The sequence below is a fragment of the Macaca thibetana genome, chromosome 4 (assembly GCF_024542745.1).
Source record: "Macaca thibetana thibetana isolate TM-01 chromosome 4, ASM2454274v1, whole genome shotgun sequence".
NCBI classification, from domain to species: domain Eukaryota; kingdom Metazoa; phylum Chordata; class Mammalia; order Primates; family Cercopithecidae; genus Macaca; species Macaca thibetana.
This window is the reverse complement of record NC_065581.1, coordinates 58991556-60144988: the sequence shown is the minus strand read 5'-3', so window position 1 is coordinate 60144988 and position 1153433 is coordinate 58991556. Positions and strand designations below refer to the sequence as shown.

The window sequence follows — 1153433 nt, the reverse complement described above, 5'->3', positions numbered from 1 at the left end:
CCATTCAAGTGTAGCCTGGATCTCTTTGAACCCTTAGACTCTGAGGTTTGCTCTCAGCAAGCCCCATCTTTACTCATGTATAGAGACCTTCCAGGATTTAACCCAAGTATTTAAACTCTCCTGGAAAGATGTTATGTTATTCTTAAATCAAGCCTTAACAGCTGTTGAGAAACAGGCAGGCCTACATGTAACAGAGAAATTCAGAGATGGACAGCATGTCTCCTATAGCCAGTAAAAAGAAAAAGCCAGTGAAAAGGGGAAAGAAGGTTAGAAAAAGGTAGGATCCTTATTCCCAGTAGAAAGAGAGGCAGTGACCCTTGAAAATCCTAATTGAAACCCTGGCAATCCCACAGATTAGTGGAAAAGAAAACACTTTCTGATGTGTATATTAGAGGGCTTACAGAGGCCCAGAGCCAAACCTCTTAACTATCCTAAGCCATCCATGATAAATCAAAAGCTAGATAAAAATCCATCAGCCTTTTAAGAAAGGCTAGACAGGCTTTGGTAAAACACACCTATCTCCTAATTCAATTGAGGAACAGTGAATCTTGAAAGACAAGTTTACTCAGGTGGCCTCTGATATCAGAAAGAAACTGCAGAAACAGGCTATAGGACCAAATGGCACCTTAGAAAATCTCCTAAGAATAGCCATCTTGGTCTTTTATAATAGAGATAAGGAGGAGTTCCAGGAAAAGGAGAAGAAATACAAGAAAAAGCAAAGAGAAGAGGGATACCTTGGAATGGAATGAAGTTCTGGGACTCCATAAGCCGACTGTTCAAGCCAGCCCAATACACTGGTCAGTAACAAACTGCTACAGGCCTTCATCCTGTTTTATGTCCTTGAGCATGACCTGTAACCCCATGACAGTACTTTGTTTCAGCCTCTGCCATTTTACAATGGCAGCCTGGGTTCAATCCTGGCTTGGGGAATGAATACTTTCAAGTTAATAGCTGTGTAACTTTTACACAGCTAATTCTCTTCCCCCTTCATGAACAACTTCTAACTTCTTTCTTAAATCTTCCTTTCTCTAAGTTGCCTTTAAATATTCTAGATTTTGTGAAAGCTGCTTACCACTCTTTTGAAAATAGCTTGTACACTCACAGTTGAGTCATAACCTAATCGAATCTTGTTGGTTTCAACTATGAGGTAACTGTTGGTAAATTGGTTACTGCTGGAAAAGTTCAAAATCCAGAACTGTTAACTGCTTGGTGTGGATAAAAGCAGGTAACAAGTATTTAAAACAATTTTATTAAAGAGTTCTCAGCTTAATTTAAAGTGGATATCCAAGTTATAGGTATATTTAAAGGGAACGTTTTTCTCTTCTTGGATCTTGTTTTTCTGGAAAAGGTTTTTTCTTGATTGACTGAATTATTTTTCCCCATTTTGTTTTGTTACACTTAATGCATGCATGAGAGGCCCTAAGATAATTTCTGATGGCCTGGGGCTCCTTGGGAAAGGCAGAAAAGGTGACAAAAATTCCATTTTGGGAGAAACATCTATTTTCCTCATGGAGTCCCAGGAATTAGAGGTGGATAGTTCCCTCTCAAAATCTGTTTGTTTTTTTTTTTTTTGTCTTCAAGCTATACCTGTTTATTAGGTCCTAGATACGTATGCATGCTCTCCTAGTGTTGCTCTTAAAGGGCCCCACCACAAGGCCAATAATCCAATTAGATAATTGACAAATGAAAAATCTTGTAACTACTGGATCTTCTTCTGCTTGTCTGTGTAGTTATATATGTGTTGTGTGTGATGTCTATAAAAAACTGTAATTGATTGGCTTAGAGAAAAATGAGAGCTTAAATCAAATATTTTTAAAGAAAAAATAAAAGTTACAGAGGGGCATGCCCAAGATGGCCGAATAGGATCAGCTCCAGCCTCCAGTGCTCAGCATGAGTGACACAGAAGATGGATGATTTCTGCATTTTCAACTGAGGTACCCGGTTCATCTCACTGGGGCATGTCAGACAGTTCGCGCTGGTCCACAGGTGCAACCTGACCAGTGAGAGCTGAAGCAGGGTGAGGCATCACCTCACCTGCGAAGTGCAAGGGGGAAGGGAATTCCTTTTCCTAGCCAAAGGAAATTGAGACACACAACACCTGGAAAATCCAGTAACTCCCACCCTAATACTGTGCTTTACCAAGGGTCTTAGCAAATGGCACACCGGGAGATTATATCCTACACCTGGCCAAGAGGGTCCCATGCCCACGGAGCCTCCCTTATTGCTAGCACAGCAGTCTGAGATCTAACTGCAAGGTGGCAACGAGGCTGGGGGAGGAGCACCCACCATTGCTGAGGCTTAAGTAGGTAAACAAAGCTGCTGGGAAGCTCAAATTGGGTGGAGCCCACCACAGCTCAAGGAGGCCTGACCCTCCAATTATATCAATCTTTTTTCTTGGATAAGGGGACAGCCAGGGTGGTCACTACTGAATGTTCAGCACCAGTATTGACCAAAAACTTAATGTCCTTGCCCCCAATTGTAATCCTGACCATGGGCTCCTTGGGGGCACTTGAGTCTGGTTACCTTCAGTCCAATAGCCCTTCAGCCAGATTGAACAAAGCTCCCTCATCTTTATCTGAGGTCTTTTGTTCTGAACCACCTTGCTTTTCATCCTATTTCCTTACAATAGGCACACTGGTTACATTGCAAGCGTGGGCAATTAGACTGGGTATTCATCCCAGAATACCCCTTTCCCTCTCCTTTCAGGGGAATTCCCTTAATGGCCGTGGCCAGTAAGTTGGTGTTTCACCTAGCCTGGTGTTCGCCTTCCTTATGACTTTCTCTGTGGCTTGTTGAATCTCTATTCACAAACACTTGATTGGCTATTTCCAGTAACTGTGAAGTATTCCTACCCACAAACCCAGCCTGTTTCTGCAATTTTCTCCTGATATCTTCTGCACTTTGACTAAGGCCATGTTAATCATGTGTTGATTTTCAGGGCTATCTCTATCAAAGGAGCGTACGTATGGTAAGCCTCACACAGTCTTTCATAGAATTGCACTGGACTCTCTTCTTTTCCCTGGATGACCTCAGAGACCTTATTTCCATTTGTAGCCTTTCGAGACCCTTTCTTTAGACCTTCTATTAATGCCTCACAGTACCATCTTAGCCTCCCCATGTCTAGTCCCTTGTTCGGGTCCCATTGGGGGTCTGTTCCTGGCAGTTGAATTCTTACATATTCTTGGGGTTTTGGTAATTGGCTGGGACGTGCTACTCTAGCCACTTAGTTGCCACCTGGAGCACCCGTTGCCTTTCATCTGTATTAAAGAGGTATATGAGCAGCTGGTGGCAGTCAGACTAAGTAGGATTATGAGTCTGTATAATAGTTTGGGGCAAGTCAATTAAAACTTCAGGCTTTTCAGTGTAAGATGGAGTATTATTTTTCCAATTGAGGTCAGCAGATGTGAAAGGTTGATACACAAAGGCACGCCTTTCCACCATGTGTCTATCCTCATCTACCCCAGTATATTGCTGCTCTCTCAAGGGCATTTGGATTCCAGTCTTGGGCCGTAAGTGAGCTGCCAAGGGAGGAGTTTCTCTGAGGTTTCACTTCCTCTCTTTTCTACTCTGGGCGGTCTAGAGATGTGGTTATCTGGTGGAGGTGGAGGTGCTGTGGGCTCAGGAGTGGCAAGCCCTTCCTCCCAACAAGGAGAGGGTATTGCTGGTACCAGTTCCTGCCATGATTCTTCTAGTGTTGGGTCAGACAGGACTTTTGGTGCCAACTTCCCTCAGCGGGTGGAGCGAGAACCTTCCTTAACTAACTGTCCCTTTGCTACTAGTACTGCTGCTGCCTGTCCTCCTAACCACTGTGGGGGGTCCAAAACTAGCTGTAACCAAGAATCTATATATGGGAACTGATCTGGGTACCCTGGCTTACAGGTTACTCTGTACCATACCTTCAAGACAAGGGACCTGTCCAGGCTTCCTTCTGATGGCCAACCCACCTCTAATGCTGGCAGTCTATCTCACACAAAGTTCTAAGTTTTCTTGATGTCATGGAGACTCCATAGTCCCCCTTAAATCCCTTTTTGAAATTTTTCAACATAGTTCCTAGTGGGGTGGGCTTACTTTGTGCCTGACTCAGGTTTCCTCAAGACAAAACACCACGCTCACATCACATGCACACCACAAAACAAAGAATGTGTAAAAAGGGCACACACACACTTTTACAGTTTACATGAAACCAGGATCAAAACCAAAATCAGAATATCGAGAAGTCTAAGCCAGGTCAAAACAAAAACCAAAATATCAAGCAATCCAAGTCAAGTCAAAAACAAAAACCAAAGTGCCGGTACAGGCACACCATGGGTGATCAGGCCACACTTCCATTCAAATGGAGTAGGCAAGTTCCCAAGACCCGTCCTGTCAAGCAATTTAAACTAAGTCAAAACCAAAACCAAAGTGCTGATAAAGGCATGACATGGGTGATCAGGCCACGCTTCCACTCAAATGGAGTGGGCAAGTTCCTAAGACCAGTCCTGTCAAGCAATTCTAACCAAGTCAAAACCAAAACCAAAACCAAAACCAAAACCAAAACCAAAGTGCCGATTAGGCCTTGCTTCCACTGAAACGGAGTGGGCAAATTTCAAAGACTAGTCTTACCAAGTTATAGATGTCCAGACTCCAAGTGCCTATTCCTTCCCAGTGTTCGCCACTGTGTTGATCCTCCATGGGGGTCTGCCATACACTGCTCTGGTGAGGCATCCCACCAGGGTAAATGCCTACCTGGGAGCACTCTTAGGATTCGTGTAGCTTGTGCTTGTCGGAGTTCCCTGCAAGGATGTTCCACAGGGCAGGCTTAAGCCGCCTAAGGAGCTGCATCAACCATCCACCAATCACCTCACTTCCCAGTCAGGGAACCAAGAAAGGTAGCAGGACCAGACCTAGACAAAACTCCTCAGATATGGAGTTAAAGAAAGAAGGGGTTTATTCGGCCTGGGGCATCAGCAAGACTCCTGTTTCAAGAGCCGAGTTCCCCAAGTGAGCAATTCCTGTCCCTTTCAAGGGCTCACAACTCTAAGGGGGTGCATGTGAGAGGGTCGTGATTGATTGAGCAAGCAAGGGGTACATGGCTGGGGGCTGCATGCACTGGTAATTAGATCAGAACAAAACAGGATAAGGATTTTCACAGTGCATTTCTATACAATGTCTGTAATCTGTAGATAACATAACCAATTAGGCCAGGGGTCGATCTTTAACTACCAGGCCCAGGGTGTGGTGCTGGGCTGTCTGCCTGTGGATTTCATTTCTGTCTTTTAGTTTTTACTTCTTCTTTCTTTGGAGCCGAAATTGGGCATAAAACAATATGAGATGTGATCTCCTCCCTTACAACCATTATTCATAGAACCAGAATGCACCAATCCCTCACTCAAATACTATTACATAAAGTTAACAATACTTAAATGCTGATATGAAGTCAATAAATCTTATGTCACATGATAAAGGAAAAAGAAACAAAATGAAGATATTTTCTTAGTACAAGTGTATAAATGCACAAACATGTTTTTAACAAAAGAATGAGAAAATATGTGTGACAATTACAGTCCTTGTTTCTGTAGCTGGTCACGTGGTCATAGCTGGTATTGATAATTACCTTCTTCACTACCCATTCTGTATTCCCTTTTCCTTCAGCAAGCACCTCAGCAGGTCATGCTTTCTTTTTTCCTGGTGGAGTGACCTAGACCTTCATTCCTGAAGGGTCTGGACATTTGTAGCTCTGCCTGGATTGCGCTGTTGTAGTTTCCCACTGACCTTAAACACAGGACTTGGTAATACTAACAGATGCCCTCAAGGATCTTCTGTATTCCATGCATACTCTTTCTTACCTCTCTTATGCAGTAGTAGACTGATTTCAGTTTCAAAATTGTCTCTACTGGCTCCTGGTTTTTGTATGCTACAGAGGGCCCCTGAAGTATCCAGAAGAGAGGTAAACAATCATCTAACATATTTAGATACATGGGATTCCCAAATTGATGTTTAATCTTTTTCAGGCTATATTTTAGTAAATAATATTAATATATGTCCCCAAAATAATATGGGATGTCTGTAAATAGGGTGCCCATTACCTGGAGTTTTCTTTGCGGGGGAAAATGAAACCATGGACATTAACCAAAGCCAAGCCCCATTAATTCAAGTCTTAGCAGGCATAATATAGTCACTAGTTATCTGGGTGTGTCAGCAGCCTTGGGATTTTTTAGCTTTCCTTACCCCACCCTTGTTTCATTTTAGTGCATGTCTTCTAATAACCCAAATTGTTTCTTCTCACTTAGAAGCTATAAAACTCTAGATGGTACTATAAATGGAGCTCAAGATGTAAATGGCTTTCTTCCAAGGACCCGTAGATAAACCCTAAGAGAAACCCTAGATTCTGTTCCCCTACACAACGCCCCTCTCTAGCAGGAAGTGGTTAGAAGAATCATTGCCCCATTACCCCTAACAGCAGTTAGGGTGTCCACCCCTGATGAGTGAAATGAGAGAGGAAAAAGGAAGAAACTCGTCAGTATGGCAGTTAGGGTGGGTCCTCAATTGATTTCTTTCAAACAAAAATGGAGCCTGCAGGCACAGAGAAGGGAACTTGCACAGGGGGGCTTGCCTAAAACATGCCCACAGCCACTCAGATAAGAAAGGCTACACAGGTGACTTGCCCAGCCATACTCACAAGGAAAAATCCCATCTTCTGAGACATGCGCAATAAGGGGAACAAAGCAATATGGAGTAACTCAAGCTAAGTGCCTGCATGCATGTTAGGATGGGGTTCAACTCTAAAAAAGGCATTCAACTCTAAAAAGTGCAACCCATTCTCCCTCTGGAGAGCTTTCGCCTTTCACTTATTAAATTTTTGCTCCAACCTCACCCTTTGTGTCCTTGTTTCTTAATTTTCTTGGATATGAGACAAATAATTTCAGGTGATACCTCACACAATGAGAGACTGCCACATTGTGTTGCATTGGTGAGGCTGTAACAATATCAGATATTTAAATCTATAACAACAAAATGTTAGATATTTAAATCCATAACAACAAAAACATCTTTCCCTCTAATAAAGCAGACATCTCACTACTCCCTCTGGATCTAGCTATATACATCTATCATTATATTATTGTGACGTTTCCTGTGTTCAAATTGTCAAAGAGAATTTGATATGTTCTCAGATTCAGCGATGATAGTGTAACTGCCTGATGGGTTCTTCCTACCCACTGCACAAACAAAATGAATTCATGGAGACTATAGCATTGTAGTAAAGCAAGATTATAATTGATGTGAGGTCAGCCACCTCATGCCAAAGAAGGAGTTATTACTCAAATCAATCTCCTCGAAGGCTCAGAAGTTAAGAGTTTTTCAAAGATAGTTTGTTGGGGGGATGCTAATTGGATAGGTCAGAGATGAAATCATAGGAATCAAAGGTGTCCTCTTGAGCTGAGTCAGTTCCTGCGTGGGGCCACAGGACTGGTTGGCTGGTCTGGGTAAGACCATCAGGTTGTCAGGAATGCCAAAGCCTGAGAAATCATCTCAAAAGGCCAATCTTAGGTTCTACAAAATTGATGTTATCTGCGGGAATAATTGGAGAATTTGGAAACTTGTGTATTAGCCCATTTTCATGCTGCTGATAAATATACACAGAAGACTGGGCAATTTACAAAAGAAAGAGATTTTTTTTTTATTAAATTTATTTATTATTATTATACTTTAAGTTGTAGGGTACATGTGCATAACGTGCAGGTTTGTTACATATGTATACTTGTGCCATGTTGGTGTGCTGCACCCATCACCTCGTCATTTACATCAGGTATAAATCCCAATGCAATCCCTCCCCCCTCCCCCCTCCCCACGATAGGCCCCGGTGTGTGATGTTCCCCTTCCTGAGTCCAAGTGATCTCATTGTTCAGTTCCCACCTATGAGTGAGAACATGCGGTGTTTGGTTTTCTGTTCTTGTGATAGTTTGCTAAGAATGATGGTTTCCAGCTGCATCCATGTCCCTACAAAGGACACAAACTCATCCTTTTTGATGGCTGCATAGTATTCCATGGTGTAGATGTGCCACATTTTCTTAATCCAATCTGTCACTGATGGACATTTGGGTTGATTCCAAGTCTTTGCTATTGTGAATAGTGCCGCAATAAACATATGTGTGCATGTGTCTTTATAGCAGCATAATTTATAATCCTTTGGGTATATACCCAGTAATGCAACCTACAGAATGGGAGAAAATTTTTGCAATCTACTCATCTGACAAAGGGCTAATATCCAGAACCTACAAAGAACTCAAACAAATTTACAAGAAAAAAACAAACAACCCCATCAAAAAGTGGGCAAAGGATATGAACAGACATTTCTCAAAAGAAGACATTCATACAGCCAACAGACACATGAAAAAATGCTCATCATCACTGGCCATCAGAGAAATGCAAATCAAAGCCACAATGAGATACCATCTCACACCAGTTAGAATGGCAATCATTCAAAAGTCAGGAAACAACAGGTACTGGAGAGGATGTGGAGAAATAGGAACACTTTTACACTGTTGGTGGGATTGTAAACTAGTTCAACCATTATGGAAAACAGTATGGCGATTCCTCAAGGATCTAGAACTAGATGTACCAAAAGAAAGAGATTAATTGGACTTACAATTCCACATGGCTGGGGAAGCCACACAATCATGGTGGAAGGCAAAGAAGAGAAAGTCACATCTTACATGGATGACTGCAGACATAATGAGAGACAGCGTGTGCAGGGGAGCTCCTCTTTTTAAAGATATCAGATCTCATGAGATTATTCACAATCATGAGAACCGCATGGGAAAGACTTGCCCCCATGATTCAATTACTTCCCACTAGGTCCCTCTCACAACATGTGGGAATTCAAGTTGAAATTTGGGTGGGGGCACAGCCAAACCATATTATTCCACCCTTAAACCCTCAGAAATCTCATGTCCTCACATTTCAAACCAATCATGTCTTTCTGACAGTCTCCCCAAGTCTTAGCTTATTTCAGCATTAACTCCAAAGCCCACAGTCCAAAGTCTCATCACAGACAAGGCAAGTCTCTTCTGCCTATGAGCCTGTAAAATCAAAAGTAGATTAATTATTTCCAAGATACAGTGGGGGTACAAGCATTGGGAAAAGACAGCAAATCCAAATTGAAGAAATTGGCCAAAACAAAGGGGCTACAGGCCCCATGCAGTACAAAATTCAGTGGGGGCAGTCAAATCTTAAAGCTCCAAAATGATCTCTTTGCCTTCATGTCTCACATCTGGGCCATGCTGATGCAAAAACTGGGTTCCCATGGACTTGGGAAGCTCTTGCTCTTTGGCTCTACAGGGTACAGCCTCCCTCCTGGCTGCTTTCATGGGCTGGCATTGAGTCTCTGCAGCTTTTCCAGGTGCACAGTGCAAGCTGTAGGTGGATCTATCATTCTGGGGTCTGGAGGATTGTGGTCCTCTTCTCACAGTTCCATGAGGCAGTGCCCCCGTAGAGACTCTGTGTGGGAGCTTCAACCCCACATTTCCCTTCTGCACTGCCCTAGCAGAGGTTCTCCATGAGAGCCCTGCCCCTGAAGCAAACTTTTGCCTGGGCATCCAGGTGTTTCCATACATCCTCTGAAATCTAGGCAGAGGTTCCCAAACTGTAGTTCTTTACTTCTGTGCACCTGCAGTTTCAACATCACATGGAAGATGCCAAGGCTTGGTACTTCCACCTGCTGAAACAGCAACTCAAGCTGCACCTTGGCCTCTTTTAGTCACAACTGGAGTGACTGGGACACAGGGCATGACGTTCCTAGACTACACATAGCAGAAGGACCCTGGGCTGGGCCCACAAAACCATTTTTTCCTCCTACACCTTTGGGCCTGTGATGGGAGGGATTGCCATGAAGACCTCTGACATGCCCTGGAGACATGTTTCCCATTTTCCTGGGAATTAACTTTTGACTCCTCACTACTTATTTCTACAACTGACTTGAATTTCTCCTCAAAAAAGTGGAATTTTCTTTTCTATTGCCTTGTCAGGCTACAAATTTTTCAATTTTTATTATCTGCTTCCTTTATAAAACTGTATGCCTTTAATAGCACCCAAGTCACATCTTCAATGCTTTGCTGTTTGGAGATTCCCTTTGCCAGATACCCTAAATCATCTCTCTCAAGTTCAAAGTTTCACAAATCTCTAGGCAGGGGCAAAATGCCAGCAGTCTCTTTGCTAAAACATAACAAGATTCATCTTTGCTCCAGTTCCCAACAAGTTTCACATTTCCATTTGAGACCGCCTCTGTCTGGACTCTATTGTCCATACCACTATTAGCCCTTTGGGCAAAACCATTCAACAAGTCTCTAGGAAGTTCCAAACTTTCCCACACTTCCCTGTCTTCTTCTGAGCCCTTCAAACTGTTCCAACGTCTGCCTGTTACCCACGTCCAAAGTTGTTTCCACATTTTCAAGTATCTTTTCAGCAACATTCCACTCCTAGTACCAATTAACTGTATTAGTCCATTTTCACACTGTTGATAAAGACATACTGGAGACTGGCCAATTTACAAAAGAAAGAGGTTTATTAGACTTACAGTTCCACATGGCTGGGAAAGCCTCATGATCATGGAGGAAGGCAAGGAAGAGCAAGTCCCATCTTACATGGATGGAAGCAGTCAAAAAGAGAAAGAGTTTGTGCAGGGGAACTCATCTTTTTAAAACCATCAGATCTTATGAGACTTACTCACTATCATGAGAACAGCATGGGAAAGACTTGCCCCCATGATTTAATTATCTCCCACTGGGCTCCTCCCTCAACACATGGGAATTCAAGATGAGAGTTGAATGAGAATACAGCTAAACCATATCATTTTGTGACCTCAGGACTAATAGCTAGTAATTATTTAGAATTCAGGCCCCTCTTATCCTTCTAACTTGGTGGCCTCTCCTTAGTTTTCATAAGGGAAATTTAGTTTTGAAAAAGAGCTATTATAATTTAAATCACAAACTAAATTTCACCCAAAGTTAGCTTGGCCCCTGCCCAGGAATGAACAAAAACAGCCAGCCTTGAGGCTAGAAGTGAGATGGAGTCAGTCATGTCAGATTTCTCTTACTGCCATAATTTTGCAAAGGCATTTTAGGAAGAAAGGCAACATTTTCCACGTTGATTTTATTTTTAGGGGCTCTGACATCTATATCCACAGGTATACTTACTCAACTATGTTTTGCATATGTAAAATAAAATATATTTTGTGCTCGGGTTATAGGAGTGATTTATTAGACATTAGTTAAATAAATAATAAGTTCTTTAAAATGTTACGCAAAATGAATTTGAATACTTGAATGCATAGAACATGTCCAAATTGCACTAGATGCTTTTTGAAGATCTCCAGAGGTACTTTTACTCTCTTTGCACACAATGGCAATTTAAATAATAGAATGGCTTGACTATTGGTTGTGTGAAAAGAAGTGAGAGAGGAGAAAGGAAGAAACTGATCAGGCAGGCAGTTAGGGTGGGTCCCAGGTTGAATTATCTCAAACAAAAGAACAGCCTGCAGTCACAGATAAAGGAACATGCACAGGGGAGCTTGCCTAAGACATGCCCACAGCCAACAATATAAGGAAGTCTACACAGGTCACTTGCCCAGATATGCCCCCTCAATGGAAAATTCCATCCCCTGACATATATGCAGTAAGGAAAACAAAGCAATATGGAGTAACTCAAGCTAAAACCCCACAGGCAGATTAGGAAGACTGGGTGGAGCTATCAGAAATTTGTGGCTTATGCAAATGAGATGTCTAGCCCTCATCAGTTGTTTATAAAAGCCTTTGCATTCAACTGTAAAAATGGCAACCTTTACCAGGCCACTTCTCCACAGCAGAGAGCTTTCTTCTTTTGCTTATTAAACTTTCACTCCCACTTCACCCTTTGTGTCCACACTCTAATTCACTTGGTCTTGAGACAAAGAACTCCAGGTGATACCTCACAACAAGAGACTGCTACACTGTAGTGCATTGGCTAGACTGTAGCAGAAGTAATTAACAATAGAAATAATGACCTCCATTTTACACTACTGGACATTGAGCATTAAAGCCAGATAAATCACCTGAAAGCCTGAATTATAATGAACGAAATGTTATTCGTCCAAATCTTAGATTATGTAATACTTTTCAGGCCCCCAAGTCATTGCAATAAGGCAAAAGCTTCAAATTACATCACTGAATGTTTACTTTCCTCAATTAGTTATATCGAGCCTTAGTCAGGAGGCGTCGTTAGTAAATTTATAAGAATGTTCTCCAAGTAATTTTTCAGTGATGAGGTCTAAAACATAAAGAAGATACAAAGAATCAATCTGAAAAATAAATCTGTTAGAGTTTGAACTACATGGTAGATTTCAAATAGTGAAAATTTAATATCCATGGAACTGTCTTTATGGAGAAATATTATGATACACACATAGCATAGTCACCTTGAACACTGTGTAATGATGAAAAATGCTAAATTGTATCCAACAGAATGTCTTAGAGGGGTAAATGTGAAGGTTATCCAAAGGAGAATAAAATCTAAAAATTAAAATAATAACCAATAGTTGAATAATACATTACATTTTCAAAATACTTTAAGGAATAATGTTTCATTTACTCCTAAAAATACTCTGTCCAATGGAATTATTTTTATCATGTATCATATGATATTTATCTTACTTGAAGACAGAGGACTAAAAAGAGCTGTAATTCAGATTTGATCAGCAGTATTCAAATTCCAAATTCTGGATTCCTCATATCATGAGAAGAATTTTTAAGAAAATCCTTTAGCCAGAATGGAGGTGAATCACTTAATTATGCAAGTGGACATAGTGAAAATGTATCCTGATCACTTGGGTAATTTCCCTTGGTGGTAGTGGTGGTGGTGAAATGTTCTGATCCATTCAGTGTATATCCTAGGGTAGACAATGTGGCCCTTTATTGTCATTCAATCACAAATTCCTTTTCTCTTCTGTGATATGTGGAGAAAAGGTGAAAAAATTTTCCAAAGTTTTTTGTAATGAAGTAAAATTCAAGTAATTTCTAAACCAAAAATCTTTTTTTTTTTTTTTTTTTTTTTTTTTTTTGAGACGGAGTCTCGCTTTGTCGCCCAGGCTGGAGTGCAGTGGCCAGATCTCAGCTCACTGCAAGCTCCGCCTCCCGGGTTTACGCCATTCTCCTGCCTCAGCCTCCCGAGTAGCTGGGACTACAGGCGCCCACCACCTCGACCGGCTAGTTTTTTGTATTTTTAGTAGAGACGGGGTTTCACCATATTAGCCAGGATGGTCTCGATCTCCTGACCTCGTGATCCGCCCGTCTCGGCCTCCCAAAGTGCTGGGATTACAGGCTTGAGCCACCGCGCCCGGCCCAAAAATCTTTAAAGCAAGTGATTTTGTGGATGTTAAACTCTTTCAGTATAGACAGCTGGATAATTCGAGCACACAGAAAGAAAACATTCTGAGAGAAGGAATACTTACTGCCTGGGAACACCAGGGGAGTTTCTTTGTTGGTATCCTAACCAAAAATAGAAATACATGTAATGTAATGACTGTTCCTTGGCAGTTTTAGGTGATGCCTGGCTTTTGAATAATGTAAGGTAAACCACAAGGTGTATATAAAACTTCCATTAAATTTAATTTATTAAAGACTGTTTATATCCAAAATGTTAAAGGATAAATAGAGATAAATACGATCAGGTATCTGAACTCCAAACATTTATAATTTATTTAGTGATGATACACACAGAGATTTTTTAAAATATTACAATAAATAGTATATAATAGATGATAATAAAGTGAAAGACAAGGAGAAAAAAAGAAAATTCTTCACTGGGAAGATGATACAGCAGACATCATATAGAATTATGATAAGGAATGGACAATAAGTCAAAACGGTGGAAGGGGTAACTAAGAAAAGACATGCTTTGAGAGAGGTTTGAGTTTGGGGATGGCTTGATGAGGCCAGCATAAAAGGATCTTGCCAAGAAGACTGAGAACTAGAGATCTAAAGACACAGTGGTAACTTAGAAGCCCTGGGAGGCCAGAGAAAAAAAGAGTCTCAAATGAATTCAGGTCTTTAAAGTATTCATTGTCTCTGGCACATAAAGATAATTGTTTCATTTCCAGTTCAGTTTCCAAGCAGTAGAAACCGGTGGAAGAAGAAAGTAATGTCAATGAAGTAAAGAATGAATGGAAGAAAAAAAAGAGAAGATATGGGGTGGGTGGAGTAACACTTCTTCATAAAGAGCTGTGGGATGAAGATGCTTAGTTGAGTAGCAAAGCGTCTCAAAGAGCAAACTTAAAGGGCGGAGGAAAAAGAGCCAGTAGAGACAGTTGTAAGAGGAGAAGACAAACTAAATGAGTCATTGCCTTGGATGAGACTGAATCTCTCTGACCCAGAGAAAATGAGGTAACTTGCCCTGAGTAGAAGGAGGGACTCTTTATCTTCTAAGACTGGAAGAAAAATAAAATATATGGGTAAGGTTATGTACGGATGTATGGTTGTGTAGTATGGATAAGTAAAAGTGAACAGAAATTGAGAATATTCATTTTTACTTGCTCCAGTTTTCTACTTGAAGTAGAGTTACTAGAAGATTGTGAGGCAGAATAAGATTTGAAAAGTGGAATAGTCAGTGAAGGGAATAAAAGATGAATCTAAGGACAAATGAATGTATCACTAAGTAGATTTGAGGCTCCATCTCTGTTTGAAAATCATTATTTTTTGGTGTCATCAATCTACATGGTTGCACTTCTTAATTTTAAAAACAGATTTAGAAGAACTTAGGAAGCTGCATCTGTATGAGGAAAAGGACTGTAGATTTGAGTCACAATTCCAATTTTGCTAGGCATTTTCAGCAAAATGACAGGAGTACAAGATGGTTGAAAGTGTTTGTGAGTACAATTTCAGAAGAGTAGGCTAAGCCCAGAAAAGTGAGATCAGAATCATTTAACATATTGAGTTAAAGTGGAGGGATAGAAGAATTGGAGTTATGAAATTGAAAAGAAATTACAAACGAAGTGATGTCTAAGTGGTCAGAGGACTGGAGGTTGTGGTTCGATAATGGGATTAAATTGAGACATCTGATTTTTAACAACTTAAAGTGATAAAAAAAAAAAGATAGGTGGAGTGCATGTGTGTGCACACCCATGTGCATACTTCCTTTTTATCAGAGCTTCTTTTCTTCAGTTCTGAACCTCATTTTTTATGTCATAATTCTAATTGTTGTCAAAATTAATGTTGTATTATTTAATGTCACTTATAGCTTAGAGCTTTCCTCTTTAAAAAAAGACAAAAAATAAGATAATCATATTGCAGCATCAGTGCCCCCACCTCTGAACTGATTTTGGAAGGCCTGCTTGGCAAACAGCCAAGTTTTTTTTGTTTTTGTTTTTGTTTTTTTTTTTATAGCTGATTTAGCTCAAGTAATGAGAGTAGCATCTCATCGACAATGTAGGTATATGAAGACAAAATGATTTTAGCAGGTAAATTTTAGACAATTGAACATTCTTAGCAGGATCTTTGTGAGTGTGGACCCACAGATTTCTAACTTCTGGAGGCTGTTTGCTAGTCACCACTGCATTACTTTGAATTGATTGATTATTGCATAAGCTATTGTACATGCTTTAAACCATAGATTCTTCTAATTGCTAGATTTAACTGTACAATTTGAGGGGTTTTGCACAAACAAAATGTGCATTTGGGTACGATAAAAGAGTGATACCTACAGGCTCTGAAACTGGTAAGAGAAAACTTTATTTATTGTTGCATAACATTATTTCATTCTGGATCAAATATTGACATAAATTTGTGTTAAAGGGTGTTGAAAGCTCCCCTTGGCCATCCTTCAATTTTTTATTGATCTGCTTACTTTTGTCTTTCTTGCATTTTAAGATATCCTTAGTTTCCCAGATTGAGTGTTTAGTTAAGGATAGAGCATTACTGAGGAGATATTATATAAAGTAGAACTTCCTTTGTTATTTTTTCATGGTAACCAAAAATATATTTACCAGAAACTCTCAAAACTAAACAGTGAGCATACCTTGTTTGTGGTAAACATACATTCTTTTTCAGATCCATATGTAAAGATATTATGGAAAAGATATATATTTATATATAGATTTCCTTCAAAATGCTCAGCACTGTTCAAGGTGTTTTGGGAACATAGACAAAAATGAAACTTAACTCATGACCTCAAGTTCCTACAATCTAATTGGGGCAGATTAGTATCATGCAGTAAATAATAAGGGCGAGGGAAACAAGGTGAAATATGAAGTGCTGAGCCATATGCTCCTGATAGTCATTTTTTAGCAAATATTTATGGAACACTTCAAGTTTCAAATGCTCTGCTAGGTGTTAGGCATATAATAGCCATAAAACTGATGAAAACACTTGCTCTCATATGTCTTATAGTGTAGCGGAGCAGATAAAGATCAAAACAAATAAGTAATACATTAAACAGCAAAAAAAAAAAAATGCTTAATAGAAGCAATAAGGAGGAAAAGGGTATACGAAATTCTGACAAGGAATTTGATAATTTGATAATTGATAATAAGAAACTTGATAGAATGTCCAGTGAAAGACTCACAGAGTAGAAATCTGAAGGAAGTGAAAATGCTGAATTGGTCATGCAGATAACTGGGAGAACACATTCTAGGGAGAGGGAAAGTAAAATACAAAGGTCCCATGGCAGGAGAATATTCCAGCATGAAGGGGGCACAATAGTGGGAGTAGAGTCAATGAAGAGAGAATGGTGGATAATGAAGTCAGAAAGAAAATGGAGACTCAGACCGTGTAGGGATCTGCAGCTCATTGTAAGAACTTTGGCTATAACTCACCATGAGAGTTTAAGATGAGAAAGGACAGAAATCACAAAGTAGGTGGGAAGAAAGGATACATTCAGGATTTGAGATTTGCACTGGGTTTTGACAGGTGGACAGACTTTGAAATGATGCCTTATTCCTGATAAATATCTCAATAAGAGCAAAGACACAATAGGAAGTACCTTACAGTCTTTGAGGATAAAGTGTCTAGTGTGCCTTGAATAGAGGAAATATTCTTGGACTGGCTAATTATGGTGGAAGTAAATTTTGCATAGCTATTAAAGGCATAAATAGTAGCTTATATGTGATAAAATAGAAAAATAGGGAATTTTAGAAGCTTTTGACTCTCAGAGCTTGAATAAACTAAAGACAGACCAGAGGAAGACTATAGATAGGAAAACAGAGGGGAAAAAATCATTCTATAACGTTTTCAAAAATCAAACTCCTATTCCTAGCATTTAGTGGACTTTGACTTTTTTCCCACAGTTTGTTAACTGGGGTAATTTTGCATACACTCACAGAATCATTGATAATGATAATGTAAGAAATGTAGTTTGAGATGGTAAAGAAGAATAGGAAGTGAAGTTTAAGAAAAATTAGGTAGAAGTAGAAAAATAAAAAATATCTGAGTATGCAAGACAAGCCAGAATTTTGTTAATAATTTTTATTAATTTGTTATTGAGAAAGTTTCATGTGTTCACATTTATTGCTGTGTAGTAAACTACTCTTCAGGTTACCTCCCACTGGTTCTTCAGCTGTCAACATTTTAAAACAGACAACGTTTTGAAGCCTGGTTTTCCAATGGTAACATAAAAAAGGACTTTAATGTTTGCCTCCTACTGCCTCTCTGACATGGAAAGATTTTCACACAAGTTGATACGTTAGGTAAAAATAAAAATTGCTTTTATGAGCCATTGCGCTGGGAAATGCAGTAAATTTCTAAATGGCAACGGTGTTTATGACTGTGGGGGATTTGCTTACTAGAGGGTATACTTTAAGGTGTGTTGGGATCTGTGAAATTCCATTTTCTATGGGAGCTTTAGCAACTACAGGAGATGAGAAAACATTTTTTTAACCTTAACCATTTTACAAAAATTTCTCCATTAATTAGATTGTCACTGTCAGTGTAAGGTTAAACTAACTGAAATCCAAATCAGCCTAAATATGTGAGCTGAAACGATTCGTGTTTCTGGGTCAAAAATCAAAAGCAGAGAGTTTTGTAAAAAAAAAAAAAAAAAAAAAAAAGAAAGAAAGAAAAAAAAAAAAAGAGCCACAGCCGGGCGCTGATGGCTCACGCCTGAAATCCCAGCACTTTGGGAGGCCGAGGCGGGTGGATCACGGGGTCAGGAGATCGAGACCATCCTGGCTAACACGGTGAAACCCCGTCTCTATTAAAATGCAAAAAATTAGCCGGACATGGCACGGGGGCACCTGTAGTTCCAGCTACTCGGGAGTCTGAGGCAGGAGAATGGCGTGAACCCGGGAGGCAGAGCTTGCAGTGAGCCGAGATCATGCCACTGCACTCCAGCCTGGGCAGCAGAGCAAGACTCCATCTCAAAAAATAAAAATTAAAAATTAAAAAAAAGAGCCACACAATTTTCAATGTTTCTCAAAGTTTTAGTAATTTATGCATGTGAACAGGGGTTTGTTGTTGTATGTCTTAAAGGAGACAATCCTGCCATGGAAACACACATACAGTGGCTTAATTATCTCACACAAGAATTAGTAATGGGAAGGGAGCAGGAAGCAGTGTTGTAAGACCAGAGTCCTCAAACTATGGCCCATGGGCCATATCTGCCTTCCTCCCCAGCCTTTTTTTTTTTTTTTTTTTTTTTTTTGTAAATCACGTTGTATTGAAACATAGCCACACACACAGCCACACTCATTTATGCATTGCCTATGAGTGTTTTCACCATACAGTGGCAAACTTGAATAGTTGCCATAGAGATTGCCTGGCTTACAAAGCTACATGTGTTACTACGCAGTCTTTTAAAGAAAAAACTCTGTAAATCCCTATTGTAAGAGAAACACCATCTGTGAGAACCACACTGCTGTTAGGTAACATAGACATTCTCTTAATGTAGGGCAAAGAAAACTAGGGAAGGAGAAGCGAGTGGCAGAGATAACCCAGTAAAAGAATTCACAGGGATTATGAAACAGCTTTTGAGTGCTACCACCTAGTACAGCTTTGAATAACCACATCATCCATGTTTTATTTATTTTTTTAAATAAAATAAGAGTTTGTTTTCCAAGTTCTATAATGGTAATTCTTTTAGGTTGCTTTAGGATGAGATATTTATTTTCATTCATCAAACTAACACAAATACAACTAGTATGAAATATAATGAACAATTGTTAACATTTACGTTTCTTTACCAAGGCAGTAAGAAATAGGCTCTTGTCATTTTCTCATTCTCGAGTACTTTTTATCATAATAACAATGGTATTGTTCTGAAGCTATAAGAAAGAAAATTGCTATTTGCTGAGATCACAATGTAAAGGTAAAATAGATGAGAATTCAGATCTATTACATGCCACATGTACTACTATTTATTTAAAGACTGAAATTTTTTGTATTTATTGAGTGGAACATTCCATTTTTTCTCTCTTAAAGAACAGATTTATATCTCTTCTCTCTCATCCATGAAAACTTAACAGACAATGCACTTTATGAACACATGAAAAAAACCTTGAATTCTGCAATAGAACAATGGAAACTAATTTCAATTACTTACTGTGACAGCTATTTTTGTTGCTGCTTACACAGCTGTTGCAGTCTTTGTTTACAAAACTGAATTGATAAATAAAAAAGTCAATTTTCACTTGTTATAAGACAATTATTCTTGAATTCTGAAGGAACTGTGCTTCTTTCTACTTTTTGAATAGGCTTTAATTCTAATTTAATAATAGTCTAAAATGATGGGGATGTCTGGAGCAGCATTTTTCAAACTTTTTGGTCTCCGAATACTTTCATATACTCAAAACCCAAGAGTTCAATGAAATTTTCTTTATGTGTATCTATTGATATTTATAATATTAGAAGTAAAAAAAGAACTTTAAAAATATTTACTAATTCATATTTATTTCTAAATATGGCATATATACATAACAAAATTTAATGTCTTAACCATTTTTAAGTGTGTAATTCAGTATATCCACATTTCATGTCATTTTTTAAATGACAATAATAAATACTACACAAGATGACTAATAACATTATGACTAGAATAAACCATAATAAACACTATACATAGTGATATACATTAATGCCAGTAACTGTTTGTTTATTTTTAAAATAAAAATAGAAAGATTCCTTTGCCCCCTAAATTCTGTAAAGGTAAAACTGGCATTGTTTTACATTTTGTACACCTTTTTAATTTCTGGCTTAATGTAAGACAATTGGAATCTCATATCTAGTTATGCACTCGTTATGTCACAAATACGTTGTTTTGATTGAAGTATATAAATAAGTTCCAGGTTTACATAGATATATAGTTGATAGAAAGAAGAGTGTTGTAGTAGCCTTTCCAGATAATTGTGGATTTGTCATGTAGCCTACACTGTGCACTTAAAACAAGTATGAACATAAAGAGGTAAGTAACATCTTAGTGTACTTGAAAATAATTTTGACTTCACAGGACCCACCCCCGCACCGTGAGTCCTTGGAATACATTAAGAACCACTGGTCTTGGGTACAGTATGGTTCAAACTATGATATGACAATTCCTAGTGGCCAAGGATACAATCCAAATATTGGAGTTACCAGAAAAAAAATACTTTTAAAAATATTTTTAAAACATTTTTAATTTTGATAAAAAGATTATAACATACATGTTACCATCTTAACCATTTTTAAGTGCAGAGTTTAGATGTATTAACTATATTTAAGATGTTGTGTGACAAATCTTTCAAGCTTTTTTATCTTGCAAACTGAAACTCTATACCCATTGAACAACAACTCCCATTTCCCCTTCTCTTACTCCTGGCAACCACCATTCTACTTCCCATGAGTTTGACCACATTTGATAACTCATATAAGTGTAATCATAAAGTATTTGTCTTTTGGTCACTGGCTTATTTCACTTAACATAATGTCCTCCAGGTTCATCCATGCTGTTGCATGTGTCAGAATTTCCTTTTCTTTTTAACACTAAATAATGTTCCATAATGCATATGCATGCATTTTGCCTAGCTACTCATCCCTCAATAAACATTTGGGTTGCTTCTACCTCTTGGCTATTGTGAATAATGCTGCAATGGACATTGGTGGGCAAATATATCTTCATGATTCTGCTTTCAATTATTTGGATATATACCCAGAAATGGGATTGCTGGATCATATGTAATTCCATTTTTTTTATTTTTTGAGGAAACTCCGTACTATTTTCTACAGTAGTTGTACTACTTTACATTTCCACCTAGAATATGCAAGAGTTCAAATTTCTCCACATCTTCCCAATAGCTGTTTTTTTTTTTTTTTTTTTTTTTTTTTTTTTTTGAGATGGAGTCTTGCTCGGTCACTCAGGCTGGGGTGCAGTAATGCAATCTCAGCTCACTGCAACTTCCACCTCCTGGGTTCAAGTGATTCTCTTGCCTCAGCCCCCCCGAGTAGCTGGGATTACAGGCATCCATCACCACACCCAGCTAACTTTTGTATTTTTAGTAGAGACGGGGTTTCATCATGTTGGTCAGGCTGGTTACGAATGCCTGACCTCAAGTGATCTGCCTGCCTCATCCTCCCAAAGTGCTGGGATTACAGGAACGAGCCATCACACCCGGTCAGATATTGAGTATTACTGATATCTTCCAGTGAACATTGGATGACTTTCAATTTCTGTCATCTTTATTTTGTTTAAGCAACGTTTATAGTTTGAAGTGTATGAGTCTTTTGCCTCCTTGGTCAAGTTTATTCCTAAGTATTTTATTCCTAAGTATTTTATTCTTTTTGATGCTACTGTAAATAAATTATTTTCTTAATTTCCTTTTCATATTGCTTATTGTTAGTGTAGAGACACATAAATTACTTTTGTATGCTGATTTTATATCCTGCAATTTAGCTGAATTTTTTTTTACTCATAACAGTTGTGTGCCTGTCTGTGTGTGTGTGTGTGTGTGTGTAATTCTTGGGGTTTTCTACATATAAAAATCATGTCATTTGTAAACAAAGATAACCTTACTTTTTCTTTTCCAATTTGGATGTCTTTGCTTTTTCTTACCTAATTTCATTGCCTAGGACTTCTAGTACTATGTTGAACAGAAGTTGTGAGAGTGGGTATATGCTCCTAAATCTTGATCTCAGCGGAAAAGCTTTCCATTTTTTATTATTGGATATGATGTTGTCTGTGATCTTTTGATAGATAGTTTTTATTACGTTTAGGCGCATTCTTTTTTTTTTTTTTTTTTTTTTTTTTTTTTTGAGACGGAGTCTCGCTCTGTCGCCCAGGCTGGAGTGCAGTGGCCGGATCTCAGCTCACTGCAAGCTCCGCCTCCCGGGTTCACGCCATTCTCCTGCCTCCGCCTCCCGAGTAGCTGGGACTACAGGCGTCCGCCACCTCGGCCGGCTAGTTTTTTGTATTTTTTAGTAGAGACGGGGTTTCACCGTGTTAGCCAGGATGGTCTCGATCTCCTGACCTCGTGATCCGCCCGTCTCAGCCTCCCAAAGTGCTGGGATTACAGGCTTGAGCCACCGCGCCCGGCCGGCATTCTTTTTATACCTAGTTTATTGAGTGTCTTCGTTAAGAAAAGGTGATGCGGCCGGGCGCAGTGGCTCAAGCCTGTAATCCCAGCACTTTGGGAGGCCGAGACGGGCGGATCACGAGGTCAGGAGATCGAGACCATCCTGGCTAACACGGTGAAACCCCGTCTCTACTAAAAATACAAGAAAATTAGCTGGGCGAGGTGGCGGGCGCCTGTAGTCCCAGCTACTCGGGAGGCTGAGGCAGGAGAATGGCGTGAACCCGGGGAGGCGGAGCTTGCAGTGAGCCGAGATCGCGCCACTGCACTCCAGCCTGGGGCACAGAGCAAGACTCCGTCTCAAAAAAAAAAAAAAAAAGAAAAAAAAAAAAAAAAAGAAAAGGTGATGCATTTTGTCAAATGCTTTTTCATCAGTTGAGATAATCATGCAAATTTTGTATGTCATGCTATTGATACAGTGTATTACATTGACAGATTTTTGTACTTTCAACTATTCTTTCATTCCAGGAATGAATTCCACTTGGTCAAGTTAGAATATCCTTTTAATGCACTGTAAAAACTAGTTGAGGAATTTTGCATAAACGTTTATCGGGGATATTGATTTGCAATTTTCTGATGGTGTCGTTTTTAGGCTTTGATATCAATGTAATGATTGCTTCATAAACATGTTTGGAAATGTTTCAACTTTTTCAATTTTTTGGAAGAGATTGAGGAAGATTAATGTTAATACTTTTTAAAATGTTGGGTAGATTTTTCCACTGAAGCCATCTGGTCCTGGGATTTTCTTTATTGGGATGTGTTTCATTATTGATTCAATCTCTTTATTAGTTACAGGTCTGTTAATTTTTTTATTTCTTCATAATTTAGTTAATAAGTTGAATATTTAAAAATGTATCTATTGTTCTAGGTGTTCCAGTTTGCACATAAATGTTCACAGTAATCTCATGTACCTTTTGATTTCTGTAGCGTTAGTTATATTATCTTCTCTTTCATTCATAACTTTATTTATTTTTCTTCCCTCTTATTTTCTTATTTGATCTAGCTAAGGGTTTCTCGATTTTCAAAATATTTTCCAAAAAACAACTCTCAGTTTTGTTTAGCATTTCCATTATTTTTCTATTATTATTTCATTTTAATTTCCACTATTATCTATATTATATCCTTTCTTCTGCTAACTTTTAGTTCCTTCTTTTTTTCTGTTCCTTGAGGTGTAATGTTAGGTCGTTTGAGATCTTTCTTCTTTTTAAATGTAAATGCTTACCACTACAAGCTTCACTCTTAGTCCTGCTTTCTCTGCATCCTGTAAGTTTTGGTATGTTGTGTTTTCATTTTCATTTTTCTCAAAATATTTTTAAGTTTGTATTTTTCATTCTTCTTTGTGCCATTTATCATTTAAGAGTATGTTGTTTAATTTCTATATGTTTGCATATTTTTCAGTTTTTCTCTGTTACTGATTTCTAGTTTTACTCCCTTGTGGTCAGAACATATTTTTTGTGATTTCAATTTTCTTGAATTTGTTAAGACTTATTTTGTGGCCTAAAGTGATTTATCCTGGAGGCTGTTTCATGTGCACTTGAAAAGAATGCATATACTGCTTTTGATGTGTGGAGTGTTCTGTATATTTCTTTTAAGTTCAGCTAGTCTATAGTGTTCAAGTCCTCTGTTTCCTTATTGATATTTTGTCTGGTTGTTCTATTCCTTATGGAAAGTGAGGTTTTGAAGTCTCTTACTGTTGTTTTGTTGCAGTTTATTTCTTCCTTCCGTTTTGTCAAGGTTTGCTTTGCATATTTGGTAGCGGCATATATACCAATACACCTATGGTGTTAGGTGTATATATATTTATAATTGTTATATTTTCTGGTTTGTTAACCCTTTTGTAATTTTTAAGTGTCCTTTGTCTCTTATTACAGTTTTTGATTTGATGATATTTTTTCTGTTATAATTATGGCTACCTTTCCTCTCTTTTGGTTATCATTTGCATGGCATATCTTTCTTCATCTTTTTACTTTTGGCAAATAAATGTCCTAGTATCTAAAGTGAGTCTTTGATAGACTTCATAATAGTTGAATCTTATTTCTTGTTTGTTTTGGGTTTTTCAGCTATTCAGCCAACCTATGCTTTTCAATTGGATATTTAATTTATTTACATTTAAAGTAACAACAGATGGACAATAATTACTACTGTCATTTTAATCTTTTAATAATTAATATTTGATATCTAAGATTATGTAAATTAATCAAGGGTGAAAATTTTATAATAAAGCAAAAAATTCAAAAAAAGCTTCAAAATGACTCATTTCTTCATCCTACCTTTCCACCTGGCTGGTGGACTAATATAAATTTGCATATATCATAGTTATTGGGCTGATTCAAGTAAGAAATATTAATATTAATTATTAAAACATTTAAAAGAAGAGTTAAAATTACTTGTCATTCTGTTTTAACCCTTGACAAAAGTGGCAGGACAAATTTAAGATGCAAATAAGTCTCCCATTCTTCAACTATCCCCAGTTAAGTCCACCAAATATTCATGTTTTCACCTACTCTGTGTAATATCTGCAGAGTCAGCCTGATGGCCACCTTCCTAAAATTGTTGGGTTGGCTTTTGTTGTTTGATTTTTCCCTTTCCTGCCCAGACACTACATTATTAATCTCCACCAATCCCCTTTATCTTATTACTTCTTCATTCGTCTATGTGAAATATCACAGGGCCACCATCAGTATCAAATACCAGTATCAAAACCATCAGTATCATAATAGCTACATTGCAAAATGATAGCACAAGACATCCTTCAGTGATTGAAATGATATCAAATCAATGAAAACTTTGTTTAACTAAAATGTCCAGCATTCTGGTGAATATCTTGCAAGCTCAAACTCTTCTAGCTTATTGTTAAATATTACCTAACTCTTTATGCCTCAGTAATTTTGTCAGGCAGCATAATGAATCATGGACTATTGCACATCTATGCACTACTAATGGGTGTGCCTATTTTTGGAAATTCTTCACTTTAAAAAGACAAAAGAGTAATTTCTATGGCAATTTTGACTTCATGCTTATTGATTGTAATACATAGCTGGATACATGCTGTGGTAATTGGTAAATCTCTGAACTGCCTCATGATAACATAAAAGAAACCTGTCTTTTTAAAGATATGACACCTCTAAATGTATGTATGTTTGCTTTAATGATGAAATAATCCACATATTCTGTTCAGGTAGTCTTTACCCTTTTGATGATCTCCTTCTGAGTAAAGATTAAGTGCTTTCATAAACTATCTGAGTCATAAATATTTAGACTGATACTGTGAGGAGGTTACTTTCAAGAAGTTATTCTATCTGAAAGAGGACATCACCAGCATCTGTGTTCTTTTGAGCTATAAAATATAGTTATTTCCACTCCTTAGTTTGCAAAGTTTATATATATATATGTGTGTATATATATCTAAGAGACTCATGGATCACTGCTACAAAGGAAAATAAAAAGAACATTTAAAATTACCGTATTTTCTTGAATACTGGCTAAAATGCCAATATATACAAACACTATGTAAAATATAGATACTGGCATATATAACTGAAAACATAATCGTTAAAGTAAGAAAAAGCATTTGTTTTTATTATACATCTTAAATATTAACTACTCACACTTATTTGCTTCACAATGCCTTTTTGATGAATGTTATATTTTAAAATCGTAATTAAAATGCTATTAAAATATTTGTCATTAGTGTGTAAATTGAAATGTAATGTTTTACACTCTGAATATAAAAGATTGTAACTTAACCTAATTAACCATACAAAGAGATATTTTTGTTGATCTAGTATAGCATTACTCAAAAATGATAAAAATCTTTCAACTAAATTCTGAAGATCATGCTTGGGATAGTTTGTCTTAATAAAAAAGTCTATGTGGTACATGTGAAACTCACTTTGACATTCCTTGGGTGGCATTTAAAAATATAGTCATTCTGCAAAATGGAGAAAATAAGCATGAATTTCCATGTTCAGAGAGTGTGACGGCATAGTCTATCAATATGTAAGCTGTGTGGCACTTGAAATGCATCCATTTATATGATCAATAATAGAATTACATTTATGTGTTTGAAAAAATAAGAAATAGATTGGAATGACTTACTATTTATGGCTGTTTATTACTTTAAATATGTTTACTAACATGAGTTATACATGTCACACATATGTAATGTTCAGTGAGAAAAGCAAGTATGCAAGATTAATATGTAGAATGATCACATTTTCATTAAAAGATCTTTGTTAGGATTGGAATGGCTATATTTCAGTCACAGAGCTGAAATCTTGGAGTACTCATACACATAAAGTTTGATATAGGTAACTGAGTCCTTCATCTTAGAGTTACACTCATTGGTGCCCATGGTGTCCAAGGTCATAGTGGTTGAGAAGGGAGAAGCAAAAAACCTGCACCAAAATGCACTACGTGTTCTTTTTTTTTTTTTTTTTTGAGACGGAGTCTCGCTCTGTCGCCCAGGCTGGAGTGCAGTGGCCGGATCTCAGCTCACTGCAAGCTCCGCCTCCCGGGTTCACGCCATTCTCCTGCCTCCGCCTACCGAGTAGCTGGGACTACAGGCGTCCGCCACCTCGGCCGGCTAGTTTTTTTTGTATTTTGTAGTAGAGACGGGGTTTCACCGTGTTAGCCAGGATGGTCTCGATCTTCTGACCTCGTGATCCGCCCGTCTCGGCCTCCCAAAGTGCTGGGATTGCAGGCTTGAGCCACCGCGCCCGGCCACACTACGTGTTCTTTGTGACGCAGTCTTTCATCCAGAAGCGGATGCATACTCCACACACTCATGCAAGTGGACCTAGGAGCATGCAAGAGAGGGTACATGGAGCACCGGGTAAGCACTAACTTTCTCTGTCATATACACATTTTTTTAAAAATCATAAAATATTTTTTATCTAATACATTAAGGAGACACATCAAAATATTAACATCAGCTTTCTGTTTGTTTGGTTAATTTTAACTTTCTTCTTTGTATTTTTCTGTCCTTCCCTGAATATTCCATAATATGTATTAGTTTCATAAAATAATTTATTAAGTATTCAAACTGTAAAGTACTAAAGTCATGCAAATTACTTTAGCTTTTTATTTGTGTTAGAAACTGTTAATTTACTTATTTTTAAAAATCCCTTTGGGCCTCAGTTAAAAACAATTGTATTCTTTTAGCACATATTTTGTGACTGGGTAAAAGATTGTAGATATTTTAAGTTTGCTCAGCTTACATACAGTTAAATGCATTTTGTCAACTTTGTAGCATAATATTTTTAAGTTTATGTTAAAATCCTATAAACAAACCATTAAAGCAGGAATCAAAAGATAATAAACTATGTAGCAGGGCAGGAGATATAATGAGATAAAGTGAGAGAATGAGACTCAGAAAAAATTTTAAGGGGAAATCACTGACACAAAATGTCAAAATATGTATCTCTGATATAAGCAGCTGTTAAAAACCATGGGATATGAATATTTCTAATCCATTTTCGTTTTCAAATAAATTACTGTAACATTTATCTATCAAATTATATCAATCTATTTAGATCTCTCTCTCAAGAAGTCTGCCGGGGCTTGAGTTACAAACTCGGAGAACTCTTCAGTCAATAAAGGTCAGTTCCACCGCCAAACATCAGGTGAAGAGGTAACTGGAGGGTCAGTTTCACTGCCATTGCTTCTGCCAAAGTTTCATTGGGGCACTGATGAAAAGTCTCCCTGCAAGGTCAGTTTTCACAGATTTTAGTGTATTTCACACATTTCAGCTCCTAAAGTTACAGCTTTTTAATCAAGACTGACCTGCTTAGCTGTTGTTTCCAATGCCCACACACTAGGACAAGATAGATCTGGAAAAGACACACATTTTCATCTTTCTCTCTATCTACTCCCCTTTGCTGCATAACTTGACAACTTATCCCATCAAGAAATGAGTTTATTTTTCTACCCCTTGAATCTTCCCTGGTCTTGTCTCTTGCTTGATTAATAGAATATGGTACATGTAATACTGGTACCAGCTTCAAACATTGGCCTCAGAAAGCCTTTCATTCTTCTTTTCAGTCTCTTAGAACTCTGAGATTGCCATTTAAGCACACCCTACTAGCCACCAGAATGAACAGAGACATGTCATCCTCATCACCATACCTCATAGTAAGTGAGGACCTTAAGATGAGCCAGTTTCCAGCCAATCCATCAGAGAAACATGAGCAGGCCCAAGCCATGATCAGTCAAGCCTGGCCCAGATCAGCAGAATCACCCAGCTAAGCCATAGATTTATGAGCAATAACAAATGATTGTTACTTTAAGCCATTAGGCTTTTGGATGAGTTGTTATGCAGAAAGTCAATCAACTCCCAAAACCCACAAACCTTTAGAAGGCTTCTATGGAGTACAGAAAACCAGTCTAGACTAACACTGCCTTTCTTCCTGGTGGGCTTTCTTTAGCTGCCCTTGGTTCTCTTTCCTGCCGATGGACAATTATTTATCAAATAACTTTTGTTAATACTGAACTAAAAAAATGAAGAATTAAAGTCTAGAACTTATTGCTTCCAACAAGCTCTTTTCTTCCTGTGCAAATTTACTGACATCCTTAATAGTGACCAGCATTGCATGCCAACAAGTACCAATAAATACAGCATTTAAAATTTTTTTAAAGCTACCATAACTTTCCCCAAGGGAAACAAAATTCACAAAAGTTCTATGCAATCAAATATGCTACAAAATACCTTTCTGCATTTACTTTGACATGTAAGATACAGGCATATTCTTTAGCAAATTGCTAAGCCAAAGTTGGTCTACCGTAAGTGAGAGAGAATGGATGCTGGTAGATTGCAGGGAGTACAACAGGTTTATTCCTGGGTTTCGTATGTCTTAGCTTAACTCGGCCAAGTTGCTTAACCTCACTGAGCCCTATGAAGCTTATCTATAAAATGATAGAGAAAATATGATCTGCTTCATCAGTGGCCCAGGTAGGTAAATAATTCCTAGCATCAGGGCACTGTACTGTGCCTGTAACCTCTCTGCCTGCAGTCTATTCCCACTAGATTAGAACCCACAAAGATTGTGTATTTCTCATGTCACCTACAGTGTCATGGAGGGCCTAGGTCCTCTCTATTCCTCTTTCTACACTCCTGTGCTTTATTGTTTTGTGTAGAGAACTGAATAAAATGCCTGTCCACCATGCACCTATGGCATGTCCCATATAGAATAATTAAATAAATACTTGTTATGATCATGATGATAAAGAAGACAGTAAAGATAGATACTCGTAGGAATTTGGGAATCACTTAAGGAAAACCTCTGATAACAAAGGACAAAAGGACTTAAATGAGATATACGATGCAAAAGTCTTAAAACTTTGAGGCTAAATAAAATGTGTGCCGCCCATCAGTGATTTGCTGTGATTTTCCAGAGAGAAAGTACCCGTCTCTGCAGAAAGCCTGGTAATTTTGAGGCTTCATAGATAAAGGTGGTGTAGTGGTTAAGAACATCAGACAGAGTAGCCTGCCCATCTTTTTATTCTGACATTATCACTTTCTAGCAATAAGGCACAGTTGAGGAACTGCTTGTTGTAGTGCTTAAGAGTGAAGCCTCTGGGGCTAGTTGTTCTGTCACTTAGCAGGTATGTTATTTCAAGGAAGTTATAATTTTCTGGGCCATTTCTGTAAAATGGAAGTACTAATAGTACCTATCTCACAGTGTTGTGGTGAGAATGAACTGAATTAATACCTGTGAAATATTCAATCCGTACATGTAAAGTCTGAGCCTCATTTTGCATTTGTGAAATGAGGAGACTAGTTAACACACTCTAAATTTGCAGATATGAGTAGTATGTTTGCATGATATGAATAGCATTTTCTATATGATTTAGGGAGTATGCATCTTACCATCATGATCGACATTACAATCATGGTTATTATCTTTAAAGACTAGATCTCTCCCTTTTATTGCCATTAAAAAAATGAACTGAATTTTTATTTAAATTAAATTATTTTCTTTTTTGAGTTCAAAAAATATTTCAAGTTAATGCTAAGAAACATTTTTATAAGTATATAACCCCAATACTTTTGAGTACCTAACATGTATCAGGCATGTCAAGAGCTTCATTATTACAATGTCATTCAGGAGTAGTGTTGCTGCAAAGTAATGTAGTCCCTGCTGCAATCTGTTATTTTTTTACATAACAAAACTTCAGCTGAAGTTTTTAAACCTAGTAAAAGATAGATCCAGAACTCAAATTCATGGCTGACTGACTCTTTCATCGTTATCTGACTATATTTTATAGTTATGCACCTATGAGGTAGTATCTACATGAAGTAAAAACAGGCAAAATGTAAGATATATAATAAAGGATTTAATAATTTGACTTGATAATTTTTGAGCATATAAAAACAATAATTAAAATTATTACACTGAAGTTTATTTTTACTAAGAAAATATAGGCTTTTAGAAATATAAATAGAAAACTGTTTATAGAAACAATAGTTACCCACAGAAAGAAAGAATAATGCTATCTTAATATTTACAAAATCAAAGAAAAAATGTTGGGCTACAATACCATAAGAACCAAAGACTTTAGGAAAGAGTTTTTAAATATTTCAAGAAAAGGAAACCATGGTCTTATGGCAGAGGTAAGAAGGACTATGACCAAGCAAATTCCACACACACACACACAAACCCACCATAAACCAAATCTGACTGTTTATTTTTATTTTTTAATTTTTATTTATCTTTTTGAGATGGAGTCTTGCTCTGTCACCCAGGTTGGAGTGCAGTAGCATGATATCGGCTCACTGCAACCCCCACCTCCCAGGTTCAAGAGATTCTCCTGACTCAGTCTCCCAAAGCTGAGATTATATACGTGTGTCACCATGCCTGGCTAATTTTGTATTTTTAGTAGAGATTGGGTTTCTCCATGTTGGCCAGGCTGGTCTCGAACTCCTGACCTCAGGTCATCTGCCTGCCTTGATCTCCCAAAGTGCTGGGATTATAGGCGTGAGCCATTGTGCCCATCCCTGACTGTTTAATTCTGGATAATTTCAGTGAAAAAGAAAAATAGGAAATGGAATATATCCAAAGAAATAACGAACAATTAGCTCCATGAAGTGTACTGCCAAAAAAAAAAAAAAAAAAAAAAAAGCAACAGAATATAAATTTAAAGTGAAGTGGGTATTGAATAACAAAGACAATGCTTACCAAGAAGTGGCATGAAAATATACTGAAAATTTCAGGCAAGCAGTGGCTCACACCTGTAATCCCAGCATTTTAGGAGGACTAGATGGGCAGATTTCTTGAGCCCAGAAGTTCAAGACAAGCCAGGCAACATGGCAAAACCCTGTCTCTACCAAAAATTAAAGCAAAAACAAAAACAAAACAAAACAAAACAAAACAACAACAACAAACTAGCTCAGTATAGTGGTGCATACCTGTAGTCCCAGCTACTCAGGATGCTAAGGTGGGATGATCAGGCCACTGTACTCCAGCTTGGGTGACAGTGTGAGACCTGTCAAAAAAAAAAAAAAGGAAATTTCAGTGACATGAAAATCTTAAATTGTTATAGGATTTTGTTTTTAGAAGCCAGAGATAACTTCTAAAGGATTTTTTACTTGTTGTTTTTCACTTTAAGAATGTTCAAGCTAGAAAGGGAAGAAAATGAAAGCCTTTCATGAGTTTACTCTGTGGAGTCTGACAAGTCCTTTCAAATATTTAAACTGGAAAATCATTGCCCAGACCTTTACAAACATAAAATATCATTCTTATGACTCATCCTTAGTATGGATCATAAATGTTCTTGTATATGCTAAGGAAAGACAGAGATGAGACTTTTTATGTGACATGTTTGCAACTTAATTGTGTGATGTCAAAGGATTTATTTAACCTCTTTGTCCCTTAGTTTTTTCACCTGTTAAATGAGGATAAAAATAGTTCTTAGCTCATACTATCATTGTGAGATTTAAATGAGTTAATATATTTAGCACATAAAGACTAAATGGTGGCATGTTTTGCTTTCTATTTTTATTGCTCTACTTGGTGTGCTGATAAATTATTAATAACTGGGTGTGTAGAGGAAGGCTTGAATTGTAGTGTTTGCGAATGTCTGTGGTGTAAATATTCCCAGCATGGCTGATGTCATTTATTGTGAAGTAACTGAATGAGAGTTCAGAGGACATGCACAAAAGCACGCAACCATATAATATTTCCATCATATAATACAAATACCAGTAACCTCAAGAGCATAGATGACGGTATAATAATTAGGATGTGATGGATTTCGAGTATTTATTACTTAGTTTTTAGAAGGGAAGAAAGGAATGAAGAGATTACTTGTGTAATGAATTACAAACATATGTATTCGATCTTTGCAAAGCATGCCTGGAATCTTAGATTCTAGAAAAGGAGAACTATACCACTGACATTATATGCTACATCTGACATACATTTGACTCTCCATAGAGAGGAGTTAATGAATAAAAAGTAATTGTTCATATACAGGCTATATCTATAATACAGTATTAGATATCTTCATATAGGCAAAATTTGCTTTGCTATACTTTGTAATTTTCCTACAATAAAAAATATAGCAATGTTATTATTAAGAATTAACAAGAGTGAAAAGTGAGGTTACATAATATTCAACTCAAAGTAGTTTATACAAAAACATAATTAGTTAGCTAATATTATCAGGAGGTTAAGGCATGATAGTGACTTTAGTTATGGTTGGATTCAGAGGTTAATACAATTTGTTACAATTCTGGTCTTCCCTTCAATTGCCTATGACTGTGAGTTCGTTTTATTCTATCCTAATCTCAACAGTTTTCCATCATTTTTTTTCTTAATAGGATAATCACATTCTCCCGGTAGTGTGACTTAAATGTGTCTTTTATATTTAATTTAGTGTATAAGTCTTGCAGAGGATACTGTTTGACCCAGTGCAGATAATATTCCAATTCATGAACAAATCACAGCAGCCTTGGAAACAGCAGATTCAAATTGACCAGTACAGATCACATTTTCTTTAGTGAAGGAAGAGTGGTGTGCTGAAATTGCCAGTTCCACAAAAGAGAATAAATGATTTCTTAAGGAAATGTACCTTGGGCAGTAAATAACATAGGTCTACTGTAATTGTGAAGTGAAGGTGAAAGGTAAATTGGTAGCTAGAGGGGAATATAAAGCTGAAGGAAAGCACATAAAATAAAATGTTGTGTATGAGATTTGTGAATGACCCAAAGCTAAGATGAACTATAAATATAGTCAATGAAAAGATTGGATTCAAAATGATCTCAATAGGCAGAAACAAGAAGAATAAAACAAGATGTGATTTCACAGGAGCAAATACAAATTCTTACACTTTGGTTCAAACAGTTGGCTTTATATAAATAAAAAAGTAGAAAACAATTTATAGCTGTGCTACTGAAATAAGAAAACCTTGAAGTTTTACTTAACTTCAAGTTCAATAGGAGCTGACAGCATGACACTGTTGCTAAAAAAGGTAATCCAATCTTTGGCTGTTGTATGGTTCAGAACAAAGGAGATTATAGTCTCTGCGTGCTCTTTGTTGATCATATTAAATCCAGATCATTGCTTCCAGTTTGGGGTTCCATATTTTAAGAGTGACACTAATAAACTCAAGGGAATCCTGAATCAGATGAAGAGGGTAGAATAATATGTCTCCAAAATGACAGAATAAACAGGGTATAATTTTTATCATAAAAGGGATGGTATCAGGGATATTTAATAGCCTCCTTCAACTATTTTCAGATGTGCCTATGGAAAAGGAAGAATGTTAATTCTGGTGTCCAGAAGAACAGGAATATGTTAATTGATACAAGTCAAAATAAAAGGAATCTGGAGGAAGACTTTCTTTCTAATGTAGGTCTGTCAGAGACTGACATTAAATCATTGTTAATTATTTCATTGGTAATTATTAGCAGAGGACACAATCTCAAACATAGGGATTTTGTGATTACTCTGTATTCACAAATCACTCTTTTAAAATTATATTTATTTTTATTTTTAATTTTTTTCTAAATGTTAAGTTCCAGAGTACATGTGCAAGATGTGCAGGTTTGTCACCTAGGTAAACGTGTGCCATGAAGGTTTTCTGCACCTATCAACCCATCACCTTGGTATTAAGCCCAACATGCATTAGCTATTAATCCTGATGTTCTCCTTCCCCCCACTCCCTGCCCATACACCACAGTGTGTTGTTCCCCTACCTGTGTCTATATGTTCACATTGTTCAGCTCCTCACTTATAAGTGAGAACATACAGTGTTTGGTTTTCTGGTCCTGCGTTAGTTTGCTGAGGATAATGGCTTCCATCTCCATCCATGAGGAGGATGACATCTTTAACTGTGAAATTACTGCATTTCAAAATTGTGTGTGTCTTTGTTAAAGATGTTAATTTAAATAATAAATTAGTATGGTTGGGTAAGAGAGGAAAAATATTAATAAATGTATGAATGAGTATAAAGTACTAAACAATGGTCCCTATTGAAACCCTGTTTAAAATAGTTAAGATATTTATTGTGAATAGTGCTGCAATAAACATACATGTGCATGTGTCTTTATAGCAGCATGATTTATAATCCTTTGGGTACATATCCAGTAATGGGATGGCTGGGTCAAATGGTATTTCTAGTTCTAGATCCTTGAGGAATCGCCACATAAATGATGAGTTAACGGGTGCAGCATACCAACATGGCACATGTATACATATGTAACAAACCTGCACGTTGTGAACATGTACCCTAGAACTTAAAGTATAATAAAAAATTTAAAAAAAGTTAAGATATTTAAAATAAATTTTTCAAATATGTTCTAAATTTTATTTTCCTTCTGCAATTTTACTGCATGCTGCCTTTATATCTACTTTTTCAATTTGATTTTTAACAATTTTATTGAGGTATAATTGACATATAATAAACCACACATAAAGTGTGTAATTTGATATTTTGACTTATATATCTGTGAAACCATCATTACAATCAATAAAGTGAATATATCAATAACCCCTATAAGTTTTCGTATGTTTTTCTCGATTTCCTCCTTTCCAAAACTTTTCTATTTCCACTATCTGCATCCCTAGGCAAATGCTGATCTGTTTTCTACTAACATTGATTTATTTGCGTGTTTTAGAATTTTATATGAATGTAATATTGCAACATGTTTTCTTTTATCTGGCTCCTTTTATCCAGTGTAATTACATTGTGGTTTCTCCATGTTAATATGTGTATCAGTAATTCAATCATTTTATATCTGAATACTGTGTAGATATCTCATAATTTGTTCATCCATTCACCTACTGATGAACATTTGGGTTATTTGCAGTTAGAGGCTGTTACAAGTTTTGGTATAGACATGTGCTTTCATGTTTTCTGTGTAAATATCTAAGAGAATATTAGCTGAACTCTATGATAGATGAATGTTTAACGCTTTAAGAAATTGCCAACATTTTCTCCAATGGGTTGTACCATTTTATATTTCCACCAGAAGTGTGGAAGTGTTCTCATATCTTCACATTCTGATCAGTCTATTCAATCTTAATTCTAGTGGATATGTAATGGTATCACACTGTGGTTTTAATTGTATTGCCCCAGTTTTTAATGATGTTAAACATTTTTCCATGGGCTTATTGTCCAATCATTTGCCTTTTTTGAAGTAGCCATCTAAATCTTTGACTATTTTTAAAAATTAGTTTGATTTTCTATCATTTTACATTGTTGAAATAAGTCCTCTTTCAGATTTACTATTTGCAAATATCTTTTCCCCATCTCTTGCTTGTGTTTGCCTTCTCTTAATACTGTTTTTCAAAAAGCAGAGTTTTTCATTTAAATAACATCAATTTATCAATTCCTTTTTAGGAATTATAATGTTTTATAGATTGTGCTAAGAACTATTTATCTAACTAAATATTCATAAATATTTTATCTTATTTCAAAAACTTTATAGTTTTAGATTTTACATTTAGGACTGTGATCCATATTAGGTAATTTTTTCATGTGGTACACAGTATGGGTTCAAAATTCATGTATTTTTATGTAGGAATAAGTAGTGGTTCTAACGCTGTTTATTGCAAGGACTATTCCTTCTCTACTTTAATGACTTTACACCACTGTCATTATATGTAGTTTTTTTTCCTTTTTCATTTTTAAAGACAGGGTCTCACTCTGTTTCCCAGGCTGGAGTGCAGTGGCATGATTATAGCTCATATAAAAGGCTTTATAGTAAGTTTTCAAACCATGTGTTGTTAGTTTTCCAATATTGTTTCTCTTGTTCAAAGTAGTTTTGATTATTCTAAGTCCTTTGCATTTTCATATGAATTATAGAATCATTTTGTCAATTTTTATTAAATATCCTACTGGAATTTTGGGTGAGATTGTAGTTGAATGAAACCAATTTGGGAAAAATTGTCATCTTAACAATACTGAAGCTTTTGACCTAGAAGACTTTATAACTCTCCATGTTTTACATCATTTTTTTTTCAGGAATGTTTTGGAGTTTTAAATGTAAGGGTCTTGCACATATTTTATCATATTTATCATTAATTATTTTATATTTTTTGTGCCATAAATAGTACTTTTTTTTCATTTCAATTCTATGTTTTGTTAGGATAATGATATGTAGGATAAAGAATAGGATAAAGAAATATAACTCATGTCTGTATATTGATTTTATACCCTGTACTCTTTCTGGTAGATTTCATCAAATCTCCTGTGTATATGGACATATTGTCTAAGAACAAAGTCAAGACAGTAACCCATGGAAATATCATGACTTTAATGCATAACACCTCTCGTCTCTACTCAGTATAGAGAAACTCTTTATTGCTTCAAAACAATATTAAAATATTTTTCTCTGTGAAATTATGTAATTATAAAAATATAAAAATAAGAATTAAATACAAGTAAAAGAAAATTAAAAATATATGTATTTAGCCCAATTCTTTTTATAGTATTGTGGCTTTTGTTTTGATGCTGTTTAATAATTTGATGTCAACTTTTTCTAGATAAGACTTAGTCTATTTGTCCTTTCTAAAGGTAGAGAACTAAGAGAAAATAGAAAATAAGCCTGCCTACAAAATTAAAAAATGAAGATTTAAAAACTAAATGGATAGAAAAGTATTGCTATAATGTAGAATGCATATATATTAATTATATAGAAAAACTAGTTATATATATAGTTATATATATGTGATTATATATATATATATAATTTTGCTTATTTACAAAATCATCTGCAACAAAATGTTCCCCCTTTGCAGAAGAGGAACCAAGTTTAGGAAGGTTAAGTAATTTGCAAAAGGTCACATTCTGTCTTAAGTAGCCTGTTCACAAATCCAATGCTATTTGTCATTTGACTTATTGCAAAGTAAATATCCTCACATAAAAATATTGAGAGACTGAACCAAATAATCCTTCAACTCATGTCACTTTGCAGATTCTACCAAGAGAATAACAAAAGTTTAGTTTAAAATTATGTGTATGTGACATTAGTTAAATAAGTAAAACTAAAATAGACTGTCCATCTGTCTCTGGTAGCTACTCACTTCCTAGAATTTGTAACACCAAAGTATTTTATCTGCCTCAGGTCCTACTTGAGTAAAAATATTTTCTTTAAATATGACTATTATAGCTTAAAGAAAATTATAGCATTCATTTCTAATTCTAAAATACGGTGCTAGTATGTTCTTTCATTAAACCAGAAAATATACCTTCCTCTCTCACTAGCCTGACTCATATTTCTTTTATTAATTCAATATGGGGTTCATAGAACAATGCATTTTATGACTATTAATTCACAACCTGTCTTCACAGTTTTCAAGTGGAACTCCTCTAACTGTGAAAAGAGTTTCATATTAAAATCTATAGGATATGACCCATGGTTTTGTGCCTCAAGAATTCATCAGTGAAATTATAACTCTATAATTCAGGTTAACTGTTTCTAACTCCCATGCTTGATAGCATATATTTAAAATATGTTTACAAAGCATGGAGATATAAATATTTCTAAATTCATTTTTGTTTTAACATTATAGACTGTTTCCTTTGATGTGATTTTTTATCCCAATTTGATAAATTAAATGTGAGTCACTTATGAACAAACAAAATACCACTAAAAATGGAAGCAAATTGGAAAATGAAAATGATGGAAAATGCAAGTGCAATTTCCTTGGATATTTTTATCACGAACCTTAGAAGGAATTACTTATGAATATTACTTGAGGACCCAGTATGGCTTATGGCATACCCCTCAAATCGTGCCGCCATCTGATGAAGGGCACCCCAAAATCTTTGTAGTAAATTTTAAAAAATAATCTCTATTTTTTAATGTTAAAAATTTAATAACAAATTTAAAATGTTTCTTCAATCAGTATGAATACATTCTGAATACTTTCTGAAAGCTTTCATTTAACATCTTTATTGAATCAACCACTGTATATTAAGTAAAAGTTAGATGCCCAACACAATCCTAAGCAACAATCTATACAGACAGGGCTCATTCTTCCATGCAGATATATTGTGAGGCTCTGGCTAACATAGGAAGGTAAGGCAGAGAGAGACTCTTGGGGGAGGTGAAATCAGTACCGAAAATTGAATGTGGAGAGTCTGAATAAAAGAATTCCAGGTGGAAGGAACAACGAGTGCAAGGATACTGAGACAGAAACCTTCTTAGCATATTTAAGGAACAGGAAGAAAGTCAGTGTGACTGGAAGGTGAAGAGAATGGGGAGAGGCTTGGAAGATAATATTAAATTGATATCCAGACAAAGTATATAGATGTGAACCAAGGGAAAGAGTCTGGATTTGATTCTAAATATAAGGAAGTTTTTAAACAAGGGAGTGATTTGATTCAACTTATTTTTAGAGACTATTCTGTTTATTCTTTGAAGAATAGATTGTAGGTGGCAAGTGTGGAGATGTATAAGTATAAAGTGGGAAGTTTAGCATTTCACAATGAGATGAAACAGGAGATTGACAGTAGAGAGATGAAGAGAAACATATATATTTAAGATATATTTTGGAAATCAAGTCAATAGTATTTATAGATTAGTTAGATTTAGGAAAGACAGAAGAGATTAATTAAAGACCCCTCTCAGATGTTTTACCACATCTTCCATTTAGTTTTATTTACTATACAAGGAAGCCAGAACAGGGTATACCTATAGGTTTGGGATATTAAATAGGATGCATAAAATGCTCTATATTCAACATGTTAAATCTGAGGTGATTAATTTTCAGCTAAATGAAATGTGTAGTAAGAATTGATAAAAATAGTCAAACTCTGCAAAATACTTGAAGAGATTTATTCCGAGCCAGATGTAAGGACCATGACCCATGACACGGCCTCAGGAGGTCCTGAGAACATATACCCAAGGTGGTTGGTTTACAGTATTATTTTATACATTCTAGGGGGACAAAAGTTACAAGCAGACATCAATCAATACATGTAAGAGGTGTACTTTGGTTCAGTCCTGGAAGGTGAGACAACTTGAAGCAGGGGCTTCCATTTAATAGACAAATCCGAAGCTTTTCTGATTGGCAATTGATTAAAAGACTTAAGTTGTTATCTAAAGACAAGGGATCAATAGAAGGGAGTGTCTGGGTTAAGATAAGGGGTTCCTTATGCAGATAAAGCCTCTGGGTAGTAGACTTCAGAGCCCTTATCAGACCTAATGATGTGCAAGTCATTTAGTTAACTCTCTCCTAGATCAGAGAAAAGGGAAGGGGATTCTTTACAGAATGCAGGGTTTCCCCACAAGTGACAGCTTTTCAGGGCCATTTCAAAATATGTTAAATAAACATATTTCGGGGTAAAATAAAGATAAGTCATTTTCCTTCAGGGTCTGCTATCTCTTATGTGATACTATACTAGAGTCAGATTGGAATTTGGTGTCTTATTGCTACAAGTATCTGATTTGTCAGTCTCGAGGTCTCTGTTTTAACATTAATGTTGGTCAGTTGTGCCTGAATTCCAAAGGGGGAGGATATAATGAGTGTGCCCCACCCCTCCCTTCCCATCATGGCCTGAACTAACTTTTCAGGTTTACTTTGGAATACCCTTGCTCAAGAAGGGGGTTTGTCAGTCAGTTGAGGGGGCTCAGAATTTTATTTTTGTTTTCCATAGAAAACTGAATATTTAAGTCTCAGCCTCAAGGGAAACATAAATATGGAGGTAGATAATTATGAATCAGTTAAATATAAATAATATTTAAAGCTATGTTCACAGAGAAATGATATAGATGATAAAGAAATTAAAGTGAAACTATGGGTTAACCTAACATTTAAAGGTCAGTCATAGCAGAAGGATTTCAGAAAGGGAATTGCTGCAGAAGTGCCTGTGGCATTTAAGAACAATCAGAGACATGTTGTGTTGTGGAATCTAAGACTGGAAGGTGTTTTGGGGAAAAGCAGTGGTAATCCGTGTTGATGAGAGATTGAATGATATGAAAACAAAGTAGTGACTGTTGACTTTGGCAAGATGAAGGCTGCTCCTGGGATTGAAAGCACGTTTTTACAATAGATTTGATAGATAAGGACATAGGGCTATGATGTTACTATAAGAAAACGTAATGTTCATGGGCAGAGTGGCAAGGCTAGGTTTGCTAGAGGCAAATTTCTTCTAATGCATATACATGTGCTTAGAGACAGGCAAAATGCATATTCTATTCTACATGGAAAGCTTACTTCTTTGGCTTTTTGTTTTTTCATTTTAATCCAGTGATATTTCTGAGTCAATAATTAATTTGGCAGCCTAATTTTTAAGGGAAAAAAATGATTCCTAGTAGCATTTGCCTCCTGAGTGCTATCTTAGGAAAAGTTGCAAGTGTTTCTTTTCAGCTCTATCATCTTGCACAAAGACTACTCTTGCAGTATTTATCTTCTACTTCTGTTAACAAAAACAGAAAAGAAACAAAAGACAGAGCTGTAATAGGAATTTTAAATTTTTATCATCAATAACACTGATATAATCTTTGATGGTATTAGAGTAGGTAGTCAGACAGATATGAGCAAAGTAGGAAAGGGCCCTAAGAAATGGCAGGTACTCATTAGGTGATGGTCAGGTGATCATAAAACTGTCTCTCTGAAATGATAAGTGGCTATGATTGATGGCAAGAGGGAAAGAAGTTCTCCAACAGATAGAAAATATCAGGAGCCAGCAAACCACAATTCCCTGATAAGGTCTCAAGCATGTGCAGTAGGGGGCAAAATAATGGAGTTTGACTGGTATGTGACCTTTGTCTGGGAGTGCTTGATCAGTAAGGGAAAATCTCCCCCAAAGTGAGCATATGCACAACCTCAGTAAACACATTGTGTCTAGGGCCTTTCCCAAGTGCTGGCAGGCCACTGTGCATGCAGCAATTGAGCAACAGCCTGCCCAAAGGGAGGGGAAAAGAAAACCCCGGAACCAAGCCAATGTAAAAAAATCCCATGTACCCTAGAACTTAAAGTATAATAATAATAATAAATAAATTTAAAAAAAAAAAGTTACCAATGAGAAAAAAAAAAAAAAAATCCCAAGCCAAGGGCTTAGCAGGGCACTCGATTTCTCAAGTCACCCTCTTGGCTATCTTCCAAGTGTACTTTGTTTCTTTCAATAAACGTTTGCCTCTGCCTTAAAACTTGCCTGGTGTTGCGGGAAGTCAGGGACCCCAAATGGAGGGACTGGCTGGAGCCGCAGCAGAGGAACATAAATTGTGAAGATTTCATGAACATTTATCAGTTCCCAAATAAAACTTTTATAATTTCCTATGCCTCTCTTTACCTTAATCTCTTAATCCTATTATCTTCATAAACTGAGGATGTATGTCACCTCAGGACCACTGTGATAATTGTGTTAACTGTACGAATTGATTGTAAAATGTGTGTTTGAACAATATGAAATCAGTGCACCTTGTTACTTACTCTTCATCTTTTATCTCTACCACACCCTGAAATTTAGTTTTGAAGAGGTTTCTCTACCTTTACAGGGCCTCCATTTATAGTCCACTAAAAGAACCTCTCACCTCAATACTGGGGATAGCTCCTTTTTGGGAAAAGGGACAATCTTTCCTCTGCCTAGTAAGAGCCCTTATTCCAAATTCCGTCTTTCTCCAGAGGTTTCTCCTTTATTTCAAGAAGGCAGACAAGCACTGTCCCCTAGGCACTAGAGGCTGTTTTCTTCTGTGAAAAAACAAAGGCTTCCCACAAGCATCTCTCATGCTTCCTTCCCTTCCCATCTATTACAGAGGGATTGCCATGCCTGTTTAAACGTATCTTTTGCATATTGCCTATGGAAGATGATATTTTCCTACCTTCTTCTAAATCCCTTCTTAACATGCCCAAAGATCACCTAGTCTCCATACAGGAAAAAGAAATCTGGCCTCTTTATGGCTATTGTCCAGCAACAGGGCCCTCATTTACCTAAAGAACATGGAAAATGGAAATAAGACAATGGGAAGCCATGTCGTTGCTAGGATGCTCTGGAAGCAGGTCACTACAAAATCCTGGAGACAGGGATATAGGCTGGCCCAAGGCCACAGGCACATGAGACCAAATTACTCACAGAAGAGAGATAAAGACTGGTCCCAGGCTAAAAGCACAAAACTGATTACCAACAGAACAGAGATAAAAGCTGGTTTCCCAAATGGGACAGAACCAGGAATGGGCGTACCTGGTAAACACCAGTTCATTCCATAACTCCGAGAATTAATGGACGGGGGCACCTTGCTCACTCTGGGTTGCCATAGGCACAAGATTAAGGGAGCAAGACAGGGATGCCATCTTCTTTCCCTCTCTCCTCTTTAATCTCTTTGCAGAAGAGTAACCACACTTCCATAAAACAACATGAGACCAAGGTTAGGGGTACCAGGCAAGCACTGATTCATTCTGGGATCCTTAGGATGAGTGATTCTTTTCACTCCAATCTGCCATAAGTGCAGGAACCCCTATAATACATGGGAAAGGCACTGCTCACTCCAGTCTGCCATAAGCACAAGCAAAAGTAGGTAAACAAGGAGGGACACCTTATCCCTTCTCTGTTCTCTCTTTGCACATACTTAATCATGTCCCCGTACCAGACAACATGTTCCTCAAATAAATGCATCCTCAAGAACTGGGAAATGTTTAACCCCTAAACCTCCAAATATGACCTATCCTCAAGGAACACTGCAAGATAAATCCACCCAGTTTTGCCAAGAATACCCAAAAGCATGAAGTGCTCAAAAATTTTGACTCTCGCCTACTAATTACATTTAATGTCTTCAGATTGCCAGTCTCAGCTCTACAGTAAAATGGGTTCTGTTGGACTGATATGGTTTTGATCTGTGTGCTCACCCAAACTTCGTCACAAATTATAATCCCCATGTATTAGGGGAGGGGTCTGGTGGGAGGTGATTAAATCATGGGGACAGACTTCCCTTTTGCTGTTCTTGTGATAGTGAGTGAGTTCTCATGAGATCTTGTTGTTTGAAAGTATATGACACTTCCCCCTTTACTCTCTTTCTACTGCTCCACATGGTAAGACATGCTTGGTTCCCCTTTGCCTTCTACCATGATTGTAAGTTTCCTGAGGCCTCCCAGTCATGATTCTGTTAAGCCTGTGAAACTGAGTCAATGAAACCTCTTTTCTTCATAAATTACCTAGTCTCAGGTAGTTCTTTATAGCAGTATGAGAATGAACTAATATAGAAAATTGGTACCAGGAGAGCAGGGAATGGCTATAAACATGCCTGAAAATGTGGAAGGGACTTTGGAACTGGGTATTGGGCAGAGGTTGAAACAATTTGGAGGGCTGGGAAAAAGACGGGAAAATGTGGGAAAGTTTGGAATTTCCTAGTGATTTGTTGAATGTTGTGATCAAAATGCTGACAGTTATATGCAAAATGAAGTCCAAACTGAGGTGGTCTCAGATGGAGATGAGGAACTTATTAGGAACTAGAACAAAGGTCACATTTGCTATGCTTTACCAAAGACACTGGTGGCATTGTGCCCCTGCTCTAGGGATCTGTGGAACTTTGAACTTGGGAGAGATTATTTAGGGTATCTGTCAGAAGAAACTTCTAAACAGGAAAGCATTCACGATGTAGCCTGGCTGCTCCTAACGGAGTATAGTCATATGTGTTCATAAAGAGATGGTCTGAAATTGGACCTTATGTTTAAAGAGGAAGCAGAACATAAAAGTTTCAAAAATTTGCAGCCTGACCATGTGGTAGAAAAGAAAAATCCATTTTCTGGGTATGAATTCAAGTCTCCTGCAGAAATATGCATAAAGAGAAGCTGAATATTTATACCAAAGACAGTGTGAAAAATGTCTCCAGGGCATTTCAGAGACCTTCGTGGCAGCCCTTCCCATCACAGGCCTGGATGCCTAGGAGGAAAATATGGATTCATGGGCCAGGCCCAGAGACCAGTTGCTCTGTGCAGGCTTGGGACACGGAACCCAGTGCCCAGCTGCTCCAGCTCCAGGTACGGTTGGAAGATGCCAAGGAGGAGTTCAGGCCATGGCTTCAGAATCTATTAAAATCAGAGGGTATAGTGGGAAGGAATTGCTTCAATTTGTAGATGGACATCACCAACTTCCTGAAAACTTTTTCTAAAATGGATTATGAAAATGACTAATTTAAGGGCAGTATCTTTGATTTTAAATGCTGCAGAGTGGAAGAGCACATTTGGGTTGATGCAGGACCCACAGCTCACTATTGAATAACTGCAGATGGCTATCTATGATCCAGAGACAGAGGAAGTTATTCCCAAGGGAACAACCAGGCTTGAGGACTGGATAAAAGCTACTTTAAAGTCTGTTTACCATGAGAAAGGTGACTGCCCAACTCCCCCTATAAATGCCAGGTGGAGCACCCCAGATGAAGCAGCTAAAATGCTTCATATACAAGCCATGTAGGACTGGCATTATGATGACAGGGATATCCACTCACCAAATATGCCTGTTACCTAGGTTATGGTAAATGCTGTGGCTAAGTGTACCTCTTCTACATGGGCACCCCACATAACCTTACTCTTGCAGAGTGGAACAATAGTTTGAGCAGCCTCATCAAATTTGCCAGGTTCTCAGCTTCCCCCATGGGTCTTGCAGATGTTAATTAAAACATTAGGTTAATTAACAAGAGAAGGGGAAAGGCATAAGGAAGAGTCAAAGGACTCATCCCAGGAAAGTGGAAATTTTTAAGAGGTCATTAAGAAATGAGACAAAGGAAACATTGATAGAGGGTGAAACCAGCAAGGAAAACAAAGGGAAGACTCACTGGACTAATCCCAGCATGATGGAAATCTTTAGATGATTATTAAGAAATTGAATGAATAAAATGGAAATTGATGGCATTAAAACAAAGGTCTTAATAAAACTTTATCAAAGATTCGGTGAACCAAAAGGAGCCCCTCCTAGTCCCCCAACATTAAAGGACCCCAAACTAGGTTGCTGTATTTCCCCCAGTTTGGAGAAATTTTAAAATTCGGAAGATAGAGAATTATAATGAGAAATCAGATCCAAGATTGCCAGGGGTAATAGTCCAACAGATTAATCATGACAAAGACTGACGAAAGGGTCGGGATCCTTTGGTCCAACCTCTGGCTGGGGACCGAAAGCCTTTTGCACAAGGAAGGATAAAATGGTCTAGGGGTGAAGAAGAGGCATCCTTGGACCTAGAACATAAAAATGCAAGAGCTGATAGGATTATGAAAGTTGGCATATTTGAACACAGTTCATGTGAAGTGATTGCATCTCTTTTACTTGATTGTATCATGGGTATGAACATTGTATCTAACTGGGAAATGTTTTCCCTACCTAGTGCCATAAAATAGAATGCATGTCAATTTGCCCTTCAAGCAATATTAACTAGACATGCTAAATGGCAACCAGTAAGGTTGCCCAAGTCTGCACAGTGCAGAGTAGAAGCTAGGTTACTGATAGGGACAAATTCTCCATTTAATAGTCCTTTATGAAGCATTTTTAAAATTATGGCAAAGGCTTATGAGCACCTCCCAACAACAACTACTGATACTTTGCACTAGACAATTTCAACATGAGAGGCTTTTACTGTTTTACTGTGAAATGTTAGCTGAAGCTATCCTTGTGACACTTGAACTCCTCATACTGTCTTGAGTGATGTCAGAGAAACATTCTAATGGGAATGGCAGTTCCAGAAGAGGTTTATAATAAAATTGAAATAGTTTATAAAGAATCATGCTACCTGGGGAATGCAAGGAGGAGACACCCTCAAGCAGGGACTATCTTTCCTACTATAATGGCCTCTGGAACTGTGTAAGAAACTGCTGGATTCAACAGAGCTTGATAAACAGCTCTCAACTGAGTGACAAAAAGCAACTTGGCTCATGGATGGCAATTCCCAGGTAAATGGACACTATCCTGTTTGGAAGGCTGTTGTTTTGACCAAAGAAGGTAAAAACAGATCTGCCCAGTGGGTTGAATTGCCTGCTGTTTTCCTAACAGTAATGGAAGATTTGAACAATTGTAGAAGCCTCTGTGTTTGGGTTTTTACTGACTTATGTGTAGTTACTAATGACCTGGCTATACATTCAGGTGAGAGGACAATGGAAACTTGGATGATTAAAGGGATGCCTGTAAGGACCATGGACCTATGGAAAATTGAAGGGTGCATTAAAGTAGAATAAGTCAATGCCCATTCCAGAATCCCAATACCCATTCTGAATCCATTCTAGATCCAGAAGGTTACTGGAATTGACCCCATATGCTCTCTTGATGTGGTCTCCTGGGCCCATAAAATCATGAATTCAGGGAAGCTACAGCGGTACAGAGATAGACTGAACCTAAACATGTTCCTTTTATACCATCTCAGGCACATAATGCTAATGAGACTTCTATTTGTCAGAAAAGGGACAGAGACTGCCTGTGGCTGTATGGCAGATTCTTTGGTGGGAAGGCCCTGAACACAGCTGGAAAGCAAGATTGATGCTGGTAGCCCTGGGGGCTACAAATAGATCTTGACAGGAATAGCCACTAACTCTGGAGTGGGCGTTGCTTCCCTGGTGGAAGATGAAAATGCCCAGTGTGTCATAAAACAAAAATAAAAACAAACAAACAAAAAATCAGAAGATATTGCATGGGTTTGGATTGCCTGTGTCATTTCTTCAGACTAAGAAAGATGCTGTATGGCCACAACAGTGGGCAGAGAGATATCCTTCTCACCATAACAGTTTTATAGAAAAGTGGAACTGGCAATTAAAACATGGTTGTTTGAAACAGAGGGAGAGGGTGACAAAGGCGTGAAAGGCTAGCTTACACGCCTTTGCAAGTGTATGTTCATTCAACATGAGTAGGACTAAGGGAGTGTCTCCACTAGGTTTTTCTATTTTTCTGGTTTATCTGGGGAAGAGGGCACGGGGAGTATGGTGGTATGACTATGCAATTTTTGCCAAGGAAAGAGTACACTGATTTAAATACTATAATTTTTTCTTTTTTCCCCAGATCACCTCAAAGAGATTTTTTTTTTTCTCTCTCTCTCCTTTTTGATGCAATGGTCCTAGGACAAGTACTGGAGGCAGGGATGATTTCTAAGCATGAAACTGTAACTATGTTTTCATTTATTTATTTTTGAATTGAGGTTTTGCTCTGTCACCCAGGCTGAAGTGCAATGTCACAATTGTGGCTCACTGTAGCCTTGACCTACCAGGCTCAATTCATCCTTCCACCTCAGCCTCTTGAGTAGCTGGAACTATAGCACACACCACCTCGGCCAGCTATTTTTGTACTTTTCATAGAGACAGGGTTTTGCCACATTGCCCAGACAGATCTCTCACTCCTGCACTCAAGCAATCTGCCCACCTCTGCCTCCCAATGTGCTGAGATTACAGGTGTAAACAGTTAATATTTTATAATTAAAAACCTGTACCTCCAAAACAGCCTGCTGTGCTTACTTTCCTCATAGATGCTATTAGTAACGAAAATTTAAATCATTATAAAAGATGTCTTAGAATATTTTACCCATTTTCAACGTGAATGACTATTATTCTATAGCTTCCTGGAAAAAAATAAGAAATAATAAATCATTTAAGCATTACTAACATGTATAGTCAATATAGTAAATAAAATTATGTACTGATAAAAAAAAGTGGATTAAAATAATTAGCAAAAATATACCATCACGAGTTAATGTACAGAATTAAAAATGAGTGTCCCAAATTTCACTCAATTCAAAATGTAAAAAAAAGTCCCAGAAAATTGCTAGCAGAGTAATCTTCTTAAACAAAATTGGAGCTTTTAAAAATACACATTTTCTAAGAGATTTCAGTAGCAAAGCAGTTATTTTTAGCAAAGCAGTTATGAAGTGATGTTTACTTATATTAAATACATGTATTTAATATGTATCTTCCATTCAAGCTTGAATTAAGAGGAGGAAAAACTAAAAATGTTTGTAAGTTAATTTTTGTCATATTTTGAAAAGATTATCTAGTAAATTATTTGCTTCTTGTCTTCTTATTCAGGACCTTACTGAATATCATATGTTTACATACAACCTAGGTTCTTAGATTCTTGGAAATGTTGGGGGGCACATATTTTTGCTGAAAATGGCACTGCCAGTAGTTCTTATCTCTTTTATCTAGAAATCAGCACATAGTAAGTTAGTGATATTATTAGCTATTATTAACCATTTACAAGTATATTTTCCTGAGGCCACTTTCTTGAGACACTTTCAAAATCATGTTCATTTACAGAAGCTTTTGTTTGAAGTTGACAGTAATTTTTTTCAACCTTTAGTTATCTATATTTTCGGTGCCTCAAGCTACTGGTTCCCATGTTAAATATGCAAAGTGTTACCAACTGAAGAGACCTAATTTTGAGGACCCCAGATCAGAATGCCAACCTGGTAATTATTCTTGACTCCAAAAAAAAAAAAAATGTTCTAGTACAGTAGATGAGATTGGCCTCCTAACTTGAGTCAGAAATGTCAAAAAAACTATTCAGGCAGAGGCTTTCTAGAAAGTCATGATTTTATCTTAGAGAAAACATTTTCCTTATTATTTTTGGAAAACAATGCATCAGTGTATTTATTTTCATTGATACAAGTTAGAACACCATTATTAGCAGAATTATTCCTTTTTAAATGTGAATCTCTCCCTGAAGAAATTGTTATTTCCAAGTTCAGCTTCAATCAGAAATAATGTTTGCAGACCACTTAACCAGAGCCTGTCATGCTATGCCATACAATTCTTCCTGAAATGCCTCCTTTTATGTAATCACAACAATGAAAACAGATCTTGTAAAAGTACTTGTCTTTGGGCCAGGAATATTTGCAATTATAATTCATGCCCACAGTGGGCCTGAGATTTATGAGATTCATTGGGAAAGGGGTTGCACTTCAGAATATTGCAATACTCTCTGCACTAAAAAATTAATGATACAAAAAACTGTCTGAAAGACAAAAAGTATTGGAAACACTCCATCGCTCAATAATCACTCTGGTATTTAGTATTTCAAGTTGGGAAAGATTGTTTCCAATGCATCATTCTGCTCAAATGAAAGAGTGCTTTTGAGAAAAGAAGAGCTTGAGTTATTTCTTAACAAGAAATTGAAAAAGATCTTAATATTGTCTAAGCAGATGAAGCACCAACGGCCAGTTTTTCCTTAAAATAATATGCTGTGAGACATGTGAAAAGCAGCAGCTCCTATAACCAAGATATTCAAAAAGCTAATTATTTAATATAAGTGTAGCTCTTTTAAGAGACTTGGAAAGTACAATTGAAATTAGTTCCTGACATTTTCTTAAATTATAAGATTCCCTAGTAACATTAAAAATAATATTGCATAGATTTTGAAAAATGGTACCATACTATTAAATGTCTCATTTGTTTCATACACAGTTCTTAGAAATAGAAACTGATTTACTACTGAGTGTTTCTGAGTTAAGGAACTAAAGATTGAGAAAATTAAATGAATCTCAAAAGCTTAAGAAATTGCAAAATATTTTTTTCCAGTATCAGAGAGAAATAAATATTTTCTATGGCCAAGAGGTCTAAAAGATAAGACAGAAAGTAAGCATCTACCATACACACTGAGATCCAACTAATTACAAGATATCTATTCACCATGAAAAATAAAATGTGGACAGCGTATTTTCCATCAGGACCAATAAACAGGACTATAAATGACTCTCATAAAATGAGTTAAAAATGGTCCATGTATAAGAGTTTTATATTTGTGTAATTAATAAAAAAGCATTCAACTTCAATAATTTGAAAAAGGTATGATTTTATTAGAAGTTTTAGCCTAAACATTATTTCATTTCACTTCATTTATTCTGCAAATGTCTCATTCATTACCTACTATAGCCTAGCTACTCTCTCAGGAACTAGAGATTCAGATGAAAAAGACAAACAAGGTCCTTCCTGGAGTACGCATTTAGTTGGGAATGCTAAAAAGAGACAGTACCCAAGTAGACACATATATCATTTTATGGAATTGTAAATTCAGTGATATAAAATAAAGCCAATTCGACTCTGATTTGGGTAACAAATGACGAAGAGTGAGAAGCGTTTTACACAGGTAGATCAACACAGACCTCGTTAAAAGGTGATGTTAGAGCTGAGTTCTGAAGGCTGAATAGGAATCAAATATGTAAGGCTATGGAAAAAGAGTGTTTCTGGTTTAATATCAAGTGTAAAGGTCCTGGGATAAAAAACAGTTCAAGTTCCAATTTAATACTTTGGCTGCAAACTTTGGCTACTGTTCATGTTCATATTGAAGAAAAAGCATAAAGATAATGTTATAGATGTGTAAATTTACAGATTTTCTCATCTACTGGACTCCTGGGCCATTTATTTCTCTATTCTTATTTCAGTACAGTTCCACTAAATAAACTACAAGCAATATGATTCAGATTTGTTTAAGTTTGCAAATATTTTATTTCAATGACAAAAATTAAATGATATTATTATCTTCAGAGATCACGAAGACAGAAGATTTAATAACAAAATGTGGTGTATACGTACAATGAAATATTATTCAACCTTAAAAATAACGGAAATTCTGACAAAAGTCACAACATGGAAGACATTAAGCTAAGTGCAATAAGCTAGTAACTAAAGGAAAAATACTGTATTATTCTACTTACATGAGATCACTATAATAGTCAAATTCAGAGAGTTGGAAAATAGAATGGTAATTGTCTGGAGCTGAGGAAAAGTTAGAGTGGGGAGTTATTGCTTAACAGGTAGACTTTCAGTTTTTGAAGATGAAAATGTTCTGGAGATTGATGGTGATTATTATTTAACGAGAATGTGAATACACTTAATGCCACTGAATAGTACACTTGAAAAATCATGAAAATAGTAAATTTCATTATATGTATATATTTTACCAGAATTTAAGAAAAGAATGTATTTAATTATTGTGGTGATGTGTGTTCCCTAAATTACATTATAGAAAGACTGTACTTAATACAAAATTTCCAGTAAAGAGATTTAAAATGTACTTTTTGTTGCTTTGATCATATTCGTTATTTCAAAATCTCTAGGACTGTATCTTATTAAAGCAAAAACCTTTCTTTCTGAAATATGTTAACAAGAGCTAAAAAAATGTCAACAGGCAAATTTATAAATGATAAATGATGAACAGTAGCAGAATAAATTATTTTTAGGTTATGTTCTGGTTAGACATTATTTAGTGTGTGTATATATTTACATATATACTGTCTTATAGAAACAGCCAAAAATAGAAACTACTGTGAACATATACCTCAAATAAATATAATTTATTGGTTGTAACATTGTGTATTTCATCACAATTTAAGATGGATGCAAAATTCTCACAATTGTAGTAAACCCTTATCCTACTGTTTATGAAAAAAATGGTTTCCTCCTGGAGTTAAGCAATTAATAAAAAAGACTATTCGTCATTCATGATACCATTTTATATTTAAAAAAACATTTGTTTCTACTAATTCCATGGTGAATTCTCAAACACTGTGTTATGTAAATAATTAATTAATATAAACCACATACAGTGAGAAGGAAGTAAACTGCCTTATTCCATCTTAATGAGCTACAGGAGCCTAAAGATAAAAGGTTCCTTTACTGCAGGACATCTGTAATGAGCAGTGAAAAATCATGGTGGGATTGCCACATTATGAATTTAGGCCTACCAGGGAGGACAGCCTCAAAGACAGTTATCATTACATCAAATCTGCAAAGATCATGAAATATCTACTGGCATGATGGAAGGCATTCCTGGGCAGAGGAACCCACCAGACACCTAGAAGCCATTGCATTAAGAAGTAACATCTCTCATCATTTCTGCTACACAAAGATTATTATAGTAGAAAGTAAGGGAAATTATCAATAACGATATAATAGAAAGGAAGTGGCTCAACTCTGTAATTGAATGCTAAAACTTAGATTTTAGCTTATTATTTATTTTATTTGCATAACCAAACCCTACCTGTCGTAGTCCATGTTGTGTTGTTCTAAAGAAACACATGGAATAGGTGATTTATAAATTAAAAAGCTTTGTTTGGCTTATAATTCTGATTACTGGAAAGTCTGAGATTGGGCATCTGCATCTGGTGAATACTTCGGGCTGTTTCCCCTCATGGCAGGAGGAGAAGGAGAGTAGAGTGTGCAGAAGCCACATAGTGAGAAAGGAAGCAAATTGGGGTGGGGAGGTGCCAGGCTCTTTTTTTAGAACATTTATTTTAGAATCAGGGGTATATATGCAAGTTTAATACAAAGGTATATTGTATGATGCTGAAGTTCTGAGTACAATTAAATTCATTGCCCAGGTCAGTCACTGTGGAAAGCAGTTTGAAGATTTCTCCAAGAACTAAGAGTTGAACCACTATTCAACCCAGCTATCCCGGGCTCTTTTTAACAACCAGCTCTCTCAGGAACTAATAAAGCAAGAAATCACTCACCCCCAGGGAGGGCATTAATCTATTCATGAGGAATCCACTCCCATGACCCAAGCCCCTTCCAATAGGCCCCACCACCAATGTTGGGGATGCAATTTCAACATGAGATTTGGAGAGAATAAACATCCAACCACAACACTCTTTTTTGGTCTAGATCCACACAGATAGATGACCATGCTGGAAAAATAAACCTATGTGGATTCTAAGGACTGATATCAAATTACAACCAAATTCTTCAAGCTAAGCACTGCTTAGCAATCCTTTCTTATCCTCCTAGACAATTGTCTCTTAGTTTTATAAATTCCACATTTCTTCATCTTTCCTTAAAATTCTGTCTCCATTTCCACTCTCCCGAGTTTGGAATGATGTCCTTATTTTCTATTTCACTAAGAAAGTGACCAACATAAGCAATGCTAACTGTATGAATCCATCTGCATCTGTGTTTTGATCGTCTCCCTTGCCTCCTGACCACACACCTGCTGAAGGTTAGCACTGCTTCTCTTGCACTGGATGCTCAATGATTTCCTCAAGGAATTCTTTCCTCCCTCTTATGTCATCAGTTTCTTACCTCACCAAGAATCTACCTATGAAAATGCAAATTAATTATTATTTTAATAGTTTAATGATTCCCTTCCTTGAATTCATCTTCTTCTCACTCTATTTGCACTACATGTCAACTGTTCTTTATAGCAGAAATTCCTCAAAAGCATAGACTACACTCATTAAAAAGAAGAAATCCTTACCTCTCATTTTCTCTTCAGACAATTTTAATTATGCTTTTGTTCCCATGTAATACATTTCTTCCAATGGCTCTCTTGCAAACTTCAGTGATAAGTTCCTTCTTTTTTTTTTTTTTTTTTTTTTTTTTTTTTTTGAGACAGAGTCTTGCTCTATCGCCCAGGCTGGAGTGCAGTGGCGCGAGCTCAGCTCACTGCAAGCTCCGCCTCCCGGGTTCAGGCCATTCTCCTGCCTCAGCCTCCCAAGGAGCTGGGACTACAGGCGCCTGACACCATGCCCGGCTAATCTTTTGTATTTTTAGTGGAGACGCGGTTTCACCATGTTAACCAGGATGGTCTCGATCTCCTGACCTTGTGATCCGCCCTCCTCGGCTTCCCAAAGTGCTGGGATTACAGGCCTGAGCCACCACGCCCGGCCAGATAAGTTGATTCTTATAAAAATCATCAGGAGCATGGCACAACTATTTCTTCTGTTTTACATTTAAATTCTAAATTATTACTTGATTTATTTTTACAATAAATAAATTTGAGAATGAATAGAAAGAAAGTTAAAGATTCTCAATTTCATCTCCTGAAATAATAAATGTTAAAAACCTATTGTCTTTTCTAAAAAAATTAGAAAGACATATCAATGCTTAACAGATACATAAAATGCTCTACATCACTAATTTTTGGGGAGATGCAAATTTAAACCACCACGAGATATCACTTTACACCTGTTAGAATGGCTATTACCAAGAAGACAGAAAACAAGTGTTGGCAAGGATGTCAAGAAATGTAGATCTTTGTATACTGTTGGTGGGAATGTAAATTATTACAACTATTATGGTAAATAGTATGGAGATTCCTCAAAAAAACCAAAAATAGAATTACCATGTGATCCAGCAATTCCACTTCTGGGTCTTTACTCAAAAGAGTTAAAATCAGTATGTCAAGGAGATATCAGCACCCCCATAGTCATTGCAGAACTACTCACAATAACCAAGTAATGACATCAAACCAAGTGTCTATTCAAGGGTAAATGGATAAAGAAAATGTAGTATGTATGCATAATGAAATACTATTCAGGCTTGAAAAGGAAGATATTCTGTGATTTGTATCAAGATGGGTGGAATTGGAAAATATTATGCTAAGTGAAATCAGCCAAACACAGAAAGACAAATACCGCATGATTCTTACTTACATGTAAAATCTAAAACAACCGAAATTCTAGAAGCAGACAGTAGAATGGTGGTTACCAGAGGCTGGGAGTGGGAGAAATGGACACATAATAGTCAAAAATATCAAGTCAAAATAACCTTAGTTAGATAGGAGGAACACATCTGATGTTTATAAATCAATAGCACAATATGCTGATCACAGATAATAATTACTGTACATTCCAATATCATTCAAAGTAAATTTGTAATGTTCTCATCACAAGTAATGTTAAGTATCTGAGATGATATGTTAATTAAACTAATTTAATTATTCCACATTGTATTAAAAAATAATAATACCACTCTGTATCCCATAAATATATACAACTATAATTTGTCAATATATAATTTAAAAATTCTCCAAAAATAATCTGTTGGTTTACTTTCCTAGTGTTTTCCCATTATAAAATTGTGTACAATAACATATATACATATAAACACTTTGGTTTGGTATTAAAATGACAATTGAACCACACTAACCTGTTTTTCTATGATTTTTATGTGTCTTCTGATTCATGAAGATTTAACTCAGTCATTTGGTGTGTTGCATAGCATTTCATAATTAGGGCACTCTGAATTTCATTCAGTTGTGCCTCTACTGCTAGTTGTTCCTAACTTTTTCTACTGTTAAGAACACTGACATAATTAACATCCTTGTTTACATATATCTGTGCCTGGGTTCCCAGAAATCAGAGCCTAAAACACATGGTTAAATGCAAGGGTTTTACTAAGACTTATTGCTCAAAGAGCATGAGTGAGACAAGGGAGTGAAATAGGAAGAATTGAGAGCCAATACAAAGATAGATTATTTAGTTGGCCACTGCTAGGGTATCTATTTGCTCAATGACTTGTGGCCATTTGAAGAACTGTATAATCCTCTGTCCTAGAAAAAACAAAGGAGAAAACATTTAACCGTTAGCCCTTTTTCCTTATTAATCATAGGTTTACTCCACAGGGCATTAAGTCCCCTAAGCTTTTAGGTTGCACATGCTTGAGTTCTTAACTCGTTCCCAATGTGTCCTCCCCTCTTATGTCAACTATTAATTTCTGGGGGAGCAAGCAAGAATAGTGGAAAAACAAGACTTAAGTGAGACCATGGTCAGGTCAGGTTGTAACTGTGAACCTGGTGAGAATTTGCATGAAACTGATTTCCACAGAAGTGGAAAAAATAATTAGTTATGCCAATAAAATCTTTAATGTGCATAAAGATGTTAATAATCTACTCTTTGCACCACTCAGAATTTCTCATCTAATTCCAGTCTCTTTCAGGGAGGTAGCTAACTGCAGTCTCTGCAAAGACTTAATATATTATGGTTATTGAAATAAGCTACAATTATCAGTTATTCTCAGGGGCACAAATGGTTCTCAAATATTTCACTTCTCCACTTATTCTAGATTTCCTTCATCCTCAGTCAGCACTTCAACTACTTTGGGCCCTTAGTCACCATGCCCTTGTTAGGCTGTGTTAACTGCCCAGTCACCATTATTACTGGGTACAAGAGTGTCCAGTAAATTCTGTGAGTCTCATGCATACTCTTTCCCAAATCCAATGTATAAAAGCAATGCTAGTTTGTCATAATGATCTTAGTAGATTTCCCCCTCTCCACCACGTAGAAATTTTAAAATGTTGGTTCATATCATGAGTAACCCATAATTACTACATGGAAACTACAGTTTCAAGTTTAGTGGAAGATTTTTCTCTTTACCCTCATAGGAGTCTAATGACCCTGAGAATCAGGACCCCTAACCTGGAAGACCCTAAGTTTAAGGGTAAGATGAGAGCACTAGTACAGAAAGCTCTATGAAAGTAACCAGTTGTTTGTTTCTGGACCTGTGCATTCTATTAGAAACACAACACTATATACTAGTTGTTTACTCAGTGCATCTACTGCATCATAATTGGGCATTTCAATGTTCTTTTAGGATTTAGTTAGATGCTTCTGTGCAATAAGGTACATGGTAAGACAGTGAATCACGTTTTCTTCTGTCCTCATTTTCATTATACAATCCCTCGAAAACATCTCAAAGCATAAATTTGATCTGAAGTTCTGAAGAGGCTTACATTTAGCATTAACACCAAAAAAGATTCTGCAACTCCATAAATACCTGTATGCACATACACATATGCATGCACACACTCACACATTGCTTCCCAGGGAATTTCATTTTTTCTACTTTCCCCTACCTATTATTTGTAGTTATTTATTTATTATTTTTTTCTCATATCCCAGTCTCAGTCCTTCCCTTCTCCACCTAAGCAAAGACTCTAATAGTTTAATAAGTATCTTCTGACTTGTATGTGTTCTCACAAAATATGTGCTGTGTCTTGAGCATAAAATTGAACTTACATAAAAAAAAATAAAAGAAAATGACCAGTTGATCTGAGACAGTATTGTAGGGAATATCATGCTCATGAATCAGGCATCCTGTAAATTGAATAGACCGAGCATTGTAATTAGGGAAGTCACACGCATATTTGTAATAACTATATATCCCAGCAAGGAGTGAATTAGTACCTTCCCCAAGATAGAAATTATATACATATACATATATAACCCCTCCCCACCAACTAAGTGATCTCCTTAAGAAATAGTGTCAAACTGAGGGCTAGATGTCTCTTTCCCCAATAGGTAATCATTTAGGATTTTCAGTAAATAAATCAGCCTTAATGAGAAGCCCATACTGTCTGGATCACAAAGAACATCCCTCTCCACCATTATGGCAACTTTGTTCATGAGCCCCTTGTGAAAACAGTGAGGTGAGTAAGGAAAGAGACTGGTTGAATTTCACAGGGCAAGTCATACTTTCTAACTAGTTGCAGAGGTTTCTCTGTAGTAGACACCCTCTGGAGGGATATACAAAGCTCTACTGGCCTTTTGCCTCTCCACTTGTATTCGTCCATTTTCATGCTGCTGATAAAGACAAACCTGAGACTGGGAAGAAAAAGAGGTTTAATTGAACATACAGTTCCACATGACTGGGGAGGCCTCAGAATCATGGTGGAAGGTGAAAGGCACTTCTTACATGGTGGTGACAAGAGAAAAATGAGAAAGATGCAAAAGTGGAAACCCCTGATAAAACCATCAGTTATTGTGAGACTCATTCACTACCACAAGAATAGTATGGGAGAAACCACCCCCATGTCAAGTTATCTCCTAACGGGACCCTCCCACAGTATGTGGGAATTATGGGAGTACAATTCAAGATGAGATTTAGGTGGGGAAACAGAACCAAACCATATTGTTCCACCCCTGGTCCCTCCAAATCACATTTCCTCACGTTTCAGAACCAATCATGCCTTCCCAACAGTCCCCCAAAGTCTTAACTCATTTAACATTAATCCAAATGTCCGCAATCCAAGGTCTCATCTGAGACAAGTCAAGTCCCTTCCACCTATGAGTCTGTAAAATTAAAAGCAAACTAGATACTTCCTAGATCCAATGGGGATACCAGTATTGGGTAAATACAACCATTCTAAATGGGAGAAATTGGCCAAAACAAAGGGGTTACAGGACCCATGCAAGTCCAAAATCCAGTGGGGCAATCAAATTTTAAAGCTCTAAAATGATCTGCTTTGACTCCATGTCTCACATTCAGGTCATGCTGAGGCAAGAGGTAGATTCCCATAGTATTGGGCAGCTCTGCCCCTGGGTGTAACACCATTCCTGACTGCTTTATTGGGCTGATATTGAGTGTCTGCAGCTTTTCCCAGTGCATGGTGCAAGCTGTCAGTGGATCTACTATTCTGGGGTCTGGAAGACGGTGGCCCTCTTCGCACAGCTCCACCAGGTGGTGCCCCAATACGGACTCCATGTATGGACTCCAACCCCACATTTCCCTTCTGCACTGGCCTAGCAGAGGTTCTCGATGAGGGTGTTGCCCCTGCAGCAAACTTTTGCCTGGACATCTAGGCGTTTCCATACATCTTCTGAAACCTGGGTGGAGGTTCCTAAACCTCTGAAGAAAAATTACATGATCATATCAATAGAGGCAGAAAAAGCATTTGACAAAATCCACCACCCATTCATGATAACAAACTCTCACTAAAATAGAAACAGAGAGAAACTTCCTCAAACTTGATTAAGAATATCTATAAAAACCTACTGCTAACATCATACTTAATGATGAGAAACTCAAACCTTTCCACTAGTATCAGGAACAAGGCAAGGATTCCCCCTCATACCCCTGCTTTTCGACATTGTTCTCAGCTAATGTAATGAGAGAGAAAAAAAAAGGAAATTTAAAGTATCTTCAGATTGTGAAGATATTCTTGAGTTCAACTATATCCTTCCTAATTTTCTGCCTACTGGATGTGCTCATTTCTGATAAAGGATTGTTGAAATCTCCACCTATAATGCTGTATTTATCTATTTCTCTTTGCACTTCCACCAGTTTTTGCCTCGCATATTTTAATGCCCTATTTTTGGTCACATATATTATCATAATTTTTATGTCTTCTTGGGGAATTGACCCATAACATTATGTCATGGCCATCTTAATCCCTGATAACTTTTCTTGCTTTAAATTTGACTTTGTTTAAAATTAATATATCTATTCCTAGTTTCCTTTGATTAGGATTAGCATAATATATTTCTTTATTTTTTAATCTTTATAATTAACTTTTAATTTCTTTACATGTGGAACCAATAACAGAATGGTTTTCTTATTTTTAAGGCTGAATAATATACCATTGCCTGCATATACCACATTTTCTTTATGTATCTGTCAATATACTTTTCAGTTATCTCTATATCTTAGACACTATGAATAATTCTGCAATTGACCTGAGAATGCAGTTTTCTCTTTTAGATTCTTATTTCTATACTTTTGGAAATATACTCAGAAGTGGAATTGCTGGATTATATGATAGAGTTTTTGTTGTTGTTATTGTTTTGGGGGAGATGGAGTCTCGCTCTGTCGCCAGGCTGGAGTGCAGTGGCGCGATCTCAGCTCACTGCAACCTCTACCTCCCTGTTCAAGCGATTCTCCTCCCTCAGCCTCATGAGTACCTGGGACTACAGGCACATACCACTATGCCCAGTTAATTTTTGTATTTTTAGCAGGGACAGGGTTTCACCATATTGGCCAGGACTGTCTCCATCTTTTGACCTTGTGATCTGCCTGCCTCAGCCTCCCAAAGTGCTGGGATTACAGGTGTGAGCCATGCGCCCAGCAAATAGTTCTACTTTTTAATTTTTTCGAAGAGCTTCCATACTGTTTTCCATAACTGCTGTGTCATTTTACCTTTCCAAAACAGTGTACAATAGTATACAGTTCCAAATTTCTCCGTATCCTCACACTTAGTATCTTTTCTTTTTTTGATAATAGACAACCTAACAAGTATTAGGTGATATTTCATTGCAGTTTTGGTTTGCATTTTCCTGATAGTTATTGTTGTTGAGCAGCGTTTCAATACTTGTTGGTCATCTGTATGTTTTTTGAGAAATGTCTCTTTAAGTTCTTTGCCTATTTTGCCTGTTTTTAAATTGGGTTATTTGTTTCCTTGGTATTGAGTTATAGGAGTTCCTTATATATTTTGGAAACTAATTGCTTATCAAATATATGGTTTACAAATATTTTCTCCCATTCCCAAGGTTGCCTTTTCATTCTATTATTTCTTTTGCTGTGCAACAGCTTTTTTATGTGATATATTTCCACAACATCACATAAATATTTTTGCTTTTGTTGCTTATGATTTTGGGGTCATATCCAATAAATTAATGCCAAGATGCTTTACTCTTATGCTTTCTTCTAGGAGTTGTGTAGTTTCAAGACTTATATTTAAGCCTTTAACCACTTTGCCTTTGTGTATGTGTGTTTGATGGAAGATAGGGTATTTAATTTCTACTTTTTTGTGTGTGGATAACCAGTTTTTCTGATACCATTTAATTTTTAAAAACCATTTTTTCCCATTGCATGCTTTTGGCATCTGTGTGGAACACAAGCTTATTATACATGTTTGGGCTTATTTCTGAGCTCTCTATTCTGCTCCATTGGTCTGCATGTTTGTCTCAATGCCAGTACCATACTGTTATGGTTACTGTAGCTTTGTAATATATTCTCAAACCAGAATGTGTGATGCCACAGTTTTATTCTACTTTTTCAAAATCGTTTTGGCTCTTCTGGGTCTTTTGTGCTTCCATGTGATTTTTTTTTTTCTATTTCTGTAAAACTAAAGGCCATTGGGATTTTGATGGGGATAGCACTTAATCTGTAGATCACTTTGGGTGGTATAGACATTTTAACTATATTAAACAGAATGAATGATAAAAGTTGGGAACATTTAATACCTTTCAGTAATGAAAATGCTCAATAAACTAGGTATAGAAAAAATGTACCTCAATATAATAAAGGCAATATGTGATTATACCACAGCTAACATCATATTCAACAGTGAAAATGTGAAAGGAACAATACAAGAACAACACAGGAATAACCACTCTCATCACTTTTACTCCAGATAGTACTACGCTTCCTAGCCAAAGCAATTAGGCAACAAAAAGAAATCAAAGGAAACCAAACAGAAAGAAAGAAGTAATATCATTTCTGTATACAAGTGACATGATTTCATATGTAGAAAACTCTAAAGACTCCACAGAAGAACTGTTAGAACACAATGAATTCAGTAAAGTTGCAGGATACAAAAATCCAAAAAGAAAATTAAGAAAACAATCCCATTTACAATAATGTAAAAAAGAATACAATATTTAGGAATAAACCTAACCAAGGAAGTGAACTACTTATTACAGATACTGAGAAGAACACATTTACAGTCACAACAGTCACCCTACAAGCAAAAGAAGTTGTGCTGGTCTGCTCCAGTGTAGAAGTCCCATACAGCGCAGTAGCTGTAATTGGAGCTACTGCTTGGTTAATGTTTTGGTAGTACACTGTCATATACTATGACATGTTGATTTTTACAGAGGGCTTAGATAGGGATACTATGAATTCTACCCACCCTGAATACTTTACAATTTTGTTGGGGTTTTGGCAATAGTTTCAGTAAAACAAAGTGTGATTAGACAATTTTGTATTCAACCGAACAACTTATCAAGTACACAGTTAATGATAAACAGTACTGAATATGGAAGAAAAAAACATGTTATTCCCATGAGCTATTTCTGTAGAATATAATACAGCTGTACTGTGAAATACAGTAGCTACTAGCTATATGTAGCCAAATTTTAATTTTAATTAATAAAAATTAAATTAAATTAAAAATTCAGCCCCTCATTAGACTAGCCAGATTTCAAGTACTCAATAGATAACATCCACTAGAGCCTACCGTATTTGACACCACCACATTTCCATTGTTGGAGGAAGCTATACAGAACAGCACTGCATTGAAAGATCAGCTTTATTAAACTAACGTGATTAGGAAACCTCCACACTGGAACTGTTGATGAACATCGAATATATTTAATAGGTGGAAAACATTCATATTTGGAAATAAAATTCATATTTGAAAATAAAGTTAGACAAATAAAGGTATAAATATTTCTATGTAAACAGCATATACTTTGATGAGTAAATAATACAACTATTGATTTTCAGTAAGTAGAAAAGAAAGAAGTCTGATAGAAAACAGAATAATCCAAGAGATTTTCTTCTGGGTAACAGGTGGCAGATAAAATGTCACTTAAATTCGATAAATTAAATAGCAAAATATTAAGTATATTAAATGATAAACATTAAGTAATATAATGTCATTAAATAAAATTGGGTGGTACAGGAAAAAGAACAGAGGTAGACAAAGCGGTAACAAATAAAATTCCTTTTACCAGAGTAAGAAATAAGTAGACAGTGTCTAAAAACAAGAGACAAAATAAATTATATGCAAATAGTATTAATGTAACCTCTAGAATAAAAATGTGAACTGTATTAAATATTAGAACTAAACCATCATACAAAAACAAAGACATATTATTTAAAGATTTAGACAAAGTGAAATTAATATTTGTATGTATACTGGTTGTATCAATAATGTAAATGAGAATGGCTCACCTATTAAAATTATTTCTACATTGGCTCACAAATGTTGTGCTATAGACATATACCTATGAAAGTTCATTCTTAACTGGAAAAGGCGAGCAAGATGGCCGAATAGGAGCAGCTCCAGCCTCCAGCTCCCAGCGCGAGCAACACAGAAGATGGGTGATTTCTGCATTTTCAACTGAGGCACTGGGTTCATCTCACTGGGGAGTGCCAGCCAATCTGTGCTGGTCAGCTGGAGCAGCCCAATCAGTGAGACCTGAAGCAGGCGAGGCATCGCCTCACCTGGGAAGTGCAAGGGAAAGGGAATCCCTTTAGAAACTGAGACACACAACACCTGGAAAATCGGTAACTCCCACCCCAATACTGCACTTTACCAAGGGTCTTAGCAAATGGCACACCAGGACATTATATCCCACACCTGGCCGGGAGGGTCCCACACCCATGGAGCATCCCTCATTGCTAGCACAGCAGTCAGAGATCTAACTGCAAGCAGCGAGGCTGAGAGAGGGGCGCCCGCCATTGCTGAGACTTAAGTAGGTAAACAAAGCCTCTGGGAAGCTGGAACTGTGTGGAGCCCACCACAGCTCAAGGAGGCCTGCCTATCTCTGTAGACTCCACCTCTGGGGACAGGGCATAGCAAAAAAAAAGCAGCAGAAACCTCTGCAGATGTTAATGACCCTGTCTGACAGCTTTGAAGAGAGCAGTGGATCTCCCAGCATGGAGGTTGAGATCTGAGAATGGACAAACTGTCTGCTCAAGTGGGTCCCTGACCCCTGAGTAGCCTAACTGGGGGACATGCCCCACTAGATGCAGTCCGACACCTCACACCTCACATGGCAGGGTACACCCCTGAGACAAAGCTTCCAGAGCAAGAATCAGACAGCAGCACTCACTGTTCAGCAATATTCTGTCTTCTGCAGCCTCCACTACTGATACCCAGGCAAACAGGGTCTGGAGTGAACCTCAAGCAATCTCCAACAGACCTACAGCTGAGGGTCCTGACTGTAGGAAGGAAAACGAGCAAACAGAAAGGATACCCACACCAAAACCCCATCAGTACATCACCAGCATCAAAGACCAAAGACAGATAAAACCACAAAGATGGGGAAAAAGCAGGGCAGAAAAGCTGGAAATTCAAAAAAATTCAAAAAATCAGAGCGTATCTCCCCCTCCAAAGGAACACAGCTCATCGCCAGCAACAAATCAAAGCTGGACAGAGAATGACTTTGACGAGATGAGAGAAGAAGGCTTCAGTCGATCAAACTTCTCAGAGGTAAAGGAGGAACTACGTACCTAGCGCAAAGAAACTAAAAATCTTGAAAAAAGAATGGAAGAATGGATAACTAGAATAATCAATGCAGAGAGGCCATAAACAAACTGACAGAGATAAAAACCATGACATGAGAAATACGTGACAAATGCACAAGCTTCTGTAACTGACTCAATCAACTGGAAGAAAGAGTATCAATGATTGAAGAATAAATGACTGAAATAAAGCGAGAAGAGAAGTCTAGAGAAAAAGAAGGAAAAAGAAATGAACAAAACCTCCAAGAAATATGGGATTATGTGAAAAGACCAAATCTACGTCTGATTGGTGTGCCTGAAAGTGAGGGGGAAAATGGAACCAAGTTGGAAAACACTCTGCAGGATATCATCCAGGAGAACTTCCCCAACCTAGTAAGGCAGGCCAACATTCAAATTCAGGAAATACAAAGAATGCCACAATGATACTCCTCGAGAAGAGCAACTCCAAGACACGTAATTGTCAGATTCACCAAAGTTGAAATGAAGAAAAAAATGTTAAGGCAGCCAGACAGAAAGCTCGGGTTACCCACAAAGGGAAGCCCATCACACTAACAGTACATCTCTCAGCAGAAACTCTCCAAGCCAGAAGAGAGTGGGGGCCAATATTCAACATTCTTAAAGAAAAGAATTTTCAACCCAGAATTGCATATCCAGCCAAACTAAGTTTTATCAGTGAAGTAGAAATAAAATCCTTTACAGACAAGCAAATGCTTAGAGATTTTGTCACCACCAGGCCTGCCCTACAAGAGATCCTGAAGGAAACACTAAACATGGAAAGGAACAACCAGTACCAGCCATTGCAAAAACATGCCAAAATGTAAAGTCCATCGATGCTAGGAAGAAACTGCATCAACTAACGAGCAAAATAACCAGCTAATATCACAATGACAGGATCAAGTTCACACATAACAATATTAACCTTAAATATAAATAGACTAAATGGTCCAATTAAAAGACACAGACTGGCAAATTGGATAAAGAGTCAAGACCTATCAGTTTGCTGTATTCAGGAGACCCATCTCACATGCAGAGACACACATAGGCTCAAAATAAAGGAATGGAGGAAGATCTACCAAGCAAATGGAAAAAAAAAAAAAAGCAGGGGTTGCAATCCTAGTCTCTGATGAAACAGACTTTAAACCATCAAAGATCAAAAGAGACAAAGAAGGCCATTACATAATGCTAAAGGGATCAATTCAACAGGAAGAGCTAACTATCTTAAATATATACGTGCCCAATACAGGAGCACCCAGATTCACAAAGCAAGTCCTTAGAGACTTACAAAGAGACTTAGACTGCCATACAATAATAATGGGAGACTTCAACACTCCACTGTCAACATTAGACAGATCAACGAGACAGAAAGTAAACAAGGTAATCCAGGAATTGAACTCAGCTCTGCACCAAGCAGACCTAATAGACATCTACAGAACTCTCCACCCCAAATCAAAAGAATATACATTCTTCTCAGCATCACATCGCACTTACTCGAAAATTGACCACATAATTGGAAGTAAAGCACTCCTCAGCAAATGTAAAAGAACAGAAATTAAAACAAACTATCTCTCAGACCACAGTGCAGTTACACTAGAACTCAGGACTAAGAAAATCAATCAAAACCACTCAACTACATGGAAACTGAACAACCTGCTCCTGCGTGACTACTGAGTACACAACGAAATGAAGGCAGAAATAAAGATGTTCTTTGAAACCAATGAGAACACAGATACAACATACCAGAATCTCTGGGACACATTTAAAGCAGTGTGTAGAGGGAAATTTATAACACTAAATATTCATAAGAAAAAACTGGAAAGATCAAAAATCGACACCCTAACATCACAATTAAAAGAACTAGAGAAGCAAGCGCAAACACATTCAAAAGCTAGCAGAAGGCAAAAAAAAAAAAAAAAACTAAGATCAGAGCAAAACTAAAGGAGATAGAGACACAAAAAACCCTCCAAAAAATCAATGAATCCAGGAGCTGGTTTTTTGAAAAGATCAACACAATTGATAGACTGCTAGCAAGACTAATAAAGTAGAAAAGAGAGAAGAATCAAATAGATGCAATAAAAAATGATAAAGGGGATATCACCACCGACCCCACAGAAATACAAACTACCATCAGAGAATACTATAAACACCTCTACGCAAATAACCTAGAAAATCTAGAAGAAATGGATAATTTCCTGGACACTTACACTCTCCCAAGACTAAACCAGGAAGAAGTTGAAGCCCTGAATAGACCAATAGCAGTCTCTGAAATTGAGGCAATAATTAATAGTCTACCAACCAAAAAAAGTCCAGAACCAGATGGATTCACAGCCAAATTCTACCAGAGGTGCAAGGAGGAGCTGGTATCATTCCTTCTGAAACTATTCCAATCAATAGAAAAAGAGGGAATCCTCCCTAACTCATTTTATGAGGCCAACATCATCCCGATACCAAAGCCTGGCAGAACACACACACACAAAAGAGAATTTTAGACCAATATCCCTGATGAACATTGATGCAAAAATCCTCAATAAAATACTGGCAAACCGAATCCAGCAGTACATCAAAAAGCTTATCCACCACGATCAAGTGGGTTTCATCCCTGGGATGCAAGGCTGGTTCAACATATGCAAATCAATAAACGTAATCCAGCATATAAAGAGAACCAAAGACAAAACCACATGATTATCTCAGTAGATGCAGAAAAGGCCTTTGACAAAATTCAACAGCCCTTTATGCTAAAAACTCTCAATAAATTCGGTATTGATGGAACATATCTCAAAATAATAAGAATTATTTATGACAAACCCACAGCCAATATCATACTGAATGGGCAAAAACTGGAAGCATTCCCTTTGAAAACTGGCACAAGACAGGGATGCCCTCTCTCACCACTCCTATTCAACATAGTGTTGGAAGTTCTGGCTAGGGCAATCAGGCAAGAGAAAGAAATCAAGGGTATTCAGTTAGGAAAAGAAGAAGTCAAATTGTCCCTCTTTGCAGATGACATGATTGTATATTTAGAAAACCCCATCATCTAAGCCCCAAATCTCCTTAAGCTGATAAGGAACTTCGGCAAAGTCTCAGGATACAAAATCAATGTGCAAAAATCACAAGTATTCATATACACCTGTAACAAACAAACAGAGAGCCAAATCATGAATGAACTCCCTTTCACAATTGCTTCAAAGAGAATAAAATACCTAGGAATCCAACTTACAAGGGATGTAAAGGACCTCTTCAAGGAGAACTACAAACCACTGCTCAGTGAAATAAAAGAGGACACAAACAAATGGAAGAACATACCATGCTCATGGGTAGGAAGAATCAATATTGTGAAAATGGCCATACTGCCCAAGGTAATCTACAGATTCAATGCCATCCCCATTAAGCTACCAATGACTTTCTTCACAGAATTGGAAAAAACTGCTTTAAAGTTCATATGGAACCAAAAAAGACCCCGCATTGCCAAGACAATCCTAAGTCAAAAGAACAAAGCTGGAGGCATCACATTACCTGACTTCAAACTGTACTACAAGGCTACAGTAACCAAAACAGCATGGTACTGGTACCAAAACAGGGATATAGACCAATGGAGCAGAACACAGTCCTCAGAAATAATACCACACATCTACAGCCATCTGATCTTTGACAAACCTGACAAAAACAAGAAATAGGGAAAGGATTCCCTATTTAATAAATGGTGCTGGGAAAATTGGCTAGCCATAATTAGAAAGCTGAAACTGGATCCTTTCCTTACTCCTTATATGAAAATTAATTCAAGATGGATTAGAGACTTAAATGTTAGACCTAAAACCATGAAAACCCTAGAAGAAAACCTAGGTAATACCATTCAGGACATAGGCATGGGCAAGGACTTCATGTCTAAAACACCAAAAGCAATGGCAACAAAAGCCATAATTGACAAATGGGATCTAATTAAACTAAAGAGCTTCTGCACAGCAAAAGAAACTACCATCAGAGTGAACAGGCAACCTACAGAATGGTAGAAAATTTTTGCAATCTACTCATCTGACAAAGGGCTAAAATCCAGAGCCTACAAAGAACTCAAACAAATTTACAAGAAAAAAACAAACAACCCCATCAAAAAGTGGGCAAAGGATATGAATAGACATTTCTCAAAAGAAGACATGCATACAGCCAACAGGCAGATGAAAAGATGCTCATAATCACTGGCCATCAGAGAAATGCAAATCAAAACCACAGTGAGATACCATCTCACACCAGTTAGAATGGAAATCATTAAAAAGTCAGGAAACAACAGGTGCTGGAGAGGATGTGGAGAAATAGGAACACTTTTACACTGTTGGTGGAATTGTAAACTGGTTCCACCATTGTGGAAAACAGTATGGCGATTCTTCAAGGATCTAGAACTAGAAATACCATATACCCAGCCATCCCATTACTGGGTATATACCCAAAGGATTATAAATCATGCTGCTATAAAGACACATGCACATGTATGTTTATTGAGGCACTATTCACAATAGCAAAGACTTGGAATCAACCCAAATGTCCATCAGTGACAGACTGGATTGAAGAAAATGTGGCACATATACACCATGGAATACTATGCAGCCATAAAAAAGGATGGGTTCGTGTCCTTTGTAGGGACATGGATGCAGCTAGAAACCATCATTCTCAGCAAACTATCACAAGAACAGAAAACCAAACACTGCATGTTCTCACTCACAGTGGGGAATTGAGCAATGAGATCACTTGGACTCTGGAAGGGGAACATCACACACCAGGGCCTATTATGGGGAGGGGGAGGGGGAAGGGATGGCATTGGGAGTTATACCTGATGTAAATGATGAGTTGATGGGTGCTGACGTGTTGATGGGTGCAGCACATCAACATGGCACAAGTATACATATGTAACAAACCTGTACGTTGTGCACATGTACCCTAGAACTAAAGTATAATGAAACAAAAAAAAAAAAAAAGAAAGAAAGTTCATTCTTAAACATTAAAATAAACAGGTGAGCAAAAGCCTACAGGCTACTGTAAACAAAATGAAAGTGGAGTTTTCTGTTATCAGAAATGTTAGATTTTGGTGAGAAAATATTGAATGAAATAAACATACTTTTATTCATTACAATTCACAATGGTTATAATAGTTTGTGTATGTATTTGCACCAAATAACATGAAACCTTTAAAGACTAAATGATCTCAATAGATGATATCAAGGTTAATTGATATGTTCAGAATATAAAAACAAAGGAAAACTTATAAATGCTTTTATGAAATGAGTATAATAGTTGATAACACAATTTTTAAAATATTGGAAACAAATTATTATTGTATTTATTACATTATAAATGTTTTTCTTATCATAGCATTTTCAATATACTGGTAATGGTAACTGAAATTTTGTATTGAAAAGGATTCTGAGGGTGCATCTGAACAGAGTGAATGCCTTTATTAAATAATATTCTCTATCATGAGGAAAGACATAAGGAATCATTGATCAGATAATTATAATTCCTTACTTAAGAAAAAATAATTCTCTGGAAGTATAGGAAATTTGAATTTTATTTTACACTTACATATGTGCATATGTACATATAAATCTATACACAAAAATACATATATACATATATGTATGTGTATACACAAACATATACACATATATACAGGTGAGTGTGTGTGTGTGTGTGTGTGTGTGTGTGTGTGTGTGTGGAGAGAAAGAGAGAAACAAATTTTACTGAACTCTAGTTCTGAATTAGGAAGTTATATGAATCAGCAAGTTATATGAAGCATATGTAACAAAACTACCACTTTGGTATTCAACCTGGATTTATATCCAGACTCATACAAAGATGAGCTCCTGTCCTCACAAAGATAACAATCTCAACTCGCACTTTCTTACATTTACATTTTTCTGTATTTGAAAAGAATCACATTCCACTTTCATAGAGAAAAGGAAAGACATTTGCAATTTAAACAACTTCAGGAAAACATGTTTGTTATTGATTACACATAGAAAAAAATATAGTGTAGGTCAAACTGTTCAATAAATAAAAGTGACTGTTCAATAACTAAAAGTACAAATATACATACATAATTTGTCATTGAGTGTTACTGAATTCCTAGAAGATTTTTATAATGCATTTTTAGCTGATGCATAGAATAGCTGTTAAAATTTTAATCTTGGCATGGAACTATCCCTCAATGTGTACAAATGCCTTTAGTAAGATTGAATAAATTGGGTATAGTAATAATATAATTTTTCCAGATATTTGAAAGTCTCATATCACATATATTGCCTGTGGAGTAACATTTTCCATTGCAATTTTCAAGGCTTTTAATATACATAGGATTTTATCTGACACTTAATTTCATTATTTTAAAATTTCTGTTCAATCCTACAATATGACATCGATCAGTATATATGCTGTTACAACGACCAAAGCATAAAGAAGTGATTCAGAAAATGTATCTCTATTGTTGCTTGAAATTTAAAATAAAAATGATTGTAAAAAAGTATGTATAGAATCAACAGAGAAACACTGAATCTGACAAAGTTGTCCTTTCAACAACAGGAACTCATATTCCTTTTGTATTTTATTATAGGTCATTAAAAATATGTATACTTAGTCCTGAAAAATAAGCCATGTGAGCACTTGGTATTATTTTCCCCCTCTTTCTATGACTACATGTGACATTTATTCAAAATTGTTTTAATGTGACCATTCCTCACTCTATTCAATTCATTGGACCTAGATTCCTTGGTTTATCTTTCCCTATACAACTATCGTTTAATCTTCTTTTATTGTTATCCAATTGACAACCACAATCTTACCTTCCATGTTGGGTTTTTTTTCTGTATAGTTAAGTGATTTAATAGGCCATGCTGAACTGCTTCTCCTTCATTATGTTTTCATTACAGAAACATTTCCTGATTGTCAATTTTACTAAGGAATGTGGGAAAGACATTAAAAAGACAAAACAGCCCTACGGTGATGAGAATTATATATCAGTGAAACACTAGAGACCAATTAAAAGGCAACAAGTCAGTACGCCTGTGATTATGTGGTATAATCAATATGCATGAGTACCAGGAGAGTAAAATATTAGGGAAAATAAGTCTGGAATGTAATTAGGTCTAATTACATTCCCTGATAATAAGCCTGATTGTCCAGTGGTAATTTTACATTTATTATTTGAGGAAATAAGGATATAGTTTACCCATTCTTCATTCCACGCTGTAAGGAAATCCCTGCAAAGGATTATTTTATTTGATGGAGAGTGTTCTCAGTATTAGTTCTCTCCCTGTGGCTAGGAATTGACAGAATTTTGACTTCTGAGTAAATATCTTGTATGCCCATGTTATACATTTTTTTTTAAAGGTTAAAATAGAGATCATGTAAACAGGAGATCATTCTGGGCATTGTAGATGAAAAAACATAGCCTATTTATATCCTGCTACTTTAACTTTGAACTAGAACAACACAGATTAAAATATATTTTTCTTATTAAATACAGATGGTGAGAGAGGAACAAAAACTTATCATTTAGGGAAAGTATAGTAACAATTTAAAAATCATCATTACCTTTAGTACCTTTTCATTTTTATCAAATATATCATATATTTAAGATATAATGAAGAACAAAAGACCTTCAGGTAAAAGTGAAGTTTCTAGCCTTGCCATTTTCTTCAAAAACAATAGTCTATATGAATCTGACATTCCAGACTGGGCCAATATAAATATGTAGTGACATTCTACGCATGAAAACATCCACAAATCACAAGTTTATATTACATGTATTATATGTGCACAAACTTGCTTGATTAATGAGAAAGCATATTTAAGATTTTTTCCTTTTTATTTTTCCAAACATTTCTTAAAAAAAAGTACATAATTTTATAATTTTATTAACAATGTCTGAGAGACTGCCTTTGTTCATTCATATTGAATTTAAGTATATTTTAAGATTTTGTTTAAGTGAATAATACTTCATTGTTATTTTATTTTGCATTGTTTAATAATAATAAGAGTCACCATTCTTTCAAGTTCTTTTTCCATTTATATTTTGTTTTATTTTGCTGTTTTGTACATTGAGTTGTTAATCCTTACCTTATTGGTGTATGTGTTTTTGTATATCAATAAATTTAGCTAATTAGTTTTCACATTTTTCTCAGGTTCTCATTTGCCTTTGATTTTTGGTAATTATTTTATTTAGGACCTTTTAATTTTAAACTATCAAATTTGAATGATAGTAACTCTTTTTTAGAAATACCTTGCTTTCCCTTAAGTATTATAAACATGTTCTCTGCTAATGTACTTTGTATTATGTTACTACAAGAATAACAAAAGTGTATTTCACAAACAAATAAGTGTTTACATTTACACTTTAAGTGTTAAAAATAGCTACAAAATTCTAGGCTTGTTGGTATACTAAAGCTACAGAAGGCCAGACCAAATTTACATAAATGACAGAAATCTATTGCCAATTACTGATTTGTATGAATTAGAGAACAAGCCAGCAAAGATGATTGAAAATGAAGACTATATCATAAAGTGTACTGTGTTCATTTATCTTGACAAATGTAGTTTGGTAACAATTTTTTGACAATGCTTCAGGTAGACCAGTAAATTTCTTTTAACACATTTTGTGAAAATAGGTTAGTGTGAATGATAATTAGGTCTCAGTCCAGTTCTCAGCTAATGATCTGCTGCTGAGAAATGGAGGAAGACTGCTAGATATGCAATGAGAATTATGAAGTTTGCAGGCTGTGGAAATGATACTTAACAGGTTTCACTTAATGGGAGAACTATTTTATCTTTTTTGGAGTAGGATGCAATTTCATGACTCTAATTTTAAAAGCCTGTGGTGAAATGAGTGTCACTGTAACTGAATATTAAATATTAATGAATGAAAAAACTTAGTTGCAATAACGAAATATATCTATGACTGCAGAGAAAAAGTAACTCAGTATACAAAATATTTGTATTCACAAGGGCTATTTTATAATATTTTATGTTCAATACCTATTTTTAGTTTTCCTATGAAGGAAAATTTTGTCTTTTTGCTTCCATCTATCTGATACAGACATTCTTGCATAAGCTTTGATATGCTAAGAGGAGTTCATAAAATTAAAAAAAAAAAAAACAAAACCTAATTTTGATTCGTGTTAGACTTTCAGGAAAAGCATTTTACAAGGTCCCCCATGATAAGCATTACTACATGATTAAACACATGATTTTGAAAAAAGGTAGTTCATTCATAAACAGCGTTTGATGTAGACAAAATTAGGATGGAAACTATCAACAGATTAATGATACATTGTACCAGCAAATCATGTGTTTGGCGAGTTGTGGATTTCATTTTTCTTCTGCCTCTCATTACACACATACATAAAATATCTCAGTTTATTTCCTAATGGAAAACACGGGTTATCTAGGAATAAAATTTTTTTTCAAATTTCCTTTCCTTCTGTACTCTGGGTCTCTTCTTTTTGAGTCAGTGGTACATAGGGTCTTCTATTAAACTTTCCTCTTTCCTTTTCTTTCTCCTCTCCTCTCATGGTCTCTCCTCTCTTTTTTCTTTCTTTACAATGTTATGATTTTCTCCACTATTCTATTTCATTTTTTTTGGAAAAAAAAAAAAAAAAACACACAGAATGCTTGTTTATAGTCCATTTTTATGCTGCCGATAAAGACATAGCCAAGACATTTTATAAAGCAAAAGAGGTTTAACTGACTCACAGTTCCACGTAGTTGGGAGGCCTCACAATCATGGTGGAAGGCAAAAGCCACATCTTACATGGCAGCAGACAAGAGAGAATGAAAGCCAAGCAAAAGGGATTTCCCCTTATAAAATCATCAGATCTCAAGAGACTTATCACTACAATGAGAACAGTAAGGGGGAAACCACCTCCATGATTCAATTATTTCCCACCACATCCCTCCCACAACACGTGGGAATTATCAGAGCTATATTTCAAGATGAGATTTGGGTAGGGACAGAGCCAAACCATATCAGTGTGAAACGTAGCAGGATTCAAAAATTTAAAGATGTATGCATCAAAGATAGATTAATTAAATACATTATCTCTGCCCATAATTCGTAAGTGTTTGCTGCCCAGAGGAACAACCTTACATTTAGGTTTGTAAGGACAGTACTAATTTGTTCCTGTTTTCCAAATGTAACTATAACAGGACTTCCTTTGATTCTCAAAAGTGTTGCAGTAGGAGGATAAATGGTATGTCCACCCTGGATATAGAAAATATTGTGGTCATGGTCTTGCTTTAACAGATATAATTACAACTAGTGCTTTTACTTCTCATCTTTTCATCACTTCAACCTCAATAAATTTTATCCACAACTCAGTTCAAACAAGAGAATTCAGAGATATCAAAATTTCACCAGGAGATGGAAAATTCCCAATTCATTAAGAATTAATTCAAGATTTGTCTTTAAAACAATCCTTGAATGTAAAAATATTTTGTCATGTGAAATAATGAAATTTAGTCAGGTTTAATTCAGAAAAAGGTCAATAAATGAAATAATTTAAAAAGTTTATTCCACTATTCAAGTTTTAGAAGTTGTTTTCTAATTTTCTTTAATATATTCATTGCCTGTGGAATCATAACATTTTTTGTTTGTGTTAAGTTTTGTTTTGATTTATTTTATTAATTAGAAGGAAAATAGATAGCAGAAAACCAGAAGGGGTGATTGAACCCATTTTCAGTAGTTTTGTTGTCTAATAAATAAATATAAAAAGTGAACAAATAATTACAAGGTTTTAAAAAAAAAGATTTTATCTTCTAAACAAATATCAATTCATTTTATTTGACCAATATTATATTTGATTTGAAAAAATATTTTCAACATAATTATGATTAGTTATGCAGAGAGCCACTTCAAATGTGTATATATACCTCAAATAATTTACAATGAATAGGACACAAATTGATATTATGTAGTACCAAGGGAGTAAGGCTCATTTTCAAAAGTATGTCTGCTTGCTAATTATCCACAAACATTGAAGATGAAGTTTACCTCATTGCTGTGGAATTAATCATACTGCTCCTTATTGTATGTGAAATGTTATTTCCACACACCTTTCTATTGTACCCAAAATGGAGTATAATTCACCTTCTCCATAGAAATAACATTATATTCACTATAGTATTTTGATTTCCTGAATTTATGCTTCATTACTTTTTATTTGTCTGATTCCATTGGATACATATGGTCATCTATAATTTTCCAAGTGAGATGCATAAGGACAATAAAATCTAATATGGGTTTCTTATTTTTAGAGAGGCAAGAAATACATCAATCACTAGCCCAAAAATATTGTAATGTTATAAGAAATACATCCAGATCACTATCAACTTATACAATTGATTAGAGAGAAAAACATAAAAGCTTTACTTGCTTTTATGTTGCAGGAAGCAAAAATGGGTTATAGAAACCAATATATTTTCTCAGACCGAGGAGGCATTCATATTCTAGAAAAAAACGCCTAAGAAAGAACGAATATGAGAAGGATAGCTGCTGACCCCAAATTTATTCATACATCAAACATGACATATAAACTTGCCTTCTTTTTTTTTTATTGGGAACATTCAAAGGGAAAAATAGTTTCACTATATCTGTTACGATCCTCTAACATTATGCACATTTTATAACATTAATGTAATTATGTCCATAATTTTATATAAAAATGAGATATTATATTTCTTAACTTCATTAAATAAAACATTTTTATCAGATACATTATACATATTGAGAGTATTTTTTCCTTTAATTAATTAATTCATTCAAACCAGCTACCACACAAGCGCAATTAGGTTCTGGTGAGAACTGATAAGTGAGTTACGGTTACTGTCCTCCAGCAACTCAAAATTTGTTCATTGCTTAACAAACTATTTGTCACTCTAAGTCTTTCAGTTTGAAAGTAAAATCGAATTATACTTATTTCAAAGATATTATTAGGAAAATCAGCTTCAAAACTTAGTGAAGTTATTTAATTTTAGAAACAGTAAGTATCATTTAAAATATAGATGACCTTCACTTTGCACGATTCAATATATGTGTTTCAGTTAACACCATTTAGTTAAATAATACCAGTTCCCCAGTAATACAATTTAAATTTCAGTTACTACCATATGTTACCTGTGAGTAATTACATAAAGTATGAACTTTCCTTCTGGCTCTTTGTTATACAAACCATTATATTAAAAAAAATGCATTATAATCAGTGACCAATCACATACGGTCATGTGTTGCATGCCGTTTTGGTCAAAGAAGGTAACATATGCAACAATGGTCTCATAAGATTATAACAGAGTTGAAAAATTTTCATCACTTGGTGACATGGTAGCCCTTACAATGCCATAGTGCAATGCATTACTCACATGTTTGTGGTGATGCTGATGTAAACAAACCTACCGTGTTGCTAGGCGTATAAAAGTACAGCACATACAATTAGATACAGTACACAATACATTATAATAAATGACTGTTAGTGGCTTATGCATTTACTACACAATATTTTTATCATCATTTTATTTTGTGTACTCCTTCACTTAAAAAAAAAAAAATGTTAACTGTAAATTAGCAGCCTCTGGCAGGTCCTTCAGAAGGTATTCCAGAAGAAGACACTGTTGTCCTGGGAGATAACTCCGCATGTGTTATTGCCTTTGAAAACCTTCCAATGAGACAAGATGTCAAGTTGAATGACAGTGATATTGATGCTCCTGACCCTGCGCAGGCCTCGGTTAATGTGTGAGTTTCTGTCTTAGGTTTTAACAAAAAAATTTAATTTTTTTTTTCAAATTTTAAAACAGAAAAAAGCTTATAGAGTAAGGATAGAAAGAGATAATATTTTTGTACAGCTGCACAATATGTTTGTGTTGTAAGCTGTGTTATAACAAAAGAGTTAAAAAGTTGAAAAAAATTAAGGTTCATAAACAAAAAATGTTACAGTAAGCTAAGGTTAACTTATTAGTAAAAAAATAAATGTTTTTTTTCATTCAGTGTAGCCTAAGAGTATAGTGTTTATAAAGTCTACAGTAGTATACAGTAATGTCCTAGGACTTTGCATTCACTCAGCACTCACGCACCAACTCACCGAGAGCAGCTTCCAGTCCTCCAAGCGCCATTCACAGTAAGCTCTCTATACAGATATAACATATACCATTTTTAAGTCTTTTATACAGTATTTTTACTGTATCTTTTTATGTTTAAATGTCTAGATGCATAAATACTTAGCATTGTGTTACAACTGCCTACAGTATTCAGTACAGCAACATGCTGTACAGGCTTCTAGCCTAGGAGCAATAGACTATAGCATATAGCCAGATGTGTGACAGCCTATACCATCTAAGTGTTTGTAAGTATCCTCTATGATGATTGTACAAAAACAAAATCACCTAATGACACATTTATCAGGAAGTATCCCCATCATTAAGTGATAGATGCCTATTATTTCCTTCAAAAACTTTTGGTGATATACTGTACATCTGTTATTCAGCTCACACACAGGCAGCAAAGTGTATAGTTGTGTTTCTTTATCTCTCAGATGTAGAAAGAGACTAAGCAAAATAATTTAATTTTCAAGTACTACTACCATTGGAAAATGTTCCAGGTCACCTTGGTTCTCTTTGTAGCGTGAATGAAAATGTGAACATTTAATTTTTACACCAAATGCAACTTCATCAATCCAATCAATGGGTCCGGAATTTATTTCAACTTTGCCCATTACTACAAATTGACTTTTGGAAAGGCTATTAATGCTATGATGGAAGATCATGCAGTTTTTTTTTTTTTTTTGACTGAATTTTGGAGAAAATATGACATAAAGCATAAAGCAATGGAAAACATTCAAGTATTGGCAGAAGTAATTAGCAGGAAGATGCATGCAGTATGGCCTAATTTTACTGTACCATGCAAATAACTTTAAAGGATATGAGTCAAATGTAAATGGGGTTATAGCAGAAGCAGCTAACTGTTGGAATGTTAACACTGCAGCTATTTGAGGGAGACTAGATAGACATCCAGAAGAACTTAGTGAAGGCCAACTGATCAACATAAGTGAGGAAAAATATGATTGTGATGAAAAAGATCAAGATGTCCCATGATTGACATAGGCACTTCTGGAGGTTTCTCAAAGGTATTTCATGACATTGAAGAAACAAAGGATAAAGTAATGGAAGTGGATCCAGATTAGAAAAGAGTATGATAATTCACAAAGTATAGAACGGATGCTCATTCCATATTGTAAATTATGCAACAAGAAGGAGCTAAAGACTATTCACTGTGTGTGCAAACTACTATTGACATTTATTTTTATAAGACATAAAACACTTTAAATGTTCTCATTATTTTAAATTATGGCATAAATATTACAACTTCACTATTTTTCATTTCTGTTTTTTTCATTTCATTTATAATTGGCATATTTTAATATTTTGGCAAAAATGTTAAAGGTAATGGAACAATCATAAATTTCTCGTTGGCTATTAAGATCACTTTTAAGATCATTCAGTTTACACAGTCATTTTTATTATGATACAATACTGTGCAAAAAGAGGACTTCCTAAATTTACACTGCTTGAAAGAAAAAAGAAAATAGTTATGAATCAATGAAACATTTTAATTTATATTTTCTCTTAAAAATCTTTTTTTCTTTCATTATTTTTTCAAGATTCACTTTTCTACAGAGAATAGGCTATACATACAATGCTAGTCACATAAAAATATGCATTTTTAAAACATTCTAACCAATGAAAAACTACAGTTTTTGAGAAACTAAAAGCCAGTGACCTGCCATGTTATCTGAGATCCCAGAAAAATAAGAGTAATGAGCATATATTAACAGCTATCTTTCTAATATTTTATTACAGAGACATCTGGCAGAAAGTTTTCACATGTTAGAAAGGTAAGTCACATCAAATAATATGGAAACCTGGACTAAATACAATGAAAATGGGCCAAAAATAAAGGTATCTATGAATACAATTTTTGTTTAAAATATTTAGCATATATTTTATGGAAGTTAACATGCACATAAAGATGGCTTTTATTTTTTAGATGTACAATTTCATTAAATTTGTTTATGCACTGAATTTACACACCTCAATTTATGTTTGTGTCTTTATGGGTGTATGTATATGTATGTATCCTTATGTGAAAATTATACTACACTCCTTCATCCAAACTATAAACATTTCATTTCTAAGCTTCTCAGACCAAGTATATCTAGGTTTGACCATGATTACACTTTATTCCTAGAATTGCACAACTGAAAGATGAAATGGAAATGAATTTGAGGGAGAATATTTGATAATCATAAGGGTGATATAATTTTCTAAACAATGCAAATTCCATTGCTCTCATTTCTTGTAATTACAGGTATCATATAAATATTTAGGCATTTCTGACATTATTCCAACATTTAAACATTTCTTAGACCATTACAGCAGCTATACGTAAAAGAAAGTATAGCTCTGAGGTAAGAAAACTGCTTTCAGTAAAGTTTCATCACAACTAAAGAATAATTAAGCATATGGAAATGTTCATTCATGTATTCATTACATTAGGTGCCTAATAATCTGTGCCCTCAATTATTATTTTCCATATTGTTTTTCACACAATTTTTCCATTTATTCCTCTTGACTTTTTTGCATTCCATCCTACTTTTTTCTTTTTTCCTTTGTCTTTGTCCTCCTTTCACTCTTTCAATTTCTCTTTGGTTCCACTTGTGAGTGTATTATTAAAGTAATCATTTTAGGTGCCTTGAATATGCAAGTTTGGATTGTGTTCAGTAAATAGTATAAATTCTAAAAAGTAATACAGAGATACTGAAGAGGCAGTAATTTTACAGCAGTTTGTAGCTTCTGATATGATAATCATCTCACACACACACAGTATCCCCTCTTATCCACAGAGAATACATTCCAAGACCCCCAGTTCATGCCTTAAACCGCAGATAGTACCAAACCCAACATACACTTTTTTTTTCCTATATATACATACCTATGATAATGTTTAGTTTATAAATTAGGCACAGTAAGAGATGAGCAATAATAACTAATAATAAAGTAGAGCAATTATAACAACAAACTGTAATAAAAGTTATGTAAAAGTGGTCTCTCACAAAAACACCTTATTGTACTGTATTGTATGTATTATTAAACCTCATGTGACTGCAGGTGACTGAAACCATTTGAAGTAAAACCAAAGATGAGGGGTCACTATTGTAATATAAAATGTTCATATAAGTGAGCTACTCAGAGAAGACCAAAGAGACCTGAAATCCAAAGTGACGAGAAGTCAGTGTAACAAAAGAGCATTTATTTCAGAAATGGTAATAGGCTTGTATCTTCCTCCCCTTTTTGTTCTTACTTTTTTTTTTTTTTTTTTTTTTTTTTTTTTTTTTTTGAGATGGAGTCTTGCTCTTTAGCCCAGGCTAGAGTGCAGTGGTGCTATCTCGGCTTACTGCAAGCTCTACCTCCCAGATTCATGCCATTCTGCCTCAGCCTCCCAAGTAGTTGGGACTACAGGCGCCTGCCACCAAACCCAGCTAATTTTTTGTGTTTTTAGTAGAGACCAGGTTTCACCGTGTTAGTCAGGATAGTCTTGATCTCCTGACCTCGTGATCTGCCAGCCTCGGCCTCCCAAAGTGCTGGGATTACATATTCTTACTTTTGATCCCTTTGGTCTTCCTCTTCCCATATGCACACAAACATGTTATAAGCATTTGATTGCATTGTTTTCTGATTATTGGTTCTCAAAATTGTTTACAGGATCTAGAATCTTAGGGGGTCAAAGGTTAAATTCTATAATGGCTTTGGCACTTAAAAGTTGGGCCTCCTAGGCTAAGTGTGGTTGTTGTGGGAAGTCAGGGACCCCGAACAGAGGGACCGACTGAAGCCGTGGCAGAAGAACATAAATTGTGAAGATTTCATGGACATTTATCACTTCCTCAATCAATACACTTGTGATTTCCTATGCCTACCTTTACTTTAATCTCTTAATCCTGTCATCTTTATAAACTGAGGATGAATGTTGCCTCAGGACCCTGTGATGATTGCGTTAACTGCACAAATTGTAGAGCATGTGTATTTGAACAATATGAAATCTGGGCACCTTAAGAACAGGATAACAGCGATTTTTAGGGAACAAGGGAGATAACTTCAAAGTCTGACTGTTTGTGGGTGCAGAACAGAGCCATATTTCTCTTATTATCGAAAACTGGTAAGATAAATATCCCTGAATTCTTTCCCCAGTAAGGAACATTAATAAATAACAGCCCTGGGAAAAGAAAGCATTCCCAGGGTGGGACCTCTAAAATGGCCACCCTGGGAGTATCTGACTTTATGCAAATGTAAATAGGGATGAAACACACCCTAGTCTCCTGCAGCGCCCCCAGGCTTGCTAGCATTAGGAAATTCCAGCCTGGCAAATTCCAGTCAGACTGGTTCTCTACACTTGAACCTTGTTTATCAATGACAATGCATGCACAGCTGGGCATGGAAGTCCATTAGTGATTCTAGTTTCACCCTGACCTTGTGATCTCACCCTTATCTCCTACCTTGAGATCTTTTGTCACCCTTGAAGCATGTGATCTCTCTGACCCACACCCTATTCGTACACTCCTTCCTTTTGAAAATTGCTAATAAAAACTTGCTGGTTTTAAGGCTCAGGGGCATCATGGAACCTGCCAACATGTGAAGCTTCCCCCGGACACCCAGTTTTAAAATTTCTCTCTTTTGTACTCTTTCCCTTTATTTCTCAGACCAGCCGATGCTTAAGGAAATAGAAAAGAATCCACATTGAATATCAGGTTTGGGGTTTCTCCTGATATATGGTGGCACATACCTGTAATCTCAGAACTTTGGGAGGCCAGGGCAGGTGGATCGCTTGAGGTCAGGAGTTTGAGACCAGCCTGGCCAACATGGTGAAGCCCTGTCTCTACTAAAAATACAAAGATTAGCTGGATATGGTGGTGCATGCTTGTAGTCCCTGGTACTCAGGAGGCTGAGGCAGGAGAATTACCTGAACCCTGGAGGCAGATGTTGCAGTGAGCTGAGATGGTGCCACTTCACTCCAGCCTGGGCGACAGAGCAAGAGTCCATCTAAAAAAAAAAAAAGGAAAAAAGTCAGACCTCCTAAAGCCTGGTATTGAAAAAGTGAACATGGCTTTTAGTGCTCACAGAGGCTTGTTAATTTATTATTCTGTCAAGTGCTTACACCCATGTTTAGCTATAGAGCTCTGTGTAGACATTTTCAGAATATGAAGTTTTGTCTGACATATTTATATGTTTCAGTTTTATTTTTACACAAATGCTCTAATCCCTTGGAATTTAAAAAAAGAGTCACAAAATTCAGGTTAACTAAAAAAAAAAAAAAAAAAAAAAAAAAGTTCTTTGACTGAGAAACACCTAAAAATAGAAAAATAGGATTGAATGGCCATTACAGGCTGCATTCAAGATGTATTTCCCAGTTACTGGGAAAACAAAAAGAAACATATGCAGCCAAGTTACACCAGAGACTCATTGCAAAGAAATGCCACAGCTGATAGACATGCCAGTGAGTAGGTTGTTACCAAAGGAAGGGCTGAACCTGATATTTAAATGCAAGTTGACAGAGATCTTCAGGAATGCCTAACTGATCATGATCAAGTGGAATCCTGGCTTTAATTATGAGGGAGGAAAAAACAATAGTGTATTTAAACTCTCTGAATATAATTCTAATGAGTGAAGCATAGAAAATACAATCATTAAATATAATTTCATCAGCCTTTACTACATACAGACAGGTTAAAAATCTCAGTGACAATTCTGAGTACTGTATAATGAAATACATAAGGAATATGTGTGTTTCCCCCAGAGAAATTATAATGTGGAACGCTTTTGTTGCCTATTTAGATCTGCTTATGGTTCCATTACACAGGTGGTAATTTTGTGGTATTTAGCCCTCAACTCTAGATACAGAAATCCCAAAAGAGTGAAGTTTAGATAGAATGGGTTTACATTCATTCATTCAAAAAATAGACATTGAGTTCTTACTCATTGTAAGTAGTTCTTACTCATCGTAACTTCATTGAAGTAGCAAAAAAGCAATGTACCATGCATCCTATGCAGAGAAAAAGAGGATATGAAAAGAAATGAAGCAGTATCAGACTTTTGATTAACCTCTTGGATATCGGCATTTTAACCATGCCAGATTCACTCAGGCTTTGTAGCATCACCTACTAGGACAAGAGAGTCATAATATCTGAGCCTGGAAACAGTATACCAGGTAAATAACACTCTTAACCTCTACCTGTCGCCTGGATTCTTCCTGTTGGCTTTTAGACATACTCAAATCTTTACCATTGAAAACAAATACACCTTGTTACAGTCACTTTTCCCCTCATTCTCCTCCAGCTACTTCGTTAGCTTTCTATTCTCCTTAGCTCAAATTGTAGGAAGTTTTCTAACGTGCTGTCTCCATGTTTTTCAACGCACTCTCATTATGATATTATCTATATACTGGTAAGAATGTATAAATCTGGTTACTACAACAGAGATCCAAAATTAACAAAGGTTTAAACAAATGTGAAATATTTTGCTTATAAAAATCGAAACTGGTGGCTGGGAGCAGTGGCCCACGCCTGTAATCCCAGCACTTTGGGAGGCCAAGGTGGGCAGATCACCAGAGGTTGGGAGTTGGAGACAAGCCTGACCGACATGGAGAAACCCTGTCTCTACTAAAAAATAAAAAACATTAGCTGGGCTTGGTGGAGGGCGCCTGTAATCCCAGCTACCCTGGAGGCTGAGGCAGGAGAATCGCTTGAACCCTAGAGGCAGAGATTGCGGCGAGCGGAGGTTGCACCATTGCACTCCAGCCTGGACAACAAGAGCGAAACTCCGTCTCAGAAGAAGGGGAAGGGGAAGGGGAAGGGGAAGGGGAAGGGGGAGGAGGAAACTGGTGTGACATCATCCTTCTGATAGTATTTCAAAACCCATGTTTATTCTATCTTATTCTGATATTTATAAAGTTTTGCCTTTATCTGCATGGTCAAAGGTAGCATACAATTATGTTCACATCCCAGTCACTGGGCAAGGGAAAAGGAAAAAGGAAAAGCATTATCAGGAAGTTCTGTTACGTTATCTATAAATTAACGATATAATCACAAGCAATTACAATGATGGTTGGGAAATGTTTGCTTAATTTTGTAGGTGCACAGAGAAAAATAGGAAGTTTCATTATTCTGCTAGAGAAAATAACATGTGGAAGACATGTAGCAGAATCTGCCAAATACTCCAGTTTTATATTTCCATCATTCCTACAAAATAACTCTTACTGGGGTATGTGATTATGTCCATAAATCCAAATCAAATTTGGATTCTTCATCCTCCCCTTGTAGAATCTCTCAACAAAAATTGGCAGTTTATTTCCTTCTTAAAATATTTTTAGTTCGGCCAGGCGCGGTGGCTCAAGCCTGTAATCCCAGCACTTTGGGAGGCTGAGACGGGCGGATCACGAGGTCAGGAGATCGAGACCATCCTGGCTAACACGGTGAAACCCCGTCTCTACTAAAAAATACAAAAAACTAGCCGGGCGAGGTGGCGGGCGCCTGTAGTCCCAGCTACTCGGGAAGCTGAGGCAGGAGAATGGCGTAAACCCGGGAGGCGGAGCTTGCAGTGAGCTGAGATCCGGCCACTGCACTCCAGCCTGGGAGACAGAGCGAGACTCCGTCTCAAAAAATAAAAATAAAAAATAAAAAAATATATATATATATTTTAGTTCAACTTCTATGAGCTAAGTCTCCATATTTCCTCTGATTTATCTGTCATATACTTTGCAGATTCATTTTCTTCTGTCTATGAAGCGTTAGAGTTCATTATGATAATGCTAGACCATTTTTTTTTTATCACTATATTCTACCTTCATAAAACCTCACTTATATCTCTGGTTTCAAACAAAACCTATAATCAAAGTCTTATACATTTCTCCTCTTTACTCCACTGATTTATGCCACCAAAACCTAGGCATCTTCCAGTGCTCTTCATCCCCGTTAATGACAACAATATGCTCCCAGGCTGAATAATTTCAGTGCCTAACATGGTTTCTAGTTCACAGTAGGCACTTAACACATATTTTTAAAATAATAAATAAATTATTTAATGGATTAATTAAACGATGACTAATCTATCAAGGAGACTCCTTCCTTTAATACTAAGCTAGCTACACTTCGTACTTATTAAAGTGATAAAACTATAGCTGGAGAGATGAAATTATTTCACAGGATTATATAGCTGAGAGAAGTGAAAAGACTCAAAACAAAACTGGTCTGCAAACCTGTGGTCTTTCCACAATATTGTATTGTCTATTCCTGGATGTAATCTGAAAGAAAACAGTGGCAGGAGGATAAGAGAGGTGGAGAAGAGTGTAGAAATTCATTTTGTAAGGTAAATCTAAAAGAAAAAAAAAAAAAACATAGAATTTTGAATTCGAGTCATTGGGAGAAGATTGGTGCGGTAAAACAAAAGGGGAGATAATTAATTTAGGTTTTGACAGAATGAGTTTAAGACGCTGAAAATCTATAGGTTGGTGCAAAAGGTATGGCAAAACTTTTGCACCAACCTAAACAGATGAGGATTTCAAAAGGTTATTTGGAATAATGATTGTAGAGATCCATTTTAAAAGTGACAGTTGGAACCACAATATATGGTAAAAATGCCAAGAAAGGAAATATTGAGAGAGAAAAAGAGAACCTTTCTGGGATTTCTTTCTGATACTTCTAGTCTCTTTGCACGGGCTCAGTAAAAGTCACATTGCCCAGTTTTTCCTAAAGTATATGAAAACTTGTATCACTTTTATGAAAACCTCCTTGTATCACTTCTGACCTCAAAGGCCCTGCGAAGAGGAAATCTTCTCTGTGCTGTCACACTATTCTCCCTTATATGGTCAACTGTGATTGTGATTATAGATATATTAATTTCATATAATTTTTCTGAGTTTTTGAAATGGAAGTTTAGTCTAATAAAGCTGGATTATTGAAATGCATGTTGCCCTTACTTTAATATGTATACTGGTCATTCTCACACTTTTTTCTACTTTGATCCATATTCAGATGCAGAAATCATTCTCTGGTGTCATAAGATTTTAACATTCCCTCTGCTGCAGATACAAGTGATTGTTATAAATAGAGGGTAGAACAAATGATGAAGTCTGCATTCATTCATGAGCATTGCCACTGAAAGATTAAGAGGACAGTGTGATCATGTGTTCATAACAAGATCCTCTAAAATTGATTTTTTAAAAATTGAGACAGTGTCTTGCTCTGTTGCTCAGGCTGCACTGCAGTGGTGCAATCATAGCTAGCTGCAGCCTTGAACTCCTGGGCTTAAGGGATTCTCCCACCTCAGCCAACAGAGTAGCTGGGACTATAGATTCACACCACCTGGACCGGATAATTTTTTAGATTCACTTTCATTTTTTGTAGAGATAGGGATCTCACTTTGTTGCCCAGGCTGGTCTCGAACTCCTAAGCTCAAGTAATCCTCCTGCGTTCACCTCCCAAAGTGCTGGGACTATAGGCATGAGCCACTGTGCTTGGCCTAAAATTGAAAATTTCTGATGGTTAGGATATTCATTTTCGTTTCTTCTACACTTAGTCCATTATCTGGCACATTGAGGGGACTCAACATTTTTGGTTTTCTGAAATGAACATTTAGTCAAACACTTTATATCTCACTAAGAAACAGATATAATTCAAAGTCCAATTTCTACTAAAATATGAAAATACATTATCTTTTGCCTTAACTGAACCATGATTTGGAATGCAAAAGGTTTTCACAAAAACTTTAAAGGTCATGGAACAAAATGTTTATGTTATTGGCATTTACAGTGAAATCCTGGTACCAGTATTTTCTTTGGAAAACATAATTGAATAACCAAAAAAAAAAAAAAAAAAAAAAAAAATACCAAACACAGTCAAACTGCCTCAAACTATTGCAAAACTAGGGGGAGTCTCTTGCTGTTCAGCAAAGTGCCACACAATTTATCACGATTATTGTAGTGATTGTGTCTGCCTTTAGGGAAAATCCAAAGCAGGACTGGGTATTATACTACCTCAGTGTGATCTCTGCAGGCAAATATATCACCATGTGGCAGAGTGCCATGCCGAAACAAACTGCCCTGCGCAAGTCTGAAAAATGATAACTTTTAATCCCTGTAAGATGTATGGCAGTATAACACTTTAACTGTTTTCCATTCCCTGGTTTTTAAAGCAATTATACTGTAGGCTGCAGGGCACATTGCTAGTTGCATTTTTCTGTCCTCAAAACTTTTCTTTCCCTGTTAAGTATTTTTCCAACATAAACATTTCCTAAATTGCTATGGAAACTTAGTATTAAGTACAGAAGTTGTAAAAGGAAGTAGAATTTTCAGGTTTTTAAACAAAGAAAGAAATAATCTGGGATTCATTTGTGATGAAAGAACCCTCTCATATGCGCTTATAATCTCTCCTAATGAGACTTACTTGAATGTAACTTCAGTGAATCTTGATTAACTTGAACTGTGAAATTGCTCAGTAGATCACTGACATTATGAAGGATATGTATTAATTGCTTTGTAATTCTCAAATTCCTTAATAACATTATAGTAAATACTTCTTTTTCCCACAAGGTAAATCATACTTGAAAGGTATTTGTGGGTTCCCATTAAATCTTTAATGATTCTAAGCAGAGAGTCACTTAAAAGCATATTTAAATACACTCTACTTGAGTTCTGTTTTTATAGAGTTCTCCTTCTTTGTGTTTATTTTCATAAAATTAGCAAAAAATTATGAATTTCTAGAGTTTTTGTACCACTGAGTACAGAAAAGCAAACCTTCATTGCAGGGTAGAAAGTACAAGTTGTCACTGCCTAGTCTAATTCATGAAAGATTTAAAAAATTATTGCTCCTTCTCTCCAGCCCCTCTCCATGCCTCAAATTTGTGACTCAGCAGAAGTGAAAGTTAATTACATGCCATGAAACGTCAAGTCTATTGTAATAAGTTGGCATGAAAAAATTCCCGCTCCAGAGGAAAATTTGAATTAAATGAGGTCATCAGTTTGAAACTGGGAAAGTAGGTAAATATATTAACCTTTGATCTGTATGGGTAGGTCCATTTGACTACCTATTCATTTCCCTTCAATGTCCTTCACAATTTGTACAGATTTATAGCTCTTCATAAGAACTCTTGTTATTATTCATTCATTTACTCATTAACTCAACAAATTATTGAGCACCCCCAAATGTTGGATACTGGGTGAACAAAAGAGTGAGGTAATAAGGTATTAAATTCAGGAATTTTTTGAAAATGCATAGGAAAAATTGTGATGTGTTCTTTGAATGAAAACCTGTAGTAATAGGAGACAAAATAATAATAGAGTGATGCTATAGATTGTATGATTTTGACAAGCTTCTGATGTAAGCCTAAAAATGTCCCTGTTAATAGCTTAGAAGCAGTTATTTTCATTGAATACAATCATGTTTTCTCTAGGTGCTGAATGAGGACATTGCACTTTCAAAGACTGCACAACTTGTTACTATATTGCTGTGCCAGCTGTTTCCCTTTTTAGAGGAAAGAGTATCCACATCAGGGCAAAAGAGGGATTCCTGAAGGAAAAAAGTATATAGACTACCATCAGAGTGAACTTTATTATCTCACAGAATAATGCATTTTTTCCCAGTCTTGAGTTTGCAGAATCATTGCCTCTGTACTCAGATAGAATGACCTTTGCCCCAACCCAGACAAAATTTTTTTAATACTTCTAAAAACCAGAGTAAAGACTATTTTTCCAAATGAATACTCCTTAAATTTTTGGTATTTCCAATAATGTCAATTGCTACTCTGCTCAACAAAATAAAACATTAACTATATTGTGTATACTCAAACCATATATTTCACCTCTTCCCAGCCACCCTCAACACCTGCCTAAAATCCAAGATGACCATTGTTAGTACAATGCCCATAAGATTCAGAAGTAAAAACTATTTTGAATGCCATCTGCCCAGTTCAGTGATTTTTCACACTATGTAGGATTTAGTCAGGCAGGACTGTGGGCTAAATCTTCCTTTTTCAAAAAGGATTCATACCTGATTAATATCTGGCTGGTGATCTGTATAAGCTTTCATTGGAAATATATGTGCTGGGATCCATAAAAAAATATAAAATTATTAACTTACTTTACTATATTATTATTTGTTTAAACAAATGAAAGAACTGAAACTAAGATTAAGATATTTTTCCAAATTCAAAAAAGAAGTACTTTGTTACCTATAGCATCAGTGGTTGCTCTTTCTACTCACTCATTAATTTTTCACTTGGCCCAAGATGAGTTGTTACTGGTAGTCAGTGCATTCAAAATGTGATACAGACAAAAATGTTACAAGCGTGGAAATATAAAAGTTATGTTAAAAGTCAGATTTTTCTTTCCTTAGAGGCTAACATTTTTAACCTTGTGCCGACTTTCAGGATTATCCCAGAATAAAAATGCTTCCATTAAGGCACAATCTCACTGGATATGTAAGAAAAAAATTACAAAAATTCAGCATGGAGTCAAATATACCTCTATTACAAGCCGCAAATCAGAACCCAGGCAAGCAAAAAAGACAGCTAAATGCAGGCATCAAGTTGTTTCACTGTGCTTTTATTCTTTCCAGCGACTCAAACTAATTAAGAGGGTTTAGCACCTGTCAGAGACTTAAAAAAATAAATAAAAAAAAATTAAAAAATAAAAAAAAGTAAAAGGGCTAGTTAGAATATTGGAGTCTAGAAATCTTAAGAGAATGCCCCAAACTGACACCAGAAATACTGCTGGGCAATTCAAGAGAAGACAGCTTATTGAGCAAAATCACTAAAATTGCCAAGCTTGAGACAGTTTAGTAAAGGTAAAAAATTTACCCTTGATAACCTCTAGCAGCTATTTGTTCTGTTACAATCAAGAAATGATAATAGGTGAAGTCATGGTCACTGCTGTTTAGACCTCAGAGCACAGGAGATTGAATCTGTTTCTAGTCAGAGGTTTGTCATGCGATGGGCGTAGTCACCTACAAGGAAATGAAATAGATTTTTGACAGCCTTTCAGAATTTTTACATTCAATTGAACACAGTTATTTAAAACCAGTTTGAATGAACACATACTTTTCAATGAAGCTTTTATTTCTAAATTAGTTTCCATACATTTTCAATTTTATTTCTAAAATGTTTTTAATACTTTTAAAACTGTATTTCTAAAATATTTTTAATATATGTTTATTTCTATTTGCTCATATGTTATAAAAGTTGATTTCTGCTATCTTGAAAGCAAAATAAATCTTAAAAAAATTTTTTTTGGCCTGGCATGGTGGCTCACACCTGTAATCCCAGCACTTTGGGAGGCTGAGGTGGGCAGATCACGAGATCAGGAGTTCAAGGCCAGCCTGGCCAATATGGTGAAACCCAGTCTCTACTAAAAATACAAAAATTAGCTACGCATGAATTCAGGATGCGGAGCTTGCAGTGAGCTGAGATCGTACCACCATACTTCAGCCTAGGTGACAGGGAGAGACTCCATCTCAAAAAACAATAAACCAAAAAAACCCAACAATAAATAAAAATATTAAATTCTTGCTATATCTCATGCTTTTGGGATACAATCCTATTGCTTTCCTTGTTACCATTCTTAAGCCACACAAATGTCAATATCTGAGATGCCAAGTCTTCCTCAACATAATCTTATTACAGCATACCTTCCCTCTTTCACATGTATATTTAAAATCTGTTGGTTTTTTCTCAGTGTTATTCTTTAACCATTATGTAGTTTCTGCCATCTTTCTATGTCTTAAAATTGTCCTTGTTTCTTCTGTTCCATGGCTCTAGAATGTTCTTCTTATCTGTCTGGTCTATTTCACTAGTTCCTTATCATCTTCCAGGTTCTCATATATAGGATTTTAAAATGATCAATTCTGCTCACTGACGGAATTTGAAAATCTCAGACAAATTCCCATATCCACCATCTTCTTGAGTCTCAGTTTCTTCCCCAAGTGAAATATGTATGATAATCCTAGCCAGCTTTACTCACAAAATTGTTGGAATAAAATGGGATAAAAATACGCAAAATTAAATCACAAATTTTAGTAATTTATGAAGATGTGTTGAACTATTCCTAACCCGTTAGAATTGCTTCAGTAAAGGTGTGCCTGTGATGCAAACTGGCTGATCAGATAACTCTGTGAATACTCTATTCCTACTTGTCAGAGACGATGGATTCTTTCTCTTATGGTGGACAGGCTGGAGAATATGGCCTAATTATGTCTATGACACAGAGGAAGACTGAGGGACAGAGAGGGAAGGAATCTAGTGATATTTATTGAGCTCTTGAATCCAGCCATATACTTGGATGCTTCAGTAATATAAAACAATTATTTTTTAAAAACCTATTTAATCCTTATTTTAGGTTACCAAATAACTGATTTATTTTTATTCTTGTTCAATCCACAGTGGGTATGTTACTTCACTATCAGGATAAGAATAATAATTTATTTGCATAAAATTTTTTATTACTCATTTAAAAGTGCTAGATTACTATAAAGATACACACAATCATAAAATTTTCTTTAATTAAATTGAACCTGAGAGGTCAAATATCCCAAGTTCCTATCATCTTCTTTGCTTACACTTATATATCTATTCTGAATGCCATCTCTCTTCTAATACTTTTATGTTCTTTTGAAATATCACTAAACTCACCATGTACACATCAAATATCATTTCATTAAAAAAAATCATATCTTGCTTGTAAAACCAGATACCCTCTCTTTCTTCTAGTAATCCATCTGTACCCCTTTTATGTCCATCCTTTCTTTTGGTTATAGATGCCTTTCAAATCTAATCTCTCTTATTAAAGAATAGTTTCTTTGAAGGGAGGGATTTTTTACTTACTTTTGTAGCTTTTGAAATGCCTAAACAATGACTTGAAGATTGCTGATACTCTGTCATTCATTATTAGTTTGGTTGATTTAAATCATTTTCTTAGGAAAATGGAAATATTTTTTATCGTTTACATGCTTTAAATTCTCTATCCACATGGAAACAGTGAGGATAGTCAGAGGATCAGTATATCAAGTAGAAGGAAAGTATCAGAGCCCTTTCTGGCTTCCAACATTTTATTGAATTGAGTATTCAAAGAATTAAGATAATATATTGAAATAAAAACTCCCCACTCTTCCAAAATAATGTGTTCACTTTTAACATAATTATATAACTGTAATATGCCTTCTGAATAGCCTTTAATTATTCCCAAATTTGGTATTAACATTAGGATTACATTAGTACCCCAGACCCATTTCTATATATTTATGGCATCTCTGAAATGACCAAGTGGATATAGGAATTCTCCTTAAAGTTAACACACTAAATTATCTTTTTACTAATTTATTCATAGCTTGACATAGTTTAATATAAAAACTTTAGTTAAGCCAGGCTAGAGGCATTCTTCAGCTTCCCATCTAATGCATGGAGGCTTCTAGAGAGCTTCTTCTCTACCCAAAATAACTTCATGCTACAGCAGAGTAAAGAATAGAATGATGCTTTCAGCCCCTTTCTCACAAAATGTATTTTTTACTTTTTGTTGCTCACAAGATTACAATACAGAAACGTCATTTCTTTGTTTTTTCCTATACATTTTTCACAACTTTTGTCATTTGTTCTATTACTCATGTATTATAGTCATTAAAATGACTAACTTTAAACTCACAAACTTGGCATTAAATGGAGATTCGTACCCACTAATTATCTGATCTACTACCTACTTGTTTAGTCACGTCAAGCTTGATTTCTTACCATAAAATAGGTTAATCTGAGGATTCCAAGCAAAAAGAATATACTTATGACACCTTTAATTTGTGCTGCAAATAACAAGATTTTAAAAATCTGGCAAGGAGTTTGCAATGAATCTATGTATAAATACTTAATTTTTAAATTTTGAGTAAATATTGAAAATGTAAACAACCATATTGAAAAATGCTGCTTTGTCCTTTACAATAGAGCAAGAAGGATCCTATTTAGAAAACATTTCTGTGGCTGGGGTTTTATGTGCTGTTCAATTTTAATCAGAGTAAATACAATTATATTTCCTGATTAGGGTATATGCTGCCTGAAGACAACAGTCATGACTGTCCTAGTCATGGACATTTCTCCAATATCCAGCGTAAGTTCTTGACACATTGTGAGAACACAGTTTGTTGAATTAATTAAACTGTAATCCAGTGAGACAGAAAGTTCAAAGCTTCTGTACTCCAACACTTGCCTAAGGGAAATAAATGGTAAGGACACTTATGAAAGCGTGAAAAAAAAATACTTTTACGTGGGTATTTTCCAAATGCCCTGAAAACAACCAGATGTATTTCCTATCACTCATCACTAAACTCTAATTTTTATATAAAATATGGATACTCAGAATAAAGACTACTTTGCGCAGCCTCCTCTAATGTAGTGTGTAGCACTCTGAATAAGTTCTTGACAATGTGCTATTTGTTACTGTAAGTGGCAAATAAAATATTCAGGAAGTGTCTCTAAGTGAAGACAATGGACCTTTTCCTATTCTCTCCTGTTCCATGCTGGTTATTTTGTTAGTATATTCACTGAAGTAGATAAATCATTTGGGACCATGAAATGACTTTGGGAGTGGAAGTCATGCATGTCAGTGCAAGATAGAAAGAGCCAGTATTTCTGGGTTCTTCAGAGAGCAAAGCTACCACACTGGTCGGGGCAGTTCACATGTGTAGACTTTAATTTAAGGAGTTGTCTTAGTCCCATTTGTGCTGCTGTAACAAAATATCTGAAATTGGGTAATTTACAACAAGCAGAAATGTATTTGCTCATAGCTCTGGAGTCCAGAAAGTCAAATATCAGTGTGCCAGCATCTGGTGAAGGCCTTCTTGCTACCTCAACATATGGGAAAAGGCAAGGGTGGAGGTGGGGGAAAGCATATAAGAGGGCCAGATTTCTTCTTTCATAATGGTACTTATCCCATTCATAAGGGTGGAGCTGTCATAGCCTGATCGCTTCTTAAATGTTCCACCTCTTAATACTGTTGCAATGACAATTACATTTCAACATGAATTGTCAAGGGTACGAACATTCAAACCGTAACAGGGGATACTGATTTCAACGCCAAACTTAACCATGAAGGTACTTTTGGTTTTAATGCTGGGACAGTCAATTTAATCTGCGGTCAGATCTTAGTTAAACTTACATTTATGCAACATAAAATAATTTGTGGATAATCAGCTATTTCTATACTTACAAAAGAATATATTGGAAATCAACTTGTGAGAGGCAGATAGAGTTCCAGCAATTCATTTACTAGCTGGGGGTCTATAGAAAAGTTATTTTATCCCCTCTTGGGCTCAGATGACTCAATTTCAAAATGAGAGGATTGGATTGACTAAATATAGAAAATGTAGGTTTGTCTAAACCTTCATGATGTAGGAGAAACATAAAGAAAGAGCCAGGGAGCCAGTGTATCTCTGAAGATCAAATAGTAAGCTGGCGTGGGGAGGTACTAGCTTTACATGAACCTGGAATAAAGAACAATGAAGCACTCTTTTTCTTCTAATTTACTTGCACCTCTTTTTTTTTTTTTTTTTTTTTTTTTTTTGCAGATATATCATTTTGGCTTACAACTGTGAACACTGAAATACCAGGGTCCAGAGATAGAAAATGCTGCCACTTTAAGTGTAATTTTACTTGCGCCCCTGAAAGAAACCATGATTCTACCTCAATATTCTATTTTGATGCGTCTCAGTTCGAGAAACATGGTACACAACTTAAATAGCCAGAGTTAAAAGAGGTGTGAATTTAGTTAGGGTCTGGTCAAGAGACTTGAAAATACCCATTTATTCTAACAACAGAGAATAGTTTCTTAATATATTGAACTTCTCTAATACAAAGTACTTCTCAGACTTGAAAAAATTGAAAGAGAAAAAGGAAATAAAGTATCACAAAAACAACAGTGGAGAAAGCAGCTGCAAACCCTAGGACCAAGGAGAAAAAAGGGAAGACGCTGGAATTATTACAATTTAAGAACTTGAAGGATGATTCCTGTGGGGGCTGGACTCAGGTTTTTGAGGAAGAAACGCTGGCCAGCTGGTGTCAGAGGTCCCAAAAGAGTATACAACAAGGCTGAATCTGTAAGTGCCAAAAAAACCGCAAACAGGAATCAACTACTAACGCTTAGTGAAGAAGTAATGCTCAAGTAATACTGAGAGGAACAGGAAGCAAAGAGATAGCAAATAATATGGTCCCTTCTTTCTTCCTCAGTATTCCAGTTTCATCTAGTACCGCCTTTAGGTAGAATCTAATAGAAAAGCCAAAATATGATTTGTAGACTACTAACAGCCATATTACAAACCTGAGTGTAGAAGTGGGAAGGGAGATTTAAAGCTAAGAGACAATGGCTTAGCAATTGGCAAAGAGGAGGTGTGAAATTATAGAGGAGGATGTAACACAGGAGGAAGATTCATATTTTATGAAGGTGTGAGACTTAATTTAGAGCAGGTTTTCCAAGAAACAAGAAAAATATTCTTGCCTCTTTTTAATCAAAAAGAATATGTGAGTTATTTCAAAATGCTTCATTCCCTCCCCCAGAGGGAAATAATGAAGAATATTAAATGTTATTGAGTGAAAGTTGGTATTTTAGTTCAGAAGAAAACTTTATACAAAGTGGTGAGTTAATACATTTTCCTTTTAAAAGGCACTACTGATTAAAAGGAGAGAGTCATAAATCAGTTATTTAAGCTAATTATTGTCAACTGCTTCATGCAGAAGTCTATTCAGAGGATCTTGCATATTTAACATTGCAGGGGAGATGCCCTTTTTCTTAATTGTATATTAACTGGCCTAACTAGATAAATCCTCCCAATTCCAAAATTCTAATTTCTCCATAAGGGAGTATGAGATATGGTATAAGCAAAATTGAGGTTGGAGGTCATTGCAAGTACTCTCTATTTTAGCTCTTTCTAATTCTCTACCACCCATCCATAATATTTAAGATATTGAGCACTCAATTCCAGAATCTTCAGAAAGAAAATGGAAACATGTATTTAGTAAAATTGCAAAGAAAAAAACAGCACCATTTACCACCTCCTATTATCCTATTTCAGTTTTCCTGAGGAGAGTATTTTCAGGGAATTTTCCCTCAGGGATGCATTTTGTTGATAATTTCTGCTTTTTTCACTTTTATTTTAAGCTCAGGAATACACGTGCAGATTTGTTATATAGGTAACCTTGTCTCATGGGAGTTTGTTGTAGAGATTATTTCATCACTCAGGTACTAAGGCTAGTACCCATTGGTTATTTTTCCTGATCCTCTCACTCCTCCCACCCTCCACCCTCCAAAAGGCCTCAGTGTGTTGTTCCCCTCTATGTATCCATGGGTTCTCATCATTTAGCTCCCACTTATAATAAGTGAGAACATGCAGTGTTTGGTTTTCTGTTCCTGTGTTAGTTTGCTAAGGATAATGGCCTCCAGCTCCATTCATGTTCCTGCAAAGGACATGGTCTCATTCTTTTTATTGCTCCATGGTATATATGTACCATATTTTCTTTATCTAGTCTATCATTGATGGGCATTTAGGTTGATTCTTTGTTTTTGCTATTGTGAATAGTGCAGTGAACATATATGTATGTGTGTCTTTATAGCAGAATGATTTATATGCCTTAAAATTTATAAATTACCCAATAATTTATATGCCTTTGGGTATATTCCCAGTAATGAGATTACTGCGTCAAATGGTGTTTCTGTTTGTAGGTCTTTGAGGAATCACCACACTGTCTTTTGCAATGGTTGAACTAGTTTATACTGCCACCAACTGAGTGTAAGCATTTTCTTTTTCTCTGCAACCTCGCCAGGATCTGTCATTTTTTGACTTTTTAATATTAGCCATTCTGACTGATGTGAGATGGTATTTCATTGTGGTTTTGATTTGCATTTCTTTAAAGATCAGTGATGTGAAGGTTTGTTTTGTTTTTGTTTTTTTTCATATACTTCTTGGCCACATGTATGTCTTTTGAAAAGTGTTCATGTTTTATACCCACTTTTTAATAGGGTTGTTTGTTTGTTTAACAATTTGTAAATTTGTTTAAGTTTCTTATAGATGCTGGATATTAGAGCTTTGTTGGATGCATAGTTTGAAAACCATTTTTTCCCATTCTGTAGGTTGTTTGTTCACTCTGTTGATAGTTTATTTTGCTTTGCAAAAGATCCTACTTGTCAATTTTTGCTTTTGTCGCACTTGCTTTTGGCGTTTTCATCATGAAATCTTTGCCCGTTCGTATGTCCAGAATGGTATTGTTTTTCAGGGTTTTTTATAGCTTTGGGTTTTACGTATAACTCTTTATTCCATCTTGAGTTAACTTTTCCAGGTTTTTTTCAGGTTTTTTTTTTTTTTTTTTTAATAGCTTTGGGTTTTATATGTAACTCTTTATTCCATCTTGAGTTAACTTTTGTATATGGTGTAAGGAAGGGGTCCAGTTTCAATCTTCTGCATTTGGCTAGCCAGTTATTGAATAGGATGTCCTTTTCCCACTGCTTGTTTTTGTCAGGTTTATCAAAGACCAGATAGCTGTAGATGTGTGGCTTTATTTCTGGGTTCTCTATTCTGGTCCATTAGTCTATGTGTTTGTGTTTGTATGGGTACCACTGTACAAGTTGTACAAGTTGTTTGGGTTATTGTAGCTCTATAGTATAGTTTGAAATTGGGTAGCATTATGCCCCCTGCTTTGTTCTTTTTGCTTAGGATTGCCTTGGCTATTCATTCGGGTTCTTGGTTCGATACGAATTTTAAAATCATTTTTTTCTAGTTCTCTGAAGAATCTCAATGGTAGTTTAAAAGGAATAGCACTGAAACCTGTAAATTGCTTTGGGCAGTATGGCCATTTTTACAATATTGATTTATGGCTTGATTCTACTCAATTCTTTCAAAAGTTGTTTTTATCCAGAAAAAAAAACACACAGATGGGAGAGATAGGGTTTTAGGGTATCATCCAAATAAGAATGATGTGCCATCAGAGCTGACTCTCCCTGAGACTAGTATAGATAGTTATACAATTGTTATAGTTATTCAGTTATAGTTATATTTGTTAAACAGTCATAATTAGTTTAGATTATATTCCATTGTCTTCAGTGCGTCACCATTGACAGGAGCCTGTCACAATAGGCACAGGAGTTTATCTGTGGGATTAACGTATCTATGATTATATTTTACTATGCTGGATAGGTCAGTACCTTTAGAAGTCATATTTGGGAACATGGATATTTACATGTATGTAAGTTGTTTATATTGTGGACTAGTTTTATATGCAGTTCGTCATTACTTTTGTTTCAGTTTGCTTTTATCTGGGTTATAACATAATTTAGCATGATGAGAGCTCATCTTAACCCTGCATGTAAATTATCGGGTTCCTGTGTAGTCTTACTGAATCTTTCTTGGTCCTATTCTAGCTTGCCTTTCATCAGTTTCTGTTACTTTCCTTAGGCTAATCAATCATCTAACAGGGTAATAGCTACCATTCTTGTGCTCCGTTAGTGTAGACATGAGTTTCATTCGGGATCCTTTTCCCTCAGTCTAAAGAATGTAACATTTCCGTAAGTGCAGCTTTGCCTAAAATTAGGTCTTGGCTTTTGCTTGTTTGAAATTGTCTTTATTTCACTTTTTACATTTTTTTCAACTTTTTAAATTTTAATAAATATGTGAATATTTAAGGTATACAACATAGTGTTATGGTATACATATATATGTGTATCTCATGTATATGTGTTTTATATATATAGTAAAATGGTTACTATAGTGAAACAAATAACTATCTCTATTATCTCATATTCACTATTATTTTTGATTTTTTTGTTTTGTTATAAAACTCTAGGTTAGCCGCTTTAAATTTTTAAAGAATTATAAAAGTACTCTTCTAGTTTCTTATGGCTTACCTTTTTTCTGATGCAAAGTCAATGATAATTTTTATTTTGAGGTTCATTCTATGCAATGTGTTTCCTTCCTCCTATTGTTATTTTTATATTATCTGTTTGTCAATGGTCCCAGAAGTTTGATTGTAATGAGCCTTGGTATAGTATTCTTTGTGCATTATAGCTTGGAGTTCTTTGGGTTTTTTGATGATTGGTATACAATTTGGAACATTTTCAGTCAGTATTTCTTTAAATATTTTGTCTTCCCTTCTCCCACCTCCTTTTTCCTTTCCAGGACTTCAGTCACATGCATGTTATACTGCTAATCTTTTCCCACAGATCATGGGGGTCTGTTTATATTATTCATTTTCTCAGCAGTTTTTCCTCTGTTGTTCCATTTGGATAGTTTTATTGCTGTCTTCAAGTTCACCAAGGCTTTCATCCAGAGAGTTGCATCTGCTATTAAGTCCATCTAGTATTTTTTTAAATATAGATATTACATTTTGGGGGTTTTACATTTCTAATCAGTTTTTTTTTTTAACATCTTTCATTCATCTCCCCATTATGTGTGTTTTTTTATTTGTTTCTCATGCACATTTATAATGACGTTTAAAGTCCTTGCTGGCTACTTACATCACTTCTCAGTTCTGTGTCTGTTTCCGTCTATTCATATTTCTCATACATTTTGGTCACATTTTACTTCTTCTCATGTCTAGGTCTTTTATTATTGGAGGTTGAAGTGAATATTATGATATTGAGGGTCTAGATTTTTTTGTTTTCCTTATAGATAGCTGAATTTTGTTTTGGCAGGTATTTAATTTAATTTACTTGCAGCTTACTAAAATTTCCACACTCTTACATTACCCCTTGCTGTGCCAGAGTCGAAAGTGCCTCAAGGCACAGAGTTGGGGGGATCATAGGGATCCTTTGCTTACTTCTCATCTCTCAAGAATCATGTTTCTAAAATATCTGTTATCTTATATTTGCAAAAAGTTGTTTTAAATTTTTTTTTCCATTTTATAGTGTTTATAGCAGAAAGTCTAATCTGGTATGAATTACTGTCACAGACAGAGTAGAGAAAATCATTTTAAAAATAACATTAATTTTTCCCAGGATATGAGTGACACAAGAAAATACAAAGTATTAAATAACTGGAACCTCAATGTCTCAGAGAATTTGAATGAGAATTAAGACTACCTAGCGATTGTCTCTTTTATTATTCAATAGTTGAAACTACTTTTATTGATTGTAGGGCATTTCATAAAAATTCTTTCTAAATTTATATTGAAGAATGTCATGGGGCCATCCTCAGACATGGTGCTAACAATTTTGTTTTTAGTTGCAGAAAAAAAGATGAATAATGACCGGGCTGAACCCAGTATGAAAAAGAAGAAATAAAGAATCCCCATATTGAAGCCATTGAAATTACACTTGACATTTAGATGACACTCAGACATTTAGAAAAGAACAAGCTGAGATGGCTCTGAAAGTTTAACTGGAAAATGAGGATACAAATAAAGCTGCCTAACTGGTGCATGGGATAAAGGGGAGAAGGATCTCTGGGTGGGCTTTCACCATAATAAGCAGAACTTGTGTAATTGTGTCAAGAGGGCTTATGTAAGCATTTATTAGTAATAGAAGGAAGCTGGGAAAAGCAAGTATATTTAGTTTACAGCAAACTAGAAAGAAAGTACTACTATATTCAGATGATATGGAATAAGGATATCCTAGAGGAATAAAATATCATTACCTGTAGTTAATGTCCTGCGGTCTCTGCCCTACAATACACACACTAAGGGAAGATACAGTTTTAGAGGCCCAGCAATACATTATGTGCTAAATGTTTGCATTAACTTACACATCTATACACCAAAAAATCACATGCTGATATGATTTAGCTTTATGTGCAGTTTTTAGTTATTTGAATACAGAAAAACAAAATATTCTAGCTTCTTAGCACAGGGAGGCCTCAGTGAATTAGTTTGCTGGGGATGGAAATGGAAGGCAAGAAAAAGAGAGAAGAGAGCGAGCGAGCTGATAGTAATGCATCTATTTATAGCAGAATTAGGTCCTAATCATGCCAAACCATTAGCATCACTGAGTGTGCCATACAAACTATTGGCCTCCTAATGCATGCTGAGAGCTCCCTCATGTATTTATCATATATAATATTTTTGAAAAATTTATTTACGTTGACATATCTTGGTTTAACTCATGCTTTTATTTTTATTTATTTAGTTACTTATTTTGCTGTTGTCCCAAGTTTATTGAAAATGTTACAGCATTACAGAAAAATTCAGCCAGCTCCACGAGGCATTTTGAAATTCATCCTAACGTAGACTGAGTGACCTGCAGGTTGGACAGACTGCTTAACTCCAAAAGCTTCAGCATTTCCTTAGTGTCAGGATCCACTTCAGTGATCTCCTTATCCAGGGCTGAGACCTCAGGATGATAGTTACCTCTCCTTTCTCTCTCCTTCTCCTGAAGCTTGTTGGAGATACATCTCACCGGGCCCCTCTGAATCGGCCTCATTAGATGTGTGACATAAACTGCTTTCTTGCTGCAGAGATCCTTGCTGGGGATAATGGCAATCTCCTCACGCACGCGCTAGTTCCTGTGGAAGTTGCTGCCCATACGATGACCCAGGTCGCCTTCTTCACGGTTTGGCTGCGATCGCGGCCTATGTTGGCAGGTCCTTCATCTAACTCATGCTTTTTGTTAATGATTTCAAGGAATATTTAATAAAAAAGCCATAATTAATGCTTGAGCAAACTAAATATTTCTCACAGCTGCAGTGCTCCTATAAAGGAAGTGGCTCAATTTCATTGTTTTCATGGGTTTATCAGAGGTTCGATGTTTAAATCAAACCAGGTTCACATTTTTAAAACTATTATTGGTGTCAGTTATGGATGAACCTACTAGATTTGGATACGAGTTCTACACAACCTGAAAAACACGAATGTTAACATTGATGATTGGTTATACTATGAAAGGTTAATTTGATTGCTCATATTTTGCCTCACATTTAAGGATTAAAAGGAAGTTATTCCTAAACTGACTTGCTTTAAAATATCTTGTCATGCTAGCACTGAGAAAGTCCAATTAAGAGCAGAGTACTCCAGATAAGAAATCTCAAATTTATTCCAACACAGTTCTAGTTGTGTGAGGAATATTAGATTCTTGAGGTAAGTTTAGATTAACCATTATTAGTTCATTTAATTATTTTCTATCTAAAGGTATGTTATCCAAAATCCTTCTAGCCACGATCAGCAAAGCTTTATATTAGAATATGTATGAATATGGCAAGACCTCTCTCCTGCTTTTTTGTACCTCTTGTAAAAGACACAGGGGCCCTTCTTGCAGGTCTTGCTATATGTTCCTGTGCTTCCTTTTTCTCTGTGCTTTTAAAAATCATATTCTCATGGCCTGCCACACACTTAGCCTCTCTTCTGTTTAAATCGTAATGTTTATTTTCTAATCTGACTCAAAAACTCTTTTTTCTTTAATCTTTGGTCACACTCTTGTCCTGCAATTACAAGAAAAAAATTGAACATATGTTATATGAAATATGTATACTTATATATTATTATATATATACTTATTGTATATAGAATATATATTCATATATATCCAATATGTTGGGTATATATAACTTTAGACAGAAAATAATTAAATAAGCTAATAATAGCTAATCTAAGCTTACCTCAAGAACCTAAGAATCCTCAGATATCTAGAATTTATTAGAATAAATTTGAGATTTCGTATCTGGTTAAAAAGAAAAGATAAGATTTCCTATCTTTCTACTCTGCTCTTAATAGAACTTTATCACTGCTAACATGACAAGATATTTTAAAACAAGTCAGTTTAGGTGTAGCTTCCTTTTAATCCTTAAATATGAGCAATAAAATTAACGTTTCAGAGCATACACAACCATTGTTAGTTAGCATTTGTGTTTTTCAGGTTGTGTGGAACTCATGCCCAAATATAGTCAATTAAACCATAACTGACACCAATAACAGTTTAAAAAATGTGAACCTGGTTTGATTTAAACATTGAACCTCTAATAAAGTCCATGAAAACAATGAAATTAAGCCACTTCCTTTATAGGAGCACTGCAGCTGTGAGACATTTATGTATACACGCACATATAGTGCAAATATGTAATGTATCATAATATAACATTATTTTATGTAATAATATAATATATTCTTTATATTATATAAATAGATTTATATAATTATGTATATTTTATATATTTTATAAATGTAATTATATACTTGTCAATTATATAATTATATATACTTATAATTATATTTCTATATATTCTTACTTATATAATTATACAAGTATATATACTTATAAGAATAATAATATATATTTGTATATGTATATATAATTATATAATTAATAAATATATGATTATATAAATATATAATTATATATAATTATAAGTATATATACTTATAAGAATTGTATATTATTCTTATAATACTTGTAGGAATATATTTACTTAAAAGTCTTATATGTATATATATTCTCATATACATTATTATAATAATTCTTACAAGTATATATATTCTTATAATATTCTTACATAATATAAGAATATATATGAGAATTATTACATTATATAAGAATATACTTTTTCTCATAAGTATATATTATTGTATTATATAGTATATAAATATTTTATTGTATTATATATTATATAATAATATATATTATTGTATTATACATTTTATATAATTGTATATGCTTATGTGTGTATAATATATAAAAAAGCATATATTTAAGAATAACATTCTTATGAGTATATAATTTATATTACTTATAAGTATATAATGTATAGTCTTAATATAATATATATACTATATAAAATTATTTATAATTATTACAAGTATATTGTGAGTATATAAGTATATAAATATATAAGTATATGTAATTATATGATATATAGTATATAATAATATATAAGTATATACAAGATATTATAAAATATATACTTTTAAGAATAGAAAATATATAATTATAAGAATATAAATATATGCATAAAAGTATGTACATTATATATTAAATACTTATAATAATGTATATTATATAGTATAAGGAACAGATACTTATGAGAATATGTTATATTATATATACTATACATATATGTATAGTATACATATACATGAAATATATAATTTTATATACTTATAAGTATATAGCATATATTATATTATATACTTATAAGATATATATTATATAATTATGAGAACATATAATATACATATTATATATAATTATGTACAATATATTATATAATACATAACATAATATATAATATATATTCTCATAAATATATAATATATAAGTATATAATATAATGTATACTTATAAGTATGTAAAAGTTATATATTATTATTATATATAATATATTCTTGTAAGTATATTATATATCTTCTAAGTATATGATATATATTATATACTTATAAGTGTATATAATTATATGATATAGTATATATATACTTACATATTATACTTACATATATACTTACATATTATACTTATATATTATACTTATAAGTATATATAATGAGTTCCACACAACCTGCAAAACACAAATGCTAACATTGATTATTTGCTATACTATGAAAGGTTAATTTGATTGCTCATATTTTGCCTCATATTTAAGGATTAAAATATATATATTATATGTATTTATATATAATTCTAAAATTAGCAGGGTGTAGTGGCCCACCAGCTTTAACTCATACTTTTTGTTAATGATTTCATGGAATATTTAATAGAAAATTCAAAATTAATTCTTGAACAAACTAAATATTTCTCACAGCTGCAGTGCTTTTATAAAGGGAGTGGCTCAATTTCATTGTTTTCATGAGTTTATCAGAGGTGCAACATTTAAATCAAACAAGGTTCACATTTTTAAAACTATTATTGGTGTCAGTTATGATTGAGCCTACTAGATTTGGATATGAGTTCCACACAACCTGAAAAACACAAATGTTAATTCATAATACTATGAAAGGCTAATTTGATTGCTCATATTTTGCCTCATATTTAATGATTAAAAGGAAGTTATTCCTAAACTGATGTGCTTTAAAGTATCTTGTCATGAGTTATATATAATATACATCATATATTATATATAAATAAAATGTATAATATATAATATAACATTGTTTACATTATAATGATATATCTTTATAATGATATAATATAATTATAATGATATAATATATTATTTATATTATACATAATATATTCATAAACTAATTTATATGTTATATAATACATAACTCTAATATAATTATATATATTTAAAGCATGAGTTGTTATATATATTATATATAATTTTGCTAATATAAAATATATATAATATATAAATACATAAAAATATTAAAAACGTCATTAACATAAGATATGTGTTTTATATATAAAATATATATCATATTATATTATATATCTTTATATATTATATATTATAATCATATAGTTTACTTTCTTATAAGTTTATACTTATAAGAATATATATTATATATTATATATTATGATATTTATGATAAATGATATATATATGTATCTTTTATTTTTTGAGGCAGAGTCTCGCTCTGTTGCCCTGTTGAGAGTGCAGAGGCATAGTCTCAGCTCACTGAAACCTCCGCCTGCAAGGTCCAAGCAATTATCCTGCCTCAGCATCCTGAGTAGCTGGGATTACAGGCACATGCTACCATGCCCAGCTAATTTTTGTATTTTCGGTAGAGACAGGGTTTTGTCATGTTGTCCAGGCTGGTCTTGAACTCATGACCCCAAGTCATCCACCTCTCTTGGCCTCCCAAAATGCTGGGGTTACAGACATGAGTCACTATGCCCGACCTATATCTTTTTAAATTATATATATTATAATATATATTACATAATATATAATTATATTATTACATATGTTATGTGATATATAATATACGTATTGTATGTATTGATAAAGAAGTTCAGGAAAAATTTATATTTTAAAACATAAGAAAACTTTAATGGGGAGGCCAAGGTGGGAGAATTACTTGAGCCCAGGATTTTGAGACCAGCCTGGGAAACCTCATTTCTACCATCAAACAAGTTTTAAAATATTAGCCAGAAGTGGTGACACACAATTGTTCACCTAGCTACTTGGAAAGCTGAGGTAGAAAGATTGCTTGGGGTGGGGAGGCCAAGGCTGCAATGAGCAGTGATTGCACCACTGCACTCCAGCCTGGGTGACAGAGCAAGGCCCCATCTAAAAAAAAAGGCGGGGGGTAGGGGGAGAAGAAAGAAAGGTAAACAAAGAAAAAAACCTACGAATATTTTTGTGAGCCCTTTTTTGGACACACATTTTTATTTATTTTGAGTGAATGGAATTTATTCAAGTACATTGGAATTCCAAGCAAGTGGAACTCTTATGAAATAATTTTAAAGAAAAGCCAAAGGGTTATTGAAAATGCGAAAATGACTCCCTTATTCTTCTCTCAGCCATGTAAAATAACTTTAGTGGTTCTACATCCTTGCCAGCATTTTGTGCTCTCAGTCTTTTGGATTTTACCCATTCTAGAGGGTCTTTGAGTCTCGAGATCTCCCTCTCTTTCTTTTCTCTTGTTGCGACCATTGTCTAAGTAACTTATTTCTGTACATTCTACCTCTAAACATTTAAAAACATTCTAGAATGTTTCTCTGACAGTCCATAATTATTCCAAGTATGTCTTTGCTAAATTAAGTTTCTTGAAGGCAATGTCATTATTTCTTTAGTACTGTCATTCTTTAACCTCTGGCAACTGGCACAATTCCAAGCATGATCAGAGTCTGCTAAATATACATTAACGTTTTAAATTATAGAATATTAGAAACAGAAGCGACATTATCTTGGCAAATGCCTTGTTTTATAGCTACTGTACAGTATTCAGATTATAGTTGATATACAATGCCATGCCAAAATTACACAATGGCAGAATTCAAACAAGAAGTTGGATCTTTTGTTGTTGTTGTTTTCAGATGGAGTTTCACTCTGCCACCCAGGCTGGAGTGCAGTGGCACGATCTCAGCTCACTGCAACCTCCACCTCCCGGGTTCAAGCAATTCTCCTGCCTCAGTCTCGTGAGTAGCTGGGATTACAGGCATGGGCCACCACACTACAGCTAATTTTTGTATTTTTAGTAGAGACAGGGTTTCTCCATGTTGGCCAGGCTGGTCTCGAACCCCTGACTTCAAGCAATCCACCCTCCTCAGCCTCCCAAAGTGCTGAGATTACAGGCCTGAGCCACTGCACCCAGTCTGAAAATAGATCTTCTAACCCTTGATCTAGAACATTGTGCATCTTGTCAGGGCGCTTCTCTTCATAAATTGACAGTTTAAGTCTGATGTCTTTAAGAGTTCCAAAGGTGAGAGCATGCAGATCAGAGATCCCCTAAATAAGAATATATCCTCAGGAATGTTCATCCCCATGGCATCACCTAACCTGGGTGTGTGTTCTTAACCTGGGTGCTTATGACAACTTTCCATCCTGGGAAACAATCTCAAAACTTGTTATTTTTTCTGGTGATCACCCTCAGAGTTTTATTTAGAGTGTCATAATGAAAATAAGGGATTACTGTCTGTTTGTCAAAAGCTATAATAGTTCAGTTTGCATTTGAAAGTTTTTGGCTATATGTTTTATTATATATTTTATTGGAATATGCCCTGAGAAAAAAAGGAAAATACAATTCAATGATTGGAAAGTGTAGCAACCACTAGATAAGCTTGTAGTGTGAGGTATGTCTTGTAAAATAAAGTTCTTAACTGGCTTTACAAATTTCACGAGTACCAAAAATATGGATAGATCTGAAATGTGCCAACTCTATGTAAATGTCAGAGTTTTAAATTACTGTATCAGCATATATCGCTATTTTTTTCTAACACGTTTTTTAAACTGCTATTCATATCTTCTCACATATGATAAACAGTACATAGATTATTGGCAAAAGAAAATTTCAAATGTCTACATTTAAAAATCAGGATTAGGACATTTCCTTATAATCATAAGAATTCTCCTTTTTTTAATGTAATTATTATAAGGAATTTAGAGCATGCCAGAAATTATGACAATGATTATCACAAGCCCGAAATATGGGTAAAAATTATTTACTGCAGTACTTTTCTCCCTGAAAATCTATTAACTATTGCTTAGATTTATCTGTCCCATAAATCTTGGAGAGGATGCTTTTGTAAATATATTTTTCATAATAAGTGTATAAAGACATGTCTTGAAATTTGGCAGTGTATCCTATAGCATCTAAGCTCAGACACATAACTCACTTTTTCTGAAACGAGGAACTATGATCTGGCTATTCTCAAACGCTTAAAGCAATTTTATTGTTTTGCATTTTGATGACTCTGATGCAGTCAACACAGAATCTTTCTTTATTGTCACTGATCTGATTCTTACCAGTGCTGATCCTCTCCAAACACGAAGGTTTTACAGATCATTGTGTTGATCATGTATTTTTACATTTATAGTCCTCTAAACTTCATTGAAGTTCTTTCTGGTAGATTTTGGAACACAGACATATACTATAACATCACACTATGCTGAAATCTCATGACTAATGAATTTAAAATACCCTGTAAAAAAGTACATAGGTAGATACTACCTGGTTTCCATTTAATCACTTGCTAAAATATCAGGCTCCTTGTCTGGGACTTGCAATATTATCCTGCAGTCATAAAGATGAGGTGTGTTATGTAGTTGGGGACAAAAGAACAAATGCTATAATATCCTTTATGTACAGTTCTGGAATAATAGCATACCGTCAAGGTGAATTTTTTTTACTGATGTCGAAGATAAGAAATTTGGGAAAGCAAAATAAATACTGAATAAGAAACTGTAAATTCATTTCATTGCCAGTGGCCTGACAGTTAAGGTTACGACAAGACGTTTGTGTGGCTATAGCATTGTAATTACATACCTTAGATCCTCTTTTGGTTCCTACTTTGTTTTTCACAATATCTGATAGCAAGAAATAACACTACAGGATTTAATATCCAGTTAGTATTTATATCATGGTATCTTAGAGGAGTCATAGGTAATCTTGCCCTTTTAACCACTAGGCTGCAATACCTCTGTGTATTAATGAACACGATAGGTACTGTTAATAGGAATTTATGATTTTAAATTCTACAAACTATTATTATATTTGCCTATAACATATTAAAATTATTACATGGTGAGATTTTCAGGGAGCAGCAATCAGTCTAAAGTATAGTTGTTTTGCCTTTTGTATTCAGTTTCAAGGGATGTGGGAGGAATGGGTTAGTTTATTTCTGGTGTTCTGCAGCTACTCATGTGAATTGTCTTAATCTGTAAGCAGGAAATCGTTACACTAGTAACCAGTAAGAATTATTTTTAGAACAGCTTCCTGGGTTCTAGCAATGGAAGTGGTGGGCCAACAAGGTGAGTGGGTTCTTGGGACCCTAGGTGGTGGATGTGGCATGGTGATGGCAGTAGTGGTGGTAGAACAACCTTCTGGATCTCAGGCAGTTTCTGCCGGTGTTGGTGTTGATTGCAACGGTCTGAGAAGGCCTGTCCCCAGGCCCAGATGTGATGCATGTGGGTGGGTACACGCTGTAATTGTAGCTGCAGGTTGGGTGGGCCCAATCTCAGGCCCCCCCGGAGGAGTGCTCAGGTTCCAATAGTGCCGGATCGGGCTGAGAGCTCTCCCAACCCATGGACAGCATGTTTGTACACTGGGGATTACAGAGCTGGGTCATGCAGGCATGTCCTTAGGTCCACTAGTGGGTGCTGGCCATGGTAGGCGGAAGTTGGTTATCCCTGGACCTCCATTGGACTGTTCAGGGAAAAAGGAGGTAAGTTTTGGCTCTAGTGATGGGAGGGCAGGGTTACTTTCAGTGGCTTTAGCTCTAGGCAGGTGGCTGGGAGCATGTGCTTTGGTCCCAGGTGGTAGTTTCAGGTATGGTAGCTACGCTGTCTCAAGGATGCTTGTAATGCATGGCAGCCCACTGCTGGGAATGGCAGGATCAAAGCCAGTGGCTCATATTCTGGGCTTGACCACAGCAACCAGCAGTGGTGGTTACTGCAGGTGGGGAATGTCAATAGGGCTCTAGAGATGTGGAGGTATATGGGCTGTAGGGCCCCTGGGCAAGATGCAGTCTAGTGGGGGCTAGGCTCTCAATGTGGCACCTTGCTGTAGCTGCTTAGGACTTGGTGTATGTATGGGACCCATCATGATCTTCTTCTTTGGGGCAAGGCCTTCATGTGGGCTCCAGGTAGCTCTCTCTGTTAATGTCAGGGCCCAAAAGGGTCAAGGGTTTCTCCTGTGGTAAAACCGCAGGAGTCTGCAATAGGATTGTGGACAACTGGGGATGTCTCACTTCCTTTTCCCCACACTGGGGAGCATCTCCAGTTTCCCAGCAAATTCAGGCCAAGCAGGCTGCCTCACTTCCCTCTTCTTTGCATTAGGTGTTTCCTGTCACTCCTCTGTTGAATTCCAGTGTTATATCTATCTAATCTATTTGAAGTATGATTATCTCCTCACTATTTTGTTTCTCCTTTTTAAATAAAAGGAGCACCAGATGCCTCTAGTTTGTCATTTTGAAGCCCCTCCTCAATCAGTTGACTTTAAATAAAGATTGCCCTTAATGAATTGGGTGGGTCTATTCCAACCAGTTGAAAGCACTCTGAGGAAGAAATTTAGCTTGTAGACTGCAGCACCAAGGAATGAAATCAAGGATTGTATAGGAGATATATGTTTCTATCAACTTGTAAAAGAGGATGCCTGAGGTCCACAATAACTTTAGTTTCAGATGTCTTTATGTAGTGGTGGGGTCTTCTTTGACCCTCTGGTCTCCTGATTTCCCCCATTTTTTCCTGTTACTCTTTCTCAGTCCAGACTCCACTGCATGTCCTCTGCTCTATTTTCCCTTAGATTGTGGGTCTGACAAGAATGAATATTGATCAGTTTTCTCTTCTCTCTTCTCTTCTGTGCATAGTCTTCTTTATAGGCAACTTATATGTAATTGTGGTTGTAATTCTAACCATATGGTAATGATTTCCAAGTTTGGCTCATCAATCCAAATCTTTTTATTTTCTGAGACGTGGATCCACATACATAACTGTCTATCTGACATCTTGACTTTAATATCTTCAAGTTGCTTGAGAACTAACAGGCTAAAAACCCAAATCCCAACCTCTTCTTCCAGTGCTGCCCCAGGCACAGCTGCAGTTCCTTCATTGCCCAGTAACCTTGAGAAATCAGAAAAAAATGCATATGTGCCATTAAAGAAAAGTGTTGAGGAAATACATTTAGTCAGTAGAGTTAACCATAATGATATTTAGAACTTCTTCCTCAGCAAATCTGAATTTTAAGATGAAAACTTAAGCAAATCTTGTTTTCACTCCAAAAACAAGCTTCTTGATAGATAAACATTCCAATACTTTTATTTTTGAGTCCTTATATATGCTCTCAAAAACACAACTAATTTTTTCTTATGTATCATTATTCACAATACAGGAGTTAATGGGAGATATAAATAATGAACCTTTTCAAACATTATTTTACCTAATTCTTAAAACAAGTTTTGAAAGAGGTAACATTAGTACTTTGTAGATAAAGCAATGCAGGCATAGGAAAATACAGTATTTCCTCCATGGTCACACAACTAGGCTGCAGTAGAGCTAGGATTTAAATATAAACGTATCTGACTGAAGTCCCTGTGCTTTCAACTTCATGAATTCAATAATTGACATTCACTTTGCTAACCTATGATATAAGGCTAGATATTCAGAAATAGCTAATAGCAGTTAAAAATTGAGTCAGGCACTCACTTTATATATTCCTAGATATTGTAACATTATATATCTTCTCATGTAACAAAAAATGGCATTGAGATATTGATTTATTTTTATCAAAAATATTGCATTCTTATGTAACAGATCTCTCAGGCTGTCTTTTTAACTCAGAGTAATGTGCATGTCCACATGTTCACACATGTGTGTGTTTCTCATGTCACAATTTCTTTATGTTTGACTATTTTTATGTTACTCTGTGTTATTAGATTCTATAACCAATTTCTACTTTTACTAATTTTATTTTAAATAAGAAAGATTCCAAATTAGCTCACGTAAAACTGTTATTAACTTCCTATTAATTTGTTCTTCCAGATCATGACTCAATAAAATATCCTGTAGAGAAGAAATGAGAATATTTTCATATTTTTTTCTTACACACAATTGAAACATTCAGTAAGGTTTTCTAATATAAAACAACCTTTTTCTCTCATAGATTTCAAATTACAAACACCTCCCTTCTCATTATAATATAAAAACTGTCATCTTGTTCATTATAGTGCCACTTACAAGGAGCAAGGTTCAAATTCTTTGATTCTGAAAACATAGTTTTTTTCCCCCCAATTTATATGGTTTGGCTGTTTCCATATTTTTTCCCATCTTGTGTTTAGAATTAGATCATTACCAAACTCCTTATAGATTCTACTTTTAGTCACCAATTGTCCCTGTCCTCTTTTTTCAGTCCTGGAAAGGTTTATGCAGCAGCCTGTTGCAGAGCTGTGAATCAGGCAAAGTAACACAAAACTTATTGCCTAGTGCCTGCTGTTAGTTCCATGTTTTTGTTTTGTTTTGTTTTGTTTTGTATCTATGTTACATATGTGATTTTTTTTTTTTTAACAGTGTCTTGCTCTGTCGTCCAGGCTGGAGTGCGGTGGTGCTATCTCGGCTCACTGCAAGCTCCGCCTCCTGGGTTCACGCCATTCTGCCTCAGCCCCCCTAGTAGCTGGGACTACAGGCGCCTGCCACCATGCCTGGGTAATTTTTTTTTTTTTTTTTTTTTTTTTTTTTTTTTTTTTGAGACGGAGTCTCGCTCTGTCGCCCAGGCTGGAGTGCAGTGGCTGGATCTCAGCTCACTGCAAGCTCCGCCTCCCGGGTTCCCGCCATCTCCTGCCTCAGCCTCCCGAGTAGCTGGGACTACAGGCGCCCGCCACTGCGACCGGCTAGTTTTTTGTGTTTTTAGTAGAGACAGGGTTTCGCCGTGTTAGCCAGGATGGTCTCAATCTCCTGACCTTGTGATCCGCCCGTCTCGGCCTCCCAAAGTGCTGGGATTACAGGCTTGAGCCACCGCGCCCGGCCTTTTTTTTTTTTTTTTTTTTTTTTAAATATAGAAGGAGTTTCACCGAGTTAGCCAGGATGGTCTCGATCTCCTGACCTCATGATCCGCCCGCCTTGGCCTCCCAAAGTGCTGGGATTACAGGCGTGAGCTACTGGATCCAGCCTATATGTGATTCTTCAAAGCGATTTTTAGTAAGAAAACACAAGTAAATGGGCCAGTATAGATCAGAAAAATTAAGCAGATTCCAGGTATATGTATAAAAAGATGAAAACATCCTCTCTGGTCAAAATGTTTATGTCTATGCAATAAAGTTTCTACTAGCTTTTCATGTTACAATGGCTAAAAGATACTTTTTTGGGGGGGTAACTGCTAAAATTTCAACAAGAAATAAAATGTAGTAGAATTATACTCATTGTGAAGATTGGGTTTAGATTATGGCCATTAAACTAGGACATGGAAAAAATGTTTTTATATTGCTTTCACTTAGATAATAATACAAGAATGGCCACTATCAGGAAGAGTACACACAATTTTTTAAACTAAAATTAAGTTATATGTACTTAAACCTTATTTGCACTTCCCTTACTCTGTGTTAAAAGTAAGTATAATGTGTCATTCTGAGAATATTTCACATATTGAATACCTTCTGGTCTCCTGACTTAACTTCAGAAAGAATTGATTTAAATTGTTCCATTTTGATATCTCTTTGGCATGGATAATTTGGAATGTTTTACCTTTTTAATAATTGAATGTATTTTAATTCAATTAGCCATGTGAGACTCTGGATCAACCATGTAGACTACACTCTGATGGCACATGCTAAAGTCCATTCAATTCTTGAAGCTCTCTGGGTCTTGTCTTTGGACTGTGCTTTACAGCCTAAATAACAGTAACATTGCCTGCCTTCCTTCAGGAAAGAGGTGTTTTAACGGCTGTGAAATGCTGCCTTGTTTTTAAATGCATAATTATAGGTTTTGCATTCGCCTGAAGATTTTAATAATTTAAAAGATGCTTTTCTAGTAATCAAAATGAAGTAATTTTTCCTGATAATTACTTCAGTCACTTTTAAAGAGTTAGTGATGAATATATTCATGCTGTGAAATATAAAAAGGTAATTAAATAGAATTTAGCGGTGAATATACTTTTCTCTCTCCCAGATATTGAAATCACTATTTATATTTAGCACTTGGGAGAAATTGATATTTTCTTAATGGAAAACAATAAATGGCATATGTTTCATTTCAGAAAAAAATAAAATGTATTAGGTTTCTTATTTTCATCATTTATGATTATAAAGTAGGAACAAACTGAACAGGTGTGGAGCGTCTATGACAGAATTATTTGAGGCCAGACTTGCACCTCATGATGGGAGAGAGACAGGGAATGAATGCCCTTCAAAAACTGCTTTCAGAGAAGCTTCATAGGCTGAACACCATATATAAAGAGGCAGAACTATCTCAGTGTTGATTCCAGACTTGTTCAAGAGAAGACGATTAAATATTATGAAGGAGGGGAGTACTAAATATTATAAAAGAGGGGAGTACTAGAGAATCCCTGCAATAGTTAATGCACAGAAATTCATCAAGTAGAACTAGATATTACTGCTAGCCTTCAACCTTGAGTTAGGGCATAGGGCTAGGTTGCATTCCTTGAAAGAAGACTGGAAAAATCAGGGCTTAGAAAAGGCTACTTAAACTGCAGATTGATATTTATATATATCTAGGTAAGAACTGGGTGAAAATAAAGGAGAGGAAGTAAGAAGGTGCCTAATACTTTGGTTCTTTAAACTCATCTATTAAGAAGGTGTTTATTTGGAGGTTGGACTTGGTAGAGGAAGGCTTAGGGAATTGGTAGTGGTGATGTGTAAATGTGAATATAATAAAATAAACCCTAAAGTGTCTTCCTTGGGCAATTAGGTACGTGGTCTTACTGGTAATAAGTTTATACAAGTATCAATCCAGAGTTTAATGGTCATGACTAAACAACCATCAAACATTTAAATCTGGATTATTTAATTCTGAGTTTTCTTGGAAAACAGAGCAGGCTGGGGCATCAACGGATGTTGTTATAGGTAAGCAATGTGGAGGAAAATAATATATGGGGATCAAGGTGAAACATGAAAGACTTCTCTACATTCCTATAACACTATCTAACGGTACCCAGGTCTGTTCTGTATCTCAAGTAAATTTACAATTAAATTGCCTCATATGATTTTTTTTTTTCATATGGTGAAGTCTCTCAAATTTTTCCTTTTTCTGGTAATAATTCCACCTTGCCTGCACAGCTACTTAGCTCTATACAACAGAATGTTAATGAATGCTATTTGTTTCTTTAGTGTAGAAGTTTCTAGAAATCCAGTATTTTAACTCTGACATCAGAGAATTGGCATTAGTTAGTAAAAATTGAGTAATCAAGAAAAATCACAATTTTGGAAAAAATATAAATAGACTTTTATTTCAGAGAAGACAGTGGCACTATCTTATGAGTCATGGAATTTGGAAGTGAGTGTGTTTTGTAAGACAGTCTTATGCTCTCATAGGTGAGGAAATTTAGGTTTTGATTTTTCCATATTCTCATCTAGCCAATACTGATTTAAAAATATTTGTGTGGCGCCAATTATGTGTAAGGCGCTGTACCAGAAATTAATGATGTACAGTGATAATTTTAAAAGTCATGCATTTTATTTAAGTTAATAATATTGTACCAATATTAACTTCCTGTTTTTGACAATGTATTGTGGTTATCTAAGCTTTAAGAATTGAAGGAAGCTGCATGAAAGGTACAGGGAAACTGTAGTTATGTTAACAGCTGCTTGTGAGTCAAACTATGAAAAAGTAATATGAACAAGCAAACAAAAACAGACATGGCGGCTATTCTCACAAATGTTACAATGTGCAAACTTGGACAGGACTTAAGCAAGCAATCACCAATTATATGAAAAACCTTAACTGTAACAAGTCCCGTGAAGCAAAACACTGAAACACAAGAGTTTTATGGAGACTTACACTAGTTAGAAAATCAGGAAAGCCTTCCTTGTAGAAGTCAAAATGCTGATTGAGAATTAACCAAGATGGAGGAGGAAGAGCATTGCAGATAGGTGGAGCAGCAGATGTCAATATATTGTAGTGTGAAAGGGGCATAAAGAGTTCACATTTATCCAGAGTATAAAGCAAAATGGGAAAGAATGTCAGATTGACTGGGGCACTAGATAATGTAGGACTTGTAGGATACGATGGAGTTTTAACTTTGTCCCAGTAGCAATGTAAGGCCTCTGAAAGCATCTAAGATGATCTTCATATTATATGGCAATTAGTTAACCTTGGGAAATACATGTATCCTCTTTACTAGGGAACTGAACAGGTTTGCATGACACACCAATCCTGTCAGTTCATGTGCATAAGGATGCACAGTGTATAACTCACAATCTCAATGCTAACCTTTATTTTTAAACATTTTCATCCAAATATAGCAAATACATAGAAAAGTATACAAATCACGAAATAATAGTTCGAATAGTTACATGCCTATGCAGCATCACAAGTGAAGAAGTAGAACATGAATCATACCCCAGGAGCCCCTCTCAGGCCCCTTCCTGATCACTTCACCTTCCCATCTCCCAACATAGGGCCACTAGCTTCACTTCTGTCGTGAAGCCTAGCATTTGCCTCTTTGAATTTGAATTTTTGTCCTCTTGCTTCTTTTTCTTTCTTTCTTTTTTTGTTTTTGTTTTTGTTTTTGAGACCCAGTCTTGCTCTGCCACCCAGGACGGAGTGCAGTGGCGCGATCTCGGCTCACTGCAAGCTCTGCCTCCCGGGTTCACGCCATTCTCCTACCTCAGCCTCCCTAGTAGCTGGGACTACAGGCGCCTGCCACCACGCCCTGCTAATTTTTTTGTATTTTCATTAGAGACAGGGTTTCACTGTGTTAGCCAGGATGGTCTTGATCTCCTGACTTCATGATCTGCCTGCCTCGGCCTCCCAAAGTGCTGGAATTATAGGCCTGAGGCACTGCGCCCAGCCACTTCTTTTGAATTCTTATGTATTCTTTTGCATACACCTTATTTCAATCAATATTATGTTTGTGATTTATCCATGTTATTGCACATTAGCAGCTATTTATTCATTATCTTTATTGTTTTCTCACTGTGTGGATATTTACTGATTTATCAGTTTTACTCTTGATGGACATTCGTGTTGTTTCTATACACTTTTAAGCATGGAATGTGAGCATTTACACCACAGTTTTCGTGTAGCAGGTTCATGTGTGCAATTTTTTTTTTTAAAAAAAAACAATTTAAGCCATAAACGTAAGTAAATTGAATTATTAACCACAGTATTGAACAGATTCATAATATTTTAAGACACTGGAGAAGAATAGAAAATTAAGGCATTTCTTATAAATGAAAGAATTGAAATATGAAAGGAAACAAAATTTATAATTTTGGAATTGAGGCACTTAATTAACAATGTTTAAATCAAATGTTCAATTTTATATTTTGGTGATTCATATATAATTATGATAGAGATCTCTTAATTATATTTCTTGCAGAAAATGGATAAATAAAAACTTTAATCACAGTATATATGGTTAACAAATAATGTTAGGTTTCAAAAATTCTGAAATTTTTTCAATTTTTTTCTAAAAACTGTGAGGTTTGCCTATTTGATCTATTTACTGCCCCTCTAGTTTGTGATCCATACAGTAGAAAAACAATATTTTAGTTTGAGCCTTTGAGAAACAGTTGTCAATAAAAGATTAGACATGCAAGAGATTTATTGGGGAAGATACCTGTGAAGGAAAAAGGAGAAGGAGCCAGAGAAGGTAAGGAGAGCCTTCAGACCAAGCTACACATCTGACCTCTGAGAATAAAAAGGAGCAAGAAGGAGAATTGACTAGGAAGGGCTGTGCAATGCAAGACACCTTTGGCCAGGATAATGGGGAGTCCCTGAGCCTAGGTTGTTCAAGGCATTCTAAGTTTGCAAGAGTGGGTCTGCTTTAGTATCCCTGTGAAAGCAGCTACTCGAAATGTAGTATAAATGGTGACCCCGCAGGTAAGAAATGGCAGCAACTAGGACTGCCAGTCAATTATACTTCCACAGCAGGAGATCTAAATGAAGCATTTTAATGTCTGCCACAGTCCAGTTCTAGAGCTCCACACATCTACTTCCACGAATAGTTCTTCAAGAAGAGCTCCTCCATATTTTAAGTGGGCTTTTCTTCCTGAGGAGAGACCTAGAAGAGAAAAGTTGATTGAATGATCACTCTCAAAACTGGGGTTGACCACAGAGAACATGTGGTACTCATCCTCTCCCTCCTTCACTATGCATGCTAAATTTCTCTCAAACCCTGCTATTACTTTAGCAGGTCTTGAAGAGTTACCTGGTGATGTGACCAAAACTGTCATATCTGCAAAATCTGAGACCTTAGCAATAATAAACTTTGAAGGCTAGGGTTTCTGCTTTTATTGATCACAGTTACACTTTGGCAAGCGTAGACCAGAAGGTTTGCCCTCCAGTGGACCACCTGGGATCCACACACACTCTTCCCTAGCTTCATTGTGCAACAGCAGCCCTAGCTCCTCTGCTGAGCAGAGTCAATCACGCCTTCCAAGACAGTGATTTCTTTTCTCACCTACTATTTCCTAGACATCAGAAAATCCACATTTCTTTGGGGCATCAATAAATTGTAGTTCAATTAAACATTCATGAGTAGAGTTCTGAAACCATCAGGACCTCCAAATATACAGAACCCAGAGTTAGGAGGATAGGATGCAGTATTGCCTTTCAGTTCTCTCTTGGCTAAGGGGATGAAGTTCGTTTCAGAAGTTTCCACTTGACTTTCGCTACCATGATAAATCTTAAGCTGTTGGAAAGGAACCAAAGTGGAGGTTATTCTAACTGCCATGTATGGCAATCACAATTATAAATGACAACCAGTAAGTCCACAAATGTGATTTGGATTTGGGAATTGGCTCAAGTCTGGGAAATGAAAGAGAGAAAATGATCATGACACTTCATTGGGGAGACATTCTTGGGCTTGCTGCCTCTCCATTGTTACCTTCTTCTGCATACAAATATTAAACAACAATCTTTTATGTTGCTTGTCTACCCCACCCCTAGGCAGGCCATGCTCTCTTAACCATCTGCACAACTCTATGCAGTTTGAACCCCTTGGTTGTCTTCTTGATCTGGCCAGTTCTTATTGTAGCTCTTCTAGCCCTCTTATATCCAGTAATTAGGTTGATTGTCTTCTATTACTGTGCATGGAGAGAGGGGAATGGGGATCCTTGGATATTAATGAGCTCATCTCTGTGATCATCTATCCTACCATCATCCTGGCTTGCAGAGGAATCTTACCACTGAACTACTTTATGATACTCAGGCTATTCTTACTAACCCATTTCTGATGGCTTTGATCAAAAGCATGCACTATGGGTCTTCCTGTGTTGTATCATCATCTATTGAGTCTTCTTAATTCTCACATGTCCTACTTCTCTTGGCTCCTTTATTTCTTCATCTGCTATCTCACAGAGCAACCCAGGTTTTTCCATATCAGCAATGGATCTCAGTTTCTTCGGGTTTACAAGGGTCACCTATCAGCCAATTTGTCCCATCCCCTAGGCTACTTTCCAGGGCATTAATTCCTATATCCTCGGAAAAGTGTTCCCAAGAAAATGAATTCTCATTTATACAGTTTTATGTTCCCAGGGCCCTTCATCAAGCATCTTCAAGTACTCTCCTGGTTTCTGTCAGTATATGCTAGGTAGTTCTTAGAGCTCTTTTTGTATATATTATCTTTCCTTCCTTATTAAGAAAACAGTTCCCCACCAAGGTTGTGTTGGAATTTTACAATAGTTATAAGTGTTTCAAGTTGGGAAAGGAGTAGGGGCCAATCCTAAATAAAAATACCTATTACTTTATAGGGAAGGGGCCTCTTCCCTATAGTCATCCAGCATGGAGAAAATGCAAGCTCTTAGCAGGGAGGGGTGAGCCAATCATTCACGTTCATAGGATCAGGGAGATCTGTAGCATTAACATGCTCAGAGTCTTCCATCTCAATGTCCCTAGCCCATGATTTACAATTTCGAGTTTTCTTAATCAGAACCCTAACCATAGCACCAGACACCTGCCTTGGATAAGGTTTTAATTGTCATTGGAGTTCTGGGACTAATTACCAGAACCTCAGTTCTGCTATGTCGCATTAGCTATTCCACCACAGGAGATAAAAAACGTTTTTGTAAGCTACTAAAGTTACAAGTAAGAGATTTATTGGGGGAGTGACTATGAAGGGAAAAAAGGATGGAGCAAGAGAAAATGAGAAGTGCCTTTAGATGGTAGTGCCTGCATGACTCCCTATAAGCAGATGAGGAAGGAAGAAAGATGGGGTAGAGAAAAATGTCAAACCGCAGTACAGTATGAAGAAAGTTTTGCTTAGACCAATAGGGAGGACTTCAAACTGTGTTCATCAGTTAGAAAGTACCACATCTTGCAGAACAGGTCTGTATTAGTAACTCTGCTGTGCTAATTTGTGGGGTGCAGCTATCTAGAAATGTGGTGTTTACATGGGATACATCCAGAAGGGAAGCAGCTGAAGTCATCAGTCTTACACTTTTTTCCATCAGGAGATGCAGTCACACATTTCCAAGGCCATGACAATGCATTTCCCAGGCCCCCTTTCTAAACGGCTTGCTGTGAAGTCCATGGAAAGCACTGGTAGGATTTTGATAGGAGACAATGGGGAAGCCAGGGAATTACTCTCCCTCTCTTTTTCTTTTGGCTGACTACCTAACAGCATTGCAGCTTTTTGTGGGTTAATATCCCATGAGAGCCTCTGACTGTGGTTCCAGTAATTTCTGGGCAGCCCTTGCTGTGGTTCCAGGCTGCATTAGGAGGTATGGCTTCTATGCTCTCAATACACTTTCTCCCACTGATCCTTTTGCCCTAGAGATGATTGCAGTTCCTGCTGTGTTAATCTCTGGATTCAATCATTGCACCCTCTTTTGCTTCTCAGTTTTTCCATCATCTGAATAATAAATTTCTTTTATCTGATTTATTATGTTTTGAAGAGTTAAGTGGTTTTTATTTGCCTGCCTGGACCCTAACTGATAGGATTACTATAAAATAAAAACCTAGTCACTTTTATAAAATAATCTGTTTTTTCTTAATATTTAGTTTTTAGAAAATATTATACAAATTGTATAATTTTCTTATAACATTTTCTAAATTAACATCAAAATTATTATCAACTTTAGGAACATGCTTTTCTCTGTAGCTTATAGTTCTAATTAGCATGTTTTAAAAATCATAGCAAAAATGAGTTAAGATGGAATGAGAAATTACATTCTATAAAAAATGTTTAATTGTTAAAGATATACAATATTTATACTTGGAGGCATATAATTTTAATTCTATACTGCTCATCCTGACATTTAAAAGTTTTATTAATTGGTAGAAAAGTAAATCAATACACATGCATTGCAAAATAGTAATGTATATTAATTTGGATATTTTTCTTCCCTACTTATTGAGTTTTCAAGCCAATAGGTAAGGTTAATAAAATACTCAATGATGCATTTAAAATTGTTAATGCCTTTTTTAATGGACTGTCCAAATACAGATTTATCTACCACATAGATTCATGTTCACCATTTAGACTGAACTGGAATGAATACATTTATCTGTATCTTGGTCTCCACTGATACGTTTGACTAGACAAGTAACCTTTCTCAGTGTTTCTGATCAGTCTGCATTTTGAGCATTATCAGTTACCAAGACTTGCAAACTCTAAAATCATCTATGATGAAGAGTTATTCTTTCAATGAAAGAAAAAAAAGGCAGGGAGAAGGAAGTAAAGTTCAGTGGAAAAAGGTATTTTATTTGCAGATATATTTTGTCAACATACTTATTCAATACCAAAAAAAATTTTATACGTTGCGGATTTTTGCTGATTACCATAATTCTGAAATCTTGGCTCCTGTACATTGGCATCCACCTTAGGGACTACTCCACTAGTCATTTTTGGCCAGGCCTGAACCTATGCCATGGCCTAGTGTTTCAAGTTTTCCAGTGGATTACACAGAGTACTGTATATGTCCCACTGGCAATATAATGGGGGGGGGGGTTATTCATTTATGCCTTAAATGAATTTTCTATTATAATAATCCAATTCAAAATTGGTTTATACAATCAATGAACTGACTGGTTGTCAACTGATACTGGAATAAGATAGTAAGCATGAGGCATCCCAAGACAAAAGAAGAGGTCTTCAGAGATTTCAGAGAAAAATTTCTTCCTATAAAGTTGTATTAACCAAGTCTTCTTGATTTATGATGAGTTCCAAAACCCTTGAATTTTTCTCAAATCAGAAAAGCTTAAAGAGAATACCAACTTCTTTTTATTGGGGTAAGTAATATGAAATGGTTTATTTAAACCATTTTTGACCAAAAAATAGCAAATTCATAAAGTTCAACATAATAATGAGGGAAATGCTGAAGCAAAATCACCTAAGAGCAGCTATTGAGCATAGGAAACTTCACATATGTGTGAAGTTATCTAATGCCATTTATAAAATAAAGAATTAGCAAATATCTATAATTTGCCTTAATTCACAAGGACTCTAAAAAAAATGCCAAAAACATAGATTTCCCAAGGAATCAACCTTTTCTCTTTACTGGCCTGGTGATCTTGCAAGATTTCAAGGTAAGTGTGCTATTGGAAGAATTTAAAAAAAAAAAAAAAAAACAATGTAAGTGCAGAATCCTTTCATTCTGAACACTCTGCTCACAGAAACATACACAGAAAGAAATCTGAGTGTATGTCTCAGGTTTTTCACAAATTATTCTTGTACATTTTAACAAATTACTATCAGAATTGTCATTTTGTTTATTTAGAAAGCAATAGTATCGGGCTAGCCATTTCTAAGGCTCTTTTGATTCTAAAAAAAAAAAAAAAAAAAATCATCATGTAATTCCGTTCTGCTGTGGAGTGGCTTACCTGGCAAACCACAAGCTGTGTCTGCCTCTTGAACCATTCTACTGAACTCAATTCTCAACTTAATTAGTGTACAATAGTGCTTCATTTTTCAAATCAGATTCCCACAATTATAAGATTTGTTAATCTGACTCTGTATTACTGTATCATTCATGTGAGGTTTCTTTTATAATGATTTAAACACATTAAAAACTAGCAAAATATTTTTATCAAATATTGCAGGATTACAATTTTATGTGTAAGCTGGCTGTTCTTGGTTTGTTTTTCTATCCTTTTTCTTTTCACAATTCTCTGAAGAACATGTTTCTACCTACAGCCTACATAAAAGTCATTAGTGTGCCCATACATTTGTATAAAAACCCAGAGCATTTGACATTGTTCACAATTGTTACTGCCTTGGTCAGAAACAGAGCCCATGAGCACTGTACTGCTGCAGTTGCTGCTCTTTCTCTCCTGCCGCAGCTGTGAAGAGAACTCCATTGCTTGAAATTGTCCCAGATGCTCAGATTTGCCCATTACTGCTGGAAGAACTACAGAAGCAAGAAAAAAATATTCTTTCCTTCATATCTTTTATACTCATATCAGGACTTTCCATTAGCAGAGACCAGCTAAAAGTCAATTGTCAAAGGACTTTGGTATATATAGTTTACTTGCTTCCAGCCCCCTGTCTTTCAGCGAAAAGCAAAGAAGGATGAAGATGAATCTGAGAGCCAACAAACAAGTACCTGATGGTTGACCTGAATGGCTCTTGAGAATCTACTTTTACCAAGGTATCCATATAAATCTTTCACACACAATGTACAAAACTACTTCATATTTTCACCTAATAAGGCAACTATTCTTTGTATGAATTAAGTTTCTCCCAGAAAATAGGGAAAAATAAGGACCCGTGAATTTCCATATGCATATTCGTATAATGTTAATTTCTCTTTTAGTTCAATATTCAACTATCAGCCGCTGTTGACAGACTTTAATTGAACATCTAGTAGTTTGTAATCAATGAAGTACAGACTAATTACAATGTTAACTATTACCAACATTTCTAACAGAAAAGAATAGATGAAAGGAAAAATTAAAATTAGAAATAAAATGGTTAATGAAAATACTCAAATGTATACATATAATGTACATTAAAATTACAAATACATAAATGAGAAAATATGTGTAGCTACTACTATCCTTTTTCTACAAATGTCTAACTAGCTATATTTGAAATTAATAACTATACATATATATGTAGATAAGTGGGGGAACAGAGCAAAAGATAGACAGAGAGAGAATGTGTGTGTGAGAGAGAGAGAAACAAAAATGGAGATAGATGCAAAGATGAAGACCAGAAAGCATAAATACTTAAATAATAAGAGACATTTACTAATAAGTGGCTTAAAAGGCACTGAATCTGTTTTCACTCCACAAATTAGTTTGAGAATCTGTAAGAATATGCACCAAAACCAGAAAAATACACATGGGCAGATACCTGCAGTATTTCTCACATGGTTCAGAAGGTTCACTTAGAATGAAGGTCCATCAACTCACTCTATATTTCCTACCATGATCATCTATTATTTTTCTACAAGACAAAACGAAGTAAGAGTCTCTAAGAAAAAAAGGAAAAGCAGTCTATCTGGTAACTGGGAAATTTTCAAAAACACATGTTTTTAAAATGAGTAATCAGTTGTGTTCAACAATTTCAAAGGACATGGGATTGTGTTCATGAATGTTATACAATCTTTGTAATATTATAAATTTTACTTCTTAAATAATATAAAAATAACATTACATTATTTATCCATAATATTTTATAGCTATAAACTAAAATATCTTCCACAAAGATGTTATGTTTTCAATTAATTTTCCAGCTAAATCATTCGGGAAAGTCTTTTGCATTACAAACTAGCAAATACATAGAGACTCTGGTGTAGAAAAAATAAAAAAAAACTTCTTGTGTATAATAAAATTTTAGATATTAACATCTGATATATGTATATAGTTTTTATTTTCTTTAAAAATGCAGATTGAGCATTTTTGCCAGTTTTTGTGTTCAACACTTGTACCTTTTTCAGATTATGTGGATAAGTTGAGAGCTATGTATCTTCCTAGTATTTCTTCAAGTATGCTCCCTAAATTATCAGATATTACATTTTTTCAAACTCACAAATATTGTATATAATTCAATGATTGATAATTTTATTGATGTTACTTAAGAATAATCTATGATACCAAATTAAGAGGAAAGTAGCTGCATCAAAGCAAGTACCCAGAGAAAAAAATAATTTCATGTTACTTATTTAATTTAATATGCAGTTTTAATAAATTAATTGCATTGGTTGTTCCTCAATATGGTTTATAAGTTATTTCAGGAATTAAGAAGGAAGATGAAGTGAAGAATAATCACACTAAAATTTAGTCTGTGCAATTTATAATAACTTTAACTTGAATCAAGCACCTAAAATTCAAATTAAAAATATTTAATTCAGGCCGGGTGTGGTGGCTCACACCTGTAATCCAGCACTTTCGGAGGCCAAGGTGGGGAGATTACTTCAGGTCAGGAGTTCAAGACCAACCTGATCAACATGACGAAACCCCATCTCTACTAAAAATACAAAAATTAGCGGGGTATGGTGGCAGGTGCCTGTAATCCCAGCTACTCGGGAGACTGAGACATGAGAATAGCTTGAACCTGGGAGGCAGAGGTTGCAGTGAGCTAAGATCAAGCCATTGCGCTCCAGCATGGGTGACAGAGCGAGACTCCATCTCAAAAAAAAGAAAAAGAAAAAAATATTTAATTCATATAATGAAATTAATTTCTTATGACCCAGTTCGGTAATTTTGACATTATTTATTTCCAACCCTTTTTCCACTCTGTGTCCTGCCTCGTGTTTTGTAGCCTGTTATTTGCTTTTCAGGTATCTGCTTTTAACACAGAACTAATGCTTTTTTCTCTTAGTGGTCAGGATAGGAGTTGTTTGTGTTGGTAATAACCTTAGTATTCTTCTGGATATTATTCATGCACAATACATAATTCATGAGGCAATGCTTTACTAAAAACAAACAAAGCAACAGTATTTCAGGAATATCTACATTTCCATTTCCTTTCCTATTTTTATCCCTGTAAATTCTAGAAGGTTACTGCCTGTAAGTTGAGAACCATTGTTTTTATCTCATATTTTGGCACTGATTATGGAACCAAAAGTGTTATCTTCCCCAGTGGGTGCCTAAAATATTTACCGAGTGGGGGCCTAACAAATACTCACTAATGTAAAAATTTGAGAAATATCCAGTCAGATGGTAACTTTAGTTGGATCTCTTTATTCAGGAAAGATTTTATAATTTATCTGCAAACATATCTGATACTTCCTCTCCTTTCTCTGGATTATTAAGTGTTAGACTGAATCCCGAAATCCATCAAATAGATTTGATTGTACACCACTGTTAATATCTTATATAAATTTCTTATTGGTATGTCAACCTTTTGTCTCCAACACAATTATAGGCAGAAATGTTGGCTGTGTTCCTCAGTAACCTACCGTAACACCTAAAACAAATTCTTATTAAAGGAAACATAAGGGGATGAATTGAATATAAGTAAGGCAAAGACATAAGAAATTGCAGATATTTATTCAACCCACATTTGTTGAGCACATACTTGCTGTCAGACACTATGGTTTTGATGTTAGGGATACAAAGGAGAATTTTTAAAAAGACATTGATTTCATGGAGCACGCTTTTGATGTAGACAGGAAATCACACCAAAAATTAAAATTCAAGGCACTTCACACTGCAATAGAAGAATGCATAAGATGTGATGGAAACTAGGGGGAGATTATGTGAAGGGTAGTGTTAGTAAGAACTTGACAGAAGTTATGAGGCTAGAATCTGAACGTTAGTTTTATAGGTTTTATATAATTACCTTAATTTTGTAAAAACAATCCGTAGTTCACTGATAATAATCCTCATTTATGTACACTATTTTACCAATGTTAATAATTTATTCATTTTAAGGCTGTATTCATACTAAATAGAATGACACAGTTGAGGATAATTACAGTCCTTTTAAGCAAGAGTTTTCTCCTGGAGAGAATGACTAATAACATAGCTAGAGTCAGAGTGCATTCTTATTTCAATAACATATTTATTTATCAATTTGTTTTTAATCCTAACACAAAGCAGCACAATTTGTAGGCTCATATGTTTGGTTGTAGATATGATTCATTCAGCTGATACCAATGAGATCAATTCCAGCGCAGCTTCATCGTCTACTTTCATTTACTCCAAATGCTACCCTTAAAAGGTAATCCGGTGTTGCCCAGTTTAACAATTAGGTGTTGCGTATTCTCATAAGTCAGAAAAAATGTGCCATTTTATTTCAATATTGGCTTGACATACAATTTGTTTTTATAAAACATCAAAAAGAAAGTTTATTATCCTTTCAATAAAGATACATAATGTCCTTAATATTTGGAAATAAGTTTTAAAATACTTCTGAGCATACATTTTATGGCCTTGTTTTGGCTGTTGCTTTAGATAGAGTAGAATAGGTTCTATTACTGTTTTGCTTGGGAGTTGTGGAAGTTTGAGTTCAAAATTTGCTTTTGAATATTTTCGTAAGCGTAGGAGCTGTACTCAATCCCACATCCCCGGCCTCACCAATGTATGACAACAAAATCAAATTGTATTTCCCTTACATAAACAAGCTATCAGAGAGAAAGACTTACAGTAGCCTAATTAAAGAAAATTTTCCCAGGTGTGTTTTCCAGCTATGCCCGGAAAGAATTTCCTCAGTCCTTCCATTCTCCAGTATTTGCATCCTTACTATGGGGTTTCCGTTTCTACAGCTGCCTGGCCCAGAGAGTTGGCTTCTTGTGTGATAATTGCTGGTGACCACAATACAGTCTCGGGCAGAGGACAGTGCCTTTCTTCCACACAAAGTGTGACTCCAGGATGCTCACTCGTAGGTGCTCAGGAACACCTTGTAGTGGTTGAATTGAAGAGGCAACCATCCGCCGTTGCAGCCTCCTCTAATTGCCTATCTGAACTGGAAAACCCTGGAAAACTGAATACTTTTCAGTCTATCTGATAGCCAGCATGGATGCAAATTAGTCTGCCGATTAAATACATTCCCAAGAGACGGAAGAAATAGGTTGCTTCTGCTGTTGCTGCTGGCGAACTGGCCGGCGTGTGTGTGTGTGGGATGTTCCCAGGGCCATGCTCCAGTCACTAGCTCTAGGGTTGTTAAGAGGTAAGTACACTGGTGACAGTTCCTTGGTCCTTGGATCACTGCTGCAGTGGTATGTACCTAAGCCTGACTGTGTAAGGAGCAGTCTCCCAACGCCTCCTCCATTCCCATTGTGACAGAGGTAGATGTTCTTCTGGCAGGCCAGTTAAACAATGTATTTTGAGGTCTTCATTCCTGAATGTTCAGTCTACAGTCCTCACAACAACTTCCTTTTTTAAATCCTTTTCTCCTCACATAGCTATAGTGACCTAGAGTGATTGCTGTTTCCTGCAACTGAACTACGATAGATATTCATTTTGAGTATTACTCATGGCTGCACAAACCTAGCTTGCTTCATACACTTTTTCTATATCATTTCACTACATTTGCAGCTGTTGCTATCACTCATGAATACTACACCTATTTTAGTAATCTTATTCTCAAACTGCTTTCACATGGTTTAAAAAAAAAATACTTAAATATCATTCCTGAAATAGTTCCGGAACACATACTGTCTTATAATCAGAGACCTGTTAGTATGAAATTATAGAAAAAGAAGGAAGTCCTCTACTTCACTGCTCCAGAAACCTCATTCAATTATTATTCTAGAAGTGACCCCATGCCGATAGTTGACAGTGACATTAGTTCTTTTCAGTTGATATCTTCCTAGTCAAGTTTGTTGTGTCTCCAAAATAGTCGTAATATAAACTGACATGTCCATCATTCCTAAATAAAAATTATCCCTTTTATGTTGTCCTTGTTTTCTTTATAATACTAGTAATTATTATATCAGAGCAAGCTGTAATTATATCATTATACCTGTCCGCAAAATACTAAGTCCGAAAAATTTTAGTTTTTACCAATACAACAAAAGTGGACATTTCTTATATATACATTTATTCTTCTGTGGTTTCCATGTTTTTATTTTATTTATTTTATTATTTTTATTCATTGTGTGGCCAACTTCTTTTTTAACTTTTGTCTTAAGTTTAGGGGTGTAAATCCAGCTTCGTTACTTAGGTAATATTGTGTCATGCGGGTTTGTTGTACAGATTATCTCATTACCCGGGTACTAAGCCTAGTACCCATTAGTTATTTTTCCTGATCTTCTCCCTTCTCCCACCCTCCACTCTCCAAAAAGTCCCACTGTGTTTTTCCCTCTATGTATATCCGTATGTTCTCATTACGTAGCTCCCACTTATTAGTGCGAACATGCTGTGTTTGGTTTTCTGTTCCAGTGTTAGTTTGCTAGAGATAATGGCCTCCAGCTGCATCCATGTCCCTGCAAAGGACATGATCTCATTTTTTATGGCTGCATAGTATTCCATGGTGCATATGTACTACATTTTCTTTATCCAGTCTATCACTGATGGGCATTTACATTGATTCCATGTCTTTGCTATTGTGAATAGTGCTGCAATGAACAACATGTATGCATGTCTTTATAGTAGAATGATTTATATTCCTTTGGGTATATACCCAGTAATGGGATTGCTGGGCTGAATGGTATGTCTGTGTTTTCCATGCTTTAAAAATCTATCTATTTTCTTAAAGACCTAGACTTACTAGCTAATGTTAAATTCAATTTTTTGTCCTGTGAATATTTTCACTTTAGTCTTTTAATGAATTCATTTCAGATAAAATTATGTGCTTCTTTGTACATTGAATGTAACTATGATTCACTTACATGTTGATATGGTTTGGCTGTGTCCCCACCCAAATTTCATCTTGACTTGTAGCTCCCACAATTTCCAAGTGTTGTGGGAGGAACCCAGTGGGAGGTAATTGAATCACTGGAGCAGGTCTTTCTGGTGCTGTTCTCGTGATAGTAAATAAGTCTTATGAGATTTGATGGTTTTATAATGAGGAGTTCCCCTGCACAACATCTCTCTTTTTGCCTGCTGCCATCCACGTAAGATGTATGTTGCTCCTCCTTGACTTCCACCATGATTGTGATGCCTCCTCAGCCATGTAGAACTATAAGTCCATTAAACCTCTTTTTCTTCCCAGTCTCGAGTATGTCTTTATCAGCAGCATGAAAGCAGACTAATACACATATATATATCCACTTCCAGATTTTGATTCCAAAAACCCACAGATTATTTAGTTTGCCTGACTGGTGTTATACCTTGGCCACTCGAGTGTTTAATTTTTTAATTTTATAGTGAAATTTTTTTAGATTTTATTTTTAGTTATGGATATATTCATTTATCAGATCATGATGACTTAGTTAGAATATACCTTACTTTAGTCTCTTCAGGCTTCTGTAACAAAATACCTTAGATTGGGTGGTTTAGAAACAACAGATATTTATTTCTCACAGTTTTGGAGGCTGAGAAGTCCAAGATGAAGAACCAGCAGATTCAGGATCTGATGAGAGCCCCGTTTCCTGGTTTATAGATGACTGTCTTTTTACTGTTTCCTCACATGGTGGAAGGGGCAAGCTAGCTCCCTGGGGCCTCTTTCACAGCGGCAGTAATCTCAATCATGAGGGCTCTGCCTTCATGACCTAATCACCTCCCAAAGTCCTCACTTTCTAATACTGTCAGCTTGGGGATGAGAATTTCAACATATAAATTTTGGAGGGACACAGACATTCAGACCCATAGCATACCTAGCATATCCAGTTTTTATTGTGGCTATAAATTCTTTGCTACTCCTTTACTGAGAGATAGAGTCTAATTTCTTTTTCTTTGAAACTATGCTTGTCTTATAACTTGCTTGTCTAATAAGATACATAAAAAGTGATGTCTTGGGAATTTGAGGCTTCATCATATCAAGCTTTGCAAATTTTACTCAGACTTTTTGGAACACCTGCTTTTGGGTACTTCATGCATCCAGCAGCCATGAAGAAGTGCCTGAGACTACCATGATGTGAGAAGTAGCTCTGTGGACCTTCCCTGGAGGATCAGATACCACATAAAGAGAGAAAAAGAAAAAGAGACAGGCAGACAGACATGGACCAAGGAGTTCTGAGGCTCAGAAATGCAAATGAAGCAGCCATTCTGGAAGAGGATCCAGCAGCAACCTGTTGCCCCAGAAGATTTCTTCAAGGATCAAAGATAAACTGTGTCAATCTCTTCACAAACCTCTGACCCTTGAAATTGTAAGCAAAATAAAATCATTTTAAATGATCAAGAGTTCAGGGACATTTTAGATACAGGGAAAAACCTATAAAAGGAAATGACACGTGCTCCATCATGTCAGTGAAATGATTTGGTATAGATATATAATACACTGTGCACAGAGGGGTGGTGGAAGTTGAGTTTAAAGGAACAGGAAAATTAGCGACAATGAAGGTCCTTGTTGGCCATGTATAGTATCCTGTATGTAGCAGAGAACTTTTAAAAGACTTTAAAAATAGTCACACCAATGTAACTAATAGTCCTCTAAGTATTTGAACAGTTCCAAACACAGTGCAAGTATAATTCTTGCTCGATTAAAAAATCCAAAAGGTCTGAGGCGGGTCTAAATTAACTGGAGTTGAAAAGATGGAAGTGTGACAGTGCTCTACTGTATACCATCAGTGACAGCCCTGGAGTGAAGAACACTCTGCTGTCTTCACCAATTATGTCCAAGTCACCCTGGGAGTCCAAACCCCACAGACAGAAGGAAAAGAGCACGGCAGACAGCAAGAAAAGTGTCCGTATATCGCTTCAACCCACATTGCCCTGGTTAGAAATCAGTCTTAGGACCACACCTCACTGTAACAGAGTCTGGAAAATGGAATCTAGCCATGCGTCCAGAAATAAAAGGACACAATTCTCCTGAACAACCTGCAGTATCTGTCACAAGGGTAAAATTAATAGATTTTGACAACAAATTAGATGTGGAGAAGTGTGACAGGGAAGGTGTTCAGGATGACAAGCAGATTTCTCATGTGGTCAATTTAGTGGGTACTCATCACTTAATTAGAATAAGAAATACAGAAAGGAAATATCATCTACAGGTTTTATAATGATTGGATAATGTTAACAGCAACAGGTTCCCATCACTTCTCCATTTTTATTTCAGATGAGGAACCCAAGGCTGTGAGAGATTATGTAAATTCCTTAAGGTCCCACACCTATTAAGTGACAGGTGAGGGATCCAAGATACGTCTAGTTAATTTCAGCATTCACAGCTTTAACTACAGGTACAACATTCCTACTTAGATCAAGAAACAGATGTAGTCATATAAGGGAAACTCTAAAAATGAATTTTCATGCCATGAGAGCACACAGAATGTTTGACAGTAGGCCTGTTTCTGAGCTTGCTAAGGGAGGGCAATACAAAGACCAAAGATACTAAGGTGAGTGAATTGGTCCTGGGTCCTAGACCACAGCTCCCCTGTGTGCACAAGTGAAGAAAAGGCTGATGAAACAGATGGGAACCACTTGCCTTTCAAAGCTGAGAAAGGAGTCAGAGGACCAATCTAGATTCGGGAAATCTCACACTATAATTTCTAAACCAAGGAGACCATGTGAGGTGGTAGGCTAACATTCTCCATGAATGTAGCTCTCAAATCCCAAATTCAGAGTGGAGGTTATATGTACTGCTTGATGATCTGTTGGGTAGCACTAAAAATAAAATTAAAAAACTCAACAACTTCTATCCAGGTCATTCATATCCTATCAAACAGTTTCACTGAGCACTAAAGCATGCTCATAAAATTTATATTTTATTGCTTCCTCATATATCAGGTTAACTACCAACTAGTACCATGTTTGCCCTGAAGGCTTCCACTATCTTTCCAAATAGAGTACAGCAGAGACTACTATCTGTTCATGAAGCCTGTGTCTTCTTCCTCCTGAGCCCCTCCTGAGCCCACAGCTACACTAAATTTCCCAGACTCTTTGCAGTTGAGCTTGACAATGTGACCAAGTGCTAGTCAATGTCATATGAGAAGACATGATGTGACATTTACAGGCCTAGCCTATAAATGTCTCCCCAGTGTGTAATATCTCCCTTCATGCTCTTTCTCCACCTACTCTGTACATAAATGATTTCAAAATCCTAAAGGATGTTAGAGCCCCAACATAAAAAGAACAGCATATACATGTTGACAGCAGCATGAACAAGAAAAACACACTCTTGCACAGTTAAGCTAATGAAATATTGGGGATTGCTTGTTAAAACAGCTACTGTTACTGTAATGCATGAAGGCAGATGATATTTTTAATAAGGTTGAACATGTCATATTATAAGATGTGTGAATTTTTGCCATGTATCGTATTTCCATTTTGAGACATTGTTCCTTTCCTTATGTTCTATGTTCTAGCCCAGCAGAATTCTGCAGAAGTTATTTAAGTGGAAGGCAGGAGAAGGCAAGCCTATGACGAAAAGAAAGGGTATGAGAGGTAAGAAGGGAAATAGAAACAGTGGCACAAAAGCTAAGGAGGAGTGGAATTTAAAGAAGCTCAGCTTGACCACAGAGTCAAATGCCACAATATAATCAACTAGTAAGAAGAAAAAAAACTTGAATTTACCAGTTGAGGTCACAAATGCAATACATGTCAGAAAATATTTATTTAGTACTTAGAATATGCCAGGCAGTGTACTAGCCAGAGAGATAACAAGCAACAAGGGAGATGAGATTCTGCTTTCACGGAGTTTGCATTCTAGAAGAGTGGCTCCTAATGAGAGCTTATTTGAGACAGATTCAATTTGATTGTGGGGTTATCCAGTATGAAAGAAGTAAACACAGCAGGGTAAAGGAATAGATAAACTGCGCTAACCAGTATCAAGCCAGATAGCCGCAGCACACTGAAGAAAGGGAAGGGTGCTATGAAATGAGTTCAGAGATAAGAAACAGAGGCAAGATCATATAGGGCTCTATAAGAATTTGGGGTATTCATAAGTGTGATAATACATCACTAGCAGGCTTAAAATACTATTTTTCATTTAAATATTTGCCTTTCACCTTTGAGAAATATTGGCTAATTCTTTTTTAATAGTGTCTTGATTTGGGCCTATTTGATGTTTCCTCCTGCTTGAATTCAGGCTACTTTTGTCAAGAATACTAGAATGTGGTATGATGCTCTGAAGAGGGAGAGGCCACATATCAGGAGGCACATGAGGTCAGTATGTCTTATTGCTGATGATATGACGTTTGATTACTTGTTTATTGTAGTGTATCTGTCAGGGTCCAACCAGGAAACAGAAAATACATTAAAAATCTGATCAGGGAAAGTTTATTATAAAGAATATTAAGTATAACTGTGGTTTGAAGTAATTGGAGATTGCTAGTAAGAGATAAAGAGAATGCTAAAGGATACAGGAATAGTAGATGTATAAAAAAAGTCATGCACTACACTGAGGGTTGATACAGAGCCCTCAGAGGAGGAACAAGTCTGGAAGAGAGCCTTCTACAGGGCTGAGATCCAGATTTCTTTGGAGAGGTGGAGTCATAGCTTCCTACATGTTGAGGAAGTTCACTGAGGTCTGCACTGTTGGGACTAGAAATACACCTTTTGGGGTTTCAAGTGGAGCTGTCCATTAGGAGATGCCACATGGTGGAACCTGCTGCAAAGCCACATGAGAGTATTTTGAGGGACTCTGTACATGGGGGATGCCAGGCAATGACACTTGTTGAGCAATCACTTGAGGGGGTACGGATGCTGCTGACATCTTCATGCTGCAGGAGTATGCACTTCAGCAGATGCTATGCACCTTGCAAGAACTCACCAAAGGAAGCACACCAGAACCAGAACTAAGAAGAAAACTTAACATTGTGCCAACCGGCCAAGGAGAGATATTTTACAGGATCCAGCCTGTGATATCAGAGAAATCGATAAAGGGTAGATTGGATCTGATATTATAAGGTTTCTTCATTATAGTCACTATCTTTCTCCTTGTTGTTAATAAATATCTTGAGGAAAGATATGAGATTACACAAATATGCACCTACACATTTTAGCTTCTATTAATCATTTTTGCCTGAATAATTTATTACTGTGCTATTTTCCAAATGTTAATTTAATATTTCTGTAATCTTCTCTACATTTATTAATTGAAATTTTCTATAAGAGTTGTCAGTCTTCCTGTTTAACTATTTACTCATTTATTTACCTGAGTAGGTACTCATGAATAATTATTTAATTTCATGGGTTATAATATATTACTATTATTATTGATTTTGAAGCTTAATTTTTTCCCAGGTTTAGCTACTGGAAGCTCTTTCAAGGGAGCTCCTTGTTCCTTTTGGCATGTTTCCATGATCTTTTCCATTCTCTAGCATTACAAAATATCCTGAAGTTTTCCTGTATTTTCCCCACCTCAATGCTGGAATAAACCCTATCTCCAAGAAACTTTAGTTTACTTTTAGTGATAAATCTTATTTAAAACTCAAGATCTAGATGCTAAGTATGTTCATTGCTACTGGAGTGACATTGCCCTCTGAGTACTCAAAACTAGAAAATACTGGTGTACAAACGTATCTGTATCTACTTCTAAATATACCTCTGTGTACGTATATATGTGTGTTTATATAGATATAAATCACACATTTTTATGTATATGTGTGTATATATGCATATGTACATTTGTTATTATGTATGTCTTGCTCACATAAGTGACATTTTCTTCTTATTTCTCTCCTGTTCACATTTCCTACATTTTTTTTTACCTTACTCCCAGCCACCCAATCTCTACTCTAATGAGTAACCAATCTCATTAGTTTCTAGTTTATTCTTCTAGCATTCTTTTGCACAGATACCTATGTTTTGTCTTCTGTCTCCTTCTTTCTTACATGAAAGACAACAGTACAGATCGTCTTTACAATCTGCTGTATTCACTTATAGAAATACGGCTATATCAGCATACACATTTCCTACACAGAGGTTAGGGTGTTTTCTTCTAATATTTGTATTGTTTTCTTTTTAACATTTAGATCCTGATTCATTTGAAGTTTATTGTTGTGTACAGTATGAAGTACAAATGTAATTTTATAGTTTTCCTAATGGCTACCAGGTTGTCACAGCACCATTTATTCAAATCTATTTTTAAGTTATTTTTTAAGTTATTCTTGCCTGTTTAGTTGCACCATATGATTGGTGATTTGAGATGCTACCTTTATTGTGTACTCATTTTCCATGTGTATTTGTTTCTAATTCAGGGCCTTCTATTCTATTCCACTGTTCTTTTGGCATATGCCAGTGCAACACTGTTATAATTAAGAGCTTAAAAATATATCTGAAGTTTTAGTAGGCTATTACCCTATGTAGTTTTTCTTTTTATTAGTGTTTTCCTGGCTCTTCTTGCATGTTTAGTTGTACCATATGAACATTAGTATTAAATTGCCTAACTTCATGTAAAAGCTTGCTGGTATTTTTGTTAGAATTACACTGACTTTATAAATTACCTTTGGGAGAATTGGCATGATTATGATGTTGAGTTATCCTATTCAAGAGCAGATGACATCAAATTTTTAAAGTCTACTTTCATAGTTTTTCAGAAGTGTTTCAAAGTTTTCTCGTATGTATTTTGCATATTTCTTTTATTTATATATTTATTTATTTTTTATTTTTTTATTTTTTTGAGAAGGAGTTTTGCTCTTGTTGCCCAGGCTAGAGTACAATGGTGTGATCTCAGCTCACTGCAACCTCTGTCCCCTTGGTTCAAGCAATTCTCCTGCCTCAATATCCCAAGTAACTGGGATTACAGGTGCCTGCCACCACTCTCGGCTAATTTTCATGTTTTTACTAGAGAGGGGGTTTTGCTGTGTTGGCCAGGCTGGGCTTGAACTCCTGGATCTCAGGTAATCTACCTGCCTCGGCCTCCCAAAGTGCAGAGATTACAGGTGTGAGCCACCACACCTGGCCTAATTTTTTTTTTTTAAGTATTTAATCTTTGTTGCTATTGCAATGGAGTTTTTTCTAATAGTATGTCCTCTAGCTGGTTTTTGTCTATGTAGGTGAAAGCTATTGATTTTTGTTGTTAATTTTGTTCCTTACTGAATTGTTTTATTGTTTTATATTGTCATGTTTTTTAGTGTTGAATGATCAGTTTTATCATATTTTTTGGGGGTTTCCAAAGTTCACTATCATATCATCTGCAAACAGAGATTTTTGTTTTTCTCTTTTATGAAATGTTTTGCCTCTAGCTGATTTATCTTGTTTGGTTTACTTTTCTTTGGTCTGGGGGCTAATATATATGGTAGAATGTTGAATAGTAGTGGAGATAGTGGACCTCCTTGCTTTGCTCTTCATCTTAGCAAACTACTTCTAATGTTTTTATTCCATAACATAATTGCCTTAGAGCTAAAATATTCTTTATTTTCTTGAGGTTTCTGTTATTCATAAAGAAGTATTAAATTTGTCAGAGTCTTTTTAGTATCTACAGAAATATTTATATGATTTTATAATTTAATATATTATCATAGTTCATTATTTCCTAATATTTAACAAAATTTACATCACTAGAATAAATTCTATCTGATCATGTGTATTATTTTATTTTCTTAATGTTGTGTTGTATTCAGCCTTTTAATATTTTAGCTAGTATTTAGTATTAATGTTCACAAATATGTTTCTATATTTATCAGATTTTATCAATGTTAACTCAATGGAGAAAAAAAAGTCTGATTTATTAACAATTGTCTTAGCTAGCATTACAATACTTTATAAATACTTACATTTATAAAGTATTAGCTCTATCTGGTCTTTGTAGGTTTGGTAGAATTTTACTTTGGAAATATCTGGGTATTTTCCTGGTAAAAGAGGTTGAAGTTACTTAATTACTTTCTCTATCTCATCTAAGAAAATCAGTCTGTTTATGCTTTCCAATGGGATTAATTTTGAAAATCTGTATTTCCACAGGAAATTATCTGCTTCAATTATATTTTCAAATGTATTTGCATGGAGTGAATGTGAGTAGTCTCTTATGATTTTTAAAATTTCTTCTGTCTCAATGGTTCTTTCTTTCTTCTTCATTCTTAGTTCATACTTCACTTTTCTTAATGTCCCTTACTTAATTATCATTTGAGTTTAGTCTTTCATATGCATTTTGAAATTTCATTTTTTCTGATATATATATTATTTCAAACAATTTTATTCTTTTAAGTTATTATTATTATTATTTTTAGAGACAAGGTCTCACTATGTTGCCTAGGCTGATATCAAACTCATGAGTTCAAGTGATCCTCTAGCTTCAGCTTCCCTAAGTGCTGGGATTACAGGCATAAACTATCATGCGTGGCCAATTATTTTTTATTTTTCATTTTTACTTGCCAATTATGTTTCTAGTTTTAACATTTTGTATTCAATATAGTCCTGTTGATCAATACTTTTAGAAATACATCTATTCAATTTGGAGTATTGCCTTACATTTTCTTTTGCTTTTCAGTTGTTATATCAGGAAAACTTGAAGGAGTTAAGGTTTTTGGGGTTTTCTTGCTCGATTTTGGAGGAATAACTCTCAATAAGATTTGATGATCAACTGACCATCAGAACGAAGGGAAGGAGGAAGAAAAGAGTATACTTCTGGCTTTAGCAAATCGATGGTTGGGCTGGTTTTTATTGTAATGAGGAAGACTGAAGGAGAAGTACATTTTAGGATGAAGATTCAGTTATGGTTACGTCAACTTTGAGATATTTAGTATGTATCCATTTGGAGATGTAAGTTTGACTGTTGGTTTTCTTATTCTGAAATTCTGGGACAGGATTAATCATGGAGTTTTCTGTTTCTTTCTTTTTTGTTTTGTGGGGACAAAGTTTCGTTCTTGTTGCCCAGGCTGGAGTGCAATGGCATGATCTCAGCTCACAGCAATCTCCGCCTCCTGGGTTCAAGTGATTCTCCTGCCTCAGCCTCCTGAGTAGATGGGATTATAGGCGCCCGCCACAACACCTGGCAAATTTTTGTATTTTTAGTAGAGACGGGGTTTCACCGTGTTAGTTAGGCTGGTCTCGACTCCCGACCTCAGGTGATCTACCCACCTTGGCCTCCCAAACTGTTGTGACTACAGGCGTGAGCCACTGCACCCAGCCTAAACATGGAGTTACCTTGTTATATGGTTTTATCATTGATCTTTGGGCTCTTGTAAAGTTTACTAAAACTTAAAATATTCAGGAGAAATGTTCACATTTGAGTGTCTTTCCCTAGGTCAGTACTTCATCTTTCTCTTATGAGTCATGTTCCTTTATTTTATCACCTTCTTACAGCAGTAGGTTTTTCAGGAGCCATCATGCCTCTTCTTTACATCTTATTTATGTTTAACTTAAGCAGTTTTGTCCCAACTAAGATGAGTTCAGCTGGAATTACATATACCTATGTACTGCTTTCTGGGACTGTTTTAACTATCCTGTGCCATCTATACTTCAATCTAGCAGGGAATGCAGCCAGTCATTATGAGGAAGTACATGAATTCTGATGACTCCCTAAGTTTCCAAAAGACCCTAGAGGCTCTATTTCTGTCAGAGTCAGGTACCATTTTTCATTTCCATCACTTAACAAGACTCTCTCTGACAGCTGTGTGTACTTTCACCCCCATCTTGTGTGGTGGTACAAAAATGTACAAAGGTTCCACCATCTTGTAACCTTCCATTTTTAAAAATTCTCATCGCTGAGTCAAAAAGGGGAAAAAATGATGCCCTTAAGCCTAATTATGTACACATTTGATAACGAAGTCAGAACTGTGACAATTTTGTTTACTCAGATTACTGCTTCTGAGGTTGGGCTACAGATATGTTAGAAATAGTTCTTTTCTTTGCTGTCACATTTTGAGGTTTATGGTATTAAGTTAAACTTCCTGTGTTTTAATACTAGTGAATTTTTGTCTTAGAATATTAAATTTACTTGTTGTTATACATTGAAGTAGAAAGATGGTTTCATCTGGCATCACTCTACTGTCTGGATATCGAAGTCCTAAATTAATAGTTTACATGATGAATAGTTTACTAGAAGTCAGCTGCAAGGGTCTAAAGGACTCAATAATAAAAATATAGAGGCAATAGGTTAGGCCACTTTTCTCTTTCTGAAAAATAATTATGAAAGTATAAAGAAGACATAAATGTTGAAGAAAGAAACATAGCAAGTTCAAATACTTTTTGTTTTAACATTGGAAAGACATGTGCATGCTGCAGATTTGAAGATAAAAGAGAAGGTGATTTTTAACATAACTGTAAAAGTCACTTATATCATGGTCATTGATTTTTTAGCCTTTCACAATGAGCATAACTTATTTTTAAAGTCTTTCGTGAGAATCAATGCACCAATATCTACAAAGCCACTATAAAACTAGAAAGTTGTGGGTTTTTTTTTAATTTTATTTTTTTCCTGTGAATTTGTCTTATTTCCATGCATTCTTAACTATTTGGCTGTTCCTGGGAGGTTTGCAGTCTTTACTTTAGAAGTAAAGACTGATTATAATAAATAAAGCAGGTTCTGAAGGACTTATGGCTGTTCCAAAAAACCTTCAGTGGGCAGACGTTATTTGTTGCTTGAAGAATTTTATGTAGGAAAAAAAAAATGAGCCCAAACAATGAAAACAAAAAACACTTTCTAATGCAGAGATGGCAAATGTATAGCAGGATGTGCTCATTCTGCTCTCTCTGCCTGTGATACTCCTCATCAGGAGTATCTTCAGGATCCTCCTCATCAGGATCGCAGCTCTTTCTTATGCTGAATAGAGCTGTGATCCCAGAATTCATCTTGATTCAGACATCTATTATCTTTTCCCACTAACAATTGAGTTGAATCAATAATTAAAATGGAAGTGAAATTTCCAGTCTTGCTTGAGATGAGTGGTTCTCAGTCTAGTCTGTGTGCTGGAGGCACCTGACAATCACCTAAAAACCATCTCTGCCTGTGCCCCATCACAGAGATTCTGATTTCCTTGTTCTTAGATGTGGCCTGAGTATCACTACATTTCAGAACTCCCTGTGTGATTTTAAAATGCAGCCTGAAAAATCCTGATGGGTACTTCTTTGGAAAACACAGGATGATTGTTCAGTCTGGGCTGACCTTCATTAGGGAACTGTTATTCCTGCTGCTACTGCCACAGCAGCTGCTTCTGTAATGCAAATACTTTACTCTTCTCAGGAGCCCTGTTTCCTGCCAGCAACTGTGAGGCTGCTGGAACTGACGTGAGGAAGCCAGGATGACATGAGGGCCATCCTGGTTGTGGGCCACTTAAAGAAAACCTTCTTCCTGCCTGGCCTTTGTTTGTAAAGTTAGATTTTTACATTAATTGGTCTTTCTTGGTGTCTTTTTACATACAGTCAATTCAGGAAGCTTGCAAAAAAACAAAAAAAAAAAAAAAAAAAAAAAAAAACAGTTAAAGTAGGGATACAACCTAGTCTGTTCCCTTCATTTTCAAAAAAATACATTGAAGGTCAGAGTAATCAATAAATAGTCATAGGTAACAAATCTGATAGTGGTAGAGCTCAATTGAGAATTCAGGTCTCCTTTTTCTAACTCCCATGATGGTGGTGGTTTCCTGGGTGAAATATTTCTTAAAGCCTTGGCCTTCATCGTTTACCTGCAATTGTTAAAAACAAAAACATAGGCCACTATTATTATAGTCTGATGCAATCCTCAGAAAAATAGTAACAAACACCACTTACTAACTAATCAGGAATATCCTAAAAAGCACATTTATCCATCAGCAGGGCCCCTCCTCCAACCCCAAATCCTTAACAATTTGCCATACTAATGAGAAGCAATGTTTTACCAAAGCCTTCCTTTCTCATTTTTAATGACTTACTGAGATGTTTTCTTTAGAACTTTGACAAACTACACTGAACTTGTGAGCTCACTGATACACAGTCCTCATTTTCAGAATACATTGTCTCATGCTACTAAATAATTCACCCTGGAATGTAATGATACTCTAGCTAATAATTGGCTAGATAAATTTAGCAAAAACTAGGGATGTAATAGATCTGAAATAAAATAAAAGACAACATAAAATAAAAATAAACCCAAACCTAGGGAACCAATGGGAATAGCACAATTTAAATTTGGATTTTACTAGTATTCAGATTAGAATTCTCTTTTTATGAAAACCCAAAAAATTGAAAGAAATACTGAAAGGACACAAAGATAGATGTGTACCCGCCCCCCACCCGCTACACCCTTGTTCTGCTCTCTAATCTTTGCACATACCAGAGATTTCGTAAGTTCTGTGAGTACCTGGTTTTCTGCACGTACCAGAGATTTTGTTTTGCACATACCAGAGATTTTGTAAGTTCTGAGGCAAGGTCACAAGACGTGTTTAAGTAAGATAAACTCTTGCTGCCATAAACCTGCTCTCCCGCCTCAAAGTTTGAACCAAAATATCAGAAATGGCAGGAACCAATCATAGTTAGCCAAATCGCCTTGTTCAAACACTAGCCAATCATATATCTGATTTGTATAATAACTCTATGCCCACTTTTCTTAGACTATATAACATTGTTCGGAGCTGAGTGGGGGAGCTCTCCTGCCCGTCTCGTTTCACGAGCGAGGGAGAGTTCCAGGTTCGAACCTGTAATAAAGATCCTTGCTGCTTAGCTTTGACTCTGGACTCTGGTGGTCTTCTTCGGGGAATAAACGGTCTGGGCATAACAATACCATAGAATAATGAATTAATTTTTACAAACTATGTCAGAAAAAATACTACTCTAGTAAGACTTACTTTATGACATAACTTACTACTATACAGAATCATATCGCCAAGGTCAAATTATATTCAGACATTAATATTGACATTAAAAACATTTGGCAAAAAACAACGCATGAGGCATTAACAAATGTTAATCTACTCCAAGGTTATCACATTAAAATTGTTGTTGTAAATAAGTATGCTGTAAATAAGTATGTTTTCTGCACAAGTCTAAAATTGTTGTTTAAATCAGTTAACAACAATTTTATAGCAGAAATATTAACACTAAAATGAAAATCTTTATTATTCTTCAGGTGCCTTGAACCTAGATTTAGGCGTATACATTCAGTATTGCGAATAGGCAGACTGAATAAGAAAATATGCATAGAGTGCTTAATTCAGAGACCAGCAAATAACATGTAATTGTGACAATAGTATACATGATGTCAAAGCACCTTCCTTGGATATTTATTTTAATGAAAATCTGTAGACAAATTGGTAAAGAAGTAAAACAGGTGATTAAAATTGGAAATAAAATAATTATTTTAAAAAACTTTTATGTATAGGAGGTAGTATGGTCTACTCAATGGAAAAGCTCAGTTCTCTCATTAGCTAGCTATGTAACCTTAAGCAAAGCTTATCATCTGGGAAGTATGTGTGCTTTATCAAAGATGTAACCTTCAAGTAAACCAGTCTAATGTGGTATAGATTGTCAAGACAAATAGCCTTCCTGCCTCCAAATATCATAAATTCAGTCATCTAAGCATCTGGTATTTCAAAATGATGTGCCCTATTCTTTGAGTTAAACTTGGTTTTGGCCTTGGTAGCCTTTCTTGGAAACAAAAAGGTCTCTACATAAACAATAAATTCAACGGGTACATAGAAAGCTAGTACTGACATCTGGATGGAAGAGTTCTTGAAAGAGACAGAATGAATGTATTATGCCTGCAAAGAAGTAAACAATGTCTAAAAAGGGACAGATTTTATGTTTAAAATAAGATGGACAAGAAGAAGACATCTAAAAGGTTTTAATCCAATTTTCTGAGGACACCTTTATTTGTCAGAGATCAGTTTTGCTTGGGGTGAAGAAAGTTTTCTTCATTTTTTAAAAAAATTTTGGTATGTTCTAGAATTAAGCAGAAGTCAGATCGTATTCTGAATATGTTATTTGAATATGAGATATGCAAATATATTAATTTAATTAAAATGTACTGACTTTAAAATTAAAACAGCTATATTTCATCTAAAGGAAAGGCATTGTAAAAAGGAAATAAAGCATATAAATACATGTGGGCAGATTAAAAATAGTAAAAGTAGAGATAAAGGATTTCAGGAGATCTTTTGCTGTAACACTGCCAGGTTTTTTGAAACACTTCTCCTTACCTTAAATGAACATGTTTCTATGCTTTGCCAATCTGTAAAAGTAGTAACATTGCCACAAATAAAAGTAATACAGTGACCTCTAAAAAGAAGCTGAAACTTGTGATGACCAAGTCGATCAAACAAAAAACTTCACCAACAGAAGAATGTGAGGTAGAGATGTAGAATGTAGCATTTGTCCCACTTTTGAAATGTTGAGAAGTACAGTAAATGATATACTACTCCCAAAATAGGAGGTCATTATCCTTAGCAAACTAATGCAAGAACAGAAAACCAAATACCATGTGTTCTCACTTATAAGTGGGAGCTGAATGATGAGAACACATAGACACAGGGTGGGGAACAACACACACTGGGGCCAGTCACAGGGCAGCGGGGTAGAAAGAGGAAGAGGATCAGGAAGAATAGGCAATGGGTCCTGGGCTTAATACCTGGGTGACGGGATGATCTCTGCATCAAACCACCATGGCACATGTTTACCTATATAACAAGCTTGAACATCCTGCACATGTATCCCTGAATTTAAAATTAAGAATCAGTAAGTTTACATCGAAATAAATTCCTTCTATATATGCTCACTGTGAGGTCTACATAAGTAACTATATATAAATCACATCGTTTTGGAATTACCACATAGGAAGTGGCAAATATAATTTTATGTTTCCTAGTTGAAAAAACAATCAGCTCTGCCATTATTTAGCTGTATAATGTTAAGCAGGGGTTCTCATTTGAGGAAATGTGTGCTTTAAACATGACATAAAAACTCAAAATGATGTAGCCTCTCTCCATGACCTCTCACTCCAACAACCTAGTCAAATGCTAATCTTTGATATTCAGCCCCATAATTAGAAAATTCTTCTCTAGCCTAGGGGTCAGTTTCAGTTATTTTGAAATAAAGCTAAAATAGTGGGTGTTCGAGTATCAAGGATATAAGGATATTTTGTATCTACATCTGGAGCCTGCCTAAGGCCAACTTGACCTGTCAAGAATGCCTGTTCTCTTCTCTCTCTCCTTGAACATTCCAGGTGCTGCAATAGTTTGCTCTGCTCCTTTGCCGCTTTTCAAATCTATTCATCACCTCTGACAATGGGGTGCAATAAGAATACATTGTGTCCTTATTTGATTCTGTGTATGTCCCCACAATTGCAAATTTCTGCATGAAGAGGCACTCAAGCCACCATTCTAAATTACAGGTTGGCACTTGCATAAATTGAATTTGTAAGCAGAAGCCATTTGCTTGTAGGTTTCTTTGCTTTTAGATTTTATGTAATTACAAACACATATTCATGGTTACTTTATTGCCACTACCAGAAGGGCACAGCATGATGGTGCAGCTAACTACAGAAAGTATAAAGTGAATCTCGATAATCAGTGGGTCCCAAGGTATGAGAACCTTCTCGTCTGGTCTTTTAAGTCATCAGATGCCAATGGATGTTTAGTGTCAGCAAAGTCAATGCACCTGTTCATGCTACATCTGCCTCTGTGAGGAGACGGCTGAAGGGCATTCTTATTTAGGCAAAATGGTCTAGGCTCTTATTAAAGTTCAGGCACCTGAGCGTGCTACCTCAGTACTCAATTACCTTAAAGCTTTCTAATTTCATCCATACTCCCATCATCGAAATAAAATTGTTTACACATTGGCCACGGAGTTTTACTAATAAGGAGTCTGCTGACCATCTGAAAGGAGCAACAGTACTTGCCTGCTACTTCAAGCCCAGGAAAAGCCGAGATGAGAAAGGATATCACCCAGGATTTTACTCTAGCTACAGAAAAGCCCCATTAAACCCTGGCCTGTGTATGGTTTAAATAGCCATAACAAACCATAACAAGCCATATTCTGATCATGTTCTAGAAAGGAGTCAGCTGGAGTCTTCAATGCTGGGACAAGGAATAGAAGTAAAGTAGGGCAGCTTCCGTACATCAGAAAAGCTTCTGGAAGCTGACAGCAGCTAGGGACTGGGCGTGTTAGGTGAGTTGGGAGTAGGTGATGGAGCATGGAAAATATAAAATATTCAATGCAGGTAAGACCAATTTTACTTTATTCTCTAGATTTATGTTTTATTTTATCTAATAGCTATTTACTTCTGAAAGAAAAAAACACACTAGAAACAATCACAAATTCTACTGTTAGAAGATTAAAACAATGTTCATGTGTATGCAGTAGACTTGTGTAGCTACCAAATGCCCTTGTAGAATAATACTTGATGACAAAACATATCCATGATATATTCTTTCATCAAAAATGCAGGTTAAGAGTCAATATAATACTTTTGTACATATAACATAATTGTGTAAAAATCTTAAAATAATATGTGGGAAATAGCACAGATACTTTTAATTGTGAGATTATATGTTATTTTGTTCTTATTTGGACTCAAAGAACTTTTGGTTTAAATAAATAAACTCTCTTTTATGGCTGTTTTTGCTTTAACCGGTATATCAATTTTCCTCCAGGAACTCACAATATTGTAGGGGAATCTGACAAATAAACATTATATATATATATATGTTATATATAATATATATATTATAATAATAGGGCAAGGGCAATAACAGAATCAAGAAAATGTGCTCTTCCAGAGAAGAGAATAACTGGATAGGGGGGTCAGAAATAGATTCACCTAGGAAGTGACATTCAAATTGAAATAAATACAGATGTGCTTTGAAAAAGTCAATATATTTATATTAACAAAGTATTTAATATACTCCATTCTGAAGAAAGATCCTTCTGGTGGTCCTCTTCTGAATAAGACACAAATAATTAATAAGTAATTAAAATAACCAATCTTATTCAAGTTTAGTGCTGTAATTCATTAGTCAATTTACAGCGTCCACGTTAATATTATATTTAAATGTGAAGATGAATTGTCAGGCAATAATAACATGCTATCTGAAACGAAAAATGTAATATTACTTCAGCAAATTAAAATGGTGATATGTGTCAGGTTTATTCTAGAATACATTAATATAGGTGTAAGGTGACAGAACAAATAGGTCGATAGAAATTTTATTTAATAAAATCAGGATTAAAAAGACCTGAAAACTTCAAATGGCATTCAAAAGGAGCTGTTTAAAGATTGTTTCTTCCTAGTCCTATTATTTATTTATTTTGTATATATATAAATAAATATACGTGTGTATATATATGACATACTGATACTGAAATTACTATTTAAAAGTAACACATACTTATAATGAAAATATCAAAAAAATGAGCATAAGATAAATTTTTAAAACCCTGTGATATTTGCTGTCTGCTCCTTGGAGATAACCACTATTGATAGTTTTTTTTTTTTTTTCATAATTCTCAGGAATTTTCTATGGATATGCATGCACAAACACAGAGGTGTGTGCACACACACAGACACACACACACACCGAAACACAGGCACACATGCACAAATTCATCTAACAAAAAAGAATTATATAATACATACTGTTATGCAACAGTTGTTGACAGTTAACAATTGCTTAACAGGAAAGAATTACAGAACACATTCTATAACCATCCCAATTAGATTGACCTGTCATTTTTTTTTAAGAGCAGCCTTATATGAATGTGCCATGACACACTTCACCTAGTTTTCATGTGGCTTGTGCCTTGCTCCTGTAGTCATACTTCAAATGTCACTTCCTCAAAGTTTGTTCTTGACCACGCTAATATAAGCCACCCAGTTCCGTCAGCACTCTTCTTAGTTTTGCTTTCTTTTATAGTATGGGCTACAATCTGAATTTGTATATGAATATGTATATAAATATGTATATTTGTTACTCATTCACATGTATGACCCCACTAGAGTGTAAGCTTTTATCTTGTTCATGGTGGGTTACCAAACTTAGAACTAAGCCTGGCACATAGTGATCAATAATTACTTAGTAAGCAAACAATCAAATGTAATTAGTCACTTTTTGGTAAATACTTTTTCTAGTTACCCCAGGATTACAAGTAATATGGAATTAAAATTCCTTTAAAATATCTATATTTCAAATATGTATGTAAAAATCCCCAGGACTCAATTGACTGGATTAAAGATTATGTACATTTGAAAATGTTGATAACATTGCCTTCTGACGTTCACAGCTATATATACTATCAAGAGAAGATAAGAGGGGTTATTCTTTGGTACCCTGGTTAAAATATATGGTCATCAAATGACTTAATTTTTGCCTGTCTGATAACTAAAAAATGATAGCTCATTGATTTTTATATCTTCATTGCATTTATTATGAAGCTACACATCTTTTCATATTTTTATTCAGTTTTTGTGACCTGCATATTTGTATACTTTGACTATTTCTCTTTTGAGTTATTATTCTTTTTCTTAGTAATTTGAAAGAGCTATTTGTCCATTAAAGAAATTCTCCCTTAGTTAGCCATGTGAATTAATTAATTTTTCTAGATTTTCTTTTGCATTTGAAAATTTCTTATAATTCCACACAGGTGATTAAAATTTATGTATGCAAAATTATCAATGCCTTCTATGTTATTATACATTTTCTCTTTTTTGTCTTAAATTATTTCATGAGAGTCAAACTAGGTCCTGAAATTATCATATAGGAATGATACATGTGAATTATGAACAAGTCTGTAATCATATCCAGAAATAATAAACATCAGAGTGAAAATGTACAAATTAAAATGAAATAAAATGGGAGTTATAAGACCTTGGAAGAATTATTTCTGCTTATATTTAAAATAACCCCTTTGTTTTTTGAGAGGGGCTTAGAATTAAGGAAATAAAATTTGATAGTATTTAAAATTTAGTTCATATTTTACAAATGAAATTATCTATAATGTTGTTTTTAAAAGTATTACTGTTTCTTTAAAAAAAATTATAAGAAAAAGAACTTTAAAACCTGGATTTTTTTTTTTTTTTTGGAGAATTCATGTGCCTTAGAGATGGTACAGTTATGCACTCAGAACAATTTTAAACAAGTAGCTTATTTATATCCCAAGTTAATCCACAAAGGATTTAGAATGGCTTATAAAAACACAACCAACAATATAGTAAAACATAAATAAAATATCAGGACCAGGGAAAATATAAATCAGAAGAAGTGGAACAGACCAAGGGGAAAAGAGAACACAGATAAGCGAACATAAGGTCCAAAGAGGATGCTATAATTGAGACATAAATTTGTGTCTGATATCCCTAGAAGTCAAAGAAACAGAGAAATGTTAGTTAATGCAGTTCTCATTATCTATGAGGAGTAAACGGTCCAGGTCTTTAGAGAAGCAAAGGTATTCCTAGACTATGTTTTTAAACCTATTTCTTACATAAGTAAGCAATACCTGATTTTTGACTTGCAACTTAAAAATGTAAATGGGAAAAAAGTCATTTGTCACACATGAAGTTGTCTCCCATATTAGTTTAAAAGTTTATTGTTTCCTTTATAGCCATGACATGGCATATTACCTCTCACATTGCCTATTCATCTATCCTTTCTTGTTTTTGTTTATCTCTCCCAGAGGGCTAGGTACTGCCCGGCCTCACAGAGCTCATAGGCTAGTAAGGGACACAGAGACCCCAAGGATAATTCAGGCCTGAGAAGTACTTACGGGGAGGTTGGAGTTCAAAGAGAACTGTTAGATTTTGCTTGCTAAATGGGACTGATTGTAACCGAACTTCAAAGAATTAGTAAAAATCATACCAGGAGAAAAAATGGGCAAAGGTCATTTTTATGCTGTAAGATTATAAAATGAAGGTAACATTATTGCACATCGAAAGCATCCACATTCAAATGGTTTGGTTTTGATCCAATAGGTAGAATTAGTATATTCTATACGTTTTCTCATATGCAATAGGCTCGCAATATTTCCAGAAGATGATCTTGGATAAATTGAATTAATAACGCTAAATAGAAAATTGCAGCATATAAAGTTCTATTTTCATAAAAGTGTCTCTATTTTGATTGCTTTTCCACTGTGAGATTTACAAACTGATGGTGAAGAGCTGGATGATCCAGATCTAGAAGACTCCTAAAGAAACCCTCCACCAACTATTGGCCATATCGCCAATTTCATTGTCTTCATTACAATTATGAACTGAAGTTCTCTTGAGTTGTTGATTGTCTCCTACATAATCACACTTAACCAAAGCAGAAATTTACAACAGTTCTCAACCTAGTTCAATAAATATATGTTGACCAAATAGACGAATTCACAGGTCCAGGACATAAACTTAAGAAGACAATTTTAAAAAGAGAAAGGAGACAATGTCAGAACTCAGCATAGGAACGGGAGATGCCATGTCCCCTGTCAGGTACTTATCCCTAATATGTTATTATTATGGCTGCCATCTATAACTGCAGTGTAAGAGATTTAAAAGGTGTGCATTCTTTTGCTACCTATTTAGATTCTCTGATTTTGCCTATGACTTATGTCTTAAAAGCCAGAGCAGTGAATTCTATTTCTGTGCTGGAGGAAACAATCAATGCTGGAACACTCTTTTCTCTGGCCCCTACAATTTCTGGGAGCAGATAACAAGAAAATGAAGATAAGCATGTCTTAGTTTGTTGAGAACAGCCATGTATAAGAGGTAGCATGTTAATCTGGTGTTTGCCAGTAGGGGGAAAAAGAAAAGAAAAACAAAAACCAAACTTTGCACCTAGAAGTAAGTTAAAAGTTGAAGCAATGGTCTCAATCAACTGTTTAATAATGTAAGGAAGCTTCTATGAAGTCATGATTCATAAGTATTCAAGCAGAAATGAGACATCTGGTATGTGGACAAGGACTTTTCTCCAGTCCGAGAGTCCGGGCTGCACCTGAGCTATAGTGTGTTCACAGGTTAGGGATAAGTGACAAAAAGCAGATTAGCTTATTAATCTATTTGCAAATTAGTTGTGGCTTAGGGCCAACTGGGCCTGGTTAATACATAGCAGCTCAGTGCACAAATTAATTAAAAACCATACGTTATTCACAAATTCATTCTTTGTATGTATTGCTTACTAGTATGAAAGATATACAAGTGTCATGATTAAAAACTCACCAACTTAGTACATGCTGGTATCTTTGGCTTCAGAAACCATAGGTGAGGATCTTGCAGCATCTTGCTAGTGATAGTTTTAATGCTTAACATCTCATAAGTCATTCTATATAGGGAACAGCTCCCGGAGTCCTGGTAATTTTGAACATGTCCACATAGATTGTGTGGGAAAGGCTTGACAGCATTGTAACCCAGTCTTTGCAGATTGCCTTATAATTTCTCTTGAGCACAGAAAAACAAGCCACCTGATGAGGAGTTGTCACAAGACCATGCTACTTCTATCTTGGGGAAACCACCACGAGGCTGTTTCTAGTGCATCTTACTAGTTTCAGTTGAGCAACAGACTTTCTACCTTACCCTCCTTTAGGGTACAACTGCAGGCTTTAAAATACTTGACTGTAGGTTACCATTGACTCTCCAGTGTTAGAGCTACTCAGCACCCATGCTGCCTGTCATACAACCTCTGTAATTTGGTGGGTTCATGTGGGACTAAGATGAAGGGAGTTGACAGCACATTGCTCTTGTTGTTGCTGTGTGTGAAAGTAATAAACTGTCTGAATTCATTTGGTCTTATTTTCTCCTACTGGCTGGATTGATGGAAGTGTGGGAAGGCAATTTAGCAGCTGTAGTCCTTGAGCCCCTGGTAGCCACCATGAGCAGCCTCATGACTACTTCATTCCTTGATATTTTACACTCAGCACCTAGAATTACGTGGTTCCAGCCCCTTTCCCTTATGCCTGCTTGGACTTGATAACCAGGCTCTGAACTGTATACTTTTTGAATGTTGTGAAAATTAAACTGGATAACTGGATGCTCCAATATGCAATATACACCCCTGATGTACCCCCTTCCCACCTGGATATTACAAGATGGCCCTCTGACTTTGTGCTACACCTTAGAGAAAAGGTAGGAAAGCTTGTTGCAAAAAAAAAAAAAAATCTTTCTTTGATATTAGAGTTACTGCCTGGAATAGTGGTACATATATGCATGGAGATAATTTATATTATTTTCCATCAGTCTCTTCTTGAATTTAATAAATTTGCCTGCTATTGGGCTTTGTGTACATATAAATCATTGATAATTTAGTTTCTCTTACTTTGTTATCATAATGAAATGCACTATAATTTCAAAGATCTGCCTCTTCAAACAGCATAGTGGCTTCTTATATATCTGTATAATTATTACAACATGGGAGATTTACAAATTTACCACAGAGCTTAAATTATATAAAAGTATATCATATTTGTAAATACTAGAGCTTTAAAATTCTGTATTTTGATAATGTTCAAAGACTAACAATCTTCCTTAATAAATGTTTCGTTGTTCTTTTTAATTCACTGAGTGTGAAAAAAGTATATAAGGTGGCCATTTTGCAATCACTACATTTGTAGTTCACAGCAAAAGAAAGAAAAGGGCAGCAAATGATGCCAGACCGGCTGTCCTGGCAGCACCTTGACAAGTGTGAAAAAGGAATATAACAGGCACCTAAGATTGTTTATAGCTAAACCAAAATCACCATAGCAACCATTCTTCAAGAATATTATCAGGTGTTTTGTTAGAAAATATCTATGTCTCTTTATGATTAAAATAGTTATATGTGAATATGTAAATACAATAGAGATCATAATTATATCATTATGCAAAATGGTTAAATAAATTACATTCATAAGCTATGATATTTAATCATTATATAGTATGTATATAAAATATGTAATTATGTAACAATATCTATTTTATACATGATAAAGCAGTATGTACTAAATACAGTATGATTCAAATATATATTTATCTATAGATGTGAGTGCATATGTATACAGTAAAGGCTATAGAAAACTTTCTAGCTATTGCTAGCTCTTAATTGTACTATCTTGGGAAGAGAATACTAAGAAGTGAGTGATTTTTTTCCATTTTTGTTTGGTTTTCTTTTCCAACTTTCTGCCAACACACATATATTATGCATATTGGTCACAATTTTTTAAAAATATATATAGAGATAATTATTTTCTCTTCTCTCGTTCCTTTCCTCTTCTTCCTTCTTTTCCTTTTTCTTCTTCTTCTTCTTTTTTTTTTTTTTTTTGGTATAGCATTTTATGAATTTTAACACATTCATAGAATCTGGTAACCACCTTCATCAAAAGAATACAGACCAACTCCAACATCCCCTCAAATGCCCTCATTTGTAACCCTTGTAGTCACATCCACGTCCTCCCTCTAATTTCTGGTAGCTGCAAATCTGTTCTCCGTCTCTGTAGTTTTGCCATAGGTATTCTGGAAACGTATTTTTATCTTAAATGTTTTCCAATTGTTTTATATTAGATGTTTTCTTATTTTTTTAATCTTAAACATTCTTTTATTGTTTCAAATTAAGAAATGAGGTTTCTGAATAATTGTCTACCAAATGATTGTTTGCTAAGAAGTGATTCCTAGATTCAGAATTATTTATTCAATGATCATGCCCTTTAATTATTTCCTACATATTTCAAATTGCTTTTCAGGGATATTGCACCAACTTTGCCACTACAGTTAGTATATAAGGTTGTTCATCTAAGAAAATACTTTGCTATCATGGATTGAAAATATGATAGGTGAAAAATGACATTTGACTTACTTGACGTTTTTCATTACCAAGTTGTTGGATATTTTCTAAACACATTGTTAGTCATACGCATTTGTTTTTCTGTGAACATCCATAACCGTTGCTCATATTTTTGGGGATAGTAGTGATACTTTAAATTATTACTTTGCAGAAATTTTTAGAAAGTAAGCATATCAACTCTTTGCCTGTTTTATTTGTGGAAAAATGCTTACCAGTTTATTTCTCTTTCTATTTTTAGAGTTTTGTTTTTAATATATTGAACCATTATATTTATGTTTAAGGGAAATATCCCCTACCTCAAAGTTAGTTGAATTCCATAATTTCTATGGGAGAGTAAAAGATAGGTTGTTGAATTTCTTTCCCTTTGCTTTAGCTTTTATCTGCTTGGTTGTTTGTAGATCTGTATTTGACAGTAGGTTGAAGTGTCTGCTTATTCCTCTCTAATTCATTCTCTACGTTATTTTAATTTCTAGAACTGACAAGGAATACCATTCAGCAGCCTCTAATAGCCACGGTTAATTGCTTCACTTTCTCACCTCTATCTTTTCCTTGAAAAAACTATTTTGTTTGTTTTGTTTTTTTGTTTGTTTTGTTTTATAAACAGGCAGTGTGTTCTGGCCTAAATTATGGATAATGACTGGCTTAAGACATTCATGACATACAGCAGCAGCATAGCTGAGTGACCCAGTCAAGGTTGCCAGATCAAGTGTATGTCCAGTTAAAACTGAATCTAAGGTAAATAATGAACAATTTCAATGTCCCAAATATTGTACTGGACATACAGTACAAAATTATTCATAGTTTACCTAAAATTCAAATTTGATTGATATCCTTACATTTTTATTTGCAAAACCTGATGCGATCCTAGCCCTAGTTCTGGGCCAATGATATCTGGTAGAAAGTCTGTTGCAAGGATTTCCAGGAAGGCTTGTGCTTTCCTAAGAAAAAGATCAGATAGAAATAGTCCTACCTTTTGCCCATTCCTATTGAATGTAGATGAATTGCATGAAGGTTCAACAGCCATCTCATGATGAATGTTACCACCACAAGCATTAGAATCCAAACTACAAAATGAGTGGGTAGATTGCAAGCTACCTGAAGTCAGGTCTCTGACATCAGTGGCACTACAGCCTAATGCTTGAATTTTTTCTTTTACAAAGCAAAAAAAACTCCTATTAAGTCAAACTACTGAAAGTTGGGTTTTCTTATATTTTAAACTTCATGCAGTCCTAATAGCTACATTATGCTTGGAGACTCTTTCTATACCAAGGCTACTTTACTTGTAATGATAATAAATACATTCTTCATACATTCTTTCTTTCTTTCAGCAATTACATTTTAAGCACTGACTTTATGCTCAGGAAGCACTGATTTGCTTACTATACAACTCAACTACCTATCTGCCAATTATTTTCCAAGATGGGGCAAAGTTTAGAAAGTTGTTGGAGTTACTAACATACTTTAAGTTCTTCAAAAATATTATGATATATAGCAGAGAGATGAATGCAGTATTTTCTGGGCTTGGGTCAAGGATCAGAGAATAGGTAATTCATAATGCATCTTGCTATCTTCATTCAGAGAGTTAGGATAGTTTGTTGACATAAAATAATGCATTTGTGGTCTTTGGTAATTTCTCATCCAGTATCTTTGCTATTAAAAGCAATGAAAATTCTTCCTAGGTTCTGAGGATAGGCCATCAGTCATGATTTTTGGTATTGTGATTTTTTTATTACTCACCATTTTTCATGTCATCTCTCAATTTTCATAGCAACTCACAATAAACTGTCTCAGGAACTACTAAGTAATACTATTTAAAACCTGAAATTCTTATTATTGGAACACTTGATGCAGTTGTCTTCTAGTCATTAATTGTTTGCTAATAAATTATGCCTCTGTGTTTTAGTGAATGGAAACTCCTTCTAGAAATTGGAACATTTTTCTAGTGTTGCAGGCTTTGTACCCTATTGTGTATTGAGGGAAGAAGAGTAGAAATTTATAAATCTAGCATAACCAGTTAACTTTCATTCTAACCAGTAATTTTCTTTAAAAAAGTTATACTTTGGTTAATAGCTTAAAACACTGTAATTAAATTTTAGATTTTTCTTAAAAGTATATGGTGTCTTAGTCCTTTCAGCTGCTGTAACAAAATACCACAGATTGGGTAGTTTATAAACAATGGAAATTTACTTTTCACCCTTCTAGAGACTAGGAAATCCAAAATCAATGCACCAGCAGATTTGGTGCCTGCTGAAGAATGGTCTCCTGGTTCATGAATAATGCCTTCTCTGTGTGTCCTCATATGGTAGAAGGGGTGAGGGATCACTTAGCCCTCTTTTATAAAAGCACTAATATCATTCATAAGAACTCAACCACCATTACTTAATAACTTCCCAAATGTCCCTTCTCTTAACATTATCACCTTGGGGGTGAGGATGTCAACATATAAATTTTAGAAGGAGCATCAATATTTAGACAATAGCAATTAGAGTGCCAACCACTCTAAAGATGGTCAATAAAATCTCCAGTAACTGAAAATATTAGTGGCATAGCACTAATATTTCTGATGTTTCTATCATGTTGGTTACCCGAAGAATTGGTTTCTGAAGAAACCAAATAATTGAGTCATGTTCTTGGCAATGGCAAAACTGCTTTAGGCTTTCAATGGCTACTCATTACAAAGTACACTTTTTGAAATGAGGTGACTCAGACTTTATTTGTTATAGTACTATGTATGGCATAAAAGCATAACCTAGGTTTAATAGGCTGATTAATAGCCCACCAAGATATCCAGGTCTGAATTCCTGAGACCTATGAATATTACCTTATACAGCAACAGAGATTTGGCAGATATAGTTAAAACAAAGATCTTAAGATAGGGATATTAGTTTGGAATATCCAGGTGGACGTGATGTAATCACAGAGCCCCTTGTAAGAGAAAAGCATGGAATCAAAGGGACAGAAGGTGATTTGAAGGAAAAAAGCAGAAGGAGATTTGAGACACTACACTGCTGGCTTTGAAGAGGAAGGAAGGTGCCATAGTCCAAGGAATGCAAGGAATCCAGCTCTGAAAGCTGAAAAAGGCATAAAGGCTTATTCTTCTCTATGGCCTCCACATGGAGGGAGTGTGACCATGCTGACACCAGAGTCTTGTTTTGGTAAAACCCATTTCAGGCTTCCATACTTCCAGAACTGTTAGACAGTAAAATTGTGTTGCTTTAAGCCATTAAGTTTGTAGTAATTTGTTATAGCAGCAATAGGAAACTATTATATTAGGTGAAAATTATTTCTATTATATTAGAATGTTTCAGGAAAAAAAAATGAGTCCTGAGGGACAGAAAGTCTGTGTAACAAAAATGAATTACTAGGGTGAATATAGAAAACATGTACCAATGGGAATTAGGTCTAGATGTTAATTTAACAAACACTGTAGAACTTGAAGAAATAAAAAGGAATGGTGGTGAGAAAAATATGACATTATGCATAAAACTGTCTGGTATAATGCTAGTCACATAAAGGCTTTTTAATCATCTTCTTTTTCCCCAATAAACATCCCATCACCATTTTTTAGTACCACCTCTTCATCTCTCAGTGTGCTTACGTATCCACTACAATGTAGGTATTCAGGAAATGTTAGTCTCTTTGACTCTAGTTATAGATTCTGAATTTATTCTCCTGTTTTAAGTAGCATCTCTTAGTCTGAATTTGAAACAAATTGCTTAGGTAACCTTGGATATGCTTTACACAAATCAATTGACACCCTGCTTATCATTGGTATTAATAGTTTGCACTAGCAGTTATTTCCAAGAGTAGTAGCATCATGGAAATTGGTGGTGTCAGTTTGTCAGAGATTTTCAGGTTGTTTGCTTTTTCATGGATTTAAGTTCAGTATAAAGTGGGGAATGGTACCGCCTGTAGTCTTTGCAACAATATATTCTAAAAGTTATGTTATGTGTTTTCCAAAATATTGTTATAAATAACTCTCAAATTATAACTTTCTATCAGATAATTCAAGATCAAATGGGTGACGACAAAGTTTTACAGTAAAAGTATACCATGCCAACATCAGAGAAATGAAAGTGTCTTAAATACAAACACATTTAGCATTGACCATTCTGTGATTTTTCTGTAGTTCTCTGGGTATTGTATTTTATAATGTAATTCTAGGATGGTTTTATGATATTAAAATTTTTAATTTTTTCTGTAGAAGAATAATTTGGTTATTTCTTTTTAAATATATTTACCCTTGCTTTTTATGAATATGTGAAAAAGAATGGCATTCTTTCATTGTTTTTGTCATTTATTTTTGTTAAAACTCTAATTTTTTTTGTTTTTGGTCATAAATAAGATTGAATATCTTTATGTCCCTGAAGAAAATGGAAACATTAGATATTTTTCAGTTGTTTCTATTACTAACAACTCATATCTCTGAAGAAAGCAATATTCATTTTGTTATGATAGTCTTATGAAGCTACTTCAAGTGACAGATTGTGAAAGCAAAATGGTATCAAAAATGTGGTTGGATGGGAGGTTTCAGATTATTAGGAATGTTTCTAACAGGGAGATAATTTGCTGATGGGATGAGAATGTCCACTGAGTCCACACAATTGTAAATTGATAAAACAATGGAACTATCTTGAATTTTTATTGCTTTATCTTAGATTGTATTTCACATGTTTATTTAACTTTGAAAAGAATATTGAAGAGAAGATCACAGTATTGCAACACAGAATTTTTAAGATAAACAAATATTAATTCTTTCTAGCATCTCAGACTTGAAGAAGAGAAACTCTTACCAATGAGACATATCTTTCATTCCTTTCTGCAAATCTTTCTCAACTCTATTAGTTTCTCAAGCACTCCACAAAAATAGGCAAATTATTCTGTCTAATTCAGAGGACAAACAAATTACAATAGACGGGAGTTGTCTCCATTTTCCAGTTCCCTAATGTATTTCGCAGGAGTTACTATCATCTGCTCAGTACTCCTTTCAGCCCATTCCTTACTAACTAACCCCTCCTACCCCGAACACATGGTCAGGCCACCACTACTGCTTTCAGACTCTGGCCATCCTCTAGACACGATGCTTATGTGAGGTGCAGAGTTTGGCCAGTAGGTCAGTCTTTCCTAGGGATTTCCACAGTGGAAGAGATATCTATTTTTTGTTGTTGCAAAAACGTTTGCGATTATTTTTGTCTCTGACCATTATCCCTGCTTCATAGAGAAACTAAAGCTAGAGCATGGAATGAAACTACAGGAAGGAACAAACAGAAGAGAACAGGAAAATCCTAATTGCATTCGAGTCCCTGGTTTAAGTTCCTCTTAACTGAATGTCTTAGGCCATATTTGAATAATTATGATGAACAATTTCCATATCTGCTTTAAAGTGATGAACATGATAGACAGGAAAACAGAGATCAGAGCAGGATTCATGAATGAATCCATTTTTTTTTTCACGGATTTCATTGGAAAAAGAGTGAATGTGTTTTGCTTTGAATGCATGACAAATATTAACCAGGATCATGTTTGTAATATATATTGGAAAATATAGACGTGTGTGTATGTGTGTGTGTTGTTTCCCTGGGGTAAATGTAGGGTATCAATTGTTGATATCTATGGGATACACTTCTCTTTTTCCTTTGGGAGCTTACCCTTCAGTCTAAGCTCAGGGGAAGTTTTTGGAGACAACTTGCATCAATCATATTTCCTCACACTCTTGGGTGCTGTGACTAGCCTAGTGTTGTGATCTGAGCAAAGCCAGAATACTTGCCTAGGGGTTGGGAGCTAACAGGAATAAGGACACTTTTTCTTTTGAAAAACTATAATGTATAAATGCAGAGATTCTGGGGACCATTTTCCCCACCATATGAAGAAACCAAAATACAAGATAGAAAAAGTCCTGATAATTGTGCAAGGCTCTTCTTGCTAACCTTGAGGCCAGCTTTTTCACTTGCCTGTGCTTTGAATCCAAGAGATGATGATACATTCTCCATTAAGCCTTATCTCATTGAAATTGAATTTGTATCATTGTTATTCAAGATTTCTGAAAAATAAAACTACCAACACATGTGTCTTTCTATCTCTATCCACTCATTTTTACATTGTTTTAAGTATATTCAGATTAATTGCTTCACATTTCTAACATCTGAGACTTGGAGCATATCACTCCTTTCATCTACATTTCACTGTTTAAAAATACCTTCCATTTGCATTATGGAAAGTGTCAAAACATCTTAAGACACAATTTTAGTATCAAAATAGTAAGTTTAAAATGAAGTTTTATTTCTGATTCTTCTAGTTCCAAACTAATTTCTCCATGTTCTCATAGCTGCCCATTTCTTTCAAACTAGGACATGCAGACTGTATACTTCATTCCTCATCTTAATTTCTCATACCACCCCCAGAAACCGTATCTTTTTCACTTTTATTCAATTCCCTCTCAAAATTACTTCTCAACATTTTTTTTTTAATTTTAAGGTATGAGAAAACTGATTCTCAGATACAGTGTTGTTAGTAACAGTGGTGTTCTTAGATTAAAAGTGATCTAGTGGGATGAGAGATGATGGAGAGAGGTTGGCCAACAGGTAGAAAGTTACAAATGGATAAGAGGAATAAATCTGGGTATTCCCTTGCACAGCAGGATGACTGGTTAACAGTAAGGACTTGTATATTACAGCATAGGTAGAAAAGAGGTTTTTGAATGTTCTCACCTCAAGAAAATGATAAATGCATGAGGTGATGGATAGACTAACTACCCTGATTTGAACTTTATATAATGTATGTGTATACTGAAACATCACATTGTATGCCATAGCACATACAATTTTATCAATGTTAAAATTTTTTAATGTAAAAAAAATCCAGCATATATGCATAGGCTGTTAAGATTTATGAGTAGAAATTTATATATTAACCAAAAAATGGAGGTGATTTTATGGGCCTTTTTTATTATTATACTTTAAGTTTTGGGATACACGTGCAGAATGTGCATGTTTGTTACATAGGTATACATGTGCCATGGTGGTTTGCTGCACCCATCAACCCGTCATCTATATTAGGTATTTCTCCTAATGCTATCCCTCCCATTTCCCTCCACACCACAACAGGCCCCAGTGTGTGATGTTCCCCTCCCTGTGCCCATATTTTCTCATTGTTCAACTTCCACTTATGAGGGGGAATAGGTGGTGTTTGGTTTTCTGTTACTGTGTTAGTTTTCTGAGAATGATGGTATCCAGTTTCATCCATGTCCCTGCAAAGGACATGAACTCATTATTTTTTATGGCTGCATAGTATTTCATGGTGTATATGTGCCACATTTTCTTTATCCAGTCCATCACTGATGAACATTTGGGTTGGTTCCAAGTCTTTGCTATTGTGAATAGTGCTGCAATGAACATACGTGTGCATGTGTCTTTATAGCAGAATGATTTATAATCCTTTGGGTATATACTCAGTAATGGGATTCCCCGGTCAAATGGTATTTATAGTTCTAGGTTCTTGAGGAATCACCACACTATCTTCCACAATGGTTGAACTAATTTACACTTTCACCAACAGTGTAAAATCAGTTCCTATTTCTTGACATCCTCTCCAGCATCTGTTTCCTGACTTTTTAATGATTGCCATTCTAACTGGCATGAGATGGTATCTCTTTGTGGTTTTGATGTGCATTTTTCTAATGATCATTGAGGATGAGCTTTCTTTCATATGTTTGTTGGCCACATAAGTGTCTTCTTTTGAGAAGTGTCTGTTCATATCCTTCACTCACTTTTTGATGAAGGTTTTTTCCTTTTTTTTTTTTTTTTTGGTAAATTTATTTAAGTTCCTTGTAGATTCTGGATTAGCCCTTTGTCAGATGGATAGATTGCAAAAATCTCCCATTCTGTAGGCTGTCTGTTCACTCTGATGATAGTTTCTTTTGCTGTGAAGAAGCGCTTTAATTTAATTAGATCTCATGTATCAATTTTGGCTTTTGTTGCCATTGCTTTTTGTGTTTTAGTCATGAAGTCTTTGTCCATGCCTATAGCCTAAATGGTATTGCCTTGGTTTTCTTCTAGGGTTTTTATGGTTTTAGATCTTACATTTAAATATTTAATCCATCTTGAAATAATTTTTCAAGATGTAAGGTGTAAGGAAGGGGTCCAGTTTCAGTTTTCTGCATATGGCTAGCCAGTTTTCCCAATACTATTTATGAAATAGGGAATCCTTTCTCCATTTCTTGTTTTATCAGGTTTGTCAAAAATCAGATGGTTGTAGATGTGTGGTACTATTTATGAGACCTCTCTTCTGTTCCATTGGTCTATATATCTGTTTTGGTACCAGTACCATGCTGTTTTGGTTTTTGTAGCCCTGTAGTATAGTTTGAAGTCAGGTAGCATGATGCCTCCAGCTTTGTTATTTTTGCTTAGGATTGTCTTGGCTATGTGGGCTCTTTCCTGGTTCCATATGAAATGTAATGTAGTTTTTTTCTAATGCTTTGAAGCAAGTCAATAGTAGTTGATGGGAATGGCATGAATGTATAAATTAGTTTGGGTAGTATGGCCATTTTCACGATATTGATTCTTTCTATTCATGGGCATGAAATGTTTTCCATTTGTTTGTGTCATCTCTTATTTCTTTGAGCAGTGGTTTGTAGTTCTCCTTGAAGAGGTCCTTCACATCCCTTGTGAATTGTATTCTTAGGTATATTATTCTCTTTGTAGCAATTGTGAATGGGAGTTTTCTCATGATTTGGCTCTCTGTTTGTCTATTATTGATGTATAGGAATGCTTGTGATTTTTGCACATTGATTTTGTATCCTGAGATTTTGCTGAAGTTACTCATCAGTTTAAGGAGTTTTGGGGCTGAGATGATAGGGTTTTCTAAATATACAATTATGTCATCTGCAAACAGAGATAATTTGACTCTCTTTCTTTCTATTTGAATACCCTTTATTTCTTTCTCTTGCCTGATGTCCCTGGACAGAACTCCCAATACTATGTTGAATAGGAGTGGTGAGAAAGGACATCCTTGTCTTGTGCCAGTTTTCAGAGAAAATACTTCCAGCTTTGCCCATTCAGTATGATATTGGCTGTGGATTTGTCACAAATAGCTCTTATTATTTTGTGATATGGTCCTTCAATACCTAGTTTATTGAGTGTTTTTAGCATGAAAGTGTGTTGAACTTTATTGAAGGCCTTTTCTACATCTATTGAGCTAATCATGTGGTGTTTGTCATTGGTTCTTTTCATGTGATGGATTATGTTTATTTATTTGCATATGTTGAACCAGCCTTGTATCCCAGGGATGAAGCTGACTTGATCATGGTGGATAAGCTTTTTAATGTGCTGCTGAATTTGGTTTGCCAGTATTTTACTGAGGATTTTCGCATCAATGTTCATTGGGGATATTGGCCTGAAATTTTCTTCTTTTGTTGTGTCTCTGGCAGGTTTTGGTATCAGGATGATGCTGGCCTCATAAAATGAATTAGGGAGAAATCCCTCTTTTTCTATTGTGTGGAATAGTTTCAGAAGAAATAGTACCATCTCCTTTTTGTATGTCTGGTAAAATTTGGCTGTGAATCCATCTGGTCCTGGGTTTTATTTTTGGTTGGTAGGCTATTAATTACTGCCTCAATTTCAGAACTTGTCATTGGTCTACTCAGGGATTCGACTTCTTCCTGGTTTAGTCTTGGGAAGGCGTATGTGTCCAGGAATTTATCAATTTCTTCTAGATTTTCTAGTTTATTTGTGTAGAGATGTTTATTGTATTCTCTGATTTCTGCGGGATCAGTGGTGATCTCCCTTTATCATTTTTAATTGTGTATTTGATTCTTCTCTATTTTCTTCTTTATTAGTCTGGCTAGTGGTCTATCTATTTTGTTAATCTTTTCAAAGAAACCAGCTCCTGGATTCATTGATTTTTTTGAAGGGTTTTTCGTGTTTCTCTCTCCTTCAGTTCTGCTCTGATCTTAGAATTTGTTTGCTCTTGCTTCTCTAGTTATTTTAATTGCAATGTTAGGGTGTCCATTTTAGATATTTCTTGCTTTGTCCTGTAGGCATTTACTGCTATAAATTTCCCTCCAAACACTGCGTTAGCTGTGTCCCAGAGATTCTGGTATGTTGTGTCTTTGTTCTCATCAGTTTCAAAGAACTTATTTATTTGCCTTAATTTCATTATTTACCCAGTAGTCATTCAGGAGAAGGTTGTTCAGATTCCATGGAGTTGTAAGGTTTTGAGTGAGTTTCTTAATCCTGAGTTTTCATTTATTGGCACTTTGGTCTGAGAGACTGTTATGATTTCCCTTCTTTTGCATTTGCTGATGAGTGTCTTACTTTAAATTATGTGGTTGATTTTAAGGCAAGTGCTATGTGGTGCTGAGAAGAATGTATATTATATTGATTTGTGGTGGAGAGTTCTGTAGAAGTCTATTAGGTCTGCTTGGTCCAGAGCTGAGTTCAAGTCCGGAATATCCTTGTTAATTTTCTGTCTTGTTGATCTATTATTGACAGTAGGGTGTTAACGCCTCCTACTATTATTATGTGGGAGTCTGAGTCTCTTTGTAGGTCTCTAAGAAGTTGCTTTATGAATCTGGGTGTTCCTGTATTGGGTGCATATATATTTAGAATAGTTAGCTCTTCTTGTTGCATTGATCCCTTTACTATTATGTAATGCCATTGTTTGTCTTTTTTGATCTTTGTTGGTTTAAAGTCTATTTTATCAGAGACTAGGATTGCTACCCCTGCTTTTTTTTGCTTTCCATTTGCTTGGTAAATCTTCCTCCATCCCTTTATTTTGAGCCAATGTGTGTCTTTGCACATGAGATGTGCCTCCTGATTGCAGCACACTGATGGGTCTTGACTCTTTATCGAATTTGCCAGTCTGTCTCTTTTAATTGGAGCACTTAGCCCATTTACATTTAAGGTTAATATTGTTATGTGTGAATATGATCATGTCATTATGATGCTAACTGGTTATTTTACCCATTAGTTGATGCAGTTTCTTCATAGTGTTGATGGCCTTTACATTTTGGGTTGTTTTAGCAGTGGCTGGAACCAGTTTTTCCTTCCCATATTTAGTGCTGCTTTCAGGAGCTTTTGTAAGGCAGGCCTGGTGTGACAAAAATCCCTCAGCATTTGCTTGTCTGTAAAGGATTTTATTTCTCCTTCACTTATGAAGCTTAGTTTGGCTGGAATTCTGAGTTGAAAATTCTTTTATTTAAGAATGTTGAATATTGACCCCTCACTCTCTTCTGGCTTGTAGGGTTTCTGCAGAGAGATCTGCTGTTAGTCTGATGGGCTTCCCTTTGGGAGTAACCCCCACCTTTCTCTCTGGCTGCCCTTAACATTTTTTCTTTCATTTCAACCTCAGTGAGTCTGACGATTATGTGTCTTGAGGTTGCTCTTCTTGACGAGTATCTTTGTGGTGTTCTCTGTATTTCCTGAATTTGAATGTTGGCCTGTATTTCTAGGTTGGGGAAGTTCTCCTGGATAATACACTCAAGAGTGTTTTCTAACTTGGTTCCATTCTCTCCATCACTTTCAGGTACACCAATCAAACATAGGTTTGGTCTTTTCACATAGTCCCATATTTCTTGGAGGCTGTGTTCATTCGTTTTCATTCTTTCTTCTCTAATCTTTTCTTCATGCTTTATTTCATTAAGTTGATCTTCAATCTCTGATGTCCTTTCTTCAGCTTGATTGATTTGGCTATTGATACTTGTGTATGCTTCACAAAGTTCTCGTGCTGTGTTTTTCAGCTCCATCTGGTCATTTATGTTCTTCTCTAAACTGGTTATTCCAGTTAGCAATTCCTCTAACCTTTTATCAAGGTTCTTAGCTTCCTTTCATTGGATTAGAACATACTCCTTTAGCTCAGAGGAGTTTGTTATTACCCACCTTCTGAAGCCTACTTCTGTCAATTCGTCAAACTCATTCTCTGTCCAGTTTTGTTCCCTTGGTGGCAAGGCATTGTGATCCTTTGGAGGAGAAGCAGCATTCTGGTTTTGGAATTTTCAGCCTTTATGCCCTGGTTTTTGCTTATCTTCATGGATTTATCTACCTTTAGTCTTTGCTGTGACCTTCAGATGGAGTTTTTGCATGGTCGTCCTTTTTGCTGATGTTAATGCTATTGCTTTCAGTTTGTTAGTTTTCCTTCTAACAGCCAGGCCCCTCTTCTGCAAGTCTGCTGGCATTTGCTGGTGGTCCACTCCAGAACCTGTTTGCCTGGGTATCACCAGCGGAGGCTGCAGAACAGCAAAGATTGCTGCCTGCTCCTTCTTCTGAGAGCTTCATTCCAGAGGGCCACCTGCCAGATGCCAGCCAGAATTCTCCTGTATGAGGTGTCTGTCAACCCCTACTGGGAGGTGTCTCCCCTTCAGGAGGCACTGGGGTCAGGGACCCACTTGAGGAGGCAGTGTGTCTCTTAGCAGACCTGGAGCGCTATGATGGGAGATCTGCTGCTTTCTTCAGAGATGACAGGCAGGATCATTTAAGTCTGCTGAAGCTGTGCCCACAGCCGCCCTTTCCCACAGGTGCTCTGTCCCAGAGAGATGGGAGTTTTATCTATAAGCTCCTGACTGGGGCTGCTGCCTTTCTTTCAGATATGCCCTGCTCATAGAGGAGGAATCTAGAGAGGCAGTCTGGCTACAGTAGCTTTGCAGAGCTGCTGGTGGCCTCTACCTAGTCAAAAGTTCCTGGTGGCTTTGTTTACACTGTGAGCAGAAAACTGCCTACTAAAGCCTCAGTAATGGCAGATGTCCCTCCCCCCACCAAGCTGGAGTGTCCCAGGTCGACTTCAGACTGCTGTGTTGCCAGCAAGAGTTTCAAGCCAGCAGATCTTAGTTTGCTGGGCTCTGTGAGGGTGGGATCCAGTAAGCAAGATTGTTTGGCTCCCTGGCTTCAGCCCCCTTTCCAGGGGAGTGAATGGTTCTATCTTGCTGGCATTCCAGGTTCCACTGGGGTTATGAAAAAAAACTCCTGCTGCTAGCTCAGTGTCTGATCAAATGACTGCCCAGTTTTGTGCTTGAAACACAGGGCCCTTGGTGTAGGCACCCAAGGGAATCTCCTGGTCTGTGAGGTTGTGAATACCATGGGAAAAGCGTAGTATCTGGATAGCACCATCCCTCATGGCAAAGTCCCTAGGGGCTTCCCTTGCCTAGGGGAGGGAGTTTCCTGACCCCTTGTACTTCCCGTGTGAGGCGATGTCCCACCCTGCTTCTGCATGAACTCTGTGCGCTGCACGCACTGTCTAACCAGTTCCAATGAGATAAACAGGATACCTCAGTTGGAAATGCAGAAATCACCTGCCTTCTGCATTGGTCTCCCTGGGAGCTGCAGACCGGAGCTGTTCCTATTCGGCCATATTGCCCAGGAATCAATTTTATGGGCTTTTAGACTCTCCTGACATCCTTGGATTACTTAAGTCACTTATTGTATAAAATATACAAATATGTTGTGATTCATCAGATATCTCATAACAGAATAGTCTTTAGATAAAGTCAATGATATCTGAAATATTTGTAGATGTTGTAAAAACCACAACTGAATTAGTATATATGGCAATGGGTTTTTTGGATTTTGTTTGTTTTTTTTGTTTGTTTACTTTTTGAGTCAGGGTCTCACTCTGTCACACAGGCTGCAGTGCAGTAGCACGATCTCAACTCACTATAGCCTCAACTTCCTAGGCTCAGGTGATCCTCACACCTCAGCCTGTCCAGTAGCTGAGACCACAGATGCATACCACCATATCCAGCTGATTTTTGTATTTTTTGTAGACACAGGGTTTTGCCATGTTGCTCATGCTGGTCTCAAATTCCTAAGCTCATGCAATCCACCTTCCTTAGCCTCCCAAAGTGCTGGGATTCTAGGTGTAAGCCACCAATCCTGACGTATGGCAATGGTTTTATATACTTGTCGTTGTCCTTCTAAAATACAATCATGATTGTGATAACCCTCAACCTTAAACCCTTAAATGGATTTCTGGCTTTAAGATGTAATAAAGATACCTATTTCTTCTTTTCCTGTCTGACTCTAATGAATGACAGGAGGAATAGGAATGATAAATAGAAATCTATCTTAATGGTAAGAAAAAGACATATACACATATAGATATACTTCATTTCATAATAAAAAATAAAGCAAGGATGAGATGAATGCCTGCTGCTGATGATTTCAGGCAGAAATCTTGGGATAGTGACTTCTCAAAGGCATAGGACCACCCTGAGGGGCAAAATCAAAGATCCCATACTTGGAAAACAGATTTATTTCACTGATGACAACTGATGCTATAATTTTCCTCATTTATTTCATAGAAAACATTGTAAAAGAAGCAGAAGCGACATGAAATTTTCCATCTTTGCAACTGTGTGGCAGAGTGGAAGAAAATCTACAGATAAGAGGTAGTTTTCACCTAAGTAAATGTGGATGTTGGGGAAAAGATGTGTTGTTTACATCTTGAAAAGCACGCAAGTGGTGTATCTGCGTATAAATGTAAGAAGGTACCCTCACAAAGAAACAAGAATTATGTAATCAACAACATAATGTTGAACAATGGAGACTACAAAAGTGGAAGAAAATAGATGTATAATAAACTCAGTAACCCTTGCAGAGGGAAATGAATAAGCAATGGTAGAGAAATAAATTCATTTGACTAAATAAATCATAGTTATAAACCACCATAATGACTTTAAAAGAGTATAAGGTTTTAAAATTATCACAAGTAAACATAAACAATAAAGGAAGCACAGACCTTATTGAGAAATAAATAAAACATGAATGCTAAGAAAAGAATAACATAAATTAAGATGGAAAAACTAAGATCAAGCATTCACTTCATCTCCATAAATGCGATTTACTTGTCTGGTTTTTTTTAAGACAGGGTCTTGCTCTCTCACCCAGGCTGGAGTGCAGTGGCGTCATCATGGCTCGCTATAAGCTCAACATCCTACGCTTAAGTAATCTTCTGGCATCAGCCTCCTGGGTTGCTGGGACTATAGGTGCATGTCACCAAGCCCAACTATTTTTGTGAATAAAATTTTTGTAGAGAAAAGGTTTTGCTATGTTGCCCAGGCTGGTCTTGAACTCCTGGGTTCAAGTTATCCTCCCGCCTTGGCCTCCCAAAATGCTGGAATTACAGGCATGAGTCACTGTGTCTGGCTTATTTATGTACTGAAAGAAAAACACATGCTCACATGGGATAATCAAGCAAGACCCTACTATTCGTTACGGACTGGAAACATAAAGTCAGAAAGGTTGAAAGTAAAAGGGTAGAAAAAGACACAGAAGGAAACTGAATATTAAGTTTTTCTAGGGGGTCAGTTATTCATACAAAGTAATACATAATTTTGGTTAAACACAAAATAAGGACTTTATGTAAAGTAAATATTTGATCCACATTGAAAATGTTATAGTCATGATCTACATACAAAAAATTACATTAAAATTATAAAGGAAATGTTATCAGTATGGGCTGCTCTAAGCCTAGAATTGGGAAAATAAAAGTACTAAGACCTAAATTACCTTATTGCCTATTTTGATCTAATTGATACAGCTCAATTGAGCACAAAATTTGCACTTTCCCAACACCCATAAAACAGTCACAGTATTTGACAAAAAGTGTTCAGCTAATTCAACAATAAAAATAGTGAGAATATTATGTTTTGTTTATAATGAAATGAAACAACAAATCAATCAGAAAATTAATAATAGAAGCAGAAATGAATAATTCATGTGCTTATATTACTTCTCACCTTCTCTCTCTATGTACTTTGGAACATGTGTTTTAATATCTAATACTTTTCAGGGTAAATTGTTAAATGAACAAACAAAGTGTAGTGTAGTGTTACATATTGCAATGTTTATAATATGCTACAATAATATATTTTAAAAGGGGGCATAATTATATAAATATTCTTTTATATGCATAGCTCTTTCTAAGAGTATGAATCATATTTGTGATTTTTGGATGGTGAACTAGGAAAAATGGCAAAATAATATCTCGGGACTTATTTTTTTTCTTCAATTGTTTTTACAACATGCCTGTAAAATCGATTACAAATTTAACAAGTTTTAAACAGGTTTGTAAAAGCTGTTTTATGGTATATAGGAACTCTGTAAGAGGGAACATACATAGAAGGCACTCATCAAATTATTGACGTTTGTTACCTCTGTCTAGTGAGAGTATACATAACATTTATTTCTCATTTATATTTTACGGTATTATTTTACTTATTAACCAAAAGTAAATATCATCTTTGCAGTGGGAAAAACCAACTATGATCCTTTTTTTTCATTTTGGAAAAAAATAATAAAACTATACTGAGATGGTTTCCCATAGTCTCTGGAAAAAGTTTATGACCACTTTAATGTAGCTTTCAAAGCTCTTTACCATGCTATCCCAGGTTGTATCCCCAGCACTAGTTCCTGCCTTGACAGCTTCATACACTCTGTACTAAGGCAAAGATTTGTGGCTCCAAAAATTTTTATAGTTCATGGATAAATCCATGTCATTTTTCATATTGTTCCTTCTGCATAGAATACATGTACTTTCCCTGACTATCAAAAATCTCCTCCTTTGTAAAAGTTCATTTAAATATTACCTTAGTGGTATTTACAGGTAAAATTCATCACTCACTCTTCTGATTTCCTTTATAATACTAGAATTAAATTCACATATTTTGTATGATACTGTGATGTGTGTGTGTGTGTGTGTGTGTGTGTTTGTGTAGAAAAGAGAGATAGATAGAGAATGCAGGACAGAAAAAAAATGATAAAATTAGTAAATGATGATTCTATTGATCCCTGGTCTCTAATATAATAAAAGAATTTGGAGATAGACACTCTAAATTAAACGTACCCAATTTATGAAGAATTTTATTTGCTCATGTAGTTTATGACATAGGTAATAATCTGACCTCCTAAAAGCTTATCATTGAGTGTGTGACTATGATTATTACTAGATTAAAATTTTCCTGTCATAAGCAAGTGTGGAAATCTAGAGATTGTAACCAGACCTCCTATTTGCTAATACAGAGGAATTCAGTCTAAAAGTCCAACAGATTTTTTTTCAAATGTCACAATTAATTCTGAAAATTTTGATAATAAATGGCCTAAGAACTGGTTGATAATGAGTTATCTCATTAATTTCTTCATTTTCATACCAATATGATAAGCATTAAAAGAGATGGCTTAAATTGCAGGCTGCTTTAGACAAATTTAGAAGAATAAAAGCTTTGCCCAGTGAGATAATTTATTTTTGGTCTTTCATTTAATGCCAAATAATATTTCATATGATTTCTACAGTATTTTAAATTTAAAAAACGATATTGCTTCTTTATTAGCCCATAAAAACTTTTTATTGGAATTCCCATCAGATTTCAGTATAGTTTCATCAAAATGAATAGTCATATTTCTAAAATAAATACGTTTGTTTTTTTTAATAGAAAATTTAGCATGTTTAAGTTACTCTGGATTTCTGAATTAATCATTTTAGGGTAGGATCCAGCATGTTTTTGACCTTGGGCAAAGTACCAAACTCTTGACCCTCAATTACTCGTTATTGAAATAATAATACTTACCTCATACAGTTCATGTTGATGTTCTGAAGCTAAATACTGCAATAAATGACTCCTGTGTTGCACTTTTATTTTATTACTTTTGTGAAGTGAAAGAGTTTAAAGTCTAATTATTTATAATTTAAATGTAGAGATAAAATGTTTTGCAAAATATTTACAAAGTATTCAGTGTCTCAAATTGCAATACCTGCACAAAATAAATTGAAAGCAACTTCTATTAATAACAATTCACTTCACTCTTGACAATGGTATATCAATTATCAAAAGCTTGTATGAAAGTAATCCTCTTATAGATAGCAATTAAAAACTCTGGAAACATCTGAATAAAACAACCGCTGATACAACCAGAATACACTTGAAACAGAACTGAAGGATGAATGATTCTTGAAAGGGGGATTATCATTGGGTAATATTTGAGTTTTTGTGGCATTTCTCTCCATACAATATGGAGTAGGCTGAGCTCAAACAGAAAGTCCAAGTTCAGCTATATTGAGAAGTTAGACCAGAGTTCAGGGCTTCCAGAGGAATTACAACTTCAGGGGGAAATTAAGGAAAGGCAACAACAGAGAGAATAGCTCCCAAATCTGCATATAAACTTTGCCTACATCCTTGGTTCTCTCATGAACTGTGCACATACAAAGGATTATCAAAGTGTCTTGCAGATAGCAATGAATAGAAAGTTGAAATAACTGAACAGAGATTTTTAACTGCTTTCTCACTGCAGTAGAGGCAGAGTTTAAAGTCCAGCCAAGTTAACTACTTGATACTACGAAACTCATCTTTCAGCTGGGTTCAGTGGCTCACGCCTGTAATCCCAGGACTTTGGGAGATCAGGGTGGGTGGATCACGAGGTCAGGAGTTCGAGACTAGCCTGACCAACGTGGTGAAACCCCGTCTCTACTAAAAATAAAAAAATTAACTGGCCGTGGTGGTGTGCGCCTGTAATTCCAGCTACTCAGGAGGCTGAGGCAGGAGAATTGCTTGAACCCGGGAAGTGGAGGTTGAAGTGAGCCAAGATGTGCCGCAGCACTCTAGCCTGTGCAACAGATTGAGACTCCATCTCAAAAACAAACAAACAAAAAACTCATCTTTCTTCAAAATAAGCTAAACAGACCTCAGAGTCAATAGTGCCATATTCACAGTGCCTAGTATACCCTCCTCACAAGAAAGTAAAACACAAACACATTAAATACATAAATAGAAGTGAAATGTGATCCTTAGATAAGAGAATAAGTGGTCAATGATAATCAAACCTGACACTACCCAAATGTTGAAATTAGGAAATGAGACTTCAAAGCAAATAATATAAAAATGTTTGAACTTAAAGGTAAATATTATTATAAAGAATGAAAAGATTGGGATATGTCAGCAGAGAAATGTAAAGCATTTTTTAAAAAAGTAAAACTAAAGAGTAAAGTATGTTAAATGAAAAGACAACTCCATCTCCTTAAAAGCAGATTGGCAATGGCAACACAAACTGGTAAGTGATCTTTGAGATAGGGCAATAGAAATTAACCTACTTGAATAATAGAGAAAAAAAAGTTTTTAAAAGTGAACAGAGCCTCAGTGACCTATGATGCAACATCAAGCCATCAAAAGTATGTGCAATTTTAGTCCCAAAATATGAGAGAGGAAGAGAGAGTATTATTTAGGATTTTCTTATTGTAATCTTACAATTTTTCCAAAAGTTTGAATTGACATACAAATAAAAAGCATCAAAAAGCAGAAACAAACAAACAAACAAACAAAAACCATGATGTTATTATTTCTTCTTTTAAACTAAAACATAGTTTAATAATCTGATTCACCTCTATAAAAGTCAACACCTTTGGGCTATTTAGTAAGACACGTTAGAGCAAATTAAATTAGAGTATTTACAGTAATGGTTAAAAATTCAATTAAGGAAAAGTTTAACATGTATATAATGCATGATGGAGGAGCTAATTATTCACATTCATAATAATCTTCACAAGAGACTAATCTTTCCATGACTTTTATTTCCAAAGACACAGTAATACTGAAGACAAAGACAGACTTAATTAAGTTTTAAAAATAGATTCTGAAAAATTAACTGCATTTCCTAATTAATCTGTAATGCAGAAAAACCTTCCATTGAGTGATATTAAATAAATACATTTTCAGTGTGTCAATGGCCTAAAGCCTTTATTTGTCCGGATTTAGACAAACCTGCTCCTGAGAGGCTAGCTAATTTTAAAGAGAGTTGAGAGTCTGAATTTGGGTCACGTTGCTCAAGGATATTATAGAACTGCGTCCTTTGCTTTTCTTGAGTTTTATTCTTTATGCACACACAGAGTCATGCCCTCTTAACATACACATAAACACACAACTGCAGGGTGATTGAACGGAAAGGTTAAGTTGTTCTGATACAGAAAAGTGATTTTCTTGAAGTTAGTGTATTTATTTTCTCTGAGAACCTATGAAATAAAATCAAGACATTTAAAGAGTTAAAAATAATACTGTCTTCTAAGTAGCCATGTTTTCAAAAAGATACTTTCCTATCAATATATAAAGTATATTTAAAGCTATAAGTAATTCATAAATTTAAGATAATGGCATGAAATCTACAGTAGTAATATTGCATAGCATTAATGTTAATAGGTTCATTAGCTTAAATTTATTTATATGTATGATTATATATTAGCCAAAGTAACAGGCTAAACAAGAGTACATGGGAACAAAGCAAAAAATAATTTATAACCTAAAAAATGGTGTTTATTTTTTAACTTTTAATGTGTTTTGGATTACACAAATTGTAACTAAGTACATATTTGTTGAAAATGCCAAACTGTATAGAAAATATAAAACCAAGTCAGCCTTCACTGTAGCCCTGCATCTACTTTACTTTCTTTTTCATATATAAACATTGTTAACATGTTTGTTTTTATTATAGACTTTCAATTATGAATACATGTATATGTTTATTTATATTGTTTTATATTAACATATTTACCTGTACTTAAAAATTACTATAGTTGTAAAGTTTTGTTCTTAATAATACATTTGTGTCATACATATTCTAATATTTAGGACATTTCTTGTCTGTATACCTGTCTTTAAAATTATTGCTCAGTATTCCCTTGTATAGATACCATATTTATGTTATTCCTTATTGAGGGAAATTTGATTTATACACAATTTTTACTATTACAGACTTGGATGTAATTAATCTGATTGTTCATATATCTTTGAGTACAGGTTAATTATGGGATCAAAGGTTTTGATGGATATTGAAAATTGACTTCAAACAATAATTGATTCATAATTTATGGAATATGAGGTATTGCTTGTGACAGACTTTACAACACTAAATATTATAGAACTGTTCACTGTCCCAAAAGATCAAAACAATAATGTTGTATGGAATTAACTGCCATTTTCCTATGATTATTTTTGTCCATTTTTTCTTTCCTGAACTTTTTGTTTTTATTTTTAGACTATTTTTATGCCACGATGTTAACTCTGTTCTTATCTATTTTTAAGAATTGTCTTTAGTTTCAGTTGAGTCTTCAGTTAGATTAATTTTTAAAATCAATAGTGGAACTCATGACATGTAATGTTAACACTGAATAAAAAAATAAAAATTCAATATTTATTTGCTACCCACCATTAATAATAATGATGAGTTCTGGAAAATTTTGACCAGGAGTTTACTTTTATATCCTTGAGTTTAGTCACTTCTGTAGGAATATGATAGGCACCACACTAGTGGTGGTAGTGTTTATTACTCAAATTTAAAAGAGTCCTGGTTTTTTAAAGACACACCTGTCTTAGAGTCTTATAGTAGCAAAGGGAAAATATTTAGGAATTGACTCATCTTTTTTTTTTTTTTAATGAATGAAGTAACTGGATTCTGACAGATGGATTATCTTCCTCTTTATTTTATTTTAGAAAATTTCCACCTGCTTTATAAAAGTTCTATCTATTGACAGGCAAACTATGTTAAATGCAAGTTAATAATTAAAATTCTTAAGACATTCTTCGCTTACATAAAGGTGATTGTTCTATACAAAAGCTTCTGCTTTTTGGAGTACAACATGCAGATATTTGCTCCAAAAAGTAATGCATATTTAGGACTTAATGGTATAACTGAATTACGAGACTGGTGCTCAGAGTCACAAGTCCTAAATCATAGTCAATGCTTCTTTCATAATTCAGTAACTCGCTGATGTTCAGATATAACACTTGAACAAAAATAATTCTTAAGAGACATTATTGGATTATTAATTTACCTTTAACAGTGAAATGTCCAGAAGGTGATTATGATTAAGCAAAAACCGTTAGCTTATTTAAATTTAGAGTTAATAACTGGGAATAGACTACTGCAACTGGCTTTAGAGTAGCCAATAAATGACTAATTTTAGTCGTATTGTATTTAGGTAATGATGCCTTCTACTCCTGATTACCAAAACAGACAACAGAAGCAAAGTTTTCACTCCTTGCATTTCACCGTCATAATGGATTTCCTCATTTGTATTCTGTTCTCTGTCAATTTTGTGATACCCCTTAGAAGTTTTACAAGAGTCTTTCCTACCTTTGTAAGTTGGAGGATAGCAGTATTCACTAGGACAGACCCAGATGAAATGGTAATCTGGACCATTAAAAACACTTCTTTCTTGGAAAATAATAATAATACAATGTTGAAAACTCTGATGTGCCATGAAGGAGGAGCAAAGGTCTCTGTCTTATGGATTCAGACGTGCTTGTTGAAAATAAATTACTTGGGATAGAATAATGTCCAATCTGCATAAAGAATGCCTTGAAGTCATGGCTCATTGCTAATTCTTCTTCCGTATCACTTTTAAATTGTGGTTCTGGTGACCCCATTACCTTTTTGACAACTGACATTTATCCTTTGCAGTCCTCTGCTACAAAATCTAGTTGCTTATCCTTATCCCATCAGTAGTAAATTAGACTGAATGTGGGGGAAATGATGCTGTACTTTAGGGGCCTTGGAAGTAAGAAGTCCACTTTATAATGTATGGTGAAAATATGTGAAATGAAATAGGCTTTCTCAATACACAGCTTAAGAACCTCCACTCTTTGAAATCTCCACCAGGAACTCACCTTCCTGGAAACTGCCTATCTAGAACAGAGCAGTGCAACCTCTTAACACTCTTTTTAAGATAGGCAGTTGCTGACAATTTTCCCTGTACAATGGGCAGGATTCTCTAGGGGAAAATGAGCAGTCTACAATCATGCAGCTGGACTGAGCCAGGCAGAATTTCTCACCTTCCTCAGTAAAATACCATTTGCAGTGATTTTAAACATTCTATGTATAGGATAAAATTACATCAGAGATGACTGAGTGTGACTTGCTATGAACTTTTGAGCAACATGGCTAAAAAAGAAATAAAAGGACACATTTTAGCCTGTTTCAGTCCTGACTGTTTGCTTTAATGCTGAGGCTGAACAAAATGCTTTTAAGGAGATTGTGGTTTGTGCCTTAGGAGGACAGCAAGGATGAAAATGAAAACAGAAAAAGTGAACAAATTCCAAAGAACAGGAATTACTATTGTCATCTCCTAAATGCCACTTGATTTCAGAGATCCTATTTACCATAGTTTGACAACATAGAAGAGTATATCTTATTAAAATATTACCAGTTTAAGCAGAAATCTTGAGAATCGACAAGGGATCATATTTAAACGCACTGCCTAGAGTACAGTGCATTTTACATACTAGTTGATGCCCTCTCTTGGCAATAACAGTCAATCCTAGATTGCTTTAGGAAGAACTATAAAAATGTAAATTACTGAGACCTGATTTGATCTTACTGCCTTAGCTAACTTCTAACACTTAAAATATATGGCTGCTGGAGCTAATTAATACTGGTTAATTTGCATATTCGAGAGTCTTCCCATAGTGCTCCTTCACTCTCTTAACTAATATAAGATGACTCTTTCAAAGCTCATGAGGCCATTTAGTGAATTGGATTGAAATGTGCGCCTTCATTTAAGAATGTTTGAATTTTTTCTTTTTTCCATATCTCAGTTTGAATTCTATCTTGTATTCCTTACTAGTTTTCCTCCCTAGTAAACAGAAGACAGGGACTGTTTTGTATCAAATTACACAATTTAAATAAAAAGTAATGTCTTAAATTAGCTCAATGAAAAGTTTTAGAAGTGATTGTCTACTCATAAAATGATTAAACCCTGCATTTAAATACAGAAGAAAGTAAGCCTAGACTATATTTTTGCCAATAGGTCATAAAATTATCTAGCAGAATAGATTCATAACACAGCAGAAAAAGGATTAAAATAGTTACATCATTGGAATATAAAAATCTTTATTTGATATCAATATTAATGTTTCTTAACTTACTCTCTAATTTTGAGGATTTTTTTAATAAATAAGAATTAATGATTGGTAGTAACAAAAGAATGTTTGTTACAAATTATGAAATGATATCAGCTGTATATATAATTATATATTACTTACAATAATTAAAGCATATTTAGGTATATAAGCCATCTATACAAAAAATAAAGTCAAAACATGTGATAACTGATATCAAATGCAAGATCTGGTAACTCAAATCTAGTACTCTAATATTTATTTAACTTTTTTTCATAAAGTCCGTCAACATTTAGATTCTTATTCCTTTCTTTGGAAAACTACTTCAGAATTTCTTATCTTCCAAGGTTAACATTAACTTTTACCACCTGACACTACACCCCTCCTAACAACACTTCTGAAATACATGAGAGGAATTTGAGGGCAATGTTATTATTGAGGTATGTGCATGGTCACACCTGGTGACTAATTTGCCAGAAAGAATACAGTATCTATAAAAGCTCTTAGCTATACAAAACCAATAAATGATAACAGATATGTGGCTGAATTCACTTTAACACAGTTAGTAGTCAAACCTCATTTTATAGTTCTAATTAATACCTGAACCATCCAAGCACACAAACTCCAGACAAATCTAGAGCTAAGAAGAGAAGGAGAAAAACTGAGACAATTGGTCCTCATTTGGAGGCTTTAAATGTCGTTGCAAGCAGATTTAAAATACGTTATTTAATGCCAATGGATCGCCAAAGTGTAATTAATTTGTATGTTTACCATCCTCTTTCTTGAAGGACAAAATAGCTCCTTGGACGCTGTCCTTCAGCAAGTTATTTTCCTCACCCTTTATTATACTAGATTCTCTCTTGAAACACTTTTTTTCTGTATAAAACTAAACACCTGGCTTTCATGAGTTTAAAATCTTTCAGTTTTTGTTTTCAAGTGAATGTCCTAGCATGTTTTGTGGAGAGGATATACAGTTTCAGTAGAAGTAATTTAAGAACGAGGTGCTTTTAACACTAATACAGTTAAATCATCATTTACGTTCTCCTCTCAGAATTGTCTACTCCCGATTCAAAGACATGGCTGGCAAATTCAAATAATTGGACATTGTGGTTTCTTTCAAAGTAAAAACCTGGTATAATTATTGGAGTGCATGAACCTATCATTGTTTTTATAAGCTCTTACTGCCTTTTGGGAGCATTTTCACTATTAGAAATGTGAAACTTGCTCCTCAAACCTTACCACCACCTCTTGTACCTGGATCAACATGAATCAACCCTGAAGGGAACACTTAGGATGGTAGAAATGCCAATTAATGAGAGAACCCAGCAACTTTGAAAGTCTGACTTTCAGGAAACGCCAGAAAAAGAATTTGGGGATGAGTACTTGACAGCACTTCTCCATACTAAGCATTTGACGTCAATTACAGTTAGAAATAAGAATAGTGCATCTTTTGAAAGCTAGATATCATGATTGGGTGTTGCATAACTTTATATAAATTAGTCTATTTGCAAATAAGAAATGTGTAATGATGACTATTGATAAAACACTAATGGCTCATATATTCATTTGTAATTCTTAAAACAAGTTATATGTTAGTTTATTTGAACTTTAAAACATTCCAGTAAATTAATTGTGAACAAACTGAAGCCCAGTACATTTAAGTAATGTGTTCAATTCACACACTTAGAAAGTACAGAACCAATGTAATGGTCTCTTAATTAAAGTAAGTCCTCACTTAACATCACCCATGGGTTCTTGGAAACTGCAGCTTTAAGTGAAACAACATATAACAAACCATTTTTTTTTCTCATCTATGTTATAATGAAATGATGTTGAAAGAAATGGCATTATTTGGGCACCTACTGTAAGTCATTTCGCTTAAATTCATATGTTTCCAAGAATATCCAGTAGACATTTTATTCCACTGAAAAGCAAATAATTCCACTGCTGGAAAATTTAATTCTTAGAAAATTTCTCCTTTTATTGAGTGAAAATGCGTAAATAAGTAAGTCTTTTTTATTAAAGTATAAAGAACCTAACATTAAATCTGAATTCAATTAATGATTTTCTTTGCTGGTTTGAGATGCAGTGGTGTTAGTACTTCAGTTTATGATGTTTCAACTAAAATTAGGGATTCTCTGCAATGAAATACACACTATTTAAAATGTGCAGTGAAATATACAATAATTATTAAACTGAATGCTAAGAATAGAAAAAAAAATTGGTGTTTCCCCTAAAATATTGTCTTCTTTAAACAAACTTTGAAGATAATTAGAATAACACTAAAAATTGTGAGTATGAAATTAACAAATGCCGATCTGTGCTGTGGTTAAGTTAGATATCTAAGATAAAGGTGTCAAAGTAGTCAGTTTCCTGTCAAAAAATAAGAGTGTTTTTACCTACTCCCAAACAGAAAGCCAAAATACTCCAGTCTGGTGTCATTTGTAAGAATATCCAGTAGATTACAAACCACAGGATGGCTGTCCCCTAGGCTAATGTAAATCTCTCTACGTATCTTTTATCCTGTCTTTTTTAGAAACTCTGTTCTATTGATTATCATTTCACTCTCCTGTATCTACGACTGTTACTCATTCCTTCCTGTCAAAGTAAAATCTGTACCAATGAAGTTAAATAAGTAAGGAAAACTTTATTGCAGCGTATAGCAATGGACAAGAGGGACTAGAACACAGTATTAACTCCACTGAAATGAAGCCTTAAGAGTTCCTAGCAGCTTGAGTGGGGGGATCATAGGCCATCTGTGTTTGCTAACTGGCCTTCAAAAAGAAGTCAATTTTCTGATGTCTTCAAACAGGAGGTAGTTTTACAACTTGAAGCAAGGCCCATCAAAGTTAGGTTTCTATCTTCCCAAGGAGACTGGGAGATAGAGACTCTATTTTCCTTAATGATCACATTTCAAAGGAATTGTTCCCATGTTCTTGAGAAAGACAATCTGGGGTCATAAAGCTAACAAGAGGATTTTAAAAATATTCACATCGCAAAGGGGCAGAGAAAGAATTTGCAAATACAATGTTTCTAAAGTAAATGCTGTAAGAAAAGGGAAGGGAGAGACTTCTGTGGTTAGGATATTTGGGTTCTCTAACTGCCAGGATGAGAGCAAGCAAGGTCAGGGGTGTAAAGGCAAGGAAGCAAGTAAGCAAATAAATAAATAAAATAAAAGTTTGTTTAAGGCTTAGCCAAGTTAAAGGAAATGTTATCGCCGTCTTGGTCATATCAGTATTTAAACATATACAAGTATTTCCTTTCTTATAACAACAAACAAAACAAATCACAAATCCTCCTTTAACTTCTTGCCCTCCTTTTTATTTTACTCAGTGGTGTTGGGAGAAAATGGTAGAGATGAGTGGTCTTCTCTGACCGAGAATAATATTTTGTCATCGAATTGCCTATGCATGGTTATAATAAAAACAGACAGACTTGGTCAACTGTATTATTGTTTTAAAATTCTCTATGATAATCCAGTCTTACTGCCTCTGTATTCAGCCGAAAAGACTCCTTTTCAGCTGCCACCCTTTTATGCCACTTAACCTTTTCCAACCTAACTTCTTGAAAGTATTTTCTGTCATCAATATGGTTCCCTTAAAATAATATTTTCAAGCTTTATCCGTGTTTTAGCATGTATTAGAACATTAGTCCTTTTTCTTGCCAAATAATATTTCTTTGTATATGATCATTTATCCACTCATGAAATGATGGTCATTTGGACTATTTCCACATTTTGTTTATGGATGATGCTGCCATAAATATTCATGTACACATCTTTGTATATACATATGTTTTTATTTCTCTTGGATAAAGACCTAGGAGTAGAGCTACTGGATGATATGATAAAGTTGTTTTTAAAATTTGAGGAACTATCAAACTGTTCTCCAAAGTGGCTGCCCAGTTTTACATTACCATTAACAACGAATGAGATTTGCAGTTCCTTTGCAACCTCACCAAGATGTTTTATTGCCTATCTTTTTACTTTAGTCGTCTGAATGTGTATGAAGTGGTATTTCATCATGGTTTTGATTTGAATTACTCAAATGACTTAAGAGATTGAGCATCCTTTTATGTGATTACTATTTGTATATATTGTTGGAGAAATGTCTATTCAAATTCTTTGTTCATTTTAATGGGATTATGTGTATTTTTATTACTGAGATGTGACAGTGTTTTTGTAACGTATTCTAGATATAATCTTTTATCAGATACATGAGTTGCAAATGTTTTCTCCCATTTTAGGGGTTATTTCTTTATTTTCCTGATTTATCATTTACTGCACAAAAGTATTTTAATTTTTATGAAATCTAATGTAACTATTTTTGTCATTTGTGCTTTTAATGTTATATCTAAGATACCATTGCCTACTGTTGGTCGGTAATATTTACTCTCAGGTTTTATTCTAAGACTTTTACATTTCTAGCACTTATATTTTGGTCTATGATTCATTTTGAGTTACTTTGTGTATGATGTGAGGTATGGATTCCACTTCATTTATTGCATGTAGATATCTAGTTTCTAAGTACCATTTGTCCTTTGTTCCCCGCCTGACCCCATTAAATTGTCTTGACATCCTTTTCAAAAGTCAATTGGCCACAAAGATCTGGGTTCTCAATTTAATTCCATTGATCTATATAGGTCTAACCATATGCTAGTCCCACACTCTATTGATTAAATTTTAAAGTGAGGAAGTGTTAGTACTCCAACTTTGTTGTTTGTCTTTTTGTAATCAAAGTTGTTTTGTATATTCTGGAACCCTTGAATTTCCACATACGTTTTAGAAACTGCTTGTCAATTTCTGAAGAAATAATGGAACTAACATGTTCATAGAAATTGTATTAAATTTGTAAATTAGTTTGGGGAATATTGCCATCTTCACAATTTTTTGACCCAGGAGCTTGAAATATCTTTCTATATTTTTAAATCTTCTTTATTTCAACAATGATGCTTATAACTTTCAGTGGGAAAGTTTTACATTTATTTTGTTAAATTTGTTGATAAGTATTTAATTCTTTTTATAATATTGTTACAAAATTTTTTAAATTTATTTTCATAATGTTGATTTCTAGTGCATATAAGTACAATTGATTTTGTATATCGGTCTTTTATCCTGCCAAATTGACTGACTCATTTATTAGGACTAACAGTTTTTTAATGAATACCTTAGAATTTTCTATATACAAGATCATGTCACCTGCATATAAAAATTGTTTTAGTTCTTTCTTTACAATCTGGAGTTTTTTTGGAGGGTGGGGGACGAGGCCAAATAGCCCTGGCTAGAACCTCCGGTAAAATGTTGCGTGGTATGGTGAGAGCAGACAACCTTGCCGTTAAGAATGACGTTAACTGATTTTTCATAAATGTCGTTGTTCAGATTGTGTGTGATTTTATCAAGAAAGGGGTAATTGATTTTGGCAAATCTGTTTTCTGCATCCATTAAGATGATCATGTGAATTTTTTCCTTTATTCTTTAATATGGCATATTATACCAATTGATGTTTCAGATGCAAAACCAACTCTGCATTCCTGGGACAAATCCCACTTGGTTATGGCATTTAATCTTTTAAGATGTTCCTAAATTTAGTTTGCTAATATTTGGTTGAGGATTTTTTCATCTAAATTCCTAAGAAGTATCTGTTTACAGTTTTTATTTCTTGTGACATCTTTCTGATTTTGGTATCAACAGATTCTCTTCGATGTGGCTTTTCTAGGAAATTCTTTCCTTTTCCTTTATTTTTAAGATAAAGTTTTGCTATATATATGATTTTTTGTGGATTATTTTTACTTCCTATACTTTGAAAAAGTCATCCCACTGCATTCTAGTCTCCATTGTTTCTAATATAAAGTCAGATGTTCAACTTATTGTAGTACCCTTGTATGTGGTGAGTCATTTTTTTCTCCTGCTGTTTTCAAAATTTTTCTCTGTTTTTGGCTAACAGCATTTTCATTTTAATATGCCTTTTTAATGTGGATTTTTTATGTTTATCCTACTTGGAGCTTATTGAGCCTCTTAGATGTGTAGATTAATGCTTTTTATCAAATTCAGGAAGATTTCAGGAACTAATTTTTAAATTTTTTTTTTTTGGCTCCTTTCTCCTTTTTTCTAGTAATCCCATTTTACATATGTTGGTACACTTAATTGTTTCACATATTTCCATGAATCTCTGTTTTCTTTATTTAATTTCCCTTTTTGTCTGTTCTACAGATTGTATAATCTCTATTGAACTATCTTCTACTTTACAGATTCTTCCTTCGGCCAGTTCAATTGTACTTTCAGTCAATCTAGTTAATTTTTATTTTTGTTTTCTTATTTATCAACTCCATAAGTTTTTGAGATGGAGTCTCATTTTCTGTCGGCCAGACTGGGATGCAGTGGTGTGATCTCGGCTCACCGCAACCTCCACCTCCCAGGTTCAAGCAATTCTCCCACCTCAGCTTCCTTGGTGGCTGGGATTACAGGCACCTGCCATAATGCTGGACTAATTTTTGTATTTTTGTAGAGACAGGGTTTCACCATGTTGACCAGGCTGGTCTTGAACTCCTGACCTCAGGTGATCTGCCTGCTTTAGCCTCCCAAATTGCTGAGATTACAGGCGTGAGCTACGGTGCATGGCCCATAATTTTCATTTTATTGTTTTTATACTTTCTTTATTTGATTTTTTTTCTTCTATTTGATGAGACACTATCCTCAAACCTCACTTTAATTGTATAGTTCTGTTTAGTTAGTTCCTTGAATATAGCCACAAGGATTGTTTTTAAGTCTTTATCTACTATATTCGACACCTGGGTTACTTCAAACAAAATTTCTATTATCAAATTTTTTCCCCTGCATATGTGTCACACTTTCCTGTTTCCTTATGATTCTTATTATTTAAAACCGGTAGTTTTAGATAATACAGCATAGCAACTCTGAATATTAATTTGCCCAAGCCTCTGAGGTAGTATTATTGTTTGCTTGGTCATGTTTTTATTTTGTAAGTGATTTGAATAAACTGTGAAGCTGATTTCCTTTGTGTATAGCATCTGATATTCCTGCTTAGAACATTTTTGTTATTGTTTCTCTCAGTTAGCCTGGATATGTTGGGGTCTCCTCTGCATCAGAATGAGTGAATTCTTTGTTAAAGGTTGTGTTTAAGCTCTCTTAGCCAGTTAGGTGTTTACCCTTTACCTTTGGATGTGTAAGTGGCTTGAAAGTGGCTTTCACAGTTCAGTAAGTTTACATTTTTTCCCACACATTCTGCCAGGTACTACTAATTTAAATTTTTCCTCTCTCATCTCTCCTAAAAAGGCACAGCCTTGGACACCCACACAATCTTCCAGACTGCTAGAGATGAGTGCAACTTTGTTTTTAAGGCTTGTGTCCTGGGAGTTGTTCCTGGTTCAGGGTAGCTTCTCGCTTCTCAATCAGCCAATGTTTGGTTAGGGGTTGTGCTCCAACACCTTCTTTGTATCAATGAGGTTTCTGCCTTTTACTGATGCATCTGCATGTGGCTTGGAGAATGTAATTGAGTCTATTCAGAATGTTCCAGATTAGGTGCAAATTAGTGCTTGTGCAAAGGCTTCCCAATCCCCAGAGTTGATTATGATTTCAGGAGAGTTCTTTTTGACTGTTTACCTGTTTCATTTATTTATTTTTGTCAAAGTTTTTATTGCTCTGCCATTTTCCTTATTTCTATAAGTATCATAGTATTATGAGTGCCCTCTTTATTATTTTCTACCAAAATCTCCGTCGTTTGCAACAATACTCTTAGATGTTGAATTCTTCACCCTCTATTTTAAATAACATGAGTCCCCTCAGACGTGCTGAAGAACTCTTAGGCCTTATGGCTTGCTTTTTCCTCTGACAGAACTTCTGCATCATTACGTAGAATCTGGGAGCAGAGAAAATGGCCCACTTTTTTTTAGAGTGACACTCCTGCTCCACAAGTGGGTGCTGGAGGGGGTAGCAGCTTCTAAACTTCTTGATTTGCCCCTTCTAATGGGGAGACTTTTTCCCTACAAACAATCCGAGGCAGGGTAATCAGGCGTAGTGTCAGCCTGCTGCATTACCAATGGAGTGGTTTTACTGCTCAAACTCCGGAGACTTTCAGTTCTTACCAAGATTTAGTCAATTTTCTTGAGGGAATGATTCTCAATAAGCTGTATATCTTTAGAACAATGTCCAGACATTTAAATGGTTTTTTTTTATTGTTTGTTTCATAATTTTCTCCAGTTAGGTGACTGTTTTGGCAGAAAGCATATCTACTTTATTCCCCACTCCTCTATTTCAGAAGCCTGTCCCTGCTCATTCACTCCTGAGTGTATCTAGGCTCTTCAAACCAGGAAGATAGCTCAGTGTCCATCAGAGTTCTGGCAGGGAATAGATGGCACATTCTGATGTTAACTGAGACTACTTTAATAAAAGTATGGGGAAGTTTAAGAAACAACCAGTTTTAGTGAAGCATCCAGGGTATGGGAATATTAGTAAGCATTATTACAGGAATTAAAGGGGCAACAGAAGAAATTGTTTTAATTGAGTTTGTAGGGAGGTAAAAGCCATGAGAATGGTACCCCACAATGGGCTGTATCTGTGGATCCTACTCTTATTAATTCGTTTCCTGCTTTGTTGTGAGTTTTTAACCACTCAACCTCTACTGGTTTCTTCTTATCAGCCAAAATAATTCAGGTGCAGGGAAGAAGTGGAGTGTAGCAAGGAAACTACAAACTCTTTCTCCTCCTTCCACATTTGAATCTTTTGTTGGTTCTTTCTGTTGTACAATGGACCCAGAAATGGGACAGAATGGATTTGGAGCAAGCAAATAGAGACAAATCAGCCTTACTTACAAACATGATTACTCAAACATTCTTGATATTGAAGATTATCACAGCCTATGGCTTTATGTTAACTACAACATCTGACTCCTTTAGATATTTTCAAAACTGTGCATCCAGGTTGAGATTGCCAATTAGCTTTACATATGATCATTTAAATTTTTTACCATTTGGACTCTGTAGTACTTATTCCTCCAGTTTTAATTTCTGTCCCTCAGCATCCCCACCAGTCTGCTAAACAGTCCCTAAAAGGCCTTACTTCCTGTACATTGGCATGGCCTTTGCTCAGTATCAATTTTAATTATAATATCTAAGGATGAGCTAGCTACAAAATGTGCCTGAAGGCAGAAGATGAACTAAAGTGTGACTTGAGTTTATGTTGAAGAAAGCCTTACCATCAAGGTAATAATTTAATTTTGGTAAAGTTAATAAAAAAATCTTCCTTTTTTAAAACATAGTAAGCTAAAAGAACTCAATGTTTTAAATTATTTTTTATCTGATAGAATAAAATCACATATGTATAAATATATGATTTATATATACAACATATTTAATTACATATATATTTATATATTATATATAATAATATATCTAATATATATAATTATATATTTATATTTATATATAATAATTTTATATATAATATATTATATATTATATAACATGTTATATATTACATATAACATATATTATACATGATATATAATATATAAAATATATTTATTTATAATATATTTATAATATATTCATATGATTATGTAATATATTTCTATATATATTTTATATATATATATAATTATATATATATTCATATAATTATATACTATATTTATATATATAATTATATATATATATATATATTTATATATATATATATATATATATATATGTTACATATATATATATATTTATAATGTTATATATAATATGTTTAATATATTATATATTATATATATTTGATATTTTATACAAAACATATAATAATATATAATATATTATATGTTGTAGTTTATATGATATATATCATATAGCATATTATATGTTATATATTATATATCATATAATATATATTATATGTATATATTATATATAATGTATATAAAACTTGGAGAAGAACACTTACTTTTTTTTTGATAGAAGGAGGCACTTCACTCAGTTTATTGGGTACTTGAAAATAATTTGAGTGTAATTGAAAGGAGTATGATTTAAGGTACTATTAGATACATTTTAATACTGAATGGGTATATTAAATGAAATCACACTCACTCAATTTTAGCAACAGCAGTGTGTTAAACACTGTGAAGTCTCTAGTATATATCAAGAATATATAGTTTGGACCACTGATACTTTTTATCAATTAAATCAAAGATTAGCTTATATTGCCTTCGGCATCCTCGATTATTTTCCCATGAAAAACAAATAAAAAATTACTGAAAGTCTATGTATTATTCATGTAAAACATTAGTTTGAAAACTTAGTCCTACTGGCATTAATTTAAAATTTAACATTATATTGAAAAACTTATCTAATATCCTACTATGGAATTGACAATTTTTTTTCCTTTCCTAAAGGCCTACTTGATTATGATCTGTGCCCCTTTCAAGAGAAGGGCATCAAATGTATTTACAGGAATTGGAATCCATCCTCAGAATAATGGGGGACACATTCAACAATTATGATTGCAAGAGATCACCCACTCTGGGCTTTTTGAAATTTTTAAATAATCGATCAAGTATTTTAGACAGTGTGTGATTGGAAAATGTCTGGGAAGGTCAGTGAAACATGACCAATTACAGTGCAATTCTCGTAGGTTTGTGATTCTACAATTCATCTTACAAAACCCATGTCTACAAGCAACAGAAGACCAAGTGCATACTTATGACTAGATTTTCAAGGGAGTTGCAACTTCTTATTGGGATTATAATTTAGTTTAGGGGGTTAAGCAAAATGCTACTTATGGATTTTTTTCTTAAGATTTAGTATCTCTAATTTTAACTTTCCAATTTAGCTTTCTGTAATTTTTGCCTCCTGTCAGTGTTATATATGTTTCTGAAACAGAAGGTTAAAGGAGAACATTTCATGCTCTGTCAAGAGAATTTCCTAAAGAGTGTCTCGAAAACAGGAGAATTAAAAGTGACATTGAATGTAATTTTATTTGATACACACAATGAAAATGAGATATAACTTTATCTAGTCAATGATACCTAGCCATAAGAATATTTTGATTCTTTGTGTTAGGAAACTATTTTCTTCTGTAAGTATTGTAACATAGTTTTCCCAACAAGAAGCAAATCTCCATTTATCTGAATAGATCTTGGCAGTAAATTGTCCAAAATATACTAAACCCTGATTTCCAAGTTGGCATCCTTGCTGGGGAAAGAGAAGGGATAAGCACTGCTCTGAATGACATATGAGAGTTAAAGTGCTTGGTCCTTATCTGATGGAAAGAAGTGGGAAACATGAAGAAAGATTTTAACCCCAGAAAACTCTGATCATAGATAACAAACCATAAATTAGGACCTCTATTTAGAAGCCTATTTACCATGAAACTGATAAATTTCATGGTTTATAGCCCCTAATTTTCAAAAATTCTTTCTTGGTAGATATCCTATTAATGTGTTCAAACAAGTCGTGTGTATTTGTTAACACTGCAAAAGTAACTCATTGGTTAAAATAGTGCCAATCTACAGTTTTCATGGGTGGTATTGGCTTAGGTATAGGCAATTTTGTGATCCAACAATAGGGATGCTGAGTTTAGATACATTCAGTTACAGTTTAACCGTTACAGTTTTGCAATTTGTGCTCACTTCTATCTTTAATTAAATTGATGCTGGCTGTCTTGGTCTAAGAATGGTTACAATGTTCCATAACCTCAATATTCTGACACAGGGACTCCTGCCCAGCAGGTGAAAGAAATATGAACAAATCCTACCTGTTCAAACACAAGTAAGTAGGTAGTGAAGGAAAAATAGGGTTTGAAATGCTTACAACTCCAAGCTGATCTTCAGAAGGTCTAAATATAAAAGCTCATATATGGAAGTAAATTATAACAATTCTAAATATTTACCTGATATTACCAAAAATGAGCTATAAAGCTAAAAGTAACTTTCTCAACTACCAATAAGAAACAAATTTGATTATGCTAAAGAAAAAATATTTTTTATTCTTTCAATTTATTGCTATGAAAGAGCTATCAAAGGCTGCAGCTGCAAAATATTAAAAAATTAAAATATTTTGGGAATAGATGCGGCAGTTAAATAAAAATGTGTTGTTTTTTATATTTTATGATAATTTTGATATTTGTCAGGTTTTTAAAATTTGGAATTTCAAAAATTTGAAATATTTTCTCCTTCTAAATAAATATTCAATGTTGTGCCTAGTCTATGTTCTTTTGCTTACGTAGGATGTTGGAAATGGTATGAGCTTCATGTTTCACAAAACCCAGATCTGCTGCTTCCTTACTGTCTTCCATGAAATTTTTTGCTCTAACCTTTCTGTGACCAAATCCTACCACCCTATTGCCAACACTCCTAGAAGATCTGGGATTAGTATGAAGTTAATCTTAAATCAAAAAAAAAAAAAAAAAATCCATCAACACTGCTGCAATTTATTAACAGGAAAATGTTCAGATTACAAATTGTTTTTTTTCTGGCACCAGGGATGTATGATTAACTGAGGTAGACATTTGGTGTTATTCTTATCTTCACTATCAAACCTTACCCCATCCAAAATACTAGTTCTTTCCATTGTACATGCCTAGAATTGAGCTTAAGTTATACAGATATGTTAAGAAATGTTTTTATTAACCCCTTACACCTTCCCTTAATTACCAAAACTATTTTAAAAGTCATTTCACAGTGGATTGTCAATGTTTCCTTTCTTAAATGTATTAGTCTGCTATCACACTTCTAATAAAGATATACATGAGACAGGGTAATTTATAAGGAAAATGAGGTTTAATGGATTCACAGTTTCACATTGCTGGAGAGGCCTCACAATCATGTCATAAGGTGAACAGAGAGGAGCAAAGTCATGTCTTACATGGTGGCAGGCAAGACAGTTTGTGTATGAGAACTACCTTTTATAAAACCATCAGATCTCATGAGACTTATTCACTATCATCATAAGAACAACATGAGAAAGACCCTCCCCCATGATTCAATTACCTCCCTCTGGGTCCTTCCTGGGACATGTGGGAATTATGGGAGTTACAATTCAAGATGAGATTTGGGTGAGGACACAGCCAAACCGTATCATCAAGCAAAAGCAATTTAAGACTACATGTTTGCATTTACTTAAAATTAAATTTTCAGAAAAATGAGGATGTTTTGAAATCCTTCTTGGGAAAATTCAGATTTTCCCTTTTTCAGTGTGCCCTACTTCCTTCCAGTAAAAAATAATGAAGTCAGTGTTCAAAGAAATTACTTGTGTGCTTCTCGTATTATATATGGCTTTCTGTCTTAGATTTTAGTTACAAATCAAACTGACTAAATTTGTCAATAAGTGTGTAAACTAATTGAGGATGGAGAAGATGTCTTTATTCTTTGCAAATAATAAGAATTCAGAAGTATTTATTAAGATATGAGGACAAATTCATTGTCACTCTTTATTGTGTGGTCCTATCCAGAGTCATATAGTAATTAATTTTTGACTGCCTACTGCTGATTACATATTTACACTTGATTAGAGAAAATATTGATTTGTTTTATTGAATTATATATCTTTTATAACTTGAATCTTTATTCTAGTTTGGAATCTGTCTTTTATTTTTAAGGATTTGACATTTTTATTTTTTAGTTATTCGGTGATTTAAACATTATATTTGGAATTGAATAAAGGGCAGAAAATGTATTTGAGTAGTTTTTGTTAAGCATTTTATCAATTAATTTAAACATCTGTAACTGAACAGTTAGCACTGCCTAAACAACAAAGTCCAAATCCTTTTCCTGATTATCAAATTTATTTCCTTCCTTCCTTCCTTCCTTCCTTCCTTCCTTCCTTCCTTCCTTCCTTCCTCCCTCCCTCCCTCCCTCCCTCTCTCCCTCCCTCCCTCCCTTCCTTCCTTCTTCCCTCCCTCCCTCCCTCCCTTTCCCTCCTTCCTTCTTCCTTCTATGGCTGAGTAGTTACCAGAGGCTGGGAAGAATAATAATGGAATGAAGGAGAAGCTGGGATGCTTAAACAAGTACAAAAAAAGTTAAAGCATAAACAACATCTAGTATTTTATAGCACAATAGAGTGACCACAGTCAATAATAATTTAATTTTACATTTAAAAATAACTAAAAGAGTATAATTGGGTTGTTTGTAACACAAAGAATAAATGCTTGAAGTGATGAATACCCATTTACCCTGATGTAGTTATTACACATTGTATGTCTATACCAAAATATCCCATATACTCCATCAATATATGCATCTACTGTCTTTCCTTCAAGCTCAGGTTTCTCTTCCTCCTTTAATACTTCCAAAAACATTTCAGCTCACTTTAATCTTTTTTCCCTTTCTGAACCTCTGAAACTTTTTAACCACTCATTACAAATTAATCTTTAAAATTCCTTATGGCTTCACATTTCTCTATGTCTGAAAGAGTACACTCAAATATTTTGCACTGTAATTACCATTTCCCCTATTTTAGCTTTCCTATATCATCTCTATTCTATGACATCATCTAGATTTCTAGAACCCGTTTATTTTTCCCTAGTTATCCGCCTTATTCACTTTATGCCCTTATTGACCATATCACTTTCACAACACATTTTCATGCCTCACCTTACTGCAAGTACCTTGCTGCACTGATCTGATAAAAACTCCTTTGACTAACCCAATAATTGCTTTATATATACATAATATCTAAAAAGTTGATGTATTCTAGGGCAAAAATTATGTAGCCATGTAGATCAGTGCCATTGCAAATCTAGCCTTCAGCCTCATGTGAAACTTCAGTGTGTATAGAAAATCCTTTTGTGTCTTACCTAGCTAACTATATCATTTTTTTATCTTCAACAATCTCTCCAGACTTTGCTTTTTTCTTAAGCCCCTTTCACAACACCCACCACAGTCATTTTCAATAGACTTTCTGCCTTTTTTCTCTGACTCTAAATGAATGGGATAAATTGAATTTATTACATGAACTCCTTCAAATTCAAAATCCTAATAACAAAGTAAACAGGTTTGCTATGATATCCCTTCATTTCATTTAGTCCATGTGAAAAAGATACTCCATTTTCTCTTCAATTCAACCAATTCATGTCCAGATAATGGCTTCTTTAAAATCACCGTAATCCTTCTCCTCTACTAGATCTTCTCCTCTACTTCTTCATTATTTTTAACATTCTACATGCTTTTTTTATACCTAAAGTCTGACCAGTCCTCTCTCCACTCACCAACAAATTTGTTCTCTATATTTCCATTCAGAGTGATATTTCTAATCTTGTCAGTATTTGCAGTTTCCATTCAACCAAGTGCAGATGAAAAATATTTTTTAAAAAACAATAAAAATACAAGAAAAAATACAAATAAAAACAATACAATATAACAACTATTTACATAATGTTCACATTGCATTAGTGTTATTAAGTAATTTAGAGATTATTTAAAGTATATGGAGCATGCAAATATTGTTCCATTTTATATAAGGTACTCGAGTATCTTGGCTTTTGGTATTCCCAAAAGGTCCTGGAATCAATTCCCCCACTAACACCAAGAGATAGCTGTATAGATAGATTTGATACATTATTCTTTCCTCAACATTCTCAATGTCTTCTCTTTAACTTTGTTTACAACTCAAATGTCTTAGCCACACTAATCAGGCCTATCATGAGTCTAGCTCATCATTCAGCTGCCCTCAAGTCACATACCTCACATTTCTTTTATACCACATATTATCTTTTATTTTTTATCTCAGTATATGTTGCTTCTTCTTCCTGGAATGCCTTTTCCCAATCTTTCCTGTGAAAGTTCCCAAATGTAACTTAAAGTTTTCCTGTTCTATAATATTTAACCAGACAGTTCATTTTCCAATGCTCTTATCCACCAGTTTGGGTTTCACACTCTGTGTTCCGTGGCATTGTGCTTGCCTTCTGTCTTTTGCAGTTATCTCTGCAGTGGAGGTGCAGATAGCTTCGTTTACCCAAGATCACATTAACTTTAACACAAAGGGCTTTTCACCCAAAATCAGCTTGTTGCAAGCCATCAAATGACCCCATTTATTTTCTTCTGGTTTTGCTTTAACATCTCATATTTTAAAATGCTAAAGTCATATATTCTGTCTTTAACACTGTGGGCAAAATGAATAGCACTGTTTAGCACATATTATAATGTCACATTTACTTTGCATGATTTGTATATTTTATTAAGCAGTAGGCATTATTGAACAAAGTATTTAGTACTATTCTGGGCATAAAGAAGTGGATTGAAGTGTCTATGATTTATTGGTATGCAGTGGGCAGGGCAATGAGAGCCTCCCTAAAGGAAGGTTTGAAGATTATGTTTAGATATATGGATATAAACACAGAAAAATCTTCATCAGTAATATTCTATGTCAGAGCCCAGTAGATAGTACAACTTTATTCATTTATATGTTTTATTTCTTCAATATATATTTATTGAGTATCCAATAGGTTCTAGGCACTGTGTTAGTTCATGGTTATATGCTGGTTAAATACTATAGTTATATCTAGCTGTTTGATGCAGTCTTTAATCTTACCATTTCAGTTTCAAATAGAAAGTGACAACAATATCATATATCAAATAAGGAGAAAATAAATGCTTCTGATCTAATATAATTAACTATTTGCAGGTATAAAGTAGGCAAAGATAAATTCATGTCCAGCCTTGAATGATGCTAGAAGAAAAATTTCCATTAGATGTCTGCATAAGCTTTCATTTAGTCTCTATATGGATAATTAGTAGATTAGAGTCTTTATTAGGCAATGCATATCCACCTTATAGCCGAGGAACACTTTTCAGTTACTAGTAGTCTACTGGGTCAGAAAAAGTATAGCCATTTTCTGTTTGGAAGTGAAGGAAGAAAATAACCATTTTCAAATATTTGTCATGATTCTGTCAGTGTGCTAGCCATTCTTATATGCTATTCCATTTGATGTAATAGACCTACTATTTATATTCTTACTCTCATTCCATGAACAATGGTTCAAATATTCAGAAAAAAATGTGTTCCCAAGGGCAAATATTTAATACATGTCAGAGTTATTAATAAGATTTTAATTCAGCATAATACTCTTCCTATTACCCAGTTGCTTATGATCAAAAACACTGGTTTGAATGGGCCTTTATCTGACCAAAGACACAGAAAAGTCAAATAATTTTTTGCTAGAGATGTGACTGTAGGTTAGTAAACCAATGAAACCAGGAATAAGCACAAGAAAGCTTATTTGCTTTCAAGGAAATCATATTCTATAGTTAGCAAAAAATAAATTAAATGTGAGGAACAGTCAGGATGAATATTTAAGGCCCCAGTAGACAGTACAACCGAAAAAGCATTACACTTTGAACAGAAATAATAATATCACTTAATGGAGATGTCAATGGAAAAAAATCAATAGATGAAGAAACTTGTCCATCTGATAGATTTTCATGACAAATTGCCAGGGAGGATTATTTCAGGAAAATAATACCACTAGATGAATTAGTGTCAAGATTTAGCCCCTCATACTTTTAGAACTATTTTGTAGGAATTTAAGCTCTCAAACCTGTCTATGAGATCTTATTTTCTGCCTCAGAGCAGAGGCAAACTGGCACAAGATCACCTTACATCATTTTCTACCTCCTAAAACATTTCATGAGAATCTTAGGCTGAACATAACCCAGACGCGACACAGATATTTTCCTTTTGAAACTATGGGTTTGGCTTTATTTGTTTCCCTTATGAGAACTAAAAAGAAGTTAAGGCCAAAATTATTTTAAGATGTTTTTACATGCAAATGTAAAGTATTTGTAACTAACTTGTATTTCAACTTTGTATTAAAAACATCTTAAAATAATTCCAGTCTTAACTTATTTTTAGTTCCCATAAGGGAAAGAGATCAATCATGACTGTATACAGTTAGAAACCCTCTGTAGTCCTTCATTGATTTATTCATTCAATAATATTTGAGTGTGTATTTTGTGCCAGGCTATGAGCATGTACTAGGAACATAGAGGTATACAAAACAGACATGGTCCCTGCCTTCATGGAGTAGCAATGTAAGGGAAAAACACTTCATAGTATTTAAAAAATGCTTTAGGGATATGAGCCATCTTGGTATACAGTCTAGATAATCCTTCCAAAATATCTGATGGCACAAACATTTTAATAAAAGATTAATTAACTTCCTGTTGGTTATTCTAAGGGAAAACTGACATTAAAGGAAATGTGACAGCTTTTTTTTTTTTTTTTTTTTTTTTTTTGCATCTCTTCTGGTGTTGTTATTGTAAATAACTTATTGTAAATACAGAACCATTTGTTTATTCTCTGTAATGAGCATCTCTCAGTTTTGCTTTCCTGGTATCCATCCCTGCTATGGTTTGGTAACAACACTGGATTTTCTGTGAGGAATTACTATTCTTTTATTGTACACAGTTTGCGTGTCTATCAGTTCAGGTGCCCTGTGTTCTTTTTGCCAAGAAGCAGGCAAGGGACTCAGTCCAGAACAATTTGAGCATTTTTTTTTTTTCTGGGCATTTTGAGTCAAAGAGCATATAAATACAGATAAGGAAAAAGTTGATTTGTCCCCTGACAGGACCCTGAAGAGTTAGGCCAATAATTCTGCAGCCTATATTCTCTTTGTAGCTCTCTTCTTTGAATTTTCTTCAGTTAAACCCTGCCCTAAGGGTTAGGGTACAATGGTGAACAAAAGAGATGTGATCTTTGCTTTGACAACGCTTAAAACACAGTGGGGAGGATAGACATTTATCAAATAATCAAAGAAATAAATTAGTTGCAAATTGAGATTAAATAAAGGCCAGAAAAAAATTAAGACTGAGTATAAATGAGGTGTTCCTTTTAGTTAGTATCATGGAGGGTGTAAGCCCCTCCTCATCTCTCTTACTTGGAAGGAATTCTAAGATTCATTGAGAATTATAGTTTAATTTGATTTATATAGGTAGATACACATGAACTTACACAGAAAACCCCAAGAAACCAAAAAGAGCCAGCAGCCTCCATTGATGTTTGTTTGTTCTATCTGAGGAATACGTGTAGAAACAAAAGTGTTTTTTTTTTTTAATTTTAATTCAGTAGAATACTAACATCATCAAAACTAAAGTGATATGAATCAAAAAGGTGAAGCAATTATAATACCGTTAAGCTTGTATGGAATAAATATAAGGCACTCAACACTTTACATTATATACTTATAGGTAGCTAAGAGATAATTGAATATTACAGGAAGGTAAACCATCTGTCTTAATGATTGTGGTAGATATTGCCTCACAGTTGAAACTTTTCTATGCAAGTGTTATGTTTCTTTTGGAAGAAAGACAGTCATGTTGTACTTCTCTTTATAAATGATTTTCCATGACTCAAAAGCAAAATCAAAACAAACAAACAAAAAAGTCATTATCAAAAATAAATTTGTCAGAAGACTGAAAATATACATTTAAGTAAACAAAGGTGAAAATCAAGGTTGAATAGTTATTTATTTACAGGTTAACTCTTCTCCCCATATAACATTCATGCAACTGAAAACAGCAAATGTTATAACTATACTTAATCCTGTAAATTTTTAAATTTCCTATTTGGCTAAAAATATTTATAGGTGAACCCATTATCTAATTTATGGATGTAAAATATTTCTTATTAATCATAAAATGTAATACTGATAAAATATTATAAATATTAGCAATAATCTTATTCCTCAACAGTAACCCAAATCCAAGGAAGAAATGGAGGTAATGACTGGCAATATAAAAACAAGAGTTAGAATTTCACATGATTCTTGGCCTTGCATCCTGGTGTAGTGACCCAGCTCATAGGTGTTAACTGCTGTTGTCATGGTTCATCCGCTAAACTGCATTGTCGCTGTTTCCCAGAAGATGGGCATTGTCAGGAATGGGGACCTGCCCTGACCCTAGCTTAGAAATAAATTCAATTCCAAAGAATGACCACACCCTCTTCAGTAGAAGGTAAACAGAATCTAGTGTTTTTGAGTAGGAAGACCTGGTTCTCGATTACTGAGAAGAATCAACCTTTAAAGTATATAATTAATTTAGTTGTCAGTAGAGAATCCAAGGGACCACCATAAAGAGCTCCTTTTCCTGCCTAAAGTCTGGGTGATGCCTTAAAGCGTATTGCGTAACTAGAATTAGTGAATAAACTAGACATGGTTTTTACAGTGGGAGTCAGTTCTGTTTATAAGGAATCCATGAATTAAGAGATTATTTTAAACTATTTGTGGTATGGATCATGCAAGACCTTGAAAGTTACACTTTTTTTCCCCCAGAATATGATTTAGACAAAGGTACACTTCTCCCAGAATACCCACAAGGTGTTGTCTCTGATGTGAAAGAGGAGAAGGGCATTAAGTACAAATTTGAAGTATATGAAAAGAATGATTAATATAAAAGTGTTTTCTGATTTATTTCAAGTTGTTCTCCCTTTCTCTAAAATCTTATATATCGTTACATTAGAAAAGAAAGATTTTGTTGACTTTAGATCTATGAATAATTATTTCTAAGCAACATGTTTTTATTCCCCATTAATCTTAGACTATATCAAACACCATTTATAAAACATTCTTGCTATAACTGTCTAAGTGCTTCTCTAAGGCCAGACTGTCTCCAGCACCTGCTGCGAAGAGATGTCATTTCACACTCATCACATGTGACATGTTCACCAGTCATTGACATTGTCAGGTTTTTAAATGTTGGCAGTATTTATTAAAGGTGAAGATGCACATAGCCTTAAAAAAAAAGTTAGATTACATAAGCTTGTTTTCTGACTCCAGCTATATATACTTGCACCTATTTGTCGTCATTACTTTTTCACCCCCTTTTGGAAAATATGTTTTAAAATTTTGAAGAAAAATCTTATTCATTAATTATAAAAATTTTCCAGGTTATCCATCAAAAGACACTTATGAATTCTACACGAAGTTTGCCAGTTACTGAAACATGGTACACCTCAGATGACTTCCTGATTTTAATTTGATATTTAAATATGTACAAATAACTATCTTTTTTTGACTTAGATTTGCAACTCATTTTATCTTAATATTATAGACATATTTTTCTGGTTTTTTTTTTTTTGGTTTTTAATAATCAATATAGTTGAAATTGATAGATATGGGATTTTAGCCCCCAATCTTTTCTACATATTCAAATTTGATCAAGCCCATTTTAAACTCCAAACATACTTCGGGCATATATAAGTGGCTAAAACAATTTATAAAAAATATTATTTAACTTTTCCTTTTTTTTTTTTTTTTTTTTTTTGACACGGAGTCTCGCTCTGTTGCCCAGGCTGGAGTGCAGTGGCCGGATCTCAGCTCACTGCAAGCTCCGCCTCCCGGGTTTACACCATTCTCCTGTCTCAGTCTCCCGAGTAGCTGGACTACAGGCGCCCGCCACCTCGCCTGGCTTGTTTTTTGTGGTTTTTTTAGTAGAGACGGGGTTAACTTTTCTTATTAAAACTTATTGGCCGGGCATGGTGGCTCATGCCTGTAATCCCAGCACTTTGGGAGGCCGAGGCGTGCGGATCACAAGGTCAGGAAATCGAGAATATCCTGGCTAACACGGTGAAACCCCGTCTCTACTGAAATACAAAAAAAAAATTACCCGGCATGGTGGCGCGCGCTTGTAGTCCTAGCTACTCTGGAGGCTGAGGGAGGCGAATCGCTTGAACACGGGAGGTGGAGATTGTGGTGAGCCGAGAACGCGCCACTGCACTCCAGCCTGGAGACAGAGCAAGACTCCGTCTCAAAAAACAAAAAAAAACTTATCACAGTGCATTACACAATGATTTGAAACAATTATAGTACTCACTGTTGTAACCTGTCTTTACATTTCATTAAATACTTTGATAAAACAGTTTTAGAAGAAGAAGAGCCTTTTGTTTTTAAGGATATATCACAATTTATTTATCCAATTCTATTTAATGGAGCATTTTGTTTGTTTTCCATCTTTCCTTACTATGAGATTTGCGAGAAACATTTTAATTTTTTTTTTTTTTTTTTTTTTGCATCTAAGAGTTTGGTTATTTTTAAATAATCAGTAATTGGAATTAATACTGTTGGATTTGTGCTTGTATAATTTGGGATTTTAGAACAAGTTTTATTGTTTACTTTCATTTTTTGCTATATGTCTTTACTTTCAAGCGGAATTGCTTTCATAAAATGTGTAACCATATTTTCATCAATTATTTAAATAATGATTGCATTACCTGTCCTTTCAGACCGCAAATTTTCCTTCTGGAGTTTTGTGGTGATTTTTTAACGTTTTTTTTAATTGAATGAAGTGGATGCTATTCATTCTAAGCCCTCTGGCATTACAAGGTAGTTGGGGAGAAGTCAGTTTGGCTGTTTTTCCTCCTAACCTCTCCATTATCTTCTCTTGTTTAACAAAGCAGAACTGAAACCTAAGAACAAGCAACAGTTTTCTTTAATGAAAAAAAAAATGTTTGCTCTTTGGGCTTACACAGTATATAATTTTTAACTTATAGTTAAATAATTTTAATATAATTTACTTGAGAATTTATCTTTTCTGAATTTTGTAGTATGTGGAGGACTCTTTTAGATGTATAGAATTTTCTCTTTAGCAGAGAAAATTAGTTTTCTACCAAACATACTTATTATTTTTATTCTATTTGTTTACACATTGTCCTCAAGAATATGTACTAAAACTCTATTGGGGCCAGGCACGGTGGTTTACGCCTGTAATCCCAGCACTTTGGGATTACGCCTGTAATGCCACTGAGGCGGGTGAATCATGAGGTCAGGAGTTGGAGACCAGACTAGCCAATATTGTGAAACTTCGTCTGTACTAAAATTACAAAAAATTATCTAGGCGTAGTGGCAGGCACTGTAATCCCAGCTACTCGAGAGGCTAGGGCAGGAGAATCGCTTGAACCTGGGAGGCAGAGGTTTCAGTAAGCCAAGATCGCGCTACTGCACTCCAGTCCTGGCCACAGAGTGAGACTCCGTCTCAAACAAAACAAAACAAAACAAACAAACAAAAAACAACCAAGATAACTCTATTATATATTTTTTCTTGTCTTCATGACTATCACCTTTAACTGTTTTCATCTATTTGATATTTCTCTAAATTCCTTGACCATATTTATTCCCATACAAATTATTTGGCTTTCTAAAGTCATTTCTACCTTTATTAGTATGCAAAAAGTATTTTTTTTTTTTTTGCATTGTGTCATTACAATTTGTGGTTCCTTGTAATATTTCTAACTTTATTTACCTTTTTAAAAATCTCATCTCAGTAAAAAATTATCACCCTATCTTTTAATGTGTTCTACACAAAATTAATGCTTATTCCCAATGACCTTTATTTTCTGTTGCCCATGACATGAATGATGAAATGTCTATTTATTCTGCTTATTCCCTCAAACACCATACCCCCAACTATGATATTAGAGTTTTCTTGAATTCAGACCCTCCTTGTGCACGAATTTAGGATCTGTTTACACCTTAAGCAATCTTGATAACTAAGGTAAACTGACATCAAAAGTCCAGGAACTCAGCATTTTGGTATAAGTAAGGGCTAAAACCAGCAGTTTTCCTACTTTTCTTTCTAACATTAGCTAAATTGTTGCTCCCAAATATACTTGGTTTTTCTATGCTCTCCAGTAGCATATTTGTGATCTAGAAGAGAAAGGTAGCTAAGAGGTACAATTTAAAAAAAAATCCCATCAAAAAGTGGGCTAAGGATATGAACAGACAATTCTCAAAAAAAGACATTTATGCAGCCAACACACATATGAAAAAAGCTCATCATCAGTGGGCAGAGAAATGCAAATCAAAACCACAGTGAGATACCATCTCACACCAGTTAGAAAGGTGGATCATGAAAAAGTCAGAAAACAACCAATGCTGGAGAGGACGTGGAGAAATAGGAATGCTTTTACACTGCTGGTGGGAGTGTAAATTAGTTCAACCATTGGGGAAAACAGTGTGGTGATTCCTTAAGGATCTAGAACCAGAAATACCATTTGACCCAGCAATCTCATTACTGGGTATATACCCAAAGGATTATAAATCATTCTGCTATAAAGACACATGCATACATGTGTTCATTGCAGCACTGTTTATAATAGCAAAGACTTGAAACCAACCCAAATGTCCATCAATGGTAGACTGGATAAAGAAAATGTGTCACATGTATACCATGGAATACTATACAGCCATAAAAAGTGAGTTCATGTCCTTTGCAGGGACATGGATGAAGCTGGAACCCATCCTCAGCAAACTAAAACAGGAACAAAAAACCAAACACCTCATGTTCTCACTCATAATTCAGAGCTGAACAATGAGAACACATGGACACAGGGAGGGGAACATCACACACCGGGGCCTTTTTGGGGGTGGGGAAAAAGGGGAGGGAGAGCATTAGGACAAATACCTAATGCATGCAGAGCTTAAAACCTAGATGATGGGTTGATAGGTGCAGCAAACCACCATGACACATGTATACCAATGTAACAAACCTGCACGTTCAGCACATGTATCCCAGAACTTAAAATAAAATAAAAAAATAAAATTCCTCTCCAAAAAAAAAGAGGTACAACATAACAAGAATATTCAATAATATTCAGGTAATACCTTTTAGACATGAGATACTGAGCTAGAGACTGGGAATTAAAGCCCTGAGCACACCAGACACTACACTACACTACACCTTCATGGAGGTCACAGTTTAGTGGGAGAAAGTAGATTTTAAACAAATCAAATATACATATACATATATATATATATACACACACATACTATATATGTATTTAACTACAATTCTGATAAATGATATAAAGGAAAAGTATATAATAATTTCTATTTATACAGGAAAAAGAATTGGCCGGTGTGGGAGATCAGAAAGCTTTGCTGAACGATTGCCTTTTAATGAATGTGTAGGAGTAACCAGGTGAAGGCAATTGAAAACAGGGATTCAGAAAGAGGAAAAATGTACATATGAAGGAACTGAAGTAGGCTTTTTGCAGGGTTAGTGAGGTCAGATTGCCCAGAGCATAATGAAAAGAACAGAGACTGGCAAGAAATGAGGCTTGAAAGGTATTCAGGGAACAGATCATGCAGGGACAAGATAGAGGGTACTTGAAAGGACTGGGTAGTCATGCAAAAAAGTTAGGACCTAATCTTGAGGGTGGAATTTGGGGATATATTCAGGCTTTGGTGAATCAACAAATTTTATTCAAAAGCACAAGACAGATATACCTTTGCATTCTAAAATGGTGACACTGTTAATCATACTGTTCTTTGAAGATTTTTTTCACATACATTAATTGGTATTTCTTTACAATTTTTCCAAAAAAAGTCAGTAAGTCTTAACCGTTGTAATTTTAGAGGTAAAGAAAATGTAGCAAAGTAAGTTGAAGTGACTATCCTAAATTTTCATAAAAGTTAGCTGACGTTACATGATTCCTAAATTATTTTTTTTCTTTTTAGATTGCATTTAGGGCTATTATGCAAAAAAGCTCATAAGATCTTTAAAGTGCTTATAGATTCTCCCTTGTTTTTTATTCTATTTGAGACCCAATTTTCTTATTCCTCAAAATTATTCCCTTTATCAGTTCAGAAAAGTGGTTTATTCATCCTGTTTCTGTTTTTCTTATAAAGTAGAGATAATAGCCTTCAAGAGTGATATCAAAACTAACTAGGTGATATTTATTAAAAGTGCTGATGTTGCAAACATTACATAAGAACTAAGCATTAGGCTTATCTCATATGGGGTTATGGGAGAAATAACTAATCAATTTATTTCAACATGCTTAGAAATTCAAAGCACAATGCAAATACTAATCAAGCATACCATGCACAAAGGCGAATTCATTAGTAGAGAATACAGAGGATGGAAAACTTTTGAGTATGGTAACAGATATCCAAAGGTGTTTTATATTTCATGTGCCTCATGAAAACGAATATGAAAAAGGCATGGACTGTTGCATTCTCGTGCTTTGAGTACCCAGCATTATATGGATGAATGATAGCAATTAAGTCGCCTTCAAAATTATTTTGCAAGTGACAGAGTCTCTCCTTGACCAAACTGTAGATGGGCTTCTCTGAGCCCTCTTTTCAACTTGGCGTAGGCCTTGTTCCCAAGCCCATCCCAGTTGTAACAAGAATCCTGCTCACTGTACTCTTCACAACAGCAAAGATATGGAATGAACCTAAATGCCCATCAATGGTAAACTGGATAAAGAAAATGTGGAACATAGACACCATGGAATACTACACAGCCATAAAAAAGAATGAAATTATGTCCTACACAGCAACAAGGATAGAACTGGAGGCCATTATACTGAGCAGACTAACACAGGAACAGAAAAACTAATACCACATGTTCTCACTTTTACGTGGGAGCTAAACATTAAATACATATGAACACAAATAAGGGAACCAAAGATCCAGGGCCTACTTGAGGGTGGAGGTTGGGAGCAGGGTGTGAATCAAAAACTTTTTGTCAGGTACTATACTCACTACCTGGCTGACAAAACAGTCTGTACACCATACCCCCACAACATGCAATTTACCTATATAACAAACCTGCACATGTACCCCTGAACCTAAAATAAAATTAAGAAAACAAAAACTAAAAAAATACCAACCAAACAAAAACAAAGGCAGATTGTCAGAATGGATAAAAAAGCAAGGCCCATCTAAATGCTGTCTACAAGAAGTATATTTCAAATAAAAAGACACACATTGGTTAAAGGATAGAACAAGATATATCAACACTTGACAAAAGAAGGCTTATGGGGTGTGGCTATTTAATACTGCGGTAGATTTCATTGTAAAAATATTACCAGCAATAAGCAAGGTCATTTCATAATGATAAAAGTTTTAATTAATCAAGAAGATATGACAGTTCTATACATTTATGTACATAATAACATAAAAGTTTCCAAATACATGATACAAAGAAAATGGACAAAACTGCAAAAGAAACAGGTAGATTAATAAGTATAGTCTGAGATTTCTGTATCTCTTTACTCAATTGATAGAACAAGGAGACAGAAAATCAGCAAGAATAGAGGAGACTTGAATACATTCTCCTCAAGTACCCATGGAACACTTACCAAAATAGACCTTACTCTAGATCATGCAATATATCTTAATAAAAGGATTAAGTCAAAAGAATTTAAGTCATATGAAACATATTCCCTGACTAAAAAGCAATCAAATTAGAAATCAATAACAAAATTATATCTGGAAAAACTAAACCATTTGGAAACCAAGTAACACAGATCCAAATAACTCTGGGTCAGAGGTAATTAAAACAGAAATTAGAAAGTGTTTTTAACTAAGTGAAAATGAAAATACAACATATCATTAATTGTGGAATGCAGCTACAACAGTAAATAAAATTTTTCAACACTGATACCTATAATAGAAGAGTCTCAAATCAATGACGTTGACTTCTACGTTAAGAAACTAGAAAAAAAGAAGAGAAAATTAAACCCAAAGGAAGCATTGGAAAGGAAATGATAAATACATGTTATGGTCTGAGTGTTTGTGTTTCTCCAAAATTTACATGATAAAGTGAGATCACAGAGGTGATATTATTAGGAGATGGGGCTTTGTGGACATGATTAGGTCATGGGGGCCAAGCCCTCATAAGTCGATCAATGTTCTTAGACAGGTGACCCAAGAGATCCCCTTAACCTCTTCTGCCATGTAAGGTCACTGGGAAAAATAATGCATCTAAGAACCATGAAGTGGTCCCTCACCAGACATCAAATCTGATAGCACCTCGATCTTGGACTTTGCAGTTTCCAGAACTGTGAGAAATCAATTTCTTTTGTTTATAAGTTACTCAGTGTATGGCATTTTGTTATAGCAGGATGAAGAGACTAAGATGTCAAAGCTGAAACCAATAAAACAGAAAAACTATAGGAAATATCAATACCACCAAAGAATTTGAGGAGTTCAATGAAAGTAATAAACTTTTATCTAGTCAGACTGCTCAGGAAAATGAGAAGATATAAATTAATAACTTTGGAAATGAATAATGTGATATTATAGATTCTATAGATACTTTTAAAAAACAAAGCAATATTACAAAATTTATGTGACTAAATATGGCTAAATTGCCAAAATTGAAAAATTCCTTGAAAAATGAAAATTACCAAATCTCAATCAAGAAAGGGTAATCTGTATTGCCCTATATCTATTAAAGAAAATTTAGCCATAGTTGAAAATCTTCCTACAAAGAAAACTCCAGACCCAGATAGCTATACTGCTAAGTTCTACTAAATATTTTAGGAAGAAATAATGTAATTCTACATAAACTCTACCCCAGAAATAAAAATTAGTACATATCAACCCATTCAATAATGTTAGCATTACCCTCAACCAATACCAGACAATGATTTCTTTGTAAAAAATAAGAAAACTTCCTCATGAGCATGGATGTACAAATTCAACCAATTTTTGAAGTAAGCAAGATATCCTCCAATAGGTGAATGAGTAAAATGTGGCGCAGCCATGTAATAGCATATTACTCAGTGATAAAAATAAGTGAACTATCAAGCTATGAAAAGACATGGAGGAACTTAACTGCATATTGTGAAGTAAAACAATTCAATCTGAAAAGCCTTCTTACTGCGTTATTCCAACTATGCAACATTATGGAAAAAGCGAAATTATGAATATGGTAAAAAGATCAGTGGTTACCAAAGGATTGGCAAGAGAAGAAAATGATACATTGGCAGAGCGGAGGGTTTTTAGGGAAGTGAAAATACTTTATATGTTACTATAATGATAAACACATGTCATTATCCCTTTGTGTAAAACCATACAATGTACAACAACAAGAGTCAACCCTAATGTAAACTATGGACTTTGGGTGATTATGTGTCAATGTAGGATCACCATCATAGCAACCGTACCACTGTGGTGAGCGATATTCATCATGAGGGAGGCTGTGCATGTGTGGAGGCAGGGGGTATACAGAAAATCTCTATCTTTCTCTCAATTTTGCTGTGAACATAAAACTGCTCTAAACAAGTAGTCTTTCTAAAAAAAAAAAAAAAAATAGAGAGAGAGAATCCAGCTAACTAGTATACAGCCTCTATAAAGAACAGTATGGAGCTTTATCAATAAACTAAAAATATAATTACCATATAATGCAGCAAATCTGCTTGGTATATACTCAAAATAAAGAAAATCATGTATCAAAATGATATCTATATTCTCATGTTTATCATAGCACTATTCACAATAATGAAGATATGGAATAAACCTAAGGATCAACCTAAGGGAATCAACCATCAATGGATAATTTTTTTTTAATGTGGTATACACAGTGTGTATGTGTGTGTGTGTGTGTGTGTATACCACATTAAAAAAAGCTATTCACTGATGAACATTTAGGTTGATTCCATATCTTCATATATATAATTATATATAGAGAGTACTCCATCTATATATAATGGAGTACTATTCAGACATGAAAATAGTGAGATCCTTCATTTGCAACATGGATGGTACTGAAGGACAATGTTAAGTGAAATAAACCAGGCACAGAAAGACAAAAGACAAATACCATATGCTATCACTAATAGGTGGGAACTAAAAAAAAAAAAAAGAAAGAAAAGAGAACTCAGTCTTTGTTTACTGTGGCAGTATTCACAGTAGCAAAGACTGAGTTCTCTTTTCTTTCTTTCTTTCTTTCTTTCTTTCTTTCTTTCTTTCTTTCTTTCTTTCTTTCTTTCTTCCTTTTTTTTTTTTTACTTCCCACCTATTAGTGATAGCATATGGTACTTGTCTTTTGTCTTTCTGTGCCTGGTTTATTTCACTTAACATTGTCCTTCAGTCCCATCCATATTGAAAATGAAGGATCTCATTATTTTCATGTCTGAATAGTACTCCATTATATATAGATGGAGTACTATATATATATAATTATATATATAATAAAACCCAAATGTCCATCAGTGACAGACTGGATTAAGAAAATGTGGCACATATATACCATGGAATACTATGTAGCCATAAAAAAGGATGATCTCGTGTCCTTTGTAGGGACATGGATGCAGCTGGAAACCATCATTCTCAGCAAACTATCACAAGAACAGAAAACCAAATATCACATGTTCTCACTCATAGGTGGGAATTGAACAATGAGATCACTTGGACACAGGAAGGGGAACATCACACACCGGGTCCTATTGTGGGGAGGGGGTAGGGAGGAGCAATAGCATTAGGAGATATACGTAATGTAAATGATGAGTTAATGGGTGCAGCATACCAACATGGCTCATGTATACATATGTAACAAACCTGCACGTTGTGCACATGTACCCTAGAACTTAAAGTATAAAAAAAAAAAAAAAAAAAAAAAGAAGAAAAGAGAACTCAGGGGATAGAGAGTAGAATGATGGTTACTGGGAAGGGAGTTTGTTAATCGGAACAAAAATACAGTCAGATAGAAGGAATAAGATTCATTGTTTGTTAGCACAATAAGATGACTATAGTTAATTAATTTATTCTATATTTCAACATAACTAAAAGGGTAGAATTGGAATGTTCATAACACAAATAAATGATAAATGCTTGAGGTGATGGATTCCTGGCTTACCTATTTTGATCATTACACACTGTATGCTTGCATCAAAATATTACATGTATCCCATAAATATGTACAACTATGATGTAGCCATAAAAATTAAAACCAAATAATCTTGCTAAGTCAGTTTAGCAAGAATCCCTCACCCTTCATATCTGATCATCTGGCTTGCCTTCAGCAAGAATCCCATTAAGTCAGTTTAGCAAGAATCCTCCTTTGAGTAATTTTCCAGCTACTGATGCCTTCACTTTGCTCGTTGTCTACAAATCCCCAGCTGTTGTTCCTGTATTCAGAGTTGAGTCTGCTCTTTTTACCCTATTGCAAAAAATCATGACATCTATTGCTACTAATTCTGAATAAAGTCTGCTTCATTTTTTAACTAGTGTCAGAATAATATTTCTTTATTAGTGATGATAATTAATTTATGCAATCTTTTTTCCTTTTTTACTGCTACTTTCCCACTCTCTCTCGAAAAGAAGAATCTAATAATCTAAATCATGAGATTTGAAATTATTAAATTTTTGCATTTGTTTTAAATAACATAGTTCTTATCTACTATGAAAAAGGAATTTAATATGAGGTAAATATCTTGTAGAGATGACTTTGAAATATGTTATTATGATTTGTGTGTGTGTATTTCATCTAAATTCAACGATTCACAGCAGAAAAAGCATGTACCACCGAGGCAAGCCAATTCCATATATTTAAGAGTGGAAAGCAAACTGAGCATTATTCATTTATTTTTAAAACATATTTTGACTAGTTTTACATTTCTGTGATCATATGTAGACAGGGCTTACATAAATATTGTCAATAATAATTAATATTATTACCAAGCTTGATAAAGACACATTCATTTCAACCTTTTATCCCCTTAACTATTTATTTTTCACAGTATGCATTTTTCTCTTAATTTCAAAAGCTGCCTCAGAAACTGTTTAGCTATGGAATCATTTCAACGTGTATCCCATCAGAACTGTGTTTGCATATGTCAGATGAAGAGTCTTTGATTCAATGGTTTAAATGCTTGAGCATTGGAAATACTGTTTTAATATTTGACTTGTGCATGTATGCCCACCTGAGTGTGTGTGTGTGTGTGTGAGTGTAGACACTACTAACGAAAAATATTATTATGGTTACAAAAACCTTTTTTAACCTTTTATTTTATATTTAAATCTATGCTTAGAAAATAAGATTGTTTACAATAAAATACTGTCTTTTATTTTTTCTGATATTCTATAGAGCTCTTTTTTTAACCTAAATAAATATTTTTAAAAATCTGTATGTTATTTGTGAGGTAAAGTACAACTTTAATGCATACATGTCTGCTAAAGAAAACAGATAAGCGTATCTAAACATCCTTTTATTTGCCCAATTGTCAGCTTTCATTTTATCACCAAATGTATTTCATTACCAAATGGCAAGAATGACATTTTAACTCTCAGCCGATGAATTATTTAAAACATTTTTCAACAATTATTATCTTTCAGAAAGTTACAGTCAATGGTAAAATGAAAGAAAACATTAGCAAGTTAACCAAAAGCATCTGCTGCATAGACAAACATATAATTTAATAGATATATATAAATTTTTATCAGAATATAAATTTTTCACTGGATTTTTATTCCCATGTTTCTATATCTATTTTTTCTATTTAATACATATTATGTTTAATATATTTTCTCCTTCATCTATTTCTTGAGCAATTTATACTACCCATCCCTAAACCACTACTTCTTCCTCATTCTTCAATGATCAAACATCTTGTAAAATGAAATATTTGGTAAATAATTTGACATATTCTATAGATGGTGTTCCTTCAATTGACTTTTTCTCTTCTAAGTTTGAGGACTCTGCCTCAGCCAAACAAAATCACAGGCACAAAATTAATTGAACTTCAGAAATACAAAGCTATTCATCTGCCTTCGTTTATAATTCAACAAAATACTGCCCTCAAAATACCTTTCAGACTGGTCTAACGTCTTTAACTTCAATGAACTCCTCAACCTTTATAATTCCTCATCTCCTTGATCACTTTTCACTTCCATATTTCTCAAGCATTATTTCCCAAAATGTGCAGCATTTAAAAAGAATTAACAGGATAAATACACTAATTTTAAATTTAACTATATACAGTGTAAGAATAATATATTTAAGTGAAATATCAGTATTTAGGTATAGACTGTCTTTTCAAGAACATCTTGTGTCATGTACTATGATTTATTTTACTACGAGGTGTCTTTGCACTTAAACAGAATGGCCACTAGAGTGCTGCAAGTATCCATTCAAGTCAGTCTCTATTCTGCACAGACATTCTATTAATGATGAAAACAATAAGGCTGATATATCTTTAGAACTTATGGGCCACAATCAGTAAAGAAACACCAAGATTCATTTAAACTATGCATAGTTTTATCTGTTGTACATTTATGCTGATAACCCCTAACTGGGTTAGATGTAGAAAGTACGTAGATATAATTGAAATAAAGTCCATCTCTCAGTTAATAAAAATTAGTTTTCCTTTTATCATCTTGCTATCAGCACTTTTACAACTTACTTCATTTTAATAATATATATAGATAAGTATCCATATGGGCATTGTTTACAAATAATTTCTTAAGTTTTATTTACAAAGGATATAGGTCATGCTGGAGATGAACTTTGATTAAATTTCTAAGATATGTTGTTTAGCTTACATATCTATTCACTGTATCAATGAAAATATTTTTGAAAAAGGTGCTCCTTTTTAATGTTTTACTGGTTTTAATTTTAAAGTTCCACCTAACACCCGTAATGCATATTTTTTGTACTTAGAAATGAATTTTTTTTGAAGATCAGGCAATATTTTATTTATCTTTATAGTTGCAGTGTATACTATGTATTTTAACAAATAAAATGTGAATATTCATCGTTTAAGAATAGATGGACGAATGCAATGTATTTACTAGCAAGCATCAAGAAAAGCACTTGTCGAAGCATGCATATACTTTATTTTCTGTATTGTTTACTGCTACTTACCTTTAGTAATAGTTTACATGAAATATCTTATTTCTTCTGTTAGGATTAGAAGTATAGGGCAGTGATGTTTTCATTTTAAATATAAATTGAGAAACAGTTTGTTCCATATATTATTGATAAATACTACATTGGAATTCAGATCTCCTTAAAACAGAACTATTTAAATGGTTTTTTTTTTTTTTTTTTTATGATACTGCTTTGAATTTGCCAGAATCTCCATGTCTGATCAGTTTATAGCTCAGGAAAATGTGCTATATTTTAATTGCAAACATGTCACTACACACTAACGAAGTATAAACAGTTAACTTCAAGTTAATTCACGTAAGCATTTCTCAAATATGGCCAAGAACTAGTATTTTCACCAAAGTCAAATGAGTAAACAAGAGATCAGAGCCATTAAGTTCCTACTTCTGTTGATTTGTCTCCAGGATTAATGGATGCACTTATATTTATATAACTGCACGTGCATGATTGCCCGTTGTTGCCAGATAGAGCCAGGTGGTGAGACAGGTATATTCATCTCTTAGGTAAAACTCTACAGCTTCCCAATGCATGCAAGTATTCAGTTGGTTTTGCGTGACCCTGGAGGCAAAATTGTAACTCCAGGCTCACTTCCCACAAAAATCCTTCATAAATGCTATCACTTAAATCATTTTCTGCCCTGCCTCTGCATGCATCATGCCCTCTTTTTCTGAAATACTTATTTCCCAAGTCATCTCAAATTTCAGTTAATTTGTAATGCCTTCTATGAATCCCAAGTTGGAAATAATTGCTTTCTTATTTAGAATCACAAAGGATTTTGTTTACAGATCTCATTTTAATATTATCATATGTATTTCTCTCTGTCTTACAATTAGTCTATTTTTACAAATGTATTTCTCTCTGAAAACTGACTAATTGAATCACTTATTCATTCATTTGATGAATACCTGCAAGTGTACATCAATGGTTACCTAAGGTAAGTGTTCATTGAGCACCTACAGTGAGCTCAGAAGTGTTGTGGGCCCTTAGAATAAAATAGTGAACAAGACAAAAATTCCTGCCTTCACAGAGTTTTCCAGAATATAGATAAATCAGGTTATAAATAAGTACAAACATGAATATGTACTATAATTGCAGGAAATACATACTATAGAAAAATTAAAGCTGGCTAAGAAAATCAAGAGTGATTACAAGTTTCCTCTCTGTGGAGAAAGAAAAGGTGAGATCTGACTGCCTAAAGGAAGCAAGACATTCACTGTCTAAGGAAGGAGTGATTGAAAGAGAGGAAGCAGCAAGTGCAAAGAATAGAGATAGAGTCAATTTGGCAAGGTGAAGAACATAGAGATTAGCAAGGGGGAAGTTAAAGAAGGAAAGTTCAGAGAGTGGAAAAATTATATCTTATCATCATGCTTTATCTTCCCTTGGTTTCTTATATTTCATACCACATTTAGTACACAAGATTTTACACAGAGTATGTACTCAATAGTAATACAATGTTGTGATTTTGAGGTAAGCAAAATCTGGGTTCGAATTGAAGTTTATCTTTTTATTTGTTTAATGATCTTCACTTATTTGTTTAATGACAAGTTTGTTGACTTAATAGAACTGGTAAACTCCTTAAAAAATTTAAAGTCTTTCTGCATTGAAAATCAGTTCTAACAGAGCCATGTTTTGCTCCAAAGAACAAAGTTCTTGAACTAGGCTCATCTACCTGAACTTTAGCATTCCCCATTTAAATTGTTCTGTATTAAGTTCTGAGGTTGACTTTTTCCCCTTTCTTTCTAGATAAGACAACTGAAAAAATCTCATTCAAATGATGTAAACCACCAGCTGATGAACATCAAATTATACCAATCAGTTTATGCCTATGATAAAAAGCATCTTGAGATAAGAAATAGTTATAGTGATTCTCTTCTAGTTTCAATGTGTAGGTAAAAATCAGGGTCAGTAGTGAAAATGTTTTTTCCCCAAAATCTAGAAGACTATACAAATGCTATCAGTTCTGCCAGAATTATCTATTGTTCTCTTTGAGATAGAATAATCTTTGGATAGTATTTATGTCCTGCACTTACATGACTTCCAGCCAGTCTTCTTACATATGTGGGTAGAAAATATTGATCATTTTAAATGTGAACTGAAGCAGTGTCTTCATTTACTTCTTTGATGAGAGCTCCAGAGCTAGCAGCATACTTAATATGCTTGAGAGGCTCAGGATCGCTTTACTAGAGAATAATAAAATAAATAGAATAATTTTACTTTTTAATATATTTACTTTCAGTATATGCCCTGAAAAAGTAATATTGACTAATTAATTATGAGTTTAGGAATAAATTTTTTATCCATCTTATTTCTCCTAGCGTCCTCCTTTGTGTTTCCACTCTTCCTTTGTGCCTTCATACCCTGGAAAACATAACCTGTTCTTTTAATATCTCTGTGAATTGGCATATTTCGCTTTCTTTGGTATCCTAGTCTCCCTTTACCAGTTCTCATCTTTAAAAACTCCTGTTTTGCACTCACCTACAGCCACTCCCCACCGTGTTGCACCCCACCACAACACTGCTGCTCAAGTGAGCACACCCTTGTATACCCTGGTCGAGTGGCCATTGCTGATGTACATGTGTACAGATGCCAGAGGCCCTGCTCTCCAGCCTGCACTTTCACTGCTGTGGGAGCAAATGTGTGCATGCAGTCCAGCAGCCCTTCAGCCTACCAGTTCCCAACCACCGTGCCAACACTGCTGCCAGTACGTAAATGCCAGCACATAAATGCCAGCAGCCCTGTCCCGGCCCCATGGTGCCACCATGCCACTGCAAACATGCACATGGAGGCTGGCAGCCCCACGCCCACCAGCTCCCTATCCCAGTCAACCAGTATGTACCCCGTCATGCTGTTGCTGCTGCTGGGATGTGCAAAAAAGCAGAGATCTCAGTGCCATTGCCCAAACATAGTACGTTGGTTGGCATCACACATTACAGCATTGTGGCCAGTGGTCTAGGACCACCATGGCCTTTCCAGCACAACAGGTTTCTAACCTAAAGAGACCAGAGAACAAAGCTACTGGCCCAATATCAGCCCAAAAAGTTATGGCATGCAGCCCAGGAGTGTTAACTGAGCCTTGGACCCCTAAAATCTTCTGTAAACAAAGTCAACTGACTGAACCCACATTATACTACAATCAAACCCTCAATGGCATCAAAGAAGATAAAATCAAAGAAAAAAAAACCTATCCAAAGAACAGCAACTTCAAAGATTAAAGAAACATCAATCCACACAGTTGAGAAAGAACCAGAACAAAAAAAACCTCTGGCAACTCAAAACATCAGAGTATATTCTTACCTCCAAATGCCCACACGACTTCCCCAGTAATGGTTCTTAGCCAGGTTGAAATGTCTGAAATGACAGACATAGAATTAAGAATATGGATAGAAACAAAGATCATTAAGATTCTGGAGAAAGATGAAACCTCCTAATACAAAAATTCTGAGGAATACAATAAAATGACACAGAAAATAAAAGATGAAATGATCATTATAAGAAAGAACCAAACTGATCTGATACAGCTGCAAAACTCACTTCAAGAATTTCACAATGCAATTGCAAGTATTAAAACAGAATTGTCCAGGCCGAGAAAAGAATTTGGAGCTCAAAAAGCAGTTCTCTGAAATAACTCAGACAACAATTAAGAAAAAAATTAAAGAAGAATGAGAAATACGGAATTATGTTAAAAGATAAAATATATGACTCATTGGAATCCCTGAAGAGAATGAGAGAAAGCAAGCAACTTGAAAAATATATTTGAGAATATCACCCATGCAAATATTCCTATCCTCATTAAAGAGGCTGACATTCAAATTCAGGAAATGCAGAGAACCCCCAGAAGATAGTACATAAGAAGACTATACCCAAGAACATAGTTATCAGATTCTCCAAGATCAAAATGAAAGAAAAAATGTTAAAGGCAGCTAGAGAGAAGAGGCATGACACATACAAAGGGACCCCCATTAGGCTAAAAGAAGACCACTCAGCAGAAATGCTACAAGTCAGAAGAGATTAGGGGCCTATATTCAGCATTCTTAAATAAAACAAATTCCAACATTTCATGTCCAACCAAACTAAGCTTCATAAGCTAAGGAGAAATAAGATCCATTTCAGGCAAGTAAATGCTAAGGGAATTCATTACCACTGGACTTGCTTTTCAACAGGTCCTGAAGGGAATGTTGTATATGAAAATAGAAGAACATTACCAGCCACTACAAAAACACTAATGTACATAGACCACTGACACTATTAAGCAACCATACAAATATGTGCATACAATAAACAGCAAACAACATGATGAGAGGATGATCAAATCCACACATATTAATATTAGCTTTCAATGTAAACAAGTTAATTGCTCCAATTAAAAGACACAGAGTAGCAAGTTGGATAAAGAAGCAAGACCCAAATGTGTAGAGTCTTTAAGATAGACATCTCAAATGCAATAATGCCATAGGCTCAAAGTAAAAGGTTGGAAAAAAATCTACCAGTAAAATGGAAAACAGAAGAAAGAAGGGGATAATAATCCTCTTTCAGACAAAACAGACTTTAAACCAAGAAAGGTTAAAAAAGATAAAGAATGGCATTGCATAATGCTAAGCAGTTCAATTCATCAAGAAGACCTAACTATCCTAAATACATGCTCCCAACACAGGAGCACCCAAATTCATAAAGCAAGTCCTTAGAGACCTACAAAGAAACTTTTATTACCATACAAAAATAAAGGGAGGCTTCAATACCCCACTGAAAGTATCAGACAGATCATCGAGGCAGAAAACTAAGATATTCAGGACCTGAACTCAGGACTGGATCAAATATGCCTGATAGATATATACAGAATTGCCTACTCAAAAATGAAAGTTTATACAGTCCTTTCATCACCACATGGCACATACTCTAAATTGACCACACAATTGGCCATTAAAAAAAAACCACAACAACAACAAAGAAAAATTCATTAAATGCAAAAAGAAAAAAGAAATAATAGCAAACACACTCTCAGACCACAATACAATAAAAATATAAGTCAATGCTAAGATTGTTCAAACAACAGAATTACATGAAAATTAAACAACCTGCTCCTGAATGACTTTTGGGTGCACAATGAAATTAAGGCAGAAATCAAGAAGTTATTTGAAACTAATAAAAATGAAGATTCAATATATAAGAATCTCTGTGACACAGCTAAAGCAGTGTTGAGATGGAAGTTTATGGCACTAAATGCCCACATCAAAAAGCTGCAAAGATCTCAAAATAACAACCTAACATCACACCCTACAGGAACTAGAGAAGAAAGTACAAACTAATCCCAGAGCTAGCAGAAGACAATAAATAACCAAAATTAGAGCTAAATGAAAGGATGTGGAGACAGAAAAACCCATACAAAACTTGAGTTCATGAGTTACTTTCTTGAAAAAAATAAATAAGACAGATATACCACTAGCTAGAATAATAAATAAAAAAGATCAAAATAAACACAATACAAAATGACAGAGGACATTAACACTGATGTCACAGAGATACAAAAATCATCAGAGGCTACTACAGACACCTCTATTTACTTATGCTAGAACACCTAGAAGAGATTGATAAATACCTGGAAACACACAGCCTCCCAAAATTGAACCAGGAACAGACTGAATCACTGAACAGACCATTAATGACTTCCAAAATTAAGTCAGTTATAAAAGGCTTACCAACCAGAAAATGCCCAGGACCAGATGAATTCACTGCTGAATTCTGCCAGATGTATAAAGAAGAACCGATATCATTTCCACAGAAACTATTCCAAAAACTTGAGGAGGAGAAACTCCTCCCTACCTTATTCCATGAAGCCAACACCATCCTGATACCAAAACCTGGTGCTCACACAACAACAACAACCTTCAGGCCAATATCTTTGATGAATGTAGATGTAAAAATTCTCAACAAAATACTAGCACATTGATTTCAGCAGTACATCAAAAAGCTAATTCATCATGATTAAGTAGGCTTTATCCCTGGGATACAAGGTTGGTTCAACATATGGAAATAAATAAATGTGATTCAACACATAAACATAATTAAAGTCAAAAAGCACATGATTATCTCAATAGATGGAATAAAGGCTTTTGATAAAGTTCAACATACCTTTGTGTTAAAAACCCTCAACAAACTGGGTATTAAAGGAACATACCTCAAAACGATAAAAGCTATCTATAAAGAATACACAGCCAACATCATACAGAATGGGCAAAACCTGGAGCATTCCCCCTGAAAACTGGCACATGACAAAGATTCTCTCTCCACCATTTCTATTCAACATAGTACTGGAAGTCCTGGCCAGAGCAATCAGGCAAGAGAAGGAAATAAAGGGCATCCAAATAGGAAAAGAGGAAGCCAAACTATCCCTGTTTCAAATGATATTATTCTGTACCTAAAAAACTCCATGCTTTCTGTCCAAAAGCATCTAAAATTGATAAACAACTTCAGCAAAGTTTTAGGATAGAAGATCAATGTACAAAAATCAGCAGCATTTATATACTCAACATCATTTTTGCTGAGTGCAAATCAAGAACACAACACAATTCACAATAACCACAAAAATAATACAATACCTAGGAATACAGCTAAACAGGTAGGTTAATGATCTCTACAAGAATTACAAAACACTGCTCAAAGAAATCGGAGATGAAATATAGGAGGGAAAATAGCAGACAGGAGGGAGAACTAACTTGCAGCTTCCATTCAAACAGGGACAGTAGTGTATGAAGACTCACACTGTGAACTTTTGCTTGAAGAACTACTACAGGAATATACCAGGAAAGTCTACAGAATCCACAGACACTTTGAAGGAGGTGTATTACACCCACAGGCTCCATGTGAGAGCCAGGAACTGTGAGTCTGCTTGCTTTCTCAGCTGGGAGGCTTGTACCCTTCGGCAAGTCCTCAGCTCTGTTCACCAGCTGCCAGGAAATAAACTTGGTGCTGTTGGAAGGGCACAGTTGGAGTTAGACCAACCTTTCAGGCTGTGGGCTGCATGGGAGCTGGGTGAGGCCTGTGGCTGCCAGCTTTCCCCTGCTTTCCTGGTGATCTGTGTGATGTAGCACAGACAGCCATATTCCCCCTGGGAACATAACTCCATTGGCCTAAAAATCACACACCCATCCATCACAGCAGCCACAGAATGCCTCACCCAAGGAGAATCTGAGCTCAGACACGTCTAACTCTGCTTCCACTTGATGATCTTTCTCTACCTGCCCTGGTAAAAGAAGATGAAGGACATATATCTTGGGTGCCCTATGGCCCTGCCTACTGCCTGAAAGCACCACCTTCTGACTGGAGGCACTCTTGAAAGCACCACCTTTTGGATGAAGGCCAAACAACAATAAAAAAAAACCCCAGCACACTTAAAAATACAACCAAGTACCCTCACAGAGTCCACTTGACTCCTCTGCTACCTCTACCAGAGCAGATACAGGTATCTACAGCTGAGAAACCTGAAGATTAATCACATTACAGGACTCTTTTCAGACACTCCCCAGTACCAGCCCAGAGCCTGGTAGCTCCACTGGGTGGCTAGACCCAGAAGAGGAATATCAATAACTGCAGTTTGGCTCTCAGGAAACCCCACCCTTAGGGGACAGGGGAGACCACCACATCAGGGGAGCACCCTATGGGACAATAGAATCTCAACAGCAGCGCTTTAGCCCAAGGTCTTCCCTCTGACATAGTCTACATAAATGAGAAGGAACCAGAAAAACAATTCTGATAATATGACAAAACAAGCTTCTTTAACACCCCCAACTATCACACTAGCTCTCCAGCAATGGATCCAAACCAAGATGAAATGTCTGAATTACCAGAAAAAGAATTCAGAAGTTTGATTATTAAGCCAATCAAGGATGCACCAGAGAAAGGTGAAGTCCAACTTAAAGAAATTAAGAAAAAAAAAAAAAAATAATGCAGGATATGAAATGAAAATTCTTTGGTGAAATAAATAGCATAAATAAAAAAACAACCACAACTTCTGGAAATGAAGGACACACTTAGAAAATTGCAAAATGCACTGGAAAGTCTTGGCAATAGAATCAAACAAGCAGAAGAAAGAACTTCAGAACTTGAAGACACAACTTTCAAATTAACCCCATCTGACAAAGAAAAAGAAAAAATAATTTTTTAAAAAAGAACAAAGCCTCTAAGAAGTTTGGGATTATATTAAATGACCAAACCTAAGAATGATTGATGTTCCTGAGGAAAAAGAGCAATCTTAAAGTGTGGAAAACATATTTGAGGGAATAATCAAGGAAAACTTCCCTGGCCTTGTTAGAGATCCAGATATCCAAATATAAGAAGCTCAAAGAACAACTGGGAAATTCCTCACCTAGGCACATAGCCATCAGGTTATCTAAAGACAAGACAAAGGAAATAATCTTAAGAGCTGTGAGGCAAAAACATTAGGTAAACTATAAAGGAAAACTTATTAGTTTAACAGCAGATTGCTCAGCAGAAATCCCACGATCTAGAAAGAATTGGGGTCCTATTTTTAGCTTCTTTAAACAAAACAACTATCAGTCAAGAATTGTGTCCAGGGAAACTAAGCTTCATAATGAAGGAAATATAAAGTTTTTTCCAGACAAACAAATGCTTAGAGAATTCGCCACTACCAAGCCAGCACTACAAGAACTGCTAAAAAGAGCTCTAAATCTTAAAACAAATTCTCAAAATACACCAAAATAGGCTCTCCTTAACGCATAAATTCCCAGGACCTATAAAACAACACAATGAAAAAAAAATGGTATTCAGGAAATAAATAGCATGATGAATAGAATAGTACCTCACATCTCAATACCAACATTTAATGTAAATGGCCTAAATGCTCCACTTAAAAGATACAGAAAGGCAAATGGAATTTACTAACCAAGCATCTTCTGTCTTCCCGAGACTTACCTTACATAAGGACTCAAATAAACTTACCGTAAAGTGGTGGAAAAAGATAATCCATGCAAATAGACACCAAAAGTGAGCATTGTAGCTGTTCTTATATCAGACAAATCAAACTTTAAAGCAACAATAGTTAAAAAGACAAAGAGAAACATTATATAATGATAAAAGGACTAGTCCAACAAGAAAATATTACAATAGTAAATATATTGATACCAAACACTAAAGCTCCCAAATTTATAAAACAATTTCTACAGACCTAAGAAATGAGATAGACAGCAATACAATAGTAGGGGACTTTAACATTCCACTAACAGCACTAGACAGCTCATCAAGACAGAACGTCAGCAAGGAAACATTGGACTTAATCTATATCCTAGAACAAATGGACTTAATGGGTATTTACAAAACATTCTACCCAAAAAGGGAAGAATATACATTCTATTCATCAGCATATGGAACATTCTCCAAGACAGACCATAGGATAGGCCACAAAACAGGTCTCAACAAATTTAAGGAAATCAAAATTATAGCAAACGCTTTCTCAGACCACAGTGGAATACAACTGGAAATCAACTCCAAGGTGAACACTCCAAACCATGCAAATACATGGAAATTAAATAACAGGTTCCTGAATGATCATTGGGTCAACAATAAAATCAAGATGGAAATTTAAAAAAATCTTTGAACTGAACAATAAAACTGCCACAACCTATCAAAATCTCTGGGATACAGAAAAGGTCATGCTAAAAGGAAAGTTCATAGCATTAAATGCCTACATCAGAAAGTCTGAAAGAGTACAAATAGAAAATCTGAAGGCACAACTGAGGAAGCTAGAGAAACAAGAACAAACCAAACCCAGCAGAAGGAAAGAACCAAAATCAGAGCAGAATTAAATGAATTTGAAACAAACAAACAAACAAACAAAAGTACAGAAGAAAAATGAAACAAAAATACGGTTCTTTGAAAAGATAAATAAAATTGATGGACCATTAGCAAGATTAATCAAAAGAGGAGGGAAGATCCAAATAAGCTCAATTAGAAATAAAACAGCAGGGCTGGGCACGGTGGCTCATGCCTGTAAACCCAGCACTTTGGGAGACCGAGGCTGGCGGATCACGAGGTCAGGAGATTGAGACCATCCTGGCTAACACGGTGAAACCCCGTCTCTACTAAAAATACAAAAAATTAGCCGGGCGTGGTGGCATGTGCCTGTAGTCCCAGCTACTCGGGAGGCTGAGGCAGGAGAATGACGGGAACCCAGGAGACGGAGCTTGCAGTGAGCCCAGATTGCGCCACTGCACTCCAGCCTGGGCAACAGAGTGAGACTCCATCTCAAAACAACAACAACAACAACAAAAACAAATCAAACAGGAGATATCACAACTGATATCATAGAAATACATAAGGTTTTTCAAGGCTACTATGAACACTTTACACACATAAAGTAGAAAACCTAGAGATATGGACAAATCTCTGGGAATATACAAGTCACCTAAATTAAACCAGGAAGAAGCAGAAACTTGGAAAAGACTAATAGCAAGCAGTGAGATTGTAATGGTAATTTAAAAGTCACACACACACAAAAAAAGTCCAGAACGATTTGGATTCACAGTTGAATTCTATCAGATGTTCAAATAAGAATTGTTTCCAATTCTATTTACACTATTCCAAAAGATAGAGAAAGAGGAAATCCTCCTTAAATCATTCTATGAAGCCAGTATCACCATAATACCAAAACCAGGAAAAGACATAACCAAAAAAAAAAAAAAAAAAGAAAGAAAACTACAGAGCAATATCCCTGATGAACATAGATACAAAAATTGTTAACAAAATACTAGCTAACTGAATACAACAGCATGTCAGACAGATAATCCCCCATGATCAAATGGGTCTAATACCAGGGATGCAGAGATGGTTTAACATCTGCAAATCAGTATGCATTATATATCAGGTAAACAGAACTAAAAACAAAAATCACATGATCATCTCAATAAATGCAGAAAAAAATTGACAAAATGTGCATCTTTTTATGATTCAAATCCTCAGCCAAATTGGCATACAAGGGACATACCTCAATGTAATAAAAGCCATCTATGACAAACCCACAGCCAACATAATACTAAGTGTGGGAGAAGTTGAAAGCATTTCCCCTGAGAACTGGAACAAGACAGTGATGTCCACTTTTATTTCTTCTATTTGACATAGTACTGGTAGTCCTAGCCAAAGCAATCAGATAAGAAAAAGAAATAAATGTCATCCAAGTCAGTAAAGAGGAAGTTAAACTGTCACTGTTTGCTGAGGACATGATTGTATACCTAGAACACCCTAATGACTCATCCAAAAGGCTTCTAACTGGTATATGAATTCAGCAAAGTTTCAGGATACAAAATTAATGTACACAAATCAGTAGCTATGCTGTACACCAACAGTGACTAAGCTGAGAATCAAGAACTCAACTGCTTTTATGATAGCTGCAAAAATAAAATAATAAATGAATAGATAAATCAAACAAACTTAGGAATATACTTAGTTGAGGAGGTGAAAGCCCTCTACAAAAAAAACTGCAAAACATTGCAAATGAAATCATAGGTGACACAAACAAACAGAAACACATCCCCTGGTCATGAATGGGTAGAGTCGATATTGTGAAAATGATTATACTGCCAAAACAATCTACAGATTCAATACAATTCCCATCAAAATACCACCATTATTCTTTACAGAACTGGAAAAAAGCAATCGTAAAATTCATATGGAACCAAAAAAGAGCCCACATAGCCAAAGCAAGACTAAACAAAAAGAACAAATCTGGAGGCATTACATTATCCAACTTCAAACTATACTATAAAGCCGTAGTCACCCAAACAGTATGGTACTGGTATAAATACAGGCATATAGACCAATGGAACAGAATAGAGAACCAGAAATAAAGCCAAATACTTACAGCCAACTGATCTTTCATAAAGCAAACAAAAGTATAAACTGAAGAAAGGACACCCTATTCAACAACTGGTGCTAGTATAATTGGCAAGCCACATGTAGAAGAATGAAACTGGATCCACATCTCTCACTTTATACAAAAATCAACTCAAGATGGATCAAAGACTTAAATCTAAGATGTGAAACCATAAAAATTCTAGAAGATAACATTCCAGACTTTGACTTAGGCAAAGACTTCATGAACAAGAACCTGAATTGAATGCAATGAAACAAAGATAAATAGATATGACTTAATTAAACTAAAAAGTTTCATCACAGCAAAAGAAATGATCAGCAGAGTAAACAGACAACCCACAGAGTGGAAGAAAATCTTCACAATCTGTACATCTGACAAAAGACTAATTCCAGAATCTATAGGGAAATCAAACAAATCAGCAAGAATAAACAAAAAATCACATCAAAAAGTGGACTAAGGACATAAATTAACAATTCTCAAAAAAGATATACAAATGGCCAACAAACATATGAAACACATGAAAAAAATGCTCAATATCACTAATGATCAGGGAAATGCAAATCAAAACTACATTATGATACTACCTATGTGGTGAAAAGGAAACACTTTTACACTGTTGGTGGAAATGTAAGCCAGTACAACTACTATGGAAAATGGTGTGGAGATTCCTTAAATAACTAAAAGTAGATATACCACTTGATACAGCAATCTATCTCCTGGGTATCTACCAAGAGGAAAATAAGTCATTATATGAAAAAGATACTTGCACTTGCATGTTTATAGCAGCTCAATTCACAATTGTAAAAATTTGGAACTAGCTCAAATACCTATCAATCCATGAGTAAAGAAAATTGTATATATATAATTGTATATAAAATTCTATATATAATTGTATATATAATTATATAATATAGTATTTGTATAAATACAATTTACATATATTACATATAATTATTACACATATTATTTACATATAATACATTATATGTAATTATATGTAATAATTATATATGTATGTAATACACACACACACACACACACACACACCCCATGGAATACTACTCAGCCATGAAAAAAGAAAGAAATAGTGGCATTTGCAGCAATCTGGATGGAATTGGAGACCATTATTCTAAGTGAAGTAACTCAGGAATGGAAAACCAAACATCATATGTTTTCACTCTCATAAGTGGGAGCTAAGCTGTGAGGACACAAAGGCATAAAAATGCCACAGTGAACTTTGGTGACTTTGGGGAAAGCTTGAGAGGGGGCTGAGGGATAAAAGACGACACACTGGGTACCATGTATACTACTCAGGTGATGCGTGCACCATAATCTCAGAAATCACCACTAAAGAACTGATTCATGTAACCAAATACTACCTGTTCCCCCCAAGCCTACTGAAATAAAAAAAAAAAGGAAAAAAAGTCAGAGATGACACAAAAATGGAAATATATGCTATGAATTGGAAAATTCAATATTGTTAAAAGGGCCATAGTGCCAAAAGCAACTTACAGATTCAATGCTATTCCTATTAAACTGTCACGGAAATTCTTCACAGAATCAGAAAAAAAGCAAAAAACAAACAAACAAACAAAAAACTATCTTAAAATTCACATGGAACAGCAAAAAAAAAAAAAAAAAAAAAGAAAAGAAAAAAAGAAAAAAATAGAGCCTGAAAAGCCAAGGCAATCCTAAGCAAAGAAAACAAAGCTGGAGGCATCATCTTACATGACTTCAAATGCCACTACAAAGCTACAATAATGAGAACAGCATGGTGCTGGAACAAAAATAGACACATAGAACAATGCAACAAAATAGGAGAGCCTTGAAATAATGCTGCACACCTACAACCATCTTATCTTTGACAAAGTCAACAAATGCAAGCAATGAGGAAATAATTCCCTGTTCAATAAATGGTACTGTGATAACTGGCTATCTGTGTGCAGAAGACCCCTTCTTTACACCATCCACAAAATTCAACTCAAGATGGAGTAAAGACCTAAAGTTCAAACCTAAAACTATAAAATCCCTGAAAAATAACCTAGGAGAAATCATTTTGGACATAGGATGGATCAACGATTTCATGATAAAGATGCCAAAAGCAATTGCAACAAAACCAAACATTATCAAATAAGACCTAATTAAACTGAAGACCTTCTGAACATCAAAAGAAACTATCCAGAGCGTACAGAGAACCCACAGAATGGGAGAGTATATTTGCAACCCATGCATCTGACAAAGGTCTAAGATCCGGAATCTATAAAACAAAAACCAATTAATAATCAAAAAACAACCCCATAAAAAAATGAGCAAAGGACATGGACAGACACTTCTCAAAAGAAGACATACATGCAGCCAAAAAGCATAGGAAAAAATGCTCAACATCCCTAATCATTAGAGAAATGCAAATCGAAACCAAAAGGAGATACCATCTCATATCAGTCAGAATGGCTATTATTAAAATGTCAAAAACAATGAATGCTGGTGAGGCTGCAGAGAAAAGGAAACACACAGTGTTTGTGGCCAATTCAGTATAATGATGGCTGTGGGTTTGTCATAGATGGTTCTTATTGTTTTGAAGTATGTTCCTTTTATGTCTGGTCTGTTGAGGATTTTTATCCTGAAAGGATGTTTGATTTTATTGGAAGCTTTCTTAATGTCTATTGAGATGTTCATATGCTTTTGATCCTGTTTATGTGATAAATCAAAAGTAGTGATCGGTGCATTTTGAAGCGCCTTGCATCCAAGGAATAAAGAAAGCCTTTCTGATCATGCTGTATTAACTTTTTAATGTGCTGCTGGATTTGATTTGCTAGTATTTTTGTGAGAATTTTTGTGTCTATGTTCATGACGAATATTGGTCTGAAACTTTCTTTTCTCATTGTGTCTCTGCCAGATTTTGGTATTAGGCTGATGCTGGCTTCATAGAATGAGATAGGGAGCAGATTCTCATCCCTGATTTTTTTTGGAATAGTTCTTTTTTTTTTTTTTTTTTTTTTTTGAGACGGAGTCTCACTCTGTCGCCCAGGCTGGAGTACAGTGGCCGGATCTCAGCTCACTGCAAGCTCCGCCTCCCGGGTTCCCGCCATTCTCCTGCTCAGCCTCCCGAGTAGCTGGGACTACAGGCGCCCGCCACCTCGCCCGGCTAGTTTTTTGTATTTTTTAGTAGAGACGGGGTTTCACCGTGTTAGCCAGGATGGTCTCGATCTCCTGACCTCGTGATCCACCCGTCTCGGCCTCCCAAAGTGCTGGGATTACAGGCTTGAGCCACTGCGCCCGGCCTCGGAATAGTTCTTTAGGATTGGTACCAGTTCTTCTTTTTACATCTGGTAGAATTCAGCTGTGAATCCATCTAGTCCAGGACTTTTTTTGGTTGGTAGATTGCTTATTAGTGATTCAATTTCAGAAGTTTGATATTGGTCTATTCAGTGTTTCAGTATCTTCCTGATTCAATCTTGGGAAACTGCTTCCAGGAATGTATCGATTTCCTCTTGATTTTCCAATTTGTGTGTACAGAGTTGTACATAGTAGTCTCTAAGGGTCTTTTGTATTTCTGTGGGATTGGTTGTAATATCATATTTGTCATTTCTTATTGTGCTTACTTGGATATTTGCTTTCTTTTTCTTTGTTAATCGAGCTAGAGTCTATCAGTCTCATTTATTTCTTCAGAAAACCAGCTCTTGGTTTCATTGATTTTTTTGTATGAAATTTTTCATCTCAATTTCATTAAGTTCTCAAATTTTAGTTATTTATTTTCTTTGGCTAACTTTAAGGTTGATTTTATTTTCTAGTCTCTTTAGATGCAAAATTTGATTATTAATTTGAGATCTTTCTAACTTCTTAATGAAGTTTTTTAGTACTACAAACTTTCTTCCAAACAATCCTTTGGCAGCATCTTGGAGATTTTGGTATGTTGTGTTCTTCTTTTCATTAATTTTAAATAATTTCTTGATTTGTGCCTTTTGATCCAGGAGTTATTCAGAATTAAGTTGTTTAATTTTCATGTATTTGTATACTTTTGAGACATCTTCTTGTTACTGATTTCTATTTTTATTGTATTGCATTCCAAGAATATGCTTGGTACGATTTCAAATTTTTTGAATTTATTGAGGCTTGCTTGATGACTGAGCATGGGGCCAGTTATAGAATATGTTCCATGTATATATTCTGTGGTTGTTAGGTGGAGTGTTCTGTAGGTGTCTATTAGGCCCAATTGGTCAAGTGTCAAACTTAAGTCCTCAATTTCTTTGTTCATTTTCTGCCTCGATGATTTAACACTGTTAGAGAGTTGTTGAAATCTCTCACTGTTATTGTGCGGTTGTCAGAGTCATTTCATAGCAAGAACTTGTTTTATGGATCTAGGTGCTCCATTCTTGGGTGCATCTATATTTAGGATCATTAAATCTTTTTTTGCATTGTACCTTTTATTATTGTATAAAGCTCTTTATTATCCTTTTTAATTCTTATTGATGTAAAGCCTGTTTTATTTGATACAAGAAGAGTGACTCCTGCTCTTCTTTGTTTTCCATTTGCATGGTAGATCTTATGCCACTCTTTTACTTTAAGTCATGTGGGTGTAGTAACATGTAAGATAGGTCCCTTGAAGAAGAGAGATGATTGGGTCTTGTACTTTAACCATGCTGCCATTCTGTATCTTCTAAGTGGGGTGTTTAGTCTGTTTACATTCTAGCTTAGTATTGCTATGTGTGATTTTGATCCTGCCATCATGTTGCTAGTTGGTTGTTATGTAGACTTGATTGTGTAGTTGCTTTATAGTGGCTGTGGACTATGTGTTTAAGTGCGCTTTGTGGTAGTACGTATTATTCTTTCAAATATGTGTTTAGCACTCCCTTAAAAAGACTTCCTGTAAGCCTTGTCTAGTTGAAATGTATTCCATTCAGCATTTGCTTGTCAGAGAAGGATTTTATTTATCCTTCACATATGAAGCTGAGTTTGGCTGGATATAATATTCTTAGTTTGAATTTCTTTTATTTAAGAATGCTAAAAATATGCCCCCAATCTCTTCTGGCTTTTAAGGTTTCTGCAGAGATATGCTGCTACCCAGATGGAGTTCCCTCTGTGGTAACTTGCCTTTTCTCTCTAGCTGCCTTTAAGACTTTTTAATTTTTTTTATTTCATTTTATTTTATTTTTGCGCTGGCCTTGATGAATAACTATGTGCCTTGGGGATGATCATCTTATATAGCATCTGCCTGGGATTCTCTGTGCTTCTTGAATTGGCATATTGACCTCTCTAGTGAGATTAGGAAAATTTTTATAGACTGTAGCCTCAAATTTATTTACTAGGTTGCCTATTTTCTCCCCTTCTTTCTCAGGAATGCCAATGAGTCATATATTTGCTCTCTTTACATGATCCCACATTTCTCAGAGGTTTTGTTAATTTTTCTTTCTTTCTTTTTTTTTTTTCTGAGATGGAGTCTTGCTCTGTCACCCAGGCTGGATTACAGTGGCTCACTGCAACCTCTGCCTCCCGGGTTCAAGCAATTCTCTTGCCTCAGCCTCCCAAGTAGCTGGGATTACAGGCACCCGCCACTGCACCCAGCTAATTTTTGTATTTTTAGTAGAGATGGGGTTTCCCCATGTTGGCCAGGCTGGTCTTGAACTCCTGACCTCATGTTCTGCCTGTCTCAGCCTCCCAAAGTGCTAGAATTACAGGCGTGAGCCACCATACCTGGCCTTGTTCATTTTTCTTAATTCTTTTTTTCTTTATTTTTATCTGACTTGGTTAATTTGGATAACTGGTTTTTGAGATCTGAGATTCTTTCCTTAGCTTAGTCTATTCTGTAGTTAATAATTCTGTTGTATTATGAAGTTCTTGTAGTGAATTTTTCAGCTCAAGAAGTTCAATTTGACATCACAAATACATGAGAAGATCACTTCATGCTTACGGATTGGAAAAATCAATATTGTTAAAGTGGCCATACTGCCCAAAGCAATTTATAAATTCAATACTATTCCTGCCGAACTATAATGTCATTCTACACAGAGGTATTCTAAAATTTACGTGGAACCAAAAACGAGCTCAACTAGCTACAGCAATCATAAGCCAAAATAACAAAGCTGCAGGCATTACACTACCCAACCTCAAACTATGCTGTGAAGCCACAGTAACCAAAACAGATTGGTGCTGGTACAAAACAGACATATAGACCAATGAAACAGAATAATAAACTCAGAAATAAAGCTGCACACCTAAAATCATCTGACTTTCAACAAGGCTGACAAAAATAAGCAATGAGGAAAGGACTCTCTATTCAGTAAATGGTGCTGGGATAAATGGCTAGCCATAAGTAAATGACTGAGGCTGGATCTCTAACTTTTACCGTATACAAAACTTAACTAAAAAATGGATTAAACATTTAAATGTAAGACCTCAAACTATAAAAGTCCTAGAAAACAACCTAGGAAATACTCTCCTCATCAGTCTTACCAAATAACTTTTGGCTGAGTCCCCAAAAGCAACTGCAACAAAAACAAAAATAGACAAATAGGACATAACTAAACTAAAGAGCCTCTGAACAGCAAATGAAACTATCAACAGATTAAATAGACAACCTATAGAATGGGAGAAGATATTCACAAAATATGCATCTGACAAAGATCTAGAATTTAGAATTTATAGGAAGTTTAAACAAATCAACAAGATAACAAAAAACCCCATTAAGAAAAAGAACATGAACAGGCACTTGACATAGAAGAAGATATACAAGTGGCCAAAAAAACACATGAAAAAAATGCTCCATATCATTAGCCATCTGAGAAATGCAAATCAAAACTTCATTGAAATATCATCTCACATCAGTTAATGGCCATTATTAAAACAGTCAAAAAACAATAGGTCCTGGTGAGTCTGCAGAGAAAAAGGAACACTTATGCACTGTTGATGGGAATGTAAATTAATCCAGCCACTGTGGAAAGCAGTTGGAGATTTCTTAAACAACTTACAACAGACCTACCATTTGACCCAGCAATCCCATTACTGGGTATATATCCAAAAGACAACAAATCATTCTACCAAAGGATACATGCACTCGTATGTTCATCACTGCAGTATTCACAACAGCAAAGACATAGAATCAACCTAGACGTCCTTGGATGCTGGATTGGAAAAGGAAAATGTAGTATACCACGGAATACTATGCAGCCATAAAAATATATAAAATCATGTCCTTCACAACAATATTGATGGAGCTAGAGGCCACAATCCTATGCAAATTAATGACAGAAAAGAAAACAAAACACCACATGTTCTCACAAGGGGAAGCTATACAGTGAGCACACAAAAACCTAAATATGGGAACAATAGACACTGTGGACTACTAGACGGTGGTGGGGGTAGGGTAAAAAAAACTTCCTATCAAGTACTATGATCACTACCTGTGTGACGGGATCCATACTATACACCTCAGCATCACATAATATCATGTAGCAAATCTGTACATGTATCCCCTGTATATAAAGCAAACGTTGAAATTATCTAAACATTTAAGAAAAATGAATAAAGTTCAGTATCAGAAGGTAAATGTCTTTTAAAGCTATATTTATTTCATGTTACTCTGATTAAAAGGTAGTATTATCAAAGAGATGTCTGAGATATTATGAAACCAATCAAAATTTATTTCTTAAATTAATTTCAAGCGCGACACACTGAACAAGCACACTCTCCTTCCCAATAAATAAGCAAACACACACACCATGTACAGAATGTTTGTGCCCCCTGAAAACTTACGCTGAAATCGTAATTCCCAATGTGATGGTATTTGGAGACAAAGCCTTTGGGAAGTAATTAGGGCTTGAGGTGGAGACCTCATGCTGGGATTAGTGCCCTTATAAAAAGAGACATGAGAGTGTTTTCATACTCTCTCTCTAACATGTGATGATACACAAGAAGGTATCCCTGTACAAACCAGGAAGAAGGCCCTCTACAGAAACCAAATCAGCCAGTGCCTTGGACTTACCAGCCTTTGGAACTGTAGGAAATAATTGTTTGTTCTCTAAGTCACCAAGTCTATGGCCTTTTTAATAGCAGCCCAAATTAACTAAGACAATATGAAAATAAAAACTAACCAATGAAAACAAAGCAAAACAAACAAAAGTAGTCTCTATAGGAAGAAAACCGAACAAGGCGGAAGAAGAGGAGATAATTGATAACAGCTTGGCAGACTGATAAGACACTGCTTCTCATATTCTCTCAAAAATGTTCTAGGAATGTGAACCTAACAGACAGGCAGCTGACACGGAAATATAAACGACAGCATCTGAGACAAAAAGAAGTGTTCACCCGAGCCCATTCCAAATTGCTAACACACAGAATCATGAGTTAAATAAACGGGTGTTACTTTAAACAAATAGGTTTCTGGAGCAGTTTGTTCCATAGCAAAGGAACAACTGTGACACAAACCCAGATCACTCTCTTTCTGTCTGTCCTAATTCCCAAGCAGAACAAGAGAGGCAATATGAATACAGGAACATTTAGCTTATTTACATTGACTTCAGCTAAATTACAGAGCAATAAAATATATCTGCCTTAACCAATAAGCCCTAAAGATTTCCTGGTCATTTCAGCTGTTTATTTAGATTCCACTTGTATTTCTTCATCACTTCATTTATATTTTACTGCATAATATTTTTTCAAAATTCACCTTAGTTCTGCCTCCATTTCATTTCCTCCTTCATTCTCAACCTAATACTTTTCTCTATTACTGTATTAATCTCATGAGGAGCAGAGTCTAATCACCTAGACAGCTTTCAGAGGTAGCTGTATACTTTAGTGTTAATTTAAATATCATGTCAGATTTTGTTAACTTTACTTACTTTACTGTTTAATGCCCTAAGACTGGAAGCATTTTTTTAGTCTCTAATTTTTTATCTTCCTAGATTTTTCCCCCAACTGTTCCCTGAATTTACTGAAAAAAAATCACATTATTTTCAAAGAATTAGCATACAAAATATTAATTAGCATAAAAATATTAACAATTAATATGAGTATTATTAAATGTACATTACCAAATAATTATACTCTTCTAAATATTTACCAGTTGCCCCAACACCATTTTTCAAAATTTATCTTTCATTAACTGATAAAATACTAACTTTATCATATAGCAAATTCAAAAATTGACTCAAATTTGTTTTTGTACTTTCACATTCAATTCCATTGACTTGCCTAGTCCTTTCAATTAGAAATGTCTTTAATTATACTATCTTTTAATCTCTTTCAACATCTTCTAGAGCCTATTTGTTTCAGTTCATTATTATTCTTTTGTAGCATCTATACGATCCTTTTCATAAGGTATTTTTGTTTATATAAATTTATATTATTGATCAAGTTTCATAATAATCTTAGTGCTTCAATTAAAATTATTTTGAATTTTAAAAAACTATTTAAGGGTACTAAATCATATGATTATCTTCATGAATATCAGAAAAAGCATCTGACAAAATTCAGTTCTCCTTTACGTTAAAGCATGTACTGAAGAGGAATTTATAGATCTTCCTTTAATATAATAAAATTTTCATAACTTAGTGCAGTTTCCAGCATGTTACTTGGGGAAGTAACAGAGACTTTTCTGATAAAGTCAAGAAAAAGTAAGACATAGATTTTGTAATAATATTTAACATTTAGTTGAAGATGTTAGCCAGTGCGATTAAACAAGAAGAAACAAATATAGGTTACAGATTAAAAATTATAGATTAAAAATATTTAAGACAGATAAATTCATATCAACCATCATAATAATAGGCCATTGTGTGTAGTCACCACTCAATCCTCTCCCTAGTGCATCATCAATTGATTTCTTGAAGTTTCTGCATATATTGGTTACATAAAGATGGAAGGCAGAAGTTTAGATGAGGGTAAGCTAACACAATCTGACAAGTTCACAGATCAGTGGGGCTTAAAAGATAGTAATAAGTAAATATCTGTACAAATCTGTGGATGGAATAGATCCTATGACTCAAGATTCCACCTTTTTCACAGATGGTGATGACTAATAATTTGAATTCTGAGGGTGTCATCATAATGAAACCTGAAAATAGAGACCCTTGAAGTGTTTACTTGGCATAACCTACATATCATTAATCTTGTCTCTTAGAGATCTTTTAAACTAGGTCTCAATCTCAATTCCATAATCCAAGAGAATATAAAGTTCTACTCACACTTTTTATGGTTTTACATCATGTTTTCAATTTTACTTTCTCAAGTTCTCTCTCTGCTTCTGAATCTACATGGGATTCTCTTGATTTTACCATCATTCTGCTTGAGAAGTTAGCCCCTTTTCTGGGTTTCACAAATATATGCTCTCACTAAATTTACTCTTATTAAATTTTCCAAAGATTGTGAAATCATGAAAATTAAATCATCTTCTACCATATTACTGACTTCATACTCCACCTCTTACACCTTACCCCACCTCCATATTTTTGCCTTCTAATTTTTTCTATTGTGAAATATTTTTTTTTCTACATTCAGTCCCTGGGGACTTACATGCTATCCAAGGGGACTTGCAAATAATTATTAATAACAAACCTAATATCCTCCCTAAAAGATATCATGGTTGATAGCATTTACTTTGTCTTCTTTCTTTTGAATATAAAATGAAGATCACATAACTTTGGTTTTTGGTACATTCCCAACAGCCATTGGGAACGTGACTTCAGAACTTTTGCTTGTCTAAATCCTTCTGATTATAAAAGGGTTAGGTATCTGATTACTCTACCTTGCTATATATTAAAGAACAATTACTGGTCAGTTTCACCAAAAGTTACATCAGAATTATTTAGGACAAAATCTGCTGGCAATGTAATTAATGAAAAAGCAGACTTTGGTCTTGGCATGCATGACCAAATATCTAAATTCATATAGTCAGTAGGATTGAAGACAGCATTTAATTCATTTCTCATCATTCATATGAGGAAAACAAAGAAGAAAAAAATACTTCCCTGTTGCCAGAGTTGCTGACAACACCAGAGCTAGAATGCAAGTCTTTGAATTTGTTGTCCAAAATGCTTTCTACTCTGTAGCGTCTAATCCCAAAAGGCATATTTTTCTCTGTGAAAATGCCAGAGTTTAAAAAAAAAGCAGAATATCTTCTAACTGAGGTACAAAGAGATAAACTTTCCTTGAAGTATGAATTGAATAGCTGTTGAGAAGTATGACAAGCTCCCATTTTGATTGAGATTATAATTCCTATTCTCTTCAGATGAGATAGATAATTATTCCAGCAAGTCCTATGGATAGTGAAACTTGACAAATGGTAGAAGGGAAGATTTGAAAGATGTAATTGAAACTGCAGGTATTTTTTAGAAACGAAGTGCAAAGATTTTGTGTGTGTGTGACAGAGCAGAATGATTTATTGATTCCAAGTTACAATGTATTTGTGAGGATTTATGCAAGATAATAAATGAAAATTATGGTAAAAACAACAGGTATTTTAACTATATTGTTAATTAATACACATCAAAATATAATCAACAAGTTGAAAATCATGCTATTTTAAAACAGATATAGCAATTAGAAAGACACGATCTTATTTTACATTTTTTAAAATGGAAACACAGGTAATTCCCAGTCAACAAATGCAGACAAAACCCGTAAGTCAGATCTTCTTAAATTGCAATGCACATCAATATTACCTGGGAACGTTTTTAAAGAGCATGTACCTGGCTCCCACTCTAGGCCTCTTGCCTCCAAATACCTATGGAGTGAAGTTCAAGAATTCCTGTTTTGAAAATGTTCCCCAGGTGATCCTAATGCCCTACTCTTGTTAGAATTTGGTCCCTAAATACAATACTATTGATATGCTATGTTGAGCTACTGAATGGGAAAGAGATTTCAGGCACGAATCACTCATTATCAGTCACTTGACAACTACCGATGCCTGTACACTGATATCTCCAGGTGGTGAGTGATATAGGGCATGATTACTCACAAGGACAGAGGATTTTTCTGTTGAATGAATTTTTATCTTTACCTCTATTTTGAATTTTAAAGAATCTGGTTATTCCTTTGTGTTCACTCATGGTAAATTGACCACTTCAAAGAAGTTTAAATAGACTTTATTGATTAGAGACACTTAGAGAAATACTACAGAGTGAGAATGTGAAGCGAATTGACCAAAACTCTAATATTAAATATGATTTAGATAATAAAATAAAGCTTATACAAATAGTTAAAAAACAACTAATGATAATTTTATAGTGTTTTCTTTACTGTCATTACCTATCAAAATGCTGATTATTATATTTAACGTCGTAGAATGAGTAAGTAAATTATTGTACAATTAAATCTTGTGTTCATTTGGATCTTTCTAATCTAAAGGAAAAATCTATGAAGACTGAGACTTTTTAACTTTTTCATATGTAAAATTACAAATATAGAAGTAAAACTAATAGTGCTTGTCTTTATTTTCCTTACATAGCTTCAACAATCTGTCACTTTTGTATTATCTAGTTTTATACGCACCTCATCCTTCCACGAGATTGTTATGTTTCTTTGTTACTTTTTAAGCTAAATTTCAGAGGCATTTTGCAAGTTTTGAGAGCGTGAGGATAGGTTCTAAAACCTCTCTCAGGCTCAAAAATTTTCCAGAAGAAATGACAGAACTTACTGAACAATTATATTCAAAGTTATGGTTTATTACAACAAAAGGATAGACTAAAATCAGCCAAGGAAAGAGTTTGGAAAGATTCCAAATGCAAAACTTCCATTGTTCTCGGAGAGACATTACAGTCTGGCTTTGATGCGCGACGTTAGAAAAAGTATTGCCAACCTAGGGAACTCAGCCAAGCTACAAAGTCTGAAGATTTTATTGGCCCTTCATGATGGAGGCATGACTGACTAATTTTCCACATGGTTGAACTCAGTCTCTAGACTTCATTTCCATCCTTGGTGGTCTGGCTGATAAGGTGTGACCCAAAGTGTCCACAGTGTGTCACCTCATTAGCTTAAACTATCAGGTGTGGTGAAAGGGGCTCACCACGGATATCAAAACATTTCTATAACTTTAAAAATTCCAAGAGTTTAGAGGTGACCTCCTAGGAGTTAGGGACAAAAATCAGATCTCTCTTTAAGAAAGGACAAATTCTGCATGCATGTATTATGATGTACAAATCTTAGCTATTCAATTTTGTAACTCATATATCTATCACAATAAACAAAATTTTCATCTTTCTAGGAAATTTTCTTGATTTCTTTTCTACTCAGATCAATCCCCATTTTGGCTACCAGTATTTTCATTTGTTTGTTTAAGTTCTGGGATACATGTGCAGAACGTGCAGGTTTGTTGCATAGGTATACATGTGCCATGGTGGTATGCTGCACCCATCAACCCATCATTTACATTAGGTATTTCTCGTAATGCTATTCCTCCCCTAGCCTCCTACTCCCCAACAGGCCCAATGTGTTATGTTCCCCACCCTGTGTCCATGCGTTCTCATTGTTCAACTCACACTTACGAGTAAGAACATGCAGTGTTTGGTTTTCTGTTCCTGTGTTAGTTTACTGAGAATGATGGTTTCCAGCTTCATCCATGTCCATGCAAAGGATGTGGACTCATTTTTTTAATGGCTGCATAGTATTCCATGGTGTATATGTGTCACATTTTCTTTATCTACTCTATCACTGATGGACATTTGGGTTGGTTCCAAGTCTTTGCTATTGTGAACAGTGATGCAATAAACATAAATGTGCATGTGTCTTTATAGTAGAATGATTTATAAATATTTGGGTATATACCCAGTAATGGGATTGCTGGGTCAAATGGTATCTCTGGTTCTAGATCCTTGAGGAATCACCACACTATTTTCCATAATGGTTGAACTAATTTACACTCCCACCAACAGTGCAAAGGTGTTCCTATTTCTCCACATCCTCTCCAGCATCTGTTGTTTTCTGCCTTTTTTTTTTTTTTTTTTTTTTTTTTTGAGACGGAGTCTCGCTCTGTCTCCCGAGCTGGAGTTGCAGTGGCCGGATCTCAGCTCACTAATGACCGCCATTCTAATCGGTGTGAGATGGTATCTCATTGTGGTTTTGATTTGCATTTCTCTAATAACCAGTGATGATGAGATTTTCTTCATATGTTTCTTGGCCACATAAATGTCTTCTTTTGAGAAATGTCTGTTCATATCTTTTGCCTACTTTTTGATTTCTTTTTTTTTTTTTTTTTTTTGTAAATTTGTTTAAGTTCCTTGTAGATTCTGGATATTATCCCTTTGTCAGATGGATACATTGCAAAAATTTTCTCCTATTCCATAGATTGCCGGTTCACTCTGCTGATAGTTTCTTTTGCTGTGTGAAGCTCTTTAGTTTAATCAGATTCCATGTGTCAATTTTGGCTTTTGTTGCCATTGCTTTGGGTGTTTTGGTCATGAAGTCTTTGCCCATGCCTATGTCCTGAATGGTATTGCCTAGGTTTTCTTCTAGGTTTTTTATGGTTTTTGGTCTTATGCTTAAGTCTTTAATCCATGTTGAGTTAATTTTTATATAAGGTGTAAGGAAGGGGTCCAGTTTCAGTTTTCTGCATGTGGCTAGCCAGTTTTGCTGACACCGTTTATTAAATAGGGAATCCTTTTCCCATTGCTTGTTTTTGTCAGGTTTGTCAAAGATCATGTGGTTGTAGATGTGTGGCATTATTTCTGAGGCCTCCATTCTGTTCCATTGGCCTATATATCTGTTTTGGTACCAACACCATGCTGTTTTGGTTACTGTAGCATTATACTATAGTTTGAAGTCAGGTAGCATGATGCCTCCAGCTCTGTTCTTTTTGCTTAGGATTGTCGTGGCTATGCGAGCTCTTTTTTGGTTCCATATGAAATTTAAAGTAGTTTTATTCTAATTCTATGAGGAAAGTCAATGGTAGCTTGATGGGAATAGCACTGAATCTATAAATTACTTTGGGCAGTATGGCCATTTTCACAAAATTGATTCTTTCTCTCCATGAGCATGGAATATTTTTCCATTTGTTTGTGTCCTCTCTTATTTCCTTGAGCAGTGATTTGTAGTTTTCCTTGAAGAGGTCCTTCACATCCCTTGTAAGTTGTATTCCTAGGTATTTTATTCCCTTTGTCGCAATTGTGAATGGGAGTTCACTCATGATTTGGCTCTCCATTTGTCTATTATTGACATATAGGAATGCTTGTGATTTTTGCACATTGATTTTGTGTACTGATATCCTTTATTGTTTATTTCTTTCATATTATATTGGCTTTATTGAACTTCATATTAATGCAGTCTGGGTAACATATTTTTGGTAATGGCATCCTGAAAAAGTTGAGAAATTTCCTTCCATATACGAAATGTATAAAAGTGGACAACAATGTCACAAACAACCATTTCAAGGCATGAAGCAGAATACAATGACAAAAACCTGAGAGGAGCATATTCTTACAAATTGGTTCACTATCGGGTAATAATGGTTGTATGTCTCCAGTCATCTTTTTTTCTATTCAGCTCTAATTCAGGATGCAAAAACTCAGCTTTATCAGAGGCATGTGGTGTCTACTATCTATAAGTGGTGGATTCAAAACAGGCAGAAACACACACACACACACACAAAATTAATTAATAAATAAATGCCAGGTTAATAGGCATAAACATTGCTTTCAGTTTAGACATATGGCAGATTAGGCATAAATTTAGCAGAGAGATCCTGGAATTGAGGGAGAGGTAGAAGCACTGACATAACAAACTCTCCACCAAAATCTTGGCTTGCTATTACACTACATGTACAAGGAAGAGACCTGAAAGCACTAGACAGAAAATTCAAATTCAAATTAGACTTTCGAACTTGCCACACCTTCAATGCTGCATTATGCAACCCACATACAACTCAGGTGGCAGAAAGTTTACAGGTCCCAAATATGTGATCATAGACTCTTAGCCCCAACTCAAATTATTGGCTGACTAGTAAACTAAACTATACAGAGGACGGCCCTAAATGGGGATACATACACGCCCACACACATACACATGCACACATACACACACATAGACAAGTACACACACATGATTGTATACTGTAAAGGAGATAGTTATGCAGTTTAAGTCCATGCAAGTAAGTAAATCAAAATCCCTTGGGAGAATAACACAAAATTTAGAAATATTGAAATGTCTTATCTATGATGAACAGTTTTCAAACAAAAATTAGTAGGAATATAATTAATTAAAAAGTGTGAACAAAATCCAGGAAAACTAAAAGGCATTATGTATAAACTGACTCTGACTGGTTTTTGACATTGGTTTTAGCTAAAAAAAAATTTTTAAACCTTAAGGCAGCTATGATAAATGTGCTCAAAGAATTAAATAATGATATGCTAAAAATAAGAGAGAAATGAAAGCTGTAGTAACAACGAATTGGAAATTATAGACCTGAAAAGTATAACAACTTACATGAAAAATTTACTAGCTGGCATGTGTATAAAACAAGCAGTTGCAGACATGATCCTACAGGTAGAGAGACATGGATGGATGGATGGGACATAGGTTCTGTTCTAATAAGTGAATTTACCATTTCTCTGCTTGCAGCGACATTTTCTGTGAGAAGATCTTGGTATTATTCCTTATTCTGACTTTCCTTATAATCTTCTGTAATGTATTTAACATATTGGTGCCTGTTTCCTTATGTCTTCAAAACTAAAACAATAATAGTATGAAAATATGTTGCAATTTGTTTGGTAAGAATCATGAGTTACTTTATACAAAATTAGCATATGATGCATATTAGTTATAAGTACTATGATGAACACATAATCGTGATGAGAGGTTTTATGAATAAGCTAGTAGAAATTTCTAGCTCTCTAGGAAATTTTTATTGAGAAAACTTTGTAATGGCACATCCTAGTTCATCAGACAAAAAATGATTGCCATTTATAACTATCTCACAGTATCTCTAATGTACAAAATTGCAAGTTCTAAAATAATTCGATTTTTCTATTCTAAGATTCCAGATTTAACTGAAGGTATAATAAATTTTAGACATGGAAAAAAATCAGCAATAGCACATCATCTGGTCAAAATCATCTTCCTGAATTTTCTGACCTCCTTATCCCACTCAACTCTTCCCCATTCATAAACATTGAGGCACATACACAAGTATATGCAAACAATGTTGCCTTTTACTGTAAAGAGCTTATAAAGATGTCAATATTAATGCAACACTTTTAATTTCATTCATTGTTACATATGTTAAAACCACTTTATTTGAATAATACGGAATATTTTTTCATAAAATGAGATTTAAGGAAGAAGTATAGATTTTATAAACTAAGCTTAAAGACTATGAATATGTGTTTCTTTCTTTCTTATAATGATAATCCAATACAATGACAAGAAGGTATACTTTTTTTTTTTTTTTTTGAGACAGAGTCTCGCTCTGTCGCCCAGGCTGGAGTGCAGTGGCCGCAATCTTGGCTCACTGCAAGCTCCGCCTCCCGGGTTCACGCCATTCTCCTGCCTCAGCCTCCCGAGTAGCTGGAACTATAGGCGCCCGCCACCAGGCCTGGCTAATTTTTTTGTATTTTTAGTAGAGACGGGGTTTCACCGTGTTAGCCAGGATGGTCTCGATCTCCTGACCTCGTGATCTGCCCGCCTCGGCCTCCCAAAGTGCTGGGATTATTATAGGCGTGAGCCACCGCGCCCGGCCAAGAAGGTATACTTTTTAAAGGTGTACTAATAATGAGTAAATGAAAAACGTAATATTGTTGGATGATAGTTCTATAAAATTTTGGAAGAATCTGATGAAAGAGTGTTGACTGATGAACTAGAAGAAAATAAATCTTACTTAGAAGAATATGCAAAAGTTGAAATATCTGAGGAAGGAACTATCTGTGCAGAGGCTGCTAATTTCCCTTAGTATCTCTCTGCTTTTCTTCTTTTTTGAAAATTAAAGCACTCCAACATCTAGTCTCTCATTTTTAATAAGAAATATGGCTCAGCTAGGAATTACATATTTTAGCTTTCCTGTGGCTAAATACAACCATGTGCCTAAGTTCAGATCAATAAAATGTAAGCAGAATTTCATGTAAAATGTCTCAACAGCAATCTTAAAGTGGAAGTTCACTGTTTTCTATCCTGTTTCTGCTTTACTTCGTCAGGAAAATGGCGATAGCCAAAGGAGTTGCCTTGGCCTCCAAGACAGAATTTTTATGCCAAGTATAGCAAAATCAATCCACCAGCTTGGGTCTATGAATGTCATGGAGTGGAGTCACCTATCAGCCATGAACTGTACACAAAGTTCTTATCTTCTATGCCAGAAATAAATTAGTTTCTGTTTATCTAAAGAATTGTATTTTGTGATGTCTTTGTTAAAGCAGCTTAGACTTTATCTTAACTAATATCATATTTTTCCTGACAAAAATCACAGACAGGCTCCAAACCATAAGAAGGAGATTACAGTTAAGAATGAGAGTAAGAGATTGGGCTTAAAGTGAAGTGTTAGTTTGAAATTTGTAAATAGAACACCCCCACCCACAACTTCATTCCAATATCACTCTTCCCAGCACTCCGTTCTGCAGTCTACTATCTTGAAAGGAAAAGAAAGTGCTATTCTCTTTGGAAATAGAATGGATTCTTTGGAAGAAATAGGACAGTTAAGTTTAGGTTTGTTTACTCAGGGCAGGAATTAGGGTGAGTTGAGTGGAAGTGAGTACAGTCAAGTGAGCCAAGTAGAGAATTAGATCGTATCTTTACATACATTACTGATATTTTTCCACTATGGAGTTTTGCATTAATTTCAATTTTTTAAAACAAATTTCCTTTCCAATTATCTTGATTACTGAGATTTTTGTCACCATCCTCAATTCTGTGCCAGAGGTAAGTGTTTCATTTACATCATTGTAGTCCTGCCAAGGTTTTACCAACTCAGTCTTCACTATTGACCATTTAGATCTCTTAACAATCTTAAGGATATCTTATTGAAAGCTTACCCTAAGCAAATTTTAATAGCTGACAAGTTCAGTACAAATGCACAAAGGTACTAATTTTGTCATTCTTTTATATTTAAAAAAATTCTCAATTTCATACAAATTATAGAAATATTTTTAAAGCCAATTACTACTAAAAAGTTTATCTAAGCCAGGCACAGTGGCTCACGCCTGTAATCTTAGCACTTTGGGAGGCTGAAGTGGGCAGATTACCTGAGCTCAGTTTGAGACCAGCCTGGTTAAAATGGTGAAACCTTGTCTCTACTAAAAATACAAAAAAAAAAAAAAAAAAAAAAAAAAATAGCAGGGCATGGTGGCATACGTCTGTAATCCCAGCTCCTCACTGGGCTGAGGCAGAAGAAGAATCACTTGAAGCCGGGAGGCGGAGGCTCCAGTGAGCCGAGATTGTGCTACTGCACTTCAGCCTGGGCAACAGAACAAGACTGTCTCCAGAAAAAAAAAAAAAAAAGTTTATCTAAATAACTTGAGTAACAATAGTTCCTATTCACTTTTAGATAAAATCTATAGATGTCATTATGTAATAATTATTGAGAATTTACTTGTCATACACCACTCCTCTTTACTTCCCAATACACCTGATATGTTTATATTTTTGTTTAAATAGTCAGTATTTATTTTGTTTTGACTATATAGATCTTTCATTGTTGAGCCCAATAGTATAACAAAATTTTTAATTTTTTTCCCTTTCAACTTTTTTGTTTTGTTTATCATTTGCATGCTTCTCTCTGTCTCTACTAAACAGTAAATGGGAGGCATGTTTTCTGAGTCCTTGAGCCTGAGAAATATCTTAATTATACAGAATAATATTTGAATAATGATCTGACAAGCTATAGGTTTCTAGACTGAAAATTATTTTCTTTTATATTTTTGAAGGCATGTATATCCCAACTTTTCAACTGTAGTATCTGTTGACTATTTGGGTACTATTCTTATTCCCACTTCTTTTCATATTACTACAACTTTTTTCCTATTGGAAGTGTTTAGATTTTCCTTTACTACTGGTGTTGTACATGTCATAATGATGTGACTTTGATGTGAGTTATTTTCCCTTATTTCATAGTTATTTCATAGGCACTTTCAGTTGCGAGAAATGTTCTTGTGATTTTATTTTCTAATATTTTCCTCTGACTACTTTCTTATTTGTCTTTTTAAAAACATTTTAATATTGAACTTCTTTTTTATTGGTTACTAACTTTGCTTCTTTTCATTTCTACTACTAAAATATTTCTCTTGGGATACTTTTGGAGAGGCATTCTGGAATTTGTCTTCAAAGTCTTTAATTGAATATTTAATTTGAAATATCTCAAGAACAACGTTCAAAAGTGCATCCTTACTCTCTTATTTTATAGTATGTTTTTATTATAGTATGAGATTTTAGAGTATGTTTTTAAAATTTCTTTTTTTAAACTTTTATTTTAGGTTTGGTAGTACCTGTTTAGATTTGTTATACAGGTAAACTCCTGTCACAGGTGTTTTCTGTACAGATTATTTCATCACTCAGGTACTAAGCCAAGTACCCGAGTTACTTTTTTCTGATTCTCTCCCTCCTCCCACTGTCTACGCTTTGATAGGCCCCCAGTGTCTTTGTTCCCCTCTATTTTGTCATGTGTTCTCATCATTTAGCTCCCACTTATAAGTGAGAATATGTTGTATTTGGTTTTTGGTTCCTGAATTAGTTTGCTAAGGATAATGGCCTCTAGGTCCATCCATGTTCCTGCAAAGGACACAATCTTATTTTTTTATGACTGCGTAGTATTCTACCATGTATAGTACCACATTTTTTAAAATCAAGTTTACCAAGGAAGGGTATTTAGGTTGATTCCATGTCTTTGTTATTTTGAGTAGTGCTGCAATGAACATATGTATGCATGTGTCCTTGTAGTAGAACAATTTGTATTCTTTTGGGTATATGCCCAGTAATGGGATTTTTTGGTCAAATGGTATTTCTGTTTTTGATTATTTGAGGAATTGCCACACTGCTTTTCATAGTGGCTGAACTAATTTACACTCCCACCAACAATGTATAAATGTTTCCTTTTCTCTGCAACCTCACCAGCACCTATTATTTTTTGATATTTTAATAATAGCCATTTTAAGTTCCTTATAAATGTAGAATATTAGACTTTTGACAGATGTATAGTTTGAAAATATTTTCTCCCATTTTGTAGGCTGTCTGATAACTTTGTTGGTAGCTTTTTTTTTTTTGATGTGCAGAAGTTCTGAAGTTTAATTAGATCCTGTCTCTCAATTATTGCTTTTGTTTCATTTGCTTTTGGAGTCTTTGTCATGAAATTTTTGCCCAGTCCTATGTCCAGAGTAGTATTGCCTAGGTTGTCTTCCAGGGTTTTTATAGTTTTGAGTTTTACATATAAATCTTCAATCGATTTTGAGCTTTTTTTTTAATATGGTCTAAGGAAGGTGTCCAGTTTCAATCTTCTTCATTTTGCTATCTGTTTATCTGAGCACCATTTATTGAATGGGGAGTCTTCTCCCATTGTTTGTTTTTGTTAGCTTTGTCGAAAATCAGATGTTTGTAAGTTTGCAACCTTATTTCTTGGCTCTATATTCTGTTCCATTGGTCTGTGTGTCTGTCTTTGTACCAGTACCATGCAGTTTTTGTTATTGTAGCCCTGTGGTATAGTTTGTAGACAGCTAGCATGATGCCTCCAGCTTTGTTCCTATTTCTTAGAATTGCTTTGGATATTTGGGCTCTTTTTTGGTTCCATGTAAATTTTTAAATAGCTTTTTTTTTTTTTTTTTTAGTTCTGTAATGAAAGTCACTGGACATTTGATAGAAATAACACTGAATCTGTAAATTGCTTTGGGCAGTATGACCATTTTAGTAACAATGCCTATCGATGAGCATGAGATCTTTTTCCATTTGCTTGCTGCATCCCTAATTTCTTTGAGCAGTGTTTTTTAATTCTCATTGTAGAGATCTTCCACCTCCCTTGTTATCTATATTCCTAGGTATTTTATTCTTTTGTGACTATTATGAATGAAATTATGTTTCTTATTTGATTCTTAGCTTGGTTGTTCTTAGGATGTATAGGAAAGTTAGTGATTTTTGTATGTTGATTTTGTATCCTGAAACTTTGCTGAAGTTGTTTATCAGCTGAAGCAGCTTTTGAGCCAAGACTATGAGATTTTCTAGATATAGAATCATATTGGCTGCAAACAGGGATAGTTTCTTTTCTTTATTCTTGTTTGGATGCCCTTTATTTCTTTCTCATGACTGATTGCTTTGTCTGGGACTTCCAATATTATAGTGAATAGGAGTGGTGAGAAAGGTCATCCTTCTCTTGTACCAGTTTTCAAGCCGAATGCTTCCAGGTTTTGCCCATTCAGTATGATGGCTGTGGGTCTGTCATAGATGTCTCTTATTACTTTGAGGTGTGTTCCTTCTGTACCTAGTTTGTTAAGAGTTTTTAACATAAAGTGATGTCGAATTGTATCAAAAGTCTTTTCTGAATCTATTGAGATGATCATGTGGTTTTTGTCTTTAGTTCTGTTTATGTGATGAATCACATTTATTGACTTGTATATGTTAAACCAAGCTTGCATCCCAGGAATAAAGTCTACTTGGTTATGGCGGATTAATTTTTTGATGTGTTACTGGATCTGGTTTGCTAGTATTTTATGGAGTATTTTTTCTATCAATGTTCATCAAGGTTATTGGCCTGAACATTTCTTTTTTTTTTTTTTTGTTGGGTCTCTGCCAGATTTTGGTATCAGGATGATGCTGGCCTCATAGAATGAGGTTGTGAGGAGACAATCCTCCCCAATTTTTTGGAATAATTTCATTAGGAATGGTACCAGCTCTTCTTAGTACAACTGATAAAATATGGCTGTGAATCTATCTGGTCCTGGGCTTTTTTTTTTTTTTTTTTTTTTTTTTTTTTTTTTTTTGGTTGGTAGGCTGTTTGTTACTGATTCAATTTTGGAACTCATTTTTCATCTGTTCAGGAATTCAATTTCTTCCTGGTTCAATCTTGGGAGAGGGTATCTATCCAGGAATTTATCCATTTCTTCTAGATTTTCTAGTTCGTGTGCATAGAGGTGTTTACAGTAGTCTCTTATGGCTATCTGTATTTCTGTGGAGTCAGTAGTAATATCCCCTTTGTCATTTCTAATTGTGTCTATTTGTGTCTTCTCTATTCTTTTTTATTAGTCTAGTTAATGGTCTATTATTTTATTTCAAAAAATTAGCTCCTGGATTTATTGATCTTTTGAATGATTTTTTAGTGTCTCAACCTCCTTTACCTCAACTCTGATTTTGTTATTTCTTGTTCTTCTAGCTTTGAGGTTGGTTTGCTCTTGTTTCCTGGTTCCTCTACATGTGATGTTAAGTTATTAATCTGACATCTTTCCAGATTTTTGTTATAGGCATTTGGTGCTATAAACTTCCTGCTTAACACTGCTTTATCTGTGTCCCAAAAATTCTGGTATGTTGTGTCTTTGTTCCCATTAGTTTCAAGGAATTTCTTGATTTTTGTCTTAATTTCATTGTTTACCCAAAAGTCATTTAGGAGTAGGTTGTTTAATTTTCACGTAATGTGGTTACAAAAAATCTTAGCATTCGCTTATATTTTAATTCTGCTGTGGTTTGAGAGAGTAGTTGGTATGATTTTATTTTATTTTATTTTGTGCATTTTCTGAGGATTGTTTTATGTCCAATTCTGTGATCAATTTTAGAGTACATGCTATGTGGCAATGAGAAGAATGTAGTAAAATATTTTCTGCAGGTATACAAATTTGCGCGGACAATGCTATTGCACACATAATACACTGCAGTATAGTGTAAGCATAACTTTTATATGACTGGCAAACCAAGACATTTTTTACATGTTTTGTTGTTATATTCACTTTTATTGTGACAGTCTGGAACTGAACCCCCAATATCTCTGAGATATGCTTGTGTCTATATTTATATTTATATTTATATATACATCTATATCTAGCTATCTCTATATAACCTTTTGGTCCTACTTCTGTGGAAAGCCCTAATACACCCCCAGAGTTCCTCACTTTTCTCTTACTGTTAATGCTAAAGATACTAGATATTTCATTCTTTTTTAGATCTGGGCCTGTCACAGAATTATGGAAGTAAAGCTGAATAACTAGTGTTACTTAATACATATATTTGATACAATCTGTAAACAAAACCATTTCAAAATTTTTATTATTCAATGAAGATCAAATATAACAAACAATTTGTCCACTCACATAGATAATTAATTGCAGAATCTAGATCACAATCTAGGACTTTCAATACCCATTCTATTTCCTATTATCATACTAATGGAAAAGTGCAATTCACTTTTTACTACTAAGGTGATATTTAATAGGGTGCAGTTTTTGACAGAAAGATGGGAGAGAATTTTTTTTATCCAAACAAATGTCATAAGATATATAAAGAAGAAAACCGTATACAATTAAGTACAGTCGGGGTTCAGAGTGGAGAGATAAATTGTTCATCCATAACACAAATTTAAACCATCGAGTCAGGGCACTGAGATGTTAAAACATATACACCTTGCATATTGATGAAGAAGTTTTTGGACTAATTTTTAGGTTTTCTTCATGATTGCAAACACTCATAAAGCAAGTTAATGAAAGAACGTAAAGATTTCAGACAGGTAGGAAATTCATCTTAAGTGAGATGGAACCAAACATAAAACTTAACTTGAGACCAAAGTTTGTCATGAGCATCAAAGAATAACCCTTCCTGCGATAAGAGTTATAAACTTAAATTACTACCCAATCTGGTCCCCAGTAAACATGTTCTAATTTCTGGAAATGCCACCGTTGCATTTGTGAATCTTAAAAACAGGTGTAATCATGAAGGGAGTAAATACTCCTACACATTTGGAGCACCAGTAACAGAGGCAATCAGAAAGGCAGGAGAAAAAAGTACAGCAGGCTGGGCGCAGTGGCTTATGCCTGTAATCTCAGCAATTTGGGAGCCCAAGGCGGGTGGATCACCTGAAGTCAGGAGTTCAAGACCAGCCTGGCCAACATGGTGAAACCCCGTCTCTACTAAAAACACAAAAATTAGCCAGGCTTGCGGTGGGCTCTTGTAATCCCAGCTACTTGGGAAGCTGAGGCAGGAGAATTGCTTGAACCTGGGAGGCAAAGGTTGCAGTGAGCCAAGATCGTGCCATTGCACTCCAGCCTGGGCAACAGAGCAAGACTCCGTCTCAACAAAAAAAAAAAAAAAAAAAAAAAAGTAGAGCAGAGCTGCCTTGTAGGCAGGAGAAATAATATTGTAAGTCACTGGTGTGACTTCTTTCTTTTTTCTTTTTTTTTTTTTGAGTCGAGGTCTCACTCTGTCACCTAAGCTAGAGTTCAGTGGCATTATGTTGGCTCACTGCAACCTCCACTTCCCAGGTTCAAGCCATTCATATGCCTCAGCCTCCCAAGTAGCTGGGACTACAGGCATGCACCACTATACCCAGCGAATCTTTGTATTTTTAGTAGAGATGGGGTTTTGCCCCATGTTGGCCAGGCTGGTCTCGAACTCCTGGCCTCAAGTGACCCAACTACCTGGGCCCCCCCAAAGTGCTGGGACTACAGGCATGAGCCACCACGCCCACCCTGTATGTTACAAATTCTATTGTTAGTCATGACATTGAGCATTTACTGTTCCTTTTTATAAATTTCGTTTATGAATTTTGCTTAAATCTTTAGTTGGTTTTTGGCAGTTATAAAAACATGAGTAATTGTAAACTTTATGTTTTAGCAGAGAGAAAATAAGCTCAAATCTCACCATATCACCAAATCTACATGACTTGTTAAATGAGAAAATGAAAATAGTGTGCATAAATTACTGCAATTTTTTTTCTCCTTTCAGGGTCATATTTTCACTGCCCAATATGAAGAATATTCAGTTAAAAATGGCCTTAGGAAAAAAGTCCATATGATTGTCCTAATTCTATTTTCAGGGTATGCATTATAAACCTTCCAAAATATATATTGCTATGATTATCATGCGTTTTGTTCCACATAAATATTAAAAGCTGAACTTTTTTAAAACTTTTATTTTAAGTTCAAGGGTACAAGAGCAAGTTTGTTACAAAGGTAAACTTGTGTCATGGGATTCATTGTACAGATTATTTCTCCCCCCTCCTCCCCTCCATCTTCTGAAAGTCCCTAGTGTGTGTTGTTCCCTTCTGTGTGTTCATGTGTTCTCATCTTTTAGCTCTCACTATGTGAGAACATGCAGTATTTGGTTTTGTGTTCCTGCATTAGTTTGCTAAGGATAATGGCCTCCAGCTCCATCCATGTCCCTACAAAGAACATGAACTCATTCTTTTCTTATGGCTGCATAGTATTCAATAGAGTACATGCTGAACTTTTTGAATTTTAAGGTATTTTATAAAATATTTTACAAAGAATAAACACGATTAAAAGTGAGACAGCATTTAAACAATTTTCATTTCTTTGGACTGTCCATTTTTCCATTTTGAGGGAAATCTAAATTTTTATTTTTTTATTACGGTATTATTCTGTGTTGAGTAATTATTCCAAATGCTTTTTAATTTGTTCATATAACATACGCTTATATGTAGTAGCAAATCAAAATTACGTATTCTGACATGTTCTTATTAAAACTGTGATCTGAAAACATTAGAAGAAAAAAGAAAGAAACAGAACTCTGATTTCCAAAAATTCTTGTTGAAGCAGCTATATTATGGTTATGTCCAAAGTAATCCATTGATCTTTTCTAAAACATCCATTCTCCTTGTGAACAAAGAGAAGAAAATAGGCATTTGCTCCTACTGGCAAGGCTCTTCTTACTAGCAGTCACTTAAAGAAAGTGATGTTATTTTATATATCAGAACTTCTGTAATGAACCTCCACAATGGTTCAATCATTAATTGAGTTTTCCTAGAACAGGACTTTTTAATTCACATGAAACAAGCAACTATTCACTACGCAGCTTTTATAAATAAAGATTTTTTTTCTCAAAATAATTGATATCTGCTACATTTTAACTTTAGAATAATTTCTTTTTATTGAGTTGTATGCTTTCCTTTTATTTTCAGTTGTCATGTAATAATTGTACATATTCGTAGGATACAGAGCAATATTTTAGTACATGTATTCCATGTGTAACGATCAAATCAGAATAATTAGTATATTCATCACCTCATACATTTATCATTACTTCGTGTTGTAAACATTCAAAATCTTCCCTTCTAGTTTTTCAAAATATAAAATAAAGTGTAGTTAATCATATTCTACCCTACAGTGATGCAGAACACCAGGGCTTTGGAATGATTTCTAGTCAGTGTTTGAAATATTTTTTTTCTGAAGGTCTATGGGTTTCAGAAACACTTCTTATATGTAGATTATCCCATGTCTCCTTTTAATAAGCCAGTGGATATTACAGTTGTACATTTCAAATAAGTAGCAAATTTGCTTAAATACAAACTATATTTATTTGAAACTCCATTGGAAATGAATTAATTGGATGTTATAATTTTACTGTTCCTTTGCATTTTAAGTTGACTTTGTCTTATGATGATATCATTTCAAATTCTTTTGACAGGCAAAGAAACACATGATTAAACAAACATTCTTTGCTATCATGAGTTTTCAAGACTCACTTAGTTTGGAAAAGTAGAGAATTGAATGATGCATTTTTCCTTCATTTAATTTCCTTTATGTTATTTTTATTAAATATAAAGCTGCATGATCCAAACATCATGACATGTGCATGCACAAAAGACTGAGTGAGAGAGAAAGAAAGAACATCAGACAGAATGACAAAGAAAGAAAGGGAAGGAAGGAAGGAAGAAAAGAAGGAAGGCAGGGAGGGAGGGAGGGGAAAGAAAAAGATACTCAGGAAAAGATGCAAAAACAATGAAATAGAAAGACCAAAAAGCATGCACACAAAGACACAGAAACAAGAAAATAAGAAAAATAAGAAGATTCACTAATTTTTAATTTTTTCTCAGAATGTACATCTACACAAAGAGATATTCTCTCCCTCCCCTGGGCACAAGGTCTTGGTAAGTTGCAGTTGCAGCACGCACTAATGCATGATATTTCAGAGTATGGGCCCTAGAGTCAGACAGAACCAAATAGTAATTTAAATTCTGCCATTTATTAACCATATGACCTTGGATAAATTACTCAATCATTCAAAATTTCAGTTTCATCAGATGTAATACAGGAAAAAATAATGTTACCACCTCCTTTGTGATAAATATATAGCTTTAAAAATGCTTAACAGGGTATCTAGTACACAACCACACTTTTCTATATTCTAACGCTTTAAAGAGGCCAATTGATTGGTCACAATCTTTGTCACTGTTCAAATAACAAAAAAGAATGAGGAAAGAGATTAAGAAAGGAATAAACATGTCTGAAATCCACTTGTTCCTCATGTGTAATGTTGGATTGCAAAGCCTAGACTTGTAATTTATTAATGGCATAAAATAAAGGTCATTAAGTAAGCTCTACCACAAAATATCAGAACAAAAACACTCAACAGATCTTTAAAATGACATTGCCTATATATTTTGTGTCTCTCAGTTGAGGTTATATCCTGGAATTAATTTGAAGAAGAGTTTTTGAGAATAAAAGTCAACACCTGGGATTTTGGGATGGTTTTATGAACAAAAGTTTAAAATTTTTGCTTTTTTTCAACTTTCTAAATCAATAAATAAAAATGACTAAGTGTAAGTTAAAAAGATAATTTAGTATGTATGGATTTTAAATATTTTTATCTCAGGACTGAGTAGCTGACAACTCACAGGCAGAACACTGCTTCGCTCATTTTACTTCATGACCTATATTTTAGCCTACTTTTAAAGTTTGAGTTTTTCCTCATATTACATTTTTTGAGACCTGGGGTGAAATTCCTAACACACATACAATTTTTTTTCTTTTCCTCAACTTTATCCCACCCCATGTCTGGACTCTACACACCAATATTGTCTTCCACAATAGATATTTAGGAAAATAATTTTCAAAAAGAACATAGAATAATTACTTAGCTTATGGATGTCCTTGTGGAAATGTTTTATAATGCATTTTCCTTTCACTAACACACAGTCTGAAAAAAATATTCTCCTCTCTTCTCACTATACATTTCTCTGATGTTAGCAGTTTTTACTTTTTGTTGCAATAATTGATTTTCTCGTCTATTTTTCTCCACTAGTTTATAAATGTATTGAAAGAAGCTATTGTTACTTATTCATCACTGAATAGTCAGAACATAGCATTCTATGCGGTTTTGTACTAAGAATTCAATCCATATTTGAAACAGTGAAAAAATGAAGGGGTGACTAAATGACATGACTATAAAAGGACAAAATAATGGAAAGCCACATTGCTTACAGGAAGTATTTAGAAAGACAATTTTTAAGCACTACTTGTGTCTATAATTTTTGCAAGGACAAAAATAGATAAATTTATGGTGTATTCTTACTTCTTAAGGTTTTTTTCTTGCCTTCACAAAATCTCTTAGAACATGCCATATATTATGGCTTAGTATAATGAAAGGGTTCCAATAATTGGATTGGTTAGAAAAATGGAGAATAAGTAGATTCCCCCATCAATAGTTCTTGTTAAGATAAATGCATTGCAATATTTTTTGTCGTGCCAGTCTTTTCAAGCTTCTTTCTCACTATCATACACAGTAGAGAACCTATTCAGTCAATGCCATGTTTTTAAGGTTCAAGTCAATGGAGAAGCATAAGGAAATCAATTTGTAAATTTATAATTCATGATTCAGGCGGGAATACTGTTCTTGTTTACAGCTATTTCTTTATGATGCTAACTAATTGGAACTATCAGAAGCCATGTAACAATTATTTTTGGTATGTATGTCAATCCCAGTAAAATAGAAGTTACACAGTAAGGTTTCACTATTTGGTTGTGTAAACACAGCATAATGTTATTTAAAAAGCTAAGGTTAATTATGCATTATTTTAAATCAAATGCTAAGAGTAGCTAGAGTTTAGCTCATGACACAGCTATGAATATTGTTTAATATTAATGCACTAAATCATCAGGTAGGTCACCTAAAGCTTTAATTGCTTGGGTGCTTTTAGGGAAATACCCTAAAAATAACATTTGTGAGATGTTAAAAATATTAATAACGTTTGAACTCATCATATGTTAACATTTTCTTATTTTTTTTGGCATTGAGAAATTGTAGAAAAGCAGAAACCACTGTTAGCCTTATTAAAGAGTTGATATTAATGTTTGAGGGAATAATCAGCTCTGTAGTTAGCTTATTCTTTTCAAAATTGTTGTAATAAATGATAATGCTCTACATAGGTATATATTTAGTTTAGCATTTTTGTATACCTTCAAGAATGTTTTACAAGTCCAAATCAATGATCACATTTTTTCTTAGTTCATACTATCACTATATTGAAAGAATGGCTGAAGTAGGATTTCCAGAAAAATACAAGACACTCGTTTCAATTTGATTTTTAGATACACAATTAGTAATTTTTGTAGTATATATGTAATACTTCAGACAGTCTTAGCCTAAAAAGTATTGGTTGTTTATCTGAATTTCAAATTTAAATATTTTCTTGTATTTTTAGTGGGTAAACCTGGGAAGCTAACTGTAAGAGTACTCCTAGAATAGATTACAATAATTAAATATTTTAACCCCCTCTAAGTGCTCTACTCTTTTGAAACTATGAGCATTAAGCACAGCAATTCTGTTACTATTGCCTGAGATCCACTCTATGATATGCAGTCTAATGGCCTTCAGAATATTTGGAAATGATTAAGTCCTATTAGGCAAAAAGAGAAAAGAAAGAAGAAAACTGATAGTTGGTGTTAGATTTATGCAAAGATAGTGCAGTTTGTTTTTGTTTGTGGCAACATTTTATGAAACATGGTGAAAAAAGGCTAAAATGATAAAGCTAGAATACCATTTAAAGAAGAATTAGTAGAATACAGTTAGTGAAGCCCAAATGAGGTCTGGCTTTTGTCCTTTACTGCTGGGAAGTAATCTCTGAACCATGAGAATGTCATGCCTAATAGCACTATCTTTGTTTGTTCAAGGACCTTGGGGCAGCTAGATAGTAATACTGTGATTTGGGTGAGACCGTTGAGCCACACCAACAGTATAATGTAGCATCTGGACATTGGGTAACCTTAACTTCCTGAGAGGCTAGAGACTGAGGTCAGCCACTCAGGGAGTCAACCAGGCCTCTGTGATAGAACCCCAGTAAAAGCTGGACACCAAGAGCTTCACTGGTTCAAAATATTCCATGTGTATTGTTACAAATAATCTCCAAATGGCGTTACCACTGTCTATCATTCAACGGGAAAGGACATTTAGAAGTTTGGAACTCTCCTGAACTCTGCCCTATGCATTTCATCTTTTGTATGATTTTTATCTGTACCCTGCTTTCCCTGTTATAAATTGTAACCATGAGTATAATGGTTCTCAGTAAATTCTGTGAATCCTAGCAAATTATCAGAACTGAGGGAAGCTTTGAGAGTTCTCTAAACCTGCAATTGAGGATGGTTTTGTATAGTCTGTTCCTTCAAACTTTGTAGTTGGTTAACTCTCACCCACCTCAATCCTGTTTTACTCTAATGGAATGAAAATTAGATTAGTTAAGAAAAAAAAAAACAAAAACAAAAAACTTTTCGTAAACAAATAAATACAAAAAGGGAATGGACTAATTTTATAATTGTTATTTGCTGCTCATAATAAACCAGCTCAAAAATCTGTGGTTTGAAACAATGTGTTATTATCTCTCAGAGTTTGGTTGGTTTATTGGACTCAAATAGAAATCCCTTTCTCCATAAGGCTAGCTTGAGTTTATTCACAGCATAGTAAGCTCAAGTGATGGAGATATTTTACACAGGGCTGACATTCCCCTGGAATAAACATTCTAAGACCACATGGTAAGTTGCAAAGATTCTTAAGACATAGCCTTAAGTGTCATCCAGTATCAATTGCTCTGCATTCTATTAGTAAAAAGCTAGTCATACTGCCAGTACCAGTTCAATGAAAATTGTCTACAAAAGGGTATAAATACTAGAAGGTGTAATTTACTGGATGACCATTTTAGAGACCAGAACGCAATATTCAATGTGATATCAGGAAAATAATTACCCACCACAAATTAACAAAACACCAAGATTTTTTTTTAAAATACACTTAATTATATTTTTAATAAACAAAAACTGAGAAAGTATGTGACTAGCTGATTTCCAATAAAATAAATTTTAAATGAGTTATATGGTCAGAAAGAAAATAATCCCAGATAGAAGCATTGTGATACAAGTAATAAGATGAGCACAAAGATTGTACATTTGTTGCCAAATCAAATAAGTATTAACTGAGTAAAACAATGATAATAATATCTTATAGGCCTATGAGATTTAAACAACAAAAAAAGAGATATAAATACTGGAAAATATTACTTGGAAATTTTGAATGGCGTATTTGGAATTAAATATTATATAGTGATTATATTTTCTAGTGAAAATATATTTATTAACTTTAGAGTGTGGTAAGTTATGTGCATTTATCTAGCACATAAAAAATGTTAAAAGTCAGAATATTATTTCTAAGCACTGAGAAAGAGAAATAGAATGTGAAAGCCTATTGAATTGATTTCAAACTTGTCTGGAAAAGGAAGAACATAAGTCCAAAAGAAAGCATAAGACAGGAAAATACAGACAATATTTTCAGCCCCAAGCAAAGATTTTCAGCAAAAAATTCCAAGAGATTCATATTAAAAGAATTCAAAATTAAAATTTAGCAGGCAAATACAAACAAAAAATAAGTTGTAGAACTTAACTATGGTTCCTAATATGACTTACTTTAAACAAAAGTTATTACGAGAGATAAAGCGATCACCAAAAAGATTTTTTTAATTTTAATTTAGCAGAAAATTATAACAAATTAATCATGTATGATTCATTAGAATAGCATCAAATTATATAACACATAAATCATAAACTAATATAATTGTGCTAAGAAATAGATATGTAGTATGACATTTTTACATGTTTTATAAGTGGTAGATTAAGTGTACGAAAATAGTTAAATTTAAAGGAATTATCTAACACTACAAGCTTGATCTAATGGACTACATGTAAAATTCTACTCAAAAAGTTAATAATACAAACCATTTTCAAGAACATACAAAACATTAAGAAAAGTAATTTTTAAAGTATAAGCTATGTTTTTTGAAATAAGTATAAAATAATCTTTAAAGCCAGAAAAAGAAAGTATAAACATATAACTTTGAGAATTAATAGTACTATAATCTCAATTTGTATGACATTTAAACAATTTGTATGTCTTATTGTCTCCGTGTCAAGAGTGAAAAAGTATGACATAAACCATATTCTGAAGAAAATCTTACTAAGAATCAAACAATTAGAAATTTGTAAAAATTTAGATAAATCAACAGCCATTAAAGACATTGAAAAAGTTTTTAGGGAATCACCTACTAAAATAGCTCTGGAACGGACATTTTCAAAAAATTAAGGTAAACTTTCTGGAAGTAGAAAATTCACATCATGATGTTTGTTGTCAAAGACAAAGTGAGAGGATGTTCTGTAATTTTGTGCTAAAATCAACAAGCTCCATGCAGCTCAGCACAGACAGACAGACTACATTTGTCTGGGAGAAATTAAAAGAATAGAGCAAGAATCTCCACCTGGTCATTCAGAGAATTCTTCCAGATTTTATCTGAGACCATGAAGGTCGTATCCCTACAAGTCAGGAAGAGCCACAGTGTTATGAGGCATGGGGTGTGCCCTAATGTAGACACAGCTGCAGAGACCAAAAACAGATTACAACACTCAAGTACTTTCGAATAGTTGGAAAGCTTTTCTGAGGAGGAAGGGTACAAACAAGCTGAAACTGCAAAGACTACAATAAATACGTAACTCTTCAATGCCAAGACACTGACAAACATCCACAGGCATTCAGACCATCCAGGAAAACATGACTTCGACCAAACAAACTAAATAAGGCATGAGAGGCCAATGCTGGAGAGACAGATATATGTGACCGTTTTTTTGTTTGTTTGTTTGTTTGTTTTTTGTTTTTTTTTTTTTAGAAAATGAATTCAAAATAGCTGTTTTGAGGAAACTCAACAAAATCCAGGATAACACAGAGAAGGAATTCGGAATTTTTATCAGATAAATTTTACAGAGATTGATATAATTTAAAAGAATCAAGCAGAAATTCTGGAGGTGAAAATACAACTGACATACTAAAGAATGCATCAGAATCTCTTATCAGCAGAATTGATCAAGCATAAGAAATAATTAGTAATCTTGAAAACAGGCTATTTGAAAATACACAAAAGGCTGTGATTATACATAATCAAAAGATTATGTATAAAAGAAAAAAGAATTTAAAAATTGTAACATGCCTACAAGATCTAGAAAATAGCCTCAAAAGGGCAAATTTAGGAGTTTTTGGCCTTAAAGGAAAGGTAGAGAGAGAGAGATGGAGGTAGAAACTTTATTCAAAGGGATAATTCATAGAGAACTTCTCAAACCTAGAAAAAGTATCAGTATTCAAGTAAAAGAAGGTTATAAAATACTAAGCAGATTTAACACAAAGAAGAGTATCTCAAGACATTTAATAATCAAACTTCCAAAGGTCAAGGATAAAAAAAGGATCCTAAAAGCACTAAGAGAAAAAACAAACCATATGCAATGGAGCTTCATTATATCTGGTGTCAGACTTCTCAGTGGACACTTTAAAGCCCAGGAGAGATTGGCATGACACATTTAAATAGCTGGAGGAAAAAGAAAAACACGTATCTTAGAATAGTATATCCAGTGAAAAATCCTTCAAATATGAAGGAGAAATAAAGACCTTTCCAGACAAATAAAAGCTGAGGGATTCCATCAACACCAGATCTGTTTTACAAGAAATGTTAAAGAGAGTTATTGAATCTGAAAGAAAAGGATATTAATGAGCAGTAAGAAAGCAACTGAAGGTGCAAAACTTACTGGCAATAGTAAGTACACAGAAAAAGAGAATATTATAATACTGTGATTGTAGTGTATAAACTACTCATATCTTAAGCAGAAAGATTAAAAGATGAATTGAACAAAAATAATAACTACAACTTTTCAAGATATAGAGTACAATGAGATATAAAGAGAAACAATAAAAAGTCATAAAGTGGAGGACAAAGTTAAAGTGTAGAAATTGTATTAGTGTTGTCATTCATTGTTTTTTTATGCAATCAGTGTTAAGTTGACATCAGTTTAAAATAATGGGTTATAAGATACTATATGCAAGCCTCATGGTAACAAGAAGGAAGAGAAGACCAAAAAGCAACCATGAAACAAATAACAAAATGGCACCAGTAAGTCCTTACTTATCAATAATAACATGAATGCAAATCGACTAAGCTCTCCAATCAAAAAGACATAGAGTGGTTAGACAATTTTTCTGAAGACCCAATGATTTGTTAGCTACAAGAAACACACTTTACTTCAAAAGGCATTCATAAACTGAAAATAAAGGGATGGAAAAAGATATTTCAACAAATAGAAAACAAAGAAGAGCAGGAGTAGCTATGCTCATATCAGACAAAATAGATTTCAAGCTAAAGAAAAAACTTCAAAAAGAGACAAAGGTTTTTATATAATGATAAAAGGGTCAATACAGCAAGAGGATATAACAATTGTAAACGTGTATGTACCCAACACTGGAGCACTCAGCTGTATAAAGCAAATATTATTAGTGCTAAAGAAAGCTATAGACCCCAATACACTAATAGCTGGAGAACTCAACACCCCCAATTTTGGCATTGGACAGACCTTTCAGATGTAAAATCAACAAAGAAACTTCAGACTTACTCTGCGCTATAAACCAAATGGACCTAATAGATATTTACAGAACATTTTATCCAGTATCTACCCACATTTTGTCCTGAGTTTATGGATCACTATCAAATATAGATCACACTTTAGGCCACGAAATAAGTCTTAAACATTCAAAAAATTTAGATTATATCAAGAATCTTCTCTGACTACAATGGAATAAACTAGAAATCAATAAAAGAGAAATTTTGAACACTATGAAAACACATAGAAATTAAATCATATGCTTCTGAATGACCAGTGGGTCAATGAATAAATGGAGAAGAAAAATAAAATTTTTTTTGAAACAAATGATAATGGAAACACAACATACCAATACCCATGGGACACAGCAAAAGCGGTACAGAAAGAAATGTTTATAGCTATAAGCACCTACATCAAAAAAGTAGAAAAACTTCAAATAAACAACCTAGCAATGCATCTTATGTAACTAGAAAAACAAGAGCAAACCAGAACAAAAGTTGATAGTAGAAAATAAATAATAAATATCAGAACAGAAATAAAGTTGAAATGAAAAAAACATAAAAATAAACAAAATGAAAAGTTAGTTTTTTGAAAAGATAAATAAAATTGACAAATCTTTTGCCAGACTAAATAAGAAAAAAAAAAAAAGAGAGAGCGAGAGAGAAGACATAAACAAATAAAATCAGAGATGGAAAAGAAGACATTAAAACCAATACCCGGCCGGGTGCGGTGGCTCACACCTGTAATCCCAGCACTTAGGGAGGCTGAAGCGGGCAGATCACGAGGTCAGGAAATCGAGACCATCCTGGCTAACACGGTGAAACCCCGTCTCTACTAAAAATACAAAAAATTAGCCGGGTGTGGTGGCGGGCGCCTGTAGTCCCAGCTACTCAGGAGGCTGAGGCAGGAGAATGACGTGAACCTGGGAGGCGGAGCTTGCAGTCAGCCGAGATTGCACCATTGCACTCCGGCCTGGGCGACAGTGCCAGACTCTGTCAAACAAACAAACAAACAAACAAAAACAGAAATTCAAGGTATCATTAAAGGCTACTGTGAGCAACTACATGTCAATAAATTGGAAAATCTAGAAAAAAATGGATAAATTCCTAGACACATACAACCTACTAAGATTGAACCACAAAGAAATCCAAAACCTGATCAGACCAATAATAAGTAGTGAGATGGAAGCCCACAATAACAATCTGCCAGCAAAGGAAAGCCCATGACCCTAAGCCTTCACTGCTGAATTCTACCAAACATATAAAGAATAACTATACCAGTCATATTCAAACTATTCCAAAAAAATAGACAAACAGGGAATACTTCCAAACTCATTCTAGGAAACCAGTGAATGAGTCCAGCATTACCCTGATACCAAAACCAGACAAAGCCACTCAAATAAAGAAAACTACATGCCAATATCCCTGATGAAAATTGATGCAAAAATCCTCAATAAAATACTAGAAAACCAAATTCAACAACACATTAAAAAAAAATGCATCATGACCAAGTGGGATTTATTCCAGGGATGCAAGGTTGGTTCAACATATACAAGTCATTGTGATACATCATTGCAACAGAATGAAGGACAAAAAAATTGTATGATCATTTCAATTTCACTGAAAAAAACACTTGACAACATTCAACATTTATTTATGATCAAAAACTGTGTATAGAAGGTACATACCTCAATGCAATAAAAGCCATATATGACGGACCCACAGATAGTATCATACTGAACGTGGAAAATCTAAAAGCCTTTTTTCTAAGACCTGGAACAGAACAAGGATACCCACTTTCACTACTGTTATTTAACATAGTACTGGAAGTCCTAGCTAGAGCAGTAAGACAAGAGAAAGAAATAAAGGGCTTCCAAACTGGAAAGGAAGAAGTCAAATTATCCTTGTTTGCATATGATTTGAGCTTATATTTGGAAAAACCTAAAGACTAGCAAAAAATTATTAGAATTATTAAACAAATTCAGTAAGGTTGGAGGATACAAAATCAACGTACAAAAATAGTAGCATTTCTATGTGCCAAAAACAAACAATTTGAATAAGAAATAATAAGATAATCACATTTACAATAGCTACAAATAAAGTAAAATACCTAGGAATTAATTTAACCAAGAATCAAAAGATCTCTATGATGAAAATTATAAGACCTTGGTGTAAGAAACTGAAGAGGCCCCCAAAAGCTGAAAAACTATTCCATGTTCATGAATTGAAATTATGAGTATTGTTAAAATGCTCATACTACCTAAAGCAATCTGCAGATTCTATGCAATCCCTATCAAAATACTAGTAACATTATTGACAGATATAGAAAAAAAATCCTAGAATTTATATGGAACCACAAAAGACTCAGAATAGTCAAAGCTATCCTGAGCAAAAGGAACAAAACTGGAGGAATCACATTACTTGATTTCAAATTATACCACAGAGCTATAGTAACCAAAATGCCATAGTACCAGCATAAAAATGGACACGTAGACCAATAAAGCAGAATGATGAGCCTGGAATCAAATTCATACATCTACAGTGAAATAATTTTTGACAAAGTTGCCAAGAACATACACCAGAGAAAAAACAGTCTCTTCAGTAAACGGTGCTGGGAAAAAATGGAGATCCATATGCAGAAGAAAGAAACTGGACCCTTATCTCTTACCATGTTCAAAAATCAAATCAAAATGGATTAAAGACTTAAATCTAAGACCCAAAACTATGAAACTGCTCAAAGAAAACATTGGGAAAATTATCCAGGACATTGGACTGGGCAAGAATTTCTTGAACACAGTACCCCACAAGCACAAGGAACCAAAGCAAAAATGAACAAATGGGATCACATCAAGTTAAAAACTTCTGTACAGCAAAGGATACAATCAACAAAGTGAAGAGACAATCCACAGAACGGGGAAAAAAATTGCAAACTACCCAACTGGCAAAGGATTAATAATCAAAATATATAAGAAGCTCAAACAGTTGTATAGAAAAAAAAATCTCATAATCCAATTAAAAATGAGCAAAATATCTGAATAGACATTTCTTGAAAGAAGACATACAAATGGAAAACAGGTATATGTAAACGTGCTCAACATCATGATGAGAGAAATACAAATCAAAACTACAATGAAATATCAGGTCACCCCAGTTTAAATGGCTTTTCTTCAATAGACAGGAAATAATGAATGCTGGCAAAAATATGGAGAAAGGGGAACACCTGTACACTGTTGGTAGGAATGAAAATTTAAACAACCACACTGGAGAAGACAACAGTTTGGAGGTTCCTCAAAAATGAAATATTGAGCTACCATATGATCCAGCAATCCCACTGCTAGCTATATACTCAGAAGAAAGAAAATCAGTATATCAAAGACATATCTGCCCTCCCATGTTTATTGCAGCACTATTCACAATAGACAAGATTTGGAAGCAAACCAACTGTCCATCAAAAGATAAAGAAAGAAAGTATAGTACATATACACAATGGAGTACTATTCAGCCATAAAAGAGTGAGATCCTGTCATCTGCAAAAGCATAGATGGAACTAGAGCTCATTATGTTAAGTGAAATAAGTCAGGCACAGAAAGACAAATTTCATACATTCTCATCTATTTGTGGGTGCTAAAAATTAAAAAAAAAAATTGAACTCATGAAGATAGTAGCAGAATGGTTACCAGAGGTTGGGAAGGGTAGCAGGGTGTGGCTAGGGGGGATGGTTAGTTGGTGCAAAAATATAATTAGAATAAATCAGATCTAGTATTTAATAGCACAACAGTGTGACTACAGTCAACAACAATTTATTATACCTTTAAAAATAACTGAAAGAATATAATTAGATTGTTTGTAACTCAAAGAAAGGATAAATGCTTGAGGTGATGGGTACCTAATTGGCTCTATTGTGACTTTTATGCATTTATGCCTGTTTCAATAGATCTCATGTACCCCCATAAATATACACACTTAATATGTACCCTCAAAAAATTAAAAATTAAAAAAGTCTTGTGGGCAGAAATGTAAAAAAAAATGAATTTATTTTTAAAGTTCTAGGTTTATACACAAAGACACATTGATAATTTCGTGTTTGTAAAATGTTTCAAAATTTATAACTGCAATATTAAAATTCCAAACCAGATTTAGGAATCTTACTGATGAAAAAATTATGTTTCATTTTTTCTAGGAACTGCTATTGCTGAGTTTTCTGTAAGTGCTCCTTTTCTGTGTTTGACATGTCCTTTAACAATATCTTTGCCTGAGCCCATAAAGTTTTTGTTGTTTTGGTTATTCAAAATGTCTTATTTCAGTAATTAAAACTTGGTCTTGTTTATTTAAATTCTTCAATTTTACATTTCATTCAAAACATTCATTGTCTCTATCCCAGAGATGTTAGGCTAAGAACTTCAGCTGTGGGGGTTGGAGAAGGCAGTGGTCTCTCCTTTCACAGGCTCTTTCCAACACTCTTACTCTTATCTTGGTGCAGCAGGTAGAGAGGGCAAAAACATATCTTTATGCACTTAGCCTTGTGGGCTAGGACAATGTGAGTGGCCCCAAGCCCAACATATAAATGATGGTGAGGATGCTCTAGTGTTGCTAGTTTTCATTGTTTCTTTGCCTTGCACTGTTTAGAGTTTTGTTTCTTCTTCTGTATTTTGTGTGTCCTAATGCCATCTCACTCTTGGTGATGCATTTTCTGGTTTAAGAACTGGCTTCTTTCCCTGTGTGATCTCCTGGCATAGACGAACCATTTGAAGTGCAACTTCTTTTCTTCCTCATGCCAAACCTTGCCTCTAGCTATCTACCTTACAGCCTTGTGCAGTTGGGATATTCTCCCAGTAGACAGCCCATTTGGAGGAATTGGCAAGAATGCTTAAGCCCCTGGAACCATCCAAAGTGTCTGTGAGACCCATGAGGAGCGACTTACCATTGTTACGTTAATTAGAGAGAATCTAGGCTTTAATTTCCACTCTACCTCCTCTTCTTTGCCTCTTTTGTGTCCTCACAGTGGAAAAGACTGAGCTGTTTTAGTGTTTCAGCAATTTCCTGATAAAAGGACATCATTTATAAAAGCTTAGCAAATGCATGTTTCAGGCACTTTCTATAGGAGAAAATGAAAGGAAAAGAGATGAGATGATTACTGCTATAAAAACCACATTTTTTTAAAGACCACACTTTTTCATTTCTGGTGTAGCGTGTGTGTGTGTGTATCTTGATAGTAAAGTTTATCCAAAAAAAGCTTAATCTTCCTTTTTATACCAGAGAGCATAAGAATCTTATATGAAGAAACAGGTATTCTTCTAATTCTAGAGCATTTAGCAACTTCTTTGTATCTCCACTTAAATCACTGCATTATTTGAGTTAGCCCTCAATCAGTACCTCACAATTACTTTTATAAGAGTAGCTTTGTGTTGGAGATTTACAAAAATAGGAATAAATTATCCATGAGACATTTGATCTTCTTCAATCATCTATAAGCACAAAGGTATACAAAACTGTATCTTAGAGGATTTAATATTATCAGGGATGATATGGGGACATTCTGTCTGAAGAGATGGATAGCTAAGGTTCCTTTTGGGCTATTTTCAGATGCATAGTTGACATTTCAGCATAAATGAAATATTCAAAGTAGCATGAAAGGTGAAAATTAAGATTGGTAATAACTCTGGCATCAGTTATGTTAATATCATTTTCTGGAGTTATTGTCCGATACAAAATTCTCTTGAGAAAGACAAAGAATGAGCCATATAATTAAACAAAATATAAGCATCTTACAATTGCTTCCTGTGAAAATTCTTTAAATGATTACTCTCCATGTGAATGTTTTAGTAGCTGTAACTATCTAATTAGAAAGACTGAGGCATAGTAAATTAAAAAGTGCACTACATCTATTGCAACTCTTGAATAAATCACACCAGTGGTTAAGCAAAGGAAAAGTCTTCAGAAGTGTAAATCAAAGTGAAGAAAAATATACTCTTTTTTGGTTTTCTAGTACTTTCTGAGCTCCTCAGATTGACAGATTGTCATCACCATACCTATGTCTCTAAGAAACATGGCTGCTTTTCTCATCGTCAAAGAGCAGAAAAGTGGTTTTCTGGTAATAACAGTTGCATTTCTGCCATCCCTTCACACTAAATTTGACACAAGTGGAACACAACATCCTACAATTTTCCAAAAAGTGGCCCCAATGATATGACACCATCTGAAATTTCTGTCGGCTCTATTCCCAGAGCTAATGGCTTACTGCTGAGAGAGGCAAAGCTGGAGATGAAATTCTCTCCTGAAGACTGCATGGGATCTTTGTCAGTATTGGGATTCTGTTAGTTTTCAGCAATGCTCTGATTATCACTATATACAAAAAAAAAAAAAAAAGCAAAAGCAAACAGAGACATTTTAGTACTAAAGAAGGTTTATTTATCTTAGAAAACTATAATCATCAAATAATATATGCTAATTATCACTTGCATCCCTACATTTGTAGCTAAAACTCCATTGTAATGAGATTATTTGTAAATTGAATTCTATTCTAACAGACCTTACCTTTCTCAAATATAAAACCAATTACAGAGCACACTGTCTCACATCATTCCATCTCCCAAATAACCTTGTAAGGTAAATGATTTTACTACTCTACAAGAAAGGAATTGAGACTTGCAAATAATATTCACATTTTTTCAAACCACATAGGTAATACATTTTAGAAATGGAACTTGAAGCTGAGTCCACTTCAAGATCAATGCCTTTCCTAATATATATCATAGTTGTGTCCACCATGTGAAAGTGCAATTGGTGAGATGGTGGGAGGACCTGCCTTTAAAGGTTTCAAGCAAACTCAGATATGGGGCTTGGATTTTGGAAAACATATAATATATTAGTTTGTGAATAAATGTTTTTGAGAACATTGAAAATCATGTGTTGATTTCATTATGGAAGAACTCATCTGAACTACTTACCATCAAAAACAAAGACATACAAGTTGATGCTTGAAGCGCTTTAATTATTCATTGTAAAGAGCAGGAACTGAGACTGAAACATGCTCCAAAGTCAGATTGCGGGTGTGTGGTTGCCTCTCTTAGGACAACACTGTTTCTGTTCTATCATTGGTACTTACAGCCTAGAGTATGCAATTGTTATGTCTCAGAAAAAAAAGTAAGAGGGAATACTTGCTGCTTGCAGCATCTTACAGTTTTTTTTTTTTTTTTCAGTGAGTAATTCAAAGTTTATATAGAATACCAAAAACCAACCACTTAGAAGTGATAAACAATCTAACCTGGCAAATCAAAAAGGGACATTAGCATTTGATTTACTATCTCAGTGGCTCTCTCACCACTCTATTGATTAGTGAGGTGACAAAAACAGGAATCAAGAAACTAAGACAGAGGAAGAGAATTCTGTTTTAGCATGCTGTTACCTCATAGCAGAAGAAACAAGAGAGTGGCTTTGGTGTTTGAATGGGCATTAGCTATCTCCCATGTGACCAAGGAGGAAATAAAACTTTGTGACCTTGAGAGTCACAACCACTTCTTAATTTTGTCTCTTTTATAATGTGGAACCAGATTAGAAGAAAGTTTTTTTGTTTGTTTGTTTGTTTGTTTGTTTTGAGTTAATAAAACACAAGCAATAGTGTCAGAGAGGAAATTGTCAGCTACTTAGCCATTTCCTTTTGTTGTTGCATTTTTCAAGAGTATCTTCCAACTATGGTATAAAACCTTACTTTCACAATAAAATGACATAGTTCTTTTGAAAATAATTTGAGTACTATAATCAGTACTAAATGAAAAAAAAAATCCTATGATAATGATGTCCTGGGAGGTGGTCAATATTCTGACACTAAACAAATGCTCCCATCTACTTGGCTTTGCTTTGCTGGAGCCAACCAGAAGCTCAGCAGGAAGAAACAAGAGCAAATGCCAGAAGGAAGTATGTTTTGAGCAAATAACAACTAGGAAATGATGACAGTAGGAAACCAGGACTAGTATGTGTAGCAATTAGAGATGAGAAAGCTCAATTTGAGCTACATTATCTGGTCATCCATGAGGCATATTATGAGTTACTTTCTGAGTCCAACCTGTAAATAATCATACGAGTTAGTTATTTCCATCATTGGGCTCCACCTCTGTGTGCAGGTGTAGCTCTAGGTAAACACAGGGAAGAGTGTAAAACTTATGACATACTTAATAATGGTGATGGTTTTTGGATTATTAAATGCATGTTTCAATAAGTTAGTGGCTATTTGGATATGGTCTCTGCACCTTTGAAATTGCAAATGGACAGCCATTGCCATACTTGAACTTCAGGTCATTTTTAAAAGTCAGTGCTTCTTATGAACATTAAATCAAAGTGAACATAAATAAGCAGTAACACCCTATCTTATTAATAATAGAATTAAGAACCATATTATAAACTATGATTATAGCATACACTAAATAAATCCTTTTTGTTTGTGAAGGACTGCCTGACTAGTGTCATTTATCTGATAATGGGATATATTTTACTGATGCAATGTTTTAGTTAGATAATTATAGGTTTAGTCCTTCTTATTAAAATTTGTGAGAAAATAGTCCTAGTAAAGTATCCCAAACACCCTCGTAGGCAAGTGAACAAAGCAACTATCAAATAAATGTTTTTAATTAGCCTGATAACAGGATGGACCCATTGTTTGATATGTGTTCTAGAAACACTGAATTAATTGCATTGTCCAAAAATGCTCCTGTCAATTAACTTGAAGAGGGAAATGATAATAATGTATTTCATTGTAGACATTTACTAAAGAATAACATTTTCATATCTATTTAGACTGTGGAAGTTCTTGTGACAAAATAGGGAGCCTCATTTTCATCTGTGCAATATAGGAAAAAAGAGGATACATTCTCTTTTTTCTACCAGGTGAAGTTATAAACCTCCCAGGTGACTTTGTAGATTACAGTAAGATATTATTGTATTTACTTTATGTTTTATAATATTTCTGACTCATGATGTAGCCAACTGTTTCAACAGAACCATATTTGAAGTCAGAAGACCTCATATATAAAGTGCAGATAATAATACACACGATCAGTATAGTAAAGATTAAATACAATAATGCACATTAAAATCTTTTAAAATTATAAGTATTACTTAAAATTGTAGAAGTAAAACTTTCTATTGACCTCAATATTTCTAAGGTAATTAGTCTCTGAATTTAATTCTACCTCTTTTTTGTCTGGTTATAGCTGACATTAATTGAAGTATAATTTACATGTAATAAATCAAACAGATTTTAAGAATACAATATCATGAGTTTTGAAAATGTACACCATTTAACCATTTTGAAAATAAATATACAGGAAATTATCATCATATAATAAAGTTCCCTTTCAACAATTTTTAGACAATCTCCACCTACTTCTCCCTCTCGGAGACTAACAAAGTTCTTATTTATATTATTACAGTTTTCCTATTCTTGAACTTTATAAAAGTGCAATTATACAGTATTAGTTGTATATATACCTGAAATAATTACTTTTTGATACTTCACAAAGTTACAACCAACTAGCTGACTTCCTGGATTATGGTAGCATATTATTTCATCTATTTTCCTTTTCTTTTTTTTTAAGGAAAAATAAATAGTAAAAATCCCTTTATCCTTGGGAGAGAGAAAAGACATAGTCCTAAACCTAGGCCATACAATTTTTTTTTTAATTTTACAGCTGGAGGATGAACAGAGTTATTTCTAAAGCCCCCACCACCAAGACACGGAGATAGAGGGCCAATTTAAGACTAAAGCTAGATACAGTAGAGCACCCAACCTACTTTCCACAACCAGGCTGGCAAACACCAAGAAATCAGCAGCATCTGTCTGCTGCTAGGGAAGAGCAAAAGCCTTGAGAGAAGTAATGAGGTACTTAGGGTGGAATAGAAAGATGGAGCAAAATTACCTGGCAATCAAGTTCTCACTTTACAAGGTAAAGGTAGGCAAATTTGAAGCTGGAAGTACACTGAGGGTGCCTATAGCAACACAAAAATCCAAACCCATCTCAACATGTGACTAGATTGACTCTCCTCCTCACATTTAGTGCCAAGTAGAAAAAGAGATATATGCCTGTTTCCAGGTCAAAAATAATTTACCACTGTTAGTATTGTCATACACACAATATGTGAAATATAATGAAAAATTGAAGACATACAAAATGCAAACATAAAGAAGCCATTGTAAAAAATACAAAGCAATGAATAAAATAAGATTCAGAGATCATCTATATGTTGGAACCATTAGACAAAAATGTTTAAATCACTTAGATTAATGCGGTAAAGACTCTGGTAGACCAGGTATAGAACATGGAAAAGCAGACGGATAATGCCAGGGGAGAGATGAGAGCTAAAAGAAAGACTCCATTTGAAATGGTAGAAAAATAATGGCAACACAAATGAAGAATATCCTGAATAGGTTCATCAGTAGATGTGACACAAACTTGGATAGAGCAGGTGAACTTGAAAGATTGTCCATAGAAATTATTCAACCTGAAGCACAAAAGGAGAGAGACAAAATGTAAACCAAAGATGTAAGATTGTATCACGTGGCCTATTTTATGTCTCTATTTGGAATGGCTAGCTGAAAAAGAGCAGAAAAGAAACATTTGAAGTGATAATGGTCAATAACTGAAGTGATAATGGCCAAGAATTATACAAAAATTAGACACCAAGTACAGATATAACCTCAGATAATTTCAAACAGGAGTACAAACACACACACACACACACACACACACACACACACACACAAACCCCTACCTAGATACATTATATTCAAATAGCTAAAATCAAAGGTAACGACAAAGTTTTGAAGGCACAGTGGGGCAGGGCAGGGCAGGAAGGCAGGAGACATATTACGTGTAAGGAAATGAGGATAAAAAAAATATACAGCAAACATTCTATCAGAAACTACACAGGCAAAAAGACAGTAAACTGGCATCTTTTAAAATGGAGAAAGAAAAACAAATATCAACCTAGAATAATATACTCAGGGACAGTGTCTTTAAAAAAATCAAGGAGAAAAGACATTTCAAAATATAAGAAATTGAAGGACTTTATTGCCAACACACTTGCATTACAAGAAATGTTAAAGGAAGTTCTGCAGGCAGAATAAATATGATGAGACAGAAATTTGAATCTACAAAAATGAACATCTATGGAGATGGTCCAGAATAGATACAGAAACCTCTAAGAGCTCAATAAAATAAAAGCCGAATTTTAAAACTAGACAAATATTTGAACAGGCACTCAGATAGATGCATGGAGAGCAAATAAGTACAATGAAAAGATGCTCAAGATTATTTAGCCACTAAGGTAATTCAAATTAGTGAAAGCCACAATGCAATGTCACTACACAATCATTAAAATGACTAAAAATAAAAAGACAAGATATCAAGTTTTGGTGAGGAAGTATGTAGTGGAACTCTCACATACAGATGATAGGAATGTTTTTCACTTTAAATGCAGTTGGGACATTTCTTTTAAAGTTAAAAATCACACATTTCACATGATCCCAAATTTTAATAACATGGATAAATATATGCTTATATAAATATATATGTATGAATATTTATAACACTTTTATTCATAAAAGTCCCAAACTGGGAGCAACCAAATTTCTACCAACAAACATTAAACAAGTACTGGTTACAGGAAAGAAAAATATAATCTATAGTGAAATTAAGCAGACCAGCAGCTGTCTAGTGCTGGGGGTTGGGGCAGCTACCTTTTGTGACCACAAAATAACTTTGTATGGTGATAGAAATGTTCTATATCTTGACTGTGATACTACTTACATTGATGTATAAATTGTCAAAACACATAAAAATATATACTTCATATAAGTACATTGCATTATAATGAAATTATGTTTTATAAAATTGATTTTAAGAAAAGAATGCCAATTTGTGAAAAAAATCAATTTAAGGGATAATATATTCCTCATAAAGAAAATTCTAGAAACCTGGAAGTTTCCTGGAAATCTCAGATGAAATAGAACAATTATATTATTAGATTCATTTTACAGACTTTGAAAGTTGTAAATTTCTATAAACTTTAATTTTTTTAAGGTCCCATAGCAGGTGGGCAGAAATTATTAATCCAAACTATAGAATTCAGTGGGAAGAATTTTAAGGAGCAAATTGAAGGTGTGAAAGACTAGAACACTTTTAAAAATAATTTTCTAATATTTATCTTGGGATACCTAGCTCAATTAAAGTATTGCTGTTTTTAGTCTTATGAATCACCTTCATTTAAGAAAACATTTCAACAGCAATTCAACTTTGAAATAAATAGAGGTATTTAATTAATCAAAACATTGACATATTCTAATACTTGTATGTTGTGAGCAAACTAGCTTATGGAACAAATTCAACCTATTATCTGTTTTATAAATAAAGTTTTCTTGAAGCAGCAGCCACACCCATTTAGTTATATATATTTATCAGTGACAGATTGGATTAAGAAAATGTGGCACATATACACCATGGAATACTATGCAGCCATCAAAAAGGATGAGTTCGTGTCCTTTGTAGGGACATGGATGCAGCTGGAAACCATTATTCTTAGCAAACTATCACAAGAACAGAAAACCAAACACCGCATGTTCTCACTCATAGGTGGGAACTGAACAATGAGATCACTCGGACTCAGAAGGGGAACATCACACACCGGGGCCTATCATGGGGAGGGGGGAGGGGGGAGGGGGGAGGGATTGCATTGGGAGTTATACCTGATGTAAGTGACGAGTTGATGGGTGCAGCACACCAACAAGGCACAAGTATACATATGTAACAAACCTGCACGTTATGCACATGTACCCTACAACTTAAAGTATAATAATAATAAATAAATTAAAAAAAAATATTTAAAACAGAGATTATGTGGTTTATGAAGGCTAAGATATTTAGTATCTAGCCCATTACTAGGAAGTTTGTTGAATCCTACTGTAGAGAAATATTTCTTGTATGAATTCTTTGACACAGAACATATTTCATGATATTTATGACATTTGCAATGATGATTTGAGACAGTATTGTATGGTGGTTGACAATGTAACTTTTAAAACCAGATAGCCTAGATTTCTTCCTGGTTCTGCCCATACTAGCTGTGGGAACTTGAGCAGACTATTTAGCCTCTGTGTCTTTCAGGTCTCCTGCTTTTAAATTCTAAATATAATAGCATCTACTTCATACAGATGTGAGAATTTACCAACTCAATACATATCAACTACTTAGAGCAGTGACTGGCACATAATGTCCAACAACTGTTAGTTAGCATCACCACCATCATCATGACCATCATCATCACCACCATCATCATTGTTGGTAAGACATATCACACAACAGGTCAAATAAAATTTCAAAATTAAAGGTATGTTAAAGTGTATTATAATGATGATTATAGAGAGAAGAACAACGTGAAATTAAGGTATTTTAAATTTTGAAAAGTTATCAATTTAACATTTACATTTTTTATTATAGTTAATTATGTGCATGCCCTTTATTTTCTATTTGAGTTTATATTCTTTGATTCCTAGAAGGTTCTGGTTTTTAACTCCCAAAGTTTTGAGCAGTTCTACACATGATCTTAAGAAAAAAAATGCCAATTTGTAAAAAAATTCAATTTAAGGGCCAATGTTGTCCTGAAAGGAAATTCTAGAAACCTGGCAGTTGCATGGAACATATGTAGTGGTTATTCAATATTTATTGACTGATCAGCAAATTAATGAATAATGTGTCACCATTTATAGCACAGGACATTGGAAATGATGCATCATTCATATTAAACAGAAAGTTAATTGAAATAACTAGCTGTTTTTGATTAAGCACTTTTCTCAGTTATTTAAATCCTTTGAAAGCATTGAAGTTGGCTGTGATATAAAGGGATTACTTCTATTGAGGATGTGAATTAAGATATATTCATTTGTGTTTAATTAGATGAGGATCTTTTACTACTGGAAATTTCAGAGTTCAATTACAACCCTATTAGAACGTGAATGCTGAATTCCTTTGTTACAAGGCCATTAAACGATGATCATCTCATTGCGTGGGTAAGTTGAAAGGTATATTTTATCAGTAGTTTCTTATCTTGTTACTTATTTGACAAGACAAATAGAGTAAATGTAATAAATTTCAAAAAAAAAAAACCACTTTAAAACATTTAGTTAAAAAGTTTCCTAAATGACTAGAAAGATTCATTTTGTTCTTTTTCTAGTGATGTGATATGGATGTTTTTCCAATTTTCATTTCAGTAATTTCTGCTCAAAATTCATGTAAAAGATGTTTCCACAAAATATTCTGCATTAGTAGAGATAGTAACTAGTTGATTCACATACTGAGTCATCAAAGGCTGATCATGACATGAAATTAATCTTCCACAGTGGAGATTCATCCTGGAATTGTTACCCACGTGAGAGCATAATGTGCGTTTCTCAATATTCCTGTTTGGATAGTTAGAGCATATTCATATTGATTTGTAACAGTCAATACCATGGTAACATATGAGTGCTCACTCTTTTGTATAAAACAATTACACTTTGAAATAAACCTTTGAGAAACCTGGAAGGCATTGAGGTGAATGTGTCTTTGAGTATAATGTTCTGTGTTAATGAAAAAAGTGGCCAATGCTTATAATCTGAAAAATATTCTGTGTACTAAAATTAGAGGCATCTTCAACATTCTGGTATTTGCTTACTGGTTAAAAAAGGTAACATATAATTCTTAAGCAGACACTGAGAGTGCATAAAACTGCTATAAAAATCAAAAGGGAGTACGTTGTGACAAATGAGAATTCTATTTATTTATTTATTTATTTATTGGAGACAGAGTCTCACTTTGTCACACAGACTGGAGTGCAGTAGCACAATCTCAGCTCACTGAAACCTCCACCTCCTGGGTTCAAGCGATTCTCCTGCTTCAGTCTCCCTAGTTGCTGGGATTACAGGCACACACCACCTCACCCAGCTAATATTTGAATTTTTAGTAGAAACAGGGTTTAGCTATGTTGGCCAGGCTGGTCTGGAACTCCTGACCTCAGGCGATCCACCCCCCTTGACCTCCCAAAATGCGGGTATTACAGGCATGAGCCACCATGCCTGGCCAAGAATTCTTTATTTGAAAGTACAAAGCAATACGGGTATACGAAAGAGAAACTTGAGTTCTCTTTGAAGAATTTAAAACTATAAAAATGTCATCAATACACACGAATGAAGGATAAGAAAATTACAAATTAATTTTTTAAGAGTATCTGCTAGAGCCTATTAGTCATGGACATTGAGATACATTGTACTTTCATATTTTACAAGAGACTATGAAAAATATTTCTGTAAAATGCTCTTAATAAGAAAATGTTATCTGTAAACTAGTCATGTTCTGTTAATTAGAATAAAGGATTGAAGGAATAATCATTACTATAATTGCTGGTAGAATAAGCTAAAACTATCTTATTATCTTCCCAAACTTTCAGCTTCCTGCTAATTTAGGATAATAAATATCCTCATTTGTATAGTGTTTTGTATGTGTATAAGTGCATGCATTTTGTGTGTGTGTGTGTGTGTGTGTGTGTGAATTTGTATGTATGCATTACTTTGAGGAGTGTAAAGCTCTGTGAGCTGTACAGTATAATTTTATGTTATCACTATATTGATTATGAAATGTTCACTCTACTTTGGATATCTCAGGTCCACTGTCACCTATGCTTATGGAGATTAGAATTGCTCTGCTTCCAATATTTCCAATTCTAAAATTCTTCTCTGATAACAGTCTCCATGTCTCCAATTCTTAACTTTTTGCCTATCTCGTTTTTTGACCAGCTATAAGCAGCCCTTACTCTTCTTGCTGTTCCCATCTCTGATATTCTTCTTGATCTTCCCAGTTTCTCCTGTTCCTAGAAGCTGGATTCCCCCCAACATCCCTATATCCCCCTTGTATCTTGAGCTCCCAATACTCTAGAGATCACTGCAACATAGTCTTCTCTGATTTGAGAAGACCTGCTATTTTCTTAGCAATCTTAAACTGATATCTATTTTTCTTCCTATTGCTTTGTTCACAGTGTCTTTAGAATCTTCTTAATAATTATTATAATAGTAGATAATAGTTCAAAAGTTCCTACAATGTACCAGATTATCTAAGAATTTTATTAACTCATTTAATATCACAGAAACATACAGGTGTTTAGGCAGGAAGATTTTCAGAAAATGATTAACTTAGAAATGCAGGAGGAGTGGCCGGGCGCGGTGGCTCACGCCTGTAAACCCAGCACTTTGGGAGACCGAGGCTGGCGGATCACGAGGTCAGGAGATCGAGACCATCCTGGCTAACACGGTGAAACCCTGTCTCTACTAAAAATACAAAAAATTTGCTGGGTGTGGTGGTGGGCACCTGTAGTCCCAGCTACTCAGGAAGCTGAGGCAGGAGAAAAGCGTGAACCCGGGAGGTAGAGCTTGCAGTAAACCTAGATGACGCCACTGCACTCCAACCTGGGCGACAGAGCCAGACTCTGTCTCAGGAAAAAAAAAAAAAAAAAAAAAAAAAAAAAAAAGGAACAAAGAAATGCAGGAGGAGAAAGTATTTATGGCCAACTTTCTAATCCACTTATACAATTAAATTTATATTTATATAGTCAACTATCATCTCTCATAAACCCAATTTGATAGCATTCTTAGAACATCTCATTTTTGAGCACCTTCTAAGGTTAAAGCTTTGACCAGGCTCATTGTGACAGTCTTTTTTTATTTTGTTTTGCTAATATTGCTTTCATTTATTTCTTTTCAGGTATTTTTACTACTTAAGCTTTTCTCATTTTCTTACTATTCCCTTTCTTTTTTACTCTAATTATGGGTATTCTTTTAAAGTTTATGTTGAGACCCACAGGATTGAAGCAGACGTCCCTTGTAAATGTGTCCACTGTTCTCAGTTTTTTCATTTCAAGATAAATGAATCCAGTGTAAGGACCATTGTAAAGAAAGGAAAGGAAATTCATGACGTCATTATTGCATCTACACCGGCAGGCATGCAAACCTTGCTCTTTTGTTGAAATATCTTTTTATCTCATATTGAAAATGCAGCTTTTATGTGGGTGCAGGATTGCTATAAGCAAAGGCATGCCTATAGACTATATTATGATTCGAGAAAAAGTGAAATCATTATATGATAACTTAAAGCACAAGGAAAGTGAAGGATCTGAAGCTGAATAATTTAAAGCCAGCAAAGGATGGTTTGATAAGTTTAGAAAGAGATTTGCCTTAAAAAAAAAAAAAAAAAAGTCAACTTAAAAAGAAAAGCAGCTTCTGCCAGCCAAGAGGCAGCAAATAAGTTTCCAAATGCCAGTAAGAAAATCATCCAGGAAAAAGGATATCTGTCTGGATAGGTTTGTAATGTAGATAAAAATATCCTATTCTGAAAAAAAATGACACAATGGACATTTATTAGTAATGGGGAGATGCAAAAATAAGGTTTTAAGGCAGGGAAGAATAGGCCAACTATTCTGTTTTGCACAATGCAGTCAGGTTTATAGTGAGGACTGTCCTTACCTTTGAAACTGCTAACTGTCAAGCATTGAAGGAAAAAGATAAACACCAGCTGTCAGTCTTGTGATTGTACAACAAGATGGCCTGAGCAATGAGAACACTTTTTCTGGATGATTTAATTGACACTTTGTCTTTGTCCCCAAAGTCAGGAAGTACCTTATCAGTAAGGGACTGTCTTAAAGTTTTTTTTTGTTTTTTTGTTTTTGATATTGGGCAATGCCCCTGGCCAACCAGACCCTATGAGTTCAACAACAAAGGCATCAAAATGGTTTACTTGTCCCCAAACATGTCTTTAATTCAGCTTCTAGATCAGAAGGTCATAATAAACTTTAAAGCTCATTACACATGGTACTCTATGAAAAGGATTGTCAAAGTTATGGAAGAGAATCCTGATGGAACATTGTAAAAATCTGGATGGATTTTACAACTGAAGATGCCATCGTTATTGTAGAAAAAGCCATGGAAGCCATCAAGCCCCAAACAATAAATGCCTGCTGGGGAAAATGCTGTCCAGATGTTGTCCATAACTTAACAGGATTTATGACACAGCCAATCAAGAAAATATAAGAGATTGTGGATATGGCAAAAAAAAAAAAAAAAAAAAAAACAGGTGGAGGATGAAGCATTTCAAGATATGGATCTTAGAGGAATTCAAAAGCTAATAGACACCACACCAGAGAAATTAACAGAAGATTATTTGATAAAGATGAGTGCTTCTGATCCAGTGCCAGATGATGAGATAAAGACATAGCAGAAGCATTGCCAGAAAACAAATTGACATTAGGCAATCTGGCAGAAACGTTCTGATTATGCAAGACTGTTTTTGACTTGTTTAATGATATGATCTCTTCTATGATATGGGCACTGAAACTAAAGCAAATGGTGGAAGAGGGATTGGTACTATGTAGAAGCATTTTTAGAAAAATGAAAAAGCAAAAAGTCAGACAGAAAGTACGATTGTATTTCCATAAACTTACTCTGAATGCATCTGTCTCTCCTGCCTCTCCTTCTACTTCCTCCACCTCTTTGGCCTCTGCCACCCCCGAGACGAGACCAAATTTTCCTCCTTCTCAGCCTACTCAACATGAAAATGACAAGGATGAAGATTTTTATGATGATCTGCTCCCACTTAATGAATACTGAATATTTATCTTTCTTCTAATTTTTGAAATAACATTTTCTTTTTTCTAGCTTACTTTATTGTAAGAATATCATATGTAAGACATACATCATACAAAGTATGTGTTAATCAAGAGTTTATGTTATTGGTAAGGCTTCTGGTTAGCAATATTTTATTAGTTAAGTTTTATGGGGGTAAAAATTATACATGGATTTTTTCATGTGCTGGCGGGTGGCACCTCAACCCCCATGTTGTTCAAGAGTCAAGTATATAGATAATTATACATATGCATATGTATGTGTGTATGTGTGTATAATTATACACACACATATATATGTAAAAAGAATTTTAAAAATCTAGTGTTGCAAATTTTACAAAAATATATCACCATGTGAATACATTCCTAGGGACCCTACCATGGCTTCAGAAGGAATCCATGCAAGTGAGAGGACAAGAAGCTTAAGCTTCATTAATTTCTTAGCATACGTTGGTATCGTTAGTCCCTTACTCTTTTCTCTCCACACTCTTTCATAGCAGTTTTAGCTATTATTTTTGTGTATTTCATCTGATTCTGAACTATAGATCTACATAAATATTGGTATGCTGGATACACCAACCCGAGTGTACCCTTGAGACTTCAGATATAATGTGAATAAACTAAGCACATTTTCTTTCTTAGGTTCCTTTTTCCAATTGCTTAGTGTTTTGCACCTCACTCCTTACATGCAATAGCTTTTACGACATTCTTTGGATGACTCATCTCATATACAATCTTATCCTTTCTAATCTAAAACAACTTCTTAATACCTCATCTGAATTTTTAGATATTCCTAAGCATAGGCTATATATTATAATATGGGATATAGGCTACATTCTAATTGAGGTCACCAGATGCAATCTTTAGTCTACCAATACAGAAAGCACACTGACTATGGGTTAATGTTTCTTCCCTATGACTCTAATAGTATTCATTTATTTATATATCTTTAAGTCTTTCCTACTATCTAAACTCGCATATTAATCTCCAAATTATTCTTTCTCTCTCTCTGCAAAGATGTACTGGTAGAAAAACAAAGAAAATATTTGTGAAGTCATACAAGGAAAGGGTAAAACCAGAAAATGTAAGTGTTTTGCCCCAAATTCATTGCTTATAAGTCAGTTTTAGGAATGACTCATGCATTCTGGCTCCAGAAAATACCTGTCACTCCTGTGCCATTCTGATTTATTTAAGTACCATTGAAAGACAGCTGTTTAGAAGTTGTATATGAAGAAATTATATAGAATGTAGGATATTTGAGACAAAGGGAAATACATGTGAAAGAGAAAATCAACAATTTCAACATGCAGTATCTAGCTATGTCATTTATTTCTACTGATTTATATTTGCTGGGTTTTCTGAATCTGAGAACTAGTACTTTTTGTGAATTCTGTTTAGGAGTTTAATATATGTTTGATAAAATTGTAGAGGCTGAATGGACTGGTGCCTGATTCCCATCCAGGGACTGCTTTTTAAGAATAAGACTACTTGGTTAACAACTTGAGTAAAGTAGTAAGGAGCTTTATTATTACAATGGAATTGACCTGACTATTGGAAATTGCCAGGTAAAAAATACCTGAAAGTTTTCCATGGGTCAGAGGGGAGTGATTCATCAGAGAAAGATAACCTGAAGCCAGTTTAAATCTTCTCAGAAGATTGTCTGAGGGGGAATGGGAAACTAAGAAGGAGTGGAGTGAAATTGTTAAAAAGGAGGATTCAAGGAAAACACATGTTCCATGTTTCATTAGGCACAGTCAGATATCACCAGTGGGGAGTCCCCAGAGAACCTTTGAAAGTGTTCAAGAAAGATAAAAAGACATATTTAAAACTATACACTAAACCCAGAGAACACAAATCCATTTTAACAATTTATTAATCTGTGTAAGAACTTTCCTCCCCACTTAACTCCCTCTTTTTGATTAGACCTGGTTTGAAACCACACTTAACAGGCTTAGAGAGAAAAAAAGAAATAGGATTACATTCCTATTTCCCACATCAAGCAGCCATTCATCCAGGGAGTAAGAGAAGAGGAGCATATTTTGGTTAAATCAAATTCAGTTTTTATTATCATTGAGATGGCACATTTGCTTTGAGACTGTGTTAAATCTTACACAACCATAGGTTTTTCTATTGCTTTACATTGATTAGAAGAGTCATAGTATGCAAGTAAAGAGATACTGAGAAGTAAAATAAAGTTTCTTTTATAAATAATTTTCATGAGTTCTTATTCAACGTAACAGTTACATATAATCAATTGATTGTCAATTTAATATATTTGCCCAGGATATTAAAATAGGTTTATCCATTTAATTGTGTAATCAACATATCCGAGACATTCACATCCTGTGAAAAAATAAACTGTTACATTCATCTGAAAAAGGTCTTATTGTTTAGTATGATTCGACAAAATGTTGGCATATGTCTGCTTCTGGACCAACACCATGAACCAAAAAAAAAAAAAAAAAAAAAAAAAAAAATCGCAAATAGGGATTGGAATTCTGTATCTGGTGAGGAGGATGAGATTATCCTGATTGATTAAGACTAATTCGTATCAGCCCTAAAAGTGAAAACAGAGTCAGCTTTGAAGGAATCAGATGGGCTGGTTTTGAAAGAGATAAATATATACGTCAAAGCAGCATTATACTTTCACGAGGTCTGGTGAAGCGAATGCTATGACTTGTCAAAAGGATTCTCTTTACTCATTTTACCTCCATTTTGGATCCATTAAAATTCTACCCCATTGTCCCCCAGTATGTATCTCAAATCTAAGTACTTCTTATGCTAACCACCACTGATCTATTATCCATCATCAGTCCTTGCCTTTCCTAAACTACAGTTCCTTATCTTTTATCTCAAGTAGCTATCCTCGATTTTCTTTGTTAAATTTGTGAGAGTGTGTGTGTGTGTGTGTGTTGCTATATTGGATCCATTCTTTACGAGAAACGTGTGTTGTTAAACACTATGGAGAGGCCGGGCACGGTGGCTCACGCCTGTAATCCCAGCACTGTGGGCGGATCACGAGATCAGGAGATCCAGACCATCTTGGCTAACACGGTGAAATCCCGTCTCTACTGAAAAATACAAAATATCAGCCGGGCTTGGTGGCGGTCGCCCTAGTCCCACCCACTCGGGCTGACGCAGGAGAATGGCGTGAACCCAGGAGGCGGAGCTTGCAGTGAGCCGAGATCACGCTGCTTTACTCCAGCCTGGGCGACAGAGTGAGACTCGTCTCAAAAAACAAGTAAACAAACAAACAAAAACACTAAGGAGAGTTGTTATATAAATTATTCCTCTTTCTGATCATATTTACCATATTTTTCACCTTAATTTTATAGGTTTCTTATTCTCTATCTCTTGAGTTTGGGTCATATCCGTACATTAATGCCAGGGTAGTTCATTCCTTATTTATCTTTCTCTTCCTTTATTATTTTTGACTCTAGACAACCACTTGCTGAATAATAGTTTAAGGATTGTGTGAACGACATGTGGGGACAACCACAGCTTTAAATTATGACTGTTGTTTGGAATCCTAAATTTCTTATGTCTATTACCCTCCAAGACATGACCTCCCTCAGCTGTTTACATTCAGATGTGATATGGTTTGACTGCTTACTCACCCAAAATCTCATCTTAAATTGTAATAGCCATAATCCCCATGCGGCAAGGGAGAGACCAGGTGGAGGTAATTGAATCATGGTAGTGATTCCCCTATGCCGTTCTCGTAATAGTGACTTCTCACGAGATCTGATGGTTTTATGAGGGGTAATATTTTCCCTTCACTGGGCATTTCTCCTTTCTACCACCATGAGAAGAAGGTGTCTTGGTTCCCCCTCACATTCTGACATGATTGTAAATTTCCTGAGGCCTCCCAGACAAACTGAACTGTGAGTCAATTAAAACTCGTTCCTTTATAAATAGCCCAGTCTCAGGCAGTTCTTTATAGCAGTATGAAAACGGAGTAATACAAGCTGGTTGATATGACTTATAATATAGTCCCTTAATTCATGAAGTCTTTAAGTTATAAAAACTGTTTTTCTTCCTTCCTTTGTTGCAATTTATTTGGGATCTCTTCTTAGTTAAATGTCTGCCTTAAATTGCAAAAACTGATAATTATTATAATCTTTCAGTTCTAATTTCTCCTACATTTATAATGTGCCAAACTGAGGCAACACGCATATTTTTTTCTATGACCACCTGTGTCAATATATTTGACAATCATTAAACATACCATTTAGGAACTTAATTCTTACTTTTAGGGGTAACTTAACACTTTCCCACCTCCCCATGTCTAAGGACATACAGGTGAACTGTTGTCTCTGCGTTTTGATTCACATTTTTGAGTACTTGACAGCTTTTCAGTATAATGTATGAATTGTGGTTATAATCTTTTATTTTTTTCTGCTTCATTAAAGAAGCAGAAAACTCCTGCATTGAAGAAGGCGTTCTTCTATTTTTTGTTCATTTTGTTGTATTTTATAAGATTTGACAAAAGTAAAGAAAATTAAAAACGATCTCACATTGTCAGAATTAAACCTCCATTTATAGCTATTTATTAGTACTATTTATTTAGAATGATTTTTACAATTATGTTTTTCTTAGACTAATCTGATTATAAATGCAGCACAATATTTAGACTTTTACATGTATTTATCAGCTGGAAAACAATTATAAACCTAATTGCTTTCAATCTCAATTCATAAAAAAGGCTCAACCTCAGTGTGATTTTCTGTCTTTACTGATAACTCAGCAAAGTGTCTCAAATAAAATACTATCTAGGAAGTTGTACTTAAAATTTGGCTTTAAAATTCCATTTTTCCTTTCCTTAAAGGTCTTTCCTTGAAGATGTATTTACTTGGCTAAAATATGACTTGAGATTTACAGCTAATTCATGCAGGAAAATGTGTAGTCCAGCTTTATAAATATTCAAGACAGTAAAAATGGGAAGAAATATAGAGAATACCTCATTGGTTCTTTTTACATTATACTATAGATTAAACAACTTACAGTAGACATGAAAAAGAAGAAAGTATTTTCCTTTGTAGAAATTCAAAAATAATACTATTGTTTCAATTTCTACATATTTATATGTTCCTCATTGTCTCACGATTTACATTGAGGAAATGAAAATTTCCATTTTTGACAAACAGAACTTATTCAAATATTTTGGATTTCTATGTTCCAGTGTATGACAAAGCTGTCAGTTATAGGATTTTTGTACATCACCAATTTCGAAATTTGGATTGCCAAATAACATGCTTTGGCATTTAATTTAGTATATGTTAAATCCTTTTTATAGTAACCTTTATTATTTTTGACATAAGTATAAATTTTTTTTCAAATGGCATCCAAGGGGGCTAAATTACTGAACTGTCAAAATTATTTCCTTACAAAGTAGTCCTGATACATGTGTTCTAAAAGTAAAGGCTCCAGGGTTTAATGATGGTTCTCTTTTTGCTGACATCTATTAGCTGCATTCCTTTCTGTACTTTCTGTAGGTGAGGAAGCATGCTTGTTTTGTGTTTACATGCTTGATCCTGCTTACAGCTCAGCTACCTCCCTTTATAAGAATCATCCTATCTCAGATTACTAACATGCCAACTTGTTCGTCCTGTTGCTATGGTTTCTCAGTCATTGGCTATGCCCTGTTGCTCAAAATTATGCTTAGGCATGTCCTCATAGAATTTCATGTTTCTACCGTGATTTTGGTTGTTCTCAGTTTTGCATAAAGCAGTTATTCAACAACCCTTTGCAATTCATTTTTAGATTGAGTTTATTTGACTTCAGTGTAACTGAATGTGTCCCAACGATTTGGTTGGCACAGGATTTATGGGGGCTTGTCTTGTTAATGGTGGACTCTAAACTTATAATATCTCTACTGCCCAATTAAGTTGAACAAATGGCATCATCCCTGAATCTGTTTCAATGTTATCATAAATCTGCAATGTATTATTTACTTAAGATGAGTTTCAATAGTGACACAGCTGTTGGTTTCATATAATGGCTTACTTTTGTTCATTGTGACATGGTGTAAGTACTGACATTTAGAGTGGCATCTGCAAAAATCTAGGCCTCACAGTCAAATTATAAATTGCATACTACCACCATTCTGTGAGCTATTAGCACTGTTAAGAGCATTTTGCTCTGTTAGTGTCATATTTTGTTAGCTAGTCTTCCTGGGAACATGCTGCCTTTCTTTATTTTGTTCTCTATTTCCTGGAATGCATGCTGTTTAATGATATTTAGCCAAAATAGTAAAATTCAAAAATCAAGTTTTCTTTTTCCATCTCCAATAAAGATCTTATGTTCTTATGCTATGATGCAGTCTCTCACCTTAGTGGACTTTAGACTCATTATCATTATAGACACCATTGCATAATAATTACTAAACATTTGTTAAAGTAATATACTTTGAAATAAAAGTACTGAATCAAAAGGAAAGAGGTGAATCTTATTTTGATTTTTGAATCAAATAATTTGTTTTTTATTAGTTATTTGTTTTCTACCCAAAGTTAATTTTTACATAATACTCTTGTCAATAGAAGACAATAAAAGGAAAAACAAAATGAGAACATAGATTAAGTTAATTCAGGACAAAAAATGACAAGATTAATCTGTATGAGACAATTAAATATTATGATGTTATATATTCACATACTTTACACATCTACTTCCATGTTTTCATGTTAAAGACAAAAATATGATCTGCTAAGAATTTTCTCTTTCTCTCAGATACTTCTAATTTATATTCAGCCATTCCCTGGAGTATCCTACATTTAAATTTACAAGGCTAAGTTTAGATCAGGAGAAACAAAATTACAGTCTCTATTTTCTTTAATTTAGCCATGACTAGAAAGTGTAACTTCATTACTGGTTAGTTTAAAAAATCTTAGAAGAATGGTAGACATTTAACATAGGTAATTTGATTGTGCAACCCATGTGCTAGCTAGTTCATTCTGTTGAAAAACAGTTAAGAAATAAGTTAGCAAATTTTTAGCTATTACCTTAAAATTTAAGTTAAATCTAAATGTGTATGTATCTTGGCAACATAAATCTGAAGTTCTATCTAGATCCTTTTGTTAGAGCAAAGAGCTTTCTTAAAATATTGAAAAAGGTTGTTACTATAAGAAAAATTTATTATATTTGTTATGTAAAACCATGTTAACTCAAAGTTTAAACCATCTTTCTATATGGAGTTAATTTTATACCACAAACTTGGTAACACATTGGCTCAATTTAACTCTAACAAAACCAATCCATATAAAAGAACAATATGGAATTTATTTCAAGTGGGTATGGCTAATGTTCTGTTTCCCCTCCTAGAATATAATTACTAGTAAAATAAAAAGATAAGTAAAATAAAGACGGGTTTGAATACAATACAGTTATTCGATTTGTCTTCACATGACATTTAAGAATGTTCATCTGGACAAAGGCACTAACTCTGAGAGTTAGTCTCAAAATCTCAACATTGAGGATGTTAACATTGACAACTTACCAATAATGGTGATTTTATGATGTACAGCATTTTGTATTATTCTATGTGCATTTTCCTGCCTTTGCTATTTTGAGTCTACATGGTGAATAAAACAAAATTTGGAGTCAGAAGTACTGAGTTGTAGTCTTATTATACCACTTGTGTCCTCTGTAGCCTCAAAAATATCACTTCGATTTTCTGATTTTCTGTTTTCTTTTCTGTAAAATGAGGAGGCATTGTATGAGAATCAAATGGGGAAAAGTTTTGACTTTTTTTATTTACCCAGGCTGAAATACAGTAGCAGGATCATAGCCCAAACTTCTGTGCTCAAGCAATCTTTTCACTTCAGCCTCCCAAGTAGCTGGGATTACAGACACGTGCCACTATGCTTAACCAACAAAAATAAATAAACTTCAGAGTATTAATACAAATGTTAATTGTTAATTTAAAGGTTGAGCCTCAACTGACAGGTTTCTGAGGATGGCATGTATTAAATAGTCTAAAGTTGAAACTGTTTTCTATGAGAACATAAGACAATATTTATTTTATGCTGGATATTAAACATATTAGTCACTTCAAAAAAGCATGAAATCAAGTTTAATGAATATAACCATTTTAAGAGAAAAATACACTTTTCGTCTTCAGAAATGTTTCTCTCTCCATTTACAAATCATTTTCTGCTTTTACTTTCAGGTTGCCAACTCCATACTTTTTGAGTTTTTATTATTTTAGCTTAAACACATTTCATCAAAATAATCCATATTCATTACAAAGATATAAAATATAAATAAATGTAAAGAAGCTGAAAAAAATAGCCTATGATATTAAGAACAAACTAGATAATCTGGCAGATTTAGGCTTAAATTTCAATGCCGCTACTTTCTTACTCTGAACTTTGGAAAACATTATGAAATTATTCTGTGCTTCTAATTACATAACATGGGAAATAATATTAATTTTCCAAGATATTATGTGTGAGTGACATGAAATAATGCATGTAAACTACATTCTATAAAACATGTCACCTAAATGCTTAATAAATGACAGCTTTTGTCATTATAATACTACCATTTCCCTTGGAACTATTGTTCATATTCTTATTTCCTTCTTTAACATTTTAAAATTACTTTTAAATGTTAACTATAATAAAATCAAAACATTTAACCCCTTAAAAAATTTTAAATTATCTGTCTAAACCTTCTCATATCATATGGCTGCTTTCTTTTCTGGTTTACAATTTATATACCTGGAGCTTAAATAACAATTCCTAAACATTTTTACCTTTTGGATAAGCTTTTGTGTCTTAATCTCATATTTAAAATGTAAAAGTCTGAATTAGATATACTATGTTTAAAGAGGTCAGACTCCTGAATATTGAAATGAGACTAAGCTCTCTCTTTGTCTGAATAATATTCTACTAATAGAACGTTTCTAACTTCCCCTTTCACCATTGCAAACATAATAGTGTGGCTTCCAGTTAAGCTTGAGTTCCACTGAAGCATTCTGTCTGCCACGCCTAAAAGAGCTGCTAAACGATCTTCCCTCACCAAATATCTGTATTTTTTAATTGCATACATTAATATAACGTTTTATATTTATTCTTACCAAAATTTATCTGCTTTTTTCCGCTCATTATTCTCTCCTGTTTTCACATAGTTTTAGTCTAATTCTGTCACACAATATTTTAGCAATTCTTACTGCTTTATAACATTGATCTGCTTGCTTTATACATTTTCAGAAATGTTGTTGTTTTAAAATTAAAAACCAGTCAAAATATAATCCTGTGACATACTTCACTAGAGCAGTTTCTCTACAATGACATGTCATTAATCAATACTCTTTTTTTTGAGAAGATTGTACAAGTAGCCATGTATCTAAAAGACTATATAAACTAGTGTTTATTTTTTACACCTTATATGTAAAATTATTTATATTATGCTGTATGTAGACAAATAAAAATACACCGTTTATGCAGCAGTCACTTTCTGGGTCTAAAGATCTAATCAGGATTTAGCAAGTCAATTTAATTTTACGTATGTTTTAACCAGGATGATCATTACTGCCATTACTTTTGCATATCTTTGCAAATTTATTTAATAATCCTTGTGGAATTTTTATGTTGATACCAAACATGTTGGTTTGATATGATAGATTCTAGAATCCTTTTTTATATTAAAAGTCAATTTCCCTTATTTCCATCTGATTAATTTAATTTTGTTGTCCCAAATATCATAATATTGCTTTTATTCTATAAAATAATATATGTAGACCACCTACCATGTGCTAAACCCAACAACAGTGCAATGTTGAACTATATAGACAAGTTCACTTTTCTCCTAAAATTTATATAAGAGGGAGTTACACACAAAATTAATGTATCACCTAATACATACATAAAAGAAACCTAGAAGGGAGTATAATTAGGAAGGAAAAGAACAGATTGCTATGGTAGAGAATAATAGAGGCAGTTTAAATAGATAAATGGCAATGATTATCTAAGGGAGTGATATTTTAGATTAAAAGGGGCCACCTAAGGGAAGAACCAGAAAAAGAACATTTCAGGTGTAGAGAACAATGCAAAGACCCTAGGCAAAAATATTTTATCTTTTCTGGAGTGGGACAAAAAGCCAGGTGACTACATTATTGTAAAAAAGAGAAGAGTGGCATGAGATGAAGTTGACGATATAGTTGGGGTGAAATCACCAAAATACCTGAAGACTTCTGGTAAGTCTTTGTAAATTGAGGCTCCATGAATATACTCTAAATGAGTAGCGACATGATCATCATAGAATTTTAAAATGATATTTCTGACAGCTTGGTAGAGATAGGATTGTTAGAATGCCCAAGGACAAAAGAAGAATGGAAACTCTGGCAAAACAGGAGTTTGACCCTTGTACAACCCCTAAGAAAGGGGGTCAATCCAGAGGGCTGAGCAGCGACAGTCTGCAAGCCCCACTTCGATGGCCCCTTGCAGGATAAGACCGAGTAGCTTAGAATGATATTTCTGACAGCTTGGTAGAGATAGGATTGTTAGCATGCCCAAGAACAAAAGAAAAATGGAAGAATTGTAATATTCCAAAATTTTAATTTGCCCAAGGGAAAACATACATCAATTATAAAATGGCCAAATCCTTAAAAATAACTCATAAGTATACGGAATGATTAATTTGTCAAATATATCAGTTTACTAGAAAATGTTATTTATTCATATAGTTTAGAGATATTTTGATTGAAATGAATGATTTTAATTTTAAAAATTTCTGAGATGTTTTAGTCAAACAATTTAAGCTTTTGTCTATTTTTATATACAGTTTATTTTTATTTATTATGATCCATTTTACTCTAGCAAGCCAAAATTTAGTGTATGCCTGGTTGTTTTACTATTCCTGATTTGAGAATAAGAATATCTTCTGCATTTTTAATGACAGTTATGGGGCATATATTCAATATTGGGACTTTAAAGTGAAATAATAAATTTCTATTTTTCAATAAGCTTTCAGTCATATAATCATTTGTGAGCTCAGTTAGCTTAATATTTGAGGATTTCTTGAAGTCTGAAGTGTGAACCCCTCTTAGACATTTGAGTAAACTAGTACAACAAAATTCAGTACAAACAACTGGAGTAAGTAAAATTTAGCAGTCTCAAAACTATTGTGAATCAACTCATCTCACAATTTAAAAATCCTCTAGAAACCATGTTTGTAAAACAATATACTAGAAACTATATAAATATTTAATATAAAAATGTTTGAGCCTGTAATCCCAGCACTTTGGGAGGCCGAGGTGGGTGGATCACGAGGCCTGGAGTTTACCAGCCTGAACAATATGGTGAAACCCCGTCTCTACTAAAAATACAAAAATTAGCCAGGTGTGGTGGCGGGTGCCTGTAAACCCAGCTACTCAGGAGGCTGAGGCAGGGAACTGCTTGAACCCAGGAGGCAGAGGTTGCAGTGAGCTGAGATCACACCACTGCACTCCAGCCTGGGCGACAGAGTGAGACTCCATCTCAAAAAAATAAAAATAAATAAAATGTTTGAGTAAATTTGCATTTTTGGTAATTGGTTTCTGATTATTTGGCTTTTAAATAATTAATTTTAAGCAAATTTGTTTATTTAGAAAAATAAAGTTGTGGGAAATTAATCATTTGGAAATTTAGTAAACTGGCCAGTGAGTGAATTGATTACTTAACAAATTTATTTTGGTAATAGTTATTCGGTTTTCTTAAAGAAATACTTCAATTGAATTTTAACATGTTGGCTACAAGCAGATTGATTTTTATGAATTGAAATCAATATATTGGCCTGCTTTGGACTTGCCCTCTAATAATAGAAATGGAAATAGAGGGAACTGAGTGGATATGATATTTTGGCAAGACAGTATGGTTTGAGGTTGCTTTGGCTTTGAAGGATGGGAGGTAAAAAGAGTTCAATGATTACTCCTGCAGTTTTGGGTTTGAAGTCATGGTGAACACTGGCATCATCCACTGACATAGCGAAACGTGGTGAAAATGGGTTTGCTGATGGGGGAAGAATCAGTTTCTAATTAATATTTGAATATACTTGAGATGCTAATAAAATGTGAAGATGCCAAATATTATAGACAGTAGAATATACCTGCCTAACAGGAGAGGAATAGTGCGGAGGTAAAAATCAAGTAGTCGTCAGAATATGGATGGAACTTAAAACCAAGGATAGGAGGTAAAGAAAGAAGTACCAGGATTCATTCCTGAAGTTCTCCAACATTTAGATTGTGTGTAGAAATGTTAACAACACATCGAAGAAAGGAATCTAAAAGGAACAGCTGATCAGATACACCACTACTAAAACAAATGACAAAAGAAAGTTACAAGCAGGGTAGAATTGTCACGTATATCCAATAAAAGAGCTTCATTCAGGCTATCTCACTTGGCCCCCCACCTCCCTTTTATTTATTTTTAAGATTTTCACTTCACTTTATTACTCATAATTTCTGTACTTTGTCTTATACATACACACACACACAATGTGAGTGTGTGTGTATGTTATATGATTATGTCAGTATTCTCCTTTATGTTCAACCTTTAACTTTTTAATAACAGACACTCTGTCATTTACCTTTACATGCCCAGCAGAATACATAAAAATACAAAGTTCTCTGAAATATTTATTGAATTGCATCAGATTATTTCTATAAGTACTTTGTCTCAGACACCATCATGACACAAATATCACTATTTATAAAACATGTAGATATATCTTGTATATTCAAGCCAAAAACGAGAGTATATTTCAATCCTTACCAGACATTTTAATCTAACTTAAAACTGTGTATTGCTTTTTTGATTGAACATGTATTTTTTTTCCCTAAAGTTTCCTTTTTGAATTTTTATGAAAATCTTTCAAAGCCGTATAGTAAAATCACACATGCTCGTCTCAGAGCAGAAAATTTGCAGAAAGCCATGTGTGCCTGCTACACCAGCTACTAATCTGAAACTGCAGCCTGTACCTTTAATGCTAAATTGATTTTACTCATCTTTGCATATGTCATCAAGATCGGTATACATTTTGAACCATTACTTGAAATTTTTTTATTAATTTTGGAAGTTGCAGTCTGTGAAAATGATTGGTTTTCTGAAAAGCTCTTTTGCTCATTTGCACTTAGACAAAGGCCATGTGTAAGCTCCTTGACAAAACTATAAACTTGGCATTAGGCCATTATGTGAGCAAAATTTCTAGAGATTTGTTTACTTCTGGGATTGAAATATTTACTGACACAATGTAAATGGGAATGAGTTTCATTCGATGAACTAACACTATTAAAACTAGAAAAATGCAGCCCAATGTTTATAAGAAAAATTAAAACAGGCTGGGTATGAGTCTTCAAAATCAGTAAGCATAATCCAAATAATTTGTGGTTTAACTGGCTTTAAACATGAATCTACATGAAATAAATTGTCTAGCATTTCAACCTCATTTTTCAGGATTCTATCATCATCAAACCACAGAATATCATCATAAAGAGGAATCTTAGTGGTCACTAATCCAAACTTCTGCAGCATGCAAGAATATCCTCTAAGATCTCCAACTAGTAATTATTCAGATTCTGTAGAGACAGCCAATAATGAGAATTGCATTCTGTCCACAACAACCTATTTTAAAAGGTATATTTAAAGGCACCAGAGCTAATAATATATTTATCTCTGTTGGTAGATTTTGAGCTCTTTTGGAACAAAACTTTATTTGTATTTCAACTACAATGTTTAGCACAGTTTCTGGCACATCGAAAACATTTGTAAATTTTTGTTTTGTTTTGTGTTGCTTTGCTTTGTTATAATAATACCATAAATAGTTAAAGTGGAAACATTTATATTTCTCTACACAGTTCTTGTATAATGGTTGCAAATTCCCATAAGGCTTATTTTTCACTTCTGCTATGGAGTGATCATGTTTTGCTTTGTAGTATGAATATGAAGCAGATTGACTTCTCAGACAACAGAGATGTATAGCTTCACTTTTCTGTAACACAACTCACTATCAGTTTAGGGGACTCTCACTCAGCATTAGGAGGAAAATTAATTTGGGCTAAGTTTTAATTGTCCTCTCCTTTTGGTTGCAACATAAACGCTACAGGGCTTTTGGGGGCCTCAAGACTTTGAGGTGGAGTAATCTGCCTCTTTCTGTCAAATTCTGTCACTTTTACTTTTCCGGACACCCTTTGATGAATTTTGTTTTTTTACTTAATCTTTGGCTTTAACTCAATTCAATCCATTGCTATTTCAGCTTTCCTTTAATGTATTATCTCTTGAATACTTTTGGACCTCCTTTTAGAAACTCAGAGAACATTCTAAAATTGCATCATATTGAGCCAAGGAGATCCCATGAGCTAATTCTTATTTTTCTAGGTACACCTGCCAATATTTTTGTTCTGGAGACCTGCCAGGCTACCCAGACTCTATAGGGAAAGTAGGTACAGATTCCACCATTGTCTAATTTCTAAACCTAAGTGAGGATTCTCTTTATCTTCACTCAGTCCTTGACAGAGACCTGACAGAGTAATAACCCTGTGCTCAGTGACAGGTGATTATTTAACTCTCCTCACTTGCTTTCATTTTTCCTGCCCCCGGAGCCTGTTAGCTAGTCTCAGGAGTGGAAAATCTTCTTTTGATACATCATCTTTTTTCCATACCACCTGACCCTGCTTATGAGCACTTTATATGATTCCTTGGAGTTCTAGGCTTTTGAAATTCAGAAGTAGAAGAAATAACTTTTTCTATTTTGTATTCTGTTGCATCATTTCTTCCTGGAGCTGATGATGCATAATTCCTTATCTGATTCAAAGAAGCAAGGCCATAGGAATATGACAATACTGGGGATAGGAACAAAGGAAACTTGAATTCATATTTCAACTAACATATTTTTCTACCAAATCATATGTTTCTCCAATAAGATATCAAAGCTTTTATCCTAGATAATCTAGTTCAGTACCTTGAAGTTCCCCATAAATAATGGTGTGATTGCAAGATAGGATAATTTGCTTTCAATTATACTCAAAGTTAAGGTACCAAAAAACCTTCTTTTTATTTGGCTTTGTCATGTATTATATAACTAATAACAGCAGTATATCAATCTAATATTAATATTGGTCTGTGCTACCTAATTACACACTAGGAGGAGTGAGAAAGCAATGCTAAGGGCGTATAATTGAGAATTTAAAAATTCACATTTGAAATTATTTGACTATAAAGAGCACTATTTCACCCACACTTTTTAAATATTTAAAATATTGATGCTTATTACTCACCTTTTCTATAAATTTTGTAAAACAAAAGATTCATTCCATGTGAGCAAAATAGAAAAGATCTTTCAGTTTATGTATTTAAAGTATGAATCAGTTATAATAACTCCCATTAGCACTAATGGAAATTTGCATGTAATAAATCCTTTTGGTGTCTGGAGAATATACCAGAGATCTTTTAAACTGTCTGGTGCTTTTACCCCTGGGTTTTTCAGAAATGATGAGCCATCAGATAACATATAATGTTCCTGGAAAGGAATAGGAGTAGCTCCAGTTTTCTGTCTTTGCATATAATAGCCACTTAACCACTTTATTTTTTTTCTAGAAGTGCATGCATATGTGTCTTAATATTCTCTCACAACTACATTTCAGTGGAGCTCAAGGAAAAAAAAATACCAGATCAGATGAGGGGAACTACAATTATTAGTTACGAGACTCATTAAAAATTTCTATAAATATAACTATAATTGGTCATAAAAGTAGCTATAGAAAGTTGTTTATAACTTTAGGTAATGTCTGTTTAGCATTAATATTACCATTTTGCTTGTTTCCTTTAAAAAAGGGAAAAAATCTATCAAGATAAAAATCATCTTTTAATGTATCAATTTTTCATTTTATGGGAAAATAAAGTAGAATCTAGTTTTTATTGACAAGTGAGGCCTGAGTCTATACACACTAATTGCTCTGTCTGATTTGTCAGATTAGTAACCTAAAAATGGACTCATAAGGAATAATTTGATATAGCAGGAAGTGTTTTGTGTCTGACAATTTCTGCCTCCTTTGCTTAAGGCCCACTATTTTTTTTACAATTTTGTTTATTGTGATAAATATAAAATTTACATTTTAACCCTTTTTAAGTGTACAATTCAATGGCATTAAGTACATTAATATTGCTGTGAAAGCATCACCACCATCCATCTCAAGAACTCTTTTCATCTTGTGAAACTAAAACCCTATAACCATTAAACAACTCCCCATTCCTTCCTTCCCTCAGACCTGGGTAGTCCTTGTTTTAATTTCTATCTCTATGAATTTGACTACTCTAGATACCTTACGTAAATGGAATCATACAGTACTTGTGGGATTTTTTTTTTGTGACTGGCTTATTTCACTTAGCATTGTGTCCTCAAGGTCCAACCATATTGTAGCATGTGTCAAAATTTCCATCTCTTTTAAGGTTGAATAATATTCCATTGCACAGTATGTATATAGTACATTCTTCTTATCTATTTATCCATTGATGAACATTTGGGTATCTTCTACCTTTTAGCTAGTCTGAATAATGCTGGTATAAATGCTGAAATACAAATGTCTCTTCAAGAGTCTATTTTTAATTCTTTTGAGTGTGTATCCATAAATGGAATTTCTGGATAATATAGTAATTCTGTTTTCAATATTTTATGAAACTGAAATACGGTTTTCCACAGTGGCTGTACCATTTTATATTATCAGTTGTGCACAAGGGTTCCAATATATTGACACTCCTTGCCAATATTTGTTATTTTTCGACTAGATATTAGTTATCCTAATGGGTAGGAAGTGATATCTCACTGTCCTTATTTGCATTTCCTTAGTGATTAGTAATGTTGAGCATCATTTAATGAGGACCTACTAGATGTTTGCAATCCTTTTCTTCTTCCACAGTATTGATACTTCTAGGGAGGTCCACCTGGCATACATGTTGACTTTAGTTCTGTGTTTAATTTCTTTTTTCATTCATAGGTTCTATGTCCTCTTATTACTTCCTCATTTTTTAATTGCTTATAGTGAGCACTCTCTTATTTCAGAGTTTGCTATAATTCATATTTAATTATTTCAGCTTTTCTGATGTTTAGAGGTTTTATTCTATGATACATTAAGATGGTAATATTATTAATGGAATAACATTAAGGTATCTATTTTTACTGATAGGGTTTCTTTCCAAAAGACTATCCACAGCACATTCATTCATAAGCTTAATGAATCTAAATCTGAACATCTTATCTTCCTAGTAAGTCTGATGCTCCTACAATCTCCTTCCATGTAGCATTTGAATTCCTTCAATAGAGACTTACTGAGTGACATGGCTATAAAATATCAAATATAAGTGAGGGCTCTAAAATTAGAGTCATTTATTTATAATCCTTGTTTCACAGCTTAATAGAATGAGGGCTGTGGGAAAATCATTAACTTCTTCAAGCTGGTTTACTCACATAAACGGGGATAGCAATAGAACTCATCTAGCCCTTACTCTAAATAGATGTGGGACACTGAGTAAGTACCGGCTAGCTGTCAGATATATTTTTTTCAGATATTTAAAGACAGTCCTCATATCAGTTATTCTGTTGCTGTCCACATAAAAATGCAGACACATTTCAAATTTTCTGATATTTCAGAATATGTATTTCCTCCCACAGAGAGGATTTCCAGTGCTGCAAAAGTACGAAGAAAATATACTGGTTTACATATTTCGAGATTTGTATCAGAATATATAACACTAAATTTTTATCAAGGTAATTTTACATATGAGAGACTAATGAGTAAAAGAGAATGGAAGTAAAAATATCAGTTAAGGCTCTGAAAAAATATTTTAAGTGAGAATTAAACAAGCCCTAAATGAAACAGGTGACAATGGAGAAGTAGAGATTTATCTGAAAATTAGGACTAAATCCAATAGAGTTCATAGGTGATTATACTTGAGAAACAGGGCAAGCACAATTTATTCCGAGTATTTGTCTTTGTATCTGAGTGTTCCTCTAATTTGGTGGTGCTCTTAACAAAATACAAAAGAAGGGAGCATTGACAGGTTTGGGAGGGAAAGAAATGCACTAATGTTCTCTAATTGAATTTGAAGTGCTGAAATAATTCCTAGAAAGAAGTGTACAAGGAAATGTATGGGCCAGAAAATAAATTGATAGGCATGAGAATTGAGGCCATGAATGCGCAAGAAAAATAGAAGGAATAAAGGCAAGAGAAGCCAAAGATAAGCTAACCAGACATACATCAATAGATAAACAGCCTTAAGCCAAACTTATGCCCAAATTATAATAGTATAAAAAAAGTTACTGGGATTTTTTTTTAATATGTCTTAAGGAACATAAGATGTGTCGTTATATGTGCAAAATATACACACAAACATAATATATTCCTTTTATATATTGGGCTCTTTTTTGTCAAAATAGCTAATTATAATTAAGGTATAGGAAGTAAGCATAGCAAATTCTCTGAGTGAGAGTATACTGTGGCATAAGTCAGAGAACTTGAGAAAGCGGAAACTGAGACAAGAACACGGGGAGGGGGGAGGGGGGAGGGATTGCATTGGGAGTTATACCTGATGTAAATGACGAGTTGATGGGTGCAGCACACCAACATGGCACAAGTATACATATGTAACAAACCTGCACGTTGTGCACATGTACCCTACAACTTAAAGTATAATAATAAATAAATAAATAAATAAAAATAAAAAATTAAAAATAAAAAGAAAAACCATTTGAATTCAGTTACATGCACAACATCAGCATTACAGAAGATCAAGGAGGGAACGGTGTGAGTAATAATGTCTGAGTTTATATACCTTCTAAAAGTTTGAGATGAAAAGAAAAGAGACAAAACAGTGAAAACTACCTTCAAGTCAAGCAAAGATGTTTTTAGCTGAGATCAAGACTTATACAATTTTATAGCCAAACAGGAGCCAGAAGAAGAGAGAAAAGAAGACAGTGAGGGAATGAGAACATCTGAGAGCCAGAAGAGGGCAAGAGAATAGTCCTTGATAAGTCAGAGGAACCAGAAAGGTGGTATTACTATGAATGTGAGGAAAATAGGGATAAGCGAAGGCCAGAATGCCAAACTGAAAACATGTTCTTCTATTCCACAGGGGACAAACTAGGCATTTGGAGTCTTCAATAACTAATGTAATAATTAGCTGAGTGATATTTAAGCTGGTTCTAGTACAAATTTAAATAAATGTTCTATTAAAATCCAAAATATGTCAATAATACTTAGCAGTTATCTATACATTTCAGGAAAAAATAACACAGAAGTTAAGAAAAAAAAATTGTAATATTGTAAATAGGGATTTAGGCAAAATTAAGGGCAAACTTTAAACATATGGATATCGTAGTTACATGGAAGAAAGTTTTGATTAGCCTAAACCTATGCGTGTATAATTCTTAGTCAAAGTTCAGATTTTTAAAATATAAAATGAAAAAGATTAAAGGCATTGAGTTTACCTGTTCATATATCTTACCTGTTCATATATATCTACCATATATTTGTAGGCTGATTGATAATAGATTTTTTTATAAAAAAAATTTTATCAGTAAATATATTTAGGTACCCATACCTGTCTGAACATTTCTTTAAAAAAATTCAACTTTTATTTTAGATGCAGAGGTACATGTGCAGGTTTGTTACATGGGTATATTACACTCAGGTAGTGAGCATAAGTAGTGAGCATAGTACCCAATAGGTAGTTTTTCAATGCACACCCCCTCTCTCCCTCTTGTAGTGGTCCACATTGTCTATTGTTCTCATGTTTGTGTCCATGTGTCCTCAATGTTTAGTTCCCACTTATCAGTTAGAGCATGTGCTATTTGATTTTCTGTTCCTGCATTAATTCACTTAGCATTATAACCTCCAGCTCCATCCGTGTTGCTACAAAGGACGTGATTGCCTGCTTTTTATGGCTGCATAGTATTCCATGATATATATGTACTACATTGTCTTTAATCCACCATTGGCTGGGCTCCTAGGTTGATTACATATCTTTGCTGTTGTGAATAGTGCAGTGACGAACATAGGAGTGCATGTATCTTCTCTGGGTGATGACCTATTCTTCTTTGGGTATATACCCACTAATGGGATTGCTGGGTCAAATAGTAACTCTGTTTTAAGTTCTTCGAGAAATCTCCAAACTGCTTCCACAGTGGCTGAAACCATATTCCCACTAACAGTGTATAAGCATTCTTTTTCTCCACAGCTTCACCAGCATCTGCTGTCTTTTGACTTTTTAACAATAGCCATTCTGGACTGGTATGAGATGGTATTCCATTGTGGTGTTGACTTGCTTCTCTCTGATGATTAGTGATACTGAACATTTTTTCATATTTTTTTGGCCACTTGTATGTCTTCTTTTGAGAAGTGTCTGTTCAGGACATTTCTGTATTCTTTGTGACACTACTAGACTTTATTTCTTACTAGTGTGTGGGTGTGTGAAAAAGAGAGAGAGAAAGAGACAGAGAGAGAGACCCACACACAGAGACACACACACACACACACACACACACACACACACACAGAGAGAGAGAGAGGGAGAGAAATAAAATTCCATCATTAATATGTCCCAAAAAGGTCTTACGGAAAAATGTATCAGAAATGTATCAGCATTCCTCTTTTCCAAACAAAACCTAAATATTAATGGTGGCTTTCGGCTAATCACGGCAGAACAATTCTAAATAAAGGTTTCTCTCTTTCTTTTCAATCTTTTGATAAATAATTTAAATTTCCCTATACTTTGTGTTAGGTAAACTTTATTTTAGTGAGGCTTTGAATTGAAAGCTGATTTTATTGCTCTATTTTCTGAATATTTTATAGTAATTTTCAGAATCCAACTGAACAAACATATTTTAGCAGTAATTCCTTGAGCTGTAATAACTTAAATAATTTCATTCATGCTTAAAAAGGAGGAAAAAAATGTAAAAGGTAAGTGAAACAAGATAAAGGGCCACATGTTTTAAGAATTATTTTTCCTAAATTCCTACTGGCATTTAATTAGATAAAGAAGAAAACCCAATTATGAAGAACTTGATAGCATTATTCTCTACATATGATAATGCTTATCATAAATTTAAGCAATTTTCTGAAAGAAAACTATTGTAGTTTTCCATTTTCTTTAAATCAACATAAAATATACTGTATATATTTATATTGCACACCATAAATATATACTACTTTCACTAATTTTAAAAAATTTTAAAAATTTTTTAAAACTTTAGAAAATTATCTTTGAAGACCATTTGACCCTGGTTATAGTTTATAAATCTTTTAAAATACTATAAAAGGCCAGGTGTGGTGACTCATGTATATAATCCCAGCACTTTGAGAGGCCAAGGCAGGAGGATTGCTTGATCCCAGGAGTTCTAGACCAGCCTGGTCAATATAGCAAGACCTTGTCTCTACAAAAAAAAATAAAGTTATCCAGGCATTGTGGTGTGCACCTGTAGTCCCAGCTTCCCAGGAGGCTGAGGCAGGAGGATCACTTGAGCCCAGGTGGTTGAGGTTGCAGTGAGACATGGTCACATCACTGCATTCCAGCCTGGGTAGAAGAACAAGACCCTGTCTCCAATAATAATAATAATAATAATCATCATCATCATCATCAAAGTGCATTAATATATTCATTATACAAACATTTCATCTTTTTATAATTTTGTTTGAAAATAAAATGTACTATATGTATCACTGAGTATATCAAATCCTTGAATATAAAATAACTATTTTGAATCTTTTATAACTTTCATGATGTTTGAGTTTTAAAATGTAATAGGATATACATCCTCTGTATCAGTCTTGAGGCTACAGATTTCATGAGGACAGAGCAGATACGATTGTAGACCAACAAGAGTCAGACTTAACTTTTAGAATTCCCAAGAGCCTTTTGATTGAGAAAATTTACTTCTCAAAATAATGTAACATTTTTCTTTTATGCAAGATAAACTTAGATTGTAATGATGGTTTTCAGTTAACGATGCCAAAGCAATTGAGCCTTGTTTATTAGAGCAATATTTCAACTTAGGAAAGATCCATTCCATTTTTTTTTTCTAAGAAATGCTGAAGATACATCGCTCTGCTTAAAAACCTCCATGGATTCTCTAGGAAATTATGCAAGTTCAGATTTTCATTGGCAAGGGATTTCCCGCTTTTCATTTTAAATGTAATGAATTATGACCATGTATATGGTGTTAATAATACAACACTTTGTGTTCCCTACTGAAGAGACATTTCACTGTTGGGCTTTTTCATATTTGACTTTGATCTTTATCTTAAAGATCTCCTTGTAGGTGAAGCTTAATGATTTAGTGTCACAATCTTGACAAAAATCAAGAGGAAAACAAAATTTAAAAAGAAGTTAAAAGGGTGAAAATAAATAAAAGGTAGAATGATATACTTTCCTTAAATAATAAGCTCTCAGGAGTTCTTGGTTGAAAAAAAATATGCTGGGAGTAGTAACAGAATTGTAGATGATATTTCTCCTGCTATAAACTTCACAGGAAGCAGAAACAGCCTACTTTAGAATTGGGCCACAGATGCCAATGCGTAGATGTGGGAAGTGTAGATAATGAGGACTAGAAAGAGGGTAATGCAACATTTCAGGAGTGCTGAACTGTTCAAATTCTTTCTGACAGCTTCTATTCAACAATATCCAAACTGAAATCCCACTTGCTCTTATCTACAATGGACAAGTATGAGATATTGGCAGTAAGGAGACAGATAAAAGAAATCGTCCAAACCATGAGGAGGTGAGGTCTAGATAGCTGCTCCAAGTTTTTTTGTTTTGTTTTGTTTTGTTTTGTTTTGGAATTCCAGGTAATAATCTTTCAACCCAAACAGCAAAGAGAAAAATTAACTCAGCTTCTAACGTGGAGCCTAAACTAAAGACTTGTATTTTTCCATCCTGCAAAGATTGTTTTTGAAATAATGAATAAAATAGGAAGAAAAAAACAGAAAAGATAGAAAAAGGCAATAGTATATATACACAGAAAAGAATTTTTGCAATCAGTTGTTCAGTAGTGCGATGTCTGTATTTCTTACAACAGAAAAAATGAAGAAAATATTCATTTTCTAATATATTTTAAATATCATTGTTGCTATTCTCATGGATAGTTTCGATTTCTAAATATACAGCAGCTGTAGCAAATTATTTCTCCATGATACTTTAAGTTTTTTGAGTTTGCAATCTAAGCTTTGTATTTAAATTTATACTGAGAATCCACATTCTTTCAATAATGTACATGAGTTAATATACTCATACTTTCTAGGAATCTATTCTTAATACCTAAAAATATGAAGAGATTAAAATTGAATTTATAGCATCTTTAGTCCTATCATATACTGAAAAGAGAATATAAAACTAGGACATGAGGAAATTCCTTAAAATTATATTCTATCAACAAATAATTTTTAAGCACTGATTTTATGCATGGCAGTTTATCAGGTGCTATGTAATATTTAAAAATGAAGCTCCTATTCTTAAAGAATATAGCCACTGACCTATTTCTGAATTCTATATTTTCTTACTTTGTTATAATAATTTACAATAATTATCTAATTGATTTTCCTTCATCCAGCTCTTTTCCCTTTAAAGCCACCTAAGTTCTTGTTTTGAATCTATTTCAGTTGTTGTTTACTATTTTTTTTCAGTATTAATGTCTTCCATTGAGGACTCCTGCAAATTTGTTTTTCAGGGATAAAAATAACATGTCAGTGAATGAAGGTCTTCCCGTCTAGGTTGAGTGTTACATAAATTCAGAGATCACATTGTAATTACATTTTCCTTAATCAATAGACACGTACCGGTTGAGTTGAAAGGTAGTACAAATCAAATTGCTTTCAACAACAAATAAATGGAAAATATTTTCAAAAGAATTTTTGTAAAGAAGGAAACCTGCAATTTGCTATTCAAGTTAGTACGAAAAATGCAAATTCTTTGAGTAGGAAGTCACTTTGTAAGTTTCACATTTTGTTGGACACAATTTATATTTAAAATTATTTAAGCATTGAAAGTTGTAAGAACAAGAATAATTTCTTATACAATTAAGGATTGTCAATGAAAATGTTTATTTTACAAATAATCAAGGGATTATTTAATTCTAAATACATTTATTTAAATATTACTGCTTTCGGCTAATGAATGAGAAATTAGTAGAGAGTAAAGATAGAAGAACAAGTATAAACCAGAACTTAAGAAATACCAGAATGAAAGTGACCCATGGTTTATTTAATTAACTATTACCAACCCACTGATGGCAGGGACATTTGCCTAAAGGGCAATGTTCTCCATGATAATAATCTTTAAGTATATCTATATTGTTTTATCCACTTCTTGTAAGTCCTCCATTTATGTATTTTTCAAATGCTTCTTGAACCTATTAATAGTTTTAATGTGTATCACAGCTTTAAGATACTGATTTGAGCCAATTAAATCCAAATAATATTTACCAAGTGCTTATGATAAACCAGCCTCTATTCTGACAAAGAGATACAAAGGCAAAACAGCATCTTCTGTTTTAAGAAAGTTGGCTAACATAAACATTGTTATTAAAGAGTGATAAAACTGGTAATATTACAGGAAAAGTATTATAGGATCCCTTTAGGAGGAACATTTAACTAGTACTAGTGGGGGTACAGGTTTTCAAGCTTGTCAGAAAACTCGAGGTGAAGCTAGGCAGTTAGAAGTGGGGAAGATAAAGAAAGAAATGAAAATTCCAAGCAGGGGAAAAAAATATAATTAAAACCAGAGAGAAGCATGAATCAGTGGTGCCAAAAACTAAAGACAGCTCAAAGTTGCTGAGAGATAAACCTCTCAAAACGACATTAAGGGAATGACCACTATTTGGAATGTCTTCGAATTTGGTGAATAAAACTGTTGTATGGGGTTGTGTTTTCTTTTTATTTAGATGTCTTAAAAAAACTGACCTTTTAGAGCAGTCATTATAAGAATAATAATAATGACTACCCTTTGTTAAAGGGTAGTTAGTTGTGCTGAGTGCTTTGCATGTCATATAACTTTATCCTCACAGAATGGTTTGAAGAAGGTTATATTGCCAGCTACATTTTACAGAATGAGGAAATAAGCAAGTAAACTTACCCATTTAAGTTCTAATTTTTTCCAAGTATAAGAATTCAAATAATTTTAGATGCCTTCTCCAAGCACTTTAGGTTTCTCTGTATCATTTTGAGGTAATAATTAGTCTTACTAATTGCTATTTCAAGCAAAGAACTTTTTAAGTGATGTTTTTTGGTGCTAAGAAATTACTTGTTATTTTCTCTGTTCTCCAGAATAATGTAGAATTTTCTATGAAAAATAGCAATCCTATTTGTCACTGATTTTATTTGAGAAATAATTATTTTTGCTCCCCAAAGCTCTTTAACTCCTTACCTCATTTTTAATCACTTTCTAAATTACCATCATTTATTCAGTCATTCAGGATTAAATCATGGTTATTATATTTTAATATCTGTTCTCTTTACCTTCTTTGAACTGACAAGTTTCTCTGCAAAAATGGATGTACTGTCCCTGCCTTTTGAAGCAGATGATGTATCTACTATTACGACAACATCACTACTGTGACCTCTTAGTCTTGATTAAACTAATTTCCTATTTTGAAACCTCCCAGTATCATATTTCTCTCTAGAGCTCAGACAAAAATTAGTATTTCTTTGTGTTGTCATTAATTTGTTTTTCTGCATTTAGAATATGTTTATTACATTTCTGACATTTAAAAAAGGAACTATGTCAACAACTTAAAACAACTTCCATTTGGCATATTATAATTAAATCCCATTCAGCCCCACCCAAAATTCCTTTCTTCCTTTTCTTGATATTTCCTTCCGTGAATCAAAGTATTTATTTTATTCTAGGCCTTTATTTTATAGATTTATACTATTTTATAAGATATGTTGTTTCTGAAACTTGAAAGTAATTCATTTCTTTTTATATGAAGATATTTATGATTTTTTAAATATTTGACACTAATAATAACATCATGCTGTAAAAATGAAATCCTAGTTGAGCTTAGAAACATTCAACTCTCCATCTATTCCTAACCCAAATCCTCAATGTATTATATTATTAACCCACAATACCTAACTCTTTTGACCACCTGTTCTCAAATGTTGGTGTGAAAAATAATTACTTCAATAACTTATTAAAATGAAGATTATCTGGCTCCAACATAGGATGGCAGGATAAGATACAAGAATTCTTATCTGTAACAAACTTCGTTATAGAATTATAATATAAAGCGCTCCTCAGGTAGTCTTAAGAATCACTGCATAGGACTGCTATAGAACACTCACTGTTACAGGGCTGTCCTTTTGGTTGGGAAGTCCCTAGATACAGATTCCCAGGAAGCTCACATAATTAATTTATTTAAAAATGATTTTATTGAAGCAAAATTTATATACTATAAAATTCACTTGTAAGAATATAATTCAAGACTTTTAGTACATTTATTGGATCATGTAATCATTATCACAATCAAATTTTAGGATATGCCCATTATTCCAAAAAATTTCCTTATGCCTTTTTGCTGCCTTCACTTTACTTTCTGTCATTACACGTTTGCCTTTTCTGGAGATTCCATGTAAATGAAATCATGCCCTATGGTCTTTTTTGTATGGCTTTTTCACTTAGCATAGTGACTTGAGATAAATCCATGTTTTTGTAGAATCAGTGGTTCATTCCCTTTCATTGATGTATAGTATTCCATTGTTGAATTTAGCATATTTTTAAAACATCTCACTAGCTGACAGACATTTGGATTGTTTCCAGTTTTTGTCTGTTATGAATAATACTGCAGATTTGTGTATGAGTCTTTTTGTTTATATTTTATTGGGTAACTTTATATAATTGATTCTTAAAACCATATGTCCAATATTGAAATATTTTATTTCCGTAATTAAAATGGCATTATAAAAATAATTTTTATTTCTCAAAAAGTTTATTTACATATATTGCTTGTGTTACATTAAAGAGACTATTTATAGACCATGTGCCAGAGGTCACCAGTTGTCTAACCCAAACTTTATGCTCCCTTTCTCTTTAAGAAACATAATTTTGACTTTTACTTGATAATGTTGTCATCTGAATGAAAATACTTCCTAAGTTCCTTTGCAGCTAAGTGTGGCCATGTGATTAAGTCTCAGCCAGAGTTGTAACTAAATATGATGTTTAGAATTTCTAGGAGGGCTGCTTAGAGCAAGTTTACCAAGCTTTGGGTCAGTGAAGATATGTATTTCCCCTCTCTGTTAGGAGTGAATAAAGTTAAAAATAGATCTTCATATCAAAAAAATGCTAGACAGAGTTATTTGAAATGACCAAAACATGGTAGAGTTTCTCTCAGATGTATGCTGATGACAACTACAAAAACAATTTTTTAAAGAATGATCTTGTACGTCATGTTTTGGGAACAAGTAACAAGATGAATGGCTTTGTTTTATTTTAAAGCAAAGGTATATGTCTTGGCATCATTTGTCCATGAATACAACAATGAAAAAGTTCATATAAATATTTTTGTTATACAGGTGGTAATATTTTTTGTTATATAGAAAGTAAGTATAGAGAAAGGAACAATATTTGTTCCTTGCCACAACACCTTGATGCTTCTTTCAGGTTTAAATGATGATACAATGTCTGGGATTCTAGCATCCACCTTAGATCATAAAGTAAATTAGAGGATAGAAGCCATTCCTTGGAAAGAACAAAAAATAGAAGCTGGGTTCCTGCGAAAATAGAGGAATAATCCACAAGAACACTCTTACTTCTGACGCCAACTGTAAATCTCAGGATTACCCAAGACCACTCTTAGGTTTGATAATTTGCTAGAACTCTCAGACCTCACTAAAGCTGTTTTACTTATGGTTATGGTAATACTACAGTTAAAGGATTAAAGTCAAGGGAAGAGGCACATAAGGGAAAGCTTGAGTAAGTTCCAAACACAGAGGGTCTAGCTTCCAACTTACAGTTGTCATCTCCCCTTAGAGATGTGGACAACGTTAATTTCCCAGCAACAAAGTGTAACAATATGCGCAGATTATGCCTCACCAGGGAAGCTCAGCAGAGCCTTGGTGTCTAGTCTATCATGTGAATCTTGGTGATCACCCATGTTTCTGACCTCTGTCTCCAACTCTTCTGGAAGTCGACTGTTATGTGACCCAAAGCTGGCATCCTGAATCATCTTGTTACTATCTGGTCCAGCTTAAGATCCTCAACCTACATCACAGTGTTGGTGCTGCACAAAGCTCTCACTGTAAACCACGCTGTTATATATAGCTGGCCCAAACCCCCCCAGGGAAACAGACTTTCATCAGGCAGGATATTCTAAGGATTTAGGGATTTCTGCCTAGGAACCAAGAAAAAAGAATAGACCTCTCTTTGAGTAAGGTTAAACTATTTACTACACAATCTCTGATGACATCAGGAAGCAACAATAACATACCTGGACTGTCTATCTCCAGGCTTTCTGAATAAATATGAGTGGTTTTTGTTTGTTTGTTTGTTTGTTTTAAAACAGTCTCGCCCTGTTGGCCAGGCTGGAGTACAGTGGCACGATCTGGGCTCACTGCAGTCTCCGTCTCCAAGGCTCAAGCAATTCTCCTACCTCAGCCTCTCGAGTAGCTGGAATTACAGGCTTGTGCTACCACGCCTGGCTAATTTTTGTATTTTTAGTAGACATGGGATTTCACCATGTTGGCGAGGCTGGTCTCGAATTCCTGACCTCAGGTAATCCTCCTGCCTCGGCCTCCCAAATTGCTGGGATTACAGGTGTGAGCCAATGCACCTAGCCAAATATGAGTGATTTTAACGTTATTTACATTTTTGGGAAGCAGATTTTTTTTTTTTTTTTTTTGGCTATGCACAACCAAACACTGTCCTACGATTTTCCCTAAACAACCAACATGGGACTGTTTAACACAGGTAACACAGAGAATAGAATATACTCTTTATAACTTCTTCCTAACAGTGCATTAAATATTTAAGAGTAAAGCATGATTCATATTAAAAAGCTATGCTTTATAAGAAGACATGAAGCTGTTATGATTGCATAAAATTATGTAATTAAAGAACAGCCATCCAAATGTAAGAATGTTATGTAAAAAATTTAAATATAAAAAAGGATAAAAATAACATTCTAGAGATAGAGAAAATATAGTCATATACACCAATAAATAAATGGTATTAATACGTAGGTGGTAATTTTGAAAAAAATTTCTATGTGAAACAAAACCATCCTTTAGCCAAGAAACAGCATTAATAGTGTAAGGGAGAGGAAAGGACTATCACTGTATTTTCAAAATTACCAACCACAATGAAAGGTGCTACAAAACCTTCCTCCTATCTTTTGGATGATCAAAGAATTCAATTTTCAATATCCCAGTGGTCTATAATTCCAAACTCAAAGTGTGCAAGCTGTTCTATAACCAATTTCTGGCACAAAAGATAGTATACAGCTTGATGGAATTTTCATGCATCAGGAACTTTGCAATAGTGTTTTAGCTAAATAATGGCTTATATTTATCAGTTATTAGAAATCTGTAAGTAGGCTGTCCAAAGTTGATGAAATTGCTTAGGTAAGCAAAAATTTTGGATTATTCAAGCTTCCTGTTCTGCTTTTTAAAATATATGCACTTTATCCCAGTGGTTAAAAGATGACTGATCTACTTCCAGGATAGACAAGATAAAAAGAACAAAGAGCAAAGAGCAAACGAGCTAAGACTTTCATCTGTATTCGAGAAACTACGTGTTCTTAGAAGCCACTTCTTAGGAGACATCTGCTCCATCTTATTTTATGTAGCAAGGTCTCACATCTACCACTAGACATATAAGTATTTTCATTAAACACATTACCCTAAATGAAACCAGGAAAGATACTGATTATAAAACAAGACACTGATTATGAAACAAGATACTGATTAGGAAACAAAGATACTGATTAGGAAACAAGTAATAATATGAGTCAAATAAGAAATGAACTGAACTTAATAAACAAAAATTTGTTTTTTCTCTTACAGTCTTATCAAAAAAGGAGAAGAAAAGGTTTCATAATTTTTTAGTTCCCTTGTATAACATAATGTTTTGCCAATGCATGTTGAAATATCAATTATACGAATATATACTACTTTATTAAATTTTATGATTTTCTTAGTTTATCCCAAATAGCTTTCTTTTGATATCAAGATATATTGCTTTCTAATATTTTGTAACCAATATTTAGCACAAACATGACAAAATGTCAGAGGTCTGTTTATAGATAATTTTGTATTGTTATGAATAATATAACAGAATTTACATAATCATCCATAAAATTCCAACTTAGAACTTACTTTCCAGAGTGAATTGGAAGAAAATGAGAGAGAAAAGTCATAATATATATCATGTAGTATTCTCTTTGATTTTAAGGTCTTTAGAATTTTTTCCTAAAGTTAAAAAACTATGACTTAGCTAATGTCAAATTTGGCTTTTATATGAAGGTTTTTCTCTCTGTGTGCATAATATAACTTTCATGATTATTAACTTACTAGCAGTTTTTATTAAATGAAAATATTTTAACCATGGAAAAATTTCAAAACATTTGTACAATCAGTGCTTGTCAAATTTATCAAATATTGCTATGACTTAATAAATCATGAAGATAAGTAAACATTTTAGCTTTTTAAAGCAAATTTTTATGTTGGAATAATTTTAGATTTAAAGAAAAGTTGCAAAGATAGTAAAAATAGTTGCCATATACATTGTATCCTCCATTTTGGCATCTTAAATTATTATAGTACATTTGTCAAAACTAAGAAAATAATATAGGTATATTATTATTCAATAAACTCCAGACTTTAAATCTCACCAGTTTTCCCATCAACAACCTCTTCCTTTTCTAGAATTCAGTTCAGAGTACCACATTGCATTTAATCATATAGCTCCCAATTCTACTGTGGTCCATGACATTTTCTCAGTCTTTTCTTATTTTTCAGAGTTTTGGCAGTTTGAGAAAAATGTTCATGTGTACTATAGAATGCCTCCCTTATCTCAGTTTATCTGCGCTTAACAGATAAACCCCAGCATTTACCTTATGCTTAGCCTGGGCTTACAGGTTTTAGGGGAAGAACAGTACAGAGGTGAAGTGCTTCTCTTTTCTTTTTTTTTTTTAAATTATACTTTAAGTTCTAGGGTACATGTGCACAACGTGCAGGTTTGTTACATATGTATATGTGTGCCATGTCGGTGTGCTACACCCATTAACTCATCATTTACATTAGATATATCTCCTAATGCTATCCCTCCCCACTCCCCACTCCCCACAATAGGACCCAGTGTGTGATGTTTCCCTTCCTGTGTCCAAGTGATCTCATTGTTCAATTCTCACCTATGAGTGAGAACATGCGGTATTTGGTTTTCTGTTCTTGCAACAGTTTGCTGAGAATTATGGTTTCCAGCTGCACCCATGTCCCTACAAAGGACACGAATTCATCCTTTTTTATGGCTGCATAGTATTCCATTGTGTATATGTGCCACATTTTCTTAATCCAGTCTGTCACTGATGGATATTTGGGTTGATTCCAAGTCTTTGCTATTGTGAATAGTGCCACAATAAACATATGTGTGCATGTGTCTTTATAGCAGCATGACTTATAATCCTTTGGGTATATTCCCAGTAATGGGATGGCTGGGTCAAATGGTATTTCTAGTTCTAGATCCTTGAGGAATTGCCACACTGTTTTCCACAGTGTTTGAACTAGTTTACAGTCCCACCAACAGTGTAAAAGCATTCCTATTTCTCCACATCCTCTCCAGCACCTGTTGTTTCCTGATTTTTTTAAATGATTGCCATTCTAACTGGTGTGAGATGGTATCTCATTGTGGTTTTGATTTGCATTTCTCTGATGGCCAGTGATGATGAGCATTTTTTCATGAGTCTGTCGGCTGTATGAATGTCTTCTTTTGAGAAGTGTCTGTTCATATCCTTTGCCCACTTTTTGATGGGGTTGTTTGTTTTTTTCTTGTAAATTTGTTGGAGTTCTTTGTAGGTTCTGGATATTAGCCCTTTGTCAGATGAGTAGATTGCAAAAATTTTCTCCCATTCTGTAGGTTGCCTGTTCACTCTGGTGGTAGTTTCTTTTGCTGTGCAGAAGCTCTTTAGTTTAATTAGATCCCATTTGTCAATTTTGGCTTTTCTTGCCGTTGCTTTTGGTGTTTTAGACATGAAGTCCTTGCCCATGCCTATGTCCTGAATGGTATTACCTAGGTTTTCTTCTAGGGTTTTTATGGTTTTAGGTCTAACATTTAAGTCTCTAATCCATCTTGAATTAATTTTTGAATAAGGATTAGGAAAGGATCCAGTTTCAGCTTTCTACTTATGGCTAGCCAATTTTCCCAGCACCATTTATTAAATAGGGAATCCTTTCCCCATTTCTTGTTTTTCTCAGGTTTGTCAAAGATCAGATGGCTGTTGATGTGTGGTATTATTTCTGAGGGCTCTGTTCTGTTCCATTGGTCTATATCTCTGTTTTGGTACCAGTACCATGCTGTTTTGGTTACTGTAGCCTTGTAGTATAGTTTGAAGTCGGGTAGTGTGATCCCTCCAGCTTTGTTCTTTTGGCTTAGGATTGTCTTGGCAATGCGGGCTCTTTTTTGGTTCCATATGAACTTAAAGCAGTTTTTTCCAATTCTGTGAAGAAAGTCATTGGTAGCTTAATGGGGATGGCATTGAATCTATAAATTACCTTGGGCAGTATGGCCATTTTCACAATATTGATTCTTCCTATCCATGAGCATGGTATGTTCTTCCAATTGTTTGTGTCCTCTTTTATTTCACTGAGCAGTGGTTTGTAGTTCTCCTTGAAGAGGTCCTTTACATCCCTTGTAAGTTGGATTCCTAGGTATTGTATTCTCTTTGAAGCTATTGTGAATGGGAGTTCATTCATGATTTGGCTCTCTGTTTGTCTGTTACTGGTGTATAAGCATGCTTGTGATTTTTGCACATTGATTTTGTATTCTGAGACTTTGCTGAAGTTTCTTATCAGCTTAAGGAGATTTTGGGCTGAGACAATGGGGTTTTCTAAATATACAATCATGTCATCTGTAAACAGGGACAATTTGACTTCTTCTTTTCCTAACTGAATACCCTTGATTTCTTTCTCTTGCCTGATTGTCCTAGCCAGAACTTCCAACACTATGTTGAATAGGAGTGGTAAGAGAGGGCATCCCTGTCTTGTGCCAGTTTTCAAAGGAAATGCTTCCAGTTTTTGCCCATTCAGTATGATATTGGCTGTGGGTTTGTCATAAATAGCTCTTATTATTTTGAGATACGTTCCATCAATACAGAATTTATTGAGAGTTTTTAGCATGAAGGGCTGTTGAATTTTGTCAAAGGCCTTTTCTGCATCTATTGAGATAATCATGTGGTTTTTGTCTTTGGTTCTGTTTATATGGTGGATTACATTTATTGATTTGCATATGTTGAACCAGCCTTGCATCCCAGGGATGAAGCCCACTTGATCATGGTGGATAAACTTTTTGATGTGCTGCTGGATTCAGTTTGCCAGTCTTTTATTGAGGATTTTTGCATCGGTGTTCATCAGGGATATTGGTCTAAAATTCTCTTTTTTTGTTGTATCTCTGTCAGGCTTTGGTATCAGGATGATGTTGGCCTCGTAAAATGAGTTAGGGAGGATTCTCTCTTTTTCTATTGATTGGAATAGTTTCAGAAGGAATAGTACCAACTCCTCCTTGTACCTCTGGTAGAATTCGGCTGTGAATCTGTCTGGTTCTGGACTTTTTTTGGTTTGTAGGCTATTAATTATTGCCTCAATTTCAGAGCCTGCTATTGGTCTATTCAGGGATTCAACTTCTTCCTGGTTTAGTCTTGGGAGAGTGTAAGTGTTCAGGAAATTATCCATTTCTTCTAGATTTTCTAGTTTATTTGCATAGAGGTGTTCGTGAAGTGCTTTTCTTGTCACATCACGTTGGAGTCCATGCTATCCATGTGACATCACTGATGATGCTGAGCTACATTACTTGGGTAAAGTAGTATTTCCTAGCTTCTGCCACTGTAATATTACTTTTTTTTTTAAACTTCCCTACTTTACTCTGTGAATGTGAGTCATTAATTCTAGCTTATCTTCCTAGAAAGGAGTGCATCCTCCTAGAAAGGATTTGGAATTCTTCTGTAAGGAATATTCATATGTTGGTCCTCATGTAATTTACTCAATATAAATATTTTCTTTATGCCAACAATTTTTCTTCATGTAATGAATTAAACAATACAATAAATTTAGAATATTATGTTTAAATATTACATGATATACAATTTCTTCTTCACCAGAGAAACAAAACCAGTGAGATCCATTCATATGCGTACACATATATCTTACAAAACCAGTGAGATACAGACATATGCATATATGTAGTGATATACATACATATATACAAACATAATGTAATATATATGTAATACATATATACAAATTATATATATGTAATATTTAAGTACATTGAAAGAGAGAGGGAGAAAAAGAGAGATGTTAGAATTAATTGGCTATTGTGATTGTGGGGACTAGAAAGTTTGAAATAGGGCAGACTAGCATGCGGGAAGCTTTCAGGCTGGAGTTACTGCAGTACTGATGCATATTTTTTTTCTTCTGTGGGAAATCTCATATTTTGTCTTTAAAAATAATTTTATTTTAGATACGGGAGATATATGTGCACGTTTGTTACATGGGTATATTGCACTCATGTAGTGAACATAGTACCCAGTAAGTAGTTTTTCAAGCAACTCTTCCTTCCCTTCCTCCACCATCTAGTAGTCCACAATGTCTATTGTTCATGTTTAACTTCGGTGAGTGCTCAATGTTTAATTCTCACTTATAAGTAATAACGTGGCATTTGGTTTTCTGTTCCTGCATTAATTCACTTAGGATTATGGCCTCCAGGTCCATCCATGTTGCTACAAATTATGAGATTCCATGCTGTTTAATGGCTGCATAGTATGCCATGGTGTACATGTACTACATTTTCTTTATGCAGTCCATCACTGATGGACCCTTAGACTGATTCCATATCTTTCCTATTGTGAAAAGTACAGCTATCAACATAGGAGTGCATGTGTCTTTTTCTTTTTTTAATAGAAAAATTTTTATTTTAGGTTCAGGGGTACATGTGAAGGTTTGTTCCATAGGCAAACTCATGTCACAAAGGTTTATTGTACAGATTATTTCATCAATCAGGTATTAAGCCCAGTGCCCAATAGTTATCTTTTCTGCTCCTCTCCCTACTCCCATCCTCCACCCTCAAGTAGACCACAGTGTATTTCCTTCTATGTATTCATGAGTTCTTATCATATATGTCCCAATTATAAGTGAGAACATGCAGTGTTAAGGTTTCTGTCCCTGCATTAGGTTGCTAATGATAATAGTGTCCAGCTTCATCCACATTTCCACAAAAGACATGATCTCATTTTTCATGTCTGCATAGTATTCCATGATGTATATGTACTACACTTTCTTCAGCCTTTCTGTCATTGATAGGCATTTAGGTTGATTCCATGTCTTTGCTATTGTGAATAGTGCTGCAGTGAACATTTACATGCATGTGTCTTTATGACAGAAAGATACATATTCCCCTGGGTGTGTACCCAGTAATAGGATTGCTGGGTGGAATGGTAGTCCTGCTTTTAGCTCTTTGAGGAATGGCCCACACTGCTTTCCACATGGCTGACCTAATTTACACTCCCATCAAAAGTGTATAAGAGTTTCCTTTTCTCTGCAACCTTGCCAGCATCTGGGTTCTTTTTTTTTTTTTTTTTTTTTTTTTGACATTTTAGTAGTAGCCATTCTGACTAATGTGAGATTGTATCTCATTGTGGTTTTAAATTGCATTTGTCTAATGATCAAGAGATTGAGCTTTTTTTCATATGCTTGTTGGCACGTGTTTGTCTTCTTTTTAAAAGTGTACATGTCCTTTGCCCACTTTTTAATGGGGTTCTTTGTTTTTCTATTGTAAGTTTAAGTTGCTTATGGATGCTAGACATTAGACATTTGTCAGATGAAAAGTTTGCATGTATTTTCTCCCATTCTGTATGTTTTACTCTGTCAATAGTTCCTGTTGCTGTGATGAAACTCTTAAGCTTAATTAGTTCCCGCTTGTCAGTTTTTGCTTTTGTTGTGATTGCTTTTGTCATCTTTGTCATGAAATCTTTGCCTGCTCCTATGTCCAGGATGGTATTGCCTAGTTTGTCTTACAGGGTTTTTATAGTTTGGGGTCTTACAGTTAATTCTTTCATTTATCTTGAGTTGGTTTTTGTATATCATGCAAAAAAGTGGTCCAGCTCAATCTTCTGCATATGGCTGGCCAGTTATTTCAGCACATTTATTGAATAGAGAGTCTTTTCTCCAATACTTGTTTTTGTCACCTTTGTCAAAGGTCAGATAGTCATGACTCGGAAGCCTTCTTTATGGGCTGTATATTCTGTTTCATTGGTCTATATGCTTGTTTTAGTAGTGGTACCATGCTGTTTTCATTATTGCAGCCCTATAGTATAGTTTAAAGACAGGTAATGTGATGCCTCCAGTTTTGTTCTTTTTACATAGGATTGCCTTGGCTATTCTGGCTCTTTTGTGGTTCCATATAAAGTTTTAAACAGTTTTTTTTTTTTTTTTTTGGTTATGCAAGGAATGTTTTTGGTAGTTTGATAGGAATAGCATTGAATCTGTTAATTGTTTTGGGCAGTATGGATATTTTAATGATATTGATTCTTCCTGTCCATGAACATGGGATATTTTTCCATTTGTTTGTGTCATCTAGTATTTCTTCAAGCAATGTTTTGTAATTCTCATTGAAGAGATCTTTTACTTTCCTGGATAGTTGTATTCCTAGGTATTTTATTGGAGTTTTCTTGGCAATTGTGAATGGGATTGTTCCTGATTTGGCTCTCATCTTGGCTGTTGTTAGTGTATAGCAATGCTAGTGATTTTTGTATATTGATTTTGTATTCTGAAACTTTGCTGAAGTTCTTTATCAGATTAAGGAGCTTTTGGGCTGAGACTATGGGATTTTCTAGATGTAGAATCATGTTGTCTGCAAGCAGAAACAGCCTGACTTACTCTCGTCTAATTTCGATGCACTTTATTTCTGTCTAATGCTCGATTACTCTGGCTAAGATTTCCAAGACTATGTCAAAGAGAAGTGGTGAGACAGGGCATCCTTGTGCCAGTTTCCAAGGGAAATGCTTCCAGCTTTTAACCATTCAGTATGATGTTAACTGTGGGTTTGTAATAGATGGCTCGTATTATCTTGGGGTATGTTCCTTCAATACCTAGTTTTTGATACTTTTTAACATGAGGGAGCATTAAATTTTATTGAAAGCTTTTTCTATGTCTATTTTGGTAATCATGTAGTTTTTATCTGTAATTCTGTTTATGTGATGAATCACATTTATTGATTTGTGTATGTTGAACCAATCTTATATTCCAGGGATGAAGCCTGTTTGATTGCAGTGGATTAGTTTTTTGATGTGCTGCTGGATTCATTTTGCAAGTATTTTGTTGAGGATTTTTGCATCAATCTTCATCAAGAATATAGGCTTGGAGTTTGTTGTTGTTGTTGTTGTTGTTATTGTTGTTGTTGTGTCTCTGCCATGTTTTGGTTTCAGAATAGGACTGGCCTCATTGAATGAGTTGGGGAGGTGTCCCCCCTCCTCAATTGTTTGTAAAAGTTTCAGTGGGAATGATTCTGAATCCACCAGGTCCTAGGCTGTTTTGGTTGGTAGGATATTTATTACTGAATCAATTTTGCAGTTTGTTGTTGGTCTGCTTAGGGAATCAATATCTTCCTGGTTTAGTCTTGGGAGGGTATGTATCTAGGAATTTATCCATCTCTCCTCGGTTTTCTAGTTTGTGTGCATAGAGGTAGGTGTAGTAATTTCTGATGGTTATTTTTATTTTTGTGGGGTCAGTGGTAACATTCCCTTTGTCATTTCTGATTGTGTTTATTTGGGTTTTCTCTTTTTTCTTCTTTATTACTCTGGCTAGAAGCCTGTCTATCTTATTAATTTTTACGTAAAACAACTCCTGTATTCATTACTATTTTTTTCTTTTTTTCAGATAGAGTCTCACTCTGTTGCCAGGCTGGAGTGCAGTGACGTGATCTCGGCTCACTGCAACCTCTGCTTCCCAGTTTCAAGAGATTCTCCTGCCTCAGCCTCCTGAGTAGCTGGGACTACAGGCGTGCATACCACCATGCCCAGCTGAATTTTTTTTTTTTTTTTTTTTTTTTAGTAGAGATGGGGTTTCACCACGTTGGCGAGGATAGTCTCAATCTCTTGACCTCGTGATTTGCCTGCCTTCGTCTCCCAAAGTGCTGAGATTACAGGCGTATGCCACCAAGCCTGGCCTCTTTGCTCTTTTGAATGGCTTTTTGTGTCTCGATTTTCTTCAGTTCCACTCTTGTTTTGGTTATTTCTTGTCTTATACTGGCTTTGGTGTTGATTTGTTCTTGATTCTCTCATTCTTTCAGTTGAGATGCTAGGTTTTTAATTTGAGGTCTTTCTAACTGTTTTGCATCGGCATTTAGTGGCCATAAGAATTTCTCTCTTAACACTCCCTTAGTTGTGTCCCAGAGGTTCTAGTATGTTGTATCTCTGTTCACATTAGTTTCAAAAAACTTCTTGATTTCTGCTTAATAATTTACCCAAAAGTTATCCAGGAGCATGTTGTTTAATTTCCATGTAATTGTGTGGTTTTAAGTAATTTTCTCAGTCTTAACTTTTGTTTTTATTGTGCTGTGGTCTTAGAGTGTGCTTGGTATAATTTTGGTTCTTTTGCATTTGCTGAGGATTGTTTTATGTCCAATTATGTGGTCAATTTTAGAGTATATGCCATGTGGCAATGAGAATATATATATTCTGTTGTTTTAGGGAGAAGAGTTTTGTAGAGGTCTATCAGATCCATTTGGTCCAATATTGAGTTAAGTTCCTGAATATCTTTGTTAATTTTCTACCTTGATGATCTAATACTATCAGTGGAGTGTTGAAGTCTCCCACTAATGTTGTGTGGGAGTCTATGTCTCTTGGTAAGTATCTAATAACTTACCTTATAAATCTGGGTGCTCCTGTATTGGATACATATATATTTAGGATAGTTATGTCTTCTTATTGAAATGACCCCTTTACTATTATGTGATGCCCTTCTTTGCCTTTTTTGATCTTTGTTGGTTTGAAATCTGTTTTGTCTGAAATAAGGATTGCAATCTCTGCTTTTTTCTGTTTTCCATTTGTTTGGTAGATTTTCCTCCATCCTTTTATTTTGAGCCTGTGGGTGTCATTACATTTGAAGTGGGTTTCTTAAAGACAGCATACTATTGGGTCTTGCGTTTTTATCCAACTTACTACTCTGAGCCTTTTAAATGGGGAATTTAGCATGTTTACATTCAAGATTATTATTAATATGTGTGCATTTGAGCCTGTCATTGTGTTGTTAGCTGGTTATTATGCCAGCTTATTTGTGTGGTTGCTTTATAGTGTCATGGGTCTGTGAGTTTAAGTATGTTTTTGTATCAGCTGGTAGCAGTCTTTCCTTTCTATATTTAGTGCTCCTTTCAAGATCTCTTGTAAGGGCAGGTCTAGTGGTAGTGAACACCTTCAACATTTGCTTATTTGAAAAAGATCTTATTTCTCCTTTGCTTAGGAAGCTTAATTTGGCTGGATATAAGATGCTTGATTGAAGTTTTTTTTTTTTTTTCTTTAAGCCTACAGTCTCTTCTGGCTTGCAGGGTTTCAGGTGAGAGGTCTGCTGATAGCCTCATGGGGTCCCCTTTGTAAATGACCTGCCTTTTCTCTCTACCTGCCTTTAACACTCTTTCATGTAGACCTTGGAAATACTGACAGTTATGTGTCTTCAGGATGACCTTCTTGTGTAGAATCTTGCAGGAGTTGTCTGTATTTCTTGAATTTGTCTGTTGGCCTCTCTAGCAAGGTTGGAGAAGTTTTCTTGAACAATATCCTGAAATATAGTTTCCAAGTTGTTTCCTTTCCCCCGCTCCCTTTCAAGGATGGCAGTGGTTTGCAGATTTGACGTCTTTATGTAATCCCCTACTTGTCCGAGGTTTTGTTCATTTCTTCCTTTTCTTATTTTTGTCTAACTGTCTTATTTCAGAGAGCCAGTCTTCAAGTTTTGAGATTCTTTCCTCAGCTTGATTTATTTGCTGTTAATATATGTGATTGCATTGTGAAATTCTGTCAAATTCATTAGGTTGTTTCTTATACCAGCTCCTTCAACTCCTGTATTGTTATATTGTGACTCTTTCCTTGTCTTGGGTTTTGCTATCCTGGTGTATCTTGATGATCATTCCTATGCACATTCTGAATTATATTTCTATCATTTCAGAAACCTCAGCCTGATTAAGAACTCTTGTTAAGAACTGCTGTAGTCGTTTGAAGGACATGTGACACTGGCCACTTGAGTTACTGGTGTTCCTGCATTAATTCTTTCTCATCTCTGCATATGTGTGTTTCTTTAACTGCAGTGTAGATCGAGTACAGTCAATAGATTTATTTTCTGGTTGTTTGCACAGGGCTGAGGCTTTGCGCAGGTCTTTATTTGAAGCTGACTTCTTGTCTTTGGTTTCAGAGGGGGCATATTAGCAAGGTGTTTTTGATGTTGAACTTTTGGGGAATGAGCCAATAGGTGACACTTATGTGTATTGGTCATTTGGTAGACCCTTGCTTCGTTGTGGGACTCCCTTATGTTTCTTAAAAGTTGCAGTCATGTTTCCTCTCAATTATCTGAAAGGGTGGGTTTTCTCCCCCTTGAGTACTGGTTGTAGATCACAGCTTGGCACGCCTGGGCTGTCCACTGAAGCTCTGGGGTAATCTCAGTATTATGTCCCTTCTCCAATGTGGCAGCAGTAGAAGAAGGTACCTTCATAGTGGTTGTGGCCAGGGTCTTTTGCTTGTCACCTAGGGGCTCCCCCTTAGAGAGATGCAGGTCAGCAATTGTTCAGTGCAACGAACCCAGGATGGAGGGTTTGTGCTGTGGGCCCAAGTCAGGAGTTCCCTGTTTGGTAACAAGCAGTGGGGTAGGGTTGGTACCCATGTGAGATGGACTGGCATCCTGTTCTTGGGTTGACTGCAGCTTATTATCGGTGTGGATAAGTCCCTTAGGATCTTTGCTTCTTTGTTAGTCTGAGGGTAGCAAATGCAGAGGCAGAAATTTCACTGCAGAGGCAGTGGCAGAGAGGCTTTCAGTTGTTCCTGGGGGCCCTGTCCAGGAAGTTGACAAGCTGTTTCTCTATAGCTCTAGCAGGAGATAGCTGGATGCCAAGCCTGGAGGACCTGCCCAGTGAAGAGATATGGGAATAGGCACCCATGTAACAGTCTGGTCACTTTTCCATAGGGCTGCTGTGGTATACTGGAGGTCTGCTCTAGTCTCTATTCACCTCCGATTTTCCAGTTCCTGAAGGTATCAACAATGAAGGCTGCAAAGCGGCAAAGACAGTGGTCTGCCTTTCCCTCTGGGAGCTCTGTCCCCGAGAGATACAAACCTGTTGTTAGCCCAGACACACCGGTAAGACATGGGTAAAGACACCAGTTGGGAGGTCCCACCAGGTGAGGAGGAACAGAATTAGAGACTGACCCACTTTAAAAAGCAGGCTGGCCATGTTATCATAGAGCAGCTGTGCTGTGCCGGAGACCACTTTCACCCCTGGTCAGCTTGAACTCTCCAAAGCACAAAGACTGAAATGGCTAAGTCGCCCAAACAGCAAAGGTGGCAGTCCTCCACTCCCTCTGGGAGCTCTGTCCCTGGGAGGTTTCAAATCTCTATCAGCAGAAGAGCACCAGTGGAGGTGGCCGGAGACTCTGGTTGGGAGTCCTGGCCAGTGAGGAGAAGTTGTATTGGGGGCCCGCTTAAAAAAGAAATCTGGCCACATCTGTAGAGCCGCTGTGCTGGGGGACTGCTTCTGCCCCTGGTTGACTTTGACTCTCCAAAGTCCTAAGCCTATAACAGCTAAGTCACCCAAACAGCAAAGACGATGACTCACCTCTTCCCCTGGAAGCTCCATCTCAGGGAGGTACAATTCCAGGTACAGGTGGCTGGCTGGAATTCTAAGCTACTGGGTCTTATCCTGTGAGGTGCCATCAAAGTGGGGCGTGCGGACTGTCGCTGCTCAGCCCTCTGGATTGACCCCCTTTCTTAGGGGTTGTACAAGGGTCTAAACTCCTGTTTTGTCAGAGTTTCAGCTGCTTTTGCCAGGAAGCCTGGAGAGCCTGTGTGTCTAAGGCTCTCTCGTCTCCTCATGAGCCTGAGTGGCTGCTCTGCCAAAACACCACGTAGCTCTGTGTGTCATACTGAAGGTCCTGGTGGAGAGGGTTCATGAGCAGATCTCCTGACCTGAGGATTGCAAAGATCTGTGGAAGAAGCATGGGTTCTCAGGTCACAGATTCACTCACCACTTACTTGGATGGAGGAGGTTCCCCTGGCTTCATGTCACTCCCAGGTGGATCATTGTCTTGCCTTGCTTTTCTCCATTCTCCATGGGTTGTTTCCTTGATTAGTCCCAATGCATGTACCTAAATGTTTTAGTTGAAAGTGCTATACTTACACTTCTGTTTCTCTCTGTGAGAGTTGCACATACTAGTTGCTTCTAGTTGGCCTTCTTGGCCACCCCTGTCTCCCCCTACCCTACCCCAACCCCACTACACTGCATGTATCTTTTTCCCACAATGGTATATTTTCCTTTGAAACTCTACCCGGTAATGGGATTGCTGGGTTGAATGTTATAGTAGCTCTGTTTAAGTTGTTTGATACATCTCCAAACTGATTTCCAGAGTGGCTGAATTAATTTCCATTCCTACCAAGAGTGTATAAGTATTCCCTTTTCTCCTCAGTCTCACTCATATGTGTTGTTTTTACATTTTTTTTTTAGTGACAGCCATTTGACTAGTGTGAGATGGTATCTCATTGTGGTTTTGATTTTCATTTCTCTGATGATTATTGATGCTGAGAATTTTTTATATTTATTGGCCTGTTGTATGTTTTCTGTTGAGAAGTGTCTGTTCGTGCCTTTTACCCATTTCTTAATAGGGTTATTTGTTTTTGGCTTGTTGATTTGCTTAAGTTCCTTATAGATTCTGGATATTAAACCTTTGTCAGATACATAGTTTGTGAAAATTTTCTCTGATTCTATAGGTTGCCTGTTTATTCTATTGATACTTTCTTTTGCTGTGCAGAAGCTCTATAATTTGATTAGGTCCAATTTTTGTTTTTGTCGCAATTGCTTTTGGGGACTTAGCCAAAAAAATCTTTGCCAAGGCCAATGTCCAAAAGTATGTTTCAAGATTGTCTTCAAGGATTTTTGTAATTTTAGGTCTTACATTTAAATATTTATTCCACTTGTGGCTGGGCATGGTGCCTCATACCTGTAATCCTAACACTTTTGGAGGCCGAGGAGGGTAGATCAACTGAGGGCAGGAGTTCGAGACCAGCCTGGCCAACATGATGAAACCCTGTCTCTACTAAAAAATATATCAAAAATTAACTGGGTTTGGTGGTAGATGCCTGTAATCCCAGCTACTTGGGAGGCTGAGACAGGAGAATCACTTAAACCTGGGAGGTGGAAGTTGCAGTGAGCCAAGATTGCACCACTGCACTCCAGCCTGGATGGCAGAGCAAGATTTCATCTCAAAATAAATAAATAAATAAAATATTTAATACATTTGGTTAATTTTTTCATATGGTGAATGATACTGATCTAGTTTCATTCGCTTGCACATGGCTATTCAATTATCCTAGCACCAGTTATTGCATAGGGAATCTTTCCTCATTGCCTGTTTCTGTCAGGCTTGTTGAATTTCAGATGATTATAATTGTGAGACTTTATTTCTGAGTTCTCTATTTTGTCTCATTGATCTGTGAGGTTTTTTTTTTTTTTTTTTTTTTTTTTTTTTTCGTACAAACTGTTTTAGTTACTGTGGCCTTACATTATAGTTTGAAGTTAGGTAGTGTGATGCCCCTGGCTTCGTTCTTTTTGCTTAGGATTGCTTTGGCTATTTGGGTTCTTTTTTGGTTCCATATGAATTTTACAATAGCTTTTTCTAATTCTGTGAAAAATGGCATTGATAGTTTTGTAGAAATTGCATTGAATGTGTAAATAACTTTGGGCAGTATGGCTGTTTTAATGGTATTGATTCTTCCAATCCATGAGCATGGGATGTTTTTTCATTTATTTGTGTCACCTCTGATTTATTTCAGCAGTGTTTTGCAGCACTCTGTACAGAGATCTCTCACCTCCCTGGTTAGCTGTATTCCTAGGTATGTCATTTATTTGTGGCTATTTAAAGTGATATTGTGTTCTTGATTTTATTATAAGCCTGGATGTTATAATTCTAGCAGGCTTTTGTAGAGTCTTTAGGACTTTTTAGGTATAAGGTCGTATTATCAGTGAAGAGAGATAGTTTGACTTCTTATGTCCCTATTTGAATGCCTTTCCTTTTTTTCTCTTGCCTAATTTCTCTGGCTAAGACTTTCCGTAATATGTTGAAAAAGAGTGGTGAAAGTCAGCATCCTTGTTTTGTACTGGTTCTCAGGGGAAAGTTTCCAGTTGTTGTCCATTGAATTCAGTATTATGTTGGCTATGGGTTTTTCATAGATGACTCTTATTATCTTGAGATATATTCCTTCAATGCCTCGCCTGAAGTTTTTATCATAAGGAATGTTGGATTGTATTGAAATCTTTCTCTGCATCTACTGAGATGATTATATGGTTGTTGTTCTTAATTCTGCTTATGTGGTTAATCACATCATTGATTTGTGTATGTTAAACCAGCCTATCCCAGAAATAAAGCCCACTTGATCATGGTGTATTAACTTTTTGATGTGGTACTGGATTCAGTCTGATAATATTTTCTTAAAAATGTTAGTGTCTACGTTTATCCGGGCTATTGGCCTGAAGTTTTCCTTTTCTTTTTTTCTTTCTTTTTCCTTTTTCGTTGTTGTTGTGTCTCTGCCAGATCTTGGTATTAGGCTGATACTGGCTTTATACAATGTTAGGCAGAAGCCCCATCTCTTCAATTTTTTTGAATAGTTTCAGTAGGGTTGATACCAGTTTTTCTTTGCATGTCTAGTAGAATTCAACTGATAATCCATCTGGTCTAGAGAGTTTTTTGGTTGGTAGGTTTTTATTACTGATTTAATTTCAGAGCTTGATATTGTTTTATTCAGGGCTTCAATCTCTTCCTGATTCATTGTGAGATTGTGTGTTTCCAATAATTTATCATTTTTTTTTCCTAGATTTTCTAATTTGTGTGCATCCGGTTGTTCATAGTATTCTCTGAGGATCTTTTGTATTTCTTTTTTTTTTTTTTTTTTTTTTTTTTTTTTTTTTTTTTTTTTTTTTTTTTCTTTTTGAGACGGAGTCTAGCTGTGTTGCCCAGGCTGGAGTGCAATGGCCGGATCTCAGCTCACTGCAAGCCCCGCCTCCCGGGTTCACGCCATTCTCCTGCCTCAGCCTCCCGAGTAGCTGGGAGTACAGGCGCCCGCCACCTCGCCCGGCTAATTTTTTTTGTATTTTAGTAGAGACGGGGTTTCACCGTGTTAGCCAGGATGGTCTCGATCTCCTGAACTCGTGATCCGCCCGTCTCGGCCTCCCAAAGTGCTGGGATTACAGGCTTGAGCCACCGCGCCCGGCCGATCTTTTGTATTTCTGTGAGACTGGTTGTAATGTCATATTTGTCATTTTTGGTTGTACTTATTTGGATCTTCTATTTTTTTCTTTGTTAATCTAGCTAATAGTCTTTGATCTTATTTACTTTTTCAAAAAACAAACTCTTGGTTTCATTAATCTTTAATTTGACTCTTCACATACCAATTTCATTAAGCTCTTTTCTAATTTTAGTTATTTCTTTTTTCTTCTGCTAGCTTTGGATTTTTTTTTTTTTTTCTGGTTCCTGTAGGTGCAAAGTTAGATTATTAACTTGAGATCTTTCTAATTTTCGATGAAGACATTTAGCATTATAAACTTTCCTCTTAACACTGATTTATCTGTATCCCAGAGATTTTGGTTGCTTGTATCCCTATTTTCACTAATTTCAAATATATATTTTTAATTTCTGCCTTAATTTAGATGTTCATCCATGAGTGATTCAGGAGCAAGTTGTTTAATTCCCATGAATTTGTGCAGTTTGAGAGATCCTCTTGATGGTAATTTCTATTTTTATTGCACTGTGGTCCAAGAGTATGCTTGGCATGATTTCATTGTTTTTTTAATTCATTGAGACTTGCTTTGTGACTGAGAATCTGGTCAATTTTAGAATATGTTCTATACATAGTTTATAACAGTGAAGACTCTCTAGTTGTTGGGTGGGATTTTCTGTATATGCCTATTAGGTTCAATTGGTTAAGTGTCAAGTTTAAATTCAGAATTTATTTATCAGTTTTCTGCCTCAATGATCGATCTAACACCATAGTGAGGTGCTAAGATCTCCCACTATTATTTTGTGGTTATCAAAGTCATTTTGTATGCCAAGAAGAACTTGTTTTATGAATGAGTGTTCCAATGTTTGGTGCATATATATTTAAAATAGTTAAGTCTTCTTTTTGATTGTACCATTTATCATTATGTAATATCCTTCTTAATATTGATTTAAAGTCCATTTTATCTTGTATGAGAGTAGCAACTCCTCTTTTTAAGTTTTACATTTGCATAGTAGATCTTACTCCATACCTTTACGTTAAGTCTGAAGGTGTCCTTACAGTGAGATGGGTCTCTTGAAGACATCAGAGGGTTGGATCACGGATTTTTATCCAAATTGTCACTATGTCTTTTAAATGGGGTGTTAAACCATTACATTCAGGATTCACATTTATATGTGAGATTTTGACCCTGTTTTCATATTGTTAGCTGGTTGTTATATAGACTTGATTTTGTGATTGCTTTATAGTGTCTGTGTGCTATGTGCTTAAATGTATCATTATGGTAGCAAGTGTCATTGTTTTAGTTCCATGTTTAGCACTTCCTCAAGGATCTCTTTTAAAGCTGCCATAGTTTAAATATATTCCCTCAGAATTTGCTGTCTGAGGGGAATTTTGTTTCTCCTTCACTTATGAAGTTTAGTTTGGCAGCATGTGAATTATTGGTTGGAATTTCTTTTCTTTAACGATGCTGAAAATAGGCCCCCAGTTTCTGGCTTGCAGTGTATCTGCTGAGAGGTGTACTGCTAACCTGATAGTGTTCCCTTTGTACATGACTTGACCCTTAACTCTAGCTGCCTATAAGATTGCGTTGACCTTGATGAATCTAATGACTATGTGCCTTGAGGATGGTTGTCTTTTATAGTATCTCACCAGGGTTTTCTGTATTTCTTGAATTTATATGTCAACATCTCTAGTGGCATTAGAGAAATTTGCATGGACAATATCTTCAAATATATTTTCCATGTTACTTATTCTCTCTGTTCTCTCAGGAATATAATGAGTTGTAATTTGGTCTGTTTACATAATCCCATATTTCTCAGAGGTTTTGATCATTTTTTCAAATATTTTTTCTTTTCTTCTGAGTTGATTTGAATTATCGGTTTTCAAGCTCAGAGATTATTTCCTCAGCTTGTTCTACTCTGTTGTAAATACTACTGATTGCATTATGACATTCTTGTGGTGACTTTTTTAGCTCTAGAAGATCAGCTTGATTCTTTCTTAAGATAATTATTTTATCTTTCAGCTCTTGAACAATTTTCCTAGATTTGAGATTTCAACTTTTCTCCTGAGCCTCAATGGCTTTCCCTGCCATCCAGATTATAAATTCTATGTCTATCAATTTGGTCATTTCTGACCTTTTAAGAAGCATTACTGGCTAGTTAGTGGACGCCTTTGAAGGTAAGAGGACACTGAAATTTTTCATTGCCACAGGTGTACTGGTTCTTTCTCATATGCGAAGAGTGGTGTTCATTTAACTGTGGTATAGGCCGGGCGCGGTGGCTCAAGCCTGTAATCCCAGCACTTTGGGAGGCCCAGACGGGCGGATCACGAGGTCAGGAGATCGAGACCATCCTGGCTAACACGGTGAAACCCCGTCTCTACTAAAAAATACAAAAAACTAGCCGGGCGAGGTGGCGGGCGCCTGTAGTCCCAGCTACTCGGGAGGCTGAGGCAGGAGAATAGCGTAAACCCGGGAGGCGGAGCTTGCAGTGAGCCGAGATCGCGCCACTGCACTCCAGCCTGGGTGACAGAGCGAGACTCCGTCTCAAAAAAAAAAAAAAACAAAAAAAAACAAAAACTGTGGTATAATATGGGCATAGTCAGTTGGCTTTATTTCTGGATGTTTTCAGAGGACCAAGGATCTGTGTAGTATCTTTATTTGTGGCTGACTTCTTGCCCTTGGTTTCACAAGAGTGTATATCAACAAAATATTTTCAGTGTTGTCGTTTGGGCTGTGATCTATTATATGGTGCTTAAGAGTAATGGTTGGTGGATAGGCTGTTACTCATCCACACTGCTCCTCTGTAGTTCCTCATGTTTGCGGCCATGCTCTGTGGTGACAGGCAGAGAGTGGTGACCCCCTTACAAGGTCCACTTCAGGGGAGCCCACTTCTGTCACTAGCACTGCACCCATGTTTCTTTTGTTAGGTGTTCCAGGTTGTGGGGTTCTCTGGGGCAGACACCACATCAAGGAGATAGGTCTTACCTTTCCCAGGCCAACCCTGGAGAGGGAGGCACACCCCACTCCAATGGCACACCCCCAGACCCAAGCAATCTACCCCTCTAAGAGTGTAGGCTTCTCTTACTCACGTGCTGACCACAGATCTTACCTTGACAATCCTGAGCAGTGCACTGTAGCCCTGGGGCAAGGTCAGGCTTTTTATTCCCTCCCCAGCTTGGGGGCAGCAGAGGCAGAGGCAAGGGCCTTGGCAGTAACAATGACAGAGTGTCTTTCTTTGGGAGCTGCACCCCAGAGGAGCGCAGAGCTGCTGCCAATTGGAATGATCAGCTGGAGGTGGGGTGGCTACCTGCTGGCCCAAGCTGAATTGGTCCTGCCTGGTAAAGAGCAGGGGTAAGAGTGGAGGGGCTCTCAGGAAAGACAATCTGGCCTCCTCTCTATAGGGTGGCTGTTGTGTGCTGTAGGTACAAGCAAAGCACAGACTTTTTGCTCCTTTCCCAGCCTGAGGTGAACAAGAGCAGGCGCAGCACCAGACGGTGGCAGAAGGGCTATTAGTTGCCTCTGAAAGCACCAGCCAAGAGATGAACAAAGCCATTGCCAATGGGAATATTCACCTGTGGGTGGAACAGCTAAGCTGTGGGCCCATGGCAGAGGCTAGCAAGGCTTGCTATGTGAGGATCAGGGCAGCAGCAGTTTGTGGGGAAGACAGGTTGGCCTTCTCCCCATAGGGTGGCTGTGGCTACTGGGGGTGCCAGCAAAGCAATCAGGAATCAAGGTCTTTGTTTCCTCATTAGCCCTATGGCAGCAAGGGCAGGTACTGCTGTGGCAGCAATGCCAGAGAGCCTGTTGGTTGGCTCTGGGATTTCCACCCCAAACAAATGCTAGGTCACCATCACTGAAGTCATCAGACAGGGGTAGGTCAGGTAGGCATAGGCCATCCCTCTTGTCGAGTGAGTAGTAGCAGGGACAAGGACCCAAGTGGAAAACAGCCCTGAAGCATTTCTGTACAGAGGCCTGGGACAGTTCTCAGGCTCTTTGTTCCCTCCCCAGCCTGAGAGCAGTAGGGGTGAAGCAGTGGCAGCAGGCTATCCTAGTGGGCCTGTTAGTTACTTCTGGGTGCTCCCTCCCAGGGAAATGGAGAACCAGATGGATTACTCAGACAGGGTTGGGGTGGTTGCCCAGGGCAGGTTTGCCTGGTGATATGGTTTGTCTGTGTCCCCGCCCAAATCTCATCTTGAATTCCCACGTGTTGTGGGAGGGACCTGGTGGGAGGTAGTTGAATCATAGGAGCAAGTCTTTCCCATGCTGCTCTCATGATAGGGAACAAGTCTCACAAATCTGATGGTTTTGAAAAGAGGAGTTGCTTTGCACAAGCTCTTTCTCTTTGCCTGCCGCCGTCCACGTAAAACATGACTTGCTCCTCCTTGTCTTCTGCCATGATTGTGAGGCTTCCACAGCCATGTGGAACTGTGAGTCCAAGTAAACTTCTTTCTTTTGTAAATTGCCCAGTCTTGGATATGTCTTTATCAGCAGTGTGAAAATAGACTAGTACACCTGGCGAGGTGCAGCAGAGATGAAGCCTGTAGGCTATCTGCTCCTCAGCACCATAGATATGGCCCCTATGCTGGGGGTATGCAAGAGTGTAGCCTCCCTTGTTGGCAGGTCTACAGCAGCTGGCCCCATGTTGCTCATGGACCCTAGGTTCATGGGGCTTCCTGTGGGCCTGAGCAGTGTCTTTGCCTTGAGCTGCTCTCCACATTGGTCTGGAAGTCTTGAGTGGGTCAGGGGGATATCCTGTGCCTGGGATTGCAAAGATCAGTGGCAGAAGTCTGGCTTCTGGGGGTTTTCACTCACTCACCCTTCCCCTCTGTAGGGTGCCTCCCCTGGCTCCACACCAATCCCAGTGAGGCAATTGTCCTGCCTCACTCCTCTCTGCTATCCATGATTTGACATTGCTTCCTTGATGAATCCCAGTGTGGCCTCCTGGATGATGCACTTAAACTAGTGTTTACTCACCACTCTGTCTCCTCTCTGTGAGAGCCTCACACACTAGCGCCATCTAGTTTCTGCTTTTAAAGTCTTTCAACTGATTAGATGACCCCCACCCACATTATCCAGGGTAATCTCTTTTACTTGAAGAAAGCTGATTGTAGATGTTAACCATATCTACAAAATAACATTCACAGCAATACCAAGGTTGGTGTTCGGTTGTATTACTGGGTGTTATAGCCTAGCCAAGTGAACACATAAAACTGACATTTACACATGGGCTATGGATTAAATCTGTCTTGACACAAAAAAAGACAGTGGTGCTAGTTTTGAGAGTTTTTTTTTTTCTATCTAATGTAAATTTAACTTTATTGTCTGTTATTTGTATTTTAAAATCAACACACAGAATAACCAATTAAATAAAGTATGTAGAGTTATATGATTACTGGAGCAAATACTAACTTTGATTATTTTCTGAAAAAGAATAAAAAAGAAAAACTATTATGTAAAAGTCAGAAGTAACTGCTCTGTCTTTGCCTGGGTTCCCTTGAAGTAGAGGCTGAGACAGAGCCTTGGGTTTAATTTATTTGGGAATGTAAGCCTAAGATGCAAGAGTGAGGGACACATGAGTACATAGAGAAAAAGTAGGAACAACAACATGTGTCTATCATGGGGGCCAATTCTGTGAGTAGAGAGTGTGAGTACTTCACTTCTGAGGAATCTTATAAAATGCACTTCAGAATTGGCTTCCATTTCCTATTGGTCTAATGTACCCATCCTGGCCAAAACCCCACACTTCTGCGTGAGTGCCAAATAGATTTCTAAGATACTGGGGCAGAAAGTGTGCAGGCTCAAGGGAAGGCCTGTTCGATTGCACCTGTGAGAAGCTGGTCATGCCTAGGGAAACTGGCATCTGGAGGGATGGCTGGGGTAAAAGATGGACCAGGGTAAGAGGTAGGGTTATGAGGATAGAAGAGATGCATAAGAGGTGCCCGGACATGCACCTAGTATGTACAATGATGTTCAATAAAACCATCCTCCATGTCTGTCTATTTCATTGTCACTAGAACATCTGTGTCATTAAAAATATTCTCTTTAATTTCTCACAAGCAAACATAGCCATTTCTTTATTACCTTGGAACACCCAAAGGGCTAGAATAGAACTGAATGGCTGAAGAGATGCATTTTTCAAATTTTAGAAAAATGCAGTAATTTTTTCTTAGACAGGCTTCTTGATTGAGGCTCTAGGGCCTTCCAGGGTATCTCCCATTCAATATCTCCTGCATTCTTCTGTCTAACAAATCTTTTTATTCTATTCCTTTTGAACAAATTGAGGCATCTTACAGCAGTGTTTTTGATAACATTAGAACTAATTTTGAACTTTAAAAGCTAATTTCAGCATTTGAATAATTCCCAGAACTTACTCATCAACTTGTAGTATTCCTCTCTCTGAGACAGAAATTATTATTTTATTTTATTTTCTTGACATTTTTGTTGGTAAATCCCATGGTCTACTGAATCACAGTTCCTCAATATGATCCAATTCTAAAACCCTTTCCTTTAAAAATTAACTCTTCTTTGCTTGATCCTCTGCACATGAGCCATTAGTCACAAATATAGCTTGCATATATTTTTCTTTTTAATTCCCGAAGTTTAGAATTTCACTAACAAATAATTTCTCTGACAAAGAATACTGTGAATGAAATGTTCCTATACATATAATTACCATGTAATATTAATTAGGACAAACATCATTTAGTCAGTTTTAGCCAGTACTGCAAAAAATGTAAACTGAAGCATGTCCCCTTTCTTATTTGTTCATCTCTTGTTGTGTGGGAAGTCTTCTTTCTGATACATTTTTAATTATGGCTACGGATTCCTCTGGGTCTCATCAAAAAAAAGAAACCTGCAATGTTTCAGAAAATTGTCAGCACTTCAGATAACTGATTGACGAATAATGACAGCAAAATCCATTGTTTTCCTACCATGTGCCAAACATTGTGCTAAGTACTTCACATACATTACTTCATTCAGTTCTTACAAAGACCCAATCAACAGATGAGGACACTGAAGCATTTTTAGTGACCTAGTTTGTTAAGGACTGCAGAGTCAATCACAAGAGTAAAATGCAGGTCAATCTGTCTCCGTAATCAGTGTGACAAACCTAATTTTAGAGACCCTGCAGAAGCTGGCACTACACTAAAATATTTTTAATTTCTGCTTGATGCACATCATTGACTCCACTTTAATCCTTTGTGGAACTCTCATATGAGGTCTTCTAAGCGGTACCGCTTTAACAAGAGTTTCTGTAATTTTCTTCCTCACAACCTCAATTTCTCTCTTAATTTAAACACAGTTTTCCTCCTTTTTACCACAGTGGAAAAATGTATTTTTTCCTCTCTGTCACTATTAAATATACCATCACTATTACTCTGCCATTTCTTTATTGCTTCTGTCTCCTCTAATACCTTTTGCAAGGAATCCTCTATCTTGACTGTACATTTATTTGCTCTCTTGCCTCTAGTTCCTCCTCTTCTATGTAAAAACATGCTTAAATGTCTTCTTTCTAAAGCCATTTAAAAACTGATAATATTCCTTTGAAAATTGTTTGACTCTTGTTGAGACTGGATTATTGGTTGGAAAGAGACTGAACCTTTACATTCAGATATCTGTGGTTCTAGCAGTGCAGAGCGGATAAGAGCAGGGACAGGGAAAATAAGACCTAAATTGTCAAATGCCATAAAAACAAAGTAAATTTAGATTAACAGAGGGAAGCAGAGAGGTGTTCTAGATTGATAAGAAAGAATGGGCAAAGGAAGAATAATCCTGGCAAGTCCAACGGATAGTGAAGAATTAACCATAACTAGCAGAGAGATAGAAATTTGGCGTAGTTCACCATGAGCTTGAAATTCTAGCCTGCTGGTAGATTTCAATTAAAATACCTGGAAGAGCTTCCTTGATGAGGAAGTAAAGGAATGAACTAGTGTTTCTAAAAGATATTTCAGATGAGAATGAGAAAAAGAGACTGCAGTGGAAAATATCTAGAAGCAGAAATATTGGTTGAAAGGTCTAATAATCCTACTGATATCCTGAAGTAGGCTGGTAATTGTAGATGACCCTGAAAAATATTGTGGCAGAAACATCAGGAAACAATAAGGTCTAAATTGTTAGTAAATGGAATGGTGTACAGTCAGAATGTAATACAAGATAATATCAAAATTTGAAGAATAATAGACCTAGAGATTCATAGCTCCTACGGTATAGCATAATTTTATATGAGAAGATCTAATAAAGGCACTTTTACTCATGTTGTTGAAAGCTAGAAAATTTTACAATTTCTCAGAAAAAAATAATTTTATATTCAAAGAACAGGGTTTCATAATCATTTATTTTTAATTAAATTTTTAGGGGAATATGCATTATCATGTGGAAATTATTTCAGGTTGTAATGCATTTACTTTGTGTAAATCACTTATGTATTCACAGAGTTGACCTTTTGTGACTACATCAATAATTTCAAGGTGATCTTTAAATATCAGCCTCATTTTCTATATCCTGATTTCTGCTACTTACATATCTCTTTTATTTTTTTTTTTAAACTTCTGTTTGGATGCGGATCCCAGTGTCTTACCTTGATATTCAAATACAGGCAGAACACATCTTTTAAATATCTGCTTAATAGATGAATATATTAACACAAGCCATAGATTCACCTACTATTAGGCTCATCAGGAATTTCCCCCGTCTTTGACCCCGCATGAATTTTCTTTTTGTCACTCTCCATTCATTAATGTATTATTTATTGGACACTTAAGAAGTGCTAGTGCTAGGAAACCAACCGTAACCCAGCACTTTGGGAGATTATATTCTAGTAGGTAGAAACCGACAATAAGTAAGTAAATAAATAGGTGGTATATTTCTGATTGTGGAAACTGCTTTAAAGGAAATAATTATGGTATTGTGATAAAGAAATATATGGAAAGAAAAGTCAAAATTAGACAGAATGGTCAGCAAAGACCTTTCTGAAGATATGACTTTTGAGACAAGACCTGAAAAATGAAAACATTAACCATGCTAAGTGCCAGATGAAAAATATCTGAGGCAGAGAAAATAACAGTTAAAGGCTAAGACTGTAAACACTTAGAGGAAAACAGTGAGATAAATTTTTATGACCTTGTATTTAGCAAAAAAATTTCCTAGACAATTTCAGAAGCACAATCAAGATCAACAAAAGACAAAAATAGATAAATTGGCCTTCTTCAAATTAAAAGCTATTGTGTTTAAAGGACACCATCAAACAAGTGAAAAGACAATATGTAGAATGAGGGCAAATACTTGCAAATCATAATCTGTCTAGAACATATAAACAATTCTAACAAATCAATAATGAAAAGGCATCCCAATTAAAAATGGAGAAAGAATTTGAACAGGCATTTCTCCAAAGACAATATAAAAATGGCCAATAAGTACATAAAATTATGCTTTTCATCTTGAGTAATCAAGGAAATGTAAATGAAAACATCAGTGAGATACCATTTCACATCCAGTAGGATATTTTAGTCCATTTAAGATGCTCCAACAAAAGTGCCTTAAGATAAGTGGCTTGCAAACAATTGAAATTTATGTCCCTCAGTTCTGGAGGCTGAGAAGTCCAAGATCAAGGCATGAACATATTTGAAGTATGGTGAGGCCATGCTTCCTTGTAGACAGCACCTCCTCTTTCCATACTCATATGGTGGAAACGGTGAGCTAGCTCTCTGGGATCTCTTTTATAAGGGCACTAATCCCATTCATGATGGCTCTGTTCTCACAATCTAATTGCATCCCAAAGGCTCACTTCCTAGTGCTATCACGTTGGGATCTAAGATTTAGACATATAAATTTTGGGGGAACATAAGCTTTCAGTTCATTGCAGATGCTCTAATTAAAAAGTCAGATAACAACAAGTGTTGATGAGGATATGGAGAGATTAGAAGTGTCATACACTGTGGGTAGGAATGTAAAATGGTACAACTTCTTTGGAAAACAGATTGATAGTTTCTAAAACAATTAAACATATAGATACCATATGACCCAGCAATTCTACTACTAGTATATTAAAGAGATGTGGAAATACATGTCCACATAAAGACTTTGACATGAATGTTTATAACAGCATTATTCATGATAGTCAAAAGGTAGAAACAACCCAAATGTACATTAACAGATTTATAAACAGTATATGGTATATCAATAAAATGGAATATTATTTAACCATAAAAAGAAAGGAGGTACTGACTGATACATGCTATAATATAAATAAAATTTGAAAGTATTATGGTGAAAGAAGACAGTCACAAAAGAAAACATATTACATTATTTCATTCATGTGAAAATCTAGAATAAGAAAATAAAGAGACATAAAGTAGATTAGTAGTTGGTTAGGGATGGAGGTGGGGGATAGCAGGATAGGGAACTGATAGTAGCTAACGGGTATACTCTTTTTTGAGGTGATAAAATATTCTAAAATAGACTGTGGTATGGCTACACATATCTGAGAATATACTACAAAGCATGAAAATGTACATATTAAATGAATGAATTATATGGTATGTGAATTATATCTCAATAAAGTTGGGGTTTTTATGCTTGTTTTATAAAAACTCCTATAGAACACAAGCCTGCATGGCTGAATTAGAATGATATAAATTGAAGTTGGAGACACAACAAGGCCAGATCTTAGAAAGCCCAGGACGTCCTCTGGAAGCTACCCTGAGGGCTTCCCCTCCTTTCCTGCTAACTCTCACCTCAGTAGCTTCTGCCTGACATCTGGGAATACCAGCAGGCACTGAATAGCTGTTGAAATTTACCTTCACAGCCATCTTCATAACATGTGACTTTTCTCTATTGGCAAAACCAAATCTCAGCTTTCCTAGAAAAGTGAGTGCTAAAAATAGGAGTCCCACATCTCAGGCTGAATTTAACTGTTTCCTTCTCCTAATTAAAAAAGCTATCCACATAGTCACCCTGAGACTTGGTTATTATTCCTGTTCCTTTTTGTATCTCCTCTCTTGTGTACTTTTCAGAAAAGGTAGATTAGTGTCTGGGAGATTAGGGGAGAAAGGTATGGGTTTCCATATGGATCTACACTTGAAGGTTTTAATTAATGTTAAAATGTTTTCTGTACTTGGACATGTAGCATTTTCATTGTAGCATGCCTAACACAAAATAGGCAGGATATCACATGTGGATTGAAACCCATTCTTTGTCCATTTTTCCATTTCTTCAATTGTGACATAGAATAGTAATACATGAGAAGGGAAAATTACATGAAATGAGGAAAACAACCATTTATTGAGAGTCTGCTATGTACAAAATCAAATGCTCAAAACACTATATAATTTAAGTCTCTGGACAACTCTATCTTATACATGTCATGGGTTTAATATTATACCTAAATAAACTGAGGTTCAAATTTATCATTCTCTTCCAAAATGGACAAATGCCTGTGTTGGGGGTTGAGGGGGACTCTGACATTTGAGACAGAGTTAGGAGGTGACAAGAAGGTGGGTTGTGGTGCAGTGTGGAGATAGTGATACTCTCCACATTACCACAATGAATTCTGAAATGTCCAAGAATTCTAAATTTGAACATGAGCTTCCAGAATGTTCTGAGAGTAGGAGAATGGAACATATTTGTTGAATATTATTAGTTTAATTTATAAGTAAATTTAAACCTATGGTATATGGCCTCGCTTTATCCTTTTGTCTCAGGCCCTTCAATGTTGGAGATAGGCTCAAGTCAATGTATGTTAGCATGCAGGGGTTGCAGTGTAGACATGGGGTGGGCATAGTGCAGGGTAAATTAAGGAACTGACATTGGGTTTACAGAATATGATACATGAAGACCAAATAATTTCCAGGACTTGATACATGAAGGCAAAATAACATGATACACGAAAATCCAATATTTATTGGGCACAGAGTCTGGAAGAAACTATTTGGCTTAATGAAGGATGTTTTTCCTAGGTTCTTCTCTAGAAAAGAAGAAAGAACAGATTTGCATGGCAGTCTAAAGATGAGAATCCTTATGAAGCTACATCTGGCTGAGAGCCAGGGGAGCAGTTGAGAGGGTGTTTATTGCTGACCAGAAGGAGATACTCCTTAGTGTCATCTCAGCCCTTTACTGTTGAAACAATTCTCAGCATAACAAGACTTTGATCAACTTCCATTGTGCTTTTTTTTTTTTAAGCAGTAGGAATTCTTGTGGGAATAAGAAAAGCAACCCAACCCCACGCCTGACTGAAACAGAGTAGAGAGAATGGTAGTTGGTTGAGAATATAACCAAACACTTAAAAACACTCACTTGCACTTTGAGGGTTTTAGGGTACACCCAGTGAGACAAGAATTCTCACTTATTCTTTACACAGACCAGCGTGGGTGCAGTTGAAAGGAGTGCAGGGTGACAGGTAAAGGAAAAGAAATAACCTTGTTAGTTCTTCATTATTATGGTAGATACAAAATCCACTGAGGATAAGGTAGTTTTTACCAATCATGGGTTAGTTAGGAAGATATTTCTCTTCCTTCTAATGTACTTAGATGGAGGGTTACAAAGGAATATAGACAGGATGAATTCAGCCTGCTGACACTTTGGATTCTGTGCACATGACATTTGAGTTTGTTTGATGTATTTAGATAAGGATACATACATACATACAGTTTTTTGCTCCCTAAAGTTTCACATTATTTTTATTATTTTATATTTACATTACCTGACTGGCTCTGGCAGCATTCTAGTTTGTGGCCTGGAGCTTAGAACATGTTGTCTCTGAAAATTAATACTTATCCTTGGAAGGTGTGTGTGTGTGTGTGTGTGTGTGTATGTGTGTGTGTCTGGTGAGAGAGAGAAAAAAAAAGTGAAAAGAGAGGCAAAGAGAGACACACAGAGAGAAAAGAATGACAGGACAGGGAAGCAACAACAGAAGGCAGGTACTGAGCAGAAAACATCAGATAAATGTATGCAGCCATTAGCTGCAGCATACACTGATATGGTGGCCTCTCAGTGGCCTTGACATTGGATGTCTGTCATCTCCCTGACACCTCTAGGAGATTGGGACCCACTGGATCAAACACATTGGTAGAAACAAAATGCTAAAGATTGAATTGTATTTCCCCCCAATTCTTATGTTTAAACCTTATGCTCCTATGCGACTGTATTTGGAGAAGGATTTTAGGAAGTAATTAAAGTTAAATGAGGTCATAAGGGTGAGGTCCTAATTCGACAGGATTGGTGGTCTCATTAACAGAGAAAGAGAAAGAGCGATCTCTCTCTGTTCATGTGCATGCACTAAGGACAGGCCATGTGAGGACACAGCAAGGAGGCCATCTGCAAGCCAAGAAGAGAGCCATCACCAGAAACCAAACCCTGCTGGAATTCTAATCAGAATTCCAGCTCCGAGAACTGTAAGAAAATAGATTTCTGTTTAAGTTACTCAGTCTATGGTATTTTGCTATGACAGCCTGAGCTGATTAATACACATATTAGAAAGAAAGAAAGCTGGATTTCACAGTGAGGCAACCTCTACAGTAATAAGGCTTCCTCCCAGGGTGATCAGAAAAATGAGGTACCAGAGAGTTGTATATTGAGAACAGGGTAGCAAGAACAGAAAATGGGATAGCTAAATGGAGTTTAACTTTGGGGTGCTTTTCTCTTGTGCTCTAGGAAAGTCATATTTAGAGCAGTGATTGAAATTTCTCTATCTCCTTTTACAAAGAAATTATCTGTAGTGACTCTACCCCTTAAGAAAAATCGGATCGACTCCTTTGGTGTTGTTTGTTGATGTGGAAAATAAAGATGTAAAGATGAGAATGTTCTGCCAACTTTTCTTCAGACAGAGAAGTAGAATATCAAAAAAGAAAGGAAAGCAGAGAGGGAGGAAGGGATGGAGGGAGAGAGAGACAGAGAGGCATAATATTCACTGACTCCCTGGCTAAATTTGGTGTGGCAGGGAGAGCATAAGTTATTGAGTAGCCACTGCCTGGTGGACAAAAGGAAAAGGAGTATGAGATAGCCCTTTGTGTCTCAAGCTAAGAATAGAGAGGTAACCTCAATGAGTCCTAAAGAGTTGCTGAAACTGAAATTTGAGTAACTTAAGTGGTATTATATCAAGTAACTAGACTCAAAGTTACTTTGCAATCTGAACTCCTTGTCCTCTAATTCCAAAAGAGGGATGATACACAGGCATACCTGGAGTGAATTTTCTTCTGCCATGTACTTTTGGATTGGTAATTGGTCACACCAAGAGAATAGAAGGGATTCAAAGGCAAATCATCACACAGTCTTTTGCAATGGCTGGCCCTGTAGAGGGTGTGGTGATGGGAATGTGGTCAGGGCATTTTAAAAGTACGTCTATCTCAGCCCTGATGTTTCTGGCGTACATCTTAGGTGCAAACTATGACTCAGCATATAGGTTGGAAGATTTTACTGTATTTCCAGGACCCTATACTCAATGCATACTATACATTTTATTAGGAGTGAAAATAAGTGTAATGGTATTTTGTTTTGTAAAAGATCTGCATTTATTTCTGTGGAGCATGTACTGAGAATATAGATAATAAAATATTGAGTCAGCGTTAGCTACAAGACTATGATGAAATTTCCATGAGAAATGAAATAATAATTATATTTTGCATGTGTATTACACTTGAAAAATTATCACAGATGATCACATTTAATCTTCACAATAGCCCTTTAATCTAGATAAATTAGATATGATACTATTTCAACATTTTTGCAAGTCCATCTAATTTATTGATCAAAGTTTACAAAGTAAATCAAGAAGAACTCACTGAGTACAGTAAGTCCAGTGCTCCATCCACCATACCACAGGCTGTTCTGCTACAGTAATTTTCTAAATCTGTTATTGAAATATTTAAATTAATTTTTTGTAATTTACTAATATGGGTCCTTATACGTTGCTCACAAATTTAATTGTAACAAATACAGTATGAATTTACTATTTTCACTGAGTCGTTAGATATTACATCTTTTATTTTAGCATTATATTTTTGGATTGGTCAAATATTTATTTTTGAAACCAAGAATACTTGGAGACATTTACAAGACCATGTGTGTATTAGATGATAGTTTTTACAAGTGGAATCCTTGTCTTTGGTATATTTTTAGTCTCACTACAGAATACAATGCCTGGCACTTAGTAAGCATTGAATAAACATTTAGTTAATGGAATAGAAGGCCAAAAATTATAAAATTCAAGAAGTTAAAGGCATGGTTTTAGATTATAAGCATTATAGTATTCCAGATAAAAATAAATTCAAAAACAATACCAGAGAATACATAATCATTAAGGGGTAGCAATATATAGCTATATATTTGTAAACATCTTTTCATTTAAAGTCTCTAATTGAAAATCTTCTACATGATAAAATCCTATTGAAAATCTAGGTTGTGTTTGATTTTTGTTATGTTTTCCAGTGTACATTGAGTTTCTTAACACAGAGAACTGTGATTTATCTGTGGGTTCAGATTGGCCTTCTCTGCACTATACTCCCACAGCAAAACTGACTTCCCTCCACAGATTACTCTATAGACTAAATGCACATATGAATTGCCCATTGGACTACAATTCCAAGAAGACAGGCGCTGACAATTGACTTGTCACTATTGTCTACCCAAGGTCTTGTATATATACTGCACATAATAGACACTTAATAAATATTTGTTTACTATCAAAATTATAAAAATATAAATACAGAAAATTTCACAGTTTATATAATCTCATAAATAGTATATACCAAAGGTAAATCAGGACCTTACACTAACTTATTTATTGAACCATTATTCTGTGTAGAAAATTAAATCATATAGTTGGAGACAAAAAATATTTTATAATGAAGTTAAAATAAAGCATATGAAATTACTTAAAAGATTTATTTGACCAGATGTTTTGACATCTGCTAAACATAATGTAAATAGATTGTTTTAATCCACTTTCAACAGAACTGGCTAGAGAAAAAAAATGTCTCAAATAAATTATTTTCAGCTTCTAGAGCTGTATTTTTGTTTATATCCAGTTACATGCTGCGATTCACTCGGTTATTCCTGGGGCATTCTTTAGTCAGAATCTGAAAATACTTCTTCCTTGTTCTTCTTATTCCTTTTTGTTTCCCTTCAAATTGCAAGACAAGCAAACAGAATGCACAAGAATAAAACTTACATTGAGGCACAGAGTTTCACTCTTGAAAGGAAAGTGAGCAAAATACTGGCAATGGGTGAGTCATATCTTCCTTTTTGTAGTTTGATTGGAGCTTCAGGCTCTTTTTAAACCCAAGGAAGGGAAGTCCATTGGGGTCTCCTCCTTATGTGGGGCATGACCCCTACCTCAGGCATATCAACAATGTCCAGTGTGAGAGTTGACTCTATGTTATTCATTGATTAAATGTCTCATTTGAAAGCCAGGAAGAAAATAAATTAAATTGGTATTTAGAGATAGAAAAATCAATGATGGTCAATATACTAACATCCCTATATCACACAATGCTCTCTAGAATTTTACAGAAGAAAAGTAACAAATTTATTAAATATAAGACAAATTCTTAACCATAATTGTTATGCATGGTCTGAAACAGACACTAAGATTTGTAAAATCTCTAGATTTTTGGTAATTTTGACCTAAAATAGCTAAATAAATCTCTCTGAATGACACAAATCTCAAAATATTTCTAAGTTATTTTTGTTGTTTTTTAGGATTTTCAGTCTTATAATGCTGTTTTGGCCTCTCACTCAAGTTACTAAGATAGTTTCCCAGCTGGTCTCCATGTTGCTAGTTTCTCAATTACCAAATGTCCCAAATAAAGCTCACAGAATAATTTTCTTCAACATCAAATTTAAGGAAAAACATTTGTTCCAGTGGCCACTTCTAGGATAGTGAGAGGGGAATTGATGTAGTGCTGGGCAGCCTGAAGTTCTGAGGATACATCTTTGAGGATACGAAAAGAAAAGGCGTGAGCAGCTAACATATAGAAATGTGTCTGTGGAAGTGGTCTAGGTGCTTATTCTTAGAATGAAGATAAAGTGATGGGAAACAGAAAATACTAGAAAAGTTCTCTTTGTTCCCAGCGGGCTGTTTGAAATGATAGGTTAAGAATCAGAACATGGACTAAAAAATCCCCTGGGAAAATATTTGTCATTCAACAAGTTTCTAAATATAGCATAGTGACAGCATCATGAATTATTTTCCTGTCTATCTCTTTTGGATTTGGTCTATGTGTCAGAGTGAGAGTAAGCACACCACAAAAGAGCTATTTCATTGACACAACATGATGGGGTATAAAAAAGAATGGTGTCTGCAATTCCTTTGATTGCTTTTTGCAAACATAGTCACGCAGGGGCATGTGGCTGGTTTTTTGGCCTAAAGAGAAAAATGAGCTATAAGCGAATAAACTAAAGTAGATGTGGCAGAAAATGGTGACACCACTATAGGAAAACCAAGAGGATTCATTTATAAAACCTATGTGAGAAGTGCCATTCAAAAGAAAGACTTAGGGGCTATTGAGGTGTGGGGATTCCTTCATTTCTGGAACTATGATTTATTTTGTAAGAGGTTTCATTCTCCCTTCAGCAGTGCAATCTGTCCATGCAACTCTAGGATTTATAGTTGTATCCCTGATTTGTAAAATGCATTTTCAATTGTATAATAACTACTCTACTTGGATGACGTAGATGGACCTTGAGCAAACCCAAATTTATTGCTTTGGCTCCAAAATCAGCAACTCTTGTTGACTTGCATGTTTTGATTAATGGCACTTGCAGTCTCTGACTTATCCGAAATTAAACCTTTGAGACATCTTTGACTTTTTTTCACATCTACCCTATAAGTTGAAAAATCCTCAGTTACCTTTACTTGCTATATTCTGCTTTCCAGTTTTCATCTACAACCATTTTTTAGTTAGCACTATTGATAATGACAATAGCTGTTAGTGTTTGGTGAGTTCTTACTAGGTGCCTACTAAAGCATGACGGGCCTTTCATGACTACTCTTAGGTAATCCTCATAACAAATATAAAAAAGTGGTAAAATTTTAGTCACTGCTTTCCAAAATAGTGGAAAATAGTACTCAAAAAGAATTAATTATTTGTTTGAAGTCACTAAGACAATAAACAATCAAGCCAGGAGTTGACCAACAACAGTGTAGCCCCAGAGCCCAAAGTCTTACACATGCACTCATCTAACTTCCACAGAGATATTTGTTACTTTACAGAAGAGCAATTTATTAGACTCCTGCCTGAGTCCTGCCCTCCAACTGACAGTCACTCACAACACTAATTTATTCTAAACATTGCTGTAAGAAATATTTCATGAAAATGTGAAACCTCAATTATATCAGCTTTACAGTAAACTTTTAATAGCTGTTCATTGCCTTCCCAATTAAGTAAAACTGCCCCCTTTACAATTTCAGACCTTTCATTTTTTAGACACTATCTACCTATTTCCTATCACCCTATTTCCTTCTATTCTTTTCTATTTAATAATTCCTGAGCAATTTCTGTTGTTTGTCTGATACCATAGTTTATCTTCTGTAGTTCTTTCCACCTTGACTGCCATCCTACTGATTTACTACTTTGTCTTTAAAAATTATTTGAAATAGTGTCTTCATGATTAATGTATTTCTGAGCAAACCTTTGTATTGGGGCATTAGGTCTCTTGGTCTCCCATTGTACTTGATCTGTAAATCACTAAAAACCCTTATCTTACTTTCATGATAGCTAATTACATATGGGTACAAGTAAATTTATCAGAGACTAAATTACCCTAACATTGGAACTTAGTCCCACAAATACTACTCATTTTTTTCCACAATGATTAATTAATTGGCTAATTAACTATGTATTGAATTGGACTGAAGTAGGGACAGAGGGTTAAGGAAAAGTGTTCAATGTGGAAAATAACTAAGTAGAGGGAAGAGCAGGAGGGCTAAAGGAAATGATAAAGTTTAAAGGAATGGGGAGTCCTAAGTGACATATGAACTACAAATTCAGGCATGAGGAGACCACAGACTCAGTCCTATCCTGGAATGGTTATGGGCAATGTCGAATATAGTCTGCAAGAAAACTGGAAATAAGTAGAGTTTCTAAGATGTTTTGTGGCAGTACTGAAAGTGTTAGGACAGAGATATTTTAAAGCGGGGAAAAACAACCATGTATGTGAGACTCACACTGGATAGCCAAATTTCATAAATTGGCAACAAAGCCATCATCTGGAAGTAAAGAAGAAAGAGCAAGCTGATACTTGAAGAACAACAATGTCGCCCATGGGGAAGAAGACAAGAATCCAACACAAATAAATGTAAATATTTATCTGCATCATTAAGATTCCAGTGAAAGGAGGTAGTATGAATTCTAATGAGCATAGTGAGCATGACTTTCTTAGGTTTATCCACAAACCTTAGACAGATGTCTAGGTAATTAAGAAACAGTAAGTTCTTATATAGCACTATCAAAAACATAGCATAGAAACAATGAAAATTAAATATAGATTTTTTCTTTCTTTTTTTTTTTTTTGTTAAAAAAGACTTTTCCAGAAGTTTTCGGTTCACTGCAAAACAATGGCAAATACACAAGGTTCCCATATACCTATACATGGCTTAATCCACAGTCCATATCCTGTATCTGAGTGGTACATTTGTTACAACCAATGAACCCACATATTTCACGTTATTATCACTAAAGACCACAGTTTACATTAGGTGCATTCTTGGTGTTTACATTCTATGGGTTTTGTCAAATGTATAATGAAATATATCAGCCATTATAGTACCATACAGAATAGTTTCACTGCCCTAAAAATAATCTGTACTCCACTTACTCATCCCTTCCACCTTCCTCCTAATCCCCAGGCAACCAGTGACATATTTACTACCTCCGCAGTTTTGCCTTTTCCAGAATGTCATATAATGGTTGGAATCATATAATATGTAGCCTTTTTGGATTGGTTTATTTCACCAATTAATATGCTATGAAGGTTCTTCCATGCCCTTTCATGACTTGTTAGCTCCTTTATTTATAGTGCTTGGTGATACTTCATTTTATGAATATACCACAGTTTATTTACCTGTTTTACCAAGGGATATCTTGGCTGCTTTCAAGTTTCGGCAATTATGAATAAAGCTACTCTAAAACTCCATATGCAGGTTTTTGTGTGGATGTAAGTTATTCAAATCATTTGCTTAAATACCAAGGAGAATAATTGCTGGATCATGTGGTAAGTCTGTGTTTAGGCTTTAAGAAACTATCCTCTAAAGCAGCTGTGTTATTTTGCATTCCACTAACAATGGATGGGAGTTCCCATTACTCCACATCCTTGCTAGCATTTGATGTTGTCAGTACCTTAGATTTCCCCCGTTCTAATAGTTGTGTAGTGATATCTTACTGCTGTTTTAATTTGTGTTTTTCTAATGGCATGTGATTTTTGAATATACATTTTTAACCCATAATCTGTGTGTGCATGTGGATATATACACACACACACAGTCAATTTTGGCACCATATAGTTCTTAATTCCAAAAAAGAGCAATATTTTATAGGGTTAAGGCATGTGTGTATATAGATATATATTAATTAAATATATAATTTATATGTTTAATTGAACATAATATATGCCTATACTCTACACATATTAATTAAACACCAAACACAGATGAGAGGAGAAAGTAATGAATAAAGTGATACTTTTTCTTTAAAAAGTCATATGTTAATATTCAAATGTAGCTGATTTTAATAAAACTAAATATATTTGTCTAAGGAGATAACTTCAAATCAATTAAAACGTGATTTTTTTTTCAGAAAATCAACTAAATTAATGATGATAATTTCCACCTTAACATGGATCCCCTTGTTTGTTTTATTTATTTTATTTTCATAACACTATAAATATTTGTTTTACCTTACTTTTTAAAAAATTGTTTTTCTGTATTACATAGTTATCTCTTTTTCTCAATAATACTCACCCATGCATATAACAAATACCATTCAGAGGGTGCTATTAAAGTCTTATCATCATCAAATATATGTCTATAAATAGTCATCTATATTTCAAATGGTCTCTCAGGCTCTAAGCTCTTGTTCTCTTCTTTATCATGGCTCTAATTGGATATAACTGGATTAAATATTAGGATTTGTCTTAGGTTAAGCTACTCAGAAGCAGCACCTTAACAAGAATAAATGTGGAAGTTATTAAATACTAAGTGAATGGTGGAAGCAGAATAAAGAAGATGAGGCAGGCAAGGGTGCAATTTTAAGCAAAATCCTGCCAAGCTTTTTCCTTTTGGGGTAAATCATTTCTATTCCATCCTCTTACTTCTACATCTCCCAATCTGCCTCTTATTTTTCCTTGTCCTTCTCTTTAATGTTACATTTTTGAGCATTCAGATTTCACAGTCTAGCTTATAGGGATACAATTGCAAGACAACCTTTTTTTTTTTTTGGAATACCAAATCATTTCATAGCCTTGCCTCTCTGTCCAACACTGGTTAGAATCCCAGAACCTCTCCAATCCTAGCATATCTGAGACTCATCTTTCCAAGTCTGATTTGCTCAGAAAATTATGAGGTTCCCAGATTTTACTCTGACAGTATTTATGCAAGAATACACAGACATTATTAAATAATTAACTTAGCAATTGGTTTTTATTTTCACTATTCCTTTTAAATAATAAATAAAACTGGATTAAACATTAGGATTTGTCTTAGGTTAAGCTATTCAGAACAGTACATTAGCACAAATTAATGTGCAAGTTATTAAACACTAAGTGAATGGTGGAAGCAGAATAAAAAAGATGAGGCAGGCAAGGGTGCGATTTCAAGCAAAATCCTGCCAAACCTTTTCCTTTTTGGTTAAATCATTTTCATGCCATCCCCTTGTTTCCATGTTGCCCCATCTGCCTCTTATTTCTTCTTGTCCTTTTCTTTAACTTGAAATTTTACACTTTCGAGTGCTCAGTTTTTGCAATCTAGCCTATAGGGGTACGGTTGTAAGACAAACTTTTTTTTTTTTTTTTCCAAATGTAGTAAAAAACAGGAAAAAAAATTCTTTAATTAAAAATTTCAGATAGTTTTAGGTTATTTCTGAGAAGGGGGGCTAGCTGAGATCAGGTGGACGAAAAATGCCTAACTGTAGAATATCTTTGGGACAAAGAAACAAGATATGGAACAGGGTCTTTCATGCAGAAGACACTAAGCAAATGCCCAAGGAGATTAAAAAAAAATTGCTTTATTTAAGGAGGAGAACATAGGCCCATGTAGCTGGGGCAAGGGAAAGAGGTCTCATATTTATGAAAGCAAATTCCTATATGGTCTTATAGCTATGCAAAGAATTTAATTTTTTTAAAGGTAATGGGATGCCACTAAAGGTGTTCGATTTTTTTTAACCCTATTATATTTATTGTGTGGAAAATGAACTGTATAAGACTGAGAGGAGACAAAAGGAGAATCATATTTGAGATGAAGTAAGGAAGAAATGTTGATGACTTACATTCGAGTGTTAGTTGCATTTGAAAAAGTTCTCACAAAGAAACCTGCTCAACTTGGTTTCCTCCTTTCTGTCAAGGCTTATAACTCTATATTTTTCATTGTATAACTATTTTAAACAGTTGTTATGCAATATAAAATATGTAACCTGAATAATTATTTAGCATGGAAGCGTACCAATACCAGCAGACCTGTTATGGCACTAAATAGAAGTGTTTCTCTGTTTTTTCAGGCTTTGTGTCATGCTCATTTATTTTAGTATCTACAAAGATTTCTAACCCTATGTTCCATACTAAGTACCAAGGCAGTGCATTAGTTTTCTAGGGCTCCCATAGCAAAATACGAGAGACTGAGTGGCTTAAGCAATAGAAATTTATGTTCTCATGGTTCTGGAGTCTGGAAGTCCAAGGGGAAAATGTTGGCAGATTTGGCTTCTTCTGAAATTTATCTCCTTGGCTTGCAGATAGCCATCTTCCTGCTGTGTCCTCACATGGCCATTTCTCTGCGCATACATGCCCCTGGTGTTCCTTTGTATGTTCAAAATTAATCTTCTAATAAGGATGCCAGTCATATTGGATTAAGACCTGCCCCCAACAGTCTCATTTTAACTTAATCACCTCTTTAAAGGCCCTGTCTCCAAATAGAGTCACATTCTGAGGTACCAGTGGATAGTCAACCTATGAATTTGGGAGGACACCATTTGGTCTATAATAGGTAGACTGTTCTTATGCTAATTACCTGGATCTATGCCCATTGCCTATTGCCAGATCCTTTGATGGTGAACATTATCTGGAATTTTTTTTTTTTCACCAGTAAACCTGTGTCTTACCTGTACATTGACTTTTTCTACTGTTTGTTCCTCTCACACTGTCATTCCCTCTCCTACCCAAGGTAGCTATCTAAGCATCAAATCCTATTTGCTGTTAATGTCTGAAATATAGTATTAGTTATTTTATATGATATCTGCTTTATGTAGAAAACTTTTTGATACTTTAGAACTTAATTTCTTAAAAAGGATGAGTTTTCCTTGTTTAAAGTTGAAGTTAACAGAAAAAAAAAATTCATAGACATTTCTATTACATTAGTAAGATGCAACACATAAACTTCATTTCCAAGAGCCACTTAAGTGAAATAGAGGGAATGGAGGTCAACTTGCTGACGAATGAGAAATGAATGGGAAGTAAAAAGTTCAGAATAGATAATTATTTGTAGATGCTGCTCTGTGAATCAAATGATGTTAGTAGCTGGAGCATTTGGGCCTTCTATGGATAAGTTTGTTAATTTTTTTCTTATATTCCTTAATTTAATAAATATTCATTGAGTTTCTGCTACATATCAGACACTGGAATACTGTGGTGAATGTAACAGAATGGCATATGGACTTGCCATCATGGAATTTAGACAGAGTGGAAGACGAGACAGAATAAACGCGTAGGCAAAATGTGAGATGGTCCTAAATGCCGTGGAGACAAATAAAGTAAGAAAGCAGAAAAGGATGTGGGGAGGGATGGTGCAATTTTCAATGAAGTGACAGCTTCTCTGATAAAGTGACTTTCAAGCAAAGACTTAAATGAAGTGAGGGCACAAGTCATACTGAGGTCAAGGGGAAGCAGGTTTCCAGCTGCAGAAATATTCAGATGTTTAAATACTGATGAAAGAGAGCCAGTGCCAAGAGAGAAGTAGAAGATCCAAAAAGTAAAATAATTGAGAGAGCAAGGTACCTGATGAGGTGAAAATTAACAGGGAACTATAATGCTAATCAGATAGTCTGACTGGCCTTAGAGAGGAGAAGGGACAGAATAAAAGCTTAGATTTGATTTCATTATAATAACAAGTAACTCTTATGGATTGCTTCCAATAGTCCAAACACTGATGTAAATATTTAATGTACTTACTCATTTATTCCTCGTAACATCACCCTTAGGTAGTAGTTATTCTCATGTTACCAATCGGGAAACTGAGTCCAAAGAGGAATTTGCCACAGGTCACAAGCTAGTAAGTGATGGAGTTATGTGAATACTCAGACATTCTAGAAATGATAAAACTTTTGAAAAAATGTAATGAAAACATGGGAGTAGTGTTGTGAGGGGTTAGATGTCAGTTAAAAGCGACACAGAATGGAAAAGGGTGACAAGAATCTGGGCTTTGTGAGTAAATGACAAGTTTTATAATTATTATTTCTTTACTCCAGGCCTAGGGATAGAATTTAAAAACATTGTCATAAGAACCTGTCATCATGGAATTTATTTGGAGTGGAAAAAGACAGAGAAAGAGAGCAAACAAGTAAATAAGCAAACCATCACCTGTTTTCTACCCTGTTCTTTTTTTCCATAAGTTATTGAGGTGCAGGTGGTATTTGGTTACAAGAGTAAGAGCTTTAGTGGTGATTTGTGAGATCCTGGAGCACCCATCACCCGAGCAGTATACACTGCATCATATTTGTTGTCTTTTATCCTTCACTCCCCCTCCCACTCTTTCCCCCAAGTCCCCAAAATCCATTGTATTGTTCTTATCCCTTTGCATCCTCATAGCTTAGCTCCCACATATCAATGAGAACATACGATGTTTGGTTTTCCATTCCTGAGTCCCTTCACTTAGAATAATAGTCTCCAGTCTCATCCAGATCACTGCAAATGCTATTGATTCATTCTTTTTTGTGGCTAATTAGTATTCCATCATATATATATAATCATATATATATAATCATATATATATATATAAATGTATATGTCACAGTTTCTTTATTCACTTATTGATCGATGGGCATGTGGTTTGGTTCCATGATTTTGCGATTGTGAATTGTGCTGCTATAAACATGGATATGCAACAATCTTTTTCGAATAATGACCTCTTTTCCTCTGGGCAGATACCCAGTAGTGGGATTGCTGGATCAAATGGTTGTTCTACTTTTAGTTCTTTAAGGAATTTCCACACTGTTTTCCATAGTGGCTATAGTAGTTTACATTCCCAGCAGCAGTGTAGAAGTGTTCCCTGATTGCCACATCCACACCAACATCTACTGTTTTTATATTTTATTATTATTTTATTGTGGCCATTCTTACAGGAGTAAAGTAGTATTGCATTGTGGTATTGATTTGCATTCCCCTGATCATTAGTGATGTTGAGCATTTTTTAAAATGTTTGTTGGCCATTTGTATATCTTCTTTTGAGAATTGTCTATTCATGTCCTTAGCCCAAGTTTCATTCTTGTTGCCCAGGCTGGAATGCAGTGGCATGACTCGCCTCACTGCAACCTCCACCTCCCAGGTTCAAGCGATTCTCTTAAGAGAATCATGTAAAATTAACAGGAACAATTCTTAGTTTAATGAGCATTAAAGAGGCATTACTTGGTTGATGTAGTAAGCTAGTACAACAATATGTAGAAAAGTTAACCTAGAATTAACAATAAAAACATTGATGACATTTGAACACTAGGGGATCAGAAGGTGTCAAGAGATGTTTATTGAAAACAGCCAGTTGTGTATATCATATTTTGTGACTGCCTCTCGTTTAAGATTGTAACAATGGTAGAAGCCAGAAAGTGGATAGTCCTGAAGTCCACGTTAAGAAGTTTTTGAACAATTCAAAAACACAAAGGTGGGAAACAGTGTGATCAGAATTGAATTTTTTAAAAAATCACACTATCTTTAAACAATATATGAACTGAAGAGGATTGAGTAAGCCTGGGAGGCCAAGAAAGTATTTAAGAAGTTATAGCAAAGTATATGGAACAATGGTAATGACATTAAGGCAGACAGTGGCAGGAGTAAAGTTGGAGAAGAAGTAATAAATACATAACATATTAAGAAGTAGAGCCTACAGAATTAGTGGCCAATTGAATGTGGGGGGGGTGAGGAACAGGAAGGAATCAAATACTACCAGGTCACTGGTTTGTGCAACTGAGCTTGTAGAGGAATGCCAAGGAACTTATTATGTTGGATATCTTCCATTTTCTTTGCAAATCCACCTGCTCTGTGCTCTAGGAAGGTGGCCTCTATCAACTGTTGCAGGTGTCTTCTTGTCCTTTGGCTTCTGGTTTGGATTTAGCTTATAGGTAAAAGAAAAGAGAGAAGGAACCAAGTAAGATGAGTGTTGTTCCCTGGCCCCCTCCTTAGAGTCACCTCAGCTTGTGGATCCTTTCGAAGGAGCTCCCTTGACCCTCTTCTTTAGAGTTTTATTAAGGACTTTTGGTCCTAGACCCCAAAGGACTAGGGTTAATAACACCTCTGCTACAAAAAAAAAAAAAAAAAAAAAACAAAAAACAACACACACACAACAACAACAACCTGGGATTTTTATACTGTTTCTTTTGAATTCCCCTATAAACCACTAAACCTCTGTAAATATCTCCCCCCTGCCCCACCTTTGGATACAAACACTCTTCACATTTTTCAGATTTGATTTTACCATCTACTTCCTGTTGGGACTCTGACTAAAATAAATATGTTCAGTTTTTATTCTAAAATGTATTTGTAGACTTCAACTTTCCATCGAAATGAAGAAACAGGTACTGAATGTCCTCTCTCGCCTGAAACAATAAAAAATAGTGGATATAAGTTAATAATGGACAACAGATCAGGACAAATAGAAAACAAAAAAGATAAGCTCTATGATTACTATATGTCTTTGAATGCCATGAGAAAATTTCTAAGCCAAGATATAATAAGGAGCACCCATATGGAGATAGAGGTAAGAGTGCAGAGATACCAAAGAAGTTGCTGTTCACAAAGAGAGCTGCCTACAGACAGAATTCCAGACATCTACAGAAGGTCCCCATCAATTATTTAAGAAAAAGCTGATCAGCTAATGAGTGTGAGGAAAATATCCAGAGCTGAGAGAAAGAACCATCTGGAAGGATTAAAGGAAACAGTGCCCAACACTCAAGAAAGCCAGGAATAGCACCTGTTCCAACCAAGCAGCCTGAGAAAAACTCACAATTTACAGAATATTAGGTAGGATATTCAGGAAGACTTACTCAAATAGTGGATAAAAAGCAGTCCTAGACTTAACAATGCTTCAGACTTACCTAACAAATTATTTTATTAAATAGCAGGAAATAGGAAAAAAAGAACGTGGACAAATAGAAAAGTGCTATCAAGAAAGTAGATTTAAATCCAAATATACCTGGTGATCCCAATTACCCTGATTTGACTATAGCACATTTTATATACATAGCAAAATATCACATGTAGCTGCAAAATATGTATAACTCTTACATATCAATACATTTTAAAAATATGTAAATGGTGTAGTCATTCCAATTAAAATATATTATCAGAGAGACTAAAAACATATGACCCAATTTTATGCCGTATTAAATAATTTTATGCCAAATTATATTCCTAAGTACACTAACTTTAGGGCCGGGCGCGGTAGATCATGCCTGTAATCCCAGCGCTTTGGGAGGCCAGAGGACGGAGGATCACGACGTCAGGAGATCGAGACCATCCTGGCTAACACGGTGAAACCCCCTCTCTACTAAAAATACAAAAAACTAACCAGGAGTGGTGGCCTGTAGTCCCAGCTACTCAGGAGACTGAGGCAGGAGAATGGCATGAACTCGGGAGGCGGAGCTTGCAGTGAGCTGAGATGGCGCCACTGCATTCCAGCCTGGGCGACAGAGTGAGACTCCGTCTCAAAAAAAAAAAAAGTACACTAACTTTATATGCATAAAAGTAAAGTGTAAAATTGAAAGACTAGAAAATTATTGTGTCTCAAAAAAAAAATACACTAACTTTATATGCGTAAAAGTAAAGTGTAAAATTGAAAGACTAGAAAATTATTAAGTATGAATTCCTTAATCATAAGAAATATATAGTAACAATAATTGCATAATAGCCCAGAATATTAGAGGTAATCTCCAGTCATTTCATAATGACAAAGGAGTCAACTTATCTGAGGGTCATAAAAATCCTAAAGGTACATACACTTAACTGAGCTTCAACATACCTGAAGAAGAATTTATAGAACTGAAAGAAAAAATAGAAAAAAAATCATAATTTCAGTTCAATAACATATCAAAAATTGATAGAAGAAATAGAAAATCAGTTAAGTATGTTGGAGACTTCTCTGATTAATTGATAGATAGTTGCACAGATAAAATGATAGATAGATAGATAGATAGATAGATAGATAGATAGATAGATAGATAGATAATCACATTCTACCCAACAACAATCCATGGAAGATTAACAGAGATGGACCTTGTACTGAAAATTAAAATGTGTCACAATAAATTTAAGGTTATTCACATCAGAGTATGTTCTCTACCAAAACAAGATTAAATAAGAAAGTATTAACAGAAAAATATCCAGATAATCTTCAAGTATTTATAATGTAAACAATATTCTTCATGTAATGCACAGGAAGAAGACTTTTAAAGTAAATTACAAATCATTGTAATTAAATGAAAAAAAGAATGATAGTATCAAATATTGATGAGGTTAGAAGTTACCAGAACTCTCATACTTAGCTAGTAAGAATTGTAAAACAAACAAAAAACAAAAAAACCTTTTAGAAAGTCTGCCACTTCTTATAATATTAAATATTTACTTATGATTACACTAAGAAATTATATTCCTAAGAATTTTCTCTATAGAAATGAAAATATGTATCTACACAAAGACTTGTACATGAATCTCATACTAGCTTTATAAATAATAAAAAGAAAACTGGGTAATCCAAGTGTCCACACACATAAATGGATGACCAATTTGTGGTATAATATAATAAAAGCAATAAATAAATAAATTGCTGATATATCTGACCATGTATTATAGAATAACCTCAGAAATTATATGGTAACCAAGAGAAGCCAAATACAATGGATTACATAATGTGTGATTTTAATTATACAAAATTTTAGAAAAAGCAAAAAACAATTTATGATGACAGAAATGTGTTATGTGATATCTGAAGCCAAGGACTTGGGAGTAACTGTGAAGGACCATAAGGGAAACTTCTGTGGTGTTGGATATATTATACATCCTGATTGGAGTAGTGGTTACAAGGGTACGTAAGTTTGTCAAATTGTATTAAACGGTACATTCAAAATGGGTAAATATATTGTATGTAAGTTACACCTTAACAAAGTTGACTTAAAACAAGAATAAACACATTGAAATGACATATTTGAAGTGCTGCAAAAAAATTCTGTCACTTCAGAGCACCATGTTTACTGAAAATACCTTTTAAGAATAAAGACAATAAATACACTGTCAAATAAACACATATCAAAGACCTGCATTAAAAGAAATACTGACAGAATTTTCAACTAGAAGAAAAATTGTTTCAGACAGAAATATCGAAAGAAAATGTGGGATTTGATAAAGGAGTCAATTGAGAAAGAAGATATAATCCTACGTTTGTATTTAGATAATAAAATAGATTCAAACATATAGAGCTGAAATGGACATAACTAAAGAGATAAACATAATTATCTATAATCACGGTGAAAATTTTTAACATCACTCTCTCAAGAGCTCATAGAACAAACTGATTAAAAACTAGTAAGTACACAAATGACTTAAACAACTTTGACATATTATTACTTGTTGTATACTGAAACTACCAGTGACAATTCACAAACTTTCTAGCAGCATAAGGATTTTACCAAACCCATAAGCGATGGGATAAAGAAAACCTAAACAAATTTCACATGATTAAATTGATTCAGAGTGTGCCTTCTGACCTCAGTGGAATTAAATTAATGGTCAATAACTAGGACATCCCAAACAGGCTGGAAAGTAAGTAATACTCATATGCATCACATATGATTCAAATACAAATAAAAGGTAAATTAGGAAGTATTTTATACTGAATGATAGCAAAAATATAACTCGTAGGATGCAGATAATATGTGATCAGACGGAAATTGTAATCTTAAATGCAGGTACAATAAAAGAACATCTGGGCCGCGCGCAGTGGTTCACACCTGTAATCCCCGCACTTTGGGAGGCGAAAGCAGACGAATCACCTGAGGTCAGGAGTTCAAGACCAGCCTAGTCAACATGGTGAAACCCTGTCTCTACAAAACAAACAAACAAACAAACAAATTATCCTGGAGTAGTGGCGTGCACCTGTAATCCCAGCTACTCAGGAGGCTGAGGCAGGGCGAACTGCTGGAACGCAGGAGGCGGAGGATACAGTGAGCCGAGATTGTGCTGCTGTGCTACAGCTTGGGCAACAGAGCAAGACTCAGTCTCCAAAAAAAAAAAAAAAAAAAAAAACCTGAAAATCAGTGGTCTAACTTGTCATCTCAAATACTAGAAAAAAAACCCTGCAAAATAAATAAACATTAAAATATAGATGGTAATAAAAATAGAAATTAATTAAATAGAAAAAATATATGAAAGAGAAAATCAACAAAGCCAAATGATAGTCCTTCAAAATAACTATTTAAAATGACAAATACAGTATTGTTGGTCAATAAATCCCATTCACATCCAAATAGGTTTTATTGCAGAAATGTAAAAGGTTTTACTGTTTGACAATTATTTAATTTAATTCAGTATACTGATATTAAAGTAAGACAGTGCAGCACCACTTCTATTCAATAATGTAGTCGAAAAACTAACCAGTGGAAAAAAAAGAAAAGGAAACAAGAAAGATAATTTTAAAAGGTCAAGTTAAGTGGCTCATTCCTGTTACCCCAACACTTTGGGAGGCCAGGGCAGGAGGATTAAGGCCAGTTCAAGACCAGCGGGGGCAACAAAGCTAGACACCCATCTCTACACAGAATTGTAAAAAAATTAGTTGAGTGTGGGGGTGTATGCCTGTAGTCCCAGCTACTCTGGAGGTTGATCCTACCCTTCGATATCTTTGGTTAAGGAATTTGAAATTACAGAGGTTACAGTGAGCTAAGATTGTACCATTGCACTTCAGCCTAGGTGACAGAGTAAAATCATCTCCCCCGCTTAAAAAAAAAAATCAAAAGGACTAAAAAATAAGTGATATAATTTTCCTATTGTGGTAATACCATATGTATGAAGAAAATTCAAAATAATCTAAAGACAGCTATTAACATTATAAGTTAATCCAACAGGTTTAATGAGTATATAGTCAAGAACCAATAATTAATTGCATTTGTATATACAGCAAATAAACAAATGGAACTTGAAATCTAAAAAGTCCCTGATATCCAAGCAACCAAAAAAATCAAGCATAAATTTAATATGCTATTCAAGATTTCCATATTATAATGAATACATTATAATTGAGGGAAAATTTTTAAAAAGCTAAGTGAAGGAATATACCATCTTCATGGGTCAAATGATTCAATATTTTTCAACTATTCATTCTCCCTAAATTGATCTATAGATTTGATGGATTTAATCATATTTCAAAGGGTTTTTTTTTTCTGTGGGAATTGGCACGCTATTTCTAAAATTCATATGGAAATGAAAATGGGCACAAATAGTCATGATAATCTTAAATAATACAACATTGAAGGACTTACATCAAGTATCAAAACTGATTATAAAAGCATAGTGTATTTATACTGTAATACTGTTTACATGTGAAATTGATTCAGAGTTACACAAATAGACCAATGGACTGGAATAGGAAAAAAAGGAAGTGTCACTAAGGTAGTCTTTTCAATAAATGGTCCTGAGTCAGTTGGGAATTTATATGGAAAAATGTATATATTTGAGCCTATCTCACATGTATATTAAAAAATTAATTCCAGATGGATTTCAGATCTAAATTTAAAAAGTAAAATAAAGCCTTAAAGAAAAAACAAATGTGCACCTGTTGTCTCAAATACTTTGAAGCCTAGAGAGAAAGATGCCTATGCCTGAGGCTAAGAATTTCAGGCTGTAGTGAAATTTTTTCGTTCCTATGAATAGCCACTAGCCATGGTACTCCAGACTGGGCAAAGTAGTAAGACCCCTGCCTCTAAAAAGTTGAATAAACAAGAAAACTAAAGAACCTCTTGATGACCATAGAAAAATCAGAGATTTATTGAGCAGGACACAAAAGACAAATTGTAAAGGAGAAAATGACAATATGCACCACACTGAGGTTAAGAATTCCTGGTCATTTAAAGTTACTATTAAAAGTGAAAATGCGATTGACAGAGACAGAAAAAATATTTGCAGTAAGTATATTACAGCCAAGGACTAACATTTAGAATGTATAGATTTCAAATAAATCCATATGAAAATAAAACAACTAAGCAAAAAATGGTCAAAAGTCTTAAATGAGAGAAGAATTAAAGATGAAAATATTCAAAGAAAACCAATAAACATCTGAAGAGATATCTAATATCATTATTAACCAAAGAAATGCAAATTTTCAATAATATATCATTACATACTCACCAAAACAACTAAAATGAAAAATTTTAGCAATGTCTATTTTCTTGAAAGAGTAAGAATAACTGTAACTATTGTGCTTAATAAGTCATAATATAAAACTGTAAAATCATATAGTAGAACTTTTTGGTAGTTTCTAATAATATGATTTAAAATATATATATTCGATATCATAGTAATTTACATAATGGAATATTATACAGTAATAATAAAGTGCCATATCAAATGTCATGGAATAATATTTAAAATAATACTATAAATATAATATTGCAAACATAATATTATATGATGAAATACAAAGTATTTTTTTTTTTTTTTTTTTTGAGACGGAGTCTCACGCTGTTGCCCAGGCTGGAGTGCAGTGGCGCGATCTCGGCTCACTGCAAGCTCCGCCTCCCGGGTTCCCGCCATTCTCCAGCCTCAGCCTCCTGAGTAGCTGGGACTACAGCGCCACCGCGCCCGGCTAATTTTTTGTATTTTTAGTAGAGACGGGGTTTCACTGTGGTCTCGATCTCCTGACCTTGTGATCCGCCCGCCTCGGCCTCCCAAAGTGCTGGGATTACAGGCTTGAGCCACCGCGCCCGGCCGAAATACAAAGTATTAAATGTTGACTGATTCAAATTTTGTAAATTTTAAAAACTTGCAAAATGAATATATAATATGTAAAAAGTAGAATAGCAGTTATCTTTGGAAAGTGAATAGAGAATACAAGGTGAATAAAAGTGGGTTCTGAGATTCTTCTGTAGTTCTGTTTCTTGATTTGGATGCTAGTTTTACATGTATGTTCAGTTTATACACATTTACTCAATTATACACTAAGATTTGTAGACTTTATTTAAAGTACACATCAATAGAAAGATAACATATAAAACAAGCTTTAACAACTGGGAAAGTATTTGAATTTCCTAATATAAAGGGCATTTTTCTGATGTATAAAGTGTACCTATGAATACATAAGGAAAACACCATCAATATCTTTTTACCATATGTAATGGCATGAATAAAGCTCATAGAAAAGGAAATAAAAATAAAAATATCTTTTACACATTCTAAGATGTTCAATCTCCTTCATAATAAAAGAAATACAAATTTAAATTAAACTGATATAATGTTTAAATTAAATTAAACTGATATAATATTTAATTTAAATTAAATTAAACTGACATAATTTAATTTAAATTAAACTGATATAATGTTTAAATTAAACTGATATAATGTTTCACCAGTGTATCAGATTAGCAAAGATCCAAAAGTTTGACAACACACTGTGAAAAAAGTATGAAGAAAAATAAATTTGATAAAATACTCTTGGGACTATAAATTTGTAAAAAAAAAAAAAAAAAAATGGAGGCTGATTTGGAGATAAATGCTTTGAAAATCTTTGTTTTGCTTCTAGGATATTATTTTAGAAATATATTCATGTACATGAAAAATGACATAATTTACACTCTTGGCAATATTAACAAATTTGGAAAGCAACCTGAATGTGCATCAGTGGGTGTATGGCAAAGATACTCATTTGTGATCACTAACATTAGTTTCCTTCTGGTCGCATTACATTTATTATTCTCCCTATTTTTAGTTGGGATTATATAGCTGAGTTCTGTGGGCCAAAGGAATGTGGACAGAGAGATGTGACTGGCTTCTAAACTGTTCTTCACTATCCTCCATTCTTCTATGTATATATGGATATTTAAAACATAGTGCCTATGGGCAGGAAAATTTCATGAATGGGGATGTTGGAATAAAGAATAATAAGTATATGGTCGGGCGTGGTGGCTCACGCCTGTAATCCCAGCACTTTGGGAGGCCGAGACGGGTGGATCACAAGGTCAGGAGTTCAAGACCAGCCTGACCAACATGGTGAAACCTTGTCCATACTAAAAATACAAAAAATTAGCCCGGCATGGTGGCACGCACCTGTAATCCCAGCTACTCAGGAGGCTGAGGCAAGAAAACCACTTGAACCCGGGAGGCAAAGGTTGCAGTGAGTCGAGATCACGCTATTGCACTCTGGTCTGTGTTACAGAGTGAGAGTTCGTCTAAAAAATAATTTTAAAAATAAGTATAACAATAATATTATACATATTATTAGTTTAAACTTTATAATCTGTATCAAGTAAATTATCTTTTTATTGTTTTTCCAGTTTTCATATGGATGTTACATTTCAGGTAATGCCTTTCCAGCTCATATTATCTGTATTTCTCTAAGGATATATTAATATACTGAATTTTAAAAATCATTCTTCAATAAATAAAATAACTGCAATAATTAATACTAGTCCAAATAATAGGTAAGAAATGATGAACTCCTGCAATTTTCTGGGCACTGTCTTAAGTGTTTAACAAGGTATTAACCAACCTAAATCTTCACAAATTTTATCTGAGATAGGTAATATTAGCCTGATAATGTGGATTAAAAAAGTAATGCATGGCAAATTCCATTAACTTGACAAGGTTACACATCCAAAGTGTAGCTGAGCTAGTCTTCCAACCCTCCCTGATATATAGATTGGATGTTTCCGGTTTAAATTTATTTTTAAAATTAGCTTTGCATTTCTGAAATTAATGTCACTTGATGATAAGGAATTATTTTAATGTACTAATGAACATATTTCCTTAATATTTAACTTATAATTTTTGTATTTTAACTTGCAATAGAAATTGGGAAGGTTAAAAATAAAGTCTAGGTTCACTTATATTAGCTTTTGAATATGTTGTTGATGCCTTATTTCTTATTCACAAATATACAGTATAATGTGAATACGGTAGCTCTAGGAAAGTTTGGATTGAACTCACCCATCCAACAGTCAGACTGGAGATTTCTTTTTATTTCCAATATTTTCATTCTCTTTCCTAGTTGTCTTCTATTCTTATTGCTTATTTTTAAGCCAAGTCTGGTAAAATGGTATATTTTCCCTTAGAATTATTCTCAACCTATATTCTTGTAACTAGAAAAAGTAGAATTTGTTTGCTGATATTCTAGAAACTTTCTCTGTAAAATGACAATTTCTTATCTGACTTGTAACTTGATCTTTACTTATTTGAATGGATATCCAGTGTGAAACTGGAATTTCCTGTTTTAAGAAATCTTCTACTTCTTCATACATTAAAAGTCATTAGTTTATATATTTAAGCCTTCCAAAAGTCTTGCAGAATATATCTACTTTGTTCTATATATGAATATAGAAGAAAATATTACTATAGTCAACTGTATTAAAATTTTGATTTTAAAACTACATATGTGCAAAACAACCTTTCACTGAGTTTTTAAAAGCATTTCTAAATTTCCAAGTAGAAATATTTTCTTTAGCATTGAAATGAAAATCTAATTGACAATTGACTGGCAATTTAGACAATTTTCTTTTTAAAACATCTATCAAAATCAAGCAGCCATCATACCTAAGATGCCTTATTATGCCCATCAATTTCACTTTTTACAGGTGTCTCTCAAAGTTTGCTTCATTTCTCAAAATAATAAAATATGCTGGAAGACACCAGTGAACCTTACTCTACTTGATAAATGTATTTTCTGATTTGATGAAAATAATAAGTTCCAGTAAGATATACTTCTTTTTAAAAAAGCATCAGTCAAAGTAAATTTTTTTTAAAAAACAAAGGAGACATGGAGAAAAGTTTTGTCCCAAGGGGAAAAAAAATACAAGGACCACACATTTTTTTCATGTGAAAGTATCATCAAATGGAAATGTAAGTTACTTCAAATATACAAAAAAATATTTAACTGGAATTTTTAGGGTTAAGATTGCACAAGGCAAGGATACAATTTGGGAGAGGGCAAGGATGCTAACTTATGTTCAAGAAGGAAATGTAGCAACCTCAGGGTAAGAGCCATTAGCCAGCTATGTATATTTCCTCAATGCCAGAGGAAGGCAGTCCAACCAGGTATTCACCTTTTACATTATATGGAAACAGCAAGGAAAGCTGTAGGTGAAAAGATATCTGTACGTCACTGAGAGTGTGTAGCTTCCTGATTCAAAAGAGAAGATGAAGTAGGAGGTGGATAGCCTTACAAAAACCCCAAATGCATTAGGAAATATCAATGGGAAGGAAATGAGCTGTGAGGGGGTGGTGTGTAAATAGTTGCTGTTGTCCTAACTGTTCAATAGTCAGCTTAAATGTCTTAATTTGGAGTTAAAAATCACTGGGTTGGCAATATGCAATGTTTAAATGTGCAAACTGAATGTAAATGTAAGGTTACTTCTAAAGGCACAATTCATGTATGGATCAAATTATTGTTCACTTCTTTGACATAACAATTACCAATGGTTATGATATACTAAATAAGTTCATGAACAGTTAAGCTTGTTTTTGTTGATTTAGAAATACAGCATAAACATAATGACAGGCTTTACTTGAACATGGTTATTTGTATATACATATATGTTATTTCAGTGGGATGTGAACTTCTTCAGATGAGAAGCTATTCATTTCTTGTATCCATTCATCACCTAGTACAAATCTTTTTATATAATGGGTACCTAATGACTGTAAGCATGATATGGTTTGGTTTTTGAATATAATGTCTTTACATTTGAATCTAATACTAAGAACAAGCAATTTGCATGATGATTTACTCTGTATAGATAGTCAAATAGTAGAATTTTAGGATATTATGCAATGATATACTAAGGAAAAAATAGGACATTAAAAAAAAGAATCTAGGGAAAAGAAATCTCTATATGGCTAAATTATTATTTTCTATGAAAATGTATTCCAGCCTTTTCCCTACTGGATGCACTGTAATTTCCCTGGCTAGAATTGGCAGTGTCCTTTAATTTACTCCCTTCACTTCTCATTTGAATATCATGCACTAGATGACCATTCTTGATTGTACTACTTTTTACTGCCTATGGGCTTTTATTTTCAACTCATTTAAAAGGCATTATGCTTTGATAATGGACTGTCTGAAGATGGAACTGAATTATAATGTTTAAACTTCAATTTAATCAGTGCCAGAGGCTACCCAGAGATACAGATTTGCTCACAAAATGTTCTACTCTAGTTCAACTCTTTATATATTGTTCTTATTGGAAAATATTTAGAGTGTATATACATGAAAATATATGGATAAATATGTAAATATATTTTCAAAAGTACTTTTCGTAATAATAACAAATTAATATATCTTAGAATTAGCTTTGAATCCTTGTTCTGCATTTTTCTAGCTATGTTACGTAACTTCTCTGAGTTTGACAAATGATGATGACAAGCCTTATTGCTAAGGTCCAAATTAAATAACATTGTAAATCATCAACATGGTAGAAAGCCTTCAAAAATATTGGTATTCCCCTTTAGAAAAATTAGAGAATCTACTGGCCTAAATCTAGGTGGTGGCAGTTGGGTTTTTTTTGGTGGTTGTTGTTGTTGTTTACTCTGGAATACATAACAACCAAAAAAGAGAAAATTGCATGTTTGCACAGCAACTTAGTCTGCTTATGAGTAACATAAAGCAAAAAGCAACCAAATCCACTTATGAGTAACGTAAAGTAAAAATAAACTAAGTTTAGTGAGACTTCCTAAGCTGGCTATAGGTCTTCTGGTAAGATTGTAATTAACTACGAATGTTATAAGAAATTTTGCAAATGTATTCAGTTTTGCCTGATGAACTTAGCACATATTTAAAACAAATATGAATAATTTAACATTTTAAAAATATATCACAAATGAAGTCTTTATGTTGCCTCAAATCTGCACCTCTTCAATTTTTCCCCACTTAGTCATAACACCATCTACAAAATTATTGCTCAAGCCACATATCTTGGATTGATTTTTGCTATTTTTATTTCCCTCACTCTTCCATTCTTAATCTTTTGTTTAAGTCTTTTGTGCTCTGCCTCCAAAATATATCTTTAATTTGTCCTCTTCTCCTTTTACACACTATTATTACAGCACAAGCCACTGCCACCTTTCGTTTGAGCTACTTCAGTCTCCTGAATTATTACCTGCAATCATAGAAACATCCAAAATAGCCATTACTTTAAAAGTTAGTTGTTTTCTCTTTAACATAAAATAAATGAAAAGTTAAGTAATCCAGAGCTGGTATGATAGTTCTATGAAGCTGTCAGAAAGAATTAAGCTAGAGCTCACTATGTAGGTTTGATTCTCAAGCCTATGTCACAGTCCATGAATACTGATAGAATTCCAGCTATCACAAGCAGCAGTATGGAGGAAGTAGAGCAGAAGACTCTGCTCCTCCCATTAAAGCGATCTCCTAGAAGTACGTATGACACTTCAACTTTCAGTACCTTGGCCAGAAATTAGTCATATGTTTCAACTAGCTGCAAGGGAGTCTGGAAAATGCTTCTAGGTCACTGTGACTCACTAAGAACTGGGCTTTTGTGTTTTTATGTGCTTCTTGCCTACCTCTCTAAATTATGATGCAATATGCTCCTATTACACTTCAGTCATCTAAGTGTATACTAAGGTTTCTCCTTCTTTATAATCTTAGCACACACTATGTTTTCTGCCTAGGAGGTTCTGAGGTTCCAACTCCATCTTCCATCTCCCTCCCCCACTGAATAACTGCTTATCTTTCAGGTTTTGCTTTAATGCAACTTCTTCAGATAGATCGGCCCTAATAACCCAATCAAAATTGCTACCTCTCATCGACTATCTGTTTCTCTTTCTCAGGGGGCCTATTTTTATTCTTCATCAAAATCATTGTTTACTTGTCCATTTTCTTGTTTGATTTCAGTCTATCTCATTCTCTAGTCTAAAAAAAGGTCTGTGAGAGGACTGTGTTTCTTTTTTTCTCAGTGTGCAAAGCCTGGTATTAGAAAAAAAGGAAAGAAAGGAAGTAAGTGAGGGAGAAAAAAGGGGAGATAAATAAAGGGAAATAGAAAATAGAAATTTATTTGAAAACCCAGGTATGTTGTTATCTTTTACAGACTGGTTGTTTGCCTTTCACATGCCTTTTGGACACTTTCCATGTTCCTTGCCTCACAGTTATAGTTCAGAAAAAGATACATCTAATTCAACAAACATTAATTGAGTGAATAATTTGATCTTAAATGGAAAAACAATCAGCACTGATTTTTCAGTTCTGTTTTGCTATTTCAAAATAATATTATAAAATCAATACCCACTGAATTCAACTCTCCAAGTGAAAATGGAACAGGGTGAATGAAGGGTTTTAAATAATATTTAGACAATACCTCCTAAAAAAATGACTTGAATACATTTTGGAATAAGGTATGTGAATAAAGGTTAACAGGACTCTCTGCAAGTACAAGCACAAAAGTATAGGAATTAAATTTGTGAGTGTTTTATAAAGTACATTGTCTGCTGCTATAATTGTATGTAAGAAAGTAAAAATACTTTAAAAGATCTTTTGCCTGTGTGGTAATGAGTATGAAAGTGTTCTATTACATACAAGATCATTTATTTCCTCTAAAAATCAATCCAATTGGATTAAGTGTTCCTGACTACCTTATGAAAGTTTTTCAATCTTAAACATCTCTCTTAAACTCGGTTTGTGTTCAGCTGTCAATACTAGTATCTTGTTTTGCCTTTCCCCAAATGGCAGTTTTACTTTCAGTAATGAGTATAAAAAAATTAAACCAATATTTATCTTGACTAGCATGAGACTATTCTCAATGCTCTTAGCCTTGCAGTCTGTACTTTGATTAGTTTTATGTAAATGTTTTCTTCCGTTATACCACATTAGTGTGTCATTTGGATTTTCCTTTCTCTCTCTCTGTTCTTTCATTGATTTGGTTTCACTTCTTCTTTTGGTTGGCTTTGTAGGAAATAAAAATTTCCCTTCATTTTACTTTCCATAGGCCATCCTAGAAACTTCAGTACCTTTTTTTAAAACGTATGCCAAAGAAAGCTTCATAAACATTTGTGAAACAGTGTATTGCCAATACTTTTAGCTGAGCTATATTTTATTTTTAATAAAAGCATGTATTAATATTCATGGGAGAATATTATATATTTTGAGCTCAGTCACATTTCCATTTGGCTGCTGTGTAGAAATAATGTTTCTTTTTATGTAGAACTTATCAGAGAATTTTTAAAAAGGAAAAGAGCATTTGAAAGCCATTACCCTGCCACTGGCAAATGATGCAGTGGTCATCATTATATATGAAAATTATTTTCACCTAAGTAGAAGATGATTCTTCATTGACAAATACAATAACAAGCATGCATACTTAGGAACTCATTTACCTAAAAATATGGATGTTGTGATAGGCAGAATAATGGCTTCCCCAAAGACATCCTCATCCTAATGCTAGGAACCTGTAAACATGGAGAGGTTGTATTTGTGAGTTTATTCTGGCTACTATATTACCACACACTTAGTAGCTCAAAACAATACTATTGTATTATTTTATAGTTCTTGAGGTCAAAAGTTAAAATGGGTTGGCAGAACTGTGTCCCTTCTGAATTATCTAGGGGAAAGTTTGTTTCCTTTCCATTTTTAATTTCTGGGGGTCACATACTTTTTTTTTTTTTTTTGGCTGGTAGTCCCTTTCTCCTTCTTCAAAACCATCAGAATAACACCTTCAAATCAATCTCTCTCCCCCACCACCACCGCTCTCTCTCTTTCTCTCCTTGATCCTCCTGCTTCCATTTTATATGACCCTTATGATGACATTAGACACTCACCTCTGTAATCTTGAAAGATCTTTCATTTCTAAGGTCCTTTACTTAATCATATCTGCAAAATCCCTTTTACCATTTAAGGTAACTTATTCACAGATTCTGTGGATTAGAATGTGGACACTGGGGCATTATTCAGGTTATTGGAGTCGCAGATAGAGTTTAGATGTTAATCCTCTTACCTTAAAATAAAGAGATTATTCTGGATTATACAGATGACCCCAGTGAAATCACGAAGGTCTTTGAAAATGAAAGGAGGCAGAAGAGGAAATCAGTGTGATGCAGTGTGGAAAAGGTATAACCCACCGTGTCTGGCCTTGAAGGTGAAGAAAGGGGACCATGAGCCACGGAATGTAGGCAGCCTCCAATAGCTGAAAAGGCAGATCTCACATTACAAGAACAAAATACAGTTCTGACAACACATTGACTTTAACTCAAGGATTTCCATTTAAAATTTCTGACTTACAGAACTGAAAAATAACAATGTTTTATTGTTTTAAGCTGCTAAATTTGTGGTAATCTATCACAACAGCAACAGAAAACTAATATGGGTACCCATTTAAAAATAAAACAGCAAACTGGTTAGTAAATGATCTCATAACATTTTTCTTTCACTTAAAAAAGTTTCATTCACTTAAAAAAGTCTTAAATACATAATACATCTGATGAAATAATCCAGATCATGGGAAATGTGTGCTTACGTGGGGCATGGTAAAAATATATCTGTGGCTTCACTTCACTATTTTTGAGACCATTTGGGTTGCTTTGGCATCTGGAAAAAAAACATTGACTGATTTGTGTGTAATCACTGCCTTGCTTTTGTTAACATTCAAGGAAATCACAGTAACTAATGTGAGATATAATACATTTTAGATGTTTCCAGATACATTTAATGAGAAATTCATAATCTTTGAATTAGTATCTACAAATCCCTGGCAAGCAGAGAAAATTTCTGCTTCTATAATTCAATGTTATCCCAAAAGAGTTAAATTTAGTTAAAGCAATAAGCTTTAACTTTAACTAAATAAGCAATAAGCCACGAAAAATATGTATCTTGATTTTATATTCTACATTTTGAAAATTCTTCTTGTAAGGTACAGCTTTTGTGGTACGTGACTAATACTAGTACTTAACAACAAATCCTAGGAAGAGGATAACATGTTTTCTTTTGAAGATAGATATCCACAAAGAGATGGCCTTTAAAACGACATGGACTACAGGTAATATAAGAACTGTTTGCATTTCCCAGAAGTGCTGGGGAAATTCTCTCTGTGCTATCAGCACTAGCCTCATTTAGTTATGTTATTTTTTAACATCTTTTGGTTCTTACGTGCACAGACCCTTTGTCCCAACCACTTGTTTTTGAATATTAATTCTGTTACTTGTTAGTTTACATACTTTGGCCAACTTAACTTTCTCATGCCTCAATTGTTTTCATTGTAAAATGAAGAGGATGGTAATAGTACCTACTTCAAAAGGAATTCATTGTAGCTGTTCTGTATTTGTGGATGCCATCCTCAAATTCTCTCTGCGGAGAGACCCGTGTCGTGACAAACTGAGGGTTCTGGCCAACAACTATGTTGGAGAAGTTCTACATATCAGTCAATGCTTCAGATGACTATAACACTAGCCAAAACCTTGACTGCAACCTCATGAGAGACCCTGAACCAGAACCACCCAATTAAGTTGATTCAGAATTCTGACTATCAGAAATTGACTTATATATTAAATGTTTATCATTAAAAGCTGCTAAATGCTGTGGTTATTTGTTGAATAATAGATAACTAATGCAGTAATCAAAATAAGCTTGGCAAATTGTCAGCATTATATAAGTGACAAGTATTGCTATTCTCTTGTTTTGAGGATAAGTGAATATATATATATATAAAAGATATGTATATGATGTATATAAGAATATATATAAGGTATATATTCACTTATCCTCAAAACAAGAGAATAGCAATAGTTGTCACTTGTATATATTTATATATTATATATAAATATTATATAAATATATAACACATTATATACATATTTATATTATATATAATATATAAATATTATAATATAAGATAGTTTTCCCGCTAAGATCGGAAATAAGACCAGCCTGCCTACTTTCTATTGAGTACAATAATACTGGGTTTTCCATAAATGCCCTTTGCCATATTGAGAAAGTTGCTATCTATTCCTATATATATATATGTATATGTGTGCGTGTGTGTGTGTACATATATATAATGAAGGGGGTGACTGCTCCCAAACTTTGGTGTGTATATATAGATACATATAATATATATATACTACATATATATGTATATATATACACATATATATACACACATATATTTGGTGTTTTTTACATATATATAATGATCATTTAAGTTTAGTTTGAGAGAAAGTGGACAGATGAGCCCAACAGAGTTGGATGTTAGAACTCATAATAAATGAGGATAAGCATGTGTGCATGTGTGTCTGTGTGTGTGTGGTAAGTGAATGCATTAAGGATTCAACATTTTGTAGTGAACTATATTATTTAAGTGACCTTCAGGGCAAAATATTTTGAGAACCTATTAATAAAACAGGAAAACAAGTTTATGTCCAAACAAAACTTACAGTGTCTAATTGTGGTGAAGCCTACATAAAAAATTCTTGGTTGTTGATTTGCCAAATAAATAACTTTTGATGGATTTGGTTTCTAAGGACATAATGTTTAATGAATGTTATGGTTATACATTATTTGTCTACTTTCAACTTAGAGCAAATTAGGATTAACTTTGGAAGCACTGATTGCCTTCTTATTTTATTTATGTTTGTTTTTATTTAAATAATATAACTCCTAAGAGTCTTAAATTATTGAATCCAGGGTAAATATGAGATTGATTTTACTCCTTTACATTTCAAAAATCCCTGGTTAGTTTAACAAGTTTATGCTGCCATCCTGCTGTCTTTATATTACATAATTCAAGAAATACCTGATTTTTCCAAGATCTTTCATGCAATTAGCAAGCATGGTTTGATATCATGTATGGTCAGAGCTAAAGTCTTTATTCCCAATGTGTGTGTGTGTCTGTGTTTGGGTTGCTTGCATCCACAAACGCATAAATATCTCTCAACTAAATAAGCCAATTCTGCTATATTATTAGTTAGTAACTTTGAGAAAATAATCTGAATAAAAGAAAGGGACAGCAGCTTAACCGGAAAACAAAACGAATAGAGTGAGAGACTCCTTAGCCCTGGAATCCCCTTGAATAAATAGAGTAAACAAAGATGCACTGTGCATACTCCCAAGCATGAGATCCTACTGCAGCATTTTCTGCACCTAAACACTTAACAAAATTCATCTCACTTTATAAATTTTATTGAAATGTGAATTCATGTAACACAAAATTAATAATTTTAAAGAAAAAATATCAGTCACATTTAGTTGATTCACAGCTATTACCTTTATCTAGTTCCCAAACATTTTATCACCCCAAAAGGAAATCCTGTATCCATTAAGCAGTCACCTCCCATTTTCTTTTTCTCCTAGTCCCTGGTAACCATCATTCCACATTTTGTCTCTATGCATTTACCTATTCTAATTATTTCATATAAATTGAGTCATACAATGTGTGATTTTTTGTATCTGGCTTTTTTTGCTTAGCGTAGTGTTTTCGAGGTTCATCTACATAGCACATACTAATGTCTTATTTCTTTTTATGACTGAATAATATCTCATTGTATGGATACCCCACATTTTGTTTCTTGGTTCAGTGGTTGAGGAGCATTTCGGCTGTTCCCTCATTTTAGCTATTGTGCACTGTGTTGCTGTGAATATGTGAGTACATGTATTAATTCGAGTACCAATTTTCTTTTCCTTTATATATATACATAGGATAGGAACTGCTGGATCATATGGTAATTTTATGCTTTTTGGAGAGCTACCAAACTCTGTTCCATAGCTTCTGCACCATTAGCCTCTGCATTGTACACTCCCATTGGCAAAGTATGAGGATTCCAGTTTCTCAATATCCTTGTCAAAAATTGTTACTTTCCTTGTTTTTATACAAATTATAGCCATTCCAGTGGATATGAACTGGTGTCTCACTATTGTTTTAATTTACATTTCCTTAATGACTAATGATATTGACCATCTATTCTGGATACAAGAGTTTTATCATATTTTTAATCTACAATTATTTCTCCCTTTGTGTAGGTCTTTTAATTTTACTGATAATGAGGAACAAAACATTTTCAGATTAAGCCCAGTTTATCTATTTTTTTATTTTGATGAACGTGCTTGTGATATATCCAAGTATTCATTGCCAGTCCAAGGTCATGAAGATTTACTCCTACATTTTCTTTTAAGAGTTTTATAGTTTTATGGTTTTAGATCTTACACTTAAGTTGTGGTTCCATTTTTGAGGTAATTTTTGTGTATGGTATGAAGCAGGGGCCCAACTTCATTCTTTTGCACTTAGATATCTAGTTGCCCCAGCACTATTTGTCAGAGGCTATTCTTTCCCAGTTGAGTGACATTGACATCAATGTTGAAAATTAATTGACCATGATATATGGGTTTGCTTACAGACTCTAATTTCTACATCTTATGCCACTACCACAGTGTTTTGATTACTGTAGCTTTATAGTAAGTACTTAAGAAGTGTGAGTCCTCCAACTTTGCTCTTCATTTTCAATATTGTTTTTGCTATTTGGTGCACCTGACAACTCCACAGAAATTTGAGAATCAGTTTTTACATTTCTACAAAATGTGTTATTGGAGTATTGACAGGAATTACATGGATTCTATAGATTGCTTCGGGGAGTATTGCCATCTTAATAATATTAAGTTTTTCCATCAATAAAATATTTTTATTAGGATGTCTTTCCATGTATTTAGGTCTTTAATTTCTTTCATAATGTTATGTAGTCTGCAGTGTATATCTTTCATCTTCTTGGTTAAATTTATTCCTAGGTATTTTATTTCTTTTTAGATGCTATTGTAAATAGATTTTTTTTCATAATTTCGTCTCTAGATTGTTCATTGCAGGTGTATAGGCACACAACTGTTCTATGTGTGTTAACTTGGTGTTTGCAAATTTGCTGAATTTGTTTATTACCTCTAGTAGTTTTTTGTGGATTCTTTGGGACTTTATACTTACAGGATTATGTCTCTGAATAGATAGAGTTTTGCTTCTTCCTTTAAAATCTGGATTCCATTAATTTCTTGCTTTCTAAGTGTTCTGGCTAGTACTTCCAACATTATGTTGCATGAAGGTGGTGAAAGTAGGCAGGCTGGTCTTATTTCTGATTTTAGTGGGAAAACTATCTTTCTCTGCTGAGTACAATAATACTAGGTTTTCCATAAATGCCCTTTACCGTATTGAGGAAGTTGCTATCTATTCCTATATATATATATGTATATGTATGTGTGTGTGTGTGTGTGTGTGTGTATGTATATATAAAATAAAGGGGTGACTGCTCCCAAACTTTGGTCACAATAATACAGCAGTATTTACTGCTTCTAAACATTTGCCACAATGGTAATCTTTTGTCACAATAAGACAGCAATAACTTTTGTTACTTTGCTCCATTACTTCCATTCCTCCACGTAGTTTCTGAACCAGCCAACTGAATGCATTCAAGGACACGTAAAGCATATTATGATAGGGGGAAAAAAAAAAAAAAAGCATACACTTTCTCCATGGCAGCTAACAAACTGAATGAAAGCATTTAGAAGATACAGGGTAAAATCAGAAATGCAGGGATATCATAACACACTCAAAGCCCAAGATCATATACAAGAAGCATGTAAACTATAGCTTTTGTCCTATTTTTACATCTATCATTAAAATAGAACTGTAGTTATTTCTCTTTTTTTTTTTTTTAGATGGAGGTTTGCTCTTGTCGCCCAGGCTAGAGTGCAATGATGTGATCTTGACTCACTGCAACCCCCACCTCCCAGGTTCAAGTGATTCTCCTACCTCAGCCTCCCATGTAGCTGGGATTACAGGTACTTGCCACCACGCCCAGCTATTTTTTGTATTTTTAGTAGAGACAGTGTTTCACCATGTTGGCCAGGCTGGTCTTGAACTCCTGACCTCAGGTGATTCACCCACCTTGGCTGTGTATCCACCCTCCCAAAGTGCTGGGATTACAGACATGAGCCACCACGCCTGGCCAGCTGTGTTGGCCAACACAATTATTTGTACTGTCCTTTATTTGAAAAAAAGAAAGATAAATAGGTAATTTACACACGTGTGGTTGGTATTTTCAACAAGATTTGCAAAGTTATGTTTTTTAAAACAAATTTGTCATTTTGTGGCCAAATTTGTGAACTCAATTCACAGTATAACAAATGTTATATAATATAAATATGGACTTATGAACTCCATGACTAGCTAGTAAAATATGATACTTAAACTGAAGTGTGGATAAAATACTTTGAAGTTATTTTTGTTAATAACTAGCTAATTTTAAAATTATGTTTATATTCTGAAATAACTTCAGATTTACAAAAGTGTTGCCAAAAAAATACAGAAAGTTTAAATATAGCCCTTATTCAAACTTCAAGTGTTAATATTTTACCATACTTACTGTAAGTTGCCATTTTTTCTGTCTTTTTATGCCTCTCTCCCTCCCACCTCCTTTATGTGTATTCATAAACATTTATTTTTTTCTTAATTATTTGAAAGTAGCTGATCTGATGCCTGTTTACCCATTGGATGCTTTATTGTGTATTTCTAAAAATTCATACATTCATTTATATAATCACAAAGCATTAGCAAAATCAGTAAATTTAAACAATAGACTTTTTTACATTTAACAAACTATCCAATTAATGTTCTTTCTCATGAAAAATAGAAATAACAAAATCTGGTTTAGGATCTAATCCAGTATTACACTTGTATTTATTTTTAATGTATTGGGATAATTTTTATGATATTTATTAGTTCTATGCTGGTTGGATGGTCACAACAGTCTATCACCAAGCATCACATACAATGTCTGTGTTTTTTATTTTATGGTTTTGTTTTCCTCTCTTGGAACTGATAAATTCTTAAATTTGGAGCTGTCTATTCTAATTTTATCATTCTTTTAAAATGCCTGGCACTTGCTTTGTACGAACTATTTTATACAGTAGATTTCAGAATGATTGTTAAATGCATGGTAATGTCTTTAAATGTGAGAGACCAGAATGACAAAAACTTATACCAAACAAGTGTCTGTTGTAATATAAAAACTTGAATGGGATGGTATTCTCTTAAAATAGTATTTCAATATTAATAAACCTTTTCAATTGTTTTTTATTAACTTCCAAATTAAATTGAAATTTAATTCATGCTTCCTTTTTTGTATTATTCATGATATAAAACAATTGCTTATATATCTGCCTCTCTGGCAAAAGTTTTAACACACTTTAACATCCTTTTTATTAAATCATCTCCTAGCCTTCATATTTTTATTTCATACTGAATACAACAGAGATTAGATCTTCATTTGATGTATAAGAAAAATACATTTTACTGATGTGATTTTTACCTTAAAATATTGATCTCCAGAAATAATCAATACTTGAGCTACAATTCAAGGACTTAATTTAAGAATATAGTAAATAACTTTCACCTTGGAACAACAGCGCCAGTCCCCTTTCCTATAATGAAGTACTGCTCCTCAGCTGCTCTGGGTGCCACCTGAAATGTGTCAGTGCAACAATTGTCCATGGAGATACAAGGACATCAACTCTGTCAGTTTTCCAAACACAGATAATTTAAACTTCAGAAATAGTTTCTCTGGGCTAAGCCACATTAGAATTAAGAACAGTTTCTTCCTTGTGAGGATTCAGAACAGCAGTGTTCTAACACAGTAGCAGACCCTCAACAGATGTCAATTGTTTTCTTTCTGCCTCTATTCCATTGTTCTTTAATTATACATTTGAGTCAGTTTAAATATAATATGCTATTAAATAACTAGAGTGCTTTCCAATTAAAAAACACACACACACACACACACACACACACACACACACACACACCAGCTTTAAGTGGTGAATATTTATGTGGTACTATGATATATTAGCATATAGCGTAAATTTTGTCTTTGAGCATATTACATATTAGAAATTTCTTACTACACATGCAATTACCACTATTGGTCATCAGCAGAGCCAAGTCCTCATTTCCCTGTCTTTTCTTACAATCCTAAAGTATAACATAGAAGTTCTAAAATAAACTGGAACTGATTTCACTTGTGTAATTAGTGAAATTCAAATAAATTAAAATATTAAAATAGCATCTTTTATATTATGAGTTCTGTCGGGCTCTACAGTAAATGTAAGTGAGCCAGTCCTTTGTTGTACTTTATTATACTCTGTTCTAGGCACCAAGGCATTAGATTGCTAAAAGAATATCAACACTATCATTCTCCATTTTCATTATGTAAATTATTGGGTCAGGACAATTTTGGAAACATAGGGTTCTTATTGTGAGTTGGTTTTACTGAATCCTTTGAGTAACTAGTCAAGAGTTAGTTAATCCTTGGAGTAACTAGTCAGGAGTAGCTAATGTGATATCCATAAAGTTAATGAGAACTCTGAAAGCAACAGAAACTGTGCTCTATTTGATAATGCAGGTTGGGTATTTTTTATTAGTTTGCAAGGATTAGTCTGATTAAATGCCCTTTAGCCTGACCTTTCTTACAAAGGTGTGTGAAAATATTGAAAACACAGTTTGTGTTTTAACCAAAGAACTTATTCTATGGTGCATGACTTATTCATCCTCCAAAACCAAATTTTGTTGGGGCAAAATTTTCTATAATAATTCCATTTTAAAAATAATGTTAAAATTACTAGAACTCCATTAAAAGTGTTTTGGGGCTAGAAGTCGTGTTTACTTAAGTTAGGCAAATCAATTCAGTTATAATTTATTCAAGGGTAAACACAAAATATTCTATATTCAACAATCATTTTTTAAAGTTTTTCTGCTTACATTCATGTTTATAAAATGTTTGCATTTTCAAGGTTTCTCTGAGAATATTAAAAGATAATGTTGTACCTATAAAAAATTTGCATGTGAAATAAATGGAAAACATGTAGTAACACAGAGCCATCTATTGAAAACACGTGGATCTGATGCTGGATGAGTGTATATGTAGGGCCCTTGGTGTTTACCTTTATTTAGTCATATTCTGTTTAAAAATGGGCAATATTTTGTGAGTTAATTCTGAAGCACATTGATTTTTAAGGGTCAATATATTTATATATCTTTATTTTACAATATCCATCATGTACTAAGTACACAGACTTTTCTAAAGATTAGGTTAGAGTTTATTTTCTTTTGATTTTTTAGGTTACATAAATACATTGCTTTGTTAGAATGCATTTTAGGTATTTGATGAGGGATTACCTGAGGAACTACAAATAATAAATCTTTAGTTTTGATATTAACTAGAAAAAAATAACGTGACTATATTTATAATGACTTGAAGACGTTATATAATAAAGTCAGCACTTGGACAGCTCTCTGTGGTATCTTATTAATCCTGTAATCATAGAAAAGATGGCTTTGAATAATAAAAAGTAATTGTGTTGTTGCTGGACATTATAAGATTTCCTACACCATCTTCATTCATGAAACTGGGTTTCTGCACGTCCCTATCCTCACTATATGCTTCTAATCTCTTGATATGCAAAATGTTATTGTAATTATTGTAAAATATTTTGTTCTAATTTACATTTATTTGAAAATATTTACAGTTTTTTGGCTGTGATTGGCATCGTATTCATCCTTGACTACAATAGCAAATCGTAGCCACCTCTTTGAAGTTTGAAGCATATTTTCCCTTTATATCCCTGTTGCAGACCAGGTGCAGGATGCATGACCCATCAACTACTAAACATTCTGCACACCGATAAAATAGCAAGAACTTTTTGTGTATATACTCATTTCTAAATAATAGCTTCTTTGAAAGTAACGTAAAAATCAGAAAGAGATTAAGAAGAACATCCAGAAAGACACCAATACTTTATAGTCCCCTATTACACTTAGAATAAAATCCAAATAATTTTCATTCATCGAATCCTGGATGTTTGTACACATCAATCCCCCACTCTTATTGATTCCATTCTTTCCCATATTACAGTAGTCACATTGAAACCAGTCAATTCCAAAAGTCAGCACAGTTCTTTCCACCACAGGGCTTTTTCAGTGGCAAGTTCCCGTGCTTAGAATGCCTTTCTTTTCACATTGCACACACTTGGTTCAATCTTTTTCATGAATTTTCACCGTAAATATCAGCTGCTTATCGAGATTGTATGTTTACCCTAGTCAAAAATAAAGAAACTAATGTCTTCCCTTGTAGTATCTTGCTTAACTCCTTGGTTCTTTCTTGACCTTTATTGCAGCCAGCAATTACCGTTTCTCTTGTGTACTTGGTTTTATTTGTCTTCTCTCATTAGAAAATATCTTTGTGATGACAAGGAATGAATGTGTATCTTGTTCATCAATGTTTCTCCAATTTTAAGTACTGTCCCTAGACTCTTTTCAGTATCCAATAAACTTTTATTGAATGCACTCATGCACAAATAAATTAAATATTTAACACAGAGAAAGGTAGGTTGAAGCAGTATAATCTGGATCTAAATGGTGCTAATATGGAATTGAATTTTAATCTCAACTTCAGCATTCACTAGACATGAGACAAGTTCTCTGTTTTGCCTCAGTTCCCATATTTATACAAACAGAGAAAGTAATACTTGGCTGGCATCTTTCAGAGTGCTTCTGTGAGGACATATTGAAATAATTGATGTGAGGCACGTTACATTATTTAAACATTATATAAATAAAAGATAATCTCCTAAATTTATCTAAAAATTAAATAAAAAGGAAAATATTTAAATTCAGTAAGAGAAGTTGGAAAAATTTCAGCATATTTTATTTGTAGAAAAGTTGGCCCTCATTCTTCTACATCAAAAGTAATGGGGGAAAGAATCAGGAAATGACTGCTTATGAAAAGAGAACCCAAGACTTGGGGAAAGATTATTTCCTAGCGATTGAGGAATGCAAGTTACATTTATGGCCACATTGGTAAAAGAAGGATGGGGCTTTTTTTTGGTCACAGTTGGTGATATCATGAGGGTTTAACTTTCCTTTAAATAGAGGTGGGATAATACAAAGTAGCTCAGCAACAGTACCTGGTGAAAGAGACTGGCACATATACAACGAGGAGAAAGGGGAGAATTAGAGCAAACGTGATTACCTATGTTCTAGTCTCTTCTTCTACATGTCTTCCCAATTCCTTCACAAACTGTGACTAATGAATCATATATATATATATATATATGTTTTTAAATTAAGCCCCTCCCAACCTGCCTTCCACAGATAGGGTCTGGGGAAAGGAGGGACAGATAGGTTACCATAACTAATTCAATATCCCAATGATTCTACACCGGAAGAATGTTTCTGCACAATATTTCTCCGAGCCGCTATATTTGTTTATCAATGAACATCCTACTGCGTATCTGAGATGTAGGTCATCGGAAATACCAGCTGCCGATCACATGCAGTCTTCATTATATTTCCAGACCCAGTGCGCTGCTGATTCCTGCACAACTGTAGTGCGTCTGAGCTGTGTGAGGGAAAGGAGACACCTGTGCCTTAGGGACGCAGGTGAAGTCCCATCTACCTTCCTGAGACTTTCGCTGGCGCTTTTCCACCCTCTCAGCGGCTCACTTCTCATCTCCATCTCCCCTGTCCACTTGGACTCAGACCTCTCTGTTTAACCTGCGCTTTTCCCGCCCTCTCTCTCCTCTGCACCTTAGCTGAAGACACAGAGAGCTCCACAGAACTGGGCATGCCTAATAGCCAGGGAAGGCTTGGGCTGCAAGAAGAAAGCGTTTGCATCTTCCGAGCTCCCCTCCCCTCTGCAGCTGCCTCCTGCCAGTCAGGCGACCCGACGTGCACCACGGCCCAATGAGGGCCCGCGGCCTTCGCCAGCGCCCCGCCTCTCCTGGCATCACCACCAATGAGTGGTTGGCGGAGGTGGGCCGCGCCCTGTTCCCGCCTCTCCAGTTAAGGCCGCTGGTGTGAGCCCGGGCTCGGCGCGAGCGAGGGACGACGGAAGGGACGGGCAGCTGTGGACGCGGGGCCACGCAGCCCGACGGCGGGAGTCGCAGGTGCTGGGTGCATGGGCCAGTGAGGACGCACGGAGATCCCCTCGCCGCGCAGAGGAGGAGCAGCGCGGGAGCCAGGCGCTGCCCCACGACCCTGCGTCCGAGCGAGCGGAACCTCGCGCTTCGCCCGGGGACAGTCCGAAGTCCGCGCTATGGAAGAGGAGAAATATTTGCCTGAGCTGATGGCAGAGAAAGATAGCCTGGATCCATCTTTTGTGCATGCATCGCGCCTTTTGGCAGAAGGTAGGACTTGCCCCCACCGATGGGCACAAACCGCCGGCTGCCTATTTCACCCTTGGCTTGATTAGGGGAGTGAAGTTGGGGAGGGACTCCTGTCGCCGCCTTCGCAGAAACTGTCCCCCTGAAGATGCTCGTCTCAGAGCTCGGGCGGACAGACCCCGTTCTTGGGGCGGACAGCAGTGCTCCTTCTCCACGTCTTAATTTGGAGAAGACCAAAGCTACGGAGATCTAATGGCAGTGGCGATGTGACCTGTTAGGATCGTTGATAGAGAAACCGTAAACTGTAACGCGGTCTACAGGGACATTTTCACTTCGCTGAGGGAGGGGAAAGCAGTTTGGAAGTCAATGGTGATCAATGTAGTGTTCTAAGAGCTTTTTGGCTACAGATCAGTATTTTTATTTTTATTTTTTACTGCATTTAGGAAGTGATGTTTGATGCCCTTTAATCAAAGTCTATCCTATGGAAAGTGTTAGAATTAACCTATGCATTAAACTGTGCATGTTCTTATATGTATGTTAATGTAGTAAGTAGAGGCTAAAGTGCTTATACATTTATTTGAAGTGTGATGATTGGGTACTCTGCGAGATACTGGTCCCTGGGAACGCTCTATAATTGATCAACTGTTTTACCAAGTGTGCATTTTCTTTTGTGTACCTGTAATGTTAAAGGAGATTTCGTTCCCAGAGGAACATATATGTCTTGTCTTTTGCATTGCTTTGAAAGGTTAAAAAAAAAAAGACACACAAACTTTATTAACCAAATTACTCCGTTTATGTTATAATAATGCCATCTAAATACTCAAGACACCTATATCTGTAGTTATTTACACATGCCTTTTATAAAACAGCTGCAGATTTTTTTAGATGAATGCTTCATTAATAATGAATTGCTTCATCATCAAATTGGTTACAGTGCAGTTTTGTAGCTAAGGTTGTTATGGACTTACATACAGCAAAAAACTAAAAGGGATAACTTCCTCTACCCCAGCTCCTCAGTATTAAAAGATTTTTTTGAGACTTAGTTGTACCAAGGAAGAATAAATTCTGCTCCTCAATATATGATTTAAATCGGTGTTAGCTATATTTTTAATTGATGGATTGTTATTTATGTTAACAATAAAGTGTAAGGTTTTTTTTATGTTTAAATGCTAAACAGTTAGAAAAAGATTTATAGTCAAAACATGGAACATGTGAAATAACTGAACTGTTTTCAGGGAAAAAGCTTGTTTTATAGATAAGTGGGAAGGTGAAATACAATTATGCCTACTACTTTGGTTACTGAATGAAAAAAATAGAAATTAAAGTGGAAAAGTAAAGTCAATAAAAATGCACTTTTTTGCTTTCTCAAAAAAGACAACTACATAAAAATAATAGCAAAATAATGAGTTAATAGATGTTTAAGATTGTTTGAAATGATTTAAAAGGCAAGTCTTACCAGTCTTCAGTATCTTTAATATATTTTGAATAGTCTTCAATGTATTTTCCAGAAATTTCTTTATGTAGCTGATAATGTCTTTAAAGTGAAAAAAAAAAAAACACTTACAAATTGATCGTTCTCTCTGACCCGCTAATTAGAGTTCTATTTGAGACAAGTGGCTCAAAGATTAATTCATCAGTCATTAATATGAGTTATTGTACTTGAAGGCGGTCAAGCTAAATAAATGCGTACAAGAAACTCTTAACAGAGTGCATAAGTATTTCTTTGTCTGGTAAAGCAGTCAGAGAAGGCTATGCACTTGGTTCCTTAACATTTTATCTTTCCTAGGAACTTGATTTCTTGATATAATACTTAGGAACATGTTCTGATGTTCCTTGTAATTTGATTTTTTCCCAGCAGGGGGAAGCATGCCCTGCTTTTGTAAAGAATTAGAAGGAAAAGCTCCTGAATAGAGGAAAGCATCTAAGTAAGAAACAAAGAGGGTACCTAAATTTCAGAGAAATCAGCATAAGGAAAAGAGAATGGAGGAGGTTATAATAATCTTGGAGTACATAAAGAGTTATGCAAAAGGATGCATAAGTTTTAGATTACCTCAGTACTTGGGACTCTTTACATGTGCTTATTAAAGAGTGTAAGATGATTGTTCTTGGAATCTCAATGATCTTAATGTATATTTTATGGTATAGATCTTTCATTATCTTTCCAAAGGCCAGTTGCCAAGATGTCCACACTTAGTTGCAGATGTCTATAGAAGAGTATCATTGAGGTGATTTTATTTCTTATACTTGAGAATGCACTGATTGAAGGCAGTGGCTATAAATAAACCTGACATAGATATTCATTTGGAGAGAAGGTGCATACTGAAGTACATTTCAGTCAGTACTGTGCAGACAGTGTCAAGCCTGAATGAGTAATAAAAATGATACAGATGATTCAGTTCTTCAGAATGATTTTCCGGAAGCTAATATCTATAAAGGCAGTAATATAAACCAATGAGCTTTCACAATGATTTATTTTGCATTTTGATTGGTGATAGATGCAAATCAGTGCTCAATTGACAATGATGCATGTAGAATTGAAGGCTGTGGGGTTGAAAGTACTAGTTGGATGTTTATTTGGGGTTTTTGGGGGGTCCATTGTAGTTTATTTCACTTGTTTCTGCTGTGTGTTTTCCATAAGAATGATTTCAATTGATTGTTACTCAGAAGAAATCTTGAATAATGTAGTTTGAAGTTTGTTTCTAGTATACTTAAATAATTAAAATAATGTTCATCCTGTGATTATAATGTTGTTTAGTTATCCACTTGTTATGGTAGGTGCTTTTGAATATGATAAAACAGCAAACTCAGAACTATCCTTAAAGTTCTACTCAGAGTCTGAATTTGGTTGCCAGATGAAATTACATGAGGTTATTTATATCTATTCTGCTTCTGGGAAGTGCATTTAACTGTGAATCTAGATACCTGGATTTGAATTCCACTTTAACCTCAACTGAATCTGGGTAAGCTTTCTTTCCCTGGGCCCAGTTTCCTTGTCTCTCAAATTAAGGAGTTGGACTAAGTGATGTATATATATATATATTTTTTTTGCAATTCTAATTAAGTCTCAGACTACTGATGGATACAACGAAGTGATGTTTGTATATTCGGAACAAAAAATCAATGGCTGCACATTTTCAAAACTTTTTTCATTCTTTCCTAGTTTAATGATTAATAATATATTTATGGCACTAAAATGTAATTTGAGGTGTATATTTTATTTTGGGTATTGGGGACAGATTGATGTTCTTAAGTCTATTGAACTACTATTAATGTTTGAGGCCAAAAATATATATACATGAGAATATTGTCTGGAAATATTCTATGTCTGCTGACAGACATAGATCTGTTCGGATTTATATATTCAATTACGGTGATTCCATATTCTTAGGAGCATTAGAAATTTTTGTCTAATTGAGAGCGGTTTGGGGAAGACTTCCTAGCCTGAAATCTTTGCAAGCATTATATGACGATGTCAAACACTGCCAAATACCCCAGCAGTTCGAATGGTTTTCAAAAAACTGTAGGTGCTATTTTCAAACTTTAGTGAAAAGTTTGACCTCCCATCTAGACTTGGCCTTTATTTTTGCAGATATAAGTGAGATCTTAAAATATTAAGGAAACGGGGATTGATACTTATCACAAATGCAAACCTGAGAGTTAACTACATTTCGGTTATCAAAAAGAACCATTTTTTGGTTAGATAGTGTTTCTTAAATATTTTTCATAAAGCTTCATATGTTTTTAAATTAAGAAAAGTTATTAGTGTCATGTCTAAAGCAGCTTCTGGTTAAAAATAGTATTCCTGTGACTCTTTAAAGTGACTTTTCTTTTGATTAATGTAATCACCTTTTTCTCCCAATAGATTTGGGATAATCTTACTTATGTTTCTTAAATAAAAGAAAAACATGGGCGAAAAATTAAATTCAAGTTATCTTTGATCTTCAATTAGAACAATTTATGATATAGTGGAAAATTTGTACTTTGACAAGAAAAACACTTAGGAGTGAGCATTGACACTTCTACCTACTGGGAAATATAGGATGTGTCATTTCCCCCCTCTCTGATACTCAGTTTCTTCATCTATATAAGAGGAAAAGTAATACCTACCAGGCAGAGTTCTTTTAAGATGGAAAAACAAATAAACAAACAAACTTCTGCTTGTGATGCCTGTGATAACATAAGCAGTATTTTTAAAATTTATTTTATTTTATTTTATTTTATTTTATTTTATTTTCAAGACAGAGCCTTGCCCTGTCACCTAGATTGGAGTGCAGTGGTGCGATTTTGGCTCATTGCAACCTCTGCCTCCTGGATTCAAGCAATTCTCCTGCCTCAGCCTCCCGAGTAACTGGGATTACAGGTGCATGCCACTACGCCCAGCAAATTTTTGTATTTTTAGTAGAGACAGGATTTCACCATGTTAGCCAGGCTGGTCTCAAATTCCTGACTTTGTGATTCTCCCGCCTCGTCCTCCCAAAGTGCTAGGATTACAGGCGTGAACCACCATGCCCGGCTAGTAATTTTTATGTGTATAACAAAAATATAAGCAGAAATTAAACAAATGTAAGATGATGCACCTCAATTTGAGAAAATAAATAAAATAAACACTTCCTTACTTTACTGCTGAGTTAAATTTAAATTCATAAAGCAAATTATGAAATAAATTACCTTATGAAAAATGATTAGAGTTTTAAAAATATCATGTTTAGTAAATGATCACTTGTTAGTCTTTAACCATGAGCTTGATTAGCCCTGATCCTATTTATTTGAAGAGTAATTTCAGACCTATTCAGACTTCCCCTTAAACCCACACATTCTTCACTCTCTTCACTCTCAGCAGGTGATTTCATCATCCTTTTTATTGGAGGAAATGGATATATCTCTTCTGCTATTCCTTAACCTCCTACCACCTAAAAACTTCCATAGCCATTGTCACTGTCTTTCATTTCCAGAAGACCAAATGTTTCTTTTCTTCAAGGTTGACTTGCCACCCATATCCTTGACCTAAATGCTCTTCATCTCTGGACTCATTCTGTAGTTAAATCCTTTATTCAATATCTCCTACTCTTTCTCCCAATCAACTCTTTCTTTATAGCAGCTGTCAACATGATTCAATCTGAATAATTTGAAGAAATAGAATACTTCTTTCACTTGCCACAAGTATTAAAAAATGATCTCTCTTGACATGTATCCTTCGTTGTTTCCTTCAAACTTCTGATAATACTAGTATATACTAACTGCCTCACTTTCTTCATTTACGTTTTAAAATTTATTCAGTTTGGCTTCTGTCTTCATCACTGTCCTGAAACTGATGACCCTAGTGACAGAATAATCTCATAATTGCCAAATCAAATAAAATTTTTCTGACCTGTCATCAAGTCTCTTGGCTGCACTTTCCACTATTGACCTTCTTCTGATTTCTTTCTACCTTCCTTGTCTTCTAGGCACTGTACTCTGCTGGTTTTACTTCCTTCTTTGACCGTTTCTTGCCCTCATCATCCTTCATTTCCCTCCTTCCCACACCAACACACAGAATGCTGTCACAGTACTTCATTTAAGGCTAAAGTCTCACCATGTCACACTTCTTAATAATTTCCATTGCCTGCAAGGTGTAGTCCATACCCCTTGACGTTCTTATAACTTGCTTACCTCTCCAGAAGCATCTCTTCAGCCTTTCTGCTTAATTTCTCTCAGGTATACCAAACTGCTTATCGTTCACTCTCTAGACTCCCTTGACATTCCCATACCTATTCACAGAAAGCTAGATATCTTCCCCTCATTCCCATAATGAACACCTCTAGATCACTGTCCAAACTGTTATTTTAGAATGATCAGGTTGTGCCTATCTCTCTTACTAGTGAAACAGCTCCTCTTTGTCCGCTCTTGAGCAGAACTAAGTCTTTTTCATCATTATATTAGCAGCACTTTTCACAGTGCCTGGTATGTGGTGGTGCCAGGTGGAGGCCAAACGGGCTTTTCTCCATCAGACTTCAGAACCCGTCTCCTGTTGGCCCCTCTGCTACCTCTTCTGCATGTGGATAATACTTGCCCTTCTCTCTGTCCTCTCCTATGTCTAAGGTGTTGCACATGCTAGGACCTCGCTTTAGAATGCCCTTTCTAGCTTCTCTCCATGATTATAATTTATCTTCATTCAATTAAACTGAGTACTGCTATTCCTTCTTCTAGGAACCCTTTCATAATGGCTTCTCATCTAATTCATTATAAATTAAGTGCACTTCTGGTTTTATTTTCAACCTATCCACCATTTCTACATTGCAACATGCAATTCTGTTTTGGTTGTCTTCCCCACTAAGCTTGAAGGCCAGACTATGACTTCTGTCTTTGAATTTTTAATGCCTGCCTTCAGCCTCATATGTAGAAGGCCTCAATAAATGTTTATTAACTGAATGATGTTGACCTCATATCTTCCTTTTTCTCCTATTTTGTATTTAGAAAGTATCTCCAGAAACAAGTTTTCAGTAATTCTGTCATTTAGAATGATAATACTAATTCAGTCATATTTGCATAATGCAAAACCTCAGGAGGCCACTTTGAAAGTTTCCATTTGTTTCTAAGTTAATTTTGAAAAATTATTCATTTGCAGGAAGTTGGAAAGTTAGTACGGGGAAGTCCTGCTTTACTCTGTGAGGTCTCTGAGAATCTGCCCATTTGTTTCTTTGTTGTTTGGATTGAGGCTTTGTGTGTGTGTTTGCTTTTAATACTTCTGAGTTGCCAGCTTTTCTAGCACTCAATATGGCACATACGCGGCACAAAGAAAATCTAGGAAAACCATTAAAATGTCATTCCCGAGTCTTGTGGTACTCAGACAATTGGCCTCCTTTTCTCTACTTTCTAGAAAAGAAAATTTTTCTTATGTTTATCTGTAATGTCCCATCCCCATTCATTTATGTGTTTTAATTTATATCTTTATGAAATCTTTTGAATGAATATTAGGCCTTGTACATTAATATTAATATTTCATTAACTAGTTGTATAAGAATGAACATGACCATGATAAATTCATCTGGATAATGGACACAGTAATATTCTCTATATTTATCTCATTTTAAGGTTCTTTTTATGGCCTGGTACCTGAGAGTGGGAACATAACTGATCATTATTCTCGGTTTCTCTTTATGTACACAGTCTATAGTGAAGCTGTTTGTTCCCACAGCAGCTGTAGAAGGGGAGGAAGTGAGGTTTGGAGGTAGTTCTTAGAAACCCTTGGAAATAACTGTAATATCATTGGCTTTCCTTATGCACTTATTTGAACACCGAATTTGATCCTTCTTTTTGGTTTGGCTATATTATAAGAAATATATCTTCATTGGAATTATATTCTGACACCAGTTTGATTTTTTTAAAGCTATAAACTGTGTAATATTTAATATATTCCATAGATCAAAATTTGATACTATTACCTATAAAATGCTGAATTCCAATAAAATAAACATAATTTGGAAAATTGTTTAAAGGTAGAATACCCACTAATTGCTGATATTCTACATTAATGTTAGCAAATATCCATATTATATGACTTCCTCATTTTCTCAAGTGCAGAGTTCTGTAATGAGTGCATCTTTTATTTGCCAAATACTTGCGAGGTCATGGCCAAGCATCCTCTTGCTCAATTGTTTTAACTTTTTTGGGGGAAAGAAGTCATTTTTAGCGCATCCTCCATTTGACTCATGAACAGTAATTCCAAAAAGATTTTGCGGTATAGAGAGATAATAAAAAATCATAAAAGCATTAGGCTATTTACTTTATATTTTAGCTATTGTTTGGAAGATTAATTCTATCAGACTAGTGCTCTACTTCATTTGACTACACAATCACACATGCCCTTGAATGTGTGCTGGTAAAAACTGCACATGGTATGTGCTATTAGTAATGAAATATCAAATGTTTACTTTATGGGATTTATAATCTATAGGGGATTCAACTGTATACATATAGACATCTATATATATGTATATATGTATACATATATATGTGTGTATATATACACAGACACACACACGTGATATAAATAAGTATATGGAAGGTCCAATAGGTTTTACATAAATTTTAGAGACCACTGATACAGGAATTCAGAGAAAGTCATAACTTCGGTTGTTTATGGTAATGGGAGATTTATCATTATTACCATTATTATCTCAACATTTATTGTGAGTTTACTCTTTGCCGGACACTGTACTAGACGATTTGCATGCATTACCACAAGTAATCTACCCACCAGTCTTATTGTGTAGTTATTAGTGTTAGTTTTACAAATTAGAAAAATTAGGGCTTAGAGAAATTAATTTATATCAAGTCTCACAGCAAAGAAATTGTACATGTAACCATTACACCACATTGTCTCCTATGATAGAGACCCAATGTTAGGCTTTGAAAGAAGGCCAGATGCTAGTATGCAAATTTTATCTAGAAGATCAATGTTGTTGTTGCCATTAACTTCTAAAATATGTTTCTGAGTGCAAATATTGGATGAATTATTATATGATATCATAAAATATAAGTATAGCTTATGAAAGTCAAATAAATTTATAAATGGGGAAATTTACCTTATTATAGAATTGAATTAAGGATCATCAAGACAGCCTACATTTCTGAATGACTTGTATTGACTACTTTGTAGAGAGTTTAGTGATGTGGTAGCAGAGCAGAGGGAACATTTCAGACTTCTTTTGACCCAAAAAGTGATGGATAATTTTGTGTGGTTTGCTGAGGCACTTTTCCCCATATTTTTTAGACAACTGCTTGTATTTGCTGAATTCTTCTAGAAACAAAAGAACAACTGTAGGTCCTCTCTTGTGTCCTGAGGCGGTCAGGGTTTTGTTTAACATTTAGAAGTGAGCAAATTTTACATTTGATCAGAAGCAGAAAACAATATGGCTTGATTTAAATGTTATCTGCATGTTTTGAGGTATTAGAATTTAATAACTTTGAAACAGATTGACTGGTGTTATTGTACTGTTATCAGAAATGGCACAATCAGTGTCTGTTTCCTTTAAAACATTAAAGATTAGATTTTACTCTTCTTATAGAAAACCAGAATAAGTGTGTTTTCTGTTGAGCATATTTTTAGCAGTTTCATAGCATTGTATGCTAGATAATGATAAGCCCTGACTGCAACTTAGGAGAGGGAGCTTCTGTGATACAAACAAAATAAAGAGCCTGAATGAGAAGAAATTTGTTGAATTTTGAGGAGAAGAAAGGGGTGACTCAAGTAATGGCTGCTTTTATTGAACATACACAGTGGCTTAGGTCTTTATTTTTTGTTTATTTTTTTATTATACTTTAAGTTCTAGGGCACATGTGCACAACGTGCAGTTTTGTTACATATGTATACATGTGCCATGTTGGTGTGCTGCACCCATTAACTCGTCATTTACATTAGATATATCTCCTAATGCTATCCCTCCCCCTTCTCTCCACCCCACTATAGGCCCTGGTGTGTGATGTTCCCCTTCCTGTGTCCAAGTGTTCTCATCGTTCAATTCCCACCTATGAGTGAGAACATGCGGTGTTTGGTTTTTTGTCCTTATGGTAGTTTGCTGAGAATGATGGTTTCCAGCTTCATCCATGTCCCTACAAAGGACACGAACTCATCCTTTTTATGACTACATAGTATTCCATGGTGTATATGTGCCACATTTTCTGAATCCAGTCTAACATTGATGAACATTTGCGTTGGTTCCAAGTCTTTGCTATTGTGAATAGTACCGCAAGAAAGATACGTGTGCATGTGTCTTTATAGCAGCATGATTTATAATCCTTTGGGTATATACCCAGTTATGGGATGGCTGGGTCAATTGGTATTTGTAGTTCTAGATCCTTGAGGAATCGCCACATTGTCTTCCACAGTGGTTGAACTAGTTTACAGTCCCAGCAACACTGTAATAGTGTTCTTATTTCTCCACATCCTCTCCAGCACCTGTTGTTTCCTGACTTTTTAATGATCGTCATTCTGACTGGTATGAGATGGTATCTCATTGTGGTTTTGATTTGCATTTCTCTGATGACCAGTGATGATGAGCATTTTTTCATGTGTCTGTTGGCTGCATAAATGTCTTCTTTTGAGAAGTGTCTGTTCATATCCTTTGCCCACATTTTGATGGGGTTGTTTGTTTTTTTCTTGTACATTTGTTTGAGTTCTTTGTGGATTCTGGGTATTAGCCCTTTGTCAGATGAGTAGATTGCAAAAAATTCTTCCCATTCTGTAGGTTGCCTGTTCACTCTGATGGTAGTTTCTTTTGCTGTGCAGAAGCTCTTCAGTTTAATTAGATCCCATTTGTCAATTTTGACTTTTGTTGCCATTGCTTTTGGTGTTTTAGACATGAAGTCCTTGCCCATGCCTATGACCTGAATGGTATTGCCTAGGCTTTTTTCGGTTTTAGGTCTAATATTTAACTCTTTAATCCATCTTGAATTAATTTTTGTATAAGGTGTAAGGAAGGGATCCAGTTTCAGCTTTCTACATATGGTTAGCCAGTTTTCCCAGCACCATTTATTAAATAGGGAATCCTTTCCCCATTTCTTGTTTTTGTCAGGTTTTTCAAAGATCAGATGGTTGTAGATGTGTGATATTATTTCTGAGGGCTCTGTTCTGTTCCATTGGTCTATATCTCTGTTTTGGTGCCAGTACTATGCTGTTTTGGTTAGTGTAGCCTTGTAGTAGCCTTGTGGTTTGAAGTCAGGTAGCGTGATGCCTCCAGCTTTGTTCTTTTGGCTTAGGATTGTCTTGGCAATGTGTGCTCTTTTTTGGTTCCATATGAACTTTAAAGTATTTTTTTCCAATTCTTTGAAGAAAGTCGTTGGTAGCTTGATGGGGATGACATTGAGTCTATAAATTACCTTGGGCAGTATGGCCATTTTCACAATATTGATTCTTCCTATCCATGAGCATGGGATGTTCTTCCAATTGTTTGTGTCCTCTTTTATTTCACTGAGCAGTGGTTTGTAGTTCTCCTTGAAGAGCTCCTTCACATCCCTTGTAAGTTGGATTCCTAGGTATTTTATTCTCTTTGAAGCAATTGTGAATGGGAGTTCACTCACGATTTGGTTCTCTCTGTGTTATTGGTGTATAAGAATGCTTGTGATTTTTGCACATTGATTTTGTATCTTGAGACTTTGCTGAAGTCACGTATCAGCTTCAGGAGATTTTGGGCTGAGACAATGTGGTATTCTAAATATACAGTCATGTCATCTGCAAACAGGGACAATTTGACTTCCTCTTTTCCTAATTGAATACTCTTCATTTCTTTCTGATTATTTATTATTTCTGCCTGATTACCCATTCAGAACTTCCAACACTATGTTGAATAGGAGTGGTGAGAGAGGGCATCCCTGTCTTGTGCCAGTTTTCAAAGGGAATGCTTCCAGTTTTTGCCCATTCAGTATGATATTGGTTGTGGATTTGTCATAAATAGCTCTTCTTATTCTTTATATTCTGAGAGACAGGTAATATTGTCCCTATTTTATAGGAAAAGATAAAAAGGAAGATTACAAGGTAGCACAATCAATTTGGATTTTTTAAAAAACAATAAATCAGAGGTTAGGCAAATGTCCAATAAAAGTGTGAAAGTGTCAAAAAACAGCCATTATACATTGAAATGTAAACAGTATTAAAGAACATAACTTGTTTAAGGGAATAGCAAAATCTTGCTTTGATAAACTTTTAGAAAAGTGACTAACTAGGTTACTGTAGAACTTGTTGTTTCCTTTAAAATAATTTTCTCTGGGAAATTTGAGGAATTTTTTTCTGGAACTTGATTTACATCCACCAGTACATTCATTTTATAAAATGATACTATAAAATGCAAACAGTAGATGAATGACTAAATAATAGAACATATTTACCATGATGTTTACTCCTGTAAATGATAAATGGAAAGGCTTTAGTAAGTGTAAAATAGGATTAAGAATCATCTATGTCTCCAGACAGTGTAAGTTTTTTTTTTTTCTGGCAAATGTAGAAGCTGCTTTTTTATCCATCCAAAACCTTGTGGAAAATGGGGCCTTTAAGGAATTGTGTAAAGATGAAAGAACATTTGGTATGCTGAGGCAGATGGCATTTTATTATATGATATTACTTTGGAATGGACTTCAGTATGATAGATGGTTATGCATTAAGCTAGTCTTCTAAAATTACTGAAAGACTGGATATTATGTCATCGCCACATAGGGAAAATCTGTTAGAATAAAACATTATGATAATTAAAAGCAGTTTAATGAAGTCAGATGAAGTGATAAGTATTTAGAATGAGTTTCAATAAACCAAATGGTTTCCCTTTGAGTAAAATGAGTGTTTTATATATATATATATATATATATAAAACAAATAAGGGATTTATGGGAATATATATGTGTGTGTGTATATATATATTTGATGAGTGATATATGTATATATTGTGTTTGTTAAACATACGTTAGACATTAGGAATCAAAGAGAAGTGATGCAGACTTGGCCCAATTGGTTCTTATTGTTTGTGTTTCTCTTTACTAACAGAGATTTACATTTAGTTTGAGGAGGGGGCAGGAGTTACATAAAATCTACCATACAATGATAAGAGAAGTAGATGATGCTTTAGGAGTTTGGGGCAGGACACCTAAACAAGTGTACGGAGATGAAAGGCTTCCATAGGAGGGGGCGTATTAGTTGAGATTCTACAAATAAGTAGAATACGACCAGAATTCAGTGATGAAGCAGCTATAAATTGGAGAGAATTATACATGCATATAGTAAACAACATCTTTAAAATCTGACAAGAAAGAGAATATTTATTCAAATAGGTAGAAGTTAAGCATCGTTGGAGACATAGTAAAGGGAAAAGAAGAAGAGTGTGTCTAGAGAGTGGTAGAGGCTTATCACATGTACGTTGTAAAATATGTTAAGAGTTTTGGACTTTATGCTACAAGTAATGGTAAATCATTGAAAGGTATTTAAAAAGGGCAAGTGTGATGGAGTTTTATTTAAAGTATAATGTAGCTGCATTGCTGGAGACTGGATTGGATAGGTACAAGACATGGGCAGGACATCAGGTAGATAGAGCAACAGTTCAAGAGAGAAGTTACAGTGGCCTGGATTCAAATAATGATATCACAGATGGGGAAAAGTAGACAGATCTAGGGAGACCGAAGTGGGCAGATCACGAGGTCAGGAGTTCAAGACCAGCCTGACCAATATGGTGAAACCCCATCTCTACTAAAAATACAAAAATTAGCCAGATGTGGTGGCGCATGCCTGTATTCCCAGCCACTGAGGAGACTGAGGCAGGAGAATCGATTGAACCCAGGAGACGGAGGTTATAGCGAGCTGAGATTGTGCCACTGCACTCCAGCCTGGGTGACAGAGGCTCCATCTCAAAAAAAAAAAAAAAAAAAAAAAAAAAAAAATTGCAAGTAAAATGTAAAGTGTTGGGTTGGATAGAGGGGCTGAGAAATAAAGAGTGGTCAAGTTGGCCATCTGGGTTGCTTGTTGGTAATTAGTTAATGACGGTGTCAGTTACTGAGATATTTATTAAAGAAGGTTAGTGCTGCATTCAGTTGGATATACACTGAAGGGATGTAAGTGGAGAGCTGGGTCTGGAGAAAGATGGTGCTGCAGGTAATGGTTTAAGTTTTACTAGCATCTAGGTGATAATTGACCTTTGGAGTAGAAGAGATCACCCTGAGAGAGCATATAAAGTACAATAGAAAGGAGACTTAGGATAAAACTCTGAGGAATATCAGTATTTAAGGGAAAGATAGAAAACTCATCTACAAAGTTGACTCAAAGGACTTTACTAAAATGTAGGTCGGAAAGACCAAGTAAGTTCAGTATCGGATAAATACGGTATTTGAAGAATGAAGGATTTGTTTAGTATTTTCAAGTGTTGCAGTAGATCAAGTAAGACAAGGATTAAGAGCCTTTAATGGATTTGGCAACAAAGAACAGACTGAGAGAAGGGTTGGAGAAAACCCCTTATTTCTGCAAGTTGACGAATGAGTAGAAAGTGAGGCTATGAGAGAAGGTAGGAGAACTCGCCCAAGAACTTTGACTTCACAGGGGAGGAGAGCTAGGAGTAATATGTTGAACTGTATGAAATTGATAATATTTCATCATTTTGACCTGAAAAATAGCAATTTTTGTGTGATTTAATTTATAAAAGGGTACAGTAGAATGAGAGAGTCATTTGAGGGTAGTGGCTGACATGCTGAAGCTAGACTCCCTAAGTCCCTTGTTTCTTCCTAGAATTAAAGACCCATGTTATTCTGAGTGAGGTACTTTAACTTCTATATCCCTTTTTTCCCTCATGTGCAAATTGGGTACACTCTTAGTTCTAAACTGAAAAGATAATGATGGCTGCCTATTGTTTCTTTTGCTCACTGTAAACTACAACAGAACTCCTGTAGTCTCCTATTCTCTATATCTCCGTTCTTCATCCTGTCTGCTTCCACCTTTCTAATTTCCTCAGTGTAATGTGGAACATCCTTTTATAAAACTACATATGATATTATAAAATTGTAAAATGAATTCTGACTCCTTTTATAGGACTGTTCTTGGAATCCTGAATCTTTTCCTCTCTGAAATCCATTGTAGGCATTTGCTTTTTCCTTTGGCAATTCTTACTGACATCTTGGCATATGTGATTTTACTGACCACTCACTGCCAACATCTTGATACTTTTTTTCCTTTGTATTTGTCCTCCTGTACTCAATACAGAAATTTACTGCCTCCATTGTGGTCAGTGAAGCTATCATCCATGGTGAGCATGAGATGGAATGCCTCGGTGGGCATGCTACTGGATCCTCACTGCTTCTTGTAATGTGAGCATTTCTCTTTTTGACTGAGGATATATGAAAAGATAAATGTATTATCTTTCAATGCAGCCTGCTACATAGGTCTGTTTCAGTATTGGAGGAAATCACGACTGTGTTGGACCTAAGAAAAAGGATGTGCTTGTGTATCATTTCAAATACAGTCATTTATTGCTCAGTGCCAAAGATCTATTCTGAGAAATGTGTCATTAGGCGATTTCATCATCGTGTGAACATCAGAAAGTATATTCACACAAACCTACATGGAATAGCTACCACATACCCAGTCTGTATGGTACAGCTATTGTTCCTAGGCTACAAAGCTGTATAGCATGTTACTGTATTGATTACTGCAGGCAATTGTAACATAATGGTATTTGTATACCTAAACATAGAAAAAGTATAGTAAATATACGGTATAAAATATAAATAGTGGTATACCTATATAGGGCATTTACTATGAATGGAGCTTGCAGGACTGGAATTTGCTCTGGGTGAGTTAGTCAGTAGTGGTAAGTGAAGGTGAAGGTCAAGGACATTACTGTACAATACTGTAGACTTTATAAACACTGTAAGTTAGGCTGTACTGAATTTCTTTTTTTAATTGTTTCTTCAATAATAAATTAATGGCTTACTATAACTTTTTACTTTATAAGCTTTTTAATTTTAAAAAAGTTTTTGACTTTTTGTAGTTAGCTATACAAATATCTTTATATCCTTATTCTGTAAGCTTTTCTGATTTTTAAATTTATTATTTTTTTTTACTCTTTAAACTTTCTTATTAAATAATACCCAACTACACACATTCACCTAGTACTATACAAGTTAGGATTGTCAATTTCACCATCACCCCACATCTTGTCCTACTGGGAAGTCTTCAGGGGCAATAACACGTAGGGAACTGTCATCATCTATGATAATCATATCTCCTTCTGGAATATCTCCTGATGGACCTGCCTGAGCCTGTTTAACAGGTAACTTTAAAAATATGTAAGTTGAGGAGCATATTCAAAAATAACAGTAAAAAGTATTGTATAATACATACATAAAATAGTAACATATTATTATCAAGTATTATGAGCTCTACATGATTGTGTGTGCCATACTTTTATACTACTGGCAGCACAGTAGGTTTGCTAACATTGGCATCACCACAAACTCATGAGTAATATGTTGTGCTAGATATTAGGATGGGTAAACCTCAGGAGTTTTTCAGCTCTATTATAATCCTATGGGACCACCATGATGTTATATGTGGTTTATTGTTGATTGAAACAACATTATGTGGCATATGACTATATATATACACACATACATATTTATTCATACATACACATGTGTATATATGTGTGTGTACTATATATATATTTTTAAGGTTAAACATAACTTTATGAAACATTTATTATAGTTTGTGTGTGTATATGGAATTTGTGGATTTATCAGGTCATTATATAAAATGCATTTCTTACTGTGGAATATGGTGAAAATGCTGAAAGCTACTGTCATAGTAGAAAAAAAAATGGTAGGTAAAGTCAAAATATTACCGTTTGAGTGACAGATCTGCTAACCTGGTAGCTTTGTGACAGTGGGCCAATTTCTAAATCTTATTGAGCCTTTCTTTCCTCATCTATGACATAGGTTCTTACCAACGATCTCATAGGTCATCCAGTCATCTCATGAATCCTATGCAAGTGTATATGCAGTATTTATCTGATAGCAGAAATTAATAAAGATTTTTTTTCCTTATCTACTTTGCTTTGGTTTTCTTTCTTTAAAAACGTTGAGGTAAAATATATAAACAGTGAAATTCAGATTTTAGGTATAAAACTTAATGAGTTTTGGTAATTGTATAGTCTTGTGTGAACAATGCCCGTATCAAAGTAGAGAACATTTCTGTCAGCCTAGAGACTTCCCTTGTGACCCCTTTCCATAACCTGCTGTATCAGTCTTTTTTGTATTGCTATAAAGGAATACTCGAGGCTGGGTAATTTATAAGGAAAATAGGTTTATTTGGCTTACAGTTCTGCAGGCTGCACAGGAAGCATAATACAAGTATCTGCTTCTGGCGAGGTCCTCAGGAAGCTTCAAATTATGGCAGAAATGGAAGAGGAGCTGATGTGTCACATGGAGACCGAGAAAGAGAGAGAGAGAGAGAGACAGAGAGAGAGAGAGAGAAGGATGGGGTTCCACACCCTTTTAAACAACCAGCTCTTGTGTGAACTAAGAGAGTGAGAACTTACCTTTACTGTAGGGGAGGCACCAAGCCATTAATGAGGGATCCACTCCCATGGATCCAAACACCTCCCAACAGGCTCCAACTCCAACATTGTGGATCACATGTTAACATAAGATTAAGAGGGGACAAATATTCAAACTGTGTCCCCTCCATTTCCTTTAGGAACCACCTATTATGATTTCTGTTATTAGAGAAAGCTTTGTTTTTCAACTTCGTAGGAGTGGAACAATGTAGTATCTACTCTTCCTTTTTCTTAGGTTCAGTATATCTTTGACAGTCATCCATGTTGTTGCATGTATTAATAGTTTATTTCTTTTATGGCTGAGAAGTAGAAGTACACCATTGTACAAATATGTCCCATTTTGTTTATTCAATATCATGAATGTACATATGGGCTCCTTTCAGTGTTAGCTGATTATAGATAAGCTGTTATAAAAGTTTACGTACAGGATTTTTATAGATATGCATTCTTTGCATGGAGTGTAATTTCTGGGTCTTAGATCATATATATGCTTAACCTTTTATTATAATATATGGAATTGCAAACAGTTTTCTAGAATGCTTATACAGTCTCACTCTCTTACCAGTGATGTATGAAAATTCTGGCTGTGGCATTTCCTTGCCAACATTTGAAGTTCTCAGTCTTTTTAACAATAGCCACTTCAGTGGTTTGCAGTGATAACTTACTGTGGTTTTGATTTGCATCTCCTTGAATATTAATGTTGATGATCATGCTTTCATGTGCTTTTTTGGAGTCCATTATATGTATTCTTATTTGAAATGAGTGCCTAGAATGCTGAGGCAAATTTTTAATTGGGTTGTGGGTCTTTTATTCTTGTAGCAGTTATTTGTGTTCTGGGTTTGCATCATTTGTTACAAATATGTTTTGTGAATATTTCCCCCTAATATGTGGCTCAGCTTTTAATATTCTCATCTTTCAAAGAGCAGAAGTTATTAATTTTGCTGAAGTCAATTTATAATTTTTTCATACTTGGTCCTGTGTGTGTCCTCTCTAAGAAATCTTTGCCTATATCAAGGTCACAGAGTTATTCTCAATATTTTCTTCTAGAAGCTTTATGGTTTTAGCTTTTAAGTATAGGTTTATGTCTCATCTAGAAATAGTTTTTGTATATGGTGTCAAGATAGTCAAAGTATTTTTTAATTGGAATATCCAGTTGTTCCAGAATCATTTGCTGAAAAAATTTTTCTCTGCCCAATGCTATGTTTAAAGTGTTCAAAAATACTGTGTAAATACAATGAAGGTTTGTGTTTAAATATATAAAATATGGCAAAATAAATTTTATAGTGTTTTATGAATATATGAATTGTCTTTCAATATTGACCCTTTGCATGACTGTTTTAATTCTGAAGGAGACAGTGACTGTTGAGATTATTAAGCATGATATTTGTTTATACTGTATTTTAAATTTATACATAGCTATGGAATCATATCTAGTAAATCCTAAGCACTGCACTGTCCTGAGTGGCAAAGTAGGCTCTGGTGTGAAGAAAAAAAAATAGAGGAAACATTTTTTTCTGTATTAACACATTAAACATTTCCATTAAAAAGGACCATGTAAGCTTAGACAATATGTTACATGGTTTTTATATTTTTTCAAGAAAACAGTATATTTTATATAAACAGAATTGGCATCCCCACCCTTGGTAGAGTAGATGTACTTGTAGACTAACAACTCAGACCTACGTCTGCATCCACAATGATAGCTCATCTTTTTATCTTCATCTTCAGGGACATGTTAGCTGCCAGCATTGCTGTCACCCTGAAATGTGACATAAATTTCGTGAAATTGCTCAACAGCATAAGTGACTGGTGACTTTATGCTTATCCCTCAAGTACTAAACCACTATCATTTAGTAAACATGTATGTTCTCATCATGTCAACACTAATAACCAAAAAGAAGATTTAACAATGATCTAGACTGACAGAATATATCAGTGCTGGCATTTGGTGAGGTAATTCTCCAAGAAGTATGTTTTTATGGGCATGAAAGCTGCTACCCCCAAAAGCAAATGAACCTATATAATGGGGTTTAGGATAGTGTTTCAGTGGAAACTTTTTGTTTGTATTTAGGACAGGAAGAGAAATGAATTTAGATGCTATCAAGTGATACAAAATTGTTAAATACTGAAATGTGTTCCCATAGGATTAATACCTGCTATAGAAAGTTATGAGAAAAGAAAAATACTTTGTTTTCTTCAAAAGCTATGTATTGATACTTTCTTGAAAATGGAACTTTTGCTTAGATAACATATGAATATCTATTTCATCTTATGTTTTTGCAATTTCATAGTATTGAACAATAATTTCATAACTTATTATTAAAGCAAAACAATCTTGAAGTTTAATCACAAAATATTTTGTGTATGAACGTATGATTTGATGTTAAGTAGTAGTTGATAGATTTGAATCCCTGAAAGCATCTTTTTATACATTTATCAAACTTTTGCAATACTAGTCAGTTTAAGATCTACATGGGGAGAAGAGGAGAGAATAAAATCTCTGTTGCATTTCAACTTTTATTGTTAGTCTGTAGCTCATTTTGACTACTCCCAGTTACAAACAAAAAATAAATACAATTTGCTTATGTGTTCCACTTTCTATTCCCTAGTAACTGTTATTATTATATAATTGATATTTTATGAGATTTTTAAGGAGATTGTCCAAGTTTGTTTTGACCCATTTTAGAACCCCTCTCTCCTCTGAGCATTTTATTATAGACCCTTGTTCACCTGACTGCAGCCAAAAGGCTCAGAGCAGCTAAAAGACTCTTTCTGTTGGGAGCTTGGCATTAAAACTGAGAGGAAGCAAACCAGTTTGGGCTGATTCCTAATATAGAGGACATGTAAACTTTGGAGCTGTGGGTCTAATCTTCAGACGAAACAAAATAGTGAGGTAGAGATGAAGGAGAATTTCCTTGGTTTCCTGTGGCCTTCCAAGAAAGTCTTTCAAGGGGTCCAGCTGACCTTGGTCTCTTGAGAAACCCTGGAATTTTTCCAAGATATGTCCTTTTCTGATGATTGTTTAAGATGGCTTCAATTGGTTTATGTTATTTGAAACCAAAAGGGTTACAAAGGAGAACAGGTCTGGTCATAGGATAATAGCAATCTCTTATAATGTTTCAGTTTGGGTTCCCCCAGGAGCAGACGTGGAAATTAGGACTTGAGTGTAGAAATTTACTTGTGCTACTACTAATATCCAGCACTGAAACTAGCTAAAATGCCAAAGGAACCTTATTAATTTCTAAAGAAAAAATATTTTTATTTGTGTGTAAGTCTAATTGTAATTATGTGTGAATTAAGAACATCTATATATGTATTGTACATCATTATTTAAAATTTTTCGTTTTCAAACTCTACTAATTCTCAGAGATAAAAATAAGGAGAAAGAATACAGTTGTTCTCTGTTGACATCTTTATTTTTGCTTGCATGTTAGGGTAAATATGTATCTCCGATTTGCCCTTCATTCATTTTGGCTGAAGTTAGGCCCAAACTTATTTAGAAAGAGGTGCACTGTGTGTTACAAATTCCCCCAGAAATAGTAGACTTTGAGACAAATCATTTGAAATGCAGATAATTTATTTTTGAGGTGATCTCAGGAAGTGAGGAAACTAGAGCTGCAAAAAAGGCGCCCACATATGATTTCTTTTCAAGCGAGTTACTGCTATTGGCAACTGGTGCTTAATCACACCAGGAAATTTTAGAAGGTAAGCATACACAAGTGGAGAAGTGAGGGAGCTAATATATTTACCTGAATTCCATCAGCCATAGATTGAGAGCAGCTCCTAGGAGGCATTAATTCGCTGATATTTTATGCCTGTCATGTAGGGGCAAATAAGCAGGTCCTGCCAGCCGGAGCCAGCCCTCAAGCAAGAAATATATAGGCCCTGGTACGTAGAAGGTGGACAGATATGCACTGAAGCCAAAAGGACGAGGGAAGGTGGTCAAATGCAGACACTGCAATGCATAGGATGCTATAATGTAAGATTATTTTTAATCCCTTTTGGCTGTGCAATACAAATAAAACCTGCTAGAGTCCTTCGTGAGTTGAAAGTCAGTCACCTAAGTGAGGAGGAAGATGGCTTGTCGGCCCCATCTCCTCCTCCCCCCCCACCTCCAAATCAAGAAATGAATAAACATGAACTATGCTTGGAAAATACCACCCCTGAAATGTTTCTGTATGAATGAACTTTGGAATAATGCTGCTCTTTATTGAGCTGAGTAAAAATATTGTAGCTGCCTGATAACAGCCTGCCACATTACAAATCATCACTTGCAAGGTTATACAAGGTGCTTTCAGAAAAAGCTAAATGAGTTATTTCAAATAGTATGTTTGTATTCAAAAGGGAAATAGCTGGTAGTTTGGGCGTGACAATCTTTTCTTTTGGTTTCAAAAGACCTATTGCCATGTTCTGCTTTTCCATTTGCTGCTGGGAACTAAAAGCCTGCAATGAACAGGTGAATATAAGATACTCCTAAATGAGAAAGAAAATAAGAAAAGAATTTTTGTGAAATAGTCACAAGATCTCTCATTTTACTATTGTAATATTTATAGGCTTTGGGGTTGGTTAAACTAAATGTAATTGAAAATATAACACTTAGCTGATTGATTTTCTTAATCCTTCCTCAATTAACTTTAATTTTTAAAAATGTTCCATCTTTTTAAATTCATCTTTATGTGTTAAATCTGGAGGAGTTCACTTAATTTCACTACTAATGATATACCTCAAATACACACACACACACACACACACACTCACTGTCATCCTGTTATTTCTGCCTATCAAAGTGGAAGCTAATTAATTAGCAAATTTGGTTTGTAATTGAAAGCAAATAGCTGCTCTTTTAGCAAGGGTGGTATGCAGGAGACAGTCTTTTTAGTGGTCTATGTTATCCTTTCCCTTTATCATTAAATCACTTATTATATGAACAAGATCAAATAAGCTCATTTTCTAGATAAATATTTTAGTGTATATTGCAACACCAGTACTTGGAGGGTCCCCAATGCATCCTTTAGTTAAGCTTTAAGTAAAACTTTAAGCTTGATAGTTCTCTGATAGGTTGTGAACCCAACCTTACTTAATCATTCTGTTTTAACAAAAATGCAAATTTCCTATGATTACTGCTCTAGATCTATTTGTGTTTTGGAACTTATCTTCATATTAGATAGTTGAAATTGTTAATCTCATGAGTTTCAGTGGGTAGGGGCAGGGATGTGAAACAGAATACTAGCTATTCAATTGTTAGTCATGTGAAGTTGTATTTGTGGGACTCCTAAGAAGACAGCAGGACTTTTAATGCCACTTACTTTTTGAGCTTCATGTTGGCTTTCTGATTCAATGACTATGATAAGGAATAGGAAAAAGGCCTAATATTGGATGATAAATATGTATTATATATATTATTCAAACTATGTATTTCAAAAAACAGAAAGGCAGTCAGAATGATGTGGTAATAAATCCCTACTCTGTATATCTCAATAAGTGTAAAATCAGTCAATTGTTGCATGTCACAAAAAGAATAAGATCATTTGAAACTGTTAATGGTCTTTTGTGAGTTCTTGCAAACAGAGAGGCCTGTTGGGATAAGACAGGATAAAGGCTAAAAGAAAGGAAAAGAAAATAGCCAACCCATGCTCTTTTGTAGATTCAAAAAGTCACCAAGTTGAATTTGAAAATCAAAATGGGAAGAAACAAACTGGCTTTCTGTTTAAATTGGAATGTAACTGCTATATTAGAGTACATAGAATAAAAAAATGGGTATGGATATATTCATTTCAGTCTTAGAGTTTTTGATTAGAGGAATGAGTAGTAAGCATTTTTAGTTTGACATCTCACAACAAAGAGAGCCCTTTGGCAGATCCCTGAAATGCTGATAATTTTTGTTTTTAAAAGTAGCATTGGGAACATAAGGAAAGCATAGTAAAGTGATCAGTTAGTATTTTTTCAAAAAATGATGTGACTCAATCATTTCCTATATTCGCTGACTTTGGGACATAACTTTAGGTGCTTATAAAGAATATATATTATTTGCATCTTTTTTCTGTGTATTTGACTGTGTACCCAATTTCCTTGTCAGATAAAGGCAGGTTGACGTCAAATGAGAAATAATATCCGGTTGATGTTTTCAGATTGCATTTTGTGCAAAACTGTGTACCTGACTCTGCATTTTGAAAATCAAAGCTTCCCCTAGAGCTTTTATTTGGTAACAGTAAGGACAATGATGTCCTGTGACTTTCATCCTGGAGGTTAAAATGATATCCCTGAAATTAAAGCATTTTCTGATTTGCAGAAAATGTGCATATTGATTTAGGTGCAATAAATTAATTGTAAATGTTACTCTATGGCAAGATGTAAAACCAATGTGTCAAGACCATTTCACCTCAAGGCTTGATGCACATTTTTATAAATTATTGAATATGAAGTAGTAATTAAGAGAATTTAGTAAATAGACATAGTATTTAAAGTAACTTCATTTTATAAGAAACACAGAGCATTCATTATGTTATGTACACTTGTGAAGAGATTCTCAGATTTTCCTGTTATAAAGTTGAGAAAAATATTGTTGTATTTGCAGTAATGTTTTTGGATGGTAAAATATGAAAACAATTGATATGAATTATTCTAGTTGGATTTAACAGGTTATCACTTTGCTAAACAAAAATAGTCTGTTGTTTCCATTACAGTAAACATTAATCATGTATCAGTAATATTTGGTTGAGACAATATGCAGCAACTCTTATTTTTAAAAATATTTTCAAAAAATATAGTTGATAACTGAAGTAATGGAAAAAAGAATTGATGTTACAGTAGCTGCTAGATCCCAAACATGCTAAAAGATACCACTGTGTTTTTAAAAAAACATTACATGCCGTATTTGGTTTTCTGTTGTTGCGATAGTTTGCTGAGAATGATGGTTTCCAGCTGCATCCGTGTCCCTACAAAGGACACAAACTCATCCTTTTTTATGGCTGCATAGTATTCCATGGTGTATATGTGCCACATTTTTTTAATCCAGTCTGTCACTGATGGACATTTGGGTTGATTCCAAGTCTTTGCTATTGTGAATAGTGCCGCAATAAACATATGTGTGCATGTGTCTTTACAGCATCATGACTTATAATCCTTTGAGTATATCCCCAGTAATGGGATGGCTGGGTCAAATGGTATTTCTAGTTCTAGATCCTTGGGGAATCATCACACTGTTTTCCACAATGGTTGAACTAGTTTACAGTCCCACCAACAGTGTAAAAGTGTTCCTATTTCTCCACATCCTCTCCAGCACCTGTTGTTTCCTGATTTTTTAATGATTTCAGTTCTAACTGGTGTGGTGGGAATTGAACAATGAGATCACTTGGACACAAGAAGGGGATCATCACACACCGGGTCCTATTGTGTGGAGTGGGGCGGGGGAGGGATAGTCTTAGGAGATACACCTAATGTAAATGACGAGTTAATGGGTGCAGCACACCAACATGGCACATGTATACATATGTAACAAACCTGCATGTTGTGCACACGTACCCTAGAACTTAAAGTATAATTTAAAAAAATAATAAAACAGCATTGTAAAAAGCATTACAATATTCCACATTCTTTGGTGAGTTAGATATTTGTAAGAAATAATTTATAAAGTTACCCCAGACAGTAAATGGCATTTTTTTGTGTGTGAAAATTTCATAGCACTGAATGTGTTTTTTAAAATTAGGTTGAACGAAGTACACTTACTGCAAATGGCATAGAAAATGCAAATATAAAATTCTGAATTACTCACAAGTCTTTCCTTTGAGTTTTCTTGGCAGACCAATACATGGCAGTGTATGAAAATCAAGTTTGTTTCATGTAATTTTAATGTTTATACTCAAGCTTTGATTTCTTGCTTTTTGCTTGCTTGCCTATAAGGTATGATTGAATGTCAGTATGACACAGGTAAAGCTGACCAAGGTATCAGTTTTACATGTATTTGTTTTTAGAGAGAATGGTTTCTCTCTAGAGAAAAATGTTACTATATATTTTCTATATATTTGTAATGTATTTTTCTATGAAGTTTGTTTTATTTCTGACAGTAATGTGCACATACTTCTAGATACTTTCATGTATTAAACATATTCTAATAATTCAATTTAGCCAATATTAATTGAATATAACCTTGTTTTAAGCATTGTACTAGGTGCTGGGGATCGAAGATCATAAAGCAATACTTGCTAAACATAAGTTCACTAACCCCCCCAAAAAAACTTACCAGAATTTCAGATAGTATTAGTTTAGATTCCAGTTGAGATTTGATTAATTTTAATAAGTTTTTGTTAAAACCTATATTTCAAATTCTTGAGAAATCTCTTTTAGGGTTCAACTTTATTTCTATTTTTATTATTTCATGGTATGGATTAATATGAGTATTTGATTTTGTTGACAGTGACAGAAATGATTAATTCTGTGATATAACCTCAAATGGTTTGGCTGACAGATGGGTTTTAATGTAATTTCACTTGGGGTTAATTTCACCTGGTTATATACAAAGTGGGAATCTTTTTATAAAGCGATTATGAGGTCAAATGCTGGAAATGCATGATTCCTGAGTCCTCATTTCTATGGTTTTGTACTAAGAGAATGTTGTATTTCCAGAGGTATCCAGATATTTGAATCCAAATACTGGGATATGTGTCCTGCCACATCTTGATAAAATAAAGAAAGTACATCTATAGAAGTTCAAAGATAAGTGGGAAAAAATTGACTGAGAGAAGCTATAGAATGTGAAATTTTGTTGCACTAAATTCATACCACAGGATAGGCAACCTTAATGAAATTCTCATGTACTTTACATTCTATGTAAACCTAATTCCCCCCAAAAAACTCAATGGAAATTATTATCTTACAGTTTTAAGAGTAATCTAGAACTTTGGCCAAATTTGTCAATTCTTAAAATAAATATATCTAATGCCACAAATGAAAACTACCAGGTATACGCTCATGTATTTCCACAACTGATATTTATTTTAGCAGATAGTAATGCACTGGAAGATTAATATTATCAGTATCATTAGCATTGTTTTTAATTTTAACAGAAGCCCACCTGTCTCAATGAGTTGTAACTAATTAGACAGTCCTATTTTATAACATGAGCCATGCATTACTATCTGCTAAAATAATACCGAAAAGCATTATATAAAGTGTCCTATGACTACAAAGATGGGTATATGCTCTTTAGGTATAAACTTATTAGGGCATGGAGCTGGAGCATAGGCACATGTAGAATGAGGAGACTGGAGAAATTGACAAGGACAAAATCATGAAGAAATTATGCCCTAATGAGTTGAGTACTTATCTTTTTGGTGATAAGGAGAAATTATAGATCTTAAGTAAAGCAGTAAAATTACTATATTTGCTTAATGCTACTTAACTAAACAACTTTAGCACATTCATTTGGGATCCTTTCAGTTTTTCACATTAAAAACTATCATTATGGAATAAAAGTGAATATGTCTGTTTGGTAGTCTAGAAGAAGATACATTGCCAGTGACTAGATTTTAGGAGGAGAGAATTCTGGTTCTGAGAAATGAAAATATCTCAGATATCCCTGAAAAAAGGATACTGGAAAACAAAAGCTACACTAACACTATTATTAATTATTATTAAATTATGATTTTCTTATTAACAAGTATTTCTTAATTTTGCGTGGTTATTATATTTTTATTTAGGTATTGTGCATACTCATTATACTTAAAAACAACAGGAATGGAAATACTCAGACCTAAAATTTCCCACAATCAGCTTTGGTTCAACTTGCTACAGAGGGATTGAGACTGTTCCTAAAGTGATTTTCCTGTAAAAGGTAGCTTCAGTTAGATATATTTATCTACAAATACAATTCTTGAAAGAGATCACTGGGAATTCCAGGTAAAAAAGCAAGATTAATCAAGTTTGCTTTTTTAAAAAAAATTCTGAATACCAGTTCATTGTGGAGATCAGATCTGTATCTAAGATGGCTTTTTCTTGGACAAAAGAGAAGTGGAGATCAAAGGCTTGTTGGTAACTGCTTGGAAATAGTGTGGAATTGTTAAATCCACGGGTGGCTGCCACTGTGTTCCATTTAGCCTAAACACACAGCTTAGCTTGGACCTCTCTGACAATCAGATTTTGGTAATAGAACTAAGAATTATATTGACAAAAGGTCATTCTACCCTTCCATCAGGACCCACAATCTACATTAATCTGTAAGATTCTGTAAAAGGAAAGTACCTGGCACTTATTACTTTATTTGAGACTCATTCTACCCTTTTATTGATAAGCACAATCTATATTAATCTATAAGATCTTATAAAAGGCAGGTAACTGCTGCGTATTACTTCATTTGGGCCTCAAAGCTTTTTGAGATAAATGTTAGTATTACCTTCTACTTGATGACAGAGCCAAGGTCCATGCAGCTAGGGAGTGGCCCAGCTCAGCTTGGACCTAGCTCTGACTGGCGGCAAAGCCTGAGTTCTCTGTACAGCACTACATTGCCTTCCTGACAGCAGTGAAAGATCCTCATAGCTGCACCTACATGGAACAGATCCTACCCTGTATAATGTTGACCACATAAAACCGCCTTGAAAATTAGACTTATAGAACTGTACGAGGTATTTGAACATTTTTTTCCATATCAGAGTATAGGTAAAAACACATTTTGAAAAACGAATTCTGATTATAACTTTTTATTTGTGCTTTATTGATACAAATAATAATATTTTTAGGGCTAAGTGGCAATGAATATGATGGGTAAAAAATTGCTTTGGAGTGGCTTTTACCTTTCTGTGGTCCAGGATTTACTATCACGAAAATTATCGTAAGATATGAAGCTGATTATTTAATGAGGTGATCAGAGCAAGATTTATTATTTTCAATAGAGAAATGTTTTCTGTCATCTGATTTTTATTTTAGTTTATCTAAACCATTTTCCTCTATTTTCCTGACTATATTAACAAAATAAAACATTGAGAAACACTATTATGTATGTACAACGGTGTTTATTCATCATAACAATATATAATGAAGTAATGAATAATGAAATAGTAAATTGAATGATGGAATGAGGCAATGGAGTGATAAAAAATAAGAAGTTGTAAAACTAAATTCCCAGTTGTCATGTTGTGTACCTTTGTATGAAATGCAATATAGAAATAAAATATAGTATTTGAAGAAAATTTAAGGACTAAATGATAAGAAAAATCATAGAACAAAAATTATATATGCAATATGATCCTGACATAAATATTGGAATGTGTATAGCTAAAGTTCTGAATTCTGGAATTATCCATGATTATTTTCATTGTAGTTTTAGTCATTTCCAGTTTTCTTACAATGGCCATATATTTCATTTAGAATCAGAAAAAATATTATTAAAAGCAAACTCTTGCTATTCTGGCCTGTTGCCTCTAATAGGCATAATTATTTGTCTTTTGAAATACATCCATTTTTCCTTCCTTATCTATTAGAGCACAAGACTGGTTTATCTCTTGTACTGTGCCTTGGTAAGTGAAAACTTGGGAGAAGAACAATTTTTCTTTTCTTAATTTTCTTCTCTTTGAAGTGAAGCCATTGCACCTGATCACCTGAGGTCTATTTCTGTACCATCACTGGGTATGCTCCAGAATGCTGTCATGCCTGAGAAGTCACCCTGAGGGGGTGACACAGCCAAACCATGTCAAAGTAAGAAGCTGGGTAAAATGCTAACGAGTTACAAGGTTCCCTGGGTTTATTCAGCTTGGAATCTAATGTCAGGGCAGAGGTGGACCCTGTAGCTGGGGCTCAACATCTAAAATATTTCCTTAAAGTTGAGATGAAGATTATTGGGTTTTGTTTTTGGTTTTGGTTTTGGTTTTTTTTGTTTGTTTGTTTTGGAGATGGGGTCTCACTCTATTGCCTAGGCTCTAGGCTGGAGTGCAGTGGTGTGATCTTGGCTCACTGCAACCTCTGCCTCCCAGGTTCAAGCAATTCTCCAGCCTCAGCCTCCCGAGTAGCTGATATTATAGGCGCACATCACCTCGCCTGGCTAATTTTTATTTTCTTTTAGTAAAGATGGGGTTTCATCATGTTGGCCAGGCTGGTGTGGAACTCCTGACCTCAAGCGATCTGCCCACCCCAGCCTCCCAAAGTGCTGGGATTACAGGTGTGAGTCACCATGCCTGGCCTTGTTTTGAGTTTGTAAAAAATGTTGTGTCAATATAATTGACCAACTTAGTTGTAAACTAAGTTGTAAAAGTCTATAGGATGGTTTTACCTGGGGTAGTATAGTAGTATACCTAGTATTCTGAGATGGAGTACCAGGATATAGCAGTAAATTCCAAAAGGGTTTGGTAAGGACTCACAGGCAAACAACAACTATTTCTACATTGTGTGTGTGTATGTGTGTGTTTGTGTGTTTTAAAGAATGAGGAATGAGAATAAACATAGCATTGCATGGTTGTTAACAGTATTTACAGAAATGGTTACTTCCTTTGACTTGTAAGAGTTTGACTCCCTGCTCTGTAGCTAGTGCATGGGGTAGTTGTTCACCTCTGTGTTTCTTAGTGTTTCATCCCTAAGATGGAGATAGCAATAGTATCTACCTCATGAAATTACAACAGGCTTCAATTAATTAGTGCTTAGAATAATGTTGGCACTTATTTAGCATCCAATCAATAGTGCAGTTGTTATGTTCCTCTGATAGATCATGTGGACTTCTGACTCCAAAACCAAAACTAGTGTTGGTAACATGTTATAGATTAGATAGAATTCTCCAGGCTACCCTAAAAAACAGCTACATTTTTTGTTTCTATGAGAAAATGTGTTCTGGATTTCCAAGGATGGATGTGTAAGGAGACTTTGGGAAGATGATCTATTTGTAAATTGAAAGATGCCTATTTATTTTTCTCACATTAAATAGCATCACTGTCTACAGTGATTACATTTGCATGACCTTGAGCAGAGTTTATCTTGGCATAACTCTTGGGTAAGTTCTTGACTCACAGCACATATATAAGAACTCATGGGAGAAACAACAGCAATACATTTTTATCACTAATATTTATTTTGGATATACAATGTGCTGTGTACTGTATTAATATTTTACATGCATTATCAATTTAGTTGAACAATTGTTTCATGATAGTATTATTCTTATCCTTTTATAATCCTTCCATAATCCATTCCTTCAATTGCTTTCAGAAGTTTCAGAAGTTAGAGCATATTGCCAATCTTCTCCAAACTCGAACTGCTTGTTGCAGTTAGAACAAAATCCAGTATCCTATTCTACTCCCGCATCTGACTGCTGTCTATTTTATGACCTGATTTCACACGACGCTCATTCCACTGCTCATTTTATGCCAGCAGTGCAGGTTTCCTTTCTCGCTTGACTAGATACTGGCTTTCTCCTGTCTTAGGACCATTGTAGTAGCTGCTTACTTTTCTGATAAAGATCTGCTTACGTTTCAAAGATCAGTCCCAGATCTTTGCATGACTGATTCCATCTTATCATTCTTGCCTCAGCACAGAGTGGTTTTCTGTGGATGGTATAAATCAAGTAACCTGCTCACTCTCCTCTGTCTCATAATCATCTTTTCTTTTATTAAAAACATTTGTCTCTAACTTAAATGTCTTAAATTATGCATATCTTATTGCCTGTCTCTTTGTGGTTCACTGTACCTAGAAGTGTACTTGGAATATATCAATGATTCAAATATTTGTTGAATGAAATAGTGGGTACAGTTTAGCAAGGTTACAAATGTCTCCTTTATCTTGAGCATAGTAAAGTGGCAGGACTCTGTAGCATTTTTTTTTATCACCTATTTTTTTTTAATTATTATTATACTTTAAGTTCTAGGGTACATGTGCATAACGTACAGGTTTGTTACATATGTATACTTGTGCCATGTTGGTGTGCTGCACCCATCAACTCGTCAGCACCCATCAACTCGTCATTTACATCAGGTATAACTCCCAATGCAATCCCTCCCCCCTCCCCCCTTCCCATAATAGGCCCCGGTATGTGATGTGTGCTCTGAGGTGGTAGATATATAAAATGCAGGAACAGCAACTGAATCAAAAGTATAAAACAAATGTTATCATGTAATTGTTTTTTGACATTATTTTTTCAACACTCTTGCATGCTTTACTGCCTGTTGCACCTTTACTTCCCATGTGAGTGAGTTTCTGTCAACAGTGTTGTTGTGGATCAGTCATTTCAGTCTTTGTTAAAAGTTAGGATTCTTGCTTGTGTTATTCCCCATGCTGCTAATGGGATAATTCCTCAAGTAAAAGAAGAGCTCTGACATCCAGTCCTCAGGGCTATGCAAATGAAGAAAAAATATTCTCCACTGTTATACCAGAAATAGCAACATTTTATGACTTTGCAATAATAATGCTAATTGCAATATAAGTTCAACATTCAAGTAATTTAAGATCATTTAAGAACAGGTGAGAATGCATTTGGCCTCAGGGTCAGATGGAAATTTGGACTCCAGGGACACAGGCTGTTATTGTAATAATTATTACAGTAAACATCATTACAAATGTATTGCAAAAATAATAGGAATTTGTTCTTCCTCTTCCTCCCCCTTCTTTTTCTGTGTGTCAGTTTTATTCACTCATAGATTTTTTTTTTTTTTTTAGAGGAAAGGAAACCTGGATTTCAAACAAACAGCTTTCAAACTGTACAGTTTGCATTTTAGCTAAGATAAAGAGAGGGAGGGAAGAAAACGCCAAAGAGGGGGAGGCAGGGTTTCAGGGGGAATAGAGACAGAGAGATTGCCTTAATGAATTTTCTGATCCTAAATACAAAAACCCTAGGGATGGGTCTCATTGACCCAGCTTTGGCTCAACTAGCTCTTTTCAGGGGAGGACCACATAGAGGACAGTCTGTAATTTTGTTTGAATATGGATCAATTATGTGTAATTCGTATATAAACATATACAAAGCAAAAAACCTCCCCTGATTAAAATGTAAGACATTCTTGATACTTGACAGCATTACTGTATGCCAGAGTCCTGGAAATGATGTTGGAGAAATAGAAGATACTCACTGGCTTCAAAACTCTCATAATGACGTTTGGGATACGTTAAACAATAATTACAAAGCCCACACTGTTTTTTGTAAAGAATACAATGTTGTAGGTGCTGTTTATAGAAATTTCAGGGGGAGGTGATCCATGGAACAAGAGAAAAGCCACCGAATGTTACACTGTGAGGCTATTACTGATAATATCTTTATATATGCAATTCTACTTTAGTTGCTTTATAGTATGACTTGTTTTTTTAATACTTATGATCATAATTTACATGCAGTTTCTGTTTTGTGGGTTTTACTTAATATTTTACTTAAGATTTTACAAATCTTTGATTCAGATTCAAATTATCAATAGATTGACCTGAAGAAGAAAAGAAACTGGAAAATTCTATGAAAATATCTTCATTTGAATAGGAGTTTTAGAAATAGAATATTTTGAGCAGAGAAAAAGAAGGGCAATTGTGCCATTTGTTTTCTATTCTTTTAAATAATAAAAAGTGCTGTCATAAAAGACTGAAAGTTATTTTAACTTTCTTTGTGAAACTTTGAGACAGGTAAAAATAAAATCAGTACAAAGTATTGAGCTGACTTATCCAGAGGCTAGTAGGCATTACGATTAATGAAAAGAAATCTGATACAGTCCTTAGCTCCAGGAGTACATAATCTGTTTGGTTGGAAATGACAGAACTGGTAAAAAAAAAAAAAATCCAGTATCTATAATAAGATTTGAATAGCTGTTCAAGGTAATAATTAGAAGACATAATAGAAAATGATACTTATTGCTAAACAAATGAAAATATTTGAATCTGAAATAGGAAAGGTGTTATTCAAATAGGTAAGATAAAAGTGATCTTAACGGATGAATGAAGACCAGCAGTGATGTGATGCTGGCTGGCATGTTGATAAGAATGAAAGCATGGAGATCCCAAAAGTATGAAGTATTGCTGCAAACAAGTCTACCATGAAATGTTCTTCTCGAGTAAATCTAGTACGGATAATATTGAGTGGTATCATCAAGCAATGAATGTTATCTTTATTTTTTGTCAAAGCCTATTAAAAATATCAAAACCTGAGGGAAAGAACACATTTCTAAAAAATTTATTATACCTCTCCTCATAAATTTAGTCAATAAATATTATTATGTGAAATGCTATAACAAGAATCTTCTCCTCCTATGGAAGCTATTCATTCATGTTCACAAATGCTCCACTTTGAGGTATTATAAATGGTTGTGGAATTGTATTTTTAAATATTTTAACATTTAGTAGGATTTTTATTATCCTCACAACTTTAAATATTATTTTTGTTTTATATTTAATACTACATTTACTATTTTGTAATAATTATTAATTTTAAGTAAACACGTGAGTCTTTGCATGTCTGCAGGAAACAACCTATTTTTGGTTGATTTTCAAAACTGTTCTGTTTCCATATTTTGTGATTACATCAAATGTAGTGTTAGGTATATATGCTGGCAAGAGTTTTAGTGCCTGCAATTGTTATTAAGTAGGCATCCTCTAACCCATCTTTGGGGATAATTGTACTACTTCAATGTCATTTATTGAAATTCCTCAGATTCCTTTGCTATGTGTCACAAGCTAATATTCTATTATTTAACAAAACAGAATTGTTGTAAGAGTAGGGACTTTGGAATCGGACTCCTTAGGTTTAAATCTCACCTTTACCAATTATAATCTGTGTGATATGGATCCAGTTGTTAACTTCTCTGTGCCACATCCTAATATTTTATTCTAAAATAATTGCAAACTTACATGGAAATTGCAAGAAAAAAATAGTTCATAAACACCAATATACCCTTTACCCACATTTACATATTTTTACATATTTTTTTTTTTAAAAAAACCATTTGAAGATAAGTTGCATACATCTTGACTCTTTGCCCATAAGTAGGCCAGTGGGTATTATCTAAAAGCAGAGATATTCACTTAAATAGCTACAGTTTAGTTATCCACCTTAGTGATTTAACTTTGATGCAATAGTTTACCAATCTTAATAAGACTGTATCATTAACACAGTAATACTCTTTGTAGCATTTCTTCCTTCAGTACAGCATCCAACTTGGGACCAAATAATCTACTGAGGAGTCTCTTTAGCCTCCTTTATCTAAAACATTTCTATAGCTCGTCTTTGCCTTTGATGACTGATATTTTTTAAGAATACTTTTTATCCCCCCCTTTTTAAATAAAAATAACTTTCCTTATTTCTTTTATAATAAATATATTTTTCTCCCTTGCAACTTGTGAGTCTGTGATGAGATATTTCAATATCATGAAAATATCTAGTTTCTCCTGGATTTAGCATCCATTGATAATACATGTCTTATCTAGTGTTTACTATGAAGATTAAAAAATGATGTTTTTCCAACTACAGCACCTCTCCACATATGCCAGCCAGACTTCAACATTCTGCTAAAAGCAAGGGCTGCCTCTCTTCCTTCCTTCCCTTCTCTCTCTTCCTTCCTTCCTGCCTGCCTGCCTGCCTGCCTGCCTGCCTCTCTTCCTCCCTTCCCTTCTCTCTCTTCCTTCCTTCCTGCCTGCCTGCCGGCCTGTCTGCCTGCCTTTCTTTCTTTTGATATGAGCTCTACTTTTCTATATCTGAAATATATTTCCTAAATTACATTATAGAATTCCTCATAGAAGTTAACTATTTAAGTACGTAAAACAAATGGATAGAAACAGTTTTATTAGAATTACAAGACAATTGTCTAATTACTCTTTAACTTAGATCAGTTAAAGCCAGTTGTGTACTGAAGTTTGTCATTTTATGATATTATTTACAGGAAATATCAAGAGATAATGTTATACGTGGAGAAGCATGTCTAAACAATAATTTATAATTACAGTATTTCATTAACAATAGCTGATCTAGAGGATGTCGTTTGTCCTCTTTTATAACTGAACTTTTCTTCATTTGTCAGGAAAGTCAGCGTGCACTTTGTATTCCTTAGGATTGACTTTTGAAAGTTTTCTTGATAGCAGACCATTGCCCCTAGAACTGTTCCCATTTATCATCTTAAACCATACAAAAGTATTTTTCTCTAATTTATTTGTAGTACTCAATGCAAGAACAGAGTGCTACAGTTAATAAAGAAGATGATTAAGAGACAACATGGGGATAAAATTGGCACCTTAGTGGATCTTCAGAACATCCTAGGAAGCTGCCTTTTTAAATGTGAACTTTAATTATACAAATTTATATTAGTTATTTAAAGCAAGGTTTTTTTTATGGCAAGTGTTCATCATGAATTTAATCATTTGTTGAGAGTGGAAGAGCATGTTCTTTTCCTAAATATGAAAGCTACTTGTAGAAAATTTTTGCAATCTACTCATCTGACAAAGGGCTAATATCCAGAACCTATAAAGAACTCAATCAAATTTACAAGAAAAACGCAACCCCATCAAAAAGTGGGCAAAGGATATGAACAGACACTTCTCAAAAGAAGACATTCATACAGCCAACAGACACATGAAAAAATGCTCATCATCACTCGCCATCAGAGAAATGCAAATCAAAACCACAATGAGATATCATCTCACACCAGTTAGAATGGCAATCGTTAAAAAATCAGGAAACAACAGGTGCTGGAGAGGATGTGGAGAAATAGGAACACTTTTACACTGTTGGTGGGACTGTAAACTAGTTCAACCATTGTGGAAAACAGTGTGGCAATTCCTCAAGTATCTAGAACTAGAAATACCATTTGACCCAGCCATCCCATTACTGGGGATATACCCAAAGGATTGTAAGTCATGCTGCAATAAAGACACATGCACACATATGTTTATTGCAGCAGTATTCACAATAGCAAAGACTTGGAATCAACCCAAATGTCCATCAGTGACAGACTGGATTAAGAAAATGTGGCACATATACACCATGGAATACTATGCAGCCATAAAAATGGATGAGATCGCGTCCTTTGTAGGGACATGGGCACAGCTAGAAACCATCATTCTCAGCAAACTATCGCAAGAACAGAAAACTAAATACTGCATGTTTTCACTCACAGGTGGGAATTAAACAATGAGATCACTTGGACACAGGAAGTGGAACATCACACACCGGGTCCTATTGTGGGGACGGGGTACAGGGGAGGGATAGCATTAGGAGATATACCTAATGTAAATGACGAGTTAATGGGTGCAGTACACCAACATGGCACATGTATACATATGTAACAAACCTGCACGTTGTGCACATGTACCCTAGTACTTAAAGTATAATAATAAATAAATAAATAAATAAAAACAAAAAAAAACACCATGGGCTGTCCTTTATTTTCCTAATTCATTTAATTACCCTTTCTCTTGTGTTAATAACTGTCTCTTTCTTTCCTTTTATTTTTATTTTTGGAATTATAGAGGTAATGAAAGCTAGAATACGCACAACTTTAATTTATGCTAATTTAATTAAATTTATCTCGTGACTACAACTAGGTATGAAGCGGAGCTAGCAACTCTGAAGTAGGCTAATAACTGATAATTATTAATTTATGGATAACATTTCCTGTTTAGCAATCTTATCTAAAAATAATTTAGAGGCTGAAATTTGAAATGCTGTACTTGTTTTACACTACTATTCCATTTAAGGAAATACAAAGTCATCTTATAGCATGCTAGGAAAGCTTTTTTTAATCCCTATTGAAACTTTATGGATTTAAAAAAATGGATATATTCTCTGGGGAGTTCCTCGAATAGAAAATTAATACTACCTATGGCCTTTTCTTTGACATGAAGAGTGATAGTATTAGTTTCTTAGTATTCTAATCTTTTACAGTTATTAGTAGAATTAACTGAAATTTAATTATTTTTGTGCAAAATGCTTATAGGTTTTATCTCTTTTCATAGTGATGATTGCTATAGGAAGTAGGAGCTATCATGTGCTCTCTTTTCTTACAAATGAAAGATGTGATGCTTAGAGAACCTAAGATAATACGGTGAGTGAGTGGAGCAGCAATGTCTGGAATCCAAGTTTGCTGGGCCCCAAAAGCCTACATTTTAAATATCTTTGATAAGTATAAGAGATTTGTGAAATATTTAGTGTAGTTGGTTTCTGTATTTAAGATATACCATTATTACTTTAGTACATTTCTGAAAAATCTCCCCTTTATCTTCAAAAGCTAAAAATTTCTTGTTTGTGTTAAATAATGTGAGATATAGTATAAGTATATACTCTCTCTGGTGTTAGGTTGGTACAAAAGTAATGTGGTTCAATGGCAAAAACCACAATTACTTTTGCACCAACCTAACACCAAAGACAGTATATACTTACACTATATCTCATGTTATTTACTTTTAATGGCAAAAAACACAATTACTTTTGCACCATCCTAATAACTTGCATTAAAATGTCTTTGGAAGTAGAACTTAAACTTTATACTAGAGCTGTGGTCCTAGTAGGTAGATTTTTAAATGCCCAGAAATGTTAACTATAATACTGCTGGTAACCACAAGTATGAGACCAGAGAGTTACTATTTCTATATACTTTAAGAGGAAATCTCTTTGCCTTCTCTTCCAGGAGACAGTTTGTGTGAATATATTTGGAAATTGAACAAGTAGCCTTGATCTTGATAATGAATTGTTGGTAAAATTCTTTCAAACATACCTTTCTGCCTAGGATTTGGCAGTCAACATGTTTTATAAATAAAGTAATTTGCTATCAAGTAATTATTCAATGTTACCACTTTTTATGATTTACTTGCTAAATTTTAGTTTCTTTTATTTATAAAATTATATTATTTATATATAATTGGCTTATTTCATTGAAATTGAAATCATTATTACTCACAACTGAGTAATATTTTGACTTACGAAATTAGAAAAACATATCTTAATATCAGAAATCACTAAAATATGCATAGACATATTTCCCTGAAAGCTCATTAAAGATACATGGGGGTTGATTTTTCTATTCCTACTTTGTCAGCATTTGAAAATGGTTCTATGTCTTTCTTCCTAAAGTTGACTTTGATTAAATGTCCTATGTGCTATGCACTGAAAGGTTCTTATTTCTTTTATTTTGCAAAGCAGGGTATTTAAAGTTTGTGAGCTGTACATCGCAAAGAACAAGAACAGAATTGGGTTATATACCCTCCTAGTCTAAATGACAAGTAAATCTAAGAAACCACACTTGAAAAATGAACTGTTAGCAGTAGAAAAGAAAGGAAGAGTGAGGTATTTCAGATATATGTTGACAGAGAAAATATGTTTTGTGAGATACAAAATTATGTAAGTCCAGCTAGCCTATATAATTTGCTGACTAATTTAAAAAGAACTTGCCTTTATCCTCTTTTGTAGATACTTCACTATGATAAGAACTCCCTATTTTAATATACATTCCTCTTCTTTGTGCAGTCTTTTACAGATAAAAGAAGGTTAGCATTAGCTTATCTGGGCAGCTTTAACATTGATTATATATATATATACTTGATTAAATTAATGTTTCTATGCTGTAGAATATGCTGTAGAACTCATAAAATACTATATTCTCCCCATCAGCAGAAAGTCACCTTTATCTTCCTGGTGTGAGCAAGGTTTGCAGTTGCTGCTGCGTGACCACAGCCCTGGCTGCGTGTACCACAGCCCTGAGGTTGTGAGGTCCAGATGTTTATCTGGCTGGCCCTGCCCATTCTTTATTCAAAGTCACAAACCTCTGCAGATACAATATGAAAACATGGACCAGCAAATGCAAACTGCCCTGTTCCCTAGAAGTGACATTCTAAAGACCTCAGAGTAGATGCAAAAAGACTGACTTCAGAGATATGTGACAATGATTTATTGAAACAGATTAAATCTATTGCTTAATCTGTTTCTATTTATCTAATCTGCAATTAGAGCATGTTATTATTTGCCACCTAAGTTCATATATGATGTGTCTGTAAATTGTATGACACGCATATTCCTATAAACTGTCTTCAACGGACTGGCATTGGCACATAATTTATTGTATTTTATATTTAAAATATAGATTGAATCTTTTAAAGATATAAATAAACATTGTTTGGGATGATCCTGGCCAATAGTTATTTCAATAATTGCATTTATTTAGGCCCAAACTTTACGGTCAATTAAAATTGCTTGAAGTAGAAACAGAAAGAAAGTCAAACATAATTATTTGATGTCGAGTTTTCAAAGAATTTCAGCCACTGTTTTGAATTAGCCACATAATCCATAAAGGTTTTTTTTTGAGTAGTGGAGCCAGAATTTCCTTTCATGGACTATGTAGGGTTAAAGCATTCAATTAAAATTTTCTTTTTAATATATCTGGGCAAGAGAGATGACATTTATGAGATTAAAATACTAGAAAGACAACCAGAAAATATGTTGAAAAGTAACAGGAAAAGTAGCAGAAACAAAGAGAATGCAGCAAATCTTCTAGGAAGCATTAACATGATGGAGAACATTTTTGATTTGCACTTTCCACCTTGTGTTCAGGTATTCAGTAATGAGTCTCCTAAAACCCTTCTAGCCGCTTGAGAATATTGGCTCTGTTTTCAGTTTTCTAGTATGTAGGGATCTTGGGAATATGCTGTAGAACTCATAAAATATTATATTCTCCTCCTCAGCAGAAAGTCACCTTTACCTTCTTGGTGTGAGCAAGGTTTGCACTGGCTGCCGCGTGGCCCAGGGTACCAGAGCCCTGAGGTTGTGAAGTCCAGATGTTAATTTGACTGGTCCTGCCCTTTCTTTTATTTAAAGTCACAAACCTCTGCAGATACAATGTGAAAACATGGCCGGCCAAATACAAACTGCTCTGTTCCCTAGAGGCAACATTCTAAAGACTTGATAGTAGATACAAAAAGGCTGACTTCCGAGATCAGTGATAAAGATTTATTGAAACAGATTAAATCTATTGCTTGATCTATTTCTATTTATAAGCCTACAATGGGACCCTGGATTGGTACTATGGTGACTCAATTCACCTGTCTAAAAATATGTTGAAAAATGAAAAAAAAAATTGTCTAAATATCTGAGCTATGCTTCCCCAAAGATCTAGCCGATTGTCTTTAATTTATTCTAAAGATATTATTTTAATTACTACTTGACAATAGCCATGTGCTTTCTTTATCATGTCATCATTTTGACACTTGTTACTCTTCTCTCGCTTCTCTCTATTCTCTTTGCTTTTTAAAGCGGAACTAGGACCATGGGCAGATGAGTTTAAACTTCCTTTAAATCCTTTTTAAAAAGGATAATCATTTAACAGTGTGAAGAGTCATTAAAAATAGGCAAGTTCCATCCAATTTTCATGGAACTTATGATATTTATGATATATAAATACTTTTTCTAAGTATAGAAAAATACAGAAATATCTCAGCTTTTATTTATGATAGCTAGCAAAACCTAGCACAGACTGATAAAGCAAACAAAGCAAAAATATAATAGTTTCATGTGTTAGGTTTAGATACAAAAGCCCTACATAAACTCTTGGCAAACTCAGCAATCTTTTTTAAAGTAGCAGATGACAGGAGCAGGCAATGTTTTGTTTTGTTCTAAGTCTGACAGCATGACTCAATATTAGAAATATGATTCATAGAATTTATCACACTAATTGATTAAAGGGGAAAATAATACTTGATATACACTAGAAAATTCCAAAAAAATACATTGAAGTCTAATGGATTTTTAATACACTGTGTATAGGATACTTCCTTAATCTGTTAAAGATTCACAGCCACCATTTAGTGAGTATCTGCTGTGTCAGGCTCTCAGCTTGGCATTTGGCATAACCCCTAACCCATCCTCTCAGCAGCTCTGCAGTGTTGGTGATGACATCTTCACTTTGTAGATGAAGCCCCAGTGTTGGTGATGACATCTTCAGGATTGTAGATGAACCCCGAAGAGTTCCTTATAAGCAATTCTGAGCAATTATTTACATTTGTTTTTAATGAAGTCCCTCAGGATGTGACTGAAGTCCATACTTTTCCTAGTAGTTCCTTATTACAGCAATTCTGTTTTCTAGCAATTATTTACATTTGTTCTTAGTATAATGAGTCTTTTTTTTTCATATAGGTATGATGTATTATGTTTGAGTCTACTGAATACTGTGCTTTTTCTTTACACTTCAGAGTAAAAGTGACATATAAAATAATCATCTTTGAGCGTGGGCATCTTAACACATCTCGTGTCTGTTATTGGCTTACAAGCCTGACTAGCAGTGTGATCATTTTGATTTCAGATTTCTATGTTGAGGTTACTGAATCTTAGGGTATATACTGTATAGGAATAATATTTGCATTATAAATTTGAAATTGACCCATGAGCACATGTAACTGCACCATGTCAGTATTTACCAAGAAGTTCACTGACCATTATAGAAGCATATAGAAACTCAGTGTTTACTGTCTGGAAAACATCAACATTAACATTTTCACAACAAATATTCCTATATATATATAGTGTGTGTGTGTGTGTATATATATATATAATATTGTATTTCTAGAGCATATATTGTATATATTGTATTTCTAGAGCAACTTGCATTGTGCCCAAACAGGTAACACTGAGCCCTGTAGTTAGGCCCCTGTGTGACTTCCTTTTAGCTTCAGACACAGAGGTAAACTGATGCAAAGCTTACCGAATGGGAAAGTATTTCTGAAAAAAGTGATCTGAGTACACACACTGTTACTTTCATACCTTTTGTCATTCTGTGAGTGTTATGGTTGTGACACCTGACAAAGTATATAGTAGCAAAAAGGCATGTCCTGCAGGCAAAACATGTGGCCCAGATTTGGATTGGATTTTAAATTGTGTCACTGCCATAAGGGCAGATGTCTTTAAAGAAACAAGAAAAGCATCAGTTCTGAAAGAGATTACATTGTTCAGTTCTCCACTTGTAAGGATGTAATTTTTAAAGGAAATATATTTTTCTTTTTTCTTCAGTGCTACTGAGGACTGTATTTTGGAATAAAATTTAGTTAACTCCTAGGGGAAAAAAAACTTTTTTTTTTTTTTTAATTAAGACTTTTCTAGTTCGCTGTATTACCAATGGTTCTTCTTTTTAAATTCAATAAAATCCATTCATCTAAAGTATTGGTTTTCATCCTGGATTATATTACTCCCAGGAGGCATTTGGCCATGCCTAAAGACTATTTAGCTTGTCACAACACGAGAAGGTTTCTGATGCCAGTGAGTGGATGTCAGGGATGCTGCTAAATATCCTATAATGTGCAGAATAACCACCACAACAAAAGTTACCTGTCCTAAAATGTCAGTGGTTGAGAACCCTTGCTCAAAAATGTATCTTTTTTTTTGTTGCTGTTGTTATACTTTAAGTTCTAGGGTACATGTGCACAATGTGCAGGTTTGTTACATATGTATACATGTGACATGCTGGTGTGCTGCACCAATTAACTCCTCATTTATTAGGTATATCTCCTAATGCTGTCCATTCCCCCATCCCCACCGCATGACAGGCCCAGGTGTGTGATGTTCCCCTTTCTGTGTCCAGGTGTTCTCATTGTTCAATTCCCATCTATGAGTGAAAACATGCGGTGTTTGGTTTTTTTGTCCTTGTGATAGTTTGCTGAGAATGATGGCTTCCAGCTTCATCCATGTCCCTACAAAGGACATGAACTCATCCTTTTTTATGACTGCATAGTATTCCATGGTGTATATGTGCCACATTTTCTTAATCCAGTCTATCATGATGGACATTTGGGTTGGTTCCAAGTCTTTGCTATTGTGAATAGTGCCACAATAAACATACATGTGCATGTGTCTTTATTGCAGCATGATTTATAATCCTTTGGGTATATACCCAGTAATGAGATGGCTGGGTCAAATGGTATTTCTAGTTCTAGATCCTTGAGGAATTGCCATATTGTCTTCCACAGTGGTTGAACTAGTTTACGGTCCCAGCAACACTGTAACAGTGTTCCTATTTCTCCACATCCTCTCCAGCACCTGTTGTTTCCTGACATTTTAATGATCGTCATTCTGACTGGTGTGAGATGGTATCTCATTGTGGTTTTGATTTGCATTTCTCTGATGGCCAGTGATGATGAGCATTTTTTCATGTGTCTGTTGGCTGCATAAATGTCTTCTTTTGAGAAGTGCCTGTTCATATCCTTTGCCCACTTTTTGATGGGGTTGTTTTTTTCTTGTAAATTTGATTGAGTTCTTTGTAGATTTTGGATATTAACCCTTTGTCAGATGAGTAGATTGCAAAAATTTTCTCCCATTCTGTAGGTTGCCTGTTCACTCTGATAGTAGTTTCTTTTGTTGTGAAGAACCTCTTTAGTTTAATTAGATCCCGTTTGTCCATTTTGGCTTTTGTTGCCATTTCTTTTGTTGTTTTAGACATGAAGTCCTTGCCCATGCCTATGTCCTGATCAAGCCACCAATGACTTTCTTCACAGAATTGGAAAAAGCTACTTTAAAGTTCATATGGAACCAAAAAAGAGCCCACATTGCCGAGACAATTGTAAACCAAAAGAACAAAGCTGGAGGCATCATGCTACCTGACTTCAAATTATACTACAATGCTACAGTAACCAAAACAGCATGTTACTGGTACCAAAGCAGACATGTAGACGAATGGAACAGAACAGAGCCCTCAGAAATAATACTACACATCTACAACCATCTGATCTTTGACAAACCTGACAAAAACAAGAAATGGGGAAAGAATTCCCTATTTAATAAATGATTCTGGGAAAACTGGCTAGCCATACGTAGAAAGCTGAAATTGGATCCCTTGCTTACACCTTATACAAAAATTAATTCAAGGTGGATTAAAGACTTAAGTTTTAGACCTAAAACCATAAAAACCCTAGAAGAAAACCTAGGCAATACCATTGAGGAAAAATGTATCTTTTAATTTCAGTAAGTGGAAGAAAAGGTATCATCAAGTAAAATGAATAACCTGATTTTAAGATTTTGATAGTCAGGGCTGCTTTAGGCGGATATAGATGCAATGTTCTGGAAGTTAAAACTCCTGCAGGATGGCTGAAATGTGTGAACTGGGTTCTTAAGTCTGTAAACATGGTTTTATCCTCTGCACCCATAGTGATCTTTCTCTTGGATTGCCAGTTCCAGTGTAAACTTTAATATTATGGTGCTGAATACCTGTTTTTCTTGTTTGAGGTAAAGTGAAAAGTGCGTAAAGTCATTTGATACAGACTACAAGTAGAAGTTTTCAGTTGTCATGTCAAAAATCTGTAAGTTAGGACAGTCTAAACTTCCTGATGTTGAAATTCTACAAGTTGACACTTGGGAGATCTTTCCTGACTGACTTCCAAAAAAAGAACACAACTCCTGGAGAACAGAAGACCAATACAGCAAAACATTATTTTCAGAGCCAGACTATATGCATATGTATAATACCTATTTGCCCTTCTACTGTACTTGGCTCACAAATCTTGAATCCTGGATAATTATGATAATTATTGCTAACATTTTTTGAGCAATAACTGTGTCCCAGGCATCATGCCAACTGCTTTATTATCCCTGTGTTCAAATAAAAACTTAGACATAAAGTATTTCAGTAATTTATTCAAAGTTACTCTTTTAGTTAATGGTGGAACCGAGAGTCAAACCATCTGGTTCTAGACCTGAACTCTTATCCACAATGGTGTGCTATGCCGTCAACACACTTATCCAGGATAACTGAGCATTGCTGGGAAGAAAAATCACATAAAACTATGTGGAATAGTGCAGGTGTAAATGTATTTTTTAACCTCAGCTGGTTTTCTTAGTAATCAATTAATTTTGTTATTTTCTGCTATTTAAATGAACTTTTTAGTGTTTCATCACTTTCTTCAATTTATCTTGGGAGTCTTACTTCAAGTTAATAACCTTGTATCTTTTATCATAGAAAAAAAGAAGAGTAAAAATACAGTTATTGGTGTTTTTAAAGTTAATTCTTTCAGAGAACCTTATTCTGCATTCTTATATGATGTGTAGTTTCACTGTCTTTACAGTTTTTCCTCACTAGGTTACCACAAATATACTAAGGAGCTAATAAAGCTTAAGGTTCAGAGTCTCTTTTGCATGCTTTCATCAGAGACACTAGGAGAGCCCCTAGCGATGTGTTTGCACAGTTTTATAATTTTATAAATTTTTCAAAATATGTTTTACTTTATTCTTTCCACACTTAAAAATTTTTGAAACACTTCAAACTGACAAAGAGGTAATAACAAAACACGCATATAAAGGGAAGAGGTGCTGATCTAATTATCTTTGGAAATGAGTGCAGTCTGTAAGATTAAAGGCAAAAGGAACTGCACATAAATATTGTTCTCTATTGATAGAGTTGTGTCCTATGGAGATATGGGTCAACAGTTATGAGACCACTCTATATGTACACTGAAGTTGAAAAATGAATGATATCTATGATGGATGACAGACTTGGAAAGAGAAGTTACAGACAAAAAAGGGGAGAAGACTAGAATAATTTCCAGCCTAAAGGTTTTGAGTTAAATACATTAGTATGAGCTCATGTTTAGCTATACACACACACACACACACACACACACGTGCATATGTGTATATGTAGATGTATGTGTATGTATTATGTATATATGTATATGTATATGTAGTCACATATTTATAAATATTATACATCCAATTTTATGTATGAAGTTAGTATATACCTACTTATTTCTTTGTTCTTTCAGCTCAACTAGCCTGCAAGCAATGACACCTCAAGAGCAACAAACATACCCAGTACCCAGATCTTAATTTTTGCTAAACTTTTCTAGTAAAGGAAACCAGGGTCTTTGGAGAACTGGCTGATGGTAGGACTGGGTAGAATGTATACAAGATGAGCCTAAACATGTTTTAGTACTAGAAAGTAAAGAATTTCTCAAAACAAAACACCTACAGTGATGGGGATATGTTAGAAGCACATAGGAGCCTACTGAGAGAACTCCCAGTGGCAAATCTGGAGCAACTTGAGTAAACAGATAAATAAACCAATATTAGATTATAACCCAAAGTATAATGTATCAGTGGTGGTTCATTAATTGTGACAAATGTACCATACTAATGTTAGATGTTAATAATAGGAGCAACTGGTATGTGATATATGGGAACTCTCTGTACCATCTTCGCAGCTTTTCTGTACTCTGTACTGTGTATTCTGAAATAAAATATTTTTTAAAAAGTTTAAGGCCTGGCATGGTGGCTCATGCCTGTAATCCCAGCACTTTGGGAGGCCAAGGTGGGAGGACCATCTGAAGTCAGGAGTTCGAGACCTGCCTGGCCAACATGGTGAAACTTACCTCTACTAAAAATACAAAAATTGGTCGGGTGTGGTGGCGGGCATCTGTAATCCCAGCTACTCAGGAGGCTGAGACAGGAGAATTGCTTGAACCCAGGAGGTGGAGGTTGCAGTGAGCCTAGATCCCGCCACTGTACTCCAACCTAGGTGACAGAGCAAGACTCCATCTCAAAAATAAATAAATAAATAAATAGTTTAAGAAACATACACTGGTCATCTAAATTGACAGTATGCCACTTTTTTCCCCCAAAAGCACACTTGTGCTTTATTTATTTATTTATTTATTTATTTATTTATTTAAGATGGGGTCTAGCTCTGTCACGCCAGCTGGAGTGCAGCAGCATGATCTTGGCTCACGGCAACCTTCGCCTCCAGGGTTCAGAAGATTCTCCTGCCTCAGCCTCCCAAGTAGCTGGATTACAGGTGTGTGCCACCACTCCCAGCTAATTTTTGTATTTTTAGCAGAGACGGGGTTTCACCATGTTGGCAAGGCTGGTCTTGGACTCCTGACCTCAAGTGATCTGCCTTCCTCGACCTCCCAAATTGCTGCGATTACATGAGTCAGTCACCGTGCTCGGCCACACTTGTGCTTTCAATGTGTGTAAATGTTTTTGCAAACCACTTGAAAGTAAGTTACAGACATCAAGACAGTTTCACCCCTACCCTAAGCATTTCAGCATGTATTCCTGAGAACAAAGACATTCTCGTATACAACAATACCACTGTGATACCCAAGAAATTCAACATTGATTCAATAATACTTAATTTACATAGTCCATTTTAAAAAATCGGGTTTGAAGCAAGATTCACATATTACATTGGGTTGTCATGTCTCTTTAATCCCTAACATTTTTGTCTTTCATAACATTGAATTCTTTTCTTTTTAACAGTTCCATCTAGTTATATCATAGCATCATTACATTGTTTATATTGTTTTCTCATTATTAGATCCAGGTTAAACATTTTTGGGTAAAGTATTATAGATGAGTCATAAATCTCCATATCACATGAGAAGGCATGTTATTGCTCCTGCTTAGTTTGTTTACTTGATTAAGGTGGTTCAGATATATCAATTTAAAAAAATTAAAAATTTTTCCACTGTGATAAATAATCTGTGGGCTATTAGTTTGAGTCTGTACTCAAATACGTGTGTGTGTGTGTGTGTGTGTGTGTGTGTATATATATATATATAACTTAAAAGTCTTTCACCCAATCGTTTTAGCATCCATCAATGGTGATCGCCTGAATTATTTATTATTTTAAGGGTTGAATATGGTAATTTAATAATTACATGTTTTCACATTTAGAAACTTGAATTCTTCTGTAAATAAGAGTTTTTCCTTCCCTCCAGAACTAATTTTAGATGTTATGTATTTTCTCAGAAAACATAGTTTTATTTTATAAATAGGTATCTTTTTAAATATAGCATGTTTATGTCATCCCCTAAGAAAGATAAAAGGGAATAAGGTGTTTGAATTACAAAAAAAAGTTTTCTGGAAACAGTTTGGGAGTTTCTTATAAAGTTAAAAATAAATAAGACACAGTCGTTAAACTCAAATCCCACTCTGTCTCCTTTCCAGGCTGCTTGTGGGAGAATAATAATGGGAAGCACTAAATAACAACCCTGTACACAAAGATGCATATGTTTTCATACATAGTATTAATAAACTACTGTGCAAAATAATGTATGCTTGACCATGTGGATGTATAAATTAAAATATACCAAGTGAAACTTACATCTAATTAATTTGACAATTTTTAAGCGATATCTTTGCTCTTACGGAGAAACTATATCAATTTTTTTTTTTTTTTTGAGACGGAGTCTTGCCCTGTTGCCTAGGCTGGAGTGCAGTGGTGGGATCACTGCTCACTGCAACCTCCATCTCCCAGGTTCAAGTGATTCTCCTGCCTTAGCCTCCCAAGTAACTAAGATTATAGGCACGCACCACCATGCCCAGCTAATTTTTTGAATCTTTAGTAAAGGCAGGCTTTCACGATATTGGCCAAGCTGGGTTGAAACTCCTGACCTTGTGATCTGCCTACCTCAGCCTCCCAAAGTTCTGGGATTGCAAGTGTGAGCCACTGCACCGGGCCTCAATATTTTTCTTCATGTGAGCAATAATGGAACAAGCTTGATTTCCAGATGTGTTGTATATTTTCCCTCTAGTGGGAATGACTGGTATATTTTCTCATGCCTTTTCATTGCCTTGTGCATATTATAAAATACTTTTATAATCTTCTCAGGCTAATACTTTTATTCTTAGGCAAAACACCTGACTTCTAAAGTGTTCAGACATTTATTCTCTTTTTCACCCATCATGTTTCTGCTTTTTGATACCATTATGCAAACAAAAAATCCAAACCAGAACTCTTTTAGACACCTCTATATCCAGTTATGCATATGGATCCTGATAAGGATTAGGACCTTGAGTAAGTGATTTATTAAAAATTAATTATTTTTGAGATTAGAGAGTAGTTGTTGGACTTATTTTTTCCCTGACTTGTCTAAAACTATGCAAAATAATAGACCACTTATAGCATACTTATATTTACATAACACAACCTGTAACTGTTATGTAGTAAGTCCACTGCACAGCCATTATGAATTTTTTTATTAGGTACAGATTGGGAAATTCAAAGAAATACAAGTTTTAGAGCCTCTATCTTCTTAATATGTTATTAAAAAGAATTATGCTTATGTGATTTTAGAGTTTCTTCCATATAAAACAGCATGTGTAATGCAATGGCAATCTGGAAAACAAACAAAGTAAGCCACCTTGCGTCATTTAGTGAGGAAGTAAGCCATCATATGCAAGTCATAGGCTCCAAGTATAATGCTGTAATTCAGGACAAGATAGTTATTGAAGCTCAAAAATAGATCCTGAGTCATCAAATAATCTCTTTTGATAGTGTGAAACTTCTAAAATTGTTCTTTTATATGAAACAAATGAAAATAATTCCATCCTGAGTCATCAAATAATCTCTTTTGATAGTGTGAAACTTCTAAAATTGTTCTTTTATATGAAACAAATGAAAATAATTCCAAATGATGAATTTATTGAGGATTTACCAATAAGTTATTGGTTAATTTACATTCCTATAAATCTTTTACCACTGTAAGTTACACCAAGCACATATTTAGCATCATGCCATGTTATCAATATATAATATACCTAACAGTTTATTGGATACTCTTTCTGTGACAATTTTTAAGTATTTTACATGTATTTTTAAAAATTATTAGAATAAACATTTGAAAAAACGGACTATTACCCTTCCCATAATATTGATGAGGAAATGGAGTCACAGAGAAAAAAAGCTTATGTGATAAGGCTAATGTTAGAACTCATATTTACAGTATTTTTGTATGAAATTGCCTTATCATTTTAAATACTTGTTGGTGAGGTTCCATGGAGGTCTTGATGCTCCCCATTCTCAAAAATATATAAAATTATTCTGATAATAGATTATTATTAATATTTTAATATTATATGTATATATACCTAAAGCCCTCTAATTCTCTGGTAGAATTATGTTGTAAATCCTGAAAACCAGAAATAGAGAACTTTTTCATTAATTCTTTTAATTTATCTTATTTTACTATACTGCTAGATAACACTTTGAGATTAAACTATTAATGGTTATTGATTAATCTGAAGAGTTTTTCTCCACTAAAGCTATGTGCATAGAACATGATATCAATGAAACTTTCAAAAGAAAAAAATCCCTCTTTTATTATTAAGGTATAGAGGGTGCTAAATAATAAGCAGTTTACAAAGAACTCTAATATATTATTTTATGTGGTATATTTATGGTGTGTGAAATATAATTAGCAATCAAGAAAATTATTTTGAAAATGAATTAGTGGCCTGTGCCAAGACCTTGAACAATTTTGACTTTTACTTTCATCAAGCAAATTCTATAAACAGAAATAGACTATTGAAAGACATTAAAGTTGATCTAATTTTCCTCCTCCAGAATAAAAAATGGTATTTGAGACAGATAATGTGATTTACCTGAGATTATAATGCTAGTTAATGTTAAATAAAAATGTTTAATCTGTCACTTCTGTAGGTTCATAAATTATTTTCAATGCAATTAACATGGTCTTTATATTTTAGAAATCTTGAGATTGTATCATGGAAGAGTTGTGATATGTTGTTTATTTTGGAGAAGTTAAATGGTAGTGAGGAAGGGAAAAACTTGGCTGATATCACCATTTATTTTATTAAATTTTAAATGGACTCAGATTTCTATTTTCATCTTTTAGATAGGTGTCACTGAAAATATTGTATTATTACATCAAGTTGTCAGGAGAAATTTTGATTTTCCACTGCCTTCCTGGGACAGACTTTAAAAATATTCAATGAGAAAGCACAAGATAAAGGTACATAATAACTGATCCCAGAGGAAATAAATAAAATTCTGGGTCCAGAAGATAAAATTAAGAGGAAACAACATTCTCAGTAATAATTAAACTCAGAAAGATATGAGAAGATAATATGACTTTCAGTTTCAAGTTTGCTAAAATAGATACAGAATGCAGACTGGTAAATAGGTGGGTTACAAAACTAACACGTGGCAGAAGAAAGTGTCTATCTAGGAGCATTTAGAAGGTTGTCGTACCAGTCAATTGAAGATTAAGATCTGACAGTATAAGAATCTCTAGAGGAAATGGAGAGATAAATATAAAACAGAGTTCAGAGTATAAATAAAACAGCATTTCTTGAACAATTTACCATCCTGTGTATCAAGTGTTTGGTCAACTTTAAACTGAAATCCTAAAATAGAAATGGATCACGTAAGCATTAGTCCAGTGTTTCCTTATTTTGAGGAAAAAAAAAAAGCCTAAAGTAAATGGAAACATCTCAGTTTGTAAAATAATGTGTTCTATCATTTCATATAATAAATTTTGGGAATTTTTATTCATTTGTTATCATTATGAACAAAACCACTTAAAATTAGATATACTAACATTTTAAATATTACAATTTTGGTAGTTCAAAATTTTGTTTTATTTTGAGTTTTGGTGCAGAAAGGGAATCTCGTGGGACTTACTCTGACCTAAAGCTCAGTTTTAATCTTTGTCAAATCTACTTTAGCCATTACAGATAGCACTGTAATATTATAGATAATGATTGTGTGGTGGTGTCAGAAATTCTTCTGGATGGTTTCTTTTCAAGTACTCTTGTGGTCATCATTCACTTCCTAAGTCAAGTAATGAGGTAGTCAGTGTTAAAGGACATTAGGTATTTGATGAAATTAAGGCCTATTCTCTCTATCAAACTTGCTGAGACTACTCTGAGGCTATTGAGTTAGAAACTTTTCAAACTAGCATTCTTCACTTTATTACAACATTTTTGTATTTTCAAAACAGTATTTTTAAACCCATTGTTTATTTTTTTAAGCTCCAGGTTGAGGTATGATGAAGAATATTAGATATTATGAAATGATATTTGTCATTTTCATCATTGTATATGTAATACCTGGCATATAAACAGTTCTCATTAAATATTTCTGGCTGATTGAATAAGTTACTTTCATTTGAATTGACCTTTCATATGCAGATTGCTTAATCTTTATAACAACATTGTGCTATAATTAGTAATAAACATACGTTGCACAAAGGGAAAGATCAGATTACTTTTCCAAGGTCACCTAACTAGCATGTAGTAAACCAGAACTCAAATCTATTTTTCTTCCAACCATAGGTGCTAGTTTGGGAGATGTTTTTACCTTAATCATTCCAAAGCATAGAAGGGTGCTATTTTTTGAGGATCCTGGATAGATCCCAAAAGGATTTTATTTCATGATTATCATAGGCAGTTATCAATCTGGAATTTAGTTTTCTGAACATACTGCTTTTATTGACCAGTTTTTTTTTTTTTAACAGAAATACCATTTGACACAGGAACCGCATTACTAGGTATACACTCAAAAAAATATAAATCATTGTATCACCAAGACACATGCGCACATATGTTCCTTGTAGCACTAATCACAATAGCAAAGACATGGAATCAACCTAAATCCCCATCAATGGTAGACTCGATAAAGAAAATACACTGTGGAATACTATGCAGCCATAAAAAATGAGATCATGTTCCTTGCAGGAACATTGATGGAGCTAGAGGCCATTATGCTTAGAGAACTAACTCAGGAACAGAAAACCAAATACCACGTGTTCTCACTTATATGTGGGTGCTAAATGATGAGAACACATGAACACATAGAAGGGAACAACATACATTGGGCCTATCAGAGGGTGGAGGGTGGGTGGAGGGAGACGATCAGGAAAAAATAACTAATGTGTCCCAGGCTGAATATATGGGTGATGAAATAATCTGTACAACATACCCCTATGACACAGGTTTAGCAATGTAGCCAACCTGCACATGTATCCTGAACTCAAAAGTTAAATTTTGAAAAGACCAGTTTTTGTTAACTATGCTATTCCTAAAGACAACTTAGATTAAATCTCCTTTAAATGTTAAAAGCTTAACATTTAAGTGTATTAGTTAGATATGAGAAGTTAAATATTTGGTGTCTTTGATTTAATCAAGCTGAAATATCATAGTTGGGATTTTTAAATGCCCTCTGAATCATAATTGATCATTCCCCCTAACTTTCAAAAGGTTTTAGAGGGTAGTAAATTGGAGATAGTAATAATTAAACATTAAGTAAAATATATAATATAATTAGAAATTTGCTTCTAAGTGCTAGGAGCTGTTGTAATCACTTTCCTCAACTTCCTCTAAAGAAGCAAAGCCAGAAATTGATCAACGGGAATGGGGCTCTAAATTCTGGGATAGGCACCATTATTTATATTGCTCTGGTCTGTTCAAAACAATGTTTAAAAAGATGAAAGGTCACTGCCCTATTATAAAATGGATGTCCAAGATGAATATTGGAGTTTTAATTTTTTGACAATTTACTTACGTTTAAATTCTACCAATTTTCTATCAATTTAGAGAACCTATGAGTCACTTAATGGTAGAAGAACACTGCAGAAAATTCATGTTTTAGCTACTTCTGTCATATTTGTCATTTAATTTCCTGCTGAATATAACTCAAAATTAACCCAAAACTATTTTGTAACATTTTATGAAACATTTCTTGCTTTAGTGTTTTATAAACATAAAGTAATAAAGAAGAAAAGGAGTTGAAATACATTATATACAAGAAGCCTTTTTCAGGTGTGTGTACTACATATTAAAGGACATACTACATTCAAATTTTCAGCAAGGAAGGTGCTTGCTCACCACCGCTAGAGCAATTTCAGAATTGTGATCTCTAGACACATAAAGACAATGTCCAGGTTTCAGGAGGACCATTATGTTTTTAATGCCAATGTATAAAATATAAATAAACTGGAAGCTAGGGCCAAGATGGCCCATTAGAAGCAGCAGAGATTGGAGGCTCCCATCAAAAAGAACCATCACAGCGTGTGAATCCTGCACCAGCAACTGAGGTCTCCAGGTTCTGTCATCAGGACTGTCTAGGCGGCTGGTGTAACCCAGGAGAAGGAAGGAAGAGCAGTGTGGTGTGGCGGCCCACCTGAGAGCCACAAGGGGCAGGGGAGCCCCTACCCCCGAGCCAAGTGAGATGGTGAGTGAGCGTGCTACTCAGCTTGAGAAAACATGCTTTTTCCATGGAATTGTGAAACCCATGGATTGGAAGATCCCACTTGTGAGCCCACGCTACTGGGGCCTAGGGTCCCAACCATGGAGCTGCACAGATTCTCAACAGCCACTAAGCTAGAATCTGCATAATCCTGCCTAGCTTCAGCATTGAGGGGCAACAAGCACCACAGCTGCAGACGCCTGCTGTCTAAGCCATCTGAGCCACTTGGGGGAGGGGCGATGTCCACCACTCGGACTGACAGCTGCCTAACACACTAATCTCCCAGGGCAGGGGAAGGGCAGCAGCCATCTCTATAGCTCCAGGCCACACTTTTCCCCTATTGGAGCATTTTCCCCTATGGGAGGCTAGGGGGAAATGCCCTTTTCCCTTATTCCTCTTTTCCCCTATGGGAGGCTAGATGGCTTGGTCCCAAGAGGTATCTGTCCCCCACAGCTCAACACAGGAGCTGTAGCAGACTGTGGACAGAGTGCCTCTTCAGGCCTGACCTTGGCCCACCCCTCCTCATTGGGCAGGGTCTCTCTGCAGGAACTCTGACAGCTCCATCCAGGGGCTTAGGGACCCATCTCTAATCTCCCTGGGCATAAGCCACTAGGGAAGGGGATGACCACAGTCTCCACAGACCAGCAGATTTAGCCTTTCCTCCTGCTAGTTCTGAGGAATGAGGGCAGCCCAGATTATTGGGTTTCCCCCCACACCCCCTCCACTAAGGGACAAGCTTTGTTAAACAGATCCTGCGCCCCTTGCCACCCAACTGGGTAAGATCCTCCAACAGGGTTGTCAGACACCCTATACAGGAACATTCCTACTGGCAATCAGTTAGGTGCCCCTTGAGGTCAGAGATCCCAGAGGAAGGAGGAGGCACACCTCTTTGCTGTTCTCCAGCTTCCTCGAGTGACATCTCCAGGCATGGGAGCAAATCAACTTCTGAATGACTCCTAAGTAAATAATGGAATTAAGACAGAAATCAAGAAATTCTTTGAAACCAATGAGAACAAAGAGACAACATACCAGAATCTTTGGGACACAGCTAACGCAGTGTTAAGAGGGAAATTTATAGCAGGAAATGCCCACTTAAGAAAGTTAGAAAGACCTCAAACCGACACCCTAATATCAAAATTAAAAGAGCTAAAGAAGCAAGAGCAAACAAATCCAAAAGCTAGCAGAAGAAGCAAGACCAAACAAATCCAAAAGCTAGCAGAAGATGAGAAATAACTAAGATCATAGCAGAGCAGAACTGAAGGAGACAGAGACACGAAAAACCCTCCAAAAAAATCAATGAATCCAGGAGCTGGCTTTTTGAAAAAATAAAATAAAATAACAAAACAGATAGACTCCTAGCTAGACTAATAAAGAAGAAAAGAGAAAAGGATCAAATAGACACAATAAAAAAATGATAAAGGGGATATCACCACTAACCCCACAGCAATACAAACTACCATCAGAGAATACTATAAACACCTCCAGCAAATCAACTAGAAAATCAGGAAGAAATAGATAAATTCCTGGACACATATACCCTCCCAAGACTAAATTAGGAATAAGTTGAATCCCTGAATAGACCAATGAGAAGTTCTGAAATCGAGGCAGTAATTCATAGCCTACCAACCGAATAAAGCCCAGGACCAGAGGAATTCACAGCCAGATTTTACCACAGGTACAAAGAGGAGCTGGTACCATTTTTTTCTGAAATTATTACAAATAATAGAAAAGGAGGGACTCCTCCCTGGTTCATTTTATGAGGCCAGCATTATTCCGATACCAAAACCTGGCAGAGACACAACAAAAAAAGAAAATTTCAGGCCAATATCCATGATGAACATCAATGCAAATATCCTCAGCAAAATACTGGGAAAACAAATCCAGCAGCACATCAAAAAGCTTATCCACCTTGATCAAATTGGCTTCATCCCTAGGCTCAACGCTGATTCAACATATGAAAATCAATAAATGTAATCCATCACATAAACAAAACCAGTGACAAAAACCACATGATCATCTCAACAGATGCAGAAAAGGCCTTCAATACAATTTAACATTCTTTCTTGTTAAAAACTCTCAATAAACTAGGTATTGATAGAACAAATCTCAAAGTAATAACAACTATTTATGACAGACACACAGCCAATATCATACTCAATGGGCAAAAGCTGGAAGCATTCCCTTTGGAAACTGGCACAAGACAAGGGTGCCCTTTCTTACCACTCTTATTCAATATAGTATTGGAAGTTCTGACCAGGGCAGTTAGGCAAGAGAAAGAAATAAATGGTATTCAAATGGGAAGAGAAGAAGTCAAATTGTCTCTGTTTGCGGATGACATGATTGCATATTAAAAAAAAAAAAAAAAACAAAAACCCATCGTCTCAGCCCCAAAACTCCTTAAGCTGCTAAGCAACTTCAGCAGAGTCTCAGGATAAAAAATCAATGTACAAAAATCACAAGCATTCCTATATACCAACAGAAGATAAGCAGAGAACCAAATCATGAATCAACTCCCATTCACAATTACTACAAAGAGAATAGAATACCTAGGAATGCAGTTAACCAGGGATGTGAAGGACCTGTTCAAAGAGAACGACAAACTACTTCTCAAGGAAATAAGAGATGACACAAACAAATGGGAGAACATTCCATCCTTATGGATAGGAAGAATCAATATCGTGAAAATGGCTTTACTGCAGAAAGTAATTTATAAATCCAATACTATTCCCATCAAATTAACGTTGACATTTTTCACAGAATTAGAAAAAAGAAAAAACTTTAAATTTCATATGAAACCAAAAAGAGCCCATAAAGCCAAGACAATCCTAAGCAAAAAGAACAAAGCTGGAGGCATCATGCTATCTGATTTCAAAGTACACTACAATGGTACAGTAATCAAAACTGCATGGTCCTGGAACCAAAACTGACATACAGACCAATTGAACAGAACGGAGACCTCAAAAGTAACACCACACATCTACAACCATCTGATCTTTGACAAACTGGAGAAAAACAAGCAATGGGGAAGGGATCTCCTATTCAATAGATGGTGCTGGGAAAACTGGCTAGCCATACGCAGAAAACTGAAATTGGACCCCTTCCTTACATCGTATCTAAAAATTATCTGAAGATGGATTAAAGACTTAATAGTAAAATCAAAAACCTAGAAGAAAGCTTAACCAATACCATTGAGACATAGGCATGGGCAAAGCCTTCATGAGGAAAACACCAAAAGTAATAGTAACAAAAGCCAAAATTGATAAATGGGATCTAATTAAACTAAAGATTTTCTGCACAACAAAATAAAGTATCACCAGAGTGAACAGGCAGCCTACAGAATGGGAGAAAATTTTTATAATCTACCTATCTGACAAAAGTCTAATATCTAGAATCTACAAGGACCTTAAACAAATTTACAAGAAAAAAACAACCCCATCAAAAAGTGGGCAAAGGATATGAACAGACACTTCTCAAAAGAAGACATTCATGTGGCCAACAAACATATGAAAAAAAGCTCAACATCACTGATAATTAGAGAAATGCAAATCAAAATTACAATGAGATACCATCTCATGCCAGTCAGAATGGCGATTATTAAAAAGTCAAGAAACTGTAGATGCTGGTGAGGCTGTGGAGAAATAAGAATGCTTTTACACTATTGGGGGGAATGTAAATTAGTTCAACCATTGTGGAAGACATTGTGGCAATTCCTCAAGGATCTAGAACCAGAAGTACCATTTGACCAAGCAATCCTATTACTGAGTATATACCCAAAGGATTATAAGTCATTCTACTATAAAGACACATGCACATGTATGTTTATTGCAACACCATTTACAGTAGCAAAGACATGGAATGAACCCAAATGCCCTTCAATGATAGACTGAATAAAGAAAGTGTTGTACATATACACCATGGAGTATTATGCAACCATGAAAAGGAATGAGATCATGGTTTTTGCAGGGACATGGATGAAACAGGAAGCCATCATCCTAAGTAAACGAACACAGGAACAGAAAACCAAACACTGCATGTTCTCACTCATAAGTGGCAGTTGAACAACGAGAACACATGGACACAGGGAGAGGAACAACACACATGGGGACCAGTTGGAGGTAGGGGCCGAGGGTAAGGAAAACATTACAACAAATAGCTAATGCATGCAGGGCTTAAAACCTACATGATGAGTTGATAGGTGCAGCAAGCCACCATGGCACACGTATACCTGTGTAACAAACCTACATGTTCTGCACTTGTCTCCTCCTGGGACTTAAAGTAAAATAAAATATATAAATTAATTTTAAGTTTAGATTCTTGTTTAAACAAACATCCCAAATTGATGTTGTAATCACGTTTCTTCCACTTATCAGATTAATAATTTAAAAAGTCTTTTCAGGAAATCTGAATAGTTGATTAATAGATTAAGTCCACAATTGATGATAATAAGTATATCCTAATTTTATACCTTAAGGTTTTGACTATCTTTAATTTTTTATTTTTGTTTTAAAGATAGTCTTCATCTAATCTAGAAAACCTGACAGAAAATGATGCAACATTACTGTCTCGCAAAGATCAGTGGGATAAGAAAACCCTCCTGGATTGTTCAGATTAGACCAGAGTTTCTCAGTGCGACACTCTTGAAATGTTGAGCTAGATCATTTATTTATATGGGGAGCTGTTCTGTGCACTGTAGGGTGTTTAGAAGCATGCATAGCTTCTACCCACTAGATCCTGATAGAATCTTCCTCAGTTATGAAAAATAAAAACGTATTCAGATAGTACCAAGTGCTCCCTAGGGGTAAAATCTCCTTCAATCAAGAGTCACTGAGTATTACAGGGAATGTCAAAACCAAGACTAGTCCAACTTGGGGATCATGGTTAAGCCCCAGGAAGTATGTTTTTATATGATATGTCAGGTAAGGATATCTTTGAGCATGAAACTTTTCTTTGTACTAATATTTGGATAGTGAGTTATCATTTTATTCTATGGTAGTATAACTCAGATATTCACCAATTAGCATATAAAAGACTTTTGCTTAGCTAATTTTTAGTCAGTATTGGTGGAAACTTAAGCCATGTTTCCACTCTTAAACCCTGTATGCTTTAACACTTCATATAAAATTTCTGAGATAGATTGGACTGATACTTTTTAAAAATATTACACAGGATAAATTCTAAAGTATATAGGGAGAAAATTGTGTATGCCAAAATAATTTCTGAAATCTGTAGGATGGTGCCAATGTGAAAAATGATGTAAATTTCTCAGTTAGTTCCTACATAACCAGTGTTTCCAACAATATTATGAAAGTTTAACCATTTCTTCATCTTAATATCAGACAAAAGAGTTGTGTTTAGGAAGTCATATTCCCCTACAAACCTACGCTTCACACCCCACCCCCCCTACTGATATGGTTTGGCTGTGTCCCCACCCAAATCTCACCTTGAATTGTACTCTCATAACTCCCACATGTTTTGGGAGGGACCCGGTGGGAGATAATTTGAATCATGGGGGCAGTTTCCCCCGTACTGTTCTTATAGTAGTGAATAAGTCTCACAAGATCTGAAGATTTTATCAGGGGTTTCTGCTTTATGAGAAGTTGCATCTCTGTTCATGAGGGGTTGCATCTCTCTCATTTTCTCTTCCTGCTGCCATATAAGAAGTGCCTTTCACCTCCTGCCATGATTCTGAGGTCTCCCCAGCCATATGGAACTGAAGTCAAAATAAATCTGTTTTTCTTCCCAGTGTCGGGTATGCCTTTATCAGCAGCATGAAAATAGGCTAATACAGTAAATTGGTACTGAGAATGGGGAGTTGCTGAAAATATACGCAAAAATGTGGAAGCAGCTTTGGAACTGGGTAACAGACAGAGGTTTGAACAGTTTGGAGGGTTCAGAAGACAGGAAAATGTGGGAAAGTTTGGAACTTCCTAGAGATTTGTTGAATGGCTTTGACCAAAAGCCCGAAAGTGATATGGACAATAAGGTCCAGGCTGAGGTGGTCTCAGATGGAGATGGAACAAAGGTGACTCTTGTTAGGTTTTAGCAAAGAGATTGGTGGCATTTCCCCCTTGCCCTAGAGATTTGTGGAACTTTGAACTTGAGAGAGATGATTTAGGGTATCTGGTGGAAGAAAATTCTAAGCAACAAAGCATTCAAGACGTGACTTGGGTGCTTAAAAGTATTAATTTTATAAGGGAAACAGAGCATAAAAGTTCAGAAAATTTGCATCCTGACAATGTGATAGAAAAGTAAAACCCATTTTCTAAGGGGAAATTCAAGCTGGCTGCAGAAATTTGCATAAGTAACAAGGAGACAAATGTGAATTCCCAAGACAATGGGGAAAATGTCATTAGGGCAAGTCTAGGTCTTCACGGCAGCCCCTCCCATCACAGGCCCAGAGGCCCAGGAGAAAATGGTTTCGTTGGCCTGGCCCAGGGTCCCCAACTTGTGTGCAGCCTAGGTACTTAGTGTCCTGCTTCCCAGCCACTCCAGCTGTCGCTGAAAGGGGGTAATGTAGAGCTTGCACCATAGCTTCAGAGGACACAAGCCCCAAGTGTTGGCAGCCTCCACATGGTGTTGAGCCTGCGAGTGCACAGAAGTCTAGAATTGAGGTTTGGGAAACTCTACCTAAATTTCAGAGGATGTATAGAAACACCTGGATGTCCAGGCAGAAGTTTGCTGCAGGGGTGGGGCTCTCATGGAGAACCTCTGCTAGGACTGTGCAGAAGGGAAATGTGGGGTTGGAACTCCCACTCAGAGTCCCTACTGGGGCACCACCTACTGGAGCTGTGAGAAAAGGGTCACTGTCCTCCAGACCCCAGAATTATAGATCCACTGACAGCTTGCACCATGTGCCTGGAAAAGCCACAGACACTCAATGCCAGCCCATGAAAGCAACCGGGAGGGAGGCCGTACCCTGCAAAGCCACAGGGGTAGAGTTGCCTAAGACCATAGGAACTCACCTCTTGCTTCAGTGTGATGACCTGGATGTGAGACATAGAGTCAAAGGAGATTATTTTGGAGCTTTAAGATTTGACTGCCCCACTGTATTTCAGACTTGCATGGGGCCCGTAACCCCTGTGTTTTGGCTAATTTCTCTCATTTAGAACAACTATATTTACCCAAGGCCAATTTTGAAATGTAAGGATATGAGATTTGGGAGGGGCCAGGGAAGGAATGATATGGTTTGGCTGTGTCCCCATTCAGATCTCATCTTGAATTCTACTCCCATAATTGTTGGAGGGACCTGGTGGGAGATGATTTGAATCATAAGGGCGGTTCCCCTCATACTGTTCTCATGGCACTGAATGAGTCTTATGAGATTTGATGGTTTTATCAGGGGTTTCTGCTTTTGCATCTCTCTCATTTTCTCTTGCCACTGCCATGTAAGAAGTGCTTTTCACCTCCCGCCATCATTTTGAGGCCTCCCCAGCCATGTGGAACTGCAAGTCCAATTAAACCTGTTTTTCTCCCCATTCTTGGGTATGTCTTTATCAGCAGCATGAAAATGGAGTAATACACTCCCCCCAACCCCCCCACTCTCTCTCTCATTCTCTGTCTCTCTCTCCCTCCCTCACTCTCTTTTTCCATCTCATGCAGTATTCATGCAAAATACTAAGGCATGAGAGGCACACCTAATCCATTTCTACTGTACATCACACAATTAGAAGTGTTACCTTTTTTATATTTCAGCTTAAAATATTTTCTAATTTTGAATATCATATCTCTGGTCAATGACGTATGGAGAATTACATGTCTTAACTTTGAAATATGAAGAGATTTACAGTGATTCGATTTATTTTTGCTACTTGTTTAGAACTTAATTATATTATAGTAACATATTGCATGCTGTGGATTATTTGTATGATTTTTAGTTACTACAATTTGTAAAAATTAGTTTTTAGTTTAGGGTCAGTTTTTTTAAATTTGTGAATCCTCAGGGTGTGCTTATATAGAGTGTTGATGGCGATATCATTAAAAATCAATGGTTGATATGTCCATGAAGTCAAGTTTGTAATAGTTTTCTCAAAGTATTGAGTCATTTTTTTCCTGATTGACTTATCAGTTATTGAGAGGATGAAATTTGACTCCAACAGTGATGGTGGATTTTTCTATTTTACTTTACATGTAGCACCAACAGTTTTTGCCTCACGTATGATGAGGCCATGTGATTGTTTATTAATTTATTTTTACAGTTTTATATTCTTTCTAAAATAATTTTTTGTATATATGTTGGTGTTATCAGATACATGTAGATAACAAAATGGTTAATAGAATGAAGCAAATGAACATATCCAGTATCTCTCATAGTTACCCATTTTTTCTCCTTTATGGCAAGAGTAGCTAATATCTACTCAATTAGCAAAAATCTTGAATACAATATTAGTAACTATAGTCCTAATGTGGTACATTATATTTCTAAGTTTGTTTAGCCTGCCTTTCTGCTGCTTTATATCCTTTGACATACATCTCCCCATACCCTCTACCTTAATCCTAGTAACCACTGTTTCATTCTCTATCTTTGTATATTCAACCTTTTAATTTTTAGATTCCTCATATAAGTGACATATGCAATACTTTTATTTTTATGTCTGGCTTATGTCACGTAGCATAATGTCCTCTAGTTTCATTCATGTTGTGGCAAATGGCACAATCTTTTTTATTTTTTTGTATGGCTGGATAATGTTTCATTGTATATATGTATCACAGTCCCTTTATCTGTCAGTGGACACATATTGTTTTCATATCTTGGGAATTGTGAATAATGTGCAATGAACATGGAAATGCAGATATCTTTACAAGGTGGTGATTTAATTTCTTTGGGATATATACTCAGAATAGAGATTTCTGGGTCATATGATTAATTTATGTCTTGTATAAACAGTAAATAAGCATTTCCTTGTAATCTAACAATTTTTTTCTTTAAATTGGAGCTTTAATTTCATTTCCATTGAAATAGTCACTGACATACTTGCTTTTAAATCTATCATATTCTAAGTACTTTTTATTTGTCTTGTTTGATGTTACCATATTTTTTCTTGGATTCTTTTCTGTTGATTATTTTAGTATTCCATTTTTATCTGTTATAAATCTCTGTGTTCTTATGTTATTCTTTCATTCATTGCCCTAGAATTACAATATGTAATTTCTAATGTTGAATGATAATAGTCTAATGTTAATTGCTAATTCTACCCTCCTCCTGATCAATAGAAGTACCTTAGAACACTCTATTTCCATTTACTCTTATTTACCCTCTAAGATTATATGCCACTTTTACTGTATATTTTAACTGTGTACTTGTGTGTGCATTTGCTGTACATAATTGCATATTTATACACACTTATGCATATTCATATATAATGTATAATTTTCCCTCAAAATTATTATTTTACTAAAGAAAATTGTTATTTAGGTTCCTTGTGTAGCTACTATTTCATTGCTCTGCTTTTTCCTTTCATTTATGCACTCTCATCTGAGATCATTTATTGCTTAAGAAATATGTTACTATTTAAATTGTACAAGTTTGTTGGTGTAAAATTATTTGGTTTGACTGAATTGGTCTTTAGTTCACCTTCATTTTTGAAAGATTTTTACTTTGTATAGAATTCTAGGTTGTACTTTTTTTTTCAGAATATTTGAGAACATCATTCAATTGCTTCTGGCTTACATTGCTGTTACTGAGAAATTATGTCAGTCCATCTCATGCGCCTCCTTAGAAATTTCTTTTTTCCCTACTTATAATATGTTCTTTGTCTTTTTTATTTCCAACATTTTATTTTCAAAAGTTTCAAACATACAGAATATATACAAATGTACTGTATATCCAGATAGTATATATAGTTATATATGTACTCTCAAGATATATGTATAATTTCAAGTACAGATATATCGATACAAAATGATAGTATATATAGTTTTATATATATATATAACTATACACATACTTTCAAGTTATATATGTACAGCTATATATACTGTCATATATAGTAACTATATATCATATAGTAAATATATATACATATATAACTTGAAAATAAATTAAAGATACACAACTTCAACCCTAGATACTTCAGTGTGTGTCTCCTAAGAATAAGGACATTGTCTTATGTAACTATAGTGCATTATTACTTTTAAGAAAATTAAAAATAAACCTGAATTATCTAATATCCATTCCATATTTTAAAATTCCCAATTATTTCAAAAAATGTTTTCTATAATGAATTTTCTTCTAATATGCATCTTTTAGGTTGCTAATGGGTTTTTCAGTTTTATCTTATTATTTATCTTGGTATTTATTTTTGCTCTTTCATGTTGATATAATCACACATGAGAATTTGTTTTTTTTATCATTTTTAGGATTGATTGTAATATTGAATTTGTGGATTGACGTCTTTAATCAGTTTTGGAAACTCTAAGCTATTATTTCTTTATGTTTATTTTTCCATTTATTTTCTCTATTCTGTTCTTCTGGCACTCCAATTTAATTTATGTTAGTTCCTTTCACTCTGCTTTCTGTATCTCTTATAATCATATATATTTTTTCCTTTTTGATCTTTACCCTTCCTTCTACAAAATCACCAAGTTCATTAATTCTCAAGTTAGCTGTGTTTCATCTGCAGTTGAATCTGCCTATTTAGTTTTTTGTTTGTATTAATTTAAGGAATACAAATGTACTTTTGTTACATCCTTATACTGCATAGTGGTGAAGTCTTGGCTCTTAGTGTGTTCATCAGCCAAATAATACACATTGAACCTATTAAGTAATTTCTCATCACCCTGCCCATTTCTTCCCCCGCAATACTTCTGAGTCTCTGGTGTCTATAGAGCCACACTCTATGTCCACGTACATATTATTTGGCTCCTGATTATACACAGTGTGTAACTTTCTGTTTTGAATTGTTTCACTTAAGATAATGGCATCCAGTTCCATTTATGTTACTGCAAAAGGCATTATTTTATTTTCTTATAGCTTAACAGTATTTCACTGTGGATATATACTTCATTTTCTTTATCCAGTTATCTGTTGATGAATACTTAAGTTGATTCTATGTCTTTGCTACTGTGAACAGGGTTGTGATAAACATCTGAGTAAAGGTATCTATTTTGATAAAATGACTTCCCTCAGGTAGATACCCCATGTTGAGATTGCTAGTTTTTACTATTATTTATTAAATGTTTATGTTCTGAAAATTCTGTTTGATTCTATTTTAAATTTATAACATACCTCTTTAAAGGTTACCAATTTCTGGCTAAATTTTTTAGTTTCAAATTTTAACTTTATACATATTTGACGTCTGTCTTTTTCTGAATAATTTTCATTTCCTTACTCTCTCTGGGCCTTTACCCATTTTCTTTGTTTGTGTTGGTTCTGTTCATGTCATGTTTTCTTTGCTTGAATACCTGCAATTGTGTGCTGCACATTGTTATTAAAAATGCTTGAAGAAATAATTATATGTCTAAGATGATGATATCTGATTCCAAAGGGGATATTCTTTTGCTCTTTTAGATACCCAGAACATTGCAGATTTTAAAAATCACTTTAATCCTACTTCAAAACTTGAGATTGTTCTCATCTACTCAGATGAGTAGCAGCCTGGCTGCCATCCATTGAGGGCTGCTTTCTTTTGGTATATCCTTACTCTTTTTCCATTTGACTACTCTTAACTCCACATTTCATCCCTGTAGCATGAGAGGTAATGAACATGCTGTGCGGTCCCTTTGTTGTCTCTTCTATGTTGGCAAGATGCCCTGAGGGTGAAAGCAAACCCAAATGCCAGTCTTATCTCTCCAGAGTCACTCCTCTCTGGGACCTTGGCCCAGTGATTCCTCCTCTTCATTAGTCTTTTGTTGCTTTTAATAAGATTTTTAAAGTATTAAATCAATTTGAAGGATTGGTTCAAATTTTCCAGTTGGACAGTTTTGAAAACAGAATCTTTGTCCTAGTTGCAATCAATAAATAATTAATTTAAAAACTTAACTTATATAAACTTTCAGGACTCTATATTTTGATGCTTTATGGATTCCATGATACTATAGTTTTATCTTTGGCTTCTTCAACATAAGTCCTCATGATTATAAAAGCAACTTATGTTTTATTGTTACATATGTAAGACAATTTGACCCTTTTATTAGACTCAGACTGTTCTAATCAAGACATCAGTTGGTCATTTTTCTAGAAAATGTAACCTAAATGTCATTTTTGTAAGTCCATCTCCACGAACTCTACCTAATTATTTTTCAATCTCTGCTGCTTCCTTTGTATCTTGCTAATTTATAAATCATATTTACCATATTGTATTACCAACTATGTGTTTGAAAAACAACTCTTCAATAATAAAGATTGAGTCTAAGACAGCATTTGGAATTTTGTAAGTCCACAGTAATTGCTAAATAAATTATATATGTTTATTTCTAAGTCAGAAATATTGACTGAGAACAATCAGTGACATGATATTGAAGATATACTCCTTAAATAAAAAAGTCACAACCCAGTTGTGAAAGGTTTCTATATATGAATTTAGCTTTATTTCTGGTCATTTGAATATAGGATTGATTGATTGATTGATTGTTAAAGATCTGGATTAATGACAGTGTGATTTTAGGTTCATGAGAAAGACTCAGCTGTTATTGAAAATGGCAAAGAGACATTGCTACTTCTGCATTAAGTACATGCATTATTCTCTTTGAATTGATTTAGTGTTTGAAATAAATAATAATATAACACAGATGTTGTAGATGAAAATAACATAGTGTCAAGGTTTGTTCTTTGGCAGCCTTTTTTTTTTCTTCTTCTTCTTTTTTTTAATCAGATCATCTCTTTCTGAGAAGATATAAAGACTCTTAGGCCAGGAAATTTCTATAGTCTCTTAGTTCACATCATTCTGATACCAAACCCAGTAGCCACTGCTAAAGGTTTTGAGTCCCTGATTTTAATAATAGTATTTGGCTCCCCAGAGGCCTAAAGATGAGTAGATATAGTGTAATTTTACCAGGTGCAAACTTCAGTTTTCTTATATCTCACCAAAGTGATCTAGGCTTTTAGTCATCTAAAGTCTACCCTGGTCTACTTGAAACTTGTTCTTCTCCCATTGGGAGAAAAACTTCAAGTGCTTAATAAAAAAAAAAAAAAAGAGGAGAAAGAATATGTTTAGATTCTTTGAAGCAGGTGGATCAAACCTTGGTCATGTGGCTTTCTTTTCTTTACTTTCCAAGACCACCACCATCTCAGTGCATCATTATAAAGACTCCTGTGGAACTTCACTTTCACAGAGACATTTAGAATGAATATATATTAAATACTGATGATGTCTTATTTTGCCCTTTTAGTTCCCTAACCTTTAGGTGGCTGTTGGTGTTATGGCATAGTAAACATTTCTGTGTGTTGCATAAGAACTTTTAGATTCCATGTTTAAAACAAACATATTAGATATGCTCTGCTGAGAGCTTTTAGAGGTCCACAAAAGAAATCATTGTACTATGAGTTTTATTTAAAAGTGTCACTCAACCTATTCTTGATCATATTATTCAAACTTGTGTCGAATGATTCCAAATTGTCATTGAATATCTTCTGTGGCAATGTAAATTTTTTCATACAGTGATTCTAATCCTTGAAAGGGAGTTTTATTGGATTTATTGGGAATTTAAATGTAAAATCTAAAAGGGGTCAAATCAAAATTTTTACAAGTCAGGCACAACTCATGTGCCTTTTGGCTAAATAAAGATGAAAATGTTGAATCTAGTTGGGTTATGATCAATCCAATATGCATGAACATCTTTATAAAGTACAAAATCTTTAAAATTAAAAACTACATATTATGGGAAATATTTCTTTTTATAAGTGTATTTCTCAATGTGATACCAACTTCTTGGAAACATAGTTTATGGCATATAAACAATCATAGAGTATCATGTTTATCTTTTCATGTCCTGTATTAACATTTACATTGATTCTCACTGGTTTAAGTAAGATCTCAATTTAATGAAGGTAATACCTGTTTGCAACTTTGGCTTCTTCAACATAAGTCCTCATGATTATAAAACCTATGATTCTGAAAACCTATGATTTATTAAAGATTGTGTTTCATAATCGAGCTGATCACTGATATTCTGGAGTTATGAAACCAAAATTGTGAAAACATTGTTTATTCTGGTGGATTGAGAAGATTATGGTAAGATATGTAAACTCAGAATAATTTAAATAACCTAAGGAAATAATTATTTTCTAATTTAAATATTATATGTATTATTTTTAAAAGGGGTAATTTTTTATTGTGGTTGGGGCTGGCATCTTCACAATGTCTTCTCTTTCTTTATCATGTGAAAGATCCTCCAATGACTTAAAGTTCCCGAGTGCTCTCCAGTTCCTCAGTTCCTTCTATCTGCAGGGACGAGTGGCTTATATGGTTGAGTTGGAGGAAGGAGCTGAGTAATCATAACCAGTCTCTCTCTCCTTCCTTCTACAGTAAGCTACTCTGCCATAGGAAAGGTGTATTTTGCTCTGCACCTTCATACTCTGGATTGTAACGGGCAACACTCCATGCAAGTGAGGATATATAGCACTGCATGTGGGTAGGTGACGGGGGACATATGTCGAATTCTAGAGTTCAGAATTGGAAAAATCTCTTGTGTATATACGTTATATTTTTGAGTTTCTTTTACAGTAATAATGTGATATTTTGGTCTTTCTGCTGCTTCACTGTTATTTTTCAACTAGTTCTGACTTCCCATAGGGTTTAAAAGGTAGGTTACCTGTTAGACCTCTGTAGGCTTTCTAAGGAAACAATGGAAAATTCAACAAAACTGTTGAGATTTTGGATGGATTTTAAAAATTTTTTTATCTTATGTCTTGATATGTATGTATACTTCTGTCCTTAATTAACTGAATGAATAAAAAATGCAAATATCAAATGAAGAAAAACATATGGTTGGAACTGTTGATAGAAGAGACAAAAGCTTTCAGCTCTTCAACTTGAGAAGAAATAGGGGGAAACTGATTATTGTGATATGTTACAGAAAGAAGAAAAGTATATGTGAGATGTACTTAGCTTCCAGCTAGCTTTGCTGCTCTGGGTAAAATCTGTATGTGACAGAGACTTGCTGGATGATACTCAGCCAGTTTCCTCTTTTGAGCACTCAGAAAAATCTACCTTTCTAGGTCTCCCTTTCAGATAAGTTGCAGTCATGTGAATGAGTTCTGGTCAGAGAGATGTGAGTAAACATATTGTTTGACCACTTCCAGTCCTGCTTCTGTTTCTTTTTCAGTGTCCTCAAGTGGCTGTTTCTGTTTCAGTGCCCTCAAGTGCCTTGGTTATGTCTTGGGCTTACTTCTGTTATCCGTGGAAGGATGGTCTGGTGAGGTCTTAGCCATTAAAAACAGTCAACTTTTAAATGGGTGTATAATTTTGTAAGTTACTATTTCTAGGAAATTTTATCCTCTGAAATTTCCTATTATTACAGTTTCCTAGGGTCGTGATTCTTAATATTTAAAAAAACTAATAATGCATTAATTTCATACTTACCTGCGTTGTTATAATCACTAATGGCTGTTCTAATTTGATATATAATCCTTTCCTGCATATAGAAGAATGATATAAAATGTCTACACTGTGGTTGAAAAAGTAAAGGGTATATCAGCAGTCACAACATCAGTATACTTTACACAAAGAAATTTTTCCATGGATGCATTTCAGAAATATAAATCAAATCTCAAAATTAAGTGAAGCATCAAAAAGATTTGAACATACAGAGAGACCTGCAAGAGATAGAAGATAAAGCTGTTCAATTTGTCGTGGACAAAATAGTACAGTTTGTTAGCTATTTTCTAAATACATTTTATAGTTAAATGGCTAAATATTTTATCGTTTATTTCTGTTGCTAGAAAATCTATTTGAGAAAACAAACACACATGTATTAGAAGTTGTCTAGGATACATCTTTTTTTTTTTTTTTTTTTTTTTGAGATGGAGTCTGGCTTTGTCGCCCAGGATGGAGTGCAGTGGCACAATCTCAGCTCACTGCAAGCTCCGCCTCCCGAGTTCACGCCATTCTCCTGCCTCAGCCTCTCAAGTAGCTGGGACTACAGGCGCCCGCCACCACGCCTGGCTAATTTTTTGTATTTTTAGTAGAGATGGGGTTTCACTGTGTTAGCCAGGATGGCCTCGATCTCCTGACCTCATAATCTTACCTCCTCAGCCTCCCAAAGTGCTGGGATTACAGGCGTGAGCTACCACGCCTGGCCAAAGCTAAGCATCTTTAACTGACTTTTCCGCTGGGCTTCTCCTGACCTCATAATCCGCCCGCCTCTGCTACCCATTCTTTATTTTAATAAGGATACCATGCCCCAGACTTGATTCATCCCTGAAACATGGCTACAGTTTGGTTTCTTCTTTCCCCATGATTCTGCTAAGTATTTTCTATCAAGGTCAGCTCTTCCAACATTCTATCCCTGCTGAAAGCCTTTCTTACCTTCACTTTTCTGATTTTCCTTTGATTTCTAAGACTTTTATCTTTTCATTACCCTTCATGATCCCTCTTCCTCTGCTGGCTCCCTAAAAGAGGTGGGGATCCACAGACCCCTATTCTCAGATAAATTTTTTTTCATATTCTGCTCTATGCAACTGCAACCTCAATCTCGGGACATAAAAAAGACTTTGGCATCTTCTCCCCCAAACTTGCTTCTACAATTGAGTTTTCTCTCTCAAATAAACATCTCACTGAAACGAAAAAAATATATATTGAAACAGAAGGTGAGAGCTATTATGAAAGGATTAAAATTTCCCTTTCTGCTTATCTCTGGAATCCTGCACTTGCTAATTCTGCTGCCTTGGATAAGCCAGGTAGCAATATTTGTTTATTCTGAACTAATCTCTGAATAGCTTTTTTTTTTAACACTCTCCCGTGTCTTTAAGTCTTCCATATTCTACTGAAATATTTAATCACTTTATTCATATATCTAAATCTTTTAGTAAGTGATTTTCTAGCACAGATACTCGTACATATTATGCACCCGCTTCCCTCTCTCCCCCATCCTGTCTTCCTGTATTAGTTTGCTAGGGCTGCCTTAACTAACTATGCCCCCTTCTGAATATATACCCAAAGGAGGTGAAATCACCACCTCATAAAGGTATCTGCATTCCCATGTTAATTGCAGCATTATTCACAATAGACTAGATACTGAAACAACCTAAGTGTCCATCAGTGCACAAATAGATAAAGAAAATGTGGTAATACATATACAATAATATTTTACTGTTGTTTTTTCACCTTTAAAAAGGAGATCCTATCTGACAAGGTGGTGTGCCCTGTAGTTCCAGCTACATGGGAGGCTGAAGCATGAGGATCATTTGAGGCCAGGAGTTCAGGACTCTAGTGCACTATGATTGTGCTTGTGAATAGCATTGCACTCAAGCCTGTGCAACAAAGGGAGACCTTGTCTATAAAAAAAGAAAAAAAAATTGTAGATCTTGCCATTTATTGCAACATGGATGAACATGGAGGACATCATGCTAAGTGAAATAAGCCAGATACAGAAATAAAAATATTACCTGATCTCACTTTTATATAGAATATAATTCAACTATACAGAAATAGAGAACAAAGCAGCATTTACCATGGGTGAGAGGGAGCAGAGGAAACGAGGAGATATGGGTCAAAGGATATAAAATAGCAGATGTGTAGGATGAACACATTTAGAGATCTAATGTACAACAAAGGACTAATAAAATTGTATTGGAGATTTTTGTCAAATAAGATTTTAGTTGCTCTTGTCAAAAAAGTAAGTAACTATGTGAGATGATTTGTATGTTATTTTGCCTCACTACAGGAACCGTCTTAGTATCTGTATGTATTTCATAACATCATCTTGTAAACATCAAATATGGATGATATAATTATTTTAAAACATACAATATCGTTTTCATCTTTGTATGGAGTGCTCCTCAAAATACAGAAATGACATTAGGTTTAGCTATATGACAATCAATGGGGTTGACAGATGTCAAAGGCAGCTTATCCTGTTGTAATGTCACTTAGTTAATGGTAAAGAGCTTTGTGGATTCCTATTAAATGTTTTATCATGTGTATCTTTTATTAGTTGCAAGTTATTCGAACTTAAAATTCACGTGGATTTTTACTTTGGCTTTAGGCAGTTTGTAAGATAAATTGGTACAGGTTTTACATACTCACCTTCAGGGCTAAGTAGGTATCAGGTTTTGTAATGTAATGGCTCTGATTTCTTTTATAGTTTATATGTAAAGCTTAAACTGATAGGTCTAGGAGTCTTGTTTGTCATATAAACTACATTAGCCTTTGCATTTGTGGATAAAGCAGACATTGATGATAATACATACTGAAGTATATTTTTGGATAGCAAAGTAGACCCTTTAAAATAATTAATTTTGATATTATTAGTGTATTTATATGTACATATGTGATTTTCTAATTTTTGTATAATGCCTTATAATTTACAGAATCTTTATACTTTTTTCCTCTGATTTGCATAACATAGACATAGTTCTGTTTTATAGTTTAGAAAATTGGATGTTGAACAAATTTAAAAGAAAAATGCAGCTCACAAATAGGAAGTATCACAGCTAGGATAACTACTTAACCCTACAAAATTAAAGTCTTACAGAATTAAAGTCCATTGTTTTTTTCACACATTATATTGTGGTGTGTTTATGCACACACACATCTGCAAGCATGTGTATGTACCTGTACATGTAAGTTTGAAGAGAGAAGATATGGACTTTTTTTATTCTTGGGAATGAATCATAGGATTGAAATTTCAAATTAAACCAAATTAAGGGATTTTTATTGAAGTCAAACTTTATTCTTCATCACAAGCACTGCAAAACAAAATATTCTTTAGCTTCTGTCCCCAGTTCTAGTCCTCATATACTGTCCAGGTAAGGGTTATTATTGTCACACATATATATGACTTATAAAGGAACAAACTAAAGCAGAAATTTGGGACAGAAAAACAGAAAAATAATCATAAAGAATTGAAACTTACTGGGAAGAATAATTAATTATGTAAGTATTATCAAAATTATTCCTGACTTGAAAATCTTATTATAGTTTTATTTCTGTATTTATAAGGAATATCCAAAAGCATTACTGTTTCGATTTTATTGAAGGTATTTAAATATTTAAGCAAATAAATGAATAGTGAAATATATTAGAATATTCAGCAAAAAATAGAACTTAACGTAACATTAGTGTTTAGAATTTTCTAAACACAAGTGGCCTTATTAATAACAAGGCATCTGAGAATGCCATTTATTTACAATCAATGGATTCAATCAATGTATGTTTCAGTTTCTTTTTACCAAAGAACATTGTGAGAAAAGCTACATGGTTAGAGATGTCCTTTGTGGCCATTTGCTAGATTTACTATGACATGTTTGTGCATAAACATTTAGGTTGAAAAATGAAACCTAAGCAGACTTGCTCAATGAACTCTACTTATCTTGTTAATGATTTTCTAAGTTTTTGCATAGTTTTGAAAATTAAATGGATGTTCTATTGAACGTACTTTTAGTTAGGGTCTCTGTCACATGTGGACTCTTTAGTCCCCAACAAGTATTTTAAATAGCATGAATGGATGTTTGTTTCTAATACGTAAACCATACTATTATTCACCATTAAGCATTTGACCATTTCTTCTTAAGCTCCTTCAGCAAGTTGGCTTCTCTTCTCTTTAACTAAAATTCATCATTTTGCAATTTTTTGCTATTGATCATTTTTTGCTTTTGCCATACTTCTTGGATGCTCAAGGTCCCAAAGCCAAATTTCCCATCCCACCAAACCTGCTCTTTCGCTTTCATTTCCTGTCACAGTTAATATAATCACAAGTATTCAGTAATCCGTAGTAGACAGTTTGATATGATCCTACACACAATCTTGTCTGCCATTCCCTATATTCTAAGATGTGCAGATTTTATTTGAGGCATGAGAGGAGGAAACTTGCTGAGAAAGGAAACCTGTCTTCATCCCGTCTTCTTTATTTTTCATTAATTTTTGCCTCACCCTGCATCTCTACTCTTTTCTTTTCTCTGTAATGCACAGATTCTATCTTTCCTGTTTCCTGACCCTCTTGAAGTCAGCTGGTCCTGAAATGAAATCTGGGCTTATCCGAAGGGAAGGAGACCCGTAGTAGGTTTTAACCTGTGATTTCTGCCTAGTTCGGCAGAATGCTTTATTGTTATTTGGGGCACAAACACAGCCGATAATAAAGAAGACCTTACTTTGTGTTGTCCTTGCATCTTATAAATTTGGGGATCTAATAGGAAACAAATGGTGACTGAGTAATGCTAGATTCAAATATTTCTGGGTCCCTTAACCATAGTACTGTCAAGAACTATAAATATCTTAGATGTTGCCCCACTTGTGTACTAACAAGTTAGCCTGCCACATTTGTATGGACGTTGTCAGAATACATAAGCTCCTGGGTCATTAACGAAGGACTTTATTACTCATAGTAGTAGCAGTAGCCAGAGTATTAGCATTTGTGCCAATTCACTAAATTCCAGGTCCCACAGGTGTTTTGAAATGGACTACATGATTTCTGACCATGCAGTGGGTTATGTTGCAAAAGATGAACCTTAAGTTTAGGCAACCTGAATGTTTTAAAATTGGCAGCAAGCTGATTGACTCTGTCCCAAGAGAAGATATGATATTTGTTACATTAATTAATTAACAAACATTCCCTTTGCTTCAGAACGAGACTATTTCTGTCCTCTGAGGCTGTTTCCTACATACTGTTGACCCTTGAATAACATGGGCTTGAACTACATAGGCCCATTTATACATTTTTTAAACAAAATACACATGGAAAACACAGTACACACAGGATGTGAAACATGCTTATAGTGAGGACCAAATTTTTGTATATGCAAATTCCTCACAGTCATGGATTGAGTATACATAGGAGTCTGGTACCAACCTGTAATTTATACCAAAAGACCACAGTCAACATCTTCAAAAAATTAGTCTGGAATAAAAGCAGTCAATACCTTTTCTCCTAAGAAGTACAGAAACATGAGAGGATATCTAGCATTCTAATGCAGGTTGAGCATCCCAGATCTGAAAATCCAAAATCGAAATGCTCCAAAATAGGTTACTTTTTGAGTGCTGACATGGTGCTTAAAGAAAACGCTCACTGAAATGTTTTGCAGATTTTTAGGTTTGGGATTCTCATCTGTTAAGTATAATGCAAATATTTCTAAACCAAAAAAGGCCCAAATCCAAAACTCTTCTGGTCCCAACCAGTTTTGGACACAGGATACTTGACTTGTAATATCCAGTTTACCTCATTGCATAAAGCTACTTTCCAAGGATTTCATAAATCAGTTCTTTGCTAAGCAAAATCATTGTTGCAGTCTTAGTTTTAGCACTGACATATTACAGTGCCTTCCAACTGACCTTTGATATCACTTCATCCTATTTTAGTAAGTTTCCAATAATTTTATACTGTTTCGTGTCATAATCCATTTGTGTTGTTACAAAGGAATGCCTGAGGCATGATCATTTATAAACAAAAGAGGTTTATTTGGCTCACAGGTCTGCAGGCTGTGCAAGGAACATGGCACCAGCAACTGCATCTGGTGAGGGCCTCAAGCTGCTTCCACTCATAGTGTAAGGGAATGGGGACCTGAGGTGTGCGGATCACGTGAGAGAAGCAAGCAGAGCAGAGGGGAAGGCAGGCACTTTTTAACAACCAGCTGTCATGTGAATTAATAGAGTGAGAACTTATTTGTTACCACAAGGAAGGCACCAAGTCATTCTTGGGACAAGTGCCCCCATCATCCAAACACCTGCCATTAGGCCCTCCAAAATTTGGGACTGAATTTCAGCATAATGTTTGTGGGGACAAACATCAAAAGTATAGCACTTGGTATGTAGGAAGTACCAAATAAATGCTAGTTATAGCTGTTTCTCAGTTAAAAATCTGATCTTGCCAGTTCCCTCCAGTATTCCATCTTAAACTTACTTTTATATAAAGTCTTTTATGGTTCAGCTATGGCTACCTCTTCTGCACTCCTGACCTGCATTGGATAGCCTCATGTGGATGCTTCAAACATCTCAAGCTCATAACATCTTATACAAATCTGGTTCTCCTCCCTCCTTTCCCCCATCCACAACATGCACACTCATTCTCTCACAGTGCTACTGTTGTGAGTGAATTTTATGCAACTACCAGTGGTGCAAATCAAAACATAGAAGTCTTTTATTATATGTTCCTCTTTTTTGCCCATTCGTGTTTTGAAGTTTATCTTCTAAAATATATCAACTTATTTCACTTCTCTCCATTACCACCCTAGTCCAAACCATCATTAGCTCCTCTCTTTCCTGAAACATTGCACTGGCCTCCTCTCTGTATTATCCCTGCCCTCCCACTGCCCCCATATGTATTTCAGTTTTTCTAGGTAAATACGCTTGTGTTAACTTATAACAACCCCATCAAAAAGTGGGCAAAGGATATGAACAGACATTTCTCAAAAGAAGACATTCATACAGCCAACAGACACATGAAAAAATGCTCTTCATCACTGGCCATCAGAGAAATGCAAATCAAAACCACAATGAGATACCATCTCACACCAGTTAGAATGGCGATCATTAAAAAGTCAGGAAACAACAGGTGCTGGAGAGGATGTGGAGAAATAAGAACACTGTTGGTGGGATTGTAAACTAGTTCAACCATTATGGAAAACAGTATGGCGATTCCTCAAGGATCTAGAACTAGCTGTACCATATGACCCAGCCATCCCATTACTGGGTATATACCCAAAGGATTATAAATCATGCTGCTATAAAGACACATGCACACGTATGTTTATTGCGGCACTATTCACAATAGCAAAGACTTGGAATCAACCCAAATGTCCATCAGTGACAGACTGGATGAAGAAAATGTGGCACATATACACCATGGAATACTATGCAGCCATCAAAAAGGATGAGTTTGTGTCCTTTGTAGGGACATGGATGCAGCTGGAAACCATCATTCTTAGCAAACTATCACAAGAACAGAAAACCAAACACCGCATGTTCTCACTCATAGGTGGGAACTGAACAATGAGATCACTTGGACTCGGGAAGGGGAACATCACACACCGGGGCCTATCATGGGGAGGGGGGAGGAGGGAGGGATTGCATTGGGAGTTATACCTGATGTAAATGAGGAGTTGATGGGTGCTGACGAGTTGATGGGTGCAGCACACCAACATGGCACAAGTATGCATATGTAACAAACCTGCACGTGATGCACATGTACCCTAGAACTTAAAGTATAATAATAAAAAATAAATAAATAAAAATAAAAAAAACAAACAAAGATTCCAAAGCAATTGAACAGGGAACATGAAGTCAACAAAGGATACTGGATCAGCTGGATAGGCATAAGAAAAGACGCCCACTTCAGGTTTTAACTCACACCAGAGAGAAACATTGATTCAAAATGCATCATTGACCTAAATAAAAAACAAAACTATAAAGTTTTTAGATGAAGTTGGAGAAAATCTTTTCTACCTTGGGATACATTAAGATTTCTTAGAAGATAAAATGCACAAACCATAATACAAAACAAAATGATAAAATGAACTTCATCAAAATTAAAGTTTTGCTTTTTTCCTTAAAAAAAAAAAATAAAAAATAAAATACTCCCTAACATTCCATTGCCATGAGGATGAAGACAAAACTCCTTACCACATCCTAAAAATACCTGTAAGATGTTTTTCCTGGATACTTCTCTACTCTCATCCTACTCTTGCTTCCCCTGGCTCCTTCTACTGCAGATTCACTTCACTGGTCCTTCAACAGATATTGCTGAACGATAATTGTATTCCATGAGCTGGGGTTATAGCAGTAAACAAAGACAGAAAACATTCATGTCCTCAGAGATTGCATTCCTTTGAGGAAAGACAGACAATAAATAATAAAATACAATCAATTATAGTTGCTGTGACCTTTTCTGCCATAAGCTGATCACACATGTTGTTTTCACTTCCTGGAATGAATTTTCATACCCTTTTCACACAGTTATCTCATCCCTCATTTCTCAGATCAGGGATCCCTTGCTTGAGATAGCCTCTTCTGAAATCATAGACTGAACCCATTCACTCTAAACTCTCACAGAACCACATACTTTTCTTTAGTGGCACTTATCATGATCATGACTTTATATTGAGTTATGTATTTAATAGATTTATATTTGTCTTACCCAGCAGACCATAAAGAATTACTTTGGTTTTCCTTTTCCATAACATATCTTGGGCCTAGGATGAATGCCACATAGCCGTAAACTACTCGATGCTGGAGACTTTGTTCTGTTTTTGATTCACTGATGTGTCCCAATCAGCTAGTCAGTAGGGAGAAAAAACAATCTCTCTCCCTGTTTCTCTCTTTCTGTATTATATAGCATAATACTTTTGTCTTATGATTGCATATGATGTATTGTGTGAGTATACTGAAAATATTTTAAAAGGAAACTGGGAAAATTGAGCAATGTCTTAGATATATAAAGATAACAACTTTTGAGGTTAAGGATGTTACACAGTTTCTTTGTTTTTATGTTACCAACAGATGATGAGTTGGATTGGAAGGTCAATTATTAGTCACAGTTGGTGTGGGAGTCTCTAAGAACACAGTTGCTAAAGAATTCATTTCAAAATTCTTATTTACTGATTACACATATTTGAGAATGGTATAACGTGTTTTAAACTACTATTTTCAATTAAAATAGAATTTGTATACTTGTTTGAAATGCATAGTCAGAATAAATACAAGTCCTATACCCAATTCCAATTTCTCTGTAAGATTATTTTCACATATTGCTTGAAAACTACTTTTTAAAAAATGAATATTTATTGGTTCTTCATTTAAATAATTACATAGAGTTTTTAACCCTAAAGGTTATTTAAAGATAATTTTTACATATCCATAAAAATAAATATTTCTGAAATCCAGGAGATATATTTCATATGCTCTAAATATTTATGTCTTAAATCTTATGAATGTGTATAACTTTAAATTCTGTAAACATTGACGTGTCTATTGTCATGTCAATAGTCTACTGATGATGATCTATTTTCAATAAAAATGAATATTATCTATCTTTAATAAAAATGATTTATTTGCCCCATTAGCTTAAGGTATTAGGCACAAATTACTTTATAATAGTGTCTGGTGTTTTAAAGTCATGGAACAAATTATTTTATCCTTCTAACCAATTTTTTTCCAAAGCAAAAGTGAAACTTTGAATTTGCAAATTAGTTTTGTAAGAAGCATGTGTTTTTCTACGTGTAGCTCACTGTCTTCTATTACTTATATACTTGGTAGATTTCATTTATGAAATTTGTTAGAAGTATGTATTTTCTATGTGTACCTCATTGTCTCCTATTTATACACTAGGTAAATTTCATTTATGTACAGTCTTAAAATACTTTGGGTATTTTAATAAAAACTACACACTAATGTTCTAAGCATGTTAAATGATTCACAAACCCTTCTTACAACTTTCAAAATGCCTTTCAAATGTCTGCCACATCTGCTACATTTTAATTATAGCTGTTCTGTTCTATTTTTGTATAAGTTTTCTTTCTTCTGTTTATATTAGCATTAGAATTCTTGTCCCTACTCTAAAATCTGTATTTATAAATTCATGGACTTTGTCTCCACTAGACACACTGGAGGGATTTCATGTTTATTAGTCTGAAAAACTGGGCTCAGGAAAGCTCATTTTAATGCTTAGCGTGATAAATAGTTGAATTGGCAAATAGCATGTCTTACAAGAAGGGTAAACTCCTTCAAGACCCATTATCGCTAGAAGCAGTGTTCTTAGAGTAATTTTAAGGAACAGTTTCTGTAGATGATTGGTGATGTATTGTATATAATACCAGTTAAAATTCATGCTGATTTGAATGTAACCATAGGTTTTCCTCAGTAAAATACAGGTTTTCACAAATATTGTTTGATCTGTGTTCAAAATTGAGTTTGCAAGTTTTAACTTCATACCACAGTACATATCTTTATCCCATTTGTGTCAGCTTGTGATGGAATATTAGGGACTACATAAGACTGTTAAATTTACTATATATGACAAATTCATTTACTATAATTTAATACCCATTTTTGAAGGGAAATCTTCATGTTCTATATCTTGTTCTGAAATTTTCCAGAAGATTTAAAGGTTAGTTGCTCTACTTACTGTGCAACTTCTTTTGTCAGTGTGATTTTTATACTGCATGATATACTCATTTTTATACTGCCCTGTGATTTTTATACTGCAGTGCTAGAGAGCAAAGTAGATTATAGAATGCACAACATAGTACTGGTCCTATTAGACCTGGGCTAGAGGGGACATTTATGCTTTATGGGAGCTTCCTATGGTTCTGTTCTGGCTGTACCCACACCATAAGGCAAGGAGTTTCATAGGGCCCAGGTGTGAGCATGTGGAGCCAGCATTCCCCTCGTCATTCTCTAGTACATATTCTGAGCACCTGAGGTCCCCCAAGTCCTTGCCTATTTGGCCCCCAAACCACCTCCAAGACCTATTTAAGTTTGTTCCTCAAGCTCATCTACCTGAGAGCAGACCTCATTGCTAGTGAATGAACATCTAAGTCTGCAGAGTTCCCAAGAAGTGGATATATGCAGGGGATGTGTGACTGAAGCTGGCAATGTGGGTTTAGTGTCCATCTTCCCAAGGATAGACCATACCACAGATGTACATACCTCAGACCTAAAGAATTCCAGGACATGAGTCTGTACGGGGAGCTTGGTGGTTTGGGAATGGATGCCCACAAAAATGTGAGCATAACCTTTTGTAGTACTGTACAGAACTGAGAGTGAGTCTAGGTCTTCCCATACCAATCTGTTCTGGCACAGGTGGAGTTCTAGAAATCTGAATTCTATAAGGCACTTTGCCTAATTGGAAGTATACTTATTGGGAAGTAATGAATGTAAAGCCAATATGAATAAGAAGGTCTATTGTCATGATAGAAGTATGGAATTTATTTTATTTGATAGTTTGTTAACTTGGCTTATAACTAAATATTTCAACTTATTCTATAGGAGATTCCATTTGCACTACTACTCTAGGCTCTAAAAACGTTAGAAGTTAGCCTATACAGGGGTTTCAAATTCTGTTTTCTAAAATCAGTATTAACTATTTATTAGAAAATTTGACTCTTTTCATAAAGTTATTGATCCTAAAGTGAACCTTGAGGTCGTTGGCTCCACTCACTCACCCAGAATGGGAAATCACTTTCTAGAATCCATAACAGATGCTTATTCTGTCTCTGTTTTAATATTTTTAGAAACAGGCAGCTCAACAACATTAAAAGCAATGTTTCTAATTGTTTAATTAATTTAATTTTAAAACATTATTTCTAATGTTTAGTTCTATTCTTTCTTTCTTCATTTATTCATGTGAAACAGGGCTCAGTGCTCTCACTGGACAGCCTAAGCCAAAAATTAGTGGCAGGCTGTTTTTCCACACTGACACCTTTATTTGGGGATGAGAATTCACTGACTTTTTTTAGCTGGACTGTGCATACTTTCTGTATTGTTATCTATGTCATTCACTTTTACATTCATTCACCCAAGGTTTATCAGGTACCCAATGCCCAAAGGCTTTTTATTCATTCCTTAGTTCAGAAAAGAGTCTCTGAGCATTGTCATTATTTCACCAGATTAATTTTAATTTTACTAGAATAAAAAAATTGTAAGCCATGCTTTATAACAAATGTGTTTATTTCTCTAAGGGAGAACTTTTGTTTGATGACTAAGAAATTTCTCATTCAGCCATTGCTTCTTCCTTGAGTTTATTTTATTAAAAATTTTTGCTGATTTGGAAGAAAAATGCAATAACACTTCTTTCAAAAATATGTTGTGGGAAACAAGGAATATAGAATGCTAAGATAATATAAATCAAAATATAATTGATGTGGAAAATCCTTTAGTATCCACATAAAAATGTTAGAACTAATAAGTGAGTTTAGCAAGGTTGCAGGACACAAGCGCATACAGAAGTAAATTGTTTTTCTATACATCAACAAAAAAAGAGTTTGAAAATGAATTTTTAAAATTCCATTTATAATAGCATCAAAGGAGAAAATACTTAGGAATGAATTTAACAAATAAGTGCATGGCTTGTATGCTGAAAATTATAAAACCTTATTGAAAGGCATTAATGGAGGCCTAATTAAATGTAAATGCATCCTATGTTCATCATTTGAAAGACTAAATATTGTTAAGATGATAATATCCCGTATTCATCTACAGATTCAGTGAAATCCCTATAAATATTTCAGGTACTTTCTTATATAACTGACAAAATAATCTACAAATTCATGTGGAAATCCAAGAGACCTAAAATCATAAAAACAATTGTGAAAAGAATGAACACATTTGGAATACTCATACTTTGTGATTTAAAAATTTACTACAAAAATACAATAATAAAGAAATTGTAGGCTGGTCGCAGTCACTCACGCCTGTAATCCCAGCACTTTGGGAGGCCACCATGGGAGTGAATCACTTGAGGTCAGGAGTTCAAGAGCATCCTGGGTAACCTGGTGAAATCCCGTCTCTACTAAAAATACAAAAATTAGCTGGGTGTGGTGTGTTGGCAGGCGCACCTGTAATCCCAGCTTCTTGGGAGCCTGAGGTAGGAGAATCACTTGAAATGGGAGGCAGAGGTTGCAGTGAGCTGAGATTGTGCCTCTGTACTCCAGCCTGGGCAACAGAGAGAGACTTCATCTCAAAAAAAAAAAAAAAAAAAAAAAAGGAAAAAAGAAAAGAAAGTGTAGTGTGGACGTAAGGACAGACATGTAGATCAATAGAACTGCTTCGAAAGTCCAGAAATAGACTCTCACACATTTATGGTTAATTGATTTTTTTACAAGGGTGTCAAGAGAATTCAGTGTGAAAAAAAATAGTCATTTCAACAAGTGATGGTAGGACAGCTGATTATCCACATGCAAAAAAATGAAGTTAGACTCTTATCTTGTTTATAAAAATTTTGCTCAATATGGATGGAAGTTATAAAACTCCTGGAAAAAAACGTAGAAGTATGTTTACCACTATGGGTTAGGGAGTGGTTTCTAAGATTCTAAGATATGACCCCAAAGTTAAATGGCAAAGAAAAAAACTTAATAAATTGAACTACATCAAAATTATAATTTTGTGGGTGCAAATGATATCAAGGAAGTGAAAAGAAAACATGCAGAATAGGAAAAAATATTTGCAAATTAGTTTTCTGATAAGGGGCTTGTATCCAAGAGTGTAAAGAACTTTTATGACTCAGTAATAAAATTACACATAATTCACTTAAAAATTGACAGCTGACTTGAGTATATTTTTTTATAGAAAGTAGCAAATTTACAATGATCATGTTAATATATGCTCAACTTCATTCTCATTCTTTATTAAAGAAATGCAAATGAAATCCTCAATGAAATACCATTGCGTACATGCTAGGATGGCTAAAATAAAGACAGACAATAGCAGTAGGAAGTGCCAGTGAATATGCAGAGATCCTGGAATCCTCATACATTACTGATGTGATTGTAGAATGATACAGTAACATTGGAAAACATTTTGCAGTTTTTCAAAATGTTAAGCATATTGCTGCGGTATGACTTACTCCACTTCCAGGAATCTACCCAAGATAATGCATTAGAGGAGCTTTCTCCTTTCGAGTTGGGTGAAGGGGATATGTTTAAAGGGAAAGGATGTATAATCTTTTCCTAGAGATTAAAAATCACCACAAACATCAAGCCCTTAAATTATATATATTAGGCCTAGTTTTCAAAAACCACCCAACAAGTTAGGAAGTGGTTTCATCATTTTATATGAGTTCTTTTTACATTTCTGAGGCCCATAAAAATTAGAACACATATTTGATTAGTCTGACTTCAAAAATTGTGGATGTTTTATCCTACATTTACTGTCTCCAAGCAGAGAATCAGTTACAAAATGGGGCCTATATACCTAAAACAAAGGGATGATATAAGATTTCAGGTACACCTTAAATTTAACAGAGGAACAATTTTTGGTGAAGTGTTCATCCCCTGGAAAACATATACAAATATATATGTATATAGGTATGTATATATCTATATATGTATAGATATACACAGTAAATACATATATATTCATTTTAAATATATTTTAAGGGAACCGCTTAATTTCTTCAATTTGATAGCATTAGTATTTATTATATTCAGTGAAAATATTGATGCTAAGGGAGATGGCCTTCCAATGTATATTTAAGCCATTCATAAATACTAGAAATGTATTTAATAAACTTCTCAATTTGCCTTATGTAAGTTTGGCTTCTTGAAATATACAGGTAAGAAATTAGGAGTAGTATGTGCAACAAACGTAACGACTGTTTCATTGTGACACTTGCCATGAATGGTCACTGGATAACCAGCAGTTTAAAACAGTGTCGCATCACCTACTTCCCAATAATTTATACACAGTAAGATGCTTTCTATAACATGTGCTGAGTGAATGAAATTATTTCATGACAAAACTGTGCCCTGGGGCAAGATGTATGTGAAGCAGGTCACATTCAGTTCTATTTAAATACCTCCTGCTATTGACATAGTTGGAATTTTTACCTCTAATGAATAATGGCCTGCCTCTATACATTCAGAAAAATTGAGTTTTAAACACAAGGAATGCCTGATGTAATTAGATTTCTGAACATCTTGAAAATAAATTAATACAAATTCAAGCACATCTGCTTGTAGCATTTCTGTAAATTGAGTTTAAATGGTGAATGTCATTTTATATAATTATCACAGTAAAAGTAGGATCAGGAAAAAAGTCTTTTCGTTTGAACCAAACCAATGCAGCTTGAATTGCTGATTTTAAATATGTTGTTTTCTTTTCATTAAGATAGTAGATCTCAAGATACCTTTGGCAACAGTAAAGCCTCTTATTTTTTTGCACACACATAGGACATATATTCTACTCATGCTCTGGAAATAAATGCAATTGAATTTGAATGTGATGTGAGAAAATCAGAAATAACCTAGTATTGAGTACAGGTTGTTCCCAATTAATAATTCATTTAAAAAATCAGATTTATTGCTTTTTTATATCAATATCAGATCTACTGATTGATCAGATCTATTGAATAAAATAAGCTCTCTGAGAGCTTATTTTCTAATATTTTACATGAAAAAATTAGAATGCATTGCATGTCAACCCAAAACTTTCAAACAGTTTTCTAAAATATAACCCAAATTATACTTAACCATTAACATATAAGTAACAAGAGATTATGCTAGGTTTTAAAATGCGTAAAATGTCACTTTCTGATTACTGATCAATAAGGTTGCTAAAAAAATTTTTTTAAATTTATGTCACCTCTCTTAGATGTCACTCTTTTGTTATGATTTCCAAGATGCATACATGATATTAAAATCAATCCAGATTTTAAAAATGTATTGCATTTTGTGGATATAAATATGAATTTTAAAGTTTAGTACCATGTTTTGTGGAAATAAATGTAAGTTTTCTTGTGTAAACAGCAGTCTAAAAATCATTGTATTGAGAGCTGCATATGTTTTATGAAGTTTTCATGTTAAAAACCAAGTGATATTCTTCTAGAAAGATTTATTCAGAGGGAAGGCTGATGGGTGGACCTGAGTTTAAATTTAAATTATCTATTGTAATGGGTGCCGGGAGTGAAAAATAATAGATGTGATATGGTCCTTGGCTTCAAGGAAGTCATAGTCTAATGAGGAAAACACTTGCAAATAGCACATTAAAAAGTGACGAAAGTGTTGCATGTAGAGTAGAAAGTGCTAGAGGAAACGTGGGATGGAGCAATCATGTGAAATGAGTATTAAAGCTGGGCCTGCCTTAGAGATGAAGTAATCCTTCACTCATTAGAGGAAGGAGGGAAGGTCATCAGCAAAAGCCTAAGAACTTTGAGAGTATTGTTTGCTCAGAGTATGTACGAGGATAGACTGTGCCTGTTTCAGGATGGCAAGAAAGAAGACTAGAAAGTGGTGAGAGACACAACTAGAATGGTTGATCAATTTTTAGTGACCGGATAAAAATTAGAATTTAACTTTCAACAGTGAGAAGCAGGTACATGTCAGGGTAGTGACACTCATTCATTCAACAAAGATTTGAATACTTAGTATAGCTAGGGAATAAACACAGTTCAGATACCATATTCCAACAGAGGAGAGAAATGTGGAATGCTCAGATCTGTGTTTTAGAAAGACAGCTTGGATGTGGAAGACAAGTTTTACATGGATTTTCAGGGAAACTGGTTGAAGGGGTCCTGCCTATTCAGGTGAGAATGATGGGAAAGTGAATTGAGGCAGTGAGAGAGCATCTGAGTGGAGAAGCTCCATGTGAGAGAAGCTCCAGAGATGGAATCAACAGGATTCCTTGACTACTGCATATAGAATGGGGAGTACCAGGGAGTAACTCTTGTTCATATGGCTGAGATTTCTGGTTTTGTTGTTCTTGGGTGACTTAGGAAGCTTGTGGTAAAAGAGAAGATAGTGAAAGAACAGGTTTTCGAGCTAATAGGTTTTAGAATACAGTTTGAGATGCACTGAGTTTTATTTGTATTAAACATTTTAGAGTAGAAATATAGAGTAAAATTTGAAAAAAGTATAAAACCCAGGAAGGTAGTTTGGGCTTATTGTCTAAAAAGATGAAAGATGGTAGATGTGTATTATGAAAGTGGATGAAATCAACGGGAAGTGTGCTTTGCGCAGATGACCTCAACAAAAGGATTTAGTTCCAGTGTAAAAGGAAATGGGAAAATGTTATCTGGTTGAAGGAACTGCAGTACTGATGGTCTCAAGAATTTAGAAAAAGGTTCAGGAAGGCAATGAACCAGAGTAGCCCTACTGAGGTGTAGGGGGAAACTTCATACTGTGGCCACATCTTCTTCACCTGTTCTCTCATAAATCCACTCTAATGAGTGTCTAAAATTATTCTTATAAAGATACGTGGCATCTTTCACCTTGCCAACGCCAATAGTCAAAACTCAGCTTTCATTTAACTATACTTCTCAATAGGATGAGTCAGTTGATTTCTTTCTTTTTCTTAAGATACTTTCTGCACTTGAATCTTGTGATCTACATTTTCCTGATTTTCTTCCTCTTGCACTCATTGCCCCTTCTTACTTCATTTGCTGGATTCTCATTCTCTTTCTGAGCTTTACATATTAGAGTATCACTGGCCTCGGTCCTTGGCGATCTTCCTTCCTCTATTCCACTCCTATAAATTTGAGCATCAATCATATGCTAATGACACAAACATTTATGTAAACCCCAATCTTTTCCTTAGTCTCCAGAATTCCTTATCCAACTCCTGATTCTACATCTCTGATTAGGTCTCACCTGAATGTAGCCAAAGTACAACTTATATTTTTCCCAGCCAAGCCTGTTCTTCTGCTAGTCATTTTTAGATCTATAAATGTTGCTACTCCTCACCTACTTACTCAAGCCAGAAACCTGAGAGTCACTGCTGATTTCCCCCCTTTTTCTTAGACTTCCATTCTATCTACAGCAAACCTCTACCTTCAAAACAATCCAACCAATTTGTAGACCTTTACCTCTAACACTATATCCTTCAGCATATCTCACCTGGTCTAGTGCAACTGCCTCACAACTGGTCTTCCTGCCTCCACTCAAATCAGATGAAAACTGTGCTAAAATTATTCAAAATTTTACCATTGTACTTAAAAGAAAATAAAATTTCTGTCTTATGATGTTAGTTATTGTTGCACAATAAATTACCTCAAAACCTAAGAGCTAAAAATGGCAAATGCTTACTATCTGGCTGTTTCCATAGGTAAGGAATTTTTGAAAAGCCTGGATGCACAGTTCTGGCTCAGGGTCTCTTAAGAAGTGGTGGTCACTGAAAAACCTTAATGTTGAGAGAGGACTTATGTCTAAGGTGTCTCCCTCACATTCTTGTTAGCAAAAGGCTTCTACACAACATGGACCTCTACATAGGGCTGGTTGAATGTTCTCAAGACATGGTACCTGCCTTCCCTCTGACACATGTTCTGTTTCTTTCTTGTTCCTTTTTTTTATTTTTGTTTTTTTGTTTGTTTGTTTTTTGAAGACAGTCTTGTTCTGTCACCCAGGCTGGAGTGGTCAGTGGCACAATCTTGGCTCACTGCAACCTCTGCCTCCCGTGTTCAAGCAATTCTCCTGCCTCAGCCCCCTGAGTAGATGGGATTACAGGCACATGCCACCATACGTGGCTAATCTTTTGTATTTTCAGTAGAGACAGGGTTTCACCATGTTGGTCACACTGGTTTTGAACTCCTGACCTCAAGTGATCCACCTTCCCCAGCCTCTCAAAGTGCTAGGATTACAGGTGTGAGCCACCTCACCCAGCCTACAGACATGTGTTCTAAGAGAAAGAGTGAAAAGGGAACCACAGTGTTTCTAATGACCTATTCTCAGAAATGGTAGATTTTCTGTCCCTTTCTCCCACATTCATGCCACACTAAACACATCACCCTTCTAGCAATTTCTTAAATGTACCAAATTCTTTCCAGCCTGAGATGTCTTGCACTTTCTGTTTCATTTACCTTGAAAATTCTACCCCAGATCTTCATGTAGTTATTTCCCATACTTAATTCATGTCTCTGGTCAAGGATGACTTTCTTAAACAGGCCATTTTTAATCATTCTTATCTAAACATCACTCACTTCTCACCATTTTATATGCCATTACCCCCTTTCATGTTTTTCAAAACATTTATTTTCATTTGTGACAACATGGATGGACCTGGAGGACATTATGCTACGTGTCACAGAAGGACAATCACTACATGATTCCACTTACATCTGATATGTAAAGTAGTCAAATACATGGAAGCAGAGAATAGAATTGTGATTACCAGGGGCTGGAGCAAGGGAGAAATCAGTAATTGTTGCTCAATGGATATAGTGTTTATTATACAAGATGGTAAGTTCTAGAGACCTGCTTGATATGATTTGGATATTTGTGCTCTCCCAGTCTCATTTCGAAATAGAATCCCCAGTGTTGAAAGTGGAGCCATGGAGCCTAGTGGGAGGTGTTTGGGTCATGAGGGCAGATCCCTCATGAATGGATTCGTGCTATCTCCATGGTCATGAGTGAGTTCTTGGTCTGGTAGTTCACCTGAGGGCTGGTTGTTTAAAGAGGACTGGTCCCTCCTCCTCTCTCTCTTGCTCCTTGTCTCACCATGTGACATTCTGGATCCCCTTCCTTTTCTCCATGACCACAAGCTTTCTGGGTCTCGCCAAAAGCCAAGCAGATGCTGGCACCGTGTTTCTACCATGTGCAATCATGAGCCAAGTAAACCTCTTTTCTTTATAAATTACCCAGCCTCAGGTATTCTTTTACAGCAATGCAAATAGACAAATATACTGCTGTGCAACATAGTACTTATAGTTAACAATACAGTATTGTGTACTTTAAAATATGTTAAGAGGATAGATTTCACCTTAAGTATTCTTAACACAAAGAGCCAACAACTCCCCTTCCCCCCGCAAAATTAAAACAAACCGAAGCATACACACAAAAGAACACAGGGAAATTTTTAGAAATGATGAATATATTTAGTATACTAGTTGCAGTGACGGTGTCATGGCTGTATGCATATGTTAAAAGTCATCAAAATATAATAAAAATATGTTCAGTATTTTGTATATAAACTTACATAGTAAAACTTTTAAAAAATCCTTCTCTGAATTACATTATAATTTACCTATTCATTTACTTTCTACCTCACTAGACTATAAGATTGAATAAGGCACAGATTTTGCTTCACCACATTTTTCAGTTTCTGGGATGGTGCCTGGGACATAGTAGGCTTTCAGTAAATAATTATTGAATGAAAGAGTACATAAGTAAGAATATGAATCATTGATATAATGGTTCAGAACCTGTGCTTTATAATTCAGATCTCTTACTTTCCTTGCTGTACAATTGGGGAAATTAATATGCAGGTTTTCCTTTTGTATAATGTACATAATATTTGTGTGTATTGTCGTGGGTTAATATGAAGATGGAATGATATAATGCATACAAATCACTTGAGCAATTCATTGCACCAGGTGCAAGTTTAAGGCAACTTGATGTTGTCTTTGTCAGCATGATGGACTGTGGAACTCTGACACACAAAGTGGAATATCAATGTAAGATCTGCTGCTTTTGTAATGTGATTATGGTTGCTTAGCAAGGAGAAATATGTGTCCTGAATTTTTTTTGTTGTTGTGTTGAGATCTATGTGTATTTCACTTAGCAAGATCTAATTGAAAACACTGAATACATTCAGAGAAAGGGACCCAAATGGGACAACTACATGTAGATATATATGGAATGAGTATCAATAAAATATTTTATTCTTTTAAAAAAACCCATTAAAGTTCTTAACGTTAAAATTTAAGAATTTATGTCTGAGTCTCAACACAGTTAAAAATAAATAAATCTTACCTCTTGCCTTTTGTGAAGTAGCACTGCTTAATGTTAGACGACAATACTATCCAAAAGATTCCAACATTTTTTTGATGATGGTTTCAGAAAATTTATACCACACCCTATTCTTATCATCACCATAGCTGCATTTTTCTCCTTCATTTTGTCCTATTTCTTATTTAAATGAATATGTATGATATTCTTGGCATTTATATAATGATATTAGTCTGATAAAGGACACATTCAAATGTAAATCATGGGTATACCGTCATTTATTAACAGTCTACTTAAAGACAAGGTATAAGCTTGTGAAACACATGACATTGATTGTCATGATGTTTGGTTTTAATGATACAAAAATTCAGTAAAGTCTAGTGTCCAGCCCCCAAATGCAAGTAAATAAAATGATAATAGCTAGTATATGTCATGCTCTTATTGTGTACCAAATGCTATTCTAAGTACTTTTGAAAATTTGACTCACTTAATCCTTACAACAGTTTTATGAGGCTATTATTCCCATTTTAAACAAAGCAATGTGATGCAGAAAACTTAAGTAAACTAAGTAAATGAACTAGAATATGTGCAGGAGTTGATCATTGCCTAATACATAGAAAATGCTTAGAAAGCAATAACTGTCATCATCTTGTTGGCAAGTGTCACACAGTTAACAAGTGGCAGATACAATACTGTATCCGGAAGCCTGCATTCTTAAGAAGATACTAGGATGCCCCTCATAAGATTTGATTCCCATATTAAGGTGAATGGGTGGGAAAGAACAACAGAAGCCCAGAAAACTTAAGTGACTTGTTCAAGGCCACTGTGTTAGATTGTGGTCTTATCTTAAAAGCAAAACAGTACAACCTGAATATTTAACATATGAATTAGGTGATAAGAGTTTATAGAGAGTGAAATTTCTGAGTTACTCTGTACAACTCCATGAGAGAGAGGAACTGTAAGCCAAACCTTGAAGTGGTTATAATTTGGATAAGCAGACAGGAAATGGGGATCGGGGTATCAGATGGTTTCAGAATTTTAGTAAGTTCAACGCATTAAAATAAATGGGTAGTGATTAAAACAGTTAACTATCTTATGATTAATATCATTGAAAATAAATGCTTGGATCATATTTAAATTGTCTAGCAGTTAATGTCTCTATTTCTACTTCAATAATCAAAAATAATTACTTGTGAAGATATTTAAAATTATTTAGCACTGATTTGTCATTAATGGATCTGACAGTCTCTTATGCCTTCAATAAAAAGGAAAATATGATTCGATATTCAAGAACAACTTTCCGTCCCTTAAATGGTTGTGGAATTAGACCAGTATTCGCTAAACTTTATGACCTGCTGACCGTTGGTCTGGGAGATCCATGACTTAGGACATCTGTTTTGCTAGCAACGTAGTTCAGATTTAAGGTTAACATGTTATCATTTAAGGTTTGTTCTGTGAGAAATTACCCATTTTATTTTTGTATGATGTAAAACACAGGTTTAGGGTATAATTTCCTATTCTGCTTTGGCCTAAGAACCAACGCTATAAAGATGGGTAAAATAAACTTCCTGCTGAGAGATTACAAAATACAGGGAGACAGATGTGATCATATCAAAACAATGCAATAATTATTGCCAGAGAGCAGTGCACAAAATGCTAATTGTTATAATAACATCATTTGAAAGATTTACTTTCTTTTAAAAAGATAAGTAAACAGAGGCTAACTAACTTGCTTAAGATCATGTAGCTAGCAGGTGACAAAGATATTTTAGTACCCAGATTGAACTCCAAAAACCACAAAGGGAGGTCAAAGAAATTTTGCATTAGTAAGGCCTGTTGGATTAATATTATTAATGCAGCATAATAATTTTAAAGTGGCATTTAATCACTTACCTATTTCTGAGGTGGATTTGAGGCACCTTACATAAAAGCAAGTACAAGATAAAAATAAAATATTCCTGCAGAATAAAACAAATAAGTTGTAAATTTGATGAAAGGAAAAAGAATTATGCAATAAATCCTTATCTGAGGAAAGTTAGAGCTATTTGAAGACAGACTTAGCTTTGAGCTTCCTAGAAGGAGTTATGGCAAAACATGAACCTTAATTGCCCACTCCCTGGAAAAATGTTTTATATGAAGACAAATTTCTAAATGGTATTTTTAAGCAAAGATTGGCTTCTTTTTAATCACTTTTGTTCACATTATTAAATGTAAAACTACATTGAGGACTCTTCAATTTTTACATTCTTTTTCTCTCTTTTATGTATTTATAATATGTATTATATATGCTCTTTGAACTCCTATTTCTTTATTTGGAAAGTGGGATAATTGTTACTGATTCTACAGGATTATAATGCAGATATTCATGGCAAAGTACCATTGATGTTTCTTCACCCATTTTTTGATACTGAAATTTCAAAATTTCTATCTTTCTCGTGAGTATCAAAGAGATAAAATTTGTGCAAAGTCGTTTCCCTGTATTCTGTGATTAATGTTAGGTTTTTATTTCATGACAATTGTAGTCTATTTGCCCTTTTATTCTGGACTTAGATTTTGAAGTGATGGAAGCTTGTAGTATACATAATCTCTAAATTTTCATGTGAAAATTTCTAAAAGGAAGATGAAAATTATACTTCTGTGTTGCATTATTCTATTCTATTAACACTAATTATTAAAGGTTTAGTTCTGTATTCAAATACAAAAAGCAAAATGTATTTTTACTTGGAAACTAAAAAAGTATAATTTCAGAGTGGAAAAAAGTATAAACTTTACTTGGTGATACTATTTAAATATAAGTTGTCCGTGTTCCGTTTATAATGAGTTTTAATTACCAGGTAGTTAAGTATAATTTGTAAAATAGTTAAAGTTCCTTCTGAAAATATTCGTAAAGAAAAGTTAGGTGTTTTACAACTTCTCATTGAATTTTGATTATAGATGACCAAAAATTCGAAAACATTGAATACTGGCATTCCACCCTATTGTTATATTTCAAGGTCATTTTCATTTCATTAACAAAAAATATTTTCTTCGCCGACAAATTCCATGTTCTTCATTTAAATACATTCTAAAATTATATCTTGCATGCAAATGTTCTTTTATGTAGCATTGAAAGATTATTTTTGAAGCCTTCTCAATAATTAAATGTATCTGGATTCTGAAAATTTCCATAGAACTAGAAACTTCTAGTTTGCACATATTGTAAATTTGTCTCTTCTCTTTATTTTTAATTTCAGAAATATAAATATCTGGAAGACCATGTAATTCACCCTCTATAAAGAAATTAGGCATAAACAGTTCTACATAATTGGTCCTTGAAGTACATATTTAGTATCATTTAATATTTAGTTTTATATAGCTCTATGTTGTGTTTGAAATGACTGGAAAACAAGTAATTTATTTAAATTTACATAAATTTTGACTTTAGGGGAAAATATTATATAATTTTAAAATCCATCTTGAATAACCAACTTAAAATGTAAACAGATAATTGTGATTTCTGTGTTTTTGCATATGTAATTATGTCATATATATTTAAAAATATGAGCCTCAACAACGTGCCAATTGTAAAAAGAAATATAATCACAACAAAATAACTTGTGTTAAGCATCAAAATACAGACACAGTCCTAGCACATTAATTTTATAGCTATTAAGGATTCTAATATCTTAAGCAAATTCTATTTTGAGGTCAGATAAATACTAGAAGTGTGTGGGAAGCCAGTGTTAAATACTTAGTATACCTGGTTCAGGAAGTATGAATTTTGTTGCAGGAAAGAAATCATGTGGGTTAAGAAAGTAACTTGACAAGGTAGAGATTCATATATTCAAATCGTTCCTTTCACTGAAATATTACTCATATTTTCAGAATGAATATAAAATATTCTTTACATTGACATTGAGTTTTGAAGTCATAGACTATACTAAACTATACATATAGGAGAGGTATTAAAAATATTTTTTAAAAAGCTTCAGCAAAATGAAGAACGATTCTTAATATAAAAGAATTACATAGTACGACTTGCCAGTCCAGGCAATTGCATCTCCTATTTTTCTATAATCCTTTGTTGTAAAACAAAACAAAATAACAAAAAACAAAACCTTCAAAAATTTCCTCCACTTTATTGAGATATGGCTGACATACAAAAAGCTGTACATATATAATGTATACAGCTTGATGAATTTGGAGAGAAGTATACCCCTATGAAACCATTAACACAACCAATACCATAGTCATACCTATCACCTCAAAAAGTTTACTCCCACTACATTTATTTATTTTTGTTATAAAAACACTTAATACAAGATATACCCTCTTAGCAAATTTTTAAGCCAACAATACAGTAATGTTAACTATAGGCACTATGTTGTACAATAGGTCTCTAGGACATGTTCACTGTTTATAGCTAAAACTTTGTATCTCTTAACCAACACTTCCCTGTTTCCTCCTTCTCTCAGTCCCTGTCATCACCATACTTCTTGCTTCTATGAGTTCGACTATTTTAGATTCCTCATGTATAAATTTATGGTCTCTTAGTCTATTAGGGCTGCTATAATAAAATGCCATAAATGGAGTGCCTTATAAACAATAAACATTTATTTCTCACAATTCTAGAGGCTGGAAAATCCAAGAAAATCCAAAATCTTGGAAAATTCCAAGATCCGGTAGGTTTGGTTTCTGGTGGGGGCTTATTTCCTGCTTCACAGATGATGCTTTCTTCTTGTGTCTTCACATGGTTGAAGGGGTGAATGAGCTCCCTTAACTTACTCATTTATGTGTCATAGCTCTGAAGTTTAGGAAGTCCAAGATCTTGGTGCTGGCAGATTCAGTATCTGGGTAGGGGCCCAATTTCTGTTTTGTGGATGCTGCCGTGTAGTTGTCTCCTTACCTTCCAGCTGTGTTCCCATGGTAGAAGTTGTGTTGGGGGCTCTCCCTCAGGCCTCTTTTTTAGGAGCATGAATTTCATTCATGAGGGTTCCATTCTTATGAAATAATCACCTCCCAAAGGCCTAACCTTTTAATACTGTCATCTTAGAGTAAGGATTTGAACAAGTGAATTTTGGGGGGGCACAAACTTTCAGACCATAACAACTAGGTCATATGGTCAGGAATCTCTATACTGTTTTTTCATAGTTACTGGATTCACCAGTTTGCATTTTCATCAACAATGTACAAGGATTCCCTTTTATCCACATCCTTGCCAACGTTTGTTTTTTCAATAATAGCCATACTAACGGGTGTGAAGTAATAATTCATTGTTGCTTTGATTTCCATTTCTCTGATGATTAGTGATGTCCAGCATCTCTTCATATTGCTATTGTCCATTTGTATATCATCTTTGGAGAAATGCCTATTCAGGTTCTTTGCCCATTTTGAATTCATTATTGGTTTCTTGCTATTAAGTTGTGGGAGTTCCTTATATATTTTGGATATCATTCTATTATCAGATATATGGTTTTCAAATATTTTGTTCCATTCTGTAGGTCACATTTTCATTTTGTTGACTGTTTCTTTTGCTATTTAGAAACTTTTTGTTTGATATAATCCCACTTGTCTATTTTTGCTTTTGTTGCTTATGCTTTTGTGGTCATAGCTAAGAAATTAGTCCCCACACCAATGTCAAGAAGCATTTACCACTTTTTCTTCTAGGAGTTTTACAATTTCTGGTCTTATGTTTAAGTCTTTAATTCACTTAATTCACTTTGAGTTGATTTTTTTGTGCAGTGTAAGAGAATGGTTCAGTTTTATTGTTGGGCATGTGAACATCCAGTTTTCTCAACACTCTTTATTGAAGAGACTTCTTTTCTCCCTTGTGCATTCTTGGAACCTTAGTCAAAGAACAATTGAACATTCATGTATAGATTTATTTCTAGGCTCCCTATTATGTTCCACTAGCCTATATTTCTGTTTTTATGCCAGTATAATACTGTTTTGATTACTATGACTTTATAATGTATTTTGAAATTGGGAAGTGTGATGCCTCCAGTTGTGTATTTTCTCAAAATTACTTTGGCCATTTGAAGTTCTTTTATCATGTTATATAAATTTGGAGATTTTTTCTTCTATTTTTATAAAAAATGCCATTGGGATTTTGACAGAGATTGAACTGAATCTTTAGGTTATTGGGGTATTATGGACATTTTAACAATATTAATTCTTCCAATCTATAAAGTGTCTTTTCATTTATTTTTGTCTTTGATTTATTTCATCAATGCTTTTGGTTTTCAGTGTACAGGTCTTGAACCAGCTTAACTAAGTTTATTCCCAAGTGTTTTATTATTTCTGATACTCTTATAAATAGGATTGTTTTCTTAATTTCTTTTTTGGATAGTTTGTTGCTAGTGTATAGAAATGCAGCTGATTTTTGGATGTTGATTTTATATTTTGCAACTTTATTGAATTCACTTAGTAGTTCCAATGGTTTTTACGTGAAGTCTTTAGGGGTTTCCTACATATCAGATCATGTCAACTGCAAACAAATAGCTTTATTTTTTATTTTCTTATTTGGATGCCTTTTTTTTCCCCTTGCTCAGTTGCTCTGGTTAGGTCTTCCAGTAGTACGTTGAATAGAAGTTGTAAGACAGGGCATCCCCACATTGTTCTGGATCTCTGGAACATGCGGTGTTTGGTTTTATGTTCTTACGTTAGTTGCTGAGAATGATGGTTTACTACGCAGTCATAAAAAAATGATGAGTTCATGTCCTTTTGCAGAGACATGGATGAAGCTTTCTTTGGTTTTAAACCCGGGCAAGTTTGGCATATACCATTTTGTTACTATGCATTTGACAAATGCAAGTATTGAGCTATTAGTCATGGAGATATGCCAAAGAAGACAAGATAACTTCCTTTAAGTATTAGGAGGGTAAAATAATACCAAAAAATTTCAAAAGAAAATTGTAGAATTGAATAGAAATAGCAGTGGAAATGCTATTTCACTTAACTCTGTTTCTTGATGGAAAGGTTATTAGAATTAATCCTGGCCTGATCAAATTGCAAATGTCTAAAAGAGCCTAAGGTAGTAGTTTTGTGGATAGCAAATAATGTCAGACAAATTCAATTTATTTTTATGAAAAAGTACCAAGGGAGAAGCCATATGTATTATAGATCAGGAATTGAGTCAGCTTCTTCAATGTGTTCTACATTACAATTAACCTCAGCAAGCTATGGTATGTAGGTGCATGTACCCACAGGGCAGTGATCAAAAGTTTATTCTTACTATCAGAGGACATGATGAATGGATTTTCTTTGCAGTTATCATAGTTCTGGTTGTAATAATTATATAAGGGATTGAAAAGTTGGAATAAAGTGATTTTCAGTTTAAAGAGTCAGTTAAAGTGACTTGTTAGTACTTCCATGTAGAACATAGGAATATGATGTTATCATACTAAGTAGAAATTATAGACATATAACTTATTTTCAAAAAATTCAGTTTAGTTCAAGATACTTGTCTTTAGGGAAATTGTACCATATAACTGATAAGATGATTATAAATGACTTTTTAAAAATTATGCAGTGTAGATTTCACTCAGGCACTACCTGGGTAAGTAATGTAATATTACTCCAAAATAATTGTTTCAAATTCCACACAGCCCAAATAAATAGTATGCAAAAATATTACTAATTGGAATGTTTTAGGAAGTTTTCTTTAAGCCATTTGAAAACATTTGGGGGAAAAATGTTAGTTAAAGCTAGAATAACAAAGAAGAAAACCATTAGATAAAATATATATTCCCCTTACCTTTGGAAGTAGTCAGACCTTTAAAAGATAATTGTTTTAAAATGCAATATAAATAAATTTATATGAAACATGTTCATACTTAATAACTATCATCACCTTTTCTCTACTCCAAAATAACAAAAATAGAATTTTTTGTTCTATCCATAGCAAAAGTAAAACACTGTCACATTCATATCTTTAGTTAGTATTTTAGTACACTGACCAACAGCAAAGAACAAAAAGAAATATTTACTGATTATGTCATGGTCATAATAATAACTATATAAAAAAGGAAATTTTTAAAATGAATTTTTAATAATTCTCCAAAACATTTATTTTACATAGTGCATTGCATGAGATGACTCTAGTTGTAACTACACAGTCTTTTAACATCTCATTCCTACCTTGTCAGCCTCGTTTCTCAACTAGACAAATGTAAGTTGGTTTCCTTGTTTGCTTGCCTTCTGCTGTGATTGATTTTGCATATTACATACTATGTTATCCTTAAAAATAAAAATACAATGTGACTGCCTTCCTTTATTCTTCAAAGTGGTCCAGAGGCTTACCATTGCAGTCACAATATAAAGTAGAAAACATCATGTATCCTAGAAGTGCTTACATGATTTTTCCTATAATCACCTATCAAGCCTTTTTTTCTACATTCACTGTTCTTCTGCCACACAGGATTTCTTGCTTCTTACTATTCCAAGAGCAAGTAAAGCTTGTTTTTCATCAGACTGTTAAGCTCTTCTCGGTCTTCTCATGGCTTATTCTTCTCTGTCATTCAGGACTTTGATCAAATATCACCCTTCAAATCTGAAGTAATAGCCACTGCTTGACTCTCCTTTGTATTTATAACAGCATATTGTGTTTATTATTTGCCTCCAGCCATAACTGTATGTGTGCCCATATATTCATTTTCTCGCTGTTCATTTTCCACGTTAGAATATAGAATCTATAAAAGCAGACATTTTATTGTTTTCTGTTGTATTTCTGATACCTAGTAGAGATTTAACATTTTTTATGGAATAAATTAATTCAAAAATGAAGGAGTGGATAAGTATGCTCCAAAATATCAAATTTGGTAATGTTCTAATGTTTTTCTTAAACACTTATATAGATAATGTCTTGTTGATGAATAAGAATGTTAACATTTATAGATTTAATCATTTATATGACTTTTCCATAACCCCTTGTAAAATATCATGCAATTTCTCTTTACTACCTATTTTAGCTAATTAAATAATTACCATTTTAATTATTTTTATTTTCTTAGGAATAATTCTGAGTAAAAATAAAACATATATCCTTAAAATGTATTTTGTTCTATTTATTGCTCCTAGAAAAAATTAAGTTTGCTAAAATAGTTTAAATATTCAAAGGACATATATAACCTTTTTAATTTTGTTTGAAAATATTAAAATTAATTAAATTCATCAATTTTTTCACAGAAGACACAGTCACATCTTCAATTATCACTTTTTAGTTTGAGTTGATAGAGCTTCTCTTACATACAGTAGCAGCATTCACATAACTGTTAGCGAGATGCTGTTTCAGGCCTTTTATCGATATTCATCAAAATCTTATCTGAGAAGAGGAGTAATATTAATATTATTTATGATAGCATTTTTCAGCATATTTATAACATTTTTCCTCATTTCACTTGTTTTCTTCTTGTGATTTTCTTCCAGAAATTGAAAAATTTCAAGGTTCTGATGGAAAAAAGGAAGATGAAGAAAAGAAGTATCTTGATGTCATCAGCAACAAAAACATAAAGCTCTCAGAAAGAGTACTGATTCCTGTCAAGCAGTATCCAAAGGTACTACCATATATACTTTTTTCTCATAGAATTGATTTAAAAATGATAAAATATTTTATTTATTGACTTCTATAAAATAAATATTTGAAGCTTCATAATGTAGGTATATGCAAGCACGTGATATTGACAGAGGGGAAGGAAAACTTTTGAAAGTGCAATGATGAGGGTAATTTTAAACTGAAGGCTACAGCATTTTTGTTCTGTGAATGTAGGAGGCATAATCAGATATTTTAATCATGTATTCAAAATATAAATGATATATCAATTTGTCCAAATATGTATACCCACGTGATTATCTTTGATTCATGTTAAAATGTATCTCCTTATTATAAAACGGAGTAGAGTTAATGATACTAAATATATAACATTAGAAAATCCGAAGGGAATTATTATTAATATATCTAAGAAAATCAATTAGGTTATTAGACTCTTAGATTATAACCTATAGTCTTCTATAATCAAAGTTTATTCATAAAATAATTACAATATCATCCTTAATGTTACATCTTTCTTTAAACTAATTTTTCACTAGTAGATCATTGATTATAAAAGATAGCATTCAGTGGCATGGTTTTATCAATTATATTCATACATTTCAATGGGTAAAAAGAGGGATTTTTTGTTTTGGTCAAATGAATGGAGGAAACTAAAATGTAAACTCAAAGATTCAAGCTGATAATTAACTTTCTGAAGAGTGAATGTGAAGCAAGGACCATGTAATTATCCTAACAGTAACGATTACAGAAATAAATGCTCTGGTTTACCAATTGTCTTCTACTATGATAAACTTTAGTAAATATAATTAACTAGATGCTTTGTCTATAATTATTTCAAACAGGGATAAAATTGTTAAAGCCCAGCAAACCATAAAATTTATCTTTGAGATAAAATGTTTTGGGCATGGAATTTGTTTTTGAGCTTGACTATTGCAAGAAAGCTGTTTAAAATGGGTATATGTTTTTAAAATAAACTTTATTAGATTTGCTTTATAATCATGTTCTCTTGAATATTAAATTGGGCAGGCTTAGAAATGTACATGAAAAATTTGCATAGTAGTGAAATGAGGTAGGAATATGTTAGAGTATAAAGAATAATATGTCCTTTTTCACTTGATCAATTAACCAGTTATAGTCTTGAATAGAAGGTTCTTTTCTTAAATCATACATTTAAATACGGTATAACTTGATGATGTTTCTTGGAATAACATATTTATATCTCTGGATATGGGAAAGTCAATGACAGACTCAATACCTGCCTCTAAATAAAAATGTAGTTCTATAGTCTCTGATCAAATTACACTGACAAGGTATGTAATGCATTTAAAGTCTTGATGGCTCTTCAAGTTCCTATATGAGTGGTTTTATGCTGATTATTACTGGATCTGTGTTTGATTCAGAATGATGAATACCGAAATAAGAATATTCTATGATGTCAAATTTTTGTCTGAAGTTTAATTTTGTAATGTATAACAAAATGCTCTAACAATAAAACTGTTTATTCTTAACTGCCGTGGACCACAGATCACCAGCAAACTATTGTGTCTTTTTTTTTTTTTTTTTTTTTTGAGACAGAGTCTCGCTTAGTCGCCCAGGCTGGAGTGCAGTGGCGCTATCTCGGCTCACTGCAAGCTCCGCCTCCCGGGTTCACGCCATTCTCCTGCCTCAGCCTCCCGAGTAGCTGGGACTACAGGCGCCCGCCGCCTTGCCCGGCTAATTTTTTGCATTTTTAGTAGAGACGGGGTTTCACAGTGTTAGCCAGGATGGTCTCGATCTCCTGACCTTGTGATCCGCCCGCCTCGGCCTCCCAAAGTGCTGGGATTACAGGCGTGAGCCACCGCGCCCGGCCAAAATATATGCTGTGTCTCTTATAATTTTTAAAATTATGGAATGTTTAGGCTGGGACTAATCTTGGAAATCACAGAATATATAACACTTTTATTTTATAGATGAGGTAACTGAAAAATCATGAATTGTTCAAGGTCATGCTTCTGTTAGAGATGGAAATCTTTAGTGCAGTTACTATAATTTCAGGCTCTTCATTTTTGGTGCACCGTTACATTTTTAACTTGACCGATCATGCCCACATATTTGCATCACTTTTTCATGTTAAATGTGGAAGAATGTGAAAAATGATAACACCTAATAGTTTTATGGAATAGTCTCAAATAACAATTCATGCTTGAGAAAATTTGCCATTTCTTTAAATTATGAATAGCCTGCCAAACTCCTTTAATTTATTTTTAAAGGAATATTCATTTCATCTAATTGTCACACAAAAGAGAACTTTAGAGCTTTTCTACAGAAAAAGAGTGAAATTCTGAGGAGGAGACTATACTCACTTATCAAAGTTGACCTACCTTGTTCTTGTTTTTATAGTACAATAAATCATAATATTTTGAAAACAAACTATATCTTACTGTATTTAATAATCTTTGGAAAACACACCATATTTTATTATAAAAGTTGTGATTTTTTTCCTGCTGTTCATTGTCCATTTCTTAGAAAAATATCAATGAGATAGAGTTAAATGATCACTAAACTTGAGCTGTATTCAATGTACATTTATGGGCTGTAAAATGTGTGATGTGGTGTAATACTATGAGCTGTTGAGCAGAACACAACAGTATTTATTGGTTTAAAGTTGAATCTTTTGTAATAGAAAAGTGATTTATCCTTCAGGGGACCACACTGGTGAAAGAATTCCTTTACACAGCTTTCTTTCAGAACGATTTCTCCCCTTGACAACTGCTGTCTGTTTGTATCAATAATTAATGTGTTGGTGACACAGTCCTCTCAAAGAGCAATAAATGACTATGGGAATTCTTGGGGAAATGGTCCTCTCAAGACTTTACTACATGACTTTTTTTGGATAGATTGTGTTTCAATTACTCTCCAATTTCAAGTGAATTTGTTGACGTAGTTGAATACTACAAGAAATTGAATGAAGTTTAAAATTTAATTTATAAAAATTATAAAAATGCTCTTTAAGATTGATTTATCTAGCCTTGGCGCTTTACATTTAATAATTTGACTTGGGGAAATATGTCATATTATAATATTAAATTATTTTAACGAGTAGTTTTTCTTATTTGGCTATATACACACACACACACACACATATATATATATATATATATATATATTTTTTTTTAGATAAGCCGGCATAAAGCACTTTTATTGCAATAATAAAACTTGAGACTCATATATAGTGCGGAGGGGGAAGGGGCAGCAATGATTTCTCTCACCAAATCACTACACAGGACAGCAAAGGGGTGAGAAGGCACTGAGGGAGGAAAAGCCAGGAAACTCGAGATCAGCAGAGGGAGCCAAGCTCAAAAAACAGGAGAGCTGAAGCTGTGATAACCAGCATCATTTTCTTAAGAGAAGATTCAAGGATTTGTCATGATGGCTGGGCTTTCACTGGGTGTTAAGTCTATAAACAGCACTTTCAATTGAAACTGTCAATTAAAGTTCTTAAGATTTAGGAAGTGGTGGAGCTTGGAAAGTTATAAGATTACAAAATTCCTGAAAGTCCATTAGAAAAACCACAGGATGAAAAAAAATAAAAAGTAAAAAAATAAGCCAGGCCACGAGGAAGGCTTCAGAGGTCCCTGCCGGCCCAAGGACTGATGCCTATATTGTCCAGCATTGCAGTGAACATGATCTGCTTTCAAAGGCAGAGGGTTTAAGGGGAGGGTGGGGTGGGAATGGTGGAGGCAAAGGCTGTCCCCATCCCCACCTCAGTTTTAGGTAGGGCTTGTAATTTAACCCAAGGACATCTCTCAACTTGGAGAATAATTCAGTCCTCAACAGCGCCTCAAATCTGCTATGGCTTTGCAGCGCAGCAACAAGAATGTTTCATATATAATAGATAAAAATTTCATCTAAAAAATTAAAATAAAATATTCTTGCAACCCCTGGCCCCCAACACCAATTCCTATTCTAACGTTAACCTATCACTTGTGCTGTTAATACCTGACCATGTACTTAACTGGAAACCTATATCCAAAGACTGAAACTGAATCTTCATCCCAAAATGAAAACAAAATAAAATGAATAACTTGAGGTTTATGGCATATGGTTTAGGTAAACACACATATGAGGAGAAAGGGGAAGAGGAAATGGAGGTGTCAGAAGCAAAGCTGAGTGACAGAACACATTCAGTCAGGGCAGATGTCTATACAGAGTGGAGTGGAACATCAGGATAAGCTCCATGTGGATTCATGTGCACACGTCTGGAGGCACCAGATCCCTCTATGGCAGATCCAAGAACAGGGAGCTAAGGGAGGAGGCTATTCCTGCCATTCCAGTTTTAGAAGCTCCGCATCGAAGACGAGAGTGGCATGGGGTGGGATGATTCCTCGGTGCCCAGTGGCACTATAGGTATAATCTGGAGATAGAGTCATTTTGGCTCTCTGACCCACACTCATCTGGGCAACCCCTTCTTCCCAGCCTCGGATCACCTCCTGCTTGCCTAGTATAAACTTAAAGGGCTTGTTTCTGTCCCGGGGGTAATCAAATTTCTTTCCATCTTCAAGCATCCCGGTGTAGTGCAACACCCAGGTCTGGCCACGCTTCGGGAAGGTGCGCCCATCTCCTGGGGAGATGGTTTCCACCTGACTCCCATGGCGGCGGCGGACGCTGAGCGCGCTGGCAGCGCTACGTGGACCGACAGCGACCTGGCAGCGGTTCCACGGCTCTGCCTAGTCCCTCTTGGCTTGTATTTTTATAATAAAATTAATAGACATGTATTTGTGATTCGTGCTAAATGAGTAGAATTTAACTGCTTTTGCCTACAAAAGCAAATAAAACAATGGGCAAGTATTCGGAAGATGAGTATGTTAATTTGCTTCACTTTAGTAACTTTTTTTTTACTTTGTATATGTATCCCATAATATAATTTTGTGTACCTTGAAAATACACAACAAAATTTATTTCAAAAGAGATTAATAGAGAAATAGATGTTGTGCATCTATTGTTTGCATTTGCAAATATTTCGGAATCACAGCAATTACTTATTTTTAATATTCAATTTAGTTTCATGGTTACATGCACAGGTTTATTATACAGGTAAATTGTGTGTCGTGGGGATTTGATGTACAGATTATTTCCTCACCCAGGTAATAAGCATAGTACCTGATGGGTAGTTTTTCCATTCTCACCCTATTCCCACCCTCAACCCTGAAGTAGACGCCAGTGTCTATTGTTCCTTTCTTTGCGTCCATGTGTACTGAATGTTTAACTCCCACTTGCAAGTGAGAACATGCAGTATTTGGTTTTCTGTTCCTGCATTAGCTCATTTAAGATAATGTCCTCCCGCTCCATCTGTATTGCTGCAAAGGACATGGTAACTTCTTTTATGGCCACGTAATATTCCATGGTGTATACATACCACATTTTTAAAAAATCCAGTCTACCATTGAAGGGCATCTAAGTTGATTCTGTGTCTTTGCTGTTATGAATAGTGCTGTTATGAACATATGTGTGCATGTGTCTTTATGGTAGCATGATTTATATTCCTTTGAGTATATACCCTATAATGGGATTGCTGAGTCAGATAATAGTTCTATTTTAAATTCTTTGAGAATTTGCAAAACTGCTTCCCACAGTGGCTGATAAAATTTACATTCTCACCAGCAGTGTATAAGCATTTCCTTTTCTTGGCAACCTCACCAGCATGTGCTATTTTTGGACTTCTTAATAATAGCCATTCTGACTGGTGTGAGGTGGTATCTCATTGTGCTTTTGATTTGCATTTTGTCTAATTATTAGTGATGTTACACATTTTTTCATTTGCTTGTTAACCACATGTATGTTTTTTGAAAAGTAACTGTTCATGTACTTTGCCTACTTTTTAATGGGATTGTTTTATCCTTGTTAATTTTTTTATGTTCTTTGTAGATGCTGCATATTAGAACATTGTCAGATGCATAGTTTGCAAATATTTTCTTCCATTCTGTAGGTTGTATGTTTATCAGTAGTTTCTTTTGCTGTGCAGAAGCTCTTTAGTTTAGGACCCATTTGTCAATTTTTGTTTTTGGTACAATTGCATTTAGTATCTTTGTCATGCAGTCTTTGCCGGGGATTACTTCCAGAATGGTATCTCCTAAGTTATCATCCAGAGTTTTTGTAGTTTTGGATTTTACATTTAGGTCTTTAATCCATCTTGAGTTTATTTTTGTAACTAGTGTAAAGAAGGCGTAAGCTTTAATATTCAGCTTATGGCTAGCTAGTTATCCCCATTGCCTGTTTTTGTTTTGTTTTGTTTGTTTTTCTTTTTCTTTTTTTTCTTTTCTTTTTTTTTTTTTTTTTTTTTTTTGACTTTGTAGAAGATTAGGTGATTGTAGATGTGTGACTTTATTTCTGGGTTCTCTGTTCTGTTCCATTGGTTTCGGTGGTTGTTTTTTGTGCCAGTAACATGCTGTTTTGGTTATTGTAGTATATAGTTGGAAGTCAGGTAATGTGATGCCTCTAGCTTTGTTCTTTTTGCTTAGGATTGCTTTGGCTATTTAGATTCTTTTGTTTTGTTCTATATGAATTTTAGAATTGTTTTTCTTAATTCTGTAAAGAATATCATTGGTAGTTTTATAGGGATAGGATTGAATCTGTAAATTATTTTGAACAGTATGGCCATTTAAAAAATATTGATTCTTTCATTATCCATGAACATGGGATGTTTTTTCATTTGTTTGTGTCTTGTCTGATTTCTTTCGGGCAGTATTTTGTAATTCTCAAAATTACCTTTTTTTTAATTTAACTGTATTTCTAGGTTATTTTTCACCTTTTTTTTTTTTTTTTTTTTGAGACGGAGTCTTGCTCTGTCACCCAGGCTGGAGTGCAGTGGCCGGATCTCAGCTCACTGCAAGCTCCGCCTCCCGGGTTTACGCCATTCTCCTGCCTCAGCCTCCCGAGTAGCTGGGACTACAGGCGCCCGCCACCTCGCCCGGCTATTTTTTTTGTATTTTTTTAGTAGAGACGGGGTTTCACCGTGTTAGCCGGGATCGTCTCTCGATCTCCTGACCTCGTGATCCGCCCGTCTCGGCCTCCCAAAGTGCTGGGATTACAGGCTTGAGCCACCGCGCCCGGCCTCACCTTTTTATTTAACTGTATTTCTAGGATTTTTGTGGCTATTGTGAATGAGATTGTGTTATTGACATGATTCTCAGCTTTGATATTGTTGGTGTATAGAAATACTACTACTGATTTTTGTACATTGATTTTGTATCCTGAAATGTAGCTGAAGTTCCTTATCAGGTCTAGGAGCTTTTGAGAAGAGACTATGGGGCTTCATAGGTACAATATCATATCATCTGAAAATAAGGATATTTTGGCTTTCTCCCTATTTATATGTCTTTTATTTCTTCTTCCTGCCTGATTTCTCTGGCTAGGATTTCCAGTACTATGTTGAATATGAGTAGTGAGAGAGGGCATCATTGTCTGTTCTGGTTTTGAAGGTGAATGCTTTCAGCTTTTGCCCATTCAGTATGTTGGCTGTGGGTTTTTGATAGATGGCTCTTACTATTTTGAAGTATGTTCCCTCAATGCTTAGATTGTTCAGGGTTTTTAACCTGAGGAGATGTTGAATTTTGTTGAAATAATTTTGTGTGTCTATTGAAATGATCATATGGTTTTTTATTTTAGTTTAATTTGTGTGAATAATCACATTTATTGATTTGCATATGCTAAACCAACCTTGCATCTCAGGGATAAAGCCTATTTGATTGTGGAATGGTAGCTTTTTAATCTGCTGCTGGATTTGGTTTGCTACTATTTTGTTGAGGACTGTTGCATCTATGTTCATCAAGGATATTGGCCTGAAGTTTTAGTTTTTTTCATTATGTCTATTCCAGGCTTTGGTATCAGGATGATGCTGTATTCATAGAATGAGTTAGAGTTTAGAATAGTTTCAGTAGGAATGGGACCAGCTCTTCTTTATATATCTGGTAAAATCTGGCTGTGAATTCAACTGGTCCTGGGCTTTTTCTGGTTGATAGTCTGTTTATTACTGATTCCATTTTGGAACTCATTATTGGTCTGTTCAGGGATTCAGTCTCTTCCTTGTTCTGTGTTGGGAGGTTGTATGTGTCCAGGAATTTACCAGTTTCTTCCAAGTTTTCTAGCATGTGTTATAGAGGTGCTTTTAATAGTCTCTCAAGGTTATTGTATTTCTGTGGGATCCCTAAAGTGGTAACATCCCCTTTGTTATTTCTTTGTGTTTACTTGGATCATCTCTTTTTTTTTCTCTTTATTAGTCTAGCTAGTGGTTTATCTTATTTATTCTTTCAGCAAACCAACTCCTGGATGCGATCTTTTGTGTTTTTTGCAGGTTACAACTTCCTTCAGTTCAGGCCTGGTTTTGTTTATTTCTTGTCTTCTGCTAGCTTTGATGTTGGTTTGCTCTTGTTTCTCTAGTTCCTCTAGGTGTCATGTTAGGTTGCTAATTTGAGATCTTCTTAGTTATGTGATATGGGCATTTTGCACTATAAACTTTCTTATTAATAAGGCTTTAGTTGTGTCCCAGTGATTCTTGTATGTTGTATCTTTGTTCTCAGTAGTTGCAAAGAAATTCTTGATTTCTGCCTTAATTTCATTGTTCACCCAAAAGTCGTTCAGGAGCAGGTTAATTTCCATGTAATTCTATGGTTTTGAGCAATCTTCTTAGCATTGATATATATTTTTATTGTGCTGTGGTCCAAGAGCGTGCTTGGTATGATTCCAGTTTTTTTTTTTTTTTTCAGTTTTCTGGGGATTGTTTTATGGCCAATTGTCTGGTCGATTTTAAAGTGCCATGTGCAGAGAGAAATATATATTCTGAAATTTTGGGGTAGAGAGTTCTTTAGATGTCTATTAAGTTCATTTAGCCAAGTGTTGAGTTCAGGTTCTGAATATCTTTGTTAGTTTTCTGCCATGATGATCTAATACTGTCAGTGGTGTGTTGAAGTCTCCCACTATTGTTGTGTGGTTATCTAGGTTTCTCTGTGGGTCTCTAAGAATTTGCTTATTAATCTGAGTACTCCTATGCTGCATGCATATATGCTTAGGATAATTAAGTCTTCTTGCTGAATTGAACCCTTCTATTATGTAATGTACTTCTTTTTCTCTTTTGATTTTTGTTTGCTTAAAGTTTGCTTGTCTGAGATTAGAGTAGCAACACCTTATTTTTGGTTTGTTTGTTTTCTTTCCATTTGCTTTGTAGATTTTTCTCCATCCCATTATGTTGGGGTCCGCGTGTTTCCTAAACAAAGGAATGAACACACAAGACAACACAAGACAAGACAAACATGGCGGCCGCCTCGAATGGTGCGCTCTGCTTTATTTTATACAGTCGTTTATGGAATGTTGCCAAGTCACAAGACACATTGTTGTTTTTCTGACCTTTCCCTGACTTTCTGGATTTTCAAGATGTTTACATATAAACATGCCCCCAACACCCTGCTTCGTTTGCAAGAGCAGGACTTATTGGGAATGCGCTGCTTCGTTTGCAAGAGCAGGACTTGTCGGGAATGCCTTGCTTCGTTTGCGAGAGCAGGACTTATGGGGAACGCCCTGCTTCATTTGCGAGAGCAGGACTTATCGGGAACACCCTGTTTGTAAGCACGTAGTCCTCTACACCATTACTTTGAGCCTGTGGATGTCATTGCATGTGAGATGGGTCTCTTCAAGGAACATACAGTTGGGTCTTGCTTCTTTATCCAGTCTGCCATTCTGTGCCTTTTAGTTGGGGCATTTCACCCATTTATATTCAAGGTTAGTTTGGATATGTGTGATTTGATCCTATCATCATGTTATTAGGTAGTTATTATGCAGACTTGACTGTGTAGTTGCATGATAGTGTAAATGGTCTATGTACTTGTGTGTTTTTGTAGTGATGCATAATAGTCGTTTGTTTCTATATTTAGTATTCCATTAAGGTCCTCTTATAAGGCAGGTCTGGTATTAATGAATTCCCTTAGCATTTGCTTGTCTCAAAATAATCTTATTTCTCATTTGCTTATGAAGCTCATTTTGGTAAGATACGAAATTATTGGTTGTAGTTTCTTTTCTTTAGGAATGATGAATATAGGCCCTCAATCTCTTCTGGCTTACAGGGTTACTGCTCACAGGACTGTTGTTAGCCAGATTGGGTTTCCTTTGTAGGTGACCTGCCCCTTCTCTCTAACTGCCTTTAATGTCTTTTATTTTATTTTGACTGAAAATCTGATGACTATGTGTCTTGGGGATGGTCATCTTCTATAGTGTCTTACAGTGGTTGTTTGCATCTCCTGAATTTGGATATTGGCCTCTCGCAAGGTTCGGGACATTGTTATGGACAATATTCTCAAATATACTTTCCAAGTTGCTTGCTTTCTCTCTCTCTTTCAGAGATACCAGTGAGTTGTAGTTTTGATCTCTTTACATAATCCCATATTATCCGAGGTTTTCTTCATACATGTTTTTTCTTTTTTTCTTTATTTTTATCTGACTGAGTGGATTTGTAGGACCAGTGTTTGAGCTCTGAGATTCTTTCCTCAGCTTGGTCTATTCTGTTGTTAATACTTGTGATTGTATTATTAAATTCTTGTAATCCATTTTTCAGCTCTCGGATTACTTTGGTTCTTTCTTTAAATGGCCACTTCATCTTTTATTCCCTGTATTGGTTTATTGTATTCCTTAGATTACTTGGATTGGATTTTTACTACCTTCTGAATCTCTGTGATCTTCATTCCTATCTATACCCTGAATTATGTATCTGCCATTTCACCCAGTTCAGCCTGGTTAAGAACATTGTTGGGGAACTAATGAAGTTGTTTGGAGGTAGGGAGACCCTCTGGTTTTTTGAGTTGCCAGGGTTCTTGCACTGGTTCTTTCTCTCTGTGTGGGCCAATGGTCCTTTAATATTTGAAGTCACTGTCCTTTGGTTGGGGTTTTTTTGCATTTATCTTCTTTGATGCCCTTGGCAGTTTGACTTTGGTATAAGGCGGGTTCAGTCAACTGGCTTTGATTCTGGAATATTTCAGGGGACCGTGGCTCAGTTCTGCACTCCTGGGCTACATGCTCTTACCCTGAGTGGACTGGTACCAGGTCCCCATCTTTGTTCTCTGGCCCCTTGAGATGAGGAAACTGCTGTGCTGGGGAGGCTAATGTGATTCTGGTTTGTGGTCACAACTGTTTGATGGGGGGTGCCAGCCAAAGTGCTTCATCAGGGTGGTAGCAGTGGGATCCATGGTTCTTCTCATGTGCCAACAGCCATGGTGCTATAGCAGGGTGCACATGTGTTGGCTGGGATATGCTGGCAAAATATTTTAGTCCTGTATTTTTTGGCCATAGTCCAGTAGGTGGCACTTAAGAGTGTTAGCCAGCAGATAGGCTCTTACTCCGCTGTGTGGCTCTTCTGTTTTTTGGCACAGTTGGCAGTAGTTCTCTGTGATGCTCTGGAGAGGGATGGCCCACTCACGTAGTCTGCTTCCAGGCCTTGGAGGAGCCCCCTTCAATCAAGCTCCATCCCCGCATTTCTTTTGCTGGATGTTTTGTTCCATGAGGCTTCCTCAGGTAGCGGCAGTGGTCTGCAGACAGGCTGTAGTTGGCCCTGTGGAGGGAGGCACATCCTGATCCTCCATCAGCCTGTGAACACAGGTGTCTCACTTCTTTCAGTGAAGGCTTCTCCCTGCTTAGTCACCAACTAAGCCGGCAGTGGGTGGGGTCAGACGACTGAGTGCTTTCCCAGGGAACACATGATCGTGCCTTCCCACAGAGTTTGGACAGAAGTAAGACAGCGGGCTAAAAGATCTAGCAGGTGTGGCACACATTGCTACCAGTGTTGGGGGTAGGTGAAGTCACCCGCCCTGCTATCTGGGTATTTTCTAAGACAACAGAAGGCTGTACCCACCAGCTGAGTTCAAGCAGAGGAGGGACCACTGGGCCAGAAGCTGGCCCCAAGCTTTGTCTGGTGAGGGTGAATGGATAAATCTTACTGCTCCCACACATTCCATCAGGGCTGTGGCACTGGTACTAGTCTGTTTCAGGGTCTAAGGCTTGAGAGGTCTCTGTGGACTTCAGAGTTACCTTTGCCAAAACTACTGGTAGCTCTCTGCCTCAGTTTAGAAGTGTGTGGTGTAGTGCAGTGGGGCCAGGGGCATTTTCCCGTCCCCAGTCTTGCACAGGTCCCTGTCAAGAGAGTGTGAATCTCCCATGGAATTCCTACTCACTTACCCTTTCCCATATGGGGAGCTTCTCCTGTCTATGCATTGATTCCATATGGGTTTCTGCTCAGCTTTGTTCTTCTCTGCTGTGTCCTCTTCCTGCCTTGATGGATCCCAAAGCAATTTCTTAGGTGATCAGCTTGTTGGGTCAGCGTTCACTAGCCCTTTTCTTTCCTCTCCATGAGAGCAGTACACATGAGCTTCTTGCTTCTAGTCTGCCATTTTGACCCAATCCCCAATTATTTCTTGATAGTTAAGCCTCTGCAAAGGCAACATGTATCAGTATGTTCCTCCATATTCCTAAGACATTCTTGAAGAATCTGGAGGCTGACTCTAGGTGCACTGCCTATGAGTTAGCCCCGCTTTGCAAGGAGCAGTTAAAAAAAAATGTGTGTGTGTGTGTATGTGTGTGTGTTTGTGTGTGTGTGTGTGTGTGTATATACACACACACACACTAAATTATATATGTATGTATATATATAAATGTATATATATTTATATTCATGTATACATATATATTTTTATATATGACGAGAATAAACACTATTCTTAACATTTGCTATTTCTCCTCCACATATACTATGTTTCATTGTCCAATATGCCATTTCTTTCAAATTTTAACATCTCCACCTATTGTGCATATTACAGTCAGAATCATAATACAATCTCTTTCAGGCATGCAGTGATCGTAGCTCACTGTTTTTGCCTGTACATGCGTAAATGTGGTACTGACTTCTTATAGTAAGTTGTTAGTAGTGTAGGAACTATGTGTATTGAGTTTACTTGCAGTTTTAAATGTCTTCAGTACGATTACATCACGAGTTAGTGGTGAAATGCAAAGCTGTTACAGATACAAAAAGAATAACATAGCTTAGGGTATAAATTTGATATTAATGAAGACAATTATTATCCTTGGAGAAATGATAACAATTCCATATTTTCTTGTGCCACAACAAACAAGTGCCTTGTAGGATCTAATAAACCAAGGTATACCTAAATGGCACAAGCTGTGCTATATTTTGTTACTGCTAGACATGCAAAAGGAATGCTTGGCACGTGTCTGGGTAAACTGAGAGACCATTAGAGGACAGGAATGTGCGGCTTCCTCTTGTAAGAGGGTATCTAGTTGTTGCTTGCTGGTGTACCTGTTTGTTCACCTAGGCAATTCAGCCTCTCAATGCCTTTTAAAAGTATCTCTTTGATGTACTTTTAGAATTCTGTGAAATACATCAGACCTTTTCTTCAATTAAATTTGCCCCAAGGCCCACTTTATATTTCTTGACTTGAGTTACTGCCAACTTTTTAAAGCAGTGTATTACCAGGAGTGTAAATCTGCCCCAAATTTGACCTTTTTTAAGATCAAACGCAGCCACATTCCCCTGTGCTGGTTTTCAAATCAATTTCTTATGCAGATTAATGCAGAAAATTAAAGTTCCAAAGTGTTTAAAACCATCTCACTTGCTCTATACTTCTTCTTATTCTATTCAGTCCCAGAAAAAGGGGCAGCCTTCTGTGCCTGGTTGGAAGGAGTCTCATCCATGGTTGCAACTTGCCATGTCTTCCCACAGAGTGTGAGTTTCCTTCTTTATACATCAAAAGATGAAATACCCAAGTCCAAGTACTTGATGAGTGTGATTTTTCTGACTTTTAAAGTAGTTATCAGATCATTTAAGAATAGTTCCTAAATGTGGAAGCTACAACTCCTGTTGAAACTACAACTCAAAGCCAAATATAACCACTTACAATCTTGGAAACATGTCTATTTTTGTAAGCAATATGGTTTTTCAGAAGCCACTCTGTAGCTTACAGCTTAAACCTGTTTTATCTCTACCACAGACCACTGCACAGCATTGCTTTTTATTTTTCTAAAGTAAATGGAAGAGAGGATTTGACGGGCTTTGTGATTTCAGTTTCATTCATATCAGTTTCCCAACTCCTCGTTTGTGAATTTAAATTTTAATTGAGAAAACGATATGACACTGATTCACATGTTTATGAGGAAAAACATTTCAAATTGCTGTAGATTATACTCTCTCCAATAGAATGGCATGTGAAATAATCCTGTTTTCTAGGAAAATTTAGAAATTTTCAGTGGTATTATGTCTAGAATTTGTCTTTTCTGATTACCCGTCCTTTTAATTAATGCCTCTCCCATGTACTTCAAATATTATTTTTCCATTTTGTATTTTTTTAATTTTTTATGTTTTCATCCCACATTGAGTCATGCATTTCTAATTCTGAATTAGTTGTGCTTCTATTCACATCATTTTTTATGACCCCTTGCAAATATGTCCTTGATTTTCCTGAAATCATACCAGTCTCTCCTTTTCTAGGTCTAGTGAATATTCAGCCTGTTTTAACTAGTTGTTTTCATTCTCTAACAAAACTCCTAGCCCTTTCCTTCTCATACCTCAGGCTAATATTTTCTACTTTATTTGAGAGGGTGGCTTCTTATTTTCACATTTACCCTCAACTGGAAAACTGAAGACTGCTTCAAAAGGACCATTAAAATGCAGGTGCTTTTTGAAAAATGTCCAAACCCGTATTCTTTCTTTAAGGCCCTGTGACAGCCAAAAACTCTTTCATCTCATATGCCTCTCTACAATCCTGCCATTCTTCATTTGCTTGTTTGTTCATTTGTTTGTTTGTTTAACTCAGGGAGCCTTCAGTAAGCTTCTCTACACTTATTAGTGCACAGATGAGTCTTCTGCTATTTCTTTTGTTGTTGCAGTAGGAGTGGCCTTTCATGTAGACAGATGTTTAAGAGATCAGAAAAGAAATATCACCATTATAATCAAGAGACATTGCTTTATCAATAGAATGGATTTCCATTTTATTATTGATTTTGAAAAGTGGAAGCAAGTGATTTTGATATAAACTTAAATACTGTATTTTGGGGGATTAGCAGCAAAATAAAACTTTCTATGAGAAATAAGGAGGTAAAAATTAATGCTTTTTACCTAGAAACATGTAGAAGGGATTATTAATACTTTTATTAAGTTAGGACCTGACTGCAACCAACTTGTTGAAAGACATTTAGATCCATGTAGAAAAATTAGGAGTAACTTTTATTTTCATTTTTAAAGGTAAGTCATTGTGAAAATAAATTTGTGTAATACACAATTTTAGATTTATGCAATTTTATAAAGAACCTTCTTAAAAATACATGCGTTTCGTAAGGATGTCACAAAAATAAAACTGTAGAACAACCTCAGTTGTGAATACCAATTGGAAAACTGTAAAATATTACCAAGTGTTGAGCACTAGTGTTCATAGAAGTATTATTCACAATAGCCAAAAGATAAAAACTACCCAAATATCCTCAACAAATTAGCAGATCAATAAAATGTGGTATACACATATAATGGAATATTATTCAACCTTAAAGAGCAATGCAATTCTATTATATTCTACAACATAGATGAACATTGAACACATTATGCTAAATAAAATAAACCAGTCAAAAAGAACAAATATATGATTCTACTTTTTGAGGTTCCTAGGACAGGCGAAATTACAGAGACAGAAAGTGGAATAGAGGTTGCAGGGGATTGCGGGGGAGGAACGAATGATAAATTATTCGTTAATGGGTACAGAGTTTTTGTTTGGAATGATGAAAACATCTAGAAATGGATAGTTGCACAACATTGTGAAGGTACTTAATGCCACATATTCGTGCACTTAAAATTAGTTAAAATGGGCTAGGTATAGTGGCGTGCAGCTACTTCGCAGCTACTGGGTAGGCTAAGGCTGGAGGATCACCTAAACCCAGAAGTTCAAGTCCAACATAGGTAATATAGACCCTGTCTCTAAAAATAATAATGACAATGATATATTTTAAAAATAGTTAAAATGGTAAATTTTATGCTATGTCTATTTTACAGTAATAAGAAATATTACAAAAATATTACCAAATGTATTTCAGTAGAACGCATCTATCAGCATAGTAAATTACACTCAAATGTAGTTCATTTCAGGAATGCAAGATTGATTTAGTTTTTAAAAATAAACAAATTCACTAATTTTTTAGATCAAAAAATGCATTTAATAAAACCAATTTTCTATTCGTTATTAAATAAACATGGATGCATATAATTAGTAGATATTAACAACAATGTGAATAAATCATTTATTGAATAAGTGTTAGGAGAGATAACCAGTAAAACAATTGGAGAAAAAAGAAAAGGAAGACCAGATCCCTATCTTACCTCGTACACCAAAATAAATTCTGTGTCTAACTAAAATTAAGTGCCAATGAATAAATAAATAAATAAATGTACTAGAATGAGTTATGGACAATTTTATTTCATAAAGTTTAATTGGGGACAGCATTTCCAAAAAATGATGAAAATTACTGAAGCCATAAGTAAATGAATAAATTACTTTGAAACAGAAATTGAAAACTTCTGTACAAGAAAAGTCATTTTGATAATTAATTACTAAAATAAAAAAGGAAATTCTAAATTTATATGAATATTTGAAACACATGACAAAAAATCCATGTCTTTCTATATAGATGAATTCGTATTTCTAATTGAACAAGAAGCTAATGTCCCTATCACATATGTATAGTGTAAGGGAAATTTCCAAAAAATGTGAACCTCACTTTTTAGAAAAATACAAATTGTGATTAATTTGAGATGCTTCTGTTCTTTAGAATCAAAACAGACTGACAAGTTTTGATTATAATCAATAATGATTTTAGGCCATGTAGAAAATTTCACTCCATAATCTCTTGGTCAGAGATTATAGACTCAAGTATTTTAGAGAGCAGTTTTGCAAAATTAATTAATATCACAAAGGCACAGTTGCCCATCTAGCTATTTATGTTAGAATTATATATTTGCAAGAATACATATTGTTACATGAAACAAATGCATTTGTTCCCCTTTAGTATAAAAGGTATACATGCATGTGTATACATGTGCATATAATTATATATAAATAAATGTAAGACAGATAATTTGAAGTAAAAGGGGTTCCCTTTTTATTGCAGGCATTTTTGTGCTGTTTGAATTAGTTACTATTAATGTTATTTTTCTAATAATAAAGACATTTTAGAAATAGTTTGGGCTAATGGAAAGCAAGTAATGTAGAAAAATTGGTTCTATGTAGAAACTTTTATTTTTCCCTAGATAATTAAAACTGAGAATTATTATGTGTTGTCTATATGCCAAATAATGTACAGTTTTTATCTATGACTCATTTGATTGTCACAAAAATTCTAATAATACTATCCTTCCCATTTTATATGTAAGGAAACTCTCATAGGAACTGACTTGCCAAAATAATATCATCAGTAAGTTTACAGCCTGTTGCCTTTACCTCATTATTACATTGTGTAGTTCATTATTATAATCTAAGCAAATCATATCTTAAAACATGCAGTAGAAAATTTAACCCCAAACATGACTCCAAAACCCACCAAAATCTATTATGAGTTTAAAAACCATATTCGAATTTTGTCTTTATGAAAAAACAATGCACATTTTATTTCTGGTTTATGAATAGATATGGTGCTTAAATTAAGAGCATAGTGTAAAACTCAAGCTTAGAGGAATGACTAACTTTAAAACATTGTAAAATAGTCCTTAAACCTGGGACCTCACACTTAAGAGAATTACAGTTTTTATGACTACCCTGTATATATCAGACACTGAGAAAAGCAGAACGAACTGCTATTTTCTTTTCTGAAGTACATTGTAGTGTTCTAAAGAAGAGCGTAAGGTTAAAAACTATGTAAGTGGCTTTCCTAAAGCCCCACAATATATTAATGATCATGTTAACATTTGAACCTGGATCTGTCTGCACCAAAGATTCTCTTTGCATTAAACCATTGTATAATTCACTTTCTTTTATCTGAGGAAGCATTGAGATAATTCTGGACACAGACTGCTAAGATTTCAAAGGCCCACAGATGGAAAAACAGATGTATTTCTCCTCTGGTGTTAAGTGAGGCAGAAATAAACTACTCATTAGTTGGGAGTGTGTCTCATAGGTCATATGGCTGAATCTTCTACCCAATTTAGGAATCATTTCTACAGTATTTGTGCTACTCATCAGTCTGCATATGAATACTTCTAGGATTGAAAAGAAAGTTCAGTGCCTCATAAACCAGTTGGATCTAATATTGAGTAGATATCGCTGTTCAGTTTTTCCATTTCCTCATTGAAATATGATCCTTATCCTTGTAAGTTTCCAGTGGTGCTGGTTTTGCCTCTGCAGCAATAAAGAAATCACGGGAATTAAAGTCTGTCTTTAACTATTCTTGATACATTGCCTTCATTGGCTTCCAGGACAAGATTATTTTTATCTCCTGTTGCAAAATTGCTTGTATTTTTCAGCCTAGTTTGCTGGTTTCTACTCTTCCACACAACTTAATGATATTGAAGTTCCCTAAAAATTATCTATAGTGCTCCTCCCTGTCTACACCCACACTCCATTTGTGATGTCACTTGTGCCATGCCCTTACATAAGCTTCTGATCAAGCCAAGGCCTCTCTCCAAGGCTTACTTGAAGCTGCCCACTTGACATCACCATATGGATATCTAGACATCTCAGATTCAACCAATATTCTTCTCACCCCATTTCTACTCTACCTGTTATCTACACTGTCTCAGCTGGTGACAACACCTGATACTTTTACTTGGTCATGTCAAAAACCATGGATGCATCCTTCACTCCTCTCTTTCTCCTGCACATTCTATCCAACCTGCCAGGCAAACTTAGTAGTCTTATGTTCAAAATATACCATGAATTTGAGAAGGGTCTGTGGGAAGATGATGAAGTAGGAAGCACCAGAAATCTGTCTTCCTATCTAGACAACAATTGCAGTTGCAGAATCTGTCTGATGTAACTATTCTGTAACTACTGAAGCCTATTGAAGTATTGCAAATTCCAGGCGAAGTCATGAGTAGTAAATTGCCATTAGTTTTGATCCATTTCAACTGTTAGCAGTTGACTATAGAGACCAGAAGGCAGTAGGAAAATATATCTCAAGTGCTAAAACAAAAATGCTGTCAATCAAGAATCTTATATCTAGCAAAACTGTTCTTTAAAAGTGAGGAATAAATTGACACATTCCCACACACACGAAAGCTCAGAGAGAGTTCACTGCTACTAGACCTTCCCTGCAAGAAATGCTTCAGGGAGTCCTTCAGGGTGAAATTAAAAGAAACTAGACAGTAACTTGAAGCCAGATGAAGACATAAAGATCTTAATAAAGGTAAATAAAGGGCAATTATAAAAGCTAGTATTATCTTAACAATGGTTTGTATCTCCATTTTTTTTTATTTTCTACAGATTTAAGAGACTAATATATCTTTTTAAATGGTCTAAAAGCTGGTAAAATTGTAACTTCACTTTTTTACTATATAATTAAAGATATTAATGTACTTAAAAAATTATTAGTTTATGTTTTTGGGCATATAATGCATAAAGATGTAATTTTGTGACACGAACAGTGCAAACAGGTATAAAGCCGTAAAAGTGCAGAGTTTTGTGTGTCACTGAAATTAAGTTGGTATAAATTCAAATTAGAGTGTTACAATTTTGGGATATTAAATGTAATGCCCATGGTAGTCACAAAGAAAATAGCTATAGAATACATACAAAAGAAAATGTGAAAGGAATTTAAATATTTCACTACAAAAAATGAACTAAACATAAAAGAAGACAATAATGCCAGAAATGAAGGACAAAAATGCTATAAAACATGTAGAAAACAAGTAGCAAAATGACAGAAGTACATTTCTCCTTATCAGTATAGTTTTTCATTAAAATCTTCAGAGGATTTGTTCTGGGACCCCTGCAAATACCAAAATTCTCAGATGCTCAGGTTCCTTATTTAAAATGGCCTAGTATTTGCATAAAACCTATGCAATTCTCACATATACTTTAAATGAGCTCTAGGTTACTCATAATAACTTATACCATGTACATAATTTATAATATCGAATACTATGTAAATTATTGTTATATTGTATTGGATATTATTTGTATTATTTTATCATATTGTTATATTTTATTTTTTTAATTCTTTTAAATTTATGATTTACTGTATCAATAGATGTGGAATTGTGAATATGCAGGGCCAACTGTAATTACTTTATATGTAAACAGTTTAAACTCTCCAATCAAAAGTGATTGACAATAGATTTTTTAAAATGATTCAAATATATGATATTTATAAGAGACTCACATTATATCCAAAAACAACTAGATCGAAGGTGAAAAAAGGAAATCCTGGCATGTGCTGCAACATGGTTGAACCAAGAGGACATTATGCCATTCATAAAAGGAGAAATACTGTGTGATTACACTTATATATGGTTACTTAAGTAGTCAAAATCATAAAGACAACATAGAATGGCAATCGCCAGGGCCTTGGCAGAGGGATGAATGGAGAGTTATTGTTCAGTGGATACAGAATTTCAGTTTCAAGGATAAAAAGAGTTATGGAGATGGATGATAGTGATGATTGTACAACATTATGAATGTGTTTAACACCACTAAACTGTATACTTAAAAATGTAAATACAGTAATATTTTATGTGTATTTCCCCCAATTTTTTTTTAAAATTAGAACAAAGAGCTCTTGTTACCCTGGCATAAGTCATCACCTTCTCTCAACTGGGCTCTTACCCTGGCCTAAGTCATCATTTTCTCTCAAGTGTGCTATTACCTGGCCTAAGTTGTCATCTTCTCTCAACCCAGCTCTCTGCTCCTATACAAGTATCTTTACAATCTATTCTTAACAGAATAGCCATCGTCATCTTTAAACATATAGGTCATACAGATCATGTAACTCCTCAAAAAGTTCCAGTGGTCCTTCATTTTACTCAAAGTAAAAGACAGGGGTTTGCAGTTGCCTACAAGAGTTGACTGCCCATTACCATGTCCTAAGTTGCCTTGTTTATTCATTTTGTGCAGTAACCCTGGCTGGCTAGCGTTCCTAGCACTTGGCCCTCATACATTTACAAAATTACCTATCTCATGTAAAGCCACTCCTGGTTTGGATAACACTTTCTTAATGAGGTCTAAGTTAGACAACCTATTTAATATAGCAACCTTCATCCATCGCTACTCAAGTACTCACAATCCCTTTACCTTTTTCTAGTTTTTCTTTTTTCCTATAGCATGTATTATCTTTTAATATAGTTTATAATTTGCTTGATTGTTATATTATGGTCTCTTCATGTCAGAATGTAAAGTTGCAAAATGGCAAGTTCTTCTTTCTCGATTCCTCATGTATTCCACTCACTTAGAACAATATCTAGCACATAGTAGGTGGTCAATAAATACTTTATGAAAGGATACAGAATACAAATGACCCTTGAACAATAGAAGTTGGAACTACTGGGCCCACTTTTGCATGGATTTTCTTTCACCTCTGCCACCCCTAAGACCACAAGATCAACTCCATCTCTTCAACATTTTCCTCAGCCTACCTTTACCTCAGCCTACCTTTTCCTCAGCCTACCTTTTCCTCAGCCTACTTGATGTGAAGACAATGAGGATGAAGATTTTTATGATGATTCACTTCCACTTAAGGAGTAGAAAATATATTTTCTCTTCCTTATGATTTTCTTAATAGCATTTTATTTTGTTTATCAAGCTTACTTTATTGTAGGAATACAGTATGTAATACATATAACATACAAAATATGTGTTAATTGACTGTTTATGTTATCAGTAAGTTTTGTGGTCAACAGTCGGCTATTAGTTAAGTTTTAGGGGAGTCAAAAGTTATATGTGGATTTTCAACTTTGTGAGTAGTAGATGTTCCAACCCCCTTGTCGTTTAGGGATCAACTTTAATTATGTAGTCTCTTCTCTAAGATACTCCCACTTATGGAAGCACAGTTACTGTAGAATGGATTCAGAACAGGGATCACCTGATCACCATTTTCCTCATCTTACAGAATTCCCAGGCACCTTTCACAGTTGCAGCAATGACATCATGAGTCCTCTGAAAGAGGTTCCATATTGCTATCTTCATTGATGATAGTTGCCTCAATGCCACTCTAATCTTGGCAGAGAGAGTTAAAGTATAAGAATAAAGCAATTAAAGTGAACATTTTACTCAACTCTAAAGCCTAGCTAATCGGTTACTTTGCTTAACCAAATTTTCTTGTTAAAATGAAGTTAAAAGGTTAACTCAGGAATCACTTTCAAGTCATTACTGAACGTTATGTTTTCATTATTTAATTATCCATTTTTACTAAGTGCAGCATATTGAACATTATTTGACCTTTTAAAAATGAGCCTACACATCCTCCACGTCATCATTTTGAGTATTAATTCCAATTAATCCATTAAATCATTCAAGAGATATTTTTTGGATCTGTATGACAGTCACGTGGCATTTAATGTGAAAATGAAAAAGATGCTATCACTGGTCTAAGTAAATGCTATAGTACATTTGAACAGTTTTCCTAATTTTATCTCACCGTAGGCTGGATTGAGAAACTTTGAGATTGTATTAGTTTGCATAGAAGCCTGAAGTCAGATTGTTTTTAATTATTTCCCTTAAAATTTAGAGGCTAACATTTGAAAAAAAAAGCAAGAATATGAAAAAAAATAGATCGTTATTTTTAAAACACAGAGCAAGAGAGAGAAGGTATTGTTTGGAATGTAGTGTTGAGAGGAACACAGAAGTAAGATCAGGATAATGTTTATCTTCCTACTCTCAAGTTCTCTCAATAAGAGAAACCTTAATTTATATGGATGTTTTTGTAACATGGTAATTTTTATGTCTGGCCTCTTTCCTTGCCTGTAAAGTTTCTCCCTGGAAAGAAATCTGTAAGAATATATTAAGATACAGAGTTTTTGAGATGCTAATGAGATCTGTGGAAAGATAATGTAATGTAATGGGAAAATAAAATTTGGAACCAGATAGACCTGAGTTTCAACCACAGCTGCACTATCGTTTAACTATGACCAGTGGGAAGTTTCATAAACACCTTCATCTTAACTGTTTTTCAGCTTCAACATGAATATAATGACATGCCGTGAGGTTTCATCGGGAATACATGAAAATTTATGTACATACCTGGCATAGTGACAGCACATGGTGTAAGCTGACACAAGTATAATTATCAAGTAAATATTAGCTTCTTCTGTTTCTTCATTTAATGACAGTCTTTTTGGAGGGAGCACCTACTCTGTGCTATATTCTGTGTGAGTGTAATAAAACAGATAGTCGGAATTATTTATCTAACAGTTCTGTAATGCCATTCCTGAATGAGAGAATGATTAAGGCACTAATAAGAATAGGGATTAAATGGATGAAAGGAGATAATGATTATATTACAGGTAATAAAAGTTGTGATTTGCTGACTGCTTACTATGTATCAAGCACTTTTCTTTGTGATTTATATTATTACCTGATTAAATCCATTTAATGTCTGTGGAATAAATACTGTACAGAAGAGAAGATTGAGGCACATATAATTCAATTGTTGAAACTCACATACACATTTGAAAATGCATCAAGATTGAAAAGGGGGAAGCTATGCATAAATCTTACTTTTATATCTGCGTTGCTTATTTACAAACTGAATTTTTAGCCATATTTATTTAAATACAGTTCTAAAACATTGTTTCTCTTTATGCTGCTTCTTTGTTCAAATGTTTGGAAGTGGTGATCGATATTCGTGAAATGTCATAAATTGGAAAATGAATAATCTACATGTAATATTAAATAATGAAATGATAAACATTATATAAAACATGCTATTATTATTGTATTTTATGTATTAGACCTCTGACTCATATGCCACTTGGAATTAAAATAAATGAGTACATACTTCAAAAGAACATTTCCTGTGTTCCCATCTGAAGACACATCTCAAAGATATAATTTTAATTCCACGTGCTAACTAAACGAGAGCAAAATGTTCTACATTTCAGTTAGTTGGGAATATGTTGAATAGTTCCAGAAATATCAAACAAATATTGAAGCTTCACAAACGTGCATTAAATTATACCCATATTGGGCTTAACTTACCTCTTTTTTTTTTTTTTTTTTTTTTTTTTGTTAGGAGGAGTCTCACTCTGTCCCCAGGCTGCAGTGCAGTGGCACTATCTTGGCTCACTGCCTACAACCTTCGCCTCCTAGGTTCAAGGGATTCTCCTGCCACAGCCTCCTGAGTAGCTGGGACTATAGGCGAGTGTCACCACACCCAGCTACTTTTTGTGTTTTTAGTAGAGACAGGGTTTCACCATGATGGCCAGGATGGTCTCGATCACTTGACCTCGTGATCCGCCCACTTTGGCCTCCCAAAATGTCGGGATTACAGGCATGAGCCACCGCACCCAGCCCTCGTTCCTATTTTCTTCTTTTAAGAGTAAGATATTATATTTAACCTAATGGAAAAAGTATTAATTTTGTGGTGTCATAAAAATCTACAAAATTAACTTTTTAGAAGAGTACCTCTAAATGGTTAAAAAAAAAAAAAAAGTCTAGTAACACATTTTTATGATTTTACCAGCAAATGAAATCTAACAAAATGCGAAAAATATTCCCCATTCTACGCTTTTTATTTCAGTCTTAAAATAGTTTTTATTTTATAGTTTTATACTAATATTGCAGTTGACTTAATAATCAACATATGATCATGTATCCCATTACTTCATCTTGCTTTTAGTTCAATCTAAGTCTGCTGAACTGGCCAAATAAGTGCTTTATTGTAAGATTTAATGTAGTCTTCAAAAGTTCTCTCTGAAATTGACTATTAACGTAAAACTTTTTGGTTAACAAAAAATAGGTAGTACAAAATGCATTAAAAAGTACATAGTTTAGTAGAACTTGGGAAATGTTTTTCACATGTTTATTTTTTTTATATTTGTCACAGATCCTTTGAAATTATTAAAAGTTTTTTACACACAGTGATTCGGTACCTGAGCTATCAGGTATAATTGGATTGATGGCATTGCTAAGATCCTTTTATTTTTTAGTATATAAAGATTTTTTTTTTTCTGACTACACCCTGGAAAATGTAGGGGGAAATGCCTTAAATTAACATACAAAATTTGGCTGCCAAACAATATATTGTCTAACTAGACAAATTGCTGCAATCTTATTTCACATGTGTGAGCAAAAGAATGAGCCCATTCTGCACTCTGAAATTATGGGATTTTTTCCCCTAAAATACACCAGCAGGATAGAACAGTCCACTCTTCACAAAAATTGAAAGATTATGCAGAAACACTCACTTTTTAAAAGTTTTCCCCTTTTTCACCCTTTTTGCAAATGACTATGTGAACTCTTGTGTTTTTGTAAACTGTGGAAAACAGATATGGGAATAGCTTCTACTGTTCATTTTAAAAACGACTATGGGGGGAATTGTTTTAGATTATATAAATAGTATTCATGAGTTACAGAAACAATAGCTTAGCAATGAAGTTGAATAAAATGATGCATGCATACTTTACTATGTCTTGGGCAGTGTTGGGGCCAGAGCCAAACCTTAGTGGTCTTGAAGACAGCATGCAAGGCAGAAGACATATGCATAGATCTTGACCTAGGTCCCTTATGTTAGTCTATACCAATCCCAGACAATCTCGTCTTCTGCCATGATCTTCCGATCCATGTATTTGCTAATGACTCCTAAGACTGTATCTTTTCTCAACGCGGATACTTTTTCTTGATCTCCAGATTTACATATTCAGTAACTTGGTTGATATCTCCACCTGAATGTTTCTAAGATGACTCAAACTCACCACATTCAAACCCAATTAATTTTATTTTCCTTAGAATCTCTGCTGGTACTTTTTTATCCCTCTTCCAGTGAATTTATTCTCTTTGTTACACAGCCAGAATTGGGTGTCATCTTTAACTCTTGCTTTGACTCTTCAATTACTAAATCCTATCCATTTTTCTTTCTCTAAACCCAGCTCAAATCCTGTTACATTTCTTCAGCCCCACTGCAACCCCTGTCTTCCAGACTACCATCTCCCAGACTCCCATTATAAATGTTATATACATTTCTGCTACAGCCTTCTGACTGGTTTTGCAGAATTCAGTCTTTCTCTTTCTGATTTATTTTTCACAAAAGATCTTAGTGAGGATTTTAAAATAATGTCATTCTCTGTTGTAAGACCCTTCAATATTTCTTCACTGCTTGAATTCAGTCTACATGACAATTCTTGTATGACTTGAATGGCCCCTCCCTCCCTTGAATTGTGCCATTAGTCACTTACCTGTTTTGGTTTAATTGTGGCATGAGTAATTCTCAAAACTAAAAGCTTTTGATATCATTGTGTAACTAGAATCTAAATAAAATAAAGCTATGTGGTAATATTTTTAATATGGCATTCCTCCAGTTGGCATTCTCCTCAGTGTCATTTGTGACACCCTCATTGTTTTATCATTTTTGCTCCCATGATTTTTTAACCCCTTTATCCATGAATCATTCATTCCGTTTTTAATTTTTTCCTTTACGTCTTAATTCTAGATGAATAGGAGAAACTAAGGAAATTGTAAGAAGTGATCTTCCTTCATACAGAGAAAATGAGCAGAGATTGAGGTGGTATATAAATCAGAACCTTATTTCTTTTTTTCAATGGATAAAAACCAGGGCTTATATTACTATTTTTATAAATTAAAATTTGATATATTCTAGAAGTAATCTGACTAGAAGTCCTATAAAATCACTTTGGTGCAGTAATTTTAGGGAATTTCATTTCCTTTTTCTTCTACTCAAATCCAGACTGGGAGGTAATACAGCAGGTGAAATAACGCAGAAGAAAATAGGGATGGGAAAGGGAACTATCAAGAAAGGATACAGACGGAATCTCCATGACACCTGAGTAGTGGTGTGTCCCTGGAGCCTGGGCGTGTTATTTCACCTCTGTGCCCACCTTTCCTAACCTGACATTTGGTTTTTCCAATGTCTTCTACAAAGTCTTCTCTGATACCTTTTCATACAGCCTCTCACTTGGTGCTCTCCTTGGCTTACCCCATTTTGTATTGTCTGGGAAGGGCTGTGGTCATTTACTACCAAGATGATTAACTCAATAATAAAAGAAAGAAATGCTTCTGCTAGTGAAACAAAGAAATCAAATACTCAGGACTCTAGTACCTCGAACTCCTTCAGAGAGGCCTATTTTGTGACTCCAGGATAGGAACGTCGGGGATGAAATAGTGGATGCTGTGTGAGAAATGCCTGAGACTGTTCCCGTTAAAATCATACTGTGAATGCTTTAGACAAAGCCTGGATGGAGAGTTTCCAAGGGTAGCAAAAGAATCTCCCTTAGACTATACACATGGTTCAAGAGAACTAAGTATACTTTATGCCAAGTATCTTTTTTTTAAAGGCAGTAGGATTGAGTGAGTCTAACAGTAGCTGCTCCTAGGTCCCTACCGCCCAGAGCAACTCACCATAATGTAAGTAAGCGTGGCCCTAGTAGATAGCAATGATCATATTCGGCCATTTTTCTCCCCATGCTTTAAAATCAATGAAACTAAATATCATAGTTCATATTTATCTAATTTATTTTTAAATGCATACTCTTTTAAAGGGGGGAAGCATTGTGCTTAGTTATTTTTTTGTGCTTAAGAAAACAATATAAAGGCTGAAACATTTTTTAAGAGGCAAGTATTGACTATTATGTCATAATATCAATTGCAGTATAATGCAAAAGAAGGTGTCCATTTGCTATTTGAGATGAAATATGCTTGGACTCCAAGAATTTGACTCTCTACTCATAGTTTTTTTTCTTTATTACTAACCGGATTTTATTTTAAAATAAACAGAAATGAAGGAATTTCATCATTTGCTCAGCATTAGAGTTGTACAAGCAAATTTGGATTTGGAATTTGACTCTGTAGCATGTTCTGTTTAAAATACTAAGCAGGTTATTCCCTAATGTTCAGTTCATTCATAGTTTATGGTAATGAATTTAAGTCTTGGAAGAGAGTGAAACTAATCCTTGAGATATGACCTTAAAATGTGCAATTTAATGTTTTTCCCATTGAGCAAGCTATAAACTGTGAAATAATGTTTCAAAATCCAGGGTTTCCCCTCTAAGCCATTCATTCACATACATAATCACCAGTGAGCCACATGTGGGCCAAAGCCCCGATGCTATCAGGTGGATCTGGGATGCTGTATCTTTACCCTGCTGTGTTCACAGAATCTAAATATTCAATTTAAAGAGCCTGTAACAGGCTGAAGATATTAATTTGTTTATTTCAGATCTGAGTTATGGTCTCGGAGATTGCTTGTCATGCACAAGTTACTTCTCAGTCATTCCTGAGGATAGTGTGTGTATGTGAATGACAGCCACAGAGCAGCCTGCACCAATTTATACCAGCCATCTCTGTGGAGCAAGCAGGTGGCAAAGGGATAAATGAACCTCAAAGAGGATTTAGTCAGGTCAAGATTTGAATATGTATTTCTCATCATCATGTTTAATAATATTTTAGTCAGTCTCCTATGCAAATTCTACCTCTTCAACTTTTAAAATAATATGATAGATTAAATGAGTAGTGTATATCACACGTAGAATTTTTTTGTCATTTATATTTTATTGAGAGTCACTGATTACTAAGTAAATAAAACAATGCCTTCTCTAAAGCAAGATTATCAATCCCGTTTGTCTTTATATGCATAAGATCTAACATTTAGTGAATTCTTATCAAGTGTCAGACACTGTGCTAACTGACTTATTTGTATTATATCCATTAAGCCTTACACAAACCCCATGTGGAAAGTATTGTTTTTTGGTTTTTGTTTTTGTTTTTGTTTGAGACAGAGTTTCGCTCTTGTTGCCCAGGTTGGAGTGCAACGGCATGATCTCGGCTTAGCTCAACCTCTCCTTCCAGTTTCAAGCTATTCTCCTGCCTCAGCCTCCCGAGTAGCTGGAATTTCAGGCATGCACCACCACACTTGGCTAATTTTGTATTTTTAGTAGAGTTGGGGTTTCTCCATGTTGGTCAGACTGGTCTCGAACTTCCAGCCTCAGGTGATCTGCCCACCTCAGCCTCCCAAAGTGCTGTGATTACAGGTGTGAGCCACTGAGCCTGGCCAGTAAGCACTATTATTTCCATATAGCAGATGAAAACACTAGGGCATGGAGAAATAAAATATTGCCCATCACTTAGCTATTAAGATATGGATGTGGTTCTTAAACCCAGGCAATCTGACTCCAGACCACATACTTATATTAGCTGCTTTATAAAGTAGATGGGCACATGTTACCTGTTATCATTTTTTATCCATGTGATTGATATTTGCTGCATTATACTCTGTCTTTATTTGAAATTATTCACCAGTGCTACTTCTTTGCTAGGACAATCCACTCACATTTTTCAGTTATGTTGCATTACTTGAAGTTGTGTGTGTATGTGTGTGTGTACATACCATATTCTTCTTATTGTGCTTATAAGGACTTCAGTTCACAACCTAACAGGTTGAATATGCCACTGCACTTCCTTCAGAGGTTGTTGAGTTAATCTGTATCTCCAAGATGTGTGCCATTGTCTGTTTCAGATTATATAGGCCTTATAGGGTTTTTTTTTTTTTTTGGTAACTTTTGAAATATTTATTCTTTTACTTAAGATAAATTTTAAAGATGCCCCATTCATCACTAAAGAGGAATATCTTAAATATAGAACCAGCACTATTGTTTAATATATTTTCAAAAAGTGGATTATCAGGAATATTCCCAGACAGAAAGAGATTAATTCTGGGACTGTGATTGTGAAGTGTAGAAACAGATGGATTGTGTGTGACTTATGTGAATCCAACTTGGGTTTTTGTCCTAGAGGAAGGGAGAGCAACTATCAGTAACTATCTATTGGCGACTTAATCAGCGGCAAGTTTTAGCCTGGTGTTCTTATGTTCAATTTAGAGATGAGGAAACTGAGGCTAAGGGAAATTTATTAAGTATCTTGGCATTTCATCAATAGTATGTGATTGATAGTCCGTGGCTAAGCCAGAATTTGACAGTTCTGAGTCCAGATACCATATATGCTTCCACCCCTGACCCTGCAACTTTGTAGCAAAAGGTGCAGATAGAAGTATGGGGTAGGGAGGGGTGAGGTGATAAGGTGAGGAGGGGGGAAAACTTACAAAGTAAAGCTTAAAGATTGTCGGAGGGGAATTGAGATTAAGATCAAACATGAATTATAAATAAAGATTACCTTTGGCTCTTAAATGGATGTAAGAACAAAAGAGAGATCTGTCGGTTGCTTACAGAAGTATAAATTAAAATTGTTAACACATTGATTTGATGTCTCCCTTATAAATATTCACTGGGTTGTGGGAATGTAAAGACTTCTGTGACACAAAGCTGAGATAACAAAGGACTAACTACTTTTGGAAAAACAGCATATACATTGTGAGAACACACCCAAATAAGTGAAGGGAAATGAATCAGCATTTTTTCTTTGGGTGTTTCGAAAGTTGTACAGTTGGTTCAAATATTTTTCTAAACAATTTATATTCCAATCTTTAGTGGAATACCATTTAGAAAGAAAGGAAAACATTATGATTTGGTATTTATGCCCTGGAATGGGACTGCTCTGAATTCAAATATTGTACAACTCTATCACTTACTAGTTGCATAGACCTAGGGAAGGTACTGCCCCCTCCTAACCTCAGTGATCAGTAGCCGCCTACAAAATGAAGATATAAATAGCACCGACTTAGCATTTTTTAATTAAATTAGATAGTATATGTCAAACACTTAACACATCTTTTAAACATGGTAAGCAAGACCATGTATGCTACAATTTCTAAAGACTTTTTTTTCTTAATCTCTTAAGCATGATCCCTGCATCAACTGTCACCGGCCACATGGTGGCAGCAAAAATACTGTCAGGGCCATTACCTACAAGAGACACTACTCCCTCACATGATGAAACTGGATGTGGCAAATGAATGAACCAGCCCAACACAGCTGGATTGAATCTAGTAATTCCCATTGGCTGGATTACTTTCTAAGAGTCCCTTGATACTGATTGGTTTTTACCATGAATTAAAATGAAGAAAGGTAGATAAACCTGAATTCAAGATGTACTCTGTACCAGCCACACAGCTATGTTTTGCATTTATCTCATTTCATTGTTTTAATAGTTTATGATCTAGACATTAAAACTTCACACATGGAAAAAAAAAAGAGTCAGTTGAATTAGATAGCTTCTTATGATCCACTGCTAATACATTTTAAATGTAAAAGGTTGGAACACAACTTTGTCTAATTTAGGCCTATGCTGATGAAATGCTGATGAAAGAGTGCATCACCATGCTTCTGGTATACTTTAACTAAAGCTGATTTTCAAACAATCGTTCGTTCTTTGGCTGTGACTTAAGTTCTTAAATCACTGTACCCTATTTTACTTAGCTATAAAATGACTGTCAAATTCTTTCAAAGTGCTTTTCTTATATCAGTTAATTCTCATATTTATTCAGAAGTTAACTTAATGAGTATTTGTTAAGAAAATTATGCTAGAAAGTGGAACCACAAACACCAGTGGGGTAATACTCATTTTTTTAAATGCTCACTTTTTCTTGAAAGACCTTTTGGTTTGGGGAATGGACAGAGAAGCAGACCACTGCAGTACAGTATGCAGACCCTGAGAGGTGAACTGCAGGGTGATTTGGTAGCATGTAAGATAGCTGTTGCTCTAGACTTCAGAATAAGGAAAGGCTCCTCATAGGATCTCAAAGACATTTGAAATGTTTAGGAGTTAACGCATAAAGGAGGAAGGAAAGGAAAAGTGAAAGGGTGAAGGGATAGGGTTCTTCGGTGCTTTAAAAGAGAATACGTAAAAGTCTGTATGTTGTGGCTGTGATGTTATAAGCAACTTTGAGTGCAATTGGAAGAATTGTGGGTATTTTTTAAGGGGGGACATCTTTTAGTGGTGTAAATTGTTTTAAAAATGGCTGCAGTGAGTCTCAATCGTTTTATGTTTACTTGCCAAGGTTAAGGCTGTGTCTGGGAAAGAACAGGAAAAAATGTAATCTATTCTTTTTTCAAAGGAGATCTAAGGACCTCAATATTTAAAGGAAATAGGGCAGGTATTGGGGAAAGAGGAATAAATTTTTAAAATAATGTGGGTAGATAAGAGGCAAGTGGTTGCATTCTTTTGAGTCTTTGATTAGCCATTCACACATGAGGGGGTAGAGGAATAGTTACTTGTGTATTCACCTAGCTCAGTGAATCTGAATTTTTACATAAGATAAAATAAACATAGGGCAGAGGAAACAATTAGATACATTTGTCTCAGGTGAGCAGAAGATTGACTTTGAGTTCTGTCCTTTGTCCAGTACCTGTGAAGACAGGCTATCAATTTACATTGTCAGGGTGAATTTAACAGAGCTTTTTTAGGGTAAAGTTCTTGAGGCCCTCAAGGGATTTTTTTTTTTTTTTTTTTTTTTTTTTTGTGGACAAATGGTGAGAGAGGTCTGAGGCTTTTCATTTTATTTCCTTCCTTCCTTCCTTCCTTTCTTTCTTTCTTTTAAAAATATTTATAGCTATCTTATTTAGGAACAAAATTGGAGGCAGGTTTGTGTGACCCAGTTCTCAGCTTGACTTCTTCCTTTGGCTAAGTGATTTTGGGATTGTGAAATTTATTTTCCTTTCACAGTGGTTATGATGGACCCTGTGTTTAGCTATATACTGCTTACCATGTTGTACTCTAATTCTGTGTTCCTTCAATTGTCCTTGTCTTCAAGACTCAAGAGCTTCTTAAGGTTAAGGATTATCTTTAATCATAGTATTCTTACTGTTAAGTAGAGTGTCAAGGTCATAAAGTGAAGTTAACAAGTATTTAGATAGATTAGTTAATTTCTGCCTATATTATGGGCCTTGTTATTTTTATTGATAAGTACTAAGAACCCGCAGTTTGGTCTATGGTCAGAGAATAGACTTTGTTTAAAAAGAGGACACCAAGATTTTTGTTTTGTCCTTTTGCTCTAATCAATTTAAAAATATCACCAAAGATAATCCAGTTACACCAACTTTGTGTTAATTTCCAAAATCAATTCACGAAGTCAATCTGCTCTGTAAATATTAACATAAAATATTTCTTAACACATTTGTCATGAATAATATTTATTTTTTTCAGTTTGCTTGCTTCAGAATATTTAACATTTTTTCTACATCCTGTGGAATGCATCTATGTTTATTTATTCCTAGTTCCAAAACGGATAAAACTTGTAAGAGCTTTGTGTTATCCTTGCATATGCAAACGTTTTAGTGCTGAAATGAATTACTTAATCATTGGCTATCTGACCTTCTCAGGCACCAGTGCCAGGTGTAGAGAAGAGCAAAGAAACTTTTGTGTAAAGAGAAAAAGATAATGCTATCACTATTATCACACACATACACAGCCCTTCTTAACGAGGCACTGTAAGTGGTTTAATGATTACATTCATTATCTCCTGCAGTCACTGGACTTTCCAGATTATTCAAAGGCACACTTTCAAAAATGTTGGCAATTTCTAGGATTTTAACAATTACTTTAATTCTTTGTTACGTCACATTCCTCTTGTAACACATAATTACTCTAAAGGGCCTTTGAATAGCAGCTTCTGATGTGGTATCCAAGAAGTTACAGCTGCATCCTCTCTGCACAGAAAAAAAAAAAATACTGTGGAAACTGAACAAAGGGAAATTAAGCAATACCCAGTGACTTATGGGAAGTGGTATGTTTTCTCTTTCTCTGTCTCTTTAAAAGATATTAATAATGTAATTTATAAAATTGGAGAATATTAGCTTACTAAACATATTGCTATTATTTGACAGATTTAAGGAAGCTCTTCTGCTTAGTAGAGCATTTCTGGGAAGGGATAGAATAAAAGACTTTTGCTGACTTCAGTTTGGGCCATCTCCAAAGTATTTGAAGCCCTAAGATTGATCATCCTAGAAAATTGAAGCAACACAGTGCAGACTTCTAAACTGGGGCTAGGATAGTGTATAGATAAGAATGACTAATAGAAACCCAAAGTGCAATTTCTGAACAGAAACCAATTGTAGGGCTGAATAAATGTGCATATAGTCATGTGACTATCCTGTTGTATATCTTACAAGCATTTTTAATAGTAAGGAATGTAAACAACTGAGTGTAAATATAACTGCTGGGAGTGTGGATTTGGGCATAAAAATATAGCATTTTACAGGGGGAGCTGCTCATATCCACATTCACTGGATCACAGATTGGGCTCCTTAACCCGTGGAGCCTATGCTCACATTAGTATGCAGAAATATTTTTTGAGTGTGTCTGGTGACATATCAAAGTTAGCCTTGCCATAGATGTATAGACTTACCATTTTTTCTTAACTCTTGCATTGGGGTTGGAGCAAAAGAGAAAAATCTTTCCTCTGCTATTTAAGGGACAGCTTTCTTTTGGTTTCTTTACACATTTTGGCACATAAATGGAGTTTACGTGCATATGGATTCCTTTATTTTTATTTTTGTAAAAATAAATGTATTACTCTGTGGATAAGAGACCTTGGTGGTAAGATAAAAAGCATTGTAGTAGAGAACATATTTTACAGGAACATATTTTACAGAAATCAGATCTGTAGAAGCTTATGTAAAAGCTATCCTTCCAAATTGACAAGTATGTAAGGGAATTTTTAAACCTTTTATTTTTTTTTAATCCATCTATAAAGTAGCATTTAAAAATAAGACTTAATGAGTTAAGGAATAGTAGAGAGCAGAAACAACAACTAGTGAATTTTAAAATACTTTTCTTTGTTTAGGTGCTTTGGGAAACTTGTCACCCAAGGTACAACCTTGGATCATATTCTACCCTGGAGAGAGATTATGGAAACAGGCAGTGAGGAAAGTTTAAAAGCTATAGAGGATTTTTTGTTTGTTTCTGAGAGGTACTAATTTGTAATAATCAATGATACTCTGAGGGTAGTAGCCAGTTTTGCCCTTTCAGTAGAATAGAGAAGAAATGTCATTCTCAAGGGGGAGATGTATGTATATGAAATCTCTGAGGACAGAGATATGGAAGTGACTTAACCAAAACAGACAGTGGTCTCATTATTTTATTAACATAATTGCCAAATCTTCTAGGATTCTTAGCTGACCTACAAATAGGGAAACTGAAGGGAAGGTATATTTTGAAATATTTGCATATACATAATGCAGTCTCTTGGGGGTGGGACTCAAGTCTAATCACAAAATGATGTTTCACATATACTTTACACATATAACTTAAAGGTAGTTTTATACAATATTTTAAATAATTTTATGCATGAAACAAAATTTGTGTTAAGTGCTTATGTGTAGAATTTTCCATTTGTGGTGTCACGTCAGCACTCAAAAAGTTTCAGATTTTAGAGCATTTCAGATTTCAGATTTTCAGATTCACAGGTGTTCCAACTGTGTTAGATTACAATGAAAAGTTTGATTAAGCCTCTACAGTAGACATGATACAGTTAACATTGATGTGTTAAAATATGACTAAACTAGAATTAATAGCTAAGGTGAACTCCAACTCCTAAACACTTGGTAGTAAACCTAAAAATAAAAGAAAGAAAAATTATTACTTTAATATCACATTGGTCCAAGGGCAAAGTAAAACTGAAATTATTGGCTAGAAAATAATTTCACAGAAAACACTGTACCTAGAAAAAGATATGATACTGGTAAAATTTTTCTCATACAAAAGTTATTATCATAAATTACTTTTATTAAGAATGGAAATTATTAGAAATGCATTAAAAAGTGAAAAAAACAATGTAAGCTTAAATTGAATATAATGAAGTAAAATGATAAATTAGAAAGAAAACTATAAAATAAATAAATTAATTCACAAACTGATATTTTGAAAATATCTAGCCTACTAAAAAAAAAAAAAAAAAAGAGACAGCGTTAGGAATGATATATTGGATGTAACCATTATTTCAACAAATAGATTTCGAGAACTGAAATCATAAAAATTATAGAGAAATTTATACAACTGTCTTAGTCTTTTTGTTTTATTGTAAATGAATACCTGAAGCTGAAGAAAAGAGTTTTGTTTGGCTCAGGGTTCTGCAAGCTGTACAAATATCATCGTGCTAGAATATGCTTCTGGTGAGACCCTCATACTTCTGCTCATGGCAGAATTGAAAGGGAACCAGCAGTGGGGGATCTTTTAAAGATATAAATTCAATTACGAATACTGTTCAAAACAATTTGGTAGCTCCCTAATACACTAAGGACATGTCTTTAATGTTTAATAAGGTCTATTACATGACCTTCCTTCCTAAATGTGTAGGCATGCTACTGTCTTCATTACTCAGTATTATTCTTCATCCATGGCACCACCTTCATGCATAATCTTATCTCAGATCTTTCACGTACCTTGCACCTTCATACTGGGATATTCTTTTCACTGTACTTATTGTTAACTAAAAACTGCTTTTCTTTGAGCTATTAGGTTAGACATTATTTTTGCAAAGGAGATTTTCTTAAAAAACTAATTAGATGGTACATATTATTGAAAATACTAGAGTAAATATCGATTGGTAAGATGAAAATGAGATCCAAATCATTGAATATATTTGTAAAGAGCATATAGCTATCTCACATGAACTCCACATTTCTAGAACTTAGAATTTACATATACAGGTATTAAAGGAGATTGCAGACAAGATTATTGAGCCACTATCAATGTTTGTTGAGGAAAAAAACACATGAGGTTAGGAAGATTTATGAAGGACTAAATATGGGAAACTGCCTATTAATTTAAAAACTGTAATAGTGAAGTTTACATATTATTGACTGGATGACTTGCTATCAATGCTGAATGCAATTTTAGAAATAAATATTTTGTTAACATGTAAAACAGGAAAAATGTGTTATTATAAGTAAGTAGTGTGGGTTTCTAAATTCAAAGCCTGTCAAACTAGCTTTTTAGGTAAGAAAATAGAATAGACAGCATTTCTTGTCTTTATTAAGAGGTTTTCACTAATTTATTTAATATATAATAAATAGAGAAATATGAAACACAGCTAAAACTAAGAAGATGGTAGCTGGTTGAAATACGATGCTTGATTTTAATAGTCGATTTTGAAAGATGCTTTTGGTGTACTACAGAGCTATGTTTACTACTTAATCACTGGCTTAAATGAGTAGAGAGTGGGCTTACCATATTTTGTGTTTCAACTGGCAAAGGATGGTTGTTATGTTGAATATCTGAATTAAGTGATAAGTTTTGTATCTTAAAAAAGCATAAATTTCAAAAGGGTAAATATAAGACCATGTAATTTGTTCCCAACACTTATGTCAGAAGTACTGTCAACATGAATCCATAATATAGGACAACTTTAAGAGCAGCATACCATTCAGAATAAGTGAGTCAGTAATGCTACTCTGCACTACTCAGACTCTTAAATATTACATTCTGTTCTAAGCCTAACATTCTGAAATACAGAAAAAAAATAATCTGAGACTTAGCCAGGAGAGAGCAACTATTATGATTGGAGAGTTGCAAAATCATCTCCTATAGAAAAAAGTGCATGGAACTGGAAATTTACCATAGAAAAGAGACGACTCCAGAGGAGAATAAATGTAGCAGTCTTCAGACGCTTGAGAGTGATACCTGGCCATAGACTAGATGTAGACTGTGAAGTCCCTAATACTAGCCGGGCGCGGTGGCTCAAGCCTGTAATCCCAGCACTTTGGGAGGCCGAGACGGGCGGATCACGAGGTCAGGAGATCGAGACCATCCTGGCGAACACCGTGAAACCCCGTCTCTACTAAAAAATACAAAAAACTAGCCGGGCGAGGTGGCGGGCGCCTGTAGTCCCAGCTACTCGGGAGGCTGAGGCAGGAGAATGGCGTGAACCCGGGAGGCGGAGCTTGCAGTGAGCTGAGATCCGGCCACTGCACTCCAGCCTGGGCGACAGAGCGAGACTCCGTCTCAAAAAAAAAAAAAAAAAAGTTTATCTGCTATAATATAAAAGGCAAAGCCTATATTCATTTCTGAGCTCAGTACAGTACAAAATATGTGTAATCGTTCATGAAAAGGAAGCTTTTGTGGGAGGTGTATAGATGAGTTAGGAATTAAACCCATCAGCTTAGTCACGATAAATTTATGTCATACTGGTATTGCATAAATTTTATTGTCAGAAGACTGAAACATCAAGTATATGCAGAAACATTACTGGAGTTTTTGATGTATTTTCCCATTGTTTTTAAACCAGAATAAGTCAATTATGTTATAATTAGCTTTAAGGTAATTCTATTATTGAGCTTAAGATTTCACAGACGCAGAAATGAAAGTGATTTTAAAATTCAGTATTTTACACAAACTTAAAATTTATGTTTTCCAGTAAATATGATATCTTTGTTATGAGAGTGTTGATTTATTAAAATAAGTTATTTGTTACTAACCACTAAAACACAAATCAAGTCAATTAAATCATTCAATAATGTGATGATATATAATATTGTTATAAACCATATATATTTTTCTGTCTCTCTCTATATTATATATAATAATAATGCTTGTCTGGATGTATTTTGCCACCTGCTTGTTTGAAATATGAAGATAATTTTTAGGACTTCAAAATACATTTTTTATAAAAAGTATACACATATAGCTGATAGATACTTCAGCAGTTATCCAGACCTTCCCAATTTATAGACATATTCATTTGGACTTAAAGTAGTCCTATATCCTCTTTATCATGAAATTTCTTCAAACATTCATGCTGATTATTTCATTGTGGTGTTCTAGAGCTAGGAACAGTGCTACTGATGTTTACTTAAGATTAAGAATAATTACATTGATTACCTTTTTAGATGGAAAGTAAACCCACATTTGCAGGTAAAACAAACACAATGGTTTGGTACTTAGAAGAGCTAATCATGTTATGGATAACACCCAAAGGTTCTCACTGAAATCTATATGTAAATTTATCTGAGAGATGCAAGGTTTCTCAGTTGTACACTCCAGGAATATTAATCAGCAAACTTTCAGGTTACAAGACACATTTCTACCCATCAAAACACAAATAGAGACCTAAAACAAGACAACAGTTAAAAAGGACAAAGGCAGAAGTTTTTCATCCTGCTTCAATTTTATATCCTCTTCACCTAGACCTGGGCCTTTGGCAACCAGGAACCTCGCTACAGTTTACCCACTTATTTTAGAGTATCTTGGCAGATCAACCCCAATTGCTTGCCCTCATCAGTACTCTTCTTTCTCTATTTCCCACAAATTCAGTATATTCAGAAGAAAAGTGTAGAGGTGCTACTGGAGATGAGGTCGTATAGTATGCAAAGAGCTCTTGGACTGGTATTTAAATTTTGTTCGTCTACTTTTGGTGAATTTTTGTAAGGACTACTTAAAATTACTCAGCGATATTTTTGCCTCCATATAATGTTTGATAAAGCTTAGGAAAGGCATATTTTTAAACCCAGGAAAATCACACAAGATAGTATGTTTTAGATATAATACATTTGACTGAAAGCTCTGCAGATCAACTTCTAACTTAAGATCTGAGGGTAAAATTGTATTAGCACTCATGTACATGAAAATATTAGCACTCATGTACATGAAAATTATCCAAGAAATCCACTTACCTTCTACATTAGTAAGGGTCAGAGTAATACTTAGGATAGAGTAAATGCTCAGATAAAGAAGGAATATTTACTATATAGAGGGATTGCATGTGTATATCAAGACTGACTGTAAAAATATAATCATGAGCCTATGATACATTTTTTCAAACAACTAAAAATGCAGCATCTTATTCATTAAGCAGAGGGAGAAGATTTTCTTCAATGTACTGCAGTAAACAGATGAAAAATTAGAAATCATCTACTTCACTAATACTCAAATGTATTTTATGGAGAAAATTCATAATACCCAAGGGCTTCTCCTTCCTCTGTCACATAGGATGAAGTTTTTTCTGTCCTATCTGAGGTCAAATCATTTATATTTTGCCAATTCGTATATCATGCAGTGAACTTCCCCAGAGCCTTGGTCTATGACATTATTTTTCTATCTCACTTTCTCTACATATCATTTACTCTTTAGTCTATATACGTTTAAATCTTCCCCATTGTACAAAGAAAGCTACATCTAGCTACTGTCCGATAACTTTTCTCTTTCTTTCTCATTTTAGCTTTACAATATGCATTCTACTCTCAACATTTTCACTTTTACACTGCCATTAGTTGTCAAATTTAGTGTATTCTGACTTTCATGCTTATGTCTTCATTGTTCAAGATAGTTGCATATATTTTGAAAATGTTTAGCATCTCTTAATCCTGTGAATTAAATTTCAGTAGTTATAATAATCTGAAAACACGTCATGTATTTCCAAACACCCCATAATGGGATGGAATTATCCTGATTATAAATTATTGTTATTTCAAGACTGTTCTTTTTAAGGTCCTCAGTGACACTCTAATTGTGAACACCAATAGAAGTTTCTTTGCATGCAAGACTTCCATGCTGCATTGTATACAATTAAACTCATTCTCCTTTTTAAAAACTTATATTTCCTTTGATTCTAAAGCAACACATTCACCAATTTCTCTTTATACTTCTGTGATTTTTCTCTTTGCCCTTTGTTATTGATCTGCTGCTTAAATATCAGTGTTACTCAGAGTTACATTCTTAATCCACAGCATGTAACACTCTACAGCAGAGGTTCTTAATACTTTTGGGCTTTTTTGAACATCTCTTTTAGAATCTGTCCCAAAACGGAAAGTGCGGATGGTAATATGTATGTCATACAAACATAGACAATTATATGTACATTTCAGAAAGCTTATGAATTATTTGAGACTCATTAATGGATTTTTGATTAAGAACACTAATCATCTATTCTCTTTAACTGGATTCATTTTGATAACCCTCAAATTTACGTAATTTATCTCCAAGTTCACTACAAAAGTCTCCTGACTGTCCCTGCCTCTAGTCTTGCCCCGACAAATGCATCCTCTATTTAGCTGTCAGAATTATTTATCTAATATGGGAATCTGATTGCAAAACCTAAAGTCCACATTAACTGCTTCCCATTATCCATCTGTACCTAGCTCTTCTGCCTCATCTCTTGTTATCTCCTACATAGAAATACTTTATATGGGGTGCTCGCAATGAACCAGACATTGCATTAATGATTTTACCTTACTTGTTTCAAAAATATTGAATCTTTTAAAAGATATTGCTAAGAAACTTGGAATTTTTAGTGGAAACTACAGTAATCTAGGAGCTTAAGCAAAATATGGAAGGAAAGTAATAGTGAAGGAAAAGATTTCCTGGGAATCATAGAATAAGATTAATAAACCATAGGGTTTAGGTTTTTTTTAATTTATATCCAGACATTTATGATATTTTAATTGAATATTTGAAAGTCATTAAAATGGGCTGAGTAAAAGAATAGTGATTGCAAGGTCTCAGGACAAAAGTGAAAGGTGGAACTGGCATTGGCGGGCAAGAGCAGAGCATACTTCATCTGTAGAGAATCTGGGTTAATTACCCACGGCTAAAGCAGCCCTTACGTAATTGTCATTTAATGAATGGTTTGACTTACCTCAAGTTAGCATAATGGTTAAAAATCAATGAACTTCTCATTGCATAGCTCAGATTAAGTTTACATTGTCCTGGAGAGGGTGTTATTTAATGTGAAATATGTATATTGAATCAATATTTAGGAGATGGGGCAATAAAGAGTAGTCAAAAGATATATTTGTATTTCCTCCAAATTTGTCTTTACATATAAATATTTTTAAAAGTTTTTAACTCAAATTAATAGTTCTTTTTCCAAAGTAATATATATATTTATTCTCTTGTCTTTCCATTGGCATCTAGGGAAGAATTTTTTTTTTCTGAAAATTTTTGTCAATGGCTTCTTGAAAAGTAATAAAATCTGAAACTAAAGGTTTCAAAAATCCTATGTTCTCAAATTGTTTTCCATCTAAAAAAAATCAAGCAATTTGTTTTCAGCACTACTCATTTCATGATAAAAAGAACAGCATTGTATTTGCTAAAGGAAAAGTGGATTGCAAACAATTACTTATGACTTGCCCATGGCCATTTTTATACATTGCCTTGGGGGAGTAATTTAAAATAACCAATTTTACACTCTTCCTGTAAAAACATGCAGGCACTTTGATAAGATAAAACAGTAAAGATGCAGGTTTGTTTATAGTTAACCTTATATTTTGTTGGAATAGCAACATATATAGTTTTTGGTAACATATCTTTATTTTCTTTAAAATTTTCTTGAGGATTAATCTATATAAGTCTTATCTGCAAAGTATAATGGGTTCATAAATTCTAGTTCATAGTCAATTTCACAGGGAACCATCTCTAGGTTTAATCAACCTCCTAGATGGTCTTGACAAGCTTCGGTTATTCTGTTATTTCTATTGTTTGGCAACAGACTGCTATTTTAGGATTAAGTGAAAATGCAATATGAATGACTCACTGTGGAATCACTTTTTTAAATCAGCCTTTGAGTTGGTCACAGAAATAAAAGACAACAAATTTAGTTAAATGTTTCACAAGTAGAAATTTAGAGACACACTTGCTTTACATATAACACAACTTCACATAAATTGCAGTTGATGGTGTAATCTTCTCCTGAAATATGGATCCTTTAAAATAGCAATGACTCTTAACAATATTGGCTTTATTGCAGAAGTGGCACTGCATTTTTAAGTTATCTGATTAGTCAAAAGAACAAATGCATTTCAAGGGCACAACTGTTGAAAAACAGTGGCAATTACAAAATAATTGAAGCATGTCAGGATAACCTAGATAGCTGAAGAGGAGTATATGATAACCTTTATGTATACAGTATTTGGAATCAAGGAAGACAGAAGGTTATTGAGTGCCTTTTCATATGGTTGCTTGAACTTCAAGTCTTATTCAGAATATAGTGATCAATTGTGGTTGTGTTCCTACACCATAGCAGAGTCAGCCCACAAGTCAGTTAAAATCCATCAGCTGGGGACCTAGGCAATGAGGGATTAGGAAATGTCTAAGTGAACTTTGCAGCAAAGCAACCACGCAGAACAGTAAACATGGAAAAACAGCACTTTTTGTTGTGATATCAAGATCACAGCTAAATTTCACTGCATAACAATTAAACCACTTAAAAGAAACTTTGTTATTGTAACTTTGGTACACCAGAATATGAACTGGAATATTTTAAATAATGTATAAAAACTCAAATCAAAGTTTGTAAAGTGGTAGTCTATGAGCAGTCAGTCCTCACAGTGTTTTACATTTAAAAAACTTTATATACTGCTTTGGGGAAAATTAGTAGACAACATTTAAGACTTGAGTATGAAAAAAACTGTTAAAAAGAGTACCCTGGGATTTTATAGTCTCAGGTAGGTAGTAAGCAGTGACTGTTTCCGTTATACAGAACATGGTTTCTCCAGTTCACCCAAGTATCCACCACTCCCTATTGTTCACTGACACTAAGGCCAACTATCAGTTGCACTTAATGTAAATCTTGCAATGTTTTTTGGTTTATAACTAGCATTTATAATTATCATTGTTCATTGCATTGCCTCTGAAGACCTTGTGTTTATAATTCTGCTCTAAATAAAACTGATATGAAATTCTATGTCTAAAATGAGTTATCCTAGAAGTGTCTACTTGCATGCCAGAAATCTAAAAGAACAATTAGGCATAGGATCTGAGAATTATATTGATTTAAGAAAAAAAGCTGAAAGTCAGTCACATGAGGTTTAGCATCCAAGGGTCAGACCAAGTAGTAGGGAAAGAAGAGGAATACATTTCAGATAGAGAGACAAAGCCAACTTTAGGAATATTACCACCTTAAGCAAGTTCTTACTGATGTCACCAAGAGCAAGGCTCTTTGCTTCAGGGAAAAGGATTGGTGACTGTGTGTCTAAATGACTGTGCTTTTTAAATGGTTGGTAAGTGTTTGCCAGGCAGAAGCTAAGAATCTCATGTGATAGTGACTGTTCATTGTGGTAGGGGGCCAACCTCTCACTGACATTTTAGCATTAGTGATATTCTTACATTGTAATTGATTTTCTAGCGTTATTTTCATAGAAGAGAAAAATACAAAGTCATAACATTATAAAACATAATTTCAAAAATGAAACCTATCATCTAAAGCAAAAGCAAACACCCTTTCTTTTGTGACTATCATACAAAATTAAGATAATCTAGAATAAAATATAAAGAATAAAATGTATTAACGATAATGAATGATGCTGAAACTTTAGCTATAATGCATTTTTCATATTTAAAGGAACATATCACCTGATAGAGAATCAATTAGAGAAACTGTCTCATGTTCAGCTATACGATTTGAACAAAATTCTTCACCTGGCTTAGTTCCACTTTTCTTATATAAAGTGTTATCATTGGAACACAAGATTCCTTAGACCAAGAGTGGACAAACTGTGGCCTATGGACCAAATTTCATGAGTTGTTTCAATAAATAAAGTTTATTAAATGTATACATTTAAAAATATTTTATTGTATGTATTTAAGGTATCCAACATGATGTTTTGATATACATATGCATAGTGAAGTGGTTACTACAGTCAAGTAAATTAATTTATCTATCATCTCACATGGTTACCTTTCTTTTCTTTTTTTTTTTCGTTTCGTGGTGACAGTACCTAAAATCTACTCTCTTAGCAAATTTCCAGTACATAATACAATATTAACCTTAATACTTTTGCTATAGCTTTGATCTCTAAACTTATTCATCTGAGATAACTACATCTTTGTGCCCTTTGATCGATATTTCCCATTTTCCCCCACTCCACCTTTCTACTCTGTTTCTTATAATTCTTTTTTTGTTTGTTTTTTGTTTTACTTTCCGTATGTGAAAGAGACTATGCTGTACTTTCCTTTGTCTGACTTACTTAGCATAATATCCTCCAGGTCATCCACTTTGTGGTAAATGGCAGGATCTCTTTCCTTTTTAGGGCTGTATAATGTTCCATTGTGTGTGTATGTATATATCTGCACATATGTATATGTGTGTGTGTGTGTGTGTGTGTGTATATATATCACTATTTCTTTACCCATTCATTTATCCATGGACACTGAAGTTATTTCCATATCTTAGCCATGGTGAACAATGTTGCAATAAACAGGAGTGCAGATATGTTTTGGGGGAGGTGGTTATTTTATTTCCTTTGGGTTTGTACACAGAAGAGGCATATGTGGGTCATACAGTAGCTCTATTTTTAATACTTTTTAGGAATCTCCATACTGTTTTCCACAATGGCTGCACCAGCTGCATTAGTCTGTTTTCATGCTGCTGATAAAGACATACCTGAGACTGGGTAATTCATAAAGGAAAAGAGGTTTAATGGACTCACAGTTCCACATGACTGGGGAGGCCTCACAATCATGGCAGAAGGCAAAAGGCATGTCTTACATGACAGCAGGCAAAGAGAGAGTGAGAACCAAGTGAAAGGGGATTCCCCTTATAAAACTATCAGATCTCATGAGACTTAGTAACACGAGAACAGTATGGGGAAAATCGCCCTATGATTCATTTAACTCCCACGGGTCCCTCCTACAACAGGTGGGAATTATGGGAGCTACAATTCAAGATGAGATTTGGGTGGGACACAGCCAAACCATATCATTCTGCACCTGGTCCCTCCCAAAGCTAATGTTCTCACTTTCCAAAACCAATCATGCCTTCCCAACAGTCCTCAAAGTCTCAACTCATTTCAATATTAACTTAAAAGCCCACAGTCCAAAGTCTCATCTGAGAGAAGGCAAGTCCCTTCTGCCTGAGTCTGTGAATTCAAAAGCAAGTTAGTTACGTCCTAGATACAATGGGGGTACAGGCATTGTATAAATACAACCATTTCAAATGGGAGAAATTGACCAAAATGAAGGGGCTAAAGGCCCCATGCAAGTCCGAAATACAGTGGGGGAGTGAAATCTTAAAGCAATGATCTCCTTTGACTACGTGTCTCACATCCAGGTCACGCTGATGCAAGAGGTGAGTTCCCATGGTCGTGGGAAGCTCTGCCTCTGTAGCTTTGCAGGGTATAGTCTTCCTCCTGGCTGCTTTCACAGGCTGGCATTGAGTGTCTGTGGCTTTTCCAGGTATACAGTGCAAGCTGTTGCTAGATCTATCATTCTAGGGTCTGTTGGATGGTGGCCCTCTTCTCACAGCTCCACTAGGAAGTGCTCCTGTGGGGACCTCAACACCACATTTCTCTTCCACAATGCCCTAAGCAGAGCTTCTCCATGAGGGCCCCATCCCTGCAGAAAGCTTCTGCGTGGATACCCAAGCATTTCCATACATCCTCTGAAATCTAGGCAGAGGTTCCAACCTCAATTCTTGACTTCTATGCACCTACAGGCTCAACACCACATGGAAGCTGCCAAGACATGGGGCTTGCACCCTCTGAAGTCACGGTCGGAACTGTACCTTGGCCTCTTTTAGCTATGACTAGAGCAGCGGGGACCCAGAGCACCAAGTCCCTAGGCTGCACACAGCAGGAAGTCCCTGGTCCCAGCTCACAAAACCATTTTTTCCTTCTAGGCTTCTGAGTCTGTAATAAGAGGGACTGCCAAAAAGGTCTCTGACAAGCCCTGAACACATTTTCTTCATTGTCTTGGTGATTAACATTTGACCCCTCATTACTTATGCAAATTTATGCAGCCAGCTTGAATTTCTTCTCAGAAAATGGGATTTTTCATTTCTATTGCATCATCAGGCTGTAGGTTTTCCAAACTTTTATGCTCTGTTTCCCTTTTAAAACTGAATGCTTTTAACAGCACCCAAGTCACCTCTTGAATGCTTTGCTGCTTAGAAATTTCTCTCCCCAGGTACCCTAAATCATCTCCCTCAAGTTCAAAGTTCTGCAAATCTCTAGGCCAGAGGCAAAATGCTGCCAGTCTCTTTGCTAAAATATAGCAAGAGTCACCTTTACTCCAGTTCCAAACAAGTTTCTCATCTCCCTCTGAGACTACCTCAGTCTGCATTTCATTATCCATATCACTATCCATATCACTATCAACATTTTGGTCAAAGCCATTTAATAAGTCTCTAGGAAGCTCAAAACTTTCCAACATTTTCCTATCTTATTCTGAACCCTCCAAAATATTCCAACCTCTATTACCCATTTTCAAAATCGCTTCCATATTTTCAGATATCTTTATGGCAGTGCCTCACTCTACGGGTACCAACTTACTGTCTTGGTCCATTTTCATGATGCTTATAAATACATACCTGAGACTGGATAATTTATAAAGGAAAAGAGGTTTAATGGACTCGCAGTTGCACTTGCTGGAGAGGCCTCACAATCATGGCGAAAAGCAAAAGACACATTTTACATGACAGCAGGCAAAGAGAGAATGAGAGCGAATGAGAGCCAAGTGAAAGGGGTTTCCCCTTACAAAACCATCAGATCTCATGAGACTTACTACCACGAGAACAGTATGGGGAAAGCTGCCTCCATGATTCAATTATCTCCCACTGGGTCCCTCCCACATCACATGGGAATTATAAGACCTACAATTCAAGATGAGATTTGGATGGGGACACAACCAAACCATATCACCAATCTACATTCCCACTAAAAATCTAGAAAGGCTTCCGTTCTCCACACCCTCACTAATATTTGTTATCTCTTGTCCTTTTAATAACAGTCATCCTGATTTAAAAATAAAAATCCCATTTGTATATGCATTGCCTATGGCTGCTTTGTGTTATGACAGAGTTGAATATTTTCAAAGACCATATGGTCTGAAAAGACAAAAATATTTACTATGTGGCCCTTTATGGAAAAACACTGTTGACTCATACCTTATATCCTCAACTAATTTTTATGATCAAATTAGATCAAAGCAAGCCATGTTGATCTGATTTAAAACTATTTGGATCTGTGTTATGATATATGATTTCTGGGCTTGATGCTGGAATTTATGGGAATTTCATAAAATCCATTAGAAGGGAAGAGAATAAGAAACCTGATAGTTTTTAAACATATTACACTCAGTGGTGTAATGAAAATGATAAGCTATGTTTTATGTTTCTACTGAGCATCTTTCAGGAAACAGCAACATAATGGTTGATAGGTTTCTATGGAGACAGATTTATTTTTAAATCAGCCTAAAACCATAGAAAAACCCTCATCAGTATATTTTGTTTCTTTCCACACACTCAGGCTTCAACCATGGTAGCTGCCTGCAGGTGATTAAATGTAATCCATTAAAGGAATGATTTTCAAACTTCAGCTGCATCAGAGTCACCAGAGGGCTTGTAGCGAGACAGGTTACTGGTCTCCATCTTTAGAATTTCTGATTCAGTGGGGCTGGGAGAGGCAAGAATATGCATTTCTATTAAGTTCCCAGGAAGGAATGATGTGGGTACTTGGTCAAGGAACCACGCTTTGAGGACCACAACCTTAAGGTATTTACTCAGCGATGAAAAAGCAAGTGGTGTCCTACATGACATCTTCATGTGTACATTGTGTTATGAGAATGACTTAGATGACAGATTAATCATTTAAGCAAAATAAGTAAGCTTTAAATATACTCTTCCATGAATTTATCAAATCAATTAAAATCTCAGAATTATCATAATTGAGGATGGAGATGAATTTTTGCCTCCCTTACAAGGTTATTTGGAAGTATTTTTGATTACTTAGTAATGTGAAAAAATTACTATTATAAGATATTTATAAAAATTTTAAGATTGGCAAGTTTATAGAGATTCAGTTCATCAAAATACACTGGGCGATTTCACTGATTTCTATCCAGAATGCCTACTTCATCTTATCCTCAATATATTTTGAATGAACAGGTGCTATTTATATTGTTAGAACCTATATAACAATAGGTTATATTGTTCCACAATTCAGAACACATTCCAACATAGAAATTATAAACCATTCATTGAAAATGAGACGATTTACTAGACACCTTAAACATAAAACATATATTTCTCATTTACTTCTCTCCATATCTCCTCTTTACTTGTCTTCTCCCTGTTTTCTGCTATGGGAGACTGATATACATGTGTTGCAACAGGCTTCTATGACCTCTGGCCTACTGTTGGGTTCAGCCAATTGGAACCCCAACAGGAAACCAGAGGATGAGAAGAGAATGGAAAGTAAGGGAAGGATATCTATTTTCCTGATTCTTCCCTGTGAAATTCCCTTATAATGTCTATGTTTCATCAGTGTCACTGTTCCTCTCATAGTAGCCTGCTCTACAGAACTTCCACTCCTTCCACTAACCTCAGCTCCCTCCTTCCTTCAGACTTGGTGAAGGTACAGCTTGATGCTGCTAGCTTCACATGGGGATTCATTTGTACTGCCCATATGTGCTACTCTAATCTTCATAAGCAGCCCTTTTGTAAATAAGCTCTCTTTAAATTATTGCAAGTTCAATGGAATTTGTTACAATCCTTGCTAATAAAAGCATCCTTGTAATGATTTAATTAAGGAACTATTTCTTCACTTAACAGATGAGAAAACTAAGACTCTAAGAGATGTGGCAGTGTCTAGATTCAAAATCAGTCTCAATTCTCAAAAGTACAGTTTTTCTGCTGTCAAAGGTTCTCAAGCATGGGCAAATATAAGATTACTTGGGGACTTTGTAAAACATGTTGATTAGTAAGCTTCATCCTCAAAAATTCTGATTACAAGATATATTACAAGTTTTAAAAATCTGTATTTTAAAAATAGCCCAGGTTTTTCTTAAAATAATAATATTAATATTAATTCTTATAACATTATTATAATAATTATGTAATCATACTAATACAGGTCTTCCTTAACTTGTAATGGTTTGACTTACAATTTTTCAACTTTACCATAGGTATGAAAATGATAAACATTCTGTAGAAACTGTACTTCCAGTAGCCATACAACCATTGTGTTTTATACTTTCAGTACAGTATTAAATACATTGCATGAGATATTTACACTTTATTATAAAATAGGCTTTTTTAGATCATTTTTTACTAACTGCAGTCTAATGTAACTGTTCTGAGTATGTTTGATAAGGTTAGGCTAAGCTATGATGTTCTGCGTGTTTGGTGTTTTAAACACTTTCTACTTAATATTTTCAACTTGTAACGGGTTTATTGGAACATAACCTCATTGTAAGCTGAGGAGCATCTGTATATCATTAATTATATATTAACATATAAATCAATATATTAGTGTCGTAAAATTACAATTATGTCAATAAAAGTTTCTTTATAAATACCATTGCTCATTAACAATTGTTATCTTCCCTATTAGTTATCTTCATAACAATTGTAATGAAAAATGTAGTATTTTTATTCTCCTTTTACAGATGAAGAAACTAACGAATCAAGAATTTAAGTAACTTAACTAAGATTATATAGTTTAGTTCAGCAGCACAGGTATCTGATTACAGAACACATACTCTTGAATCCTGCACTGTGCAGCGGGCCTCTGGATGATTCTTGGTGAGCTGCAGCAAACTATCATTAGGTCCCCAATTTACTGCCTCAATTTTCTCACCTTACCTTACGTCTCTACTTACTCATTAAAGGGCATGATTCTACCACGATTGTGGCCCTAATTTAAATTTATCTTCTCATGTGAAGGGCTTTGAAATGAATAATTTAACCTGTTTTTATTTCTTTATTCATTAGTTTTTATAGACATAGCTGTATCCCTTCTGAGCATTCTGGAATTAAAAATGATGACCATAAGCAACTAAGTTAGTTTTTAAAAAATTATCTGGATTTAGTAGTTATGCACAAATATGTGTCCAGTAGAAAATGCACAGGTGTTCTTTCAACTAATTGTATACAAATAATCTCAGCTAATTTTCCTCAGTTTTTGAACATCATATTAAACGTTTAGAACATTGCCTATAGGTGATAATCACAATTTTATTATATAGTATCTTCTTAAAATTCTAGAATACCATTCTCCAATAAAATTGTGCTGATGAAAACAATCTGTCTGCACTACCTAACACAATAGTCACTAGCCACCTGTGTCTATAGAGCATGTGAAATATGGCTTGTAAAAGTGAAAAAATATTTGTAATGCTATTTTAATTCAATTAATTTAAATTTAAATAGTCTATTGAGTGGTGGCCATCTTATTGGACAAAACAGTTCAGTAAAGCACCTTAAAGAGCATTATTTTGTCACTGCTTCTTTATTTGACATATTTTAAGAATATTTTAAATCTGTGTTCTTTGTAAACTTGCAAGTGGTTAAGATATTTAAGCCATTAAAAAGTTTCTGCTCTTCTTAAGTTCCCTTTTATTGCTATTTTAATGTAACCCACTCTATCAAAAAATATAGTTGCATTTACGTATTTTGAATCTAATGACTTATTCCTTTTGTTCCTGTGTTATATTTTTCATGACTACAATTTTTTCACCTTGGAACTTACCTCTCTGTAGCTGTGATGGATGTTGTCAGAGTACTTGCAATGTTTAGACAGTTCCTCATGAATGACATTTACCTGTAAGAATGCAATCCAGTGTGTCTTCTATAAATCTTTAATCAAGTGTATAACTTGTTGTGGGGTTTTAATAAACTTGTAAACATAGGAAATTTAAAGCCATCATCTCACACTGTTTTAATCCATAAAACATAGAAAAGTGGTTGTTATTTTATCCATCTGCAGCAAGATAGTGTAATTTTAACAAGCCTTGGAATAAATACATTGAATATGATACACATTTGTCAGTTGAGTCTGACATCCTACTTCATGAATATAAAAGGTCCTATTTATCATGCAGTGATAGTCACACACATTATATTTATGATGTCTATACAGGAATAAGTTATTTTCTGAAACTTTGTTATGTCACTACATAGGAACTCTCTAAAACAAAGAAATTATAATCATGTTAAGCATATAAGCAGAATGTAACTACTTCAAATTTGCCTTTAATTTTATATTAATCTATATGTTGGCTGGGTTATGATTTTAATTTGTTGATTTTTTATTATGTTCTTGTAATTGGTTACATCTGGAAGAAGGAAAGATTAATTCTGTCCTGCTTATAAATATCTACATTAAAAATATATTTAGAAATATATGACTTCAATTTATCAAGCTGAACAAAAAAACAAAATTAAAGCAGTTGAGTTATCTAACAGATATGAAAGGAGATTTTTATTTTAAGAGACAGTGTTACTTCTATATTCGCCATAAAAGAGAATATTCAAGGAAGAGTAACGGAGAGAGAGAGATCATTAAAAGAAATTTAGAGATCATTAAATTTTTGACTTAAATGGTGTCTCATTCCTAAAAGTCACCTCTCCTACATTTCCAGTAAAATACCTATTAAAACACATTCTAAAAGAGAAAAAGCTTACATGATGAATAGTTGGACTGTCAGTTTACCTATTTACAGGAACACAAAGATCTTTTTACCACCTGCATGGCCAATGAAAGTAGACTGAAATATCCAATCACAGGAACTCTCACAACAACCTTATAAGGTAGCTACTGATTATATCCCCATTTTACAGGTGGGAAAATGAGCCCAGAGTCATATGCCCATAATTCTATAGGGAGTAAGGGGAAGAGTCAAGATTTGAACCTAGTCCTGCTCATTATTTCATGCTCTTAACTATCATTATATTATCAACTCATAGTCTCTACCTTGTGAGACACTAATAAGATGAGAAAGATTTGTAACCATTTAGATGCCAGGAAGTAACTGTTTCTGCATTAGAATCATGTAAAGGGACATAAAAGAAAAAAAGTTGCTAATTCTATAAAAGATGGGAAAAATATAAGACAGATACTGTTGTTTTAGCCTTAGTAATTGACTATTGTCAATAGCTTCTCAGCACAATCCATGGTCCCTGGCAGATGTTAACTAATTGATAATTACATGATTGAATAAATGAACCAATTTTATGATCAATGAATTGATCAATCAGTGAATGAGAGACTTTACAGAAAATCATAACCAGAATGTTGAAGGAATCTTGAAGTGTTATATGAAAACTATAAATGTTAGACTTGAAAGACAAATATACCTTCTAACAAGTAAAAATCCTTCAAATAATTGAAGACAGTAGATTTGTTCTGTGTGGCTCCAGAGAGAAAAATTAGGACAAATTAGTAAAAATTTACAACCCAGCAGAGTCTAACAGAAAATAAGAAAGTATTAGATAAGAGTTGTTTCAATTTTAATTTTAATTTATAAAATGTAAAAAAAAAAAAAAAAAAGTGTAGTAAAGACCATTTTTCAAATTACATGTCAGACTATCAGTATGTAACCTATTAATATATTATTGAGATTTTAAAATAAGGATTATTTTATTTGACCAACTCAGAGATAAAACTGACCAGTTTTATGTTTTAAGCTTCATTTGCCTCTGAAGTGCTTGGCAATATATACTTTTTTCACTCTTATGTTTAAAAGGGAGTTTACTAATGGCCAAAGTTTGTTTTTCATTTCTTTTGAAAGACCATCCTCCTAATAGGGCTCAATACTCAAATTGAAGCAACATTGGCAACACATAGAATTATGAGTATCTCTATCTTCAAAATATTTTCAGTATACACATGATAATTATGTATATGATTGTATTTCAGCACTGTAGGTTTTGAATCTGAAGTTGTATTTAAAGTAAGGAGACTCACTTTCCACCATGTCCTCCTACTCTAAACCACACCAAATTAAATTCTTCTAATTAGGAATTGGTGAGAGTAAGACAATAGCTCCTTAATTCCCATCTATTTACTTACCTTATTGTGAAAGATGGTGCAGCATTATTTAATGACTTATTCAGCCATGCATAGGAAACCTGGTTTGCTAAGTGGAAAAGATAGAACTAAATAACTCAAGCCACTAAAAGGTGTACTTTTCATTGTTGATCAGCCAGGGAAACCTGTATATAAATTTAAATAAATCATGGTTCTAAAGCTAAACTGAGTTTGGGAAGTTTCTCTCTGAATAAGGAACTATTGCATCAGTAGTCTCAGGGATCACAAATAAAATAAGAAAAGAAGAGATCTGTCTAGCTTTATGAAGAATGGAAAACTTTGAAATGAGGAAGAAGCCTTTCATAGAAAATATATTCTTCTTAGGAAGGAGGCAAAACATACCAGCCCTTCCCTTACTTTCCCCCAATCAAATGAATTCTCTCTGTGGTGAGCTGCCTAGAGCTGAGGGAGGGGTGACCCAAGTACTTTTGTGGCCTTCATCACTGGAACTGTGCTAGTTTGTCTCTGAAGCCAGCCCAGCACTGGGTTTCATCTAAGGCTCTTGGTAAGCACTGTCTGGCTACTGCCTATCTTTGCTCAACACCCTAGGGTTCTACAATCAGCAGGTGGTGAACCCATCCATCCTTCAACGAAGTTGTTTCCCTAGCCCTAGGCAGGTTCAGAGATGCTGTCTGGGAACCAGGGTCTAGAACTGGAAACCTTAGAAATCTACCTGGTGCTCTATTCTACTGCAACTGTATTGGTACCTAAGACACAAGATAAAGTTCTGCCCACATTTCCCTCCTTTTTCATAAGAAATGGAGTCTCATCCCAAGGCCACCACTGCCCTAGGCCCATGGCAAATACTGCCAAGCTACTGCTAATGGTCACTCAAGGCCCATGGCCTCTTCAGTCAGCTTGTGGTAAATGTTGCCAGGCCTAGGACTCTCCTTTCAGGGCGGTAGACTCCCTGCTGGCCCAGAGCAGGTTCAGAAATGCCATCCAATAGCCAAGACCTGGAATTGGGGACCCCAAGAAACTGCTTGATGCTCTACCCCACTGTGGCTGAGCTGGTATCTAAGCTTCAAGACAACGTCCCCTTTACTCTTCCCTCTCCTTTACTCAAGGAGGAGTCCCTCTCTGTAGCCACCACAGCTTGGAATATTCTGGATCATATCTGAAGCCAGCACATCTCTGAGTCTCACCCAAAGCCCAAGGTGAGTACTTCCTGGCTACACCTGCTGCTTATTTAGGATCAAAGGCTCTTTAGTCAGCAGGTGAAGAATTATTCCAGGACAGGTCCTTCCTCTCAAGGCAGCAGGTTCCCTCCTGACCCAGAATGTGTCTAGAAATGTCATCCAAGAGCTGTGCCTGGAATGAGGGTGTCAGGATTGTGTCCAGTGCTGTATCCTACGTGGATGAGTTGGTAACCAAGTAATAAGACAAAGTTCTCTTTATTCTTCCCTCTCCTCTCTTCAAGTGGAAAGAAGGAGTTTCTTTTGAAGCTGTTGACTGCGCTGCTGGGGCTGGGGATGGGTGGTGCAAGCACTACCTTGGCTGCCCTGGCTAGTATCTCACTGGGTTGTTTGCCCCACCAAGTTCACTGGCTCTAAGCCCAACATAGCATCAAGACTTGCCCAGAAGTTTCAGTACTGGTGGCATAGACTACCTTTCAAGTTCACTGAGGACCCTAGGGCACTTTAGCCAAGGATGGCAAGGCTTACTGAAACTAAGGTTCTGACAACTAGAATGGACATTTCCCCTCTGGGGGTCTAAATCCCCCCACTATGGAAGCCAGCTGAGTTCTCAGCATTGCTTTCTGCTGTGACAAGGCAAGACTAAGTTCCAGTGCAGAGTTTCATAATCACTGCCCTCTTCCTCTTCCTCTTCCAAGCACACAGATTTTCTTTCCTTGCCACACAGTTGCTGCTGCTGCCAGGGTTTTGGGAGGCATGGCGTGGGCAATTCAAGACTGGCTCTCTTACCCTCTTCAGGGCCTCTTTCAGTGATATGAAGTTAAAACCTTATTAATAAGTGGGTAAAGGACATGAACATTTTTCAAGAAAAGAAAAACAAGTGACCAAGAAACATATGAAAAAAAATGTTCAATACCCCTAATTATCAGAGAAATGCAAATTAAAATCACAATGTGATATAACCTTACACCAGTCAGAAGAGCTATTATTAACAACTCAAAATAATAACAAACATTGGCAAGGATTCAAGGAAAAAGGAACAGTTATACATGGCTGGTGTGAAGGTAAATTTGTGCAACCTCTATGGAAGACAGTATGGAAATTTATAAAGAAAATTAAAAATTGAACTACCATTCAGTTCAGCAATCCCAGTACTAAGTATCTACCCAAAGGGAAAGAAATCATATAAAATGGATACCTGCACTTGTGTATTTATCATATTATTATTTACAATAGCAAAGAAATGGAATCAACCTAAGTGTCCATCAACAGATGATTAGATAAATGTGGTGTGTGGGTGTGTATGTGTGTGTGTGTGTGTGTGTGTGTGTGTGTGTGTGTGTGTGTATGTGTAGGATAGTTCAGAAAAGGTTTCATGATAGAGCTGATTCTTAAATTGAGCAAGTTCCTATTGAATTAAGTAGAGGACATTCCAGGAAAAGTGAAATACGTTAATAAGACGCAAAACAGGTTTGCATGATAAGAATCTCTACGTGTTTTTGTGAGCCCATAGCACCTGGTTTAAAGTGATGTCTGTTGATGGGAGCTCTCAGAGAGTGGTTTTTGGAAATAAGATCACACAAGAACCATGTATCCATCTCAAAAACACCTTGGACTTTATCTTACAGGCATTACAGAACTATGAGCAACTTCTCTCTTGTAGGAAGTTATAAATTTCTTGAAATTGGTACTCAGGATTGAGGTTCTAAGTACACATTTACTACATGATACTTGAAGCCAAGGAGATGAACAAGCTCACTCTTAGGCAAAAGTAGGAGGCTATGCTCAGACCCCCGGGGGTACTGATATTTAGAGTCCCCATGTCTTTACAAAGCTGTCAAGTAAGATGAGAGCAGAAAAGTGTCCATCAAATTTAGCAATTTTGAAGTTACTTGTAACCTTTGCCAAAGCAGTTTAAACATATACAATGAAAAGGGCAAGTACAAGAGGAGAAAAAAAATCAATGAATTAGTGTGATAGGATTTTATCTATTCTGCATATTACCAAGTTCCAAAAGAGCAGTTGTTTTAAGGGAATATATCTCATTTGTTTGTGTTTTAATTGATAAATGTAAATGTGTCAACAAAACAGTACATAACAACAAAAGGAGCAATATTCGTAAATGTCCACAGGCCCCAGACTGCCTGATGTCAAATAGCACTGTAGGATTTCCATACCTGAATACAATCATGTCAAATGCATCTCATCGAGTGACACTATCAGTGATAAGGTTCAAATATTCTCATATTTATGGCCTAATGCTCTCTGAAAAATTAAACACAACTTTGAACAAATGTGATTTGCTGAGTGGTGTAAATTATTTAAAAAATTATGAATCTCAGTATATCTAAGATATTCAGAGGCTGGCTATACCATTTAAAAAACAGTAGGTGTGATTAAAGGGTGCAGGATACATTTTGTGGCATGTTTTATAAAACCTTTTTAGTTCAACCATTGTGGAAGACAGTGTGGTGATTCCTCAAGGATCTAGAACAAGAAATACCATTTGACCCAGCAATCCCATTACTGGGCATATACCCAAAGGATTATAAATCATTCTATGATAAAAACACATGCACACATATGTTTATTGTGGCACTGTTCACAATAGCAAAGACTTGGAACTAACCCAAATGTCCATCAATGATAGACTGGATTAAGAAAATGTGGCACATATATACCATGGAGTACTATGCAGCCATAAAAAAGGATGAGTTCATGTCCTTTGTAGGGACATGGATGAAGCTGGAAACCATCATTCTCAGCAAACTATCACAAGGACAGAAAACCAAACACCGCATGTTCTCACTCATAGGTGGGAGTTGAACTATGAGAACGTGGACACAGGGTGGGGAACATCACACACTGGGGCCAGTCAGGGGTTGGGGGGCTAGGGGAGGGAAAGCATTAGGAGAAATATCTAACGTAAATGACGAGTTGATGGGTGCAGCAAACCAACATGGCACATGTATACCTATGTAACAAATCTGCATGTTGTGCACATGTACCCTGGAACTTAAAGTATAATTTAAAAAAAAAAAAAAGGTAAAAAAGTAAATAAATAAAATTTTTAAAATGTAAAAAATAAAATATTTTTCAAAGAAAATTAGAGTTTATTCTGAAATGCTCTGATGATGTTTATGAAACTGGCCTTGTTTAAAACTGGCCTCCACTCACCCGAGTGGACACTGGTTAAAATGGGGCTGTAGTGCTGCAGCTGTCCACTTTCAGGTGGTGTCTGCATATTATGCAGAGCCACGGTATGCAGACACCACTCATAAACCACACCCTAGTCTTCTCTCCCTATGTCAACTGATCACAGGGAACTTCTCATGAGGCCATCAGTGCAGGCTGAGGGGGAAAAAGCGGGATAGCAGTAGTGGGAACTATGGGCATTTGAACCACTTCCTCATGAAACCCACTTATTTCCTCAGGACCTGCTCAAGCCTGATCACATATTTACCACTTCCCTTTGATGATGGAATGGAACGCTGCTGCACAAGCCCAACTTTATGGTTAGATGGGTCAGAAAGCACATAGTTCATGATAGGCAATTCAGGTCACATGGTGAATTGATGACCCATAGTCAAACATTCAGTTTCTATCAAAGCCCAATAACAAGCCAAGAACTGTCTGTCGAAAGGCGGGTGGTTAGCTGCAGAAGATGCAAGGCCCTCCTCAAAATCCTAGAGACTTGCTGTGATCCATCTATGGGGACCTGCCAAAGCCTCCAAATAGCATCCCTATCTGTCACTGACACCTCAAGCACCATTGGATCTGCTGGATCATATGGCCCAAGTGCAGAGCAGCTTGCACAGCAGCCTAGACCTGTTTCAGAGCCTTCTGTTCTGGACCTGACTCAAAACTGGCATCCTTTCGGGTCACTAGATAAATGGGCCAGAGTAACACACCCAAATGAAGAATATGTTGCCTCCAAAATCCAAATAGGCCCACTAGGTGTTGTGCCTCTTTCTTGGGTGTAGGAGGGGCCAAATGCAGGAACTTATCCTTTGCCTTAGAAGAAATGTCTTCACAGGCCCCTCATCACTGGACCCCTAGAAATTTTACTGAGGTAGAAGGCCCCTGAATTTTAGTCAGATTTATTTCCCATCCCCTGGCACACAAATATCTCGTTAATAACTCCAGTGTGTTTGCTACTTTTTGCTCACTAGATCCAATCAGCATAATGTAATCAATGTAACGGACCCACGTGATATCTTGTAGAAGGGAAAAGTGATCAAGATCTCTGCAAACAAGATGCTGGCACAAAGCTGGAGAGTTGGTATACCCCTGAGGCAGGACAGTGAAGGTATATTGCTGGAGGCAGATTACTTCGGGTTAGCCTTATGGACAGGAATGGAGAGAAAAGCATTTGCCAAATCAATGGCTGCGTGCTAGGTACCAGATGTGTTAATTTGCTCAAGTAATGAAACCACATCTGGTACAGCAGCTTCACTTGGAGTCACCACTTGGTTAAGCTTATTATAATGTACTGTCATTATCCAACATCCATCTGTCTTGTGAACAGGCCAAATAGGAGAGTTGAACAGGGATGTGTTGGGAATCACCACCCCTGAGTCACTCAAGTCCTTGATGGTGGCACTAATCTTTGCAATCGCTCCAGGGATGCAATATTGGTTTTGATTTACTACTTTTTCTAAGTAGAGGTAGCTCGGAAGCTTCCATTTAGCCTTTCCCACCATAATGGCTCTCATCCTACCAGTCAGGGAGCCAATGTGGGGATTCTGCCAGCTGCTAAGTATGTCTATGCCAATTACACATCCTGGCACTGGGGAAATGACCACAGAATAAGTTCAGGGACCCACTGAACCCACTAAGTAGTATCTGAGCTAAAACTCCATTAATTAGCTGACCTCTGTAAGCCCCTGCTTTAACTGGAGGACCACAATGACATTTTGGTCCCCTAGAATGAGCATCAACTCAGATCTAGTGTACAGTAATCCCCGGAAAGTCTGAACACTCCTCTTTCCCCAATGCACAGTTACTCTGATAAAAGGTTGGAGGTCTTGTTGGGGAAGGATGGGAAAAAGGTTAACATCATAATTTGTTGGTAATGTAGTGGAGTCCTTCCTCGAGTGGACCTGGCCTTCCCTTTATTCAAGGGGTTCTGGGTCTATAAACTGGTTCAAGTCCTAAATTGATTGAGGGGTCATGATTCTCTATTTTTATAATTTAAATTATTCATTTGTCCACTCGACCTGGAAGTTTTCTACTTCTACAAATTAAGTAAGAATGTAGTAGGCTTCCTATCAATTTCACTTCTAGGAATACCGTGATTAATTAGCCAATGCCAGAGCTCTACATGAGTCAGACTATTCTGATTGCTGCTTTGCCTCTGCTGTCCATTACGGTAGCTATGCCCACCTTGCCTTTGACAGTTGAATGCCGCCACTTGACCCCTGCCACCTCGGGATCCAATTATCCCCATTGCCTTTAACTTTTTTAATTGAGTGACTGTGGTTCCACTGTAAGATCTGTCATACAGAGAAGAGCAATCACAGAGCTCTTCAAGGATGCAGATGCTCACCTCACAAATCTATTTCACAAAGTTTTGGTGAAAGGTATGTTTTCTAGACCCTTCCAACTGGGATGAGTAGATCTAAAGTGGCTAATTCACTCTAACATCCCTATCTTCCTAAGCCTTTGGATCTCTTCCTCTACATTAAACCAAGGGAGATCACGCATTTCAGCTCATTCACAGTGGGCCACCTTTTTATTCCTATTTCAGCTAACCAAGCAAATAAACTATTAGAACCCTTTTTAACTCCACGAGCTGCAACATTAAATCCAGAATCCCTGCTTACTGGGCCTAAATCAATAAATTCAGCCTGATCCAACTTTGTGTTTCTTCCACCATTATTCCAAACCCTTAATATCCATTCTGATGCCTGTTCTCCAGATTTCTGCTTACCTATATTAGAAAACTCAAGCAGTTATTTTGGGGAGTAGTGCACTGCCTTGTGGGTCACACTCTGAACTTCACCTCTTGAGGCCTGCCAGGACTTTGGTTACAGGTCTAGAAGCAAACAGGAGTGTTGGGGTTAGTTACTGAGGAGAATCAGCATTGTCTTGCCTGGCAACTGCCTCAAGAGAGGCCATCACTGTTGCCTCAGGCAATATATGGTTAATCACCTCAGTCAAAGGTGGCAAGACTGATGGCAGTGTAGGTGGAGGAGGGAATGTTGCCACCACTGGGGATGGGGAGGCTGTTTCCTCTGGCAAGAAAGGCTTATCAGAGTTTACAAGCTTAGTGTCCCCAGCTTCATCAGGGTCCTCCCACATGTCCCCATTCCAAGTTGCAGGGTCTCATTCTTTTCTAATCATTTCCCTTACTTTATCAGTAGACAGGTGGTGAGGCTGAGCATACACCTTTTGTTGAAGGTCAGCCACTCGCATGAAGAGCTTGTGTCTGATTTCCCACATTTTCAGCCCTTTGTCTACAGGAGATAAAATTCTCACTCAGGACAATCTTAGATGTGAGTCTTAGTGTGTGCTTCTGGAACCACGAGTTAGAATTCCTGAGCTACCTATTTTCTTTAATCACTTTGTCCAGTGAACTTAGGAGCAACCAATCAACTTCACTATATTCCTTGGTTACCACATATGGTTGAAGGTATTATGTATAGAGTCACTAAATTTCTTGACTCTCAAGAGCAGTGAATCAGGAACATCAAGTCCATTTATTTTGCATAACCCTCTAAGCAGTTTATGCCAAGTTCTATTAGTGTTCTCCCTACTTGTAGAAGTAGAGTCCTTAGCATTCTGGGGTCTAATCATATTTAGCAGCCAACTCCAGTAACCCCAAAACCAACTAAAGAAATCCATCTTTAAATACTGTTCCTCTAAAATCATTTCTGGTACCAAAATCTGTATTAGTGTTCTCTAGAAGTAGAAAACCAATAGGATAGATGCATCTATGAAGAGAAGTTTATTAAGGAGTATTCAGTCACATGACCACAAGGTAAAATTCCCTAATAGGTCATCTGTCCGGAAGCTGGAAGCCAGTCTGAGTCCCAAAACCTCAAAAGTAGGGAAGCTGACAGGTCAGCCTTCAGTTTGTGGCCAAAGGCCACATAGCCCCTGGAAAATTACTGGGGTAAGCCAAAGAGTCCAAAAGCTGGAGAACTTAGAGTCTGGCATTCAGTGGCAGGAAGCATCCAGCACAGAAGAAAGATGAACGCTGGAAGACTCAGCCAGTCTGCTTTCTACATTCTTCTGCCTTCTTTTATCTTAGCCATGCTGGCAGCTGATTAGATGGTACCCACCCAGATTGAGGGTAGGTCTTCCTCTCCTAGTCCACTGACTCAAATAGTAATCTCCTTTGGTGACACACCCAGAAACAATATTTTGTATCTTTCATTTCATTAACTATCACACTGGTATTTTAAGAAACATTGAAAGTAAAGAGTAAGGAAAATGTTACATAAAGTAATCCACAGATTCAGTGGAATTCCTAACAAAACATCAGTGGCATTCTCCTTAGCAATAAAAAAAAGAAAAAAGTTCCCAAGTTTGTATGAAGCCACAAAGACTCCAAATAGCCAAAGCAATCTTGAGCAAATCGGAACAAACATGTAGGCATCACACTACCTGGCTTCAAAATATATTGCAAACTTACAGGAACTAAAACAGCATGACATTTGCATAAAATCATACACATAGACAAATGGAACAGAACAGAGAACGTAGAAATAAGTCCACAAATTGATAGTCAAGTCATTTTGACAAAGACACCATTAACATACATTGGGTAAAGGACTTTCTCTTCAATAAATGGTACTTGGAAAACTGGATAGTCATATGCAGAAGAAAGAAACTATACCCCTATCTCTCACCACATACAAAAATTGAGTCAAGGCCAGATGCGGTGGCTCACGCCTGTAATCCCAACACTTTGGGAGGCCAAGGCAGGCAGACCACTTGAGGTAAGGAGTTCAAGACCAGCCTGGCCAACATTGTGAAACCCCGTCTCTACTAAAATTACAAAAATTAGCCAAGAGTGGTGGCGGGCACCTGCAATCCAAGCTACTCGGAAGGCGGAAGCAGGAAAATCACTTAAACCTAGGAGGCAAAGATTTCAGTGAGCTGAGAACGCACCACTGCACTCCAGCCTGGGTAACAGAGCGAGGCTCCATCTCAAGAAAAATAAAATATTTGAGACAAAATGGCTTAAATATTTAAATCTAAGACCTGAAACTATGAAAATACTAGAAGAAAATATTGGAAAAACACTTCAGGACTTTGGTCTGGGAAAACATATTTTGGGTTAAGACCTCAAAAGCATGGGTAACAAGAGCAAAAATATACAAATGGGATTACATCAAACTAAAGAGTTTCTGCAGAACAAAGGAAACAATCAACAGAGTGAAGGGACAACACACAGAATAGGAGAAAATATTTGCAGGTTATTCATCCAGCAGCAAATAACAACCAAAATATATAAAGAATTCAAACAACTCAATAGCAAAAAGTCACAAATAATTTGATTTTGCATATGTACCCTAGAACTTAAAGTATAATAAAAAAAAATATTTGCAATGATTGAATAGACATCTCTCAAAAAAGGATATCCAAATGGTCAACAGGTATGTGAAAATTACTCGGTGTCCTTAAGCATAAGGAAAATGCAAATCAAAACTACAAACAAATATCATCTCACCCCAGTTAAGATAGCTACTGTCAAGAAGACAAAAAATAACATATGCTGGCAAGGATGTAGAGAAATGAAAAGACTAGTAGTACACTGTGAGTTGGAATATAAATTAGTACAGCCACTATGGAAAACAGAGTGGAGACTCCTCAAAAAAAATAAAACTGGATTTACCATATGATCTAGAAATCTTATCACTGAATATATCTGAAAGAAAATAAATCAGTATATCAAAGAGATATCTGCATTCCCGTATTTATCGCAGCACTGTTCACAACAGCCAAGATATGTAAATGATTTCATAACTGTCCATTAGCAGATGAATGGATAAATATGGTATGTATGCACAATAAATCGTTATTCAGCTATAAAAAACGAATGAAATCCCATCACTGGAGGTCATTATGTTAAGTGAAAAAAGCCAGGCATGGAAAGACAAATATGGTTTGTTCTTCCTCATATGCAGGAGCTAAAAATATTGATCTCACAGAGGTAGAGAGTAGAGTGGTAGTTACCAGAGACTGGGTGGGGTGGCGGAGGGGAGGAAAGAAAATGAAGAGAGACTGTCATATGTATATGTGTGTGTGTATATATATATATGTGTGTGTGTGTGTGTGCATGTGTGTGTGTGTGTATGTATGTGTATATATATGGGATTACATATATATGGGATTTTTGTGTGTGTGTATATATATATAGTTAGAAGAAATAAGTTCTAGTGTTTGATAGTGCAGTAGGGAGAGGGTAGTTAAAAATAACTTATTGTATACTTCAAAAGAACTAAAACAGAAGATTTAGAATGTTCCCAACACAAAAAAATAAGTATTTGATGTGATAGATATTCTAATTACCTTGATTTGATCATTACACGTTATATACAGATATCAAAATATCGCATGTACCCCATAAATATGTACAATTGTTATGTGTCAGTTAAAATTGACAAAACATTAAAAAACATGCCAGGCACACGAAGACAAATACCATATAAACTCATTTACATGTGGAATTTAAAACAAACTCAGAAACAAAGAGTAGAATGGTGGTTTACCTTTACCAAAGGCTGGGGGATGTTGGACATGAGATGTTGGTCAAAGATTACCAAGTTTCAGTTAGACAGGAGAAATATGTTTTTGGAAATCTGTTTCACAGCATGGTGACTATAGTTAATAATGTATTTTATATTTCAAAATTGCTAAGAGAATAGATTTCAAATGTTCTTACCACACAAAAAAAATACATGTTTGAGGTAATGGATGTATTAGTTAGCTTGATTTAATCCTTCAAGTTTTTATGCATATAACATAATTTGTCAATTTGCAATTTAAAAAACAATAATGATCTCTGACACAATGATGTCTACTTTCTGAAATTTTTTTCTATGTATAAATATATTTATGCATATGCATATAATTTTTAATTTTTTAACCCCAAAACACATTATATACACTAACCACTTTTTAATTCTGTTTTTTATTTCAGTAGATACATTTTGCAACTACATTTTAATGTATATGTATTGCATAACTTTATGGTACAAGGGAATATAACAAATTACTTATGTTTCCCTGTGAGTAGTTAGGTTACTTTCAAATTTCTCTATTTCAAATAGCTCAGACAAGTAGAATTAGCTGAAATTCTTAGGAAAAAGGCAAAAACTAATCTGAAAAATACTGAAAACAGACAAAAACTATTAAAGATGTATGAAGATTAAGTAATTGCCATATCGGGCATCTGTTTGGAAGTTAGGTACTTGGAATATGTTTTGACCACTTTGTCATTTTGACTAATCACCACTTTGATTAAATTATTTTAACCAAATCATGTGAGGATAATGTTATTTATAATTATTGATGTTATTACATGCTATTATTTTATAACTTTTAAGAATGTGCATGTACCATAGAGGAAAAAGTTCTTGGACATCTTTATTGCTGAGTTACTTACTCTGTAATTTTGTTGCAAATGCCAATAGAGTCTTTAAATTTTCTTTTCCCCAAACTAGTTATTGGTGGCACATCAGAATCCCATTTGCACTTGCATATTCTATTATCGCTAAGGTAGCTTAGTTGAGCTAAAAGAGAGATTAAATTTATAGTGACTGTGCTCTCCCTGCTTCCCCTCCCCGGGGTATTTTTTAAATTATAAGCACAGTGCTTATTTTTTCTTTTCTTATTTTGATGATGAAATATCTGAAGTTATGAAATTACCTACAAACATAATTTCTGACTTAGCAGTAGCCCATCTTGGGAATACTGTTTTCATATCAATTACTTTCAAAATGTTGTTAATGTATTTTGTATTTCTTTTCTGTCTCCATGTTTTATTTAAGAGAATATTCATTGGCTTCTTAATATTGGGCCTTTTTTTTTCTATCTCAGATTAGTAATTTTTGTTTTATATGAGTTCTCATATCTCTTTTAACTCAACATATAATTAACATTAGAAAACTCAATTTGTATCTATCAAAAAAGAGAGTACAGAGAGATTCACTATATGTGTAGAAATAGCCTCACAAAATTTGATCTCTGTTGATTGGAAAAAGAATAGTCTCTGGATTTTCCAAAGTTGTTCTGCCTTTACCAAGCATCTGCAGAAAGCAAGCCAACACATACATAAACAGATATTTTCCCCTATGATTTACTTTGCCATTATTATATTTTTATGAAAGATCATCTCATAATTGTAGGATTAACTGAGTTCATCAAGGTGATTAAGAGTTTGGCATTTGGATTTCATCCTAGCTTTGCTATTTGGTTTTGTGACCTTGGAAAAGTTGACTTTATCTCTCTGAAGTTAATACATATTTTTGTAGTAAAATTGGATAATGGTAGCACACACATCCAGCAGCCTATTCTTATGCTGATATTAAAGTAGTCAACCTGGGGTGTGCTGGTCCATTGGTATATAAGGTGCTGAGCAGAATGTAAACATGTTATTTTTTGACTCTTCTTTATGGCCTCATGTGAATACTCTTACTATAAAAATTAATTGTGCTTCATATTCAAAACCGTTCTCTTTTGGGGTAAAACTGACTTTTGAAAGAAATCAGACAGCTATGAAAACATTAATTTTGAAATGAAAATTTACATTTCTTTGTGGACATTTTTGAAGAAAATTCAGAATAATTTTAATATTCCAACTTAGTGACTCCTAAAACGAACGATCACAGATAGATTGACAACTGATAAATAGTTTCAAAAGTCAGGTAAGAATTTCTCGTGTTAAATATTTATGCCAACAAAAATATACATAGATTTGAAAATTACTTACTAAATATTAAATACCATGTTTTCTCAGTAGTGAGAGTTTTTGTTTTCCATTTGTAACATAAATTTCTAAAAAGTTATTATTACATATTGTAATCAACATGCATTTATTTTATAGCTTTGTTTGTTTATTAAATTAGGCTAATAAAATTGGGGTGGTTGAGAGTTCAGACTCTGGAGCTAACATTTACTAATGCCTTTGATTCCTTATCTGTAAAATGGGCATAATATAACTGCTCCTATGTTAATGTATTTAGTATATGTAAAGTACTTGGAACAATACTTAGTGAAAAATAATGCATATTGAATGTAAGATATTTTTGTCGTTGTTTATAATACCAAGATTTTTGCCTTCCATCACTTAGATCATAATATAATTGGATAATGAATATTATTTATGCAGAAGAAGCTTTTAAAATAATTTTACCTATTTTATTCTATTTAATACTCCTTATAATTGATTTCATTGCTATTCTGTTTCTCAAATAAGAAAAATGTAGACTCAGAAAAGTTTAGTGACCTGATCAATGTCACAAAATTTTACATTTTAGAAGCAGTTCCTTAAAACATGCTGTTTCTTCTTTTACTCAGCTCACAACTCACAGACCTATTAACTCCTATTTATTTTCCTTTATGCAAATAAATGTTTTATGCAAGTGACACCGAATTTTGTAACTGAAGCATCTTATGGGCCTTGGTTAACTCCACAGGATAGGAATTGATATGGTTTGGCTGGTCCCACCCAAATCTCATCTTGAATTGTAGTTCCCATAATTCCCAAGTATCATGAGAAGGACCTGGTAGGAGGTAAGTGAATCATGGGGGAAGTGATCCTCATGCTGTTCTCATGATAGTGAGTGAGTTCTCATGAGAAGTTATAGTTTTATGAGGGGCTTTTCCCCCTTTGCTTGGCATGTATCTCTCCTGCTGCCTTGTGAAGAAGAACGTGTTTGCTTCCCCTTCTGCCATGATTGTAAATTTCCTGAGGCTTTCTGGCCATGTGGAACTGTGAGTCAATTAAGCCTCCTTCCTTTGTAAATTAACCTGTCTTGGGTATTTCTTCATAGCAGTGTGAGAAGGGAATAATACAGTAATGATACCATCTTGTCAGCTCCTGAGATTCATTCCCAAGTGTGTTAATTGTTGTAATGTTAGAGTTTGGGATTTGTAAATTCCCTGTTAGTAAATATATTTTGTCAAGTCCCTCATCCTTCCTGCTGATTTGTCAGGTAATTTTTCTCATCTGATAAGTAGCAAATATGCAAGATATTTTGCACATTTAAGAAAGGCTCTAGAGAGAGACAGATGTTCACAGTATTACTCAGTTAAGAACATAGAGGCCATGTGATTGTGTTAAAAATAGCATTTGGAAAAATACGGAAAGGTGATAAGGTTTGTCATTTCCACATACATATCCCTTGCCGTGTTTCTCTGAGGGAGTTTAGATCAAAACCAAGCAATATTTTTTTTCTGTATTTTATATACTGAACCTAAATACTTGACTCTCAAATGATTATTCCAAATTAACACTTGGTAATTCTGGGTTTTCAGGAATTTATAATATATTTTAATCATATTAAAATTATGTTCTCAACTGTCAGAAGCAATTCAAATGTACTGTGACACTGTTTTTCCTCCTCTCCTATTTTTAGATCTTGGTTGCCTGAGTTTAGGTAGAAGTCAGTATATTCGATGAGTCATATGTTCAGCGAGAGCCTGAATATGATGACATAATATGTGCCTAAAGAATGTCCATTCTTAATGGGAGGGTTCTTCTAGCCTTCAATATTTAATATACGGCCCTTATCGTGACACAGTTCCCTTGGCTTAAATTTCAAATGAGGTATTTGAAATCCATCCACTGGGCAACTTCATTGGCTTTAACCAAATAACCTCAGATCATTTTGGATGTCATGTATTATACATAAATGGTACTTTTTAAAAAGTGATAGGTAGCTTTGTAGGTATGTGAGTGAGAAGATGGATCAGTGAACGGATTGATGAAGAGACAGCCCACACAACTTTGGCGTGTATTTTAGTTTTTTAATGAAATGTTTTCACCTACATGATAATTTCAGGGAAGATCACTAGCTAAAGATAATTTTGGTGCACGAGCTGCTCTGTTATTCTAACAATATTTGTATCGCACCATTTTGCTAAAGGTATGGAATCCACTGAACACTTTGGTGGACAGTATTCCTGTTTGTCACCACCAAGTAGTTTATTTCAGTGAGATAGAAATCGGAGCAAGGTTACCAAATAATTCACCATCTTTATTAGATTTTGCTATGACCCTTTCATTATATAACTGTTTTCATTTATGAAAAGGATTCTCATATTATGTAGCTGACTTTATTACCTTTCTGTAAGTTCCAGTCATCTATTTTATTCTCCTCATGGGAACTCAGGGAACATATTTGCTGGTGTATAAATCCTAGTGGAGATGCCCTATTTGTTGAGTGTTGCCTGAATGTTTTATGCCAGAAGGGTTTCATCTAGTCCTGTTGCTCTGCTGTGATATTTTAATATTCTTGGAGTAGAGATATAGATGGCTCAATCCACAAGGATGCTCAAACATACAGTAATCATTTCCCCCATCAAAACTGCTTTAATATGGCTCTTCCATTAACTGGAGAAATAATATTTGAGGATTATAGAAATTTTATCCCAGTCTTGTAAAAGAAATTTTGCAAGTATAAATGCCAACTTTAATAGCACTGGCTTAGTTTATAGAGTTTCACATTTATGATTTAGATACATTATGAGAGGTGAGATTTAAGATGAATTATAGGTGCTTCCTAGGTAATATTTATTTATTTTCCATTGAGGCACCTTGCCTTTACACTTAGAAGTATGAACTCTGTTCTTAATTTTTCACATATCAGTTAAAAATGATTTCCAGTAAATGAATGGTTCTCAAAGTATGGTTCCTGGACTAGCAGCATCAGCTTCACCAGGAAACTTAGAAATGCAAATTTCTTGGACCCAACTCAGACATCCTAATCAGAAACTCTGTGATTGGGGCCCAGCAATCTGATTTTTGTTTGTTTGCTTGTCTTTTATAGAGACAGGGTCTCAATCTGTCACCCAGGCGGGGGTTCAGTGATATGATCACAGCTCATCACAGCCTCAAACTCCTGGGCTCCAGTGATCCTTTCACCTCAGACTCCCATTGTAGCTAGGGCTACAGAAGTGTGCCACCATCCTCAGCTAATTCTCTAATTTTTTGTAGAAATGGGGTCTTACTATATTTCCCAGGTTGGTGTCTAACTCCTGGCCTCAAGTGATCCTCCAAGGAGGTAGGATTACATGTGTGAGTTGCTATATCTATCCTGCAGTCTGTTTTTTAAACTGTCTAGTTAACTTTGATGCTACTAAAGTTTGAGAATCACTTTAATAAATCATCTAACTTACCAAAGAAAAATTGGGTATGAGACTTGACATGATTAAATTGCCTAAACGTACTGTCCAATTCCACAGAATACTTGTTAGACTTCACCATCAAATAATTTTATATAAGATACTATACCATGGCAGAGGCAACACATAGAATAGGTATTCAAAAATACTTGTTGAGTGAATGAATGAATTCTGTGCAGATCTAGTTTATTTAGGCTTTATAGTGGTAGTATAATTTCAGTATTTTAAAAATGATACAATATGAAGCATATTTGAATGTTATCTGTGTTTAAGGGAAGTGTTAATACATTGTAAATTTCTTTTAAAATGTTAATATGTTTAAATCTATCTGTGAATTCAAGGTATGTAGATAGTTTAGCTTCTAAAAGAAGCATAAAATGTCTACAAAATGTATAGTGTGAAAAATACAATTAAATTGCAGTAATTGATCTAGTTCTGAACTTGGTTGTTACAAGTTGTAAGCAGTTTCCCTAGATCCTTAGCTATCCCAGAAAAATGAAAATACTTACTTTATGTATTTAATGGAGTTATTATAGAGGTCCGTTATACCTAAAAGCAAGTTCTAAATTTTAACACATGAGTGCTGGTTCACTGGGCTATTAAATTACCACTTTACTTTTTTTTAATTTAACAGCTTTATTGAGCTGAAATTACACTTGTAAAATGTGCACAACTTGGCAAGATTTTACATATTTGCACATCACTGAAATCATTACTACAATCAAAATAATGATTAAATCCTTCAACCCCCAGTTTTTCTTGTTGAAAAGATTGCTTTGTAATCCCTCACTCCTAGCCTCCTCTACCTGACCTAGTCCCCAGGACACTGTTTCACTTTTCAGTACTATACATAAATTTGTGTATCCTCAAAATCTATATAAATAGAATCATGCAGTATGTGTTGGGTTTTTTTGGGAAAGGGGACTCAAGGAGTCTGGCTTCTTTCACTCAACATAATTATTTGAATATTCATCCATTTTCTATATGTGTAAATAGGCCATTTCTTTTTATTGCACAGTAGTATTCCATTGTATGGCTATATTACAGGTTCTTTGTTCATTAATGTGATTTGGGTTGTTCCAAGGTTTGGCTTGTTTCCAAGTTTGGCTCTTACAAATAAAACTGCTGCAAACATTAGTGCAGAAGTCTTCGTATGGATACAGGTATTTCTTTCTCTTGGGTAATCAACTATGATTTGAATGGCTGAATCGTATGACGGATATATGTTGGCATCTTAAGAAATTGTGAGATTGTTTTCCAAAATAGTTGTATCATTTTATACTTCCATCAACACGGTATCAACGTTCCTTCACATTAGCACCAGTATTTGATATAGTCATTCTTTTTAATTTAAACAATTCCATTAGGTAAGTAGTATCATTTTATGAGATACATGCTTTGGAAATATTTTCTTCCTTCCTGCGGCTTGTCTTTGCATCCACTCGAGAAGAGCAGAAATTTTAATTTTGATGAAGTTCAATTTATCACTGTATTAGTGTTTCCTTTTATGATGTTGCTTTTTTTTTCATATCTAAGAAATATTTTCCTAACCAAAGGTCATGAAAGTTTCCTCCCACATCTTCTTTTAGAAGTTTTATAGTTTTAGGTTTTAAATTATAGAATCTGTTTTTAGTTAATTTTTATATATGATGTGATTTAGATTGAAATTATTTTTCTTTTTCCTTTCCTTCTCTCCCTCTTTTTCTCTCTCCCTTCCTTTCTTTCTTCCTTGTTACCTTCCTTTAATTCCTTTTCCTTCTTCTTCTCCCTCTTTTGCATATAGATATAAAATGTTTCTAAAACCTTTTTTTAAAAAGACTATTGTTAATGTTTTCAGATGCTATTGTAAATGGTATTTTAATTTTATTTTTCAATTGTTCATTGCCACTGTATGAATATATTTTACATATTGATCTTTTATCCTGTACCCTGGCCAAACTTATCTATTGGTAGCTTTTATATAGATTCCATTGGGTTTTCTACACAGTTGAGAGTCATCTGTGAATAAAGACTGTTTTTTTTCTACACAGTTGAGAGTCACCTGTTAATAAAGACTTATTTTCTAACCTGAATGGCTTTTTTTTCTTTTTCTTGCCTGATTTTGCTGGCAATGCTGATTAGAAGTGTTAAAACCAAATATCTTTATATAATATCTTATTCCAGTAAGTATAATATTAGCTATAGAGTTTTTGAAGATGCTCTTGAAAAAAATAAGGAATTTTCTTTTTTTTCTAGTTTGGTGAGTACTTTTTTAAAAATTAGGACTGAGTATTGGAAATTGTCAAATGTTTCATCAGCATCTTCAGGAGATGATCAGAATGTTCATATGATTTCTCTTCTTTAGATTGTTAATATGGTGACTGTTTTTCAAATTGTAAACACCTTTGCATTTCTAGGACAACCAGCCTGTGTTCAACCTTTTTATATAACTGTTGGTTTCTGTTAACTAAAATTTTGTTTAGAAATTTTGAATTCATGTGCATATGGGATATTTGTCTGAATTTTTTTTTCTGTTTATGATACCAGAGTAATGCCAGCCTGTTTGAATGAGATGGGTGTTTCCTGCCCTACTTCAACTTTTTGGAAGAACTGATGTAGAATTAGCATTATTTCTATTTTAAATGTTTGACAGAATTGACTATTGAAGCCATCTTGACTTGTTTTGTGAGAAAATGTTTAAAAGATCAATTTTTTTAATGATATAGGACTGTACAAATGATCATTTTCTTCCTGTTGAGAATGGTAGTTTGGTTTTCAATGAATTTGTCAATATTTTCTATGTTTTCAATTTACAGATGCAACATTGTTTATTATATTGTCTTATTTTCTTTTCAATGTCTCTAGAATCTATAATGATGTCACTTCTTTCACTTCTGTTACTGGTAGTTTTTATCTTTCCTCTTCTTTTATGACAAGTCTCACAGAAGGCTTATCAATTTTATTTATCTTCTCTAAGAACTACTGTTTTGTTTTATTAATTTTATTCTATTATTATATGTTATCTATTTCATTTGTTGTAACTATGAATTTTTTGTAGTGATAACATAGATTTAATTTGTTCCCTTTTTTCCAACTTCTTAATTTGGAACCTGAGGTCATGGACTTGAGAACTTTCAGTTTTATTATAGTGCCATCCCTTATCCTTATGGATTGTTTTGTTGAGATGCCACAAATTCTGATTTTTTGAGTTTTGGTTTTCCTTCAGTTTAGAATACATTTTTATTTCTCTTTTGATTATGTTTTGACTCATGTTACTTAGAAATGTATTATATACTTTTCAAATATTGGGGAATAATCAAGATTTTTTAAATTACTGATACCCAATTTTATTCCATTATGGTAATAGAACATAACCATGAATGACTTGAATGATTTCAAATTTAATAAGACTTATTTAATAGTAAAAAGATGGTCTATTTTGTGTAAATGTTCTAGGTACACTGAAGACAATGTATATGTGCTGTTGTTGAATACAATGTTCTAAGATGTCAATAAGGTCAACGTAATTGAAAGTTTTGTTTTGTTTAAGTCTTTTATACCTTACTGATATTCTAAATTGTTAGTACTTTTGTTTAAACAGTAATCATTTAAAGTAATTTAAGCAATAAAAGTCCTATATATTTTTCTATAAGGTTATCATTATTTCCAGTGTTCTTCAGTCCCTTATGTATATCTGTATTTCCCTCTGGTATCATTTTTCTTTTCTGTGGTCATCCTTTATGTTTCTTATAGTAAAGATCTATTGTTGATGAATATTTTCTGCTTTTGTGTCTAAAATGACTTTATTTCACATACATTTTTAGTGCTATTTCACTTTTAATAGAATTATAGGTTGACAATTTTATATTTTGCAATACTGGTATCAGTCTTGTTTCATTGTTTCTGATGAGGAAAGTGCTGTTGATGGCGGCAGCGGCCTGTCTGGAGGGGCCACTGCGAGGTCCCTAGCTGCAGTGGGAGAGACGCGGCTGGGGCTTGCACTCTCTGTGGAGCCAGAGGAGTCCAGGAACAGGTGACTCCAGAGGGAGCCCGTTGTTGGGGTGGAAGCCTGCGTTCCTGGGCGCAGCTGTATCTGCCTGGTTGTGGACCCAGGACAGACATCCTGGTGCTGTCAGAGGTGGGGCTGGGGAGGGGGAAGCCCCTGCTTTCCCAGGCTAAGAAGTGCCTGTTCCCACTCCCTGACCTCCCTCTGCTCCCAGTGCCCACTCCAGTGCGGAGCAACGTTGTGGCCAAGCCCAGGCACTGACAACCCAGAAGGGTGCACGCGCTGGGGACAGTTCTCACATGCCAGCCCCTCCCTGCCCTCCCTCTCTGGACTTTGGGCGTTGATAAGGAGAGAGGCAGGCCTAGGGGCTGAGGGCGGTTCCACCGGGGCCTGCAGGAACCCCTTGGTGTGGACAACCTGGCCCAGCAGACTACATGTTGATGTCAGCAAGGGGCAGACAGGTTTCTCGGCGGGAGGGGACAGGTCCCTGGTGAAACCCCATCTTCAAGCCAGGGATGGCCTAAAGCCTGGAAGCTGGGCTGCAAGTTCTGGGTGAAGTCTGCAATCTGGAGTGAGAACTTCATTGATGCCTTTTGGCTGATTGTATGGTACTTTTTCCAGGCCTGCCCATGGCTGTCCATGGACCAATCAGCAGGCATTTTCTCCATTTTGAGCACATAAAAACCCAGACTCAGTCAGAATCAGGTAGTGACACCCTAAGGATCCTCTGATGCTGTTATCCTCATTGTTTGTCTCAATGTGTCTTTATTCTCTGACTCCTTTAAAAATTTTTCCTTTATCACTAGTTTGATCAATTTCAATATGTTGTACCTTGGTGTAGTTTTCTTCATGTTTATGACACTTGGTGAGCAATGACTTGCATCTTTGGTTTATAGTTTTCAAGGATTTGGAAAATTTTCAGTCATGATATCTTCAAATTTCTTTCTGTCCACTTTGGGTATGTAAATTGCATAAAGATGTGGGCTCTTGAAGTTGTCCCACAGTTCACTGATAATCTTCTTATTTATTTTTAATTTTTTTCTTACTGTTTCATTTCAGACAGTCTCTATTGCTATGTCTTCAAGTTTACTAATATTTTGTTCTACAGTGTTTATTCTGTTGCTCACCTCATCGAGTATTTTTTATCCTGGATATTTTAGCTTTCATCTCTAGAAGTTATTGGGCTCTTTAAAAAATCTTATATTTATCTCTAATTTTTTGAACATATGGAATATAATGTGATGATTGTTTTTATATCCTGGTCTATTGATTACATCATCTATACTAGTTTTGGATCTGCTTCATTACTTGATAATTCTCATAACGTATCAGGCTTTGCTTCTTCACATGCTTGGTACATTTTTGATTGTATGCTAGATTATAAATTTAAACTTGTTGGACACTGGATATTTTTGTATTGCGATAGACATCCTTGAGCTTTTTTCTGAGCTATAGCTGAGTTACTTGGAGATACTTCAATTCTGTGGGTCTTGCTTTAATGATATGTTAAGCAATTTCAGAGCTATGCTCAGTCAGAGCCTAAGTATTCTTCATTACTGAGCCACACCTTCTTGGATATTGTATTCAGTGCTTGTGAATATTTACTTTTTCAAATTGACTCATGCGAACAAGCACCATTTCCAGCCCTACGTGAATACAGGCAGTTTTCCCTTTAATTCTTTCAAGTGGTTCTCTTACTGACCTCAGATAATTTCCTCCATAGCTTTGCGTTTACTGCTAATCAGTAATATGCTGAATACTTGAGGGAAACTCTGTAGATCTCTGGTATTCTCTCTTGATAAATCCCTCTCTTCTCTAATGCTCAGGTGAATTCTCTTGGGCTCTTAATTTTGTCTCTTAACTCAGGGAGTGCATAGCTGTCTGCCTGGGAACCCTTACCTACCTCATTCCCCAGAAACTGTCAAACAATAAATTGGGATAGACTGAGGCTTCATCTAATTTGTTTCCTTCCTGTCTCTTGGGAAACTGTTCTTCATTACTTGATGAGCAGTATATACAAAAGGGTTTTTTTTTTTTTTCCTTCATATTTGTTTTTCTGATTAATTTTTAGTTGTTTAAGGCAGGAAGTTAAAGTCAATCCTAGTCAATCCTAGATTTTTCATCTTACCTAGAAGCTGAAAAGCTATGTATCGTTTTTTTTTTCTTTGTTTTGAGACAGGGTCTTGCTCTGTCACCCAGGCTGGAGTGCAGTGGCACGATCTCGGCTCACTGCAAGCTCCATCTACCTGGTTCACGCCATTCTCCTGCCTCAGCCTCCCGAGTAGCTGGGACTACAGATGCCCGCCACCACGCCTGGCTAATTTTTTGTTTTTTTAGTAGAGATGGGGTTTCACCATGTTAGCCAGGATGGTCTCAATCTCCTGACCTCATAATCTGCCTGCCTCAGCCTCCCACAGTGCTGGGATTACAGGCGTGAGCTACCATGCCCAGCCAAAGCTATGCATCTTTAACTGACTTTTCCACCGGGCTTTATGCTCCAACATTATTTTGTTCAGTATGTAATAAAACCTGTATCTGAGACACCAATACATATATATCATTTTCATGTTTTTACCTGCATGACAGTATTTGATGTACCTTGTGTTATGTGATGCTCAGTGTTTTTCCAGTATTATTGGCTTAAGTTGGTTTCAAATGGCTTATCTCAAAATTACAATTTTTTTTCAAACATAGGCAGTAGAGAGTTTAAGTTTTGTTTACAGAAGAAGAAAATTTTGTTGCAAGTTTATCTCTGTGTAGAGCTTTGTTAACTTATACTGGAAAAAGTTAAAAATATTAACTGGATAAATTTGGTACAAATGAGCAACTGTTATTTATGTTCATCTGTGCCTTTGTGCTTTGTTGTTATTCTATTAACTGACATTGTTAGATCATAATTTGTTTCAATTATTATTTCTCATGGTTACTGATTATTTTGGAAAAGTTCGAGTCAACAGAATTAATATATGTTTATATTTGAAAATTATCTGACCAGGCGTGGTGGCTCAGGCCTGTAACCCCAACACATTGGGAAGCCGAGCCTGGCGGATCACCTGAGACCAGGAGTTAGAGAGCAGCCTGCCCAACATGGGGAAACCCCGTCTCTACTAAAAACACAAAAATTAGCTGGGTGTGGTGGCACGTACCTGTAATCCCAACTACTCAGGGGGCTGAGGAAGGAGAATGGCTTGAACCTGGGAGGCGGACTTTGCAGTAAGCTGAGATCACGCCACTGCACTCCAGTCTGGGTGACAGAGTGAGACTCCATCTCAAAAAAACAATTATTATATATTGTTTAATGATATAATTTCTACAATTAGAAATTAAATAGGAACATATCTGATATGATTTGGCTGTATCCCCATCCAAAGTCTCATCTTGAATTATAATCCCCATAATTCCCATGTATCGAGGCAGGTATCAGGTAGAGGTAAGTGGATGATGGGGGTGGTTTCCCCAATGCCGTTCTCGTGATAGTGGGTGAGTCTCACAAGATCTGATGGTTTTATAAGCATCTGGCTTTTCCCCTGCTTGCACTCACTCCATCCTGCCACCCTGTGAAGAAGGTTCCTGCTTCTCCTTTGCCTTCTGCCATGATTTTAAGTTTCCTGAGGCCTCCCCAGCAATGTGGAACTGTAAGTCAGTTGATCCTGTTTCCTTTATAAATTACCCAGTCTTTGGTATTTCTTCATAGCAATGTGAGAACACACTAATACAATATGTAATACATTAACAACACAACTATCACATGAAACCCTCTAATTATATTTAAAATTTGTGAGTTTATTAATTCATAAAGGGTCCTGCATTTTCAAGACCTATGTAATAATTACCATTAAAATATAGTTCATTATTATTATTTTATATAGAGAAAAATAAACATAGGAAAAATGATTTAGTTATCAAAGAATGTAATCAAAGAATGTTGCTTATTACCTGAAACAATGACATAACTAGTGTATTTGCTTACATTTAAAGTCTTATAGACTCAAGGAAAAAGATCCATAAATATGAGTAAACTTCATGGTAGAGTTGTAATACTTGTTTGTGCATTTTAAAGACTATGAGAAGACCATGTTATGTTAATATAATTATTTCTTTGAATTTTTGAATATGTGTACAATAAAAGAATGATGCAGAAATAAAGAAGAAAGTCATGTGATATTTGCATTGAATTTTAGATCCTTAAGAATAAATGTTCATATACAAAAATTAACATTCCTACACATATCTCCAAAACTGAATTACTGATCATCTATCCATTCTCGAATTTCCTTTACTTATGTTTCTTTCATTTGTTTAGACCAAAACATCTTTGATACCTGTTTCCTTCATGCTCTGTATCCATCACTCAGGACATCTAGCTAGTTCTACCTTCAGTACATATCCAGAATCCTACTATTCTTCCCTGGCTGACACTCTTGTCTGAGCCTCTGTCATCTCTTGCCGAGATTATTGCAGTGATCTAACCCATCTCTTTGCTTTCCTCCTTGTACCTTGACATATATTCACAACACAGCAGTCAAAGTGATCTGTTAAACTGGAGTTTTTCTTACCTCTACATAAATCTGTGGAGGTCCCCATTTTACCCCATGAAATCCAAGACCTTGCAGTTAGTTAGAAAGCCCTACATGTGTTAAGCTCACTCACCTCCTTTGAGGCCATTGTTGCAAAACTGTAGATGTTGATATCTTGTAGTATAAACTGAGATTGTCCATAGCATCTAGGTAGGAAAAAAACATTTATAGGACAAGTTTATAATAGGTATAAACTTGTAGATTTTGATTGTGCAAGCCTAGATTTTCATACCTTGCATGTTTTATTCTCTTCACATTATAAATAAAAACAACTGCCTGAACATTTTAAACTGAAGGTCACATTATGAATGAGCTATCGTGCTTGTCTTGCTGTAAAAAAGAGTTTAAAATTCATGCTCTTCCAGATACTAGAGATAGATTTTCTGCCTGTAAAACTATTGGAGGACTGCTTTGAGTGTTGAATGTTTATTCTCATCAATTTGCTAATTTTTTTTGTAAAAATCTGTAGCTGTAATACAATAGCTTTCATCTCTTTCTTTAGTCTACCAGTATAGGCATACACTGTTATGGGCTTGGTTACAGACCACCACAATAAAATGAATATTGTCTGAAGTCGCACAAATTATTTGGTTTCCCAGTGCATATAAAATTATGTTTATGATATGCTAAAGTCTATTAAATATAAAATATTATTTCTAAAAAATGTACATATGTTAATTATAAAATAAATTGCTGATAAAAATGCCAGTGATTTCCTGAACCCTCAGTGAGTGAGTCTTTTTGCTGGTGAGGGTCTTGACTTGAGTTTGATGGCTGCTGACTGATCATGGTAGTGGTTGCTGAAAGTTAGAGTGGCTGTGGTAATTTTGTAAAAGATAACACAATAATGTTTGCCACATCGATTGCCTCTTCTTCTTATGAAATGTTTCTCTGTAGCATGTGATGCTGTTTGACAGCATTTTACCCAGAGTAAAACTTCTTTTGAAATTGGGTTCCTCCAACCTACTGTTTCTTTGTCAACTAAGTTTATGTAATATTCTGAATCCTTTGTTGTCATTTCAACAATGTTCACAGCATCTTCATCAGGAGTGGATTTCAACTCAAGAAATGACTTTCTTTGCTAATTTATAAAAAGCAATTCCTCATCCATTTAAGTTTTATCATAAAGTCAAGACAAATCAGTCACATCTTCAAGCTTCACTTCCAATTCTAATTATCTTGCTATTTCCATTACATCTACAGTTACATCCTCCACTGAAGTCATGAAACCCTCAAGGCCATCCATGATGGTTGGAATCAACTCTTCGAAACTCCTGTTGATGTTGATATTTTGACCTTTCCCATGAATCATAAATGTTCTTGATGGCATCTAGAGTGGTTAATCCTTCCAGAAGGTTTTCAATTTACTTTGCTCCGATTCATCAGCGAAATCACTATCTGTGGCAGCTATATCCTAATAAAATGTATCTCTTAATTAACAGGACTTGAAAGTTGAAATTATTACTTGATCCATGAACTGCAGAATGTATATTGTGTTAGCAGGCATGACAACAACTTAATATCCCTGCACATCTCCATCAGAGTTCTTGGGCGATTAGGTGTGTTGTCAATGAGTGGTGGTCCTGAGACCCACCTCAGCAGCAGGTAGGTCTATTGCAATGTGGTGCTTGGATGTACCGCACTGCTGGACTGGTCTCTGTGACTGTGCAACAAGCATGAAGAGAGACATCATTTGCTTGAGAGAAGGAGAGAGCAGTGGAAACAAGATGTTACCTTGGAGCCCAGTGCTGGCCCTCCACAGGGGGGCCCAGCATGGTTCACAGCCCCATGGTGCCTGACCCAGGTGGGTTATCATGAACAGGGCATCTGGACCTTTCCTAGCACCAGGTAGAAACTCACAGACCCAGCAGAATATATTGCCATCTTTAGGCCCTCCCCTAGGGAACAACACACCAACCAACGATATGGGATAAACCTCGGATTAGGACACCTCCTGCTGCTGAAAAAGTGGCAACATACTAACTGCAGACTCTTGGCAAACCTGGGCTTTGGGCACTATTTAGAGGTGAAACTGTGGTAGTGATCATGGGCTCTGAGAACATAGTAATTAGCCTGTTTAGAATCTCTAGAAGGACTGGCATAAAAAAAGCTGTGTTGTGAAGACTGAAATAAATACCAAATCCTTGAATGTGCAGACATCATTATATGCTCATAAGCATTAAGAACATTTAGAGAACCATGACCTCACGCCACAGACCTAATAAGGTGCCAGATACTGATCCTAAAGCAATGAAGATGTAATTTCTTAGACACAGATAATTTAAAATAGCTGTTCAATATATAGAGAAACAATTGAATAATTTATCGGAAAAATCTTAACAAGGAGATTAAAATAATTTTTTAAAAAATCCAACAGAAATCCTGTAGGTAAAAACCACAATGAACTAAATAAAAAATATAATAGAAGTCATCAACAGAAGAATAGATCAATTAGAAGAAAAAAATAATGAGCCCAAAGACAGACTATTTAAAATACACAGAGGGGAAAAAAAGAATGTAAAGGAGTGAAGAAAGCCTACGGAAACTATGGGGCAGCATCAAAATAGCGACTCTTCATGTTTTCTGGGTTTAAGTGGGATTTGAGAATGTCAAAGGGGTAGAAAGAACATTCAAAAAATTATAACAGACAACTTCTCAAACCCAGAGAAAGATACAAAATCCAGATACAGGAAGGCCAAAAGCCACTTACATTAAACTCAAATGAGTGTATATAATTGATCTCTCAAAGGTGGAAGACAAAGATAGGATTCTGAAAGCCACAAGAGAAAAGAAGCAAATATTTAATATGGAAGTTCCAATTTGCCTGGCAGCAGACTTATCATCAGAAATCTTACAGGCCAGGAGGGAGCGTAATGATATAGTCAAAGTACTCAAGGAAAAACAAAACAAAACAAACTGTCAACAGAAAATGCTGGAGCCAGCAAAGTTATCCTTCAGAAATGAGAGAAATACTTTCCCAGACAACAACTGAGAGAGTATATAACCACCAGATCTGTCTTATAAGAAATTCTATAAAGAATTCTTTAAAGTGAAAGAAAGAGGTTCTAACTTGTAAGAAAAAAGCATTTGAAGCTATAAAACTCACTGGTAAGAGAAAGTATACAAACAAATTCATAATACTCCTATACTGTAGACGTTGTGTGTAAACTAGACATATCTTTAGAATGAAGATAAGAGACAGCATTGTTAAAAATAACTATATTAATAGGTGAAAAGATAGGCAATATAAAAAGATGTAACATTGAACATTAAAAATTCCAAATGTAGGGGGAATAGAATTATAGTGTAGTTTTTTTTGGTTTCATTTCCTATCTTTATGATCAAAGTTAAGTTGGTATCAGTGTAAAATAACTTGTTATAAATCCAAGATGTTTTGGTAAGACTCATGATAACCACAAAGCAAAAACCTATAACATATACACTAAAAATAAAAAGCAAACACGTCACTGGAGAAAATCGCCTAACCACAAAGGAGGATAGAAAGGAAGAAAGAACTGCACATAAACATGTGTGCACATACACAAAGACACAGGAAAGCAAATAACAAAATAGCAGTAGTAAGGCCTTACTTAGCAGTAATTACCTTAAATATAAATGTATTAAATTTCCCAATTAAAAGATGTAATTAGTGAATGGATTGAAAAAATAAGATCCAGCTATATACAAGAAACTCACTTCACCTGTAAGGACACACATAAACTAAAAGTGAAATAATAGAAAAAGATACCCATGCATATAGAAACTGAAAAAGAGCTGGATTGGCTATGCTTATATTAGATAAAATATACTCTAAATATAAATCTGTAAAAAGAGACAAAGGTCATTTTGCAAAGATAAAGGGGTCAATTTACTAAAAGGATGTAACAGTTGTAAATATATATGTACCCAACATAAAAACACCTAGATATATAAAGCAAATATTATTAGACTTAAAGAGAGAGAAATACTCAAATGCAATAATAGTAGAGGACTTTAATACCCCGCTTTCAGCAATGGACAGATCATCCAAATAGGAAATCAACAAAGAAACAGTGGAGTTAAATTGTACCATAGACCAAGTGAACCTAACAGACCTATACAGAACACTCTACTCAACAGCTTCAGAATACACATTCTTCTCAACAGCACATGAAATAGTTTCTGGGTTAAGTTATATGGCAAACAATAAAGTAAGTCTCAACAATTAAAAAAAATTATATCAGGTATCTTTTCTAACCATAATGCCACAAAACTAGAAATCAATAAGAACTTAGGAAACTATACCAACACATGGAAATTTAAAAACATGCTTCTGATCCACCAATAGGTAAATGAAGAAACTAAAGAACAAATTAAAATATTTACTGAGATAAATGAAAATGGAAACACATCCTTCCCAAACCTATAATATTCCCAAAATTATGGTATTCACTTAGGTGTTATAAACTTCCCTCTTGAAACTACTTTTGTTGTAATGACTACATCAGAAAAAAAAATAAATAAAACAAACAATCTAATGTTGCAGCTCAAGGAACTAGAGAAACGAGAATGTACCAAACCCAAATAAACAGAAAGAAATAATAAAGATAAGAGCAGAGATAAGTGAAATAGAGATTTTTAAATCTATACAAAACATCAATTAAATGAAAACCTGTTTTTTTAAAGATAAACAAAATCGACTAACCTTTAGCAAGCCTAAGAAAACAATGAGAAGACTCAGATAAATAAAATCAGAGATAAAAAAAGAAATCATTAAAACTGACACCTTAGAAATACAAAGAATCACTAGAGACTATTCTGAACAATTATACTCCCACAATTTGGAAAACCTAGAAGAAATGCATAAGTTCCTGGACACATACAGCTTACCAAGATTGAATCATGAAGAAATGGATGATCTTATGAGACCAAAAATGAACAAAATTGAATAAGAAATCAAAAGTCTCCCATCAAAGAAAAATCTAGGACCAGAAGCCTTCACTGCTGAATGCCACCAAACTTTTAAAGAAGAACTGATATAAGTTATTCTCAAATTGTTTTAACAACAACAACAACAAAACTGAAACAAAGGGAATTCTTCTAAACTGATTCTATTAGACCAGCTTTGCCCTGGTTTCAAAATGAGACAAGGTCACAAAAGAGAACTGCAGACCAGTATTCATGATGAACATAGATGCAAAAAATCCCCACCAAAATATTAGCAAACCAAATCTGAAAGCACGTCAAAAAGGTTATTCACCATAATCAAATGGGATTCATCCCATGAATGCCTATGGTTCAATATATGCAAATCAATAAATGTGATACATCACATGAAGAGAATGAAGAATGCAAATTATATGATCATCTGAATAGATGAATATAAATCAGTTGATAAAATTTCACATCCTTTTATGATAGAAACTGTCAACAGTTTAGTCATAGAAGGAATGCACCTCAATGTAATAAATGCTGTATAGAATAGACCCACAGCTAACATCACAGTGAACAGGGAAAAGCTGAAAACTTTCTCTCTAAGATCAGGAATAAGACAAGGATGCCTACTTGTATTACTTTAATTCAGCATAGTACTGGAAGTCCTAGCCAGAGCAATCAGGCAAGGAAAAGAAATAAAAGGCATTCAAATTAGAAATGAGAAAGTTATATTGCCCCTGTTTGAAGACAACATTATCATATACATATATGTCCCTAAATGATGGAGATAAGTTAAGAAGTGCAGTGTTAGGTGATTTCTTCATTATGAAAACATCATAAAGATTACTTACATAAACTTAGTTGATATAGTCTTCTAAATATGTAGACTATATTTGTTCATAGGCTACACAACCGTAGAACATGTTACTGTACTTAATACTGTAGACAGCTGTAACACAATAGTATTTGTGTATCTAAACATAGAAAAGGTACAGGAAAAATACAATATAAAAGATTAAAAATGATATAGCTGCATAGGACAGCACCGTTACAAGTTTATGGGACAACCTTTGTATGTGCGGTCTTTCATTGATGAGAATTTCATTATATATCTTTCATCAGTGTTTTATATTGTTCATTGTAGAGCTCCTTTTACTTTCTTGGTTAAATTTCTCCCTAGGTATTTTATTTATTTCATAACTATTGTAAAAGGGATTGCTTTCTTTCTTTCTTTTTCAGATGTAGAAAACATATAGAATATTTTCAGATTCAATGCAATCTCCATCAAAATACCAATGGCATTCTTCAGAGAAACAGAGAAAAAAGATCATATAATTTGTGTGGACCAAAAAAGACCCCAAATAGCCAAAGCAATCCTGAGCAAAAACAACAAAGCTGGTGGTAGCACACTACGTTATTGTGAAACATGCTACAATGCTGTAGTAACCAAAACAGCATAGTACTGGCATAAAAACAGAAACATAGACCAATGAAACAAAATAGAAAGTTTATGAATAAACCCACACATCTACAGTCCACTAGTTTTGGGCAAAATAATGCCAAGTATGCATAATGGAGAAAGGAGAGACCCCTTGATAAATGGTTCTGGGGAAACCGGATATCAACATGCAGAAGAATCAAACTAGATTCTTATCTCCCACCATATACAAAAATCAACTCCGAATGGAGTGTGGCGATTCCTCAAGGATCTAGAACTAGATATACCATTTGACCCAGCCATCCCATTACTGTGGATATCCCCAAAGGATTGTAAGTCCTGCTGCTATAAAGACACATGCACACATATGTTTATTGCGGCACTATTCACAATAGCAAAGACTTGGAATCAACCCAAATGTCCATCAGTGACAGACTGGATTAAGAAAATGTGGCACATATACACCATGGAATACTATGCAGCCATAGAAAAGGATGAATTCGTGTCCTTTGTAGGGACATGGATGCAGCTGGAAACCATCATTCTCAGCAAACTGTCGCAAGAACAGAAAACCAAATACCGCATATTCTCACTCATAGGTGGGAATTGAACAATGAGATCACTTGGACACAGGAAGGGGATCATCACACACTGGGTCCCATTGTGGGGAAGGGGTGGGGAGGGATAGCATTAGGAGATATACCTAATGTAAATGACAAGTGAATGGGTGCAGCACACCAACATGGCACATGTATACATATGTAACAAACCTGCAAGTTGTGCACATGTACCCTAGAACTTAAAGTATAAAACACATATATATATGAACGGAAGCTACAAAACTACTAGGAGAAAATTGGGGGAAATCTCCATGACATTGGCCTAGGCAAGGAATTTTTGGATAAAAACTCAAAAGTATACTGAAAAGCAACAAAATACACACAAATCATAGGCAGCAAATACAAACAAATGGGATTATATCAAACTAAAACGCCTCTGCACAGAAAAGGAAATAATCAACAGAGCAAAGAGATAACCTACAAAATGAGAGACTATATATGCAAACTATATGTTTGATAAGGGATTAATATCCAAAATATATAAGGAATTTAAATAATTCAAGAACAACAACAAAAATAACCTTATTAAAAAATGATCAAAAGAGCTGAATGGAGATTTCTCAAATGAAGACATACAAATTGCCAAGAGACATATGAAAACATGCTCAACATTATTCATCACCAGAAAAATTCAGATCAAAATTAAAATGAGATATCCCCTAACTTCTGTCAGAATGAGTTACTATTACAAAATCCAAATATAACAAATGTTGGGGAGAAGGTGAAGACAAGGGAACCCTACACACTACTGGTGGAATTGGAATTGTAAGTTAATACAGTGATTATGGAAAACAGTATGGTATAAAGATTTCTCAAAATATTAAAAATAGTATTATCACAAGATCTATCAATCCCACTACTGGGTATTATATACAAAAGAAATGAAATTGGTATGTCAAAAAGATATCTGCACTCTCATGTTTATTGCAGCACTATTGACAATAACCACGATATGGAATGAGCAAACATAAATGTCTATCAAGGGATGAATTGATAAAGAAAGTGTGATATATATATATATATATATATATATATATATACACACACACACACACACACAAAACAATGGAATACTATTCACCATAACAACGAATGAAATCTTGTCATGCAGCAACATGGATGAACCTGAATGGCATTAAGTTAAATAAGCAAGCATAGAAAGACAAATGCCACATGATTTTATTAAAATGGGAATCTAAAACATTGTTTTTATAGAAGTAGAGAGTTGAATAGTGGTTATCATAAGATTTTGAGGGTGTAAAGGAGGGAAGTGATAAGAGATTGGTCAACAAGTCCAAAGCTGTATTTAGATAAGTATAAATTCTAGTGTTCCATTTTATAGTGGGATGATTAGAGTTAACAATAATGTATTGTTAAATATAGTGTATATTTCAAAGTACCAAGAAGAGAGGTTTTTTAATGTTCTCATTACAAAGAAATGATAAATGTTTAAGGTGATGGACATGCTAATTACCCTAATTTGATCATTACATAACTTATACATGTATGGATAGATCATATTCTACTCCACAAATATGTATAATTTTTATGTGTCCGTCATAAAATAAAGCTTAGTTGGGAGAATCATATTTATAGGGAATTGCCTGAAGCTTACCCATTTAAGTTGAAACTATAAATTTTATTCTTGGATTTAGTAAAGCCATCTGAGACTTGTGTTTTGCATATTCCTCATTTTAATTTTTTTTTTTTTTACTTTAAAGTCAGTACAATTTATCCATCTCCTTAGTTTTATCCTGTTTTATTGTACATCTTGTTGAAAATTTCTTTAGGATTTTTAATGAGTTTGTGTCAAATTATTTAAAAACAGAGGATTTTATTTGCCAAATGATTATAGTTGAATAAGACATACAAACATGTATTAATAAAGATACGCAAAATAAGTAATATAAAATGCTTTCCATTCCATTGATTTCCCAGTATTAAATAAAACCATAATATAAAACTCATTTAATCTTGCCATCAGCCCTTTAAAAAGTAACCTGTCTGATGATTTTTGATGGTTTTATCTAAATATCTCAATGAAAGCTAGAGGAGGGGCTAATGGGTGGATGCTCCTTATTTCTTCCTTATCCAGGATTCATATGGTTTACATATTAATTGCTAATTTAACCTAAATGTAGAATTTCTTTTTCTGTAATGAAAATTAAGTGATTACCTTGCCCTTTCATTATTAAATGATTTTTACACTTTGCCTGTAAATTAAAGTCATAGAAGAGTGATGAAAATAAAGCTCATTTATAAATTCATTCATATTCCAGGGAGAAATATTTTAGGAAAACATGTAATAGAAGAGGCAGAGTTACAATGAAATATTATTTTTATTTAGGTAGGCAATTATGATTAACATGAAATATGCATTTTGCCCATGGGCAGAAACCATAGGGGAAATAAAATTACTTACACATTACTTCTTACCATTCCAACTTTATTGGAAACTTTTAAAGGATCTGGCAAAATGGTTCTTTGTAACATTTTAATTCCATTGTTCCTATACTTTCTGATATGAATGAGAGCTAAGAGAAAACATTTGAATTTGATGACCTCTCTGAAGATATTTCAATAAAGATATTATGTATTTTCATGTACTTCTACTCTCAAGAATATGATTTGATAGGTCTCTTTGTGGTACTGTAGCCTGGTAAATGCCATTTGGGTGAGTTATGCAGTGGGGTTGCAGGTGTCAAACCCCAAATTCACTGTCTGACATGAAGGGGAATGAACAAGAGTCTCAGGCTGCTGGAAATGGTAGAGAGGTAGTGGAAGCTGAGCAGAAGATTAAAAAAAAAAAAAGGAGACATCAAGCAAAACGTTAGGAAATGTGTAATTGGATATGAATAGAGAATAGTAACAATAGGCCTACTTACCAAGTGAGGGTAATTTTATATTATCTGTGCAGCATGCTCGCTACAAAGACCCAGTTTGGCGCATCCACTTAGAGCCTCCTTGATTTACTGAAGTCTCTTTAATCTAAAACCTAAATAATAATTATATTTAATAATAATTTAGTATGTGATAAGAATTGTTAGTCACTGTTCTGAATGCTTTACATAACAAACCATAGTGTTCCTATCAACCCTACTTTATAGTTCAAGAAACAACAGTATTCCATTAAGTAATTTGCCCAAGGACTCATGGAGCAGATGGAAGATGGACCAAGTCATCTGGCTCCAGCATGTGTAACTTTTTTCTCCTGTACTCTACTTTTTGATGATCTGTAAATTTTGATACTTTTTCAAAGTGAAAATTTGAAAAAGTGGTATCTTTTCAAATTTGGTGAAAATTTGATATCTATTGTTAATTGGTAATTCTGACAGCCAACTTGCAACAACAAATTGCACTCATATGGACTTTTAAGTAACTATAGAAAAATACAGTTTATTAAAGGAAAATGAATGGTCAACAACTACAATCACTGTGGTTACTTAAATAAAGCCCCATTTAAGTAACTTTATTTGGTAGCTTTCTATTAAAGCTATCAAGGGATTTGTAGCTTCAAACACATTACTATTATCTCAGATTTCCTTATGAATACCAACAGAATAATTAAATACAGGTTGATATTTTATACTAAGAATTATTAGAAAATAATAAATCTGTATGTATGTTACATAATCTAACTAAAAATAAAAAAATACTGTGGGACAGTTATATTAGCAGCTACATGTATGGACTCAGTGACCTTTGGGCTTCATTCTAGTGATAAGATTTGACCCTAATGGGATAATTTAAGAGTACTGTCCAGTGGAATCAGGAACCTGGCAGTTCTTGTCCTTTTACAGAGGTGGTGTGCTCCACAGTCATCCAATCAGGCACCCAGATAGCATTCTTGCTCCGTTCCAGATGGCAGAGCAACAGCTAGGTTGCAATGAACAGTATGACAGGCCCTGACATTCCCAATTACAGTGTCACTCATAGGTTGTGGAAATGAGATTATGCCTGTAGTAACTTTTTTTCATAAAAGGCTCTGCCATTCTAACCCTGCTGTGTGGTACTTAAACTACTTGTTGGTCAATATTCCCTGTGACATTTGCAAAAATTGGTTACCTAAATATACCTCAGTAATATGATGATGTTTGCTCCTCCATTTAGGAGAGTTTGAAACAAAATTTAAATCAATAACATAGAACATTGAGTTCATTGGAAAAAAAAAATTACACTTAAATGAAGGGTAACATTTGTCATGTATACTTCATTTTAGCAACTTCTGTTTCTTTTTATTTATTTATTTATTTATTTTATTTTATTTTTTATTTTTTTTTTTTGAGACGGAGTCTCGCTCTGTCGCCGGGGCTGGAGCGCATTGGCCGGATCTCAGCTCACTGCAAGCTCCGCCTCCCGGGTTTACGCCATTCTCCTGCCTCAGCCTCCTGTGTAGCTGGGACTACAGGCGCCCGCCACCTCGCCCGGCTAGTTTTTTGTATTTTTTTAGTAGAGACGGGGTTTCACCGTGTTCGCCAGGATGGTCTCCATGTCCTGACCTCGTGATCCGCCCGTCTCGGCCTCCCAAAGTGCTGGGATTACAGGCTTGAGCCACCGCGCCCGGCCTTCTGTTTCTTTTTAAATGAGACTGTTGGATAATAAAAACAGTATCTCTGTTCTCTCTGGCACATAAACACTTTCAGTTCTCTTTAGAGTATCATGCATGACTGGTGCTCAGTAAATGTTACAAAAATTAAATAAGTAAAATTTAAAAAAAAAAAAAAAAACAGCTTTCCTATAACCACTAGGTGTTATTGGGAGGTAGAGCATTGCATTGGTATTAACAGATACAGCCCTGCTCTTATACGATTTGTGCACCAAATGGGAATTTGCTTTGACACTGAATTATCTGACAATGTAATGCACTTACAATGCCAAGCATAGAATTATTGACTAATGCATACTAGTTGATAATGAGTATTAATTTATTCTGTTTTCTTGAGATAAATATTGTCTATCTTTAGAGCCAACTATTCTTGGGACCTTAAAACTAGCAACTGGGAATGAAAATATATAATCCCATTAAAAATTTCTAACCTTTTCAAGGACCAATTTCTTGAGTATGGTGAAGGAGCCATTTCCTTAAATAGTTTTTGTTAATATCCACTCAAGCCTCAGATTATTTTTGAAATTTTTTTATTTCTTTGGTTTTTGTTATTATCTTTGTTCTACTGTCATCTCTTCACCTCTCTCACCATTATATATCAAGCCTGGGCAACTTCCACTCATTTACTAATACTTTTCTACCTTTGTTCTACTGTCATCTCTTCACCTCTCTCACCATTATATATCAAGCCTGGGCAACTTCCACTCATTTACTAATACTTTTTCTACCTTGAGCAGTTTTATTCCACCACTGTCATGTGAGAATCATTTTCGCCTTTGTGGACGCACCAATCAACATGCAGACGTTGCAGTTCCTTAGCCTTCACTATTTACCTCAGACCCCTTATCTGTGACTTTATTCTAAGTTTTTCTTAGACCTAGAATGGCCCTACATCTTTATTCAGCCTTTACACACACATTACACAAACAATAGTCTTCAAAAAACATAATTACTTCAGACTGAATTAAAATGTAGATACAGAAAACAACACAAATGTGTGTCTTTATGAATAATTATAAGATAGAAAACTTATACTTACTACTCAGTTTAAAGATAGAACTTTGCAGGATTCCTGGGCAAGACAGCTAAATAGGAACAGCTCCAGTCTGCAGCTCCCAGGGAGACCAATGCAGAAGGCAGGTGATTTCTGCATTTCCAACTGAGGTACCCAGTTCATCTCATTGGGACTGGTTAGGCAGTGTGTGCATCCCAAGGAGGGCAAGCAGGAGGAGGGTAGGGCATCACCTCACCTGAGAAGTGCAAGGGGTCAGGGAACTCCTTCTCCTAGCCAAGGGAAGCTGGATCATGCCATGGGGGACGGTGGTATCCTGCCCAAATACTACACTTTTCCCAGAGTCTTCACAACCCACAGACCGGGAGATTCCCTCAGGTGCCTACACCATAAGGGTTTCAGGCACGAAACTGGGTGGCCATTTGGGCAGACACGGAGCTAGCTGCAAGAGTTTTGTTTGTTTGTTTGCTTGCTTGCTTGCTTGCTTTTGTTTTTTTCGTAACCCAGTGATGCCTGAAATGACAGCCAGCCAGAACCGTTCACTCCCCTGGAAAGGGGGCTGAAGCCAGGGAGCCAAGTGATCTGGCTCAGGGGATTGCACCGCCACAGAGCCTAGCAAGCTAAGATACACTGGTTTGAAATTATTGCTGCCAGCACAGCAGTCTGAAGTCGACCTGGGATGCTCCAGCCTGGTGAGAGGAGGAGCATCCACCATTACTGAGGCTTGAGTAGGTGGTTTTCCCCTCACAATGTAAACAAAGCTGCCTGAAAGTTAGCACTGGGTGGAGCCCACCACACCTCTGCAAAGCCACTGTAGCCAGACTGCCTCTCTAGATTCCTCCTCTCTAGTCAGAGCATCTCTGAAAGAAAGGCAGCAGTCCCAGTCAGGGGCTTATAGATAAAACTCCCATCTCCCTGGGACAGAGCACCTGGGGGAAGGAGTGGCTATGGGCGCAGCTTCAGCAGACTTAAAAATTTCTGCCTGCCAGCTCTGAAGAGAGCAGCAGATCTCCAAGCACAGCACTCGAGCTCTGCTAAGCGGCAGATTGCCTTCTCAAGCGGGTCCCTGTCCCCCATGTCTCCAGACTGGGAGACACCCCAGCAGCGGTCTACAGACAGCTCATACAGGAGAGCTCTGGCTGGCATCTGGCAGGTGCCCCTCTGGGACAAAGCTTCCAGAGGAAGGAACAGGCAGCAGCCTGTGCTGTTCTGCAGCCTCCACTGATGATACCCAGGCAAACAGGGTCTGGAGTGAACCCCCAGCAAACTCCAGCAGACCTGCAGAAAAGGGGCCGGACTGTTAGTAGAAAAACTAAGAAACAGAAATCAATAGCATCACTATCAACAAAAAGAACGACCATGCATAAACTCCATCTGAAGATCACCAACAGCAAAGACAAAAGGTAGATAAATCAATGAAGAGGAGGAAAAATCAGTGCAAAAAAAGCTGAAAATTCCAGAAGCCAGAATGCCTCTTCTCCCCCAAAGGATCACAACTCCTCACCAGCAAGGGAACAAAACTCGATGATGGAGAACGAGTTTGACGAACTGACACAAGTAGACTTCAGAAGGTGGCTAATAACAAATTCCTCCCAGCAAAAGGAGCATGTTCTAACCCAATGCAAGGAAGCTAAGAACCTTGATAAGAGGTTAGAGGAATTGCTAACTAGAATAACCAGTTTAGAGAAGAATGTAAATGACCTGATGGAGCTGAAAAACACAGCATGAGAACTTCGTGAAGCATACACAAGTATTAATAGCCAAATCAATAAAGCAGAAGAAAGGATATCAGAGATCGAAGATCAACTTAATGAAATAATGCGTGAAGACAAGATTAGAGAAAAAAGAATGAAAAGGAATGAACAAAGCCTTCAAGAAATATGGGACTATGTGAAAAAAACTAAAACTACATTTGATTGGTGTACCTGAAAGTGACAGGGAGAATGGAACCAAGTTGGAAAACACTCTTCAGGATATTATCCAGGAGAACTTCCCCAACCCAGCAAGACAGGCCAACATTAAAATTCAAGAAACACAGGGAACACCACAAAGATACTCCTCAAAAAGTGCAACCTCAAGACACATAATCGTCAGATTCTCCAAGGTTGAAATGAAGGAAAAAACGTTAAGGGCAACTAGAGAGAAAGGTCAGGTTTATTTTCTTCTTCAGGGAACCATCTCATCCTATTGGGAACTATTTTACTCACCTTGAGTATTTCACTTTCTGGTAAATTTTATTTAATATCTTTTTTATTTCTTTTTGTCCTTTAAATTTTCATTTCTACATTTTATTTTTCATAATTTTTATTTTTGTGTCTTCTAGATTAGTCTGAATTTATGAAATAGTCTTTTTATTTCTAATCTTTGTCTTAGTTTTAAAATACAATTTTTAAGATCCTAAAACAGTATTCTTCCTAATTCTGATTTATCTTTAACTCCAATATAATTTTCTTAATGTCTTTTAGGTTGTTTAGAATCATGAAAAACAATTTTCGTGTATTTTGTGACCATATCCTTCTCATATGCTTTCATCGTTTGTGGGAATGTTATATGGATCAATTATCTTTTTAAGTTATAATAACTGTATGAGATTGGATTTGATCCTTTTCTTTTGCTCATTTTCATGTGAACTTATATTTTTCTGAACCTTCTAGAAGGAGACAAGGTTCATATGTGTCATATAAATGTACATAGTTCCTTCTTTTGTTGTTTTTGTATTCAGTTAGACAATATAGTGGATTGCTTTTGTGATTTCCTGGCTGTCATCCATTTTCTCACCTATATCTTTTCCTGTTTTTTAGTTATTGCACTGTTCTGCTCCAATTTTGACTTTACTCTTGGTAATTTTTGCTCAGTGTGATGTTTTGCCCTGAAATGAATCCCTGCCTGTCAATTCTGAAGAGGTTATAGGGGCTGCACTGCTCTTTAGAACTTACAGTGGATGCCTTGTACCCACCTGCTACTGTGTTGGGAAAAACTCCTCTCATGTTCAACTGCTGATCTCAAATTGGCCCACTATATTTTCCAGTGAATACAACTTAATGATTTGGGGATTCTTTTATTCTCAAGTTTGTCAGACAACTTGCTTCTCTTTCCTTTATCCTGAACAGATGCTAATAAAAGACAGATTACCATCATTTATGTTGTATGGTGCAAGGGGAATCCCTGTCACCTCGTTTTGTTATGCATTTACTATCTAGTTGCTCAGTTTGTATTTATGAGAGCATTCCAGGAGATTTCAACACTATGCCACCACCACTGCCTCCACTTTCACAATATTTTCAGATTTCTTATATCTAAAACCCAAATTTCTAATTTTCTGCTATACATTCTCTGTAATTTTAGATCTCCCTCTGTTTTGCTTAATTAAATATTTTTTAAAGTCATACCAAAGCTTCAAGTCTTTCTACCCCTTCCTATTTTTTCAGACTTTGAATCATTACTTATTCAGTCAGAATCCTGGGATTAATCAATCTCTTTGAAGTACTAAATAGTGCTGTCATTTCCCTAATCTTCTTTTCGTTTTTCAGAACAATTCCTGTCAAAGTCCCATTATATTTTAAGCTAACTTTTGTGCTGCTTTACCTTTATATATATCTATCAAGCATCACTGAAAATTAGCAAATGGAATTGCCAGACACAATTAGACATAATTTCCAAACTCTTTCAAACATCTTGTTGAATTGTTGATGTACGTTGGTAATTCTTTTGTTTCCACTCAGCACCCTTTCAGATTCTCCATAGCAAATTCTCAATCATCACCAGTCTTCAGAAGCCCTTCAGCCACTCCTTTTAACTATTAGCAGATCACATTTTTTGCTAATTCCTAAAGGAAATCCACTTCATCAGATACTCTTTTCCCCAATCTTAACCCTAACTTTATTCAAGTAAATTATTTTTCCCTCCCATCCCTGTCTTTCAGTGCCCCTTTTACATTTTTTCATGAATTTTCAATATGTAACAACATTCTATGATTCTGCGGTCTTCTAATTAACCCTAACCCTAACTCTAACCTTAATGCTTACTTTCTATTTATTTGTCAATACATTGCTAAAGACCTTTGCCTTTCATTATTCTTGTAAAAATACATTCCTCAGTACTTCCCCTAATTTCCTAAGGGCTAAGATTCATGGACTTGGTTTCTCAACAGCATTTTGTTTGTGCTTAATATAACATTTATGTCATTTATACATTAAACTCTTGACTTCTATAGATGCAGTCATTTTTGTGGCATATTAAAGACCTCGGATTTTCTGTAACATGTTTTCCCGTTCACTTTTCATTTTTTTCTGAAACTCACTTTGCGTGTTTAACACTAATCTTTCCTCTTCTTTTCAGTTACCTTTGATGATAATTTTCCACTGCTTTCACCACCCTCCATATTTTAATGTTCCTCAGCCTTATTTGCTGTGCTTTTTATATCTCACTCCACATATTTTTCATGCTTTAACCATTGAATTTATGCTATGCCTTCTTTTCAATCCACATTCTCCATTGCCTTAATTCAGAATTTCATCTAACCTTGCCAACACAGTTTGATCTAACTAGCTTCACCATGTTTTATGTCTCAAATAAATAATGTAAATATTTATTAAGCATCCTAATATTCTTAATATCTCAAATATAATGAGTTCTTAATATCAGAATGAGTAGGTGCTAAATAGCACTCCTTTAGAATTCTAATAGAGTAATATTTAAAATGTAATTTCTTGGAAATTTACTACTATGCAGATAATTTTATTATGCCATTTTATTGTTAGATGCTTGAGTTTTGCCTGCATACATGTCAGTGTTTTGTTAGAATTATTTTTGTAGGCACTAGTATTCATTTACATGTTCCATAAGCATTCAAAATTCACTAAATCACTTATCTTTCTTGAAAGGAAAGGAAAATAGTCATAAGTTAATTTGTCATGAAAATCGTATTTCTGTAATGGGTGAAATACACTTAATGAACTATTTAATGGGGGCACTTTTCTCAGCTGAAGCATATTTTGAGAAATATGAGAAACCATGATTATAAATCCATATAATAGTTCATTAAGTCTATTTACAGAAAACACATTTGTCATTTTTAATGATACAACATTAATAATTTCATACCTTAAAAAATCTTTGTTATTAGCTCAGAATAATTGTGTTGATTTCACAGAAAACCTTGTCATTTTATTCATGCCTTGAGATAGCCCCATAAACTCTGATTTCTCGGTATATCTATTGTTCCTCTGGGAAAATGGTAATCTCCAAAAGAGTCTCTTTTCAGGGTACACACAGCAGAGTGTCATAACTTTTTCTTCACTGATTTTTTTCATGGGAGCTCTTCTTTATTCCACTCAGAAATGGGGAAAATACCTGTTACCAACTTTGGTGGAGTTTTATCACCATAGCTCCCCAACATCATTGGATAATGTTAAATCTTTAAAAATTTATTTGGCTTTTGTATGTAGTCTCTTATTTTTCAGAAGCTAAAAGCCAGTCCATGAAGATGAAGAGGGGAAGACATTAAAGCATCTCCTTTGGTTTCCTCCTCTTTTTCAAAATTCATCCCCCCTCCTTCAGTCCAATATTACACAAAAATACCAAAGGTAGACAGGAAGCACCTGCAATCTTCATTATTCAATATCTCGTTAGGGATTATACCTCACAGGACTATATGGCCACACAAAAATTTTACTAATTGGAGGAGTACAAGAAAGGAATAACAAAATATCTGGTTATATCCTTCTTTAACATATGAAAATTAGAAATGCATTTTACTTATCAAGGTATTTGGTTCATAATTATACTTAGCATTTCTACATCCTTCTTGACGGTATACATTATTATATACCTAATTGTTTCCAATAGGACAATAATAAATTTGGAAAACAACTAGTGTAATGAAGCACTGTGGTGATAAACAGCTTGTCACAAGCCTGTGAAATACAAAAGTATGTATAATAGTTTGCTACTGAAGCTGCATTTTTCAGGATACTTTTTGAAACAGGATAGTTCCCTTGACCCCTTTTGGGACTTGCAATGGAGTTAGTTCACTTACTCAGCCCACAGCTCTCAACCCCTCATGGAAGGTGGAGCATGCAGGTGAGTGGGTGTAGAGGCAGAAATGAGCACTTCTGAGCAACTGGCAGGAGCAGAACTCCATATGGGCCTGAAACAGCATCTAGGGATTGCCTAAAACCCCTGGAGCCCCAGAAGGCGTATGTTACAATGTGCTCCTTTAGTTTTGCTGTCCGTGGATGGCTTAAGTGGTAAACACCTCAGTGGAGGGTCAGTGTGACAGCCTCTTGCACCCACACCTGGGTCCTTGTCTGGCATCCAGGATGAATCAGGTTGCACAAATGGATTGAAGATGGTAAATGCAGAGGATTTTATTGCCAATGAAAGTGGTCCTCAGTGGGATAGGGAGCTGGAAAGGGGATGGAGTAGGACAGTGGTTTTCCCCTGGAGTATGGGTGTCCCTGGCTGAACTCTTCTCTGAGCTCCCACAATGAAGCCATCCCTCTGGAGTCAGGCTGCTTCTCACCAATGTTAAGCTGATTCTTCTCTTCTATCCTTCTCTGCTGTGCTGCTCTGCCCTCTCCCAGTGAAGCCTGGGATTTTTATGGGTACAGAATTGGGGGACAGGGCAGGCCAGGGTCATTTTGGAAAAGGCAACATTTGGGCAGGAAAACAGGAATGCATGTTCTTTCTTTAGGCCACAGGTCCAGGCTTGAGGGTGGAATCCTTACCAGGGACCCTACCCTTTTCTACCTAGTATTTCCCTGCCTTCTATCTATATCATTTTGATTATAAGTGATGGGAATTCAAGTTAGAGTACCTTAATCATAGGAGGAATTAATAAGTGGATTCTGGGGGTATCTCGCATACTTGAAGGAAAGATTGAATATTTAAATTTTGGAACATGGAGGACTTCAGCTGAGCGTCAGGAGCAACTAGTAAGCAGGATTCCAAAGGCATGAAAGCTTATTCTTCATTGCAAATCTCTGTTTTTAATCTAAATTTCGGCTTTATTGTCCTGCACTTTATACCTGTTTCCTACACAGAACAGGAAACATGGCTACACAATCTCAAATCAGAAGAGAGGTTCTCTGTCCCAATTCCAATGTTTAAAAATCCCAAGAAAGGGTCCTTGTTGATCAGGTCACATATCTGTACGATTCAAATGTTAGAAGACAGATGTAGTAATAAAAATATGAAATTGTTTCCATGAAAGGAGAAGCCTAGCACATAATATGGAGGGAGAAGAATGTCCACTAGACAGCCTTAAGATTTATCCATCAATTTCACCGGGCTTCAACTCAAATTAGGACAAAAAAAAAAAAAAAAAAAAAAAAAAAACACTTTATCATAAATATGCAAAACATTCCTAGGTATTCTTCTGTGATATGTAATAAAGTTGGGTTGTTCACACACACACACACACACACACACACCAGTGTGTATTTGCTCTCTCTTTAAGAATTTCATTTTGGCCTGTTTTCTTGTCAGAAGATGGGTTTTAATCATCTTTAATCATTTTGTTTCATTTTTTTTTTCAGTCTAGAAGTCAGATTAACTGGGCAGTAATCCGGCCCCAGTCCTGCACTTCCATTAGCTCCCTTTTAGGAGATGAATCTTAAATTTTGGCTTTGTCACCTCCTAAAGCAGCTGTTATAATGGTAAATTATCAATTCCCATTGGGCATACAACTGTTTTCTTCATTCTAAATTCTCAGATCAATACCCTCTTGTGTTCTTTGTGTATTTCAATATTGCAATTAATTCCTTTAGTTTTTCCATCCAACACTGGCAACAATATTATGCATATACTAAATATTTAAATCTGACTTTTCAGAGGTTACATGAAGAAGAGTAGGTAACTATATATATATATATATATATTTTTCTCTTTTTCTCCCAAAAAGTGTCTGAAAATGTATGAACATCTAAAAAATTTTAGCAATAACAAACCGTGCTGATAATTGCAAATATGAGATGATAAATGAAAAAATACAAAGGAACAATTTAATTGCATAGTTTTATACTCTAGTAATGAATATATTTACATAAAAATATGTTCTGGTTTAGATAAATCTTTGAAATGTGCTACCATGCAGTATATTTTGTTAATTTTGGAAGATCTTTCCTTTCCTTGATCTGCTTTAACAGAGAACTTGATTTTATTCTTTTGTCTTACTGAGTTCTAATTTTGCGTGATTCCATTTAAGCAACTTCAGTAAATTATTGTTGCCCCAAATTTATATCTTTGACAGCATATGTTATTCAGAATTTTCAAACTCACTCTATGTTTAGACACAACTTTAATACACAAGAAATTTAATTTTCCCATTGAAAGATATTCGGGAAACACTTAAATCCTCTCTGTCCTTCAAGTATAACACTTTACTTTCTTTAGAAGTCTTTCCAAGACCCTCCAGCTACATTTGATCTCATTTAAGAATTCATTTAACCCAAGGAAACTGTATTATTATAATATTTTCCCAATTATTTTACTGTATCTTTTAACACATTTCTGTATAAATGTGACATGTTCATCTATTACATATATAAGCCTTTTTAAAGTATCTTAATTGTTAAAAATGCATAAACATTACCTTTGTTCTTCCTTGATATGTTCAGAAAGCCAAAAGAAAATAGGACACATTCAAAGGTGGTGATTTACAAGAGTTTAATGAAGAGGATATCTATAAAGTACGGTCAGTATTACAGGAAGCTAATAAGAAATGATTATGTGCTTCCAGGATAGTAACATTGGGGAACCTTACTGTTCCTAGGCCAAGAGGGACTAGGGAAGAGAGACCATAAGCTATAGAAGAAGGCTACCAGACAGGAGCTGTATACTATAATAGAGGAACCTAATATTGCCAAACCAAGATGCAGCAAGGTGGGAGCCAGGGTTATAAGCACTCCAGTTTCTCTGTCCTACTCTCCAGGTGCTTGAATTGTCTCCAACTGGCCAAGCTCTACAAGAACCCAAAGGGAAGGAGCATGGACAAGTCAGGTTTCACAGACTTCACAGAGAAGCTCAGGACACAGAGCAAGATACAGAAGGGTAGTCAGTGGGTCCAAATGGACAAATTGAGACTATCTAGAACAGTAATTGACATATAAAATCTTCAATCCAGTGTGTTGCCACAAAATATAATCACAAACATTCACATCACTGATCAGATTTTATCACATGCTTCATTGAGAAGGAAGAATATAATGGATTCTATATTATAGAACTTTGGGATCATTTATACGTTTATAAAGTCCGTATGTTATCTCTAAATCAATCCCCATAATTAAAGGGGTTACATTTTTTTTTCTAAATTATCATTTCAAATGGAAAAAATGTCTTTGAACTGTTTTTAATATTATCCTTGAAAACTTGGGTACATAAGTCAATACCTCCATGTTGGCACTCTGTACAATTTTGTCTATAGAGGTTTGTGCATCATAGGCTTGTCTTAAGAACTAAGTAAAATAAAGTATGTATAACATTTAATATGGTGCTTTGGCACATCACAAACATTTAATAAGTATTGTTATGTTTTTAGCTAACTTTAGGAATGCAACAAGAAATTGCCTTAGGTAACATGTCTCTGAATAAATTACTTTATGTAATTGAGAATCTATTTATAGAGTCATAAAACATTTATTTCACATGTTTTAGGTATTTTATAATTACACTTTAAATTTGCATTTTTATATATATATAAATGTACAGAAACACTGTACATTTTACAACTCATCATCTTTTGTTTTGGCCACAAGAAAACTCATGGTCAAATGTGCTTTCTTGCAGTACCTCCATGCTTGAATGTCTGTAGGCATTAATTTTTAAACTATTATATTGTATGACTTTATTTGGAAGAGTTCCTATTGTGAAAGTAAGAGAACTATAAACATAAATAAGTACATCTTCCTGAGACTTGGATTAATTATGTGGAAACTCAGGATATGTCTGTCCTTTCATCCTCCCTCTTAGCAGAGGCATTAAGAATACAATTAATATTTGTCTAATTATATATCACTGTTAGTGAGAATAATTCCGTATTTTCAAAATTTCATGGGATTAAGTAATTAGAAACAAATATTTGAAACAGGTTGGATTAAGTTTTCAATTTTGCTTTGTCAGTGAAATTCCTTTTTGTTGTTTGAAATTCAGCAACTGAATCCAGTGCCATTACGAAGATGCTCAAATGTTGTATAATGTTTTTCTAAAACCACCTATGCAGCATTAAATTTGTCTTAGAATTTTCTGCAGTGACAAATGTAAAACATGTTTTAATTTTTTAAATTATTGCTAAATGCTGAAACCTGATTCCAGGCTGTGCAATAATGCTACATACATATTAGCTTCCTACAGGATTTCTAACTTGTGTTCTGGTGACCATTATGTTAAATACAGCCATCTTTCTCTGTTATACTTCACAAGAATGATTAACATGTAAATCTGTAAATAATTGTGTATCAGATTAATAGAAAAGACACTTTCCACTTAAAATAGGAGACAAGACAGCATGCTAAATAATAGAATGCACATCCTTACACAGAAAAACCCAAGATGACTTTACTCACAGTGGGCAGCTAGATATGGATCATGGCGAATTATTGTTTGTGCTTAGTTCATGATTTAAAGCAATTTTTTTAGAGAAGCCCTGCTGAATTTTTCTAGTGGGTTTTGCCACCTTGATTATCATCCCTTTGCAAGTCAGTTAGGAACGCAGTTTGTCTTTGGAGAAGTTAGGTGTTATGATAAAAATTTTGTGAAGAAATAGCTTACAACTATAGCTGACTTCTCTAAGAGCGAATCTTCCAACAGTGACACACAAAAAATGTTCCCTTTTAGTAGCAAATGCAAAATATATTGATTGTCTCTAAAGTATGTCATTTGCCGTTTTGCATCAAAGCACTTTAAAACCTTTTAACATCATGGGAGTAGGAACTGAAATACATTAAATGTACTTTCTGTGGTATAATTTTGTTCAGAATATTAGATCTTAGGTATAGAATAATTATTACATTTCATGCAGACTTTCCTGAATTTACTAAATTTTCCTTTCAGTTTCTGTCATGACTTCAATGGTATAAATAATTACAAAGAGAAGCCCTTTTTTCACTTCCCCTAATACAGATGAAATGATAAATTAAAATATTTTTCTCTTAGAAGACAAGTAATCAGTATTTTTATCTTTGTTTTGGGGAAAATAGTCATAAAAATTATTCCCTTACCTGGTAATATGGTAAAATCATAACATTTTTGGATTATAAAATTTGATAATTTAAAAAATCTAAAATAACTTTACACATTTAATAATATACATGTTGTCATCTCTGATAAAGCCATGTAACTGATAAATTTGTGAGAACTTTGATAAAGTAAGAAACAAGACATACACACCAAAAAACTAGTTATTTTATAGTATCATCTATTATTTGTATATTATTTTATGATATTGATCATAAGATCCTAAAGCATAGTCAGACATTTCTGAATTTCTCAATCACTTGGAATTTACATTTGGACAGTTTTATATTCATAAATTATGTCAGGGTGTTACATGATTAGAGTGAATTGCAAAACTGTGGAGACTAGATGATTTTACAAGCAAGGTGCTATGCAGATACTCTTAGCCAGCAACATTTATTAAGTCATTTTGCTGAAAACAAAACAAAAAAATGCCTTTGTAATGATGCTATGTGTGCATTTCCAAATGTATGGTATGAAGCCTTTTCCCTTATGTCGTAAAAGTACTTAGAAAGATAAACATTGTATTTCTTAATGAGTTTTTTTAAATCAGAGGGGACACTGTATCCGTTGGCACTGTACATTTCTGATTTATTTATTTGCTCCTCAGTCTTATATTGCCTTGTGACATATCCTTCTTATTCATTTATCAATTAATTATTTCCTTCAGTTTGATTAATAGAGTAACTACTGTGTGTCCAGCTGACAGGTGTCAAGGTTGCCTATTAGGATAATGAGTATAACTGAAGGTGATAATCAAGCCCTCACGCAATTGTTGCGGTAGTGCAGTCAAAAGGCAAAAAGGTGATGTGGGCCGTTTTTCTCCAAGGGGTGGCATCAGGTGAGCATCAGATGGATGCAGCACAGATGAGGTGAACTGTCTCACTGCCAAGGAGTCCCCAGAAAAGGGCTCCTGTCTTAGTGGACTGAGGGTTGAATCAGACCGTGGAAAATTGCCTCATTCAAGATCCCAGAAAAGAGGTCTTCGTGGAGGTCCCTGGAACTAGGAATGCAGACGTGCATATGAGTATGGCTACCCTGAAGGCCTGAGTCCTTGACTGCAACACTTTTCAGAAAACTGCAGTGCATTCACTGTACAACAAGGCTGGCGTGGGAAAGTCAGCTTCCTTCCCACCCCCATAAGGCCTCGCAGGCAGTTTCATAATTGCTTCTAATAGGTCTGAAAGATCATACATAGGAACTTGGCCTGGAGTCAGCCTTCTTAAAATGTGACGTGCACTAGTAAGAAAAAAACAATGTACTTAATATGCCCCTTGCTCTTCAGTAAATTAAGCTCTGTCAAATGCAGCATTTTTCTTCAAACTAAAGAATGTGTTCTGCAATGATAAATTCGACAAATATTTCTACAGGTTCTGCAAGATCTTGGAGTCAATTTATTATCCATGATTTTTAAATTTTTTTAGACATAGGAGCTCACTCTGTTGCCCAGGCTGGAGCAGAGTGATGGAATCATAGTTCACTGCAGCCTTCAACTCTTGGGAATCATGTGATTCTCCCACCTCAGCCTCCTGAGTAACCAGGACTACAGGTGTACCACTACCACTCCTGGCTAATTTTTAAATTTTCTATAGAGATGAGGTCTCACTATCTTGCACAAGCTGGTCTCAAACTCCTAACGTCAAGCAGTCCCACTGATTCAGTGGCCTCCCAAAGTGTTGGTATTACAAGTGTGAGCTACTATTTTTATTATTTATTTGGTCTTTCAGCAAATACTATTGAGCATCCTTTCTATTCTCATCAGTGTCAGGACCTGGAGACATGAGGAACTAATAGACTTGCCTCCTAGGCAAACACTTTTAAAGCCCCTATTATTTGCTAAATGACATCAAGACCCTTTAACCTGGCATTCGAATCATTTAATGATATGACCCCAACTAACTTTCTAGCCAAAAAGCCTTCACAGTGAATTTCTGGAAGTGAATCCTTTCCCCACATTTCAGTACAACCAACGTTATCTAATGGTTTACATAAATTACAGAGCCACTTAATGAACCTCGACTTGTTTGAACCTTCCATGAACATCTAGCTAATTCCCAACATCACCATCTCTTCATCTTCATACAATTCTTTTAGCACTTTTTTTTTTTTTTTTTTTTGAGACGGAGTCTCGCTCTGTCGCCCAGGCTGGAGTGCGGTGGCCGGATCTCAGCTCACTGCAAGCTCCGCCTCCCGGGTTTACACCATTCTCCTGCCTCAGCCTCCCGAGCATCTGGGACTCCAGGCACCCGCCACCTCGCCCGGCTAGTTTTTTGTATTTTTTAGTAGAGACGGGGTTTCACTGTGTTAGCTAGGATGGTCTCGATCTCCTGACCTCGTGATCCGCCCGTCTGGGCCTCCCAAAGTGCTGGGATTACAGGCTTGAGCCACCGCGCCCGGCCTAGCACTTATTGTAATGTGCTTTGTATTAATTATAATCTAACCATGTCACCATAGGAAATCATAGCTCTGTTAAGATGAGTTCTCCTTTTGTGTAATCCACAATAGCACATTTGCTGGCACATCATGAGTGAGAACTCAATATGACTTTGTGTAATTTAATTCAATATAGTGTTTAATCCATAGTTATCGTCTAAGAAAAAAAATCTTTAATAAAAAAATTAGTTTGCACTATGCTAGGACTGACAGAAATATACAGGGTTGGGGAGAAATAAACATAGATATTTGAGTTAATTTGATTAACAAGCAATATTGAGATATGTGGATGAGACCAACTCCCCTGCCCCATATTCAAGCACATGCATACCACATGCACATAGAAATTAGAGTAAAAGTATAACAGCAACAAAAATCTATATACAAATTGGCCAAAAGGTTCCATTAAAAATAGAACACACACAGAGAGAGAGAGAGAGATTGCCAGGCCACCAGCAGGGTATACACAGGGATTAGACCACAGATAGGCTTTGGAGTCTGGAGACTGAAAACAGAGGCTCTATTACCTACAGAGGCAGAGTGTTACCTTAATTAAGATTGTCATAATATGCCCACAATGTCAAAGTGAAATTGTGCTCAGGGCATAAAGCCTGGGATGATAGAGTTACTCATCTATGAAAATGGGACCAAAAAACTTATGCCAGCTACACAAAGAAAGTAGGAGGAAAAACCTGAATGCTGATAGGAGCTAGGAATGGAAAAACAAGTAACTTATAGATTGAAACCTCAATCCTGTGCCAAAGGCAAATGGTAATCTGTATACATCCTCCCACGTGGTAGTTTAAACTAAAGCCATTAAAATTTGTATAAAATTTAACCAGGACCATTGGTATACCAGGATGTTTTAGTCTTTTCAGCCTGCTTTAACAAAATACCTAGGATTGGGTTATTTATAAACAACAAAATGTATTGCTCACAGTTCTTTTGGCTGTGGGGTCCAAAATCAAAGCACCAGCAAATTCCTTGACTAGCTTGCTCTCTGCTTTATAAATGGTATATTCTTGCTGTGTCGTCACATGCTGGAGTGGGTGAATAAGCTTCCTCAGGCCTCTTTTATAAGGGAATCCCATTTATGACAGTGTGACCCTCATGACCTGTTCACCTCCCAAAGGCCCCACTTCTTAATACCATCACCTTGGAGGTTAGGTTTCAACATACAAATTTTGGGAGGACACAAACATTCAGATCATAGCACAAGAGTTAAAACATAAGCAAACATTAAACTACTCTGTATTTATAAAATCTAAGTGTTACTCTCACTTTGACTCAGTATCTCTGTCTTTCACATATACACACATACAAGTTCATTTTAACTAATTAAAGAGAGAATAAGTAATCAAAATCATAATTTTAAATGTATCAGAAAAGTGATTCTAAAAATGAAATTCAAAAATTGAAGGGATAGTAAACAGGAAAATTGTCATGGTTTGCATAATACATTTACTGAGTAATCTGAGAAAATTTTCTAGGATGTAGTTCAGAGAAGTAAAAATGTTGAAACTATAATCAAATATTTAAGGTCCTAGAGGATATAATGAGAACATTTAGCTCATTTCTAATAGCAGTTGTAGAAGAAGGTAAAGGAGCATATTTGAATACATGACTAAGAATGTGTGATAAAGCTCTAGCTGGACATGTTTATATATTCTTAAAAACTTTAAAGTTTTTGAAACTTTGATCTAGTTAAATATTCATCTCAAGAAGACAGAAAATAAAAGTTAGTGTAAATAAGTAGAAGGTACAAAATGAATTTGTGACCAGAAATTGTAACTGATCCCGGGTTTGGCTGCTTGCCACTCAAAAGCCAGACATGAGAGGTGAGGATTGGTAGGAGAAAAATCATGTTTATTCGGAAAGTCATCCAAACCAAGAAGATGGGGGACTGTGCTCACAAAGACCATCTTAAATTTTAAAGGGAAACTTGGTATGGGAGACATGCAGGAATGGTGCTGGGTGCAGGATTTCTGTGTCTTTCTTCTAATGCCTATCTTCGCTAATCACCCATCTGGAGGTCTGGTTGGCATTTTCTTGGCTTTGGCCTGATCGTGGTGGAATAATTGTTCTTGGATTCCCTTAAGTGAAAAGATTCCACAAGGGCTCTAAGCCTGGTTTATCTCAAGATGCGCCTCTAGAATTTTTGAAGCAAGAACATAATTAAATAAGCATGTATTGGCAGAGAAAAGTGTCTACAGTGAGAAGGAATGAAGGAGTGAAAGGGGAGAAAAGGAAGGAAAAGTAAATGATTCATATATATTTTAAAAACTGAGAACCCCAGTTACAAAATGAGCATAATAAAATGAAAGAAGCAATAGAGTGCATCAGTAGTAACAAATGGACATTATTTAGAGAAAAATAGTAAAAATACCTCTAGTAATACAGTTCAATAAATACTAGTCACCAATATGAAATGTTATGAATGAAAATGGTACATAAGCATACATAAAATTGTTTCAGGAATTGTGAAGGGTCTGCCTTGTACTGCGTTTATTTACTGTGTTAGCCTGCCAATTTTATGGAGGCAGATAGAAAATACATGACTCTTGAGTCAAAGACAAAGGACTTTATTACTTACGGCACAGCATATAGCATAAGCATTGGTCTATTTTCATCAGTTCCCTTTGTTCTTAAATTTCAAGAGGTGACAACAAAGGGATCATATGTATGCCTGCACACACAGTGGGTCACATAACAGGATAGTAACCCTAAGATCACAAAATGTGAGGATAAAGGAGAGAGCATATGATTTTTAAGAAAAACTGTTTGCAGTAATCATACTGATGACACAGTAGTAAAATTGTGATTCTAAAATAATTGGGTTTGGGATTTGGGATAAAATAAGTGTGTATATGTGGGATATACTTGTTTTTTGTTTGTTTGTTTGTTTGTTTTAAATAACAAATTGCCACAAATGTAGTGGCTTAACACAACACACATTTATTATCTCACAGTTTCTATGGTTCAGAAGTCCAGGAATGTCTTAACTAGATCCTAAATTATGGATTTGTGTTTGGTTAGAGATTGTGTTTAAGCTCCTTGTGTCAGTGAAGTTTCAGCTTCATGCTGATAGGTCTGTGTGTGGTTTGGGGAATGCTCTCAAGTCTGCCACATTTTCTGCTGTGACGGTTCCTAAATGGGCGCAGCTCAGCACATTTTTACAGCCTTACCAACTCTCTGAGTTGATTGTGATCCATATTATAGAGCAGATATGTTACTGTAGAAAAAGTGGATTCCCACCCAGTTCTGGCGCAGTAGTGCAGGAGTTCCACTTGCGGGAAAGCAGAAATAAATCCAGAGTGATCTGCAGTTCTTCTTTTGAGAGTAGATATTATTTGGAATAGAGAGTGGAGAAATACATGATTAGACTGTTGACAACTAATGCTGATCTTGGTGAAGAGCTATTAGGAGGAGGCTGAGAGCTGCATGATAAAAACAACATGGGATAGCAACCAGAAATTTCATAAAGAGAAACAGGAAATAGTAGCCAAGAAGTGCCCTTCTGGGATCACAATAAATGCCTATATTAAAAAGAAGAAAGGTCTCACATCAATGAACTAAACTTGCACCTTAATAAACTAGAAAAAATAAACTGGAACCAAAACAAGCAAACAGAAAGAAATAACATTAGAATAGAAGGGAAATGGAAAATAAAACAAAACAAAACAAAACAAATACAGAAAAAATCACCAAACCATAATCTGGCTCTTTGTAAAGATGAGCAAAATTGGCAAACAATGAAATATACTGAAGGGAAAAAGAGACAAATCAAAACTCCTAAAACAAAAAATGAAACTGGGACATTACTAGTGATCTTTGAGAAGCAAAAAAGGTTACAAAAGAATATTATAAAAAAGAGCATGCCAATATATTAAATAACGTAGATGAGATGAAAAAAATTTTTAAATATACAAATTATCAAAACTGACTGAAGAATAAATAGAAAATCTATATAAAATTATGACATGTACGAGTAAAATTAGTAATTTTAAAACTCCCACAATGAGAATTCCAGGTTCAGATATCTTCACTAATGAGTTTTAACATTCAAAGAATTAAATTAAATATTCATAATCTTTTCAAAGATTAGAAGTGAGTACTTTCCAACTTACTTTACAAGGCCAGTATTTTTCTTTTTTTTTTTAATTATACTTTATGTTCTAGGGTACATGTGCACAACATACAGGTTTGTTACATATATATACATGTGCCATGTTGGTGTGCTGCACCCATTCACTTGTCATTTACATTAGGTATATGTCCTAATGCTATCCCTCCCCCCTCCTCCCACCCCACAACAGGCCCCAGTGTGTGATGTTCCCTTTCCTGTGCCCAAGTGTTCTCATTGTTCAATTCCCACCTATGAGTGAGAACATGCGGTGTTTGGTTTTCTGTTCTTGTGATAGTTTGCAGAGAGTGATGGTTTGCAGCTGCCTCCATGTCCTTACAAAGGACATGAACTCATTCTTTTTTATGGCTGTGTAGTATTCTGTGATGTAAATGTGCCAGATTTTCTTAATCCAGTCTGTCATTGATGTACATTTGGGTTGGTTCCAAGAATAGTGTCACAATAAACATACGTGTGCATGTGTCTTTATAGCAGCATGATATATAATCCTTTGGGTATATACCCAGTAATGGGATGGCTGGGTCAAATGGTATTTCTAGTTCTAGATCCTTGAGGAATCACCACACTGTCTTCCACAATGGTTGAACTAGTTTACAATCCCACCAACAGTGTAAAAGTGTTCCTATTTCTCCACATCCTCTCCAGTACCTGTTGTTTCCTGACTTTTTAATGACTGCCATTCTAACTGGTGTGAGATGGTATCTCATTGTGGTTTTGATTTGCATTTCTCTGATGGCCAGTGATGATGAGCATTTTTTTCATGTGTCTGTTGGCTGTATGAATGTCTTCTTTTGAGAAGTGTCTGTTCATATCCTTTGCCCACTTTTTGATGGGGTTGTTTGTTTTTTTCTTGTAAATTTGATTGAGTTCTTTGTAGGTTCTGGATATTAGCCCTTTGTCAGATGAGTAGATTGCAAAAATTTTCTCCCATTCTGTAGGTTGACTGTTCACTCTGATGGTAGTTTCTTTTGCTGTGCAGAAGCTCTTTAGTTTAATTAGATCCCATTTATCGATGTTGGCTTTTGTTGCCATTGCTTTTGGTATTTTAGACATGAAGTCCTTGCCCATGCCTATGTCCTGAGTGGTATTACCTAGGTTTTCTTCTAGGGTTTTTATGGTTTTAGGTCTAACATTTAAGTCTCTAATCCATCTTGAATTATTTTTTGTATAAGGTGTAAGGAAGAGATCCATTTTCAGCTTTCTACATATGGCTAGCCAGTTTTCCCAGCACCATTTATTAAATAGGGAATCCTTTCCCCATTTCTTGTTTTTGTCAGGTTTGTCAAAGATCAGATGGTTGTAGATGTGTGGTATTATTTCCGAGGGCTCTGTTCTGTTCCATTGGTCTGAATCACTGTTTTGGTAATAGTACCATGCTGTTTTGGTTAGTGTACCCTTATAGTATAGTTTGAAGCCAGGTAGCCTGATGCCTCCAGCTTTGTTCTTTTGACTTAGGATTGTCTTGGCAATGAGGGCTCTTTTTTGGTTCCATATGAACTTTAAAGTAGTTTTTTTCCAATTCTGTGAAGAAAGTCATTGGCAGCTTGATGGGGATGGTGTTGAATCTATAAATTACCTTGGGCAGTATGGCCATTTTCACGCTATTGATTCTTCCTATCCATGAGCATGTTATGTTCTTCCATTCGTTTGTGTCCTCTTTTATTTCACTGAGCAGTGGTTTGTAGCTCTACTTGAAAAGGTCGGTCACATCCCTTGTAAGCTGGATTCCTAGGTATTTTATTCTCTTTGAAGCAATTGTGAATGGGAGTTCACTCATGATTTGGCTCTCTGTGTGTTATTGGCGTATAAGAATGCTTGTGCTTTTTGCACATTGATTTTGTACCCTGAGACTTTGCTGAAATCGCTTATCAGCTTTAGGAGATTTTGAGCTGAGACAATGGGGTATTCTAAATATATAATCATTTCATCTACAAACAGGGACAATTTGACTTCCTCTTTTCCTGATGAATACCCTTTATTTCTTTCTGATTATTTCTTATTTCTGCCTGATTGCCCTGTCAGAACTTCCAACACTATGTTGAATAGGAGTGGTGAGAGAGGGCATCCTTGTCTTGTGCCAGTTTTTAAAGGGAATGCTTCCAGTTTTTGCCCATTCAGTATGATATTGGCTGTGGGTTTGTCATAAATAGCTCTTATTATTTTGAGATACGTTCCATCAGTACCAAATTTATTGAGTTTTTAGCATGAAGGGCTGTTCAATTTTGTCAAAGGCCTTTTCTGCATCTATTGAGATAATCATATGTTTTTTGTCTTTGGTTCTGTTTATATGCTGGATTACGTTTATTGATTTGCATATATTGAACCAGCCTTGCATCCCAGGGATGAAGCCCACTTGATCATGGTGGATAAGCTTTTTGATGTGCTGCTGGATTCGGTTTGCTGGTATTTTATTGAGGATTTTTGCGTCAATGTTCATCAGGGATATTGGTCTAAAATTCTCTTTTTTTGTTGTGTCTCTGCCAGGCTTTGGTATCAGGATGATGTTGGCCTCATAAAATGGGTTATGGAGGATTCTCTTTTTTTCTATTGATTGGAATAGTTTCAGAAGGAATAGTACCAGCTCCTCCTTGTACCTCTGGTAGAATTTGGCTGTGAATTTGTCTCTTCCTGGACTTCTTTTGGTTGGTAGGCTATTAATTATTGCCTGAATTTCAGAGCCTGTTATTGGTCTATTCAGAGATTCAACTTCTTCCTGGTTTAGTCTTGGGAGAGTGTGTGTGTCCAGGAATTTATCCATTTCTTCTAGGTTTTCTATTTTATTTGCATTGAGGTGTTTATAGTATTCTCTGATGGTAGTTTGTATTTCTGTGGAGTCAGTGGTGATATCTCCTTTATCATTTTTTTATTGTGTCTATTTGATTCTTCCTGTTTTCTTCTTTATTAGTCTTGCTAGTGGTCTATCAATTTTGCTGATCTTTTCAAAAAACCAACTCCTGGATTCTTTGATTTTTTGAAGGTTTTTTTGTGTCTCTATCTCCTTCAGTTCTGCTCTGATCTTAGTTATTTCTTGCCTTCTGCTAACTTTTGAATGTGTTTGCTCTTGCTTCTCTAGTTCTTTTAATTGTGATGTTAGGGTGTCAATTTTAGATCTTTCCAGCTTTCTTTTATGGGCATTTAGTGCTATAAATTTCCCTCTACGCACTGCTTTAAATGTGTCCCAGAGATTCTAGTATGTTGTATCTTTGTTCTCATTGGTTTCAAAGAACATCTTTATTTCTGCCTTCATTTCGTTATGTACCCAGTAGTCACTCAGGAGCAGGTTGTTCAGTTTCCATGTAGTTGAGCCGTTTTGATTGAGTTTCTTAATCTTTAGATCTAATTTGATTGCACTGTGGTCTGAGAGACAGTTTGTTATAATTTCTGTTCTTTTACATTTGCTGAGGAGTGCTTTACTTCCAACTACGTAGTCAATTTTGGAATAAGTGTGATGTGATGCTGAGAAGAATGTATATTCTTTTGATTTGGGGTGGAGAGTTCTGCAGATGTCTATTAGGTCTGCTTGGTGCAGAGGTAAGTTCAATTCCTGGATATCCTTGTTAACTTTCTGTCTCATTGATCTGTCTAATGTTGACAGTGGGATGTTAAAGTCTCCCATTATTATTGTGTGGGAGTCTAAGTCTCTTTGTAAGTCTTTAAGGACTTGCTTTATGAATCTGGGTGCTCCTGTTTGGGGTGCATATATATTTAGGATAGTTAGCTCTTCTTGTTGAATTGATCCCTTTACCATTATGTAGTGGCCTTCTTTTTCTTTTTTGATCTTTGTTGGTTTAAAGTCTGTTTTATCAGAGACTAGGATTGCAACCCCTGTTTTTTTTGTTTGTTTGTTTTCCATTTGCTTGGTAGATCTTCCTCCATCCCTTTATTTTGAGCCTATGTGTGTCTCTGCACGTGAGATGGGTCTCCTGAATACAGCAAATTGATGGGTCTTGACTCTTTATCCAATTTGCCAGTCTGTGTCTTTTAATTGGAGCATTTAGCCCGCTTACATTTAAGGTTAATATTGTTATGTGTGAACTTGATCCTGTCATTATGATATTAGCTGGTTATTTTGCTCGTTAGTTGATGCAGTTTCTTCCTAGCATCAATAATCTTTACATTTTGGCATATTCTTGCAGTGGCTGGTACTGGTTGTTCTTTCCCATGTTTAGTGTTTTCTTCTGGAGCTCTTGTAGGGCAGGCCTGGTGGTGTAAAAATCTCTCGGCATTTGCTGTTCTGTAAAGGATTTTATTTCTCCTTCACTTATGAAACTTATTTTGGCTGGATATGAAATTCTGGGTTGAAAATTCTTTTCTTTCAGAATGTTGAATATTGGCCTGCACACTCTTCTGGCTTGTAGAGTTTCTGCTGAGTGATCCCCTGTTAGTCTGATGGGCTTCCCTTTTTAGGTAACCCAACCTTTCTCTCTGGCTGCCCTTAACATTTTTTCCTTCATTTCAACTTTGGTGAATCTGACAATTATGGGTCTTGGAGTTGCTCCTCTCATGTGTCTTGGAGTTGCCCTTCTCAAGGAGTATCTTTGTGGCATTGTCTGTATTTCCTGAATTTTAATGTTGGCGTGCGTTGCTAGGTTGGGGAAGTTCTCCTGGATAGTATCCTGCAGAGTGTTTTCCAACTTGGTTCCATTCTCCCTGTCACTTTTAGGTACACCAATCAGACATAGATTTGGTCTTTTCACATAGTCCCATATTTCTTAGAGGCTTTGTTCATTTCTTTTTACTGTTTTTACTTTAAACTTCTCTTCTCACTTCATTTCATTCATTTGATCTTCAATCACTGATACCCTTTCTTCCAGTTGACCAAGTTGTTTCCTGAAACTTGTGCATTTGTCACGTAGTTCTCGTGTCATGGTTTTCAGCTCTGTCAGGTCATTTAGGGACTTCTCTACATTGGTTATTCTAGTTAGCCATTTGTCAAATCTTTTTTCAAAGTTCTCCCTTCTTTGCACTGGGTTCGAACTTCCTCCTTTAACTCAGAGAAGTCTGATCATCTGAATCCTTCTTCTCTCAACTTGTCAAAGTCATTCTCTGTCCAGCTTTGTTCCATTGCTGGTGAGAAGTTGCTTTCCTTTGAAGGGCGGGAGATGCTCTGATTTTTAGAATTTTCAGGTTTTCTGCACTGCTTTTTCCCCATCTTTGTGGTTTTATCTACCTTTGGTCTTTGATGATGGTGATGTACAGATGGGGTTTTGGTGTGGATGTCCTTTCTGTTTGTTAGTTTTCCTTCTAACAGTCAGGACCCTCAGCTGCAGGTCTGTTGGGAGTTTGCTGGAGGTCCACTCCAGATCCTGTTTGCCTGGGTATCAGCAGCAGAGGCTGCAAAGGAGTGAATATTGCTGAACAGCAAATGTTGTTGTCTGATCGTTCCTCTGGAAGCTTCATCTCAGAGGGGTACCCAGCTGTGTGAGGTGTGAGGTGTCAGTCTGCCCCTAGTGGGGGATGTCTCCCAGTTAGGCTACTGGGGGGTCAGGGACCCACTTGAGCAGGCTGTCTGTCCTTTCTCAGATCTCAAACTCCGTTCTGGGAGAACCACTATTCTCTTCAAAGCTGTCAGGCAGGGACATTTAAATCTACAGAGGTTTCTGCTGCCTTTTGTTTGGCTACACCCTGTCCCCAGAGGTGGAGTCTACAGAGGCAGGCAGGCCTCCTTGAGCTGTGGTGGGCTCCACCCAGTTCGAGCTTCCTGGCTGCTTTGTTTACCTACTTAAGCCTCAGCAATAGTGGGTGCCCCTCCCCCAGCCTCGCTGTCACCTTGCAGTTAGATCTGAGACTGCTGTGCTAGCAATGAGGGAGGCTCTGTGGTCATGGGACCTTCCGAACCAGGTGCGGGATATAATCTTCTGGTGCGCCATTTGCTAAGACCCTTGGTAAAGCACAGTATTAGGGTGGGAGTGACCCAATTTTCCAGGTGTTGTGTGTCACGGTTTCCCTTGGCTAGGAAAGGGAATTCCCTTCCCCCTTGTGCTTCCCGGGTGAGACAATGCCTCGCCCTGCTTCGGCTCTCGCTTGTTGGGCTGCACCCACTGTCCTGCACCCACTGTCCAGCATGCCCCAGTGAGATGAACCCGGTACCTCAGTTGGAAATGCAGAAATCCCCCATCTTCTGTGTCGCTCATGCTGGGAGCTGGAGGCTGGAGCTGTTCCTATTCAGCCTTCTTGGAACTGCCCCTCCAAGGCCAGTGATTTTCTAATGCCAAAAACAGACAAAGATAGAAAAAGGAAATTATATATCATTATCCCTTATGAATATATGTGTAAGTCTTCATCAAAATACTACAAACCAAATCCAGCACCTATAAAATGGATTGTGCACTGTTACAAAGAGGGACCTCCCAGGGATGCAAATTGGTTTAACATCTGTAGATCAATTAATATAATATACCATAGTAATTAAATAAAGAGCAAAAACCATATGACTCTCAATTGATAGAGAAAAGGACTCTGACAAAAGTTAACACCTTTTCATGATAAGACACAAAAACAAAACAAACTAAAAACCCTAGGAATAGAAAGGAATGAACTTATCCAGAGAAAGGGTATCTATGAACTATTCACAATTAGCGTTATACTCAATGGTAAGAGACTGACTGCTTTCATCCTGAGACTGGGAATATGACAAGGAAGGCAAGTTCTATTATTTCTATTTGACATTGTGCTGTATGTTCTATCTGACACAATTAGGCAAGAAATATAAATGAAAACCATCCAAATTAGAAAGGAAGAAGTGAAACAATTTTTATTTGCAACTGATATTACCTTATATGTAGAAAATACAAAGAAACACACTAAAAATGCTATTATGCCATTACTCTTAATGGCAAACTGCAGTTACTTTTGCACCAACCTAGAACAAATAAAAAATGTAGCAGATTTGTGACAGACTAGATTAGGATACAAAAAAAGGTTGCATTTCTATATAATAGCAATGCATATTCCAAAAATTAAATTATGAAACTATTTTATTTATAATAATATCAATAATAAGAGTAACATTCCTAGGAATAAATTCAACAAGAGAAGTATAAGGCACATGTATTGAAAACTAAAGAATATCACTGAAAAAAATTAGAAACCTATAAATAATGGAAAATTATAACATTTATATATCAGAATATTAATACACTTGACCTTTGAATAACATAGGTTTGAACTGTGTGGGTTTATTTATATGCTGATTTTATCAATAAATGTATTTTAAAATATTTGGAGATTTGCAACAGTTTGAGAAAACTCCAGATTAAACCATATAGCTTAGAAATATCAAAAAAATTAGGCATGTCATCAATGCATAAAATGTGTGTAGATACTAGTCTACTTTATAATTTACTACCATAAAATATACACAAATTTATTATAAAAGGTAAAATTTATCAACATTTACTCACATAAACACAGACCATGATACCATTCTCAATTGAGAGAAATGTAAACAAACATAAAATCCTAAGTGCATAAAATTAATGGCAGTACACACTATCCTATTGTAATAATTTTATAGCCATCTCCTTGTTGCTATTGCAGTGAACTCAAATGTTGAAGGTATCCATTTTACATGTTGTGTAATGTTAATCATCTCTGCATGAGCAATTTGTCTCTCAACAAAATTGCATATTCCAGTGAAAAGTGATCTCTCACTGTTCTGGTGTATTTCTCATTGTGTTAAATGCAATATCATAAACCTTGAATAACACCATGAGACCTATATGAACTGCCACTAGTGATCCTGGAAGTCCTCTCAGAAAGCAAAGAAAGGCCATGATATTACCAAAAAAAAAATAATAACTTGATATATACTGTTATTGAGTCCTGTAGCTGCAGTTGCCTGCCATTTCACATAGACTATTCATCTTCTAAACAGATGACATAAACTTATGGATGGATACATGTCATAAATTACTACAAATGTATTTTCTGTTCCTTATGCTTTTGTTAGTAACATTTTCTTTTCTTCAGCTTATTTTTTATCAGAATATAGAATATAACACATATAACATACAAAGTATGAGTTAATCATCAAACAAATTTACAAGAAAAAAACAAACAACCCCATCAAAAAGTGGGCAAAGGATATGAACAGACATTTCTCAAAAGAAGACATTCATACAGCCAACAGACACATGAAAAAATGCTCATCATCACTGGCCATCAGAGAAATGCAAATCAAAACCACAATGAGATACCATCTCACACCAGTTAGAATGGCAATCATTAAAAAGTCAGGAAACAACAGGTGCTGGAGAGGATGTGGAGAAATAGGAACACCTTTACACTGTTCGTGGGATTGTAAACTAGTTCAACCATTGTGGAAAACAGTATGGCGATTCCTCAAGGATCTAGAACTAGATGTACCATATGACCCAGCCATCCCATTACTGGGTATATACCCAAAGGATTATAAATCATGCTGCTATAAAGACACATGCACATGTATGTTTATTGTGGCACTATTCACAATAGCAAAGACTTGGAATCAACCCAAATGTCCATCAGTGACAGACTGGATTAAGAAAATGTGGCACATATACACCATGGAATACTATGCAGCCATCAAAAAGGATGAGTTTGTGTCCTTTGTAGGGACATGGATGCAGCTGGAAACCATCATTCTTAGCAAACTATCACAAGAACAGAAAACCAAACACCTCATGTTCTCACTCATAGGTGGGAACTGAACAATGAGATCACTTGGACTCGGGAAGGGGAACATCACATACCGGGGCCTATCATGGGGAGCGGGGAGGAGGGAGGGATTGCATTGGGAGTTATACCTGATGTAAATGAGGAGTTGATGGGTGCTGACGAGTTGATGGGTGCAGCACACCAACATGGCACAAGTATACATATGTAACAAACCTGCACGTTATGCACATGTACCCTAGAACTTAAAGTATAATAATAATAATAATAAAAATAAAAATAAAAAACAAAGTATGAGTTAATCAACTGTCTATGTTATCGGTAAGGCTTCCAGTCAACAGTAGGCTATTAGTGGTTAAGTCTTTGGGGACTCCAAAGTTATATGCAGATTTTTAACTACACAAGAGGTCAGTTTCCCTAACTCCCATGTTGTTCAAGGGCCAACTCTATTGCTAAGATGACAAATTCAATCCAATCTCTATCAAAATCCCTAGTATCATTTTTCCAGAAATTTACAAGCAAATCATAAAATTTTTGGATTGAAATATAAATAGCCAAAACAATCAGGAAAATGAAAAACAAATTTAAAGAACTCAAACTGTTAATTTCAAAATATACTACAAAGCTACAATATTCAAGATGGTTTAGTATTAGCATAAAGATAAAAACAAAGACTAATGGAATAGAATTGAGATTCCAGAAATAAATCCATAAATCTGTGGCCAACTGTTTTTTTTATAGTAATACCAAGATCATTCAATAGGGAAAGAATAGTGTTTTCAACAAATGATACTGGGAAAACTGATTAGTCACATGTCAAGCAATGAAGTTGGAGAAGTACCTCACACCATACACAAAAACTAATTCAAAATGGATCATAGATCTTAATATATGAGTTAAAACTATATGATTCTTGTAGGAAATCATAGGAGTAAATCTAGATTAGGCAGTGCTGTTTTAGATATGACACCAAAATCACAGGCAACAAAATAAAAAAGATTAGACTACTAAATTTTTTTTAAAAGTTTATGCTATAAATGACAGTCATCAAGAAAATGAAAACACAGCCCAAAGAATAGAAGAAAATATTAACAAATCTTGTATCTGATAAGGGTCTTATAGCCAGAACATGTAAATAACTCATATCTCAGTAAGAAAAAAAAAGCTAAAACTGGATATATAATCTGCATAGACATTTATCCAGGTAAGTATACAAATGGTCAATAAACATATGAAAAGATGTTCAATATCATTTTCCATCAGTCATAACAACTTCACATCCAACTAGGATTACTACAATCCAAAAACCAACAATTACAAGTGTTGACCAGGATGTGGAAAAATGATCCCACATGCATTACAGGTGGGATTGTTAAATGTTGCAGCCACTTTGTAAACAACTGGATGGTTCTTCAAAATGTTAAACTTAGAATTCCCGTATAATCCAGCAATTCTAACTCTAAACATAAGAGATAAAAGCATTCAACTCACACAAAAAGCTGTACACAAAATTTCCTAACAACATTATTATAATAGCCACAATGTGGACACAACTCAAGTGTCCACTGTTAAATAAATAGACAAACCAAATCCACATAATTGAATATTTTTGGCAATCAATAAATAAAGTTCCAACACTTGCATGAACCTAAAAGACAGTAGGCTAAAGGAAAAGCCACATGTTGTATGACCATATTTAAATAAAATGTGCAGACTACGTACAGCTAAGCAAATGTATAGAGATGGAAGTAGATTAATGGATGTTTAAGTGTAGGGGTCCAATGGGTAGTAACTAAGTATTAAGTATGGGATTTTTTTACAGAGGACTTAAACATTCCAAACTTAGATTTTGGCAATAATTGTATAACCCTGTGAACTTAAAAAATTGATTGTACACTTTTAATGAATTAATTTTATGGTATGTAAACTATATATCAATACATATGTTTAAAATATTCAAACCAATAGTCTGAGACTTTCTGGAGGGTATATATCATATAATGATGAGTTAGCAGCCATGACAATTTAAATTTATCAGCAGAGCTCTTAAGACAGTCTTTAGTTTGGACAGAGCCTACTGTCTTACTAGAATCATGTACAAACATGAGACACATTGAGTTTAATATAGAGCATTTCTGTTTCTGGTATAAAAAACTTCTTTTAGAATATGTAGTACCTTTACTATTTTCTAAAACCACTAAGTGGGTATTAAGGAAAACAATGGGTATTAAGAAATTTGGACTCCCCGTTTCGTTTTCTAACAGATCCATATCAGTTTCAGTTGAGCATTTCAGAAAAGCGGATAGGAATACTAACTGGAATTTGGTAAAAAGTAACCTAAGTAATCTGCTCAGTCCCCAATTCTCTATCTAATTGAACAGATTGAAAATATTTAAATGATATGCTAAACAATTTGCTGTTGTTCCTTAAAAGATTAAAGTTAAGTTAAAATTTAAAACTTAAGTTACAAAAATAACTTCTTAATTTACTCCTACTGCTGAATTAATATTTAACCTTAGGAAACTAGAGGCGTATCTTTTTTATAATGGTTAGAACTGTCTGTATGGTGTGCAAGAAAATAATAAACAATACTATAGTTAAGTTTTAAGCAGCCCAAACCTTGAATAATCTAGATACATCCAGGAAAAAAAAAAAAAAGCAATTACTTATTTTAAAATGTTTCAGTTGGAAATGAATTTGTATTTAGAATGTAAATTCCATAGAGCCAATGATTTTCGTTTCATTTGCTTCTATGTCCCCTAGAAAAGTACCTATCACATAATGTATGCTCAATAAGCCCCTCTTGATGGATTAATTTGTCCTTATCAAACATAAGCATATGTATTTATTTCATGAAATTATATAGAGATGGAAAACTTCTTTAAAGAACAAACATCTCTAGTTTGCACATGTAAGCACAGCATACAAGGGACTTATGTTATGTGACATTTAAATAAAAGATTTACTTGGAAAGCCAAGATTTCATCTGATGCAATAATGAAAAATCTGATAGCTCCGTTATGGCTCATTTAAAGAAAGTCAAAATCCTAAAATATAAGAGTGCAGTTGTCATTAAGATGTTAGTTTTATGACTATTTGAAAGGCTACAGAAATATCTGTTAAGTATTAAAAGGGCAAAGATTTAGATAAAAATAGAATTGTGCAGCCACATTTCACTGTACTGAGTGTACATTAAGTCTTGTACCTCTACAGATGATTTTATGAACTGTATAGCACCCTAGAAACATTTGTATTCAGACAATTGGATATGCTGAAAAAATTAGGGTTTGGTTTTGAGCTGTAGTTATAATAAAGATTAGGGGTGTGTGTTAATGTAATAGTTTTTACTTAACAATGATATGTTAAATGAATCTTTTTAAGTACAAAGTTGAGTTTGGAGAATGTAGCCCTAATACAGTTGCATAAATATGGCAAAGACGTGTCTTTGAACACATTTAAAGATTCTCCACACAGGATGAAATTCATTTAAAACATGACCAAATTCTCTTTAGATGTCTCTATGAAAGAAAAATGTGATTAACATACACAATAATGCGGAAACATAGTAAAGAATTGTTTATAGCAGAATGAATTATGTATGTGTTGATATTATTAAAATTCATGTTGAATCATTTTTATCAACATATTCTCATTTCTTTGTTATTTCTGTAAAACATGGATCATTCTGTAAAGTATATGATTCTAACATAGACCATGTTATTTTGAAACATCTGGGGCATATATCGATTAAGTACAGAATATATCTAATCAACAGATTTGAAAGGACCCACATGTTCATACTTAGTATGAATGGATTTTATTATCCAACTATGTGTACATTCTTCAAATTCAAGTGTTTTCTTCAATAGAGCAATGCCAAGTGGGATTTTTGGGTCTTATAGCAGACAAGAGCAATTGTTTTTAATACTTCTGGTAGATATTTCTCTTTTAAATTTGTTTTAGTTCATATATATATATATATAGAAAGAGAGAGAGAGAAAGAGGGAGAGAGAGACACCTTTAGTGTTTGATTTTGTAATGTTATACAAATTATGAGATTAAGTGTATTGTAAGGTTGGTATCTTAGCCTAGAATCATCATTTTTCCTAATTGCCAAATCCAATGAATTATTTCACTTTTTCTCAAACTCAAAATTACTCCCATCTATAGCCTTTGCTGTCATGATTGTTTCCAGATTTCTATAGTTCTTTATGTAGTCTTCCAATCCTCAAACTGCAGTCAGACTTTAAATTTACATTTAAAGTCAGCTTTAAAGGTAAATGTTAATCATACCACAGCCTACTTCCCACTCACCCCAAGCCCATCCCTCAATTCAAACCCTTCAATTGAGCTACATTGTTTTTACCTAAAGATCCGAATTTTCAACAGGGTCAATAAGTTCCTGAATATTTTTTTTCTGTATCACCCCTTCAAAATGAATTACTTTCCATTTATCAATTTTGTTATACTCTTGGGGTTTCTCACATGTTATTCCTTATGCCAGGAAAGTCCCCATCAGTGCCCTTCTCTCCTGTCCCTGCCCCAACTTCTCATGCATCTTAAACGCTAGAGAAATGCTTCCTTTCTGGGGAGGGTTTCCTGCTGATTCTGGTTATACATTCCCATAGAATTCTAGACTTTACCTTGCATATAGCTAGGCACATAATTGTCATATGATACATACTTGCTGATTAACTGATTTATAAATTTTTTTTCCTTTTTTTTTAAATTTTGTATTCTTCTAGAAATTATTTACCCTTCCTCCTTATTTTTTCTTCAAATATACGTGTTCCTCAAGTTTGTCTCCTGTGCTATCCTTCTCCCTTAGCAATTTCATGACTTGAAATAGTACCCCTGTATAGAAAATTACTACATATATATTTTCATCTCAGATTTCTCTCTCAAGGTCTACCCATACATGACTGCTAGGTTTCTTCACTTGGAAGGCATCTGAAATTGAATATACTCCAATTTTTTCTCCAACTTTTTTGTTCCTATATTCCGTAATTGTATTAATGGTACACTACCTTTCCAATCACCTGTGATTAGAATTTATTTTGATTACTGCTTCACACTACTCTCTTCATATTCCCTCCAACTTAATATAATAAATTACCATGTCTTATTGAGGGTACTTCCTCAGTCTCACCTTATCTCCTTTTCTTTCTTCTGTGGTCATCATTCTGCTTCATGTTCCCATTATCATTTATTGAGCTTACACCAAGCAACTTCTAGTGGGCTCTGCCATCTTTAGCTTTTTCCTGCTTCACTGCATCTGTCCCATATGTTTTCCCTTTTTGGAACTTGTGTCTGTCACTGCCTTTTTCCATGCCCAGCTTCAAGCTCCCTATTCAGTGCTCAGTGCTCAACACACAAAAAAACTTTTTAACTTTTCTATATGGAAATAAATTTTTTCTTCCTTTGAATTCTCATAGCACTTAATCTGTACTTCTTCTATGGCACTATTAGTTTTTTGTTTAAACTACAATTTAATTGTTTATGTACAGCCCCTTTCCCCTCAGTGGAGTTCTAAGTTTTCTGAAAGAGGTATTTACGTTTGATTCTTTCATAAATTTACTGAGTCTCAGGTGTTAAGAAAATGTGGTTACTAGTGAGTGACTGAATTGATTTTTATATGCATTTTACATAAATATTTTATTTTATATAAATATATCTATTGAATAAAATTATATTTGTGGTAATATATTGATATTCACTTTAATGGTTAATTCTAAATCACTCTGCTTTTCTTCTCTGTTTTCTTCAATACTCATCATTGTCTATTTTGCTACATTAGAATTAGTTTTCTTTGGTAGAAACCTCTGTAAATTCCAAATGAAATTAATTTTACAGGCATAGCTTGATGTTTTCGTAGTAGAATAAAACAATGTTCTACTCTATTCTAGTAAAACTTCAGTCCCTTGCTCACCGATGTTTTTTGATGATTGCTACTATGAATACCTGAAGTGTTGTCATTTCCTCTCTATTTATACAAGAAGAATATTTTTGATCTGTGACTATGGTCCCACTTAGTGCAATCTGCCCCAAATAGCTTTAATTTGTTTTAATGGCAACAAACACAAGGATAGAGCACTAAAGTATGATTTAATGTTGAGTTCCCAAAGCACAGAACAGTCGCTCTGTGAATTCCTACTGATTAAAAAGGGGATCCATTCCCAAATCAGGAATGTGATGGACATGAAAGTAGCATTCCAATATTTTCAAGTGTTAGGAGAAAAGGAATTTGAGTGTCAAGAAATGAAGGAATTCAAGAACAGCTGTATTAAATGAAAAATGAAGCCTTCTCTCTGCAGGAAAGACTGGCAGGTCAGGAATTGCTCACAGGTGATGCCAGTGAGAAACACTGGCCTTGCATCACATAGCAGATACAGTTTCAGTGCCCACACAAAGTGAAATAAGAGTAGGTGGATTGCCTATCTTCTTAGAGAAAGCACAGAGTTGATGGAATTAGTTTATAAACATGTGACCAGAAAAATGCCATGTGTAAAAAAAGAAACGGTTTTTTTAATGTGAGTATTAATGAAATAATATCATGAAGAATTTTAAAATGTATATGCCGAATATTATTGATGTGACTTAATTTTAAACTGTTCTTGGCTAAACTATCTTTAAAATGTCTCTAAAATATTTTTCTTAAAATGGCCTGACACTTATGATAAGCACTTGTTTTGCCACCAATTATGTTTTGTTGCTTTTCAAATCCATTGAAATACGTTATTTTGGTTTATTTTACTTGTAACACAATTTAAATATTTGCTTTTAGAAAAAAAGTCAAAAATGATTAAAATTACCCAAAAGACTTTTTTTAATAGACATGTTATTATAAAACAACTGTTTAATGACAAGCATAAATGAATTTGACTTATACAAATTTAATTGTCTTAACACACATGTGAATAAAATACCTGGAAATTATTTGAAGATACTTAATCCACTGAAAACACAGCTGTACTCACTCTGTTAAGCCTTAAGAATCTTAGACATTCCTAAGTTACTAAATTATCGTTAAATATTAAAGACACTGGTGTGTAGTGTTTGATTTGTTTTCTGTCTTCAAAAGAGGTTTACTTTTAAGAAGAGGTTAGAACCAATTGCTGACTGTGAACTGATAATTCACCTGTCATGATTATGTCAATTGGTTTTGTTTGAAGGGGAACTGAGCATAGGTTGAAAGTAGATGGAAAAAATCTTATTAGAACAACTTTTGTGTTGACTAGTTTCAGTTTATCTTAAAATAAATTTCCAAGAACTAAGAACAGCATCAGAAATATGTAACCAGCTTTGTGATTACTCCTAATGCTTTCTCTCACATAGAAATGGTATCTGATCTTTCATGGTTTTCCATGAAAGCCTTCTGAGCCTTTCCAGAGTGTTGTCTCCAAAAACTCCAGAAATTGTGGAAGGGATAGAATCACATAAATAGACTTAAACTGTGACAAGTAAATACTTTTGAGCAAGGACAAATGGTAGATTGTACTTTTATAAATTTTACAACACACACGTTAAAAGAAAGGTTGCTTACTTAAAATACTTTTTTATTGTTAATGTTGCTCATAAAAGCTCATAAAAGCTAACTTTCTCTCACTTTGTGAAACTCAGTTTCTGATTATACAACATCTTCATTCTACTGGCTCTTCATGTTCTATTTTAATAGAGTGTGTAAAAGAATTTAAGGGCATGATTCTTTTGCAGCTTCACAGTTTGGTTTCAATTTGATTATTGCTTAGAAATAAAATGACTATTGAAATAGAAGTGTTGGGAAATGTGTCACAAGAATCAAGGCAGAGAATAGAAAATTCTGAAAGTAGGTACCACATATTCTGTCAATAACCTGTCCTTAGCCAGGATTGTGTGAAATTTTCTCTTTTCATAGTCTTAAGCATTCTTGGTGGAGATACCACTTTGGATGATTTGGTATTTTTGAGTTTGATGTTTTTCTGTCATCAATAAATACAACTCAATCATGATGTATTTTGTACATACAACAGGCCTTGGCTATGCTACTATTTTGCCAAGTGGGTTTTTTCATGTTATTTTTTTTTTTTCTTTAATGAGTGGCTTTGGTCTGTATATTTTCTTTTCTGATTTGGTTTTGGTATGAAGGTTATATTCTCCTGTTGAGTTATTGGATATTTCTCCATTTTTTTTCTCTGGCGCATAGATTGGAATGATATATTTCCTATAAGACTAAAGAGGTCCCTTTGTGCAACTAATGGGACTGGTATTTCTTTGTAGTACATTTCATTATGATTTTATGCTGATTTTATTTTTTAATACATTTTATTGTATATATTTAAGGTATACAACATGATGTAATGGGATACATATAGAGAGCAAAATGTTTACTGTAGTGAAGCAAACTGACATATCCATCATCTCACAGTTACCCATTTTTTTTTTTTTTTTAGTTTTTTGGCAAGTGCAGCCAAAATCTACTTATTTAGGATGAAATCCAAATACAGAACAATTTTATTACCTATAGTCTACATGGTGTACACCAGGGGTCCCCAGTCCCTGGGCTGCAGACCTGTACTGGTCTGTGACCTGTTAGGAACCAGGCCACATAGCAGGAGGTGAGCAGCAGCATTAACGCCTGAGTTCCACCTCCTGTCAGATCAACCCTGGCATTAGATTCTCACAGAAATGGAACCCTATTGTGAACTGCGCATGCAAGGGATCTAGCCTGTGTGTTCCTTATGAGAATCTAATGCTAGATCATCTGAGGTGGACAGTTCCATTTCAAAACACCCCCACCCTCCTCCACCCCCACCAGTGGAAAAATTGTCTTCCATGCAACTGGTCCCTGGTGCCAAAAAGGTTGAGGACTGCCAGTGTATACTCTGTCTCTAGACTTGTTCATCCTACCTATCTCCTACATTTTATCCTCTGACTTACATCTCCTTATTTCCACCCCAACCCTGGTAAACGGTTTCATTTTCTCAGTATTTTTTTTCAGATTCCATATATAAATGAGATCATCCATATTTTTCTTTATGTGTCTGACTTATTTCACTTAACATATTGTCCTCCAAGCTCATCCACATTGTGGCAAAAATGGCAAGTTCTCATTGTTTTTCAGGCTGAATAATATTCCACTATATTGTTTCTTTTTCCATTTGTCTGTCAGTGGACGCTTAGATTGTTTCCATATCTTTAGTATCATGAATAATGCTACAATAAACATTAAAGTGCAGGTATCCTCACAAGGTGACTTTTATTTCCTTTGGTTTTATGCCCAGGAGAGGGATTGTTGGGTCATATAGTAGTTCTATTTTTAATTTATTTAGAAACCTTCATAGAATTTTCTGTAATGGATATACCAATCTACATTCCCATGGGCAGTCTACCCTTTTCTTCTCACTCATGTCAAAATTTGATATCTTTTGACTTTTTTGAAACAGCCATCCTGATAAGTGTGAAGTGGTATCTCATAGTGGTTTTGATTTGCATTTTCTTGATTAATGATGTTGAGCATCTTTTCATATACCTGTTGTTTATTTTTATGATTTCTTTTATTAAGTGTCTATTCAGATCTTTTGCCCATTTTTAAATGTTTTTCTTCCATTGAATTGTCTTAATTCATTATAAATTTTGAATAATAACCCCTTAGTAGATATGTGCTTTGCAAATATTTTTTTTCCCAATTCCAGAGGCTGTTGTTTCGGTTTGGTGATTGTTTCCTTTACTGTGAAGGGGCTTTTTAGTTTGATGTAGTCCCGTTTATTTGTTTTTGCTTTTGTGGCTTGACCTTTTGGTATGACATCCAAAAATTCTTTACCAAGGCCAACCTTCAGAGGTTTTGAACCTATGTTTTCTCAGAAATAAATCTAAACATATACAGTGGACTGATTTTTTTTTTTTACAAGGGCACCAATAGAACACAATGAGGAAAGGACAATCTTTGCAATAAATTGTGCTAAAAAAAAGCTGGATTTCTATATGCAAAAGAATGAAATTGGACCTTTATCATATATCATATGCAAAAATTAACCCAAAATGGATGAGACCTAAATGTAATAACAGAAACTCTGATGTTATTTCAAAAATATTTTTACATGAGTTTTTATTCTTTCATTTTGTTTTTCACATTCTCAATTGAAATGCTATTTGCATACAATGAAATAATAGTTCCTAAGAGTGCAGCTTGATAAATTTTAATAAAAGTATACCTCTATCTCCAACAAATATAGAGCAATTCTGTCACCCCAGATGTTTCCTTCATGCCACTTTCCAGCCAGTTCAACACCAGGCTCTGTTCCCAGCATACAACCACTCTTATGAACTCTAACACCATATATTATTTTTGCTGCTAGAATTTTGTAATAGTGGAATCTAACATGATGTATTCTTTTATATCTGGCTTCTCAAATGTCTGTTAGATATACCCAGGTTGTTATGTCAATCAGTGGCTAGTTCCTTTCTGTTTATGTATAAACTTGTTTATCCGTTCTTCTAGGACGAGCACTTGTTTACATTTGGCTTAATGGTGATTGTGAATAAAATGTCATGAACATTCACGTGCAAGTTGTTTTTATGAACATATGTTTTTAAGTCCCTTGGATAAATACTTAGTAGTTGAATTACTGGATCATAGTGGAACTGTATGTTTAACTTTATAAATAACTGCCAAATCTTAAAATGATACTGCTGTATCATTTTAAATTGCCAACAGCAATTGCACTAGTAATTCCATATCTTCTTCAGCATATACCATGAGTTTTCTTTTAGTTTTAGCCATTCCGAGGTATGTGTATATGTGTGTGTGTGATTTACCATTGATTTGATGGAGTTCTTTATAGATTATAGGTATTAATCATTTTTCAGAAGTAAGGAGTGTTTTCTCTCAGCCTGTGGCTTATCTATTCAATATTTAAATGAGTGTTTACATCAGAAGGAATTTTTTTTCCTCATCTTTTTTTTTTTTTTTTTTTTTTACTTTAAGTTCTGGGATACATGTGCAGAATCTGCAGGTTTGTTACCTAGGTATACGTATACACATGCCATGGTGGTTTGCTGCACTCATCAACCCATCATCTCCATTAAGCATTTCTCCTAATGATATTCCTCCCCTTACCCCCACAGGCCCTGGTATGTGATGGTCCCCTCCCTGTGTCCATGTGTTCTCATTGTTCAACTCCCACTTATGAGTGAGAGCATGCAGTGTTTGGTTTTCTGTTCCTATGTTAGTTTGCTGAGAATGATGGTTTCCAGCTTCAACCATGTCCCTGCAAAGGACATGAACTCATCCTTTTTTATGGCTGTATAGCATTCCATGGTGTATATGTGCTGCCATATTTTCTTTATCCAGTCTCTCATTGATGGGCATTTGGGTTGGTTCCAAGTCTTTTCTATTGTAAACAGTGCTTCAATAAACATATGTGTGCATGTGTCTTTATAGTAGAATGCTTTGCAGTCTTTTGGGTGTATACCCAGTAATGGGATTGCTGGGTCAAGTGGTATATCTGGTTCTAGATCCTTGCAGAATCACCACACTGTCTTCCACAGTGGTTGAGCTAATTCACACTCCCACCAACAGTGTAAAAGCTTTCCTAAAACTTCACAGTCTCACCAACATCTGTTGTTTCCTGACTTTTTAATAATTGCCATTCTAACTGGCATAAGATGGTACTATCATCAGAGTGAACAGGCAACCTACAGAACGAGAGAACATCTTTGCAATCTACCTGTCTGACAAAGTTCTAATATCCAGAATCTGCAAGGAATATAAAAGACAAATTTATAAGAAAAAAGAAATATCATCAAAAAATGGGTGAAGTATATGAGCAGACACTTCTCAAAAGATGACATTTATGCGACCAACAAACATAGGAAAAAAAGCTCATCATCATTAGTCATTAGGGATTTTTTTTTTTTTTTTTTAGTGTTCTTTGCTTCTTCGTTAAGTAATCTCTTCCTAGCCTAGGTTCACAAAGGTTTTTCTAATGCTTGCTTCTTAGAATCTTTATAATTTTAGTTGTCACATATAGTTCTATGATCACTCTCAAAATAAGGTTTGCCTAAGTGTGAAAGAGGTCGTGAAAGGTTGTTTTTTGTTTTCCTTCTTTTTCATACAGATATTTAATTGTTTCAGTACCATTTGTTGAAAACACTTTACTTTTCAAATTTGGTTGCTTTGGCACTTTTGCTGAAAATAAATCAACCACCTATGTATAGTCTTTTTGGGCATTATACTATCCCATGTCTATTTACCTATACATACAACAATCCATACTCCAGGACAAAATTGAATAAATGTGGTAAGAACAGATATCTGTCTTTTTATCCTGGACTTGGGGAAAAAAACCTGAGTTTTATATCATTAACTGTGGTGTATTTCTTACTGAGGGATTATGGCGAAAGAAAGAAAGGAAGAAAGGGAAGAAAGAAAGAAAAGAAAGAAAAAGAGAGAGAGAGAGAGAGGGAGGGAGGGAAAAATCTGATATAAAAAGCAATTTTACTTAGTCATGCTTATCATTGTTCTTTGTGTTCCCAAGATAGTTTTTGGTGCATTCTATGTTCTTTGTATTTTTTAATTTATTCAACGAATTATAGCACAAATTATTACCTTGGTCATTCAGTTTGGTAATGTTCCTTTAGTAGCTAACATAAATGCTTTCATAACTGCTCTTAGTTCACTTGCTCTTATTCATGTTTCAAGATGATTAAGCAAATTGTGTGGAACCCTAGAATTTTTCATTTAGACAAAGTGTTTTGTATATATGCTTTATAAGTACTGTTTTTAAACTTTTATATGCTCACATATTTTATTTACTAATCCTAAAACAACTCTTTAATAGAGACAATGTAAGATTGAAGAATAATTGAGTCCCTTTATTCCTGATTATGAAAGTTGTAATAGAAAGTTATGGACACCAGACAATGCCTAACAAACTTGAATATCAAATTTTATTTTAGATATCAATTTAAATATCAATTTTAAAATATTGATTGCAAACTTTTACAATTTTGCAGGTTTATAGACTTATGTTAAAATCATCTCTTATTTCAATAATATAATTCGAGAGAAGAAGCCTTTAGAAATTCTGTAAACCAACATGATTCTCCTTAATTTCTTTCCTTAATAAATGATTCATTTGATTATATATGTAAATGATATTTTCAACATACTTTTGACTTAGGCATTGTTTTAAGAAGAGATATAGCTTTTAAAATGAGTGTTAGATTAGATATCTGAAATGGTTTGGGGTGTGTGTGTGTGTGTGTGTTTATGGCATGCTCTCTTCTCAGTGGTAAAGTTTGAAAAACCTATAACCCATCAATTATTCTTGGTGCAAATAATCACTTTATTGTACCTTAAAACAGACATTCTATTGATTTTGTTTCCTAGTTCAATTTTGTGGGGAAATTGCTTGGACCAAGAGGAAACTCCTTGAAGAGGCTACAAGAAGAAACAGGTGCTAAAATGTCTATCCTGGGCAAAGGATCAATGAGAGATAAAGCCAAGGTACTGAACTTTGAATCTGATATTTAACACATTCAGGAGGTTACCTACAACACTGATGGCCAAATTTACAAGCATGCCTGAACTGCTCTTTCACCATTTCCTGTGATTTCCGTCTCCTGGGATCACCCTGTGCCACTTTCTGCTATCTCTGCTGTCTTCCTAAAAATCAATTATTGGCCTCCCTTCTTTTTCTTTTCAGAAGTATATTCTGTATTTTCATTTTCTTTAGTCCTTTCTGTAGGTTGCTATCAAATCGTTTCACTTTTTCTGTGTCCTCTGTAGGATGTTTCTATATGTCTGTGTTCATTTTCTTTAATTCCCCGGCTGGTTCCTTTTTCTTTCTTCAATCATATCACCTAATCACATCCATTGTATCATTCTCTCATTTAATCTCTCTGCTCTGTTTCACTTGGATCATCTTACCTGAAGCAATTTCAAATACTTACCTGCAAATCTAAAAGAATCCTGCTTATTTCTTGAAATGTTTCAATGATATTAAACAACTCACCTGACCCCCAAAAGAACAATAAGCTAAGAGATATATCAAATTTGATGTTTGAAATGATTTATTTCACATCTGAACTACATTATTTCTTATTTTATAAAGTGTTAGCAATTTTCTCGGTGTTAGAATTCAGTGTTTGGGAGAAATGACAATTTGTAGAGATTTATTCCAAAAGGATCTTTGAGAATTCACTGGGAAAGGCTGGATGTGTTTGGTAATATCATTTGACCAGGCCACACACTTATGACTTGGTAATGTTATTATGGAGAATGAAATGTTCAAATATTTATTTTTGACTATAAGAATCCTTAGAAAATTGCTCAAGAGTCCTGTATCTGTGTTAATGAGACATATTAAATGAGGAAATTTATAGGGTGAAATGTCACTGAACTGGTGAATGTATCATACATAAGGTATCTTCACTGTAATAAGTCTACATTAGGAGTCTGGGCAAAACTCTATTTGGGCGCTTTCTCAGAATGGTTCAATAGTCAACTGTAGAAAGTCACAGAAGGAATGATTTTTACTAGCCCTTTCTTTGGGATAACTTTTGATTACTCTATACTGTGTACAATTTCAGCAACAACTACATTCTTGCCAACCCTCCTGCCTCTAGATATCTCCGACGACACTTAAATATTGTAAGTATTTAAGAGGTGAGCGCACCAGCATCTAGACATGAGATAAGCTTTTGTCTCTGCCACAAGTTTAGATTTTCTTTATATAGGAGGAGAAAATGACACATAATAATCTATGCCTGTACTTTCATCTATTCTTTAATATTGTTTTTGTTATGAATTTCCCAAATACTTCATGCTGTTATATTATAAATTTCATACTGTGCGTTCTTATAGTCTCACACATTCTTTAAGATTTAAGTTTGTCATCGTCTCCCCAGCATGGCTTCCCTGAACTCCTAAGTCCTCTTTTATCACTTAACACATTTTGTTGTATCTGTTTATCTCCAGGATGGAGAACTGTTCTAGTTAGCTTTGCACATGCAGAATCTCCATGTGGTATTTCTATATCTTTTAAAACAGATGGATGCATATTTTCTATTCTCATATATTTGTACATTTTTTCCTGTTCATAAAGTTTTAAACTAGATTTCTTTTTCCCTATGAGCATGTTAGCTACCAGCAAAAGTACTGGAAAATCCAATAGGAAACAAATTTGCTTCTATTAAGATTCCATTAGGTTTAATTTATTCATATTACCTGTTACTTACAATTCAGTTTCTTAATACTCTTTGCGTGATCCATCATGTTTGACTATGATTTGAGTGTTTTCACTTTTTACCAAATTAAATAAAATAAACATATTAAATAATAATAATATATTGCATTGCAAAATATTTTTTAGAATCTAGATAAGGCCTTTTTTTCATTCGTTTTTTATTGTTGTTGTTGTTCCACTTGCTTGCTTTTGAATGATAAGGTCTTAACTTTCTGAAGTATTGGACACCTAGCTGAAATAAAATCACAGGCATGGATATGAAAAATTTACCTTAGTAAACACTTGATTAAAATAAAAAATAAATCCTTAGTAAATTATTGATTATGATGCTGTTATTTTGCCTCTTTGCATCAGGACATGAACAGGAAAGAAGATTTTACATATTTTTTTCTAATTATTAAATAAATCACATGAGATTGTGCAATAAAAGTGTGTATGTGTGCATACACACAACCATACAAACTGGCATATATTCATGCTTTAATTATTTATTGAACATATTTTGTGTAATTCACAGTTCTAGTTTATATTAATGAATGCAAGGTTTTACTCTCTTAGAGTTTACATTCCAATGGGAAAGACAGATAATAAATGCATGAATAAATTTTATACTTTTAAAAATTGAGGCTGGGCGCGGTGGCTCAAGCCTGTAATCCCAGCACTTTGGGAGGCCAAGACGGGCGGATCACGAGGTCAGGAGATCGAGACCATCCTGGCTAACTCAGTGAAACCCTGTCTCTACTAAAAAATACAAAAAATCTAGCCGGGCGAGGTGGCAGGTGCCTGTAGTCCCAGCTACTGGGGAGGCTGAGGCAGGAGAATGGCGTAAACCCGGGAGGCGGAGCTTGCAGTGAGCTGAGATCCGGCCACTGCACTCCAGCCTGGGCGACAGAGCGAGACTCCGTCTCAAAAAAAAAAAAAAAAAAAGAATTGATAACTTTTATTGATTTAAATGAAACAGAAGGAGGGAACAGAAGTTAGTTGTGATGGGAGCAAATTTTGGTACAGTGATGAGTTAGAAAGAACACTGGAAGATGAGAACGAGCCAAACAGAAATATCAAAAAGGAGAGAGAATGCCAAGTGTGAAAGCCCTGAGGGAGAATCTGTACTTTATGTATAACCATAGCTGTATCTAAAACTATTATAATAACTATAGCCATATATTCATTTAATAACTCTACTTATTGCCCTTTGGCTACCATCTGATTTCTTTATAGTAAAACTCCCGAAAAGTTATTTGCAATCACTGGCTCGACTTCATTCTTTATTTTTCCCCTCCTCAGCTCTGTGACTGGATCCTCCTGTTCCAGACCTCCAAGCCCAGACTTAGTCTTCAGATTTCTTTGTTTCCTCCATATTCTTATAGCACTAATGTGCTCTGAACCTCAAATTTATGTCCAGCCTCCAGTCTCCCCCTTAAGTGCTAGATTCTAAATTTATATATTTACCTACTCAACATGTCAATGTGGATGTAACAGGCATTGAAATGTAATATGTCCAAGGACACACACATACATACAAATATGTATGGGTATGTATGTTGACAAGGACTCTCCTTGACCAAACTTCAGTCAGGCCTCTCACAACCCTCTTCTCAACTTTGCCTGACTTTACAAAGATTAGCCATGTTTAAAATTTAGATCAGCAAGTGTTAAGAAGTTCAACATGCAACTGCCAATCTTTTTATCCAACAGAAAAACTAAATAACCGAAGCCACATGAGGGGCTCCTTGTGTGCTTTACAAGGTCTGGGCCAGCACTCTTCTCTGTGGTTTCACAGTTAGGTGACTTTGCAGAATATACTGTTTAATAACATGTTTGCTTCACCTTTCTAAGACATGATAATGCAGATTGCTTTTCTATGTTGGGTATGCTGCTAAGGTACTACACGATGTATGTCTTTTTTTGACAGTGTCTCCTTCTGTTGCCCAGGGTGGAGTGCAGTGGTTCTATTGTGGTTCAATCACAGCTCACTGCAACTTTGACCCACCGCCAGGCTCAGGGCTCGAGTGATATTTCCACCTCAGCCTCCCAAGTATCTGGGACCGCAGGTGAACGCCACCACACCCGGCTAATTTTATTTTATTTTTTGTAGAGATGGAGTCTCATTTTGTTGCCCAGGCTGGTCCTGAACTCCTGGATTCAAGTGATCCTCCTGCCTCAGCCGAAGGCTGTTTAGTTATACCTAGCCAATAAATCTGAAAGCAGAAAAAGAAAACAAAACAAAGTAAAATATAGTAATACTCAAGGTAGCACCAGTAGCAAAATCCTACCATACAGTCATGATTTCTTTCCTGTATTGGTCAGATCCCACAACATATGAACTCACATCCTACTTAAGACCAGCCAGGAATGCTTTCACAGAAGCTACATTTTAAATTGTGAGAAGAAAAAGTATTCTTAGAGAAATCTAGAAAGGAAATATACAGTATGTATGCAATATTTCAAAATACCTCAGGAAATTAACTAGCAATTTAGAAAGTTCTTTAAAGCCTAAGTCTTCATACACCATATGGCCAGCTGGTTCTAAACAACCACACAGCTGCCGGTTTCACTGGCAGTTGCTTCTGAGCAATCTTCAGGGTAACTTACTGTAGCTTCAGATAGAGTGTTGCTATTTTTGGTGGTGTTGATGGCAAAGACTGGTGAAGGAGAACAGAGGAAGCAGTGGTTCTACAAGCTTATTTTTGAAAGCAGTGGCAAACGAACATATTATCTCTAAGAGAAAGGGCTAGAGGAGTTACAGAAAATCAGACAACACCTGAAGACACCCAGACAAGAGTAAGGAAAATAGGAAAGCTTGAAAGCAAATTTCTTAGACTAACCTATTGTCCTTAAATGGAAATCACAAATGGACATGTTGTGAATAAATTATGTTGTAATGCCAGGTATTTTGGCATTTCTGTTAATAAGCTTGGCTGAAATTACGAAATGGGGTATTAAAGCAGTCTCATGATTCTGTGTTAAAAGTACAGTGCTGTTTGGTGGACTTTTATTTGAAAAATATGTAATACTTCTCAAGGCAAGCTTTTCTGTCTTTGATGCAGTAATAACATGCAGTTTCTATTTTAGAATATTGCTTCTGCATTTTGTGATGACTACTTTAGTAAATTCTTTCTGATTTCATGGCAAATTGATTTTCATCAACAATAAAATCAACAAAAAACCTTCAAAGAGATGTGGCTGCCTAGTGGGCAATGTGGGTGTGAACCTAGTAACAGCAGTCTCTCATCTGGCTTCTGGGCTCTGCCTAACATCAAACAGCGTGATAGTCTCTCAAATCCTGAAGGAGTGAAGTCATGCTCACTCCTTGTCAGTCAGGCTGTGTTACATACACTCCTGTTTCAACGTTGTAATATCTTGAACACCAAAGCAGTTTATAATCCTACAAAATCAAGAGCCCAGACACCCTGACTTTCATTTTAGCTGTGCCTCTAATGAACTGCACAGCAGATCAACAACATTTCTTTCTCAACTGGCCTTCTGAAGAAAAGAATGGCTAACTCATTTTGACTTCCAGCACAGTTAAAGGAATCAGCATAATAACTTGCTTAAATATCATTTGTGTTTGTGAAACATAAGCAGAATATTATAAAATACAGATACGTGGAATTTTGTTTATATTTGATTCAATCAACTTTTCTGTTTCTCTGATTTGAATTTTAGAGTAGGAGTAACAGACTGAAAGATCCCACCTGAACCATAACTCTTGTGATAAGAAACATTGTGTTAAAATATATATATTTGTGGGAATACAGTGAAACTTATGTTGCATGTTGAACCAATAGATTATTTCAGTATGTGTTATATTTGGAATATACATGACCAAATAATTAAACTAATTAGGTTTGAGTTGAAGAGTGAAATATATCATTATATTTGTGAGACAATTTTTCAAATTAGCATCTTCATCTTTTGATGTATGAATAATTTATCATTCAGTGTAGTGTGCCTGTGACCTTAGAATGAAAAAAAAAAAATAAAGCCATAAAGTTATCTGGGCTCTATTTCTTCATAAGCTTCAATGACAGAGTATGAGGTAGTAATGTTTTATGAATTTTGAATCAAAGTTATGTATTATCTTAAATCATTAATTTCTCTCATCTGATTTTATTCACATCTAGACAAATTCCTTTTAATTTTTGTAATTAAGACCTGCTCCTTGGAAACTTTCAGGGACCTAATGTCACAGCCATAAACCAAGTTTCATACACAGAAAACATTTTATTAATGCTACTTGTATAATAGCTTGTCCTCATTGTCACTTGTCACTCATTATTTGTACTGTGCTCTTATTTCCCTAGAAGAGTGAAATGAGGGAATCACAGAATCAGGGTCTCTCCTACCATATTGCAAGACATTTTTATTTATTAAGCTATTTAAAAAGAATGTATGAAAATAGAAATTTTTAGACATTTTACATTTTATAAACCAGAATTATAATGATGTAGTTCCTTTCTACCACTGAGGATGGTCTATTATTTTTGGTCATAAGCTTTACTGCTGATCTGAATTTTTTTTTTCTTTTTTTATTGAGACGGAATCTCACTCTTGCTGCTCAGGCTAGAGTGAAGTGGCATGATCTCGGCTCACTGCAACCTCCACCTTGTGGGTTCAAGCGATTCTCCTGCCTCAGACTTCCAAGTAGCTGGGATTACAGGCGCCCACGACCATGCCCTGCTAATTTTCATATACTTAGTAGAGACGGGGTTTCGCCATGTGGGCCAGGCTGGTTTTGAACTCCTGATCTCGGGTGATCCACCCGCCTCAGCCTCAGAAAGTGCTGGGATTACAAGTGTGAGCCACTGTGCTCAGCCTAAAAATATTATAGTAAAAGTACAAATGCAATATAACCAATATATATAACCAAAACATAAAATATTCTGGAGAATATTTTAAATTTCACATTCTGTGGAACTTTTGAAAATGGTTGCAAATTATTTGACATTTCTCTTAGAGAGAGATGAATAGGGTCCATTTCTCTTCCCCTTGAATCTGAATAGTTTCAGTGACTTGCTTGTAACCAATAGAATGCAGAGAGTAATGGTGGTTCGTGATTTTCGGGGCTATATTGGAAGAAGCTGTGCACCTTCTTTCTCATTTGCAGAAACACTCTCTTGGAGTTTAAAGCTGCCTTGCAAAGATTCTGAAAATCCTGATGCTGCTTACTGTGAAGAAAGCCAAAATTACATCGAAAGGCCATGTATAGGTGCCAGTGGGCAGTCCTACTTCAGTCCAGCCTTTGAGTCATCTTAGTGCAGGGTTTACACATGCGAGTAAGGAATTCTCCAAATGATTCCAGTCCTTAGCCATTTGAGTGATCAGCTGCTCAAGTCTTCCTATCCATGGCCCAAAAAATCCTGGAGCAGAGATGCAAGCTATATTCATGGTACACTACCTAAATTTCTGACCCACAGAAACCATGTACATAATAATAATATTAAAATCATTATTTTAGACCACTAAATGTATCATGGTTAGTTATGCAACAATAAATAACTCGAACACATTACTACTACTTTATATGTAAAATTATATTCTCTTTTTGCATTTCTGCTGCCTTCTAATGGCGATAAGCACAGATTGATCATTTCTAGAGGGATGTGTGCGTGCATGCGTGTGCATGCGTGCATGTGTGTGTGTTGGGTGTTTGTTTTTAGTTTAGTTTTGTTCTGTTTTGTTTTTTATTGTATTGTATTTACAACTTATTTTGAATTTGCCTCTCCCACCATCAAATAATTGAAGCGCATGTCAACATTTTGTTTAAAACTTGTCAAAGAAAAGGCTGCCAAGAGAGGCAATTTAAACATTTCTTCTTGGTAGAGACTTTTTATGAGATACTAGACATCAAAAATAGAAAGCTCTAGTTTTAAAAGCATTAGGTTAGTCATAAAGGTGGTTTAAAGTCTTTCTGTTTTTGGATGTCTGACTTAATGTCACAAGACTCAAGGTTAATTGGGCAGGTGATTCCAATTTCTCTGTAAGTCTTCTTAATTTTACTACAACTTCACAAAGCAAGTGTTCTAGCATTTTATCAGGGATGCTAGATGGATCCCAAAAGGGAAAGTAAATGGCACCACACAGAAAGTACTGCCTCAGACCAAGACTGGGAGAGTTTTTATTACTTAGTCCCTCCTTTGGAATATTTTAGATTGTTAAAGATTTGTCTTGGTCAACAAAATGTTCAATATGGTGTTTTTGTGAGGAGACTGTTAACTGAGTTTGTTACGTCATTAGTCATTTCTCATTTTATTGAAGGAAGAATTTAGATATGAGATCAGTTTATGCAACACCTAGACCAAGATTACTGGGAATATATGTACCCATTGACATGATTTACTTAGATCAGATTGTTATATTAGAGAAAAATGAGAGAATCCAAAGGCAATTTTGTTTAGAAAGATGTATTTGTATTCTATTAATATATACACATATATATATTTAGTACTACATACATATTATTTAGTGGATAATCTCTCTCTCCATACATCATAGATATATATGAATTTTGAATGAAATTCAAAATTATATGAAATTATTTATATATAATATATGTATAATCTAATATACATATATTATATATGTATGTATAATATAATATATGATTATAAATATATAATTGTATAAATACATATATTTTATATATATATATATCTGCTGTCCTCTAATGGTGATCAGTGCAGACTGATAATTTCTAGAGGGGTGTGTGTGTGTGCACGTGCGTGTGTGTTTGTATGTTTGCCTGTGTATCTATATAGAGATGTACATGTTATTTTATTTAATAGAAAGCACTGATTAAAACATCCACAGTTGTATAAAACACCCATAGTTGTATAGCGAGCAAATCTAGAGCATGTATAATTTCTCAAGTTCTGCATTGCATATTTTACTTTTTAAAAATATTAAAATTTACTTAATATTTTATACTGGATTCTATCTTTGCTTTGCCTACAAATTCAATAACCAAAGCAAAGACCCATATTAATAAGTTACTGTTTTAATAGAATTGAATATTAGAAAGAACATTTACTTAAATAGCTTTATTTTGCTTGTTGTACATATAATACATTATTAATTAATGGATAATTTTAATGTCAAACCCTGTGGGAATGGTTATTGAAAAAGCAAAATAATAATGATATTTAATCTCATAGAAAAATCTTCAATGCAAAGATTGTTGTTGTTATTATTTGTATGTTTTTTGAAAGATTCCGTTAAATGTTTATTTTAATAGTTGAAATGACCCCAATATAAGCCATGTTTTTTAAAGAGAAACTTGGACAACTTGTTCTAGTACAGCTTGGGGAATTTGGAGGTACAGTTAAGAGGATGATGGGCCCAGAGTGGGAATGTTAATGAGAAAAATTCTGCACTTAACTCAAGTGCATCATCAGCACTAATTTAGATTCTGAATTTCATTAGTTGCAGTGATGTTTATTTGACAGTGTTCTATTTTCTTACCAGTTTTTTAAATTCACAAGTCATTCAAAAGTTGAATAGTAATCTATTTTTATCAGTCATAAATATCTGAATCATTCCTTAGTTGAATAGAGTTGTCATGAATGCTTGAAAATTTGTTTGGGCTCTTCACAATCATTGTTAAACAGCAGAAAACTGTTTTCTGGCTTTAGTTAATGACACTAAACAGAGCTCAAAGAAAAACCAAAAAAGAAAAAAAAAATCAGCAGCTTCTCAATCTAATCAACAACAGCACTGCAGAGTTTACTTTTGTTTTCTGGGTGTATGGGTTCACCAAGAGGGAAGTCAAAAACACTGAGGAAAATGAAATGCCAGGGATACAAATACAAATTTACATATTTTGCTATAAACGCAATCAATTGCACCACTTGATTTTTTTTTTTGCAGCAGGACAGTGTTTTATGCACTTCCAGGATGCATATATTAAAAAATTAATTTATTTATTATATATAAAAATATATTTAAACATATAAATATATATTTTATAATATATAAATATATGTATACATATATTTAAATATATAAATATATCGATATATTTAAATATATAAATATATATTTTTTGCTTAATTATTCTGGCTAAAGGTTTGTCAATTTGTTTTTAACTTTTCAAAAAACCAACTTTTTATTTCACGGACATTTCATATAATTTTCTTCATTTCAATTTCAATTATTTCTGCTCTCTTGATGATGGGTTCAAGCAATTCTCCTGCCTCAGCCTCCCTTTTGTTTGTCTTGGAAAGTCATTATTTCTCCTTCATATTTGAAGATATACTCTTATAGGGTAAAAATGTTTTCCCTTCAGCACTTCAAATAGGTTATGCCAATCTCTTCTGGCCTATATGATTCCCACTGAAAAGTCTGTAGCCAGATGTATTTGAGCTCCATTGTATGTTATTTGTTTATTTTATCTTGCTGCTTTAGTAGCTTTACTTTATTCTTGATCTTTGGGAGTTAATTATTAAATGCCTTCAGGTAGTCTTCTTTTGGTTAAATCTGTTTGGTGTTATATAACCTTCTTGTATTTGAATATTTATATCTTCCTCTAGGTTTGGAAAGTTCTCTGTTATAATGCCTTTGAATAAACTATACCCTTATCGCTTTCTGTACCTCCTCCTAAGACCAATAACATTTTGCCTTTTTGAAGATGTTTTCTAAAACCTATGGTTGTGGTTGTTTGTTTTTATTCTCTTTTCTTTTGTCTCCTCTGTTTGGGTATTTTCAAATAACCTGTGCTCAAGCTCACTAATTATTTCTTCTGCTTAATCTATTTTGCTATTAGAAGACTGATGTATTCTTTAGTATGCCAGTTGCATTTTTTCAACTCCAGAATTCTGCCTGATTCATTTTCATTATTTCAATCCCTTGTTAAATTAATCTGATAGAATTCTGAATTCCTTTTCTGTGTTATGTTGAATTTCATTGAGTTTCCTCAACACTGCTATTTTGAATTCTCTGTCTGAAAGGTCACATATCTCTGTTTCTCCAGGATTGATCTTTGGTTCCTTATTTAGTTTATTTGGTGAAGTCACATTTTCCTAGATGGTGTTGATGATAGTAGATATTCTTTGGTGTCTGGGCACTGAAGAGTTAGGTATATATTATAATCTTCACTATCTGGGTTGGTTTGTACCTGTCCTTCTTGGGAATGCTTTCCAGATATTTGAAAATACTTGGATTTTGTGATATAAGTTTTTTCTGTTTTTGTGGGTACCCCAAGCCCTATAATACTGTGGTTCTTGCAGACTCATCGAGGTACCATCTTGATGGTTTTATTAGTCAGGGTTCTCTAGAGGAACAGAATTAATGAAATATATTTACATATTCATATATATATGAATATATGTGTGAGTTTATTAAGTTTATGTGTATATATGTGTGTATATATGGGTGTGTGTGTGTATATATATATATATATATATGAGTTTATTAAGTATTAACTCACATGATCACAAGGTCCCACAATAGGCCATCTGCAGGCTGAGGAGAAAGCAGAGCCAGTCTGAGTTCTGAAACTAAAGAACTTCAAGTCCAGTGTACGAGGGCAGGAAGCATCCAGCATGGGAGAAAGATAGAGTCTAGGAGACTAGGCCAAACTCTCTTTTCACATTTTTCTGCCTGCTTATATTCTAGCTGCGCTGGCAGCTGATTAGATTGTTCCTACCCAGATTAAGGGTGGATCTGCCTTCCCCCCCACTGACTCAAATGTTAATCTCCTTTGGCAGCACCCTGTCACACCTAGGATCAATACTTTGTATCCTTCAATCCAATCAAGTTGACACGCAGTATTAACAATCACAATGGTCTTGGAACAGATCCAGGAGAATTCTCTGGATTACCTGGCAGAGACTCTTGTTCTCTTCCTTTACTTTCTCCCAAACATGCAGAATCTCTGTCTCTCTTCTAAACCACCTAAAGCTGAGATTGGAGTGACACAAGCACCCCTGTGGCTACCACCACTATGACTATGTGGGGTCAAACTTGAAGCGTAAGGTGCTAGATCTTGCCTATGGCCTTCTATAACCACTTTTTGGCTACTGACTATGTTTGCTCAAGGCTCTGGGGTTCTATAATCAGCAGGTGGCAAAGCTCACCAGGTCTGTGTCCTTCCCTTCTTGGTGGTGATGACCCCCAGACCCCAAGTGGGTGCATAGCTATCAACTGGTAGCCTGGCACTAGAGTCAAAAACCTTGTAAGTCTACCTGGTGTTCTCTTGTACTGTGGCTGAGCTGACACAAACCACAAGATATATTTCTTCTTACTCTTCTCCCCTCTTTCCAAAGGCAGAGGAGCCTTACCCATGGCCACTGCCACCACTGGCACATGGTGTGTACTGTCAGACTACCATTGATATTTCCATTGATAATTCCTTAAGGTCCACGTCATTCATTCAGCTTGTGGTGAATGCTTCCTGACCTGAAACTCACCCTTAGGCTTTTTTTCTGGCCCAGGGAAGGTTGAGAAATGCATGTTAAGATTCAAGTCCTAGAATTGGGGATCTCAAGAATTCACTTGGTGCTATATTTCACTGTGGCCCACCTAAGGTACAGGACAAATTCTACCTTACTTTTCCCTGCACTTTTTTTAAGTGGAAAAATTGCCCCATAACTGCCACAACTGGGAATGTACTGAGTCTCTCCTGAAACCATCAATTCTCAGACTCCTACCCAATTTTCTCGACATTGTGTCTGAGTATCATTGTTGGTTATTCCAGGCTCAAGCATTCTTTAGTTAGCAGGTGATCAATCATGCCAAGACTGGCACCTTCCCTTTAAGGTAGCAGGTCCCTGTCTGGCCAAAAAAAATAATTTGAGCCTCCCTCCACCCCTGATCCCTGGTGAGCACTAATCTGCTTTCTATTGCTATCTTCTGTCCTTTTTCTAGTATTGCATAAGTAGACATATATTGACTTGTCCATGCTTTTTTCACTTAACATAATGCTTTTGAGGGTCATCCCTGTTATTGTGTATGTCAGTAGTTCATTGTTTTATGTCACTGAGAATTTCTCCTTCATGTGCCTATACCTCCATTTATTTACTCATTCTTCTAGTGATGGTAATTTAGGTTGTTTCTAATTTGGGCTAGTATAAATAAGGCTACTGTGACGATTTCTATATATGTCTTTGTGTGGGCATATGTTTTCACAGTAGAGTATTTGGGAATTATTCATCAAAAATTAAAGCACAAGGACATTTGTTGCATCTTTTTTATTATTTTAATGTATTTATCACAGGACTATGAATTTTTTAGAAAGTTAGAAAGTACTAATGTATCAGCTAAATATTTACTCTGATTTTTGGTTTAGTTTACTTGATGTTAGTAACATATATTAGTTCTAGGAATGACTCTTCTTAATTATTCATTTTTCATTCTGCAAATAATCATTTCTAAATTAAGGTTTGGAAAATATTTTTTCAGGAGTACCCTAAATGAAGGTACCAGTATTCAGAAGGTAACTTGAGATTCTGATTCCCTAGTAAGAGAGACTAGATTTGTTACAAAAATGAAGCCATCTGCATCAATTTAGACAGTTTTACCAAATTGATTCATGAAATGTCTAATATTTCCATGTAATTAGCTGTGGCATTTTCAAACTCTATAACCAAGAGGAAAATTTAACCTTCTCTGAAGAATTGCACACTCTAGGGCTGATACTTTAGAAAATTGTATTGTTCTAAGGGAGTACTCACCAAAGAATTATATCAGATTTTGAACAGATGCTGCAAGATCCTTGTCTTATTACTAGTACACCAGAGTGATGATATTAGAAATCTTCATCTCCTCCCTCACATGTGATGTTAAAGCAGATTTCCTATTTCTCATCTCTGACATTTTATTGGTGAATCTCTTGTGGCTGCTCCAGAAAAGTTCTCCTTTCTCTTGTATTTTCTACTGTACTATAAAATTAAATTCTAGTCATTAAGTTCAGTGTATGTTGGAACTCTAAAGGATCTTTTTCTCTAATGGAAAATGAAGGGCTTATTTCAGATGATAGTATCTGTTTTTTTCTCACTTAAAATTTTATTTCTTAGTGCAGGAGCGTATATCCACATGTGCACATTCACTTAAAGTAAATAAAAATGCAACATCTATGTATAATATTAATAGAATTTTATCTACGGCATTAAAATCCATCCATTGAATGTCTTATAAAAGTGCTTCACTTGCAGAAATCTTGGAGATGGATTTATTATGAAAAGCTATAGGTCTTCTAACATGCCACACTCCTTTCTGTTTTATCTTTGAAACTTATATTTCCGATCTGTTTCTCCTTTGTGCTGTATTTCTGGTACTGAATGCAGATTAATCACTCAGCTATTTTATGTAATAGAGGATAGATATGCTTGGATTATTAAGCTGGAGAATGTTTGTCTCCATGGCCTATTGCATAGGAATTAGAAATGAATTCATAAACTTAGCTATGTTTCCTGATAATGTTACTTATTCCTAAATATCTTGCACATTGTAATAGATACTAGATTTAGCTTATTCTGTTAGAAAATATTTGATACATTTTTTGAAAGTTTCATAAGAAGAATGTTAGATAAATTGAGCATATCTTAAAAGCTGTTGGAAGGTTTTGTTCAACTATACATAATTCATGTAAAAAAAGTCCCCATCCAAATGTCAAGTACTACATGTCAGTTGGTCCTATTAATGTTGAAAAATAAATTTTGTAACCATATTCCTAATATTTTCTTGCAACTGTTACTAAAATTTTGTCATGAATTTTTGATAATTTAATATCATTAAGGTACATGCTATCAAAAATTATGTTTAGATAATTATTATACAAAAATTTAAAATATAAAGACCATTGCCCATACTTAGGTATATTATAATGTAATTCATAACTACAGTTAACTTTTCCAAGTGTTTTCTAACTCGGTTTGGAGAATGTAATTTGCCAAGTACATGTGCTCATAAACATGTTACTGTTGTTATTGTTTCACTGAATAACTGAACCCATTTCTAGTTGTAGGTTGCAGAAAGTTACTTCAAGGCAGAAGAAAAAAAAATTATCACTTCTCAATTTTAGTTATTTTGAAGACATGTTTTTCATACACTAAGACAAAGAGGTCCTGTGAATTCTCCCATGTGTTGACAAGTACATTTTCACTTTCTGTGAAATTGACTAGTTGAAAGATGAGCATAACTTTATTTAAGCAGTTTATTTCCTTTAAGAATTTATTTGTCTTTAAGAAAACAAATTACCAATGAGTTTTACTAGTCTGTGATATTTCACACACATATCCACATGCACACAAACATGTTCTTGTATAAAAAGAAAATATTATTTAAAAACACATGACTGTAAAGTTTTTCTAAAGATATATGGAGAATGTAAGTGTATATGGAAACTAGTGTCTTTAGAGTAAATATAGATTTAACGTTGCATATCTAATTATATATTGGCTATAAGAATATTAAATTTACTATATATAAGCACAAAAATCCATATGAAGCAAGTAGCTCATTTTCAGGTTAACCAGATGATCAACACAGGATTAAATCTGCCAACATGCATACAGATGACGTTTTAAGATATTGAGTTCTCAAATATTTTCATCAAAACACACTGAACAAAAAGAAGTAATAGGAACCTTAAGTCTTATCCTGATTTTATCCTGCTAAGCTCAATGTTTTATGAAATCTATAGTTTTCTATAGTGTTTTTTAAAAATAAAATATACATTGCATTTTCAAAGAAAAAAACTCCCATTTTTTCTATACTCTGCTACTACTCTCAAGATTTCATTTCTGGCTGCAGATGTGTGGAGTTTTTTCCAAATACCAACTGTTTCTGTGACACCAGCAGGGTGTCCTACGATTCAACTCAGTTCTGATACTAACTGCCTGAAGTTAGTACAGATCTCACAGGTTAAGAGCTCTGTCCCACAAAAGTGCCCCCCTCACTTCAGAGGCGGTTAGTCCCGGTGTTATCTACAATTTGTGACTGACTTAGCTACAAACTGGAGGTTCCTACAACGACTTGCTCAGGTTTGTTAATTTGCTAGTCTGGCTCACAGAACTCAGGAAAACAATTTACTTAACTAGATTATTGGTTTGTTTTAAAAGGGTATATCTCAGGAACAGCAAGATGGAAGAAATGTATAGGGCAAGTTATGGGGAAAAGGCATAGAGCTTCCATGCCCTCTCTGGGCACGGCACCCTCCCACTACTTCTATGTGTTCAACAACATGAATGTTCTCCAAACTTGGTCCTTTTGGGTTATTACGGCAGCTGCATTTCATAAGCATGATTTATTAAATCATTGACAGTGTATGTTCAGTCAGTCTTTAAACCCTTGCCCCTCCCACTCCAAGGAGTTTAGGAGAGTAAGGCTGGAAGAGCCAACCCTCTAATCACATGATAAATTACCCTGGCAACCAGCCCCTTATCCTTAGGGGCTTTCCAAAAGTCACCTCATTAACATAAACTCAGATGTGAAGAAAAGCGATGGGATGTGTTATGAATAACAAAATATATTCCTTTCACCTTTATTGCTTTTACCACTTAAAAAATTCTGAGGTTTCTAAGAGTTCCATGCTAGAAACCAGGGACAGGGAAGAAGATCAAATATGTATTTCTTATTATATCACAGTCCTACATATTTGTCTTTTTTTTTTTTTTTTTTTTTTTTTTTTGAGACGGAGTCTCGCTCTGTCTCCCAGGCTGGAGTGCAGTGGCAGGATCTCAGCTCACTGCAAGCTCCGCCTCCCAGGTTCACGCCATTCTCCTGCCTCAGCCTCCCGAGTAGCTGGGACTACAGGAGCCCGCCACCTCGCCCGGCTAGTTTTTTGTATTTTTTAGTAGAGATGGTGTTTCACCATGTTAGCCAGGATGGTCTCGATCTCCTGACCTTGTGATCCACCCATCTCGGCCTCCCAAAGTGCTGGGATTACAGGCTTGAGCCACCGCGCCCGGCCCACATATTTGTCTTTGTATTTTCCTGATTACTTAATTTTTAAATATTAAAATCAATTGGCACTAAGAAAATAAAGGCTACATTTTTGCTATGATTTTATGAACTTTATAATGATAATGTTTCTTAACACACTCTCCCCACAAAAGCCACTGCAATCCAGCTTTATTCCCTCACTTCATTCAAACTGCAGTTGAAAAGAAGATAGTTAGTTGACTGCTTATTTCTAAAGTGAGTAGTTATTTCTTAACTTCTAGAGATGGATCTAAAATAAGGCAAAGGCATCCTCCACTTGTACAATAGAGTTCTCAAAATGAAAAAAAAAAAAAAAAAAAAAAAAAAGGAAATAAGAATTAAAAGCCATAATTGGAATACAATTTTCCTGGACAAAAAGCAAAACTTGAAACTACATCAAAAGTATTCACCATGTATCTAGCTATACTGGCCAAAAGGTATTAGACACACTAACAAAAAAAAAATTAGACTGAAAAAAGAGGATTTATGCATGCAGGCAAAAATCAGGCTGTCTCACCAATGGCTTTTGCCAGAGTTATGGGAATAGCTTTTAAAATATGCTTAAGAAAAGATAATGTGAACCAGTAACTTTTTATTCAGTCATACTAACTTTTATGCAGAAAAACACTGGGCATGGTGGCTCACACCTGTAATCCCAATAATTTAAAAGGCTGAGGCAGGTGGATTTCAAGACCAGCTGGGGCAACATAATCATAATGAGATCTGATCTCTGGAAAAAAAAAAAAAAAAGTTAGTCAAGCACGGTGGTGCATGCCTGTGGTCCCAGTTACTTGGGAGGCTGAGGTAGGATGACTACTTGAGCCCAGGAGGTTGAGGCTAATGTGTGCCATTATTGTGCCACTTCAGTCCAGCCTCGACAACAGAATGAGACCTTTTCTCCAAAATAATAATGATAATAATAATAAACAAAAATTAAATAAAATACATAATTAATTAATGAAAGAAAGAAAGAAAAGAAAACCCTCATAGGATCAGTAACATGCAAGAACTAAGGGAATATTGTATACTGTTCTCATGGGATTTTTATGAGTAATTTACTACAGAGATCAAGTGTGATGGGCTTATTGAGTCACCTCCATTGCATATTGCCAGGTGGGGAAAGTGCTATAGAATTCTGTCATTTATATTAGAAAAGAGAAGTATAAATATTAATATAAGTAAGTAAATGGACACTTAAGAGTTTGAAATACTGCATCGTAATAGAAGTTAAGAAGAGAATTAACCCTATAGGTCTCAGGAACCATAATTAAAATTTATATCTAAAGGAGGAGGAATATGTTAACAATGCAACAGTGAAATAATAAGCAAAAACTGGACTGTCATGAAACCGCAGGAAAAAATGTCTGGATGACTTCTAGGAGGAAAAGATATGTGAGAAAATAAATGAGATTGAGGACCAACATAAAAATTAAGAGTCTTAAGAAACTTATGAACCAACCACAGTGCATGAACCAAATTTCAACCCTGATGCTACCAAAAAAAGTATAAAAAAAAATTGGAGAAATCAATATAACCTTGTTAATTGTTGAAGCAAAAAAATTATTGTAAATTATTATGTGTGATAATGGTATTGAGGTTTTGTATTATTAAAAAAAAACCTTTAGAAATACATACTGAAATAGAGATACACTTTTTTAAAATGTACATATGTAGAAGAATATTTTTTATATGAAAATAGTTAATAATGTATTTTCTAATTTAAAAAAATAAGATATTTCTTTCGGAGGTAGAAAGACACCAGTATCTTAAAGATATTGATAAAGATCTCTTTATCAATAAGATATCTTGATAGTTTTTCTCATTAAAAAGTTAGGAAAAATAATGTAGTAAGGAAGTGATGATATAAATTTTGAAAAAATAATGATGAAGGAAACATGAAAAATTGAAAATTTATGTTCCAAGACAATACAATGTAAATTACCATTAACATAATATTTTCACAAGAATAATATGCCAAATTCAGACTATCTCTTTGGTTGGAAAAGGGATAAAAATCTATCAAAATTAAATTTCAGTTTCATAAAGTATACTAATTTGAGAATATTGGCAAATTTAAAGAAATTTGCTATTCATTTTTTTTTAAATCACATAGAGTGATTTTTTTCTGATTTCTAGATATAGACATATTTAGTAAATTTCAATACTTTATTGAATTTATAAAAATAAGTTTTAGTTTTACTCCTCAGTTTAATGGTTATTGTTTTAACTGTTTTACATGTTCATAAATGGAAGCAGATTCTTCTGAATTATTTGTACTGATTGTATATCCCAGATTTCTATTTGTTTTATTATTGTTACTCACAAGGAGCATGATAAATACTTTTAATATACTTTAATGGGTTACTGTTACAAGAAATTCTGTAATGGTATAATAGAGACAGCATTTTCATTAAATTACAGTTTACATTGGAATAGAATGATGAAAAAATAAAAGCTCAAAACAGCAATTTTATACAGCCCAGATAAATTAGATTCCTTGACAAACAATTCAAGAAGATGATAAACAGAATTTAGATATCTAAACAAAATCATTTTGTTCATAATAACACCATAAAAGATTAATGATCTCTTTTAGAAAGTTTGATAAGTCAATAAAATTATTTTATTTTCATAAATTACTATCACAATATTTTGCTTTCAAATGTATCCATGGTGAATTATTTTAATTTAAAAGTTACCACTTTAAATAGCGTGAGATGTGACAAAACTTTAGTAATTTATGGTTTTCAAAAATATATATGTTTAAAGAAAATTTTATAGTGTGTGCTTCAGTTACTATGCGCATGCATAACAATAGAGTGGAAAATAACGTTACAAAAAAAAAAATCTTGAAATGCATATTTTCCAAGTGAATGTTTTAAAAATAGTGTGAATAAATTATTAAATCATGTTCATTTTGTCATTCTCGTTCTCTTTTTATCTCTAAATTTCGATTTAATTCTTTTGAATATTATAGTCACAAATCATTACTTCGTTATTACAGTAATATTCAGTTAGGTATACAGACCTTGGATTTTTTCAAGATGATGAATGAGTGGAGAAGAAAAAAATATAAATTCCATTTGTAATTTTTATGAGAAAGATATTAAGATTTCTTGGCCGGGCGCGGTGGCTCAAGCCTGTAATCCCAGCACTTTGGGAGGCCGAGATGGGCGGATCACGAGGTCAGGAGATCGAGACCATCCTGGCTAACACGGTGAAACCCCGTCTCTACTAAGAAATACAAAAAATAGCCGGGTGAGGTGGCAGGCACCTGTAGTCCCAGCTACTCTGGAGGCTGAGGCCGGAGAATGGCGTGAACCCGGGAGGCGGAGCTTGCAGTGAGCTGAGATCCGGCCACTGCACTCCAGCCTGGGCGACAGGGCGAGACTCTGTCTCAAAAAAAAAAAAAAAAAAAAAAAAAAAAAAAAGATTTCTTAAAATAATATGTTAACTCCTATGGTATACATATTTAACATATAAATTTTCTTATATTGGGACTGAATGTTTAACAGATTATTTTGGTAGAGGCTCTTGGTCAAAAAACTTTAAGAAACAATGATCTAATGCCATGAAGATGCAAATAACTACATAGATGTTTAAAAAATGGTATAGTTTTAAATAATACGTATTATTAGGTGAAAAAAACCTCTTGCTTTGTTTTTTAGCAACATTTACATTTTACATAGTAAAATATTTGCATATCTAAGTAATTTTAAGAATAATGATTCTGTATTCTCAAATTTATGATTACAGTCTTACTCTAACTTCTTTCCATTATATATAATTTACTGACTGTAAATTTAGTTCAAATGATGATGCAAAATATTATGAAAACCATAAATTTGTTTTCTTTTATGTTTTTGTTGTTTACATTAAAAATAAATGTATTACATTAAATACAATTTATCTTTAATCTCTAAGTACATTATATATTACTTATTTAGGCATTTAAAAGACAACAATCACAAAATTATTTTTAATAAAAATATTTCTTTCCACATAAATTATTGTTTGGTATTATTTGCTCTAAGCTAAACAAGGAACAAGAAAGGGGAAAATGTTAATTTAGTACGAAAAATGAGGGGTAGAAAGCAAAATTGTCTGTATGATGAATTACAATGCTTTAGAGAATATCTATACTGAAAACTGACATTGATGAAGTCCATTTGGCCATGGAACCTACTGTAAGTGCTCAGCATCTGGCCTTACTATTTTGTGATGAATCACAAAGATATATAAGCACATACTCAGATTGTTTCTTGAGACAGACAGACATTGCTTGGTAAATTAATGTTTAAATATCTGACACACATTTTAATAAGCTGAGTTTTTATGGATCTTTCTTAAATATGGATTAGTATATAATTTTAAAAGTAAATTATCTTAATCTTACTTTGACCTCCTAGGTTTTGATGAGATGTAAGACACTTGTTTTTTAAGGTATTGCATTTTTTTTCTTTTCCACGTTCTAAGCTAAACATCCTTCCGTATTTCCAAGGTCATGCAAGCCTGCCTTTTTGTTCAAGCTTTTAAAAGTTTAATGTCTTTCTTTTATCTTAATTTTGAAGATGATAGCTACTTCAATTTGCTACTTCAATTTGAAAGCTGCTACCAGTTTCTTGAGAGCTCTTAACATGTTTTTACTGCTTTGTGACATAGCAAATTAATAGGAAAACAACAAAAATTAAAGAACTTGACTATTGTGATAATCAACTATTAACTCATAAGAGGAAAATATATACTATGCACATGATATGGGATGATTACATTGATGAAATGAGAATTCAGAAATTTCTTGAAGTTGAAATTCTATTGAACTTTGAATGTTTTTTATGGTAAGTTTGAAATTAAAAGCTGAGATAATAGCCCAAGGAGGGAGCTCATGAATTTCATCAGGATGAAATGAACAATATAAAAGAATTCTAATGAAAAGTTAGAAATAAAAATTAAGCAACATATAAACAATTATCTCAATTGTCATTAAAAACTTAGTTGTCTTTTCTTGGATATAGTACACAAATAATTTGCCCAGAATTTCTTCACCTAGTAAGATGGCCAATACAGTATGTTAATTTGTGGTTACTGAGAAATTGAAACACAGAAAACACATTCTCCAGATTTACTATTTTGATGTAGAGACAAGTTGGTTAACTCATACAGGCCTACAGCCTTTGGAAAACTTTAGGATGCTTCATAATATGATAAATTTCCAATGCAATTGGCTAAACATTTTTACTTCATAAATTACGTTTTTACTTCATAACATTAAGCATTTTTACTTTTAACGTTTTTATTTAAACATTTTTAATTCATAAGGAAACATTTTTACTTTTAATTAAACATTTTTACTTCATAAGGAAAAATTTGTTTTCTAACCCCGAGGGATAATCTACTTTCAAGGTTAAATCCTAAGAATTATCAAGAGCTTTCCTAATACTTGATCTAGCATATGAAAAACTTTGTTTTCCCCTATAGAATAAATATATACACACATATATATACACGTACACACACACACACACAAACTTTTTATCACGAAACATATTTATCCTTAGAGTCTCTTTAAATTTTGAAAAAAGACATCAAATTTTCTTACAAATTAGTCTCTAAAGTCAATAGAAAAATGTGTGATGCAGTTTGTCCTTTTAAAGAATTAGTTTGCAAAAATGAAAGATTATCCTTTAATTTTATATCATTTTATTCATAAATCCAAATTTGAAAATGGTATCAAAAGATCTTTGATTTTCCTAGGCAAAATAGAGTGACACATTTTATCTTAAGAATATAATTAAGAATAGCTAGACAACATAAACACTGGTCCACGGGTTTCATTACCTCCCAGAAATGAGATTCTACTATGTCACCTGGACGTAGACTCTGACAGTATGGCCAAAAGAACTTATATATGTAAAATGATCAGAAGAACTTACAAGTGTAAAAAGAGGACTGTTAAGTTGGATAAAAAACACACACAAGACCCAACTATATGATACTGCAAGAAACCCACGTTTTTTATTTTTATTTTTTTAACTTTTAAGTCCAAGGGTACACGCACAGGTTTGTTATATATGTAAACCTGTGTCATGGGATTTTGTTGTACATATTATTTTGTCACCCAGGTATTAAGCCTATTACCCATTAGTTATTCTTCCTGAATCTCTCCCTCCTCCCACCCTCCATCCTCTTTTAGACCCCAATGTCTTTGTTCTGCTCTATTGTCCATGTGTTCTCATCATTTAGCTCCCACTAAGTGGAAATATGTGATACTTGGATTTAATAATAAGTGGGAATATGCAGTATTTGAATTTCTGTTCTTGTCGGTTTGCTAAAGATAATGGCCTCCAGCTCCATCCATTTTCCTGAAAGGACATGCATGATCTCATTCTTTTCTATGGCTGCATAATATTTCATGGTATATATGTACCATAGTTTCTTTATACGGTCTACCATTGATGAACATTTAGGTTGATTCCATGTCTTTGCTATTGTGAATAGTGCTGCAGTGAACATACGCATGCATTTGGCTTTATGATACACTGGTTTATATTATTTTGGGTATATATCAAGTAATGGGATAGCTGGGTCGAGTTTTGTTTTTAGGCCTCTGAGAAGCACACTTGAAATTTAACAAATAGTTAAAAGTGAAAATATGTGAAAATATTTGATAACACCAATCAACAGGAAGCTGAAGTGACCATATTAATATCAGATCACTTATATTTCAGATAAAAGAATAGTATCAAGGTTGAAGGTGGTCTTTTAAATGTTATGGGGTCACTTGATAAAGAAAATACAAAAATTACAAAGTTTACACACATAATAACAGTCACAAAGTACATAAAGCAAAAACTGTCAAAAATGCAATAAGAAATAGACATACCCACAGTTATAGTTGAGAAATACCCTCCATCAATAAATTATAGATCATGTAGACAATCGTTAAGGGTAGAGAAGAGTTGAACAATATTTTCAACCAAACTGAGTTAATTGGCATTTATAGACAATACCCCACACTCCAAACAATAGCAGAATATACATTCTTTTCTCAAGTGCACATAGAACATTTAATATAACACATTCTGGGCAATAAAACAGCCATCAGTAAATTTATAAGGATAGAAGTGTTAAAAGGATATTGGTTGACCACAGTATAATTAAATTACTAATCAATAAGCAAAAAGTACATAACCTCTGGAAAAATTTCCAAATATTTGGCAATTAAATAGTACACTTCTAAATAACCCATAAGTTTAAGAAGAAAAACAAGGACTGTAGACATTATTTTTACCTGAATGAATATGAACATATAACACATCAGAATGCAAGAAATACCACTAAATCAAATTTAGGTGGAACTTCATAGCATTAAACATATGCTTTATTTTAGAAGAGATGCAAAATCGATGACCTTCGACTTCCACCTTAAAATTAGGAAAAGAAGACCAAATTAAATGTAAAATAAAGAAAAGAAATAATAAAGATCAGATTGAACATAAATAAAATACAAAACAAAAATAATGATGAATAAAAATTCATGTACTTGGAGAAAATCAATAAAGTTGATAAACCCCCAGCTAGATTAATCAAGAAAAAAAAAAGAGAAAAATAAATTCTCAATATCAAGAATGAGAAAGATGACATTACCATGGATTTAACAGATATAAAAAGTAAAACAAGTAAAATTATAAGCAGCTTTATGTCGGTAAATTCTACAGATGATATGAAATAGAAAATATTTTTAAAACTATTCGAACTATCAAAGTTTATTCAAGAAGAAATAGTCTGACATCCCTTTACCAAATAATTGTATTTTGTACTGAGAAGCCTTCTGCAAAAACCTCCATGCCAGTGGTGGTGGTGAATTCTACCAGTCAATTAAGGAAGTCAATTAAGGAAGTTACAATACCAATTCTACACAAGATATACCAGAATATTAAAGAGGAAGGAATTATTTCCCAGTTCATTCTATGAGGCCAGCATTGCCCTGATACCAAAATCAGAAAAGGACATTATAAGACATATAGAAAAAGAAAAATAAAAACTATGTGATAGTCTCAATTGATTCATAAAAAGTACTTGGTAAAATCCAAAAACCATTTTTAATAAAAATAGTCTCAGTAAAATTGGAATAGATGTAAGCTTCTGCAAACTTATAAGAGCATCTATGCAAAACCTGCAGTTAACATTATACTTAATTTTATGAGTATTTACTAATACTACTAAGACTAGTTTTGTGAATATTTATTAATTCTAAAAACAAACCTAACTAAAATTCTAGTGCTCAGTTCCACCAGAGACATGAGAGTTATCACAATAAAAATAGATGCTATTTCAGATTAGCACCTTCAACGACTGAAGTGTGATTCACCTTATGATGGCTTCTTTGTTACTATCTATTTAACATAAATTAACTTATTTTGTCTTCATTTTAAAGTTCACTAGTGTCAGAGATAAAATTCTTTTTAATTTTAAAAAAGAATGTATATATAACTAATAACATTCGAAAGTTATGTGCACATGATCAGAATATAACTCAGCAGCCTAGCAAAGTATATTATTAAAACTATTATTAGATAATACCAAAGTAAGTGAATTTCAATCTTTTAAAAATCTGTACTATTTAATGGGAAAATCAGTAAATGATATAAAAATATTTTTGCAGTGAGAAAGTTTTAAAGTAATCTCAAATTAATAACTGATTCTTCTCTTGTCTACTCAGTCTTCTGTCCATAAGTCTTCTGTTGGTACCCTGGGATAGTTTGGCTTGCTCCTTTTTGAATATAAGAATAGTAATATTTATAGCAGAAGTAGTAATGGTAATGTGTATGTGTTAGCTATTATTGTTCTTTTATTACCATTATAAGTACTAATTTTAGTAGTACTGATTTATACTACTACTACTTATTAATTCTAAAAACATAAATCCTAATAAGTACTAATGGCACATGAGTAATAAAATCATGTGTCTTCAGTAACTTGCAGTGGGGAATAAATTTTTTATATCCCATTTATCAGAGGCAAATTGATGGATTAAAAATTGCTCTTTGTTCTCTACAATTATGTAATTCAAATCAAAGTAATAATTGAACATCCTTACACTTGGGATGTGTTTGCTATTTTGCCACTTATTTACACTTTAGAATGAAAAAGATTACAATCTAAATTGTTATCCAAAATTATAGTTCTAAATTAAATTTAGAGCAGTTTAGCTCTAGATCTCTGAACACTATAGTATTGCAAATTTCAATACTACTATGGATTTTTCTTTTGGTAAAATGGGGAAAAAAGATCATCTCATTTCTTGAATTTATGCCACTCATGAAGATAGTAGTAGGTATCATCTTATCAGAATACAACATTTTTTAAGAGTTTTTCATAGGGTAAGTTTCTTTTTCAGAGTTTTGGAGAGTCAGTTCAAAGACAATAAATGGTAGCATTAATTTTTTCTCATATAACAACCCTATTAGTTTGCAATTTGAGGATTGATTTTTAAAAAAATTATTTCAGATCATATTTCACTGATGAAGTTTTGTGTTTGTCATTACTTTTTTATGATACATGTTTCTTTTATTACCCCTCTTACATGATTTTATCATATTCTGGTGGCAAGTCTAATTATTCCATCATTTCATTTAATCAATTCCTGTCTAAAGCAATTTTTACCTTCCTACAATGCTACCGGAGTGCTACTGAAAACACCATGTCATGTGATCCTAGGCACAGCCTCTTATAGGTGTGGTCCATCAATCTGAAGATTAGGAAGAAAGAACATAGTATATATTACTGACTTCCGCGTTTTTGTATGTGTTTGGTTCATTTGATATACCTTATAAAACAAAACCAGCGACGAGGAAGGGAGAAGAGATGAGAGAAAAAATTTATTTAATACAAAAAAGAAAAGCAGATTGATTCTACCAATATAGGGCATTTCTTTTCACTTGATTATTTTGTTTTGATTTGTTGAGTATTTTTAGTGTGTATTCCATTCTTTTAAGTGGTAAAATTTGAATAAGAGAAATAAAGAGTTTACTGACATTATATAGTATTGAGATGAGAAACCCTGCCTTTGAAGTAGTAATATTTTAGTATGGCTGACATTTAATTGGAGCTCAGTTGTGGCCATTGCTTATGACCAGCATCTCTTTGGATTGCTCAGTGTCCAGGGATGTTAGGTCTGTACACATTGCTAATTGATCATTACCTATCTGTACCAGCTCCTAAATACTTCAAATGTCACTCTCCATCAGACTCCATATAAAATAAAATTATATATAATATTAATATCCAATTATATATACTATACCTGTGTGTACTACATATTATATAAATGTATTTATTTACAAATATTCTTATATTTATATAAATATACATCTAAATGTATAAATAAGTATAGTATATATGTGTATATACACACTATATATATACACACATATATGTTTCCTTATTTCCTTCTCACCCAAATACTTTACTAAACCTTTATCAAAGCCATCAGTTATCAAGTATTTTCTGAACTCTTATTGTATAGTCAGTTATATACTGAATGTTCTTGTATTTCTGCTAGTATGACTAGAACTAAATTTTCTACACTAGCATGAGGATACAAGAAATTCAGTCTCATAAATTATTTCTAAAAATTATTACATGTGATGAAACTTTTGAGATTGGTTTATTTTGATCCTACCTCATTCTACTGTTAAATATATCCTGGGGTCTGAAGGTGAAATTCCCAAGTATAAGCTCATAGAACCAGTAGAAACCAAAATATCTATGGGGAAAAAAGTGAAAGAAAAAGGAAAGAGCCTTTGTTAGAAGGTCTGTTTAGTTTTCATAATTTGTGTTCTTGCTTTGGGTCTAATTAATGCTTGATTTAGAAACATACTTGAAAGTCTAAACCTGGATGAACTAGCTTGAAGGTTCAGAAGGAAGGCTAATGACTGTAAGTATAAATGGCACCATCTCTCTTTGCTGACACTGGAATAAAATTACTGAAATTATCAGAGCAGGAAGGAAAATCTTCAAACAATTTAACCTTTGTGATTCAAGAGGGAATGCTAATTGTACTTACCTAAGAGAAATGCAGAAATGACATGAAACTCATCTAATTTTCTGATCTGTGGATAATAATTCTGGCTTTCGTCAGTAGGACTGGAAAATGTAAAGGCTTTATCTTTTCAAACATTTTATACCTGTATGGAACTCTAGGTATAGAGTTGCCATCTCTGCAGACTTCTTTGTGTATCTCTGAGTACCTAACCATGAAACTAGAGGTGGAGTTAGTGAGTAGAAACAAAGCTTTTCAGTTTTTGTCTGGAGCTTTGGAAATTGTCAGGGTACTAAAAGAAGGATCATGGGACTTTTAGATGGAGGGCTGATCATGAACTTGACCATTTTTGGTTAAGATGTTTTTACTAGAGGAATATAGACTACATGGTACTGTCTAAGGTAAAGAGTGGCGGGGTGTGAAAATACTGCAGCAGACAGAAAGCATGCACCTGCATCTCTACCACTTTTCCCTTACATCTTATAAAGCCAAATGCAGCAGGACATGGGTTCTGGGCTGGGCTCTAGCTGTTTCAAACAATATGACCTTTAATAAAACTTTTAACATTATTAGTATCTTTATCTGTAAAAATCAAATTGTGTAAATAGAAAATTCCTGTAACTCTGTAATGCCATATGTACTTTATGTGTGTGTTAATCTACGAGTATACTACCCTAAAATGTCGTTGAACCAGTGATATAATGATGATTCAATTATGTAAGTTTGAAAGGTGAAAAAAAGAGGTAAGAATTACTTTTGAATGTGTCCCTTGTTGCATTAACATTCAGACAGCCATCCCTAATCTCATTTACTGATTACGATTTGTCCTCATAAATGTTTCTAGCCTTTCCTTGAATACCTTCTAGGTATGATTTGCCAAGGTAAAAAAATCCACTTAAGAAAATCAAAGCTAGGAAACTAAAGGATAACATATTTGCATATATATCTTTGTGTATTAAGGAACTTCCTAAATGAAAACACATTCTTATTATTTTCTTATATAATGTAATTATTTTCTTATATAATGTAATCTGTCAAATATATTACAAGTTGTCAAAAATAGTAACATTTCCATGAAAATATTTCATGTGCTGTATGACTAGACAGAAGTAAAATACAAGATGTTCCATTTAGGAAATAAATAACTCTAGAATATAAATTAAGTGATGAATATTATTTAAGAGAAATTACTCAGTTAATCTTTGTTTTGTTAGTAAAATTATTTGGATTTTATGTTGCTTAAATAATAATTTTAGGTCTTTGATTACCATATGAATTGAATTATTACTTTTTTTCTCATTTATTCTGACACTTGTACTGTATCTAGCCAGTAGGGTCACACAGTGTTCAAAAGAAATCAGAGACAGCAATTTGTTATGTTTATACTTTCAGGAAACTTACCTGTTACTTATTCATAAACAATTTTGAACTTGCATTTTGACAAATTATAGGAGTCCTTTGATAAATTAAATCCTCAATCAAAGGATTGGGTTTTAAAAACCAGAAATAAAACACTTTTCTATCTCTAAAAGGACATAAAGCAAGATCTTCCAGAACATTTATCCTTTATTTATGAGAAACTATAAGAAAGACAATTTAAATGTAATTGGTTCTTATCAAAGATATTTGAAACTAATATATTGTAGACTGGAAAAATTTAGAAGAACTCATTGAGAGTAGATATACCACCTAAGAATTAGATGGAGAATAACTAATACTTATTTTATTAAAATATGTTTGCAATTAGTGCATACACCACGCATTTAATCTCATGTTTTAATAATATTTTCTTAGAAATATTAATCAGTGTCATTCATACTCACTGCAACAATCCACTTAGTTTTCAGACCTGTCAATCAAAACTCTGTAGTGAGACTCTCGTCACACATAACTGCTTTGTAACCTAGGAAACGAACATGGTGCAAAACTGTGGAGTAGGGAACATCTCTTTCCTTCCTGTGGTTGCTAGCACCTCTTTGACTTAATTCTGCCATTTAAACCATTCTGCCATTTGCCACATCAGTGATCTTTACTGAAGTGTTTATGTCATTGGGTTCCAGAAACACAGAGGTATTAACATTATGGTGATACTGTGGGAATGGTGTCTGGTGTGAGGCAACGCACTGCCAAAGGATAGTAGTAACCTCACTGAGTTAATGTAAGGACTGGTGCCTGTAAAGGCATGGATAACATAGTGATTCCAAAAGCACATAGCACAGTGTCTGCCTGAGTGTTAGTTCATAACAATCCTCAACTTGCCTCATTTTCATAATAATAATGTAATAATAGTAATTTAAATAAAATTGATTTTGTGCTACCACATCTTTTTTGATATTATAATTATTAAAATTTTGCTAAAATTATTATCAAATAATAAAATTCTATTATTTTAAATTAAAGGGGCCAAAATGTTGAAGATGTAAAATAAAATTTTGTTTCCATTTCAGTTCGATCAAATTAATCAGTAAATTTTAATTTATACATTTAGGGTCTGATCTATTTGAAATAATTTAAGTACCGTATCAATTATTATTTTTCAAATGGACTCAAATTTAGGAATATTTTTTCAATAAATTCTATTCATGTTTATAAGTAGGTACACATCATATTTTCTAGCTTTGGTTTGTGCCGTATAGCTTTCCATACTGCTATCTAGAAGTATGAATAAAATGCTCATAACTTTCCAACTGATTAAAGTTTCTTAGAAATCTTGTCAATTGACATGGCTCCATAGAATCTCATTTGAATTCCAAAGAAATCAAAGTCCTCCTTTTAATTTTGCAACCAGACTATATTTTTACAGTGAAGAAGCTATTCAACTGCTAGGAGCACAATGCATGAAGTGATCCTCCCCTCAGTGTCACTGCAGTTCCCAATCCTTCTTCCACAACACCATCTGTTCATTTTCTAGTTGCTAGAGATATTGCCTGAACAAAACAAACATCTCTGCTTTCACTAAACTTAAATTCTATTTGGGAGTACAGTGGAAATGAAAGGAAATAGATGAGCAAACAAACAGGAAAATGCCTCAGGTTGTGAGTAGTGCTGTGTATGTAACTAAAATGCATCCATGTGATAGGAATGCCTGGTTGGCTGATCTGGTTAGAGTAGTCAAGAGAGACCTCTCTGAGATAGTGGCAATGAAGCTGAGATACTAAGCTGAATCACAAAAAGCCAGCCACATGAGGGTCAGAAGTGCACTCTAGGTGGTGGGTGGTGGTGGGAAACTAAGTTTCCTTGAATATAAAGGATGAGTAGAAAAGTGTCACAAGATGAGGTCAGTGATATCTAGATAAAATAGGGCATTTAAGCCAGAAAGAAGAGTTTGGATTTTACTCGAAGTGAAATAGAAAGGACTTGAAGTGAATTTGATTTTATATTTTAAAAACATAGCTTTCTCCTGTTTAGTGGAAAAAAATTGTGGATGAATAAGGGTGGATACAGGGTAACTTGTTAGGAAATTGCTACAGTGGACAAGCAAGATATGCTAGTGACTTGGACTTGAACCTAGTACTCTAAAAGAGAGAGAAGTGCATGATTTTGGAATGTGTTTTGAGATCAGAATCGGCAGGACTTACTGATAACTGTGGTATAGTTAATGAGGAAGAGTGAATAATCAACATTACTCTTGGACTCTGGAGGAAACATGAACAACTCCTGTCAGGTAGGTTTGTGCTGGTAAAGTTTAGTTTTAGCTGTCTTGCTGACATCCACATGGACTCATCAAGAAGGGGATTGTTATATGAGTAAAGATCTGGGGAGAAGTCAGTACCTGTGTTCAAATCAAGAAACATTGGTCAGATGCCACTTTTTATTTACTTACTTTGTGTGAATACCCCTACCACTTTTTTTAGGGGTAAATATACCCCTAAATCTGTTCCTAAGTCACTTAAAATCTGTGCTACTCTTAGAAACAGTTTTAACACCTTTAACCTATTTGCTGAACTTGTTTTTCTTTAGTACATTTGAGAAAGTTTATAATAAAGTGAATGCAAATAAGAAACTAAAATAGTAATAATGATACATAGCTTACATTGAGCACTTAGTATTTGTCAAGAATTCCTACAAGTGCTTTCAAAGGTCTGTTATCAAAATTAATCACAAAAATCATAAAAAAACTACCCATTAAAATAAGAAATCAAGAACTTAGAGATAAGGAAGGAGCAAATGGGCTAGCCAAGGGTATTAATGGTATCACTGTCATTGATACCAGTGTGAAAGTAGGTTCCCTGTAATGCATTTGACATAAATCTTGAGGTTAATATGGAGAAAACATACTAGTTTTTCAAAGGAGACAAATATTGTCCTAGTACTATTAATGAAAGGGTTTTCCACTAATCATGTTATTTAGGCAGTATTGAGTTATAGAATTTACCTGTATTGCCATATTTCATTCATTGTAATATGAATATTTTTCACTTTTCTACATCATTGTTTACTTTTGGTTTTTATTTTCATGTGCGATGTGTTGTTACTTTCTAATGTTGACTCACAGTAGAATTTATGTTTGTAAATACTTTCACTTGACTTTTGCATGACAGGTTTTGTCAACACTATCGAAGAAATGATAGAACTCATTTCTACCTCATTCATTCCAAATTCTAGGTGCTCCTTGAGTTTTAGCATGTGTAATTCTGAATGGATGGCAAAACCTTAAGATGACTTCTAATAATTTCTTTCACATCAACCTGATTGTGCATTTTTAGAGAAATATATAAGTCATGAAAATATTCCTGACTTTATAAGCCTCACTATTATTTAATAATAACCTCTTGGTTAGAAACCACAAAGTAAAGATCTGTGCAGGTTAAAAATAAAACACTTTAAAGTAAAGATCTGAAATAAGAGGGACATATGTTTATTTTTTTAAATATAGGAGATGGAATGTTTAGGCCCTAATTTTGTTTGCCGATAGGTTTCTCTTCGTTATTTTTAGGAAGGTGAATTTTTAAAAAGTAAACATTTTGAATAGGCATTGGGTAATTAACAGTTTTTAAAAAACAGTTTTCACTGAAGTATTTAACAGATGAGGTTTTTTTAAACTATTACCCAATGCCTATCCAAAATGTTTACTTTTTTAAAATTCACCTTCCTAAAAATAATGAAGAGAAACCTATCAGCAAATAAAATTAGGGCCTAAACTTCCACCTCCACCTCCCAGGTTCAAGGGATTCAGGGATTCTCCTGCCTCAGCCTCCCGAATAGCTGGGAATACAGGCATGCACCACCACACCAGGCTAATATTTTTTTATTATTTTTTAGTAGAGATGGGGTTTTGCCATGTTGGCCAGGCTGGTCTCAAACTCCTGACCTCTGGTGATCCATCCGCCTTGGCCTCCCAAAGTCCCAAAGTGTAGGGATTACAGGCGTTAGCCACCACACCCAGCCCCTGCTTTTTTTTATCTTCTATACATTTTTCATCACCTGTAGACACTGTCATATAGCAGTTTTCTTATTACAATTTTGTCACTCAATTATCTCTTATAATATGTTAAGTGAAGCCATATGCATCTAGATGCCGAAAGTAATACCTTAAACTTGTATGTTCCATAGCAATTAGCCTCAAACAAGAAGCTGTAATTAATGTGTGGAAGAAGAGAGACAGGGAGATTCTCAATTTCAACCTTGAGGTCAGTGGCTGTTAAAGAACATTAAGTCTGCAGTTTTATTACAGAGGCCTGCCATATTTATGTGTTTTCCCAAGTTATGAATAATAATGATGAAAACAAGGAGAATAATAATGCTATTTTAATGCTAACTGTGAACTAGAAATTGCACTGAATTAATTGTGTAGGTCATGACCTTTAATCCTTACAAGAAGGCTGTGAGGGAAGAATTATTCCCTATTGCATAGATGAAGAATTTGAGGATTTTGAAATGTTAGACAACTTAACAATGTCAACTTATAACTACCAGGTGGCAGATCTGGGCCTTAGAATCACATGGGTTTAACTGCAGAGCTTGTGCTCTTAACCTACTAGCATGCCATCAGTAGAGCACTGTCTTCTGATACATAAAGCTTGATAAATCGGAATGTCTTCTGATACATAAAGCTTGATAAATCCCATTATTTTAAACCAGGAAATTTAAATTTTCGAGTGAACATTTTCTGACAAACTGTTTTCATTTAGAAACTCTATCCTTCTGTTTGTATTAATCACTAATGTGGTTTTCACTGTTGCATTTTATGTGTAATGTACATTTTTTGAATCTGAGGGTAAAGGAAAGTTCTCAGCAAAACACTCTATCAAATGTAGGCTTATCGTTATCAGTTTCAATTTTAGATGTCTATTAGTCCATTTTTACACTACTGATAATTTACAGTATTATTTACAAAAGAAAGAGATTTATTGTATTTACAGCTCCGCATGGCTGGGGAGGCCTCACAATCATGGTGGAAGGCAAAGAGGAGCAAGTCACATGTGGATGGCATCAGGCAAAGAGAGTTTGTGCAAGGCAACTCCCATTTTTAAAGCCTCAGAGCCATTCATTATTACAAGAACAGCATTGGAAAGACCTGCTCCCATAATTCAATCATGTCCCACTGGGTTCCTCCCACAACACATAGGAATTATGGGAGCTATAAGCTGAGATTTGGGTGGGGACACAGAACCAAACCATATTCTTGCACCCCTAGTCCCTCCCAAATCTCATGTCCTCATATTTCAAAACCAATCATGCCTTCCCAACAGTCCCCCAAAGTCTCAAGTCATTTCAGCAGTAACTCAAAAGTCCACAGTCCAAAGTCTCATCCAAGACAAGGCAAGTCCCTTCCACCTATGAGCCTGTACAATCAAAAGCAAGTTAGTTACTTAATAGATACAATGGGGTACAGGCATTCCAAATGGGAGAAATTGGCCAAAACAAATGAGGCTACAGGCTGTATGCAAGTCTAAAATCCAGCAAGGCAGTCAAATCTTTAAGCTCCAAAATGATTTCCTTTGACTCACTCCATGTCTCACATCCAGGTCACACTGTTGCAAGATGTGTTGTAGTCTTGCTCAGCTCTATCCTTGTGGCCTTGCAGAGTACAACCTCCCTCCATGCTGCCTTCATGGGTTGGCATTGAGTGTCTACCAGTTTTCCAGGCACATGGTACTAGCTGTCAGTGGACCTACCATTCTGGGATCTGGAGGACAGTGGACCTCTTCTCATAGCTCCACTAGGTGATACCCCAGTGAGGACTCTGTGTGGAGGCTCCCACCCCATGTTTCCCTTCTGCAGTGCCCTAGCAGAGGTTCTCCATGAAGATCCTGCCCCTGCAGCAAACTTCTGCCTGGACATCCTGCATTTTCATATGTCTCCTGAAATCTAGGTGGAGGTTCCCAAACCTCATTCCTTGACTTCCATGCACTTGCAGGCTCAACACCACATGGAAGCTGCCAAGGCTTGAGGCTTGCACCTTTTGAAGCCATGACCTGAGCTCTACATTGTCCCCTTTCAGCCACAGCTGGAGCAACATGGACACAGGGCAGCAAGTCCCTAGACTGCGCACAGCATGGGGACCCTGGGCCTGACCTACAAAACCACTTTTTCCTCCTAGGCCTCTGGGCCTGTGATGGGAGGGTCTGCAATGAAGACCTCAGACATGCCCTGGAGACATTTTCCTCATTGTCTTGGTGATTAACATTTGGCTCCTCATTACTTATGCAAATTTCTGCAGTGAGCTTGGATTTCTCCTCAGAAAATGGGATTTTCTTTTCTATCACATTGTCAGGCTCCAGCTATTCCAGACTTTTATGCTTTGTTTCTCTTTTAAAATTGAATGCCCTTAACAATACCCAAGTCACCTCTTGAATGCTTTGCTGATTAGAAATTTCTTCCAACAGATAGCCTAAATCATTTCTCTCAAGTTCAAAGTTCCACAAATCTCTAGGGCAGGAACAAAATGCAGCCAGTCTCTTTGCTAAAACATAACAAGAGTCACCTTTACTCCAGTTCCCAACAAGTTCCTCATCTCCATCTGAGACCGTCTCAGCCTGGATTTCGTTGTCCATATTTTTATCAGCATTTTGGTCAAAGCTGTTCAACAAGTCTCTAGGGAGTTCCAAACTCTCCCACATGTTCCTGTCTTCTTCTGAACACTTCAAACTGTTCCAGCCTCAGCCTGTTACCCAATTCCAAAGTCACTTCCACATTTTCAGGTATCTTTTCATCTGTACCCCACCATACTGCACCAATTTACTCTATTAGCCCATTTTCATACTACTGATAAAGACATACCTGAGACTGGGCAATTTACAAAAGAAAGAAGTTTATTGGACTTACAGTTCCACATGGCTGGGGAGGCCTCACAATCATGTTGGAAGGCAAGGAGGAGCAAGTCACATCTTACATGGATGCCAGCAGGCAAAGAGAGAACTTGTGCAGGGCAACTTCTGTTTTTAAAACCACCAGATCTTGTGAAGTCCAGTCACTACCACAAGAACAACAGGGGAAAGACCCACCTCCATAGTTCAGTCATCTCCCATGGGGTCCCTCCCACAACATGTGGGAATTATGGGAGCTAAAAGATAATATATGTGTGGGGACACAGAGTCAAACCATATCAAGGGGATCACTGTTTCATAATTCCATCCCCAAAATCAGCTTGTATATACTACTTAGGAGTGGAATCCTTCTCTGTATTGATTATACTTCAAATTTGTAGACTTGTAATAAAGATAATCATAGCCATCATAGTTAACTATAGAGTGTTATTCTAAAAGCTATGTACATATATTTTATTCCTCACAAAATTTCAATGAGACATTTATTATTACTGTCCTCATTTTCATAAGGACATTAGAATAAAATATACAAGATAAATTACAGATTGTCACGTGACTAGGAAAAGAGAGTCTTTTGTTTACTTTAGGTTTAAAAAAAATTCCTCTCATGTGACAAAACTCTAAGCCCTTGGTACTTTTTAAAAATACCTTACTGAGGCAGGTTATATCCAGCTGCAAATCTGCATTTTATTTGCTTAACTGACCCTGAATGCAATCATTATTTCTTCCTTAATGAGAACTTTTGTGATTCAGCCAACAGTAAAATTTGTGGTAGTTTAATCAGGAATATGTTACCTTGTCTGCTTTTTAATTTCTGAAGCTCCATTTCTACATACAGTCAATGCTTGGCATTTTTTAACATATGAAATTCATTTTACATATCATTTTGTATATTCATCTTGTATACTCACAAATCAATTTGTACTTGGTATTTTCTATACTTTGCAGGTTCTCTCTACTGTATTTTGCCATTTTACAGTAGAGAGCTCAACATGTGTTCTAGTTTATTGTTTCTATAGCATCAAATATGCCTTTATAAATATATCATATATATGAAGACATAAAGCAGCAGGTTAACTTATGGTATTGAAGATTTGACTTTATGAAAAGCCTCCTTGTTGACTATGCATCTGTTTTTCAGCCACTAAATTTCTTCTTGTGAATTTTACTTGATATTCCCTAAAGAGGTGTATGTGTGGTATATATTTATTTCTTGCCAACAAAGCTGTATGTTTTAATGGTTTTCTTCAGAATATTAATTATACACTTAGTTTCACTAACTATTTTTAAGAAGTAATAATTAATTCAACAGATTAAAGTTTGCATGATAATTAAGCATAAATAAAAATGCGTCCTGTGTCATCAGTTTTCATATACCCAATTAGGCAGAGAAGTAAATTCATGCATTTTACAAAAAACAGTTGAAGACTGTGTATGATTAAAAAAAAAAAAAAAAAAGCCCATCAAAATGTAAAAGAGTTGTAACCAACAAAGTAATGTCTCACAGCGACTTTGAATAATCATGGCAGAGTAAAGGTCCTCAGAACTGTCCCACAGATATCGAAGTCTGGACAAACTGTTTAAACAGAAAGCGTATTTAAAGGTGCTGAAAAGTTAATAAAGGTTAAGCAGAAGATAGAAGTTCTGCTTAATGGAAGATTCTGGAGAAATGGAAGAGGCTTAATTTTTGAAAAAGTACAACTGGATTGGGAAATATTTGTTTTTCTTTAGCTTTTTGTTTGAGAAGGCTTCCCAACCCTTGTGATTATAATGGGAGCAGAAACATGACAGGTAGCCTGTCTGATCACAGAAGCAATCAGTTCGTTTTACATGTAGATGTATGTACACACACACATACATACAAGTTTTATTTTGGTTAACATTGCCTGTCATGACTTTTACAATTTTTTTAACCTTCAGGACATTTGAGTTTTTGGAACACTAAACTGTATTTTTTAAAATGTATCTAATAACTCCTGCCTTATACTTTGGGGCTTTATTTTATTTATGTTTATTAATATATTTTGATGATTCCACCATCATTCTTTGATATCTTTAATTTTCTTTGATCTATTCTTTTTTCTTGTTTTGTCTTCTTTTAAATTAATGGAAATTTACTATTTAATTTTTCTGTATATATGTTTGAAAGTTATACGTTCTATATTATGCTTTATTAGTTACCTTTGAAACGTTTACTATGGCCTTGTATAGGATAAATTGGATCAGTATTTTTATTTCACCCATGAGCAATAGAAGAATTGAAGATACTTTATTATTGTCTGCTGAATCTAAATGTTGTGAGTTTCAGTGTTTTAGCTGTGTGTGTGTTTTAAGCCATGTTCAGTTATTATTGTTATTTTTATATAGTCTTTGATTAGATGTATCACTATGCTTATGAATTTCTTTGCTCATCCTACCTTCAGCTCTGACATTCATTTTTATTTGATATATTCCTTCTTGAAGTACTTTTTTAGCAATTTCTTTGGAGAAAATGACATTTAGTTTTATTTACCTGAAAAATGTTTGTCTTGCTCTTTGTCTTACAAGATTCATTTTTGCATATATAACTTTAGATTGGCAGTGTTTTACTCTCAGACTTTCAAATTTATTACTACATTTCTTTTTGTCTTCCCTTGTTGCCTTTAAGAAGTCTATCAGTCTCTGTAGTTCATGCAAAATCTATCCTTTTTAGAGGATTTTTCTTTTTGCTATTTTACCATTTCATTACTGTATTGTCAAGAGTGAAATACTAAAAATTTGTCCTGCATGAGATTTATTCTGATTCTTAACTCATTTTTTAGAGATTCTCAGCCCATAGAATATTTCGTTTTCCCAATTATGTTTTCTACATTGGAGGCTGCTATGGAACATATGTTAAACAGTCTTATTGCGTATTCCATTTCTTAATATTGCTTTCAAATTTTTCATCTCCTTGTATCTCCGTGTTGCATTTGGTATAATTTCTTCAATGTTAGTAATCACTTAAACAGTGTATTATCTCAAGATTGGTTCATCTGTTGAATTTTATGTGTTTTACTGGTTTTGCTATTTTCATTTTAGAAAGTTCTATTTAGTGGTTTTTTGTTTTTTTTTTTTTTGAGACAGAGTCTTGCTCTGTCGCCCAGGCTGGGGTGCAGTGGCCGGATCTCAGCTCACTGCAAGCTCCGCCTCCCGGGTTTAGACCATTCTCCTGCCTCAGCCTCCCGAGTAGCTGGGACTACAGGCGCCCGCCACCTCGCCCGGCTAGTTTTTTGTATTTTTTAGTAGAGACGGGGTTTCACCGTGTTAGCCAGGATGGTCTCGATCTCCTGACCTCGTGATCCGCCCGTCTCGGCCTCCCAAAGTGCTGGGATTACAGGCTTGAGCCACCGCGCCCGGCCTATTAAGTGGTTTTAATATCTGCTTTATGACTGTTTATTTTTTATTTCATAACTATAGGATTTTTTAATTTGCATGATTTACAGTTAGAACTTTATACATATATTGTTATTTTATATTCTTTATTGACAATTTCAAATTCTAAAGATTCTGTTTTTATACATATTTGATTTTTTTTCATGCTCACTTGCAAAAGCTTTTTTTTTAGTGTTACTAATATTTAAATGAATATGATTTTTGGACCCTAAAGACTTTCCTTCCTCTCTTGTAAGTCTGTAAATATACTGAAAGGTATGTTTGTTGTAATTTCTACAAGGGAAATTCATATTTTAGGAGATAACTCTTCAAAATATCTAATCTTTTCTATTATGAAAGCATATTTAAATAATTTGATTTTATTTTCCTATAGTACAAATAAGTTTTTTTAATTGGAGAGTATTGCAGTGACTTCAAAATAATGATGACAGGAATAGAAATAGCAAACAACAAACAAAAACAAGGTTAATAATAACAATGTCTTTACATGTCAGTTATATTTTAGTTATAAAGAAAATCAGTTATATATCTGAATTTTTCCTTTGAAGTAGGTAGTTTGCAAGTGTTACTTTGCTGATGAGGAAGAGGAGTGGATTGAAAAATCACTTACTATTGTGGCAGACATAACCCTACTGATTAATGACCATTAATGTGACATATACACCAAGAACATCAAGAGATTGTTATAAGAACTTCAGATCTTTTAAATGAACTTTAAAAATGAATGTGTTTTGACTTTGTTTAAATTAAAGGTAAAGACAGCTAGGATTCTCAAATATGAAGTTCCATCAATACCTATTTCATTGAGAGTTTTTAGCATGAATGGCTGTTGAATTTTGTCGAAGGCCTTTTCTGAATCTATTGGATAATCATGTGGTTTTTGCCTTTGGTTCTGTTTATGTGATGGATTACGTTTATTGATTTGCATATGTTGAACCAGCCTTGCATCCCAGGGATGAAGCCCACTTGATCATGGTGGATAAGCTTTTTGATGTGTTGCCAGATTTGGTTTGCCAGCATTTTATTGAGGATTTTTGCATCGATGTTCATCAGGGATATTGGTCTAAAATTCTCTTTTTTTGTTGTTGTGTCTCTGCCAGACTCTGGCATCAGAATGATGCTGGCCTCATAAAATGAGTTAGGGAGGATTCCCTCTTTTTCTACTGATTGGAACAGTTTCAGAAGGAATGGTACCAGCTCCTCTTTGTACCTCTGGTAGAATTCGACTGTGAATCCGTCTGGTCCTGGACTTTTTTGGTTGGAAGGCTATTAATTATTGTATCAATTTCAGAGCTTGTTATTGGTCTATTCAGGGATTCAATGTCTTCCTGGTTTAGTCTTGGGAGGGTGTATGTGTCCAGGAATTTATCAATTTCCTCTAGATTTTCTAGTTTATTTGCAAAAAGGTGTTTATAGTATTATGTGATGGTAGTTTGTATTTCTGTGGGATGGGTGGTGATATCCCCTTTATCATTTTTGGTTGCGTCTATTTGATTCTTCTCTCTTCTTTATTGGTCTTACTAGCGGTCTATTTTGTTGATCTTTTCAAAAAAACAGCTCCTGGATTCATTGGTTTTTTTGAAGGGTTTTTTTTTGTGTGTGTGTCTCTATCTCCTTCAGTTCTGCTCTAAGTTATTTCTTGCCTTCTGCTAGCTTTTGAATTTGTTTGCTCTTGCTTCTCTAGTTCCTTTAATTGTGATGTTAGGGTGTCAATTTTAGATCTTTCCTGCTTTCCCTTGTGGGCATTCAGTGCTATAAATTTCCCTCTACACACTGCTTTAAATGTGTCCCAGAGATTCTGATAGATTGTGTCTTTTTTCTCATTGGTTTCAAAGAACATCTTTATTTCTGCCTTCATTTCGTTATGTACCCAGTAGTCATTCAGGAGCAAGTTGTTCGTTTCCCATGTAGTTGTGCAGTTTTGAGTGTGTTTCTTAATCCTGAGTTCTAGTTTGATTGCACTGTGGTCTGAGAGACAGTTTGTTATAATTTCTGTTCTTGTACATTTGCTGAGGAGTGCTTTACTTCCAACTATGTGGTCAATTTTGGAATAAGTACGATGTGGTGCTCAGAAGAATGTATATTCTGTTGATTTGGGGTGGAGAGTTCTGTAGATATCTATTAGGTCCACTTGGACCAGAGCTGAGTTCAAGTCCTGGATATTCTTGTTAACATTCTGTCTTGTTGATCTGTCTAATATTGACATTGGGGTGTTAAAGTCTCCCATTATTATTGTGTGGGAGTCTAAGCCTCTTTGTAGGTCTCTAAGGACTTGCTTTATGAATCTTGGTGCTCCTGTACTGGGTACATATATATTTAGAATAGTTAACTCTTCTTGTTGCTCCATCATGAAGTTGAAAGATGTTCTACTCTCAAGAAATAACTTGAGAGTTTAGCTAACAAGAATTACATTTTAGTTGAATAAATGATTTTATTCTAAAATATAATATCCATCTATGTGGGTACAAATGTTATTTTATTTTACTTTTTTGAAAGACAGGGTCTCACTCTGTCACCCAGGCTGAAGTACAGTGGTGCAATAGTAGCTCACTGCAACCTTGACCTCCCAGGCTGAAGTTATCCTCCCACCTCAGCTGGGACTATAGGCGAGTACCATACCTGGCTAATTTTAAAAAATTTTTTATAGAAATGAGAGCTCACTCTATTACCCAGGCTGGTCTTGAATTCCTGGGCTCAAGCGATTCTATGTTTTACATATGTAGAAACTCATGACTAGGAGACAGTGTTATTAATGTTATTAAGAAAGATAAGGACTATTGTCTTAATTGGAAGTATGTTTACATGCAAAGATAAATGACTTAATCAGTTGGAAAAAAATGTATAATTTTGCCAAAAAGAAAGGGATTAGATTTTATATGCATTAGGTTTAACTATGAAATTTTTACATATGAATTAATAGTATTACTAAATCCTCAGAATGGTTTGATAAAATGGAAGAATTATGAAATTTTAATGGTCTCAATTTTCTAAATTGCATGTTATTATTTTAAAATAGTTTTATAGAATCTCATATTTTAACCGAACATATAGGACATAACAATAATGAAAATAATTAAGAAAATTAAATTATAAGAAATTTGACCTATAATATATTTTATCTTTGTGTTATGACATTTGTGACTAAAATGTAATTATAGAAAAAGAACATGCAATAGATGAGACTTTGATGATAATGCCATTTATATTACCTTCTTTGTAATTTTTATTGAATCATTGACATTTTAAAATAATTATAATGATTGTTATATTGCTCTATTCTACATTACATTTAAATTTTCAGATAGACAGTTTATTTTTAAAAAGAATAATATAGTATTTAAAAGGTTAAATACTGTTATTTAGAGAGGTGTGTATAAAAGAGAAAATTAAATAATTTTATAACTATTATTAATATAGAAATTGTTACAGATAGCAAAAATGATAGAAAAGACAATCATTTATGATGTTTAATGAACATATTTGAAAATACATTTTTATCAGAAAAGTAGCCCAATACTAGCTGATGCAAAGATATATAATAAATAAATAAACCTTCACTTTTATTTTGTTATTTCAAGCAATAGCAATGTACTGAGAAAAGCACTTATCCAATATTATCATCTTACTTCATTCATGATTTATTCTTAGTAATAGGAAATTTTAGAGGCCCATGAATATCAAACACCTTTGGTGGATTTTTTTTTTAAATCACTGTGGTGATTATGCTTCTTAATGCTCATAAAGGAAGCTTAAAATGTCAAAATTGAATGGTTTCAAATGTGTGCACTTTCTGATTACTCAAGGTAATCAAAAAGGTGCTCTAACTATTCAGTAAAAGCTTTACAGATATCAGGGAATATTACACTTTCTATGCTTCAGGTAAAGTGAGTACAGTGTCATAACGTGCTAAAATTTAATTTTCTCTTTGATCTACTTTGCAAGTTCACTTGCTTCTCGAAAATAATTTCTCAAATAACCTTCTTTCAGTAAAATCCATGCCAGATAATCCTCTTCAACCTAAAGATGAAATAGATGTGTCAGTAGTAAGCACAAAGAAAATTGAAACAAAAATTCAATAAATTTTCACCTCTGAGATTTGTTCACTTGAGTGTCATTTTAGTTCAACTTCTGTATGTATCATTAATGTTTGCACAGACTCTCTGTGTGCTATTTCATGGAAAGACCAAATTGGTCTATTCATATTCAACAAATTCTTAAAGCAATACCAGCAGAGTCTATGAATGACTTGCATTAATATTGAAAAGTGAATATATTTACCAGCTGTTAAAATGTAATGTTATTAAGAATATGGACATGCTAAGTATCACTTTATTGTCTTGGTTTCCTGTAATTTTTTTTCCACTCTGGGCAGTTTCAAGTTAGCAATTTTATCCTATTCTTCATAAAAGTATCTGTTATTTTGAAAAATATTTTTCATTTTTCCAACATATTCCATGTTTTAATGTAGTGTCACAGTAAGAAGAGCACCAATATGTAAAAAAAAATAAGATGAATGATTGTAAGGATTTCAATTTTACATCATACACCCACAAAATAAACTTACTTAGTAATATTCTATTCATAGATAATCATGTGTTACCTTCTTTGTTTGATGAAACTCTGTATAGTTGATAGTTTTTAAACTTTAACCCTGAGACTACTGACCCATTACCTCCACTAATTAGGATGAAACCTAATTTGCATGTTCTTTAAGGACTTTGCTCTTAAATTGCTTATCTGTTTTACATTTCACTAATTATTTAAATTGTCCTCAAGTAAGGTGACCAGAACACAAGAAGCTATTCCAATAATGTCTGAATGAGGCCAGGAAGGGCTGCTTCTCAAACACCACACATTATTGCTCAAGCACAAATGGTGGCTCTTGTCAAACTCACTTTGTGTTACTTTAGCAGCACTTTCCTGTTCTTAGTTTTTCTTTTGAACTATTTATATGCCAACTAAACATATTTCTGCTGAATTTTTGACTGATTTAATAGTACTAGTTTTTCATAATTGCCAACTTTGTTTTTATTTTTGCCATTGAAGGACCATACTTTTCCAATTTTGAATTGTTTGAAAATTCAAAATATTTTGAACATGTGACACTGACGGAGGCCATGCAGCACAGCTACTCTGGAAGAACCTCACGAGACTGCCTCTCTGCTGAAGTTCTCTACCTTCCTGCCCACCTGTATAAATCTTGCCAAGTGCCACTTTCTGCAGGAAGCCTTCCCAGAGCTGAAACCTCTGGCATCTTTTTCTCTGATTCCCTATACGCTTTTACCAGACATATGTAAAGCCTATATTGACCACTTATAAGAACACTGATTTAACTCTCACAAATCTTTATGGTGCTTGATTTGATACTTTTTTCTCACTTTGCTATCACTTCTTTGACAAATATGAAATTTTTAGTTTAATTGTGGAGCTCATTGTTGCTTATTATTTCAACAATAATGTAATTAGGAGAGACAGTAAAAAGTAAAACACTTACATTCCAAATCCAAACAACTAATATTTTGTTAGAATCTGTGTTGAGAAGGATTCTGAGGTTACATTTGAGTTTAGCAGGAAAAATAAAAATTGGGATCAATTAGTGACATTTTCTAGGCCGTATAACTTGGGAAATGGTATAACTTCTGCGTATCTGCCTATCACTGGACCTAAATGAGTATTTCAGATCTTTTTAAACCAGAACTCACTATAGGAAGTTTGTTTTATGTCATGATCCAGCAAACACGTGTGCATGTGCATACACACACACACACACACACTCTCACACAATTGTGGTAGTCTGTATAAGGGCCCCCTAAAGATGTCCGTATCATCCTAATCCTGGAAACTGTAAAGACGTTATCTGATATGGTAACAGAGACTTGCAGATGTAATTAAGTTAAGGATATTAAGATGAGAATACACTATAAAAGAATAGTTTTTGTTTTGTTATTATAGTAGTGGGAAAATCATTTTAATGTCCATTGATTTTCACCATAAGATATCTAATACTTAACTTTAATTTTGTTTCTGATTTTAATAATGATGCTCTAATGTATTTTGTTATTACTACAATGTTTTTTATCAAATAAAAACTCAAACTCATTACAGTGAGTTTGATGGAAGAAGAAAAACTATAAAACTATAAAAGACAAAGATGCCTTTCCATAAGTTAACATCTTTTCACTGGCTTTAAAATTCATTTTGTACTAGTATTACCAAAACTCACCTAGTCTAATAATTTTTTATCTGATTTGAGTTGGTAGACTGAAATTTATGCAAATTGTTGGATATTAAAAATCTTTGTAATTTTAAGCACTGTAGAAACTATTTTTGAAATTTAAGAAGGATCATAGCTTTGGATCCATAAAATCTAGAGGTATGTGCCATAACACATCCAAAGGATGTGTTTTTGGTATACCCAAAAACATGTGCCACATTATATAAAGGAAAGAAGTATACTGAAAACAATTTTAAGTTATATCAGCATTATTACTCATGATAATGATGCTTGACCAGGTAAGAATTTATAGAAATTGTTCTCCATACATACGTAACATAGTAAATGTCCATTTCAGTAACTATGCAAACCTTGATTAGAATTTTTATTTATAGGAATGCTTGTTTGCTAATACAGAAAGAAAAGGTAGCATTTCTCTGGGCATTTAAATAAAATCACTTGAGGATGCTTTTATTTGGGTTGGAGGTTGGAAATTGGTGAACAGATTTTTACCCTAATGTAAATGAGTCAGGTCATTTGTTAGGTCAATTTATAAGTGTAGTTTTGTTTCTTTCCTCCCAATTACTGAATATTTTCAAATTTATTTATAATTTGCCTTAACGCAAGAAAGAATTTTAGTCAGCTTGTAAGTATATAAAGATAACAAGTCTCAAAACAAAACGAGAAAATGTAGGCAAAGAAAACATAAATTTTAGAAATATAGCTAAGCCTAAAGCTTATTAGATACAGTTTAAAATATATATGTATATGTATTTGTGTATATGTGATATGTATATGTTTTTATACAGAATAAAGTTATACTTAGGTGAACAGATGAACAGGCAATATTTTGTATGACTTCGAGGTCAATGTTTGAAGCAGGAAATGTCAAGAGAAGCAGAAAGCTGTTTTGCCCTGGAGTTTTGCAGATTACTTCAAATAGATCAGAGTTTTTATTTCCTTTTATTTCTAGCCAAGGTGACCTTTTTAATTATTGGCATGAATTTGGAAAGCAGAAGGACAAAAGATAAAACACACAAAAAACTACGAAAAAGATATGCTAAAAAGAAAGAATAAAACAATGTTTTCTGGAACTCGTATCTATGTATTTTGGTTTAAAGTGACCTCCAAAAATAAAGATAAAAAAGGAAATGTGTGTTTTCCATTCTGGGAAAGAAATCCCATCAAATTTGGCATGTTTGGCCAATTTCGTTTTGTTCATAAGATAGAGATTGAGTATTACTTAAAACCACAATGTAGATATTATGACAAAAAGAAAATCTCATTTTGCTAGAGGGAATTGAATATCTTCCAGACAACTTTGATTGGATTTTTCAGGAGTGTAAGAAATAGCAACTTATTGTAGTATGAGTAAATTTTGTCAATGAAGTATGATTACAAGATGGAAATAGTTGTTCAGTGAATTAATTCAATTGCTTCTTACTCTTTAAAATTGCCTTAATTAAATTGCATTAAAGATTTTTTATTTTACTTATGGCTTTTGAGACTACTTTGAAGTTTTCAATAAGTCTCCCTCATTCAGGTTCTTAATTTAGCTAAATGTATTTAAAAGTAAATGTACTTCATTTCCAGTACTGCTGCATGCACAATAAGTAAATTATGTAATGTTAATTTATACCTATAATTCAGGTTTAAAATTAATTATAATTGCTATTTCTCCAAACTTTAGAGAACATTAGTAAACCAGGCCTATTAATTCCAGTTGATTTTAGGCTCCAACTTCTTTGTTCGAAGCATTTGTTTAGTCATATTTTGGAATATCTAACTCTTTCTGAATGTGCAGTAGTTATTTCTTCCTCTGTGGTACTATACATTTCTTATAGAATGGTGTCCATTAATCTTTGGAGAATAGCAACAGAATGTCATTGGCGCTTAGGAAAATAACATGTAACCTGGGCTGGGAGTTAGCAGGGAACAAGGCCTTGAGAGAAGATTCTCCAGAGTCAGTATGTATGATGCTGCTCATTATACCCTCAAGGGCTTTATTGAGGATTAGGAGGATTCATAGCTGGTTAAACCCTAAAAGTGCTCATGTATATGGATTGGTGTTAAATTAGAAGAAGGTTCTAAATTTAGGTAAGGTCATTTTATCAGTGGGCTTAGACGGCAGTGACAATCACATCCTCACCAAATTTGCAAGAGAAGGGACCTGGAGAGGGATGTTTGAGAAAAACTGGTAAAGATAAACAATGGGCTGCCTTTAGTTATTTCAATTAACATTTGTAACAGCTAATTTCAGAATATCAGTGATATTACTTATGAGCATCCAGCAATACATGTGACATAATCCTAGAGGTCTCCATTTACTATAAGTCAAAGAGGAGTCAAGTGTGGGGCAATCCTATCTTATCAAGTATTTATGTACTTTTGCACTCAGAACCAATAGGGTGATAATTATTTTCTCTTTCCTGTGACAAAATAATACATTTAAACTTGTAGGCAGCTAAAAGCTATGCTTTAAGAAGAATATTAACAATGTAGAATTTATCAGAATGAAAGAGTCTAGGATGATGAAAGGTGCAAAACATGCTTTAACACAGAAAACAAATTTAAAAAAATGGAAAATGTTTTAGTTTAAAAATATATGTGGATGAGCCAGGCACAGTGGCTCATGCCTGTAATCCCAGTACTTTAGGAGGCCAAGGCGGGCCTGATCATGAGGTCAGGAGTTCGAGACCAGCCTGGCCTACATGGTGAAACCCCTCCTCTACTAAAAATACAAAAACTAGCCAGGCGTGGTGGCGGGTGCCTGTAATCACAGCTACTCTGGAGGCTGAGGCAGGAAATTGCTTAAACTTAGGGGCGGAGGTTACAGTGAGCCGAGATTGCGCCACTGCACTCCAGCCTCAGTAACAGAACAAGACTCTACTGGGGGGCGGGGAGGGGGGGAAGTGTGTGTGTATGTTTGTTTAATATTTAAAAGGCTATCACAATGAAAAGATATTACAGTTATATGTGACTCAAAAAGAGCAATAGATAAAAGTAAAAAGTTCATTTTGGCTTAATTCAATTTAGAGAAAATGATAAGAAATAGTAGTGCCTGAACTGGAAGAAGTTGCCTTTTCAGAGGAGGAACATATCCACTTTGCCCTCTACTAACCATTCCTTGATATAACATAATCCAAAATGCAAAATGAATATCCAATTTGTCAATAAAAAGGCCCAGAAAAAACCATTTAGCAAACTTGATTATCAAGGCATGTAGGAATATAGATATAATACCAAATATCCACTTAATGATATTAACTAAATTGGATAGAGATTTAAATAGTGTTTTATTTTTCTATTTGTCTCACTTATTTAATGTCTTCAAACTCTGGACGTGAGTATCTTATTTGGCTAATCTTTGAGTCATTTAAAAGCTTTCCTTAGCACATCATTTTCATTTTCATGTAAGTTATTTTCATGTAAAAACTTTTTTGAAACTCTGTGTGATGCTCTAATTGGAGATTTCATTCCAAGTCACAGATACTATTTTACAAAGTATTAAAACATTTTTAACATTTGCCCTGTAGACAGATTAAATCTAACTTGAAAGACAGTTCATATAGCTAGTCATGAGATCATATCTCCAGAAATGTTATACTTGTGTTCAATTTATTTGTCTCTTTTCCTTTTTAACCAGTGTTATTAGATTATCTGTAAGTTTCTCAAGCTAGCATGCATTGATGGAAGTCTAGACAAATGTATTTTTCACAAACAGTAATTTTTCATTTAAAATTAAGCAACCGATAAAGATCCTTGTAAGATAATACTTAAAAGACATAAATTTAAGGCGTCTATTTACAAATAAATAATTGGTGTGAAGAAGAGTGGTGAATCAACTTAAAAGTGGACAGATACATTTTATAAACTACTAGCTGACTTTTTTTCTCTCAAACATGTTGCTAATTATCCTCCTCATATATCTTCAATATCCTTCCCCACTCTCAGTTAAAATAACTAAAGTCCAATCTCTCAGTTATAACTACAGAGTCCCCATTCTCAGACTCATCGTGACTTTTGCACATGAGATCATCTGGACCCCTTGCATGCCTGCCTTTTGAGTGGCTTCTGAGAGTGAAAGGAAGTACCATTAATTATTGGACAAAAACAGTGTTAAAACCCTGGACTTCCCAAAGCAAACAGGCAGGTGAGATTACATTCTTGATGTTCCTTCTTCTTGACTTGCTCCTTGTTCCCTGCTCATTTTTAAATCCCAGAAATTCTTCAAAGCCTAGCTGAGCCAATACCTCTTCTATCATACTTTGTATATTAGAAAAGTAGACATTAAATATGTTAAAAAGTAAAGCAAAAATAGTCACTTCTAGGATAAAATCTTGTTTTTCTAATATTTTGATATATTAGCAATTTTATCACTTGACAATTGGACACTTCTTACCATTAAACTCTTCTCAATTAATTGTACCTTTTGTGATACACTTAACTATGTGTGTAAAATTCAGGATCAAAGTCCCCATCTCCCCTAATAAGCAACATATAGATACCCTAGATATTATACATAATATAGTGCTTTGTAGGCCATGATAAAGGGTTCAAAAGCAGAAAAAAGGAACCGTTTATTGTGGCCTTACAAAGCCCTATATTATTTGTCTACATCTGCTATTTCAAACCTTATTTGCTTCCATTTTCTATTTTATTCTCTATGCTCAAGCCACACGGGCTTTCTTTCTGCTCCTCGGACATGCCTGCTTTTTTCCTGCCTCCCTTAGAATATTTTCCCTTCTTCTCCTCTGTGCCTGCAATATTACTTCACCTACTCACCCCTGGTGTCCTTGGAGGTGAGCACCTTCCCATTACTCACCACGAAGACCCCATACACACTCTGTCCAAATAGTACACCATTTTACCAGGATCTTCCCACTCCCTTTTGTTTCTTTTATTGCACTTACAATAAATATTTTGCATCCTTACTCAGTAAACTTTGCTGAATGAGTATATAAACCCATGTATAAACTTCCCATAACTTTTCTTCTGACCTTTATCTCATACCAGAATTTATTATATGTAGTTGCCTTATCTCTCTAGGTAAACAATGAGCTCTCTCAGGTCAGAGACCACCCCTAAAAACTCATAACACAGAATCTTCACAAGAACGTGCATTTTAAATATTTATTACATTAATACATTAACATTATGTTAGTGACTGTTTAGAGCAGAACCATCAAAGCCATCTTTCCAGATCCTTATTTTTCAGGCAGATGTAGGCGGTCTCAAAAGGGGAATGATAGAGGATTCTTAAGAAAGTGATTAGTTTCTTTTTACCAGTCTGACTCTGGAATAAAAGTAATCTGTCAATTCATGCTGGTCCTGAAAGACATTCTTTTAGAGGTGAGTTCTATCCCAATGCCTACTCTGGTCAAAGAGATTCTTTGAATCTATAAGACTGAAGTGACCATATCCTTGGATTACTCCTGCTTGCAGAAATCCTCCCTTGAGAATTAAGGCTTTGTTAGAATTCCTGAAACCATTGAGATCAGGAAAATCGTAATTTATTTGGTACCTTACATTTAGCTCACTAAGAGGAGTTTCTTGTGCTCCAATATCAGCTGCATTCTGCCAGTCAGTTCCTTGAGCAGCAGGCAGCAAGGTAAACAGCAAAATACTCTGTAGATCAGGATCCAGCCTCAGGCTTGACTTTACTTTCTAGTTTGTTATATGAGACAAAATATGATTATCACGTGTGAGTATGACAGTTACCATTGAGCTGAACATTTGAGTCAATTCATTTCCTAAAGTTTAGTCTGGTATAGTCAAAAAATCTTTTGTTTCCTTAAGAGTCAAAATGCAGACAACATTAACCTATTACAAGGTTTAAATAAGTTTGTAGGTGAGAAAATCCCTAGTGTTGTTGTAGGACATTGTGGATAGCCAATATATGTTTGTTTTTCTTTTCAGAGCTGTAGCAATGTTAGCACCAGGAGCAAGCAGCTGAATATGTAAGCTCACATCAAAAAAACATATATATGATTTTATGGGAGCTGAAGGAGTAGAGGGCAGTTGTAGCCCTCCTGTCTGTGATCTTAGTTCTCCAGATATTTTCATTACTGCTGACTGCCATAACTGTAGGCATGCTGGCTTTTGAGGCTAGCAGTGGTGGGGAGGGGGATATGCTGAGAAGAGATTGGATTAAAACTTTGCAGACTCTGTTAATATTTCTGTATCTCTTCTATAATTATCAGTTCTATAGGACAAACACTTCTTATTTTAAGCTATTATTTTTCTTTCTGTTTATGTAGCATCTCAATATGCTTGCTGCCCTGGAGTAAAGAAAGAGTGAGTCTAAGCCCTATGTAAACATAGGTAGGTGGTGATGAAAGGTTTTCGGTGATACTATGAAGAAAACATCTGTCATGGCTGGTAGGGAAAAGTTTCTCTCCTGGCAAGCATATTTTCTGGGCCATATGAAATAAGATGTGTGCTAACAAGTATAAGGCATTATGGGGAGCCCATATCCAGGCCTCAGCTCTTCCTCTCATACTCTGCCCTTACACTTTTCCCAAACACGTCAATTTTGCAGACTTAGAGAAAACATTCTGCAAAAGGGCTTTTCAGGGCCCAAGAGAAATTTTGTAGCAGCTTCAATATCATATCAGTTTCCTGGTAAGCAACTGCGCTTGAAGCTTAGTTACAGAAGGGCACCAGTACACCCTTCCTCCCATATACTCTATCTCTTACAGGTTCTCAGGCATCTCTGGTACTAGGGTTGTATTTTCCAGTATTGGTAGAGCATTCATTAAGTTGACAAAAATAAAGGATTGAAAGGGAAAAAGATCATTTGATAAGACATTGCAATATTTAAAAGGTCAATTTTCTGTGTCCTTCATTCCCCCTGGAAAATATTTGTTTTCCAGGTAACAGAAAGCTGTTTCTTTGATTAAAATGATTAATACAAATGTATATAGATATTATATATTATTAACCATTTAGATATGATTTAAAAAGCCTCAGTTAACTATACTCTTCCCACTCTGGTTACACATATAATAAGCGCGCGCACACACACACACACACACACATACAACAAACACACACACATCAGACCCCTACAGAGAAACATACTCCATGTTTAAAAGGACCCATAGAGCCAAGTATTATGAGGCAGGATACAATTGATATTAGTACTATAATACCAAATATTTATGATCTAATATCATGTAGAAGATACTACATGGAAGATACTATGGAGCAATTACTTCTGCATTGCTGAGTCTGTGGAGTCGGGCTAAATATATTCAATCTGAACATTGCAAGAAGAAATGTGCATAGAGGTTTAAAAGAGGATGGTAATTTCAAAGAAAGGTATTTTCTTGTGATTGAAAAATGGTGTTCACAAAGGAGATGGCAGAAGATAGAACAGGTAAGCTAAACCAGTGTCAAATTTAAAAAGTCTGAAATGCCAGGATAAAATTATTGAAGTTTAGATAAACAAGATGGTAGCCAAGACTTGTAAGTAAGCAGGAACTAATATGATCAAGTTTGGTTTTCAAATGCTAAAAGTAGTAGCAGTATATATCTTCTGCCCCTGGCATTTATTGACCTTGAGTACATGCTGTAAATTTGGATGCCCTTTCGCACTGATACCAGCTATGTTCTAGTAAGTGGTTAGCCACTTTATAGGTCCTGATGGTGCTTACTTCTCAGTCCATTTGCCTGAAAAACAGCATAATGCTTCTGTCCAAAGTAAAACATTCCATGTGACATTGTCTAGGGCCATTTTGATCAGACTGTAACCATTGCCTTCCCAGTGGGCAGCATCTATACAATTCTGCAAGACCTTCTTCAGCAACCTTTTTAGCCTTTCATTGTGTTGTTCTTGTTTTCCCCTCTCTGGCTTAGTCACTCCATTCAGAGCCCTGGGTCAGAGCTGACTGGGCATCCTGCTGCTGCCTCCTCCACAAACAAGATGTCCTCCCGGAAACTGATATTCCACTTTGAAAATTTCTTTCAAAAACAGGCATTTGGCCTATTGCTCCCTGTCAACTGGGACTCACTTGTGTTTGCTTTTCCATTATTGGTTGGCAGTTACTACTCACCCTTTCGACATCATAAGGCTCAGAAGTGATTCTGGCAATATCTACTGGGGGAAGATTTCTTTATTGTGATCCTCTTGCTCAGCTCACTGGCTGTCTTCATTTTTTAATTGGTTTCATAGGTTTCTGTTCAACCCATCTTTCTTCCTGGGCCCTGTTCCAAACTCAAAGCATGCCGGTCTCAGACTTCATTAAGCCTTTTCTTCACAAGGATGCCTCTTCTTGAAATAGAAAACAGGACCCAGCTACCCTAAGACTCAGCATGCTACATAAAGTGATTTCAAAATACTATCCACAGACATGTTCTTGACAAATAGCTTTTGATTTGCTTATTATTTTATTTGGTATGTACTCAGAGCATTTTAATTTATCACTAATTTTAAGCTATTGAGCCTTCTTAGAAATAGGCTTTTTCTGTTTGCATTAGTGAAAATGTTTTAATGGACTTAATTCCAGGTGGTCTGAACATTGCATTTCCTGGAAGAATATCATATTTATAGTGGAAAAGTCAAAATGGTGACACATCACCTTATTGTACTATAATCATCCATGGTCCTGGGAACTCAGGAGTCATGTAGTTCTCAATGCAAAAAAGGATTATCAGGGCAGGCACTGTGGCTTATGCCTGTAATCCCAGCACTTTGAGAGGCCAAAGCAGATGAATCACAAGGTCAGGAGATTGACACCATCCTGGCCAACATGGTGAAATCCTGTCTCTACTAAAATACAAAAAATTAACTGGGCATGGTGGTGCATGCCTGTAGTCCCAGCTACATGGGAGGCTATGGCAGGGGAATTGATTAGACCCAGGAGGCAGAGGTTGCAGTGAATTCAGATCGCACCACTGTACTCCAGCCTCGTGACAAAGCAAGACCCAAAAAATAAAAATAAAAAATAAAAAGGTTATCAAATGCTAGGTACTGTTTCTGAAGTGCAAAATGAAATTATGTGTGTGAAGTAGTTAGCACAGAGCTTGCTGTTCAGAGGATGTTATTTATTATTCTTATTTCTGAATTCAAATTTTCATAGATGAGAAGTTCCATACCAATTGAACTTTTTTCTTTGTAGTTCTACTTCTAGAAGCTTGCATGAGCTCTTGTTTTTGTTTCACTTAAAGTTCGGAGACTTTAATGTGATATACCCTGTGAGTCTTTCCAATTGTGTGGAATTAAATAAGCCATTGCAATCAGCAGATTCATTATTCATTTTTGTTATTTCTTATGTTTTCTCTTTGTATAATTTATATAAGTAGATTTTTAAAAAATTATTGCCATATTGACTTTACTGGGTCTACCCTCCACTTCCCTAATGTTTCCTTCATGATCGTTGTTACTTTATGGCTTTATTTTGCATTTAAACTTTTGTGTCCGGAATTGGTGGGTTCTTGGTCTCGCTGACTTCAAGAATGAAGCCGCGGACCCTCGCGGTGTTACAGTTCTTAAAGATTGTGTGTCCAGAGTCTGTTCCTTCAGATGTTCAGATGTGTTTGGAGTTTCTTCCTTCTGGCGGGTCTGTGGTCTCGCTGGCTTCAGGAGTGAAGCCTCAGACTTTCGCGGTGAGCATTACAGCTCTTAAGGCAGCGCATCTAAAGTTGTTCATTCTTCCCGGTGGGTTTGTAGTCTCGCTGGCCTCAAGAGTGAAGCTGCAGACCTTCACAGTGAATGTTAAAGCTCATAAAGGTGACATGGACCCAAAGAGTGAGCGGCAGCAAGATTTATTGCAAAGAGCCAAAGAACAAAGCTTCCACAGTGTAGAATGGGAACGCAGTGGGTTGCTGCTGGCTGGTTTGGGCAGCCTGCTTTTATTCCCTTATCTGGCCCCACCCACATCCTGCTCCTTGTTCCATTTTACAGAGAGCTGATTGGTCCATTTTACAGCGAGCTGATTGGTCCATTTTACAGAGAGCTGATGGTCCATTTTGACAGAGTGCTGATTGGTGCATTTACAATCCCTGAGCTAGACACAGCCTGTTAGAAAAGTTCTCCAAGTCCCCACTAGGTTAGCTAGATACAGAGCACTGATTGGTGTATTTACAAAGCCTGAGCTAGACACAGAGTGCTGATTGGTGTATTTACAAACCTTGAGCTAGACACAGGGTGCTGATTGGTGTATTTACAATCCCTTAGCTAGACATAAAGGTTCTCCAAGTCCCAATTAGACCCAGGAGCCCAGCTGGCTTCACCTAGTGGAACCAGCACCAGGGCTGCAGGTGGAGCTGCCGGCCAGTTCAGTCTGGCGCACCCGCACTCCTCAGCCCTTGGGCAGTTGATGGAATGCAGGCACTGAGGAGCAGGGGGCGGTGCTCTTCGGGGAGGCTCGGGCTGGGCAGGAGCCCACAGGGGCAGGGGAGTCTTGGGCATAGTGGACTGCAGGTCTGGAGCCCTGCCCCACAGGGAGGCAGCGGAGGCCGGAGAGAATTCCAGCACAGCCCCTGCGGGCAGGCACTGCTGGGGGACCTAGCGCACCCTCTGCAGCTGCTGGCCCTGGTGCTAAGCCCCCACTGTCCAGGGCCTGCGGCAGTGGCCTGCTGCAAGTGCCAGGCCATCTGTGCCGGCGCCCGTGGGAACTCGCGCTGGCCTGTGAGTGGCTGGTGTAGCCCTGGTTTCCGCCTGGGCCTCCCCACCACGTCTCCCCCCCGTGACTCCCCCTCCGTGCCTCCCTGCAAGCAGAGGGAGCAGGCTCCGGCCTCAGCCAGCCCAGAGAGGGATTCCCACAGTGCAGTGGCGGACTGAAGTGCTCACGCTGGCACAGGATGGTAGGCGCACAGTCAGGTCAAAGGCCCACAAGGAGAGGCAGGGCTTCCTAGTGGAAGAGGGGAGGCCCAGGTGGGCCGAGTCGGTGCCCCTGGCCTGGGGAGGCTATGGTGGGCTCCCTAGAGGCCGGTCTCCTCTGGGCTTGTCTAGGGTCCTATGCTGGAAGTGGGGACAGACATTACAGAGGAGGAGCTGAGAGTGAGGGCTGCTAGCACGTTGTCACCTCTCACTTTCTGGACAAAAATTCTGATTTCAGCTATCTCTCTCTTTATTTAAGCTACTGAATTACCTTAGTTTGAGTTCCCCCAACAGTGGGACTGTGGCGAAATTTACTTATGTGAGGTTTATTTGGAAGATCTCTGGTGGTCCAGGTAGAGGCATGAGAAGTGAAATAAGGAAATGAACGAAACCCAGAGAGCGTGCATTCTCAAGCAAGTTAAAACTGTGGGCAACTAACTGGTGCTTATTCCACCACAGAACTCTGAGAAAGAACATACAAGTTAGCACATGCAAAGGTTGAACAACCTTGGCTATTTATACACCAGTTCCTCCCCAACCCCGCCCCAGTCACTAGTTGAGACTTGGAAAGCAGATTTCTTCCCTGTTCTATCCTAGGGTGGAAGGATCCTCAGGCCAGAGCAAGCCCTCAGGCGAAAAAGACAAACCAATGCTGATTGCATGGAGATACTAAGGCATGGGGATATGGGCAGAGTATCAACAAAATCTATTACCATTTGTTTCAATGGGTGATGAGGAAATACAATTAAAAACAAAAATCTTCTCTCAACCCAGAAAAACTCTACTTTCCAGAGAAAGTGAACACTTTTATTAGTGAATTAGCATTAAACCTGAATGTGATGCACATCACAAGCAATCTACAAAGAGATCACAAAGACAAAAAGAAATCTCACACTTTTATATAGCCAAGCAGATACAACCCATTACATACGTGTTTTCAAGGAAAACAGTAAGCAGGCTCAAGTAAGAATGTGACAGCACCATTTGTCAAACATAATTCACCCTAACTTTACCTGATAATTGGGATGAGCATCTGATTTAGCTAATTGGCTTTATCCAAAGGAAAAACAAACTTCTTGTATCTTTATGGCAGGAACTAGTTTTGCAACTTGGAACAAGACATCCACCAAAGTTAGGCTCCTGTCCTTTGACAGAAAATGGGAGACAGGGATGCTATCTCCAGTGATGTTTACATTTTAAAGAGATGATTTCCTGAGCCCTTGGGAAAGACATTACTAGGTCATAAACCAGACAAAAGGCCTATCTAGTCTCCAAAAGGATTTATATACATTTCAAAGGGAGGAGAAAGCACTTATAATTACAAGTTTTCTAACATAAATGCTCTGAGAAAAAGGAGAGTGGGAAAATCTATTTTCAACAGGGACAATCTAGCCTCTGATTTTTAATTTGTATTTGTCCTTACATGGTAAATCATGTCTTTTAACACCATAAATTTTGTGTCTGCATTTTATCTCCTCAACTGCTTTTAAAAATGTTTTTATTTCATCTTTTTCAAGTGTTCATCTTTTTCTTCCAGCAATTCAATTGACATGTGTTCAAATGGCATGTGTTCAAATGTTCTTTCTGATTTTCCTCTTTATGGCTGCTAGTATTAGTTACTGTTTTTATTTGTTAGTGTAGATATAGTTGTTGAAATACAATAGTGTAGGAATCCTTCAAATAGTGGAAACCAAAGTGATTCTCACCCTTGTGGACCTGTGATGCCTCTCCTGATACCTTTGCTCTTCGATTTTTCCCGGTCTCAAAGGCAAAGTGTACTCAACCCGTTTCTTGGTTTCTTCTTAGCTTTTGAAGTCAGAGAGAACTAGAACGCTTACATGCACTTCCTCTGTGAGTCCGGAGATCTCTAAATGCCAGTTTCTTCCCAGCACCCACTCCCCACTTCCTATGTCTTTTCATTAGATTCCAACGCTATTTGGCAAGTACCTCTGTAGTCTTAGACCAGTTTCTTCTACTGAACCCTAAGAAAGTCCATTTGTATCCAGTTGGAATTGAGAAAGAAAACATAAGAGAAGCTCATTGAGATAAGTGTACTCCCATATTTCCCTGTTCCATGAAACAAGTATTTGTAAGTACACTAATTAATAGGCAACTGAAATGTAGGAAAACAAGTCTCTCATATATTAATTCAGAGTGAAGACCTATAAACTTTTCTTTAGATTCCATTTGATCAAGATCAATTGCCTTCTTTTCCTTGATTAAACAGCTGTTCTTATTGTATCAAGACACTCTTTCACTGTTTGGACAACACCCTTTTATTATTTGAGGTATTTACCATCCTTGATACAGCCTAGAGTGTATGATTTAAGCTTCCTACTCTCTAGTAAACCCACAGACTACAAACTCAAGATAAGTAAACTTGTGTTTGGCACTAATCACTTGTGTTTGGCACTAACCACTTCTCTGCATTCAGAATCCTTTGCTACTTTTTAAAATATCACCCTTGGTTCTGTTGATGTTTCTAGTACTTTCTGTGCCCTAAATGAATCTAGTGAGTATTGTATGGATGTGCAATTGTGAAAATATTTCCCTTCTCATAGGTGACCATTTGGAGTATGGATGGCCTGATCCTGGAAGAATTCTTACCGCATTTAATTCAAAGAGAGCAGGCATTTAGAAGTAAAGTGACAAGAGTTTGAAGATGCTCTTTAGGATCTAGCTATTGCTTCTCTATCATGCATTTATATGCATCCATTTGTACAAAATCCTTTTGTGTGTGTAAATTTGGGACAACTAATTTGTTCTGGCATGAAAGAATTTCCACATATGCCCATTTAAAAATGTCTTTATATTGGGGATTCAGAACAATCCCATTCAGGCCAAGGTATAAATAATAAATGTGTGTTTATTTGAATTTCTTGATGGTAAAAGCTGTGCAGACAATAGACTTATTTATTTCTGAAGAAGATTTATGTTAAAAGAAAGTACCCTGGCATCAAGAAGAAAAAACCTGCAAAAAGCACTTTAGTAAATTATAACTCTGAGGTAAAATATGACAGTAATAATTGCTAAAGCAAAAATAAAAGTATAAAACTTGCACATACAGTATATCATGCATTTTCAACTTTTTTATTATTTGGTTTATTCCTGTCATTGGAAGAGCTACTCCTGTGAGAATAATTGGGATTTTAGAAGTTTAATTATTTTGGTTTATATATAATTTAGCATATTGTATTAAAACAAAGATACTTCCTATAATAATGTTTAGTAACAGTAATATTGGATTTGGTCTTGTGTTACTACCGTTATGACTACCCACATTTTATAAGTGAGGAATTAGAAGGCTGAAATAGTGGAGCTACTTGCCCAAGTTTATATACTATTAAGTGGAAAAGCTGGAATTTTAAATTCTGGCCATCATGAAATAGAAGCTATACTGTTAATTGCCATGATATGTGGTCCATGTTATGTGATCCATGTAACATATTGTAGACAATAACCCTACAGTTTATTTGAAAGGTACAAATTCAAGAAAGTACACATGATTCTGTGGACTAAATGTTTGTGTCCCTCAAAATTCATATGTTGAATCCTTGATCCTCAATGTGATGGTATTTGGAGGTGGGGCCTTTGTGGGTATTTAAGTTTAGATGAGATCATAAGGGTGGAGCCCCCCATGGTGGGATTAGTACCCTTGTAAGAAGAGGTGCCAGAGCCCTCTCTCTTCTGCCATGTGTGAGAGGATACAAAAATAAGGTGACCTTTCTGCAAGCCAGCAAAAGAGCCCTCACCAGGAACAGAATCTGCTAGCATCTTGATTTTGTTTTCCAGCCTTCAGAACTATGAAAAACAAATGTCTGTTGAATAAGCCACTCCGTTTATGATATTTTGCAATAGCAACCTGACCAGACTAAGAAGTATAGTGATGTTTATTTTTCCTTATCTTTCTAAAACACTTGAGCTTTTTGGTTTAGAATAATTTTCAAGTATATATTTCCTTAAAGTTATACATTTAAATTAACTTAATAACTAAACCAACATCAAACTGATACACTCTTTGTTATACCACAGCAACATTTAATTGGAAACTTTTGTAATTATATTATTTCAAGTGAATTTAATGTACAGAATAAACATTCATTAACATAAAAGTGTGACCTTGGCATAGGGCAGACCATTTTCAAACCCCTTACTAAATGAATAACCACAACCAAGTTACTTAGCTTCTCTGAGAGAAAAACTAACCTTCCTTGAGTGTTTATACTATGCCAGGCACTGTACTTGCAGTTTATGCATGTTACCTCATTTCATCTTTTCATGAGAGGTCCACAGTCTCCCTGCTTTACAGATTAAGAAGCTAAAGCTTAAAAATTAAACAACTTTCTTCAAACATCACAGTAATAAATATCAGAGCCATTAATTTAAATCTAGATTTCTCTGACTCCAAAATTCATTTTTTAAGAAACCATATACTCTAGTGCTTCCAAAATCCACCCAATATTTCTGTGGTTCTATAAAGATTAAATTACATATGTACATAAAATATGCAGGAATGTCTTTACTGTAGATGCTTAAATAATCACATAAAAGTAGTCATTTATTTTTAATTTTGCTGGTCATGTATCATAGAAGACACTGTATTTGGATCGTAGTATTTTCTAATACTGAAGTTCTAAGTATCAGGATGCCTGTGAAGGGAAGTCACATGCTAAGTCATAAATTACTGAAGCTGTGAGAAACCTGAGACATCATCATGTCTAATGTTGCCTACTGTTTTTGGTTTATTGGACTTGCAGAACAGTATCGTCTCACCTGAAATTTTTACATATTTTTACAAGTCCAACTTGAGCTGATGTCGTTGAATGCATAGGAAAAGATCCTCATTTTGATCCATGGCAGTCTCTGAAGTGCCTTTGGAACCCCTGTGACTCCCTATAACAACATTTGAAAATGTCCTCTTGGGTTACCTCCTCTTCTTTTGCATATGAAGTAACTGGGAGCCACAAGAGCAAACTACTTGCTGCAGTTTCACACAGTTAGTAGTTCTAAGGCAGCTTTAACTTCTGGTCAAGGCTCTTCCTGGACCCTGGGTTATATAAGAATCTCTACAGGAAAGGTTGATATTTGAAATATTGAAATTTGAGTTTTGAAATATTTGTTTAAATACACAGAGAGAAGTAAAAAACAAAATGGTCTTTAAAATTGTGACAGTTGAGGCTAACTTATATTACTAAAACGTTTCCAGTCTTTGGGACCTTTCTCTTTGGACTCTAAAGATTCATAAGGTTGATTTAAGAGTGAAAGAGTAAGCATTATATTTATACAGCTAATGTTTCTCCTAAATTTGAAATATCCTAATTGGAACCTATGCAACTGCCCATACCATTATCCAGTAAGGTAACAAGCCGTAGGAGAGACTAGGTGGGAGAGGCTATTGTCAAAAAAGTTACTTATCCTAATTTGTTCATGAGCACCACGGTAGTCTTTTGGATTACAACCTTCTATTGTTTGTTTATTTATACAGCCTGTCTTTGTGCTTATAATTGCAGAAAAAATATATGATGTTGTGCATACTTTAACTGCATAGTTTTTTTAATCATAAAATGAATTATAACTGAATCTGCGTATTTAATGCTGGCAGAAAAACTTCCTATTCTAACTTGGGTCCAGTTGGTTGGAGGCTTGCAAGTTAACAGACAATAGATTAACAGAGGAAAAGACAAAATGTACTTACACAGGCATGTGGCAGTTGCTCAGTACTGAGTAGTTCACTGAATAGCCAAGGATAAAGTTTACATACCAAACTTTAGGGAAGGGGTGTTTTCAGGTTTTAATGAATGGACGGTTCTGATAAGCCTTGTTTACACAATATTTTGGAATGTGCTAGTGCCTAAGATCAGTTCTTCCCTGACTGGAGACCACTCCAGAGTTAGGGGTTGTGGTAGCTGACTTTGGTAAATCTCTGTTTTAGTAAGATTAGGTTATGTTCAGAACATATTTTTTTTCTGCTTATTTAGCTCAACTGTTTTCACTTTAAAATAACATTTGTATGAACCCCTGGGGCTCTAAATGGGTCTCCACATTTTTCCCATCTGAAACTTCCCTAGAAATTTCACAAAAATAGCTCGGTTGATTGCTCTGGGGAGAAATTTCAGGTTAAAAATTATAAAATATGATATCTGTAAAAGGGAAACAGAAAAAGATTAATGATTGGAGCATAGGATGAATCCAGTTTTTAACTTCATAGTATAGCCCACTGAGAAGGGTTCTTGATGTTAGGCTCTAAGTATCTTAAAGGAGAACAGAGGTGGTATAGCTGAAGTCATGGTTATTTTCTGGAGCACAGCATGGGAGGTGCAAGTGTTCTGGTGACATTTTTGAGTGGCCCAAACTCTTTCAGAAATAAATCTTTTGGTGTTTACGTGAAGTGAGAAAGCTTTCGTTACGGGATTTTGGGAAAGTGGCAGTTTTAATTCTCAGTGATTCCAAGTAAGGAGGGTGGTAGAAAAAGTAGAACTGTTAATTGATGACAAAATTAAGAAGATGGTAGTACCCAGTTTATAAAGAGATGCAAGTAGCTAAAAAACAATAAAGATTAGAATCTAGTAACCTGTAAGAGTAGTTTATAGTTTTCCATTGAAACATAAACCTTGTCTTTACAGTACACCTGATTTTTAGTCAATGGTAATCAAAGGAAAATTATTCTTGTTTGCAAAACAAGTCCTGATTACATTTGATTTGGCTTGATTATAACCTAAGTGAAGCAATAATGATAACTGACCACATGGATCTTTTTAAGTTTCCTCTGCTGAAGTTTTTTATTAACATAAGGAATCTCAGATTGGACTTTTAAAAGTCTTCTCAATGCTGTGAAACCAAGCCAAGAACCAACCACCTTACTTCACCTGCAGTACCTATAAATTTTTGTGAATTCCTCTCTTCTTGAGGTCCCCAGACTATCCCAAGTATCCTAAGCCCACCCAGAAGTGACCTTTGTTACTTATCTTTAAGGCTAGAAACCCTGTAATCTAGGTATCAGGCCAGTTTTTCCAAGAGACCTTTGTAAGCAGTGGCTCTATAAAGTCAGTCTTAGCTCACGCCTATAATCCCAGCAATCTGGGAGGCCGAAGTTAGAGAAGCACTTGAGCCCAGAAGTTTGAGACCAGCCTGGACAACATAGTGAGACTTAGTCACAAAACAAAAAGAAAAAAAAAAGAAAAAATGTTACTCTACTCTAAACTGCCTGATCATATCTGATTTGATGTACATAATTCTCAAATATGACATTCCAGTCCAAACTATGGTTATATAATCAATGTTTCCAATTATTTCTTCATCACATTACCTAGGGTAAATTGTGGGGAAAAGAAAGATCAGCCTGTTACTGTGTCTATATAGAGAGAAGTAGACATAAGAGACTCCATTTTGTTCTGTATTTGAGATGCTGTTAATCTGTGCCCCTACCCCCAACCTTGCCCTTGCAAGAGACATGTGCTGTGGTGACTCAAGGTGTAACGGATTTTGGGCTGTGCAGGGTGTGCTTTGTTAAACAAGTGCCTGAAGGCAATATGCTTGTGAAAAGTCATCACCATTCTCTTAATCTCAAGTACCCAGGGACACGTACACTGCCAAAGGTCGCAGGGACCTCTGCCTAGGAAAGCTACGTATTGTCCAAGGTTTCTCCCCATGTGATAGTCTGAAATATGGCCTCGTGGGAAGGGAAAGACCTGATCATCCCCCAGCCTGACACCCGTGAAGGGTCTGTGCTGAGGAAGACTAGTATAAGAGGAAAGAAGGCCTCTTGGCAGTTGAGATAGAGAAAAGCATCTGTCTCCTGCCTGTCCCTGGGCAATGGAACATCTCAGTGTAAAACCCAATTGTATGTTCTGTTTACTGAGAAAGGAGAAAACCGCCTTAGGGCTGAAGGTGGGACGTGCTAGCCTAGCGGCAATGCTGCTGTTTATGCACTAAAAAGGTTTATGGAGATGTTTGCATATGCATATCAAGGCACAGCACTTTTCCTTAAACTTATTCATGTCATGGAGATCTTTATTCATATGTCTTACTGCTGACCTTCTCCCTAGGATGATCCTATTATCCTGCCACTTCCCTTTTTCTAAGATGGGTTTATAAAATTATTGGACATACTGCTTCTGGAAGATGTGATTCCAAAGGGTCATCCCAAGTAGCAAATGACCATCACCACTGTGTCTTCCAAGGATAGTAGGGTCAATTAACTGCTGTTTTCTTCATTTTGTTGAGCTCCACCATGAGCTAGTCATGTCACTCTAGGTAATATCAATCAATAACCATATTATTTTGCTTAATACAGTTGAAAATTACTTGAGTTCCCTAGGAAATTCTAGGTGTAAGGAGAGGGTAACACAAAAATAACCACATGGGAATCAACATAGGAAGTGATAGAAAGGGACAGTGTCAAGAAATCTCTGATTTAATTATTTCATCGTGTGTGCCAAAACCAGTTGGCCCCAGAATGAACAAGCAGCTTGCACCTTAGCAGGACCCGAAGAGAAAATGAATGTTTACTACATCTCATGGGTGTATTTTCATTCAGTCTAGTTTTGCTTCTCCTCCCCAAACTGATAATTGGGCACTAAGAAAAGCTCTCAAGTCCTAGGTAGAGTTTGAAAGTATCCTTAGAGAAGTGAAGAGTGGATTTCCAGGCTACAAGGTGCTATTATCAAAAGGATTTAAGTAGGTGAAGGGCACATATACAGGAACGCAGGGATGCCTCTCCATCTCTTTCAGGGATCCTTCATCTTTTAAAACAATGCGCATTTCTGATCAGGTAAACACTCACATTAACATGGGTTACACAGTTAACTCACATGACATCAACAGCAAATTTGTTCTTTTTTAAATCCAGGTAAGGTCTATTCATGTCATGTCTCTAATCTCTACATAAAACCAAGAATTACATGTTTAGTTTTATGTTTTGAAATTTAGTGAAATAACTGCTGGTTGTTTCTGTGAGGGGCAAGAAAGATAAAACATAATTAATGTTATTTAGGTAAACTTTTCCACCAACTTTTATATCTTCAAATTCTAAAAAATGCAAATCTGCTTACAAAATGAACTGAGTCCGGATCCAAATTTGGCTGAAGCTATTTAAGTCTTCTAACCGCAGTTTCATAATCTGAAACATGTGAATATGTACAAAATGATTTTGATTGAAGATGAAATGTATAAAGTACTTAGTATACATTAACAAAATATATGTATCATATATTGATTTGTGCTGCACCTGTACTGAATTAACCAGGTTTCAATAATGACTTGGGCACAACACTAGGAAAAGTCTCTTCCAATAGAAATGTATTAGGTTGGTGCAAAAGCAATTGCGGTTTTTGCCATTAAAAATAATGCCATTAAAAGCAATTAATGGCAATTGCTTTTGCACCAACCTAGTATCATTGGTTAACCAGAAGTTATGTAGCCTATGCAGAATCAATGCCAGCAAAATGTTAAACAACCACCCTTTAATATTCCCCTATTGACTAAATAAATAAATAAATAAAGGCAGCAAGAGATAGAAAAGCTGTGGGTATGAGGCTTGCTGATAATCTGGGCTGGTGAGAACATAGACTTGGAAATAAGCCTTGACTTGTATAGTTAGCCTACTTTTTATCACAATCAAGTAACCTTCCTAACTTCTCAAAAAGTAGCTAGAAAGTTCTAGTTTTCTTAAAGAACACAGTGATAATCTTTCACTTACTATCTGCAAAATGCTAAACATCAAGCACAAAACAATTCTTTCCTTCCAGAAAGTAGTCATGTAGACTACAGTGTTAATGGCAATTCTGTGACTTGTTTTCAGGGGTTTAGCATTTTCATTTAGCTGATTAAAATCTGTTGTAGATGATAATTATGGCAGTTTTTAAAATCATTCAAACACTCAAAAATGATTTTAAAATGTTTAAATGGCTTGTAGCAGATTTTTATTTCTCAAAGGGTTTCTTTCTACTTATGGAAAATTTGCTTAAATTATGCCCCTTTGTCATATTCTCAGTAAATGTTAAATCAATGTACAATGAGTGGATTTGTATTTCTAAAAATAACCTTTTTCACAGGAAGAAGAACTAAGGAAGAGTGGGGAAGCCAAATATGCCCACTTGAGTGATGAGCTTCATGTATTAATTGAAGTGTTTGCTCCACCTGGGGAAGCTTATTCACGTATGAGTCATGCATTGGAAGAGATTAAAAAATTCCTGGTTCCTGTAAGTGTCTTTCATTTTTTACAATGATGTTTCTTATCAGCTTCTATTTTAAAATGCACCTTTGATCTTCACTGACTTTTTAAAAGGAAACTCATATTGCAAACCAATGATCTATCCATAGGTCGATACAAAGCTAAAATAAAATAAGATACCAAAACCATTTAACACAGGACCTGGCATGTTGTCATATAGTGATGGCTTAACAGCAATATTTGTCATGCTGCTGTCATGCCAGGCACCAGTTCATAGTCATGAAGAAAAAGAAATGTTTATAAACATAAATATATAATTGAAGTTGTAGACTTTTTTTATTGCATCTTAATCACTTGAAAAGTTATCGTTGGCAATTTGCAATTAATAGGGAAATTATTTCCTGGTATAGTGGAAAGGGAAAGAGATCAGATATGTAATAATTTGAAATAAGACAATGATATCATTTAAACATATCAAATGTATTTTCATGTGATGGTATGCCAGTTGTTGGCTCATAATAAAACATAATATAAAATAATCAATATTAGTAAAGCCAGACATTTGTTGACTTTAAGCAAAAATTGGAAAAATAAACTCACTCTACTATGTGACAGCAACAGAGAATGTTTATTTAGTAGGTCAGCAAATTCAGGGTTGCATACTGAGTAGAATTCTCTACTGATTTTCTAAGAAATAGAGGAAGGTTAAATGAATGAAGCTTTCCTAAAGGTTGACAATTTAGCATTCTAGGAAGAAGTCGTTCAAATAGAAATCTTGGCATCAGGCTTAGAGCTGGGAATAAGACAATTGGAAGAGAATGCTGAGTAAAGTTTTCTGGAGTGTCTGGCAGAGTCTTCAACAGAGAAAGCACGCAGCTAAGATAGATCTACACAATGAAGAAACTCTAGATTTCTAAATAAGCAATAAACTAAGAGGAAATGGTGGGTAAGGTTCATTGATTGGCAGTGGTTTTAAGAATGGGAAAAGAAAAATAAAACCAGGGAATTTCAAGAATTTAAAAGTATCAAGATCTAGTCACATAATCTATTTGTATGTCCAGTTTAAAAATTAATTTCTCTCAAGACAAGGTTATAGAATAATTGCAGACTGTTCTGATTATTCCTTAACTTCATATGCACACTGAATTTCTGCACAATTTATTGTCTGGTGCTCATCTGAACATCTCCCTAACTAGATCTCATATGTATTAAGAATGAGGATGCTATGTTTTCTTTTCCTTTTGCCTCCAAACTAAATGCCCAGTGCTGTATTGTGTAAGGAATTTTACTGTATTTAGTTCAGACCATACCTCTGATAACATATATAGTACAGAAATGAGACTAGGACTGTACATTACTAACACACTTCATGACTTCAAGTCACTTAAATTCTCAAGGTTTCAGTTTATTCATCTTTAAAATGAAGAAAGTTATCACTGACCAGCTTCTATCACAGTTATGGTGAATATTAAATGGGGTAATGCATATGAAAGGACTTAGAAAATTATAAAGCAGAATATTAATGTATGGTTTAAATATATTATGGAAAATATAATAGAAATATCTAGGGATGATTTTCTGCATAGTCATTAATTGATATGTATATACACATGCCATATATATATATATACATCTCACTTGCTCACTTCCTAGACATAATGATTCTTGTAATTATTTCATTTATATACTCTCCTCTGAAATATATACTGTGTGAGGATAGGGCTGGGTGGTAGTATCTCTTTTGGCCAACACTATATCCCCATCTTAGCATCATGCCTCGCACAATAAATATTTATTTGATAGTTTGACTGATGGAATGATGGAATGGCTGACTAAAGGCATGAGGAGTGATGCAGGGGATAAAATAGCTATCCAGGTAAAATTTGGGGGCTAATACCCCACAATCAAGATGCACCATATATACAGACACAGTTGAAGAATGAAAATATTACCGTGACTGGTGTGACATGGCCATACCTACCTCTATGATTTCATCTTGTATATCTAACTTCTTATCATTGCACCTCAGACATGCTGGCTTTTGTTCAGTCAACAATCCAGGCTCACTGTTCATTAAGCACCTGTGAAGATTTTTCTCCTAAGTGTTGACATAGCTGTTTCCTTAGCATCCAGCTGTCAGCTTTAATGTTAGCTTTGCAGAAAACTCTTCCCCAACCACACAATCTAAAGTAGCTGCCCCCTTTACCTTCTATCATACAGTCTTACTATATTTTGTACATAGTATCACTAACCACTGTATTTAACATTATAATTCATTGTTCCATTATACCCTACCCCTTTTCACTTATTTATTTTCCTCATAGCTCCTACCACCTTCAGATATTTTATGTGTGTGAGTGTGTGTGTGTGTGTGTGTGTGTGTCTATTTTGCTTATTGTTGGTTTCTATGCTAGAATATAAATGTCATGAGGGCTATTCTGATATGTCTCTCAATGTTTTATTAGTATATTTTCCCATCAATGAAAGTCATAAATTTATCCCATTTGCCTTGCTTGCGTCAGCAGAAAGCAAAGAATGGGAGAACCGCCAGGGGCAAAAATGAACTGCCAGTGTTTTCTATTCTATGAAATCACTTGGTGATCTAAGTTTCTTTTGATATTTGGTATTAAAGCCCACAGAAATGCTAACATGTCTATACATTAACACTTATAAACATTGTAGATGAAGAATTCTAAGCAGTAAGAGTCATGCTAGAACAACAAAGAAGGCTAATATAGGGCAAGACTGGAATTCCACTGACATCTTGTTCTTCTACGAAAGGGAGTAATTTTCCATGGTAGGACTTTTTACCTTCTTCTACCTCTTATATGTTATCCAGAATTTACTCAACCTGCTGTATGTCCAGGAGTTGTAATTGTCCAAGATAACCAACTTTAGAACATAGAACTCCTTGTGAGCTGTCTGCATGCCTTATGATGTTGGTAAACAACCCAGTTTCAACATTTTAAGTAGATTGTTGAAGACAGAAGAATTATTATTGCCTTGCGGAAAATTTCAGCCTGTTGGTCTCCATTCACACACGGTAGCCATTTATTTATTTATTTATTTATTTATTTTTAACATGGAGTCTCTCTCTGTCACCCAGGCTGGAGTGTAATGGTGTGATCTTGGCTTACTGCAACCTCCACCTCCTGGGTTCAAGCAATTCTCCTGCCTCAGCCTCCCAAGTAGCTGAGATCACAGCCTTGTGCCACCATGCTCGGCTAATTTTTGTATTTTTAGTAGAGATGGGGTTTCACCATATTGTTCAGGCTGGTCTCGAACTCCTGACCTCATGATCCACCCACCTCGGCCTCCCAAAGTGCTGGGATTACAGATGTGAGCCACTGCACCCAGACACACTATAGTCTTTTAAAAACAAGTAGAGTGTCAAGGATCAGTAAAATACCTTTAATTTGAACATTGCTAATTTTAAATCTCTAGTACTTTTGGGAGGTGAAGTATTAAAGTTTTCATTATATTTGATTATTTATCTTAAAAATACAGGTTAAAATTGTAAAATAAATTATTTGATGAGTAACGACAAACAGAATATAAAATCCTAAACTAATATATGCTTCAATAATGTTGATGCACTCCTCTTCCCTTTATATTCCATAAAGAAGTAAACAAGTATTGCCACTATTATATTTTATACTATTTATTTCTTTCATAGTTCAGACACCAGGATTGCCACATATGGTTGTGAGAGTTGTGTCTTGTGCAACTCTAGGGTTGACTTTTACACCATAGTTTGTGAATGTGCTCCCTAGGACCATGAACACAACTTCCCTATTTCTAATCCTTCTCAGTAAGTTACTTCAAAATAATGGCACTGTTTTATTTTCCTAAATTGGCTTATTCTCACCTTCAATTTAATTGAACTAATAAGTTTTACTAATGCTTAATTATTAACTCGTGACTGAAACATAATACATTGTCTCGTAATTAGAAATTATGAAGTGTTCAATGAAATTCTGCTCATTGAATGTGTGTTTATATATTCTTTCATTAAAAAGAAGAAAGGAGGAGTTTTTGCACAGATAACTTGATTAGGTCATGGATAACAAATAGATTGTTTTTTTACCTATTCCAATAACTATCCTATTGACATAGTTAAGAGATTGTGATGTTCTTTTCTACCTTGGCCCATCATAACCTAGAATCTTCCCAACACAGCATGTTGCGCAGCATTGCAATATTAGCAGAGTTGACAGAACTTGAAAAATTTTGCCATGCCAGGTTTAAGTCTTTAATGATTATCACTAGAGGTCTGTATAATTTAAAGAAAAGATATATGTAACTTTTATACTTATGGAAACGTGTATGTGCATGTGTGTATCTGTTACTAGACTCATATATAAGATTTTAAGTCAATTTAAGACAGAAAAAATATAGATCATTCCAGGTCCTTTCTTTCCTGCATTAGTTGGATGTGTGTCTTGGTGACAACTGTGATTCTTGAAATGGGGCAATTAGGGTGAATTATCTCATTTCAAGTTTGAGATACTGGTAACACATCTAGGAAACCTACCAAGAGCCTGACTATGGAGGAAAAGTAAAACCTTTTTCTTCTTTATGGCAAAAGAAAATGGAGGATATTCTTGCCTCCCTTCTTCAAACACTGTAATCCTAGCTCTGAAATTGGAAAATGACACTGATTACTAACAGCAATCATCCTGGAAAGTAAGTAAATGTAAGGAAAAAGAGAAAAGGGAAGCAGGGTATTTTCAGTCTAGTAGATAGATCTAAACTTTTGTACACTAAAAAAATTTTATAAAGTTTTAGAAGATGATAAATATAAAAATGTGTCCCTGAAATTGATGCCATAATTTGAGAAAAAGTGAAAATTTGATCAGTCTATTTTTTTATTTTTCTTTTTGAGACAGAGTCTCGCTCTCTCACCCAGGCTGGAATGCAGTGGCGTGATCTCAGCTCACTACAACGTCCTCCCAGGTTCAAGTGATTCTCCTGCCTTAGCTGGGATTACAGGCGCATGCCACCACGCACAGCTAATTTCTGTATTTTTAGTAGAGATGGGCCTTTGCCATGTTGGCCATTCTGGTCTTGAACTCCTGACCTCAGATGACCCACCTGCCTCAGCCTCCCAAAATGCTGGGATTACAGGCATCAGCTGCTGCACTCGGCTGATCAGTCTTTTATGCAAGTGAATATATAGGGAAAACAATGTATTCAACTAAACCCCACCAGCCAGCAAAAATAACTGATAAATGGCAAGACCTAAAAGGTGAGAGATGGCAGATACATTTTGTCTGACTGACAGCAGGAGTTTAACATTTATAGCAATAATATCCTACCAGTAAGAGAATGATTGGTTACAGAATTTAAAAACAAAGTTCAGGGCAGAGAGGGAAGCAGAATCCATAACCCAGATTTCATTCCTTCATTGTTGTGGTTCTTAAAATGTTGTCAAGAGTTCCCTCATATTGCTATCTCAAAACCAATTAATTCCCTTTTCTTTCTTGTAACTAACCGTATTCTGATAGTGTGGTAGCTAATGGCGGTAAGCACAAAGCCACATGTATTTATGTAATTATTACTTGCTCAGAAATATTTCCTGTGTTACTATAGTGCTATAGCACTCTGATAATAGTCTGATTTTATTGGAAGACATCTGTAATCATCTATGGAGTATTTCTTCTTATCTGATAAGTTGTAATAGATACTATAGGCTTTCAACTTAGAAAAAACTAAAATTCTTATTAGTTCTTAGAATAGAATAATAATAAGAAAGGATTATAAATTATGCTGCTATAAAGACACATGCACACGTATGTTTATTGCAGCACTATTCACAATAGCAAAGACTTGGAATCAACCCAAATGTCCATCAGTGACAGATTGGATTAAGAACATGTGGCACATATACACCATGGAATACTATGCAGCCATAAAAAAGGATGAGTTTGAGTCCTTTGTAGGGACTTGGATGCAGCTGGAATCCATCATTCTTAGCAAACTATCACAAGAACAGAAAACCAAGCACCGCATGTTCTCACTCATAGGTGGGAACTGAACAATGAGATCACTCGGACTCAGGAAGGGGAACATCACACACTGGGGCCTATCATGGGGAGGGGGGAGGGGGGAGGGATTGCATTGGGAGTTATACCTGATGTAAATGACGAGTTGATGGGTGCAGCACAGCAACATGGCACAAGTATACATATGTAACAAACCTGCACGTTATGCACATGTACCCTACAACTTAAAGTATAATAATAATAAATAAATTAAAAAAAAAAAAAAAAAAAAAAAAAAAAAATAATAAAGTTGACAGAAAGAAAAAAAAAAAAAAAAAAAAAAAAAGAATCATGATTATTATTATTGAAATCCAGGACTACTGTAGCATTGCTAATTAGTTGGCATAACTTGGAAGACAGATAAAAGAAGCAATTGGCATAATAATCATATGTCAACACTGACCTGCAAATAGCTTTTAGATGAATGCAACTCAAAAAGACTCATGATTACCGGAGATTGAGCAGAAAAGGTGCTCAGTAATCAGAATCTGTTAAATAAGGTTTATAATTTTTATCTGAGAAAAGAATTGAAGTAAGTTAATAGATCATACTAATTAACACAACAAATATTTCTTGACACCAAATATATGCCAGGCACAATTTTGGCAATGTATGTTACATGAGCCACTGACCTAGTAGAGTTTAAGAACCAGAAAACTATTTCCAAAATGTAAAAGATAAAGATTTTAAAGACTTATTTGAGAGCTACTGGAAATGGGAAACCGGATTGGATAGTAATGTGTTTAAGGAAGGAGGGTGGCAACAGTAGAACAGGAAACACTGATCAAACAGAAAGTGATATTCCTAGGGTCAACGAAAATCAATTGCTCGCAAAGACCACCACCATACAAACAAGGGTAATTTATCTACTGAGACAGAGTAAAAGAGAGAAAGTGGAAGGGGGAGAGGAAGAGAGAGAGAAAGAGAGTTCAATTAGCCTCTTGAAAATATTGATGACCCACAGCCAAAGATTCTATTTCACAGTGAACTTTTTAAAATACACCAATAAACGCCTCCAGAGAAGAGCATACTTAAAAACTGACTTTTTAACAAAGTTGTGTATTTCTGAAATGTATCTTCAAATTCTAGCAACTAGTTCTTACTTTTTAAAGAGCTAAGTAACATAAAACATTTTTTTGAATTGCCCTTCCTTGATTAACTGATCCCATTTTACTACTTTGAAACTCAGCAAGCTACAATGAAAAATGTATTGATTCCTCCAGACAGTATTTACACTAGATAGCCAGGAAACTTCGGAGAATCCCTGTTCTACCAAAAATATAACTTCTATCTCATCTTTAGTATTTTTGTTGTTGTTGTTGTTCCCTTCCCATTCATTCCAAGCCAGTCTCTCTACATAGTGTATGTAAGGATGCATATGTAACAATGCCTTAAAATACAAGTACAAATGGCTTACTGGATGGTCTGTACTCAATGTGATACAAATAGGACTTGGCTTTATTTTTTGTAACAACTGTCATTCTCCCGTTCTTATTCTTAATTGCAGCTTGAACAAATAACATAGTTTTCTACTCCTTCTATAAGAAGAGTCTTAATTTAGGCAATTGAGGTTTTAGGAAACCCACTTATTTCCAATTTATAATTGCCATTTCAAATATAATACAAAACTCTTCTCCTCCCACAGGTTTAGAACAAAATTACAACTTGCGGAGTAGCAGTGGGAAGAGGGCATGGTATACTCATCCATCTCCTTGTGCAGTCTCCGGCTTTGAGTGCTCCCAGAGCTTTGTGAAAAGGTCATGGAGAATGAGACTGGTGGATGATGGGAAAGTAGAGCAAGAGAGGCATAACACTGGTCCTGTAGTAATCTGGTTGGCCTGGTTGGTCTGAGTCTTAATTTCAAATACTTTCCCCTGATGGGATATGTGAATGATAGCCCAGTAGAATTGTTGCAAATTCTCAAATGACTTTCTTCCTTTTAGCTCAGTGGACTCGTGGATGTGTTCAGGGTTCTCACAGTGAAGTGTTCTCTCTGAGTAATCTCGAAATGCTAGGCTACCATCTTCCTGCATCCAGTGTTGCATGCCAGCTTTGCTCTGTGTACTTAACTTGGTCTTTTTGATTGAGAGCTGTAAGATTATTTTACCTTATCCTTAGAGTTCAGGCATTTTACCAAGATATGCTTAGGTTTTGCTCTTTTCTCATCAGCCCATCCTGGAAATAAAATGATGGGTTTTTTAAAAAATGCACTTAAAAGAGTCTGAAAATATGCAGTTATTTTTGAAGTAATCATCTCTTTAGTTTATTCATGCAAACAAGAAACTTTTCTTTAAATGACCCAATCAAGTAACATGGGAGTTCAATAATGAATTATTGATATATGATGATGGCAGTAATAGCACCATTTTTAATTAGTCAATCACCAGGATTGTATGATATTATATAAAGAGATAAACATATATATATATATATATGGACGACAATCACTTATGTTATTTCTATCTACATAATGAGTCAAATGTAATTTTCCCAAACTGTTTCCTTTTATATTGCTACTATTTCTCATATGTCCTTCATTCCCTTTCTTCATTTTCCCTGTTCTGAAGTTTAGAATTTTAGGGCTTGGCTTCTGTGATATGGAAATTGTAGTTGCTCTCTTATACCAAGAATAATAACATCTTAAATTTTAAGAGATTTTATATGGTTTGTTTCAACCACACTTCTCATTTAGAATTCTACATCCTCCAACTAGTATTTATCTTTATTTAGGTCAAAATAAAATTTGAATACACAAATTTGTATAATAATTTCACCCAATTTCACTGCTCTTGTCTGTTACCCATAGCATACTGAAGGGATTGAAAATGCCATCTGATGAAATGAGCAGATTTTTCCAACATAAATTACATTTGAACCCTCTTTTGTTCTTTTCTTCTTATTCCTAATCTACTACTTATTTGAGGAATTTGAAGCTTTTAGAAAGACAATTTATAAACCAGGATAGATATCAGAATCAGAGGAAATTTATTTTACAAGTGAAAAAAGAACGTTTTACAAATAAAGGATATATGACTACTCTCCTTCAACCTATAAATAGACAAGTTATAGTTAGGATAAGATTTCAGTTAAAACTAGTCCTCATGCAAAGTACAGACATCTTTTTAGACCAGACACATTTTTACAGCAAAAGAAACTCAATGCATAAAACATAGTTTTATAATATCATTTGTTTAGAGAAGTGTACTGAATTGTTGTGATTAACAATTTGCTAGTAACTGTGCTTGTTAGTGATACAAGGAGAGTGACCTTTTCTCTAGAACCTAAATGATATCCTCACCAAAATGTGGCAAAACACAGGTCACTTCTTATAAGAATTGCATTGTCAACCTTAGGTTCTATGAGCAACAATAATCTGTTATCCAAAAATTCTTTATTTAGATAAACTTGCTACCCTTGCATTAAGCCCAGTTCACTTTATCACAGAAAAGATCTTCTATGTAAAAGCTTTTGTCTCGATACCTATGTGGATTAATTTCTATAATTATAGAACTGGAAGGGATACTTAAACTCAAAACAATTAACAGGTTTCTAAGGCAATTCAAATATTAACGTTTGGAAGAAAGTACTTGAAATTCATTCTTTTTTCTTTCTTTTATTTTTGTCAATCCTCTAAAGAATTTTCAGAAGCCATAGAGCTCCAAAGAGGGTTATTTGAAAACAACAGGTGGAATCTAACACTCATTTTACCAGTGAGGATACTAAAGGCCAGCATGGTTACTTAAACTGCCGGAGGTCAGGGAACAAAAAACGGACTGATCGGATGCCTCCTCATCAAGGATATTATCAAAATATGCAGGCCCAAATATTGTAAGTTTTCTCATGCTATATTGAAGGGCACTAAATAAGTAACTTGCAGGCGGCAATGGTTTGCGCAATTAGTGTTAGGCTTCTCTGTATTTAGAGAATCATATAATGCCTATTTCTGGTTACATAGACAACTTAGACAACTCTGGACTTACTACCATTCAGTAAGCACTTTCCAATATTATTTTTAGTGGTAACACAGGTACAATTTTTCCTGCACATTCTTAGATACTCATTAATTCAATAATATCTTCATAAGGCTATTCTGTTTGGGGACCTCTTTCTTGTTTTCACTTTCTTATTTTCATGGCAGAAACATATTATACCCATTGGTGAAATCACTTTGCAGTTGTTTTAGACATAGGCAAGGAGTATGTGACAGAACTGTGGTAGGTGTAGGGGCATAAGCATATCATATGTTGGAATTATGCATTGCCAAACATTGTCAGGAATACTCATATCTAGAAGCAAGATGATGCCTTTTTACATTATAATGTGGTCATTCTCACAGTTAGTAAGAATGGTTAATAGTGCAGTGTACTGAAATATATTTAGAAACTAGATTTCAGAAGCAAAAGAGGGACTGGCATGGTAATGTGTATATATAATTGGTTATTCTCAGGAATAAAAGAAAACACTATCTATCTATTTAAATTACAGTAACATTCTAGAGCTTTAAGATCCTCTTCTCTTGTATGCCATACACTGTGAGGAGAGCAGAGGGAGGGAGCATATTTTCAGTATGTGTGTGTGTGTATATAAATATGTGTATGCGTGTGTGTTTGTGTGTGTGTGTGCGTGTGTGTTTGTGTGTGTGTGTGTATGTATTGAGAGAGAGAGAAAGGGCCAGAGAGAGAGAGAGAGAAGGGAGATTCTCATGGAAATTTTAAGAGCAGGCAAAATAATAATATAGAGCCTCACAGAGAACGGTGAGTCCTAGACAGTGTAGGAAATCTAATAAATAACTTCAACATTAAAATAATCCACCTCTCTCTGTGTGCTTATTCACTTTCAGCCTCTTCCCAACCTGCTTGCTTACCTCCACTCTCCTTCCTTTGCTTCAGAGCGTCTACTCACTCCTGGCCTGGAACTCCTCGAAATCTGGGTTTGCTATAACAGCTCTTGCCCTCTCCTTTCCCCACTGGCCCTTTATAACTCCTTTCAGCTACAGCCCACCCTGCTGCTTCTTGTTCTCATTCATATCTATCTATCTATCTATCTATCTATCTATCTATCTATCTATCTATCTATCTATCATCTATCTATCTAACTATCTTCACAGCATCCAGCTTGGAAAATGGCTTATATTTCAAAGCACTTTCAAATAAATTAAAGTCTTTTCTCTCAAATTTCACAGATAAACTATGATTTACTGTTATAAAGTATTTCATTTTTAAATTTGTTTTATTATTTCCTACGTTTTAAGTCTAAAATTTCAGTGGGCTCATTTATCCTTTTTTTTTTTTTTTTTTTTTTTTTTTTTTTTTTGTAAACATAGTGGAAAGAAATCCTACTCCAATCTAATAATTTAAACATGGCACACAATTGTAATTTCATGTGTCTTGTTATATTTGTATGACTTGAACTGGATAATTTTAAAATTATAAAGGAAACTACCACAATTCTATTTTTCTTTAAAATTTATCTCAGCTAAAAATATACTTAATTTTTATAGATCTCAGTGTATAAAACTATCCCCTTCATTTATTAAACATAATTAGGAATTTTAAAATAAATCGACCAAATGTTTTTAGTTTAAATTAGCTTCATTTTTAGAATTATAAATATACGAATGAATGAGCATTTCTGACTATTATACTGTTTAAGGAGAGGTTTCCTTTAAGTGCATGATAGGGAAAGGCAGAAAAAAAAAAGGAAAATAAAAAGAAATTTCTAAGGCAGGAAACTAACCTTATTCTAATGGTTTTATGGAAGCTTAAGACTCTCAAAACCCATATTCCAAAAAATAATAATAATGACAAAAAAGTTAGAGTTAGAAGTTAGAATAGTTTTGGGGTACTGTAGAATGCCATGTGATTAGTGACAGCATGAAGAACTTGAAGAACTGGGCTGCTGGATTTTGGCTTCTTAAGATATTGTGTAATTTGTATTTTCTGTGGTCAAGTAGATCAATGATCACTTAGAGATCACTTTCAAAACGAGAAGAAACCTCTAGATTCTCTGCCCAGAAAAATGCACATGCACATTATCATGTCCCCCGGACAACAGAGGTCCAGGGAATTCACATTCATGGATCAAAGATGAAGGAGACTTTCACTAGAGGCATCACAGTCATAGTATGGGAGAAAGAAATATTAAAATGCATAACTAAAATTGCATTAAAATGCTAAATTTACTTCATATTAGAAAATTAAATGATCTGTATTGAAAAGCACAGGTCATTTTGCCTCAAACTATCCGAAGATAGTTGTAATAGAAAAGTACATTTTCTTACAGTTATCTTCTTAAATGAATATTTTATCTTACAATGAGATAATTTTACCATCAAACTGTAATTCATTACCTTCCAGTGTAATTCTCATTTTCAGATTTCATTTTAAGCATGAAACAAATTCTATGTCAATTATAGTACGGTTAGAATGTATTGCATCCAGATATTTATTTTCCCCTGATATCAATCATAACACTTGATCTGCAGGAGCAAGAATGGCAGTCGGTATACTGTGAATAATAGGAGGCTTTTCTGCCTGTTGCTGACTGACCCTAAACTTCTTATCTAAGTAATAAAATCAAGAAATGTAGCTCATTATAAAGAATATACACAAAGGTGAGGAAACTTGACTATGGAATGTCTATTATATTTTAAATTAACTTATGGTAGTCACTCAAACATCTCCTTCCAATTTAAGTGACTTTCTAAACATTATTCATCAAAATATCAGTAGTCCCATATCTCTCTGCTCTCCTCTGCAAGAAAATGCCTTAACTTATCCTCTAAAGTAGGGCAACTTTACCATAGTCCAGAATCTCCATATCTATAAATTGTACATATTATTTATTTCTGATTCTTTGGAAATAAAAAATAACTACAATATTATAAAAAAAGAAATACTACCATGTATTGGTAACCAGAGTAACTCTTCTTAGAATAACAGATTTTTCACTACCTAACTCTCAACCAGTCTGGAAAATATCTACCCTCTCTTGCTTTTTAATCCCCATTTGCCTCCACTGATCATGCAGTTTTCGGAGATAAGAAGAAGAAATTGCAGGGAATAATGGTGACCCAAAAACTACACGTCTCTCCAAACCCCACCTGACTTTTGTCATGTGGTAAATACTTAGCAATCAGGAAAGAGCAGGACACCTAATACCCACATGTCTCCTTCCCAGTCCTAGCGGTGGGCCATACCTGCAGCAGTCTAGACTGGATCCTTTTGCCTCTTTCCAAGACTTTCAAGCTTCCGGACACATAAAGGCTAAAACTGATTTGTAAGTAGGGGGAGCAGATGTTTCAAGTGCCCTGAAATTGGCCCCTGGCACGTGGCAAACCATAAGCCCTCCCAGAGCGGAGTGGAAAATCCCTCTGGACTCTTGTCACTGGAATTTAGTATTTCCCCTTTAATTTTTTACATCTCAACCCTAGGAAGCCAACATCAAACTCCCCTTTTCCAAAAAGCAACAGAACTTCATTTACATTCACCCAAGTGCAAAGATTAACAAATTCTGTGCAACATACATCAATAGTCATGAATACACACGTATATTGAAATATAAAGTGAAGCATTAAAATATCTAAATATTTCTGGGTATACAGATGTTTACCCATGTGTAGAACAAAATGTACAGATATTTGACTAAAGTATTTTTTATCCTGTTGGCAGACTCTATTTTTGCCTAAACACCTGTGTGGAAATCTGTTTAAGTGCTTTTCCTTTAGAGCACATTTCTGCCACTGCTATTTGGCTCATTCATCTGTTATTTATGTTACAACTCAAATGTCAGAATCACTTGAAAGCGAGACCAAGACAATGATTCCTCAATTTATTTTTTTAGATAACTCAGTATCTGTAAATCACATTAGCTAATTAAATTCATCAAGTGTTACTTTAAAATAATTCAAAAATCAAGTCACAAGTAATAACAGGCTTTTAATTTCAAGGAGAAAAAAACCTTATTTTTTAGAAATAGTCAATTTGCTTTCATAAATTAAAAGTTTGATTGGTAAATACACTAGTGCACATCTAATATGCTGGGGAGACGTATAAGTTGACAGCGAATAAGCTATTTGCAAATGTGTCTCTCTTCACTCCCTCATGAAATGCAGCTTCCTGCAGTCAGAAATCAAAGCTTGATTGTACTTTATAAGCCCCATGCTGCCTGATGCGATTGCATGTGCCGTCATTCTCAATAAATATTGACTGATGAACACAGCCTCTTACAATGTGAACAGGCTAAAAATGCTTAAATGAATTTTTGCATTAGCCAGAAATTATTCTACAACACATCTATGTGTGGGCTCCTAGAGAGCAGCATTATCCCTCTATAGCACCAATTTATACGACAAACTATAAGTGATAAATCTTGGCTTCAAGCTTGATTTTTTTCTGTAAGTGAACTTCTGGTGATGAGCTGCAGTGCAAGGAGGTTCGATATTTTTTATTGCGGTATATTCAGAGGGAAAGAGGTACATGTCTTTAGATGTCATTACACTTCATAAAGTCAACTGGAAATCAGAATTAAAGTTGATCATTCCTTTGGGCACAAGTTGAGAATCTTAAAAGTTGTCTTTTTGTTATGGAAAACCTCCTTTAAAGCTTAGGTGTAAAGGAAGAAACAATATTTTCCTCAGCTTACTTTTTAAAATATGGCTAAGAAATTATTCTAATTTATAGATCACAGAAGTTATCTCTTTTAGATATTGAGAAGAAACCTTTCACTTGGATTTATTGGCCCCATATACAGGATTGGGCATCAAACTGTGGGGGATGAAGAGAAACCCTTGTGTGGTTCTGCAGGCTACGTGTCCCAGTTAGACTGTGTTAGGGAATTTTCCTTAATTTAGATTGGGTTAGGACATCATTTCCCAAAATACTATGTAGAACACTTATTTCACACAGTGGTCTCTTGAAAAAGAAGAAGTGAGAGGGCCCCTGTACTCAATTAAATTTAGAAAATACTGTCTTGAGTATTCCCCTTTCATGGAGTCACAGCCGTAATTACCATGTAAAGGCTCTGAGGAGTCCTGCAGCGAAGAAGTTAAACTTTTTCAGTCCGATGTTTGCATATTTATTTGGACAAGTGGTCCTTGTTTAGGAAGTTATCTAACTTCGTCTCAACATACTTTAGAGATTGTTGTATTAGAGCAGCATTTCAGCTTTTGCAAAGTGAGTTAGTTCTCAAAACAATAGCATTTCCCTCATTCTGAAATTTCTGCATCCTCAGGTATTTTCTTAGACTGCTAAAATGTAATTGTTCATGTTTTCATAGCATATTCCATATCACTAAATGCCATAATTTATAATTACATTAAACCAGGAGTTTATCTTATGCTTAGAACATAGCCTCAGGTAACCAAACGGATTTGGAATATTATCTACTTTGCATATATTTGTGATGGCACCCTTACTCCCTGCAATCATGTTTGCTGCCATGTTTTATTTCACTATTAAATAGTAACCAGCTTATGTGGTGTTTGGTAGTGAATAAGACTGCTGCTGTCAGTGTGTGAAATAAAAACAGAATGGTCAGCACAAATATTTAACATTGAGACTCATTTCCTTTTAATCATACATGCTTACCAGTGAAGACCTATTCACACATTTGCTATCACATACAATGTAAATTCATTTCCCTTTTTAGTAACTGCAAATCTGAGCTTCCAGAGCCAAAATCCCACATTGAGAGTTGGTGGAACAAAGGTTCTAAATCTGATTTGTATAAAATTCACATGATATTTTATTGTCACCCCTATGAGTGGCCTGGCCTAGACTACAGTCATGACTATCTAATTTTTGTCAGAAAGCAAAGATGAAAATTGATAATGAAAATGATCACTTTTGACAGATATCCTCCAAATTTATTTATCCTAATTTATTTATTATAAGCATCTTCTAACTACAAAAAGAACTCCCCAAATTTTACAAGTTTAATGTTGAAAAAGTTAGTGGATCTTCTACAGTGTAGTAGTTGTACTTTGTATTAGTTGAAAGGTCACATGCAAATATAGTATTAAAAAAATACCTTTGCAAAACCTTGACCGCTCCCACACACACAAAAATACAATCATTTAGAGTGTGCAGTCCATAGATTGGGAACTACTGAAATGGAGCACAGATCTACAGGCTACACATACGATTTTGTACGTGTGTTAGAGCAGCAAGTTTTTGAGAATATTATTGGTTGTGCCCACAGTTACTGCTTCATCACAAGCTGATCAAGAGGAGAAGTCGTGTTTCTTTCTACTGAAGCAGGAGCCTAGAGAAACAAGCTTTTTAGAACCTAACCATGAACTTTCAAAGCATATGGTTATACTTTTGATTGGCAATACAATAGAACTGCCATTCAGCTTCTGCCAGAGATTATAAACCCACTCAGCTGCCCAATTTCTATCAAAGCTTACTTGTGAGAAATAGTGTTTATTGAAGATTGCCTGTAAGATTTACCTGCCTTTAGAGCATGAATTCATTCATGCATTACCTTTCCTAGTGTATTTTTCACAGAACACAGGTTCTTGTTGGTTCTCTATTATATATATATATATATATATTATATATATAAAATATATATATATAAAACAGATATATAGAGATAGATAGATATAGATATATAAATATATATTTATATATAAAAACCATATAAAATATGCTATTGTATTTATTATATGGTTCCTAGTCTATTTTAAACACATCTGACAGAATAATCCTGTTTAAACTGTAATCCAGATCATGTCAGTCCTGTTCTTAAAGCCCCACACTGGCTCTCTCCTTCATGCTGAGTGAAAGCTATAGAAATTATAATGGCCCTGTATGATTTTGCCCACCCAACAACTTCTCTTTGACCTCATGTGCCATGGTCTTCCCTTTTTTCCCTCTGGTCACTCGAACCTTTTCATTGTGCCCTGCACAAGTCAGACTTGCTCTGTCTCTAGAGTCTTTGAACGAATCCTCAGTATGAAAGCCTCCCCACAAGTCTCCAGTTCAGTACTTCAGCTTTTTCAAATCTTTGTTCAAATGTCGTTCTTTCTAATAAGGCCTTTCCAACAACCCTACTTAAAACATCTTGCTCCCCCTGCCAGCACTCCTGATTCCCCTTGCCCTGTAGTATTGTCTCTTTTCTTTCCTTTTCTTTCTCTCTCTTTCTTTCCTTCTTTCTTTCTTTCTTTCTTTCTTTCTTTCTTTCTTTCTTTCTTTCTTTCTTTCTTTCTTTCTTTCTTTCTTTCTTTTTCTTTCTTTTTTCTTTCTTTCTTTCTTTCTTTCTTTCTTTCTTTCTTTCTTTCTTTCTTTCTTTCTTTCTTTCTTTTTCTTTCTCTTTCTTTCTCTCTTTCTTTCTTTCTTTCTCTTTCTTTCTTTCTTGCTTTTTCTTTCTTTCCTTCTTTCTTTCTTTCTTGCTTGCTTGCTTGCTTGCTTTTTCTTTCTTTCCTTCTTTCCTTCTTTCACACGCATCACCTTCTAAACCACCTTACAATAAGCTTAATTATTGCTGTTGTTTATTATCTGTCTCCCCTACTAAAATGTACAATCCATTTTTTTTTATTGGATGTTTTATTCATTGACTATCATTAGAGATAAGAAAAATCCCTGGCCATAGTAAGCACTCAGTGAATAATTGTTGCCTTAGTCCATGAATGAAAGTTTATTGTAAGGCTATTGTTGCAACATAGTATAATGCTCACTTTCTTGGGATCTCATAAGGAAAATTTCTCTCAGATTTCTCTTTATCCATACAAGTCTCACTTCTAAGCTGTGGACTGAATTCAGTCTGGGCTAGGGGAAAAGGGAAGGGAAAAAAGTGATAAACTGAACACTACTTCAATTGTATTATAAATTGTGGTTTCTACTCCCCAATCTGCATGATACTCTTTACTTTTTAGTATCTTCAAATAACTGCTTCATGTACTCAGTGCATAAAACATCGTGGAGTATGCTTATTTCATCTTACCCTGAATACAATAACTTATTGGAATTCTTCTACTGTTTACCTCATGAAGATTAAGCCTTTAATCTCAAAATTTGCTCCCAAATGTACATAATGTCTATCAAAAAAAATTTATGTATAAGGAGAAAAATTGGTCATTTTCACGCAGCAAATTTGTTAAAATGCTTAGAATAATCTATCTGTTACTGAATTTCGAGTTTTGTTAATGGAGGCATTCTGCTTTTTGTTGAAATGTTACAAATACGACCTTTTGTGCTTATGTTATAAAACCCATCCCTATAAGCTAGTCATGTTTTTATTGATCTAAGGATCAATATGTTTATTGCTTCTGAAATATTTCATTTTATTTCACCACAGTATTGTGGTCATACATAATTGTGATAGTTAGTAATTAGTTAGTTGAGTGTAAAAATTGCCCCTGCACCAATTAGATGCAATTTTTTCCTATGTTGCTTTAAAAAATATAAATTAGAAAAATATTTAACACTCTTATTTGTAACTGCTCCAAAAAGATCAGGGCTCATGATTTTTTTAAATAAATCTTTCTTAGAATTGGGCAGTTTTTGATACTTATCTCAATATCAATAGAAAGAGACAAATTACTAGATTAAGGACAAAAGAATAAGTACTATGAGCCCAGGTGGAGAAGCAGGTTGTATGGTGCAGATTAGCTCAAATAGGGGGTTTTAAGGTGGGTACTTTCTGAGCCCTGGGGATCATCACAGAGACCGTGAAGCCAAGCAAGTGCCTGAAAACTACAGGGAAATATTTGGCGAGAAGGGACAAGATATTAAGTGCAAATTCTAAACTTTACATTTCATTGACCAGTCTTGATAGTGACGCAAAGTTTTCTGAAACAGAGGATTCTTATTTATTTATTTTCCTAAATGAAATCAGAACCAAGCCTTGAGTTCATTGAAAAGGAAAAACATATGCCTAGTTAGAATTTAGGAGCACAGAGGCAGGGAGCCAAGAATTTCTAACAGAAGCATTTAAGCATATTTAATATCTTATTGTAGAGCTAAGATTTACTTTGTTATTAGAAATTTTCTATGAATATGGCTGCCATTGAATGCAGACTTAACTTTGTCATGAATCTAATATTGTATTGCATTTTACCTAACCCATAACTGTCTTCATATTTTGCTTGTACTTAGCAGAGTCTACTTTCTGTTGCATTTTATATTCTATTCTTGGTCTTGTTATATAATTAAGAATAGTAGACGTATCAAGAAACAAGACTATATAATCTCATGAAACCCTTAATTGACTTACCTATTAACTTTTCCAATTTCCCTGCAGAAATTGTTTCTATCGATATTTTAATTTCATGTGAGCCGAATGACAGGAAATAAAGAGATTTCAGCAGATGGTTGCCACAAACTACATACTACATTTCAGAATTGATCTACGAAATTCTGCAGCTTGGCAGTGTGTGGTGGATCATTTTACTGCCTGTTAATGCCAAAAGAAATCTGGCTGAAACGTGTGTGTTGTTCCATTTAATTTATTCTCTGACTTCATTAAGAGCTACCAGACTTGATTTACTTGTGTCTGATGTATCCATAAAATTTAAATTCAAGAAGTTTCACAAGTCAATGTTTCCCATTTGTCTTAAATGAAATTTCATGACATCTAAGATTCAAACTTCAAAGAAACCACTGATAGCTTTAAATATTCTTCTCAATAGGCAGTCTGTAAATACAGGTGGCAAGTGATGTGGTAACTAATAGCATGCCCTTTAATTTTTAACCTAAATCAATATTTTCTATTCTTAACAATCTCATCCAATAACTCCTTGTGAAGTAGAAGGCAATGTTACCTGCTGATTGTGAAGGCAGAGAAACTGGGCTGGAAACAGGGAAAGATGTGTAAAACATTTAAACATGTGGACAATAGAAGAAACTAGGCAAACACGAAAACGTTTGAAGAACAGACGTTGTTGAAGTGACACCAATTGAGTTTGCAGTGGCACCATTGATACTGAAGTGCATTGCTCTGCAGCTTGTCTCTCCCTCTCACTGACCACAGCAATCTAAGTATGGATACTAAGCAACAGAGATTTGGATTGACTCCGAGTGGGTTTGTGTCAGGCTGGTTTGATGTAGGAATGAGGAGCCCAGAGAATTGAAGGCATTGTCAAGGGCATAGATTGAATTATAGATCAGAGGGTCAAAGCTCAACAGAGCAGAGAATAAAGACAGAAGACAGGAGGGCTACAACAGAAAAATAAGACATTAGGTGAAATAGAGTATTTTATGTAAGCTCAGGTTCTGTAGAGTAAGAATATTTAAGACAGAGTTGGCACAATTCTGTAAACAAGGCTCATGGTGTTCAAAAGTAAATATTTAAGAAGTGAAACAATTCCGAGTGGTGCAAATTCAAGGGTGTGATGATTACAATGGATCACTGAAGTGGAATACAGAGAAATATCACTGTTGGTGAGAGGAAAATTATTATATCAGTGAATAGTTTGTTAGAATAAACCAAACTTTAAAATCACAAATGAATGAAATTACCTACAGACAGCTTACAGAAAGCAGCATGAAGGGTGGCCAAATGGCCTTCTCTTCAAGGGTGTGGGCATTTTTATCCCACAAACAGGAAAGTAATTATATGCAAGCAACATTGATGATGAGAGGGGTACCTGTTCTGCTTCCTGACCCTGGCAGATACAGGATATGCAGAAACAGCATGTACTAACTGGACTGCAAAGAAGCCAGACTTCAGTTAAGAAAATGGAAATTGTGTCCACCAAGAATTTAAGAATAGAAGGGATATTGTTCTGTGTGTCTCCTGTTACACCATAGAATGGGAGTACAGAGAACAGAGGGAAATGGTTTACATGTCAATAGAGAAATAAGTTGCTGGATTAGAGACTAGGTCAATCAGAACTTTATGAATGAGAATAGAGGATAAAAGTAAATTATGATGATGATGATGATGATAATGATGAAAACCAACAACTATGGAATGTTTGCTATGTGTAAGGTGCTATTCTAAGCAACTTAACTCAGACCTGAAAAAATCAAATGAGATTTTTTTTTTTTTTGCATTTTAAAATGTATTTAAGGCACAGAGACTTTTAGTGTTTTGAGTCACACAGCTTGATATGTGGAGAAGCTGGAAAGATTGGTGGAGTTTAACTTTGTTCAGTGGCCAAGAATATAGGGGTGTGTAGAGAATGGAGAATTTACCTGGTCTCATTTTTTAAACAGTAGACCGATTAACCCCTCATGGGCTTTTCTCTGTGCATATGTGAAAAGTGAGGAAAGGGAGATTGGTGGTGTTCTGTGATTTGTTTCCTGAGTGCTCACTGTGGCTCTGACAGTGGCTGTAATGTTTAGTATCCTGGAGAAGTAAAAAAAGATGTACTGGCTGAAGGTGTTTGAGATGACCAAATGAAACACCACAACTGTGTCCCATGAAATCAAAGAGAAAAAAGGGTTGTGTCTTCAATTTTGTCAGTGAATCTTGAGATGTTTATCAGTTTACCCCCTATGATATCTTTTAAGTGTACTAGTTGATAGTGCACAGTAAAACTAAGTCACTAACATTGGTTCATGAGAATCAGAATTACATATGTTGGAAAAAAATTACATATACTAGTGTGCTATGCTTTGAAAATAAATTAAGAGTGTCTGTTTTTTTTTTTTTTTTTTTTTTTTTGACATGGAGTCTTGCTCTGTCACCAGACTGGAGTGCAGTGGTGTGATCTTGGCTCACTGCAACCTCCGCCTCCCGGGTTCAAGTGATTCTCCTGCCTCAGCCTCCTCAGTAGCTGGGACAACAGATGCATACTACCACGCCCAGATGATTTTTGTAGTTTTAGTAGAGATGGGGTTTCACTATGTTCGCCAGGATGGTCTCGATATGTATGAAATCTATAGCTAGACTTCTGCATTCAAATTCTTGCTCCTTTGCTTACTAGCTGTAGCTATGGGCAAAATTAACTCTTTTGTGTCTCAGCTTCATAATCTCTAATTGAATAATCTCTAATTGAATAAGAAGATAATTAGATAATTAAAGTGCTGACCTCATAGGATCATTCTGAGCATTGAAATACATGATTGGCACTTGAAAATGTTCATTAAATGCTAGTGGTTGTATTCTCTCTCTCTCTCTCTCTGTGTGTGTGTGTGTGTGTGTGTGTGTGTGTGTGTGTGTGTGTATTTAAATTTTCTAGGACAGTTTATTTATTTTATATATAAAATATATAAATTGTCTAAGACAGTTTATGTATTTAATTTAAACCAAGACAGTTCCAGACCTTGGCAGGTGCTTCTGGAAACAATGACATACTGCTGAAGCATATTTCTCGGTGTTATGCTTGGTGGCACTCTGAGATGCCTGTGGAGCCTCCCTCTGCCAGAATATTTCTCTGTTACTATTTGACAGACCTTGATTTTGTGGCGACATTGTCCTGATGTCTTGTTTATTCGCTTGTCGTGTTTCTATCACCATCTGTTTCCTTTCCTGGTCTCTTTTTCTCAGTCTAGAAACTTGTCATAGGTCTTCTTTAAGTTACTTACAGCTTTCTCTTCTCTCTACTGGCTGCAAAGTTAACTGTGATGTCTTGCTTAGGTTTATTTGCCTGGGGCCCATGCCCTTCCCCTCACTCTTTCTGAGTCAGCCTCTAAATTTGTTCTCTCTCAAGCTGCACTTGGATCTTCTAAGTAGACAGAGAGGTCGTGGCAATATCTCTCTCCAACAATGTCAGCAAATTGTTTTGATTTCTAGAACATGGGTGGGTCATGTGCTTTCTATTTTCCTGCAGAAAAATGAATTTCATGAACATGAAAAGAGATTCTCATTTTTTTATATTTGTACAACTTTGTTTCTGAGAGCTATACTTAATTGTTCTAGTAGCCTGCTTTTTCAGTTTGTGGCTGAAGGGTGTTTTTGTCATCAGATTCAAAAGCAGCTGTGCCAAAATGCTAGCAATATAAAGTAAAATTCTGCACTTTCTGTCAAAGCAGAGCTGGCATAATAAGAGTTTTTCTTAAACAATTTAAAACAATGTAATGATGTTCCTAAATTTCAATTTACCTTTTTCAGTTTAGATGGTTCTGAGTCAGCATGTATATCACTGCATGTAACAAGCAGAGATGGAGAAAATTGCACACATACTGACCATTCCAATCTTTGTTTTTCTAGTGCTTATCAAGGACTAACTGTAAATTTACAACTCTTGTAAGTTTTGGAAAACTCACACAGATTTTTTGGGGTGAGAATATATAAAGTCTTGGATGGCATCATTTAAGACAGACTTTCTTCATATTTAAAATGGAAATGATAATTGCTTCTCTATTTTTCACTGGGTCATTATAGATCTCCAGTTACCTAATATATAAGAAAGTGGTTTGAAAATACTAAATAAATATAAGATTTCATTATAAATAAAGTACATAACATTTTTGGGAATTTTCTAAGTTGAGTCAAATACGAAAAGGTGTTTTTTTTTTTAATAACTGAGTTATTTTAACTTTGAATAAGTATAATATATTAAAAATGTTTACAAATATAACAAAAAGAGTAAGTTCTAAAGCATATGTTTCAGAGAAAGAAACCATATTGCATTCATACAAAGAAAACATATTGCAGCAACACAGCTCCCCAAGACAGAATGTGAATGAAAAGACAATAGAATATACATGCAGATAATGTGTGTTGTGAGTTAAAGTGTAGTAAAATGATTAGTGGGAATACTAAACCGTTTTACACATTTGTTTTGTTTAACTTTATTAATGGCAGTTGCAAGCCATGGCAACATTTTGAGATCATGTGTAATGCACTTGACACATTAGGCTATGATAATCATACAATCTTCATAGTTCTATTTCAAGTATGTAATGATATCCAGGTGGAAAACTGTACTTGGCTTGAAGCTATAGTGAATGGAGTAAGGGAAGATAGATGTGAGTTGTGGGATAATCCATGAGCTTATATTAGGTTTGGGCAAATGTAATTGTGGTTTTTGCTGTTGAAAATGATTGCAAAAAACCGCAATTACTTTTGCACTAACCTAATAAAAACATGTCTATATAGTACTTATTAGTTTTGAATTTATGTTCAGTGCACTCAGTGAAAAGTTCTAAATGTCCAAAGTGGGAAACTAAAAAGTTATCATGACAAGATTACAGAAAAAAAGATTAGGTGGAAGATTCAAAAATGTTTTGTTATTCCAGTGTTCAATGTGTCAGTGGTGTATTGACACTAAAGCCATTGTCCCCAGCTAAATTGTCCTTATCGTGATGCTTTTGACCTGTGTAGCTCCAAGTCTGCCTTTTCAATGTAGTTTTTAACTGAAAAGTTCTCCTAACCCACCCTTTAAAAACAATTAGTTTTATATAATTGCTCAAAAGTAAAAAAGGGAACAAAGTGTTCTGCTATGTATGCTTATGCTCAGTTGTAAATAAAAATGAATTGGAAAATATTCATGCAATCTTACAAATTTTGCCTTAGTCATTATCATCAAATAAATACAGTGTCACAGATGGAAGTTACATCATTATTCTCCAGTGCAAAGTTTTGAGTAAAATTACAGAATTCTGATCAACAGTTTAGCTCTTGGTCTAAGGAGTGGCTTTCTTTGGTTGTACAGATAACGTTTTACTGCACTTTAGTGTAGCTGTTTAAACTGAAAAAAAAAAAAAACTACAGAACCTCTTTAATGTGTCCTTTGAACTTGTCTGACAGTATGCCAACTTAAAAAAAATTCTCAACAAGAGAATGAGGGATTGCTTATGGAGACACTGATGTGATAAACACCTGTTATTCACTTGAGGTTAAATTATGCACCTTAAAGATGGCCATAAATGGCTCTGTCAAAGTCACTTTATGGCCACTAATCCCAGATCAGTGGCTTCTATGAGCATTCAGTAATTTATACTGTACACTAGTTTTCCTAATTCTGTCTTTGAATTCATTAAAGTACCTTTACTGTGTGGATAATACATTTAAAGGAACTGGATGAGTGAGCAATCACACATGTTAGCATGCTAAAGTGTTATACAAATACCTTAAATTATTGACCATGTGTTAGGAGGCATAATCTTAAGCATTTTCTTAAGAAATGTTTATGATAATGAAGGTAGCAATGATACTAGAATTTCTAGTACAATACTAATAGATAAAGTTTTTTAAAAATTAAAATGTACGTGTTGCATGTCAATTTAAAATGATTGGTAGGTTGATAAGTATACATTGTCCAGTTACTTTCCCATGCCCAATATATTTTAGCTCCACTTTACAGTCACATGAAGAATTTCTTCTCCAAAGAGAATTTACTCCCTGTTTGTACGTGGAGCCGTTTGTCAATCTCAAGTCTACCTTTTTAGAGCAGCAAAGACACCTTTTGTCTAGTAATTGTATTGATGTGACAAACCTGCCCCTTACACAGGTTCACTGACATCACACGAAGTTTCTTTCTTACTCATTCTTACCCATTTTTGAAATATTGAAAGTATTTATAGAACCATAGAATGTTCTATCTATTTCTGCGTAGAACAGAAAAGATATAACAGGCAATTTGCAGCCAATCTCCATTCCACCTCATGCCTCATGCTTCTCTGGAAGGAAAAATATAAAAATCATACAGCTTAGCTCTCAGCGTTTATGTATGCCTGTGATATTTGTTACTTCAGTCACCCCAAATTTGTACATACATTTCCTAAGTATGAAAATACTAGTAGTGAGATTCTCATTTACTGTAAACATCACAGAACTTAGTACATTGCATGTTTAAGTGTATTAATATGTATAAAGAAAGAAATATAACCACACAAAAGATATGGCAGTGGAACTCAGTTTCTTCTCCTTCTCTGACTTGGCATTCAGCTTTACCTTAAGGAAAATCAGCTTCAAGAAAATATCACTTAAAGTCCTCAGGAGATACCTTTTTTTACACATTGTAAGTCTTGTAAAGACAAATAATCCTACTCCAGGGAAGACAATAACTTCATAACTAGTATAGTTGAAATAAATACATCAAGATAATAGAATTACATAGAAAATATAGATTTTCATAACACTCAAAATGAAGTGTATTAATACAGAATCCAGAATCGTATCAACATCATTGATTGATCGGGGAAACAGAAGGAAGCTCTATCTATATGAAAAAAAAAAAATCTGGAATTAAAAGTCTTAGAGCATCTGGAATGTTAACATTTAGTTAGCATTTCAGCATTCTACTATCTTAATTGAGGAAATTCATTTCCTAGCATCTGTTTCAGAAGGAAGTTGGTGATATCAGTAGTGATTACTATACGATCATTTACACCAAAGTAATATATTGAATTTTCAACATCAGCACTTACTGTTAAATAGCAAGCCATTCAAGTCTTGGAGCTGTACTGTATCCAAGGAAAGAAAATTAAGATGCAACAAAATAGCATTTTCACACAGAGAGTCTTTTCCTACAGTATATCAGCTGTCACCCAAATAAACTTGCCAAACAGTGCTATTTCCAAACATACAGGAATTTTTAGTCATGCAATCACCCACCTTCCTGTTGATTCTGTTATTAGGCATTTTTGAAAGAAATAGCAACGACCAGCTTTCAGAACTATCACCTGTAATGAAACACCACATTTTGATTTTGAATATTGTGTTAATAAACTTTTTACTGACTCAAGAAAAATATTTCACACTCCAACAATTGAACTAGTGATAGCTAATATTGCCAATTTCTATTTCAAGTTTAAAACATGAGGTAAAAGAATGGAAGATAAAATAATTTATGGATGTTTTTGTATTTAGGAAGATATATTTAGATCTATAAAATATTTATTCTTGATAATATAAATAAATTGTTGTTGATATGCATTATTCTTTTAAAATTTTGTCCAGATACTTTTATATAAATACACAAAAAATACTACCTATAAACATAAATCTATAAATAAAATTACAATGGATAGTAAATTTAATGGATTTAGATAAAATTTCTAGTATGTCATGTATAAAGACATTACCAACGTATTTTCCAATGTAAGAGGTAACAGAAATTTTTGGGCGAAACTTTAAAAAAAATCGTATATTGTTCCTGTAAACAGAGATGGATACCCTTTAAGTTATAGCATAGATGTAGAACCGTATAATTGTGAAATATGCCCTATCACTGAAGATAAGGCTGATTTTAACTCTCTTGAGACAATGTCTCTTATAAGGGAAGGTCATTCTGTTTGTTCACCATAAAAAGCATGCAACATGTAATAAAACAAGTACAGAAATATTATTCACCATGACTTTAGAATGCAGGAGGCTAATAAACCCCCCTATCTTTTCCTTCTGAGTTCAAAGTAGATTGAGAATCAAGTCACAAGTCAAAATAATATCAAGTTCATTTAAGATAAATTGAGAAGCTTTAAATGTTCAGTCTAAAGAGGTTAATTATTCTCGCCCCTACTTAAACAGAATTACTACTATTCAGTGGGGCAGGAGGACAATCACAGCCTCTTTCAAGGGGCCTGGTCCTGGATGTTTATAGTGTGGGGAAGATGAGAATGATCTCTTGGAGGAAGGTTGGTTCCCAAAAGAGGGAAGGAAGAAGAGATTGAGCTGAATAGTCGAGTTTTTTCTTGTATGTCGACTAAGCTGTAGGTTGCTCCTACGGGTGGATGGAGAGACCTGAAGTATTCCACTAGCGTAAATACTCACACAAGGAAATCTGAAAAGTGGGGCATAAGGGCTTTATTGCATTGTTATTCTCACCATCAACACTATCACCAAAGCCACTGATTTGTAAGAATTTAGAATATATGAGGTATAAGCTAGGTGAAGAGGCATGTGCGTATAGTTGCAGATACATGGGAGGCTGAGGTGGAGGATCACTTGAGGCCAGGAATTCAAGACCAGCCTGGGCAATATAGCAAGACCTCATCTCTAAAATAATAATAATAACAACAAGTGAGGAATATACTGCTTACCAACACATTATTTTTAACTTAACCCTCACAATGATGCTTTATGGCAAGAATTACAATCTCATTTTATAAGAAAGGAAATTGGGTGACAGAGAATTTAGGTAACTTGCTCAGAAGTACATAGATGGTTGGATATGCCAAACTCATTCTTTCGATTCTTAAATTATGAGGGTATCATTGCTGTAATTTAAAGAAATGGGTACCTAGTGGCAAAAGTATGCATTTTTAAACATCGACTAAATTTTTATTCAGCTAAATAAGAGAACTGTGGATTTTAAATTACATTTTCAGTGCAATTATTATAGCTTAAAAATGCAATTACATAAATCACACGGATAAAATAATGAACAAATATTAAAGCAAATGAAAAGTTAGACTAAAAAGTCACGTACTTAGCTACATTCATGATTTATCTGTACAAATATTCTGATTTTGCTTCATAATTGCTTGAATTTTCTATAGTTTGTATTTCTTATTGTCATTTGCTTTCTCAGAATGGTTTCTTTCCAAGCATCTGCTTTGCAGTATAAAATTTAAAATGCCAGTCTTCGTAGACTTTGCTTTCTCGTATATTGTTCTTAGGTGAATTATTAGCAAATTACCTTCCCTTTATCTACTCTTATGATATTTATGTTATCTTTCTGCAGCTATCCTGAACTTCATGTTCTTATGATTTGCCATACCGCTGTTTTATTTTATTGTATTTTATTTATTATTATTATTATTGTGTGTGTGTGTTGTGTGTGTGTGTGTGTGTTTTGTTATGCCTCTGGTTTTTGTTCCTAACTGAAATCAAGGAGGTACCTAACTTCCATGTGCCAGTGGTTTTCAAAGATTTTGAAATGAGAGCACAATAAGATATATTTCGTATTATGACTCAGTATATTTATACATATAAATATGAAGCAAACATTTCACTATGCATATTCTTACTGCTTGCATTGTGTGCTGAAAATTCGCACTACATTTTTTTTCTTGTATGTCTTTATTTAAAACCCTGTTCAAAACCCACTAAGTTTATTTTGTGATCCACTAGGACCCATACTGTCCTAGAATAAAATTTTTAATTCCTCTCTCATGGATTCTTGGCTGCAAAACCTGATACTGTATTTTCCCTTAGCCTTTCCACTTCTGTTTTCCTCCTCTTCACTAAACAACTCACTTCTTCATTAACAATATCTCTACCTCATACTACAGAACTTAATCCTACAAATATTTAGTGGACATTTCATACTTGTTGATATTGTGTCAGGAACTGGATCTATGAAAATGCATGTCATTGTCTATGCCCTGGAGCTGAGTAATGAATTGGGCAGTATCTTTAATAATGAAATTGGATCATCTTGTGCAGTCTTTTCCAAATTATTATTTAGAGACTGTTGTGTTCTGTTGAGATTCTCCATTGCCAATTCACATTAATTGACCGATGAGCACTAACATCCATCTTGCAGATGTCTTATAATAGTGGTTACAGGTAGGAAATGGATGATTGTCAGCTGTCTAATATCAATGGATAAGATGTAAAAGACAAACTTGACATATAGTTTTAGATAAATGCTTAAGATCTTAATTCTTGATCTCTTTAAATGGTTGAATATATGATTCTAGAGTGAAACAAGAAGACAATTTTAAAAGATGATATCTCTGTTGGATTTTTAACCATTTGCCCACCCAAGATCCATTCTTCGTTCTTTTCTTCTATAAAATAAGGAAGGATGACCCCTGAATCTTGTATGCCCTTATTTCCTAGCCTGCTGATATAGTTGGAGTTGGGCCAGTGAAAGGCAATAGCAGATGGTCAGAAGAAAGAGAGAGATCTGGATATTTCATGCGTTTGTTCTCTTTGCTTCAGATCAACATCCTTGGCGGTAGCTACATCTCCTTAGGACTAACTTCCATTGGCAGTTCCTCCTCCGTAATGCCAGCACTCCAACAGCTATTTCCTACCCTCATCTCCTCAATACCAGCGATGGTCATAGCTTGCCATTTTGTTAGATTCAGGATGGCTTATCTTCTCTAGCCCACACTTCTTCAAATGGCCCCTCCATTAAAATATGTTCATATGAGTCATCTGAGGTAAGTTTTTATTCTTGCCCGGATTTGACCGATACAGGACATTTTTTAACTTAAAAAGAAGGTTTGAAACATTTTAGGCGAGGCTTGACTTTAGGACCATATTCTGACTACTTGAAAACAATTGTAAAGAGCACTCTCCTGTACACAGGTCTAGTGCCAAGCAAGACATCAGCGTGGATGACCTAAGGCTTGATGCCATTCTATCTTTAAACTTGAAAGAGGGCAAAATATAATTTTTAAGAAGTGGCTTTGGTGCATTTTTAAATACATGCTATTCTTTCATTATGATATTGCTAAAAGAATCTAACCTGAGTGATTAATTCATTGTGGACCTAAGAAATAATAAGAGGAAAGAGTAGTACACATATATGCTTATAATGTCCAGTTGTTTCAGATGTAGAGGAGGACACTGATTCTCTGGTCTTTAAGATTTCTGAATTGCATCTTATGCCTATGCAGTTTATTTCCTAGTTCTTGTGTAGGAGGATGACATACTTGTGTAAAAGAGATGATGCCTCCATCATCTCTCATTACTCTCTCTCTTTCAGTCTCTTCCTCTGAGTTTGAGTGTGCACACATTCATAGGCAAACACAAAGATAAAATATGTGATTTATAAAGGAAGACTTACTAGTTCTTTATTTACCTGGATTGTGGCATTTTGTGTGCAGTTTTAGTGTTTTGTTATAAGTGGAAAATCATTCTTGCATGAATAAGTATTTGCTATTAATAGACATAAATGGACTTTATGTATTGCTGTTACTATTCTAGGAATCCTGTCATATTTTTTTTTTCATGGGTTTTTGCTCGACGGTCTCAATTATATTTACTTATATGTAAGACATTTCTATTAACTTTGAAAGATGTTTTTGGCTTAGTTTTATACAAAAATAGTAGGAAAAAAATGAAATCAAGGAAACATGTTTAAAATTAAATCCATAAAAATCTGATTTTCAGGGAACAGAGTAGAACACATTGTAAAAAAGTTTCTAAATAAATAAAACGTTATATTAAAGTATTCCTATATGTGTTTGAATATTAAATTCAGTAAAAAATGCAGATGTGGTTTAAGTTGTGCCTTTTGTATCTTGCTATGAATTGTAAATAAAGCTTGTAGTAATGGAGAAACTGATACAGATGAAGAAGTGTTAATAAATTCTGCCTCTGGCTATGCTTAGCAAAATTTTTAGTACAATAAATACTAGGGCGTAATTATATGTTTTAAAAAATACTGTTTATTAAAATTTTCACAAATGATCTAAATAAGGTAATCTGTTTTATTTTCAAGAAACTTACCTTCAAAATATGGTTTTAAATTATTAAGATGTTAAATGAGAGTTTTAAAATTTTTAATCAATAAAATCTTACTGTTAAAAATAAACTTTATCAAGACAAGTTTCTGTGTGTGTGTGTGTGTGTGTGTGTGTGTATGTGTGTGTGTATATTTTTATTTTATTTAATTTTTTGAGACAGAGTCTCACTCTGACTCCCACACTGGAGTGCAGAGGCATGATCTCGGCTTACTGCAACCTCCGCCTCCCAGGTGGGAGCCATTCTCCTACCTCAGCTTCCCGAGTAGCTGGGATTACAGGCAAGTGTTACCACGCCTGGCTTATTTTTGTATTTTTAGTAGACATGGGGTTTCCCCGTGTTGGCCAGGCTGGTCTGTAACTCCTGATCTCAAGTGATCCACCTGCCTCTGCCTCCCAAAGTGCTGAGATTACAGGCATGAGCCACCGAGCCTGGCCCCATATGTTTTTTACTGATACATAATATTTTACACATTTATAGGGTCCATGTGAGTATTTTTTACATACATAGACTGTGTAATGATCAAGTCAGGGTAATTGGGATTTCCATCACATTAGCTATTTATCATTTCTATGTGTTGGCATTATTTGAAGTCCTCTTTTCTAGCTATTTTGTAATATGTTAATATATTGTTGCTTTCTGCTACTCACCCTGATCTGCTATCAAATATTAGAACACATTTCTTCTAACTGTAAGTTTGTACCCACTCACTACCATCTCTTCACTTCCCCCTCTGACCTTCACACCCTTCCCCACCTGTGGTATCTATCATTCTATTATCTCTGAGAGATCTTTTTTTTTTACCTTGCACATATGCATGAAAATGTAGTATTTGTCCTTCTGTGCCCTGATTATTTCACTTAACGTAATAACCTTCAGTTCAATATATGTTGCTGCAAATGAAATGATTTCATGCTTTTATACGGACTAATAGTATTCCATTGTGTGTGTATACCACATTTTCTTTATCCATCTATTCATTGATGGACACTTAGGCTGATTCCATCTTTGCTATTGTTGAATAGTGCTACAATAAACGTGCAACTTCAGATATCCCTTTGATATAATGATTCCTTTTCCTTTGGTTACCCAGTAGTGGGATTGCTTGATTGTATGGTAGTTCTAATTTTTGTTTTGAGAAATCTCCACAGTGTTTTCCATAGTGGTTGTACTAATTTACATTCCTACCAGTAGTGTATAAGTGTTCCCTTTTCTCCACATCCTCACCAGCATTCGTGGGTTTGTTTGTTTTTTGTCTTTTTCATAACAGCCATTCTAACAGGGATGAGTTGATACCTCATTGTGCTTTTGATTTGCATTTCCCTGATGATTACTGATACTGAGCATTTTTTATATACCTCTTTGCCATTTGTATATCTTCTTTTGAGAAATATCTATGCTTGTCCTTTGCCCATTTTTTAATAAGATTATTTGTGTGGTTCTTTTTAATCATTGAGTTGTTTGCATTCCTTGCTTAGTCTGGATATTAGTCCCTATTGGATGCATAGTTTGCAAATATTTTCTACCATTCAGTAAGTTGTCTCTTCACTATTTATTGTTTCCTTTGCTGTGCAGAAGATTTCTCGTATAACATAGTGCTATTTGACTATTTTTGTTTCAATTATCTGTGCTATTGATGTCTTAGCCATAAAATCTTTACTTAGATCAATGTTCTGAGGTGTTTTCCCTATGTTTTCTTCAGTAGTTTTATAGCTTTGGGTCTTGTGTTTAAGTAATTAATTCATTCTCAGTTCATTTTTGTATATGGTGAGAGATAGATATCCAGTTTCACTTTTTTGGCATGAAGCAATTTAATTTTTCCAGCAACATTTATGAAGAGGGTATCTTTCCTTGATATATGTTCTTGGAACCTTTGTGCCTTTGTGCTAAAATTAGTTGGCTACAAATACATGGATTGATATCTAAGTTATCTTTTCTATTCCATGGGTCTACATGTCCGTTTTTATACCACTACCATGCTGGTTTGGTTACTATAACCTTCGAATGTAATATAATTTGAAGTCACGTAGCTGTGTTCTTTTGCTCAGGATTGCTTTGGCTATGCTGCCTCTTTTTTGGTTCCATACAAATTTTAAGATTTTTAAAAATTCTATTTTGATGAGAAATGATGGCATTTTTATAGGGAGTGAATTGAATCTGTATATCTGATTGGGCAGTGTGGTAATTTTAACGATATTACTTCTCACCCAAGAGCATGGAATGACTTTCCATTTTTTTGTGGCCTCTTCAATTTATTTTGTAGTTTTCCTTGTAGAGTTATTTCACCTCTTTCGTTCAGTTTATTCGTATGTATTTTAATTTGGGGTAGCTACTATAAATGGGATTGCCTTCTTGGTTTATTTTGACTATTTCATTGTGATTAATAGATAGGCTACTGATAATTAGATGTTGATTTTGTATTCTGAGACCTTGCTGAATTTGCTAAACAGGTCTTAGGGCTTTTTGTGGAGTCTTGTTTTTTCTAAATGTGTAATCATGTCATCCTCAAAGAGGAACAGTTTGACTTCCTCTTTTCTAATTTGGATCCCTTTTATTTTCTTCCTCTTGCTTGATTGCTCTGGTTAATACTTCCAGTACTATGTTGAATAGGAGTGGTAAAGTATTTATTCTTGTTCTAGTGGTAAAGTGGGTATCTTTATTCTAGTTCTTAGAGGATAGTCTTTTGATTTTCCACTTCAGTATGATGTAAGATGGGGTTTGTCATATATGGCCTTTGTTATTTTAAGGTATGTTCTTTTTATGCCTAGTTTGCTGACAGATTTTTTTTCATCATTAAGGGATATTAAATTTTATCAAATTCTTCTTCTGCATCTGTGGAGATGATTATATGTTTTTTGTCCTTTATTATGTTGATGTGATGTATCACATTTTCTGATTTATATATGTCAAACCGTCCTTGTATCACTGGCATAAATTCCACTTGATCTGGTGTATTATCTTTTTGATGTTCTGTTGAATTTGGTCTACTAGTTTGTTGTTGTTGTTGTTGTTGGGGATTTTTACATATATGTTCTTCAGAGATATTGACCTGTACTTCTCTATTTTTGTTATGTCCTTACTGGTTTTGGTGTCAGGATAATGCTGTCTTTATATAATGGAAGAAGATTCTCTCCTTTTTATTTTATTTGGAATAGCTTGAGGAGGATTGATATTAGCTCTTTTCTGTACATTGGTAGAACTCGACAGTGAATCCATCCAGTCCTGGGATTTTTGTTGTTGTTGTTGTTGTTGTTGTTGTTGTTGGGAGACTTTTTAATTACTGATTTAATCTTGCTACTTGTTACTGGTCTGTTCAGGTTTTCTATTTCTTCCTGATTCAGTCTTGGTAGGTTTTATATTTCCTGGCATTTATCCATTTAATCTAGGTTTTCCAATTTGTTACCAGAGTTATTCATAATAGTATCTGACGATCTTTTGTATTTCTGTTGTATCAGTTGTAATCCTTCTACATTTATGATTTGCATGTGGGTCTTCTCACTTCTTTTCTTGGTTAGTCTAGCTAGTACTTTATCAGTTTTGTTTATTTAAAAAAAATCTTTTCACTTCATTGCTCCTTTGTATTGTTCATTTAGTCTCTATTTCATTTAGTTCTGCTCTGATCTTTATTATTTATTTTCTTCTAATTTTGGGTTTGGTTTGTTCTTGCTTTTCTAATTCCCTAAGGTGCATTGTTACAGTGTTTATTTGAAATCTTCCTCCTTTTTTGAAGTAGGCATTTATTGCTATAAACTTTCCTCTTAGTACTGCTTTTGTTGTGTCCCACAGATTTTGGAATCTTGTATTTCCATTTTCACTTGTTTCAAGTTATTTCTGATTTTCATTTTAACTTTTTCATTGACCCAGTGGTTGTTTAGGAACTTTTTTAATTTTCATGTTTTTTGTATACTTTCTAAAGTTTCTCTTTGTATTGATTTTTTAGTTTCATTCCCTCATGATCTGAGAAGATACTTGGTATGATTTTGATTTTTAAAAATTTGTTGGGACTTATTTTGTGGCCTAAAATATGGACTATCCTACAAAATGTTCCATTTGCTGATGAGAAGAATGTGTAGTCTTCAGTTGTTGAATAAAATATTCTACAAACTTCTGTTAAGTTCGTTCAGTCTAAAGTCCAGTATAAATCAAATACTTCTTTGCTGATCTTATGTCTAAATGAACTGTCCAAAGCTGAGAATGGGGTGTTGAAGTCCCTTATTATTATTGAATTGGAGTATATCTCTCTTTAGATCTAATAATATTTGCTTTATGAAACTAGGTGTTCTAGTGTTGGGTGCATATATATTTAGAATTGTTATTTCCTCTTGTTGAACTGATCACTTTATTATTATATAATGACCTTCCTTGTCTTTTTCTTTTACTGTTTTTTACTTAAAGTCTGTTTTATCTGATTTAAGTATAGCTACGCCTGCTCACTTTTGGTTTTCAAATAAAGATGGGGTGCAGAACCATGCAATTTATCTCCATCTTTGGCCTTAAATAAATGGGTTTTATCTTACTGTTTCTCATATTTAACTAACTTTAAAATGAGTAGATTGCACTAAAATGTCTCACAACACTCATTCAATCCTAATACACTGTGCAGAATATAAATAATACTGAAGATTTAGCAGCACTGAGCAAAGCAATGTCACTCAGGGGAATTTGTTTCCCATTTACAGAATAATGTGTATAATTTCTATGATAGTATTGTAAAACCTCAGATAATTAACTGTGACTGTAATTGTTTAGGTAATAAAATGTTAAGCATTCATGCATGTTCTGACCTTTGCAATGCAAAGTATTGTTCACGGATGATCCCTGAAGAATATCGTGGGCTTTCTTTCACCACAGTCATGCTGAGTACCACTGATTCATCCCTTTGCTATCTGGATATCCCTTAGCCATTATCTGTCTTTCTCTTGTCCTGTTGTTAGTCCAGGACGGACTTGACAGCGGTGATACTGGCAATGGTCAGGGAAAAAAGAAGGATAAATGAGCTTTAAACATCTCTCATTCAAAATTCACTGATACTTTCCTACATTCCAGGGATGCTGTCTCTTAGGGAACATTTACTACCTCATACTCTCTACTCCCTCTTTTAAATGTCCGTATGGAAATCCCAACCCTCAAGAATCTACCTAAATTTCCTTAGTGAAAAATTAGGGGTTTTAGAAATAGAAATAGGGTTCATACAAGTTTGACTCCCCTCCACTCCTAATTCTTCTTCCTTTCTTGCTAGAACTCTAAAAATTCAGAACACCTCAAATGGCAAGGTGATTGTGAGACAGAATGGAAGAAACTGATTGTGAGAGACCGACAAAGTTGTTAGAAGCCATACTTAGTAGCAATGATGAAGCTCTTGAGATCACTCTTCAGTTTCTCTAAAGAAATCCCATGGGTTTACTCAGCCTTGTATGCTTTTCCTAATTGTCTACGTGTCTGTTTTTACATGCTTGTAAATCCTCAGTCTCCTGAATTATTTTTCCAGTAACTTTGTAAGAATTCTTAAACTCCAAATTCCTGTTACCCCAATTTGGGACTCTGAGTGCATTCTTCCATCCACTAAAGTAATAATAATACAATCACAACATGAAGTTTATTTCTTTCAGTTTCTAATATGGTAAATTCTGACATTCTTAACTATTTTTCTGTTAATCAGAAAATTGACCTATTAATGTCAAAACTAAATTAAATAAATACAAGTTTATGTTACACTGGATTGTACAATTCATAGTGAAAAGATAATCTACTTCTTTGAATAGATGTTATTTATTGGGTATGTTTATAAGTATCCTAGATTGTGACAATGCATGTACTCGATTACAGCTTATATCAGTGTGATATTTCACTTTTCTATTAGATTTAAGAATTAGCTAGTCTCCTAGGAGAAATGCTTCATGATCTTGGTCTTTTTGGATAAGACCTCAAAAGCACAAGCAATAAAAGCAAAAATAGACAAATGGAATTACATCTAACCAAAAAGTTTCTGCACAGCAAGGGAAAAACAGAGTAAAGAGACAAGCTACAGACGAAAAGAAAACATTTGCAACGTATATATCTGACAAGAGGTTAATATCCAAAATATATTTTGATATTACATATCAAACAATTCAATTCAACTGCAAAAAAAAAAAAAGATGACAAATAACTCAAATTAAAAAATGGGCAAAACACCTGAATAGACATTTCTCTAAAGCAGATCTACAAATGGCAAACAAGTACATGAAAGAAAGGTTCAACATCACTAATGCAAATCAAAACCACAAATCACATCACCCCAGTTAGTATGTCCATATGTCCATTATGAAAAAATTATGAAAGAAAGAAAGTTTTGAAGAGGATATGGAGAAAAGGGAACCCTTATACACTGTTGGTAGAAATGTAAATTAATATACTCCTTATGGCAAATAATATGGAAGGTCCTTAAAAACTTAAAAATAGAACTATCAAATGATCCACCAATCCATACTACTGGTTATACAGCAATATACTGCATAACAATATTTCACTCAATTGTAGATTGCATGTACATGGTGGTCGCATAAAATTATAATACTGTATTTTTACTATACCTTTCTGATTAGATACACAAATACCATTGTGTTGCAGTTGCCTACAGTGACATGCTGAACAGGTTTAGAGCCTATGAGCTATATATACGCCTAGGTGTGTGGTAGGCTATACCATCTAGGTTTGTGTAAATCCCTTCCATAATAGTGATGAAACCACCTAATGGCATAGTTCTCAGAATGTATCCCCATGGTTAAGCAGTGCATAACTGTATATCCAAAGGAATTGAAATCAGTATATCAGAGAGATATCTGCACTATGTTTTTTGCAGCACTAGTCACAATTGCCAAGATATAGAATCAACCTACGTGTCTCATATAACTTGGATTTGTTTTCTCACCGAAATCTCATGTCGAATTGTTATTCTCAGTGTTGGAGGAGGGGCTTCATGGGAGGTGATTGGAACAAAGGGGCAGATTTCCCCCTGGCCCTTCTGGTGACAGTGAGTGCTCAGGAGTTCTGGTTGTTTAAAAGTATGTAGCACCACCCTCCTTCTGTTTCTTCCTCCTCCTCCAGTCACGTTAGATGTGTCTGCTTCCCCTTTGCCTTCTGCCATGAGTGAAATTTCCTGAGGCCTCCCCACCCATGCTTTCTGTACAGCCTGTGAAAACGTGAGCCAATTAAACCTCTTTTCTTTATAAATTGCCCAGTTTCCGGTATTTCTTTGTAGTCGTGCAAGAACAGATTAATACAGTGTCTATCAATAGATGAATGGATTAAAAAATGTCATCTATATACACAATGAAATACAATTAATCCATAAAAAGAATGAAATCCTACCATTTGCAACAACATGGATGAACCTTTAAGACAGTATTTTAATGGAAAGAAGCCAAGTACAGAAAGACAAATACTGTATGATTTCACTCTTTTTTTTTTTTTCTTTTTTCTTGAGACGGAGTCTCGCTCTGTCCCCCAGGCTGGAGTGCAGTGGCGCTGTCGCGGCTCACTGCAAGCTCCGTCTCCCGGGTTCACGCCATTCTCCTGCCTCAGCCTCCCGAGTAGCTGGGACTACAGGCGCCCGCCACCTCGCCCGGCTAATTTTTTTTTTTTTTTTTTTTTTTTTTTTTTTTTTTTTTGTATTTTTAGTAGAGATGGGGTTTCACCGTGTTAGCCAGGATGATCTCCATTTCCTGACCTCGTAATCTGCCCGCGTCGACCTCCCAAAGTGCTGGGATTGCAGGTGTGAGCCACCGCGCCAGGCCTGTATGACTTCACTCTTATGTGGAATCTAAAAATGTTGATCTCATGGAAGTAGAGAGTAGAGTGATGGTTACGAGAGGCTGGAGTGGTTAGTGGAGAGACAGATGTTGGTCAAAAAATACATAATTACAGTTAGGAGGAATAAATTTTAAGAGATGTGTTGTACTGCCAGGTGACTATAATTAATAATGATGTATTCTTGAAAAATATAAAACGTGAATGTTATATTCTTTCATTATAAAAATTATAACTACGTAAAATAATACATTTGTTAATTAGTTATATTTAACTATTCCACAATGTATGTGTATAGTTGACCCTTAAGCAACATGGGGGCTTAGAGGTGCTGACCTCCTGCACAGTCAAAAATCAATGTATAACTTTGACTCTCCAAAAACGTAACTACAAATAGCCTACTGTTAGCTGGGAGGCTTACCAACAACATAAACAGTCAATTAACACATTTTAACAATTTTATACGTATTATATATTGTATTCTTACAATAAAGTAAGCTAGAGAAAAGAAAACGTTATTAAGAAAATCAGAGGAAAGGGAAAATATATTTACTATTAAGTGGAAGCGGATCATTATACAAATCTTCATCCTTGTTGTCTTCATATTGAGTAAGGTGAGGAGGAGGAGGAGAGGACGGGTTGGTCTTGCTGTTTCAGGAATGTCAGAGGCAGAAGAGGTGGAGAAGGTGGAAGAGGAGACAGGATAAGCAGGCACACTCAGTGCAACTTTTCTTTTAAAAAAATCTGCATAGAAGTAGACCTGCACAGTTCAAACCTGTGTTATTCAAGGGTGATTGTACTTCAAAACATCATGTTGTACACAGTAAAAGCATGCAATTTTAATCTGTCAATTTTTAAAAATTGACTAGTTTGCAATTCTTATAGTGATTTTTGGTGAAGATGCATAAGTAGTATTTTGGATGCAACTTCTTATATTTTTAAATAAAATATGTTTTTTTATTATAAGGACGAATATAAAAATATGTTATTGTATATGTGTAATATGATTAATTTTTTGTTGATTCACATTATTATGTAAAATTAGATGGTATTTTATTACATATGCAGAGGAGTTGCTTATTTGAAACAAAAATTGTCAGCAAAATATTTCTATCCACCTGAGTAGAAAAATTTCAGTGTGTTAAATTTGAATAATCTTTCTTTGAGTAAAGAATGTGTTATTAGGTTTAACACTGAAACGAAGCAGAGCTCTACTAAAGCCTGATACCTAGCTTCCTCCAGGCAACTCATGAACTAAGTTGCTCGGGTAAACTCATCCTTTATTTGTATTTATTATGAGTCTCTTTTTTATATTAATTTTCATTTGACTTACATTGACTTACACTGATTAGCTGTCTTTCTTTCTTTCTTTCTTTCTTTTTTTGAGATGGGGTCTCACTCTGTTGCCCAGGCTGGAGTGCAGTGGTGCTATCTTGGCTCACTGCAACCTCTGCCTCCTGGGTTCAAGCAGCTCTCCTGCCTCAGCCTCCCAAGTAACTGGATGAGTCACTTTTTTTTTTTTTTAGGGTCTGTATAGAGTCCATTGTCACCTCCCAATACATTCAGAAAGTCTACACTTGGCACACAATGATAACTAGAAGTTATTCCCCTTGGGCATTTCCTATAAGAATTGCCAATTATGAGAACTAGTTATTTCTTAACACTTCTGTTTCATTGTTTTTACAAATAGAAATCGTAAGTCATAAGATGTTTGATTTGAGGGAGGTGTTAATTTACTCCATTTGTGCTGCTATAACAAAATACCACAGACTGGGTAATTTATAAAGAAGAAAAATTTATTTCTCACAGTCCTGGAGTCTGGGGAGTTTAATACCAAGGTGCCTGCAGGTTTGGTGTCTGGGGCAGTCAGCTCTCTGCTTCCAATATGGCATCTTGTTCCAGCATCCTCTGCAGGGTCTGAATACTGTGTCCTTAAGTGGCAGAAGAGATGGAAGGCAATGAACCCCCTCCCTCATGCCCTTTTATGAGGGCTCTAATTTTATCCATGAGGGCTCTGCCCTCATGACTTAATCACCTCTTTAAGGCCTTACATCTTAATACTATCACATTGGCAGTGGAGTTTTAACATATGAATTTTGGCAGGCACATTCAGACCATAGCAAGGAGGGAGGTTAAGAAATAAAATAGTTATGATTATGTATTTAATGGATGAGGAGACTGAGGCAACCCAGAGATGACATGTTTATGTTAAATCAAACAACTTCATCTAACAATTTTGAATAGAATATGTATCTGTAGGAAGTGTGGATTAACATTTGTTGAAGGAAAATGATATCGTTTCTTAGCTTTTAGTTTTCTGCTTGTAATGGAATCCAGATTTGCAATGTGTTTTTTGTTATATTTCATGATAATATTCAGCAACTTAATAACATCAGAGCGTCATACTAAATTAGTGCATTTTGAATAAGCAATTTTATCTCTCTCTGTGATATGTTTCAAACTACCCGAATCTTCTTAATATCTCTGGATTTTCCTCCTATTTCTCAGTAAGTTGAATGTGAATGACTGAAGGGGGTCTTACTAAATTACAGGTATACAGGTGGTAGAATGGCTTTTGGGCAGATTCACATTACATTGCTATTACGATGACTAAGTGATGAAAATTAGTTACTGTGATAAAATGTTCCGTAAGCCAAATTCGTGCAGGTTGAAAAACTGATGTTCACTTTTAATTTTGACCTCTATCATGCCTGTTAAAGACAGCTATGAAAAATCAGTATGAAGATTTCACTACTACAGTGCAACTATCAGTAAAATTAGAATATTCTTCCAAAGTTATTTTTTCTGGTAATTACTTGAAATTAAAAGATTACACAACCCCATATTTGCTTTATGACTTCCCACTTCAGCACTTCTTCCCATTGTTTTCTGGTGACTTTTATAACCACACAGGAGCAAACCTACATTACATTCAACTTTCCCATAGATTGATATTGTACTTCCTTGCCCAATTTGGATGTTTTTTTGGCAGCCATCTTTAGAGGAAGGAAATTTGCTTGTAGCAGACTTGTAATTTTTATGTAACTGTTAAAATATGATATTATGTAATAAGTATTACTCTTCACTTTCAAATTTCACTACCAAAGAGCTCCCAGTAGTCTTAAAAAATAATGATAACAATGTAAAAGGGTATCAGAAAGAAAACAAATTTTATAGTGTAACAAACAATCCTAGGAAATCAGAAAGAAAAGAAATTTTATAGTGTAACAAACAATCCTAGTTTTATAATATCTTTTTAAAGCTCATAAAATCTAATTTTCAGCCATAAATATGGGATATATCATAAATTATCTTTAAACATATAGGTAGAAAACATAAGCATGATAAAACCTAAGAAAACATATATGTCCTATCATTGTTCTATCTATATTGCTAAATTGTAATGGCTTGCATGTAATCCTCTTTTAAATCCATTGCATACAGTGTTTCTCCATTAAAATGAATATTTGTTATGATTATATCATCTTAAAATATGCAGAAAAATATATTGTGAGTAGAGTCAGTAAATAAAATGAAGTAATCGTGAGATATGTGATCATTGTAAATAACAATATGAATAATTTAGTACTTAAAATACTCATGCCTCAACAGAATGAGAATTATACAAATAATAGACTCATAATTCCTCTTTACTAACCTATTTCCACACAGTGATTTTATAATTTTATCATGAAAATAGTGTTTTTCTCCTCTGAGGATTGGAGAGTTGTAAATAAGAAGAAGGAATAAGGAATTATTTCCTCATGAATTCATTCAGCTTTGCTTAGCAATTTACAACAAATAAGCTGCAGGCACTACAATGACTAAGCAAGCATAAACTTAAATATAGAAGCCAACAAGAATTGTTGCATTATATGCTGCATTTGAATAGGCAATCAAAATGTGAGTTGATAGCAATCACATTGTTTTCTGTACGAAACTTCCATTTCTCCTGTGAAAGTTCTTAGCATTTTACATAATAAGGTAAACACAAGAATATGATTTTTGTATGACTTGTCAATGCAAGCAGTAAGTAGAACTCAGCAGGTGTTTCCTCTGACCACCAGAAAGATACTTCATATCTTTGAAAGATACTGTGTAAACAGTATCCAAGATTGGGCGGAGCTCAGTGGAGTCAATGTATCCATCTCTGTATCTGCATAACAGTTTCCAATACTTACCTGCTTTCATAGCCTACTTAATTTGTAGATACAGAACTATCACATGCCACAGTTTTATAGCTGATTGAAAATCTCAGCTGTAAGAATTAAAATAAGTTTGTCATCTTTGTGTTTTCCCATTTTCTTTGCAACAGATGGCCATTATGGTATTATGCATTATAGCATACTTCCATCCATTTATTGTGAATTGAGTCAACCTGTGTTTTCAAAGTGATTGATTATGAATGTGATTACAAGACTCCCATGGGCCACCAAATTGTTAGAGTGTTAAAGCAATAGATTGGGGAGTTTGGGCAATCCATTATTTACTTTAGACAATCAAGGAAATTTTATTTTTGAGATTGCAGAATATTATTTTATATATATTTAAATGAGCAACAGCCTTGGAGACTATGTAGAAGGTTTCTATAACAACACTTTGGGTAACAAGCACCACTTTTTTGAAGTTGTCAGTACCTAGTTCAGAGTACTTCTGAAATTCTGATGACTAACACTGATGTGACTATATATGTCTTAGAGGATAATTTGTCATTTAGATTTTATGCTGCTTGAGAGTAAAAATAGTTACTTGTTCATAATAACATTACCAATATTTAGCTTATAATAGTTATACCATATGTTTTTTGAAAATAAATCTATAAATCTATTATGTGCCAAAGTTATACTTCCCATTTATTATCATTTATTCTCCTAAGGACCCTAAAAGCTGAATAACTTTATATTATTGTTGTTGTTGTTACTGTTGCCTCTGAAAAGTTAAGGAAATTTTCCTGTTTACCCAGCTATTCATTGACAAAGTTAGTAACCTAAAACTGTCCATAATCGTAATCTTAGGCAGTTTATTCTGAGTGACATAGGGTCAATCAGACCTTGCTCCTGAATAAGCACTAGGTGATGATTGCTGAGGATAATGGAAGTGGCGAATAACATCACTATGCTAGAGACTGATTTGAAATCTTCCCCAAAGTTTTTCATTTTACACACACATAAGAGAACACCTTGAAAAAAAAAATAACTAAGAAATCCAGGAAAATGTTGTTTAGTCTATGGATGATTGATCTCTTTCTCTTTGAAGCTTTCGTTTCTGGATGATATCCTCTGCTCTACTGGCTGTCACTCTCACCAATTCGCAAATGACACCAAAAACTCTTGCTTCAAATTATCTCCTGAGTTTTAAACCTACAGACTCAATACCTAACCCAGTGCTAGTTGATACGAAGAATTTCTGTTACCAATAATCCTAAATCTCTGCTGCTCATTAAGACCCTTAAAGATGATTACTGGCCCAACTCTATTCCAGTTTGCTGAGGCCACTTGAGTGGTATGATTTGGACTTGAATACCTGCCTAGGAGTGCCTTTCTTTCCTTCTCTAATATCTCCAAAATTGCACTCTGAATTGGCCCATTTTTGTTTTCCATCTTCTAGCATGTTATATACAGTTAATAGCTTAGGAAAGAATTCTACTGCTTTTCAATTCTTGTCTTTCAAAACCACTCTAGATAAAAAGCCTTTGTAATCCACTTGCCTGCGTAGGTTTAACTTCAAACTCCAAAGAATCTGACTTTCACAGTCAGCTTCCAAACTACCTTTCCAAGCTCATTCCCTTTCCCATCTAAGCTCACCCAGTCCTATACACCACCCATCTAAGAGTAATACTTCCTACACAGTTATTTAAAAAATACATTCTCCCTTTACACATATGATTCCTCCTATCATGATTTGCCTCTTTTCTGTCACCCAGATTCTACCCACGTTTTCTCTACTATGGCTCCTCCATGCCCTAGGACTTTCTTATATAAACCCACAATACTTTTACATAACACTAAAACTATAATTATTTATGTATACATACTTAAGTTTTCATAATTCTACTACTTGTATAGACATACATTTTATCTCAGTGTCTGCTTCCTCATTATTAAAATGTCAATAATATTACTACCTGCTTTATAGACATATGCACATTGGAGATATAAAACATGCAAAACAAAATGCCTAGTACCTAATAAGTACTCAATAAATGTTCCATAATGCAGTGTGCTAACCACCTTTTAGTATCACAGCACAACACTGGGAACTACTTTCAATAAAAGTTCTATGTAATACTTACATGTTAATCTTTATTAGAAATTTTTTCATTGCCTCACACAACTACAAATTTCTTTCTTTTTTTTTTTTTTTTTTTTTGTTTGAGAGAGGACCTCACTCTGCTGCCCAGGCTAGAGTGCAGTGGTTCAATCAAGGCTCACTGCAGCCTCAACCTCCCAGGCTCAATCAATCCTCCCACCTCAGCCTCCCTAGAAGCTGGGACTATAGGTGTACAGGTGCACACCACTATGCCTGGCTTTTTAAAAAATTTTATTAGAGACAAGGTCTCACTATGTTGCCGAGGCTGGCCTTGAACTCCTGGGCTCAAGCAATTCTCCCACCTTGGCCTCCCAAAGTGCTGGAATTAGAGGTGTGAGCCACTGTGCCTGATCAAACTTGCTTGATGAAAATATAGCATCTTATTTACCTTTGGAACTGTGAGAGATCCAGTGAATTAGTTATTTATTCCTTAACATCTCTACATCTCTATGTTGGTAATTCTGAATCTTACTTTTTTTATTTCAAAAAGTGAGGATCATACATATAGCAATATAAATTGGATAATATAATCACTACTGAGTAGGGATTGAACACATTTTGCCAACCGCAGCACACAGTACATACCTGTGAAATAGAGCATCCGTTTAACTCTTCTACCTTTTTTTGGAAATCTTAGTGATCACTCTTCTAGCAAGTTAATTTTGCAAGTATTAACATCAGTCAATTCAATTACAAGACTACATGCTGTTTGAGGCACCAGAGTATAAAAATGATGATCATTAATGTGAAATAATTAAATGGCTTAACATTAGTATTAACAGTTTTAAATGCAAGCCCATATTATGCTTTTGGTTTTAATTAATTCAACCTATGAATGTCTGACCACCCTATCCAATTATAAATGTAGAGCCAAAGAGAGTGGGCTCTCTTAACTAAGCTTAACTATGAAGTTCCAAGTTTTAGGTTATCATGTATTTTTGTATAACTGCTAGCAATAATAATCCATATATAACAATTAAAACATTTATTTGGAAATAATAATAAATGAGTAAATTGTAAATTGAATGAATTTTAAAATAAAATGCTAAATATTAAATAGAATATAAGAAAATATTTATATGACCTTAGTTTTTGCCAGTATTGTAATGTAATCTAAGAATCACAGATTATATAAATAAATTACTAGATAAATGTATCTGATGAGACATATTTATCTATACAATGATAAAAATAAACAGTAAAAGATACAATGAATAAAATCAGAAGACCATTGTTAGCCTTTTAAAAATTATAGTGTTCATCACAGTTTAAAGATTAATATTCATAATATAAAAGAAGTACCTAAAATTAATTTTTAAATTTGACTTATTGTAACCTGATTAGAAATTTTAGCCTTTAAAAGAGATAATTTAATGTCTTGATGTATGCATCTGTGAAACAATCACTACTGTCAAAATAATGAATCTCTCCATCCCCCCTAAAATTTCCTTATGGCCCTTGGTAAAATAATATCTTCCTCCTGGCAATCACCATGGCCCACTTACTGTTGCAGGAAGGCACCATAGGTTAGGCTGAATTAAATGGGTAAATCAATTTCAGGAGAATTGATAACTTATCAATATTGAATCCTTCCTTCATCCCATGAACATAGTGTACATCTCTTTTTAATATAGCCTTCTTGAATTTTTCTCAGCAAGGTTTTCTCAGCAAGATTTTCTAATTTTCAGTGTATAAGTCTTTAATGTTGTTGCCAGATTATATCTAATTTATGTAATTTTTTATTATAAAGAGTATGATTTTGTAATTTCAATTCCTAATTGTTCATTGCTAGTAAATAAAATACAATTTTTGCTATATATATTTTCTATTATTTTTCATTGATGAATTTATTTACTAATTGCTTCTATTTACTGTTTACTATATTCCATTAGATGATTTACTTAAACCAATGTTATATCCCAATGCAGTTTAACTTCCTTCTAATTTGAATGCCTTTTATCCTTTTCTTGTCTTGTTCAATTAGCCAGAACTTCCAGTGCAATGTTGACTAGAAGTGGGGAGAGCAGACTTGCCTCTTCCCTAATCTCAGAGGAATGATGATTCAGTCTTTCACACTGCTATGTTATTTGTTGGTTTTTCGTAATTATTGTTATTTAATTGAGCAAGATCTCTTATATTTCTGTTTAGATGAGTTTTTGTGGTCAGGAATGAATATTTGATTTTGGTAAATGTTTTTTCCACATCTATTGAAATTAATACATGGTTTTTCATTTTTGAATTGTCATTATGACAAATTACACTGATTGATTTTTAAATATCAAACCAACCTTGCATTCCTGGGATAAAGCCTAAATGGCCTTACATATCTTTAATAGACAAAGTATTATTTGGAGTATCCATTATGTATACCTTCTTAAGTGCACTTTGGAAGTTTTTGCCTTCCAAAACTTTTTCTAATTCCTTTAAATTGTTGAATTTATTGGCATGGTTATAATAGTCCATTACTATGCTTTTAATATCTGCATAATCTGTGGTGATATTACCTCTCACATTTCTTATGCTAGTAGTTTGTGTCTTCTCTTTTTATTTTTTTTAGTAATTCTTATTTATCTCTAGTGTTCACTTTGGATAGTTTCTGTTGCTATGTCTTTATGTTCATTAATCTTTTCTGCAGTGTCTAAACTGTCATAATCTCACTTAGTTTATTTTTTATCTCAATCTTATAGCTTTTATCTTCAGAAATTCAATTTAGACTGTTTTTCATCAATGTCTACTTAACGGTTTCATTATATGAAATACATTTTATCAAAACTGTTTTAATGTCTTTGACAGCTAATTTTAACATTCGTATCAATTCCGGGTCAGTTTCCATGTGCTGATTTTTATCCTCATTATGTATGATATTTTGCTGCTTCTTTGCTGGCCTAGTGATTTTGAATTGATTACCACCTTGTGCATCTTGCTATATTGAGTGCTAAACGTATTTATTTCTATAAATGTTCTCAAACTTTATTCTGGAAGTTATTTTATAACTTTTTAAAAGCAAGACTGAAGAGCTATTTAATATAGAGATAATTATTCCGCCTCATAGAGATCATTATTCCCTATCACTGATGCAAGATCTTTCTGAGCAGCATACCTGATGTCCATGTGAATTATGGCATTTCTACTCTAGTTGGTCCTCTTCCACTCCTGGTTCCCTGTGAGTGCAGTGAACTGTTCCTTCTAGTCTTTTCTGGTGGTTCTTTTCCTGGCCCTAGATAGTTACCTCCTACACAGGCACTGAATTGTTAAATACTCCAGAAAAGATCATCTTCAGATTTCCAGAGTTGTCTGTTTTTGCAGCTCTTTGTTGTTCTTTCTGGAAGTCTAATCACCCTGGTCTCCCTTGACTGTCAACAATGTCTCTACCACTCAGGGAGTCTGCTGGACTCTGCCTAGATTATTCCTCTCCGTGCCATAATTTGGAGACTTACTCAAGGCAGGAAGTCATAGGGCTTACTGCAGTTGTTCCCCATAGTCCGGGGATCACTAGCCTTAGTTGCCTGATGTCCAGTGCTTTGAAATTTTTAAAAAATATATTTTGCCCACTTTTTTGCTTTGTTCAGAGGGGAAGATAAGTGTGGTCCATTTATCTTGACTGGAAGCATAAGTCTCTACAAATAGATTTTTAAAAATTATAAACATCTCAATGCTGATAATCAATTCAAAAAGGAGAAAATCCAAATGGCTAATACATATAAAATGATATTTACTATGAGATATAATTTTTTAACTATATGGATGTCAAAGAAAAATAAATGATGCCTTGCCATTCTAAAGAAATCATCTTAATGTTTGAAGAAACAAGCACCTTCATATTCTGTTGATAGTCATATAATATGATCATTACGGAAAATCTAGCAATGTACATTAAAATTTAAAAGTACTAGCACATCATTCAACACAATAATTCCTTTTTAGAGAATCTAATCTCAGGATTTAAAGGAACCATGTAATAGAATGATAATCTTAGAATTATAGTGGTAAAATGGTGGAAAACTCTAAAACATCCATAAATAAATAATTGAATATATTAGTGAACTACAGGTATGCTGTGGAAAACTAATTAGCTACTAAAAAGAATGAGTTCTGTCTCATTGTCTTGGAGCAATGGTCATGAGGTATTATTCAGTAAAAGAGTGTGTTAGAGATGTGTCATAAAAAGATAATATTAACTTCTAAAAGAATTTATATTTGACTCACATTACTTCCTATACTGAACAGGTATTGCTTTCACAATTTTTTTAAAAAAATGTAATAACAATTTAAAAATTCCAGGAAAGTTGCCAGCCAGAGTCCAATATAATTTGCTAAAATATTCACCCACATATTGAACAAATATCAGTAAAAAGGGCTGCTTTAATGTGTGCAAAATGAAACTTGGGAGTTAATATAATATCCTGTTCATCTAGAATTGCAAGAGAAATTACTCAGTAGATGAATAATATAAGAACACTTGCTGATTGGTACAATTTAGCATTTATTCTGAAAACAAGGCAGTGGAAATGACAGGAGCATTTAAAATGCTTTGACATGTCCTGTAACTTTGACTTGTATGGCTCATTGCCCAAGGATATTACCATGCAATTTAAGTTGGGATTACTAGTTTTCACTAATGAATTCATAATTTACATTATCTTTGTTTATACATCTCTCCTAAGTGAATTGAATATAAAAGTTTTGTCTTGAGCATTTCTGTTCTTTTAAACTTTTCTTTGCCTTTTAGTTTTCTTTTTCATTTAAACTGATTTTGAAATATGAAATCCACCTGCCTCCTTTCCCTGAATAGCTATTTTCACTTACATTGCCATTTTATTAATTGTTGCCTTTATGGAGAGACTTGCCTGAGTCTCCTAATTTATTATAAGTGTTTTACTTTGCTCTTTCCATCTATATTTCTACAAAATCTTCACTTGAGTCAGTATTTTGTTTTATTGGTCTTCTTTAGACCTTCATTTCATACCTGTGATACTAAAATCACTATGTCTAAATGTACTCTGACAGCATTTTTTTAAGGACTGAATCCTTTCCAACTACTCAGTCAAGAATAGCTTCTGACTCAACCGTTTGCCTGTAAAAATGTTCTCACCCTAGGCCTTAATCATCCAAGGATAAATAGCCAAAAACCATTTTTTTACATTTAATAATTTGTTGCAGCCCAAAGATTCTCTACAACTTAAAAAAAAGCATTCACATATACTTAGCACTTCACGATTTATTTTTTTAACTAAAATTCTTCAAAGAAATAAGGTAAGGTAGAAGTAACAGACTTACCTTATTGTTTCAAATAGGTGGTATAGGAGAGTAAGCAATTCTATAATCCCCCTGGGGAGCATAAGAGCTAACATTTATCAGGTGCTCAGTATGTGCTAGATACCATTTTGAGCAATTTGCATGTTTGTTTAATCCATCTAACATCCATATTATATTGCTTATTCCTCTTATTGATCTATTTTAGGATTTGTAAATTTAGGCCTCAGAATGACTAGCATTTTACACTAAGTCACGAAGTGTCATTGTCTCTCACCCAGGCAATGGGGCCACATAGTGATATTCGTAATTGCTGCATGAAACAACCTCTCCAGAATCTAATATATATAATTTCAGCTCACAACTTTAAAATTTAATTTCTGAAAATTGGCATGACACAAATAAATTTTATCATGAAATTAAGCAATATAAATTTTACCTCTGTATACTATGCTATAATCATGCATTTTATCTACTTTAAGCTCTTGGGGTCATGTATCTTTTTTAATAAAAATTGATTTTGGTTCCAACTCAAAATACATAAAAATAGAGTTTCTCAAACCATTTGTCAAACCATTCATAGAATCACATAAGAGGAAAAAAGGGTACCAAAGTGATATTTTACCCATTGTGCCTTTGAAACATTTAGTGTTAAGAGTACCACGTGTAGAATAGTAGCTATTACAGCTTCCCAAAAAGAGAGAGCAAGTCTTCTCTTATTATTGCTTATGTATGCCAACCAATGGTCTTCAGAATGTGAAAGGTGTGATGGTTTGGTGGGTTTTGTTGTTGTTGTTGTTGTTGTTGTTCTTCAGGGTTTTTACGATTTTACATCACAGTGAACATGGCCAGAAATAATTTAAAATGAAGAAATTAAACAAAATAATATCTGTTAGAAGGAGGACACTAAATGAAAGATCATGTTGTAGTCATGTTTCTACAAATAGAAGTTATACAAAAAGTAGTCAATACATCAGAATTGAGAAAAAAAAAATGGTCTTCTGAGCCAGCTGGTTTACAAAAATGATTTTGACATTACAGTTGTATCTAATCACACTGTAGAATTTAGACCTCATCAAGCTCTGCACAGTCGATTTCCAATGTGCCTACAAATGACTATGCTGTCATTTATTGCCCATTTTGCTATAATGTGAGCTACTCGACCCCATTTTTCTCATTCCCTTAGCCACATTTCTATTGCTTTGCTAACCCTTTTTTGGATTCTTCAGATGTTTTCCTTTTGTATTTCTTTAAAAATTTTTACTCAATCACATATTTTATGTAAACCCATTCTGCTGTGTATTTGACGTGTCTATTCATCTAATTCTTGCCCTCAGTTTTTATTTCCTTCCTAATTGTATACAGTCTTGTTCCCATAGATGTGTTCTAAATAGACACACATAAATGTAAATGAACATATGTGAGGATGGTATGTGGTTACCTAGAAGCTTGCCATATAGTTTGAATTGTCTTCAAATCTCCAGATGTGGGGTCAAGTTTTATTTAAGTCTATTTAGAAATTCAAAAAACAGATTGTAGAGAGAAGAAAGCTGATTTCTGTAATGCCACATAGACTCTGAACTAGAGCTCAGAGTTCCTGTGTTCAGGCCTAAGGAGCAGCCTATCTGATTTATCTATGTAATTTCATTACTTAGTCTCAATTCATTAAACAACTAAAATGCACACATTTTACATGCATGTCAAACACACACCTACACCATCAGCACCAACAGTAGCAACAATAATACCAGTTTCACAGCAAGGGCAAAGTTATATTCTTTGATTACCTCTTCTTCTCTCAGAAAGACTACATTGATTCAGAATAGCACTCATACAGCCTGTCTTAGCTTAGGCTGCCCTAACAGAACACTATAGACTGGGTGGCTTAAACAACACACAATTCTGAAGGTTGGAGGTCTGAGATAGTTGGATTCTGGTGAGGGATCTCTTCCTAGCTTGCAGATGGCCACCTTCTCACTGTGATTTTACGTGGTGGAGAGAGAGAGAGAGAAAGAGAGAGTATGTTTTGGTGTATCTCCTTATAAGGGCAATAATCCCACCATGAGGGTCCCACCCTCCTAACAAAATCCAAACCTGGTTTCCACCCAAAGGTCCCACCTCCAAATAATATCACATGAGTGGTTAGGGCTTTAACATTTGAATTTGGGAGGGGGACATAATTCAGCCAATAGCATAGTCCCTTATAATGTATGCAGAGTAAAGTGCTTAGAACTCTGATTTAGGTATCTATGAGCTATTGATTTCAGCATGCTTAATTTTGAATAGGTCTCTGACAAAATGTCAAAACAAGAAGAAAATTAAAAAAGGAATAACTTAACTGGTATAAAGATGAGAAATGAAAGGCATTTAAAGTGTTTTCTATCACAAAATCCCTGCTTTTGATTTGCCTCACATTTATCATTTAACCTCTGAGTCCATAAATGGGGTAATAATCCTCCAATACTTCATCATTCACCAGGGCACCATAAAGATGAATTTGGCTAGATGCACTTAGGTCTCCTTGGAAATCAGAAATGAATGTGGAGGAGGCTTCAGTATCCTCCTATCCCTAAAGATGAAGAAAAAAGTACTTATTTAGCAATATGATATTTTTAATCTTGAACAGGGTGTTTCAACTTGATGAAGTGGTCTATATTTCATAATATCATGCTATTGAAATCATATTCTTATCAAGCAAAACAAATTAATTGATCTTTTATTTTTAGAGTAGTTTCACATTCACAGCAAAATTGACAGGAAGGTAAAGAAATTTCTTATATACCCCTTTTCCCTCAGTCTTCCCTACCATCAACAACCTGCACCACAGTAGTATAGTTGTTACAATCAATGCAATACATTGACACACCATTGTCACTCAAAGTTCATAGTTTACATTAGGGCTTACTGTGAATGTTGTACATTCTTTGGGTTTGGGCAAAGGCATGACATGTATCCGCAATTATAGTATCATACAGAATAGTTTCACTACCTGAAATTTTCTGTGCTCCACATACTCATTCCATCTTTCCCCTAACCCTTGTCAATCACTGATGCATTATTGTCTCCATAATTTTGCTTTTTCTAGAATGTCATATATTTAGAATCATATAGTATGTAACCTTTTCGGATGGAATTCTTTCACTTGATAATATGCATTTAAGCTTTTTCCATGTCTTTCCATGGCTTCATACAAACTCATTTATTTTTATTGCTGAATTACATTTCATTTTCTAGATGGCCCACAGTTTATTTATCCGTTCACCTACTGAAGGACATCTTGGTTACTTCCGAGTTTTGGCAATTATGAATCAAGCTGCCTATAAACATTTGTGTGCAGGTTATTGTGTGCATGTAAGTTTTCAATGCATTTTGATAGATAACAAGGAGCACAATTGCTGGATCACATGGTAAGAGTATGTTTAGTTCTCTAAGAAACTGACAAACTGTGGTTCAAAGTTTCAATATCATTTTGAATCCCCACCAGCAAAAAAAAAAAAAAAGAGAAATCCCGTTGCTCCACATCCTCACCAGCATTTGGTGGTGTCAGTGTTCTGGATTTTCCAAATTCTAAGAAGTACATACGGTATCTCACTCTTTTAATTTGCAATTCCCTAATGACGTATGATTTTGAGCATCTTTTCATACACTTACTTGTCTGACCTAATACCACTTTCACCTTTGCTCACTAAATTCTATACATCTGTACATCTTTGATGAAGGGTATGTTTAGATCTGCTCATTTTTAAGTTGTTTGTTTTCTTCTTGTTGATTTGTAATGAGTTTTTTGTATATTTGGGATGACAGTCCTTGATCAGATATGTCTTTTGTAAATATATTTTTTCCAAGTCTGTGACTTGTCTTCTCATTCTCTTGAAATCCAGATACATTTAAAAATTTATCCTGCATAATTTTTCACTTTTTATTTTAACTAAGTCAGTGTTTGCATTGATAGCAATGATGAACATAAAAGTCCCTTTGTAATACTGAGGAAGAACTTGACAATTTTTCCAATATTGACTTTTTATATATATATATATGTATATTTAAATATACCACAGTTACATTCTAAATATGGATAAAATAAAGGTGGAGATATCTGGAAAGCTTGGGTGGAGTCCCAAAACTCCAGTTGTGTTGCAAATAATTTAATGGAATAGCAAGAGTAATTTTTTGAGAGTAGAATTCTCTGTCTTTATATGTACAACTTTGCCTGTGTAAAATTCAGTCACTTAAAACGATACAGGTCTGTAGACCAACAACATTTTACAAATATATTTTAGCTTTTCAGAGCAAGGCCACATGAAAATCTCTCAAACTGAATTCTAAACCTCAGATGGCTGATTTGCAGGCATCTGGAGAATTAAGTTTAGAATTAAGTGCTTCAGAAACCTATGTAAATCAAATCTCTTGGAAAATGTTTTTGACCATTACAAAATAAGAATTGGAGTATGTATATTTAATCTATAAATTATCTGTATGGTGAGAAAGGGAAGAGATCACAGATCTGCTCTGTACTTACTGATGCTTTGGAAGCAATATCCACGACAGTGCAGAAGACAGCCAATTAATGGCTTTTGTGGTTTGCTAAATGCCTAAGTAAAATTGAGGTGTTTAATAACCACAAAAGCCCTTTGCTGCCACTGAAGTCCTAAGACTTCAATCTCAATTCATAGTCTATATCAACATTGAAGCTGAGCCAACAAACCAAGGCATAAAACTCTTTTTATAACATTCTCTTTCTCCTCGAGAGGGTTTGTTGATAGTATTTTTAAATCTGGTTTTTAAAAATATTCTTTTCTGTTTCCCTCATTGACTTGGTAGCAAAGTAATGCATAAAATGAGATGGTGTGGAAAGCAAATTGTTATTTGAGTAGGAGTTTTATGAATAAATTATTATATAAATAGACCTTCGGCCACATTTCCAGGTGTACATAGGACCCTAATCATTTGATTTTGATTCTACTCTAGGACAATAAAAATTCAGTAGCCTGCCTTCCTCTTGCTATCACAGAAAGCTCCTTCATGACACGATCTTACGGAGACAACTGAGAAATATTTAGTTGAGTCATTATGACCACCTTCCTATTTTCCACATACAGAAATGAGGGCAGATATGACTTGTTCTCAAGGACAAAACTAGTTAGTAGCAAAACTTGAATTCTGCACTCATTCCAACTTCCATTGCCTTTTGTCTGGATTGTTATAAGAGTCTTCTGTGGTAATTGGGTTTCTGTAGAACTGTTCAACACATCCCTACAACTCTAGTTTCTCATCCACATTCCTAAGAGTGATCCTTCCAAAGGCCATCGTGGTGATATGCCTTCTTGTGAGGATTCACTACCTTAGGAACACAAGACTTTAATATTCCAGCCTGGCTTCCATCTACATACCCTTCTACTGTCCACTCCTGACATAATGCTTAGGAAAACTGGGTTATCATTTTGGATTGGATTATTATTATTGTGACTATTGTCACAACTATCTTCTAACTCTATTACTTTTCTGTCGTGGCTTCGTGACTTCACACATGAACATCTACCTGGATTGCTCTTTTTCATCTCTTAATTGACAAGTTCCCAACTCTATTTTTGATCACTGGATATCTTCATGTAAAAGTATTTATTTCCTTTTTATGATTAACAGACTATATATTTTGTCTTTTTAATTTTTTTCCTAAGCGAGATTATTAATGATTTTCCCATCTACTCAGAAGACAGGCTATCTACAGAAGAGAGAAATCACATCACACTGAAAGATTCCCAATTTAAAAAGTCCCTTTGTTTAGAAATGCTATTTGCTTCCCTTTTTAAAATTCAAGACAGAGAAGAGGGAAGCCCACATTCAGTAACTTTTCCATCTCAGTGATGGCACTACAATTGAATCAGTTACACAAACCAAAAATGTAGATGACAGCTTTAAGTCCATTTTTTTCATTATTTCCCATGTCTAATCCATCAGCAATAATCTAATTGCCCCTTCTCTCCACCACTTATAATGGTACTGGTAAAGATGACTGCAGTACCTAATGCACGTACTGCTTACGATGGTGTCTTAACCTCTCTCTCATTTCCAGTCTAGTCCTACTTTAATCCATTTACCTCATGGCAGCCAGAATACTCTCAGATAAAAACTGGTTATTTCCCTGTCCATCTTAAATATTCCTTAGGCCTTCCGTTATACCTACAATAAAGCCGAGAAGCACCACCATGATACAGAGCCTACCTATTGTCTGACCTAATATCGTTTACAACCTTGCTCACTAAATCTTTGATATATATGCACTGGCATTCTCCCTGTTCCTTAAAGATGCTCAGCTCCTTCCTGACCTTCTCATTCCATCTACCTGGAAGACTAGTGAACCACACCCTCACAAGACAGACTCCTTTTCATTTGGGTCTCAGTTCATATATTCTCTCTTCGAGTAGGGCACTGCTGACTTCCTGTCTAAACCAGCTTCCCCAGTCCCTCAGTCCTGTTGCTCTGTTTCTTTTTTTCACAGTATTACTCTCTGAACTAAGATTATTTATTCCTTTGTGGTTTTTTTAGTCTTTCCCCACATTAGAATGTAAGCTCAATGAGGGCTTTTTTACTATATTCTTATCACCTAGAACATATATATGTAAATAAACCAGCATATTTGTTTTTACTATATATAATATTCATATATTTAATAATAATATATTTATTCACTGAGGAAAGCAATAAAGGAATCCCAAATGTTCCCTTCCTGCCCTTTGGAATGCATGCCTGGTGATGTTTGCACAAGTTCAACAGAAACCCAGTTTTCTCCCTCCAGTGCTGAGCAGTATGAGCTTGTTCCAGTACTCCACAACTTAGAACAATCTAAAAATCCCACCTCAGGCAAAGGACAGGAGCATCGTGGGTAATATCCAGATATTGCTTGAAACTGAATTTCTTTTAGCTGATCTCCACTTCTTGAGATCCCATCATTTCTCTAATTGGATGAAAAAGAATCAAAGTATAACATTAATCATAGAGCTTATAAATGGCCTTATACAACTAAATGGTTACCTTCTTGCAATCAGAGTTTGAAGAATGAATTTTAAAAATGAATAAGGAAAGGGGTTGGGGAAAAATGATGACTTGCATTCTGACTCTTGATACCATGGTCTTCTCCCATGTCCGTGATGAAGGCACTTGATAGACACAAGCAACTTAGCAGTGTGGCTTAATGATCTTAAAGTACCTCATATTGAGAGTGATTCCAAGAGAGCAGGCATTGTGGTTGCTCTTTGAGATGTGGGGTTGAAGAGGAAGAGATCCAAGAACTGAAAGGAGCCTTAGAAAACAACAATCATTCCCATGATTGCTAAGAATATCTCTTGACTTCTTTGCAGTAAATCCTTTCTGTAACATACAGAATAGGATTGATTCTGACCACTTGCTGTGCATGTATATTTTGCAGAGGACAGAAAATGGGCTGCCTGATTTGGCTAACTGTAGTGCTCTTGCAGAGACCTACATAGATGGGCTGTGGAATTAGCAGATCTTGGGGGAAGCCTGAGAGCAGAGAGATGACACGTCACCCTTCAGAGGAGAACCTAGTTGTACCCGTTGCTCTGTCATGGGCCCACTAGAGCAAAGAACCCAGGTCTTTCCTATTTAGATTTGCTTCTGCTAGAAAGGCTTGGACAAAAGACTCATTTGGAATCTGAGTGAATTCACCTCAAAGACAGGCAAATACAATTTGTATTTCAACCATTGAAAGGACTCAGGTAATGGAGGAAAGAAGCCTGGCTGAACAATTCAAGAGATGTTTCCAGTTGAGGCAGAACCAATGGAAGTAAGGAAAGGAATAAATGACATACACCTGCGTCTTCTAAATATAAATCTGTGTTCTTTTCATTTTGTAATTCTAATTTATCTTATGTTGTTTTTTGGGAACTTTGACATCATATTTTGACACATCTTTTGGATGTATTTTTTTTTTCAAATACTTTTTCACTGTATTGTACTGTATTACATTTTACAAGTTCATTTCTTCAGTTACTGACAATGGAAATAAAGTTTTTCATCATTTTCCCCTTTATAAGTATTTTCAGCTAGAATGCTTCACTTAACATTCTTAACCTTTGCCTGCTCTCTCTCTTGCTTGGCTTTGCTAATTTTCTGTGTTAAATTCACTTTTCCCATCTGGCAATTGTTGTTGCTTTATTATGCTGGTTAGAAAAAGTGGAGCAATAATTGTTTTTAAGGACTATCCTATTCTAATATGATTAAATATTCAGAAAGAATGGTAGAAATAGTATGCAGGGTGTTTTCTTTTTCTTTTTCTTTTTTCCAAGATTGAATTTGAGGGGAGCTAGAAACTGCAAGCCAAATAAAAGGATAACTTTTTGTAAAGAGGCGGGCAAGGCAATATTGTATACTCTTTACAAAGAGCTTCAAGAAAATTACTGTGACAGAATAGCTTGACAAAACTACAGCTAGAAGGAATCATCACAGCATTTTTTTATTATTATTATTATTATACTTTGAGTTCTAGGGTACATGTGCATAACATGCAGGTTTGTTACATATGTATACTTGTGCCATGTTGGTGTGCTGCACCCATCAACTCGTCAGCACCCATCAACTCATCATTTACATCAGGTATAACTCCCAATGCAAACCCTCCCCCCTCCCCCCTCCCCATGATAGGCCCCGGTGTGTGATGTTCCCCTTCCCGAGTCCAAGTGATCTCATTGTTCAGTTCCCACCTATGAGTGAGAACATGCGGTGTTTGGTTTTGTGTTCTTGTGATAGTTTGCTAAGAATGATGGTTTCCAGCCGCATCCATGTCCCTACAAAGGACACAAACTCATCCTTTTTGATGGCTGCATAGTATTCCATGGTGTATATGTGCCACATTTTCTTCATCCAGTCTGTCACTGATGGACATTTGGGTTAATTCCAAGTCTTTGCTATTGTGAATAGTGCCGCAATAAACATATGTGTGCATGTGTCTTTATAGCAGCATGATTTATAATCCTTTGGGTATATACCCAGTAATGGGATGGCTGGGTCATATGGTACATCTAGTTCTAGATCCTTGAGGAATCGCCATACTGTTTTCCATAATGGTTGAACTAGTTTACAATCCCACCAACAGTGTAAAAGTGTTCCTATTTCTCCACATCCTCTCCAGCACCTGTTGTTTCCTGACTTTTTAATGATCGCCATTCTAACTGGTGTGAGATGGTATCTCATTGTGGTTTTGATTTGCATTTCTCTGATGGCCAGTGATGATGAGCATTTTTTCATGTGCCTGTTGGCTGTATGAATGTCTTCTTTTGATAAATGTCTGTTCATATCCTTTGCCCACTTTTTGATGGGGTTGTTTGTTTTTTTCTTGTAAATTTGTTTGAGTTCTTTGTAGGTTCCGGATATTAGCCCTTTGTCAGATGAGTAGATTGCCAAAATTTTCTCCCATTCTGTAGGTTGCCTGTTCACTCTGATGGTGGTTTCTTTTGCTGCATCACAGCATTTTCATTTGGGGAAATATATAGGAGAACTTCTAGGAGCGATTTTCTCATGAGGAAATATAGCAAATGTCTTTCTTTCTAAACCAAAAATGTAGAATTCAGCATTTTAAAAATAAAACAAAAAGCAGCAGCCAGTAAATAATTGGTATAATATTGTAAATAAATTAAATATTTTAAACCAACAAAAAGGATCAAAGTTGAATTGAGCATGCGCTGATTCAGAGAGTATTAAAGAAGGCTTCCATCCGTGCCTACTGTTTTATTGAAATGTTTCTTTAATTGTTGTTTACCATTACATTACATGAACAAGTGTAGGGAGCTAGTCATCTACATGTGCTTTAACTCCCCTGGATCAGAACTTTCCTCCACTCTCTTCCCAGAACCTACATTAGTGCTTGCTACTTACCTGCTCCTCAAAAATGCACTGACTACATAAAAGGATGATTTATTTAGCAAAACTCCTTCAGGAACTTAAAAAACATCTAATAGGTTAAATGCATCCCTGTCTTGAATATATAAATTTTCCATGTCCAAAGGAAGGCCTGGAATTCCTAGGTTATTGGTAAAATATCACCTACAGGACCTATATCCTATCAACCTTTTTTATGCATAGCATGTATACACTTTTCTCTCAGTGTTTCTTTATTATTATAGTTTCTTGGTTAAGATTTGGTCCCATGAGATCATACTGAGAACCATCAGTTCTGTCTCAACCAAGAGTTCATTTTATATACTTTTGAATAAAGGTGGATAACTTGCTGAAGTATTAAATCAATGCCTATTTTGACTTTAAATGAAATAAAACTCCTATATCATGTGTACAATAATTTGCCAAGAAAATTGATTGAAAAAAGTAGTCGTTTTGACTTTACCTAGACAAATGAAACTTGTTACTTTTAGAATTACAAGTCAAATCTGTCATTTAATATTATCTAAACATTTGTCTACTATCCCGAATTTACCCTGAACAGTGATTCATTTTCTAGGGTAGGATGGATAAAAGCATAACGTCAAATACATAAGTTTTTTGTTGCTCATTCACAAAGTCTGGGGTCTTAAAACCTTGTGTGGCCAAAGTTTAATAAAGTCAAATAAAACAAGATAGAAAATAAGCCTTTCCAATCTTCCTGCAAAATGTCTAAATAATATCTGTATTGATATTATCTTATGCTCTGATTATTTTTGAGTAATGGGCAGTATGACTTTAGTAATGGGAAAATAAGATAAAACATTGTTTAGGTACAGAAATTTACAATCACTCACTGTTTAAGATACAAAGCCCACAACATTTTGACTTTGTGATATCCAATCTTCTTTGATGAATAACTTTTATAAAGCCTTTGTATAAAACTTATGCAGAGTCATGCACAAGCAGATGCTCAATAAATCTTAATTGACTGCTCTTTGACTACATTTTGATAATGAGGTTTTTTCTGGTTCTGAGTCTGGGCTGATTAAAACTCATGCTGTGGTGGCTAGGAGATGTTATCTAACAACATGTTCTGTTTTGCTAAATGATATCCACCACAGCACTAGCTTGCTACCCATTCCAACTTAGTTGGAATAGCTTGCTATTTTCTGAAATAGCTTGCTACCCATTCCAACTTAGTTGCAGGTCTGGTATTGGGCAGAACCCAACACTTTCCACACCTTCTTTACTACTGCGGTAAAAGTGCCCTAATCTGTAGGAGCTGAGAAAATTCCAGTTCTCTTTGTCATGGCCTAGAGAGGCTAAAGACTACATATCATTTCCATACATATCATTTCTGATGATTTCTGAAAGTATTGGCATTACCAGAGTTGAGTGTACATTCACGTGTTACCAGTGGCTATAATCACAGTTTTAAATGTGCAGCACCAGTGTCCATTGTATCCTCAGAAGAAGGAATTTGGCAGGAAAATGGTCCCTCACTGCACCACCAGGTAGCCTGTCTACACCTGTCATTACCTGGCATCCATATGCAAGTGAAATAATCTTCCCAATTTGTATTTGGGCAAAATGCCATCGTAACAGATGGACATGAGTGTGTGTAACTGGGAAATTATGCATATACATTAAATATGCAGACTATGAGCATAGGTCCTTTCTAGGAACATCCAAACATCTGTTTGGTCTGAGCTTTTGTGTATACTGTTTACACCATATGGCGTCACGGTGGGAGGGCCTTGTCGGGCAGAAAGGAGCACTCATGAATTTCATGGAAATTATTTAATGGGGGAATTGGCCTTACCTTGGACAAAAGGAACATGGAAAATTATTGTGAATATCTTTGCTATTATTTTAAATAACAAAGTTTTAAAATTTATTTTGATAGCAAAAAAGCAGATTATTTGGACACTATAGGAAAATAAATTTTAAATTCTGATCAATTATAAAAAATATCTATGATGCCAGGCACGGTGGCTCATGCCTGTAATCCCAACATTTTGGGAGGCTGAGGCGGGTGGATCACTTGAGCTCAGGAGTTCGAGACCAGCCTGACCAACATGGCAAAACCCTGTCTGTACCAAAAATACAAAAAAAAATTAGCTGGACATGGTGGCCTGTACCTGTGGCCCCAGCTACTCAGGAGACTAGGGTGGGAGAATCTCTTGAGCCTGGGAGGTGGAGTTTGTAGTGAACTGAGATCATGCTACTGTACTCCAGCCTGGGCAACAGAGAGAGACCCATCTCAAAATATTTATATATATGTGTATATATATATATATGTGTGTGTGTGTATATATATATATATGATATGCATATGCTATTTAAGCCCCAGTAGATATTTTAAAGGTTCACTCAAACTTTAGTCTTTTCTGTCTGAAATCAAAGCCATAAGATTAAACTAATCATCATTTTTAAAGCTACTTTATAATTCATCTTGCAAGAGGAATCTTTTTAGAGTGTGTATATTTCATTTACTGCAGGTATATATGCCAAAACAGTAAAGCATTCTTTACTATTTGAAGTGTGGAATCCCAGTAATTTGTAGTTCTATCTAACATACCATTAAGGTTTATCCCTAGATATAACTTACATTTTTTTGACAAGTGGAGCATTATCTTCAAAATATGGGTAGGCCTAGGGATTATTTAAGTTTTGTAATATTCTAGTTTTCCAGAAAAATGAAATACACATGTTAATTTTTTTTTATTATGTATTGATTTTTAATGACTGGAAATTCATTTTTCCTCTTTGTTCATTCGGAATTGCCTTTGTCTCTTTTGTCTTTATTCACATACTTAGGTAAATATTTGTCTATCTCTAACTCTTTATCTCTCCAGAGTGTTTTAATACTAAAGTAATAAAACAATACTAAAATAATATTATGTAAGTATAAATTATCTCATTACCATTTATGAACTCATGTTTTTACTTTTTAATGATTATCTATGTTAGCAAATTGAGCATACAATTTATAAATGCTATAAAACTATAACCACTCATTCATATGTATTGTATGACTCCCAAATCTTAGAACTTAATACTACTCAAGTGAACTAATATGTAATATATTTCTGATGTTGTTTCCAAAGTAAATTTGGAATAATTTGTTTACTCATATCTTGAAAATTTTATATAACAGAAGCATCAGCAACACATGCAACAAATAAACATCAACAGGATATTCTAGTTTCAGCTAGACTCATGTACTAATGAATGAAGATTAATTCAAAGTTAGACCTAATGCTTAAGAAAGGACTGGAAAAAAGCACTATAATATAAAACTTTCAGGGTTTAGAAAATTATATATGTTATAAAAATAATGCACAAGAACTCATTTTGGACAGAGGTACCAAGAACATACATTAGGGAAAAGACAGTCTCTTTAATAAATGTTGCTGGGAAAACTGGATAACCATATGAGGAAGATTGAATCTGGACTCCCATCTCTAACCATATACAAAAATAAAATCAAAATAGATAGAAGACTTAAATATAAGAACTCAAACTATGAAACTACTAAAAGAAAACATTGAGGAAACTGTCTATGACATTGGTTTGGGGCAAGCTTTCATGAGTAATACTTCAAAAAGCATAGGCAACTAAAACAAAAATGGATAAATGAGATCACAGTAAGCTAAAAGGCTTCTGCACAGCAAATGAAACAATCAACAAAGTGAAGAGACAATACACAGAATGGAAGAAATATTTGCAAATTACACATCTGGCAAGGGATTAATTACCAGAATATATAAGGAGCTCAAACAGCTCAATAGGAAAAAAGCAAATAATCTGAGTTTAAAATGGTCAAAAGATCTGAATAGACATTTCTCAAAAGAAGACATACAAATTCCAACAGGCATGTGAAAAAAATGCTCAACATTATTAATCATCAGAGAAATGCAAACCAAAACTACAATGAGATATCAACTCACCCCAGTCAAAATGGCTTTTCTCCAAAAGACAAGCAATAGCAAATGCTGGCAAGGAATTGGAGAAAGGGGAACCATCATACACTGTTTGGTAGGAATGTAAATTTGTACAAACACTATGGAGAACAGTATGGAGGTTCCCCAAAACACTAAAAATAGAGCTACCATATGATCCAGCAGTTCCACTGTTAGGTATATTTATCCAAAAGGAAAAAAAAAGCAAACCAGTATATCAAAGAGATTTCTGTAGGCCCGTGTTTATCACAGCATTCTTCTCAATAGCTAGTGTTTGGAATCAGCCTAAGCATCCATCAATGGATGAATGAAAAAAGAAAACATGGTTGGTATACAGGATGGAATATTATTCTGCCATAAAAAGAATAAAATCCTGTCATTTGCAACAACGTAGATGGAACAAGTCATCAGGTTAAGCAAAATAAGCCTGGCACAGAAACACAAATTTTACATGTCCTCACTCATATGTGAGAGCTAACAATTAAAACAATTGAACTCACTGAGATAGAGTAGAACGATGGTTACCAGAGACCAGGAAGAATAGTGGGAAGGAGGGGGGAAAGTTGGGATGGTTAATGGGTGCAAAAATATAGTTAGAATGAATAAGATCTAGTATTGGGGTAGTACAACGAAGTGAATATAGTCAAAAATAATTTATTATATAATTTAAAATCACTAAAAGAGTGGAATTTGAATGTTCCCCATACAAAGAAACGACAAATACTTGTGGTGATAGATACCCCAATTGTCCTGATGTGATTATTACAAATCATATACCTATATCAAAACATCACATTTACTCCATAAATATATATATATATATACATGTGATATACCCATAATAATTGAAAATAAAAATTTTAATAGCTGAAAATATAAGGCACAGAATATATTCAGTCTAGACAGTATTTAAGAGTTCAACTATCCCTAGATTTGGACATTTTAAAAAGTGTTTTCGGCCAGGCGTGGTGTCTCACACCTGTATTCCCAGCACTTTGGGAGGCCGAGGCAGGTGGATTATTAGGTCAGGAGTTCAAGACCAGCCTGACCAAGATGGTGGAACCCCGTCTCTACTAAAAATACAAAAATTAGCCGGGTGTGGTGGTAGGTACCTGTAATCCCAGCTACTCAGGAGGCTGAAGCAGGATAATCACTTGAACCCGGGTGGCAGAGGTTGCAGTGAGCCGAGATCACACCACTGCACTCCAGCCTGGGTGATACAGTGAGACTCCATCTCAAAAAAAAAAAAAAAAAAAAATTTCTTCCGTGTTTTTTTTTTTGAAGCATTTAAGTGCCTCATTGCTATAAATAATGTGGTGCATATGTTTTGATTATCTAATCAGGAAAACCAGAATTTATTAAAAATCTGGGTAAGTTAGCATTTAATGATATAAATATTGCAATTGATAAATCAACTATTTTCTGTGATATAAATTTGCATTAAAATTATGATTAGAAAATTTCTGTCTCTATACATAATTTTACTGTTTTCTTAGACAGTCTTCATCCTTCAGTTATCACAAGTATGTGTAGTTGACACTCAAATGTACTCCGTTAACCCAGATCTGAATTTCTAAGATAAGCCTGAAGGTCTCTCTGACATTTTAAACAGAAGGTTATTCGAACCAAATACAAATTCTCCACCTTCAAATTTTTTTTCATTTCCCTTTTTCTCTGGCTAATGACTCATTATACTTCTAGCCATTTCTGCACCTAGAAACTTCATTAGTTTCTACCTTTCCCATTCATACCATATGTTTTCTACTAGAGCACTCTTAAATGACCTGTGGTTGCCCATATTATCTCTCTCATATTCTACCACACACATGAACGCACTAATCTTTTCATTATTGCCACAATTTATCTGTGTCAACCAATTTGTTCCAATCTCTGGCTCAAGATATGGTTTGTGTTTGCCCATCTTCATGAGTCTTTGTTATTTTCTTATTAAGTAAAGTATTGAAAAAATTGGACAACATACAATTTATTTTCTTAAAAATACTCATTACTACCCTCTTTGGTCATCAGTAGTCAATTTCATGTTTAACCATTCTGTAGCCACTTTAAAGTAAAAGAGAAACAAGCAGTTCAATTTAATCATACATAGTATAAAGTATGTTGAATGGGTTAGGCTCGACTATCATTATCATAAATGGATTTACCAAAGCTCTCAGCCTTGTGATCTTAGGAACTTGATTTTATCAGCAGTCCATATATTAGTTTGGGTCCTCCAAGAAGCAGATGTAATAATGGGATTAAACATGTAAGAGTTATATTAGGAAAATCTTCTTGTGACAAAAAAAGAGGGAACCAAAGAAGGCTGGAGAGCCCTCGCCCTACAATATCTGACCTCAAGGAAAGAGGGGTGGAATCCTTATGGATTGCCCTGGTGCCATGAAGTTATAAGGTAAGTTCAGCAGTGCTATTAAGGAATCCCTGGAGGCATAGTTAGAGCAATCCTGTGTGGCCAGGAATGGATCTGTGTTAGCATTTAACCACATTTGGTTATCAGCTGGGAGAAGCTTTTGGGTAGCATAGCCTTGGAAGCAACAGGATTTTAGAGCACAGCAACTGGAATCTTTGGTCAATTACCTCTGTAGTTGCTGGTCTGTATTCTCTTGGCCACCACAACTCTGACAGGTGGTTTATTTCTCAAAGCATAGCCCTCTAGCTAAACTCATAAGAAATTCAGTTACATTATATTAGTTGCTTTGCTTACACTAAGAATTAACCTGCAGTGTCAAATATTCATATTAATAATAATAAATCCCCTCCATGTTAGATTTCTGTCTAGGAGCTGAACTCCAATGCAGTTGAATTGGTGAGCATGGACTCTGAGCAAAGATTTAAATGGGCAATTCAAACTGTAGTGACACCAGGATATGACATTTGGATATATTTGCCTCCAACTAAGGCTACAGCTGCTCCAAGAAACATTCAGATCACACATGGACCCAAGAACTCCCCCTCTAGGCAGGGCTGGAGAAAGGCTGCTGAAGTACGCTCCTCAAGTATATCTCTCATGTACTGTGCTGACTGGTCCACTCTGTATTTGTTAGCTTTTGCACAAAACAAACCACCACAATACTTACTGGCATAAAGCAGCAATTTATTATCGATTTCTCCAGATTCTGGGGTTGGCCAGGTGATTTTTCTGACTGCACCAGCTTGACTGGGACAGGATGGCTTAGGATATCTGGAGATTCAATCCTCACTGTCATGTCTGGGTACTCAGACAGGATGGCAGGGAGAGCAGGGATGACTGGAGCCTTTCTCCATGTTACCTCTCATCCTCCAGAAAGCTAGTCTAGGCTTCTTCACCAGGTGGCATAGGGATTTCCAGTAAGAAGAAAAGGAAAGCTCCAATACGCAAGCACTTTTCTAATCTCTGCTTTTGTCATGATGTTTTAGCTAAGGCAAATCACATGGCAAATCCCAGAGTCAGTGTGGTGGAAACTATCTAAGGATATGGATGCAGGGAATCCTGAACAAATTGGCTTAGTCTGTGACACCATCTGATTAGTATGTTGCTCTTCCTCTCTCTCTTCCCCAGCCTCCTTGACTTCATCCTTTTCCTCCTATTCCTCATTCTTCTTCTTCATATTCTTTATTAGTATAAAATGAATAAGATCACATCTACATTCTTATATTTTCTGATTCTGGTGTAAAAAATATTTATGCTCTAAGGTACACTTCTATCTATGTTGAATTCAATTGCAATTTGTTAAAATGTTTATTCTAACCCTCAGTCTTGCCAACAGTGACAATCCATATCTTTCTACAATTCATAAGCACCCCACGTATCTATGTGTTTTCCTCAGAGAAGAAGCTACAAATATCCCCTTTGAAACTGGTAAACATTACGTTGTGAAATTATGGGATTAATGTTTCATTTTGATAGTACCTGGTCAGTTCACTCAGTAGTGGCAATTCATTATATTTCCTGATTCTAATAAAATAATAGACATGTTTCTTCTTAAGTTTAGTTGTTTGAATGAGAAAATTAGGAGGTAGAAATTGAATAATATACGGCTTGTTAGAAACTATAATTTTCTCCTCTATGGCTCTTCTGTCAGCTAACTGTGTTGAGGCTATTATCACTATAATCAGGTGCTGAAGAATATAAACATGAAAGCAACATGCTAAAAATAAAATTAAGTGAAATGCTTTGGGGCTTTTTGCTTGTAATCTAGGTGGTGTCTAGAGCACGAGGTAAAGCTGTGCCAAAGAAATCCTTGGAGGCTGAATGCTTCCCTGCCATTTTCTAGACAGAGGTGTGTGGGTGACCCTACACAGTTTTCATCAGTACCACACGTATGCAGAGCTACACTGACATCGTTTGGTGCGGATGATAATCTTAATTTTTAATCTCACAGATAGGCCTCAGACAATATTGCTGTTAGCCAAACCTCTACAAATATAGTGTTAACTCCTGGACCCCTCTCCTCACCACTAGAAGAGCCACTAGATTGATTTCACTTAAACTATGTTTCCAGAAAAATAATTGATCAGATTGGCCATTTGGCACAAATAACCAGTTACTCAATTTTGTACTATTCAACCAGGGGTGTGTGAGCGTGTGTGTGTGTGTGTGTGTGTGTGTGTGTGTGTGTGTGTGTTGATTAGTAAAAAGAGAAACAGGTGACACTGGCACTTGTTTTTTGAAGGTAGCATTTACCTTTAATGATTCAGCTCCACTCTTGTTTCCTCTTGAATTGGCTGGTATATTTCTGCCCTGATAAAGGAAAATGTCCCTTTGACTTTGACTGAATCTCTGGTTGTTATTGTGAAATTTGCCTTTTTCTCTGGCTCACACTTTCCCTTAGGCCAATACTGGAACTCGTAGAAAATTTGTAGTGTTTAAATATTTCACACTGTGGTCAGATGCAGTGGCTCATGCCTGTAATCCTGGCACTTTGGGAGGCCGAGGTGGGTGGATCACTTGAGGCCAGGAGTTCAAGACCAGCCTGGTCAACATGGCGAAACCCTGTCTCTACGAAAAATACAAAAATTAGCCAGGCATGGTGGTGTGCGCCTGTAATTCCAGCTACTCCGGAGGCTGAGACAGGAGAATTGCTTTAACCCGGGAGGCGGAGACTGCAGTGAGCCGAGATCATGCCACTGTACTCCAGCGTGGGTGACAGAGACTGTGTCTGAAAAAAGTAAATAAATAAAAAATGAAAATAAATAAATAAAATTTCACATCAAGCTATTTAGTTGGATTCTGCAGCTGCTGGTGGTCTGAAGTAGAGACATACTATCCTACTTCTTTATGGTTGTAATACATGCTCAGTGTCTACTCTGGACCCTTGGGATGGCTGTTTTTTGTTTATGCATCAGAAACTATTTGAGTATCACGTAGTCATTCGTATTCTACACACATTCGTTCAGATGAAGTTATTTTTTAGTAATTGTCATGTTAACAATCATAACTTTAGTACATTCCAAGTTTTTGTTTTATGTTGCTGTCTTCCCTTTTCCAGCTAACACATCTCAGCAAATCTAATGTGATGTCCTGCTGAGTATTTTCTTGATAAAATAAGCAATTCCAATTTCTCTATATAAAAATAGGAATTTAAAATATATACACTTTTTAATATCATTTTTTATTTTTGCATATAAGGTTCCAGGAAACAAATGAAAAAAATTATTTCCTATTGTGTTTTGTTTTGTTTTTTTTTTTTTTTTTTCCAACTCTGAGAACGGCATGTCCCATTTTTAACTCATCACATCATGTTTTTTTTCCAGGACTACAATGATGAAATTCGTCAGGAACAACTACGTGAATTATCTTACTTAAATGGCTCAGAGGACTCTGGTCGTGGCCGAGGTATTAGAGGCAGAGGGATCAGAATAGCTCCCACAGCTCCTTCAAGGTACATTCATTCTTACTTTAAATAAATTAAGGATGATGGCAGGCCTTTTCTGCCCTGCTTTATGTCATGATTATCACTAGCAGTAAACAGCAACATCAGCCACAATCACTACCACCACAGCAAAAACAATAACGATGAAAGCTTATCAGGTACAGAAGAGCTTTACACATATTAACTCACCAAATCCTCCATACTAGGAGATAACTAGCAACTACAGGTGAGAAATTAAAGTAGAGAAAGGTGTAGGAAATTAACCTAGGGTCACGTAGACAGTCTGACTCCAGAATTCACAGTTTATACTCTTAACAACTACCCCGAGAAAATAAGGCAGCAAACCGGAGATTTTCTACTTTCCTGTTCTATCCTCAGGATAAGAACACACAGATGATACAACTATTCACCTCTTCAAACCAAGATACCCTTGTATGAAGAGAAAACTGTAAACTTTTTCTGTGTTTTAAATGGTCCTTGAATTGATATAGTCTTGCTAGATAAGGAAGTAGATAGATAGAAATACAGAGAGAGATACAGATAACATATGTGCCATCAGCCCAGAAGGCCAGAACACTTCTTGCATGGCTGATGGTAAGGATATTCAAAGTTCAGAGGGTACTTATAGCTCCTCTTGGTGATCAGAGAGGATTTTATTTGATTTTGCTTATTTGCAAAGAAATTGGTATCTTTTTGATTTATTTTAGAATTACATGTTTTAAATTTTTATAAAAATACTTTCTTAGCCTTAACTTCACATACTTTCCATATCAACATAGCCACTGTTTGTTAACACTTAAATCAAAAATATCTCAAAATGTTTCTCACTGGTCAGAAACAAAAGTAAAGAATGATAAATTACCAAATAAAATATCAAGGAATACTATTTACTAGAGGTAAAATGCGGTAACTCTAGAAATTCTGTTTCACTAAAAGCAAAACTTCTGAATGTGTTCTAGAGCTTATTTATATTTTATCTTTAAAAAATCAAAAATAAGCTGTCTAATGCTGTTCAGGATCATTTGTTTATGCTAAGAATTAATGTGACATAACACAATACTGTACTTTTTTATGGGATGAGTGTTTTATAAAACCGTGTACATTTCTAAACTCATCTTGATGAGGTAAAAAAGACATTATTGCTAGTCATCTTTAATGGATTTAATCATAAGTTAAATCATATGAAATTGCAACTTTTTGCAACTTTTGTAGTTGAAACTAAATATATATTTAGAATGCCTGAGGAGGGCACACACTTTTTACAGCTTTGGGGGGGCATTAAAATAATGAATTTATCTGCATTTGATAGTATGAAATCATCATAGTAATAGATTTTGTTTTGTTATTGATATCCCTTAGTTGAATTTTGCATCTGGCATTTTTGAGTGGACCATATAAGATTTTAATTTCAGAGAAGCCTTATTCTAAGATTTCAATCCATTTAAATAATTGAATATAGGATAGTGCATTATGGTCTGGATTTTAATTTGAATGAACTGTTTCTACAGTATGATGAACTGTATCTACAATTTAAAATGAATAAGAAAATAGCCTTGCAAAATAGAAAATCATATTACTAAGAGAACTTTGCATGAGTTAACAGTTGCTAATTTGAATTAAGTCATGAAATTATTACTGTATGAAGTTATTTAATTACACTTACATTCAAAAAGATGATATCTAGGATATTTTTAAATTATATAATTTGTTGAAAATATATTTAATTAAAACAATTTGCATTTCAATAATCCTATCTATAACTTTAATTTTCCAATAATAATGTGCACCAGAGAATAAAGTGTTGCATCTGTATATTGTAATAATAATTTATTTTGAATAATTGATGAATAAAAATATATGACATCTCTAAACACATATCACCACTACATGTTACAGTGAGTGCAGTCACTGGAAAATGAAACATTAGGGGTAAATTTTGAAGGCTTTTGTTTACCACATTGAGAACTAATACATAGAACTAATAGAGTTTTTTTAAAGAGGAGAGTAATCGTATTTATTTATATGAAAGACTACTCAGTTATCACTGTGGATGATGCAGAAGAGTTACAGTGATTGAGAGAGAGAGACAGAGACAGAGAAACCATCTTATAGCAGGGGAGCCAATGAGAAAATGAGTCCATCATCCAAGGCAGGTAACAATGAGCAGCATTTGGAATAGACAGGGATAGGGCCAGATTAGAGATTGACATTTATATGAATTAATGCCAATTAGATGTTGGATAAGAAGGGTTCCCCAAGAGAAAGATAAATTTTTGGTGTCTAGCCTGATGAGAAATTGGTGATATCATTAAGAGTAGGTGAAGGATCAAATTAAATGAAGAATATAATTATTCCTGTAAATAATCTGAGCTTTGTGGATGGCTGGTGTGACCTCAGGCAGGTAACTTGTACTCTCCATGCCTTAATATCTCAACTTATGTTTAAAATAGTTTAGAACTGCCCACATGACAAGCTTGTCAAGATGCTTAAATTAGAGTATTCATTTAAGGCAGTGGTTCCCAAATTGGCCTGTATTCTGGAATCACTGGGAGCTCCCTGTCTCCAGAGATTGTGGTTTAATTGGCCTGGATATAGCCTGGAATTTGGAACTTTCAAAAGATTCTCAAGTCACTTTAACATGCAGGCAAGTTAAGAAACTTCTGATATAAGGAAGACAAGCCAAGATATGGCATTGTGTTAGGAAGAAAGAGATTATAGTCATCATCAGAGGTAGGGATTGCAGGGTGCAACCATGAGATCAAGGACAGAAATTGGGTACATCCAGATTCCAAAGTGGGTCCAGGAATAGAAGCCAGTTAAGGAGGATAAGGAGTAAGAAGGAGGAATGAGGAAAAGTAGAGAAAAGCAGAGTCATAAAAGTCGGAAGAAACATTTTCCAGATAATGGTCCACAATCTTAAAAATAGTAGAAATGTGCTGTGGCATGGAGACTGTAAAGAAATCTAGTGGATTTGGAAATCAGTAGGCTACTGGTGATCTCAGCCAAGAGCACTTTCAAAAGAGGGGTGAAAGCAAGAACTAGACTGATAACATTCAGTTCAGAAATGTAGAGGAAGTCAGACAAATAAAGGAAAGGATCCTGTGGTGTGGTTTTAGCCAGGGGCAGTATCCTAAAAAGAAGTGATGTGAATTAAGTTGGAGGAGAGAACAAGGAGGTTAATATTCCAGGGAAAGAACATAGTGGGTAAGAGGTAATGAGTCAGGTTCAGGAGACAGGTTTGCTAGGACTGTGTCTGGTAGTCAGTTGATGAAGGAAGAAAATGGAAAATTAGATTTGATATGATGAGCATCATATAATATTAGAGCAGATGGAAGTACTAAAAATTTAGAAATCTGCATTTTACTCATTAGAAAAATATATCTACCTCAAGCCTGGGTAGTTATAATACTTACCCATGACTATTCAATGGTATAGTGAAGACTTGTGCATATAGTTTACAGTAGGGTGACCATATAAATTTATTGTCCACACATGGATACTTTTGAGAGTGTTAAAATGCTAAACTGAACAGGAAGCTAGGACAACAGTTCTAAAACCTGGACATATGCTCATCTTGCTAATGAGGAAATGGAAATGTGCTTGGAGGAGCAGTGAAGGCAAAATTGGTTTTTATATCCCTTTATATATTATCATGATAATACAGAATACTGTATTCTCAGCCATGTTGTACTTGAAGCCAGCACTGGGCCTCTGGGTCTTTGTGTTTCACCCTTTCCCAATCTAGGAGAGTATTCTTTATACATTAGACTCACAATAAGTTCTCTGATCATTTCTCTATTCATCAGCTCTATAAGCTATTTAAAACTTTTTAAAGGCTTTTCCCGCATTCGTATTCTTCACTCATAAAAGCTCACTTTTACTTTAAGCAAGAAAGAGCAATCTGACTGCTATTCATAGCAGACAGCATAACCTACGTCCCCATATGTGGCTACAGCCAAATACTGTTATTGTTGACATCCCAATGATCATCACTTTTTTTCCCAAAGCTTTAGTGTTCCCACTGAAAGCAGTGCTATCTAGAGGCCAACCTTTCAGACATAATAATAAAAAGTGAAATAACTGTGCTTTTGCCCAAAGACTTCAGACAAACACTCAACCTTTCTAAAAGCTTCAAAATACCATAAAAATTGGCTACAACCATTTGATCTTACACTTTTATTGCAAGCTAATTTTGTATCAAGAACTGCAATACAAAGTATTCAGTGTATTATTTTTATTACAGATACTAAAGTATTCCTCTAACACCATAGTTACCATAAGAAAATATATTCTGTCAGGAACTGCACCAGCTCAGGGGGTTACATGCATGATGATAAATCAGTGACAAAGAGTTGTGATTTCAAGTGACCTCAAACTTAAACTGCTGTAATAAAATGATATCACTATGGTTAGACTTCCACATTTTATTTAAGTGCAGACAACTTTTTTTTTTTTTTTTTTTTTGGTGAATGACAGCATTGCCCATCACTGTCTATAATCCCCAGCATAGAGGAGATGTAGACATCCAGCTGCTCAGTTTCAGAGATGGTCCAGTGAGTCATATATCAGACAATGCTCTGATTTGTGTCTTCTTGGAGAATTTGGAATTTAATGGGGTTATATTCAGAGTGGGTTTTTCTTTGTTTTTTTTTTTTCTTTGCTTAGGGTTTTTAGTTATGTAAAAGACAATAACAAAGTATTTTACATGGTTTTTATAAGAACTAATCATAGTCAGTATTTGCAATTATTGTCTTCTATAGATATCAACACACTTTGTATCTTATATAATTTCTATTAAACACACACACACACAGAGAGAGAGAGAGAGAGAAATTTGTATTTCTTTCACTGTATGGAGGCTGTGAGATGAAAGCTTTTTCTGTGATAGTCTCTTTTCTCGCATCACCTGTTTCTCATCTATACATGACTTGTTTCTCTTAGGGGCCGTGGGGGTGCCATTCCTCCTCCCCCACCACCTGGACGAGGTGTTCTCACCCCTCGAGGAAGCACTGTAACCCGTGGAGCCCTTCCAGTGCCACCTGTAGCAAGAGGTGTCCCTACCCCTCGAGCCCGGGGGGCACCAACAGTGCCAGGATACAGGGCGCCTCCTCCTCCAGCCCATGAAGCTTATGAAGAATACGTAAGTACTCTCAAGAAATAAGTTGTAAGGATGAGTTCAATTGATTAGTTAACAAGCTACGTCTCAAACCGTTCATATACCATGAATATAGCAGGTAATGTTTGTTGCAGAAACGAATGTCATTTGCAAGAGAATTTAAGCAGTGCGTTTAAATGAGAGCATTTTGAGAAAAGGTTTCGTTTTACAGGTGTCATCACTGTTAGTGCTAGTTAAAGAGCTTGTATTTTAAGAACCAAACTATCCTGAGGCTTTCTTATCCTTAGGAAGTTTGATCAGATTTCAAATGAGAAATAATTATAAACAAAAAGTGAATTGCCATGTATTCAGAGATTTCCGGAACTTGATAAATATTAGCATAAAACTCAGAAATATTTGACAAATATAATATGATTATATTATACACTTTGGGACTATTGTAAGACCGTGTGGCTGGTCTTTCATTTATATATCCTGACTCTTTCTTTCACCATATTAAAGACGGGATTGGCATAAAAAATTCAAAAAATTATACAATGAACAGACGAAATGCAATGTTTCCAAGCATCCCCCTCCTTTCCTATCTACTATTATCTTTTGGTCATCTTATGTATCTAAACATCTTTTAACCTTTAGTTCTGATTGTCAGTATTCCACTAATTACACTGTGGTCCTTGTGTTCATTTCTCAGACTAGATTGTGAAACTTGTAAAAAGGGAAAATTTACTAACAGTGTAACAATAGGAAGTCTTCTGTAAATGTTAAATTTAAGTGATGCAAGCCAGATCATTGTACTATGAAAAAGATTTATTTTGCCTTTAACCTCTCCAGCATGTCCATCTCCTGATCTAGGTATTTGTTTCATTCAACTGTCCATAAGCATGCTGTCCTGTTCAACGTCTTATATAAATTATTTCTCATTAAACATAAACTCATCAAATACAGTTACTGTCACATATCGGGCACTCAAAACATATGGACTGGTTAATAGTCAAAACTTAGCTATAAAATAAAGTGAATATAGTTTATAGGTATTACTAAGAGTATATTAATTTTATCATGTATTCATTTTTAGGAATAATGTTACTGCTTAAATATGAAATATTGACTATTATCTATAAGAGTGAAGTAAGTGTAAAAATCCACTTCTGGAACAGATGAAATGTGTTCATCTAAGTATCTTTACTACATCAAGTATTAATATTTAAAAACTTAGACAATCTTAAAATTGCAAAACCAGAAACAGAAATCATATTCTACTCTGCAAACAAACCCACAAGTCAAAAAAACTCAGGGACTAGACCTAGTTCTGCCATTTCTTGCCAGAGACATAGCACGTGAAAAATAAGTACTTGTTTAAATGAATTAAAAATCCACAACAAGGGTGGCAGGATCACTTTTATCTTTGAGGAACTGTTTAGCTCAACAATCTTTATGTATGTTGTCACTATGGTGTTTTTGTCTTCCAAATAGAGGCTTAAACAGATCAATTTTTAAAATTAAGAAGAGAGAAAAACTTAGTTATTGGGGACCCAGCCGCAAGGACAACATGGAGAGACACTAATTTTTAGAGAGGAAAAAGTATTATGAGCTTGGCGGACATCCCAAAATATATCTAGGAGAACATACTATTGATAATAGTAAAAAGTATATGGATATATTTTTGAAAAACTGTTTATAGCATATTTTATGAAAACCTGTCCTGTATTATATTTTCATTATTTTTGTTTCTGAAAACAATTTAATGAGTAAGGTTTAATATGTGGCTGATAGGCTGCTGGCTGCAATCTTTGAAATCCTTAGTGCTCAACCCCGATTAGCACTCAAGAGCTGCTACTCTCTGCTCTAATTTTAGACTATTGATTCCTCTGCAAAGGGTAAGAAAAACAAAAGTTTAAGTGTTTCAATAACAAAATAATAGCACCATGCTGAGTTGATGGTGAAAATCTCAAAGGAGTTCTTAACTTTCAGATAAAACTTCCTAGAAAAGCTTCCTTTTATTGTAAATCACGCTATGAGTCAATTCACTCTTCAGACTTCTTTCTCCCCTGCTGAGTTTTCAGTGTTAAATTTCTGACCACATAGAATATATTTAGGTAATCAAATCCACTCCTGGCAGCTGGCCTGACAAGAAACAGCTTACTGTAATTGAGAATGCTGTTTAAAACCATCATTAGTGTTAGCTGAGTCTTAAAAGTTTTTTGAATTTTAGTTTGTTACACATCGTAACCCAGACTTTAAATATTTTAAAGCTTTTTTTCATTGACCTTCTGCTAAGATGGTACATTTACATTTTGTAGATCCATCTTCATGATTGAAGTAGATTTGCCAAATCAAAAATAATATTTCAACAAAAGCTTCCATAGGACAAAATATTAAGCATTATCAGCTCTACCATTGCTAAAAGGGAATAAATTAAAACTAAAACTTTTGAATACTTCCTAGGTTCCAGTCACTGCATATTAATTCACTTAATCTCAGGATAATACTAGCAACTAGTTTTAGATTTTACTATTTTAGTAGGTAAAGAAACTGAAGCTTGGAACTGAGAATTGCATCCACTTTTCTGTCTCTACAACCTCTCGACCTAATGCATTGTGTTTCCTCTTGGTAAAGAACCATAAAGTATCAGTATCCTGTAGAGTACTATCTCACAGAGAACTCACACCGTTTCACACAGATCAGTTGTACTTCATACTCCCATCTAGACCACTAGCCAGTGTTTTAGTCCTCTCAGCAGTACTTAGGACATCTCCCAGTATTTATACCTGCATGAATATCTCCAACTACAGAGAACTCAATACCTCCAGAAACTAAGTGCTGGAAACAGAAAAACTGTAGTCAAAGAGAAACTGTCTGTACTCTAAAAATTATGCCATCTAGTGGGAGAGACAGCATTAGTCCAACAATTTAACATACATGCATTTGCTATATAGGGCTCTTATCTTACTCTCCCTCTGTTAGAAGTCATTTGCTATTATCTTATCTCCCTTACAAGATTTTATACATCCTAAAGGCAGTGTTTCTTAAATTTGCTTTATCTTTTCGGTCCTAAGTAAAGTGCTTTGAATAGAACCTACTTATGATATTTAGGGGAAAAGGTTATACATATGCACACTAATACATATATAAACATATATATTATGACAGTAGAACACAGCATATAGTAAGTACCAAATAGAAAATATGCATGCTCTGGTAAAGGGAATCATCACTGATGGCTATATGGCTGTTTTAGAAAACCTCTAAGAGAGTAAGAAAAACAATTGCAAGGAGACCAGGATAATAGTTATAACATTTAGAAGCAGAGAGAAGAGGGAGAAAAGTCCGTGCAGAAGGGATGGTAAGAGCAAAGACAAGAAAAGGAAACTTTCAAAGCAAGTCTAAAGAATCTGGAAAAGCAATTTGGTGAAATAGAATTTCTTTAAGATAGCAGGGAAATAATGGAGAGAAAAGTAGAGAAGAGTTACATATACCCTCAAGGCTGGACTTCACTTATAATAAAATGCCACCTGAAGATTTCATAGCAAAAGGTAACCTGAGGTTTTGGGGAATCTCATAATTCTTAGTTGTCTAGGGTGGATTAAAGAAGAGGATGAAGAAAGGAGAAGATTTAGGGAATTAACAATAGTGAGGCTTACTGAGATGTGGCCCTAGCTATGACGACAGGGATGAGACTGGAAGTATTCAGGCCAAAGGTAAAACTGAAGGTAAAAACAATAGGGTTTGATGGCAAATGCATTTGGAAGGAGTAAGAAAAACCAAGCAGGCCTCACTCAAAGGTGTGTTTGTACATGGGAATGGTTAAAGGAAAAGGCACAGGAAGGAAGGCCATAATGGGGAGGGGTGGACAGTGAAGGAGTGACTTTGACGCTAAAGAAGCTCCCTCCATGTCTGTGGGAGGGGCTTATAAATGTGTTTACGTGGTCATCTCTCTTTGTTGCAAAAGTAAGGTATTTTACCTGCAATCCCCAGGTGACATCCCCACCTATCACACTGCCCTCTGGGTCAAATGGTGGCAGAGGGGGCATGACTATCTGTGAAGAAGAGTTAGACATTTATTTAGTTTGGGTTTAGAGAAATATTTTGTTTGCATTATTTAGATATTGCTACTGTTCTGTTGTAGAAATATTTCCAGGAATACTCCTACCATCTCGCCTAGTGTTGTGACACAAGTATTCACAGATAGAGGTTTTACGGCTATCGATTGTGAACTACAACACTGATACAGGAAGGATGTGATTAGTGGAGGAGAAATAATGTTTGAATTGTATTGGGCCAGAATATGCTCTGTGGACAACTCTTTCAAATCATTCAGCTCAGCTATGAAACAGACTTGACAGAAGTTTCCCCAAATATCAGAACAATGCTAATGGCTATAACGTAACTAGCAATGAGTTGTGAAACAGAAATGCACTTTTTAAAACTATCTGTACCAACTCTATTTTTTTCTATCAACCAGTTGGAGAAAAAATCCTTAATTTTCTTTCTTCTCTATAGAAAATATTATCAAAATTATTGTCGTATTAGAAGATGATCAGAACGTAGACCTCCAAAAAGCATAGAGATTCGTTGACTAACAAAACAGAAATTCTGTATTGTTTTCTAGATTTTGTGATGTTAATAGTATTTTCAAGTTTAGAAAATTTACAGTTGTTTGTTATTGCTTTTCTCATTCAAAATAAATATTCACTTTCCTGCCAACTATGTGTAATTAATTTTTTAATCTTTTTCTTAAACAGGGAATGCAAAATTATATAATTTTGAGGCCCCATAAACTTTGCATCCCACCCTGAAGAGGAAAATAATGGCAACATTTATAGGAAAATACACATCTCTATGGGGGACAGAGCAGGGAGAGAGTGTTTAAAGAAAAAGCTGTGTAACCTTAGTTTCTTTCTGGTACTAAAAGTCTGTTCTGTGCTTAGCTAGAACCAAGTTAGTGCTGTTAATAAGTATGCTATTCCTTGTGGAAATGCTGTCCTTTTAACAAAGGTTGCATAGTGTAACAGTAACAAAGGTTACTGTTATGTGCAGGTAAAGGCACACAGCTTCTGGAAGTGTCTGTCAGAACATTTCACCCTATGGAAACATACTGACAACATAAAAATCTGCTTATATAAACACTCCCTTGTAACTCATATGTTGGTGTATAGCTTTTTAAAAAGCAGATCAAAAACAAAAACAAAGACACTTCAGGTATACAAAACAGTTTCTAGTTTCTAAAGACATATGTTTAATTTATTTTTAAATTATTTCATATTTTCTCTAAGGGTTAACACCCAGACATCAAGGAGTTGTATTAGGGCACAACAAAGCAAGAAGAGATATAATTAAAATTCAGTTCAGCACGACATGAGAAATTTTGACTCTATAATCAATCATGCTAACCTAATTTATAGAATGCATTTTGATAAATTTTTGAGAAGTTTCTCTTTTCATCAGCCTTGAGTAAGCCTGTCAGCATTCCAGCCTATCCTATCATCTAATTCAGACTCTGAGGCATCCTTCCAGTAACAATGAGAGAACTAGAAAATTCAATGGTAAATCAATAGTCTTTAAAAGTTCCATAAATGAGTTCAGGCTGCCAACCCTCAGTTTCATGTGTATGGAACATTTTTTGACAGGAGAGGGAAATAGGTATTAAATGATAATTGAAATCAATTCTTGTGCCATTTTTGTGCAAGGAAAGATTATGAGCCTGGTCTATGATGCATTTTGAGGGGAGCCACGTGTGTTTTTTTGTGTAATAGCCAAGAGCCTTTACCCAAAGAAGGCAGATTTTTATTAGAGTTTTTAGACTAGATATTTGTATTCCATTAAACATTCTTGTCTGAGTTTCATGCTCTAGTCCCCATTTATTAGAGACTAATTTACCAGGATGCATTACAGAGTTTTGTTTCTTGAAATGTAACTAATATTTAAAATAACTGAAACATGCAAGGTTAATGAAATGTATTGTGAAACTATAGGATCAACTATTCATAGAAAAGAAAAAGGTAGAGGTATGTAAATACTGTTAAAATATTACATTTATTTCCAATAGTTATGTAAGATGAAACCTTTTAAAATTGTGCATATTCTTCTTCTGCAGTTGAAATTCGAATAAGCCATCCTTCTAGCATTATGTTTAAATTTTAAGTCATTTTAGAACAAATGCAGATTCTTCTATTGGCTACAATACTCAGAATTATATTCAAACCTGTACTTTATAATTAACATGATGACTAATGTCTTTCGTAACACTTACAAGGATGAAAATAGGTTTCTCTCTGTGCCATTTTGAGATGGCTTCTAGCTGCTGTAAAGTATTATATCATAAAGTATTTTAAAGTTTCCTCTAGGCTCTGTTGGAGTAAAAAATGCCATGATCTTTATGCAATTTCTGCTGTAGACACAGGGAGGACAGCAGTGGCAAAAATGACAAACTGCCATCTCAGCCTCAAGGAGTTCTACCTTTTTTTTGCAATATTATTTGTATATTTTAGGCTATCTTATTTTCTATCTTTTGATCATACACATGGCCTAAGGATTAAAAATGAAAGTGAGTTGAGCCTTGATTTATTTCTATGGGTATATTCCTAAAAAGCTATGCTGGGTACAAGTTAATAATTTTAAATCATTTTTTCCTTCTGAGTTCATTATAGTTTTGACAATTATACTCCCACAGAAAAATTAACACCCTATAATGAGTTACAAATCATACCTAAGAATCCTAGAATTCACTTTAGATTTTGTTGGTTGAAAAACATTCATCACTGTGTTTTGACAACACCACCCTTATAATTTTCTGGCAAGGAAAATGTCAATACAAATTGCCTGCTTAGTAGGATTGTCACCGGCTTTGCAGAAAGCTTTATAGGAATGGTTAATTAGGACTGAGATCTTTTCCACATTTTGGACCTTTTCTGTTATGGATTCCCTATTTAGTGGAAAATAGAGGCTGCTAAGTCCTTCTATCAGAAACAGATATTTGTGATTATTTTCTATGATATCTTATGATCCAAAGGCTTTTACTAGGGAAGCTGCAGATATTCTTTGCCATAACTTATAATAATCTCAAGATTTGAGTTAAGACTACTTGTCTTCATTGTTGAAGATGGAAAATCACATGTTTCCTTTATATGAAACCATGTTGTGGATCAATTTGGCAGAGGAAGGACACAGAAAGGACCCTTGTTTATTCCTTCTGCCGCATAGTTCTTAGAGACCAAATAGAGAATAGGCTGCATTGCTTAGAAACCAAATAGAGAATATACTGATGGGCTTTTTATTTTTTCATCTTTCTTCAAATATTGACATTCATTCTTCAACAGTACCTCTGACTTATAAACATCCATATAAAGTGAGTTTTTATTTTACACTTTCATGGATACTAATAGAGTTGGAGAGGTGCAGATACAACTAGTGTGAGTGCCAGATAGAAGGTGCAGGTTGCTGAGGGATGAGTAATTTGTTATTTCAAGTGATCTTTTCTTTCTTCTTCTCAACATCTACAAATAAGCCTGAAACCTTTCCTACTTTTTTCTATTCTTGGTATAGGGGGAGAAAACCTCACATGTTAAGAATCACAGAGATTGTGTATCAAAGAGAACAAGAGATATTTTGCTTCTAACGTTCTCACTTTCTTCCTCTTGTGCAGCAGTACTGGATGTTGTAAACTACTTGAAAATAAAAGCTGATGCCCTTTGTTGTAATTTAGCCCATGTTGTAATTTCTGGAGGTCATTTATATTGCAATATTTTTGGATTAAATAATATAGCTACAATATATACCTTTGCAGAATAATAAATAACCAACCTAAATGGTAACTGGTGCCCACAGCCAACATATTTTGCCCTTCTGCACAGGTACACAGCACCCGTTGTTGTCAGACCTCCTATTCAATTTGTTGGTGCCTGAGCCATACTGACTATTAATATTGTAACACTTCCACACTGGTGAATTTTAGAAATTCAGCACTACAGGTGTTCCCAACTAGACAAATTAAGTCAACTAAATTAGAGATTAGGAGGATTCCCTATTGAAGTCCTTGAAGCAGATGTCTAAGCCAGATGGTTGCACTGCACCAGAACCTCGTGTGATCACAGTGCTGATGCATTTGTGACTTCAGAAATCCCTGTACTTTGCCTGTCAAGATGTTGAACTTTCTCACTGTCTCTTTCTTGGTCTTTCAGTGTGTCCCACATCTGTAAAGAGGGTTGAACATAATCTAATGGACCTCACTACCTCTCTCCAGCATTTATGTAGAATCTCCTGAATGCAAAAGGCTTCATGCATTTTGAATGTTTAAAAAAAGGTCTTTTTGAGTTCACTATTTTAATTTAATGTTGGAGAAATTAAAGTTAGGAGAGTAACTAACTAAAGTCACATGACTGGAAATGCCAATCATAGATTTGCTGACTTTCCCTACAACTCTTTTTCCAATGGATATTACAAGGAGAGAAGAAAAGGCACAAATGCACTTAATCATGGGCCTTCCAGGTCAGTCATCTGGCACCCATGTGGATCTGAGGTTCAGGGTTTTCTAAAATTACAGAGAGTAGGCTGAGAACATGACATATGAGAATGTTTGAGCCCTTATACCAAGTATATATATGCACGAAGTTTCTGTGGTCCAAATTTCTCCTCTTATCTTTCCTCCTCAGAAACCTAATGGCCTTCTAGAAGCTGCACACAATCCGTGCCACATCCTGTGCCTTTTATTTTTTAGTTAATGACACTCCTAAGGAAGCAAATGTTTGTCAGCAGCATAAACAAAATGAAGGACCCTAGTTTTCCTTTATTTATCAGAGTGGTTTCTTCTTGGAAACAGGATTGATAGAAATCATGTAAGAATATTCTTCATGTCACTTCTTTCTAAGACTTCACCCAAGAGTAAGAAGTTATAGTTGTGAAGACAGGAGTATAGTTTACTGTAAGACAGAAAACACACTTGGAGGCAGGAAAAGATTTTAGGAGATATTTCTGGGGATTTAGTCAGTTAAAAAGTAGCTCCTTACTCATTAAGCAGGAACTGATCCCTTATATGTTTGAAACCAGATCTTTAGAAAATGTGCCTGTTTCATATTCCAAATACATTAAAATATTTTAAGCAATGTATCAGGTACAGAACAGAATTACACACATAGATCTGTAAATATAATGAAGCAAAAATACATTTCATTTCCTATCTAGATTTTGTTTGAGATTTTCTTTTACATAAAATATACACTTAAGATCTAGACAGCAGAATATGATTGTTTCATATGTCACTTAGGCAGCAGATATTATCCCTAAAATAAATCAACCAAATCCTCTCCCTTCCAGAATGCAATATTCTCTATTAAAATTGGCTCCCAAATTAACAATTTTCCTCCAGCTATATTTTGTATTTTTTCTATTATAAGTTTTTACAGGGCTATTATAACACCACAATTTCAGCTTTCATCTCCAAAACTATCTTAAATCTTGACTCTCTCTATTGTCATATCTGTTCTACAGTCTTCAATTTTGTGTGTACTCTTCCATTCGGAGTACCTCTCTTCTTATACTCATGCATCCGAACCTGATTTCATCAAACAATTCCAATTTACAATTCCTCCTGATTTGCCTACTTCGACTTAGTTGAGCCTGAGAAAAATCTAAAAATTATAATTTGATTCTTTCTTTGCTTTGTCTCAAATATTAAATCAGATTTATTTTCCTAAAATGCTAAATTTATCTTATCACTTCTTTGTTTAAAAACATCAATCTCTTCCTGTTACCTAAAGGTTAACTTTTCAAATTTGTACATATATAAATATATAATACTATGAGAAGATAAAAATATATAATGTTATGAGATAAATATTATGAGAAGATAAAGATGAACTTACTCTTAACTAATGGTTTCATTTTCAAATAAGATTTTGACAAAAAAAAATTTACAATAGATGAACAAGAGACAAGAGTCCTAAATTTATATAGTAGATACAGTTAGCAGCAACTTTAAGATGTTAGTATGTTAAAGGATACTGAGCTATTTGACTAAATTTACTTTAATGTTTATAGACTCCCCATTTTGTATTATGCTAATTTCCACAGGCAGAGGCAATGAAGGATAAAAAGGTGGTCACCTTTATTAGATGTCTATTATATGTTAGGACTTTATTTAATATCACAATAATAAAAGTTAAGAGGCATAATTCTTGTTTTTTTCATTAAGGAGTTTTAGGGTCTAATAATTAGATACATATATCAGGCATAGACCTGATAACAGAGCCAGATAGGTCTGTCTTCAAAGCTAACGGCATGTAAAGATGTAAAAGGCAGAGTCCCTGGCTTTAAAAAGGAAACAGGTAAGATAGCTGGAGAAAAGCAAAGCTCACAGATACAGGGCAGAATATAATTTGTGAGGGTGAACTCCAGACTTCATTGTTAGATATATGCTGATATTTTCCTGACTTACCTCATAAAGTGGGTGTGAAGTAGTACCAGCTGGAAATCCCATTAAACTAAATATATCTGTAAGATTTTTTATTAGCCTTGCTTCTACTCAGAAAGCCTGAAGAACTAAGTAGGTATACTGCTTTCTGTTTGATATAGTAAGTATGTGGGAATTTGGTGGAGGGGAAGCAACTAATAGTCTTCAACTTTATGGTAGTCAGGATAGAAAAGACTAGGGCAGTTAGATGTATAGTCAAGTTCTTTAGAAGTCTAGAATATTAATAGTAGCAACACAAACAATGGGAATAATGAAAATTATAATAGAAGCAACTAATATAATTAAGTAGTTATTATGATCTACACACTAGGCAAAGGTCTTTACTTTTAGCACTTAATTTTGCAGTAACCATATTTTTATTGATATTATGCTCATTTTACAAACAGATTTGAAGAGGTTAAGTAATATGCTCAAAGTTGCCTAGCCAGTAAGTGGCAGAGCCAGTGTTCCTAAGTTTGATGGAAAAAGTGGTGCTCATAGCCTCTAAGCTGTAACAATGTAGCGTTTAACACATGGCGGGTGCTTGTCTAAGTGCTGTATACCTATAGATTCAAGTTATTTTCTTGGCACCCGTATAAGTATTATTCCTGTCCTAGATATGAAAGCTTACATCCAGAGAAATTGAATAATTCAACCAACATCATCCGGGCAACCAGCAGCAGAACAGCAAGTTCAAAATTAGCCGTCTAGCTCTAGTTCATGCTGCTCAGCTATCCCTGGGGAACCAACAAAAGTGTCGTTTAGACAGTCAGCTACAGATAATATCAAAGGAAAAGAAATAAGTACAATACTTGAAGGAACCACTTGGTCAATCTACCTGGACTATAAGTGAACACATAAAAACAAGGTCTTGTTGGGAGAAAAAGCTTGAAAAATAAGTTAGGGGAAAAGTAGTACAATGAATTGTGAAAAAGAATTGCCTAGAAGAAAACTTAATAATTAAGTTGGTTATTAGTGGGGGGTTGTTCAATGTTTCTGAGACATCTAGGAAACTGTACTTCATGAAGATTAATGTGGCTGTGCAGGGCAGCAGGAACCGGAGCAGGTAGACAAGCAGAGACGGGAAGTGTCGTTGGAAGTTATGTAATGACCTAAATAAGAATGGAATAGAAAAGAGGGAACTATGGGAAATACTATGGAACATATAGTAAATTAATTGAACCCAGCTCTGGAAATAATTCCACAATTTATGTCATTACATAAGACATTTTAGATAATCTAAAAATGGAATACTATTAAATATTATTGTATTTCTTTTTACTATAAATCATTTTTAATTCATCTACATAATGATAAAAGCTTAGACTATTAAACATTTTAGATAATTTTTATGGAAAAACAATCTTCATAAGATTTTTTTAAAAGATTTAGGAAAGTAATATCTATATTTTTACTATAAGTAAAATAATGTAAGGTAATCATGTAATGACTACAGATTTTTTAGCCAAATGCTTGAACCATTTTCTAAAGAGATGTTTTAAACATACTATCACTGAAACACAGTGGTTTTTTACACCATTTTTTTAGAGGTACCCATCTGTCAAAGGCAATTTTAGCCCTTGCTCCAGTTGCATAATAGTTTTTTTTTAAGTAGTTTGTGTCTTTATTATTTGTCGGAAATTGCTTCTTTGTTTGCAGAGCCTCTGCAGCTCCTCAGGGGAGCAGTGTGGGTTTGCGTGTGCTGTAACCCCCTGAGAATATAAACTCCGCCGAGTTAAAGGAGGGAAGCAATGTGGGTAAGGGAGAGGGGGGAAAAAAAAAAAAAAAAAAAAAAAAAAAAAAAAAAAAAAAAAAAAAAAAACCAGAACTTTCTGATTACTAAGAAACATCGTCTTCCTTTTCCATAAATCCTCCACTGAATTTTCTATTTCCACTCCCAGGAAGGCATTTAAAAGACACACTATAGGAAGTGTGTAATTATCTTTTTTCTAATGTATTTTCTAGGCATTTCTAGGTCCTCTGGCTTCCTAATTTTCTTTCTGTTCCTTTGGGTCTTTTAGCCAGACCAGAACAAGAAAATTTAAAGGGTATGTAAGACTGGAGGTCCAGTGCAGGGGTCAGCAATATTTGCCTGTAAATAAAGGGCCAGATAATAAATGTTTTAAGCTCTGTGGGCAATGCAGTCTCTATCATGACTACTCAACTGTGCCATTGTGGCACAAAAGTGGCCATACACAATATGCAAATGAGTAGAGTGATTATATTCCAGTGAAACTTTATTTATGAAAACAGGTGGCCAGGCTGGATTTAGCCCATGGGTCATAGTTTGCCAACTCCCAGTCTAATATATACCACCTACTGTATCTGGGTCTCATGACAGATATCAGAATCAAATTTACAAGGAACATATTTCTGCAATAGTGGCAAAAAAAAAGTCCCTGGAATTTTAAGTTGGTTAAATTACCCAAGGCCATTTATTTCCTTTTCTCATAGGGGCTGCATGACACAGAGGTGGGACGAAACATTACATAAAATCATGTCAAATTTACTCTATCAGTTCTCAGAGACGGTAGTTTGCATATACTTATTTTTGACTTCAAGCTCCTTCCGTCCTTTTAAAGATACATAAGTGATGCAGCACATTGCCAAATTGCTCACTGCAACAACCAAATGCCATTAAAGGAAAAAAAAAAATCTCATTTTCAGCAGAGCTTCAGAAGGCTAGATGATGAAGGCACCAGGCAGGTGAGTGTCTTGTTAAATGATAAATGAGCTTGGATCCTCTTATTTTTTTAGAAGAATGTAGGTACACTAATACCAATATTCTATATAGCTACCTACTTCTGATGATAAATTCTTCTGTGTCACCTCACTGGTAGTGCTAGGTCCCTGCCATTTGTAATAATCTAGTACGGTAAGCTACTGTCAGATAAATATTCACACAAGCGCACTACTTGTTTTCTTCTGAAAGAATCTGTTAGCCATCATGCTTTAGACAGACTCAAATTTAATGCATTCTTTAAAAAATGTGTTTGGCAGTAAAAATGTTGTGGAAATTGATCTTGTTGTAAAATTTAGCACCTTAGATTTGACATTAAGGCCACTTAGAGACTTCAGCAATCAGTAAGGCATAAAGAGAACAACTGAATTTCAAGGTAATGGTTTGGAGGGCATAAAGTGAAAAACTGCAAGATGCTGCCAAACCTAATCTTTTAAGTTGGTCATTTATTTGTCAACTATTCCTGCTCCAGGGTACTCCACGTTTGCAAATAAAAAAATAAATAATGTCTTTCTCTATGACATTGTTTTAAATATGGGAGGAATATACCTGAATCTTTAAAGATTACCCCAACTTCACAAATCAGCAAGAAAACAAAAACTCAAATCATACAGAAAATGACAAAAAAGAATGTAATAATTAAAAAAATAAATAAGAGAGTAATTATGACATTTAAAGTTAGACAGTTATAACCAAATCTGCTAGTTTGAAATCAGAATTAAAGAACTATAAAATTAACTATTATAGACATGGAGAATAAAATAATTATCATATTAGCAGCAGAAGGTGAAAAGTCTTATTTGTATTTGGTGCCTGGTAGAAGGTTGATTTTAATGACATATGTTGTAGTCATGACACAGTTCAGTAGAAGGATAGATACAATACTTTGTGGAAATGTGGAAAGTTACTTGTTCAAGGCTTCCTTTGGTCTGTGAAGGACAAACAGTTATATAGATGTAGTGGAACCTATTTCTCAGAGTTAAGCCTGAATCAGTCCTGACAGTGTAAGTTGTATAATTTCTGAAAAGTGTCATCTTTAGGCAAGAGTAGGGTCTGAGTAAAGCAGATTGAAAGGATTTCACTTATTGGCATGTGTAACATACATATAGGGCCTTTTTGTTGCCCCTGGAACTGGGCTTTTATGGACAAGCTTGGCTTCTCGCTCCATCTCCCCCCACATCCTGACTCTATAAGCCTGGCTTCGGCCTCTTCTATTTACTGTGCACAGAACATTATATGGGTTTCCATACCTCCCTAATTTGACTCTGCATGGAATTCTTTCTGCTTTTCAACACCACTCTCTGTCTCTCTCTCTCCCTGCCCCCACCACGCCCACACCCACACACACTCACACATTTACCCATGATGGGATCTATTCAGCCTGTCAGGTCCCCAAATCAAAATTCACATTCCCATTCCTTAGCTACCACCTTAAAAAGCAATGCTTAGTCCAGTCGGCCTTTCAGGTAGTAGTTACCCACTTGCCTGTCTCTTCTGCTAGATGGTAGGCCTTACAGAGGACATGCTAGGTTTATTCTCATTTATTTTCTATATTGTTTTGCAAGTAAGTGCTCAATTAAAAAATCGATTAAATGACTGACTTTTATCAGCTAGATAGCCAGTTCTAAAGAGATGTGGAATCCCTGCCAGGAGTTGGACATTTTAAGAAATACCAGGAGGATTTTACATCATGGCATCAGTTCTGACTAGACTCCTGTACTGATACCGGGATGGGCGTATAGAGCGGGGAGATTGAGCCAACCTCTACTCAATTTCCTTGATTTTTCAGACTTGGTTGTTCAGGTTTGTTTGACTCTCATTATGAAGCTCTTTCAGACACATTTAGATGAGGTGCTTTTCTCATTACCTGTGTCAACACAGCTTTCTCTACCAGGGTCAACATTGCTGTGGTTATACAAAGAGAAGCATCCAAGCAAATACTGACTAGTTACTGATAGGGAAATAAAGTATATGTGTAGTAGTGATTACTGGTGTTGAAGAAGGGGGAAAAAAGTAGACACATTTAGGAAGGAGGGGGCTAAACAACATTAATTTCTGATATACATTAGAGACTGGTTTTGTGCTTGTTCTGCTAGCTATTCTGTTCAATCAACATGAATTCTTATATGATGTTGACAAATGTTCTAATTGAAATACTTTTTGAAAAAGGTGTCAAATATTAGATTTCATTAAAAAATTATCAGCATTTATTTTTGGTGAAGACATATACTATTAAAGCTATTTTTGTGTATATGTGTAATAAAAGTTATTATTTCTTATTTGAAAAAAGTCTTCAAATGAATACATTCCTCTAGCATTTCATATAAAAAATTATATAATCAAAGGCAATTATCAAAAAATAAAAATATATTAATCCCATTAGCTAAACAGTTGCTTTCACCATTTTTATTAATGTGAAGAATTATATATATGAGTTCATACCATTAATGTATAGTTTAAAAATAATATTCATAAAATAAACACACATAAAGTACACAGGTTAGAAAACAAAACAAGTCTGAATGCCCCCCATGCATCTTTGTCCAATCCTATCCCCCATTGTTCTCTCAGATATATTGACCTGAACTGAATTTTAATTATCACCTTGATTTTCTCTTATTGCATATATGTATCTCTTAATGATTATTATGTTTATTTTGTTTCTTTCTAAAGTTTAAAAAGAAGAGACTCACACTATGCATATTTTAAGTTTTAAGGTTTATTCATATTGATGCATGTAGCATAGCTTATTCATTTTAACTAACGAAAATACCAGGATTTTAAAAATCCACCTTGTTGTACATAAACATTTGGATAGTTCCTCTTTTTTTTTTTTTTGCTTTTATGAACAACATGAGCATTCTTGTGCTTGCTTCCTGGTGCTAGGTCATAAAGAATGAGAATGTTCAACTGTTTGAGATAAATTATATATCTCATTTAACTTAGCAGATATACTAAATTACCTAGTATATTATTACTGTCCTTAGTTCTCTGCATTTTGCCAACTAATCAAGTGTGAAATCAAATTTTTTTATTGTTTTAATTAGCATTTTTATTATTACTAATGAAATTTGTTATATTTGTTATATTTTCATAAATTTATTGGGTGTTGCTACTTCCATTTTGTTGGAAATGCTTGCATAACTATTGCCTGTTTTTCTATTGTATTGCTTGTTTTTGCATTTATTTGTGAGAGTTCTTTATATATTCTGGATACTATTTGCCATTTATATCTTTTTAAAAAATCATCCACTGATTTGTGATTCTATCTTTTCACTCTCTTTTATGATGTTTGATGAATATAGGTTCTTATTTAAATGTGGTAGAATATTTAAGTTTTCTTTTAATAGACCATGATTTTTATGCCTTATATAAGAAATTATTTTCTATTCCAAGGTCATAAAAATCTTCTCCTATGTTATCTTTTTAAAATGATATTGCTTTTTCCTCCAGGTTAATTCAGCAGGAACAGATTTTACACATGGTATGTGAAGATATTTAAGTTTCATTTTTTCCCCCTTCATGGATAACCAATTTATCAGTGCAATGTATTTAGTCTGTTCTTTCACCCATAAATGTGCAAAATCATCTCATATATAGCAGGTTTATGAATGTGCAGATCAGATTCCAAGTCCTCTGGTCTCTGTTTTTCTTTCTATAAGCCAATATAACACCAACTTAATTTTCATAGCTTTTTAATTGAATCTTGGCACTAGTCACACAACATGTCTTGGTTCATTTTTCTCCTTGGTACCATCTTAGCTTACCTTGGTCTTGTTTTCCCACCTAAAACTAAAATTGATATATTATTTGGGAAAGAATTAACATCTTTATTATATTGAGTTATTTGTCTTGTACGTGGCCTATATTTCTATTTACTTAGCTCTTCTTTAATTACTGTCAATAAAATTTAATATATTTCTAGATACATTTCACATTTTTTAGGCCTAGGTGTCTTATATTTATGTTACTTTAATACCTGATAATTCTTTAAAAATTATTATTGTCATTATTCTGTTTATATTTATTGTATAGCAACTTAAATTTTGGATATTCATGTCATATCCAGAAATATTTCTTATGTTTCTTATGAATTTATATTACACCTGGAAATATTTCTAAAATGTATTACATTTTCTAATGATCCGAAGACTCTTTGGGCTACAAATTTGGATTCACATGCATTATACTTAACAAAATACACAATCTACCAGTTTTTTTAACTGCCTCCTAAATAACACAGGGAACTAAGATTGCTTTAATTCTAATGCCTCTCTCAAATTATATGTGTTATTTAGGAGTTTTCCAATTTATTCCTAAATATAGATATTGAATTTATTGTTTATATGACATTTTGGCTTTAGATTCACCCATTTGTTTTCTGTTTTCTTTCTTTTTTAAAATTATACTTTAAGTTCTGGGGTATATGTGCAGAACGTGCAGTTTTGTTACATAAGCATACACATGCCATGATGGTTGCTGCACCCATCAACCAATCACCTATATTAGGTATTTCTCCTAATGCTATCCCTCCCCTAGCCCCACCCCCTGCTAGGCCCCAGTGTGTAATGTTCCCATCCCTGTGTGCATGTGTTCTCATGGTTCAATTCCCACTTATGAATGAGAACATGCGGTGCTTCTTTCAGGAACTCTTGTAGGGCTGGTGGTGAAAAAATGTCTCAGCATTTGCTTTTCTGTAAAGGATTTTATTTCCCATTTGCTTATGAAGCTTAGTTTGGCTGGATATGAAATTATGAGTTGAAAATTATTTTCTTTAAAAATGTTGAATATTGCCCCCCCCCCCCCTTCTGACTTGTAGAGATTCTGCTGAGAGATATGCTGTTAATCTGATGGGCTTCCCTTTGTGGGTAGCTCGAACTTTCTCTCTGGCTGCTCTTAACAGTTTTTCCTTCATTTCAACCTTGGTGAATCTGATGATGTGTCTTGGGGTTGGTCTTCTTGAGGAGTACCTTTGTGGTGTTCTCTGTACTTCCTGAATTTGAATGTTGGCCTGTCTTGCTAGTTTGGGGAAGTTTTCCTGGATAATATCCTGAAATGTGTTTTCCATCTTGGTTCTGTTCTCCCTGTCACTTTCAGGTACACCAATCAAACATAGGTTTAGTCTTTTCACATAGTCCCGTATTTCTTGGAGGCTTTGTTTATTCCTTTTCATTCTTTTTTCTCTAATCTTGTCTTCACACTTTATTTCATTAGGTTGATCTCCAATCTCTGATATCCTTTCTTCCACTTGATCACTTCAGCTATGGATACTTGTGTACGCTTCATGAAGTGCTCATGCTGTGTTTTTCAGCTCCATCAAGTCATTTATGTTCTTCTCTAAACTGGTTATTCTAGTTGCAATTCGTCTAACCTTTTTTCAAGGTTCTTAGCTTCCTTGCATTGGGTTAGAACGTGCTCCTTTAGCTCAGAGGAATTTGTTATTACCCACCTTCAGAAGCCTACTTCTGTCAGTTTGTCAAACTCATTCTCCATCCAGTTTTGTTCCCTTGCTGGAGAGGAGTTGTGATGCTTTGGAGGAGAAGAGGCATTCTGGATTTTAGAATTTTCAGCCTTTTTGCGCTGGTTTCTCCACATCTTCATGAATTTATCTACCTTTGGTTTTTGATGTTGGTGACTTTCAGTTGGGGTCTCTGAGTGGATGTGCTATTTCTTTCTGTTTGTTAGTTTTTTTTCTAACAGTCAGGCCCCAGTGCTGCAGGTCTGCTGGAGTTTGCTGGAGGTCCACTCCAGACCTTGTTTCCCTGGGTATTACCAGCAGAGGCTGCGAAACAGCAAAGATTGCTGCCTATTCTTTCCTCTGGGAGCTTTGTCCCAGAGGGGCACCTGCCAGATGCCCACCGGAGATCTCCTGTATGAGGTGTCTATCGGCCCTCTACTGGGAGGTTTCTTCCAGTCAGGATGCATGGGGGTCAGAGACCCACTTGAGGAGGCAGTCTGACCCTTAGCAGAGCTCAAACGCCATGCTGGGAGGTCCACTGCTCTCTTCAGAGCTGTCAGGCAGGGATGTTTAAGTCTGCTGTAGCTGCATCCACAGTCACCCCTTCTGCCAGGTGTTCTGTCCCAGGGAGATGGGTGTTTTATCTATAAGCCCCTGACTGGGGCTGCTGCCTTTTCTTCAGAGATGCATTGCCCAGAGAGGAGAAATCTAGAAAGGCAGTCTGGCCACAGCGGCCTTGCTGAGCTGCAGTGGGCTCCGTCCAGCTCGAACTTCCCAGTGGCTGTTTACACTGTGAGAGTAAAACCGCCTACTAAAGCCTCAGCAATGGCGGAAGCCCCTCCCCCCACCAAGCTTGAGCATCCCAGGTCCATCTCAGACTGCTTCTGTGCTGGCAGCGAGAATTTCAAGCCACTGGATCTTACCTTGCTGGGCTCTGTGGAGGTGGGACCTGCTGAGCCAGAGCAGTTGGCTCCCTGACTTCAGCCCCCACCCCTTTCCTGGGGAGGGAACGCTTCCGTCTCACTGGCATTCCAGGTACCACTGTGGTATGGGGGAAAAAAAAACAAAAAACAAAACAAAACAAAAAAACACTCCTGCAGCTAGTTCGGTGTCTGCCCGAATGGCTGCCCAGTTTTGTGCTTGAAACCCAAGGCCCTGGTGGCATAGGCACTGGAGGGAATCTCCTGGTCTGCAGGTTGCAAAGACCATGGGAAAAGCACAGTATCTGGGCGGGAGTCCAGGGTTCCTCAGGTTCAGTCCCTCATGGCTTCCATTGGGTAGGGGAGAGAATTCCCCAATCCTTTGTGCTTCCCGCGTGAGGTGATGCCCCACCCTGCTTCAGCTTGCCCTCCATGAGCTGCACCCACTGTCCAACCAGTCCCAGTGAGATGAACCAGGTACCTTAATTGGAAATGCAGAAATCACCGTCTTCTGTGTCGATCTCACTGGGAGCTGGGAGACCGGAGCTGTTCTTATTTTGCCATCTTGCCAGCAATCTGTTCTCTATTTTCTTATTTCATCATGTCTTCTTGCTTGCAAACCTTCTTTGGATAAATTTTCTTCTACCTGACATACATTCTTTAGAAGTTCACTTTGTCAGTCTATGAATAGTAAGTCTCTCAGTTTTTATTTGCCTAAAATATTTTTATTTTGCCTTGTTACTAAATGTACTATCACTGGTTATATAATTCTATGTCATCAAATATTTTCTCTCACTATATTGACGATATTCCACTTGCTTCTAACATTGCTATTAAGAAATTAATAAAAACAATAGAAAATTGTGTGAAGCAGCAGCAGCTACAGTGCATGGCATACACAGAGAGGAATGAAAGGGCTGAGTAAATGCAGCACCTTCAATTGAAATGCCCAGGTACTCACATTGAGATTGATCAGGAAAACAACTTGACCCATGGAGTATGGAGAAAAGCAGGGCAGGGCGATGGCCCTCCCAGGAGCAATGTGGAGGCAAGGGAACCCCCAACCCCAGCCAAGGGAAGCAGTGAGTGAATGTGCAACTCCCCCAGGAAACCAAACTTCTCCCATGGATCCTTGCAACCCTCAGATCAGGAGATCCCCTCCTGAACCCACTCCACCAGCGCCTTGGGTCCAACACACAGAGCTATGTGGAGTCTCAGCAGAGCAGCTGCTCAGTAAGCACACAGACCCAGGACCTTTACATGCTCCAGTCCCAGGATCCCCAGCAAAGGAGACTACAACTCAGGCAAGCCAGGAGGTCCATAATACCCTTTGGAAGGGTGCTGAATCCAGGGGTCTGAGCAGCCTCAGCCTGTGGGCCCTACTTCCATGGCACCTCACAAGATGAGACCCATTGGCTTGGAATTCCAGATAGCCACTGGCAACAGGGTAGTGCTCACCTGAGACTGGACCCAACTCCTTGGTGGGGGAGGGGTGGGCTGCCACCTTTGCTATTTGAAGGATTCAGCCAAACAGCCTGCAGGCTTTGGAGAGTCCAAATGGCCTGGATGAGGAAGAGACCTTCCCCCGACCCCTGTCCCCAGCAAAGTGCAGTTGCTTTACCAAAATGCAGCTAGACTGCTTCTTTAAGTGGGACCCCGATCCATTCCTCCTCACTGAGCAGGACCTCCCAGCTGGGGCTTCTAGCCACCCTTGCTGGTATTCTATGGACAGAGTTCTTATTTCTCCCTGCGACATTAAGCAGGACCCTGATTTATTCCTCCTCACTGGCCAGGATCTCCCAACCGGGGCCTGCAGCCACCCTCGCTGGTGCTCTAGGCTGACAGAGTTCTTATTTCTCCCTGGGATGGAGTGCCTGGCAGGGAGGGGTTAAACCTATTTTTCATCCCAGTCTTAGGTACCTCTTTATCAGCACATTGAAAATGGACTAATACAGTAAATTGGTACCAGTAGAGTGGGGCACTGCTGAAAAGATCCCTGAAAATGTGGAAGTGACTTTGGAACTAGGTAACAGGCAAGGGTTGGAACAGTTTGGAGGGCTCAGAAGAAGGCAGGAAAATGTGGGAAAGTTTGGAACTTTCTAGAGACTCGTTGAATAGCTTTGTCCAAAATGCTGATGGCAATATGAACAATAAAGTCTAGGCTGAGAATATCTCAGATGGAAATGAGGAACTTGTTGGGAACTGGAGCAAATGTGACTCTTGTTATGTTTTAGCAAAGAGACTGGCAGCATTTTGCCCCTGCCCTAAAGATTTGTGGAACTTTGAACTTCAGAACGATGATTTAGGGTATGTGGCAGAAAATATTTCTAAGCAACAAAGCATCCAAGATGTGACTTCAGTGCTGTTAAAGGCATTCAGATTTATAAGAGAAGCAGAGCACAGAAATTCAGAAAAGTTGCAATCTGATAATATGATAGAAAAGAAAGTCCCATTTCCTGAAGAGAAATTCAAGCCAGCTGCAGAAATTTACATAAGTAATGAGGAGCCAAATATTAGTCACCAAGACAATGGAGAAAAATGTCTCCAGGGCATGTCAGAGGTCTTCACAGCAGCCCCTTCCATCACAGGCCCAGAGGCCCAGGGTCCCCATGCTGTGTGCAGCCTAGGGACTTGGTGCCCTGCATCCCAGCTACTCCAACAGTGGCTGAAAGGGGCCAACACAGAGTTTGGACCATGGCCTCAGAGTGTGCAAGCCTCAAGCCTTGGCAGCTTCAACATGGTGCTGAGACCGCCGGTGCACATATGTCAAGAATTGGTGCTTGGGAGCCTCCACCTAGATTTCTTAGGACGTATGGAAACTCCTGGATGTCCAGGCAGAAGTTTGTTGTGGGGGCAGAGCTCTCATGAGAACCTCTGCTAGGGCAGTGTGGAAGGGAAATGTGGGGTTGGAGCCCCCACACAGAGTCCCTACTGGGACATTGACTAGTGGAGCTGTGAGAAGAGGGCCACCATCCTCCAGAGCCCAGAATGGTAGATCCACCAATAGCTTGTAATGTGCACCTGGAAGCTGGAGACACACAACACCAGTTCATGCAAGCAGTTGGAGGGAGGCTTTACCCTGCAAAGCCACAGGGTTGGAGCTGCTCAAGGCTATGGAAGCCCACCTCTTGCATCATCGTGACCTGGATATGAGACATAGAGTCAAAGGAGATCGTTTTCGAGCTTTAAGATTGGACTACCTCACTGAATTTCAGACTTGCATGGGGCCTGTAGCCCCTTTGTTTTGGCCAATTTCTCCCATTTGTAATGGGTGTATTTACCCAATGCTGTACCCATTGTATCTAGGAAGTAAATAACTTGCTTTTGATTTTACAGGCTCATAGATGGAAGGGACTTGCCTTCTCTCAGGTGAGACTTTGGACTGTGGACTTTTGAGTTAATGCTGAAATGATTTAAGACTTTGGGGGACTTTTGGGAAGGCAAGATTGGTTTTGGAATATGAGGACATGAGATTTGGGTGGGGCCAGGGTGGAATGATATGGTTTGGCTCTGTCCCCACCCAAATCCCATCTTGAATTCCCACATGTTGTGGGAGGGACCCAGTGGGAAGTAATTGAATCATGGTGGGAGGTCTTTCCCATGCTGTTTTTGTGACAGTAAGTTTCATGACATCTGATGGTTTTTATGATGAGTTCCCCTGCACAAGCTCTCTCTTTTTGCATGCTGCCATCCATGTAAGAGATGACTTGCTCCTCCTTGCCTTCCACCATTCTTGTGAGGCCTCCCCAGCCACATGGAACTGTGAGTCCATTAAAACTTGCTTTTCTTTCCAGTCTCTAGTATGTCTTTTTCAGAAGCATGAAAAGAGACTAATATAGTAGGCTTCAGAATGTAAATTAAAAATGAACTTTGCTAAGCTAAAGGAGCACTTCGTAACCCAACGTGAGGATGCTAAGAATCATGATAAAACAATGCAGGTACTGACAGCCAAAATAGCGAGTATAAAGAGGAGCATAACTGACCTGACAGAGCTGAAAAACACACTACAATGCAATCATAGGTATTAATAGCAGAAGAGACCCAGCGGAGGAAAGAATCTCAGAGCTTGAAGACTCTGAAATAAGACAGGCAGACAAGAACAGATAAAAAAGAATGAAAAGGAATGAACAAAACCTCTTAGAAATAAGATATTATATAAAGAGACCAAATCTACAACTGATTGGTATACCTGAAAGAGATACCAATCAAGAATGGAAGCAATTGAAGAATGGAAAACATAATTCAGAATATCATCCAGAAAAACTTTCCCAACTTGGCTAGACAGGACAACATTCAAATTTGGGAAATGCAGAGAACCCCAGTAGGATACTCCATGAGAAGATCATTCCCCAAGACACATCATCATCAGATTCTCCAAAGTTAAAATGACAGAAAAAATGTTAAGGGCAGCCAGAGAGAAAGGCCAGGTCACCTGCAAAGGGAATCTTATCAAACTAACAGCAGACCTCTCAGGGAAATCCTAAAAGACAGAAGAGATTGAGGCTAATATTCAGCATTCTTAAGGGAAAGAAATGTCAACTCAGAATTTTATATCCAGCCAAATTAAGCCTCATAAGTAAAGGAGAAATTAAGATCCATTTCAGATAGGCAAATGCTGAGGGAATCCATTGGCACAAGACCTGCCTTACAAGAGATCCTGAAGGCAGTACTAAATATGGAATGGAAAAATAATTACCAACACTACAAAACATGCTGAAGTGTACAGACCAATAATGCTATGAAGCAACCACATGAACAAATCTGAAAAATAATCACCTTGCATCATGTTGACAGGATCAAATCCACACATAACAATACTAACCTTAAATGTAAATGGGCTAAATGCCCCAATTAAAAGACACAGAGTGGCAAGCTGGTTAAAGAACCAAGACCCATCAGTATGCTGTCTTCAAGAGACCCATCTCACATCCAAAGAAACACAGTCTCAAAATAAAGGGAAGGAGGGAAAATGGAAAACAGGAAAAAACAGGGTTTGTAATCCTAGTTTCTGATAAAGCAAAGTTTAAATCAACAAAGATCAAAACAGACAAAGAAGGGAATTACATAATAGTAAGGAGTTCAATTCAACAAAAAGACCTAACTATCTTAAATATATATACACTCACCCAATACAGGAGCACCCAGATTCATAAAGCAAGTTCTTAGAGACCTACAAAGAGACTTAGACTACTACACAGTAATAGTTGGAGATTTTAACATCCCAGTAACAATGTTAGAGAGATCATTGAGTCTGAACATTAGCAAAGATATTCAGGACTTGAACTCAGCTCTGGAGCAAGTGGACCTGATAGATATCTACAGAACTCTCCACCCAGAAACAACAGAATATATGTTCTTATCATTGCCACATGGCACTTACTGTAAAACTGATCACGTAATTTAAAGTAAAACACTCCCCAGCAAATGCAGAATAACTGAAATAATAAGAAATAGTCTCTTGGATCACAGTACGATCAAATTATATCTCAAGATTAAGATGTTCACTCAAAACCGTATAAATACATGAACAACTTGCTCCTGAATGACTTTGGGGTAAATACTGAAATTAAGGCATAAATCAAGAAGTTCTTTGAAACTAATGAGAACAAAGATACAACATACCACATTATCTGGGACACAGCAAAAGCAGTGATAAGAAGGAAATTTATAGTACTACATGCTCACATCAAAAAACTAGAAAGATCTCAAGTTACTAATCTAACATCACAACTAAAAAAACTCGAGAAGCAAGTGCAAAGACATGCTAAAGCTGACAGAAGAAAGAAATAACCAAGATCAGAGCTGAATTGAAGGAGATTGAGAGACAAAACAAAACAAAAAAAAACACCTTCAAAAGATCAACAAATGTGGGAGTTGGTTTTTTGAAAAAAAAAAATAAGGAAAAAGACTACTAAGTGCTGGACTAATAAGAAAAGAGAGAAGATTCAAATAAAAAGAACCAGAAATGATAAGGGGGATATTATCACTGACCCCATAGAAATACAAACAATCATGAGAGAATATTGTAACACCTCTATACATATAAATAACAAAATCTAGGAAAAAATTGACAAATAAGAGACACACACCCTCCCAAGACTGAACCAGGAAGAAATTGAATATCTGAATAGACCAATAATGAGTTTTGAAATTGAGGCAGTAATAAACAGCTTACCAGATGAATACTACCAGAGGTACAAAGAAGAGCTGGTACCATTTCTACTAAAACTATTCTGAAAAAATTGAAGAGGAGAGATTCCTCCCTAACTCATTCTATGAGACCAGCATCATCCTGTTACCAAATCCTGGCAGAGATATCACCAAAAGGAAAACTTGAGGCAAATATCATTGATGAGCATCAGTGCCAAAATGCTCAATAAAATGCTGGCAAACTGAATTCAGCAGCATATCAAAAAAGCTTATTTACCATGATCAAGTAAGCTTCATCATCAGGATACAAGGTTGGTTAAGCATATGCAAATAAATAAATATGATTCATCACATAAACAGAACTAAAGACAAAAACCCTAGGACTGTCTGAATAGATGTAGAGAAGGCTTTCAATAAAATTAAACCACTTTATGTTAAGTGTTCTCAATAAACTAGGTATTGAAGGAACACACCTCAAAATAAGAAGAACTATATATGACAAACCCACAACCAATATCATACTGAAAGGGCAAAAGCTAGAAGCATTCCTCTTGAAAACCTGCACAAGACAAGCATGGCCTCTGTCACCACTCCTATTCAACATAGTATTGGAAGTTCTGGCCAGGGAAGTGAGGCAAGAGAAAGAAATAAAGGGTATACAAATAGGAAGACAGGAAGTCAAACTATATTTCCTTGAAGATGACAATAGGATTAGAGGAAGTCAATCTATCTTTGCTTGCAGATGACAATAGGAAAAGAGGAAGTCAAACTTTATCTTTGCTTACAAACTACCTTTGGTTGCAGAGATTTCCTGTATCTACAAAATCCCATCCCAGTTGTCTCAGTCCTACAACTTCTTAAGTTGATAAGCAAATTCCACAAAATCTCAGTATATAAAATCAATGTGCATAAATCACAAGCATTGCTATACACCAACAATAGACAAGCAGAGAGCCAAATCATTAATGAATTCTCATTCACAATTGCCACAAAAATAATAAAATACCTAGCAATATAGCAAACAAGGGAAGTGAAGGACTTCTTCAAGGAGAACTACAAACCACTGCTCAGAGAAATCAGAGATGACATAAACAAATGGAAAAAGATTCCAAGCACATGGATAGGAAGAATCACTATCCATGATCATACTTCCCAAATCAATTGTAGATTCAATGCTATTCCCATTAAACTGCCATTGACATTCTTCACAGAATTAGAAAAGTCTATTTTAAAATTCGTATGGAACTCCCAAACAGCCAAGGCAATCCTAAGGAAAAAGAAAAAAAAGCTGGAGGCATCATGCTACCCGGATTTATACTATAGGGCTACAAATAATTGAAACAGCATGGTACTGGTACAAAAAAAGACACATAGACCAATGGAACATAATAGAGACCCCAGAAATAAGACTGTACATCTACAACCATCATATCTTTGACAAACCTGACCAAAAGAATCAATGGGGAAAGGACTCCCTATTTAATAAATGGTATTGGGAAAACTGGCTAGCCATATGCAGAAAACTGAAACTGGACCCCTTTCTTATACCTTATACAAAAATTATCTCAAAGTGGTTAAAGACTTCAATGTAAAACCCAAGCTATAAAAACCCTAGAAGAAAACCCAGCAGTACCATTGAGGACATAGGCACAGGCAAAGATTTCATGACAAAGACACCAAAAGCAACTGCAGCAAAAGCAAATAATTGACCAGTGGGATCTAATTAAAGTAAAGAGCTTCTGCACAGCAAAAGAAACTATCAACAGAATAAGCAGACAATCTACAGAATGGGAGAAAAATTTTGCAATCTATGCATCCGACAAAGGTCTAATATCCAGCATCTATAAGGAACGCAAACTAATTTAAACAACCTCATTGAAAAGTGGGCAAAGGTCCTGAATATATGCACTTCACAAAAGAAGACATACATGCAGACAACAAACATATGAAAAAGAGCTCAACATCACTGATAATTAGATAAATACAAATCAAAACCATCATGAGATACCATCTCACACCAGCCAGAATGTCTATTATTAAAAGGTCAAAAAAGAACAGATGCTGTTGAGATTGTGGAGAAAAAAAGAATGCTTTTACACTGTTGGTGGGAGGGTAAATTAGTTCAACCATTGTGAAAGACAGTGTGAAAGACAGTGTGACAATTACTCAAAGACTTAGGGACAAAATACCATTCGACCCAGCAATTTCATTACTGGGTATATACCCAAAGGAAGAGCAATCATTCTATTTTAAAGACACATGCATGCATATGTCCACTGCAGCGTTATTCATGATAGCAAAGATATGTAATCAACCTAAATGCCCATCAATGATAGAGTGGATAAGAAAATATGGTACATATACACCAAGGAATACTATGCAGCCATAAAAAAGAACAAGATCATGTCCTTTGCAGGGACATGGACACAGCTGGAGGCTATTATCCTTGGCAAACTAATGCAGGAACAGAGAAACAAATACTACACATTCTCACTTGTAAGTGGGAGCTAAATCATGAGAGCACATGGACACATCGAGGGAGACAACACACACTGTAGCCTATTGGGGGCAGAGGGTGGGAGGAGGAGTAGGATCAGGAAAAATAAATAATGAATACTAGGCTTAATACCTGGGTGATGAAATAATCTGTACAACAAACCCCCATGACACACACACAAAAAGACATTAACCGGCCGGGCGCGGTGGCTCAAGCCTGTAATCCCAGCACTTTGGGAGGCCGAGACGGGCGGATCACTAGGTCAGGAGATCGAGACCATCCTGGCGAACACGGTGAAACCCCGTCTCTACTAAAAAATACAAAAAAAAAAAACTAGCCGGGCGAGGCGGCGGGCGCCTGTAGTCCCAGCTACTCGGGAGGCTGAGGCAGGAGAATGGCGTAAACCCGGGGGGCGGAGCTTGCAGTGAGCTGAGATCCGGCCACTGCACTCCAGCCCGGGCGACAGAGCCAGACTCCGTCTCAAAAAAAAAAAAAAAAAAAAAGACATTAACCGTGAGTCTGTCTCTTCTTGTGGGGAATTTGTGTGTCTCTGGTTGCTTTTAAACTTCTTCATCTTTGATGTCCTACTGTTTTTACCATGAGGTGTCTAAGTGTGGATTTATTTTTATTTATTCTACTTTGGATTTTAAGATGGACTAGATCTGTGGGTTAGCATTTTTTATCCATTCTGAGAGCTCTTGTAATTTCAAACATTCCCTTTTCTCAATCCATCTATTTTTTTTATTCTCAAACATTGATTATGATACATTGAACTTTCACACACAATTCTCTATGTCTCAAACAATGCCCCATATTCCTCTCATTCTCAGGCGTCTGTGTAATCTCTCAGATCTTTCTTCCCATTTACTTCTTTTAATATGATATTTGAATTCCTTGTTATAATTATTATATCTTCAACTTCTAAAAGTTCTATATTCCAGTTTGGTTAAATTTTATTGCCTCATATTTTCTCTTCTCAATTGCCCTTTTCTATTTATATACATATGTTCAATATACATATATCATTTCTGTCATTCTGATATGTGCACTTGCATGTTTATGTTGATTCATATTCATGATGACTTATTCTCCCATGTGATTAATGATGTGCCAGCTGAGAATCCATTGAGTCCTGGGTTTAAAGTGCAAAGGTATACACACTTATACCTCCCAGGCTTCTGGGAGCATTGCCAAAGAGGCCATAAGTGACTGTTTTATTTGCAGGGATTTGGATCAATTAGTGTTATGAATCTATGCCCAAACCCCATATAAATGGGAGATTTTATTTCAGTTTGACTCAGAGAGAAGACCCTTTCAGGATAATATTTTCATCATGTTTATCTCTTACACAATATATTTCCCAATTACCCACTAATGTGTCATTCTAAAAGTGATTTTAACATTTTTGTGGGATTTTTTTTACATGATTTTTACCTTTCTTGTGCTAATGTGTGTATCTCCTGCCCCAAGCGTATATGCAGCCTGCTAAAAATTAAACAGTTGGCAGCATGGGTAAGTAGAGACTGAGGAAAAACTTGGAGTCGTTAACATACTTTCGAGAATCACATCTTGTAATCATTTGAAGCTCTCCAGGAATTCCTTTATATCTGCCCACCTATATAATTTTAAATATATGTATATTTTAATATAGTACTTACATAGTTTTAAGTGTATGTATTTTAATATAGCATTTTGTTCCTCATTTTAAAGTCTAACACAATGTAAAAGAGCTATCACTGAATGTCTCATCAATGGTATTGTTGAGAATAACTTCTATTTGTTCCATATATTCCAGTTTTTATCCATGTGTAGAACTAATTTTAAATTTATGAATTGCAATATATATACAACTATACTATAAGTTGAATGTTAAATCAAATAATTTTATATTACTTGAATAGGTTTCCCCAGAATCTGACCAATATACAACTGTTATGTACAAACTAGCTATTATGTATTACATTGTAAAGTTAGTATCTTGGAGAAGATACACCTTTGAATTTGATTTGATTCAAACCTACTGATTTCCTTAATTACAGGCAATAAATAGTGGAAAATTTCATTTCTTTATGGACTTCAGTAAAAGTTAAGCAAAATTTCAACCTTTAGGAGGATTTGTATGGCCCTGATTATGCTGGAAAATTGATGCAGTAAAATAGGAAGCTATTATTGTTTGTAAAGTAAGAAATTATCTTATATTGCAATAAGTTAGTGTAAGTACGTGTCTTTTCACAGAATTTCATGTTACATCTTTACAGTGGTCAAAACAATTTTCAGTTAAAATTTAAAATTATAGGGGAGGTATTAATGGTAGTATACAGAAAAAATTAATAGAAATAAAAAAAAGAAAAAACTTACACCAGATTTTAAATTGCCCACTTGGTAAAAACAGAAAATGGAATAATAAGATTACATATCTAGTATTATATCTCTTCAAGAGTAAATTTACCCTTTTTGCATAATATGGAAAAATGTTGAATTACGTTATATTACTTTTTTCTTAAATTGCATGAGAGATTCTTAAAATTAAGATATTAAGTCTCTTAGATACAAATAGACACTAAAGAGAGTGTAAAATGGGAAACAGGAATAAGTGCTTCTGAGGTGCTCATTTGGTTGTATCAAAGGTAGAAAAATCAACCAAATAAGTCAGGCTGCTTGACACTATGACTAATATAAATCTATACCATGATGTCAATCTTGAATGCATTTTATTCTTCACAGTGAGTCCATGTTACTTGACCTATAACATTTGTTAGATGTCATACAATTATAACATATGATATGATATATTATGACACAGTGTGCCATGATAGACATAACATAATATACATATTATAACATAATATACATTTTAAATCATCTGGCAAGTTGAATAGATTTGTCCTATGTATAGAGGCCATACATATCATTTAATATCTGAAAAATCTCCATCATGTTGCACTCTATGTTTTAATAAAGGAGGTTATTGGATACCAGTAATTTCAAGGTATTGCAGAGAGCAGGAGTTGCCACAAATGATTTATAGTCACATCGGCATTGCCCTGCTTGAGGTTTATGAGATCATACTGTTCAATCAATTCCAAAAGCTACAAGGGGAAGCTCTGTGTATGTAAGTTGCTGGGGTTCACTCTGGCAACAAAATCAGTATGTTGCTAACATGGGTGTTTCTTAAAAGTGCTATGAAAATTTTATTTTTTTTAAATATGAAGTAAACAATCACAATTTCCATTATCCATAGAAACATTGATTATAGGTTATATCAGAATCCAGCAAATATTATTTTGAAGAGTCAGGAGAAGAAGATGTCCATATGCCAGCCTTGATTTGAAAAAAAAATTTTTTTCTCCACCATACATGCCCATTTCTTATCATGAATGTGGTTGATCATTTGAGACTATTTTTAAGTCATGGTTATAGTTAAGTGGATGATTGATATAAAAAGGAACATCATTATAAAGTCATGGAACTGTAAGAGAGATGTTTAATCATCCTGTCAACTTTTGTAGTGAAAGTTATATTTTGAAACATTTTAGTTATATGCAATTATATCCAGGATTTATTCAACAGAAAATTTTCCCATTTACTGATGAAATATGTAGTTCATAAAATTACTGAAATCCATGAATCTTAAAAAGAAAAGAAAGGACCTCCAGGAAGGCTAGTTACTTAATAAAAGTCGATTTGACTCTATTATCATTACTGTAATTACTATTAATATATGATTACCAGATGAAGTGTGCCCTAAAGCAAGAATCCTGTTTTTAGATCCATTCTTCACATTGGTGCTGTGCACTTCAGCACAATATGTGAAGAAGGCCAGAGTCTTCAATCTTATAACTATTCTCATTTTCTGGACAGAGAAACTGTTTTTTCCCAATATGTTCTACCAGTACTATATGTAAAATGAAAGGATTAACAAAACTACTGCATATATCTGGCCCCACTCTACCTCCAGCAATACCAGGGGTATGCCTTGACCTCTTTAAGTGCCTGTCAGTCTTAAAAGCCACTGCAGTTGGAGTTTAGCATGAAAATGCACCTGTACACCTAGGGGAAAGAAGAGGACAAGCTATGACAGTTTTACAAAACAACATACTAACTCAGTAACCTGGAAAGAGACCTTCTACCTCTACTTTCTAAATCTTCCGAAACCTAAAGGCAAAAGAAACTCTGCAAAATAAAACTTATCTTGAAAATAAGAAACACTTCACAATTCTCTTTCTTAAAAAAAAAAAAAAAAGCAATCATAATACAAGCATTTTTATTTTTATCATATCCAATAGTTTTCTTCTATTTTAAAGTAAAGACAAGACAGGAGACATTTAAACAGTTTATGAAGATTTGGGGAAATTTCTTCAGACTCCACCATCTGCTCTGAGTGAAAATAAGTAAGTGACTATTGCAAAGAAGTAAAAATAAAGGAGGCTTTGTTACTGCTGTTATCAGTGTAATAAAATAGCCAGCAGGTTTCAGGCAAATCAATGTTACTTGTTCTCCATTGCACTAGTGAAGCTTAGACACTATGTTACTTGTTCTCCATTACTAAGTGAAGCTTAGACACTATGTTACTTGTTCTCCATTACTAAGTGAAGCTTAGACACTGAAGTATGAAGCCATAAGACAGGGATTCCAGTGTTGACACAGTGTAATACAAGGGGCCGGAAAGAAGAGTCATAGACAAATTAAAATACTAAATGGAGTATGAAAGCACATAGTGAAATTTTAACATCAAATATCTGAGAGATGGGAAAACACTGTATAAAAACTATACATAACAACAAAAAAGGAAAAGGCAGTGAGACCAGGAAGTGTTGGACAAAAATCGCAGATGTGACTTACATAGGACGTAATAATGGTAACATCTGTCCATTTGTATTATGGCAAAAGCAGAGCCTGAAGCAAAGATTTGAGGGCAAGTAGTTTATTAAGAGGAGATCCCAATAACCAAAATGGAAGGAGTGGGCTGAGTGAGAGAAAGGGAAAAAGGCAATGAAGAGTGTGCTAATGAGCCAGCTACTATTTGGGAAAGAGGAGCTCATTCTGACTCCCTAAGGAACCGTGTTGAAAGCACTTCAGAACTGTCCCACCAAAGGAAAGAGACACTGGGACATTTATCTATAGACTACTGTTCCTCAGGACATTGAGTACCCTGGAACCTCTGGGTTGTGTCTGTGTGAACTGAGCATCTTAGACTGCATGGGAAAACAACAAGACAAAACAAAACATAACAAAACACCAGGCGCATACTTGATGTTGAACCTAGCAGTGTGCCTAGAATCATCAATTTCAGCCAGGTTGAAATAAGATGTACCAAAGAGATACAGTTCTAGTATACCATGAGGGTCTAGTATGCATATATATATATATATACACACACACACATATAAAATCAGTTTATTCTCAAAGAAACCCTAGGAGGCACCTATTATTATCATTACCATTTTACAGATGGAAAAGCTAAGGCACGTAAGTAAATTATCAGAAGTAGAACAACAAGTAATGGTCAGAGCTATGATTTCAACTAAAATACAGTTTCAAAAGTCTATGTATTTTTAACAAAATAATTGTTCCTAAAATATTTACAAAAATCAAATGATCCTCATATCCTAACAGCATTATGATGTTTACAATTTACAGTATAGAACTACTTATAGAATTAATCTTTATTTACAAAGGATATGGCATGTCTCCTAGTAATGCCTTCCTATGGTGTCAATAAAAGGACAACACTCCCTCCACCCAAAATTGAGACAGTTATTGTATGGAAAAATTGAGGTTTCAGTGCATTCAGACTGGTTAATAAATAGAAAACCTTTTTTATTCTTATATACTTTGAATATTAGGGGAGATGAAATTCATTGTCATTGCTTTGGGAACTTTTGACAATCCTACATGTGAATACAGATTAGTTTATATGGGGAGGCATGCATGGCATATGGAGCACAGAAAATATATGGTCTTTCTTTTTTTGTTGTTTTTTTTGTTTGTTTTTTTTTTGTTGTTTTTTTTGAGACGGAGTCTCGCTCTGTCACCCAGGCTGGAGTGCAGTGGCCGGATCTCAGCTCACTGCAAGCTCCACCTCCCGGGTTCACGCCATTCTCCTGCCTCAGCCTCCCGAGTAGCTGGGACTACAGGCGCCGGCCACCTCGCCCGGCTAGTTTTTTGTATTTTTTTAGTAGAGACGGGGTTTCACCGTGTTCGCCAGGATGGTCTCGATCTCCTGACCTCGTGATCCACCCGTCTCAGCCTCCCAAAGTGCTGGGATTACAGGCTTGAGCCACCGCGCCCGGCAATATATGGTCTTTCAAGAAGGTGTCTTTCACTATTAAATCCAAAGTCACCATATGCATCAATTAATTCAACTTTCTCTAAGATAATTATGGTCTTCAAAGACTTGGTGAATATATTTTACCTTTTTCATTATCAAGACAAATTTTGTTTCCTCTGTAAATATTCTCATACCTCATTTTATTCTGGTTCATCTTCAAAAGCCATCAATTCTGTAAATAACTTTGGTATTTGACTATGTAATCATCTTAGGCCTGAATTTCTTAAAATGATAAAGATCAAGTTTTGATTAAAACAAGTTGTAGGCATAAAATAGTGAGTGGGATATGGATGAGTTACAAGAAGGAAATTATAATTTTGTTTCACAAAGCTCAAGTTTGCTGAAACTGTGCCTTTTTAAAGCATTTTGGAATGATTTCAGTGTATTACAGTCTCATACTAGGTAATGGTTCAAGAGTATTGGCAAGGTAATCATTAGAATATTATAAGAAAAAGTATCTACATGAAATTTTAAACTGAGTGTATATATATATACACACACATATATATATAGTTCTTTTAAAACCAATATATAAAAAATTTTGCTCTATTATGAGTAAATGTAGTAGTTAAATTATAAAAGGCATACATTAAAGATAGAATAAAGAAAAAATATGAAATAAGAAATTTAAAAATCAACATTATACAAGTCAAAGATGTTAAAGAGGCAGAAAAAAATTTCGAGTATCATGATAAAATTGCCATGGAGCAAACAAAATTCCAGGACTTGAATTCTGCAACTATTTTTCAAAATTTTCAGAATTATTGAGAAACTTCCAGAAATGGTGAGTTTTCTCTTTATTAACTTTTTTATTTTTCATACAAATAGATATATAACTGTGACCAAGGAAATCCCAAATAGGGACTAGATGTCCCAGACTCCCTTGCAGCTAGGTAAATAGAGACATATGACCAAGATCCAGCCAATGTAAAACATTCTGTGGCGGTTTCTAAAAAACATTCTTAAGACAGCATGAAAGGTTATCTCTGGTTATCTTTTCCTTCAGCCAGCTTAAGCTGCATGAAAAACAGATGCTACTTTCACAGACCTTAATATCAAAGTCATGTAGGATAGAGCAACAAATAGAAAGAGCTGATGTATGAAAAATTGCATCAGCCCAAAAACCATCCACCTTGATTTTTTATGTGAAAGAACAATAAGATTTCATCTTGTCCAACTTACCTTTATTTGGGGTTTTATATTTTCTGCCCCCGAACCTAATCCTAGTGGATACCGAGACAAAATCTATCAATTATAAAATGTTATTGCTCCTGCTGCAGATGACGTATCAAATGGCAAATGTTGGCTTAAGCAGCCTTTCCTTATCAATCCATATTTACATTCAGGAGATTCCACAATGTCAGCAGGATGTCAGCAGGATGTAAGAAGGGAGGAGACAAAAGTACTCATTAAGATTTTAGTACATTTTCTTCTAGTCTTTTTTTTTATGCCTAGGTTTTTGATCACAGAACTGTAATTATATTTATGCAACTTTTTATTATAATCATTTTTCTACAGTATGATACAGACTTAAGAAAAATTTTAATGGCTATAAATTGTTAAATTATGTGGTAAATACATTTAATAGTTATATAATGTGAAATAGGGAACTAAAAATAGCCTTCATAACCAGCTCAGTGAGTAGATTTGGAGATAGACTCTAAAGAGTTGTAGCTTAAGCAAAAACTCACTGAAACACATAATGCCCAAAAAGCGGAGAACAGGAAAGCTGAATCCATAGAGTAGGGCTGAATCCAAGGTCAAGGAAAATATTGGTACCAGATGCCAAATATGTAAAGGCCAAAGACAAAAGAATCTGTGTTCACAGCCAGAACCTCAGAGCTCAGGGGCAAGAGCCAATGGCAATAGATCAGTATCCAAAAAATATGTGCGTGGGTGTGTGAAGATGGAGGAAACAGGGCCATAGCCTTTTAGAAGATTGTTCTAGCTTAAATGGTTAGGTATGGTAGGTAGAGTTAAGGTCCTTAATATACTGTTGTTATATATGTAGGTGGGTTTTAATTTTTCGTTGTAAATAATATTTTAATAAAGAAAAGTAAACAGAACTCGCTACATATACACACACACTCAATTTTTAAGATTATTTTAATAAATTATTTAAGAAAAGTGGAATTGCTAAGCCATTGTATAGTTTATGTTTTTGTTAAATCTGTTTACAAAATTCTCTTAAAAAAAAAAAAGATAGCCTTATAAAACCTTTCTATAAAGGCTGTAACAAACAGGACTGTCAACAGTAATGGATTTGACCTTCTTTAATCACACTGGGTATTAGCAGAATAATTAAAGGGGGAAAAATCTTTTTTATTTTATTTTTTATTTTTTTGAGATGGAGTCTCACTCTGTCACCACACTGGACTAAGGTGGCGTGATCTCATCTCACTGCAGCCTCTGCCTCCAAGGTTCAAGCAATTCTCCTGTCTCAGCCTCCCAAGTAGCTGGAACTACAGGCGTGCACCACCACACCCAGCTAATTTTTGTATTTTTAGTAGAGATGGGCTTTCACCATGTTGGCCAGGATGGTCTCAATCTCTTGACCTTGTGATCTGCCTGCCTCGGCCTCCCAGTGTGCTGGGATTACAGGCATGAAAAACTCTTTATTTGATAAGTGATAAAGTCAATGTTATTCTGGTTTACTTCATTTTATTTTTTTATTTATTTTTGGATGGAGTTTTGCTCTGTCTCCCAGGCTGGAGTACAGTGGCGTGATCTCATCTCACTGTAACCTTTGCCTCCCAGGTTCAAGTGATTCTCCAGCCTCGGCCTCCCAAGTAGCTGGGATTACAGGCATCCACTACTGTGCTCAGCTAGTTTTTTGTAATTTTAGTAAAGATGTGGTTTCACCTTGTTGGCCAGGCTGGTCTTGAACTCCTGAACTCAGGTGATCCACCTGCCTTGGCTTCCCAAAGTGCTGGGATTACAGGCGTGAGCCACTCCACCCAGCCTGGTTTACAGTTATTTAATTCAGAGTATGCACATTTTCTTAAACTTATATCATAATTTCAGTTATTCTATAAATTGCATATTGATATTCTTCACCTATCTCACTGTATTCGAATTCACTGATGTAATAGCATGTAAATAATTAAACATATTAAATATCTTTTTTAACACATCTGTATTATAGTTCAATCGGTTGCCATAACAAAATGCTATAGAATGGGTGCTATAAACAACAGACATGTATTTTCTTGGAGTTGTGAAAGCTAGAAGTCCAAGACTAAGTTGTCGCAGATTTGGTTTCTTCTGAGGTCTTTCTTTGACTTGTAGCTGGCCATCTTCCTGCTGTGTCCTTAGCTTAGTTGCCTCTCAGTCTGTGTATTGTCTGTGTCCCAATTTCCTTTTCTTATGATGACACCAGTCATAATGGAGTAGGGCCCATCCATATGACCTCATGTTACCTTAATTACCTCTTTAAAAGCCGCGTCTCCAGATACAGTCACGTTGTAAGATACTGGAGTTTACTAATTCAACATGTGAATTTTTTGGTACACAGTTCAGTCCCAAACAACATACAGATGCCAAAAGCCTGGATTTATGTTGTATTAAAGCAAGTAGGATACACACACACACACACATATATACACACACCTATATATACACACACATATATATACATATATACACATATATATGTGTATGTGTGTATATATATTTTTTCTCATTTTTTCAAAAGAGGCTTTTAGGCAAGGAAGTGAAATAATTATATGTATTTGGGGATAGTTAATCTTAACAATGTTGTAGAGGGCAGAATCTCTAATGAAAAAATGGAGATGAGTGACCAACTGTGATGCTGCTGCTACAGTTCAAGAGGAAGACCCTGAGGTCCTCCACCATGCTGAGGCAAGGGTACTGGGTGAGGTAGTCATTCAGGGGGCATTTTCTGTTTCTTAAACAAGTAATCTGCAACTTTCTCCCAACTAGAACAAGCCTGGAGGATATAACAAAATCCCTTTGGTTGTGGTGACTTGTGACAGCAATGATTTGGGAGGAGGACTGAGGTTCTAAAGGCTCCCTATTGTCCTGTTGGTTCTCTTAGGCCCACCCCACCCCTAGATCTCATGACCGTCCCCTTCAAAGGTATTGCTTCAGCCTCCCCTCAACAGTTATCTCAGCTGGATTGACACGAGCTCAATCTTAGGTAGCTGACAGTTTGAAATCAAACTAGTGCCTGAAATTACAATAACTAAATTTTATTGGAAAAAATTATCTGTGTGTTTTACATAAATTTTGTACCAAATGACCATGATTGACCTTTTCTGAAGTGTGATTGATACAATTATAAGTGAGTTATTTTAAATAGCCTCTTCAGATACTGTAGCAACATCACATGACTAGATGAAGTTGGACATATCAGCGGTAGCCTTAAGGCTGGGATACACTAATTTTCCAAGAGTAATTTTCTTCTTGCTAATTATTTGCTTATAATAAATGCAAATGTGTTTCCCTATGGTACAATGAAAATGACTATATTTTTTTCCCAAACACTAGGTATCTACAATTAGTTAGGATTGACTTGGGGCTGGTCAAAAAGCAGATGCCAAAGGAATTTGTTAAATGATAGCTGAGATATAGTAAAAGTCTGATTTGTGTTACCAGGTCTTGGTCTAGGCAAATGCTTAGTCCAAAAAACTAATATAAATAATATTAGTTTTCTCAGTCTATCCTCCCAACACTAAAATGAAGATTTGAAATCTCCATTCTACCTTGTAGGAGATTGAAGCTCTGAAAGGTAACCCAAAGATGGAGAGTTAACAAGTGTAAAGGCTTAGAGTTAACCCACGTCTTTGAGTGACAAGGACTAATTTACTACTCTGAGGAGCTTGGATTTTAGAAAGCATTTGTGGGTACCAGTCTTATTATCTAAAAATATTTTTGTTTATCAAAATTCAGACAGATTACGTTAATTGAGATGCTGGTAAATTAATTTAAGTTAAAATAGTTTTGGATACTAGCACTTCCATCCCATTCAGTAAGCCATAGGATTCATCCACAGGACAGCTGGGCAACGTGCTATTTTCTGTTTCTACCATAAGGTTAAGATTAGTTCTAATAAACCTTGAACCACAAGGGAGATCTTAAGAGATCTTTAGCTGCTATCAAATTCAAAAGAGGCTTAATCATAGTCTATGATTCATATTAATAGCTTTCTATGAATCTCATTGAAAGCTCCTTCTGGGTCTTTGGGAAAGATTTAATTTAGAAAAAAAAACCCAAAACTTTGTTTCTCTGAAGGACATTACTTGTCAGGCCATTGAAATCCAAAGTCAATACTTAGAACAGATACATTCTGTCATACTTAGCAAGCTAATAGTTAAAACTGATTCATATTGATAATCCAAAGAAAAATGTTAAATTTCCTATTGTAGAACTCATGAAAGAGATTTTCAATTGGGATAGGACTTAAGTTGTGTACTTTATTGTTTCTATTTAATAATGTAGATGTTTCAAAATAGCATAACTTTAGTACATATAAGCAACTTCTAAGTGATATTTGGAAATATAAATCATTCATTTAATGAGGAAAATATTCGTGTGAAGGAATAATTTCCAAAGAGGTGAAATCATTACTCTCAGACAAATATCACAAGAACCTGTGTCAAAGATTCTTTTTAACAATTAATTAGAGAACCAGTGATATTATGATCAGTTCAAGCAACATTTAAGAAGCTAGAGTATTTATAGTCAATTTAACAAGAAATATTAGGGTAAGACACAAACTGGTTAATTTCTAACAGGCTATCAATCTTTGTGGTTATCTGTTCCACCAGGCAGGAAATATGTGTATCTCTACTGAAGAAAATCTGCTTGTTAACAAGCAAACTCAGGAGAATACAGTGAAATGAACCACGTACATCTCTAGAAAAACTTTGGGTAGCTGTTGCCCTGTGATATGGAATGATTGTGTTACCCATCCTTTTGCTTTCTTTCAAAGATTTGGATAATTTTTCTGGCAACAAAATGCTTAAATTCAGGTTTATGTAAAGTTTATGTAAAGATACATTTATTTAACTATTCAAAATTGTCTGCTTTTCAACTTACCATAGATCGAAATATAAATAAAAAATTTACCCTGTCTTCAAATAGCTTACAGTTTAAAAAGGAAAGTAAAAAGTATACACATTATTATGGTAAACATCATAAAAGAGATATAAATATGTGATTGCAGTAGTTCGAGGTAGGCCAGTGATTTAAGTTTTCAGTGACCAGAAAAGTGCTTCAGAGGGATCAGTTGAGATATAGCTCATTGAAGAACAGATAGGATATATGAAAAAAGCCTGGAATTGAGTAAAAAAAAAAAAAATAAATATATATATATATATATATATACCTCCATTTCTCTCACAATATAACCTTTGGAGCATTTCCTTCTGTCTTCATTTCTAGATGGGGAGTGTTATACATCTTAGTATTGGACATGCAGCATTGTGACTTGCTTGTTCACTTACATAAGCACTTTTCTACAGATATGTCAAGCTCTAGGATTTTGAATGTGAAATAAAATAGAGGCAAGGTAGTCAATTTCATAAATGGTGTTTCATAAAATGTGGGCTACAGGCTACCTGCATCAGAATTAAAAGACTTGTTAAAAAAACAGGTTCCTGAAACCACTTCCCCAAAATACTATCTTGCCTTGTCTTGTACCCCAAGTACCTGAATATAGCACGGCACATTGTGATTCTCAAGCAATTATTTAGTAAACTGAACCGCAGGAGCTAATATGGTAACAGAACATTGGCCAGAGGTAGTGATTATTAAGAGTGTGCTGCCAGTCAGTAACCCAAGTAGAAAAGAAATGCAAAAGTATGTCACAAATACCAATTATGGAAGGGCAGTGAATTTTCAGTTTAGTAACAATAGAATTAGCTTGTAACATTAAGCAGAAACAATCATTTTAAAGTATTTATTAAATATATTCTGACCTCTAAAATATAATTGATTGATTTACATTCATTGCTCTGATGCAGCATACCTATATATGTTAGTAACTTACAAATTGTTGAAGAAATATAGTTAAAAATAAAATATTCTCCCAATCCAGAAACCCTCTCCATGAAGGAAGTAGAGAAAGAAAACACTTTTCTTAATCCAATCTGTCACTGATGGACATTTGGGTTGATTCCAAGTCTTTGCTATTGTGAATAGTGCCGCAATAAACATACGTGTGCATGCGTCTTTATAGCAGCATGATTTATAATCCTTTGGGTATATACCCAGTAATGGGATGGCTGGGTCATATGGTACATCTAGTTCTAGATCCTTGAGGAATCGCCATACTGTTTTCCACAATGGTTGAACTAGTTTACAATCCCACCAACAGTGTAAAAGTGTTCCTATTTCTCCACATCCTCTCCAGCACCTCTTGTTTCCTGACTTTTTAATGATCGCCATTCTAACTGGTGTGAGATGGTATCTCATTGTGGTTTTGATTTGCATTCCTCTGATGGCCAGTGATGATGAGCATTTTTTCATGTGTCTGTTGGCTGTATGAATGTCTTCTTTATGCAGCCATAAAAAAGGATGAGTTTGTGTCCTTTGTAGGGACATGGATGCAGCTGGAAACCATCATTCTTAGCAAACTATCACAAGAACAGAAAACCAAACACTGCATGTTCTCACTCATAGGTGGGAACTGAACAATGAGATCACTTGGACTCGGGAAGGGGAACATCACACACCGGGGCCTATCATGGGGAGGGGGGAGGGGGGAGGGGGGAGGGATTGCACTGGGAGTTATACCTGATGTAAATGACGAGTTGATGGTTGCAGCACACCAACATGTCACAAGTATACATATGTAACAAACTTGCACGTTATGCACATGTACCCTAGAACTTAAAGTATAATAATAATAAATAAATTAAAAAAAAAAGAAAACACTTTTATTATCAAGTTATTACTAAACCAAAATATGATGCAGATCACAGGCAATCCACTAGGAGATTACAAAGAAAGAAAACTCCCTCTTTTATGTAGCTAAGCAGATACGTCCTATTACCTATGTGTTTTCAAACATAAACAATAGCTAGTCCTCAAGTAAGAGAACTTAATAGCACCATTTGTCACACATACATAGCTCATCCTAACTTTACATGGTAATTGGGTTGACTATGTGTGGTAGCTAATTGACTAAATCAGATACAAACAAACTTCTCATATCTTTATGACAGAAGGTAGTTCTGTAACTTGGAGCAAAATGCCCACCAAAGTTAGCTCCCAAGTCCCTGAGAAAGACAGTTGTAGGTCATAAAGCTGACAATAGGCCTACCTAGTCTTCAAAAGGAGTTTTGGACATTTCAAAGAGTGGAGAAAGTGTTTACAAATATAAGTATTCTAACGTAAAGGCTCTGAGAAAATGGAGAAGAAGGAAATCTCTTCCCTTATTTTCAAAGTGAGAATTTAGCCTATTTTTCATTGTATTTGTCCTTACCCTATAAAAAATAAACATTAGGAGAAACATGGTGAAAACTTACAAAATAGAAGATAAAATTAGAACCACTTGTTCATCTAGGTTTGTATAAAATGTCCAAATATATTTTAAATAAGATACAATTTTTCTTAATAAATGTTTGAAACCAAGGTACATTTCTGAAGAAAAATTATGACAGTCGTGATTTATTTACACTCTTTCTCCACAACACTAACACAAATTGGATAGCTATCATATTACTAGAACAAAATAGCATCTTTTTTTCTAAAAGTCTTTGAAGGAAAAATTATTGTAAATGTAATTTTTAAGATGTTTTGCACTTTTTAAACAGCAAATTAATCAACAATGTCCTGTGCTTATCCGGTATACATACATATATATGTGTGTATTTGCAAGGGCTATATGATATTTAGAACTACCAAATTCCAGTGTTTCTTTTTTCGAGTTCTTACCTTGTGCAATTATTTAACACTTACAAGGAAAGTCTTCTATTTTTGAGAAAAATGAATTATAAATATATATAATCATCACATGACTTCTTAGTGGATAGAGAAAATTGTATTTGCAAATCATTTATTAGTAGTATTTTTAAATTTTTAACTCTTCTTTCTCAATGGAAATATTTTCAAATAGGATGAGTTGGATGGTGAAATCCAGCTCAGGGCAGACTTTTCTGAGCCCATTCTCAACAAACAGACACTACCGATGCCCTAGGTAATCAATCAGGAAAGTAATAACACATGAATGAAACACGTCTATGTGACTCATTTTATGGAATTTGTAGCCACTTTGGGGTAAACAAAGGTAGCAACTGTGGTTAGATTTTCTATTATGTGATAGATTTACTTATATATTTACATGTAAAATATTCCCTATGGAGCATGCAATTTAATCAGTAGTCTATAATTTAGTCTATTTTACTCTTGCCTAGTGTATTAGTCTCTTCTCACATTGCTATAAAGAAATACCTGAGACTGGGAAATGTATAAGAAAAGGGGTTTAATTGGCTCACGGTTCTGCAGGCTGTACAGGTGAAGCATAGAATCATATGCTCTTGAGGAATCCTCAGGGAGCTTTTACTCACGGCAGAAGGCCAAGTGGGAGCAGGCATTTCACATGGTGAAAGCAGGAGCAAAAGAGGAGAGAGAGAGAGAGAGAGAGATACCACACACTTTTAAATGACCAGATCTCATAAAAACTCACTATCATGAGGACAGTACCTAGAGAATGGAGCTGAACAGTTCATGAGAAATCTTCCCTCATGATCCAGTCACTTCCCACCAAACACCACTTCCAACTTTCAGGATGAGATTTGGGTAGGGACAAGTTTCCAAACAATATCACCTAGAAATGATAGTTACAATAATAGTAAGGAAACAAGAGGTGTGCTGCATCTATGAAACACTACTGTTCTTTGGAAAGAATGATGTATAGAGAGGCTTTCTCATTTATTCTCTCCACATTCACCACCAATGACCTAACCAGCCAGTAGCCATTTAATGAGAAGTGTTTTAAAATTCTGTTGGCACCAACATGATCTCAAAGGTGACATAGAGAACTGTATCCCTCATTGGGCGGGGCGTGGTGGCTCACACCTGTAATCCCAGCACTTTGGGAGGCCAAGGCGGGCTGATCACGAGGTCAAGAGATCAAGACCATCCTGGCCAACATGGTGAAACCTCGTCTCTACTAAAAATACAAAAATTAGCTGGGCGAAGTGGCATGTGCCTGTAGTCCCAGCTACTCGGGAGGCTGAGGCAGGAGAATCGCTGGAACCCGGGAGGCGGAGGCGAAGGTTGCAGTAAGCCAAGATTGTGCCACTGCACTCCAGCCTGGGTGACAGAGCAAGACTCCGTTTCAAAAAAAAAAAAAAGGTAATGAGGACCTCTGCTATCACTGACTATTGGCAAAATGGGTAAATACTTATATATGCTTGGCTTCAAAAGCTACACTTTTTTGAATTATTTTTACTAGTGTGAACTCGTGTCAATCACATTTATTTTTAAAAGACACATTCTATATGATTCAGTAATTCCCAAACAAAATGTCATGAAATCCACCATTTTAAGTAAAAACTGAATAATTAAAATACCTAGAGTTTATCTTGTCAACTAGTTTTTCTCCTTCTAGGCATGTAATATTTATGTAAATCAGCCTGCAGCAAAAACAATGCAATGCAGATACAATGTCCAAAGTGAGCATATTGGCCTCTGTTGATTAATTTAATTCAGCCAATATTAACTGAACAGAGATCAAGTGTAAGGTGCTGTATTACAAAATTCAGGAAATAAGAAATGAACAATTACAAGGAAAATAAAGATAAATAGTCAAATAACTAAAATGTACAGCAGAATATGAGTATAATAAAAAGGTAGCTTTACATGATTTCAGAAGAAGGAGAGTGAACAGGAGTATCAAGAATATGTGGATGCTATTGGCTCCTTCATTTAACTATAAATTAATATTGATTGATTGATTGAATTTCTACTTTGTGCCAGGCACTGTTCTGGTCACTGGAGTTAACTAGGGAATAAGACAAAGTTCTTGCTTTTATGAGATTTTGTATTACCTGTAATTTTTACATGAGCCATAAGAAACAAGTAAAATATCAACAAGGGTACTAGAAGTAAAGTCATTCCAGGCAGTAGGATATCACAAGATCATTATAAGAATGTGTGGGAATGGCAAAAATGAAGAACCTGTTCATCTGATTTATAAGATAGATGCAGGAATTAGTAAAGTATGGGATGGGAAGGTCAGAAAAGCCAAAATATGCTGAAAATTATACTAATTTTTATAGGAAAGCAGTATTTGCTGAAAATTTTTGAGGAGAGAAATATTATAATGGAATATACTTTAGTGAAGATTAAAAGTGTAAGATAAATTAGAGAGGTGGGGCCAGAGGTTGGATGATGCCAGTTAATAGCTTATTTTTATAGTCCCAGGGAAAGGTAATGATAGATTTTGAGAAATATGGTAATTTGAGGCCTTTAAAGTACATTTATTTTTGCCTGGGAGGTAGAACTTTATTTCCAGTCGTCTTCTAGAAACAGAATTAGAAAGTAGAAACAGCATCCTTCTCCATCCCTGTACCCCAAAGGCAATAGGATAAATTTTAAAACAGCCTAGATTTTAAACCTATGTGAATATGAGCAATGGAGTAATTCTCATTATCTGAAACAGAAAAGATTGACACTTAAGCATATTAAAGAAAATCAAAGAGAATTAAGGGTTCATTCAGTAAAAAGAGGTGAAAAATGTCAAATATAATAGATGAAATGTTAATTAGAAACATATATGAAAAACTAAATCTTGGGCTGTTTGATAAAAATGTACAATAGTGGTTAATATGATTCAAATGCTTCTTAAAAGAAATTAATCCAAATAAGCTTTCTATATGCCTGTGAAAAAAAAATAAAGGCCTAACAATTACTAATACAAAGATGCACAGCACATGAAGATATCAATAATAGTATAATAGGCTGGGTGAAGTGGCTCACGCCTGTAATCCCAGCACTTTGGGAGGCTGTGGTGGGTGGATCACTTGAGATCAGGGGTTCGAGACCAGCCTGGCCAACATGGCAAAACCCCGTCTCTACTTAAAAAATACAAAAATTAGCCAAGTGTGGTGCCTTAGCTACTCGGGAGGCTAAGGCAGGAGAATCGCTTGAACCTTGGAGGCAGAGGTTGCAGTGAGCTGAGATCGCCCCACTGCACTCTACTGGGTGAGGGAATGAGACTCTGTCTCAAAATAAAATAATAATAATATTGATAATAAAATAGATATAATTCACATACCATGCCATTTGTCCTTTAAAAAAAAATTGCAAATTTTAGTATATTCACAAAGTTGTGCAACCATCACCACAGTCTAATTCCAGAGCATTTTTATCACTTCGAAAATAACCCTCTACCCATAAGCAGTCACGTCCCATTCCTCCTCCACCCCTACCCCGCAATCCCTAGCCATCTACTTTCTGTCTTTGTGAATCTGTTTATTCTGGACATTTCGTATAAATGGAATTGTATAATTTGTGGCTCTATGTCTGCCTTCTTTCACTAAGAATAATGTTTTCAAGGCTCATCCATTTTTTAACATCTATCAGAACTTTGTTGTTTTTTGTGGCTGAACAATGTAAAATGTGGTATATCTGTAATCTATACAGATAGGTTATCTGTATAGATTATATACATCTATAGAGATAGGTTATAGATTATCTGTATAGATTACAGATATACCACATTTTGTTTATGCATTCATCAGTTAATGAACGTTTGGGTTATTTTCACTTTTTGGCTGCTATGAATAATGCTGTTATGAACATTTGTGTAGAAGTTTTTGTGTGGACATGTGTTGTTAATTCTCTAGGTATATGCCTGGGAGTGGAATTGCTTAAGTGTTTGAGAAACTGCCTGATTGTTTTTCATAAAGCAGCTGTACCATTTCATATTCTCAATAGCAATGTATGAGGGTTCCAATTACTCCATATCCTTGCCAGCACTTGTTGTTGTCTATTTGATGTGTGTATTTGGCCAGAAAATTTAGAAGCATACTAATGCTATTTCACACTGTGGCCTTTTCAGCTTTTTAGATAATTATGACACAGCTAGCAGGTCAGCCCCAGGAAGCACTCAAAATCTTTCCTCTCTTTAGTATAAAATTTGGGTCACACATGCAAAGGTAATATAGACTGTCATTATTCAAAACAAGTTTTGAATGTACATTTGTGTCATTGAATAATGAAAACATGTCTCACACAGCCGGGATGCCAGGCCCTGTCAGCCTACACAGCAGCAACCAATTTTGCTCTTCAGTATGTATGTCACTAGAATACTGCATAAGTAATAGCTATTAGATTCCCATACTAAACTGATGTTCTGACCTTGTTTTGTCATAGGTGGCAGCACAAAGAACCTTAGCGGCTTTCAGATTGGGTAGCTAGGTAAACATTGCTTTCAGTTAAGATCCAGCAGGAAAGTAATAAGGCAGCAATTTCGGATGTCATAGAAGCCAAGAACACATCGAGTGAGGTGCATTTACTTTACACAGCTAAGAATATAAAGGACAGACATTCTTCAAATGTCAGTTCACTGAGGAAGGAACAAAAGTGGTTTAGCATTGTTTAAAGCTCATAAACTGCAACCATAAATCAGCAAATTAGCTAATGATTGCCTCTGGGTAGTGATTCATGATAAAAAAAATATGAGGAAAAGTACTCAAGCATTGAACTTGGTAGCTACTTAAAAAATTAAAGTTCCATCTTCATAAAAAATCTCTTTAAGGGATGTTATAAAGGGTTGTGCCCTGGTAGCAGAACAATTACTGCTTCAAATGAGTATGTTTTATAATAAACGCCACCACATCAACTGTGCTTTTCAATGCTAAGTGTTGTAAATGATTCATACCATACCCAGGAAGATGCAATTGTGGGACTCATTTAGGAAGGTGTAGTCAATCCTGTTTTAACAAAGTATATGGAAATAACAAGAGTCTAATATACAGTACTAAGACTAGGTCCCTGTCATTAGTAAGGATCTAATAAATATTTATTAAGGAGGCCTTTATTAAAAGGAGAGAGTAACATTAATCTTTGTAAAGCCAAATTAATCTTCTGGATCTTGTTTACTTTCTATTTCTAATTTATCACTTTATTTTAAACAAAATTTTTTAAGTTGACTTATTTTATGTTATAAATGTATTCAGGAAGTATGTACCGAACATTTCCCATATGGAAAGCACAGTTCTAGGAAAGGAGGTAAATTTAAAGACATGGAGCCTGCCCTCAAAGAGTTTAGGATCTAGTAGACCATGCAAAACAATGCTTAGGCATTTGTTACCTGTTTTCAAAGTATTTAAGTAGCAGTAAAGAAGAGTAAGTTGAAAATTAATATTTAAACTGAGACTGATTGATTCCAGTAACAGCTTGTTTGTTACTTAGTTTACCTTAAAAATAAGAAAGCTTTATTTTCTTTTTATTAGTACTAGCAGAGCTAAAGTGCCCTGATTATACAAACTTAAATGGTTGTAAGGGCCACTATAGACTACGAATTCAGATTAATTTTGATAAAAACTGTAACTCTCAAATTTAATTCCAGAATATTATAAAAACACATGAAACAGATGGCTTCCAGTGGTCACTGAGGCCTGTTGTTTGGGCTGCATGTCTCCACTTCCATTTATGAAGATTATTTTCTTCATGTTTAGGGAATGAAACATGAGAGCTTAGACAGAATTAGTGAGCTTTTTTTTTCTACTCCCATGTAAAAACACGATAAGAATTTTGTTTCTTCTTGGCTCAAATTTCTGAACTTAATGAGCTCAGTTGGAATGCAACGTTGAGGATTCACCACAGAATGCAGCTGGAGCGGAAGTAAGTCATCAATTATGCCAGCATTAGCATGTTGCATCACACATGCCACTTGAATGAGAAATGTCACTGTCCCTCTCTCTCAGTAGATACCAGTAGTTGCCCTTGTCTTTAGAAAGTCAGCTTAGATAGGCTAGTTAGAATCAGCTACTCTTATTATCTAGTGGCATCTTGATTGTGGAGGATTTTAAGCTTCAGATTTCCCCCACTTACTTGTATTTGATTATTTAAGGAAGTGTTGTTTTTAGGAAGCACTTGTCCAAAGAACTTCAAGTAGCTTTAGTCATTATTTATATTATATTGATTATCAACAGAAAAATCACTGTTTTCTAAAGGTGCTAAGTTATATGCTGAATCTTGGAATATATGAACTGAGATGTTGCAAGCAACCACAGTCATTTTTATATTACCTGCTTTGTGATACAAAATTTGTTATTTATAATGATGTAAAAAAGATCCCTTGCTACTAGTTTGACATTGGCAAACTTATATATTTTAAATGCATGCAATTTTAATATCAGTTTACAGTGTGAATCCTGGTACATTTTTATTCAAGTCTCTACCCATTTGAATTGAAAATGATGTTGTGGAAGTGCTTTGAATGTGACCTTTTCTTTTACTCATGCAAAACATTTTTTGTTCTAGTAATAATTGAAGACAAATATTATTATAAAAGGTAACAAAAAACTGGATAGATTATTTTACTGAAAACATTTTGCTTAATCATTAGTGCATAAATAATATGCACTATTTTCATTCTAAGATAAATATTCACTCTAATGGGGAAGGGAATCGCAAAACTAGAAGCCATCAGTCATGAACTGAAAAGAAGAAGAAATACTTCCTATTTTCTCTTTGATATTTCTTTCTCACCTATTCCTGCTTCTTTCTTTCGATATCCATACAATATTCTTTCCCTGTTCAGGCAGCGTTTCTGCTTCATTCTTTCTAAGGATATCAAAACACCTGTGTTCTTGATCTTTCACCCACTTTCAATAACTTGTTAACATCACAGTTTTCTCTACATTCTCTTCACTTTGTATCTTTTTTTGCTGATGGTATTATCCCTCAAATCACTGCAATTTTACTATTATGGTAAAGCCAAAAAAGTAAAGTAAATTAGAAGAGTAAGAAAGTTTATTAACTTGTCCAAAGTCACCCAGAAAATAGCCAAGTTATATTTGAACCCAACCAACAATGAATCCTTTACAGTTGACTATTAAACACATTTGCCTATTTGGATATTAGTCTTAACTCTATCCATTTATCTACCAATCCATTTTTTCATCCTCTTACAAATATCTATTACTTGCTGGTTTGCTACTGGTCATATCCTTGCAAGGTGCAGAGTATTTAATGTAAAGTAATAGAAACAGTCATGGAGTGGGGTGGGATGATAGAGAAATGATTAAAAATAATCAGAAATAAATACATAATTACAAATTATAATCAACTTTCTATGTAAGAAAAGTATATATTGCAATGAGATACTATAAGATGAACAATTGTTTAAGATTGGAGACACAGAAGCTTCTTTTGGATTAAGAAGTTTCCATGGTTTCTCCCACCCCATCTCTATAAGATGAGATCTAGAAGATGTGAAAAATTATCCAGTTGTAGCAGAGGGAAGTGCGTTCCAGCCAAAGGAAAGATATCTGCAAAATCCCTGAGGTGATCAAAGAATTTCTGGAGCGTTGTGATACTGGAGGAGAGTGGTGAGCAATGACCCTGGAGAGGTAGACAGGGATGGATTATTCAGCAACTTTTAGGTCATATTGAGTAACTTTTCAATCCCATGCAAGGGAAAAGCTTTAAAGTTGTAAAACAACCGAATATATGAATGTATCTGGATTTCAGAAGATCACCCCAATTGTGGCACAGAAAGTGAATTGAAGGTAAGCAAGTACAGAAATAGGGTTTAGTTAGAAATCCATTGTATTTAGTCCACGTGAAGGATGATAGCAGGTTGGCTTGCTGTGGTGATATTGGGGCTGGGGCAAAATAGATGGATTCAGGTATATTTATATTTATTATCCTTCAATGAAGGCTGGATAAATCACAGATTCCGTCTGAGCTCTAGTGCCTCTTTTATATCATTCCTGAGTTTGAGACTATATATAGGTTGAAGAAGGCAAAATATGTTAAGGAGCTTTGATTTCTTAGAAGAGACAATAAGATGTTTTTATTATTGTATTATTACAATAGTGTATATTAATGTTTTGAGATAAATTGTACATAGAAATATTCCCAGGATTCAAGAAATAAGTATAATATAAACATTAGCATGTTCTTCATTTTGATATGGGTCAGTGATATGATAGTATGCTTTCTTTAATTTTCTTGTATCTTTGGCCTTAGGCATTACTGAAATATACATGTAACTTAAGGATGTTTTAATTTGAACATCTCAAAAATTGATATTTACAAAATATGTTTAACAACACAAGCTTTTTAAATAAAATGGACTTTCAATCCTAAATTTTAACTTCACAATACTTGTAACCTATATGTGTGAGAAGTATTTCATATAAACACTGCACCAAGATAATCTTTGATTAATCCCTATGGAAAAATCCACAGCAAAGTAGAAAGAATTTGATTAAATTAGTGCCCTTCGTTTTTCCAGAATGTCTTCCTTTCTATTTTATTAGTCCTGAAGAAGAGTTTGCTATATTTAGATTCTTTCTGATTCTCATACCGGTACTAGAAGAGGATCTTTTTGTCAATTGCTAAGATTCAAGGTAATTCTCAGTTATATATTTTTCTTCTTTGATCGGCTGATAGAGCATCTACTTCATACTGCTCTCGAGGTGTCCAGATTCTGCTGTCATAGGTGTCCAGGTTCTTTGACCATATTTCTGGCTTGGATGGTATACAGGTGTTATAGGTCTCCTGAGTTGTTAAATGGGGATTGTTCACAGAAGTTGGTTGGGATGAATATTGCTGTACGTACGGCAGTAGTCTGCTGCATGCTGTTAATTGTTTATTCCTACCAGACAACAAAAAAGTGGTAACTGGCCCTACATCTTTTGATGCTTGTAGTGTTTGAGTCAGGTGCTACTTTTGCCAGTGTGGTCATTCATCACCTATTTCCACCCATTATGACCCATAATTATGACATTAGAGAAAAGGGAAAGTAGGGCAGCATTATTGACTCTGAAAGTAAATGTTTGAACTTTCTGTCTTACAGTAAAGCTTGCTGCTTTTTTACTTCATAGTATAAATCTCTTCTTACCTTCAATTTGAAGTTTTACTGTGATGCTTTTCTCCAGTAAAACAATAGCTGACTCATGTCTAGCTGTTGGTGCCTAAGGAAGAAAGATATGGTCTTCAGAGACCAAGTTTTATGATAACAGATGGAAAAAAGCATGGAAAATCATGCATATTCAGGATTATTTCAGTAGCTACTAAAACATGAAACAATAATGAACACTTTGAATAGTTACATGACACTCAAATAGTAATGCTTTGTCTTAAGTATTAGATAGATAGAATGAGATATGTCCTGATTTGTGAATTATATTTTTTTTCCTGCTTTTTAGACGTTACAAGAGTATTTGCATAACATCATTTAGGGTTAAACCCAAAATGGTGCTCCACACCTAAGGTTTCCATAGTTTCCTTATCATACATTTAAGATCTTTTTATGACTCCCTAGATCCCTGGTTTAGAAGGACTCTGTCATAGATAAATGAATTCTGCCAGTACTGCACAATAGATAAATTTTCATATTTCCACCAATTTATTTTCCAACATATAACTGTTTTAAAAAATAGCGTTCTATCTGCATAATATGATAGAATTGTAAGCCTCTTGTCGACACGAACTAATTGAAGTATAAATACTTTGGCCTCCAAAAGTAATATGATGACTTTGGATTGTTTAACCTTCTGTGTTATTAATCTATTGTATATATGTGTTTACGTGTGTATATCCCATCTTGAATTTCTACCTAATAGGTGTAACACTAAGTACAGCCATGGTGTTATTACTTTTAGCCAATTGACACTTCATCCTTACTAAATAATTGAAGAGAGGTCATAGACATCCATTTTATTTCTCTAGTTAGTTACAGCACTGATGTCTGAATACAAATTAGATTCATCTGTTGCAAATAACACAAGGCAGTCAAAGGATTTTTCATGCTGCAGGCACATTTTTCTTATTTATTGGAAGCTTTAAAAATGTGTCCCACCTAATTTTATCTGAGTAGATAGATAATAAAACATGAAAAATTTCATAAAGTTAAAAACAGACAGCCTGCCTGATCTTCCTGTCATTTTGCCATCTCTTCAGATCCATCCAATAGTACCTGCATGTTTCACAATGAAAAAGTCTGAAACTTGTCTTACATGGAGTCTGTGCTTAAGGGAAACGTGGGTGTGTTTATGGAATACATTAACTAAGATTCCTGCACTGGTTGACAGGACAGGGTTCCAGAGTAGTTTGAATAGCCATTTTGTGTTGAACAAAGCGGTGGTGGCAAAGATGAGATGATGTTCTAAATATTATTGTTCAGATGCATAAATCTCCAAGACAGTTCTGATTCCATGAGGTCGATAGTGAAAAGAAAACTAGATTAAAATTAGAGGGTATTGCCATTTCAGCTCTACTCCTCCTAAGTCAGATGACTTTGAGTATAGTACCTAATCTCTTTTGAACCTCATTTTGTCGCTTCAAAATTTAAGGAGAACAGGTAGACATATATGATGTATTAAGTTGTTCACAATGTTAGTTATCCTGGGAAATATCCTCTAGTTTAAAAATAGTAGAATAAACAGCAAGTGTCCTATAAGTGCATGAAGGTTGAAGAAATAAATGATGGTCCCCAGATTTTCAACACTGGTTAAGTAATTCATTAATAAGACTATAGCATATTATTGATTTTCTTAGTACCTTAACTGCTTCTGTTAAAATTTGTCTTAGAAGTCTCTCTGTCTCTCTCTCTCTCTATCGCTCTCTCTCATACACACACACACACACACACACACACACACACACACACACACACACACACACATTAGCTTCACCAATGCAGTATATTTATATTTTTGAATCTGGAAATGATGTCAATGAAATATTGTTTTATTGTAAGGCCATAAGCCAAATCCCTCAAGGGTTTGGGAAAGCATCATGTACAATTTGTGTTAAAATAATAAGTCCTTGTCTTTCTATAGTACCCTGCACTGTTCAAAGCTATTTCATATCCATTATCTCAGTCGATCTTGGCAGTGGCACTGTGAAATGGCTGTAGCTGATGGCAATATCCCTGTACTACGGAAGAAAGAAATGAAACGCTATGATTAATGAGCTGTATCCAGGGATCACACAACACAACTGATTAGTAAAAGACCCTCTGACACTTACTCATATACTCTTTTCATGCCTCATTGCCATTGCAGTTAAGATACATTAATAAGAAACATTTCATTTAGAATTGCCACATAGGCATGAGAGGGTGATTTTCAGGAACTTTCTGCAACTGATACTAGTCTGAAGTTGTCATCTCCATCTGCATTAGTTAAAATGTCAGCAGTGGATTTTGGCTGCATCTCTCCAAGGTTGAAAGGTCCAAACTTCAGATAATAACCCCCCAGCTTTTCTCACTTTCCTAGTGAAATTGGCAAACTTAAAAACCTGATAAAAGTAAAATCTGTGATAAGTAAAGGTATCATTCCAGCAGAAAAATATCCAGTTAGAGACCCTGACAAATGTACTTTGCATCCTTTTGCTTTTCTCATTGTGGGAATTTAATGTTTGAAAGAAAGAGTACAAATGAATTAAGTAACATAACATTTCTATTAACAAGCTATAAATCATATATTAGTATTCAAGAAATTTACAACACCATTTTAAAAAATTATTCTTTAAGTTCTAGGGTATATGTGCACAAGGTGTAGATTTGTTACATATGTATACATGGGCCATGTTGGTGTGCTGCACCTATTAACTCATCGTTTACATTAGGTATATCTCCTAATGCTTTCCCTCCCCACTCCCCCCACCCCAGGGCAGGCCCCAGTGTGTGATCTTCCCCTTCCTGTGTCCAAGGGTTCTCATTGTTCAACTCCCACCTAAGAGTGAGAACATGCAGTAAAACACCAAATTTTTAAATAAATCTGTATTAAGTAAGCTTGACCGAAAATTGTAAGTACACATAGACTTGTACTTTTTTCTATTAAATTACCCATTTTACAAAAGACTCCTATGCATTAAGATTTTATTGATTTTATGTTACTGTCTTAGAAAAGCAGACTTATTTTTAGTTTACCCTTTGTAATGAGAAGAATTAAACGACGAAACATACAAACAACCCGGAGAAGGTAACCAAGTCTCTATTTTGTGATTCCCATCAGCTGAGGACTTTGGCATAGTGACATCGTTACATTTGCTTCTGGAGGAACAGATGTAAAAAATGCAAACACAATAGATGCCCTTAAACCAAAAGGAATTAGCTTTTGAGAGTATTCTTTACTTCAATTATGATAAAGAAAATTAAACCAGAATCAGAGCTATCAAAGGTGAAATAACTCGTCTTCTCTGCTGTCAATTAGTTTTACAATGCTAAGTGATTACATTTACATGTTGACTTCATTATATAGTTTCATTGTATTTTATATTTTATATGCTAGTTAAATACATATTTTTGTTTTTAAATAACAATATTGAAGAAAGTAAGGAAAATGCCTTTTGTGTTTTGGGGTTCCAAAAGTTTGGAGAATTCATTTGGCACCTCCAAATAGCTCTCTTTATTTGATTAATTCTACCTTGAGAGAATTTTTTGAAGCTATTAATGTTTAGTAATATATACAGAAATAATATTTATGGTTTAAAAAGTAAAACAGATACTCCCGAAGTTAATGGAAGTATAGGTGAAGGCTTTGTTTACACAGAAAGTAAGAGTAAAATGATTTTCCATTTAGAAAAATCTACCAACAGACATAGATCAAGTCATCAGTATTTAACAAATGTTTGTCCGTTTCTATTTTATATCTGTATGTAGCCTTCAGTCTAATTCTGGCTGTTGTATAGAAACACTTGTGGCACAATCCTTTGAAAAAGATTCAAATGAAGGGTAGATGAAGAAGAGAGGCAAACAGAGACAGAAAATATATATATATATATATATATATATATATAAAATATTATTTCTTTAAAAAATATATATATAAAAGAAATTGAAATAATTGCTCAGGGATATTATGTTCTTTCAATAAGTTTTCTTAAAGAATTCTAGAAATGTATTTTACAAAGAGAATCTGGGCACAAGTTCAGTGTAACCATAGTATTTTTCACACCAAAATGTCTGGAAATGCATTTGCCCTTGGAAGAGCTTTTCAAGTCATTAAAGCCTGTCTTGTCTAACTACCTCGAATGATGAATGATGGAGAACTATATGCTGGGGTTTCATTTAATTTGTATCTGGAAGGAATGTTATAGCTCACGACCAAATGTCTTCCAAATAAACACCTTGTTGATTGATGTGACGCATCATAAGACAGAAGGTTTTTTGAACTGGGAATATATGATAGAAGCTGAACATATGGTATTATATAGGAAAAGAAACTCTTCCAGAATGTGTGAATGAAATAGCAGTTTCAATGCTATTTCAAAAATATTACATTTTGGAGATGTTAGCAATTGCCTGGCCTAGAATTTAATCAACAGCAAGAGCTTTGAAAAGACTCCAGGACAAAGAATGTAGGTAATGTGAAAAATGTCACTCAGGCCAGAAAGCATTACTAACAAATTGTCATGTCTCTGTGCTCTAGACATCATTCATACCAATGTCAATAAAAGCTCCACAAACTATAATTTCATAGATACCCTGAGATAGCTAAGGTAAAGAGCCTGACCATTTTGTCTTTTAAGCACCTATTCTGGAAAATCCATTGGAATATGAAAAAAGTCATGGTGTTTTATAGGAAAGTTGTAACAAAACTAAATTGCTAAATTATGACTTGTGCATATAGGTAAGGATCAGCGCAAATTACATATGCCAAGTCCAAAAGGTGTTTGTATTCTCTTAAGGTTTTGACAAAAAATTAATTTTAATCAATGTATAAAGTTTATGAAGACAAAAATATGAACCTTAAATATACTCTTCAAAAACATTTATAAATTATGTTTTTTGCTATAGACTTAAAACCAAAAAAGCCATGGTTCGATCACCCAAGCCATTTGGACACAAAAAGTCTTGAGACTTCCATCTCACAGTTATCTTAGGTTCTAGATACACCACAGGACATCAACAGCCAGATCATGATTGGGCTTCAATCATTGTATCTTTCTCCATTTGGACTGTTCTTAAGGAGTTTGGTAATCAGCCAGTTGTCTTTAAGACCTAACAAACAAAGTGCTAGTTGCCTAACATGGCACTTCTCGGTTTAAAGTAGAATCTTACAAATAGTTTTTTTTCCTCATGCCCCTCCCAGCAATCCTTTTAGTTAAGTATTTACATAATTTCCTTTGAGGAAAATAAAGCCAGCACTTTCCCAAGGCAGAAATGGCAGCTGAATTCAAATTTCCTGATGTCGTTGCAGCTTTTATTTACCTTATCACATTATTAACACTTTTCAAGTTACTTGAAGCTTTTCAGACACACACAAGACAAGAGGGAAGAGACCTATAGATAAGAAGGTATATAGGCCATACTCCAAACCATGATTAAGTGGCCTTGTTTCTAAAGTCAATCCTTAAACATGTATTTACTGTGATATTTAAAAATAATTTAGACAATTCAATACTTTCCTTTTTTTTTTTTTTTTTTCCTTTTGAGGTAGTATCTTGCTCTATTGCCCAGGCTGGAATGCAGTAACCCAAACGTGCCTCCCTTCAACCTCAACCTGCTGGGATCAAGTGATCCTCCTGCCTCGGCCTCCTGTGCAGCTGGGACCACAAATGTGTGCCAGCACACTTAGCGAATTTATTGGAGAGACGAGATTCTCACTTTGTTGCCCAGGCTGGTCTCAAACTCCTGGACTCAAGCAGTCCTCCCACCTCGGTCTCTCAAAGTTCTGGGATTACAGGCATGAGCCATCACACCAGGAAAAATACTTTCCTTTTTCATTAGTGTACAAATATCCTCACTTTATATAATGACTTATGCCTAATTATGCTCAGAATATGCTCACAGTTTACTATAGTTAAGATTGCCTTTGGATATTTTTGTGAAAATTGTTATGTAATTAAATTGTTCCTTAAGTTATTCTATAATATTGGCATGTTTTGAATAGATAATTTCATTTTCTTTACCAAAAAGGAATTGTTTTCTTAATATAATTGTATTTTCACTATGAGATTTAAGAAGATATTTGAGAAATTTTAGATAAATCTATTGATCATATTATATACATTTTATGTGCACTGAGTATATTAATTCCATTTGTAAAGATACAGAAATCTCTTTTTAATTGGGTTATACTATGAAGGTTCATGTATTAGTCATTTGCTCAGAATTCAATTTTTCTCAGGAAAATAATGTTATAAATATTGACTAAATCAAAATACCTTTCAAAAGTCCCTTTAAGTAATGGTATAAATGAAGGAATCACAGAAACAATAATAATATTGATAGAAACATATTTTATTAATTAAAAGTAACGGTACATTATAAACTTAATGCTAAAATGCCACACACACACACACACACACACACATTTGTCTTATCTTCAGGAGTTGCACAACTGGTAATGCTTTAGGGGTAAATAGGTATGTAACCTTTCTATCATTTGTGGTTTTTTAGTCCATAATGTAATAAGACATTAACAATAAGCCAGTCATTTGAAATGTCCTTTAACGCTCTGAGTTCCTTTGGTATAGAAATTACTGAACATGTCTTTAAAAGGCTTAAGGAGCCTCAATGCTAATCACAAAGATTTAATAACTTCAAAAAGAAGAAAAGCACTGATCTTCTGACCTGTTATTATGTTCAGTGCATTTTTAAGTATGTTAAGAGAAGTACATCTGATCTAATTACAATTTTTCTCAAATTTTCAGACATAAATTTTTTATATCTTAATATATCTGAAAAAGAAGTATGCTTTTAAAACAAAAAATTATTTAGAAACATTTTTCCCCTTCTTAATGATATATAAAACAATACCCTATCTTATCATCATTTTATATTTTACAGAATAAAATATTACAAATGTCTAAATTATCTACATCACTAATATCATTTTTACATTATTATCATGACTAATAGCAAACTTTGGAGTATATTATTACCAACAAACTCAAGCGTGTATTCCAACTTCCATTTTACCATTTGGCTCAAAGTTAGAATGGCAAGCTAGCCTTAACCTGGACCCAGGCCATGACATTAGACCTACAAATGGGAAACCAAAGACACAAGTGCCAAGTTAAAGCAGACAGGCTAACGAGAAGAGGTTGGATTGCCAGCCTCTTTGTCAACTAGAATAGAAAGGAATGGGAATTAAAAGCTTCAAAACTAAATTCTGTATGATGAATGCAGAATTGCAGAATTCAACAGTCAGTGGAGTATTCAACATTCATCTCTCTTGATCACGTAAGGGAAAGTTGAAGACAGGTTGCCAAAATGTTCTATGGTTTACCAATTATTTTTTTCCAATTTTCTTTCTTAGACAGTGAGTTATATAAGGATGCATTTAGAAAAGACTTGGATAGGTATCAGAGAAGACCTCTAACAATAACTCCTGAATGTATAACTGTCAATTTGTCATTCTTGAAATTCACTCCAGACTTACCCCAAACAGGAAAAGAAAACAAAAACAAACCACTCAAAACTTGGCTAGGCTCAGTGTAAGTCTACATTTCTTTACCCTGAGAATAAGCTCTACCATATCAATATACCCTCCACTTTCCAGTATTGTCTGCTTGGAGAATTTAATTAGAGAGGGCAGGGAAATTGAGGTTTCATATTATGTTTTATATTTCTTTTCCTTCAGGCTTCTCAGACTGTCATCTATATTCAGCATGCAATTATCTATCTATTTTTTTTAACTTAGAATAGATTCAGAGTAGTAGACAACTTGAATACGTATAGTAAATAGTTAATTCCCTTGAAATTTTTCTGAAGCATCTATGAGCAGGCATATGGGGGAAGATGGAAAAAGTGGGTTTTTAAATGTATCTCCTATCTGCATGTTGCTTTGCAGTTGGAGTAATCTGGCCGTGACAGATTACTGTCATGAGAGAACCTTTTGTTCTCTCACTCTGATGCGTTCTCTCTGGGTCCCAGACTATGGGTCCAGTCTTTGTCCTGACTACTGTTACTGCACCAAAGATTTATACTATGTGTGACTCCAATTTTACATTGATATATCACTATTAACTTGCATGAAAGTGATTTGATACATGAGTTTATGGGCGCCATTTTCTGCTTTGCTTCTTGCCTTACTTGTAATGTGACTCTATAAATATCTGTGTTTCCCACCGTGCTTAATTGACCTGCTAACAAATCGTTTTAATAAGATTACTGTATTACCTTTTACTAGGTTTTCTTTTTGACCTTTTAAGATTTTGGGGGCTTATCTCTTGCTCAATTCAGTTTATTTTTCTAAGCCAGTAACAAAGCAATTTCCCTAAAATTCTCAATCCAATTGGGTGCAGTGGCTCATGCCTGTAATCCCAGCACTTTGGGAGGCCAAGGTGGGAGGATTGCCTGAGCTCAGGAGTCGCCACAAGCCTGGGCAACACGGTGAAACCCCGTCTCTACTAAAATACAAAAAAATTAGCCGAGCGTGGTGGTGGGCGCCTGTAGTCCCAGCTCCTTGGGAGGCTGAGGCAGGAGAACTGCTTTAACCTGGGAGGTGGAGGTTGCGGTGAGCCGAGATCTCACCACTGCACTCCAGCCTGGGTAACCGAGCGAGACTGCGTCTCAACAACAACAACAACATTCTCAATCCCAACTACACACACACATGCACACAATGTCAGCTATATACACACTAAAATGTACATCCGTGTTATATTAATAGATATTAGAAAATTAGTTTGAATAGAAAATACTTCTATATAACTCTCTGGAGTTAAAGACTGCATACATTTTTAAAGAATCATTTTACTTGTACTTAATGGTTTTCAGAGTAAATTAATAATCTTAACCCACTGTATAGTAATGAAGAGAAATGCTTTAAACACAACTTAAGGTTCATTTGTTAATGTGACAAACTAATGTGAAGCATCCCCTGTGTGTCATGCATACAAAGATGAATAAAAGACAAATGAAAGATAGCAAAAAATATACAAAGATAAATACAATATTGTTATCTTCCATCAAAAGTCTTACGATGGTCAGTGTAAAATCTTGGGATAAATGTTTAGTGTGATAAATACTTTAAGAAGCACATCAAAGAACAGGCAAGGAACAGAGAAGAATGAGGGGACTTGCTGAAATGCAGAAATGGTTACCTCTCAGCAGCCTGAGGGATACACAAAAGGTATATAGAGGAAAGGACCTTGGAGCTAAGACTTAAAGTATACTATCTTTTAATGACTTACTCAGTGGTTATGATAAATTCTTGATGCTTTATCAAATGCTAGGTTAATAATGAAATGAAAGATAATTGACAAAAATTAACCATACAAAGAATAATGAAAGGGAGCTTATAACCCTTCACCCGCACCTGTAACTTGTAGTTCTGTTTGCTAATCTGAACCTTTCAGGCCTTACTCCTGAAGTTACCTTCTCAGAAATCCTTCTTTTATACCCTCTTAAGATACCAGCACCTTTTCTTTATAGCCTTTGTCAAAATTGGTAATCAGATGTGATCTCTGTGCTTATTTGTTCATTGAAGCATCATGAGATGGTTGAGCTAATATGCAGGATCAGATTGTCACACTGAATCCATTGATCAGAGCTTGTACCCAGCATGAATATCTGTTAAGAATATCAAGGATTCAGGAAACCCAGAAGGCTTGGGCAAAGGACAGAGAGGTCTGAACATCATAGATGTCTCCCAGCTCCTTCCTTCTTGCATCAGACATGCATGTCAGTGCCAGAAGGATCAGTGATGTCTGTAGGTGAGGTCCACAGGGTTACCTCACAGAACAGGGAGGATTTAAATTGTGCAATATCTCCACTTTATACCTGCTGTGGACCTAATCATGCCCTTCCCACAACCCATGAATTCATATGCTGAACTGTCCTCCAATGTGATGGTATTTGGGAATAGGCCATTGGAAGGTAAGTGGGTTTAAATGAGGTTGTGAGGGTGAGGTCTTCATGATGGGATTAGCGCCTTTATAAGAAGAGACACTAGAGAGACTGCTATCTCTTTCTGTTTGCCATGTGAGAACACCGCAAGAGGGTATGATCTGCAAGCCAGAAAGAGAGTCCTCACCAGAGTCGGACCACATTGGTACTCTGATCTTGGACTACCAGCCTCCGGAACCGTGAGAAAATTAATTTCTGTTGTTTAATCCAGCCAGTCTATGGTGTTTTGTTTAGGCAATCTGAGTGGACAAATATGTACCCCAGAGAGCTGTCCAAGTTACTTTTATTGTCCAAGGAACTATGCCTTAAAAATCCATAGATACTAGATTTATTAACTCTAATGAATCTTTTAGCAGGAACATCCTGCCTAGCATTTTCAACATAGAAAATTGTTTCCTCCTAACAGGCATCATGTGTCAGCTTACCTGGAGGTTCAATGGATAAGAAAATAAATGAAGTTCTGGCTTCTCCTTCCCCAAAGAGCAACACTCACATCCCTACTTCTACAAAGTTAGTTGGGGGATCACAGGCAGTCTGCGTTAACATCCTCCTCGCAACTGTAACCTAGAGGAAGAGAGGGACTTTGTGCATTTTGAGCACCACAGTGAATCCTGGGCTTTGCAAGTCGTCTAGTGCAGAGCTATTGAAAGAATGAATGACCTAATGATGTTTATTACCTACTGGGCGAAACTATAACTTACATTTGTTTGTTCTAGATATGCTTCCCTCACTGAAGTCCCAAAAAGTATATACTTCCAGCATGAGGTGATTGAAGTAATCATTGAAATGGCTGTCCTATATTTTCTAATGAAGTAAGCAGTTGATTCAATTTTATATAGTCTCAATTATTTCCTTGCTAAAATTATGTTCTAGTAGATATCGAATAATTGAGGAAAAGAACACAGGCCTTGGAATCTTCTAGCTAGCTGTGTCGTGTTAGGATGGGTTCACTTTTAATATTGTTTTGGTTTCTGTAACTCACACTAAAAAAAAATTATGAAAGTACTCTGCTTTCAAAAAACTTACCAAATTTTATGGTAAGAGTTTGTGAGCAGAAATGTCTCCCAAAGAGCCACTGAATTTTATACAAGTAAGTGTTTCAAGGGCAGATAGGAAATAGTGAATCATCCTATTATTTTAAACACTCAACATGAGTTTCTTTAGAGGGCAGAAAGGTAAAATTTATAACTAGTTAATGAATACTACCTGTATGGGGCAGGTTGCTAGCATTAACCAGATGACACACTAACTGGGGTAAATGAAAAGAGCTCAACAAAGGGGCCATTTCAACTAGGGATGGTGAAGCAGCCAGAAGCCAGTAACAGTAGGAGGCTTTAAAACTCCTCCTCTGAAGGGGCAAACAGGAGGCAATATTAAGAAATCTGTAAAAGCAGCCACCATGGGAGAGTGGCTGTCAGAGAGGAGCCACTGTCAAACCTTGGCCCGTCAGAAGAGAGCAGATTGGCAATGGGAGATATACATCCTCGTCTTTTTCCCTTTCTTTCCTCTGATTTCGTGCCAGTGCCTGCTCCTGGCTTAACATAGGAGAAAGCCAGGTGTTAAGAGAGCTTGGGGATGCAGTCTAGAGAGGTCTCCTGGTGTACAAAGAAAAGTGGATGAGACAAATTTTAATTATGGGAAGCAAAACCTTAAAATACACCCATAAAACCCCTAAAAAATGCCACAGTTATTTACATGAAGACCAGGGTCAAGGACTAAAAATAATTCAGGGGAAAAATAGAACATTGGAAAAACTCCTTCTTTGATTATTTACAACCCAGAAGTATTTTTACATCTATGTTATCAGGTTAAAAATGTCCTCTCTCTCCAACAGAGAGAAATCATCCAAGTGGTGGCATCTGAATCTAGCACTGCTTCTCACAAAGTTATTTAACCATCAATTTTACAGTGCTTAGTATGTGGTAGGTACTGCTCTAAAAATTTTTTAAATATTGACTTATTTAATTTAATCCTCATACAGTGAGGTGAACTAGGTTCTATTCTCATCATCCCCATTGAGTACACGAGGACAACAAGATTCAAAGAGGTGAAGTAGCTTTCCCTAGTCTACACAGACAATAGGTGGTAGAGCTACCATCTGAACCCAGATTCTTGGGCTGCAGGGTCTGTGTTCCTAGCCACTATAATGTGTCACATCCTTTGTGGGGGACTTGTTGCATGACCACAAGCACATATAAATTTTAAACTGTCACTATGTCCACATATCAAAGGGAATGATTTTTCTTAGATTAATTTTTACAACCCTCTTAACTGTGTTCATTTACTTGTAAGACCTTTAAAGAAGTGCATTTTCTACTCAAAATCAAACTAACTACAAAAAATATTCAGGATAATTTTGGTGTAAGTACACATAGGTTAGGGCGTTATTTGTCAGAGCTAGAAATTTAGAGGTACATTAGAAGATTAAGTATGATTAGATGCAGAATTATGGCAACTATTTATATGAGCAAATCCAGCATTTACACTGTCAATCCCAAAGACTCAGAATATGTTTTCCCTATGGAAACACTATTTTAAATTGATAATTCATTTCATTTCACAAGAAAGAAAATGTGCACTTTGTCAGATGACAATTCGTTGAAAAACATAATGTTTAAAGGTTGCAATGACATTTTATAGAAATATTGTTTTAGCATAAATTAGTTTTATTTTCAGACTCCATGTTCTTTTTCTACATGCTTTTGTCTAATGAAATAATTTCCTCCTTGCTTTCAACTAAAATAACATAAATATTAAAGTGAAGATTGACTTTGTGATAAAAAGTTTTGCATCTCTGAAAATTCTCCAGATAAGAATTGTGAAATGATAGATTTTAATAATCTATAGCATAAGCATTTTCCCAGTTTTAATACTGGTGAATACTTGGCAATGTGGACAGTTAGCCATTTGAATGACATGACTATGATTAATGTACTACTCTTATTTTTAAAATGTGTAGTAAATATGATTTTTAGGAAGCTTAGATTTTTGGTAAATATTTAAATATTGTACATAAACAGGTATTTACAGACAATCTATTTAACTGAATTTGACCACATTATACTATTATGTATAACAAACAGAAATGATTTAATGTCATATTAATAAAACTTAAAACCTCCCTAGTTATGTATGTTATATGAAATTTTCAAAGTATCTTAAATTTCCTGAGGAATTTGAAAGTGGAAATTCTAAAATGCATGTTTTTCAGTGCTCCAATTTTAGTACAAAGTAGAATCCTGCACTTTCAACAGTTGTTGATGTCTTAGTCCATTACACTGCTGTAAAGAGCTACTGAGACTGGGTAGTTTATGAAGAAAAGAGGGTTAAATGACTCACAATTCCTCAGGCTTAACAAGAAGCATAGCTGGGAGGGCTCAGGAAACTTACAATCATGGCAGAAGGCTAAGGGGAATCAAGCACATCTTCACATGGCAGCAAGAGAGAGAGAGAATGTGAAGCGGGAGTGCTACACACTTTCAAATAACCCGATTTTGTGCGAACTCTATCATGAGACAGCACAAGGGGGATGGTTCAAAACCATTAGAAACACACCTTCATGATCCATTCACCTCCCACCAGGCCCTCCAACACTCAGCATCACAATTTGATATGAGATTTGGGTGAAGACTGAGCCAAACCATATCAGTTGACTAGACAAGATGAATAAAAATGGGAGCATAAGCTTTACCAGATTCAGAGCTTTGTTTATTGTAAACACAACTGCTTGGTGCTCTGAAAGTACTCTTTGAACCTTTAAAGTCATGCATATCTTGTATTATTAAAATTAAAAAAGTTTCTTTTGGGAAAACTCTGAAGATACAAGTAAATATTTTGTTTGTTTTTTGTGTCACCAAATTAAAAAGAATTGATTGTTAATATTTCTACATGATTTAACTTGGATCTCATATTTTGGAGCATATTATTTCAGACATTATTTCTTCATTAAGAGATTCATATACACATTTTACTTGTCCTTGATTTCTCAGTTTTAATTTTATAATCTCCAAATTGTGAGTAGCCACACATTTTTGAAAACTGTAAATTTGAACAACCTATACTTCCAGTACAAAGTCATCTTAAATCCACATACTCAGGAGATAAAATGTATGTTACCAGGAAGCAACAATTCGTCAATACCTCCCAACATTCAGGAAAAGCGATAGATAATGGAAAACCATTTTGAAGCAATTACCTCGTTGATGAGGATAATCCTAAAATTAACTGATTTGTTAAAATATGTATCATGTTCTGAGAGAAGTATCACATAATAAGACAATATCCTGGAAGAAATATTCTATTTCTGAGTTTGCTTACTTGGCACATTAAACTGTATCTTTAACCATCAGATAAATTCTTCACAATCTCTGCAATCTCTTTATGTAAAGAAAGGATTTCTTTACATAAAATTGTATAGAGAATAGCAGTGATATTCTGCAAAAGACTGAATGCACATGCTTTATCAGAAAATGTATTTAATTTTAGCTTAATATCAAAAATTATATACAACTTTTTATAGGGCTCCAATATAAACTGAATTTTTCCTCACTGATGATCTGGAGAAAACCTTTAGTGAGAACTAAGAAATGTCAGCAATGTGGTATGCATGTCTCCCCAATCCTCCTTCCTTGGTTGTAGCAGAATATTAAAACATTCTCATGGCCCCTTTGCTACTGAGTCTAGTCAGAGACATAGAATTTACTTTAACTCAGTAAAACCTAGCAACCAACACCTATCAGCTAGAATGACCCCATCATGCATCATTTAACATATATATGTTACCCTAGGCATTGTACCAGACACTGGAGATTTAATAGTAAAAAACTAAATACCCACATAGGAATAGTGCCTGTCCTTATGGAGATGACCAACTGGTGGAATATGGAGTTACAAATCAGAGAGCTAACTATGATAGACTGTTTCAAGGGTTGTAATCGAAATAATATGAGTTATCGTGGGTACAGAGAAAAGAGACACTGATCTCTTCTGAGGAGATGTGAGAGAGTATTTAGTTGAGGTTATAACCCGTGTCACAACTTAGAGAGTGAAGATAGAGTTTGAGGAGACAGCTTGTTTGTAAGACTGCATTGCTGACATAGTGCAGAGAACTGAACACAAAAGCATAGAGCAGGGAGTAGAAATAGGTTAGCTGGAGAGTTAATCTAAGGCTACATAAATAAATAAGAAAAATTTTAGGGTGTTTTAAGAAGTTAGACTTTATCCTAAGAATCATGGAAAACCGTGAGAAGATTTTTAAGTATGCTAGAAAGAGACCTGAGTTTTGTGGAGAATTAGTGAGAGGAGTAGAAGATTGGAAGGGAAACCACATTAGAACATTGAAGCACTGATCAAGATGATAGAAAATGGTGATCTAATACAAGGCCAAAGGTACTGGGGTTGAGGAAAAGTCGAGAGATTCATGAAATATTTAGAGAATAAAGTTAACAGAACTCAGTGATTAACTGGATATAGAAAGGGAGGAGGATAGAGGGGTCCGGTCTTCTTGACTTGGGAAACTGGGTAAATGTCAATATCATTTGCTGGGATAGGCTATAATAGGATGAAGAAACAATTTGGGAAAAGAAGATGAACTTAGTTTTGGATAGACTGATTTGGAGGTACCTATAGGTTAGCCTAGAAAAGATAGCTAATTGGCAATGAACAATACAGGTCTAAAGTTTATCAGAAAAAGTTGGTTTGGAACCATACACCTGGCATTTATTCCTAGAGATGGCTATGGAAGTCATTGAAATGAATCAGGTAATTTTTGTTCTGAGAGTATTTTAAGAAAAGAGAAAATGGAAAAATCTCAAATAAAAACATTGAAGGGAATTCATGAAAATTCTTTAGAAAATTTGACACAATGGGTCAAGTATGTCTTCTGACTACATAAATGAAGACATTTTTATCTGGAGTGTGCATACTAGTAGGTTCAAGCCTTGGACAACTTCAGACACCTATATAATCTATACTATGTTGAATTATTACTCTAACAGAAATACCAATCATTGGTCTCTAATGAAAAAAAAATCTTAGCAATTTGACACCCACTAAAAATGGAAGCAATCCATAGGACATCTAAAACATAGCTAAAATAAATTCATGGTTTCCAAGGCTTATAAGTGGAAAAAAGAAACTTTACTGCAGCAGTAAAATGAGTCTCCAACACTCATCACTCTAGCAACCTGCAGATGCATAGTGGGAACATAGCCAAGGAAAGAAAGAGTCAACTTGCCAACAAAACTTTCACCTTCAATTCAGATAGTTGATCTTAGAAGTGTCATTTTACCTTTTATACACTCTCAGCATTTTAAGTCATTGATACCTGTGCATTAGCATTAAAATGTTTCCACATAGATCCAGCTGAGTCCTCTCTCATATCCTGTGTCCACTAATGATGCAATACAATTACACAAGTTCTACAGAGTACGTTAAAGCAATCCTCAAATTTTAGCAAATTTAAAAATTATCTTGAGAGGTTATTAAAATGCAGTGTTACAAACCCCAGTCTACACTTCCCGGTTTAAGATGTCTTGCTAGTAGGGTCCAGGTTTTTATACTGTTTAAATAGCACCCCAGTAGATTCTAACAGAGGTGGTCCACAAGCTACATTTTGAAAACCTCAAAGTAAGAGAGAGTTGCAAGTCAAGTATTCAGGTTACTGAGGGGTGCACTTGTTTAATTGATGAGGAAACATAGATATCTCTAACAATGCTTAATCTTATAGAACCAAGGGAAAAAATAATAGACAAACAGGTTTAAATCCTGACTCATTCAGCTTACGTAGTCATTTGATACAGATTTCCCAATTCTGAGTGAAATTCTCCACATACAGTCAGTAGGAACCTAGTCAGCCCCATTAGAGTAGATGTTAGAAACACAAAAGGAAAGGGTGCCACACAAATATGGCTATCCAGGTAGAACATTGATTCTCTCAGTTATCTGTTGTTTACTACCATTCGATTTATCTCCAAAAAGCCTGTTATTAAAAACCACAGACCTAATAAATAGTTTGACTAAATGTGTTCCACATGCACAGAGAAGACCATAAGAAATCTGCCAGCAAATGAGATCCCTTTGGCACAAATGGATTGTGTAAGTCTGTATTCTGCAAATTTACATTAAAACAGTTAGGAATACAAATGTGACTTCCAGAAAGCACCTATGAGCAAAAATTATTCCTGACAGGAAGCAGGGATTGGTTTGACCCTCTAATTAGTTTATCTTTCATCAATTCTAAATTGATTTTCCAGAAGTAAACTCTGCCTAAGATCTGAATTTGTTAATCTAACTGCTTAAAATAGCCAAAATATAATTTATGTTCTATGACCTCAGGCCTTGTCAAACCCATCTTTTCTTGAATATTCTTCATCTTCTATATAGTATCTCCATTCACCCACTGCTCAAGCCTGAAATCTTGTATTTCATCCTATATTTTTCCATTTTCTCACCTCCCCTATCAAATTCATCAGGAAGTGATTTTGGTTATACTTACAAAACACATCCTGAACGTCCCCATCCATGGTGTGGTCTGATCTGAGCCATCATCATCCCTCAACTAGAATCTCATGAAAGTCCTCTAAAGGCTTTCAGTCTTAACCTTTAATAATGCATTCTTCCTGAGTGCCAGGAATCATCTTTCTAGAATATAAATCAGATATCACTCAAGTGCCAATGGATCTTCAATGCCATCCCATGGTAACTTGAAAAAGTTAACCACAACTATTTTCACAACCAACCAGAGCCACTTGCTACCATCTCCATTAACTTTCTTTCTGGCTCAGACAAGTGGCTGTGTGCATACTGAGAGCAGGGTTCTTGAAACAGACTGCCCAGGCTTGCATCTTGGCTTTACCACTTTCTGGTTTGCGTGAGTTAATGAACCTTCCTGTGCCTCACCTGAAAATAAAGGACAAAATGCTATGCACTTCACAGGGTGTTTGACAATGCTTTTTATTGTTGAGAACTTCACATTTGTTCGTTATTCGGGACTTTGGCACCTGCTAGTTCCTTTAATCAGACTACTTGTTCCCGCTCTTGGCTTGGTCATTTTATTCTTATCAGTTGGTTTCAGTAGGAAGTCAGCTGTTCAGACTTATCTTCCCTCATCTGCCTGCTTTTTTCTTTCAAATCTCTTAACATCATCAATTATCACGTTCATTTGTTTATTTTTCTGTATGTCTTTACCTAAGTGCTAGGAAATAGAAATTTTGCTTTCTCTAATATTGAAAACAATATTTATATACATGAATCAAATTTAATGTAAGGCCCTATTTGGGAAGAACAAGATTGTGGACGTCATTTAATCTCAGAAAGAACAGTGCCCTCAGTTACTAATCAATAAAACAAGCAACAAAATGTCAGAAGCACAATATTGATATTGTTTTTAGATATATCTGTATACAGCATTAAAAATGGACAGATAAGATATGTATCAACTTCAGAATTGTGTATGTCTCTCAGGAAAGAGAGAAGAGGGGAAGAAAGTCACAGTAGGGACAAAGTAGGCTCCAACATTTTATTTCCTGAAGTTACATTATATTTGAAAATATTTTGAGAAATTAATATTAAAATGTTTTTATTTAAATCATCAATTAAAATTTGGTGGAAAAATTCTTTCCTGAATCCCTGATTCTCTTAACCCTTCATTTGGCCTCATCTGAATATTAATTTCCTCCAGATCATTTGTATGAATGAAATCATTTTATATTTTACACATTAAATACCTCCTGCCTTTCAAAAGGGCTAAAGATTTCTCAATGGTTAAAATGCATTAAGATATTATGAATAAAATAAGCATCTTTAGAAGAAAAATATATTGGAAAAAATTAAGAGAAAATAGAGAAATTAGAGGAAGTAGTTAATTCAATTATGCACTAAACTAACTACTGAGGGTATTATAGATTTTCCCAAACCTTTTGGGCTCCAAAAAAGCAATTCCTAGTAGCATACATAAGAATGTATATTTTCTTTGACCTAATAATCAGATTTTTGAGGACATTATTCTGAGGAAAAAATATCACTCAAAGTAACAAGGAAAAACATTGTTATGGGGAGATAAAACTGGTATAATTTTTATGCTTATTTTATTCACTTTGGGGATCTGGAAATCCAGTTTTACTACCCTTCAGGACTTAGCAGATTCTGGAGAAATGGCTTACGATAACCAAACCTACAGGAAATGCATGAGTATAATAAAATATTAATTTCACCATTTATAAAAAGAGGCACACATTTTCAATGACCTTTTTGTCATTTCCATTGTCCAGTGTCAAAAATGTGTGGTGAACATGGAACAATAACATGATCTTGAAGCGCATTTCTTCTAGGTACTGGTAAAACCATATGAATTCACTCTAGCCCAAATCCAGTATTCAGAGACCAGGATCCTTCATTTCCTGGATACTACTTTCTTAAGTCACTCATTGATACTGCAGAATTAGCACTCCCAATTTTTTAACATTGGAGCTTCCACCTCTCTTTTTAATCATTATTTCTTCTTTTCATCTTAGTATATTATATCAAATTTCAGTAACTTCTTAAGAGTCCCTAACGTCTTTTTTCCATCCTTTTCTCTTCCTCTGTCTCTGTATTGCCTGCTCTCCCTTTTTTTTTTTTTAAACTTAGAGAGGTTTTTCTCTGCCTAATATTCTGATTTTAACAATTGAAAGGTCTTTTTAAAAGAGGAAGGCAGCGAAATATCCTTTCTGAATGGAACTGATGTGAAGAACAGTAGAGTTGCATCTTATCATAGTAGATATTATCTTGGCAAGTTGAATATGAAAGAATAAGTGAAATTCCTATGTAAATTGTGTGGCACTTTTTAGGGATTTTTCCCTGTGATTCAAGCCTCTGGGTTTTAAGATGTGAGATGCGGACAATGTGCTAAAAAAAAATTTAATCACTTTAATCTATGGAAGTTGTCGATCAAAATACAGAACTCCACATAGACAGCCTTAGGCATATCAGCACCCTAATTACAGAAAGTCTGGCCTGTCACCAATGTTTTAACACTTGATTTATTTCCCATTCAATTTGTTCAATAGAGCCAGAGTTAATTGGTTTTCCAAATGAGTGTTAAAAATATAAAGATCTAGCTTCATTAAGTGGAAGCTATACTTATTATGCACCAATGACTTGTAAGTCTATGTAAAGGTTAGTAGGGTGAAATTTCAGGGCATTGTATAGAAAACCACAGCTCTAAGTTGGCACTAATATGGCTAATAACTAATAAATATCCAAAGCCATAATAGTAAAAACAGAGAAAAGTTTATGAACTAAAAATCTCCCCAAAACCATAGGTATCTAAACAGACTGTGTAAAAACACAGCATTGTATTTTTCAAACCTAATGCATTTTACTTTCTTTAGAAAGAGATATTTAGATTTTTCTTATAGCAAAGGAAAAAATGTCTAATGTGCCATTGGATATGTAGCACACTGTATTTTTATATAGTGCTTAATATTTCTATAATTGCCATTCTTGGTACAGCAATGGCAATTTTGGTACAGCAATGCATTTAATGTGATATTTTGATACCATAAGTGACAAATGGGGGACTAAATAAAGAAACCTAATGTGTATTGGGATAGTTCTGGGCTCCTACATGGACACAAGAAAATCATAAAGTGGTGATTTTCATCTTACCATTTTCCACAATAAGTGCTTTTTTAAAAAACTTGAACACCATCATTAGTAATGTACTGTCAAATGTAATTCTCAAGAAATGCAATCATCACTTTGGAACTGAGTCATCATTCAGGGTGCAGCATTTACATTCTTTGTAGAAAAACTAGAGAAATCAGATTGCTTTGTGAAAAGTTTTTTAGAAAACCTGAATATTATCCACAAGTATAGAACTCATACCTCTGTACCTCTCCTTAATGTTTCAGCCATCATTACCACTTTCCTTGTTTTTTGATATAGTGGCAAAATATCACTAGGTAAGTTGTCTCAAGTAGAAATACTAAAAATTGAAGTGGACTAACTTCTAGCTACTGCATAAATTATAGAAGTGCATGGTTTAAATTAGGACAACACTCATAGATTTAAAAGGATTATTTTTCACACTAAAATATTAATATAAAATGTATGTGGGAGAGTTCTAAATGTCACCTTGAATGAATATGGTGAGTTAATTTTGTTTCATTACGTAATATGGCATTCTACATTTTAGTAGATTTATTCTTTAAGAATAAATGAGTCTGTCTTTGCAAAACTGGATTTTCAAAACAGATAACACTTGTATTTGTTTCATAGCATTGTGATAACGAAGTACCACAAACTGGGTGAGTTAAAAACAAAAGACATTTATTTTTCTCATAGTTCTGGAGGCTAGAAGTCCAATATGTCAGCAGAATCATACTCCTTTTAAGACTCAGGGTGGAATCTTTCCTTGCCTCTCCCTGGCTTCTACTGTTAGCCATCAACTTTTGTCATTCCTTGGCTTGTAGCTGCATTACTCCAGTTTCTTCCTCTGTCTATACATGTATTCTCTCTGTATGTCTCCATCTTCCCACGGGCATCTTGCTTCTTCATATTAGGACACCAGCCATATGGGATTAGGATCCACACTAAGGACTGCCTCCAAATTTGATTGTATCTAAAAAGACCCTATTTTCAAATAAGGTCACGTTCACAGTTTTCAGGGGTTCGTATTTAAAACGTATCTCTTTAGGGACACAATTTAACCAATAACAACTCTTCTGTGGAAGTATTTTATACATCATAAGCACTATGAGTGATTATTTAATTAAAATTTAGTTATTGTTTTAACAAATAGTTAGAAGTCTAAGGGATACATTATTCCATCTCACAACAGTGTGCTTTTAGATTTGGTAGAGTGAGTTTGGGCTTACTAAGGAACTTTTGATATTTATGAGTGCTCTATTAAGCTAAGCAGCATGGTTGAAAATCCTTCCTAATATAAAATATTGTGTTTATTGATTCAGCTTTAATATAAATATACATTATAGCAGCACATATTTTGAAAATACATTTATCAGGACTTTTCAATGCAAAGGTTATTATCAACATATGGTATTACGGTAAGTACCAGAGACAAGTTATATGAGAACTGGTCAAGAATAAAGAAGCCCCTCAAAATGAAAGCAGTGTCCAGGACTCATTTACTTGGTTAAGTATATTAATTCCACATATTTCATTAAAAGCAAGGACAAAAATATTTTCTTCCTCAATAATTACTTCAGGGGTTGAAGTGTTCACAGAGGCCATATATCCAAGGTCATGGAATTATATGCTCTGTGGAACATACTTTCCCTCTTGTTCATTGCCATCGATCCTAGAGATAATCCCAACCAACCTCTTGTAAATGCAAAATCACCAGATCATTTTAAATATATGAATAGACTGGCAAGAATTTGTTACTTTTGCTAAAACCATAAAGTACATACCTTATACTTGTGGGTAAAAAAAAAAAGGCACTTGGAAAAATAAAATATTATAGTAGTTCCTTCTTATTTGTAGTTTTGCTTACTGCAGTTTCAGTTACCTGCTGTCAACCATGGTCTGAGAATATTAAATGGAAATTTTCAGAAATAAAAAGTTTGTTAAGTTTTAAACTGTATGCCATTCCGAGTAGTGTGATGCTTTCCCACTCTGTTCCTCCTGGGACATGAGTCATCCCTTTGTCTAGCATATAGTTGCTGTATATGCCATCTGCTTGCTACTGTAAAGGAAAAAATCATAGTACAATTTTCCCTCTGTATCCATGGATTCTGCATCCATGAATTCAACTAACCTTGGGTGGAAAATATTTGGAAAAAAAAATGGGTGGTCCAGAATATTTTCTTGTTGTTATATCCTAAACAATGCAGTATAACAACTATTTACATGGCATTTACATTATATTAGGTATTAGAAGTAATCCAGAGATGTCTTAAAGTATACAGGAGGATGTATATAGGTTATATACAAATACTATGCCATTTTATTTAAGGAACTTGAGCTTCTGTGCTCAAGTTTAGTTACCTGCAGAGTCCTTAAACCAATCTCTGAAAGATGCTGAGGAACAACTGTATAAACAGAGTTTAGTGCTATCAACAGGTCCAGACATCTGCTGGGAATCTTGGATCATATCCCCAGCAGAAAAGGGGAGACTACTGTATTTTCACTGTGTTATTTATGCACACCCCTCACCACACTCATTTGAACCCAAACAAATCCATGCAATTCTAAACTTTAGGTAAAGTGAAATCATATTAACACTACATATAGTTTTTTTGTTTGTTTGTTTTTGTTTTTTGAGATGGAGTCTCAGTCTGTCAGCAGGCTGGAGTGCAATGGCGCGACCTCGGCCGACTGCAACCACAGACTCCCTAGTTCAAGCAATTCACCTGCCTCAGCATCCCGAGTAGCTGGGATTACAGGCACGCGCCACCACACCAAGCTTATTTTTGTATTTTTAGTAGAGACAGGGTTTCACCATGTTGGTCAGGATGGTCTCGATCTCCTGACCTCATGATCTACCCGCCTCGGCCTCCCAAAGTGCTGGGATTACTGGCATGAGCCACCGCACCCAGACACATATAGTTTTTAATGTAACTAATTAGCTCTTAGATTGGAGTGTGTTCATTTATTTTAATTTCAGTCATAATGAATTATAACATAATACTAAAATAGAAGAGAGCAGCAGCTCAAAGTTCTGATGCTTATTCAATAAGTAAACACCATTCCATCCTGAAGAATTCACTTGATATCTATTTGCTACAGGATTCAAAGAATCATAGAATCACTCATTTAAGTGGACTTAAAGGTCAGCTAGTATAAATTTTCAGCCACAGCTTCATAAATAAATGAATAAATTTGTTGCTTTATTTCATTAATCTTGTTGGAGTTCAACCAGATTTAACCCAGGACAAAACTTTTTATCACTGGCATGGAGGTGGGAGTGGGACTGAGTTGTTCAGCAGGATTCTGAACAATAATGAGAGGTAAGTAAAAACAGGAAGCAATAATGGAGGCAAAGTGCCCAGTGTGTCTTACTACTACTTGTAAGCACTGGAAGGTCACCAAGGAGGAAAAATGTTTTTTCTTTGTTATAATTAACCACTATCTAATTCATTCCAGACAGTTAGTTAATTTCATTTAACTCTTATGGGATTTCACTATATTAATATTGATAAAGTAAAAGCAGTTCTGCTAGTAGAACAGAGCAGAGAACTGAGAATTCAAATGGAAACTACACCCTGCAAGACTGTACTATAGAAAACAGATGAACTATACCAAGTAATGATATACATGACTATCTATCCTGCAAGTGACATGCAAAAACAATCTAAACGCAAACTCTTCTAATATTAGCTTACTTAAATCTATATACACCATCTCAAAACCACAGACAATAGTAACTCTTCACAGATTAATGTGGTACCAGCAATTCCTAGGTTTGCAAATCCTGCCTGATCCCTGCCAATTCAGTGGTCTCCCTGGTGATGTGGTCTCCTTGCAATAGCATGCTATTAAACCTAGTTTAACAAACTATATAGTTGGGTTCCAATGGCCTTTAGTAGTATAATATTAAGAATAATTCTGAACACAATATTGTCACATTATGGCAAAAAAGATGGTCTTCCATCAGAGTGGCCTATGCCTCATTAACTGAACCAACTCTAACTTTCTCATCTTGGATCATCTTTGTTTTTCTTTTGTATGTCATTTTCATAATACCAGAATACTTTTTCCATTCTAATTCCTGTATATGTTCTTAGATTTGATTTTCTTAAAATTGTTACTTTCATTTTCTTTTCCATTAAATTTTGATAATACATATAATTTACATATACACATTTGCTTGTGCACATTACATATAATGATAGAAGCAAAATCTTTTCATTTGTTGCAAACTATGTTAGATTTTGAGAGGCTTCCAAAATAAAATAATAAGTATCGTCAAGTAACTTAAATTATCATGATATTAACATCCTTGTGAAAAGGCATAACTGTATATGTATAAATGTGAAAATATGCTGAGGCCAAGGTACACATGTGAAAATGTATTCAGGCCAAGGGCATTAGAAAAATATATAAATGATTATATCTCAACTCTCAAACTATGGTTTATTATCAATATTTTAAAATTTTGTTTCCTTATAAGGAATTTTACCACATTAAATATGTATTTATTCTGTTTTATAGAGTAGTGGTTTGTTTTATATTTTATCCTTTTATTGGCAAAGTTGACTATGTGAAATGTATTATGAATCTTTCTGATGTTACAATTTCCTTAATATGAAATTCAAAGGTATTAGCCATTAAAAGTTATAAACTAGCTGATTAGTGAGTCTTATTTTTCATTATAATATATGATGCATTTATACTAATTATTTTACTTACCTTTGACTTTGGTTCGCTTATTTAATATTTATAAACTTTAGTTTTCTCCTGGGTTGTTGGAAAGATTAAATCAGATGATTCATGTAAAGCTCCTCATGAAAGGTCTGGCATTTAGTAAGCATTGTCTTTGGAGTTATTATTTATCAAGCATTTATTGAGCACCTACCATGTGACAAGCACTCTTCACAGTACTGAGAAGTTAAAGAGGTGTAGTATACTTTTTATTAATGGACAGTTCAAGGTTTAATTATCTGGAGAATGCAAAATCATATTGGTTATTGTAAAGAATGCTGAAAGGCTATCTTGTCTTGATGGTTGGAAGAAGAAAAGAGAAGGATAGTGAAGGTAAGTGAAATTAGTCACTGTGGTTATAAAGGAAGGTAAATTATAAAATTAGCATGACACCCATGCTAATAAAAATGTGCATGAAGAATAAAAATGTACATGAAGAAACGTCAGATTTCATTGTGGGCTGACTGTAAGTCTCAAAGGAGTAAAAGAAGGAATGTTATGACATTTAGGTATCTGAATTGGTAATATATAAAAGCCAATGAGAAAAATGTTAAATGTGTTTAATCTTCAGAACAAAAGAAAAAAATCCAAGAAGAGAGGAAATAGATTGAGCAAATGATATTGAAGCTGAGATATCAAGAAACATGTTGGTTCACTCACACAGTCAGAATGGCTATTAGAAAGTCAAAAATAACAGATGTTGGCAAGGCTGCAGAGCAAAAGGAACACATATACTGTTGGTAAGAATGAAAATTAGTTCAGCCACTGTGGAAAGCAGTTTGGAATTTTCTCAAAGAACTAAAAATATAAGTACCATTGGGCCCAGCAATTCTATTACTGGATATATACCCAAAGGAAAATAAATCATTCTACCTGAAAGACACGTGGACTTGGATGTTCATCACAGCACTATTCACAATAGCAAAGACATGGAATCAACCTAGGTGCACATCAGTGGTGGATTGGATAAAGTAAATGTGGCACATATACATCATGGAATACTATGTGGTCATAAAAAGGAATGGAATCATGTTTTTCTGCAGCAACATAGATGCATCTGGAGGTCATTATCCTAAGCAAATTAATGCAAAAACAGAAAACCAAATATCACATGTCCTCACTTATAAGTGAAAGCTAAATCTTGAGTACATAAGGACATAAAGTTGGAAAAAATAGACATTGGAGACTCCAAAAAAGGGAAGGAGGGGGAAAGGGCTGAAACACTTATTATTGGGTACTATGTTCACTATCTTGAGTGACAGGATAAATAGAAGCGCAAGCCTCAGTGTCATACAATATACCCCTGTAACAAACCTGAATATGTACCTTCCTGAATCTAAAATAAAAATGGAAATTCAAACTTAAAAAATAATAATAAAATAAAATGGTTTTCCATGGGGAGGAATAGGACTAGGGAGTAAGAACAAAAATGCATTTAAAAAACACATTAGTCCTAAATCTCCCTTTCCTTTGTACCCCCCAAAGAACACGCTCATTCATTGATCTTTAGATCACAATGCATTATTTTACTCTGTTCTTATTTATTAAAGATGTACCTTATTTTATTCAATTCTCAGTCCCTCTCTAAATAGTCTAGAAGAGTTTTGTACCTGAAGTCAATATTTTCGCTATGTCTTTATTTTCTTTTTAAATGTGTAATAAGCAGTATATATTTGATAATCTATCCAAAGTCTCTTATGTATGGTAGTATTAGTATTACTTTTTCATTCTAATATGTATTTTTATTAAATGTTTACATGATTTACGAATTTGTATGCTTCATTATAATAACAAAGCATATATTATTTATTAGCGCATACAAGTATGTTGTGACCTGATGAAGTGCTGCTCTGGAGAAATTTTCACTGGCTAGGCAGGTGAGAACAGGTGTAGGAAGCCCAAGGCTTATATACATACACAAAGGCCCTGTAAGTATGACTGCTCTGCCACTCCCTTCTGGCCTGTTACTGAATTGGTCACCTCTTAATACCACACATCAACCTTGGGCCTGACCTCAGCAATGTCACTTTGATCATGTCCCTTCAGGGCATAGTCTAAAGGATGCTGGGCTAGTTAGTAACCTGACCTTGCTCTCAGTATTCCAGAGTGATCAATATTACCATACAGAGGCCATTGCAAGACACTTACTGGTGACCCACAGGCTAGGATCCCAGTCACCCTGAGAAACCGAGGTATGGATAAAGAATGCTGTACCTCAAAGCCATTTGCCTCCTACAGGTGTCTAATTCAGTGATTCTGGATCTTATCTATCATAGTCTACCTTATTTTAAACCCTGTGGGACCTCCAGTTTCTCAATCCTTGCTCCTATAGTATTATTTTCAACATCAATTTTCTTGAGATACTGCTAAAAGTGATATATTTTTCTCTTATGCTTTACAACAATTATCTTTACATTATGAATCTTCACAATGATAAAACTAAAAATATTCAATGACTGGTGCTCCAGGATTTCCCCATGATTTATACAGTCAATCCTTGTTACAGTATAAAAACTGTAATATTTGTTCATAGCCTTGAAGTGATTGAAAAGAAGAGGTTGTCAGGTAGGGTCTTGATCAGAATGTGTCTTAAGAAGCTCCACCACATTTGTCAGATAAGTTTTTGAGGTTGACATTTTCTGGGCACAGCAGTTTAACCTGACATTGGTTTGCAAAGCTTAATAAAAAGATTTTGCAAACCACATTAGTTTAAGTATCAATAAAATATTGGCTTTAGGATTTTTTTATTGATTTGACATCAGCTCAGAAGAAGGCAGGAGTATGAAGGTCAATTTTTTTCTTAAGGTATTTTGTAGAGACCTGTTCTAATAACAGCTCAGATATTACAATAGCTAAGCATTTCAGGCTTGTGTACAGTAATATCCTTTTGCATGAAAAGTTGCCCAAGTTTCTAGCTAGCCAAATGTCAAAGCATGTACTTGGGCTGTAAACTAATTGGTAGCAAAACTCATTAAGAATTCTGGTTGCAGTAATAGCTTTTCTTCTATTGCCATTGCCTTTAATGAGAAGCAGAACAACAGAAGCCACATTACTGGTCTGACAATTTGTTCTATTGATTTATTATGCCTGCTCTGCTGCCATCTACATGAAGGGACTACAAAACATTAGAATGGTATTAGTAAATTTGACTTCTGCAAATATAGTAAAAAGAGGCTAGTGCTTAGATGTGATACCATTGCGTGACAGTTTACCTTCTTTTTTTTTTCCCCAGTGGAGTTCACTGGCTAAAACATAGATGAGGAATACATATTCAGAAAATCATTATTATAGACAATTATTATTTCAATCATGGAAATAAAGAAATAGGTGTTGAATTTAACAAATTTTCTAAACACATTTTACGTCAAATTTAATTGAATTTCATTTAATGTTCTACTTTTTTCTTCCCTTTATTCATTTTATAGAATTATTTGTATTTTGTTTTAATTCATGTAAAAACCAAGAAAGAAAAAAAGAAAACTTGAATTTAATTTTTAAAAAACAGCAAAGATACATGAAATGCCAATACAGATATATTTTTCACATTCCTATAATCTCTTATCTCATTTCAAATCCTAAAATGTTCAATTTTTATTTAGTTACAATTGCAGTCATTGAAATACAGAAATGAAGACTGTAATCCAAATCTAACCTAAAACATGCATTTCTCATTTATCTATTTTTTGATGTTTTATCCTTAATGAGCAGACACTCCAAAGATATGACTCTGGCAATAGGCGTTTTACAGAGTTATATTTAGGAGAAAATTGATCATCTCACTAAGAAATCACATTTACCCTTGGTCAATAATTCTTAGAAACCTAATGCTAAAACTCAGTTTCATTGTAATTATACTGACTTCTAGTAATAAATGTATTTAATGGAACTAGAACTAGAATTCTGGATATAGTTTCATGTTTATAACCTAACATATAAAATATAAGTTTTATATTTTCTTTTAGGGCACATTTGAATACTCTAACTTCATATTAATGGATTAGTATCTATTTCTACATCTCTCTAGTGGACATACATAGGAACTGGGTACTGATTGTGATTGTCCCTTGAAAATGAATTCTACTTCAAATATTTGAGAGTAATCAATTTCATAGATTTAAACTACTAGTAGTGGTTGAGCTTACACTCCCACATATTACATATTACTTGACTTTATATATTTGAAATCATTTTAAATAAAACTTAAGTAAGTAAATAAGTTTGCTAGTGGAAACATTACTTCTCAAGATGTCCACTGAGCAATAAGATGGAGCTTACTGGATGAACATCCAAGCAGTCGCTTTGTTTAAGTGACTGAAAAAGTATTTAATTTGTTCTTCAGATCTCTCCCTAACATGACACTTGATTTAATATTGTTATCCAGTATGAGTCTTATTGCTGGAATGTTACAATCTCAGTATGTAACAGAGTATGTTACATACTGCCATATGATTTGTTAATTTTTTTTTTATTTTAACATTTAGGTTCAGAGGTACACATGCAGCTTTGTTACATAGATAAACTGTGTGCCATGAGGGATTAATGTACAGTAGTTTAGTCACCCAGTTAGTAAGTATAATATCCAATAGGTATATTTTTCTGATCTTCTCCCTCCTCCCACCCTCCACCTTCAAGGAGGCCCTAGTGTCTGTTGTTCCCCTCCTAGTGTCCATGTGTTTTTGTTGTTGTCTCCCACTTGTGAGACACATGTGGTATTTGGTTTTCTGTTTCTGAATTAGTTTTGCTTAGGATAATGGCCTCCAACTCCATCCATGTTGCTGCAAAGGACATGATCTTGTTCTTTTTATGGATGCATAGTATTCCATAATGTATATGTGCCACATTTTCGTATCCAGTCCACCATTAATGGGCATTTAGGTTGATTCCATGTCTTTGGTATTGTGAGTAGTGCTACAATGAACATACATATGCATATGTCTTTATGGTATAATGATTTATATTCCTTTGAGTATATACCCAATAATGGGATTGCTGGGCCAAATGGTAATTCTTCTTTAAGTTCCTTGAGGAACTGCCACACAGCTTTCCATAATGGCTTAACTAATTTGTACTCCCACCAGCAGTGTATAAGCATTCCCTTTCTCTACAACCTGCCTCTATTATTTTTTGACTTTTTAATAATAGCCATTCTGACTAGTGTGAGATGGTATCTCACTGTGGTTTTGATTTACCTTTTGCTAATGATTAGCGATCTTGAGCATTATTTCCTATGCTTGTTAGCCATCTGTATGGTTTCTTATTCACAAAGTAGAATGTTTCATCACAAGAAGGGAATATTTTGCAGTAATGTGGACTTTTCATCCTGAAAAAAAATGGTTTGACATAATTAAAGACAGTGAGTAAAATATAAGCTTAATTTAGCTACCACACAATGTATACATACATGTATCAAAACTTTATGTTGTACATCATTAGTATATACAATTTTTATTTAATTACAAAATAAAAATTAAAAATTGAAAAATAAGTTACAACTTGTAAAATTTAGCCAGTATCTATAGAAATTAGGCTTTTCTTTGAAATAATAGAAGGCAAAACAAAACCAGTAACTAGATTACATCAACATTTAAAATTCAAATGTGATAATATCATAATAAGAATATTTCTGTTTGGGAAATCAGGCCGCTATACCAATATAATAACATAATTAAAACACATTTTAAATATAGTGATTATATAGCTTCATTTTAAATGAAGTCCACTTATCTCCTATATAATGGGTGTTCAAATCATCCTTTTGCATTTGGGAATGGCTTGGCAAAGCAATTCTGATTTCCATACATCCTCTGAAATGTAGGTGGAGGTTCCCAAACCTTAATTCTTGACTTCTGTGGACCCACAGGCCCCACACATGCAGGGTACCCTGCATCCCAGCCATGGCTAAAAGGGGCCAACGTACAGCTCAGACTGTTGCTTCAGAGGGCACAAGCCCTAAACTTTGGAAGCTTACACGTGTGGGGCCTGTGGGTCCACAGAAGTCAAGAATTAAGGTTTGGGAACCTCCACCTACATTTCAGAGGATGTATGGAAATGCTTGGATATCCAGGCAGAAGTTTGATGCTGGGGCACAGCCCTCATGTAGAACCTCTGCTAAGATAGTGCAGAAGGGAGAGGTGGGGTGGGAACCCCCACACAGAGGCCCTACTGGGATACTGCTTAGTGGAGCTGTGAGAAGAGGGCCCCAGAATGGTAGATCCACCAATAGCTTGCACCATGTGCCTGGAAAATACACAGACACTCAATGCCAGCCCATGAACACAGCTGGGAGGGGGACTGTACCCTGCAAAACCACAGGGGTGGGGCTGTCCAAGGCCATAGGAGCCTACCTCTTGCATCAGCTTGACCTGAATGTGAGACATGGAGTCAAAAGAGATTATTTTGGAGCTTTAAGATTTAATTACTGCCTTGTTGGATTTCAGACTTGCAAGCGGCCTGTAGCCTCTTTGTTTTGGCCAATTTCCCCCATTCCCTAAGAAGTAATTAACTTGCTTTTGATTTTACAGACTCATAGGTGGAAGGGACTTTCCTTGTCTCAGATGAGACTATGGACTTGGACTTTTGGGTTAATCTTGAAATGAGTTATGACTTTGGGGGGCTATTGGGAAGGCATAATTGTGTTTTGAAATGTGAGGAAGATGAGATTTGGGAGGGGCAAGGGGCACAATGATATAGTCTGGCTCTGTGTACCCACCCAAATCTCATCTTGAATTGTAATCCCCATATGTTGGGGGAGGGACCTTATGGGAGGTGATTAGATCATGGAGGTGATACCCCTATGCTGTTCTTGTGATGGTGAGTGAGTTCTCATGAGATCTGATGGTTTTGTAAGGGGATTTTCGCCACTTCACTCTGCACTTCTCTCTCCTGCCACCCTGTGAAGAAGTGCCATTTGCCATGATTGTAAGTTTCCTGAGGCCTCCACAGTTATGCAGAACTGTGAGTTAAACCTCTTTCTTCATAAATTACCCAGTCTCGAGTATTTCTTCATGGCATAAGTAATGAGGAGCTAAATGTTAATCACCAAGACAATGGGGAAAATGTCTCCAGGTCATGAGAACGGACTAACACACTGCCCAATAGTATTGTTTTGAAGATTAAATGAGATGATATGTGTAAAAGTGCCATGAACAATGTCTGACATATAGTGAGAATGGTTTAGTGTTGGCTGTTATTATTATGAAGCTTGAAAGTATACAAATATATAAGAGTCCATGTGCTTCTCAGTAATAGGTAATTTTATCAACACACAGCTGCAGGGTCAGCAGGCTTTTAATACCTTTTCTTCAAAGGATGCCTATAACCGTTCAGTTCCTCTCTGAAAAGTGTGCTGGGAACCACCTTGATTCTTACACTTCTTAATAATCATGGTTTCCATAGGCAACAGTGCTGTCTGCAAAAGGATTATGTCTTTGAGTCTGAAACCAATTGACAAATTGTTTTGTTCCCAATTCACACTAACTCAAACAACAACTAAAGAATTGATTATGAGGAGTAGGAGGAAGCAAGGCATCATGATTCGGTCTGTGACTCAGAAAATACATTTTGAATCTGTGAAAACAAAGTCAAGATTTTAGCTAAATCCATGTGGTTGTCAAAATGCTCAGGCCAATAAACCTTTCTTATTTTCCTGCTTTTATCCCCATAAATTTTCAAGATAATTGCCTTATATCTTTCTATCTTCTCTTTATTAGGATGTGGAGAACCATTAACTGTCTTTTGGCCAGTTGCCATTCTGTGTCTCTGTCTCTGTCTCTCTCTCTCTCTCTCTCTCTCTCTCAGTCTCCACACACACACACACACACATACACATGCACACTCTTAACTCACTCTGCCACCTTTTTTACTCATGCCTGTTTCATTCTGGGATGGGAAGGATGGGGATATGAATGTAGTACTCCTTAAGTTTATCCTCTGTGACCCTTTCAGGCCTTAGCTAAGATGAGAGATTTGCTGACAATTAGATGAAAACAAAGCATTTGTGAGGCCTGAGGTCACAAATTGTACCCAGAGAAATGTGTAAAATTATAAGGAAAATACTGGAAAAAAAGAAATTTGTAACTCCATACCTTAACCCTAAGGAAATTGGGATCATTTTCTAAATATTGCCTTAGGTACTTAGGGACATGAGAGCCATTTCAAGCTTCTGTGTCTGTGTTTGAAACCAGAATTTAGGAGAAAATAATATGTAATTTATGGTGTACAGATTAGGAGGCAAGAGTCCTTAGTTCTAACATCAAAAGTAAAACTGCTGTAATATGAAAACATTATCTTCACAATAGTGCTGTGTTTTGCGTTGTCAACCCTACCGATATATGGTAAATATGAGCAAAAGTCCTTAAGGTTCACTTTCCTTATTTAAAATAATGTTACCAATTTATATGATTGAGAGCATTATATCAATTTTCTATTGTTGCATGAGAAATTACCACAATCAGTAGCTCAAAATAATGTTGACTTATTATCACACTTTTCTGTAAGTCAGAAGTCCAGTCAGACTTAACTGATTTTTCTGTTTAGGGTTTCACAAGACTAAAACCAAAGTGTCAGCCAGGCCGTGGGCAGGAGCTCAGTGTCCCCTTTCAAGCTCATGTGGTCATGAATTCATTTTCTCAGTTCAGTTAATCCTAAGACCCCCTGACTTTCCATTTCCTTGCTGGTTGTCAGCCAGGGGTTGCTCTCAGATCCTACAGTCTACCCATTTTCTTCTCATGTGACCCTCTCCATCTTTAAAGCCACCAATAATGCATTGATCCTTCCCATGCTCTGGATCCATGCTCCAGTGTCTCTGACCCAGATTAAATGATTCATATGATTAGTTCAGACCTACCTAGATAATCCTCTGTCTTAAGGTCAACTGATTTGAGGTCTTAATTACATCTGTAAAATCCTTTTGCAGAAGTAGCAAGATTAGTATTTGACTGAATAACTAAGAGAAGTTGTATGTACAGAAATGGCCAGAAATATTGAGGGCCGTATTAATATGATGCCTATTATGAGAATCAAATGGAACAAAGACCATAAGGCTATAAAGCCATTGTAACAACACTCCTGGAATATATAAACACTCAGGAAGTTTTTGTTTGCTATCATCATCATCACCAATGTCATTATAATTACCATCATCAGTAGAAGACAGGGAGCAGTGGCACCTTCAGTCTACTTTGGCTGAAATGCAACAGAATTGAATAAGACAAATGAGCTTTCATTGGTGTTCTTTCTTTATCAAATATAATTCCTATAAATTATCAGTTTAAGTAGAGATATATGGAAGCAGATACAAATCCATTGCACATTTTCTTAAATTTTACTTAATCATTAATGCTCAGCTTAAGTGCAAGCACCTTACTAGAAAGCTCTAACTCATACTACTTTTCTTTTTTCCTTAATTAGGGAATTCTTGTATACTTTTAGCTCCATTTTATTTCACTATATTCTGTTCTCTAAGTAGTATTTAGACTCCTTAAGGATAGAAATCAATGTCTATAATTCCTAGGAAATGTCCTGGCAAAGCAATGGTGCTCTGGAATTATTTGTTCAATAAAAAAAAATCAATGGAAATGTGAGAAAACATATGCTTTCGTATATTATGTTACCTAAAACTAAAGCAAAAAATGAAAACTATTGATGTAGTATAATATACAAAATATGTTGATGAATTAGAATTTTGGTAGAAATTATAATAACTGTTGTTATTGCTCCTGTTATCATCCTTAGACAGGTGCAAATGCAGGCATGTATTTGGCGTAAAGGAAATCCAGTGTATGTATCGAGGATGTCCTGCCAGGCAGGCGAGTTGGCTACGGCAACACAGCATCTAGGAACTGATAATATTTAGATACCCATGAAAGCAGTCTACATTAGGAAGTACGGCCTTAGTCATAGGTGTTTGGAAGCTGTCCAGGTTCGAGAGACTGACAAGAACAAGATGGTGTCCCAATCCTAAAAAGAGAGAAAACTAACAAATAGATTCCAGCAAAGGTAGAACAAGTTAAAAAATGAACTTCCATAGCAGGATAGGGGAATGGAATTCCTAGGTCAGAAATAAGGGTGGACACATGAAGGCTATGTCTCCTACCTGCAAGTAGAATAGACTCCATTTCTGGAGAAGGAAGTAGATTCAGCTGTTAAGTTGAAAAAAGTCCAGAGTCAGGAAGATCCTAAAAACAAGACATCAGAGTTAAGATTTTCTCCCACTAGCATATATAAAAGAAAGTAAGCGAACTGTTGTACTATACAACTATGCCCCAGTGTAGATCCAGGTTAATTTGGGATGTGATAACTCTGAGACATAAGCAATATTTTTGTTTTGCAGTTTATGAGGAAGAACTGGGAGAGCCAAGACATAAATGCAGAAAGGAGCATTTATGATCACCTAACTAAAGCTCCAAGTATTAATGATGACAGGAACTGCCATTCAAACATATTTTTAGACTGGACTAGCTGACTTTCTATTCTAACAGTACACTATGTAGCAATGTGAAGTTTTATCCGTATAGGATTTGAATAACAAAAATATAAAATTTGTTCTTAATCATTCCCTTTGAAAAAGTTTTACACCCAGATTAATTAGAGACCAAGAACGATGATTCTTAGCTTAAAGGTTAGGGAAACTCCTAGACATTAGGACAAGTCCAAGTGGTCTTACTACAATTTAAAATTAAATTTTACCATGTATACAAAATGCTGTAGCAGTCATTCTTATAGGCATATTACAGAATAAATCTTGTTACTTAAAACGTGCGTATATACACTTATACACACATATATATATAATGTGTATATATGAATACTAGCATATATATAACTTAGATATCATTTGTTTTGATTAATACACATAACTTACTCCTTCGTCTCTTCTATATGTAATACTTAAAACTAATGTTTTCATAGGTTTATTGAACCACAGTAGAATTAGTATAGTCTTTACGGTGAAAGAATGTGGATAAAGAAGGATGAGTAAATTAAGGATTATCCTTCAATCTCCTCTTTGTTGTCTGTCCAAATGTTTTTTGTCTTCTAAGCATTATCTTAATACATTCTAACCCTGAATAAATATAACACTATGGAGAGAATAAGGGTCAGGGTAGTGTTGATGGCAGGTTTTGTTTTTAATGTGCGAAGAGATTTATTTGTGGAACTGTAGTTGGAAGGAAACTAACTGAAAAGTAATTTCCCAAAATGGGCAGATCTGTGCTTATGTGTTTTAAAAAAAATTTGATTTCTATTAGAAACTCTAAGACATTACTTTGTTTCATTAAGATGTCATAATGATGGTAATATTTCCTGATTCTTTTATTGCAGATATACATTATTAACAAAATCATGAACTATGTGAAAAAAGAAAAAGACTTAGAATACATTTTTATAGGCCGAAACAGTAGGAATCTGCACTGAAAAGCCCTCGAGTTATTCAAAATTATGAAAAGAAACAAAAAGGCACTTATGTAGCTTATGTCTCTGCCTACTTACATCTCTGACTGCCTATTTAATGTTTTTTTTTGTTTTGTTTTTTAAAAAAGCATAATGTTTTGTAACAGATACCTGGGGAGAAAGAACTGCAGCATTACAAATGTATGGTACTATAATTCATGACTGATGCCTCACAGCCCAGTAAAAGAATAGCAAGGCTTATTTAGATGCTTCAAGTCCACACTAGTTTTTCACCTGTTCCTTTGGCTCCTTTTTTGATGGATATCAAATATCCAAAAAATTCAAGGCTGTCTTCGTCATTGTCATCATCATCAGTTCTTTTAATTTTCCTTTCATTTCTAGTGAATTTTAACAACTTACCATTATAAATATATAACTATTTACTTAAAATATTAAATGTATTGAACAGCTTTTTTTGCCTTACATATACTAAAGGTATGTATGACTATAAAAATATGTTGCATTTTTTAAAAAGGAAAACTACTTTTGAGAGTAATAGCACTGGAAAACATAAAAAATGTGGTTTCCAATTTTATCTTTTAAATAATAAATAAGCTAAAATGCCTTCTTACCCAAAATATGTGTGTAATAAGAAGAAAAAGGTAATTATTTGCATTTATGATGACTGTGGTGGCCAAGTAGAATAACATTTACATTTAGAAGTAATTCTGATGTCATAAAATTGTCTTTTGTAGATTACTTTAGTAGAGAGCATAAAATACATTGTTACTGCAAAATATTTGTGTTTCATACTTACCAACTAACCATAATATTCTTTAACGAAACTGACCGTGACTAATTACTCTTCTCTAATGGTTTACATAGCTTTAAGCAATTTTTATTGGTAAAGAATGTGGTCTCATATTCTTTTTGCTGCTTTGTCAGTATGAACACAGATTAAGACCCTTCAGGCCTTTGAGCACGGAAGTGAAATACTTCACCTTGCAGAAGGTTCTTTGATTCTGCATTTTAATGTTTCTACTCATATGCAGAATGAACTACAAACATAGGCTAATAGTATGATAAGGATGCATCAAAATGACCACTCTTCATGGAGATATTTTCACTAATTGTGGCATGAGATTTTTCTCCTGTGAATCAAAAGACTGCAAATTAACGCAGGAACAGAAAACCAAATAGCACTTGTTCTCAGTTATAAGTGAGTGCTAAACAACAAGAATACATGGACACAAACATGGGAACAATAGATATCCGGGCTGACTTGAGAGGAGAAGGTGGGAGGAAGGTGAGGGTTGAAAAACTGCCTTTCGGGTACTATGCTCATTACCTGGGTGACAAAATCATTTGTATACTAAACCCCAATAACATGTAACTTACCCGTCTAACAAAACTACATATATACCTCCTGAACCTAAAATAAAAATTGAGAAAAGGAAAATAAAATGACTGAAGTCCCCTCTACAAATGCGTGTATTTTCATCTGAAAAAATATATTCAATATAATATATAAATTATATATGCATATATTATATATATACACACACATACACACGCGCACACACACACATACAAAAAACACCATACTAACACAGTATCAGTTATCATCAGGTTATTTTGCTTTGTTCATTTTTAGGAGCATTATGTAACAATGAGGTATGTTGGGTTAATGCACGTGGGGTATAACAAGTGAAAGTGGAACTTGGCATTTGACATTTCCCAGGGAGGCTCTGACAGTTCAGAGGCCAGCAGTAGAAGGGGAAAACACTTACATATTTTGCAGAGGCCTGGTACTTGCTAAGTGCTTCAAAAAATGTTTTTGGGATGAAAATGATTGAATCTTGACAATCAGTTATCATTTTTTCTTATAGCCACACATACTTATGCTTCTCTCACCTCTTGCCAGTTAAAGGCTCTCTGTGATCTTTGGTGTAAAGATGGAGATATAAATACCTACATTACTGGGTTGTGATAAAAATTATTTGAAATAAGATGCATTTAAAATATGCCCAATAAGCTTTTATAATGCCATTATGCAAAGGTGGGAAATTATGTAGCATTGTCTTCAACAAACATTTCCCCTTCACTCAATTTCTTTTTTACTGCCCCTAACTGCTATGTGAAATAGAACCTCGGCTTTCCTCCTGTTTGTGGTCAAAAATATATGTTCACCTAGGTTCCCAGGGGTATTTAGTATTTTATATTTTTTTCTTTATTTGCAAGGAAATTATTTAAGAATACATCTGAAAATGCTCTATTAAACCAGAAGCTTATTTCTATAAAGACCAGACTACTTCATTTGATTCTGTATTATCACTTATATTATTTAGAAAGTTGAAGTGATATTTGTTCTGTATATTTTAAATGGAAACATATAATACAGATAACTTGGAAATTCAAGTGCACTATCAGGATTTTACTTACAGTTATAAATAACTCTCATTAATTACTGGGCAGTCTTCATACCACATGATATATTTTCAAATGCAACCATCTTTTCCTATGAACCCTTGCTGTGGCATACAACATGTGGGGTAAAATTACATCTTTTAAAAGTCTGTCAAAATCAAGTATATAGCCCCTTTCAGAAATAGTCACGCTTTAAGTGTAAAGGGTATTTTGTACATAACCAAAATTATACCCATGCTAGGTATTAAATGCCTTTTTCAAATTTCTTAAGCATTCATGTAGATTATTTTGTCACTATGCACTATATTACTCTTACAATTACATATTTTATTTATTTGTATAAAATTATTTGCTAATAGTTTTTAATGTACCCTTTAAGAAAAATAGACTCAAAAGTGAGGTTTGTAAATGTGAGAATATGTCTTCTGTAATTAATACCAAATTCTCATAATGTGAATCATGCTTGGCAGATAATGAATATTCTGATAATATTTTTAAATAAGTACATCACTGAAAGATATATGTTGAATGCTATAGGGCACTTATTAAAATTATTACGTATTTTTATAATTGCATACTAATTACATAATCTTTCATTATTATATAATCTTCAGGCTCTGCCAAGGAAGCCAACTCCCAATTATTCACACTGAAAGAAAAGAGTTAAGTAACATGTTTCAAATTTATTTATTTTTCTTATATTTACATAAAAATAATAATGAAGGTAAATGATGATGATCTCAATCAATAAGTGAAACTACAAAAGACTAGTTATTTTCTATTATCTAGAAAATGGAATTTTAAATCCTATTTAATCTTAGAGAATGCTATTCATATTTTCATGTTACAAACGAGGAAACACAATTGATTGGGGTCAGATTACTCAGTTAAAAGTGACAAAAACTGAGACTCACATCCATTCTGTCTTATTCCATCCTCATGCTCTTAACTACTGGACTTTGTCACTTGTTCTTTGTTCTTTTTTTCTTCACTCTTTTTGAAAACACCCTAACTTTGGAGAATCCTAGGACACTAAAAAGATAACTCTTACATTTCAGCAAAAAAGTACTTAGGTGTACTGAAAAATAAGATGATTGAACTGGAGCAGACAAAGTAAACAAGCCAAAGAATATAGCATATTATCTGTTGCTCAAATATATACTCTGCAGCAAGAAGAAAGAGGCAAAATGTAAAAATGATTTTCAGGGGAAGAACAAATTATAAGTTGCATTGATCTGGAGCAGGCATACACATGAAAGAAAATTGTGGCAAGTAAAACCTGCCATGAAATTAAAGGAAGAGAAATAAAACTGGAACAAAAGTGGCATCAAAAGCATCTTTTTCTTGTTACATTAGTGAGCATTGATTTTTTTAAAAATATAATTTATATCAGTGGCTTCAATAAGCCTGCCTCAACTAAAGCAGTTTTTTTTTTTTTTTTTTTTTTTTTTTTTTTAAGATGTGCAGGCATTGTGTATGACAAAAACAGCTCTGAGTGTGTAGAGTCTTCATCAAGGTATTGGCTGAGAAATGTTTTACAGCAGGAGATTTAATCTTGTGTATAAGTTGACATGCCTCCCTTTTAGTGCTTTTTGTGTGGGGTTTTTGCTGAATTGTAAGCCATACACAATAATTCATTCTCTTTAACTCAACATTTCTTAATAGTGTGACTTTCAATACTTTGAATTCATGATCGCTGCTATATAGTTATACAGTTGAGACCTATGTGCATAATTAGAAGGTATGTAGAAAAGGTGCAAAGAAAAACTAAATTAAATATGTTTTTCTTTCTTTCTTTCTTTCTTTCTTTTTTTTTTTTTTTTTTTTTTTTTTTTTTTGAGATGGAGTCTCACTCTGTCGCCAGTCGCCAGGCTGGAGTGCAGTGGCACAATCTTGGCTCACTGCAACCTCCACGTCCCGGGTTCAAGTGATTCTCCTGCCTCAGCCTCCCAAGTAGCTAGGATTACAGGCACCCACCACCATGCACAGCTAATTTTTGTATTTTTAGTAGAGACGGGGTTTCACCATGTTAGCCAGGCTGGTCTCGAACCCCTGACCTCAAGTGATCCTCCCGCCTCAGCCTTCCAAAGTGCTGAGATTCCAGGAGTTAGCCACTGCGCCTGGCCTAAATATGTTTCTCTCAATTTCTAGCAGAATTTGTCAGATTTACCAAAACTCACTGATTAAGCATTCTTGAGGGATATACTATGTTAAAAAAAAATGTATTTGTGCCTATAACTTTCTAAAATTTGTTAAGAACCACTTTCGTTGGTACTATATGATGTCATCTTGCCCATATGTCAAATTATGAGTAGTCTCCGAATTTGAAGAGCTTCCACTATTCTGATTCCATGTTGTTTTTTATAGCATTTGATGAAATTTCAAATATTTTTAGAGAAAAAAATATTAACTAAGAAAATGTTTGACCTATTAATTCTCATCCAGTCAGGCAAAAACCTATTGCTTTTAAAATTTTGCACTAGGTAAAAATCGTCCACCACTAAAATGTACAAATGTTTCAGTAGCTTAAAATACAGCAGGCTAACATGCCATAGAAAACAAAAACTAGTTCTTTGACAATGAAGTTGTTCCTAATGGCCAATGATTTGGAGCTTGCCTGGGCTGCATTTGCTGGATTCTGCCACCTATTGTGATGTCATACGCGTATTAGAATACTTAATCTTGGCTTCCTAATCAGTGAAATGGGCAATATTGTACTTCTCAGGATTGTTGTGAAAATCAAATGAGATCATGTATATAGAATTCTCAACTGTCTATCATAATGAGGGTTCAGTAAATTGAGTTTTTATTAATATTGTACTATAAAGATTTCAGTTTGTCTTAGTAATACCAAAACTCTCTAGACCTTAATTATTAGTTTTATAATTCTGTTTTAGCATTCTATATATTTAATGCCTTTTTGAGCAAAGAAATACTAAATGTTTGTTCCTATCTTGGTAGCATGCTGAATTTGAATCATAACACAGTACTAAAATTGTCTCATGCAGGTAAATAGCCATAGCCCATTGCCATCTGAGCTGTTCTTATTATAATATATGGCATTAACACCCCTATAATTCAAAGATAACACTACATTTGTTGATCATTATAATCTTTTTTATGAGGTAACATCTGGAAAAATCAGTGTGTGTGCACTAGGAACAAAAATACTGTCTGCACATAACCATTAAAAATATAAGTGATTTGGCTTGTGGCATCTGGTGCAATTTGCAAATAAGGTTTGTATTTCTGAATTAACTTTTTAAAATTATGAAATATTATTAACATATTGAAAGATATGCAGAATGACATACCCCCCTAGACTCCCCAACTACATTTACTTAATATTAAAATTTTTCAGCATTTAGTTGATTCATTTTGGAAAAAAAAAAAATTACAGTTTTGTTGAAACTTCCTTTTCACGTCTCCTTATCCTGATTTCCCTCCTTAGAAGTAATTAGTTTACCTAAGTTGATAAATTCCTGTTTATATTTTTATTATTTTACTGCATCTACAGACATCCATAAACATAGTATTCCTTAAACATTGAGGCATTTGTGTCTTATTTATATCAAATGTACCTTATAAATATGTACACATATTGTGTATCAACAGATAAAAGCTGACCCTACAGAATGACATACATATTCCTACATTTACTTGTTCATTTTGTACATTTTACTTTTTGGATTTAGATTTTTATCTGAAATCGGTTTATAAATATTGTGAAGTAGGTTTCAGATTTTACTTTTTTTTTCAGCAATAAGCTTACTGTCCCAACATACTTACTAAAGAGGACATTGCTTCACCACTGGTTTCTAATATCTACACTGTTGTACAGCAGGTTCCCATGTAGGCATGAATCTGAGCATTCTCTTCTTTTGTGTTTATCCATAAGTAAAATTAAAGATATGAATCATCAAAGCTTTGTGATATCTTGATATTGAGTGGAGGAAACCCTGCATTACTGGTCTTAATCTTCTTAACTGTTTTCTTGGCCCCTCTTGGCTCTTCATACTTGTCTCTGAATTTTGGTATGGATACACACAGGTACACACAAACCACAAACCTTTAAGAATTTTAATTAAAGTTTCACTGTATTCACAAATTAATTTGGGAAAGGCCGACATCTCTCTGATACTGAGTCTCAGTATTCAGGAACATGCTGTATTTCTTCATTCAAAATATACTATATTAAATTAATTTCTATTTGTACAACTCCTAGCTAACTTACAGATTTGAAGAAGAAGGGCTTGAAAGGTTTTTTGGTGTGTTTTCTAATACGTAGTTATCATTGTGACTTTTCAGCAGCAACAATGAAATAAGGTGATAGGAATGATATTTTTGAAGTGCCAAAAGTAAAAAAAAAAAACTATCACTCCTCAACGATACACTCTATGTGTACCATATACAATTTCAAACTCAGTGTTTTAAAAATAAGAGCCAAATTATTAAAGAAAAACGAATTGATATATCTACCAGCAGATGCTCATAAAGAGAATTTTGAAATGATGTAAAAGAAAAGTGATTTCAGGTGGAAATTATGAATTTCAAGAATAAATAAGAGGATTGAAATATGCTTTAAAAAGATAAATAAATTTGATTATGTATGAAAAACTAATATGTTATTTAAAATAATATAGAAATAAATACATATATATAAACCAGTAGCATATGCATATATATATAAACCAGTAGCATATGCATCAAACGAGATGAGCAGTGGATGGAATTAAAATGTTCTAATGTTGTAATGTCTTTTTTTTTACAAAGGAAGTAGGTACAGGTTTCAACTTTAGACTTAAGACTTTGATGAATTAAGTATGCTAATTAAAATTTAATTACCAAGTTAAGATTTTAGTAAGCTAGAGAGAGAAGGAACAGAAAAAGAGTATAATTTCTAACCTAGCAGGAAGCAAAACATTAAAAGAGAAGAAAAAAAATATTTGGCAGATTTAAGAAAGAGGAAAGAAACACACAGACCATGAAGGACAAATCAAAAAAAACAAGATAAGACCGTAAGAATTAAATTAAAATATATCAACAATTATAATAGTTATAAATGGACTAAATTAAAAGGCAAATATTATAAAGTAATAGGAAACATATATATATATCAAATATGTATATATCAGGGGAAATTATTAAAAAGAAAACATAACTGGTTATGTTAATATCTGAGTATGAGAGTAAGGCCCAAAAAACCCTGCTAGAGACAGAAGGTAACTTCATAATGATAAAAGTTTCAATACACCTCTAAGTTGTAATGATTTGCATTTTTATTTTTGATCTGCACCCAACAACTGCAGAATCACATTCTTTTCAAGCACATGAATTCATCTAGGAGAATTTATCATACAAAGACTCTTATTTCAAAAAACTTTAAAATATAATGTTTGATCTCTATTTAATCTCTAAAGAAATAAGAAACAGCTTGTATATAACCAATGCTTTAAGGGAGAATTTCAAATGGGTATTGGAAAAATATAATTCAATGATAATAAAAAATCTTACACATTAAAATTTGAGAATGTAGTTAAAACAATACTTGGACATAAACTTAGCACATGTTAGTAAAGAAGGTAGGCTGAAATTTAAGGAGCCAAGCAAGTATTTTTTTAAAAGAAAGATGACGAAAAGAAAACCAGTCCCAAAGAAAACAGTAGGAGAAAAAAAGTATAATGGAAACAATGAAATAGAAACATTCCAGAGTGAGGCAGGGAAAAAAAAAGAGAGCCGGAAGTTGATTCTTTAAATAATGGCAATAAATTTAGCAAACCTCTGATTTAAATAATAAAAATGGGAAAACTCACAGATTAATAAAATTCACTAAGGAGATTAAACTACGGATATTAAAATAATTAGTATATTATATTAAGGAGATGTTGCAAATCATAACCTATCTTTTCTACTGAGAAAATTCTAGACCATAATGACTTCACCGACATGTTATGTTATACATTCAAAGAATAAATGCCAATGTTTACACAAACTATTCCAGAATATAGAAAAGGGGTAAACCATTCAAGGGTTCATTTTATTGAAGCTACATAAACTGGATGTCAAAACCTGAGGAGCAGTGCATGAAGGGTAAATTACTGAATGCTACTGTGCATAAGCACAGATGCAAAAATTCCTAAACAATGAATAACAATAATTTTAAAAAGGATATATATCATGGAAAAGTTAGATTTATCCCAAGAATACAAGGTAATTTAGTTTAAAAATCCATAAATAACCTCATTTCAAGGACTGAAAAAGAAGAAAGTGATTTTTCTTTAACTTACAGTTATTTTGAGGACTATGTGAAACCATCCAGGTACAGAGCTTGTTAAGTTGAATTGCCATTAAAGAATTATTCTTGTTGGTTCAGACTACTATTGTCTGCCTCTGCTGTGTTTTTGTTTGTTTGTTTGTTTGTTGTTGTTAAAAAAACATCCCAAGTAAGGTGTATTGTGAAGGCTTTGATTAATTTCTTTAGCAATTGCTGCTTTAAATTGCATTCACTTAAGCATCTTTCAAATCTCACGGATTAAAAATCTTGATGAAATAAAAGGACAAATTCTTCTAAACAAGCAGAGAAAAAAATTAGAAGAGCCCTCTGGTGAGCACCCAGTGAGGAAATCCTTCTAGTATTTTACTTTTACACGGATTTCTATTTTATTTCATATAAAGACATCTTTTGAAAAGCACCCCTAAATGGAAAACACATTTCTCATTTTGGTCAGTACAATCTATAATCTTGCTCTGGATATAAAATATCTTTGATTTTACAAGGGGTTATATGCCTGAGTCAGTTCATTAGCACCCAAGATAATCATTTATACTGCATCTTTATAAAACATTATTTCACAAGAATTTCAATTAGCATTATAGTAATAATCTCATGGAATTTTGCAATTCTTAATTAATAATTGAGCCTTACTTTATTTCCCTGATAATAAAGTAAGCATAGTGGTGCCTTCACTGGATCTTTGTGAGGATTAGGTGAGATAAATGTACTTCAGCAGCTTTTCACTGGTTACCAGTATAGATGTGGCCATGCATCCATTAAAGTTAATTTTTTTTTTTTTTTTTTTTTTTTTTTTTTTTTGAGACGGAGTCTCGCTCTGTCGCCCAGGCTGGAGTGCAGTGGCGCGATCTTGGCTCACTGCAAGCTCCGCCTCCCGGGTTCACGCCATTCTCCTGCCTCAGCCTCCCCAGTAGCTGGGACTGCAGGCGCCCGCCACCACGCCCGGCTAATTTTTTGTATTTTTAGTAGAGATGGGGTTTCACCGTGTTAGCCATGGGGTTTCTCGATCTCCTGACCTCATGATCCGCCCACCTCGGCCTCCCAAAGTGCTGGGATTACAGGCATGAGCCACCACGCCCGGCCCCATTAAAGTTATTTTGTTTACTAACCAAAGTCTGAAATTCTAGACCCAAAGAAATAACTTGAAAATTATTCTCCTATTCACAAGTCATTTAGGAGTAAGTAAATTATGACAAACCAGGGCCTTTCCTATAAGAGCCACCCCAAAGCCTGGTTTTTATGTGTCAAAAACAAAATGTTGAAACACATACCTTACAAGGTCTCTAATATATTTGGTGTAGTTTTCTTGAGGTTAATCTCTATACATACGTCTTCCAAACATGTTACTTGCCTATACAAATAATTCTTTTTGAAACACTAATACTATACGTTTCTTCTTTCCATGCTTGTGTGCTTAGCAATTTCACTTTTAAATTTCTTTATTCCTTCATATTTATTAAATCTATTACATAATATTGATTTTTGCTTTTGCGACCAATTGTTCTAATAACTTCGTTTAGTTTCTTGCTATGCCAATACTTTTCTCCTACTACTTTACTTTCTATTTTAAATACTCAAGATTTGCTTTTTCAATTTGTCTTTTCAAATGTTTTTTGTCTATTGAATGCTGCTCTGCTAATATTGGGTTTTCTACAAATATTAACTAATGAGTGGATATGTACCTTTTCAAAGTAAGGTAGTACTAATATATTAATATTTTGAAGATTATTAGATGCCAACCATTATTCTGTTTTATATAAATTACAAGATAACTACTCATATTTTTTACAACGATTTTGCAGATGAGATAACTGAGGCATAGAGAGAGAAAGAACTTGCCAAGTAACTAAGTGACAAATCCATGATTAAAACACTAGAATTTTCAGTTTGGAAATCTTACTATTAACAGTTTCAGCCTATTATATATCTAATTTATCTTCACTATTTTTACATGTATCTTGGGCTAAATATATTTTAAACATTTAATGGATTATTTTGTGTAGATTTTTTTCAGGTATCATGATATGTAATATTTGTAAATAAAATCTATGAACATTTTTCTTCCTAGGAATGGCATATTCTTTATAAATTTCAATTTGGTTTCAGTAAAACTTGTGATTAAAAACTATTTTCCTATAATCAGCATTCTAGTTTAAAAAAGAAAAACAGAAAACTTGGGAGTTTTCCATGTAAATAAAATTAGCCTATCTGAATGTACTCTGTAATAGAGTTTTACTTAATTAGATATGTGGTATCTGTCTTTAAGAATAAGGGGAATATGACATTCTCATAAAATATGTGAAACTCTGTTTCAAAATCCACAAAGGAATATGTGTGAGATGCTACATAAATATCTCACAATTACATGTCAAATGTATAACAACACATTGTTCTCATACATATTTTGCGTGATAAAATAAAGCAACATTAGAACCCCAGCTGGAAGAAAACCTATTCTCTCCCTTATTAGAATACAATGTTGTTACGCAAATGATCTGTTTGAAATGACAGTAAGTGTAGAAATAACCATTGCTGAAACCTTATTTAAAAGCTATAAGTAGTAAAAGTCTTCAGTAATTTTTCTTCCCCAATATTTCTTTCATTAGTCACGGATGTAAGCCAAAGTCTAAAACACAATACTATTTTAGATCATGAAAGTGGCTGACTAAGGTTTTCTTTGCCAATATATCTAATAGAATATTTTATTTTGTAACAACGTATGAGCCATTATTTTGTCTATATTTGTAAACAGACAACTACTCAAATTGTTGGCCAACATTGATTTAGGATACACTTAAAAAATTATTCCCAAAAAAATGTATGAATTCAATTTCACTAAAATATAGCACTTAGTTAATGCATTAGAATGTCTCTAACAATGATATATTATGTGATGCATACCTATGTGTTGTTATTCAGAACTATGCGTAAAGTAACGTTACAGGTGTACAGTTTTAGGGAACAGACTTATTTTGTAAGTTTCCTGAGCTGAGCTGAGATTATGATAAACTTTTACAGTTAAAATGCATTCTACTTATAAAAACTCATCTATAAAAGTAGCATTACACTGTCATTTCCAAGAAAGAAGGTAGTAACTTTTCCAAATGAATTTGATTGGAAGAAACCAGGAAATATGCAATTACTCAAACTGTCATTGGACTGGAACACAGGTTAAGACCTTGATATTAGTGAAGAATACCAGAGCTTTTTAGACTCATAATGGGTCAGAGCAATTTACAAAGTAAAATAATGAAAACATAACCAACAAAAAATTCAATAAGAGGAAGGATGAAGTGCCTAATATGAAACCTTTGACATTTGTTTAATAAAAGGCATAGGTAAGGCTGAGTAATCAAGTTCTAAAGAAAATTACTCCATGATTTTCATTTGTGATGAAAACCGCAAGAGATAAAATGTGTAAATTATTCACATTCTAGAATAGTATCTGTCATTTAATATCCTCAAAAATTACAAGAAGGTTGAAACTGTGATCGTAGTGAAGTCATAAATAATTTCACTCAGTTTTATATTAAATAGAGATGGACACCCTTTGGCGGTTAATTTTATTTCTAAAAATGTGTACTAAAGAGATAATAAGAGATGAGGTTAAAGATTTATGTGCACAGATGTTCATTACAGCATTATTTATAATAGCCAAATGTTTAAATCAACTAAGTATCTAATAAAAGAGACCTGGTAAAATAAATCATTGGACATTTCTAATAACATCATAAATCTATCCACCAAAATGGCATACTTTTAGGAATACTTAATAAAGAAAATAACTTGTTTAATATAATATACATATTTATATATAATTATATAATATTACAAAATACATTATAAAATATAAAATATAATACTGACAATTATATAAAATATACAAAGATATTTATGTGAAGGAAATTATAGGAAATGAAAAATTTTTAAATTGTTATTGGGATTCTTTGTGGATTATGGGATTAAAAGAAACTCAAGGTAATTTCCTATCCCTGTGCTAAACACTTCTATGACAAAGGACATATTCCTCATATATGTGTGTATTTGCTGGGAAATACTGAAAACCAGCAAAAAGATCTAAACTACTGTACCTGCTCGTTGAACCAACTAAAAAATTTACTTACCAAGACTAACTGCTTACTCATAAAAGCAGAGTTTAAGACCTTCATGTTTTCCTACCCACCAATTTAGAATTATTATGTCATAAATTCTGCCTGATCCCACCTAATTCCCTTGCTTGCAAGACCCACCTCAAGATTACTCAGTTTATCACCTCAGATTCCATAGATACTTTGTTCTAATTTTTTGTTTAGAATCATAAATTTAGCTTTGTTTCATTTAGCAGATTGTTTGATCTTTGCTTTAATAGCAATCTCTTGACAAAATTATGGATATTTTAATTTTCAAAAGTATTTTACAAATTTCTCCAATGGCCGTGTGTTAATTTTATCAAAATTGTTTATTAAGCAAATAAAATGTTATATTCAGTGATTAAATATGACCCCTAATCATGAAAAAGACTGTTTCATAAGAGATTCACTTAAATAAACTAGTAGGTTTGGGAGGGTATGGAATATTTTTCAGAACATGTGATTTGATTACTTTAATAGCATATTTTTCCACTTTCTACTCCATTTTCCTTCTTCCTCTGTTCTCTCTCTCTCCCTCTCCCCCTTTCATTATTAGATTATAAAAACTAAATAAAAGTTCAATTTAAAGGCTACCATTGTTTACACTTTTCAAACTGTCTTACAGGAGTGCTTGGTACTGATTACATGAGGTATCAGGGAACTATGTGTGTGTGTATGAACAAGAGGGAAAGAGAATGAGAAAGACTGTGCCTGTGTGTCTATACGTCTGGATTTGATATTAGCCAAGGATCAGCAGAGTAACAGATATAAGTAATTAGTAACTATATTTGCCTGAATAAGTTAAACTGAATACAATTGGAAGAAAAAAAAAAGCACAGTTTCACATTTGACAATGAAAGCTCATTTCACACTATTGCTATTATTATGTAAGCAAAAAAGCTATATACTTTTGTTTTCCCTTTTTTCTGTCTGGAGGTGAGAGATGGATAACTTTTAAAAAATATATTCTGCAACAGTACATTTTAAATATAGACAATTTTTTAAAACATACAGAAAAAATGTAAAATCTATGTAATCCCAATACTTCTTCATCTTTCTATTGTGGTTAGAACATAGAATTTAAAAAAGAGAATCCTCTCACTATCCAATCCCACAGACAGTTATTTTTAACAGTTTTTATGTCTTTCCAGTTTTCATGTGCATATACACAGACACACATTTTATTTTTCAAAAAAGGGTCAAATTGCACTTCCCCTTAGTAGTATATTTGTGAAATAAAGTCCTAAAAATGTATTACTAGGTTATAAGGTATATACATACTAAATTTTGATGCCTGTGGTCCAATTACTCTTCAAAATATTTATACAAATTTATACTCTTACAAAAAAATAGGAATATTACTTTTCCTACATTGTGAATAATAATGGTTGTTGGCCATTTTTGTTGAGATGAGAGGCCAAAAATGTGGTATCTTATTTTATAAATTTGCATTTCTCTAAGTATTAGATTCTGAGTAGCATGTTTGCACTCTTCCATCTTTTTCATTTTCTTTGATTGCCTGTTCTTTTTTTTTTTTTCTAAGACAAGGTCTCACTCTGTCGCCCAGGCTGGAGTATAGTGGTACAATTATCACTCATTGCAGCCTCCATCTTCCCAGGCTTGGGTGATCCTCCCACTTCAGCCTCTTGAGTAGCGGGGACTACAGATGTGAGCCACCATGCCCTGCTAATTTTTGTATTTTTTCCAGAGACGGAGTTTTGCCACGTTGCCCAGGCTAGTCTCAAACTCTTAGGCTGAAGCAAACTGCTCACCTTGGCCTCCCAAAGTGCTGGTATTACAGGAGTGAGCCATTGTGCCCAGTGCATGCATGTATTTTTAAAAGCTTATAAAATTTGTACTAACTTAAAAATCCTAATATTGGTAACAATTAAAAATGAAACACTAACATTACTGCATGGATACATGTAGATTTAGAATTTTTTTAGTAAACATTTTTAGTTAAGTTGAACCATGTGAAATTATCATTTGTAGGTAAAAATTTCAGTAGATATTGTCAATTTCATGTGGTTCAACCTAATGTATTCACCAGAAATTATACGAACAGTGTTAAGGTGAAATAGTTTATATTTATACATTTAATTGAATCAAATATTCTCACCAGTTTTTATTTCAAATATGTATTTCATACCATATAAATTTTCAGATTAAATTGATTCAAAAACAAAATTGGTATGCAATGAGAAAAATTATATTCTGAAAGAAAGCATTCTTATGTTTTGAGTTATTTCTCATATTACATTTGTATAGAAGTTTTTAGTTTACCATTTCAAAATAATTGAAATCATCTTCATAGAATAATTATTGAATGACAGTGTACCACTTGAAAAAGTCATTAAATGAAGTAGATAATTATTTAAACTTATCCAATTACTATAATAATTAGAGTAATAAATACTTTTCATAGGTTTAATGAGAAGCTGTACCTCAGAACATGAGGCTAAGATTCCTAAAATACTAAAAAATTTTTAGGAATATGCATGGGTTTTCAAATTAAATAACATATTTTAATAAATCACTGAATCCAAATATTAAAGTAATTCGGGCTTTGAAAACTATTTTAAAAAATATTTCTAGCTGGGAAGCCTATATTTATTGCTAGATTTAATTTTAGGGTTTATTTTTTAACTGAATTAAAGAAAACTTTCTTGTCAGAGTCATTCTAAGGTTTGTTTTCATGCTTCTTTAATGAGAAATGAATGCTGTAATCCAATTGCTTCAATGATTCACACTTTATAATTTGAAAGAATGATGCCTGATATTATCAAATAATCCTTAACAACCATTCACATAATTAAATGCTGTATTTTCCTCCTAATATAGCAGTCAGTAGTTTACATATGATTAACAACAAAGCCCAAGCTCATATAGGTAATGATTACTATTATTAATCTCTTATACATACTGTAATTTTATATAAAATAAAAATTTAATTAGTTTTAGAAAATAAATACACTTCACCTTTTTGTAAAGAGATGGTGGGGTTCTAAATTCTAAATATTTTCATGAATAATCTACTTAATTATATAACTTTATTTCAGCAAGAAAATCAATTTGATCTTATAATTCAAATTCACTGTATAAAACTATTGAGATAATGTATTTTTAGAGCACAGAGCATAAATTTTGAAGGCAGAGACTATGTCTTTTTTTATCTTACTTCTTTTGTTTTTATGTATTTTCTTTCTTCAATAAATATGTAATGAGTGCTTGCTACATGCTAGATGCAGTGCTAGGAACAAAATATTCGAAGAGGCTCTCAGCCTTCTGGGAAGACTGACAAATAGATCGTGACAGTGCAACATGGAAAGCGAAGGGCTGGAGGACTTGTACCTCTTCTAGAAAGTGATACGTATGCTGAGCTTAACGGATAAGTAAAGATGTATCAGGCTAAAAAGAAAGAGCAAGACATTCTAGAATAAGGAGCAGTCTGTGAGAATGTATAGGAAATGAATGATAGGAAGTAACTGATTACAAATAAATTATATATAGATAAAAGGTGAATATATTTATTATTTCTAAGAAAGTGATTTGCATTTCATTAAAAAATTATTTTCTTTTGAAAGTGTGGTAGTTTCAAGTACTGTACTCAATTATTCATTCCCCTGTAATAATATTATACATCCATAAGTTGGCATGGCCTCATGATGCACAGTGTAAGTCCTCACCCCTTGACTATGGACTGGGCCATGTAAATCACTTTGGCCAATGTAATGCAGTATAAATTTAAAAAAGGCATGGAATGTTCTTGTGTCCCACTCTGTTTCTGCCATGGCCATAAGAAGAATATGGCCTGAGTAACCATCTATTTAGAGAATAATGAGAGACATGTGGACCCAACTATTAGTCTGAAGTAAGCCCAGCCATGCCCAACCTAGATCAGACCAACCATATATAAATATACACATATATATATATACACACACACACACATATATATATATACACACACACACAACCTTTATACACAGGTATAAAAAAATACATGCTTATTGTTATATGCTATTAAAATTTTGTGGTCTTTGTTATGCAATAATAGCTGAATAATACATAATTTTGAGCATAAATGCAACCATACTGGAAATCTATAGAAATCTTCTGAATAAAAGAAAGTACTTTAATTCATTTGTGATAGTTTTTTGAGATTTGGATTTGGCTGTATTTATATAAATCATATTAAACTTTCACATAATTCCCCTCAAACTGCAAAAACAAACTAAGAGTTCCTGGTGCAAAAGGCTATATTTGGGCCCTCAGAAATGGTATTTCATAGTCTTTATCAGGAGCATAAAACTAGCAACTCGAATGAGTTGGTTGATCTTAAACCCATGAAGTGACATAACGTGGCCTTGTCATCCCACGTGATGACAGAGGTTCAAATGTGAATCCTGATAAAACAAGAATTTAAATAACTGCTGCCTCATTTATTCATTAAAACCTCTTCCTGGAAAAAAATAAACAAAAAAGGAAATTCAGTTCATTACCCACACAGTACCTAATGAATCAGCCCAAATATCCCCAGCCAATCAACACAATTAGTTGCCAGACTTTGATTTGCTAATATATGACAGAGACTGGATCTTCATCTCTAAACTTCACCACCCCCCCAAAAAAAAACCCAACAAACCAAAACACGCTTCCAAATTTCCCTTCCTGGAATTCCTTAAAGGTGTCCCCTTCTCAACATTTGTCCAAAATTCTCAATTTGGCATACAAGCATCATTATAGGTGCTCAGTATTATGTTTCCATTCCCTAGACACAATTCGTTTCTCTTCCTGTCATGCATGCAAACGTTTTCAGAGTGAGGGGGACAAAGTCAAATCATAAGAGGTTTCTTCTCTATCTCCCTGGAGATTTATCGATAAAGTCTACCCACCAGTTCCAAAGGTTTGGGGAGGGAAGGAGTGGATGATGAAAAATTAGTTAATGGTTACAATGTACATTATTCTATTCGAGTGATGGATATCCTAAAAGCCCTGACTTGACCACTACACAAACTATGCATGCAAGAAAATTGCACGTGTATCTCACAAGTTTGTAAAGATAAAATACATAAATGAAATAAACAGGGAGAAAAGGTTATAAAAAATGAAGGTTTGGGAAAAGCAAAAGTTTGCAGATTTCTATCAGGGAAATTCTAGTTTTACTCATTTATTTATTTTGTTATTATTTGCTTCTCTTGAATAGTAGATCTTATTTATGGCGTGGAGTTGTCTACACAATGTGATTTTCAAAAATAAATTTCTAGAAAAGGGTTAGCCTGGGTTTTTAAGATTAGAATACTTAAAGTTGATTTTTTAAGGGGAAATTTCATTTATATTATGAATATTATTCATATTTTTACCAATTTTTACTTTATCAGTTATTTTGGAAAAGCATTACATATAAATATGGAGTTGAGAGTTACTGAGAGGATAAATTATATGCACACCTCTCTTAAAATGATTAATATAATTGTGGCATTTGGAGATAAAATGAAAGGGATACTAGAATGTAAATCAAATGAAATTTCTGTCTTTGTGTTATTGCATTATGTAAAAATGAGTAGACATATTTTCCTCAAATTTAGAACATATGTTTGGGATGTTCTGTTTTGAAATATTGGCTTGTCGCTTACATAATTGTCACTTTAAGAACTTTATCAGACACCTCAAAGCATAAGGCTGTTTTCTTTTGTAGCAAATGAAACTGATATACAGGGAAAGACCTATACACCTGCTAAATGGGATGCCTTATACACATAAAGATGCTACTGAGAAGCACAAACTGGTTTCAGATAGGCCTGCCCAAGAAACACTCACAAGGGCAGAAACCCTGATGACAGATAGGTTGCTCTTCACATGGAGAACAGTGGGTAGCAAGAGGTATATATTTATTATAAATGGTTAACTCTTTTGTCAAACAGCTACAATCTAGGTTTCAGAAAGAAGATCCATAGCTCGATTTAAATGGAGGTTTGTTACAAAGAAATTATTAGAAAGCCACAGCTAGATTTGTTTTGGGGGTAAAAAATGATCATGGATAGCTTCAGTGATTTCAGTAAGTAAAATGTTAGTCACACGTGGTATAATACAGTGTTAAATATTCTCCCAAATCAACAAGTGGTTTTTTTTGCTGTTTGTTTGTTTGTTTTGCTTTTATTTATTTATTTATTTATCTATTTATTTATTTTTTTATTTTTGACTGTTCCAGAGAGAGTGAGGCTCTGTCGCCCAGGCCGAAGTGTACTGGTATGATTTGTAACCTCTGTCTCCCAGGCTCAAGCCGTCCTCCCACCTCAGTCTCCCAAGTAGCTGGGACTACAGGCATATGCCCCCACACCTGGCTATTTTTTTGTATTTTTAATAGAAATGGGGTTTCACCATGTTGCCCAGGCTAGTCTGAATTTCTGAGCTCAAGTGATCCACCTGCTTTGGTTTCCCAAAGTGCTGGGATTACAGGCATGAGCCACCGCATCAGGCCTTCAACAAGTGTTTTATAGTTTGGTCCTGAAGGTATATTTTTTAATTTTTTAAATTAAAAAGAATATTTTAAGTATAACTGAATGTAATTATTCAGACCACTATTCTTAAGTTATTGGTTAAAAGAAATTCTCAATTTCATGGAGAAAAATGTACTGAGGGTACAGTATTTTGAAATTCTGTTTCATCCATGAATGCTGAGCTTCAGAGTCAGACAGACTTGAATTTGATTGCCAGCTGGGATGCATTCTATCTATGTGGTATTGGAATTTATGCCTGAGTTTTATCATTTTTAAAATGGGAATGAATACCCTACCTCTTGGGGTTATAAGCAGAACAAATGGCAATTATTAAGGTAAAAAATGTAGCACAGGGCCTGAAACGTCACACTCATTGAATATTAGTTACTATTAGTATTAATATAAAATTTAATTATAGCAGACATCATTTTTGCAGTGCCATATTTTCTAATTGAGGTTTTGGTTGGGTAGTTCAAAAAATAAAGCATTTTACACATTTTTTGGTTAAATATTATTCTCAGTTATTCTTTAACTTCTTTTCCAGTTTAATCCATTTAGGGAAAGTATATTATTTGCCACTATATTCTACAGGTTACCATACTTTTTTTTTCTTGTGATGTTAATTAAAAATGTTTTTGAACCACACACACATCTAAAAATCAGCAATCTTAATCCAGTGGTTCCCATACTATTTTCATCCTTATATTATTACTACATTTATTAAAACACATATCTATCTTTTACTATTATATTATCTCATACCATAGAAACTCCATGGGTTATTTTTTATGGCCCCAATGGGAGAGTATTTCTGAGTTAAGGGACTTCACGTGTTAGGAAGTGGATCCAAGAAAGACTATATAAATATTTTTAGTGTCATTAAAATTTTAAAAATTGGTATACTACATTACATTTATATATTTAATGTAATATTTCTGAATAGAAGAATCTGTATCTTATTATTGTTAATGATGGCATGATGGGAGGATATTTCGTTTAAATGTCTACCAATATCCCAAATCACCAGGTAAACTAATTGGCCTCAGTTCTTTCCTTAAAGCCTTTAGAAACTTGAGTACATTTTGGCAATGAGCAAAATAGAAAGGAAATGTCAGTGTGGAAATGGATCTGATGCCCATTTCCCAGTTAGGCAGGCAATGAGTAGTAAATTGTTGGTGAGCAAAGCAATGTAAGATAAGGCTACAGAAGTAAGAAGAATCAAATTGCCAAGGGTCTGAAATCAAATGGTTTGGCTTCCAGTCAATAGCTAGTCCATTGTTTCTGGCATTTTATTCTTTAAACTGGCTGAGCAAAGAGATTAAAAATACAATCTACTGCCTCTTGGCATTAAGGGTTTGGCATATGTCACTTAGGACTGATGGAAGGGCAAAAGAGGATGCAAAAAAGCAACTTGTGGCATGGTGGCACTATGTCCCAGCAAAGAGGAATCATCTGTGCTTTGTGTAACTTTAGAAAACTGCCCATTATGGCATCACATGACACCTGTATCCTTAGAATTTGTCTTTTTATCTTTTTCTTTTAACTGTAGATTTTATTTTCTAATATTCTCCTCTGTAAGTCATGTTTACTATGCCTTCTGTTTGGAGGGTTACATGGTACCTGAATTTCTTGTGACATAAGCCACAAGAAATTTTATGTTTTTGGGTAAATTATCATCACCTCTATAAGTTTCTGCAGCTGTAATTTTGATGAAAAATAGTTGTTTCACTGAGTTATGGTAAAGATTTATAACTGAGATCAAGAAAGAGAAGGTGTCTTGCACAGGCCCAGGCATAAAAGGCAGTGCCAGCTCGACCCAAATGCCTTAGTGACAGATGCTCTGTTCATCCATGGAATTAAATGAATCCTCGTGACTCTTGGAGATTTTTCTAATCTATTTTAGTATTTGCTCATTGTTTCATAGATAACTTTGGTAAATTATTTTTATTAAACAGGATAAAGGCTGATATAAGATTAAAATATTTTTCTTGCCTGATTGCTCTGTCTAGGACTTCCAATACTATGTTGAGTAGGAATGGCCATGAACACACCGAAGGGAACAACAGACACTGTGGTCTACTTGAAGATAGAGGGTGGGAGGAGGGAGAGGAGTAGAAAACATTACTAGTGGGTACTAGGCTTAATACCTGGGTAATGAAATAATCCATACAACAAACTCCTGTGATACAAGTTTACCTATACAACAAACCTTCACATGTACCTTGGACCTGAAATTAAAAGAAAAAAATAAAGCAAATAAATAAATAAAATCTTAATCTTTATTTTTACAGCTATGTGATATTTTTATTTTATACTCTTTTAAGAGTGCTGGAATTTTGGAAAGGTATCAAGAACATATTTTTATGTTCTTTCACAAACTAAGGAGGGTATTTCCTTTAAGATTTCTATCACCAGAGAACATCAGTGTCCTAATGTCCTATATAATTATTTTTCCCCTCTAACCATGGATCTCTCTGGAGGCTTCCATTGTTGTGTCACTTGAAAATTCTACTCTGTACTTTCCCAAATGAGGAATAGAATGAGTGTAGAATTTTTTTCCAGAAGTTTTGGCATTCTCTGTCTTCATGTTTATTTGCAAGGAAGAAGCAAAATAAGTTAATTACTCTTTGTCTGTGTTGGTAACCTCCTCTAGCATTGCTGAGTCTTCATCAATGAGTTGGTAGCACAGCATGGCAAACTGCACTGTTTTCCTCCTTAGTTCAGGCCCTCTTCTAAAAATAAAAACTGGAAATTTATATTTTGTTAGACCCAGTAGAATTTTTTAATCATAAATATTTTAGGTGACTTTCATTTAACATCAGCCTAAAATGCAACATATTAAACTGTAAAAATGGTTTAAAAGACTATTCTCTTTATCTGAGCATTTTAATTTCATTATAAATAAAATATACTAAAGACATCAAATAAAGGCTGGTAATCAAAAAGGACTGGCAATATAATTCTTTCACATGCAGAAGAAAATGATACAGATATACTTTGAATCAATAAGAAGGTAGGGGGAAGAGACAAAACCAGGTAACTGAATAGAACCCTCCAGCAATCATTCTCTATGCAGGAACACCAAATTGAGCAACTATTTACACAAAAATCACTTTTATAAGAACCAAAAATCACGTAAATGATCACAATTCCTGGTTGCAACATCAAATCAAGGGCAGTGAAAAGGGTAGGAAAGACTGTCTTGAATTGTGGACACCACTCCTCCCTCAAACCCTGGCAACAGCCATGTGGTGGAGCTAAAAAATGCAATTGACATTCTGAAAAATGCATCAGACTCTCCTATCAGCATAATTGACCAAACAGAAGAAAGAACTAGTGAACCTGAAGACAGACTATTTTAAAATACACAATCGAGGAGACAGGAGAAAAAGGAATAAAAAAGAATGAAGCATGAATACAATATCTAGAAAATAGCCACAAAAAGGCAAATCTAAGAGATATTGGCCTTTAAAATGAGGTAGAGAAAGAGATGGGTATAGTAAGTATATTCAAAGGGATAATAACAGAGAATTTCTAAACCTGGAGAGAGATATCAATATTCAAGGGCAAGAAGGTGACAGAACACCAAACAGATATAACCTAAAGAAGACTATCTCAAGATGCTTAAAAATCAAACTCCCAAAGATCATGGATAAAGAAAGATCCTAAGCACTGAGAGAAAATACAGACACAACATGCAAAGTATCTCCAATACGTCTGGCAGTGGACTTCTCAGTGGAAACCTTACAGGCCAAGAGAAAGTGGCATGACATATTTAAAGTACTGAAGGAAAAATACTTTTATCCTAGATAGCCAGTAAAAATATGCTTCAAACAAGAAGGAAAAATAAAGACATTTCCAGACCTGGCCTATAAGAAATGCTAAAAGAAGTTCTTCAATCTGAAAAAAAAGGACTTTAACAAACAATAGAAAACCATCTGAAGATACAAAACTCTTGGGTAATAGTGAGTACACAGAAAAACACAGAATATTATAACATCATAACTGTGGTGTGTAAATAATTCATATCTCGAATAGAAAGATTAAAAGGTGAACCTATCAAAAATTACTACAACAACTTTTCAAGATACGGACAGTATAGTAAGATATAAATAGAACCAATGAAAACTTTAAACATAGGGGATAAAATTAAAATGTAGAGTTATTATTAGTTTTCTCTTTGCTTGTTTATTTGTTTATGAAATCAGTGTTGACATCAGTTTAAAATAATGGGTTATAAGATGTTATTCACAAGCCTCATGGTAACCTCAATGAAAAAACACAGATACACAAAAAATAAAAAGCAAGAAATTAAAATACACTACCAGAGAAAATCACCTTCACAAAAACAAAGGAAGGAGGGAAAAAAGGAAGGTGGGTGAAAGGGAGGGAGGAAAAGATGACAAAACAACAAGAAAACCAAAAACAAATTAGGAGTAAATCCTTACTTATGAATAATAATATTGAATGTAAATGCACTAAACTGTAATCAAAAGACATAGAATGGCAGAATGGATTAAATAAAAACAAGACCAAATGATATGTTGCCTACATGAAACACACTTTACCTATGAAGACACACACAGACTGAAAATAAAGGGATAGAAAAAAGTATTATATGCAAATAGAATCAAAAGAAAAAGGAGGAGTAGCTAGCTATAGTAATATCAAAATGAAATAGATTTCAAGACAATAACTATAAAAGACAAAGGAGATCATTATATAATGATAAAGTGGTCAACTCATCAAGAGTATATAACAGTTATAAATATATATGTACCCAATATTGGAGCACCCAGATATATAAAGCAAATATTATGATAACTAAAGAGAGTGATAGATTCCAAAACAACAATAGCTACAGAATTCAACACCCTATTTTCAGCATTGGACAGATCATTCAGACAGAAAATCAATAAAGAAACAATGGACTTAATCTGCACCATAGACCCAATAACCCTAGTAGGTATTTGCAGAACATTTCATCCAATTGCTACAGGATACACATTCTTCTCCTCAGCACATTGATTAAAAACAGGTCATATACTAGGACACAAAACAAGTTTTAAAAATTTCAAAAAAAAAGAGAAATCATTCTAGTATCTTCTCTGACCACAATGGAATAAAACTAAAAATTAGTAACAAGAGGAATTTTGAAAACTATACATCCTCATGGAAATTAAACTATATACTGCTAAATGACTGGTGGATCAATGAAGAAATTAGGAAGAAAATTTAAAAATTTCTCAAAACAAATGAAAATGGAACTATAACATACCAAAACCTATGAGATACAGCAAAAGTAGTACTAAGAGGGAAATTCATAGCTTTATGTGCCTACATCAAAAAAGTAGAAAAACTTCTCACAATAAGCACCCTCACAATGCATCTTAAAGAAGTAAAAAAGCAAGAGCAAACCAAACCGAAATTAGTAGAAGAAATAATAAAGATCAGAGCAGAAATAAATGATATTTAAACAAAAATAATACAAAATATCAATGAAACAAAAATGTGGTTTTTGGAAAAGATAAAATTGGCAAACCTTTACCAAAACTCAGTAAAAAGAGAGAAGTACCAAATAAATGAAATCAAAGGTGAAAAAGGACACATTACAACTGATACAGCAGAAATTGAAAGGATCATTAGAAACTACTATGAGCAACTATATGTGAATTAATTGAAAAACCTAGAAGAAATGTATAAATTACTGGACATAAAAACCTACCATGGGATTGACGCTGTAATGTAAAGTCTTCCAGCAAAGAAAAGCCTGGACACAATGGCTTTACTGCTGAATTTTACCAAACATTTAAAGAAGAACTAAAAACAATCCTCTCAAATTATTCAGAAAAATACTAGATGGAAGACTTCCAAATTCATCCTATAAGGCAAGTATTACCCTGATACCAAAACTAGACAAAGGAACATCCAAAAAAAGAAAACTACAAGCCAATAAACCTGATGAACATTGCTGCAAATATCCCAATAAAATACTAGCAAACTGAATTCAAAGACATACTGAAAAGATCATTCATCATGACTCAGTGGGATTGCAAAGATGATTCAACATATGTAAATCAATCAATGTGATACATTATGTGAACAGAATGAAGGACAAAAATTATGTGATCTTTTCAATTGATGCTTAAAAAGCATTTGATAAAATTCAACACTGCTTTATGATTTAAAAAACCCTCAAAAAACTGGGTATAGAAGGAACATACCTCGACACAATAAAGGCCGTATATGACAGACCCACAGCTAGTATCATTCTGAACAGGGAAAAGCTTAACAGTCTTTTCCCTAAGATCCATACCCCATAAATATACATACCTATTATGTACCCATAAAAATTAAAAATTAAAAAAAGTAGGATCCTTTATTTATTATTTATTTTTTACCAGGTCTTGCTCTGTTGCCCAGGTTGTAGTGCAGTGACACAATCAGAGCTCACAGTAACCTCAAACTCCTGAGCTTAAGCTATCCTCCCACCTGTCTCCTGAGTCTTTAGGACTAGAGGTACATACCACCACATTCAGCTAATTTTAACTCTTTTTGTGTTGAGATAGTCTCCCTATTTTGCCCAGGCTGATCTCAAACTCCTGGCCTCAAGCAATCCTACAACCCCAGCCTTCCAAAATGCTGGGATTATAGAAATGAGGTACCATGCCTTGCCAGTTACTTCTAAATTCCCTTTAAGTTGAACCAAATTTTAAAACAAATGAGTTCACCATTTTAAATTCCCTGTACCCTTCTGTTGACAACTGAGAAATAACTTTCATAATTTGAAGTTCTATTGAAGGATAGTTCTATTACTATCAAGCTTGATTTCAATGTAAATTAATCTAATTTTTTGAAAATTTAATTTAATGTAAGTATTAATTTTTCATTTTTTAAAAAAAGTACAATGCACACCTGAAATGTGACCTACTAACATGAACCAACAGATAGTCTTTATCAGCTTCTGCACAGCAAAAGAAACTATCATCAGAGTGAACAGACAACCTACAGAAAGGGAGAACATTTTTGAAATCTATCGATCTGTCAAAGGTCTAAAATCCAGAATCTACAAGGAACTTAAACAGATTTACAAGAAAAAAACAAACAACTCCATTGAAAAGTGGGCAAAGGACATGAATACGCACTTCTCAAAAGAAGACATATATAAAGCCAACAAACATGAAAAACAGCTCAACATCACTTCTCATTAGAGAAATGCAAATCAAAACCACAATGAGATACCATCTCATACAAGTCAGAATAGTGCAGAATAGTGATTATTAAAATGTCAAGAAACAACAGACACTTGCAAGGTTGTGGATAAATAGGAATGCTTTTACACTGCTGGTGGGAATGTAAATTATTAAAAGTAAAGTTAAAACTGCCATTATTTTGCACCAACCTAATAGTTCAACCATTGTGGAAGACAGTGTGATGATTCCTCAAATACCTAGAACTAGAAAATACCATTTTACCCAGCAATTCCATTACTGGGTATATACCCAAAGGAATATATATCATTCTATTACAAAGATGCATGTATACATATGTTCGCTGCAACACTATTCACAATAGCTAGGATATGGAATCAACCCAAATGCCCATCAATGATAGACTGGATAAAGGAAATATGGTACATATACACCATAGAATACTATGCACTCATAAAAAGGAATGAGCTCATGTTTTTGCAGGGACATGGATGGAGCTGGAAGCCATTGTCTTCAGCAAACTAACACAGGAACAGAAAACCACCAAACACTGCATGTTCTCACTTATAAGTGGGAACTGAACAATGAGAACACATGGGCACAGGGAGGGGAAGAACACACACTGGAAACTGTTGAGGGAAGGGTAGGAGGTGGGAAAGCATCAGGAATAACAGCTAATGCATGCAGGGCTTAATAACTAGGTGATGGGTTGATAGGTGCAGGAAACCACCATGGCACACATTTGCCTATGTAACAAACCTGCACATCCTGCACATGTATCCTGTAACTTAAAATATCTTTTTTAAAAAAAGATAGTTTTTATCAACCCAGTTGTGCAGAGAAATTCACAATTGACCATTGTGGAAGGACAATCATAAAATGACTTAAAGATTCCACATAAGTCTAAAGTGGCAAGGTGTCACCTCTAGTTTTAAAAACTTGCAGTTCTCTATTATTACTGATATGCCTCTTGTACTTTCATTGTATAAAATATGATACCTGTAAAGATTTTATTCTGGACACTTGCCCATTTTCAACTCTAAAAGGGATCCTAATGATCTCATATATGATTCCTAATGCTCTCCATTTGTTTTAGAACTTGGTCGGAAATTCACATTTACTGCTGCTCAGCATAAACTCTCAGGAACATCTGGCCTCTCATTTTAGCCCTGCCTCTTCCATCTATGTTCAGATAATGTTCCAAATTCTTCACAATAAAATCTGAGAGGCCTACATATACTGCCTCCACAGTATGCAAGTTAGAGCTACAACCGCATTAGGAATCAGAATCCTAATGTATAAACATTTGTTTGTTTATCCAATTATTTGTTTATTCCATGATATTTATAAAGCCCATTTCGAATCCCCAAGGTGGAAGAACATTCTTAGTGATCAAATACCCTTGCTGTCGCAGTCTCCAAGACTCTTTTCCACTCCCCATGTCTAGCAGATTTCTTTGGTTTTTCTGCTCAACTCCTGGGCTTTCCCTTGTTCTAATGGAGATTAGATGGGAATTGGGCAATAGGAAAAGGAAGGAGGTTATGTTAATATAGGTTAACAAGATCATGAAGCTACTCATTGAAGAATAGACAGAATAGATCCCAAAGGCAGAACAGGTAGTGAGGAAGTGAGAGTAAAAGCCAAGAAATAGGCAGAAGAACTGCCTTCTCTCTACCCCTCATTGCTGCTGCTGGCTTGATTGAGTTGGGGGAAGGCAAAAAATAGCAAGAGCTTTGAGAAAGAGATGGATAAATAAAATTTAAGTAGAACCTTCTGGTTGGTGATATAGCCTTTGTTGCAACTTGTTTGAGAGACTTTCAATGCTGGTTGTGTTTCTGGGATATTGACATTGAATTTGAGCTTCTATATGTGAAACCATGCTGTTACTGGTTGTCTTAACTCATTTGTGTTGCTAAAGTTATTTATAAAGGAAAGGTTATTTGGCTGACAATTCTGCTGGCTGGAAAACTGGGCATCTGGTGAAAGCCTCAGGCTGCTTCCAATCACGGTAGAAGGTGAAGAAAAGCCAGCATGTGCAGAGACAGAAAGACAAGAGAGAGGAGAGGGAAGTGCAAGATTCAAGCAACTAGCCCTAGTGGGAACTTATAGAGCAAGAACTCACTCATTACCATGAGGACAGCACCACGCCATTCATGAGGAATCTGCCCTCATGACTCAAACACCTCCCATTAGGCCCTGTCTCCAACATTGTGGATAAAATTTTAACATGTGTTTTGAAGGCTCAAATATCCAAATTATATTACTGACTATGATCCAGCCCTGTTCTGTTTGGGATATGCAAGTCCCCAGTAGACTCTTCCCAGGTCAAAAAACTGGGGAGGAAAAAGTATCCGGTTTATCCAGACCCATATCTGAGAGTCAATTATGGAAAAGTTATGCAGGATTTTATCCTTCTAGGGGATTTCCCCAAATTCTCAATTTATTTTATTCTCATAGAATATTGTGGCCTTGACTTATGCTAAGCTGGTCATTGAAGTGTATGAAATATAACCAAATAAGAATTATCCCTTTTGCTAATTTAAATCATTTTGTATTAGTATATGAAGATTGCTCATTTGCAATAAAAAACACCAAGAGTTTTCATTCTTGTTTATTACCCTTTAGACCAAGGGAAATACATAACATTTTGATTTATATTTTCATTATTTATTATTATAGCTGAACTGATATTTTTGTTAGTAATACCAGATATTACAGAAAATGATTTTTTAAAGCTGAAAAGGACAAATTAGATCCTGTGCGATTTTATGGTGTCAGGTCATCCTTATTTTGGATTTTATGCAATCCACAATAAGGATTGCACATACTTATGTGCAAATTAACTCAAATTCTTCTCCACCACCCCAAATACAATGTTTGCATTAGTATCACCATTTTACAAAATGGAATAGTGTTAAAGCCAGAATTCAAATAAGGCTGAATCTGATCTCAAATTCTGTAGTTCTCTACCTCATCATATTATAATGGCAGTTCCATTTAGTACATATGTATACATTTAAAGTAATTTCCATCAGTAGGTTTAAAGAACCTGTACTAGGTGATATTTATTTGACATTTATGGTGTTAGTCCTCAGAAAAAATAGTACCAGACACCTTAATGCAATGATCTGCAATTCCATTTTGTAAATATGCAGGAACAGATTAGTTGGTGTGTCTAAATCTCCTGGATTAAAATGAACCATTAGAATTTTATAAGCTGATATCACCAGCATATTATTATAATAGAAAATATAAACAAATACTGTGTGTCACTGGCACAAAATCAATGGATGTTTATAGGAATACCTTAGCAGACATGTACTTGTTTTCTAAAACATGTAATAGTCAAAATGTCAGTTAAATTCAAACCCAGACACCCTGATTAATTCCAAAAGAGGCCCGCCTCTGTGACTGACAACACCTTTCTTTGATCTGCGTCCTGATTTGCATCGGACAGGCATTACATCCCTTCACTGACCACACATTTTAAGCTTAAAGACAATTTCTCTGGAAAACCTTACTTAAAAGACAACAAAAATAGCTATTCCCTATAGCATATGAAGCTCATCCACAAAAATGTAGCTGGGGAAGATATTCGGAAGGCAAAGCTGCTGCAAATTTCATTTTCAATATCTTTCAACCCTGACTATTTGCCTAAATCTTACCACTAAAAATAGCTTTATACCAATAATAAACAACGTGTAATACAAAAAGCAGTAATCTTTGCCTCTCAATTATAGAAGAATGTTTCAAACCTGCTCAAGCATTTCTTCATGGCATTTCCAAATGTGTCGTTGAATAAACCTATTTGTGTGATGCCTGCCAACACATTTAAATTGTATGCTTAATGTGAAGGTGCTTTGCCAAATTGTTGGTTTTCTATCAATTTCTGTGATTCTGTGTTTTCATTTCAAATAAGCTAAAACCAGGAATGTCATAAATTATTTCTAAGATGTATAATTTTCTATTCCATTGCTAATGGCTTTTCTTTCTTTCTTTCTTTCTTTTTTTCTTTTTTTCTGCTTGAGACAGGGTCTCACTCTGTTGCCCAGGCTGCAGTGCATTGTCATGATCCAGGCTCACTGCAACCTCCACCTCCCTAGGTTCGGGTGATCCTCCCACTCAGTCTCCCAAGTAACTGGGATTACAGGCACATGCCACCACACCCAGCTAGCTTTTGTATCTTTTGTAGAGACAAGGTTTTGTCATGTTGCCCAGGCTGGTGTCAAACTCCTGTGCTCAAGCGATCTACCTGCCTTTGCCTCCCACATTGCTGGCATTACAGGCATGAGCCACTGCATCCAGCCCAGTAATGGTTTTTCTTTTAGAAATCATCCTCTCCAAAGCGCTAATTGGTTTACTAGTATTAATAACAATTTGGGGCCTTGTTCTTTTGTTTCTCTACTTGTTTGCAAACCTTCTCCATGAGAACAATACAAATGCTTTTAGAAAAACAGTCACAAATTTATTGAGTTTATTTCCCCTAAAATGTCTTTAGGATGTTTAGCACAATGTATAATTGAATTACCCCTTAAAAGTAATACAGCATTCATTTTAAATAGCTCATTTTGTAAATGAGGTTCAACATTAAGGAAAAAGTATTTAAGTGCATGTTATGTTTTCAATATTATTTTGTGAGTAAACAAACAAATACAAGAAAGCTGAATTCGTTTACAGTAAGTCAAGTTTGCCATTTAGTGCCTGCCCAAAGGCTCAGACCTTTAAGAAAGTTTGGCCAGGCTTAAAATACAGCATGTTCTGGGCAAAGACAAAAGTTAATTAAAGCTGAAAGAGACAATCCTTTTCACACATTCTAGCTCCTTTAGGCTGCTAGTGTTCATTTAATTTTTGTTGATTAGCCAAATCCTACTATTATTATGATGCCCATTATTGTATCAGAGGGCCTGCCTGTTTAGCATGACTTGAGGCCCAATCGTGCTAACAAGGGAAATGAAAGAGATCAAACATGTTCCCAGTTTGGTGTTTAGCTAAGGAATAAGTTACCTATTGGAAGCACATGGCTTAGTGAGTTTGACAACATCTTCAAAAAGAGCTGATTAACTTTGGGGGTACCCCTGAAACCTAACAGACTAAACAAAATTCCTATCTTAAAAAAAAACCCTTCAAAAATAATTAAAATCAGTAAGTCTATTTTAACAGTATCTTCATAATGATTTAAATTATGAGATGTAACAAAGTTTAAATTACTATGAAAACTGCTTTCTTAAATGCATTTAGAAATGTGTTGTACAAAGGGAATGGGCAGTGCATTTTAACTTTCATGTTTTTAAGAAGCACATGAAGGATCACAAAAAATTGACAAAAAATGCAAAACCATCAATACAACTATACGGAAATATAAATACCTTTGGTGTACATTGTTAGATAAGTCATGGATCAGTATCTATCATAGTTACCAATATTGCTAACCTGTATACACAAGCAGATGTCTAGTTAAGAATGTTATTTTCTCTTCTGAACAAAGAAATAGTGACTATTCATTTATGCTTTTTTCCATTAAATGCTTTGAAAGGCTTGAAGTCCTTTGAACATCAGACATTCTATATGTAAAATCATTGTTTCCATTAATATTTTAGACAGCTGCTAAGTGAACACTATGCCACATAAATTCTTTGTAATTTTATGGTATCGTGGCACATTCTAGTATTGTCCATGTATTTCCACCATTTACCATAAAAATGAGAAATTTTATTTGCAGTGTGGTAAATATGGCACGTTGTTTGTGAACCAACTGAATGGCTTTAAGCATCTGTGAGAATATGTTGATTCAATAATATACATGTCTCCTATACCTTAAATATATATATAACAATTGCTATTACAGCAATCATTTAGTGAGAGCCAGTATTACTATGTTCATTTCATAGATATGAAAACCAAACTATAAGGTTGATTAAGAATTTGCTTAAAATGATACAGCAGGAGTATATTTTATGTTGGACTCTAATTTTGGAAAAGTTATAAACTCTTGCGGGCCATATTTGATGCAATTATAAAATGAGGTTGGGGGACAGAGTTTAACTTTCCATGTTTTTAAGTTATGTAAAGTATGAAGTACAATACTGAACAAATCCCAACTTGAACTTTTGTTTATTCAAATTCCACAAACATTTACTAAGTGCTTAATGTATATAAAATCCTGTGTAAGCCATGGGGACAGAAATAAAGATGGAAACTGACAAAGAACCTATGTGTCAAACATTCATGATCTAGTGGAAGAAAGGAATACAAAGCTATACTTACAAGCAGAATAAAGGTTAGATGGCACATGCTTTCGGCCATATGTAATTAACATGAACTAGACTTACCTTTTGATGTAAAACAACAACAACAACAACAAAACACATAAAATATATGACATGATATCACACATCTGATAGGGAAGAACAGTGATCTCCGAGAGATAGGAAACAAGTAAGATGAGCCCTACAATTTCCCTGGCTTATACTCTTCAGAAAGTTTCCAGTCTGTGACATAGTGAGGAGGAACCCAGGTAAAGCTTGGGAGACTTCCTGAATTGAGAATAGAGAAGTGAGAGTTCAAGGAAACCAAGGCAGCTAAAGATTGTAAGAGTATTGGACATGAGAGAGATGCACAAAGAGAGAATTCCAGAGATCAGCAGAATATTGATCAGTACCTGTATGGGAATAAATAAACTGAGTTTGGGGGAAAATGACTGCCTACAGTATCAGAGGTAATTGTGTCCAGCATTCACACAGGACTGGCAATAATGTCTATTCTCAGTTGTCATACTGGAAAACACCTTTTATTATTAATGGGACGTTGTGTAGAGTATATAAAAAGATCTTACTAAGTAGTAAGGAACAATGAGCCCTAAACTGAGAATTGCTTTGGTTTCACCTAAAAATTGTTAGATGCAAAACTGAAAAGGAAAAATAGACAATAAAGATAAAATTGAATCATAAAAATATTGAGTTACTCCAAAAGAAGTCAGGAAAAGAGGAAAAAGGGAAGAACAAACAAATGGGACAAATAGGGAACAAAGAGCAAGATGATAGTTTTAAACCTTTGTCAACAAAATCACACAAAATGTAAATGATTTTAAGTACTCCAATTAAAACCCATAGATTGTCACATTGAATAATTTTAAAAGGCCAAACTGTACACAGCCTCCAAAAAACACATTTTAAATATAAAGATATAATGAGTTAATTATAAAGGATATAAAAAATATATATACATACTGTTCTAACACCAATCAAAAAGTAAGTTGATAGGGAGTATGTGGCAAAACTGGAGCCCTCACACATTACTGGGGAGAAGGGAAAAGGGTGGATCCAGTTTGGAAAACAGTTTGACACTTTCACAAAATGTTAAACATACAGTTACCATATGATCCAACAACTCTATTCATTGTAATATACCCAAGAGAAATGAAAACATGTTTACACAACAAACTTTTACTCAAATACGCAAGGCAGCATGATTCCTAATAACCAAGAAGTAGAAACAATCCAAATATTCATTATTTGATTAATGGATAAACAAAATATAGTATATAGATATCTATACAATGGAATATCATTTGGCAATAAAAGAATGGGATACTGATCCATGCTAATGTGGATAATCTTCAGAAACATTATGCTAAGTGGAAGAAGCCAGTTATAAAAGACCACAGATTATTTGATCCCACTAACATAAAATGTCAGAACAGGCAAATTTATAGAGACAGAAATTAATATTTGCCTAGGCCAAATGAGGGATTGCAGAGGGAAGGATGATTAGAGAGTCACTATTAATGGGTACAAGCTTGTGGAGAGAATGATACAAGTGTTTAAAATTAGGTTATTGTGATAGTTGACTGACTGTAAATATACTAGAACCCAGTGAATTGTATACTTTAAATATATGAACTTTATGGTATACGAATCATGTATTTGAAGAAAAAGGTGTTTAAGAAAACATGTCGGAATGGCTATATTAATATCAAAGTGAGTTTCAAAGCAAAGCACATTAATAGGGGTAAAGAGAATCTTTTCATTATGATAATAGGCCAATTAACAACATGACATCACAAAACATTAACAATCCTAAATATTTAACCTTCTAATAACAGATCTTTAACTACTTTAAGCAAAAACGAATAGAATTGCAGTGAGAAACTAATAAATCAAAAATTATATTAAGAGTTTCAAAACCTCTCTTAATAACTGTGAAAGCAGGTAAACAAAATCAACAAAGATATAGAAAACGTGAACAATACTACCAACTCTGCCCTAATTGACAATTATAGAACACTTCACCCAGCAGCAGCAGAATATACATATTTTTTCAAGTGGGCATGGGGCAGATTAAAGGACAAACAAACTCATACCATAAACTGCTACTCAGCAATATAAAATAAACTTAGATGAAAATCAAACTATGGGGGAAGCTCTGAATAATTATGCTGAGTGAAAGCATGTAACTGTAAAAAAAAGTGCATTCTGTATTATTGCATTTACATAAAATTCTAGAAAAGTCAAACTAATCTGTAGTAACAGAAAGCAGATCAGTGGCTGCCTGAAGAAAGAGGCTGGAGTGGAGAGGGAAGGGAGAGAGGAATTACAAAATAGCTTGAGAAAACATTTGGGGATGCTTAATATGTTCCTCATCTTGATTGCAGTGATAGTTTCCCTGGTGTATACCCGTGTCTACACACTAGTTTGCACCTATGTCATATTGTATACTTGAAAAGTGTTTGCGAAATTACTGTTAAGCTAAACTATTTTGTTTTCAAGTTTAACCATTTAGTAAAATGCACTGCTGTTTATTTCCTAAAGATTTCCACAAGTTGAGAATGAATGGTATCCAAGATTACTCATACGTAACTTCTGAAACACTAAAATTCATAATGAGGCCGGGCATGGTGGCTCATGCCTGTAATCCCAGCATTTTGGGGGGCCAAGGCAGACTGATCACTTGAGGTCAAGAGTTCAAGACTAGCCTGGCCAACATGGCGAAACTGCCTCTCTACTAAACACACAAAAATTACCTAAGTGTGGTGGCAGGAGCCTGAAACCCAGCTACTCCGGAGGCTGAGGCAGGAGAGTCGATTGATTGAACCTGGGAGGCGGTGGTTGCAGTGAGCCAAGATTGTGCCACTGCACTCAAGCCTGGGCAACAGAGTGAGATTTCATCTCAAAAAAATAAGTAAATAAGATAAAATTCATAATAATGAACTTGACATATAGTAAGCATCTATAAATATGTATGGATAAAAATTAGTTTATAATTCAATTATTATATCCATAAGTCTATTAGTCTTGTCAAAACTATATGTCTGATTTAGAAAATGTGTCACTGTGTCACTGCATAAACTTTCCCTGCCAGAAGCCACTGTAATATGCTAGTCAATAATGATGTTGATATATAAGCATACTAATATTATATATTGCTCTTACCAATACCCACTACTTTCCCTAAAAGCAATACATTAGCTGTAAGATGTTGCTTAATCACTGAAAAGTGAAAGAGCTCAGAACAAGTAGTTTTCAAATCACAGCATTGGTGGTCTCTAACTCCACCTTCTGGCTCAGTAAGTCTTTATTGGACCCTCACCCCATTCAATTAATTATTATAGTACATTTTTCAAAATAATCTACTGAATTAATTTTTTTTTTTAGATGGAGTCTTGCCCTGTCACCCAAGCTGGAGTGCAGTGGCCTGATCTCAGCTCACTGCAACCTCCACCTCCCAGGTTCAAGCGATTCTCCTGCCTTTGCCTCACAAGTAGCTGGGATTATAGGTGCGCACCACCACGCTCAGCAAATTTTTTGTATTTTCAGTAGAGACAGGGTTTCACCATGTTGGCCAGACTGGTCTCGAACTCCTGACCTTGTGATCCACCTGTCTCAGCCTCCCAAAATGCTGGGATTACAGGCATGAGCCACTACACCCAGCCAATCTACTGGATTTTATACACATACTCAAGTTGATGACCTCAGAAGCTGCTTAGGTTCTGAACATGGCAGTTCAATTTTCTGATAAACTCTGTTTTTCTGCAGGCTAGCTTTGATGAACTTTTAGCTTCATTAGGAGGTTTCCTTCATAGTCCAGGACTAATAAGGCTCTAAGGCAATGGTTCCCCAAACTAGCTGTTTATCTCTATAACTTGAAGAACTTTAGGAACTAAAGAATACTCAGTACCTAAAACAGATCAGTTCAATCATAATGTTGGGATGGGGCCCAGATAAAATATCAAGATATTCTATTAAATAATTGTTTTAAAGATGCTTTATAGGTAATCCCTAAAGATGCTCTATCTTCACACATTCTTGAACTCAAAAATAATACCCTGCATGGAGGATAACATAAACCCATACCTGTCAAACTGTTCAGAGAAGAAACTGCCTGAAAGTAACCTTTGCAAAATCCCTTGAAATATTGATTTATTAGATGTAAAATAGATAAGCCTGTAATTTTAGCTCAAATAAATATTATGTTATACTTTTCTATTATAAATTTGATATTGACATCAAAATTGCAATGCAAATTGCTGGAGGAAATACCTGATGTTAAAAGTATTCTATCCACTAACTCTACTAACTCTAAGGGCTGAAAAACATTGCTATTATTTTCATTTTAGCAGAGTAACACCTTACACTAACTTTCAAAGTTATAATTTAAGAAAGATATCCCTAAATGTATGCATCTTGGTTATTGATTTATCTGTGCACTCCTATCTTTTCTTTGTTTTTTCTGTTGCATCTATTTCTTGGTTTAAATCCAGTCCACAGGAAATAAGTAGCTTCCACACACTATACTGCATCTTTTTCCAATAATCAATTATAAAGATTTGTATAAAACCAAGAGCAAAGTCCTATGTAAGGTGGAGCATCAGAGGGAAGACTGATACAAAAAAAGCATAAAACATAGTTCATATCCTTAAAGACAGTCACTTCTATAAACTCATGAAATCCTGTCTTTGTGTGACAAGATTTGTTGTCCAGGTTTGTAACATCTGATTCTCAAACTTGTACCTCAGTTTAGAGAGAATCAGAACTTTGGGGAGGTAATAGTAGGCTCACTTGCGCACTCATTGAGCATTAAGTCTGCCGCACACATGAAGACTGGTGAGCTCTCAAACCTGTAATATTCTCTTGCCCCACTCATGAATAATGGATCAGGTCATTGCTCCATTTTTCGTGGTCCATCACTAAACCCCTTGGCTCAGTGGTTTTGTTTTAACATAGAGAGCTTTTAACCTCGCAGCTTGCCGAGAACTCCAGATATATTGCCTTTTTACTCATCCACATCTGTATTAGTTACCTATAGCTGCTATAACAAACTACCACAAACTTGATTACTTAAAACCACAAAAATCTATTCTCTCACAGTTCTGGAGGCCAGAAGTTCAAAATAAAGATGTCATGAGAACTTGTTCCCTCTGGAGGATCTGGGGGACAATCCTTCCTCGTTTCTTCCGGTTTCTGGTGGCTGTCAGCATTTCTTGGCTGTGGCTGCATCACACTCCAATTTCTATCTCCATCTTTTGTCCACATGTCTTATCTCCTTCTGCTTCCCTCTTGTAAGACACTTGTGATGGTAGTTAAAGCCTGCCTGGATTATACAGGTTAATCTCCTTATTTCAAGATTCTCAATTATACCTGCAAAACCCCTTTTACAAATAAGATTACATTTAGGGATTCCTGGGATGGGGATGTGGATATAACCATTCATGCCATTATTAGTCTACCGCACAACTTTACAACACACATTAATTGTAGATGTGGGTAGCAGAGTTGAAGGGTTATAAGATTGGCTGCCATATCCCCACTTTTGCTCTTATTCTCATGCTTTCTTCATTTTCCATATAGCCCCAAGGAAGAAAATAAAAATTCTAACACTACACACATATGAGCAAAAGATCCACAAAAGATCCCATTGATTAACTCAGCAGAGCTGACTATGAATTGCAATTCTCTCTCTGCTTAAAGAAAGATGTTTATGTCCATTCTACTAAACAGTTACTTTTATCTGTCCAGAATATCACCCTCTTTTATCTGAGAAATGCTCATATGGTTTAGTGGGGAGTGCCACCACCAATCAAGTCCTGTGACCTAAGCTAGTTAGGGTCCTCCTTTGTCAGTTTGAAAACTGAGACTGAGGAAGAAGCTTTCTTGTCTCATTGGTTGGTCACTGAATAATGTGACTGCAAAGCAGCTACAGAGATGGCTGTGTTTTCTGCTGACTGGAGATGGCTGAAAGACAAAGAGGAATGATAAATGGAGAGTGAAGAAAGAGAGAGGAAAAGTGAGAGGGAGAGAGAAAGAGCAACACGAACAGTGAGTTTATTGTGTTCCTAGTGCTGCCTTCCCTTCCATTCTGTGAATTATTATGTCCAGTGTAATTTAGCTGGTTGTGTATAAATAGAGTGATATAAATAGAGTGGAAATGCTTATGAATAAAATACCCAATGAAAGGTAACTAAGAGCTTGGGTTCCCATAGAATTCTGCAAGTCTGCTTTTAAAATTATTATTATTATTCTATTAATCCAGAACATATCCTCTCATTCAAACAATGTGTTCAGCCTCTCAGGAAAGCCTGCTCTGACTACATTAATTACAACTTACATACCGACCCCTCACCTCAAATAATTCACTTTATTTTTTCTATAGTATTTATTTCCATATAGTATAATATATGCTCAGTTTAATCTTTTTGTTTATTCTCTGTCTTCATGTTAAACCACCAACTGGAATATGACCTCAATGACCATGGAGATTTTTGTTCTTTTTATTATTATTTTTTAATTTATCTTATATTATTATTATCATTATTATTATTATTATTATTGTATACCACAATCACTAGAATAGTGCCTGGCACATTTCAGGGACTCAAAACACACATGTCAAGTGAAATAATTAGGTTTTCAACTTGTTAAAGTCTATAATAAAAATTAAAATACTAGAAGGAGCTAATGGAATGCAAGTTTAAGAATAATGCTATTGAATAGAATACCTATTTATATTTTAGCTATAATTATTTTGTATGTTTGAGCTTAGAGAAAAGCAGATTTAGCAACATGAATTAGTGGAAAGAGACTAGCATTTAGAGTCAAATAAAGCTAGGTCAAATCCTGTGTCTGCTATTTATGAATCTGTGAGATCTTAAGCATGTTCCTAAACTCTGTGAGCCTTATTCTTCTCACCTTTGAAATGTAAAAAGGAATCCTTATCTTGCAGAACAGTCTAGACGTCATCTCAATGTTGCATAGAACTGACTCATGTCAATCTGACTAGACTTGGCCCAAACGCCATCTCCAGGCCTATGATATCTCAGTGCCTTTCCACCCCTTCCTGTGATTTACAATGCCTCACTTCCTTATGGGCTGAATTGTGTCTTCCTCCCACAAATTCATATGTTGAGGCTTTAATATCTGGTACCTCAGAATGTGACTGTTTTCGAGATACGGCCTTTAAAGAAGTGATTAATGTAAAATGGGGTCATTAGAGAGGATCCTAATTGAATATTATGGGTGTCCTTCTAAGAAGAGGAGATAAGAACACACACACACACACAGAGAGAGAGAGAGAGAGAGAGAGAGAGAAGTGTGTACACAGAGGAAAGAGCAAGTGAAGACACAACAAGAAGGCAGCCATTTGCAAGCTGAGGAGAGAGGTCTCAGAAGAAATCAAACAAGCTAACACCTTTGACACCTTGATCTTGGACTTGTAAACTCTAGAACTGTGAGAAAATGAATGTCTGTTGTTTAAAACACCCAGTTTGTGGTATTTTCTGATGGCAACTCTAGGAAATTAATACACTTTCTCTAGCTTCTTTCTACTAACAGGCCGTTCCTTCAGTCAGACTGTGCCAATTTGGTTAATCCCTAAAATTAAAATAGCAGCTCCTTCCTACATTTCCAGGCAAAATACAGCACTACACAACATTTAGGTGTTATGTTTATTTAGTGAAGGACTCTAAGGATGAATTGCAGCATGTACAGTTCAGACTTGTGTCATGTAGCAGATGGCCTTGTCCTCTTTTCTCTGCTCACTCTTATGTTTTACATTATAAAGACTGCACTTCTGCAACAGGGCACACTGTTCTGTGTGTGAACCCTGAGGAAGTTTATCTCATACCCAGTTCTTACTGCTTCTGCCATGGATGGACCCCTTTGCCAGATTAGCAGATTATCATCAGTAGCCCCTGGAACTCAGATGATTACAAATGTGAAGATACTATCCCTTATGTAGGAACCAACATTTATAAGCCATTAGTAATTGCAGCAGTTAGAAAACTGAGTATAAATTTTGAAAAAGCATGATGGAAAATGTAGGGTATAGTCAAGAACACTAGAAATTGAGCCACTGTTCCTTTAGACCATCACAATTTTACTTTAGAAATCATACAAGGTTATCCTCAGTTATAAAATGGGTATGATATAAGTAGCAGCTTCTTAACAATAAATGGAATAATTTATACAAGTATTTAGTACAAGTCTAAAATATATCAATCAAAGTTCTCTTACTATATTATTATCACATAATGTAATATAAAATTACATATTTGTATTTTAGTGGTATATGATAATAATAGCAATTGTGATAATTTTTGTCATCATTTACCTTGTTGTTAATAGAGATACATTAACACTTTCTGTGCAGGCTACTCAAAATATAATTAGAAACAGAAATTCCACGTTGGAAGGAACTGTAACATTTGTCAAATTTGACTACTCCCATGATGATTTATTGCCTTCCAGATTTTTTTTTTTTTTACTTTTTTCTCTGGTCATAAATGAGAAGAAGAAAGGCAGTTACTACCCGGTAAATAAGCAAAATGTGAAAGAGGGAAATGAAGAAAGTTGAAAACAAGATACTGAGGTGTAGAATCAGGAGATGGATTTGTCTAAAAACACTTGGCTACTTTTCCAGAAGTTTGGTAGAAGTAGTGAGCCAAGCACCATTGGTGGGTTAGCAGATTGAACAGGCGAAACTGACGGTGCTGGTATGTAAGAATCCAGACATAATGCAATAAATATGAGAACAGCAGAATTTCAGAAAGACAACGCCTACTACAAGCTGCATAGTTAAAAGTCTTAATCAAGATTGAACAGAAATCCAGTTAGAAAGAGCCTGAACCCCATAGGCTGGCCTGGCTTATTCCTCTTGATTCCTACTTTACCAGTCTTTGTATAAGCACCATCACAATTATTCTGCTCATTTCATTTCAATTTCCATTTGTCTCTGGAGTTAAAGGAAACCTGTATTCATGAGCCTCCCTCAGATTTAAGTATATCAGAGACTTTTATAAGAATGACCTTTTGTCTCTTTTGATGCTTTTGTCAATCTCTGTTTTCTTCTTTCTATATTTAAGATATTCCTCATGGTAAGAATGTTATCTTGTTGGTGCTGTGGCCTTTCAAAATTAGATAACATCTAAGGTATATCTGATATCTTCTACTCTTTTTCACACAGTGATCCTTTATATTCTTAAAAATAACTCCTCATTATTATTTTTATGAGTGCTGAAACCCTCCTTAAGTATAAAATTCAAGGTCATTCTGCTAGTTTATAAGAAAACAAATATAGACTAACTGACAGCATAAGATTCTTCTTTAAAATAACAGTCTTTCAATCATCAAAGACTGGGAAATGTGGATCTAATTTTTTCCCATTTGTTAATTCTTTAAAACGTTTATAAGAAGGATATGTGCAGAGTCAAGAAGTATTTTTCATGTTCCCAGGCTGATTGCTCTTAGATATTATTTGGTGTCTGCCTATTCAAACGTTCCCCAGAACTCTCAAAGATTATGATGTCATTAATGTTTTCTTCACCTTGAATGTTACCAAAGAAGTAAATCATACAGAAAATGTCATCCAAGCTACTAGTTCATCTCATTTATTGAAAAGCTGAATCATTTAAAATCACAAAAGAGAAAATCAAGGATAATTTAAACAACAGGACAGGAAAAGATGAATGAGAAATGAAGAGCACATTCAAAAAGTATAATTTTGCTATCAGACTGACATCATTTATAAGTCTAAGTCCTTTGGCTTTTTATGCTTCTACAGTTAAGTTTGAACCAAAGAAGAAAACAGATATTTTAAAAATTTCTGATCACTTATTTTCATAGACATCTATTTACTAGTTATTCTATGTCCAACATGGTTACCAGTAGACACATGTAGCTACTTAAATTGAAAGGCTGGGCGCGATGGCTCACGCCTGTAACCCCAGCACTTTGGGAGGCCAAGGTGGGTGAATCACGAGGTCAGGAGATCGAGACCATCCTGGCTAGCATGGTGAAACCCCGTCTCTACTAAAAATACAAAAAAAATTAGCCGGGCATGGTGGCGGGCACTTGTAGTCCCAGCTACTTGGTGTGAACTCGGGAGGCGGAGCTTGCAGTGAGCCGAGATGGCACCACTGCACTGCAGCCTGGGCCACAGAGCGAGACTCCATCTCAAAAAAAAAAAAAAAAAAGTCAGGTAGCATGATGCCTCCAGCTTTGTTTTTTTGGCTTACGATTGTCTTGGCAATGCAGGCTCTTTTTTGGTTCCATATGAACTTTAAAGTAGTTTTTTCCAATTCTGTGAAGAAAGTCATTGGTAGCTTGCTGGGGATGGCATTGAATCTATAAATTACCTTGGGAAGTATGGCCATTTTCATGATACTGATTCTTCCTATCCATGAGCATCGAATGTTCTTTCACTTGTTTGTGTCCTCTTTTATTTCATTGAGCAGTGGTTTGTAGTTCTCCTTGAAGAGCTCCTTCACATCCCTTGTAAGTTGGATTCCTAGGTATTTTATTATCTTTGAAGCAATTGTGAATGGGAGTTCACTCATGATTTGGCTCTCTGTTTGTGTGTTATTGGTGTATAAGAATGCTTGTGATTGTTGCACATTGATTTTGTATCCTGAGACTTTGCTGAAGTTGCTTATCAGCTTACGGAGATTTTGGGTTAAGATGATGGGGTTTTCTAAATATACAATCATGTCATCTGCAAACAGGGACAATTTGACTTCCTCTTTTCCTAATTGAATACCCTTTATTTCTTTCTCTTGCCTGATTGCCTTGGCCAGAATTTCCAACACTATGTTGAGTAGGAGTCGTGAGAGAGGGCATCCCTGTCTTGTGCCAGTTTTCAAGGGGAATGCTTCCAATTTTTGCCCATTTAGTATGATATTGGCTGTGGGTTTGTCATAAATAATTCTTATTATTTTGAGATACGTTCCATCAATACCGAATTTATTGAGAGTTTTTAGTATGAAGGGCTTTTGAATTTTGTCAAAGACCTTTTCTGCATCTATTGAGATAATCATGTGGTTTTTGTCTTTGGTTCTGTTTATACGCTGGATTACGTTTATTGATTTGCGTATGTTGAACCAGCCTTGCATCCCAGAAATGAAGCGCACTTGATCATGGTGGATAAGCTTTTTGATGTGTTGCTGGATTCGGTTTGCCAGGATTTTCTTGAGGATTTTTGCATTGATGTTCATCAGGGATATTGGTCTAAAATTCTCTTTTTTCATTGTATCTCTGCCAGGCTTTGGTATCAGGATGATGTTGGCCTCATAAAATGAGTTAGGGAGAATTCCCTCCTTTTCTCTTGATTGGAATAGTTTCAGAAGGAATGGCACCAGCTCCTCCTTGTACCTCTGGTATAATTCAGCTGTGAATCCATCTGGTCCTGGACGTTTTTTGGTTGGTAGGCTATTAATTATTGCCTCAATTTTAGAGCCTGTTATTGGTCTATTCAGGCATTCAACTTCTTCCTTGTTTAGTCTTGGGAGAGTATATGTGTCCAGGAATTTATCTATTTCTTCTAGGTTTTCTAGTTTATTTGTGTAGAGGTGTTTATAGTATTCTCTGATGGTAGTTTGTATTTCTGTGGGGTCGGTGGTGATATCCCCTTTATCATTTTTTATTGCATCTATTTGATTCTTCTCTCTTTTCTTCTTTATTAGTCTTGCTAGCAGTCTATCAATTTTGTTGATCTTTTCAAAAAACCAGTTCCTGGATTCTACCTGACTTCAAACTATACTACAAGGCTACAGCAATCAAAACAGCATGGTACTGGTACCAAAACAGAGATGTAGACCAATGGAACAGAACAGAGTCCTCAGAAATAATACCACACATCTACAGCCATCTGATCTTTGACAAACTTGACAAAAACAAGAAATGGGGAAAGGATTCCCTATTTAATAAATGGTGCTGGGAAAACTGGCTAGCCATAAGTAGAAACCTGAAACAGGATCCCTTCCTTACATCTTATACAAAAATTAATTCAAGATGGATTAGAGACTTATATGTTAGACCTAAAAGCATAAAAACCCTAGAAGAAAACCTAGGCAATACCATTCAGGACATAGGCATGGGCAAGGACTTCAAGTCTAAAATGCCAAAAGCAATGGCAACAAAAGCCAAAATTGACAAATGGGATCTAATTAAACTAAAGAGCTTCTGCACAGCAAAAGAAACTACCATCAGAGTGAACAGGCAACCTACAGAATGGGAGAAAATTTTTACAATCTACTTATCTGACAAATGGCTAATATCCAGAACCTACAAAGAACTCAAACAAATTTACAAGAAAAAAACAAACAACCCCATCAAAAAGTGGGCAAAGGATATGAACAGACACTTCTCAAAAGAAGACATTTATGCAGCCGACAGACACATGAAAAAATGCTTATCATCACTAGCCATCAGAGAAATGCAAATCAAAACCACAATGAGATACCATCTCACACCAGTTAGAATGGCAATCATTAAAAAGTCAGGAAACAACAGGTGCTGGAGAGGATGTGGAGAAACAGGAACACTTTTACACTGTTGGTAGGACTGTAAACTAGTTCAACCATTGTGGAAGACAGTGTGGCGATTCCTCAAGGATCTAGAACTAGAAATACCATTTGACCCAGCCATTCCATTACTGGGTATATACCCAAAGGATATAAATCATGCTGCTATAAATCATGCTGCTATAAAGACACATGCACACATATGTTTATTGCGACACTGTTCACAATAGCAAAGACTTGGAACCAACCCAAATGTCCATCAATGACAGACTGGGTTAAGAAAATGTGCACATATATACCATGGAATACTGTGGAGCCATAAAAAAGGATGAGTTCATGTCCTTTGTAAGGACATGGATGCAGCTGGAAACCATCATTCTCAGCAAGCTATCTCAAAAACAGAAAACCAAACACCCATGTTCTCACTCATAGATGGGAATTGAACAATGAGAACACTTGGACATAGGGAGGGGAACATCACACACCAGAACCTGTTGTGCGGTGAGGGGAGGGGGAAGTGATAGCATTAGGAGATATACCTAATGTAAACGATGAGTTAATAGGTGCAGCACACCAACGTGTCACATGTATACGTATGTAACAAACCTTCACGTTGTGCACATGTACCCTAGAACTTAAATATAATTAAAAAATTGAAAATTAAATAAAATTAAATAAAATTTAAAATTCATTTCCTTGGTCATACTGGCTACATTTAAGTGCCCATTAACCACACTGACTCATGAATATCGTATTGCATAGCACAGGGCATAGAGAATTTCCATTAGCACAGAAAGAGCTATTGGACAGCACTATACTAGCATATATGAAGTCTCCAAGTGTGATGTATAACAGGAGTTTTAACATTACAAACCAACACAATGCTAAATTTGGAAAGAAATGAATCACTACCCAGAAAATAAATAGTTAATAGAATAATATAGCAATTTGAATTGTCCTTTGATGAAAATTTTGGTCTCTATATGGCAAACTTATTTTTAGCCCATATAACTTACATTTGGTAGTTTCAATAGAATATGCAAAAATGTTTATTAATACAGCAGAACGTTGTACACTAACATATTTGAAAACTTTTCAGATAGAATTATTCAAAGACATCTTATGTGAAACTTAATGTAGAGCTGGTGAGTTTGCAATATTGATAGAGAGCCTCTTCCTGCTCACCTGGTGGGCTTCCAGGACTGGTGGTTTCCAGGGTAGCCCTAAGTCATCAGCCCTAAGCAAAGCCTGAGCTATCAAAAATAAATAAATAAATGAATAAGTAAATAAATACCCTTACCAGTGTAGGAGAGAGTAATTTTAAAAATTGAATATTAAATCCAGTTGTGGTGGCTCACGCCTGTAATCCCAGCACTTTGGGAGGCCAAGGCGGGCGGATCATGAGGTCAGGAGTTTGAGGCCAGCCTGTCCAACATAGTGAAACCCCGTCTCTCCTAAAAATACAAAAAATTAGCTAGGCATGGTGGCAGGCACTTGTAATTGCAGCTACTTGGGAGGAGGAGAATCGCTTGAACCCCAGAAGCAGAGGTTGCAGTTAGCTGAGATCACACCACTGCACTCCAGCTCAAGCAACAGTGTGAGAGTCTGTCTCAAAAAAAAAAAAAAATTAAAGATCAGAACTAAACCTAAGTAAGCAGTGAGGCCCCTCCCTATTCAAATAATATCAAAATACTTTATTATTAATAACTTAGTTAACCTGAACATTTACATTTTATCTGTTAACCAGCACTGCTAAATAGAAAACAACATTCTGGGAAAATAAAATTGGTAATTCCGTCATGACTAAGAACAGTATTAAATTTTAGAAGCAACTCATGCTGTTTACTCTTACGTACCAGAGGTTAAAGATGACTACAAGGGCATTGTTAATATGTTTCTAATCATAAGAATCCCAAAGCAATTAGAAATGCCTTCCTTTCAGGATAACAAAGGAATTTTTGTTACATTCGGTACCATATAATAGAAAAATAGCCACCATGAAAATGAAGATTACTTAACTGGCTTATAGAATATTAATTACTTCATTTTGATATGCATTTGTCATGCATAATTTATTAGAAACTAATAGTTGTGTGAAATAGTGTGTAAAAATTGCTTTATATTTATCAATGGAAGTGATTGGTTCTTAAATTCTTTCTAATTGAAAAAATATTACTAAAGATCAGAACTGAAGTATTTTGGGGGCAAAAATTTAAAAATATTAAATAGGTGCGTCATATCATCATACTCTTATTTAAAAGCTATAAAATTCCTTTTCAACAACCAACATAACACCAAGAAGTGTGGCAGGAATCATTATGGGATATTGTTTTCTTATGTTGTTTTTGTTCTGGTTTTCCTAATTCATTCTCTAACACAGGTTGAATTAGATAATTTGAATCAGATCAGCTATGATGATGACAACATTTTAAGCTTTCGTTTCTTATGTCCTAACATAGCAATATGAAACACAGAGAAATGATGAACTTTTTATGTCTTCTTCTGAAAAATCTCTGTTCATATCCTTTGCCCACTTTTTGATGGGGTTGTTGTTTTTTGTTTTTGTTTTTTGTTTTTACATTTGTTTAAGTTCCTTGTAGATTCAGGATATTAAACCTTTGTCAGATGGGTAGATTGCAAAAATTTTACCCATTCTGTAGGTTGCCTGTTCACTCTGATACTAGTTTCTTTTGCTATGCAGAAGCTATTTAGTTTAATTAGATAACAGTTGTCAGTTGTGGCTTTTGTTGCTATTGCCTTTAGTGTTTTAGTCATTAAGTCTTTGCCCACGCTTGTGTCCTGAATGGTATTGCCTAGGTTTTCTTCTAGGGTTTTTATGGTTTTGGGTTTTACATTTATGTCTTTAATCCATCTTGAGTAGTACTATTTGAGAAATACCACTGAGAAATACTATTTGACCCAGCAATCCCATTACTGGATATATAACCAAATCAATATAAATTCTTCTATAAAGACACATGCCCATGGATGTTTATTGCAGCACTATTTGCAATAGCAAAAACATGGAACAACTCAAATGCCCATCAATGATAGACTAGGTAAAGAAAATGTGGGAGCACATATACATCATAGAATACTATGCATCCATAAACAATTAATGAGTTCTTGTCCTTTGCAGGCACATGGATGAAGCTAAGAACCATCATCCTCAGCAAACTAACACAGGAACAGCAAACCAAACACCACATATTCTCACTCTTAAGTGGGAGTTGAACAATTAGAACACGTGGACACAGGGAGGGCAACAACACACACCGCGGCCTGTTGGGGGTGGGGGACAAGAGGAGGGAGAGCATTAAGACAAATACTTAATGCATGCAGGGCTTAAACCCTAGATGATGTCTTCTAAACTTGTCATCTGAAACTTGATCCTCTTCTTAGTCACGACAGCATTAACAATTTTATCTGTCTCTTTCTGGTGGATTGGAGCAGGAAACCACCACGGCACATGTATACCTGTGTAACAAACCTTCACATTCTGCACTTGTATCCTGGAACTTAAAGTGAAATAAAAATAAAATAAAATAAAATCTTTTGGGGGGAAAAAAAGTAAGTACTAAGTCTAAGTGACTGGTGGGACAACGGAAATAGGGCAAATTCTAAAGAAATACAAGACACACACTCTTGGCTCTTAAGGACAATATAGTTAAGGAGAACACAATTAGCAAGTATTTTTAATGCCACTTAAAGGTGTGAACAAATAAATAAAATAAAATAAAATAAAAGGCACACAGGAGCAACCTCAAGGCACTATACAGGTAATTGGCATTAAAACAGACCCTTTTAGAAACAACAGCTCTCCTCTTGTGTGGCCAGTCTGCTGGATTTCTATGATTAGAAATATAGTAAGATATGCCTATGCCCTTTTATTCATCTTTAACCTTTTGGTACTTAGAAGTGAAAAACATGAGTTGGCTTCTAAAACTTGATCTTGTTCTTAGTCATGACAGCATTAACAATTTTATCTGTCTCTTTCTGGTGAGTGTGTTAGAAGGTGTTAGAGATATGCCACTGAGTTTTTACAGCCTTTGCTTTGGGCTCTATCCTGGAGCAGTAAGGATGCCTACAATATGAAGTACATAAAGCACAAACACATTTAAAATAGATCCATTAGCAAACTACCACTTCATTACTCGAAACTCCAGTTTCATTAGTCATAGTTCTGTTCATTAACTGGGTTGAACAGATTGCTACCTGATTTCTAAGGTGTTAAAAGGCATTTATAAAAATGGGAGTAGAGGGAAACCTACTGACAACTGAATATTTTCAAAAAACACAAAGTTAACATCCTTTCATGTCATACTAGAGAAAAATTGCTAAAATGTTTCAGGATATCTCATTTTAATTATAGCCTAGAAGCAATCTCTAAATAGCCAAATTTTCCTTTGTCCCCACCAGGCACCAAGTTTTATTATTTTTTAATCTAGAGTTTATAATGTACTTTTGTTAATTATATTGCTTCCTTTTTAAACAGGAAATTAATTCAGCTGTTCATGATTAAGAGTCACCTACTTGGAAACCTAAATCACATTAAATAGTGTTCATCACCAAAAATAACTTGTAAAACTATTGAAATTAATTTTCAGTCATTCTTTCCAAAAAAAGGAAAACAGATTTGAAAGTTACGGTAATAAATCTTAATATTCTGTAGGAACTGTGTAGTCTTACTAAAATAGCCATGTTTGTTAGGAGATAATATCTCACAATTGACAATGTTTGTTTCTCCTAATAAGAAAAGATTACTGGCTTGTACTGCCCTTGGGTAAAATGTTATATAGAACTCTAGAAGACAAAGGGAATCCAGAATAAAAATGATAAAGCATGGTAAATTTTGCTGAAGAGATAAAAGTAAAGGCACATATTGTCATTTGCTGCAGATATCAAATAAGGAAACAGTATAACCATCTGCCCTTCCCTCCTCAATACAGCAAATCACTTTTGAAGGACTCCCAGTTTTCATGTGTTTTGCTCATCTCTTGGTAGGAGACACAATTTGCTATGGAACCTGAACATCCTTGCACTTTCTGGCTGGTTATGCCAAGAATACAATGCCCTAATTACTCTTTACCGGGGTGATTTTTCAGGACTGTGCTTGCAGCTAGCAACATAAAGAATAGAGTAGCATCTATCCCCAAAGTAAGAGCAGGTTTGCTTCCACTTACTTTAAATTCCATGAGCTCACTGTTCCTACCCTGCAATACAACCCACTGAGTGTACAGGAATCTAACCTAGACCCACTTGCATTGCCCTGTGGGATGTGGGGCAAGCCAATATGAAGGTTTGACTTTTAATTTATTGAGAATAATAAAGTCCCTTGTTTTTGACCCAAGAGTTATGTCTTCTGCCAGCATCCATGACACAGTAATAGACTAGCTTATTAACTTAAAGTACATTAAAATTCCAGATATGCATAGTTCTTTACATTTTATATTCTCATGAAACTGCATATCAATTTAAAGATAAAACACTGATTTTTAAAAATATAATACAAAATTATTAACCCCAAATATTTTTTTCATTTTTCTTCAGTATATGTTTTAACAGGTAAAATTCCAAATTGTGTTTGTGTTATTATTGTAAACTTACTGAAATTATTTAAAAAGTCATGAGAATTATATTTTGCCATTAATGATATTAGGCCTTTAGTAAAGCAACTAGAGATTAAATACTAGACAGTGCCAGAGAACTGAGTTTACATTGTAGCCAAGACACTTCCTAGTGGACTGTGGTCTTGTGAAATTATTTCTCATTTTCCTGATCTGTTAAGTAAGTGTAAAGATGCAGAACATGCCATATAGCCTTGATTTTGGTTTTTAACAAAATGGCTGTATGTGAGTGCTTCACATACTGGCTCTTACTGATCTCCCAGTGCATGCTTGTTATATATGATTATGAATGGTGTTCAGTTGAATGAGATATTATTAATTTTATTTTTAAATATATACAACTTCCACAAGTGTCTCTTGAGGTTTGTTATTTGATTTTACTGGGCTGATTGAAAAGTTAGCATTAGCCTCCTCAGAGATTAATTTCTTAATGTAGAATACTGGGTTGCATATGCATGGCTGTCAGAGAATGTCTTATAGTTCCAGGGGAACTTTTAATTTCCAAAGAATCTAGATTTCAGAAATATGTAATTTCCAGCCTTCATATTGAGTGTACATATATAAGGGAAAATTGTTTAGCTACAATCAACATAGGAAAGGAAGGTACAGAATAGCTTCCTTTTATTAGAGACTGATTTTCTGATTTCTATAGAAAACTCCAAAGATTTAAGTATATTGCCTAATTACAGAGCTAAACTGTTAGGTTTAATGACCTCAATGAGGATGTGGACCTTTATGCTCTCATATGGTTTTGAACACATAATGAGTTCTCATGTTGCATCAGCAACAAAAGCTGCATACTGGGGAGTAACCATTGCCATATTATCCCAAGCCAGCAATCTAGTCACGCTTTCAATGGGAAAAAAGAGATGGAAGAGACTATTAAAGTATTTCTTATTTTATCAGAAACTCAATTATACAATATCAGAGAGAGAATGTAACAATATCACAGACAGAATGTAACATTTTTAAGAAAAAATACATGGAAATATTTTTTCTTGGAAATACATAAGTAACCTATGGTCAAGAGGCTACACAAGCATTAATAATTTATATCCTAAAGAAATATTAACTATCAAAATATTGGCATTGTACAGTTAGTTTTTGTTTTAGTAATATTTTATGTTTTAAATTTTTAATTATTACCATGAAGTGCTTTTGTAGTAACAAGAGATCATATATGAAGTAGACATTCTATGCATTTTATGGTCTAAATGAGCTAAGACAGGGACGTGTTTTTAAGAATTAACCACACTTCGTAAAGTAACTTAAATGTTAAGTTCCTATCTGATCTGTTAATTACATTCAATAATATTAAAGGGCAGCATTTGCAAATCGCTTTTGTGCCTAGCATTTTAGTTTTCGGTGACAATTTATTATCTTGACCCTCATAATTAAATTACTTAATTATAGAATCTTTTATGGTTCTTGATTATTATTGCTTTCTTCACTTTATTTTTCTCTCAATTGTATAAGAATATTTCACATTACTTCCCTTAATTTATGTATTTTATTGTAATACCTGCTGACCTTTTATAGAAAATAAAATCCAAATGAAAATAATGAACAGATGCTAAATCTGTCACAAAGACCTGTTAATTTTTAAACTCTTTACGGAAAATGTGGGTATATAACAGAGTCAGGATGACATTTCATATCATTTAAGTTTCTACATTATTTTCTTCTAGAAGCCACAATAACTTTCCGGTACCACAAGACACTTTTGTTCTCTTTAGTTGACAAAAACATGCCAATTTCACAGTTTCTAATATTAGCGTTATGTTGAACCTTAGGAAATTACCAACATTTGACAATTTTTGACTTACAAAAATGGCAATTTCCTGTGGTCCTAATTGACTTTTTAAATAGGTAAAGAAAAACTACCTATTGAGTCCTATACTCACTACCTGGGTGATAGGACTATTTATACCCCAAACCTCAGCATAATGCAGTATACTCATGTAACAAACATGCATAGGTACCCCCTTAATCTAGAATAAAAGTTGAAATGATTTTTAAAAATTATCTGAACTGTCAGTGATGTCATATAATAGTTTCAAAACACATTTATTTTCTAAATATGTGGTGAGATGTTTCTAAACTGTTTTTATGTGATGATTCCCTTTTCTGAGTTACAAGCAATCTTCAAATATCTTAGACTCTGTAAACTAGTGCTGATTAGAAAAGCTCCATCTACAGGTAGTTTAACATATATTCTGTTTATGTTTCCATTGTTTTTCTTTTTGGAACTTTTTGATTCTGTGTCTATGGGGTAGTAATGCACGTAAAAGAAGAGCCAGAAATTTTCACAGGTCTCCGTTAAACAAGAACAACAACAACAACAAAAAAAAAACATTGGCATGGGGATTTAATAAGGCCTTTAAAGAAATAATATCTTTTGTGTAAATTCAAGACTGATTTTTTTAAGTGGGGTCTTTCTGTACAAAATATATTTATTACAGCTGACCTTGTGCCCTCATTTCCTAGAGGGGAAGTAGTGCTTGGAACATTGTGTTCACGTAGAGCTTTCTGTAAGTTAAGTTTCTCTTCTCAGTGGACACTGTGCACAATGGTGGTTATTATGGTTGCCATGTATATGTTAATGACTACCAGAGCCATATCTCTAGCTCAAACTGTCTAAGCTTCAAACCCGTATATCCAGCTGCCTGAAACCAACTCTTAATGGTATCACGGTTACCTGTTCCTATCCTAATGACCTGGCAAGAAAACACTTAGTGCTTTTTGTAAGAAAATACCATCAGCCAAAGCTTTCACAAATTTCCTTACACCATATGAACAGTTCAGTGAAAAGCCATAAGAATGTTGAAAACAATTAACAAATAATAAAAACTAAGAGGAAAAAAATAGTCATGGGTAATTCAGATGTTAGAGTTATCGTTCAGGGACTTCACAGTAACTATGATAACATGTTCAAGAAAATAGTGGGAAAATGGAGCCTACTCTAAAAAGCCCTGGTAATTTTTATTTTTGAGTCAAATAAAATATATAAAATGTTGATCTAAATTTGTCGTTCTGCCACCTGGAACCCTTCAATGGCTCCTTGCCTACTAGATACAGATAAACCCTTTATCAAGTTATAGAAAACAATTCAGACCTGACCCCTTCTGCTCTTTAGTCCAACTCCCTACTGTTTCTTAGACATTTTGTGCTTTAGTTAGATCCAGCTACTAGCAGCTCACCAAACACAATTTATTTTCATAATGCCATGCATTCACACTTGGTGCACCTGGAAATGGAATGCTCTCATTTACCTGCTTGTCCACCTGAAAAACATTTATTTATCCTGAAACACCAATCTCAAACAATACATTTTTGGAGAAATTCTCCTTGAAATCCTCAGACCTATTTAGCCATTCCTCCAGTGTGCTTCCATAGCACCTGTTACATACTCTTAGAGTGCTTTCTTTGGTATTTCAATTGCATATACATTTGTTGATATCTTCTAGTAACCAAGAGCAGAGGTGACTCATACTGGCTCACAAGATTTCTTGTAAAATTTGTAGGAGTTTTGTAAATTGATTGTTAAACACAGTCATTATTAAAAATTAAATTACATAACTTAGAATTAAATAGATTATATTGAAGATAAACATTTACAGACTCATGAGTATCTGTTAGAATCTGTGCTCTTTCGGTTATTTATGTCTAGTGTATCTGTTTGGTGGAAATAACATATAATGGTGTGTTAATGTTCACCTCTTCCCAAATATGTTTTCAGTGGTAACATGGTGATAGCTTAAAATCAGCTATAATAGGAGTTTTTACACTACAGATATTGGCAAATGCTAAAAGCCAGGACTTGACTTTTTGTTTTATTCATTATCTAGATGTAAGAAAGCTATGGAAAAAATGTTATTAATGCAGATTTCATTTAAAAGTTAGTTATCCCTATAGCCTTAACATTGTAAATGGAACACAAAATTGAGGAAATATTCTTCCAGCATGTCAAAACCATTGTCTAATTCAGAACACTTTATTTATTTAAAAGTGTATTATGCCTGTAGCCTTTACATTGTAAATGGAACACAAAATTGAGGAAATACTATTCCAGTATGTCAAAACCATTGTCTAATTCAGAGCAAAGTCGCTCCTATCATTAAGAAACAAGTAAAATTCTGACATATGTATTTGAGGTTTCACTTTACTGGTGAAATTTTACTGGTCATTTTACTGGTCAACATAAATAAACATAAATAAAAGTGTCAAATAACAGTCATGTCAGAACCCTACATGTTTATCAATAACATTGACATCATTGCTGAATCAGATAATAAGCAAGCATTTATCTGTGCTGTGATGTATTGGGATTCTATTGTGGCAATACAATTATAAAAACTTATAGTGGATTTTGCAAAAAATTTTGCAAGTCACACTGAAGTTATATGTTTATAGAATTTATAATAAATTCTATATTTATAAATCCTGTGCTTTATGTCAGTAATTTGTATGTATATGTGCATATACACACATGTGCATACAATTTTTTGGAGAGGTAGTTATTAAGCGTTTACCAGAACTACACTGGATAAGAACTTCTCAAAGATAGGATTTATGTATGAATCTTCTCTTCTGTTTAATGCCTGGATAATAGGTAATTCAGTGGTTAATATAACATCTGATGAATTACTATTATTTTAAGCTCATATGCAGAGCCAGTATTAGATTTGACAACCCAAAATTGGAAATCATAGTTCAATAATAAGTGTTTTAAGTCAATGACCTCATTAATTTGAGAAATTAGTAGGCATATTAAAGACAAAAAAATGTATTTTCCAGAGTAGATTTGACAAGGGCTCGTTTTGTAAAGATATGTGTTTATGGTAACACGTATTTGTCCTGTATGCTGCTTGCCCAATACCCAAATGCATAAAGTGGTCTATAATTCATAGCAAGCTACAAAGAAATTGCCTTCTTTCATTATAGCTCAGGTCTTCATTTTAGACCCACACTTCACATTGTGCCTTAAGTATATTGTAGAGGACTTAGCAAATACTCAGGAAGTACTCGAGATTATGTTTCACAAGGATCCTGTAAGGACTTGTCTTGTTTGACTCAAAGAATAGAAAACTAAAGAATTTATAACTTCACAGATAGAAAGAAATCTTAGAAGAGATATTTTTCATGACCATGTTCCAGAGAGGAATGAATCATATCTCCTTGAGTATTTTCTTTTTTGTGGGAGATATCAAATCATCTGTCTACAGCTAAAAGAAAGTAAAGTTAAAATTGTTAATTTATTTAGAAGTTTTCTTTTACTGGACACATCAGATGTGCTTTTTGTACTTGAGGAAATTCTACATTGGGACTCTGATAACTTAAGTACCATAAAGTAGTATTTTTTAGTAGAAATATACTAATAAGCCAGGACATAATAAGACAGTAATTTCTTCAAACAGCAAAAACAATGAAGCAAAAATGGAAAAAGTATCATTTCAGAATTTTTGATATTTTATGTTTTGATTTCTTAATTGCATATTCATATTCAACTTAAATCTCATGCAGATACTGACTGGCTTTTTAGGGAGCATGTCTATTTTAGTGATTTACCTTAGACCATCATCAGCACAATGCATATTTTTGCTTGTCTTAAGAAAACCACATAAATATGGTTTCCTAGAACTATGGTTTTCTTTTTCTATAACTTTATTGGTCTGAATAAAAACTGTATTATGTAAAACATTCCATGTTCTATCTTTACTCTTCCCTACATCTTATGAGTTTCCACATCTGGGAATCTTATTTGGATTCAGGATTTGAATGCAGACAGAATAACGCCGGAGTCCATGCCTTTTATGGCTCTGCAGTTGTCTCTCCCTGCCCTAGCTGCTAGAACACTCTTGCTTTTTTCTCACTTCTTCAGAAATCCACCTACTACTTCCTTAGTGCTAGCATTAGGAAAACGATCTGATTTATGCAATAAGAATATGCCAATGAATAACTTACAGTCTGTTTTTAACATTTAGGATGCAGTGTTGGCATCTTAAACATTGCGATGCTTTTCATTTTGTGATGGTTGTCTAATGATAGTTTACCGTTTTGTAGTACTATACATTTACATACATACATATATATTTATAAATATATACATACACATTTCTTAATAAAATGATAGTTTTAAAAATACATCAAGTATTAGAAAAATATCCCCATTTACTGTCCCTTTTACAGTAAGTACAGATATTTGGAGAACATTGCACTATATATGCTTTATGAAATTTTAGGTTGACAGGAAAGATTTCCATCTACTCTGTGGATTTTCTGTGTAACATTTAAAGAAGTAAAAGAGTAAGTGAGGGAGTAAAATGAAATAATCTTCCTGAACCAAATAGTAAAGATATTCTTCATAAATAGAGACAATAGCTCTATGTATTTATTATTTGAAACAATTATCTTTTAGTGGTGATTAATTTATGTTAATCCATATCTACAGTGGATAAGAATAGTCTCCTTTGGCTAATTTAACAATTCAATATATATTTGTTAAATTACTATTCTATGTAATAAACTATGCTAAGTACTATAATACATCAAAAAGGTTATAAACTATGATATAGTCCTTGCTTTTCAGAAGCTTCAATTCTAAAAAGAGAGAAAATTATAGAAAATAAATACAGTATATGTTTAGGTATTTTAAGAACAATGAGACAAAACAACAGGCTATTGGAATTTGGAGAACTAAGTGTTAATAATATGTGGTTAGTAGAAAGAGGAAAAAGATTTCTGAAGATGATATTATGTAAAATGACCTTGAGGAATCAGTAGCATTTCAACAGATGGAAATGGGGGAAGCATAGGGATTTCAGAAGCCCTGGAGCCCTGAAGACAAGTACCTACTGCCATCCCTGGTTCTCGTACCTCCCTGCTCAGAAATAGAAACACAAAAATAAAGTGGAACAGAACAAACAAATTAAAACTGCCTTGCCTCCTGTTGGAAGCTAGAGATCTTGAGTCCTGAGTAAGAAATAAAGGTGAGTGAAGCCATATTTCTATAATCTTGGTGAAGGACTAAAAGCCTGATTCCTAAAAATAAGTTTGCACCCCTTGGAGCACCTGTGGATGTCCTCACAACTGACCAGGTGGATCCTCAGGATAGAGTGCTGGACTGCCCTGACTCTTGCAGCTCCAGAAAGCTCCAATTATGATATTAACCCTTGTCCCGCCACAAAGGAGATGAGACCTTGGGCTAAGAATAGCATGCTTAAACTATACCTGAGAACACAAAACATCCACTCCACATCCTAACAGTTGTGTGTGTGTGTGTGTGTGTGTGTGTGTGTGAAGTAACATAAAAATAATAAGAGATATCATATAGGACAAAAAAGTAAATTTACTGTGCCAGCCCAGAAGACTCAATCTCACTAGTAAGGGTTCTAAAAAAAAAAAAAAAAAGAAAAGAAAAGAAAAAAGGAAGAAAGAAAAAAATATGGAGAGACAGTTTCCACAACTGAAGAATATAAGCCTCTAGATTGAAAGAGCTCATTGAGCACCCAACACAATGAATGAAAAGAAACACACACACAACCATTCAGGTTGTTAAATTCAGTTCTATTATTTCCCTTACTTATCTTCCCAAAGTAATTTCATCATAACTTTTTATTAGTCAATATTAATATTATATACACAAAGGCATTGCATGCTGTAATTTCAGAACACCAAAGATAAAATTGTAAAAGCATCCAGAAGAAATAAAAAAGAGACAAAACAAATCTAGGTCACGTGTAAGTAATCGGACTTCTCAACTTTAACATGGAATAGTAAAAAGTATTGTACCAAAGCTCTCAAAATTCTGATTAAAAGTCATTTTTTTCAGCCTAGACTTCTCCACCCAACCAATTAAGTATGAGACAACAATGTAAAAATTTCCAGTAACATAAATGTACAATACAATATCACATATGTAACATTCTTTCAAAAATATTAAATCTGAATGTAATTATGAGAATAATCAGACAAATACAGAATGTGGGGTGGTGTACAAAACAGTTGGTTTGGACCACTCAAAAAAGTCGGAAGCAATAAAAGGTTGGAGAACTATGCTAGCTCTAAAAACCCCCCCCCCCCCCCCCCCCCCCCCCCCCCCCCCCCCCCCCCCCCCCCCCCCCCCCCCCCCCCCCCCCCCCCCCCCCCCCCCCCCCCCCCCCCCCCCCCCCCCCCCCCCCCCCATTAAACAGATATAATCGTCAAAGGCAATTCAAAATTCTTTATTGGGTTCTGATTTTTAAAAAATAGCTATGCAAGATTAAAATAGCTATAAAATTCATAAATACTTGGGACAATTTAACTAGGGAACATTTAACTAGGGACTTCACAGTAATGTGAGATTATTGTGATTTTTAAGGAGTAATAATAATATATTTATGTAGAAGAATGTCCCTACACTCAGGAGATAAAAGCTGAAGTATTTGGGGATAAAATATCATGTTTCTGGAGCTAATTTGCAAATGGTTTCTTAAAAAAATGTATATATAAGGTAACACAAATAAGACAAAATGTCAATAATTGTTGAATCTAGGTGAAGGGTAGATGAGTTTCCATTGACCTCTTGTTCCAACTTTTGTATAATTGAAATTTATCACCAAAAAATAAAAACAGAAAAGCTACAGTGAGTAGGGGGGCAGTGTAAAGCTAAGCAAAAAAGAATCAAAATATTTTTCTCCAAAATGTCTCTTAATAGAGGTTATTGAAAGAGATGTTTCAGCAAGAAATTAAAGCAAGGAAAAAATGGAATCTGGCCAAAGGAAATTCAATACCAACGATAGTGAAAGAGGCCTTAGGAAAACACCTTGGCCTTCAGGCTTAGAAATTCATCAATGTGGACCAGAGTGCAATGACACAGTTCTTCCAGTCATAGTCTCCATGTTACACATAAAAACATTATGGATGAGCTGATGTCTTTGAATCTTAGAAATATTACTACTAGTTTAATATGACCATTGGGACAACTGATGGAGGCATTTCTAAATATTTGGAAAACCAAGAAAATAATAAGATGAATGAATAATTATCAACTTTGGAAGAAAGGAAAAGGTGTATGAGAATAAAAACAGAATTATATTAAATAATTCATGTCATAAGAGGATACAATTATGTATTGTCACTCAATAATATTAATATTGACTAATAAAAAATTATGATGAAACTATATTGGGAAGATAAGTAAGGGAAATAATAGAACTAAATTTAACAACCTGAATGGACAGTCAATAGAAAATGACAAAATTTATAAATCCAACAACAATCACTTAGCTGTATTACTTAATAACACAAAAATAAATACTAAAATAATCAATGAAAATACTGAAAGAGAGCTGAAGGTTAAAGGAGAACATGACAAGGAACTACTATTTTGGGACATAAGCTTGTTTGTGTTATTTCTAAATAATCTGCATGTAATTATTTTATAAATACTAAAATTAACTGTAGAACATTAAAACTTCATATGTAAATAATAGCATTATATAAAGGTTAAACCACATGAAAATGAAGAAATAAATAAAATTTTTAGAAGTTTGTTAAGTTGATAAATATATTAGTCTTTTCATTAAATGGACTTAAAAGTGTTAGCCAAGGTTAATGTCAAAGATTTCACATGTAGGTATTTTCTACTGAAACTCTTGAACACGATGAAGAGAGATTTGTAAGCCTCCAGAAATGAAAAGAATTTATGAAGTGGTAGGGTAGGGTGGAGGGTGGAATTGTATTCCAGGGAAAGAGATGCACCAGCACCAGGCACAGAAAACCTGAAGGTTTTTCCAGAAGTAGGGAATAATCGAGATGGATGGCTAGTGTTTAAAATTAATGACCACAAAGAGAAACAAAACTAAATCATTCAGAGTGATTGATAACTGGAGTGTATAATTACTAGCTTGTTTGAACATGCTGCTATGACAAATCTGCAGTAGCTTGTTAGTGTAATTTACTCGAGTAATAAATCTCATCACATAACATTATTTTACTTATTAGATTTAAAAATCATATAATGTACACATGTACACAAAGTCTTTTTTTTTTCCTTTCTTTTTTTTTTTTTTTTTTTTGAGACAGAGTTTCACTCTTGTTGCCCAGGCTGGAGTGCAATGGCACAATCTCAGCTCACTGCAACCTCTGCCTCCCAGGTTCAAGTGATTCCCCTGCCTTAGCCTCCTGAGTGACTGGGATTACAGGCGCACACCACCATGCCTGGCTAAATTTTTTTGTATTTTTTAGTAGAGATGGGGTTTCGCCATGTTGGCCAGGCTGGTCTCGAACTCCTGACCTCAGCTGATCTGCCCACCTTGGCCTCGCCAAGTGCTGGGATTACAGGCGTGAGCCACCAGGCCCAACCACAAAGTCTTTATTTCACTTATTCTTTCCTTTTTTCTTCCCTCTTTTTTTCTTTTATTTATTTATTTTAATCAGCAATGACTCCATAATTTTTACTGAAAGCTGACTACAATTTAAGGATCCTGTAGTTTATAGTTTCTGTCTTAATTGTGATTAATAAAAGGAGAAGAAAAACTCCCAGTGGGGTAGTAACAAACATGTTAACACCACCATTAGGTTATCACAGTTGTTCTTGTATACCCAAATAGAAAAACTTATTTTGAATTTCTTAGTCATTATTATTGATGAAAATTGTAAATAAGTCTTAGATAAGTATTGCTGCTTCAGTGACATGCTGAGTTTAATAAACATTAATACCTGACCAATGAAATATTATTTAAGATTATTTGAGAATTATTAATCTAGTAAAATGTGATATGTGGTTACTTACCCAACATAAAATCTAAACCAAGATCACATTGTGTAAAATTGTGCTAACTGAAAATAGATCAAAGTTAATCAAATTGATTGCTAACAGGTGTTTCTACCACTTTTTGTCTCAGGGTTATGATGATGGCTACGGGGGTGAATATGATGACCAGACCTATGAAGCTTATGATAACAGCTATGCGACCCAAACACAAAGGTAAGGCATTTGCTATCTAAAGCAGCCTTCTCCGAATTATCTCTTATTAATTTTGTTTCTTGAATCTGAATGTCAATTATATCATGTGAGGATTTCTAGTAGTGTTTTTTCTCCATTATCTCTCTGAATTATTAAGTTGCTTACCAGACTGTGAGAGGTAAACTATAATAACCTTGCAACTGCAAACAAAGAAATAGTAGTGTGTCATTCTGAGACTAGATGATTATGGTAACCAATCAATTCATTAAATAAGCTTGCATTTAACTAAATGTTATTTTTAGATTTTTTAAAAAGACAATAATAAAAGTAAGGCACTTGTTCAATGTAGCTTTTTTTTCCCTAAAATGTCATATTGATTTGTAAAAGATAATAAAATGTCATTGGTACTCTGGAAAGAGGGAAATACTTGAAACATCTTAGGGAATCAAGCATTCCTTTGCTTTCTTGATAGATCTCATATTGATTGTTGAATATATCTCTTTAGATTGACCCAAAATTTGGGATATAAATGATTGTTTACTTCTTCAAAGTCAGATTTATTGAGATGTTATTTATATATAATGAAATTTACCCATTTAGAATATAGTTGTATATGTTTGGCAGATGCAAACTACTGTGTAACAACCACCGAAGTTAAGATATAGAGCATTTTCACATCCAAAAATGATTCTTCATGGCCCTTTGTAGTCAACTTCTCCCTCATCCTCAGGCCCTGGAAACCAACTATCTGTTTTTCGTTACCACAGTTTTACCTTCTCTAGAACGTCTTGTAAGAAGAAGCAATACAATAATGTAATGTTTGAGTCTGGCTTTTATTTTTGTTAACTATGAATAAAATAGATGTAAAACAAATGCATTTTTAGAAGATTCAATCACCCACAGGTTTTCTTCTTTAAAATGTTATAAATTTCATAGGAAAATACAAGGGGCCTATGTGATAGTTAAGTGAGTCTCCCATTTATGTGATTGACAGAAGCCAATGGAACTTATTGTTGCAAAATCGTTATAGCATTGATCATTTATTGGCCAACTTTATTGGCACCGATGGAGACTTAATTAATAAACCTCCTTTAGGACTTAAGTAATATTTGAGTGAGGGGAAGTGGCAAAAAAGAAACAACTTTAAGGTCATTATAGATTAGAAGAAATCTACACGTATTGAGGAAGTTTGAGTTTTCCATGGCGTGAGTGACAGCACAGTAAAAGTATTGAAGGGAAATTTTATTTAGAGGGAATACTGTGGGCAATGAGAGATAAGTGTGAACTGATACCTTTAAAGCTAAGTATGACTTAAGTTATCACTGTAGAAATGACCATCACTGAAACTGAATAATTGGTTAATTTGTAGTAAGTTAAATAGAGAAGCCATCATGAGCCAAGAGCTTTTGCGGTAATATCTTAATTGTTCCAATTACATATTGGAAAACAACACAGTTATTTAGGCTTAGGGTAATTTTTGCATCACATTACAGATACTGAACAGAGTATTATATGCAAATTGGCTACATGTTTAGACCATCTGTGAAAATTTTCAATCAAATTGTTAGTTTATCATTATACATTAGCACATAAAAATAGTGATAACAAAGTTCCATAACTAGTTTCAGAAACCCTTGATAGAAAGTGTGGTTACCATACTCGACAAACACAATTAGAATAGACTAAAATAATTTCTTGATGCAGCTCTATAGAGCTACATTTAAATAGAAGACATTTTGGAATAATTTTCTGAAAATGAGGGACTTTCTCTCTCTTATGGTGAGATTTAAGTGGGCTTAACTGACCCTAAGAAACAAGAAGAAAAATATGGGATTAAGATAATTTAGCTTTGAATATCTGAAAAATAAATATTAGAATTATTGAACACACACACACACACATAGTAATGGCTATATACAATAATTTTAGAATAAAACTTGCTTTAATAAAGTATAATTTATATGTAAAGGGACATTTTCTACACACTTCTGCTGTCTTCCCTGTCTCCTTTCCTATCCACTCAATTTTTGTAGCTAAATCCTTCCCATCCTTCCAGCCCCAGCTCAAAAACCAACTCTTCTAAAAAGTCTTTTCTTTATTGTGTTTTGGGGAATAATATGTTTCTGCCCTGAATTCCAATAGCACCATATATTTACTTTTCTATAGCATTTATTTCTCTGCCTTACGTTGAGATTATTTGTGTACATGTCCCTTATCACTTTCACTATTTGTTCCAAATCCTTTTCTAATACAGCCTCATGTCTTTCACAATACCAGGTACGAGGTCTTTCATGGGATACGCACTGAAGGGATAATTGTTGAGTATGTGAATATCGAGCCTAATATGTTCTACACTATGGGGATACAAAATAAGAGCCTCATTCCTCAAAGAGAATAAAAAAATCAGAATTACATATATCATATTTACTGACAGAATATTTATGTGCTTCTCTGATACTTTACTGTTAAGCCAGAGGGACAAAGAAAGTAGGTGATGCAATTAGTTGCAGTGATGCTAATGTCTATATTACAATAATGATAAAATGCCTATTTTGGTCAAAATTATATCCTCAATACTAGTACGGTTTCTGGAACACTAGAGGTTCTCAATAAAGATTTGTTGAATAAATACATGAAAAATGAGTAAATGCATTAATTAGTAAACTATTTTTTCAGAAAACTCTGTGAAAAATATATTTTTTTTAATATCATGCCATTTTCTAATTGAAATAGATATACACACTAGAGTTCTTATTAGGTAAGATGTTTAATGCCTGCCTTTAGATTTTTTAAAATCAATTGTATTTTATCAAAATGAAATTTTGTTCTCTAAAAGACACTGTTAGTAAATAAAATGGCAAGCTACAAACTGTGAAGCAATATTAGCAAAATATCTATTTCTAAAGAATATCTTTGATTGTATTCAAAATATGTAAAAACTACTAAAACCTTAGAATCAGATAAATAACCTGACTTTTTAAAAAATGGGCAAAAAATTTGAAAGACATTTCACCAAAGAAGATATACAAATTGCAAGTAAGAATCTAAAATATGTTCAACATCATTATTCATTAGGAAATTTGAAATTAAAACCACAATTAGATACTAGTACAGATTGTGGAATGGCTAACATTGAACAGATTGAATTATCAAATGTTAGTGAGGATGTGGAGCAACAGCAATGCTCATATATTGCTGATAGGGATGTAATACTGTAAACCACTTTGGAAAACAACTAGGCAGTTGCTTATGAAGTTGACCTACATTTACCATATGACCCAGCAACTCTTCTGTTCAGTATTTACCCAAGTGAAATGAAAACATTCATCTGTCGTGGAGGTTTGTTGTACAGATTATTTCATCACCCAGGTTTTAAGCCTCATACCATCAGTTCTTTTTCCTGATTCTCTCCCTCCTCCTGAAGGTCAAAAGGCCCCAGTGTATGTTGTTCATCAATGTGTGCCCATGTGTTCTCATCATTTAGCTTCCACTTATAAGTGGGAACATGTGGTATTTTGTTTTCTGTTCCTGTGTTAGTTTGCTAAGGATAATGGCCCCCACTTCCATCCATGTGTCTGCAAAGGACATGATCTTGTTCTTTTTTATGGTTGCATTGTATTCCATGGTGTATACCTACCACATTTTCTTCATTCCGTCTATCAGTGATGGGCATTTAGGTTGATTCCATGTCTTTGCTATTGTGACTAGTGCTGCAATAAACATATACATGCATGTGTTTTTATAATAGAATGATTTATATTCCTTTGGGTATATGCCCAGTAATGGGATTGATGGGTAGAGTGGTATTTTTGACTTTAGGTCTTTGAGGAATCATTACATTGCCTTTCACAATGGCTGAACTAATTTAATAATAAGCCTTCACTTATATTCCTGAATGTAAAAGTTTTTTTAAAAAGAAAATATAGTAATAAAGAAGAAGATAAATACAGCCACCCAGAAATAGCTGTTGTGAACATTTTTGGAGTATCTGTTTATCAATGTGTCATCTTTTTATCTATCTTTCATGTGTGTTAATACATCTACCTATATTTGAAATCATATACTGCAAACTGTTTTTAAGTTTAATTTTAACTCACCAGCACATAAGAACATCTATCTATGTTAATAAATACATGTCTACAACATAATCTTTAATGGCTGTAGATTGTTTCATTGTATGATTGGATCACAATATAATCATTCTAGTACAGTTAAATGTTTAACTTATTTTTAATTATTTATAACTCTAAACAAATATAATATATGATTAATATCTTTGTAGCTAAATCTTTTTTTTTTTTCTTCAACTTTTTTTTAAATTCAGGGGTCCATGTGCAGGATGTTCAGGTGTATTACATAGGTAAACAAGTACCATGACGGTTTGCTGCACAGATTATCCCATTACCTAGGTATTAAGCCCAGCATCCATTAGTTATTCCTCCTGATGCCCTCTCTCCCTCCACTGCCCCCCTCCAAGAGGCCCCAGTGTGTCTTGTTCCCGCCGTGCGTCCATGTGTTCTCATCATTTAGCTCCCCCTTAATAAATGAGAACATGTGGTTTTTGGTTTTCTGTTCCTGCATTAGTTTGCTGAGGATAATGGCTTCCAATTTCATCCATGTCCCTGCAAAGAACAGGATCTCATTCCTTTTTATGGCTGCTTAGTATTCCATGGTGTATATGTACCACATTTTCTATATCCAGTCTATCACTGTTGGGCGATTAGGTTTAGGTTGATTCCATGTCTTTGCTATTGTGAATAGTGTGGCAGTGAACATATGTGTGCATGTATCTTTATAATAAAATGATTTATGTTACTCTGGGTATATACCCAGTAATGGGATTGCTGGGTCAAATGGTATTTCTGCTTCTAGGTCTTTGAGAAATCAACCCACTGTCTTCCACAACAGTTGAACTAATTTATGCTCCCACCAACAGTGTAAAAGTGTTTCTTTTTGCCTGCAACTTCACCAGCATCTGTTGTTTTTTGGCTTTTTAATAATAGCAGTTTTGACTCGTGTGAAATGTTATCCATTTTGGTTTCAATTTTTCTCTAATGATCAGTGATGTTGAGCTTTTTTCATGTTTCTTGGTCACATATATGTATTCTTTTTGAGAAGTATCTGTTCAGGTCCTTTGCCCAGTTTTTAATGGGGTTGTTTTTTTCCTGTAAATTTGTTTAAGGTCCTTGTAGACTCTGGATATTAGACCTTTGACAGATGGATAGGTTGCAAAATTTTTCTTCCATTCTGTAGACTGTCTGTTCATTCTGATGATAGCTTCTTTTGCTGTGCAGAAGAAGCTCTTTAGTTGGATATCTTTTGTCAATTTTTGCCATTGTTGCAATTGCTTTTGGCATTTTCCAAAAAACCAACTCCTGGATTCATTTATTTTTTGGAGGTTTTTTTGTGTCTCTATCTCCTTCAGTTTTGCTCTGATCTTAGTTATTTCTTGCCTTCTGCTAGCTTTTGAATGTGTTTGCTCTTGCTTCTCTAGTTCTTTTAATTGTGATGTTAGAGTGTCAATTTTAGATCTTTCCAGCTTTCTCTTGCGGGCATTTAGTGCTATAAATTTCCCCCTACACACTGCTTTAAATGTGTCCCAGAGATTCTGGTATGTTGTCTCTGTGTTCTCATTGGTTTCAAAGAACATCTTTATTTCTGCCTTCATTTCATTATGTACCCAGTAGTCATTCAGGAGCAGGTTGTTCAGTTTCCATGTAGTTGAGCGGTTTTGATTGAGTTTCTTAGTCCTGATTTCAAGTTTGATTGCACTGTGGTCTGAGAGACAGTTTGTTATAATTTCTGTTCTTGTACATTTGCTGAGGAGTGCTTTACTTCCAATTATGTGGTCAATTTGGAATAAGTGCGATGTGGTGCTGAGAAGAATGTATATTCTGTTGATTTGGGGTGGAGAGTTCTATAGATGTCTATTAGGTCCCCTTGGTGCAGAGATGAGTTCAATTCCTGGATATCCTTGTTAACTTTCTGTCTCGTTGATCTGTCTAATGTTGACAGTGGGGTGTTGAATTCTCCCATTATTATTGTATGGGAGTCTAAGTCTCTTTGTAAGTCTCTAAGGACTTGCTTTATGAATCTGGGTGCTCCTGTACTGGGTGCATATATATTTAGGTTAGTTAGCTCTTCCTGTTGAATTGATCCCTTTACCATTATGTAATGGCCTTCTTTGTCTCTTTTGATCTTTGATGGTTTAAAGTTTGTTTTATCAGAGACTAGGATTGCAACCCCTGCTTTTTTTGTTGTTGTTGTTCTCCATTTGCTTGGTAGATCTTCCTCCATCCCTTTATTTTGAGCCTATGTGTGTCTCTGCATGTGAGATGGATCTCCTGAATACAGCAAACTGATGGGTCTCGACTCTTTATCCAGTTTGCCAGTCTCTGTCTTTTAATTGGACCATTTAGTCCATTTACATTTAAGGTTAATATTGTTATGTGTGAACTTGATCCTGTCATTATGATATTAACTGCATTTTCGTCATGAAATCTTTGCCTGTGTCTATGTCCTGAATAGTATTGCCTAGCTTTTCTTCTAGAGTTTTTATAGTTTGGATTTTACATGTAAGTATTTAATCTATCTTGAGTTAATTTTTGTATATGGTGTAAGGAAGGGGTCCAGTTTCAATTTTTTCCATATGGCTAGCCAGTTCTACCAGAACCATTTATTAAGTAGGTAACCTTTTCCTCATTGCTTGTTTTTGTCAGGTTTGTTGCAGATCAAATTGTAGGTGTGTGGTCTTATTTCTAAGTTATTTATTCTATTCCATTGTTCTATGTGTTTGTTTTTGTACCAGTATTGTGCTGTTTTGGTTACTTTAAACTTGTAGTATAGTTTGAATTCAGGCAGCGTGATGCCTCCAGCTTTGTTCTTTTTGTTTAGGATTGTCTTGGCTATTCAGGCTTTTTTTTGGTTCCATATTAATTTTAAAATATTTGTTCTAATTATGTGAAGAATATCAATGGTAGTTTAATGGGAATATCATTGAATCTATAAATTACTTTGGGCAGTATGGTCATTTTCATGATATTGATTCTTCCTATCCATAAGCATGGAATGTTTTTCCATTTACTGCTTCCTCTCTGATTTCCTTGAACAGCAGTTTGTAGTTCTCCTTGAAGAGATCCTTCACTTCCCTTGGTACCTGTATTTCTAGATATTTTATTCTTTTTGTAGCAGTCATGAATGGGAGTTCATTCATGATTTGGCTCTTTGCTTGTCTATTGTTGGTGTATAGGAATGCTAGGGATTTTTGCACACTGATTTTGTATCTTGAGGCTTTGTTGAAGTTGCTTATTAGATTAAGAAGCTTTTTGGCTTAGATGATGGGTTTTCTGGATATAGGATTATGTCATCTGTAAATATAGTTATACTTCTTCTCTCCCTATTTGAATATGCTTTATTTCTTTCTCCTGCCTGATTGCCCTGGCCAGAACTTCCACTACTAAGTTGAATAAGAGTGGTGAGAGAAGGCATCCTTGTTTTGTGCCAGTTTTTCAGGGAAATGCTTCCAGGATTTGCCCATTTAGTATGATATTAGCTGTGGGTTTTTTGTATCTGACTTATTTCGAGGTATGTTCCTTCAATACCTCATTTATTGAGAGTTTTTAAAATGAGGGGATGTTGAATTTTATTGGAGCCCTTTTCTGCATCATTAGTTCTGTTTATGTGATGAACCAAATTTATTGATTTTTGTATGTTGAACCAACCTTGCATCCTGGGGATGAAGCCTCTTGGATCATGGTAAATACGTTTTTTGATGTGCTGCTGGACTCAGTTTTCCAGTATTTTATTGAGGATTTTTGCATTAATGTTCATCAGGGATATTGGCCTGATGTTTTCTTTGTTTGTTGTATATCTGCCAGGTTTTGGCATTGGGATGATGCTGGCCTCATAGAATGAGTTAGGGAGGAGTCTCTCCTTTTCAATTTTTTGGAATACTTTCAGTATGCTACCAGCTCATCTTTGTACCTCTGGTAAAATTCAGCTGTGAATCTATCTGAGATTCTGGTCCTGAGATATTTTTGGTTTGTAGGCTATGTATTACTACCTCAATTTCGGAACTCGTTATTGGTCTATTCAGGGATAAAATTTCTTCCTGGCTTAGTCTTATGAAGGTATATGTGTCCAGGAATTTATCGATTTCTTCTAGATTATCTAGGTGTTTATAGTATTTTCTGATGGTTGTTTGTATTTCTGTGGGGTCAGTGGTGATATTCCCCTTAACATTTCTGATTGTGTTTATTTGATTATTTTCTCTTTTCTTCTTTTTCAGTCTAGCTAGCAGTTTATCTATTTTTTTAATGGTTCAAAAAACCAGCTCCTAGATTCATTGATTTTCTGAAGGGCTTTTCATGTCTCTTTCTCCATCAGTTCCACTTTGATCTGGGTTATTCCTGTCTCCTACTAACTTTGGGGTTTGTTTGCTTTTGGTTCTCTGGTTCTTTTAGTTGAGACATTAGGTTGTTAACTTGAGATATTTCTAGCTTTTAAATATGGGCATTTATTACTATAAATTTCCCTCTTAACACTGCTTTAGCTGTGTCCCAGAGATTCTGGTACATTGTCTCTTTGTTCTCATTAGTTTCAAAAAACTTCTTATTTACCCAAAAATCATTCAGGATGAGTTGTTCAATTTCCATGTAGTTGTGTGATATTTGGTGAATTTCTTAATCTTGAGATCGAATTTGATTGCACTGTGGTCTGAGACACTGTTATGATTTCGGTTCTTTTACATCTGCTGAGGAGTGTTTTACTTGATTATGTGCTCAGTTTTAGAATAATTGCCATGTTGCAATGAGAAGAATGTATATGCTTTTGTTTTGAGGTGGATATTTCTGTATATATCTACCAGGTCTACTTGATACAGAGCTGAGTTCAGGTCCTGAATATCTTTATTAATTTTCTGTTTAGATGATCTATCTAATATTGTCAGTGCAATGTTAAAGTCTCCCACTACTATCGTATGGGAGTCCTAAGTCTCCTTGTAGATCTGTAAGAACTTGCTTTATGAATCTGGATGCTCCTGTATTGAGTGCATATATATTTATGATAGTTAGCTCTTCTTGTTGAGTTGAACCCTTTACCATTATGTAATGCCTTTCTTTATCCATTTTGATCTTTGTTGGTTTGAAGTCTATTTTGTCAGAAACTAGGATTACAACCCCTGCTTTTTTCTGTTTTCCATTTGCTTGGTAAATTCTCCTCCATCCCTTTATTTTGAGCCTATGTGTGTCTTTGCACATGAGATGGGTCACCTGAAGACAACATACCTATGGGTCTAGGCTCTTTATACAGCTTGCCATTCTGTGTCTTTTAATTGGGGCAATGAGTCCATTTACGTTTAAGATTATTATTGTTATATGTAAATTTGATCCTTTAATCATGGCACTAGCTGATTATTTTGCAGACTGTTCACACGGTTCCTTCATAGTGTCACTGGTCTGTACTTCAGTGTGTTTTTGCAGTGGCTGTTAATGGTTTTTCCTTTCCATATTTAGTGTATTTTTCAGGAGCTCTTGCAACACAGCTCTTGCAATCCTCTTGCAATGCAGGCTCTTGCAAATTCCCTCCACATTTGTTTGTCTGAAAAGGATCTTATTTCTCCATCACTTATGAAGCTTAGTTTGGTCAGATATGAAATTCTGGATTGGAAGTTCTTTTCTGTAACAATATTGAATATTGGCCCCCAATCTCTTCTGGCTCATAGGGTTTCCACTGAGAGGTTCTCCATTAGTCTGATAGGCTTTGCTTTGCAGCTGACCTGGTCTTTCTGTCTGGCTTGCCTCTAAATTATTTTTCTTTCACTTCAGCCTTGGAAAATCTGATGATTATGTGTCTTTGGGTTGATCTTCTCATGGAGTATCTTACTGGGGTTCTCTACGTTTCGTGAATTTGAATGCTGGCCTGTGTAGCTAGATTGGGGAAGTTCTTCTGGATGATATTCAAGTTTTCCAACTTGGTTTCATTCTCCCTCTCTTTCAGGTACCCCAATCAGTCATAGGTTTGCTCTCTTAAATAATCCCATATTTCTCAGAGGTTTTATTCATTCTTTTTCCTTCTTTTTTCCCTATTCTTGTATGCCTATCTTATTTCAAAAGATAGTCTTCAAGCTCTGAGATTCTTTCATCCATTCAGTCTGTTCTGCTATTGATACTTGTGATTGCATTGTGAAGTTCTGGTATTGAGTTTTTCAGCTCCATCAGGTCAGTTATGTTCCTCTCTAAACTGGTTATTCTGCCTGTCAGCTTCTGTATTGTTTTTTGTTTGTTTGTTTGTTTGTTTGTTTTTGAGACGGAGTCTTGCTTTGTTGCCTGGCTGGAGTGCAATGCAGCTTCTGTATTGTTTTATTATAATTCTTAGCTTCTTTGCAATTGATGTACAGCTTGCTCCTTTAGCTTAGCAAAGTTTGTTATTACCCACCTTCTGAAGTCTACTTCTGTCAAGTCAGCCATCTCAGGCTCAGCCCAGTTCTTTGACCTTCCTGGGGAGGTGTTATGGTCATTTGAAGAAGAGGCTCTCTGGCTTTTTGAGTTTTCAGCATTTTTGCATTGATTCTTTTTCATCTTTGTGGGCTTATCTACCTTTGATCTTTGAGGTTGCTAACCTTTGAATGGGGTTTTTGTGGGTTCTTTTTGTTGATGTTATTGTTGTTTTCTGTTTGTTTGGGTTTTTTTTGTTTTTATTTACAATCAGGCCACTCATCTGTAGTCCTGCTGCAGTTTGCTGGGGGTCTGCTCCAGACCCCAGTTGCCTCAGTTTTTCCCGTACCTGAAGGTATCACCAGTGAAAGCTGCAAAACATCAAAGATGCCAGCCTGCTTCTTCCTCTGGAAGCACTGTCCCAGGAGGATACTGACCTGATGAAAGCCCTAATGCACCTGTAGGAGGTGGCTGGAGACCCCTGTTGTGGGCTCTTACCCAGTGAGGTGGAATGGGATCAGGGATCTGCTTAAAGAAGCATCTGACTGCTTTTTGATAGAGGAGGTGTGCTGTGTTGGTGGGGACTCTTCCTCATCCACACAGTTTGTATTCTCTAAAGCTGGCAGGCTGGAACAGCTGAATCTACTGAACCACAGAGATGTCAGCTGTCCTTCCCAGGGAGCTCCATCCCAAAGAGAGATCAGATCTCTGTCCGCAGAACCCTTGCTGGAGTGGCTGAAGCCTCCCAGGGAGGTCCCGCCCAGTGAGGGGGAATGGATCAGGGTCCTCCTTAAATAGTCTGGCCACAATCCGGCAAGGTAGCTGTGCTACATTGTGGGTAGCCCTTCCTCATCTGGACTGTTTGTATTCTCCAAACCCACAGGCAGGAGCAGCTGAGTCTACCAGGCCACAAAGAGAGTGGCCACCGGTCCACCCAGGAACTCAGTCCAGACTCAGGCCAACTCCAGCCTGTTGCCACTGGCTGGCTGGAATTCCAAGCCAGTGGGTCTTAACTTGTGAGGTGCTGTGAAAGTGGTGTCTGCAGAATGCTACTGCTTGACTTCCTGGATCCAGCCCCCTTCCTAGGGATATGTACAGATGGATCTCCCTTCTTGCCAGGGATCCTGGGACCAGAGTGTATAAAACTCCTGGGTCCCTGTGTGTGCCTCAGTGGCTGATCTGCCAAGACTCCACATAGCTCTGTGTATTGGACCCAAGGCTCTGGTTGTATGAGCTCACGAGGGGATCTCCGGATTCACTGGTTTCAAAGATCTGTGGGAGAAGCTGATTTCCCGGGTGGGGTTGCACAATCACTCAGCATTTCCCTTTGGTGGGGGTGAGGGTTTCTTTGGCACTGTGCTGCCATTGTCCCACGCTGCTTGTCTTCATTTTCCATGAGTTGAGTTGTTCGGCTAGTGAGTCCCAGTGAGAACCTGGATATTTCAGTTGAAGGTGCTGAATTCACTCACTGCTTTCATTCCTCTCTGTGAGTGCCGTGGACTGCAGCTGCTTTTAATCAGCTATATTCTCTGGTCTCCCTAGATTATTTCTTTTGGTCCAAATACACCAGCAGAAAGTAAGATTAGTGGTTCAGTTAAATAAGCACTTATTAAATTATTGTATCTGCCAGATAATATACTAACCATACAGTGACAATACTTATTTTTAATTTTTTAAATATATTTTAATATTTCCTTCTAAAAATACACACACATGTATACACATACATACTTAAACAAATATAAGTCGAGTAACAAGATGGTAATCAAATATGGGAATTAGGAGTGACAGGAAGTTCATTTTCTACAAGGATCAGTTTCGAATTTTCTTTCTTTTCAAGTTGTGGCTTTTTCGATAGACTGAAATGTAAGATTTGGACTGATGGAGGGAAATGTTTTCTAAAGAAGTAAAATAAAGAGAAATATATAATTATAATCATCCTCCAGCGTTTACAAACAATATTAATATTATTTTAGCATGGTCGCAGTCTAAATCAGAAGAAATGCTGTTTTTGAATTGTGAAAGTAAAACAGTAGAATATGTGTGACTTAGCAGAACTAAGATAAAAGATAAAAATCTTTAGAGAAAATGGTCTTTAATTGACTAGTTAGCATAGGTGAACACAGACTTTGTGAGATTATAAAACAGAATCTGGCAGATGCCTAAATGGAATAATTATATCATCCTCAGTAGAGATTCTAGAGGAGGTTCACAAGGTAACAACCCTACAAAGGTTCACCTGAAGTTCAGCAGCTATAACAACTTTAATTAATCCCCAGTTATCTTGCAAGATATTGTTAGTTCAGGAAAATTTTAAATTGATCAGAAAAGGTGCTTCACCAAAGAATCCTCAAGAGGCAGCTTAACTGAATGACATTAATGACTGGTAAAGATGACAATGATATAAGGGGTCTCTGACCATCATCTTTTTCTCTCACCCTGTGTCTATGAGGAGAAAAAGGTAAGAAACAAATTGATAAGTTTATTATGCAAGCTTCAAATTGTAGGGCTAGTATTACAGTTTCCAGGGAAACTCACATACTTGAAGTTTTGGCTTAAGACAAGTTACGTCCTGGTATTAACACCTTTACTTGAACCAAACATTTAAATTCTGTTCATGTTCTGATATGGTTTTTTTTTTTTTTTAACATACTCCTCAAAGACATTAACATTTTCAAAGATCAAGCTTCTGAAATCGTGGAAACTCACAAGATTTTTCAGCATTTCCCAATGTCCAAATTAAAAAAAAAACAAACAAACAAACAAACAAAAAAAAAAAAACCAACTCTACCAAACCAAATTATACATGTAGAAAAAAAGTGATTTTCATTTACTTAGATATGAGTGATAATATTGCAAATAAAAGCAAAAGACCAAGTCAGATCTTTGATTCTAATAGTAATTTAATTTAGATGTGAAATGTTAAAAATTTATAATCTTCCAATGTAAACTTTTAACTGTAGATTGGTATAATGGGCAAAATATTAAAATGGAAGTCTTTGCTTTTCTTAAATAATGAATCAGGTGAGGAACTCACACAACCTAGGAAAAGAAGCCTCCCTTCTGTGGAGAATGTACTAGGAGAGCAAAGATGTATAGATGTAGATATAGATTAGATATAGATATAGATATAGATAGATATCTCACTCTGAAATATAAGGCATTAGTTACAAAGTTTTCTAGAATGAAGACCCTTTTGGAATATCTGTAGTTGTCAGGGATAAAACAGTAGGGGGAAAAATTAGACTTCTAAATTAGGATAATCTGTGGAGACTTTAATCAGGGAACTATTTTCAGTGGAAGAGTATCACAAGGAACAATTTAGTCCCCTGAAGATAGTATCCTTAAGGTGAGGTGCTCTACTACCAAAAACAGAAATGAAAGGGAAGCAGAGAAAGCTGTAAGAGAGGCCACCTGACAGGAACTGAGACCCTCTGCTTCAGAATGGCAACCACGGCCATCCTACAGGAGGAAGTACAGGGAGTTTGCACCCTGATCTCACTCTCCTTCCTCTGCCAGTCTCCTACCATTGCTCCCACTGGATGGACACATTAGGAAGCAGAGAAAAACTGATCCAATAGACGGTGTTGCCATTAGTCATCCTCTAGGGAGAGAACAGAATGGGGGCGAGAATGAAAGTGGGAAGGCAAATTACAAAGATCCAGCACAACATCTAAAATTTTTATCACACTTCAATAAGTAGTAATTGTGCATATTAGTGTCAGTTGCTTGAACATATAAATAATGATATGAAATTGTTACGGAAACAGTAATGCTTTTAACTGCAATGTATATTTTATTTATGAGAAAGCAAAAGAAATCAGAATATACAGTGAATATACATATCTACATTTGGTGGAAAGATAGGTTCTCCCTCACACAAACTTCTTAGCTCCTCAAGTGTCAGACCCTATAGGATGGGATCCACTGCTTTTTTTGCTCAAAGGCTACTTGGAGCTATTGGTTTATAATAGCTAACAATCATTTTGTGCTAGCTGCTACGCTAAGTGTTTGGAGGTGTTTTATCTCATTTAATCCCTGCAACAACATATGAAGCAGGTATTTTTTTTTCTTCATTTTATATAAAGAAGTTTTAAATTTTAGAAATGTTAAGTGATTTTTCCAAGTATAATATGTTTAAATAGTAAATGTTGCATTTGAACCCACATCTGCCAACTCCACAGTGTTAGACATAAAGACCAACAGGTACTACTACCTGAAAATGTAAATTAATTCAGACGTCTGTTATGTACCGCAAAAAGCCAGAGAGAATATGCATTTAATACAAGAAAATAGGGAGCTATCTGCATGCTTTGCAAACAGTTCTGACCAAAAGATACTTCTGAGCAAGAAAAAAAGAAGAAATTATTTGTTTTTAGGCTATACGTTTAATGTAAGCCCTTATATTTGATACTGAGTCTACAGAAATCCCTCTAATGAAAACTAAAGTAGGAGGCACTGTAGTTACCCAGTAACTTAATAAAAGTTATAATATTAAGTATATAACAGCTTGTCTTATTCATTTAAGTGGCACTGTTCACTATAAAGTCACTCACCCTCATTTTGTAATTTAATTCTCTTATGTCTCAATGCTATAGTCTATAATGAGATTGAATTTACAGAAGGTTATTGGATTTAAGTATTTTCCCACAGTTATTCTACAATTTACTTGTATTTTCCTGCCCTCTACAGACCTCTGCATGCATAAACAGTAGGTTTGATATTGTTTGAATTTACCATACCAGGATGAGAATTCAGCTCTCAATAAACACTGGATTTTTTTTTTCTCTCTTTTTTAGTTCTTATTTGACATATTTATTTTAGGCACTTTGGAGAACCACTGTTAGTTTTAGGAAAGAAACAATGTGTTTCCTCAAATTATCATTATGTATACATTATATTTATTGATTTTTTAATTAATTTAAGGTTAATTTTGATAATAACTAAACTACTTGCCTAAGTAGTTTAAATACAGTCAATCTGTATTTAAAAATCTACCATTAAAATACTTTTTATGAAACTCTAATAAGAAGAGTTAGAAAAACCATTCTCTCTACTCACATGAATGACAAGTCTCTCAAGAAAACCTAATGAAGTGTTTTAGAAAGTAACTAAAACCCGCTTAATCTTTTATTGAGATCAAGGCATGTCAACATGTCAGTCATTTCTCCTCACCAGGTTAATTTAGAATTGGAAACACTCCTCAGGAGGAAACAAGAAGGTATTGGGTAAGCCATACACAATCAGTGCTTCAAAAATAGGAAGAATTAGATCATCTTAAATTCTGAAAGAACCTGATATGTTGCAAAACGCCCAGCATTAAGGACAGATAAAGAACCTAAGGTGAAATTCTGGTTTCACTGGTAGGTGAAGAGAAGCCTAGCTTCACACACACAAAAGAAAGTTTAACATATGAATAGCATATATAAGGAATCAGGAATGTTTATGAATGTATACAACTGTCAAAGTATGCAATAAGGAGTGGTGAAGACTGTGGCAGACTGGAACGTATGTGCCCTATCTAAAGCGACTATCATTTTTTCAACATTAGGATATTGTGGCCAAGTAGTCTAGGTTAAAAAAAAAAAAAAAAAGGAGGTCAGTAATGCTTGTTATTTTTTCCTCCCCAAGAAGAGCTGGAAGTCTAGGTTTTCCAGTTAGTATTCCTGCATTTAGAAACCACCCCAGGCCGGGCGCGGTGGCTCAAGCCTGTAATCCCAGCACTTTGGGAGGCCGAGGCGGGTGGATCACGATGTCAGGAGATCGAGACTATCCTGGCTAACATGGTGAAACCCCGTCTCTACTAAAAATACAAAAAAAACTAGCCGGGCGTGGTGGCGGGCGCCTGTAGTCTCAGCTACTTGGGAGGCTGAGGCGGGAGAATGGCGTGAACCCGGGAGGCGGAGCTTGCAGTGAGCCGAGATCAGGCCACTGCACTCCAGCCTGGGAGACACAGCGAGACTCCGTCTCAAAAAAAAAAAAAAAAAAAAAAAGAAGAAACCACCCCAAAACCTCGTAGTCTAGAACAACTGCTTTTACTACGCTCAGGAATTTTTTTGTGCATCTGGAGTCTTACCAAGGTACAACAAGGGTCGCTTGTTTTTGCTCCACTATGTCTGGGGCCTCAGCTGGGAAGGCTCAGAAGCTGAGGGTGACTCAATGGCTGGGATGTGAAATCACCTGGGGATTCTTCTCATATTATACATAGCAGTTGATGCTGGCTGTCAGCTTGTCCCTTAATTAGCACTGTTGCGTGGAGCACCCATACAGTCCTCTCCATGTCACTTAGGCTTCCTCATAGCATGGCAGCTCAGGCTACCAGATATGAGTATCCCAAAAAGCAAAAGAGAAGTTGCATTACTTTTTATGACTTAGCCTCATTCTGCAAACACCTCACAAGTCCAACCAGATTCAAGAGAAGGGATAATAGCCTTTACCTGTCAGTGGGTGACAGCATGATTCAAGAATGGAAGAAAACATGTTGTAGCCATTTTTTTAAAATAAAACCTGCTACATCAGTTTTTCTGTGCAATACTCTGATTTTCAGATGCTGACCACTAATTTAAAGAAATTATACACTTTAAGGATTCAAACATATCTATAGATAGCTATGATTTTCTAAATTCTGTTCAACACAAAATAATCAAGATAGAGAAAAAAATGTCAGTATTCAGGAAATTCTTCCAAAGGCACAGTAGGCAGGATGTACTAAAATACAGAGGACTATTTATAAACAATTAGAGAAGAAGACAGACATTCAGATAAACACATAGCATGTGATAAGTACTGTGCTGGGAGGATGTGTTAGAGGATATGAGAGAGCATGGGAGTTCACATAGGTAGAGGGTTAAGAGAAAGTATCACAAGACTTCTCAGAAGAGCTGATGCCAGGGTAAGATTGTAATGTTAAGTAAAACTTAGGCAAGGACCTCATCACGTGCAAAGACAAAGAAATGAGAATATGATTCATTACTAAAGAACTACATTTTCTTCAGGCAGATCAGATATTTGAAAATGTTGGGGCATATCGTTGAGGTGATAGGAAGGAAATAAGAAAGCCTAAACACACCACTAAGAAATAAGAAAAAATGAGTATTTGGATAGAATTTGACGTTATCATCAAATCTAGAATTTAGCAAGACCAAATTTATCTCTGGAAAAAATTATGCTCATCCTTTTTCTGCACCAGGCCAATGTAGTTATCTGAACTCAGTAAATTCTCCGTTGGCCGCCATTTCATCCCTTTCCTGAGCAACCTTTCTATGCTTTCATTGTTTTATTTAGTTTCTTAGTCAATTTGCATGTTTAAAAAAAATTAAAAAAAAAAAAGCCTCCAGGTCTTGCTATTTTGCACTTACACCCTGGTAATGAGAGAAGAGAGATGTTTTTATATTTTTGTATAAATATACAGGGTACAGTTGTAATTTGTTCTATGCATAGATTGCATAGTAGTGAAGTAAGGGCTTTTAGGGTAACCATCACCCACATATCATACATTGGACCTATTAAGTAATTTCTCATCACCCACTTCCCACCTGGTTCTCCCACTCTTCCGAGTCTCCATTGTCTGCCATTCCACACTCTACATCCATGTGTACATATTATTTATCTCCACTTATAAGGGAGAAATACAGTATTTGTCTTTCTGTGTTTATTTCACTTAAAATAGTAGCCTCCAGTTCCATCCATGTTATTGCAAAATACATGATTTCATTCTTTTTTATGGATGAGTAGTATTCCATTGTGTACATATACTGTGTTTTCTTTATGCAGTCATCCATTGAAGGACACATAGGTTGATTATATCTTTGCTATTGTGAATAGTGCTGTGATAAACGTGAGTGCAGGTAATTTTTTATACGTATATATAAAATGATTTATTGTCGTTTGGGTAGTTACTTAGTAGTGGGACCACTGTATCAAATCATAGTTCTATTTTTAGTTCTTTGAGAAATCTACATACTGGTTTCCATAGAAGTTGTACTAATTTACATCTCCACCAGCAGTTTATAAACATTTCCTTTTCTCCACATCCTTGCCAAATTCTGCTATTTTTGACTTTTTAATAACAACCATTCGGACTGATATGAGATGGTATCTTATTGTGGTTTTATTTGCATTTATCTAATGATTGGTGATGTTGATGTTGGCCATTTTTATGTCTTCTTTTGAAAAAAATGTCTATTTATGTGTTTGCTTACTTTTTAATGGGATTATTTGAGGGATTTTTTTGTTGTTATGTTGAGTTGTTTGGGTGCCTTGTAGATTCTGGATATTAGTCCTTTGTTAAGTGAATAGTTTTTAAATATTTTCTCCCATTCTGCGGGTTGTCTGTTCACTCAAGTAATTATTTATTTTACTGTGCAGAAGCTTTCGAATTTAATGTAGTCCCTTTCGTCTATTTTTGTTTTTGTTACCTGTGCTTTTGTGATCTTAGTCATGAATTATTTGCGTAGACCAAAGCGTAGAAGAGTTTTTCCTAAGTTTCCTTCTAGTGTTTTTATAGTTTCAGGTCTTACATTTCAGACTTTAATACATCTTGAGTTGACTTTTGTACATGGTAAAAGATACGAATCTAGTTTCATTCTTCTGTGTATGGCCATCCATTTTTTCTAGCATCCTTTATTGAAGAAGGTGTGTTCTTTCCCCAGTGTATATTGTTGTCAGTTTTGTCAGTGATCAGATGGCTGTAAATATGTGGTTTTATTTCTGGGTTCTATATTCTGTTTCATTGATCTATGTGTATATTGTGTACAAGTACCGTGCTGGTTGGTTACTATAGGCTTGAGATTCATATGGAATCAAAAAAAGAGCCCGAAAAGCCAAAGCAATTCTAAGAAAACAAAAACAAAAAAACTAAAGGTATCAGATTACCTGACTTCAAATTGTACTACAAGGATATAGATAAGGAAGATATTTATCTTCTAACACTGCAGTCCACATGGAAAAAGAAAGATCTTTGTGGTCTTAAATCATAGAATTGGAAAACTAGTAACAACACACTTTATATCTTTGGAGGACCTCAGAAAAGAAAATCGAATTTACCTGGGAAAAATGTGGGATAGAGTCAAAAGAAGATACAGATATTATTTAGTTTTTATAATTAGAATTTCAAATTTCTTCAACATCTTTTGATGTGTTATTAAATTCATGTTTATTATGGGTTTGCTATTTTGCTAGGTGCTAGTAATGGAATGGTTAACAAATATGGTACATTAAAGTATGGGTTCACAATCCTCCAGTTGCAATGCTGTACATCAGATGTTTCATATTCAGAATTTTTTGTATTTTAGAAAGACAATATAATGCATATTTTGTATATTGCGTATCACTACTTGTGACATCTGGGCCAAAAATATATATTAATATTATTGTATTAAGTATATGAATAACTATACTAAGCAAGATATAAATTATTATAAATAGCTTTTTATCATGTTAGGTCAGAATTTTGTTGCTTAATTCCTTCAGACACCCTATTTAAGAAGAAACTTTTGGTTTTATAGCTTTTGGATTTGAAATTTGAGGATAAATAATTGTGGACTTGTGTTACATAATATTCAGTACTATTAAATTATAGGAGACATATGAAAGAAGCAAAAGAGAAGTGTGAAAGGCTAGGCAGGGGGCACAACCATTTCCAAAGGTAGAACTTGACTACTACTACTAATAATAGCTAAACTACTAAGCATTTGCAATGTGCCAGATGCCTATATTAGGTACTTTGTAAACATTATCTAATGAAGTAAATAATTTTATCCTCATGTTACAGATAAGGAAACTAGGATTCCAAATGTTTGCCATGTCCAGGACTTTATAGCTTAATAAGTAAAAGATCCAAACTTTAAACTGGTTTCTGTCCAATTCCAAAGATGGACTCTCTGTCCTAATATCATATTGCTTCCCAAATACTTCATTATATTTTTTAAACACCCCAGCTTATTGGAAAACTCTAAAACTGAAAGAACATCTACCTCCTTCTAATCTCAATTTACATACATTGGTCTCTAATGTGTCATGTAAACCTACATATAAATAAATCTAGGTTGTTTTTGCATCCACATGTCAGCCTTGCTTAAAGAAGAAGATATCCCTCTGTCAATATCCAACCTAGAATGTGGTAGAGTATTCTTGATTATAGTTCCTCACCCCTCCCTACTTTCATGACCTTTGCAGTGTGATTTTTCAGTACCTCTCAATAAAGTGGCAGAGTATGTTTTTCTGACTTTTGCTATAATGTATATGGCCTCGACTGATACAGTAAAGTCACAACTAAACCCAGGTCTTAGGAGGTTTATGTGTTTCCCACTTGTCTTCTTGCCATTGCCATGAAAAGAGCTCCCCCATGTGCCTGATTTTCTCTTAGTCTTGGCTTCAGAATGAACACATGAGGAGCTCAGACCTCAGGGAGTGCCAAGCCCAGCTCTGTGCATAACTAGAACAGAGTACAGGAAGCCCAGCCTAGATCAGCCAACTTCCAGCCAAACCAAAAGCTCATGAACTAAGTAATTTCTTATTGTTGTATGATGTTGATATTTTGTAGTTGTTTGTTATGCAGTCTTACTATACCAGTGACAAACTGGTATCAAGAATAATTGCCCCAGACATTATTTCCTTCAACTATTCTTGGTATATCATAATTCCCATTTCACCAAATATCTTAGATGTTTTCTCCTGAAACAATTCCAGTGGTCCTAGTGTCCATCTTAAAGTTGGGCTCAGTGATCTTGAGATATATCAGATGAGAGTTGATGGGTGCAGAGAAAGGGCACTATTACATCCTGCATTTCTTTCTTCAAAAGTCCTTCAACATATATGAATTTGTGGTTTTCTTAAGTGGCTATGTCACATTATTGTATTTTATTAAACTTGTTATCAACTGAAAACTTAGGTTCTTTCTAAATTAACTGTTGTCAAACCAGTTCTAACATTATCTTGAGTTTTCACAATTGATTTTTTTAAACCTAAGCCTAGAAATGCACATTTATGTCTGTGACATTTCACCTTGTTATTTAAGCTTCTTATTACTGGTTTTGAACTCTCTTTTGAATATTAATTCTTAAAACAGGATACTAGTTATACTTCCTAGCACATCTTATATGTATTATTTTTATTCAAATACTATTCAAGAAAAAATTTAGGAAAAAAGAACACCAAGAATTAAGTTTAGTAGCAACCTTTAAATTGACATTGACCACTAATTAAAGTTCCATTAGAACAGTTGTAAACATGGCCACAAATCTATGTGTCTGTACTGTCAGTCAGCTTACAAATTATTCACATAGAAATTAAATAGTGTTTTTAAATTATTCATTTATTCAACAAATATTTATTGAATATCACTGTTCTGGACTTATGTATACAGAAACAAATAAGGTATTGCTCAGGCTTTGATTAATTCACAGTTACTATAGGTTTTTGAAAAGTATGATCTCAGACTTCTGCATCAGGAACACTGTAAATGCAACTCCAGATTTCTGAGCCCCTGCTGAGTCCAGTTGCATTAAAATCTGAAGAATGGGGCTCAGAAGTTTGCATTTTTTGCCCAGCATTCTTATAATCCTTATGCATACTAGATGTTAAAAACCATTGTGATAAAGAATTAGATCAAGATTGAAAAAAAAAAAAAAAAGCAGCTCAGGTACAATGAGAGCTGATCTACCTGAAGGTGTGAGCAGAGTCTTACACAAGACAAGGGAGAAAGGGTGAATCTTGCCTGGGAGGGTGGGTAAATACATAATACAAAGCTGACCATTCAGCTGGATATCAGGAGGATGATGAATACCTTCCTGGATGAACATGTAGAAGGAGTTTCATGTAGAAAAAGATTACCATAGTCAGGGACATAGAGTCATAAAAAACTCAGGTCTTTAAGAGATACTCCACCATGTCTTGATACAGAGTATATTAAGAGGGAAGTGACAGGGAAGAGGCTGGATAGAATTAAAACATAGAAAATGGACTTGTACTCGGTGCTAAGGAATTGCAATCTGAGAGAAAAGGAAGACATGAAAATACATGGTTAAAATTGAGTTCAAAGTATGTCGCAGTGATGGTAAACAAAGACAAACAGAATTCTGATTTCCTTTCTCTTTGCAGTAATTTGGCATTATTACTAATGTTTTGTAGTAAGCAGGTCTTATAATGCTTCTAATCATGAAACAGTAAAAAATGCACCTGACTTTAGGTACATGCCAAGAGTCTCTGGGTGAATGTGACATTTTTTTTTCTTATAGAAAGAAAAACTGCCAAAATGAAATCATTGTTATCAGCTCACATATTCTTTCTCCAGACTCTGGTCATTTAAATTTCTAAAGTCTGATGCATGAAAATAACCTTTTGCTTAATAAGTAACAAGTGATTTTGGAACATCATACAAACACAGGTGAAATTCCATTCGGGACTTGAATGAGGAAGAATATAAATCACTATTAACACATAGCTGTAGTGCAGCTTGCACCAATGAATTCAGTAGCAAAGTCAACTAGATTAAAGTATTGAAATAACTAGAAATTATACCGATGTTTACAGCACTGAAATCCTAGTGATACTCATGAATTGTGACAGCCAAAGATATATGTGATATAGTTAAAATTATGTCCATTTCAACGAGGGTTCAATAGCTTCTATGTACTTGTACCAAAAGCATGTAACAGTTCATTTAATAACATCATGAACCACTGAGCCTAATTAGTCAGTAGAAAGCATTATTTATAGAAAATTATTGCTATGTTCAAATAATAATTCTACATGATAAAACAAAGATTAGTATTTTGTTATAAAATTGCTCACCCCTCATTTATGTAATAAAGGGTCAAAGTAAGCAAAAAGTAAAAGCTAAATTGAAAAGACAATATTGAAGAGTGTTTATAAAGGGAGACAATTTGCAGAATTCTGTGCGCATTGTTATATTCAAAAAGCAAAAGCATGTATAAATATATTTCCTTCTCATTAGAGATATGAGGTTACCTCAAATGAGGCAAAATACCCATTTTTTATAAAAGGAATCATTGCAAAGCTGATCATAATTCTACACTAGATGCCTTATATAGATCATCTATCTTGATTCTTAATCTATGAATACAGCAAATATGTCACTTTCCTCATGAATAATCAGCCTATATTTCATCCTGTGAACATTAAATACCATCAACTAAAACTTAAGAGGGCATATATGGTTATTTCATGTTTCAGAATATTTCAAGAAGATGAAATCTCTCCAGCACCGCAACTTTTACAAATATTAAAAAGAGAAGCTTTGCACCTATACGTTTATTGAGTGGACAAATACCAATTATTAATAGTTATTGAGCACCTGATGTGTACTAGACCCTTAAAACAGCCCTATCACAGGTTATCTCATTAATACTTCAAGTCGACATCACTGTTGCCCATATTTAAAGATCAGGAAACTGGGAGTTGGTAAGATTAAATGATTTGTCCAAAATGACACTCAGCAATTCTCAATTTTAATTTCAATACTTTTTTGGATTCTGTATATCATTTTTAGAAAAAGTACTGATTGTATTCCAAGTGGATCACAGAATGGAGACTTCACTATTCTCCATCATGAGACTATGGTCTTCTCTTGTCTCACAGTGAGTTGGCTGTGAGTGGGAGATTTACATCTTTGACTTTCTCAAAACAAACCAATCAGAAAAATAACTGCAGGAAGTTATACTGTTTTCTATCTATCTACCAATATACCTATATGTCTATTTATGTTTAATGTATTTATTTTACTCATTAATTTTGGAAGACAAAAAGTTATGTTACATTTATACAGAAACATGACTGCCCTGTAGCACAATGCTTTCCGTGTAATGTTATTCATTGAATGCATTGAATAAGTAAATAATACAGTAATAACATTTCAAAAATATTTAAAAATTATTTATTCAATCTTAACAGAATTTCAAAGATACTTTAGAAATGTAGTAATAAAACCCATGATCTTTGCTTTGTTAGTCTGTGAGAGCCAGTGATATTTGAGCACAGAGAGACGTATTTTGATTGAAACATATACATGCAAAAAAATGTATTTTATTTAATATTTTTAGTACACAAAATGATCAATTTTTCAATTTTTGAGTAAAAATTGTTGAGATATTTCTACTTCTTTGAAATATATTTTAATTATTCCAATACTTAAAATGTATAAAATAAAAGTTATCTAGGGAGTTTGAAGGGTTGATGTGGTTTATTTTCATACCAATGTGAATGTAAGGATATTGAATTCTCAGCAAAGCAAATGATCACACATGTGAGCACTAAATTCTAATGTCAGAGAGATTAACTTGTATGTTTTAATTCTCTTGCAGTCCTCAGATTAAAGGCCAATTTCTAAATGGAAAATATCTTGAATGAAAATTTAACTGTCTAAAATATGTACACAGAATGCAGGCCAAATAAGCTATATTTTTTTATATTTAAATATCTTGTCCATTCCAATGATATTGGCACCTGTGATTTTATTATCAAAAGAGATTAAGAATTTTTAACTCTATAGGAATTAATGCATAATAGTAGTTACAAATAGAATATATTATCTTTCCCATGGCTTTCCATTATGACTGGATGTATCATGCTTGTTTGTTATACCTATCTATTTTTATGACTCAGAGCATTTCATTTCTAAACCCTTGAAATTAATGGCAGCCTGATAAATAGTATATATCTTCACTTCCTCCTACTTATGGTATTAGTATTAATACTAACTTATAGTATTGATAGTGTTAATCATGACTGGATTCAGAGACTACCACTCACTTATTTAATTTAGTTATCAAAATTAAAACTTGCTTGAATGTGGTTGCTTTCAAATAAATTTATGTTTTCCCAAATCACTGTAATTTTGCATTTAACTAAAATAATTGACTTTTAACGTTTGAATGAAAAATGTATATTTTTAACCTTAACAGTATTAGAGCCAATATTTTTAAACAGTCATGCCACTTTGATGTTAATGTTACAACTGTTATTTTTATATTGGAAATTTCTTTATAGAACTTACAGAGTTTGTGGTCAAGGAAGGTTTAGGAATGGACCTGATGGCAAAGATGAAGGAGATAGAGAGTCAAGTGAGTTCACAATACAACTTTGGGAAAGACTGCACTTAGGGTGGACATGGAGTAGAATCCTTGATCCCCCACCTCATCTCCTGCAGCTCTCTCTTGCTTCCTCTGCCCTGACACTCTGGCTTTCTTGCCATTCCTTGAATATCCTAAATACACCCCTACCTCAGTGCCTTTATGTTTTCTATTCTTTTTTCCTAGAATGCTCTTCCTCTGAAAACTTAATGTTCCCCCTTCCAGATTTAGTCTTTTCTCCTTAGCACTTATAACTGTTTTTTGTTTTTTTGTTTTGTTTTCTTGTTTGTTTGTTTTTTTGTTTTGTTTTGTTTTGGTTTTACTTGTATAGTATTTTACTTGTGAACTCCATGAGGGCAAATATCTTTGCCTATTTTGTTCACTGCTATATATCCTAACACTTTGAATAGTGTCTGGCATATAATAGGTTATAAATAAATTTTGTCACATAAACTGAGATAAAAGTAGGTTGAAAACATTCACAATATTATTCTGTTCATGCATACCTTGCAACATTTATATATTTTATTCCAACATATCTAAGTGGTATGTTAATATATCTTTCCACTTTATATTCCCAGAATAGTACTGGTACTCCAAATACTTGTTGAATTATGTAATGATTTTTATGTGATCACAATTGTCTAGGTAAACAGAAGGCAAAGACTTTGGTCCTCAATCCCAAGAGAAGTAGTAAAAGAGAACTATCTCAAATTTCCATACCTTAAACCCAAGCCTCATTACCTGGCATAGTTTCTAGGCTTCTTATCTAAATCTCCCAGCCCATGTCTTATCCTCTCCAGGTGAATAGCATCTTTTCCTTATCACTTAGGAGCTATCTAATAGCCAAATCTACTTTTCTGGATACAAACTTCTCAAAACCTTTAGGTTCTCCCACACATTTCTTGAATATAGTCAGATAGTTGCCTCTTATTGAAGTTAAGTCATAGAAGAGTCAAGGAAAGTGGTAAAGGAAATTCTGTAGCTTGTTCCAAATAGAACTGAATGCTAAGGTGATTGATCAGTGGCATAAGATAGCATGAGGGTCCCGAAATAGAACGGGTAGTGAAAGGGAGAGTACACAGGGAGGGCTGGGTGGCGATCAAAGGTGATGAAATGAGTTGTTGGATGGTGATTGCAGGTTAGAAGGTAGCTGTTTAGAGTTGGAATGAATATAAAGCACAGAAGTTCCAATACTTCAGTTTATTCATTTGGCCAATATTCCATTTACTATGTGTCAGGCACTGAGTTGCCCCCTGGGAATACAATGATGATGCAAATAGCCCTGAGCTCATGAAAATCACATTTTAGTAGGGAAGACAGATAAGCAAATAATTGCACATTGCACATATAAAGTTGGATTTTCAACAATACCATGCTATTTGTGGGAGGTATATAGCATTACAGGGTTATTGGGTATCTGAGAAAGCTTCCCAGAGGAGGAAAACATTGAAAGGGGATGTTAAGAAGCGTGTGTGCTTGGGACAAGCTCTTGTTCTTGATGGTAGCTGAGATTTTTCTGAGAAGGAAGAGCAGGACAGGTAAATGTAGAGGGGAGCTCACAGCTCATCTAATATTCCTAATCTCAATCAGCTCAAGATCATACTATAAATAGATACCCATTTTTTGTCTAGTATTGTGCAAATACAGATGAGAGTGACTATTTTGGATGTGTATAATGGACTGGATGAATTGCAAAGTTGGATTAGTTTAGGACAAGTAACTTAATTAGCTAAAAATAAATTTTCTTTTCTGGTCTTGGGCTAATACTATCACTCAAAAATTGTGGCAATTAAATAAGAAAGGTTGTATTAAGCTCTTAGCACTGTTTGGTGTGTACCAAGTGCCAGGGAAGTATTAAAGATATATTTTTATGGTTATTATTTTTTCTTGGAGGGGAGAAGAAGTAGAAGAATGTTAAAGAGACAGATTACTTAATTTGTTGTTTAAGGCCCTCTCTTACTTTAAAATTCTTGACTCTAGAAATCGGATGGTAGAGGGGTAGGGGGTAGAAAAGATTTAAATCAATTAGGAATTAGCATATAATGGATGTAGGCTCTGTCTTTCACTGCAGATGTTATTAAAATTTTGGCAAAAAGAGAATTAAGCAAATCCTGCTTCTTAATAACCTATGCATTTGAGTTTGGGCCTCCAAAATATCAGATTTTACAAACCTTTCAAAATGCTTTTGAGTTGATGATTGAAGTTAGCCCAGAATTATCCTGCAAAGTTGTAAAAAAAATACATTAAGCAGTTTTAATGGTGGATCCTAAATGTAGCATCTAATGACCTGAGATATTATAACTTGTGTTCACAGATCATTTATCTTAATATGTCGATTTTCGCACGTTTTATTTTAATAAAAAAGCCCAAGTTCATGGATACAAAGGAAATATAGGTGTAAAAACACAAAGCAGAGATCAATTGTGAAAATTATTCATACTACAATGATTTGCTTATACATTTATTTACACAATAAATATTTGTAGAGCATCTACTACATGTTGAATAATGTGCCAGGTGTTGATGATACAGCATCAAAAAAGAAAGACACTGCCCACAGAGTGACCTGTTTAAGCCAAAATATAATCATGCTTCCCTCTTAAATCCTTCATTGTCTTCAATGGATCTTAATATAAAATCCAAGCTGCTTGCCATGTTAAGACAAGGTCCTTCAAGATTTGGTCCCTGTATATGTCTCGAGATTGAATATTGAGCCCCTCTCTCCCTAATACTGACACGCGGTCACTCCAGAGAAGTAGCTGCTAATGGCATACTTTTTCTTCCCTCTGGGACTTGGCTGGTGCTGACCTGCTACCATAAGTCTTCTTCATTCCATCTTACTCAGGAAATTTCTACTTATTTTTAGGGTTTCCATATATGATGAACAACAGCAACGACAAAAAGAATGAATGAGGCACTCTTTAACACTTGTTTAATGGCTTTTCTATTAGACCAATTTCCATGAAGCCCTTTTCAGCCCCGTTTATTTGATGTTTAGTGTTTTACAAAATAGACTGAATGTATCTATATGTAGCTACTAGCCATTTGTTTTTGTTTTATGGTCATTATACTATTACTTTGTATGGTTAGGGATGATGAAAATGAAAGAATGTGTTGGGATATGTGAAGGTGGGAGAAACACATGCAGCTAGTTTCTATGGGAAGGTAGGACTTTCTCTAGAAGGAATAGACAAATGAAAATCATCTTTAAAACCTACCTGCAAGTAGGTTTTCCAACATAAGCATTCCATAGGTATAGGTTTCCCACCATAGGCATGAAGGTGAACTGTTGGTTAACTTCACTTTCAGTACTGGGAATAAGATATTTTATCCTCCAAGGGAAGATTCAGTATAATAATCATAATTAGCAGATAATACAACAGTACTGAGATCTGGATGGAAGTTGTGGAGCCTTAAGCTATTTTGTGAGGGGTTTCCCATTCCTTCAATCTAGCAGTGTTTAGTGAATACCTTGAATGACATTAAGAGGGGGTTGTGGTTGGTGGTGAGAGTTGATATATCTACATGTGTGTTATACTCATTCATCTACACAGTAGCTTCAATGTTTTTTAAATAGCCTTTCATGGAGCTTTAGGAAGCTTAATAGAAGAATTTGATAGAAACATAAGTAGATATAAAAATAAAGGCACTATCAATTTGCAATTTGAGGATGGGGACCTGGCTGAAAATTTATCTTTGCTTGACTAATATCTCTATCAATACAGTATAATTGCACAATATAATAAGGTTTCAGTGTAAATGCTGATGAGAACAAAATTTAAGAATACCCCCTTAAATGCTAAAAATAGTTAGATAGTTATATATCCTTCACATGTGATTTTCATGTTGTTGTTTCATAATATTTTTAACATAGGTTAATTGGCTTGATTATAGTAACCATTTCACCTTGTGTATCAAAAGGTTGTGTTTATACCATAAATATGTGCAATAAAATAATAAAATGAATTTTTAAAATATGTGACATTGACTAGCAAAAGTCAGCTCTATACTTCTTTTCATTATTTCAGAAAGCTGCTATTTTTATTACATTTGTTTCATTTATCATGTTCTTTAATCATGTTGAAATAGGAATAAATGTAGACAAATGAATTCTATATAAATACAACCTGGTTATTTTTTAATTCACTATTACTCTATATTCTAGAAATATAGTGATTAAGGTTTCTAAACACACTGTTACAATTATGGAGTTGTTAATTAAAATTATGGCAATTATCAGTGATTTGGAACTTAATTACTTTGGTGGTTATAGCAGATATAATTTTTCTAGGAACTGGCACATACTTGAAATCAAGATATATCATGTTAGCTGCATTGATTCAAAATATATCTAATAATTAGTAAAATTCTCCACACCATTTTGGCTTTTTGACTTCTAGACCTTAGACACTAAAAATAATGAAATAAATTAGTATGTAAATAAGTGGAGTAAATGAGGCAGGAGTCAATAGCAGATTAATATGTTACTTTTAATTTGAATTTTATTTTTATCAAAAAAGAAATGAGTTGTTTTTGTTTTACTGTTCCAATTGCTGTCAATATAAGTGGACATCCCTTCTGAAGCATACACAAAATTCTATAAAGAAATTTCCTTCAAAATGCTCTAAGATTATTCATGTTCAAATACAATGATCTCTAACTTCAGTCTTTAAAATTCAATCATTTATTCATTCATTCAGCAAATGTTACTGAATGTCTGTTAGTCTTCAAGGGATTCTGTTAATTGCCAACTGTATGATTTTGGGATATGGACTAAGCTTCCATAATAAGGAGGTCTCACAATGCAGTGGTTCAAACAGTAGAAAAGTTTATCTCTCCTACATAATAGGCTAGGGCAAGTAGGTGGGCTCTGCTCCATGGCATCATTCACGGATCCAGGCTAGTGAGAAGCCATCATTAACATGAGTCCAAAATGACTCTAGCCATTGCCATTTCCAGCCAGTTACATGAAAACTGAAAGGAAATAGAGGATAAGCAAGTCATAAAAAATTAGTAACATCACTCTGCACGTAGATACTCAAAGGTAAACGAGACTAGAAAATGTAGTTTTGAGCTGATCAGTATATCTTATGGAATAAGGGACGAATTGGTTATAGAGGGGAAAAATGAGAAGTCTTCTATAGCCCAATGCTGTAGTCATCCACATGTGAGTGAATATCTTTCTTTCTATGAAAAAAAAGTACCTACTTTCTTCCCAACAAAGAATATCTAAGTTTCATTCCAATTATTGCAACCAGTCCAAAATCCAGGACCTCTGGAAAATATGCAGATCTCGACATTAAGTATTGATGTAGTTCTTTACAATTTGGCAACCTGAAAATGATAAATTATCTTTCTTGTTCTCAACCTTCTTCCCCATACAAAACACTCAATATTAAGTGGTCAAAGGGGAACAGAATAACTGCAATGGAAGCTATCATGAGAAAAACAGAAGAAAACACATAAGACTCAGTGGGCAATAGCAGTTGCAAAATCCTGCCAAGAGATAAAGACACCTAGAAACAGCAGTGAAATGTTTTGTTTTGTTTTTTGATAAGGGCATCTGGCAACCTCAGTTCTCCTTTCTGGGAGTCAAGTCAGATATCCTGGAAGGATCTTCTTTTTCCCAGTGGATAAATGAACTTATCCTTGGCCGTATCTTAATCCCGTAGAGTATGCCCTCCTTGGGAACTTTACAATTTTTGCAGCATGCTTTCTTCTGGTGTATGTTTAGAAGCCTAAGGATTGTTCTAGGGATCATATATGGTAGCAAAGTCCAATGGGAAGATGTGAGGACATCTTTGAGCAACATATATTATCTCTTGCTATTGAAATAGAGAAGCAACTAACTTCACTGTACCCTGTTAAGCCTCGAAGTTTTGAACCTTCTATCAATTTAAATTATAGAACTAACACATAAATCAGAAAAAGATAGCCTCTCTTAGTAAAGTTCTATTTACTTTTATATCATCTTATAAAATGACCATTCTTATTTGAACTCTTATAATTTGTAAACCTTTCTTAAAAGTAGCAAGGATCACCAATAGTTGGGCTTTGTTCAACATTTTTCTCTAGCAATGTGTATCCAGGTCCATAGCCTGCTTTCCAAGTTGTCACTGGTAATGGTATAACAACAGCCATCAGTTTCCCACCCTAAAGTATTTTTTCTTTGCACCCTCCACCCTCCTACTAAGCTAATACTCTATAGTTTGAGATTTAAATGGTAATTCCACATTTCTACATACTTATTTCTATGTTCATCCACTCTATTGTAACAGAGGCTCAAAATTCAGTGACTCAAATAATATTTTTAAAATGTATTTTTCTCTTAACAATCCCCGAGGCAAGCAGTAGTGTAAAGTAAGACTGCTCCATGTGATCTTTTAGAGGCAGAGGTACCTCCCGTGTTGCAACTCATGACTTCTTAAAGCATTGTCTTTATTTGCATTGTAGATACTAGATCATCACTTTGAATGCCTTCTACCAACTGAGAAGGTAAAGGTGCACAAGCCCAGGATGAGGAGATTATTCTTAAATGAGAAAGGATGTTGATTTCCACTCCCATCTCTGCACACATCCCATGTGTCCTAACTTAGTCATGAGGGCACATCTAGCTGAAAGGGTGTATTCACTATTAGTGCAGCCATTTGTCCAAGTAAACATTTATCTGTGGAAGAAATGAGAAGTTCTATTTTAATTATCTAAGGTATAGACTGTGGCAGAGTCCATTTTGATTATTATACATCATTTTCCATTATCTTTCATTATTTTACAAATATCTTGTATGTTCTGTTCTCCCTTGTTTAGAGTTCTGAAAGTTCAAATTCCCTCTTGCTGTGTATGTATCACTTATGATAGACAATAACTGTGCTTCCTTATATTCTCTCCCACTGCTGTTCTTTTTCTGTCTCTTATCTTAACAATTAAAATAAAAAGTGAGAAACATATTAATGCCACGCAATGCTGTTAAAGTGCTACTGGTCTTCGCACAGCACACTTTGGGGAACATGATCAGGGGCTTACTCACAGAAAATATGTTGATGATGACAAGGGAAGGAGAAGCTTCCCTCAATGCCAGCATTTTCCTCTATGTTGCTATAAGTGGGACTGCTGGTTGTTAAATTATTTTCTTATGAAGTTCACCTCTTAATCATTTAAAGAATCAATTTAACAACTCTCAGGAATTTGCTATATCTCTATGAGGACTCTGAGTTGGGTTGCATCATTTCTATCATGTCAAGTATGTGAAAGAAGAGATACGCCTCCAGATTCCAGCCAATGCCATTAGCCTTCTACAATCTCCAGTCATTAGAAGGATGTAGAGAACACATTACCGTAATTTTTTAGACAGTTTGAATGTAAACATGTTGGGCAGTGAGGGCTGAGCTAGGCAATCATTTTTTCAGCTTCTTTACACTTATATTGAAGTTCATGCATTATAAGTTGCTTCCAAGGAAGATAAGGATGACCAAAGTTTTCTCTGCCCCTCTTTTTATATCTGATATATAGACTTTTCTTTTCTTTTTTTCTTCTCTTTCTTTACTATCAATAAAATCAAAAGTACTTAAAATAATGAGACCTATGGAATTGCTTTGCAGGATAATAATAACCACATTCAGAGAACATCTAATTTTAGGCCCTTCTGTCGTTCCTTCCATCCTAACCCTTTGACATCTATCCCCTACCCTCAGCCCTTATACAATTTGGTTTTTGATATTCAGCCATTGTCTCGATACACTTTTATATACTTAAAATGAATTACTAACCTTGACATAACTTATAAATTAAGATTTATATAGGGGGGCAATGATTGATATCTAACTTTAAACCAAGAAGTGTATTTGAAGGAAAATATAATGTATCATGAATATTTATAGATCCCTCAGTGAGATTAAAAATATATGAATTATCCCAATAATTAAATTAAATTAATTTTCACTTTTGCATGTTATTCTTTTTAAATCGTGACATGGTTTTATTAGGCTACTCAATTAAATGGTGTCTGGGCTTCCTATGAGCAATTTATTCTATTGTCCTATAAATATTCATTGAGCAGCTGTTATGTGCCAAACATTGTTCTAGAAAATCTGCTTGGAACAACGAGAGGAAATGAATAAATGAGAGACCAATTTTCTATACCAAGAAGTTTATATTCTAGAAGTGGGGAATAGCCAATAAATAAATTAGCAAATGGGTGTTTGTGTGTTTGTTTGTATAATATATATGGTGGTGATCAATGAATGCTAAGGTGAGCAAAGCAATGTAGGTGTGGGTGGGCCCTGGTCTAAATATATTGATCAGGGAAACCTCTCATAAGTGACATTTGAGTGAGCTCTGAAAGAATGAGAAAAGGGACAACTGGACATTTAGAAAAAGCATGTTTCGGGTAGGAGAAACAGCGAATGAAAAAGTCCTGACACAGTAATGTGTTTGTAGTGTTCAGAGAACATCTAGGAGCCCATGTCCCCTGAGTAAGGTGGGTGAACAAGGAGAAAGTGTTAGAGCATGAGGTCTGAGAAATTCTGGGCGGGGGGGGGGGGGGGGGGGGCAAACGGTGTAGGCAAAATAAGAAGTTTTTATTTTTCTCCTAAAGAATACGGGAAGCTATTTATGAATTTTTGAGTAGAGAGCTAATATGATCTAACTTATTTCTATAAAAATGACTTTGACTACTACGTAGATAATAGCAACAGAGCAATCAGTGCATAGAAACCACTTAGAAGGATAGCATTCTCATTTAAATGAGAGATAGTAATAACTTTAACTCAGTGATAGCTCTGGATATGTTTAGACATGTTCAGATTCCGGATATATTTTGCAATTCGAAGTGAATTTGCTACTAGATAGAACATTAGGAACTAGATGAGACTGCCTAGGGAGTAAGTATGAATAGAAAAGAGAAACATTCAACTGAGCCCTAGTGGTCTCCAAGAATAAGTGATTGGAAAAATGAGAAGGTAACCATAGGGAAGAATGAAGAAATGAAGTGCACTTGAAGACCCATGAAAGAGGAGATCTCAGAAGCAAGTGAAGTGTTTGCAGAATCATGAAATAATCAACCGTGTTAAATGGTGCTAAAGTAAAATGTACACTAAGTCTTGGCCATTGAATGTGAATATGTTAAGATCTTGTCAAGAGCTGTTTCAGTGGAGCAGTGGAATGGCAGCCTGATTGAGCGTCTTCAAATGCCTATGGAGAAGAGTCAGTGAAAAGAGTGAGTAGAGTCACTTCTTTTCAAGAAATGGGATAATTGCTAAAAGGAGTTATGTAGATGAGGGAGAGCTTTTTACGGATAAGAAACACATAAGCTTTGAAATGCTAGTAGGCATCATGCCTTAAAGGGGGAAGTGGATGCAGCAGGAAACAGTGAGGACAATTGTAAAGGGGTAACAGAGTGGGTCGGAGAGAGAGTGTCCTTTGAGTAAGAAATGGAGGAAGAACACCGTTGACAGTTATTGAAATGTGGAAGCATCTAGTAAAATGTCGAGTGAAACAAAATAGCTTATTTATTTGGGGAGTGCACAGACATGATGTGAAAGGGATAGAGGGGAGTATAAATATAGTTTAGTGTTTCAATGTGAAAAAAATGATGCATATTTCTTAAGATAACATCATTAAAAGCCATACATGATTGACCAGATTGTCATCTTAGAGAGCACTTTTTCTTGGAAATAGGCCTTTTATAACTCTCTTCTTGACAGATTTTGAAGTGTTATACTTGTGTTTTAGGGGAAATTTGATTTATCAAATTGGAGGATAGAGATAAAGAAATACTGAGGTGGCATTACAAAACATCATAGCACTCCTTGTCAATAACCTGTGTTTTTCTTACTGAAGATTTATTTAGGATTGTGTTTTATGCCTTAAAGTTCCTGGAATATTACCTCAGCACACATTTTGCCTTCAAATTCCATATGAGTTTCTGGGTTGATTTTCCCGGTTACAGTAACATTGATTGCTGTCTAAATTTGTTGCAGTGTGCCTGAATACTATGACTACGGTCATGGAGTAAGTGAGGATGCCTATGACAGCTACGGTAAGACCTTTTCTTTACTAAAACTGTGAAATCGGAACATCCATCAGTCACTGACAACTCGAAAATTATTTCCATCTTTCTCCCCCTAGTTTTTCCAGAAGTTTAGACTAAATTGATTTATGTAATTCCAGAGTGAGATTTGACTTACACAGCTAGTACCAGAAAATTAGACAGATCAATTTTGATCAAATTTTTAAAAGCAATTAATCACAATCATAAATCATTTTCAACAGCAACAGTGATCATTCTGAATAGTGTCTTGTATGTTTAACTGTGTTCATTGTCTACTCATTGATTTGGCAACAATATTGTGTCTTTTCTGCTGTCAAAAGATCATCAGAGTAATACACATTTAAAATATTTACAAACTTTAAGGGCAGAAATTGTTATTATAAAATAACTCTCAGGTTATTTTTCTAGCATGCATAGCCAAATAAGGCTTGGCTCATAAAAATTGATAGTCAATAAGGATGTCAGTCTATAAAATTAATTTATTTAAAAAATATATTCCTTAATTAAAATACCACTTAAAATTAATCATAATTATACTCAGTTAAGATCTGTTGAATTCCTATGACATATCAATACAGTACATCATTTTTGAGACGTACTTTGTGATTCTTTAAAATACACACGTACCCGGGCACGGTGGCTCACGCCTGCAATCACAGCACTTTGGGAGGCCGAGGCAGGTGGATCACAAGATCAGGAGAGCAAGACCATCTTGGCCAACATGGTGAAACCTCATCTCTACTAAAAATACAAAACAAATTAGCTGGGCGTTGTGGTGCATGCCTCTCATCCCAGCTACTCGGGAGACTGAGACAGGAAAATAGCTTGAACCAGGGAGTCGGAGGTTGCAGTGAGCCGAGATTGTGCCACCGCACTCCAGCCTGGCAACAGAGCGTGACTCAGTCTCAATAAATAAATAAATAAATAAATAAATAAATAAATAAATAGCATCACTAGCTGCCCACCTTAAAAAATGACACTCATATAAATATTTATAGTCTTGAATTTTTATTAAAATAATAGCAAGGCTGCTTGGCATTGGTGCATGACTATAGTCCTAGCTACTCCAGAGACTGAGGCAGGAGGATTGCTTCAGCCCAAAAGTTTGAAGCTATAATTGTGCAATAATCATGCCTGCAAATAGCCACTGCACTCCAATCTAGGCAACAGAGTGAGACCCTGTCTCTAACAAAAATAAATAAATTAAATAATACCATGTTCACTTTATTCCTCTCTATGGGGAAAAATAAAGGAGACAATGTTTGTTGCTGTGTTTGGGGCTTCATATGATGCTGGGAAAGGCAAGTCCTGATGTCGAGAGGAAAGGAGGAAGAATATCTTCCTTAAAACCAGTCATAAACTAACACAAGGCCAAGCCCAGAAATAAGAGGAGAAAAATAAGCCACCACCACCAACCAATCATGGGATGATTAGTTACAGATATTTTGTATTTATTTCTTTAAAATAAATTGAAATACTATGACTACAGTCATGGAGTAAGTGAGGAGATAAAGTATCTTTATCCCAATTTTTATGAGGAAACTGAACAACAAAGGTGAAGTCAATATGAGAGTATGGCTGTGAGGCTCAGCTTCTGTTCTTATATTCTCATCAGTGGTTGAAATACTATTAATTGCTGCTACCATACATGAAGTACCTATTATGGCTCTGTACTAAGCATTTTATAATGAGGATTAGCAATTGCAGAAGTAATCCTTATAGACATTATACATCTATCTATTTGTATACTCTAATCCCCATTAGAATCCTCTAGAGAAGGATGAGAAACAGATAAGGCTTTGGGATGCATACTCATATTGTCATCTGCATTTTTCAGGTGAGAAACTAAGACTCAGAGCATTAAGTACCTTGCCTCAGTTCAACAATTTGCCAGTGACAGAACAAGAATGCGAATTCAAGTGTGTCTGATTATTTGGGGGTTTGTCTGTTTGTTGATTTTGTCAGGAGGCGGGAGCAGGATTCAGTAGACTTGGTAAAAAGAACAGGATGTGGTACTTTAAACCTGAGTTTGTTTAAAGGAAAGTCGTTCAGCTTCCTTCCTAAATCCTAAATCTTCCTTCCTAAGTTTGGAGTTCTCAAAATGCTATCACTTGCTATTTCACTATTTTAAGGGGAAGGAGATCTTTTATACTATTATTCAGGAAAAAAAGTAAATAATCCGAAATGAGCACCAGGCTCACTCCCAAATCCAAGTGTCTCTAACACTAATCAAATTAACCTAATCTTTTGCTGTTATATAGCTAGAACTCTTTTCCAAAACAAATTAACACAATTTCAGAAAGTATTTCACAGAAATATACGTGATGAACAAGTCTGCACAGTTCTGACTCTGTTGGAAAGCTGCCATAGGAAGTACAGCTTTAGTTTTGTTCCTTATATAATTTCCACTCATTGGAAGGAAGGGGTCAAAGGCATCAGATGGTATTTAATAAAAACACTAGCATCCAAATCCTAGGCTGTCTCCAAAGCCACAGCAGGGGACCAGCCAGGCTGAGGTGTAACATTGCCTAGCATTTTAGAGCTTCCACATCTGCCCCTGCAGCACTCTTGGAGTTCAACACAGCAATACTTATATTTCTATTGTTCCAAGCACATTCTTGATCATATAGGAATCAGGCCACATGCCGTGTACGATTGGTTACTCAGGATGATCAATGAGTAAGACACAAACTGGGCCTTTCTTTAATTCATTGAAAATTTGCATATAGATATTGCTAGTCTCTGAGAATATGATGATATACAAGGTGGACATTGTCCCTCCTTGGTTTCTGATATTTAATGTTGAGAAACTTACACCTACAGATAAAAAACTGCACCAGATTTTAAACCATTTTATGTAATAATTTTATACAAGTTGAGAGAACATTACTCATTTAACAGATATTTATTTAATGGCTAACACATGTAAGCCATTGATCTCAATCTTGGAGATATTGTAGTGAACAATCTCTTGAAACTTACATTCTGATGAGAAGACATGTTCTTATTTGTAAGTAGTCGTTTCTGGAAAAATCGAACTTTTACTTGCAAAATACAATCATTTTTTACAGTTGATACATCAATTTGAGGAAAATCATGCTCGTGAGCTTTACAGAACTACATGCACTGAGATCAATGGAAAGGATAAATTTGATGATATCTGGTGATAAGAGATTAGATTTCTATTTCTGAATTATTTACATTTTGAAATGTCAATACTATGTAATGCTATTGGAAAACGTGTGTAAATACAAACTTGCTTCTCAAGCCTGTTAATGGAGATGCAAGGGCTATGGTCTGGAGGGCCAGGGCTCACCTCTATAATCCCAAGTCTTATATTGTACTTTCTTTGTAGTCTGGTTCTCCTGCTGTAGCAAAGTCTAGAAAGAAGTGATCCATTTTACTTTAGGATAACTAACTATCCATAAACACTAAATTTCATTCTGGGCCAAATTACCACTTACCAACCAGAAATTTTCTGCACATAGAAAGTAGTCAATAAATTCTTCATAATAAAGTAATAGGGAAAACGTAGAAAGGGATTTGATTGTCTGAACATAATAAGGAAGATATTAATTAGGCAGCAATTTTTACCTAATAACGTGTATTTACCTATTTTACTAACTAAATTTCATTTCTCTTTTTGCATAACCAAAAAATAAAGTACTTGCTGTAGATCTGTATGGTCCTGAGATTTGAATTTTGAGAATCTTCTTGTAATAATTGTAATAATACAGGCAGTAGAGCAAGGACAAAGTAAGAGGACAAGGAATAGTAAGAGCTCAACACTATAACCTTGCAGCCCAATTAAATTAATATGCATTATGTGCATTCAGATTGTGGCATCAGGTATTTTGTAGTATGATATTAGGTATTAGGTAGTTGGTGATAAGTTGCTTATAATAAAACATCCAAATAGGCAGATGATAAAATGTAAATACAGATGATGAGCAGTGATTTGAGGACCCACACAAGTCAAATATTGATTGATTGTTTTTATTAACTGTTCATACTTTATATATTAACTATTATCTATTTATAGCTTATCTCTAATCAATAGTACACAGTCTTTTAAATCAATAATGGCTATACCAAAATGTAAATCTCATATCTCCAGCTATTCATTTACTTCCGATCTGAATCAGTAACTCCTCTCTGTTACATTGTGGTTTTATCATGGGTACTGATACTAAATTCCAATGGAATGTCTGCATTTTTACAAAACTAGTAGCCTCAATGTTTAGTTTCCTGGCAACCCCCTAGACTTGGAGAGTTATGTGAGGAGTCTCAGAGTCAGCTGTCCCAGGCACCTTCCTTTCCAGCTCACATTGGCAGGAAGAACTGTGAGGTCAAGTGAAGGCACTGGGAGGGGAAGAAGGAATGCTCTCCCGAATGACAGGGTTCTGCATTCCAAAGACTCAGAGATGGAGCTTCTCATTTAGAAATGATGTGAAATAAGCTCACAGAAATAAAAATTCAGTCCTTCAGTGGGACACTTCATTCTGAATCTTCATACATTATGTTTTGTGTATGAAAACTGAAATTGTATTTGTCTCTTTGGGGCCTATATTTTGTCACTGAAATAATAAATATGTTGACTTTCAGAAAATAATGTATTATTTTAGGTCTTATCACAGTTAAATTATTCAGGATATTTCCAGATAATTTAATATTAAGTATTAAACTATCTTGCTCATAATGTAAATATAACATTTAAATATTAAAATCATGAATTAATTTTATTAAAATATAATTATCTTGTTCATTATAAATATTAATGTTTAATGCATTGGTATTTATTAAATATTTAATTGATTTTAAATTGGTTACTATTAACATTTAGATATTACATTTCTGATAACTTGAATTTGTTTTTGGAGCATGAATATTTGACTTACAGGAATTCCAAATCAGTTTCTGCATTTTAAAAATATTTCTTAATTTATCAGAATCACTATGATTGTTTCAGATGAGTCAGAATGGCTAATAATTCATTAAGGCTGCATTTTAAATACAGTGCCTACATTAGCTTGGCTAAGCAATGCTTCACATAAGAAATACCCTCTAAGTTCTGAGACTGATAGCTAAGAATGGACACCAATATTCTTCTCTCTGAGAAAAGAGCTATTTATTAAAATGTATTTAATGTATGAACTGAAGAGCTAATTATGCATCCATTCTTTAGTGGCGTTTTAGATGACAGCTGTGTGGAAGCAAGGAGGATAATATTAATACACTATCTTGAAATGAATGAAAGCAAAAAGAAATTTCGTGCCATATTCTAGGGCATTTGAGTGCCTCACTTCAAGTCAATTGTGGAACACAAATGTATTCATTTTGTGTTGAGGAGCTGGAATGATTATTTTCCCAGTGTGAAAATAAGCCCTGCATTGATTAATCTGTGAAAACAGCAAAGGAAAATGAAACTAACTGGCAGTTGTGCCAGCCATTTAATTCAAGAACAAAGACTGTCTGGTTTTAATAGTAAATAGAATATAAATTTTGGAAAATTGACTTATAAATGGAAATGAGATTTCTTAATATTGGCAATAACTTATCAGTCATTTAAAAATAATATATGCAAATAATTTATTTTTTCTGAGATGTATTAAAGTTATTACATAATAGGTTATGGGGAAAAATATCACTGTGCTTTACTTTTCATATAGATTTTTAAACTTTATTTGTAATTAAAAGGAAGAAGGCCTAGTGAAATAATGCTTCTAAAGTATTTTAAAATTCATTTGTGAAATTAATTTTAAAATTAGCTTTCCCTTTTTGCTATTTCAGTGGTTACCATTAGATTGATATCTAATCCAATTAGCCTTGGTAATAAATGCAGAGCATGTTGCCTAGGCAAGAAACAATGAAAAAGAGCAGTGCACCACTACGTCACTGCTTGTATTGCTTATTTTAGGTTCAAAGTATTTACAGTTTCAATTTTGTTTTGAATAATGCACTCCTTAATCCAACAGTTTTAGGTGAGACAAAAACCTGCTTTTGAGTGTTTCAGAGATTATTAACCGTGATTACACATTTTAGGATCACCTGTTGAACTTTGAAAAAAATACCAACTTTCAGTTTCCACCCCAGACTGGATCTATCACAACCTTTGGAGATGAGAACTAGCCATCAGAATTATTTAAAAGCTTCATGGTGGGTGGTTCTACTGTAAGCTAAGGTTGAGAATAAGTTTTAGATAGCCACATGCATGGGGGCACATTAGAAGGATCCTATGATCTTAATTTGTAATATCCATTTTTTGATAACTGTCTTTATAATTTCTCTCACAGTAATAAGACCAAATTATACTTGAAGCCATTTTTTCCCCCACATCAGTATCTGCTTCTCATGACTACTGAAAAGATGAATGGCCAAACTATGCCAGTCATTTGCATTCTTGAAAGTGATACACAACTTATATGCAGGCTCCTTTTATAACACTGGGTATTTTGTAATCAAACATTGTGTTAGAGAACCTGATATTTTAAGTTCACTTTATGAAAACTGTAAATTTAAGTAGTAATAAACATAAGTAACTACCTTTTTTGAACAATTGTGTGTTGAACAGTTAAATCTCAACCTTGACTTTTTAAAAAAATTTACCCAACAGATAGAGTCAACAAAAAATTACAGTCCACATGCATTTAACAACGCTCTTGTTGAGAAAATAAAACAAGCCATAGGAAAGGTGTTTTTATTTTTTTTAATCACTTGCTTTTCTGCTGAGTTAATGGCACAATCATTTTGGCTAAGATGGATGGGAGAGTTGAGTGACTTGTCAAACTCTTGGGATGAACAGATCATGTACAAGAAAGTATATTCCAGATGATATAGATTTATATGTAGAATATAGGAAAAATGAATTGTTTATAAAACACAAAGTACAGAATACAAAATATAAACCTGGGGAAAAAATTTTGCCCACATGGAAGTATGTCAGCTAAGAATAAAAATATATCCTGGGACATGCCACCTTAGAAAATCTTTATAGAATTTCCAGAATTTGAGGAGATTTTTTAGGTTTATTAAAAGAGAGCATGGATAAGAGAAAAAAAAGACTAAATACGTTGGTCTAAAATAAATGTGCTACACTTGATTTATCAAACATCATAATTTATTGAACGATGGCATATTTGCTAAGTATTTTGGAATAGAATATTGTTAAATGTGCTGAACTAAAGCAGAATAGCCATTTTAAAAACACCGTCACCACCCCCAAGGAGTTTGAATTACAGGGATTCTTCCCAACATTGTACCCATATATGTACCTATGTATATCTGTATATATACATGTATATATGACTTACAATCGGTGTCTTCTTGTATTGAACAAATGTCTTAACCGTACTGGTACCTTATCAAACCTTTAGTTCAGTGGGTAACAAGATATGCCAGAAAATAAATGAACAAAGACAACAACTAAAAGAGTTAGATCAGTCTCTCTGAAGCTTGCGATTGTCCAGGAAGATCCCAGGAGAAGCTCCCTCATGCTCGGGGGAGTGCAGCAGCCCATAATAGACAGATAACTCAAGGGGATTTTGGCATCCAGAAGTTCTGGCACAGATAGGTTCAATAATGGGCCAAGAGCTAAGATTTAGGCTTCTGAGAAGACTGAAGAGAGCAAGCAAAGAGACAAAGGGGATGCCCATAGATAGGCCAAACTTTGCAAACTAAGGGCACAGTTTTCCACAAAATTTCCACGAAATTCTACCTCATACATCACTCACAAGTTTTGGGGACTCCAGGCTACTCTCACTTCTGAACAGCTGTCTACAAATTCAGGGGTTCCCACTGTTTTCTCAAGTTTAATAATTTTTCAGAACAACTCAAAGGACCAAGGAAAGTGCTATACTTACAATTAAAGTTTTATCAGAGCAAAAGGGTACAAATCAAAACCAGTCAAAGAGAGAGACACATAAGGCAAGAGGAAAGTCTGAGAGGATCCCAAACATGAAGGTTCTGACAGCTGCTGGGCCACATTACCCTCCTGGCACGTCACTATGTAATAAAATATAAAAGTATTGCTAACCAGGGAAGCTCACAGGAGTCTCAGTGTCCAGACATTTTATTATGGTTTCATTGTATAGACATGATGGATTAAATCATATCAATATCCAGCCTTCTCCACTCCTCAGGTTGGGCTGCTATCACATAGGCCAAAGCCCCAACTCTCTAATGTTATGGTTAGTCTTCCTGGCATGACCATTGCCATCTTGAATCATCTTCTTAGTATAAACTATAAGGTGTAGTTGAAGGGGCTCACCATGAATAATAAAGACCTCCAATCACTAGGGAAATTTTAGGATTTAGAGCTTACCTCCCTGTCACCAGGGACAAACACTATCTAAGATCTTTCACGAGTGGTGGGAGCCATTTAACAACCTAGAAAAGCAGGGAAAGGCACACTGTGGCATAAGCACAGGCACTTAGAGTAGGTCATGCAGAAATATTAACATTTGTAGAGCTGAAAACCTGATTTTTTCTAATTGCTGTAACTTTGGCTCATTTCTGTTCTTAGGTAGAGAAATGAAGAATGTAGGGAGAGTGAGACTATCAAGCAACTACAAATTTAATCTCTGTCTGTGAAGCTCTGTCACCAAGCCTACCTTCTTTACTGAGTTAAAGGGAGTGCTGGAATTCTTTGAGAAGAGAATTATACCGTATTACTTTATATCACTACGTTTATTCTCCCTTCTATTATTCTTCATATTATAAACTCCTTATGTGCATTTCAAAAAGTCTCTAGCTGAATTCCAATCTTTTGAATGATTCAGGATTTTATTTGATAATAATGAAAGTGTGTTTTAGACTTTAGTCAGATAACCTTCTACATTGTGTCCAAATATCATTCTCCATTTTTTCTGTACCTTCCATTTTGAAAATCCTTTCTCTAGCTAGCTTCTTTGTCTCCTTTTTATTTAAATGAGTTCTTAACTCCATAGCAATAAAATAGGCACATACTTATTTAAAAATATTAAGAACCACTGGCCTGTATTATTCTACAGCTGCAGGATACTATACAGCAGAGCCAAGAATAAAATGTTTAAATTTTAATGACATATATAATTTTCAATTATTAATGGATGATAATTAGAAATAAAATGGTACAGATTGAGTCAACTTTTTAAATACAATAATGTGTAGGATAGGGACTAGAACTGAATAGGCAATTTGAAAACACCACCACTACCACCAAGGAGTTGGAATTATGGGGATTCTTTCTAATATTGCAAATCACAGTGGCCTCGCCTGGGAAAACAGAAGCTGGTAAAAATTATGCATTACATGCAAAACTACCTGGAATATTGTTCTTGGCGCAACCTGAAGTTTGTCAGGAATTTTTTTAACCTTCCTTGAGTTCACAATTAGAATATAGCAGTAATTCAAACCAACTAAGCTTAGGCACAGAAGATAAAATTGTGAAACCAGTTTATAATATGAAAATTAGGTATATACATGAAGTAAATTGGAGATATTAAGCACAATAATATAAAAATGCAGAAAAGTTTAAAAAATGGTTTTAAGATTGTAGAAAGGAATCTTTCAACAAGAAAGAGGCAGAACAATAACGCAAATGCAGATCAGCTGTAAGACTCTGGGAATTACCATTCAAAAGTGAAGGAATCCATCTGAGGGAAGCCTATGGGTCTGAAAGGAAGAGGCAAAATATTTAAATATAACTAATTTATTCAGTAAATAATTACTGAGTGCCTGCCATGTGCATGGTAAGATTTTAGGGTTGAGAATGGAGTTCATAGAAAGGCTAAGTCCTTTGTTACTCTAAATGGATTATCCCAAGTGATACATTTTTTTCTAACAGAGGACATCTAATTAAAAATCTGAAAGAGTGATAAAAGCTGTAAATGCTTCCCAGAAGCTGATTGAATTTTCTGAGAGGATAAATAATGTGAACTCAAAGTTAGCAACCCTTCTTGTTGGAACATAATGCACCATGTTCATCTGTGAAAAGAGATGCTGGTCACCCATATTTCTCCCTCTTCTGTTACCCTCTGCATCTTAAAATAATAAACTATATAATTACAAATAGTGGGAATACACGTTGTAGAGTTGAAATGGTTGGGCCACTCAGTTCCAAATTTCCATTAATATTTTAAAATGCTCAGAGCAGTGCAAAGAACTCCGCATTCCACTTCGGATTTGCACCTTCACAAATTCAGTTGAAGCGACCCACATTCTTGCTAACAAAATTATAACTACAATTTCATTCATTTGGCTAATTAATTGTTGTTGGAGTCAACACTAATTGTTGTATAATTCAAAGAAAGTAAAATAAATTAAGTCTTGTTTTCTAGGGGGAAAAAAAGAGGAAAAGGAGAAAACGTTGGTGGATAGATGGTGAGACAGTTAGAGACAAAAATTCTGTATCTTCCCAACAACTAAACTTTCTGAGCCATAGTTTCCTCATCTTTAAAAAAAGGTAGTGTCAACAGCTACCTTGTAGGAAAAGTGTGATATTTGCTAATAATATACACAAAATACCTAGCGCTGTGATAGGCCCTTCAAAGTTGTGATAATAGTGTTTTTTAAATATGATAGGTGTTTAAACATTAAGTAAATAAAATGGATGCTATCGTAATAGTGAGTTGCAACAATAGCAAAACATCTAAACTAACATATTCTTTGGGACTAAATAGCCTCAAAACAACCCATGAATATTGTATTTGAAAGGTGCTTTCAAATAGAATAATACTCCTTAGAAACATCAGAAACTTAGCTGAGATGAACAAACTGAGTGGCTCAAAGCCAGGGTGAATTTTAATCAACCATGTCATGATGCCATTATATGATTTGCAAAGCAAAAACACTAGCGATTTGTAATGATAGAGACTAACTTAAGTTTCCTACTTTAGTTGTGATTTTTGCATATTGATTTACAGTGTACCAAAAATAAATAGCATGAACTTCCTTCTTTTTGCTGTGGGTTTAACAAGCTTTTTTTAAAGATTCTTTTCCATATTTCAGAGATACAGACAAATAACTATCTAAGACAGCAAAATAAGAGTATCATGACTGCACTCAGTAAGCTCCATGATCTCGTTTATCCTTTCTGAACTGATCTCTAAAATTAATTTCCTCTTAGATGGTGTTTTAAAACTACTTCCTGAAACATAAACATTAAAAGTTTGCTTTCCAGATACTTAAATAATGCCAGCTTTTCCTGAATTGGCCCCTCGTTCCTATGCTTCATGTTTTTCCCAACTACCTCAGTGTCTCTGGAACTATCAGAGAACGTAGTTTTGCAACTTTAAAAATCATCCAGATTTTTCTTTCCCACTGTGAATGCTCCCCAAGGTACCTGGTCCCACTGCAGAAATAAGGACACATTGACAAATGCATAGCACTTAATAGGCCTCATTTCGCACAGTATTTGAGATACAGAAACGTTTGAAGTCACAGTAATATTGAATGCACAAGAGTTACCTAGGTAATTTACACTCTTCTATCAAAGTCAAATGTTCCTCAATGATGTTGACTACCATGAAATAGGGATGGACTCTAGGCAGTCTGTAAAACCGGATTCGCTGGGTAAAATAGCAGCCTAAGTTAATAAAAAACAGAACTTTTGAAAGAAATATTGACATATACTGTATACATGCAACATGACAACCTAATTGCTAACAATGCCTTTTTGAAAAGTTCTGTTTTACTTATTTTGCATAATTGGTCTGAAACCCCTTTTTTATTTAGTAGCACCATTCATTTATATACAGCTTACAAATATTCTTATTTGTTCTTATTCAGTGTCTACCACTGTAGACGATATTTCCTCTCATAGATCTTAGAGTCCAGTTTAGAAGCAAGGCCAGATAATACAAAATAATTAACACAGGAAAGTCTTTAAAGAAAGTGAATTCTCTTAGATAAGTTCAACAGCACCCGTGTTCTTACTGAGTATATTTGCTCAGAAAATCCCTTCTTTGAGATGATTAAATGTTAGAGTTCAATACAAGTTCAGCTGAATGATGAAAGTTAGACCTCCTTTCCCTGTGCTTTCCCCGGCGTTTTCTTAAAACATCAATTAAAATTGTGTTATAATCTATGAAATTTCATGTTAGTTTTTTCCTGTGTCTTTTACGGGCCCCTTCAACTGTCCTTATATGCAGGGCATAGTTTAGTAACTAGCATATCGGAGATCTTCAATAAATGAAAAATGTATTTAGTGATGCTTTATTATTTGTATAATAAATATAAATTTATCTCATATTTCTTATAATATATGATACTTTAAAGCCTGAATTGGAAGCCAAGAAAGGCTGGCAATTGGATCAAGTCACTTAACTTCTGTTTCTCATGTCTTGATTTGCTATTTTCATATTCACAGTTATGTAACCCATTCCATAATTTTAATTTGGCAGATAGTTATTTTGTACCTTTTTTGAGGAGAAATTGGTTATTAGATTAATTCATAGCCTAGCCGGTGCTTCTCATGTGACAGTGATCCTGATATTGACAGAATCTTACTTCTTTTATCATTTCCCTAAAGGATAAATAAATTTCATTGGATGCAGTGAGTTTTTTTTTTTTAATTTTAATCATTATTTTATTTATTTATTTTACTATACTTTATGTTCTAGGGTACATGTGCACAACGTGCAGGTTTGTTACTATCACAGTGAGTTTTTTAAATGACATCTTAGAACACGCCATGGGACTAGAAAAAAACAGATTCTAAAATTCGTAGGAAGGCTTAAAATATTTAGAATCTTCTTGTCTACTAAGAGACCCAAGAGGACAGATAAATTCTAAGTTCATTGGTGGGTCTTTATAACTTCAGATTTCAGAGAAACTCCATCATGAGGAACCCAGTCATGATTTGTCTCTCCCTATGTTTGGGCCTCTTCCATGCTCAAGATTCCATGGGACTCAGGTTAGAATCCCTTCTATCTGTGGTACTGGCAGTAAAGAAATCCAGAGGCCTAAATATCGCTGGTGAACAATGAGGGGCTTGGCTGACCATATAAAGTTCAATGACGCACTATATGGTGGCACTGGAAAAACGTTCTTTGGGACTCTCCAATCACAATCCAAAGAACGTATTTTCACTAAGAAAAAGTGGCATGCATTATCATGTGGCAATTGTAAATCTGTAACTATATATAAACATTCTGATATTAGGAAAGATAAAGATGGACACAAATAAAAATAATACTTTTCCTGATCTCTCTTTGCTATTGTTACCAAGAACATGTAAACAATGGAAGCAAGGTCTGAATTAAGTGAAATAAGTCCTTAATTTCCTCTGCTAATGGTATGGAATCTTGGACAATTAGAAACTTACTTTCGCTTGGGTAGGAAATCACTTTGGCTGGCGATTTACTTTTCCAGTTACAAGTATCATGAACTAACAATAATTTCCATTTTCCTACCCTTGAGCAAGGAGGAAAGAGCATAGTATTAATTCACATAGAAGAACAGCATTATGAAAAAGCACATTTTTGTGCCATGAAATATGATGTTTTTCTACTTTTTTATAACGGGATCCCACTACGATTACTTCATTGAATTCAATAGCGAAATATTTTTGATACTTAGATAACTAACCCTTTTGAGTAAGAAGTCTGATTTTTAACTCTATAACAAATATATAAGATTTCTAATTAAAGAGTTTTAAAAACAAATGTTAAACTTCTTTAGCTCAACTGTTTCTGTTTTTTGAATTATCACTGGGACTTTCTGCATAGGTACTTTCTTCATTCATCCACCCTTTCTTTCATGTAAACTTTTACTGCTTCAGCCCTAACTAGGCATTGCATTTCTCCCAGGCACTGGGGAAGCAACAGTGGATAGCGACAGTCCCTATTCTAATGTTGGCTAACATTTAAGACATGAATAGTTTTAGCTCATCAATTAACTGCCCTAGAGACTTAGAAAAAGTCAACTGAAGCCAAGTTGATGAGTAGTTATTAAACACTTATGTCCTCTGTAGCAAGTCCCTAGTTTTATGTCAATTTAAAATTCTGAAAAAATCTGGGAGTGTATGTGACAAGGGTTCTGTCACTCCGCTCATGATTGTTCAGCTATTTTTCAGGAACATTCAGAATCTGAAAAAGGACCTGGGACTTCTATTTCCTGGGAAAACTTGAAGCCTCTATTATCTCAGCTCTTAAATCCTGTAGAGTGAAACCCAGGGATTTCTAACACTCTAGAATAATTGGAGCAAAAGTAGTACATTCTTTTTGCTCCAATAATATCCCATAATAAATTGGTATCGCATAATAAATTGGGATACATTTTACCATCAGAAGACAAAAAATGATATAGCCTGGATTATCTCATGAACATGGTGTAAATACTCGTTTTACATAAGGCTGAGTAGGTACTTTCAAGCTTGTACATGCTGAATGTGTTTTCCCTATGAGTACACCAAAAACAGTTTTATTTAGTTCCAATCAAGCAAATACATGGAATTCTTTTCATTTTTATGTTCATAAAGTCAAACGATTTGGGGATAAATTCCTGCCTTCAAAAGATTACAACAGAAAGACCAATATCTGCATTTTCCTACCAAAAACAACATGGGCTAGAGCAGGAATCTGTACAACTTTTATGCAAAAGCCCAGAGTATAAATATTTTAGGCTTTTCAAGCAGTATAATCTCTGTCACAATTACTCAACTTTTCCTTTGTATCGTGAAAGCAGCAATAGACAATATGTAAATAAATAGCATGCCTGTGTTCCAGTAAAACTATTTACAAAACAATAAGCTGGCCAAATTTGGTTCACAGGCCAGAGTATGCCAACCTCTGATCCAGGTAAACCTATATTTTGAGCAACGGCAACATTTGTTGTATTCATTTCGTTTCTTACTCCTATTTTATATCCTATCACATACTGAAATACTAAATAGTAAAAGAGATTTTTTTAAAATTTATTATCAGGTATCTGTTGTAATAATAATTCCCTGGTGAGAATATTCTCAAAAAACTAATATTTGTCCACTTAAGTGCCATTTTTCCCAACGATGATAAACTTTTGATCATTTTTCTACATAGTAGATTGTTTTCATTTGCTCTATATCATAATGAGTACAATTGAAATTTTGTATGCTTTTCTGGTAGTCTTTCTCAACTAATTCTTATGATCAGATGAACTATCTAGGGGCAAATGCCCTACCTTAGTTGACCTCAATCTGCAATTATTTCCCAGTTAATATTTCCATTATTTTATATATCAGTTATCAATATCTATGTGTCTCTAGTAACCTTCTTCCCTTCGTCCATACCTCCTTTTACACACCCAGGCATGAAATATGCTCTTGATGAGGAACTGAATTCTGATTGAGAGACCAAAATAACCTAGTGGCTGGAATCATATAAAATGTTACCATAAAGCCAACATTGAGTTCTTTTAAAGAATAATTGCATTTCTTTTCTGGGGACACAGATTTTTACAATAGCTATTTTCCACAGTACTCAAAAGCTTGGTTGCTTCTTTCTTGCTCTTTTGGAATAATAGATTTCTATTACTCTCAATGTTTTGGAACCTAGCCAAAATTAGCAGGTAAATGGAGTTTTCTTGGTGTACTAATACTTCTTTATTTACTGAATTGTTTACTTGGAAAAAGTGATATCTTTGTGTTTTGTTTTGTCTACTGATTTTGCTGCTTAAGTTTTTTTTCTACTCTATCTTCTGCTTATGTCTCACTTTCTCTCTACAATTTAGCCCAATGGATCTCAACCCTGGACTATGTAACTATCATCTGGGGAGTATCTGAATACCAAACCCTAGGTCCCAGCCCATAGATTTTTCTAATCAGTAGATTTAGGGGACAGAGAACAGGCATTAGTTATCTTTTATTGTGATTGTTTAATATTTCCAGGTGATTCTCAAGTTATTCCAGGGCTAAGGACTACTGGTTTACTATATCCGATTTATTTATTTATTTTTAAGAATTCTGTGTAAAAAGATTTTGTGGGCAGGGGTTTACACTGATACTCCTCTTTCTATTTTGTGGCATTTATATCTAACACATAATAAATACATGGTACACATTTATATACACATTTTTGATAGTCTTACGATGTGGAAAAAATAGGCTTTAGCATTCAGTGTTGAGATCTTTTGTTTTCTTTTTCTCGGTCAACTATTGTGCCTTAAATTACTATTTTTTAGTAACTGTGAAGTCATGTGTGTGTTACTGTCTTTCTCTTTTTCACAGCACCAGAAGAATGGGCCACAACCCGCTCTAGCTTGAAGGCACCACCACCGAGGTCAGCAAGAGGGGGATACAGGGAACACCCCTATGGTAGATATTGAAGGTCCTTCCCACCTGTGACCTCACCTCAAAGACAATTCATAGCCTGTGGTCTCCACATAAACAGCAACAAGACAAGTAATAGTCCTTTTTTTTTGTTTGTTGTTTTCTATTCTAGGGATAACTGCTCATGATTATTTCCATATATTTCTTGTATTTCCCTCTATACTGTTGGTGTGACATTGACACTAGTATTATTTTACAAAACAGACTGAAAAAGACATTGGCAAGCATAGTCTATAAACCTCTCAGTAGGATGATATTCTCTTGGTTGTTTTTCATTGTTGTGTGTAATCTTTTTTTTTTTCCTTTTTTTTTTTTTTTTTTTTTTTTTTGAGAAAAAGCATGAACCTGTTAACAGATTTTGAGTCTCAACCAACTAGCAGAAACTTTGTTTAGGGTTGCTAAAAGACTGTAATATGATTTTTGAACTAGCTGATAATAAAGTTGTAGATAAGATGTTTTAACCTGTCTTTTAATATCTGTTAGTTAGACAAAGATGTTTGATATTAAGTTTGTAAATTTAATTTTAAATGCTGTTTTAATGGGGTTGAAAACAAGCAGCTACTGTATGTATGTAGCTAACTGAATTTGTTCAGTGTTTTAACCTGTATTTGTTAAAAAAGAAAAAAAAAACACACACACATAAAGTTCCATGTGTAAGCTTCTCTAAATAGGAAACCACAATTTGTCAAATATGTTTGCCATAATTTGTCAATAAAGCTGAAAACTTTTGTAAAAACTAAATTTGGAATTACTTGTTTTCTAGCTTTAAATGCCTGCTTTATTTCTTCTTCAAGAGATGCCTAAACTGTTTTCTATTTAAAAATTACAAAAATGAACCCAAGCCTGTTTTAAGATATTTGTGTAGTACTTAAAAATGTATTAATAACTTATGGTTGTTAAATAATTTAAAAGTTAACAAACTAAACTGTTACATGAATCATGGTTAGTAAACACTAATGTATAACATGTTAATGGAAAAAAATGGATTTAGAATAATAAATGGATTTTAAACTATCCTCTAAGCTTTATCTTGCTAAACACAAATTCTGATTGACTTGTTTGCATTAGCATGTCTCTCGTGAGAAAGAGTAATGGAGTATAAAGAGGTAAGATTACCACTTACCACTGTCTAAATGCCTAGTTCTTCAACCTTTGAGTTTCCCCGCACATTAAATATCCCATCCAACATGTAAGCATTGCGTAGATTCACTTTATTGTTTTCACTCAAAGGAGTGCGTGGACTTCATTTGCGTAGTTTATAACAATTTGTTTTGACAAACAAATCATCAGTGTCACTGGCCAGTTGTTGCTATTCAACCTCAAAAACTTTATTTGTAATTTTCAGTGCTAAATATCACCGCCCTTGAAGGCAGTTTAGAGGGCTGATATTTCTTTTGAGACTATCAGACTTGATGGCTGATGATTATTAAGGAAATATGTCGCAGGACTCAAAGGATGACTAAACGTTAAACAGGTAACACTAATAGTAACTCTGTAATTTTGCCTATGCAACAGTAATGTTAAATATTCTCAGTTATTAAGTTCCTGATAGTTAAAAAAGTAAACCTACAAAAATATAACAAATAGGTCTATAGGCTATTAAAACAACTAATTAACATTAACTAGAGGCACCAAAATTATTTGAAATTATATAACCCTCAAGGCAATAAACAGAACTAAAATTAACAATAATAGTAATGCAACTCTTGCTAACTTCAAACGTAAGCTAAATTTTGATGGAAAAAAAGAAAGTGAAAGACTTGATGGTAGGGATGAATGCCAAAACTGTTAATCTTTTAAATACAGTTTTTTTGTTTATGGTGGCTTTTTGTCGATGTGATTGGTTTACTTTTTTGCTGCTAACCAGCTTAGGCATATTGCTGTTCAGTTTTTGCAGCTGGAGTTGCATGCTAATAGTATTATGAAGTGTGTGTCTGTCATCAATTAAAATTGTAAATATTTGCCTTTTACAAAGTGCTGTTGAGTTATATTTAATTTTCGTTTTCTATTCCTTCTCATTATTTCAGGTACCCACAAGCAAAGAACACATAATTGAATAATGGATGTGATTTGCTAAGAAGGATGGAGGTAAGCTTATTTTTTATCTTCTTTGAAATAGATAATCTCATCAGCATGAACACATAATAAAGCGTGAAGCTATAGTGGTGAGCTAAAACACCTAATGCCACTTGTTGAACTACTGAAAAGGCTTAGGTAGGTTGTTGTCAAGAAATGGATGTATTTTTATCCTTTTTGAAATAACGTGGTATGACTTAATATTTACCTGGCAAGACTTTGTGAATTTAATCAGAAGTTTGTCAAGTGAATTGTGAATTAGTAGTTAAACTTCAGCCTTTTTCTTTGCTATAAACTACTATATTCTACCTCTCCTTAGTTGTACAAAGAAAGAGTACTAAAACTTGGTTATAGGAGATGGAACTCACAATCATTGGCTAAAATAAAGGGAAGGGACAGGGTGGTCCGTGACCAACTCCTTACCTACCCCTTGTCATAAGAGTAAAATAAAATAACTAAACATTACCATTATTTCCCCCAGTTATCCCATTAGACTGATCAGTAAGCTTTTAGCTTCTCCTCCAGCATTCTATTTTATTTAGCAGATAGTCACTGAGCAAAATTGCTATTTGAAATTGAGACTTGGTTTCTGTACACAAGGAGTTGAAAACTTTAGCCAATAAACTTCAGACTGAAAAGAGTGCAGGGACAGTTATGAAATCCACAGGCTGAGCTGATGCTCAAAGAACTGAAATGACTTGGTGTGATGTTTAAAGCAGGGTTTTAAACTCCAAGTTTTAATCTTCTGTGTCTAGTCCTGTTTTTACTACATAAATATGCATAATATATGTTAACTTTAGTGATCAGCTGAGGGGAGCTATGAGAGAGCCTGGAGATTCCTTATGATGTGGGGAAAGGGGGCAGTGACAGAGACTGAGGGAGATATGAGGTAGAATGGAAGGAAAGGAGTAGCTCATTCACTGTGAGGAAGGCAGCACCTCCTGGTGAGGGGAATATGCTGTCTCAGTTTGTGCAGCTGGAAAAATTCAATGTGTTTGAGAGGAAAGCAGAGGCTCAATGGGCCCTGAGGGGCAGACTTATGAAAGTACACAGAGAAAAGGCAAAGCCTGAAAACACTACTGGTTCAGGTGAGGTCCCAGTTGTCACTAAGTGCTGTGCTGAATTGTTCAAATTTTTTAAGGAAAAGGAAGAAGAAGCTATTATAGGTTTGAAGTAAAGAATGAGTGCTGTTCCTAAGAAAACTACCCCAATAAGACAAGATAAATCTCACATTTAGTCAATTTTATCATTACTAACTGCCTCTTCAAGATAGCTTTTCTAAAATTCAAACTCTTAAAACAATTATTTAATACTATATTGCTTCAACTAAAGTTCTTTTCTCTGCAAGATTGAATTCTGAGTTAAATTCTGAAATTTTATTTATCAGTAACATTTCATATATATTGGAGTATTAAAAATTGTCACTATTTTTGTAAAGCAAGAGGAAAAAGAATCTCTCATCCAGACACCCTGCTCACTATTCTTTTATCCATTTCAAACATTGGGCTTGATCTGATAAAGCAATGAAAGAACAACCAGCCATAGGTTGTTATTCTTTTGATGTATTAATCAATATGACTTTTTATTCACTGTAATTATTTGATTGTTGTTGTGGTCTTATAAACCTATGACTCTCACCATTCAGACTAGATCTTTATATACATTAACTCAGGGCAGGGTTATCACAGCAGAAACATTAGTGTTGAACAAGAAAAGGGAACATTATTTTTAAGTACAAAAACAATGATTTGCAAGAAAGGGAATTTTTATTTTCAGATACCTTCATTTTGAGTAGCATAAGCCTGATTGACTTTGAACATAAAGTTTATGCATTAAACAGTAGATATAAAAGACTTCTATGTACCTACCTACATATATCTACAAGGTAAAGATTGGACAGGCTGAGAAGAGAGCTCAAGAGGCAGCAATATCTAAAATATTAGTATGGCCTTTAATATGGCAATACTAATGGCCATATACACTGTGTCCCTTATCCAATAAAAGCCTCAGATGGGTTTGGAACACAGAGAGGATCTCTGACTAAAGGGGAGTCTGGGAGGCAGCAAGCCTCGCAGAGTTGTCCACACCAGTGCGTGTCAGGTGCAATCCTGTGGAAGTATCTGTAGGGTGTATTCACTGGCAAGAGTGAAGCAAGTATGGCAGAGAAAACTGCACACACAATTGCTTTCACAGGAAGGCAGGGAGGATGCAGTAGCTTCAACGTAGACCAACGCTGGCCAGGATGCAGATGTCATCAGTAGACACAATAACATGAAAGGGCGAGAAGATCAGCTGCTCCCTGCCACCAATGCCTCCAGAACTTAAATCCAAGCCAGGAAAAAGAGAAGGGGAAAAATAAATCCCTGAGTTGACAGAGGAACTTCTGATCACAATTAATCTGAATTGGCTGGGATGATTTTTCTCCGCTCGGCAGAATGGAGACTTAAGTTTGAAATCAAGTTGAGGTTTAGAAAAATGTAATTATATATAGCAGAGACATTTATAGGCAAGTCATAACTTGCCTGACTCTTAAAATAATCATAAATGAATATGCTAGGTTTCTCCAGCAACAGAGAATGATAATTTCTTTAAGTTAGTATCCTTTTAGTGGCAACTTTTATTTGAACGAAAACCATTCAGCAAGTGGTCCTAACTGGCAAACTTATGCACAGAGGATGCCTTCTCTTGTCAGTATCAGAAAACAATGCTGGTCTCATATGGGTTCATGGCATCATGTCTGCTCTCATCATCTTCAATGTGGTGGCTCCCAAAGTTGGCAAACATCATGTCTGACATCCACCTCATGCAAGTGATACAAACTTGCATGGCATTTTAAGGTTTTTTATAGTAGTAGAGCCTAAGCATATTTTAAAGTTATCTGTATGCATGGTCTATGTATTTTTTCAGATAATGCTCTAACTCTTGGTACACTGATGATTCCATTACAACTGGAAACCTCACTGAAAAATCAGATTAACTAGACAAATCAGATTAGCTAAAAACTAGACAATCAGACTAAACAAAGTATTTTAGTAATAATAAAATTAAGAATAAATTCTTTGTGCCTACTAATATTTGTGCAACAAAATGTATTACTGAACTCACATATGATTAAATTAGAATCAATTTGATGCCATTTAGGAAACTGAATAGTGCCCTGAGGTCTTATAGTGCCCTGAGGTCGCTGGGGCACTAGATGCCCTAGTGTAATATTTAGATAATTTTCACTTTTAATATACAGTATTAATGGAAGTGACCATTTAGCTTAATAACAATTGAAGCACCAATAGTTTTTAAATAAAGTTGTCACAAAATGACGTATGAAAGGTTATCAAGAATTCTTTGAAAGGAAATTTTTTTAAAAACTATGTTATTAAAAGATTACTCTTGTTCTTTTAGGTCTTTACATGAAAATATATAGACTAGGCCGGGCGCGGTGGCTCAAGCCTGTAATCCCAGCACTTTGGGAGGCCGAGACGGGCGGATCACGAGGTCAGGAGATCGAGACCATCCTGGCGAACACGGTGAAACCCCGTCTCTACTAAAAAATACAAAAAACTAGCCGGGCGAGGTGGTGGGCGCCTGTAGTCCTAGCTACTCGGGAGGCTGAGGCAGGAGAATGGCGTAAACCCGGGGGGCGGAGCTTGCAGTGAGCTGAGATCCGGCCACTGCACTCTAGCCCGGGCGACAGAGCCAGACTCCGTCTCAAAAAAAAAAAAAAAAAATATATATATAACAAAAAAAAAAGTATATATATAGACTAGTATTTTAAAAGCTACAAATACCTTTTAAAAATGTAACTTTTAAAGGTTGATTAATGGATACAAATACATAGTGAGTAGAAATAAGACCTAGTGTTTGATAGATCAGTAGGGTGACCATGGTTCATAATAATCTATCATACATTTCAAAATAGCTGAAATAGATTAATTCAAATGTTTCTTGCATAAAGACAAATATTTAAGGTGGTGGACATCCCAATTACACTGATTTGATCTTTACAAATTATGCGAACATATTAGATTATCACCTGTACTCCAAAAATATGTACTCTATTACATAACAATAAATAAAATTTTAAAATGTTACTCCTTATATCATTCGCTCTATATTTTCGTTCACATAATACAGAAGTTTGTAGGGTTGCTTTGTCTTGTTTTGTTTTGTTTCTAAAGGGAATAGAGAACAATGATTAGTAATCTGAGCTGGTTGAGTATCAGATATTAAGTTTCAGTATCAAAAGACCTATTGCTAAAAAAAGTTTAACTTTTACTGCAAAAAAAATCATGTAGTAAGTAAATGATTGAAAATATTGAATTGTATGGTAATTGTTAAAGTTGATTACATGATTTATGATTGATATAAGAGTATATAGCATTAATAACAATAATGATAGTAGAATCCTCTGGTTTTGGGGCATATATGCTGGGCAAGTTACTAGAATTTACACATAAAAACTTACATGAAGCATCTGTAATTCTTTGAACAAGCATGCAAATGAAGTATAATTAAACTCATTTTACAGAAGAGGAAATAGTGTCACGCTGCTAATATGTATAGCAAAGCCAATATTTAAAACACAGTTTGATAACCCACACATTTTCCAAAATACTATAGAGTTTCCTAACTCTGAATAAATTTGATCGAAAAGAGGATACAGAATTCCAGGTAGCCTTAACATAATTTCTGTTCTGTAGCAATATGATGAATATTGATGTAAAAAATGATATGCCAAAACATCTTAAATTGAAGTCAGTCATTTTACTTTGATCTTTCCGCATTTATCATTCTGATTTCATTATAGAAAAACATAGATGAAAGTATTCCACACTTGCCACAAAGCATGACTACAGTCATTGGTAGAACAAATGAATTCATTTATAATCTAAATTCCATTTTGACATTTAAGAAAACCACTCACATGATTAAATAAGCATGAAAGCAATTTCAAGCTTTTATTCATCAATCTATAGATCAAAACTCTGCTTTAAAGAATAAGGGCCAATTTCAAACTAGAAATATCTTTGTATAAGCCATGCAGTCATGTGTTAAGAACCTAAGTGAAGATACCATTCAGTGTTAAATATTTTTAAAAGGCATTTCCTGTTGTCAATATAATGTGAAACATTTGGCTTGACATTCTAGTTTCCAATTAAATATCTGAGTTAACAAGAAAATAGCTGTTTTTGGTGACAGGCACCAGTTTTCGAAATCCATCATTAAAATTAGTTTCTTAGTCTTTTTATGTAGAATAAATTAATTGTTATTCAAAAGAATATTTACAGTGTACATTGGAAAAAGTAACTCTACTTGATATATTGTTTTACATCTCAGTCTCTTACACTTTATTATAAGAGAAATTGAGAAAACAGGAGAGAAAGTTGTCTGATTTACATACTACTGGTTGCCCTAACAACAGCTGGCTTATCTTTCTTTATACCCACACACAAAAAAAATACAGAATGAACCAACTTAAAAATTGGCAACTAGTTAATGAACACTAATCTTAAGTTCCTGTTCCACCATGCTTCATACTTTACTATGGGGTATACTGAAGGATCTATTTCCAGGAGAAAATTGGAGATGCTTGATCTCACAGGTTTTCTATCATCTTGATGCCTCTCAGGATGACATATCAGTAGGAAAATGTTCCCTCTCCTCTGTCTCATTGTCCACTCTCACAATGGTAAACCATATTTCCTATCCTCTAAATTCAGTCTACCTTTTTAGACATGAAGACATTTGTCAGCTACTCTAAAGTCATCATGCTCCTAGCTTCTCAGTGTCTTGTGTCATTTTCCCAATAGAATACGGGAAAATGAGAAGACAGAGAGAAAGGCAATTGACAGCCATGTGGGAGAGTGCAATGTCCAGTCTATTCAACAGAGCTCCTACAATGAGAAATGTTTATTGAGTTAATTATGAAACCAATACTTGTCCATTGTAAGCCAGAAATTATAAAAGGGAAAGAGAAATATATTTAATGAAAATGGAAAAATAACTTAACATTAATATGTAATCTCTGTTCATAAAATTTTGATTTCTTATCTATAAAGTACAAGAGGATGAATTAGATGAGCAAACATCTCTGATTTGTCCAACTTCTATAATTTTTTCAAAGTATAAACTTTAAAATTAGAAATGAACACTTATTTATGGAATTTACAAAGATCATTAAATAAAGTCTGTGACTGGAATGAAGGCAGTTTTAAATGTCTTTAAACAGGGAAAATTATAATTATATGTTGCTTAAAGATATTCTTTAAAGTGAAATTAATGTTGAATTTTTAAACTCTGTTGTTAACTTTCCTGTTAAGGGTTTATAAGTATAAATTAATTTATTGACCAATAAATAATTATTTAGAATTTATTTAGATATGCTGCTTTATGCTTTCTTGTAAGGCAAATAATTTGTAAAATAAGTAATATCACATTTCCTCAGAGATACTTCTCTGGAATCCTTTTATCACTGATAACCTTTAATGAAGCACAAATTGGCATAACTTTTTAAAGATCTTTTTTTGTTTCTAGTGAGTAATTCAGGTACAAATAATGATTGTCTTAGAATTTGACAGAATTGATAGGAAATTAGTATTTTTGGAGGGTTTTTTTTTTACATTGTCATCTATGATTACAAAGTAATCCATTCTCAAGGTAAACAAAAATAGTATATAATGTAAATATGTAATTAAAAATAAAAAGTGTATAATCCTACTCCTCAGAGATAGCTGTTAATAGACTGGTTTATAGTTCTTTTCTATTTCTCTGTCTTCCTTTCCTTCATTTCCTCCTCCATTCTTCAGCTGTTTGTTATTTATTTATTTGAAGTGGGACGCTGGTGTGTAAAGATATGCAATTTTAATTTTCAGAAGTGAGCTGAATTTTGTTTCTTAGTAGAAAATAAGCTAATACCCATTTCCAATAGGTTGATTTGTGTGTAGGGGGGGGATGGTGATTAAAGTTGTATCATGTATTATGGAACGAATCCATACTACACATTCTAGAGTGTGTGCAAAATTTCTTTTTCTTTTCAAGCTTAAATTTCTTATCAGTAAAATGGTGATAATAATAGTACATACTCATAGACTTATGAGCTATGTTAAGCAAAATCATTCAGGTTTGTGTATAATCTCCCAAGTTTAGTAAATATCCTCCCCAAGTTAGTTATTTTTTCTTGGTCTAACATTTTTACTTGAAAATATCCATGGTATATATGAAACATGTAAATAAAAATTTAGTCTATAAACATACTAATATGTTTAAATATATTTGAGCATTTAAACACCTTAAACATTTTTATAGTGTTCTCTATGAAATATTTAGCTAATGTAGCCTTTAGAACAGTTGTTAAAAAATCGTCGTTATATTTATAAGCAAATATATATTGGATGTATTTATAATAGGTATTATAAGGTATGTTTATAATTAAAAATCCTTATAATAATGTTGCATATATATTGTTTACAATGAAACAGTCAGGGGTAAAAATGAAAGTGAGACTAACAATTGTTTCAATAATAATAATAATCTGAAGAAAAAGACATTTTCAATAATTGAGTGCATACTACCTGTCAAGACTGTTGTGTTTTTAATAATTATTTCATTTATTTTCTCAACAACCCTATGTATAAAGTTGATATTGGTTCAAGATATTGAGTCTTGTACAGTAACCCTAATCATCATGTATATTATGCCTGTCTATATTTACATTTGCCTACTTACCATTGATTAAATGGAAGCTATGTGTATCTAAGTATGGAATTTAGCCTTCATGGAGGTTGAGATATCCTAAACAATGTAGTAACATAAAATCTCAATGAAAAACGAAAATAAATGGGAAATTATCCCTCTAGAAAAATAGTCGTGGTTACTTATTTGTTTACTAACAACACGCTGTATTGTATTGATTTGTCCCAATCCGTGTGACTGCAAAAATAAAACAGAGTTTTCCATTTATCTCTTTTCCAATCAGATGATACCCACCACTAAAATATATTCTATACCTTATTATACTTAGTAATAGGGTACCAAAGTGAAGGTGAATATAAAAACAAGGAAAAAGATTTGGAAAGAAAAAGAATGTAGCTTAAAAGCTGATAAATATTCATTAGAAGTGCTGAGATTAAACAGATGGTAATGTGAAAAACAAAAGAAACACCTCTCCTTACATCCTTTAGGGAATGTAATGTCCTGAGATCTAATAATTCTCATAAATTGCCATCTTGTACTGTTTATCACATAAAGCAATAACGTTAGATATTTAAAATGTGCATTCCCTTTACAGCGAAAAAAGAACATTCAACTACTGAATACATCTGGAGCTTCTTTTGTCGGTCTCGGAATAATTACTTTCTGAGACCATTGCACTTTCCTTTTACTTCCACCAGCAGATTTTTCTTTTATCATTTTGTAAAATTTCTGTGTCCAGGGTTAGGTAAAGAATAAAAATTTATACCAGCCTCTCACTTGTCTGTTAAATAAAATTTGTATTTTTAGAAAATTATAAATACTGCATATCATGCACCTTCAGATTTGTTCAGAGACATTAAAAAATAAGAATACTAAATCTATGCATGCCAAAGGTATACCAAAGTAATTTTACCACACTATTTTATAAATATATTGATGTTTGAGAGACAGTGTTTTTGAACCTATATTTTAAGAGTTCCGTAGTTTGGTATATAATACTAAATATTGTAAGTAAAAAATAGACCTTCTTGCAAGCCTTAACAATACAAAGGTTCTCAATAAGAATGTATTCTTTATTTGTTGTATTTAGATTAATAGGAAATATCTAGCATAGAATATTTTAAAAGGTTAATTACTCATAGGTAAAACTTAGTGATGAGTTTATTTGATTCCTCAGAGGTAGGAGAGAACCACTAATTAATTTTCTCAGGATTTAATTCTAAGGTATTTGCATATGTTAAGTAATACTCAAATGATTTACTGAATCCACATAATTTTCCATCACTAATTCTACTATTTCATTGTATCACCCAAGAAAACACTTCACCCTGCAATAACACTAGTAATGATAGCCTGTGACTAAATGAAGTAGGTTCAAAGAAAGTAGCCTCATGACAATTTAGCTAAAAAATAGTCAGTGAATGCCAAATAGTCTGCTGTGCTAAATATACTGCTAGCTGTCACATAAGAAAAAATGACATCAACTGTAGTATCTTGGTTTAAAGATGACGAAGAAATATTTTATGGAAAAGCAGCCGTTTTACCTTTCTAATGCAAAAACTGGAGCCCTCTTAGGAAAAGGCTTAATGGTTTTTTTCTTAACTAGTATATTGGTCCAAGTTGAAGAGAGACATTTGTCAAATTTAACTAAATGAATAAATATCAATATGCTTCCATCTTTTAAAACTGGTCTTATAATACTTCTTACGTACTGTTTATGATTTATGCAAATTATCCTATTGATTTGTATGCACAATGCTAATATTTTATATGCTATTACATGTACATACATACATATACATTAATGTATGCATTGATACTTTTAACAACTTCTAAGATTATTTATTATTATTATTATATGGTATTTAATTATCATAACAGTTCCATGAAGCAAACAGGGCAAATTTTCTTATGCTTATCTTAAGGATAAGAAAATAAAATTCCACAGGATTAAGAGATTTATCCAAAAATTACATGAATTCTACATGGTGAGAGTTGGGCTGAAACATTATTCTATGCAAAATAATTAAGCTTCTCATTTTGTGAGTGATAGTGTTCAGTGGTAGAAGAGAAAACAATCAAGATTGTATGAGAGAGAAAGCTGTTTATGTCCAATAATTATCAACATCTTTTTATAACCCATTCCAACTTAACTACAAGTATTGGGATTTTTTTCTATATATAAATACTCATAGCCTTATTTATATGCTTACTACAGGCATGTCATAATATTGAATACTTTTTAAAATAGCATACTGGGGACAAATGCGTATGAAATTACTCAAAATTGATAACCTAATGATTACAAAGTGTACATTGACATTGTAATATCTAAATTAAGTAATAATGTTTTCCAACTTTAGCTGGGGTAGAATAGAATTGAAATTAATTAAAAATGTGAAACATTAAGTAAGAAATAAATGGAAACATTCTAATTTATATTTAAAATATCAGAACTGTGATTTCATTTCTTTAGCATCTACTATTACAAGAACGTCATTAAAAAAGAGAGAATTAGGTTGTTATTCTACCACTAGGTAAAAATTAACATAACTTTTGTCATTGTTTTTATATACTTACTTACATTTGTCCTTCCATCTTAAAAAAGAAAAAAAGTACTTTGCGGCTATTGGATAATTGACATTTTTAAATGAGTTTAGAAGTCTAATTTTGGTTTGGTTTGCAAAAGCCAGAACATTCACAGAAGTTTTCTAATTTTCAACCAACAATACTGCTTTTGAGAAAAAAAAAAAATCCCAGAAGGTTTGTGTCTAAATTAAACAGGTCAGCAGTTGATCTTAATTTAATTTACTAAACAATTTCATTTAGCAGTTCAGAGACTTGGGCTTCTTCCATGAAAGTGTAGCCATGTGGAGGATTCTACTATTTCATCTAATTTATCTCTGTCCTCCTTTATTGTTAAAGTGCATTGCAAGGGCCCAGAAATACCTACTTGTCACAAACCCACTGTTGAAGCAATACATGGCAAATCATTATAGAGTTTAGTGTTTTATAATTAATTTGCTGTATTGCGTTGTTTAAAAAGAAAAAAAAACCGCTTTTTCAATATAAAAGCAATGTATTTCAAAGCCTTAGGCTTCCTTAGTTTCCAGGTCAAACTATTTTCAAATTCGACACAAGTTTCTGAATTTTCATTCCTGTGGTCAGATAGTTCCACTGTGCTGTACACATCAGGGTCTGGTGTGCTCAGAAGCACACAGATTTCTGGTTAACTGCAAGAATCAGGAAATGCACTTTTGTATTAGGAAGTGACCCCTAAGTTGCAAATTGTAAAACAAATATATATATTTGGTAATAAAATTTTCCCCACCACCTATTCTCATCCTGCAATGTAGAAGAAAGGGTCTAGAAACATAGTGTAAATGAAAAATAACTTTAAGTATGTCTACAATGTCCACAGTAAAAATAATAATAATAAGATTTGAACATGCTACAGAATGTTTCTAGAATGTGTATTTATTTATAAAGCTAAATTATTTGATAATGATATTAGGTAAATATTTAGGCATTATTTTATTCTCTGGATATGTTTTTAGAAACGTGAAGATATAAGTGCTCTATTGTATTTATTTTCCAAGTAGGATTTATTTTATTGCAATAGAAGTATACCTTATTTCTCAAAATAATGCTATGATAACATTAATGTTTTACAGCTGCATTGAGTCAATTCATAGACTTATCAAGTAATAGAAATAACACATATCTCTCTTCTCAAATGATTTGTATATATGACTAATAATTTTGTTCTTAATAAGATCATAGGCAACATCAAAATATAACTCTTCAACTTGTCAGACTATTGGTTCCTAGGTATAACAGTTATTTTTTTTATTTTCAATGTATAAAATACGAAAATATAACTTGAGAATAGAAATGTCAGAACTAAGCACCATCTATTAATTTGTTATGAAAATATAACTAGAGAATAGAAATTCCAGAACTAAGCACCATCAATTAATTTGTTGATACCTATTCATTATAATGGAATTAAATTCAAAATCAAATTATTAGAGTAAAAACTGATCTATGAATAATCTTTATAATTAAAAATTAACAGAACATCAGTTTTATAATATGTTTAATTCTGTATATATTTTTTCTTCAAAAGATATTCAGATTTTACCAGAACTTACTTACATAAATGAATAAGCTTGTATTTCAGACTTTAATGGAACATTATTTGTGTAATTTTTCTATTTTCCATGTCATATACTTACCCACCTTCTAATTTTATTGATTACACTATTTTGAAAGGTTATTTTTTTTCTACATTAAGACAGTAAAGTTTAGAAATAAGCATTATGTATTGAACTGATCATCTATTCAAATAGGACATTTGCCAGAATTAGCCAACAACCTGTTAACTCTTTCCTCTCCCCGGTTTTTGTGAGAATGCAGGCATTACTTATAAGTGATGCAATTCCTCTTACACTTAAAAATATACCCTTACATTGTAGTGAGTAGAAAAAACTTATAAAACACTAAAATATTTCCCAATAGTTCTGGCAACATTTGACACCAGTGATTAATGTCCTATATTAACATGGTAATACCTCAACCTTATTCCCAATACTCTATTTCCTAAAATATTTTCTTCTGCTTTAATTTTGACATATGAAAAATAGCTATAAAATAACTTGAGAAACATACTATATTGATTTTTAATTGGAAGTAAAATTAGGATTTATAATTTAACTCCTTTATGAAATGCACACCAAACACATTCAAATTTTTATGTAACACACAATTTGCTCAGAAGCATCAAAAATAGATGACATGAATTAGAATATGAATTATTAGATATGTGGAATTAGAAAAAGTATATCTGTTAAATTACAAATAAATTGTTTTAATATCAAATAGGTATATATTTAAAAATTAGAAGTAAATTAATTGCTCAGCTAAAATATTTTTAATGTGCTGTAACACCATAGACACACCTTTATTTATTACAGATGATAAAACTATAGTGCTAAACTAATCAAATTCAAATCAATTTAACCAAATATATTTCAGCAACACAGTGTTTAAGAAATTCAAAATATGCTGAAGAATGAAAAACTAATTGCCTTATAATCAAAAGCAGTCAGTTTTAAAATTCTACCCAACAGGTAGATGATAAATTTTTCATTTCTCAGTTGTGTTTTTAGCAGGAAGTTGTCAAAAAAGTTTGACATCTCTTAAACTTGCATCTAATTTGTCTGTGTTTATGAACCTAATGTTGATATGTAAAACCACAGAACAGGAAGAAGAGGGTGGCTACAGTTCTGTTAAAACATGTATACATCAGGATTTGCAGATACCATGCATGATGTGAAAGGATGCTTGTTTTCCAAAAGGAAATGGGCACTGTCTTTTCCTCAGTTCTTCTTGTTGTTTTTCTCTTATGTCAAATGATTCCCAACTAAATTTGAGACAATAAGGGGTATTGTTAATTAATTTTCCCAGTATTTGGATATATTAGAATGAATAACAATGGATAAATATAATGCTGCTGTATCCAAAAGGCTACAAAATTAAGAAGTCATTTTTTCTCATAAATTCAAAAATCTCAACCTTCCATTGATATTATGTTTTCAGTAATTTTATAAAACTTCTACCCAAGGAAGGGTGTTGAATTAAAACATCTAATCTGCTTGTACTTTAAAAATGCTTTTATATAAGAAAAGTAGAACGATCAGTAAGTGTGAAGTTACAAGTTCAGAAAACAATTGAAATACAAAGTTTACGCCTTTCTGGTATATTAAACCAAGTTTCAACTTTGACTGGTTTGACCTGGTGATGTCTGTTTTAACCCTGTTTTGATCTTCAATTTCAAGGCAGCAAGAGTCAAGCCACATAGATTAATTCTTTCCAAACTTTTGATTTTTCTTTCATTTTTACACGAGTGTAGATTTTTGAATATCGATGTGCGCTCTTTACTCCCTAGCTGATAATGTGAGATACTATAAGAATCTCAGGAGTTTTTAATAATAGTTGAGGTTTCATTAAACTTAGTTCTCAAGTGACACCTTAAAGTTTATTCATCAAATAACTCAGGGTGTAAAAGTAGCACATAAACATTAATTGAACCGTCATTAAGCAGTATAACTGTTTTCAATTAATAGAGGACATTTAGCTCCATACCGTGTGGTGGAAAACAATTAGGTCTTATGATACACGTGCTGTTAAGGATACTGCTACCAGACTTGACCAGCTACACTTTACAAAATAGCAGTCAGCTGTAGTCAGAAGCGTGCCCAAGTCATAGGAAGTCATATTTTTACTGCCATGTCCTCGCTGCTTATAAATATTGTTATGTGCCTCATGCCTTATGCTAATGGCAATGACTAATGTTTGTCATTATCTTCACTCCATCTTAGTTTAGAAAACCCCTCAGGAGAGACTGATCATAGCTAGGATGCTGCTTAAAGTGAAAGTGTTTTTCTAAAACACATAATATAAAAAGCACTTAAATACAAAAGGTGGGATGGATAATTTATTTTGTTTTGGGTATGCTTGACAACCGCTACTGTTATTAAATTTGCCATGAGACTGATTGATGTCCTATATGAGAATGCCTTATAGATGCTTGTATGTGTGATTGCATAATGCTTTAAAGTTGTTCTGCTCATCTGGGACTGTAGGTGAAGATGTATGATACAAAAATGAAAAGCTGGAATAAATCCAAGACCGGCTGTTTGGAGGTTTCATTTTTTAACAGCGGAGGTGAGTCCCTTCATCCGTTTGTGATTTCATTTATGAACTCTGCTTACAAGACAGGTATAGAACACTTCATTACGGGCCCAAACATATATGTTTAAATGGATAAAGCAGCTGTTACATCAGATGGAGGCAAAGTGGGGACATTAAATTAATGTCAAACAAGGAGAAACTCTTTTAGTTTTATTCTACATTGTAGCAGCATAGTGATAATGTGCTGATTTTCATATGCACACAATTTCTGTATGTCTTATATCACCAGAACATGAGGTTATGAATTCCTGTATTATGAAGTAAAAATAAAAGCAATAATAAACTAATAAGGAAATATATTTTGTTCAGAGAATGTGATGAATGTTCACACTGTTTTTCATAATAAGGAGGATGGGGGACAAAAAGTTTCTGTGAAGAAATGTCATCCACCATACATGATGGTTATTGAGTCTTTGTCTAAAGTATTACTGTAGTCATCCTGCCAAGTTTCACCTTTTTTTATTAGAGGAGAAGTTCAATTTCATGGGATAGGACCAAGATATAGGGACTTCCAATAAATCTTCATAGAATGAAATGGGATGGAATGGAGTAGGGTAGAACAGAACCCAGTAGAATAGGACTGCAATTATGTGTTCCTCCCTTTAATTCTAATTTGTTCTGAAACACAAGGAGAAATAAATGTATGGCTGGATGGTCAGCGATATAGATGATTTGGAAGATAAGCTTCCATTTTCTTCCTTATATATTCCTGTATATTAAAACAGGGAGTGTAAATTACAGTTATGTTTGCTGAATGAGATAGGAAATTGTGTAAGATATATTTCAGAAATTTTTTTCTTAAAAGAACTTGAGTAATTTTTTTAAATGAAGATACATTTCCCAGGACTTGATATTCAGAAAGACCTTAGGGAAGAGTTGAGAACGGTTATGGATACTATAGAAACACTGTGCCTCCTTCTATTTTGTCTCAGAGCAGTTTGGAGGAAAACAGAATCTTATCTTTATGACCATCTTGAATCTGATCCATACTTAACATCTTTCCCAATTCTTTTCAGAGTTCCATGTAAATTCTCCTGTACAATGTAACACTGTCTTTCGAATTCACTGTCAGTTACAAACTACACTGTAGATGAAGTGACCATACGTCCCGGTTTATGCCTGTTGTTTTAGGGTCATTATCATTAGCACTACCTTTTACTCTCAGATGTGTCCCAGTAGGGATGACAAATTATGGTAGCCTTATCTATAAATAATAATAACATGTCAATAATGATAACCAATAGCCCTACTGGAAGCTTGCTATTTGTCAGAGACTTTGAGTGCTTTCATGTATAATGAATTCTTCATAATAACCCAATGAGGCAAGTATTTTATTTCCCCCATTTTACAGTAGAAGAAACAAGAGTTAGAGAGGTTAAATAGCATGGCCTGCTCACATAATGGGCCCAACCTTAAATCAGACAGAGATCTGACTTTATAACATCATGTGCCAGAAGATGGTTATGCTATCTTCTTATTTGCTTGCTGATAGAATTAGCTTTGCTTTTTTTTTAATATACTCAAAGATTTTATCAATAGTTTTCATTTACTATTCTTCCTAGATTCTACAACTATATTTTTATAAGGACTGTGGATTTTAAGATGCAAGAAAAGAGCACTGAAGTGAACTAAAATTATCTGGGTTTTAGTTCAGGATATTAATTTTACTATATTAATAAAAATAACTGTGATTTGTTGAATGACTAGTATATGCAAGATTGGGACTTTCCCTTTGTTGTATCACTGACTCCAAAAACAGCAGTGCAAGGCAGAACATTTGAACTCCATGAATGTATATGATTGCTTTAGCTATTAGCCCTAAATTGGTTCATAGGTTACAAATGAAGCTTGGGGCATTAAATAGTTTCAGCAGGCCTCTCCAAGCTCTGACATTCTTATCCCTAGCTGCCTCTAGGAGTACTTGATTATCAGGATATAAGATACAGAATCTGGATGCAAGGAAAAATTCTTGGGGACAAAGGGACTTCCTCAGCACCTCATGTTTATATTAACTACTGTGCATTAAGTGCTTAATAAGGGCATGCACTTTACATATTTTTGTAAACATATTTTCTTCTATTTTCCTCCTTACCATAGGTCAAAAAAGAAGATAATTTGGATTTGAACCAATGTAAGTTTAGCTCCACTATGCTAGAGAGATCATCTATCTCTGAAACTCTCTATAGATTACCATCATTTAGGAACTTTTCTGAAAAGCAGTATTAAAGATGAATAAATAATATTTACTGATAATCAAATTTGTTCCACAACTGTATAAAGAATATAAAAACAGATATAATAGTGTATAGAGATTGTTGAAATTCCTTGTCATATTTTCAAATAAAAAGTGTGGAAATTTTTACTAGTGCAGAGTAAGTTCTGTATGCTGCAAAGAACAAGGTAAATGTAAATCTGTGCCTATACTCAAAAGATGATTACAATTCACTTGGGAATACAAGAATATAAATCCACAAATGTGGATTGTGTACTATTATAAAATGCCAAATTGTATAGTGTTATTTGAACAGTGGTTCTTAACCACATATGCATATCAGCATCATGCATGGTGTGTTTTAAAACTACAGATGTCAGGACCCTACTGCATTGACTAAGTAAGTTTTTGAGGTTAGAACCTAGAAATATGTGTTTTTAAAATTCCATGGATGATTTTGAGGTGTACTATGGATAACAACCACTGGATTAAAATATATGTGTAACATATTAATATGTTAATTATGCAGATTTTAAAAGTTAATTTTGGCTGGGATATAAAAAGATGGCTTTGTAGAAGAGACAGGATTTGAATGGAAGGTCAGATGTGGACAGAAGGTAAAAGAAACATTTATTTCTTTTTCTTATTTAGCCCAAAATAAAATTTTATCTTTAAGGTTTTTATCTGCATTTCAGATTCCTAATTGGATTGGGCTGGAATAGAAAATAAAACATAAAACAATAAATACCTGGAAATGTTCAATTATTTTCTAATATATCTATGATATGGCTATATGAAAATCAGGTTTGAAAACTTGCCTGAAAACTTGTATATTATTATATTTATATTAATATCAATAAGGAAATCTAATCATGGCTAATAAATACAATTTAGGCCACAAACTGCCAAAGGGCAGGATTCATGCTTTATTCAAATTTGAATTCTTAGATATTTAGCATGGTGGACTAGCCTATGCATAATATATATTTGTTTGTTGAATTAATTAGATATTTGGATTTATTTGCTTTATTTATCCCACCTTGTGGGGCAAATTTCATTGGTCTCCATTTGAAGTCTTAAGAACTTTTGCTATGAAGGTTTTGGTTTATTCATCTATTTGTTTCTTGACCCAGAACTAATGTTCTGACAAAGACTCACAATCATTAGCTTATAGGAGAAAACTTTTAGGTTTTTTCTTTCCAAGAAAAAGACTGAAAGGAAGGAAAGACAGGTGGAAAAGGCAAACGAGAGTTGCAGGAGAGTTCTCCTTCTAAGTTTATGCCCAGAACAGCTGGTAAACCACTCTTCTCAGACCAGTCCTTCCACAGGGAGCACTGAAGTCACCAGACCCGCCTATGATCAGGAGAAAGGCTTCTAAAGCTTTCCCAAGCTCTATCTACTAACCAATTTTTTTATTAGGACACATTTGTTTTGTCACTGTTTTGGTTTGGGGTGTTAATGGAGCTTTAAAGGCACAGTAAAAAGATCACAAAAGCTCTTTTTCTTATGTTGCATTATGTCTTCCCAGCACCAGTCAAGCCAGGGTTCTTTTGCTTTTTGGTTGTTGTTGTGGAAACGATGTCAGATGTTCATATTTTCCCAGTGGAATTTTACAATACTTTTGGAAACAGTTTCGTAGGGTGAAAATAAGAAGAAAGAATGAAAACAAAACACAGATGGGAAAAAAGTACGGTGAGTTGATGACAGAAAGCTTTGATTTTCATGGTTCTACTTTTGAAAATAAGGGTAAAAGTCGAGGGCGTCATACAGTGCTTAGCTGTGGACATCCATGTGTAAAAACATTTTCAGTGTGAGATGACTTTGATAATGATGACAGCCTCTTATTTTGGTATTAGGAAAGGGGCAGGTAAGATCCGGAGGATGGAGCTTGGGCAGAAGCTGTTGTTACAGGACAGGATTCCTGAAATCTACTGTCTCTATGGGCCATCTTTTGAGTAGCTGCACTTTTTCGGCTTCCCCACTCCTTTCTCCAGGTGCTATGTGATTGCTTCACCCTAGACAAGCCTGTTTTTCCTCAAGGGAAAACAAATCCAAAATAAACATGATTACATAATTCTTTGTAAGCAATGATTGAATAAGAACATATCTAAAACAGTTTAATTCATACTGGGTGGCATAAAACAGCTGGAAATCAAATGAATTTCTGTTTTAGGAATGTTTCAAAAGTGGACCATCACATGCATGGTATATACGTCATCTTGAATACAACAGTAATTTCAATCAGTCAGTGATGTGCTGGCACCGGCGCATATAAGCTCATAGGATCCAAACATGTGCTTCTCTTCTCAACTAAACTGCAATGACTTCATTTTGGTAGCTTGAAGTAGACCCTGGTGTGTCTACTTATACCATAGAAATTGGGGAATGTTACAAATCTGGACTTTTTAATTATTTTGCAGAAAGCCAGTTTACCAGTACACCACTGAGTTACATGCACATTTTAGAAGTAAAAAGAGACCCAATATAAATATATGTCTCTGTAATTAGGGATGTTACTTGCTGAGTAAATATTTAAAGAAGACACTGCTTAAGAGACAAAGTATTTTGTTAGACTGTCTAGGCTCAAATCTGTTATTAGTTGTCACTTAACTTCTCTCTTTTTGTCTTCTTATCCTTAAAATGAGAACTTCATATGATTTTTCTGATGATGAAATGAGTTAATATATATGATACACTCAAAAAAGTGCCTGGCAGAGAAGGTTCTCAATAAGTATATTCTATTAGTAGCAACAAGATACGAGGCTATATGGTTTTTACAATCTTCTCTTAAAAGACTGCCTAAATTCAGTGTTATTTTCCTTGTTGAGCTTTTATCTCAGAAGCCCATACTCAATTTCCACAAGTTTTGTAAAGATCTGTTAAATGAAAGCACATCAAATCACTCTGAAATGCATAAAGCACTATGTAAATGAAAGGTGGAATAATTATGTTAAAGACATCATCTTGAATTTTGTTTATACTGCATCTCTGAAACGAGCATCAGATTTCTCTCTAGGCAGTTACTGCTCCTACAGAAACAAACACAGATGGTGCCCAAACTTCCTACTGAAGACTTTGAGGCAATGGCGTTTATCAAAATACATCCGGTCACTAAATGTACAAAAACTTCAAACAAACTCCACATCTCAGTGTCAGGCCAACATGGTTATTTAGGCAAATAAGCCTTTCTTTGATAATTCAAGGATTTTCTGATGTGTGAAATGGATTACTTCAACAAATAAAAAATCTTACATGTAGGCTGTTTTATAAAACAGGATATTAACATAGCAATTTCTTTTAGAGAAAAACAAATCAGTTTGTCTTCTGTGATGAGCATTTCTAATTAAATTTAAAGTAATTTTTTGGTTGTGCATGGACACGTTCCCTTTTCCCATTGACCTTCTGGTCACATTAAGCAGAAAAAATATATGTTTTAAAAATATGTATTTAGGCAAGGCACGGTGGCTCACGCCTGTAATCCCAACACTTTTGGAGACCAAGGCAGGTGGATCACCTGAGGTCAGGAGTTCGAGACCAGCCTGACCAACATGGTGAAACCCTGTCTCTACTAAAAATACAAAAAATTAGCCAGATGTGGTGGCACATGCCTGTAATCCCAGCTACGTGGGAGGCTGAGGCAGGAGTATCACTTGAACTAGGAGGTGGAGGTTGCAGGGAGCCGAGCTTGCACCACTGCTCTCCAGCCTGGGCAACAGAGTGCAAAACTCCATCTCAAAAAATACGTGTGTGTGTGTGTGTGTGTGTATTTAAACATTTTAAGAACCTAGTCTTTGGAACACAGACCTTATTCCGCAGGATAGTCCTGGGATTTCTGTAACTTAAACTCTCCTTAATGGGTTTTGTGTTGTTTCTGGGCATGTTTGCCTTTGAATCCACCTTTTGCCCTTTCTCTGGCTCAGTTAGCAGGAGGGAGATCTGACCCCTAAGGTTTCCTTTCCCAGAGAGCTGTCTCAGCTAGCTTGCAACTGGCTTCTGCCAGTGGGGGTTTGGGGATAAGTACCCTGGAAGGAGCCTATGAGATTGAGAAAAAGGTAGAAGTCAGGTTATTTTCCCAACATTAACTTTGCCTCCTGCACCTTCCCCAGCAGCAGCTGTATCTTTTCCCCACTCTGCCTCTCACTACCCAAGTTTGCCACAGTTCCAGTTCCCAGCAGGTAATCCAAGGCTCTTGTGTTAGTTATAGAAGCATCCCCTTGTCCTGTCCTGTGTCCCTCCAGCCTAGGGTTAGCTACAACTTGCTCCTGTTACTAATTTCGGAGTTGAGCAACTCAGAGAAGAAATGGGTAATGAAAGAGACAAGAAGTGAGCCTTTGCTCTGTTGGTTTCTTGTCTCTTTCATTACCCATTTCTTGCTTTAACTAAGCCCCTGCATTATAGTCCTTTACTCCAAATGAACCCTATTTTCCTAACTGAACCCTGATTGACCCAAGGTCTGACACAGGCCACTTGCCCATACTGGATTATTGAGCAAACAACAGAAGTGCTCTTCTCTCTCCTGTACCCATCATGAAGATTCCAGAGATTTCTGGTTCATAAACACTAACAATCATGGTTCCCTTTACAGCTCTCCTCCTTTAGTTAAATGATGATTCTACCCTCAAGTCTGCACCATATTCCTGAGATGTTGGCAGAGATAAAGTATTTTTCTGTGTTTCTGCTAACATTAGTGTCACAAGACACTCAGAAATTATACTTGATTATTAACCTTCTTCAGGCCATATCCCTCAAATTCACTGCAAGGAATTGATTTATAGGTGGTTAGTCTATCAAATATTAGTGCCCTTTCTAGTAAGTTACAAAGAATGACAGGGTCTCCAGATCTATTTCCACATAGGAGAATAGCAGGACTGAAGTATGGACCTGTTAGATTTTATTCTAAAATTCTATTCCTTGTGCTTTTTTTTTTTTTTTTTTTTTTTTTTTTTGAGGAAGGAAATTTGGGCCACAAAGCAAATTCATATCTTAAAAGCTTAAATTAATCCTGTAAATATATTCTTAATCCAAAGCTGCCAAACTAGGGTTGTGTGTTCCATGAATTTGTTAAATTTATTTTGAATTTTGAATGTTGAAACATGCAATCTTGCTGAGTTTCTAAAAATAATATTTTATAATTTTTTTCACCATTTTTCTGTATACCCATCCTACTACACTGCTCCTTCTTCCCCACATGATCTTTTTTATTTTACTTTCTTTTACCGTGTTATAAATTCTAAGCCAAGTAACTATCCTTGCCAGGAGTATTCTCTGAACTCTTCCAGTCACTGTCTGGGGAGCATTGCTTTGTAGCTTCAATTTGTGCCTCCATAGAGCGTTTTATGAAATGGTTTACCTCTCTCTCTCTCTCTCTCTCTCCTCTCTCTCTCTCTCTCGCTCTCAGTTTCACATTAGACTTGAAGTTCCATAAAGGAAGGACTGTTTTATCTTTGCATTCCTAGTGTCCACTAACTTCCCTGACACCTAGAAATCATTCAAATAATATTTGTTAAGCTGATTCTGAACAACACTGAAAGTTTCAAGGCCTCTAATGCTGGACGAATTTTAGTATTAGGATCTTCAAATAGATTTTTATTTTTAAATATTTTTAGAACTAGAAATATTTACGAACATATAACAGACTTGTTATTTTAGAAGATGCCTAGTGTTTATACCCTGTCCATAGAAGTCGTTACATCTTTGTTGAACGACATTGATACATAAGGTAAACAGGCACTTGAGAGGAACAGTAGCACTTTAACAAGTTTAGGACAAAGCTTTTCAACTCCTTATCTTGTTTACATTCTTTTTCACTAGACGTTGCATCCTCTCTCTGTGTTCGTCTTCCTAAATTTAAGCCCTTATTTTCAGTGTCCATCTAAATATATTCTCACTGACTCCACCATCAATTAAGTAAATGCCATGTCTCTAACTCATTTCCTTTAAAAAGGATGAGCTCAGCCATGCTCTGTTTATTCCATTTATAATAGCTCTCTTTGCACATTTTGGTCCATTGCCTCCGGTGTCATTTCTCATGCATCTGTTTATTCTACCCAATTAGACTCAGAAGCTTTGCAGTCAAAGGTACTTTTTCTTTTATATCTCCTCACAGCATGTTCACAACATAGGCTTGTAAACTAAATGTCTTCTAGATTTCACCAATCTGTGCTGGTATGTTGTTTCTTGAAAATGAACACACTGATGTGCTCACTCTGTGCCCGTGGCTACATCCATGGGCATTTTGGTCACCCACACAGGACACAGCTCTGAGTGGTTCCTTTATTCTAGACCAGGGATTCTGGGAGCTAGGCTATGAAGCACAGGGAGTTCAAGTCCCCTTTGCCACTTTTCTTTGAATCAAGTAATATCCCTAACCTATCTCTTCCCAGGGACTCCCTATTGCCTTTCTAGTAGTTCCCATCATTAATAATTTGTTATCTGTCAAATAACCTCTTGGTTTCCTTCATAGCACTTGTGATGATTTGTAACTATATATACATGTAAAATATGTATAGAATAAGCACATAAAGTGTATAAGTTTAAATTATATATAAATATGTAAAATATATAGTAAATATAAAGTGGATGCATATATATGTATAAGTAATACATACAAAAATCACATCATACATATGAGCATATATATGTGTTTGTTTCATGTTTTCATCTTCTTTTTTTTCACCACAGATTTTCTTCATCTGAACTCGCCTCACCACTACAGATCCAAGCCTGACACAGAGCCTAACAGAAGTAGGTATCATAAATATTTGTTAAATAAATAAAAGGTGAATGAATGTATCTATGACAGTGAAGATTTCTTTCCAATTATTAATTATATGAGATATTAAGTTTTACTGAACAAAAAGCATAGAGAGGAGAGAACTAGAAACAGAGAAAAGCAAAAGAGCAAATTTTCTTCTCTCCACTCCAAAATTTCATAGGTTTATAATCTGTCTTATCCTAGAAAGCGGCTCCCAGACTTCTCAGTTTGTTTTTACCTGGAGAAAGGAAAGGGGAAGTCAAGAAAATCTCTGCTGTCCACTGTTGGTGCTACCCACCAATAAAAATCTATAAATATTACAATTAAAAAGCTAATGATTTCCAAGTAGTATAGCAAAAAAACAAATTGGGCATTCCTACATTTACTGTTACAACCTCCCACTTCTTTACCAGTACAATCTGGATAGCTTTAGAACGTACTTATAGCATATGCACTTATTCCTCCTAAATAAAAAATTCTGATGACTAAACAGGAGTGGAACATAATTACAGGAGTAAGTATTGACTGTGGTGATTCATGACAAGCACTGTGAGCCAGAAGGCTTGGTTTCAAGTCCTGGTTCCACAATTTTCCAGCTGTGAGATTTTGGACAACATATGTAATCTTACTTTGCCTCTGTCTTTTCATTTGTAAAATGAATATCATAATAGTTCAGGTTGAGCAGACCTAATCCCAAGTCCAAAATTCTCCAAAATCTGAAACCTTTTGGGCACCATATAATGCCACAAGAGGAAAATTTCACACCTGAGCTCATGTGACGAGTTGCAGTCAAAATGCAGGTGCAAAACACACAGTTTATTCAGCATCCCCAAGACGAAAATAAAACTACCTTCAGGTTATGAATATAAAATGTACATAAAACATAAATAAATTTCATGTTTAGACTTGGGTTCCATCCCTGAGATATCTTATTATGTAGCAAATATCTATTATAGCAAATATTACAAAATCTAAAAAAAAATTGAAATCCAAAACACCTGTGCTCCCATGCACTCCAAATAAGGAATGCTCCCCCTGTACCTAAGTCATAGGCTTTGTTTTAGCATTAAATCACTTAGAGCACCTAAAACCCTTAGAATAATGTCTAGCACATAGGAAACAATACATGTTTATCTATCATATTCTTATTATTTGTATTATTATTTCTGTCGCCATTTCCAAATTAAGACAGCTTCACTTCCAATACAGAATGGTTGAATTTCCATTAAGTCTAAGCAAGGAAAACAGAGAGAATGTACACATTGGAAATAGTAAGAAGGAAAAGGGAATACAGCCAGAGATGCCTTAGAAATATAAAACAGCACAGTAGAAAGTCAGGATTCTCAGATATTATGTCCTGTTAATAAAGTTTTTCTTTTTAATTCTTACCCCCATTAGAAAACCTTTCCTCATACACCTTCTAGACACTTAATGATGAAAATTACGCTTATTTTATCTTCTTTGGTCTAAAAAATTTGGAGAACAATGTATCACAATGTACTTTTTAGTACCCCCAGCCTTGCTAAGGAATTTTAACTGATTTAACTCTATGATTTTCAAATGTGTTCATTCAAGAGTTGTTCATAGTCCCCATAGTTGTTTAAATTCTTGGCCTATTTTTTTTTTAAAAAAGGGGGCATTAAGTTTTTCATATATTTGACTGTATGGCATAAGATAATAACATCGTTAACCCTTAAAAAGAGAGACCTTTCCCATCTGACTGTGCTTATTCACTTATTTATCTTTTACAAATTTATGTTTATATTTAAATTAACAAATATTTAGATTCTATTATGTGCCAGCCCTGTACTAGACATCTGATTAAAGGAAAAAAAAAACATTTTTTAAAAAAAGCAGTAAACAGGGCATGACAGACAAAGTATCTGCTTGCATGAAGCCTAGAATCTAGAGAGAGTTTGGAACAATAAACAAAACACATAATATTTAAGTTACAAACCAAAATCATTTTTATGCCAGAAATAACTGGAAAGCAGGAGAGAAAATAATGGGGATGAGAGGTGGGGAGGTTGAGGGAAATTTTAGGCCAGTTACATAAGGCCTCTCTGAGGAAATGACATTTAAGCAACACCTGAAGGTAGAAAAGGAACCAGTCACTCAAATTGTTGGAGGCAGAAAGAATAGCAGTGCAGAGACCCTGCTATGGAAAAGAGCATGCACAAGTCATTGAGCCTGTAGCTGGACACTGATGAGCAGCTGGGACTTGGAGGGAGAATTACAGGTCTGACGATGCAGGGTTTTTCTAATTTGGATATTCTCAGGGTGGAACAGGGTACTGTTACAACGTACTAAGCAAAGAGCTAGCATGATCTCTACATGTTTCAAAAGATAACCCTGGTTGCTGTATGAAGAACCTATGGAAAGGAGATAAGAGTAAAATAAGAAGACAACCTAGCAGAACATTAGAGTAATCCAAACAAGAAACATATGTAACTTAGTCTTGAGTGTTGGTAATGCAGCTATCGATAACTGGATATGAGAGACAAGCAGGAAGTAGAAATGACAGAATTTCGTGATGGTTTGGATTGGAAATGGAGGAACTGTGTATGATCCTGAAGTTTCTGCCTCAAGTCTTAGATAATAGTTCTATTTACTAAGAAAGAAAAATTGTTGAAGTACCAGTTCTATCTTAATTAGGTTAATTTCATGATATTTATGTGACATCCCAGTGGAGATAATAAATAGGCGTTGGATTATACTGATTTATACAGATGTGAAGCTGTTATATAAATGAGCCAAAGATGGCCTCTGCGTATTGGCCCCCAGGTTGTTACTTCCTCAATATAGGCTGACACCCACTAGCCCAAAAGCCCACCAGGGGATCAAATCAAATGTTTACACAGCATTTATTTTTAAAATAGGCTACATAAGCAGATTTTTAGCCATTTAAAATCTGACTGTTTTGCATATGCCACAAAACCTCACCCCACAGCTGCTAGCAGTAGATAAATCTCATGGGTTATAAAGAACCAAGCCACTGCTGCCCTTTGGAGCTCTTTGACCCGGACTCCTCAGCATGCCACTGAGCAACATTGCCTTGACACATAAGCCCCATCTCTCCTAGGAGTTTCCTTGCGTTCCTTCCTTTCTGAGTGCTGACCCTGACCCTTAGCTACTAGACAGACTCCCGCTGTGAAGGACTTCCTCCACAAGAGAAACTGGCAAAGTAGCCCCCGGTAAAGCTACTGCCACCTTGTGGTCGTATTTTTTTCCCCTTACCACAAAATGACCTACAAAAACTCAGAAAAATATACCCTGGGCCGGGCGCGGTGGCTCAAGCCTGTAATCCCAGCACTTTGGGAGGCCGAGACGGGAGGATCACGAGGTCAGGAGATCGAGACCATCCTGGCTAACCCAGTGAAACCTCGTCTCTACTAAAAAATACAAAAAAAAAAAAAAAAAAAAAAAAAAAAAAAAAAACTAGCCGGGCGAGGTGGCGGGCGCCTGTAGTCCCAGCTACTCCGGAGGCTGAGGCAGGAGAATGGCGTAAACCCGGGAGGCGGAGCTTGCAGTGAGCTGAGATCCGGCCACTGCACTCCAGCCTGGGCGACAGAGCGAGACTCCGTCTCAAAAAAAAAAAAAAAAAGAAAGAAAGAAAGAAAAAAATATACCCTGGAGATACTATCTGGATGGAAATAATTAGCATAGGGATGGAAATATTTAGCATAGAGATGGAAGGTCAAAGGAATCAATGATACTACTTCAGGAAGAGTGCCTGAAAATAAGGTAGGAAGGCCCGACTACATCTGATACCTTACAAAATTTGAGATCCAGTAAAGAGGAAAAACACAAATATTACCACTTGATCAATTTCTATTCATATTATTTTACTCAGGCCACACATTGGCTTCTTTGAGATAAAACTGTCTCCTTCCCTCCCCAGTCAGGATGGTTAGAATGACAGCCTTGTTTTCTGTTTCTACAGCTTTTCTATATAATTGCTTCACCACATATTATTGAAAGTGTCTGACTATTTGTCTGTCTTCATATGGTGCTGTCCTTGGAGGCAGAACATGTATTCATCTCTAAATTCCAGGAATCTAGCACAGCACCTGACACACAGGGCGAAATAAATATTTTCTGAATGAATAGGCAATCTGAACATATTAAAATAGCTGTGGAAAAGGCTCTTGATGATGATGCAGTGATAGAGGACTTCAAATGGCTGGGGAAGGTTAGGATACTTTTCGTTTTCATGATGATGGTTTTACTATCCATTCTTTCTTCTCAATCTGAAGTTGGATTCCAGCCTTATCTAAACAAAGACGTTAGGATATTGAGCTCACATGTATTGTCCCACAGGAATAATATAGGGAGAAAATGAAATAATATAAAAATATCTCAAGCAATTAGCAAGGCACCTAGTTTCATAAAAACTCAAGATGGCATAATTGAGGGCTAGTGTAAATTTTATCTTATAATATTATTATATTAATTTGGTTTTGCTTTCTTAAAAGAAATTTAAAATAAAAGAAAAAATAGGATTTTAGGTCAACTTATGTAAGGTCTGAATCTGAGATGATTTTTCTCTTCCTTATTAGAAGCCCCCTTTGTGATATCAGTGCTGTTATTATTTTACTTTTATTTAAGGGAGCAAGGCTGGTCCAAGCATGTTATGACTTAGGTCATTGCTTCCACCTATTTTTTACTAAGATACTTGTTCATAGTTCATAATTTGGCCATTGAAACCCAAAACTAATATTGCGAAGTCTTTGACATCTACATCATAGCATTTACTGATTAAGGTAGAATAAGAATAAGAGTTAATAAGTACTTCATAGCAAAAATAAATAGTTGGAATGCATAAAAGATCATGGAGGCTAATTGAGTGATATCAACATATCCACAAAAGATCTCTGGACAAATGATGGTACAATATCCTCTACTTCTTTAACTATGAAACAAAGTTGATTGCAAGACATGTCATACATTAAATGAAAACTTTTGGTATAAAATATAATCAGCAATTTTTTGAATGTTGATCGTGAGAAGCATCTGATTTCAGAATATAGAAACTAAGTGCATCTTATAATCTATGTTTTAATGCTGTGCATCACAACTAATAACTGAACAGGATTCATATCTATGGCAGGGAGGAATGGTTAACAAACATTGGAGTTCTGTATCATGTTATATAATTATCTACAATTATAGATAATTATAGAGAATTACACATTAGCTTACATAAACATCATGTTTTATTGACTTGTCGATATCTGTTTTTGAAAATACTGACTAAGGTTGGTCCCTCCTTTGAAATATAAAACAAGTAATATTATAAACCTAAATATGAAAATCCCCACACACTAATTTGTTATTATAGCTCTCAGTAAACATATTTTCAGAATGATTTACCATATAGAAAATACTTTCACCATCATTTTTCACTGATCTTATTTTATCCTCAGAATCTTAAGAGTAAAGGTTGTAAAGATGATAAAGATCAATTGCATATTTAAATTTGTAACATATGGGCTGGGCACAGTGGCTCACACCTGTAATTCCAGCACTTTGGGAGGCTGCGGCGAGTGGATCACCTGAGGTCAGGAGTTCAAGACCAGTCTGGCCAACGTGGTGAAACCCCATCTCTACAAACATACAAAAATTAGCCGGGCATGATAGTGGGTGCCTGTAATCCCAACTACCTGGGAAGCTGAGAAGGGAGAATTACCTGAACCCCGGAGGAGGAGGTTGCAGTGAGCCGAGATCATGCCACTGCACTCCAGCCTGGGTGATTGAGCAAGACTCAATCTCAAAAATAAATAAATAAATAAATAAAATTGTAGCATATGTATTCGTTTTCTGCTTGTTCTTTCCTAATAAAAAGTTAGATACAAAAGAGCTCAAATATATAATAAACTTTTCTGGTTGCATACATAGGTGAGTGAAATATGTTTTTCTGGGAGGTAAAGATGATATGGGAACTGAGGAACTTCAAGGACTTTTCTAAACATATGTGAAAGCCAGATTACAAAGGCTGTGTTCTTCACAACTTTATAAGTTCAAGAAACCAGAATAATCATTTTCTTAATAATGGACAAATGAATAACATGTATTGACATGTCTCTCCATAATTACCAAATGCTATTTTTTTTGCATACCCCAAATAATGATGTTTGTGTATTTTTTTAACTGACGAAAAGCAACACAGAAGAAAAGAAAGTAGTTGTCCTTGGAGGAAAAGACATACACTGTGAAATATGGCCCTGAAAGCATCCGCCTACTCCTCTGGATCTGGGAGCCAAGGAATCTGGAAACAAACTGTGTTCAGAGACTTGTTACTCTGGGAGCTTATTTAGTGTTCATTGTAGAAAACAATACCTCTGTTTATAGCATTGTGTGCCCATTTACATAACATTCCTATAACTAAAAACTGTCAGAAGGAAAGATTGCCATTGTGTGGAAATATTAATGTTTTCTAGCTGAGCCACAGGAATTGTCCAAGATCACACCATAGAGCGATTGAACACAGCTCTAAGTACCTTCTATGGACTGACTCATTTAATCCTTTGAAAACCTTATGAATAGGTATTAGGTTATCTTTACTTTACAAATAAAAGGACTGAGACTCAGATATTAAATAACTTGCCACAGTTATACAACTGGTAAATGAGAACATGGATACAAGCACAGGAAACTGTTCAAGGAACAAAAATATATGTGTTTACTAAAAGGAATATATAAGTGATGCTGCCATACCACCATCACAATCATCAGCCTAACTATTAGGGTTCTACTTAAGGTAGATATTGGGAATGTTATTAAAGGTCATGTTAAAAAAGAAAAAGTGATTCATTATCTAATGTATTGGAAACATGATGTTAAAGATTTCTTTCTTGACAAATGTCTCTAAGCCTTTAATGTGTTATTATGCTCCATAAGTCTTTCAGAGCTGTATCTGACCAACACATATAACTACCAATTTCTTCTCCACCAACTTCCACACACCGTTAAATCTTTTAGGAATAGCATTCAAGGAGGGAAACACTTTGAAAATACCAACCTGAAATATCTTTAGGTTATCCATCTGCTATTTCAAAGCTCCAAGAACTACTCAAATACAGTTTTTTTGGCTGCCAAAGTATTTTTTTTGCTGTTTTTGTTTTTAATTTTTATTTTAGGTTCAAGTGCATATGTCAAGGTTTCTTATGTAAGTAAACTCATCTTGCAAGGGTTTGTTGTACAGATTTTTTTTATCACTCAGGTGCTAAGCCTAGTAGCCAATAGTTATGTTTCCTGATCCTCTTCCTTCTCCCATCCCCCACCCTCTGATAGGCCCCAGTGTGTGTTTTTTCCATCCTATGTGTCCATGTGTTCTCATTATTTAGCTCCTACTTACAAGTGAGAACATGAGATATTTCATTTTGTTTCTGCATTAGTTTGCTAAGTATGGTGGCCTCCAACTCCATCCATATTCCTTCATAGGACATGATCTCATCTTTTTTATGGCTGTGTAGCATTCCATGGTGTATATGTTCCACATTTTCTTTATTCAGTTTTTCATTGATGGGCATTTAGGTTGATTCCGTTCTTTGCTATTGTGAATAGTGCTACAAAGAATGTTGGCATGCATGTGTCTTCATGGTAGAATAATTTTTATTCCTTTGAGTATACACCCAGTATTGAGATTGTTAAGTTAAACAGTAATTGTTTTTAGCTCTTTGAGAAATCACCACACTGCTTTCCACAGTGGTTGAACTAATTTACACTCCCACAAGTAGTATATAAGTATTCCCTTTTCTCCACAACCTTGCCAGCACCTGTTATTTTTTGACTTTTTAGTAATAGCCATCCTGACTGGTGTGAGATGGTATCTCATTATGATTTTGATTTGCACTTCTCTAATGATTAGTGATATTGAGCTTTTATTCATATGCTTGTTGGCCACATGTATGTCTTCTTTAGAAAATGTCTGTTCATGTCTTTTGCCTACTTTTTAATGGGGTTGTTTTTGTTTCTTGTAAATTTGCTTAAAGTTCCTTGTAATTTCTGGATATTAGACCTTGGTCAGATGCACAGTTTGTAAATACTTTCTCTCATTCTGTAGATTGTGTTTACTCTGTTGATAGTTTCTTTTGCTGTACAGAAACTCTTAAGTTTAATTAGATTCCATTTGTCAATTTTTGCTTTTATTGCTATTGCTTTTAGGGTCTTTTTCGTGAAATGTTTGCCAATTTCTGTGTCCACAATGATATTGCCTAAGTTGTCTTCCAGGGTTTTTATAATTTGAGGTTTTACATTTAAGTCTTTCATCCATTGTTAGTTGATTTTTTATATATATATGGTGTAACAAAGGGATTCAGTTTCAATCATCTGGGATACGGCTACCCAGTTATCCCAGCACCATTTTTGAATTGGGAGTCCTTTCCCCATTGCTTGTTTTTGTTGGCTTTGTCAGAATAGATGGCTGTAGGTGTGTGGCCTTATTTCTAGTCTCTCTATGCTGTGCCATTGGTCTATGTGTCTGCTTTCATACCAGTACCATGCTGTTTTGGTTACTATATCCCTGTAGTATAGTTTGAAGTCAGGTAACATGATGCCTCCAGCTTTGTTCTTTTTGCTTATGATTGCCTTGGCTATTTGGGTTTTGTTTTGTTTTTTTTTTTGGTTCCATATAAATTTTAAAATAATTTTACTAGTCGTGTGAAGAATGTCATTGGTAGTTTGATAGGAATAGCATTGAATCTGTAATTTGCTTTTGGCAGTATGACCATCTTAATGATATTGATTCTTCCTATCCATGAGTGTGGAATGTTTTCATTTCTTTTCATTATCTCTGATTTCTTTGAGCAGTGTTTTGTAATTCTCATTGTAGAGATCTTTCACCTCCCTAGTAGGCTGTATTCTAGGTATTTTATTTTTTGTGTGGCTATTATGAATGGGATTGTGTTATTGATCTGGCTCTTGGCTTAGCTGCTGTTAGGGTGTATAGGAATTGAATTTTGTACATTGATTTTGTATCCTGAAACTTTGCTGAAGTTGTTTTTCAGATCAAGGAGATTTGGGGCTCAAGTTATGCGGTTTTCTAGAGGTAGAATTATGTTGTCTGCAAACAGGGATAGTTTGACTTCCTCTCTTCCTATTTGGATGCCTTATATTTCTTTTTTTTTTTTTTTTTTTTTTTTTGAGACGGAGTCTCGCTGTGTCGCCCAGGCTGGAGTGCAGTGGCCGGATCTCAGCTCACTGCAAGCTCCGCCTCCCGGGTTCACGCCATTCTCCTGCCTCAGCCTCCCGAGTAGCTGGGACTACAGGCGCCCGCCACCTAGCCCAGCTAGTTTTTTGTATTTTTTAGTAGAGAGGGGGTTTCACCGTGTTAGCCAGGATGGTCTCAATCTCCTGATCTCGTGATCCGCCCATCTCGGCCTCCCAAAGTGCTGGGATTACAGGCTTGAGCCACCGCGCCCGGCCAGATGCCCTTTATTTCTTTCTCTTGCCTGATTGCTTGGCCAGGGTTTCCAATACTGTGTTGAATAGAGTGGTGAGAGAGTGTATCCTTGTCTTATGCCTGTTTTCAAAGGGAATGCTTCCAGCTTTTGCCCCTTCTGTATGATGTTGGTTATGGGTTCATCATAGATGGCTCTTGTTATTCTGAGGTATGTTCATTCAATACCTAGTTTATTGAGAGTTTTTAACATGAAAGGTTGCTAAATTTTGTCATAAAAAATTTTCTTTCTCATTCCCAGAAGAAATGTTTCATTTTGAATCTTTTTGAATTTTTTTATATACAGAATTTGCTTGATATTTCTGATATAAGCTATAACTAGGGAAATAAAAATATACAGTGTGTACATATGTATATACATATCAGTATATGTATATACATATCAGAACATACATATCAAAATATATGTACATACCATAATATATATATGTACACATGCACACATATCAGTATTTGCACACTCAAGCTCTCTTTTAAGTGGCCGCCTTTGTGAGCCTTGCATCTCCCAAAATAATTTTTAAATGTCATTTTTGGCATTGGATTTTAACATCACATTTTAAGTATTCTCACAATGGTTTTATCCTTTCAGGGTGGAAAACATTTCTTTAAAGAACCAAAACTATTTGGGACAAGTAGGAATTTAGACTATAAAGTAATAAAATGTATTTTCTTATGAGACATATATTGATTCTTAGAACAGTTCCAAAAGTGGATTAGAACATATTTGTTGGAACACGATGGCATTATTTAAATAGGCGCATAGGCTCATGATGTGTCTGCTTTGTGGAAGTAAATGTAACCTAAATTTTTATTTAAAATTTCTTCTTCTTTTTTTTGAGGTGGAGTCTCAGTCTGTCACCCAGGCTGGAGTACATTGGTGTGATCTCAGCTCACTGCAACCTCTGCCTCCCAGGCTCAAGACATCCTCCCACCTCAGCCTCCCCAGTAGCTGGGACCACAGGCATACTCCACCATGCCAGGCTAACTTTATTTTTTTTTAATATAGAGACAGAGTTTCACCTTGTTGCCCAGGCTTGTCTTGAACTCCTGGGCTCAAGCAATCCCCCCACCTTGGACTCCAAAAGTGCTGGGATTGTAGGTGTGAGCTATAGCGCCCGGCCTTAAAATCATTCTTAGTACATTAAGTGAAGAGTTATATATTTCAGTACATTCAAGTAAATAATTTAAGTATGTAAAATTATCCGGTATAAGACAAAGGTAATAGAGGATATAATGGCAAATAAAAAAGTGAATGTCCTATCTTCCAGGTATTCAAGGTAAAAATAAAAAATAAAATTTCACTATACAAAACAAAGAAAACAAATTTTTCTGTTACAGAAGTAGGGAATGGGAAGTGAGATTATTGTCTGTTTTAGTTTGAGGTGTCCCTCGTGGTATGTCATCAAAACTCTGGAGCTCCATAGACATGTTAATAGTATAATTAGAAAGGGAATCTCAGACCGCATACAAACAAGCTACCTCATCTCTCCAAATCTCAGTTCCCTCATCTCTAAAATTATAGAATTGAGAGGACTAAAGGTGAAAAAACAAAGAATGTACTTAATCCAATTTCCAGCACTGCCCTAATTGAATGACAATAATATATTTCATAACTAGAATTTAAATATCATGATGTTTCAATTTGTGAAAGCACTGCTTGACCTCTATCTCTATCTTTGCATAGAACTTTTAATATTCTTTCTATCAGCCCTTTAACCAATGTCTATTAAACATATTGTAAGTACAGACCACTGTGCCAGAGACTAGAGATACAAAGATGAAATAAAGCAGTTGTGTTTTCAAAGCGCTTATGGTTGACCAGAGAAATGAAGCTCATAACATATTATAATACTAGTGAGAGAAATATCTAAGAAAGATACACATGAAGAGCTATAGATTCTTACAGAGTAAGAGGCTAATTCTGACAAGGTTACATGCTAAGGGATGATGAAATGAAGAATCGGAGGGTACCTTGAGTGGAAATGTTTAAAAAGAGATGCTTTAACTAACAGGAGGAAAGAATGGAGACCCCAAAGTACAGAGTATTTTCAGGGACCTGCAACTAGTTCAGTTGGTTTACAGTTTCAAGTTGCTTAAAGAAAGTCAAGATTAGAGTGTAGACTTTAGACAGATTTGTGAGGTCTGAAATACTGAGTGAACGGGAATGTGCTTTATTTAACAGGCAATGGTGAGCCAGTGGAAGCTTTTGAATATGAGAGTGGCATGCTAAGTGCTGTATTTTAGGAAGTCTAACCTAAAAGCATTCCATTATGTGTGTTGCAGAGAGAAAATATTGGAAACAAGAGACCAATACAGAAGTTATTTAAGTAATCCATAGGAAAGTGGAGGTGCATCTCTGACAATGGAGGGAAGAGCTTAATGGTGATTGAAAACTGAGAAGGCAGAGCACTTCTTTGGAGGTTGTGTTCCCATAGCATGCACAAGAATATGACTTAGGTTTTATGCTTTTGTGGGGGTGGTTTTGAGCATGCTAACAGATAACCAAGGTTAGAGGCTTCAGATCAATGGAAGGAGTAATAAAGAGGAGTTTGTCTAAGAAAGTGGCGACAAAACTGAAAGACTGTAAGTCTGAAGTTCAAATCACCAATTCATATGTTTTCTGCCTTTGAATGCCATCTTTCTTTATTGTTTGCTACTTGGCCATGTCCAAAATTTCTTACCTGATCCCTGGTATGTCTATTCAAGAAAGGTTTTCATCACATCATTTTTCTTCTGTGATGTTGAAGATGAATGGATCCAGTTCAGCTAACAAAGATAAAGAAGTGTTCTGCCTTTTACAGGGCTGTTGGTCATTCTCAGGATAAAAGAGTAAATCCTTTTCAGTCAGTAACTATCTATTGTGTTGACTCCAACCTTCTTAAGCCAGACAGTTATGAGTAACAGTGATGGGTCCTTAGAGAACAGTGAAAAGCCAGACTCACTAAGCATTCAATAGCCTTGGGTGGTATACAAGGGAGTAGGACATTAAGCAACCAGTGGAATGTTTTTGTATTTGAATTGGTCTTAGGTGTTGGGTTACACACTGTAAAATGAAAATGTATTCAAATCATAGAATCTCTTATAGTCAGTGTCTTAAATAACTTAATAATTACTTTCCTACTATATGAATGACTGAAAGATTATTCTATGGCATTTTCCTTTATGTATATTTAAACTTTTTATGGAAATATTTAGACCTACATTAAACTACAGAGGTATAGTATAATGTATACCATGTACTCTTTACTCTGCTTCAATAATTATCGATATTTTGACAAATGCTGCCAAGTTTTTTTTAATTATTTCTCATACATTTTATCTAATATTTTAAAGCAAATATCAAACTTGTTATTTGAAAGTTATTCAGTGTGCATCTCTAACTGATAACTATTTTGACATAATGAGCATGCCTTTCTCATACCATAGATTCTTAGTATCATCTGTTATGCATTTCACCAGTTGTGCCACAAATACCCATTTACAGTTAGTTTGTTCAAATCAAAATCCAAACAAGGTCCACACATCACTTTTGGTTACTATATTTGTATATATTATGGTTTGATTATTTGGTTATTATATCTATCAGAAAAACACTTTGTTTTATGTTTTATAACCAGGTTGTCACACCATTTTCTAGTTCTAATGCAAAATCATAACTCATTCAACATTTATTTAACTACTGTATAATGAACAATTACTATGTACAGGACAGTGTACTACTAGGTGCTGAGTGTGATTCAAAGATGTCTGTAAATCACGGTCCCTACCCCCAAGACTTTACCATCTGAGGAAAATGAAAAATAAAAATGCATAAATATAATGACAACAACATGGCAGCATAGCTTAATTAAGTAGTACAGGGACTATCATTTCAAAAGCAGAAGTATGGTTTGAAAGATGAGGGGCGGCCATTTTGGAAGAGTTAGCATGTGAGATGGATGAGTTACAGTGATCAGCAATTCAAGAGGAATTTGGATTGGGAGAAGGGTAAAAAGAGAAAGTTCAATCTGTGATAGAAAAATGTTCATTCTATAGATTTTAAGAGGGAAAAAGACATAAATATTAGAGGTGTGGAAAGTGAGAAATGTATTCAAGAAATTATAAGTAAAATAATTCAGCAGAAGCAGAATATTTATGAAAGAGATATGCCTAAAAGATAAGTAGGGGACAGCTTTGGGAAGATATTGAATGGCAAGCTAAATAGCTTGAACATTGTCCTCTAGAACAGGCAGCCACTAAGCTATATTCATTTTTCCATATATGGGAGACTGTAGGACATTCTATAAACATAGATATTTAATTAGTAACCAAAATGCATCAGCTCATTTCATAAGGGAACTTAAAAAACTGTTTATGTATTCCAATAGCAATCATTTTCAAATATTTATAGCAAATTGGCAAGATAATTTAATGTTTTATTTTGCCTAACAGCTAGATGCTCCACTTAGAGGAATGCAAACAAATTGGAGCTGATTTAACCAGCACCTACTGTACAGCAGCTGAGAGACCTTCATAAAGCAAGGATTAGTTGTTTGTAGCACATTAAGACAACAACAACTGCTCAACACATTTAACATAGGAGAGGCAGAAGATAACTCCATTAAAGATAGATATATTAGCTCTGCAAACCTCAAACTCGAAACTTTTCATCTGTTTTAAAAATACAGTGAAGTTTATAAAATAATCTGTTTTTCTGCTTATTAGCTATAAATATATATGTTCAACTATAAGTTCTCTCTTTACTAGAATAATGCTAATTGATTTTTACTATTTAAAGATCCTCAAATGACAACTGAATTATCAAAGTCATCAAAGAAAGTGTATGTTGAACATAATGGAGCTTTATTGGTAAGTGTTTTCTTCTTGTATGTTTATTCAATAAATGGTGATCTAGATATTCTATGTCACATAGGTTTTTTAAACATTTTTGAGTGTCCACACATATACCAGCCTTTGTGCTAGGCCTTTTGAAGAAATAAAATTGTGCATGAGATGTGGTCCTAGTATTTCAAAGACTTGTATTCTAGTACAGATGATTAACACATACATATAGAAGTAAAATTATAGGCAGGTTTGAAATAGAGGTGTAAGATTGAATTAGGTTAGGATTTTTCAACAGCAACACTATTGACATTTTGAATCAGATACTTCTTAATGGTGGAGAGCCATCCTATATATTGTGGAGTATTTAGCAGCATCTCTGACCTCTATCCATTAGATGCCAATAGCATCTCCCCAGTTGTGACAACCAAAAATGCCTCCAGACATTGCCAAATGTCCCCTGGGAGCTGAATACAAAATTGCATGCCGTATTGAGCCACAAGATTAGATGGAAAGTCCTATATACATTTTGTTAATGAAAATAGCCTCCATTTGAGGAATCAAGGAAAGTCCATAAAGGTATGAGGACTAGTATGAGTAGGTTGAGAAGAGGAGAGCATTTCAGGAACAGAGAAGGTGGTTAAACTCTAGATGGGGAGACAAATTAATAAGTATAAATTATGTTCAGGAGTCATAGAATTCAGAGTTTTAGAAGTGATTAGTAAATAAAAACTGATACAGTAAATAGAAATCAAATTATGGAGGTTCTTGAATGTAAAGAGGATGTTTCTCATTTTGCAGAGATGTCACTTGAACATGTAAATGAAATGAATAAAGAATCATTTTCAAAATGTTATAATGGCAGTTCTGAGCAGAATGATTTGACCATAAAAAAAGTTCATTTTAGGTATAGGAATCCATTAAAAACATAATTTGGAAGAAACTGGGGAATATTGTAGGAAACATATTTCCCAGCATAGGATAAGAAAGGAAGACAAGTTAAAAAGTTAACTCTATAATTTTCTTCTATGTTTGATCTTGGAAATTGTTGTTGAGATTGTTTTCTTGTAATACAGTTGATACCTGATGCTAGAGCTGATTGAGAGATGTACTCAGATTCTCTGGGACTCCATGAAGTGGAAAGTTGTAACTGATGAATTAGAACGGTAAATGAAAAGATGTTGTCATTTTCAATAATAAATCTCCAGTGACCTAGAAACTATGAATCTAGGCTTTTTAATAATTATTTTTATTTGACAAGTTTTGAAAGTTTGTTTGTGTGATGAGAACCTCAACATGGAGCATAGGTATGTAAAGAACACTTTTTCTATTCCAGGCCTTGAGATTTAAGTTGAATTATCTTGTTGAAGAAAAATAATTATTAAAAAGCCTAGATTTATTCATTCATTTCAGTTTATCTTCATTTCCCCCTTTGCTACATGAAACATTAGGGCAGGACAAAATTCAATTTCGGGTGATATGCAACCATAATACTAGAACCCCTGAGAAGCCCCTAAATGTGCACTTAAGTAAATTTACACTTGGTCAGTAACTATACTGTCCACTCCCTCTGAAAAGATTTATTATCCCTTTGAACACTAAATCCTCTCATGTGCAGACATTATGGTTTTAAAATTAGGGAGAAAAAGAAGCAACTGACAAAGAGACAGACCAATCATCACTTCCCTTTTATCTTCACATCTTCTCCCATTCTTGCCCAAGAATGACTTGGATATGAGAAATGACTTGGATATGAGAAAAGGGCATTTTCTGAAATCATAGAGACCTTCTATTCTTTGTTTACCAGTGGGCTGGTATACTTATTTCAGAAATTCTTAAACTGCATTTTTAAAATGATGACTATATTTAGTAGTCATCAAAAAATTAAAATGTACTTTTTGAAAAATGCTGATGCAATGAATTAATGAGATTAGATAGTAAGAAATGAAAACCTAGGAAAATTGATGGAGAAAATTTCATCTCAAGCACAGGAATTTTGATTTTGTTAAAAAAAGAAAACTAGTTTCGTAAGCAAGAAATTACCTATGGTGGAAAATTACAAGAAGAATTCTTTTTTTGGCAGTTAGCTATAAAATAGATAATAATTGGAAGGAACTTAAATAAAGTAAGACAAGTTAAGAGGCTGCTGCAATAAGCCAGATGTTGTTCATTTATCAAAAGCAATTTTTAAGTATCCACAGTATTAATGACACTTTATTAGATACAAATTAATGCTTACTTGAACTAGGGCAGAGACTACAGAAATGGAAATTATCCTACTGAATATTAATACACTGATTAAATCAGCTGTGAGCCCATTTTTTCTTGAGACCTTTATGCCTGCATTTACAGATTTTACATATTTGAAACTGCTCTACAGTTTATAGATGCTTTCCTAAAATAAATTGAATAAAAAATCACGGAGAATTTAGCTAATAGTTACAGATCAACTGTTTGTCAGTCGCTACCAAGATGGCAATTTTCGGAGTTAAACACCACCACTGTCTATTAGGACAGGGAAAGAGTGGAGAGCAATGCAACCCCACAGGTTTTGTCAAAGGCTCTATTTTTGTCAGTCACCAGAGAATTGAAATCCATCCCAGTCCAGTTAGAATGCTTTAAGTGAGTTGTGAGCATGTTCATTAAAAGAAGTGAATGAAACCAAATGGCTACCATTATTGATTATTTCTGCCCTTGTGGCTTTAGACTGGAAGTGGTTTCCAAGAGTTCCAAAAGCCATTTCCAACTTTTTTTTTTTTTTTTTTAATTTGATCTGCAGCATTGTGGACACAAGTCATTCTAGCCACATCCGATCTGTCTGACCAGGCCACTGGGAGTGATTGTCAACAAATAAAGGAACTGTATTTTTAAATGCAGTTTTGAAAGCCTTTTTAAATCCTTCTATATCATTTTAAATTTTTATTGAAGTAAGTAAAAAACAAAAACAATTTTAGTCCCAACTCTGACTTAGACTTAAAGCATAGCTCAGTGTGAATTCCGAAAATGTGGTTAAGAAATGACATCTCCGTCATTGTCCCAGTTCATCAACATAATGTTCACCACTTAGAATTTTTAAGGAAATATTAATTACAGTGTTAATTACAAGGGCATGCTATTTTGGTACTTTATAAAACTTAAATGACATAAATGAGTATGATGTAAGTCCTTTTTGAGAGGACGTCTGGAAGACTGAAACATAATCAGTGAACATATGGATCTATTTTCAATGCTTGAGTAATATAAAGGTATCTCAATCTATTTATTAAGATATACTCTTTTTCATAAAGAATTGCCCTTGGGCTCCGGTGCTTGTTTACTCATTCTTATATTTGGCAAACGTGTGGATACATCATGTGTTAAGTGCAGTACAAGGCACTGGGCACAGGGGGATGTGCAAGACAGAGTTCCCCTATGTTGAAGGAGTTGATGTTCTCTTAAAAGAGAAAAAATTAAAATGGCACATGCAGAAAAATCGAAAAAGTGCTATTATAAATATGAGCACTTAGGAGAATACCTAAGCCAGATTGCAGAGTTTGTATTTTAATGTTGTTTATTCTTTTTCCAGTATATTTTAAACTTCTGACAAAAATCTTAGAAATTACCTATAAAAAATGGCAGTGTGAACATGTGGCATCTATAAATCATTCAATATCCTCACAGCGTGTAAAGGGCCTGTAGGCATCTATAGCAATGATTATTTTTAAAATAAGTTCATCAAATACTTCCCATATTTTGCCATTCTTATGAGATCTTTTAAAGCCCTCCACATTTCGTATTTTGAGAGTATCTTTCCGAGTCAAAATTATTGTATTTTTTTCCCCCCTGTTTCTCTTATTTTTCTCTAAACAAGTAAGTTTGGAAATAGTTCTTTTCTTTGGCTGGTAAATATGATTTATCTGCTTTTGGAAGAAAAATAAGAAACACTAAAATACCTGTGGTGTATTTTCTGCTTCTGCAAATGGGTCACACTTTGTCAAATTCTGAATATATTAAGCCTTTGTGGAGTTCTGTTCTTCTCAAATACTAGGTTGCTGCACTGGATATCAAAGGGTAATTTATTTTGTTATAAGTAGGCTTTTACTCAGTTCTTTTTTTAACCTCAAAACATGAATACTTCAAAAAAGATAACTGAGAGATAAATTAGAATGTTTAAACAAAGAGAATATTAATTTTCATTTATATTTGTGTAATTGCACACTGCCCTTCATGTATGGGAAAACTATTATTGTGACCTGAGATCAGTAGGATATCTGCTTTGTTAATTTTCCTGTGGCAGCAATGAATTTGAGGTGAACCACCCCTGAGAAAATGTGCAGTGACCCTGCCAGAAGAAGTAGCTTCAACCAACAGAGCGATGAAAATTAACCATCTTCATAGGGATTGACCTAAAGCATAGGCAACAACAGAATTACATATAAACAAAGGTAGAAAATATGTATAATCAAGCATATGCCATTCACAATCAATGGCCTAAAAGTTTTAAATTTCATATGAACTTTTACTTTTAGATTTCTAAATTATTTTTCAAAATTGTTTATGCTGTAATCTTATTTGTTAGGATGAACTAATGTATTCTACTAAACTTCTCAACCAAGATAATAAAATATGATCTGTGCACATTCTAATTCATCAAGTATTTTTATTCTAGTAAAATGCGTAGTACAATGCATGAAGTATAAAGGCTCCTTAAGTGTTTTCTTCCTCCTTTACTGCACTGATGTTTATCATGATAAATTATTTTGAGTTTGCTAAATTCTCATACTAGGACTTTCTTCTAAAGTATCACATATCACTTTCTTCTAAAGATCATTTGGTATCAAATAACATTTAAGTATATCAAAATTTATTTTGACCACAAGTTTCTGTTGGCCATATTCATAATACTTGGTGCCAATTCTTTCACATAGTCATTCCTATCTTCTTTTAAGAAATTTTCATAATGATGAAAAAACAGTAGCAGAAGCAATGTTAAACAAAAGGATAAAGGGCATGTAAGTGGACACCAGTACCTTCATCTAGGAACCAACTTTTACCTTCTTTGCTGTTTGTGTTTATTCTCATGTCTCTTTCAAAATCTATATTTACATCTCAAAAGAGTTTCACAGATAGTCTTTGAACCAGTTATCAGTTGGATGCTCTTGCTGATTGATTTATAGTTTTCTTCTCTCCTCCAGTTTGGATGAAATGACCATTCCTACGGAAAAGCCACTGGAGACAAACTCAGAATCCAGACTGACATTCAGACGATTTGTGTTTTCCCCATAACCACCCTCCTAGATTCAGGTTGGTTTCCATTGCCCCACAGTCAAGTTGTTTAACAAAATAACTAACTTACATCTCCACCTCCAATCCCCTTTCCATCTGATTGATCTACGGACAGAAAGCTTTAGAAGAATTTCTGCCTTATTGTTGCTCCCAGCTTAAAAATTTAAATGGCCTCCTATTTCTATCAAGTCAGAATTCTCTGGTGGACATTCAAGACACAATACTAACTCATCTCTGAGTACCACTGCTATAATTACTTGTCACAATTCAACAGATAGCCCTTTAGACAAACACTCACAAAGACGTATTTGATATATAGACTTACTTCAGCCACTACTTCTTTGAAAATATTTTCTAACCCTTTCCCCTTGCTCCTGAAGTGGGTTAGATATTCCCCCTCCCAAAGTACCTCCAGCAAACTTACCAGAAAATGTAACACACTGTATTGTGTGGTTTTTTTTTTTTTTTGTTTGTTTTTTTGGCTTACTCAACTGTGTCCCCTATAAAGATATAAGTTTCCTTAGGGCAGAAGGAACCTATTTGTCTTTATAGCTCCAATATCTAACATTATATTAGCATGTAAGAGGTACTCATAAACTGATTGTTTAAAATGATGGCATGTCCTGAATAAGTATTGTGTTGCTGGTCCTGATGCCAAAAACTTAGTGATGTGTCTCTTCTAAGTAAATGGTTGCCTCTCCCTTTTATCTTTCTTTATGTTCCTTCCCACTTCCAAAATTTGGATCAAATTTAACTTCCTTGGAAAAGATCAGATATTCTTCAAAGAAAGACAGAGGTGTTACTTGAGAATCCCAGGCTGAGACAAAGCAATTTGTTTCCAAAGCAATCCTGCCTCTCACTGAAGAGTCTAAAAAACCACAGAATACAAAGAGACAAATGGACAGTGTATGCAGAATCCTGATATAACAGTTCCCTATTCAATTCAGAATTAAAAATATGCACCAAACTCCAAAATGTCATCTTTGGGACAGTTTATGTCCCCATATCTAGAGCCCAAGCTCCCCTCCCTTGGCAATGTGATGAAATCCGTTCCCTGCTCAAAACTGTTGGCACTGTTTCCAGGCCACTCTCTTCTCTGGCTCAGTGTCCGAAGACCCCTAAGAAACCTCACTTTTTTGGTAGCTATTCTACACCTCCTTGTTTCAGGCATCATTTGGGAATTTCTGTTCTGTAAGCATACAACTCACTGTTGCCATAACACAATGCTTGATTGCATGTGAGACGTTTCCTAGGAAGCCTTTCTGAATCCATGTGTGTCTCGTTTGGTTACAGATACTTTCCTCCAAATACAATCCTGTTCACCATGGAAGACATTAAAACCTTCAGGGGTTGCTGCTGGGGGCCTTCACCAAAATGCAGCCATTCGCGTTTACTTTTGCTCTACCTGCAAAAAATTTTCATGGGCTCACTCCCAAAGTCAACTTTGATCCAACGATAGTCTTCAGTTACCAAACCTTATCACACATCTGTAAAACTGGGTAATAAAGAAGGGTTTAAAATATGTACTTTTTTGTATTTCTTTCTACTAGTCTCATTTCTCATTAGCTTAATATAAAGCTTAACTAACTCAAGAGGCAAGAATAACAGTAAAAGTAATTGAATTTTTCAGTCACCATGTCATTTTATAGACTATTATATCAGCACATAGTTTTGCTATCCCTTTGAATTGATAGAAATTAATTTAAAAATTTCCTACTGGACATTTTAAAATGTGTATTGACCCACAAACCTGTAAATGGTTGACAGTACTATTTGAGAGAAATCATTAACTCAGGTGTAGGAATATAGAACAACTACAAGATTATATTTGACAAAGCAAGATCTGTAAAATATATTTTCATTGACAGTAAGTAAAAATAATGTGGACTCTTACAAAGAAATTTGAAATTTATCAGAGAAAGCTTTGCAGAGAAGTAAATTTTCACTATTCACTTCATCTTTATTTTCAAGCACATTCATCTCTATTCACAGATTAAGTATTCTACACTTTAAAATTCAGCTTCATAACATTATAGTTTTTCAGTAGTATGATTGATCATTCAGGTTCAGAACATATACAACTCTAAAACAGTGCTGCCCTAATGCTGCAGAACCCATTTGCCCAAAAAGCTTAGTAAATTCCCTGCAGTCACTTCTAGGGCTTTATCTTTCTTTAAAAAGTTGTGTTTTCTCAAACTGGGGCCATTTCTACACAAGGTATGTCTCTTTCTATTAAGTGAATGCTGAATTGCGTATCTTTTCTGACTAGTGACACTGAAGTCTTATTTTTTTTCTCTTTACTACAAAATGAAAAAAATTGAATGCTAATATTTAGTCTTCAATTATATATGGGCATATGGTCGTGTAAGAATATATGCCAAATTATAGATGCAAAGCTGCCTGAATATGTTGTGTTGCTTAAATGATGTTTGGGACATGATTCCTTCTCTGTTGAGAAAGAGAAAGGGTCACCTTATTATACTTAAAGGCGCAGTTTTGTTTGGTTCTACAGTGGGAGAAGTGAGCCTTTGTTATCTGGGCATTCAAGTGAGAAAAGTTTAGATTACAGCAAGTAAGTGAAAAATCACACATGCCCTAATGAAGAACAGCAAATGAATTTCTCTGTAATTGTGGCTATCAGCAGGACAATATGGACAATGCTATCTCTACAATTTCAAGGACATTTAAATTATTGAGTTGATTAGAATATATTAAGAATTAGTAGCTAAAATATTTTTCTCACTTTCATTGTTTTTAACAGTTCAGACTTGACTGATTGTACAAATTAGACAAGAGAAACTCTATAGCAAAACTGAAAAACTTTCACGTCTATTACATATGTCCTTGAGATCACAAGAAGTTATATTTGCCTGTTTTCGTAAGTCCATGGTGTAGTTTTACAAAATAACCTGCAATAATAGAAAATAACCCAAATCCTGTGTGGTTTAGACTAGTAGCCAATTGAGAACCACATACAACACAACACATACAGTATAGAAGTATGCATACAATAAGTACTACAGAAATTCAGAAGTGAGAGCTATCCCTAAGGAATGGAGAAATCTAAAAAGACACACAGCAGGGATGGAACTTAGTACAAAGGGAGACAAGAGCCTTTTCGACAGGCACTGGTTGGTCAGTGGAGAGGGGATGGATCCATAGTGTTTGAGAGTAAGCAAAGTGACGAGTAAAGTAATTGGTTTGGAATACAGGATTCATTTACATAAGTAAGAGAAGATGAGGTTGAAGGGGTACCTAGGAGACAATTGCAGGCTCCCCTGCAGCTGTGGAGTTTGGACAATAGGGAGATATTTATTTAACATATACATGTGTGCCTGCTACTTGAGAGATGTTGCAGTGGGTACTAGCTAGACATCTCTGAAAAAAGATATTTGAGTTTGAAGAGTGTGAGGAAGATGAACTTCACTGGGAAATACAGAATAGATTACAGTGAAGATGAGCCAGTTTAAGTAGTATTGAGACAGCCCAGGTAAAAAAAAAAAAACAAAAAACAAAGGTTACACATGTAGCATTGGAAAAGCATGTAAGAAGTTTATGGGAAGGGATTAGACTGAATGGCTGATAATGTGGGAACAGAAACAAAGTTCAGCATGTAAGCTTGTTGGCTCTGGGAAAGGATTATGCTTCAGGATTTAAAGAATATGCAATGCAGTTCAGATACTAACAAACCAAGTTAGGTCAAATTACACAGGTTAAGGGCACAGACCCCACAAGACTGCCCTCACTTGAGACTCCAGTCACAGGTCTGGAGTTCCCAGGCCACCCATACTTGGGACCAACTGGCTATATTTTTTGAGGTTCTCACTACCCCCTCAGGTTTGAAAATTCACTAGAACAATTTACAGAGTTCAATAAATTATATCAACACTTCAGAAAATTCAGAATTACAGTTTTGTTAGAAAGGATGAAAATCAGGACCAACCAAATAAAGAAATGCATAGGGCAAGATCTGAGAGGCTTCCAAACTTGAATCACCCATGTCCCCAGAATGCATCACCCACTTGGCACATCCATGTGTATCAACAACCAGAAAAGTGAACTGAGCTTCATTGTATCGAGTTGTTGTTGGAGCTTCATTATGTAGGCATGACCGATTGATTCATTGGCCATAAAGTTGAACTCAAAATTCAACCTCCTTCTTCTTCTAAGCCAGAAGTCAGGCCAAGATCACAAGGCTCAAAGCCCCAACCCTGTAATCACATGATAGGACTTTCTGGCATGGCCACCACCCATCTTTACTCATCTAATCAGCATAAACTCTCTAGAGGCTCTCCATAAGTCATCTCATCAGCATAAACTCAGGTGTTTATGCTGATAAAACATAAATAACAAACACTCCTATCACATGGGAAATCCAAGGATTTGGAGGCTTCCACCCAAAGACCAGAGACAAAAACCAGCCAAATTCTTTATTACACAACAGAATGAATTTGAGGTAACATTAGCTCTTTCAGGTGGAAACTCCAGCAGGCAGGTGAAACTCCAAAAACAAACTGAAGAGAGAAAAATGAAGACTAGAGATGTGGCTTCAGCCACAAAGTAAAAGTAAAAAAGTATATATATTACATTATATATAATTCATTGTTCATAGCTACTCAGCAAGGGCTGCAGTTGAGAGAAGAATCCTCGACAAGACAGTATGCATAGGAAAAGCCACCCAAACATGGACACCATATTTTTTCTAAATAAAGCAACTTTTAGCCTGATACAAACTTCATCCCGAATAGAAATAATTCTTTTTGCACCTCTTTTCTTAACCGAATGTCTAGAATATATATCTTTTATGAGCAGATAAAACAATCTCTAAAAAAAGTGTGATCTTAAAAAAATATGTAAATCCAAAGTTACCATAGCAGTGACTTAAATACTTCATTCTTGTTAGACAAATACAAAAGTAATGAGGTCAAAAGTTATTAATGCGCCCTGTATTTTCTGCATTGGGGACTAGTGGAAACTTAGCTGTAATTTACCCTATTTGACGTGTTCTCATTTTAATTCAATGTCACAGAATACTGCAGTTTTCAACTAACAAACAATAGAAGACCTACCAGCCTACCCTCTGTACACCTGCAACAATACCCACATGTACCTACCTCTGAAGAGGATTTTATCCAAATTAAAAATACGATTTTTTATCTTGCTCTGCAACAGTGGCAAAATTAAAAACGATATAAAATATATATTTCTATTTAGGCTATTTTTTGTTTAACCTTTGAATGATCAGAGGTGGATTCCAGAAGGAATATGACTTCCTTTAAAGTATATCTATAAATAGAAAAGGAATATGTTGTATGACAAATTATAATTTATAATATGTAATATAATATATTGGAATTTTGCTTCTCTATATTTCTATAATAGATTATGGACATCTGACAAATATAGATGAACATTTCTGTTATTTCAAATTAATAAATGCAATATTATATCCATGTGTTCACATAATGAAAATGTATATGCATGCAAATTATTCACAGTTCCATGGTTAAGAGTTACTAGAAAGCTGTTTAAGAAATAAACCATTTCTACAACATATTAGAGTGCTTAGTTTTAATCACAAGGAGAACTTTCATAGGCATTAACTGATGTGTCAGTCTGAATCCTGTGAGAAGCATATTCCAAGACAGAATTAGATGTGTAAGTGATTTACTGGGAGAAATACCTGCAGAGAATAAAAAAGAGGAGCAGAAACAGGAAAAACCTCCAGTTTCTGATGCAAGTCTGACATCTGTGAAAGGAGAGAAGAAAAAAAAGAGAGCTTGGGTAGGGTGAACAATACAATCCAAAAGCAAAGATGGGCTCTCAGCTGAGCGCTGTGTCAGGCAGGAATTGCCTGGCCCTAGTCGCTCTGCTGTCCCCAGGCTGTTCCTGGGCTAGGGACAGCCCAGGAGGAGCATGAACTTTACATGAACACTGTGATGCATCCAAAAATGTAGCAACTAGAGGCTATTTGCCAACTATTCTTGCAGCAGATTATCTTGCAGGGGATATCTGCGTGGTACACTTCCATGACCACCACAGTCCATCTCGAATGTCTCAGAGTCTCTGCACACGTTTTCAGGAAGTATTCCCTCATTCCTGTGGGTCACTCTCCCTGAGAAAAATTCTGAAAGAGGAAGGTTTGGAGGACAAATTACAACCCCATCTCTGTAGTTAGTCCCAGAGGTCCTGTTAGTTTACCTGGTGACGTGACCCTGATACTCATTCCTGACAGGTCAGCCCGAGGTAATCATACTTTCTCAAACTAGGATTGCTGCACATGTCAATTAATCATTAAAATTGAACAAGAGAATCCCACAAGGCTTCAAAGTAGATCACCTGGATTCCACACGCATACCTCTATCCCCTTACGGTAAAAGCACACTTACCTCATTTGGGAGATCAGGTTCAATTTCTTCTGCCGGGATGATGACTTCTCTTCTCTCCTGCTGTCTTCTGGATACAAAGTTTAAAACGCCCAGGAGCAGCTCTATATTGTAGTTTAACAGGATCTCTGCTGTTTCCCGTGGCAAGAGTTTGCCCCTGTTGCAGACTAGGACCTCCAAATGGTTCATTAGGAGTAATGGCGGATGGTTAGGGTGCCATTTTTTCTCTAGCCCTTGGTTCTTGGGCCCATACAGCCTTCCTATTTATTTACCTCTGACTTAGTGCATATATTGTGTCCTAACGTATACCAACTCACCCTTGCCCAGCATTGCCATCAAGGTGGCACTCCAGCTGTGCCATAGAAGTGCCTTCCAGCATTATGGGACACCAGCTGCCTCTGGGTGTTGTGGTATGTGATTCAATCAGTAGCCCAATTTTGTACCGTATTTGTAATGAAGTAGTTCCTCTTGTTGGATGTTATGTTACAGATTCCATGTCTGTGGATCAACCTTTTATTAGGCAAATGGTGCTGACTTAAGGTCTGTGGGAAGAAAACTCAAAGCCATAAGTATTACCCCTACTCATAATAAGAGTATTTCTATCCCTGTGAGTGTGATCTCCTGGTTCTTCTAAAAGGGAACAATTCCAACGTAACTGAATTGTCAACAGGTGTCCACTTGGTGTTTGTTGTTGGAAGGTTGAACATTCAGAGGTGCCAATAGCTGGATCAGCCTCAGTTAAGTGGTCATAGGGCCAATGTATGGCCCCCATCTCGGCCACTGTGGCTAGGCTGTTCATCTGCCCATCATGCCATCTCTATGAAAAAGGCTTTCTGAAGTCATTGGCCAAATCATTTTGTCTTCTTGGTTATTCAGGACTTCTGCTGTAATAGGCAACTTCTTGGCATTGACAGATGATACAAAATTCTTCAAACTTTGTATCCTCTCTCATATGTCTTTCTGCATACTTCTTCCCCAGACCTCCTTGTCTTTAGTGTTCTAATCTTTTTCTTTTCCAGTGTTAGGTCATTGGCTTCTGGCCAAGAATTTGTATATGTTTTCACCTCATGACACTCTTCCTTTCCCACAGAGTAGATAACCAGGTGCCTAACTTGCAGCTCCACCCATTAGGAAAAGTTTTTCTCTCCACTGTGTTTTAAAGCCATCCCTGAATGTGACTGTAATACAACCACTACCAATTTTCAGTTCACCCCCACATATCATACTGACCTATTCATAAGCTAGACAGGCTATTTTCCCTTCTTCAGCTGGTCATAGGGGACAACCTCTATCAGGCCATATGTGCAAGCTGGAGCACAGGCAATGAAGCAATTGTAGTGGGTAACATGAACCCTAAAAGGGCTACCTGCTTATGTTTCATACTCCTGCCCTCTGGTTCTGCTCAGGCTCAATCCATGATGTATTATTTCCATCTTAAAATAAATGGAATGCTAATGGACCCATTCAACTTTATGATTTCTAGGTCCAACAGAATCCAGTTTATAATGAGTAATACTGAGTGGAAGGTCACCTGTTACTCCATGGGCAACAGTATGTCTCTATGAGGGCTCAGCAACACAGCAGGAGATGTTTCTCAGAAGGCACATATTCTTCTGCCACAGGTGGCTCCAGAACTCTAGAGACTTGTGTTATAATGTTCCCACTAGGGCTTATAAACACCACACTGCATACTTACCCACCACTGACATTTCCAACACTATAGGATTTGCCACAGAACTAGAGGAACCTTTAGAGTCTATTCTTGCTGCATTGTTACAGCATCCTTCCTCCTGGAACCCATATCTTTTATTCAATGGGCATTATACCAGAAAATTTGTTCGAATCCAGGAATTGAGCAAGGGATCATGACTTTTAATAAGAGCTGCTGCCTTTAGACTCATGTTCCTTCATTTTTGCCTTCTTCTGTTTGTAGATGTAAAACAGTTCCCTCATTGACTGTCCATCTAATTTTATCCTAGAGATGCCAAAGCATCCCCCCATAATTTCTTGCAAGTCAAGTCCTCATGGCTGCCCTTCCAATCCTGCCAGTCATTATAGTAACTGTAATCCCCCAGCTTCAGGCAATCAAACACCTCCAAACTCACTCTACTTCTTTAGGTCCCATTATTCCCTTTGCTATTAACAAAGTCAGTTCTGTGAACACTTATCTGACCATCAGCCCTGGCTTGCAGAGGAGAGCTACCACTGACGTTCTTGGTGATGCAGATGCCCCTATCATATTCTCATTCTTGACCTTAATTAATGGTGTGTATTCTGGGCTCCTCCATACAATATAATCCTGTTTGGTTTTCAGGTCTTACATAATACAGCCATTCAAGCATGCTCACTTCCTGCTGGGGAAACTCAGGCATTTCCACTTTGTTTAGAATGGACCCTCACTTTCTCCAGGCTTCTAATTGCCCCTCTAACACTGTGTTTGCATTATCCCCTATAGTCTTTGCTGTAGTGTTAAATCTTTTGTTCCAATAAAAGACACCCCAGTCGATGAAGACAGCTTTGCATATTCAGACTTACATTCTGGCTTCCTTGATCAAGCAATCTCAAACTCCAATCTTATCGGCACTCTCTTGAATTCATCTGGTACATGTTAACAAATTTTTGCAGTTCTTTCGGATATAATCTCTTTCCTCCATTGTCAGGTTCAGCATGTTTCTAGCCAGGTTACACTGAGATTTAACGCTATTGACCCAACAGCCAAAAAGGGGAGGTTAGGCAACTCCTGAAGGGGTGTCTGTTGCCTTACAGAGGAGAGAACTTCATAGTGTCCTCAAAGATAGGGGAAGCCCCTAACAGATGTGAACACCTTTGCAAGCAGTTAAGGTTTAAAGAAGTTTACCAAGCTACATTAGTTTTTATTTCTGTGTAATAAATTACAACAAGCTTAGCGACTTAATGCACGTTTATTATCTTAAAGTTCCTGTAGGTCAAAAGTGTAGATCTTAGCTAGATCCTCTGCCCAAGTTCTCACAAGGCTACAATCGAAATGTTGCTGGGGAAAAACATCTACTTCCAAGCCCATTCAGGCGGTGATGAATTATATTCTTCTGGCTGTATAACTGAGGTCTAAGCTTCTTACTAGCTCTATGGTGAAGCTTTTTTCAGGTGATAAAGAATACCTAAATTCCTTCTCATGGGATCCCCTCTGTAGTCAGTTCATTGACGGCTATTTGCATCTTCAAGGTTAGCAAGAGAAACTCTCTTCCAATCTGTTAAAATGGGAGTCTTACATAAATGAAACATAGCCACAGGAGCGACATCTTACCACTTTTGCCATGTTCTGCAAGCAAGTCAGAGGTCCTACCCACACTAAAACAGAAGGAATTATACAAGAACATGGATCATTGGGGGTTACTTTAGACTGTGTTCACCACAAGTATAAAAATATTTCAGAGCATCCACCCAGATGTCTCATCCAGTGTTTCAGTGGGCCAGATTTTCCCTTATTGGAACAGACCTCGTTTGGCTGTGTATTTAAATGTCTCCGGAGCTCTTAATTGAGAGCTATTAACTGTGGGATCTTCAGCCTGCTACTCAGCTGTGTCAGCTCTTTCACTGAATGAGATAAGGGGCTCTTTCTAAGCTACCAAAAAGTCCTCTGGTTTCACGTCTATCTATTAACTACTTGCTACCCACAATTAGTTTTCATTTCTAATTTTCCCTTTACAGGAGTCAATATAACTTAGTAATAAATGTAAGACTCCATCATCCGTGTAGGCATTGTTCTTCCCTATATATTTCAAATGACTGGATTATTGTACTGGCAAGGGGATTCCCCTCCACCGGGATGGTTTTCTAGGTTATCAGTGGATGCCTTTTCAACAATTAGGCCTCCATCTTGTGCCAGGGATTATCTATGCACCACATTCTACTCAGGCCGTTGTCCTTCATGCCAGCTGGACAGTAAGCAATGTAGTCCCCAGCCCCATCATATTGCATCCTTTCTGGAACTGCTTCTATATTAACTGGGTCACTTTGAGTCCTTTGAGAAGCAGATTCCAAGGGAGAGGCAGATGTGCAAGAGAATTATTGGAGATACATATTAGGGATAAAAGAGAGGGGTAAGAATAGGGAAGGAGACTTCAGATTGTAATGCAGATCTAACATATGAATGGAGTGAGGCAAGGAAGGAAGAATGGCAGCGGGGCACGGTGGCTCACACCTGTAATCCCAGCACTTTGGGAGGCCAAGGCGGGCGGATTACAAGGTCAGGAGATGGAGACCATCCTGGCTAACACGGTGAAACCCCGTCTCTACTAAAAATACAAAAAAAATAGCCGGGTGTGGTGGCAGGCGCCTGTAGTCCCAGCTACTAGGGAGGCTGAGGCAGGAGAATGGCGTCAACCCAGGAGGCGGAGCTTGCAGTGAGCCGAGATCCTGCCACTGCACTCCAGCCTGGGCGACAGAGCGAGACACCGTTTCAAAAAAAAATAAAAAATAAAAAGAAGAAGAAGAATGGGTAGAAGGAGCTTTAAATAATAATTTTAGCTTTCACTATGGAGAGCCCAAAGCAAAGACTGCCAATCAGCAAACTCCTGCATTGGGCAGGAGTAGCCCAGCTCTAAGTTCCTTCTGATTTTAGCTATCAGCTGGGAGTAGTCTAGAGAAATAGTAGCCTCTAGGTGAATGCTGAGTGGGAAGGAGCAGCAGGTGGAGGCTCTTCCCAACTGCTCTCCTTGCAGCAGTTTTTCCTGAAGAAAGATCTAAGGGTCACAACTCCATGGCTACCATATTTCACTTAATCTCTATAAATGTTATTGTTTCCCTTTTGCAATGGTGAAATTTAACTTAGCAACACTGAGTAACTTCACAGAACAATACATCTTATAAGCTGCAGAAATAGAACTTTAATTCAAGTTAGTCTGGATCCAGAAGCCATGTTGACTCTCCAATAACACGCTGTAATTACTAACTGAATACCCTCTGGCTCAACAAAGGCACTTTGGAAAGGATAGATACTGTTTTAAGTGCATAATATATAAATAAGTAAAATCTCAATTAAAATAATAAATAATAATAATAATAAAATAGGCTCCTTGAGTCTATTTGCTTAAAGGGTCACTGGTAGATTAAATAAGAATTTTTTTTAAATGATTACCAAAGTCAGTGAAAAGGAATTAAGAAAGTGGAATTAAGTTTCTGAATGCTTATACTTTTATTTTTTGATTCATTTTACATTGCATATTCTTAAAATATAATTTTTAATTAAAAATGATTTAGGCAAATAAAAACTACACATGGAGTTTTGAGGGGAAATAGCCAACAGCAATGGAAAAATTATTATGTGGTAAGCATTTTTCTAAATAACTATATTTTTATCCTCATAACAACCCTTATATTAGTAATCGAAACATAAGATTAGAGACTGGAGGTCTTAATGCATAATAACAGACTTTGATTACAATTTGGACATTTTCTCATATGAAAAAGATACTGGAGGCCGGGCACGGTGGCTCACGCCTGTAATCCCAGCACTCTGGGAGGCCAAGGTGGGCGGATCACAAGGTCAGGAGATCGGACCATCCTGGCTAACACAGTGAAACCCGTCTCTACTAAAAAATACAAAAAATTAGCTGGGCGTGGTGGCGGGTGCCTGTAGACCCAGCTACTCGGGAGGCTGAGGCAGGAGAATGGCGTAAACCCGGGAGGCGGAGGTTGCAGTGAGCCTAGATGGCGCCACTGCACTCCAGCCTGGGTGACACAGTGAGACTCCGCCTCAAAAAAAAAAAAAAAAAAAAAAAGAAAGAAAGAAAAGGAAAAGATACTTGCATATATATGTTTATAGAAGCACAATTCACAATTGCAAAGATGTGGGAACAATGTAAGTACCCACTGACTGAGTGGATAAAGAGTGATATATACACATCATGGAATACTACTCAGCCATTAAAAAAAAATAGGCTGGGCGCCGTGACTCATGCCTGTAATCCCAGCACTTTGGGAGGCCGAGGCAGGTGGATCACCTGAGGTCAGGAGTTCGAGACCAGCCTGATCAACATGGAGAAACCCCGTCTCTACTAAAAATACAAAATTAACCAGGAGTGGTGGCACATGCCTGTAATCCCAGCCACTTGGGAAGCTGAGGCAAGAGGATCACTTGAACCCAGGAGGCAGAGGTTGCTGTGAACTGAGATTGTGCCATTGCACTCCAGCCTGGGCAACAAGAATGAAACTCCATCTCAAAAAACAAACAAACAAACAAAAACAAAAACAATGTGTTTTCCAGTAACTTGGATGGAGCTAGAGGCCATTATTCTAAGTGAAATAACATAGGAATGGAAAACCAAAAGCTATATATTCTCACATATAAGTGGGAGCTAAGCTATGAGTACACGGAGGCATACAGAGTGATACAGTGGACTTTAGAGACTCAGAAGGGGGAGGGTGGGGAGGGAGCTAGGGACAAAAAAAAACTACATATTAGGTACAATGTACACTACTAGGGTGATGGGTGTACTAAAATCTCAGAATTCACCACTATATAATTCATCCATATAACAAAAACCACTTGTATCCCAAAAGCTATTGAAAAAAAAACTTTTTAATTAAACTTTTTTTAATATTCAACTTCACTAAACTTAGCTCACTTACTCTTCAATACTATTTTTTAAAATGGCCTAGTTCCACAATAACGGGGAAGATGTTTTGTTCAATGTGCTGCTGAGGAATATACCATAACTCAAAATAGGTAAAAAAGTCTGCCTTCATAGAGCTTACATTCTAATAGGAAAATAACCAAAGAAACAGATAAATATAAATAAATAAGGCATTTGAGAAAGAGCAATACATGGCAAAACAATTAAGATAGGATCTACAGATATCAGCAGATGCCCGCTAAAACAGTTCCAACTGAAAGGCTAATTAACTTCCTTTGCAGGGACATGGATGGAGCTGGAGGTCATTATACTTAGCAAACTAACACAGGAACAGAAAACCAGATACTGTATGTTCTCACTTAGAAGTGGGAGCTAAATGATAAGAACACATGTACACACAGAAAGGAATAATGCACACTGGGGCCTATCAGAGGGTGAAGGGTGGGAAGAGGGAGAGGAACAAGAAAAATAACTAATGGGTACGAGGTGTAATACCTGGGAGATGAATGAAATAATCTGTGCAACAAACCCCCATGACACAATTATACTTATGTAACAAACCTACACTTGTATCCCTGAACTTAAAATAGAAGTTAAAATAAATATACAAATACATAAATAAGTAAAGACTAGTAATCGTCTAACAGGAAAATGTAATGTGAAAATTAAAATATGTTTAAAATGTCTTTAAAAACCATCCTTTAAAATCAATTAAAAAATTGGTCATGTCATGCAAGGGGCCTAAAGAATGTTCCATGTATAGTGGTACACTGAATTCTGGAACTTCTAGATAACTAGATCATCATGAAAAGACAGCCATTTCCCAAGGACACAGTCCTTGGTACAGAATTGGACTCAAATAGTGCCCCACAAATGGTAGAGTCTCTATTTGTTGATTAATTGATTCAGGCATCCAGACGGATTTGCCTTCAAAAGTGTTATCGTTGCTAGAAAACAACAACAACAACAACAACAACAACAAAAACATTGCTTATTATTTTGACTTTCTGTTTAGGTTCAAGTTCCTTCTATATTTTAAAAATTTGTATCAATGGGGAAAACAATGCAAAGATAGACTAAAGAAATAAATGGCAGATCATTCTAAAATGGTGCAAATTTTCTCGGAAAAATAGCAATTTGGGGAAAAAATGATTGATTGCTTTAAAAAAAATTTTAATGTTACATAGTCTTCTTGAAAATCCAAAGGTTAAGTAAAACTTGATGAAATTCTCTATTTCTAGGGAATGTGTAGAAATTAATTACCTAGTGTCTAGACATAGGCAAATACTTCTTCACACAAATTCAATTTTATTTGTGCTTTTATAAGCTATTAGCATTCATTTGGACACAATTTTTTGTTAAATTACTTTACTTAATGAGGTATGCTATGAACATGCTATTGCTGACATCAGATACTCAAAATAGATAAAAAATCAGAGTCTTGTTCAGTTAATAAGCTTTCAGAATAAAATAAATTAACATTCTTCTTAATTTGTATTTTAATATTTAATTCTAATCACATACCCTCACTGCCTAACATGTCAAAATAAATCTGGTTTACAAGATATTAGAATGTTATAAAGCACTGCTGCAATAAAATAATCACAAGTCATTATTTTAATAATAGGTATAGTACTTTAGAAAGAAGATAATCAAAATAAGATGATAACTAGGACAATGAGACTGATAATCTAGATCAAAGCATAGTCATCCTTCAAAATCAATACCCAGAATGCATGCAGACAGCCACACCGATTATTTAAAAGCCTAAAGTGAAAAGATTTTTTATGAATCAGTCTTTAAATTCTAGGTGTAGAGACCTATAGAGACAGAACAGTTTAAAATGTGACATGGAACTAGTTTAATGCTTCTAAATTTAAGGTAAAAACCAACAATTACATATATCCAAGTAGATCAGTTATATTTTTAAATCCCAATAGTCCAATTATGTCTGGTGAAAATACTTAATTGCTTTGCATCTGCATCTACATCCTCATTTCTCTTGTTCTGAAAGTGGCCTCAACTGGAACTTGGTTTTATTTGTGATCTCATTCCAATGTTCCACATACAGAAAAAAGAAAAACAAGTACTGAATAAAATAAGTTGTCCCTGAGAATTAAAATAGTCATCTTAACTGATGGTTTTAGCAAGTTCAGATATAATCTTCCAAATGAGGATTTTCTTGAATATTTTCAAATTTTCTCCACTTAAACTGGGAAGTCAGGGAGGAATGCTGAACTGGAGAATGCCGGGAGCTGGGTCTATTGCATGCTTTGTATGAACCAGTTAAATGGACTTTGCAAGCCTCTTGACCCCTTTGAGTCTTAGTCTTCTCATTAATACACCTCTCAAAAGGGTTGTTGGGTCAAGCAAAAAGAAATAAAGTAGCAGGTGACACTACATATTCAACATATGTAAGTTTATCATTCATATTTGACCTTTGCAGATGCCAAGAATCTATCCTAGTCAATCGAATTAATTAAATCACTTGATCAACTACAAATATCATAAAAATGTTTTATGCTATGAATGGTTTAGAAAGCAATAGCTCTCTCTCTCTCTCTCTATATATATATATATGTGTGTGTGTGTATATATATTCTTTCATTGTAAAACTAAAATTGTGTTATAACATTCTTAGCATAGGGTCATCCCATCTCATTTTTCCAGCTAACCACTGTCCAATAATTTTTCCCTCAACTCCACACATATAGTCATTGAGGACAAGAGTAACTATTGCACTAACGTTATAGTGTAATTATATGCTCTAGTCTTCCAGAAAGGCCTTCAAATGGGGGAGGCTAATAGTGTATTTTAAAACAAATAGGAATTTTGGTTATACTTTTGAGCCACCAACATTTTACACCCAAACTCTCATTCTCACTCTGTCCATTCAATGATGCTGCTAGTTCAAGAGACACAGGAACATAAAAGTTTGTCTATAACAAGTTCCTTTCAGAAAGGAAATGCCATTTTGAGACAGAACTATAATCTGTCTAACTCAGGATTCTGTCTTTTAACAGAAATAGTGACATTTTGAAGAAAAAGTGACTGATATCATTTATAATATACTTGGAACAGCCCTAATATCCTTTTCCTAGACTTTTATGGACTGGTCGACTTTGAATTTATCCGACCGATATTACAAATGCCTTTAAAGATAGAACAACAAAGCTAAGCAGACTTGGGCCATATCTCTAGTTTTTCCTCTGGTAGGTAATGCATGTAAGATGTAGGTTGAGTATTGCTTATCCAAAATGCTTAGCCCAGAAGCGTTTTAGATGACACTTTTTTTTTCCAGAGTTTTGAATATTTGCATTTGAGCATCCCTAATCTGAAAATTCGAAATCCAAAATGTTTCAGTGAGCATGTCTTTTGAACGTCATGTTGGCACTCAAAATGTTCCAAATTTTGGAGCACTTTCGATTTTACCTTTTCAAATTAGGGATATGCAACCTGTACCATTCATCAATAACATCAAGGAATTCAGCTATTTCCAAGGAAAAAGAAGAGGTTAGCTGATTTTAGGGATGAGAGTGGACAGAGTATAAAAAATAAATAATACTACTACTTGTTTCTTCATTTATTTTTAGTTCTGATTTTTTGTATCGTTAAATTGTGACCTATATCCACTCACAACATTGCAAGTAAAGCGAGCAAAGAACGGAAAAGGTTCAGCACTTTGCTAAGTAGAGTTGGCCAAATAATAATACTTATTTAATGCTTACAAAGAGCCAGGCACTATTTTAAGAGCATTATCTGTAGTAACTCATTTCTTCTTCTTCTTCTTTTTTTTTTTTTTTTTGGAGATGGAGTCTTGCTCTGTCACCCAGGCTGGAGGGCAGTAGTGTGATCTCGACTCACTGCAACATCCGCCTCCTAGATTCAAGTGATTCTCCTGCCTCAGCCTCCCCAGTAACTGGGATTACAGCCGTGCACCATGACACCTGGCTAATTTTTGTATTTTTAGTAGAAAAAGGGTTTCAACATGTTGGCCAGGCTGGTCTCAAACTCGTGACCTCAGGTGATCCACCCACTTTGGCCTCCCAACGTGCTGGGATTACAGGCATGAGCCACCATTCCCAGCCTGCAGTAACTCATTTAATCTTGATATTGAACGTGTGAAATATATTATGATGAATTTTATTCCTATTTTGAAGATGAAAAAACTGCAGTTCCTTGAGGTTCATTTGCTTAAGTCATAGAGCTCTTATGTCACAGGGCTAAGAGCCAAACCAAGGTCATACCACATTCAGAGCCTGCACTCTTAATATGGATGAAAAATCCCCAGTTCACAATTTTTAAATAAAATACAGCAAAAACTTCCCTTTAGTCTATGAAAAAAGTAAAAGAATCTGTTGTTCCTGATGATGCTTCTATCTAGAATAAAAATATCAGTGTACTAACTGAACTCCATCTCACCATTCCTTTTATGTGCATGTAGACCAGAATGTCATTAATGGTCAAGATAATTTAAGTCCCACCCTGAAAGACTGAACAGAAAATCACTGAACATATGAAACTACTGTTATACAGACAAAACCATTCAATTTAATCAGAGGAAATAAAGATAAAATTATATTATTTTGTAGTGAATTGAGGTTGTCACACTAGGAAATCTTTGGAAGTATTGTTATCCCTAGCAAAGGATTTTTTAAAAAAATGTTAGCAGATTGTAGATCCATCACGGCAGGTGAACTGATAGCTGAGTCAGCATGACTATTTATGTTATTACCAGAATGCATGTGATACCTCTCTGATTCCCACCCATCATACCTATAACCTTGGGAGATTACAGGAAGGAGAGTAAGGCCACAACATGTTTAGTAGACAAACCCAGCAGACTAGCTTCAAATCCTGACTTTATTACTTAATATATGACTATAAGTACTGAGGTTCTCACAATTTGGGAACCTCATTCTCTCAAGTTCAAGATGAAGCTATTGGTGCTGTTAAAGAAGCGAATAAAATAATGTGCTTTAAAGTGTCAAGCACCATTTCTGGGTTAAAATACTTTTGACTTGAATCAAAATAAATTGAACTATAAATTGTCTTTATTATTTTTGGTCCGGAGGATGATTTAGCCATGCAGTAGGCCAGTTAATCTAGGAAACAGAGAGATGGCCAGAAAATATCATCTGGTAAACTACTTGAGTACAAACGACCCAATGTTGCTGTTGTTTATTTATTTGTAGGCTCAAGGGAAGAGTTTATCCTACAGATTGCTGTAGAATGCCAAACATCTCCTGGTTACAACTGGTAGTATGAACAGTAACAGCTTTCCTCTAATTCTTTGAGACACAAATTTGCATTATCCAGTAGAATTAAAACCCAGAATCAAGAAATATCTTTATTTAAAGTTATACACACTAAAAAAGTCACTGACAGCTTCTTATAGCCAAATAAAGCAAGATTGTAATGACTGCAGAAAGATAATAGTAGGGAGTGGGTGTAGGAAAAAAAGAAATGTGGATGCAGAAATGCCTTAGCTGGACAGATGTGAGACCTCATTTCTCATCCTATAATAATTAGGATGTGATTTTACACAACAAATGTCATCTTTCTGGGCTGCCTGTGACATGTGTAAAATAAGGGTAACAGACTAGGTTGATTCCTAAGGCCTCAAGCATTCTATGATTTTATCAAGATTTGACAAAAAAAAAGGTTGTTAAATTAAATATTAAACATAGACATTCATTCACTTAAGCATCCTGGAAATATTTACTGAGCAACTAGTAAGTGTCAGGTACAATTTTAGGAACAGAAGTTGTCGCAGGAAATACGCCACACAGGTTCTTGGTCTCCTGACCCTTGTATTCTATAGGAGGAAACAGTAAAAAGAAACAGTAAACAAATAAGTAAAAACCTACATTTTGAACAGCTTTAGACTACTTTGCCTGTGGAGAAGAGATAATGTGGTGGTGCATAACTGTAATATTTAGGTCCATAAAAATGCTTTACTATTGGTTGATGACTCGAGAGACTTTTCTCAATTTTCTTGTCCATAAATTAATAGAATTATTGAAATGAGATGTATAAAGTGCTTGGCACAGTGTCTGGGACAAAGTAGTTGCTCAATAAATAATAGATAATGTCACTATCATTTTTTAACTCTTTTGTGGCTGGCACTATGGTAAGCATTTAGAGGCATTGTCTTATTTGCCCTTCTGCAACAACACTGAGAGTAGACATGACTATAACCATTTTACAGTTAAGAAAACTGAGACATAAGGAGTTTAAATAACAGTGCCACATAGACAGCAATAATGAGCTGGTTGGGAAATGACCATAAGATCTATATTTATTCTAACAAACCACATTCCCCTCCAGAAAGATTGCCATAAAGCTTAGACTTTATGATCTTCTTTCAACCAGTTTTTTTTGTTTTTTTGTTTTTGTTTTTGTTTTTGTTTTTTTGAGACAGAGTCTTGCTCTGTCGCCCAGGCTGGAGTGGAGTGGCACGATCTCGGCTCACTGCAAGTTCTGCCTCCCGGGTTCACGCCATTCGCCTGCCTCAGCCTCCCGAGCAGCTGGGACTACAGGCGCCCTCAACCACAGTTTTATAAAAAAAAAAGACCTGTTATCTGAGCTTTCCATGTTCAGTGCTAAAAAATGAGAAATAATATGCAATTCTGAGGATCTAGAGAAAGTGATCTCAGCCTCATAAAGGAGAACAAGTGAGAGAGTTTGTAGAGATACCGAACATATATGCTTTCACTGTAGCAAACTTTGAAAAAAAATTACATAGGAAATTTTCAGGATATTTTAAAGATTTTTTCTAGTACTTTACCTTTTGCATATGGCCATGACAAGATAGAAGTTATGTGTAAGTATCTAATTTATATATGCACATATATACAAGCACATATTTGATATGACCTGATTCTATTAGCTCTCTCCTATAAGCTTGATGTGGTAAATTGTTCCTGAATAATGCTTTCAAGAATACTGCATGTACTCATTTATAAGCGGGAGCTAAACACTGAGCTCACATGGACATAAACATGGAAACATTGGATATGGCAGACTACTAGAGAGGGAGGAATAGAGAGGAAGGGGGTTTGAAAAACTACCTATTGGGTACTATGCTCAGTACCTGGGTGCAGTATACCTGTGTAACGAAAGTACTCCCTGTATCTAAAATAAAAGTTGAAAATTTGAACAAAGAATCAAATGAGTGTATATAGGACTCACTCGCTAGATGAATTCCATCATGCACATAAACGACTCACACGTTAGATTGCTACTTCTAATGAAGGCTTAAAATACTAAGATTTACAAGTTGTAACAGAAGTAGCAATGGAGATAAAATTTAAATGTAAGGTTTCATTCTAGATATTCTCCAGGCATACTTACTTATCCTATCCTTTTGCTCACAAAATCTTAGTCTTACCTCTGTAAGAGTATTTACTTTAGCCTTTTCTTTGCAAATGGTTCCATATATGTCTCTTTCCATAAGACTATGATGTTTTCCACAAAGTGATTGGGTACTTTTTTCACTAGGCTTTGTATACTAGTATATGCAATAGCTCAGATGAATGTAAAGTTCTCAAGAACAGATTGGTAAATGGATATGTGAAAGAATTAGTGAATATTAGAGAAGTCCAAGATATCTAACAAATGTCCTCTCCCAATTGCTTGATGTTATACAGGGTTTACATGTCATTGATTGTTTTGAGTTGTATTTAACTACACTCTCTTTGAAAAAGTGTCATAGGTAACCCACTTATGCATTATTTATAAAATATTTTTCCCAAAGAGATGCAAAATGCAGTTTCCATCTAGATATGAATACATAGCCAGCCAGTTCTTGCCATTTCTTTTTTTTTTTTTTTTTTTTTTTTGAGATGGAGTCTCGCTCTGTCGCCCAGGCTGGAGTGCAGTGGCCGGATCTCAGCTCACTGCAAGCTCCGCCTCCCGAGTTCACGCCATTCTCCTGCCTCAGCCTCCCGAGTAGCTGGGACTACAGGCGTCCGCCACATCGCCCGGCTAGATTTTGTATTTTTTTTTTTTTTTAGTAGAGACGGGGTTTCACCGTGTTAGCCAGGATGGTCTCGATCTCCTGACCTCGTGATCCTCCCGTCTCGGCCTCCCAAAGTGCTGGGATTACAGGCTTGAGCCACCGCGCCCGGCCACTTTTCGGTACTTTTCAAAATGTAAGACCTAAGTCTCCTCCCCTTGAAGGGTTGTAGCGACTTGTTTTGAACAATGTTTAGCTTTTAAAAACACTGTCTTAGAAGGCATTGGAACAATTAAGGAAGATAGACATTGTGAAATCCCATCCATGAAAGGCTTTTGTTGTCTCAACTCTTGTTGCCTGGCTAATCCTGGGAAAGTTCAATCCTAGGAGGGCCTACTGGGTGTCAGAGATAATGGGTCTATGACTGCCAACCCTCCATAAATTGTGGGATACTGAAAACACCATATGTGCAAACACTATCCTTAACCATCTGTGGCAACAAGAGTGTTTCACTATCTTAGCTTATTTCTTGGAGTGAATATTTGAGAAGATTTTGGGGGTGGGGGCGGTACTGCAACTTCTGCACCCATTTTTAAAACTCCACTCATGTCCATGGTATTCAAAATCTTAAGTTACCTCTGGGACTTTGTATGAAAAAGGCTCATTGACTTGAATCACTTATGAAATAAATAAGGTGACTATATATCAAAGAATACTTTTTAGAGAGCTGTCATCTTAAACAGGCATTATATTGGAATACAGCCTCAGAAACTCCCTGGGCAATATTGAAAAGAGGTTCTAAATCAGATTTACAACAAGGTTTATCCTAGCACTTTGGGAGGCCAAGGCGGACGAATCACGAGGTCAGGAGTTTGAGACCAGCCTGGCCAACAGAGTGAAACCTTGTTTCTACTAAAAAATACAAAAAATTAGCTGGGAATGGTGGCGGGCACCTGTAATCCCAGCTACTCGGGAGACTGAGGCAGGAGAATTGCTTGAACCTGGGAGGTGGAGGTTGCAGTGAACCAAGATCATGCCATTGCACTTCAGCCTGGGTGACAGTGTGAGACTATCTCAAAAGAAAACAAAACAAAACAAACAAACAACAACAAAAAAAAACACAATCTAAATTCTTTGTACACTCAACTGCCTGTTTTGAAAACCCTGATGTGCAAAAAAAAAAAAAAAAAAAAGGAAACTCTACCCTTTATTCTAGTGGTTAGAATTTGGCTCTCACTGCTGCAGCCTAGCTTTGATTCTAGGTCAAGGAACCAGGGAGAGATGGAAAGTTTACCACTTTGAAATGTAAACTTCTACAATAAATTCTTAAGTAGATCCCGTTGGGTCATGAGAGAAACATTTATAAAAATTAGTTTGAATGACTTGCTTTGAATGTATATTTGTATGACTCTTGACTATTTGGGGTACCAATTTGCAATTCTTTCTACCCCCAGGAAAAAGTTTTTGATTTCCTGTCTTACTGACTTTCTCTTTTAATCTTCTCTCTATGGGGCACATTGGTCATAGAGTGTGTGTGTAGACAGTCATCTGAGAAGCTGAGACCCTAGAGAATACAACTGGACAGAAATGTGGGATGTACCTCATTTGGCTAATAAAACTTTCCTTTCTTTGAGCTGTCACTGGGAATGGTCTGAATCTTGGGAAGGGCATTGGTTAAAGCCATAAAGGGCCTCATGTTATCAGTCTCACATATGTTGCTTTGGCTTCGAGTCATTTGTTTAGGTATACCTCTGGTTTAAAACTTTGGTTTACATCTAGAGTATGATAGCAAATTTTTCCCCAATTTCTCTTGTTTCCTATATTGAGCCTGAGAGACACGGCTACCACTGCCACCGGGAACTGAACTAGTGAGCAGGCAAGGCAGTCTCCTGACAGTCAGCAGGGCCTTGCGGCAGGGAGTGGGGTGGGTGGAGGCTGGGGAGGCACTGCTCCCACAGCCAGCACCACTGTTGCTGTAGCCCCATTCCCTCTGCTCCAGTGAAAGGCTGGCTGCTCAGAGGACAAAAGATTTGCTCCTTAGATAGTTAATTTTGTTTTAAAAGAGTGAAAAGTCAGCTTAATTAAAAGCTGGTATTCAGGCCATAAAAAAAAACCCTCTATGTTTTCCTTTAGATCTTATTTCCCCATGTTTATTTGTTTGTTTTTGCCAACTGAAACCCCTTCTTAATTGTTTAGTCCCTTTAGTCCACTTATTTTCTCAGTGGCAAGATTTTTGATATTAAAAAAAAAAAAAAGTGCAAAATTCCATTAGTCCTTTTGAGAAGCTTAAGATCTCCCCAGACTGGATCCTCTAGAACTCATTCTTTCATTTATTTCTGCCCCCTATTTTGCCACCTTCAATCTCCCATCCAGTTTCCTTTAGTCATTGATAAGTTATCCTGCAAGCCCCTACTTTCTCCATCTACTGGTCAATGAATAAGAATTATTAAGAAAAAATATGAGTTCTAGTTATCACATAAAGGGATCTAAAAGAGACTTCCAGTGACTGTGAGACCTCTTGAGGAACACAATCAAGGTGCCACTGACCATTCTTGGGTCCCTTGTTCCCCTCACAGAGCCCTAAGGGTCAGGAGTTGGTTTAGCCTTATTCATTAATAGGCTCCACCTTGAATTGCATATCCAATTAAGACACAGAATCTAAATTAAAGTCACCTCCCAAATAAATTGGTCCCCAAAATGCAACTTTCTGGCATTTGGCTAGCTATTTTTAAACTATTTGTAAAAGAAATTTACATCTAAAAAGAAAATCTTCATTTGAAAAGGCATCTTCCTCCTCTGTACCTAAACCACCAGAAAATTTTACAATGAGAAAGGTATTGACTTAAACATTTACATAAAAAATCTATCTTACTTTTGTTTAAGATACTTTTCCTGCCTATCATGCCTTAACGAGGCCTTTACCTATGTTTTGGCCAAAAAAAAAAAAAAAAAAAAAAAAAAGAAAATGATATTTAGATCTAAGTTCTTTATCTCTGAGATATAAATTTCTACTTTGTTTAACCTAAGAGCCGTCTCTTTAGAAGTACAAATGTGGCCGGGCGCGGTGGCTCACGCCTGTAATTCCAGCACTTTGGGAGGCTGAGGCGGGCAGATCATGAGGTCAAGAGATGGAGACCATCCTGGCCAACATTTTCTCTACTAAAAATACAAAAATTAGCCAGGCATGGTGGTGCACGCCTGTAGTCCCAGCTACTCAGGAGGCTGAGGCAGAAGAATCACTTGAACCCAGGAGGTAGAAGTTGCAGTGAGCCGAGATCCTGCCACTGTACTCAAGCCTGGTGACTGTGCGAGACTCCACCTCAAAAATAAATATATGAATTTAATTTAATTTAATTTAAAAAAAAGAAGTACAAATGTAGGGTTGCCTAGTTAACAACTAAACAACTACTTAGAGCAATAAAACAGGTCATCAGAATAGCTATGGTCTAAATGAGGGAAAGAAACAGAGTTTGGAAGCTGGCAAGTAAAGAATCTTATCCAAAGCTAGAAGATCTGCTTCTGTCTTAGTAGCTATACGACTACATGTCTATATGTATTAAGTATATGTATTAAGTATATGTGTTATTTCTATGTAATGTGTGTTAGGCAGGGATCTAGACCCGACATGGCGGCGCCACCTGGTGTAGCAGGCCCTTTGTTCAAGACTTCCTTTCCTCTTTGAACACACCCGCAGACTTGCATACGTCAGAGGTTCCAGCTGGGCAACCACACTCCCCCATGACCTACAGCTCACCTGCATTCCACAAGTTCGTAAACAGCAGTTTCAGTTAACAGTTTCCAAAGACCCCTTCCTCATGACCCTTACTCGACTCCTGCCCTAGTAGTTTCAAGATCCCCCAGGCCCTGTTTGCACAACCAGCTTCCCTACCTCTCGGGCTATAAAAAGCCCCTACCCTCCTCCCTCAGCGCGACTTCCTCGGCCCGCACCTTTGGACTGAGGAACCTCACCCATGAGTCCTAATAAAGGCTATTCTCACTGCCATTTGCCTTGTGTCTTCATTCCCAGTTCAGCTCCAGCCTCAGTTTACCTTTACAATGTGAGATAATCTTTGGTAAATACAGCTAATTTTAAAATTGTTGGTAAAATAAAATGTCTTCAGAATTTTCAGTACTAAAAATAATTTAAACTTTTTTTGCATGGGACTACTGATCAGATTTTGACTTCCTCTGTTAGCAGTCTTAAGATCATGAAACTGTTGCTTCTGTATGTTTTTTATATTTGTTTGGTTTTTCCATAAGCTGAAGCTGTAAGGGCTGGCTGCTGGGCTCCCCTGAAGCCTTGCACACATCTTGCTGTGAGCTTATGTCTTTGTTTTTGAGCCTCTGGATTCTGAGATCTGGACAGGTGGCCATGGTGAGGTGTGTCTACAGCACCTGGACCCCCAGTTGCCATCTTCACAGTTCTGTCCTCTGTTCTGAGCTCCACATCTGGTGTGTGAATTCAGAACCCAGGTGGGACCTGCATTTCACAGCCATTCTGGATGCCATGTGAGTACTTGAAACCCAAGATGACTAGAAAAAATATTAGGGAGGGTACCTCTGTCATAGTTTCAAAATTATTTTTAGTAATTTAAAATATTAAAGTCATGTTATATTAAATTAAGTAATAATCATAAAATGTCTGAGTCATTTGTAAGTTAAATACTAAAACATTAATTATTAAACATGTTTGTTTATATACTTTGACATCTTTTTATATCATAAAGTTAAACTTAGATCTGTTAATTGACAAAAAATTGAGAAAACATTTTTATAAAAAATTATGAAATGCATTTCATCCGAAAATACTGATACAAAACAGTCCAAAATTGCTTTCCATGTTTTCACTAGAAATTAGAGCTACCAAAAGTCAAAATTTAAATTATTATATGTAATTAGGAGTATTAAAATAAGAGAAATAATTTTATATGCAAAGTGTATGAGAGAAGCAAGATACACTTTTGGTGAGGAAAGTTATAAAGGCATGAAGATGTGTGTTTGTTTAAAAAAATTGTTTTGTTTCTAAGAGAAGAAAAAAACATAGATTTCTACCTGGAAAAGTTAGGGAAGTGGATATAGAAAGTTAGGGAAAGGGAATTTCAAAATTTTGCAGATTAAATATTCATTAATATTAAATCTTCATTCATCTCTTAATGGACACTTAGGTTGTTTCTAAATCTTGGTTGTTGTGAGTAGCACTGCAATAAACATCGGTCTGCAGATATTTCTTTGGTACACTAATTTCCTTTCTTTTGGTACATACCTAGCAATGGGATTGCTTTATTATAAGTGTTTTTAGGTTGAGCCTTAATAGCAAAAATACACTAATGAAAAACTAGAATTTGATTTTTAAAAATAATTTTACATAGTATTAAAAAGAAGTAGTAAAAGATGTTGGCTCATCCTTTAAGTAAACTGAAAAAGCTTTTGGGAGAGAGAAAAGGAGACAGAGACTGTATATCTGATGCTAATTTTGTTAGGTCTTTTGATTATTTGGAAACTAAGTGTCTTATCTTGGTGAAGATTTTTGCTTTCTGAAACCTTTTAATTATCACTGTGGCTAAATGAATGACTGTCATTTTACAGTGATTTGTGATCCTATTTTGGTCAAGTATTTTAAACCTTTGACATATTTGACAGGCTTCTCAAAATCAAATTTCACAAATCAAAAGTAAGTCTTTTTGACCTCAAACTTACTTTGGGATGTTACAGACAGCCCCTGAGGCATCTGAAAAAGAGATAATAAACATATTTATTTGATATGTTAAGTTATATGGGAAGCATTGTCCAGAAAGGAATAATGTTGAATCTTCTTTGCGTTATATTTGCATAAATGTGTTCCAAAATTGTATGAGATTCTTAAAAATCTGATATATTAAATTGTAGGCCACAGAAAATAGCTAAAGGTATTTGTCAATCGCATCTCTAACCATGGCCATTTTAAGCCTTTTGTCTGCAGTAAATTGCTTTCTTCTGATGCTTTTTTCCTAAAAACTCTTTGCAAATCCTAAAGTATTGTGTCTTCAAGGAGGTTTATGGAAAAGACTACAAAAAGTACCCTGAAATACAGGTTTCCAACAACTTTAAGATCATACAATTGGACTAGGTAAGAATTTTGAAAACTCCAATTAGAAAACTGGACTCATAAAATTACCAACCTAGTATCAAGCACAATAAGAATTAAATATGTGGGACTGAATTGATGAAGAACTGAAATGATTTTTATATTTTTTTGTTTAAACTATTGCTCATTTTTTAATGTTTTCTTTTCTAGAGTTATAGGAATTGGATGAATCATACTTTTGTGAGTAAAATTGAAATGTTTACCTTTTTCACTTCCTAATCCCTCCAGAATTTGTAAATTGTTTGGGAGTATTCTTATTTTATGGCAGTATACATATTTGTATGAGCTCAATAAAGATCTGTTTTCTTTTATTACAAGTCACAATTGGAGATACTGTTATTTTACCAAAGCTTTGACTGGAATGTCATATTTTCAAATGTGACCAGGCTGCTTTGAGATATTCAGCTTGACTTTATAAAGCCAATAGACCTAGAAAAAGATTAACCTGGTACTTTGTCTATATAGTTCCTTTACATGGTTTCTGACCTTGCAGTAAGTAAAGAATGTGACAGGCCCAGGAAACTCAAGATATTTTGAGGACCTTAAGAAGAATTCACCTAATTCACACAGATATTACAGACACTGTCTTTGGTTTGGCTTCTAAGCCTTTAGAAGTTTCCCGAAGTCTAATTCAAAAGTCCTTATGAAAAAATTCCTGTAAAGCTAACTTAAAAATAATCTATATGCCAATTACTGTTCCTGCTGCACTTTATACGAATAATCAGGCCAAGTATAATAAGACTAAAATTTATTTTACAAATAAATTCATCTTACGATAAGATGAATCTTTGGCAGAAGTGAGAGACTAAAGAGAGAAAAACTACGTGTCAAAAAAAAAAAAACCTATAGTACACTTATAATGAGATTCCAGCTCATTGTGGCTTTTTCAAATGAGATTTTGTTATTTACCTGAAATCTAGACTAAATCCTAAATTTTTAGTTTCCTCCAGTATCTGGCTGTGACTCTCCAGATTAACATTTACAACTTTTCCCCTACTCTTCTGATTTAAAATCACTAGAGATTAAAACTGCTTTTCTTAAAGCCCTACCAACTGAAACTAGACAACTTGACATAAACGTTGGGAGAAATTGCTATAGCAACTTATAAACAGCCTTCATGCCTGTTGACTTATGAACTATGCAGAAAGTTTACTAGAACACTTTACTGAAATTACAATCTAGGAACATCTGTCAGTTTGCCACTGCCTGCCCAGTCCAACTAAAGATGCTTCAGAGACTCTAGAAAAACTACTTTATAGACTACTCTAGACATTAACCTTTTCTTCTTCTTCTTCTTCTGTTTCTATAGAAATTCCCCTTAAAGATCTGTTTGCATAAATCATATATAGATGCCTAGCTTTGTGTTTTCATCTGCAATGCCACCTTCTGGAATGGGACTCAATGCTTTAACTCCTGGAATGAGACTCAACTATTTAACGGACCTGACAGATTCTCATATTCTCAAGACTGAGTTTGATTCAAGAAGCTATGGCTGCTGGTCTTCATCTATGCTTTTGTTTTTCTTCACTAATCTCTTATCTCACAATCTCTAAGCCAAATCTCTCTATAGCCACCAATCCCAATTTAATATATGAAACTTTCTGAAAATAAACTTTCAGCTGGGGGACTAAAAAAAACAAAAATATTTCACCCCAAAATATACTTCTTTGACATATTTTGAGTTAGCTATTCAGAGAGCCTGCAGACAGGAATAGCCTTGAAAAGCTGCCTTTTATGGAGAGTATTTGCATTTGTAGAGAAAAATCTACTTTAGTGAAATAAACTGCCAGGCTTTCTCTCAGGCCCGCCGGTTTCTCGAGATCTAGGAAAGATGAACTCCACCATAGCCTTCCGTCTGTTCTTTCTGAGGTCTGCTACCTGTGAGGCTTCATCTGCATAACAAGACTATCTTTGTGGGCCTTACCTTTCTTTCTCCTTCTCTCGCATAACCCGTCTTGCCGTGCTTCAGGCCCTTATTTTTACCGTAACCTCAAGATGATATAAAAGGATAAACCATCTGGTCTTTTCTTTGAATTTTCATATTTTGTATGACTTCCGTGCACACATGTGCACTTTTTAAAATCTACATCTCTTTTCTTCTCTTTCCTCCTTTTTTTTTTGGCAAGGTCTTGCTCTGTCACCCAGGCTGGAGTGCAGTGACACAATCATGCCTCGCTGCAGCTTCGATCTCCTGGGCTCAAGCCATCCTTCCACCTCAGCCTCCAGAATCACTGGGACTACAGGCCTGAGCCACCACACTGGGCTAGTTTTTTCTGTTGTTTGTAGTGATGGGGGTCTCTCTATGTTGCCCAGGCTGTTCTTGAATTTCTTGGCTCACATGATCCTCTCTTGCCTTGGCCTCCCAAAGCACTGGGATTATAGCTGTCAGTCACCACACCTGACCCCTTTTCTCCTTTTAATCTGCTCTTTGTCAGTTGATTTTCAGCAAACTTTCAGAAGGCAAAGGGAAAGCTTTCCCTTGACCCCTTCCTTCCTTTGATGATTACTGCTTGCCCTGATGTTTACTCAAAAAAAAAGAGCAGGGCTGTGGTAAATTTGGGATGTGACTTAAATTGTTTTATGGGTAGATAACTCCCTGGTATCTTGTCTTGATTTTATAATTCTGTTCTGTGGTCCCTGATCTGGCTTCATCTTGTGAACAAGGAACACACAAACCACTGCTTGATCAAGTAAGGGAAAAGAGGGAGTTACTAGAGTTTAGTTACTCTAGGTGCACGAGATGTAGCTCACCAGTGAAATCATCCTGACCAATGCCCCATGTTCTCTCCCACAGGAAATATCCCTACCTCAGAAGTATTCGGATCATGTTTTATATTTTGTTTTCCTATCGTTTTACTTTTCATTTATCCATTTATGTTTGCTTTTTATGTTTTGGAAATTTCATAATGGTTTTGGTTTTCTAATGACATTCCATATAGCTTCTCCATACTTATGGATTTATTCATTGAATAAATTAATTTTTATATATTTTTATTGGCTTTTAGAAGGGAAAGTGAGTAGGCACGTATTCTTAGTTTTTCATTTTGGTGCAGTCTCCCTGTTACTGATGATAATTTTGTGGGAAAACTTGACACTCTATCAATGATGAAGGAATTCCAAGACACATTATTTCCCCACAAGTGCAAGTCCCTGAAGCACAGTATGAGAAACAGTGTTCTAATTGTTGTGATTTCATTCTCATCCTGCAACATTTTAAATGTGTTCTGGCTTCCCATATGTCTCTACCTGTAGAAAGAATGTAAATGATGCCCTTTGAGTGTTCTAATCTGTATGGTGGCAATTTCTTATTGAAAATTACAAAGTAATCATTCTGGTTCGAAACATTAATCTGTGAATTTAGTCTCATGTTCCTCCAAGCCTAAAGATGAAGCATCTCATGACTCTGAACAGAATTAAGTTTCTTAAAATTTAATGTTGAAAATTAGACCTTGGATATGTAATCATCAAATGTCTGGACTTTAGCACCAAATATCCAGAGTATGAATTTCAGCTTTTTCACTTAATAACTATGTCATATTGTTAGCTCAGTCTCCTCATCATAAAAAAGTAGTTTGGCTTATAGACTGTACTTTATAAGTATTGACAAAAGATACCAGAAAGAAAATTCACATAAGCCCTATTTCCCAAAGTAAGCCCACAGGATATTAAATGTTTCAAAGAAGAGAAGTCCTACTGTGAGAAACAAATGTTAAACAGGATTATTTAATTTATATCTTCTTAGATCCCATAACATGTTATATATAACATGTTTGAGTCTTCAATAGTGAGATATGATATATAGATAAATTTATTTGACTCCAGGAATCTTTTATCTCAGAGTAACTCGCAGAATTTATTTTCTCAGATAAGACTTTGGATGCACCAAGGTCAATGTCATTCTGATGGTCTCTTGGGAGACCGCAGAGCTGTTATGTATCCAAGAGACAATACCCAAGACATCTCCCTGTGTCTGGTAGTGAATGAATTTTTAGTATTCGCAGCTTTCTGGAGTGCAAACTCAACACCAAGAAATTCTGCATCATAAAAGTGCTCCATAGTTTTAATAGTCCCCATTTTTTTTCATTATTACAACTTATTTTTCAAGATCCTAGTCCCCCAGGCCTGTTGAGCAGAATGACTAATCCAGGAATGCAAAAAAATTGGGTAATAACACATATTAAATAGGCTAAACTATTGAGCTTCTTCATCTAATATTTGTTTCTATTTGGCTGCTATTTTGTTTATCAGCAGCTGTTTCTTGGATATATAAAACTTAACCACATCCAAGAGTCCCATTCAGTGGCAGGTTTTCTGTTACCATGAGGGGACTGTTTTTGAGCAGTTGAACATTTGGGAATTTGAAAAGATACATAAGGTTTCCTCCTTCCTCTGCTGGTGATGGGGACTGACTAGGGATCCTCATAGGGAATGTGGGAGAGATTATTTATAGTCCTCTGTGAGGAAAATAAAACTCCAAGTGAAATGTCACTAAAAAGATTATTTTCCAACATCTATAAACATCTCTTTTTGGCAAATGAATTTTTCTTCTTCTGTTACAAAATACTTGGGGCAAGGAAGACATAGAAAAAGAAAATGATCCACTGCTGGGATTGGGAGTCCTTGCCCCCTTAACTTGTTCCTATCCAGACCATAGTTTTCTCAAATTATATCCGAATAGTAAAAAGGGATATTTTGAGTATGTTTGAGTGATGTAGCTAGTTCATAGTGTTTTCAGGTCAAATTATCCTGAGAAACTTGTACAATAAGAAAGAAAATGTTACTTGAACTTAGAAAATGTTACTCAAACAATAAAAAAGTTATTCAAACTTAGTTGCTGAAATACATACTTATTCTTAACTATAAGAAGACATTTAGGTGTTGTCCTGAATAGGCAAGCTGTCTCCCAAGAGGTGTCCCTAGTGGCTTCCATTCTTTCTGAGAATCTAAAAGGTCAAAGCTAGAATTATCTGAACCATCTAACTGCAATCGTGAAATTAACTTGATATCTATAAAATCTTGATACCTACTTTATTTTATTTTATTTTACTCTAAGTTCTGAGATACATGTGCTGAACGTGTAGGTTTGTTACATAGGTATACATGTGCCATGGTGGTTTGTTGCACCTATCAACCTGTCATCTATGTTTTATGCCCCGCATGCATTAGGTATTTATCCTAATGCTCTCCTTCCCCTTGCCCCCTACCCCCCGACAGGCTCCGGTGTGTGATGTTCCCCTCCCTGTGTCCATGTGTTCTCATGTTCGACTCCCACTTGTGAGTGAGATCATGCAGTGTTTGGTTTTCTGTTCCTGTGTTAGCTTGCTGAGGATGATTGTTTCCAGGTTCGTCCATGTTCCTGCGAAGGACATGAACTCATTCTTTTATGGCTACATTGTATTCCATGGTGTATATGTGCCACAGTTTCTTTCTCCAGTCTATCATTGATGGGCATTTGGGTTGGTTCCAAGTCTTTTTTTGAGACAGGGTCTTGCCCTGTCAGCCATGCTGGAGTACAGTGGCACAGTGATGGCTTACTGCAACCTTGACCTCCTGAGCTCAAGTGATCTTATCACCTCAGCCTCCCAAGCCACTGAGACTGCAGGCATGTGCCACCATGTCCAGCTAATTTTGATTTTGTTTTTTTGTAGAGACAGGGGTCTCACTGTGTTGCCCAGGGTGGTCTCAAACTCCCGGTCTCAAACAACCCTCCCACCTCAGCCTCACAAAGTGCTAGGATTCCACTTTTTAATAAAATACTGTATCTGAGTATAAGTGTGAATTTTACCAATTTAAATCATGTGATCCACAAAGTATCACTCTCACATTCTCAGGCAATGCAAAAATAATCATAGTCACCATCATGGAGGGTAGAGAAACTTTAATTTTTCTTAAATTTGTGTAACCTCAAAAGAAGAGAAGGTAGAGAAAGGGAGAGAGAAATGAATACAAAACAGACAGCAGCAGCTGCAATGAATGTCCTCTTTATCTTACTGTTGCTTTTAGAGTTATTGACACAATTAATCACTCATATTTGCATGCAGCTTTATAAATTTACAAAGTGAACAAGCAGTAGTTATATGAATCATAATTAGGATAATCCACTTAAAAACCCTAATAAATGGACATTTAACTAAATGGAAATGGAACTAAGGGCTCCCAACTCATCTTTTATCAACTAGTTTGATGATGGTAGGGTGTGGCCTTTTCTTGCTTTCCACGGTGTCTGGCTTAGAATATGCACTTCATAAATATCTATCAATTAAATGAACTAGAAATTGATGACAAAGGATGAAGCAGTCCATTGCTTGCAAATGCAGTTTCTTAAGCACAGATTTGAATGCAAGAATGGGAGAGATGACTACAGTTAGTTTTCTAAGCATCTATAATGAGATAGTAACACCAATCTCTGGAAGTCAGAGACTGGTCATTTAAAATGATGTGTGTGCATGGAACAGTGTAAGGGCCTTTGAGAGAAAGATGAAATCAGGGAAAGACAGAGACAGTTTAATATAAAGATATGTTCTATAACCAATGACATTCTGAAAGTTAACCAATCCATTGTTCTTATAGCATAAAGAACCACAATCTGTCAAATTAAAAATATCTTTTTTTTTTTTGGCCTCAACTCTGGGACCAAAACTAGTACTAGTACAGTACTAGTATTGTATTAGACTGACCCCACATGGAGGAAGACTGGGACATCCATGCCAATCTTGGTGTTATTTCTGAATGTTTCAAAGTGGAAAAATGTACGTTTTCTATTGAAATACAATAAAAATAAGGGTAAAAGGCAATTTAAGCTGGTATTACACAAGGTGAGTGCACGTGTTCCTGTTGGTCTGGGGATGTGCTCTCACAGTAGCTTCTGCCCCCAGAAACCGGATTGCAGAGATAGAGAGAGAGAGAGAGAGAGAGAGAAAAAAAGGCTGTCTCTTCATAGTCTCCCTAGCACCAGCTGACTGTGTCTTGACACATGGTCAGCAAAATGATGGTGAGATTTCAGTTACAACACAATTCATACGCATGCTAGTATGTTTGATTTGGCGGCTCCAAAAGAAGTATCTGCTAAGACTAGTTGATATAAGACCCAAGCTGTGATTCAAAAAGCCAGCTGGGGCTGCTTCCTCATTAGGAGGCTTGCTATCAGGAGAGTGATACGCAGCACAGAGTTTTGGTGGGGGAGTAGGGAGTGCTATCAGTTTTCCCAACTCATGACAGCATCAAATGCTGAAAACAGAATAAAAATGGCAAGGAGAAAGTGAAATGAACAGGTGTGCAGCTAAATTAGTCAGAAGGTATCTTTATGCACAAAGAAATTTGAACAATTTTTCTTATGTATTATTAGTCAGGACTTCAGAAATGCAAAAACCCTATTTATATTAGATTAACCTCAAAAGGGAATGTAATGAACTGAAGAACAGAGAAGTTCAAGGATGAAGCTGGCTTCAGGCATATAGAGAATATTGGTCTTGAATGCTATCTTCAGGGCCCTCTGTCTCCCCCATTCCTGCTTTCTTTCTTTCTTTTTTTCTGGGCTGGCTTTATTCTTTCCTATGGCATATATATTTTCTTTCAAGTGACTGGGAACATGGCCGCTGGATCCCTAAACTCAAATCCTCCCATACTAGAACCTCAAGTAGAAAAAAAAAAAAACCTTCTTTTTCCAAATGTCATAGATTGATATCAAGAAAAATTTTAATTCCTTTATAGAGTACTATGTTCAGTCTTGCACTACTCACCTTGCCAAGAATGTTGGATTCTTTGATTGGCCTGAGCTAACATAAAAGTCTTGGACATTGTCATTACAGGCATTATTAGAGCCACTTAGAGAGAGCTAGGGAGTTCCCTCAGAGAAAGTGAAAGCTGGTCCCAGAAGAAGCGAGGTAGAAAACATGGAAGATATTCTTCCCCAAAATGAATCTGTTTCATAAAGAAGCAGGGTGGGAAAATATACTGAACAGAAAGAGAATTCACCACTAAAGGGGCAATGTTCTGATATTGGGACAAATACACATATCAGGAGACACATGCTCCTTGAAGCTTGTGTAGCTGTATCTTAAAGCATTTTCCCAATTAATATCAGCAGGATCTTTTTTATTATAAGTAACAAATACCCAAAGCAAACTGGCTTAGCAAATAAAGGATTTAAGTAACTAAAAAATCCAAAGGTTCTGGTGTCTTATGGCAAGGCTTGATTTAGAAATTCAAACAAAGTGACTATGACCTCAATTCTAGTTCTTTGTTTTTCAGTGTTATCTCAGTGTTGGCTCCACCATCAATAAACTTCCCCTTCATAGTCTGGAGACGGCTACCAATAGCTCTCAGATCATCATGCTTTCTCTTTCATGATAAGCACAGAAGTTAATTGTTCTCTAATTTCTAAATAAGAGATCTTGGGTTGAGTCTAATTGAATCAATTGGATATCAGAGAATATCCACTGAAATCAGAGAAATCAAATTATACCAATTATTATAAGCTTGAGCCCCTGATATCAACCCTGAAGCAATGAACTATGAGAGAGAAGAATGAATATCAAAGAAATATTTAAGTGCTGTTCCCAAGAGACGGAATAGATGCTGAGTGGGCAAAAACAGTAAATGTGCAAAATAAAAATTTTTACCATAACTTATTTGATGACTCAAGCACATTTCAGGACTTAATAATGCTTCAGAGTCATCACAACGATTATAAGTTATTATAAAGTGTTGTGGTACATCTGATGTCCAAAAAAGATCTTGCAAATCATATTTTCTAAGCCTCTTATCTTAGAGAATAGCTAAGATAGAACTATAGCTTCTCAAAAGCTACAGTTACGTGTACTATAATTATAATTTTAGTCAAACTTTCCTTGTATTTCCTTCTCATGATCGTGATGGTAGCCAGCAACACTGAATTATTATTGCATGAGTTTTGGAACACTGTAAAATGCTTTCATCACTGGACGAAGGCTTATAAATGATGAAGTACCATTTTTCTCTATTTTATGTATTTTTGAGGACTTTTAAAAAATCACAGCTGTCTGATGGTGTCTCTAGTTTTACTGAACTTTTTTTTTTAAATCACTCTTTTATGTAATGAATGGAAGATGGTCCTAGGAATAAATCCACAATGGGTTTTAAGTAAAAATGATTACTTATGTGTAAAATAACATTGCATTCAAGTTGTTTTGCTGCAGCTCTTTTCTATGCTCCATAAAATCACATAATTTCTACATCATATTATCTATTTCTCCATGAAAGAAATACAAGAATAGTTTCAAAGAAAATTTACAATTTTGGTATACATCTACACAGCTACATAGAAAAAATCGCAAGTGTCAATATGAAAAAGAAAATTTGCAACAGAATTATAAAATTTGCTATAAAGCAAATGTTATGCTTTCAAAAATTATGCTTAAATTTTTTTTTGCTTGTTTTCATGAAAAAAACATGCAAAACTCAGAATAAGTTGTTTTATTGTGATTTCTGATACCACTGAATATTCACAATCTCTACTTCAGATTCTGTTCACTAAGGGTCAATAAATAAGCCTAGAGGAGGTATTATGTAAGATGACTAAACAAGAAGTACGCACTCACATTGCTAGTATATTTTTATTCTAATGATCTTAAATGTCTTGTTAGAGAGTATGTTTGTTAAGTCATCCTCTTATTATCCCTAAAATTATAGATGCCTAAATCCTTTAAAAAAGCAAATTAAATTCATCAATATACAAAAAAAATGATAAACTTTGTACTAAATGGGGTTTATTCTACCAATGCAAGGTTAGTTTACCATATGCAAATCAGCCAATATAGTTAATCACGTTAGCAGATTGAGGAAGAAAGGTCATATAATACTACATATAGATGTTTTTGATAACTGCCCATTTATATTAAAAACTCCACAAACAAGAAATAAAAGAACATTTCCTCAAGTTATTTGAGCATCCATGAAAAACTTAGAGCTAATATAATACTTAACAGTGAAATAGTAAACGCTTTCTTTTTAAGATCAGGAACAAAACAAGGTTGTATACTTCCATCACTTCTATTCGATATTGTGCTAGAGCTAGCGCTAGTGCAATGGGACAAGAAAAGATAGGAATAGACATACAGATTGGAAAAGAAGTACTGAGACTGTCTTTATCTTTGTCATGAAGATAACATGATAATGTTATTTAGAAAGTTCTAAGGAAATCTATGAGAAAAGTACTAAAGCTAATAACTACATATAGCAATGACATAGGATACAAAGAATATAAATATCAATTGTATTTATGAATACTCACAATGAAAAATTTGAACATGAAATTTAAAAATGCCACCTACAATAGCATACAAAACATTAAACAGTTATGCAAAAATATAATAAAAAAAATATATATAAGACATCTACAGCAAAAACTATGAAACATTTTATAGTTCAATTAAAAAGGATTAAATGAGAGATACACTGTGTTTATTGGTTGGAAGACTCAATATTGTTAAGATATGAATTTTCCACCAATTGATCCATATATTCAGTACAGGTTCAATAAAAATATTAGCAAGATTCTTTCTAGAAATTTAAAAGCTAATTTAAAAATTTATTTTTAAAAAACAAAGGAACTAGAATAGCCTAAATAATCTAGAACAAGAAGAACAAAATTGAAAAGCTTATTCTACCTGACTCCAGATTTGCTATAAACCTACAATAGTCAAGTAAGTGTGGCAAACGGTGAACAAATAGGCCAATGGAACAAAATAGAGTGAAAATTAGACTTCCACATATATGATCAAATGACTTTAACAATGATGTCAAAGTAATTCATTGAGGTAAATAAAGATCCCTTAAATAAATGATATCCATATAAAAAGATTCTTGTTCAATTCATAATAGCTTTATTCATATTGGCCCCAAACTGTAAACAGCCCAGAGGTCCACCAAAGAATAAATAAGCTGTGTTATTTTACAAAATAGTGTTCTACTCAGCAATAAAGAGAAACAAACAACTTATATATGCAACTATATAGCTGAATCTCAAACTAGAAACAAAAAAGGTGGATACTATTTGACTCAGTGAAATTCCAGAACAAGTAAAATTAACCAGTGGTGATACAAATCAGAATCACACTTCTCTGGGATTATCAGTTCATTGAAAAAGGGCATGACAGAAATTTTGTACAATGGTAGAAAATTTCTTATTCTTGACATGCAACCTATTTTTCTATGAGAGTGACAGAGACTGAAAATGTGGCTACATGTTAACAACCAGTGAATATAGATCAAGAACGTAGGAAGTTTATATTACTATTCTCGTGTTTTTCTGTGGGCTTAAAATTTGTTTTACATAAAATGGTTTTTTGAAGAAAGGAATTAATTTTGTCCAAATCTCATTCTGAAAAGATTTGAAAAGACTTATAGCAAGAATACACACAAAATTATAATTATACAAGAATGCATAAATTATACATTAAAATGTAAAATGAAGTCTAGAGAAAAACAGGACCAATAAAAGTTTATTACAAATCTGCAACCACATATATCTTTAAGCTTTAAATTTATCTTTGTGCTTCTAAAACAAAAACCAGTTAAAAAACAAAAAGTTACATAATAATTACCATAAGGAATATGAAGATTTATCTTTGTTGGATCATGAACGTTATACTAGCTTTATAAAATTGTAAAAAGAAGCTGTTTTCCCATCTTTTTAAAGTTCTGGAACATTTTGTAAGATATAGAAATTTTGTTCTTTATACTTTGAAGAAATTTAACTATCAAAACCACCTCTTCTCTGAATCATTTTATTAGTGATATTTTGAACACTATTTTACTCACCTGCTTAATGGTCTATTCTGGCATTATATTTTATTCTGATTAAATTTAGGAATTTTTATAGTTTTCTGGAAGTATATACTTTCATTTTTAGTATCTGTATCTATTTGTATATTCTTGTTTCAAATTTCTTCTCTTGTATGGGCCTTCTAGGCTTTTTTGCATGTATCATTTTCGAAAACAATGATTTTTCATTGTTCATTCTAAATAACTAGTTTTTGCTTCTTATTTTCTTCTATTTATTGTTCTTATGTTTGGTTTATTACTTTTTTCAAATTCTTTAAGTTAAATGCTTAGTTCACATATTACCACCTATTTTCACTTTTGCTTTTAAAATAAAAACTTTTTAGATAATAAATTTACTACTATTCCAAAAGAGGTTCACTTATTTTTTATTACTTAAAGTTGTAGTATTATCTTTTTAAAAAAATAAGATTCCCTTTTATTTGTTTTTTAAAAATCTCTAAGTTTAGAGACATTTTCCCTTTACACCTTTGTTATGTCTAGATTTAAAAGGGAGAGTGTGGTTGATATAATTAATAATTTTTCTTTTAAATTTTTAAACGGTAAATTTTTGAAGATTCATGAGCACTTCATATACTCTTTCTGATCTTGGGCATAAAGTTATCCGCATATCTCTTTAATAAGCCTCCTTAGTGTTATTCAGATTCTCTATTTTAATACTATATATATCCATGTCGGTTTCCTTGTGCTGTCTCAAAAGCAAAGTGATGTTTTCAGATTTTTGAAGTCAATTTATTTATTTCTATTTTTCCTTATACTACTATAGTTGTCTCATATTTTAATATTATATTTACTTCATACATTATTTCACAGGTTTTATGTCTTCCACTACTTGTCCTGGATGCTTTATGCTTTTAATTCAAATTTGACATTAATTTTGCCATTTTTGCTGTATTTTATATATTTAGCCATATATTACTTAACATTTTTAATTTCTGTGGTCAGAAACACAGATTAAATAACTCAAAAGAAAAAATTTGTTAGAAGATATTGAGGTTTCTCAGAATAATTAAACCACCAAATCACAGAAAAAAAGAACACAAGCATCCCATTTCGAGGACACAGTGCACAGTACCAGGCATGGCAAAGAGAAAACGACCTATGGTCTGGAAAGAACATGCCCTACAGCCTGAGTGAAGCAGAGAGTTTGTGTTGGGGATGAGTAGAAAAGGGGAATTCCTATTGATTTCTAAATGCTTGATGTCTCCTCTCCTTGTTTTGAAAACCCAACCTGATAATGTAGATTTAAAGTGCCTACCTTCTACATTATGTTTCATTATTTGTACTAAATTAGTTCATAGTATTATTATTATTTTTTATTATATGCCTTGTAAGTCAGGTTTGTACTTTTGAGTACGGAATTTATTCTTTCCAGTGGGTTCTTGGTCTCCCTGACTTCAAGAATGAAGCCACAGACCCTTGAGGTGAGTGTTACGGCTCTTAAAGATGGTGTGTCCAGAGTTTGTTCCTTCAGATGTTCAGATGTGTATGGAGTTTCTTCTTTCCAGTGGGTTCGTGGTCTCACTGACTTCAGGAGTGAAGCCTCAGGCCTTTGCAGCAAATGTTACAGCTCATAAAGGTAGTATGGACCCAAAGAGTGAGCAGCAGCAGCAATATTTATGGAGACGAGGGAAAGAACAAAGCTTCCACAGCATGGAAGGCGACCGGAGTGGGCTGCCCTGCTATCTTGGGTGGCCAGCTTGTATGCCCTTATTTGGCCCTGCCCACATCCTGCTGATTGGTCCATTTTACAGAGTGCTGATTGGTGTGATTTTACAGAATGCTGATTGATGCATTTACAATCCTTTAGCTAGACACAAAGGGATGATTGGTGCATTTACAATCCTTTAGCTAGACAGGAAAGTTCTCCAAGTCCCTACCTGACCCAGAAGCCCGGCTGGCTTCACCTCTCACTTTTACTCTTGGCTGGGAATTCTTAAATAAAATAAAAAGTGATTAGTTGTCAAAGTTTACTTCAATCCTAGCTAAGAAACATTTGACCCATCGATGTTCTCTTTTGTTTCTATAAGATCTGTGTTTTCTTTCATCAAGTAGAAGCCTTTACCATTTTCTTTTCTTTTCTTTTCTTTTTTTCGAGACCCAGTTTCACTCTTGTTACCCATGCTGGAGCCCAATGGCGCGATCTCGGCTCACGGCAATCTCCGCCTCCTGGGTTCAAGTGATTCTCCTGCCTCAGCCTCCCAAGTAACTAGGATTACAGGCCTGTGCCACCACGCCCGGCAAATTTTCTTATTTTAGCAGAGACGGGGTTTCTCCATGTTGGTCGGGCTGGTCTCAAACTCCTGACCTCAGGCGATCAGCCCACCTCAGCCTCCCAAAGTAGGGGCATTACAGACCTGAGCCACCGAACCCGGCCTGCCTTTCAGATTTTCAGTCTTTGGAGTCATGCTTAGGGGATTAATAGAAGATTACCCAATGTCCCTATTCAAGAGAAATTCTCAGGGTTGAGTCAAATTCTCATAACTCAGGGGTTAATTACACAAAGTTTGCATTTTCTTATATAAATTTTTACCCTGCCAACTTTGCAGGTAGTTTCAAATCACATTCGGTCACTAGCAGTCATCAGTCCAATCATGATTTGCCATAGTAATTTCTTCCTATGGCTCTCTCTCTTCTGCATTGCTGAGTAAACAATGATCAACCTAAAGCATGTGGAAAAGAAAGTAAATAGAGACTCAAAACAAAACAAAACAAAATGGTAATTGTGAGGTCAGTCTTCAGTTTCAGGCTGAGACAACCTTTCTAAAGAGTTTGCTTTGGTTCCTCGGTATCTCTACTTCAACCACACATATTTACTAATAATCGTAATATAGTATTAACAATTTGAATAGGAAGAAGATACCAGCATTTCCAGACACGGAGTCCAAATAGTTTATTCTTCATTACCAAAGAGAAATTTAGTCGAGGTCAGAGTTCTGTAAGCAGAACTGAGCTGGGCACAGAATTAAGAGCCTGAAAGAAGTTCTGAGGACAGTAGAGCAAAGGCGGGAGGTTTCTATCTATAGCCAATGTGTTCTCTGTACTACTGGTAATCCCGAGCCTACGCATGTGCTTATTCTGCATTTAAACTTAGCACTGGAGCCCACCTCCCTCTTCCTGCTGCAGGGAATGAAAACAACTAATATTTTGTGACAAGTTGTCACACTTTGTGCTTGTTTGAATAGGGATAAAACTATTACCAACCTTTCCCCTGGGCCGAGAGAGGAAATGACCACTAACATGTAAATCCCATGGAAAGTATAAGATGTTAGAGGCGAAAGGAAGGTGCTAGCCAAATGTTAAAGAAGACAATGAGCAAAGAAAAAGAAAATCCTCTTCCCATTGCCCTCAGTAAATTGGAATCTGCTTTTTTTTTTTTTTTTTTTTTTTTTTTTTTTTTTTTTGAGACGGAGTCTCGCTCTGTCGCCCAGGCTGGAGTGCAGTATCTCAGCTCACTGCAAGCTCCGCCTCCCGGGTTCACGCCATTCTCCTGCCTCAGCCTCCCGAGTAGCTGGGACTACAGGCGCCTGCCACCTCGCCCGGCTAGTTTTTTGTAGTTTTAGTAGAGACGGGGTTTCACTGTGTTCACCAGGATGGTCTCGATCTCCTGACCTCGTGATCCACCCATCTCGGCCTCCCAAAGTGCTGGGATTACAGGCTTGAGCCACCGCGCCCGGCCTGGAATCTGCTTTATTTAATTGGTGAAGATAGTTTCCCTGTCCAAGCATCTGACTATAATTGCTTTACTACCGACAAATCTGTAAAAAGATGATTTTATCGCACTAAAAATATCTTATCACTATGACTATGACACGAACGCAATGGGGCAGCCACACTTCTTCTTTGATGAATCCCATTTCGTTTTTATAAGGCAAATTTTTACTGGCAGATAAAAGCACTTTAAGATGAACTGTAGAATACAAGGGCAATGATATCAGGAACATTTTACCCGACTGAAAGCTTTACTGCTGTGGAGATACAAGCGGGTGACCTAATAAACTAGAGACTTGCAAAATTCATTCTATAAAAGTCCAGGATTTTACAGCTACACTGTCTTTTCAATTCCAAATGCAATCATGACACATAATTGTCGCTAAAATCTCTCACACACACTTTTGACTACTGTACTGTTTTGCGGAAAGATCACTCTGAATTCTTCAGTGAAAATAAGCACCTAATACCACAAACACTTGACAAAATGTTGATGCAATGTGCCATTAACGACCTATTAGGTTGCTGCAAAAGTAATTGCGGTGTTTGCTGTTTAAAGTAATGGCAAACACCACAATTGCTTTTGCGCCAACCTAGCCTTCCCTTGTAACCTAATCTCCCCACTATTCATCCCACGACCCTTCACCCCCGCCACCTTCTCCTGCCCTGACTGCTTTAACCAAGCTGAGGACATTTAACATTCAGCCTTTTCTCTGGGAGTCAGTCCAGTGTCTTCTACCTTCAAGACAGGAGATTTCTTTATGTATCAGAAAAATAATGAGTGAAGTTTCATTAATGAAGAGAGACTTTTAAAAATAAGTAATTCTCAAGTATTTACTTATCATGTTTGATGATACTAATTTTGCTGTGAAGTTTAACTTTTGTGAAATCATCATTGAAATAAAAATTGGGAGGAAAATACTCTCATTCCTTGACTAAAATTTTTACAGCTCTCATGTTCGACATGTTAGGATAATAAAAACAAAATGACTGTAGTATTTTAGTTGCCCCAGAACAGTTACAATAAAATGTTAATAATAAGTATTTTACTGTAAGAATACTATTTCTATAGTCTGGTCCTAACTGTATGAAAAACACATATTGTATAAAGAGCATTTCAGTTATTAGTATATTTCTTATTTTAGTATTGTTAATCCAAATGGTATATTTTTGCTAAAAAGTCATAATTTAGAAAAGAAGCCTTAAAATATATGATTTCCCAAAAATGTTCGTATCAATCATAAATAAACGTTCAAAGTCCTCTAAACAATGTATTGATATTTTTTTCTCCATATCAAAGGTGCAGTTTGCTGGTATTGGATCAGTGACCCTAAAACAGCATTGTGAATGTCTCTGACATGCTCTAGGCCTTTCTCTCACGTTCACAATATTGCTGCTATGAATCTATGTTTCCTCCTCCAGTTCAGGCTGAGATCTCAAGTACTTTGTGCAACCTTACACAGGCGTGGAAGAAGCTGGTTTGAATGGGGTAGCTGGGGCTAGGTACACCAACCTGTAGCATTTGTAAAGTGAAGAGTAGTGATCCTGGCTCTACACTTCATATTTTACTCCAAATAAATTTCAGAAAGACAAACCAAAAAGTACTAAAAGAAAACTTGATGGAAACACACACACACAGACACACACACACACGCACACACACACACAAACGGAGTGTTAGAGACCTTGCTAAATAAAACACAACTACAAGGTATCATAAGAGAAAAGATTGTTAAATTTAATTACATAAGATTCTACCCACAATACAATAAAAGAGACTGGACTCATCCTCCCATCTGAAAAACTAGACATGATCTATAAATCAACACTTTTCTGAACACTAGAATCAGGCAACAAGGTACAGTAATCCTGAGAAATAGGAAACAAAGAAGTCAAGCTAAGTTTCTCCAAATGTGAAATTAGACAGTATTTTAACTGCATGAAAATAAAAATAAAACATATTAGAATTTGTGGGAGGTTGCTAAATAAGTACTTCATGGGATTACAAAGGAGGATGATGAAATTTTTAGACTATGTTCCCTATCGTGATGTAAGTGATGATATCACAGGTATGTCTTGAGTTAAAATTTCTCGAAGCATACAGTTTACGTACAGTTTAATTTATGTCAGTTACATGTCAATAAAGCTGTTTCTCAAAAGCTCAAAATTTTGAATAACTGTGTTAATTATGCCTAAATAAATTTGTAAACAAAACATATTTTAATTACATCAGGCAAAAGAAAGAAATAAAAGGCATTCAAATTGAAAAAGAAGTTAAATTCTCTGCTGATGATATGATCTTATACTTAGAAAACCCTAAAGACTCCTCCACAATTATCCTAGATTTGATAAATGAATTCAGTAAAGTTTCAGCATATAAAATCTGTAGCATTTCTATACACCGATAACAATCAAGCTGAGAAACAAATCAGGAAGTCAATCCCATTTACAATAGCTACAAAAATATATATATATACACCTAGGCAAACACTTAATCAAGGGGGTGAAGATCTATACAAGGAACACTACAAAACACTGATAAAATAAATTTTAGATAACACAAACAAATGAACCAACATCTCACACTCATAGATTGGAAGAATCAATATTATTAAAATGATCATATTGCCCAAGGCAATCTCCAGATTCAATGCAATCCCTATCAAAATACCAGTGTCTGTTATTTATTTATTTTTGTTTTGTTTTGTTTTGGGGGAACAAGTGGTTTCTGGTTACATTGATAAGGTCGTTAGTGGTAATTTCCAATATTTTGGTGCACCCATCACCTAAGCAGTGTACACGGTACCTAATGTGTAGTCTTTTATCCCTCACCCCTCTCCCACCCTTTCCCCTAAGTCACCAAAGTTCATTATATCATTCTTATGCCTTTGTGTCCTCATAGCTTAGCTCCCACTTATAAGTGAGAACATACGATATTTGGTCTTTTTTTCCTGAGTTACTTCATCTAGAATAATGGTCTTCAACTCAATCCAGGTTGCTGCAGATGCCATTATTTTGTTCCTTTTTATAGCTGAGTAGTATCCTATGGTGCATATATACCACATTTTATTTATCCACTCATTGGTTGCTGGGCATTTAGGCTGGTTCCATATTTTTGCAATTGTGAATTGTACTGCTATAAACATGTGTGCAAGGCCTTTTTCATATAATGACTTCCTTTCTTCTGGGTAGATATCCAGTAGTGAGACTTCTGGATGAAATGGTGGTTCTACTTTTAGTTCTTTAAGGAATTTCTATACTGTTTTTCATAGTGGTTGTACTAGTTTACATTCTCACCAGCAGTGTAAAAGTGTTTGCTTTTTACCACTCCTGTGCCAACATCTATTAGTTTTTGATTTTTAAATTATGGCCATTCTTGCAGGAGTAAGGTGGTATCTCATTGATTTGCATTTCCCTGGTAATTACTGACGTTTAGCATTTTTTCATGTTTCTTGGCTATTTGTATATCTTCTTTTGAGAATTGTCTATTCATGTCATTTGCCCACTTTTTGATGGGATTATTTGGGTTTTTCTTGCGATTTATTTGAGTTCCTTGTAGAGTCTGAACATTAGTCTTGTCAGATGCATAGTTTGCAAATGTTTTCTCTCACTCTGTGGACTGTGTTTACTCTGCTGATTATTTCTTTTCCTGTGCAGAAGCTTTTTTAGTTTAATTAGATCCCATCTATTTATTTTCGTTTTTGCTGTATTTGCTTTTGGGTTCTTGGTCATGAACTCTTTGCATTAGCCAATGTCTAGAGGAGTTTTTCCAATGTTATCTTTTAGAATTTTTATAGTTTCAGGCCTTAGATTTAAGCTTTTCATCCATCTTGAGTTGATGTTTGTATAGGGTGAGAGATGAGGATCCAGTTTCATTCTTTTCTCTTTTTTTGAGATGGTATTTTGCCCTTGTTGCCCAGGCTGGAGTGAAGTGGCATGATTTCTGCTCACTGCAACCTCTGCTTCTGGGTTCAAGCAATTATCTCGCCTCAGCCTCCAAAGTAGCTGGGATTACAGGAACCCACCACCACACCCAGCTAATTTTTGTATTTTTAGTAGAGTTGGTGCTTCACATGTTGACCAGGCTGGTCTCAAACTCCTGATCTCAGGTAATCCTCCTGCCTCAGCCTCTCAAACCACTGGGATTACAGGCATGAGCCACCACGCCGGGCAGTTTGTATTTTTACATATGGCTTGCTAATTATCTCAGCACCATTTGTTGAATAAGGTGTCCTTTACCCACTTTATGTTTTTGTTTACTTTGTTAAAGACCAGTTGGCTGTAAGTATTTGGCATAATTTCTGGGTTCTCTATCGTGTTCCATTGGTCTGTGCATCCTTTTTAATACCAGCACTGTTCTGTTTTGTGAACTATAGCATTGTAGTATAGTTAGAAGTTGAGTAATGTGATACTTCCAGGTTTGTTCTTTTTGCTTAGTCTTGCTTTGGCTATGCAGGCTCTTTTTCTTTTTCTTTTTCTTTCTTTTTTTTTTTTTTTTCTGAGACAGAGTTTTGCTCTTGTTGCCCAGGCTGGAGTGCAATGGCGTGATCTCACTGAAACCTCCACTTCCTGAGTTCAAGTGATTCTCCTGCCTCAGCTTCTCAAGTAGCTGAGATTACAGGCATGTGTCACCACACCCGGCTAATTTTGTATTTTTAGTAGAGACAGGGTTTCTCCATGTTGGTCAGGTTGATCTTAAACTCCTGACCTCAGGTGATCCACCCGCCTTGGCCTCCCAAAGTGTTGGGAATACAGCCACCATGCCCATCCTGGCTTTTTTATGGTTCCATATGAATTTTAAGGCTTTTTGTTTTTTTCTAGTTCTGTGAAGAATGATGATGGGAATACTGTGATGGGATTGCAGTGAATCTGTGTATTGCTTTTGGCAGTAGGGTCATTTTCACAATATTGATTCTACCCATCCATGAGCATGGAATGTGTTTCCATTTGTTCATGTCATTTATGTTTTCTTTCAACAGTGTTTTGTAGTTTTCTTTGTAGAGATCTTTTACCTCCTTAGTTAAGTATATTCCTAAGTATTTTATTTTTTTGCAGCTGTTGTAAAAGGGATGGAGTTCTTGATTTGTTTCTCAGTTTCATCATTTTTGGTGTATAGCAGGGCTGCTGACTTGTGTACATTGATTTTGTATCCTGAAACTTTACTGAATTTATTTATCAGATTTAGGAGCTTTTAGGATGAGTCTTTAGGGTTTTCTAGGTATACAATCATATAATCAGCAAACAGTGATAGTTTGACCTCCTGTTTACCAATTCAAATGCCTTTTATTTCTTTCTTTTGTCTGATTACTCTGGCTAGGACTTCCAGTACTATATTGAATAGAAGTGGTGAAAGTGGGCATCCTTGTCTTGTTCTAGTTTCCAAGGGGAATGCTTTCAACTTTTCCCTGTTTAGTGTAATGTTGGCTGTGGGTTTTTCATATAAGCCTTTTATTACCTTGAGGTATGTCCCTTCTGTGCCAATTTTGCTGAGGGCTTTAATCGGATTTTGTCAAATGCTTTTCCTGTATCTATTGAAATGATCATGACTTTCGCTTTTAATTCTGTTTATGTGGTCTATCATTTTTATTGACTCACACTTGTTAAACCATCCCTGCATCCCTGTTACAAAACTCACTTGATCATGGTGTATTATCTTTTTGATATGGTTTTGGATTTGGTTAGCTAGTATTTTTGTGAGGATTTTTCCATCTATATTCATTGGGGATAATGATATGCAGTTTTTTGTTTGTTTGTTATGTCTTTTCCTGGTTTTGTATTAGGGTGATACTGGCTGTTGCAGGAAGTCAGGGACCCCGAATGGAGGGATTGGTTGAAGCCACGGCAGAAGAACATAAACTGTGAAGATTTCACGGACATTTATTAATTCCCCAAATTAATACTTTTATAATTTCTTATGCCTGTTTTTACTGCAATCTCTGAACATAAATTGTGACGATTTCATGTGCATTTATCACTTCCCCAATCAATAGTCTTATAATTTCCTATGCCTGTCTTTACTTTAATCTCTTAAACCTGTCATCTTCATAAGCTGAGGATGTATGTTGCCTCAGAACCCTGTGATGATTGCATTATCTATACAAATTGCTTGTAAAACATGTGTGTTTGAATGATATGAAATCTGGGCATCCTGAAATAACAGGATAACAGTGATTTTCAGGGAACAAGGGAGATAACCATAAGGTCTGACTGCCTGCAGGGCTGGGCAGAACAGAGCCATATTTCTCTACTTGCAAAAGCGAATAGGAAAAATATTGCTGAATTCTTTTTCTCAGCAAGGAACAGCCCTGGGAAAAGAATGCATTCCCAGGGGGAGGCCTCTAAAATGGCCGCTCTGGGATTGTCTGTCTTATGCAGTTGAAGATAAAGGATAAAATACGCCCTGGTCTCCTGCAGCACCCTTAGGCTTGCTAGGGTTAGGAAATTCCAGCCTGGCGAATTTTAGTCAGACCAGTTGTCTGCTCTCGAACCCTGTTTCATGTTAAGATGTTTATCAATGACAATGCATGCACAGTGGGACATGAAACCTCATCAACAATTCTAATTTCACCCTGGCCTTGTGATCTTGCTCTGCCCCTTTTGCCTTGTGATATTTTATTGCCTTTTGTAGCATGTGATCTCTATGACCCACACCCTATTCGTACACTCCCTCCCCTTTGAAAATCACTAATAAAAACTTGCTGGTTTTGTGGCTCAGGGGCATCACAGAACCTGCCGGCATGTGATGTCACCCTCGGAGACCCAGCTGTAAAATTTCTCTCTTTTGTACTCTTTCTCTTTATTTCTCAGACCAGCTGACATTTAAGGAAAATAGAAAAGAACCTACATTGAAATATTGGGGACTGGTTCCCCTGATGACTGACTTTACAGAATTATTCAGGGGAGATTCCCTCTTTCTCTATCTTTTGAAATAATTTCAGTAAGATTGGTACTGATTCTTCTTTGAATGTCTCATCGAATTTAGCTTTGCATCCATCTGGTTCTGAACTTTTTTTTGTTGGCAATTGTTTTTATTACTGTTTCAATATCGCTATTTGTTATCAGTTTGTTCAGATTTTCTATTTATTCCTTATTTAATCTAGGAGAATTGGATATTTCCAGGAATTTATCTGCCTCTTCTAGATTTTCTAGTTTGTGTGCATACAGGTGTTTGTAGTAGCCTTGGACAATCTGTATTTCTGTGATATCAGTTGTAATATCTCCCATTTCATTTCTAATTGAGCTTATCTAGATCTTCTCTCTTCTTTTCTTGGTTAATATTTCTGATGATCTATCAATTTTGTATATCTTTTCAAAGAACCAGCTTTTTGTTTCATTTATCTTTTGTATTTTTTGTTATTTCAATGTCATTTAGTTCTGAATTTATCTTTATTAAATTTTTTCTTCTGCTGGTTTGGGTTTGGTTTCTTCTTGTTTCTCTAATTCCTTGAGATGTGACCTTACACTATCTATTTACACTCTTTCAGCTTTCTGATGTAAGCATGTAACATTATTAACTTTCTTCTTAGTACTGCTTTTGTATGATATATGCTGTCTCCCAGATGTTTTGCATGTATTTGTATATTTTGAGGGTTCCTTTTGGGGTTAATTTCCAGTTTTATTCCACTGTGATCTGAAAGGATACTTGACATAATTTCAATTTTCTTAAATTTATTGAGACTTGTCTTGTTACCTATTATATGATCTATCTTGGAGAATGTTCCCTGCACTGAAGAAAAGAATGTATATTTTGCAGTTGTTGCATCAAGTGTTATGTAAATATCTGTTAAGTCCATTTTTTCTAGGGTATAGCTTCAGCCCATTGCTTCTTTATTGACTTTCTGTCTACATGGACTGTCTGTTGCTGTCAGTGGAATATCAAAGTCCCCTGTTATTATTGCATTGCCATTTATTTCATTTATTAGGTCTAGTAGTAATTGTTTTATTAATCTGAGAGCTCCAGTGTTAGGTGCATATCTATTTGGATTGTGATATTTTCCTGTTGGACTAGTCCTTTTATCATTATATAATGTCCCTTTTTGTCTTTTTTACAGTTGTTGCTTTAAAGTCTGTTTTGTCTGATATAAAAATAGCTACTCCTGCATGCTTTAGGTTTTCATTTGCATGGAATATCTTTTTCCACCCCTTTACCATAAGTTTATGTAAGTCATTATATGTTAGGTGAGTCTCTTGGAGACAGCAGGTACTTGGTTGATGGATTTTTATCTATTCTGCCATTCTGTATCTTTTAAGTGGCACATTTAGGCCATTTATATTCCATGTTTGTATTGAGATGTGAGGTACTATTGTGTTCATCATGCTAATTTTTGCCTTAATACTTTGGTTTTTTTCATTGTGTTATTATTTTATAGGCCCTGTGAGATGTATGCTTTAAGAAGGTTCTATTTTGGTGTATTTTGAGGTTTTGTATCAAGATTTAGAACTCCTATTAGCAGTTCTTGTATGCTGTTGGTAGTGGTGAACTCTTCAGCATTTGTTTGTCTAAAAAAGATTTTATCTCTCCTTTGTTTATGAAGCTTAGTTTTGCTGGACACAAAATTCTTGGCTGACAATTTATTTTGTTTCAGGAAGCTAAAGATGGAACCCCAATCCATTCTGAGTTGTAAGGTTTCTGCTGAGAATTATGCTGTTTATCTGATAGGTTTTCCTTTATAGGTTATCTGATACTGTTGTCTCACAGCTCTTAAATTATTTCCTTCATCTTGACTGTAGATAACTTGATGACTATGTGCCTAGGTGATGATCTTTTTCTGATGAATTTGCCAGGTGTTCTTTGAGCTTCTTGTATTTAGATGTCTAGATTTCTTACAAGGTCAAAGAAGTTTTCCTCAATCATTCCCTCAAATAAGTTTTTCAAACTTTAAGATTTCTCTTCTTTTTCAGGAACAACAATTAGTCTTAGGTTTGGCTATTTAACATAATCCCAAATTTCTTGGAGGCTTTGCTTTTAAATATTCTTTCTTCTTTGTTTTTGTCTGATAGGCTTAATTTAAAAACCTTGTCTTGAGCTCTGAATTTCCTTCTTCTACTTGTTCTAGTCTATTGTTGAAATTTTACACTGTAATTTTATTTCTCTAAATGTGTCTTTCATTTCCAGAAGTTGTGATTGTTTTTCTTTTCTATTTCTCTGGAGAATTTTCATCCATATCATGTATTGATTTTTAAATTTCATTAAGTTGGTTTTCACCTTTCTCTGGTATCTCCTTGAGTACCTTATTAATCAACCTTCTGAATACTTTATCTAGAATTACAGAGATTTCTTCTTGGTTTGGAACCATTGCTGAGGATCTAGTGTGATCTTCTGGGTTTGTTATAGAATCCTGTTTTGTCATATTACCAGAATTACTTTTCTAGTTCCTTCTCATTTGGGTAGACTGTTTCAGTGGAAAGGTCTGGAACTCAAGACCTGCTGTTCATATTATTTTGTCCCATGGGGTAATTCCTTGGCATGGAGTTCTCTCCTTTCCCCTAGGGATGGGACTTCCTAGGGGCCAGACTGCAATGATTGTTACTATTCTTCTGAGCTTAGCCACCCAGCCAGGCTACCAGGCTCTGGGCTAATGCTGGAGAATGTCTGTGAAGAGTTCTGTGATGAGATCTGTCTTCAGGTCTCCTAGCTGTAGATACCAGCACCTGCTCTAGTGGAGGTGGTAGGAGAGTGCCGTGGACTCTGTGGAAGTCTTTGGTTGCAGATATGTTTAGTGTGCTGGCTTCCTTGAGTGCTGGTTATGCTAGCTGTGATGCTGTTGCATGGAACTCTGATTAGCCAGGATGTTGCAGGCAGTGGAATTAGCTGTTGATTTCTCCTTTCTGTGATCAGGGTTAGTCTGTCATGAGTTGCTTTAATGGCCTGAGTTGATTGGCCTCCAGTCAGGAGGTGGCATTTTAAAGACAGCACCAGCTAGAGCAGAAGTAGGGGGATCTAAACTTGCTCTAACTTGTCCAGTGTAAGTATTTTAACTTCTCAGATGATGGGCAGAGCCATAAAGCCCCTAAGAGTTTTTATCTTTTGTGTTTGGCTACAAGGGTGGGTAGAAAAATACCATCAGCTGGGGTCAAGGTTAGGAAGGCCTGGGCTCAGATTCTCTTTGGGCAGGGCTTATTGTTGCCACCATGAGGGATGGGAGGGTGGTTCTCTGACCAATGGAGTTATGTTCCTTTGCTGTGCCAGGGAAGTGAGGGATAGCCAGTAGCAAGAGGCTTCACTCAGCTCCCATTCAGTTGTTGAGACTGGTCTCATTCCCACAGTGCCCCACTCAGACTTTGCCCCATGCCATGAGCTTCCCTTCCGAGAAAGCAGGCAGTTTTTGGACCTCACACTTCCCCATATGCCCACTCTGTCAGTAGCAGCTCCTGTGCTTATATCTGCAGCAGTTCCCATTTTCTCCCCAGATTCTGCTCAAGAAAATTCATACCCAGTTAAAATTGTTGCTAATTTCAGTTGGAAGAAACTTTTGCCCTGTGACCCCCTCTCTAATTACTCTTGCTGCCTTCCCTGAGGGTCCCTGTGAGAGATGTCAGGGATGGCTTCCCTGGGCTTGAGCTGGAGACTGGGAGTGCCTATAAGGCACTTCCCACTGCTGCTTCTACTTTTATATTTCACACAGCTCCCTAAATCCATTTCAGCTCTAGGTAAGGTAAAATTCCTTCTCCTGTGATCTGGATTTTCAGATTCTTCAGTGGGGATGTATGTTCAAAGTCAGGTTTCCCACTCTCACATTTTAGGAAGTCACAGTTTTTCACCTGCCTTGCAGAATTTGCAGTAGCATTCAAAGGACCTGTGATTTTTTTCTGTTTTCCTGGTATGTTCCTACCATGGTTCTTGGAGCAAAAGTTCATACTGTGAGTCTCCACATGCTGTTCTGTTTATCCAAGTCAAAGCTGCATATTAGCCCTGTCCCTTATCTGCCATCTTAGCACACCCTCTCACCAATGTCATTATTCATAGTTAGAAAAAAATCCTAAAATTCATATAGAACTTAAAAAGAGCTTGAGCAGCCAAAGAAATCTTAAGCAAAAAAGAACAAAATGGAAGGCAACACATTACTTGTCTTCAAATTATCATCCACGGCTATAGTAGCCAAAACAACAAAGTACTGGTATAAAAATAGATACATAAATCAATGGAACAGATTAGAGAACCCAGAAATAAAGTCACAAATCTAGAGCCCACTGATATTTGATAAAGTCCACAAAAGTATACACTGGAGAAAGGACACTTTATTCAATAAATAGTGCTTGGAAAATTGGATAGCCACATGCAGAAGTATGACATTGGACCTGTATCTCTCTATATAGACAAAAATTAACTCAGGATGAATTAAAGACTTATATTTAAGACATGAAACTAAAAAATGATAGAAGAAAACCTGGAAAAAAAACACTTCCGTTTGTAGGCCTTAGAAAAGAATTTATTACTAAGAATCTCAAAAGCAAATGCAACAAAAACAAAAATAGGCAAATGGGACTTAATTAAACTAAAAAGTTCCTGCACAGCAAAAAAATGTAACCAACACAGTGAATAGACAGCCTACAGAATGAGAGTAAATATTTGAAAACTATGCATCCAACGAAGGACTAATATCCAGAATCTATAAGAAAATTGAACAACTCGACAACAACAAAAAACCCTGTTAAAATGTGGGCAAAGAACATAAATATACATTTTTCAAAAAAAGACATACAGGACACCAACAAGCATATGAAAAAATAATGCTCAACCTCACTAATTCTCAGAGAAATGCAAATTAAAACCACAGTGAGATACCATCTTATACTAGTCACAATGGTTATTAATAAAATGTCAAAAAATAACAGATGTTTGTGAGGATGCAGAGCAAAGGGAATGCATACACACTGCTGGTAGGAATGTAAATCAGTGCAACCCCTATAGAGAACAGTACGGGAATTTCTCAAAGAACTAAAAACAGAAATACCATTCAGTCTAGCTATCCCACTACTGGATATCTACCCAGAAGAAAAGAAACATATTAAAAACATATACATGCACTCATATGTTTATCTCATAGCACTATATATAATAACAAAGATATGGAACCAACCTAAACGTTCATCAACAGATGACTGTATGAAGAAAACGTTATATATATATATTTTTTTCAATAGAATACTACTCAGCAACTAAAAAAAAGAAATCGTGCCTTTTGTAGCAACATGGATGGAACCGGAGGCCATTATCTTAGGTGAAATGACTCAGAAACAGAAAGTCAAATACTGCATGTTCTCACTTATAAGTGACAGCGAAATAATGCAAACACATGGGCATAGTGAGTGGAATAATAGACAATGGAGTCTTGGAAAGGTAGGAGGGTGGGAAAAGAATGAAAAATGAGAAATTACCTAATGAGTATAATGTATACTATTTGGGTGACAGTTACACTAAAAGCTCAGATTTCACCATTACACAGAATGTCCACGTAAAAACACAGTATTTGTAACCCTTAAATCGGTTTTTTTAAAGGACCCTAGAAAAAGCTACTATAAATAAAGTTAGACAAATTTCAAGGTTCAAAACAGTGTTTGCAACTCATATTACAATCATGGTATAATTTCCATAATATATAAATAACTACTATACATCAGTAAGAAAAAGTCAAACAATACAGAAAGAACAAAGTATATGAGCAGATGGTTTAAAGAATAAGAAATAAATATGGTTATTGGCCAGGCACGGTGGCTCACGCCTGTAATCCCAGCACTTTGGGAGGCCGAGTAGGCAGATCACGGGGTCAGCAGATCGAGACCATGGTGAAACCCCGTCTCTACTAAAGAATACAAAAAAATTAGCCAAGCACGGTGGCGGGCGCCTGTAGTCCCAGCTACTCGGGAGCCTGAGGCAGGAGAATGGCGTCAACCCAGGAGGCGGAGCTTTCAGTGAGCCTAGATCGGACCACTGCACTCCAGCCCGGGCTACAGAGCAAGACTCCGTCTCAAAAAAAAAAAAAAAAAAAAAAAAAAAAGAAAGAAATATGGTTATTAAGTTAATAAAAATATATAAAAATATGCTCATCCTCATTCATAATACAAAAAATACAAAAATACAAGTTAATAGTACAAAGCAATACCAACTGGAAAGTTTGATAGTAAATTGCATTATTGAGGATATGAGGAAATAGAGATCTTCATATGTTATTTTATTGTGGGAGTGTTATTGATGAACTTTTTGAAGAGCAATTTTCCACTTTAACAAATTTCCAAATTTATTTCAGAATTCCAATTCTGGGAATTTAATGTATAATATTAACATGAAAGTATTTCCAGGATACATTTTTAATGAAAAATACAGGGTGCACATATTTTTTTTCTTTTTATCTCGGTGGTTTATCTACCAGCTAAAGTGGTAGAAATATGGTGTGGGATTTTTGGTCTAGGGTCAATTTAGTACAAATATGTGAAATAAATATTTGTGTAATTTATAGAATCAGGATTTTTTCTCCTTAAGTACATTCAATCATTATTAACTTCTGAAGACTTTTAAAAAATTTAAACAAAATCTTTCCAGCAAATTTCTTCCTATTATTCTGTCCCTGGAAGTCGGGCTTATTCTGGCTTATGTGCTATTATATATGTCTCCTAAAACGCCTTCTCCACTTTCATACACCTATTAAAATCCTGTCTACCTTCAAGAATTACCTTTGAGCCCTTACTTTTTACCTTACCCTGAAGGAGGCATTGACTAAGCTGGCAATTTAAAGCCAGGAGATCATTGCGAAGGGTGATAAAGCTACCATGTATTTTTTATTTTTTTCAACCTTTCTCCCAAAAATGTGGTGTCTATTAAAGGTGCAAGATTTTAATAGTTACAAATATTAACTATAATGTTTTACACAATATGACAAAATTTTTTTTCTTACTACAAAATTTACGTATTCATCAGTAAAACGTAGCTTGAAACATTCACAGTAGAATGGGCTTTTTTAAAACAATCATAATACGTTTCTAGGAATTGAGAGAGGGGAAGTAAAGTGCCAGGTTTAAGAGTATAGACATTGTCTTACGGGCAATGGGTACCAAAGGTAATGAAATCTAAATTTAAACAAGTATAGTAAATGGAGATATTTATATCAAATATCTAACCTTTTCCTAAATCCTTTGAAAACTAATTTTGTGTAGGCGTAGCTTCATTTAACATCTGCAGACCAAAGATAAAACACCTTTATTTTGTTGCAATGGCTAATTAGACAAAATGCAATTAAAGAGAGAATGTGCTAGGGAAAGAATGTAGAATCCACAGGGTTAACATGATTAGCCAAAACAAAAACAAAAACAAAAAACCTGGTAATCAATAGGGGAACAGAAGATATCAGAACCATATGAGGTTCTGAATTTTCTTTTTCATAGTGTCCAGATTATTACATAAGATAAATACGTAAAATAACACATCTGTTGAAATGAGTCTTATATGGAAGAGACATAATAAAAATATTTAGTATTTGTGCATGTATAAACACATTCTATATTAATTAATTAGTTCAACAAATATTTATTAAGCATCTGTTATATGCCAGGCACCGTGTTAGGAACTGGGAAGATTTTACAAAATCCCTATGTTGAGATGATTCTTTTATCCTGTTACTTGTGTCACTGTCATCATTATATTTGAAGCTGATCTACTGGCAACTGCTGAACCCTCTAGGCTCCCATTTAGAGAATGGAATGTCATTCCCTAAAGAGGAGACTTGGAGAGCACCATTTATCATAATTGGAAGTGAGTGAACAACACCCATTTTCTGGGGACACAAGTAAATAACATATTCCTTATGCCTATTTCCCCACGTGAGCATATCACAGGGTGGAAGCATTTGGACGGCCATAATTTCTTCAGACCAAGAAACACACTGTATAACCCATAATGTCCAGACATGGACAAAGAGATATCCTTCTCAGAGTAACACCTTGATAGAGAAGTAGAACAGGCAAATAAAACCCTGGTTATGTGAAAGCGGCAGAGGGGTAAGAATAAAGGCATTCTGAAGGGCTGGCTTACACACTTTTCATGAGTGGGTCTTCACAGTCAATATGAGTGCGGCTAGAGCAGTGTCCCAGCTAAATTTTCCTCTCTTTTTCTGTTTGATCTGAGGAAGAGGGGGTGAGGAAAGATTCTGGCATAACTATGCAATTCTTGCCATGTGAGGAGTATACTGATATAATGATTATACCTTTTTCCTTTCTCACATCACCTCAATTGTTTTTCTGTACCTGATGCAGTGGTCGCAGGACCAGGCAGGGCTGCAACTTAACAAGTGCTGGAAACAAGGATGATTCCAAACCAAGCAAGTTCAACTAAGTTTTTAAACTTTATGTTGGAATTTTTAAGGGCCTGATGGGGATGGATTTTGCCTTTACCTCATCTGGCAACATTGAGGTTAACAGTGAATGCAGCTGAGTTGCCGGTGGTAAAAATAGCTCACTAGTTCTGCACCTATGTAATCTTACCCTATCTGAATTGGAGTAGACTAAATAGGGGAGGGTATTTGCTATACTAGTATTGCTGCCTGCAATCTAGGCCAGCACAGTGGTTGATTTAGTTGCTAATGTCCCTTCCAAAGATAAAACAGTTTGGCTCTTCATGGGGAGAAGGAGGAATAGGAGCTGAGGGGAAACAAACAAATAAGGGGGTCATTTAATTCATGGGTTTTCATTGGGTGAAAATCCAATATTGTGTTAATACCTCAAGAGAGGCTCAGAGCAAGAGATTGTATTGGCTCTTAGCTCAATTACACCAGATGCCTGACAGAGTGAAGATACATGTTTGCTGAAACCACTTTTGCTTTTGGAACCTGAAAGTATCAATGGAAGCCTGCATACCTGAGTAACCTCACCCTGAGAGACATATTCATACACTATAATGATGAACTGGACTGATTATTAATGTGACTGAATGGGATTCTAGTAATGTGGAGTATCTTTTGAGTTGTATATTCTTTTCATGTAAGAGATCTAGGTTCAAAGATCAGTGGTGAACTGTAATAATGCAAAATACATGTTTGATTTTTTATCTCATTTCCTTGCATACAACTCCTAAAATTCTTAGAATTAGTCTTTTTCTATGCTAATGAGTTAACTGGCAGCCCCTAAATGGCTCCAAGATGGGGGTTGGTCACCTAAAGGTGATTAGAAAGTTAGGACTTTAACCCCTACCTCACAACCTCCAGGGAGGCAAGAGGGGTTGAAGGTTAAGTTGATTATCAGTGACCAATGGTTTAATCAACTATGCCTATGTAATGAAGTCTTAATAAAATCCAAAAGTGCAGAGTTCTGAGAGGTTTCTGAAGAGCTGAGCAAGTGGAAGGTTCTGGAGGGTGGCCTGCCTGGGGAGGGAATGGAAGCCCAGTGCCCCTTTGGCTATACCTTCCCATAAGCATCTCTTTATCTGCATCCTTTGTAAACTAAAAATAAAGTTCTCAGCTCTCGCAGCCAACTGAATGGACCCTTTCTGTCTGCCAAGGGCATTCCAAGGTTAATCTGAAAAACAGTTTAGGTCATGATGAGAAGGGGAAGCCAGATAATAATGTGCCTCATTATAACCTCTTCCCTTTTGGAATTACTAGTAAAATAGGCTCTTTAAGTCTGATGAGAAATATTTATAATCTATTCTCTCTGAAGCCTGCTACCTGGAGGCTTCATCTGCATGATAAAACCTTAGGCTGCACGACCCCTTATCATAATCCAGACATTTCTTTTCTTTCTTTTTTTTTATTTTTTATTTCTAATGATAATAACTTTTTAAACTAATTGCCAATCTGAAAATGTTTAAATCTACGTCTGACCTAGAAGCCCCCACTTTGAGTTGTCCCACCTTTCTGGACTGAACCAATGTATGTCTTACATGTATTGATTGATGTCTCATGTCTCCCTAAGATGTATAATACCAAGCTGTATCCCAGCCACCTTGGGCACAGGTCATTAGGACCTCCTGAGACTGTATCACGGGTGCAGCCTTAACCTTTATAAAATAAACTTTGATTGAGATTTGTCTCAGATACTTTTGGTTTACACCTTTATAATAAACCAGTAAACTTGGAAGGAAAAAAAAACCTCTATCTATCTACTTCTCCCCTCTGCTTTCCCAATATTCAAGATGCTACTTTTATGATGAGACTGAAGAATGTACATTTTGAGCTGGAGATTTGGGCACTATCTTTTAATCTGGGCTATTTAGAAGGGATCAATGAAGAAAAAATTAGGAGTGACTTGTCAAAACTTGCTTTGTGAGGTAAAGCAGGGTGGTAAGAAAATGGATTTCCTTCTAACCTCCCTGCCTCATTCGCTGAGTAATTTAAATAGAATTCTGGGCAGTGGTCCTGCTTATGGAAATAGAGTGTGTGTTTGGCCTGAACATCACTTTTATTATTTTTTATAAAACACAGCTGGGCCAAGGTCACAGATAATCAAATACTAGCCCTGTCTTTTCATTACCCCTCTCTTTTCTCCAGGCTCTGTATTGTGCTTTACAGTTTCCATATGTAAGTACCTAGCTAAAAGTTAGTTGTACACTTCAAAAGTTTCATATGGAACACAATAAGCTCTTAAGAGGAGAGGTGCTATATCAATTCAATAATAAGCAAATATTTGATGATCCACATAAAGTTTGTCAGCAGCACTCCTGTCAGCATGAACAAAATTAACAGGTTCAGAAAACAACTGACCCAAAGTAAGTACTACCAGTCACAATATAAATATGTACAACTCAAGTCAGCAATAATTATATCATCCTCTATCATATCCATGTCTTCACCATTGCTTTTTATTAAAGTAGCTCCTTTGGAGCAAAAGACATGTACACTTTGATTATTAGTGTGTGTGCTCTAAATTCTGTTTTGAGTGCAATCACAGTATAGCAATTCACACAAGAAGAAAGAACATTCATCTTCTCTTCTTTCTGGTGGAAGAAGAAGTGTTTAATTATGTTCCATGTTTCCGTGCAAAGTCAAGACTACAATTTATATGCTTCATGCTTCCAATTCTTGTGCTTTTCTCCCTCCCTATTGGCACATTAAATTCTCCAAGATGGAAAAAAAGAAAGTTATAACTGAATTTCTACAGGTAATACAAGAATTTTTTTCTACTGCCAGAAAAATATGTGAAAAGATAAGCATGGCCTCTACTACAGCTTGAGTGTGTTCCCTCCAAAATCCAGGCTGAAATTTGACCCCCAATTTAGCAATGCTTGGAGGTGAGACAAAGTAGAAGATATTTGGATCTTGGGGACACTATCTTAATGAATAGATTGTTGCCATCTCAAGAGACTGAGTAACATCTCACCCTCTTGGGAATACATTAGTTCCTGAATTGTTGGAAAGCAAGCCAAGCCTCGTCTACATATCTCTTTGACCAAGTCTGCTCACTTTTCCACTTCACCATGTTAGCAGGCAGCACATGGCCCTCACCAGAAGCCAAGCAGATGATGGCACTATGCTCTTAGACTTTGTATTCACCAGACTTGTGAGCCAGATATACTTCTTTCTGAAAAATAATCCAATTTCCAATAGTCTGTTTTAGAAACACTAAATGGACTGAGACAGCTACAGTGTAGAACAATACAGATGTCCACATGTAGAAAAGTATAAAGAAATACTCCTTTTATTCACCTGTGCCAGAATTGGGTTCTTGTAATAGGAAAGGGGTCTTGAAAGATGCCATTTTATTAAGTAACTAAAAATTTCTGAAGGGAAGAAGAATTCCACACAACTATCACAACTATAAGATTAAAGTGGTTACTCAGAAAGGCTGCACCCATGAGCAGCTGGGACACAGTGTGGGAGCACCAGAAACCCACTACAGTGTGACCTAGTCTCAGAGGCCAGAAGTACATCAACACTTAACATTAAACTCAACCATGAATCAGAAACCAGTCTGGCAGAGAGAAACCATGGTGATACAAAATAAGCAAAGTGAGAGTTCAAAACTTCAGATAGATAATCAATGGCCAGCATATTTAAAGACCCAAGAAAATAAGGCAGGAAACAAAATATGAAGAACTTTATAAAAGACGCAACTCTTGAAATTGTCAAAGGAACTGTTTTGTCCTTTATGCAAAAATTGAAACAAATTTTCAGACATGGTTAACCTCAGAAAGTCAAGTAGAAGTCTATATGTAGAATGATTACAACAAAATCAAACAAAATAAGCTAATAAAAAGAAGCCCTGGCATTTATTGAATGCCTATTATATGCCAGTCATAGTTCTAACTGCTTTAAATTTATAATTTGTCTATTGGACAAACTTGAATCCTGGCATATAATAAGAATGCAACTTTATTTTTTATTCTCTCTCTCTGTGAAATTTACTCAATGGGGGAGTTCTTTCCTTCTGTCTGAACGAAAACTTGGGTAGGCCCTATGGTAATGGAAAGTCACGCTATCTCTTTACATTATAAACACATTCTCAGTTTAGTAAATTAAAACTTCCCTGCTTCCATGTAATAATCAAATTTCTCAACTTGATTGAGGAGGAAAATGGTACAGAAAGGCAAGGAGGGCAGAAAGATTCTCACATCTCATAAAATCATGTCCTGCTCTCTGTGCCTGGTAGGGTCTTCTAACTGACCTTTCTCCCATAGGGGTGCTCTTGGTCACTCCCTCAAAGCTCCCTGGTTTCCAGGATAATGAACTCTGTTGGGTCACTTTCTCTACTCAGCTCCTGGAAATCCTATGTTCCATATTCAGCTTCTCCCATATTAAGGCCTCATGGTCCTCCAAGCCACCCCTTTGGATGCATCTATCAGCAGATATCTAGTCTACATCTGGTCCATAGGTAACACTCATACATTTGTTTCTAGAACAAGTTTAATAAGTGCAGGAGTGTAGGGCAAAGCGAAGGAGCTCTATTTGACTTCACTCTGCCACAGAAGTTTACCATATTTCTACTAGAGTGGGAATTAGATAGCAGCCTCCTGTAACCCTCAAGCTAGCATACATATAGCAAGCCCTCTAACTGATGCGACAGAAGCCCTCTCCCCTGACCCCAGGGGAAATATGAAGACATCCTCACTCTTACGCTTTGGCATAGTGGTAAAAGACAGATAAAGAACAGCAGCTATTCTCTTCAAGAGATTCTATTTACAAATCTAAACTCTAAGAAATTTGACTCTTTTATACCAGCAACGTGTCATCATGTAATCTACTTTGAAATTTCTACAGAATGGGCTATCTTACAAAATGACTTTGGCATTTATTTTCTTTTGGTGTCTCAGTTGAAATTTCCAATTTGACATCCTTTTACATGGTTATTACTTTATTTGCTTTTCATACAAACTCTGTCCTGTGAGTGCTTTTATCTTCATTTAGAGATAAAGAAACTAAAGTTAAGTAACTTGCACAGGTATAATTTGCAAAATACCCAAAGGCATTCACCTCCAGGATGCAGCACAGATTTTAACTCTGGTTATATACAGTGACTGAGTGGAAGCTGTCAAGTAGTAAGTAGTAGGGCAGTCTGTATCCAAAGCCTGTGAGCTTCACATATGTCATATTATATCATCTCTCAAATATCGAAATGAAAGAAGACAAAATTGGGGAGTAAAAGTATGAGAGTTTTCCCTGATATCATTTTTTTCAAAAATGAGCTTATTACATCACTCTTAGCATTGACCCAAGGCACTGGCCATTTTAAGAAACAGTGGGTGAGACCCAGAGGAGAGCTGACATCCCTTGTGCTGTCAACTAATACGTTACAGAAGTGAATGCTGGCCAACTAAGTTTAGGGCTTGTTATACCAGCAGCTATACTTACTCCATTGCCTAATGCTCTTATTATCATTTTTTTAATTCTGGCATTTTATTTTATTTTATTTTATTATTTCAATAGGTTTTGGGGTAACAGGTGGTGTTTGGTTACATTAATAAGTTCTTTAGTGGTGATTTCTGGGATTTTGGTGAGCTCATCACCTGAGCAGTGTACACAGTACTCAATGTGTAGTCCTTTATACCTCACCCCTCCTCCTACCCTTTCTCCCAAGTCCCCAAAGTCTTTTGTATCAGTCTTATGCATTTGCATTCTCATAGCTTATTTCCCACTTATGAGTGAGAACATGCAAAGTTTGGTTTTCGGTTCCTGATTTACTTCACTTAGAATAATGGTCTCCAATTCTATCCAGGTTGCTGCAAATGCCATTATTTCATTCCTTTTTATGGCTGAATAGTATTCCATGCTATATATGTACCACATTTTCTTTATGCACTTATTGATTAATGGGCATTTAGACTGGTTTCATGTTTTTGCAATTGTGATTGTGCTGCTACAAACATGCATGTGCAAATATCTTTTTCATATAATGACTTCTTTTCCTCCAGGTAGATACCCAGGAGTGGGATTGTTGATCAAATGGTAGATCTAGTTTACATTCTAGTTTACATTTTCATATAATGACTTCTTTTCCTCCAGGTAGATACCCAGGAGTGGGATTGTTGATCAAATGGTAGATCTAGTTTACATTCTAGTTTACATTCCCACTAACAATGTAAAAGCGTTCCCTTTTTACTACATCCATGCCAACATCTATTATTTTTTGATTTTTTAAATTATGGCCATTTTTGCGGGAGTAAGGTATTGTCGCATTGTGGTTTTGATGTGCATTCCCCTGATAATTAGTGATGTTGATCATTTTTTCATATGTTTGTTAATTATTTATGTATCGTCTTTTGAGGATTGTCTAATTATATCCTTAGCCCACTTTTTGATGAGTTTTTTTTTTTTTATTTTTTCTTGCTGATTTGTTTGAGTTCTTTGTAGATTCTGAATATTAGTCCTTTGTTGGATGTAGAGATTGTGAATATTTTCTCCCACTCCATGGGTTGTCTGTTTACTCTCCTGATTATTTCTTTTGTTGTGCAGAATCTTTTTGAGGTTAATTAAGTCCCATCTATTTATCTTTGTTTTTGTTGTGTTTGCTTTCTGGTTCTCTTTTTAAAATCTGCAACTGTTCATTTATTCTTTTCACCCTTTTTAAGTAAATTGCTTACCTGGCTTTTGACCATAGCGCTTCTCTGTTTGAACTCCTCCTAGTTAAAACTTTACTGACGGTCAATAAATAACCCAGTACTGGCTCTGTAAGAACCAATATATAACAATTTCCAATCAGCTTGTGTCTGCCAGACCCAGAAACTATAGTGAATTAATAACCATCCAGGTCCTGGCTAATTATGGATTATTACATCTTCCAGTTATGAAGATCAGTAGAAGCAGGAAATTTTTCTAAATGAAAAAGTCATATTCTTTCAAAATATTCACCTGAATTTGAATGAGCAAATCAAGCAATAAAATAAACTGGATAAAAGCTTATTATGGATATTTTGGGATACACTTTACTGAAACATTGCTTTGATATTAATTACTGTTAGGAATCTCAATCATATTTTTATACTTTCAAAAAATATTTTTTAGTCTTTCATATTAACAGTAATAAAATGTCAAATTTTTTTTATACCATTTAGGAAAATAGACGTATTTCCATAATATTGTTTACAAATTATGTTACCAAAATTGAAAATTATCTTGCATATTATATTCTAAACCATCAATATTATAACATAACCAAATTTTTTTTTTATGCATGTAATGGTGATTTTACTTGCATCCCACAAAACCATCTCAAATAGTTCACCAATGGTAAGTTCAATTACATTTAAGGTTATGATAAATACATTTCATCACATTCTAATTGATTACTGCCAAATCTATTATTAATATGGTAATTTGCTCCTGGTGCAAATGTCCATTATCAGATCACACAGGTTAAAAAAAAAGGTTAATATATTATGAGACCTTGTTTGGAGGTTCCAGCAGGGCAGCGCAGCTACTCCTATACCCTTGACCCTTGACCAAAGACCAAAGAGTGAAGACCAGATGGTTGTCCTCTTTGAGCATGTAGTGTAGCAGGGCCAGTCTTAGCCAAGACCTCTTGGACACAGGTTTTAGGAAGGAATAGGGTTTAATCAGCTGGGAGCATCAGTAGACTCGCGTCTCAAGATCCTAGCTCCTGGAAGTCAAGATTCCTGTCCCTTTTAAGGGCTTACAACTCTAAGGGGTCCAACTGAAAGGGTCATGATACATTGTGCCAGTGGGGGCTACGTGACTGGGGCTGCATGGACTGGTGATCAGAACAGAATAGAACTGAACAGGGAGTTACACAATGCTTCCTCACACAATGTCTGGAATCTATAGATAATAAGCAATTAGGTCAAGGGATCGATCTTTAACTACCAGGCCTAGGGTATGGTGCCAGGCTGTCTGACTATTGAATTTTACTTCTGACTTTTCTTTAACTCCTACTTTCTCTTTCCTTTGAGGCAGAAATTAGGCAGAAGACAATATGAGAAGTGATCCCCCCACTTAGCAGCTTTGGGAGCAATGCATATGGAGTGGTGAGGGAGCAAGGGGACACCTGCCTAGCCAGCCAGATCAGCCAAATCAACCCTGGCGATCACAGCCAGATCACCCTCACATCCAAAAAGGCTGCTATATTAATGTATTAGATGTACTAAGGCTTGGCTTCATAGATTAAAAAAGAAAAGATGAGGAAAGAAAGGTAGAAAAAGAGAAAGAGAAAGAGAGTGTTGTGTTAGGGAGGAGTGGTGAAGAGAAGGAGGGAGAGAGGGAGAATAAGAAAGAGGAAAGGATAGAGAGGAAGAAAAAATCCTTTTGTTTGTTTGTTTGTTTTGTTTTAAGACAAGGTCTCTCTTTGTTGCCCAAGCTAGAGTGCAGTGGCACGAACACCTCTCACTGCAGGCTCAAACTCCCAGGCTCAAGTGATCCTTCTGCCTCAGCCTCCAGAGTAGCTAAGACCATAGGTACACACCACCACGCCCAGCTAATATTTTATTTTTATTGTTTTTGTAGAGGCAGGGTCTTGCCTTGTTGCTGAGGCTGGTGTCAAACGAATGGACTGAAGCAATCCTGCTTCAACTACCTAAACAGTCTAAGATGTATTTTACATTTATCTTTGTGACCAAGACAGCCTTAATGTTCCCCCTCACCTTGACTAAACTTTAGATCTAGGACCTTCCTGACTACAGGCCCTTGGCCTCCCTTTTCTTAGGACATTTTCTTTAGAAAACTTGCAGTTACAAATTCTTTGTTTTTCCCCCCTTTGAGATATAAACCTTCTACAACTCAGAAATATCTTTCTCAAGAACATGGGAGCCATCCTTCTGAAATGTAATCATTGAAAGAGATAGCATCCTTGTCTCTCAGTCTGTATGGCAGAGTAGGAGCTAATTTAAATAAGATATAACTAGCAAACACAGATGGCCAAATCACAATCACCAGCCTTCTCCCCAAAGTTCTCTAGCAATGTCCCATTAGCTCATTCCAGCATTTAAAAATCTTGCTGCTTTTTGTTTCAGTAGAGTTGGGTTCAGTCTTTCTTCCCTATTGCATTAGTCTTAAATAAAGTCTTTCTTGACTGTTTTGCTGGTTTGATGTAATTTTTCTTTTACATTGCCATTACTCTAACTTAGTTTAGGACATCTTTGATGCATACTCTAAGAAGTGAGTGTCAGCACCCATTTACTTCCCTTGGAACTGTGGCTCCTAGATCCCTGAATAAATTACTAGAAACATAGTTTGATTGGCTAAAAAAAAATAGAACATTTTAAAAAAAGTTATTGAAACCAACTTTGCAAAATTTATAACTGAGGAAATGATGACAGTGAAAGAGATCAGATCTAACCCATTCCATCTCACTTCTAATCTTTAAACTCTCCTTTTTCATTCGTGGGCATAGGCCAAGCTAACCTTGGGAAGGTATTCAGTTTATGTTTTGAGTCTGAAACAAAATTGATAATAGCCATTTCCCAAAAAAAAAAAAAAAAAAAAAAAAAAAAAAAAAAAAAAAACAAAAAAAAAAACACCTCTTCTTGCCTGAGGACCTGAGGACCAAGCCTCTGTAGGGCTAACGAATTAGCTACAAGATTAGAAATCAAGTTCAGAAATCATGCAGCCTCTGGCTGAAAAAGTCTGAATCTCACCAAATTGTTTTTGGGGATAGCATTACTATTGTAAAACCTAAGATCAGCGCTTGAGATATTTTTCAGACCCTGCATTCCATGGATCAGCTGACACTACCCAGACAGGTAATCTGACTCAACCAGTTCTGCCATCCCACTCAGGGACAGAAGACAGCAAGGAAACCTCACTTTGATCCCCTATGATTCCATCTCCAACCTGACCAGTAAGTACTCCCCACTTCCTGGGTCCCTACCCACCAAATTATCTTGATAAGTTGACTCTGTCTAGGCAGCAGGCAAAGGGAGCCCATTGGATGATTACATTATGATTACAAAATAATTACAAATGTTTATGGGGTACATGTGATATTTTGATACAAGCATAAAATGTGTAATGATCAAATCAGGGTAATAGGGATATCCAATACTTTAAACATTAATCATTTGTTTGTGTTTGGAACATTCCAAATGCCTTCCTTCAGTTATTTTAAAATACACTATGCATTACTGTTAACTATAATCATCCTATTGTTCTACTGAATACTAGTTCTTACCCCTACTATCTAACTGTAATTTGTGTACACATTAGCCAACCCCTCTTTATCCCCGCCTCCCCATGACCCTTCTCAGCCTCTGGTAACCATAATTCTATTCTCGCCTCCATGAGATCAAGGTTTTTAGCTCCCACATGTTAGTGAGAACATGAGATATTTGTCTTTCCATGTCTGGCTTATTTTACAACAAAACATCTTTCAGTTGCATCTATTGCATTGTGAATGACTAAATTTTCTTTTTTTATATGGCTGCATAATATTCCGTTGCATGCGCGCACACACACACACACACACACACACACCAATTTTCTTTACCCATACATCTGTTGATGGACACAGATTTATTTCAAATATTTTAGCTGTTGTGAATAGTGCTGCAATAAACATGAGAGTGCAGATATCTCTTCAATATACTGATTTCCTTGCTTTTGGATATATACCCAGCAATGAGATTTCTGAATCATATAATAGTTCTATTTTCAGTTTTCTGAGGAATCTTCATACTGTTTTCTTTAAATCTTCATACTGTTTTCCCTGTGTTATAAAAATATGTATAAACATTTTATACAATAGTCTCCCACATTTACGTTCCAACCAACAGTGTACGAGCTTTCTCCTTTCTTTACATCCTCACCAACATTCATTATTTTTTTATAAAGGCCATTTCAATTGGGGCAAGATAATATCTCATTGTGGATTGATTTGCATTTTTCTGATTATTAGTGATGTTGAGCATTTTTGCATATTCCTGTTGGGCCATTTGTATGTCTTCTTTTGAAAAACATCTATTCAGACCTTTTGCCCATTTTCAAATTAAATTATTATTTTTTGCTATTCAGTTGTTTGAGGTCCTTTTATCCCTTGTCAGTTGAATACTTTCTAAATATTTTCTTTCATTTTGTAGGTTGTCTTTCCAATTTGTTGATTGTTTCCTTTTTTGTGCAGAAGCTTTACAGCTTGATGTAATCCCATTTGTCCATTTTTGCTTTGGTTGCCTGTGCTTTTGCTGTCTTACTCAAGAAATTCTTTGCCACACCAATGTCCTAAGCATTTCCCCAAAGTTTTCTTCTCATATTTTCATAGTTTCAGGTCTCCCATTTAAATCTTTAATCCATTTGATTTTATATTTGTATGTGGCGAAACATAGGGGTCTAGTTTCATTCTTCTGCATTTGAATATCCAGTTTTCCTGGCACCATTTGTTGAAAAGACTGTCCTTTCCCTTAATGTACGTTCTTGACACCTTTGTTGAAAATGAATTTTCTGTATATCTGTGAATTTATTTTTGGGTTTGACTGTAAATGTGTAAATTTATTTCTGGGTTATTTACTCTGTTACATTGGTCTATATGTCTGTTTTAATGCCAGCACCATGCTATTTTGGTTACTAAGTTCTGTAGGATAATTTGAAGGCGGGTAGTATGATATTTCCATCTTTGTTCTTTTTGCTGAGGATTGTTTTGGCTATTAAGAACGGGACCCTTTTTTGTCTACATAATATTTATGAGAGACAAACCTGACCTAGAAAGGGAAAACGTCGGGGCCAATCGAGAGCCACTATTCAATACTGAAACATTTTATACAATAATGCCCTAATTTTGCCAGGTTCTTCTCCAGCTCCACAGCCTCCCCTTTCCTTAATAAACAGAGCAACAGAGGCAGGAGTGGATATTTCTTGCTTCTGTCTTGTAATTCTGTTTTTTTTATTCTCTCAGATATTGATACTATCCTCAACTTTACATTTCTGCCTTGGAAGATACCAGATCACCTTCATTTTATATAAAGGAGGGAGGTACTCACCAGAGAACCATAAAACGGTATAGACAAACAATGACTTAGGCCAATAAAAGAAGCAAAAAGAAAGCTATTATGTAAATGTGGCCCATGTAAAGCTGGCCCCACCTGGAGGAACTAACATAAATCATTATTTCAAAAACCAAGAAAAGTTGAAAAATTATTTCTGGATTTCTGCCCAGTTTGTTCTAATTCCGTTTGAATATTAAGGTTTGTGAAGGACAGAAACATTACCTTCTACTACCTTTATTGTATTCAGAACACTTCATGAAACCATGTGGTAGATGCTTAATAAAATGCCCATTAAATTGAACTTAAGTGAATTGCCATGCTTACTAAAGCTAAAAAGAGGAAGTAGCTGATTAGTGCTTTTTAAGATTTTGAGAAACATTTGTTTTGTACTTGGCTGAGGTATTTAGCAGAGACAACTGCTTGTTTTGTTTTCTCCAAACTGACAATCTTGTGCAGTAATCACAGAGATACAGAAAATCCTTCTTCTTGACCGGAATATGATGAGTATTACATGAAAACTAAGATGGACTGATGGCACTAATAAATGGTCCAAGATCATAAGCAGACTCTCATTCCTCAATTGCTGCATGTTTTAAAACTTTAACTTGTATAATGGAGAAGCAAATTTTATTTAAGTGCAAATGACCTTCAAAACACTTTTTCACACACTGCAGTGAGCTTTTTTGGTTAACTATCTTATCCTCTCTTAGGCTCCATCCGTCGCTGTATAATGTATTTTCTATGGCTAGATCTCAACAATAATATCTTTAGAATATATCTTAATGACTGTACTTATTTTGTATGAAAAGTACAACTGCAAGACTGATTAAAAGGATGCCTTTCAGGAGGTGAAAAGGGCTGTGACTAAAATTGCCCTTGATTCCTATAAATCCATATTTTATCGACTGTGACTTTTATTTGTAATGTCTGTACCTTGTTTCTATTCATTAATAAGTTAAATTGTTCCTATCAATATTGCCATTAGTAAAGTTCAGCAGTCAGTTAAAATTCAGCCCAAGATTAGGAATTGATGTTTACCTCTTAAAACAGAAATCTGTGTAAGGCAATAATTAGAGAACTTTAGAAGTTGTTCTTTTTTATACCTAAAATTAAGGAGGTTTAAAAATACCTTCTAACTCAGGAGTATAGATAAGATGTGATTTCATAGATGGCATTTTCAAATAGAGTCTTACTGAAAGCAGAATTTCCAAAGGACCTCATATTTGTCTACTAGTAGCAGGGAAATTTGACATCACAAAAGTAATAAAATGCAGTTGAGAAAGTGACATTTTTAAGACTTGATTTTGAGCAATTTCGGACCAAACCTGAAAACACGAAATACTTATTAGTGTTGATACCAGAAAGTCTTGAAGAAACTGGTAGAGGAGAAAGATAGCTGGAGAATCAGTTAGGGAAATATAATTAAAAACAACATCTTCTCCTAACTTGGAAATCTTTTTGACAAAGGTGGTAATAGGAAGCACTGTTATTATTGAATAAGCATTAAGCCAGTATGTAATGTGCTACACAGGTAATCCACAAAAAAGCAAAGACAGAAGAAGCTCCTTCCCTTTGAAATAGCCAAACAGATATAATGCATTATATACATGTTTTTAAGATAGATAACAACTCATCCTCATGTAAAAGGATTTGACAGCATTTGTCAAAACTAATTTACAAAAACTTTAACACATAATTGGAGTAACCATCTGTGTTAGCTACTTGGCTTTATCCAGAGGAAAAACAAACTTCACATACTTTCATTACAGGAGATACTCTTGTGTTTTGGACCAAGGTACCCTCAAAGTTAGGTTTCTGCTCTCCCACAGTGATTGGGAGATGGGGGTTTTATCTTCCTTGATGTTTGCATTTCAAAGAATTGATGCTGAGGTCCCTAAGAAAGACATTTCTAGGCCATAGTACTGACAAAAGGCCTATCTAGTTTCCTAAAGGATTTATATACATTTCAAAGAGAGAAGAAAGTGCTTACAACGTTTTAAAAAGTAAAACTCTAAGAAAAAGAGGGAAAGGAAAATCTCTTCCCTTCTTTTCAACAGGGAGAATTCACCCTCTTATTTTTAATATGTATTAGTCTTTATACTAAAAGCATATCCATGAAACCAGCCAACAATTGAGAACCATCCTGTGAGAACATCTCTAAAGGATCACAACAGAGATATTCCCTTGGAAACTCTTGACTGCATAACTTACCAAAGTCCAAATTAGATAAAATTGAGTTCCCTCCCTGATTTTGACTCTCAGACTAGAATAGTCTCTGATCTTGCATGAAGTTATGATAAACTTCTCACATCTTCACAGACTGTCGATTTTACTAGATGATTTGAGACAAGTTTTGAGTTTTTACAATATTTGTGCCCTAGATATATGCAAGAAATTTAACTGAATATATGATGTCAAATTATGTTGTCAGAATTTTATGTTATTATGATGTAAACGGTCTGAAAATTTCCCTACAGTTGGTTAAACATGGTCATTTAGCCTTTTTTTTTTTTTTTTTGGTTTATAGTGATTTTATCTGTGAAGACATATGTGAAGCAGCCAAGAAATAACTGGAAGTATTGTTTTGGCAAAAGAAGTGACTAGCAGATATCTTGGTATCTAAGGGGCTAGAGGGTAGGCTGTTGGGAATGGGGAGGGAAGAGATATAGATATGCATAAAATGAAGACCAAATCTGTGCTAGGCAAAATTGTGGTTGGTAGACTGACTCAAAACTACTATTCTGCCTTTCTGGACCTATCCTGGTCCAGAAAGGAGCCCACTGCCCTGAGGGGTAAGTACCAAGTCTGGCAGCATCCACCACAAGCTGACTGAAGAGTCTTTTGGCCTTAAGTGAACATCAGTGATGCCACGGCAATACTCTCATGTGCCTGTGGTGGGGGTGACCATGGGGAGAGGCTCTTCTCCCTGTGGAAATGGAAGGAAAGAGTGGGAAGAAATTCATCTTGTGGTTTGGGTGCCAGCTAAGCTGCAGTAGAATAGAACACCAACTAGGTACCTAAGGTTTCTGACTATAGGTCCTGGCTCCCAGACAGCATCTCTGAACTTGCTTGTGGTCCAGGAAAACTCATTGCTCTTCGTAGAAGGACCTACTGATTTTCAAGCCATAGGGCTTTAAGAGAACACAGGCAGTAGCCAGGTAGTAGATACAGTGGGCTTTGGGTAAGATCCAGTACTGTAATAGCTTCAGGTCTGACCCAGTGGAGTCACAGTGATGGTAGCCACAGGGGTGCTTGTGGCATTCCTCCCTTAGTTTCAGGCAGCTCAGGAGACAGCCAGAGTGACAGAGACAGAGACAGAGAGAGAGAGAGAGAGAGAGAGAGAGAGAGAGAGAGAGAGAGAGACCATTTATTTGAAAGAAACTTAGGGAAGAGAAGACAAGTCTCTAACTGGTAATCCAGAGAATTCTTCAGATCTTATTAAAGGTTGCCATGGTGGGACTTCTATGAATCTGTAAGAGACACATCGGTACTGGGTTTGGGGTGCCCATCTAATACGGATAACAGTGCAGTGCCCCAAAACTTAGATCAGAACACCCAAGTACCTGTGAATACCTGAACAGCCTTCCCAAGAAAGAGGGGTATAAACAAGTCCAGATTGCAAAGACTGATATAAATACCTAACTCTTCAATGCCCAGACACTGAAGAACATGTACTAGCATCAACACAATCTGGGAAAACTTGATCTCACCAAATGAACTTAATAAAGCATGAGAGACAATCCAAGACAGACAGAGATAAGTGACCTTTCAGAAAGAGAATTCATAATAGCTATGTTAAGAAAACTTAATGAAATTCAAGATAACATAGAGAAGGAATTCCAAAATCTATCAGATAAATGTAACAAAGAAATTGAAAACATTAAAAAGAATCAAGTAGAAATTCTGGAGCTGAAAAGTAAAATTGGAATACTGAAGAATGCATCAGAGTCCTTTAACAGCAGAATGAATCAAAAAGAAGAAAGAATTAGTGAGCTTGAGAACAGGATATTTGAAAATACACAGTCAGAGGAAATAAAAGTTAAAAAAAAATGAAAAAGAATGAAGCATGCCTACAAGATGTAGAAAATACCCTCAAAGGAGTAAACTTAAGAGTTATTGGATTAAGGAGGAGATTAAATAGACTATTTTAGGGTAAGGATTTTCCTTCAGCATTTTAAATATGTCATGCCACTCTCTCATAGCCTGAAAAGTTCCTTGTTTCTTTGTTTATGCAATCAGTGTTATGTTGTTGTGAGTTTAAAACAATGAGTTATAAAATATTATTTGCAAGCTTCATGGATACTTCAAATGAAAAAACATCCAATGAATACACAAGAAGTAACATGCAAGAAATTAAAACATACCATCTGAGAAAATTACCTTCATTAAAATGAAGACAGGAAAGAAGAGAAGACCACAAAATAACCAGAAAACAAATGACAAAATGGTAAGTGTAGGTCCTACCTTATTAATAATAACATTGAATGTAAATGGACTAAACTCTCCAATTAAAAGCCATAGACTGGCTGAATAGAAAAAAAAAAACACGCAAACCCAAAATCTGTTGCCTACAGGAAACACACTTCACATATAAAAATATGCATAGACTGATAAGAAAGGGATGGAAAAAAACATTACATGACATGGAAACCCAGAAAGAGCAGGAGTTGCTATACTTATATCAGGCAAAATAGGTTTCAAGACAAAAACTTTAGGAAGAGACAAAATAGTTTACTATATAATGATAAAAAATCAATTCAGCAAATGGATATAATGTTTGTAAATATATATGCAGCCAACACTGCAGCACCCAGATATATAAAACAAATATTATTAGAGCTAGAGAGAGAAAGACCCCATCAAAATAAGAGCTGGAGACGTCAGCACCCCACTTTCAGCACTGGACAGATCCACCAGACAGAAAGTCAACAAAAACATCACACTTAATCTACACTATAGACTAAATGGACCTAATAGATATTTACAGAACATTTAAACCAATGGCTGCAGAACACATATTCCTTTTGTCAGCATATGGATCATCGTCAATGATAGACCATATGTGAGGCCCCAAAACAAAGCCTTAAAAAATTCAAAAATGATGAAATTCTGTCAAGTAACTTCTCTGACCAAAATGAAATAATACTAGAAATCAGCAACAACAGGAAGTTTGGAAACTATACAAACACATGGAAATTCAAAAATATACTCCTGAATAACCAGTCGATCAAGGAAGAAATTAAGGAGAAACTTAAAAAATTTCTTGAAATAAATAATAATAGAAACACAACACACTAAAACCTATGGGATACAGCAAAAACAGGTTTTTGTTTGTTTGTTGAGACAGGTTCTTGCTGTCACCTAGGCTGGACTGTGATGGTATAATCATGGCTTACTGCAGCCTCAACATCCTGGGCTCAAGCTATCGTCCTATCTCAATCTCCCAAGTGGCTGGAATGATAGGCATGCACCACCATGCCCAGCTACATTTTTTGTAGTTTTTAGAGAAAGGGTTTTGCCATGTTTCTCAGGCTGGTATCAAGCTCCTGGGCTCAAGCAATACACCTGCCTTGGCTTACCAAAGTGTTGGAATAACAGGTGTGAGCCACTGAACCTAGCCAAGGAAGTTTATGGCTATAAGTGCCTACATTAAAAAAGTAAGACAACTTCAAATAAACAACATAATGATTCATCTTAAAGACATAGAAAAGCAAGAATAAATCACACCCAAAAACAGTAGAAGAAAATAAATAATAAAGATCAGTGCATAAATAAATGAAATTGAAATAAAGGAAACAACACAAAAGGTCAATAAAACAAAAAGTTATTATAAAAAAAGATTAAAAAATTGATAATTCTTTAGCCAGACTAAGAAAGAGAGAAGACCCAAACATATAAGATCAGAAATTAAAAAGGAAACATTACAACTGATACAGCAGAAATTCAAAGAATCATTAGAGATTGCTTGGAACAACTATATGACAATAAACTGGAAAACCTAGAAGAAATGGAAAAATTCCCAGACACATTCAACCCACCAAGTTTGAATCATGAGGATATTCAAAACCTGAACAGACCAATAACAAGAGATCAAAATTGTAATAAAAAGTCTCTCAGCAAAGAAAAGTCCAGGACCCACTCAATAGCTTCACTGCTGAATTTTACCAAACATTTAAAGAACAACTAATACCAATCCTACTCAAACTTATGAAAAATGGATAAAGGAATACTTCCAAACTCGCTCTATGAGGCCAGTATCATCCTGATATCAAAACCAGACAAAGATACATCAAAAAAAGAAAACTACAGGCCAATATTCTTGATGAACATTTATGCAAAAATTTTCAACAAAGTACTAGCAAACCAAATTCGACAACACATTTAAAAGATTATTCATCACGACCAAGTGGGATTTATCCCAGGGATGCAAGGATGGTTCAACATATGTAAATCAATCAATGTGATACCTCATATCAACAGACTAAAGAACAAAAACAATATGATCATTTTGATTGATGCTGAAAATGCATTGATAAAATTCAACATCCCTCCATGATAAAAACCCTCAAAAAACTGAATTTTTAGAAACATACCTTAACACAATAAAAGCCATACACCACATACCCACAGCTAGTGTTGTACTGAATGAGGAAAAGCTGAAAGCCTTTCCTCTAAAATCAGAAACACAAGGATGCCAACTTTCACCACCTTTATCTAACATAATACTGGAAGTCCTGGCTAGAACAATCAGAGAAGGGAAAAATAAAGGGAATCCAAATTGTAAAGGAAGAAGTAAAATTATCCTGTTTGCAGATGATATGATCTTATATTTGGAAAAACCTAAAACCCCACCAAGAAACTATTAGAACTGATAAATTCAGTAAAGTTTCAGGATACTAAATCAGCATACAAAAATCAATATTATTTCTATATGCCCACAGTGAACAACTAAAAAAGAAAATTTAAAAGTAATCCTATTTAAAATAGCTATAAACAAAATTAAATCTCTAGAAATTAACTTAACCAGGTGAAAGATCTCTACATTGAAAACTATAAAACATTGCTGCAAAAAACTGAAGACACACAAGGAAATGGAAAGATATTGCCATGTTCATGGATTAGCAGAATCAATATTGTTAAAATGTTTATACTACTGATAACAAACTACAGAATTCAGTGCAATCCCTATCAAAATACCAATGACCTTCACAGAAATAGAAAGAACAATCCTCAAATAAATGTGGAACCACAAGACCCAGAATTGCCAAAGCTGTCCTCAGCAAGCAAAAAGAACGAAACAAACAAAAAAAAAAAAACTACATTACCTGAGTTTAAATTATACTACAGAGTTATAGTAACCCAAACAGCATGGTACTATAATAAAAACAGACACACAGACCAATGAAATATAGTAGAGTACCCAGAAACAAATCCATACATCTACAGTGCACTCATTTTCAACAAAGGCACCAAGAACATACACTGGGGAAAGGACAGTTTCTTAAATAAATGGTGCTGGAAAAACTGGATATCCATATGCAAAGGGGTAGAACTAGACTACTATCTCCTGCCATATAAAAAAATCAAATAAAAATGGATTATATATTTAAATGTAAGACCTCCAGGCTATGAAACTCCTAAAAGAAACATCAGGGAAACTCTCCAGAACATTGGCCTTGGCAAAGATTTCTTAATACTCCACCACCACAGGCACCAAAGCAAAAATGGACAAATAGGATCACATCATGTTAAAAAGCTTCTGCACAGCAAAGGAAACAATCTACAAAATGGACAGACAACCCAAAGAATGGGAGAAAATATTTGCAAACCATCCATCTGACAAAGGATTAATAATCAAAGAATATAATGATCTCAAAAAACTCTATAGGAAAAAATCTCATGATCTGATTTTTTAAACTAGCAAAAGATCTCAATAGACATTTATCAGAAGAAGGCATACAAGTGGAAAACAGATATATGTAGAGGTGCTCATCAATGATCATTAGAAAAATGCAATGAAATATCATATCATCCCAGTTAAAACAGCTTTTATCCAAAAGACAGGCAATAACAAATGCTGACAAGGATGTAGAGAAAAGGGAACCCTCATACACTGCTAGTGGGAATGTCAATTAGTACAACCACTATGAGGTACGGTTTGAAGGCTCCTTAAAAAACTAAAAACAGAGCTACCATATGATCTTATCCACCAGTCCCACTGCTAGAAATATACCCCAAAGAAAGGAAATCAGTATATAGAAGAGATATCTACACTCCCATATTTATTGAGCACTATTGAAATAGCCAAGATTTGAAAGCAACCTAATTGTCCATCAGCAGATGAATGGATAGCAAACAGGTGGTACATATACACAATAGAGTACTATTCAGCTATAAGAAAGCATGAGATCTTGTCATTTGCAATACCATGGATGGAGCTGGAGGTCATTATGTTAAGTGAAATATGCCAGGCACAGAAACACAAACTTTGCATGTTCTCTTATTTGTGGGAGATAAAAATTGAAACAATTGAACTCATGGAGACAGTGAGTAGAATGATCATTACCAGAGGCTGGGAAGGGTAGTGGGGCTGTAGGAGTAAGTGTGGATTTTTTGTGGGTACAAAAAAAGTAGTTGGAAGCAATGAATTAGATGTAGTATTTGATAGCACAATAATGTGACTATAGTCAATAACAATTCAAGTGTACATTTAAAAAAAACTAAAGAGAGTATAATTATATTCTTTGTACTATAAAGTATAAATGCTTGAAGTGATGGATATGCCACTTTCCCAATATGGTTATTATGCATCGTATGCCTGTATCAAAATATCTCATGTTCTCCATAAACATATACAGCTACTGTATTCTCACAAAAAGTTAAAAATTAACATAAATAAAAAGTATAATGAGTTTTAAAAAGCATTATTCTTACCAAATTAACGAGCAGCTTCAGCAGATTTCATAATCAGCACCTTAACTAAGAGCCTTACGGAACTGTTAATCTCATAAGTAAAAGTTGAGGGGTTTTTGTATTTTAAAATCCTTTTTTAAAAATTTTCAAGAGTTTAAAAATAAAAGGCACTTTGCCTCTAAGCTAAAATAGCAAATAAATAATAAAAGTCAAAGACAATCTCTTGTTTAAAATGCTTATTCCTCTCCCACTAGGTTTAATTGGGGAAAGTGGTAGGGGAAGAGAACATCTTGAAATCATTCTTTTACTTCCTGACTTTCAGGTGTGGTTGAATGAAAGATTTCCCGGACACTACATTAGATAAGAGGCCCAGTAAGGAGTTCTTCACAAAAATTTGAGTTGGAACCTGCTCCCTGACTAGCTCAATGTTTTTAGGTCCTCATTGGAGACATAACTCTGGTTTAAGAAGTGATACTTGGGGCTGTGCATGGTGGCTCAAGCCTGTAATCCCAGGACTTTGGGTGGCCGAGGTGGGAGGACCACTTGAGGCCAGGAGTTGGAAACCAGCCTGGGCAACAAAGTGAGACCCCATCTTTATAAAAATAAAAATAAAAATAAAAAATGAAGTGATAGTTAGGCACTAGGCCATCATCCGCCCCCCGGGTTGCGCCATTCTCCTGCCTTTCGTAAGATAGCTAGTTTTTTTTTTACTCTTTGTAGAGACGGGGTTTCACCGTGTTAATTTAGCCTTGTTCTTGTTATGTGTGATCCACCCGCTCCCAAAGTGCTGGGGTTACAGGCTTGAGCCACCGCGCCCGGCCCAACATGTGCTTTTGACATGAAATTTTAGGTCATTGTGAAGGAGGGTGGAGGGGATTATATTAGTTCATCGGTAAAATATGTATCATTTTTGTTTCATCTGTGTGTGTGTGTGTGTGTGTGTGTGTCTTTCTCTGCTTGTATACATTTATTTCTGATTTTCACACACATACATCAATTCATACTCAAAAACAGTATATGTAGCATACTGAATATGTTGAGTAAGAAAAGCAAGGTTTGTGATAAACTGAGATCCTCTCCGTTATAGACTGAATGCTTGCATCTGTGTCTCCCCCACCCCCAAATTTATTATGTTGAAGCTCTATTTCCAGAGTGAGTGTACTTGGAGCCTCTAAGGTTGTAATTAAGGTTAAATGAGATCATAAGGGTAGTAGGTCTGATGTGATTAGTGGTTTTATAAGCAGTGACACCAGAGAGCTCTCTCATGAGTGCCTGCCTGCACCAAGGAAAAGCCAGGTGGGCACACAGAGAAGGCAGCCGTCTTCAACCCAAGGGGAGAGGACTCACCAGAAAGGCGCCACGCTGTTCCCTGATCTTGGACTTCCAGCCCCCAGAACTGGGCAAAAGTAAATTTCTGTTGTTTAAGCCACACAGCTCCTCATATTTTGTAGTGGCAGCCCAAGCTGACTAATACAGTCTCTCTAAATGTTTATTCTTTAGACAAACACGTAAAGATATATGACATTAAACCAAAAATCTTTATCTAGTATTTCTCTCCTTTAACCAGAAGAAGTTGATGATGACAAGTTTTTTGACAAAATTTTACGTATATCAATATTAAGATACCTATTATATTTCAAATTATATATTAAGTAAAATGTACATATTTGATCAAATATTAAGTATATTATTATAAAATATTTATGAAATAGAATGTAAAAAATAATGGAAAATTTTAAGAAAAAACAAAACTTTATATAACTGCAGGTTATTGTGCTAGGCCAGTTTGTGTTTGTGCATTAGGCTCACCTGAGATTATGTCCAGTAAATCCTCACATAATGTCATTGATAGGTTCTTGGAAACTGTGACTGCAAGCAAAATAACATAATGAAACCAATTTTACCATAGGCTAATTTAAATAAGAGTTAAGTTTCTATGACATATTTCTGGTCACAAAATAGCATCTTCAACTTCTAAAGACATCAAGCACTTCTTATATTAAACATTGAAATAAATGTGAGCTATACCCACATTTAAGAAAGGTTAATAAAAAGCAAGATAATGATTTACTCCATGTTTGGTTAATCAGTGAGTATCAGTTGTCACAGCGGTGAGTAGGGTAAATCAAAGAATAAATATTCTCAAAGCAAAAATTATAAGGAACACCTCCTACCACCACACATTTCAAATACCAGCACTCACAAATAGGGTGGGGTCACCGACTGCTTTTGTTCCACATTATTTATTGTCATGCATTTGTATGATTATTATATACTTTACAAATTTCTGTTTTACAACAATTTGTATTCATTCATTCATTCATCCATTCATTCATTTTCCAACCAAATTATTCCAGTTCAGAGTTTAGGGCAGCTGGATCCTATTCAGGTAACTCAGGGCACAAGGTTGAGACCAACTCTGGACAGGATGCGATTCCGTTGCAGGACATAGACCCACACCCACACCCACACTCACTTAGATTAGGGCAATTTAGATAGGCCAATGGACCTAACGTTCACATCTTTGGGATGTGGGAGGAAACCAGAGTACCCAGAGAAAATCTACACAGATATGGAGAGAATGTGCAAACTCCACACAGACAGTGGCCCTGACTGGGAATTGATTTTTTTTTTTTGGGGGGGTCAATATTATAATGAGAATCTATGTTGAATCGAGCAATGTTGAGGACCTGCTGTATTTGTATTTTGCCTCTTCTTGGAGGACAGGTTTGAGAAAACTGCCATATACATTCACCCTTACATTCTTTTAGGTGTGCATGTGGATTTAACTTAAAATTTGCTATTTCTTAAGCTTTCTATAACTTATTCCATAGTGTAACCTCATTATCTTCCTTCAATATTTTTGCTGTTTTCATAAAGGCAGGTTGAAAACAAATATTTCCATAATTCTTAAAGATATGTAACTAAATTTGACGGACCCAGCTGACAAATTTAATCACTATATATACTAGTACCCAGGATAAGTAGACCCCTTAAAGAAAGAGGCTCTTGTTACAGTGTGGCTGACCAAGTCATCTTTATTTTTGGTTTTGTGCTTTGGTAGAGCAGTAACTCTTAATCCCTGGTTTGCATCACTTTCAGAGTTTATAAAAAATACAAACACATGAAAACAATGCTGGACCAATTAAGCCAGTGTCTCTAGGAGAGGGGACCAGTACTGCGGCTTCTTAAAATCTTCTCAAATAATTCTGAAGTGCAGCCAGGGTGAGATTGGCTGCCTTAGAGGGACTTGTTTAAACTGCTATAAATGTGTTAATACATTTTATATGCATTCTTCTTCCCCAAAATATCCAATTTCTCTGTCAAGCTGTTGAACTATATGATAGTAAATGATGTTGGCCTTTACAGCCAAGGGCTGGGAATGATTCACAGAAATCAAAGGTACAGCGTTTTAACATTTTACTAATTGAGTAACACATAAAAGTGAATCTTCAAATCAACAGGGAAGAAAAAATATGCACCAACTCTGACTGATCATTCCACAGAGCAAAGAATTTACACATCAATATTTTCAAGGAGACAAAAATCTAATAGGAACTGACATGATGAATCTAATACTTCAAAAGAGAATAGAAAATCTGTTTTAAAGAAATGGATTCTGAAAATACATAGAAACATTTCAGTATTTGGAAAGAGATTTAAATTTAACTAACTATGGAAAAATAACATTGAGGACAAACTAAGGAACAAGCCAAAGCATGAGATATTTTGGCGAAACGTAACACATTTTATGAGGGCTATATTTATATAGCAACAAATTTCCAATTATAAGGCAGCAAGCTGAAATCATTAGAGCTTAAATTACCCTAAACCAGTGCTCACAAACATGGTTTCCATAAGAATCACCTGGGAATCTTGTTAAAATGCAGATTTGATTAAGTCTAGTATGAGGCCTGAGAGTCTGCATCTCTACCAAGCTCTCAGGGGATGTGGAAGTTGTTGTCCAAGAACTACAACTTGAGCACTAGCAACACAAACTATTAATCTTTAAAGTTCTTGCAGATAACATTATCCAGAAGATAGTCAAATTTAAAATGTAAAGTGCATAATATGAACTTGTACTTCAAAAGCAAAGAATATTTGATTCGTTTTACAGCTTTGTCTCTGTAACACACTGAGGGTCCAAATGGGTGACTACTAGATAGAGAATGAGCAACAGAAAACAGACTGACTTTAATTTTTGATGAGTGATATCAGTACCATCATCACAGATAAGTTCTGGTTGAAAAATAGGAAAAAGTGGAATTATCTTTTCTCAGCACAAATCGTTGGCCATTAATATTGACCTAGACCAGGGTATGTTGGAGTTGGCCCCTACCAGTCAGGAGAATAGGCTCTGTGCATCTCTTCCCAACTCCAATACCATGAATAGTTACATTAGGTTGGTAGTGTAAAGATCTCAGCAAACACTTGGAACGGGGCCTTTAAAAAATGTGCCCCAGAGTGGGTTTGCCAACATAGCATGGCATGTAGCTTCTGGCTTAACACATGATTCTGAAAGAAGAGAAATATAAACATAATGTTAAATATGGTGAGTAACGCAATGACCTTGGGATTGTCAAGACTAGAAGACAATAGGGAGCTTAAGGAGGCCGTCTTCTTATCTAAACAATGAAAATAGATATTGGAAAAAACACAAAGTATGAGACATAAGAAAAAAAACACAAAAATAACAAATGGATCTATCTAAATGGCATTAAACAGTGGCATAATGTTAGACAATGTGTTTTAGTTGTTTCTTTGTGGTACTGGTTCAAAGACATTTGGTCTCAGACTCCTTCACAGTCTTAAAATTTTTGAACACCTCAAAGAACATTTATTTATATGATTATGTCAATTGTTTATCATATTCAAAATCAAAAGAGAGAAATTTTAAACTTGTTTGTGTATTAAGCTGCTTATAAATGACAGTAATAAGTCCATTTATGGGCTTATTATAAATGTTGCTATTTATGAGGAATATTATAAATATGCTATTTATGAGGAATAATTATATTTTCCAATACAAATAAAATGAAATAAAATGTAATGAGAAGAGTTAGCTCTAATAATAGTAGTATCCTCCTATTTGGTTTGGCCTGCATTCTACTGCTATATGTTTTGGTGGAAGTATATGAAGAAAATCAGACCATACAGAGATAAGTACTAGTTGGAGGAGGGAAAAGTATTAACTTTTTCAGATGATTGTGAACATTTTTCTTTGATTCTATGCCAAAACCTGATAAGTAACCTTTTCAGATGATTATGAATATATATTTTTGATTCTACACAAAAATTGGGATAGTTTTAGATTCAACCTATCAACTAATCTTTAAGAAACCATATCAATGAACTTTTTGTATTGTTAAATTAAAATCTATTAAGTTATATTCTAGGTTAAATGATTCTTTTTGGTCATTTGGAAAAAATTGTTTCATTGAGTTATGCAGAGCTTCCAAAGATTGACATGTTTTATGATGCACTATACAAAAACTATTCTTTTTTAATTTAAAAAGGCATGAATATTTAATCCCTCCATGCACAGAGTTCCTAAGTTTAAATTACTTTTGAAATTTATTTTAGGGTCAGCGGTACATATGCAGGTCTGTTATATGGGTAAATTGCATGTCATGGGGGTTTGATGTACAGATTATTTTTTCACCCAGGTAATAAGCACAGTACCCGATAGGTAGTTTTCCAAATCCTCACCCTCCTCCCACCCTCCACCCTCAGGTCCCAGTGTCTCAGTGTCTGTTTTTCCCTTCTTTGATTCCATATGTATTCAATGTTCAGTTCCCATTTAGTAGTGACAACATGTGGTATTTGGTTTTCTGTTCCTGTGTTCACTTAGGATACTATCCTCCAGCTCTATCTATGTTGCCGCAAAGGGCATGATCTCCATTCTTTTTTACGCTGCATAGTATTCCATGGTGTATAGGTACCACATTTGCTTTATCCAGTCTACAATTTAGGGGCATTTAGGTTGATTCCATGTCTTTGTTATTGTGATAGTGCTGCAAGGAACAATATGAGTGCATGTGTCTTTATGGTAGAATGATTTATTTTGCGAAGGTTGGGCAGGGAGTGGCATCTATACTCAAAATGGGATTGCTGGGTGAAATGGTAATTCTGTTTTAAGTTCTTTCAGAAATTGCCACACTGGTTTCCAAAATGGCTCAACTAATTTACATTCCCACCAGCAGCATACAAGTATTCCCTTTTCTCTACAACCTTTGCAGCACATATTGTTTTTTCACTTTTTAATAACAGCCATTCTGACTAGTTGAGATGGTATCTTTTTTTTTTTCTTTCTGTTTTTATTGTTTTTGAAATGGAGTCTTGCTCTGTCACCTAGGCTGGAGTGCAATGCATGATCTCTGCTCACTACAGCCTCCACCTCCCGGGATCAAGTGATTCTCCTCCTCATCTTCCCAAGTAGCTGGGACTACAAGGCACATGCCACCATGCCTAGATAATTTTTGTATTTTTTGGTGGAGATGGGGTTTCACCATGTTGCCCAGGTTGGTCTGGAACTCCTGGCCTCAAGTGATATGCCTGCCACAGCCCCCAGGTTGCTGGGATTATAGGCATGAGTCGCCATGCCCAGCCAAGATGGTGGTTTTGATTTGGATTTATTTAATGGTTAATAATAAGCATTTTTTCATACGCTTGTTGGTTGCATGCATGTCTTTTTTTGAAAAGTGTCTTGTCCTCTGACCTTTATTCAGTGGGGTCGATTGTTTTTGGTTGTGAATTTGCTCAAGTTTCTTTTAGGTTTTGGTTATTAGACCTTTGTCAGATGTACAGTTTGCAAATCTTTTTTTCCATTCTGTACGTTGTATGTTACTCTGTTGATAAGTTCTTCTGCTGTACAGAAGCTCTTTAGTTTAATTAGCTCCCATTTGTCAATTTTTGCTTTTGTTGTAATTACTTTTGGCATCATTGTCATAAAATATTTTTCCGTTCTTATTTCCAGAATGGTATTTCCTAGGTTATCTTCCATGGCTTTTTAGTTTATGATTTTACATTTAAATTTGTAATCCATCTTGAGTTGATTTTTTTATATGGTGTAAGGGTGGGGTCCAGTTTCAATCTTCTGCATATGGCTAGCCAGTTAACCCAGCACCATTTATGGAATAGGGAGTCCTTTCCTGATTGCTTGTTTTTGCCAGCTTTGTTGAAGACCAGATAGTTGTAGGTGTGCAGCATTATTTCTGGACTCTCTTCTGTCCCATTGGTCTATGTGTTTATTTTTGTGACATCCCATGCTGCTTGGGTTACTGTAGCCTTGCAATATAGTTTGAAGTTGGGTAACATGATGCCTTCTGCTGTGCTTTTTTTGCTTAGGATTGCCTTGGTTACTCAGGCCTTTTTTTTTGGTTCCATATGAATTTTAAATTAGTTTTTTTCTAATTCTATAAAGAACGTCATTATATATCCCATGTGAATGGGACGGCATTTTGATTGGTCTCACAACTTGGATGTTGTTGGTTCCTGAGAATGCTACTGATTTTTGTACATTGATTTTGTATCCTAAAACTTTGCTGAAGTTGTTTATCAGCTCAAGGAGCTTTGGTCATTTCTATATTATATAGAAATAGCATTGAATTTATAAATTGCTTTTGGTAAATGGTCATTTTAACAATATTGATTCCTCCTATCCATGAGCATGGAATATTTTTCCACTTGTTTGTGTCATCCCTGATTTCTTTGAGCAGTGTTTTGTAATTCTCATGTTGAGATCTTTCTACATTGTAGAGATCTATCTCCCTGGATAGCTGTATTCCTTGGTGTTATTCTTTTTATGGTTATTATGAATGGGATTGCATTTTTGATTTGGCTCCCAACTTGGATGTTGTTGGTGCATGGGAATGCTACTGATTTTTGTACATTGATTTTGTATACTAAAACTTTGCTGAAGTTGTTTATTAGCTCAAGGAGCTTTTGGGCAGAGATTATGGGATTTTCTAGGTATAGAATCATACTGTCTGAAAATAGGGATAGTTTGACTTCCTCTCTTCCTACTTGGAGGTGTTTTATTTATTTCTCTTGTACAGGTTTTCCAGTACTGTGTTAACTAGGAGTGGTGAAAGTGAGCATCTTGTCTTTTTCTGATTTGCAAGGAGAATGCTTTCAACTTTTACCCATTCAGTATGATGTTGGTTGCGCATTTGTTACATATAGGTCTCACTATTTTGAGGTAGATTCCCCCAATGCCTAGTTTTTTGAGGATTTTTAACATAAAAGGATGTTGAATTTTATCAAAAGCCTTTTCTGCATGTATCAAAATAATCATGTGGTTTTTGTTTTCAATTCTGTTTATGTAATGAATCACATTTGTTGATTTGCATGTATTGAAACAACTTTGCATCCCAGGGATAAAGCCTACCTGGTCATGGTGGATTAGCTTTTTGATGTGCTGCTCAATTTGGTTTGGTAGTATTTTACTGAAGAATTTTGCTTCTATGTTCATCAAGGGTATTGGCCTGACCTGTTATTGTTGTTGTTGTTATTGTGTCTCTGCCAGGGTTTTGGTATCAGGATGATGCTGGCCTCATAGAATGACTTAGGGAGGAGTCCCTCTCCTCAATTTTTGAAATAGCTTCCATAGGAATAATACTTGCTCTTCTTTATACATGTGGTTGAATTCAGCTGTGAATTCATCTGGTTCTGGCTTTTTTGGCTAGTAGGCTTTTTATTACTGATTCAAATTTTGAACTTATGATTTTTTCAGGGATTCAATTTATTCCTGGTATACTCTTGGGAGGTTGTACGTGTCCAGGAGTCTATCCATTTATCCTACATTTTTTCATTTGTGTATATAGAGGTATTTGTAGTAGTCTCTGAGAGTATTTGTATTGTTATGGGGTAAGTGGTAACCTCCCCTTTACCATTTCTGATTGACTTTATTTGTATCTGCCCTCTTTTTTCATTATTAGTTTAGCAAGTAGTCTATCCTATTAATTTCTTCAGAAAACTAGCTCCTGGATTCACCCATCATTTGCATGAGTTTTATGTCTCATTTTTCATTCAGTTCTGCTTTGATTTTGGTTATTTCTTGTCTTCCTCTAGCTTTGGGGTGAGTTTACTCTAGTTTCTCTAGTTCTTGTATTTGTGATGTTAGGTTGCTGATTTGAAATTTTTCCAACTTTTTGATGTTGATGTTTAGTGTTATAAATTTCCCTCTTGTCATCACCTTAGCTGTGTCCCAGATTCTGGTATGTTATATCTTTGTTCTCATTAGTTTCAAAGAATTTCTGGATTTCTGCCTTGATTTCATTATTTACCTAAAAGTTATTTAGGATCAAGTTAATTTCTGTGTAATTATAGGTTTTGAGGGATTTTCTTAGTACTGATTTCTATTTTTATTGCACTGCGATCCAAGAGTGTGGTTAGTATGATTTCAAGTTTTTAAACATTTATTATGAGATTGTTTTATTTCCAATTGTCTGGTCACTTTTAGAGTATGTGCCATGTGCTGATGTAAAAAACGTATATTCTGTTGTCTTTGGGTGGAATGTTTTGTAGATGTCTATTAGGTCTATTTTGTCAAGCGTTGAGTTCGTGTCTTGGATATTTATGTTAGCTTTCTGCCTCAGTGATCTGTCTTATATTGCTAGTGCGGTGTTAAAGTCTTCCAATATTATTGCATAGTTATCTAAATCTCTTCATATGTCACTAGAACTTGCTTTATGAATCTGGGTGCTCCTGTGTTTGGTACATATAATTTAGGATATCTAGGTATTCTTGTTGAATTGAGTCCTTAACCATTAAGTAATGCACTTCTTTGTTTCATTTTTTAAAAATCTTTGTTGGTTTAAAGTCTATTTTATCTGAAATTAGAATAGCAACCCCTGTTTTTTCTCTGTTTCCCATTTGCTTGGTAAATTTTTCCCCATTCCTTTACTTTGAGTCTTTTGGTGTCACTGCATGTGAGATGGGTCTCTTGAAGACAACAAACCATTTAGTCTTGCTCCTTTATCTAACTTGTCAATCTACACCTTTTAATTGGGGTAATTAGCCCATTTACATTGAAGGTTAGTATTGACATGTGTGAATTTGTTCCTGTTATCATTTTGTTAGTGGGTTACTATGCAGATATTTTTGTGTGGTTGCTTTATATTGTCATTGGTCTATGTACTTGTGTGTTTTTGTAGTGGCTTGTAACTCTCTTTCCTTTCCATGTTTAGCCCTCCCTTCAGGACCTCTTGTAAGGCAAATCTGGTGGGAGCAAAATCTGTTAGCATTTACTTGTTTGAAAAACATCTTATTTCTTCTTCACTTATGAAGCTTACTTTGGCTGGATACAAAATTCTTGGTCAGAAATTCTTCTCTTTAAGAATGCTGAATATAGGCTTCTAACCTCTTCTGGCTGGTAGGATTTCTGCTGTAAGGTCCACTATTAGCCTGATGTTCCCTTTGTAGGTGACCTGCCCCTTCTGTCTAGCTGCTTTTAACATTTTCTATTTCATTTTCACCTTGGAGAATCTGATGACTATGTGTCCTGGAGATGGTCTTCTTGTTTCACAAGGTTTTTTTTTTTTTGTTTTCTGTTTTTTGCATTTTCTGAATTCGAATGTTGGCCTCTTTAGTAAGGTTGGGGAAATTTTCATGAACAATATCCTGAAATATGTTTTGCAAGTTGTTTGCTTTCTCTTCCTGTCTTTCAGGAATGACAGTGAGTCATAAATTGGGTCTCTTTAAATAATCCTATATTTTTCAGAAGTTTTGTTCATTCATCTTTATTATTTTTTCTTTATTTGATCTTCATTGTGTTATTTCAGAAAACAGATTTGGAGTTCTGAAATACTTTCCTCAGCTTGGTCAATTCTGCTGTTAATACTTGCAATGGTATTCTGAAATTCTTGAAGTTAGTTTTTCATCTATGTCAGTTCAGTTTTTTTTTTTTTTTTCTTAAAATGGCCATTTCATCTTTCATCTTCTGTATCATTTATTTTATTCTTTAGAATTCATGGATTGGATTTCAACTTTCTCTTGATTGTTGATGATCTTCATTCCTATCTATCTTCTGAATTCTATTTCTGTCATTTTAGCTATTTCAGCCTGGTTAAGAAAAATTGTTGGGGAACTAGTGTGGTCATTTGGAGGTAAGGAGACACTCTTGCTTTTTGAGTTGCCAGAGTTCTTGCACTAATTCTTTTACATTTTGAAGCTGCTGTCCTTTGAATGCTTGTTTGTTTGTTTTGCTTGCTTGTATCTTCTTTGATGCCCTTAGGGGTTTGATTGTTGTATAAGGTGGGTTCAATTGACTGGCTTCATTTCTGGTAGATTCTTCTTTTGGAGGACAAGGCTCAGATCAACCCTCCTGGGCTGTATGCTTTAAGTTGGGGGCCTGTTATCTGGCCCCCAGCTTTCTTCTCTGGCCTGCTGAGGTTGGGAACCTACTGTGCTGGAGAGGCCAAGGTTTTCCTGGATCACTCGCTACAGCACTCTATAGGATAGTGCCAGCCAAAGGAATTCATTGAGCAGTGGCAGTGGGGTTCATGCTCATTTGCACATGCCAGCAGCAGTGGCAGCATGACAGGGTGAATTCTTGTCACCTGGGGCCACTGGTGGGCCTAGGACTGCCTGCATCCATGGGGGCATAGGCAGTGGCAGCAACCATGGTACAGGGTGGAGGAGGGAGACAGAGCTACTGGGGTCCATGCATATTCACTCCTGCAGTGGTGGCAGTGCCGGGAAATGGTGCTGGCCACATTTGTGTGTGCATTAACACCAGCGATGATAGCAGCATGGGGCAGGGAACAGAGCTACTGGTGGCCATGCATGCATTCACACTGGCAGCAGTGGCAGTGCAGGGCAGGAGGCAGGGGTGCCAACGTCCATGCTAGAAAAATCATATTTTTTAAATCACTCTGGATCTCAAAAAAAAAAAAAAAAAAAAAAAGGTCAGTAAGAATGGGAAAGAAGTCAAGCTTATGGTGATAAATACAAGTTTTTCACAATTCTAATTTTTACTCCAAAATTCAAATATATTCATTGGCAAAGACATTCTAAGTTGTTTTCTTTGAAGTGACAGGCTCACTTCATTCTTCTTGAGAAAATGCCTACCAAATACCCAAGTCTCAAAAACCATAGTTTGTCAGTTTTTCTTTCAGGAAAATATGGAGTTTAACCAAAAAAGAACCAAATTCAGCCTACAGCACAGTGTTTTTCTTCAAGATGTTCTGGGAACTTTGGTGTCTGGTACAAGTGCTTTAAGCATTCCTCACCCCTGTTTTCTATACAGAATATTTGAAAGGCATGTACTAAATAAAGGGTCAATATTTAATAAAATTAATAATAGTTACTGATTTATCAAGGACATCCCTAAGTGAAATTGAGGTATTTTGTTGTTGTTGTTGTTGTTTTCTTTACTGAGAGTGCATAGTGGTGAAAAATACGATGACTACCAATAAAGTTTGTTGATAGTAGCTTTATTTATGCTGAGGTGTTAGCAGTTTTACTCATTATAGTTTTGCACCATCAGTGCAAGTTCCAACACAATAAAAAAGGCAAACAATATTGTTATATTATTGTAAAAATACTTTTGCCCTCATGTACCACCTGAAAGAGTCTTGGGGCCACAGAGATCTGCAGCTGCAGTTAGAAGTCCATTGCTTCACACTAGTGCACCAGCGCAGGATTTTGTTTTAGAATAGTAGCATAATAATATTGCATTATATATGTTTATACTTTTTGTTATAGTATTTTGTAGTTTAGTAATGCTCTTCATAGATATTATCTTGCATTAATCACAGTATAACAGCACAAAATTCCTATTCAATTTTTCTAGTAAATAAAAACAATAATGCAGAAAGTGAAATAAAGTGTTCAGAAGTAGATAGAATATATATACAGTGACTCTTGTACCATGTCAGACAGAAGTCTCTAAAACAGCAATGATATTTTCCCTGAATATCTCCATTGTGCATGGTAGGACACTTAAATAAAAACAATAATGCAGAAAGTGAAATAAAGTGTTCAGAAGTAGATAGAATATATATACAGTGACTCTTGTACCATGTCAGACAGAAGTCTCTAAAACAGCAATGATATTTTCCCTGAATATCTCCATTGTGCATGGTAGGACACTTCTGGAAGCTTTCATTGCCTTTCCTTTCGGTTATTTAATAAAACACTCCTGGCTGTGCCTTTATACCATGTTCTGTCCTTATCAGCTTATAGAATAATTGCTATTTAACTGCTCTATAACATACCTTTACGTACCTGACAGTTATCATATCTTCTTTTTATCTTGTTTTTCTGTTTCCAGCAGGGCCAACTCTCCTAAATTCCACTCAAATTTTCTGACTCTGTGAGCTTTGCAGATTGCCTGTGCATTTTGTAGTGAATGTGTATATCTGCCTCCTCTCTCCCCCATTATTAATTGGTATCAGGGTTTTCCTTGGAAACAATAAAGTTGCCTTATAAATAATAAACACTTTGATTTGAAGTCTTGAAATAAACACAGTATTATGGAAAATTTTGTGTCTTCAGTAGTATAAAATTAAGAGGAAAGGTCATATCTTTGATTTTCATCATTACTTTATTTTATATATATATATAAAAAATGTGTGTGTGAAAGTTAATTATAAACTAATATTAATTTTCTGTAAATAATATGTAGGCCTATACATATAGATGACTCAATGTTTTTACTATACACATTAATATAGCACCTATGGGTATGAATGATTGAGTGTACATGTGTGTACTTTTGTGTTGCCGTTGGAATTGTCACACATTTTATGGCAGAAATGGCTAATTAGCTAAGCTTAAGTTTTGTACACTTCTTTCTTTTTAAAAATATTTTACTCACTCATGATTATTTGAAATTTTTCAAGTCGTTTTACACCTGTACACTCATTTGATTCCCTCAACAGCCCTGCAAGGTAAGAAGATGTAGCAGTTACTGTTTTCTCCTCCTATAATACCGGGAACTCTAATTTTACTCACAGCAGGAATATGTTTAAAACTTTTATTTCCCAGCCTCCTTTGAAGCTTGAAGAGGCCACGTGATATGAATATGGTCTTGTTGCCAATTAGTTGTAAGTTGAAGTTGGCTGGGGATTTCTAGTATAGGCTTGCCCCATTTTCCTAGTCTCTTTCTCCTCCTCCTCTTGTTCTTGATACATTGATGTTATAACTGAAGGCCCAGCAGTTATTTTTGAGCATGAGGGAAATGCCACAGGATCACAGTGATCTCAGCCTAAATGTTCTTGAGCCATTCTATCTGCTCTGGCCTGTTCCCATAGTTCTCATGTGACTAAAAATCTAAACCAAACATATTGACAAAATGGCATGGAAGTATAATATTATGAATTTGTGTGTATAGATCAGAAAATGGAGGTTGATTTGTTTTATAGCCAAATAATTTGTACAGGGCAAATCTCAGCTGGGAGAAATTAAGAAAATAAAAAAATCAGCCCAATATACTTAGAAGACAAAAGAAACTCATGTCATAACTATGTGAGATAAGGAATTTGTTAACTTTAAATCTGATCTGTTTATAAAACGAAACTCTGATTTCCACCACTTTCCTGCTCTGTTTTCACTTGCTTTTTTAAAGGTAGAATTACAGACCAGGAATTCCTGATGTATCTCGTAGTCGAAGAATAGTTAGTTGGTGATGTATAAGACCCTAGCTTCCCCAACAATATGTCTGATCTCCCTTCTCTTGTACCATTTATGCTTCTTTGAACTCACCAAAAGCTTGCATGCTACTTATAATTTTTTTATATAGGTCTTTCTTGTGTTTCAGAATCCTATTATTCATTATCATGACCTCATTTAAGCATTACTTTCTTGGGAAAACCTTTTCAGATCTACCCCAGTTTATACATCTCTCTTATGGGAGCTATTACCATATGTTTCTTTTAAATTAGTTGTGAAGATGTTCACCCAGGACTTCTTAAATGTCTAATTCAAGTCCTTATAATTATTTCATGATACCAGTACTAACACAACTAGCACGCAGAAGATGTTCAATTAATGTTTCCTATGTTTTCAAAGGAAAAAAAAACAGAATCAAGGATTGAAAATAATATTGCTTTCATGTTCTTACATTTGTTAGTTAATGTTTTTGAGTTGTAGTTTGTGAAATCAATTTAGTGGGCCATGATTAGCACTTTACAAAAATAAAATAGAATATAATACAAAAGACACAATATCTTAGAAATATCAGAGTACATCATATAATATTTTATTGGTTAATATAATCATGTATCCATTAAAAAAATACTTATTGTACACCTACTATGTTCCCTGCACTGTTTTACATGTATATACATATATACATACACACACACACACACACACACACACACACACACACACACATATATACTGGGATACTGGCTCATATAAAATGTGTTTTAATAGTGGGTATAGTCTCGTTTATTTGAAATATCCGGTGCCGGGTGCGGTGGCTCACGCCTGTAATCCCAGCATTTTGGAGGCCAAGGCGGGCAGATCACGAGGTCAGGAAATCGAGACCATCCTGGCTAACACGGTGAAACCCCGTCTCTACTAAAAATGCAAAAAATTAGCCAGGCGTGGCGGCGGGCGCCTGTAGTCCCAATTACTCGGGAGGCTGAGGCAGGAGAATGGCGTCAACCCGGGAGGCAGAGCTTGCAGTGAGCTGAGATAGCGCCACTGCACTCCAGCCTGGGCGACTGACCATCTCAAAAAAAAAAAAAAAGAAAAAGAAATATCTGGTATTCCTGCCTGTCAAGCCACTCCTTGTGGGAGAATTATATTCCACATCGATTGAGATTTGGTTTGGGAATATGACTTGATCTGGCCAATTAAAAAGAGGGAAGTGATGTGTACTACTTCCAAGCAGAAGATGGAGAAGTCACCTTATGGTTCCACCTTTGCTCTTTTATTCTGTGCCATAAATCTGATGATATCCCAGATAGAATATGATCCATAATCCTGAGTCTTGGAATGAAACTGACATAGAGTAGAACTGTACCCAATCCCCAATGGACACATATTAGATGCAAGAAACAAAGCCCAGGGGGAGAGAGAGAGGAGAGAGAGAGAGAGAAAGAGAGAGAGAAATTTGAGACTTATTTGCTTAAACAGCCTAACTTGGGCCAAAGTAACTATTTTCTGCTAGGCAGATACTGAACAAAAACTCCTTGGTTTGAGGGGAAAACAGTATGGATGCGAATGCATGAAAGAAAAATAATGATATCGAGAATATAATTTTTCTTATACAGGTCTTTCAAACATTTCACAATTCTATTATTCATGACTTAGTTTACTCATCACTTTCTTGGGAAAACCTTTTCAGATATACTCCAGTTTATATACCTCTCTTATGGAAGCAATCAACATGTTTCTTTTAGATTAATTGTCAAAGTATTAACCCTGGGCTTTTTAAATGTCTAATTCAAGTCCTTATAATTATTTCATGACACCAGTACTAACATAATTAGCAAACAGAAGATGTTCAATTAGTGTTTACTATGTTTTCATGGAAAAATACACAAATATTTTCTTAATATGCAAATATTCCCAATATTGTCTTTGGACAAAGTATCCCAAGCAAAGAAACCCCAGTTAGAGGGACTACGGTATATATAAACATAAATGTGTGTGAGGGAATGTGACAAATGTCTGTTTTCATGATGTTCATAGTCATTGAGAATATTGTCATCATCAATGTTAATTATGGATATGTGCAAATAAACAAAGAAAAAAATCCTAAAAGTGACATCTGTCTGCAAATAAATATTCAAAATAAAATTGTTTATGTGAACATTTTGTCAGCTTTCAGTACTACTATTATGTATATCATTAGAAGTATATCAGAATAGCTTTGTTGTTTTGATTTTTATTGCCAAAATAAACTCTGAACATGTACAACCAGTTTTCATGGTTTCAGGCTTATGCTGCCTGTTCTTATGGTCACAAAATAACAAAATAAAAATTGTGAGGCATAATTGTCAGTCCTAAAGATTTTCTCTTAATATATAAAAGCATGTATTTTTTTTTCTCCTTTGAAACTAGTGTAATAATATATGTCTACTTAAAATGTTTACTAGGCCAACTTATTCTGCCTGACAGGTCTCCAAATTCGGCCTGATATAAGAATTCAGTTAATGAAATTTAAAGCAGCCTCATATTCATCCTTTTTTTAAACACAACTATGTATTAGAAATCTGGCAAAGGCTTCTGTCAAATTGAACGATTGAACTCAGGGCAGTAAAAGTCCCTCCCCAGGCAAGAGATTTAAATCATTTTCAAAGTTAATTTCCTGCTCCCAGATGGAGAACAAATCTAATCGGGTTTACTTCATTCTTTGGATGAACAGGAAAATGTCACTTGCATACTCAAAAAGGGAAAATAAAATCTTAGGAAAGGCAGCCTCCAATCCACCTCACAGCAGAAAAAGAAACTAATCCTGAAATGGAATGTATGGGGTCATTTTGAATCTGAAAGCAAATCTAAATTTAATCTAGACAAATCTCTAAGCTTACCTCTAACCTAGTTCTGTTCAGAGATGATGTATGTTTACCCCTGAAATACACATGTTTTTTAAAACTGTTCGCTGTAAAGGGGAAGAACAGTTTCTAGTCCTGAGAAGGAATCTGAGTAAACTGCCTGAGCTTAATCTGTGAAATGAGGTTAGAACCTTCAAAGCCCTTTGGATAGTAGGGGAATTTTGCTCCTTATCAGCTACAGCTTAAAAATAAGATAGGGTGAGTTGACATTTGAATCACAGAATAATGGGACTGTAGAAAAAGTGAAGTAAATATTCTTGTTCTTGATTTAACAGCTGCTGGATTCTATTTAAAGCTTTGTTGCTATGTACCTGTTAGAAAAGATTCACATCTGCTGTCAGGCAGACATTGAGTGCCTACATCCCTCAACTTGTGTTCTTTCTTGGTAACAAAAGCATCCTCAGTAAAGATGCAGGTATATCATTAGTTCTTCACGAAACAGGTTAACATTGGCTGGGCTTCTCTCAATCTACCCTACCACATATGGCTTTGCATGGCTTCCATGAAAAGAAAAGCAGTAGGTTACAATCTAACATGGAGATATTTTCCTAATTAACTTATATAACTTGATCTCTGCTTGAAGGACAAATTATCCCTGAAGTCAACAATGCAAAGAAATCTTTTCAGAAAGAGCTGCAATGGAATTGATAATATTAAAGTTTACATTTACTTATGAATATGAAGTAGGAAAACAGTTAAGCAAAGGCATTTAGAGTTTAAAGTAGAATTTCATCCATTCTTTGTTTTACATGTCAGTTCAGGTTGCAGGACTGCAATTTATTGTTTAAAGTATGTTTGTTTGTTTTACTCTATTGCTTAATCCAAAGCATGTCTAGATAATTAAAAGCAAATTGTCTATGTCTAATGAGCAAAAATTAATAACATAAAAATTTATAGATTAAAAAGAGGACCTCAGGGATCTATTCTTTTCAAAACTTGGATGTTGTTGCTCAGTCAAAACAAGGTAAGTTTTGAGACATCACTATGAGCCATGAGTTTTGTATTCAAGGTGTAAGGAAGGGGTCCATTTTCAGTTTTCTGCATATGGCTAGCCGGTTTTCCCAACACTGTTTATTAAACAGGGAATCCTCTCCCCATTGCTTGTTTTTGTCAGGTTTGTCAAAGATCAGATGGCTGCAGATGTGTGGTGATATTTCTGAGGCCTCTGTTCTGTTACACTGGTCTTTATATGTGTTTTGGTACAAGTATCATGCTGTTTTGATTACCGTAGCCTTGTAGTATAGTTTGAAGTCAGGGAGCGTGATGCCTCCAGCTTTGTTCTTTTTGCTTAGAATTGGCTTGGCTACATTAGCTCTTTTCTGGTTCCATATTAAATTTAAAGTAGTTTTTTTCTAATTCTGTGAAGAAAGTCAATGGTAGCTTGATGGGAATAGCATTGAATCTATAAATAACTTTGGGGAATATGGCCATTTTCATGATATTGATTGTTCTTATCCATGAGCATGGAATGTTTCTCCATTTGTGTCCTCTCTTATTTCCTTGAGTAGTGGTTTGTAATTCTCCTTCAAGAGTTCCTTCACATCCCTTGTAAGTTGTATTCCTGGGTATTTTACTCTCTTTCTAGCAATTGTGAATGGGATTTCTTTCATGATTTGGCTGCCTGTCTATTACTAGTGTATAGGAATACTTGTGATTTTTGCACATTGATTTTGTATCCAGAGACTTTGCTGAAGTTGCTTATCAGCTTAAGGGATTTGGGGCTGAGATGATAAGGTTTTCTAAATATACAATCATGTCATCTGCAAAACAAACACAATTTGACTTCCTCTCTTTCTATTTGAATACCCTTTATTTCTTTCCTCTTGCCTGATTGCCCTGGCCATAACTTCCAATACTATGTTGAATAAGAGTGATGAGAGAGGGCATCCTTCTCTTGTGCTGGTTTTCAAAAGGAATGTTTCCAGCTTTTGCCCATTCAGTATGATATTGGCTATTATTATTTTGAAATACATTCCATTGATGTCCAGATTATTGAGAGTTTTTGGCATGAAAGGTGTTGAATTTTATCGAACGTCTTTTCTGCATCTAGTGAGATAATCATGTGGCTTTGTCATTGGTTCTGTTTATGTGATGGATTATGTTTATTGACTTGCTTATGTTGTATCAGCTTTGCATCCCAGGAATGAAGCCAACTTGATCGTGGTGGATAAGCTTTTTGATGCGCTGCTGGATTCATTTTGCCTGTATTTTATTGGGGATTTTTGCAGCGATGTTCATCAGAGATGTTGGTATAAAATTTCCTTTATTTGCTGTGTCTTTGCCAGGTTTTGGCATCAGGTTGATGCTGGCCTCATAAAAGTTACGGAGGAGTCCCTCTTTTTGTATTGATTGGAATCGTTTCAGAAGGAATGGTACCAGCTCTTCTTTTTACCTCTTGTGGAATTCGACTTTGAATCCATCTGATCTTGGGCTTTTTTTGGTTGGTAGGCTATTAATTACAGTCTCAGTTTCAGAACTTGTTATTGGTGTATTCAGGAATTTGACTTCTTCCTGGTTTAGTCTTGGGAGGGTGTATGTTTCCAGGAATGTATCCATTTCTTCTAGACTTTCCAGTTCATTTGTGTTGAAGTGTTTATAGTATTCTTTGATGGTAGTTTGTATTTCTGTGGGATCAATGGTGATATCTCCTTTATCATTTTTATTGTATCTATTTGCTTCTTCTCTCTTTTCTTCTTTATTAGTCTGGCTAGTGGTCTATCTATTTTGTTAATCTTTTCAAAACACCAGCTTCTGGATTCATTGATTTTTTGAAGGGTTTTTCAGGTCTCTATCTCCTTCAGTTCTACTCTGCTATTAGTTATTTCTTGTCTTCTGCTAGCTTTTGAATTTGTTTGCTCTTGCTTCTCTAGTTCTTTTAATTGTGATGTTAGGGTGTCGATTTTAGATCTTTCCTGCTTTCTCCTGTGGGCATTTAGTACTATAAATTTCCCTCTAAACACTTCTTAAGCTGTGTCCCAGAGATTCTGGTACATTGTGTCTATGTTCCTATTGGTTTCAAAGAACTTACCTATTTCTGCCTTAATTTCCTTATTTACCCAGTAGTCATTCAGGAGCAGGTTGTTCAGTTTCCATATAGTTGTGCAGTTTTGAATGAATTTTTCAATCCTGAGTTCTAGTTTGATTGCACTGTGGTCTGAGAGTCTGTTTGTTATGATTTCCATTCTTTTGCATTTGCTGAGTAGTGTTTTACTTCCAATTATATGGTTCAATTTTAGAATAAGTGTGATCTGGTGCTGAGAAGAATGTATATTCTGTTGATTTGGGGTAAAGAGTTCTATAGTTTTCTATTAGGTCTCCTTGGTCCAGAGCTGAGTTCAAGTCCTGAATATCCTTGCTAACTTTCTGTCTTGTTGATCTGTCTAATATTGACAGTGGGGTGTTAAAGTCTCCCACTATTATTGTGTAGAAGTCTAAGTCTCTTTGTAGGTCTCTAAGAACTTGCTTCATGAATCTAGGTGCTCCTGTATTGGGTGCATATATATTTAGGATATTTAACTGTTCTTGTTGCATTTATTCCTTTACCATTATGTAATACCTTTCTTTGTGCTTTTTTATTTTTGTTGGTTTACCATCTGTTTTGTCAGAGACTAGGATTGCAACTGCTCCTTTTTTTTTTCTTTCCATTTTCTTGGTAAATCTTCCTCTATCCCTTTATTTTGAGCCTATGTGTGTCTTTGCATGTGAGGTGGGTCTCCTGAATACAGCACACCGATGGGTCTTGACTCTTTATCCAATTTGCTGGTCTGTGTCTTTTAATTGGGGCATTTAGTCCATTTACATTTAAGGTTAATATTATTATGTGTGAAACTGATCCTGTCATTATGATGCTAGCTGGTTGTTTTGCCCATTAGTTGATGCAATTTCTTCATAGTGTTGATGGTCGTTACAATTTGGTATGTTTTTGCAGCAGCTGGTACCAGTTTTTCCTTTCTATATTTAGTGTGTCTTTCAGGAGCTCTTGTAAGGCAGGCCTGGTGGTGACAAAAATCTCTCAGCATTTGCTTATCTGTAAAGGATTTTATTTCTCCTTTGCTTGTGAAGCTTAGTTTGGTTGGATATGAAATCCTGGGTTGAAAATTCTTTTCCTTAAGAATGTTGAATATTGGCCCCCACTTTCTTCTGGATCATAGAGTTTCTGCGGAGATATCTGCGTTAGTCTAATGGGCTTCCCTTTGTGGGTAACCTGACCTTTCTGTCTGGCTGCCCTTAACATTTTTCCCTTCACTTCAACATTGGTAAATCTGACGATTATATGTCTTGGGGTTGCTCTTCTTGAGGAGTATCTTTGTGGTGTTCTCTGTATTTCCTGAATTTGAATGTTGGCCTGTTTTGCTAGGTTGTGGAAGTTCTCCTGGATAGTATCTTGAAGAGTGTTTTCCAACTTGGTCCCCATCACTTTGAGGTACACCAATCAAATGTAGGTTTGGTCTTTTCACATAGTCCCATATTTTTTGGAGGCTTTGTTCCTTTTCATTTTTTTTTCTTTAATCTTGTCTTCATGCTTTATTTCATTGAGTTGATCTTCAATCTCTGATATCCTTTCTTCCACTTGATCAAATTGTCTGTTGATGCTTGTGTACTCTTCACGAAGTTCTCGTGCTGTGTTTTTCAGCTCCATCAGGTCATTTATGGTCTTCTGTAAACTGGTTATTCTAGTTAGCAATTCCTCTAACCTTTGTCAAGGTTCTTAGCTTCCTTGCATTGGGTTAGAACATGCTTCTTTAGCTCAGAAGAATTTGTTATTACCCACCTTCTGAAGCCTACTTCTGGCAATTCACTAAACTCTTTCTCCATACAATCTTGTTCCCTTGCTGGCAAGGACTTCTGATCCCTTGGAGGAGAAGAGGCGTTCTGGTTTTTAGAATATTCAGCCTTTTTGCACTGCTTTTTCCTCATCTTCGTGGATTTTTCTACCTGTGGTCTTTGATGTTGGTGACCTTCAGATGGGGTTTTTCTGTGGACGTCTTCTTGTTGATGTTGATGCTATTTCTTTCTGTTTGTTTGTTTGTTTTCCTTTGAACAGTCAGGCCCCTCTGCTGCCGGTCTGCTGGAGTTTGCTAGATGTCCACTCCAGACCCTGTTTGCCTGGGCATCACCAGTGGAGGCTGCAGAACAGCAGAGATTGCTGCCTGTTCCTTCCTCTGGAACTTCACCCCAGAGGGGCACCTACCAGATGCCAGCTGGAGCTCTCCTGTATGTGGTGTCTGTCAAACCCTGCTGGGAGGTGTCTCCCCATCAGGAGGCATGGGCTTCAGGGACCACTTGAGAAGGCAGTCTGTCCCTTGGCAGAGCTCGAGTGCTGTGCTGGGAGATCCACTGCTCTCTTCAGAGCCAGCAGGCAGGAACATTTAAGTCCGCTGAAGTTGTACTCAAGATGCCCCTTCCCCCAGGTGCTCTGTCCCAGGGAGATGGGAGTTTTATCTATAAGCCCCTGACTGGGGCCGCTGCCTTTCTTTCAGACATGCCCTGACCAGAGAGGAGGAATCTAGAGGGGCAGTCTAGCTACAGTGGCTTTTCTGAGCTGCAATGAACTCCACCCAGTTAGAACTTCTCGGTGGCTTTATTTATATTGTGAGGGGAAAACCACCTACTCAACCCTCAGTAATGGCAGATACCCCTCCCCCACAAAGCTAGAGCATCCCAGGTTCACTTCAGACTGCTGTGTTGGCAGCAAGACTTTCAAGTCAGTGGATCTTAGCTTGCTGGTCTCCATGGGGGTGGGATTCATTGAGCTAGACCTCTTGGCTCCTTGGCTTCAGTGTCCCCTTTCCAGGGGAGTGAATTGTTCTGTCTCACTGAAGTTCCAGGCACTACTGAGGTATGAAAAGAAACTCCTGCGGCTAGCTTGGCGTCTTCCCATTTGACCGCCCAGTTTTGTGCTTGAAACCCAGGGCTCTGGTGGTGTAGGCACCTGAGGGACTATCCTGGTCTGTGGGTTGTGAAGACCATGGGAAAAGTGTAGTATCTGGGCTGGAATGCACCTTTCCTCAAGGCACAATTTCTCACAGTTTCTCTTGGCTAGGGGAGGGAGTTCCCTGACCCCTTGCACTTCTAGGTTGAGGCAATGCCCCACCCTGTTTCAGCTTGCCCTCTGTGGGCTGCAACCACTGTCTAACCAGTCCCAATGAGATGAGCTGGGTACCTCAGTTGGAAATGCACAAATCACCCACCTTCTGCATTGATCTTGCTGGGAGCTGCCAACCAGAGCTGTTCCTATTCGTCCATCTTGCCGGTCATCCCTTTCTCTCTTTTTTTTAAACTTATTTTGAGTTCAGGGGTACATGTGCAGGTTTGTTATATAGGTAAACTCATGTCACAGGGGTTTGTTGTAGAGATTATTTCATCACCCAAGTATTACCTAGCCTAGTATCCGTAAGTTATTTTGCCTGACCCTCTCTCTCCTCCCATGCTGTACCCTCTGGTAGGCAACAGTGTCTGTTGTTCCCCACTATGTGTCCATGTGTTCTCATCATTTAGCTTTCAGTTATAAGTGAGAACATGTGGTATTTGGTTTTCTGTTCCTGTGTTAGTTTGCTAAGGATAATGGCCTCCAGCTCCATCCATGCTCCTGCAAAGAACATGATTTCATTCTTTTGTATGGTTACATAGTATTTCATGGTGTATATGTACCACATTTTCTTTATCAACCCTACCATTGATGGGTATTTAGGTTGATTCCATGTCTTTGCTATTCTAAATAGTGCTGAAATGAACATATGCATGTATGCATCTTTATGATACAATGATTTATATTCCTTTGGGTATATACACAGCAATGATATTGAAGGGTTGAATCTGTTCTTACATCTTTGAGGAATCAGCACACTGCTTTTCACTATGGTTGAACTAATTTTCACTCCCACCAAACAGTGTATAAGCTTTCCTGTTTTCTCCAGAACCTTGCCAGCGTCGGTTAATTTTTGACTTTTTAGTAGCCATTCTGACTGGTGTGAGATGGTATCTCATCATGGTTTTGATTTTTGTTTTTCTAATACTCAGTGATGTTAAGCTTTTTTTCATATGCTTGTTAGCAATATGTGTATCTTCTTTTGAAAAGCGTCTGTTCAGGTCCTTTGCTCATCTTTTCATGAGGTTGTTTGGGTTTTTCTTATAAATTTGTTTAAGTTCTTTGTAGATGCTGGAAATTAGAACTTTGTCAGATGCACAGTTTGCAAACATTTTCTCCCATTCCGTATGTTGTCTGTTTACTCTGCATATAGTTTCTTTTGCTGTGCAGAAGCTCTTTAATTTAATTAGGTCCCATTTGTCAATTTTTGTTTTTGTTGCAATTGCTTTTGGGGTCTATGTCATGAAATCTTTACCCGTTCCTACGTCCAGAATGGTTTTGCCTCAGTTGTCTTCCCAACATTTTTATTGTTTTGGGTTTTAAATTTAGGTCTTTAATTCATCTTGAGTTGATTTTTGTATATGGTGTGTGATGTTTAATACTGAGTGTCAACTTGATTGGATTGAAGGATGCAAAGTATTGTTCCCAGGTGTGTCTGTGAGGGTGTTGCCAAAAAAGATTACTATTTGAGTCAGTGGACTGAGAGAGACAGACCCACTCTCAATCTGGGTGGGTATCATCTAATTAGCTGCCAGCACAACTAGAATAAAGTAGGCAGAAGAAGATGGAAAGAGCAGACTTGCTGAGTCTTCCAGCCTTCATATTTCTCCCATACTGAATGGACTTACACCAGTGGTTTACCAGTGGCTCTCAGGCCTTCAGTGACAGACTGAAGACTTCGCTGTTGGCTTCCTTACTTTCGAGGTTTTGAGACTCGGACTGGCTTCCTTGCTCTTTAGCTTGTAGACTACCATCTGTGGGACTTCACCTCATGATCGTGTGAGGCAATACTCCTTAATAAATTCCCCTTTATATTAGTTCTGTCTTTTTAGAGAACCCTGACTAATACATGAAGTAAGGAAGAGGTCCAGTTTCAATTCTCTGCAGATGGGTAGCCAGTTATCAAAGCATCATTTATTGAATAGGGAGTCCTTTCCTCATTGTTTATTTCTGTCAGCTTTGTCAAAGATCAGATTATTGTAGGTATGCAGCCTTATTTCTGGGCTCTCTATTCTGTTCCAGAGGTCCATGTGTCTGTTTTGGTACAAGTGCCATGCTGTTTTGGTTACCATAGCCCTGTAGTACAGTTTAAAGTTGAGTAGTGTGATGCCTCCTGCTCTGTTCTTTTTGCTTAGAATTGCTTTGGCTATGCAGGCTCTTTTTTTGGTTCCATATAAATTTTAAATAGTTTTTTTTTAGTTTTGTGAAGAATGTCATTGGTAGTTTGATAAGAATAGCCTTGAATCTGTAAATTATTTTGGGCACTATGGCCATTTTACCAATATTGATTGTCCTATCCATGAGCATGGAATGGTTTTGCATTTGTTTGGAGACACTGGCTTTCAGTGACTGTCAGACAAATTTTGCTTTTAATTTCAATATTTTTCATGGGTTCTTGATTATATAATATTACTATATTGACCAAATGTTTAAAAATCTTTCCAAACCTGAAACATCAAAGTATAAAACCCACCAGGAAAATTTTAGCTGATTTCTTCTACATAGCTGGTTTTGCCCACTGGAAACTTAGAATTAGTAATGGCAATAAAACACTTTCGTGAATTAAAGTAATATAATGCAGATGCTATAGGAATTACAGATAAAATAAACAACTAATGATTCCTAGGAAGGGTCATTTTCTTTCAGAAACAAGCAAGGATGACTTCATGGAAAAAAATAAATTGGAGATAGATTTTAAGGTTGGGGTAGGATTTCCACAGGTGAAATAAGTTTTGGTGATAAAAGACTACCTACCACACAGATGTAAAATTATAAACAGAAGTATGAAACAAGAAGTAAAGAAAACAGCAATAGTAATTATTGTTATCATTTATTGAGTACCTATGGTGTGCCATAAATTAAGCTGAGGTTTTATATATACTGTCTTTAATACTCCTACAGGAAGAGTACTGTTATCCTTATCTTATAGAAAGGTAAAAATTGAGGTGAGGTTCAATAATTTCAGAGACAGCAAGCAACTACAATGTAGAAAATCCAGAATTTATGTTTACATCTGCCTGACTCTAAAATTTGTGGTGTTTTTAGTATGTTCGTGCTGTTCAGGCCAAACAAAGCAAGGTCCAAGAACAGGGAGTGTTCAGCCATGCTCAGTGTTACTGAGAAGTTGAATAAGGGAACTGAGAACTGACCTTTGGCTATGACCAGAAGATCACTATTGGCATTGAAAGCAACAGTTTCAAAGTTTCGTTGAGGCTGATTTACTGATTACAGTGGATTCCAGAGAGAATGAGGTATGAGAAAGTGAGGACATTGATGGTAGACAAATCTTTAGAGAATTTGATTGTGTAGGGGAGGAAAACCATAATTTTCTCTCTATCCTTCATAGTTCTTAGCTAGGAAAAAGAGTAGTAACAGAAAAACAAACAGAAACAGATATATCATGTTTATCTCATGTATACATGGGAGATACTCAGGGAAAAAGAGTAAATCTCAACAAGGCAGGCTAGAACTCTGGCTATGATACAGCATCTTCAACTCAAAGAAGAAAGAAAAAAGGGTGTTGGGGAGGCAAAGTATGGGAAATTTATGGTAGATAAAAGTTAGTTAGTGAAGTTTGTTATATAGATTCCTCTGGTGCCATATCCAGATTTATAAGGGTCTGAAGTAATCTCTAGTGATCAGCCTGTCTTTCCTGGTAGAGAGGGATAGAAGGAAACTTTTTAAATGTGTGGCCTGCTTTTAGGTTAATAGAGTCTGGGGGCCAATGGGGAACTTCCCCTTTGGAAGGTTCTCTGAAAAATCAGCTTGCATAAGGCAGGTTAATACAAGAAAAGGCATATAAATGTGTTTAACATGTGTGCACAGTAGCCTTCAGAATGAAGACCCAAAGATACAGGGGAAATTGCTCATTTTTATGCTGAGGTTCAACAAAGTATGGACAGCCATGTAGAAATATAGGTGGTCAAGGAAGGACACAGTGAAACAGTGCAGGTCAAATAATTTCTTTATGACCAACTTTTACACAGATAGGGCAAAGGGAAAGCTAGAGTAATATTTTTAGGTTTCACGGCTGACTTTAGGAAAAAAGGGTTCTTGGTTTCTATAATCCTACTTGAGGAAGAGGGATTCTAGTTTTCACAGCTAGCCTTGGCAGAGAATGGGACTGAAATACAGAATTGGAGAAGTTCAGAGAAAAACTTTTGCTTCTGAGGCCTTCATTTTGGGGTATTGTTTTGTGAGTCCCAGCAGAGAAGAGGCAGATACCTTTTCTTGTATCTGCTTCTGAATTGCCTTCAGCTCAAAATAATTCTTAAGCCAAAGTGGCATATTTTGGGGTGGCATATTCTGCTGTCTTTCAGCTATCAAGGAAAGCAGGCAAGTAATACAATAACTGGACAATGATCTGGGGTCAAGGAAATATTTTTGGTTTTATGGTTTCATGTTTTGTTTGTTAGTAAACATGATCCAATAAAGAGGAAGAAGATGATGATATAAGATGAGGGATCATTATGGGATCCAAGTCCTCAAGAAGGTGGCACTGTCTGGGAACCAGTGGAATGAAGGGCTGTCTGGAACCAGTGGGAGGGCAGGAGTTGTGATAACTTACAGTGATAGAAGAAAGAGCAGAAGACCTGGGTGCGGATCCAGGCAGGCTATTTGTTTTGGTGCTGGGGGAAAAAAGAAGGCATTATAGGGATTTTCTCGTTGTCAATAAAATAGGAAGCAAGGTTGTCAACTGAGAAGTAGGGCAAGATATAATGAAGACTATAGTAGTGAGTTGTACTGAGTCTATTGCATTCTTATTCTGAAAATCACAGTATAAAGTCTGAGGCTGCTTGCTTTAGGGAGGAGGCATAGCACCTGGAACAGAGAAAAAAGACAGAAGTCAGCAATGCTGAAATAAGAAAATCCTACAAAAGCCTGAAGATCATCTCTATAGACACAGATCTGAGTAGCCCAAAGTGAAATGAGAAATAGATCCCGAAGTATATAAATCATCTTAGATACTGACAGTAAAGCATTCACAGAGCATTAGGCAGGAGGAGTGGAAGCTGCTGACCATGGGAGAGTAATAGCAGTACGATTCTCAAGCTTGTGTTTCCATACATGAAACATAGATAAAATAGTCTTTGTTGAGTTAGGTGACAGGTTCTGTCTTAGTGGCCTTGAAGAAGCGGGTGGGAGGTAAAGCAGTGCAGGTAGGGGGCTTCTAGTGATAACTGAGAAAATGTACATTTATCCAAATGAAGTGATAAAATAAGGACATTCAAAGGAAATATAACTATGGAATGAAGATCTAATGAACTATCAGGTTAAAAGAATTGTGAATACAAGTATGTATTTATAATCTATTTCAGGTAGTATTCTAAAAATATGTCACCAGTTAGGTATTTGTTTATTTTTTATTCATTCATACATTTTAAAAATCGTATTACACAAATGTGTTGTATAAAATTAGTTTATATATAACAGTCACTTATACAGATACTACAATGTGTTTGGTGCAAAGAGCTTTACATACATTAACTCACTTAATGAAAACGACAACTCTTTGACATATATACTGTTGTTATACCCATTTTACAGATAAGAGAACTGAAGCAAGAGACCTACAAGGATCTCGTTCTTAGCAACAGGTGAGGCTAAGGCTATAAAGAGAGAATGATTCTAGCTGTTTTTACCCTCTGCCATGTGTTATCTTCTAATTGCAGACATTCAGTGCAATAAGTACATTAAAATAAGAAATCTAGATAACAAAGTAGATACAAGAAGTAGAGAGAAATTATTGTACCAGGACATAAGTGCAAGAACTACTAAATAGATCTCTGAGTTTTTTGGTGTTCAGGGTAAAAATAGAAACATAATTTGTAAATCTGCAGATTGGGCATGACTGCTGCCTGTGGATAAATTACAGTAGCTCCCAGTCCGCGATGACAAATCATGAGTGTTATGGGCTGAATCGTGTCTCCTCAAAATTTATATGTTGAAGCCCTAAACCCCAGTACCCAAGAATATGACTGCATTTGAAGCTGGGTCCTGTAAAGGTATGATTAGGTTCTGAGGCCCTTAGAATGGGCCCATATGAAGCCATTAGAATGGTCTCTTATGGGTTCTTATAAGAAGAGGAGATCTGGACAGATAGAAAGACACCAGGGATATGCACACAGAGGAAATGCCACGTGGGAATGAACACAACTAAAAGGCAGCCGTCTGCAAGCCAAGGAGAGACTTTAGGAGAAACCAAACCTGACAATAAGATCTTAGACTTTGAGCCTCCAGAACTTTGATATTATAAATTCCCTTTGTTTAAGCAACCCAATGTGTGGTATTTTCTTATGGCAGTTGGAGCAAACCAGTACAATGGGGCTTGTATTTTGGAACAAAACAGTTTAAATGGACCTCAGGACAGAAGTGGAAATTTTGACCAAGATTATTCATCAGTGGACTATGATTGAAGATAGCTTTAGGCCACATTATAACCTCTGTAGAACCAGACAACCTCAGCAGCTATCCAAGAACAAGAGTTGAAATCCAATGGTAATTATATTAGCTAAAATTTATCTACTGGCAATTTTCTCTTGCACATTTCAAAGAAAGGTGGGAAAAAAGCAAAAGACACTTTCACAATAAATGGATGATCCTTAATTATATGATTTTCTTTGCCAAAAAAAAAGAGATTATTTTCTCCCATCTCTTTTATTTTAGCAACACATTTTTGTAAAAGCTACTTGCAGAAACATGTTCTGAAAACTGACATTTTCAAGCAGGTCCAGGCACTGCGCGGGGCATTGAGGCAACCCTCTCAGCATGTTGACCTCTGTCTTTCCCTGCGCCAAGTACTGATCGCAGCGGGAGATTTGAACTCATTATGAAATAGAATTCAGCTTCCAGAACTGGGTACCATATGTCTTCCTTGGTGATAAGGTTGACATTTGCATCCATTGAAAATACATAAGTAAGTCATTCTTGTGCTAATGCTCAAGGGAAGAAGCTGCTGCTGACTTAAACCCAAGCATTGACAGATAGTAGCCCTGGGATCCTGCAGGTTTTCACATCAGCACATCTTGCACAAGGTGCAATTGTAAAGCAGTCGTGCCTTGGAATTTTGAAACAGATAATAGATAAAGAGGTAAAAGGAAGTTAGGATTTTTGCTTTCTTTTCTTCTTTTGTCTCCATAGCTTACACTGCTCATTGAGAGACTTTCTTCTCTGTTCAGTTTCTGCTTGTTTCTGTTTTATAGGCAGTGAGTTTCTCTATAGAAAATTTTAAGTCTATTGTGCTCTGTTTTAATTGGAAAATGTGAATATTACCTTATATCAACAAAGAGTTGAGAAAAATGCACTTATTGAGGTTTCTTTTTTTTTTATTCTCCAAATGAGCTTTATTAGTGACAGTGTTTTGATTTCCATCTGTCTGACTCATGTGTGAGTTTTTTTTTTTTAATTATTATACTTTATGTTCTAGGGTATTGAACAATGAGAACACTTGGACACAGGAAGAGAAACATCACACACCGGGGCCTGTTATTGAGGTTTCTTATTGTTCACTACATTCTATCAGTGATCCATTATGACCTTTGAGTAATATTTTGTGGCAGAACCAGAATAAAAAGTATGTAGAAATAACCATTTGTATTATTCTCTGACTAATAGGACCTTGATAAACAAAAAATTCTAAGGTATAATAATGACTGTTAACTTACACTAATTTTCTAATTGATTTTTACACCTTAAATGTATTCAAGTTCTTGATTTGTTATTCATGTGACTTTAGTCAAACCATCCTAAATCACCACAATTACTTAATATGTCTATCATCCTACAAACAGTAGACATAATGTTATTTAATTATTTCATGGCCAATTATCCATCATGGATCTTTGGAAAGATGTGGGGTTGGTTAACATTTCACTAGAGGACAGGAAGAGGAAGAAAGAATTAATAAAACTTGAATTCATTATCTTTATGGTAATTGGGTACTTGAATACCTAAGACTTCTCTTTAAATCACTGAAGTAATAGGGAACAATTTAGCTTTTAGTTGGTTATTTTGTTATATTCTAGCAATGCAGCCAGGCTGAAGATATTACAGAGTACAAAAACATAAGGGGAGGTGGGGGGGGGATGAGGGGGTGGCATGGCAAAAGCAATGCTCAGGAAGTAAAGAGGGCCTGCCTTTTTGCCTTGCCTCTGCCCTGATTTTCTGTGTGATCTGTCACATTCACAAGGTCTGTCACATTTTCCTCATCTATAAACAGCAGTAGTGAGACCTTGTCTGATATGGTTTGGATTGTGTGGTCTCTAAATCTCATCTGGATATGTAATTCCCAGTGTCAGAGGTAGGGCCTGGTGGGAGTGTTTGGGTCGTGGGACGGATCCCTCATGGCTTAGTGCTGTCCTCTTAATAGTGAGTGAGTTCTCATGAGATACGGTGTTTAAGGGTGTGTGGCATTTCTGTCCTCTGCTGCTTTCTTTCCCTGGCATTTCTTTCCTGCTGCTGCTTTCACCATGTGACATGTCTGTTCCTGCTTGGCCTTCCACCTTGAATAAAAGTGCCCCCTGTCTGAGGTCTCCCTGGAAGCTCAGCAGATGCCAGTTCAATGCTTGTACAGCCTGCAGAACTGTGAGTGAATTAAACCTCTTTTCTTTATAAATTACCTAGGTTCAGGTATTCCTTTCTAGCAAAGCAAGAACAGCCTAACATGTTGTCTCTCTACCAAGTTCCTTGTGATTAAATTAGGTAATGAATAAAAAGCAGTTCAAAAAATATATAAGTATAAAGTATTCTCACTATTATTTGAAGGCTGATCCATTGGTTAGCTTGAATGGTGAGTTAGTCTAAGCCCAAAAAAGATTCTTTTATTAAGTATTACTCTCCAGAACTGGTATTGGATTGTGCCTAATGTTATGTACCTTTTATTTAAATAACATTCTTATAGATTTAAAAACATATTTACATAGTGTCACTTAATTTTGTGTATCTCTTATAGGCTCCATAATATTGGGCAAGGTGTCTTGGCATGGTAGGTATTTGGTAGATAATGAAATGAACTTTGAATGAATGAATTACCTAATAAATGCAAGCATGTTCAACATATTTGGTTGTCACAAAAGGAAAAGGAAATTAGATGGTAAAGTATTGTAAAATAAGTTTATGCTACATCATTTAAAATATGTTGAGTGATTTCCAGTAATGATGTAGGTTGAGAAGAAAAAACTATCTCCCGCAAATTATTATTTTGCATTATTACTTCAAGTCGTTACTATAATTTTCTTATCATTAAAAAATTATTTTTCTCTTGTCAAAAATACCTGGAATAAAAATTTAGCCTGCTTTATTACCCTGGATGCACTGGTGGAGATTGATGGATGACTGTTATGAGCTAAACTTTTGGGAAATTCAACCTATTCTAGCAGCAGTCAGGAGGTCGGGAAAGGCACTGGGGTGAATATGTAAGACAATAAACATCAACCTAAAGCTAAATGGACCTGTCTTTGTCAGGTTTAAAATTCAAAAATAGAGCCTTCCATTGAGATGTAATGGAAGATTTAGGAAATGCATCTGCCTCCTTCCCTTTCTTCTTCCCTCTCTTCCTGCCTTCCTTTCTCCTTATCCTTCATTTTTACTTTCCTTCAGTTCTTTGACTCCTTTTTATTCCCTTCTAGTTTATAAATGATTCACTTTTCTGACACTCCACAGTTACCACCTTCTGCTTTCAGATAAGTAATTTCTCTCTGCTTCAGAAGATGAAACCACAGAGACTGGTCTTGTCCACTATTTCCTTCAGCCATCTTCTCACCATTGTTATTACTACAATTTATCAGTGCTTCACAGGATATTTCTTTTAATTTTTATTTTTTTTTATACTTAGGTCCTTAACTAAGTATAACTAGTATAATCACCTATGTAATACAGAGTTACCCAAATAAAACACAAAGGTAAGTAGCTATCCATGTAACAAAAATGGTTTATCTGTTCTTTCCACAGTAAGTTGAAGAGAAAGTCTACTTATGTACCTAAGAGCACACTTTGCTTGTAATATATATTTTATTTCAGTGGAAAGGTAACTAGAGCTTTGAAAATTGAAATACTTGATAGCTAAAAAGTATTACAGATAATACTGTAAAGCTCTAACATTTTATGAGAAAATATATTGGATTCATCTATATATATGAATATATATACACACATACATATATATATATACTGATATTTTAGCCCCAGTTTCAAGATTCTGTTCTATTTTCACCATAAATATAGTATTTAGATTGCATTTCCCAATTTTATCTCTGTTACATGTTACTTACAAAATTTGCACTTGAAAGAGTGGTATGATATTATCTTTACAAAAGAATTACTTATAAAGCTTTATAAAATGTCTGTATAAAGATACCTAATGGTAATTATATTGAATGTGGAAGTTGTCTAACATTAATTTAAAATAGCTTAAAAATAAAACCTAATAGTATTTTATTCAAACCTGGTACTAGAATATATTCTGCATATCAGATTTTATTATTTTAATTATTTTATTCTAGTTGTACTATGCTACACTTGCTTATCTGAGTTTTTAGCCATTTCTCTTGCATATATGTATGAAACAGTTCTCTTGTTTATCAATGTATTGTAATCTCAATATAATAAAATTTTTAATTAACCTCTCATATTTGAAACCATGACTTCAATTTTCTTGCATTATAAGATGATTTTTCTGCAAATATAGATATTTCTAGAAATTTCACTATTAGAAATATCCTTATATTTTAAATCTATGATTAAAACACAAATTATTTCCCAATATTGTGCATGTATACTATGGCATATAAATAAGAATGTAGATTTCTCAAAGCATATGTAAACAAATCAGTAACCGTAAAATGTATAACATAATTATATATGCAAATTAATATATTCTGAGGGCTAATACTTTGAAAAGCCTTTTAAAATTAAAATATTTGAGTTAACAGGTGTGTGTGCTGCCCAATACGATGCATTACAAACTATTTTTCTCTGAGACAATTAGGCTTACCCATCTAATTTTTATTTTCTTACCCTGTCTATTAATCGCATGTAAAGCTTAGTTAATGTAAATATAATGTAAATAAAAATTCACTGAGAGTTAGCAAAATAAGAACACTAACTCGGGTTATACTTCTTTGTGGCTTGGTGCAAATCACTTATGTTCTTTTACCCTTTGGGACTGTTCAAAATTTATATCACACTCTTCTGGAAGCCATGCTTTATTTCCCTAATAGCAATTGATTCCTTCTCTCTGCATTTTTACAGCCCAGTGTTTGACTATAGAATATACCACACTTTTCTTCTTATGTTTCAATTTAAGTTCATTTCCCTCACTAGATTTTAAATTCTTGGTGGTCAAGACACAGGTTTTTTCCTGTAGTGTACCTCAGGACATTTTGGATTAAATGCTTAATGACACATTGTTAAGTCAGAAACTCTGAAGGGTCTGGGATGTTACCCTACTTGCAGACTAAATAGTTACCATTTTGCGGAAACTTGAGATGAGCCTTGGCCCCCTGAAATACCCATAAACAAAGCCGCTTGACTAAAGTCAATATACCACAGTCAAACCCTCAAGGACATCAAAGATTGTTCAGAGGAAAGAATATTTGCTCATGGAACATCTTGCACAAGTCTCCATGTCCCAAATCCCTGCAAGCCATGCAGTGAGAGCTAAATTTGAGCCAGAGAAGAGGAGTTCTGAAATACAAAACTTAGAGCTTATATAGGGTGCTGCAAGGTCTGACCATTCTCCTGTTGGAAAAAGAAAGCGAAACTTTGCTATGGAATGTAGACAAATCCCCTCTAGGAAAACAGGAAAAGGTTACTAAGTCACTACTCTGAAATGAAAACAACTAGCTCTGAGAGATACAACTCTGGTCATTCCCGTGGCTCTATCTGTAGGGCTGCTATACAATCATCCTTTAATTCAAGTGCCAGGGCTCTCTGCTCAAAATACTCTGATGATGCAGAATATTCATCAAACATTATCCCCAATCACACGTAAATAAGATGATATATTATTTATTGTCCAAACTAGGAAGACTTTGAGAGTGAAAGGGGTGCCATTAAAATTTTTTCCAGAACAATATTATGAAAGACGAAGAAAGGCTGAGAAACTATTGTAGATTAAACAAAAAGAGGTACATGTGCATAGACACCATCACCCTGCCTCCACCAGTGTGTGTGCACCCCGCTGCACCACTGCCACCAGCACTCACACATGCATCGTCCCTGCCACCTCATTGCCACTGGTGTGTATGTCTAGACCCAACCGCATTACTGCCACTGGCATGTGCATGTATGTATAGATCCCGCTGTGTGACCGCCCTGCTGCTGCTAGCACACATGCATGAGTGCAGATCCTGCTGACACCGCTCTAATGAAGTACTTTTTTTGCCAACATCCCCCATCAGAGTATTGTTGCCAGTGGACTGGGAACACCTCAGCCCCTCCAACACAGCAAGTGCTTAACCTTGAGTGGCCAGAGAACAAAGCCACAGACCTGGTACCAGCCCCTAGGGTTAGAGTTTGCAGCCCAGGAATGCTGAGATGAGCCTTGGCCCCCTGAAATACCCATAAACAAAGCCACTTGACTAAAGTCAATATACCACAGTCAAACCCTCAAGGACATCAAAGATTGTAAAAGCAAAAAACCCCATCCAAAGGTCAGCAACTTCAAAAATTAAAGATACATCAGTCCACACAGAAGATAAAGAACCAGCACAAGAACTCTGGCAACTCCCCAACACATGCAAATGAATTACCTCCAGCGGGAAACAACAAACCATAGAGTTTCTTCTTACCTGCACATTTAAAACACAGAGTGGCATACAGTTGGATCAAATTCCTGACCTCAAGACGCAGCTCCCAAAGATTCCGGCAGATGCTGTCCCTTCAAAGATACCCGTGTCAGATATTTGCACTGACATCTATAGGTTCAACCTATGGCTCAGTGAAAGAGGAAAGGGGATGAGGATTTTCTATGAAAATTTCCCCAGCTGAGGTCGACATTCAAATTCAGGCAAATGCAAGCATAATGAATTCTCTAAGAAAGGACTTTAAGACTGCTGGCATGGACTCTTTTGCCCAGGCTGGAGTGCAAGCACAACCTTGGCTCATTCAGAGTGATTCTCGTGCCTAAAGACAGTAGAGACAGAAGTCTCGAACTCCTGAAGGTGGGTCCTCCCAAATTGCAGGCATTAGCCACTGTGCCTGGCCCCAATCAAGAATTTTATATCTAGTCAAACTAAGCTTCATAAGTGAAGGAGAAATAAAATCCTTTTCAGAGAAGCAAAGGCTAAAAGAAGCAGATCTGATATACCAGAAGTCCTTAAGGGAGTGCTAACCATGGAAACAAAAGACTGTTACTGGCTACCACACAACACGCTTAAGTACATAGTTCATCAACACTATAAAGCAACTACAAAATCAAATACACATAAAAACCACCTAACAACATGATGACAGAATAAAATCCTCACATCAATATTAACCTGGAACATAAACAGGCTAAATGCTCCACTTAAAACACAGAGTGGCATGTTGGATAAAGACGCAAGATCCGGCAGTGCTGTCTTCAAGATACCCGTGTCATATGCACTGACATCTATAGGTTCAAAGTAAAGGGATGGAGAAAAAAGCTACCAAGCAAATGGCAAATGAAAAAAGAGAAGGGATTGCTATTTTTATTACAGAAAAAAAAAAGCAGACTTTAAGTCAACAATGATCAAAAAAGACAAAGAAGGGCATTACATAATGATAAAGGGTTCAATTCAACAAGAAGACTTAACTATCCTAAATATCTCTGCACCCAACCCTGGAGCACCCAGATTTAGAGACCTATGAAGACGCTTAGTTAACCACACAATAACAAGGGAAGACTTCAACACCCCACTGACAGTATTAGATGGATCATCAAGGCAGAAAAGTAACAAAGATATTAGGAATCTAAACTCAACACCGGACCAAATGAACCTAACAGACATTTAGGGAACACTTTATCCAACAACAACAGGATATAGATTCTTCTCATTTGTTCATGGCATGTACTCTAAATAGGCGACATACTCAGCCATGAAACAATTCTCAACAAATTAAAAAAAAAAAAATCATACCAAACACACTCTTAGACCACAACACAATAAAAGTAGAAATTAATACTAAAAAAGATATCCCCAAATGATACAATGACATGGAAATTAAATAACCTGCTCCTAAATGAATTTTGAGTAAACAATGAAATTATGGCAAAAATCAAGAAAATTTTTGAAACTAATGAAAACAGAAACACAACATACCAGAATCTCTGGGACACAACTAAAGCTGGGATAAGAGGAAACTTTATATTACTAAACATCCACATTGAAAACTTAGAAAGATCTCAAATTAACAACCTAACATCACACTTAGAGGAAGTAGGAAAACAAGACCCAACCAACTACAAAGGTAGCAGGAGAAAAGAAATAACTAAAATTAGAACCGAACTGAATGAAATTGAGATGCAAAAAAATATGCAAAGGATCAATAAAACTAGAAGTTTGCTATTTGAAAGAAGAAATAAGATTGATAGACCACTAGCTAGACTAACAAAAAGAGAGAGAAGATCCCAATAAACACAATCAGAGTAGACAAAGGTGACATTACAACTACCCCCACAGAAATTTATTTTAAAAACCCTCAGAGATTATCACAAACACCTCTTGGCACACAAACTAGAAAATATAGAAGAAAGGAATACATTCCTGGAAATATAGAACTTCCCAAGATTGAACCAGGAAGAAACTGAACAGACCAATAATGAGTTCTGAAACTGAATGAATAATTAAAAAAAAAACCTACCAACCAGAAAATCCCTGGATCAGATGGATTCATAGCCGAATTCCACCAGACTTACAGAGAATTGTACTAATCCTACCAAAACTATTCCAAAACTTTGAGGAGAGACTCTTCCCTTACCCATTCTGTTAGGCCACCATCATTCTAATATCAAAACCTGGCAGAGACACAGCAAAAAAGACAACTTCAGGCCAATCGCTCTGATCAACATAGATGCAAAAGTCCTCAATAAAATACTAGCACACTGAATTCAGCAGCATTCAGAAAGCTAATCCACCATAATTAAGAGGTCTTCATTCCTGAGATGCAAGGTTGGCTCACCATATGCAAATCAATAGATGTGATTCATCACATAAATGGAACTAAAAACAAAAAAACACATGATCATTTCAATAGACGTACAAAATTTTTCCATAAAATTTAACATCCCTTCATGTTAAAAACCCTCAATAAACTAGGCATTTAAGGAATATACCTCAAAATAAAAAGAGCCATCTATTACAAATCCACAGCCAATATCATACTGAATACACAGAAGTTTGAATCATTTCCTTCTACGATAAAGACACGGGGACTCATATGTTCATCACAGCACTATTCACAATAGCAAATATATGGAATCAACCTAAGTGCCCATCACTATTGCACTGGAAAAAGAAAATATAGTGCATGTACACCATGGAATACTACACAGCAATAAAAATGTACAGAATCTTGTCCTTTGCAGCAAGATAGATGAAGCTGGAGCACTTTATCCTAAGCAAATTAACACAGGAACAGAAAACCAAATACCACATGTTCTGACTTAAGTAGGAGCTAAACATTGAGTACACATGGACACAGAGAAGAGAACAACAGACACCATGGCCTACCTGAGGCTGGAGGGTGGTAGGAGGGTGAAGATTAAAAAAACCACCTATCAGGTACTATGCTTATTATCTAGTTAAAGAAATAACCTGTTTATCAAACCCCCATGACACACAGTCTACCCACATAAAAAATCTGCACATGTACCTGCTGAACCTAAAATAGAAGTTGGGAAGAAAAACTAAATAAAGAAAAATAAAAGAAAAATTTGCAAAACAAAAGAGGTAAGACATCTAAATTCAATGTGTGATCTGGATTGGACCCTAAATTGGAAATATATAAAAAGATTGCAAAAAAAGACACTGTTAGGTAATTGAAAAAACTCAATATGTACTGTATATTAGTTAACATATATTACATATACATATATTATAACAAGTTTAAATTTCTTGAATGTGAATAATTTTACCAAGAAGATAAAATAAAATGTTTTTGTTCTTGGAACACACATACTAAAGTATTCAAAGTTGAATTGCTGTAATGTCTAAAATTTATCCTAAAGTGGTTCAGATAAAGTTTTTTTTGTATGTGCATATATACATACACACATGTATTTATAGATAGAATATATATATTTAGAGAGTGTATATATATAAAGAGTATATATATACACTATAGAGAGTGTGTATATATATATTTTTATACACACACACACATATATATATATATATATACACTTAAAGAGCAAGAGAAGCAAGAAAATAAACATGATTTAATTGGAGAACTTGGTGAAGAATAATATATGGATGTTCAATACATTATTTATACAGTACTAACTGGCTCTAAAGCCCATGGTTGCCCTCTCTACTGTACCTGCTGCCTCCTTAAATGTCTGTCAAATAAAGTCCACTATTATGTTAGTCTTTTCACTTAATCTTTCAAGATGAGGAGAAATAAGAACAGGAATTACTTCATAAATTTAGAGTGTGGGCTGGGCATGGTGGCTCATGCAGCACTTTGGTAGGCTACGGTAGGAGGATTGCTTGAGCCCAGAAGTTTGAGACCAGCTTGAGCAACATAATGAGACCTTGTCTCTACAAAAAATAAACAAAATCAGCCAGGCATGGTGGCACATGCTTGTGTTCCTAGCTACTTGGGAGGCTGAGGTGGGAGGATTTCTTGAGCCTGGGTGATCGAGCTTGTAGTGAGCCAAGATTGCACCACTGCCCTTCAGCCTGAGCAACAGAGCAAGACCTTGTCACACACACACACACACACACAAAATAAAATATGCTACATAGATCCAAAAAAAATCTAGTATATGCATTCAGAACTAAAATCAGTGATGATGAATATTAAACACCCAAGAGAAATACATTTGAGGTTCTGTGTAGTAGAAACCCAGAGGAGGGAGCTGCTACTGTCCTTCAAGATTTGGTCTGGATCTTGAAGACTTATTAGCTCTATAGAGATGAAGGAAAAAGGGTTCCCATAACAGTTTCCAATAAATGTACATTTGAGTTGGAACATGTAGCATTTTTTTTGTTCTCTTTCTTTCTTTTTACCACTTTGCAAAAGGCCATCACATTACAGGAAGAAAGATGTTGAATTGTAGGGCATTGATTCTACTAGTCACTTATCTCTGAAAATATTTTATTTTCAAAATGGAGTTTTGTACACATATATCTTATGTTGGTAATTGAGTATATCTTGTTAATATGTAAAGAATAATTCTGCTTGAGTGGGTGGTGTTAGATTTCTGAGAAATCTTAAAAGAACCACAGGACTTGGAAGCATAATTTATCGGTTATCTACATTCTATATTGTAAGTGAGATGAGTATATTAGCCACATTTTAAAGTATTTTTAGGTCAAAACAATTAAATTAATAGGAGAGAAATGCCATTTTTATTTTCTTCATTCATTTATAGCTTTACTTACGTCATTGAAATTATATAGATATTGCAGTGGAACATTTGCCTTTGAAATTTCTTAAAGAAAGAGATATATGGATTTCTCCAACTATGTGCTTTGAAAGATTTTTCAAAACTATGTGCTTTGGCACACACATATATATAACTTTCTCTCTATATATATAGCTTTCTCTCTCTATATATATATGTAGTTATACATATATAAAACTTTCTCTATATATGTAGCTACCAGGATGATCACAACTGTCTTAGTGGAAATAAAGTATTGTTTAAAACTGAAGCCATCTCAGTGGAGCTGTGAAACTCAGACTTCAGGCATTCCATATATCCAAAGCTAAGAACTCCTGGGCTTTCTATGAATTTAGTTGAATCATGTTTGGTTTGCATTAATAGGAGCTGAAAGTCATTTATAATCCGCTGATCACATAGCCAATCTTTGTTTCTTCCCCCATTATTTTTCGTGGTGTAACACCCAGGGAAAGAAAATTCCTTTGGATAGAAAAGAGAGTCATGTGCACATATCAATGGAAGAATAGAAGGAAGACCACTAAGGACATAAAACTATTCTAAATACTTTCTTTATATAAGACCAAGTCAAATGAAAATATATGTTGTTGCGAATGTATTCATCACTTTTTCTCTATGCTGTTAATTCAAAGTTTTCCAATGTAATAAAATGATTTGATTTTTCCATAAATATATTGCACTGGCTGGATTAGCCAGCAACTTCTATTCCCATTTGAGATCATAACCAACTAAATGGAGCTTTGTAGGTGATGTTTCAATTGCTGCGAATGCCAAAATTATTTGGAGTGTTCAGTTCACTTCCCAGAACAGGAGAACAATAGGTTAATGTAACATTATGAATAGTAGTCAATCATTTTCAACCCAATGACCCCAAATTATTCTGCTTTTGCTCTGTCTTTCCTCACTGTCTTCTTGTCAGAAACCTCTCACTCTATCACAATAATGCAATTAAATGACAAGAGGAAGGCTGGAGCATTTCGAATTAGTCTTTCCATCAACCCTGGATCTTTTTACTGTGGTACAACTAAGAAACCTGCCCCTCCTTCTGTTATACCTCTAAAAATTTCAGAATGGTAGAATTATTCTATCACATAAATCATTTGACAGAAAGATCATTAAGTATCTAGAACCAATGGTTTCTATATACTTAAGGGTCTTTCTGAAGTTGAGGTGAGGTGAGGACATAATCTATCTGCTGGATCCCTCCCTTAAAACATGCATGCCGGAATAGTCTTTCTTTAATTTCTCCTAAATTTATCTTCCTTGATAGTTACTTTAAAGATTTTCTATTAAGAAATTTTAAAATATTTTAGTATGCCAGGAAATTTTGCATCTTTGTAGTGACAAACATGGCTCTAGTCAATTTTTATCTTCATGATATTATTTATTTGTTCTTTCCATAAATACTTATTGTGGAATTACTATGTGGTTAGCACCATCTTTTCCCTCCAGAAACTTAGAAACTAGCGAAAGAGACAAAGAAGAAACAACTTACTGTGCATTAAGTGCTATGATAGAGGTAAGAGAACATATGGAGAGGACATCCAATTTAGTCTTGAAGGGATCAAGGAGGACATTTTGGCACAGTTGATGTCTCAGAAGGTATCTGAAGGGCAAAGCAAGTTTATCTAGCAGGAAGTGGGAAGCTTATTTCACGTAAAGGGAACAATATGTTCTAGTTGAGCCAGTTAATTAAGAATATGATTTTTTAGCCTAGGCAATGTATTAAGACCTCATTTCTTTTTTTTTTTTTTTAACTTTTATTTTTTCTGGAATACATGCGCAGGATGTGCAGACTTGTTACATAGGTAAACGTGTGCCATGGTGGTTTGCTGCACAGATCAATCCATCACCTAGGTATTAAGCCCAGCATCCATTAGCTATTCTTCCTGATGCTCTGCCTGCCCCACTCAACAAGCCCCAGTGTATCATTCCCTCCCATGTGTCTACATGTTCTCATTGTTCAATTTCCTTTTATAAGTGGGAACATGTGTTTGGTTTTCTGTTCCTGCATTAGTTTGCTGAGGACAATGGCTTCCACCTCCATCCATGTCCCTGCAAAGGACATGATCTCATTCCTTCTTATGGCTGCATAGTATTTCATGGTATATATGTGCCACATTTTCTCTATCCAGTCTATCATTAATGGGCATTTTGGTTGATTCCATGGCTTTGCAATTGTGAATAGTGCTGAAATGAGCATACACAATCATGTACCTTTATAATAGGATAATTTATATTCTTTCAGGTATATACCCCATGATGGGATTGCTGGGTCAAGTGGTATTTCTGCCTCTAAGTCTGAGAAATCGCCACACTATCTTCCACAATCATTGAATTTTTGAAATAATTTACCCTTCCACCAACAGTGTAAAAGTGTTCCTTTTCCTCCAAAACCTTGCCAGCATCTGCTGTTTCTTGACTTTTTAATAATCTCCATTCTGACTGTTGTGAGATGGTATCTCATTGTGTTTTTGATTTCCATTTCTCTGATCATCAGTTATGTTGAGCTTTTTTTCATATGGTTGTTGGCTGCATGAATGTCTTCTTTTGAGAAGTGTCTGTTCATATCCTTTGCCCACTTTTTAATGGGGTTGTTTGGTATTTTTCTTGTAAATTTGTTTAAGCTCCTTGTAGACTCTGGATATTAGACCTTTGCCAGATGGATAGAATGCAACTATTTTCTCCCATTCTGTAGGCTGTCTGTTTACTCTGATAATTTATTTGGCTGTTCAGAAGTTCTTTAGTTTAATTGGATCCCATTTGTCAATTTTTGCTTTTGTCACAATTGCTTTTGGTATTTTCATCATGAAGTCTTTGCCCATGCCTGTGTCCTGAATGGTATTGCCTAGATTTTCTTCTAGGAGTTTTTATAGTTTTGGGTTTTATATTTGAGTCTTTAATCCATCTTGAGTTAATTTTTTTATAAGGTGTAAGGAAGGGATCCAGTTTCAATTTTCTGCATATGGCTAGCCAGTTCTCCCAGCAGCATTTATTAAATGAGGAATCCTTTCCTCATTGCTTGTATGTGTCAGGTTTCTCGAAGCTCAGATGGTTGTAGGCATGTGGTCTTACTTCTGAGTTCTCTAATTTATTTCATTGGCCTATGTGTCTGTTTTTGTACCAGTAGCACACTGTTTTGGTTACCATAGCCTTGTAATATAGTTTGAAGTCGGGAAGCTTGATGCTGCCTCCACGTTTGTTCTTTTTGCTTAGGATTATCTTGGCTACATGGGTTCTTTTTGACTCTATATGAATTTTTGAAATAGTTTTTCTAATTCTGTGAAGAATGTCAATGGTAGTTTAATGGTAATATCATTGAATCTATAAATTACTCTGGACAGTATGGCCATTTTCATGATATTGATTCTTTCTATCCATGGGCATGGAATGTTTTATCTTTTTGTTTTTTCGAGATGGAGTCTCGCTCTGTCACCCAGGCTGGAGTGCAGTGGTGTGATCTTGACTCACTGCAAGCTTCGCCTCCTGGGTTCATGCCATTCTCCTGCCTCAGCCTCCCGAGAAGCTGGGAATGCAGGCGCTTGCCACCACACCCGGCTAATTTTTTGTATTTTTAGTAGAGACGGGGTTTCACTGTGTTAGCCAGGATGGTCTCCAATCTCCTGACCTCGTGATCCACCCGCCACGGCCTCCCAAAGTGCTGGGATTACAGGCATGAACCACTGCGCCCGGCCATGTTTTTTCATATGTTTGTGTCCTGTCTGATTTCCTTGAGCAGTGGTTTGTAGTTATCCTTAAAGAGGTCCTTCACTTCCCTTGTTATCTGTGTTCCTAGGTATTTTATTCTCTTTGTAGCAATTATGAATGTAGCAAATGAGTTCATTCATAATTTGGCTCTCTGTTTGGCTGTTGTTGGTGAATAGGAATACTAGAGATTTTTGCACATTAATTTTGTATCCTGAGACTTTGCTGAACTTGTTTATCAGCTTAAGAAGCTTTGGGGCTGAAATGATGGAGTTTTCTAAATATATGATCATGTAATCTGCAAACAAAGATAATTTGACTTCTTCTCTTTCTATTTGAATACTTTTATTTCTTTCTCTTGCCTGATTGCCCTGGCCAGCACTTCCAGTACTATATTGAATAGGAGTGGTGAGACAGGGCATCCTTGTCTTGTTCCAGTTTTCAAGGGGAATACTTCTAGCATTTGCCCATTCAATATGATATTGGCTGTGGGTTTGTCATAGATGGTATGTTCATAGAGGTAAGTTCTTTCAGTACCTAGTTTATTGATAGTTAAAAACATGAAAGGATATTGAATTTCATTGGAGGCCTTTTCAGCATCTATTGAGATAATCATGTGGTTTTTATCTTTAGTTCTGCTTATGTGATGAATCATATTTATTGACTTTGTGTATGTTGAACTAACCTCACATACTGGGGATGAAACCAACTTGATCATGGTGGATAAGCTTTTTGATGTGATGCTGGATTTGGTTTGCCTGTATTTTATTTAGGATTTTTGCATCGATGTTCATCAGGGATATCGGCCTGAAATTTTTCTCTTTTTGTTCTATGTCTGCCAGGTTTTGGTATCAGGATGATGCTGGCCTCATGAAATGAGTTAGGTTTATAACCATCTGATCTTTGACAAACCTGACAAAAACAAGAAATGGGAAAAGGATTCCCTATTCAGTAAATGGTACTGGGAAAACTGGCTAACCATATGTAGAAAACTGAAACTGGATCCCTTCCTTACACCTTATACAAAAATTCATTCAAGATGGATTAGAGACTTAAATGTTAGATCTAAAACCATAAAAACCCTAGAAGAAAACCTAGGCAATACCATTCAGGGCATAGGCATGGGCAAGGACTTCATGTCTAAAACACCACAATCAATGGCAACAAAAGCCAAAATTGAAAAATGGGATCTAATTAAACTAAAGAGCTTCTGCACAGCAAAAGAAACTACCATCTGAGTGAACAGGCAACCTACTCAATAGGAGAAAATTTTTGCAATCTACTCATCTGACAAAGGGCTAATATCCAGAACCTACAAAGAACTCAAACAAATTCACAAGAAAACAAACAACCCCATCAAAAAGTGGGCAAAGGATGTGAAAAGACACTTCGCAAAAGAAGATATTTATGCAGCCAACAAACTTATGAAGAAAAGCTCATCATCACTGGGCGTTAGAGAAACACAAATCAAAACCACAATGAGATACCATCTCACACCAGTTAGAATGGTGGTCATTAAAATGTCAGGAAACAACAGCAGATGCTGGGGAAGTTGTGGAGAAATAGGAATGTTTTTACACTGTTGGTGGGAGCATAAATTAGTTCAACCATTGTGGAAGAGAGTGTGGCAATTCCTCAAGGATCTAGAATTAGAAATACCATTTGACCCAGCCATCCCATTACTGGGTATATACCCAAAGGATTATAAGTCTTGCTGCTATAAAGACACATGCACACGTATGTTTATTGCAGCACTATTCACAATAGCAAAGACTTGGAATCAACCCAAATGTCCATCAGTGACAGACTGGATTAAGAAAATGTGGCACATATACACCATGGAATACTATGCAGCCATAAAAAAGGATGAGTTCGTGTCCTTTGTAGGGACATGGATGCAGCTGGAAACCATCATTCTCAGCAAACTATCACAAGAACAGAAAACCAAATACCGCATGTTCTCACTCATAGGTGGGAACTGAACAATGAGATCACTTGGACACAGGAAGGGGAATATCACACACCGGGTCCTATTGTGGGGAGGGGTTAGGAGGGAGGGATAGCATTAGGAGATATACCTAAAGTAAATGACAAGTTAATGGGTGCAGCACACCAACATGGCACATGTATACATATGTAACAAACCTGCACATTGTGCACATGTACCCTAGAACTTAAAGTATAAAAAAAAAAAGAGTCTACCAACCAAAAAAAGTCCAGGACTACACAGATTTACAGTCAAATTTTACCAGAGGTACAAGGAGGAGCTGGTACTATTCTTTCTGAAACTATTCCCATCAATAGAAAAAGAGAGAATCCTCCCTAACTCATTTTATGAGGCCAGCATCATCCTGATACCAAAGCCTGGCAGAACACAACAAAAAAGGAGAATTTTAGACCAATATCCCTGATGAACATCAATGCAAAAATCCTCAATAAAATACTGGCAAACCAAATCCAGCAGCACATCAAAAAGCTTATCCACCATGATCAAGTGGGCTTCATCCCTGGGATGCAAGGCTGGTTCAACATATGCAAATAAATAAAGGTAATCAAGCATATAAACAGAACCAAAGACAAAAAACACATGATTATCTCAATAGATGCAGAAAAAGCCTTTGACAAAATTCAACAGCCCTTCATGCTAAAAACTCTCAATAAATTCGGTATTGATGGAACATATCTCAAAATAATAAGAGCTATTTATGACAAACCCACAGCCAATATACTGAATGGGCAAAAACTGGAAGCATTCCCTTTGAAAACTGGCACAAGACAGGGATGCTCTCTCTCACCACTCCTATTTAACATCGTGTTGGAAGTTCTGGCCAGGGCAATCAGGCAGGAGAAAAAAATAAAGGGTATTCTATTAGGAAAAGAAGAAGTCAAATTGTCCCTGTTTGCAGATGACATGATAATATATTTAGAAAATCCCATCGTCTCAAGCCAAAATCTCCTTAAGCTGATAAGCAACTTCAGCAAAGTTTCAGGATACAAAATCAATGTGCAAAAATCACAACTATTCTTATACACCAGTAACAGACAAACAGAGAGCCAAATCATGAATGAACTGGGTATATACCCAAATGATAGTAAATCATGCTGCTATAAAGACACATGCACACATATGTTTATTGCAGTACTATTCACAATAGCAAAGGCTTGGAACCAACCCAAATGTCCATCAATGATAGACTGGGTTAAGAAAATGTGGCACATATACACCATGGAGTACTATGCAGCCATAAAAAAGGATGAGTTCATGTCCTTTGTAGGGACATAGATGTAGCTGGAAACCATTATTCTCAGCAAGCTATATTAAGGACAAAAAACCAAACACCGCATGTTCTCACTCATAGGTGGGAATTGAACAATGAGAACACTTGGACACAGGAAGGGGAACATCACACACTGGGGCCTGTGGTGGGGTGGGGGGACAGGGAAGGGATAGCATTAGGAGATATACCTAATGTAAATGATGAGTTAATGGGTGCAGCACACCAATATGGCACATGTATACATGTATAACAAACCTGCACATTGTGCACGTGTACTGTAAAACTTAAAGTAAAATAAAAAATAATAATAATAATAATAAAGTTTAAAATAAACTACTGGATCTGGTGATTAAAAAAAAAAACCATTACCTTTTCTATGTTTAGATATGTTTAGATACACAAATACCTTGTGTTACAGTTGTATATAGTATTTAGTACAGTAACATGCTGTACAGATTTATAAGAGCCTACATGCCCTATAGCCTCGGTGTGTAGTAGGCTACACCATCTAGGTTTGTGTACGTACACCATATGATGTTCACATAATGATGAAATTGCCAGATGCATTTCTCAGAATGTATCCCCTTTGTTAAGTGGCCTATGACTGTTTCAGTAAGATATTATTCTAGAAAACCAGCTAAGTGTAAGAAAAATCAATTCACACAAAAATTAAAATCTTACTGAAAGAGATTCAATATAATGTATTTTTAAATAAATGTGAATTAGAATAACAGTATATTTTTTTAACCCACCAGATTAGCAAACTCTCAAAAAGTTTAGTATCTAATATTGATGAATATGTAGAAACAATTACTTTCATAAACTGTTGGTGAACATATAAACTGATGCAACACTGATTTTGGCAATATGACAGTATACTTCACATTTTTTAAATGTTTGCAGTCTTTTACTCAACAATTCTACTTTTAGAATTTAATTCTTAATATAAATTCACACAGTATAATTTGTAACCAACAAAGCAAAAAAAAAAAAAAAAAAAAACCCAGAAGCAATGTAAACTGTAGAACATCCATTTAATTGAATACTATAAAGCAATTAGAAAGAAAGAAGTAGATCTATCTCTCTATAAATTAAATATATATATACTGAAATATTTATGACACACTATCTTGGAAGGACAAGTTGCAATACATGTGGCAGGAATTGGACCAAAATTCTTTGGACTTAGAGCAGTGGGCTAGACTTGCTCTAGGAGTAGATGTGGACCAAACTCAGGCTAAGGAGATATAATAGGAAAAATATTGGGGATCCTAGAAAAGTTTCCACTCCTCAATAAAGGGTGAGACTAGTCTGAGAAGAAGACCTCTTCTAGTTCCATCCTGTACCCTTCTGGCTCTGTTATAGTGAGGGATTAATAGCTGAGCTATAGCTCCCTTCTTGTGACCATGAAGCCATAAGGCTGAAGATAAAAACCTACAATGTAGAAGATGTCAGAACAAAAAAAGAATGAGGACTCTGGATCTTTGATGTCATCGTTCAGCTGCTGTCTGTCCCGTAATATCTACCTCCATACTTCTTATTCAGTAAACAATAAATGTCGTTGTGATTTATGTTCTTTGTTACTTAGACCCAAAATCATGTTTCCTTGTTAAAATACAGATAGCGTGATTACATTTGTGTAAGTTTATGTGTGTTTGTGGTTCTATTTGTTAATTCATGACTTTAATGATTTTTTTTAGGTCATTCTTTAAAAGAGGCTACTTGGAATATATGCTAAGTAAAAACTGCTAAAAAACACACATGATTACTATCCTCATGTGTAGTCTAGTAAGGGGAAAAAGAAATAAATAAATTATAAATTAGAGGGACCCTCTGGAGTAAAGGGGAACAGGGAATTATTTTTTTAGGTTGTTCTTGTCCATGTACCCTGTTTTGGCCAATGAGATGTTAGCAAATGTCCCTCGAGCAACGGTCTTAAGTATTCCTGTATGGTTTGGTTTGGCTTGGCTTGGCTTTTGTTCTGCCATTCACTCTGAGACGATCATCCTTTGGGTAGCTGCTCATCCTGTGTCAGTAAGAGACACATGGAGAAGACCTGAATGCTTCTGGGGCCTGGAACAAAAAAGCGTAAAGTCTAGCTTTGTCCAGTTGAAGCCAACACACAAATCTGTGAGTGAGAGATAAATAGCTCTTATTTTAAGCCACAGAGTTTTGGGGTGGTTTGTTACAGAGCATCACTGTGGCAATAGCTAACCAATCCATGAGCAATACTTTTCTGTGTTCTTCAACAACTCTTTCGCATACTCAGTAAACGCAAGTCTCCTGAAAGCCTCATCCTTTGCATTTAACTTTTCTTTTCATGGGCTTGTATTGCTTTTGCGCTATTTCTATGCAGATAACTTCCAATTCTATATCTCAACCACTAACTCTCTTACTTTCTAAAAAATAAGTAATACTTGACAACAGAAGTGGTACTTATAGTGGGGTTTTATATAACTCACTCTCAGAAAGAATAGGACCTTACTATGGTGCTATGCTAGGATTCAGTGAGTGTGGATGAGCATCTGCTTTTCTCAAGGGGGAAAGTCAGAAGAAGATAGTTAGTAGTAACCAAAGGGTCAGTGAAATGAACTGTGCCCTCAAAAGGTGAAGCTTTGGGAGACTTAGAGGGCACAGCACCAGAGCAACTCTCACAGAATAAAGAATTCAAGGGAAGTACAATTAGATGCATATCTTAGAGCATTAGATGATGTCTATTACAGAAAGTGTAAATTTAATTCCAAGTTTTGGAGCAGGAAGCAGATTACCATATGATTCTGCTACAGGGTATATTTTCTCCTGCAACTAGTACTTTGAGCTTACTGAACATTATCAGGTCAATATGTGTGTGTGTGTATGTGTGTGTGTGTGTGCACTAAAAACATCTGCTAATTTCCAGTTCATTTAATTTTTCACTTTTGTGGTGAAAGTTGATCTTTTAACTGTCAAAAATGAGATGAATATATTTAGAAGCAGAAGATGCTGAACATCCAGTCCAGTAAAAACACTTCCCTCTGTGTACCATCCCTAAACACTATCCCACTCAGAGGTGTATCCAGCCATGAGATATTTTATATACCTTAGGCCTTAGAGGGATTGGAAAACTTACAGTGGAAAAATAATAAAATACAAGCTATGTTTTTGTCAAAGATTATATATAAAGAAATAAAATGATTATATAAATAAAGGCTGTAGTGGAAAACTATACATGCTACTACTGTATGTAGCAGTGCTTTCCAAATCTTCCTTGGTAGAATTACCTGGAACCCTTATTAAGCACACAGACTTCTTGTCCTAGTGCAAACTTACTGAATCAGACTATCTAAAAGAGGGTAATTAATATCTTTAAAACACACCCCAAGTGAATCAAATAATCAGGTCAGTTTGAAAAATGCTGGTAAAATTGGTCTTATTCTACAGCAGTGGTTCTCAACATGCGATTCCTGGGTCAGGAGCACAGCATTTTCTGGAAACTTATTAGAAGTGCATGCAAAGTCTCAAGCTCTATACCAGACCTACTGCCATTGAAATTCTGGGGGTGCGGCCTAGCAATCTGTGTCAGTATAAGCCTCCAGGTGATTCCAATTAAAGCTAGCATTGACGAACCATTATTCTACAGCTTTCAGAATGGTGACAAATATAGAAAAATTTAAAGGAAAAAGTGTAAATACCTGGATATTTTAAACTCTAAGATACAGATTTTTATTTAAAAAAAAATTTTTTTTGGAAATAGGGTCTCACTATGTTGTCCAAGCCTGTCTCGAACTGATCCTCCTGCCTTGGCCTCCTAAGATGCTGGGATTACAAACATGAGCCACCATGCCCAGCCAATATACAGATTTTATTTTAAATGGACTTTGACATTTCCTCTGTAAATAGTATATGAGCAACTTTTGGATTTTCTCCTACTTGGAAGAGGATGCTATTCAGTCAATCAGTTAAATGTGTACTATGAGCCCAGCATGGATTAAGCACCTGTAATATAGCTTGGTAATCATTAGACCCCATTTATAGGTAAGCACTTCATGAAGGAGTTGGCATTTTAGTGGGATCTTGGAAGTTTTAACTAGTGTTTTCACAGGTTAAAGTTGGAAAAATAAATTTAATTTAGGGTAGAGAAAATATCATTAAGAAAGGCAAGAACAAAGAAAAATAAGTTGTATTAGGACAAGAGTGAATGGAATGGGGCAGTGAGTCTTAAACTTGATTTGCATCAGAGACACATAGTGTTTCTTTTTATTATTATACTTCACTGGGATACATGTGCAGAACATACAGGTTTGTTACATAGATATACATGTGTCATGGTGGTTTGCTGTACCCATCAACCTGTCATCTAGGTTTTAAGCCCCGCATGCGTTCAGTATTTGTAGGGACATGTAGTGTTTTTTAAACACTGGCTCCAGCCTCAGAGTCTGATTCAGTGCATCTTTGGTGACGCTCAAGAATGTGAAATTCTAGTAAGTTCCCAGGTTGTGCTGAAGCTGCTGGTCTGGGGGCTACACTTTGAGAATTGCTGGTAGGGTATGTATAATGGAGGTTGATGGTAAACAAATATCTAGAAATATTCGCATATGAGGCCAGATTACAGAGGACATGAATTTATATCAAAAAAAAAGTAGTGACTTATTTTATGACTTACTCATTTATTTAAGGTGTCATTTAAATAAGAACCTTTGACATGACCAGAGGCATTCAGGACGATTCTAATGTGATATGCTAGGCTGGGTCAAGGAAGGAAAGACTGAGGCATGTTCTAAATTACTCAACCCCAATTTTCCTACTCTGCTGCTACTACTCACATTCTTTAGCTCTTTGTCCTTATCAAATGACATATCAAATTATTCTATTTTGAACACAATCAAACTAATCAGACTACAGTGTGAATGACTGATAATTATTTAACATGTCTTAATTATTTGCATTTTGAAGCTGATGCATATTAACCTGAATAAACTTCAATTCTGAAACTCCAGCTACTATAAGAGTTAAAAGAAAGATGTCAAGCAGTGTGCATGTGGCGGGAAAGGAAATATACCTTTTTGGGTGGAAGGGCTTCCTTGTAGGTTGCACCCAAGGTCAGTTCTCCCCAGCTACTTTTGTTTGTAGGGTATTACCAGTTTCGCTTTCTCAACGTACAGGCCTTAAACAATGTCAGGTTTCACTGTGGTACATTTGTCCCTAACTGCAGTTGTATTCTGATCCATTGCTAACCAATCGACCATGCCAACTATGTGTAGTGACCTGATTCTAGTTGAGATTCATGCTTTCAGAGACTATTTAGTTGTAGTATTCATGTTTCTATAGATGATAAAGTTTAAGGATATGGCATACTAATTTTTAGCTTGTATGTGAAAATATTCCCTTTTCTATAGAGTTTTGGTCTTTCATTCTTATTTTAAATGCCCCATGCAAATTCTGCTTTTATTGTGAGTTTCATGAAACCCCTTTTGAAATTGGTGGAGACCATAAATAAATAAGACATGGGAATATCATCATAATGATGTTGTCTTTTATTTGCTCTGGTTCCAGTTATCGCTTCAATTCAATATTTTAAAGACATGTAAAAAAGAAAAAGAAAGAGAATTTGCTTATTTAAGGGAATGTTATTTTCTCAGCAAATTAAATAAAGAGAAGTCTCCCAGCAGCATAACCTGGCGGAGGTATTATTTGGCTCTCTAATGAACAGCTTCCCCTTGTCTGCAATCACATTCCTTTTGCCGCTGCCATTTCAAGGAAACCAGAAAACACTTTACTAGACAAAAGGGGGCCATAAATGGAGGAACACTGGAAGCTTATCCAGTAAAAAAATAGTGTAGCAGACTTTAACAACCACCAGTGATAGGGGATAATACTTTGACAAGAAAATACGTGAAGTTATCAAGAATAGTAACAACTAGATGAACATCAGTAGCTGATTGTTTGAAAAACAGAGATGACTAGAATAAGATAGAAATTTCAGGCAAAATGAGTGATCCAGAAATTAAAATGATACATATGTACTTGAAAAATAAACTTAGGAATGCAGTAAGTGAGCAATTTAGCTACATTGTTCAAGTGTGTTCAGGCTGATAAATTGTAATACCACCCTTCCTGGCTTATGGTAATAAATAGCAGAGTAAAAAATAATTATTATTTTCTCAACAATAAGTTGAAAATTGTTCAAAAATGTAAGTATATGCATATATAAAGCACATCCAATGTAGTATTTTACATTATAGAGAAAGAACAACAATGAAATAAATGGGGTCCATTTTCTGAATGGTTACGTATTTTGAAATGAATCAGAAATGGTGCTGGTAATAGATATCTTTACTTTACTATCCAGAAAAATAATATATGAGCTTTTCAGCAACATCATCAGGCTGATTATGGCAGTGATAAATTAGACTTGATTGAGATTTGAGTGCTTCAGATGGTATTTTACAAACACCATTTTTCCTGAAATAAATTGTCATTGGCGATACTTCTCTTGTGTCCTCTCATCTTTTAGTATGGAGCAAATATAGAAAAGCAAAGCACAAATAATATTTGAGGCAAGATCAGTGTTTAAATCAGGATATAAAGTTCAGGAGACTTCATATCCAATATCATTTTTTTTCTGTTGACATCATGAGATGTCAACTTTCAGCTTATTGGGATTTGTTACCCTTTTGTTTATGCTGAAAATGCCAAGAATGGTGACACTGTTCCAGCAGGTTGATGAAAAAAACTTTTAAAAATATGCTACTGAAATTGCTACTAAATATTTAAATATAACAATGTGTATTTCTGTTCTTCCTTTTATATCATGAGCATATTAATAATATAGGTGGTATCTTAAAAAATTTTCTTTTTACCATTTATACCTGTCATGGTACTAATTAGTGAATATTTGATGAGATTGAAATGTATTGCAAAGGAGAAAAAATAGTGTATATGCATAATTTCAGAGATTATTAGAATTGAAAAAGAGACAGAGATCATCTGGGGTGATACAGCATAAAAGCATGGATTTTATAGCAGACTAAATTTGTAATAATGGCTCCATCACCTATTGCCACATGACTTTGGACTGTGTCTCGGTGTCCTTATTTATAAAATAATATTCTTCAAATCTACTATCTTAGAATGGGTTCCCCAAAAGGTAGAGTTTGTGGAAACAAATTGGGTGCAGGTAGGTTACTTAGGACATGATCCCAGAATGCAGGAGTAGAAAAGCAGGGAAAATGAAACTGAGAAGATGACAAACCTATAACACCATAAGGATTCATTATTGAGTTCGCTACTTAGGTGACAGGATCTTATGTCTTTTTTCTGAGATGGAGTTTCACTCTTGTTGCCCAGGCTGGAGTGCAATGGCATCATCTTGGCTAACTGCATCCTCTGCCTCCTGGGTTCAATCCACTTTCCCGCCTCAGCCTTCCTAGTAGCTACTATTACAGGCACCCGCCACCACACCTGGCTAATTTTTGTATTTTTAGTAGAGATGGGGTTTTGCCATGTTGGCCAGGGCAGTCTCCAGCTCCAGACCTCAGGTGATATGCCTGCCTCAGCCTCCCAAAGTACTGGAATTACAGGCCTGAGCCGCCGCGCCGGGCCCTTTTTATCCCATTTTAAATCAACCTTAGAATAAGTGCTAAACATTTTATTTGTAGTGATCGAAATTTCTACATACAACCTTCTGAAGAAGGAACAATAAGAAGGGTAGTATTACCATAAGTTTGATCTTATAAAAGTGTGATTAGCTGACCATATTGCTATAATTATGAAGAAAATGTGTGTTTAGATAATCTTTTGAAAATTCTTTTGCCATCTTTTGGACTTACGGTAGCACTCTCCTCAACAACCCACCTCCACTTTACTGGTGGAAAAACATCGACGCTTAGCAAAGAAAGACACTGTTATTTATTTGATTTTGTTTTTAGAGTAGTGTGTCTTATAGCTTTGATTCTTAGATTTTTCTTTGCTTTTTGAAGTCCACTGCTTTTGCCTTTACTTTTTAACTGCCTCCACTACGCTATTTCTGTATGTCTAATTTTTTAAAAACTTGTTGCAAAAGCTCTCCTCTATCCTACAGGCTGGTCCACAGGATTCCTATGTACTCCTCCTCTTCTTTCCCCCTACCCTACTACCAACCTGCTTACTATAAGTTGGTAGAGAACTCCTTCCAATCCCTTTCCGAGAATGCCATTTTCACTCTCTCTCTTAGAGGCAAACTATATAGCAGGCAATTACCTCTTGGTTTCCGAACAATTTATTCATATTCATTTGGTCCCACTCTCCAAATGGACTTGAATGCACTTTTAGTGATTGTATATAAAAGGGAATAAACTAAATGATCAGGGAAATAGAGAGCTTTCATATTGTAGGGCTAACATATTATCAAACCAATTCCTCCTCTTCTTGGACATGCAGAAACTACATTTCCCAGCCTCCCTCTCAGTTAGGTGAGGCCATGTGACTGAGTTCTAGCCAATGGAAGCCAGTAGAAATAATATATGTCAGACTTTCCTGGGCATAGTCCATAAAAACCTCCCTAATGATCCTCAGTGCTCATTTTCTATTTGTCAGTGAAATGCCAATACCTAGGAAGCCATTTTTTGATAGAAGAACCTGCAGCAACCTGGATCACTGAGTTTCAATTGTGTGGAGCAGCAGACCCTTCCTCCCATCCCCAACTGAACCAAATCTAGTCTCTTACATAAATGAACAATAAACTTGTATGGTTTTAAATCAGTCAAATATTGGAGTTTGTTTAATATAGCAGTTATTCCATTTTAACAAATACAGAAATCTTTCCTTGTAATTGAAGACATTTCACAAAACATATTAATGTATTCACTTGACTGTTACAATATTGTATGATGTATTTCAATAGCCATTTTCAAATAAAGGATTTGAATTAAGTAATGTCATCAAGGGTTGGGGGTCAAGTTCAAGATATACTTATAGAATTTTAAAGATTAGAAATACATTGGTGTTGCCAGGGAGGCAAAAGGCTGAGTGATAGCAGTAAGCTAAGACACAGGAGCCTACAATATGTAAGTGTTCAGTCAGGCAGGAAACATAAAATATAAAGGCTGATCCTGGGCCAGAGATGGAGTATTTTCTTCTGTGTTTTGGAACTGCAAGTGTTTTCAACAATGTGGGAATGTGTAGCCAAAGGGAACACAGCATCCCTAGAGATGCAGCTCATTCCTGATTAAATTAGGTTAGAAGGCTAGTCCTTCTGGGAGTTGCTTACACCAAACAGAAACTATGCTAACACATGCCACATTCCCAGCCACTAAATGATACTCAGCCTTCCATAATTATACCCTTCCTAGGTACCTCAGAGGAATCACTGTAAAATCTGCTATAATATGATGAGCGGGGTTTGAAAGTTTTAAAACTATAAAATATGGTCTTTAAAGAAAACTTTTTAAAACTTAAAAACTGTTTTAAAAACTTTTAAAAAAAATGTTTTAGCGTCCGCTCGGGCGCGCGGCGTGCCCGGTGGGCCGCGTGCGCGTCTGTGCCGCGCTGCGCCGGGGCAAAAGTATGAAATAATGAAATCTGTAGGACCCTGTTCAGCTAGTTGGCAGGGAGTTGAATGTCCTGCTGCATAATCCAAGCATCCTTTTGCATTTATACTTTTGCATCCTCTTTTTTCAGTTGTCTCCTCCACTTACTTCCAATTATGTGTAAACAATGCCAGGCGCTGTGGCTGACTGGAGCCCCCTGGCTGACTGGGGCCCCCTGCAACAGTGTCAGATCTATTTGTCTGCCTTGTGTCAATACCACAATGTCTTAATTGATTTAATTTTGTAATAATCTTTATGTTTAGTAAAATATGACTACCTTCTTTGTTCTACTTCAAGAATTTTTATTTTCTCTTGACCTTTTACACTTCCATATAAATTTTAGAATAAGCTTGTAATTGGTTGGCATTGCATTTAATCCACAGAAATATTTGAGGAATATTTATTTATGTTCAATAGGTTCAACATAAATAGGCATTTTATGTTGCAGTGATGAATGCATATTTCTCTACTTATGTACTTATATGTACATCTTCTCTAATTTTTCTCAATAGCATATTATAGTTTTCCATGCAGATATTTTTTAAATAACAGTTTTCTTGACATATAATTCATGTACCTCGAAGTCCTACCCTTTAAAACATAGAATTCAGTGTTTTTATTTTAGCATATTCAGTATATTCATCTATTGACACTATCCAAATTCAGAATGCATCATCACTCTAGAAAGAATCTTCATACTTGTTAGCAATCACTCCAAATTTTCCTTTGTGCTAGCTCCTAGCAACCACTAGTATACTTTCTGTTACTGTGGATTCGCATATTCTGGACGTTTTCATATAACTTGAATCATACAACATGTGGTCTTTTGTGATCTGACTCTTTCACTTAGCATGATATTTTTAAAGTTCATCTCTGTTGTAGGATATATCAGTTTTTCATTCCTAAAGGAATGGCCAAAAAAATCATTGTACAGATATACCATATTTTGTTTATCCATTCATCCTTTGATAAATAGTTGTTTCCACTTTTTGGCCACTATGAATAATGCTCCTGTGAACATTTGTGTACAAGTTTTCTGGTGGATATATGTTTTTAGCTTTTTGGGGAATATATCTAGGAGTTTAGTTGTCTAGATATAGGTCATGTGACTTTTCATTCCCCATAATTTCTACTAGGATTTCTCTAATAGAGCTGAAAGCCATAGTCCTTATTCCAGCTTGTGCATAGCGATGAAACATCAATGGGAAGTTTCCTTCCAAATTGCATATAGGCTTGTTTGATATTACACAGTGCTATAACCAACTGCTCACAGGAATTGGCTCTTGATACTGTAAAAAATAACTTTGAGCAATGAGCCTTAGTTTACTAGTCTGAACATTATTATTTCCTATATACTGTAAGCCATTTCCTCACCGAGTTCATAATTTTTTAAATAAAAGATTTTATCAAGAGGTTTGTGGAGGTTATATCTGTCTATTGCAAGCAAAACACCACTGTTTGCTAAAATTCTCCAAAAGGTGCCAGCGTGTTTGATGATTCCCTGGTATACTCAACTTGGTAGAAGTGGCCTTCTGAAGAAAATACGATGGTCTTGAATCACATGTTCGAGATATCATTTTTGAGCTTTATGTATTTCCAAAGAGAAGACAAGACACTGAAGAATTGAGTTCTTCACAGAGTGTTTTATTCTGTAAGAGAAAACCACCACCACTGCCTATGTATCCATTTCTAATATGGTCTGCATGTATGTGCAGAACACTGCTTCTCTGTAATATTTGAAAGATTTTTGCTGGATATAAAATTCTTGGTTGATGGTCTATTTTTTTAAAGCACTTTAAATATCTTATACCACTGCCTTCAATATGTTATACCACTGCCTTCTGGTCTCTGTTGTTTCTGATGAGAAGTCAGCTATTAATTTTATCAAGTGTCCCTAGTAGTGATGAGCCACATTTTTCTTGCAGATTTTAATATTCTCTCTGTCTTTGGCTCTTGACACCTTGAATATCAAGGTGTGGATTGCTTTTAGTTTATCCACTTGGAGTTTGTTGAGCTTCTCGGATGTGGAGATAAATGTTTTGCATAAAATTTCAAAATTTTTTCCTCCTATTTTATATATAAATATATATATGTGTATATATATATGTGTGTGTGTGTGTTATTAGATAGTTAGATTACATAATCTCCATGATTTCTCCAGTTATTCTTTCCATTTCTTTCACTCTCTCTCCTCTGCTTCTGAAACTGACATTATGCATATGTTGGTATACTTGATGGTGTCCCACAGGTCTCCGAGCCTGTGTTTTTCTTCACATTTTTTTTCCATTCCTCACACTAGATAATTTCAATCAACATTTGTTTAAATTCCCTGGGCTTTCTGCCTGCTCAGATCTACTGTTGAGGCCCTTTAGTGAATTTTTAATATCAGTTAGTGTACTTTTCAATTCCAAAATTCAATTTGGTCTTTGTTAAAAATAATTGTTGTCTCTTTGTTTATATTTTGTCTGTGGTAAGATGTTTTCATATTTTATTTTAATTTTTTTACAGGGTTTTCATTAGTTCTTTGAAGATATTTATAACAACTGATGATGTTGTGTCCTTCTTAGTTGTCTAAGTGTGCTAGATTGTTTTAGTTGTCTAGAAATACCACATTTGGACTTCCTCAGGGACCATTTCTATTGCCTTCAATTTTTTCTCTTGTGAATAGGCCATTCTTTTCTGTTTCTTTGTGTTTCAAAAACTGAACATTTTAAAAAATATAAGGTGCCAACTCTGGGGATCAGATTCTCCCTTGCCACCAATATGTCATTTTCTTTGCTCTTATTATTGTTGCCATTTGTTTAGTGACTTTCCTGGACTAATTGTCTAAAACTTGTATTATTTGTTGCGTGTGGACACTGGAGCCTCTGTTCAGTTAAGTGCCCCTTTAATGATTAGACATATTTTCTTAAATGACTTGAATGTATATATCTCCCAGCTTTGCTGAAGGGCTCTGTGTGTGTGTTGGGGTATAATTTCAATGCTCACACAGGGAGTTTATAACTCTTCATTACCCTTTAATTCTTGCTCACATAGAACTTCAAGGTCAACCATAGGTGAGAAATGAGGTCTTTTCAAGTCTTTCTTGAGTTGGCCCCGAACCCTGTACATGTAGAGTCCTATGCATGACATTTTTTAGAATTTTTTTTTTAGAATTTTTTAAAATAATTTAACTAAAAAAAATGTGTGGGTACATAGTAAGTGTATATATTTATGAGGTACATGAGATGTTTAGATACAGTCATGAAAATGTGAAACAAGCACATCATGGAGAATGGGATATTCATTCCCTGAAGCATGTATCCTTTGAGTTACAAACAATCCAAATGCATTCTTTAAGTTGTTTTAAAATATACAATTATTATTGATTATAACCACTCTATTGTGCTATCAAACCATGGGCCTTATTCATTCTTCCTTTTTTTTTTTTTTTTGTACCCATTAACTTTACCCATCTCCCTTGCCAAGCCCTCACTACCTTTCTTAGCCTCTGGTAACCATTCTTCTACTCTCTAGGTTCATGGGTTCAATTGTTTTGAGTTTTGGATACCACAAATGAGTACATGTGATGTTTGTCGTTTTGTGCCTGGCTTATTTCACTTAACATAATGATATCCAGTTCCATCCATGTTGTTGTAAATGACTGGATCTCATTCATTTTTATGGCTGAACAGTGTGCTCAATTAGTATGTGTAACCCTATTTTCTTTATCTCTTCATCTGTTAATGGACACTTAGGTTACTTTCAAATCTTAGCTATTGTAAAGAGGGCTGCAACAAACATAGGAGTGCAGATATCTCTTTGATATACTGACATTTTTTTCTTTTTAGTATATACCCAGCGGTGGGACTACTGAATCATATGGTAGCTCAATTTTTGTTTTGTTGAGGAATCTCCAAACTGTTCTTTATAGTGGTTGTACTAATTTACATTCCCACTAATCATGTACAAGGATTCCCCTTTCTCTACACCATCACCAGTAATTGTTATTGCCTATCTTTGGAATATAAGCTATTTTAACTGGAATGAGATAATATCTCATTGTAGTTTTGATTTGCATTTATCTGATGATCAGTGATGGTGATCACCTTTTCATATGCCTGTTTTCTGTGTCAATGTCTTCCTTTGAAAAGATGTCTAATCAAACCTTTTGCCCATTTTTGATCAGATTATTAGATTTTTTTCCTATAGAGTTGTTTGAGCTCCTTATGTGTTCTTGTTATTAATCCCTTGTCAGAGGCGGTAGTTTGCAAATATTTTCTTCGATTTACTGAGTTGTCTCTTAACTTTGTTGGTTGTACTCTTTGCTGTTCAGAAGCTTTTTAACTTGATGTAATTCCATTTTGCCATGTTTGCTTTGGTTGCCTGAGCTTCTGGGGTATTGCTTAAAAAATCTTTTCCCAGACCAATGACCTGGATATTTTCCCCAATATTTTCTTGTGGTAGTTTCATAGTTTGAGATCTTATATTTAAGTCTTTAATCCATTTTGATTTGCTATTTTTATATGGTATGAGATAGGGGTCTAGTTTTATTCTTTTGTGATCCATGGATCTATGGTGATCCAGTTTTCCCAGCACCATTTATGGAAGAGACTGTCTTTTCCCCAGTGTATTTTCTTGGCACCTTTGTCAAAAATGAATTCACTATAGGTGTGTGGATTTGTTTTTGGGTTCTGTATTCTGTTTTACTGGTCTATGTGTCTGTTCGTATGCCAGTACCATGCTGTTTTGATTACTATAGCTCTGTAGTAGAATTTGAAGCCAAGGGAAAATGTGATTTTTCCAGTTTTGTTCTTTTGGTTTAGGATAGCTTTGGCTATTCTGGGTCTTTTGTGGTTCCACATACATTTCAGATTTTTTTCTGTGGAGAATGTCATTGGTATTTTGACAGGTATTGCATTGAATCTATAGATCACTTTGGGTAGTACGGACATTTTAACAGTATTGATTCCTCCTATCTATGGACATGGAATATGTTTCCAGTTTTTTGTGTCCCTTTCAATTTCATCAGTGTTTTATGATTTTTATTATAGAGATCTTTCACTTCTTTTATAAGTTAATTTCTGGGTATTTAATTGTATTTGTGACTTTATAAATGGAATTACTTTTTGATTTGTTTTCCACATTATTCGCTATTGACATATAGAAATGCTACGATTTTTGTATGTTGATATTGTATCCATCAGCTTTACTGAATTTATGAGTTCTAATTGTTTTCTTGTAGACTCTACGTTTTTCCAAATATAAGATCTTATCATCAGCAAACAAGATTATTTGACTTCTTCCTTTCCAATTTGGATGCCCTTTATATATTGCTTTTGTCTGATTGCTCTGGCTAGGACTTCCAGTACTATGTTGAATAACAGTAGTGACAGTGGGCATCCTTGTTGTGTTCCAGATCTTAGAGGAAGGGCTTTCAGTTTTTCCCCATTCTGTATGATACTAGCTGTGTGTGCCTGTCATATACAGCTTTTATTGTGTTGAGGTATGTTCCTTCTATACCCAGTTTTTTGAGGGTTTTTACAATGAAGAAATGTTGCATTTTATCAAATGCATTTTCAGCATGAATTGAAATGATCATATGCTTTTTATACTTTATTCTATTGATATGATATGTTGTATTGATTGATTTGTATATTTTGAACCATCCATGTACCCAGGGATAAATCCTACTTGGTCATAATGGATGATCTTTCTAACATATTGTTGAATTTGGTTTGCTAGTATTTTGTTCAGGATTTCTGCATCAATATTAATCAGTGATATTGGCCTGTAGTTTTCTTTCTTTTTTTTTTTTTTAATATGTCTTTATCTGGCTTTGGTATATCAAGGTAATATTGGCTTCATAGAATGAGTTTGCAAGTATTCTCTTCTCTATTTTTCTGAATAGTTTGAGTACAATTGGTGTTAGCTGTTCTTTGAATGTTTGTTTGGTAGAATCTGCCAGTGAACCATCAGTTTCTGGGCTTTTCTTTACTGTAAGACTTTTTATTATGGCTTTGATCTTGTTACTTGTTATTGGCTTGCCCAAGTTTTGAATTTCTTCCTGGTTCAGTTTTGGTAGGTTTTATGTACATAGGAATTTATCTGTTTCTTCTAGACTTTCCAATTTATTGGCATGCAGTTGCTCATAGTTACCATTAATGATACTTTGAATTTCTGCAGCTATCAGTTGTAATGCTTCCTTTTTTGTTTCCACTTTTATTTATTTAGATCATCTCTCATTTTTCTCTTAGTCTGGCTAAAAGTTTGTCAATTTTGTTTAACTTTTCAGAAAAAAATGAACCTTTTTTATTGATCTTTTGTTATTTTTTTTTTAACTTCAATGTCACTTATTTTGGCTCTGATCTTTATTATTTATTTTCTTCTGTTAATTTGGTGTTTGGATTACTTTTGCCTTTCTAGTTGTATCATTAGATTGTTTATTTGAAATTTTTTCTCCTTTTTAATGTAGGCACTTACAGCTATGAACTTCCCTCTTAGTACTGCTTTTGCTGTATCACATAGGTGTTCCTATGTTGTGTTTCCATTATAATTTGTTTCAAGAATTTTTTCAATTTTCTTCTTAATTTCTTCACTGACCCACTGGTCATCCAGCAGCACATTGTTTAATTTCCATCTTTTCTTATAGTTTATTAAATTCCTCTTGTTATTAATTTCTAGTTTTATTACATTGCAGTCAGAGAAGATACTTCATATTATTTCAATTTTTTGAATTTTTAAAACTTGTTTTGTGATCTAACATATGATCTGTCCTTGAGAATGATCCATGCCCTGAGGGAAAGAATGTGTATTCTGCAGCTCTTGGATAACATGTTCTATAAGTATGTACTACCTTCATTTTATCTATGGTGCAGATTAAGTCTGATGTTTCCTTGTTAATTTTCTGTCTGAATGATCTGTCCAATGTTGAAAATGGGGTATTAAGTTCTCTAGCTAGTATTGTGTTGGAACCTATCTCTCTGTAGGTCTAATAATATGTCCTTTATATGTCTGGGTGCTCCTGTGTTGGGTGCATATATATTTAAAATTGTTATATCCTCTTGCTGAATTGATCCCTCTATCATTATATAGTGACTTTCTTTGTTTCTTCTTATAGTTTTTTTTTTAAATCTATATTGTCTGATATACATGTAGTTACTCCTTCTCTTTTTTAGTTTCCATTGACATGGAATATCTTTTTCCATTCCTTTATTTCAGTCTTTGTGTGTCTTTATAGGTGAAGTGTGTTTCTTGTAGGCAACAGATTGATGGGTCTTGTTTAGTTTATCCATTCCGTCAGTCTATATCTTTTGATTGGAGAGTTAGTCCATTTACATTCAATATTGTTATTGATAAGTGAGGACTTACTCCTGCCATTTTATTGTTTGTTTTCTGGTTGTGTTGTGGTCTTCTCTTTCTTTCTTTTATTCCTATCTTCCTGTCATGAAGATGATTTTCCCTGGTTTTATGATTTAGTTTCTTGCTTTTTATTTTTTGTTTAGCCATTGTATGTTTTTTTGGTTTGAGGTTACCATGAGGCTTGCAAATAGTATCTTATAACCCATTATTTTAACCTAATAATAATTTAACACTATTTGTGTGAACAAACACAAAAGCAAAAAGAAACTAATAAAAACTTCCCTTAACTTTGTCACCCTGCTTTTTAACTTTTCATAGCTTCTATTTGTATCCAATTGTACTACATATGCCTGGAAAAGTTGTTGTAGTTATTGTTTTAGATTGGTTCATTGTTTAATCTTTCTCCTTGGGATAAGAGTAATTTACACACCTTGGTTACAGTGTTATAATGGTCTGTGTTTTGTGTGTGTGTGTGTGTACTTACTATTACCAGTATGTTTTGAACTATCAGTAATTAATTATTGCTCATTAGTGATTTTCTTCTTTCTGATTGAAGTACTCCCCTTAACATTTCTTGTAGGACAGGTTTGGTATGATGAAACTTTTCAGATTTTGTTTGTCTGGGAAAGTCTTTATTTCTCCTTAATGCTTGAAGGATATTTTTGCTAGATATACTATTCTAAGATAAAAGGTATTTTTTTTAGCACTTTAAATATGTCTTGCCACTCTTTCCTGTCCTGTAAGATTTCTACTGAAAAGTCTGCTGCCAGACAGATTGGAACTCCATTGTATGTTGTTTGTTTCTTTCCTCTTGCTGCTTTTGGGATTCTTCCTTCATCCTTGACCTTTGGGAGTTTAATTATTAAATGTCTTCAGGTAGTTTTTTTTTTTGGGTTAAATCTGCTTGGTGTTCTATTGATTTCTTGAACTTGGACATTGATATATTTTAATATATCAGTTGGGAAGGTTTGGGAAGTTCTCTGCTGTGATCTTTTTGAATAAACTTTCTACCTAGACCTCTTTCTCTGCCTCATTTTTAAGCCAATAACTCTTAGATTTGCCTTTTTGAGCCATTATATCTAGATTGTGTACATGTGCTTTATTGTTTTTGATTATTTCTTCTTTTGGCTCCTCTGTGTATTTTCAAATAGCTTTTCTTCAGGCTCACTAAATCTTTCTTCTTGATCCATCCTATTAAAGGACTCCGACACATTCTTCAATAATCCAATTGCATTTTTCAGATCCAGAATTTTTGCTTGATTTTTAAAAAATTTCTCTGATAGAATTCTTAATTCCTTCTCTGTGTTATCTTGAATTTCTTTGAGTTTCATCAACACAGCTATTTTGAATTGTCTTTCTTAAATGTCTCTATTTCTCTAGGATTGGTCCCTGGTACCTTATTCAGTTCATTTGGTGAGGTCATGTTTTCCTGGATGGTGTTGATGTTAGTAGATGTTCTTCGGTGTCTGGGCACTGGAGAATTAGATATTTATCATAGCCTTCACTGTCTGGGCTTATTTGTAGCTATCTTTTTGGAGAAGCCTTTCCAAATATTTGAAAGGATGTGAATGTTGTGATCTAAGCTGTTCCTGCTTTAGGGGCCACTACAAGCCTAGTAATGTTATGGTTCCTAGAGATACCACCTTGATGATCTTGGACAAGTTCTGGGAGAATTCTCTGGATTCCAGGCAGAGACTCTTGTTCTCTTCCCTTACTTTCTCCCAAATATATAGTCTCTGTCGCTGTTCTAAACCATCTAAAGCTGGAGGTGAAGTTACACAAGTGCCCCTGTGTCTACCACCACTATGACTGCACTGGGTCAGAGAAGAAGCCTGCTGTGTCTTGCCCAAGGCCTGCTGTAACCATTTCTTAGCTACTGACTATGTTTTCTTAAGGCCCTGGGGCTCTGCAATCAACAGGTGGCAAAGCCAGCCAGGCCTGTGTTTTCCCTTCAGGGCAGTGAAGTCCCCCTGGCTCTGGGGCAATCCAGAAGTGCCATTTGGGAGTCAGGAACTAGTCAAAAATTTTAGAAGTCTACCTGGTTTTCTATTGTATTGCAACCAAGCTAGCACTCAAACCACAAAATGCAGTCCTTCCCACCATTCCTTCCCCTGTAGCCGCTGCCACCTCTGGTTATAAGGAGTACTTCTAGACTGTTACTGATGTTCTCTTATGGCCCAAGGTTTCTTAAGTCAGCTTGTGGTGAACGTTGTCTGAAGGGACTCACCCTTCAGAGCAGTGGGACCCCTCTGGCCTACGGCAGGTGTAGAAATGCCATCCAAGAGTCAAGTCTTGGAATCAGGGACCCCAAGAGTCCACTTGGTTCTCTACTCCCCTGTGGCAGTGTTGGTACCTAAGGTGCAAGACAAAGACCCTTTTACTTTTCCTCTGCTTTTCTCAAACAGAAGTAGTTTTGCCCTGTAGCCACCACAGCTGGTAATGCGCTGAGTCTAACTTGAAGCCAGCAAGTCTCAGAGGCTCACCAAGGCCCTCAATGTATAACTGGGTATCTCTGCTATTCAGCACACAAAAGCTCTTCAGTTAGCAGGTGATAAATGCTGGCAAGAACGGGTCCTTTCCTTCAAGGCAGTGCTTCCCTTCTGGCCCAAGGTGTGTCTAGAAATGTCATCTGGGAGCTCGGGTCTGGAACGGGGGCCTCATGAATCTGACCAGTGCTCTATCCTACTGTGACTGAGCTGGTATCCTACATGCAAGACAAAGTCCTCCCTACTCTTCCCTCTCCTCTTTACAAGCAGAAGAAAAGGATCTCTTTGAAGCCATGAGCTATGCAGCCTGGGGTTAGAGGAGGGGTGATGCCAGCATCCCTTGGCTGTCCTAGCTGCTGTCTTAATATGTCACATGCCCTCCAGTCCACTGTCTCTGGGCCTAGGTCAGCCCTAGGACTTGCCTATGAGTTGCAGTTCTTATGGCCTAGACTGCCTTTCAAGTTTACTTAAAGACAGAGAGCACTTTGGACCTAGGTGGGAAGTTTGAGAGCACTCAAGTTCAGACCACTGAGATGAGCAGTTTCCCTCTGGCTAAGACTTATTTAAATGCTCCCTCTGTGGGCAGGCAGCAGCTGAGTTTGGTCTGGGTTTCCTTTCTAATCTAACAGGACAGCACTGAGTTCAGTGCCTCACGATTGCTGTGTTCTCCCTCCCCCAGCACCCAGAGACACTGGCAGCAACATGCCACCACTGCCTTGGGTGGGGGAGGGGTGGCATCAGTGATTCAGGACTGTTTTTCTTAGCTCTTCAGTGCCCCTTTCAGCGATATGACATTAAAATTAGGTACTGTGAGTGCTCACCTTATTTTTGGTTCTTATGAAGGTATTTTTTCTTTGTAGATAGTTGTTAACTTGGTTTACGGAGTGGGAAGGACAGTCTCTGGAGATTTCTATGCTGCTATCTTGCTCCGCCTCTCTCAATGCTGCATTTTTGCATGACTTTCCAGATTTCCAGATATATGCTGGAATTTATCAAAGTCCCTTATGGACATATTATTTTCAAGTTTTCCCTTTGATTTTTTAATCAGCCACTTGTTAGCGGCAACTCATAATGCTAACTCAGTCAGCTGTGTTGTTAAACAGTTGTTCTTGATTTTTTTTTGACAAGTTCACTGGAGATAACATTATTTTCACAGCTCTGAGTCAGGTCAAATAAACACAAGCTCTGAAAATGGAGCTTTGCAGTGAATTGCCAAAAGAGTTAATAGAGGCAATTGTCCAGGATGGGGCTTTTGAGGAGCTCCCAAATCTGTTCTTTTCCAGTGCCAATGAGGCTATTGGTTTTTACAGCTACTATAGTTGCAAACGTGATGATTTTCAAGGCTACCACAGAATTGGGGAGACAAGAATATTAGACTTTTTCCCTTTTTTTGGCCTTTCAGAAGTTTTATTATGGTATTTCCAGGCAGTTTTTTGATACTGTTATTGCTGATATTATTTTTGTTTATCCTAAGATTCATAAAGCTCATTGCTTGATGTCACTTGCCAATTTTGGAACATTATCAGCCACTTCCTCTTCAATGATTGCTTGTACCTCATTCCTTTCATTTCCTTTCCATTCATGGCTTCAGATAAATATATATTATGCCCTTATATCATGTCTCATATTTCTCTTATGCCCACTCTTTACATTTTACATTATTTTCAATCTCTGTGTTTCAATCAGTGTATCTTTCCTGATTTATCTTCTGGTTTATTAATTTCTCTTCAACTGTAACTTTTCATTGAATTCTTGATTTTGTCTGTTGTATTTTCCACTTCTATAATTTTCACTTTTTAAAAATATTTTTCACTTTTTCTTCAAAATTCTCAATTTTGTCTTTTAATTGCTTGAACATAGCAATCTTAATTTTTATAAAATTTGTTTCTGGCATTTTCATTATTTAAATTTCCCATGATAAATAATTTGTATAGCTAAAGTTTTGGTCATATAATTTTATATCCTTGTAACTGTGCTTATTTTGAGTAAGTTCTAGGCATTATATGTGATAAATAATAGAGAAAAACTGAGGTTCTGGAAGATATATTCTTCCAGAGAAGATTTAGTTTGTTTTTGGCAGAAAACTAGGTTAGGGGCATTAATAATTTCAAATTATTTCAATTAACTTACATATTGGTACAATTTAAATCTGGGCTTTCATTCATTCTTGTTAAGGTTGATCCATTTCTGGTGTACCCTTATTCTTAGTGTGTAGCCCTTTATGAAAGTTTCCCATGTAAACTTTGGGGTGTTTGTTAGGGAACCTCCTCTTTGGTGTTCTGTAAATTCCAATCCTTCTTCTCTCATACCTATGAGTCTGACTGAGTTCAATTCAGTTTCTCATATATTAATACTACTGTCACCATTAGTGAACTATTCTAGGGAAAAAAAAGTAACCCAAATGCTTGATTCACTTCTCTGGTCATCTCTTTTCCTTTCTGCCTGCATGAGTATCAAATATTTTTAAGTAGGTTTTTTTGTTTTTGTTTTTTTTAACTTTCCCCCACTGGTCTTTCTAGTTGTTTTAAGAGACATTTTCTTTTTCCTTTTCCTTTAATCTGTAGTTTCTAGAAAGAAAATATTCATATCAAATTTTCGACAAAACACTAACCTTTGAGGAAAATCTTGCTATCTTGCTTTGAAGTGCAGTTCATTACTATACAAGGTGCCACAGGAACATATTTACTTGTTTGTTGTAGGATCTTTCCACACGACATTTTGAGAATTACAGGAATGTATTTAAAGGGAAAAGAAAAAAGAGAGTGAGAGAAAGGGAGAAGAAAGGAAGAAAGGACAGTAGGAAGGAAAGAGAGATACAGAAAAAAAGAACAAAGAAAAGAATTTAATGGGGACAATAATAATTTTCTGCTTGAAACTGGGCATCTGATAAGTGCCATATTTCTAAATTTTCTAAATGACATATCATTGTGAAATAAGATCTCAGTTGTTTTTATTTTCTCTCTCCTTAGTATGGCATAAGCTCTAGGGAAAATCTGTGCAATAGAACTTTCTGTGATGATGGAATTGATCTATTCTGTGACTTAATGTAGCCGCCATAGCCATATCTTGCCATTGAGCATGTAAAATGTGGCTAGTGTGAATGAAGAATTAAATTTTATCTAATTTTAATACATTTATGTTCAAATTTAAATAGCCTTGGGTGGGTAGTGATTATTATGTTAGACAGTGCAGCTCCGGTGGATTCAGTCTGCTTTTCTTCTTTGCTCAGTTTCTGCAGTCCATTTGAGACTGACTTTCTCTAATGGCAACATCTACTTTCCCCTTGTTTAATTTTGACACAGGGCTTTCTCCATGATTCCAGAACATCATGCTTCATGTCAGACTACACACACTCACATCGTTCTGAGGCTCTGCCGCTTCTGGAGTGATGCATCAAGAGTTAAATGTTAATGATTTTAATATTTCACACCTTGTCAGGGTGATTTACTTCCACTCATATAACATTAAATGCCTTTAGCCTCCTCTATGCAAAAACAGTATCTTCTGAATCCTATATTTTTAAAAAAGTCTTCTATTGTGGGGTAAGGGAAACCCAGATCACTAACACTCAAAGCCCTAGCTCCTCATTTTGAGGAAACAGGAATGGAAAAAACTATCACTTCTGTTTCCCACGTTGAGCTCATGATAGTGAAAAGAACACAATGAATTACTCAAACTATCTTGCTACACATAGCTTATTGTGACAAAAAAGGGAAAACTAGCAAATGAGGGAAATTATGTGGATTCTACATTATATGCTCCTACTTATAAATGTTAGTGATGTTTTTACTACATTACCAAGCACATGGTAAATGAGAAAAAAATGTTTAGAAATACTTTTTGTAGGAATGAATTTTGCATTTCTGGGAACTAAATGCAAGGTAATAACTGTGTAATAATTGGTGAGTTATTTTAGCACTCTAGCAACATTTCTATATAAGAAAATTTGAAACATAGGGAGATAGTACATAAATGATGACTGCCTTAAAATGTCCTTGTTTCCATGGCAATTTTAGAGTAATTATCTAATGTCCCAGTAAACATACAAATTCTGGTTTAGTTATAGAATATTCTGATTATATGTGTGTGTCTTGATATAATAAAAACAATCTACCTATTTTTTATGTTAGTAAATACATTCATGTGATTATTACAGCTTACCTTGAACATTTGGCTAAACAGCTTTTGCAAATTAATAAAATAAAATTTATTTTAAATGTTGTGTATGACTTACACATTTTAATTAAAAGCAAAAGGTAAACATTATCCACAGTAATTCTTGTTATTAAAATTATATTGTATCCATGGTATAAAAACATACTGTGGAATAAGTAATATTATAATATTGGTTTATAGAAATGGTAAAAGTCACAAAATTGATTGGGCTACAAACATAAAAAATAATATGGCTTTATCTTTAGTAACTGTTCAGGGCACTAGATTAAGTTGAAATATGTGATTTCTTTGCTCTTACAAAGATGATGCCTGATAATATATATATTTAACACTTCACTACTGGTTTGGAAATAAATATGACACAGTGAGAATAAAAAAATAATATATGAGGTACTGAAAGTAATGTGACTTAAAGAATTTAGAAATCATCATGTTAAAATGTAATACTTTAAAAAATATTCCATATGGGTCTTTATTACATACAGATGCATTTTCTGCTATATATTAAATAATATACAGAGCAGAAGACAAAAAAAATATTTTCTAATCCTGATTCTATATCTTTTTTTTTATATACTTTAAGTTCTAGGGTACATGTGCACAATGTGCAGTTTTGTTACATATGTATACATGTGCCATGTTGGTGTGCTGCACCCATTAACTTGTCATTTACATTAGGTATATCTCCTAATGCTACCCCTACCCCCTACCCCCTCCCCACAATAGGACCCGGTGTGTGATGCTCCCCTTCCTGTGTCCAAGTGATCTCATTGTTCAATTCCCACCTATGAGTAAGAACATGCGGTATTTGGTTTTCTGTTCTTGTGATAGTTTGCTGAGAATGATGGTTTCCAGCCGCATCTATGTCCCTACAAAGGACACAAACTCATACTTTTTTATGGCTGCATAGTATTCCATGGTGTATATGTGCCACATTTTCTTAATCCAGTCTGTCACCGATGGACATTTGGGTTGATTCCAAGTCTTTGCTATTGTGAATAGTGCCGCAATAAACATACATGTGTGCATGTGTCTTTATAGCAGCATGACTTATAATCCTTTGGGTATATCCCCAGTAGTGGGATGGCTGAGTCAAATGATATTTCCAGTTCTAGATCCTTGAGGAATCGCCACACTGCTTTCCACAATGGTTGAACTAGTTTACAGTCCCATCAACAGTGTAAAAGTGTTCCTATTTCTCCACATCCTCTCCAGCACCTGTTGTTTCCTGATTTTTTAATGATTGCCATTCTAACTTGTGTGAGATGGTATCTCATTGTGGTTTTGATTTGCATTTCTCTGATGGTGAGTGATGATGAGCATTTTTTCATGTGTCTGCTGGCTGTATGAATGTCTTCTTTTGAGAAGTGTCTGTTCATATCCTTTGCCCACTTTTTGATGGGTTGTTTGTTTTTTTCTGGATATTAGCCCTTTGTCAGATAAGTAGATTGCAAACATTTTCTCCCGTTCTGTAGGTTGCCTGCTCACTCTGATGGTAGTTTCTTTTGTTGTGCAGAAACTCTTTAGTTTAATTAGATCCCATTTGTCAATTATGGCTTTTGTTGCCGTTGCTTTTGGTGTTTTAGACATGAAGTCCTTGCCCATGCCTATGTCCTGAATAGTATTGCCTAGGTTTTTTTCTAGGGTTTTTAAGGTTTTAGGTCTAACATTTAAGTCTCTAATCCATCTTGAATTAATTTTCATATAAGGAGTAAGGAAAGGATCCAGTTTCAGCTTTAAAGTTCATATGGAACCAAAAAAGAGCCCGCATTGCCAAGACAATCCTAAGCCAAAAGAACGAAGCTGGAGGCATCACGCTACCTGACTTCAAACTATACTACAAGGCTACAGTAACCAAAACAGCATGGTACTGGTACCAAAACAGAGATATAGACCAATGGAACAGAACAGAGCCCTCAGAAATAATACCACACATTATTGTGGTATTACAATAGCCATCTGATCTTTGACAAACCTGTCAAAAACAAGAAATGGGGGAAAGGATTCCCTATTTAATAAATGGTGCTGGGAAAATTGGCTAGCCATAAGTAGAAAGCTGATTCTATATCTTACCAGAATGAAACCACAAAATTTTTTGCTATCTCTTGTCACAGTTTATTTACTTATTAAATTGCAATAATTTCCAACCTGTTCACCTTATAACCATGAAGTGATGATTAAACAATACAATTAGAACATAGGGAACTCATGAGACTTCTTGACCAGTAGATGGTGAGCTACTGAATAGTCAAAGCAAACCTGATTTCAAGGCACAACATAGGTATTCTAGTCAAGAGATGATTTGCAGTAGTGATTACATATAATAAGGGTACACGGATTATGACTGATCTATTGGGTTCAGAAAGTGTGTAAACCTACATAATTGTATAAAAGTTAAAAAGGCTACTTAGTATGAATATCCAGATGCTATATTTCAGAACATAATTCCTTCCCAACAATATTATGGGTAATGCAACATGAAAAGAAAAAATATGCAGTAAAACAACACACTACAAGATGTTGTGAGAATGATCACAATGGGGATGAATGTGAGAAGTCTTCAGGCATCAGTTAAGAAGACACTAGCCGGCATGCATATTACAGAAAACCCAAGATATATGCTACACAAAAAGAGTTTCATTTTTCTCCCACAAACAAGAAGTCAAGGGCAGGCAGTCCTCAACTAGTATAGCAACTCCATAATCATTTAGAACCAAGGTTCCTTCCGTCTTTTACACTACTATCCTTAGTTATTGTCATTACTTCTCAAGGTTGCCACACGGTCCAACATACCCACAAGTCTTTGTTTCAGGGAAGCTGAGGAAGGACATTCAGAAATTCTTTGTACTATATTTTGCAATGTTTTGTAAACCTGAATTAATTTCAAAATGAAAAGTTATAAATTTTTTTTAAATACAAAGGAAAGAAGGGGTTCTTAACTGAAGAAATGGAAACCATTTTAATTTGACATATACTACTATAATGGGCAAAAGAATGTACTGAGTTTATAAAGTATTAAGGTTATATAGAAGAATAGTTCTTAATTTTAATGTGATGGAGAGATCCATGAGTAAATATATAATTCTATTTATCTGTGCATTTAGTAGTTTTGGGGGAGCAAAATACTTCATTATTTTCATTAAAATTTCAGTAGAGAGTAGCAGAATAAATGTGTTAGTTTTAAATTTTCTACCTAAATACCCTCTTTTTATCAATAAATTCTATTCTTAAATATAAGTCCAAACAAAATCCATAAGTTCATAATATTACATGAAAATGAGAAAACAAAAAGCACTATAAATAAAACTCAAAATAAAACATAACTCATTAGTCATAGAAAGTAAGTAGGACACAGCTCCTTATGAAAATTGGCACTATGCAGGAGAATAGTTAAGCATTTATTCATTTATTATTTTTTCACATACAATATCTTTGTAGAGTAACCAAATAGTTCATATTGATAAGAGAAAGATATTCTTTGTTGTTGTTTCCTTATTTCCTTATTTCCAGTGGGGTTA

The 1153433-nt window shown here is 35.1% G+C and overlaps 2 protein-coding genes, 2 long non-coding RNA genes and 1 pseudogene across 14 annotated transcripts; 2 read left to right on the top strand and 3 right to left on the bottom strand.

Moving 5' to 3' along the window:
* The first annotated feature begins 198121 nt into the window (after positions 1 to 198121).
* LOC126952488 (dihydrofolate reductase-like) lies at positions 198122 to 198686 on the top strand (annotated as a pseudogene).
* A 178941-nt stretch (positions 198687 to 377627) lies between these two features.
* KHDRBS2 (KH RNA binding domain containing, signal transduction associated 2) lies at positions 377628 to 1002057 on the top strand. Of its 11 annotated transcripts, XR_007725259.1 has the most exons (20): positions 377628 to 377745; positions 477531 to 477658; positions 608990 to 609106; positions 675586 to 675732; positions 745963 to 746090; positions 751023 to 751221; positions 902370 to 902452; positions 937934 to 937992; positions 954188 to 954361; positions 956317 to 956377; positions 970702 to 970783; positions 972908 to 973639; positions 974551 to 974714; positions 979704 to 979766; positions 986916 to 986944; positions 990076 to 991656; positions 994014 to 994084; positions 995134 to 995223; positions 999232 to 999340; positions 1000616 to 1002057. XR_007725259.1 is itself a non-coding variant. In XM_050788992.1 (9 exons), exons 1-9 carry the CDS (start codon positions 377655 to 377657, stop codon positions 954283 to 954285), a joined length of 1050 nt encoding a protein of 349 aa, XP_050644949.1. In that variant the 5' UTR covers positions 377628 to 377654; the 3' UTR covers positions 954286 to 955304. The 11 variants fall into 11 exon arrangements, 2 of the variants coding, with proteins under 2 accessions (XP_050644949.1, XP_050644951.1); XR_007725261.1 differs by lacking the exons at positions 986916 to 986944; positions 990076 to 991656; XR_007725257.1 differs by lacking the exons at positions 994014 to 994084; positions 995134 to 995223; positions 999232 to 999340; positions 1000616 to 1002057 and having other exon boundaries at positions 972908 to 972941; positions 973552 to 973639; positions 990076 to 992299.
* On the bottom strand, positions 481203 to 535885 carry FKBP1C (FKBP prolyl isomerase family member 1C). The gene is given in 6 exon segments (XM_050786642.1): positions 481203 to 482278; positions 482281 to 482319; positions 482322 to 482369; positions 489996 to 490051; positions 531488 to 531554; positions 535819 to 535885. Coding segments are annotated over 6 exon segments (606 nt in total). The 3' UTR covers positions 481203 to 481949.
* Positions 483929 to 484832, bottom strand: LOC126953566 (uncharacterized). Its single transcript, XR_007725266.1, has 2 exons — positions 484750 to 484832; positions 483929 to 484438 (listed from the first exon to the last, which is right to left on the bottom strand). It is a non-coding gene; the product is annotated as an uncharacterized LOC126953566 (long non-coding RNA).
* LOC126953565 (uncharacterized) lies at positions 783637 to 784051 on the bottom strand. The gene is made up of 2 exons (XR_007725265.1): positions 783953 to 784051; positions 783637 to 783912 (listed from the first exon to the last, which is right to left on the bottom strand). It is a non-coding gene; the product is annotated as an uncharacterized LOC126953565 (long non-coding RNA).
* Positions 1002058 to 1153433: the final 151376 nt, after the last annotated feature.

Coding starts and splice junctions, on each gene's coding strand:
- KHDRBS2 (XM_050788992.1), top strand. CDS start 377,655: ATGGAAGAGGAGAAATATTTGCCTGAGCTGATGGCAGAGAAAGATAGC. Junction 377,746..477,530: donor ATCGCGCCTTTTGGCAGAAG/GTAGGACTTGCC, acceptor ATTTTCTTCCAG/AAATTGAAAAATTTCAAGGT. Junction 751,222..902,369: donor ATGAAGCTTATGAAGAATAC/GTAAGTACTCTC, acceptor TTTTTGTCTCAG/GGTTATGATGATGGCTACGG.